The sequence below is a fragment of the Schistocerca piceifrons genome, chromosome 1 (assembly GCF_021461385.2).
Source record: "Schistocerca piceifrons isolate TAMUIC-IGC-003096 chromosome 1, iqSchPice1.1, whole genome shotgun sequence".
Lineage (NCBI taxonomy): Eukaryota > Metazoa > Arthropoda > Insecta > Orthoptera > Acrididae > Schistocerca > Schistocerca piceifrons.
The window spans coordinates 773,814,714-774,968,146 of NC_060138.1; the positions used below are offsets into that span (position 1 = coordinate 773,814,714).

Below are 1,153,433 nucleotides of genomic sequence, written 5' to 3' on the forward strand. Positions count from 1 at the left end.
ATTATCTTTACTTTATTTTACAGTATTTTGTACTAAATATCAAAATCTACATACTAGTGCTCCACGTAATAAGATCATAAGAACTTCAGTCACAGCTGCCGAGTGAAAGTAACATGCAAAATATAAATGTTTATTGACAATTCTATAAAATATATAATAGCCTGAATTGATGTTAATATCATTATTGTCCAAGATACTGTCATTCGTTACATGAAAAATTTTGCTATCACAAATTTTGTTCTCATTTGATAAGCTACTGAGCATTACTACATACAGAGAACATATTAGGCAAGATGTGTTCCTCCTGGGTCTTAACTGGATGTGCCACTAAGAAGGCAGCTTTCGGAGAGCCCCCAAAAAGTCCACTTTCAATTAGGTGGGAAGTGAAATTAGATTTTTGTACTAATCATTCCTTTCCAATGCTACATGTTCACTAAATCTAACTTTGAGTCATCTTCCTGTTTGCCTCACATAAAAGGCATAGCAGTGCAAGGATTCTAATTTACACACATCCAATTCATGCTAAATGCTTCGTTTGTCAACACTATTAGTTAACCTACAACCAGTTATTCATGATTGAAAATGTTAACCTACAACCAAAGTTATTCATGGTTGAAAATGATACTATAATTTTATGCTTTTTCAAAAATTCATGTCACTTTTGTACTAATTGTACTGTAAAATTGTAAACTCTCATACGAGTGTAGCTTCTTGTTGACTTGACTACAATTTTATTATAAATATTAGCTAAGCACCCACTGCCTTGCTCATGTTTGTGTAGTAATTACATCAAATACAATTTTATAAAGACATATTAGGACTTCTGAAAAATTAATGAGCCGTTTCTTTTCCTATACAATTCAGTCAAAGTCAGTTCATCCTGGTGACTGTAAATAGTTTTCTTTCATTTAGTTCCCAAATTGCAACAACTTCTAAACTTTTCACACTAATTAAAGCTTCTAAGGTATGGTCTTTTCTAATTGTAGTTATGATCAAAAAAAGCAACTCTGGTAGCTGGAGTCCATGGTTTTTATTAAGCATGCCTTTTGCGTTCTTGTGATGATACTTCCACAGGAACTTGCATCCCCTAATGCATATTTCTTTCTATCTAATCAAGAAATATATTTAAAAACAAAGATGATGTGACTTACCATACGAAAGCGCTGGCAGGTCGATAGAAACACAAACAGACACATACATACACACAAAATTCTAGCTTTCGCAACCAATGGTCGCTTTGTCATGAAAGAGGGAAGGAGAGGGAAAGACGAAAGGATGTGGGTTTTAAGGGAGAGGGTAAGGAGTCATTCCAATCCCGGGAGCGGAAAGACTTACCTTAGGGGGAAAAAAGGACAGGTATACACTCGCACACACACACATATCCATCCGCACGTACACAGACACAAGCAGACATTTGTAATATATTTTTCCCGCGTGGAATATTTCCCTATTATATCTAATCAAGAAGTGAGATACAAGTTTTACAGATTTAGCTTTTTTTCAATATAATGAAAAATATTCTTAAAAATTTTCATCCCCTGATTTCACTCCCTTGGGGGTTGAACTTCCAAAAGCAATGAAACACGCGTTTCTTTTGTTTCTACCAGGTATGCCAAATAGAAATTTTCACAGATTTAGCTTAGAAAAGGCTTTCATAATGAATAATTTCACAAAACTTTGCGTTCACCCTCTAGTTCAATCCGTCAGGGGGTTGAATTTGCAAAAATATTGAACAACGTATTTTTTTATTCCTAACAGAGAAGTCAAATACCAATTTTCAATGAGGTAGCTTTAAATACGCTTTAGTAGTTTTTTAATCACGATTCATTTTACAAAAAATTTTCACGCATCATTTTACACATTTAACGGTTGAATTTCCAAAAATGCTGAAATATTTTCTTTTTTAATTCTAACAGGTACCAAGTACCAACTTTTGTAGTCCTAGATTAAAAATTGCCTTAATGACAACATATTTTCAAGATTTTCATCCACTATTTCACCCCCTTATGAGTGGAATTTCGAGCAATCCCTTCTTAAACAATGCTTACTTTGTAAAATACCCTCTCCAAATTTCAAGTTTCTATTCTTAGCAGTTTGGGCTAGCCAATAACAAGCCAAAACTGGCCCTATCCACCTACCCCCCCCCCCCCCCCCCCCACTTCACTTTAAGGGTTGAAATTCCAAAAACAGTGAAATGCGCAATTTTTGTTTCTAAAAGAAAAGGCAAGCACAAATTTTCATCAATGTAGCTTCAAAAATGCTTAATGAAATATTTCCCTAAATACTTTCATCCCTTATTTCACTCCCGCAGGTGCTGAATTTCCAAAACAAACCTTTTTTTAATTTCTAACAAAAAAAACCAAATTCAAATTTTAATAGATTTAGCTTTAAAACACGCTTTCATAATGAAATATTTTCATAAAACATTTCATCCCTTATTTCACCCTCTTAGAGATAGAAGTTCTACAAACACTTAAATACATATCTCTTTTGTTTCTAACTAAGAAGTCAAATACCAAAATACTTTAGTACGGGGGGGTTGAATGTTAATTGAGTTTGGATGGGAATATTTTAATTAATCAAATGCAGGCATAATCCTTTGAATGTGATCTTTAATTGCCGACATTTACTTTTCCACATAATCACCAGCCAATTGGATACAATTCTGCTAACGATGAACAAGTTTTCAGAAGTCGTCACAGAAGTCGACACAGTTTCTGCAACCACGGTCTCTCAATTCTCTAAGCGTTTTCATCAGAAGCACAATGATGTCCCCGCTGATCGTCTTTCATTATTGGGAACAAGTGGAGGTCAGATGGTGCTAAAACTGGACTGTATGGAAGATGCCGTACAGTGGTGAGATTCAGTCTCTGAAGTTCTGCTGTGGTGGGCGGTTGGCATTGTCATGCTGCAGGAAAATATTTCCCTCTTCCTTTCGGACCCTCGTTAGCCGTCGTTTCCGAGTTCGCAGCTTTGTAATGTAACCCTCAGAATTTATTGTTGTTCCATGATCAAGGAAATCAACATGGTTAACACCATATGCATCCCAGAACACTGTGGCCATGATTTTTCCAGCTGAGGGCTGCATCTTGAATTTCTTTTTCTGGGGCAAGTCTTTGTGTCAATATCCCATAGACTGACGTTTCATCTCCGCGTCGTAATGGTGTACCCACATTTCATCTCCTGTCACAATTGAATGGGGAAAGGCATCACCTTTATTCTCATAAGGCAAGAAGAGTTCCTGGAAAATTTCAAGTCTGTGCACTTTCATTTCAGGAGTCAGCATCCAGGGTACCCACTGTACACAGATCTTCCGATAGCCAAGCAAAGCAATAATATGACCCACACATTCTTGTGAAATGCCAATTGTGTTCGCAGTTTCTCTCTGAGTGATACAATGGTCGGCCTGAATCAATCTGTCAACATTTTGCTAGTGAAACTAGGTGGTTGCTGTCACAGGAAGTCCAACTCTTTGTTTGTTGCGCAGGTCACATGTTCCTGCCTCAACATCTTTAAACTTACTCGCCCAACAATGCACAGTAGTCACATCAACACAATCACAATAAACTGCTTTCATTCTCTGATGAATCTCCTTTGAGGTGACACCTTCTGCTGCAAGAACTCAATGACTGCACGTTGCTTAAATCACATTGACTGACTGACTGCACAGGGTTCTATACTTTACACTGTAACAACACAGCCGATCAATGCTAAGGCTTCCCATCAACTGGAACTGCCAGTACCTGCTGCATACCATGCTGCCAACTGTTGAAGAGTTACGAAGGTGGAAGCATTACTTTTCAGTCAAACCTCATAGTTATTAAATAATGATTTTTTCTTTAATTTTCACCCATTATTTCAGCCAATAAGTGTTAAATTTCCAAAAATGCTTCAAACATGGATTTGTTTACTTCTGACCAAGAAACCAAAAAACTGCTTTTTTATGCTGACTTGGGTGGTTTAAATGAATCCCGCATGTTTCCAGTTGTCATTAAAACCTGAAAAGTTCACAGAGCTGTAAGTTTCCAACTCTCACATAAATTGATATCACCACCACTGCTTTTTTATTAACTTAAGTGAATTATCAACATATCTAAAATAAAACTTTTTTCTGTCAATCTTGGATTTTCAAGAATTTTTTTTTTTTTTTTTTTTCAGTTAATGCAGTATTGGCTAGCTGATCACAAATGGAAAGTTCTCATACTCAGTCCATTTTTGAGGTACATACCATTACCAAAGTTAAAGTAATTGTATTTCAAGATTAAACAGCAAATCAATAAACTCATTACTCTCAGTCGTAGCCAGCCTGTCCTACTTGGTTATACTTCTCATAATAAATTCAACACTGCTGTCCATCGGCATATTGGTGTAGAAGTTTACTACATCCAGTAACACAAATTTCATGACTGCAGTTACAGGTAAATCATCACAAATCTTATTGGCTAACTATTCATAGCTGTTCTTGACTGGATATTGGTGTCTGTACTGGAAGTTTTTCCTCAAAAAATTAAAGTATTTTCTAGCAGTTTTGCTGACCAGCATTTCTTCCTTATAAACTTTGTAAGTGTAGGTGTATGTAGATTCGTAGCGAAGTTGCTGTGCCACCCTTGGTGAAAATATTTCACTACATATTTTTCGGCTTTTCATTCATTTTTCTCTGTGTTCCAGGGGTTAGATCTCTATTGAGGTGATGTTATGTTATGTTATTTTCCTCAAAAAAACTTGTTACCGGTACATGTTCAGCTTTCCCTCAACCACAAATGTATTGCTTTTGTCCTCCTTAGTGATTATTGCAACTATATTAGTATTGCTGTCAGTACTATCCACAATCATTGCTTCATTTGTACTAACATTAGAAGATGTACTTGATTCATTACTAGTGATTCTGTGTACTGCTATAGTAATCGTTACTTTTCAATCCTTGAAGTTTTTTAAGAATCAGTTGCATACTTCACATGAACGATACTATCTTCCTACTAACATATTTTAGACCTTTGTTTAATATTCATTTTTTCTGCTCACTTAAGTTGATGTTTGTCAAAATTAGCACCCTATGATAAAAATCAAATTTCATTTCACTTTCTGCAGTAACATAAGAAGGCTGACCTACTGATCTCAGAACTTTGTTATTATGCCTTAGCCTTGTTTCATTAGATACTTTTTTCCACAGTGTCCCTTACAACAACAAATAAAACACAAACACTAAAAAACTTGCAAGGCTTCCCAACTCAATATACAACCTATAAAAATCATCACTAACCATTCGCTCCTTAACAAACAACTCCCTAATTTCAGTTCTCATAATGGGCACTTTAAATTTTCATCTGCAATTCAACACTTTTTGTTCCTGATAATGAACTGTGTTTGTACATTACTTTGGCATTACATGGGAAGGACAGATTTTTAGATTTTGTCATCTGAGGTCTTCTGGTACTGCTCCGCACAATGAGCAGGTGGCAATGAAAAGCACCTACTTTTGGGAGCTTTATGAAAGCCACCCTCTTGGCAGCAGGTCCAATTAAGACCTAGGAGGGATGCATCTTGCCTAATATGCCCTCTATTTAGTAACACTCAATAGCTTTGCTGTTACAAAATTAGATCATTTTCCCTGTAGCTGCTGACAGTATCGCAGATAATAATGTTATTAATATACGTTCATGCCATATATTTCACTGAATTCTCAATAAACATTTCATACAGAGTTTTATTGTACATCAATGGCCATGACTCTAAAGTCATTACATGACGTGCAGGATGTAGGCCTTAGTATTCAGCACAAGACACTGTAAAATAAGATGAAATGTGAAATGTCATGCCCAATACCCTGCCCACCCCTACCAAATGGTATTCCACCGAACCTACACAATATACTCTTCCATCCCTAAATAACCTCGTGACTCATACCCCTCTAGTAGACACAGATACAAGACCTGTCCTGTGAAACCAACCATGTGATCTACAAACTAAGCTGCAATGACTGTGCTGCATTCTGTGTGGGCATAACAACCAACAAGCTGTCTGTCCAGAAGAATGGACACCAATGAACTGTGGATAATAAACAAGTGGACCACCCAGTTGCTGAGAATGTTGCCAAACATGACATCCTTCATTTCATTTCAATAAATGCTTCATACCCTTTGCAATATGGGTCCTACCCACCAACACCAGCTTTTCTGAATTGTGCAGGTGGGAACTTTCCCTGCAATATAGCCTACCTTCCCAGAACCCTCCTGCCCTCTACCTTCATTGGTCATTGTCCTCACCCATCCAGCCTCCCTGTTCCCATTCCATCATGTATACAGCCCACATTCCACCATTGCACTCAGTCATTTTACTTCTCTCCTTTCCCACTACCCCCTCTCCCCTGCCCACCGTCTAGCCTCCCGACTGCACATACCTGCCCTACACTCTCCACCTCTTCCCTGCCTGCTCACTACCCAGAAGCAATACACTGTCAGTCACCCCTACCCTACTATCCACCCTCCTCCCCACCCCAGCATGTGCACATGCATTTTGATGAAGACCTTACGGGCCAAAAGTTTTATTTGTGAGTCTTTTTGTTGTGACTATGTGTGACTCAGCACCTCTGCTATATGGTAATTGCAGTCTCATTACATGAAGTTTTCAAATAAGGTTAATGACTTCTTTAAAAACAGTTTTAACAAATTGTAATTCATTGTTACATTCCATCCTGGATTTTCCGTTGTTTAATTCATATCTTTCACATAAAGAACACTGCATTAAGTCATTACAGCTCGTTCTCTACATTGTAGTTTACCTAATGTCAAACTAATATTTTACTGTAATTGTTATCCACTGACGTTCATTTCAAAATACATTTTTAACTAGTGGTTATACATATATTATGCAAATGGCAAACTGGCCAAGAGAGAGCTGTGCCACCCAGCTACTGAACACACTGCAGAGCACGTGCTTCACTTCAATCACTGCTTCACAGCCATCACCATCTGGATCCTTCCTACTACACCAGATTTTCTTAACTGTGCAGGTGGGAACACACTCAAATATATCTTACATTTTCTATTCCATCATTCACTTATTTATCCCCTTCCCTGCTCTCTCTAGCATTACACAGCCTTCTATTCACCAAAGTGCCCATTAGTCTGCCCCAACCTATTACTTTGCCCACCACCCACCCACAGTTTTCTTTCCTTATGACAGTCTTGTTGTGCCTGTTTGGTACTCAGTGCCTCGTCTATATGGCGGGCAGCAATCTGTCCTTTACATGATATTTTATCCTGGATTTTCCATTGTTACACAGGTCAGTGGATAGAGGGCTTGTTCATCCTCTGACATGCATTGTGGCTGGTTGTATAGATGTGGGAAAAGCCGCCTCAGTTTGAATTAAGCTGTGTACATACTATTCATGAAACAGGTGAAGTTATAAGCCTTTTGATTCTGTGAGACTGACTTCAAGTGGTGTGTTACATACTATGAAGTCTGCAGTTGTGATAAATGTTTTAAGCAATTCAATGTCTAATTCCCTAGTATTTCTTATATTTTAGCCATTCTGTAACTGGAATCTCTACCTGCAGTAAAGTTGTGACTCAGCGCTGACTTGCTTCCTTTTCTGGATATCATCCTGTGTGCCACAGAAATAACTCATGCTGCCAGAAAATTCTTTACTTTGAGCAGTTTATCATCAGGAATTTAACAAATTTTGTTAAGATGTGTAAGTGGTCTTCCATTTTCAACAGTTAAGAAGTGAATTCAAACATTTCAGTACTTCCCTTGAACAAATTCCACTAGAAAGATGTATCAAAACTTTAATCACAAATACTTTTAAGTCCAGCATACTGTATTTGTTGACAGACAGTTCAAAATGAATCAAATAGTTGATATTGTTATATCAGAAGGAAGATAAATTTTGCATGAAGAATTAACTATGCAAATGGTCCGTGTATGACAAATGTCACAAGTGTTTAGTTGGCCAAATACAAATTTGCTTGAAATGTTTGAACTCTCTTCTAAAGCACCCAAATGAACGTGTGCTACTTTCTTATTGAAAAGTAGCTTTTAGCCCATGGCTTCGTTTGCATATGCATATATTACACACACACACACACACACACACACACACACACACACACACACACTGTACAGACATTTCATCCACATCTCTAGCAGCTTTTGCCGTAGTGTCAAAAAATGGCTCTGAGCACTATACGACTCAACTTCTGAGGTCATCAGTCGCCTAGAACTTAGAACTAATTAAACCTAACTAACCTAAGGACATCACACACATCCATGCCCGAGGCAGGATTCGAACCTGCAACCGTAGCGGTCACGCGGTTCCAGACTGAAGCGCCTTTAACCGCACGGCCACACCGGCCGGCCGCCGTAGTGTCACCCGATTCTGTGGAAACCTGTAATTCTGCCATAACTGTCATTCCAAGAAAAAGGGCTGTCACTGGCAACTGTTTTGTACCATGAGGCTTTGAGAGCAGATATTAAATGTATTTGCGATATGGAGCTATGTGGCATGATCTTTGGCCCAGAAACACGATGTGCATCAACTACCGACCCACACAAATCAGACAGATTGTGCTTCATACTTGTAATCTCTTTAAAGTCTACTTACATGGAATAAATATCAACAGGTCAGTCTCTGACATTTCTACATGAAACCCCCTCACATCGTCACCAGACCACTAGTGGTGGTAGGAGTATTTTTATACAGAAAATGAATCACATATTCCAAATAGGGTTGAAAATGTTCCAGGTAGTCCTGTGATACACTTATGTGCCTCCAGAGAAATATTTTATAAGATTAGATTTCATCCAGAGAAATGTGAGGTTTCAACTTGCCTACAATTAGTAGGTCTAGCCAATATTCCAAATTATTTTTTCCGTCACACTTATGGTAAATGATGTTTTGCATGGAATTTGCAAGGAAATTAATGCATGGAATGATAAATCTTTGATTAAAAAGTACGAATTTTAGCTAACCTAGTTTTTAAGTCCTTCAACTGTTAACAAGTGTTAAAATATTCAAAATATAAAAATTTTCATAAATTCCCAATTTTTGGGAATCTTCACGAGCCAAAAAAATATTCCTGGCAATATTCCCATTTTATAAGTTGCCTCCCACTGGGAATATATCCAGCCCACATCACTAAACATGAGAATTTTGGTTAAATATAATGTATAATGATCCACTCACCTGTTAGGTACTTAAGTGGTCGCCCGTGCAGTTTCGTTACATTAGTTTCTCTCTTTATTGTCTTCAGGTTAAGTATATTGTTTTGCCTTCTGGACAAAAATTCTACCATTTTTACAAATAAAAATTAAAACTTGACCTCTAGACCACACTCAGCTTTAACTATCCTATACAGCTCACTTCAAGAAATTCCCACAGTTTTATTTCCGAGAATGTTCCTCACATTGACCACCCTTTTAATCACGCTAAAAACATTCTCAGGTGAAGTATATTCTCCAAATTTTTACTCGTGGGAACTCGAGAATGTTCTCCGTAATTCTGGGAATTTAGTGCATTCTCAGTTTCATTCATATGTCTCTCCTCTATACAAGGCCAAACTGGTGTGCTCAAAATGTGTTTGGTGAAGCTGAGAGGTCAACAGATGAAACTTACTGACAGATTAAAACTGTGTGCCAAACCGAGACTCGAACTCGGGACCTTTGCTTTTGGCGGGAAAGTGCTCTACCACTGAGCTACCCAAGCACACCTCGCGACCCGTGCTCGCAGCTTAATTCCGCCAGTAAGCTGTGAGGACGGGTCGCGAGGCGTGCTTGGGTAGCTCAGTGGTAGAGCACTTGCCTGCGAAAGGCAAAGGTCCCGAGTTCGAGTCTTGTCCGGCACACAGTTTTAACCTGCCAGGAAGTTTCATATCAGTGCACACTCCACTGCAGAGTGAAAATTGCCTTCAGGTCAACAGATATTCAAAAGGCAGTTTCCAAAATCTCATCCCGATAGGAGACAGCTCTATCTTTCACATACTGCTTAATGCTAATTAACCATAAACTCCACAATAGGAGTGAAATTTGAATTCTGGGAACATTACAAATGGACAGACATTTTTCAAACCCTGGCAAACGGCAAATTTTAAAATATTCATAGTACTTACACGCCTAGGTGTGAACAAATATTGACAGCTAACTTTGCATTGGTCATCACTTCTATCATTACTTATAGTATTTTTTAATTACTTAATGTATTTTTCTTTATATGACTGGGGTATTCTGTCAGTGTGATGATCTAAATCATGTAAGAGGAGGAGAGGGAGTGTCAGTCTGCACTTTACAGGCAGTTGCCACACCAACAGCCTGCCACCTTAAGTAGCTGGCCAATGAGAATACACCGCCTGAAACGACCTACATTTCCCAGTGTTTAATGTGTCACTAAGTTAACAAACATAGAAGATGCTAGTAAGCGGTTGGAAAGTATGATCCAGATTCTGGTGTAACCTTTCTATCCTTAATTTTTGAAATTTGTCCAGTAAATTATTACCACCATGTTCAGTTGATAAATTCAGCAATTGTTATTCAACCATGGTAGAGAGACACCAAATGCAAATCACTAACCAAATTCAGTATATGACCACTGTTTCTACCTCATCCTGCAGACGTGTGATGTAAATATACTCCTAAATTGTAAGTGCTCCCTAAGCTACATTCTTACTTACCATAATACAATGTTCATACATTTTCACACTTTACTTCTGGAGCTCCTCAATGACATCTTACAAAATTTTAGGGTTGCAGAATTAAATTTCTGTCCATCTCTACACAGAAAGTTCTAGATAGTAGCTCAAAAAATTAATCCTTCATGGTATCCCTTAATCCAATTGATATCAGAGGGTGTAGAATTTTGTTTCATTCCTTCTCATTGTTGTAATGTAGTATAATGCAAATAGCCAACACTCGGTCACCATAAATTTTTAAGAAAGCAGTTTCAATCGAACCTAGCTTTTACAAGGGACTTTGATGGAAGATTTAAATCAGCTCAGTTAAAATTCCAGTACCAAAGCAATATTATTCTGTTCCATCAGCAGCAGAAATAGAAAATAACTCAACAAGGTACAAAGAAAATATTTTAACATTAGGTATTGGTTTTCCAGAAAAATCACTGGAAGCTATTATATCTATTTTAATGTAAGTACAAACTGCTTGTTTTGAAAATACTTTTCTTACAGGCAACTATTAATTTGAAGGACTTCAAGCCTGAAAATATAAACGTAACGCTTGCCTGCGACCATATACAAGTAGAAGCTGAAAATCAAGAATACACTCCAACATCTGCATCAAAGACGAAAGTTTGTAAGAATTTTATGTTACCGCAAAACATAATTCCAGACACTATTGAATGTCTTTTAGCACCTGATGGTACCTTGACAATTACTGCAAAACTGAACCCTTAATTTTGAATTAATTGTCAATTCAATGTAGATCTACATAATGAAAAAGTTATACAGTTGTGAATTTTTTCTTTATCTTTTATTTCTTCAGCAGAGAAAAAACTACAATTATTTCTTTGCTGGAGCGGCAGCTTTGGGTTTAACAGCCTTAGGTTTGGCAGCTACCTTGCCTACTGCCTTTTTTGCCACAGGTTTGGTATCTGCAGAACTTTTGGCCTTCTTTTCCTTCTTTGGGCGAGCCGCTTTTGCCTTTGCAATTTGTGCACGTCTCAACTCCAGCATTTTAGCACGCCTAGTTTCAGCAGGTGTTGGTGTCAATGTTATCTGTAACAAATGTTTGGCATATGTCAAATACTAAACTTTTGTTCATAAAAACCTATTAGTAAATTTTATTTAAAACAATGGCTTCACTTTATGCAGCATTCCCTTCAGTTATCTTTTCTTAATATAGTGGGTATCTATGCAACAGAGTGTTTAATAACAAATCAGATAGTGTCATTAATATCGCAAATGATAGTTCATTACAATTGTACCAGATCTTAAACATGCTTTACTGTCCACAACGCAAATGGGAATTTTATTTCTCACTTGCCTCTTGTTATGTTGCAAGCCTTTCTACACTATGCCATTCTGCCAGTTCAGTTCATGCTCAAATGTAAGTACAAATATTTTAAGTACCTCATTTAACTTGTTACTGATATACAGATGAGAGGGCTGAAAAACACACACACACACACACACACACACACACACACACACACACACACACACACCAGTGGCTGATGGGGAGATGGGGTGGGGTGTTATACTTCAGTTGATAGAAACTGAATATACGTGGCCAGCATGAGAGCTATCCCTCACTGCCAAACTACCATAACATCTTAGTAGACATCAAGTTTAGCACATTATTGGAAGCAGACAACATGCAGTCAATGACATGAAATAGGATGTCACTAAACTTTAATGTACTTCCAGTTTACCCAAATTTTGTCTGCTACAAATGCCTCACAAAAGCGTTACAAACTGATCAGACTTTTGTATTTAGTCCATTCAGACCCAGACCCTATCAACCATGATTGCTAACAAACATGCTCTCTGCATTCCCTGCTAAGCACAGCTTTCTTGTGTCTTCTGCTTGCCCAGTGCTGCTAACTGTGTTGAGAGATAGCTTTCTGGACACTTTGTAAAACTTATTGGATTTTGAGGAAACTATTCAGTGAAAAAATTGATCATTGCACACCTTACAGTCAGATACCTTCACTCCAACAACAATTTCTTCTTGTTATTTATCATAGTAGTTGTGCTGCGATCTTGCGGGCACTGGAGCACATGAGACATTCTTCCTCTCCTAAATTTCTTGTCTGTTCCGATTCACTCAGTGCCCTTCACTCATTGCAACGTTTGTCTGCAGACAAAATTGTCCAGACCATCCAGGATGCCCACCTCCGACTACAGCGACTGGGGAAGGTTGTAGCTTTCTGCTGGGTTCCGGGGCATGTTGGCATTGCTGGGAATGAAAGGGCAGATCTCGCAGCCAAGGAGGCGTGTCTTGCCCCACAAATATCTCAGTGTGCTATCCCCTTGCACGCACTCACCTCGCTGTTGAGCTCACGGGTCATGCGTCGGTGGGAGGATGAGTGGCTGGAAGTGACTGACAATAAGCTCCGTATAGTCAAGCCCACAACGCGTGTGTGGTGTACTTCCTTTCAGCCCCATCGACGGGACGAGGTTCTCCTCACTCGGCTTCGAATAGGCCACAGCCCTATTATGCACGGCTTCCTGCTCCGGAGAGAGGACCCTCCAATGTGTGGTGCTTGCGGCGTCCAGGTCACTGTGTGCCACGTTTTATTGGATTGCGTTTTATTTTCTGACCAGCGGGTCGCGGCTGACTTGCCAGCGGACCTGCCATCTCTTTTAGGCAACACTCAGACGAATGTGGTTAAAGTTTTAAAGTTCTGTGCCCTGTCAAATGTTTTTACAAAGATTTTAGGGAGAGGATTTTAATTTGCTCACTGTGAGACAAGCTCGCCCATATTTTATGTAAGTGGCCAGCCAATAACAATTTCCTGTGACATTCTTGTTGCTATGTTTCCCCTTTCCTTAGGTTTTACTTTCTTATGTAGCATTTTCCTTCTTTTCCTGCTTTCTTTGAGTGTGTGCTTTAGTTTTCTTAGGTCTGCCCACATTCATTCCTTTTAATGTGTGTCAGGGTGCTGACGACCTCGATGTTGAGCGCCCATAAGCTCCAACACACCACCACCACCACCACCACCACCACCACCACCACCACCACCACCACCACCACCGTATCAAATTAACGCATTACACAAAATTTTGAAGAGTTTGCCAATGTAAAAATAAATTGTGATTTAAGCTCATACACTGCTATGCCAGAAACTCAGATAACATATCAAAATTTTATTTGAAACTGTATCATTTCATTCGAATTATTGGTTTTTAAATCTGACAGACAGCTGCGCCCCTGTACATTTGGATGCATAATCAAAACAATCGTCGTTATTTCATGACCAGTTCAAGATATCAAAACTAGGTTTTAGCAAACTGAAGCACACAGAGGCACATATGCTGTATTATCAGAACACTAATTTTTTTTTTCACCAAGGTAAAGAACTATGCAGTAGCAAGAAGGTCAGCAGAAGGAACCATAAATATATCAGAAGAGATCATGGGAAAACATGACCACTTCAAAACATTCTCAGCACCTGGCAAGCAGTATGGCACCGCACTTTAGCTTGTCCACAGCAGTCTAAAGATTAACTCACTAAGAAACAAAAAGAAAAAAAATGACACCACCACCACCCAAACTTGATATCCAAAGCACACCAACAAAAAACACACTAAGTCAACAGTAGCATTTCTCCAGTTCAGCAATGTGAATAAAACCTATCTGATACTAATCGATAACATACGACAACGAATCTGATGCTATACCCAGAACCCATGTCACGCAAAGAGCAAGAACATGTTTATGCAATTACAATTAAGCTATGTAGTATACTTATACCTGTTTTTCTTAATATCTCTCAAAAATTTGAGATTTTTTGACAAGCAAGGAGACCTAGACTGGCCCAGTTCTATTTCCAAAGTCAGTGCCCCAACAGCAAGTACAACTCCCAACCACCTAAAGAAAATCACCTTTTGAAGAAGATATCCTAGAGTGTTTTAACAAAGCCACTGATAGCTGGCATTAAATCACTATCTTTAGATCACTGGCTTAGCTCCCACTATTTTTCACGTCATTTAAGAGGCGGCCCAATTTTCAGCCATTCTGCGCATTCCCTCCCCCCCCCCCCCCCCCTCTCCAATAGCAGCCAATAATACTCATTCTCTTTCTGAGCGGCTAGCAGTGTTACGGCTAGAGAGCAAGAATCTCGCTGCTACATGCTGCACTGTTTCCACACTTCACTACAACCTAATTATTCATTCAACTATCAATTTTTTTTTTACTTTTTTCTCGCAGCAGTATAGCTGTGAATGTGTATATTGCAAATGTTTTAAGTGTTATTTTAAAAAAGTCAAGTGACAGCAATAAACGTGAAGTGCTTCACAAGCAGGCAAGGCAGATTATTTACCACATATACAACTTTTTCAAACGTGAATTTGAAATCAGGTCTCCTACTGTCGACATTGGAAAACAAAAATGGACTGCAGAACCATGTGGTGTCGGCACAAGAACCGTAAAGAGAATTGTAAAGGAAAGAGTTGTAGGAACCGTAGAAAGCACCGTATCACCGGGAAAGCACCGTATCACCGGGAAAGCACCGTATCACCGGGAAAGCACCGTATCACCGGGAAAGCACCGTATCACCGGGAAAGCACCGTATCACCGGGAAAGCACCGTATCACCGGGAAAGCATCGAAATCACAAGGGACCAGTAACACAAATGGATATTTTTAACAACAATGTTTTTACCAAGTGCTCCATGTGAGTGATGAATGACAGACAGAACAAAAACCTGTCAGTTATGCAGGCTTCAGTGGTAAGCACTTCGTCAAGGTAAAGAATTTTAAAAGACGACGGTTCCAGATGTTAGGAAGAGAGTTTAGTTCAGAGAAGTGACATGCGTGCAGTATGAACTATATCCTATATAAAGATTCACGATACAAGAGGAAGAGGTAGTTCAACGGTGTATTATCTTGACGAAACATGGGTCAATTAGAATCATTCCAAGAATGATCTGCAGGAGAATGAGATATGGTACTGGCAGTTTTCAAATTCTCACAGGGACGAGTTCTTGGATAATCATTCTTCATGCTGACTCCTCTTATGGTTTTAATTCTGAGAAACTTTTATTTAAGTGCAAGAGAAACAGCAGTGATTACCATTCAGCAACGAACGCTGTCAGTTTCTTAACATGATGCAATATTCTTGTCATACCTTGCTTCGAAATATGTCACTGCCATTTATAATTCAACTTTTGAACAGAAAACATCAAGTACAAACACCAGAAAAGCGGATTTTCCCCTGCTTAAAAATAAAATTAAGCACCGTATAAACCAGATCCATGCTGATCTCCTGCAGCTTGTTAATTTATACTGTACAAGTCGTGTGACAGAACGTACAAACTTAAATTCCTTGCACGTGAATGGGATCACAGTTTTGGCATTTACCCACGCGTCATGTCACTGTTGCCCAATGGAATTAGTTAGGGCAAAGTGTTTTAAGGCTATATGGCGAAAAAGCATTCAAGATAACACACAGTGAGTCTCATGTGCTTGAGGCAATAGACAATGAGGCAACAGACAACATCCCACCAAGAAGTGTGGGCACAGTCTGCGTGTCCTGCCGAAAAGCTTCAGAAAGGATAATCTGACAGGGGAGTGATGATGGATATAAGCCTTTAACCTATCATCAAAAATTTAAAATCAGATAGTTTGGAAACCAACTCAAATAGAAGTGATGATGGTATTATGATGTAGACTTTGGAACAAAAGTAATGATATTTCTTAGTTTAATGACTCGTGGTTTAAAAAAATGTGTCAACATATCAGTTTCACACATAATAATGCTGATACATCGTTCCTGTGAAACACAACTAGCTCTTTATTCACATGAAGTGCTGAGCACTATTGACAAGGGATTTCAGATCAATTCCGTATTTCTTGATTTCCGGAAGGCTTTTGACACTATACCACACAAGCAGCTCATAGTGAAATTGCGTGCTTATGGAATATCATTCAGTTATATGACTGGATTTGTCATTTCCTGTCAGAGAGGTCACAATTCGTAGTAATTGAAAGTCATCGAGTAAAACAGAAGTGATTTCTGGCATTCCGCAAGGTAGCGTTACAGGCCCTTTGCTGTTCCTTACCTATATAAACAATTTGGGAGACAATCTGAGCATCCGTCTTCGGCTGACTAGTAAAGTCATCAGAAGATCAAAACAAACTGCAAAACAATTTAGAAAAGATATCTGAATGGTGCAAAAAGTGGCAGTTGATCCTAAATAACGAAAAGTGTGAGGTCATCCACACAAATGCTAAAAGGAACTCAACTTCCACATGATAAATCAGTCTAATCTAAAAGCTATAAATTCAAGTAAATACCTAGGAATTACACTTATGAACAACTTTAATTGGAATGAACACACAGATAATGCTGTGGGGAAGTCTAAGCAAAGACTGCCTTTTACTGGCAGGACACTTCGAAAATGTAACATATCTACTAAGGAGACTGCCGACACTACACTTGTCCGTCTTCTTTTAGAATACTGCCGCGCAGTGTGGGAACTTTACCAGGTAGGACTGACTGAGTACATCGAAAAAGTTGAAAGAAAGGCAGCACGTTTTGTATTATCGTGAAATATGGGGGAGTGTGTCACAAATGATACAGGATTTGTGCTAGACAACATTAAAAGCCGGCCGCGGTGGTCTAGTGGTTCTAGGCGCTCAGTCCGGAACCGTGCGACTGCTACGGTCGCAGGTTCGAATCCTGCCTCGGGCATGGATGTGTGTGATGTCCTTAGGTTGGTTAGGTTTAAGTAGTTCCAAGTTCTAGGGGACTGATGACCACAGACGTAAAGTCCCATAGTGCTCAGAGCCATTTGAACCATCATTAAAAGAAAGTCATTTTTCATTGATACGGAATCTTCTGACAAAATTCCAGTCACGAACTTTCTCCGCCGAATGCGAAAATATTTTGACACTGACCTACATAGGAAGAAACGATCACCACGACAAAATAAGGAAAATCCGAGTTTGGAATAATAGAGAATTGTGAAGGTGGTTCGATGAACCCTCTGCCAAGCACTTAAATGTGATTTGAAGAGTATCCATGTAGATGTTGAATGAGAACTTCCTAGCATTTTTCATTAGGACTTTGTAACGTTAATTATGCAAACTATAACGTTCAACATATTGCCGACCATGTTTTAAACCTCTCATTTTCAAGGCATGAGCTAGATAACGCCCTACGACAGTTAACAATTACTATGTTATTGGTCAGATTCCCTGGAGTTATTTGTAGATGATGGTTAATTGTTTGCTTGTTCAATGGATTATAAAAGCGGTCTCATTGTCATGTAGAACGTGTTAGAACTACGAACACTTTTTGGACAGATGGATATTTCTGTTAAAATTAAGCAGGGAAGAATAAGATGGCAGGACATGTACAGAGAATGCCAGAGTCAAGAAAATTTTCATAGGAAAACCGGACGGGAGAAGGAGAAGAGGTACATCCATGAAATGGTGGCTGGACGATATGGAAGAAGATCTAAAGGTGATGCAAATAAGAAATTGGAGAAGGAAGGGGATGGACAGAAGAATGGAGGTAGGTGATACAGGAGGCCAAGGTTCTTCAAGGACTGCAGAGCCAGCCAAGAATTGAGCAGAAGCAGTTTTCAAGCAAATTTAATGATTTCAGTTTGTGCTTTAAGTTTAATTTTAACGTGTGTTAAATTTTTACTTATAATGCAATTCAAATAGCAATAAATGGGGATTATTGCAAGCAGTTTGAATGCCGTGTTGTGAAAAATTGTACTTTACATCTTCACAAAACTGTGTCAGCTGTTCCCACCTCCCGACGTCATGCACAGTAACTCTGTGGAGCAGTGGACGTGAATTAATATTTCTCTCATGACGATCGATCGGAATTGGTTTTAATATTTATTATTCCTTCATAGACTTGAACATATAATACGATGCACCATAGGCAAACTAGCCTGGCTTATCTGCAGCAATGCGGTTCGACAACATTGGCTTTTATATGGCCGCTCATGTGCAGTGCTCATCCCCCCCACACTTCCTTTCCACTGCCTCTATGCACGGAAGTGGCGTCTTAGGTGACGCAGGCCTAAGTAGAATTTTTTTTAAACAATAAAATTCTGTAGTACCAAATGGAAATATTAATTGTTAAATATTTGATGATATTGTGACAAAACTTGTTTACTTTGCTTTTTGTTTCCATAAATTTAATAGATTTTTACTTTCACATGACTCAATTTTCACAAATTTTCCATTTGTATAAAGAACTGTTTCATTAATTTTTATTTGATAATATAAAATTTTACTAAAAGTACTACTAACAGGAATCCAAACAAGTAATTTCCAATATATGCTATGCATTCTGCTACCAGTGAGTATTAAAATGATGAAAATGTTTTCCACTTAACAGTGCTATTAACTCTTCAGATTCGAGGTCTTCAGAATTGCGTCTTACTGTTTTAAGACAGACGTTCAGAGACTCAACATCAAATCTTAGCAAATCAAGTAAGGGCAGTCCATATGGTCATCTCTGAAAGTTCCTCAAATGTAGTTACTACCATATTCCGTTGAATACCGCAATACTGTTAAAGAGATTTTTCAAGATCTTAAAATTTTCACACTCCCATTTTAACATGGGCCAATAATAGGTTTAAGAAAGAATGATACATATATTTTTCCAGCACTGTCAAATGTGGGAGTACACAACATTATGCACCTGAATGACAAGGCTCTGATCACATTTCCAAAAATATCAAAGCAAAAAATACTACCTTAGAAACCGGTAACAAAATGGTTATAGGCAGAGGACTACATCATGATCCTCTGATAAACTGCTTTTGACATTTCAAAGAAGATACAATTATCAGAAAGTAAATAGTCATACGTCATTTTGCATTGGCAACACTATTTCATGTAACAGAACAAACAGAAGTTCTGTTTAACTTAGCAGTTACTTTTACTGAAAGTACAAACAGCATCCCCATGCAATTCCCATGTTAACACACAACCAAAAGCTCGCATCACTCGCCACACAAGGACATGCTGAATGAGTTTTAAATTTTATTATTAACTAAAAATCCACATATTGTACAATTAAATCAGCAGAGTACTACCAAAGCCCACCCAACACTTAATCCTGACAATTCTGTTACGAACAGTAAATGCTTTCGAACGAATTTCATCTCATTTGTAAATATGATGCCACAGAGAATCAGTTTCCCTCTATATAACAACACTGACTGACTTCTAGCAAGATTTAAGTAACAAATTTGTCCAAAGTTAGAGGAGCTATCCATCCTCGCACACAAAAGAAGTTATTCAAAGTGGGAGTAGTTTAGTGTTGCCAATGCAAAAGACAAGCATTATTTGAGTGAAAAAACAAACTGTCAAATTTCATCAACTTACTGTTAAACTAACCAATATTGTGTACACTCATTTTGTATGTCACGGCTAACCAAGTTGATATATTTGACTATACAGCTTACAACACAAATTTGCTTTATTTCATGGTTCTCTTACCCGAAGCTGCAAACTATAAAGATGTTTCACAATATTACCACATCGTAACTACATTCAACCCCATCAATTTTGGTTCATTAGTTTTCATAAATTGTAATGAAACTGGCAACAGCCTTGCCGCAGTGGATACACTGGTTCCCGTGAGATCACTGAAGTTAAATGCTGTCAGGCGTGGTCGGCACTTGGATGGGTGACCATTCAGGCCGCCATGTGCTGTTGCCATTTTTCGGGGTGCACTCAGCCTCATGATGCCAATGAGGAGCTACTCGACCGAATAGTAGCAGCTTTGGTCAAGAAAATGATCTTACGACTGGGAGAGCAGTGTGCTGACCCCACGCCCCTCCTATCCGCATTCTCCAACGAGGATGACACGGCGGTCAGATGGTCCCGGTAGGCCACTTGTGGCCTGAAGACTGAGTGTAATGAAACTATGTCTATGGTGTCAAGTGCTATAGGAGGGAAAATAAACTAACCTATATGTTTTACTCACTGTATAAGTATCTCCACTGATGTATAAATGGAAACAACGAGATGAACTATAGAAGTATGGAGGCAAGAAAGGTTAAGACGACAAACTTAGAATGAAGTTACATTTATATCCAACATCCATAACATAACGCTTGCTCACTCAGGGAAGCTACACTCAACTTATACACAATTTTAGGTATTTAGTCTGATTAAAATTACTGATTGTTGAAGTGTTGTGGCACTGGCTGTCAGCTACTGCTCAATTGCAGGTGCAACACAATAACAGTGAGTAACTTCACAAATGCTGTTAATGTGTAATGTAGAGGAATGTATAAATGGTCACCGTGCGGTATGTCAGAAATTCTAGTTTATCTATCAACAGCTGATTTTAAGTAAGCAAGGCATAAACTGCAGCAGACGGCATGTTTTGTTGCCCTGAATTTAAACTCCTGTACTAAGCTAACCACAACCTTTTAGTGTGCAATGTATTTCAGGAAACGGTGGTCAACATCCTGCGGCAAACTAAAATCATGATTGCTTTGTTCACAGGGATTAGAGCTAACCACTATGAGCAACTATGGACAAAAAAATTCAGTTTCAGCACTAAAAGTTAACTAATTTCACTTTGTCAATGGTTACTTGAAACTATCATTTTCACTCGCTAAATGTGATGCTACAGAAGAATGGGTAGATCACGTAACTAATGAGGAGGTATTGAATAGAATAGGGGAGAAGAGGAGTTTGTGGCACAACTTGAGAAGAAGAAGGGACCAGTTGGTAGGCCATGTTCTGAGGCATCAAGGGATCACAAATTTAGCATTGGAGGGCAGCGTGGAGGGTAAAAATCGTAGAGGGAGACCAAGAGATGAATACACTAAGCAGATTCAGAAGGATGTAGGTTGCAGTAGGTACTTTGAGATGATGAAGCTTGCACAGGATAGAGTAGCATGGAGAACTGCATCAAACCAGCCTCAGGACTGAAGACAACAACAACAACAACAACAACAACTGTTGCATTAACTGATGTAAAGTCCTCATTAGCACTTGGTCACAGATTATAGGCAAAATAGGCAGATTCGACAAAAAAGAACGATAGAAAGACAAATAAGAGCAAATAAAAATGTCAGTGCAATAACAGAAACGATGTGACAAAGTATTAGAAATAAACACATTAAACCAATTAACTGAATAAAATAGCCATCAAACTTTTATGATTAGATATAGATGAGACTAACTTATGGCTGAACTGCATCTTGTGCAGAAATGTCCATCACTGTGTGTGTGTGTGTGTGTGTGTGTGTGTGTGTGTGTGTGTGCGCGTGTGTGTGTGCGTGTTTTATCATGCACAATTAAATACTAAATAAAAGTGCCAGATCCATGATTTGGTATCCAGACTGACAATTTGGTAACAGCCAATGAGTCGCGTGATGTTGACTGCTGTGACTGGAGGAGACTAGATAGAACATGAAGTGTTACCTGTAATGTAATTTTAATGTAAGCACTGCATCTCAAAAGTTCGTGTTGCCCACTTCTGATTGGTGAGAGACCTTTAAGCAGTCACAAAATGCAAGCTGAACAAGGTGCTACCTGGCTCACTCTTTAGTTTGTCGATTATTCTTGTACAGTGCTGTTACCTTAAAGATATACAGTAAAAACTGGAGAAAACATCCTAGGGAAATGGATATTTGTGTTACCAGTATTTGGCAGAATAGGCAGCTAATTCGATTGAAGTCAGATGCATTACAGAAGGAAATACATTCAATACTTCTGGGAAAATATTTCTTCACAAATGTCACATCAAGGTTCATTAATGGAGTAGCTTTTATTTTCACCTTTTCATATGAATTTATTGTAGCTGGTATTTCACAAGGAGGGAAGGAGGTGGCAAAAGGAGAGAATCACACATTTCCAGAAAAATAGTTTCCCTAATCTGCCATTCCCACCCCCACACCACCCACCAGCCCCAACCACGAGGAAAAAGCTAACTTCCTTTTAATTTTTCATACTTCACTAACAGTCTATGGATTTACTTAACCTACAATTCTGTCTCTTCAGTTGGCAGCAACAGAATTCAAATCAAGAGCACACCAGTTCTGTTCATGCTGCACTCTTCACCTAAGAAGTCAGGTGAGACAGAAAGCAACAGCATGAATTCATATTGCACTTGCTAGAGACACCTGAACAAATTAAAATGTTCAAGTTGGGGCTCTAAGTGCATAAAATTGGATGACTAAAAATTATAGCATTCTTATATCAGTAAGCAATAATAAAAATTGTAAACATCCATTAATTAAGAGTTCGTACAAACCTTCTGCATGGAAATGTTCCGTGTTTTTTGGAATATTACGAGGTAATTACACAATTATGAAACAAGTAGTATAATTATGAGAATACAAAATGTTTAATTTTACGTGGAACATTAACTAGCAATCAATGATATATGGTTCCTTCCTAATGTATCAAAGAAACCGACATGTCACTGTACTAGAGACATTTTAAATAGTTCATCCTTTCATCACATTGCAACAGCATGAATGTAACACTGTTCAGGGTTACCACAAGTTTCCCCACATGAAGTTGCCCAATATGTCTCCGATTTCGAGGCTAGTTTTAGCATTTTTCTCCGACAAATTTTGAGATCTCACAAATATGTAAGGACTTCTTTATTCCTCCCCATGCGAGCAAGAATCTTGTGTACTAACATCACAATCTTCTGTAATTAACTGTTTTAGATGGAGAAAGCAAGCCAAATGGTGTATTTGTTTCATTAAAACCACTAATTTTATTTCAATTAAATGAAACATTTGGTGACAAAAGTACGCATTTCCTTGGAGTTGCAAGACAGATTTAAAAAACCTTCACTGTTTTCAGAAATAACCCAGAAGAAAGGCCCCTTACAAGAAGTGTATAAGGCAAAGAAGAGTTGTGTAAACCAACACTATAGTTGACCGCCAAAAAAATGTTGGTTCTACTATGTTCATCATCTTCAGTTATTACCCACTGTGGGTCAATCCAAATGAAGTGAGGTCCAATAAAAATTAAGTTGGTTGCTTAACCATTTTTAAATATTTTAATTTTTTTTATATGTGATTACCCTATAATTGAAAAGTTCAAAACAGGTTTTAAAAAAATTTTACCTTTCACCTTTACTGAATGGCAGCCACTTTCATTTTTAAGTGCGCGGCAATGTTTCAGTTTAGAGATGTTAGCTAAATTATGAATATCTCTGCACTAAGTTACAACATTGCAATTGACATGATTGTCTCTTATACAAAATACCCTAAATTTAAAAATAACCAGTCAAAATGACCTCCAAAGTTAGGTATCCAAATTTTCAAAAATCCACTTTTAAGGCCCAAAAATAACAAACAAGGAGTGATTTATGAGAGTATTTTTTCCTATAGTTATATACCACACACTACTAGCTTCATATAGAGCAAGAAAACTTACAACTTTATGAATCTTTGAAATTTGAAATTTTCATTTTTCCATTTTTATTAAAGTTTGGGTTTAGTTACCTCAGGTGGGGCTGAATATAAAAATATGATTTTTGTGCAGTTAGTGCACCTAAATGATTGCAACGTACTGTAAAAATTTCAACATTAATATCTGACTGAACAAAGACATGAATTTTTGAAAATGAGGAAATAATTCACATTACTCTACAAATGACCTTATAGCTGTTGCTTAATTAAATGGTTTATTGTTTCATTGTAATAAAATTTAATTGTGACATATTTAGTTAACACTATCACCGAATATTCGTTTAGTTTATTTACCTTTAATAATGCAGTATTAAACAACAGGAGCTTTCACTTTTAGATTTACTGTCAGTAAAGAAGTACATTACAGCTGGGTGTGGCATTGTAGAAGTACATTACTACTTGGCCAAAAAAAAAAATTATAAAAATGGTCCAGCAACCATCACTGGACCACTTTGTAGGGATCGACCCCTGTGTTATATGTCATTTTAGAAGTACGAGATTTTTCTTTTGAGAAATATATGAGAACATAGTCTACAAACTGCCAGTGTCTGCCACAATTTTCTGTCATCCATACTTTCTAATATATAAACTACTTTTAAAGTGCCAAAATGCACTACAATAAATAAAATGTCTAAAACACCACACTGTACAATGTACTTGTGGTAACCGTGCCTGTGATTTTGGCCCGTCACAGAAATCCACTAGTGTGGCCAGCTATTCACATGGCACAGGCATCATGTTTGCAAAATGAGACCTCGAGAATCAATACTAATGAGAATAGGTAGCAACTCACTGTAAAGATGATCGCTCATGCTCAGACACACTCTCAGGACTACATTTTCGGCCATAGCTTGTCAGAAAATGAACACACACACATTCACACAATCACTCAGATAACATTGGTACACGACAGCAGTCTCTGACCACTGTGTCTACAGCCTCTAAGAATATCAGCACAAACAAATCACTCCTCACACTTCTCTGCCTCTCGTCGGCAGCTGCTACACTAGTGGCAAGAAGTGGTGGCAGTGCTGACTGCAAGCTGAGGGAAATGGTAGGAAGGGGAGGGAGTAGGTAAGCAGCACACATACTAAGCCGTGTCCAGCCAGCGCCCATGCGCGACACCTCAGTAAAAGAACCATTTCACCTATTGAGAGAAAACGAAATAAAAGGTTTTCCATTTTGCCAATTTCCCTGACACGTTTGAAATTCGCTGATTTCCTGAACTTGTAGCAACCGTGGTTGTTCTAACAATTACACATGAGGAACATACAACTTCGTCACAGAGGGCTGTGTCAGGACTGCCAGTGCAGCCAATTTCACACTCACTGGATAATGGTAGCACATTTTTAATTGAAATCATCCAACATAATTTTCCAATACTGATGGAAGGAACAAAAAGCACAAGAAAACGGTTTTCAGAGCAAAATAGCAGTTTGACATTTTTGGAGGGCTATGAAGAACTGATTTGTTAAGTGTTATGAAGACACCGCTGTAACGATTTTACATTTATTCATAATTCATGTAACCTACCATGTTTTGAACTGCATAGCAATAACACACAAGGATCAGAAGCAATGTGGATAATATTAATGACAGACATCCTAACAGCAAGTTATGAAATATTTTTATAATTTAATTACAGAACACCTACAGTAATGACTAAGGGTTGGAAAGGAGTAAGTGGACAGCAGGAATGTCAGAACACACAAAAATGCACTAAACAAAGGCCACTCCCTTGACATGTAAACTGTCCATTGATTGTGTGACAACAAAGGGACACTTAGCCAATAGAACCCCTGAAAGGGAAAACTTGCATAACTAAGACGTTAATGAAGCAATGGCAACCTGCAAACTCATCAATGAAGAGTGTACATAAACTGTGTGTACCACCTTCACATGATGTGGCAATGTAACATATGCAGACAGTGCAATGCTAATGTAAAAGGTAAGTGCCAAAGGTGGATAGAATGTATTGCATAACCTAGAGAAACACATAGTTTAGCACTGGAATTACATAGAAACAACATTTTTTTTTTTTTTTTTTTTTCAAAACTATAGAGCGCGTATGTCCCACGAGAGTGAAGCATACTATGAACAGAATGGAAAGCTGCTATTCATGTTGCACTCTTTCAGAGTGGACACTTAAGATGCATGGGTCTACGAATTTTATGGCAATGCACTTACTGAATGATTACAGTTAGCTGCACTTACCCCCCTTTTCTTTGCAAGAAGTTGGTCCCTATCTTCTTTACGCTTTAGTGCAGTAAGAATTGCCTTCCTCTTCAACACAGCGGCATAAGGATTCAACTTCAACATAGCACGAGTATTTCTAAGCGGATTCAGTTTCCTCACACGACGCACCACTTTCTTCCTGCAAGTAAGTTAGTACATCAGCAAAAACAACATAATTAACCAGTAAATATTTATCATAATAAAGATCAGATGTCAACAATAATCACTGCGAGTTCATAACCCAGTGCTCAAGGGTTTATCATCATTTTAACTTCTCTCGTTAACTAACTCAATTAGTAAGACTAAATCTAATTATTGGAAAGAAATGTTAGTGTTTATTACAAATAATATGAGCAGAACACATGACAACTGCCAGTTTTGAGAACATGGCAAAAATTTATGGTATTCTCAGAACCAATAACCACTTACTGTGGCGGCCTTAGAACTTTCTTGATTTCATCAGCTTTCAGAAGACGTGACAAATCAGTATTAGCCATTTTTGGCATGGGCAAGTTGTACCCCTTTTTCAGAGATGCAGCCTTACGCCATGAGCCATATAATTCATCCAGTTGATTAAATGCAGACTGAGTCCAAATAACAAACCGTCCTACATGTCCACCAGGTGCAAGCTTCAGTAAGTTCAATTTTGTAACATCAATAAGATCAACACCAGGAATGTTGCGGAAGGCTTTTGTAAGGCCCTACAAGAAACAAAATTAAGTACGAAAAACTTCCTTTGTGTGACAAGTACGTGTCAGCAAGATGAACATACTTAACAAGCACATCTTATTAGAAAGACAATAACAACAGCAATAATAATAATAAAAATAATAATCAGATGTCAACAATAATCACTGAGACTTCATAACCCAGTGCTCAAGGGTTTCATCATTTCATCAACACAATTAAACTAAAAAACCATACAAGAGTTACACATGTTAGCAAACCTGATCTTTTCCGTAGATTATCAATGGGCCTCGTCTCTGAATACGGCGGCGGTTCCTCATTTTCCCTTTCCCTGCTCTAAATCTGCGGGATTTGTACACCTGTTTCAGAGAGGGAAAAAATGCCAATTAATTTACATTGTAGTTATTCTAGTACTCTACAGGAAAAATATAAAGTGAAATATTACCTTCTGAATGTCAGTCCACGCTTTGATACGACGCAGAAAAATGACGGCCTGCTTTGTTTTGTTGTATTCCTGAATTTTATCTTCAACCACCAACGGGATTTCAGGAACTTCCTGTATCATGTGACCTAACAATAAATGCACAATTTAACACTAGGATTATATGGAAATCAAACATAATTCACAAAAAGAACAAAGACTTTTTTAACTGTAGAGCACCTATGCCCCGATCACAGTATGCTTACTCTGAAGGGAACGCCAAGTTGCTCATTTATATTGCACTTTTTCGGAACACTTGACTAAATTGAGTTTACTCAAGTGTGGACATTCAAGTGCATATGAAATTTCTTGCAAACCACCTACCCTTAGACATGACTAAAGCGGGAACACCAGTAGCTGCAATGGCAGACACTACCGCGTATCTCTTTTGATTGACGTTTATCTTGCGATGCCAGCGGCGCCATGGTTTAGTGGGAGCAAACATCCTCCCACCACGGCACATGTTACCAAAAGCTCCTTGTCCTGAACGGTGAGTACCACCACCACGGACACGGGGAATACGAGCAACAGCACGACCAGTTCCCCACGATTCTGCACTTGTCTGATGGCCTACAATAAAGCCCCAAATTATAAAACATGCAAAAGCAAACAATCTTCTTAGAACTGTTATACCAAATCAGATAAGTAAATTTTATCATTGATAATCAAAAACACGGACCTTGAATTTATCATCACACTGGTCATAATAACTATGTATGATGGAATAAATAGCCACTTGCCAGTCATTCCGAACAGTAAATAGAAATGTAAATGTTAGCCTCTCACAAGCTCATAACTTTAGAAATACAAGTAGAACATACCTGCATCCTTGTTAACACAGTATGGTTGTCTGTGATTCTTGCTCATGCTATCATGGATAAAATTCACGACATCTGGTCTTATAGGTGCTTTGAACACTGATGGTAAGGCAACTGTTGTACCAGTGGGTTCATTTTTATCGCTGTGTATATTGATCAGAGGGCGAGCTGTCGAGAGAGACTGGAAAGGAAAATCACACAAAGATCAATGAACTTTCAGCATTTCAAACTGTTTCCGTTTTAATAAATATAATTTATGATCACCTTAAAATCAATTTGGAAACGTTTAACCATGGGCACATAACTTACAAAAATAAAACTACATACATTGCCAACCTCCGTAAGAAAAACGCAATTTCCAACGGAAGGTGGTTAGACCTAAACCCGAGGAAATAATTATAATTAGCTACAGTTTCTTCCGTGTTGTACTTGCGCATGGTGATGGGGAGTGAGGAGCAGACGTAAAACGGATAGCAGTTACGCATATCATGTCACACATTAAAGCAAAAGTTCCAAGTGTTACACATGTCAAGATATGACTCTAAATATCAAAATTCCGTAACTCTAGCACACGTTTTCTTCACCACAACAAATAATTTAAAACAAATAAAACAGCATAAGAAGAATCAGGCCCCCCTACCCACGCGTGCACACAATTTTAGCCGAACACGTGTTACAAAACCAAAACATTCTATTCCCACGGCAAGATTATCTAAAATAATTGTGAAATAATTAATAACTTAACACTTGCTAGGCTTATTTTCTAATCTCGTATTACCATTTTAATTCCTTCTTCTGACCATCCACCGAATACTTTCACCACTACTTCAGATCCGCCATAAAAAGGACGAACGAACACGTTGGTGGAAGTCCGGAGAGCACTGCTGCCAACGCTTGCTGTCAGAGACGGAAATTGACCAGCGATAATTTACTGCAAGAAATTCCTAATTGTTCTCTCATTTTACTTGTTCAGTAAAGGACGATTAATTTAAGAAACTTTTCAGATATTGAACCATGTAGCGAGACACGTGGAAATGCTCCATTTTAGCCAGAAAGTTACCTATGAAATATTTCCTTCGGAAACTCGATCCCAAGGAGGTTATTCAACATCCTCACACGACGAAATAGAACGTGACAGAATAGAACAAGACAACTGAATGAAATGCGTAAGCTGCAACCGGTATTCGGCATTCGTCATTTTGAATTAGACAATTGTTTGGCCTTAGGTTCATGTGACGTCCAACACTTGCTGTATGGTTCAATACTTTATGCTGACGGCGAATTTACGGAAGATTTGTTAAAGATTCGATTACGCCTAAATAACTGTGACAAGCAAGAATGTATATGTCATCACAGCTCGTGAAACTTTGCTCTGGTTCCTGCCTAAAAAAACAATCGAAAATTGTGACATATTCGGAGAAAACAGCAAAACGTTCGTAACAAGTGAGAGTATAAATGCCATTGCTGCTGGTTTCCCATGCAGCATTTAAAGCTGTGCCCTTTGAAATCCCTGCCCAACCACACCTCTAGCAAACGCGACTAATTCGGGGGTAAACAGTTAACAATATAAACATCACAGCTGGTCGTTTCACTTGTAGAAGTTCCATCTTTAGTTTTTTTGTCACGTTGAAGTTACTAAATCGAAAAAACTCCTTCGCGAGAGAGCAAGATGTTTCGCATAAATAACATCGAATATTGCAGAACATACTTCTGTTATGTGAATAAGAAAGAACCTTAGTCTGTTCCAAATGCGAAGATGGAAAAAAATTATTAGCATGTTGCAAGACACGAAAAAGACGAAAGACTTCGACTTCACGACCACACATCTCCAACCACAAGAGCATGCCGATCATATTCAATTCTGAGAATTAGTACAGTTTATCATAGGTTGACTTAAAGGTAATTTACCGTCCATGTGTCGTTAACTGATATTAAATTGTAACAAATCCTAACGAAAGTGACGTTTGTGGTAAATTTTCAGTGGGGCATTGCCTTGAGACAGCATACTATCATATCACGGAAGTTATAACATGGAAATACAAAATACAATGCAAACCAATATGGCATCAGAAAAGCAGCGAGCTGGGAACATCACATCACCCTACCTGAATGCAAATTGTAGCTTCCGAATTTTAGTGACTCGTCTTTAAAAATTCCATTGTGCCTTCCAAATGGTGGCATTCAAAAAGGCCTCCAAAAGACTGGACTATGATGAAATGTCAAGTCTTTCCAGTAAAAAGTTATGATATTGGTGAGGGGAATGGTGTCACAAAGTAAACTTCGAAATGCATTGTGGTTTGCTGACAGAAAAGGTTAATGGCACATAAATTCTGTATTTTTGTTTGTATTTTAAGCAAATATTCACAACCTCAAAAACGAGTCAACTATGGATAAGAATACTTTTTAAAAAACTATGTATTACAAGTAATTAAATAATAATAATGACTTACAAGACTTTTTATTGTCTTATTGCCACTTCATTATTACAATGTTTTCATTGGTCTTTCATTTTAACAATGTCTTTATTGATACTCAATTTTTGCACATTAGTAATGCCGCATTAATAGCATTGGTTTGCAAACTGTTGAAACCTCACTTTCTGGGTACTGCCTGTACGATTTTATCTTTCGTCTGTAAATATGTTGAAAAAGTAAACAAAATTGGTATTGCCTTGTAGAAAAGGCGCCTCTGATCACTCACTTGGTGCGAATTTTTATCTTCAGAACGTGTTTCATAGGGTTAACTGGCTGTGGTCGGTACATAGTTGACTCATTTCATATTTACAGCCCATCTTTTCGCTTCCTCAGGTCTTTTATGTATTTCTATTTTATTCATCCCATAATACACATTTTACAGACCATTTGGTTGCATTGTACAGGAGACATGTTAATTTTTATCTTATGAATTTCAAACACTATTTTTACCAGTACAGGTTTATGCTCAACACAAAAATATCACTGAACTGTTTTACCACTCCGCAGTCAACAGACACCAAGCCACTGAACAACACCCGTTTTTCATTTGCTGTCTCACAGAGATCCAGCTCTTCCACTGCGATCTTGGGTCTGTGGAGCTGTAGCTACAAGTCAGGATATAGACACTAGTCGGTGGCATGTTTCCCCCCAAACGTCTAGTCGAACAGAAATGGGATGCCCGACTACCGCAGACACCAGCTAGGTTTCTCTGTTCTCATGGTATGATGACCCAAACCTGCATTAGTCATTGTAGCAGATAAATAAAGTAGCAGCTGATTACAAAAGGGGTGATAGAACAGTTTCCATTTGAGGACTGCACAGTTCAGAATCGGTATGCTAATCAGCAAAAATCACTGTGAACGTTAACGCCATCATCCCACCAATGCACCAGGCTGAGGATAAATAAATGTAAATGTCGTGTGACTAGGGCCCCCATCGGGTAGACCGTTTGCCAGGTGCAAGTCTTTCGATTTGACACGACTTCGGAGACTTGTGCGTCGATGGGGATGAAATGATGATGATTAGGACAACACAACATCCAGTCTGTGAGAAGAGAAAATCTCTGACCCACCCAGGAATCGAACCCGGGCCCCTTAGGATCGACATTCTGTTGCACTGACCACTCAGCTACTGAGGGCGGACAGGCTGAGGATACCTGCTTGGTAAAACACCATGTCATGCTGTGTGAAGAAATTTGTAACAGTCTGTTGCACATCCTCGTCCGACAGTCAACACTTCAAGGCCTTTTTCAAGGGAACAAAGGTGTGATAATGCCATGGGGAGAGACCAAGACTATACAGCAAGTTTCCCACTTCAGTCGGCATAACTTCTGCTTTACACCATTTGCGATGTGGAAACATGTGTTATCATGAACTTGGCACTCTCAGCAGCGGGTTTCGACTGTCATGTTGCCCCATACACATTCTTCAATGTCAAATGGATTTCTACTGATGTTTGTCCTTAAGCAGGAAAGAAAATAATACCAGCATGTTGGTCCTGCTTCGGAGCATTTCCTTAATAACATCGCCATAGTTCACGTCTACATTTACCACACGCACATGGGAAAGACACAAACGCCACACCAATCCCTTGCCTACATTTCGGTACTTACATAAAAACATAGGACTCACACTACATTGCACATACACTGCAGCAGTGCCATCAAATCAAAACTTTTTGATCGTCCCTTATATTTTCAATTTGTACATTCATTAAACTTTTGGAAGCTATTGCTCAACTTTCTTTCTTGGGAAGTGGAAACCTGCCACAATCATGTTTATTATTTACATACGTATTACAAAAGGTGATTGTGTTACATTTTTAATACACTGTGTCCTGTCATTGAACAGAGGCTCTGCCACTTAAGTGCTACTTCTATCCATGTAAATATCTTGTGTTTAAATATAGCATAATATTTCTTTGTGTGAAAAATGCCAAGTTGCACTGTGCTCCATGTTATATTAGATAAGCTAGTTTTAATACTGGAAGAATACAAGATGACATCAATTCGCTAAGCCCTGTACCAAAGAGTGAAAGTAATTTTATGGGATACTATTTGTGATACAATCCATATTATAATCCATCAGAAGATGGATTATAATATTGGAATGGTGAAGATAGTGAATAGCCACAGCAAACTTGTAATCTCCCCACAGAAAATTTAATAATTAATAATATGAATAATGGCTCTGAGCACTATGGGACTCAACATCTTAGGTCATAGGTCCAATATGAATAATGAATGTGATTTTAATTTAGTGTAACCTCCCTACAGAAATTCATTCACATTTAACCTCCACACAAATTTTGTTTCCCATTTAATGGACATTCATGAATGACACACACAAATGGGTAAAAAAAAATGCAAGTACTAGAACAGGTTTAATGACTAACTGCTTATAGCACATTAATTTCAAGAATAGCTTCTCCTAGAAAAAATACAAAATGGATTATTAAGCTGAAAGAAGAAACGCATATTATGCTGAAAAATAGTGAACTTCGAATTAACAGGTAATGAAACGTGTACTCTATATGTATGTACTCTAGCTGTCCTTTCCAAAACATTCAGTCATTATACCATGCGACATAAGACATACTGTCAAAACGAACTGCAAGAAATACTTAAATAACTACATAGCATATCTTAACTAATAGTAAATATATAAACTTCATCATTATTCTCATCTGCAAAGAAAAACTTCATTATTCATATTACCATAACTTCATTACTGTCATCACCTCCGAAGAAAAACTTCATTATTCATATTAGCATATTCTTCGTATAACTATTCATCACCATTCATTATCATCTGCAAAAAAGACACTTCATTATTCATATCACCATTTACTTCATACAACTATTCACAGTATAGAGTTTCTTATTTCTAGTATATTTCATCACTAAAACTAAGATGTGTAGTTCTGTCTGACAGCCTGCATCAATCACCTCGTATTCTGAAAGAAAAAATTAGTTAAGACTGCTATCATACGATCTGTATAGCATATTCTTGTTAGTGTTTGTTAATTCTGATCCATTTACTTTTCGTGACGAGGTATTGCATCTTCTTTCGTTCATTCCGAAGGTGAAATTCCCATTTCATAGTAATCCACTGTGGTTTGTTTAATTTATTTCTTTTACGCGTTATTGCTTTCTGAAAATGATGAATAATGATTAATATCTTGCATTTAAATCATGTACCCATTAAATAAAAACTGGTTTCTAGTGATATAATGAAGCATACAGCATAGCACGACAGAAAACGTATTATGTCAAAAACATTGACAGTGTTCAGGTGCAAAAATGTACACAGAGTATCATAATGTAGTAGCAAAAAAAAATGTAAAATCGTCACAATGTTGAGATATCATAACGCAAAATGTCAAAGTCAACTGGTGTTTGTTATATCTTAAAGATTTCGTAGTGCATACAAACAAAACAGGAAAACAATCATACATACATGAAAAATGTGCACAGTCTGATATATAACGGCAAGAAATGACTTTCTTTGTGTTCAGCTTGTATGTTGTGTAGTTGATAGAGGCGAGAGTTGAAGACTTTAATGGAGAAAGAATTTGATAAAATTAATATGTCATTAGATAGAATTGCATAATTGGTCATAAAATATGTAAGTTTATCTGGAAAAATGTGCAAGGTCTGATGTGTAACGACAAGAAAAGCGACCTGCTAACCTTACCTTGCCGGGCACTTGCCAAGAAAAAATATGATAATCATCAGTAAGTAGTCACATAAATATAATCGCTTAAGTGGTCATAAAATGTGTAAGTTTATCTGGAAAAATGTGCACGGTCTGATGTGTAACGACAAGAAAAGCGACCTGCTAACCTTACCTTGCCGGGCACTTGCCAAGAAAAAAATATGATAATCATCAGTAACTGAGAAAAGTACTTTTGTCTATGGGATTCATATGGCGTAAGGTGGAAAACAAGAGGAATGTGTTGTTAGAACGTCCAGACATCGTGCACTGGCGATCTCGTTTCATTGTTGACATGAAGAACTTCAGGGAAGCAGGCAGAGAAATATTTTATCTCGATGAATCGTGGATCGATAGTAACTTAATGTTTAATAAATGTTGGCAGAGGAAGGGTGACTTACGTGAAGAGAGTGTCGTTGGTGTCACTGCATGGGGGAGCTCATCGAGAAGACTGATAGCTGCAAGTGTCGGATCCAAGAATGAAATAAAATTAAAAAAAAAGGAAAATGCGCGCAGTGGGAACCGAACGCGGGTCCGCTGCAGCACAAGCCTTTATCTAATCGATTGCGCCACGCATGCTACAGTGACCTAACTGTTGAAACATCATCTATTACTCTTTTCGGGCGTTCGGAGGACAACTCACCAAATTTTCATTTCAATCGGATGAATGGTTTGTGAGCGCATATATATATATATATATATATATATATATATATATATATATATATATAAATGTACATGACGATTTCAATTTCGTTTACGAACAACATTTAAAGCGAGTTTTACTTCCAAGCCTTTCATCTGCTTTAGTGTAAACATGACACGGAATTTGTAGTGCCAGCACTGCAACTGGTAGGTGTGCCTTGTCCCCTCCTCCAACGGCTCCTCTCCCCTCGCTGGCCAATGCTTGCTTCCTCCTCTCCCCGCACTCCCCACGCAACTCTGCCGTCTTACAGTTAACACACTGTAAGGACTAACCGCCGGTTCAATAATACCTTGATCAAGCATAGCTTGCAATTCTTTCTTAACTTGTTCTCTGTGAATATACGGAATGGGATAATGTTTGGCTTTAAATGTGTTGTGCTGTTTAACTTGAAATTCATACATAAAACCAGACATAGTACCAGGGACGTTGTCAAAAACTGGAGCTTGCTGTAAAAGAATTTTGCGTAGTTGTGTGCGTTCGTCGTCTGTATTTGCACTGCTCTGTTTAACTTTATCAGAAATCATTTGCATAACGTCATAGTCGGCTTCGACTGGAGTATTATAGAAAAATTTATCTGTTCACAATTCAAATTTTGCAAAACAGGTGTGTCCAACTAGGCAGCGTTCATTGTGTCGGAATGTGCCACGTCATCAATTGTTACATTTACTCTGGACATAATTGCATTTGTTTGCTCATCATTAGGATCAAAATCAATATTAGTGATCAGTACGCACAGATTGTCTGTAAATGGAGGATTATCATTATTACATTGAGTGTCGCAAGTATTATCGGTCAAATAATTCGAGTCGGCTATTTCACTCATTCCACATCGCGATGTACTGTTAATAGTTTTTCGCGGCATTTTTCACAAATCAAAATTAAGCACAAAAATAAAACAAAGACAAAGCAAAAATGGAACAAACACAATTACAACAAAGAGAAATAAATTGCCGATGATCTGTGAAAGAAAAAGTGACAAATTAGTAAATGCGTTGCACCAGATGCAAACTACATTTAAGTAAATAAGAGCAGATATATGACAACTTCTCAGATATTCACAAAGAAATACGATCTTGGCCAGTTGCCACCAAGTGTAACCTGCCCACAGAAAATTTAATAAATAATAATATGAATAATGAATGTGATTCTAATTTAGTGTAACCTCCCTACAGAAATGCATTCACATTTAACCTCCACACAAATTTTGTTTCCCATTTAATGTAGCCACAAAATTCTTTTCTCATTTAATGTAAGCTCGAAACAGAAAAATTCCTAAACCTCGTAATAAAATAAAATTCAGTAACCTGGTAAATTTTGGACGACAACAGTGCTGTGTCATGGCCCTGTAAGATCTTCTGAATAAAAAGCAAAAATTCTTACCTCAATAAAGTCGCCAACTATCTGCTCTTACAATAGCTTTTTCCAGCACAGCTCTGTGCAATGCTGGCCTATAGATTTGTAATTTATGAAAGGAAGCAACTGATTTTTCTTTTGCAACAATCGGAATGATCACTGATTGGAGAAATTAGTAAATTCTTTAAATTGAAATGAATGCTTGTTAGAAATTACTTTATATGACGAAGATTATTATTATGACATTTTTAAAAGATTTACATGGGAGTTCACATAACATTACTAGATATCCGCGAGGCTGCTTTTACCTTATACTATAACGCTCAGGCTCCGCCATCGCTGCATTGCGACCAGCCCAGCCAACACTATACACCAGACTGCTCGCTAGCAACAACTTACTGCTACACAGTTCCTACTGCATACAACACTGCTCTTTGGTCTCAGATTCTCTTATAGCTTACATATCGCAGGCAGCGCGTGAGCAATCCATCTGCTCGAGTGCGCTAGCAACAAATTCCTTAATCATGGACTTCTTACAAACTTGATAATGGATATTCTTGATGAATTTTGAATGGTAAATTGCTGGGAATGAAAAACATTTCAAAACATCAACATTTCTTTGCTAGTAAAAATACATACATAAAAATTCATGATACAATATCTATAAAAGCATACATAGACCGTATTTATATTTTTTTGCATTTTCTTGTTTTCATTTCCAGTCTGAAAATTGGTTTGATGCTGCTTTCCATGTTACTCTACCTTATTCATCTCTGAATAACTACTGCAACCTCCATCCTTTTGAATCTGATTACTTTATTGGTCTCCCTCTATGACTTTTATCTCCCATACATACCTCCAACACTGAATTGGTTATCCCTTGAGTTTCAGAATGTGTCCTATCAACCGATCCCTCCTTTTAGTCAAATTGTTACACAAATTTCTAATCTCCCTAGTTGTATTCTGTACCTCCACATTAATTACATGATCTCCTCATCTAATCTTCATCATTCTTCTGTAGCACCACATTTAAAAAAAATTATTTTCTTCTGGTATAAACAGTTTATCATCCATGCTTTACTTCCACACATGGTTACACTACAAACAAATATTTTCAGAAAATAATTTCTAACACATAAGTCTACTTACAATGTTAACAAAACTCTCCCCTACAGAAATGCTTTCCTTATAATTACGGGTCTATATCTTATATCATTTTTACTGTCCAAACAGCAAAACTCTTTTACTACTTTAAGTGTGTTACTTCCTAATCTAATTCCCTCAGCATCACCTGATTTAATTCGACTACATTCCATTTTCATCATTTTGCTTTTATTGATGGTCCTGAAACCTTCTTTCAAGACACTGCCCACTTCGTTCAGTTGCTCTTCCAAGTCCTTAGTTGTCTCTGATAGAATTACAATGTCATCAGCAAACCTCAGGATTATAATCCCTACTCCAGAGTTTTCTTTTGTTTCCTTTACTGTTTGCTAAATGAACAGATTGAATAACGTCATGGATAGGTTACAACTCTGTCTCACTCCCTTCTCAATCACTGCTTTCCTTTCATGTCCCTTGACTCTTATAACTGTGATCTGGTTTCTGTACAAATTGTAAACAGCCTTTCGCTCCCTTTTTTTTTTACCCCTGCCACCTTCAGAATTTAAAAGAGAGTATTCCAATCAACATTATCAAAAGATTTCTCTGAGTCCACAAATGCTATAACCTTGGGTTTGCCTTTCCTTAACCCATCTTCTAAAATAAGTCATAGGGTCAGTATTGCCTCATGTGTTCCTACTTTTCTACGGAATCCAAACTGATCTTCCCCGAGGTTGGCTTCACCAGTTTCTTCATTCATCTGTAGAGAATTCGTGTTACTATCTTCCAACCATGACTTACTAAATTGATAGTTCGATAATTTTTTGCATCTGTCAACAGATTCTTTCTTTGAAATTGGAATTATTACACTCTTCTTGAAATTTGAGGGTATTTCGCCTTTCTCATGCGTCCTGCACCACAGAAGGAAGAATTTTGTTAGGGTTGGCTCTCCCAAGGCTATCAGAAATTCTGACAGAATGTCGTCTACTCTTTGGACCATGTATCATCTTAGGCCATTCAGTACTCTGTCAAATTCTTCTTCCAGTATCATATCTCCCATCTTATCTTCATCTACATCCTCTTCCAGTGTTATAATATTGCCTTGAAGTTCATCTCCCTTGTATAGACCCTCTATGTACGCCTTCTACCATTCAGCATTCCTTCGTTCCTTAGTGCTGGTTTTCCATCTGGACTCTTGATATTTATATAGCTACTTCTTTTATTTCCAAGAGAATCTTTAATTTTCCTGTAGGCAGTATCTGACTTTCCCATAGTGAAATATGCTTCTAAATCCTAACACTTGTCCTCTATGCATTCCTGCATAACCATTTTGCCCTTCCCATCAATCTCATTTGTTAGAAGTTTGTATTTCCTTTCGCCTGCTTCATTTGCTACATTCTTGTATTTACTCCTTTCAGCAGTTAAATTCAATATCTCCTGTGTTATCCAATGATTTCACTAGGTTTGTCTTTTAACCTATTTGATCCTCTGCTACCTTCACTATTTCATCTCTTAAATTTGCCCAATCATCTGCTACTGGATTCCTTTCCCCTGTTCTAGTCAATCATTACCAAATTCTTACTCCCAAACTCTCAACAACTTCTGGTTCTTTAAACTTATTGATGTCCCATCTAATTAATTCCTTACCTTTTTACAATTCCTCCAGTTTTAACCTATATTTCATAAAGAATAAATTGTTGTCAGAGTCCATCGATGCTCTTGGAAATGTCTTACAATTTAAAACCTGGTTCTGAAATCTCTGTCTTACCATTATGTAATCAATCTGAAACCTTCATATGTCTCCAGGTCTCTCCAATGTATATAAGCTTCTTTCTTGATTCTTAAACCAAATGCTAAGGATGATTAATGTACGCTCTGTGCAAAATTATACTATGTAGCTTCCTACTTCGTTACTTTTCCCCAGTCCTTATTCAGCTAAAATTTTTCCTTATCTTCTATTTCCTACTGTCGAAATCCATCCCCCATCACTATTAAATTTTCGTCTCCGTTAACTATACGATAAAGTTCTTTTATCTCATCATACATTTCATCAGTCTCTTCACCCTCTGTGGAGCTAGTTGCATATAACCTTGTACTACTGTGGTAGGTGTGGGCTTTGTGTCTCCCTTGGCTATTGTAATGTGCTCACTATTCTGTTTATCGTAGCTTACCTGCATTCTTATTTTCTTATTCATTATTAAAGACACTCCTGCAGTACTCCTAACTGATTTCGTATCTACAGCCCTGTATTCGCCAGACCAGGAGTCCTGTTCCTTCTGTCACCAATCTTTACTACTGCCCACAATATCTAATTCAACCTACCCATTGCCATTTTTAAATTTTCTAACCTACCTGCCTAATAAATGGATCTAACGTCGTATGCTCCTATCCCTAAAATGCCAGTTTTCGTTTATCCTGATGGTGACTGTCTCATGAGCAGCCCTCAACCAAAGATCCGAATGGGAGATTATTTTACCTCTAGAACATTTGACCCAAGAGGTGCAAATAATGTCAAAACAACTGGTATTTTCTATCTCAGTAGAGCTTACTTTTTCATTTAGTACAAGGTTATTTGATGAAAATTGTTTCATCAGTTTATGATCTTATTTACACAAAGTGCAGGCACTAGCCCTGTTCTGTTGTTGTCAGATCTAAATCATTTTTCGATTTCAGATATCTGGTCTTACTTATGGAAGAGCGCCCAATGGAAAACATATTCAACTGGTCCAGGAACATTTGCAATTTGTCAAAAAGACAAGCGTTATAATATAATAAGAATTAAGAAGACACAAAAGCACTACTAAACTGAGATGACAAAAATCATGGGATGTCTCCTATTACTATGTCCTAGCTCCTTTTGCCTGGAATACTGCTGTAACTCGTCTTGGTGTGGACTCTACAAGTCGTTGGACGTTTCTTGCAGAAATATTGAGCCATGCTGACACATAGCTGTCCATAACTGCGAAAATGTTGCTGGTGCAGGATTTCGTGTAGAAACTGATCTCTCGATTATGTTCCATAAATGTATGAAGGGGTTCATGTCAGGCAATCTGACTGGACTTATCAGTATCTAGTATCCTCTAGAATATTCTCCAAACCAATTGTGAACAGTTGTGAGCTGGTGACCTGGTACATTGTCACCCATAAAAATTCCATCGTTGTTTGGGGACATGAAGTGCATGCATGGCTGCAAATGGTCTCCAAGTAGCTGATCACAACCATTTCTAGTCAATTAATAGTTCAGTTGGACCAGAGGACCCAGTCCATTCCATGTAAACACAGCCCACGCCATTATAGAGCCACCACCAGCTTGCTCAGTGCCTCTTTGATAACTTGCGTTCATAATTCGTGGGGTATGCTGCACACTCGAACCCCACCACCAGCTATTACCAATTGAAATTGTCAATGATTGGTTCAGTTGGACCAGAGGACTCAGTCCATTCCATGTAAGAACAGCCTACACCATTATGGAGCCACCGCCAGCTCGCTCAGTGTCACTTTGATAACTTGCGTCCATACTTCATAGGGTCTGTTGCACACTCGAACCCTACCACCAGCTCTTACCAATTGAAATTGGGACTCATCTGACCAGGCCACAATTTTTCAGTCACCTAGGGTTACACCAATGTGTCCTAGGACAGGCGCTACAGATAATTTTGTGCTGTTAACAAAGATACTCGCGTCGGTCGTCTGCTGCCACAACCCATTAACGCCAAATTTCGCCACAGTGTCCTGAAGGATACATGTGTAGTGCGTCCTACATTGATTTCTATGGTTATTTTAAGCAGTTTTGCTTGACTGTTAACACTGACAACTCGACACAATCACTGCTGCCCTCGGTCATCAAGTAGAGGCTGTCAAGCACTGCACTGTCCGTACTGACAGGTAATGCCTGTATTTGGATTTCTAGGCATAACCTTCACACTGTGGCTCTCTGGACATTCAATTCTCTTACGATTTCTGAAATGGGATGTCCCATACGTCTAGCTCCTACCACCATTCCAGGCTCAAAGTCTGTTAATTCCAGTTGTGTGGCCATAATCATATCAGAAACCTTTTCACATAAATCACCTGAATACAAATTATAGCTCTGCCAGTGCACTGGCCTTTTACACTTTGTGTAAGAGATACTGCTGCCATCTATATATGTGCACATCGCTGTCCCATTAATTCCATCACCTCAGTGTATAACAAGAGTGAGCACATTGATAATAATAATAAGAAGAATAATGACTCATAATTTTAGCAGGTGATGACATGGTTCCTCCCTCCAATGTAACCGTCGAAAATTTCTTATCAAGAAACCTTGATGGTGTCATTTTGTGACATGATGCTCCAGGCCACTGACAGCCTGTGTGAATGCCACCCTCTGAAGTGCATTGCCGAATGTTTCTACGTAATGTGACATCATGCTATCTTATGTCAAGTGTAATCAGCCTTTACTTCTCAGGAACCGATTTCTTATGTAACTGTGAGAAACATTAAAAGTTTTTCACTTGTTTTCAGTTATGCGTGGTTTGAACTATCAGAGTTTTCATTTCATAAGCAGCCATAACCTACGAACAAATTCATGACCCTAATCTGAAATACAAATAGGGTAGCAAAAATTTCTTAGAACATTTCATGTAATACTTGACTGCTATGGGCACATCACTGTGGAACATTAACAATTTATGAAACAAGTAATTTTCAAGTTAACATATGCTGCTACAAGGAAAGAACTAACCTACTGTTCATTCTATCTGAGGCGAATGATACTGTTTTAGCGTCATATTTGTCTCATGCATTGTGGACTGAAAGATTACAAAAAGCAATAGACAGCTCTTGCCATCTTCAGTAGAATTTGTCGCCTCAGCCATTTGGAATTGAATGTTACGCGCTTCAGATGTGCTGAAATCAAGATGGTGATTTCTTGACTTGCATCTGTCTGCCAAACAGAGCACAGGACATGTGATCTAGTCTACCAATCGAAATGCGATGCTTTCATTTTCTGCAAAATGTCCAATAACTAATGTAAGATCCGAAACAAAAATAGAAATCAAATTACAATAAATTAATCACCACTTTTAAATGAAATAGTATTAGTACCAGCGACTGCCAGAAGTCAAGTAGACAACTATTTCCTATAATGAGTCGTGTGTATGCTTAAATAAGAAGCCTCTCCAAGAACAAGCTGTTCTTAGCTGTAAGCGAGAGGATGTACTGGACAAACTGCGGGCAATCAGGCTGGCTTGTGCTTTGAACAAACCTGCCTTGAGTGCTGGACGCACTGAAATCACAATATAGATTGTATTTCTAGGTTGTGTCACGACAGCAGAGTCCATTTTTAACGAGCACAGTGCCATTTTTGGAAGCGCCCTGGAAGAGCTCTTTTGTGGACAGAATTGTAGGAAGAGAGAATTCATCGAAATCTGCAGACCACTAAGATAACATCTGAGATTGGAATCGAGAATGGCAAATCAAAGTTTAGGATGCCTTTGAAACGTATGAGACACTGCCACCGAGCTCAGGCCCTGAAAGACAAAATGTTTAATGAAATATGAAAACAGCTACTACTGGGTAATGTAAATAATTTAGAAGTGGGAGTCAGAATCACGGCTGTGCTTATAGAGGTCTGCCCTCATTGGTCATTGCATGAATGTAGACGGAGAGAGGAAGACAATAGGATACAATTTTGCAGTGAGAGATGTTATGAACTTTTTTTACTGTTTAACCACCATAAATGAAAGTAAAGGAAGGAGACTAGTGTCTTTTAACATAGGTTCTTACTGGTCAGAACTTGTAATAACTGTCATTCAGCCAATTGGAGATACATGACGCCAGGAAAATTTAGAGTCTCTAGTCTTCCTTGTCACAAGTAGATGGTAGAAAATTAGTTTTCAGCCAGAAACCATCTAGAGCATCTCTACAGACAGGAGCCACCATGGGCAGACTTGATCAGCAGGCATCTTTTCTTTCAGACTTCACTTATGCTTTTATCTGGCTGAATTGAACTTAGACACAGATGAAAGTTGTTGGTACAGAGCCAGTGACCAATTTTGCAGCCACTTCCGCTGTCACCCACAGATAAAACATCAAGTTAAGAATTTTTAACAAGATTCAGTAGTTTCAGTCTTCATTCTAAAGACTTGTTTGCAGTTAAAAGTTTAATGTGTTTTCAACTCCAAACACAGATGCAAACACATCCCCTTTTGTAACACTTTCTGTCTTTAAACAACAACCTTTCAGAAATCACAGTACAACTTACGTTAATGTAATTGTTTTATTCAGATATATATCCATTTGAATTATATTCCGGATCCCCTGCCAGGCTTGCCAAAGGATTAGCTTATTATTTGTCAATGATTGTTAAACCATTTCACTTTCATTTTATGTAATACTCTCCATTAATTGAGATCCTTGTTTAATTTGATAAATAATGAATTTGTTGATCTTTATTTAGGAGGGTAATTATGTCAGATATGCAGGACCATTTTTACATATCCAATTAACAACGCAATTCATTACCAAGCTCCTCCACTGTGCCCCCTTAGAATTTGGTGACTCTGCTCAGGATTCGTTTATGTGGGAACTTCTGATACTGCACCTAGCTCTGCGAAATTTTCCAATTTAAACTTCAATTTTGAAGAAGAATTTTCGTTTGCCATTTCAAAAATGATTAAATTAATGCATTTGATCAGCAGAACTTTCTGACTGAACAGTTAAACAAAACTACTAGCAATTCAAGAAAAGTGAAAGTTTAGTCAAGAAAAATAAGAAGATATTAAAAAAAAGTGAGGAGAAGAGTGACGCACAATTCCAGAAATTAGATGAACAGTTCAAGAAAAGTGGGGCAATTTTAAGGAAAAGTAAAGAGAAAAATGATGTACATTTCACAAAAGAGAGGAAAAAAGGGACACAGATTTTGAAAAGTTCAAAGATCAACTCAAGAAAAATGAGAATGTAAACAAAAATATAAGAGCACAGATTACTGCAGTACGCATGTGGAAGAACATGTAAAGAAATATGAGGAGCAGGTTAATACATTAGACAAGAAGATTGACAGGCAAGTTACTGATATGATGAAACCGATCATGAAGGAAACAGATGATCACTTCCAAGAATTCGTACGAAAGTAGATATGTTAATGCAGAATACAAAGGGGAGGATAGCTGGTTGCAAGAAAGATATTGATACCAACATGAAGAAAATTAACAGATATGTGCAAAACACTGATACCAATGCAGAGAATTTGGATGCAGATAAAGGAAATACCGGGACCATCAGAATGCAGATGGAGAAGTATGGAAACTCAAAGGATAACACGATAGGAAAAGTAATAGATGAAGTCAAGGTATTAACCGCCATCATCGAGGAGTTGTCGATAGATAATGAAACAGCATCTGATAGATTAGTACCAGTAAGTCTATGCGAACATGAAGAGATCAGAGATTTGGTACAGTTTAAGGATATGCGGGTCAACTTTAATCAAAGGATCAGAGAAACTCTAGACTCACTAATGGAAAAGAAGGAGAGCAGTAGAAATTCGAGCAGTAGTGGAAGAGAGACGTAATGAGCCAAAGTGAAGAAGAAAGGAATTAAGAGGAAGAAGAACTTAGAAATCTTACAGAGAGATAATTTCGGATTGGGGACATACCATCACATTCGACTCCACCGGTAATCACAACTGCAACAATTCAAACCTTAGTTCTGAGAGGCTTTACCTATATCATGGCCACAATTTCTGAAAATTAAATTTGTAATTACGAACTTACCAGAAGAGGCAGGAGTGAGAATGGGAGTGATTGCAGGAAATGCAAGACATATAAAGAATTCGTAGATGCTTGAATTCATGTGTACTGATCGAGAGCAAAACAACATCAGGATCAGCTGGGAATACTGAGGGTAGAAAATTATGCAAATTCTAGATGGCTGACTGGTGACCTAGCAGAAATCTTATGCATTTGTTTGACAAAGCTTTCATGTCAAATCCAAGGGCAATTATAATCATCAATAGGAACATGCACTTTGCATGTGTACTCCAGCATCTACTGCAATAGTTAGGCTATAATCGAAGAACTTATGTGATGGAAGCTGTGCACTTTTTTCAGATGAACTTTCCACCTGAATACCAGTAAGCAAATAACCAAAACTGGAGAGAGAGACACCCACAGAGAAGCAATGAAAACGTATGGGACAGAGGGAATGAAAACATGATGGACATGTCAGTATCAGCCAGATGAGAGAAGAAAAGAGTGGAGAAATGACGAATGGCAAGATAACTGTAGATGTGATGACAGACAAGATGGCACAGCTGACATTGCAGAAGTTTGCGGTCCAGACCAATGACACAACCAGAAGAATGAAGAATGAGGGAACACACCAAAGAGTTGACTATAGTTCAATTCTTTTGTCTTGGCGACTCGCGCATGCCCGCCCGGACGCGGGAGATTGCTGCATTGCCAGTTGCATGCGCCAAGAGAAGCAGCGCCGTAGTATAGTATAGTTTGCAAACTTATGTTTAGGGTGAAGCGCGCAGTTTATGAAGTGAAGCCACCATGGCCGCATGAACGCTTTAGCTGCTTCGGAGACGTGCTCCCTGCATTTGTCATCACTGCACTGCTCGCCTGTGCCGACACATGGTGTTCCGACTGCTTTGACACACTTATCATTCGATTTCACAAAAACTATTTGGCCCAAAAATTTGATTTTTACATGTCTTCTTGACTTATATCTTCCCCCCATAAATGACTTAATTTTGTTTCGATGTACAACGCAGTTATTGTGCAGCATTAAATGTAGTAAACCATTGCACGAAATTTTGAAGAGTTTGCAGAGGTAAAAGTCCACAGCGTATACTTTCCATATGGTCGATTTTAGTTGCCACTAGAAATTTCAAAAAATTACAGTCAAACGAATAAAATTCATGAAGTAAGTCACTTCGATATTGTTTTTAAATAAAGAAAATATTAAGCACCGAACAAGATTTGGACTCAGAATCTATTGCTTAGCAGCCAACCACCTTAACCGTTATGCTAACGCAACTGGTTGCTGAGAAAATTCCTGGAGTACTTTAAAGAATCAGGCAAAATACCGACAAACACTGTTGGTAAGACTATGAATTACGTTTCATCGAAGTACAATAGGAAATAAACAATTTCCGCCCATCTTTATTGCGAAAAAGCGGTTAGTGAGAATGAATTTCCTTGCTATCGCCTGAATTAGGAGGATTATTGATTGTTTGATTTAATTAATTAATAGAATATGAAACAGTTGGTATAAAGAATGCTTTTTCCAAACTTTCTTTTATAGAAAGTCTGCTATCAAGACATTGCTTTTGTTCAATTACTTTATTTATGACTGAACGTTTATAAGACACTCGTCCGTGCTCTGTACTGCAGTCAAACTTTGGCAACGTCGTTCTCTGTTCATTGGCTGACTGTGTTTTTTGACGTCAGATGTGCAGAACGAACCTAAACTCGGCCACCGTCGTAAATGACGCGCACTTTAGCAATGGATGCTTTGTCATCACAGTTAGTTACAGCCAGATTACCAGCAGTACTATATATAAATTGTAATAAATTGAAGGAAATGTTAACCGAAGGAATCAAGAGACTTGGGAATAGGACTGAGGATGTCTCATATCCGATCATAAGTGCGAATATGAGACAAAATAGGTGCAAGACATATTTGATTCAGGTAGCCTAGTGTCGGTGTTGGATAAGAAACTCTATGAATTATGTGCAAAGGAGAAGAAGTGGTCATTGTATAAGATACATGGCATGAGAATACGAGGCACAATGAATGTCAAATGTGCAGATGTTAATGAGCAAGTGAGCGCAGATTTTGAGTGGCAGTTACAGGTATTTAGTGCAAAGTTTTTTATTGTAAATAATTTTACAGTGAAAGCCATACTAGAACTCGATTTCCTAAAACAGTATTTATATTACTACTTTTGAAGAAGGGATTTGCATTTGTGATCTTGAATGATGAGAAGATTTAATTAAAATTCGTAGACAACACAGAAACAGAAGGAATTTATTTTCTGGGCCTAATTGTCATAGAAAAAGAAGAGGGAATGAGAGTCGAGAATGAAGAGAAATGAGTGGAGAGAGCTGTAGGTGAAATTAGCTATGAACCAAGAAGCGACTGTGAAGAGATTCAAACAGGTGATTTGAGGGAAGATCTTTCCACAGGTTTGATCACAGTAAGTAATGATTTGATGAAAGATGTGACTCAAGGCTTCGATTGCAGAAGTTTTGAAGTAGACAAATGAGTCAGAAAATACTGGGGATGACGAAGAGTAACATATGGATGAAGAGACATGTGGACCAGTGGTTTAGAAAACGAAGAGGCCGAGTACATAGGATGCAACAAATAGAAAAGGATTATCCAATTCTTAACATTAGAAGATTGGTTAACACTTTGTCAGATGCATCAGATAAGGAAGAGAACATGAGTGAGGATGAAGATATTTCAGACAATAGAAAATGTTTGGATGTACTAAAGGTTGGAGGAGAGAAGAAAGGGAAGAAAAACAAAGAAATGCATGATAGCAGTTTTGAACATAATCTGTGGTGCAATCTGTTTGAGTGGAATATGCATTGCGAATTTTAGCAAGGTGAACAAACTTGGTGATGTGGCTATAAACGAAAATTGTGCAATGTGATGTAAGAAAGAAAAACTTTGTACTATCAGTATCTTACGATATGAGAGAGGGAGCTTACTGTGGACGATAAATTTCAATTAAGATCTTGGAAGCGATCATAGAAGTGTCAATATTTAAGCAGCGAATTATTTTACATGTTTTATGGACTTCCCCAGCTGTGGAAAATTGTACGCCACAGTATTAGAAACTCTATTTAGCCGAATCTCCACATTTCACACATCAAAGTAGTTAGAGAGAAAAGTTTTGTAGAAATATGCAGAGATACGATATACAGTCTCTGGTCTGTTGTAAGGAGATATGGTAATAACATAAAATATTAACTCAAGAAAAAGCAGAAGAGTTACTAGGTCCTAAAAGAAATTTTTTGCATGGAACAAGTGCAGGTATCATCAGAAGAAGTCAGGAGATACTGAGAAGGAAAGATTAAATAGATCAAAGTCTATAGTTGTCCCAATGAAGATGTGCATATTGGTTGAGGGTTATTCTTTGTATGTTCACCAGATATGATAGAATGCTAAAAAGAAGCCATGGAACTCGATAATTTGATCTGAAGGAACACTGCACTGTGAGGATTTACAAGATGTGAAGGATAGATTAACTGTAAGGATGCAGTAGATCTGAAGGAACACAGTACTGTGAGGATTTAGCAGACATGAAGGGATGCTATAAATGTCAATAACTGATGAGAATGCATTACACAATTTATATGAATATTTGTTAGGTGATGAGAGTATGATGTGATAATTTTTATGTATCTTCCCATACTGTTGACACGATATTGATTCTGCAGCAGCTAGTGGCAATGGAGATTTCCACAGTACACAAGTAGCAGTGATGGCAATGGCAGCTTGTGCCAATGGTGGTGACTTCAAGTTCATCACCATCGGCGCTTCGGGCAGCAGCAGTATAGCAGAAGCAGCCAGCACAATCAGTAAGTTAAGCATTTGCATCGATAGCGTTAATATGTGTGAACCAGCTGAGTAATCATCAGTGATGGAGTTTCCAGTGATTAAGCAATCACCAAGTGCGTGTGAGCCAGTTAGTCCAAAATCTTAATCTGGTATTGTTGTTAGAGATGATATTAGTGGGGCAGATAGTCCAAAATCTGAGAAGGGACATGTAATTGTGGATGATTCAATGGCATGACTAAGGGAAATGCTGACAAATATGAACTCTAATACGGAGGTATTGGATATAGGGACAGAGACAGAGTGAGTACAGACACGTGTAGCAGAAAATTTAAAAGCTGAGATGAAGAAAATTAATTCTGATATGGAAGGTATGATAGATCCAAAAGTAGAGGTTATAAGGGCAGGCAAATTTACTGAGGAGGTTGGCCTAAATTAACACCAGTCTCTACACAATGGAAAAAGATTTTGGGGACAAGTTGAAAAAGATATAGGAAAAACTGGGTGGCGAGGTAAAGAATGGCGGGCTGAGGCCAATGCATTTGAGGAAAACAGCACTAAGTCTGTTAACGATTTATCTGATATAACCACAGACTGTGAAAAAGAAGTGGTGAAATATAGGGAACAGTTGAAGCATCGATTAAAAATGAAATGTTGTAGCAGGAACAGCAGATTAAAGATTCACAGGCAGAATTGAATTCTTTGGCAGCAACCAGGCTGCTACTGTGATAGGTGTTTGTGGGTTAATTCAGAAACAACAAAGCGTTTTGCACGTAATAGAAAATACTCTACAGTTGATTATCTTATTATATATTTTGTGTGAGAAATACTGGAAGGGGCAAAAAATTAATTGCCGAAAAGACATCTTAAGGGGAATGCACAATCACAGGAAAATATCATGAGTCCTCCATTTACAACCTATTTTTATAGACCACTGATAAACTTGAACAGGCATTGAAATTCAGGCGACATAATGCAAACAGTAGACAGGGAAATGGGTACTAGAACGATAACAGTAGTAATATCTACAACAATTATAATGATCATAACAGAAATAATTATCAATGTAATAATAATGTTTAAAGGGGAAATGGGAATAGGAATTCATAAAATCGGAAATCAAAACTGGGAAAGAAGATCTGAGAGCAGGAGCTTCACGAAAAGCAACACCAGCATGCGAGATCAGAAATTAGAGAGCCCTGTAGCTCAGGCCCAGAGGTGTAGAAATAAACTGGTGTTGAAAAGTACATGTTATTTTAAAAAATCCCGAACGTGTCGAAAATTCGGTAAAGAAGCCACAAATGTCAGAGATGGAGGTTATGACAAGTAAGAATAAAATGGGGAATAATTTTAAGCAGCACATCTATGAAAAGTACGCAAGAAATATGGTAAAATGTGTCGAGATATTAGATTATGAGGATATCGGACTGAAAAATTTATTTTGTGAAAGGGAAGTGAATGGTGGGATGAGCGTATTTTCCTTGAAAGATACTGTGGTCAAAAGGAGGCATATTTGGATCTGAATTTGACTGAGGTGGAGTGTATGACAAATAAATGATGCACTAGACAGTACCAACAAATACAATAATGTAGTTGAAAGTAATGTAGATGATTTTGTTTTGGTGGAAGTAGATGAAGCTATCTGTGAACCCACCACAACTGTAGTCTCGCCAGCTGGAGATAAATTTTGTGGTTTATCAACGGAAATATATGGTGATATTTTTGAAGGTGACATAGCAATAGCCTTGTCAGCTGGTCGGTCTGTTTGATTAAGTTGTTGTGTGGATGATTTTCCATGTTTATACAAATTTTCATTTCTTCCAGTATGTTCATGGTGAGTCCTTTTGATAGTATGTGTAAGTTATGAAGTGCAATTTCGATTCTGTTGAGATTATGGTTTTGATTTATTAAATGCATGAGGAGACTCGAGTAGTTGCTATTACTATCTTTAGTGTGTTATGTAAATCTGATGTTAAAATTTCGTCCTGTTTGTCCAATGCAAAACTGTCACATGTAATTATGTATATTCCTGGAATAGCGTATTCTGGTATTTTGGTTCTTCCAGAGTGGAGGTACATGATTAGGTTGCAGGTAGCTCTGCATGCTAGTTTTGTGGGTGTATTTTTTAGCATATTTTTCCCCTTGTTTTTAGCATTGTATTACTGTCTATTGGTTAGTCTGTAGGTTCTGTTTTTTCTTTTATATATATATATATATATATATATATATATATATATATATATATATATATATATATATATATATATATATATATATATATATATATATATATAACTATGTATGGGTTGACATTGCTAAGGAGATGGTGACGGACATCTGAAAAATTTTTCTTCCAGTGCATTAAAGATGATCTTTGTCATTTTACTGGGTGTGTTGTTGCCCACTGCAATTCCATCAGCCTATTATAGATTTTTTGATTAAATTCGAAATAGTTTTGGATTAGAGTTAGTTAGAAAAGATCCATCATTTTATATATTTCTTTGAGAGGTATTTTTTATATTTTAACTGTTGTATTCAATAATTTGTAACTATTTCTTGCATAAAGATGTTAGTGTATAAGTTTGTGATATCAAAATCAACGAATATGGTGTTGTGTTGAATTAGTATATCTTTTATGGTGCTTGCCAATGTTCTAAAATTTTTTATTGTAAATATTGTCTTGTAGGTATACCATGAAGGACATACCAATTTCATTTAACGCCAAATTCGTTTCGTTTGATATCACAAATTTATACACTAACAATCCCATGCAAGAAACACATTTACAAACAACACTCCAAAATGAAACTTCCTGGCAGATTAAAACTGTGTGCCACACCAACACTCGAACTCAGGACCTTGCCTTTTGCAGGCAAATGCTCTACCAAATGAGCTACTAATGCACGACTCACGACTGGTCCTCACAGCTTCAATTCTGCCAGTACCTCGTCTCCTACCTTCCAAACTTCACAGAAGCTCTTCTGCAAACCTTGCACAACTAGCACTCCTGGAAGAAAGGATATTGTGCAGACATGGCTCAGCCACAGCCCAGGGGATGTTTCCAGAATGAGATTTTCGTTGTGCAGCGGAGTGTGTGCTGATATGAATCTTCATGGCAGATTAAAACTGTGTGCCAGACTGAGACTCAAGACTGGGACCTTCGCCTTTTGCGGGAAAGTGCTCTACCAACTGAGCAATCCAAGCACGACTCGCGACCCATCCTCTCAGCTTCAGTTCTGCCAGTACCTCGTCTTCTACCTTCCAAGCTTCACAGAAGACCTTCTGCGAAACTTGCAGAACTAGCACTCACAGAAGAAAGGTAGAGCACTTGCCCACGAAAGGCAAAGGTCCCGAGTTTGAGTCTCAGTGTGGCACAGAGTTTTAATCTGTGAGCAAGTTTCATATCAGTGCACACTCCACTGCGGAGTGAAAATCACATTCTGGAAACATTCCAAAATACAGAAAAATACTTATTACAGGAATATATGAGATAACATATCTTTTTTGTGGCATTCTTAATGTTCTACAATTTTAATTGTGTTTTTTTTATTGTTGGTATGCCACAAAAGACATACCAATTTCACATAACGCCAGGTCCGTTTCTTGTGACATTTCAAATTTTTACACTAAGTAAATGAGTTAAAAATAATTTCTGTATGCATATGTAAGTCATCTTGCCCACCCATGCAATACATAAGAAAATATGATAATAAACTACATAAAGCTGTAGCTGTTAGAACCTGTGCTATATAGATAAAAATAACACTATCAATATTATAATGTTCCTGGCTGGTGTCTGTGTAGAGCCTTTAGGAATTTTTGTGAAAATGCTATATGATAAACATGTTGTATATGTTGTGTATATATTTTTGTATTAACTTTGCCACGTAATATGTATTTTTCTACTGATTTATCCTAGATCAATTGTACATTATAATGATTTGATCTACTGTACAAATAATAATAAAAAGAATGAAGAAATAACCAACCAAACAAAGACCCACATATGTACCAATGATCTACATGGGAAAACTGTTAAATAAAATGAAAAATACTCTAAAACATACAACCATAAAACTAGCACTCAGAACGACAACAACCTAAATATAAAACTCCACTCTGCAAGAGCCAAAATACCAGCATACGCCAATCCAGAGACATACGTAAATACATGTGAGAATTGTAACAAATTTTACATAAGACAAACAGGACGAAATATTAACATCAGATTTAGCGAAAATAGTAGAGATGGTAATAGCATCCACTTGAGACTCCTCATGAATTTAAAAAAAAAAATCAAAACCATGAAATCGACAAAATCGAAACTGTACTTCAAATCTCACATATAACATTAAAAGGCTCACCATTAACATACTAGAAGAATTGTAAGTTTATGTAAGCATGAAGGATTATCCACACAACATATTAAACATACAAACTGACATCAAACAGAAATATCACTAGAAAATTTTACTGACAATAAACAAACAAAGATTGCAGAAACAACTAAATTATCTGTAACTCAAACAATACCACTGGGAATCTATAACCACTTTGTATTTATACAGCATTATTGAGAACTGTCAACTAGCTCTCAGATTTCTATATGACTATATTTTAACATAAAGAACAGCAATTGTTGACAGAAGGACTCATCAACAATTCTATATGCACACCTTGCCCAGTTAGATGAAAGTATAGGTATAGGACGAACTCTGTATAAGATATTGCAAAAGTAAATGAAATTTACCAAATGAAATTTTCACAGTTGTACTAAGGCCTATTGTACGAAGTATAGTAAAACTGTTGACAGCTAACTTGGAACATTCAATTTTAAATATTTTGTAGAACTCTTCACACTGTAGTGCTCATGCACAAAATAGTTATGTTTTACTTTTCATTTACAAACTAGGAATGATACGAAAAGTTCTTTCTCTCTTACGAAATTATCCTTAGCTAACCACCTTTAACTGTACATTGTCTGACCCCATCAAACTCCTATTCTCAGCAACCCTTTTGTCTACCTGGTGGTTGTTTAACCCATTATTTCGGTCATCATTTGGAAGTTTCCACCTGTGACAGTAGTTCTCCTTATGCTTTCATAGAAAATGTATTTACAAACACATCCTCGCATATCAATCATGCATAGTACAACCAATCCTGAAATGTTGAGGGGTTGTCCCATTTATCTCTCACATTGTAGTGCTAATTCCAAACTGCATCACTCTCAAAATTTCGGCTCTCTGGTATCCTTGCTCCCCTTCCACCTCACCTCCAAAGCAACTCTACGTCGCCTAATGGCATTTTACCATATAAATTAAGCATTAGTGGTTTTGTTCGCAGTTTAGCCAATTTGTCCCTTAAGGTAGACGAATCTTATGTCAGTATACCATTGGCAACAGCTCCCCTTAGCGGAAATTTTGTACCCATAAGTTTTGCCATGCCCTCCTGAGGGCATAATGTTCGGACAGAAACTTCTCTCACAGGTTTGTCTTGTGCCCTTGACCTACTTTAAACATGTCACAAACATCAGACTGCAGCTGCTTCGTAATCAACTCAAAGCATGTGTCAGCAGCTTGCTCTGCACTGATGTGACCTAGTGCTTGTTTATGCACCACTGCCAAACTTCAGGTATACTTTCCTAAAAAGATTCCGTCTTATCAGCCTGATCACTAACTTTAGGAACATGCTGCTCTTCCTTTTCCTACCCTCATCCTGCTTCTGATGAGGCCACGCCAGACTGGGTGGTCCCCGGTCCACAGCCCTTGGAACTATGTTCGTCTGTACCATTTCTTCTACAACATATGCAACACAACTACCACCATCAATGGCTTCCAGCACATTCCCTGTAGTATCGAGAGTGAGATAATCATCTGCAGTTCCACTCTTCTTGACACAAAAATCGATGGCACTTGAATTTCTCTGTACGTCTGGTTCAGGTTCATGAGCCCTAAACAACATCCATTATCAGCCATTAGTTTAGATACCGCTGCACTTAAATCACCAGTGTCATATACACACGTTTATACACTCTCCTACAGCATACACTTAATTCTCATTTAAAAATGATATTGGCGCAGATACTTCTAAGCTAATCCTCTTATTGTCAACTATTTTAATATCCCCACACTGAGTAAAATCTTGGGAATTGGTGTTGAGAATGTTATGGGAGAGTGGTAAAACTTGTGATATTTTTACCACAGCTTGTTTTGCGACTTCGTTATCCTATTATCAAACAAGGAAAGAAATCAATACATCCCAATATTACGCATACTGACAACCATGTAAATATTTATATCATCCTGTAGTATAACATATTCATAAAATCATTGTGAGTCAAGTTTTAGTCCATTCTAACTTTAGCTTCATTCCATTGATCCTATGAATTCATCCAATGCAGTCTTCAAAGCAGTCATCAGTCAGAAGTGCAGACAAAAAGCTACAATTTGATCAAGCAGGATCAACAGTTAGTCAGAGCCTTTGGTCTATGAGCTGTCACTAACGCTTTATGGTTTCAGGTTTTTTAGATGCCTTTTAGATGGCGACGTTCACACATACTATCAACAGAATGAGACAGGACGGAATTAAATGGACTAAAACTTGACTCACAATGATTTTATGAAATACTCTAGCATCGTTGGGGGTTATGACATATGCATTGTGAGAAAGTACTATATTTTCAGCTGCCTATAGTTTTCAACTGAGCCTTAGAGTATAACACACATGTATGAGATGTTCTAGGAATAATGCATGTTTGCTGCTAGATTTTATTTTCGACAGTATCTAATGACATAGAAGTTTTAACGTATGTTATACTACAGGATGATATAAATATTTACTGGGGAAGGAAGAGCCAACCTGGATTTTCGTGAGAGGAGGGGTGGGGGGGGGGGGGGGGCGATGCCGTCGTGTGCTAATATAGGAAGTTAACCTATTTTCACCACGCTCCCTCAGGTTACAGCAGTGGATTTTGTTCTTTTGTTTCTTCTAAACTTTCATTTTATTATTTTGCTTTGCTGTTCGAGATACAATGCAAATTCTCCCTAACGACTTGGACATTTTCCCACCTAATTGTATGAACATTGCTGACTGGAGTTAAATTTTGACGTTGGTTCAAAAACTGAACTCTGTTCAGGTCTCCACATGATTGTATAACACTATACCACCAAAGGAAGTTCAGCATCGGTCTAAGTTAGCACAAATCTTGCATAGCAACATCGCTAAACACGGCTGTCGACACAGTTTTGCACTTTCAACCCAGATAATAATTGTGCATTGTAGACACACAATATTTGTGATCAAAGGGGTCATGTTATAGAGATGGAGGAAAGCAAAACAGTAAAACAAGCGACCTTCAAACTTCTTCCCATACAAAAAGGATCTCTTACTGGAACTCATACTGGCCCAATTTAAAGACACAACAGAGTGAGAAGAAACTGGTAACTTTTCATGTAAATTCATTTTTAATAAATTCCGAACTCATTGTATTGTGACTCCTGTTACCTTCATTTTCTGTTGATACTGAAACTTCTCAGTAGAGAAATTTTCCTCCTAAATTTATATATGTTAACTTGTACATGTTATCATACACCCTGATTAAATGTAGAATCATTTCTTGGTTGAAAGTTTAATGATAACTAGCTACGACGATTTCTAAATATCAAATGGTTCAAATGGCTCTGAGCACTATGGGACTTAACATCTGTGGTCATCAGTCCCCTAGAACTTAGAACTACTTAAACCTAACTAACCTAAGGACATCACACACATCCATGCCCAAGGCAGGACTCGAACCTGCGACCGTAGCAGTCGCGCGGTTCCGGACTGAGCGCCTAGAACCGCGAGACCACCGCGGCCGGCTTCTAAATATCTCTGCACTTTCGAAACCAAGAGATTTAATGGGAATAAGGATACAGTCGATAGCGCCTAAATCATCAGGTAAATATGCTACCTGTATCTGATAAAAATGACATTGGGTTTTCTCACATTATTTTCTCCCACTGACATTTTGATAGATTCCCCCTTTAGTGAAGCAAAGAAGGGCGATACCTTGTCCACATCTCTGCAAGCTGTTGTTACATCTGTTTCAAAGAAATCAGCAACACCGTCTGAAAGATTCCTGTGGAGTAGGATGTTAATGTTAAAAGTACCACGCACATTGAAGTCAGTTGCCGGTTTGTTTTGCTTGGTTTCAATAGATACTCTCTCGATGTTCTGTGCTCTTAATCTTAGTGATAATTGCTGCAAAGTATTTTTGCCCAAGCGAAATCTCAGCTTAAATGATTTATCATTTAATTCCTAAGAATGGAATGCAGCTGCCCAACACAGTACCCCAGAACGTTCAGAAAACGGAAAGTTTTTACGGTTTCAAAACAGAGTGTTGTTACAATTGCCTTTATGATCAGTACATAGAGAAAGTAGCATCAAACGAAAAATAAAAACAGGTTCGAACTTGTGGTCCTCTGCACTATAAGCTAGACTATACCTAGTTTTTTTTTCTGGGGGATGGAGAGGGGGGGGGGGGTTCGGGGGTTCATTATTGATCGTTGCTTTTGGTCTGGGCAGATGTTATATGACATTTATTCAAGTTCAGTGTTAATTCCTTTACTTAGTTTTTTAATTAGAGGAGGTTGCCATCCTTATGAACACGCTAAGCTACAGTGCCAGTGTTGAGCTACTGAAACAATAACAGATTTAAGCTTTGAAACACATTGCTATAGATAGTACATGTACTGGCTTAAGGTCACTTGCTAGTGAATCTGCTTCAAAAATTCGATTTTTTTCCGTCTTAAATCATTTTGCGAACAAAATGGTAGTTAAATGAATCGATTCGGACTTTGGGAACATCTTTAAAAACAAAGGTAAATATATGTCGGTATGCGGCAACGACCGTGTTTCCACTGCGGTCGGTCAAATGGTGTCATTATTATTTTGCCACTTCGAAAAAATACACTGCGTAATCGTTTTTTGAGTTGGCAGCCCTGTTAGCACCCACACTTTCCAATTCTCCTTTGTTTTCCTTTGTATATCTCTGGTTTTTGAGAATTGTTTGTGTTCAGACTTCTGTACGTTGTTGAGTTACTGGTCCTGTGTCTTTCTCGGAAGTAGTAATGCCTCCAAAAATGTGTTTTGGAAAGGGAAACCGTAAATTTAAGGTACTCTGTTTATTTCGTCGGAAAGGACAGAATGTAATTACATCCACAAACAAAATGGATGTAATGTCGACTCTACCAAGTGCCTCAAGACAGAAGCTAAAATATTTGAGTACCCAGAGTGACATTTCTATAGAACATGATCAAAACACTAAAATTGAATGTGTTTCCATAATTGCTGAATTGAGTGCTTTATGTTCGCTTCTAATGAATGCTGCTGCATGTGCACTTTGTGGAGAAGGTGGTATTAAAATGATTTGGAAGGCAGTAAAGGTGGCTACTAAGTTACAGGTGTTTTGTGATTTCTATGAGGTAACTAAAACTTGGTATTCTTCTGGATTGTGCAAAGGAAGAGTTATAACACAAATATCAGACTGTCATATGGAATGGGGTGTATTGGGAAGGATAGAAAGGCAGCTCAAATATTTAGTGGTATCATTAATTTGCCCCCACAAGATTTGAGAAGTACACACAGTTACTTCTTGAAAGACTTGGTAAAGTGAGTGCTGTGTCAATGATGAAAGCAGTAGAAGAAACTGTGTTATACAATTAAGGTGACACTGATATAGCTGTAGCCTTTGATGGGACATGGCAGTAGTGTGGTCACATATCATTGAATGGTGTTGTCACCGCACCATCCCTAGAAAATCGATAGGTGATTGACATAGAATGTATGACAAAGTACTGCCATAGTTGCAAAGGAAATAACTAGGATCATGTTTGTGTTCAGTATTTTTCTGGGTACAGTGGTGGAATGAAATCAGAGGGCATTCTCAGAATATTTCAAAGATCAGAAGAGAATTATGGTGTACGGTATGTGAAGTACCTTGGAGACGGAGACTCCAAAGGGTTTGCAAATGTGTTGGAAAATATGCCTTATGGAAGAACTGTAAAAATTGGAAAGTTAGAGTGCATTGGTCATGTCCAAAAGAGGATGGGCACACGTTTACGTAAGCTAATAAAAGATATGAAGGGGAAAAAGCTCAGTAATGGCAAACCAATTGGTGGTTGGCGTCGTCTTACTAAGCAAGAGGTGGACAAACTCCAGCTCTATTGTGGTCTAGCCATACGAAGGAATCGAGACAATAATGACCCCATGAAGAAAGCAGTATGGGCTACCTTTTTTCCATAAATCTTCTACGGTGACCATCCACAGCATACTCTCTGCGACAGTCGTGTAGACACATGGAATGGATACAAAAGCAATACCAAATGGTGAGACTTATGCATACCATCACTCCCTGCCATTTGAGGTATTGGAAGCAATTAAGCCCATATTCAGGGACCTAAGAGATGCTAAACTATTATCATTGTGCTTATATGGAAAGACACAAAATATTAATGAATGTCATATGGGAACGCCTGCCTAAAACTGTTTGTTGGTTACAGTACCATGAGATTAGGTGTATTAGATGCAATTATTTGCTTTAATGATGGGGCAGTTAGCATATGTGATGTTTTAGAGTTGTTGGGACTAACTCCTGGTTTCAATCTGAGACAAGAACTGATGGCAATTGATTCCTCGAGAGTGGCCGAAGGTGAATAATGGGTTCTTGATGCAACTAAAGAGGCCAGAATAGCAAAGAGGAGCAAGAAAAGGAAGAGAGAAGATGAGGTACACGCAAACCAAGAACATCATGCAACTGGAGGGTTTTAAGAACAACAGAGGTGACTAACAGATTATAAGCTCCCTTCTCCTTGGACATTATATGGGTTAATTAACTATTATTATGTTACAATCCTCTTGTTGTAGTTGACCGTGTATATCGAGACATCGTTCATTGTTAAATGCAATGGTGTGGTACTAACTGATGGGCACTCATTAAGAACTGGTAAAATTTAATTTATTTCCTTTATCACACTGCACAAACATAAACACACTATTATTCAATCTGTGTGCCACTACTATTAAATATAGAGATAAATCCTTTGCTACACAACTGCCTTTGGCTCACACAGCCTACACCTTCCACAGTCTCTCAACAACCGCCTCTGCTTGCAACTCCCAGATACTACACACCAGTACCCTCACATCCCCACCAAAACAAAACTAGAGATAGGTTACCTTTAGAGGGGACTCAGAAGTCCTAGCGAAAGTTATAAAATAAAAACTCAAAATTTGAAAATTACACTAATTAGTATTTCATGTCAAAGTAGTTGCAATAAGTATCTGACGCTGAGAACAAAGGACTTTCAAAATATAACTAATGTTGATTAACCTTATCTCCATGCACATAAAACATGATCAATGAATATAGCAATTTGAAAATTATTTAATGACAGCAAGAACTTTACACATAATTTACTAACTGTCTGTTAATCAGCAAGAAAAATGTAAAAACGATAAGATAATGTGACTGACAGCTTCCGTTTTGTTGGAGATATCAAGCATATTAGTAAAGGTTACTCTTAATTACACACATGAATCTCAGTAAAGAACATAATTGACACTAAGGAATCGAATCTGAATAAATGAGCCTAATTTTAAATAACCTAATACAAATGTAAAACCTATATATACAAAAGCATTGACACTATGCATCTGTCAAAACTACAGTTACAGGCATAAAACATTTTATCAATTAACTATTGAAATTTGTAAATTCGCATACAGCACACAGACTACTTACACAAAAATCAGTACATACCTTTAAAGAAATATTTTTCATTTACAACCAAGTTACATTGAGTGAATCATTTATAAACAAAAGACATTTTGTTGGCTTGAGCACTTTTCACACCATAAGGTAACATTAGGTACTCTGCTTTGGGGTCCTACCTATAAGCTGAGCAGAACTTCACACGATTTCACTAGGGGGAGTGGCATCGTCGCCGCTGAGGACTCACAAACACTATACATAACACAGCACATGTTACTCTGCATTTATCACTGTCCTATATGTTGAGCTGGTCGTCACACGCAGCTACGACATTTGATGCAAGGGAAGAGTGACATCGACGCCGCCGGAGACAGGAAGATCTAGGAGCTGTTGTTACGCCCACGAAGAATCGCCGCATTCCGCCGTACGGTTCGTCGGCGGCACGTTCCCGTTATGTTGACAAGTGCTGGATGCCAGTCAGCTGTTCGTGACGTCAGCCATCTCCTCCTCCCCCAAACCGTAGCGCGCCGGGCGTGGAAGGTCATTGGCAGGCAGGCATGAAAACAATAAAATAACATTACGGCAGCATGAGGTAACAAAAGACTAATGCGATGCACGCTTAACTGTGCACTGTTGCCTGCTTCCTGAAAACAAAAACACACGCTCCAAGCGTCGCTTCGTTGTCCACTGCTGCGCCTGTCATAGGACATAAGAGAAAGTCACATGATATCAAACACAGAGAATAAAATGCACTCACTTCAGCTACCGACTACAGTCTTCAACATCTCACAATAGCTACCGACTATTGTCCAAAGGTTTGTCCAACAGTAACGTAGCATATTTATAACTGAACACGGTTCACTAATTGACACTTCTTTGTGATAGTTCAGGACGCTTATGCAACTTAATGTTCTCAACATGTTGTAGGCTATGATATTTGCCAGATTTAATCAGTTCTACCTCCACTGAATTCGGGTGAACCAGCTTTCTAATCTTGAATGGTCCTTTGTAATAATGACTGAACTTTTTTATTTCCTCATTCACGCTAGATGACTTCATGTGTGTCTGAATTAGGATCAGATCTCCAACCTTGTAGGTTTCACTATTTTATCGCGGGCTTGCTTCCTTTCTTCTGCTTCTCTCTTCACTAAAGGTATTGCATACGATTTTCTGCGAAATGGTTCATGTTCCTTGACTTTAATTTTGCCAACACATCCTTTAATTAATCCAGGTAATTTTGAAAACAGGTCAACTTCGCGTCTCAGCACTTCCATTAATTCCTCCCTTTTTGCTTCTGTCAAGTTCACTGACGTCTGAATCTTGATTCGAATACCAGTCAGAGCATCTTCATCATTATTCTTCTCTCTCAGATCAGGGTCTTCCTCAGAATCATCATAAGTCACCAGTTCCTCTTCTCCTTGGAAACGCATTTAGCCTCATCTTCACGCACGCAGTGAACTTATTTTCTTCATTAATAAATCCTTTAAACATTATCTTGTTCTCGACATTATTTATTCTCATCCGCAGTCAACCCTTGTGAAATTCAATACTGCACCTCATTTCAGTCAACCTCTCGATTCCAAGAACTAATTGGACATTAAGAGATCCAACAACTAATACGCTCTGCTCATACTCATCTTCTTTGATTCTAAACTTCAATAGTGCTTGACCTTTAATGGGTTTGCTTCTATTACCTACAGCACTGACAATACGTACGCCGTTCACGGGGAATGTTGGAAATGCCACCAGATTATTTAATTATGAAAACAGATTTTCTGAAATTGCACTCGCTTCGCTCAATGATTCTAGTAGTGCGTCCACAATAATTCCGCATACCTCCACCTCTACAAAAGGCATTAAGATTTCTTAATCATTATTTTCATCCTCTCGATACAAATTGTCTTTAATATCATCTACTCGTTCACACTTTATTGCGTTAATCGCTACATCCGACCCATTTCTTGTAACTTGAGTTTCGGAGCGGGTCGTCTTCGAAACTTGACTTAGTTTACCGGTTCACGTTCCTGTGGATTACGCTCGGGGCTCCTTTCTTGTTCCAGCGATCGTTGTTGTCTTCTGTTTTCTTCATACTGTGATCAATCTGAGTACTGATTGTAATTAAATCTGTTTGGTGCGTCGTACTCATTTCTTCTTTGTTTTCTGTCCCCTCTTCTATCAAATCTGCTTGGTCTTCCATTAGTCATAAATTCTTGTCGCGGTGGGCCATTACCACGCGAATGACGATCGTCATTATTTCTCTCACGCTGTTCGCTTTCAAGTTTAAGTACATCAATTCTATCTTTCATTAGGCAGATCTGCTCCGTGTTCAATTTTGGAGTGTATGCTAAATTTTCAGGTACCGTGAAAGGTAGCTTCTGTATCAAAATTAACATCAATTCCTCTTCATTGACTGGATCATTAAGATAGGCATTGTCGTTCCAAAATTTCTGCATATATTGACACATTGTTCCATTATGTCTTGCGTAGTTCAGCGGTGTAAGAATCTTTGATTTTACATCCCATTGTTTTTCTCATGACCAAAATTTACTAAAGAATGCAGATTCAAATTCTTTGTACTGTGAATAATTTTCTGAAACACTGGTGCCCCAGATATGTGCTTCGCCTTTCGTGTGGCTAATGCACATATCAATTTTTACGTTCCGTATAATGTCTTGAAAACGCGTGTTTAAATTGCTTAATAAAGACAACTGCATGGATAACTTGTTTCGGATCGTAATCTTGGAAGTTGCGTACACTCAATCCATTATCTACAATAACTTGACGTACGTTAACCATACTGTTATGAACTTTGAATAACGCTGCATTGATTTCCTGATGTATAAGGTTTTATTGACATTGTTCAATCCATTTTCGGATGACATTACCTTTTAGCGAATTTCGCCTATTTCGGTACTCAGTTCAGTATCTTGCGTCTGTACACCTTGAACTAACTTAACAATTGTTTCTTCGTTGCCTTTACATGTACTCTTAATTTTAAAAATTTCATCGTTTTGAACCTTAACTGTTTCTTGAACTATGTTAACTAACGTGCTCGATTGTTTACCTTGTTCATTAACTTTTGTGTTAAGATCTTGCATTTTATTTTCAAGTTATTCATGTTTGGTATCACCTTCCTTTTGGAGCTCCTTATGTTTCTGATTAAGTGAATTATTGAGCTCAGTTCACAAGTTAACCATTGCATTTGATAAATTCTTTATTTCTTCATTGGCGTTCCTACTTTCTTGTTTGGTTTCTGTCAACATCTCCACTATCAAATCGTTAGTGCTAACACTCGTTCCCATTCGTTGACTACTCAGTGGTGTTGAACTAGGCGTCGTTGAATCGAAACTAACTAACCCACTGTCTTCCATTACGTTAAGTGTGGTATTCTCAAGTCCAAACTCGCATTCTACATTGACTAAATTATTAACTTGTCCCTCCTCATTAATAACATCACTGTTGTTTTGCGTTGTGTCCGCCATGTTATTAATGTTCACAAAAATCACTGTCTGTTAATAATTAGCTCTAACACTTAATTTAAAAGATCATATTATAAATATTACAGCCTCTAACATAGTTCAGAGGTCCTTTCCTAATTTCTCCTGTGCAACGTGGAAAACAATTAGAAATGAAGCGCCGTGGTCGCAATTAGCTGCTTCACTCACCATTTGTTGTGCCGTCTTCTCCGACGATCCGAAGATTGTGAAGGAATCGCCGTCTGACACATGTGTCACCAAATATATGATCCCTACTCCTTGGAGATTATATGGGTTAATTAACGATTATTATGTTACAATCCTCTTGTTGTAGTTGACCGTGTATATCGAGACTTCATTCATTGTTAAATGCAATGGTGTGGTACTAACTGATGGAGACGCATTAAGAACTGGTAAAATTTAATTTGTTTCCTTTATAACACCGCACAAACATAAACACACTATTATTCAAACTGTGTGCCACTACTATTAAACATAGAGATAAATCCTTTGCGACGCAACCGCCTTTGGCTCACGCAGCCTACACCTTCCACAGCCCCTCAACAACTGCCTCTGCTTGCGACTCCCTGAGCCACTGGGCATTGTCGCCCTCCAAAGAACAACTTAAAGGTACTACACACCAATACCCTCACAAGCTGAAAGGTACCTTCCAACTGAATCTCTCAAGAATCACTTTTTCTGACATGTTTATTTTATGTAAGAAAAACTATTTGAGGTAGAGGTCTGAATTTTTTTGTGATATTTCAGGCTAGCATTCGGAGAAAAGTATACCACAGACACCAGCTCAATGTCACCAGGAGGAAAACTATACCCTTAAAATTATAAAAAAATTACCTTTATTTTGATTGTCTAATTTGTGTATTCATAGTATAAAAACTATTGATTGAAATCATTTTATTGTAATCTACATTTTAGATAACAAAGCCATAAAAAGAAAAGTAGTTAATAAGTCTATAGACTTCAAACTTAGAGTGGCAAGAAAAATTTTAAATTACTGACTGACATAAATGTTTCTATAATAAAGTTTATATCAAAGCTGTTCTGATTATTCTTATACTAAAATCTTCAACCTTAAAACATTTTCATCCTGATAAAATTTCTTTGTATTCAGAGTTCACATTATTAGTTAGACCCTCATAAACTTTATGAAAATTCTTACTGTTTTTCCAGCCGTTCACCGACAAGTTATCTTAATACGCTCCACTCAACAATGTGCGTGTAGTTGTCATAACAGTTTATGCATATGTTTGGTAGTAATTAATACACATTGTATAATTACTGCAACTCAAGCTAAGAGAGCACATTTAACAGAAGTTTAATCATTGCAATGTGCTGTCAGAATCAGCATACTTAACAAAAACTTAACACAAATACTTCGAATTTTCCTTTCTTACAAGCGTAGCGCTCGGTTGATAACAATTCCCGCAAACGTGACGTCGTTTTTACGTAACACAATAACGACGACACCATGAGCGGCTATCAACTTTTGTTAGCATTCGATACAGGCCTTTCAGAAGATTTTATGCTCGCATACTGGAGATTTAGAAAAACACGTCTTTCTTGGAATGATTTATTACAGTTATTGCTATAATAAAATGCCACATATTGATTTATTGACGGTTAATGCCTTCATATAAGAGTGAGTTATTGTCGTCAATGAAATACAAATTAAGACTGAAACACACTTGTTTTATAGTTTGCAGTGTACTGTTTCAATGTAACGGAACACTGACAATTTTTCACAAACACATCTTAATTATCTTTAAATGTCACTTATGGGCGCATCAGCAAGCCTTCAAGGTAGAATATGATAACCAAGACAGCAGTTAAACATAACATGGTTAAGTGACAGTGTAATGAGTAACGTCATGGTTTCTGGAGTCGAAAGTTGTTGGCTCGTATCCTGTTGCATACATTTTTCATGTTAGCGTTATTAACATGTTCTGTTACTTTCTTAAGAATGTTATAAAATGCCACTTGGATGCCATTTAAATTCAATCTGATATGAGGACGAAAGATAAAATAAATGTTTCCGAGCACAAGGTTAGGCAAGAAACATGACAGAGGACAGCTTACATTGCTGGAACTGAAAAGAGCAATATTTGACTTTATTTCCGAATATGTGCCGTGTTTTGAATGTGTAGTTAGGCAGGAACAAAAGATGACAGTTTAAATGGCTGCGAGCGAATCGAGGAGCATTAACAGTCACATTCTTCCTTGTCACAAGTATTTCACTGTTTATTTACGAATGTTTGGCGTTTTCCGAAGGTGTGGTTACGCAGGAACCTAAGATACTGCTTTGATTGCTGCGACAGAAACGAATAGCAATAAAATTTCACCAATATTTGGCTCATTACTTCCAAACATATGGCGATTTCCGAGTGTGTGGTTAGGCTAGAACCTAGGGGTACAGTGTTAAATGCTGCTACTAAAACGAGCTGCAATGAAATTTGTATTTTTTTTCACAAATACTTGGTATTTTTATTTCCGAATATAGAGCGACTTCCGAGTAAGTGGTTAGGCAGGTACCCGTGAGGAGAGCTTAAATTGCTGCGATTGAATCTAAGAGTAATAATATTCATATTCTTCCTTGTCACAAAGTCGACAGCCGATCACGCGGCCATCGATACTGCTCGCGACGTCAGAATGAGGTCACTTTTGCGGGAATTGTTGTGGATCGAGTATTACTCTTCTTACAATGCCACTGATTGTCCATAAAGTTACTTCAGGTCTCTAAAGGCCCCCACACACGTTACTGCATGCTTGACAATCAAGCTTGCATAAGCGTGCACAAATTCCTCACGCCTCCACGCGACTCAACCACGCACGTGCAAGCATTAGTTTGTTTACATTGGAAAATGTCGAGCACAGACGACGATGCACTTGCTGTTGCAGCTTTATGCTTTTTTACGGATAAAAAAAGAGGAAACGCGATATGTAGAGTAAAGAGTGGCTTTAAAAACGAAACTCGTATTCTCATACAAATTTACAGAGTGAATTGAAAATATATCCTCGTGATTGGCATGGTTACCTCAGGATGAATGAGGAAACGTATTTGAATATTTTGTCCCTCGTGACATCTTATGGTTTAACAACAGAGGATTCTAATATGCTACCATTGCAAACGTCTACTGCAGGAAACATTCCACTTGATGCTAAACATGTGAGAGAGGAATTTGTGAATGAAGGACAAGTTCCTTGGAAACATAATTTTGTGCATTAGCACTAAAGAAAAATGTAAAAGAAAACAATGTGTTCTGCATTATAGTATAAACAAATAAAAGCATAGGCATGTATCTTAATTGTAACAGTGCTACTGTGACTGAATACCAACACCAACCTATCTTACTTACTCTATTCCTTGTAAATTACTCGAAGAGCATCTTGGTGTCTCCTGTTCATTTAAAAAGCTGAAAAGATCAAAGTACCACAGAACAGGTCTGCAAACTTCGTCTGCTGCAGCCCCTGATTTGTAAGTGCTGTAACGTTTCCTTTTTTCTCGTCTGTAATTCGTTTGTAATGTATTTATTTTCTTAATAACAGCGTCTTTAGTTGCTGATGGCTCTATTTCTTTGTACTTTGTGAGAAGCACCTCATATTCCGCGTCTCTTTTCATTTTATCGTGATATTCTTTACTTTTAATATTCCATGAACATGGGTGTCTTTCGTAGCACCTAATAAATTCCTCCAATTCCCGGTCCGACATCAGAATGAAGAAGGAAACGACACAAAACCTAAATAAACGAGTCCTCTCCACAGTCTGTGTCCGAATGACGGATGTGTGCTTGTTCAAATCTCCCTAGTCTAGGCACACACGAACACGCATGGATACGCTTGGAGGCTTTCACAAGCACGCATAATCGAAATTCGGTCAAGCATCAAGGTGTTTGTGCAAGCCTGTTACTTGCGCTAATTTACCCTACACACGGTCAAGCAATCATGCACAAGCACTCTTGCACAAGCGTGACTGTGAAGCATGCAGTAGAGTGTGTGGGTGCCTTAGGTATTGTTAGAGGAGATGAGTTATTACCTGCATTCATTACGTACAAAGCGGATATGTTGCTTAACCTAATCTTACAGATTGAGAATATATTTCGATCTTCAGCAGTGTAGGAGTGGCGTAGTCACATAATTACTTGTTAGTAACAATTTTTTATTATTATTTCGCATTGTATTTGCACAAAACAGAAGCAGTGTTTTGTAATGTCACTACATTGTAAACTAAGATTACATTTGATCACGATTTCGATCTGCGAATTTTCGCCAGAGTTGATGCTACTTCATGGCGATATAATCTATGGTGAACGTTTATACAACGCAGATTTCCGAATTAAGGTTGATCTGAGGTCATTTTCAGTGTTAACTTTAGATCAAATACTTTTTACAATCTGCCCTTGGATAAGATGAAAACAGAAACTGTGTACTATTACCTTACAAATATTGTCTGATATGTTCCTATCGATTGTATTTTCGCTAGCTAATAAAATGTTGATATTTTTGGATACAAATGTTCTGTTGTTCCTCTTCTTTGCAGTTGACAATACAATTCTTTACAGTATCAAGAACATCTGCTACGTTGCCCATTAACAAATTTTATCATTGCAGATACTTTAATTATGATGCTATATTTCGACGTTTTGTACCGCGAAAGGGATCTCAAAACCTCTCTCTCACAGTGTCTAGTTGACGTTCAATTTCGCGTCAAAACACTACCAATATTTGACGTTGACAACACCTTTCGTTCCACTGACGTCTAGTGTGAGTCAGCCTAAGGGAGGATCAACAACAAGAAATCCGCTACAAAACGTGACTGTGCGTGACGTAAAGGGTTGGATTTTCACGTTAGCGGGTGACGACCCTGTACTCCTTCTCCATCCCTCTCAAATCATTGACCATCGTCAAAGTCGAAGCTCCCTCTCCTCCTAACCCACTCCCCCCCCCCCCCCCCCGTCCCCACCACACCGCACCGCACCGCACCACCAACGAGAAAAATTTACGTTGCCGTCCGGTTGTGTTCCGTAGGCGGCCGATATGAAAATTGCCACTTGAAATCACAGTCTAATATAACAGTCGCGACACTCACTGCTGTAAAAGTTGTTGCCGTTTGACAGATGGAGCGACACTAGCGCTCCAAGCGGTAGGTAAGGTGAACGTCAGACGCGTCGTAAGCATAATGTTTGTTTACATCCATTTCCTACGTAATTTCCGCATTATTTGAGTTATTTTCTTGCCTCCAAGGGTTTGTGTGGTATCAGAAGGCATATATGTTTCTAAAAATGATTCTAAAATAAGCGCCAGCACGGACAAAAATCATGAATAGAGTGGCAAGCTACAACACATTCGTGAAGAAACACTTGTGACATTGGACAGAATTGCAGCTTACCACGTTCATACCAAAAGAATATAAACACACAGATTCACATGTCAGAAGCACAGACATGTACCTCTACTTGCAAAAACGATCGACAGCTCGTTTATCGTTCTGTAGGCCTACTGCGTTTGTTTGTCATTTTCGCCTGTTGCCGCAAGTACGACCTTCATCTTTTTATTATTCTAAGTGGGACAAGCAACTGCCAAATAGTGGGAAGAATATCCTGAAAACACTATAATGAGCTGATTACACTACATTTCACGAAAAACCAAATATTTGTATAATTTTCAAACAATCTGTCAGTGAAGAAGGTGCTGACAAAATAATGTCATCACACGAAAGAAGCAAGGGAAATTAAGTGACTAACAACAGAAGTGAACGAAATACATACCAAAGAAATCAGCAGCCCAAATGAGCCAACTTCTTCAATTTCTTATTTGCTTTCTTGTTGTTAGAAACTACGTCTTGATTCCAATATTTCAGCCTGTAAACGAGTCTCACTTTAACAAATAACTTGATTAACAGCAGCTTAGTTTCTTCACAACATCCAGGAGGAAAACTTGGGACAGCCATCAACAAGTTCACATATAATTCACCACAGTTTTTCTTGTGAGAATGTTCATCAAAAACTGAAGCCATCTGATTTTCACAATCCCTAAAAAATAAACAAATATTTTCACTGCAAATAACCAAGCTTCCAAAATTGTCTTCGTAACTTTTGAAATGGCAATAAAATTTGTCATTTGCATCTAAGTCCTGGCTGTTGTCTACAAGTAGATTCCTGCACTTGACACAATTATGTAAAGAAAAAAGTTTCTTCAAGATGTAACCAAACACATATCTCATACTGTTTTGTTCTCCAAGGTCTGCTGGAACTTCCACATTTGGTAGCTTTGTTGCAGAACTTGTATCACTACTGCATAACAACTGTGAGACCTTTAATGTTTGAGCAGATTTCATGTCCAGTATTGCCTGACCCCAGTCAATTCCTTCACAATTACTGCTTGCCACATTAGAAGAATTTATCAGTTTGCTTAGTGTACAGTTGTTAAATGCAGCACAAAACTGCCTTGGAGATGGGTTGCTGCAAAAACCACCTCTTTGCCTTATAGTTGAAAAAAAGTTTTCCAATGTGTCTTGGTTAATTTTACGTGAGAATAAGTACAATTTTGTTCCAGTCAGTACCTCGGCAGCAAGCATTTCCAAAGCACATATATTGCTTAGAAGCCCCTTTACACATTTTATCCTCAGGGAGTAATCTTTTCCATCAGAGCCTACAAATTTCCAAGAGTGAATCCATGGCTTCATCACATGTAGAACATCCAGATGCTCTGAATCACTCCTAATACAGTTCGTTAGCTGCACAGGCCCTTTCACACTGTATGTATTAAAGATATCAAAAATGTCATTAACTTTCTGACAAAAGTCTGAAGTGCCAGTTGCAGATAATGGCATACTACCACAAAACACAAGTGTGTCAATACCAGCTGCCACTGTATGGCTTAACACACGAACTGCAGTACCTACTTTCATTTTTGAAAAAGCTGGCAGTTCGACAGCTTTTTTAGTCAGCTTGGGAGCTAACTTGTATTTCCTGTGCAAGTCATTTGAATAGAGCTGAGAAATGTCCTTCCAAGAAGCAGTACCAACCAAACCATCATCTGATGTATGAATTATGTCATACCTAAATAGGTTGTTTCTGATGCTCTTAAACAAATGTGGGGTGTCATAGAAGAAATAGATCTTCTGCTCCTCATATACCAAACTTGGATTGTCTTGTGTAATTCCCAGTCTCTTTCTCCAGTCCACAAAATTTGAACCCTGATCAGTCACACAGGTCTTCACAACCAAGCCAATTTCCTTAAGTCTTTTGACTACTTCATAAAATATAGCAGTCAAATGAATAGCTCCCACTGTTCCTTTACAAAAACAGTAAAGCAATGGTTGTTTGAAACATGAAAAAATGCCATTAATCATTATCACCAACACACTGTTGGCAATTTTAGCTGTGCGTGTAAACCCCAAGTCCTCAAAACCAATAACAGTGTCAGAAGTGCTGTCATATGTCAAATTTGCCATTAGCGACATTTCATCCAATGACATATTCACAAGTTTATCATTATCAGAAAAATGTTGCACCTTTTGCTTTAAAAGATGGAATATATTGTCACTTATCCCACATTTTATTTGTATGCCTTCCACATACCTTTGTAGTGTACGCACTGATGGAAGCATAAAACATTCTGATAAAAACCTGTATGCCTGAGTGCTGTAATATAGTAAATTTAGAGCAAACAGCTTATTTTCGTCTTTCCATCTTGCAGCACGTTTCTCTTTCAATGGCATGCTAATCTGGCTTAACAACAAGTCAAGGGCATCTTTTTTTAAATATCGGGATCCTATAGTCTTTAACATTCGTTTGTCCTTGTTCACTTGCTCCTTCTGATACAATTTCTGTCGCTGTCTGTAGGCACTTTCCTTGTCCCGTAATAGTTTCGCTCGAAGTCTAGCGATTTGCACATTCTGACACTTCACACGCTTTTGCAAGACACGAACAGCTGCACTTAATCTAACCACTTCATCGTCAAAGCAGGTCTGTGTTGACGATTCACACGAATCTGGCACTGATACATGGTGAGCTGAACCAGCTGCTTCTGTGTCATAGGACTGTTTTACTGCTTTAGATTGACTATCGAATCTTTGTGGCAGTTTCCTCTTCATCGTCAGCTGAGGTGGCTTATTTGGAATGTCAAACAGGGTGGGTACTGCATTCCACACGAGTTTGTTGTTGTCTGCGTTCATGAACTGGTTTTGTTCGAAATGTAGCGAACAAAACCTAATATTACTATACAGGTACACTGGGTCTTTCTTCATGAGGTCTTCTCGCCTGCTATTAACAAGCCATTTTCTGCTCCTAAAACGAAACAATCATCATTTATACACATATAGTTTGCAAGTGAATCCTGACGATACAGTTTAGTAACATGATGGTTATACCTCTCAGGATCCTTAGGAAACCTAAAAAAAGACAGCTTTGGTGTCTTCTTTCTGTTGTTGGTGCAATTTATTGCGCTACAAACGCTCCCGCCAGTAAAAGCCATTGTAAAAATCAAAATAAACAACCACTATTCTCCTTCACGATCGCGCCGAACTCACAGTGTAACCTACCAGCCGCTTGGGGCGCTGCTGGCGCTGTAGGCAACAAAATCGAGGCGAAGTGTCGCGACTGTTATATTAGACTGTGCTTGAAATCATGGAGGCAACTCTCCATGCTTGAAATGCATTTGTCGAACGTTTTGACCTTCCGTTCCGTGAATCGACCTGTATAAAGCCTGAGCATAGTGTAGTAACTTCGTGCTTTGTTTTTTGTCTTTGCTGAGTTGCTAAATAACAAATGGGATTGTAGGGATCTAGGGAAGTTCAATCAATGGTTTGTAAGTAAAACGAAGTGTTTGCGTCTTTGAGTGGTTTTCGATATTGCACTGTGTATGACGTTGCGAATTGAAAACGATGGCTGGTGAAGTTGTTGTGGATGCATTGCCATACATTGACCAAGGTTACGATGAACCTGGGGTGCGAGAAGCTGTAAGTGTATTTTGAGTATCAGGTTAACGTGTAATTAGGCTATAGTATTTTAGTTTCAGTAGTAATGCCCTGCGATTTCGTTTTCTAAACAGGCTCTGGCAATGGTTGAAGAAGAAACAAGACGTTATAGGCCTACGAAAAATTATTTAGAACATCTACCGCCGTTGAATTTGACAGCTTTTGAGGTAAGCGGTAGATGATATGTTTTCTTCGTTGGTTTAACAGGCTGGTGGAAAGATTCTTAAGTAATTATAAACCTTCTGATGACATTTCGGCCGTAGAAAGCCTTTCATCCTTATAAATCAGTCGTCATTTGACGTTGTTAGTAAATAATATCGAAAACTACTGGACTGATGTAGTTCAAATTTTTAAACGATACTCATTCAGGTCGACTATATGTTTTTCTAAACAGTAGTTCATAAGTTTTCTGTTACAACCGGCTGTGTTGTAAAAATGCGCAGTTACGTTCTCGCAGACAGTTTTAACTGCGATAGCAGTGTATGTAAATAATTAGAGAATTGTTTCTCCCATATATCCTTTTTTCCTCTTGTGTAACGTTAATCAAAAACGGTATACTCATGACTGTGCTGTTTTGTTTTCTTGCTCGCCGTTGGATTACCAGAAAACAGGAAAGTTGTATTTATGGGTTATCGACATATAATTAGAATACTGCTAGGATTTCCATGTTTGCTAGTTCATATAAAATTGCAAGACAGTGGCGGATTCTGCCCAGTCAGGGTCCTGCACACAACAAAAACTAGACCCCCTTGATAAAAAAGGAATACAGTAGTATATGCCAAACTGCCGTGATTTAGAGCCGTTTGCACATTACTTTTATGTTGTGCGAGCTTGGCATGTGAATCTTGAGTGGAATCTTCCAATGTGGATTGTAATTCTGTATTGTTTCAAGCCAGTGCTTCCTTAATTTATGTAATTAATGATTGTATAGTAATGATCAGAGGCTCCTGGTTGCACTGCTTTCAAAAATTATTAAATGCATTTTACGCGAAATGTGATTTCTTAACATTTATGTACCATATAGTTCATGTTGTATAGCAAGATTTTTACCAAAAAAGTATTTCAAACCCATTTATCTCTGTGCAGAAACATCACAAAATCAAATGAAGTTTCAAAGGCCTTCCTGTTTCTGAAGTACAGGGTCAGTCTGAATGATTGATTGGGATTCAAAGCACTGTTTATTGACAAATATATGATTTACGAAGATGGGTGATGCATGAAAATATACTCACAAAAATTTAAAAAAAAACCTGCCTCGTGGTTTGCATGGGCGCTAGAAGACAGATCTGTGATGGAGCCCTGTGAGACGGTAGAAATGCAGGAAGAAGAGTTTTTATGATTAGACTATGTTCGTCGGTTAAGTGTGTTCATTGTGCATTTGTACACAGATATGACAAAGCTGCATCTAGTCACCAGTGCATTTTACGTTGGGTTTCCCAGCTTCATGATACAGGTTGTGTATGTAAAGGCAAAAGCATAAGGTGACTGCATGTCTTGGAGGAAATTGTGGAATGCGTGAGATGGAGCTTATGTGAAGCCCATTAAAAATCGACCATTTTAGCAAGCCACGGACTGGGCAGTGCAGAAAACAGTGTGGAGTGTTTTGCAGTGGCATTTACATTTCGAACACTACTGCTTGCAACTGTCACACCCGATCCCAGATGATTATGCCAGCCAATTGTAGTTTTGTACCTGGATGCAGCAAGCTATGGAAAATGATGGTGACTTTGTAGGGACATTGATATTCAGTGATGAGTTGACTTTCCATCATTCAGGAAATGTGAATTGTCACAATGTGAAAGTGTGGGGTACCAAATTGAGTCTGTGTGGGTCAGAAAGGGATTCACCAAAAGTGAACACCTGTGCCATATCCAAGGCAAAGGTGTATGGCCCCTTTTTCTTCATCGAGAATATAGTGATAGTTTCTGTGTATCTGGATATGTTGCAGTTGTGATTGTTGCCACGACTGACTGCTGACTCCTCGACTTTCATATTTCATTAAGAGCTGGCTCCAGCTCACTGGAGCACACTCATCTGCACCTATGTCAACAGAAAACTGACAGATCGCTGGAAAGGATGTGTTGGCCTGAGTGATGTTCCTCTCTTGCGACAGCTCCCCCCCCCCCCCCCCCCCCCTTCCAAATGTCATCAGATATCACACCATATGATTTCTTCCTGTGTAGTTATGTTAAGAACAAAATTTATTTGCAATGTCCACAACACTGCAGCAAAGAATCCCTGCTGCTATGATGGAAACTGATAAAAATGTGTCAGTGAATGCTACGGATGGGACTGTATTACCCTTTGGATGTGCTAAGGGTCACCAGGGACACACACATTGAACATTTGTAGAACACACCTGAATCTTATTGAGTGTCCGCACCTTTTTCATGTATTGCTCATCTTTGTACATCTACGTGACCATTTCCGTTATCTCGTCTATTGTTGCAAATCTTCATCCTTTCAATGGGGTTTTCAACTTCGGAAATTAAAAAAAATCTGCAGGGGCCAGGTCTGGAGAGTACAGGGAACGAGGCATCACAGGCATTCCTCTTTTAGTGCAATAATTGTGCACCAACAGGGAGAAATGTGTAGGTGCATTGTCGCAATGCAAGAGCCTTCAATTTTCTCACTACATTTCAGTCCATTTCCTTCTCACATTATCTCGCAGGCATTGCAATGCATCCTGATAGTAGCATCGATTAACAGTTTATCCCTGTGGCACGAATTCATGATAAACTAAGCCTTCAAAGTCAAAGAAAACGATCAGCCTGGCTATGGCATTTGACCTGACGAGGTTTTGTTTGTCCTGGAGAACCATTGCTGATGCATTGTGAATAATGAACCTTGGTCTCGACATCATAACCATAGACCCACATCTCACCACCAGTTATGATTCTCATAAGAAACATCTTGTTCTCATTTGTGTGATAAAAAAAGATGTTCACAGATTGTGAGGCAGAGGTCTTTGTGGTCTTGGCTCATGAGCTGTGGGATGGACTTGACAGCAACACAATGCATTCCGAGGTGGTGTGTCAGCATTTCATGACATGATCCAACTGAAATGTTATATTCTTCTGCAATCTTTCAGCAGACAGTGTTTTGATTGGTACCACAATTTTGTTGACATTCCTGACATGAGCATCCTTGGTAGATGTCCGAAGGGCATCCTGGAGGAGGTTCATCTTTAACTTCTGTCCAGCTATTTTTAAACCATGTGATCCATTTGTAACATCAAGTACGGCTTAAGCACTCATCACTGTGGGCTTCCTGCATCATTTGGTTTGTCTCTCTCAAGGTTTTCTTGACTTTCATACGAAATGTAATGCAGATGTGTTGCTTCTGTAACTCTTGCTATCTCGAAATTCGCGAACTGTAAAAACACAGTGTTCTATTATAGAATCCCACACTTTCATATTGTGACAATACACAGCACTGAACAATAACTAATGGACATATAATGATGAAACTTCCGGCAGTTACACGTTAAATACAGGCATGTGCAGGGATACCAGCCGTGTTTCACTCCAACACACCATTGGTGCAAAATTATGAACGTTTTGGAATTTTTTGAATAGGTGTGACAGTCCTGGGAAGAGAAGTCATGCAAAGAGCAATTAAGAGCACATATTCCAGTTGTCAGCTTATTGTTTCTCCCATTGTCACCTAAGTGTGGTTCCTGGGTTCTGATTGTATTCCCAATTCTTTCAAGAGACTGGCAGGAGTCCACCCATATCATCATACGAACTGTAAGTAAGTTGAAGTCTGAAGTAGAAATTAGGGGAAGTTTGACAACACCATGGAACATGTGCCTGAAACATAGGCTCCCCAGGAGGATTTTGTATCGTGACAAGCATAAACATTAGGACTAATAGTTTCCAAAATAACTAAGACTACAAAGTACTGAGAGAAATCTTTTCATTTTGGTGAAATCGACCAATAAAAACATAAATTTGAACTTTATTTAAATTTTGTAAGTTTGTCATTTTATTCTACGTATCAAAATAAGGTAAAATACAGAATTAGATTTTTGGGACATTTGTTTCTGAGTTATTAATTTTTAGGGTTTACAAAATTGTGCAGTTTTTGTCATATTTCGAATCCTTAAAAAGGCTGTATCTCAAAGTATTTGATGTACGGGCCTGAAATTTATAGTGTTTCATTCAGTTTCGAAAAACTTTAAAAATATTTGCTGCTTCACCTTATTCATAAAAATACTGAATTTTCCCCATACCAAAACTTTTTTGGGTTCCGAAAATTACAAAATCAGACTTTGAAATAAATTTTATTTTCCTGCCATTTGCATTACAAATTCAACCCCAACTGCATGTGATATGGAGGCAGTCATAAAACTGTAGTTAAAATTAAATTGTTGTTGTTGTGGTCTTCAGTCCAGAGACTCGTTTGATGCAGCTCTCCATGCTACTCTATCCTGTGCAAGCTTCACCATCTCCCAGTACCTACTGCAACCTACATCCTTCTGACTCTGTTTGGTGTATTAATCTCTTGGCCTCCCTCTACGATTTTTACTCTCCACGCTGCCCTCCACTACTGAATTGGTGAGCTCTTGATACCTCTGAACATGTCCTACCAACCGATCCCTTCTTCTAGTCAAGTTGTGCCACAAATTTATCTTCTCCCCAATTCTATTCAATACCTCCTCATTAGTTACGTGATCTACCCACCTAATCTTCAACATTCTTCTGTAGCACCACATTTCGAAAGCTTCTATTCTCATCTTGTCTTAACTATTTATCGTCCACGTTTCACTTCCATACATGGCTACACTCCCTACAAATACTTTCAGAAATGACTTCCTGACACTTAAATATATACTCGCCTGACACTTCAGTCTATACTCGATATTAACAAATTTCTCATCTTTAGAAACGCTTTCTTGCCATTGCCAGTCTACATTTAATATCCTCCCTACTTCGACCATCATCAGTTATTTTGCTCCCCAAATAGCAAAACTCATTTACTACTTTAAGCGTCTCATATCCTAATCTAATTCCCACAGCATCACCCGATTTAATTCGACTACATTCCATTATCCTCGTTTTGCTTTTGTTGATGTTCATCTTATATCCTCCTTTCAAGACACTGTCCATTCCGTTCAACTGCTCTTCCAGGTTCTATGCTGTGTCTGACAGAATTACAATGTCATCGGCAAACCTCAAAGTTTCCATTTCTTCTCCATGGATTTTAATTCCTACTCCAAATTTTTCTGTTGTTTCCTTTACTGCTTGCTCCATATACAGATTGAATAACATTGGGGATAGGCTACAACCCTGTCTCACTCCCTTCCCAACCATTGCTTCCCTTTCATGCCCCTTGACTGCCATCTGGTTTCTGTACAAATTGTAAATAGCCTTTTGCTCCCTGTATTTTACCCCTGCCACCTTCAGAATTTGAAAGAGAGTATTCCAGTCAACATTGTCAAAAGCTTTCTCTAAGTCTACAAATGCTAGAAATGTAGGTTTGCCTTTCCTTAATCTATTTTCTAAGATAAGTCGTAGGGCCAGTATTGCCTCACGTGTTCAAACATTTCTACGGAATCCAAACTGATCTTCCCCGAGGTCGGCTTCTACCAGTTTTTCCATTCATCTGTAAAGAATTGGTGTTAGTATTTTGCAGCTGTGGCTTATTAAACTGATAGTTCGGTAATTTTCACATCTGTCAACACCTGCTTTCTTTGGGATTGGAATTATTATATTAATCTTGAAGTCTGAGGATATTTCGCCTGTCTCGTACATCTTGCTCACTAGATGGTAGAGTTTTGTTAGGCCTGGCTCTCCCAAGGCTATCAGTAGTTCTAATGGAATGTTGTCTACTCCCGGGGCCTTGTTTCGACTTAGGTCTTTCAGTGCTCTCTCAAACTCTTCACGCAGTATCATATCTCCCATTTCATCTTCATCTACATTCTCTTCCATTTCCATAATAATGTCCTCAAGAACATCGCCCTTGTATAGACCCTCTATATACTCCTTCCTCCTTTCTGCTTTCCCTTGTTTGCTTAGAACTGGGTTTCCATCTGAGCTCTTGATATTCATGCAAGTGGTTCTCTTTTTCTCCAAAGGTGTCTTTAATTTTCCTGTAGGCAGTATTTATCTTACCCCTAGTGATATGTGTCCTTACGTCCTAACATTTGTCCTCTAGCCATCCCTGCTTAGCCATTCTGCACTTCCTGTCGATCTCATTTTTGAGACGTTTGTATTCCATTGATTTTTAATTCAGCACACGTAAGTTTGTTTTAAAACTGCACTAAATCATGCCATATAACAATTAACATAATTAATGTGCTGTAAGGAGCATTGTCTTTTTTGTTTAACTTTTTGTTTGTTCATGTTTATAGAACAATAGAACATATGTATTATTTATATATATATAGTAAAACCATTCATTTCTGCTGATAGTATTTCGCTTCAGTAGAGATGAATTGTTGAGATAAAATTAGCAAAGTGCTGGAATGGCAGAGAGAGCTGGTTACTGCATAGACTATCTGATTAAGCGCATGTACTCAGGTGATAGGAGCAGAGAAGTGCCAGTGTCATGATTTAAAATGCTTAATATCAGGTCATAGAAGTGTAAACCTCTTCATACTCAGAGATCCGAACATCAACACTCTACAGTCTTCACGATTGCCAGGAAAGCAATTTTTTTACAGATTGGATTCTGTCTTACAAGGCTGAAGATCTACATGGACTAGTGCCCACTAGAATAGGTTATTCACACAATAGTTAAATAGAGCGTGTTATAACAAATTATAACCACATTGTCACGGCAGACATCATGAACGGTCACCTCTACCTCCATTTAGGTCACACACTAGTGCTGAAATGTAACACCAAATTCAAACCAAGAAAAATGTATGAAAACAAGACAATACTATCTGCAAACAACATTACTAAGCTAAGACATAGTTTAACTCAGGAATCTTGGAATCAAACGATGGAAAATCCAGGATGGAATGTAACAATATTAGAGAAGGAAAGTTGCCACTCACCATATAGTGCAGTGTGGTTTCAGTTGTCCGCGAGTGCAGACGCATGCGTGCATGCGCTCTTTTTTTTTTCGTGTTTGATTCCCCCCCACCCCCACCCCCCCAAAGAAGGCTTTGGCTTAAAACTTTGTGTGTAACTGTAACTGTCTTTTTGTTGTGTTTGTCTGCATCTCAATGTGTCATCTTTATGGTGAGTAGCAACCTATCCTTTCATGACATTGTTGATATTCCAACCTGGATTCCCTTTCCAGTTAGGAATGGTTTTCAATTATCACTTTTAGATGCTATTGAAAAGAAATGGCATACATATGAGTCTAATAATGAACAGAACTGCAGTAAGCATTGATGATGTTCTGCAGCTTCTTGACAACCACGAAACAAAAAATTCACAGGATTACATGAAAATTTTCCATATCCATTGAAGAAATGCAAACATGAGCTAGTGGAGCCATTGGTTCACTTACTAAACTTTGCTCTCAAAGACAATGTATTATCTGACAAGTTGAAACTGGCAGTAGTCAAATCCTACACAAAACGGGGAAAGAAAGCATATTCAAAACTACAAACCCAAAGCCTTAATCTGAAAATTTAGTAAACTGTTTGAATAAAGTTAAAATTCTTGGAATATATTATTAGATGTTTTCCAGCATTTTTTTCAGAAGAGGTAAAAGCACCTTGTCAGAATCGGTAAAATTGGTCCAGTATGTACTTAAAATAAATGAAAAGTTCCAAGCAGCAAGAGTATTTCTGGATCTCTCAAAAGCATTTGGTAGAGTGCATCATAATGTGCTCCTATCAAAAATTGCAATGAGTGATGCCACTGGAAAACTTATGCAGTTCTGGAGACATAATTTAAAGATAGACAACAATGTACAGAAATTAGCACTCATATAGAGCATTTGATCAGTCGTTTTGCCCTTGTTCTATTTGCTGTGAATGGAACAGTAAAGGAAGTGACCAGTAGTGGTACTGGGTACCCTCTGCCATGCACTATAAGGTGACTTGTAGAGTACGTATGTAAGTGTAGTTTAGAAACTCATGCAGCTAAAAATATGCACCATCAAAGGCCCAATAAACCATCACCTTTACCCACAAAACCAACACCACCAATAAATAAAGATAAATGCTTACCAAAAATCAGCTAAAAATTGAAGAAGGTAACAGTTACACCAAGAGATCAGTAATCAATCTCTCATTCCAGTGGAGATTTTGATGTTGAGAACATTGACGTCCTCATGGGGAATCTGCCCTGTAACCTCTTTTTGTAAACAACCACCACCACCACCACCACCACCACCACTGAGAGAGAAGGGAGAAGAAATCTTACACAGAGCAGTGTTTCTTAGAGTTCTGTATTACAGTGGAACTTTAACAAATTCAGATCGCATTAGGCAGAATTGAAGTCCTTAGCACAGGATAAAGACATGGTCCCCATTGTTGGGTTTGACCTGCCACCAATTTTCATAAGTCTCCAGAAGTGTGTTTCGTGCAAGGAGGGTTGCCCAATGTGATTTATGCGCCACCCTTGTATTTTTCCATTTTTGCATCCTTCCCCTTAATACCGTAATACATCCAAAACCCAGCACTGTAGCCATCCCGTTGTGGTGGGGTCGTCCGGTACCTCTGACCATACAGGAATCGCACTGTTGGTGCCTGAACGGAAAACTCCCCATGTATGCCAAAGAGAATGTGCCCATTGTGACTGGGGCAAGGGGGACTCTGAGCAGCGATTACTTGCCACGTAACTGCCTCTCAGGCTGGGTGGTGCCCATGGAGAGAGCCCCTGTTTGGAATAGATGGCACCATGGCAGATAAACCACAAATGAAGTGGATGAAGTTATATCGCTTGGTGGCCATACGGCTCCAGCAGTCTGAGCAGACAGTCCTGTTTCATTGTAGAGAGAAATGACCCTAAAATGTTCTCTTCCCTGGCTGTGTTGTGGGAACAGCGTAGAGCCAAGTGGCAAGCAGAGCCGTAATACCCGCAGTACTTGGTTTGAACAAGGACTGATGGCGAATCCTTATTGTCCACAAAACCCACATTGTTTGTGGAGAACTGAAAAGGCAAGTATTACCTTGATGGCATTGTGTGACTGAACCAGCCACAGTTGCTAAACATTTTGTTCTGCAGTATGCTCAAGCCATAGTGTCTGAGAATCATCAACCTGCGTTGTGTGTTCTAAAATGGGGTGGAGCGAAAGAAATTATCTTTTACCACGCACCACTGGAGCCATATAATGCTCCATTCAGTGAGTGGAAATTTGTCATTGTCCTAGCCCATTCCCCTGATACAACCACAGAGGCAGACCTTATCTACAACAAAATGATAAAGCACCTACCATTAGATTGTCAGCGTCATACCCTTGCCATCTTTAACCGCATCTGGAGCGAGGGCGAGTTCACATCACAGTGATGAGAAAACATCATTGTCCCAGTACTGAAACCAAGTAAGAATCCACTAGAGGTGGACACTTATCAGCCAGTGAGCCTCACAAATTTTCTTTGTAAGTCGGTTCAACGTATGGTGAGACGGCAGCTGTGTTGGCTTGGAGTGGTATCATACGTTCTGGGTTTGAGTTGGTGCTTCCCAGAGAACGAGGTCCCTCAAGACTCTGTACTGAGTGTGTCTCTTTCTAGTAGCCACCAGTGGTCTAGCAGCAGCTGTGGGGCATTGGTATCCTCCTCCTTGTATGTTGATGATGTGCCTCTTCTATTGCTCCTATGGTGTAGGTGTCACTGAACCTAGACTGCAAGGTGTCATAGGAAAGGTGCAGTCATGGGCTCTCACCCATGGCTTTAGAGTTTCAGTTACCAAGACTCGCGTAGTGCACTTCTGTCGACGTTGTACCATTCACACACAGCCGGAACTTATCAATGACCAACTACTCAATGTGATAAAGACTTACCATATTTTAGGTCTGGTCTTCAATTCCCCATCTTTGCCAGCTTAAGCAAAACTGCTGGCTGCACGTTAATAACCTTCACTGCCTGAGTAACACCAGCTGGGGTGCAGATTACACTACCCTTCTTCCTGACACAATCCAGTCTTCATTATGGGAGTCTGGCATACGGTTTGGCATCGCCCTCAGCATTGTGGAAACTGGATGTCATACACCACTGCGGTTTGACTTGCGACAGGAACCTTAGAAACTAGGTTCCTGGTCATGTAGGCTTTGCTTATACTCACATGGGACGTACTGAACTGCACTCGTTATCAGATAGCTATAGTATTTTCACTGCGTAATTGATGGCCGTCTCGTGGGCATATCCATTCCTGTGCTGGTAGGTCCTTTCTCATCTGCAATGACTGCTTGAGCAGTTTGCAAGCTTTTGACCAGTGCTACCCTCGCCATCCCATGGTCATTGCTGTACAGGATTCCATGTATGCCCTTCAACAGTGTGTACACTCAGTGACCTTTGTCTGGACCTCAGGCCATGTTGAGATCACAGGGAATGAACTTGCTGATAGCTTGGCCAAACTACCAGTAAACAGACTCTCGAGATCAGCATTCTGGAAAGAGACCTCTGATCGGTATTGTGCCTCAAGTTTTAGGCACCTGGAATATAGAATTGCTTACTCTGCCTTCACCAAACTGACTACGGGTGATAAAGGAGACTATGAATCTGTGGAGGTTCTCCATGCAGGTGTGTCACAAGGACTTCACCATTCTTTGCTGGCTCCATGTTGGCCATATTTGGCTGACTTCTGGTCATCTCCTCTGTAGTGAGGACCCACCCTATTGCCATTGTGGCTCCAGTTTGATGCTGGTCCACATTTTGTTAGTGCCCCTGCCTAGCCACTCTGTGGCGGACTCTTAATCTTGTGACTCACTACTCTTAGTGTTAAAGAGACGATGCCTCAGTGGCTGATTCAGTTTTACATTTTGTTCATGAAGTGGGGTTTTACCACTCTTTAAGGGAGGACCACTTAAACTTATTGGCCCATTGAGGAATTGGCAGAACGCTATGTTGCCTCCTATGCCCAGACGAGGCTGCAGCTGTCTGGTTTTTGTAGTCCACCCCACTTCTAATTGTAATATATTAAAAAATAAATGACTTAATAAGTAACTGATTGAATATTAGTAACTGAAAATGAATCGAATTTGTTTAAAAATGTCTGCTTGTGCATCGGGTGTCCTTACAATTTTGGTGAAGATGCAGGCAGCTAAAGGACTGAGTGGGCACTGGCACTTCTCATAATTACAAAACAATTCACTTCACATACTTCAATAAATAAAAATCCTTTATATTGGTCTTCTATATTGTATTATTCATGCACATTTAAATACACTTAGATTGCAGTACTTTTGTTCTACAAATGCACATGCTTCTCTTATGAGGAAAAAACCTTGACTATGTTCTACTACTAAAAACAAAAAACAGTATATCAAAAGATGAATGTGAAAAAATTAATTCATTGGTTTTCACTTAATGTCTCTCTAACTTTTTACTTTGTCAATATAATGGAAGGAAACATTCCACGTGGGAAAAATTATATATAAAAACAAAGATGAGGTGACTTACCGAACAAAAGCGCTGGCAGGTCGATAGACACACAAACATACACACAAAATTCAAGCTTTCGCGACAAACTGTTGCCTCATCAGGAAAGAGGGAAGGAGAGGGGAAGACGAAAGGAAGTGGGTTTTAAGGGAGAGGGTAAGGAGTCATTCCAATCCCGGGAGCAGAAATATGTCTGCTTGTGAGTGTATACCTGTCCTTTTTTCCCCCTAAGGTAAGTCTTTCCGCTCCCGGGATTGGAATGACTCCTTACCCTCTCCCTTAAAACCCACTTCCTTTCGTCTTCCCCCCTCTTTCCTGATGAGGCAGCAGTTTGTTGCGAAAGCTTAAATTTTGTGTGTATGTTTGTGTTTGTTTGTGTGTCTATCGACCTGCCAGCGCTTTTGTTCGGTAAGTCACCTCATCTTTGTTTTTATATATAATTTTTACTTTGTCAGTATTTTATCCTTGCTTGTTCTTCAAATACTAACTTAGCGACATCCTGGGCGTCTACATTATGTTCCTGTACGTCACTCTGCCTCTCTCTCACTTTCCTTCCCCCCCCTTTCGCATAATTTGTTGTGCTTGTTCTTCATCTTTTGTCTCTGTGCGCTTCTCTTGCCCTGTCTGTGTCTTGAGCTCCAAGGCAATCTCCGAGTGGAGTACCTCTCTTAGTGGTGGGGGCTGGGGTGTGTGTGTCTCCTTATTTCACTGTGCTGCTTTCAGGGGCTTCCGGTTGCTCCCTAGATGGGGTGCCTTCCCTGCATTTTTCTTTTTCTCCCTTTCTTCTTTTTGTCCCTTAACTCAGCTTCGCTAACATTTGGTAGGCCTTGGGGTTTTCTTCCCCTGGGTTTTGTGCACTAGGCTCTCTCTGATCTACAGTCATATAGACCTGTCTGTTTTAGGAAAAAGGTGCTGGTGAGCTAGTAGTCTGGCCCAGCCAACCAACCAATACCTGTGGTTACATTACAACCTCTATATGAAGGATGATATTACTGGATAATGGGCTAAGGGTGGGGTGGCTTTTTCTGTTGGTGACATATACTATATCTCTCCAGTCTCGCTTGCCATTGAAATTCAAGCAGTTGCAGTGGAATTTCTCACAACTGTTAATATCATGATGTGTCCTTACCTTCCACCATACTGCCTGCTGGATGAAGATTCACCAAAAGAGATTTCCAAGGAACAATGGTCAAGTCACCAAGACCCTCAATCATAGAGGATGTATGCCTGTTGAATTTTGGTCAGATGATGAATTTTTCTACAGCTACAGGCAGTCTTCAGCAATTGTCCTTTCCTTTTGCTGCTCTCCAGTTATCACAGACTGTTCAGTGGGAAGTGGTTACAGATTTGTATTCTAGTGACAGCTTTGTAGTATGGATCCACCTGATTAGTAGGTAGCAGTGATAGGAAGGGAACCACAAGAGTGGATGCTTAAAATGGCAAATTGGACACTATACAGCCAGAAGGCTTACTTGAATAAAAGGAAAGTGTCCAGGATCTGATGGACCATATTACCTCAAATGGCCAAAGGCTCTGTAGCAAAATCTATCAACTGTTTCAGAAGACTACCTTCCCTGTGTAGAATGGAGAATGCCACTAGGCAGTTTGTGCAAATGCAGAGCTCTACAGAAATTGAAATATTATCTAATAAGAGAAAAGCTCAGCACTTTCAAGATTTTGAAAGCAAAAGCACAGCAAATGATTAAAGAAAGGGAGAGAAACTTATGGAAGGAAATTGTGAATTTCATTAACCAGTCCACACTGACTACACAAATTTGGGAGTCAATAAGGAGAATGTAGGATACGGGCATTACAGCTCCCTTTACACTTACATTGAGGAATGTGATCTTGGTGTACTTGCCTAGAGATGTGGCTCATGTAATGGCTGTTCTCCATATGGGAGATGGAATTGACTCTGTCCATAGCAAGAGAAACTGCCCAAAGACCAGATAAGATTCCTTATGCCATGCTTGATCATCAGTGCCCAGGAACTGAAGACACATTCCTATCTTGTAGCAATAAAATCTGGTATGATGGGCAGTACCTAAACACATGGAGGAAGATAATATTAATACATTTGTGGAAACCATGCAAGGATTGTACTAGTCCTAACAGTTACTGGAGTGTAGTTATTAACAGCTTTAAGGAAAAGATTCTTGAGCAAATGGTGAACAGCCACCTAGTGTGGCTCCTCAAATTCCAAAATCTCATGTGGAACTACCAGTACCACCTTGGTAATTTAATTCAACTGGATAAGGTGATACAAGGGTATTTGTTACATCAAAGTAATTGATTTGGTGTGTTTTTTGACCTTAAAAAAGTGGATGACACCGTATGGAGGTATAAAATCCTTCACCATGTTTATGAATTGGGTCAACAGGGACATCTGCCAATTTTTATTTCGTCCCTCCTTAGCAAACAGTGCTTCTACTATCACGTTGATGATGTCCTGCCAGGTTGAATTATTCAAGAGAATTGAGTGTGCTTTCTGTGCCTTATATTTGACATGGTGTTAATGTGGCTACTGTACCTAAAAGACCTACAAAGATTGACCATTAAATCAGTCAACATTTTTATACATTTCAGCAGAAGGGCATGAGGTGAGGTGCTGACAGGTTCCATCTCCTGCAGTTTTGTAGCCTAACTAGGCTAGGGCCACATGGTTTATGGATGAGCTTGTGCCTCCTGCTTGAAGATGTTAGAACTATCCATCATGAAAGTGTTAAACTGTCAGCTGGAGCCTATTGGATCAGCCTAGTTTAGAATCTGTGTGCAGAGATTGGTGAAATACCACTCCAAAGTTAGTGGTGCCACTGTATGGCAAGACAGGCTCTGAAAATGTTAGCTTTGCATCGTGGTTATTGGGTCTTGAGTGTTTTTTACTGTTGTTCACAATACCTCTGAGCTGTGGTTGTCCTCCCCAGAAAGTTGTTTGTACCATTGCATCAGTCGTTTGCATTTAGTGCAGTGCAACATATGAACTTGGAGCGGATGTTCAAGATATGGCCACATGTGACATAGCCATTCGGAATACATGCTAAACAATGTCTGCTGGATCTGAACGTGTCCAACATCAGAATAAGCAGCCAAGGATTGAAAAACTGCTCTGGCTCACTTACTGCCGTACAAGCAGTTCAACAAGTGACTTACAGAAAAAATGATTCAGACCATCCACAATGTCTTACAGCAGATCCAAGCCAAGGCAAGGTGGCGGTCTTCTGTTGGGCACCAGGACATGTCGGGATATGGGAAAGTGACTGAGCAGTCTAAGAAGGGTTTAGAGGTGGGTGTGTAATCTGGTGTGCCATCCCCCAGCACACTATCACCTCATTGTCTGACAGAAGAATCATGTGTCAGTGGGAAAACGAATGGTTGGAAGTGGCAAACTGTTGACAATCAAATTGACTACTGAGGCTTGGCAGACTTTTAGCCATCCAAACCAGTGGAAGTACGTGATGCACACCCCGCTAAGAAAAGTCACTGTCCATTAACACACAGTGTCTACATCCAGCAGGAAGATCCACAAATATGTGAAGTTCTTAGTACACCACTTTCAGCACAGGTTGTTTAACTAGATGTGTTTTATATGCTGACATACAGGCAACTCTGTTTGTCTGGCAACCTGTCCTCCTCATTCACCACCACCACCACCACCAGCAGCAGCAACAACAACAACAACAACGCTAGTGTAACACGTGTTTACAATTCTGTGAAAAGTTGGGCATCATCTCTAAAGTGTTGGGCAGAGGAGGTCAGTGAGCTCTGAGTGGATATTTTGACCAGGCAATCTAATACTTCTTATTAATTGATTTTAACTGTCATAATTCAGTATATTGTAAGAGTAGCTTTTACAATTGATAGGTGGATTAATACATTATAAGTAACTTAGTTTGTGAAGACAGACATCCTAACACCTCCACTACCACCACTAAAGTCATGTGCTAATGCCAAGTGTGCTGGTGACTGTGCTATTGAGCACCTCAAATCCATTACAATCATCAATAGGGTACTGTTCTTTGACACTGGGGGACCTTCTCCAGCGTGATGACAGACCAGTCCACAGTGCTTGTGGCATACCATTGTCAGTAACTACACGTTACAGGAGCACAGCAGTTTTTCTTATAATTAGTTGTCATTGTTTTAAATGACAATGAGGTGAGTTTGGGAATGGTTTTAATTTTTTGTGTAATGCCTGGACTCCTGCCAAAATTACTCGATAGATAATTTTAATCCATTTGAGTTACTGGCTCGTTCCTTCCCAGTTGGTGATCAAATCAGCCACAATTATCTGAATCATAGTTTTACAGCTCTCTCTCTCTCTCTCTCTCTCTCTCTCTCTCTCTCTCTCTCTCTCTCTCCTGCATGTCCATTTAATTTGTGATAAGATGCACCGTGAAGGAATTATCCAAGTGGTACGGAAATCCATGGATGTGATGTACATGTACAGATAAACAAATTATTACCATTTCAGAAAAATTGGATGATCTATTTAAGAAAGATATTCACAAATTGAGCAAGCCAGTAATGTGTTAGTCCACCTACAGCCTTTATGCAGGCATTGACTGATGATAGTTGTTGGATGTCCACCTGATGGACATCGTGCCACGTTAGATTGGCACGTTAGATTGTCAAAATCCCAAGATGGTTGGAGGACCCTGCCCATAATGCTCCAGACTTTCTCCATCGGGCAGAGATCTGGCAACCGTGCTGGACAAAGTAGGCTTTGGCAACATCTGCATCTACATGGTTACTCTGCAATTCACACTTAAGTGCCTGGCAGAGGGTTCATCAAACCATTTTCATACTACTTCTCTACCGTTCCACTCTCGAATGGCGCATGGGGAAAAGGAACACCTAAATCTTTCCGTTCAAGCTCTGATTTCTCTTATTTTATTATTATGATCATTTCTCCCTTCATAGGTGGGTGTCAACAAAATATTTATGCATTCAGAAGAGAAAGTTGGTGATTGAAATTTCATAAACAGATCTCGCCGCAAAGAAAACTGCCTTTGTTTCAGTGACTGCTACCCCAGCTCGTGTATCATATCAGTGACACTCTCACCCCTATTGCGTGATAACATGAAACAAAATGCCCTTCTTTGCACTTTTTTGATGTCCTCTGTCAATCCTCCCTGGTAAGGATCCCATACTGCACAGCAATATTCAAGCAGAGGACAGACAAGTGTACTGTAGGCTGTCTCTTTAGTGGGTTTGTCGCATCTTCAAAGTGTTCTGCCAAAAAAGCACAGTCTTTGTTTTGCCTTCCCCACAATATTATCTATGTGGTCTTCCCAATCTAAGTTGCTCGTAATTGTAATTCCTAGATATTTAGTCGAATTGACAGCCCTTAGATTTGTGCGATTTATCGTATACCCAAAATTTATCGCATTTCTTTTAGTACCCATGTGGATGACCTCACACTTTTCTTTGTTTAGTGCTAATTCCCACTTTTTGCACCATACAGAAATTCTCTCTAGATCATTTTGTAATTGGAATTGATCGTCTGATTTTACTAGACGGTAATTACAGAGTCATCTGCAAACATTCTAAGGGGGCAGCTCAGATTATCACCTAGATCATTCATGTAAATCAGGAACAGCAGAGGGCCTATGACTCTACCTTGCGGAACGCCAGATATCACTTCTGTTCTACTTGATGATTTACCGTCTGTCACTACAAACTGTGACCTCTCTGAGAGGAAATCACAAATCCAGTCACACAACTAAGATGATACTCCATATGCAAGGGATTTGATTAATAGTCGCTTGTGAGGAATGGTATCAAAAGCCTTCTGGAAATCTAGGAATATGGAATTGATCTGAGATCCGTTGTCGACAGCACTCATTACTTCATGGGAATAAAGAGCTGACACTGTTACACAAGAACGATATTTTCTGAACCCGTGTTGGTTATGTATCAATAAGTCATTTTCTTCAAGGTGATTCATAATGTTAGAGTACTGCAAATTGAGGTCAGTGATATGGGTCTGTAATTCAATGGGTTACTCCTATTTCCTTTTTTTAATATTGGTGTGACCTGTGCTACTTTCCAGTCTTTAGGAACAGACCTTTCATCAAGTGAGCGGTTGCTAAGAAAGGCGCTATTTTTTCTGCATACTCTGAAAGGAACCTGATGGGTATACCATCTGGATCAGAGGACTTGCCTTTCTTAAGTGATTTGAGTTGTATCGCAACCCCTAAGATAACTACTTTAATGTCACTCATGCTAATAGCTGTTCTGGTTTTGAATTCTGGAATATTGCTTCGTCTTCTTTCGTGAAGGAATTACGAAAAACTGTATTTAGTAACTCCACTTTAGTGGCACTATCATGGTAACATTTCCATCGCTATCATGCAGCGATGGTATTGACTGTTTTTTTGCCACTGGTGTACTTTACAGATGACCAGAATCTCTTTGGGTTTTCTACTATATTTTGAGACAATATTTCATTGTGGAAACTATTAAAAGCATCTCGCATTGACGTCCACACTAAATTTCGAGCTTGCATGAAACTTAGACAGTCTTGGGGAGTTTCCGTTCTTCTGAATTTGGCATTCTTTTTTCGTTGCTTCGAGAAGACAAGGAATAGAAACTCTCGCTTTGTGTGGGCGGGCTGTATCATGCTGAAATGTAAACCCAAGATGGTTCACAATGAAGGGTAACGAAATGGGGCTTAGAATATAGTCAATGAACCACTGTGCTGTAAGGCTGCTGCGGGTGACAACTAGAGTGTGGAGTAAAATGGCATCCCAGACCATCGCCCCTGGTTGTCAAGCTGAATGGTGGGCGATAGTCAGGTTGTTACCCCACTCCAGTTTGGAGTCTCCAGACACTCCTTCAGTCTGGAATCTCTTTGACTGGAGTGTAATTGTCTTCAGTGCTTAGCACAGCTTCCATTTGAGCCCTGATGACCAGCGATGATCTGTCAGTCAATGCCAAGCCAAATAACTGCTTGCATAAGGGCAAGAGGTGCATTATTGACTTGCACATGTTATGCTCTTTCTCTTGCATAAATCATCAGACTTTTTTCTGAAATTGTAAACATTTATTTATCTGTACATGTACATCACATCTACCAATTAATGTCCCATTTCAGTAATTCTTTCATTTTTCATCTTAGTGTATTTTTTCCAACTGATACTAGTATTTCATTTAATCAATTATAGCTGCAAACCAACTTCATCTTGTTCTTGTTCTCTCAGTAACTGTATCTTCATTGTTGTTTAAATTAGGGGTCAGCCAGGTGTGAAGCATTAACACTTTTATTCAGTTTTCCCATTTCATTTCTTACTTTGTCATGATTATATTAAAATGTGATGAAAGTACATGAAATTGTATGTACACACACACACACACACACACACACACACACACACACACACACACACACACACATGCAACTTTTATTATTCGTTTTAATATACCAATAAGCAAATGCTTTCTGTGATGTCTTTGCCAGACACTCTATCAAATCTGTAATATTTGCCATCGTCCTAAGAAGATTGCCTAAGAGGAAAGTATTTGCAATGCAGCCAATCAAAAAGAGAAATATCGTTCTGTTTTGTCATGAAGCCACTCCTGGATGATAGCTGCGTATTTGCTTTGTAGTCAGCCTTACTGAAGCTGCCACCAAATCATACTCACAAGCTATGGAAACATAGCAATAAGTTTTAAAATGCATCACTTAAAAAAAAATTACTGTGATGTGTTGATATGTTGATTAATTTTGAACAGTGTTGTTACATGGCAAAGTCTAGTTCCCACATATCAGCTGGATTTTTCAGTATGTCACTGCTTTCTTGCCCATAACAATACGAGAGAAGGAAAGTTGCTACTCACCATGTAGCGGAGATGCTGAGCCGCGATAGGCACAATAAGTCACAGAATCATAGCTTTCGGCCATTAAGGCCTTTGTCAGCAGTAAACACACACACACACACACACACACACACACACACACACACACACACACACACACACACACACGCACACAAGTGCAACTTGCACACACATCAACAGTTTCAGAGAGCTGAAACTACACTGCGAGCAGCAGCACCAGTGCATGATGGGACTGGCGACTGGGTGGGGGGAGGGGGAAGGGTAGTATGGTGGGAGTGGAGGAGAGTGAAGTGTTGAACTTTAGACGGAGGGTAGGAGAGAAGGTGCGGAGGGGGTAAGTAGTGGAAAGGAGAGAAATAAAAATAAAAATAAAAGAAATTAAAAGACTGGGTGTGGCGGTGAAATGATGGCTGTTTAGTGCTGTAATGGGAACAGGGAGGGGCTGGATGGGTGAGGACAGTGACTAGCGAAGGTTGAGGCCAGGAGGGTTATGGGAATGTAGGATGTATTGCAGGGAATGTTACCACCTGTGCAATTCAGAAAAGTTGGTGTTGGTGGGAAGGATCCATATGGCACAGGCTGTGAAGCAGCCATTGAGATGAAGGGTATCATGTTTGGCAGTGTGTTCAGTTACAGGAGGGTCCACTTGTTTTTTGGCCACAGTTTGTCGGTGGCTGTTCATGCAGACAAGACAGCTTGTTGGTTGTCATACCTACAAATAATGCAGTACAATGGTTGCAGCTTAGCTTATAAATCACAAGACTGGTTTCACAGGTAGCCTTGCCTTTGATGGGATAGGTGATGTCAGTGACCGGACTGGAGTAAGTGGTGGTAGGAAGATGTATGGGACAGGTCTTGCATCTAGGTCTATTACAGGGGTATGAGCCATGAGGTAAGGGATTGAGAGCAGGGGTTGTATAAGGATGGACGAGTATATTGTGTAGGATTGGTGGACCGCAGAATACCATGGTAGGAGGGGTGGGAAGGATAGTGGGTAAGACATTTCTCGTTTCAGAGCACGACGAAAGGTAATCTAAACCCTGGCGGAGAATGTAATTCAGTTGCTCCAGTCCTGGATGGTACTGAGTTATGAGGGGAATGCTCCTCTGTGGCCGGACTTTGGGAGGTGGGGGGAGACTGGAAAGATACGGCACGGGACATTTGTTTTTGTACAAGGATGGGAGGATAATTACGGTCAATGAAGGCTTCAGTGAGACCCTCGATATATTTAGAGAGGGAGTGCTTGTCACTGCAGATGTGACGACCACGGATGGCTAGACTGTACGCGCGCATGTGTGTATGTGTGTGTGTACTGCTGACAAAGGCCTTAGTGGCCGAAAGCTATGATTGTGTGAATCTTTTTATTGTGCCTATCACAGCTCAGCATCTCCGCTATATGGTGAGCAGCAACTTTCCTTCTCTCGTATTGTTACATTCCATCCTGAATTTTCCATTGTTTGACTTTATTGTCCATGATCACACAATGTGATCAGGACTGCCATACTGTGCCCTGGCCTCTGATGCCGTCAAACTCCCTACTTTTGTAACAGTGATGTCACATTGTGAGGCACAGCTGATGAATGGAGTTGCTGGACTCAAAGTGAGGTGGTTCAGTTATCCATTATTGTTGTTGAATTGTGTACTATCATTGGCTATTATAGAACAAATAGTGAAGTTCCTTGCATACTGTCAGTTGGAACATCGAACAGCACAGTCAAAAAAATTTATTTGCTTTAGTCAATAGTCATGCATTCATTTTGTCTAATGACTACCAAATTCAGTACTAAGTGCCACCACCAGGCCATCTCATGTCCAAAAAGTCACAATATGTGGTTAAAATATTCTTTAGGAAACATTTATGAAATATTTTTCTTTGTTGTGGCTAATTTATGGTATATGAAGATAAATAATGAAACATAATGAATGAAACAAAGCCCCAAAGGCAGAATAAGACATCTTAGTTGCTAAGTTTTCATTTGCCTTTTGTACAGGGTGCATTACACTATAAAACATCGATCTAACTCTGAATGTGTTCCTATTCAAGTATATATTGTGCATCCTATTCAAGTGTATATTGTGCATAATAACAGCATTATTTACTGAAAACCAAAATCATGATATTGAAAAGACATCCAGCATACAGGGTGTTGCTGTGTATGACTCTTCAACTGTCAGTTGATTATTTGGCCACATTTCCAGTTTTCTGTTTATGCTAGCAGCTGTAGTTTCCAGCAGCCCCACAGCACACTTCCTCCTCACTGTGTTGCAGGTCATCAAGCTGCCACAGCTGTGATAACAGCGAGCATGAAGGCATAACTTAAGTGACTTCTGTAGGCTGTGTGTGTGTGTGTGTGTGTGTGTGTGTGTGTGTATTGCAAATCTGGAGACATTGGAAGCGTACCTTCTTGAGAGTGTAATTCTTCAACTGCTATTAGTGCTGTCCATTCTCAAAGTTTATCTGCACTGCAAGCAAACATCAAAATATTGGTTGTCAACATTTGTCGTATTAAACTACATTCCTATTTAATTTTCCTAGTTCAAAATTCTGAAAATTCGGGTTGCTGACAACATTTTTGGTGTTGTGGGATCTCCATGCATTGTTTCTCTTAGAGTTCTCAATCTGTCACTATCTTGATGAAGTATGATGGAGTCTGTGATGTTGATGTCAAAGTTCTTTACTATAATAAGTAGACTGAATCACTGCCTTGTGTCTGTATTAGCATAGACATCTCAAAAATTTTGAAACCTATACAAAATGGTAATTCATAGTCAATGTTCCGATTTATAATTTCATTATGACTTGCAAATCCTGTCTGTTATGCTGTATGAAAGTTTAAAGCCAGTTGTACCTGTGCCTGATTACTTATGTAATATTCTTTCCATGCAGTATGTGATAATTTTAGTGTGTATGTAGAACATTACTGGGAGTGCAGTATAGGGCTCTATTGAAACTAGATGACGCGTTTGTGACGTATCAACGGAATAAAATTTTCTCGGGTTATTACTGCATCAGTTTACTCTGTGTTATTGACATTTTGAAAGCTGTACTCTCTCTCCTCCATCGTCTGACAAAGTGCCACTGTCTTGCAGTCTCTCTCTGTATAGTGTCATCGATGACAACAGAGGTATAAATTGCTGCAATGCCTACTCCATAAGCACTTAACGGCAATCTGGTCTCATGTTTACATGGCTGGCAGTTTGCCCTTGCTGTCCAGTGCTGAGGTAGCAGTGGACAGAGCACACGAACTTGTCAGCTATGTAAACACAGGGCTGGGCTGCAGTTAAATGGGTACTGAGTGACTATTGCAAGGATTTACATGTTTTATGCCACTCACTGCTATATTATTATAAGAAGTTTCACTGCAAGACACTGGAGCTTTGCCAGAACAAGGCCTTCCATTTGTTTATAATTTATTTCCAGTTTTAGGTCATAAATCAAATTTTTAAAGTTGTGTAAATCATGTCTCCTGAGGTAAAGTATAATTATTTTTAAATTTATTTTTATTTTTTTAAGTGTTACACTGCCCAGTCACTTTGATGTGACTACTTGCCAAAGCCTGTATAACCACCTTTTGCAGTGTGAACTACTGAGAGATGTGCAGGAAGAAAGTCAGTGAGATTCTGGAATATACAGACAGGAAAGTGGAGTCGTGCTGACTCTAGTGCCATGGCCAGCTGTGGTAGGTTTCTCGATTGAGGATCCATGGCATGAAGAGCCTGATGTAGATGGTCCCACAGATTCTCGATTGGATTTAAATCTGGGGAGTACAGTAAATTCACCCTGGTGCTCTTCGAACCATGCACATACACTGTGATCTGTGTGACACAATGCATTATCCTCTGATAGATACTGTTGTGCTGAGGGTGAACATGGATCCCAAGGATAGATGCATGCTTCTGTTGTTTCACTGTGCCTTCCAGAATGACGAGATCATGCAGGGAATGCCATGAAAACGATCCCTGGATCATTATGCTCCTTCCTCCGCCTGGACCTATCCGACGATTTGTTGCAGGGTGTTTAGTTCCAGATGTTACATGCCAATGACCATCTGTCCAGTGGAGTATAAAATGTGATTCATCTGAGAAGATCACATGTTGCTACTCAATGGACATGTAGTTGTAGTATTGGTGTGCAAATTCCAGCCTTCGTTGCCAATGAACAGCAGTCAGCATGGTGCATGAACCAAGCACCTGCTGTGGAGGCCCGTAGGTAGCAACGTTCACTGAACACTCGGTTAGGAGACACTGTTGGTTGCCCCCTTGGGTTATCTGGGCAGTCACTGGTTCAGTAGGTTCACATGTATTTGTCAGTTCACATCTCTGTAGCCATTGTTCACCCATGTCATCCGTGATCCATGGTGCACCACAGAGTGTCACTTTGCCGTGCACAGCATACCTCGACCATAGCGGCACACAGACAGTTTACAAACTTAACCGTTCTGGAAATTCTTCCATCCTTGGTTTGGAAGACTTTGATCATGTGCATGGAACCTCAGATAAATTGCTCCATTTATGCATTATGACAGACCCCCCAGGCATACTTTGTGCCCTCCACTGTTAATGCTGCCACCTGCTGCCTGTGAGTGGGTATTGTATATTGACGTTGAACATAGGTGGTGGTCACATCAGTGATACTGGACTGTGTATTTGGCTGATATTTTGAAATAGTGTGCTAATTAAAAAAAATATTTTTGTCACCCATTGCCTGAAACTTCTTTGGAGGTAATTCATTGCTATTACAGTGAGGTTCTTTTAAAAATTATTGAAGTTATGTATGGTAGGTGTTACTTGGAAAGTATCAACTGGTATTTTAAATAATTTGCCAGTGTACTGTTTCTGTTTAGGCCACACAATGTTTACATTTAAGAGCAATCGTGATAAAATTGACAATCATGATAAAATTGAATTACATATGAGAGAATCGTTATTTCTGACTTACTGTGTGCAGCTGCATGATGTGGAATGAATTTTACCATCCAGTTTTATTTTGTCATTCGTGCTTTCAGACAGAAATAATGCGAAATGAATTTGAGAGGATGCAGCAACGTCTTCCAATGGATGTTTTGAGTATGAAGCGTTATGAACTTCCACCACCTCCTGCTGGTAAGATGACTGATATAGCTGCATGGACAGAGTGTGTTGAAAATTCCATGGCACAGTTAGAGCACCAAGCAACAAGGTATGCTGGTGAATATGTGAATCACCTTGTGGGGGTAACTTAAGCTAGTTGATTGTGTTGCTCCATTGCCAGGAGACCACTATCCAACTGATACTGATTGGTGCAAACTAAATGTTGGAAATTATAATCATTCCATAATTTATGATTTGCAATACATTATAACTGTAATACTAGTTTGCTCAGTATTACAATATTCCACACAGAAAAAATTAATTTTTTTGTTTCAGAATTTGTAATTTGGAACTGATGGTGGAATATGGTTGTGAAGCTTGGAAGGCGTATTTGGAGACATTGGTTCAGTTAGTTACACAGGCGCAGAAACAATTGCAGAGCATGAGGTAATGTAAAGTCTGTTTTGTGTGTGTGTGTGTGTGTGTGTGTGTGTGTTTTACAACCATATGATTTTCTTGTGAAGGGAAGAGAGGAGGTAGCAGTTGTTTCATGAAGAAAGCAAATTGTGCAAACTAGGCCAAAATATTTGAAATATAGCTACAAAAAGTAAACTTTATTCCATTATCTGTGCAATTTGTCAAAGCAACTCGGACAAATTGTTGGGAAAAGAGGAAAAGAGAAGGAAAAATACAGAATTTTAATATTAAAAAAATGATTGTCTAAGGGCAATTACAGATAGAATATATTAAATGATATACAGGTGAGAGATAGTGGATAAAATGTGTTTGATTCTGTAATTTTAATAAAAGTGCTGCATACAAAGAATTCAACATGATAGTATAATGTAACTGCTGAAATTCAAATTACTGTGGTTGCTGAAGGGCACAGGGTGAAGATTAGAATGACAAGTAAAGACACAGGAAGAGGAAATTGGGTAGGGGACAAAAAGGGAAGGTGTTTCAATAAGGGGAAACATAAGAATAGCAAAGAGACACAGAAGGACATAAATTAGAATAGTTTGAGGAAACGAAAGCTTGGCTTAAGATGATTTGGGAGAATTGGAGGCTGAAAGACAAGTATGTGTTAGATGGGTACTTGCCATTGTAGTAAGTTAGAAGCACTCACAGTTGGAAAGAGAAGAGTGTATACTGAATGTCCCAGAAGGAATGGTCAATATTCAGAGATAAAAGAAGAATGATCATTTGAAACAAAAAGTGAGTAAACATGGGCTCTGAAATACCTACTGTAAGAACTAAGGGTGCATCATCTTCGATACCGTGAAACAAATCCTTTCTACTGCAATGTCTTTGCTTTCCATATTTTCGGAGGAGATAGTATTGACCAAAACAAGAAAAACATTTTCTTGTAAAAATGGGCAGTAAAATGCATACGCTAATAGCTGTGAGCACTTCTTCGCTAGAAGATATGTTTCATTGTATTGAAAGTGAACAACTGCTCATAAGGTATGCATTTTAGAGTTCATGTTAACTAGAATATTTGGTTTGAATGATTGTACCCTGTCATGTTCCTGAGTATTGACATCTACATATATACTCCGCTAGCCACCAAGCGATGTGTGGCAGAGGGCACAATTCGCACCAGAGTCACATTTCCACCCTCTGTTCCACTCATGGATCGCGCGAGGGGAAAAAAGACTGTCTGAACGCCTCAGTACGAGCTCTAATTTCCCTTATCTTTGAATGGTGATCATTGCGCGATCTGAAAGTTGGTGGTAATAATATATGCTCTACATTCTCGACGAAGATCGGATTTCGGAATTTAGTGAGGAGCCCCTTCTGATTAGCGCGCCTTCTTTCTGCAAGTGTGTCCCACTTCAAACTTTCTATGAGATTTGTAATGCTCTCGCGATGGCTAAATGTACCAGTCACGAATCTTGCTGCTCTTCTTTGGACTTCCTCAATCTCTTGAATCAGACCCAACTGGTAAGGGTCCCATACAGATGAACAGTACTCTAAGATGGACGATCTAACATATTGTAAGCTATTTTCTTTGTTGAAGGACTGCATCGCTTCAGGATTCTACCAATAAACCGCAATCTACAGTTCACCTTACCCGTTACTTGTGTAATCTGATCATTTCATTTGAGATCATTTCGAATTATCACACCTAGAAACTTGACGGACGTTACCGCTTCCAAAGAGTGGGTATTTATTTTGTAATCTTACAGTAATGGGGATTTTCGCCTTGTTATACGCAGTAGGTTACACTTACTAATATTGAGATATAACTGCCAGTCATTACACCACGCATTTATTTTCTGCAAATCCTCTTTGATCTGTTCACAGCTTTCGTGTGATACTACTTTCCTGTAGACTACAGAATCATCGGCAAACAGTCTAATGCCGCTGTCAATACCATCAACCAGATGGTTTATGTAAATCGTAAAAAGCAGTGGACCTATTACACTGCTCTTGGGCACACCTGAAGTTACGCTTGTTTCGTTTGAAGTCATCCTGTCCAGGACGACATACTGCTGCCTGTCTGTTAGAAAACTATCTATCCAACCGCATATGTCATCTGACAGACCGTAAGCGCGCACTTTTTGGAGCAAGCGACAGTGCGGAACTTAGTTGAATGCCTTTCAAAAGTCGAGAAATATGGCATAAAGTTGAGAAATATGGCCTCAACCTGGGAGCCAGTATCTAGAGCCTGTTGTAAATCATGCACAAAGAGGGACAGCTGTGTCTTGCATGACTGCTGTTTCCTAAAACCGTGCTGGTTTTTGCAGATGAGCTTCTCAGAGTCTAGAAAGGTTATTATGTCTGAACACACAATATGTTCCATGATTCTACATCAGATCAGTGTCAGTGAAATTGGCCGGTAATTATGTGCATTCGATTCTCTACCCTTTTTATATATTGCTATGACCTGGGTCTTCTTCCAGTCCCGTGGAACTTTCCACTGTAGCATAGTCAACATAAAATCTTACAGGGATACCGTCTGGGCCAGATGCCTTCCTGGCATCTAAGAATCTTAACTGTTTAACAATCCCAGATACACTAAACACTATGTCAGCCATCCTTGTGTTTGTTCAATAATTGAAAGGTGGAATGGTGCTGCAGTCCTCTACCGTGAACGAATTTTTGAAAGCTAAGTTTAGAATTTCGGTCTTCTGTTTATCACCACCAGTTACATTATCTATACTGTCAGCAAGAGAAGGTATTGAATTATTTGTAGCGTTCATATATTTTACGTACAACCAAAATTTTGTCAATTCATCCTGGGACACCCTGTATGATATAAAAGTTGTAGAAGTTCCAGAAGCTCTGTACTCATCTTTTCATACATCAGTTGTTTCCAATTTTGTTACTGTTTCAGCTCTCAGCAGGCAGATACTTCTAATAATATTTTAACTAAGAATTAAACATGGAATGGAAAAAAATTGTTTTTGTACTATAAAACAAATTATAAAATAACTAACCATCTTTGTTATTGCCTCTTCTTCCTTTTATTGACAGATGGAGGGTAATATGTCAAGTCAACCAATGAATTTGCTTCAAATTGTATTGTCTGATTTGTAATTTTGTTGCTGTATTAAAATATTCAATTTTTCCCTTGAACAGCTCAGTATACACAGCTCAGTACACAGCAAGAATTGTATGGGCGCATTACCTGTGTGTACACGTGCAGTCTATAAAGTGTTTTGTATCTATCAGCTGTTTGCTGAATATTAGCAGCAAGCTGTAAAGCTTAGTTTTCCTTGACTTTACTTTAATATAAAAATTAGGTGACTTACCGAACGAAAGCGCTGGCAGGTCGATAGACACACAAACAAACACAAACACACACACAAAATTCAAGCTTTCGCAACAAACTGTTGCCTCATCAGGAAAGAGGGAAGGAGAGGGAAAGACGAAAGGATGTGGGTTTTAAGGGAGAGGGTAAGGAGTCATTCCAATCCCGGGAGCGGAAAGACTTACCTTAGGGGGAAAAAAGGACTGGTATACACTCGCGCACACACACACATATCCATCCACACATATACAGACACAAGCAGACATATTTGAAGACTAAATATGTCTGCTTGTGTCTGTATATGTGTGGATGGATATGTGTGTATGTGCGAGTGTATACCCGTCCTTTTTTCCCCCTAAGGTAAGTCTTTCCGCTCCCGGGATTGGAATGACTCCTTACCCTCTCCCTTAAAACCCACTTCCTTTCGTCTTCCCCTCTCCTTCCCTCTTTCCTGATGAGGCAACAGTTTGTTGCGAAAGCTTGAATTTTGTGTGTATGTTTGTGTTTGTTTGTGTGTCTATCGACCTGCCAGCGCTTTCGTTCGGTAAGTCACCTCATCTTTGTTTTTATATATAATTTTTCCCACGTGGAATGTTTCCTTCTATTATATTAATTATTATATTAATATAAAAATTGTCGTATTGAAAGTGTTCTGTGTTGTTTCTGTAGTTAAGAGTGAAGTGTCCAACCAGGATCCTTGTAAGGATTGCTTATTGCAAATACTCAGTTCAAATTCTTGCTGCATATTAGTGCAATATTGAGTAGTTAAATATGTGATAGCGTAGTTTGGAGTAATTATTGTGTTCATGAAGTAACTGTTCCCCCTTTCCTCCCTTCTTATTAAAATTATATTATGAGTTATGTTAAACGTCTTGATAGGTAAGAAGCTTATTAATGTTGCAGCCCCTAAATTTAACAACATTAATAAGCAGTTCTTGATTCGCAACATAAGTGTACAATAGAATAAGTTAGGAAATGTGCATTGATACATTGTCATGCACGCATCAGTTATTATTTAGTGTTAATACCTTTATTAATTTTCCCTAATTATCTCAGGAAACGCAAATAAATAAATATATGTGGTTTTGTAGCAGGTAATTCTTTTTTATGCTGGTGGTTCTCATATTCTTATGTTGACAGTCATAAATTAATCTTCAATGTAAATTTGCTTACCAGTGTGAGAGCTAGTAGTAAATTTGTAGTACAGTGACTGAGGAATCTGTAACAATCAGTACAAGTAATACTCTTAATCTTTAACTAGTACAAGACCTTGCTTATTGTTCCTCCCCGTTCTTCTCTTAATGAGTCAGAGAAAATGTTACGTCAATCCAAAATAATAATAATAATAATAATAATAATCTTTTGCTATGGAAACAGCATGGTAATCAGTTAGAAATTGAGTACGAGGGTCACTCCAAAAGAAATGCACACTATTTTTGTAAAAATACGGTTTTCATTCTGCATGTGTGGAAGTTTTATAGTGTATAGATACATCCTTCCCACTTGTTTTCAAACTTAGTTCAACCTGTTCCCGTGAGTGGCGCCGTCACAGCATGTCTTAAAGATGGCTGCTACACTTAACATTCGTCAGAAGCAACGTGCTGTGAAAATGAGACAGTGGGGAAACATCCACAAGAGGCTGAAAAAGGTGTATGGAGATGCTGCTGTTGATCACAGTAAAGTTAGTTGGTGGGCAAGCAGGTTACGTGATGAAAGCGGGCATGCCAATATTGAGGATTGTCATCGCAGTGGCAGGCCTTGTACTGCACACACTCCAGACAATGTGCAGAGAGTTAACGAATTGGTGACTGCTAACAGACGCGTCACAGTGAACGAATTGTCACACTACGTTGGGATAGGGGAAGGAAGTGTTTGCAGAATACTGAAAGTGTTGGCATTAAAAAAGGTTTGTGCCAGGTGGGTTCCCACGATGTTGACAGTGGCTCATAAAGAAACAAGAAAAACGGTATGCAGCGAACTTTTAGAACAGTACGAGAATGGTTTGTGCCAGGTGGGTTCCCACGATGTTGACAGTGGCTCATAAAGAAACAAGAAAAACGGTATGCAGCGAACTTTTAGAACAGTACGAGAATGGTGGAGATGAATTTCGTGGAAGAATTGTGACAGGTGATGAAACATGGCTCCATCATTTTTCACCAGAGATGAAGAGGCAGTCAATGGAGTGGCATCATGCAAATTCACCCAAGAAAAAAAAAATTAAAGCCACACCTTCTGTTGGAAAATTATGGCTACGGTGATTTTAGATTCCGAAGGACTCTCGCTTGTTGACATCATGCCAAATGGAACCACCATAAATTCTGATGCATATGCGACGACACTGAAGAAACTTCAAGCTCGACTGAGTCGTGTTCAACCACATTGGCAAAAGCAAGATGTTTTGCTGTTGCATGACAATGCACGGCCACAAGTCAATCAAAAAACCAGGGAAGCGTTCACAAAACTCGGATGGACAACACTGAAACACCCGCCTTACAGTCCTGACCTGGCTCCATTTGACTATCATCTCTTTGGGAAACTGAAAGGCACTCTTTTTGGAACAAGGTTTGAAGATGATTACTCCCTTGTGCACACTGCCAAACAGTGGCTCCAACAGGTTGGTCCAGAATTTTACCATGTGGGTATACAGGTGCTGGTTCCAAGATATGGTGTAAAGCAGTTGAGAGGGATGGAAATTATGTGGAGAAATGAAAATATTGTTCCTAAAGGATGTATCTATCTACACACTGTAAAACTTTCAAACATGTAGAATAAAAGATGGATTTAAAAAAAATAGTGTGCATTTCTTTTGAACTGACCTTGTATAAGCACTATTTTTCTTTTTTATTTAGTAGTTTCACACTTCTGTTTAAATTTCTCCTCATCTTGCCTGTAGTTAATCATCTCTGGTGCTGAAATTTTGCTTCTGATCTCTCTTTACTCGAGAAAGTTGTTTTCAGTTTCGTGCCACACCTCTTTGTGGATGACCTCACTTGGTCTTTTTGTGATTGAAAATAAAGTTAACATGCCTTTCTCTGGACACACAGTTCCCTAGTCTTAAGGGTTACAGTGATTTATGCTTGTGTGATTGGATCTATTTTGTCTTTCACGCTAGCAATATAATTATCTTCCTTATTTGGTTGAAACAATATGAATAGCTGACAGGCAGTGAGTCAAGGTTTTGAGTTTGAGAGTTAATTGCTAAAATGAATAGTGCCAACCTGCTAACCTAATTTTGTTTAGTAATATGTACATTTTCTTCTTTATATTCATTGAATAATCGTTTATTGTGATTTGAATGAAATGTTAACTTTGAATTGGTGTTAGATGTTTGCTTCTTAAAAATATTGTTTGTTTTAACTGATTGTGTATTCAGAATATCTTTGATGAAACATACTGACTGGTGCCAAAATTTGATTTTCTTATTTCAAAACTTATCACCATTTCCTAAAATAAACTAGTAATTTATGAATTTTTAATTTGCTGCTTGGAAGAATGCAATAAAAGTTAAGCTTATGTACTTTTAGGGATGTCACTTGAGCTTACTATCAGTAAACTCAAGTGCTGATGCAGGAACCTTTAAATAAGTAAATAGTGATTAGTATTTATGTCCTTCTTCAGGAAGCAAATTCAAGAGATTAACTGGCAGCGAAAAAACATGCAAACTCAAGGTGGTGAAAAACTGAGGCAGCTTGAAGCACAGTGGGTAGGCCTTGTGAGTAAAAACTATGAAATAGAACAAGCATGTGCACAATTAGAAAAGGAAGTGGAAAAAGTGAGGCCAAAGAAAACTGAAACTAACAATGAATGAAGTTTTGCTACGACTTTGTATTAAAAAGAATCTGATTTACTGTAACAATATATTTATTGCATACATGGTATGTTCTGTATATTACATATGTACAGCAGTAAAATCATGTGAAACATATTTAGTCTTGTCTTTCATTTCTCCTTTATACATATGTACTAAATTATCTATTAAAGCAGACTAAAAAGGCAAGACTGGCCACTAAAAATAAATTTTGCCATCAATATTTCTCTCAATAAATAGTCAGTCACATACATTGTCCTACAAATAATTACAAGTAAATTAACCGTCTTTATTAGTAGACAATCAAGTGAATTATTTCCCTGATGTACGTCTTCAGCAAAATTCAGGCACTCATTTCTCTTCTTTCGGGGGCCTGTCACAACGAAGTCTCGCTAGCTCCAGAACTCTGAGAATGGCTTCCCGAAGGTGGTATCTGTGGAACTTGGTAATTGTTTACTTTGTGGGCACAAGTCTCCTCTTCTAAAATACATATTCTTTGCTTCAGTGTCCTGACCTGTAGAAAGATTTAAGAATTTTATAAATGTGCTGTATGATCAAAATACAAGGGACAGTCCGATGAAAAGAAGAAACCAAGTTTCCCCATTCATCAAAAAACCAAATTCAATGTATATGTTTATTAGTTTCAGAAATATATGTGTGCCAAATCGGATGATTCTTTTTGTTACACACTGTACTAAGGTCTTCAAACAGATGCTGCTGCTTTATCTTCACTATCATGTAGCTTAATGTAAATTCAGTTGTAACATGTACTCTGCACATTACCTTAATATTGAACATATAGCCCTCAATTCACATTTTACTGTTGCAATTTTTTACTATTCCGGTGTTCAGTTATTTCAATTGCTTTTATGATGTGTTACTACTTTTCTATGTGCCTTCACATTTCCACAGTAATTGTTAAGATCTTAACTTTCAAGTGCAAAGTAAAATATTTTCTATCTTTAACTACCCAACACTGTTCATTCACTATTCTTATGTCTGTCTCCTGTTCACATGTTTATTTCCTCCTGCATACTACAAATATCTCACGGTGCTAGTATATCGTATTTTCCTTAATGAATGATATATTCGATATATTCTAAGTATACAAGAGGGGGGAAAAACCGAGAGAGCAGTAACAGAAAAGTAAACATGTAGTGCAAAACGGCCATGGACTATATTAAAAGTAAAATTCTTTAATGCAACTGGATGTGGCACAACAAAACAAAGTAAGGCCTAATGGTGCATTTCAAACAATCCACTTTTATAGTGAAGTTATAGTGATAAAGCAATATTTTAGTTATCTGTGGTCCATCAAACGACGTATTGTTTTATCTGAGAGTAATTTCCACACAACTGACTTACCATTTGGCTTCCCTCCGCCTTTTCGTTGTACACTGTCACATGAGTCAGTCTTTGCTGGTACACCTCTCGCCTTGGCACCACAAATGTCGGTTTGTGTCACTTGAGCCGTAAACTGGCCCTGATATTAGTGTGGCTATGTAATGATAAAATTAAGCAACCGAGCATCAGCTCACAGTAGCTTAAATGTTCGTCATTCCACTCTCTCGGCCACATACTTTAACTCATTAGGTTATAGCATTTTTTTAACGATTTCTATAAATAGGGACAAAAAAATCGGTGTTATATGGCCAAAATCAGTGTTATTTTTTGCACTTTTTGGTGTTATTTTTTGGCAAGCTTTTTCTATCATCAGTTATCTGTTTTTCTCATATTTAACCATTTTTCAATGCTATGTTAGAAATAGTTCCATTTTCAAGATAGGGTGGGCCAAATGTGAGACAAGTGTAGAGAATAATTATTTTATCAAAAATTTTTGACACAAATAATTAATTAAAAACAAACACCAAATGTAAAAATGAAAATAAAAGCATGATGCAGATATTTTATTGATGACGTTTCCTGCTTCTTCATATTATTCTTGGGCCGTGGAGACCACAGGAGCCGGTCTCCGCTGCTCAAGAATGATCTGAAGATACACTAGGAGCGTGAAACGTGTCATCAGTAAGGTATCTGCAACAGAGACTATTATTTACATTTTTAACATTTGTATACTGTTGCTGCACTTGGCCAGAATGGTGTGGTGTGATACATGTATTTTAAATACTGGGAAAAAACAATTTACCAATGATGTATCCAGCAGATAAAAAAAAAAAGTCATCCCTTTTTCTCAGGTCCGCAATCAATTTTTGACACTCGACAATTTTTCTCATCAACTTAAATATTTATATTAAATGGCTGAAATTTCTTATGGAATAAGAATAATGAAACATAGAAGATAATCTTTTAATGTAAAGAAAAATGTCCGCCTTTGCAATGCTATTCTTAATAAATGAAATGTCTTGGCTGCATCCCCAAGAGATTTTTCTGTATGAATATCACCAAGAAGGCTTGAAGGTAATTTTTTAAGTATTCCTAAGTAACAAAATACTTATAAACATTTACAAAAGGTATTTACCTTGGGTTAAAAATAAGACAAAATTTAATTTTCTTAATTTTTTTTTATGGTCGTTCAGACATATACAACTGGTAGTAAGACTCATATATGTACTGCATTTTCAGCTGTTTTTACCAAGATCTGCACAAAGAGGGTGAAAACAGTATGCTTACCTTACTAACAATGAAGTGTAAACGTGAAATATCCGAACGCGGGAACTGCAATAGCTTCGAAACGATTGAAAAACGCGCCACAAACAAAACACGAGTCAAGTGAAGCGTATCCCCGCTCTAACCCAGACAGCTGTGCGCATCTGCGAATCTACAGCTTGGCAGTGTCAGAAAAATTTTTCCGGGTAGATGCTGGCTGCTTTCTCTCATTGTTTATACACCAAACAGCCACACTCCAAGTAGCCAGAAGTAGGAGTAGGTGCTGCTTATACGCTATTTCAGCTCTGTGAATGGCCGGCAAGCTGTCTGGTAACTGCTTAAACGAACCTTATTTCAACGAAATCGATATTAATTAAAATTTTTGTAAGTTAATACTCGCAGAAAAATACGCACTCATCCGAAAGGGTTGGCAGCAAGCATACACAAAACAGTTTTCCTGCCAGTGAATGGTCTCTGTAAAATTGACTAATGGCTTAAACACAATCATGTACAATATTAACGTGGTTTGCGTGCTATTACAGAGTACACCTTTTTCTTTGTTTGGATGATTTGAGAAAGGGTTCTGATACGTGAAACCGATTATCAATTAAACAAAAGTAACTGAATTTTGTGACTTTGCCTGTTTTCTACATAAAACTGATTAACTCAAGTCGCTGTCCTGTTATTAATCCAGCTGGAAATCCAAAAAGGTTACTTTTATAGCTGCTCGTTTCCGTCGTAGAAATTAACGCTGTCCTGTAAAATACTTGCCTCACCAACCATTCGGAAATAAACACCCAAATATTTACTTCATTCTTCAATCTCTAATCAGACGGAAATGCGCCATTTATTGCAGAACATACTTGTATTACACTTTCGGATTTTTTCCTTTACTTTTACTGTGAAAAGTGGAAGAGTTGTAAGCTCAATGATTGACGACAGTGTTGGCAGTGTTCGCGCTCACCCTCCTTCCAAATACTTGCATTGCATTCATAACAAAAGACTGAGACCATGTCAACTATGCTACGATGGAAAAAATATATACTGACACGCAGTGCAACACAAACTTACATCCATTTGTACCATAAACCACGAAACTATCCATTACGTCATGGCTTACTCATTCGGCTACTGTCTCGTCTGAATGATCACATTTCTTCAAGCCTTCTATCATTGCTGTGTTATTAACTGCATTTAATAAACATTGGTGCTGTGTTTGTGATAGATTTTCATAACGGCATTGCTTCAAAATGGTATACTGCGGCACATACACTGCAAAAGAAACAAATAATCGAAATTCACACAGTGGTCGTTCGTACGCGCTCGGAAAAGTCGATAGTCGATAGGCCACTAGTTACGTCGTGACTGCAGATCGTAGTGTGACAGTTGAACATAGAACATTTCAACATTAAATGTCATTAGATTTATGACACTTCTTATGTTGAAAAACTCTGATTTTGCGTTACTTCCTTAAAAACCACCAAATTCGCATTATTCCGCGTTATCATTTAAACAAATTTTTCCTTTCTCTAGCTATAAAGCATTAGTTACAAAGCTTCTGAGCTGCCGCACTGAGCTGTAAAACTCTGCCTAGCCAATTAAATTCTATATGAAGCAGTAGATCACAATACAGCCAATTCAGTTCAGTGAACAAACCTCAGAGTTTCTTGTATTCTAACTTAGTTTATTGTTCATGCTCGAAAATTTTTCCATGCAGTGACTGCTTTCAGTGGTGAGGCAGAAATTTTGGAAAGGTTCTGTGATTATAACACAAGGTTATGAATCACTTCTCTCCACCACTGTCACAGTAGCTGCATCGGTTGCTAAGCCCATGAACTACTTTACAGGAATAGTTTCAGAATTGGCAAGATCTATGTCATGTAGTGCGCCCTGTCAGTGGTACAATCTTTAACAATTCCTCTCTTATTTTAAAATTATCAAATGCAATTGATGCAAAAATGGCCAACTGAGCTGTGCACAACTATATCAGTTACTTCAGCAAGCTGCAGGAAAAAATAGCTGCAGCAATCAAAGTCGGTTGTAAATTGTGTAGTAATGTCAAATCTCTGTACTTGCAGAAAGCCATACAGATTTAATAGCAGGCATTATCTTAATTTTATTTCTGAAACATCAAATAATGAGTCCAGAGTGTAACTGGATAGATAAAAAGTCTTCGGCCAGCAAGATGACAAATATAAAAAAAGACTTTATGTATGCAAGCTTTCAGAGTCGGTGGCTCCTTCTTTCTGCAGGATGGTCAAAGAGAAAGGAAGAGGGGTGAAGGAAAAAGACTGGAGAGGTTCAGGAGAAGAGGTAGAGTTTCGGAGAGTCACCCAGAACCCTGGGTCACAGACTTACTGGACCAGACAAGCTTCTTTTTTTATGCATGTTCTCCTGCCACTGCTTGGTGAGTGAACTTTTTATCCATCAAATTACATTATATTGTCAAATAATGAATCTGCTGCCTATAAAAATGCAGTTGTTAGACTGTGCAATATTTTTTTAAACTTGGAATGTCACCTTATTTGCTGCTTTATTCGTGTCTAATGGTTTCAAGTTGATTGCTGAGCATTAAGTTTGATTTTGGCTGCCTTATCTTTTCTTTCCTTAGAATGGAATCCAGTGAGAGAGCCTTTTCAACCCTTGAGTGAATGGTTCTGAAGTGATGTTTTACACTTGTACAGCATCACACACACACACACACACACACACACACACACACACACACACACACACAGCTTCACGCATATACAATCAACTGTATGGCTGACAATGTAGTATTCTTGACTGACAGTGGCAGTTGCATGGGAGAAACAAGCATTTGTTCTCACCGTGAGTACAGTCTGAGCTCAACGGGGCAATCCAGGTTAGTCAATCAGAACATTACCAACAGTCTATAGAAAATGTTCCTGCATTCTATTGCTAGCTCAAGATAGGTGGTTTGGCGATCACTACTATAGAGTACTAGAATACTATTTTGTACACCTTCTTTGTGTGTGCCAATATTTGAATACTAAAGCCTGTTCATCCTAATCATGAAGGTAGTAAATCAGTCACTTTACCTGTGAAGCGTGTCTGTCAACCATTGCCAGCATTTGCTGTTCAAGCTTTTTCAGTCGAGTTTGGTATTTCTTTTTTGAGCGTTCCAGTGTTTGGACAAGTGCACTGAAACAAAATAGTATGATATATTCAGTTCACTGTGAAGTCTATGACAGCAAACTTATTTTCATAGTAACTACCTGTTGGCTTTTTTGAGGTCATTAACGAGATCAGCAGACTGTTGATGCCTCATTTCAGAGTTCTTGCTGACTTTTTCCAGTGTAGAAACTAGTTCCTGTAACCTCTCCTTCAATCGTGCTTCCCTCCTTAATGCTTCTGACAGTTCAGATGTCATTTCCTCCACACATTCATTATCATCCATAGTGATTACTTTTCTCTTCTCCTGTAAAATAAATAAATGCACTGGCAGTGTGTCCTTTCATGAGTGACATAAAGAATGAATAATGCTGTTTATTCTACCATGAGTCTCAATAATAATAATAATAATAATAATAAAATTTAAATTTTTTTGCAAAATTGACCTTTATCATCATAGTAAGCAATGAATACAAGAAATAGGGGAAAAAAGGTAAACAATTAATTATTTTAAAGAGGTGATTTCACTTTGGAAGCACTGGGACATATAGAATGAATTTTTCACTCTGCAGCAGAGTGTGCGCTGATTTCCTGGCAGACTAAAACTGTGTGCGACCGATAGTTGAACTCGGGACCTTTGCCTTTTGTGGGCAGGTGCTCTACCACATCAGTTTTAATCTGCCAGGAAGTTTCAGATCAGTGCACACTCTGCTGCAAAGTGAAAATTTCCCCCAGGCTGTGGCAAAGCCATGTCTCTGCAATATTCTTTCTCCCAGGAGTGCTAGTTCTGAAAGTTTTGCAGGAGAGCTTCTGTGAAGTTTGGAAGGTAGGAGACGAGCTACTGGCAGAATTAAAGTTGTGAGGACAGGTCATGAGTCGTACTTGGGCAGCTCAGATGGTGTACTTGCCCGTGAAAGTCAGTCTTGCACACAATTTTAATCTACAAGGAAGTTGCACTGAGACATATAATTTTTGACCACTCATCATTTCATGAGTTATATTTGAAAGAAATTTCACAATTTTTTTTTTCTAGGCACACTCACACATCTCTTAAACTTTCATGACCTCTTAATGCCTCAAACAAAATATAGTCCTCAAAACGGGCATAAAATTTTATAAATTTATATTGAAAGTACATACTGCTCCAGTGGCATTATTTTAAAACCAGTCATAAAAGCAGTAGTTCAAACTCAAATTTGTCACAGAGAACCTTAAACAATATTAAGAAAAGGATAGATTGATACTCACCATAAGGATGATACGTAGAGATGTTTCCGTAGTCAGGCACAACCAAAAGACTTGCGACACACACACACACACACACACACACACACACACACACACACACACAGAGAGAGAGAGAGAGAGAGAGAGAGAGAGAGAGAGAGAGAGAGAGCTCACATGATGTACATGTGACTGCTACCAACAGCAGCTCCAACCAGAATCTGACAGTCATGCGAATAGCACTCTGGAGTTGGATGGTGGGGTACAGGTTGGAGGAGAGAAGAGTGCTGTCTGGCATGGCATGTGGGTACTATAGTTCAATTCTTTTATCTGGGTGGCACGCGGGAGATTGCTGCGTTGCCAAGTTGCAAACGACGCACGCGCCAAGAGAAGCAGCGCCATAGTATAGTATAGTAAAGTTCACAAACTTACATTTAGGGGTGAGTGCGCAGTTTACGAAGTAAAGCCACCACGGCTGCATTAACCCTTTCGCTGCTACAGAGACGTACTCCCCGCAATCCACGTTGTGCACTATTTTGTCATCACTGCACTGCTCGCCTGTGCCGACACACGGTGTTCCGACTGCTTTGACACTTATCATTCGATTTCTCAAAAACTATTTGGCCCAAAAATTTGATTTTTACACATCTTGGCTGATACCTTCCCCCCATACATGACTTAATTTTGTTTCGATGTGTAACGCAGTTATTGTGCAACATTAAATGTAGTAAATCATTGCACGAAATTTTGAAGAGTTTGCAGAGGTAAAAGTCCATAGCGTATACTTTCCGTATGGTCGATTTTAGTTGCCACAATATTGAGAATGAAATGTGGACAAGATGCAGTATAAAATTTACTGTATAATAATATCTCATTTAATTTAAGTAACAGATAGGTGTCGTATGTAATATTGAGAAATATTCCGTCTTTTGCGACTGTAATAAAAGTTTTATTTATGCCACAGTCATTTCGATTTTTTCTAAAAAGTTATAATTAAAACAAAGTTAGCGAAGCACACAAAACTGAATTGTGGACGTAATAAAACATAGAAAAAACTAAAATATATTGTCAGTGAGGCACAGTGCTCAAACAATTTGTGTTTGTCACAACGGACAGCAAATACTTGCCAAAACATAGGTCAGTCAATGAAAACATTGAATATGATGATGTTAGCAAAGAATTGCGTCCGACAATCAAGTAGCTCGGCAAACGTAAGAGCCGAAATTCTGATCTAAATAATACTTTAATGCTATCGCAACAGAATACATCTCAATATGAATAGTAAAACAGCGGCTGCGGAAGGGAAGACATACAAACAAAACAGATAACATGAATATTGTATGTGTGCCTTTTCATTGTTTTTAATTGCTGTAAAAAGAAATATTGGAGGACAAAATTAGAAAAATCAAAAACTTATTATAATTATAATGAAGAGAGAAAGCACTAGAAATTTCAAAAAATTACATTCAAACGAATAAAATTCATGAAGTAAGACACTTCGATATTGTTTTTAAATAAAGAAAATATTAAGCACCGAATGAGGTTTGAATTCAGATCCTCTCACTTCGCACCTAAACACCTTAACCATTACGCTAACGCAGGTCGTCATTCAAGAGAGCTCCTAGAGACCTTTAACATGTCACACAAAATACCAACAAACACTGTTGGTAGGATTATGAATTACTCACATTTCATCGAAGTACAATAGGTAATAAACAATTACCGCTGTTCTTTATTGCGAAAAAGTTCATGAGGATGATACAAACACATTTCCTTGCTATTGCCTGAATTAGGAGGCTTATTGCTTATTTGGTTTAATTAATTAATAGAATTTGAAGCAATTTGTATAAAGAATGCTTTTTCCAAACTTTCTTTTATAGAAAGTCTGCTATCAAGACATTGCTATTGTTCAGTTACTTTATTTATGACTGAACATTTCTAAAACTGAAGATGCTCGTCTGTGCTCTGCACTGCAGTTGAGCTCTGGCAACGTTGTTCTCTGTTCATTGGCTGACTGCATTTTGTGACGTCATATGCGCAGAACTAACCTAAACTTGGCCGCTGTCATAAATCACGCGCACTTTAGATGATAGCCTGGTGAGATTGCCAGGCGTAGGATTCGAAGGTGGGGTGTGGGGAGCAGAGGAGCACAGAAGGGGTTAGGGAGGGGGGTGGGTGGTTGCATTGGCAGAGTGCAGCATACAATGAGGGTGAGGGGACAGCTGGTTGAAGCCAGGATAATTTTGGGAGTTGAGAATTTTTGTAGGGATAACTCCATCTGTGCATTTCAGAAAAGCTGATGGTGGAGAGGAGGATCCAGATAGCCTGGGTTGTGAAGCAGTTACTGATATCACGAATGTTATGGCACAGAGTGGTCTGCTTTGTTCTTTGCCAGTTTGGCAGTGGTTGTTCATCCTGGTGGTCAGCTGGTTGGCAGTCATACCACTATAAAAAGCTGTGAGATCATTGCAACACAGCTGGTATATAACACAGCTACTTTCACAGCTTGCCCAGCCTTTGATAGGGTAAGATAAGCCTGTGCCAGGACTGAAATAGCCTCCCCCTTCTCTAAAGTAGTGTTCTGGCATCCACACAACATTCTATGCCCCAGGAATCATCCCCGTGGAAGACCCAGGTGCAAGAGCTGCCCAATCGACCCACCCAGCACTTCCCATTCCCTTCTACAATCACATAACACCATCTTAACACCAACTGTTGCTCTGAGTGCTGTAAGGGACTGTTATAATACATTACAGTCATAATGTACCTCAGTGACCACAAGATGTGTCTGTCTTGCAATAGCATTGGTGGTTTCAGGCGGAAACCACTGATACTCAAAGGGTTAACTCTTTTTATTACCACAAAACACAATTTTTTTTGAAACCATCGCCAAATTGTATGATGTGATTTTGAGATACCATAGTCAAATGGAACAGGAAGGGATTCATTATAGTTTTACAAGATGTACTGTCTGCCACAAAACACCTGTTGGCTTGGGAGAAGTAGGTGTAAATGCAACTGTTTAAAGCACTACACAGTGTTTTTTAGTATAGGTGTATAAATAATTGCAGAGAAAGTTGCCTGCAGTAAATGTAAGTTTGCTTGTTTAAAAAGTAATGGAATGTTTAAAACATAAGACCATGCAGTATAAAGTATGTAATATGATACTTTGATGGGTGGATGTATGCGATAATTAAATACACTCTTAATGGGGAAAAAAGGAAATCTGAGAGAAAGAGCATCTCAAATTGAGCAAGTCATTAATGTGTTGGCCCACCTCTGGCCCTTGTGCAAGTAGTTATTCGGCTTAGTATTGACTGATAGAATTGTTGGATGTCCTCCCGAGCTGGTTGGATGGCTGTTCCATAATACTCCAAATGTTCACTGTCTGGGAGAGATCTGGTGACCCTGCTGTTTAAAGTGGGATTTGAAAAGCAACAGAAACTCCCACAGTGTGCGTTCAGGCAACATCATCCTGAAATGTATTCCCAAGATGGCTTGCCATGAAGGGGAACAAAATGTGCCATAGAATTTGGTTGATGTATTGCTGTGTTGTAAGGGTACCGTGGATTATAACTATGAAAAAAATGGCACCCAGACCATTATACCTGGTTGTCGGGCGGTATGGCGGGCGATGGTCAGGTGAGTATCCCATCACTGTCCTGGGGCATCTTCAGACGCATCTTCACTGGTCCTTAGGGCTCAATTCGAAGCAGGACTCATCAGTGAAGACCATTCCACTTAAGTCAGTGAGATTCAACGCTGAAGATGTGTAGACGCCTCGGAAGCATTGGGATACCAACCTGACTATCAACTACCACACGGCCCTACGACCAGGATTGAATGTCTGGGGTGCCATTTCTTTTCATAGCAGAACCCCTTTGGTTGTAATTTGCAGCATCCTTACAGTGCAGCAGTATGTCGATATTCTACATCCCATTTTGTTGCCCTTCATGGCAAGCCATTCGGGGCTTACATTCTAGCAAGATAATGTCTGCCTGCACGTGGTGAGAGTTCTTCCTTGCCAAACTATGCATTGGCCAGTAAGGTCACCAGATCTCTACCCAGTTGACAACATTTGGACTATTGTGGCCCAGGCCCTCCAACCAGTTCAGGATTTTTACAATTTAATGTGCCAATTGGACACAATTTGGCACGATATCCCTCAGAAGGACATCCAACAGCTCTATCAATCAATGCCAAGCTGAATAACTGCTAAGGACCAGAGGTGGACCAGTACATTATGGACTTGCTCAATTTGTGAAGTTCCTTTCCTTGAGTAAATCATTCAGTTTTTTTCTGAAATTATAAACACTTGTTTGTCTGTAAATTTACATCGCAACTACCAGTTTCAGTCCCATTCAGGTAATTCCTTTGTGGTGCATCCTTCTCTTTTCTGTAGTTCCTGCTACGTGGATTTGTACTTTAGGGCTAGAAAAGTGTCATTTTCACCTTAGTGCAATTACATTTGAAATGGTTATCAGGTGAAAGTGGCCAAAATAATTTCCACTGCAGAATTCCACCACAAAATAAAGCATCCGAGAAAAAAAAACAGCCATTTGTTTGTAAATTAATCCACCATCAAATCGATAATTCTTTAGCAGTGCTGAGGAAACATATGAGGGGACAACTATTGTCAATACATCAGTTAAAAACAGTTATACACAAAATTTATCTATAAAGCAAATGATACATACCTTACTGTGAGAATTTAGAAGTTGCTCAGTTTCTTGCAGTTGGCTTTGCAAATGTTGAATAGTTGCCAGCTGAGCTGCATGATGAGCATCCATAGAACTGAGTTTGAGTTCCAAGGATGCTCTTTCCTTCTCTAGCAAATACACTCTTGCTCTGAGTTCAGCTTTGTCTTCTCTCATTGCCATCAATTCCTAATTATAAAAAAAAAGGTCAGTAGATACTTAGTAACTATACTGTGCCAACAGTGTGAAAGGCAGCTGCTATGTTTTAATGTGCATTAATAAATAAACACTGAGGATACAGTCTTACTGAAGTGTCTAAATCATACTTTGTATGTATTTTTAAGAAACTACACTCATCATTTAGTGATTGTGATTTAATATCAGTTTTCATAATATTGTTACATTCCATCCTGAATTTTCCATCATTTAAGATAACTTTTTCTCAGTTATAAAACAATGGAAAATCAAGGATGGAATGTAACAGTATTACGAGAAGGAAAGTTGCTACTCACCATACAGTGGAGATGATGAGTCGTAGACATGCAAACGCAACTCTCACACAACTGCAGTCTCAGGCAGCTGCCTGTGTGTCTATTGGTGACAAAGGCCTTAATGGCCAAAAGTTTTAATTGTGAGAGTCTTTTTGTTGTGCCTATCTGTTTCGAAACATCTCTCCTATATAGTGAGTAGCAACTTTCTTTTTAATATTTTTCTCAGTTATACTCCTTTGCCATGGTTACGCCACTTGAAAGCAATGTTTATTCATACAGATGATTATTTAATAGCAAATTGAAAAGTAAAATACAGTACTTTGTCAGTATGTCTCACTTAGATAATTTGCAGTCACTGATTGTATCTTTTTCATTTACTATGATTTTTTTGAAGAACAGACACATGTAGGGGTCATGTGGGTAACATTAAATGTAGTGAACACTACAGCTGTGTCTTACTTATTCCAGAAGAGGGACTGAAAGTAAATAAAATAAATTTTCTTGTACTTACTAAGTCTGTACTGAGTATAGGAAATACGTATAGGTACTATGTGCCATCTGAGATTAAGATAAACATAATTACTGCATTTTGGTTAGGATATCAGCACAAGGTGAAAGCAACATTTCATATGAAACTACGCAAGTAAATTTGCATCTACAACAGTTAATGTGCTGTGCATACTTTTGACTGTTTTAGAAACTTGACCTAAATGAGATGAAACGCATAAAGAAAAAGTATTTTTTTCCCCCTTCTTCTTCTTCTTCTTCTTCACTGAATTAAGATTTTGTATGATATATTTTAGACACTTTGCTATGATTTTTAGAACTGTTTAACAATAGTCATGGCTGTGTTTTCGTAGATTTTCCCGGTGTCTTATGTGTTTATGCTCTTCACGGGTATGCTGCCACATAGTGAAGACGATCATGTCTGGCAGCATACCCGTGAAGAGCATAAACATGTAAGACACCGGGGAAATCTATGGGATCACATCAGAAACCTCTACAGGGAGAAGATGGTTATTCTTGTAAAGAAGTTTGATAAATTTCGCAAGAAAGGGAAGTTGCTGAGTTCGCTTGTATTTTTAGTGTGTATTCACCGATTGCACCTGAAGATGGTGGCTAGATGGATCACCGAAATATCGTGTAGTGAAGATGATCATATTCGGCAGCATACCCGTGAAGAGCAAAAACAATATTCATAACTCTTTACAAATTATTTAATTAACTATACTGCAATTTTAGTAGAATAACCAAGTACTGAAAAACTACTCCAAAAAAATAAATTTTAGATGTAAGACACGTAGCTTAACCTCCATAAGTGTTTTTTAGCACAAGAGAGCATATTTATTTGTGTCAACAATGGTAACTAGGGCTGCATGCCAGTAACACTTATATTCAAGCTCTTCTGAATGAACTTTCACTGACTGTTGTCTTGGCCTATCACTGGTTTAATGTTAGCATCACTATCAGTAGCATTTTCTTTAAAATATTCATAGGAATGTTGCTTTGCTACTAAGCAGGTGTTTAGTGGCACAATATGGAATTTTGTGATGAAAATAATAAGTCTAATTTTATCACAGTGTCTCTTATTAATCACCTGATGAGTTTTCAAAATTCAAGTGAAAGACACTACAAATCATCTTGCTGTGGCACCCTCCAAATGTGGCCTACATATCTGGAAGGCCACCATGTTGCAACACCCTGTTCTTCAAAATACGTAGACCAAGTTCAGAGATGTGGATTATAGCAAAAATACGGCTGGTGTAGAGAACAGTGACCAGCTAATGGGCTCCTAACCTTTTGGGAGGCAGCAAATAAAGTGATGGAAAAAAGCTTTGTATGCTTTATGTAAAAAGTAGAGACCTACTAGCAAATGTCTTGTTGAATTGGTTATTGAATTGCCAACAACTTTGATAAACAAATGAGCCCTGGCTGAATCAACTTCCACTCAAACTACTTAACCTGTAAATAGACTCAGTGGAAGACGTTTTCCTAAATTGACTTTGGCTACACAAATATAAAAATAGCCTCAGAGGAGATGGATTGTTTGTGCAGACTGAAGCAAGGCAAGGCCTGGAAAACCATGTCCTTAAACAACTGCTTAACAGCAAAGCAACTTTCCTATGGATATTTGCAAGGAGCATGCTACAGAATTGCAATTAGAGTAAAACTGAAAATATTTTCATACTAAGTGACCTATACAGAAATGTATTTGCAGTTTTGTAGGTGGAGTCATCCCGAATAGATACTGCTCATCACGTCTTTCATATGATGCCCAGTGTTAAAGGGAAGCATCAGTTTGTTTCCCATAACAAATAAAGTGATTTTTAAAGTGAAATTTTACATGCCCCTTTGATAGAGTGGTCCAAAATCAGTCTAGTGCGATATTTGTTTTATCGATCTGAATTAGCAGGGACATTAAAAGAAGGAGAATAACCAGTATTGTGTGCCAGGATAGTGCTGTTACCTGGAGTACTGGTTATTCTTCATGTTTTCATAACCCGTTAATAAATATTGATAAAATCAGTATTGCACTAGATTAATTTGGGACTGCTCTGTCTAAGGGGGCACATATTCTGCTTTAAAAATCATTTTGTTCGCAAAGGAAAACGAACTCACTTTCTGTTGACACTTGGCATTGCATGAAAGACATTAAGAGCAGTATTTGTTTGCGGTGACTCCAGAAACAGAAACTGCGAATATCCAATACAGTGTCAGAGAAAATGCAACTGACAGCTCTTAGGAGAGAAACAACGTATAATACTGCATTTTCCCCCTTCAACCAATTCATTACCTGCATAAGAACAGCTGTCTCAAGATCAAGCTTTCTGGCCTCTGCAATAGACACTGGTGGACGAGGAGATGGAGGTTCTGCATGGCAGCTCTCCAGTTCAACTACTGTGGCCCTCACTGCACTGCGTTCTGCCTTCAGTTTTCCTATGTGATCACGTAGTCTTCTTTCCTCATTTTGGCCCCATTCACTGCATTCCCCTGAGCTGCTTGTGCTGCATAAATAACATTACTTGTCAATCCAGACTGTAAATGTACAGCTGGCTTGCGTTCACAACAAATAAAAACTTGATAGTAACTTCTCAGCTTAGTTTTAAATGAACAAAAATTACTTTTTTTGTTATTATCACTAAACACTGACCACTGGAAAAACACTAAGTTATCTTCTTCTGACTGGAGTCTGCTCTCACTGCCAGTCAATATAGCTCTGTTAGCAGTTCAATGCTATTATCTGAACTTGGCAATTTGGTCACTAGACTTGTATACCACCTTTATACTCATTCTATAACTATCTTCCATACCTTGCATATGATCTCAGATTCCCATCATTCTCTTAATGCATTGAGGTGTGTTTGAAGTTGTTTAAGGCTGTAGATACCGTACTGAATACCACAATCAGATGAGGAGGAAGGGAAAGGGCACTCGTGGAATTTGGACGAATAATATTCTTGCACAAGGAATGGAACTGTGAAGAAACTGTGGGTAACATAAGAAACTCTGCAGCTGATCTACAAAAGAAGGAAGTACAAAAATATGCAGGAATGAAATATAAAGAAAGTGCAGGAAAGCCAGGGTGATGAAAAGTACAAAGAAATTGACAAGACATCTATATAGTTGTGAAAAGTGACCCTAAACAAACATGTTGTGGGGCAGTGAACTAAAGACTATGCTTTATTGTAAAGAATGTTATAACATACCATGATTGTCGACTTTTGACCACAAATCAACAGAGAAAATGAAACTTACTGGCAGATTAAAACTGTGTGCCTGACCGAGGCTTGAACTCTGGACATTTGCCTTTCATGGGCTGAGTTACTCAAGCAAGACTCATGATCTCTCCTCACAGCTTTACATCCTCCAGTGCTTCGTCTCTTACTTTCCAAAGTTCACAGGAGTTTCCTGTGAAACTTGTGCGACCAACACTTCTGGAAGACAGGATACTGTAGAGATATGGCTTAGTTACAGACTGGGAGATGTTTCCAGAATGAAATTTTCACTCTGCAGCAGAGTGTGTGCTGATATGAAACTTCCTGGTGGATTAAAACTATGTGCTGGACCAAGACTTGAACTTGGGACCTTTGCCTTTTGTGGACAAGTGCTCTGCCATAATACAATTTACGCTGTGAGGATGGGTTGTGAGGTCCACTGAATCCTCCCATACACTCGAGTAATCTCCTGCAAATAGTTATTTTCAAATGTCATGAGCTACTGACCAAAATAACTGAGATATCAACACAGAGTCTAGTTTGAATGTCACAGCACTTTTCTAAATATAACAACATTAGTGTTTGTATTCTGTACTTGTCTGCAAATTTGATAACTGACTTCTCTGGGAAAGTTTGGGGGGTTCCTAAAGTTTAATGTGAGATCTGAACTATGGAACAACTTGGCATTGTTCGCATACATAAAGGATTGCAAATTGTTAAAAATCATATTAACAGCTTGAAAAGTACTGGAATGAAACTGAAATAATTCTGAATTTCAAATCTGACATATAGCTCCTGAGCCATTAACTTACATTTCAGAGCTATATTTTTATTCTTTACTTTTTGAAACATTAGGAGACTTAATTGATAAATGTGAAAACTTCTGGATAATCAATCATGTATCACTTTTAGTTTGCTGACTGTAATAATGTACAGGCACCTGTGAAGAAAACTTTAAGGGGAACTGGACAAAGACAAGTATTGCAGCAAAGAAATCGTATGTTTACTGATGGAAGAAAGAACAATGAAAGATCATGACACCATCTTAGTATTCATGAACTTATATAACAGTCTTCAATAATATAAGGTGAAATGAAAGTAACTAAAGAGAAAGATTAAGCAATCTTATATGCTTCTTAACCAATGATTAGAATGAAAGGAAATGTCTGAAAATGAGAGAGGAATAGATGATGTCCTTGTGGTTCAAAGTAAGAAAAGTTATAGGAACTGTGGCACGGAATGGACAGTTAACTCAGCAAACAATATTGATTACAGATAAACAAATCAGAGATTAAATTAATGAAGAGTAATTCAGAGGGAAATTTCTGGGGGGTGGAAAGGAATCAAAGATGCAATATAATAAAAAGACATACTCTTATGAAGTAATAGTGTTATACGGCTAGTATTAATAATATTAAAATATAATAATTTTAAGAGACATTATGTAGATAGTCTTCAATGGAATAGGATGTAATTATTGTGAAGTTATTTACTTCAATGACACTCAATTAGATAATCCAAAAGACATTGAAAACTTTCCACAAGTTGTTAAATATATGAATTTACCCATGTAAGAATTCCTTTTTGTACTAATGTTAAGTTTCTTAAATTGTTTAGATTGCGATATTAAAAGACAGCTTTATGAACTTGCAGGGCAAAAACATTAATACCTTGTTGTATGGCTGTATTCCTCCCAAGGGGATGTGCTGATGTTAATAGCATTACTGGCCAGAGTAGCTTCCAGTCTGGCTAAAAGATGTCTTGCAACTGTTTCTGTTGCTCTTCTGTTCTCACTGGCACGACGCAACAGACTACCAATTTCTACAGCATCATTTTCACCATCTTTGGATTCATCTGGAAAAATATGTTCTTGTTAAACAAAGCTGCAGCAGAAGTTCAATAACCAGTTTCACAGCACTAAAGTTACTCATCAGGTTCATATTCAAGTCATTTACAGCGAACATAGAATTTATTAGACACCCCCCATGACTCTCAGTTATCTGCAAATGTAAGGAAACAGCAAATGATGAAGACTACACGTTTGGGGAAAACTATTCTTATTATGAGGGTGTGCTGAAAAGAAATGCCTCCAAATTTTTTATGTCAAAACTCATATAGCCTTAAAATAAAACAAATACTAGTAACATTCTGCATCTTTCTTCATCACATCTGCGTTTTTATTTCTCAACATAGTCATCCTAGCAATGAACACATTTCTACCAATCAGAGACCAGTTTGTTGATACCGTCACTGTAGAATAATTTTCTTGACGGAGCCTCTATCAAAGCAAAGTTCTCAAATGTGTTTTTTAAATTCTGGAAACAACTGAGAAACAGATGGGGCCAAGTCGTAACTGGATAGACGATGATCGATGATAGTGCGCCATTGACAGTGAATGTGTCAAATTGCTGCAGATGTTGCAGCCCTCGTGTGTGGTCTGGCATAGTCATGCTGTAGGAGGGAGAGCTCAAAGTGTGGGCAAAATCTTTGAATTTTGAAACTCGGTTACACCACACTATTTCTCACATACTGGAAATTTGTGGTAAGGTCTTATGGGACCAAACTGCTGAGGTCATCGGTCCCTAAGCTTACACCCACTATTTAATCTTAGTTAAACTAACTTACACTAAGGATCACACACACACACACACACACACACACACACACACACACACACACACACACACACACCTGAGGGAGCACTCAAACCTCTGGCAGGGGGGGAGGAGCCGTGCGGACCATGACAGGATGCCTCAGACCCCGTGGCTACCCTGCACAGCTCACATACTGACATAGTTATGTTACACGTCACCATGTTACACGTCACCATGTTACACACTACAGATCGGATCCCCCTAGCAGCAGAGGGCTGCAACTGTGTAGACATGGAGAATAAAGATGTAGAATGTTAATAACATTTGTTTTATTAAAAAAATAGCTTTAAGAATACTCACATAAAAGATTCAGTGGCATTACACCCTTGTAAATGTAGTAAATTCAAGAATGTCGTAATGTTTATATTCTATCAGTCAGCTAAATATGTTCTGTTTTCAATCCCCCACACCAATATAAAGTTCATAATTAGCAAGTTTTACCTGGTGTTACTGATAAGATACTTTCAGGTGTTCATGCATTTACTTCATCTGCCAAGATTATGATCTTCAGGTCCTCTTTTACATATAACTACACATCATTATCAAGTTAATATTACTGTGTGTGTAGTACATGAGCAATTAATAATAATAATAATAATAATAATAATAATAATAATAATAATAACAATAGAAATGATGATGATGTTAGATACATTAATCAATTCTGTAATGTGATTAAGGACATCTAACAAAAGTATGGTAGCAACAGAAGCAATCAAATCTGAGGAAAAAGTTTACTGGTCCAGAGAAGAGCAAGAAATAAAAGGATAACATTAGCAGATGACAGAGAGGAAAGAAAACAGTAGTACACAGGCATAAGGAGAGTGTGGATAGTGTTGAAATGTGGCCAAAATATTGGTTCAATGCTGGACAGAAGGAAGGCAGCTGGGATGTGCCAAGAGGGAAGATAAATCAATGGAACAGGTAAAGCTGCAATCTACTCTTGAATGCAGAGTGGTTTTTGAATTGGATAGAGGTTACTAGGTGTTTGTTCCATATCCATATGACTAAAATGAAGATGGAGATGGGGAAAGATTTAAAGTTATCCATAGGTACAGGCAAGATGCTGGATGTATAACATCATGAATTGCAGCTATAGAATGATGATAAGTGTTTGACATGTGAGGAGAGATATTCAGGACATCAGTGACTCTGGAAACAATGAAGAAAATAGTGTGAACTTCCTTGTCACCTGTCTGGTCACATTGAGCACAGGAAAGACTGATGTGATCAAACAACCAAATGTTACAAACACATATATTAGAAGCATTTATGGATATTTTAAGACATCTGGAGTTTCCATTATTTGTGCCAAGCTGAACTAAACCACAGTAGTAAGCATTCAGCTGGACTAATGACTGTTTATTTTATTTCTTCAATTTTTTGGCTTGTATTTAGGCAAGAGAAAGATTACCTGCATATTCTATAAGTTTGTTCTTACCAGTTTTAAAGCTCACCAAAAATGATTCCAAAATATTTTATTGCTTTTAGATAGTGTAATTATATACAATCAAGGAGAAATGTTTGTTGATAAACATTCAATGTGATACAGGGGTGACCTGCCAGTTCTAAGTAATTAAAGTCCACATTTTGAGCCCATCATGCTACTGAATAGAGATTGACATTCATGCCTGATACAGAAGCAGAAATGATGTTCTGTCTGGAACTTAGATACTAGATGTCATCAGCAGCTAAGATACCACAACACAGCACAGATGAATATCACTGAGGTGCAGTGAGGAAAGCAATAAAGCAATGAATGAATCCTGTGGGACACTCATGAGCGTATGTTTCCAAGATGACTTTTCAGATGTACGAACAGCTTACTGATATCTGTTTTTAAGGTAGTTGTCAGCCACAGTGTTGCCCTGTTTGAGAAATTCAGCTGCTTTGTTTCCATAAGTAGTATACCAAAATAAAACGTCTTGCTGAAATGAAACAGTGTTACAATGTTCACTTCACATCTAATCAAGGCATGTTTGACATTGTCAGTGACTTTTATTAACGTATTTGCTGTGCTGTGGTGTTGACAGAAGCCTGTCCTTCAACTTATCATAAACACCTAAACACCATTGTCCTATGCTTTAGATATTATTAATAAGCTGATCAGTCTAAAGCTGCCATGAGATTTTGGGTATCATCATTGGATATCGGCTGAATTAAGGTTTGTTTTCATTCAGTAGAATATGTGTTGGTAATCAGAGAGAAATTGAAAATGTTTGTGAGACCTACATCTGAAGGTAAGTATTGGCCAGCAAGTGTTTATCGTAATTTTGTAGTGTCCTGATAAGAATTTTCCTTTTTATAATCACAATACTTTGTGTTTGATGATGATGATGTGTGTATCTCTGAACTATCTTGCCATTAAATATAGCTGTTCATATTCAGAGTACATGTAATCTCAACCAAAGACCCAATTTCTGTGTAACTGAAATGTAGAACATCGTAATTTCCTGCAACATGCATCATTCCTTCTACACTGTATTTCCAGAAGCTTTCTATGGTTTACAACATAAGTGACACAGTACGTTCACATACAAGTGGAACCTTGATTCATCTGATCAGATAACACTTATCCAGTCTACTACAATTCACGTTTGTTCTTTGTTGCATCACTGTATTTGGGCAACTTTCTTGGCAAGAATTTAACTCTTCACTTCATGCCCATTCTGTGTGATTTCCTTTAAAGTGCTAGTTTTGGAATGTATTTGAAAGGATTCACATTGACATCTTCCACCAACTTCTACAGGTCACTGAAGCAAGTTTCAGTGTCAAGCTGGGACATACAGACTGTTCCAGTCCACTGTGTTTGTCTTCTGCCTCCAATTCTGATGTGAATTCTACCTGGACAGGGACATTTACCACAGCTTGTACATATTTATGATCATATATATGGTGATAATTATTCGAAATTTGTCACTTACTATGCAGGGCAACCTCTTACATCCTCAAAAATAACTATCCACTTTTGTCCCTTTGTCACATCAGCCTTGCCTCCGCCTCCAGGTTACTCATAGTTAAAGAGGCAGTCACTGCACCATACCCTCACCATAGACACTTTTAGTGATAAATGTTGCTGCTGCATGTAATCAAAATAAGATCTGAAATAAAATACAGTATTTCTTGTCTCCCTGAGAAATGCGTGAAATAAACCATCAATTTTCTGCAGCAAACAGGTTATGTACATTATTGATGTAAATAAACACACTATTTTGGATGGAGTTTTCTTCCTTCTTGCATCATGGCAAAGTTGTCATGAAGAAACTCTTGTGCCATTATTACTATGTATGAAATTGTGCTAGAACATTTGTGCAAGAGCCAGTTACCAAAAGAAAATATCTAGAGTGACCATCCAGCACAAACTTAGATTCTAATTTTTACATTATTTTACACTTTAAAGGCAATCTGTATAATGTCTCCTTTGTAATTTGGTACCAAATTGTTGCAACTACTCATAACTATGGATTAATATGCAAATTGATTGTTTCAATTAAAACAGCATGAGAATTAAAAGAATATTTAATTTACTTCGAAGAAAAAAAATAAAAGTGACTTTTCTGTAATTCAATCAGAAGTTGGAATTTCTTACAAAAGTCTAGCACTGTAACTCAATCCAAGTGCAGCACTCAAGGGTCAATCACCATTTCTAGTTCTACAGAAAGAGAACTTGCAGAATAAAACTAAATGTATGAAAAATTTACAAATCTAGAAATTGTGCCAATGCACTTCATTGCCGACAAAATCTTACTTTCAAAAGAGGCAGAAATTCTGGACTTCAGCTGTGGGAACCTGACTGAAATATATGATAAGAATTTAAGTTTAGAAACAATGCTATAAGAATTGCATCAGAACATACACCCACAATTTGCTTCCTTTATTAATCATATAAGAATATAATGCCATTTAATTAAAAAACAAAACGAATAAATTCATCATTACACTATGCTATGCAGTGGAACAAAAGTAACGAAATATATGAGCAAATAATTTGTCACATGAGGTTGTACCATTACATATATTGAGCAGAGACAAGAAATAAAGAAGAATAAGTGAAAATAACTGCACCAGTCTAAGTTAGTGAAAATTTGATATTCTGTAAAGAAGGTGGTGTACTGAACCAGCTACAAGTACCTAGAATAGTAAATGATGAACATTGTAGAAGTAGCATACTGTTGTTGTTGTTGTTGTTGTTGTGGTCTTCAGTCCTGAGACTGGTTTGATGCAGCTCTCCATGCTACTCTATCCTGTGCAAGCTTTTTCATCTCCCAGTACTTACTGCAACCTACATCCTTCTGAATCTGCTTAGTGTATTCATCTCTTGGTCTCCCTCTACGATTTTTACCCTCCACGCTGCCCTCCAATACTAAATTGGTGATCCCTTGATGCCTCAGAACATGTCCTACCAACCGATCCCTTCTTCTGGTCAAGTTGTGCCACAAACTTCTCTTCTCCCCAATCCTATTCAATACTTCCTCATTAGTTATGTGATCTACCCATCTAATCTTCAGCATTCTTCTGTAGCACCACATTTCGAAAGCTTCTATTCTCTTCTTGTCCAAACTATTTATCGTCCATGTTTCACTTCCATACATGGCTACACTCCATACGAATACTTTCAGAAATGACTTCCTGACACTTAAATCAATACTGGATGTTAACAAATTTCTCTTCTTCAGAAACGCTTTCCTTGCCATTGCCAGCCTACATTTTATATCCTCTCTACTTCGACCATCATCAGTTATTTTGCTCCCCAAATAGCAAAACTCCTTTACTACTTTAAGTGCCTCATTTCCTAATCTAATTCCCTCAGCATCACCCGACTTACTTAGACTACATTCCATTATCCTTGTTTTGCTTTTGTTGATGTTCATCTTATATCCTCCTTTCAAGACACTGTCCATTCCATTCAACTGCTCTTGCAAGTCCTTTGCTGTCTCTGACAGTAGCATACTAAGATAGCTAAAAGTAACTAGAACATAAATCACATAAATATGGGATTGAAACAAACGAAGTGTATGTACAGGTTGGAAATCAGTATGATAATGTCCACAACATAGCAGTTGAACAAAGTCTATGAAAATATGGTGGGCAGACAATGACTTGTCTCAGTAAAAGTAGCTGATAGTCATGCAGAAGACAGCTTAGTAGAATATATCTGGTTGACCATACAGCTGTTCCCAGTTGCTGGAGTTTCAGATGGCATCTTACACAAAATATTTAAGTTTTTCCAGATAAAATCTGATCACAGCTAGGTGAATTTACACTTAGAGAACTGCACAGCTCATGGTGTTGCATATTAGCTAGTACGCATTGACCATCAGAGCTGCTACACAAAATGGGCACAGCAGATCAGAGAAGGGCAAATGACTAACTGCTGCTACTGCCTTATCCGTAGTTGCAACCACCAGCACTGAGCAGTTAATGCATGCCTTTATATTATCATTGGATCTGTCTTGATCTGTGTTTGGCAAATTTTTGTGAATTTGATTTAAATTACTTAGGCCAAAGAGTCATTACATTGTCTCAACATTAATCTACGGGCTCAGCCTATTTCCAAGCCTTCATTAATTAATTATTATGTAGTTTCAAAAATGTTGGATGGCTGATTCTTTTGTAAAGTATCCTTATTATTAAGATTTATTGATATTCAAGTCATTTACAGCGAACATGTAATTATGATCCTTTAATAATTTTCCCCTATTACCTCATGCAATTATGAAAGTTTTAATCATTATTTTCCTTTTGTTACAACTAAGTATAACTATTTACTGGAGATATAATATTATAACATAAATAATTTTACCTTTTCCTGCAAATTTTCCAATACCAGCTGCTCTACAATTTGCAAGGAGCAACCCGAGTTCACTTTCCAACAGTGCAACCAAAACATCATAAGCTTCAATTGCTCGATCACTATATCCTAATGCTAACCTGAAATTAAAAAATAATTGTTCACAAATACACCATGAATGCCATGAATAATCATGAGAGCTGTTCTGACTGAATACAAAAACCTAGACATCATTTTAGTCAATTACAGATCTGTATCACAATTCCAGAGTTATATTTGATCTGTGATCTAAACATAAAAATTAAATGGCAAAACATCTGTGGGCTATGATAGCATTAAAAAAGCATTTAAACAAATATGAGTAAGTATAGACAAGAAGCTGCTACATAGAGATGAGAACTGAATAAAGTGAGTGTAATTTTATACCACAATGTAAGAAATACTATGATCATAATACTTCAACATCAAGAAGAGAAAAATAAAGATTTTTTTTTAAAGCAAGAATCTTGTATTCCTTTTATAGTTCCTATCAACATATTTGCTTCCTGCTTTTGTTCTACTTACTTCCTTAATTCTTTTAACAGTTGCAGACGTGCTCGCTAATGTTGTCTTGAGTGGTGAGTTGTTGTATGTAATGCACTGTGTTTGCACTGCCACCAGGTATTGAAGTACAGGAGTGATCTGCCCCAGTCTGTGCTGAATACATAAATGTGTAACATTGGCAGTGATAACTCTTAGTGACCAAGTTTTGTCACTGCCAAGACCAACTAAACATAGTGACTGTAAATATTTATTTGTTTAATTCATTCATGTTCTGTTGGTTTGTAATACAAGAGAATTGCTTCTATATGGAATGAGTCATAATTATACATGAGAACAGCCCTTACAGATGTTAAAAAGATACAAATTGTATAGGAACAAAATATGCTAATAATTACAGGCTTAAGTATTTCATGCAATGAAACAAAGGTATAAACTAATAAAATTATAATTATTCTACATTTCAGGCTACAAATCTAATAGAGCTAAGTACATCATTAGCCTGAGCAAACATTTCCTTGCTGACTTAGGTTATCACACTCAGTTACAAAGTGGTAATAGCAAATATTACAAATACAATGTGCCATATCTAAATCACAATGTAGAAATGTTTACATTAAATAATTCATCAAGAGACTAAAAAGAGTTTTTCAGAAGATATTCCTTCTCTTGAACTGTGGCATTGCACTAGTAAGATTTTCATTGTCTGGGGGGAGTGCATTAAACACATTTGTGTTTGAGCAGTGCACCCCTTTTGTACTAGATTAAAGTTTTTTCTATCAACATGCAAGTCATGTTTTGATCTTGTGTCGCCATCATGGTCGGTAATACTGGTTTTGTGCATGGGGAGGTCCTTAATTAAAAAGAATATAAGGGATAGGATATGTTGCGAGGTCATTGTAAATATTTTATGTATTTTAAAAGATTTCTGCATGAATGATTTCTGTTAACTCCTCTTACAATTTGGATTGCTCTTTTTTGATTGACAAATACTTTATATGCCATTTGTTGCTTACCCCAAAATATTAAGCCATAGGACCACAATAAAAGAAAATAACCAAAATATGAAGGGTTAACAGCATCAGTATTAGCAGTTGCTGCTATAATACATAGAGCATAAGCTGCTGAACTAAGTCTTTTTTTCAAGTCCAGAATATGGCACGACCTTTTGTAGAGGCCTAAAATTTTTGAAGAATGAACTTTATGTATATCTGGATCATTACAGCTTAGACTTACTCGTACAACTTTCTGAGACCCAGATAAATGAAAAGCCAGGCCATTGCAGCTGAACCAGTTTTGGAGATCATGGAACACAAAGTTGGCAGATGTTGCAATGTCATTGTCATGTGTTTTTTCAACTAAAAGATAAGTATTGTCTGCAAAGAGAGTAAATTTGCTAGAAGCTTTTTTAAAAAGTGAAAGGTCACTAACAAAAATAAGAAAGAGCATAGAGCCATGCACATAACTTTGCGGCTCTCCTGTACTCACTGTTCCCCAACCAGATGAAGGTATTGTGCCATCTTCACGATTCAGTGATACAAACATTACTCAGTTTGTTAATTTATGACTTTGAAGCTATGACACAAACTGAATACCATAAAAGTAAGACCATAAAGATATTAAACTGTTTCTCTTTCAAGTACGAATTATGTGTTTGATGAATTTCATTATGATTTTAGAAAGCCATCGTGAAAGGTATGTCTCACTTGTGATTCATTTCAGTTCTTTGTAGTTCCTTCCTTGCTACCTGATCATTACCTGTGCTGTTGCATAAGCATTTCTCATTGCACTAACTCAAGAAATCCTTTAATACTTATGCGGATTGTTTTTGGAATGTTCCTCACACATTGCCCTTTGTTGGGCAACATTATCTAGCTCATGTGGTATGTGGACTACCCTTCCAGTAATAACACTTTTGTGACCTGATACTGAAGTGTATAATAAAAAAATCAAACTTACAACTTTATAAACAGAACCTTAATGTTGGTGAAGACAGACAGAAAATAGAAAATGTAATGGAAAGGTGGAGAGGTGAAAGAGTGAAAGGCATGGATAGTTCCAAAAACAAGTTCTGGTATCCCAGCCCAATGAACCTGAAAGCCCAATAGAACACAGGGGCATACATGACAGCTGCTAGGTGGCACTCCTAATATTTGCAAGCATTGCTGTTGCCGCCTCAGCATTTTGCATGGGCCATGTTCCCCTCCCCCACGCCAGCCTGTCAACCCCTGCATTGTAAAGCTAGAAGCACAGGGATCTGGACCTCAGTCATGTACTAACTGCACTCTTGTATTGTTTGTTGTACTCATTGTTGTTTGGTTCCTGATACTACTACGCCTGGGCTCTTGATTTGCTTCACTCTCCGGACTTGTCATTCTGCCACATTGTCATCTTTCTGTGTTTTTCAGTGACTCACCATTGACATCCTCGGCCAGTTGTCCAGTGTCTCCTGGTTTGTCCACTTCTGAATACTAAAACAGGTGATGAGGAAAAAGGTTAACAATGTCTTATGGATGTCAACCTTGTGCAGCTTGTGGAACAGCAAAAGCTACAGCTACTCCTGCAGCAGCAATTGCTAGACCACTTCCAACAGTAGCTGCAGCAGCAAACCGACTTGTTACATCAGGAAATTCAGCTTTCGTCATGTTTGCAGGTTATGGGCTCACAACCTGGCTGTGATTGCTTCCCAGGAGGAGCCCCGCCCACCCACACTTTCTTTTAATGATGCCAAAGAAGACTGCGACACTTATTTGCAGCAGCTGAAACAGCACTTCGCCACTTTTCTGGTTTCTGATGACACTCTCCAATGGCTGCTCTTCCTTTCTTGGGCTACCCCGTAGACTCTCAGTAAACAAGCTGGCACCATTCCCACATCTGGTTGCACTCACATCTGAGGATATGTGTTTGTTGTTGTCAGACACTTATATATAGTGTTTCCATGTGGTCACATCATGCCTTGAGTTCCATAAATACCACAAGCAACTGGGTCACTCATATCGCTGGTGGTTGACAGATTTGCAAGGCCTGAGTCAACATTGTGATTTCACTTGCACGAACCTGTCTTGCAGAACCTCATATGCAGATTCCTTGATTTGAGGTGTGGTAGTACAACTGGCCTCTGATCTGAAAGTATGTACTGCAGCTCTCAAGCTGTACAATCCTTTGTTTGAAAGTCATGCACTCTTTTGAGACTACACAGGCAGCAAATGAACTCCTTTGGCTCATTCCGGATATCTGCAGTTCAACTGCCACCAAGGGGACGGAATTCTCTTAAGTTCTTTTCCTGCCCGCAGCATTGTGATTTGTCTCTTTTCGGCATGTCAATGGCATTTGAGCAGCCGGTCACAACGCTTTGGCATAAACACAGGACTGACATCCTGGCCTGACTGTTCCACAATGAACCAATAATGTGTACTGTCTAGATTTATGGGCACACTTCACCCATTGCAGAAAGCATGGGCATCTGTGAACTGTCTGCAGCTGAGCATCACAACAGCCGAACTCCACTCCACAATTGCATCAAGGGATGATGCATTAACTCCAGGCCTTCGTTCTCCAGGGCAATCCTCCCATCACTAAGTTGTTTATTTATTTCATGATTACACATCAGGATGTCCCTCTCCAAGTAGACATGGGAGCAACTGTCTCCCTGGTGAGCCTCCCAACAAATGATCACATGAGTTACCCAGCACTGGCCCCACCCAACCACAAATTGGCTGCATGCGATGATAGCTTAGTTCCCCTCAGAGATCAATTCACAACTACAGGAGATTGAAACAGGGTTACACAGCCGATAAAACAGTTTGTTGTCAACAGTCACTTGACTGGTAACATTTTCGGCTTGGATGGCTTCTCACTATTTGGTTTGTTCATCACGGACAAAGTTCATGTCATCTCGAACATGGTTCCCTTCCAGAAACTTGGCAACTTTGTGCCCCTTTTGCATCTCTGTTCGAACTTGGCACGGATTGCGCCACCAATTTCGAGAAACATATTTCTCTACATCCAGATGCAGTGACTGATTTCTGTTCGTCAGCTCTGATTCTGGTCTTCCTATGTATGTCGTTAAGCTTGAACTAGATCACCTTCATGAAACTGAGACAATTGAACCTGTCAAAGCAAATGCTTGGGCCACACCCCTGGTAGTGATTAAGAACCCAAATGGCTCTGTGGAGATTTTGGGCTGACAAGCAATGCTCAACATACTTGGAAACCTACCCCATACTATGTCTGGAGGACATCTTCACTCAAAGTATGTTGGCAGCTAGGTAAACCTCACATATGCTAAATTTATAGGTACCACTAGATGAGGAATCACAACATGTTATGGTCATCAATAAATGCTTTGGCTAGTACAAATACAAATGTTTGTCCTTAGAGATCTCTTCCACTTCGGCAATCTTCCAAAGATGCACGGAACAGTTAGTTATGTGCATCCCAGATTGTACCAATTATCTGGCTGACTTAACTGTTACAGGTCCCATGTGCCAGAGCCACCTGTGCAACCTCTTTGCTACATTACATGATCCAGGGCTCAAGTGCTGCTTACACAAATGCCAGTTTTTTCAGGAGAAAGTGGAATACCTCAGACATCTACTAAACAAAGATGGGATTCAGGCCACTGACTGCAACATTTCAGCTGTAGACTCTCTCCCACATCCACAAAACCTACAGGAAGCTGCAGGTCTTTTTGGGTAAAGTGAATTATTATTGCAAGTTCCTCCTGCAAGTAGCACACACACTATGTACCTCCTAAACTAGTTGCAGAAGAAGGGCATTCAGTTCTGATGGTCAGGCTGCCTGCGAGCATGGTTTCACGCAGTTATGCTTAGCATCCTGCCTTTTGACTTGTTCTACATCACGCCCCCATGTTTTGGCTGCTGACACTTCCCCCTGTGGCACAGGTGCAGTGCTGGCACTCTGCAACTATGATGGCACTGAGTAACCAATTGCCTGTGTGTCCCAGACACTGACTTCACTCAAAGAAACTGTCTGTGTACCAAGAAAGAGGCTTCGGAGATCATCTTTTCTATTAAGAAATTCCATGTGTACCTCTTTGGGACCAAGTTTACGCTCATTACTGACCATAATGTGTTGATTGCTCTCTTTGGGCTACATGCACAGCTTCCAGGATGGACAGCTGAAAGGCTCCAATATTGGGCTCTTTACCTTAGTTCTTATAGTGACAACATTAACTACAAGCCTACTGTGCAACATGCAAACATGGATGCGCTCTGATCTACCCTCAGGACTAGACCCGGCATTTGACTAACATGAGATCTCCTGTTTCCACATTGACATACCATGGAACGGTTTCCCTTTACTGCTACTCGCATCACAGCAGACACGTGCTGCAATCCTACCTTACAGCATGTCAAACACTATGTGCTACATGGGTGGCCTATTTATTTTTCAGAATCTGTTGCTCCAGAACTCTGGACTTGGGCCCATCTCTCTCATAATTTACTTGTTGTCTCTGATGTTCTCCTTCTGAATGCAAAGGCGGATACCCACTGTGTTGTCATCCTGACTACCTGACGCCTTCATATCTTGGACTCCTCCATTGTGGGTATTGGGGTATTTCATGGATGAAAGCCATTACCAGGCAACATGCTTACTGAAAGAATACTTGGAGGCTATGGAGCAAAGATGTTCTGCCTGTGCCCAACATCAGGCTGCTCCGCCTCAGTCTTTTTCCCCTCCCCATCCCCTACCCACCTCTGTCATCCTGGGACAGCATTCATCTGTACTTTGTTGGTCCCTTTCTGGGCTCTATGTAGCTCACTGTTGTGGACGCTTATTCCAGCTAACCGTATGTGGTTAGCATGGCGTTCACCACTACAGCAGCCACACTCAATAGACTTATTCACATTCTAACCATCAAAGAGCTTCCCCACACCCTCATGTCAGACAGTGGGCTCCAATTAATGGCAACAGCCTTTGAACAGTTCTGCACCACCAATTGCTTCAAATACCCACTTAGTCCAACTTTTCACCCCTACTCCAATGAAGAAGCAGAGAATGGTGCGAACATTCAAACAACGAATTTTGAAAGTATTGGATGCATCCATGTCTGCAGTGGCACTCACAATGTTCCTGAACACTTACAGGACCACTCCTGTCCATGACTGCAACCCAGCAGAGCTTCTTCATGAGTGACAGCCACATACTCTCCTCCATCTCCTGGCACCTCGGAATCCCAGACCTGACCCACTGGATGACACCTGTCAGATTCAGTAGTCTTGGCACAGTCATATGGAGCAAACCCTTCATGGATGCAGGCTATGGGGGTGGTCACCCATGGGCAGTACTCTATGATGGTTGACACTCCACAGAGTTTGGAGTGTTGGCACACCAACCAGCTCTGTTCCCTCCTACTGACTGCACCACCAACAACAGGTCACTTGGAGTTGGTGCATCCCCCCCTTACAAATCCGTCAAGTTTGTGCTGCGGAGCATTGTTGGTGGTTCCCGTGGATGCGAGTGTTGAGGTAGGGCCCTACAGAATCCCTTGGTTCAACAACCATCTCCCACACTGCTGTTTCCCAGTGCATTGCCTGAAATTCTGCATTCCTTCTCCCAGCTGGCGGGACACCAACCACACCACTGGTTCATCTTCCAAACCATTGTCCAGGATGTCTCAGGCCCTAGTGCCCCTTTCAGAGGGGAGCGATCGTGGTGGTGGTGGTGGTGGTGGTGGTGGTGGAGAGGGGGGGGGGAGGAGGGGATGGGGAGGGGGGAGGGGGGGAGGGGATATCTCGTATCCTGGCCTGATGAGCTTGAAAGCCTGCCAGAACACATGGACCTGAACAGCCACTAGGCGGCACTCCTAAATTTTTCAAGTGCTGCTATCACTGCCTCAGTACTATGCATAGGCCATGCCCCATGTGCCAGGCTATCGACACCCATGGCTGCACTATACAGCTAGTGGTGCAGTGCTCAGTCCTCAATCATCTTGTGACTGTGCTCTCATATTGCTTGTAGTATTCATCGTTGTTTGGTATCCCGTACTGCTGCGACTAGGTTCTTGGATTGTCACTCTGCCATGTTGTCTTTGTTCTCTGTCCATCACTGTTGGTTTTTTTTGGTGTGTTTTTCAGTGATTCACTGTCGACTTCCTCGGTTGGTCAGCCAGTGTCTCCTAGTTGTGTCTGATTCTGGCTACTATACAAGTTTTGCACATTCATGTATTTCGAAGTCATGGGTGAAGGAGAAAATTTTACTGGTGGCAGTCCAAGGGCATTAGCCTATTTTACTGTGTATCATATAATATACATGTATCCTTACAGCACTTGGGCAATAGAGGTTTGAAGCAAGCTACTTTTGCTGAGGGTGTACTCAACCAATGAGCTTGTCTCGTGTCTGTCAAGACTGCTCCAGTAACTTTTATTTTGGTGATTCGCAAGTTTGTTTTCAAAGAATATTAAAGTTTTAATAATCACTTTCTGGAATATGGGAAGTTGCAAGTTTATGTGAACTGCACCATCAGTGAGAACATGACAGTAACAGGTGAATTATTTGTTGAGAAACTGTAATGTTTCATTTACCTTTCATCCTTATCTCTGTTGACTCAGCGAAAATGAAAATAGTATGAAAGAATATTCAATTCATCTATTTATTTTCATCTTAAAATGAAAAATATTCATTTTTTGTGTGTTACCAATTTCAGCTCTATAATAAGGCAGAATTTCTATTTCAAAACAAATATACTAACCTGAGTGCTGTGGCATTTGACTCATATTTTCCAAGCAGCAAGCTAAGGCGGTCACACTGTGACTTGCTGTCTTCCAGGGTGAGGGCTAGGACAGTATTTTGAGCTCTAAGATGTTCTACACGACTATTCAGTCTCTCCGTTTCCACTTCAAATTGCCGCCTTACAGCTGCTTCACCATGGGTCAATTCTTGCAGATCTGCCTCTTGTAATTCACTAACTAATGTTTCTGCCACCTTGGTGCTGCATACCTGTTTACAGAAGATAAAGCTATACATACCAAATTTTTATAGAAGAGCTCTTCTGCCATATTGAAGCACTCTGAGGAGAATAAGATACACATTAATTAAATATGCTAGAAGACCATTATGAAGCCATAACATAAGAACTAATTATGAACTTTGTTAGATGAAATGTGAAACGCTTTTTCTTATTTCCATAGGTGGTTCCAGCTGAACAGCGTACCTCCTTTTTTCACACTAACTACGGCAGTTGTGCACATTTGTGATGACGTATTGCTTTCTGGCCTGAGCAAATATGTCTTCCATATTAGTAAATTTCTGTTTGAGCAACTTTGAGCTGTTTCAGGAGAAAGCATCAGGCTTTTGTTGTATGTTTAGTTGAGTATATATTTCCTAACCTGAAATATAGATGGCATTATCAAAGGTTTCCAGTATACAGCGAATGCTTTTAAAGAAGTTTATTGTTTGTCTACAGTATCAAAGGGTTCCTGATAACTTAAGAAAAATTTCTTCTACAGACTGATGATGTCAATAATTTTGTGTTGAGGTATGCTGCCTGTGATAGCACGAAGTAGAGAAGTGTAATTAGTGTAAGAGGGTCCAGTGCCAACAGGATAGTTTGTCACAGTAGTAAAAGATAATTACTCTGGAAATGGAGCATGGATTGACAAAAAAGAGAGGTGCTTGGCAATATTCTGGAACTTTTGTGGAGAAATGGAAAAGTCAGATATTACCCATTTTTTTAGGACTATGGAGGTGAAAAAGCTACCAAAAGTATTACACAATTGTAGATGCAATCTCTCCCTCTAACTAAAGGATAATTTTGTGAATCACACGAGAGGTGATTGCACAGAGCAAATCAACAAGTAATCTTTATTGGAGTGCAATTAATGATCCATCAAGTTACTGTAGCCATTAAAACGAATTTAATAAAGTTAGGGTTTTGTGTGCTTGTACATACAGAAAAATTCTCATATGAAAATGCCATCAGCTCCCACCAGATGTTGCAAATGATATGCATCTACATGTAAACACATTGACAGTGTACAGTACTTAAATTCATAAAAAAACAAAAAAACATACCACCTGAATCAAAGACCAATCATTTACAGTCAATCTTCTAAGGCGCATTCCATGATCATTTGCTTTCCAATAAGAATACAAGTATATAAATTTTGTGACTGCTTTCACATTCTTTCTCCAAACAGAAACAGTTTTAACAAGTAGTGTGAGTAGAAATCATGTTCATGAAAACTGACTGTGTTCTGAACATAGGCTTTATACCACTTGTCTATTACCTCTGTTACCAGGAGTATTTCTCCTCAACTATATCTCCAACAGATCTAAACCACTAAATCTCTTATTTCTCAGAAACCATTTGGTTGTGGACATAAAATATATCAACAAAATTCATTAATTTCTGAGTTTTCTAACGACTTCACCTTGTCTGAAACTGATCCTGGGTCATGGCTTCGACATTAACTTTTTGGAAACACAAGTCCAGTGATCTGAATCCTTTAACAAAATTCGATTCTGCCTGGCAGACAACTTGTACACAATTCATCAAAGTATACTGATTGCAGCGTCAGTCTCTCCTCATGGGATCACTGTGCAATAGTGTCATGTACTTGGAGAAACTATCAGCATCGTCTGTCATCAGTCATCATTAAAATGAGCGGTATTTTTCTAAAGTACAAAATTCTGACTAGTGAACTTCTCATCCTCAGGCACAGTCCCAAACAATAACATGGTTCTTTTTTCTTGTGAGGTGTTTAGCAAAAAATTTAAAAAAAAAAAAAGGGTAGTACATGGATAATGCGCAAGTTGTCTGGGATGCCTTATGAAATGGAAGTAAGTGACATAAAGAAAAAAAAACCAATATGTCTGTAACGGGTACAAAGCCGAAGCCTACTTTATCTCGTACGATCAGTGGCCAATAAAGATTCTTGATTATCTTTGATTTTCCATATTGTCAATTGCACTTGTTATACCCTGGGAAAAGCATCCTATAATTATAAAGAAATGAAACAAATCATACCAAAACGTTTACATCTTTACTTCTGAAACCACTGTTAAGAGTGTCATAGAAAGTAATCATTACAGTAGCATCATTACTGGATTCCATTTGTGAAGAGTCAGAGACTGATTATACATGTTCATTCTGTTTGATCATATCTTATCTGCATTATCACTACACAAATGTAATGCACATCTTCAAATTATTTTCAGATGTTACTTAGTAGACTGACTCAGATTTTCACAGAAAGTAAATAATGATTTCTGCATCACAAACAGGTAACTATTTGCAACAGAAAATCTATATCGTAACTGAATAACTTGTCAGGGTTGGGGTTCATAGTCATGTAAAATTCTGTAAATGGCACCTCAGTCACCTTCAACTGTAAAAGTTATTTAATCGTACTATTCTAAGTTTGGCCATGTGCCAACTATCGGCAACTACCAAGTAGTATAAATGTGCTTTTGCATATTATAAAAACACTTTTCACATGTTTCTCCTTTATAAGGAGGAATTTTAAACGTCTTGTTATGAATTGCACTGTGTTTGTTGTTTCCCAACTTTCCAATATTGGTGCTATCAAAGAGTCAGTGATGGTAAGCACTATTGGATGACATTTATCTTGGCCTTAAGGTCAGCTCTTCTCTTGGTCAGGACAAGTTCTGCAACATAAGGAACTATTGTCATGTATGTGACTGCTGGTGTACACAGCTGATGAAAAGCTCTCAAGTTTCCAGCCAGGTGGCAGTATTATACAACTGCAATGTTTCAACGAGTGACATACTCATCACCTTCTAGCGAACTATTGTTTTGTCTGTCACAACTTAAATCCTTATTGGATTAAGATGGTAAATCTAAAGCAATACACATGGATGAAGTTAGATACGAATATAAGCCAAAAGAAACAAAAGAGAAACAAAGTGGGCTCTATACCAAATGGTTAAAAATGCCCCTACTCTTCTGCATAAATACTATGTTTTCAGTGAAAGTACACATTTAACACAGCATTATGCAACATAAATGACAAAGCACTGCTAAAGTTAGTATAAAATGTGTAGTCACAAATTAACATACCCCAAGTGAAGCCAACTGAGAACCAGTGATGTGATGGTCCATCTTGCGAAGAACCACACGCTCAGCTACCTTGCAGACAGGGGTATCATCTTGTGGGACAACTGACAGGTTATTTGGTGTACATGCTGTTGGGGAGGATGATAAACACCTGTGCTCAGGTGATCCTTTGGGTTCCATCTCACGCACCTGCAGGATTTCATGTAAATAAAAAAAAAAAAATAATGATCACTGATAAAGCTTGCAATCAATAACAAATATTCTCTCTCTCTCTCTCTCTCTCTCTCTCTCTCTCTCTCGGCCAGCTTAATATTTAAGAATGGAAAATGTCAAAGTACCTTTAAAACTACTAAAAATAATGTAATCTTCCAAGCTTAAAAAATTTCATTTGCTAATGGGATGTGGTGCTATCACTCTAAAATCTCAAAATTATGGAACCTAAAAAATTTTTTCTTAAATGGATTTTGCAGCAGCTATTTAAAGATGATGAGGCTTGCACAGGATACAGCACCATGGAGATTTGCATGAAACCAGTCTTGGAGCTGATGACAACAAAAACAACTACAACAACATCAACAACAACAAATGGACTTCATGAGAAGAGGAGGTCATTATACATTATTTCCTCTAAAAAAACATTTGATTCTGTTCTTTTAATGATTGTGTATGCTTAATGCCTATCAACATGTACTGTACACTCTAATTCCATTTTTCTTAATTTATAACAGCTTGCATGTAATAGGCACCTACAAAGCGACGGATATTATGAAGAGCAACAGACACAACTGCTATTCTACAAAACAGTTGTTATAAAAGATATTTCTTTGTGTCAAACAATGGAAAATCCAGGATGGAATGTAACAATATTATGAGAAGGAAAGTTGCTACTCACCATAAGGAAAGTTGCTACTCACCATATAGTGGAGATGGTGAGTCACAGCTAGGCACGAAAAAAAGACTCTCACAATTATAGCTTTCGACCGTTAAGGCCTCCTTCAATAGACACACACACACACACACACACACACACACACACACACACGACAAAGATGATGAGACTTACCAAACAAAAGCGCTGGCAGGTCGATAGACACACAAACAAACACAAACATATACACAAAATTCAAGCTTCCGCAACAAACGGTTGTTTCATCAGGAAAGAGGGAAGGAGAGGGAAAGACGAAAGGATGTGGGTTTTAAGGGAGAGTGTAAGGAGTCATTCCAATCCCGGGAGCGGAAAGACTTACCTTAGGGGGAAAAAAGGACAGGTATACACACACATATCCATCCGCACATACACAGTCACAAGCAGACATTTGTAAACGCCATTTGGTGTCAGTATATGTGTGTGTGTGTGTGTGTGTGTGTGTGTGTGTGTGCGAAACCACACTGCCGAAAGCTATAATTGTGAGGGTCTTTTTGTCTTTTTGTTGTGCCTATCTGCGACTCAGCTTCTCCGCTATATGCTCAGTAGCAACTTTCCTTCTCATAATATTGTTACATTTCTTTGCGTAAATTTTACACTGGCAGTAATATTTAAAGAATGTATTGTTGTTGTTGTTGTGGTCTTCAGTCCTGAGACTGGTTTGATGCAGCTCTCCATGCTACTCTATCCTGTGCAAGCTTCTTCATCTCCCAGTACCTACTGCAACCTACATCCTTCTGAATCTGCTTAGTGTATTGATCTCTTGGTCTCCCTCTACGATTTTTACCCTCCACGCTGCCCTCCAATGCTAAATTTGTGATCCCTTGATGTCTCAAAACATGTCCTACCAACCGATCCCTTCTTCTAGTCAAGTTGTGCCACAAACTTCTCTTCTCCCCAATCCTATTCAATACCTCCTCATTAGTTACGTGATCTACCCACCTTATCTTCAGCATTCTTCTGTAGCACCACATTTCGAAAGCTTCTATTTTCTTCTTGTCCAAACTGGTTATCGTCCATGTTTCACTTCCATACATGGCTACACTCCATACAAATACTTTCAGAAACGACTTCCTGACACTTAAATCTATACTCGATGTTAACAAATTTCTCTTCTTCAGAAACGATTTCCTTGCCATTGCCAGTCTACATTTTATATCCTCTCTACTTCGTCCATCATCAGTTATTTTGCTCCCCAAATAGCAAAACTCCTTTACTACTTTAATTGTCTCATTTCCTAATCTAATACCCTCAGCATCACCTGACTTAATTAGAGTACATTCCATTATCCTCGTTTTGCTTTTGTTGATGTTCATCTTATATCCTCCTTTCAAGACACTGTCCATTCCGTTCAACTGCTCTTCCAAGTCCTTTGCTGTCTCTGACAGAATTACAATGTCATCGGCGAACCTCAAAGTTTTTACTTCTTCTCCATGAATTTTAATACCTACTCCGAATTTCTCTTTTGTTTCCTTTACTGCTTGCTCAATATACAGATTGAATAACATCGGGGAGAGGCTACAACCCTGTCTCACTCCTTTCCAAACCACTGCTTCCCTTTCATGCCCCTCGACTCTTATAACTGCCATCTGGTTTCTGTACAAATTGTAAATAGCCTTTCGCTCCCTGTATTTTACCCCTGCCACCTTCAGAATTTGAAAGAGAGTATTCCAGTTAACGTTGTCAAAAGCTTTCTCTAAGTCTACAAATGCTAGAAACGTAGGTTTGCCTTTTCTTAATCTTTCTTCTAAGATAAGTCGTAAGGTTAGTATTGCCTCACGTGTTCCAACATTTCTACGGAATCCAAACTGATCTTCCCCGAGGTCCGCTTCTACCAGTTTTTCCATTCGTCTATAAAGAATTTGCGTTAGTATTTTGCAGCTGTGACTTATTAAACTGATAGTTCGGTAATTTTCACATCTGTCAACACCTGCTTTTTTTGGTATTGGAATTATTATATTCTTCTTGAAGTCTGTGGGTATTTCGCCTGTCTCATACATCTTGCTCACCAGATGGTAGAGTTTTGTCATGACTGGCTCTCCCAAGGCCATCAGTAGTTCTAATGGAATGTTGTCTACTCCCGGGGCCTTGTTTCGACTCAGGTCTTTCAGTGCTCTGTCAAACTCTTCACGCAGTATCGTATCTCCCATTTCATCTTCATCTACATCCTCTTCCATTTCCATAATATTGTCCTCAAGTACATTGCCCTTGTATAAACCCTCTATATACTCCTTCCACCTTTCTGCCTTCCCTTCTTTGCTTAGAACTGGGTTGCCATCTGAGCTCTTGATATTCATACAAGTGGTTCTCTTCTCTCCAAAGGTCTCTTTAATTTTCCTGTAGGCAGTATCTATCTTACCCCTAGTGAGACAAGCCTCTACATCCTTACATTTGTCCTCTAGCCATCCCTGCTTAGCCATTTTGCACTTTCTGTCGATCTCATTTTTGAGACGTTTGTATTCCCTTTTGCCTGCTTCATTTACTGCATTTTTATATTTTCTCCTTTCATCAATTAAATTCAATATTTCTTCTGTTACCCAAGGATTTCTATTAGCCCTCGTCTTTTTACCTACTTGATCCTCTGCTGCCTTCACTACTTCATCCCTCAGAGCTACCCATTCTTCTTCTACTGTATTTCTTTCCCCCATTCCTGTCAATTGTTCCCTTATGCTCTCCCTGAAACTCTCTACAACCTCTGGTTCTTTCAGTTTATCCAGGTCCCATCTCCTTAAATTCCCACCTTTTTGCAGTTTTTTCAGTTTCAATCTGCAGTTCATAACCAATATATTGTGGTCAGAATCCACATCTGCCCCTGGAAATGTCTTACAATTTAAAACCTGGTTCCTAAATCTCTGTCTTACCATTATATAATCTATCTGATACCTATTAGTATCTCCAGGATTCTTACAGGTATACAACCTTCTTTTATGATTCTTGAACCACGTGTTAGCTATGATTAAGTTATGCTCTGTGCAAAATTCTACAAGGCGGCTTCCTCTTTCATTTCTTCCCCCCAATCCATATTCACCTACTATGTTTCCTTCTCTCCCTTTTCCTACTGACGAATTCCAGTCACCCATGACTATTAAATTTTCGTCTCCCTTCACTACCTGAATAATTTCTTTTATCTCTTCATACATTTCATCAATTTCTTCATCATCTGCAGAGCTAGTTGGCATATAAACTTGTACTACTGTAGTAGGCATGGGCTTTGTGTCTATCTTGGCCACAATAATGCGTTCACTATGCTGTTTGTAGTAGCTAACCCGCACTCCTATTTTTTTATTCATTATTAAACCTGCTCCTGCATTACCCCTATTTGATTTTGTATTTATAACCCTGTAATCACCTGACCAAAAGTCTTGTTCCTCCTGCCACCGAACTTCACTAATTCCCACTATATCTAACTTTAACCTATCCATTTCCCTTTTTAAATTTTCTAACCGACCTGCCCGATTAAGGGATCTGACATTCCACGCTCCGATCCGTAGAATGCCAGTTTTCTTTCTCCTGATAACGACGTCCTCTTGAGTAGTCCCCGCCCGGAGATCCGAATGGGGGACTATTTTACCTCCGGAATATTTTACCCAAGAGGACGCCATCATCATTTAATCATACAGTAAAGCTGCATGTCCTCGGGAAAAATTACGGCTGTAGTTTCCCCTTGCTTTCAGCCGTTCGCAGTACCAGCACAGCAAGGCCGTTTTGGTTAATGTTACAGGCCAGATCAGTCAATCATCCAGACTGTTGCCCCTGCAACTACTGAAAAGGCTGCTGCCCCTCTTCAGGAACCACATGTTTGTCTGGCCTCTCAACAGATACCCCTCCGTTGTGGTTGCACCTACGGTACGGCCATCTGTATCGCTGAGGCACGCAAGCCTCCCCACCAACGGCAAGGTCCATGGTTCATGGGGGAAGAAGAATGTATTATTCACAAAAATTAACTGCTGATTCATCTTACTTGTTTTCCTACCAGCTTCATTTCCAAAGAAAGCATGTCAGTTCTATAAATTAAAAGAGAATCAGCAAACTTGTCTAACATCCTCTTTTTACTGTTCTGTAAGATACTGCACCAGCCCCAATGTGTATTCTGTTCTTAGGCATGCAGTGGGTTAATTGACATTCATAAGCAGCTGGAAATTGCCCTGACTACTGTCAAGCAATTGGAAGCGTCTGTGAAAGATGTTGGGAGGGCTGCCAAAGAGTCATGTACCAGTGACACCAAAGGTACCTCAAGTGCTATCCTCTACTGTGGATACTGTCTCTCCTGCAGGAAATACAGGATCTATCACTACTCGCTAATTTGACTGTGTGTGGCATGTCAATGGCAGGTCCATGCACCCTGTGTGTGGAAGACACGAACCACGGAAAACTCAAGGTGTTCCACTCATCCCCCTAACCAGCAAGAATCAGGGGCTGTCTTCCAATGAAACCAAAACTGAGCAGTGAGACTCACTCCGCCTTTTTGAAATGTGCTGTGTCCTTTGTCAAGAGGAGGCAAAATGCAAAAGGGTCAGGGGTTTATAATCATCAGTAATTCAAACAGATGGTGGCCTTATGAGGGCCTCATTCAACATGTTGAAGAGGCAATTCCAGCAGCCATTAAGGGAACAGGGTGTAACCAATTGCAGTATGTGATGTGTATTAGGACAAACAACGTTATCTGAGCTCCAATTTGGATCAGTCCAGTGACTGTCAGAGAACGTTGATAATACTGGTGTCCCTCAAGGAGTTTTAATGAAGCTCACAATCTGTAGCTTTGCTCCAACAACAGATTGTTGGCCCTCATTCAGAGTCAAGTGAAAGGCTCGATTCGGAGAACGTGAAGAGTATGTGACAAACTAGGCTGTGGCTTCCCAGACTTGTGCCATAGAGTTGTGAACTGGGAGGTCCCTCTAAGTGGGTCAGGTGTGCACTACACATCAGAGGTGGCTACCCAGGTAGCTGACTGTGTATGGTGTGCACACATGGATTTTCTAGCTTAGTCAAGTCTCCATCCAGTCCAGATAATGATAGAAGTAGGAGACCTGGAAGTATCAGTATAAGACCCAAAGAAATACCACCCCCCTCCCTCTCCCACAGGTGTGAGTGCTAAAATCCTGATGGTTAACTGTTGAAGCATTTGCAACAAAGTATCAGAGTTTAAAGTATTCCTAAAAAACAGTGAAGCTAACAGCAATGAGATTGTTGGGGAAAACTTTAGCATATATTAAAAGAGTAGGAGAATGGGAAATTGACATGGCGTATTTGTTGCGGCAGACAAAAACTCAGATCCGGTCAGATAGAAACTGAAGCTGCATGCAAAACACAAGACTCAGTATCAGAGTGGGCATAGAACTGTAACTGAATCCTTCTCCTGACCATCAGACTCAGCTTATGATGTAATCAGAAACTTTAGAGAAAAGCTCAGTTTACTTGTCCATCACCTGGCAAACAACAGGGATGGCAACAGTTTGTTAGAGGAGGATGTGGCAAGATATTACTAAATGTCTTCTCTGAACACAACCTAGAACAGACAATAAATAAGTTAGATCCAATTGCAACTAACAGACAAGACCTCTTAGAGGATGTTCACATTGAAATTGGTATCAACAGTTGTATGGCATTTGTAGCAACAATGATTACAAAATTTCCAAGGGCAATCAAAACACATAGAAAGATTTATATAGTCAGTAAACTACATAAAGATGCAATAGTGTCATATCTCAATGAGAAATCTGAAACTTTTATCTGAGGATAGGAGCTTGTAGAGGAACTTCAAGTCAAGTTTAAAAGAACAGTTGACCATGCACTGGATACATATGCAACCAGTAGAACAATACATAATAAGAACTCTACATGGTATATGCTCACTGTAAAGAAACTTCTAAGGAAACAGAGATCACTGCATAACAGATGTAAGACAAAACCATTCGGTTAAAGTCAGAGAGATGCTGAATAAAATGTGTTTGACAGTCAAGAGAGCAATGCATGAAGCCTTCAGTGATTACATAGCAAATATTACTGTATGATCTTTTCACAAACTTAAAAAAATTCTAGTCAGTGTAAAGGCTGTTAGTGGTACCAAAGTTAGTGTCCATTCACTGACGGATGAAACAGGGACTGAAATTGAGGTTAGCAGAGCAAAAGGAGAAATGCTTAACTCCATTTTCAAATGTTCATTGTTCCTTTACAAAGGATAACCCAGGACAAATGGTCCAATTTAATCCTTGTACCACTGAAAAGATGAATGAAACAGGTAAGTGGTATTGAGAAACAATTGGAAACTACACGGGCCACTGGAATCCGTTTTTTTTTTTTTTTAAAAAAGAAAAAAAAGTTCCAGTCGTTGGAAGAAGCCTTAAGTCATATCCATCTACAAGTAGGGTAGCAGATTATCCTTGCCATTGATTTGCTGTAGAATCTTAGAACACATACTGAGCTCAAGCTTAATGAGGTACCTCAAACAGTATAGCCTCTTCCATGCCAATCAACATGGATTATGAAAACATCGCTCACGTGAAACCCAAATTGCACTTTTCACACATGACATGGTGAAAGCATCAGATCACAGCAGTCAGGTAGATAAAGTATTTTTTGTTAGCAAACACCTTCTATTTTTCATGTTCATAACATAACTTGAAAAAAGTTATGAACATCAAATAAATAAACACCACCTTTATATCGATTTTAAACAAGCCTATGATAGCATCTCAAGAGTGTCACTGCAGAATCTAATGGAAGAGGCTGGAATACCTTATAAGCTCATTAAACTTACTGTGATGTAAGTGAAACCAACTGTAAAGTAAAAATACAGGGCAAAATCAACAGAGAAGTGGAAGGGAAGGAAGGACTGAGACAGGGTGACAATATCTCCTCACTTGCTATTCAAAAAGTCATAAATACAGGAGGAGCCATTTTTTACTGTTCACTGTAGTACTTAGCCTAGGCAGGCAATGTGGCATTCCTTGCACAAAACACTACTGTGCTGGCCGATGCCTATCAACAACTCTCGGTACAAGGGAACATGGCCTGGTAGTCATTGCCAAAAAGCCCAAATATATGGCAATGACCAACCAATGAAACCCACCAAACCTCAGGTTAGTCGACAAGGAGTTTGAGAGGGTGAGAGATTTCAAGTACCTCAGATAGACTATCACAGAGACGAATGACATCAGCAGCAAGGTGAAAGCTAGAATGGCAGCAAGCAACAGATGCGGCTTTGCCACACTGCCCATGCTTAGGAACTTGCTTCTATCAAGAAAATCTAAAATCCTCATTTACAAAACAATTATAAGACTGGTTATTATGTATGGTGCTGAGACATAGACCATGACTGCGAATGAGGAAAGAATCCTTAGTATTTGGGAGAGAAACGTTCTGCATAAAATATATGGCCCCATATATGGTCAAGAAGGTTGGCGCATCCTTGCGAATGCACAACTAAAACAACTTTTTGAACATCCTGACATTGTCACTACCATTACAATAAGTAGACTGTGGTGGGCCTGACACATGGTCAGAATGGAAGAAGACAGAACCTGTAAGAGGATTTTTGATGGCAAGGCTGAAGACACATGATGGAAGGGCGTCCCAGAAAGAAATGGGTGCACAGAACTGAAGAAGACACGAAAAAGCTGGGTATCAGAGGATGGAGACAGAAAGCAGAATGGCAGGATATTGTGATGCAGGCCAAGGCCCTTCAAGGGCTGTAGAGCTGAGGAGCAAGTAAATAAGTAAATGACATCTATGATTTTTATCAAAACTACAGTCGTATGGGGTACCAAGAGAAATTTGTAATGGAATTGAAGATTTTTTAAATTTTTTTTTTCTTTTTTATTTTTTATTTTAGGGAAGACACAGCAAATTATCTTGGATGAAGTGTCATCAACAGATGTAGAAGTACCTTCAGATGTGCCACAGGGATGTGTGTTGCGACCTTTGCTATTCATGTTGTATATTAATGACCTTGAAGAGAATATTAATAGTAACCTCAAACTTTTGACAGATGACACAGTTATCTATAATGAAGTACTGTCTGAAAAAAGTTGCACAAATATTCAGTCAGATTTTAATAAGATTTCATAGTGGTGCAAAGATTGGCTACTTGCTTTAAATGCTCAGAAATGTAAAATTGTGCACTTCACAAAGTGAAAAGAGGTAGTATGCTGTGACTACAAAATCAATGAGTCACACATGGAATTGATCAACTCATACAAATATCAGGGTATAAGACGAATCTGAAGGGACCGAAAAATCAGGAGTTCGTGTTAAAAACACAGATTTTAATAAGTATGCATGTACAGCAGTACAGGAATGTGTAATACATTACACTATCAATCACATTATTGTAGATTTATAACACTATAAAGTGATTGTAAAATTACAAGTACTCACAAATTATGTACATTACTTTCTTGGAAAAAATTCGATCATGGTTCGCTGATGTTCATGGGAACGATAATAGTTTGTAATTTCACAACCAATTGTAATGATAGCGTCCGTAAACCCAGCAGTGATGTTGGATGTTGAAGTGAACCATTCTAAACAGTCCAAGGCTGTAAACATCTCCTGATGAGTAGGTGGAATGGTATCTGTATTCTCTTCCTCTTCACTTTCTTCTGATGGCCCTTCTTGCACCTCATTCACAGCTTTTGGCATCTCCGATTCACAGAAGCACATATGGCAACATCGTCATCTACACCAATGAATTCTTCGAAACTAATTCCGGGGTTCGCAACATCCTGCAGAACTGTCCATTCATCAGGTGAAGTGGCATCTTCTAACTCGTGGACATCTTCAGTGTTGCTATGTCTCCAAGCTCTGTTAAAGCACTTCCCTATATGATGTGGCAATACTGAGTTCCAGGCTGCTGCGATGGCTTTTATTGTGTCAAGCGGGGTTGCACTGTTGTTTTCAGCAGCATGAATTGCAGCTCTTACAAGTCGCTTATGATAAGCTCTCTTTATGAGAGAGATTATGCCTTGGTCCAAAGGGTGAAGGCGGCTTGTGGCGTTGGGTGGAAAAAATTGAACCTTTATGTTGGATAGATTCAGATCATGAACGTTATGGGCAGTACATCTGTCTAATGTAAGAACAACATGTCTATTTTGAGCAACCATTTGACTGTTGAAACGAAGAAGCCACTTATGAGATGATGTGCCATCGATCCAAGCTTTCTTGTTATGAGAGTAGATGCAAGGTAATGTGTCCATATTTATGTTTTTAAAACAATGTGGTTTCTCAGATTTACCGATAACCCAGGGACGAAACTTCTCACTGCCATCAGCATTACAGCACATTACAACAGTCACACATTGTTTGCTTCGTGCTCCACCATGACACTTATCACCTTTTACCCCAGGGTGTGATTTGGAAAAAGATTGTAGAAAAATCCAGTTTCATCCATGTTAAACACATCACATGAGGCATACTTTTCCCTCACTCGGTTGAATTCATGCAACCAGTTGTTCGCACTTTCTTCATCAACTTTATTTGCTTCACCGCAAATTTGTTCAGATGAAACTGAATGTCTCTTTTGGAACCAATACAACCAACCAGCAGAACAACAGAAGTCTTCAGTGCCCATATCTTTAGCAATATCATTTGCTTTTGACTGAATAACAGGGCCAGTTAAAGGTATGTTAGATGCACACATATGATTGAACCATTCTAGCAGTAACGTCTCGATGTCTTGATACTTGGCAGTATGAAGTCGTTTGGATTTGTTTCCAGAAACTGATGCCTCAGCATTAATAATTTTTTCTTGATTCTTAATAATTGTAGATAAAGTAGATTTAGGTATTCCAAACTGTTCTGCAATTGCTGTTTTCTTGGTACCATGGTCCACTTCATCTAGATCTTAAGCTTTAACTGTACATTTAGAGCTGTCTGTTCCCTCTTTGCCATTTTCGCATGCTACGGTACCGGTTGGAACTGTAGTTTTTATTCAGTATTCCAACTCGATATGGCTATGACTAACAGAACACCTGTCAAATCTGGCACTGAGTACGTTCCTAAATGCTGCTGCACACATTATTGAATGTCTTACAATGTACAGCATACACTGACTGTTGAGGTGATAATCGTGGCTACCGACCTACAATACATTAAAATCGGGCCAACAATAAGTATAATTAGCTTTGTAGCTGCATTTTCTACATTCATTTTGGAAAAAAAAAATTACGCTTTAGAATACTCTAAGGTCGGAAGTTTGTGTTACAGTGAAATTTAATTACGCTAGGAACTGAAACAGAGTTCGTAATTCGCCTTAACCGAAATTTGTGTTAACTGATAAAACATACCATAAGAACCAATGTATTCCTGGTGGGACCAATATTTTTTTCGCGTTAATCGCGAGTTCATCATATGCGAGTTCGCTCTAAGAGGTTATACTGTATATGAGATTGAATGATTACGTAGGCTCAGTCATAGGTAAAGCAGGTGGTAGACTTCGGTCTATTGGTAAAATATTAGGGAAATACAATCAGAAGGGGATTACTTACATTCATGTAACCCATCCAAAGAATATTATTGCTCAAGTGATTGGATTCCGTGTCAAATATGACTAACAAGGGATGTGGACATTCACAGAGAAGGGCTGCACAAATGGTCACAGATTTGTTGAGCAATGGGGAAGCTTCACACAGATGCTGAAGAAACTGAATTGGCAGACTCTTTAAGACAGACATATACTATCCTGCATTCATTCTGATGCTCACCCATCCTGCTCCATGTCGTGTACAGAACTGTCATCATTAGCAATATGCAACACCACACATTTTCATCCTGTACAGCAATTAAAATTTCATTTTTTTCATCTGCCTCAAAATAAAATGGTTTTTAGTGACTCATACCTCTAAAAGAAAACCTTTTTTGTGTCTGCATAGGGAGGGATGCTTTCATTTCATGGTAGAATACACTTTCATGTTATTTACATGATATGCAATAACTGGGGACCACAGCTGCAATAATAATGTAATGTGATCAAATGTGCGCCAGTTTGCCTTTTTACCTCAGGAGGAGAAGGACTTACTACTGCCACTCGACACATATGGAAGTACCGGTACATGACCTGTCCTAGCTTTCAGAATTGATGGTTCCTTTCTTAAGGAGGAGAGAGCTTAAATTCATGTGATTAACTGCGAAGGATTGACTTGAAAACATGAGCTCGAATTTTACGAAAATTATGGCAGTGGGCTAAAACCAGCTTATGGGTCACACCAATTTGCTTATGCTGCACAGTCAAATGTAAAACATGAAATAATTGCACACATTTTTATGTTAAGCTGGGACCCAAATTTGGACCCACACCTCTCACAAGAACACTATGGCAGTGAGCTATTTATGTATGCCTCAACTTACAGTTTCAGTCTGTGAGTACCTCTCTCCTGAAACTTCCAAGTCACTCTGTGAGGATCATATCAGCAAGGTTCTGGATAAAGTACCAGTCTGACAGAGGAAGCTTCATCACAGTGTACAATCTGTTAAATAGCAAGAACCATTTGTGAATGGGAAAGTACACTTATTTCTGTAAATCAAAGACAAATAATAAAAATGACAATTCTGAAGAGCTCCTGTGTCAAATGCAATCCAATAGCTTAAAATGGATGTTTCAGTTTGGTATATCAAATTTAATACCAATAGAAAGTGATGAAGATTAGATGGGTAGATCACGTAACTAATGAGGAGGTATTGAATAGGATTGGGGAGAGGAGAAGTTTGTGGCACAACTTGACTAGAAGAAGGGATCGGTTGGTAGGACATGTTCTGAGGCACCAAGGGATCACCAATTTAGCATTGGAGGGCAGTGTGGAGGGTAAAAATTGTAGAGGGAGACCAAGAGATGAATACACCAAGCAGATTCAGAAGGATGTAGGTTGTAGTAGGTACTGGGAGATGAAGAAGCTTGCACAGGATAGAGTAGCATGGAGAGCTGCATCAAACCAGTCTCAGGACTGAAGACCACAACAACAACAGAAAGTATGTTTATCTCAAGCAGCATCACATAGATTACAGGGTATATGTTACTGATAATGATGAGAGTATATGAACTCCACAAGAAGGAAATAAAACTATCACCTGCAGTCTGCATATGGTATTTTTTTTCAGCTGTACTGTGGTAACAACTTGGGTGTCATTTGCTTTATTTTTATTTCTGCTTTTCAAAGAGAGTGTAATTATGAGTACAACTAAAAATAAATCCACAATCATGCCCGGAGAACTGTGTCATACAATACGGTTGGTGTATCATCCTCTGCCTTATGGCGTCATTTGGATGCTGTATGGTGTAGCATGGGGTCAAGCACACCCCTCACCCAGACTTTGCTTTCCAGACCGTGGAGTCACTACTTCCCAGTCAAGCAGCTCCTCATTTGGCACCAAGAGGCTGAGTGCACCCTGTTACATTTCCCTTACCGAGAAAAAACCCCTGGCACTATTGGGAACTGAACATAGGTCCTCTGCACGGCAGTCAGATGCAATGAGTACTCATCTATGGAAGTGGGTGATGATCAGGAGTTTGAGACAATAAAAGAACTTGCAAATGCCAGAAAACTGCATATCACTATAAATTTCACACCCATGTGTTGGTATATGGTGGCAGTACATGTGAGGTCAGAAGAAAGCTGATACCCAGTATTCCCATGGTCAATGATTACTGGACATAGTGAGTGGAAGGCAGCATGTGTGCTACAAAAGAGTGCCGAACTAGACAAGTGCACAGCTCTGTGGTTTTTGGGAATAAAGAATGTGTCCATAGAAAGGTGTGTTCAACTAGACACTGAAGTTCAACAAATGATGAGAATGAATCACAAACAAGATGAGCCCTGGTCACCCTGTGGAGTTTTTCCACTGATGCCACAGTGCAGTGTGTGGAGGAAATGATCCATGGACATCCTTGTGTACAACTGTCAACATGGAACATGCCTACGTTGGTTGCCATGAGACTATACACAACCTTCTTAATAAGCAGTTGAATTTTCATAAAATTGTGCATGTTGGGTGCCCCACATGTTGACTGCAGAGCACAAATGCAACAGAATACCTTATCTATTCAGAATGTCATGTGTGGATGTCATACTGCTGGAATTGAAGCCTCATGGTGAGACTGTTCATGCAGCATCCTACTGTACCATTCTGCTGGAACTGTGTAAGGCCTTACACCGCAAATGACCTGCTCCTGACAGCCTACGTTATTTTTCTAGATGTCAATTTACACCCTAACACAGCATGACAAGTGCAGGAACTATTGCAAATATTTCATTGGGAACACATAGAACATCCCTCATACATCTCTGACTTAGCCCCCGTAATTTTCATCTTTTGGGTCCCTTATAAACTATCAAGGTGGGCAGCACTTTGAAGAAAATGAGGCACTTGGGTGTTGGATGTGACAGCTGCCACAAGAATGTTTTGCTGCAGGCTTTCAGGCTACCATCAGTGACTGAGTGAGTGAGTGTTAAAATTAAAAGGGAGAATAAGTTGAAAAGTGAAATAAATTTCTGATCATTCCTCACAGACTCCTGTCGCTACCCATTTTTGGGACTCATTTATTGGTTTACAACTTCACAGTCCTAAAACAATTTGCTCTTTTACATAAAATGCAGACTGAAAATAGCAAGAATAGTGGTCCCAAATTAGCATACTGCAATATTTTGTTTAGGGACATTTTTAACAGTGACAGTAAAACCCAAAGATTAACCAGTACAGCAGTTACTGAGTAGACTGCTGCATTGTGGTAGCAGACAGCATGTGCAGTTGCGACACATGAGATGGTGTAAATCAAGCAACAAATACGTGGCAAACATAGGCACTAGTAAAATATTCGTTGGGGGGAGAGGGTGGGGGGCGGTAGGGACATGGCACCTTATTGGACCGACACCTGCCTTAAATAGACCCTACATGCCAGAAGAGGCTGCTGTGCAGGACACACCCACTCACCTTCTTGCGCAGGCGGTCACGGTCAGCGCGTAGTGTGGCGATGCTGGCACGTGCCTGTTGCAGCTCGTGACCTTGCCGTTCGAGACGCTCCCGAAGTGCAGCAGCTTCTGCACGCTGCTGCGCCAGCTCCTCAGCCAGCCCGGCCAGCTGCAGGCTGCGACATGACGTGCCCGCCTCACGGCTCAGCAGGCCTTCCCCCTCCATCTCTGTCTGCTGCTGCTGCTGCTGCTGTTGCTGCTGCAGCTGCTGGACTGCTGAATGCTCAGGCTCTGCCAGAGGTGTTGTGTCTGGCTCACCAGAGGTACAGTCCTCTTCATCTGGTGGATCTGGTACGATGCACGCTTCTTCGTCGGGCTCCTCTTCCTGCACAAAATACATTAAAACCATTTGCAGAAGGACTCACTGACAACAATCTGAATTAGAAGAAACATCAGCTCACAGACCACACTGGTCACTCTGTAGTGCTGTAGATGAAGTAAGATTGGTACCAGGCAGTCATGTGATCTTCCACTCCTGATATAAATCAATGTAGTGAAGTGGTGTATGTGTGTCAGTCAGTTGTAAGGAATCAGTGCAGTAAGATGATTTGATATTGAGAAGTGACAGAATGGCAGAAAGGAGCTATCACACCCATGGCTTTAGCATGAATGAGGTTGACTGATTTGATGGTCTACCAGCAAGAACTGTCCAATAAATATACAAGGAATGGTACAGCACTTGCAGCTATTTTACTTGGCGTAAGAACAATGGTTGTAAAGGTATTCTAACTAACAGGGAATCTAACCCCAACAGGAATTTTTGTCAGTTAATGCAGATCCATGTCAACTAGTTTCTGAGTGAAAACTGCAAAGGGAGCTACATGCAATGGAGATATGGAATTGTGTACCCTGCAAAAGGCCACTGCTCATTGGGGGCGCATAGTGCTGCACATCTTCAATCGGCCAAAAAATACAGAAATGAGAGAGTAGGTAAATGGAGATGTGTAGTGTGGTCCAAATCACAATTGTCTTTTCCAAATAATGTGAGGCATTTAGTGGACTGATGGCACAATGAGATGTTTGATCTGTAGTGTGTGGAGGGTGCAGTTCAGGCTGGAGGTTATTCAGTTACGTCTTTCTTACCATGATTTTGTGCACAGTGACTCACACTATGGTGAACATGAAATAGGATGTTTATTTCAACATTATCATTTTTTATGATCTTTTTATCATTCTTTATGATGAGTACACAGTGAACACTCCCAGGATGAGTACACAGCCATGTAGACAAGGCTGCATGCATATGTTTGTAGTTTGATGAGGATTCATGCACCTTTAGCCCCTCAACTTGCCTGCTAGACTGCCCTGTTTTAATCCCAAAGAAAATGTCTGGGACTATTTGGGACAGAGGGTAAAATGTAACAATCAACATCAATGCATAAAATGTCTTAGGGTAGAAACCACTATTTTTTTCCAAAATAACTCTCAGTTTAATTTCTTACAGCTCTTTACAGAAATTCTCTAAAATCTAAGTGACATGAACAAGAAATAAATCTGAAGTATAATGAACATGTGATTATTAACTTTACTACTGGTCTCAGACGCCAAAAATTCACAATAAACTTCATCATAAAATACAATCTCCATGTGAAGCAATTTATTTTTCTTCCAATGACACATTTTACTGCTGGACAAGAAGGAGCGGTGCATTATTTGAGATTGTGGCCCAATGTAGCACTCTTTCTTTCAACCTAATATCAGGGAGATGGAAACATAATAATCTGTTTCCAATTGGGAATATCTGGGAAAGTATTTTCAGTATCAGCTTTGCATCCAAGGAAAACATTCCAAAAATATTTATGTGCAAAAGTCAGATCATGTTCGTTTGCCACTGTGCAGCAAATCTGCCTTGGAGCAAAAGTGGAAAATACACAAATGTAGTGATGTTCAGTCCAATATTCCAATGTAAGTTTCTGGATGTATGTAGATTGAGGCTATAGCTGAAATCACAACCAATGGTAGTCAAGTTTAGGTTTGTTCTGTGCATCTATGACATGCATTCTCCTAGCCAATGAGAGTTCAGCAGTGTTCTCAGTGCTCTGACATGAGTATAACAGACAATGCTAGCATTAAATATGATCACAGCAAGTCATTTAGTAAAGTTTTCTTCCATTTGTTGCCAGTTGTTATTAGAGGTAAATAGCAAATTTTACTTTTTTCCCTCCTCTGCTCCTCTCCTTTCCACTCCCCCCCCCCCCCCCCCCCCCGCACCTGTCTCCCCCAAAGTCTCCTGATCAGTGCCTGGCAACCTCATCCTGATGCCATCTAGGCCCCGCATGCACCGCCAGACTGCGCTCCTGTCTCCCCACACCCGTATCCTGCTATTCCTCCCCCTCCCTGCCCCATTCAGGATTCCTGCTTTCGTTCATTGCGACAGATGCATTCCGGCTGCAGCTTCCAGTGATAGTGCTCATGTGTTTGTGAGGTGCATATATATATGTGTGTGTTCATTCTGAAGAAGGCTTTGGCCAAAAGCTCAGTGTGTAGTAATCTTTTCAATGTGGTGAGCAGCAATCTATCCTTTTCATAATATAGTTGATTTCCAATCAGTAATTTCTATAGTTACATTGAAATGTGTATTACTTACAGCACATGGAAACATGGCAAAAGCATTAACAAATTTTTCGATGAAGGGCATGACCTACTGAAAGCTATAATTTCTGTCGCACTGGATGTAATAAGGGCATTAGCTCTACATCAAATTGCTTTCTATGGCCATAGGAAATCTGAAAAAGAGGAACAGATGCACAGTTTCTTAAATATAATAGACCTCCTCACCAGATATTATCCTCTTCTGTGGGAACATCTTTCAAATGAAATGATTAAAACAAAATATTTGAGCACACAAATTTAAAATATGATGATGCAACTATTAAATAGTAGGCATTTAGATTCAAGCAAACCAGATAGAAATGACTTTGAAATAAAGGAATCGTCTGTAGGATTTTTAGGAGCCATGATGCTGAGAGTATTGAAAAAGGAATAATAACTGATTTAGAGAAGATGAACACACAACTGGGTAGGTGCAGAGGTCAAGGATACACTGGTGCTACATACGGTATGTATATGAATGGCAAACAGTTAGGTCTGCAATCAAGAATTAAGTCACCAGCTTCAAATGCTGAGTTCATACATCATTCAACACATAGTTTAAATTTGGTACTAAATGATTTTGTCATGAAAACAGTTTTCTGAGAAACAGTTTTATGAGAAAATGGTGGTTCAGTGGTAACAAATAAATGAAACTGTTGCAGCTGACAGATGTGTTACAATGACTCTGAAGAAACTGTGCCCAATTAGATGGCCTTTCAGATTTTATTCATTGTTATTAATCAAACTGTATTTCTTTGAAAAATATTAACCTAGTTTCCAAACTACTGCAGCCCATAATGCTGATACTGCAAGAAAAACCTAGTTATCTTTACAAACAATTTTGAGGTTGTTGTTAAGAAGTGGAAGTACTAGTGAAAGTTTGGAGCATTGATCCTAAGTTGACCAAAAAAAGTACCCATAAAGAGGAGAAATATTTTTATGAACTTCCTGAAGATCATAGAACTGTGGATAAAGTAAAGTATTTACAAGTCACAGATTTCAGTGCTTCCATTGATATTACAATTCATCATTTTACCAGCCTACAGAATTTTAATGATTGTATGTCTTTCTTACACCCAGTTCATCTTTTTAAGGTAGGAAATAAAGATTTCAGAAAATAGCAGAAAACCTAGTTAGAAAGTATGAATCATATTTTACCACAAAATATTGGTCTAATAACACGTATGTTGAAAGAATTTGGAAAGAAAGGGAACTTTCTATCAATTAAAAATTTTACAAAATTTTTGTTTGTTGAAAATACATTTCTTGTGAGTAGTCTCCCTGATCTGTGCACAGCTCTTCAGCTATACTTGACTCAACCATTTAACTTCTGCTAGAGCAGAAACAAAATTTTTCTAAATTGAAATTAATCAAAACGTATCTTAGAAACTCAGTGTCTGAGTCCAGCACTAAACATGAAATGTCATTCTCTTAACATGGAAGTCAATGTCTAAAAATTTTTGAGTGCTAACTGTACGAGGACTGGAAAGTTGTCTTTGCTTTAGCATATAGATACACTTCATAAAACTGTGGGTAGTGCAGCAGTAGGTTAGGTTAGTTTACTTTACTTTTGACATGTATTGTGGTGTGTGAATGTCTAATATCTTTACATTTATTCTTTGACATCTATCAGTAAATATGATTCCAAAAAGTTATTTGCAGTGGGGGGGTCTCAAAACTTTAGTTACACCACTGGGTCATGCATGCTTAAAAACCGCAGCAGCACCACTATTGTTGTATTGTCACTATTGTTGTTACTATTAGTACTGAAGTAAAATCATGTCAAAAACCAAAAGCCTTAAGGAAAACAGAAATGTTAGGGTGAAGAAATAGATAAAAAGGCTTACATATTTAATCTATAAAAGGACTCTATTTAGTAAACTAAAATCATAGAACTTTGCTCAGTGTAAAAATTTTCTGAAAATGTCTATTGCATAAATATTCAAAAACAGGATACAGAAATGTGGAAAGCTGTATCACCAAGAGATCAACTTTTAATTATTACTCAAATTTTGCAAACAGTACATATTACTTTTATTACAAATTAGCTGAGTATCTGATGTTGTCCAGGTATGTATTTATTCCAGCCTTCTATCAGTTCATCTTCTCCTTCCCCCTCTTTCTATCAATTTCCTCCTCCTCTCCCCTCTCCCTGTTCATCAGCTCATCCCTCTCCTGTCCGTGTCCTCATCACCTATCTTTATCCAACTCCCCTTCCCACCTCTTTATCCGTCTCCTCCTCCTCCTCTCTCTTTCATCTCACCCGCCTCTCTATCTATCTCTTCTTCCTTCCCCCCCCCCCCCCCACCCTTCCCTCTCTGTCCATTTCCTTCTCTTTCCTTTCTCTGTCCATGTCTTTCCCTCTGCTCTCTCTGCCTACCTCCTCCTCTTCCTTTCTGTCGATTTACTCCTACTCTCTCTCTGTCCAGCTCCTCCCCTCCTAAAGCAGACATTGCACACAGAGATGTATAAATGTAAGTGCATGACAGACTGACAATAAGGGGCAGACAGGTTTCGCCATGCCCATAGACATATGGTTTGTGAAGTTTCTGGTTTTGTTGGTGTTTTGTGACAGACTATTCAACATGTCTATAAGCAGTGGTGTAACACACGTAACAATGAAACATGATGTCAGAATTGTGACCAGGAAAAGATCCTGCCTGACAGGAACTGGATAGGCATTTCATGGCTTGTGAATCAAACTCACTTCCAACCCCAAAAAGAGTTGCTATAGGCAATATATGAAGGTTATCCAGACCTATTAGCAAGAGAATATTGTGGCAGAAACTGCATGTAATGATCATCTAGGGTTGGTCACCTTGCAACAAGCCACTACTCACACAGGCAAATAAAAGTGACAACAGCAACGTTGACTGGGCTGGAAGAATGCACGACTGGTTTTCTGAACACTCCCTCACCCTACTGCAACTCATTTTTTTTATTTCTTTGCAACATGATCAACTACGTGTGTGGTGTGTGGTGTGTGTGTGTGTGTGTGTGTGTGTGTGTGAGAGAGAGAGAGAGAGAGAGAGAGAGAGAGAGAGAGAGAGAGAGAGAGAGAGATTTAGTGTAATGTTTGTGTTGTTTGATGATGACAAGTGAAAGGAGAGGATGAAACTCTATGCCAGCACATAGCACCAAGGGTGGGCTGCCACACTTTATATCCCCATCAAATGGATGGATCAACATCAACGGTGTCACATGCCCTCACTTCATGAGATACTACAGAGAGGTTAAGTACTGAAACCAGGACACTGGCGTAAAGTCTGGTGATCAGGAATTTAACGTTACCACCTCTCCTCTCCTATCCTTGCCGGCCAAATACAGGCAGTGAATTTTTATTTATTTATTTTTTTTCCCCACCACTTGGGTTCAAACCAGGTTACTTGAGCATCGAGTGCAACTGCACTAGTGTGTGTCAACAACCTCATCCATGGAGGCAGGTATTACATTTCAACTGGCATGACTTGAGCCCCCACAAAAAATCTGTGGGTCATTTGAAACAGCATGAAAAATGCTGAAATCAGAAACCTGCATTTTAGTGGAATTATACAAGCAGATTCTCAGTGAGTAGCTTAACCTGGATGTGATGTATCTGTACAACCTTGTGGACTCACTTCCTAACTGAATCCAGACAGTTATCAGGCCCAGGAGCGAAATTACACGGCATTAAACAATGCTTGTAATGATTTCTCTAGGGATGAGTAATTTTTTGTCCGGTGAGCTTACTTCAACCTTATCTCTAGGGAATTTTGCTTAGCAATTTCATTCTCGTGCACTTCAACATCTATGACATCATATCTCCTGAACAATGAGCCATAAAATGATATAATTTTGCAAATACATCCAGTGTTATATATGTGAATACTCTCTACATAATGTATTGCAAATAGAGTTAGTAGTAAAGATATAATAAATGCAGTTTTACTGCATGAACAGTGAAAATGTAAAAAATTATATACATTTTTTTTCCTTTCATTATTATGTGCGCGGTGCTCCCGAGAAAAACTCTCGCAAATGTCTTAAATGCATACAGTTTGGTGCAAGTCACTAATGTCCTCATTCTCAAACACTGGATGAATGTACTCTGGCTATTTGCACATCGTGAGCTACACTCATTTTTCAAGCTCACCCCCATGCCTTTGAGAGGTAGGTGGTTTTCATACCCACAGCGGTTCTTTCCAGATAGGTTAGTGCAACATATCCCAAGTTTGGTTGAATTTGATATAGTGTTTTAGGTGGAGATGTGGAAACGACATACCACTTTTATGATACTATGTATCAATTTTATGATATGGATGTGGATGTATGGGTCTAGCACATTTATATTTGCGTTAACATTACAAATGTAGCTCAAATTTAAAGTTGTCTGTACTGCCATTCCAATCCCTGTTCTGGTGAAACAAAGTAATCGGTGAATTCATTTTGCATTTCCTTGATTGACAGTGGCCAATTCGTTTAAGGGGTTCCAATGGTACATTTGTTTTGGCTTACCTGTCTTTGCATCATTCTGTTTTTTTGTTACTGACATTTTTGACAGATATTTGCAGCAAGAATGCAACAAACTGTTCCCACTAACTTGCGAAACCTACTTCTGCAAGTCGACGAAACTTGCGGAGGTCGACTTGCTGGGGGTGTTTCCATGTCATAGAATTTGGAAAAATAGCTTCTAAGCAACTTGTGGAAGATTACTGGCCAGTGGACACACGCTTTAAGATAAGAAGCAGGCCTGCGGGAGACAACTCACATTATCTGCTTGGTGCTCGTTGTCTGAGTTGCTGGAGTCAGGGTCTCCAATCGTGCGGTCGGGATCTTGCAGCTCCGAGTCGTCCACCAGGTTCGTGGTCGAGCCCTCCGCGTCGCGAGACAGGTCTTGGTCCTCATTCTCGTTTTCTGTTCCAATGGAAATATCATTAGATACAAGACAGAAACCTATGACCTGTTCTAATACGATCACTCTTGCCCTTACCCGAGATGACATCTTCTTCTTCCCGTATCACTAGTGATCTCTGCCTCTCGATCTTCCGCGTCAGTTCTGCGATGACCGAATGGAGCTCTGTCAGCCTTTCTTCATACCTCTGGGCCTGCAGTTCAGCTCTCTCCTCTGTCTCGGCTACCAAACGCAGCTTCTCCAGCTGTCAAAAGAAACAAACGAAACCATTATCAGAAAAGTCTACACCTTTTAACAGGCGCATTTTTTGTGGCAACTCAGCGAAGCAAATTTTTTTGCATCGAATTAGAATTGTGATCAATTTATTATATCTTATTTTTTGATAATTTTATTTTTGTGATTTACGTCTAAAAATTATGGTGGTAAATATATCACCACAGCATTTTTTTAAACCTTACATTTTCGGTGGTAAACCGATTTCCCACTTGTGAGCTTTACACTTTGGTGGGAAGAAGATATCCCATTTCCATTTTATATGCTGTAACATGTTGGCATTACATGTAAAAATTTTTTACCAAGACGGTGATTTCTTTTTATTTTACTTTATTTCAAAAACATTTACATTACAAATTTACAAGTAATAATTCTTTTTCAACAAAATGTTCAAATGATTTATTTACAATTAATAATTCTTTTTCAACAAAATGTTCAAATGATTGTTACATTTTCTTTTTATTTTCCTTGAAACTGACGGAAGCATGGTTCGATACACAGGGGTACGTTGCAGGAGCAGCATACCTATTTTGTTCTATTGTCACGAGCTTTTGTTGAACACTTTCGGCACCGTCTGTAGGTTGTTTCTAAAACAGGCATATGATCGCCTACTTTTGCCAGTCGAACATGATCTGGTATGGTGTTCTTCTTGGTTAGAATGGTTACTGGACGACCTTTTTTTTTGCGGGATGTAAAGCTATCTATCAATTGTTTTGCGAGTCGTAATCGAAAGTTCAACTGATCATCATATCCCTCTTGTCCTTTATTAGTTTTGTTCAATATAAAGGCATTTACAACTGCCATGTCTAATAGGAAATAGAGAATCCAATTCCACCACTTACGAGAACGTCAACCTATTGCGTAACGTTCTCTAAGTTGATCAAAGTGATCTACACCTCCCATAATGGTATTGTATCTTGCCACAGCTGTGGGACACATAACCATGCTAGTTGTGCCATCCTTATTCTTTCTTGAGACAAGTGTGGTATCTCTAGGATTGTCTAAAGTTGTCAAAATAGTGACAGGTTTGTTGTCCATCCATTTTATAGCTGCAGTGCCACGTTTGCACTGAAACTGAAATTCTCCTCTTTTCAAGGTACATTTATCTTTCATCATTGAAGGAAGCCCTTTCCGGTTTGCTCTGACAGTCCCTATAGAGTAGATTCCATTGTTCAAAAGCATTTGCATTAGATTCACGGTGGTGAAGACGTTGTCAAACGCTACTAAACTGTTACTATATTTCAGATCTTGGGTGAGGCTAATGACTACACGCTCTCCCGTCATTTGATTTTCCTGTGTAAATATCAAATTTTATGACATAGCCAGTCTCTGAATCAGCTTAACACCATACCTTGTATCCTCGTTTTACTGGCTTGAGAGGCATATACTACGTGAGCGAAGACCGCCCCTTGAAAGGTATCATGCTTTCATCCACAGCCAATACCTTATTAGCAGTGTATGGCTTACGAATTGTGTTGTTCAGAAAAGTTATAAGAGGTCTGACATTGTGATGTTTATCGTGGTTTGGATGCCCTCTTGGGGGATTCAGCCTGTTGTCATTTATGTGAATAGTTTCACATATCTTTTTGAAACGTTTGCATGTCATAGGTTTCGATATGTAAGGCTGACCTAAGGCAGGTTCTGAACTCCAGTAGTGCACTACACTTGGCAACACAACCACACCCATCAAGATATTCATTCCAATCCAGGCCTGTAACTCCTCTACATATAAATTTGTCCGGTTATTTGTTGACTCACTTACAGTCTGACCAGATTGCCATTTTTGTTTCTCTGGATACAGATTTGTCAGCTGAACCACATACTCCAGCTTCTCATTGCTAGACAAGCTCAAGTATTGTGGCATGAGTGGGACAGTGCACAAATGGTTTAATTCGTACCTAACTGGAAGAGTGCAGAAAGTTGAAATAAGTAGTTCTCGTAACATGCAAAGATCAGCACATTCCTCAAACTGTGGAACTATCAAGAATGGGGTTCCACAAGGGTCAGTCTTGGGTCCTTTGTTGTTATTATATATTAATGACTTGCCATTCTATATTCATGAAGAGGCAAAGTTAGTTCTCTTTGCTGATGATACAAGTATAGTAATCACACCTGAGAAACAAGAATTAACTGATGAAATTGTCAATACTGTCTTTCAGAAAATTACTAAGTGGTTCCTTGTAAACGGACTCTCACTGAATTTTGATAAGACACAGTTCTGTACAGTGAATGGTATGACGCCATTAATAAATATAGACCTTAATCAGAAGCATATAGCTAAGGTAAAATATTCCAAATTTTTAGGTATGTCCATTGATGAGAGATTAAATTGGAAGAAACACATTGATGATCTGCTGAAACGTTTGAGTTCAGCTACTTATGCAATAAGGGTCATTGCAAATTTTGGTGATAAACATCTTAGTAAATTAGCTTACTACGCCTATTTTCAACCATTGCTTTCATATGGCATCATATTTTGGGGTAATTCATCACTGAGGAATAAAGTATTTATTGCACAGAAGCGTGTAATCAGAATAATAGCTGGAGTCCACTCAAGATCATCCTGCAGACATTTATTTAAGGATCTAGGGGTATTCACAGTAGCTTCTCAGTATATATACTCTCTTATGAAATTTGTTATTAACAACCAAACCCAATTCAAAAGTAATAGCAGTGTGCATAACTACAATACTAGGAGAAAGGACGATCTTCACTATTCAAGATTAAATCTAACTTTGGCACAGAAAGGGGTGAATTATACTGGCACTAAAGTCTTTGGTCACTTACCAAATAGTATCAAAAGTCTGACAGATAACCAACAAGTATTTAAGAAGAAATTAAAAGAATTTCTGAATGACAACTCCTTCTACTCCATAGAGGAATTTTTAGATATAAATTAAGAAAAAAAATATAAAAAAATTAAAAAAAATAAAAAAAAACACAAAAAATATAAAGTTGTTATATTAACTTAAGTATGTTGTTAAATTAACCTAATTATGTCACGTATTGGAAAGTTCGACTCGTTCCACATCATTATGAAATATCGTATTCATGATCCATGGAACTAGTATTAATCTAATCTAAATAAAGAAAGGAAGTAGTCTCTCTCTGTGCTGTGTTTGTTCAATGGGTGGTTGACAACTGGTTCTCCTTTTGTATCAACGTGAAGAAAGTCGAAAACAGCAGTGTCATCAGACCATTCCTCTTCTGCCAATCGCTCTTCTGCACTGACGGTACTGTTACTAGTGACTCGTCACTGAAAACAATTCTACTCTAGTATATGAGATTCCAGGCCAAAGATATGTCCTTTCAAGACTATTCTGTTCAACAGCTCTTCCAAGCCCTCTGCTGTCTGTAACAGAATTAGAATATATTCTTCTCCCACAATTTTAATTCCCTTTTCAAATTTTTCCTTGGTTTTGCGTTACTATTCACTATACATATATAATTTACGTAGAGGATATCGTCGGAAGCTATTGCCCATTCGCCAATGATGCTACTGCATACAGAGAGACGCCATCGCTATAAAATTTGAGTGAAATGCAAGAAGACCTTCAGGTCGACGTTTGGTGCAGGGATTGTCAGTTGATCCTCAGCATAAACAAATGTAACATACTGCGCATAAGTAAGCGGAAAGACTCATTATTGTATGTTTACACAAGTACCAAACGCTCACTCGAAGCAGTCACATCTCGAGTGTCCGTATGGAGTGATACAAGGTGGAACTATCACTTAAAACTGATCTCAAGGAAGGTAGATATCAGATTGAGATTCATTGGAAGAACCCTCAGAGAGTGGATGTAACTTTCTGTACCATCTTTCAACCGATACTTGAAGACTGCTAGTATGACTGGAACCCGTGCCAGATATACACTGCCAGAAAAAGTAAGAGAGAGAGAAAGAGAGAGAGAGAGAGATGGAATGCAACTCCCTGAAGAACTGTGTTTGAAGGCAACAATGTATGATGTGTATCTTTTTTTGTTACGGTCATCGGCAATCAGAAGACACTCAGGAGGGCTGTCTGTCCGCCCTCTGTTTTGACTTTGCAGGCAGTAACTGTGCTAAATTTACAGGTGAACAGTGTTTGCAGATTCATTAAAGATACAACCGTGTTCCACCGATGAGTACGTACGTACACCTGTTAAATAACCTTAGCCATTTGAACGGGTTCGTAGTGTGAGCCCCATGGAAGCTGGATGGACCTGTGGACTGGTTGCTACACGTGTGGGCACAGTGTGTCGGTGGTGTGTCGCTGCTTTCATCAGTGACTGTGGGAAATTCCCACACCCATAGATCAGGTTCTGGACGTCCGCGTAATTCTGGTTAAAATTGATAACATTGTGCGAGCAGTGGTTTCCGACCGAACATCATGCAGGGAAGAAATCCCGGCATGTGTTGCAGCTTCTGTATCACCTAGGACCATTGGGAATCGTCTGCTTGCATCAAGACTAAGACCACGTGTGTCTCTGGCCAGGCTGCCACTGACACTACAAAAGCAGCTCAGCGCGGCTACTCTGATATCGAGAAATAGTCGACTGTAGGTTGGGATGGCACTCTGTCATCTTCAGTGGGGAGAGGAGGTTCTGTCTGTGTGTGAGTGATGGACGTACACGTGTACGGTGTAGAACTGGGGAACGGTCTACGGCGGAGTGCTTTCGGCCACAATACATAGCTCGCACCGTGGTGTGGGGCGTCATTAGTTACAATTCAGGGTCACACTTGGTGTTTCTGCAGGGTTAAGTAACCAGCGTCGGCTACATTTCACAGGTTGTTATACCCAGGCTACTGCCATTTCTTCGACAGGAAAGTAATGTGATTTTTCAGCGAAGAATGCTCATCCACATACGGCTGCAGCGTCGCGAAGTGCTCTTCGTGGCTTGCAACAACTGCCCTGGCCAGCAAGATCAGAAGATCTCTCGCCAATCCGACATGTATGAGACATGGTGAAGCAGGAACTTCTCCAGAACCTGCAAGAACCACTGCCGAATCGCAACAAAATGTGCAAGATTCGTGGGACAGTGTATCGCAGCTTGTCATTCGGCACATTTGTGATAGTTTGCATGCGAGAATAAACACCTCTTTTGCCAACAGAGAGGGATACACTGTGTATTTATGTGACTGTTTGGGGTACCCTTTACAGTGACATGTGTTTCTCATTTGGCCTGAATTAATTATCGTATACTGACATGCAGCGATGACCCACCTGTTACATCGTCTGTCAATAAAATTACCTTATCCTTGAGAATTGAGCCCCGACGACCAATTTAGACGTGTCTGAGACGCCATAGACGGCGGTGGGACACCAACCTCTAGTCCGCCATATGCCCGAAAACCAGGAGTGATGGTCTGGGGTGCCATTTCTTTTCATAGCATGACGCCTTTGTTGGCATCTGCAGCACCCTTGCAGCACAGCGATACTTCGACGATATTCTACGCCCCGTTTTCTTTCCAGTCATGGCAAACTATCCTGGGCTTACATTTCAGCAAGGTAATGCCCCTACGCACTAGGCGAGAGTTCGAACTGCTTGTCTTTATGCTTGCCGAACCCTACCTTGGCCAGTAAGTTTGCCAGATCTCCCTCCCCCCCCCCCCCCCCCAAATCGAGAACGTTTCGAGCATTACCGGTAGGGCCCTCCAACCATCTCGGGATTTTGACGATCTGGCGCCCCAATTGGACATCAACAACTCTCTCAATCCATGTTAAGCCGAATAACTGCTTGCATCAGGGCCAGAAGTGGACAGATCATGTAACTAACGAGGAGATACTGAATAGAATTGAGAAATAAATTTATGACACACGTTGACCAAAAGAAGGGATCGGTTGATATGACATACTCCGAGGTCTCAAGGAAACGTGAATTTGGTAACAAAAAATGTTCAAATGTGTGTGAAATCTTATGGGACTTAACTGCAAAGGTCATCAGTCCCTAAGCTTACACACTACTTAACCTAAATTATCCTAAGGACAAACACACACACACCCATGCCCAGGGAGGACTCGAACCTCCGCCGGGACCAGCCGCACAGTCCATGACTGTAGCGCCTAGACCGCTCGGCTAACCCCGCGCGGCGAATTTGGTAACAGATCACATCATGAGACATCAAGGAATCGTCAATTTGATAATGGAGAAAAGTGTGAGACGGTAAAAATTATAGACAGAGACCAAGGCATGAATATACTACGCAGGTTCAAGTGAATGTAGGTTGTAGTAGTAATCCAGAGCTGAAGCGGCCTGTACAGGTTAGAGTAAGGTGGTGAACTGCATCAAACGGGTCTTCGAAATGAAGCCCACCACCACAACGACGACAATAGTCCTGCAGCACTCCCTGGGGGTACGGTCGAAGTTATTTTTTTGTCTGAGGATTTTTCTCCGTTAAGAGTGGCATCGGTGCTCTATTTGCTAGCAAATCTTCAATCATAAATTTGGTCTGATATTCTGCACACTTATATATATTATTAGGCGATAGTATGGAACCGTAACGAATATCTTCCGGAAGTCAAAAACACGGAATCAACGTGAGACCCGTTGTTCACTGCCTTCTGGGTCTCGAGGGCGAGAGTCAACGATTACATAACTTCCTACATAGGAAAAACGTTAATAGGACAGATAGCAAAATTCAAACGCTAATCGCAAACTCATTAGCCTTATGAAAATGATTCTATAGACCATATTAAAACTGTTTGCCGAAGCCGGCCTGCGTGGCCGAGCGGTTCTAGGCGCTTCAGTCTGGAACCGCGCGACCGATACGGTCGCAGGTTCGAATCCTGCTTCGGGCATAGATGTATGTGATGTCCTTAGGTTAGTTAGGTTTAAGTAGTTCTAAGTTCTAGGGGACTGAAGACGTCAGATGTTAAGTCCCATAGTGCTCAGAGCCATTTGAACGATTTTTGAATTTGTTTGCCGAACAGGAACTCGAATCCAGGTGCACGCCTTTCGAGGAAGTTCGTTACCAGCTACGCTTTCCTGTAGCCGTCCCCACGGTCGGAGTCGTAGCATCAACTTGCCACATCCTTTCCCCCATTCATACGCTGCCCTATATTCCACGAGCTCTCGAACCATATACTCGTAGTTGAAGGTGGACATTAATGAGGGATGTGTCCACCCTCCGCCTTTTTGAAGGCCAGAACTCTGCTAGGGACACTTTCAATGATGTGTCTGACTGTCCCTGGAGGAATGGCAGCCCATTCTTCCTCAAGAACCGAAACCAGAGAAGGTAGTGATGTTGGACGCTCGGGTCTGGAGCGAAGTCGACATTCTGACTCATCCCAAAGGTGCTCTATTGGGTTCAAGTCGTGGCTTTGGGGAAGCCAGCCTATTTTAGGAATACTGTTGCCTATAAACCATTGCCTCATAGATGCTGCTTTAAGACAGGATACATAGTCACGCTGATACAAACAGTCATGGTCTCCGAACTACTCCTCTACCTTACGCAGTACACACTGCTGTAAAATTTGCTATCGCTCTTCCACATTTAGCGTTTTCTTACGTGCAACACGGGGACCACACCCAAACCACGAATAACAACACGATACCGTAAAACAACATCCTCTGTACTTCACTGTTCACACTACACATGATGGCAGGTAACGTTCTTCAGTATTAGCCAAACCAAAATCCTTCCATGGGATTGTCGTAGGGTACAGCGTAATTCATCACACCAAATCACTTGTTTCCGGTCATCCACTGTCCAGTGGCGTCCTTCTTTGCACCATCTCAAGCGTCACTAAGCACTGACTACAGAAATGTGTGGCTCTGCTCGATGATCGACCACTGTACGCCGTTCTTTTCACTGCCTACTGACCTTTCCTTTATTGTATGATTATATGATGCAGTTACCTCTATAAAATATCTGAGAGTATGCGTGCGGAACGATTTGAAGTGGAATGATGATAAGAAATTAATTGTTGGTAAGGCGGGTGCCAGGGTGAGATTCATTGGGAGAGTCCTTAGAACATGTAGTCCATCAACAAAGAAGGTGGCTTACAAAACACTCGTTCGACCTATACTTGAGTATTGCTCATCAGTGTGGGATCCGTACCAGGTCGGGTTGACAGAGGAGAGAGAGAGAAGATCCAAAGAAGAGCGGCGCGTTTCGTCCCAGGGTTATTTGGTCTGGGCGATAGCGTTACGGAGATGTTTAGCAAACTCAAGTGGCAGACTTTGCAAGAGAGGCGCTCTGCATCGCGGTGTAGCTTGTTGTCCAGGTTGCGAGGGGGTGCGTTTCTGGATGAGTATCGAATATATTGCTTCCCCCTACTTATACCTCCCGAGGAGATCACGAATGTAAAATTAGAGAGATTCGAGCGCGCACGGAGGCTTTCAGACAGTCGTTCTTCCCGCGAACCATACGCGACTGGAACAGGATAGGGAGGTAATGACAGTGGTACGTAAAGTGCCCTCCGCCACACACCGTTGGGTGGCTTGCGGAGTATAAAAATAGATGCACATGTAGACAGTCACTTGGTGCTAGCTGGACTCCTGGTAGCATTTTGGACCTCAACAGGGATTCCTTCCGCTGATTTCATGCGATTTTTTACAACCACCCTCGGTCATACTCGACGGTCCCTGTCCGTGAGAAAATGAGATTTGCATGGTCTCCGTTTAGCTATGGTTGTTCCTTCGTGTTTCCGCTGCATGATACCATCACAAACAGTCACTTGGAAGATTTAGAAGGGTTGAAATGTCCCTGGCGGATTTGTTAATAAGGTAGCATCCAATGACTAGGTACGAGCGTACAGAATAGGTTCCCAGACATGTGACTGGCTCGAAGACTTTTTAAGTAATGGAACACAGCATGTTGTACTCGACGGCGCGTGTTCATCGGAGACAGGGGTAACATCAGATGTGCCCCAGGAAGTGCGATAGGACCACTGCTATATATATGATCTGGCGGACAGGGTGGGCAGCAATCCGGTATTGTTTGCTGACAATGCTGTAGTGTAGAGGAAGGTGTCGAAGTTCAGTGTCTGTAGGATGACACCAGATGACCTAGACAAAATTTATAGTTGGCGTGATGAATAGTAGCTGTCTCTAAATGTAGAAAAATGTAAGTTAATGCGGATGAGTAGGAAAAACAAACCCGTAATGTTCGGATGCAGCAGTAGTAGTGTCCTGCTTAACACAGTCACGTCGTTTAAGCTTCTGGGCGTAACTTTGCAGAGCGATATGAAATGGACGATCATGTGAGGACTGTGGTAGAGAAGGTGAATGGTCGACTTCGGTTTATTGAATCTGACTGCAGAACACTCGTACTGCCGCCAACATACATTTCGTGCAGGGACCACGAAGATAGGGTACGAGAAATAAGGGCTCATACGGAGGCATACAGACAGTCGTTTTTCGGTCTATCATGCAAGTGGAACAGGGAAGAAAATTACTAGTAGTGGTACAGCGTACCCTCTGCCGCGCTCGTGCGGTGGCTTGCGGAATAGGTATCCAGACGTAGATGTGGAACGTTCCAAGTCGTTGAGCTCTCCTAACCCATCCATTCTGCTGTTGTCGCTTCTCTACCAACACAGTACTTCTTACCTCCTTCTATTCTGGCAGATCCTCCTCCCTCGACATCAGACGGTCAACTCCGCACTGCATAACTCTATTCAGATACTTTTGATCAGATAATGTACAGAGCAAATCAGAAATGATAGAAAAATTTAAACTCTTGGCTTTTCTGATCAGTTTCCTTCAATGCTGTGCAACAGTGAACTGGTGAATAGTTCGCTTAATTGATATCTGTCTATCCGCTATTACAAACCATTATAATCTACATCTACATTTATACTCCGCAAGCCACCCAACGGTGTGTGGCGGAGGGCACTTTACGTGCCACTGTCATTACCTCCCTTTCCTGTTCCAGTCGCGTATGGTTCACGGGAAGAACGATTGCCGGAAAGCCTCCGTGCGCGCTCGAATGTCTCTAATTTTACATTCATGATCTCCTCGGGAGGTGTAAGTAGGGGGAAGCAATATATTCGATACCTGCTCCAGAAACGCACCCTCTCGAAACCTGGACAGCAAGCTAAACCGCGATGCAGAGCGCCTCTCTTGCAGAGTCTGCCACTTGAGTTTGCTAAACATCTCCGTAACGCTATCACGCTTACCAAATAACCCTGTGTCGAAACGCGCCGCTCTTCTTTGGATCTTCTCTATCTCCTCCGTCAACCCGATCTTGTACGGATCCCACACTGATGAGCAATACTCAAGTATAGGTCGAACGAGTGTTTTGCAAGCCACCTCCTTTGTTGATGGACTACATGTTCTAAGGACTCTCCCAATGAATCTCAACCTGGCACACGCCTTACCAACAATTACCCTTATATGATCATTCCACTTCAAATCGTTCCGCACGCATACTCCCAGATATTTTACAGAAGTAACTGCTACCAGTGTTTGTTCCGCTATCATATAATCATACAATAAAGGATCCTTCTTTCTATGTATTCGCAATACATTACATTTGTCTATGTTAAGGGTCAGTAGCCACTAACTGCGCCAAGTGCCTATCCGCTGCAGATCTTCCTGCATTTCGCTACAATTTTCTAATGCTGCAACTTCTCTGTATACTACAGCATCATCCGCGAAAAGCCGCATGGAACTTCCGACACTATCTACTAGGTCATTTACATACATTGTGAAAAGCAATGGTCCCGTAACACTCCCTTGTGGCACGCCAGAGGTTACTTTAACGTCTGTAGACGTCTCTCCATTTAGAACAACATGCTGTGTTCTGTTTGCTAAAAACTCTTGAATCCAGCCACACAGCTGGTCGATGTTAAGAAGAGTCGTTAAAACATATCGTTGTTCCCTGCAGTGACTTCTGGCGGCGGCGGTTTCCACTTAATCGAGCTACTCGTAATACGTGGAAAATCCCGTCGCCGCACGACCTCGGAGATTGAATTAATCCATGCATCGGACACCCTCGATCTGACCGAGATCAAATGCGATATCGCGCGTTTTGTCCGGCGACGAGCCGTAAAATGTCTGACGACATTAATCTCTCGCTGTTTCTTTCTCTCTGTCTCTCAATAGTAACTACCTCTAATTTAATTCCCTCTTTAGTGTGGCACTGTCATACTCGACAACACACTAATAACAGAACAGCTTAACAGCTAGAGACATCATCTCTTAAATGAATCTGAGCAAGTGTCTTGCACTTTCGTCAGCGTATTCTGTTTCCTTTATCTAGTGAACGCTGCAACGGGAGATCCTGCAGTTAAAAACAAATCATCGCAGACCATGTGGCAAAACATATACAAACTAATCAAGAAGCGCTCAATTGGGCGTATTTTGCTCTTACATGAAATTCTCACTGCGTTGATCTGAAGACAAGTGTTGATTTATTTTGCATATTTTCGGTCTTTGTTGTGTTGCGGGACTATCTTCGCGGGCAATGTACCTTGAATAAATGAAGCGTTTATTCAGTAGAAGCGAGCAGTAGTAATATTGTATAAAGCAGATAATTGGACATCTTATACAAGTCTTTTTATGAACATTTGTTCCTTAATTGTTTTTGTTGCTGACTAAAAAAATCACTTTCACCTGAACTGTGTTTACCAAAATCGCAATGCAAGACACAAAAATAATTTTCATGCAGACTTTGCTTCCTTGTATACGGTTGGGAATGGACTTATACATACTCTAGAGCCTCCATTTAACATAAAGAAGGAAATCGGGAATCTGCTCTAACTCGAAAGAAAATTAGAACTATACCTCAACAGCGACTGTTTTTACAAATTATCTGAATATCTGGATTCAGAAATCATAGCGATTAGGAGCTGTAGGACAAGTAGTTATCATCGGTAAACAGGACTCATTAGTTACAGAAGTTGATATCCGGCCGGAGTGGCCATGCGGTTCTAGGCGCTACAGTCTGGAGCCGAGCGACCGCTACGGTCGCAGGTTCGAATCCTGCCTCGGGCATGGATGTGTGTGATATCCTTAGGTTAGTTAGGTTTAATTAGTTCTAAGTTCTAGGCGACTGATGACCTCAGAAGTTAAGTCGCATAGTGCTCAGAGCCATTTGAACCATTTGAACAGAAGTTGATAAATATTTTCTCAAAGCAATGACATTCCAACGAAGTAAAAATTGCGCTACCAGTAGCAGATGAAAAACAGCTATATACAGTAACTGAGGAGATAGCAACTATTTTCAAAGCGGCACCTCCCTTTCTAATTTACTAAATTAAATGTAGGTGTCATAAGCAGGAATAACGTTACGTAGTATAGTTATAGTTTATCGTTAATGTATCTCTTCCCTCGCGCTACAGTCTAGAACCGCGCGACCGCTACGGTCGCAGGTTCGAATCCTGCCTCGGGCATGGATGTGTGTGATGTCCTTAGGGTAGTTAGATTTACTTAGTTCTAAGTTCTAGGGGACTGATGACCTTAGAAGTTAAGTCCCATAGTGCTCAGAGCCATTTCAACCATTTCATTTCTCTTCACTCGTTCCTAACCCCGGAAGGTTCTACTTCCTGTTCGAATTTACGGAACGCGATGAATGAATGAATAAATCAATGAGTGAATGAAAAGTCACCCTACCTATAGGCATCATATACACAGCGGCGCTGAGTGGCCGTGCGGTTAGAGGCGCCATGTCACGGACTGCGCGGCCCCTCCCACCGGGAGGTTCGTGTCCTCCATCGGACACGTGTGTGTGTGTGTGTGTGTGTGTGTGTGTGTGTGTGTGTTGCTCTTAGCATAAGTTAGTTTATATAGTTTGTAAGTCTAGGTACCGGTGATCTCAGCAGTTTGGTCCCTTAGGAATTCACACACACACACACACACACACACACACACACACACACACTGTGACCAGTAATCGGATACCTTATCGATACGTGGTTACGTGATTAATTTAATCTGTGGGCCTAAGCGAATGAGTGAACACCCCCCCCCCCCCCTTTCTCTCTCCAAGTTTTTGTTATCTCGGGGAAAATATCACGTAGCAATTTAATTCACTGACGTAACAACGATGCAATTGTTTAAATGTGTCCAATATGTGATAATTTTTTTTAAAAAAGTCCAGATAGTCGCGCGTGTTAAAGTGCCGCTTCCGAGATGGGGAGGCGCGCCTGCTCCGGATCGAATCTGCCGGCGTATTAACAACGAGGGTCGATGTGCCGACCATTTTGGGTGTGGTTGCTAGGCGGTTTCCGGTATCCCATTACGTGAATACCACGCTGGTACCCAGATTCCGCTTAAGATACACGATTCGCAAACATTTGGAAAACTTTGGCTCACTTTATATAAAAAATATTACAAGCAGACATTTGTGGTAGACATATTCCACCCCGCGGGGGAGCGGGGCGACAGCAGAAACTCGCTACCCCACAAATTAACCATACGGAATGCGTTAATAACCATGCCAACTTTGAGCCAATGCGGGACAAAGGCACAAGAAAAAGAAAAAAAAGGCGTCGTTGAAAAAACAAATCGCACATTATCCATCTACATCTGACAATTACGCTCACCGAAGGTATGGCCACATGCGATTCGTGGAGTATCTCATCCTCAAAATGAGGAGGCTATCTGATTCTACGTATAAGATGGTTAAAATTGTCAATGGTATCAAGATAGTTCGTAGCGACCTTCCATAAAAGCACGTTTTCACTACGGTTACGAGGGATTTTTTCTCCTAACAATTATTTGTAACTAATACACGACATTGTAACAATGACGAATTAAATACGAAACCAATGATGCGGCTGAAGCTTCTGACGCGGTGACGGTTGCCTGGCGACGACAATGTTTCAAGAGTTCAGTTGTTTTGTGTCTTAGGTGTGGACGATCGCAGTATCCACGCGGTAACCTGTTGTAGTATTGCAACGTAACGGCTGACAGCAAAAAGACGGAAGATCATGGACAGAATCGAGCAGAATCTCAAGAGGTATTTTAACAAAAAACTTCCTGGATAGCGGAGTGAATTTTCCGAAAATGCACGGTTGCAGAAATCGTGCTACATGATACTTTTGCAGAAGAAGCGACAAAATGTTTTTACCAAACACAGAAAAAACGAACGAGTGACGACAAAACTAGATTTGTTGAGGCACGTAAAATGGCAAAACAGCGCTAGGCATTTCCGGATAGTGAGTTCTTCAAGAAATGTAAGCTTGAAATCCTCTATCCAGATTTTTAAAGCATCACCTTACCTTATTCAGGAGAACAATGACACGCCAAATACGGAACATAGACTATTCTTTGTTTGAACAGTTGGCGTCCAAGTGTTGGAGTTTGACTGGTTTAAAGTTGCACTGGTTTAAGATACTGCGCAGATGTTTATTTTTATCCGCAGTGTTAATAATGACGTTGGTGTAACTAAAGAACATCTTCCGGTGGAGTCAATGAAAGACGCCACAATAAGAGCGGAGTCGTTTATAAATGTTAAACAGTGCATCGAGAAGCGTAGCCTACCAAACGAAAAATAATGCACTCAGATTTTGATGAGCTCGTGAGAGAACTCAAACAGCTCCACCTTCCGCATAAAAATCGGTAAGTTATTATTTTTACTCGGACTTGCTATTAATTTTATTTTCCTCCCCTCAAAGGGAAAATTTTGTGCTTTTCTCAACTTTATTTGCAAAAAACATGTAGTCAACCCTAGCTTCACCCCCCACCCCTTTCTTATACTCCACTTTTTCCCCTTTCTGGCATGAGCTTCCCTCCGTAGTTCTCATCCTGGGTATCTTTCGGCTGCTGGCCAACCACGGAGCCAAGAACTTTTAAATCAGCTCAAAATTAAAAAACTTGCCTTCTCTTGTACTAATCCTCATCGACCACATACCTGTCTGAAGAATGTTTCTTCCCTCTCGTTGTTTGAAGAAAACATCGTCGTGAATAAACCTCAAAAATGAAAACTAATACTTATGTCGTATACCTGATGTCCTGTGTTCATGTACAGGAGTGTTTTCTCGGGTGAAAATGCTATTTGTTTATTTTTTAAGTCTAATCTTTTGTGTAGCATACTCACTTTTTATGACAAAGCGTAGAAGGTTCTACATTTAACACAGAGATTAGGATATCGACGCTCATCCTATTTATAATTTTAGTTAATTCTCATGAAACATTTCAGGTAAAGGCTGGTACTTTCTTTGTACCGGAAAAGGCAACAACGCCTAATCAGCGATGGACAATCACCATCGTCATCATGTACAACAATATTATAGGGTTGAAAACGATGGTTACTAATCTTAATGGTTGCTTAAATTAATTTGAAAGTGAAGAACTAGCTGTTGCTCTTTGCCACTCTTCTCATGTGAATGCTGTAATAAAAAGTTTGGTCATTTTTTAAATTATTAAATTGTTTTGTTGCTTGATAGAGTTCACAGATTCATGCTACATGATACTTTAGTACCTCTATATTATCCGCGTTTTCTTTGATACTCTTGTACCATTTTTAACAATTTTCATTGGGAAATGTTTGTTAGATTTTTGAGAGAGATGTATTCAGAAATGAATGAAATGTAGGGTTCGCATCACCTGCTTTATGTACTTCGGTTGATAATCGGTAAGTCCCTTCTGAAGCTTTCTATAGTGGAATCATTAACTCTTCTGTTTCTGAAGCTAACAGTGGATGTAACTGTAGACTTTGAATTTCACTGTTCTCTGATACTGTTCGTTGACCATCGTGGTCCGAGAGTCTATTTAAAACTGTATTGAAAGTAACTTAGGTGACTATGTCTTCACACACAAAAATGTTATAGATCTTTAGTGCGTAACACTTATGGAAAAGTAAGTGTTAAGTAATATTTCTGGGCCTTTCTGTTAATATCGGAAGATTGACACAACAGCGATTTAACTAAAAAAATTCAAAATATTTGCCTGCAGAAACTTTGAAGTGTATTTATTACAACTGTACACGTGGGAGTATCACTTCAGATCACATGCTTTCGTATGTTGTTGTGTGCAAAAAGTATTTGATTTGGTGTCAAGAAATTAAATTTATTTTCACATAATGACAACCTGTGCTTTTTGGCAGCAGTGTTCATACAACTGATACCAATTAAATTAAAATTAAAACAATAGAAAAAACCTCATTTGCCAGTATTGTTTGTAAGATAGAAATATCCTATCCTCTAGTCTTTTACCTTTCCCTGCTTTGAATGTATTCCGAGTGGGAATGAGCTGCAGCTAGTTTCTCACTTTCAAATTAATTTAAGCAACCATTAATATTAGTAACAATCGTTTTCAACCCTATAATATTGTTGTACATAATGATGATGGTGATTGTCCATCGGAGCACTTTCTAAAAGTAACAGTGAAATTTATTACAATCAGCTCAAAAGAAAAATTACTGCAGTATTTGCGATGACATACACCACAAGTATTGAGTCAATATGAAGTCACTTCAATGGCTTCCAGGAAATCAGGAAAGTAATTAGTTCTGACAAAAGTAAAATTTCCCACACGTTTGGTAATATTTCATGCAAAATATTAACGACACGTATGTTCTAGGTCATACATGTAAACCATCAATATGGCACTGTTAGACCGCTATTTAAGAAAGGTCTTAGGACAGATATTATAGCTGCAGACTCGTTTCACTATTCATGTGTTCCTGAGAAGTTTAGAAAGTACGGTTTTCTTAGAAGTGGTTTAGCTAATCTACGAACAAGAGATTTTGACACAGTCCGTTTCCAAGAGTGCCTCTCTGCTGGGAATCTCTTTGTGACCTGTCTAAGGCACTAGACTGAAAAATCACAATATCATGTCAGGCAAACTTAAAGTTAACTATTTTCAACGCGAAACGAGTAATTGGTTCATTTCATATTTCAGCAATGGAAAGCAGAGAATGATGTTAGATAGCGCAGATTATTTTCTGACGGAACAAAAAGAAATCACTAATAATGTTTTACAGAATAGATATTGGCTCCACTCCTACTCTTGTTACTTACAAATCACGTCCCTTCTTACTATGATGTAGCAGAAACAATTGTCTTTGGTGATGATGCAAGCATCTTAATCAAGCCCAATAGAGGAGCTTCAACGGAAATAGTGGTCAACAAAATTTTCACAAATACTTTTTCTTGTTGTAAATCATATATCACTTAATTTACGGGATAAGACCGCACAAGGAAGATAGCAACATAATTTGGAACAGAATCCATATACATAGTTACTAAATGTTAATATGAATAGTAAATTAAATATTATATATATACGAGTACTCTAATGTTTTAATTCAGCAGCATTTGATTTGTGTGTGGTTGTTGATTTTGGCGAAGACAGCAAAAAAGCAGCTAAGGTTGCATGCTTCCACTCGTTGTCAACTATGAACAATGTACAATAAGACTATCGCTAGTCTGCAGCAATTTGAAAACAATAGTAGTATTGATCAATAATTGATCAATATAAAACTACAAATAAAAGTGACCTCCGCTGTTTGCAACTTTATCTTATCCCCTTCCACGATGGGAGTAAAGCGTGCACACGTGTTTGCCAACCAACCATCCTTGTGAATTAAGGGTACTGACTGAAAATGAAAATACTTACAGTAACAACCTGAAATCATTTTTACTCCACAGGAAAGACTCAGTTAATTTAAAGGCAGGTTGCGATTAATTTTAAAGAGAATAGCATGTTGCGATATTTTTACTGAGAATATATAAAGCCACTGACACGTTCCGATACACAAGGAGCTACTGCAAATGTGACCCTTGAAACTCTAATATATCTTACCAAAATCAAACTGAAGAGCTGTGTTTCCAAGTTAATCACAATTGATCACTGCGTATGATTCTTACTTCACACTTTTATGTAGTGAAAATGTTCTATCTTGCATATGCTTTATGCCAGAATCCGGTAGCAAGAAGATGGATCTAATTGCAGATTTTTCCGATGTGAAGCTTCCTGTTCACCTATGAGTACACGCAAACACAAGAGCAAAATACCGCAATGAAAAACATCGAAATTGCTTTTCAGGTGCTAGGTCTCTCAAACGAATGCCATACACAGAGCTGAGACTATGTTGGGAATATATACGACTGTTCATAATGCCGTGATGTATCGAAACGAAACGACTAAAATGTAAGCGTCTACGTTTTAGAAACGTAATGATTAAAAAAAACCTTTTTCATAACACCTTAAGAACGTAGTATACCAATCATAGCGGTTTTGGTAGGGTAAAACACAAATATACGTTTTTCGAGAACGACATGAATCATAAATTTGCGTATGGAAAGTATACCCTCCTCCTCCTCCTCTCACATTTACTTGCGATGACGAAATTCTTCTCAAAAAGAAAAATCCTCTGATTTTGTGGCAAAATATATTTGTGCAAACTAGACCGGACAGCATTTTGTATAAGACACTTAATACTCAAAGTACACTCTAAGACAAAAAAAAAGGGCACCGCGAAGGTATTATCAAGATGAGACGGAAACCGATAGATGAGATGTACACGTACGGACAAACAAATGATTACAATTAAAGAAAAAACGGACGATTTATTCAAGAGAAAGAGCTTCACAAATTGAGCAAGTCAGTACCAAAAAAATGGTTCAAATGGCTCTGAGCACTATGGGACTCAACTTCTAAGGCCATCAGTCCCCTAGAACTTAGAACTACTTAAACCTAACTAACCTACGGACATCACACACATCCATGTCCGAGGCAGGATTCGAACCTGCGACCGTAGCGGTCGCGCGGTTCCAGACTGTAGCGCCTAGAACCGCTCGGCCACCCCGGCCGGCCAAGTCAGTACCACCTCTGGCTCTTGTACAAATAGTTATTCGGCTTGGTATTGACTAACAAGAGTTGTTGCATGTCCTTCTGAGGGATATTGTGCCAAATTAGGTCCAATTGGCGCGTTAGATCGTCAAAATCCATAGCTGGTTGGAGAGTTTTGCCGATAATGCTCCAAACTTTCTGAACTGAGGAGAAGTAAGGCGAGCCAGCAGGCATACATGCAGGGTTTGAAAAGCATAAAAAAACAAGCAGTAGAGACTCTCGTATATCTTGCTGAAATGTAAGCACAGGACTGCTTGAAATGAAGGGAAACAAAATGGGGCGTAGAATATCGTTCACGTACCGCGAGCTGTAAGGGTGTCGCGTATGACAACCAATGGGGCTCTGCTATGAAAAGATACGGTATCGCATACCATCACTCCTGAGTTTCAGGCCGCTTGGTGAGTGACAGTCAGGTTGGTATTCCACCGCTGTCCGGGGCGTCTCCACACGTCTTCGGCCTGGAGACTCATTGACTGGAATAGAACTGTCTCCAATGACGAGTCCCGCTACGGACTGAGCCTCGATGAACAGCGAAGATAGAAGTGTGATACCAACGTGACTACCGCGGCCATACAGTTGGACAATCAGGAGTGATGGTCTGGGGTACCATTTCTTTTCATACCAGGACCTCTTTAGTTCTCATCCGCGGCGCTCTTACAGCACAGCGGTACGTAGAAGATATTCTAAGCCCTGTTTTATGAGTCTTCATGGCTAGCCATCGTGGGCTTACATTTCAGCAAGATAACACCTCGTCCGCAGAAGGCGAGAGTTTCTTGTATTCGTGCTTGCCAGACCTTACCTTGGCCAGCAAGGTCGTTGGATCTCTCCCGAGCCGGCCGGAGTGGGTGAGCGGTTCTAGGCGCTACAGTCTGGAACCGTGCGACCGCTACGGTCGCAGGTTCTAATCCTGCAACGGACATGGATGTGTGTGATGTCCTTAGCTTAGTTAAGTTTAAGTAGTTCTAAGTTCTAGGGGACTGATGACCTCCGCGGTTTAGTCCCATAGTGCTCAGAGCCATTTGAACCATTTTTTGATCTCTCCCGAATAGAAAACTTTTGGAGCATTAGGGGCACGGCCCTCCAACCAGCTGGAGGTCCTGACCATCTAACGCGCCAGCTGGACAGAATTTAGCACGATATCGCTCAGGAGGACATCCCATAACTATATCAATTAATGGGAAGCCGAATAACTGGTTGCATAAAGGACAGCGGTGGGCCGACGTGTTAATGACTTGCTCAATTTGTGAAGTTCTTTCCATTGAATAAATCATCCAATTTTTCTGAAATTGTAATCGTTTGTTTGTACATGTGTATCACATCTACCGACTTCCGTTCCCTTTCGGATCATTCCATCGTGGTGTGTGTGTGTGTGTGTGTGTGTGTGTGTGTGTGTGTGTGTGTGTGTGTGTGTCCATATTTCTGTGTTTGTGTGATCTTTTTTCTTTTTTTGTCTTTGAGTGTATCATAATACGCAAATGAAGAAAGACTGAATACACTTCAAATTGCTCAAAATGACTTAACTGTATATGTTGGCTTTATTTGCTATATGCGACAAATGTTTGTGTAAAATAAAAAAAGTTCTGTGCTCCTTGTTAAATAAATAGCGAAACATTCTTCTTCTATTATATTGCTTACTCTGAAATATGTGCCGGCCATTGTGGCGAGCGGTTCTAGGTGCTTCAGTCCGGAACCGTGCTGCTGCTGCTGCGGTCGCAGGTTCGAATCCTGCATCGCGCATGGATGTGTGTGATGTCTTTAGGTTAGTTAGGTTTAAGTAGTTCTAAGTCTAGGGGACTGATGACCTCAGATGTTTAGTCCCATAGTGCTTGCAGCCATTTGAATTTTTAGAAATATGTGGTCTTGAAAGAGTAATTTGGGACCAAGACGTAGCTGTCCTTCGCCCTTCTCCGTTTATTTTCTTTTTACAACTAATATTTTTTAACATGCTTTTGTCATAAAGTAAAGTCAAACTCTGATATGTGCTTAGTTGGACAGCTTTGAATTAGCTGCAGGCTGGCACGTTATTATCTCCGAGGCAGAGGATCAATCAGGCAATGAAGAATCAGTTGATTTCCCTTCCTGCTATAACATTTCGGCGCTGCTATTGCTTCCTTACTGATGAATGTGGAAAATGATACCGGACGTGTGGCTTGTGACGGAAGTGACGAAAATTTATATTCAGCATCTCCGAAAAAAACATGTGTTTCGCCACTCGGGAGCGAGTGGCCATTTTAATACAGATAATAAATACTTAAAAATAAATACAGAAACAAACTAATTACGGTAATGAAGGAGATTCATTGCTGCTATAGTCTAACCAACCCCATAGTATTCTCTAAACCTGACAAACTTCACGTAATACAGAAAACACACTGATTTCAGGATACTCAGAGGGGATACAGATAGCATTTACTACCAGATTCTGAATAATATCAAAAAGATACTGCCTGGCCATAATGGGTTACGTCAACATCACAGAGGTTAGTAAACAAATGTAAAAGTGTGGCTTTGGAGACATAACTATCACGGGATTAGGCTTAAGAAGTTTGTTGCAAACATGAGAATCGCTACAATATACAGGGTGTATATGAAGTCCGTGAACACTTTAAATTATTTATTGCACAAGTATCAAACATTTTACAGATATCATACATATGTCATTTGGAAAAGAAACCCTGAAAGTTTGGTAATTTGCCGATCGTCAGCGCTAGTCGCAAACATGGCGAGTTCAGGTGCGGAGCGAGCTTTCTGTGTGCTGGAGTTAGACACAAACAAGTGTGCTACAGCTGCTCAAAGAATGTTTAGACCCAAGTACGGTAAGAAGCCACCAACAAGGAAGTCCATTTACCATTGGCACAACAAATTCGTTACGACGGGCTGCTTGAGCCTGGCAAAGAGAAGTGGACGTCCCAGTGTGAGTGAAGTGAATGTGGAGCGCGTGCGAGAGACATTCATAAGGAGTCCAAAGAAATCGCTGCGTCGTGCATCCCGTGAACTCGAAATGGCTCCAATGACAGCGTGGAAAGTCCTGAGACAGAAGCTGTCCATGAAACCATTCAAAATTGGAGCTACTGCAGAAGCTCAATGACGACGACAAAGACGAGCGTTTTGAGTTTTGTTCGCAGTTGTAACAATTGAAGGAGCATGGGGATGTATTGTCGGTGGCTTAATTTATAGCGACGAAGCCACTTTTCACACCAATGGGAACGTGAACAAGCATAACTGTCGAACCTGGGGTACAAAGCATCCACATGAATGCACTGAATTTGAGCGTGATTCCCCAAAGGTAAATGGTTTTTTTTTTTTTTTTTTTTACGTCGAGAACTATACGGACCATTCTTCTTCGCCGAGAGCATTGTCACTGGATATTCCTTCTTGGACATGTTGCAGTAATGGCTGATGCCTCAAATGCAATCGGACTATCCGTTCATCTTTCAGCAGGATGGGACTCCACCCCATTTTCATCATGAAGTTCATGGGTACCTGAACGCGGAGCTGCCGCATCGATGGGTCGGCTGTGCTAAAGAAGGGGACAGCTGTTTCATCAAATAACCCTCCAATCACCAGATCTCACTATGGGGGACACATTAAAGATCTGGTGTATGTACCGCCTCTACCACGTGATGTTACAGAGCTCCGGGGGAGAATACGGGAAGCGACTGCCACAGTGGACGATGCCATGCTGGGACGGGTATGGCAAGAATTCGATTACTGTACTGACGTCTGCCGGGCCACTCATGGTTCGCATATCGAATAAACTTTCCGAGTTTATCCTCAAAATGCAATATTATGACATCTGTAAAATGTTTAGTTATTGTGCAATAAATAATTGAAAGTGTTCCCAGATTTAATGTACACTCCGCATTAAAAAAAAAAAAATTGTTTACCTAACAGCATGTCCATCTCTCGTAAAAGGCGAAGACTGCTGGAAAACGGTGCAAACCGACGGCACAGAATCGACAGAAATGGAAGAGGCCTACTTTAGCACTGGACAGATGACAACTAGTAAAGAAGAAAACATGATGATAAAGGAGCAGCCCGTCTACAAGCTAGGATCGTGCTACAGTGGTTCGAGGAGCATGGTATCGAAATCACGTTAATGTCTTGGCCACCAAGTTCGTCTTATGTGAATCCGTTGGTTTTCATCTAGGTCGCTACCGAAGGCCACTACCGCGAACACAAATCAGTGGCCAGTTATTTACGGGGATTACATGATTTGTGCGTAGACACCTGATGCCACACAGCTCCACAAATCCACCGACGAACTGTAGAATCGATGATACGAAGAGTCGCCGATATATTACGTTACAAAGATGGTTCAACAAGCTATTAAGCAAGTGGTCAAAATGTTATGGCTCACCAGTGAATTTGATAAAAATATCAACTTTCTATGTCTACACGTCCCCGAAAACAAGTGTTTTGAATAGTCGGACAGGCAGAAAAAAAAAAGATCGTGTTCCACTGATGGCCGCGAAGCCACAACCGGGGCTGGGTGCAAGTCTTACTTCAGATGACGCCGCATTGGGCGACTTGCGCGTCAGTGATGGTGAAATGGTTGATGAGGGCAGGACAACACCCAGTCCCAGCGGAGAAAATCTCCAACCCGGTCGGGAATAGAACCAGAGGCCCCTGCATGGTAGGCAAACACGTTACCAGTCAGGTAAGCAGGCGGACACAGACAGACAGACAACGAAGTTAACCTCGAAGGGTTTCGTTTTGACGGACAGAGGTACAGAACCCTAAAAAACGGTGGTGCTGCATGTCTACCATAAACATTAATAAACTTGGGCTAGTCTTTCTTATTTTTGTTCTCTTATTGTCCCCAACATATTTCTTCCAACGCCATAAAACACTCGCCTGTTTCTACAGTACACTGAGGTAGCGACATGCTCTTATACAGATGACGGAAGAATCGCGTACACAAGGTATAAAAGAGCTGTGCACTGCTGGCGGAGCTGTCATTCGCACTCAGGTGATTCATTTGAAAATGTCGCCTACGAGACTATGGCTTCATTTGAAAAGGTTTCCGACGAGATTATGGCCTAACGATGGAAATTAACAGACTTTGTACGTGGAATGGTAATTGGAGTTAAGACGCATGGGGCATTCCGTTTGGGAAATCGTTAAGGAATTCAATATTCCGAGATCCACAATTCCAAGAGTGTATCGAGAGCCAAATTTCAGGTATCACCTCTCAGGGCGGACAACGCAGTGGCCGACGGCCTTCACTTAACGACAGAGGACAGTGGCGTTTGCGTAGAGTTGTCAGTGGTAACAGACAAGCAACAGTGCGTGAAATGTGGGTCGTACGACGAACGTATCCGTTAGGACAGTGCGTCGAAGTTTCGCATTAATGGGCTACGGCAGGAGACGACCGATGCTAGTGCCTTTGCTAACAGCACGAGATCGCCTGCAGTGCCTCTCGTGGGATCGTGACCCTATCGGCTGGACCTTAGACATCTGGAACATCATGGCATGATCAGACGACTCCCGAATTCAGTTGGTAAGAATTGATAGTAGAGTTGGAATCTGGCACAGGCTCCACGAAGCATGGACCCTAGTTATCAACGAGGCACTGTGCAAGCTGGTGGTGGCTCCATAATGGTGTACGCCGTATTTACATGGAATGAATTGGGCTCTCCAACGGAACAGATCATTTACTGGAAATGGTAATGTTCGGCTACTTGGGGACCATTTGCAACCAAACAACGACCGGATTTCGTTGGATGATAATGCGTCGAGTCACGGGGCTACAACTGTTCACGGTTGGTTTGAGGAACATTCTGGACAGTTCCAGAAAATGATTTGGCCACCCAGATCGCCCAGCATGAATCCCAACGAACATTTATGCGACATAATCGAGATGTCCCTCCATGAACCATGGACCTTGCGTTGGTAGGGCGGTTTGCGTGCCTCGGTCATACAGATAGCCGTACCATAGGTACAACCACAACGGAGGGGTGTCTGTTCAGAGGCCAGAGAAACGTATGGTTTCTGAAGAGGGGCAAGTAGCGTTTTCAGTGGCCGCAGGGGCAATAGTCTGGATGATTTATTGATCTGGCCTTGTAATATCAACCAAAACGAGCTTGCTATGTTGATACTACTAACGGCTGAAAGCAACGGGAAACTACAGCCGTAATTTTTCCCGAAGGCATGTAGCTTTACTGAATGGTTAAATGATGATGGCGTCCTCTTGGGTAAAATATTCTGGAGGTAAAATAGTCCCCTATTCGGATCTCCGGGCGGGGACTACTCAGGAGGACGTCGTTATCAGGAGAAACAAAACTGGAAACTGGTGTTCTATGGATTGGAGCGTGGAATGTCAGATCCCTTAATCTGGCAGGTGGGTTAGAAAATTCAAAAACTGAAATGGATAGGTTAAAGTTAGATATAGTGGGAAGTAGTGAAGTTTGGTGGCAGGAGGAACCAGACTTCTGGTCACGTGAATACAGGGTTATAAATACAAAATCAAATATGGGCAATGCAGGAGTAGGTTTAATAATGAATAAAAAAATAGGAACGCGGATAAGCTACTACGAACAGCATAGTGAACGCATTATTGTAGCCAAGATAAACACGAAACCCACGCCTACCACAGTAGTACAAAGTTTATATGCCAACTAGTTCCGCAGATGAAGAGATTGAAGAAATGTATTCAGGGATAAAAGAAATTATTCAGATTGTTAAAGGAGACAAAAATTTAATAGTCATGGGAGACTGGTGTTCGATAGTAGGAAACGAAAGAGAAGGAAAAGTAGAAGGTGAATATGGACTAGTGGTAAGGAATGTAAGAGGAAGCCACCTGGTAGAATATTGCACAGAGCACAACTTAATCATAGCTAACACTTGGTTTATGAATCATGAAAGAAGGTTGTATTGGTGGAAGAGACCTGGAGACACTGGAAGGTTTCAAATACATTATATAATGGTAAGACAAATTTAGTAACCAGGTTTTAAATTGTAAGACATTTCCAGGGGCAGATGTGGACTCTGAACACGATTTATTGGTTCTGAACTATAGATTACAACTAAAGAAACTGCAGAAAGGTAGGAATATGAGAAGATGCGATCTGCATAAACTGTAAGATCCAGAGGTTGTAGAGAGTTTCAGAGTGGGCATTACGGAACGATTCCCAAGAACAGGGAAAAATACAATATAAGAACAATGGGCAGCTTTGAGACATGAAATAGTAAAGGCAGCAGGGTATCAAGTAGGTAAAAAGACGAGGACTAGTAGAAATCCTTAGGTAACACAAGACATATTGAATTTAATTGATGAAAGGAGAAAATATAAAAATGCAATATTGCCGGCCGGGGTGGTCGAGCGGTTCTAGGCGCTAAAGTCTGGAACCGCGCGACCACTACGGTCGCAGGTTCGAATCCTGCCTCGGGCATGGATGTGTGTGATGTCCTTAGGTTAGTTAGGTTTAAGTAGTTCTAAGTTCTAGGGGACTGATGACCATAGATGTTAAGTCCCATAGTGCTCAGAGCCATTTGAACCATTTTTTTAAAAATGCAATAAATGAAGCAGGCGAAAAGGAATACAGACGTCTCACAAATGAGACCGACAGGAAGTGTAAATCGGCTAAGCAGGGATGGCTAGAGGACAACTCTAGGGTGTAGAAGCATATATCACTAGGGGTGAGACAGATACTGCCTACAGGAAAGTTAAAGAGGCCTTTGGAGAAAAGAGAACCACCCGTATGAATGTCAAGAGCTCAGACGGAAAACCAGTCTTAAGCAAAGAAGGGAAAGCAGAAGGGTGAAGGATATAGAGGGTCTATACAAGGGCGATGTACTTGAAGACAATATTATGGAAATGGAAGAGGACGTAGATGAGGATGAAACTGGAGATATGATACTGCGTGAAGAATTTGACAGAGCACTGAAAGACCTAAGTCAAAACAAGGCCCCGGGAGTAGACAACTATCCATTAGAACTACTGATAGCTTTGGGTGGGCCAGCTATAACAAAATACTTCCATTTGGTGAGCAAGATGTATGAGATAGAGAAAATGTCCTCAGACTTCGAGGAGAATATAATAATTCCAATACAAAAGAAAGCAGGTGCTGACAGGTGTGAAAATTACAGAACTATCAGTTTAATAAGTCACGGTTGCAAATACTAACGAGAATTCTTTACAGAGGAATGGAAAAACTGGTAGAAAGCGAACTCGGGGAAGATCAGTTTAGATTCCTTGGAAATGTCGGAACACGCGAGGCAATACTGACCCTACGACTTATCTTAGAAGAAAGATTAAGGAAAGGCAAACCCACGTTTATAGCACTTGTAGACTTAGAGAAAACTTTTGACAATGTTGACTGGAATACTCTTTCAAACTCTGAAGGTGGCAGGGGTAAAATATAGGGAGCGAAAGGATATTTACAATTTGTACAGAAACCAGATGGCAGTTATAAGAGTCGAGGGGCATCAAAGGTAAGCAGTGGTTGGGAAGGGAGTGAGACAGGGTTGTAGCCAATCCCCGATGCTATTCAATGTATACATTGAGCAAGCAGTAAAAGAAACAAAAGAAAAATTTGGAGTAGGAATTAAAATCGATGGAGAAGAAATGAAAACTTTGAGCTTTGCCGACGGCATTGTATTTCTGGCAGAGACGGCAAAGGACCTGGAAGAGGTGGTGATTGGAACAGACAGTGTCTTGAAAGAAGGATATAATATGAACATCAACGAAAACGAAGATAATGGAACGCAGTCGAATTAAATCACGTGTTGTGAGGGAATTAGATTAGGAAATGAGACACTTAAAGTAATACATGAGTTTTGCTGTCTCGGAAGCAAGATGACTGATGATGGTCGAAATAAAGTAGTACATGAGTTTTGCTGTCTCGGAAGCAAGATGACTGATGATGGTCGAAATAGAGAGGATATAAAATGTAAAGTGGCTATGGCAATGAAAGCCTTTCTGAAGAAGAGAAATCGAGTATAGATTTAAGTCTCAGGAAGTCCTTTCTGGAAGTATTTGTATGGAGTGTAGCCATATATGGAAGTGAAACATGGACGATAACTAGTTTAGACAAGAAGAGAAAGCTTTCGAAACGTGGTGCTACAAAAGAATGCTGAAGATTAGATTGGCAGTTTACGTAACTAATGAGGATTGGCAGTTCACGTAACTAATGAGGAGGTACTGAAAAGAACTGGGGAGAAGAAGGGGAATCTGCGGCACAACTTGACAAGAGGAAGGGATCGCTTGGTAGAACACGTTCTGAGGCATCAAGGGATCACCAATTTAGTACTGGAGGGAAGCGTGGAGGATAAAAATGGTATAGGGAGACCAAGAGATTAATACAGTAAGCAGAATCAGAAAGATGTAGGCTGCAGTAGTTACTCGTAGATGAAGAGGCTTGCACATGATAGAGTAGCATAGAGAGCTGCATCAAACCAGTCTCTGGACTGAAGACCACAACAACAACAATCGAGAGATCAGTTCCTTGTCTACAGTGCGGCAATACTTAGCACGTGGGCTTACCTGCGTCTTGTTGAGGGTCTTCTCGAGCAAGTCTCGTTCCTGGGTGACGGTGTGCAGGCGATTAGACAGGTCCAGGATCTCGCCTTTCAGAGAGGCCAACGCCGCCAGGTGCAGCTGAAACAGACAAAGGCAGGCCGCATTATAGCAGGCTGCAGGTGGGAGGTGGCAGCGAGGCGGCTGGGGCGGATGTCTCAGGCGTGAACCGCTAAATCTCCACCCTGAGACAGAACCACGATCCGGTTGCGAAAGTGCACTTAAAGGAAATAACACGATAGCACAGAAAAGTACACAAAAAAGGCTTGTCAGCTTCAGGGCGAAATAAATTAGGAGACTGTCCATTATCCAAAGCTGCTGTTTCTTTCATTCACGAGATACAAACCTATTAAAATATAAAATCCCTATGAAAATAAGGACCACTCACACTGATAATGTACTGGTATTCACATGTGAAGTATGACAGCTTTTAAAGGAACGCACAGTTCCATTCCTGTGTTCACAACCATTTAGGAGCTGGCTAACATAATCTTCGCAACTGGAAATCAAAACCTTACTCTCTCTGTCACGTCCGACTACTCATTGCCAGTTCACGGACTGGTCTGTTTATATATACTTGAGTGCTGCGTCTTGTATATTCTCACAATTTTTCATGGTTGGTTCTCTTAGAGTCCGTTGTCCCTTAGAGTCTCAGGCTTAGACACTGCGCCTCGAGAATTCCTCTCTTCAGCTCGTTTATCCTGAGTCAATAGTTGTGACTTTGCAATTTAGAATACGAATTTTATCTGAGGCAGACATACACGAATCCCAACGCAATTAAAATTCCACAGCTACTGTCAAGAAGCTGTTGAAGACGGGGAGGAGAGGAAGAGGAAGAAGAAGAAAATAGAAAACAATACGGAAAGATACATGGTAATATCTTTACCGCACCTTTGAAAATCGATACTGCGTGCGATCTGTATATAAAAAGAGGAGGGATTTACAAAGCTATTTTTGCCTTGCAAATGTTATGTAAAGTGGATCCGGAACCTATATAACGAATAATTCATTTCTTGATTCACTTAGGGAGGTTTTATCATCTCAAGACTGTCGCTGGATTAATAAACACTTCAAGACTTTGCAGACCAAATAATTTTTGTTACTATATGGTCTGCAGGCTATTTCCGTCAATTCGGTTATTGTACAACGTACGCTGCAGTGCCCAGAAGCTCCGGAATATAAACACTCAAGTAAATAATCCAAATGAACAAATAAATGCTATATCTATTTAATTTCCAAATACGTAATTATACTAAAAAAATTATAACATTACCTAAAAAGGGGAAACTGTGATAGGAAGTACCGACAGATTCTTCCCTGGAGTTATTTGGTTTCAGCAAGTTATGGAAATGTCCGTCATCATCCAAAATACTCGTTTTCAGACCCTACTACCAGGGCCTCATCTGAAGTCGTGTTGTTGCCACACACTGGTACTTCATATAGCAGAGACGGTATCACTGTATCTGACATGGTATCTCTATGCAGCTAGGACCTATGACACCATAACAAACGTTTACGCATCATTTCTTAATCGCAGCTGATTATCAGTAGTCGAATAAAAATATTTCTTGGATTGACGTGTCTCATTAGTGAACGTTGATTCGCTGATGAAAAGAACTTTGAAGAAAAAACTGCAAACTTTCAGACGTGTTATGTAACGCAACAGGTCTATCTGCTACAAGCATAGCGGGTGACAGGAATGGAATTCATTTGTGTAATAATTGCGAGTAACGTTGGTCTTGTTCCAGAGGACCTAATCTGTGGATTTTGAAAAACGACAACCAGAACAGAAACTTCCCTCGCTCCACTCCTTGCATGCATACCCCCTACTCCTTCCACTGGCGTTGTAACTACGGTAGTTTTGTTCATTCTGAAAATTAACATACTGACGGGCGCTATCAGTCAGGATATCTTTATGTGTATGACCCAACTGTTCTCCTCCTCCTGTGTTCTCCGTAAAGAAATGACTCGCTACAGACATTTGATCACATTTAAAAGCATTCGACGTATTAGCGCTGCCTACAGAGAATAAGTAAGTCTCTTCGACACTGGTATCTGTGTCGGCAAGTACTCTGTTTTCACATATGTAATATAATGCGACATACTTGCTTACTTTTTACACTTATGAGTTAGCTCATGACTGATGGACGTAATTCAATTTCAACAAAACTACTCGGTTAACGATACGGCGTTGAATTCACCACCCTCATATCAACGATGCTACGGTAATTTAAGGAGAGCCTACTAACACTAGAAAAACAAAGTTGATATCGTTGTCTCTACTCGCAAAACTTAAACTGAAATAAAAAAAAATTACAAGCGCTTAGTGAGGACTCTCTTAGAAGCAATTTGAATGATAACATAATACCGATGTCTTCAACGGCCCCGGAAATATTTGAGATCAGCGGGTTAGGTGATCCAACCCGTATGAAGCAACGCTCCACTTACCTCTTCACTTTTCTCGTCACAGCAAATTTTTTTCACTCTATCTTATTTTGACGCTACGTCTTAGTAACTCATAGACAATGACATTGTATTGGGGGGTCACGCGAAATTTTGTTGGATCGGATATTTGCATTGGTAACGGAAGAGAAACCATTAGCAAATACAGGGGAATACTAAACTACAAAAAACGACAGAGAGGCTACCACTTCGGGCTTGTCTGTCACGAAACATTAGGTGAGCACGATTCTCTTTCTTCATGGCAAAAACTTGTCTCTTATACTTACCCAACAGACTACGGAGTAACATAAGAAATAGGCAAACACGTATAAGAACTCTTTTGATGGAATATTTCTGCTGTCCTGCGAACCTCAGCATACTTCTTTGCTTCACGATCGACAATGTATTACAGCAATTTAAACTTGTACGGATAGAATAACAGGAGCTAGTAAACAATGAAGCTTCTGGCGTTTATCAGAATACTGAATTCTGATCCGTGTCTTTTGTGAATATATGCGAGGATAGGCCCACACAACGAACAAAAGGTTTCTGTAAAAGCGAGGGGATCGGCCGAGTGTCAGTAAATGAAGCACGGCGCCGATGCGTATCTCGGAGGCACGCGTACGTCACGGCCCGTCAAGGCGGCGTTATGGGTGCTCGGCACGAACTCTCGGCGGGCGGCAACGCGTGCTCATTCCCGCACACAGCCTGCCCGAGACAGAGCAGCTGGCAGTGTGTGATGTCCCTCAGTCAAGCCACAGCACGAGAACTTAGCGGTAGCGCAGGGCACAGCCAATAAAATGCCCCACATTTAACAAGCAGTGTGGTGAGAGACGATGCTATAAACGGATAGCGGCAGCTATCGCTGACTGTCGAATAAAAAGGCACCGTTCAGCCCAGTGGAGGTCTTCACACGATATCCCACGACAACGAGGACTCAGAAATGGATCCCACGTACCGATACATTAATTCTACAGAATATGACACAAAACCATACGGAGGTTGTTTCCTTGAATAGTTTGCAATAAGCTGCTAACTACTAACACTACTACCAGTAACAGAGTTTGCCCTCGGCAAACACTGACTTGATGCCACTACCCTCCAACTTCGAGTAACTCATAACTATGTAATTGCAGAAAAGCCACGATGATATACCATCGTAGAAAATAAATAATTGCATTTAATAAGCGCATATTGCAGCTTCCTGGGACGTAAAATGTAGGGTAGTGTGCTACGACATCGTTCCAGAAGAATTATGACAAACATATAAAAGCCTGACACGTTAATCATTCCACATTTCCATACACTATTTTGGATTACAGACGGTATAAGTAGGTCTTAATTTTCCGTGATGAAATTACTCAGCGACAAGATCTTTGTAGATTATTGATGTTTTCGCCAGTAACTACATCGAAATATTCAGACCTACAACAAATAATCTGTTTTCATCTACTTAATCATATATAGTTTAATTCTTCAGTACTAATTTTAGGACAATTTCTGATCATTACTAGTATATCTCTTACGTATTTACTACTCAAGGTTAACGCAAATTGAGTGCAAAACTGTAAGTCACCTAATGCTACTGTTGAGCCGCGCTTCCTGCGGCACAACCAAACTAAAGACTATTTTTTGCTACGTAGTTATAAATCCGTTAGGAAAACTAATAACATGTGTGATTATTACTATGATTATTTGTTTAAGAAGCAGCTTATTGCTTTCCAAAAATGAATTTCTTTGAACTGACAGGCGTGTAGAATATTTATTATTTAATTCTTATGAGAAATCAGTCGATTCTTGTATTCGTTATTTTATTCACATACTCTTTACGTCCAGTTGTACTTTTAGAGTCTTCTGGCCATACACTCAATTACAAAGCATTAAACAAAAACGTAAGTTTTAACACGGAATATTATATGAATTAATTATACTTAGAACCTGCAACTGACAAGCATCTAGTGAGCTACGTTGAAATAAGTTTTACAAACATCGTTAGTTTTCTCCAGAAAGCAATATAACTTTTGACAGAACGATTTTAGCTTAAAATAAGGATGTCTCTACTTAGTCTCAAATTGCAGCCCAGTACGAACTGTACATAATGACACGTGCAAATACGTAACGCATACTTAATTACACTTTTATTACAAAATGGCTGGTTGCAGCTAATTTATTTGGTAACTAGATCAAGAAGATCTACGAGGAACGCTGCCTACACAAAGAGAATCGTCAATGCTCTGTATAAGATTTCATGAAATGCGAGTGTCACCTGTCAACTGAAAACAAGATACGCAGCATGGGATACTGCCAATCATTTTCTTTCAGGACTCAAACAACAGACACAACAGTCAGCCGCTTATGAAGAAAATGATATCAAGCTACAATTGAAATTATTATCTACGCATGTTTAGTTCTCTTTTATGAAAAGCACGAATACAAGCATCATTTATCATGACGCTGGAGTTTATGCGACTTTTTATGACATCTTTTCTAGATATCATAAGTGATAATGTTTTGGGCCATTTGTGGGAAGCACAAATGATCATTTTTGCCTAAAAACGTGCCGTTTGCGTTGTGCGTGTTGCTAATTCACTCACGTGGACAACTTGTTAAAAATCTACGAACGTCGCAGTGTATCAGTACTCACGATGGACGCTGTTGGCACCCGCACTTGTTGATCCGAACAGATGCAGCCATCCAGTGCACACGCAGGACAGGGAGGGAACTTACTTGGACGTGAGAAGCGTGTGCTTGTCAGTTGCTTACAACACTGTGCATTACTCGCCATCATATATTTTCATCTAACTTTCACAATAACTGAAGAAGATTAATGAGAAAGCATTTACTGACCCTAGATGAAAGCTTTGCTCTTGATAAGAATCTACGATTCTCTGCAGGAATACCCAACTTTCAACTGTGATAACAATTAAAATGCAAAGTAAGTAGGATACGTAACTTTGTAATAAGGATTCCGGATCCAACCGATCTGATTAATCGCAATGAAAATACACTATACTTGCATTTAGATTAACATTTCCAGTGTTTCTCCTAAGTCACTCACGACAAATGCAGTGATGGTTCCTTTTGAAAGGACGCGGCCGATTTTCTTTATCAACTTACTTGACCTGCCCTCGTGCTGCGTCTCCAATGGCCTCGTTGTCGACGGAACGTCAAATCCCTAACGTTCCTTCAGTCTGATATACGTTTTCTATGGCCACCCCCGCCCCCAATGCAACACCCTTACAAGCTTTCCAGGCTGCTTCTGACTAACCTGTATAGCTAACTCCTTATCGACTACTCTACGGCTTCACCATGACAGCAGAATGTAAGTTAATGGTATACAGTGATTAAAGACTGTAACTATAAATGTCATTATCTGATATTTAACTATGACGAAATGTACGAAAAATGACGCACTTTTGTTAAATCACCATTCAGCACAGAACTGAAACTGTACACTATCACAGCACGCAAGTTACAACACGAAAAGCATCAAATACGAAAAAACTTTAACTACCGATATGTAGTTTGCTGTCATTGTGTTATAACAAATCTTACCTTAAACAATGTGTTTTAGAGAGATCCTTCATGTGCTGCTGCTTTGAAACAGCTTATACCACGTAGTCTATAATATAAAAACCATCAAATATGGAGTTCAACTACGTATTACTTTATACAATATGTTCAGTTTGTGACGTAAACCCGATGCTCCACCTCATTGGTCACGTTCTTCTCCATGATTCAAAAACCTGACATGGCAAATTTTTTCTTTGACGCTTCAGAATTGTGGCAGACCTGAGACCAGACCTTATTGACAGTGGCTAATTGGGGAACAAGGCAAGCTGTTTTTCGAAAACATGAGATTTTCATTTGTTCTTTTGAAACACAATAATCCCTGCAACATAGCAAGACACTATTCAAATTTACCAGAACACACATTTTTAAAAAGATAAATAACGTTACTGAAATTTCACAAATGAGATCTTTATAGTCAACAGTTTACCAGAATTTTTCTTTTTTATGGGACAAGGTAAGTCAGCCATATACAAGATTCCGGACGGGACAGACACCACGAATATATTTGTGTGTATATCTTCTTAAATACTTTAAGGACAATTCAAATGATTTGCCGACACACATCCACAACACATTTTCCCTGCCAGTACTCTCGTACAAGATACCATACCTACCAATTGCTCGCCATTGCGAGAAAAAAGCCAGAAAAATAGTCCTGAAACAACTGCATATAACTGGTAATTATTCTAGTTTTCGCAGATATACAGGTGATGCAAACTGTGTTGAATAATTCATATACAATTGAGCTTCATACATAAGACTACACGGTCATGATTGCTGCCCTAGTGAAAAAATAAAAGTAACACAATGAATCAGTAAATTTTATTCACATGTTATTCAGGTTCCGCGTTGTAGAAAGGTTGGCATAACGTTGTAATAATTACATGAAAAGATAAAGGTACGTAATTAATATTTTAAGGTAAATGCCTGCAGTCCTGGCACACTCTGAAATCCGCGTGCCACGATACCATAGCACACCAGAACAGGAGCCAGGGCAATATGGCGGAGTCCATTCGTAAAGACTCACATTCGGGCGGACAGAGGTTCAAATCCCCGTCGGCCAACCTGATTTAGGTTTTCCGTGATTTTCTGACATCACTTTCAGTAGAGGCCGGGATGATTCCTTTGTAAAGGACTATAGGAAACGTATCAGCCTGAAAAAGGACATGGCTGATTTCCTTCCGTAATATGAGCTCGTTTTCCATCTCGAATGGTGTCACTGTTGACGAAACGTCAAACCCTAATCGTCCTCCCTTTCTTTTTTTTTCTTTTTGTCTGCACCCATTGTGCAATGTGGATGCCGCCTTGTTGCGACTAGATACAGTTAGTGTCGGCTGCTCTCATGTCGTAGATGATAGCGCACGACACCGCTCAGCCTTTGGCTCGGGTTCGGTCCTAGTATCGCCCGCTTGTTCGGTTTTGGGAAAACCAAATGAAGAACATGTTTGGCGACGCCGTCTCTGATGGGTCGCTTGAAGCTGCGCTGGCAACGGCTTGATGGCTAACTTCAATGCCAATAGCTCGGAAACGGCGAAACATACCGATTTTTTTCTTAACAATATCTCCCAGCACTATCCACCCTGCAACACTCTTACAAGCTTTTCAGAAACGGCGAAACATGCAGATTTTTTTCTTAACAATATTTCCCAGCACTATCCACCCTACAACACTCTTACAAGCTTTTCAGACTTTTTCTGACCACGCTGTATAAAGAAAGGTAGCAGTTTCTGGTCTAGTTATTTCCAGTTCCTTTTTCACTTTCGTTTTCTGAAAGATTCTAAGGCTTGCTTGTTAATTTCATAGAAGTTTTACCTGCATTAGTAGATGTTTTTATTAGAAATAATGTATGTGCTGCAATTTTTGTTGCATAGACCAACGACTGGAATGTTTCCTCAGTGGCCATAAATCTTAACGTGACTGCCAGTCTATGTCAGAGAGCAAATGCAAGTTACACACTGCAAGTTTCTGCTACAGTGAAACTTTGTGTCAAACATATACACCTATATCATGGTTTTGTAGATTGCCTCATGTCTGTATCTTGTCTCCCCTTTCATTCGAATGAAGTTACGAAACAAGTCTCGATCTTGAAACCTATGTGATGAAGTATGTTACTACAACACCAAGTATATGAGTACTATCCTTGCACAAACTGACACTGAACACTATACTCAAACTATATTCAATTTAAAACTGAAAATGTGATGGAGATTTACTTGAGTTAACGAGTAACGTCTGCTAACATGTATCTCAGACCGTTGTATTCTTCCACCCGCAACTCGATGTTCCAGCCATCGACGAGTCCACAGTCTTCTCCGTGATTTTCTCCGCCCTTCTTTGACAACAACAAGAGTTGACACAAATATTTCACGAGCGTCTCTTTCCGTGAGCACGCTGTTTGATTAGCACGCCAGATACAGGCGACAACTGCCGCGGAGAGCGCCGCGGTCGCAAATCACGATGAGGAACACGTTCCGTGAGATGCAGCAGGCCATTTCAGAGCATACAGCAGCCACGACGGATACAACGTCTGGCGTACTTCGCGATGTTAAAGACGTCTCGTAAAAGCACGGCTTTAAGACATCGGCACACGAACCGTGTATTCGAACGTTGAACGTGTGGAGTTTCTGATGTCATTGCAGGGCAAAAGCACGTTGGGAAGTCTTTCCGAACGTTCAGTGCAATATTAAGCACAACAGATATTCTGAACGTGCCTTAGGACATTGAGCAATGACATGGAAGAACGCCACCTACGTCACAACCATGCCATCTCTCTTCAGTACAGAGCCGCGGGACGCAGTATTGGCTTTCAGTTCTACATCTACATCTACATCTACATTGATACTCCGCAAGCCACCCAACGGTGTGTGGCGGAGGGCACTTTACGTGCCACTGTCATTACCTCCCTTTCCTGTTCCAGTCGCGTATGGTTCGCGGGAAAAACGACTGCCTGAAAGCCTCCGTGCGCGCTCTAATCTCTCTAATTTTACATTCGTGATCTCCTCGGGAGGTATAAGTAGGGGGAAGCAATATATTCGATACCTCATCCAGAAACGCACCCTTTCGAAACCTGGCGAGCAAGCTACACCGCGATGCAGAGCGCCTCTCTTGCAGAGTCTGCCACTTGAGTTTATTAAACATCTCCGTAACGCTATCACGGTTACCAAATAACCCTGTGACGAAACGCGCCGCTCTTCTTTGGATCTTCTCTATCTCCTCCGTCAGACCGATCTGGTACGGATCCCACACTGATGAGCAATACTCAAGTATAGGTCGAACGAGTGTTTTGTAAGCCACCTCCTTTGTTGATGGACTACATTTTCTAAGCACTCTCCCAATGAATCTCAACCTGGTACCCGCCTTACCAACAATTAATTTTATATGATCATTCCACTTCAAATCGTTCCGCACACATACTCCCAGATATTTTACAGAAGTAACTGCTACCAGTGTTTGTTCCGCTATCATATAATCATACAATAAAGGATCCTTCTTTCTATGTATTCGCAATACATTACATTTGTCTATGTTAAGGGTCAGTTGCCACTCCCTGCACCAAGTGCCTATCCGCTGCAGATCTTCCTGCATTTCACTACAATTTTCTAATGCTGCAACTTCTCTGTATACTACAGCATCATCCGCGAAAAGCCGCATGGAACTTCCGACACTATCTACTAAGTCATTTACATATATTGTGAAAAGCAATGGTCCCATAACACTCCCCTGTGGCACGCCAGAGGTTACTTTAACGTCTGTAGACGTCTCTCCATTGATAACAACATGCTGTGTTCTGTTTGCTAAAAACTCTTCAATCCAGCCACACAGCTGGTCTGATATTCCGTAGGCTCTTACTTTGTTTATCAGGCGACAGTGCGGAACTGTATCGAACGCCTTCCGGAAGTCAAGAAAAATAGCGTCTACCTGGGAGCCTGTATCTAATATTTTCTGGGTCTCATGAACAAATAAGGCGAGTTGGGTCTCACACGATCGCTGTTTCCGGAATCCATGTTGATTCCTACATAGTAGATTCTGGGTTTCCAGAAATGACATGATACGCGAGCAAAAAACATGTTCTAAAATTCTACAAGAGATCGACGTAAGAGATATAGGTCTATAGTTTTGCGCATCTGCTCGACGACCTTTCTTGAAGACTGGGACTATTTGCGCTCTTTTCCAATCGTTTGGAACCCTCCGTTCCTCTAGAGACTTGCGGTGCACGGCTGTTAGAAGGGGGGCAAGTTCTTTCGCGTACTCTGTGTAGAATCGAATTGGCATCCCGTCAGGTCCATTGGACTTTCCTCTATTGAGTGATTCCAGTTGCTTTTCTATTCCTTGGACACTTATTTCGATGTCAGCCATTTTTTCGTTTGTGCGAGGATTTAGAGAAGGAACTGCAGTGCGGTCTTCCTCTGTGAAACAGCTTTGGAAAAAGGTGTTTAGTATTTCAGCTTTACGCGAGTCATCCTCTGTTTCAATGCCATCATCATCCCGTAGTGTCTGGATATGCTGTTTCGAGCCACTTACTGATTTAACGTAAGACCAGAACTTCCTAGGATTTTCTGTCAAGTCGGTACATAGAATTTTACTTTCGAATTCAATGAACGCTTCACGCATAGCCCTCCTTATGCTAACTTTGAAATCGTTTAGCTTCTGTTTGTCTGAGAGGTTTTGGCTGCGTTTAAACTTGGAGTGGAACTCTCTTTGCTTTCGCAGTAGTTTCCTAACTTTGTTGTTGTACCACGGTGGGTTTTTCCCGTCCCTCAAAGTTTTACTCGGCACGTACCTGTCTAAAACGCATTTTACGATTGCCTTGAACTTTTTCCATAAACACTCAACATTGTCAGTGTCGGAACAGAAATTTTCGTTTTGATCTGTTAGGTAGTCTGAAATCTGCCTTCTATTACTCTTGCTAAACAGATAAACCTTCCTCCCTTTTTTTATATTCCTATTAACTTCCATATTCAGGGATGCTGCAACGGCCTTATGATCACTGATTCCCTGTTCTGTACATACAGAGTCGAAAAGTTCGAGTCTGTTTGTTATCAGTAGGTCCAAGATGTTATTTCCACGAGTCGGTTCTCTGTTTAATTGCTCGAGGTAATTTTCGGATAGTGCAGTCAGTATAATGTCACTCGATGCTCTGTCCCTACCACCCGTCCTAAACATCTGAGTGTCCCAGTCTATATCTGGTAAATTGAAATCTCCACCTAAGACTATAACATGCTGAGAAAATTTATGTGAAATGTATTCCAAATTTTCTCTCAGTTGTTCTGCCACTAATGCTGCTGAGTCGGGAGGTCGGTAAAAGGAGCCAATTATTAACCTAGTTCGGTTGTTTAGTGTAACCTCCACCCATAATAATTCACAGGAACTATCCACTTCTACTTCACTACAGGATAAACTACTACTAACAGCGACGAACACTCCACCACCGGTTGCATGCAATCTATCCTTTCTAAACACCGTCTGTACCTTTGTAAAAATTTCGGAAGAAGCCCATGTGTATATATGCCGTTTCTAAGCATCAGCAAATTGAGGATCTCTCGAAAACCCGTTCAAAAATGGTTCAAATGGCTCTGAGCACTATGGCACTTAACATCTGAGGTCATCAGCCCCCTAGAACTTAGAACTACTTAAACCTAACTAACCTAAGGACATCACACACATCCATGCCTGAGGCAGGATTCGAACCTGGGACCGTAGCGGTCGCGCGGTTTCGCACTGAAGCGCCTAGAACCGCTCGGCCACATCGGCCGGCTCGAAAACACGTCGTTAATTGTACTATTTGTTGTAACAAAATGAGGGGAAATGTCATGCTGAGGTTAAAGACTTATGGAAGTATGTCGTTTCAAGGCGACGTCACACTGAGGATCCACAAGAAATGGAATGTTCTTGGTACAATTTGTTATAATTAAATTTCAGTTAATAACATGTCGACGGCTAAATCTTTCAGGATACAGGAGGACGCAAAGCATGATCATACGTCGCTCATGGTCGCTGTAGTGCAATGAGTAGCGTCGCACAAATGTAATGTGTGATGTGATGTGTCGCTGGTTTGCGACTCACTGCACCAAAAAAAAATTTTTTTTTAATAGCCTTCACGTTTATTAAAAGTTCTGATACTTTCTTATTAGTTTAATAAAAATATATTTTATAATAATCGATGTTATGTACGTATATATGCAGTCTTTCTGAGGACTGTGTTTTTTCGATTGGCTTGGTGCACAAGACAGCTTGCACTACTTGCAGTGACATATTTTGCACTTTCTTGTTTTAAGTTTTATATTTCATATGTTACAAAGATTCTGCTGCTGAATGGGAACGGTAATCAAGTAATAATGACGTTAACGTTTTACTAAAAAATGAGATTGGCGAAATAAATTTTATCTTATGAGAAGAGTTATTGTGAAATTGCATAGCACTATTTGTAACGGAAGTATTATAGGGCTATGTTTTTTGCTCTACACGATGTTCATGGATTTTGAAGTTTTTCTTTGACCTTACTACAGACGGAACATGACTAGCACATTGAACAATGGAGGCAATGTGCGTTTTAGGAGGTAGGAATTTTACGTCCACCCATTTCGTAAACAGTGTGACCTGCGAGCCAGGCACAGCTGAGAATTGTCACTAGAGAGCGCTGCGATCGCGTATACCACGTCAAGGCACATGTACCATATGCACAAATCGCATCGTTTCTGAGCGTTCACCAGAACGTTGAACTCGGCACTGTCCGTGTGCCGATGGGTTTAGTGTAGCGAGGCTGGGGCACGATCCGCGGGCCTGCCGCGGAGTCAGCAGTGGCGGCCGAGACAAAGGCGGAGGAGCGGTGACACCTGACTGGCGCCATTACGTTCGGCAACGCAGCTGATCGATGCCCGCCTTGGACTGCCGCACTCAAAATACTGCCTGCCGGCCCGGCCCGCCCCGCTACGCTATGCCCCTATCTGCTTCGCTCTGTCGTCTCGTCGTCCGAGTCGCGGGTCCTGCCACATCTCCATCTCCACTGAACGTGTTCCCTACGTTATCACACTGACCAACACACTCCTGAATACGCTGTACTATCCACTAGATCGCGTCCTTAACTCGTACGTCCAAACGCTCCTCTTTCAATTTATCTGTCTCCACAAAACCGAGGAAACGATAAACATAGCAATAACGCGAAAATGTGTGGGTCCAGTGAGGTGGATCCTGGTGAATTTATATTCTAATTTGTTTCAGTTTGGTAGGTATGGAGTTCGCACAGTATGTCGTGTTATCTTAGCCACCATCAGTAGAGGACATTTGGTGAGGACTATGGTGACGACTGCCGTGTGAAGTTCATGCCACTCTTCTTACGAAACTGAGCCGAAAAACAGCAAGGGTCTGGGTGAGAGGACTGCGACCAACGACGCCCTTCCCGAAAGCAGTTCAATTGCGGTTTATATCGGGAGATCGAGCTGTATAACCCGCGAGCTGTACTGCTTGCTGCTGGAAGTACATCGTCAGTCCAAAAAGTTGTGAAACTGCTTTAATTAAAAAAACTGAAAAGTTAAGGTGGAAAAACTGTCAGAAAAGTCCTTCTTAGGGATATTGTTCAACTCGCGCGTCACATTCGTACCTTCTTCAGTCTTCGAATCGTGAGAGGCGCATTCTGCACTTTGTCGTTAAGTAGAAGGTTGTTAGTGATAACAAGAACTCTCGTCACCCGTGACAGGTTTTTCAAGAAAAGAACCGTCCGTATTCACGTCGTGATAGACGTCCACGATTCGTCGTTTCATTTTCGAGAATGTCTTGAATACTTGATTTAGAGATGTTCCATTGCGATTTTTGACACATCAATGTTTACAAATTACGGCGACACGTACACTACATAACCCTGTCTGCTTCCAACGGACCAATCGAACGCACGTCTGTTGTTCAATTGTTAGCTCAAGCTGCCACCGTAGTTGGTGCGCTGGCGGCGTTCGTGCACCAGGAGCAGAGCCAGTTTCGGCACTTTTTGGACGGACGATGCATTCATCCACGAACAAGAGGCATGTGTCGTTGAGAATTGTCTCGTAGCATGAAATCATCACAGGAATGAAGACAGGCTCTACAGGCTTCAGCAACTTCTATTCTGAAACTTCCCAACAGGTTAAAACTTTGTGCCGAATTAAGACCTTGCTTCTCGCAGGCAGTGCTGCTATCAACTCAGCTATGGACGCACGACTTGTATGGCTCCCCTCCCAAAGCTGCATATTCTTACTAGAATATGTATCTGCCATACAGCCTCCTTCCCTGACCAGGACACATGCCAACAGCCATCAGATTCCTCTGGTACCCGTAGCCATAATGAACCATAGTCTCTAGCTTAACCAATGTAATTATGATCAAGCTACGAGTAGAAATTAAGAACACTAAGTTGCAGAGATTACAACCTTGTAAATAAGAGTTATAGACAGACCCAATTAAACAAATGTAATAGGTAAAGGCTGCAGTCAAAGAAACAGGAAACTAAATCAGTTGGTGTGTGTGACGGTACGTCACATAAATATTGACATTTTTACTGGCGGTAAACCGCAGTTAAAGTATTTTATGAATATAATTAGTGTAAAAGTGTTCTTGAAACAACTGATATGCAGCGATAATTTAAGAGTAGCATCTTTATTTAATGTCTATGAAAATAAAAAAGGATCGAAAGAGACGCGATTGTACGGCCGAGGAGGAAGGACGTATTTTATGGGACACACACTGTTTTGTTTCGCTATACGGAAGGCAGCCATTGAGCGGCTACACATATTTCATGTAAGTTATTCGTATTTCTGTTAAAATAAAATTGTTATTATTATTATCACAAAATTAATTTCTTTGTAATAGTTGTCATCTCAAATGCTCGCAGTGGCTAAGTATTTTTAATAAGCATTTTTTCAGTAATTTGCACTGCGAGAAGCTCATCTTCCGATGCAGCCTCTGGTCGGCCATTACGCGCCGAAGTATTAATTTATTTTTCAAGGTGTTAACAGTAACTGTGAATACGAGAGATTTCGTTGTAAGAACCTTTTTAAATTGCAACAGATCATTAATTTACGTTAAAGTTCATTTTTTAAATTATACAGATTCCATGAGTTTAGTAAGTTTTATCTTTCCCGGCGAGATCTTGACATGTGGAATAATCGCGTCTACTGCCGGATGTTTGTGTCGCTCTGGTACAATATTTCGGCCACGTAACTCGTTGCCTTCTTCAGGTGCTACCTGAGACTGCCGTATTGGAGGATCTTGTCCAGTATTTATGCCCAGAGGGCGCTGGGTGCTCTCTCTGGACAAGATCCTCCAATACGGCAGTCTCAGGTAGCACCTGAAGAAGACAACGAGTTACGTGGCCGAAATATTGTACCAGAGCGACACAAACATCCGGCAGTAGACCCGACTATTCCACATGTCAAGTTCTATCTTGGCCGCTCCACGGCAACAATCGAAATTCTCTCGAGCCTTGCTTTGCAATCACTAAATAGAAATTAACAAAATTACATTCAATTCAGTTAACGGCAACTATAGTTTAGTCATCACGTTCAAAATCTTAAGTTGGTACATGAATAACTGAAGCCCTTCAAGAACCCGTTTCATATTTACTTCTGCACGTAAGTAAAAGTGATAAGAGAAGACAATATCCCTGAGAGAAAGAATCGTGCTGATAAATTAAAAATAAAAATATGTAAAATATATTTGTAATTTCCTCTGTATATGACGTAACAAATGCCACCGACGTCACATGTGACGGCACTGAAATGAGTGATAAAGCGTGCTTAAACTGTTCAACTTCTACAGGTTTTTGGTCCAGCAGTCACTACTCGGTCAAATTATCGAAATAAACGAGAAAATGAAGGCCGTCGAATGATGATACGATGGCAGTAAAACATATTGCATTACCTGAGCGGCACCATATATGACTAAGTGGTTTAGTGGTTTGGCTGCGATCGTACATTCGAGCTACCACAGTGCACTGTACAGTCATATTAATGTGACCACTTGTCAAAGGTCTGAATAACCACATTTTGAATCGCGGACCGCTCCGAAACATGTAGCAAGTGTGTCAATGAGGTTTTGGAAGGTATCGACAGGGATGTAGAGCCATGCCGACTGTAGAACCTTGGCCAGCTGCCGTAGGTTTCTCGGTTGAGAATCCATGGCGCGAAATACCGATTGAGGCAGTCCCAAAGAATCTCGATTTGGTTAAATCCGGGGAGTTAACTGACGAGGAGAGTACGACAAACTCATCCTTGTGCTCTTCGACCCACGCACGTACAGTGTGAGCTGTGTGACACATTGCATTGTCCTGCTGGTAGATGCCATCATGGCGAGGAATAAAAAAAACTTTATGTACGGGTGGACATGGTTCCCAAGAATAGATGCATTCTTGTGTTGATCTTTTATGCTTCCCAAACTGACGAGATCATCCAGGGAATGGCCCGAAAACATCTGTCAGACCATAACACTCCCCCCTTCGGCCCGGGCCCTTCCGACGACTGTTGCAGGAAGTTTGCTTTCAGTCCAATGGGCCAAGAAAGGCGATTCATCCGGAAAGGCCACTTGTCGCCACTCAGTGGATGTCCAGCTGCGGTACTGGGGTGCAAACTCCAGCCTTCGTCGCTGATGAACAGCACTCAGCTTTCGTGCATGAACCAGGCGCCTGCTACGGACGCTTATATGTAGCAACGATCCCAGAACGGCCGTTGTAGAGACACTGTTGGTAGTCCCTTGGTTCATCTGGGCGATCAGTTGCTCAACAGTTGCACGCCTATTCGCCCGCATACGCCTCCACAGCCGTCGTTTCCCCTGTCATCGATGTCCTGTGGTGCACCAGTGTTGCCTCGGCGCCCGTTTTGTATAGCGCCATTTTGCCATGGGCGGTATACTTTAACAACGACTACACGCTAACACTTGGTTCAAGAATCATAAAAGAAGGTTGTATACATGGAAGAATCCTTGAGATACTAGAAGGTATCACATAAATTATATAATGGTAAGACAGAGATTTAGGAAAAAGATTTTAAATTGTAAGACATTTACAGGGGCAGATGTGGACTCTGATCACAATCTATTGGTTATGAACTGTAGATTAAAACTGAAGAAACTGCTAAAAGGTGGGAATTTAAGAAGATGGGACCTGGATAAACTGAAAGAACCAGAGGTTGTACAGAGTTTCAGGGAGAGTATAAGGGAACAATTGACAGGAATGGGGGAACGAAATACAGTAGAAGAAGAATGAGTAGCTCTAAGGGATGAAGTATTGAAGGCAGCAGAGGATCAAGTAGGTAAAAAGATGAGGGCTAGTAGAAATCCTTGGATAACAGAAGAAATATTGAATTTAATTGATGAAAGGAGGAAATATAAAAATGCTGTAAGTGAAGCGGGCAAAAAGGAATACAAACGTCTCAAAAATGAGATCGACAGGAAGTGCAAAATGGTTAAGCAGGGATGGCTAGAGGACAAATGTAAGGATGTAGAGGCTTATCTCACTAGGGGTAAGATAGATACTGCCTACAGGAAAATTATAGAGACCTTTGGAGAAAAGAGAGCCACTTGTATGAATATCAAGAGCTCAGATGGAAACCCAGTTTTAAGTAGAGAAGGGAAAGCAGAAACGTGGAAGGAGTATATAGAGGATCTATACAAGGCCAATGTACTTGAGGACAATATTATGGAAATGGAAGAGGATGTAGATGAAGATGAAATGCGAGATACAATACTGCGTGTAGAGTTTGACAGAGCACTGAAAGACCTGAGTCGAAACAAGGCCCCGGGAGTAGACAACATTCCATTGGAAATACAGACGGCCTTGGGAGAGCCAGTCCTGACAAAACTCTACCATCTGGTGAGCAAGATTTATGAGACAGGTGAAATACCCTCAGACTTCAAGAAGAATATAATAATTCCAATCCCAAACAAAGCAGGTGTTGACAGATGTGAAAATTACCGAACTATCAGTTTAGTAAGTCACAGCTGCAAAATACTAACGCGAATTCTTTACAGACAAATGGAAAAACTGGTAGAAGCCGACCTCGGTGAACATCAGTTTGGATTCCGCAGAAATGTTGGAACACGTGAGGCAATACTGACCCTACGACTTATCTTAGAAAATAGTTTAAGGAAAGGCAAACCTACATTTCTAGCATTTGCAGACTTACAGAAATCTTTTGACAATGTTGACTGGAATACTCTATTTCAAATTCTAAAGGTGGCAGGGGTAAAATACAGGGAGCGAAAGGCTATTTACAATTTGTACAGAAAACAGATGGCAGTTATAAGAGTCGAGGGGCACGAAAGGGAAGCAGCGGTTGCGAAGGGAGTGAGACAGGGTTGTAGCCTCTCCCCGATGCTATTCATTCTGTATATTGAGCAAGCAGTGAAGGAAACAAAAGAAAAGTTCGGAGTAGGTATTAAAATCCATGGAGAAGAAATAAAAGTTTGAGGTTCGCCGATGACATTGTAATTCTGTCAGAGACAGCAAAGGACTTGGAAGAGCAGTTGAACGGAATGGACAGTGTCTTGAAAGGAGGATATAAGATGAACATCAACAAAAGCAAAACGAGGATAATGGAATGTAGTCGAATTAAGTCGGGTGATGCTGCGGGAATTAGATTAGGAAATGAGACACTTAAAGTAGTAAAGGAGTTTTGCTATTTGGGGAGCAAAATAACTGATGATGATCGAAGCAGAGAGGATATAAAATGTAGACTGGCAATGGCAAGGAAAGCGTTTCTGAAGAAGAGAAATTTGTTAACATCGAGTATAGATTTAAGTGTCAGGAAGTAGTTTCTGAAAGTATTTGTATGGAGTGTAGCCATGTATGGAAGTGAAACATGGACGATAAATAGTTTGGAAAAGAAGAAAATAGAAGCTTTAGAAATGTGGTGCTACAGAAGAACGCTGAAGATTAGATGGATAGATCACATAACTAATGAGGAGGTATTGAATAGAATTGGGGAGAAGAGGAGTTTGTGGCACAACTTGACTAGAAGAAGGGACCGGTTGGTAGGACATGTTCTGAGGCATCAAGGGATCACAAATTTAGCGTTGGACGGCAGCGTGGAGGGTAAAAATCGCAGAGGGAGACCAAGAGATGAATACACTAAGCAGATTCAGAAGGATGTAGGTTGCAGTAAGTACTGGGAGATGAAGAAGCTTGCACAGGATAGAGTAGCATGGAGAGCTGCATCAAACAAGTCTCAGGACTGAAGACAACAACAACAACAACAACAACAACACGCTAACAGTTTACAAAGTTAGCCGTTTCGGAGATACCTTCACCCTTGGCCCGAAAGCCAATGATCGTGCCCTTTTGGACGTCAGATAAATCACTTCGTTTCCGCATTACGAGACGACTGCTCTGTTTTCCGCCTCCCCTTGACACGCTTTTGGCACCTTAATGTGACTAGACCGTGTAACATCTATAAATCGAGTTGCAGCGACTAGCAAGCAACAAGATGCTCAAATTACCTGCTCGTCGAAAAACTGACAGCATTCCCTAAACTTCTGAAACTATAGCACTCAGGAACACTGCTAGAACATGGCACGCAAACCGCTGACCAATGTGGCCTGGAGACTGACTTCACCTATCGCGGAGGCGTGTGTTGACTTGTGCAAGGTGGTCCAAAGAGTGATAGGCATTGCTCGCCTTGAGTGGTATTTAAAATCTCTGCACCCAACTAAAACAGTCGAGAGGCCAAAGTGGCACTGCTGTTTAAGGCCAAGCTAACTGTGTCTTCTGTTGTAGTTCTAGAAGCAAAATTCTGGAACGTTAAGTTGCCACGGAGTGTTGCTTTCTAGCACGCGTGGAGGCGTTCAAGCTCATACACAGACTTGGTTTTAACGGAATTAGCCATCTTGGCGACAGTTTGTGACCTTTTTAATCCAACTGGGTATCGACTTGCAGAAATCACGGAAAAATACCTTTATAACCATGTATCGACATTATCTGTTTATTCTGTCTCGACCGTACTCGCATCACACGTGAAACTGATATGCGAATTTACACATTCATTAGTGACGGATGTTTCTAGATTATATTTTAGCGTCTAGTGCTTCATTTTCTTTAATCTAAGTACTTACAAATTTTTATAGTTTTATTGCCATCCTTTGAGTGTGTGGCAACACAGACTCACGACTCGTCTTCACAGTTTCACTTCTGGTAGTACCTCCGTCCTGTTTTCCAAACTTTACATGAGCTTCCTGCTTTGGGATGAGGAGTGGCACTCCTACAAGATTGGCAGAGGGGCTTCTGTCGGAGAGGTAGTGACGGAAGTGAGTCACTGTGTCGTATTTGGAAGGCTTGACCAGTAACAGCACGCTTCTGGATTCTACTCCCTATCCGGCACACAGTTTTAATACACCAGGAAGTTTCAAACCAGTGCACACTACGGAGTAGTGTGAAATATTTAAACTGGAATTCCAGTTTTGTATGGAAAGATATGGACATCCGTACATCCATCTAAAGTTGTAAAACCACCATACACAAAAACACTGACTGCCACATAAGACAATGACTGCCTCGCCGAAAAGCTCCCCTCCGGGATGTTTAGAGCATGGTAGCGCGAACCGCTTCTTCACAGTCAACATACGTTTGTTGTCACTTTGCAATCTATGCTGGGACTCCCATATGAAAACTCTCGTATACATGGCGCTTCTGTGGAGTCTAACGAGAACGTTATTGAATTATATGAAACCATTGTCTACATACATCACATAAATAAATAAAATATAATAAATATTTTCACAAAGTTTCACTGTCCCACGATCAATCGATTTTCACGAGGGCCCTCGCAGGTAACGATACTTTAATTAGGACCATCCTGTAAGAAAAAGGGAAAAATCTGTTCCCAGGAATGGTGCCATTTACTGAAATTGCTATGATACTTTGAGGGAGAAAATACGAAAGAATGTTTTCACGCCAGCTGGCGAATTTCCACACTGTCATGGAGCATCCCACCTGGGTAACGAATGGAAACACCGCCATTAGCAAGAGTAACTCCTGCCAGCTGGCACAACGTGTCAAACGAGTGACAAATGACAGCCTGCCCCCCTCCCCCTCCCCCGTGGTTTGATCTGATGTTCGGCACACCACGGACACATCTATCCGCGTGTTAAAGGGGGCGGGGGCCGACTGGAGAAAATCTTCATCCCCTTAGGTGTCTCGGCAGCTCCCCCAGACAGTGACAAATGACTTTTCCCGGCAGGGGCCCGGAATCACGTCATATCCTACGAGCGGAAAGCCACAGAGAGAAGACTCTCATGAACCTTCAACAGACTTACTTTCTGTACGAACACAACGTATACAGTACAGTATAATGACACCGAATTGCATATGAAATTAAAAGAAATAATACATAAATTTTTGATGAGGAATGCCCCCCAATGTTTCTAACACTCGCGAATGTTCCATTTCATTATTTTTTAAGTTCATTCAGAATTTTTTACATTTTATAGTAACGAATTCATTTCATCTGGTTCAAAACACAGATTTATTTACCAGTGGTGTTTTGATAGGAACTGTGTTTCAAACCTGGGACTTTATATTTCATTGGTGAATTGCAGATTATGACACTCATGCAGAGTCTGTAACGCTCAAAACTCCTTTGTGTTTTGTTAGCGGCTGACGAAGATGTACAGTTATGCAGTTTTGGTGGTACACCAGGCAAAGCGAATATTTGTCTCTTCAGGTATGTAAGTCACTGTCTTTACATTCCTTTATTTCTTTTCCATCATATTTTTCATCTGTCGTGTAATACCAAACGCAAACCGTGCCAATACAACATAAAAAGAAAGGTATACCGTAATTTCATAATATAGTCCCTGTTGTTACCTAAATTTCGGAATTATGTATTGCTGATCTACACTCCTGGAAATGGAAAAAAGAACACATTGACACCGGTGTGTCAGACCCACCATACTTGCTCCGGACACTGCGAGAGGGCTGTACAAGCAATGATCACACGCACGGCACAGCGGACACACCAGGAACCGCGGTGTTGGCCGTCGAATGGCGCTAGCTGCGCAGCATTTGTGCACCGCCTCCGTCAGTGTCAGCCAGTTTGCCGTGACATACGGAGCTCCATCGCAGTCTTTAACACTGGTAGCATGCCGCGACAGCGTGGACGTGAACCGTATGTGCAGTTGACGGACTTTGAGCGAGGGCGTATAGTGGGCATGCGGGAGGCCGGGTGGACGTACCGCCGAATTGCTCAACACGTGGGGCGTGAGGTCTCCACAATACATCGATGTTGTCGCCAGTGGTCGGCGGAAGGTGCACGTGCCCGTCGACCTGGGACCGGACCGCAGCGACGCATGGATGCACGCCAAGACCGTAGGATCCTACGCAGTGCCGTAGGGGACCGCACCGCCACTTCCCAGCAAATTAGGGACACTGTTGCTCCTGGGGTATCGGCGAGGACCATTCGCAACCGTCTCCATGAAGCTGGGCTACGGTCCCGCACACCGTTAGGCCGTCTTCCGCTCACGCCCCAACATCGTGCAGCCCGCCTCCAGTGGTGTCGCGACAGGCGTGAATGGAGGGACGAATGGAGACGTGTCGTCTTCAGCGATGAGAGTCGCTTCTGCCTTGGTGCCAATGATGGTCGTATGCGTGTTTGGCGCCGTGCAGGTGAGCGCCACAATCAGGACTGCATACGACCGAGGCACACAGGGCCAACACCCGGCATCATGGTGTGGGGAGCGATCTCCTACACTGGCCGTACACCACTGGTGATCGTCGAGGGGACACTGAATAGTGCACGGTACATCCAAACCGTCATCGAACCCATCGTTCTACCATTCCTAGACCGGCAAGGGAACTTGCTGTTCCAACAGGACAATGCACGTCCGCATGTATCCCGTGCCACCCAACGTGCTCTAGAAGGTGTAAGTCAACTACCCTGGCCAGCAAGATCTCCGGATCTGTCCCCCATTGAGCATGTTTGGGACTGGATGAAGCGTCGTCTCACGCGGTCTGCACGTCCAGCACGAACGCTGGTCCAACTGAGGCGCCAGGTGGAAATGGCATGGCAAGCCGTTCCACAGGACTACATCCAGCATCTCTACGATCGTCTTCATGGGAGAATAGCAGCCTGCATTGCTGCGAAAGGTGGATATACACTGTACTAGTGCCGACATTGTGCATGCTCTGTTGCCTGTGTCTATGTGCCTGTGGTTCTGTCAGTGTGATCATGTGATGTATCTGACCCCAGGAATGTGTCAATAAAGTTTCCCCTTCCTGGGACAATGAATTCACGGTGTTCTTATTTCAATTTCCAGGAGTGTACTTCAACACAGACATCATAAATTATCATGACAGGAGAAAACAGCAGATATAAACAAACGGGAGTGACCGTATATCCCCATCGCGACCAAAAACCGCCACCGTAAGTGAGGTCCCTCATGTTAGAGTGGTTACTCACGAGATCTGGTAGCGGAATTATTTTCATTCCCTGTATCTGTGCGAGAAAAGGGGTGAGGATAAAGGTTGCGCGTAGATTTGCTGATAGTTAGACCGTGTCTTTCATTTTCGAGTTAAATTGAAACTACCCGCTATCAGGTGTTGGAATACCCTCGCCCGATTACGACGTTAGGGTAGGACCTTCTCTTCGAGTGGGTTAGGCCATGGATCGGCACCACACTTTATCTTTTCTCCCGTTCTCACGTCAACAACAACAAAAATGCATAAAAACTGGTACACATGCTTAATATCGTGTAGGTCCCCCCGCGAGCACGCAGAAGTGCCGCAACACGACGTGGCATGGACTCGACTAATGTCTGAAGTAGTGCTGGAGGGAAATGACACCATGAATCCTGTAGGGCTGTCCATAAATCCGTAAGAGTACGAGGCGGTTGAGATCTCTTCTGAACAGCACATTGCAAGGCATCTCAGATATGCTTAATAATGTTCCTGTCTGTGGAGTTTGGTGGGCAACGGAAGTTTTTAAACTGAGAAGTGTTCCTGGAGGCACTCTGTAGCAATTTTGGACGTGTGGGGTGTCGCATTGTCCTGATGGAATTGTCCAAGTCCGTCGGAATGCACAATGGACATGAATGGATGCAGCAGGTGATTAGACAGGATGCTTGCGTACGTGTCACCTGTCAGAGTCGTATCTGATGTATCAGGCTCCGAAAGCCCATATCGATGATGTTTCATCGAACGGTTCGCACGCCGACATTTGTTGATGGCCCAGCATTGAAATCTGCAGCAATCTGCGAAAGGGCTGTACGTTTGTCACGTTGAACGATTCTCTTCAGTCGTCGTTGGTCCCGTGCATTTTCCGGTCGCATCGACGTTTGAGATTTGATGCTTTATTGGACTGCTGGTAATGACGGTACACTCGTGAAATGGTCGTACGGGAAAAAACCCCAGTTCATCGCTGCCTTGGAGATGCTGCGTCCCATCGCTCGTGCACCGACTATAACACCACGTTCAAAATCACTTAAATCTTGATAATCTGCCATTGCAGCAGCAGTAAACGATCTAACAACTGCGCCAGACACTTGTTGTCTTAAGCGATATGACAACGAAAAACCTGAATCTGGATGGACGGTCGGGATTTGAAATGCTGTCCTTAGGCAAATGTGTCCACTGTCTTACCACAGGGAATTGTTTCCAGCTTGAATTGTCACTCAGCAGCCACGCGTGCGCATTTCTTGGCAAATTAAAATTGCGTGGCGCGCCGGGACTCGAAACTGGGATATTAAACTGCCAGCAACTAACATACCAGGGTACATTCAGCTGAAGAGTGACAGTTCATTCTAAAAACAATCCCCTAAGGTGTGGCTAAACTACTTTTCCGCTATATCCTTTCTTCCAGGAGTGCTAGCCCCGCACGGTATGTATGGGAACTTCTGTGAAGTTTGGTAGGCAGGACATGAGGTACTGGCGACAGTAAAACTGCGAGGGCGGGCTGTGAGTCATGTTTGGATAGCTCAATCGGTAGAGCACTTGGCTGCAAACGGCAAAGGTCGCAGATTCGAGTTCCGATCCGGCACGCAGTTGTAATCTGCCAGGAGGTTTCAGTCTTATGTTGTCACACGGTATTCGCTGGCGCTGGTGATAGGTGCAAAAAGCACGACGGGCCGTGTCTTTCTTCCTTCGATGTAAATGAGTTCATTACGCAGCAACCTCAATTTATTACATGTATAATTTATTTTATTTTATTTAATCGTATCGCTAGGGCCCCCCGACGGGCAGACCGTTTGCCGGATGCCGCTTTTTCAATTTGACGCCACTTCGGCGTCCTGCAGTCGATGAGGATGATGATGATGACAGCACAACGCCCAATCCCTGGGCTGAGAAAATTCCCCGACCCAGCTGGGTATCGAACCCGGGCCCGGAGGAATGACAATCCGTCGCGCTGACCATTTTTTTATTTTTATTTTTTTATATTTTTTTCTTTTTTTCTTTTTATTTCCTTACTTTATTATCCCTCCTATCCCCATCAACTGAGATATGGAAAAATACAAACGAAAATAATAACATCCGCTAGGTTTCTTAGAGACTCGAACCCGGATTTTCCGATTCCCAGACGGTTACCTTGGGCGTTACGCTATCTTTTTTTTTTTTTTTTTTTAACTAAACTGCTTACCTGGCAAAATGACTTTGTGCCCAATGCCTACTTTATTTATTTATTTTTGAAAAAAAAGGAAAAAAGGATTTTGGAAAGCTTGTTTTTCTGCTTTTTTAATTTTATTTTTATACAAATGGAAAAAAGGAAACCCGTTCCTCTTCGGCTACACAAACAGAATAATAGGAAGCCGTCCCGTTACGACAAAGGATGCTCCATACTATAGCCCACTGCGAATTTGTCGATTACTGTCGTCTCGTTGCTGTTTTGTTTCCGTTGTTTGTTCAATCTCATAAAAAAAGGAACTGGGAAGAGATGCTATGGGTATCTTCTCATTACATGAATAATCCAGCTGCGAGGCGGATTATGGAATGCGCTCCAAAGAAAATTGGAAAAATATTGCCTATATTTAGGGTTCTTGACAACCATTCAGCTACCGGGGGCGGACACATGGATAATGAAACATAGGAAGAGCAATGTGTTTCGGCTTTGACTCTGTCGGATAATGACAGAAAAAGACTTACTGCATGTAAACAGTAAGCGTGAATTCAAGGACGTGCACCTTACGTTGACGGCGGGTTAAGGCAGTAACAGCTGCCGTCACCTGACACCGACCGCTGACCAGTTAGCCTCGTTCGCTCCCAGCACGCACCGACGTCGTGCCTTTCGGCGAAAGCTGACACGCTCGATACGCAGCAGAAGAGCCGTGGTTTTATTACACTGAAGTGTCGTCTACATAAAGCTCGAGTTCCGTCCTAGGAATAGCTGACTTTATCAGCCATCTCGAAGCCGGTCAAGACGTAAAAAATTTACGAGTACCGTGCAGAGGAGAGACGTTCCGTCTCGTGGGCGGCGACACTTCCGTGATAGCGGTGGTCCAGACTAGCGCCTGCATACTATAACAGCGGAGCCTATAAGGGGCTCATCTGAAGCCAACGGCGGGGAAAATGGTGCCTCATCCGGTGGCGGTCGTAGCGTCGCAGATGTACGAGCCTCGGCCTGACGGAATGCGGAAAACCGTGATCGTCCATTCCCTCGAAGCGGGCGAGGAGGCGGCCGAAAGACAGTCGTCCTGCACAGGGAACCAGAGAAGGCGTCCTCATAAAGCCGGCACTGTATTGCCTCGGAACCGGCGGTTCTAGTATTGTGTGCTTTATCGACATGTGATGATTCATACTTTTTCTGTATTAGAACACTTCGTTTCCTTAATGAAAGGGATTTTAACGGAGTCACGCCTGTGCCAGATCAAACTGACGAGGCCTCTGCTATTAGTCAGCTGAGGCAACATGCCTCTGTAAATTTTCATCAGAGGCTTAAGAAACTATTCTTCTGCAAGCTATCTCTGTTCAAGCGGCCGACCAGCGAACGTTTCGACGCGTGATACAAACACTGAGACCCCACACTTGGGACAAGCGTCAAGGGCATATCGAGGCGTGAGTTACATAACTAAACGATTCATATATAATACACACACACACACACACACACACACACACACACACACACACACACACACACACACACACTTGCGCCAACACACAACAAAAGATAACCGACACCAGAAATTATCGATAGCGAAAATTACTAAACAACGGGTGTTAGTGAGGCAGCATTAACTCTGTCCCTCTGTTTAGTGACAAGGGAGAGAGCACGATTCCACATAACAGAATACAAGCAAAAAGCTCGGTCTAGCAAATCGGCTATCGCAGAACATTATCTTGGCACCGGTCACCCTATGGAATATAACAACGCAGATATTGGCATGCAATTCCAGGTATTGGCATAGCGTTATTGAGGAAGCAGTTGACATTACATTATTAAGTAACCTTGTAAACAGAGGTGGAGATTTTTGCTTCATTTATGCGAGGAATCTTGCTCTCTCCATTGTCAAAAAACAGTTAATGCTGCCTTATCCGTTGTACGTAATTTTCAGTATCGATAACTTTTGGCGTCGGTCATATTCGGTTGTGTGGCGGCGGCACTAGTCTCTACATAGTGTGTGTGTGTGTGTGTGTGTGTGTGTGTGTGTGTGTGAGAGAGAGAGAGAGAGAGAGAGAGAGAGAGAGAGAGAGAGAGAGTGATTAGCCTTTCTGAACTGCTCTGCAGATTAAATTCTCTTACACAGAGCTTACTTTCTGCAGTTTTTGGCTTGAAAAATGACAAGGTGGTTCCCTCTGAAAACTTTGGCTACCTGCCCCACAGTATATGGAAAAATATTTACCTTATGGGTACCCAGCTTTATAGGAATTATGTTCAGACTGTGCGCTGCAACATTTGCGTTGTTAGTAGTCTTTGTGTCATGACTTACAGTTCGGTGCCGGTACTGGTACGGCGACGTAGGATTGAAACACAATCATTAGTGTGCAATACAATCGCAAACAATCAATGTACGTCTGGACAAGGTGAGCAGTGCTTTACAAGTAAAGCTGTTTTTATCAAAACAGCGGCAATAGTGCTGCTATTCTTCACGATTATCGCCGTTTTAAAGAATACAAAGAAGTCCTCTTCCCGGATCGGGTTTGAAGAACACCAATTTGTTCCAATGGTTCAAATGGCTCTGAGCACTATAAGACTTAACATCTGAGGTCATCAGTTCCATAGACTTAGAACTACTTAAACCTAACTAACCTAAGGACATCACACACATCCATGGCCGAAGCAGAATTCGAACCTGCGACCGTAGCAGCAGCGCGGGTCCGGACTGAAGCGCCTAGAACCGCTCGTCCACAACGGCCGGCTCACAATTTGTTAAAGAAGTTGCTGCTGCCATGACTGAGAACGCTGGACGCAATGTGCGAGCATCGAGTAGTGCACAAGCTGTGTCACGACAGCTGAACATTTCATGGTGGACCCTTGTTTCGGGCAGCAGTAGAGCAGTCTCTAGTGCGGTTCCAGGCTGCCGTGGACGCAGATGGTCGTCATACTGAGACACGTTTGTAACCTAGAACGTAAACATGGTACGCGATAAACAAATGTTGTTCTCTGATGTGGAAATTAAATATGTTTATTTCAATGTTTTATTGGTTATTTCTCTGCGGCATTTCCTTACAAATGTTTACAGAAAGTGTCACTGTCGTATGGTCACTTCGTTTGTGGCTCTGAGCACTATGGGACTCAACTGCTGAGGTCATTAGTCCCCTAGAACTTAGAACTAGTTAAACCTAACTAACCTAAGGACATCACAAACATCCACGCCCGAGGCAGGATTCGAACCTGCGACCGTAGCGGTCTTGCGGTTCCAGACTGCAGCGCCTTTAACCGCACGGCCACTGCGGCCGGCACTTCGTTTGTCATGGGGGCCCTCTCAAGTAGCGAGAGTTTAATTATAATCATCCCGTACCAACTTGACAAAACGACGCCTCATGTCTGTGTGCTAGGCAAAGAAAATTCTCCCTCTGCCCTCGTAATACAGCTTCTATACGGCATTGTCTAAACCTGAAAACGTAATGAATGTTGTCAAAGATATGGAATTCCTATGGGAATGCAACTGTTATAGCGTGTACCGCATTTTAGACAAATGCTTATCGTTCGAAGTCAGAATTGCTCATTGCCTCACAAACACATAAACTACAGTTTATAGCGATGTAAACGTGGGTGTAGTGCTGAAATAACTGTAGACTAGTTCGCAAACTGCTGTGTATCGATCCTCAGAAATGTGGTTCCGGCGGCGGAGCCATCAGATAACGAATGAGATGAAGTGGAATGCGAGCCACTAAACGCAGAGCAATGTCCGGTTTGGGAGAGGGGTTCCTCGTACAAGGCGCGTCCGCCTGGAGCGCTGGCTCCCCTCGCTGACGAGGATTTTATGCACACTTCTGGAGGGGACCAAGGCGCTATCCGCTTCGGATCTGCGTGGGGTCCACAGCGATCCAGCTGCTGCTCAAGGGGACATAAAGTACGCTACTAGCCCGACACCCCACGCAGAGCCGGCGGCAAACTCCGCTCTCGCAGAAGCTCTGCCCGCGTTGCGACTCGGCTGCCGTATGAAGCTGCCACACGGATTTAAAGATGACAGGTAGTCATTTTGAAGTATCGTGTGTCTCTGAATACCACGATCTGTATCCGTAACCAGACTGCACTGAGTAAATAGTTGATACTGTGTGACAATAATGGCTTAGAAACGTTGGATAACAGGGAGAGTCGAAATACTAAACTCTTTTTTCCATATTTGTTTCACTGAGGAAGACAGTACAGCGGTTCCTCCTCTAAGTCGTCAGACGAACGTCAATATGACAGATAGAGCAATAACAGACAACGGATAGAAAAGTAACTGAAATCTCGCAACAGATGAAAGGCCTCTCGACTTCATCGGATAAAAATATGATTCTAAACAGACTATGCGAATGAGCTTGCACCTTTTCTAACAGCAGTGGACCATAGAACTCTGAAGGTGCGAAGCGTTCCTGAAGATTGAGAAAAAAAAAAACACACACACCACAAGTCATTCCCGTTTTCAGGAAGGGTAGCCGAAGAGATGCACAATACTATAGGCCTAAATCTCTGACGTTGGTCAGTTGCAGAATTTTACGCTCGTCTATTACTACATTTCTAGAGCCCGAAAATCTCCTCTGTAGGAATCAACATGGATTCCGAACACAATGATCGTCAGAGACCCAGATTTCTGTGTTCGTCCACGAGACCCAGAAAGCAGTCGATACCGGCGCCCAGATGTTCCTTGACTCCTGGAAGGCGCTCGATGCATTTCCACACTGTCGCCTAAGGAGCGTACGGAATACGAGATCAACTGTGTGACTGGACTGAAGAGTTTCTAGCTAACAGAACACAGCACGTCATTACCAACGAAGAGAATTTATTGAGACGTCAAAGCAATTTTGGGTGTACCCCGAGGAATTCTAATAGGGCCATTACTTTCCACTGTATATAGAGTGTTTCCGAAAGAGCATGCAAAAATTTAACAGGGAACAGAACGATTTGAGGTAGGGAACCTAGGGTCAAAGAAGCTAGCTTTAGGAGATAATAGGAGTGAAATCACATTCCTGTGTACTTTTTTTTACATTAGTTACAGTTAGCTGCAAATACCATCATTGACGCAATGAACGTACCGTTTTTACGGTATCTTACAAAATGTGCTGAAACTGACGACCATCAACCTCAATGCAAGCATGACATCGGCGAACAGGGTTGTGACGCACCCTGACAAATATCCCTGGTGTGTTTCGAACCACATCACAGACAGTTAGAATTCTGGCAAATAATTCCATCTCCGTATCCACTGGGGTCTCATACACAAGTGACTTTAGATATTTCCACAGAAAATAATCAAAGGAATTCAGGTCAGGTGGCCTCGCAGGCCATGAAATGGGACCTCTCCTTCCAATCCAACGACCAGGAAATACTGCATTACGATGGTTGCGGACATCCACACTAAAGTGAGGCGCTGCACCGTTATGTTGGATCCACATACTCTCACGAACAGCCAAGAGTACGTTCTCCAATAACTCAGGTAGAACTCTTTACATTAACCTCAAGTAAAGAAAGCCTGCATCATGACTTCTTAGCAATCAGGCTCGTGAGGAAGGAAGATGCCACACTGAGATTAACGGGAAAAACTCTCAGGAAGCGTAGCCAGCCACAAAGGAAGTAGCTTACAAGACTCTCGTTAGATTGATACTTAAATACTGCTCGTCAGACTGGCACCGTACCAGAGATGACTGTTAGAGGAAATAGTGAAGACCCAAAGAAGGGCAGCACGTTTCGTTACAGCTCACACCAGAGACTTACGGCGAACCATGCGCGAATGGAACAGAAAGAAGATGTGACAGTCGTGCATAATGTACTCTCTGCCATGCGACGAAAAGTAGCTTGCAGTGTATATATGTAGATCTGCATATTAAAGTCCTAACAAGCAGTTACGGAGATGCTGCATACGAAAGAAGGAACGAAGAAGGTTTGACGTCCCATCGTCAACCAAGTCATTAAAGATGGAAGCTAAGTTCTAATTGGAAATAAGGGTGTCCTTTTTAAAAGGACTATTCCCGGATTTGCCTTAAGTGATTTAGGGAAACCACCGAAATCACATATCTGAATACACGGATGGGGATCTAATCTCAGTCCTCTCCAATGTGATTCCATTATCGGAACCACTGTGCGACGGCGCTCTGTTCTTTATCTCAGGACAAAGCAAAAATATCTCAACCCTCCACAGATATCACAGAAAATTTTGAAATTTGTGTTTATCTTGTTGATAAAAGTTGCACAAAAATGTGTGTTTAAGTTAAGGGTGATGTTAATCTGTGGAACAGTTTTGTTTACACTAATTATTAAGTTGTCTTCTTGTGTGTGTTTCTTAGAGATATATACTGGAATGCAATGCCGTCACAAATTTCTCTGTTGCGGATAGTTTCATCGCTACTGGAAATTTATGCAGATTTGGAGAAGATTTTCAGAGGGTCTGCTCCTTCTTTTTTCACGAAGCTCAACGTGACCGCTCGTCCCTTCAAGGCAATTTATGTAAAGAACGTTCCAAAACTGCAACAGGAGGTGACAATATTAAGAACGACCACAATATAATTGGAAAATCGGTGATTAAACTGGTATCAGTTATTGAATTTGTCCGTTTTGCATGGAATTGGTTCAAGTGTCCGATTGTTTTGGGCCCTTGCGCCTGGTAAGAAAATATTCCCATAACACGGTAAGAATATTTCGCAAGATACCCTCAATAGGACATGCAGACATCTGTAATTAAAAGTTGACTCATGAGCAACAGTCAAGATCCTGCTGACGGTAGCTCGCTGACAAAATGCGTCGTCCAGTAAATATTAGAAAATAAACGTGACTGAATCTCAGAAGGTTAATAAATTCTGTATCAGACAGTTGACAGCAGATCACAAGAAAGAGTAAAGTATCCTTGTACGTGCAAAATTGCCTTGAGAGAGGTTGTGCAAGATGTATGCTGTATTTGTTGAGTTCCGACCGAAAGTAAATACAAAAGCAAATTTCTCAGAAACGTTTGAAGCGCTTTAAAAAGAATCCTACTTACTTTGTCCATCGACTTGATCATGTAGATGAGACGACAGAAACAAGACAGCAATTAAAACAAGGGATACATGATGGCGATCTTGTCCCAAAAGAGGCAAACAGCATTTCATTTACTGGAAAGGCTAGGGCCAGTGTTTTCTGAGATGAAAACGTGGAAACTCTTATTGATTAGCTCGCTTAGAGTAAATGTGAATATTTAGCAAATCTCGGGGGCCAACTGTAAGGAAATTAGTTTTCATCAGGACTTGCCCATATGAATGCTTTAGTTGGGAATACTGTAGGATTTGAGGTACAAATTATTGGAACATTCACATGCTATACATCAGATCTAGCATCTTGATACTACAACACATTTCCCCACGTAAGGAATCTGCGCCTGGGAAATGAATTGAGATCGATGAGAGGTAACTGCAGACTAGTGGCATGCGGATTTTCGATAACGGCACTTCAGTGGCGGAATCTACAGGCGAAAAGACGGTGCGCAAGGTATGTTTGTTTAAAAGTGGGCTACGTTGAAAAATTTGCGCAGTTTTCTCCTCTACCAGGCAGAGAAATTTTCACGTCGTCCTCGTACTACTGAGGAGGAGAACACAAGTCCCATCACTTAATTTTACAAGAACTTCGCTGAGCGAAAAAGGGGCAAATTAACTGTAAGCTAACACGTGTCTCTATTTCTTCGTAGATACTCGACCGTTTCTGAGAAAACGGCGGCCGCGCGGGATTAGCCGAGCGGTCTTAGGCGCTGCAGTCATGGACTGTGAGGCTGATCCCGGCGGAGGTTCGAGTCCTCCCTCGGGCATGGTTGCGTATGTTTGTCCTTAGGATAACTTAGGTTAAGTAGTGTGTAAGCTTAGGGGCTGATGACCTTAGCAGTTAAGTCCCGTAAGATTTCACACACATTTGAACATTTTGAGAAAACGACGGTCAAAGTTTTCGTGGTAGATTATATGCCTTTTAGCGCGTAATAAGCTTAGGCGAAGCGGTCGCACAATACATAGCGTCTCGGCTTCACATATTTTCGCCCCGGGTTCGAAAACCGATCATTGTTTTTATTTTTGTTTTTCATTTATATGCCCATATCTGCAGACGATTACTACAAGAATGTTTTCCAGTGTGTGTTGAAATAACGTTGTCCTTATTCTTCTAATAACAGTATGTCTGATGAATGAATTTAAAAAAGAATAGATGCATGAGAAAATTATTTGCTATTATTTTACGTGAAATTCCTGTAGTGTATTTTGATTCATAGCCAACTAGAAGCGCCAGTTTTCGGAGAACTCAAACCCGAAAAAAATGTCACTGTGGCATACCTGCCTTCGCGCGATGCCCACGGTGTTCGGAATTTCTACACTTCCAAAGTTTCTACGATCAGTGTCATCCAAGGGAATACACCAAATCTTCCTGAAGAATAAACAAAAGAATAAAATGTAAGAATTACTATAGGAATTGGTGTAAGAATGAAGTATAAGAATATGAGAGTTTTAAAAAATTGTAACCCCGAAAAATAGCATTTAAACATACACCATGTGATCAAAAGTATCCAGACACCATCAAAAACATACTTTTTCACATTAGGTGGATTGTGCTGCCACCTACTGCCAGGCACTCCATATCAGCGACCTCAGTAGTAATCAGACATCGTGAGAGAGCAGAATGGGGCGCTCCGCGGAACTCGCGGACTTCGAATGTGGTCAGGTGATTGGGTGTGACTTGTGTCATATGTCTGTACGCGAGATTTCGACACTCCAAAACATCCCTAGATCCACTGTTTCCAATGTGATAGTGAAGTGAAAACGTGAAGGGACACGTACAGCACAAAAGGGTATGGGCCGACCTCGTCTGTTGACTAACAGAGACCGCCGACAGTTGAAGAGGGTCGTAATGTGTAATAGGCACACATCTATGCATACCATCACACAGGAATTCCAAACTGCATCAGGATCCACTGCAAGTACTAAGACAGTTAGGTGGGAAGTGATAAAACTTGGATTTCATGGTCGAGCGGCTGCTCATAAGCCACACATCACGGCGGTAAACGCCAAACGATACCTCGCTTAGTGAAAGGAGCTTAAACATTGGACGATTGAACAGTGGAAAAACGTTGTATGGAGTGATGGTAGACGATGTGGCGATCCGATGGCAGAGTGTGGGTATGGCGAATACCCGGCGAACGTCATCGGCCAGCGTGTATAGTGCCAACAGTAAAATGCGGAGGCGGTAGTGTTATGATGTGGTCATGTTTTTCATGGAGGGGGCTTGCACCCCCTGTTGTTTTGCGTGGCACTATCACAGGACAGGCCTACATTGATGTTTTAAGCATCTTCTTGCTTCTCACTGTTGAAGAGCAATTCGGGGATGGCTATTGCATCTTGAACACGATCGAGCACCTGTTCATAATGCAAGGTCTGTGGCGGAGCGGTTACACGACAATAACATCCCTGTAATGGACTGCACTGAGTCCTGACCTGAATCCTACAGAACACCTTTGGGATGTTTTGGAACGCTGAGTTCGTGCCAGGCCTCACCGACTGACATCGATACCTCTCCTCGGTGCAGCACTCCGTGAAGAATGGGCTGCCATTCCCCAAGAAACCTTCCGGCACCTGATTGAACGTATGCCTGCGAAAGTGGAAGCTGTCATGAAGGCTTAGTGTGAACCAACACCATACTGAATTCCAGTATTACCGATGGAGGGCGCCACGAACTTGTAAGTCATTTTCAGCCAGGTATCCGGATACTTTTGATCACATACATATTTCGCAATTGTGAAACACAGCTGTAATTTTACAATTAATCTAATACCCTTGTATCCCATAATTTGATAACAAACATCCGTGTAGTAATATCCTACGAACATGTGTAGATAAACGAAAATGAAAAGAAATAAAATAAAAGCCGTAATGGGGCTTCGAACACGGGGCGCTAAAGTGTGAATGCGCGATGCTGCAACCGCTTCGGCTGAACTTATCGCGTGCTAAAAGGCATATAAATTAATGCTGAAACTTTGACCGTCGTTTACTCATAAACGGTCAAGTATGTACGGTCAAACCGAGACACGTGATCGCTTATTATGACTCCTCTTCCACTGAGCGACGTTTCTGGGAAATCGGGTGATGGCACTTGCCGCGTTCTCCTCTTAGGTGGGTGGCGACGTTTGCGTCGTAACATCCACCGGCGCCTTTTGGGTGTGATTTGGAGCGGCGATTCATGAGAAACTATTAGCGAGGTGGAAGTGTCCGCTGGTGGTGAGGGGCCGAGGCCAGGGACGATCATTAGCGGAGCCGCCCGGCGTGGGTGGACCGATAATCGGCGAGCGCACGTGTCGCAGACAGCGCTAAGTAATTGCCGGGTGGTGGGGGGGGGCGGGGGAAGCGGGGGGGGGGGGGGCTGTTCCGGCAGCTAGCAGCAGGCAGCAGCACGGCTGTGGCCAGCACTGCCAGCGAGTCGCGTCTTCTGTGCGGGGGGCGCCACACCAGCCGGCCTTCCAGAGGATCCTTTAGCAGGGTGGCGGAAAGGCTCTGAAGCGCCACACTCACATTTTGTCTATTTTGCCTCACCACGTATATTTTAATAACTCATCAAAAACGCAAACACTTTTTTATGTACTGCAAACTGTAACTTAGTTATTGACAAACCAGATATTGCTTCTTAGACTGACATAATGTGACAACTGGTTGTCGCCATCACAGACAAAATGACGCGCGACTTACAGAGATATCCGTACATAGTTTTTACAAACAAAAACCTAGTACTGAGCAAATGTAGTAACAACGACTTGTATAAGGTTCCTTAGCATATGAATCCCATAAACATAATCTCGACGGACAAAGCCTTAGAAGTGCATACTGATGAATATTGCGGTTGTTGATATTGCGCGTGGTGTCATGATTGCAGAACGTCTTGTGAAATGAGTGTTACGCGAATGAGGCCGCCGCCAAAGACGACATACTCTCGCCAGCTGCAGAGTGAGAGTTTTGAAAATGTTGAAATAAAGTTCTCTTCGGATTTGTACTTGGTCTGTATCGCGCCAAGCAGGATACTGAAGTTATTCTTGAAAGTGACGACGGATTTGGAAGGCTAATTAGAGTCTATGTGGCGCGTGGCTGCATGTATTACTAGAAAACACTGTCGCGTTGATTTTAATTTCTGCTGGAGGTGTTTCGTAGTTTGACTCTTCATGTATTACTCTGTCGAACTTTAATGACGAATGACAGTTCATTTATTCTGTCTACATGAGTTAATCTCAGAGAGTGGCGATTATTTTCTTTCTTTCAAGAATCCTAATACACACGTTCGCCATCACCAGTTTCTGAGAAGTCAGGTACAGTTATTACTTCAGTGCAGAATTACTATCGTGAGATAGCAAATATTCAGGTACCACATTCGTGGGGCAACTTCCTAGGACGATAACTTGTACTCGGTGCGCCTAGATTCCTACGGGCCATTTGGTCGACAGACCATATCCTCCCACGAATATTAACCGCCTGAAGAATATAAGTGGTCCGCTCCAAGTCGGTTGTGTGGAATCTGCACAGTAAGATGGGTCGACGTGGAGAAGTAACAAAAAGGCAGAAAGGAACTGTCGTGTTTGTACGTGCCCATGACCACACTGTGAACGAAGCTGCACGATTATTTGGCGTATCAAAGGGGACTGTGCAAAGTGTCTATATGGCACTGTGTACCACTCACAACCGCGCGACACGACGTAAGAACAGTGGTCGTACACAAAAGGTAACCGACAGTGACCGGAGACGACTATCATGCTATGTCAACGACATTCAGGTTCTAAAACCTACCAGAATTACTGTCAGTGAATGCGGGTACTACTCAACCAGGTTACAAGAGAACATTGCCAGGGGAACTAAATACAATGCATATCTTGAGCACGACTGATGCTCAGAGCGGCACTTAATGCTGGACGTTTTCCATCTGCAAAACTAACCACAAAATGGACAATAGCTGATTAGAAGCCCAATGTTTCCCGAGAAGTCTCGCTTTTAGTTTTTTCATGCGGTGCAAGTTGTCGCCGGCCTATGTGACCGAGCGGTTCTAGGCGCTTCAGTCTGTAACCGCATGACCGCTACGGTCGCAGGTTCGAATCCTGCCTGGGGACTGATGACCTCAGATGTTAAGTCCCATAGTGCTCAGAGCCATTTGAACCATTTTTGCAAGTTGTCGAGTGCACCGACGACACAATGATGTGTTTAACTGGCAGCGTCTGGAGGGACTAGTCCAGGCTGGAGGAGGTTCTCTGATGATGTAAACGTGTTTTTCGTACCACGACTTGGGCTCGCTCATTCAGGTTGCCAGGATGTTTAGTTGAACGTTATCGGTAATCAAGTATTGCCCTTTCTTTTGCATCAGCATGATGAATATGCTGTGGATTGTCTTTTCTTCCAAAATGACAACAGCTGTTTTCAGACGGCTGCAAGCATACGTTGCTGGTTAGATGAAAAGTCAGTCATCCTTTCAGTCCTTGTTTTGCGCTATAAATCACCCTACCTGAATTCCAAAGAAAATGCTCTGAACTACATGGAACATCGGATGACACGTAGCGATTAACATACCCACAGTTTCGTAGCTTTCTGGGATCTGATCATCCCTCCCCTATTCATCCTATTTCAGGCCTAGTAACTTTTTTTCGTTTCCCGAAATTAAAAAAAGTCTTAAAAGGACGTCATATTGGAACTGTGGAGAACATTCAAAAAATAGGCAGTTGAAGCCTTCCAGCGCTGCTAGAAAGACTTCGAACGACGACTTTGCCAGTGTATATTGCCGAAGGAACAATATTGCTGTGTGAAAAAAATAAAAGCTTTGATAGATATAAAATCAGTCTCACTACTTTTCCCACACAGCTCGTAAGACACAATTATTAGATCCGCAATGAATTATCGATATTATGAAGGGACAAAGCAAACAGATGAATGTTAGAAGCTACTAGCATCAAGGATCGATATCCCAACAGGAAAAACTGAATCGCCTGGGTTCAAATGGCTCTGAGCACTATGGGACTTAACATCTATGGTCATCAGTCCCCTAGAACTTAGAATTACTTAAACCTAACTAACCTAAAGACATCACACAACACCCAGTCATCACGAGGCAGAGAAAATCCCCGACCCCGCCGGGAATCGAACCCGGGAACCCGGGCGCGGGAAATCGCCTGGGAGCCTCTCGGTTATAACAAATGATACTTTTTCCTGGTCAATTCCCATTATTTTCAAAACGCCAACGAAATGATTAATGGCAAATATTTCACTATTTTGGCATGTGGCAGACGTACACACTGCTTCATGGCAGACTGTTTATTCCGCAGTAATCCTAGAACACTAAAGAGATGAAAATGTTGCTGGACCATAGTTTATGCACTAGCTAATTATGAGGTCTTACACCCTATACTGACAATACAAGATTAGTGGGAACGGTGAATTGGTCCACTTGCAATCGTAAATTTTACGAGGGTTTAGTAATCTAGGGTTAAATGTGTAGCCATCTAGGGATGGTATTCACTTTAGTGACATACCAAGAAGCATTGGATTAGTGTCATTTGTCAAACCCACGTCTTGTTGCAGTCGATACGTGACTGCATGTCACGTTACGGCGCTACCTAATTTCACATCCAGCGTGCTTCTGGAAAAAAATATGGCGGCCGCGAGAGGATAACGGACACAACCCTCGACACGAACGCTGCTAGCAGTGCGAACAAGGCGCCGTCTGTATCGGGAAGCCCCCAGACCTCCGCATCCGTTGCGTGGGGGCTGCACGCAGGAAGCCGCTCCAGTGTGGGGATCAGCCGATGAGACGCGGACGCACGTTTGCAGCTAAGGTATCAAGTTCTCTGATGGGTAGTCTAGCTAACCCAATACATTGCTCAACTCTTAAATAAGCTAAACCTTGATTGCGCAATACATCTATTTGACATGACACGACATGAATTAAATGCGCTGAAACGAACTGAATGGATCGATGGGGATGAAATGACACGAAATTATATCAGCGCGAACCGTTCAGATATGCTGAACTCGTAACGTCATGAATAAGTATTAACAACTGAAAGTTTGTGCCAGACAGCCAGTTTATACTTCTGATACACAGCCGTAATGGCTGCCAGTTTTGCTTGAGAGATGAAAGCAGCGCTGACCATTTGCAGCTTAGTCGACAGAACCGATTGCGGACCTCGTACAGAGCAGAGTGGAGGGTCAGAATCAGAGGATCAGACGGTTCTCCGACTGTGTAGGCTGCAGAATCCTCGACTTGCGCCATAGAGTTGATAGAGTCTCGGGTTCCGCTGAATAGGTCAGCGGCCACACGGTTAACAGCGGCTGTGTGGTGTGGACTAGACGGTTTTTTTTTTAGGTTAGAGGGTCTCGGGAAAGGACAAAAAGGGCTTTAGTCACAAAGGGTGCAGGCCGAACACAGGAAGAACGAAGATACAGCAACCATCGGTATAATAGTTGTAAATTGTCGTAGCTGTGTTGGAAAAGTACCAGAGCTCCAAGCCTTAATAGAAAGCACTGATGCTCAAATCGTTATAGGCGCTGAAAGCTTGCTATAGCCGGAGATAAGCTCACCACAAATTTTTGCGAAGAACCTAACGGTGTTTCGAAAGGATAGGTTAAACACGGTTGACGGTGGCGTGTTTGTTGCTGTTTACTAGTAGTTTATATTGTCACGAAATTGAAGTAGATAGTTTCCGCGAGTTAGTATGGGCAGAGGTAATTGTTGGCAACCGAAATAAAATAATGACTGGATCCTTTTACCGATATCCCAATTCAAATAATACAACTGCTGGAAAGTTCAGAGGAAACTTGGGTTTGATTTCAAACACGTACCTGACTCACACGATTATAGTTTGTGATGACTGTAATTTACCCTCGATATCTTCGCGAAAATACAAGTTTAATTCCGGAGGTGTGAATAAAACATCATCCGAAATTGTGCTAAACGCATTCTCTGCAAATTGCTTCGAGCCGTTAGTTCTTGAGCCCACGCGAATAGTAAACGTTTGTGAACACGCACCTGACATCTTAGCAACAAATATTCCTCAGTTAATAACGAGCCTCTACACGGATACAGGGATTAGTTAACACAGGGCTGTCGTACAGAGACCGAATATTGTAAATCCCAAATCCTCCAAAAATAAAAGAAAAATACACCTATTCAAAAAAGCAGATAACAATTCACTTGACGCCTTCCTGGGAGACAATCTCCACTCCTTCCAAATTAACAATATTAATGTAGACCAGATATTTACAGAAGCTCGATATTTAGCGCGGACTTCAATGCGACATGCTTATAACAGTTTCCACAGCGAAAATGTGTCTCGAAATGTGGCAGAAAATCCAAAGAGATTCTGGTCGCATGTGAAGTATGCTAGCGGTAAGACACAATCAATGCCTTCTCTGCGCGATAGCAATACAGTTACTACCGAAGACAGTGCTGCCAAAGCACAGTTACTAAATACAGCCTTCCGAAATGCCTTCACAAAAGAAGACGAAGTAAATATTACAGAATTCGAATCAAAAACAGCTACCAACAGGAGTAACGTAGAAGTAGATATCCTCGGACTACTGAAGCAATTTAAATCACTTAATAAAAGCAAGTATTCTGGTCCAGACTGTATACCAATTAGGTTCTTTTCAGAGTATGCTGATGCAATAGCTCCATACTTTAACCATCATATACAACCATTCACTCGTCGAAACATCTGTACCCAAAGACTGGAAAGTTGTACGAGTCACACCATATTCAAGAGAGGTAGTACGAGTAATCCACTAAATTACAGGCCCATATCACTAACGTCGACATGCAGCAGGATTTCTGGAATATATATGGTGTTCGAACATTATGAATTACCTCGAAGAAAACGGTCTATTAACATACAGTCAACACGGATTTAGAAAAAATCGTTCTAGTGAAACACAGCTAGCTCTTTACTCGCATGAAGTGCTGAGTGCTATTGACAGGGTATTTCAAATTGATTCCGTATTTCCGTATTCGCGGAAGGCTTTTGACACTGTACCATACAAGCGGCTTGCTGTGAACTTACGTGCTTATGAAATATCGTCTCAGTTATGTGACTGGATTTGTGATTTTCTGTCACAGGGGTCACAGTTCGTAGTAATTAACGGAAAGTCATCGAGAAAACAGAAGTGATTTCTAGCGTTCCCAAAGGTAGTGTTACAGGCCCTTCGCTGTCTCTTATCTATATAAACGATTCAGGAGACAATCTGAGCAACCCTCTTAGGTTGTTTGCAGATGACGCTGTCGTTTATCGACCAGCAAAGTCATCAGAAGATCAAAACAAATTGCAAAACGATTTAGAAAAGATATCTTTATAGTGCGAAAATTGGCAATTGACCATGAATAAGGAAAAGTGTGACGTCATGCACATGAGTGCTAAAAGAAATCCGTTAAACTTGGGTTGCACGATAAATCAGTCAAATCTAAAGACTGTAAATTCAATTAAATACCTAGGAATTACAATTACGAACAATTTAAACTGGAAGGATCACACAGAAAATGTTGTGGAATAGGCTATCCAAAGACTGCGTTTTATTGGTAGGAGACTTAGAAAATGTAAGAGATCTACTAAGGAGACTGTCTACACTACGCTTGTCCGTCCTCTTTTAGAATACTGCTGCGCGGCGTGGGATCCTTACCAGATAGGATTGACGGACTACGTCGAAAAAGTTCAAAGAAGGGCAGCAGGTTTTGTATTATCGCGCAATGTAGGAGAGAGTGTTACAGAAACGATACAGGATTTGGGCTGGACATCATTAAAAGAAAGGCGTTTTTCGTTGCGACGAAATCTTCTCACGAAATTCCAAACACCAGCTTCCCCCTCGAATGCGAAAATATTTTGTTGGCGCAGACCTACATAGGGAGGAACGATCACCATAATAAAATAAGGGAAATCAGAAGTCGTACGAAAAGATATAGGTGTTCGTTCCTTCCGCGCTATACGAGATTGGAGTAATAGGGAATTGTGAAGGTTGTTCGATGAACCCTCTGCCAGGCTCTTAAATGCGATTTGTAGAGTATCCATGTAGATGTAGAGGGTAAGTCACGACCCTCCAGTGATTTCGGTCCCCGTGTGATGCTACTCCAAATATATACTGTGGGAGAACCTGTGACAGTCCTCAGAATGAGTTTTTCACTCTGTAGCGGAGCGTACTCTATTTTGGAACTTCCTCTGCAGGTTAAGGGTGCTAGACCCGGGCCGGCGCATAGTTTTATCTTCCACGAAGTTTAGAAACAGCGCACAATCCACTCTAGAGCGAAAAGTCTTTCTGGAAACAATTCCATAGGATGCAGTTACGCCTTTTCTCTCACTTGATCGAACATTCCGAAATCTGTAAGTCCACGCTTATAATTTCAATGTCCTTTCAATCCCACCGGAAGAGTCTGACAGTAAAGAATGATGCGAACAAATCCCGCGAGCATGTCGCCAAACTTAGCGCTGTCCACTGGATGCGAAAGCGGCGTGCGGTCGGAAGCGATGCTGGATCCGTACCAGCTGACTGGATGCGCGCAACTGCCTGGAGCCGCGCGGGATTAGCCGAGCGGTCTGAGGCCGCTGCAGTCATGGACTGTGCGGCTGGTCCCGGCGGAGGTTCGAGTCCTCCCTCGGGCATGGGTGTGTGTGTGTTTGTCCTTAGGATAATTTAGATTAAGTAGTGTGTGAGCTTAGGGACTGATGACCTTATCAGTTAAGTCCCATAAGATTTCACACACATTTGAACATTTTTTTTTGAACTGCCTGGATTGGAGCCCGCGTGGTCCCGAATACTCTCATTGCGGAGGCATTCTTGCACTCGTTTGACCGCACGTGACATGGCGGATGCAGCAGAGCGTCCGCAGCATGAGTGATCCCTGTCGCGATTGTGCGTGCCACCTGTTCTCGTGTCCGATGAACGCGAAAGCCCTCTGCTGGCCGAGCTCTTCTTGGCTCACTGGAATATGCAGTCGTTGATCGCTGGGACCGTGATTGCTGCAGCCCGCCTGTCGGAGGTGTGTTGCAGGGTGGCGTCAGCGCCTGCTGGCTCGCGCGACAAGCCCAAAATGGTTTTTCTTACGAAGGCTTTTGCTGCACAACCACTCCAAGGAACTTCCACCACAATCAGCGAACGTCTCAAACAAACAGTCGTCTGAGAATGATACTGTGGGTACCAAACCAGTAATGGCACGATTCATCCCTAATAAATTGCGTTAGTAACAGTGACTGATTGATGTCTTTGCTTTATTGTAAAAAGTAACCTTTATTTGTTGCTTCTTACACCAGCAGAGCAGGCATAGAAACCAACTCACACAGAAAAACATTGAGACCGTCTCATAACTCGATAACTTATGATGGGTAGGGCAAAACAGACATGTCATGACATGAAATGAATAAATTGTCGTCCGTAATATCAGACAGACGAGTGAAAGAATGTTTTTAGCAGCGCTGGTATACGAATTGCAGAGAGAGAGGGCTGATGGGGGAGGATCCGCCGGTAGCGGTGTGCGTAATCACATTACGGGGGCGGCGGAGCGTCCTCTGCGTGTGCGACGGGCAGGGCGGGAGAGGGGGGGTTGCTGTGAAAATTGATCTCGTAAAATATACTGCAGTTCCCAGAAACTGCCATGGCATGTAGACATTAGCTAAATGTATAAGTGTTGTCCATAACGACTCGGCTAGAGACCTGATTTTAACGCAAAATGATTTTCTTGTAGCCGAACCGTACAGCCAATTGATATGTGATGAAATTACTTCTGCCATTGTGTTTCAAACATGGTTTTATAGCAAATGTAAGTACATATTTTGTGCTGTCTTAGGTCATTCGAAACACTTTCTTGTACTGGGTACTCCGCATTAAAATGTCGATGTGCTTCTTAATTCGACGGTCGCTGTAAACTTACGATTTTATTATCTCCTTTATTTCCCTTTTCGATTCCGGTAGATACCCTATGTCACAGGAAGCTTTTATTTTTTCATGACTCATGTTGTGTGTTATTATGACATTTTCTATTACGATTAAAACAGAAACAACGTTACTGAAACGTCTAATATGTATACAAGCAATGGGACAGTAATAGAAGCAGACATTCATCACAAGGTCTACATAACACACGCTTCAGCACGACAAGGAGCACTGCGAATACAATAAACAAAATTAGCATAGAGACAAGAATCTGTGACAAACCAATAAAGTGATCAAGGGGACTTGAATCACATGTTATGGTCGGTGTTAGATGGTCTACGTAGAATTAGTATGCTTGAAAGAATTCAAAATACGTTTCTCATATCAGACACACACCAAGTGCAGTATGCGCCAAGCACAGATCGAGCTGGTTGGGGAAAGACACCGGGGAAATACACACGAAAAAGCAGCGTGTCTCACCAACGGGAAAGGCCGAGACAAGGTTTTCTAACTTCCACATAAAAAATGACGATGTGATTTACGCGTAAAATATAGGCGTCTTCCAAGTAGCGCCGCAGTTGGACATTTTCCCTCCTAGAGGGCGTCTCTCAGAAGCTGGGAGGGAAGTCGTACGTGTAAAGAACATGGTCTTTGGTACCCGATCGCCACGGAAGAGTTCCATCAACGACATCTGTGGCGAGTCGCCACAAGACCGGCTACTGAACTGTGCCTCGCCTCAGCTTAACAGTCACACATGCGCCACAGTAATGTACTTAAACTACGTAGTAGTTTCGGGAAGTATGCTCCAGGCAGTCGTGGGCGGGAGGAAATGTACTTGTACACTGCAACTTCAATTTCATCCCACTCTTGTGACAGCACTGACGAAATCTCAAGTACAATCGGTCGAATCAATACAGAAAGCTTTGCGTCCTTTAAAATGTGTGATTATCGTTTGTTAGTTGCAGTTGTTTTACAACATTTGGCTCTATATTCCAACTTAATAAATTACTGCATCCACTTCTATTTACAATTGATTTATTACATTTCTGATAAATTACTTTATAATTAATTGTAATAAAATATGTAGCGATCAATAATTCTAGTTTACTACAAATCGAAAATTATATTGATTTGAATATTGTGTTTCTGTGGAATTGAATAACGGAGAGTAACTGAACTGGATTTGGTCGTTTGGAATCAGTCCAGTTTACATAGTTTACAACTTCCACGTCAACATTTCGTAAACCATCTTACGGTGTGTGACGGAGGGTACTCCCTGTACCACTGTGACTTAACTCGTTTACTGTTCCAGCGGGAAGAACGGCTGTTGGGCAGCTTCCGTCAGAGCTCGAACCTCTCTAATTTCACGTTCGCGGCCTTTCAATGGATATACGTAGGAGGAAATAATACGTTGATTTTCTCTCCTAAAAACCCATACTCTCGGTATTTTTAAATAGACGACACCGTGATACACAACGCCTGTCTTGTAGCGAATTACGACTAGAACTAGATGACCACCTCTGCGGCGCTTTCACGTTCATTAAACGAGATCGTGGGTAAACATGCAACTCTTGTTTGGATCGTCTCTGTTTGCTCCAGAAATCGTACCTTATAAGAGTCGCAGAATGAGGATCAACACTCAAGTCTACGCTGTACTGCAAGCTACCTCCTTTGTGGGTAGCCTACACTTCCAGAGGACTCTTCCAATGAATTTTAGTCTGGCATCCTCCTTTCCCGCGATTGATTTTATGCGGTTGTTCCATTTTAGATCACTCCGTACGCATAACCCAGATAATTTATGGATGTTACTATTTCCAGCGATTCTTCACCAGTCGTGTAATCAAACGGCCCGCCGGGGTGGCCGAGCGGTTCTAGGCGCTACGGTCTGGAACCGCGCGACCGCTACGGCCGCAGGTTCGAATCCTGCCTCGGGCATGGACGTGTGTGATGTCCTTAGGTTGGTTAGGTTTAAATAGTTCTAAGTTCTAGGGGACTGATGACCTTAGAAATTAAGTCCCATAATGCTCAGAGGCATCTGAACCATTTTTTGTAATCAAACAGCAACTGATCTATTCCGTATATTCATCTCCACTATGTTACATTTGTAACACGGTTATTCCCAGGTAGGTAGACTATAATGTCAGTATGTAAAAAGTTATTATAAAATTATGGTTCCGCTACTTTTTCACAACTTCTTCAAGTTGACTTGACAGTTTTTTGTTTAGGAGATAAAGCAATGGATATTAAGTTTTTATAATTGAATGCGAATATTATTTAGACAGTGTGCGTTTATATGTTTTAGATATTTTCGTGTGTACATGCATTCATACGTACAGACTACTGCTGAATGAAAATTTTGATGTTAGTGATCACCTTTGTTCATAAAAACGGGGTTTCGTAAATAATTTAGTTCGCAGCTACCGTGTTCTTGGTAAGATTGGCCGTAAGTTCTTGGAACAGTGACTTAGTTGGCGGACTTGCACCCTCGGGTGTGCAACGGACATGGGTCTGGATGGCCGCCAGGAAGCAGTGAACTGAAGGGGGCGTGGCAGGCACGGAGAAGGACGGGGGTGGAGGAAGGTGGTTGGGTAGGAGGTGGGGGAGGGCCAAAGGTCGGTGCTGCGCGACCCCGGCCGCATCAAATATGCACGTGGGCGCTGGCAGGGACGGCGGAGAGGGGGGGGGGGGGAGGGGGCGGTTGCTGCTGCATACTTTACCAGCCGGGCCCGCTGAGCCACCTTTATCTTACGCTTATCTTACGGAACCTCAGCCACCAGCCGTCGGTAAATGATTAACAGCGCGCGCACTTGAAAAGAGACGAACGCACTCTCACCTCGGGTGCGGATACCCAAAGAAAGTACCAACAATAATAGCACTTTGTACAAGGTTGCCACAGCCGCCGCAACATCTGAAAAGTGCCATCTGTGTAAAAATAGAGACTCAGATCGAGACAGTGGCATCCCTGATAAAAATGACACCTCAACTTTTCAATCCGTTTCCTGTTATCGATTTCGATAGACATTATGATCGTGTGGCCAACACGATGAAGAGCCGAGTTTCTTAGCTTAGAAACGTCTAGCAGGGAAAATAGGCGATGCAACGACAGCTACTGGAGACGGGTTGCCATTAGCATCTCGTTAGATCTTATGCGCCGTACACGGTCTTTACGGCACCTTTAGAGAGAGTCGTTGGTAAATGACTGGCGGTGGGTGTAAACTCGTGTAAACATATGGAAATCTCTCAATTTGTTGCAGTCTATTTGGCGTCTGTACAAGTTATCTCGGACTTGTGACTGAAGATTCAAACAATGGTAAACTTTAGTAAATTAGAACTTGAATCACCGAACGATAATTCCTCTCCCTGTACCGGGTCATCAACTGCGTAGGATTGACAGCTGCACTGAAAGTCGATGTTTTCAATTCGCTACCTCTATCCATTTACTTTACTTTCTCTGCGGAATAACATTTAAAACACCTCACTCGGTGCCTGTTCCCTCTGTGTGTGTATGATGAGATTTGTCAATATAAAGAACGTCCAATACATGCCCACCGCTAAATCCGCAAATGTATCAGACTAAAGTCTAAAATTAGGACATGGGTAATACTGAACTGTATAAGAAATGCAGCATGAAGAAGATATGTAATTGAAATGAACTTTATACCAGATAGGATGTACCTAGAAATCAGAGGCTCACCCACGTAACATGAATGTGGCTGTGGCGATATGTTGGTTTGGACGCGTAGCAGGAAAATCTTCAGAGCCAATAGCAAAATCTTGAGACGAGTGTGGTCAAATTTAGTAAAACAGTAAAAATGCAACTAAACTATAGCAGTTCCCTAAAAAAGCTTGAGTGCACACACACACACACACACACACACACACACACACACACACACACAAGGAGGTACTAAAATAATGTTTATAGTCAGTTCTAAAAGAAACGAAAAAAATGTAAATTCCACGAAAGATCTAAAATACTTCAACAGATAAGTGAGGCTGGTTGGATGTATTGGATGTTAACCGGGAACCTAGAAACGACGGAGAGGCTTCGTCCCCGTTGCAGCGGCAGTGGTCCACAACCCCACGACGACTACCGCAGTCCCCTTCACCCCTCCGCCGCCCCACACCGAACCCAGGGTTATTGTGCGGTTCGGCCCCCGGTGGACCCCCAAGGGAACGTCTCACACGAGGCGAGTGTAACCCCTATGTTTGCGTGGTAGAGTAATGGTGGTGGAAACTTGTTTGCGCAGCAATCGCCGACATAGTGTACCTGAGGCGGAATAAAGGGAACCAGCCCACATTCGCAGAGGCACATGGAAAACCGCCTAAAAATCATCCACAGACTGGCTGGTTCACCGGACCTCGACACAAATCCGCCGGGCGGATTCGTGCCGGGGACCAGGCGCTCCTTCCCGCCCGGAAAGCCGTGCTTTAGACCGGACGGCCAACCGGGCGGGCTTAGGCTGGTTGATTACTTGGCGAGCCAGCCACTCTGAAAAAATCTGCAGCCTAAAAGCCTGGGCTGGAGGATATTACACCAAATTTAAAAGTTTATCACTATCACATCGCCGTGTGCTAAAAAGGAGGGCAGGACCCACTTCCATTTGCGTCTGCCCTTCCGTCAAAATGCAACGCGTATGACGAGCAATAGCAATACCGACACGGGTGAAAGTAAACGTTAACAGAAGCAAACACGTTCAAGTAAATAACACGGGTCTGCAAAGAAGCCATTTGCGAGATACCTGCGAATGTGTGGTTGCGAACCGCTACTGGCTACAAATGTATTTTAAACAAGCTTTTTCACTAAGAGACCTCTAATTGCCGCGCCGTTCGAGGCGCCATGTCACGGATTGCGCGGCCCCTCAAGCCGGAGGTACGAGTCCTCCCTCGGGCATCCCCCATGCATAAGTTTGTCTACGTTAGTTCAAATAGTGTGTAAGTCTAGGGACAGATGACCTCAGCAGTTTGGTCCCTTAGGAATTCACACATATTTGAACCATCTAATTGCGGTTAAATCTCACTCATCGTACCTGGTTGGAGAATTGGTACATGATGAGCCACCGGCACCGACATATTTTGTTACTGATGTAAGACGACAACTAATGCTCCCCTCAATTGCACCCAACTGCGAATAATCACAGTTGACTGATTATCAACATCGTAGGGTGCCAGACGGCGGTCGCAAGCGGCTAACGCGTATAAGGCTATCAATGAACAACGAATTCAATGAAAACATTACATTTTATCCCTCGTGTGCTCACTGCAGTCTGCTGCATTGTCTGTTTCTGAGCTCTGAAAAGCGCCGCAGAGGTACGTGTGTCACGCACTCCAACAGAGTGCACACGTCACGGGAGTAGGTATTCATTTCCTAGCGTGCACAGCGTCACGGGAGTAGGTATTCATTTCCTAGAGACTGACCGATCTGCACCGTCCGCAGCACGACACTTCGATTTATTGCCTGAACTGCCCCCTGTCAGCACCCCACGCCTAGTAGAGCTTCTACGTCACGTCTTTAGCAGTAGTCATGTCTTACCTTCCGATAGATTTAAGTTGTAATTGTCTCAGAGTGATTTGGAGGACATTCCACGGGCATTAGGGCACTTGTCTGGCCTTCGAGTTCAACCGATGCCAATGGTATGGAGGTGTAAATTTTCATGGAGAGGAATATACACACCGAGTAGATCTCCGTGATTGGCGGGTGGTTGTTGTAAATTTGTGGGGTTAAGTTGTTGTGGAGTTCATACCACCACAACTAACTGCCCTCGTTAGGGTGTCAGAGTGCTACACGGGACTAGGACTCTGTCTGTAATTCAGCTGTTAATAATTACAGAGCACTGTACACAAAATATGATTCTCTTCCGGTTATAACGACGTCATAAAAAAGTTTTCATCAACCTCACATAAGTCGCAAGTCTTTTTCTCAAAAGTCTTTCACCGAAACGAAATCACTCAGCTGTCCAATGGCGGTAAAATCAAACCCCGCTATCTCAGTGCAATTCACTAGAGCGCGCTGTGAATGGGTTAATGCAGCATGAGTACCCAGTTTAGTCGTCAGCGTATATCGAAGAGTCACTTCAGGCTTATACAATACGCGAATGTCAGTTTACGTGAAGAAGGTTGCCAGAATAGTAAGTTTTCCGCCGAATTCCCGTACACCACAGCTACTTCATTCGGACATTCAACCGTTATCATGACGCACAAAAAAATGATGATCTAATATACGTTCGTACGCCTCAACGTCTATCATTTTGAATAAAATCATTTTGTACGGCCGTGTCACTAAAAATAACTAAAATACCGACATTTCGACTGTCTTTCCAACGATCCTCTTCAGGATAACTATCTGCTGGAATCTGCTGTCTTCCCGTACACACAGAGTAATCAGAAAAAGTCTGAAAATGTTGTAAGGCTGTTGCAGGGTAGGTCGTGCTCAGAAATAAATGTTATGAACAAAAATGCTATGCATTGAGCCGTTTCCTAGTTGATTAGCATTGAAGTTGGCCGATCAGGCCGCTGCACGCGCAAATTCAGGCGGACCACCAGAAACGGTGTCGCCAAACATGTTCTTCGTTTGGTTTCGAAAACGAAACAAGAAAACGATACAAAGGTTCGACATGGGACGTTAGTAAGGATCGAACCATAGCCAAAGGTTGAGCAGTTTCGTGCGCTATCATCTATGAGAACAGAAGACACTAATTGTATCTGGCGGGCCGCTTGAATTTGCACGCAACGGCCTGATTTGCTAGCTTCAATGCTAATAAACTCGGAAACAGTGCAATGTATCGCAGTTTTTCTTGACAATTACTTCACAGCACAATCTATTCTGCAACGCCCTTGAAAGCTTTTCAGACTGTTTCTGACTAGCTAGTATAGAGGACCGCTGCGAAGACTGTCGAAACGTCGGTATTTTAGTTCTTTTATGGGTTTCATACAGACAAGCCCTGATACACAAAATGATTGTATTCACACTGAAGATCTGCCGTAATAGTCGCTAACGGTCAATACCACCAGCTGGTAATGACTCATAAGATATCCCATAAGTGCGACAGAACTGCAGCCTGCCTTTTTGAAAGCAACTACGAGGGCTGTGTAGACACAGAAAGTAGGCAGCCGTCTCTATATGTCTCTTGGCGCTCACAAGGAACAACAGAACAAACTGCCCACCATAGTGGAACATGAAGACGGTGGGCAAAGGGATATCTGGATAGAAACCTGCATCAGTGATGTCAGATTGTCTTCGCTGACGAGTGCATAATCGCCGTAGAAGAACATGGAGACAGGAAGGTATCAACGCATGTCTCAGGCATTTAGGCTTAAATAGTCCTGTAGGTAGTTATCTGGGTTAGTCAGGTTTTGGGAAAGTATCCCGTACGAATGTCGGATGCCTCTCTTCGGTATTGAGGATAGTTTTAAAGTTATATGTGATTGGAGAAGATCCGCCAACCCGTTGTCAAGTGCTACAGTCAACATTTCAACTAGAAGATGATCTCGCGAGTACGTTCTTCGAAGAGGCAAGAATGAATGTATGGGATGGCGTGAGGTATCAAAAGGTTTGAAGTCGACTGAGCTTGCTTGGGGCAGTTTAAACTTGCAGCGCGTCGTCGCAGGAACGCTACCCACACGTGATATACATTAGAAGAGTCGCCGTTGAAGAGCTGGGCACGACCATATTGTCGACTGCATGCCAAAGAGGATTTTCTTCATTCACTCCTAAACCATAGCATGTCAGAAGATATGACTGAGTGATGAATGGCAGCTTGCTCTATATGTAGAAAAACATAAGCCAGTACAGATTGGTGAGAAACACAATCCTGTAATGTTTGAATATGGAATTAGTGGTGCGCTGCCTCACACTGTCACTGCGGTTAAACATCTATAGATAACTTTGCAGAGCGATATGAAATGGAACAAGCATGTAAGGTCAATGTAGGGAAGCTGAATGGTAAAACTCTGTTTACTGAGGAAGGTGAATCTCATCTACAAAGGAGATCACCTATAACACACTAGAGTGATCCACTCTTGAGTATTGCTCGAAAGTCTGTGATTCCCTCCAGGTCGGATTAAAAGAAGACATCGAAGCAATTCAGAAGTGTGCTGCGAGATTTGTCACCATTAAGGTGAATCAACATGCGAGTATTACGTGGATACACCGTGGATTTAAACGCGAATCACTTTTTCGTGAAACACTACTGACAAAATTTAGAGAACCAATATTTGAGGCTGATTGCACAATGGTTCTACACCCGCCAAAGGACATTTCGCCAGAGGACCGAGAAGACAAGACAAGAGAAATCATGGCTCGTACAGACATACATGTACGAGGGTGATTCAAATGAAAACCTTAAAAGTGCTACAATAACTTTACTTTAACAATGAACAAAAACCATACACATCATTTTTCGATGTAGTCTCCCTGTCAGTGAATGCACATATTGCACGGCTTTGGAAGTGAATAGATACCACAATGAAAGAATTCTTTTGGTCGTGTGTATAACCAGTCGTACACATGTTTTCAACTCTTCGTCACTTCTGAAACGCCTGCCTCCCTTTGCTTCTTTGAGTGCACCAAACAGACGAAAGTCACCAGGAGCGAGGTCTGGTGAATAGAGCATGTACCATACGTTCAAATTTAATGTCTCGAATAGTCTCAACTGTCTTAGGGCTGTATTCGGTTGGGTGTATCATGTTGTAGCAATACTCCTGAAGTCAGAAGTCCTCGTTGTTTATTCCTGACTGTATGGCCGAGTTAATTTTTCAGCATGTCTGAATAAGAAGTACTGGTTACCGTCACATCTCTATCCATGTAATGCTTCAAAATTACTCCATTTGCATCCCAAAAGAGACTGAGCATGCCTTTACCAGGAGACGGTTGAAGCGGAATTTTTTTGGTTTCGGTGATGAGATGTTGCGCCATTCCTTGCTTGAGCTCTCCTTTTCTGCTTGGTGATAGTGGGCACAAGTCTCATCGCCTGTAACAATTTTTCCCAGATATGCATCATCTTCAATATGAAAATGACGCAAAAGTTCTTCATAGACATCGACTCGACAGTCTTTTAATTCGGCAGTCAAGTGAAGTGGCACCCATGTTGCAGACACCTTATTGAAGTGCAGTACATTGTGAACGATATTCTGCGCTGAACCACTGCTACACTTCTAATTTGTGGCTATTTCGTTCAGAATTAAGCGTCTGTTCTCCTTTACTAGCTCCTCCACTAACGCAATGTTCTCGTCCGTTACTTCGCGGTTGGCCTACCATGGTCTTGGGACAGCGTCCACAGATGTTATTGCGCTTTTAAACTTCCTGTACCACAGGCACACTTGCTGCAACGACAAACACGAATCACTGCACTGAGCTATCATTCTGCAATGATTTTAGACTGGTTTGACAGTTTCACTACACAAAAAAAAAAAAACGCATCACGGATCGCCACTCAATCGCGGTGCATGCTGACAGTGGGACGGCCGTGTTGTTGTGGATTTTGCTGCCTTTTCCTGCGTTGTACCACCACTCTGCCACCTGTCGGTCACTTTCTGAACCTCCGCTACTGCCACCTACCAACTCCAGCACACAACTTTTCGAAATTTTATATAGAACTTTCAAGGTTTTCATTTCAATCATCATCCTCGTACACAGTCGTTTTCCCCTCGCTCCATTTTCCAGAGGAATACAGAAAGGGAATGACCAACAGTGGTAAAAGGTATCTTCCGCCATGCACAGTAACGTGGTTTGAGAAGTATGTATGTAGATGGTAGACACGCAGGTGCTTCAAAACTTCTTTCGATCAGTTTAGTCAAGCTTCGACACACAGTTTTAATCTTATCTGTACCGAAGGGTAAAATGTAGGCAGTTTGTTTACTCCGTTGCAGGGTAACGCGGGCGCCACAGCGCGACAGGATGGGAGCGCTCGCGGACACGTATTTTCAATAGAGCGCCCTGCGAGCGGGCCGACCAATTAGCCAGCAGGCAGCAGGGAGCAGCCGCTGTTGCCGGCTCCAATTACAGCGCCCATTCAGCCCGGCGAACCCCCCCGCCCCACGCTTCCGTTTCGCGAGTTGCGTTGCTGTCGCCAAGCACCGCGCGCCTCACCTCTCGTCGCGAACCCACGCTCAACCGTGGAGCGAATGACTCTGACACTCACCAGTGCTTCGCAATGGCAAAATGTGTGTTCCATTGTTAATCTGACCCTATTTTGGCCAGCGGTCGCTATACAGTTCCATCGTACCATCTTCTCATGTTTTCAAACCCCACTCTTTAGTTGCCTGTCATCTGATAGGTCAAAAGGCCGATACTCTTCAATTCACTATCTTTCCGGGGATTTTTTTTCTGGGAATATGATTCGCAACTCCACAATGTGTACCACTGCCTTCTACGTGGACGATACGCCTGTAGTCTTTCAACTGCTCAACTCTTAGCAGTAGCAGTTTTAAATAACGGACTATATACATTCTACTAGCGTACAGTCGCAAAAGACATCAATTGCGATTAACATACAGAGTGTGTCAGGAGGAAAAGCTCGCCCCACCAAGCGTGGTAGCTCGCAGAACGGCAGGTGGCCGGCGATCGCCTATTGTGTTCTGACTATCGGCGCCGTCTAGCCCTTGTTTTGTTTAGTGTGCGGGTGGGATTTGCCTCAGTTCGTGCCCGGACACTCTGCAGTGAACGTCGGACATTTTCGGTCGAGCCGATAGAATGACACGGTCCAAATAAATCACAAGAAGAAATTTCATCCTCGCATTCAACTGAAAAAATGTTAATTTCAGAGATGAGGTGGAGAAGACAGAATGCTGAGAACATTGCATACATTCCTTGTCACTTAATCTCATAATATTTCACTGAGGAACGAATAGTAATTTACTGAGCACATAGTGAAAATTCTATAATAAAATTATGATATCGAATATTACAAATGTATGCAAAGTATCCTAGAGGGAGACCACGAGATGAATACACTGCGCAGATTCAGAAGGATGTAGGCTGCAGTAGGTACTGGGAGATGAAGAAACTTGCACAGGATAGAGTAGCATGGAGAGCTGCATCAAACCATTCTCACGACTGAAGACCACAACAACAACAACAACAACAACAACAACAACATGCAAAGTGTGCATTGAACAAAGATAATGAAAGACAAAAAACAACAACAACAACAACATGCAAAGTGTGCATTGAACAAAGATAATGAAAGACAAAACAAAATACCAAGGGTACGTGTTTTAATTTATAGTTATTCCAAAGTTACCTTCAACAGGAAATAATTTCCTCTTTCTTCCACATCTGTTTTGAGACATGTCTATAAAAATAAAATTCTTGTGAAATTATGCTGAAAGTAATTATTTGATAGATAAAGAACCATAAACTGAAAACACTTAGCTGCACGAGTTTCACCACAGAATGGTAGAAAGATAAATCAATAGCTCAATCGCAACAGACGTTCACTGCAGAGTGCCCGGGCACGGACTGAGGCAAATCCGACCCGCACACTAAACAAAACAAGGGCTAGACGGCGCCGATAGTCAGAACACGATAGAAGTGGCGTCGTCCACCTGCTACTCCCCGAGCTACCACGTCTGACGGGGCGAGGGCAGCGAACACGTGTTATGGGTGGCAGTATTAGTGAGTCTGAATAAAAAACGTCGTATCAACGTATGTAGTTTACAAGGAAACTACTGAAAACAATGGGGAACCGGACAAATTCAAGCGATAGTAAATGAAACGTTGTTACCTAATGTTTTGATTAATTGTGTACATTTCCTCACAAAAGATGCTCGAAAAGTCTACCGTCAACCGCAATGCATTTTGCAGCACTGTAGACAGCTACTGTGCTCCTGACCTGAGCTCATTCGTACGGTCCTTTACCCGAGCACACGCATGTAGAATACGAGCAATAAGTTCCTCCTCTGTGTCCAAACTGCGTTTGTAGACTTCGCTCTTAAGCCAACGCTACAGACACTAACATAATGGACTGTACATGTAACAACACTGGTGCAACCACTGTAGTACCGAGACGGGAGGTAAAAACAACGTGTACGCTTGTAGGTGTAGGACTCGTCGCCCCCATCAGGCGCAGGTAAAGTGCGCACTGATATGTTCAGTAAAGACAACAGTACGTAGCCCAATATCACTTTGGTTTATTCGCATGCGAGTTCTGGTGAAGAAGGACATGCGACTGACGCCCGTGTTTTTCAAACCGTTATGTGTCGGATACGATTAAGAAAAGGGAATATGTTCATTTGAAGTTTCTTATTCAGACCCACCAATACTATCATCCGGTAACGCATGTACCTTTCATCCAGACTCAGCCTGTATTTTGACCACAAAAAACTTCCCGTAATGCAGTCCTGGTGAAAAGAATAAGAAGCATCATTCGCCTCTTCTGTTGCCGCGAAAGTATAAGGCTCCTACTCATTTTATTCACGCAGTGCTCTAAAATTGACTAGAAAACAAGAATCTTCTAAAGGAAACGTCACTCATGTCTTTCTTCGGCATATTCATTAGTTGAGAGTTTTTACTGTCAGACGTATTCGACTAGCTAGTTGGAAATGTCGTGTGGCTAGGGCCTCCCGTCGGGTAGACCGTTCGCCTGGTGCAGGTCTTTCGATTTGACGCCACTTCGGCGACCTGCGTGTCGATGGGGATGAAATGATGATGATTAGGACAACACAACACCCAGTCCCTGAGCGGAGAAAATTTCCGACCCAGCCGGGAATCGAACCCGGGCCCTTAGGATTGACAGTCTGTCACGCTGACCACTCAGCTACCGGGGCGGACACTAGCTAGTTAAATTACTAACACTTCTCATCCTTAGAAAACATCTAAGTATAAACTACAGTTACACACGACTTTTGAGAAGACCGTATCTGAGCATATGTATCAAGTAACGTGCAAGCGTTATCCGAAGACCGATGGATACCGCTGCTCCGACGGTCTGTGCAATGGCCATTAACAAAATTTTTAATGGTAATTACGAAAGTTTCTACAGTGCGACGAAGTAACACTTAAAGAATTTCAATTTTCAGGAAGTTTGTGGTCCTAGAATTTGAACCTCAAATGTTACTTCATTACATTATTACAAATATCATAAATAAAAATACTCCCAAACAAATAGAAAATAGTTATTGTGTTATACGAAAAATTATCATGGTGACAATATGGAACGAAAAGGAATTGAAAGAAAATTCACTGTAACTGCAGATTATTAAACTTTAGTCAGCCTGATGCGGCAGTACTATTCCGCACATGCTTTAGCTGTTATGTACACTGGTGTCCAAAACTAAAGCAACAAACGGAAATTTTGCATGACTGCTTTTCTTTTGCCACAAAACAGTATAAACAAGTGATGGTAAAGTAGAAACAATGTAAAGAATACAGAACGCAAACGACTGCTACATGCATAACGGTAGACAAAAATGTTCGTTTTTTCCAACTCAGCGGATTTGCACACACATTCCGACAACTTGTAAGGTGTTCATTAGGGGTTCATTACTATTCGCTAGGGCACTTGAGCAGATGTAATTTCGATGGATTGCTCACGCGCTGCCTGCGGTATGGAATATCTATGCTACAATAGAATCGCAGGTCAGAGCAGTGTTAGCAGTAAGTCGACTTTAATAGCTCGCAGAAAGCACTCGTGTTTTGTAGCTCGCACAGAGAACTTGAGTTATGGAGTTCGGACAGGGCAGTGCAGCGATTGACTTGTGTTGGGCCGGTCGTGCAGAACGATGGCAGTGCCTGAGCGATATGGTATAAGGTAATAAAAAATATTATTGTTCTTTGTTGCCGCGCGCATATGTTAATTGCCCCCACAACTGATTTAACCACAACTGTAATGTTAAAGTCCCATGTAATTCCTTGCAGAAATGTTGCAATAATAACTTTTGTTCGGAAGAAAACTTTTGCCAGTCATTTATCTGAGTTTAAAGATTTTACGAATTTTTCGTGTGCATACTAATGGCCACCATTGTACTGGGCTGTGCCAAAAAGTTTCTTATAGGAGCAGATATATAGATAGCGTTAACCGGCGACATCACTGTGAGGTAAGAATTTTTCAGTTTATTCAGGATGATTTCACAGGGCCACGACGCAGCGCTGCTGACGTCAAAACTTATTAATCTCGATATGCAGTCAGTCTCTACTGGAAGATCACATTAAAACTTGAAATTTTATTATTGGAAAGAAATTTTTCTATTGGGAAATTAAACGAGATTTTTCTGTTGAGAGGTTACACTAAATGTGAATATTATAATTATTTTTCTGTTGGGAGGTTACAAACAGGTTAATGTGCGCAGTACGGGGTGTGACCAACTCTGGCAGCAGTACAGGCCTGACAACGACGGGGCATGCTGTGAATGATGTCATCAGTCTCGTGTTGAGTTGATAACGCTCACTCTTTCTGCAGAGCTGCCGCGTATTTTGGAGAGCGGTCGGTGGATGCTGGCGTAATGCAAGCCGTCTCCCTGGCCTAGTGCATCCGAGACATGCTCTATGGGTTTCAAATCGGGAGAGCGAGCGAGCAGCCCAAGCCATGCGTGCAATATCTTCTGTTTCCAAGAAGACATCAATCACCGGTCCTCTATAGGTCGAGCATTATCGTCCATCAGCACGAAGTCCCCAAGCACCTGGCAAAAACCACGCATGCCGTCTCAAGATCTCGTCACGACACGTGACAGCAGTTAAATCTTGCCGATTCACCCGTGCAATTTGATGAGGTGGTGTTCGAGTGGTCAACATAATGCCTGCCCACACCATTATCCATCCTCCTCGATATCGGTCTCTTTCCACAATGTTTGGGTCCCAAAACTGTGAAAAGATGACCCACTGCCCTGCATCCAGGTGGCATGTTGACGACTTCACTCTATACATTCCCTTCTGTGAAGATGCATAGTGGTACACATACAGCAGGTCTCCGACAATAAAGGCCGCTCTGCCGAAGCTTTGTGTACACCGTTTGCTTCGATACAACACGTCTAGTGGGTGCTGTGAGGTCATATGCCAGTAGCTGTGCAGTACAGAGGCTGTACCGTCGTGCCCGTACAGCCAAATAAGGGCCCTTTCTCTCTCTCTGATGCCACAGGTGGTCAGCCTTGCAATGGTCTTCGGGATACAGTTTTGGTCTCTATAAAAACTGTCGCCACATCCTTGAAACAACAGAGCGATTCACATTAAACCATCGGGCCACATCAGTCTGCGACTGCTCTGCTTCCATTCTTCCTGTGGTCCTCCACCGCAGACAGTCTAGTAGGCGTCTTCTCTGCGTCATGTTTCATCGTTTGTCACTGTGTACACGGCGATTGTGGATGTGGGACTACCCGGAAAACATTATCCCGTTTGATAGATGCACTGACGTCATCACTGGCGTGTTGTCCGTTGACTGGAATGCCGTCTTTCGTGCAGAACACGATCGCACGGACATCTGTTGACATTTTGTATGATTACATCGTTAGTTAGCCATAGAACGGGGATATAGCGGTTTCTTGCTTTGATTTTCGACACCAGTGTATATTTCATTATATCGCCGTCCAATCATATTATTTTACATATTCAGTAATATATAATTAAATTATTCGTTGCAAATATGAATGCCTTAGTACACAATGCATAGATTGTAAATTATTCCGTAATAATGGTTATTTATACCGTGGGTGTGTATTTTACCTCTAGTAATATTTACATATTCCTAGACTGTCGTTGCTGAAACTTGAAGCAGTATGTAAGGGGAGCTGTTACTCCACTCAACAAATTATTTTAGAACAAGCAAAAAATGGTTCCCTAAAAATGCACAAATTATCATTATTTCACAATAAATCAGGTAGAATGTTCGTATGTATTAGACAAATTAATTTTAGGATTGATACAACGAAGCGGAGAAACAGAGAGAAAAATAAACAGAGAAAAAGAGATAAATATTAGCAACAGAACAACAAAAAATATGTAGCTTGAGAAGTGGCTGGCTCTGAGCACTATGGGACTTAACTTCTGTGGTCATCAGTCCCCTAGAACTTAGAACTACTTAAACCTAACTAACCTAAGGACATCACACACATCCATGCCCGAGGCAGGATTCGAACCTGCGACCGTAGCAGTCCCGCGGTTCCCGACTGCGCGCCTAGAACCACTAGACCACCGTGGCCGGCACTTGAGAAGTAATACAAAAAATACAGACGTGTAGAAATATTGCAAATCTGTTTAGGAAAAGATGATTAATTGTCTGTGATTACATTCAAGGGATGTATGTTGGAAGACTAAAAACGAATCACTAAATGTGCTTGAAACTCCACAGGAAATTGTCATACAAGTTAAGAAACTAAAGAAAAAATAATAGACAAGAGAAAAAAAGGAGCAGTAGAAAATTTTAAAACATAAAAAGTTCCAAGAATTCAATGAGAAAAATGAACAGTACGACAAAGGAATGACAACATTATAGATAAGAGGAACTACTGGAGAAAATATAAAGCTACTTAGTGGCTATATGTAAACATGATGTGGCGAAACGGAAATAAAAAAATAAGAAGGAACACAATACAAAAAGTTACTCCAAATTATTCTCCAAAGCTATATTTGAAAACTTAGAATGCATCATTTATATGCAGCAACAGTGTCTGATGCCGGCCGCGGTGGCCGTGCGGTTCTGGCGCTGCAGTCCGGAACCGCGGGACTGCTACGGTCGCAGGTTCGAATCCTGCCTCGGGCATGGGTGTGTGTGATGTCCTTAGGTTAGTTAGGTTTAAGTAGTTCTAAGTTCTAGGGGACTTATGACCTAAGATGTTGAGTCCCATAGTGCTCAGAGCCATTTGAACAGTGTCTGATAAACAACAATCAGCACATGGCGCTCAATCCAGTGTTAGGTTATGGCATGTTTCGGCAGATAAGGTCTGTACAGAAATAGCCTACGGAAATCACAGCAAGAACGTCTGATATAATGAGCTGGAATATAAAACTCCACACAGTGAGCTACGCTTTAATACTGATTATTCAGTGTTGTTATAACGATAAGTTGCGGTGCAGTACCTAAATCGCAGCTTCGAAAAGAATACTGCTCGCGATTAAACCGTTTACCGCACGAGGAGGAGGCATGGGAAATAAAAACACGTACAATTCCGGGGATCGTTCAGCGGCAAATCTGACTAAACAATTCTCTATATCTCATGACTACGACGATGCATTAATAACATTACAGAACCACTGGAATGTCAGGAATCATAATCACTTACAGTAAAATCCCAACACAAGACGTTTTATAGTACCGCGATTGCAACTGAGAGAAAGGGAAATGGAAGAAATTGTGACACGAGTGTCCCCTCTGAAACGAACCTGGTGCCAAGGCAAAGCTGTCCGCTGAATGCATTCGTCTCCCCTCGTCCAGAGTGCGTGCTTTCCCAACGCCTCTTTGAAGGGTCCGTGGATTTTAATCACAAAGCTGAGAGCGCCGACTGCGCAGGAAAGCAGTGCTGCCCGTCCTCGTGTTAACTATTCCATCAGGTCTGCGAGGCGGAAGTCTCAGCCTGCAATGGGCTCCAGACCGAGTTTCGTGGGCGCGAAGTTTGTGTGTGTGTGTGTGTGTGTGTGTGTGTGTGTGTGTGTGTGTGTGTGTGTGTAGAGTTATCGCCTGTTAACAGCTGCGACGCGACAGCCAACAAAATACGAACGCGGTTGTTTCCGGAGCGGCAGGCATAAGCGGAAGTCGTGTTTACATATCGCCTACCTGTACGCTTTACATGAAGACGAGGCGCGTTTTTCGGCAAATCCGAGCATCAAGGGCGCGTCATCACACACCTGCGTACCACCGTTTGGACTTGTTTCTGCCTGCAATGGGAGAGGAAGGGAGGGGGAGGGAGAGAGAGGGAGATAGAGAGAGAGATGCTGAGGCAGCGCTGTGACGCATCGGGAATAAAGCTGTGTACACCCGATGAGAAATGGACGGAGCACTCGCCTGAGTCGGAAGATCGACGAAAATTGTATTTTTCTGTGTGTTTAACCAAGGAATTCAAGTCCTCTTATCAGGGAAGCACCAAACACTTTATTCTCACAAAATCATGACAAGTCATAAATTACCATGCAGCAACATGCTATGGAAAAAAAGAGAGAGGAAAATGGTAAATGAAAATTTCTTGTGACCGTAAAATTATCTTGGTGTACCATTCGAAAGTTTCTACTCGTTCGACACTATCCACAGTATGACTTTACAGATCTACTTGGTGATTCCGACTGTTTATTTGTGTTTACATTTATCTCACCTGGCAAGACTAGAAACCTCAGGCCCTCTCTTACATCTACCCAGACAAACGTAGTGAGTCTACATTACAATGTACGAGTGTAATAATAACATAGTATTAGCACTTAAATAATGAATAAACAGTTTCTTTCGAACTCTACAGAAAGCAGTTCAAAAATCTTGCAAAATAACGACCTTGTACTGTATCATCTAGCTCGCATCAACCAAATTCGCATGTCGAGTAAAGCTGTTCTTATCATATGAATTACAAAATCGTAGGCAATTTTGTGTTTTCGCAGCGAACAATATCAAAGGTTACAAAAGCTAACGTGACCGACTTTAACGATATAAACTCAAGAATGTACTGCTTACTAGAAATCTGATGCTAGTCTGACACTGTCGAATGTGCGTCACGTGGAGAACTTAGTCAGCCGAAAGCGGATGTGTCTGAGGAGGGCTCCCGGAAATCTGAAGTCTATCTTTCATCTAACCTTTCCTCTCAAGTGCTAACTAACTACTACTACAACTACAACTACAGACCGCCCGGTTAGCAGTGCGGTCTAACACAGCTTTCCGGGCGTGAAGGCGTGCCGGTCCCCGTGTCGAGGTCCGGTGCGCCGGCCAGCCTGTGGATGGTTTTTAAGGTGGTTTTCCATCTGCCTTGCTGTACTACCTGTCACACATTTTATGTTATTGGGCAAATTATCAGAATTTTTGGTTGCTGCATATTCAATTCCTTTCTGGGCCACTGCCCGGTTTAATAACAGCTAATGAAGGTATTTTTTCCCTCCAGTGCTGTCAGAGTGGAGATCGTTATTCTTCTCAAATGGTAATGGATTATTTATGAGGAATTCTACAAGCAAATATATGTACTATGATGGTACTTCTAAAATGTCTTAACTCCTTGAAGAGGTACCTACATGATCGCGGGTGAACATCACGTATCATTCTTACAGACCACTTTTGTAAAGCAATCAACACTTTCTTCCTGAGTAACGAGTAACCGCAGAAAATTATTCAAGACATTTCTGAGTGGAAATATGCAAAATATGTCAAGAGGATCACTCGTTTGTTTCCAAGACTAACAGTTAGCCGAAGATCAAAACTTGGTGAACTTAACTGTCGAGAAGCTCAGTAATGTGCTTCTTCCAGTTTTATCAACATATACACTTAAAATTTTGGAGCATTCTGTCCTGTTTACTGAGTCTTGTACATGTACAATACCAATTGTTGGTATTACTATTTGCTCTACAGAATCAAATATAGTGCGTCTTCCCAAAATTTAGGGAGAGTTGACTTTCGGAGGACAACTTAATAATCCTTTGAAAACAATCGGTAACAAGCCCAACTCTGCAACGGGATTTATTATAACATTAGTATCGACTGCAAAAAGTACCAATCCTGGTTGTCGGATGTTAACTGGATGGTCATTCACAGATATAAGGAATAGCAGTCGACCAGAAATTGAAGCCTGTGGGACTCCCTTTGTGAGTTTTCTTCCCCAATCACTAAGATTTTCTCTCCTTCCAACATTGTCTGAATTATTCAACTGAATTTTTTGCGTTCTATTTGTTACATATGATTCAAACCAATTGTGTGCAAAAGCATCATCTGCATAAAATTTAAGTTTCCTAAGAGAGTAATATGATCTACACAATCAAACGCTCTGGAAATATCATAAAAAATAGCAACTGGTGACACTGTATTATACGCTTGTAATATTTGATGAGGATCCTTCTGTAATACTCCTGGAATTCAAACTGCGATAGTTATGCTAATCGGATGTTCCCACACATCAAGTATCGAAGCGCTCCGATGTGTCAGAAAATGTTCGGGAAATACCTCGTACAAATTACCCGATCATGCCATTGTAATAGAAGGAATTTGGTGTTACCAGTTACAGACTGTGCGTCACACACATTCAGCATTGGAGACAGGCAGGGAAGTTCTTGTGAAACTGTACTAAACACACACGAGCAGTACGAAAATTATTCTGAGCAGCCTGCCGCGGTGGTCGTGCGGTTCTAGGTGCTTCAGTGCGGAACCGCGAGACTGCTACGGTCGCAGGTTCGAATCCTACCTCGGGAATGGATATGTGTGATGTCCTTAGGTTGGTTAGGCTTAAGTAGTTCTAAGTTCTAGGGGACTGATGACCTCAGATGTTAAGTCCCATAGTGCTCAGAGTCATTTGAACCATTTTTTTTATTCTGAGCAGCTGCTTAGATAAACCAGTAGCAAGAGAAACACATCAGATAGGTTAGCGACTCACAGTCTGTAGGTGGTAGATTACAATCTCTTCGTAAGACAATGGCACAATCGGAGAATTAGTATGAGATATTTTCCGACCATTTTCTGACGCCCTAGCGTACTTCGATACTTTAAACATCGATTAGCATAATTATCAGAGTTTCAATTACCGAAGGGTTTCTCGATTGAGAACGGCATTTATACGTTCATTCACCAAATATCACATGCCTATAATACAATACTAAATATGCTATGACATAGATGACCGAAATTTAAAATTCAGTGAATGGGGAGGAAAAGAATCAGCACGCACGATCACTGACCTCTGGCGTATTATATTCAGTTCCCGAAAGCTGTTTCATTGAAGAACATGTATCATAGGTTCTCTTTTCCATCTTCGCGCGAATATAAAAATGACAATTTCGAGTTAAGTGACAACAGGATAGAAAATCAACCACAGTTGCTCTACAGAGGAAAACCGCACGATTCGCGACTGAAGCATGCAAGGGGGAGAAGTGAAAGTGCCCTTCGCTACACACATTAAAATGATTACGATATTGCACTGCCTGTGTTATTCTGATTACAATGCGAAGTCCCTTTAAAGGAACAGGCACTGCGGCGACTATAGCCGTTATGAAAAACATTAAATGAATTCGCAATTGCGAATAAGGACAGCCATCATCTGTAGAATGGAATGACGACAATGAAAATTTGTGATGGACCGGGACTTGAACCCGGATTTCTCGCTTATCGCGAGCGGTCGCCTTGCCGTTTGGCTATCAGTGCACGATTCACGGCCACACTCAAATTTCCATACGTCGTCAGTCATGCGTCTGCGACCTGTACTCTTACATCCATTATGTATATTCCCGTACAGGTTAGACGTACTTGAAAGTCGCTTGTCCGGTGTCGGCAGATAAATACGATATGGCAGTGCCTATGTTATTCTGACAACGATGTGAACTTCCTTTGGACAAGCATGCATGCCAATACCGGCCAAAGAGACTTTCAAGTACAACGTCTAACTTGTACGGGAGTATACATAATGGATGTACGACTAAAGGTTGTAGACGCATGGTTGACGACATATGGAAATTTGGGTGTGGCCGTGAGTCGAGCAGGGACAGCCTAATGGTAAGGCGACCGCTCGCGATAAGCGAGAAATCCGGGTTCGAGTCCCTGTCCGGCACAAATTTTCATTGTCATCATCCCATTCTACAGCTGAAGGTTGTCGCTCTTCCAACTGCGAATGCATTTAAGTCATACATACGAGGTTCGCATAGTGTAGAGGTAGATGCATTGTTGAAGGACGATATTTAGGGGTTTCAAGAAAATGGTTATATCCTCGTTTTATACAAGGATTACAATTCACCGCTCTAACATGCGGAATATTGTATAACACCATACAGGATGGCACAAAAGATCAAAAGCACCTCTACGTTTTCTACAGTGAAACTGATATTAAAAAGATAATGCGAAATGGACAGAAAGAGTCTTTTTATGAAGAAGCAAACACTTTAATGTACGTAATCAAAGGCAAAAAGAGAAATTTCTTAAATATGCGCACGAGAAATTCGCATACGAGTGAAATTTCGGCGAGCTCTGGTGACGGCAGTATGATTTATCGATTCCTGCCGGTACTCCTTAATGATGGCGCGACAGAATCGTGATCGGCCCTCATTATTCCAAACGTTAACGACCGAGCGTAGAGGCGGTATTGTCAGCAGGACTTTGCAAAATCAAAAGTCCTCTCAACTTCACCCGATAGCAGTCACAGCCACTAGAGTTCACCAATGTCCGTGCAATAGCATGGCAGCGTGGCTAGATAGATGTTTGTTGGAGACCTCAATACTCGTTGAAGACCTACGAGACTCGGTAAGTATGTAGCAAGAGTACTAAAGGGTCTTCGATCACTTCTATCAAGCAAATGTATGGTGAAGAGAAAAGTATTTTCGAGGTTAGTTCAGTAAAAATGAGGCCCATAACTGGGAAAATCACAGCCACAAAATATTAAGTACGAGGGTCACTCCAAAAGAAATGCTAACTATTTTTTTTAAATACAGTTTTCATTCTGCATGTGTGATAGTTCTACAGTGTATAGATACATCCTTCCTGCTTGTTTTCAAACTTAGTTCAACCCGTTCCCGTGAGTGGTGCCGTCACAGCATGTCTTCAAGATGGCTGCTACACTTGACGCTCGTCAGAAGCAACATCCACAAGAGGTTGAAAAAGGTGTTTGGAGATGCTGCTGTCGATCGCAGTACAGTTAGTCGGTGGGCAAGCAGGTTACGTGATGAAAGTGGGCATGGCAATATTGAGGATTGTCCTCGCAGCGGCAGTCCTCGTACTGCACACACTCCAGACAATGTGCAGAGAGTTACCGAATCAGTGTCTGCTGACAGACGCATCACAGTGAACGAATTGTCACGCTACGTTGGGATAGGGGAAGAAAGTGTTTGCAGAATACTGAAAGTGTTGGTGTTAAAAAAGGTTTGTGCCAGGTGGATTCCCAGGATGCTGACAGTGGCTCACAAAGAAACAAGAAAAATAGTATGCAGCGAACTTTTGGACAGTACGAGAATGGTGGAGATGAATTTCTTGGAAGAATTGTGACAGGTGATTAAACATGGCTACATCATTTTTCACTAGAGACGAACAGGCAATCAATGGAGTGGCATCATGTAAATTCACCCAAGGACAAAAATTCAAACCACACCTTCTGCTGGACAAGTTATGGCAACGGTGTTTTTAGATTCCTAAGGACTCTTACTTGTGGACATCATGCCAAGGGGAACCACCATAAATTGTGATGCATATGTGATGACACTGAAGAAACTTCAAGCTCGACTGAGTCGTGTTCGACCACATCGGCAAAAGCAGGATGTTTTGGTGGTGCACGGCAATGCACGGCCACATGCCAGTCAAAAAACCATGGAAGCGATCACAAAACTCGGATGGACAACACTGAAACACCCGCCTTACAGTCCTGACCTGGCTCCATTTGACTATCATCTCTTCGGGAAACTGAAAGACTCTCTTCGTGGAACAAGATTTGAAGACGATGACTCCCTTGTGAACGCTGCCAAACAGTGGCTCCAACAGGTTGGTCCAGAATTTTACCATGCGGGTATACAGGGCTGGTTCCAAGATGGCGTAAGGCAGTTGAGAGGGATGGAAATTATTTGGAGAAATGAAAATATTGTTCCTAAAGGATGTATCGACACACTGTAAAACTTTCAAACATGTAGAATAAAAGATGGATTTAAAAAAAATAGTGTGCATTTCTTTTGGAGTGATCCTCGTATAAAGGGAGATCAGTTATGTCGTCCGCGACGGACTCTTTGTTATGGGTTGCGACTATAGATATGAACAGTTATTGGTATAATGTTACTGTAACTTTGATTTTTATTTTAAACACCACTATACGTGTCCATGGTCATGTCTTTATCTTCAGGTGGATTACACACAATAAGCTTAAAATACAAGAAAGTGACTGAAGCAGTACAGAGTAGAGTGTGGTAAGTCTGCACGGCGGGTAAGACTATAACCCAACAATTACCTACTGTGCAAGGCACGAAATAGACTCTGTGGCTGATCCTTTGTTCCGTAGTTTGGTTGTTGTTGTGGTGTTAAAGGTGCGGAATGCGGTAAGAGCTGTTCTACGTTATTTTCATATAAAATTTTATATTGGGAAAATAAGCTATATCTCAGGCAATACCGGCTTACAAAATTTAACCTTTTTCTATTGTGTACTAGGATGTATTGTCAGTCTTGTGATATATTAACAAATCGACATTGCATCAAAGCGTCTCCACGTGCAGATTAAAACTGCAGTCTCGTAGTACAGAGCAAGTTTACGCGTCACAGGTGGTGTAAAACTGCGCAGTGCGTAATCTTACGCCATCCGTTATAATTATCAACTTTTTCGTTGATATGGAGCTAGAAATGTTTATGAACCTTACAGGTGGATATTACACTCAGATAATAGTATTCAAATAGTCATTTTTTTCTATTTTAGCGTCTACAAAAGGAAAATCGAATGGAAGCCATGCACTCCAGAAATGCTGGAAGCTACAAAAGAAATCTTGAAAAACGGGGCACCTAAACGACAAGTAGCGAGGGAGTTCGGAAAAAGCGAAACTGCCCTCAGAAATCCCCTTAAAGAACTACGATTCTTGCGTAACTTAACTGTTTTTTATTCGGTCGTCTTTTTGAGCAATATTGACTGACATTCTTGGCGTATGTGGTACTTTTATCTCTATACCTTTTATTTTGAAGATTGTAGCTCTAGGTTTTTGGGTAAACTAACTGAGAAATTTGTGAAGAATTTTTAATGATCAGCAGAAGCTGGAACTCACCGAACCTTGCAAATCTTTGGACATATGTTATTATGGTATGACACTGAAAGATTTCAGAAGATTAGTTCATGACTACACTGAGAGGAATAATATAAAAACAAAGTTTGATAAAAACATTAAAATGGCCAGAAAAGACTGGGCCCATGATTTCATGCAGAGACGAAACCTTAGCCTTCGGGTCTCACAGAAAACTAGTCTCGGATGCGAGATGGAGTTGGAACAGCAAACGAGCATATTCTTTGATAATCTTTCAACGCTAATGGAAAGACATAAATCTGGATCTCATCGCATATTTGACATGGATGAATGGGGGATTACAACCGTTCCTAACAAAGTTGGCGAGAAGTACATAGGCAAAAATGCATCCGTACTAAGAGGTCAGTTGATAACAGTTGTACGTTGATAGGAGCTGGGCGGGGCGGAGGGCGCTGAATTATATCCTACAGGAATAATATTTTCTCGGAAAAGGATGAAGAAGAGTTTGAAGAGTGGTGCCCCTCCTGAGTCCCTAATGATATTTTCGAACACGTGGTACATCAACTCAGATCTGTATCTCACGTGGCCACAACGCTTTAAGAAACATACACAGACCACAGAAGAAAATCCAGTCTTGTTAATGATGGACAGTCGCTTATCACATTTGGGTCTGAATGACGTCCTTCATTGTAGAGTCCATAACATCCATGTGCTTACCATTCCCCCGCACAGCAGCCAAAAACAGCAGCCACTGTATCGCTGCTTTTTCAAGCCGCTGAAGGACTTTTATTCGAAAGAAGGCGACCGGTGGTTCATTACCACCTGGATATGTAATTATGCACCAATTTATTGCTGAATTGTTTGGAAACGCATATCATGGAACGGCCACAATTTATCTAATGGATCGTCACATATTACCCGAGGAAGATGATCGACCGTTACAGACCAAATTGACAGATTTAATGACACATCCACAGATGTAGCTACATCTCTCCAGAGCCAAAGTTCATACACTCTACAAATGAACCACAATCAGGACCCATTCAAGAAGCAACTGGAACCTCAATCAACAGAATAAGAAATAAAGAAACCGAAGGGAAAACCATTTGATTCATATCAAGCAAACAAAATGACATCAAAGTAAAACTTAAATACGTCGACGAAAAAACCACAAACTTTTCACTATTCAGGCTATACTGAAAAATATGACTCTGAGCACTATGGGACTCAACTGCTGAGGTCATTAGTCCCCTAGCACTTAGAACTAGTTAAACCTAACTAACCTAAAGACATCACAAACATCCATGCCCGAGGCAGGATTCGAACCTGCGACCGTAGCGGTCTTGCGGTTCCAGACTGCAGCGCCTTTAACCGCACGGCCACTTCGGCCGGCTCTTAAAAATATAATAATCTGCCAACAGAAGACTGGATTAAATGTCTAAAGTGCGAGGAGTTGTGGCATTAGTCCTGCTGTTGTTATGAAGGTTCTGTACACTTCATTTGTGATCTCTGTTAAGCAGCTTTTCCTTCGACTGGACTATTTTTGCCGATTTTTGTACACGGGCCCCAGAGCTGTTCGTTAAATCAAATCTTTTATCAACAGTATCTATTATGTGCTGAGAAGCAAGGCCTATTACGCTTACGTAAAAAAGCACTCCGTCTTCAGGCCACGAGTGGCCTACCGGGACCATCCGACCGCCGTGTCATCCTCGGTGGAGGATGTCGATAGGAGGGGCTTGGGGTCAGCACACCGCTCTCCCGGTCGTAAGATGGTATTCTTGACCGAAGCCGTTACTATTCGGTCGAGTAGTTCCTCAATTGGCATCACGAGGCTTAGTGCACCCCGAAAAATGGCAGAAGCGCATGGCGGCCTGGATGGTCTCCCAGCCAAGTGCCGACCACACCCGACAGCGCTGAAGTTCGGTGGTCTCACGGGAACCGGTGTATCCACTTCGGCAAGGCCGTTGCCCTGTTATGTTTATGTACGCTACAAATTAAATAAAGAAGAAGAACTGAACGGCACATACGTTTTAATCATTTAATAATGATGCGCAAATTTACTCCCACTAGAAACGCACTCTTAACCCGAGGTCGGGTAAGAATGCGCATTTGCATTACTTTTTTACTAAGTGCGAATTACGTTAAAGTGGTACATATCACTTTCGGACTCCGTTATATAATAGGCAAGAGTCACATGAAATGCCATTAAAACACAACTGTTTTTGTGAAGTTTCCTTCATTATACCGTTAAATAAACCTGAAGTGCGCAATCTTTCCCCACTTTACCAATAATTCTTAGTAGAACGTCATTCGTAAAATACCTCCGACGTTTCAGAAAACGACTGCGCGAAAATTACAGGATATAAAGAAAACAGACACATATCAGTGGACAGAACATCACTTCGTTTTTAACTCACAGTACAGGTGATCAATAAAGGCACCGTGCTCAACAGGGGTACCGCTTACGACGCGGAGAACGTCAATACTTAACGTGCAACGTGTGTGCATTTTTTGGAAATCTGTTCATTAGGTTGTCTATCTGCAGGAGCGAATTAATCTGATGAGACAACAAGGAGCAGATGATATATCTACATGATCTGACATGCCTGCCCCTAGCGGTGCACTATGAAACTGTGCCATGGCGTAAACTACGAACTGAAACTTGGAAAGATGCTCTTTCCAGTAGGACGTGCAGTTTTTGAGAAGTCGTCTCCTGTAATCCCACAGGTACTTACGAGTGATCCTGTACAGAGGGGAACCGACATGCAAAAGCAATTTTTATACAACTTACAATGCGAGTAGTTCCTAATTATTTGGGAGAAGTAAGTGACGTGTCAGTAGTGGCGGTGGCCAATAAAGACGATCAGATATACATTTTTAAGTTTATCAACAATACGTACACATAATGATGGATATATACATAACTTTTATTGTTGTAGGTTGTTCTTTGGTGCTGAGTTCCACACAGTGAGAGCGATATTCTTGATAGAATCAAATAGTTTTGAAGGCTGGTACAATCAGGAAATTCGGTATCGCACTGTTATGTCGATAATTTCTCACTGCAGTCTTCCACACTTAAGTTAAGAAGAATCCTAAGATTCACTGAGTCCGAGGCGAAGCTCTGAATGTGGTTCCTTAAAAAGAGGTATCGGCCGATCAGAGTCGTAGGCAATGAGGTGACGTGAATTCAGCGTCCGCTGGTGGCGTGTCTGCACGGCGTCCCTCAACGGAGACAGCGAGCGATGGAAGAGCAAGCTGCCGGCGGCACGCTAGCGGGAGATAGAAAAGCGCCGTCTCCCACGTAGCTGTGATGGTTCAAATGGTGCAAGTGGCTCTGAGCACTATGGGACTTGACATCTGAGGTCATCAGTCCACTAGAACTTAGAACTACTTAAACCTAACTAACCTAAGGACATCACACACATCCATGCCCGAGGCAGGATTCGAACCTGCGACCGTAGTGGTCACGCGGTTCCAGCGCCTAGAACCGCTCGGCCACAAAGGCCGGCCGTAGCTCTGAGCTGGGTGCCGTCCACGAAGATGCCGTCTACACCGCACTAAGCTCGCACAACATCTACACCGCACTAAGCTCGCATAACATCACAATACAGGGAAGAGGCGATATGTTTCGCAGTTTTGACATAGTCGATTGCCGGCCGATTGTACGTATTGCTATAGCAAACACCTCTTTTTAGGGCTAGTCATTCACAGTACCTGGTCTTCATCGATCAGACCGCTGTGTTCTTACTATGCAGTGGGAGACGGAACAACTACTTCGTGCCTGACACGAATGGCGGTACGGAACTGGCTGCGTTCATAGTGAGCTGATGCTCCCGGTCGCTGTCAGTCGCCGTTTACAGACAACAACAAAAATGCAATCATGACAATTCTACTGGGGTGTAACACCCAAACCTCTGATAATATTTCCAGCATTCAGCCCGGTTTCCGCATCCATCGAGAGATCGATCAGTGAGTTACATCAACAGTTTCACACAGCTAACCAATTCTTTCGCGCCCCTCAGAATTACTGCACGCGTATGAAGGACTATTGACAATACAATGGAAAACTTTTCGGATGTATGGCGAGCAGGAGCTTTTATGTACTTCTTATTGACAAGGAACCTTTAAGTAGTAGGTAAAATATTTATTCTTGAAAGGATGTTTGGGAACGTGCCCATCAGAAAGCTGTCACAGGATGTGACACACAAAAATCAGATATTCATCAAATCTCAGTCATTACATCCGTTAATAAAAGGAATTATAAAACGAAACGCACCTTACTATTGCATTAATCAATGAGTCAATCGAGACAACTGAACGCGTTGGAACATTGACGCATTTTTAGGTGACTCCAGTTCGGCCATTCTGTCACAGGGACTTTACAAGAATTACAGGTGTATTGCACCATAGCTAACGATATCACCGTGAAGTGGAGCACACCGGGAAAACACGAAGCCCAGGCATTGCTATAGTGGTCATCTCAATTAGGACACAAACTGCGTGTGGCGATTCTTGCAAAACTTACCTGTTTTTATTCGGTCGCCTTTTTGAGCAATACTGACTGACATTCGTGGCCTAAGTGGTGCAGAGTCACGAGTTTCAATAATATATGAGGCAAAAAAAGTAACAGAGTTACAGTTTACGTAAAAATAATAAATAACTAATGAACATGTGGAAAATATAGGAACTTTATTCAAAATTTGTATCATGAATCACACAGGATGGTTAAACTGAAAGAACGTAAAAAAGCCTGTGAAGAAGGGCGGATAGTTCAGTCTACTAGGAAGCAAGTCGAGAGGATGAGGACGCAGCAGCACACAGTAGTGGTGATAGGCGATTGGAACGGACAATGTCTATTTATGCAGCGATGTATGATGCGAACTTTACACGTTAAAGCACAAAACGGAGGCGCAGTTCACTGTTATACTCTACGTTACTGAAGATTTATGGGAAGAGACTTACAGTGTTTCAGTGGCTGTACGGAACTGCTATCATTGGGGTAAACTCGCCGCAATGTAACCGCCACTCCTTCACGAAGGATAACTGAAGACGGAAGGAAATGCGAACGGAAACATGCAACTAAATGACGAAAACTCAACTTAGTTCTCTAATGCTGGCTACTTCAAAACAGCCAGTCAGGAGGTGGACGTGCTAGGAAACCATAGGTGACCGAACTCGTAGCGTTCCGATCGCAATGACTAATGTTATTGGCGACCCTAAAAAAGTCGGTACTTTCGTAAGTGAAGAAAAAATTTTGTATGCTGCCCGGTGCCTAGTTAACAGTACTTTTGACTTTATAAATCAAGCAGTTATGTCACACGAGATCTTAATTACAGTGACGTGTAAAGAAGACAGTCTCAGCTAATCCCACTACGAAAGACTGGGGTTTTGACTCACTTCACTACAAGCGAATTTTTTCAAGTAAAATGTTACAATGTTGCCTTGAAAGAACGTTAAGTGACGCTATTGATCCACTTAAAAGGAAACCACTTGGCCACTCTCATCAGAACTTTGCGTAGCGCTGAGGCTGACTGTCAGCGTTGTTGTTCGACGCATTTGTTTCGTTAACCTAAGCAAATAGGAGCATATTCTGTTGAATTCTTCCAAATTATTCGTTTAGTGTCACGATGAATCTCTGGTAAACGCCTTGATACAGTATCGCAAAAAGAAGTAATCCCTTGCCAGACTATCTGGCGTGGCGTGAAATCTGTTTTTACGAATAAATCCAAACCCTCAGTATGGGCACTACAAGAATTCTGGGAAACTATTAACGTACTGTTGAGATTGTACTAATAATTGGAACAATCACTCCAAAGTTTCAGTTGAATGGTCCTATATATACAGAGTACGTGCGATAGGTAACTAGAGACAGTTACAAACGGAGTCCAAAACAAAATCCGATTCAACGGTCAAAAAGTTACCGTTACACGCAGAATTCCACACCGTGCAGGGCGTAACAACTATTGAGATTTCCACTTAACTGCTAAAGCAAACGAAGGAAAATTAAGAGTTTAATGTCCCGTCGACGAAGAGGTCATTAGCTACAGAGCACAAGGCGTCCTCCAGAATGCGAGTCCACTGCGCCAGCTAACCCCGTTTTACGGCTGAAGGCTTCCACTGCAGCTGCTTACAGAGGCCAGAGACAGGGAGATTCGTGGAGTAGCGACAGGATTCCAACGATTTCCGGAGCGGTGCAGACAATGTTATCATTGGTAAGTGGAGTAGTGGAAGGGAGGCTTTTACGCGCTAGTGAGAGAGGGATCATGTTGTGAACCCGGGTGGGGGTATATGGCTCCACAGGGTACCTGACGACTGTATTTACCGGAGTGTATAGTCGTGAGAGTGAAATTCCGGGAGGAGATGAGATGGTCTACGGCTGTCTCTCCTGCTCCAGGTTCAGACCAACAGTGTTCGTAGCTGGCAAAATGAAAGCTGGTATTAATGAAAAATTTTAGACAATTACATGCTTTCCACGCAGTGATAAGAGTCTGGAGCCAGATCTTTCCTGTATTAGCAGTGTAATTCACGTGCTAACCAGACAAAAACAGATGCACTAGGGAGAAAATCAGGCTTAAAGCACAGACCTATCACCCTTAGCCTGCTTAGAGCTAGCATGGACAACCTTCGGTGACCCGCGGGCTGATTAAAATACATACTTAAGATCGGGAGCCATCTCGTCACGTGACGCAACAGCAGCGCTCTCAGCGCATGAAATCAAAACTACGCGCCCATGATGTTAATGTTTACGGGTACCGCACCGACGTGAATGGGACCCTTTACCGACACGCTATGCCACCAAATTATGCCTCAAAACACGCGATTTTGGGAGTAAATTCATTTATGTCCGCACCATCTTCAGATATTTACTTTTATTTACGTGTCCTGGACTGTGTTTCTTTACTTATGACGTATTACAGTACCTGTCTTAAAAACTTCCGTTGCAATTTCTGCAGAGCCTCGCGCTCCCTCTCTCTCCCACGAGTTTCTTCCGCGGACCGATTTGAAACGAATAGCGGGCCACGTCCGGCCCACGGGCCGCCGGCTGTCCACCCGCGGCGTACAGCTTCAATAGGATGAAGCAGAACGTCCGTTGCGTGCAAGATTGATTCTCCAATTTCCCCACCAACTAATCACAAAAATTCAGGAAATATGGAAACAGATTTCGCCTTCATAGAGTCAGAAATTAGTGGAAAGCCCTGCACAAAGATTAAGCGGTGAAACAGTAGTCGGGGGAAAACAGCTGTTGGACGGCGGGTGTGCCTCAAAGGAACAGTGATGGTGCAGTATTACCGCTCCGTCGGTCTGCGCTGGAGATTAATTAGTAGTATATGGTTCACTGGATACTTCGACCTACCGTGCCTGTATGGCTAGTTGAAAACTAATGAAAGGTCGCCAGACTAGTGTTACTCAACGATTTCTCCGAAAGAGTAATCATTCACATCATTCGTAATAATACACACAGAAACGCGCCGGATCAAAGTGCATCTTCCGATCCTGCTTGCAGCGTGCACAGCAATACTGTTACCATCGATCGATTATGGAGTTGAAAGACGGGTTCGGGGATAGCAATACACGATCGATTATTTGGGATGGTGATGGGAAAAAGGACACACGAAAACATGGTAATAACTGCGTTTATTCTGAATGAATATGAATGCACAAGGTGTGATAATAAAAACGCATAGAATTCTGTTGAGCTTGGCGGAAATCAAAGTAACAATTGCTCAACGGTTTTGCTACACACAGTTTGTTTGCGTAATCGAACGCGACTTGCTGCGGCGACAGTGACCTCTGCTGTGACCTCTGCTGGGTGAGGGCTCGAGCATCGGAAGTAGAGGTGTTTATCTCTTTTGGAAACGCTGTTTGACACTTCTGCTCCCAAACACCGCCCGTCTAGAAGCGACCTCCTGTTCGACTGCGAAAACCTTTGGCCTCCTTTTCTGCAACTGGCTTAAGAGTATCGACTGCAACGGCTCCTCCCACGTTGTCACAGCAATTGGTCTTGAAGGCACGCCTGTCCGTCAGGAACGATAGAAGAATGTGTGTCTACCTTCTGCTCAAGTCGCTTTTCACGAGGCCTGTGGCTGACTTCTTTATTTCCTCTGCTGAGTTTGCATATAACGGTCTCGGTCTAACTTCCCGTCTGAAGAAGTAGTCATTGTCCACATTTATCCCGAAGCACAACCAAGGAGCATGTGTCTCCAAATGTGCGTCATGTTGCTGTTCCTCTGTATCAACCTCATACACTTTATTCGCTGTCGGGAAGTGATATCTGTAAATACGTAATTTTGCACCTTTAGCACATGTCCATCTGCATGGTAACGAATCAAGCTGTTCGCGTAACTACAATGGTTCTCAAGAGAACGCTGACCGAAATGTATCACTAGGCGAAAATCTCTTTCGATATTTTAAATCCTTCATGAGCATTTCGGGACGTCCATACTAAGTGCACCCTAAAAGGGATGAGGCAGAACGTCGATTTAGTTTAAAGGCATCATACTTTATTCACCGTGGAGGTAAAATACGACTTACACAAGTTGAAAGTCAAGACGTAAAGGTATTAATAACGTTAGCTGTTACTGGGCAATGAGTTGAATCAACGGGGAAAGTTGAAAATTTGTGCCGGGCCGGGATTCGACCTCAGGTCTTTTGCTTACTAGGCAGATGCGCTGACCACTAAGCAATCCGGACACAGTGGTTATCGCAACTGCGCGGACTACCCTAGCAAACTTCCAGTTAGTTCCAAATTCTCAACTTATCCAAGCACCACTAATGTAGCGCCCTTGCTCATTGTCCATATTACTCGCGACATTTCGCAGATTCCCGTAAGAGTTCGAGCCTGGTGTGCATCAGCACTGAAGTGGTCAATAGGTCGTCCCCACCTTAATTATACACAGGGTGAACATCAATAAAACCGACAAACGGCTGACTGATGACCATAGACGTTAAGTCCCATAGTGCTCAGAGCCATTTGATTTGACAAACGGCTGGGACGGAACGCCGGCCTTTGTGGCCGAGCGGTTCTAGGAGCTTCCGTCCGGAACCGCGCTGCTGCTACGGTCGCAGGTTCTAATCCTGCCTCGGGCATGGATGTGTGTGATGTCCTTACGTTACATAGGTTTACGTAGTTCTAAGTTCTAGGGGACTGATGACCTCAGATGTTAAGTCCCATAGTGCTCAGAGCCATTTGAACCATTTTGCTGGGACAGATTCCTGACTGGAAAGGGAAGGAAAAAGGTGCTATGAGCAAGTGCTGAAAATGCATCGTTGCCGTAGCAGGTGACGCTGACGAACGAAAGTTCCTCTGCCCAAGTGCCGAGTGGTCCTTGTATGTTGTAGGCGGTATTCACGAAGGAAACGCGCCGAGATGCTAGTTGTGTACGGGCAAGCAGATGGAAAGAGTCGAGAGGCAGAACCCGGTCCTCCGAATCTGGTGTACGCCGACAGTCCGCCGCCTCCCTGTACGTTCGTCTGTCTGATAGGACCCATGATCACACAAACGCCCAAAAATGGCTTGAGATGTTGTGTGATGTGGTTGGTGTCTGTGGGGGGTTCTTATTTTGGTATAGCCGTGCTGCCTCATCACATTTACAATACCGAGCGAGGTAGCCCAGTGGTTAGCACACTGGACTCACATTCGGGAGGATGACGGTTCAAACCTGCGTCCTGGCATCCTGATTCAGCCTTCCATAATTCGATGGGACCGATAACTCGCTGTTTCTCCGTAGAAACTCCTAAGATTCCTTGTACATGCGGTAAAAATGCATTTCTTCGATGTAGTGGATGCCGTTTTAATTTATGTTCACCATTCTTTATGAAAAATATTGTCCTGCAACTTGTAATATCGAAAGCACATCCGACGATTAACCCTAAATTACTCTCATTTTCTGGCGTATTGCGCAAATGGTTCAAATGGTTCTGAGCACTATGGGACTTAACGTCTGCGGTCATCAGTCCCTAGAACTTAGAACTACTTAAACCTGACTAACCTAAGGACATCACACACATCCATGCTCGAAGCAGGATTCGAACCTGCGACCGTAGCGGTCGCGCGGTTCCAGACTGAAGTGCCTAGAACCGCTCGGCCACACGGGCCGGCCTGGCGTATTGCAACTCACTGAATTATCGAATAATGTTATTTACACCTTTATTTATCGATGTTGGAGTCGGGCTTTCCAAACCTGTCCCTCGTCTTTGAAACCTCTGCTGCAGACCGAAGCGTCCAGGTGCAAAGCAGTACTCGGTACCTTACACGATTGCAGGTATGAGGAATTTCAGCAATCACGACGGGCATACATTTCCCGGAAAACTCTATGCGTTTGGTTGTTTGTTGTCGACCATTATTAATATAATATTTGTTCTGATAGTAAAAATTAGTAAACAATCAAATAACATTGGAAATTCAATAAAAGTTAATGAAAATACAAGTGTCTTTTCATCATATTACCTTTCAAGTGTAATATTACGAAATAATATGACTACTGCTGAAAAAAACATAAATTAAAGAAAACATGAGCGGGACTCGATTAACTGACCCACTAATTACGGAGATTGAAGGGTAACCACATGATTGCCGCTAGTTCTTGCTCAGGATTGCATAGCACCGGTACATCACTGACGCGCATAAATTCTCTTGCGATGTTCTCGAAAATGCCTACATAGTACGCCTTACTACTTGCGCATTATCTTGTCCTAATGGACAACTAAAGTGTACAAAGATTAAAGTAAATCCGTGTCCCAAATGTCATGGCCTCCCCTTGTTAGTTGGTGTATATTTTACTCACATGTAACTTCAGTTGAAGACGGTTAACTGAATGACCGGTCGGTATTTCCCTTGTGTTTTCATTTGTTTACTGTCAACACCAGCAAGTGGACGAGATACGTTTTTCCGGATACCTGCACTGTGTGCTAGTACAGAAGAGTCGAAGTCAATATTATGTTAGGAAAACAACGACACGTTCGCGTGAATGTTACACGGTGACACGTTCTTCAAAATGTCTTGCGGAGAGAAAGTGGATTACGGAATAAAAAAAGATGTACTGTTTTTCACGCCTAGGTAAAGAACAAAGTTACAGGAAAGGCCATCTTACCTGCTCACGACTAGCCTCCGTGGCTGAGGTCGCTAATGGAAGCCTGTGCGGCGGCACTCGACTCTCAGGTAAGTCGGTTCTTCAAATCCTTGTGGTAGATGAACTTTTCACTGCCAGTATTTCGCCCACGAGGGCAGGAGGGATGGTGGCGCAAAGTTCCTTATCATCAATCTTTGTGCCACTATCGCAGACTAAACTCCATATCTCTTCGCAGAGTCTCATCATTTGAGGGTTTATGGCACTGTTGTTGATGATCTGTCCGTCGTACGGGGGGTGCTATTCAAGAAGACTAGCCTATATGCCAGCACTGGTTTTCACCCTCTCTCTTCTCTCATCATTAACATCATACAACACAAAGACACTACAATCTACACTCCTGGAAATGGAAAAAAGAACACATTGACACCGGTGTGTCAGACCCACCATACTTGCTCCGGACACTGCGAGAGGGCTGTACAAGCAATGATCACACGCACGGCACAGCGGACACACTAGGAACCGCGGTGTTGGCCGTCGAATGGCGCTAGCTGCGCAGCATTTGTGCACCGCCGCCGTCAGTGTCAGCCAGTTTGTCGTGGCATACGGAGCTCTATCGCAGTCTTTAACACTGGTAGCATGCCGCGACAGCGTGGACGTGAACCGTATGTGCAGTTGACGGACTTTGAGCGAGGGCGTATAGTGGGCATGCAGGAGGCCGGGTGGACGTACCGCCGAATTGCTCAACACGTGGGGCGTGAGGTCTCCACAGTACATCGATGTTGTCGCCAGTGGTCGGCGGAAGGTGCACGTGCCCGTCGACCTGGGACCGGACCGCGGCGACGCACGGATGCACGCCAAGACCGTAGGATCCTACGCAGTGCCGTAGGGGACCGCACCGCCACTTCCCAGCATATTAGGGACACTGTTGCTCCTGGGGTATCGGCGAGGACCATTCGCAACTGTCTCCATGAAGCTGGGCTACGGTCCCGCACACCGTTAGGCCGTCTACCGCTCACGCCCCAACATCGTGCAGCCCGCCTCCAGTGGTGTCGCGACAGGCGTGAATGGAGGGACGAATGGAGACGTGTCGTCTTCAGCGATGAGAGTCGCTTCTGCCTTGGTGCCAATGATGGTCGTATGCGTGTTTGGCGCCGTGCAGGTGAGCGCCACAATCAGGACTGCATACGACCGAGGCACACAGGGCCAACACCCGGCATCATGGTGTGGGGAGCGATCTCCTACACTGGCCGTACACCACTGGTGATCGTCGAGGGGACACTGAATAGTGCACGGTACATCCAAACCGTCATCGAACCCATCGTTCTACCATTCCTAGACCGGCAAGGGAACTTGCTGTTCCAACAGGACAGTGCACGTCCGCATGTATCCCGTGCCACCCAACGTGCTCTAGAAGGTGTAAGTCAACTACCCTGGCCAGCAAGATCTCCGGATCTGTCCCCCATTGAGCATGTTTGGGACTGGATGAAGCGTCGTCTCACGCGGTCTGCACGTCCAGCACGAACGCTGGTCCAACTGAGGCGCCAGGTGGAAATGGCATGGCAAGCCGTTCCACAGGACTACATCCAGCATCTCTACGATCGTCTCCATGGGAGAATAGCAGCCTGCATTGCTGCGAAAGGTGGATATACACTGTACTAGTGCCGACATTGTGCATGCTCTGTTGCCTGTGTCTATGTGCCTGTGGTCCTGTCAGTGTGATCATGTGATGTATCTGACCCCAGGAATGTGTCAATAAAGTTTCCCCTTCCTGGGACAATGAATTCACGGTGTTCTTATTTCAATTTCCAGGAGTGTACATGCATCCATTACACTCAGCTACACTCTACAAATACACACACCACACAACTCTCACGTATACGCGACGAATGTGTGCGGAGGAAGAACACCCTGCCAAACACGCGGCTCAACCCACCCTGTGGGATACCTCAGCCAACAATGCTATACGTCCGCAGCTCGTGGTCGTGCGGTAGCGTACTCGCTTCCCGCGCCCGGGTTCCCGGGTTCGATTCCTGTGGTGTCACCGCCAGACACCACACTTGCTAGGTGGTAGCCTTTTAAATCGGCCGCGGTCCGTTAGTATACGTCGGACCCGCGTGTCGCCACTGTCAGTAATTGCAGACCGAGCGCCGCCACACGGCAGGTCTAGAGAGACGTCCTAGCACTTGCCCCAGTTGTACAGCCGACGTTGTTAGGAAAGGTTCATTGAGAATTACGCTCTCATTTGCCGAGACGATAGTTAGCATAGCCTTCAGCTAAGTCAATTGCTACGACCTAGCAAGGCGCCATTTATCCTTTGCTATGTATCTAATGAAGCATGTACAGTAACAAGACCAATGTTCACCAATTGTGGATTAAAGTTAAGTATTCCAGCAGCTACGTACTTTTCTTTATAGCATTCATTACGTATCCTGTTTCAGACCTCACGCCAGCCTGCGTGAGCATAACGCGTGCCTTTCGGCTACTTCCGAGTGGCGTGGCTGTCTTGCTACGCCACTACAATTCCCGGTGGGGTCAGGGATTTTCTCTGCCTCATGATGACTGGGTGTTGTGTACTGTCCTTAGGTTAGTTAGGTTCAAAAATGGTTCAAGTGGCTCTAAGCACTATGGGACTTAACATCTGAGGTCATCAGTCTCCTAGACTTAGAGCTACTTAAACCTAACTAACCTAAGGACATCACACACATCCATGCCCGAGGCAGGATTCGAACATGCGACCGTAGGAGCAGCGTGGTTCCAGACTGAAGCGCCTAGAACCGCTCGGCCACAGCGGCCGGCTTAGTTAGGTTTAAATAGTTCTAAGTGACTGATGACCGTAGATGTTAAGTCCCATAGTGCTCAGAGCCATTTGAACCAATGCTATACGACAGCAACATAGTGTTTTGTCCCCCTGGTAGCTACACAACATTTGCTCGATACATATTACAGCAGTCGATTATAATTAAAGTACAGCTGGTCACGCAGGCCCAGATACGGCAATAACTATTGTATGGCATCGAAACTCGGCAGATATGCTAACGCATTAATGCGCAACTGATTTACACTGGAAAAAATTAGTTCCAATTTTGTCCACTAGGTGCAAATTTGGGCTGTACAGCATCTCGTCGACGTTACCGGTGCTCATACTGAACAAACTGTGTAAGTTGCAATTAATAATAAAATCAAGATTATGCCTTTCGCACTTCTTTGACATTTCCCGCCCGCGTCCCGTGTTGAGACTATTACATAATATGGAAACATTACTATACGTGTCTCTTGCCTTCAGAGAGCCAAATTTGCATCTGCTGACCTAAATGGAAATTAATTTTGTTTCTGCCCTAAATCGTTTAACGCGTTGGAATGTCTACCCAGTTTTGCTGCCATACCAGGCCACGGAGGATCTCTGTGAGTAGCTGCACCTTAATTATAACCACCCGGTGTTTTGATTATGGATAAAGTCATTTGGGATGGTATAGATAAATGGGACATCCTGTATACGGAAAAACAAAATTAAAGAGTACTCACACGATATACTGTGCTGGCCGTTTCGTACACGCGAAAACAGTATTCAAAAGTTGTTCGTTCACTGAGAGTGTCGGTACGCTGGAATTAGCGAAGTTGGCTCCAGTGCGTCTCCGTCAGTAGCAGTTAAGGAGGTTACGGCAGAGAGCAGCGGAGACATTAACATCACAAGGGAGAGCACACACTGGGTCGCGCACACACAGCCAGAGAAGGGTGGGAGACAGGCTGCCGTTGTCTCTGGAAGGTGCTCGCTCAGCGCAGAGCTGGGCTGAATATTTGAAAAGGCCACTGCGCAGAGACGGCTCGCCAGCTCGAGGCTAGGGCACATCAAACGTCGCGCGTTTAGACGGCTCGCTGCCGGCGTGATGTTTAAAAGGGCTGCCGGTGCAACGGAGCGAGGCGAACCTGCCGATGACACGGCGGCAAGTGGCTCTGGAACGCCGGGCGTTTAGCCGTCAAGTATGATGTGGGCAAAACGGGGCACGTAATCACTTCACTCACAACTGCGTGGCACATCCAAATTAAATTTTTCTCAGCCACAAAGGCTTGCCAGTGGGGGCAGCCGGTAAATTATCGACATTTCGAAGTAGGACTGGCTTGCGTTACTCTGAAACAACGGCCCCGCAGCGAAAATATCTGTTAATTTCGTCTCCGCTCTCTTGCTGGGATTCCGATTTCCGCTTGCGCGACCGCCGTTTCAATCAAAGCGCCGGGCAACAAGAGCTGAAGTGACACAGGAAATCAAACAGCGCGAAATTTCCGCACCTTCGTGATATTTAAAGGCCTATCTGTGTACACCAACAATTAATGAATAAAATGTATGCGAAAATAAAAGACTCGGTATGACCTGAAAAGTTGAACTCAGGTGATCTGTGCTCCATCTGTCAGTGGTTATCTTACCTGACATAATGGACAGTAGCGAATGGCATGCCTATTCCGGAAACTGAATTTTTAAAAACCTCGAAGGGACTTTTTACGAAATTCTAGGTTCGCATTGAAAGGGAGAAAAATCATAGCGTGACAAAAATGAAACTGCAAGTTCTTCGTCCGGAAAAAAGTGGTACGCTTTTTAAATCTTCTTTCGATTATCTAGACTAGTTTTTCCATGCATCCCTTAAATCACTTCAGGCGTATGTGGCATTGCCTGTCCAATCCTTTTCCAGCCCAAGTTTGTCATTCGTCTCTAATAACTTCGTCGCTGAAGGGAGTTGATTCGATCTTACTTCCCTTTCTTTTTAAGGTAACAAGCAATGGATGAAACTTAAAAACACCGCTACAGTTACCAGAGTTGAACGCTATAGATTGCGTTTTGGTATTTTCCAACAACAGTTTGCTAAAACAGTCATTTTTAGCAAGGAAAACTGCAAGGTAGCAGCATTACAAGTATCTCACACGAGTAAACTGCTCGGTCAGCCAGAGCGATAATATCGAACAGTCGAGACGAAAGCCTGAATGCTGTATCGTCATTTGTATCACTGGAGCACAATGATTAAATGCGCGATTACCAGAGGCGTACTAACATTATCTAATTTGTTGCTCTTTAGTTTGTAATACCTTGACTATGTTTCGAATGCGAGAGAGGTATATCCTTTCGTACGTCCAAAAACACTGTAATTATCATGTTGCAAAGCACATACTTCTCCATTTTTCTCAAATCTGATACGAACCATGCAGTAGATCTTTGTAAAAGCGAGTTCAGCGCGCTACATGAACAGGAGGAAATAGAAGAAAAGTCCATTGGTGACTAATGTTTACTCAATGCCAAACATTTCCAAAACAAGTCATATCCGACTTCTTACTTACTTTTGATAGCCAACTGATGCATCACATTCGCGCTTCTGTTTGCTTTAGCACTAGCTCGAGGTCTCGTCGTATACAGACATGCTAAGTCATCAGAAATTTGTTTGGTGGCCTGACACCACGTGATAAATAAATGCAGAATGGTTTTAAGAGGATTTCTAGACTCATTTGATGAAATATTAAGTTATGCCCCATTTTATTCCCTAACAAACAGTGATACCCGGTGAATATGAGCCTGTTTTTTGTTTTAAGGATTATGTAGCAGGTACACAAAGCACCACAATCGAGATTAGGAATGTTAAAATGTGCCAAGGCAGACCTGGGAAAGGAGAGGAGGGGTAACATGCGCACAAACAGGTCGAGAAATTATTCTAAAACCACAGATACTCTGAACAGTTCCTTCTTCGATCTGTGGAGAAGCACAATTATATCTAAATTGAATTTGGAGGGAAGCAGAAAGGAAAGGGAATGGAACGGATTACTGATGTCAGCTGCTGCGGGACATTACACGGAATCAGCGGCGACGAGTGAAAATGTGCAACGGACCGTCATTCGAACCAGGGATCTCCTACTTACAAGGCAGCTGCGTTAACCACTGCGCCATGCGGGACACAGTGTTATCCGAATTGCGCGCACCACCTCGGCACGCCTCAGGGCCGCCGCACACTCCCACCTATCCGCAGGTCTTGCCCATTTCCTACATGCTCGCTTCTCTGAGATTCCCGCAGGAGGTCGGACATTTGCATGCGCACTGAAGAATGTCGGTCCATTGCCCATGTAGGCGAATCAGTTAGATATATGCGTGGTGTCTGTTTTTCGGACAAGTCCGAAAGAACAGCACAACGCCTTCATATTTAACAAATGTGACGTGAGATGAATAACAGCTTATTTGCCTGTCTATGAGCTCTTATATGCCTAATACCCAAAAAATGTGATAGGTAGGTGAGTTCTTGGATTCTTATACGAGTAAGCAAGTTTACGCAAAGTCCGCCCGGTTATCCGTGCGGTCTAACTCACTGGTTTCCGAGCGGGAAGGCGTGCCGGTCCCCGGCACGAATCCGCCCGGCGGATTAGTGTCGAGGTCCGGTGTGCCGGCCAGCCTGTGGATGGTTTTCAAGGCAGTTTTCCATCTGCCTCGGCGAATGCGGGCTGGTTCCCCTTATTCCGCGTCAGTTACACTATGACGGCGGTTGCTGCGCAAACACTTTCTCTACGTACGCGTACACCATAATTATTCTACCACGCAAACATTGGGGTTACACTCGTCTGGGGGCCAACCCGCACAATAATCCTGGGTTCGGTGTGGGGTGAATAGACTGCTGTAGGCTGTTGTGCGATTGTGAACCACTGGGGGCTACGACGGGGACGAAGCCTCTCCATCGTTTCTAGGTCCATACAATAAAATACAAGTTTATGCAAAATAGTAGTTATATTAATCAGGTATTTGCCAATTCAGATTTCATAACATTTCTGTAATATCCACTTTCCGTTCATCTCTTTTGCATATGTTCGATGTTCAAAATGGCTCTCAGCACTATGGGACTTAACATCTGAGGTTCAAAAAAATGGCTCTGAGCACTATGGGACTCAAATGCTGAGGTCATTAGTCCCCTAGAACTTACAACTAGTTAAACCTAACTAACCTAAGGACATCACACACATCCATGCTCGAGGTAGGATTCGAACCTGCGATCGTAGCGGTCGCGCGGTTCCAGACTGAAGCGCCTAGAACCGCTCGGCCACTCCGGCCGGCTGTTCGATGTATACTGTTATCTAACCTCATATAGGTTACACGCATTTGTGTTGTATTTCGGCACAGGTCGTACAAATATTCCATAAGCAATTCCTTCCATAGATGAAGTACATGTTTCCAATATCCTACCAAAGAAGCGAAGTGTGACATCTATCTTGAGCTTGCGTTGTCGCCCCACTTCGTACCCTCACCGATTGCTGCTCTCAGCTACTTGTATGATACGAAGGAATGAAGGTTAGAAATTGTTTTCATCGACGACAAGACTAATAAAGAAGGAGCGATATCTCAAATGGAGCAGCTATCGTGACCTTATAGACCGGGATGGCTCGTCTAGGCCGAATGCATACACGTCCAGTATCTTAACTACAGCACTACCTCGTTCTCTGTGTGTGACAGGAGTCTAGAGATGTGCGACTTATTAACCGGTAATATAATGTTTGTCTGTCTTTATGTTCGCGAGGTACAGAATATGATGTCGGCATATATTACGAACTAGTTGCCAAACTGTGATACAGTCTAGTATTTTGTCAAGATCTGTCTCAATATTAACACAATGTTTTACGCATAATATGTGAGGGCGCGTTCAATAAGTATGCAAAACTTTTTTTCTCGGCAAATTTCGGTTAAAAATGTGGAATTTGTTATGGAACATACTGAAATTTTCCCGCTTCAGCCCCCTATACTTCCATGAAGTTCCGATAGATGGCAGCGCTATTCAGAACCTTCAAAATTGCGTCTGTAACAGAAAGGCGTTCCAAGCAGAGAGCTGTCATCGAGTTTCTTTTGACGGAAAACCAGAGCATCGTAGATATTGACAGGTGCTTGCAAAATGTCTATGGAGACACAGCAGTGAAGAAAAGCACCATGAGTCTTTGGGCGAGGCGTCTGTCATCGTCGCAACAAGATCGCGCAAACTTGTCCGATCTCCCGACACGCACGGCTGTGACTCCTGCAACGCTGGAACGTGCGGACACTCTCACTCGAGTGATCGGTGAATCACAATTAACACCTTGCTGCAGAAGTGGACGTCTCTGTTGGTAATGCTGACAAACTCGCCCACAGCTGGCGTACTCAAAGGTGTGTGCACGCTGGGTTTCTCCCCCATAACAGAAGACAGAAGACGATACAGGACAACGAGTTTGGCCCAATAGAGGATGTACTCCGCTGGAAGCAGTACGTGGTCGATGGGCAGGATATTGATGCAGTAAGACGTTGGCTCTGACTTCGACCAGTAGAATGTTACCATGCGGGCATACAGCCGCCCCCGTCCCCCTCCAGTAAGGTGGCGTTAAGGTCGTCCCACTGAACGGAGGTTATGTTGAAAAATAGGATTTCTAAGGCAAAAGAGTGTGGAATAATATAGTGTATTGGAATACTTAATAAAATAAGTATGCTGAGGAGAGCGACAACAACCGTGTTCAATGATCTGCACGCATGCGCTCCGTGTTTGACGAAGATTCAAGTACCATTTTACAACGTTACTGGCCCGCAAAATCATCCAACGTTGATCTCGTAGACAAATAGAAGGGAAAAAGAACTGGGACTATTTGGAACAGCAGATGAAACGTAGCAACTAACATGGCTGCAGTTTGGTAGATTTATGGGATCTAATCATGAATGAGTGGTTTCAACTGGATATGGCGTGCCCAACTAAACTTGTAGACTCTCTTCCTTTCCGAATTGAGGCCACAGTCACGGGTAGCGGCGGTGTTGCCACAGTATTAACGTTATGCATCCTGGTGGCGACCTGCTGTTTGTCGAGTGTGCTTAACTGTCCCATTACTCTTGCCCGGGAAGCATCAAAAATAGCTTTTGGGTCTATGGTTGTCTCACCGATCAGGTAAAAGAGCTGCAACCTTCCTAGCATTAAATTCTAAACTTTGCAAAGCTGACGGCACTAAATATCGATAGCCGTATGGAATGTTTAGCGATTATACGTTACAGTTTCACAGAGGAGAGTTACGCTATACTCACTCACAATGTTGGAGCTGTTCCGTTCGAGGGTACCCGTGGCAAAGTTCCATGGCAGCGTACCGTCCAAAAAAAAATGCGCGAAACAAATGAGGATTATGTGCGCAGGTGCCTCGAGGGTTAATGAGATTTTGCGCCGTAGGCGGGCACGCGGTAGTAAAAGCATCAGGTAATAGCCACACGGGACCCGGGCCTGGGCGGTGCCGGAGTAAGTGATCCCGAGTAACGAGGGCCCCAGCACGGAGCCCTGGAGGACGCCCTCGCGACCAGCCGCTAACGAGCGGGCCCTCGAAATGAGGCCACGCCGGTCGGCCAGCCACGGCCCGCCCAGCTAAACGCCGCCTCAACACATTCCCCACTAACGGCTACCCCATTGAATTTCCCTTATGCGTTCCCAAAATGCCACGTACAAATGCGTTCATACTTATCGATTTCACAAAGCGCGGCAACTGGTTAACTATGACTACAAACTGCGCGCCAGCAACTCGACTCGTTCCCCAAAAACCGCCTCGGATGACGCTTCCGTTAACGACAGTGATGTGACATTCGAGCGGGAAAAAGGTATTTCGAATCGTGGCAGGAATCTTTCGCCGGCACTGTAAGAAAAGGTGGAGCACGCAATGACCGAACGCCACAATGCGCCCATAACTGCTTTAGCCCAATACTCTTGTAGTGCTACAAACATTAACGGTAACACTGATTTCTTTCCCTCCCAAATTACGTCAGGTAAACGTTTTTAAATAAATATTTCAGTGTGTTCACATTTGTTTTATTTAATTATATGTACACAATATTTTCTTCTCTTCTTCGTGTGGAGTTCACAGATCGTGACAAAGCAAAAGGCGTATTTCTCCGTTGAAACGGAGTTTTGCATTGCCGGTCGCCGCGATGTTTTAGCTGACGGCCAGCGACGGGGAAGATGGGATCCGCACAGTCAAATACCGAAGTCCAAAGGACTGTAATTTTCAATCTGCAGGTGAGTGTTCGCTGATTTGTTCCACAGCGGATCTCGAACCTGGGACGTTTGCCTTTTTGTGGGAAAGTGCCCTGCCGACCGCAGTACCCGAAAATCACACGCATCTCGCCAGTATCACTTCTGCCACCTTCCCAATTTGAGAGCAGTGAACTTGCGTACCTCAACGGACTGCCACTCGTGGACAAAAGGATTATGCCTTCCACCGATCCTTGAACTGGATTACTCAGTCAATCACAGAACGCCTATGGTGAAACGTAGACTTTTGAGGCGCGGCGCCTTATTTCAGTCCCGTCTGTAGCGTGTATATCGGGAGAATGGCTCATGCGTGTACAGTGACTGATGGTCTGAAGCGGGTTCAGTTGAGTACGTAGTTCTAATTTTCATCTGCTAGAGGACATTAGTGCACAGAGACATTCAAGAAGCAGGTCAAGAGAATGTTTTTGTACACTGTTTTGTTTATATCTTGAAGGCTTTTTTGTTTATTTATGTTTGTATAGTTTTCCATATGCTTTTAGTAATGTGAATGATGCGTGAAAGGGGTCTAGCCGGCCGAGGTGGCCGAGCGGTTCTAGACGCTTCAGTCTGGAACCGCGCGACCGCTACGGTCGCAGGTTCGAATCCTGCCTCGGGCATAGATGTGTGTGATGTCCTTAGGTTAGTTAGGTTTAAGTAGTTCTAAGTTCTAGGGAACTGATGACCTCAGATGTTAAATCCTATACTGCTCAGAGCCATTTGAACCATTTGAAAGTGGTCTAAAGTAAATATGTAGATCATTGTTATACTGATGAACGTTGTACAACGAGGAATTTTGAATCGTAATATGTTAAGTAATTTTATGGCAAAAGGAAAGCTAATTCGCATGCAAATGAAAATAGTTAATAACGTAAAGTACAAATAAAATATCACAATATTAAATATTTATTTCGCGAAAAAGTACAGTTAGAAAATGTGTTTCTGTTGATTGGTTAGTCACGAAAAGCGCGGACTAACGCGGGAGAATGTTCTTCTATTAGCCTTAAAGAAAACTGACCAATCAGAACGGAGTACTCTTCGCGCATCTTTTCTCTTGGGGACAGAGAATGCTTACGGCAGCCTAAGTAGTCGGAGCCCAACCTTTCAATGGTACGGTCGTGTGTAGTATCAGCTCCGAAGGAAGTTATAATTTGTGGGTTTTAGTTGTGCTACATGTTTCAAAAAGGTTTCAAAGTGAAGGCATACTTATTCCAGTGTGGTTTTTTTTTGTTTTAGAAAATACGGATTTTTAAAGTAGTTTTGTGTATAAGAAAAGTAACTCGGCGTGGCATATTGAGCAGGACGGTGACTAAAAACTTTAGTGCATTAGACACCGATAAACTTAATAGTATGGCGAGCATTTTCATTTAAGAACGATCCGTGCTCAGTAGCTGCTAGCATTCCAGGAAACACGTTACCATAAACTTGCTAATGTGAATGAAAGGGTTTGCGCATGAATGGGTTAAGATTAACACGGGCTTGGCAGTGAAAGTGTTTTTATCAAGGTTCTGAATATACCGAAGTTTTACCAGAATTTCCACCTTTTATTCAAAATTGAGACCTTTTCCCGATTCTTGCAATAGTTAGTTGCATGCAGCCTGGTGCGAGTTGCAGTACGATAGGTTTCTGCTCGGCTTTCCTACCGGCGATCTGCTGCAGCGAGTTCACAGGTAGGTGCAGGTAATGGACGAAAGGAACCGGCCGCCGTACTCTGAACCACGGCGGAACTTGTCATTTTTCACATTAACAGGTATTTTCAACGGTAAACATTAGCTACCAAGGGGGAATGTACGAGGGATATTCACCAAGTAAAGCACCACACTTTTCCGAAAGCACGTTGGTTTTATTCAGGATTCCAAAAATCGCATGGTGCCACTCGACTGGTCCACGTCGGAGCCAATATCTTGCTGCATCAATAACCTCCCTATCGTCCACGAATGGTTCCCGCAGAGAGCATCCTCCATTGGGACAAACAGATGAAAGTTGGAAGGTGCGAGATCCGGGCTGTAAGGTGGATGAGGAAGATCAGCTCAATGAAGTTTAGTGAACTGTCTCGGGTGCGACTACTTGTATGAACCCTTGCGTTGTCATGGAGAAGGACAAGTTCGCTTGCAGTTTTCTGGCGACGAACACGCTCAAATCGTTTCTTCACTTTCCTGATGGCAGTACAATACACTTCAGAGTAGATCGTGCACCATGAGGGATACATCAAACAGAATACACCGTTCAGAGTCCCAGATGACCGTTGCCTTGACTTTACTTGCTGAGGGTACGGCTTTGAACTCTTTTTCGGAGACGTAGTGTGGCGCCACTCAATGGATTGCCGTTTTGTTCCGAGTTCGAAGTAATCCACACATGATTCATCGACTATGACGATGTTCGACCAGAAACTGTCAAGATCAGCCTCAAAAAACGCGCAACCAATTCCGCACGGATGATCCTTCGTTGCTCTTTATGGTCTTCCGATAAGCGGCGAGGAACCCAACGGGTACACACCTTTCCAATACCCCGACTGGTGGACGACTGTGTCAGCATTACCAAGAGGACGTCCAATTGAGCAGCGAGGTGTTTGATAGTGATCCGTCAATCACTCAAATGAGAGTGTCCGCATGTTCCAACACTGCAAGTGTCACATTTGTGTGCGGCTGGCAGGCATGCGGGAGATTGGACACGTTTGGCGACCTTTTTGCGACGATGACAGTCCCCTCACCCAATGCCTCACTGTGCTTCTGTTTACCGTCAGGTCTCTGTAGACATTCTGCAAGAGCCTATGAATATCTGCGAAATTCAGTGACAGCTCCCTGCTTGGAATGCATCTCCGTTACATACACCATTTTTAAGGCTACGTATGGCGCCGTCACCAATCGGATCTTCATGAAACTATGGGGGTTGCAGTGGGTATATTCCACGATGTCACACAACAAATTCCGCATTTTTTTAACTGAAATTGGCAGAGAAAAAAAAAATGCGTTGCATTACTATGAGACGCCTCTCGCACAACTGCGTGTATAACGTCCTTATGCTTCCTTGTCCCGTTTTAATAACTGCAATCAAACTGACCATAAAGAAGAGAGGTTATCTGAAAACGCACCGGATCTAAAAAACATAGCTGTTTACGATCGATGAGAGAAATACAGCTAGACGTAACAGTGGTCATCATTCGGCACAAGAGATAACTGAAGTGCGCGGTACAGCTACGTATCTTTCAGGCGACATCACAGGTCGCCAACCAATGGCAGCGCATCACCCGGGAATGACCTGGCTGTTAAATTTCTCTGCATATTGGAAAAAGTTGTTGTGGGTGTTTTGTCTCGTCGATCCGCCTGTGAGTGGGTATTTTCTTTTAGGGTTTTCTCTGGCAATAGAATCCCATCATATGTAAAGAGTGGATACGTGGAACATTAGATTTGAGAATGGCAGAGCTGAACAACATAGAAAACGAACACTCATCATGAAATGTATTCTTTCTGCCGGTGTTGCTGTTGTTTTTGTTGTTGTACGCGTACAGTGTGTGAATATTAAAGTGGAAAGTGTGTGGCCACGGTTAGCTGATACTACAAAGGTTATTTTCCGCTACAAAAACACAGTGGCGCGGTGAAAAGGGCTGCAGGTTGTGATTTTCGAGAGAGGAGGCAGGGCGGGCGCCGCCACAAAGGGCTGGGGTTTAATTCGTTGTGGCAGCAGCGGCGGCGGCGGCGGCGGCGGCGGCCTTTAAGCGACCTCGCAGCTACCTGCCGTCGCGGGCCATTGTGCTGCTCGGCTAACGATTGCTGCCCGCAGCGCCGCAACGCCCACACACACCGCTCGCGGCTGCGTACCCAAAGTTCCAACTGCAATTTACGGCTTCGTCCGACGGATACAGACGTATACTGCCAGCAACTGCACTCTCTCGATTTTGTACACAAACGTGAAACAGTCTTATCACAAGTTTGTACTAGTGAGACATTCCTATACCTTGTCGCGGGAAAATTTTTCACTTCCATACATGCAGTAATATCTGTTAATATCGATAAGTGGCTTCAACGAGTTATCGTCTTCTTTAAGTATCAATAAACTGCAAATCAGCAATGTCGTTACTGCACACGGTCTTCCTTAATTAGTTTGAAGAGAATGTGTACACTCTAAGATAAAAAAAAGACGCACCACGAAGGCATTATCCAAATGGGACACAAATCTGTGTACATCCACAGACAAACAAGTGATTACAATTTCAGAAAAATTGGATGATTTATTCAAGGAGAAGAGCCTCACAAAGTGAGCAAGTCAGTAACACAATGGTTCACATCCGTCTCTTATGCAAGCAGATATTCGGCTCGGCAATGATTGACAGAGTTGTCCGATGTCCTCCTGATGGATATCGTGCCAAAATCTGTTCAAATGGTTCAAATGGCTCTAAGCACTACGGGACTTAACATCTCAGGTCATCAGTCCCCTAGACTTCAAACTACGTAAACTAACCAAAGACTTCGCATACATCCATGCCCGAGGCAGGATTCGAACCTGCGACCGTAGCAGCAGCGCGGCTCTGGACAGAAGCGCCAGGAACCGCTCGGCCACAGCGGCCGGCGTCCAAATTCTGTCCAACCGGCGCGTTAGCTCGTCAAAATCCCGAGATGGTAGGAGGGCGCTGCTCATAATGCTCCAAATGTTCTCAATTGGGGGGAGATCCGGTGACATTGGCTAAGGCTGGGTTTGCCAAGCACGAAGACGAGCAGTGAAAACTCTCGCCGTGTTTGTGCGGTCATTATCTTGCTGAAATGTAAGCCCAGGATGGCTTGCCACGAAGGGCAACAAAACGGGACGTAGAATATCGTGGACGTACCACAGTGCTGTAAGGTGCTGCGGATAACAACCAAAGGGGTTCCGCTATGAAAAGACATGGCACTCCACGAGCATCACTCTTGGCTGTCGGGCCGTATGGCGGGCGACAGTCAGGTATCCCACCGCTGTCCGAGGCATCTCCAGACACATCTTCGGCCTGGAGTCTCATTGACTGGAGTAGAATTGTCTTCAGTGATAATGAGTCATACTTACAGTTGAGCCCCGAAGACTAGCGAAGTGAATAGTGCGAGAATCCTGCATTGTTGTCCTGGGTAAGATTAGGATGATGATGATCTCGCGTGGCTCACAGGCTGGTCCAATCTGTTCAAAGTGACTTCACTTTACGGCTTGCATGTCAAGCGCCCAAAGAGAATCTGTCTTTCTGTATGGGACTTCTATGAATGTGTTGTTGTTGTCGACGATGACGATGATGATAGGAAAGAGTGAAACATATGTCGGCACATAGCGTACCAATCTCGCATATCAACAATGCGGCCGCCGAGCTTAACTTCCCCATCCCACGGACGGATCACCATCAACAGTGTCGCATCCCCGGATCCCATGAGACAACGAGGATGGTGTCCAGTGACTGCACGCCATTACCTTTCCTCCCGTTGTTGGAAAAGCATGTGATAGCGGTTGCTCTATCTGCAACTGCATTGAAGCACTATGCCTCGTCGACGTGTGTATCGTCAACGCCGCCACTTACAAACGCCTGTCTACAAACACATAATAAGCCTCGAAAATAAACTTGGCACAAATGGAACCACACAAAGTGTTATAGTGAATGGACCTATTTTTTTCCGTGCATGTCGCGATGTACGCTCAGCGGTTGATGACGTCATCGGTCCGAGATTAAGGCAGCAAAGTTAAAGTTCTTATACATGGAATGCCGTATGGGACTTCGAATCTGAAAAATTAGATAGTTAATAAGTTAGTTATCTGTGAGTAAAGCTGCCTCATACTAAAACAGATGGTTATTTGTAACAGTATCTCTTATTTACGTGAGAGAGAGTTGAAATATAATGAGTTTGAAAATTTGCGTTATCCCGTACGCGTGCTGTAGTCGTTCTAGCAGCACGCGCGTACGGGTTGCGTTCTGTTATTGTTCAGCATACAATCCAACCGTCCAGCTCGTTCGGTAATGACGTCGATAGGCATGGCTGCATGTTCAGAAAAACAGGCGGTACTGTACACAACAGATGACTACACAGTGCTATTATGGGGAAAGTGACAGTATTTCAGAGTACACTGTCTCATTGTGCGGAGTTCCACATAGAGTTTCGAAGTAAATTCCTCGCAGGTTTGCTACTGTTGCCTCAATGGCGCCCATTTTCCATCGTTCTTGACGTCGAAAAAATGGTAAATTCTAAACTTCCTCCTCTCAACGCCACAGAAAATTGTAGTAGCTACAGAAAATCGTCAATAGATCATGGAACAACGTAAACTGATAGCTAGGTCACATGAATTAACGCTGCCCTCACATGGATGGTCGCTATGAGATAATCAAGTCTTCCTGGACAACCCCTCCTCCAGACATTAACTGCGGGATGTTCACAGCAGTATTATCTTACGTAGTCATTCACCTGGGCCTAACAGTGGCTTTTCGTTGTAGCAGAAGAACCCTAAAAAAGGTGGATACTACAGCTGCGATACTGCTCCCCACTTTTACCCCTTACTGGTCGTTTTCTCACTTGACGTAACAGCAAACCACCTTTTTCTTATACAGAAGGCAGAATAATGCCACAGTGCTTTTAAGCGGCTGAAAATAAAATCCATGTGATGTCCTGATCTGCAAATTCATTTGATTCCAACATGAACGGTTACGTATTTTGTAATACGCGAGAGTTTTGCCACATGTGCATGACATCTGGATACTACGCTTTCGCCTCCAATCTTAGGAGTTGTAGAACTGACGACATGAGGAAATGGAAATGCTTCGTTAACATCAGAGGAATCTTCTCGTTTTTATGTGGTTGATCTTGTAGTAAAGTTTAGAGGGGGGGGGGGGGAGGGAGACCTCTAGGTGCCTGGATATGGAGTCACAGACGGGAAAAGCTATTTCAGTGAATCAGACAGCCATAAATAGAGGGGTTTTGCTGTACTGTAAGGCTGTGGGAGCCTTCTGGTAAGCCACTGTTGATGCAGATCTGAGAACTCTGACCGACTGCGTGTTACTGGGCTGCAGTTAAGGTGATATCTCCACAGCAACGATGCTTATCAAAGACATCTGACAAAGTGGTACTCGACTGAATATGTAGATTGGCGATATAGGGGAAACTAAATGTAACTCAAGATAACACGGGACTCCTGTCCGAGGCTTTCTTGGTACATGTGTATTTTACAGTAGATAGGTAGGCATTACGCAACAGCTACGAAAGCTGCTGAAAAATAATTCGACTGGGGATATGAATGATCTGAGCTGGTGAATCAGATATAAAGAAATAGCAGAGACACGCCCGGGTTCCCGGGTTCGATTCCCGGCGGGGTCAGGGATTTTCTCTGCCTCGTGATGGCTGGGTGTTGTGTGATGTCCTTAGGTTAGTTAGGTTTAAGTAGTTCTAAGTTATAGGGGACTGATGACCATAGATGTTAAGTCCCATAGTGCTCAGAGCCAAATAGCAGAGATATAAGGAAATAGCAGATTTTCCAGAACACTAAGAAACTCTCTTTGTGTAGCACACATTGATGCGAGACTTCGTGGGGTACACTTAGCTGCCAGTTCTGATGTAAGTCACGTGAAATACTGCTTGGCAAAATCAAGTGCAATGACTGTCAGTGGGAGTCTCAAGGGACATTACCAGTCAAATCACAACCACTGTCAGGGAACCAGCATACAGAGTTACCCAATTCTTCGGTGATATAATTGTGTTTACCTGTTTCTTTTGCTTTGCTCACATTTTCTAGTTTATCTTAAAAATAAAAAAAGACAACTGTAGTTATATTGCAGTTTAAGCATCTCGCCTTGAATAAATTGTTATTGACGTGTGTTGTCCATGGCTATTCCTTTTCTAATTTTCATACAAATACATCAAAACTCACAGAAATGACACACAGGTGTTGCAACATATTTCGGTAAACAGAATAAAGAAATACATTGTGTTTCGGAGAATGTGAAGTTCAAAAATCCAACTTTCATTCGCAAACATGAGATAAAACGTCAGCAGGGTTTCCAACCCCAGGAAGATGATTATAGTCCGATTAAAATAACCTTTTGATTGATGTTTCAACGAGTGGAGTGGTAGGAGCCAGCCACCACGTACTCTTCATCGAGCACCAGGTGTTCCCACGTGTAGGTACATTCTGAGCGTTGTCTCCCGTGGCTGCCTGCACGGCGTCAACACCGTCCTCCATCACTGCAATATGTCAGTCACAAACGTATTTTAATCGGAATATATAAACACCTTCCCCGCAGCTTCCGTCGCTTACGCGTTCGACGATTGTATTACATAAATCTCTTCCTCCCTTCTCTCAGTGTTGACCTCTTTCTCCCACCATATCTCTGCCCATCTCACCCTCCGACCTCTATCTGTCCATGTCACCATCCCATTCTCTCTATTTCTCAATCTCCTTCTCCCCACTCTCTCTGTCCATCCCCTCCGCCCTTTCCCTCCCTCTCCCACTATACATATCCTCCTCCATCTCTGATGCTGAACATACATAAATAGATCCTTGATTTGTAAAAAAAGAGATTCTGGTATTGTAACCTTCCAGGGGCTGTTTTTGAAATTTAGACTTCTTAAAACTTTATTTTGAAGCTTTACTGAGCATTTTCAAAGAACGTATACAAGATTATATATATATGTTTCATTTTTGATTGTATGCATTCTTGTATAATTACCTCATGTCACAGGCTTTTTGTCAACTAACGTTGTTAGCAGTTATGAGCATATTTCACCAATGTCTTTCTGTTGGCCACAACTATGCTGCAGTTAGATCTGTGCATTTGACTAGTTATACCACAGGTTTCAAGTCACTCCACCTGAACCGATGGTAAACATTACGGTTTTTTCCTGGTTTTCGAAGTACTGTTCGTTCGTTCATTTAGGGGGGGGGGGAGGAGGAGGGAGAGGGCCACACAGCGAGGTCATCGGTCCCATTGGGTTAGGGAAGGAAGTCGGCCGTGCCCTTTCAGAGGAACCATCCTGGCATTTGCCTGAAGTTGGTTCCATATTTCTAAATTGCCAGAAGGCTTCTGACACCGTTCTATACAAGCAGCTTCTAATTAAATTGCGCAGCTATTCAGTATAATATCAGTTGTGCCATTAGATTCGTGATTTCCTGTCAGAAATAATAAAGTTGGCAGTAGCTGACGGGAAGTCACCGAATGAAACAAACATACCTGGCGTTCACTAAGAAAGTGTTATAGGTCCTCTGCTGTTTCTCATTTAACGAAACGGTTTGGGAGGCAATGTGAACAGCTATCTTACACTGTTTGCATATGGTGCTATCGTTTACCTTCTAGGAAAGTCATCAGAAGATCAATGCGAATTACAAAATGATAAAATACTTGTCCGATGCGAAAAGTGGCAGTTGACCCTGAACAACAAAAAGTATCAAGAAGAATTCGCTAAATTTTGGTAACACGATAAATGATTGAAATTTAAAGGTTATCGATTGCACTAGATACCTAGAGATTACAATTAAGAACAAATTAATCTAGAACAATCACACAGATAATGTTGTGGGGGAGGCGAATAGATAACTGCCTTTTATCAGCACAATACTTTGAAGATGCAACAGGTCTATTAAGGAGACTGCCTACACAACGGTTGTCCGTCCTCTGCTAGAGTACTGCTGCGCGGCATGGGTTCCTTACAGGATAGGATTGACGGAAGACATTGAAAAAGTTCAAAGAAGGGCAGTAAACCAGTTAAGAAAATTTCAATAGCCAAATTTTTCCTCCGAATGCGAAAAAATACATGGGGAGAAATGACCATCGAATACGAGCAATAAGAGCTCGCACGGAAAGATTTTGTTGTTCATTTTTCCCGCGTAATGTTCGATATCGGAATGGTCGAGAAATATCCTTAAAGTGTTTCTGTGAACTCTCTGGGAAGCACTTGAACGTGAACTGTAGAGTACATTAGGTGGCCGCCTTGTTTCAACAGCGCACATGCAGGATCAACGTTCTCGCCTACCAAAATTAGTGAGTGCCTTTGGAGGAAAGTCCTAATGTAAAGGATGAAGCGAATTTGGGCAAGTGGTACAGAGGTATTACGTACAACAGTGTAGGCACGTTCCGTGGCGTTCGGAATGCCATGTGCACGCAGCTTTTCTCCACATGTGGACACGCAGTGGCTGCCCCCTCGCCGACGAGGCCGCAGCGAGAAGCACTTACCGGAGGTTGGCTGCCGTGAGAGCGGCTCAGATCGATGGCCGGCCGCGCTGCTCGGCGCTGTAGCGGGGCGGGGGTGGCGCCTTGTAGGGCCGGCGCTGCGTCCCGAACGCCCTCATCTCGCCCATCCCGGCGCTACCAGTCCGGCGCTCGTCGCCCCTAACGCGGTGGAGTTACAGGCGCGACGGTGAGATTCTGTTACGCTTGGCAGGTGTTATGCCGTTGTTCTTGTGTTGTTGTTTGTTGGCGCATTAGGGTGCAAAACAGCTCAGGTCATAATCGGCCAAATCATGACTTACAACGAGAGGTCCCCAGCAGTGAGATCGATCTTTATAAACCATTTATACGGTGGTATAGATTACATTCCCAGTTATCACACTCTGCAACCATTCACCCTGGTGGGTCCCCGTTTGCGAGTAATCAACGAAAAAAAATTCTGACTTTCGCCTGATTCTCTACAGCTTTAAACAATGAATGTTATAAATACCGGTTGTGTAGCGTAATGGTTAAGGTACAGTGTTCGCATGCAAAAGGTGATGGGTTCGAATCTATCAGGCGCTTTGCATTTTTTTTAATGTTTTTCGAAATGATTTTCGCCATTGTTTTCGTCATCCGTAACCAGCATTAACGGTTCAAATGGCTCTAAGCACTATGGGACTTAGAAATGCTTAAACCTAACTAAGCTGAGGACATCACACACATCCATGGCCGAGGCAGGATTCGAACCTGAGACAGTAGCAACAGTGCGGTTCCGGACTGAAGCGCCTAGAAACGCTCGGCCACAGCGGCCGGCCCAGCATTAACGGTTCCTGTATTGACCGACCAAGTGCAACACGTGTGGAACTCCACTACAAAAACTAACAACAGGAACCTGTACTTACGTTTGCGTGCCAGCCCGGCTAACCGAGCGGTCTAACGCTCTGCTTCCCGAACGAGAAGGCGTGCCGGTCCCCGGCACGAATCCGCTCGGCGGGTTGGTGGCGAGGTCCGGTGTGCCGGCCAGCCTGTGGATAGTCTTAGGCGGTTTTCCATGTGCCTCGGCGAATGCGGGCTGGTTCCCCTTATTCTGCCTTAGATACACTATGTTGGCGATTGCTGCGCAAACACTGTCTCCACGTACGCGCACACCATAGTTATTTAAAACGCAAACATTGGGGTTACAGTCGTCTGGAATGAGACGTTCCTGGGAGGGTCCACTGGGGGCCGACCCGCACAATAACTCTGGGATCGGTGTGGGGCGGCGGTGAGGTGTGACCTGTTGTGGGATTGTGAACCACTGAGGCCTACGGCGGGACGAAGCCTCTCCGTCGTTTCTAGGTCCCTGGTTCCATACGAAATAAACACAATAAACAATACGTTTGCGTGCTTGCATTCAACATTCTGGCGGTTACATCGGTTATTCATGTACCAGCATTTCACACTTGTAGTGGCTTTTCTCGCACTTGTATTAACCTGTGAGTTTCGAACGTTAATCACTTTAATATGTCGCTTAGACAAACGTATTCCTGACATTTCATTACTCTAAATTAATTATTTCTTCGTGTTAGAATTTTTTCCACTAGTGTAATTAAATAAAATTTGGCAGTTTCTGGAAAAGGGGCCGCAGTGGATACACCGGTTCCCGTGAGACCACCGAAGTTAAGCGCTGTCGGGCGTGGTCGGCACTTGGATGGGTGACCATCCAGGCCGCCATGCGCTGTTGCCATTTTTCGGCGTGCACTCAGCCTCGTGACCCCAACTGAGGAGCTACTCGACCGAATAGTAGGGCTTCGGTCAAGAATACCATCATAACGACCGGCAGCGCGGTGTGCTGACCCCACGCCCCTCCTATCCGCATCCTCCACTGAGGATGACACGGCGGTCGGACGGTCGCGGTATGCTACTCGTGGCCTGAAGACAGAGTTCCTGGAAAAGTGGGCCCCTACTAGACAGAATAAACGCTACAGAAATGAAGAAGAAATATCTCGAGGAGTCAGCATCATCGAAGACAGCTTCAAGTAGATGCTGATGGGAGGAATACTTTATGAAATCTATATTACGTACGGGACTTACAGTTAAACGTCTCATCGACAACGAGGTAGCCGGCCGGGGTGGCCGAGCGGTTCTAGGCGCTACAGTCTGGAACCGCGCGACCGCTACGGTCGCAGGTTCGAATCCTGCCTCAGGCATGCATGTGTGTGATGTCCTTAGGCTAGTTAGGTTTAAGTAGTTCTAAGTTCTAGGGGACTGATGACCTCAGATGTTGAATCCCAGAGTGCTCAGAGCCATTTGAACCATTTTTGAACCCATAGTGCTCAGAGCCATTTTGAACTATTAGGTAATAAGTGACGAAGCACATGCTTGGATTGCGGAAGAATAGCGAAAGAATTCGGTTGTGTCCTTTCCAAAGGAATCCTCCTGGCACTAGCCTTAAGCGATTCCGGGAAATGTTGGAAAACAATTCCGGATGTCTGGACATGGACTTGAACCTCCGTACTTCTCAACGCGTATCTAGTGTCTTATCACTGCGCCATCGCGCTCCGTGATTCCTTTGGAAGTTCTCGTTAAAACTTACGGAGGCTGCTTCTCTTAAAGGTTGCTGTTGGTACTACGGAGCATTAAATTCCTTAAAGGCGTCAAAAAACGTTCATTGTTACCGGCATATAATGTATCTAAAGTAATGAAATTAAAATACAAAGTTATCATAAGTTTACAGGTGCTTCGAGTGCAGCCATGAATGATGGCGAAAGTGAAAAAAAAATAGAACCTAGCCATTTCCACGAATAAATGCCGGGTAATGTTTAAGTACATCATTTATAAATAACCTCTGCAATCAGTGACAACTGTTAAACAGATATTAGTATCCATACAAAGCGGTTTAAAATGGAAACGGCAAATTAAGCAACTTGTAAGAAATGCACATCGATATTAATGGGAATAACCCCGAAGAAGCACGGAGGAGGTCATTTAAAAACTCCTGTCCGACTGCTCCTTGAATATTATTCAGTGCTTTGTGGCCCTTACAGAGTTGTACTAATCGAGAAGATATTGAACATTTAAAGACAATGCCATGGATCTGAAGAGTTTAGTACCGACATTTGGTGACGCTACAGTAAAGACCAGCATTGGGAAAGACTTTTGAGAAGGAGGAGATAAGCGTTTAACGTCCCGTCGATAACGAGGTCATTAGAGACGGAACACAAGCTCGGTTTCGGGAAGGAAAGGGTAACGAATGCGGCCGTGCCCTTTCGAAGGAACCATCCCGGCATTTACCTTATGCGATTTGTGGAAATCAAGGAAAACCTAAATCAGGATAGCTAGACGCGGGTTTGAACCGTCATCCTCCCGGATGCGAGTCCAGCGTGCTAGTAACTAACTTACTTTGGAAAATGGAAATTTAGAGACGAGTTAAGACACAGATCACGTCCTGCTTCATGGATCTCGTGTAGTGGCTACCGCAGTAAGATTAGAGACACTGCGACATGTACTGAGATTTACAAACAGTTGTTCTTCCCCGCAAGGAGCGGATACAGAATAAACGAGGATATTACCACACACTTCACAGTGACTTGCAGAGCACAGAAACAGATGTAATAGTCTCTTGCTCACATTCTGCGTTCGAGCTAGGTCTTCACTCGTGTTGTAAGTTTCGTGTGGAAGAATAATTTTTAGTTAGCAGAATCAAACTTCTTGTCACAGAACAGTTTCACATTTACGAATGGAAACAGGAAATGTCAACATCTAATTTCTGCTGGCCGGAGTGGCCGTGCGGTTCTAGGCGCTACAGTCTGGAGCCGAGCGACCGCTACGGTCGCAGGTTCGAATCCTGCCTCGGGCATGGATGTGTGTGATGTCCTTAGGTTAGTTAGGTTTAAGTAGTTCTAAGTTCTAGGGGACTGATGACCTCAGACGTCAAGTCCCATAGTGCTGCCGGCCGCGGTGGCCGTGTGGTTCTAGGCACTTCAATCCAGAACCGCGTGACTGCTACGGTCGCAGGTTCGAATCCCGCCTCGGGCATGGATGTATGTGGTGCCCTTAGGTTAGTTAGGTTTAAGTAGTTCTAAGTTCTAGGCGACTGATGACCTCAGAATTTAAGTCGCATAGTGCTCAGAGCCATTTGAACCATCTAATTTCTAAGTATTTTCTTCACTAGTCGGTTTTCCACTTTGCTCATCATCCTCGGGAATCAAATGGCCATCATCGTTGAAGGATCAGTGTATTCAGCAAATTGTCTTTTGTTCCCTTCAGTCTACAGGCTAGTTTTATGTGGGTTGGCGCGACTTCTCCTCCTCAGGCAACCTCTTCATCTCACAGTAGCACATACTCCTAACGTACTTTGTTATTCGCTTGATATATTCCAATTTCTGCTTTCTTCTATAATTTTTTTCCCTCTACGGCTCTCTCTGGTATACTGCATATTATTCCGTGATGATTTAACGCATGTCCTGTCACTGTGCCCTTCTTCCAGTAGGTGCTTCCAACAATCTTTCTTTTTTTATGGCCCATTCTACCGAGTGCACAAACCACCACAGAGTGCGTCAGAAAAGTTCAGTGAATGGTGTCAGGAAATACAGGAAGCGAAAGTTACAAACGAAAAAAATCCGAAGTAATCACCGTTAGGTTGAATACACTTCTGACATCAGTTGTAACTGTTCGAAACTCTCGGCAAACGCTTCTTGTGAAATCACTCGAAGCACGTGGACATGCGTTGCTGGGTATTCGCATCATTACAGAAGGCGAGACCTGGTTCCGATAATACGATCCGGAGAACAAGCGACAGTCAATGACATGGTGATCGTCGCCTTCCCCACCTCCCTCGGTTATACATTGCCGCTATTGCAAAAGGCGATTAACAACGCCTTAATCTTGGATTTTTTCAGCCGACCTTTTTTAGGAGGCGGAGAAGACGACGAACACCCTGCCACTGACTGTCGCTTGGTCTCCGGATCGCACTGATAGCACCAAGTCTCATCTCCTGTAACGCTGTAGATATCCAACAACGCATGACCACGCTGTTTAGAGCGATTCCACAAGAAGCGTTTGATGACAGTTGCCAACTGCTTTACAACCGATGTCGTAAGCCTATTATAGGTAATACTGATTACTTTGAAGGTCCTAAACGTATTTTGTTTGTAACTCTTGTTTCCTTTATTTTCTAAGACCATTCAGCAAACTTTTCAGATGTACCTTGAATCTATTGTTTCAAAGGACTGTATGCTACTCGCTTACTATCGCTTCGATAATCTAAAGATCTAAGGCGGTATTTTCATTCACAGATCCGGTTTACTGCAAATTTCGTAATAAAGACAGATTAATACTTTTTTTGCTCAATCCGAGTTTGTTCAAGGATGCTCTCTCACGATGGGTCGTCTATGTGAAGCTGTAGTAAGCTTATTATCTAAGACGATAAAAACAAGGATAAAAGACTTCTACAGAGAACCACTGTAACAGCTGCGGGCTGGAGGCACTGCACTCTGAAAGACACGCGAACCTCAAATACTGTTTCGGCTGACGTTGGTTGGTTGATTTGGGGAGAGGGGACCAAACAGCGAGGTCATCAGTCCCATCGGATTAGACAAGGATAGGGAAGGAAGTAGGCCGTGCCCTTTCACAGGAACCATCCCGGTATTTGCCTGAGGCGATTTAGGGAAATCACGAAAAACCCAAATGAGGATGGCCGAACGCGGGTTTGAACTGTCGTCCTCCCGAGTGTGAGTCCAGTGTGCTAATCACTGCGCCAGCTCGCTCCGTTTCGGCTGAGGGAAAAGATGTAAGACATGCTCGAACGGAATTAGGATGAGATAGAAACAGGTCTTACCTTTTTGTGAGAACCCGCCCCGTAGCCCACGTTGACTGATTTAGGGAGAAAGTAAAACTGTAACGCTGGAGGGGATATGAACCCTGTTCCTCATAAATGCACGTCTAGTGTCTTAACTGCAGCACCCATCAGTTGAGTCACTGAGAAATAGCAGTGGACTACCCTTTACAGCCGAAAGAAAGGCAGCGGTATCTCGGGTATCGTGGGCTACGACTAATGACAGGGGAATCTCGGCGTCGCCAGTGGCCCTGTAAGGTAAATGGAAGTAAAAGATACTCTACCCTCGGATTAGCAGATGAGGGCCGCCCCTTTTAGGGGGTGTGGGGAGGGGTGAGAATGCTTTCAGCAGGGAAACGCGAGCGCCCCTCAGGCTGCGGCCGTAATGGCTGGGAGGGACGCGACGCGCCACTGTGGCCTGCCACCTGTCAGCGCCTGCCGATCGCCTTGATGGATGGCAGCCCGCACAACGGCGCAGAGCAGCCAGCGACGCCTGTCGATCCTGCCTGCACCTGTCCCCTTTCCCTTTTTTCTGACCGTGTCTGTTACCGTATAACATCACACATACAGAAATGGGACGTGCTACGCCATGACCACCTTCACCAGACGCTACATGTAGACCAATGCACGTGGGATACATTTATTATTTTCAGTACAGAAAAAAGACCTTGCTGCAGATGGTTTATGGTGTGAGTACATGAGGGGTTTTTGGTATATCTACCACTATCGAAACTTTTCAAGTATAGATACAAGTCCTTCGGACATGAGGGACATGTGAACATTTTACCGACATATCGCTGTAGTCAGTAAATGCGGAATGAGTGACCAGATGGACTCAGGATAACAGTGTAGCATCCAAGTCTAGGCACAGAGCCTTCCAGGACAGACAGACAGGTCATAAGGTCGTACGACTGTTCAACTAGCTCTGACGAATAGACGGAAGATAACAGCGAAAATGTCATAGGTTACGGCAGGGTGACACCACAGACAGTCGGGAACAGATAGATGGTAGGTGCGTTAAGGGGGGTAGGACGTCAAACGGGCCGACTTGGAGCAGGAGAGGCACCACAGAGCATTTTATTTTCTACTGTCTATACTTTTACAAATAAATTCATAAAACCTTGTCAGCATGACTAGGAAGGATTCAGGATTCACACTCATAGCCGTGGAAGTTCAAAAACATAACAAAATAAATTTTTTTTAGATATGAAATTTCATCATTTTTTCACTTCCTGTTGATTGCATTTGTTGCTATAGGTACATTTTTCTTCACAAGTAAGAGAGATTCTTTGATGAATTTTGCACAGCATACAAACCATACTTACAGGTGTATGAAACTCTAGAATTTTCCAAATCTATTAAAAACTGTGGTAAAAATTGAGATAATTAACTACAAAATTTGATTTTTTTCGAAACATAAAGTTTAAAACGAAACAGCTCACTCATTTTTCCACAAATTAAATAGATTCTAGAGTTTCAGACACCTGTAGGTATGGTTTGTATGCTGTGCAAAATTCATCGAACAGTCTCTCTTACTTATGAAGAGAAGTGTACATATAGCAACAAATGCAGCCAATAGTAAGTGAAAAAATGATGAAATTTCACATGTAAAAAAAATTATTTTGTTATGGTTGGTTGGTTGTTTGGGGAAGGAGACCAGACAGGGTGGTCATCGGTCTCATAGGATTAGGGAAGGGTGGGGAAGGAAGTCGGCCGTGCCCTTTCAGAGGAACCATCCCGGCATTGGCCTGGAGTGATTTAGGGAAATCACGGAAAACCTAAATCAGGATGGCCAGACGCGGGATTGAACCGTCGTCCTCCCGAATGCGAGTCCAGCGTCTAACCACTGCGCCACCTTGCTCGGTATTTTGTTATGTTTTTGAACTTCCGCTGCTACGTGTGTGAATCCTGAATCCTTCCTGGTCATGCTGACAAAGTTTTATGAATCTACTTGTAAAAGTATAGACAATGGAAATTAGAATGTCCTGTGGTGCCTCTCCCGCTCCAAGTCGGCCCGTTGGACGTCCTACCCCTCTTAAGGTATCGAGTTGTCACGCGTTGTTTAGCGCTGACACCATACCAAATACAACAGAGATTTGCATTTTGTAGAGCCAGTGTTAACTGGGCCACGAAGTGGCATTCTTCGTGTTCAGTGATGAGACTCGCTTCTGTTTGTGGTGCTCGGATTGACGTCAACGTGTTCATAGACGACCTGGTGGGTCACGGGAAGCAGCGTTTCTCCACATCTATACTTCTCCAACCCCACGAATCTCCATGTGGAGGGCTATTGGATATGGCGATATCAATCATTTGGTAGTTGTTGAACGGAGGCTAAATGCTCAGCAGTATGTGACAAGAACGGAATACCCTATCGCCATTAGCCATTATGAGCAGAGAACCAAATGGGATATTCCAGCAGGATAACACAAGGCTGCACACTGCAGTTCACACTACAAATGTCTTGAAGACTGTATGGATCACTCATTGGCCTGCTCTGTCCCTGATTTCTTCCCTACCGACCTTGTCTGGGAAGCAGCCGGAAGACGTATGCTTTCACACCTGCCTCCACCCTGATATTTATGGACTGGCACAGCAGGTGTATCAAGCATGGGAGGATATTCCCCAACATGGCATTAGGAGGCTGTTTGCTTCCACAGCACAACGAAGACAAGTGTATATTCGTGCCCTTGAGGGACATGCACCGTATTGATGATGATAATCAACGTGAGTTTCGGTAAGCGCATTTAGAAGGTATGTTACTACTCGTATTTCAATATGGACTGTTGCATGAGGTCATACACTAATTAATTATAAATTTCCAAAAAAGTTTTGTACTAACTTCTTACCTGTGAACACGTGTGGGCATACATTCAGTGACAGCAGGAAATAGAAGAGCAAGCCTTATAAAAGGAAGCTTAACTGTGAAATAAAAATAAAGCAATAGCCAAAATAAAGGTAGTATGCGCAAAAGTTGGCACATAGGCACACCTGAGAACTCAAAATCTGCTGCTGTGTAATATTCAGTATCTTGCTAAACCACACCGCGCAGTGTTAACATGCTTGGACGCTCCTTGGCACACTGTTCACAAGGTGGACGAGTCGTTGCTTCTCAGGCGCGTTCCACTCTTTTCGGTTGATACACATAAACATTACTGTTTCCATACAAGTGACCATACTCATACCACTGCGTTACTTTGCTTGGTATAGTGATTTTGTCCACGACATAATGCGCAGTCAAACTGCAACTGATTACAAAAGAAAGCAGGAAAATGAAAGCGAAATACTTGAAATTTCTGTGGAGCCCGTTGCCCATTAGCAGAAAAGACAGAACGAGAAAGACGGCACGTACACGAGGAAGAAGATAAAAAGCGACGTAAAAGCGGTTCGCGGTGGGACGATGCAGGACAAGGAAAACAGACCAAAAGCAAAGCTTAAATACCCCTATACCGACGTAACGCTAGAAACAGCGCGATAAAAATCAGCGATGCAGATAGAACAGACAATAAGGAAATGATGACTAATGTGAAAAAGATCACACGAAGAGAAAAGAAAATACTCATGGTTTCAGAGCAACTGGCTGGTGAAAGGAGACAATTACGACCTGACATTTTACTTTACTGTACGATTAAGGCGAGTATAATGTTGGCTCCTTGTTCTGCTGTGTCTGTTGACGGAGACAATGGAATTCTCAGTGCCGACACAGTAGACAAGCGATGCTTTTTTTCGCCTTTCATAGGTTAGAGGTAGCAGTGTGCCTCAGGGAGCATACTAAATGTTTTCTGACGATATAATTTGTAGAGTGGCGACTGAAAAACGCTCATTCAAAAGTCTGCACATTTTTCTGCTTATTTCAAGATAATTCTGTCAGACTACTCGACGCATACAGCTATGCAACATTTATGCAAGTTGAAAAAAATTGAATTTTATAGCTGGCTGGCATCAAGTCGAGTATGCGTCTGTCTGCAAAGCATTAGCCCATACAGACAGTTTGAAAAAAAAGAAAAAGTAGCCTGACTCGTTATTTTAATTATATTGGTGGCTTCGAGGCAAACACTGGAAACTCTGTTACTAACGCCAGTGCTTTCTTAGCAACTACAGTTCTTCTGACATTGTACGTATGTTATTCTTTACACAAGGACCACAGGTCTTCATGAATCATATACGCGATTTGTCTTTCGTACACACTTCCTTTTAATACGCATACAAGGGACCATACGAAATTCCTCTCGCCAATTTAGTTCATAGTAACAATGCGTGTAGGGCACGACTACGACTTCAACACATGTAAACAGCAAGACGCAACTCTCAACTATTTCCGAGAAAATCGAGTTTGAAAACTTTTGGCATGCTCATACACTTTTTGTAGGGCCGGTGGTATCCAAGGAGACCGCAGGGGAGCGAGTAAGCGCTTAGTTTTACAAGCGCGAAGTCTCTGGATTGAATATCTTTGCCGGTACAAATTTTTAATTTTTTAATTGGTTGAGCTATCTCGGCCAACGGTCGGTAATAAGCTTCGACATGCCTGGTTCGCTGCGAAATTGTTTCACGACCGAGAACGGTTGATCAATGTAACGGCCTCTGTGACCGAGCGGTTCTAGGCGCTTCAGTCCGGAACCGCGCTGCTGCTACGGTCGCAGGTTCTAATCCTGCCTCGGGCATGATGTATGTGATGTCCTTAGGTTAGTTAGGTTTAAGTAGTTCTAAGTCTAGGAGACTGATGACTTCAGATGTTACGTGCCAAAGTCCTTAGAGCCATTTGAACCATTTGATCAATGTAAACCAATGTATTTTGCAAATACACATGAAAAAATCCACGCACATGCAAAAATTCGGCGTATATCGAAAAAATTATTGTTTGCGATCTTCCTACGATTAGTATCATTCTCATTCATGCAGTGCTTCATAACTCCTCCCGCACAGGCCATGAAGGCCCAAAGGTACCGACGGGCCGCCATGTCATCCTCAGCCCACAGGCGTCACTGATGCGGATATGGAGGGGAATGTGGTCGGCACACCGCTCTCCCGGCCGTATGTCAGTTTCCGGAGCCGCTACTTCTCAATCAAGTAGCTCCTCAGTTTGCCTCACAAGGGCTGAATGTACAGCGCTAGGCAGACCGGATGGTCACCCATCCAAGTGCTAGCCTAGCTCGACAGCGCTTAACTCTGGTGATCTAACGGGAACCGCTGTTACCACTGCGATAAGGCCGTTGGCCAGTGCTTCATAGGTTACGTATTATACTTGTCACAAAGTACATACAATAATATAAATAAAAGTGGTGTAATGAATTAAAGTTTCTCGTGTATCCTTTTTTTTTGTTCCAACCTCTTTAAGAACAAAAATTCTCCTTTTTCCGCGATAAGCATCAAGAAAATAATAAATGAATTATTAATTATCGATATCTTGCACGCTCGTAATACATCTGTTGTTAGTGTTAGATCGAAATGAAAAAAAAGTACCGGTGGTGGGATACGATCCAGCGACCTCGCTTGGTTGCACGGCTATGGACTCCTGGGATATTATAAACCCCTCAAAGTATATAAGCACGCCTAAAATTTTCAGACTTTATTTTCTCCAAAACGGTTGCGAGTTGCGTCTTTCCATTTACACATGCTGAAACTCAAGTCGTGCCCTACGCACCCAGTCAATGTGAATCAAATCGCGAGGGTAACTACGTAGATCCCCTTGTTAACTCTTCAGCATAACGACTGATAAGTGAAACAGAAGTAGATAAGTGCACGTTGCCACCGCTGAAGAAACACTGTTCACTTACTGTTTCATTTTGCTGATGTTTTTATTGACGGCAGTATTTGTGATACAGGAAGAGATGAAGGTCTTTGTGACAAAGAGTACGTCCTCCTCCACCATATACTCGACCTGCCCGTGTGAATTTTGAACATATTTCTACTGCGCTAGTATAACTAAGCGTGTGTTTCTACTGTTGCAGTATGGACGGACCACAACGCCAAGGAAACTAAGGACACGTGTTCCAACTACGATTCCGAAGGCACGCGCCGGTTGAAATCGATACCGGTATTTTTCGGTATTTGTTTGGTCTCGATTATAAGAAATGTTTTTAACTTTTACTAATCGCCGAAAAAAAACTATCTATCAATTAATCATAGCAGCGGTGCTAAAATTTTACGTTTTTCAAAAAACGTTTTTTAAGAAAGGTGTAATTTTAATTTGTAAAATTTGCATTGGTTGAAATATTGAGTTATTATAGAAATCGGAAAAGTAATTAGTGCTGTTTTAATAACAGTGCCGACAGAAACGAGCAACAAACACATAACATAAGAGATGGTACAGCACTGCTGGGAAATAATGTCCCGGTTGTCGTGTGTCGCCGGCCAGTGTGGCCGAGCGGTTCTAGGCACTTCAGTCTGGAACCGCGCGACCGCTACGGTCGCAGGTTCGAATCCTGCCTCGGGCATGGATGTGTGTGATGTGCTTAGTTTAGTTAGGTTTAAGTAGTTCTAAGTTCTAGGGGACTGATGACCTCAGATGTTAAGTCCCATAGTGCTCAGAGCCATTTGAACCATTTTTTTGTCGTGTGTCGTGTCTTAAGGTAAACGTGTATATGCAACGCGAGAGAGCTACCCCACCTGGTCAAGACGGTAGTTTCTTGCTGTCGTCGCCAGACATCCGTTGTATTGCAGAATGGCACAAACAATAGCGCGGAAATATTTTTACAAAGTTACGTGGCAATGAAGTGCAATGCTTCGTTTGCTTTAAAATATCAAGGATTTGTCTGCCAGTTCTATGAAGTAATAAAATAGAATGTAAATTATGGTGAGAGTAATAAATTAAAAAGTTAACAGTTCATTCACAGTATACAATAAAAATAGAAAGTGCCTAATCTGCTATCTGAATCAACATAATATGCCTTCATCTGCTTGTAGTCCTTGAAAACAGACAAGTTAATACGAAAAACAGTGTTCCTCAATCTTAGTTTTCATCCTATAGCACTGATTACTCATAATGCCCAAACACTGCTATGATTCCCGATCACATGATTTTTGAGCACACGTTCATAAAATTAGAATCAGTAGGAGAATATTAGTGATTTTTAGTATTACTTGACCACGTAACACTTTTGGGGAAAAGCAGCGAATGGTGGATCGACTAAGTTATCTTTTATTTGTCTGTTTAATTTAATACTTTGAATCTATTTATGTTGGAAATGATAGTGCCAGAGCTTTTCATTGTTTGTTCGATTACAGGAAATAATAGGCATCAAAAACCGAAATCGGTTATTTCAGAAGCCGGTTATTTTGAGCGGTTTTAACAGCCACGTATAACTGGCGTGGAAAAACCGATATAACCGAAAAGCGGTTGTTTCAGCGATAAGCGCTATCGCTATCACACGTTACGTCAACGTTTGGCGAGACCCTCGTAACTACTCGTCGACGCACTACTGCGCTAATCGGCGGCGCATGCCTTCACTGCCAGATTGCCAGTGGGCCGGGGCGTTATTTATACGCAGCGGTCGGGCCACCACACAGGTTCCCGGCCGTCGTGGCGCTGGACCCCCCGAGCACCGCTGGACAGCCGCCGTCGTCATTAGCCCGCCATTCGTACGTACGGAGGGGTCCGGAGTAGGGACCGCCACGTCGCCCCGCCCACACGCTGCTGCCCAGCGCTGCAGACGACACCGGTGGACGCCAGCAGAGCCGTGGAGGCCTTCACCGTCAGTCGCTATCTCGGCACCTCTACATCTACATGTTCACCGTACTCCGCAAGCCACCTAATGGTGTGTGGCGGAGCGTACTTTTGGTACCACTAATTGATCCGTCTTCTCTATTCGCGTGGGAAGAACGGCTGTCAGTAAGGCTTTGTATTAGCTGTAATTTCTCAAATTTTCTCGTCGTGGTCATTTCGCGAGATGTATATGAGAGGAAGTACTATGTTGACCGACATTTCCTGCAAAGCGCTTTTTCGAAACTTCAATAGTAGACCTCTTCGTGACGCACAACGCCTCTGTTTTAACAAATGCCAATGGAGTTTGTTGCACATCTCTGTAACGCTCTCGCGCCGACTACACTATCCCGCGACGAACACGCCGCTCTTCGTTGGTATCTTCTATATCTCTTATCAGTTCTACCCAGTAAAGGTCCCATATTGGTAATCAATACTCAAGAATCGGTCGATAACCGCCTTATAAGCCACTTCCTTCGTGAATGATTCTTCCTATGAAACTCAGTGTGCCATCTCATTTTCCTAGTATTTTTCTTACATGATCATTCCACTTAAGGTCACTTTGGATAGTTACTCCTAGATATTTTACGGCAAATACTGTTTCCGGCTACGCTTCTTTCCAGTCGCTAGGTTTCCTTCACTGCTCCAGTGGTCTACGATAAACTGGTGCTAGAATGGGAGTAAGTTCTTTCGCATAATATTTGTAGCGTCTTATAGGTGCCTCATCTCGTCCTGATGCCTTCTAGTTGCTTTTCTATTCCTGTCAGTCAGCACCGTCAGACAACCACGGTGCCCCGCAGCATCATGCGTGGCCTTAGGGCACGTCCGCCGCCGCTACACTGATGTCAGAACACGTGGGTCGACGCCAGGCTGCGCACCTGCATCTGATCTAGCTGATGAACAATAAAAAGTTCCTCTGACCGCCTTCTATCTTGCAGCAGCCAGTTTCACCTCTAACGGATTCGTGTAGTCCCTCGCCAACCCATTGAAACCGCAACGCCTAAGTGTGAGGGCCGAAAGCCATTCTGCCACATCGAAAGAACGGGTCTTCTACGACGCACTTAGAGGTCACCATATCGCAACACCACTACAATATGATACCTTTTGTTTGGAAAAATTCACGTAATGAGCATACCACACTATTTACCACTTATCACGTATAACATTCCAACGGAGGTGGGGCGTGATGCGCTCGTGCATTGTCGTCTTGAAAAACAAGTCATCGAATACAACAGGTTGCAGAGTTCCATCCCAATGCTGCGCAGCTATCAAGATCAATAGTTAAGAGAGGAGTCAGACATCCGTAGTTGACACCGGCTCGCAGAACACTAAAACCGCGGGACTGCAGGCTTAAGACGTGCCACAACACTCTTCTACAACGCGCACACTTCTCTGACAATCCTTGGGGTTGAGACGTATCCTGCACTCGCCAGTGAAGAGAACGCAATGGCACTGATACATGTTACATTCCAGGTAATACTTTTCACATCTTCCTCGAGCACCACACCGACGGGAGTTTATACTTTTGTTCGTAATGGACACTTGGATGGGAATTGATCGTGAGCAGACACTTTGAGGACTATTTGGATCCAGACTGTACGCAGACTCCAAAAAAGGCTGCACAGACTTGGGCTGCTTGCTCGTCGGGGAACCTACGAGTCATATTTTATAGCTAGCGATCACATCTGACAACTACGAGGCAGATATTCAGTGTTTTGTAGACACGATATCGGCGGAGCGTTGGCATCACGTCGCCATGGTGCACATCAATTCGCCTTGAAACGCCCTTCGTCGCATATTGGCATTCGGAACAGTGTACACCACCCGCATTGTCCCGTTCACGATTGCAGAGTGCGCTCTACTGAACTCTACGGATAATGCAGGTTTATTTTTGCCTCCATTACGCGGGTCGCTGTATTGCCTGTGGTCAAAGCAGTATTGACAAAGATGTTTCCGAACAAAAAGCAACATAGCGCGCAGCTCATGCCGGTGGTGCTGAACTTTTTTGAGCAGTTTATATCACGTCCTCATAAATACGGACATTATGCTAGCGTATGCCTTCGCCAGCACACCGGTCGGCACTAGGAAACATTGTATAGCAGGCGCTGAACTAGGCACGTCTATAACAAGAGACCGAGACACGAAACGCGTCCCCACGTTACGCGCCGATAACGCCCCGTGGGCAGCGTGCATAAAGACCGCCGCCACCGACCGAGCTGTCCCAGTCTCTGTCTCAGTACCTCAGTGCGTCGCATCGGGACTCACTTCGCATCGCACCTAAATACGCTGGACTGTGCTCTAGTCTGCCACACTGATAGTCGTCGCCTCGCATCTTAGCTACACTATATGATCAAAAGTATCCGGACACCGCCAAAAACATACGTTTTTCGTAATAGGTGCATTGTGTTGCCGCCTACTGTCAGGTACTCCATATCAGCGACCTCAGTAGTCATTAGACATCGTGAGAGAGCAGAATGGGGCGCACCGCAGAACTCACGGACTTCGTACGTGGTCAAGGACACGTACAGCACAAAAGCGTACAGGCCGACCTCGTCTGTTGACTGACAGAGACCGCGGACAGTTGGAGGGGATTGTAATGTGTAATACGCAGACATCTATCCAGAACATCACACAGAAATTTCAAACTGCATCAGGATCCACTGCAAGTGCTATGACAGTAATGCGGGAGGTGAGAAAACTTTGATATCATGGGCGAGCGGCTGCTCATAAGCCACACATCACGCCGGTAAATGCCAAACGCCGCCTCGCTTGGTGTAATGAGCGTAAACATTGGACGATTGAACAGTCGAAAAACGTTGTGTGGAGTGACGAATCATAGTACACAATGTGGCGAACCGATAGCAGGGTGTGTGTATGGCGAACGCCCGCTGAACGTCTTCTGCCAGCGTGTGTAGTGCCAAGAGTAAAATTCGGAGGCAGTGGTGTTATGGTAGGGTCGTGTTTTTTATGGAGAGGGCTTGCACACTTGTTGTTTTGCGTGGCACTATCACAGCACAGGCCTACACTGATGTTTTAAGCACCTTCTTGCTTCCCACTATTAAAGAGAAATTTGGGGGCGGCGATCGCATCTTTCAACACGATCGAGCACCTGTTCATAATGCACGAACTGTGGCGGAGTGGTTACACAACAATAACATCCCTGTTACGGACTGGCCTGCACAGAGTCCTGACCTAAATCCTACAGAACAGCTTTTGGATGTTTCGGAACGCCGACTTCGTGACAGACCTCACTGACCGACATCGATACCTCTCCTCAGTGCAGCACTCCGAGAAGAATGGGCTGCCATTCCCCAAGAAACCTTCCAGCACCTGATTGAAAGCATGCCTGCAACAATGGAAGCTGTCATCAAGGCTAAGGGCGGGCCGACACCATACTGAATCCAGCATCATCGATGGAGGGCGCCACGACCTTGGAAGTAATTTTCAGCCAGGTGTCCGGATCGTTTTGATCAAATAGTGTAGCTCTGAGGGAACGTAAGTCATTGTACATAGTTGTGATATGGACATGGGCAATATTCAAGAATTAGTACGTGTTATTTTGCTGTTAACCACAGAACTTCAACCTGAACATCACTGAAGTTAAGTAATCAATTGGTTCCTGTAATAAAGTGTATTTTAACCACGTTTGCATTTTGTATTGCAGTGAGAGGAAACTGATCACTCACGTATCATATCGCCCTCTCCTCATACAGCCAGGAACAACAAAACATTACAGTAGGGCACAGTCACAACAGACATAACCTTCACGAAATGGATAGAAAAAAACAAAAAAATAACAGAATGCAGTTTAACTCGTCTTATGCTACACTAACGAAGGATTGAAGCTGAAACAGAAGCCGTATGGTAAAAGACTTTAGAATCAAATTAATCAGGATTTCCCATTATTTTAGCGGTAAGTTTCACTGTACACACGCAGTGAGCTATATCATTGCACCCGTTTTCATTGTCTATCAGATGCAAAAAAGACACATCGCTCTAATGAGAAAATAATTGCAGTTGTTCCATAAAATTAAACGCATGTAACAATACTTATGTCTTTTTTTTAATTACCAGTTACTAAAAGCCTTAATTTGGTATTCTGAATCGATTATCGTGTGTGAGGTTTGCCATGACTTGTAGTATTTACTCTGTACAAGGGACGAGGCCGGACTCGACCGATAAAAATATGGAGGACGTTTGAGGATATTTTCAGAGTATTTCGGTATGGCTTCCGTGATCTGGTTCTTCGTCAGAGAGTAATTGCATATTGCTTCATTTCTTACCCACATTTTTCTTTGTATCTGTATCGTACTGAGAATATCTGCGCAACAGAGCAAATGTGGACGGTATGGGCTGTGTGTCCTGTTTGGAAACAAACTTGTTCTGTTGATTCATGGTACTTGCTGTTGGCAACAGTAAAGCCCACTTTAACTCTTTGCCCTCAAGCTTTCTGTTATTTATTTAGTGGCTTTCGCAACGTGCCCATACAGCCATCTCAACACAGGAAATATTATGTTACAACTCGTTTTGACAATTCTTGGTAGTCATTAGGCTTAACGAAGGACTGATTGGAAATAAAACAAGATTTACAGTCATAGTATAATAAAAAGAGTAAACAAGACGAAAATCGAACACAGAATCCGCAGTTGTAGAACACTATAAAAATCCTACTGGTAATATAGTAAGAAATGATAAATCACCGATGGTACACGTTTAAGTTATTCCCAATTCAGTCCATATTAGTGACTAAATAACTAAATTAACAATGAAATGTTCTTTATATGTCCTGCGCGAATTATTTCAAAAGCTGCAGGTTAAGAGTTGAATACTTGTGCAGGTCTATAAGTACCATCTGGACAGAACAGTTGAACAGTTTACAAGAAACAGTGTAATGCAGTCATACGTATAGATGCATCAGTATTCAGCACACACATATAGGAGGTACATGGGGACGTACACACTGTGGCAAAAGTGATGGGATAGCGATAATTACATACAGTATGCAGATGGCGGTAATATCGCGTACACAAGGTGTAAAAGGGCACTGAATTAGCGGAGTTGTCATTTGTACTCAGGTGTCTCATTTAAAAAGGTTTCCGCTTGACGGGAGTTAACAAACTTTTGCTGCGCGGTGTGCGATCCGAATTATGTGGGACTGACGGAAGACATAGAAAAAGTTCAAAGATGCGTTGGGTTGTTTTGGGGAAGGAGACCAGACAGCGAGGTCATCGGTCTCATCGGATTAGGGACGGACGGGGAAGGAAGTCGGCAGCGCCCTTTCAAACGAACCATCCCGGCATTTGCCTGGAGCGATTTAGTGAAATCACGGAAAACCTAAAGCAGAATGGCCGGTCGCGGGATTGAACAGGTGTCCTCCCAAATTTCAAAGATGGGCGGCACGTTTTGTATTATCGCGAAATAGAGGGGAGAGTGCTACGGATATGATACGCGAATTGCGGTGACAATCATTAAAACAAAGGTGTTTATCGTTGCGGCAGGATCTTTTCGTGTAATTTCAATCACGAAGTTTCTCTTCCGATTTCGAAAATATTATGTTCGCGCCCACCTACATATGGAAAAATGATCATGATAAAATAAGAGAAATCAGAGCTCGCACGGAAAGATTTAAGTGTTCGTTTCCCCCGCGATCCGTTCGAGAGTGGAAGGGCAGAGAAAGAGCCTGAAGGTGGTTCGATGAACCTTCTGCCAGGCACTTAATTGTGAATTACAGAGTAATCAAGTAGATGCAGAGAAAAAATATCCAAGACAGAAATCTGCAGTACTAAATGCAAGCTTAAGGGCGATGAGGAAAATGTTCCTAACTACGGTCGACATTTGCACTAATCTGCAGATATTTTGAGTGCAATACGGATACAAAGATAAATGAAGGTGAGAAGCAAACAAAATGTAATTACCCCGCAATGAGTTACCGAAGAACGCGGATCCCTTGGCAAAATGCACTGAAAATATCCATGTATGGCCTCCAATATTTTGTCGGATGAGTTCAGGTTCAAACAGATATAAGAGTTACACGTACCGTTAACCGGCTATACTTTGACCGATATTCAGATTCAAATGTGATTATCAAGATTGTTTTTTAACTTCTGTGTTATTTATGTTAGTGAACATAGAGGGTGGAATGAAAAGATTACATACTAATTAGTACAATACTTTTCTAAAATCAAGAGGAGGTAATAGGGAAAAGTGTACGTTGCGAAACTTATCACGGATTTGGGGACACATTTATCCGCCTATCAGTTCCACCACAGCTAGCAGCTACCATTCCAATTATGGTCAGTGCTTCAAAAACACAATGAAACTTTGACCACTGAGAAAGAAATACATTGGTCTAAAGTTTTCTTAAGTGCTTTATTAAGCCACATAAAAGAAAAAACCTTGTACGGTACATGAATCAAATAGTGTGATCAGTTATCAAAATTATAAATATAGTGAATGGTACTAAGAAGGGGCACAACACTTACAGCGCCAAATTTAGCTGATTATAACGCTTTCAATTTCGTCCATCTTAGACCTAGATTCTCGTTTCAAAACGTCCAATGCAGTTAGAATTACTGTTATCTGTTCTTCACGTATCGAGATAATATCTGGCACTTGTAGCCAAAAAAACCTCGTTCCTCGTTTCCAGAGATGTATGACGTTACATGTTGCATCTGTCCCACTTACAATTTGAAAAATATACGACTGAAATTTATTTTCTTAATTGGAGGTACATTAACAATTACAAATGATCCTTCATCTGTATACCGATGGTTAATGTATGTACTCCTTAGTTCCACACTGTCACTGGCGTCGAACACTGTTTAATAAATTATGTATCTGTAATCCTCGGGTTTCAATGAGCAATAGTCAAAGTAACCCAGAAACAGAGAAATCGTGCACATGACCTCAGAAATCAAACCAATCACTCATCTGTTTTGAGAATTAATCGAGTAACATGCGTTCAAATGGCTATAAGCACTATGTTACTTAACATCTAAGGTCATCAGTCCCCTAGACTTAGAACTACGTAAACCTAACTATCCTAAGGACTCACACACATCCATGCCTGAGGCAGGATTCAAACCTGCGACCGTAGCAGCAGCGCCGTTCCGAACTGAAGTGCCTAGAACCGCTCGGTCGCAAGGCCGCTAGTAACATGCCTAACACAGTTGAAAACATCTCTCGCTTTGCGGTTAACTGATATCGGTGGATTTTGCACAATCCGTTTTTAACGGAATTTTAACAATTACACGTCGAAACAGGTTCGCCAACCGTTGCACATAAAAAACGGCACTACAGGGCGGCATTTAGCATATACTGATGCAACTTTAGCATTGAACAGATACTGGAACGGTGCATCAGTTCGTAGTCTTTTTTCATAATAAGTTTAAACGAGACTTTAATCATAGGTAATATATCCTCTTTTATTATTTACCCCCCCCCCCCCCATGAACCATGGACCTTGCCGTTGGTGGGGAGGCCTGTGTGCCTCAGCGATACAGATGGCCGTACCGTAGGTGCAACTACAACGGAGGGGTATCTGTTGAGAGGCCAGACAAACGTGTGGTTCCTGCAGAGGGGCAGCAGCCTTTTCAATAGTTGTAAGGGCAACAGGCTGGATAATTTACTGATCTGGGCTTGTAACACTAACCAAAACGGCCTTGCTGTGCTGGTACTGCGAACGGCTGAAAGCAAGGGGAAACTACAGCCGTAATTTTTCCCGAGGGCATGCAGCTTTACTGTATGGTTAAATGATGATAGCGTCCTCTTGCGTAAAATATTCCGGAGGTAAAATAGTCCCCCATTTGGATATCCGGGCGAGGACTACTCAAGAGGACGTTGTTATCAGAAGAAAGAAAACTGGCGTTCTACGGATCGGACTGTGAAATATCAGATCCCTCAATCGGGCAGGTAGGTTAGAAAATTTAAAAAGGGAAATGGATAGGTTAAAGTTAGATATAGTGCGAATTAGTGAAGTTCGGTGGCAGGAGGAACAAGACTCTTGGTCAGGCGAATACAGGGTTATAAATACAAGATCAAATAGGGGTAATGCAAGAGTAGGCTTAATAATGAATAAAAAAATACGAGTGCGGGTAAGCTACTACAAACAGCATAGTGAACGCATTACTGTGGCCAAGACAGACACGAAGCCCACGCCTACTACAGTAGTAGAAGTTTATATGCCAACTAGTTCTGCAGATGACGAAGAAATTGAAGAAATGTATGATGAAATAAAAGAAATTATTCAGACAGTGAAGGGAGACGAAAATTTAATAATCATGGGTGACTGGAATTCGGCAGTAGGAAAAGGGAGAGAAGGAAACGTAGTAGGTGAATATGGATTGGGGGGAAGAAATGAAAAAGGAAGCCGCCTGGTAGAATTTTGCACAGAGCACAACTTAAACATAGCTACACATGGTTCAAGAATCATAAAACAAAGTTGTACACATGGAAGAAGCCTGGAGATCCTGATAGGTTTCAGATAGATTATATAATGGTAAGAAAAAGATTTAGGAACCAGGTTTTAAATTGTAAGACATTTCCAGGGGCAGATGTGGACTCTGACCACAATCTATTGGTTATGAACTGTAGATTAAAACTGAAGAAACTGCAAAATGGTGGGAATTTAAAGAGATGGGACCTAGATAAACTGACTAAACCAGAGGTTGTACAGAGTTTCAGGGAAAGCATAAGGGAGCAATTGACAGGAATGGGGGAAAGAAATACAGTAGAAGAAGAATGGGTAGCTTTGAGGGATGAAGTAGTGAAGGCAGCAGAGGATAAAGTAGGTAAAAAGACGAAGGCTACTAGAGACCCTTGGGTAACAGAAGAAATATTGAACTTAACTGATGAAAGAAGAAAATATAAAAATGCAGTAAATGAAGCAGGCAAAAAGGAATACAAACGTCTCGAAAATGAGATCGACAGGAAGTGCAAAATGGCTAAGCAGGCATGGCTAGAGGACAAATGTACGGATGTAGAGGCTTATTTCATACTGCCTACAGGAAAATTAAAGAGACATTTGGAGAAAAGAGAACCACTTGCATGAATATCAAGGGCTCAGATGAAAACCCAGTTCTAAGCAAAGAAGGGAAAGCAGAAAGGTGGAAGGAGTATATAGAGGGCCTATACAATGGCGATGTACTTGAGGACAATATTATGGAAATGGAAAAGGATGTAGATGAAGATGAAATGGGAGATATGATACTTGTAGAGTTTGACAGAGCACTGAAAGACCTGAGTCGAAACAAGGCCCCGGGAGTAGACAACATTCCATTAGAACTACTGACAGACTCGGGAGAGCCAGTCCTGACAAAACTCTACCATCTGGTGAGCAAGATATATGAGACAGGCGAAATACCTCAGACTACAGAAGAATATAATAATGCCAATCTCAAAGAAAGCAGGTGTTGACAGATGCGAAAATTACCGAACTATCAGTTTAATAAGCCACAGCAGCTAGATTAAGGAAAGGCAAACCTACGTTTCTAGCATTTGTAGACTTAGAGAACGCTTTCGACAATGTTGACTGGAATACCCTCTTTCAAATTCAGAAGGTGGCAGGGGTAAAATACAGGGAGCGGAAGGCTATTTACAATTTGTACAGAAACCAGATGGCAGTTATTAGAGTCGAGGGACACGAAAGGGAGGCAGTGGTTGGGAAGGGAGTGAGACAGGGTTGTAGCCTATCCCCGTTGTTATTCAATCTGTTTATGGAGCAAGCAGTAAAGGAAACAAAAGAAAAATTTGGTGTAGGTATTAAAATCCATGGAGAAGAAATGGAAACTTTGAGGTTTGCCGATGACATTGCAATTCTGTCAGAGACAGCAAAGGACCTGGAAGAGCAGTTGAACCGAATGGACAGTGTCTTGAAAGGAGGATATAAGATGAACATCAACAAAAGCAAAACGAGGATAATGGAATGTAGTCGAATTAAGTCGGGTGATGCTGAGGGAATTAGATTAGGAAATGAGACACTTAAAGTAGTAAAGGAGTTTTGCTATTTGGGGAGCAAAATAACTGATGACGGACGAAGTAGAGAGGATATAAAATGTAGACTGGCAATGGCAAGGAAAGCGTTTCTGAAGAAGAGAAATTTGTTAATATCGAGTATAGATTTAACTGTCAGGAAGTCGTTTCTGAAAGTATTTGTATGGAGTGTAGCCATGTATGGAAGTGAAACATGGACGATAAACAGTTTGGATAAGAAGAGAATGGAAGCTTTTGAAATGTGGTGCTACAGAAGAATACTGAAGATTAGATGGGTAGATCACATAACTAATAAGGAGGTATTGAATAGAATTACAGAGAAGGGAAATTTGTGGCACAACTTGACTAGAAGAAGTGATCGGTTGGTAAGGCATATTCTGAGGCATCAAGGGATCACCAATTTGGTACCGGAGGGCAGCGTGGAGGGTAAAAATCATACAGAGAGACCAAGAGATGAATACACTAAGCAGATTCAGAAGGATGTAGGTTGCAGTAGTTACTGGGAGATGAAGAAGCTTGCACAGGATAGAGTAGCATGGAGAGCTGCATCAAACCAGTCTCAGGACTGAAGAGCACAACAACAACAACAACAACATTATTTACAAGAGTCTACAAGGCTGATGTAACTTTTCGATTGCGGAACTGCAGAAATTATGTGCTTCTGAAGCGAAGAACTCGTCGAATCATGTTCGGAGCGCATTTTCTCCTAGAAAAGAAGCTCGTTGAAGGTTGTTCGACAGAGAGCGGAAAAGGTAAAAATCTGAAGGCGCAAGGACAGGTAAGTAAATGGGTGCGGAATGACTACCTGCCCCTGCTCCTGTATAGTGTATTCTGTCTGTCTAGCAGAATGCGGGACGGCGTTATCGTGCAGTAGCATCACTTTGCGCAGTCTTCCGGGTCATTGTTCTTAGACTGCGACTGTAAGACATCTCAGCTGTTAAAAATAAACGTCAACAGTGATGGTTACGCCTGGGGGAAACTATTCTTACTACAGCACACCGTCGCCGTTCGACGAGATGCACAACATTCTCTTTTGTGGGTGTGCGCAGGTCTTTGTGCGGGCGTTGCTGCACCGTTTCGGCTAAAAAAAAAAAAATGGTTCAAATGGCCCTGAGCACTAAGGGACTCAACTGCTGAGGTCATTAGTCCCCTAGAACTTAGAACTAGTTAAACCTAACTAACCTAAGGACATCACAAAAATCCATGCCCGAGGCAGGATTCGAACCTGCGACCGTAGCGGTCTTGCGGTTCCAGACTGCAGCGCCTTTAACCGCACGGCCACTTCGGCCGGCGTTTCGGCTCCATCATTCCTTTGTTTCCCCTATTTTAGAACCATTTTTCGTCACCAGTGGCGACACAGTATAGGAACGGTCTGTTTTGTTCACAAGCCAGTTGATGGCGAGCAAGCAGAGATGCGCTTATGGCCACCGGCGGTTTTTGTGACTTTGGCTTAGAGATGCGGTACTCATACACCCGATTTTCCCCATTGCTTGCAAATGTCGCACGATCGTGGAATGATCAGATTTCATCACATATGCCAATTCTCGAGTACACTGACGGGGATCATTGTGGATTAATGCGTTTAAACGATCTTCGTCACACCCTGGAGGTCTTGCTGAACGTACAGAGTCACTAATGCCAAAACGATTCTCGTTAAAACGAGAAAACCATTTTCTTGTTGTACTCAGTCCAGTTTGGTTTGTTTGGGGAAGGAGACCAGACAGCGTGGTCATTGGTCTCATCGGATTAGGGAAGGACAGGGAAGGAAGTCGGCCGTGCCCTTTGAAAGGAACCATCCCGGCATTTGCCTGGAGCGATATAGGGAAATCACGGAAAACCTAAATCAGGATGGCCGGACGCGGGATTGAACCGTCGTCCTCCCGAATGCGAGTCCAGCGTCTAACCACTGCGCCACCTCGCTCGGTACTCAGTCCAGTGTCACCATACACGGCGCAAATGTTTGTGGCTGCCTCCGTTGCTCATATGTTCAAATGTGTGTGAAATCTTATGGGACTTAACTGCAAAGGTCATCAGTCCCTAAGCTTATACACTACTGAACCTAAATTATCCTAAGGACAAACACACACACACCCATGCCCGAGGGAGGACTCGAACCTCCGCCGGGAACAGCCGCACAGTCCATGACTGCAGCGCCTGAGACCGCTCGGCAAATCCCGCGCGGCCCTCCGTTGCTGCCACCCCTCTACTGAACTAAAACATAAGAATTTGTCGGAAAAGTTCCTATTTTTCCACTTGGCACTCCATTTTCTAGCGTACACAGCTCCACTCACCATCTCCAGATGACTTTCACAATTAATAATACTGGTATTGGTATGGAAGCATTGGTTAAACACGTTGAGTATTGGTTCAAATGGCTCTGAGCACTATGGGACTTAACATCTGAGGTCATCAGTCCCGTAGAACTTAGAACTACTTAAACCTAACTAACCTAAGGACCACACACACATCAATGCCCGAGGCAGGATTCGAACCTGCGACCGTAGCGGTCGCTCGGTTCCAAACTGTAGCGCCTAGAATCGCTCGGCCACTCCTCCAGATGACAAAATGACAGCGTATAAACCAAATATCAACAGTGAACTGCAAATAAAACTATAATCGATAAATAAACCCTTAGCAACCGGAACACGAACCTGCAAAACAAAAACGTTACGACCTTATGCGTCAAGCTAATACTAAACGTCCAACTGGGAGCCATCAGAGAGCTGTAAAACTTTTGGGGTTTAATGGGTCGAAGTAACCAGGGCGATCAAAGTATACCCAATTTACGATAGCCGATAACAGGCAGCGCCACCATTTCAAAACTCGACGAGGAGCCACTTTGACGGTCAGAATAAATGCGTCCTGCCTTTTGAGTACCTAGGAGCGTTGGGTATCAGGAGACTGTTCGTAGCCGCAAGTGCATTACGATCGGCGGTGGAAAGGAAACGGAGAGCGCCGTCCGGGCAAGGCGGGCGGGACCAGGCGAGGCGCGTGCGCGGTATTGATTGCCGCTGCGGCGCCATACCACGCCGCGCCGCGCCACGCCGCGCCTGATGACGACCGCCCAGCCAAACAACAACAAACAGCGCGGCGCGCCACAGCTGTAGTGTGTCCCGTCCCGTCCTGTCCGGTCAGGACGCCACACAGGCTGCGGCCGTCCGGAGCCTTCACTAGCAAAGAGCCACGCAGAAAACCCGCTAAATCTCCTCACGGCGCGTAACTCTCTTAAGGCAACTCGTCTGTGAATCGGCCTAAAAAAAAAACCAATGTTTTGTTTTTTACCACATAAATCGAAGTTCAGAGTTTAAAAAAAATGGTGGTGAAAGGGATGAATTGGACATCAAACAGTTGTTTAAAAATCAACTTAAAAGAGCTTTTGTTGTGCGTCAAGATCTTCCGTTGTGCGTCAACACTCATGTTTCCGCCGCTTTCACACCTCAGCGTTGTAATTACAGTCCTGTTCGAGAAATTTAGACTACACATCTGTTTTCCAAGTTGGCAGCCCTGTTTTGAGATACGCTAGACGATGCTCTTTCGCGTCTTTGGTTTTCGACATAAAGCACAAATATCGATGGAGTGAGCATTCGGATGCGCAGAACGAGAATTCTATCCACGGCATCTGCTGCAGCTCAAGTCACCTGATTTTGGGACGGCGCATATTAGCCGCGTAGCGCTTACCGTATTTTTGAGTGTTATACTTTGCTGTTACAGGCAGATCACTTTCGCAAGTACAGTAAACTTTGTACATAAGATTTACAGTCATCTTAACAACATGATCCCAGGAATTAAAGTTGGCTTAAAGGTGTGAAGAGCAATGGTATTGTGCCTTTTTCGCCACAGTATCTTAGCTCAGATTCCACTTTATTGACGGTTTTTCGGTAGTGGGATAAGAAGTGACAGCCAACAGTATTTTCTACTGCATGTATTCATACTGTCAAAACTTTGTTCTAATTAATTACATTACAATGATGCTGTAGACCGCGCTGAAATGTCACGAAAAAACAACTATGGGCTTGCTACTGTACACACGGTTACCGATTTGCACCACCTGTTTGTCTATTATTATTTTCAGTTTTTGTTTATTTACCCTTCTGCTTTTTATAGACAAGTAAAATGTCTCGTCGGAAAAATAAAACCATACACTATCCACAAAATTAAGACACGCAATCACTGCTCGAATTTTGGGGTAATAAAAGCAGTGACAGCCAACAATGTTTTCCTTGCCATTTTCTACTGCACTGATTCATATTGCTGAATCTGTCCTAGTTATTTACGTTACGATGACACAGTACAGGAATCTGTCTCATGAAGAAATACTTAGATCCACACAACGGTTGGGGAACCTGCATAAATTGAAGGAAATTAATCAGGCTGTAGAAATTTTATCTGAATTTGAACGTACCACCGATATGTATACACTGACTGGCAGTTCACTCGCCACAAAATCGCAGAAATTATCTCTGCAATACAAGACTTTATAATACCGTGTTTCGATACTTTTCAACAGTTTCGATACTTTTCAACAGCCGGCCGTGTGGCCGAGCGGTTCTAGGCGCTTCAGTCTGGAACGGCGCGACCGCTACGGTCGCAGGTTCGAATCCTGCCTCGGGCATGGATGTGTGTGATGTCCTTAGGTTAGTTAGGTTTAAGTAGTTCTAAGTTCTACGGAACTGATGACCTCAGATGTTAAGTCCCATAGTGCTCAAAGGCATTTGAACCATTCGAACTTTTAAACACACAAAGTACCTCATATCAATATGACATTTACCACTACACTTTTTTTGTTCACGCCCTCATACTTCTCATTACATACGTAGTAACGACAGTAGCTGTTACTAAAACTCAAACGTGCAGAAACGTATATTAAACAAGGCGAATACGTGTAATATTCAAGTTTCGCTATTGCCGCACATTATAGCCGAGTAGCGTCACCCCAAAATCACGTGACTAGCCCGGTTTGATGTTGAGAACACGCGCAGTAGGCTATGCTCACTCGATACACACGTACACCCTATGCTTTTCGAGCGTTGTTTTCTTCTAAGCTTTCTCTAGTTTCATTTGCTACTATTTTGTCATTCTCGAAAGTTATTATGCCTGTAACTTGGTTTAACGTGGGGCTTTTAGCAGGTGCGAAATTCTAGAGTTGCTAGGAACATACTCTGGGTTTAATGTGAGAAAGTAATGGTTGACAATTGATTCCACGAGAATGGCGGACGCTGAAAAGTGGGTCCTTGAGGCAATTTAAGACGCCAGCATAACCAGGAGAAACAATAAAAGGAAGAGAGAAGATCAGGAACATGTAAATCAAGAAGATTATGCAACTGGTACGTATTAGGAATAGCAGACGTGAATCGTAGATGAAATCTAACTTTTAATCGATTTTCCCGAGAGTTAAATTTTCTGACATGTCTATTTTATTATGTTTGAACTTCTCGCACTTCCGGTCTACCCGGAGCAAGTCGAATCTCCAAGTGAAATGGCGCGGAAGATCTGTGCACCATGCCTACTTAATACTCGAGCGCGGAGACAACGGTAGACGCAGCTGTATGGTGTTGGCGACCACGGGGACATTTTCTGTTCACCCTGCGCTGTGGTTACTTTGAGTAGTTTAGCAGCTACTCATAGTTGCTGGCAACCTTCTTCTATCCAGCGGTTCTACGAACGCATCACTGTCATAGCAGTTTGGCCAGTAAGAACCGAAATGTCGCAGTACGACAACCCAGTTTCCACAGGGCTTGCCCTTCTGTCCTTTTCGAACTTACTCACCAGCTGCTATTGCACCTGCTGAATTGGTGAGGCACAGTGATACTTGCTTTTACGTTTTCACTTCCTCTGGTAACTCCCCTCAGCCTCAGCTTACCATAACACTGACGTTTTCGGTCATGATGGAAAGGTCGGTGCTGGACCTTATTGTACACCACATCTCCACTGTCGTAACCAACTACTGCTGGTACGCTCTCCTATACATCCTCCAAGTTGCATTCATCGGGCCATTCTTTACAAGTACCGTAAGTTTCACAAACATTTATGTGTATTGGTCTCCTCGTGCTATTGTTATAATGGAATGGGAAAGTTAATAAAAATGGTTCAAATGGCTCTGAGCACTATGGGACTTAACTGCTTAGGTCATCAGTCCCCTAGCACTTAGAACTGCTTAAACCTAACTAACCTGAGGACAACACACACACATTCATGCCTGAAGCAGATTCGAACCTGCGACCGTAGCGGTCGCGCGGTTCCAGACTGTAGCGCCTAGAACCGCGAAAGTTAACATTTTAAGTCTCTTCGACGTCGGAGTTACCAGAGACGGAGAACTACCATAACTGTACTATCAGTACAAGCGTACCACTAGTACAACTGCATAACAAACGATCCAAAAAACTTGGGAGTAGACGAGAAAGTAGGCGAGGACGTACCTCTCCCCGGGAGGAGACGGCCGGGAAGCAGAGTCTTTGATGTATGCGGAAATAGCGGGGAGCACCTGTAACGATCCACTTATATCGGCCATCCGGGAGCCTTTTATATTTCTCCTAAATAATAAGGCTAGAGCGACGTGGAAAAACGTTGCTGAGCGACAGAATTAAGCCATAAGTGACGCATAAAACTTCTGCCAATCTTTTCTATAAATACACGTTTCTCTTGGTAGGACATCCACAACTCTTATACGTACTATTCAACATTTATAGCATTCACTACAATCGCAACAAATTATTTTCCAATACAAGGAAAGCACAACGAGATCTCCTTTTATTACGAAATAATTTGCTACGACTGTAGCATATGTTATCAATCATGAATATTTTTGACAAATGTAGTAAAACAGAGCGCAACAAGGCAGTAATCCGATTTGCCTGCATAAACAAGTACCCAGCCGTAGCAGCGTGCCCGGCGACAGCGGCTTAACAAGTGATCTTCGGCCTTGATTTGAGTTCTGTTCTCTGTGAAACTCCAGTCTTTGAATTATATGGGTATGAGACAGATGTAACGATATCTTGAAGACAGCTACGGAATTCGTAGACACAGTGTGTAACTTGTAAATTAAGAACAACTGTTGAAGTTTGTTCCACCCGTCCTTATCCCTCCCGTGCGTCGCTAAGCCACAGTCGCACCCACTATCACTGTCGTTTGCAACTGAAGTACTTTCCCGTATACCATCGCGTCCATGTCACTGATTTCATTTTAAAACCTAATCATTTCATTTAAGATATTTTCCTGGTCAGTGGAAGCCTCGACTTCTTTCTACCTAACTATCCCAGGGACACCAAGTGCGGTCTAAGGCGCTGCAGGCATGGACTATGTGGCTGATCCGAGCGAAGGTTCGAGTCCTCCTTCGGGCATGTGTGTGAGTGTTTGTCCTTAGGATAATTTAGGTTAAGTAGTGTGTAAGCTTAGGGGCTGATGACCTTAGCAGTTAAGTCCCATAAGATTTCACACACATTTGAACATTTGGCACCAAGCGGCGGTGCTTAGCGCTCCACAACCCCGTCGAACAACTCAAATATAGGAGTTCGTGGTCTTCCTGAGTCACTACCGGTAATCGGTGATATACTTAAGAGTAGACCACGATTGATATACGAGGTGCATTCAAGTTCTAAGACCTCCAATTTTTTTTCTAATTAACTACTCACCCGAAATCGATGAAACTGACGTTACTTCTCGACGTAATCGCCCTGCAGACGTACACATTTTTCACGACGCTGACGCCATGATTCCATGGCAGCGGCGAAGGCTTCTTTAGGAGTCTGTTTTGACCACTGGAAAATCGCTGAGGCAATAGCAGCACGGCTGGTGAATGTGCGGCCACGGAGAGTGTCTTTCATTGTTGGAAAAAGCCAAAAGTCACTAGGAGCCAGGTCAGGTGAGTAGGGAGCATGAGGAATCACTTCAAAGTTGTTATCACGAAGAAACTGTTGCATAATGTTAGCTCGATGTGCGGGTGCGTTGTCTTGGTGAAACAGCACACGCGCAGCCCTTCCCGGACGTTTTTGTTGCAGTGCAGGAAGGAATTTGTTCTTCAAAACATTTTCGTAGGATGCACCTGTTACCGTAGTGCCCTTTGGAACGCAATGGGTAAGGATTACGCCCTCGCTGTCCCAGAACATGGATACCATCATTTTTTCAGCACTGGCGGTTACCCGAAACTTTTTTGGTGGCGGTGAATCTGTGTGCTTCCATTGAGCTGACTGGTGCTTTGTTTCTGGATTGAAAAATGGCATCCACGTCTCATCCATTGTCACAACCGACGAAAAGAAAGTCCCATTCATGCTGTCGTTGCGCGTCAACACTGCTTGGTAACATGCCACACGGGTAGCCATGTGGTCGTCCGTCAGCATTCGTGGCACCCACCTGGATGACACTTTTCACATTTTCAGGTCGTCATGCAGGATTGTGTGCACAGAACCCATAGAAATGCCAACTCTGGAGGCGATCTGTTCAACAGTCATTCGGCGATCCCCCAAAACAATTCTCTCCACTTTCTCGATCATGTCGTCAGACCGGCTTCTGCGAGCCCGAGGTTGTTTTGGTTTGTTGTCACACGATGTTCTGCCTTCATCAAACTGTCGCACCCACGAACGCACTTTCGACACATCCATAACTCCATCACCACATGTCTCCTTCAACTGTCGATGAATTTCAATTGGTTTCACACCACGCAAATTCAGAAAACGAATGATTGCACGCTGTTCAAGTAAGGAAAGCGTCGCCATTTTAAGTATTTAAAACAGTTCTCATTCTCGCCGCTGGCGGTAAAATTCCATCTGTTATACGGTGCTGCCATCTCTGGGACATATTGACAATGAACGCGGCCTCATTTTAAAACAATGCACATGTTTCTATCTCTTTCCAGTCCGGCGAAAAAAAATCGGAGGCCTTAGAACTTGAATGCACCTCATAGTTCTCCTTGATTTTTTTCAGTATGTCTCCAATGACCTCGACGTTTAAGGGACCTTAAATTTTAATCTTCATTTACTTTCATTCTTTCAGAAATATTACACTCTAAATTTCAAGCTATGAGCATCCTTAACCGACACAACAGTGAGGAGAGGTGGACAGCTGTACAGAAGCATAAATTCCAGAATGAGATTTTCACTCTGCAGCGGAGTGTGCGCTGATATGAAACTTCCTGGCAGACTAAAACTTCGTGGCGGACCGAGACTCGAACTTGGGACCTCTGCCTTTCGCGGGCATGTGCTATACCAACTGAGCTACCCAAGCACGACTCACGCCCCGTCCTCACAGCTTTACTTCCACCAGTACCTCGTAAAGTTTGGAAGGTGAGAGACGAGGTACTGGTGGAAGTAAAGCTGTGAGGACGGGGCGTGAGTCGTGCTTGGGTAGCTCAGTTGGTACAGCACTTGCCCGCGAAAGGCAAACGTCCCGTGTTCGAGTCTCGGTCCGGCACACAGTTTTAATCTGCCAGGAAGTTTCAGAAGCATAAATGATTAGCGAACAAGTTAACACAACGAACAGAACATTTACTTAACTTGTATTTCTCGAAATGTACGAAGACTCATCACAAACAATCATGCAGCAAGAAATAGAGTCAAGTTATCACAGTGTCAACTACGACGAGGTCCACGGTACTTAGGACGAGCGATGGTGTTGTAGCGTTGAAGCTCCAACCACAAGTGGGCTGAGTGGCTGCCAGCGACTATACTATATCGCGGCGGCGGAGGGCGTTCGTGGTACGGAGCTGCTAGGGGCACGGTTCGCGGGCGCACACCACAGGGTCCGTCAGATCCAGCGCGACCTCTATCGGTGTTGGATGGAAACGTGCAACTCCGTTAACAACTTTCCGACGGCCGTGTTGTGGTATTGGTAAGCGATACCACAGAAATCCTCATCGTCATTGTCCTTCAGAAATGTTATGCCTTAAAAGTGAAATGAAATTAGTATGACTGAATACGGTTTTATCCAGCTGCCCGCTACACAACAGCTGCAGTTATCTGTTCTCTACTTTCTTTTGTTTTTCCAGGAAGCGTGTTGTCTGAGAAAATGTATACCGCAACGACCGGGACAGACGCTCTTCATCCTCAGGTGTGTGGCGTTTCTGTTATTTGGTAGCGTTAGCTGGAAACTTGCGTCTACTGCTATCTGTTTCAGACTCCCGTTCTTGAGCGCTTGAATAATTAGAGAGTTCTGGTGAAGCCGAAATGTCCATCAAACAGGAGCCTAATACTGAAAATCTCCAAATATACGTCACAGACAGGTGACTAAACTGTCTACTTGCTGCCCTAATGTGCATCTGTCTGCCCGTTAAATACAGCTCTTCCCTACTAAAATCTATATCAGTTTCAAGTAGTAGTTTTATTGTAGAAATTTCATGTAATAATCTTCACGTTAATAAATACCTTGCACTGCCTGTGGCTATCAAATTAATCATCACTCTGTAACATTACTTCTCAAATACACTAATGAAATAAAATCCCTATCTTCGAACAAACTTCAACAGATATTCTTAACTTACAAGTAACACATACTGCGCCTAGGAATTCCGTAGCTATCTTCTAAATATTTGCTTGCTCGCAGTTGCGTCATCAACAGCAACAGCTGCGGTTACTCCGATGAGAACATGCGCTCACCATCCACAGACCTGTAGGTCAAATTAATATACACGAAGCGTTCAGTTGTCAGTATAAATTCGACAGGCGCATCACAAAATGGGGGTACTTTTGTTTTCAGTGACGCAGTTTGCCCGCTGGAAACGAGGACGGTTCCGCAGAGGCGGTCTGACGTCACAGCGAGGGATGCGCCGGCCGTCGCCATGGCAACGCTTCCGAGGAAGCCTAGGCGGGGGCTGGAGCGGCCACTGCCCGAAATAGCGAGCTGCGCCGCGAGCGCCAAATATTGGCGTAGCCGGGAAATAGCAGGCTCTGACCCCAATCCCGCCGCGCTCACCACCTAGCTGGGGGCAGCGGAACGTAATCAACCACCTCGACCTCTCGAACGCATATCCGACTTCCAAGACAACACACTACACTCGTGGTAAGGTCCGGTAGTCTGTAGCAATGAGAGCTTCCGATGACAGGATGACGCTAGAGAGCGAGAGAGAGAGAGAGAGAGAGAGAGAGAGAGAGACTGGACAATGCACGTTAGACCACAGATAACACGCACAAGCTGACACAATTTTTTTGCTAGAATTCACGCGGGAAATACCGTTGCTTGTTGACTATAACAAGTCGTGGATTTGACCCTCACATTACAGCAGTAATTCTAGTTTATCATTTAGTATATGACTACTACACATGTAGTGTAAATTAGAGTATGGCGAGATACAGTGTATTAGGCATTCATTACAACGTTCTGAAAAAGAAATGCAAATCGATTAGGAAAAAAAAATTAAGCTGTATAATTTTCGACGCGCTGATGCGATTTCAATGTTTTCACCTTGGACATTCATTGTTAAAGTTATAGCTGGAGTCACGAACTATGGCGGTCGATTTTAGGCTTGTTTTGCGCACTTACGTCACGCTTTCTCCGACAGCAAATGGGCGATCAGAGTGTTCTGAGCCCTCTGCTCTGAATGCCGTAGCTACTGCGAGCCGCGCGGGATTAGCCGAGCGGTCTAGGCGCTGCAATCATGGACTGTGCGGCTGGTCCCGGCGGAGGTTAGAGTCCTTCCTCGGGCATGTGTGTGTGTGTTTGTCCTTAGGGTAATTTAGGTTAAGTAGTGTGTAAGCTTAGGGACTGATGACCTTAGCAGTTAAGTCCCATAAGATTTCACACACATTTGAACATTTTTGAGCTAATGTGAGCATTACACGTGATCATAGCGAGTTATTTAGTGTATTTCCATTTCATTTATTGCGAGTTGTCATCGCTGATGGTGGTGGTAAGTGATAAATTCTATATAAGCACGAGGGAGAGACAATTAGCAGGATGTACACTTCCTTCGAGCGGAAAGCATATATGTGCGAATATCTGAAGTGTCGCCTGGAATCGTCAACAATATCATTCGCATCCGTACCTCGACGTGCGCGAACCGCCATCGTCGTGGGTTGGAGTATAGTACCCCCTAAGCTTTCTACACTGAGTGACACAACTCATGGGATAGCGATACGCACATATACAGATGACGCTAGTATCGCGTACACAATGTATAAAAGGGCAGTGCATTGGGGGAGCTGCCATTCATCCTCGGGTAATACATATGAAAACGTTACCGATGTAATTACGGTGCACGACGGTAATTAACAGACATCGAAAGCAGAATAGTAGCTACAGCTACACCCAAGGGATATTTCGGAAATCGTTAGGGAATTCAACATTCCGAGATCAACAATGACAAGGGTGTGGCGAGAATACCAAATTTCAGGCATTACCTCTCACCAAGGACAACGCAGTGGCAGATGGCCTTCACATAACGACCGAGAGCAGCGGCGTTTGCGTAGAGTAGCCAGTGTTAACAGAGACGCAATACTGCTTGAAAATCGCAGAAATCAATGTTGGAGTTACGGCGAAATTTGGTGTTAATTGGCTCTGGCAGCTGAAGACCGACGTGGGTGCCTTTGCTTAACAGCATGACATCGCCTGCAGCACCTCTCATGGGCTCGTGACCATATCGGCTGTGCCCTACACACAGGAAAAGCGTGGCTTGGTCAGATGTGTCCCGATTACAGTTGGTACGAGCTGATCGTACGGTTCGAGTGTGGCGCAGACCCCATGAAGCCATGGACCCAAGCTGTGAACAAGGCACTGTGCACGCTGGTGTGGCTCCATAATAGTGTGGGCTGTGCTTACATGGAATGAACTGGGTCCTCAGGTCCAACTGAAAAGATCACCGACTTGAAATGGTTATGTTTGGCTACTTGGAGACCGTTTGCAGCTATTCATGGAGGTCATGTTCCCAAACAACAAAAAAAGTTCAAAATGTGTGAATTCCTAAGGGACCAAACTGCTGAGGTCATCGGCCCCTAGACTTACACACTACTTAAACTAACTTATGCGCGCGCCTGAGGGAGGACTCATCCGGCGGGAGAGGCCGCGCAATCCGTGACATGGCGCCTCTAACCACGCGGCACCCAAACAACGATGGAATTTTTATAGATGACAATGTGCCATGTCATCAGGCCATAACTGATCGCGACTGGTTTGAAGAACATTCGAGCGAATGATTTGGCCACCCAGATCATTCGACATGAATCCCATCGAACATTTATGAAACATAATCGAGAAGTCAGCTCGTGCACAAAATTCTGCTGCGGCAAGACTCTCGCAGTTATGAAAGGCTACTGAGGCAGCATGGCTCAATATTTGTGCACGGGAGATCCAAAGACTTGTTGCGTCCATGCCACATTGAGTTGTCACTTTACGTCAGGCAAAAGATGGCCTGACACGATATTAAAGGGTGCCTCATGACCTTTGTCTCCTCAGTGTATAGATTTTTCCTTCCTAGCAATATATTTTATATGAGATCTTCGAGGATCTAGAAAGTTGTCTTATACCGAAACAATCCAGATGTATTCTTCTGAAATTATGTGTAGAAGCGCTAAAGAATGAGAGCCTGGCAAAACAATTTCGCAGTATCTGATTTTCGAAAACGAAACTTCTATTATTACGAATACTCGCAATTTCATGCGATTAGTAATTAAAAATAAGAAGATTATGATCCATTAACATTTAAATTCGATAAATACAATTCAAACAAAAGTAAAAAAAAAGTAATTCGCTGGCACGAGATTCGAACTGCTGGCAGCACGATTTATAATCTTGAATGCTATATATACCGAACTAGGCGCGACATTACGATAGAATGTTTTGTAGATAATACTGTCAAGAAATCTGTAAATGTGGCTTCTGAAACAATTTTTCAGAAGTCATCAAAACAATTATCCAACTCCAGAAAGTACTGCGAACATTCGAATCAACGCAGACCGGAGGCAAACAAATGCTGTCGCAGCTGATCAGCCAATCACGTGCGATTTTACAAATTCTCTCTCTCTCTCTCTCTCTCTCTGTAAATAGACTCTCTAGATGACCCAAACCCTCATTTCGCTATTATAGCAATCTCTTTGCAGTGAAGAGTCATTAATTAGAGACTGCAAAATTACCAGAGCTAACATCAGCCAGAATTCTGAGATGACTCTTACATAAATCTGACGCAGTCCAAGTGTCTACGTACACAAGAGCGCCTTCGCAAAGGCGGTTGTATCCTGGAAACAGTTCGATGACGATTGTTGTTTGTCTCGTCCTAGGAACGAGAGGAAGCACTTTGTATTACGGACTTCAAATGTTTCGTAGACAATTAACAAAGTTCTAACTTCCCTTTGTTTTGCCTGACTACATAACGGAAGGAAGGGGAGAAGGAAGAAGGTGGGGCCTTACGTCCTGCCGACGACGTTGTCATTAGAGACGTGCACAAGTTCTGATTGGACTAGGATAGAGAAGCAAATCAGCAGCGGACATTCTACTTTTAATGAATTTAGAGAAACCTAGAAAACCTTAAATCACGATGATAGTACGGGGTTTAAACCCAGCTTTTTCAAAAGCGATTTTAGCGTGTAAATCATTACGCTATCTCGCTCAGCGTCTGTATTTACCGCACCAAAACATCGTTTGTTTATGAACACTTTGTCACAGACTTCACTCTGTGAACAGCAGCAATAAAAATTCAGATTCCAGGGATTGTCGGACAAGTATCTGATCAGCTAAGAACGTTGAGACAATTTACAGAAGATTCTGCTGTATCACTTCTATAACGACAGTTGTTGGTTAAGTGATGGTCCCTTCTGCTACGGGATTACAGCACTACTAACCTTTACGTCTAGTAGCAAGCAAATGAAACTCTGTCCTCTTTTCATGAACCAGCAACGCCGTTATGATACGAAAGATATCAGAATGTTCAAATAACTTACGGGTTTGCTGCCGGGTGACGTCGTCGAACACCGCCGGTATTTCGACAGGAGCACACCCTGCCATTCTCAAGGCACAAATGCAAGGAAGAAAAAGTGTGCAAGCAAATTTAATACCTCGGTTCACAGAGGAGAAACAAGGAAGACACCACACCAGAACAAGTGTCAACACAACCAAAGATAACCAACATCAGAAATTTCGATGGTTACTATTAATCAACAGGTGAGGTAGCACTAATTCTGTCCCTCTGTTTTTTGATGAGAGACAGAGCCGGATTCCAAGCAGCATTTAAACAAAATCCATCTCTGTTAATAAGGTTGCTTGATAGTCTGATTTCAACAGCTTCCTTAATAACACTACCTCAATAACTTGACGTGAAAACCAGAATCTCCGTGTTGTTGTATTCCATAGGATGACCGGGGTCAAGCCAATGTTCTACAATAGCGGATTTGCTCGGCTGTTGTAAGCGTGTGTGACGCTTATGTTCAATACACCGGTCTTCCACAGTCCTGATTGTCTGACCAATATATGACATGCCACAACTGCAAGGAATACGATAGACCCCAGCCTTACGCAAACCACGATCATCTTCTACGGACGCCAACAGGGCCTTAAACTTAGAAGGTGGTCGAAAAACACATTTCACATCATATTTCCGCAAAATACGGCCAATCCTGTTGGAAATGCTTCCCGCGTAAGGCAAAAAGGCCGTAGACTTAGGTGCCACTTTGTTGTTATCGTCACTCACCCGTTGCACAGAAGGCTGATGGCGCAACGAACGTTTGATTTGCCTCTCACTATAACCTTTCTGACGAAAGGTGACTTCGAGATGTGATAGCTCAGCTGCCAAACTTTCAGGGTCTGAGATAACGTGGGCTCTGTGAACCAAGGTGCGAAGTACTCCTCCTCGCTGAGCTGGATGGTGACAACTATCAGCTCGCATGTCAGTGTGGGTGGGCTTCCTATAAACAGAATGTCCCAACGTACCATCAGTCTTCCTATTGACCAACACATCAAGGAAGGGAAGGCATCCATTCTTTTCCACCTCCATAGTGAACTGAATATTCGGATGGATTGAATTTAGATGTTCCAAAAACCGGTTTAAATTCTCACTACCATGGGGCCACACAACAAAAGTATCGTCTACATATCTGAAAAAACACGCAGGTTGCAAGGTCGCTGACTCCAGTGCACGTTCCTCAAAGTCCTCCATAAACAAATTGGCCACAATAGGTGACAACGGGCTTCCCATTGCAACTCCATCAGTCTGTTCGTAGTACTGACCATTGAATAAAAAGTAAGTGGAAGTCAGCACATGTCGAAACAAATTTGTTAACTCGACACCAAACTTAACCTCAATTAGCTGCAACGAATCAGAGAGAGAAACGCTAGTGAAAAGAGAAACCACATGAAAACTGACTAAAATATCAGAGTCATTCAAACGCAATCCCTGCAATCGACGTAAGAAATGTGCACAGTTCTTAATGTGGTGTTCACACCTACCCACTGGTGGGCTCAACAAACTAGCAAGATGTTTAGCTACACGATATGTCGGAGCACCAATATTAGAAACAACAGGCCTCAACGGGACAGCCTCTTTATGGACCTTAGGGAGGCCATATAATCTAGGTGGTACAGCACAGTAAGAATTAAGACTCTTGATAGTCTCCTGTGACAAAGAACTTTTCTTCAGGAGGTTATTTGTCTTTCTCTCAACACTCTTAGTAGGGTCAGCACCGATTTTGCGATACGCCGAATCAGAAAGTAGACACTGCATCTTTTGAATGTAATCGTGCTTGTTCAACAAAACGGTGGCGTTACCCTTGTCCTCCGGTAAAATAACAATATCAGGATCCATTCTAAGTGAACGTAAAGCAGCCGCCTCAGCTGCTGTAATGTTACACTTGGGTGGACGGGCCCCAGTCAACACACGACAAGCTTCCCTCCTAACCTCTTCCGCAGCTTCGGAAGGTAGTTTATAAACAACCTGTTCAATAGAACTGTTTTCTTCCTTGCATTTGTGCCTTGAGAATGGCAGGGTGTGCTCCTGTCGAAATATCGGCGGTGTTCGACGACGTCACCCGGCAGCAAGCCCGTAAGTTATTTGAACATTCGATTCGCCGGTAAAATTTAAGGTCTCAAGATATCAGAATATTTGCTATAATTGGGACTAAAGTTTAGCATGTGAATGAATGCAATCACTTGCGATTTCATTTTTTTTTATTACTTGTTGATACATTTAAAAGAATTTTATCTTGTCGCTAGTAACCGAATTCCAAGTTTTTTTTGTATGGCACAACCTTTTTGCATATTATTGTAAGAGGTATAGTAATACTTAAGTCAAAATGTTTGGGTATCGGAAATATACACACCAAAAAACGTTTTGCATCACCTCGGTACAGAGAGTTCCGGAATCTGTACAGAAAATTGGAATGGAGATCAACACAAACATCATTTCCGCCCTTTTTACTGCCAATAAAAACCACACATTGCATGTTGTACCACCACACAGCGAGACCAACAGAGGTGGTGGTCCAGATTGCTGTACACACCGGCACCTGTAATACCCGTTGCACGTCCTCTTGCATTGATGCATGCCTGTATTCGTCGTGGCATACTATCCACAGGTTCATCAAGCCACTGATGGTCCAGATTGTCCCACTCCTCAACGGCGATTCGGCGTAGATCTCTCAGAGTGGTTGGTGGGTCACGTCATCCATAAACAGCTCTTTTCAATCTATCCCAGGCAAGTTCCATAAGGTCCATGTCTGGAGCATGTGCTGGCCACTCTAGTCGTTCTCCTGAAGGAAGTTATTCACAAGATGTGCACGATGGGGGCGCGAATTGTCGTCCATGAAGACGAATGCCTCGCCAATATACTGCCAATATGGTTGCACTATCGGTCGGAGGATGGCATTCACGTGTAGTACAGCCGTTAAGGCGCCTTCCATTACCACCAGCGGAGTACGTCGGCCCCACATAATGCCACCCCAATACAACAGGGAACCTCCACCTTGCTGCACTCGCTGGACAGTGTGTCTAAGGCGTTCAGCCTGACCGGGTTGCATCCAAACACGTCTCCGACGATTGTCTGGTTGAAGGCATATGCGACACTTATCGGTGAAGAGCGGTCCATTCTACATGTTACTGGGCCCATCTGTACCGCGCTGCATGATTCGTAACACGACGTCCTGTGGCTGCACGAAAAGCATTATTCAACATGGTGGCGTTGCTGTCACGTCTCCTCCGAGCCATAATCCGTAGGTAGCGGACATCCACTGCATTAGTTGCCCTTGAATTGGGGGGGGGGGGGGAGGGGGGGGGCTGAGCGAGGTATGTCATTGACAGTCTCTGTATCTCCTCCATGTCCGAACGACATCGCTTTGCTTCACTCCCAGACGCCTGGGCACTTCCTGGCACAAAGTAAGAACGCGGACGCGATCGAACGGCGGTACTGACCGTCTAGCATTGTTAACTACAGACAACACGAGCCGTGTACCTCCTTCCTGGTGGAATGACTGGAAATGATCGACTGTCGGACCCCCTCCGTCGAACAGGCGCTGCTCATTCATGGTTGTTACATCTTTGGGCGGGTTTAGCGACTGTGTCTGTGACACAATATCCACAATCAACGTCTGTCTTCAGGAGTTCTGAGAAACGGGGTGATGCAAAACTGTTTTTGATGAGTGTATTAGTGTATTATGTAAAGATAAGATGTTAATATATACTGTGATTCCGTAAACAAGTGAAATATTTTCAGATACATTATAACATATTGGATGAAACTGATATAAATTGTTGAGAACTAACAAGACAACTTCTGCATCAGTGCAATATATCACAAGCTCAATAACAAAGCATAATTAATGTCTATACTACAGTCTATGAGCTCTCGCGACAGCCGCCAATATGTGACATTAACTGACATTATTGACGAATTCCTGAGGACGATTTGTCACTTCTCCAAAAGAAGATTCACGTTGTGTAACGGATGTTGGAGATGATTGCCTCTCTACAACGGCGTCTTTCAAGTGATCCCATACGATTTTCATTGTTTTCAATCCTGGCATGTTGTCCTGTATCTTGGACGACATACCTAACCAATTCAGGTCTGTGTGCATCGCAAACTGTAAATAACATATCACCACTGGCACTAATACACACCGATCAGCCAGAACATTACGACTACCCACCTAACAGTCGGTATGTCCACCTTTGGCACGGATAACAGCGACGATACATCGTGGCATGGAAACAATGAGGCCTTGATACGTCGCTGGAGGGCGTCTGCACCACATTTGCACACACACGTCACCAAATCTCGTAAATTCTGGGGAGGGGGCGAAGAGCTCTGACGCCATGTACAATCAAATCCCAGATTTGTTCCATCTGGTTCAGATCTGGCGAGTTGGGGGCCCAGCACATCAACCGGAACTCGCCACTGCGTTCCTAGAACCAGTCCATCACACTCCCGACCTTGTGACATGGCGCCCTGTCTTGCTGAAAAATGCCACTACCATCGGGAAACATGACCTCATGAAGGGGTGCAGTGATCTGCAACCAGTGTACGATACTCCTTGGCCGTCTTGGTGCCTTGTACGAGGTCCACTGAACTCATGGATGCCCACATGAATGTTCCTCAGACCATAATGGAGCTGCGGCCAGCTTGTCTCCATTCTGCAGTACAGGTGTCAAGAGTTGTTCCCCTGGAAGGGATGATGAAGGAGGTATCGGGATTCATCACACCATGCAACGCTCTGCCACTGCGCCAACGTCCAGTGCCGATGGTCAAGCGCCCATTTCAGTCGTAGCTGCCGATGTCGTGGTGTTAACATTGGCATATGCATGGGTGGTCGGCTGCGGAGCCCCATCGTTAGGAGTGTTCGATGCACTGTGTGTTCGGACACACTTCTCCTCTGCCCAGTATTAAATAATGACGTTAGTTCCGCCACAGTTCGCTGCCTGTCCTGTTTTACCAGTCTGTCCAGCCAACGAAGTCCGACATCTGTAATGAGTGTGGCCGCCCAACCCCACGACGTCTGGACGTGGTTCCACTTTGGTTTCTCTACGTGTTGAAGACACTCTCGACAGCACTCCTCGAATACCCGACAAGTCATGCCGTTTCCGAAATGATCGTGCCGAGCCTCCTGCACATCAAATTCTGCCCTCGGTCTAATTCAGATCGATCGCACGCCTTTTTCCATTCCACACATGGACAGCACTCTCACTGACACTACATTAGCGGTTCCCAACATGGGGGTAATTACCTCCATACGGGTAAAACGAAATTTTCTGTTGCATACAAGAAACTAAAATATTTTCAAAAGATCATTACTATTATCACAATTTGGTAACACTCTAATCTTGATAACTTTATCAATAATTACTTTTTCTCAGTTAGTAGCATTAATGCATTGGAGGTTACAGGTTCCTCACATAGTCCACCCACTACACACATGTACTGTGTTTTGTCCTGTACACAGCTGATGATAAAAGTAAGACACATACGTAACAAATGCTAAATATTTCAAGAAAATATCTTCTCCAAGTTGTAGAGAGTACCTGCAGTAGTTCGTAAATTGCTTCATTACTCGCTTCGAAGAAGATAAATGAATTAATTGACAGTACGACACAGCAATAACCAGATAAGGGCTACTGTATTATTATTATTATTACTATTACAGGCTGTGGTCAGACACAAAGCATTAACAGCTTGAAGTCTTCCAGTTTCTGCCAGCTCAGAAGTAAGGAGTGCGGCAATCAAGTGATTTACGAACAGTAACTATAGTGCACACATTTAAATCTGGTTGATTTTAAACGGAGTTACAGTGTGCAGGTCAAGCAAGTGCAGCAATGGAGAGGAGTAACGCAGGGTAAGTAAGTTTTGTAAAAAGAATCTAGTCTCACTGTGGATAGTTCACACACACACACACACACACACACACACACACACACACACTCACACACTCACACACACACTCCGTCCAAACAAGGCTTGGAAAGCCCATCGGTACCGACTGGCCGCCGTGTCTTCCTCAGCCCACAAGCGTCACTGGATGCACGCACACGAACTAAATATCATTCATCTTTCAGAATTTTAAAAATTAAAAATAAAAGTAGTCGAGGAAAACAGTTTAGTTAGGTGCTAAAGTTGGCAGTAATGTGGGGGAGAGCGGGGATGAGCAACAGACGGCAGGAAAGAGGAGGGGGGATTGTGGGCGGGGGGGGGGGGGGGGTACTAGCTAACGTTACTCAGGGGTAATAGCCTAAGAAGGGTTGGGAACCACTGCAGTAAATGCACCGTGTGTGTGTCTGACTAGCAGTTGTTCCTCGCCAGGTGACGCTTCTATCGACTGCACGGATTTATATAGATAGTAGGTCGGTTTGTCATAATGTTCTGTCTGAACAGTGTATGTTAAAAACGAAAGATAGACGAATCTTGACCTTTTACCTTCGAGAGGTCCTCGAACCATATTGGCTTATGTATAGGTCTGCTTCTCCACCAATCTCTGCTCGCACTACAATAGCACCATCACGATATCGATATGTTTCGCATACAGTGAGGGATGTTCGTATTCCACACACTCTCCAGATCGGCGTCGGTTTCGAGTTACAGCAGTGAATCGTGAATGGTAGAAGAATAGAAAACGCTTACTTTCGCTGTACCTCACCGATGATGGTTCTCCGTCCAATATTTTCGATGACTACGATACCAGTCTAAAATAGGACACAGTCCAAGTGTCCACGTATACAAAGAGCACTTTCGCAAAGGCGGTCGTATCCCGGCGACAGTTCGATAACGATACTACTGTTGTTGCTTGTCTCGTCCTTGGAACGACAGGAGGCACAATTTATTACAGACTTCAAATGTTCCTAAGCCCTACTATACATCAGTTCGAGGGATAAATATACACGCACAAATCACAGCTACTCTTTCTTCCTGCAAGAGAGTTACACAGGGAGTTGTTCAAAAATGGTTCAAATAGCTCTGAGCCCTATGGGACTTAACATCTGGGGTCATCAGTCCCCTAGAACTTAGAACTACCTAAACCTAACTAACCTAAGGACATCACACACATCCATGCCCGAGGCAGGATTCGAACCTGCGACCGTAGCAGTCGCGCGGTTCCGGACTGCGCGCCTAGAACCGCTAGACCACCAGGCCGGCCCAGGGAGTTGTTCTTCCACAGCTTAGCGTTCTCAAGTGTGAGAGGAAACTCATTTTGGTTATGCACAGGTAAAATTTACGATTGGGAAATAGCGCTACTGTGGATATAAGAGTGCAAGTGTAGATATAAGATGTGATGTAAAGTCATAACAAATTATTCAAATGGCTCTGAGCACTATGGGACTTAACTTCTGAGGTCATCAGTCCCATAGAACTTAGAACTACTTAAACCTAACTAACCTAAGGACATCACACACATCCATGCCCGAGGCAGGATTCGAACCTCCGACCGTCGCGGTCGCGCGGTTCCAGACTGTAGCGCCTAGAACCGCTCGGCCACCCCGGCCGGCTAACGTCATAACAAATTAACTATTGATATGAATAATAATGTCACCATTTATTATATACTCTATGCTGATACAATATAGTACAGAATGTAAGTGAAAGAAGAAAGCAATGAGACGAACAAAAACGAGATATTTATTCAAAGACAATAATACAATGGAGTGACCGCGACCCGTGATGGTCCCCAAGACACTGCAAAAGGCGGTATATGGTTCTTAATAGGGTGTCTGATCATCTCGACCATGTACGGCCAGCAGTGTCGAATATGATCGTTTTGGTGGTCCGTGTGTACACTGAGTGTGAGGGGCGTACTGACCTCCAAATCTTTGAACACGGTACACTCACCGGTCAGCGTTATTGTGACACCGTACTCCTTACCCATGTACGTCTTTTCAGGGGTGCATTCGACCCTGATTTCAATTTTATGGATGAAATGCGCGACAGCATCGAACTGTACAAGTGGAGGAGTCCTAGGAACGAGAGAATATTCGGCGAAAGGAGAGGACCTGTCTGTTCCCGCTACTTAAATGCAGTGGAGCACGTGTGGGGTGCGCTGAGAAGGCGTATTGTAGCTCGTCCACGTGCTCGAACCAGTGGTCAACAGCGCTGGTGGAGGAATGGAACGCCCCACCACAAATGCTCCTTATCAACCTTCTGACCAACGTGGCAGCTTGATGGACAGCATGCACTGCCGTCTGTAGTGATCACATACCCCACTAAAAACCATGTACCGCCTTTTGTGACTTCGGTGTAATTATTGTCCATGAATAAAAACGTCATTTCTATCCGTCTCATGCATGTTTCTTTCAGTTACCTTCTGCAATATAGCAATTCTTTCTATGTATGGCCCAAGTATCATCGAGCTACGTTACTTGGCAGTGGCGCTTTATAGGAAAATTTTGAACACCGGTGTATATATAATCAAATGTCTGATCGATTATCGCTGCCTGACCATTCGGCTACTCACTTCTCCCGATTGTCCGCCTCTATGAAAATCCCAGACAACCACTGCACTGTCCTTTGCCCTTCTCAGGACCTCTTGTTTATTATCAGAACGAACCTTCGATAGCTGCCTATATTGACAGGTTGTTGCTAGCGGTCAGTAGCATCTGGCCAATTACGCTTCTTCAAAATTTCCTGGGCGACTAAAACTGTCTGCTAGATCGGGATTCGAACCCGGAAGCTATGCCTTCCGCGGGCGTGCTCTCGCCGAGTCTGCTGATAAGCACAAGTCATGACCCGTCCTGACAGCATTATTTCCGGCTCCGCCACTACCTGTCTGCTACTCTCCAAACCTTTGAAACACCGTACACACTGCTGCAGAATGAAAGATTCATTCTAGCAACTTTGCTTAGTCTTTGAATAACTACAATTATTGGTAAGCTGGTACACAAGAGTGAAACTGGAATACTGCTGCAATGACATCTGCTACGTCACGCTGTAACTGACGAACAATTATCATATCAAAAGCTCATAGAGTCACTGACACAACTTCTGCCTAAGCTGCTAAATAATGTTTTCACTTATCTCCTTAAGTATTTTTCTGAGACTGTGTCGGATATTACAGTACCGTACAACACGTCGCCCTGTGAAGGGAATTTTTTTTGTACCTAAAAACAGAGTCGAATATGCAGACAACTGAAGTCCCCTGCTACGTTTATGCAGGCAAGTACCAAAAAGGTGTCTCTAGTTGCTGATTGAAATGGGCCTGGAATTAATTATCTGGCGTCCAGAAAGAGTTTCTCAATTGAAATATATTAGGTTTGCAAGATATTGAAGATAACTAGGTAAGAGCTAAAGTTTATTATTCAACTTCCTCAGATCTCGCGTCGATATAAACACTGCCGCCATTGCTCGGAACAGAGCATCAACTTACAGGTAACGACCACTTTAATGGACGCCTGACTTCCTACGCACGAGAAGAAAAGCGAAAGATTTCTATGTACCACGTTACATACACTGCAGTGTCTCAGCCGTGCTCTTCTCAATATCAGGCGGGTAGTCGCAATGTTCTTGCACTTTTAAAGCACAAAAATTTCGTACCTCAAACATTTTTATCCTAAACAGCAGGCACGCATATTAATTACAACTAATCCATACGGTTATCAGTCAGTTACGTCTGCAGCTTTGGCAGGAAATGTTGACGTAAAGCGTGCAAACAAATTTTGCAGACAGTTCTCTCCGGAAATGGGCCGTATCGCGTACTCTTACATCTCCAGCAACAATTTCACGTGGGCAGGTATAAAGACGGACGTAAACCTTCCGCCAGGAGTCACCTCCTCAGCCTGCCAGCACGACCACCCGTTGCGCAGTCCGCCATCCCTGTACCCACCGCGAATGCCGAAGAAAGCACGGTCGTATTGGCCCTTGTGTTCATGCTGCAACTGTCTTCATTGCCTGGCGACACCATACTTAAACTTTCCACCATGGCAGTTACCAGTTTTAATTCCAAATACTTCTAGTGCATGGAAGCACCATTCATAATATTCCACTCTACCTTGTCCCACAGATCAAAAATCGGTTTGAAGGCCTACACATTATTTACTTCGTATTCGCTGTCATCTATAATTTTACACTACGTCTAGGTCATCTTTCGCTTTTGTAAACTGAATTAAAAACCGTTGCCTATTTCAAAGTGGAGGGTCATAATTTAGTACAGTTATCCACTGATTATCCTTTTACAGACGCCAAAAGCTTCATAAGTTAATGCCCCAGTGACGTCTCCGTTACGTTAGACACAATTCAGTTTATGACAAATTATATCTGGAGGGATAGATACACGGAAAGAGAGATGAAAGTGGCATACAGGAACAGAAACGATAATCATTTGCACAAAGTATACTTACTTTAAAATAAGGATTGGTATTTGAAGGAAATCATCTTTCGCTTCCATTGTTATGTTTCAAATTACCTTGAACAGTGAGACGACTACAGAAAAGAGCGCCGATTGCGTTAGGGTAGGTGGTACACAAGCATGGGAGAAGAAAGTAGTAACGGAAATAAGACCTGAATGAAACTGGAAGCGAAGGTTTCATTTTCAGTGCGCACGAAACTTCTGCAGCAGATCACACAGTTCAAACACTCAAGACAAAAATGCAAACGAAAAAGACATGTAATCATCTTCATTCTAAGAATCAGCTACCATTAAATTATAACGTTTCAAAATTCGCGCCAGTCTCTGCTTTATTGGATTATGCCGGAAATGCAAATGTTGTTGTTGTTGTTGTGGTCTTCAGTCCTGAGACTGGTTTGATGCAGCTCTCCATGCTACTCTATCCTGTGCAAGCTTCTTCATCTCCCAGTAACTACTGCAACCTACATCCTTCTGAATCTGCTTAGTGTATTGATCTCTTGGTCTCCCTCTACGATTTTTACCCTCCACGCTGCCCTCCAATGCTAAATTTGTGATCCCTTGATGCCTCAAAACATGTCCTACCAACCGATCCCTTCTTCTAGTCAAGTTGTGCCACAAACTTCTCTTCTCCCCAATCCTATTCAATACCTCCTCATTAGTTATGTGATCTACCCACCTTATCTTCAGCATTCTTCCGTAGCACCACATTTCGAAAGCTTCTATTCTCTTCTTGTCCAAACTATTTATCGTCCATGTTTCACTTCCATACATGGCTACACTCCATACAAATAATGAAATGCAAATAGCGTCACGCAAATCTAACAATATGGGGAGATTAAAAGTACAGTAAAATAAAATGTGAAGTACACTATAAGTTATAACTACACTGTGCAGCCGAAATAACTATCTCAGGCTGAAACGGATTGGAAGTGAAAGGAAACGACGTACATTTTTAGAAAGGATAACTCGTATGTCCTTTGATTTTAAATAATGAAATCGCTCCACTATGTGACATTACTGATGACATAATGATGACGCCTTCTAAAAGAACTACCGTCAACGAAATGAAGACACCTTGGGGTAAGTTCCACCAATAAATACTGAGGTATGAACTGGTCTACTCTAAGAACATCTATGACTTCCAAAAGTTACAACGTAACAGAGAGGAAAGATTAATGTGAACACAAAATCATGAGCTCTGAGAAACAGAACTCTTCACACGCTCACATAAAGTTTGTTTACAACGAACATGTGAATAATGAAATTTTAAGATATTTGCATATAATGGTTGAAATGTTTTACAAGCTGTAGAGAAGCATTTAGTTTAGAAAGGTTTCGTCCCAAGAAATACACAAAAGAAGTAATATTCGACAATAAAGGCGTAACGCGTTTCAGTTTAAACGGTAAAGAAGACTGCTGAACTTAAGAGAATCCGCGATTCACTAAAGGCGATAAGTGCTCAGGGAGTCCAGAAACCCTATACGGACTACGAGACTGTGGCAAAAAAATACACATATAGTACCCAATTGCAGTCGATTATAAGCATATGAGCTCGCTGAGATAGGTATTAAGGAAATATTTCCTAACCCCTATATTTTACATGAATTTTTTGATGTGGCAGATGGGTACAACATCTGTTAGCTATCGACCAAAAACAGAATCGAACAACACAAATACAGAGTGTTCAGGCCTATATAAACTTTGCCTCAGTAGATTTACACGACTTTTCATAATAGCAGATGAAACGTGCTTTCATAATCACAAGCCACAGGTTAAAGATCAAGCAAAACAGTGTGTGACGAAAGATGAATGTATCGAAAGAAAGCAAAATCGGCTATATGTGCATGAATAATTATAGACACTATTTTACGGTATTTTCACTGTGCGGTGTTAAAAAAGGTAGAACTACAGCTTTAGAGTTTATGCTCCACTACAGGACAAGTTGGACTATGCTACTCTCATTAGACAGCCAACGGCCTTGCCGCAGTGGTAACACCGGATCCCGTCAGATCACCGAAGTTAAGCGCTGTCGGGCTGGCCTTGCACGTGGTTGGGCGGCCATCCGGTCTGTCAAGCGCTGTTGGCAAGTGGGGTGCACTCAGCCCTTGTGCCGCGCGGAGTGGCCGCTCGGTTAGAGGCGCCATGTCACGGACTGCGCGGCCCCTCCCGCCGGTGGTTCGAGTCCTCCCTCGGGCATGGGTGTGTGTGTTTTATTCTTAGCATAAGTTAGTTTAAAGTAGAGTATTAGTCTAGGGACCGATGACCTCAGCAGTTTGATCCCTTAGAAATTCAAACACATTTGAACATTTGAGCCCTTGTGAGGCAAACTGAGGAGCTACTTGATTGAGAAGTAGCGGCTCCGGTCTCGGAAACTGACATACGGCCGGGAGAGCGGCATGCTGACCACATGCCCCTCCATATCCGCATGCAGTGACGCCTATGATCTGAGGATGACACGGCGGCCGGTCGATACCGTTGGTCCTTCATGACCTGTTCGGGAGGAGTTCAGTTCAGTACTCACAGTAGACATCCATATCTTCCGAAAAAGAAAGCCGCTCCACTACAGGGCAAATTGGACTATGCTACTCACAATAGACATCCGTATCTTCCGAAAAAAAAAGTTATCTAGTATCACGATAAAGTGTGTCTGATCTTTGCTATAAAACTGCATGACCTCCACTTCGAAATTATTACACAACCATTGTATTTGCAACTTCCTGGCATATTAAAACTGTATGCCGGACCGAGACTCGAACTCGGGACCGAGTTGAGTCTCGGTCCGGCACACAGTTTTAATATGCCAGGAAGTTTCATATCAGCGAACATTCCGCTGCAGAGTGAAAATCTCATTCTGGAACCATTGTATTTGTACACCGGTTATTAATTTTTGTTCGTTAACCCTAATAATGACTGGGTGTACGAAGATTCAAATCGAGTTTTGCAATCGAAGCTGAGGTACACGCTTGTTTTGGACACCTCAGCTTATTTTAGTTAGGTTATTTATTGGAATAAACTCATAGTTTCGTAAGATGACTACGCCTTGTTTCGTGTTTAGTGGACAACTTACTGGACGTCCTACGCGCATTTTACGTCTGGTTCTGAACAAACCTATGGAAGGTGAGGCGAGTCAGTGGCACAGATGCTTCGGTTCCAAAATCGTTCAAATGGCACTGAGCACTATGGGACTTAACTTCTAAGGTCATCAGTCCGCTAGACTTAGAACTACTTAAACCTAACTAACCTAAGAATATCACACACATCCGTGCCCGAGGCAGGATTCGAACCTGCGACCGTAGCGGTCGCGCGGTTCCAGACTGTAGCGCCTAGAACCACTCGGCCACCCCAGCCGGCAGGTGCTTCGGCCCCACCTGATCTACTACACGCCGGAATTCTTGCCGTTGCAGGCATTGTTCTGCTGAAAGTAACAAGCTGAGCTGCGGCGAAATCCCTTACAGGAAATTGGAAGGAACAAACGGAGTACAGGCCTACACACGGAGCCTGCACTCCCGTGGGACAGAGTGGGCTACCTGGGGCCGAGCTTTCCGAAGTTCCGACAGGTGCCTGCCTGGTAACAAAGTCGCGCAGACGTGGGCGGCGCGGTCCCCAGGAGCCCGGGACCACAACAAATAGATAGCGAGCGAGCACCACGCGGCGCAGCGCAGTCCGGGCAGCGGGGGCGGCTGGGTCGGCGGCGTGGGCGGGGGCAGCGACCGGCGCGCCGCAGCCGCATTGCGGACCCTGGCGGGGACCGGACACCACGGCCGCCGGCCAGCAGCCAGCCGCCAGACACCGGCCTCCGGCGCCGCTGCATAATTGCCGCACGCAGCGGATTGCGGCGCGCCTGTGCCCGCAAGCCGGATAAGTGGGCAGCCCGGCATTACACTGTATTATAAACACTCGGCCCCTTCCGCTTCCGGACACAATTATGTCCTGCTCCCGCACTCGGTCCTGGCGGCATTGCGGATCCTCCAGTACTGTTTCTCTTTTACTTTTCGCTTTCTGCATGTATGCTTTAGATATTAGTCAATGTCACTGCAGAAGCGTCGCGAACCCTGCATCGGCGAAGGGAACATACCACGTTATTCCTTCGTGGAGAATTTGCAGCACAACTTCTCAAACTTGTTCGTTCTCAACCCCTCCCCCCCCCCCCCCCCCTTGGAAAAAAAAAAACAAAAAAAAATCCGTGCAGACCAGACGCGTTTCTTCGCGACGCCCACTCATTTCCACATCTTTTATATGTGTAATTAGTACCGACAGCGTTTTCAGACAACAGACGTATTAGTTTCCATCCGTATTTTTCGGCACGGACACTGTCCCATGACGCTATTGTTTGAAATTCTGGTCGAGTAAACTCTTATGCTCGAACAATATATTAGAAAAAAAATACAGTACTTGTTGGTGGCAAATTAACATGACTTTCCTTAAACGTATTTTTAATTGTGCAGTTTCCACACTTTCATTCGCCGAGTGTTCATTACAATTCAGTAGCACAGGTCTGCCTGCGGTACTTGCGGAAATAAAGATCAATCCATACTGCAGAAACGTTTCACCATGTTTTCGTTTTTATGTATGCGAAGGCACAAAGCAATACTTGCACGTCCTTGTTACAGCTGGATGGTCTCGATGCTGCATAGTTATTGCTTCAAATGGTTCAAATGGCTCTGAGCACTATGGGACCTAACTTCTAAGGTCATCAGTCCCGGAGAACTTAGAACTACTGAAACCTAACTAACCTAAGGACATCACACACATCCATGTCCGAGGCAGGATTCGAACCTGCGACTGTAGCCGGATGCGCGGTTCCAGACTGTAGCGCCTAGAACCGCTCGGCCACTCCGGCCAGCCGGAAGTTATTGCTTCAGTATTACCTGTTATTTTGGCCCTCGACAGATGTATACACTATCCACTGCAAATAAATGTTTCGATTAGTTTTGGCTCTGAAACAATGCCAGCTAGTAGTTCGACACAATTTACTCGATCGTTTCCTACTTTGTATGCCGAAGTACGGCAGAAACGCTGAACTGTTGCATACAATGACATATATCGTGTTCTCAGTTCCTACACATATAAACACTGTGACTGAACCAGAGGTACATGGTAGATTACTAAATACAACATATCACAAACAGTCATTAATCTTAAACTCGAAAACAGTTAGTGCGCGTGCGCAATTGTTGGGTCTTACCGAGAATTCCCCATACGCCAGCATTTAAACGCTGTCAAAGCGGAGGCAACAGAGTGACCAAACGGCAGAACTAACGAATCTGAACGTTTATGGTTACTAACGACTGCGACTGTTTGCGATAAACTGTATCTAATGGCTTTAAGCAGCTAGAGATTACAGTTCATTTTGTGCCTTAGAGGAAACAATGTTAACACCGTTGTCGAAAGCTAGACATATCTTTAAAAATTACGTAAAACGGTTTTTACCAATATTATTACCTGATGCCCAAAAACGTTCATGCGATCCCCACTTTGGGATGCCGTGTTCTAGAGAAAACGTGTCATTCTGATAGAGTGAGTTTCAGTTGCGTTATTAGCAAGGGAATAACGAAATTTTAACGAATTTGTTAAACTTAACCGAGCAGTAACGGTGTTTGCCGGACTTCAAATGGAGGGCGCCGCAAGCGGTATATGATGACGTTCTACGTAATGACACCGTAAGTTCCGGCACTGGGCCAAGCCGCAACGAATTAACGTTAGCACACCACCGTGGACGTCTATAAAATCGGATGGTGTTGTTCAAACAAAACTTCAACTGTTTTTTTTCCTTTTTAACGATAAATTTTCTTAATTTAAAATAACAATATGTGAATTTCGTGACAGCTTTCATTTTACGTATTGCTGAAGAGTAAATATCCGCGCCTGATACACACAAATAAAATTCCAGCTGGTCGGAAACGGATCCTGCGTTGTGGAGTTTGATCTCGATTTCTTTGAAACCAGAAGCGTAATGACCTAAGCCCTTTACAGGAGTTACTTCCAAATGGCCCAAAACTAGTACACCGAACGTTCACAGCAATACCTGCAGTAGAATAGCTTTATCCTGTCCTCTCAAATCGTATCACAGGTCAATCTAGACTAATATTATGAAAGCCAAAGTAACTTTGTCTGTTGTGCTTTCACGACTAAACCGCGGAACCGGATTTTTATAATATATTTATTTATTTGAAGAGTATAACACGAAATATGGAATTCTATCGGAAAGTTATTTGCCGGCCGGTGTGGCCGTGCGGTTCTAGGCGCTTCAGTCTGGAACCGCGTGACCGCTGCGGTCGCAGGTTCGAATCCTGCCTCGGGCATGGATGTGTGTGATGTCCTTAGGTTAGTTAGGTTTAATTAGTTCTACGTTCTAGGCGACTGATGACCTCTGAAGTTAAGTCGCATAGTGCTCAGAGCCATTTGAACCTTTTTTTTTAAGTTATTTATTTTTTGACTTTTGAGCTTTATCGTATTTGTGAAAATGCTTTTGTTGTTTGATGTGTTCTACATAATAAGATTCAACGTAATGATTACTATGTTTGTACAGTCCCCTGCGTACTTGATCTATACTCCCATACTAATATCAGTCACAAACCCGCTACGCTTTAGTCGCTGAGCGCCAAGCGTTTCTTTTAATTTCCTTGATTACTTCAAATTTGCATGAACAGCTCGTGGTCATGCGGTTAGCGTTGCTGTTCCATGATCATGGGTTACAGGGTGCAATACCCTCCCAGGTTGGTTTTTTTTCTGCTCGCGTCTGGGTGTGTGCGTTATCCTCCTCATCATTTGGTCATCATTGATGTTGCAAATCACAGAAGTGGCGTGAAATAAAAAGATTGGTACAAAGCTCCCGATTTTTCCAACCGAGGTCTCCCGGTCAATAAAGCCATACTCACATTACATTTCATTTCACTTTAATGATACTCGAGCGCACCCGAAGCTAACAAATGGCTCTGAGCACTATGGGACTCAACATCTGTGGTCATAAGTCCCCTAGAACTTAGAACTACTTAAACCTAACTAACCTAAGGACATCACACACATCCATGCCCGAGGCAGGATTCGAACCTGCGACCGTAACAGTCGCGCGGTTCCTGACTGAGCGCCTAGAACCGCTAGACCACCGCGGCCGGCTACCCGAAGCTAACAGCTGGAATACAATGTTTATACAATCTACGTGCTTAATCCATGCCAATCCAAAGTTCCAAACTAAGTTAGTATGTCGATGCATTAGCTCCATATTTAACAATCATATACAACCGTTCGCTCGACGAAAGAACCGTACCCAAAGACTGGAAAGTTGCATAGGTCACACCAATAGTCAAGACAGGTAGTAGGAGTAATCCACTAAATTACAGTCCCATATCGTTAACGTCGATATGCAGCAGGATTTTGGAACATTTATTGTGTTCAAACATTATGAATTACCTCGAAGAAAACTATTGACACACAGTCAACATGGGTTTAGAAAACATCGTTCCTGTGAAACACAACTAGCTCTTTATTCACATGATGTGTTGAGTACTACTGACAAGGGATTTCAGGTCGACTCCGTATTTCTGGATTTCCGGAAGGCTTTTGACACTGTACTCCACAAGCGGCTCGTCGTGAAATTGCGCGCTTATGGAATGTCGTCTCAGTTATGTGACTGGATTTGGGATTTCCTGACAGAGAGGTCACAGTTCGTGATAATCGACGGAAAGTCATCGAGTAAAACTGAAGTGTTTTCTGGCGTTCCCCAAGGTAGTGTCATAGGCCCTTTGTTGTTCCTTATCTACATAAACAATCTGGGAGACAATCTGAGCAGCCTTCTTAGGTTGTTTGCAGATGACGCTGTCGTTTATCGACTAATAAAGTCATCAGAAGATCAAAACAAATTGCAAAACGATTTACAAAAGATATCTGAATGGTGCGAAAATTGGCAGTTGACCCTAAATAACGAAAAGTGAGAGATCATCCACATGATTACTAAAAGGAATCCGTTAGGGTTACACGATAAATCAGTCTAATCTAAAAGCCGTAAATTCAACTAAGTACCGAGGTATTACAATTACGAACAACTTAAATTGGGAGGAACACAAAAAAAAATGTTGTGGGGAAGGCTAACGAGAGAGTGCGTTTTATTGGCAGGACACTTAGAAAATGTAACAGATCTACTAAGGAGACTGCCTACACTACGCTTGTCCGTCCTGTTTTAGAATACTGCTGCGCGGTGTGGGATTCCTACCAGATACGACTGACGGAGTACATCGAAAATGTTCAAAGAAGTGCAGCGCGTTTTGTACTATCGCGAAATAAGAGAGAAAGTGTCACAGCAATGGTACAGGATTTGGGCTGGACATCATTAAAACAAAGGCGTTTTTCGTTGCGACGGAATCTTCTTACGAAATTCCAGTCACCAGCTTTCTCCTCTGAATGCGAAAATATTTTGTTGACGCCGACCTACATAGCGAAAAACGATCACCACGATAAAATAAGGGAAATCAGAGCTCGTACGGAAAGATATAGGTGTTCGTTCTTTCCGTGCGCTATACGAGATTGGAATAATAGAGAATTGTGTAGGTGGGTCGACGAACCCTCTGCCAGGCACTTAAACGTGATTTGCAGAGTATCCATGTTGATGTAGATGTAGATTATAAATGCGAAAGTAATTCTGTCTTTTGCATTTCCATAACTAAACCGCTAAACCGACCACGGAATCCGGCGTGAGACAGCTTGAACCCTGATGAAGAAGATGGGCTTCTTTACGAAGAGTGTAGTACAAGATGTTTATTGATTTGAAGAATATTACGCAAACTAAGGAAAAATATTTACTCTTTGAAAAAAGCTACTTACTCTTTCACTTTTGCACTGTATCATATTTGTGAAAATGCTTTAATGGATGATATGTTCTAAGTAATATGATTCAACGTAATCAATACAATGCTTATTCAATACTCAGCGTGTTTAATCAATGTTTCCACACCAATGCCAGTACTATTAATTGTGAAAGTAAATCGCCCTGCTACGTTTTCACGACTCTACCGCTGAACCGATTCCGGTGGTATTTGGAATGGAGACAGCTTGAATGCTGAGGAAGATGATAGGCTACTTTAGAAAGTTGTATCTTTCTGAGTATTATCGCCTCAACTACGTAATCTTGTGACATGATACCCAGTGACTCCATATTTCCTGGCATAAACAAACCATTGCTTGGCAGGTATTTTCAGCACGACAATATGACTATGAAGGTGGAACATTTGCTGAGCAGCGAAAATGCCTACTTCTACGACCAAGATGCCCGCCAAGTCTTCCAACGTTGGGAAAAAGATGTCCCACTGAATGGTAAGTATGAAGAGAAGGACTGATGACGTCACCATGTTTCACAGAAGCAGTTTGATTTTTTCGATGTGAGAAATAAAGCCTTATGACTCTCCCTGGTAGGAGCTAGGCGTAGCTCCCTCTATCGACACCCCACCTGGCCGCCTCTGTGATGGCGAGTAGTTTGCAGTGAGCGCCCACGGCCGCAGCTTCTGGCTAGTCGGCACCAACTTCGTTAGGCGCCGCCCCAGGTAGGACGTGGCGTCGCAGTAACCAGTTTGGGCAACGCCAAGCGACGCGACGAAGCTTCTGGTGCGCACCCTCAATGAATCTGTGTTAACTAGCGGCCGGCCGCGGTAAGCGCATTACACACTCGCCGCGTAGCGGAGTTTAGCGAGGCCGCTCTAAATTATGAACTTGAAAAACCAGCACCACACGCCCCGGTGGTGTTTAAGTGCAGCGTTCTGCGGAACAGTATGAAAATTTATCGAGCGCTGTGATAACCGACTGCAGAACAGCAAATGTGGTGTTGTTTACACCAATTACTTTACAGCCGTGTTGCGACTCGGGAGCAATATCACAATGAAATATTCATTTATGCTTAATAAACGGGACAATATCCAGGAAAAATTAAATGAACGTCCTTTGGTTACTTCCAGAACGAATGTTCACTCTGCAGCGGAATGCACGCTGTTTTTTAAACTTCCTCGCCGATTAAAACTGTGTACCACATTGGGACTCCAACGCGTTATCTTGCCTTCGCGGGCGAATGCTCAACCGACAGAGTAGGTTTCAAAAACAATGTTCACTCCCTTACAGAGTGAAAATTCCCCTAAGCTGTGTTCGAGCCATTACTCCGCAATTGCCTTTCTTCCCGCTGTGCTAGTCCAGCAAGTTATGTTCGCGTCTTTCTGGGTAGTTTCGGATGCAGGAGAGGTACTGGTAGAAATAAAATGTGAGGGCACTCGTGAGTTGCGCCTGGATAGCTCAGTTAGTAACATCATTACTCGTGAAAGAATAGGTTTCGAGTTCGAGTCCTGATCCGCCAGATAGTTTTAACCTGCCTGGAAGTTTCGTCTTCTGGTTACATTAAACCTGGGGAACAGACAGGCGTCAAAGGCACTACAACCACCATGGTAGAGAATACCGCCACGACATTTTGCAAACCCAAAATACTTGGGTGTAACATTATACAGAGCATTCACTTACAGCAAGTAATGAATGATCACGAAGCATAAAGCAACTGCTCTCCCAGTTTTTACCTCACACTACAAATGCTCGATATGGGCACAGTTTCTGACGCAGCAAACGTCAGTCTTGCGTGTGGACGCGTGTGCTTGGTGCTACCGACAGCAGCCCACTTTGGAAATCTCTTCCAGGCGCGAACCAATTCCATGTGACAACATGGCGCAGCCGATTTGTCTACCTTTTATGAAACGCCTGCCCCTAGCGTACTACCAAAATGGGATGCACCATCCACTGATACGTGTCATTTTTCTCTATATCTTGTTGCTTTCGCTCAGTCGTCTTCGAAATTCCCGACATACTTACGAGAAAACAGTGTAAGTGCCAATTTCCTGCGTTACACCGCGGGGTGTCTTATGAAGTGTGAGAAGTGGGCACTGTGGATGGTTATCGCCTGTCATATCCTTCCACTTCCATTTATCATCCAATACTGCATAATTATTCATCAAAATCAAAGACTGGGGTGTCAATTCGGGCAATGTTCTGTAGAGGTTCGTTTCCAACTTGACTGCAGGAAAACGTCAAAACTACCGGCTGTGCCAAGGAATCGGCAGGCTTTCCCGCGAAGAGCCTGACAACCAAAAAATCCCTTTTGTATATTATACAACATATAAAATAATATTTTTAATTATTTTGTTCGCAAAAATACATCAGCTATACAGTCGTCTGCAGATCTATTTTGCTGAAGATTCTGTGTTTACATACACCGCAGACTACAAAGCCATCTTCTGGAAGTGTTTCTCGAAACATACTCATTAATGGGCCAAGCTGCTGGTTATAAGAACGAAGTTACAAATGAGATCTGAACCGTGTTTATTAAGAGGTGTACCTGAGTACAAAGTTGACATATCCTCATTATGAAATCCAACACATCAACAGTAAAAATATAAAATTTGCTCAAAGCATGCATGTCACCATTTGAAATCATCGGGACCCTAACAGTTGTGTGTAAATGGCATTTTAAACATTAAGAAATGCTCTACTGTCTTTCATAATACACCGAAAAGAAAAATAGACAGTACCGCTGTTCTATTTCGAGACGGCGAAAAGAAATCCACTAAAATGGAAATAAACAAAGTAAGAGTATATGGACTATCAGACCAATTGTGTGATTGGCTTGAAGAGTTCCTAGATAACAGAACGCAGCATGTCATTCTCAATGGAGAGAAGTCTTCCGAAGTAAGAGTGATTTCAGGTGTGCCACAGGGGAGTGTCGTAGGACCGTTGCTATTCACAATATACATAAATGACCTTGTGGATGACATCGGAAGTTCACTGAGGCTTTTTGCGGATGATGCTGTAGTATATCGAGAGATTGTAACAATGGAAAATTGTACTGAAATGCAGGAGGATCTGCAGCGAATTGACGCATGGGGCACGGAATAGCAATTGAATCTCAATGTAGACAAGTGTAATGTGCTGCGAATACATAGAAAGAAAGATCCCTTATCATTTAGCTACAAAATAGCAGGTCAGCAACTGGAAGCAGTTAATCCCATAAATTATCGGGGAATAGGCGTTAGGAGTGATTTAAAATGGAATGATCATATAAAGCTGATCGTCGGTAAAGCAGATGCCAGACTGAGATTCATTGGAAGAATCCTAAGGAAATGCAATCCGAAAACAAAGGAAGTAGGTTACAGTACGCTTGTTAGCGCACTGCTTGACTATTGTTCACCAGTGTGGGATCCGTACCAGATAGGGTTGATTGAAGAGATAGAGAAGATCCAACGGAGAGCAGCGCGCTTCGTTACAGGATAATTTCGTAATCGCGAAAGCGTTACGGAGATGATAGACAAACTCCAGTGGAAGACTCTGCAGGAGAGACGCTCAGTAGCTCGGTACGGGCTTTTGCTGAAGTTTCGAGAACATACCTCCACCGAGGAGTCAAGCGGTATATTGCTCCCTCCTACGTATATCTCGCGAAGAGACCATGAGGATGAAATCGGGGAGATTAGAGCCCACACAGAGGCATACCGACAATCTTTCTTTCCACGAACAGCCGGCCGGGGTGGCCGAGCGGTTCTAGGCGCTACAGTCTGGAACCGCGTGACCGCTACGGTCGCAGGTTCGAATCCTGCCTCGGGCATAGATGTGTGTGATGTCCTTAGGGTAGTTAGGTTTAAGTAGTTCTAAGTCTAGGGGACTGATGACATTACATGTTAAGTCCCGTACTGCTTAGAGCCATTTGAACCGTTATTATTGTGATCAAAACAATTTAAAAATTTTATAAAATTTTGATATAAGTTTTAGAAATACATCAGACCACTTATCTTCGTAAACTATTTCTGTATTTCTTCATGAAGCTATTGTGTTTCGCATCGCTCTCGATAATGTTAAAGTCAAGATTTAATTGAATCACAAATAATCATTTCCAGAAATTCATGAGAATTCATTTGTTGTTGTTGTGGTCTTCAGTCCTGAGACTGGTTTGATGCAGCTCTCCATGCTACTCTATGCTCTGCAAGCTTCTTCATCTCCCGGTAACTACTGCAACCTACATCCTCCTGAATCTGCTTAGTGTATTCATCTCTTGGTCTCCCTCTACGATTTTTACCCTCCACGCTGTCCTCCAATACTAAATTGGTGATTCCTTGATGCCTCAGAACGTGTCCTACCAACCTATCCCTTCTTCTAGTCGTGCCACAAACTCCTCCCCAATTCTATTCAACACCTCCTCATTAGTTAGTGATCTACCCATCTAATCTTCAGTATTCTTCTGTAGTACCACATTTCAAAAGCTTCTATTCTCTTCTTGTCCAAACTATTTATCCTCCATGTTTCACTTCCATATATGGCTACACTCCATACAAATACTTTCAGAAAGGACTTCCTGACACTTAAAGCTATTCTCAGTAATGAATGAAATACCTGTAGTATGAACCCAGAGACGAGCAAGTAACGAAGGCTCGCCCCTACTACCTTGTCGATGTCTACGCACAAGACAGACAAGGATGGAGAGTTGCATCAGACCGGTCTTCGGAGTAATGAATACAATAACAACCTACTTCGGACAATAGGTACTTCTTCTAGCTGGTTTATCACGCGCCGCTCAAAGAAAAATCACTTCCTTTGTTGCTTAATAGGTGCTCTAAGGAAAGCAAGCAGATATATGTTTAAAAGGTTTAAAAGCGCGTGGCGGACTTAAATATTTGTGTTTCGTGAGTGACGGAGAGTGAGAGGCCAGCTGTGGTGGAAGCGCTCACCGGGGCGGCAGTAACAGCTAGCACGTGCAGGACACGCGTGCGTGACGTGACGCGGCGGGTCGGCTCCGGAATGTGGGACAAGTGCTGCGCCCGCTCGCGTGCGCCACGCACCACCGCAGCTCCGCTCGGAAGGGGCTAATTCTGAACGGCCCCACTCACGGCGCAGTCAAATAACTTTGCGGCTTCAAACTTCGCCGGCGTAAGCGGCGCGTCGGAGGTCTCTCTTGGCAAGTAGTATTTACTTGTTTAAGCTCCACGACATTTCTCTGACGCATCATCCGGGGCTTATTTGAAAAGAGCCGTTTGCTTGAACATGGTGGCGCCAAAATAACGCATGTATTTCAAATTACTATGACTACTATTCAGATAACATTAAAAAATGTATTTACACCAATAAAACCTATAAGTTACCGATTTTAAGAATTGAATTATTTTTAAAAGATAAATTCGGAGAATGGCGTCCTTCTTCGGCTATACACATTAAGTTTTTCTTCGTAATGTATATATGCAGACTGATGCTACGAATGAAAATTTGTGCCTAGATCGGGATTGGAACCCAGGTATCCTGCTCACCAGGCTGGTGCACTAGCCAATACGATGCCCCTGCACAGTGGCTTTGCACAACTGCGCGGACTATCCTAACGCTCCTCCCTCCTCAATCTACACTCCTGGAAATTGAAATAAGAACACCGTGAATTCATTGTCCCAGGAAGGGGAAACTTTATTGACACATTCCTGGGGTCAGATACATCACATGATCACACTGACAGAACCACAGGCACATAGACACAGGCAACAGAGCATGAACAATGTCGGCACTAGTACAGTGTATATCCACCTTTCGCAGCAATGCAGGCTGCTATTATCCCATGGAGACGATCGTAGAGATGCTGGATGTAGTCCTGTGGAACGGCTTGCCATGCCATTTCCACCTGGCGCCTCAGCTGGACCAGCGTTCGTGCTGGACGTGCAGACCGCGTGAGACGACGCTTCATCCAGTCCCAAACGTGCTCAATGGGGGACAGATCCGGAGATCTTGCTGGCCAGGGTAGTTGACTTACACCTTCTAGAGCACGTTGGGTGGCACGGGATACATGCGGACGTGCATTGTCCTGTTGGAACAGCAAGTTCCCTTGCCGGTCTAGGAATGGTAGAACGATGGGTTCGATGACGGTTTGGATGTACCGTGCACTATTCAGTGTCCCCTCGACGATCACCAGTGGTGTACGGCCAGTGTAGGAGATCGCTCCCCACACCATGATGCCGGGTGTTGGCCCTGTGTGCCTCGGTCGTATGCAGTCCTGATTGTGGCGCTCACCTGCACGGCGCCAAACACGCATACGACCATCATTGGCACCAAGGCAGAAGCGACTCTCATCGCTGAAGACGACACGTCTCCATTCGTCCCTCCATTCACGCCTGTCGCGACACCACTGGAGGCGGGCTGCACGATGTTGGGGCGTGAGCGGAAGACGGCCTAACGGTGTGCGGCACCGTATCCCAGCTTCATGGAGACGGTTGCGAATGGTCCTCGCCGATACCCCAGGAGCAACAGTGTCCCTAATTTGCTGGGAAGTGGCGGTGCAGTCCCCTACGGCACTGCGTAGGATCCTACGGTCTTGGCGTGCATCCGTGCGTTGCTGCGGTCCGGTCCCAGGTCGACGGGCACGTGCACCTTCCGCCGACCACTGGCGACAACATCGATGTACTGTGGAGACCTCACGCCCCACGTGTTGAGAAATTCGGCGGTACGTCCACTCGGCCTCCCGCATGCCCACTATACGCCCTCGCTCAAAGTTCGTCAACTGCACATACGGTTCACGTCCACGCTGTCGCGGCATGCTACCAGTGTTAAAGACTGCGATGGAGCTCCGTATGCCACGGCAAACTGGCTGACACTGACGGCGGCGGCGCACAAATGCTGCGCAGCTAGCGCCATTCGACGGCCAACACCGCGGTTCCTGGTGTGTCCGCTGTGCCGTGCGTGTGATCATTGCTTGTACAGCCCTCTCGCAGTGTCCGGAGCAAGTATGGTGGGTCTGACACACCGGTGTCAATGTGTTCTTTTTTCCATTTCCAGGAGTGTACATTCCCGTTCACCCTGAACTACAACAGCATAGCAGAGGTTCTCCAGCTGTATTGGAATAGCCCCACAGCGCCGGACGAAACGGTACACTGCATGAAACCCAGGTGCAGGTGCTTTAATAAAATGGAACTGATTTTAGAGACCTTCTCGAGTCCCAAACATCTGTAATGTACACTACTGGCATTAAAATTGCTACACGACGAAGATGACGTGCTACAGACGCGAAATTTAACCGACAGGAAGAAGATGCTGTGATATGCAAATGATTAGCTTTTCAGACCAGTCACACAAGGTTGGCGCCGGTGGCGACACCTACAACGTGCTGACATGAGGAAAGTTTCCAACCGATTTCTCATACACAAACAGCAGTTGACCGGCGTTGCCTGGTGAAACGTTGTTGTGATGCCTCGTGTAAGGAGGAGAAATGCGTACCATCTCGTTTCCCACTTTGATAAAGGTCGGATTGTAGCCTATCGCGATTGCGGTTTATCTTATCGCGATATTGCTTCTCGTGTTGGCCGAGATCCAGTGACTGTTAGCAGAATGTGGAATCGGTGGATTCAGGAGGGTAATACGGAAGGCCGTGCTGGATCCCAACGGCCTCGTATCACTAGCAGTCGAGATGACAAACATCTTATCCGCATGGCTGTAACGGATCGTGCAGCCACGTCTCGATCCCCGAGTCAACAGATGAGGAAGTTTGCAAGACAACAACCATCTGCACGAACAGTTAGACGACGTTTGCAGCAGAATGGACTATCAGCTCGGAGACCATGGCTGCGGTTACCCTTGACGCTGCATCACAGACAGGAGCGCCTGCGATGGTGTACTCAACGACGAACCTGGGTGCACGAATGGCAAAACGTCATTTTTTCGGATGAATCCAGGTTCTGTTCACAGCATCATGATGGTCGCATCCGTGTTGGCGACATCGCGATGAACGCACATTGGAAGCGTGTATTCGTCATCGCCATACTGGCGTATCACCCGGCGTGATGGTATGGGGTGCCATTGGTTATATGTCTCGGTTACCTTTTGTTCGCATTGACGGTACTTTGAACAGTGGACGTTACATTTCAGATGTATTACGACCCGTGGCTCTACCCTTCATTCGATCCCTGCGAAACCCTACATTTCAGCAGGATAATGCTCGAGCGCATGTTGCAGGTCGTATACGGGCCTTTCTGGATACAGAAAATGTTCGACTGCTGCCCTGGCCAGCACATTCTCCAGATCTCTCACCAACTGAAAATGTCTGGTCAATGGTGGCCGAGCAACTGGCTCGTCACAATACGTTAGTCACTACTCTTGATGAACTGTGGTATCGTGTTGAAGCTGCATGGGCAGCTGTACCTGTACACGCCATCCAAGCTCTGTTTGACTCAATGCCCAGACGTATCAAGGCCGTTATTACGGCCAGAGGTGGTTGTTATGGGTACTGATTTCTCAGATCTATGCACCAAAATTGCGTGAAAATGTACTCACATGTCAGTTCTAGTATAATATATTTGTCCAATGAATACCCGTTTATCATCTGTATTTCTTCTTGGTGTATCAATTTTAATGGCCAGTAGTGTATATGGTGAATCACCTGAACTTACACCACAAATATTGCGGAAATGATAAGTGCTACTAAGGTGTGGTTTTCACAGGACGCGTTGGTAGGCAGGAGCTCGTATTGTTAGTCAGTCAATACATTGTAATAACACTTAGAAAAAGTTTAAATGGAAATATTCCAACTGGCATTAACAAACTAAAAGTAGTCACTGGTTTTTGTTGCAGGAGTCTAGTGCGAGTCGTTTACGATATATCGTATTTTGAAAAGTTCCCACAACTAACGAGGTTAGCGGCAATAAACTTTGCGTTTCATATGACTTCTTAAGAAAAAACTTAGCAAACTGACATATCAGGCGAGCGGGAGATCGCCGAAACGTGAGATTAAGTGTTGAGGAAACATTCGAACCGTATGGGCTGTTGCTCCATCTTGTTGAAACCACGTGTCTGTCACGTTGCTCTCCAAAGCCTCATGTTACGGCCGCAAAAAATTTCATAGCATTGCAAAATCATAACTTACTGTTACAATAGCGCCGCCTTCTTAAAAAAGGTGATCCCCATTTGGAAACTCCGCACCAGGCGCTTACTTTAGCACTGTGCCGTGGTTTATCATGCAACACTTTTGAGTAATCTGCTGTGCAACAGCGACAGCTTTGCTTGTCTATAAAATCGTCCACGTGAAAATGAGCTTCGTCGTTTATCATCAACTAAACGACATCAGAAGCAATAACATCAAGCATTCTTTCACAGGACAGTCTCCGTCTGTCAAAATCACGTTGGTGAAGTTACTGGACAATTATAATTTTATAAGGATCGAATTGTAACTCACAGTTCCGGATACGCTGCAGAGAGTGACGAGACGTGCCCACTCTCGGAGCACGCCACGTTGTGGAGCGACGAGGACTTTGAAGAACAGCCGCTCATGCTCTATCGATATTTTTTGGTGTTCGCGCCGTAAGAGGACAACCAGTCGATTTTTACTTCGTAGCTCATACAATTTTACGAAAAGAGTTAACCCAATGATGTATAGTGTTGCGATGAGGCATCGAAGCATTACGTTCAGCATTGAACTGTGTATGAAAAAGCCGTTGAACACTGATAACAGATTCACTACTTTCTGAATAGTGTTCAGCAGTGAAAATACGAAGCTGAACGGTTCATTGCGCCATTGTTACTGAAACTGGACGTTCTACCCAAAAGAATAACAGTGCTCGGGGGTGACTGACCGTTCCCCTCCACTTTCACTACGCAACTCAAATCCAGGAGCTCATTTCACCACCCTGTATATAAATGTTTGAAGGTCAAAAAATTTTGAACGCATGCAGCGCCATCTATGATGGCTGGTCATGAAGTCTTAATCATTACATCGAATGAATAAAATTACGTAATTAAGCTTTTATTTGCTTTGAACGTACATGCCTGCAGTTCAGGAATACGTTGAAATTCCCACGGTGCAGTATCGTAGCACGCCATCAGAACAACCAAAACGAACTGGCGCAGCCCCTTGGTTAAGCTGAATATCGTGCAGTAATTCGTGAAAGTGTAAAACGGTGCAACAATTTATGGTAAACTTGTGGAACTGCATGGCACCTGTAGGCCTCATGACCGAATCATGAAGGCTGCCATAAAAAAAAGAAAAATAATTTAAGTATGAATATTAACTGTAAGCCTTGTTCAACGTAATTAGAGGAATACAGTGCAAGCCGCTTTCGTCAGTCCAAGAAGAGGTTATAAGCATTGAGAAACCGCTGATTTACATCCACTGACTGCGAACTGAAGGAAAAAACAATGCTGTCACGTCCGTTCTGTAAGCAAATAGCCCCAAACGCCAAGCAGGGCAGAGTTTGAAAGTTCAGGAGTCCCAGCGAATAGCTGAGTCCAGCTACCAGAAGAGTTCCAGCCTCGGATGATCGACAGCATACAGCAAATCATATATAAGTGAGCATTATCTTCCGTTAAGCTTGTACACTGAGAAGGACTTACAAAACTTATCTGCATCTACCTCTGGACTAATGTTATTGGTTTTCATTGTACATTTGTCTACATGTACCTCTGCCTGTACGTCACTTTCATTGTGACGAGTAATGGGATCTAAGTGTTCGATTAGAACAACAGAATCTGAAACTTCCATGGTTCGTGGTCTGTAGTACCGTAAGTTACAGTGCATAGCCTAATCTTAATAAAGTTATACGTTATGGTGGCTAATTGTTCCGATAGAAGATTCTAGTAAGACTCATCGATGTTTTTACAAACCAGAGTCTGCGCTCGTCTGCATGTTCATTGCAAACACGTGAAGAAGTAATGAAAGTAGACCAGCAAGCCATCTCACAGCCTCTTTTCCCTGCCATCAACATATCCACCTCCTTAGCCTAACATCCGAGTCACTCTGCATTGTATGCAACCACAGACCTGAAATATTTCAGCTTGACCCCGTCGCCGTTTCACTTCTGTACCCAGCCGCTCGCGTACCACGAAACGAATGACCAAACATCCCGCATCACCTCTGATCTAAGCGTGAGCGTCTAATTCAGTGTGTTGCGACCCACGTCGGTTTACGACATAACAATACACTACAACATGAAACTGTGGTTAGATGGAACAGGGGCTTCCACTGTGGTGAAACAAATCTGAGAGACGAAAAAAGAAGTGGCAGCCAGTCTCTCTCAGAAGGACAGAAATTTTGTGAGAATTGCTTCTGCTCGGTACTCGAAAACTAAGTGGAAGTGAAGTGAAAATCTGCCATGGATTAGTTTACAACATCTTGCGCGCATTTTGAACATGACAAAGAACGCCGCCATTTGGATTGCACGACTGCTCACAATCATTCAGAAATCCTTCCGAGGTGCGTGGTCGTAGGCGGATTGTCACAGTTCGCTCGGATCCCCCCCGTCGGAGTTTCGAGTCCTCCTTCAGATATGGGTGTGTGTGTTGTCCTTGGCGTAAGTTAGTTTAAGTTAGACTAAGTAGTGTGTAAGCTTAGGAACCGATGACCTCAGCAGTTTGGTTCCATAAGATCTTACCACAAATTTCCAAATCTTACCGAACATAGACGGCAATGGAAATGTTGCAGCAATGTCAGCCCGACCCAGATGATTTCCTCAGCTGCTTAATTACGATGAATTTGTGGCGGTTGTAGTACTGTGAGGCTGCAACATAGAAGCAAAGTACGAATCGAAAACATGTGGATTCGTCACCGCCGAAAAGTGGAGTGACAACATCATGGGGCAAGGTGATACTGAGCGTTGTTTTGTATTGTCATGGTTCGGTGTTAAAAGGTTACGCTCCTAAGGGAAAGCTGTCGTGGGAGTACACTACCACACTCTCCTGACGAGGTTACCGGAGGCTGTCAAGACGAAGCGTTGCGGTAAGTTGTCGAAGGGGATGTTTTTCGTATACGACAACGTTGCAGTTAATTCCTACAGGGCGTAACCAGATATGCAGCTTCTTCGGTCAATCAAATTTTGCCTCACCCCTGTATTGTTTTGACGTGGCACCCAGTGAACTCATCATTTTTTCTCGAATAAAGGAATCACTGCGTGGCAGGCATTTCCAGAATGACAAGTCGAGTTTCGGGACGAACAGCGAAAATGCAGGCTTCTCCACGTAAGATATTCACCAAGTGATCTGTTGTTGGGAAAAATGTTTCGCACTGAAAGGTGAATACGCAAATGAAGCCTAACACCATCAGCAACCTTCATGGTCGTAGCTTGATTTGATGACAAACGATTTGGTGATAAGTGAAACTTTATTACTACCAATCGTATTGATTGTTAACAAAGCCACAGGTCACTTTGTTTTGATTCAGTAGTCGTCTGACTGTGGGCAAAAGTAAACAACAATGACTTCGAAAACCGTTGCTTCCGCCACTTGTTCAAAATGGTTCAAATGGCTCTAAGCACTATGGGACTTAACATCTGAGGTCATCAGTCCCCTAGACTTAGAAGTACTTATAACTAACTAACCTAAGGACATCACACACAGCCTTGCCCGAAGCTGGATTCGAACCTGCGACCGTAGCAGCAGCGCGGTTCCGGACTGAAGCGCCTAGAACCTGCCGGCCACAATGGCCGGTCCGCCACTTGTTACGTGCATCTAGCGATTCAATTTTTGTCTGGGCAAGGCTCTAAAGCAATTCAAACTTATCAGGTGAGCCGAACAATAATAAGTAAAGAAAAGGTTAGACAGTGGTAGCGAGAACAGTGCGCAAGTGAAGTGTTTGTTTACAATTGGCACAGCGGGGCAGGCGATTGTGGGCCGGTTTGCTGCATAATCCTTGAACATATTCTCAGTTCGAATATATTAAATTTTCTTCAGCCTGAGAAGCTTATATCCACGAATCAGCATGGTTTTAAAAAGCATCGCTCGTGCGACACTCAGTCTGCCCTTTCCTCACGTGATTTACTGTGAATTATGGGTGAAGGGCTGCAGGCAAATTCCATATTTCTACATTTCCGGAAAGCATTTGATACGGTGGCCCGTTGCAAGCTGTTAACTAAGGTACGAGCATATGGAATAAGCTCACAGATATCTGAGTGGCTCAAAGACTTAAAAATAATAGAACCTAGTATGTTGTCCTCGACGGTGAGTGTTCATCAGAGACAAATTTATCGTCAGGAGTACTCAAGGAGAGTGTGATAGGACAGCTGTTGTTCTCTATATACATAAATGATTTGGCGGACAGGCGGCGTAGACAAAATTTCCAGTTAGTGTGGTGAATGGCAGATAGCCCTCAAAGTGGAAAAATGTAAGTTAATGCGGATGAGTGGAAGACCAAACCTGTAATATTCGGATACAGTATTAGTAGTGTCCTGCTTGACACAGTCACGTCGTTTAAACATCTGGGCGTCACGTTGCGAAACGATATGAGATGGAACGGGAGTGTGAGAATTGTGGAAGGGAAGGTGACTGATCGACTTCGGTTTATTGTGAGAATTTTAGCCGGCCGCGGTGGTCTAGCGGTTCTAGGCGCTCAGTCCAGAACCGCGCGACTGCTACGGTCGCAGGTTCGAATCCTGCCTCGGGTATGGATGTGTGTGATGTCCTTAGGTTAGTTAGGTTTTTTCGAAGTTCTAGGGGACTGATGACCACAGATGTTAAGTCCCATAGTGCTCAGAGGCATTTGAACCACTTTTTTGAGAATTTTAGGGAAGAGTGGTTCACCTGCAAAGGAGACCGCATATATACTGAAGCGCCAAAAAAACTGGAATAGGCATGGGATATGCATGCGTATTCAAATACAGGGATATATAAACAAGCAGAATACGGCGCTGCGGTCAGCAACGCCTATATAAGACAACAAGTGTCTAGCGCAGTTGTTAGATCGGTTACTGCTGCTACAATGGCAGCTTATCAAGATTTAAGTGAATCTGAACGTGATTTTATAGTCGGTGCACGAGCGATTGGACGCAGCATCTCCGAGATATCGATAATGTGGGATTTTCCCGTACGACCATTTCACGAGTGTACCGTGCGTTATCAGGAATGCGGTAAATCATCCAGGCCTGCAAGAATGGGACCAACGACGACTGAAGTGCAACCCTTCCGCAACTTGCTGCAGATTTCAGTGCTGGATCACCAACAAGTGTCAGCGTGCGAACCATTCAACGAAACATCATCGATATGGGCTTTCGGAGCCGAAGGCCGACTCGTGTACCCTCGATAACTGCACTACGCAAAGCTTTACCCCTCGCCTGGGCCCATCAACACCGACACTGGACTACTGATGACAGGAAACATGTTGCCTGGTCGGACAAGTCAAGTTTCAAATTGTATCGAGCGGATGGACGTGTACGAGTGCGGAGACAACCTCATGAACGCATGGACACAGCATGTCAGCAGGGGACTGTTGAAGCTGGTGGAGGCTCTGTAATGGCGTGGGGCGAGTGAAGTTACAGTGATACGGGACCCCTGATACGTCTAGATACGACTCTGACAGGTGACACGTACTAAGCATCCTGTCTGATCACCTGCATCCTTTCATGTCCATTGTGGATTCCGACGGACTTGGGCAATTCCAGCAGAACAATGCGACACCCCAGACGTCCAGAATTGCTACAGAGTGGCTCCAGGAACACTCTTCCGAGTTTAAACACTTCCGCTGGCCACCAAACTCCCCAGACATGAACATTGTTGAGCGTATCTGGGATGCCTCGCAACGTGCTGTTTACAAGATATCTCCACGCCCTCGTACTCCTACGAATTTGTGGACAGCCCTGCAGGATTCATGGCGTCAGTTACCTCCAGCACTACTTCAGACATCAGTCGAGTCCATGCTACGTCATGTTGCGGCACTTCTGCGTGCTCGTGGGTGCCCAGCACTATATTAGACAGGTGTACCAGTTTATTTGGCTCTTCAGTGTAGGACGCTGGTGCGACCTATTCTTCAGTACTGCTCCAGTGTTTGGGATCCGTACCACGCCAATGTGAAGCAAGCAGTTCAGAGGTGTGCTGCTGGATTTGTTACCGGTAGCTTCGAACAGTATGTAAGTGTTACGGAGATGCTTCAGGAACTCAAATGGAATCCCTAGAGGTAAGGCGACGTTCCTTTCGAGAAACACTATTGAGAAAATTTAGAGAATAGGCATTTGAAGCTGACTGCAGAATGATTCTACTGCGCGTTAAGGACCACGAACGTAAGATACGACCAATCAGGCCTCATACGGATGCATATAGACAATCGTTTTTTCCTCGCTCAATTTGCGAGTGGATCAGGAAAGGAAATGACTAGTAGTGGTACAGGTTACCCTCCGCCACGTACTGCACGGTGGCTTGCGGAGTATCTATGTAGGTTAGTAAAAAAACTAGTTTTTATCCTCTAATCATTTCATTTCTTTTTTCTATCAAAGTAGTCTCCTAGCTTTCAGTCACATTTTCCTTAGTAGCCACAGTAATACGTTCGCCGAAAAAAGCCAATCCTATGTTTGTTTCTGACAGATACCAAAGGTGTGTCTTAGCGAATATGAGAGAACTTTTTTTATTTTTATTTTTTTTATTACGTCTGCATCTGGGTAGGTGCTCAGAAGCTGTAGCATATCAAAGTCATTCTTTGGAGTACGTCGACTTAACAATGGCCTCGTGCCACAGGCGGACATACATATATGAGGTTAACAAAATGTGCAACCCGTTCCATTCCTTTCAATACTTGTTGAGAAATATTCAACTGCATAGTGAAGTGGTGCCGTTGCAATCCACCTTAACTGACGCTAACTAAGGTCGTTTTTAGACCAGCCTCCTAGGTACAGGAGTAAGACTTTGTAGTCTTCATTTCGATGACTGTCGTCTTTTACGACAATTTTGGATGTGGTTAACCACATCCACTCGTTCTTCTACAAAGCCTTGACGGAACTATCCTCATCCAGCACTGTCGTATTTGATTTCCTGTCAAGTGTACACGCTTAACAAAGAATATTTATCACAAATAGTGCACTGAAACTTTAGATTGTTCGGTGAGACACAAAGATTCCATGAACTACTATATAAAGGGAAAAAAAAGGTTAAAATGGCTCTGAGCACTATGGGACTTAACATCTATGGTCATCAGTCCCCTAGAACTTAGAACTACTTAAACCTAACTAACCTAAGGACAGCACACAATACCCAGTCATCACTATAAAGGAAAGACTGCACCTTATCTTTGTCTAATCGCTTCTGTTTTTGATCTCGTTGGTTAGCTCTTGTCTTGCGCTCGTGTGCAGTTCCATGTATAGAGGCTTGCTCCATATTCATGTGCGCTGAAGTACCGTTAAATAATAATTATCAACGTTGAATTCTAAAAATTCCTTCTTGCTGTGAAATGGAAAGATTTCCCTCTCTTTACCATTTACCATGTGCCCAAAGCTTTTTACGGGTGGAAGCTTTTGTGGTATTTTAATGTAATTCCCAAAAGTAGCTTATAATTAATTTTCTTTCATGTTTAGCGTTCTACATTCCGAACAATTTGCATTTAAAGTTATTTACGAAGTGCGATTTTCAGTTAACACAGTACGGTTATCTCTGATTGTTGAAAATTTATCTTTGCGTAAAACCACATTAGCAGAAGCTTGCATTAACATTGGCTTGAGCCTGACGAAGTAACATTTCAGAATTACAAGAATTTTCAATTTATTTCGATTCAGAAAGAAAAATATTTAATATCCATATCAGAGACAATTTTTTGCAGCAGTAAATATATCTATGATGTCAGAATAATAATTCCTAACATCAAGATATTCCCACTTTACGTAAAGTACATATTTTTGAAGTGCAATTTCCATTCTGAATGTAGAAAGAGCAGTTCATAATAATAAAGGGTATTTATTCTTGCTCCCCAATTAATTGTTTAGAGAGACGTTTTCTCAATTTACGGTAAAAAAATCAGGCAGGGTCTAGTTTAGGCACAAAATTAGTAAATACTTCTTTCATTATTTGTTCACGGGTTTTCGTCTGCATTCCCTTTCAATTCTGGTACATGACCCTTAGATCAATCTTGTATCAGATGCTGTAGTATTAAAAGAGATACCGACGATATTGTCACACAGCCCAAATCGGTCCACTTACCAAATAACTACTGCAGCCATATGCTCACCAGTGCCTTTCAGAGTAAGAGGTACGACAAGTAAATGCTTGAAATCTTTGCCCGTCACTAGAACAGCAACTTTATGTTCGAACGTTTTGATAGTCCCTTGGGCAACTGAGGGCAACCGTTTAATATCCCAAGACAAGACCACATGAGGAAAATTTTGAAAAAAATGACTCTTCGGTTTTCTTTATTTTACTTTTATAGATCGCCTTGGCTCGGTAAATGTTAGCTGGAGTTACGGAATTTACTGAAATATCGTGGCCAAGGCACTTTGCAGTTACAATAAATGAAGTACTTGCTTCTCGAATAGAGAGAGCTGCTCTCGATACCAAGCAGAGACGAGTGTCTGATCAACAGGTTATAATCCAGGGATTGAACGCAATTTTTTATTTTTTGGAAGCGAAAACTCGCCCTCTTTGTTACTAGGTGCTTCTGATAATGATTAAGATAAGTCTTTCAGTATAACTGGCTTATTGATATTAACGACAGCTGCGTAAAATATCTTCTTATATGAATATTTTTTTCTTACTTTGTTCACTTAGTTCTTATTTTCGTGGTTGAAACTTTGTCTACTCCACTCATTGATACCGAGCGAGGTGGCGACTGTTTAAATCGGCGTCCGGCCATCCAGTTTTAGGTTTTTCGTGATTTCCCTAAATCGCTCCAGGCAAATGCCGGGACGGTTCCTCTGAAAGAGGAGACATGGCTTAGCCACAGCCTGGGGGATGTTTCCAGAATGACGTAGGAGACGACGTACTGGCAGAAGTAAGGCTGTGAGGACGGGGCGTGAGTTGTGCTTGGGTAGCTGAGGTGGTAGAGCATTTGCCCAACGAAAGGCAAATATCCCGAGATCGAGTCTCGGTCCGGTACACAGCTTTAATCTGCCAGGAAGTTTCAAACCGTGTTGTTATACAGAAGCTGTACAAAGAATACTAAAATCCTTGACACAATCCGAGCTTGTGCTCCGTCTCTAGTGACCTTGATGTCGACGGAACGTTAAACCCAATCTTTCTTCCACTCACTGATGAACTCATATGATCTCCTCTACGTGACCCATGAAATTCTTTATCTTCTTGTGGTATGCTGGTCATGTCAATCACATTTTGCCGGGAAATGCCAAATAACTCGACGGATCACCTTTCCAAATCAGCAGTTTCGTATTTGCTTTAACCGTTTTTCCCAATTTCTCTTTTAACGCAGATTTTAGTATTCTTTGTACACCTTCTGTATAACAGCACGGTTTGAAACTTCCTGGCAGATTAAAACTGTGTGCCGGACCGAGACTCGAACTCGGGATCTTTGCCTTTCGCGGGCAAGTGCTCTACCACCTGAGCTACCCAAGCACAATTCACGCCCCGTCCTCACAGCCTTACTTCTGCCAGTACGTCGTCTCCTATGTCATTCTGGAAACATCCCCCAGGCTGTGGCTAAGCCATGTCTCCGCAATATCCTATCTTTCAGGAGTGCTAGTTCTGCAAGGTTCGCAGGAGAGCTTCTGTAAAGTTTGGAAGGTAGGAGACGACGCACTGGCAGAAGTAAGGCTGTGAGGACGGGGCGTGAGTTGTGCTTGGGTAGCTCAGCTGGTAGAGCACTTGCCCGCGAAAGGCAAAAGTCCCGAGTTCGAGTCTCGCTCCGGCACACAGTTTTAATCTGCCAGGAAGTTTCATATTAGCGCACACTCCGCTGCAGAGTGAAAATCTCATTCTGGAAACAGCACGGTTGTTCTCCTCCGCTTTAAGACGGATATTGGTTTCCCTCCACACTTCCTACAGTTGAACACTGGTAGATTTAGTAGCATCCAAAATTGTTTCTTTTATTTCCCTGTTATGGAAAATAAAAACTAAAAGTACTTGTTCCTTTGAAGGGAGCCGAGCTCTAAAAAACTCACCATTAAGCACCTTTTCTATCACCCAAATTCCTCTTTTGGTCCCCATTTTAAAGTTCAGTTACCTGCAAAAGATGAAAGAAAACACATGAGAAACACATCAGTGCAAAGCATATCAGTATTAGAAATTTCACTAGTTTGAGATAACAATGAACAATGTGCGTAACACCTAAGTATCATCCAGTCTTCTTGAAATTTGGAATGTATATCTTTTACATCATTATTCAGGGAGTAAGCAAAATCATATAAAAATCACATCTCTACAAACATGAAATGTGCGAATATGCTGGTTCTGGATGTATACGGGTAGCCTGTGTCGTCTGCCTCGCCTTTTACAGTTTCTTATTTCCTTCTCAACATGTTTGAGAACCACTTTTACTAAATACCTTTTCACTTTTAAACTACCGTTCCGAATCCAACTATACACGCCCAGAAAAAATATGAAAGAGAAACAGCCGATTAATAAGGAATGGAAATCACCGCCGTTCTGACCAGAGACAGGTGAATAGAGCACGACCTACCGCCTTGTCATTCTCAGCAATGGCGTCATCGGCGCTGCGATGTGGAGGAGATGTCCCCTCAGATCTGCATGCCGGCCACTGTCTGGTTAGCAGACGCGGTGCCGCTACTTCTCATTCAGGCAGCTCGTCAACTGACATCAAGAGACTGAGTGCACTCCGTTCCAGTCCTCCCGCCAAGGAAAAATCCCTGACAGTACTGGGAAACGAACCCTGGTCCCCTGCATTGTAGTTAGCCCTGCTGATAATTCAATTACAGAGGCGGACGCAGGTTAACGTACAACATTATTTCCTTTGGGCGTTATCGCAACCGTATCCTTCTGAATTATTTTCCAATCTGATAATACACTCCTGGAAATGGAAAAAAGAACACATTGACACCGGTGTGTCAGACCCACCATACTTGCTCCGGACACTGCGAGAGGGCTGTAGAAGCAATGATCACACGCACGGCACAGCGGACACACCAGGAACCGCGGTGTTGGCCGTCGAATGGCGCTAGCTGCGCAGCATTTGTGCACCGCCGCCGTCAGTGTCAGCCAGTTTGCCGTGGCATACGGAGCTCCATCGCAGTCTTTAACACTGGTAGCATGCCGCGACAGCGTGGACGTGAACCGTATGTGCAGTTGATGGACTTTGAGCGAGGGCGTATAGTGGGCATGCGGGAGGCCGGGTGGACGTACCGCCGAATTGCTCAACACGTGGGGCGTGAGGTCTCCACAGTACATCGATGTTGTCGCCAGTGGTCGGCGGAAGGTGCACGTGCCCGTCGACCTGGGACCGGACCGCAGCGACGCACGGATGCACGCCAAGACCGTAGGATCCTACGCAGTGCCGTAGGGGACCGCACCGCCACTTCCCAGCAAATTAGGGACACTGTTGCTCCTGGGGTATCGGCGAGGACCATTCGCAACCGTCTCCATGAAGCTGGGCTACGGTCCCGCACACCGTTAGGCCGTCTTCCGCTCACGCCCCAACATCGTGCAGACCGCCTCCAGTGGTGTCGCGACAGGCGTGAATGGAGGGACGAATGGAGACTTGTCGTCTTCAGCGATGAGAGCGCTTCTGCCTTGGTGCCAATGATGGTCGTATGCGTGTTTGGCGCCGTGCAGGTGAGCGCCACAATCAGGACTGCATACGACCGAGGCACACAGAGCCAACACCCGGCATCATGGTGTGGGGAGCGATCTCCTACACTGGCCGTACACCACTGGTGATCGTCGAGGGAACACTGAATAGTGCACGGTACATCCAAACCGTCATCGAACCCATTGTTCTACCATTCCTAGACCGGCAAGGGAACTTGCTGTTCCAACAGGACAATGCACGTCTGCATGTATCCCGTGCCACCCAACGTGCTCTAGAAGGTGTAAGTCAACTACCCTGGCCAGCAAGATCTCCGGATCTGTCCCCCATTGAGCATGTTTGGGACTGGATGAAGCGTCGTCTCACGCGGTCTGCACGTCCAGCACGAACGCTGGTCCAACTGAGGCGCCAGGTGGAAATGGCATGGCAAGCCGTTCCACAGGACTACATCCAGCATCTCTACGATCGTCTCCATGGGAGAATAGCAGCCTGCATTGCTGCGAAAGGTGGATATACACTGTACTAGTGCCGACATTGTGCACGCTCTGTTGCCTGTGTCTATGTGCCTGTGGTTCTGTCAGTGTGATCATGTGATGTATCTGACCTCAGGAATGTGTCAATAAAGTTTCCCCTTCCTGGGACAATGAATTCACGGTGTTCTTATTTCAATTTCCAGGAGTGTAGAGAGTTTAACATGACTGTCACCCAACTGGCGTACTGAATCTTTATGGTCCAAACTATATAGGAGGTGCTGCATCAAAATTGAGTATTCTGAGATAGGGAACTAATACTCTCTTATGAATAGACCTTAACTGACGTACATTATTTACAGCTTACAGCGAGTACTTAAACTCATAGCAAGTGTTCAAAGTGATGGCCACCAGTCTCAATGTACGGGTTGCTCCACAATCCACTGAAAGGTCTGTACCCTGAGTTCAAAATCATTTGACTTCAATACTGCACACGTTGTTTGTGATACGGGTATAAGTGCTTAACAACAAATGCTCTTCACTTCTTCACAGAAGTGTGAATTTCACGGGTAAATTGATAAGTGCTCGATCCTAGACCATCTCCTCAAATTCTACAATTTTTCAGAAAAACATTTGAGTAGCTCTTATGCTCGAGCGACAGATTTTCTCGCAGTTTCTATACAAGGCGATAAATTTATTCCTATTAGGACGAAAACTGCTGTGAATCTCTTCTCTGAACATCCGTTAGGCTTCCTGGCACAAATTCCTACTGCACCTTATATTACATGCAACTCTGCAATACCTCTATCGGCAACCAATCATGAAGTGTGAGCACTGGTAAACTCCACTGTGTGCGCGTCACCCAATGTCGAGTCGCGCGTAGTTTTTTGTTACTGAACATTAGCAGTTTGCGAACACTTGCTCCCCACGCTTTGCTCATTCAAGATTTCGTACCACTTGAAATATTCACTAGTTATTTATCTCAAAATACTCTGTGGTCTTCTGTCCTTTGTGGCACAGTGGTTAAGTGCCACATAACAGATCCAAAGGTCAAGCGTCCGATACCTGGTCTCTCCTAGGATTTTAATGTTATTATCACTTCCGTCACCTCTGGAAATGTTTGTCAACGTAAAGAATGTGGATCTGCATCGTGGTGCGGAGTTCACGCTAATCTGAAGGTCCCCCTATAACTAACTAGCCAAGTCAGTGCGAAGTTCGGGGGAAAGCCACAGCATACCATCAGCAATAATACCTTGGCTAGAGAACTAATTTGGTATTCAAACCAACCTTTGAGTTGTTGACAGCTTCACTTACCGTCTGTACAATTTTCCTCCATGAATGAATTCTGACAGGCGTCAGAGTTGTCGAAAATCCGACAAACATATACTGTGGTGTCACCGCCAGACACCACACTTGTTAGGTGGTAGCCTTTAAATCGGCCGCGGTCTGCTAGTATACGTCGGACCCGCGTGTCGCCACTATCAGTGATTGCAGACCGAGCGCCGCCACACGGCAGGTCTAGTCTAGAGAGACTCCCAAGCACTCGCCACAGTTGTACAGCCGACTTTGCTAGCGATGGTTCACTGCCTACATACGCTCTCATTTGCAGAGACGACAGTTTAGCATAGCCTTCAGCTACGTCATTTGCTACGACCTAGCAAGGCGCCATATTCAGTTACTATGAATCATGAACAGATAATATTGTGAATCATGTATCGTCAAGAGTGACGTTCCTCATTAATGGATTAAAGTTAAAAAACCAAGCTAATTTAGCAAGAGAAGCTAAGAGTCTCTACAAATTAGCGACCAGAAAAGTTCTAAAGTTTTAGGGGAATAAAGTTATTATAAGAATAAGGCGGTCCAGTCATTTCAAACACTTTTCTTCCCCACTGGCACTTTGTGACCGCCATATAGTCACCAATACAGTCCATCACTATTAATACTGACCAGTCGTAGTTGGATCATCTCTTATGTCTAAATCTCTCCCTGGGAATGTAGTAATGGAACCATAGACAGTAAAAATGTTCACTACTGCCTCAATTTTGTTAAAATATTTCAAAAAAATTGATGATGAGGGAAGGGTGGCCGTAACGCCCTATGCCTTGGGTATATCAACAAGAGTGCAATCAGGTTGTATGGGTGCTTGTGTAAGATTAAGATGGAATTTGTAGTAACAGGGTCGGTGGTAGGTAGCTAAAGATCTGTAGAGACCACTATCGTGTGCAGAATCGTCCCCGGACGTTGGAATACCCGCGGGAGACATGTTACACAACCACTCTCTGGAGCACTGCAAACACGCAGCCAGCTCTGCTATTCTCTCTCTCTCTCACTCACTCTCTCTCTCTCTCTCTCTCTCTCTCTCTCTCTCTCTCTCTCTCTCTCTCTCTGTCTATCTATCACGCTTCTGAAATTTCTGCATGTATTCTCACTGGTCCATCAATAAAGGCAGTTCATGTTACACGCTACCGAAATGTGGCGCAATGATCACATACATGTTAACGGCAATGAGCACTCAACAGAAACTTCAGTACTTTGGCAGAAGAGTAATCTCTACGACTCGAACAAGAAGGCTATATAAACAAGGATGTAGGTTAGGGCTCAACATCTCTTCGACATCGAGCTTTTTAAAGATACTCCTCTAATTTTAATTAATTACGAAGAGATTGAACAAATAGAATGCAATGTACAAAAACGGAATATTTTATCATAGAAATGTTCCGTTCAAATCTGTATTTTTCATTTTATTTGTTAAACTACTTCCTAATTTACAAATCTGATATCAACATTTTGACGCTACAATATTCCGTTTTTGTAGTTTATTGTATTTGTTGATTTATTTCATAATTTACTAAGGAGCACCATCCATTATTAATTAATAGCCTGTTCCTTAGAATTAATGTTGTATCTTCTCATATACTCTCACAACATTTTGTTATTTTCAGTTGTCGAACTCTTTAACCGTCTTAAATAGCAGCATCACGAAACATAAAGTAATTTTAATGACTCAGTACTTGATTCTACAAAATCAGACGTGTTACGCCTTGTAAAGATATTTTATGGTACGTTCTCTGCCGCTTTCTTTCCTTTTTCTGTTGTACATATTGTAAGCAGATGGTATGTCTATTTTACATCTGAATACGATTGGTAGCACAATCGAAATCGGTCATATCATTTTATAAACTCGCAATCTAGACAGATAAAGGTTATACTGAAGTCTAGATTGTTGTAAGGGTTCAAGGAAAATGGAACATATTTATAATGGAAATCACATACAAGAGGCTAGTGCGAGCATAGTTCCAGTGTTTGAGAGCCCATATCAAACAGACAGAAGAAGGGTCGTTGAACGAAATCAGAGATGCACTGCTAATAGGACTGATCAATACAGCCCATACAAATGTATAACAGCAAAACACTGAGAACTTAAACGGGAGCCCTTGGAAGAAAGACGACTTAATTCTCGCGAAACGTATTTGGACAAATTTAGAGAACGTGTATTCGAAGACTACTGTGTAACCATGATACTAGCACCACCCAGTACCTCGTGTAGGGATCACGAGAGTAATATAAAGAGAAATTATGACACGTACATAGACATACAGACAGTCCTTTTTCTTCGCTCAATATGCGAATGTAGAAAGAACATGGATAACATTGATATGACGTACTGTAAAGATTTGTTTCCGAAGTGACAACTTGCACGGAACTCTTATCACACAACACGTTCACATTCAATTCCACCTATCTTTTCAATCCTAAGTTCCGTCTGTATTTTATCTGCAGAAGATATGCAACACTTGTTGCCCAAATTGTTGGAACGTGTTGAGTGTAAATTTACTCGTATTATGCTAAGTCAAGGTATTTATTGTAAAAGCAGGAGGGCGGATGTCAAAATTATTTCCGCTTCCTGTCAGCGGTGCCGCAGCGTCGTACTCCGTGCACCAGTTGAGCTCTATTGACAGGACAGTGTTTTGCTCTCTTAACGGTATGTGGTGGTCCGCAGACTTTTCTCTCGATGTTCCTAGGGTTTTGAGTCCCCGTGCACTATCCCGCTTTCTCGGGTTAGCTCAGAATCTTCTTACGTTTCTATAGCAGCGGCCTGTGAACTAAATCCCCCCCACCCTCGGTTTACTGTCCAAGACCAATAGGACTAAAGCATATTCGCCTCTCTAAGGTTTCTGCCACCCGCGTAATCCCACTTGTGCAACCCGATATTCAGCATCGGCTTGAAGGATTAACTTGAACACATCTGAATCCCTTCTCGCAAAAAAATGTCGTCGTTCTTTGTAAAACGACACTGAGAAAACATTGATACTCATTCTTGCGCATGAAATATGATTTTCCCGTTGCATTTTACTATGAAGAGGGCTTTTATTCATTTATAGTTCCCATTCAGATAATAATGTACATTTAGTTTAACTCGGGCTCTGGTTTCTTTATAACACAACGGCATCTTCGCCCAAGCGTACCTCTTTTTCTACTTCGCCCAAAACTTTTCTTGGTTTCTATTGTCTTTCTATGTTTAAATGAAGTTCTGGGAGTACATTACTATGTCCGTGGATACCTTTATTGCCGCTCTTCTAATACAAAATGTCCCTCCCCCCATCCGCAGCACGCACACACACCACCAAGAAATCAGGTCGGACTATAGCAACATTCAAAAATCAGTTGGTACGATTAGGGAAACATGTGGCAAGTCTCGGCGTTGTTCGTCATTTAAACAATTATTACTGGTGTATGTTGGGCAAATTTAAAATAAAACACGTGTAACTGAACAATAAAACTTGCAGTATTATCGGCACAGTCAAATTAATTCATGCCTTATTACTCCAATGCTTCCGCGAAATAATAAAGCTGCCCATTCATGAAAACAGAATCCAGATCAACAGGAATCATTTGCTCCTCAAGTCCATTGGGCCAAACGGCCAGTCAGCTAAGGTATTCAAGCTCGCATACAGGAAGACTGTTCACAGTACCAGCAATGTTATCATTTGACGGATCCTTCCATGGACATAATGAATACTCCTGGGTACGAGTAACCTCGTAACCTGTGGTCACGTATAACGGCACGTACACAAATAATGAAATACCTTTCAACACAGGAACTATACTGACTTCTTCCCTATAGCTTCAACGTCACCTGAAACGAACTTATATCACTATAGTGGCAGAAATTACTACCAAAAGGGAATCAAAAATGAAGTCGGAATAGAAAGACAGAAAAAATGTGCCATTTAGTGTACTTGACGTACACAAAGAAAAGCATAAGCGCTGCAATCTGTAAAATGATATATCTGGTGTAATAACCATGCACATTCTGAGGATGGTGCCTGTTTGTTATTAGTCGCCGATACTGAATAGCACTGCGAGCCCGTGCCTTTGCGGGTGTAATAACCATGCACATTCTGAGGATGGTGCCTGTTTGTTATTAGTCGCCGATACTGAATAGCACTGCGAGCCCGTGCCTTTGCGATCTCCAGAGTGGCCACCTACACTAACTTCAATTATGATCGCAGAGCCGGCCGCGGTGGCCGAGCGGTTCTAGGCGCTTTCCATTATGGCGAAAACTTGGAAAAGGTCAGACATATCTGACATTTTCAACTCCTGATGACGACGGTGGAGATGGCTATAGAAATCACGAGTGTTTTATTCGAAACGACGCGGCTTGTAAGCCGAGAAGATTTTTACTGAAGCGCATCACCGCGAAAGACTCCGAGGTCACATATCTGACATGATTTAGTATAACCAACTTACGTTTATTTCTCAGCTCCTATGAACGTTTATTTCTCAGATCCAACTTACGTCAAGGAGTATGCCAACTTGCACAACGTCTGGGGTGCGTTTGCATAGTTGTAACATTTCCCTACATATACTTTTACGAATTTAGCTCACAATTTCAAACGATCTTTTCATCATTTATTAGTAACGAAAAAAGTAATTGTTAACAGCGTCGGTTACGCAACCGGTCAATATCACCGGTGTGAAATGAAAGTCAAAAACCAAAAGCTATTCCAACTGGCCCAAGTCTTCATAATAATAAATTTAACATTGGTTATAGCAATGAACATATAGTATTTCAATAATGTCAGTGTTATTAAAAATATGACAAACATTTTCCTCATTACGCTCCGGTCGAGTGTAACGAAATACAAGCATAATGCATGGCAGCAGTACAAAAGGAATCACATCAAGACAAGAAGAGGGTCGAGTCACGCAAATTCTGAAAAACCAGAATTGACATACGCTTGAAGACAACCGCCAATTATTCCGCGAAATCCTGCATACAAACTGGACAAACTTCCGGGTTATATGGTCGTATCCGACGAAACTTGAATTTATTGTTACCGACGTTTCGTGAAAAGCTGCGTTTTGTGTCTTCAGAAGTACTCCTAGGCCCGCTGACAGGTCGGATGTTGAAGAGAAATAAATGCCATCAAAAGGGGGCGTGGTAGAAGTTTAAATTGATCGGCAAAGAGAACGCGTGTCAAAGACAAAACTTACGTATTGAATTGTCATATGTCAAAGATAAAACTTAACCATCGATTCCATAGTACTACTGTTCACATATCACTACTCTTCACTATCTCTTCTTTTCTATTACAAAAGTCCCATGTTTACATACTACGCATGAGTATACGTCTGATGAATGCAGAAAGTCTTTACTGTCTAAGGAAAGTAGAAAAATTAGCTTTAATAGAGAATGCTCTTCATTCAGGAAACCATGAGATGAACTTTTCCGAAACCAAAGTTTTATCTTCAATGACAAAGTTTTATCAACGGCTATAAACACCAAAGAAACAAACATGGGGACAATGTTAACAGAAAAGAAGCAGCCATGAAACTCGGAGATATACGAACAGTTGCTCTACAGAATCAATAGACATTTTATATTTGACAGACGAATGTTCGATAGATAAGTTTCATCTTAGCCAAGAATTCTCTCTGCCGACCATGTGTGGGGTTCTACCACACCCCCTTTTTACGGTATTTATGTGTTCTCCGACGTACGAGTGTAACTCGTTGCTTGAGTCGGCATAACTCAGCGGAACAAGGAGTACCTCTGAAGATGTCCAACGCAACTCGGGACAAACCGTCAGGAACAATAACGTTTCATCTCTACGCCCATACAACACGGTAGTTTCAACAGCCAGTATAAAGCGATGAATCCGAAAATATACTTTAGCGCCACCCCCGTATCGCTCTAGCAGAGACCGTGAAGAAAAATAGGCTAATTAGAAGAAGTGCACAGCCTTTTAAGCATTCTTCCCACGCTCCACAGGCGATTGGAACGGCGAGGTATGCTAACATGTGGTAGAATACTAAGTGCCCTCTCCCATCCACTACAGAGTGGTTTGCCGAATATGTACGTAGATGGAGAATGGTGTTGACAATGTTATAGCAACTTACGGAATATAATTCTTCCAAAGCCGAAAACGCTTGGATTCTCCTGGCTAGAGACGTTGAACTGAAATGATCGTATGGCATTTATTGTGTTCGACTAGTGTCTGTCGGATATAACAAACCAAGAGTTACGGCTACTTCCTGAGTTAACGGAAGTTGAGGTACCACTTTCTCTTTAGTAATGTTTATTTCGATTTTCGGCTACAAAGAATGGGATTCATTTTTCTCACATAATTACGCAATACACCGGTGCATATACTAAATTTTATATTTTTCCAAATTTGGCCACAACATAATAATAATATAATAATAATAATAATAATAATAATAATTTTCATGTTTCAATGAGATAATGTTGTGCTCCGAAAATCTACTATCCTACAAGTTTCACTGAAGTTTCTCGTATTGAAAAAAATGTAAGGAGCGATTTCTTTCCTAACTTAAAATAAATTTTCATACCCACGATCGCTTTAATCAATATTTATTATTGACGACCGGTTCCGACAGCTGAAACTGTCATATTCCGATATGTAATAGAATGCATTTATATATAGTACATCTACCATCATGTAATTTGGAAAAAATTGTTGTTTGACAGTACAAGTACGGGAATGAAAATTGTACAGTTTGATACCTTCAAAACATTTTTGTTCCTAAATCGTGTTCCGTTATAAGTTTGTCAGAGACGCCATGTCGTCATTATGGTGGAGAATGTGCAGCACATTGTACATAGGTTTTGTCAAAACTATACCATATGCAGATACATTGCACTTCGTCCAAATGGATACGTTCACATACGAGCACTCCACTGAGGCTTGTTACTTCTTAAAGTGCACGATGTATAGTAAGAATGAGCATTTGTACGTATGTTTACGTTTACATGACGCTTATATATCATGGATACATCTGAGTCATAGTAAACGGTGCAAATGGAATGACAGTGTGGACGGCGTGCACATTGTTGCAGCCACTAGCTCGTTCTTACGTAGGCATCTTAAAAGAAGAACGTAAATTATTTTCTTTCTGCGTTAAAAACTAGATTTTTTTGTGAATAGTCCTTTAACTTGTATTTGTAATTTTAAATTTAAAGAGAAAATAATTTACGTTTTGTTTTTAAGATACCTACACAAGAGCTATCTAGTGGCTGCAACTATGTACAAGACTTAACCTTGTCACACTGTCATCCAATTGCACAGTATACTTCGACTGATATGTATGCATGATGTACACAACATGCCACGTAAATGTAAACATTTTTAGAAATGCGCATTGTTACTATATAGCGCACTGTACGAATTAACAAGCCTCAGTGGAGTGCTATGTGTGTGAACATGCCCATTTGCACACGGTGCTTTTTATCTGTATATGGTTTTAGTTTTGACAAGACCAATATATAATGTGATACACAGTCTACACCATAATGTCGACATGGCATAAGTGGTAAACTCACAATGGAACATGATTTAAAACCAAAAATTTTCTGACGGTATGAAATATACAATTTCCGTTACCTTACTTGTACTGTCAAACAAAAATATTTTCACAAATAATGATGGTTGATGAAGTCAATGTAAACGCATTACTCTACAGACCAGATAATGACAGTTTCAGCTGTCTAAACGAGTCGTCAATAATAAATACCAATTATTCGTCTTGACTGTAAATTTTTTTTACACACATTTCACTTTACAATAGTTAAACCCTTTCTACTTCATGCCCCAACAATACCTTAATGTAAGTAGCGCCTAATAATAAAAAAAACATAGCTCTTATGTACGTCACATGATTTATGAAATTTTTTTGAACCTTCGTAAGTCTCTTGTAAAATTTAATTATTCTGAGTTCCCATTAATTTACTCCAGGTGTCTCAAATATGCACCGAAATAGCAGTGACGAATGCTATAAGAGTACATTATTACGATACTAAATTCCAAGAATGACTTGAGGTAGCACTGGAAAGGCCAACATCGCCACGGCAGGTGACACACGCCGTATTCGCGCGCCTGGCGCCTTTAGTTGGCGGGGCTATCACTCGCCGTGTTCGTTGACCTAAAAGCAGAGGCAGCACGCACGTGGCTGCTCCACCCACTGACCTTAACTCACGCCCGGCAGCTACCTCAGCGACGCGCGTGACGTACCCTTTCCACTTTACACCGCGCGCAAGGACGGCGAAGCATCTCTGGAGCACTCCGGGCTTAAAAAATTGCACAAATCTTATAATGGAACTGAGGAAAACGCAGTAGCAGAAATGACTCACGCCACATCGAGTGTTTCACACAAATATGTATACACCAGGTCATAGGCTGAGCTAATTTTTGTGGTAAATACGCAGCGGACTGTTATTTTCAGCGCTACCAGAGCCAAATTGGGATTTCGCACAATGTTACCACATTTTGGAGCGCTGCGTAACAGTGCTTGCTTATGATGCCTTGTTAGCTGAGAAGTGATTATATGGGCGAAATTCTAGACTCCGTCTTCTTAAGCGACGACGATGGCAGATAATGAGATTTACGCCTCCTCTTCAGGGATAGAGTTTCACGCAATATCACATTATTCCGCAAACTTCAGAGGGAGATCGGTTACAGCAGCGCTGATAGTACCTCTCACTGTTCCAGAGGCAACTTGCTGCCAATCGATCTTTCCCTCCTGCTTTGTTTGCTCTCAGAACACTTTCTCATTGTCATAATGATTCATTATTCGTCTCGATGATTACTGTCGTCGTCATCATCGTCGCTGTTGTAGTGGTTGCGGTTCAGATTCCGAAGACTGGTGAAATGCTGCCCTCCACACTATCCCGTGCAAGTTTCTTCATCTCTGTGTAACTACTACAACCTACAGCTATTCTGAGCTGCTAAGTTCTCATAATAGTCGAGCCTTGGCTCAGCCTGTAGCTTATATCCCCCAAACTTTCCTCCATTACAAAATTAACTATTCCTTGGTATTTCTGGATGTGTCCTCTCAACCGACCCCTACTTTCAATCAAATTGTATCATAAAGAAACTTACTCCTCGACTCGATTCAGTTTATTTCCAGTGGTTATCTTCTCTATACAACTTAACTTCATCATTCTTATGTAAAACTACATTTCAAAAGTTTCTATTCTCTTCTTGTCTGAAGCGTTTATTCTTCAAGTTTCCTTCCTATACAAAACAACGCTCCATACAAATACCTTCAGGAAAGACTTCTCAATATTTATATTCGATGTTAACACATTTATCTTTTTCAGAAATGATTTTCTAACTTTTGCCACTCTGAATTGGGCTGTCGGGGCACTCTTCGTTTTGTATCATTTGAAAAGAGGCAAAAATCGTTAATCGTCGAATCACGCTACAGGACTTCAGTCATTCACTGTCCATTTTCTCTATTGTTTGGCCTAATGAAGAAGTGCAGCATTATATGGCGCTGAAAGCTAGGGCCCTTTGGGAGGAACAGTCTCCTATGTCCCCTACACGCAGTTCTCTTCGCAATGTTCGCTCGAAAACTGGTGAAGATTGACCTGCCGTCATTGACGGCAGTAAATCGATTGTCACTGGCAAGGCGATTCCTGTCTTTCGGCCCCTGTTCCTACGCCGTGTTACGTCGCTGACAAATGGCACAGTATTCGTCGTAGACACCTTGGACAGTCCTCATGGATGCAGCAACAAACTGAGCAACTTCATTCATACTGTAGTCATGGTCAAGTCCCAACACGATAGGTCTTTTCTATAATTGTGTCATATCTCCACGTCGATCCATACCACTGAGCTGATTCCCTATAACTGACTAGCACAAACACATTAATTCACTGCCATGATTTATGTGAGTGTAGCGGGTCACGTGACCAGCTGGTACGAGTTCGACACTGTCTACAGCTCTACAAACTACCAGTGACATCTTCTAATCGGGTGACTGGTGTTTCGTATATTGAGCTGTTCATCTGATCCATACCAAAAGAACAGGTCACGGATGTACAGGGCGGCACTCTTCTACCACCTGCACATCGCCTCGCTCCTATCTGGCTACTGTTATTTCATATGGCCGGCGGCTTTCCAGAAGTTCACCGCCGCTTTCCAGAAGTTCACCGCCGTGAGACTTTACGAACACAGGCAGCCGCTGTCTTCTGTCTTGTGGCCTGAGTACGGTATTGTGCTTCCCACTTCTACTGGAAATAATGAATCGCTGGGAAGTCGGTAAGGCATCTGTAAATTTTGCATTACATTACTGTGTGTTAAGACACTGTGTATCTGGTATATCCATGAAGTAACCTGATTATGCCGTCTACTGTAAACTGGGGTTGTTAACGTCTTTAGCGAGGCATTTAGGACACATTACTTGCTCCTCATGAATTCTGACATAGAAAATACTCCAATATTTTCATTAACTGTTACTTTTGGACGTATAACTAAAACTAATATAGACTCATGCTCTTCCAAGTGGTCCAATAATGTAGTCAACGTAAGGATGACTTTTCCCACGCTTTTTCTAACGCTCTGACTGAATATTCAGGGGCTGGTGCACAGCACCGTCGGACTGGTCATCGCCGCCGCCATACGGATTAAGAGGAAGATGACATTAAGTGCTATGTGTGGAATCGTAGCCAGTCGATACCACGCAGGGGGCAACCGTTCCGTGTGCAGAGGTTGGCACTAGAGATTTCACTGCTGTCCGACAGCGGCAACGGCAGCGAACGGCGCCGCCCTAACTCTGCCAGCACGTATGCCACGCCTCCTGAGCTGGGGCGCCAACTGCATCATGGATGACGTGGATGAAGTGACTGCCCGACTGGACACTAACCCAATTCTAGAGAAGTTCTAGCCGAGTTCTTGCCTAGTTGTCGGGTACTTGCAGTTAGCAGCAGTCAAGGATCGTTACAGAGCGGTCGGAAGTCTCTCTGCGAAATTAGTACATCAGAACTGGCCTTAAGTCTTATGTTTAGTTCAATATTGTTGACTGCTGAAGTGTTTAATGCCTCCTGGCTTTGCCAAGGGGTTTTATATGGATTTCGACAAGGGTGCTCTGTACTAAACTTGAGTATAATACAATATTTCTCTCAGTGATTGTGATTTCTAACTTTTTTGATTTCTGTGTCATGCACCGCACCATTGGGACATTGCACTTCTGGCGACGAGACGCACTTTATCACTTCACAATGAGCAATACTTTGGCCATTCGTCAAACGAAAAAATAAAAGGTGATATTTTATAGGACGATTGAGCTGTTGAAGAAATCATTTGGAAATATTCAAGAAGGGAGATAGGCTACTCACTGTAATAAACTAGTTGCCACAAATGCTGTTTGTCCTCAAGTTTGCAATGGTGCAAGGTATGGTGAGAACACTGGGAAGTCATGGCCATGTTGCTGTCGATGAGAGCACCAGTCTGCTCCCGTGAAAAAGGATTTCACGACAATGGTCGCTTTATTGACAGTCCGTAGTGATCCAGAGGTCATTGCGCAGTCCGTATGGATGACTATCTTGTTGCTTAAATATTCGTTTCCTTAGTCACGGTACGTGGCGTGGCTACACGTTCATGCGTGACCAAATGAAGAATATGTCCGTTCGTCCTCTCGGGCGTTGGTCGAGCAGAGCCGCTTATTTTCTGCATGGCGTTGAGTGTGGTCCTATAGAATCTGTCCAAACGAAGCAGCAGCATCACTGAATGAAAACCTGCAGCCTCGATACGTCACGGAGCTGCCGCTGCTTGAATCCTGAATCCTTCCTGGTCATCCTAACAAAGTTTTATGAATTTATTTGTAAAAGTATAGACAGTGTAAATTAAAATGTCCTGTGGTGCCTCTCCTGCTCCAAGTCGGCCCGTTTCACGTCCTACCCCCCCTTAACTTCAACACCTGCTGTTAGTGGCTTCTCCTTCTCAACCGAGACTTAACACCATTTTCTCACAAACAAACAGCATTCAAATGCGATTTCTGAATTAAAAACGCGTTTTGCGATCTTTCCTTCCTCGCAGACTATAGACTTTGTGAAGGTGCAAGGAAATACTCATCACTTGCATATCCAAGCATGCAGTAGACTTAATACCAATCTGACGCATGCTGTGTGTTCCTGGTAAAACAAAATCCAATTTGACGTCAAGTTTAGTGGCACACGCGGACAATCAACAAAGGCCGTAGCCAGCTGAGTGGCGCTGCGCGCAGCTGCAGCCACTTGACAGGGAGTGGAGCACAGCGCAGCCCGGGCCTAGGGCAGCAGCAGCTGCGGCGCCATCACTCACCGCTGCCGCCGGCGCTGCAGACCAACATTTACGGCCGGTTCGCCAGAAATATGAGCCCTACACTGGAAAAACTTCGTGCGACGACTTTTTGCGAGCCGTGCACCGAGCCCGCGGAGCCCATTACAGGGATGAAAACTGACGGTTGGGCAAAGGCTGTCCATCATCAGGCCATCTAAAACACTCGCTATAATGTAGCGGGTCCATAAAACTTCAGCTGTGTTGCACACAAGAGCGACCAGCAAAACTAAAATGTTAAGTGACATATATTTATTCAGGAAACGACACAATAAAGCACTGACAATACACAGCTAAGCGTTTAGAGAGTACGGTCTCGTCGTGTGGTAGTCTGCGCTTTCCCTCCCGTGCTAAACTGGTGATCCCTTGAAGCCTCAAATGTGTCCTACCAAACGATCCCTTCTTCTAGTCAGGTTGCGCCACATATTTCTCTTCTCCCAAATTCTACTCAGCACCTCCTCATTAGTTACGTGATCTACCAAACTAATCTTCAGTAGCATTTCACAGCAAAAGCTTCTATTCTCTTCTTCTCTAAATTGTTTATCGTCCATATTTCACTTCCATACATGGCTACACTCCATAAAATTACTTTCAAAAAAGAATTCCTGACACATCAATCTACACTCAATGTAAACATATTTCTTTTCTTCAGAAACGTTTTTCTTGCCATTGCCGGTCTACATTTTATATCCCCTCTACTTCGAGCGTCATCAGTTATTTTGCTGCCCAAATACCAAAATTTATCTACTGCTGTGTGTCCTTTCCTAACATAATTCCCTCAGCATCAACTGATTTAATTCGACTACATTCCATTACCTTCCTTTCAAGATACTGTCAATTCCGTTCAACTGCTCTTCCAAGTCCTTTGCTGTCTCTGACAGAATTACAATGTCATCGGCGAACCTCAAAGTTTTTATTTCTTCTTCCTGGATTTTAATTCCTACTCCGAATTTTTCTTTTGTTTCATTTACTGTTTGCTCAATATACAGATTGAATAACATCGGGGACAGGCTACAACCCTGTCTCACTCCTTCACAACCACTGCTTCCCTTTCGTGACTCTCGACTCTTATAACTGCCATCTGATTTCTGTATAATTTGTAAATAGACTTCAGCTCCCTGTATTTCACCTCAGTTACCCTCAGAACTTCGAAGGGACTATTCCAGACAACATTGTCAAAAGCTTTCTCTAAGTCTACAAATGCTATAAACGTAGGTTTGCCTTTCCTTAACCCATCTTCTATGAGAAGTCGTACAGTCAGTACTGCCTTGCGATCTCCTACATTTCTCTGGAATCCAAACTGATATTCCCCGAGATCGGCTTCTATCCGTATTCCCATTCTTTTGTAATGGATTCGTGTTAGTATTTTGCAGCCATGGCTTATTAAACCGGTAGATAGTTCGCTAATTTTCACATCTGCCAGCACCTGCTTTCTTTGGAATTGAAATTATTATATTCTTCTTGAAGTCTGAGGGTACTTCGCCTGTCTCATACATCTTGCTCACCAGATGGAAGAGTTTTGTCATGGCTGGCTCTCCCAAGGCTATCAGCACCTCTGACGGAATGTTGTCTACTCTCGGGGCCTTTTTAGATTTTGATCTTTCAGTGTTCTGTCAAATTCTTCATGCAGTAGCACATCTCCCGTCTCATCTTCATCTACGTCCTCTTCCATTTCCATAATATTGCCTACATGTCCATCTTCCTTGTGTAGACCCTCTATACACTTCTACCTTTCTGCTTTCCCTTCTTTGATTAGGAGTGGTTTTCCATCTAAGCCCTTGATATTCATACAGGCGGTTCCCTTTTCTCCAAAGGTTTCTTTGATTTTCCTGTATGCGGCATCTATCTTACCCTAACCGATATACGCTCCTGCATCCTAACTTTTGTCCTCTAGCCATTGCTGCTTAGCCATTTTGCTCTTCCAGTCGATCTCATTTTTTAGACGTTTGTATTCCCTTTCGCCTTCTTCATTTACTGCATTTTTATATTTTCTCCTTTCATCAATTAATTCCAATACCTCTTCTGTTCCGAGAATTTTCACTAGCCCTTGTCTTTTCACCTACTTGATCCTCCGCTGGCTTCACTATTTAATCTCTCAATGCTACCCATGCTTTTTCTACTGTATTCGTTTCCCCTGCTCTTTTCAATGTTCCCTAATGCTCCCTCTGAAACTCTCTACAACTTCTGGTTTTTTTTTCAGTTTATCCAGGTCCCATCTCCTTAAATTTCTACGTTTTTGCAGTTTCTTCAGTTTTAATCTACATTTCATAATCAATGAATTGTGGTCAGTGTCCGCATCTGCCCCTGGAAATTCTTACAATTTAAAACCTGGTTCCGAAATCTCTGCCTTACCATTATATAATCAATCTGAAACCCTGCAGTGTCTCCAGGTCTCTTCCACGTATACAACCTTCTTTCATGATTGTTGAACCAACTGTTAGCTAAGATTATACTCTGTGCAAAATTCTACCTCTTTCACTTCCCTCTTGCACTCCCTTTTCCCCAGTCCATATTCACCTACTATTTTTCTTTCTCTTCCTTTTCCTACTATCGAGTTCCAGTCCCCCATGACCATTATATTTTCGTCTCGTTTAACTATCTGAATAATTTCTTTTATCTCATCATACATTTCTTCTATCTCTTCCTCATTTGCGGAGCTAGTTGGCATATAAACTTAAACTACTACGGTGGGTGTGGGTTTCTTGTCTATCTTGGCTACAATAATGCGTTCACTATGATGTTCATAGCAGCTTATCCACGTTCTTATTTTCTTATACATTATTAAACCAACATCTGCATTACCGCTATGTGACTTTGCAATTATAACCGGTATTCACGTGATCGGAAGCCCTGTTATTCGTGCCGGCCGAAGTGGCCGTGCGGTTAAAGGCGCTGCAGTCTGGAACCGCAAGACCGCTACGGTGGCAGGTTCGAATCCTGCCTCCGGCATGGATGTTTGTGATGTCGTTAGGTTAGTTAGGTTTAATTAGTTCTAAGTTCTAGGGGACTAATGACCTCAGCATAGTGCTCAGAGCCATTTGAACCTGTTATTCGTGCCATGGAACTTCACTAATTCCCACTGTAACTAACTTTAACCTATCAATTTCCCTTTTCAAATTTTTTAAACTATCAGTCCGATTACCGGATCTGACATTCCACGCTCCGATCCCTAGAACACCAGTTCCGTTTCTCCTAGTAACAACGCCCTCCTGAGTAGTCCCCGTCTGGAGATCCGAATGGGGGACTATTTTAACACCGGAATATTTTACCCAAGAGGATGCCATCATCATTTAACAACACAGTACAGCTGCATACCCTCGGGAAAAATTAGACTATAGTCTCCTCTTGCTTTCAGCCGTTCGCAGTACCACCACAGCAAGGCAGTTTTGGTTGATGTTACAACGCCAGATCAGTCAATCATCCCTGCAACTACTGAGAAGGCTGCTGCCCCTATTCAGAAATCACACGTTTCTGTGGGCTCTTAACAGATACCCCTCTGTTGTGGTTGCACATATGGTAAGGCTATCTGTATCGCTGAGGCAAGCAAGCCTCCCCAACAACGGAAAAGTCCACGGTTCATGGGGAAGTTATAGAAAATCAACTGTACCCAAGTGCATACAGCGTGTTTCAGGTAATGCGTTTCCTCTGTATCTTATCAATAAGTGAGCGGAATACTTATTTACGTAGGTAAACGTAAGAAGGTTACTTTTTCTGCAGACTTATGAGCATACTATATTTAGTCAATTTTCAGCAAAGAGTTCTAATTTTTTAAACAGAACAGTATTTTTTGTCCATCATGTAGTTGATGTACTCGTATTTCAACCAACTGTGTACAAACCAATTTAGAGAGAAATATAACCATTTTAGTTTCTGGGGTGGAAGCAACATGCTGTACATACATGGTCGAGTTACATTCATGTGACCACCGCTCATGTTCCACGTTAACATGCAGAACTACTCACAGACGGCAGGTGGTAGCAATAGCAGTGGAGGGTATATATAAAGCGTGTCGGGGCGATGCCGAAAACAGCGCCGTTGTTGTCGTAATGCAGAAACGAAGTGATTTATCTGCGCCCAAAAGGGCATGGTCATTGCAATTTGGGCCAAGGGTGAAAGCATATCCGAAACGGTGACGTCTGTAAACTGTTCGCCTGTAGCCATGGTTAAAGTATACTGTGCATGGCTAAATGGCTTTGTCTAAAACCAGCACCGAGGTAACTGTGCTGCACCACGGGCCACAGATGACAGAGGTGAACGACGGCTGTGGAGATGTGTACGGGCGAATAGACGTGCAGTTGTTGAGCAACTGACAGACTAGATGAATCAAGGGTCAACCAAGAGAGCCCCCTCAAGGACCGTTCGGCGAACGTTGCTGTGCATGGGTTTCCACAGCAGGCGCCTGGTTCATGCACCCATGCTGACGGCTATAATTTGCACCAAATAACTGCAACCGGGCGTCAACTGAGTGGCGAGAGCTGGCCTCTTTGCGCGATTCACGTACTATGCTACATCAGATAGATGACTGACTACATATACCGCACGAAACATCCGAAAGCAAACACACTGCAACAAACATCGGGACGATCCAGGCCCGAGAAGGAAGAGTTTTGGTCTGGGGACTGTTTTCGTGGCATTGCCTCGGATATGTAGTCATCCTGAAACGCCCAATAGATCAACACAATAATGCATTTATTCCTGGGGACCAGGTCCAGCCCTACATGCAGTTTTCTTTTCTTCGGCACGATGGCATCTACCAGCACGACAATGCAATGTGTCATGTAACTCGCAGTGAACATGCGTGGTTCGAAGAGCACCAGGAATAGTTTACCGTACTCCCCTGGCCACCAGAGTCTCCGGATTTAGACCCAATCGAGAATCTGTGGGACCACCTCGATCGGGTTGTTCGCGCCATGGATCCTCAACAGAGAAACGTAGCGCAGCTGGCCAAGGCACTGGAGTCGGCATGGCTGTACATCCCTGTCGGTACCTTCCAGAGTCGCATTCATTCCCTTCCTGACGCCTCGCAGCGGTCTGCGCTGCAAAAGGTGGTTATTCAGGGTTTTGGCAGGTCACATTAATATCACTGGGCAGTGTTCGCTCACATGTTGTGGTGGCGGAATATTAGTTTGAGTGAGTTGTTCAAATGAGTGCACACTTTTCCGAATGCACAATTCATTGTGGTATCTAAAAGAGCTGTGGATGAGACAAAGTTGTTGATACCATGGAGCGGCAGCCTTCCACGATTCACCGTTTGAAGCCATATTCGATTAGAGTGTAGAATGCATACTTCTACTGCTGTATACAACGCAGGTCAGAATGTACAGACAAACGTGGTTCCATCTGCCACGGATACTGCTGCGGAATACAGATGGAGTACCCATCCAGCCAGTGCACTGACATGCTATAAGTGTTCGGCGAATACCGATACGATGTCAATGATGGTCACAGAGCTCTACTAGCCCTTACGTTCTTACACGCTGAAGGAGGACTTCGAGAAAAAGGTAGTTCGAGAAGGCGCGGCGATGTATGTGCGTATGGCATTGGTGGCCGGGAGACGCCTCGCGGGGCGGTTCGGCGCCGCTCCACAAGTTCTTTAACGCCACTACGGCGACTTGTGAGTGAATGAGGATGAAATGATGAGGAAAGACACACAACACCCAGTCATCTCGAGGCAGAGAAAATTCCTGACCCCGGCGGGAATCGAACCCGGGACCCTGTGCGCGGGAAGCGAGAACGCTACCGCAAGACCACGAGCCGCGGACGGCGCGGCGATAACAGACGAAAACCAGAGAGAAGTGAGGATATGGAACGGTTTGTTTCACCTGCACTATACCGCCATCCTCATGTCAGCTTACAATAAGTTCCTAGGGTCAATGGCCTTATAGCTCTGTGGTGAATAACACACCATAACAAGTTTTAGTAGCCGGCCGCTGTGGCCGAGCGGTTCTAGGCGCTTCAGTCCGGAATCGCGCTGCTGCTACAGTCGCAGGTTCGAATCCTGCCTCAGGCATGGATGTGTGTGATGTCCTTGAGTTAGTTAGGTTTAAGTAGTTCTAATTCCAGGGGACTGATGACCTCAAATTTTAAGTGCCATAGTGCTTAGAACCATTTGAACCATTTGAACCAAGTTTTACTGGCACCACCTGCCACTGAAGCAAGAACTGCATGGGAACGATTTCAATCGGAGAATTACTTCCTGAGAATTCAATCTGGATGCCTTAAAAAGTGTTATGCTCTCTGGCGAATCCACGTTCGCAAACTGTGGTGACAGAGCAAGTTAGTGCAGTGATTATCACACTAGACTGGCATTAGGGAGTACGACGACTCGAAACCGCGTCCGGCCATCCAAATTTAGGTTTCCCGTGATTTTCCTAATTCTCTTAAGGCAAGTGCCGGGATGGTTCCTTCGAAAAGGTCGGCCGATTTCTTTCTCCATCCCTCCCTAATCCGAGATTCTGATCCGTCTCTAATGACCTCCCTATGGACGAAACGTTGCACACTAACCTCCTTTTCCTCTTCCTCCGAATTGTGCTGCAACGAACCGTTCTAATGTGTATTACGGGGTCAAAGAAAGTGAACAACAGGTTTCCTGGAATATAGTTAGGCCGCCGCGGTCCTCAGGAATGGTCCGGACGATCGTCAGAATTAACACCAGGACATTTCTTTTTGTGGGGATACCTAAGGTATCATTTTTATGTCATCGAACTCACAAACCCAGATGACTTCAAACAAAGCGTAGAGTAAGCTTGTCTCCAGCAACATTACATATTGTCCGCAGGTCGTTTAGAAGACGAACTGAGTTTCGCATTCAGGAAAATGGGCAATCGTTTGAACATCTCACATACACATCCGACACCGTAGCATCTCTCTCAACACACCCAATTATGTACAGCATGTTGTATTCACCCTAAAACCCTGAATATTTCTAGCTCCCTTACGAAAATGGATAGAAATTTGACTTAAACTGATTTGTACGTATTTGGTAAATACATCAGCTACATGATATAGGAAACAATATTTTATTTAAAAAATTATAACTTGTTTCTGTAACTCTCTGGAAAATAACTAATAAACTACGTTCGTAACTCCGCACAGATAATAACGTTCATTACGTACACCTATCTAAATAAATATTCCTTTCACTTATTAATTTTTAACTCAGGGGGAGAGGCAACAACCCTGTCTCACTTCCAATTATTGTCTCCCTTGCAAGACAATCATCGTTTGAAACTGCAGTCTGCTATATTCACACGTTGTAGATGCGCTTTCACTCCCTCTAGCCGGCCGGAGTGGCCGAGCGGTTCTAGGCGCTAAAGTCTGGAACCGCGCGACCGCTACGGTCGCAGGTTCGAATCCTGCCTCGGGCATGGATGTGTGTGATATCCTTAGATTAGTTAAGTTTAAGTAGTTCTAAGTTCTAGGGGACTGATGACCTGAGAAGTTAAGTCTCATAGTGCTCAGAGCCATTTGAGCCACCACTCCCTCTATTTTATCCATGCTTCTTTCAAAAGTTCAAAGACTATACTCCAGTCAACACCTTCAAAAGCTTTCTCTAAATCTACAAATGCCAAAACTTAGGTTTACCTTTCTTCCGCCTATCTTCTAAGATAAGTCGTCGAGTCAGTGTTGCCTCGCCTACTCCATTTCTCAGAAACTCAAACTGGCCTTCCCCGAGGTCGGTTTCTATAAGTTTTTCCATTCTTTTGTAAATAAATCGCACCAGTATTTTGCAATCATGGCTTACTGCACTTGTGCTTCGCCCATACAAACACCCTGAATTATTGGTGGAATATTTTTATCATGGTATTCACAATAATTCTGAGGGTTGAGGGTAATGTCGTCTCCTCTAGATGCCTTCTTTCGATCGAGGTCTTTCAGTGTTAATTTAAATTAATAGCGCAGTATCTTATCTCTTACCTCATCTTCATCTACTTTTTCTTCCATTTCCATACTACCGCCTCTAAGCTCGTTTCGTTACTACAGCCATGCTATATATTCCTTCCGTCTTGACTTAGTGCTGACTTGCCATCTGAGCTCTTGATTACATACAGCTGCTTCTCTTTCCTCCAAAGGACCCTTTAATTTTCCTGTAGGTGGTATCTACCTTTCTCACAGTTATGCGGGCTTCTACAGCTTTTCCACTACGCACTTTAAGTCAGTCTCACTTTTAGACGTCTGTGCTCCCCTTTGCGTGCTTTATTTGTTGTATTTTGATATTTTACTTAATTAGATTCAGTACTTCGTATGTTACTCAAATATTTCTACTAGATCTTGCCTTTCTGCCTATTTTATACTCTGATGCCCTCACTATTTCATCTCTCAACGGTATCCCTTCGTCTTCAATTGTATTCATTTCCCCCGTTTCATAATCGTTACCTAATGCTCCCTTTGAAACTCCCGAAATCCACCGGTTCTTTCAATGTACCCAGGTCCCATTGCCTCAATTTCCTACTTTTCAACAGTTTTAATCTGCAGTTAAGAACAAATAAATTAAGTTCAGACTCCACATCTGCCCCTGGAATTGGTTCACAATTTAAAATCTGGTTTCGAAACCTCTGCGTTGCCAATATAGAATCTCTCTGAAACTTTTCGGTGTTTCCAGGTCTCTTCAACGTACATAACTTTGTTTTTGATACTTAAATCAAGTGTTATCAGCAATTAAAACGAGCTCTGTGCAAAATTATACCGGACGGCTTTCCCTTTGATTCCTTTCCGACAGTCCATGTTCTACCATTTTTCCTTCTCTTCCTTTCCCTACTATCGACTCCCAGACTTTTTATCTCACTTAATGATCTGATAATATCTTTTATCTTACACATTCTTTCAATCTCTTCACCATCTGCGGAGTTAGTAGGCGCATAAACACGTTTCATTCCATAGAACGTGTAACAAAGTCGTAAAATTTATATCGGAGGCCGCAGACTGGATGGCTTTTTCAAATGCTCACGGCCTGCTTCATAACCCATTAAACAGCCGCAGGCGGCGTAATTACGTGATGGCGCCGCACCCATTCTCGCGGATCAATGTTGCACGACTCGACACGCTTTTGGAATAGAGGCGCAACGAATCGAACAACTCAGTTAATACCGGTAATTCCCGAAACCTGTGAACGAATAAGTTAATGTTAACTAACATGAACCAAACAAGAGTAGTAAAGTAGATAAACACGAGTCTGCAATTTGGAACACTGCTGATAGTTATAGTTTATCTTCTTCGCTTTTCATAGTTTCTTCTCTTTAATTCTTCTTCGCTGGAAACTATTTTAACGTAAAATTAAGAGGACACAAGAGAGCCTAAAAGACAAGAAATGTTAATATGCGTCATACGTGCAACACGGGGCAGAATAACATTTAGCATAATCTACGAGTATGAAAACGAGCAGGGCGGGACAAGGTTGAGGGACTGACTCTCATTTAGATCCCTTACTGACCAACCAGATGTAGTGTTACCGTGGCGTCCACAAGTCGATGGCGGCGAATGAAAGACATAGCCCGTTTCCTCACACCCCTTACGCCATCTGAGATTGTCGTTCATCCCTAATAACTTCGTCCCCGACCTGACGTTACAACCTGATCCCCTTTCGACATCTTCGTGTAGTGTTTGCAGTTTAAGTATTTCAAATACATAAAGACAAGATGCATGTGCGTCCAATATATATATAAGAGATCACAGAAATTAAGACGACCACCAGATTTTTTCTGAGCAGCGTTGAGGATGATCGGGTACCGATTCCACTAGAAGTACACATTAAATCTGTGTTTGGCGGGTTCATGTCGACCAGACAAAACTGTGCACCCAGTCACATTCGTTTTACTTAACGAGGTGCGCTCCGTTTTTGAGGTAACGCATTTAGTGGTTCGGCTGATTCAGTTTTACACCGAGCAAGGCGATGTCACGAAATGCGTTTGAAATACTGCAGACAACAATTCAGTAATGATACTCGTATATTCCCCTATGAACGAAGATTTAAACCCGTTGTTTTCGTCGTAAATGTCTCGTCTGATGAAAGTTAAAGGCTCGGTAGGTACACCACTTTTTCTAACCACGATTTGAACGCGTTTACAGTAGTACAGCAGTCATGTTAGATCTACAGATTATTCACTCAATCTATAAAGCCAAAGTTCATCGAGAGTAAGAGGAACGGCGCACTAGACGGACGAGTGCTTTTCTAAGCAGCTGTCCCAACAACTGGCCGGAATGACTGAGGCATACGATGTCACCGTCTTGATCTTCGTCTGTCTACTTCCAACATACGTTTATTGACAAATTCGTACGCATTATTAATGCTATCATAAACTGCACTTCCAGTCTGTGTGTTTACGTTTGTCCACTAGGAGACAATAGCGTATAAAGTTTAAAAGCATCACTATGCAGATGTCAGCTCACCAACAGTTACCAGAACGAAATTACTCTGTGGTAAATTCTGCACTGCCGCCATTCCAACCCTGACTGAAACCGGCTGGAGTCAGTCGCACATTAGCGCATGACTTAAGCCAGCTTCGTTTCTGATGATAGTGCCGTCGGGGAGATTTTAAACGACTGAATACGTTCACACAAATAAGCACAAATTCGGCATGTGAGGTGAACCCTCTAGTAAGTCATCAAAAAGGATCTCATTCCAAATATCAGTTGCCTCAGATTTGAACAGTAGGGCAAAACATTCTGCGAACCGACGCATCTCGGATAAGTGACGCAATGAAAAGTGAACACCTTTTGTTTTCTACGAATTAAGTTTCGGAGCAAATGCTGCCACAATAAATGAAGAGTAGTCACCTCTGAAAACAGCCACATGAAACTCACTGGCAACACTGACGACAGCAGTGCTGTCTACGAACAGAGAACAGAACGAACAGTACAGCCGAAATTAGCATTGCTAATACGAAAGAGAAATCCCAGAAAAACCGTGTTGAAAAAGAGTTCCAATTTAGAAACTCTTCTACAACTGAGATTGTTCCTCATTTAGTGACATAAGATCATTCGCTCGAGAAAATAAACTTGATATTTGTAGCGTGTAACACCTCACACATTATTTCTAGACATAAAATTGAACTAGCTGGATCAGATGGCAATGGATACTCCCAACTGGAACGCGTACCGAATCACAAACGACTGCATGAAGATTGAATGAAGGCAGACTGGTTCACGTTGTTGATGAAATCTTCTCGCGTTATCAACCGAGTCAAGACGTCGTTCTGCGGCAACGTATCGACAAGTGTCCTATATTTTCATGCGAAAATGACGAGTAGGAAACTGTCGAAACGTTGCCGCAGAAAGACGCCTTGATTCCGCAGATAAAACGAGAAGACTTCACTATCGAAATACGCCGAGAAAGTCTGCATTCCCATATATGTTCCACTTCATTTACGTTTACACAGAAAAGTTGCACTTAATCATCTCTACAGCAGCACAATAATTCCCGGGAGTTTACCTTATACAGAATTTTTTGGATCAGTGTACGCGCTAACATTTGCTCTATTTTAAATAAAACCTGTCAGTGTGAGAGATGACCAAGATTCAATATCTTTCTTATCTTAATATTTTCCCAAAGATAAAGTCAACTTCCCTTCTGCTCACGCATCTTATTTATGTCAACTTCCCTTCTGCTCTCGCATCTTATTTCAACGTCCATAGCCGAAATCGCAAAATATTAGCAATTATACGTCGATGTATGCAACACTAGTAGGCTCGAATTTCTATCGTAAAGTTTTTAAAACGAAATTTACCGGTAATATGTGAGAAATACCAATTTACGATGCCCACCACCGGTATACACATCACAGTGTTTTACTGCAGGGCAACTGTAGTCAAAGCCCTTTAGTCTTCACAGTAAAAGAGAAGAAGTCATCATTTTCCATTCTTTTCTCACATTATTTCCACACTTCCCCTAAGAACGAACAATGCAGGTCTGACTATAATGCTACCAGTGACAGTGTGAACCCGTCACACCATAAAACGAAACACTGGACTTCGGACTAAAATTCAAAAGTAGACATCCGTAGTAGGACTACCCACTTCCATATCTACATCACTGGTCGGCTAACCCGGTTCATCGTGAACAGTTCCAATGCAGGTTGCCTATCTGGAGTCTTGTATGGGCAACAAAAATTTGATTTTCAGTATTCATTTAATTTTGGCCGAATAAAAAAAATTGAAATGGTGACATAATCTGTTCATTAAGAAGTATAACGTTATGTTATAGGTTTAAGACAGTAAGACACATATTACAATTCTAAACTATGTACATTCCTGAGGCAGCATAACTCAGGGCGCGCAAAGCACGCAGTACTTGACACTGACAATGAGACCACTTAGCGACTTCCAATAAACTTTGCACATTTTTTCAAGCCTCTACGAAAATCTTTCTCGCTAATACCCCCCAAAAAAATGATGAAGGGAAGAAACTTTTTGATCTGCTACATTCTCGCTGACGTTTTAATTTATTACTTCTATCCTACTAATTCTATTTGCAACACATTTTCCAAACAATGTACACGTAAGTCACTGTACGTACCTAGAAAATTATATCATTGAACGATACATTGTTCTGCAGATATGACGTGATGAACATTGAAATTAGTGAAAAACTACGCTTTGCTTAAAACGGAGCGCAAATTACCCAAACTACAGGGACTTGGCGATTTGAACAAACTTTAAACATAATTCCAAACTTTTCTGAAGTTTCCCTTGCTTATACGCTTAACATCAGACATTTAACACACTAACTCCTTTGTAAGGTAATCAGACATTTGAAGTTGTTTGACATTTGGGAGTTATATTCTTTAAAGAATCGGGTGTGTGCAATTTACTAGTGTAATTCTAACACTCAAAGACATATATCGGTGAATTGTATAGTTTTGTTACGCAGTGTTTGTCGAGAAACAATTCTTGGTGTTTTATTGTACTAAATAGCAGCTGAGAAAGACACGAAAGAGTTCCGATACTGTTCCTGTTTCACAGTCCACTTTGAAGTTTGGAAACATTCTGCTTGCAATCTTCAGTTCCTCATCAATTGTTGGACCTCATCATGCGACAAATATTACAGAAATATCTTTATTTAACTCGCTACAAGTTAACTACTAACTAATCCAGTATGAAATATTGTCCTAGTTAGTACACATGCACTTGAACTGTAAATTTTTTTTTCGATTACATCCCCATCTAATTACCGCTCCCTTACAGATTTCCTTGTAGCTCTACACATTTCTTCATTTAAAAAACGACAAAATATTCCTCCTATAATGTTTATACATGTTCTACTGCTGTAAATAAACATTATTGGTGTTTTGATTTACATCAAGAAATGTGTACAGCTGCAAGAGAACGTGAAATTGGCCAAAAATACCAGCATCAAACGCAGGAAGGCCTGGAAAATACTTGCAGAGGTAGGCGATATCAGATGAGAACACAACCAATGTCGATATTTTCAATCAACCAATGAAACCGAACGTGTATGGTAAAAATAAATTTGCATTTTTAGTAGTTGCAACGCCAGATCTCAATTGTGTGAAGTAATGATGACTATGCTAATAAAAAGTCCCAGGTTGCAAATATAACGATGTGATACGAATATTTCTTCGATTCTCAGGTTGTGCACACTGTTTATCTTAAAATGAATACGGTTTTGTTTACAGGTACAGGTAGCTACAATTCCTCTTCAACAGAGCGAGCGCCTAACCGACTAAAGAAATCACAGCCACGCATACAATATGTGATCAAAAGTATCCGGACACCCCCAAAATCATACGTTTTCCACATTAGGTGCATTGTGCTGCCACCTACTGCCAGTTACTCTATATCCGCGACCTCAGTGGTCATTACACATCGTAAGAGAGCAGAATGGGGAGTTCCGCGGAGCTCAAGGATTTCGAAAGTGGTCAGGTGATACGGTGTTACTTGTGTCATACGTCTGTACGCGAGATTTCCACTCTTCTAAACATCCCTAGGTCCACTGTTTCCGATGTGATAGTGAAGTGGAAACGTGAAGGGATACGTACAGCACAAAACCATACAGGCCGAGCTCGTCTGTTGACTGACAGAGACCACCGACGACAGTTGAAGAGATTCGTAATGTGCCATAGGCAGACATCTATCCAGACCATCACACAGGAATTCCAAACTGCATCAGAATCCACTACAAGTACTATGACAGTTAGACGGGATGTGAGAAAACGGATTTCATGATCGAGCGATTGCTCGTAAGCCAAACATCACGCTGGCAAATGCCAAACGACACCTCGGTTGGTGTAAGGAGCGTAAACATTGGACGATTGAACAGTGGAAAAACGTTGTTTAGAGTGACGAATCATGGTACACAATGTGGCGATCCGATGGCGGGTTGTGGGTATGGCCAATTCCCGTTGAACGTCGTCTGCCAACGTGTGTAGGGCCAAATTCGGAGGTGGTGGTGTTACGGTGTAGTCGCGTTTTTCAAGGAGGGGGCTTGCACCCCTTGTTGTTTTGTGTGGCACTATCACAGCACAGACCTACATTGATGTTTTAAGCACCTTATTGTTTACCACTGCTGAAGAGCAATTCGGGGATGGCGGCTGCATCTTTCAACACGATCGAGCATCTGTTCATAATGCACACCTGTGGCCTCTGGCGGAGTGGTTACACGACAATAACATCCCTGTAATGGACTGGCCTGTACAGAGTCCTGACCTGAATCCTATAGAACACATTTGGGATGTTTTGGAACGCCAACTTCGTGCCAGCCTCACCGACCGACGTCGATACCTCTTCTCAGTGCAGCACTCCGTGAAGAATGGGCTGCCATTCCTCAAGAAACCTTCCACCACCTAACTGAACGTATGCCTGCGAGAGTGGAAGCTGTCATCAAGACTAAGGGTGGGCCAACACCATATTGAATTCCAGCATTACCGATAGAGGGCGTCACGAACTTTTAAGTCATTTTCAGCCAGGTGTCCGGATACTTTTGATCAAATAGTGTATCATCACACGTTACGGCGAGACTTCCCAGCACGGGTGAGAAGTTACTAATAAATATGTTTTTAAAGTCTCTGCATTCTTAGGCATTACACCTCGCTGGTACTTCCTATGCACTTCGCACTGTCATTGAGCAGACGTACAGGTGCACCGGAAATCGCGGAAAAGCCAGAGAAGGGATTTCAAACAGTACGTTACACATTATTATCGCAACCCCAGTAACTTTTACTGAATACTGCACTACCCTTCAAAGTGACACAGGTACATGACACTACTTTTCAACATAGTCGCCAAGTCTCTGTAAATAACGGCGGAACGTTCTACCAATCGTTCAATTTCTCGATGACAGAAATCCGCTCCTTGGTCACGGGAGTTATTCGACAATACCAGTGTGAACGTCCTAATCGTTCGAAAATCGGCGACTACTGCGAACTAATTTCTCGATTACCTTGACATTCCCGTCTGCGGTCGATGTCAATAGCCTTCCTTCCCAATCAGCATCATCCACGTCCGCGTTCCCTGGTCAAATTGCTGTCATCATTTCACTACGGCTGGACGCGACATTGCATTTGGTCCGTATACGGCAAGAATTTCATGGTGAATTTAGAAGTTTTGCCCACAAGAAATGTACCGTCTCGCGTACTTTTCACTCTCACACTGCGACACTGCCATCTGCAGCGCAGCAGAACTGTGTCTGCAGTAAATCGGGAAGATGTGCTCTTTTCTGACAATGCAACACTCTTCTTGCGCAGCAGTAGTTCGAATGGTTCGAATGGCTCTGAGGACTATGGGACTTAACATTTGAGCTCATCAGTCTCCTATAATTAGAACTACTTCATGCCCAAGGCAAGATTCGAACCTGCGACTGTAGCAACAGAGCGGTTCAGGACTGAAGCGCCTAGAACCGCTCGGCCACAACGGCCGGCGCAGCAATAGTCCTAGCGTGGGACGACATATGTAATTTAACAGGTGGTTCAAAAAGAGTGCCGGTTTTGATATATCAAAGTAAGAAGTTTATTTGTACAAAAACACGTTCATCTAACCTTCCCATTTCATGTATTAAAAATGTGAGGCATATGACCTCTACTGCGCTGGCATGCAAGAACTCTGTCCATGAAATTCACTATGACAGCACGTCAAGTTTCCACGTCCATTTCGCTGATAACTCGTCGAATTTTCTCATTCAAGTCATGGATGTTTCGGCGTTTATTGGCGTACACCACTGACTTAAGATGACCCCAAATAAAAAAATCACAAGGCGTCAAGCCACATGACCTTTGTGGCCACTGATGATCAGCACTGGGCAAAATGATGCGATTCGGGAACCGCTCATGGAGCGGGAACTATGGCAGATGGCACTGTCCTGCTCAAACCACAACTCTTCAAAGACCATTGCATCCAAATGAGGCCACAGAAACTCCCTTATAATCGTTTGGTACAGGTCTCCATAGACTGTGACAGCTTGTCCTGCCTCATCTTCAAAAAAATAAGGGCCTATGACGCCGCCCGACCAAAAGCCGCAGCAAATTGTCACTCGTTGCGGGTGCCTTTCCCTTTCTTTGATCATGCAAGGATTTTCTGAGCTCCTGATAAGGCAGTTCTGCTTTTTCACAAAAACATTTAAATGGCAGTGTGCTTCATCACTGAAGATGACTTTGTTTGCGAAGAAATCAGTCAACAAACTGTTGTCTCTCCTTGAATTTTATGGGGGTGATAATGGGAATCATGCTGGAGAATTCTTCGTACTGAAAAACAGCTTAAGCAAATTGTTGGGAACGATGACGAAATGATTTCACTGGGCTAACAGCCACACTGTCACGAACCATCGCAATGATGTACTCACTTCGGCCAGAACGACGACGCCAAGGACTTTTAAGGTTTACTGTTGAAGACGTCTCAAAGAACTTTTTCATAGGTCTATGAAGTGTTGATTCATTCGGTGCCTTATTACGCCCTAGAATCGCGCGAAATCGCAAGACAATTGCTGCATAACTTTCTCCATTCTGATTAAACGTTTTCACGATTAGCACGCGTTGTGTACAAGTGAAATGTTTCATGGTTAGACACCTAATGCGAGAAATTCAAACTGGATCAACAATCGGAATGTTCCTGGAAATAGAAACGAATCAAAACAATGTCACCGACAAACAAAAATTTATCGGCAGTTTCATATCCGGCGCTCTTTTTGAATCACACTTTACATTTAGAAGTCTCCTTGTATCAATAACAACCAGTAGTCCGACGAAAGAAGTCGTATAACGTTCCGATTTATCATCTCTCGACGTGCGCTTCACATACATGCTCACTGAAACCAACAACAGAAGCTTCAAGGGTGTCATCGTTAGTACTCGCACATACATATCCCATTTTTTCATAAAAAGGTATGTATTACAAATTATTGCGCTCTTTACCGGTGGCAGCTCGAATTGTAGGATTATTAGCAAAAGTCTTCGGCACAGCCGCACTGCGGAGACGCCCACTAAGCGTGCTCCTTGTTCCGCGTTTACGACACGTATATGTCACCGTCTTTAACGGCCCTTAATGGGTGGAATGTCTGGCGCACAAGTAGCGCGGGTGCCTCGCGTTGCCTCCAGGCAGTGCCAGCCACGTTGTTCAGAAATCTGTTGTAGTGCACAACAAAGTGCTGAAAACTGCATGCACAAGTTGTCTCATTGCTGAAACACATTACGACTCCATCTGTTTTGTTCGTAGGTGTTTGGAATAACTGTTTTCGCTTTAGGGTAGAGATCTTTGTATTGTGGGCATATTGCAGAGTCATTTGAAGACCTTACGCAAGTATTGAAGATAACAATTGAATTTGGCGAATGTTATAAATTACAAATCAACATAACAAAAACCATTTTTTCCCCACTGAAGCCACATTACTGATTCTGAACGGTGGTGAAAGAGTTGACAAAATAAAACACCAGACATATTTCAAGCGAAATTAAATGGCGTACATAATGGACACGTGGAGTGACCATAAAACGCAAAGCACCGCTAAACACGAAACTATGGCTATTTAAATCTTTTAGTTTCAGACTTGTTCTGTATAAGGCATAAGCTTCAGCAGCGATTACAAAGAAATTTAAGAAAAGAAAATAAGAAGATACATTCACAAGGTGCTAATCGAATCTCGTTATGAAAAGGGAAAGACGAACGAGGACTGGAAGGAAGCTGATTTCGCGAAACTAGTGACAGTATTACTATCACATCAGAGATGATGAAAAGAATACAGTTTGAACAAAAGTGCTAATTAACGCAATGCACTCTATTGATCACTTTTATTTACATGTTATCGTTGTTGTCGTCGTCTGAAAACTGGGTTTATTTACAGAGGCCATACAAATTTCGTAATCTTAGGGATTTGCTTATATCGGCTGTTCTTTTATTTTTAGGTAAACATTTGATTTGATTACTTAGTAATTGGCTTGGACATTATCAAGCTATACGGCATTAAAAACTGTTATCTTTACCCCGGCAAGAACAGTGACACAACTCAAAATTGCAGTACTTGAGAGAATTCGCGTGCGCTGTAAACATCAGCGTAGGAGAGAGTAGCATGCGGCGGCGTCTAGAATAAGAGTTTCGCACAATGATAGTAGGTACGGGCACATGTATCGCAAATGTAAAGTCCATACACCCTCGGACAAGAAAAGTGAATTACGTCGATAAACGGCATGTTTATCTTTCGTTTACATTTCTGAATAATTCGTGCGAAGTGTACCAACGTGAACTAATAATGCAACGGAATTTACTGCCACCAATACTTACTTGAAAGTTAATGGAAGCATATACTATTTCAATGTGTTTCATATGATTAATTCTTTAAGTCGAGTTTTCTCAAGTACTGCAATTTTGAGTTGTGTCACTGTTCTTGCCGGGGTACGATATGTAAAATGGAAAAAGTGCAACCCCTGCCCGGGTTTTGTCACTGTGCTATCGTAGATAACACATTAAAATACGTTGCCGTAGCTACTGAAGCTGAAATAAGCAAGGCGTGGTCTGGCTCTTAAAACCAAACCTGGGATGGTTGTGCCCATACGTACCACAGTAACGCAAAACTCTTATTATGGACACAGCCACATGTTGCTTAGTCCCCACACTGATATGTGAAATATAACACGCAGTAACATTTTTAGATTTCGTTTTGGAGAGGGTACACCTTCAGCAAAAAACAATTTTTATTCTGCAGATATGTTCCGCTGAAGTTCAGCATCATCAGTGGGTTTTTTAGTACCTTCTATAAAACAGGAAAAAAGCTTTTTACAGCTTGTGCACCTATAAATTTGAGTTTTTAAGACAGTACTTACATATTTGAAAAACAGACAAAATTTTTATACATAGTCCTTGTTACCACATGCTGTAGATTTCCTGGGTTTTATGTTATTTAAGGCAGTTGTTTTATTCCACAGTATGTCCTCTCCAAAAAACAATCTATTTGTAAGCAAACACGGACAAGAGAGCTTCAACATCAAGATCATTATAACATTTTTATTGCGATGTAGCTTGATAGTGTCGAAGGGGGATGGATTAACTAACTGCCGAAATAATAAAATATAAAATGTTTACTTGAAAATAAGAAAAAACCGCCTACTCAGGGACTGACTTCCTTTAAGACATTTACAGCGGCCAGTAGATACAAAAAAGCACAGAAATTTAGCCGTTTCGGCGTATTCCATCGCCAAAATGTGCGAGACGATACCGAAGAAAGTAAGTGAGAAATAATTTTACGCGTTTCGGCGTATGCAGTCTGGAGAATGAGGTGAGAATACACGAGCAGCAGTGACAGGTACGGAAGACGGCAGTAAGTATCGCTACTGGATGGGGCAGCGGCGGCCGGCGCGCAGTACCTGGTGCGCCTTGTCGGCGTCGCGGTCGCGCTCCCCGGCGTCTGCCGGCGCGCCGCCGCCGCCACTGTGCGCCCTGGCGGGGCAGCAGAGCCAGGAGCGGCTGCGCGGCAGCGAGCGCTCGCGCGGGCTGCCCAGCTCGGCCGGGCCCGCCACCGTGCCGTGCTCCGCTCGCACTCACTCTCCTCGCAGCCAGCGGCACTGCCGGCGCGGCCGCCGAGCGCGGCCTCCGGCGACGCGCCGCGCCCCGCGCACGCGCAACACGGGCCGCTCGCCGTCTGCCCCGCCCTCCCCACCCAAAATATACACCACTCCCGCTGACTGCGTCTACGATGCTGGCCACGAAAAATCGCAACATCTACATCTACATCCATACTCCGCAAGCCACTGACGGTGTGTGGCGGGGGGTACCCTGAGTACCTCTATCGGTTCTCCCTTCTATTCCAGTCTCGTATTGTTCGTGGAAAGAAGGATTGTCGGTATGCTTCTGTGTGGGCTCTAATCTCCCTGATTTCATCCTCGTTGTATCTTCGCGAGGTATACGTAGGAGGGAGCAATATACTGCTTGACTCCTCGGTGAAGGTATGTTCTCGAAACTTCAACAAAAGCCCGTACCGAGCTATTGAGCGTCTCTCCTGCAGAGTCTTCCACTGGAGTTTATCTATCATCTCCGTAACACTTTAGCGATTACTAAATGATCCTGTAAGGAACCGCGCTGCTCTCCGTTGGATCTTCTTTATATCTTCAATCAACCCTATCTGGTACGGATCCCACACTGGTGAACAATAGTCAAGCAGTGGGCGAACAAGCGTACTGTAACCTACTTCCTTTGTTTTCGGATTGCATTTCCTTAGGATTCTTCCAATGAATCTCAGTCTGGCATCTGCTTTACCGACGATCAGCTTTATATGATCATTCCATTTTAAATCACTCCTAATGCGTACTCCCAGATAATTTATGGAATTAACTGCTTCCAGTTGCTGACCTGCTATTTTGTAGCTAAATGATAAGGGATCTTTCTTTCTATGTATTGGCAGCACATTACACTTGTCTACATTGAGATTCAATTGCCATTCCCTGCACCATGCGTCAATTCGCTGCAGATCCTCCTGCATTTCAGTACAATTTTCCATTGTTACAACCTCTGGATACACCACAGTATCATCTGCAAAAAGCCTCAGTGAACGTCCGATGTCATCCACAAGATCATTTATGTATATTGTGAATAACAACGGTCCTATGACACTCCCCTGCGGCACACCTGAAATCACTCTTACTTCGGAAGACTTCTCTCCATTTAGAATGACAGCTGCGTTCTGTTATCTAGGAACTCTTCAATCCAATCACTCAATTGGTCTGATAGTCCATATGCTCTTACTTTGTTCATTAAACGACTGTGGGGAACTGTATCGAACGCCTTGCGGAAGTCAAGAAACACGGCATCTACCTGTGAACCCGTCTCTGTGCCCCTCTGAGTCTCGTGGACGAATAGCGCGAGCTGGGTTTCACACGGCCGTCGTTTTCGAAACCCATGCTGATTCCTACAGAGTAGATTTCTAGTCTCCAGAAAAGTCATTATACTCCAACATAATATGTGTTCCAAAATTCTACAACTGATCGACGTCAGAGATATAGGTCTATAGTTCTGCACATCTGTTCGACGTCCCTTCTTGAAAACGGGGATGACCTGTGCCATTTTCCAATCCTTTGGAACGCTAAGCTCTTCTAGAGACATACGGTACACCGCTGCAAGAAGGGGGGGCAAGTTCCTTCGCGTACTCTGTGTAAAATCGAACTGGTATCCCATCAGGTCCAGCGGCCTTTCCTCTTGTGAGCGACATTAAATAACGGGTATTTACTTACTGTGCATATACAGTGAGACATGGCATGAGCCCCCTTTCATATTTCTATCTTACTCTGAGTAATTCGATTTTCATCTCTAATTGCATGTGGTGAAAAGTTACTATTCCTTCACACGCGGACCTCCCAGGCAGCGTCTCCCATCACCCGGGTGGTCCGGTGGCAGGCGGGTTCTGCTGAACTTGAAAGGATTAAGCCGACGGGTGTGAGGGAGTCGAGTGGATGCTTTCCAGACGACGACATTGTCATAAGAGCGGGAGCGACACGCCCACAGGGGCTTGAAGGAGCAGCTGGGCTAGAGATTCCGTTACTTCGCAGAAACTTAGTGAAAACACTTTCTGGCGGGCTACGAGCGAGGCGTGGGAATGACTTGTGTTCCCAGGCAGTCCTGGCGGGCAAATTCCCGCGTTTTCTGCAAAATCGTAACTGTGATTGGCTTGCTCAGGGCATAGCTCCGTGACTGTTGTGTACATAGTTCTGCGTAGTCAGCGCGTACACAACTTTCCCACTAGAGCGCGCCCCACTAAGCACAACAGCGCAGGTGCAGCGCTCGTCCATCTTCGCACTACGAGATGGCGCTGCCTAAGAGACGGACCAAATTCTGCTTCCGCCGATCCACGTATTAATATGTCACGCAGCCAATGAGATTGCTGCTAACGTAGAACCTTTTCTCCTCGTGGATCACACTCACGCAGTGATACCTGAATGCTCGAGGTATTATAACGAGTGTACAGACCTCTGATTAGTCAGTCTGCAATAGTCTGTAGCCAAGTTTCAGTCTGCGCCTAATAAGATTACCATATTCCTGTACATAGCCATGAAGAGAAATGTATAGGCACTTTGTCAAGTATCAGAGATATGTGAGAATAAGATTAACGTACCAAGACCAAAGGAACTTCAGAGTGTCAATTGTAAATAGCATCCAGAATCAAGTTAAGTAATGTTTATGCTTATTATTATTTTAATAAATGTGTGTGAAAATTAATCCAGTTCTGTTTAAAGTAGGTCACCGTCAATCTGCTACTCTAAGCGTGCAAGTGGCATTTCTATCGTCTGACCTAAGGGCAGAAGATAAACACGCCACGATAAGACCACGAGACATATTGCTGACACTCGCCTACTTCGTTAGAGCGACAAGTCAAATAATCTGATGGTGTGTGTACCGAAGGTCTTACAGCACGCACACCACAGTGACGTAGCAAAATCGGCGCAGAAATTGGCGCAAAGAATCTCCATTGGTGGAATGGTAGTGCTTCGGCAATAGAGTGGAATTTTCCGCCGGTTTTCGAGTTGGTGATTGGAACGTTTAACCACGGCCACTGTCGTGGAGGCGGTAGATGTTCTGTGTTCGGCTTGTACAGGTGCTCTTGAGAGGGTCGGCCCTCGCCTTTCGGTCGGAGTAGGTTACAAGACTGAGCTCTCGCTGCTCTGGACAGCCTGCCTTCGGTTCGCTGTCTAATATAGTTTTATTTAATTGTAACTGTTTGACGAAGTTGCTGAAGTTTCGACTTCAACGTAACTTTCCGAGTACAGTTGGCAATTGAGCGTTCTGCGTACAAGCGGCCTATGTTGTCTGTCTTGAGCAGGTTTGGCTAACGTTGACTGTATCGGAGTTACTGTGTGACTTCGCTTGTTAAAATCAATCACTGTCCCGTCAGTGATTGTGTGGCGAGCCTTCTTCGTCTCCCTCAGAGGCTCATTTGTATTGCTAGGATGTCTTTAGTCTGGAACAACCAGACCAGGATAATTTGTTTCTGGCTATACTCGCGACATTATCATCACCACGACAGGACGTCGAAGCAACCAGCCATTGCCTCCGGTACGCCAGATCGTGTTCTTGCAGTTAAGAAGACAGCTTGGTAATGTATGTCCGCAGCACCAGCAGATTAGGCAATTTTGCTATGTGACAATCAGAGCTCAGCAGAGCGCGGCTGTTCGTCTTTTCTAACTTTGTTCTGTCTTGGGTGTTCATTGTCTGAGTTCTCACTACTGTAGCAGCAATTAATGATGGGTTGGCTGGGTGTTTCTCTTAAGATTTGAGTTGCAAGGAATTGGCTCCACATACCACTTCGTCATAAATGTCATAGTCTAGTTTATGGAAAACTTCACCTTCACAGCATTTGTTTGAGTATCTAATTTGATCCAATTTGATGTATTGTAAATGTTTCATGTGTTTTGTTTATTATTTTGAGTTTAGTCATAATAAATCAAATTGTTATTTTGGACAGAACTTTCATTCTGTTAATCGGTGGAGCAACCCTTTCATTTCTCACTACGTTAATGAAACTTTCCTTTATATGTAAAACATTCTCTACCGAATATCATAGCAAAATGACATCACTGTCTGAAGACAGTAGGCCTACATACAAATGTCTTAAACGGTCACTGGTCATGCGCCCTACCCGACATATCTATGCCAGTTTGGGACAAGGGCTGCACCTGAGTGTGACTGTGGCGCATCGGAGGGTACTCCCGACCATGTGGTTTACGAGTGCTCCCTTTTCGGTGATGTAGGAGTTACATTAAGACAACAACTATCAAACCATAACACAAAAAAATGTGTGTGAAATCTTATGGGACTTAACTGCTAAGGTCATCAGTACCTAAGCTTACACACAACCTAAATTATCCTAACGACAAACACATACACACACCCATGCCCGAGGGAGGACTCGAACCTCCACCGGCACCAGCCGCACAGTCCATGACTGCAGCGCCTTACACCGCTCGGCTAATCCCGCGCGGCCACAATAACACATACGACCTACTAAGACACGACGAGACTTTTGAAACCTTGAAAAACTGGCAAATGAGGTATCACGAAAAGTTCTGACTGCATACCTGAGGGACTTTCGCGATTAGAACCAACTACTGAACGTGTCCTAGTACCATAATCCTGTACAGTCTGTGCGTGGACAGGTCGACTTGTTAGTTGGAATCCGCCACGTGCAGGGTTAGGGGGACTGGGGTACACCAACTTCTCGATTATGACAGCACCGGATTTGACGTAGGTTAGTTAGCAGTTAGTAGGATTAGAAATAGATACTAAAATAGGAACCTGCAGCGACCAGTAGTTTTGGCCTGCCCAGTGTCAGGGGCACGCTCATCGAGATTAGCTCAATGAGCAAGGCCTTGAAGTAGGTTTATATCTATACTGACACATCTGTAACGCTGCAGGCAGTTAGGATTACTAACAAGTAGATAGTAGTGTATAGTTTAACAAATCGTAATTTTCCCATTAACCTGCACTGTTCACACTGTCTGTAGCTTAGAAATTAACTGTAATTAACATATAACATTGTATTAACATTAGGACCCACTAATCACTAAGGTCGTGGGTTAATTTATATAATTATTATTATGTATTGCAATAAAGATTAAAAAACGGGACCCAACTTTGACGTACAGCAGAAAAACCATGGAGCTACTGAAGAATTCTGGTCTGCCAGATGATGCTACGAAAAATCTCAGAGTCCGAGCTCCTAGACCTCCCAGGTTGTACGGACTACCGAAGATCCAAAACGATAATGTTCCCTTTAGACCTACTGTCAGTGCAATTGGTTCTCCTACCTACAAACTGGCCAAATACCTAACAAAGTTTATGATTCCCATAGTGGGCCGGAGTGAACATTACATCAAAAACTCCCAGATGTTCATTCTGAAAATCAAACAGATTAGAGCTGGTCCAAATGACATTTTAGTCAGCCTGGGTGTGGTACCGCTTGTTCACAAAAATTCCCGTGGAGGACACTTTGAAAATGATGGCGGATCTTTTTCCTCCTGAAACTATAAAGTTATTCCGGCTTGTGATGATGACCATCGACTTCTCGTATAGTGATAAACTTTATGAAATGACGGACGGTATGGCGATGGGCTCTCCGTTGTCTCCATCATTGGCTAACTTTTTTATGGAGACGTTTGAGAAACATGCATTAAATTCGGCTCCCCTCCGCCCATTCTTATTTTATCGATATGTTGACGATACACTTATGGTCTGGCCACACGGCGCAGAAGCTCTCGAACAATTCATGGGACACATGAACAGCATACATCCGAATATCGAGATGGAGAAGGAAGGAAGGCTGCCATTCTTCGACGTTTTAGTACGACAGGCGGACGGGCGTCTCGGCCGCTCTGTGTACCGTAAGCCGACGCATACGGATTTATTCTTAATGCACAGAATTTCCATCACCCTGTTCAGAAGAGAGCCGTTTTGAATACGTTGGTATACAGAGCAAAAACTGTTTCTGACGAGGACCACTTGAAATCCGAAATTAACCATCTGAAGTACGTCGTTCAAATGGTTCAAATGGCTCTAAGCACTATGGGACTTAACATCTGAGGTTATCAGTCCCCTACACTTAGAATTACGTAAACCTAACTAACCTAAGGACATCACACACATCCATGCCCGAGGCATGATTTCAACCTGAGATCGTAGCAGCCGCGTGGTTCCGGACTAAAGCGCCCAGAACCGCTCGTCCACAGCGGCCGGCTGAAGTACGTGTTCCGGAAGAATGGCTATAGTGCACGGGATATAAAGGCATCGTTCTTCAAGAAAAAGAAACGTGAAAATGTTGCACTCTTACAGGATGAAACACCGATCGCGGTTATTCCTTTTTGTGGCCCTATACCCAGAAAAATAGGAAGAGTCCTGGATAGACGGGGTATAAGACCGATTTTTCATCCTCCTAAGAAAATTAAGGAGATCATGCGCCCTGTTAAAGACAGTCTCGGCCTCAGGGTCCCTTGAATTTATAATATCCCTGTGAGTGTGGAAGCAATTATATAGGTCAGACCACGCGTACCTTTTCTGACCGCTGCGCAGAGCACCAATGGCATATTAAAAATAGAGAACTGGAGAAATCAGCAATTGTGAAACTCTTGGCAACTGTGAAATTCTTGGCAGGCGGTGCTTTCCAACTTACCACGTAATAATGTTTCCTCCCCTTCAATTCGCATACAGCACCCAGGAAGACAGACTGCTTACATGCCTTTGTGCGAGATGTAATTAATGTATTATGGTCGGGCACCCATAGGGCATAGGGCTTGTCGTGTATTTCTTGACTGTTCGCTTAATCCTGCTGTTTGAAACTTTGCCAGTACGCTTTCGCAGTATAGTAGTTGTCTACCTCTGCTTGTCTGCTAGCTCTCTCGTGAATCAAGCAAACTTGTGATTATACCAGTTCCTTGTAAACGTTCGACACCCTTCTTGATGCAGTAATTTACCAACAGCCGTATGATTTGTAGAAGTTTATTTTATTTTTAGAACTTCTACGTGCTACCAGTTTCGGCATTACATTGGTGCCATCTTCAGGCCCCACTCGTCATAGTCGTAAAATCGCTAAGCACGAAAGGAGCCATATAACCGGATCCGTGAATCAATCGTCCTGCAACAGCTCTTGGTGGCCTGGCCTGCGGAATACTTTTTATTAAAACTCACGACCGGTTACGCTCCACTATAAGAGGCATCCTCAGGTGATAAAGACTTTTTAAAAGGCACCGCCTTGCTTGCTGCCGCTCAAGCACCTTCCTGATTGTGGCGTGGTTCTGCTATCTCCTTTGTTTTAAATAAAGACTACAGCTTTTAGCGCGTTATTTGTTTACAACATGACGTGAATGACGAGGAGTGGTTCTAAGACGCTTTTCGGCGATGATGACCTGTTGAAAAGAATCTTTTGAGAATCCGTTTTCTAGTGGCGCGAAACCGTTCGTGACTTTTTATTAAAAGTATTCTACAGCCAGTGCAGAGTATTTCTTTAAAAAGAATGTGCACGAGTATTTTTGTAAGCCAGGCATGGGCAACCTTAGGTGCCCCCCAGGGGCTGATTCACATACGTACTTAAAATCCCGCGGGGCGCCTCGTCTAATGACGCGACAGCACCGCTCCTAGCGCAAAGAGTCAGAACTATAGCGTACGTGTCGTCCCATTCATGGGGTTAAAATCAATATCAATGACATCACTTTACCCATACGTCACGCCCACAAATTATGCCTCAAAACAAGCGCTCCTGAGAGTATATTTATTTTATGTTCACCCCATCTTCTGAAGTCCACGTTTATTTACCGTTAAAGTGATGTTTCTTTACTTACAAAATTTTACAATTTCACAACCTTCCACTGCAAAAGTCTGCAACGCAGTTAGTAAAGAAATAATGTTAACGATACGTAAATAAATGTAAACTTCTGAAGGATGGGATGCAAGGTACTTTGAAATGGCGCAAGGTATTTTGAAATGGCGACATGGAAGAATAAACACCTACAAAAGCAATCAGTTTGATTCAATTCATTATAAAATAACCTTCAGTTTCGACACTTGCAGTGTTCTAACACGACAACAACGGACAAGAATTATTTATTGCTGTTAGTACGAGAAACAATAGAAACACAAAATACGGCAATGAGATAGATAAACAATCCCAGTCGAACAAGCAATTATAAGTTAGTTTGCGATTCTGGCGACATGGAATTTAGTGTACTGATAATAATATTGAATGTATGTGGGTCCCTTAACTTCCGTGCGGCATTTCTACCATTGCAGATGATAGGCACGAATCATAAGCCGTTAGCATTGCACTAAATAGCCAAAACTGCTCAAACCCATGATAGCCGAGGAGAAAGTGCGTCGCGAGCAGGTTACAATGCGAGCGTCTCGCTCTCTCTCACACGAATTTCTTCTGCGCGCCGGGCTGAATGCAATCGCGGCCCGGTTTAAAAGCAACTGCGGTTCGGATCCAGCCCGCGGCCTACCCAACCCTGCTGTAAGCAGTCACTTTCGTAGGCTCGTTCTAGGGCATTTCCTTTGTAGACTCATTCAATTAGAAGTTGCTCAGTACAGAGCGCGGAGAAGATCAAACTGCTACTGAAATAACAAAATCTGGAAGTGCAGCAGACAGAAGAAAACAAACAGACGTAAAAAAGCGAACGTAGGGAGAAGAAAAGCTTTAAAATGACTGAAAAATGACCATAGTCCATTATTTATAACGAAAATAAAGATAGATGCGGACAGGACTCGCGCTCTGCGGGTTCCATACAAAGTTAATCACGTATACAGACTGTTCATCCATTCTGGGAATCGAGAACCTCGACCTGTTATTGATATTGATACTGGTAAGATATCGGTTCCAACGATTCCAAAATTTTCTAGAACGTTTTAATCTCAGTAATTTTAATGTAAATGAGTCAACGTCAGGCAGGAGACCATTATTACAATAATCTGCAGCACCATTCATACTGACAGGGTAGCAGTGATAAAAGTTAAACATCAGGCAAGGAACGACTTTATTGCCCATGTAACGCGTTTCAGAATTTATCCATCATTAGATATCCAGGAGCGATTACTGCCTGCAAATGTTTGTTTCACACACAACTTGAAACGTCCTATTTACGTGCAGTATTCGCTCCTGGATATCTGATGATGGATAAATTCCGAAACGTGTTATATGACCAATAAAGTCGTTCCTTGCCTGATGTTTGACTTTTAGCATTCCGATCCAGTCAGTCGATGAAGAACAGTTGACTGCATTAACTTCAAATTTGCCAGTAGTTGACAGTTCGCCTCCGTAGCGTAGCGATAGCGTTACCGGCTCCCACGCAGGGGGCCCGGGTTCAATTCCCGGCAGGGGACTGGGTGTTGTATGTCCATCATCATTTTCATCATCATTGACTCGCAAGTCGCCGAAGTGGTGTCAACTGAAAAGGACTTGGCGGTCGAATTGGCCCTTCTTGTGATAAAACTAAAAATTAACAATATTCAGATTTTTTCCTTTATTTTTACTGTGAAACCTTTCTTCCTGTCAAATTTCATGATTCTAGATCAACAGTAAATACCGTATAGGTTTCAATGAGTGAGTTTGCGAGTGTCAAAATATGTGACATAAATGGCCGTAGCTTTTGGTTACACTGACTTAGAAGGTTCGCCAAGGATCTAGAGATCTTAATATGTGACATAAACATAAACCTCATACGTCTACATGTACCTGAGAAAAAAGTTTTTTAACAATCAGACAGACAGAAGACAGACGGACGGAGAATAAAGCGATTCTATAAAAAAAAAATCTGTTTTTACCGATTGGGGTACGGAATCATAGAAAGGATCATCAATTCTTTTGTGACCACTAGAGGAGTATTACCGTGCTGAATATCGGCTATAAAATTATGTTGTTAGGTTTATTAAATCCAGTTACTGCCAGCAACCGAAGACATTATAGAGAAATATCACTGCGGTTTTAAGAGAAGTAAATCCATAGTTGATCAAAGCTTTACCCTGAAATAACTTACTGCACGTCACAGATTTCAAAAGCAATACGACATTTTACATACGCCAATCGTACAATACCTATTACGAAAATTCCAGTTTCCCGCTAACAGTCTGACTAGTCGTAATATGGCTGTAAACGAACATTGTGCAAGGTTAGATTTAGTGGAAGATGCTGTGAATAGTTCGAAATCTGAGAGGATATTACGAGGCGCGTTGTTCGAACTATTCAACCTACTAGTAGAAAAGAGTGACAGAAAATTCCAAAAATGGCAATAAAGAAGAATAAAAGAAGGGGGGGCGGGGGGGGGGGGGGGGGAGTAAATCACCTTGTCTTTGTAGACCGCATTCTCCCAGTACGTAAAAGCAGATAAAATCTTCTTGTCAAGGCGAGTACATACAGAAACGTGGCACTAAAGGCAGAGCAGAAAATTTGCCAGGAGAAAACTGACGACAAAGATAGACAACGGGGAGGGACCTTTAGTAGTCAATGATGTGATATAGTAGTAAATTATGTGATATTCGCAAAAAGAGACAATTTAAAAACCTGGGAAGCATTTTTAATGAACGCGACAACCGTGAACTGAAATTTAGACAAGGGAGTCAGCAACCGACAGAACATAATATTTTAAAGTAGCACACACATTAAGAAACAGCATACTAGCATCAGTCTTCAAAATTCGACTACACCAACGTTCTATTCAATCCGTCATCCTCTATTCATAAGGAACATTAATCTTTAGACAGGAAAATGAACAGAAATTGGCAGCTTTAGACGGGGAGCTTCTAAGAAAAAGTTTTGGTCCTGTGAGAGATCCCGAAACGGAGTACTGGATAAAACCAAACTGAAGAAACAAAGAAATGACGGACCAATACATCCGAGCATAGTAAATCAACTGAAAAGGAGATGTATTTATTGGGCTGGGCCTCTAGTGAGGATACCAGAGGGCAGAATGCCGTAAGACACATCCAGAGGAGCAGCGGACGGCAGCAGAAGACGGAGAAGGCCTAGAACGAAATGGAAAGACAACATCGTTGAAGATGCAGAAGAGATGAGATTGGCAAAAAGTGAGTGGATTCGAACCTCCACGAACTGGAAAACATGAAGACGAAATGAAAAGCAAGCATACAGCAAACTAGACTCACGCAGGAACACGTAAGACGTTGCACAATCGCGTAGTCTTACGTCTTACCTTCTGCGGATCTGAGGGTAGCCAAGTTCCCGCCGAGGAAAAAACTCCTGCTCTCCCTGTCTCTGTTGTTTGCCTAACGGCGAGAGGCGTAGAACCGCGCTGTTCTTGGCTTGAGGAAATCCCTGAACTCGCACCTGTGTTTCACAGGCAGCTGTGTGAAGTTAATTCACGCTACCTGGCGTAAACATCACAACCCGTATATAATCTTTGTTCCCTTTAACTTGATTTTCTTCTTCCTGAGAAAAGCAGCTCTCTGCTGAACCAAATGATGGGAAACGACAACAGTCGTTTCATAATTCAAATTTGGAAGTTTCTAACGTGTCAAAGGGACTGAAACGTTTCAACTTTCACAAATGTGTTTATTAATAATAAACGACCTCGTTTCGGGGATTAATACGTTTTCAAGCATTTCGCTATACATCACCTTGGTTTGGAAAATACTACTGCCACGAACGAAAATTACGCAATGTATATAATGAATATCAACAAAAGTAAAACAAGGGTAAATGAGGTGACATGAAGGAAATAGATAAGTAAATGACACACTAACAGTGGCGTGTGAGTTTCTCTAATTGCACAGCAAAATAACTGGTGGTGGCCGAAGCAGAGAGGATATAAAAATGCAGACTGGAAATATCATGAAAACGGTTTCTGAAAAGATAAATTTCTTAATATCGAATATAAATTCAAATGTTAGGAAAAATTTTCTGAAGGTTTTTTTTTTTTCTTTAAATTGTAGCCTTCTACGGCCGTGGAGTGTGGACGATACACGGTTACGGCAAAAAGAGAATAGAAGATTTGAAATATGGTGCTACAAAACAATGCTGAAGATCAGATGAATAGACCAAATAATGGGAAGGAAAGAAATGTGTGGCAGAACATGACTAAAAGGAGGGGTCGGTTGATAGGACACAGCCTTAGGCCTCTAGAAGTCGTCACTTTGGTTATGGGCGGTGTGTGTGTGTGTGTGTGTGTGTGTGTGTGTGTGAGGGAGCGAGGGGATTTTGCTACGGCAAGCAGGCTCATATGTATGTAGGACAGTAGCCATGCAGAGATGAAGAGGTTTGCAAAGGACAGTACCGTGGAGACATGCATCGACCCGGTCTTTGCAACGAAGACAACCACCGCCTCAAAACAGCAATAAGAAGTGAAAACATCAGTGAAGAGAACTCCGAAACTTAAGTTTGTCACCTAACGGAAAAACAGGTATTTGTATAAAATTTTGAGGGGCTTTGCTAAATATATTATAGTGAATACTGTATTGGCTCGTTTGAAATGGACGCCGTCGATTCAATCACCAGTGTTGTTTATCCGAGCTTATGTTCCATATCTAATGACCTCTTTGTCTGCGGGACGTTAAGCCTTCATATTTCTTTCCTTTCTTTCATCGTAGATTTGTTCATTAAACTATAGTCTACAAAATAAAGGACGAGACCAACAACAACTTAGTTACAATACACTTGTTGATCGTTTCTGGACCGAGGTGAACACGGGATTTTCCATTCCTATTTAGTTTCTGTACTGTATCCATGCACTCGACTGCCTTATACCGGTGACAATCATCGAAAAAGTGTTTGAATTCTGTTGAGATGTCTATACAGACTTTGTTTAAAGCCACGTTCTTTCTGTTTGTCGTCCATCCGTCATGGCACAAACTTTGCTGAAATCCTACGTATGTTGAATTACGCAAAAAAAAAGAAAAAAAGGAAAAAAATCCATTCGCACGCTGCATTAGCTTCCCAAATGTTCCAACATAATTCAACACGTGAATATTTCGCAGTATAATTAATACTTGCAGCTTCTATAACTGCCGAGATGTCGAATCAGGTACATCTCTGTGTCGTTCATATTTACTAAGGTCCTTGCCACTTTTCGGAAAAAGAATCACTGCAAATCACAGCAAGAGTCGTATGGATAGATTTCTGTTTTCAGAATCTCTTATCTGTTATTAAAAATTACACGTTCTATTTGTCTAAACATATCATCATTATCACCACCATCGCCGCCACCATCATCACCGCAGGCCCCTTCCAGACTTTCGCATTCAAGTTTGTCGTACTTGTTTCTTTATGTCGTTAATCCATCTTGCATTAGGCTGTCCAATATGTCACTTTCAGGAGCAATCCAACGCACCGTTTCCTTAGGTCTAACTGTTTCGGGTCGCAACTTGCAAGTTTGTAACATGCGCTAATGCACACGATACTCTTTAAAGCCTGTACTATGGTAAGCTGACGGGCTTCACCTTAAGAGAAAGGATTTTTGTATAGATTTTGACCGCGTCTACCTGAATGGAGGCAAATCAGACGTACACCCACTCAGTAATAACAATGATACGTCAAGCAATTCTGAAGTGCAACTACACGTTAGGACGGAAAAGAAACAACACAGCAGATGCTACCAATTTGTTAATAAAACGGTCGCCAGCCTAATTAGGCATTAATTGAGTTTCTTCCCTGTACAAGTTGAAGTACGTGTATGCAAAACAACACGTAATAACACTGCATAATATGGTAAATTTTAGAACCAGATAATCTACTGAACTAATAATTTCACTTTCTGTACTAATATGAACAAGCCATAAATACACAACAATACACTATAATGTTTACTACAAACTTCGTACAGTCTATTGATCTGATTAAAATCGGGCATAGGTTACCCTAGAAATAGCACTTTCGAAACACACATACAATGCCAATTTTGAAAAAGGTAAAACACTAATAACTTTTGGTTTTATCTTGACTTTAACTTTGCTGGTCAAATCAGTTCAGTACATTTCAGAATTTACATGAATAGAAAAGAAAAAAAGGGGGGGGACCCTGAAACTGTTATGATCACTGTACTGAAATTTTTGATTATCTAAATCGTTAAGCACTAAAGATTTCCAATATATGAGTTACTACTCTTTTTGTCTTATTTCTTGCTCATTTAACTACCATTATTTTTGTCTCAAATTAACTAAACTTCATTATTAAACCAATTTCAACATTATCTTCCAACTTTGTCAGACCTTTGTTCTTTACTTATTGAATCATTAACAATGAAGTTCTTTAAACATTTTTCTAACATATCTAGGTCTGCAGGTAATTATTATTAACCTAAGCTTTAATTCTTCAGCTCGGGACACTCGGGTTGCACAACATGTGGAAAGGACCCTATCTAGGTTGATGATGAGGATAATTAAATGATAGGACAGTTCTGGTAAAAGTTAAATTGTTATTGAACAGTCAGGAACAAAAGTAACACTGGTCCACACGAATACAGTACTAAAAGATTCAACCTGTTCGTATCGATGCGGCGGTTGGCGGGCGGCGAGATGGCGAGGCGCAGAGCACACATACAATCACAGCTATGGCTCTTGATGTATCGGCACTTTACTTCTTCATAGCGTCGCAATGTTTTTCCATTTAGTGCCTATGGAATTTTGCCATGCTGTATAGTCGTCGGAAACGGCACATCCGAGGCTCAATGAAACTACGTTTTCCAGGAGAACCTCCTCGGTCCAGAACGTGTTACTCAGACCGACGCCCAACTCCGACTACTACTGCTGAGCCCGTTGTGCCGTGCAGCGCCCGTGTGCATTTTCCCGCGCTCGCCTGCCATCCACCTTTTACCGCTCCCCTACAGACAGGGTATTCACCAGAGGTTTTGCATTCTACATATCCTAATACATTGCCTACGTATGGACCAGACGCACAATTACAACTTTGACATCTTACAACAGTTTCAACATTTCTTACATTTCCATTTTGTTATAATATTGCTTGCAATTTGACATAAACATTAATATTCACATCGAAAATTGTTTACAGTTTCTTTAACATAATGACATGAAAAGAAAAAAGAAATGAAATCAGAACATCGCTTACACTAATTTATCGAAAATCAGAAGAAAAAAATTATTATATGTACAATAGTACAGCGTTGGTGTTGTTACAAGTTCACTTCCATTTCAATTACGTAAGTCACCAAAACGTCACCAATTCCTGTCTTTTCCCTTATCCTTTTGTTCGTTTTTTTGCCTGTTCCTGTTACACCCAGCATTCTTCTTTCTATTTTTCTTTGAACAATGCTCCGTTTCTGGTCCGCTTGCGAGCATTTAATGCCTGTATGTTACTTCCACAAAGTACTATTGGCAGTACACACTCGTTGGCACAGACACACACCCGTTTTCTTCTTTTACTGTCCATCTGTTGATTTCATTTCAACTGTCCTAACTGTATAAATTGGTAGAGAGCTGTTTCTAGAACTTCATTACTAACGTTTACTCTCTGTAGGTAAATCAAAAAAGGTTGGGAATATTACTTTCCATTCACGCTTTCCAAGAAATATTCACCCAATGAATTCTGTCATCTGTGGAAATTCTTGCGACTGTGTCTTGAACCGTTAATAAAATATAGTATATAAAACGCAAGAGATATCTACATTACATGAGGTATTGTGAGAGAGGTTTGTAGGTATCTTTTCCTCTTTAGATTATGAAATTTATTTTGTTTTCTTCACCTGTATATGCTTCGCAGCCACCTAAAGAATGTGCACGTATTTTCAAAACAAATATTTATTACATTCATACTCCGCAAGCCACCTTGCAGTGTGTGGCGGATACTACCTCGTGTACCACTGTCTGTTCTCCTTTTCCTGTTCCAGTCGCGAGTGATTCGCGGGAAGAACGACTGCCCATAAGCTTCCACGTGAGGTCGAGATATTTGTATGAGGAATCATATAACGACGCAGTCTTCTGGCAACATAAGCTCTCGCAATTTTAACAACAAATCGCACCGTGATGCAGCACTCCTCTCCCGTGCCTCTGCCATTGGAGTTGGCATCATCCGTGTAAAGTCTCATTGAACTTCCGACGTTATCACATATGCCATTGATATGTATTGTGGAAAGTAATGGTCTGTTAACACTCTCCTAGGGCACGCCCAAAGTTACTTCTACGTTTGAAGATTAATCGTCGTTTAAAAAGACGTGCCATGTTCTGTTAGCTAGAAACTCTTCAATCCAATCACACAGTTGCTCTAATATTCTGTTCGGTCGTATTTCGTTTATTAGGTGACAGTGCGAAACTGTGTCAAATGTCTTCCGAAAGTCAAGGCACACGGCATCTACCTGGGCGCCAAAATCTGCTGCTTTCTCGGTCTCTTGGAGTAACTGAACGAGCTGGCTCCCGCACGATCGTTGTTTTCGGTATCAGTGTTGACACACAGAGGACACTTTTGGTATCCAGAAATGTTCCACAAGTATGCATAAAATATGTTGCAAAATTCACCAACGGGTCAACAGAAGCGATCGGTCTATAGGCCTATAATCTTGTGCTTTTTTCTACGGCCCTTCTTGAAAACGAGAAAAACTTGCGCTCTTTTCCAGTCATTAGGAGCGCTTCGCTGTTCCACTCTAAGATCAAAAAAGTTGGACACAGAGAATGACAGTGGCAATATGTCGTGCGAGAAACTGACAAGGGGAGGCCATGATGTTGGGATCACGGATCTACTTCAAACTCTGTACACCTGTAGTAGGCCATTAAAATAACGTAAGTCCAAGTAGCAAGTTGCACTACTCAGGAAATTCCGAGAAAATCGAAAGAGAAGTTTTACGCGTCTGTTATGTAACTGATGTAACTATGCGTAGGGCCCCGACGTTAAGAGTTCATGGTAGTCAAGTGGTTAGCGTTCCAGCTACGTAAGACGAACCTGGAGAAGGCGACGGTTCTACTCCCACCCAAATCTTCATTTTTGTAGTACAAGTGTAAATTCCTTCAAAGAAATTGCACCTACACTATTCGTTTTTGCTACATTACCAACGTCTCACCGCTACGCAGGCTGACTGCCAAAAGCGGCCTGCTTCTTGTGTTTGCAGCCCGAAGCGTCGAGATGCAAAGTAGTTCCGGGTTCCTTACCAGACCGCATGTATAAGGGATTTCGCAAATCATGACAGGCATTGACTTTCAGGAAAACTCCATACGTTTCTTCATTTACTTGTCGATAGTTATAAATATGTTTGTTCTAATAATTAAATTTAACTAAAATAGTAAGTAGTCAAATAACATGAGATTCACTAAAACTTCATGCAAATACAGGTGGTTCTTTTAATTATATTACCTCTCAAGTGTCATATAAATATATAAATTAATTAATATGACCAGTGATGAAGAAAATATAGATTAAAACTTAAGTTTGAGCAGGAGTCGAACAGTCGCCTCATATCCGTTCGTCTTACGTAGCTCCAATGGTAACCACTGTTTGTTGTTGTTGTTTTTTTTTTTAATCTCATTTTGTTCGTTATTGCTCGTTGCATTTGTTCGCGGCGGACGTCCCATGACATTCATTCAAGTTCATCGTTGATGCGTTCACTCAGTTTTTTATTACAGGGGGCGCTAAACTTCTGACCGAACATGCCGAGCTACCGTGCCGGCGGTCCACTCGACTACGATGAATTGTAACGTCCGGCCCCTACGCACACATACTTGTTTCTTTGTACATAATAGACACGTAAAACTTCTCTTGCAATTTCCTAGGAGTTGCCACATTAGTGCACCTAACTACTTGCACATTTAATGGCCTACTAATGGTGCACAAAGTTTGAAGTAAATCTGTGATCCCAACGTCGTGACCTCCCCTTATGAGTGTTTCTTTGGTTATCACACTAAAACACACAATTTCCGGCCACGCCTGAATGTTCGTCCTGTGGCTACTGTGAAGGCCAGAGCAGGTTTCCGGTGTTTCGGGGACGGACTCCGGCCTCGATATGATGCGCGGGTCTTTCTCTAAGCCTTTTCAATGGCTGATGGTGGATATCTATAGGTTTGACGTCCTTCCCGCTAGCTGCACGGTCAGAGCGTTGGAATGCCACGTTCGGGGTGCCCGGGTTCGATTCCCGGCTGGGAGATTTTGTCCCCTCAAGGACTGGGTGTTGTGCTGTCGTGCAAGTCGCCCAATGTGGCGTCGCACTCAATAAGACTTGCACCTGGCGGCCGAACCTCCCGTCTGGGATCTACCTGCCACTGACGCCATTTCTGTTTTTTTATAGGTTTGGCGCAAGGATGAGTGGCTTTCCGAGAGAGGTGAGTGCTCTCGAGCAACTGTTGGAAACAATAGCGCGACCACAAAACAGTCGACGAAATTTCCTGCTTGTGGCTACCGAGCCTTGCTGGGCGAAAGACCTGAATGTGGAAATAATTTACGCGGAACGGTTCAGAGTTCGAGAAAGCGTGTGTTTTCTGGAGCGCAGATACTGATTCGAGAGTATAACTGATTTCCCGTTGGTAGATTTATTGAACCAACGTGATCCTTGAAGTATTCTCTTCTAGTAGGGGAGTGTACGAAATAGCGTTTTCCAGCACAGTGGTCAGATTTCGGAATGTTTCTGAAGTAGTTGGATGTCCACAGGGGTTTTAATGATTGACTATAGGGTTTTGGGAAGTTTAACCCTGTGGTGCAGCTGTCCACTGATGTGGACAGCAGTTAATGCCGCTTCTTTGGCGGTTTTAATCAGTCCTGGGACTACAAATAGACGCAGAGGATAGCAACAGTAGGGAATATCTAGTGGAATGGACCGCCTGCATCTGCAGCCTCAGGACTGACTAAAAACGCCAAGGAAACAACATTAGCAGCTCTCCACCGCAGAGAAAAACTGTACTACAGGGTTATTTGTCTCACAAGTCAAATAGAGGCTGGTGACCCTTATTTAGATTGATTTTTCAAAATGCAGAAGTATAGAGTATTGATGCGGGGCCGTCAGTGAATGTTTCCGAGAAAATCTGAGGAAGAATACGACGCGCAATTTGTCTCGCGCGCCGCACGTCGCAAAAGGTGAATGGACACCAGAGGCGCACGGCACTGAGACTTCGCGGTACACCACGGAGGCTCAGACGACGGACAAAAGGAACTGATGTAGCAAGTAAAACGATAGAACAATTTTAACTAAATGATACACCGTACGAAAACAAGAAACCTCTGTACGCTGTGTTAACCGCGTGGTGTGTGGGGTCTTTTATAAACACCAATGCTCGTTTCGCTATAAAGAAACACATTTAATGTGTATATAGACTTATCATTCTCCAGGTACGCTTTTTATGGGCTTTTTATTATATATAGGTAAAATAGTCATGGTTATATCACGGTTCGTAATACAATAATTAGAAATATTTGCAACGGAATCAGAAAATACCCTAAAATATGTGATTTTCTATGTTATATTTCAACTTAATTACGAAAATAAAAATTTGGCAACAATGCACCTTCTAAAATGGCACTTGTAAGTCCAGTATTGTAAAAAATTCGTAGAAAATATAGACATATGCATTGTTGTGATAAACTCACAGTTAGGAATTGCGTTTTGTTGAAGTAAGACGTGGTGTTACATTTTATTCGTCATCGATGATGATATACGTTTTTAAACGGGCTTCAGTGTCGAGCAGGCTTTAGCTGATTTACAAAGGAGTGATAGAAATAACTGAACAATATTTGGAAATGAGGAAGAGAGTGATTCTGAAGTAGGTATGATAGAGGAAGATATACAGGTCGCAGATGAAGTGGATCTACGTGAATGTGAAGAAGATGATAATGATATTTAGGGAACTAGTGCGCCTACTCTTGTATCTAGAAATGGACAGTTAACATATGACCTAGCACTAGCTGATGTGCGCCAGTAGGTTCAAGGTTCAAAATGGTTCAAATGGCTCTGAGCACTATGGGACTCAACTGCTGTGGTCATCAGTCCCCTAGAACTTAGAACTACTTAAACCTAACTGACCTAAGGACATCACACACATCCATGTCCGTGGCAGGATTCGAACCTGCGACCGTAGCGGTCGCGCAGCTCCGGACTGTAGCGCCTAGAACCGCTCGGCCACTCCGGCCGGCTAGTAGATTCAAGGAATGTAAATAAATGAAACTGCACACATCCCACGTCACCTCAGACGACAATTACGGACAAGGGCAGGTTGGCTCAGGCTTTTTTTTTTTTATCACCAATCACATGAAGAACGTAATAGTAATGCACACCAATAATCGAGCAGATGACAGCAAAATTTTACACCCATATCTTGAACGCTGGATTGAACTTGACTCCACAGAACTGCAGGAGTTTTTGGTCCACAAATAATAGCTGGCTTACACAAGGTACATGGGAAACCTTTGAGTGAATTTTTAGCTTTCCTCTTTTTCGAGCCTCAATGGGCTTTTCGAGATTAATTAATTACAGTATTATTACATAACGTGTGGTATATGAGTATTTTGTGTTAACATAATTTCTGGAACTAATCAAACAAAAAATGTAAATGTTTTCATAATTTAAACATAGCTAGTACATAATGAAAACCTATACATAAGGTAATTGCGGAAAGCAAAAATGAAATTGTAATGTCAACACCATTTTTGTGGAAATATTTAAAATTTTATCGTCATATCGTTGCTAGACATTGTTTCGGGTCAAAAAAGACCCGAGACATACAATATGTTTTTACGGAGCTGATACCATTGCGAGGGTTAAGATTATTTTGAGGTATATTTCATGCAAGGCGGAAGGCTTTGATGCCACAGAGAAACGCAACTGAACTGAAAGGGAAAGCGAGCGTACGTGTGTGGCAATAGTTGGGGAGGCCGGAACCAGAAGGCAGGAGACACCTGCGGCTAGGCCGGCCTGGCCAGGCCTTTTGTGGAGCGCCCCTTGACCCGCGGCGCCATCGACCGCCTCTTCGCGCCGTGCCGCCACAGCTGTGGACTTGCTGCGTGTCTGCTGCGATCAATGGCGCACCTCACTGCACCACATTATGCGTACTGCCGTTATTTTGCATCCAGGTCTGTGTCGCATTAGCGGCTTCACCGCTGCGAAAATGGTTGAACCACATGAACTCCTCCAGTTTGCGGATCGTTCCAAGGAAATGTGCAGTCGATAATCTCAAAGATGAAAATTTGTCCCGGACTAGGACTCGAATGCGGATTTATCGTCTCTCATGTGCGGTTGCCGTAACCGCTTCAGCACTACGTCAATGATGTGCGCGTAAGTTGAAAATTTGAGGTGGGACCGTGCACGGATGGCCGACGTGATGCCGGCACGGTAGGTCAGCGTGTTCGGTCAGAGGGTTCTCTGCCCTCTACAACTGAAAAAAAGGTGGAGTGCATGGATCAACGATGAACTTGAACAGGTGTCATGGGACGTCCGCCCCGAACAAATGCAAAGAACAATCACGAACAAAATTAAATAAAAAAGCGGTTAAGGCAACCGCTCATGAGAAGCGGTAAATCCGAGTTCGATTCCCGGTCCGGCTAAAATTTTCAGCTTTCACACTGACTTGTTTCAAAGCCCACTGGCGGCTACTGTCTTTGTTTCGTTTGATTAATTTCGTATAATGGCTGCAGGATATATTACGTGGGCCCTGTTAGAAATCTTAGTCCTGCCACTTACGACTGTGGCGTTTTGTGTGTGCCAAAAATGGAATTATGTTTGAACGACTTCCCCCTTTTAGACCAACACTTTGTCCAACGTTCTTTCAGTGAAGAGGTTTCATTTCAAAATTGTGTTTCTCGGAAGTCTCCAACATACTGAACTACACCAGCCATAATATCTGCCTAATGCACAAGACATTTCCATCATAAAAGCACACTTGGTAAAAATAAGTCACTCTTCAAGACATCACGATAATACCAGCGAAGAAGATGGTCCATAAGTTACTACAGGTATGCCATATACAAACGAAGGTATTTACAGATAATTACACTCCAAGAGCTACTACACTGTGGAGATGCTGACTGCTACGTTTTTCACCAGATGTTCTAAATAGTTCCAGACATTTTCTATGGGATCAACACCGGATCATTTAGCAACCCCGTCGAAGTTCGACATGTGGCTGAATGTTCATAAAACGCAGCTGTTGCCATCTTGGAAAATGGGATGCCACGCAGCATATTCATCACGAAGATGTAGAAGAAATGGCAGTCTTGGTTCCCAAAAATGTTGAGATAACATCATTGTTCGTTTTTACGCAACTTGGATGAGTCGACCCAAGTAATGGTACGAAAAACATCCACAGAACGTCACGGGACCACCTCCGGCTTGAAGTGCGTCCTCTACACACTGCAATTTAAAGTGTTCATTGGACCTTCGACGCAGCTCACGCCTTGTGTCATTTGAAAAGAAGCGAAATCGCGACTCGTCGGACCGAACTACACACCTCCAGTTACTGTCGAATCTCTGCATTATTTGGGCCATTGAAGTTTTTCAATGGCCCAAACAATGCAGAGATTCGACAGTAACCGCTCTAGGCGCCGCTGTGAGGGATGGCTCTTTGGTGAGGTATTCGACTCAAAATGCCCACTGCAAACAGTTCCTTCGCAATGTTCGGTCGTGTAAATAAAAAATAAAATAAATACGCATTCCTGCCACTATGCGTATGAAGCGCAACTCACTGCCAGTCCAGTGCCGCTTATGTTGTCGACCTAGCCTGTTCTGCTGATTTGCAGTAATTGTTTTTGCTAGCGCTATTTCGTTCTTCTTTCGTTTTTCATGATGGTAAGTTTAAGTACACACCGTGCAACTGTGAAATTCTGTTTTATTTTTGGTAAAAATCCTGCTGAAATTGTTGTGATATTGAAAACATCTTACCCAGATGACAGTGTGGTAAAAACTCAATGTACGTGTGGTTCGCTCGATTTAAAAATGGCGACATGCCGTTAGATGGCAAACCTCGTTCTGGTCGTCTATCAAGTGCCCGAGTCGACGAAAATGTTAAAAAATAAATAAATAAATTCGTGGGCTTGTGCTCACAGACCGTCGACAGACAATTGACCAGCTGTCAGAGATTAGTGGGTTATCTTGGAGCTCGTTCAGTTACTTTTAACGGAAGATTTGGGAATGAAAAGGATTGCTGCCAAGTGTGTTCCTCGGGTTCTGACTGACAATTAAAAGGAACGCCCAGTTGAAATATGTCATGCTTTGAAACAACAGCTTGAAACTGATCCAGATTTTTTTGTCGAAGGTCATTAATGGTGCTATGGTTACGACCCAGAAACAAAGCAACAGTCAAGCTAGTGGAAGACGTCATCGTCACCCCATCCATAAAAAGTCCTCAAGTCAAATCAAACATCGAAACAATGCTGATTTCCTATTTTGATGCCACGGTGTAGTTCAATCAGAGTTTGTTTCCCCAGGGTCTGACCGTGAATCAAATCTTTTATTTAGCAGTTTTAAGAAGATTGCGCAACGGTGTTCGTCAAAAAAAGACTCAATTTGTGGTGGAAAGGAGACTGGTTTTTCCACAACGACAACGCACCTGCACACACAGCGATCTCTGTTAGACCGTTTTTGACTTAAAACGGCATGGTTCCGTTGTCGCACGCACCTTACTCGCCTTACCTGGCTCCGTGGGACTTTTTCTTATTTCCACGCATGAAAAGGGGCATGGAAGGACACCGATCTGACAACACTGAAGAAGTCAAGAAAAACCATTTCTAAACATGTTGTTGTGGTCTTCAGTCCTGAGACTGGTTTGATGCAGCTCTCCATGCTACTCTATCCTGTGCAAGCCTCTTCATCTCCCAGTACCTACTGCAACCTACATCTTTCTGAATCTGCTTAGTGTATTGATCTCTTGGTCTCCCTCTACGATTTTTACCCTCCACGCTGCCCTCCAATGCTAAATTTGTGATCCCTTGATGCCTCAAAACATGTCCTACCAACCGATCCCTTCTTCTAGTCAAGTTGTGCCACAAACTTCTCTTCTCCCCAATCCTATTCAATACCTCCTCATTAGTTACGTGATCTACCCACCTTATCTTCAGCATTCTTCTGTAGCACCACATTTCGAAAGCTTCTATTCTCTTCTTGTCCAAACTGGTTATCGTCCATGTTTCACTTCCATACATGGCTACACTCCATACAAATACTTTCAGAAACGACCTCCTGACACTTAAATCTATACTCGATGTTAACAAATTTCTCTTCTTCAGAAACGATTTCCTTGCCATTGCCAGTCTACATTTTATATCCTCTCTACTTCGACCATCATCAGTTATTTTACTCCCTAAACAGCAAAACTCCTTTACTACTTTAAGTGTCTCATCTCCTAATCTAATCCTCTCAGCATCACCCGATTTAATTTGACTACATTCCATTATCCTCGTTTTGCTTTTGTTGATGTTCATCTTATATCCTCCTTTCAAGACACTGTCCATTCCGTTCAATTGCTCTTCCAAGTCCTTTGCTGTCTCTGACAGAATTACAATGTCATCGGCGAACCTCAAAGTTTTTATTTCTTCTCCATGGATTTTAATACCTACTCCGAATTTTTCTTTTGTTTCTTTCTAAACATAAGTACAAAAAATGTTTTGAACAGTGGAAGTACCGGTGGAACAAATGTATTAGTTGTAATGGAGAGTATTTTGAAGATGATAAGGTTGTTTTGTAAAATATTTGAAAATCTATATCTTTCAAAAAATAATTCCGGTTTTTTTTGGGTACTCTCTCATATATGCCGTAAAATGCACCAAAGATAAACTGGCCAGACTACATTTTTCACTGAAAACTTTGCAAAATGTGCGCTATGCTGTACTTTACTATCAAGTAACGCAATGACTATAACTAAGGTCAATAACGAAAAGAAAACCAGTTCATTTGTTCAGTGTCAAGCTGTGATATCTGGGTATAAGACCCGGAAAAATAATTTTTTTCAAATAGTTTCGTAAAAATCGAATGAAAACGTCTGCGTAGCACAGAATACGTGTGAATTCCAAAACAGTGGTTTTTATATTTTTCGCGAAAAGTTTCCTGTGAACCTAACTATAGACGCTTCATCGTCAGAAAAAAATTTTTTTGGAACACCGGGTGACTTGAAATTTCGCTCTCCGCGCATCTTACGACACGAGTTGCATGGAGCAACCAGCACTTAGTGCTGCGCCGGGTTGTGGGAGAGAAATACGTATTGACATTGTATCTTTATTGTCCCAGTGTGAACCAGTCGCTTCTGTTATGTTTCTGTGCACTCCGCCGATGCAGGTTGCTTCTGCATCTGTCGTTTATCGTATTGCACACTGTGTCGCATACCGTATCTCATTAGAGTGAACCGCGCCTTGATTCCTTGCAAAGACTGATATTAATAACAGAAGAACAGTGGGAAATCTTCTGGATAAACAAAGTGAAGAAATACGTGTGATGCAGCTATAACCGAACGGTTGCCATTTGACGATAAAAGATTCAGTTGAGCCATTCGATACTCAAATTGGAAAACCAAGTTCTCTCAATCTGAAATGTACAATTATTCGTATGGTCGGTAGATAACGATAACACCCAAAAATCTTCAAGTCTTCTACATTCATTCAAATTTATGTTTAAATATTCGTCGAAATTTATACGTTAGAACGCACGCCAAAATAAACAACAATTAAAAAACTTTACAAATTACTCAGAAAAATTATAAGGAACTGTAGTCTTTAATTAACACCCTTTAAGGTGGTCAAGAACATTCAAATTCCGACAGTTACAAGATCTATGATATCAACATTGATCAAAAAATTTATATGGTAGTAATTAGGTTTCTGAACAATTCAAAATAAAATAAGAAAACTTTCACGGTTATTTTAGTTGAGACTGTATTTTTGTTCAGTAGGATTAATCACAAAAGTTAAGAGAAAACTACATACAGGTCATCAACAATGAAGTTCTCATTCACGTAATTTTGTCATTACTTCACGTCGACAATTGAGCTATCTCGTTTAATTTTCAAAAGCCGATTTTAGTTCATGTTTACTTCCTTCAAAATAAAATAAAAGAAAAAAGTGGCCACACATGAAACCAAACTATGAGAGACACACAAGATCGGATACCAGTTCTTCACAGACATTCCGATCTACTATCAGTCAACAACTGCTGCCTATTCTCATCTCGCTGTAGCCCAATCTCGTCTCGCCCTCTCGATAGCCACCAGGCAATCGCTCTAGTTCATCGTCGAGTGCTGCCCTCCAAGGATACAAATGACAAGTCATCCGATCAACGAACGGACGTCTTCAAGGCATGAATCACAAAATAAAAAAATTAAAAAAATTCAAGACAATAGATCTGCCCAGAGAGATTGTGTGGGGATAGAAAAAGTGGAGATGGATCTTTGGAATATCGCTGTTTGGAAAACATTAGTACCATCTAACTTCTACCTGTCCCCCGATCTTTAGAGAAGTAAGCTCACTGTACCAATTTATAGTGATAGCCTTAAAGCCATTCACTGTTCGCTTTGGAGCGCTGTAGACTGTGCAGAACTCATAGTAAACTGTCATGTGTCTCTCCACCGCTGACGTAAACTGTGCCAATGAAATGGTACGTATGAGCCAATTAAAACTGTGTGCCGGCCGAGACTCGAATTCCCGAGTTCGAGTCTCAGTCCGGCACAGTTTTAATCTGCCAGAAAGTTCCCGCTGCAGAGTGAAAATTTCATTCTATGAGCCAATTGGTTGTATGGAATTAGCCCAAGTAATATGGGTTAACGTGACAGAATGGCAGAAAGGAACTGTCGAAGTTTTGACATCCCTGACCGTGAATGAAATTGACTTAGCTGTAAAACGCAGACTGGGTGATATGTCTTCAAGGAATGGTGCATGTATAACTCGCAACCATAAAAATCAGCGTTATAACAGTGGTGGTAAAAGGATGTTTACTGACAGGCCCCAAAACATGTGTCTGCTTTGCCAGTGACAGTCGATTTAAAACTCCACAAGAATTATTGCTGGCGTAGGAACAAATTGAGGAGCAAATCTCCAGCGTCATGGAACATGTCAGTACATGAAATTACAACATAAAAGTAGTAACAAATAAAAATAAAACGTTTATGAACCCGAAAAAAGTCAATCCATAAGTTTAAGTAAACGCAATCAACAATACAACAAAAATCAACTTAATTTTTCAAAAAACTCCTCGACAGAATAGAAGGAGTGACTCATGAGGAAATTCTTCAGTTTCAATTTGAAAGTGCGTGGATTACTGCTAAGATTTTTGAATTCGAGTGGTAGTTGATTGAACATGGATGCAGCAGTATACTTCACACCTTTCTGCACAAGAGTTAAGGAGGTCCAATACAAGTGCAGGTTTGATTTCTGCCGAGTATTAACTGAGTGAAAGCTGCTTATTCTCGGGAATAAGCTAATATGACAGTAAGGAATATATATATATATATATATATATATATATATATATATATATATATATATATATATATATATATATATTGAGAGGCCAATGTCAAAATACCCAGAGTCGTGAACAGGGGTCGACAAGAGGTTCGTTAAATTACACCACTTATTGCCCGAACCGCCCGTTTCTGAGTGAAAAATATCCTTTTACAATGGGAAGAGTTACCCCAAAATATAATACCGAACGACATAAGCGAATGAAAATAAGCAAAGCAGACTAATTTTCGTGTCGAACGATCACTCACTTCAGACACCGTCCGAATCGTAAAAATGACAGCATTAAGTCTTTGAACGAGATCCTGAAAGTGGGCTTTCCACGACAGTTTACTATCTATCTGAACACCTAAAAATTTGAACTGTTTAGTTTCACTAATCATTTTCCCTTTCTGTGGAATTAAAATGTCAGGTTTTGTTGAATTGCGTGTTAGAAACTGTGAAACAGAGTCTCACTGTGATTTAGCGTTAGTTTATATTCTACAAGCCATGAACTTAGGTCATGAACTGCACTAATTCAGACTGGGCCAATGTTGCAAACACATCCTTTACCACCAAGCTAGAGTCATCAGCAAATAGAAATATTTTACAATTACCCGCAATACTCGAGGGCATATCATTTATATAAATAAGGAACACGAGTGGCCCCAACACTGATCCATGGGGAACCCCCAACTATAATGTACCCCACTCAGACCCCACGTCACATCCATTCTCAGCATTGTGAATACTGGCCTTTTGCTGTTAGTTGCCAAAGTAAGAGGTGAGCCAATCGTGAGCTACTCTCCGTATTCCGTAATGGACCAACTTCTGGAGCAATATTTTGTGATCAACACAATCAAACGCCTTAGTTAAATCAAAAAATACGCCTAGCATTCGAAACCTTTTGTTTAACCCGTTCAGTACCTCACAAAGAAAAGAGAATATAGCGTTTTCAGTAGTTAAAAGATTTCTAAAGCCGAACTGTACATTTGATAGCAAATCGTGTGATATAAAATGATCAATTATCCTTACATACACAGCCTCTTCAATAAGTTTAGCAAACACTGATGGCATAGATATAGGTCTAAAATTGTCTACATTATCCTTTTCTCCCTTTTTATAAAGTGGCTTTACTACTGAGTGCTTTAATCGTTCAGGAAACTGACCATTCCTAAAGAAAAATTACAAAGGAAAAATTACAAATATGGCTAAATACAGAGCTAACATGTACAGCACAGTAGTTTAATATTCTGCTAGGCACACCATCATATCCATGAGAGTCTTTAGTCTTCAGTGATTTAATTATTGACTCAATCTCCCCTTGTCTGTATCACAGAGGAGTATCTGAGACATCAATCTCGGAAAGGCATTTGCCAAGAAAGTTATATGATTCCCTATAGGAACTAATTTTTTACTTATTTCACCCGCAACAGAAATATATAACAAATATTTTTACTACGTACTGACTTTATATCATCGACCCTGTGCTGCTGACCAAAAAATTCCTTCACACTGACCATATGGTATTAATCGTATCCTGTGAATTAGCTATTCTATTTGCATCCGGCATACTCCCTGCCTTCCTAATAACATTTTTAAGCACCGTACAAAACTGTTTGTAATGGGCTACTGCAGCTTGAATGTGACTACTTCTAACATTTTGATAAATTCCCACTTTGTTCTACATAATATCCTTACCTCACTAGTCAGCCACCCGGGCTACCTGTTACTGCTAGTACTCCGTTTAGAACGTCCTAATGGGCAGCAACTCTCAAAGAGCATGAGAAATATGTTAAGGTAAGCATTATATTTATCATCTATGTTATTGGCACTATAAACATCCTGCCATTCTTGCTCCGTGACAAGGTTTAAAAAACTCTCTACTGCTGTTGGATTAACTTTCCTACATAGTCTGTAATTATATGTGACATTTGTTTGAGTACAAAAGCCTTTTAGTGTTAAAATTTGTGCATCATGGTCTGAAAGGCCATTCACGCTTTTACTAAGAGTGTGCCCATCTAGTAATGAAGAATAAGTAAAAATATTGTCTATGGCTGTGCTACTGTTCCCCTGCACCTTAGCTGGGAAAAACACCGTCTGCATCAGATAATATGAATTTAGGAGACCTACCAACATCCTTTTTCTTGCACTATCACATACAAAATTAATACTGAAGTCACGCCATATAACTAATTTCTGGTACTTTCTACAAAGTGAATCAAGGACCCTCTGTAACTTGAGCAGAAATTCTCTGCAGTCCGAATTAGGGGACCACAAACAACAACAATTAGAAGTTTAGTTTCACTAAATTCAACTGCCCCTGCACAATATTCAAATACCCGTTCAGTGCAGTGCTGTGACACGTCTATGGACTCAAATGGAACACTGTTTTTTACTTACATGGCCACTCCTCCGTCCCGCAAGGAACTCCTTGAAAAACAGCCAGCTAATCTGTATCCTGGTAAAGGAAGCCCCTGAATTGTCAAATTATTTAAGTGGTGCTCCGATGTAGCAATAACTTCAGAGTCAACGTCTATAAGCAGCTCACTAACTTTATCTCTAATACCTCTTATATTTTGATGAAATACCCTAATTCCTTCTCTACTTGGAAACATGAAGTCCTCTGAAGGTGAGCCCTTAGTTAGAGGGACTTCCTTTAGGCAGGTATACCTATCAGCTGACTTCAATCTAAAAAAGGTGCAGCTCTAACACCAATTACAACAGGAATTTTTCCATGAGTGATCCCACCGCCACCCAATACAGTGTCACCTGTAAGCTTTGCTTTGCAGCCTGCCCTTCCCATACCTACTGAGGTGCAGGCCATGCCTACTGAAACCCGATCTACTGACAGACCCAACTGGCACCACTGGAATGTGACCCATGCCATCTGCCATCAGCGCCCTCTCCAGCCCCATATTAACGTGCCTAACAGCCGCAATGAGATGAGGCCGATCATGACGCTGAAACAGTTGCACGAAATGCACATTAGTGCCACCGGTTTGAGTAGCTATCTTTACCAGGTCACCACCATCATCATATTCCCCGTCCCTGTCAAGACTGTTCCCTGCTGCACCCACTATCACTACCTGTTCCTCCTTCGTAAAATTCCTACGTAACTCCCCTATGCTGTCAGTCACCTGAGTCAATCCTGCACTAGGCTCCGTACTGGCTAATACTGACTCCGTCCATCGCAATGTTATTCCGTTTGTTTGATTTTTTTGTCTTTTGGGTACCCCCTCGTACTGTTGTGTAAGAAGTAACGTAGCTAACATATCTAAATTGTTTTTAATGCTGGAAAGAAAGTCGTACACCTCTCCAGTCTCCAATGAATAAGTGATACGTTTTGGCGTTGGGCCGCGACGAGCTACGCGGAGCGTCTCGCTGCGCGGAGCTGTCTCGTATTGCTGCAGCATCGTACACCGTATCGCCCCAATGGGAACGTGAGTGTCGCACCAATAAGCGTCGCGTCGCCGGACATCTGATACAACGAATCGCATAGCAGCAACAGTGTGAACCACGCCAAAGAAGTTTCCTATTTGGGTCCATGGTAACCAGTCCCTAAGTTTTCCGGCATGCGAAAGTGATCTTCCCTAGCATGGTAAGTGGTTCAATTCTGTCCTCTGATTCCTGTTCCTATTTGTTGTTACGGTTCTGGGACACTCTTCACAAGATTCAACTTCAAGAGTAATATGGGCACTTCTTAACTCAGCCGCCCATTTCTTAACTGTAGAAAAGCCTTTTAGCCTTCGCCAACTTCGGATGAAATGCAATATAAAAACTCTCACAAAGCGCAAACAATTACGAATACAAACAGGGTGTACAGCCAATTTACAACGCTTACGGATAGCTGAAAATTCGACTGTACTAGAATGAACTGCAGTGGTCTCTCACATACAGACATTTTTGCTGCCGCGAAGATCCTCAACAACTACAACCGGAGCTCATAGTACCGTGAATCTATCTATCGCTTGCGCCTTTGTCCCGCATATTGCGCGGGGTTGGCGTGGTTAAATCGGATTTGGCATGTTAATTCGAAGGGGTGGCCGGATGCCTTTCCTGCTGCCATCCCGTACCACCCAGAACGGAATCAGAGTACCCCATCTGTCTGCGTCTACTGTAAATCACGGAAAAGTGCGGATGTGTTTCAAATGTCTGTGAGTCGTGTAACTGAGGCGGGACTTAGGGACCATCCCGGTATTCACCTAGAGGGATGTGGAAAACCGCCTAAAAACGACATCCAGGCTGGCCGGCACACCGGCTCTCGTCGTTAACCCGGCGGGTGGACTCGATCCGGGGCCGGCGCGCCTACCCGAGTCCAGAAGCAGTGCATTAGCACTCTCGGCTAACCTCGCAGGTCCTGATATTACCGTGGATATCTCGCACTAACCCTTTCTCTCAGGTCATCCAGTAACTGTATTTCCTCCTGTCACTGCTTGCAGTGCCTTCCATTTTCCTTCCAATGGCAGTGTCAGTCCATTGAACGTTTCAACTAATATCTATATGGGTGAATGGTTACCTGAGTGTACTGGAGGAGCCGAACTAAGCCATGTTTGAACGGCTCTTGACATTATAGAGTCATCACACAGCACATCCATGGTCAGAAGACGCACTGTTTTTGAATCATCCTGGTTCAAATGGCTCTGAGCACTATGGGACCTAACTCCCGAGGTCATCAGTCCCCTAGAACTTAGAACTACTTAAACTTAACTAACCTAAGGACATCACACACATCCATACCCGAGGCACAACCGTAGCAGTCGCGCCGTTTCAGACTGTAGCGGCTATAACCGGTCGGCCACTCCGGCCGGCTGAATCACCCTAGTATTCGTTTCCCTTTCTCTAATGGAGCGTTTTGGTCAACAGAACAGAACATAATTCTGTGTCTAACAAGAAAGAGGAAAACGAAATCCGTACTCGTCTTGAAGGAACTGCTCCAGTGATGCGCATGAACGGTTTAAGGTGACCACATAAATAAGAATGTTGCAAGTGGATCTGAAGTCTGCTACTCAGGAATATAATACTCTTCATTCTCTATAGTACTGTCTCGGTCGAAATCGAGAATACAGTGTCGGAGAAAACTGGATTAAGCGATAAACTGATCATTTCTGTGGTCTACTGAATGGTGCTGGGTGCCATTAAGAAAGAAAGACGATCGCAGTTTATGGTCACGTCGACGCTGAAATCACTAGAGAAAGGGTGCAAGCTCAGACAGGACAAATATGGGCAAGCAACCTGCCATTAGTTTCAATCCATTTAAGAAAACCACAGAAAATATAAATCTGGAATGTCTGAATACAGATATGTACCCCTTCATGCCAATTTAGTATCTGTCTCTCGTGAACTTGTGAAAACCTATGTCCACTAAGCCTCGTGAAACCAAAAAAGAAGTTGCTTGAGTAAATAAAGAAGGATAGTGACATGCAGCTGCCTAAGTAATGTCGATCTGAAATAGGCCGAGAGCCACACGATTACTTATTTTACGACTAATATGTTTTACGAGCTTACCGGAATTAATATTAGCCACTCCCTTAAAACGGGCTACTGGTCGCTTTGGAGCGCTGCAGGTGTAGAACTAGTACCAAGCGACCACGTAATCCTACACAGCTGACGTAACTAGTAGCCGTGAAGTGATATCTGTATGCCAGTCGGTTGTATGGAATCAGTGCAGTAAGATGGGTTGACGTGGAGACGCGGCCTGTTACGACGAGCCCACGGCTACCCCGTCAATGAAGTTGCCCGATTTGTTGGTGTACCAACGCCGACTGGTGTATTAATCGACCACAATACTACTGCATGTGGGAGTGAGGGCGCTTCGGTAGGCTTATCGTGAATTTTTTTCGTGATATTTCACGAGGGCACACTGAACCACGTGATAGTAGATGCACAACCCTCCTGAAGGGATTCAAAGTGCGATGCGGTTCCCTCAGCCAACATGGTATTTGTTTACCGTAAGATCGCCGCATGTTTCCGACAACGGCCACGGGAGGCCAAGTTCAATAATATCTTGGTCGACTACAACCACTAGCAGACATGTTACATGGCTTAACAATAGTGGTCGTGGATAAATCCTAGTCAACCGGTATAGGAGTCGAGTGTCACGCCTTGTCAGAGACAATCGGCTTCACGCCCTACAGAGTTGATACTGGCAGTGAATGCAGATTCATTTCTGAATCGGTTTCCGAGCGAAGCTTGCAAAGGAAACAGCATGAAATTTTCAGTCGGCCATGTCGAAAAAGGGCACTGCTGACAACGAAACATAAAGCTGAAAGTCTTCAGGAAGCCGAACAACACAGAAAATTATCTGCTGTAGATATTCAGAGTTGTATAATCATAGTGCACGGAGCTTTTCCATTCCTTCAGAGGTGCTCGTGGTTTCGCGCAGTCTTTCCAGTGCAACTCTGGACGAAACGTTAGGAACTAAATATTTCATGGACCATGAGCGTAGAGCTTGGAAGATTTGCCAGCAGCTACGGCTTCCGGTCGTGAAACCCTTCGTTGTACGAACACAGAAAACTAACGGCAGCTGACTGGAGCCGTGTAGTGTGGTCCGACGATTTGCAATTTTTGCCTCTTTTCAAATTATGCCAGAAGTGTGAGGAGGGGGGGGGGGGGGACGTTTTCCGTGCCATGGTTAGGGGTCACTCTTTCAGGTTAACGTGAACTACTATGTTCATTTCATCGTTCAGCCGTTCAAAATGGTTCAAATGGCTCTAAGCACTATGGGATTTAACATCAGAGGTCATCAGTGCTCTAGACTTAGAACTACTTAAACTTAACTAACCTAAGGACAACACACACATCCATACCCGAGGGAGGAGTCGAGCCTGCGACCGTAGCAGCAGCACTGTTCCCGACCGAAGCGCCCATAACCGCTCGGTCACAGCGGCCGGCCATCTTTCAGCCGTAATCACAATATAGCAAGGATAATTTCCTGGTTTGACAAACCTCCAGGCACTCTACCGCACCAAGAATGGCCTGCTAGATCACCCGATCTTAAGGTAATTTGCCTGTGAACGCCTGGCTGGAAAAATGCTAACAATTTTCATAAAGTTTACGTGGCTCTAACTAAAAAACGTGTACGATGAAAACTTTAGGACAACATTCTGATATAATTAATCACATTAGTTCTCTTACTAGCTACGGCTCAGTACAAACCTCCCGAAGGATACGCTCCACAACAGCATACCGGCTGCCTCTGTTCGGCCTACGATGGCTATGCCGAAAGTTTTTAGCAGAATGTGTAGAAAAAAATTATTTGCAAAAAACGTTTACAACTTTTCAAAATACTCTCCATTAGCGTGTATACAGTTTTCCATTCTCTGAAACCACTTAGAAAATGTGTCAGTCCAAGCTTCTTTTGGGATGTCACTTAGTGCACTCTCGTACGCTGCAATGGCCTCTTCATCTGATGAAAACCGCTGCCCTCCAATTTTTTCCTTAATCTTAGGGAACAGAAATAAGTCACAGGGGGCCAGGTCAGGTGAATAGGGGGGATGGGGTAACACTCGCACATCTTCCTTCACCAGAAAGTCCATCGTTCTGGCAGCCCTGTGGGCAGATGCATTGTCGTGATGCAGCAGAAGGTGCCCACTCTTGGACTTTGGATGCTGTGACTTCCATGTGGCGATGACTTTTGGAAGACAATCGTTCACGTACAATTCAGCATTGACTGACTATACGACGTGTGTCCAAGGTCACAGAGGTGAGATGACTGATCTTTATGAAAAAAGTTGCCACCATCTTTTTTCCAGAGCTCCGATTTCGTCGAACTTTTGTGGGTGGTTCCTCCCCTGGTAGACTTCATCACCTGTGACGAGATTGTAGGTATCTTGGGACTTCCCTCCATTGAATTTTTCGAGCATGAAACGACACCAATCCACTCTCGCCTCCTTTTGGCTTTCTGCCAGGCAATGTGGCACCCAACGGGCACATCTCTGTTAGGCCTAAGTGACTATGAACAATGGTTTGTGCTGCTGTTGATCCAATATTTATGCTCCCTTCAATGTCACAAAATGTAAGATGTGGATCATTTTCCTCACAGCATCAATGTTTTCAGGAGTCACAGCTGTTGCTGGCCGACCGGAACGAGGTTCATCTTCAATTGACTGCCGACCCCTCGAAAAATCGCGAAACCGATTTCCAACTGTGGCCCTAGAAGGGGAAGCTTCACCAAAAACACGCAGGAAAGAAGAATGGCATTCTTCGGCACTTAAACCCTTTTTATAATCGTAAAAAATCATGGCGCGAAAGTCGCGGCGTGACAGCTCCATCCTGCACCGTCTCTGACTCAGCACTGCCTGTGCTTTCTTACCGCGCTGTGGAGGGATCACCGCTAGCCAGGGGCTGCGCGCGCACGTCCCAAGGTCGAAAAACATCGCTCTTTCGAATGAAAACAACCCCATTGTCCTCCGCCTTACGGTTTACGGGCTGCTAAAAACTTTCGGCATAGCCCTCGTACAATACATCGGAGTTCTAGTTTCGCAAGAACGCCTTCCCTTATAGAAACCTAACCATATACACTATCTGATCAAAAGCATCCGGACACCGCTGTGTAAAGTGAATCGTCACTAGACGTCACAAGAGGCATCCAACATTACTATCCTTATGGTTTCGGCTCTTGAGGAAGGATGGACTCCCACTTCTCTACAGACATACGGACACCTCACTGAACGTGGCCCCAGTAGTGGACAAGCTGTCATGAATGCGAAGGGTGGAGACAGCGCACATTAATGTCGGCTAACAGGTGTCCTAGACGACTATTGCGACTCGACGGGCATCCGCCTACAAAGTTAAAATGAAAATAAATTGCCAAATGATGAAAAACAGCGGATTCTTACAGTGAGATAAACGCTAAGAAAGTGAGAAGGTGGAAACGGTTGCCATTTCTCCCGAAGCCTGGTCAATTACTTGCTGCTAGGAGATCTCATGGCTTGCAACTGACCCTTTCATTCGCCCCAAGATGTTCGATGGGGTTCTGTTTGCTGTTTCAGTAGGTTCGTACACTGCATGTTTCTTCTGTTTAACCACCATACGATGATTCGGCGCGTCTGTCCCGTTGGCCGCTGGTAACGTTAGGACGATGATGCTTCGATGGTAGTGTCAGTTTTGCACTTTCTCGCTTCCTTGAAATTTTAAGCTAAATTTGTCATATTTATGTATATATCTATGTCCATATGGTCGTTTGTTATGTAATTTCATCCATAAGCAACGTCTGATAAGAGTCGTATACTTTAATTGCCCACATCCCAATGAAATAAAGAACGTCCTTCTCCCTTTCTCCAATTTCACGTAACTGTGCAGACGCAATTGATACTTTAAACATACTATTCTCCCTCAACCTATTAGTTGAATTTGAGCTTCCAATATGCCAACAAATATACAGATACGAAATTAGAATTATATTAATACTTTCAGCTGCTGACGGGCGTTGATATATATCAACGGGGACAGGCGAAAATGTGTGCCCCGACCGGGACCCGAACCCGGGATCTCCTGCTTACATGGCAGATGCTCTGTCCATCTGAGCCACTGAGGACACAGAGGATAGTGCGACTGCAGGGACTATCTCGCGCACGCCTCCCACAAGACCCACATTCTCACGTTGTATGTCCACACACTACATTCGTAGTGTCCCACCCCAACACACTCATTACTCGTGGAAGACATCCTTACCAAGTCCCGTAAGAGTTCGGAGAATATGTGTGCATCCACACAGAAGAAGGAAGTCATGGCCGGTATTGGCACAACTATATGCTGATATGGATATGTCATGCAACACGTTTCTGATATATACATCGATGTGTCAACCCACTGACGTACAATACTGAATCTTTGATCTGTTTGTTTCCTGCGCGGACAAATGGTTCAAATGGCTCTGAGCACTATGGGACTTAACTTCTGCGGTCATCCGTCCCCTAGAACTTAGAACTACTTAAACCTAACTAACCTAAGGACATCACGCACATCTATGCCCGAGGCAGGATTCGAACCTGCGACCGTAGCGGTCGCGCGGTTCCAGACTGTAGCGCCTAGAACCGCTCGGCCACCCCGGCCGGCCCTGTGCGGACAGCATTGCCACTTTGTTTGTCTCTACGAAAGCGAGCGCACACTGTGTCTAGGAACGTGTCAATATATACAACGATGACCATTACTGTATTCAGTAAATATTATATTTTAATCTTTACGCTTGCACATGTATGTCCTCGCTTTCGGTGCTCCTATATGCGCAGCTCATAATCGGATATATATAGTATGTTGGAGCTATCTGTAGCCGCCCGGTATGGCCGTGCGGTTCTGGGCGCTACAGTCTGGCACCGCGCGACCGCTATGGTCGCAGGTTCGAATCCTGCCTCGGGCATGGATGTGTGTGATGTCCTTAGGTTAGTTAGGTTTAAGTAGTTCTAAGTTCTAGGGGACTGATGACCACAGATGTTAAGTCCCATAGTGCTCAGAGCCATTTGAGCCAAGCTATCTGTAAGTTCGAATTTTTAGGTTGTCCCACTTACGTAAGATGTCTATTACGAACCGTAAGCCAGACATAAACTCTCTGTATTTGTGATCCGTTATTTTGGATACAGCACATGAGAGTGACCTATAAGGCCGAAATTGATTAGTCGGTCGAAACGCAATAACGTACAAAAATGTTAACTGTGCAAAAGCCGGGACGGAAACATGAGTGCGTCCTTTAACGATGCAAAGTAGTGTTACAGCATCGCTACTGGCTACTGTTCCCGATTTACGATACATCAATGACGTGCCAAGTAACGTAAAAATAGCTGTTGAGGCCGTTCAGAGACGGCGCACTTGTGGACCGGGAATTTGCACCGTCAGAAAATTTCTAAGAATCGCAGAGAAATTTGAAGATGGTCAGTGCCTGCTGTAAATCTGTCAGCTGAATCTCCAACACAAAATAAATGTTACGTAACGGGCTCAAAAAGGAGAAAAGACCACATACTTTTTGACTGCGTGTTCAGTGATCAGTCACAATCGTCATATATCCGTCCTGAGTGACTAAAGGTTGAATGATAACATGAAGGTAGTCAAAGGAAACGGGGAAGTCGCCAATGGAAGCATTTAGTTATAACGTCGACATAGTTCACGCACGAATTTACCGCACGGAAGTCGAAAAGGTCCGAATTCTACACTAATTTCTTGCCTACATATAGAAGCTTATATACCCGCATTGGAATCGCGCTATGTTACATATACGCTGCAGCAACGCCCTCAAACGGAAACTTTTTGATCCTCCCCTTACGTTATTTAATTAATAAATCAAAAACGAAAGATTTTCGAATGTGAATTTGTACAACAAATTTCTTTGTCTAGCGGTGGGAAATCCGCCTTCACAGTTTACAGAAGTATTACGGCCACACTCCAGCCCACATACACACAAAACCTACCTTAACAAAAAAAAGTTATTTCAACCTGTTACAAATTACTGTTCATTCGTACCTGCTAAAAGAGCCATTCCATGTATCGACCTCACATTTGGATGGAATACTGCATTCGCTTTTGCAATAAACTATGAATTCTTTCTAACACCCCGGATTATCTCGTAAGGTTTGACCACTTTTAACCATTTGTAATGTAGTCAAACAACATTAATGGAAGAGCGATATACTTCAGTTTAGAGATGACCGCAAACAGAAAAATTCAGTGACTGAGGTCAAGGGACCTCGGAGGTCAAAGTACTGGCGCTGCTCCTCCTTCTCATCCTTTACCATACTGTGAAGTTAGACGTCTCACATCAGCAACAAATTAGGCCAGTGCTCCATCACGCGTGTACCGCATCCCCAAAAGTAGCACAAGCCTAACATCGTCCCGTAATCCGGGAAGATGCCTTCCTGGAAGAATGTGTGGCCCACTGAGTTGATCACCTAGTACCCCTAACCAACCTCTCAATGACAGAAGTTGGGATGTGGTGAATTACAAACTCCTGCGCTGCCATGGGCCTTTAGTAGTAATCGAATACAGCATCTCAGCTGCGGACCGCCTGTATCCCTTCATGCTTGATGTCTTCCCTGACGACGATGTCATCTTCCAGCTGTATAATTGTCAGTGTCTAGAAGCTAGAGTCGTGCTAAAATGGTTCAGGGAGAATGATAGTGAAATTACGTTGATGTACGAGCCACCAAATTCGCCTGATGTGAATCCGATGGTTCCCATCTGGGTCGCTATCGACCGTCATCACCGCCTACACAAATCAGCGACCATATGGGGATTACATGACTTGTGCGTAGACACCTGCAGCCACGTAGCTCCACAAATCTGCCAGCGAAATGTAGAATCGGCGATACGCAGATTCGGCGATATATTACGTTACAAAGATGGTCCAACAAGTTATTAAGCAGCTAGTCATAAAGTTTTGGCTCGTCACTGTGTATTGTTCAGTTATTTCTCGAGAATGGGCCGAGTACTGACTTCCTTTGCCTAGGTTCACAAATCGAGGTCAGAGCTCCGAAGCCGTCTGGCCGGTTGAGGACAGATGCGATGGCACACTGCACACTCACAGACACAACACGAAACTATACAATTCAGCACTCAAACCAATTACGACAAATAGTATTACGATAGACATCGTCTAGCGTCGACTAAATTTGCTTGCGTTAATTCCATTGCCTTACAGTTACGTGGGAACAGAACACTGACGCCATTATGTCCTTGCCCGCCAACAGGAGCACATATAAAGGCACACAACATGGAGCGAGCTGGGACGGCGCATGCAGAAACGTTAATTACAGACACGGAGGCGAACACTCGGCAAAGCAAACGAGAACAACAGGATACTGCCGCGTAATACACAATGGGCAAACCGCAGTCGCATGCGAAAGAGCCTGACATGAAAGCTATACGTAACACACTCATTTCCGTCCAATGCTGAGTTGACAAACGAAGTACAAACACTAGTTCCACGCCTGACACGGCAAGCAAGAGGAAACTCTGTTACGCCGTGACGAACTCACCAACGTCGTAACAAAACGGCTCAAACCCGTTAAATAGAAAAAATAATGGAGTCATTTCATTAGCGGAAATCTTTGATCACGTCGTTACAGAGCTATTTCTACACTCCTGGAAATTGAAATAAGAACACCGTGAATTCATTGTCCCAGGAAGGGGAAACTTTATTGACACATTCCTGGGGTCAGATACATCACATGATCACACTGACAGAACCACAGGCACATAGACACAGGCAACAGAGCATGCACAATGTCGGCACTAGTACAGTGTATATCCACCTTTCGCAGCAATGCAGGCTGCTATTCTCCCATGGAGACGATCGTAGAGATGCTGGATGTAGTCCTGTGGAACGGCTTGCCATGCCATTTCCACCTGGCGCCTCAGTTGGACCAGCGTTCGTGCTGGACGTGCAGACCGCGTGAGACGACGCTTCATCCAGTCCCAAACATGCTCAATGGGGGACAGATCCGGAGATCTTGCTGGCCAGGGTAGTTGACTTACACCTTCTAGAGCACGTTGGGTGGCACGGGATACATGCGGACGTGCATTGTCCTGTTGGAACAGCAAGTTCCCTTGCCGGTCTAGGAATGGTAGAACGATGGGTTCGATGACGGTTTGGATGTACCGTGCACTATTCAGTGTCCCCTCGACGATCACCGGTAGTGTACGGCCAGTGTAGGAGATCGCTCGCCACACCATGATGCCGGGTGTTGGCCCTGTGTGCCTCGGTCGTATGCAGTCCCGATTGTGGCGCTCACCTGCACGGCGCCAAACACGCATACGACCATCATTGGCACCAAGGCAGAAGCGACTCTCATCGCTGAAGACGACATGTCTCCATTCGTCCCTCCATTCACGCCTGTCGCGACACCACTGGAGGCGGGCTGCACGATGTTGGGGCGTGAGCGGAAGACGGCCTAACGGTGTGCGGGACCGTAGCCCAGCTTCATGGAGACGGTTGCGAATGGTCCTCGCCGATACCCCAGGAGCAACAGTGTCCCTAATTTGCTGGGAAGTGGCGGTGCGGTCCCCTACGGCACTGCGTAGGATCCTACGGTCTTGGCGTGCATCCGTGCGTCGCTGCGGTCCGGTCCCAGGTCGACGGGCACGTGCACCTTCCGCCGACCACTGGCGACAACATCGATGTACTGTGGAGACCTCACGCCCTACGTGTTGAGCAATTCGGCGGTACGTCCACCCGGCCTCCCGCATGCCCACTATACGCCCTCGCTCAAAGCCGTCAACTGCACATACGGTTCACGTCCACGCTGTCGCGGCATGCTACCAGTGTTAAAGACTGCGATGGAGCTCCGTATGCCACGGCAAACTGGCTGACACTGACGGCGGCGGTGCACAAATGCTGCGCAGCTAGCGCCATTCGACGGCCAACACCACGGTTCCTGGTGTGTCCGCTGTGCCGTGCGTGTGATCATTGCTTGTACAGCCCTCTCGCAGTGTCCGGAGCAAGTATGGTGGGTCTGACACACCGGTGTCAATGTGTTCTTTTTTCCATTTCCAGGAGTGTATATAGTACCACAGTTACACACGTACACATTCTATAAAGTAACTACAACATATAAGATATTTCTAAGACCAAAACAGGAGAGACATACGTATACGAAGTCTAAAAACCACACGTTACTAACTACCATATCGTTGAGTCTAAACTCTTAACTTGACCGCACAATATTGGAGACGTTTCTATGGAATGAGTTGTTTCGGATTATGAAGTGGTAAGAGTGGCGGAATTTTAAATCCGTAAGAAAATAGTATCGCTACTAAGAATGCATCCGCAACAAATATTTGTATAAAAATTAGAAATTAGATGTCACGTAACGATAGCTGGAAATCAAACGGGAACCGCTAACTCCAAACAACGACGAGACTACAGCTCAAAACAGACACGGCACAGATGAAAGGCTTACATGTGTCAGTATAAAACAGAAATATTCTTCGAAACACCGGAAAGGTAGTGGAATTTTTCCTTTCTTCGGAACCTCGAGAACTTAAGATCTGCGCACGCGCACTATGCACTTATTTCCCATGCGAGATGGGATTAAATTTCTAGAAACATTTGAACAGGCATGTGACAGTGTTGGAGATACACTAACAAACGGAAGTCTACGTATATATCAATCTGAATGGAGACATATCGTCAGAATCTAGAGCACCGTCCCACTGCCCATCGTACAGCAATAATAGGTGATAGGACAATTAAATGGCGAGACAGACTACGTTTATAGGCCTCCGACACTTTTCTCAAAGGACACGTTTGTGTACAGCATGGCTACATTGTTAGAAGGTTATTATTGAATGTACAAGAACTTGGTGTTTTGTACAAAGAATGGCAACTGACCCTTAACATAATAAAATGTAGTGTAATGAATATGCATGGCAAAATAACCAATAACTTTAGCAAACACGTTAACAATCAATTATTGGAATCAGTCACAACTGCCAAGCGCAAAAAAAAAAAAAAAAAAATCTTCCCGAAGTTGTTTACGCAGGAACGATCACATCAATCTTCCTTATGGAGAGAAACCGACAAACTGAGATTTATAAGGAAAAAAATCCAAAAAAACTGTAGTTCACCCAAGACACAGATCACTTACAAACGTTCGTTTGGCCAATTCTTGAGGATCGTCCGACCATCTGCGACCCTTAACAAACCATGCTAACGGAAGCGATAAAGTACGAAACGTTGCACGCTTCTTCACTGGCGAGTTTAGTCTGCGCGGAGGTATCAAGTAAGGCACAAGAAACTGCAGTGGAGACACCAAACCAAAGGATTTGTGCTATGGTAGTCACAAAATTAAGAGCCATCATTTCAAAGCGAGGCAAGAAAAATATTTAAAAATATAAATGTAAAGTCTGTGGCACAATTCCGTGACCGGGCTACTGGCATGACTGTACGTAGAGCGCAGCCGTTCTTCGCCGCGGCACTAGGAGGGAGAGAATGACGGGCTCACAAAAGGAAGCACCACGAAGGAATTATCAGAATAGCACGGAAATCGGTTAAAGTGGTACATATGTATAGACACAGACATGATTACAGCAACAAAACAGGGCGTAGAAAATCGTCGACGTACCGTTGTGCTGTTAGTGTGCTGCTGATGACAATCAAAGTGGTCCTGCTATGAAATGAAATGGTTCCCCAGACCATCACTCATGGTTGTCGAGCAGTATTGCACGTGACAGTCAGGCAGGTATCCCACTGCTGTCCGGAGCGTCTCCAGACACGTCTTTACTGGTCAGGCTCAGACAATTCTACTTCAGTACATAAGATTCCAGGCTCTGGAGACGGCATGGACATCGGAACGATAGCGACCTGAGTGTCGCCCATCTGACGGTCGTTTCATTTCATAGCAGGATTCCTTTGGCTGTCAGCTGCAGCACGCTAACAGCACAGCGGTACGCAGACGATATTCTACTCCCCGCATTGATGACCTTGACGGGAAGACATCCTGGGCTTACATTTCAGCTAGATAATGCCCTTCCGCACACTGCGAAAGTTTCTATTGCTTGTTGTGTTTTTGCAAATCCTACCTTGGCCAACAAGATCGGCGGATCTCTCTGCAACTGAGAACATTTGGAGCATTATGAGCAGGGTTCTCGAACCATCTCGGGACTTTGACGATCTAACGGGCCACTTTCCCTCAGGAGGGAAAACTGCTTGCGTAACGGCCAGATGTGGACCAACACGTCACTGACTTACTGTTTTGTGAAGCTCTTTCTCGTCAATAAATCACCCAGTTTTCCAGGAATTGTAACTCATTGTTTGTCTGTACATGCACATTACATCTATAGATTTCTGTCCCATTTGGATAACTCTTTCGGGGGGCGTCGTTTTTGAGCGTAGTTGAGGTCGGAACACTGGAACATTGTTGGTAAACAGCTTGCATGTTCCACTAACTGGAATCAATAATGTATGGGGGAGAAATGTCTGGGAGGAGAAGAGAGCCAAAGTCACATAAATGTCTATGGCCATGACCACATTTTACATGTAGGTGAGTGTATCGTTTACGTGTAACTGTTCGACACTACTGGGACAAGACATGTGTAAATACCACTGCTCACTTTGTAGTGCAGCGACTCATTTCACTTCAAAATATTGAAATGGTCACTTTCGAAACACCCACGCAAAGGAAAATGTAAAACGCTCATGAAGAAGCTAACTCAGGAGCTTGAGGATTGCTGCTCAACGAGGCTAAAAAGTAGACTGCGGATGGCCTTGTGTAGCCACCTCGCCGTACAATCGATGCCGAAGTCTGCGAGCTACAGCGATCTAGGATTGATGCCCGTACCGCAAAGAGGTGGCTACGTTACCGACGCTCTCTGCCGGCGACCGGGGTGTATAGCACGGCCCACTGACACAGTATGGTCTGTACGAAGCTGCTCGCTACCAGCCACATCACACTGTTACATCGACTCGGCTATTCTCTTGTTTCTTCTTGCTGGAAGTCTGTGTCTAGCGCCTTTGGCTTCACTCACTGGTTCTACGTACGGTGGTGCTCTGTTGACTGTCTGACGAGGTCCGCCCGCGAGGCACGTGTTTACGTTGGCAGGGTTCGCAGTTCCGCTTGAATCCGCACTTTGTGCGTTCTAGTACGTTAATAAAGATGTGTTCCCAAACATCCGAGACGCCCGGTCACAGAGCGAGCCACGTGGCCAGAGGGAACGCGTCCTCGCCGGCGGCAGTGGGCGGGACCGCTCGGCGGAGCGAGTAGGCGTGGGTCGTGTAGGCGTGGGCGGCGGCCGCTCAATACACGGACGCCGTGCCGTGGGCCTGCCGCCTGTATAACCTGTACCTGTTGCTGCTGCTGCTGCTGCTCAGCTGGTGCACCCATTGTGGAGGGCCGGTCAGCGGCGCACGAGATAACCGCGCCCTCTGGCGTCTTGGCCACGGCGGTGCTTGGAATCGATACAACCTCTCGGTGGCTCAGTGGTGAAGATGAGAGTACAGACCAAAAAGCCTCGGATTTAATCTCTGGTCAACTCTAGCACTTTACCTGTCACTTTTCTGAAAAATGCCGAACTGTGATATGGTTCGGAACGATCATTAAGCAGCAGATCCTCCAATAACCGAGAAAGTCACCTTAAAGATCAGAGGTATGCAATAGTACACCACTTCCAATAGGGTCACTGCTAGCAAGGCAGTGAGAATAACCTTCGGGTTCATGACAACTTTACATTTTACATTCCTAGGCTGACCCTGTTATGGGAATACTGCCACGCAAAAATAACAATTTCGGGACAATTTTCAAGTTCAAATCCTGTAACGCTGTAGTTAAAGTTTATTATTTAACTGTGTAAAGTTCGACCTCACAATTTATGATTTAAAAAGCAAAAGAACTGGAATCAATACGGCATCCCACAGGATTTATTCACTGTTACAAACAACAATTGTTTTTGTTGTTGTTGTTGTTCTTTTTCTTCTTGGCTTCACTCCGAATACTGGTTTGATGCGCTCTCCAAGGTCCTGTGCAATCCTCTTCGTCTCTGCATAAATATTGTAACCTTCAAAAATGGCTCTGAGCATATGGGACTAAACTTCTGAGGTCATCAGTCCCCTAGAACTTCCTCGGCCAACCAGCCGGCCTTGTAACCTTCTCTTCTTACCTGAAATACGTATCTTCCACGTTTTCCTTCCGCACAAGACTACACTCCAGTAGACAAATATCTCCAGAAAAGCTTTTCTAATACTTAAATTGAGATTCGACTAGTGTGTATGGGTTACTAACTAGTACTAATAACAAATTTTGGCTGACGTTGCTGCAATAATTTGTAAGGACAATGCAGATACAAAGATATTGACAGAAACACTTCACAAAATAGGGTCTAAAATTAGATTACAAATATCATTTGAGAAAACGGTACACATGGAACATAAACACAGAAGTGAAAAATATATGAAAATGCAACGCGGAAACAACGAAAGAGTTCATAATTTCACGTATTTGGGAGAAAGGATACTATCATAAAGACTGAATAGGACCACAATTATATGAAGATTAAAGAGAAGAGAATTAGCATCGATCCTCACCCATATAATAAAAGATCAACATCGTTCCAGGCAACAATTAGACATTACGCAACAGCAATTAAACCAGCAACACTGTATGGATCTGAATGCCTTGCAATGAATAAAACAGATGAATAAGAAGAACTGAAAAAGACAGAAAGAAAAATACTCGGCCTGACGCTGTGGCCGAACGGTTCTAGGCACTATAGTCAGGAACCGCGCGACCGCTACGGTCGCAGGTTCGAATCCTGCCTCAGGCATGGATGTGTGTAATGTCCTTAGGTTAGTTAGGTTTATATAGCTCTAAGTCTAGGGGACTGATGACCTCAGATGTTAAGTCCCATAGTGCTCAGAGCCATTTTTAAAAAAAATACTCAGACAGAATTTACAACCACACAACAACAGAGATAATAAATGCATGAAGAGGAGAAATTAACATTTATACAGAAATATACGATCACAGACACAGAAAGGGAGAGTGGTCATATGAGCAGAATGAATGACAATAGGCTAACAGAGAAAATTTTCAATTTCATTTCCAAATTAAAGAAAACTGCACGGGATGTCTGCAGAATACAAGAAATTTGAGAAGTTTTAACATCACAAAAGACACTACACAGCACACGAAAAATTTCAGGCTACTGATACTTCAAAATTTCCAATCAAACAAAGAAAACCACGACGTAGGAGAGTGATATCAAATGAACGGAGGCATGCCATCGGCCAAAGCATGAGGAGCTTATGGGAAGATATGAAGCAAAAGATTGTGCCTAGCATCAGATTCTAACCGGTAGAGAATTGCCTAAATTCTTTAACAACAACAACACCAAAAATAATAATATTTAAAACTCGTGCATCACTCTTCTCAATGACATTTAAAACAGTATAAAGGACCATGTGGAAGGCTCAGAACAATCCTGATGCAAGAGAGTAAACCTCAGCGTTTTTCGACACACTTCACACACTGCTGTCCTCCCGTCGTAGGAGATAGCTATGTGTTGGAGTTATTGCCCCCCTCCTACCCGCGTAAGGGCAACTTCTTCTGGTCACCGTGGCCGGAAGAAGGTTAGCCACGTCGCACAGTAGATGTGACGGACTGTAGTCATTGGCGCTCACTTCCAGCCATAGGACCGTGCATGACAGATATGTGCTGACTACTCGCAGGGGAAATAGAGAAGGAGCAGTTCGCGGAAAGCAAGCCCAAACTGTTATAGATACCGAACAAATTTCTTCTAAAAGTTATTATTTGCAATGCAGTATTATGCTATAAGGACAGAATTCCTAACTTTGTCACCTACTGAGATACTGAAGTAACTTTTTTATCTGAACTAAATGGTTTGTTCAGAGTATTCGAGTGACTTTGAAAAGTAATTTATAATGGCACAACGCTTGCTACACTTGTCAAACACGCTTTTCACAAAATGTAGTCAGAAACAGAGGCGTTACCAAGTCTCTAAAATCTGGCGTTACTTAGGTCTCTAAAATCTCCCTGATGTAGCAGCTGCCTTCTGTAAGTGCAAGTGGAGAGAGCTTGCTGCATCTAAAAGGCACCGCAGATCATAGCACACGGCTGTTAGTTATACCACTCAACCACGCACGATGTCAGGACCGACTCTTAGGAATTGCGGGTCGCTGACGCCTGGCGGCGGTGATTCAGTGATGTAGCGCGAACGGGACGTGACCAGCTCACACTGAAGTGGCGCTGTCAGAACGACGAGGGACAGTTGTGCTACGAACGAATGTCGTTTTCATGAGAGGAAGATATTGGTGCACTGGATCTTTTTTAACTCGCAAATACTGAACAGCGAAGAAGATACTGGGTCTGTCCGTTATTGTTGAAAACAGGGAAGGAACATGGCACATTCGACGTAATGAAAGAACTGGACATGTATCCCGAACGTTTCCAGCATTTTTACACAATGTCTCAAAAGTGTTTCTATACTGCGTTAGGCAGAGTGAAGAAAAACATTCAGAGTAAAGCAACGAAACTAGAATGTTTTGATCAAAATTCCTATTTCTAAACACAGCTCATTTGGTGAGAGATGTTCAAAATATTACGACGCTCATCCAAAATCTGACATCAGCAAAAATTTCACTGCTGTAGACCAGAAATCCCTCGTTACAGGGCATAGTTTCCTATAATGTAACAGAGATTTTGCCCTTACAGAGAGAAACAAAACATACTTTCACCGAGAAAACTAGATTCCACCCACTAGAGGATTTCAGGGATCTTTGCGCACTACACCATGGGTTGCACAAAAGTTCATTCAAAATAACTGAGTACGTCTGACCACACATTTCATCTGAGAGCCCTCCTACATTAAGGGGAAGGAGAAGTCTAACGTCCAGTAACCCTGGATTTGTCAAAGGATAGTAAAGAAACCTAGAGGTGCTGGGAAAAGAAATCTGCTGCTCGGTAACATAACAGTTTTTCCTATCTTGCGTGATAAAATTCTGCCAGCAAAAAGTGATAAAAAGAAAACCTTAAATCACATGTCATATCATATCACAGCTGACAAACGGATATTCTATGGGCAAGTACCACGTAAGTAATGGATTTGCACGGCTATCTGGTAAAACCCACTGATTGAGTACAGAAAATGTACTGCAGAGTGTAATAATGCGATTGCAACAGGAGTAGTGTTAAAATTTTCCGTATCTTCTGCTGGTGCCTGTGCAGATACGTATTGCAGTAAACAATGTGAGCTTTATCTGTGTTGCTGTACTTTTTCAAAATAGTTGCTATACTTTTTCAAAATAACGTTTCTATTTCTGCACCAAGTAAGACAGAAAAACCAGAGTGTTTCTGCAGTACAACGTTCTAACTGTATAGATTCAACGTTGTTCGTCCCGGAAAATAAAGAGGATAGTGGTATTCTTTCAAAGATGGTTCAAAATGGCTCTGAGCACTATGGGACTTAACATCTGAGGTCATCACTCCCTTAGAACTATTTAAACTTAACTAACCTAAGGACATCACACACATCCATGCCCGGGGCAGGATTCGAACCTGTGATTGTAACAGTCGCGAGGTTTCGGACTGAAGCGCCTAGAACCGCTCGGCCACCGCGGCCGGCATTTTCAAAGATAACATGAGTAATTGTATAATAACTGTCACAAAAATATGCAAAATGACGTTTTACCTCAACACACCGCCCGCATCGCATAAAATAGGTAAGCAAAAAGGTAGGCATAAGACATCCAGAACGCAGAATATTTTAGTTACATCAATAGAAAAATCCCATTTCTCATTCACTACTAGCTGGCACACACGCCATGTTTTCGGAAATATGTTAACTGAAATACTAATTGAATGTTTCGTGAATGAAATTGTTAGTGCAGGCAAGAAAAAATTATGTATACAATATGTAGCTAATTCTGCCACTGGATCTGTGATTGTATTTCTTTAGTGTTAAAACGAAATATGAACAGAAAATGTGATTGAAATTGACATCACAAACAACATATAAAAGAGAAACATGAGCCAGAAATCCTCATAGCGTGCGGCCATAACGTCGAGTGTTGCACGTCGTAGCTCGTCGCGGCCAAACGACAAAATTTATTACTCCGAACTCAAATGGTTCAAATTGCTCTAAGCACTATGGGACTTAACATCTGAGGTCATCAGTCCCCTTGACTTAGAACTACTTAAAACTAACTAACCTAAGGACATCACGCACATCCATGCCCGAGATAGGATTCTAACCTGCGACTTACGTATTTTGGAAGCATCACAACAACTAAGAGTAATAACAAAAAGAGTCTTTATGAAGCTGTAGTGCGGGTTATAAGATGTCGAAAAATCAATTTTTTGCCGAATAGTTTCCTCCATAATGTAATGAGAAAGACTGCAATACGAATCCCAAAACCGTAATTTTTAATTTTTTACGCGAAATGTAAAAATTTACTGAGACTCTGTCTGCTGAGACGGATGTAGCTTTGCTTCATCTACATAAAACAATTAGTTTTGAGCCATATCGGAAGACTTCAAATTAATGACAACAGCAGGGCGCTACTTGGACGTCTGCGCCACGCATCCCTTCGGTGCGCCACTCGTGGCGAAAAACGGACATGGCGCGGACCCCGAAGCGACGTCTCCCCTCCACGCCATTTGAGTGTGAACTGGGCCTCAGAATGCGGCCATCACGATAAGGCTTAATATGTTTGCGGCCATCAGTGTCCGAAAATACTACATGTCCCTACTCTATGTGTAAGAGACATCTACCACCGGCGGTTACAGTATGAGGTATTGGTGACTAATGGACAATGCAAGCTGACTAAGACGTAAAGTGTGCCACGAGTCGATGCCGCAGCAGGTGGCGTAGTACTATCTACGCAGACAGGCTCACTTCGGTTACAGTGGTTCTGCGTTGAGTCAACACCGTGAAGGACTCTGCAGAATAGATTAAAGCCAGTCAGACATGTTCAAATGTGTGTGAAATCTTATGGGACTTAACTGCTAGGTCATCAGTCCCTACGCTTACACACTACTTAACCTAAATTATCCTAAGGACAAACACACACACCCATGCCCGAGGGAGGAGTCGAACCTCCGCCGGGACCAGCCGCACAGTCCATGACTGCAGCGCCTGAGACCGCTCGGTTAATCCCGCGCAGCGCCAGTCATGAGAGCACTAATCCTATGCTGTGGAGGTAAGCGCTAGCTCCAGTACAATCGGTCGTCGCTAGAGTGTGTGGGAATAGCACCACTGTGAGAGAGGGGTCAGTGGAGGTATGTTGCTTATCCAGCCACCAGGCATGAATATGAACTGAATTAGATTCGCTAAAACTAAATTAAGATACAATGTACGTTTCCAGTAACATAATTTCATGTCATCAGGTAAGTACTAATTCGAACTTAACACTCATACATTTCGCTTTAAAAAGTTAGTGTCCTTATATTTAAAATCTTGATGGACAAATTGGGTGAGCACGTTCTTATTTCTGCAGGTTATGATTTGTAATGTCTTGAGAAACTAAGTTACAAGTGACGTCCCACGCGAAGACCTTTCCGCAGATTCAGGCTTTACTGCGGACAGAGTTCTGCTGCAGTAAGGATGCATCGCAGAGTGCGAGCGAAATGGCATGGCAACTGGAAACGTACCCAAAGTTGAAACACGAGAGATAGTATCATTGCATACCGGTTACTCGCGAACTTCTGGTGGTATATGGACCAGATGGAACGAAATTGTGGCAACAAATTGACCAAGCGGTACAGACATGGCAAATGGTGATCGGGAAATACAGGTCTTGCACCACGCGATTTCCACCTCTTCGGCACGCTGAAAGACACGACTGCGAGGATGTTCACACAGCGGTTCTCGAATGGCTTTGTGACTGAGGAGCGGATTTCTGTTGTCGAGGAACTGAACGATTGGTAGAACGTCCCGACCGTCGTTTACTGAGACTTGGGGACTATGTTGAAAAATAGTGTCGTGTCCGTGTCACTTTGAAGTGTAGTGCCGCATTCAATAAAAGTTACCTGGCTTGCTACACTAATGTGTAACTTACTGTCTGAAATCCACTCGAACTTACTCGTTTGAAGCTGACTACGGAACAGGAACAAAGAAGTACCTGTGGAGTGTTCATGGGCCGGAGGTGGGCGCGCTCACTGTCCCACGGCTGGCTTCCCGGAACCGGCGCTGCGTTATCAGCCGGCGCTGTTCGTGCGGCCACCACAAAGACACAATGAGAGTGTCTGAGGCACGGCTCGCAGCGGAGCGGCACGAGGCAGGTCGCTGCGAGGCTGGGCGCGGCCGCCGCCCCCGCAGTGATCGAACCGCCTAATATAGAGCACGCGTGGGTGCTGTGCGGGCACGCGACTCGCACACCTCCGCTCATATCGTCGGACGGGCAGGCCCGCGCACGTACGCGCCGGCACGGAAGTCCGCCGCGGGGACCCGCGGCAACCCGTCACTGGGGGGCGAGTACCGTGCACGGCCGGTCGATACCGCCCCCCCCCCCCTCCGTCTGCTGCTGGGCTCATTTTCAACGGTGCAGAACACAATACCAAGTCACAAGCAATCTTACCCAGCTGACAGAGAACTTGGAGGCTTTGTGTAGAGATTCTGAGGAACAATATCAGGTACTTACAGTAGGAGAACAGGAAACAGCTTGGCTGGCAACTTGAGAGTATAGTATTAAAGGTGACCTAGGGGAAATAGGAGTAACAACAACTCACACTCGTGTGTGGTTTGTGAAGGTCTTGCAGCGCCATGATCAGCCCTGGGTTAACACAGCAGTCAACAGCGTAAACAAAGCCGAATGGATTGCTTTTGACCGAAATAAACTGTCAAATCATGGCCTGCAGCTGAATATGAGGGTGAGGGCCAGATCTTTCCAAGGCATTTGATTTTGCAAATCACGTTACTTCCATACAAGTTTTATGGAACTGATGTCTTAACACACAACTGGTTTGAACTGCAAAAATTTGTGATCAACAGTTCCAACCACGTTCATAGGAGAGAAAATTTTAGTGACTGGGGAGAAATCACGAATGAAGCCCCACAAGGTTCAGTTTTGGGTCCATTCCTCTTCTACATGTGAATGATCTTCCACTCCACATCAGTCAAGCAGAACTGGTACTTTTTCCAGAGTTGTAATAAATATCGAGAGAGAGAGATGTCTGCACCAACAACACTAGAGGAAAAAATGACATTTATAACCCATTATTAAAACTGTCAGAGGCTCAGGAAAGAAGTTAAATATGCAGCAACACTTTTTTTAATTTGCCAAATAACGAAAAATCTCTGACAGGCAGCAAAGCAAGTTTACTTGCGTATGGGTTGTCTGTCTGCATCTTAGGATTAGATAACTTTAAACAAACTCCATCTTTAATCTAGTTCAAGTCTTTTCTATTTGGTAATCACATTTGGCATTGACGGATAAAGAGATCCTTGCACGGCTTTTTCTGCTTATTAAGGACTGTTAAATCTGAGATTTTGCCGTTTTGTATCTCTTAAAACAAATATGTGTTCCTAAAAAATGAAATTGGTAAGTTTTTAATATTTTACCTTATGCAGCTGTTAAACTTGTCTGTTTGGCCGAAAGGCGAATCGTTAACGATACTTCTCCAGCAACTTCTATTTATGATTGTAAAAAAAAAACTTTCTTTTTGGTTTAAGTGGAATTTAATAAACCAGCGCGCTCCACTCCCCAAAAACGTACTACCTATTGTAGAACCATTATCTCAGTAATACTTCAGGAAATGACTGGACATTAACGTGCCGTGGACTACGAGCTAATTACAGACGGAATACTAGTTCGAACCTGACAAGTATTGGTACAGAAAGTGCCAGTGTCCTCCCAAAAGAACCAGACAAACAATCACATTAAGCTACATACGGCAACTAAGGTTGGAAGGACATATGAAACCCATCCCCTTCGAACGCGACTCCACTGTCTCAACACTGAGACTCTTCGCTGTTCATTCTACACTGAATACACTAAGAATCGGTCCCTTTCCTAGCTCGCATGTATCAAGAATCTCGTGCGCAGTGAATGAAGGGAAAACAGCGCACGTCAACCCTGTTTACGAAAATATGTGAAAGATGGGAAGCGCCGAATTACAGACCAATATCGCTGACGTCCGTCCATCTGCAGGATAGTAGAAAATATTGTATGCTCAAACACTACTAAATTCATGGACAAAAGGAAGTGTTTCTCAAAGAACCAGAAGGAGTTCAGGAAAAACGGCTGGCTTAATTCACACAGTACCTGAGAAAAAAATGGTTCAAATGGCTCTGAGCACTATGGGACTTAACATCTATGGTCATCAGTCCCCTAGAACTTAGAACTACTTAAACCTAACTAACCTAAGCACAGCACACAACACCCAGCCATCACGAGGCAGAGAAAATCCCCGACCCCGCCGGGAATCGAACCCGAGTACCTGAGAAACAATACATACACTATGTGATCAAAAGTATCCGGACGCCTCGCTGAAAATGACAAATTCGTGGCGCCCTCCATAGGTAATGCTGGAATTCAATATGGTGTTGGCCCACCATTAGCCTTGATGGCAGCTTCCACTCCCGCTGGCATAGTACAATCAGGTGGGCAAGGTTTCTTGAGGAATGGCAGCCCATTCTTCACGGAGTGTTGCACTGAGGAGAGGTATCGATGTCAGTCGGTGAGGCCTGGAACGAAGTCGGCGTTCCAAAACATCCCAAAGGTGTTCTATAGGATTCACGTCAGAACTCTGTGCAGGCCAGTCCACTACAGGGATGTTATTGTCGTGTTACCACTCCGCCACAGGCCACAGGCCGTGCATTATGCACAGGTGATAGATCGTGTTGATAGGTGGAATCGCAATCCCCAAATAGCTCTTCAACAGTGGAAAGCAAGAAGGTGCTTAAACATCAATGTAGGCCTGTGCTGTGATAGTGCCACGCGAAACAGCAAGGGGTGCAAGTCCCCTCCATGAAAAACACGACCATGCCCCATAACACCACCGCTCCCGAATTTCACTGGTGGCACTTTACACGCTGGCAGATGACGTGCACTGGGCATTCGCCATACCCACACCGTGCCATCGGATCACCACATTGTGTACCATAGTTCGACACTCCACACAACGTTCTCCACTGTTCCACTGTCCAATGTTTACGCTCATTACACCAAGCGGCGTCGTTTGGCGTTTACCGGCGTGGTGTGTGGCTTATGAGCAGCCGCTCGACCATGAAATTCAAGTTCTCTCACCTCCCACCTAACTGTCTAAAGTACTTACAGTGGATCCTGATGCAGTCTGGAATTCCTGTGTGATGGTCTGGATAAATGTCTGCCTACTACACATTACGACCCTCTTCAACTGTTGGCGGTCTCTGTCAGTCAACAGACGAGGTCGGCCTGTACGCTTTTGTGCTGTACGTGTCCCTTCACGTTTCCGCTTCACCATCACATCAGAAATAGTGGACCTAGGGACGTTTAGGATTGTGGAAATCTCGCGTACAGATGTATGACACAAGTGACACCCAATCACCTGACCACGTTCGAAGTCCGTGAGTTCCGCGGAGCGCCCCATTATACACTCCCGGAAATGGAAAAAAGAACACATTGACACCGGTGTGTCAGATCCACCATACTTGCTCCGGACACTGCGAGAGGGCTGTACAAGCAATGATCACACGCACGGCACAGCGGACACACCAGGAACCGCGGTGTTGGCCGTCGAATGGCGCTAGCTGCGTAGCATTTGTGCACCGCCGCCGTCAGTGTCAGCCAGTTTGCTGTGGCATACGGAGCTCCATCGCAGTCTTTAACACTGGTAGCATGCCGCGACAGCGTGGACGTGAACCGTATGTGCAGTTGACGGACTTTGAGCGAGGGCGTATAGTGGGCATGCGGGAGGCCGGGTGGACGTACCGCCGAATTGCTCAACACGTGGGGCGTGAGGTCTCCACAGTACATCGATGTTGTCGCCAGTGGTCGGCGGAAGGTGCACGTGCCCGTCGACCTGGGGCCGGACCGCAGCGACGCACGGGTGCACGCCAAGACCGTAGGATCCTACGCAGTGCCGTAGGGGACCGCACCGCCACTTCCCAGCAAATTAGGGATACTGTTGCTCCTGGGGTATCGGCAAGGACCATTCGCAACCGTCTCCATGATGCTGGGCTACGGTCCCGCACACCGTTAGGCCGTCTACCGCTCATGCCCCAACATCGTGCAGCCCGCCTCCAGTGGTGTCGCGACAGGCGTGAATGGAGGGACGAATGGAGACGTGTCGTCTTCAGCGATGAGAGTCGCTTCTGCCTTGGTGCCAATGATGGTCGTATGCGTGTTTGGCGCCATGCAGGTGAGCGCCACAATCAGGACTGCATACGACCGAGGCACACAGGGCCAACACCCGGCATCATGGTGTGGGGAGCGATCTCCTACACTGGCCGTACACCACTGGTGATCGTCGAGGGGACACTGAATAGTGCACGGTACATCCAAACCGTCATCGAACCCATCGTTCTAACATTCCTAGACCGGCAAGGGACCTTGCTGTTCCAACAGGACAATGCACGTCCGCATGTATCCCGTGCCACCCAACGTGCTCTAGAAGGTGTAAGTCAACTACCCTGGCCAGCAAGATCTCCGGATCTGTCCCCCATTGAGCATGTTTGGGACTGGATGAAGCGTCGTCTCACGCGGTCTGCACGTCCAGCACGAACGCTGGTCCAACTGAGGCGCCAGGTGGAAATGGCATGGCAAGCCGTTCCACAGGACTACATCCAGCATCTCTACGATCGTCTCCATGGGAGAATAGCAGCCTGCATTGCTGCGAAAGGTGGATATACACTGTACTAGTGCCGACATTGTGCATGCTCTGTTGCCTGTGTCTATGTGCCTGTGGTTCTGTCAGTGTGATCATGTGATGTATCTGACCCCAGGAATGTGTCAATAAAGTTTCCCCTTCCTGGGACAATGAATTCACGGTGTTCTTATTTCAATTTCCAGGAGTGTACTCTCTCACGATGTCTAATGACTACTGACGTCGTTGATATGGAATATCTGGCAGAACGTGGCAGAACATTGCACCTAATATGAAAAATGTATGTTTTTGTGTGTCCGGATACCTTTGATCACATAGTGTACAAATGAATAAGTAGATTCCGTCTTTCTAAATTTTTGAAAGGTGTTCGATAAAAATCCACGTCATCAAATAGTACCTAATACGGAATATCTTCGCAAATAAATCATTTGCAAATAAATCATTTGCCCGGTAAATATTTGACTGTTGGAATACAGTACGTTTTTCTGATCGTTGAACATGACGAAAGTAGCACTGAATGTGCCCCAAGAAAGTTTAGTAGTATCTCTAATGTTCTTAGTATAAGAGTGCGTAAACGAGTTACCAGATAGTGTAAGCAGCAGTATAAAATTGGTCAGTTCAAATGGTTCTGAGCACTATGCGACTTAACGTCTGAGGTCATCAGTCGCCTAGAACTTAGAACTAATTAAACCTAACTAACCTAAGGACATCACACACATCCATGGCCGAGGCAGGATTCGAACCTGCGACCGTAGCGGTCGCTCTGCTCCAGACTGTAGCGCCTAGAACCGCACGGCCACTCCGGCCGGCTATTGGTCAGTGATGATGCTGTCGTTTACAGCAAAGTATCGTCGCTGGACGATCATAAAACGATGCAGAAAGACTTGGAAGCAATTTTAACTTGTTGCAATGAATAACAGCTGTCTCTGCATCTCGATAAATGTAACATACTGCTTATAATAAAGAGCCCGACACTATTGTGTTACAGGATTAGTGGTGAACATTTTAATTAAGTACATCACCCCCCATACGTATCAACGGTAAACTAAGAAGCGATATAAAAAGGACAATCATATAAAGACAGTACAAGGGAAGGAGAATCGCAGACTTAAATTAGTTGAAAAAGTTGTGGGAGAATATTTCATACAAGACGCAAGAGCGACCTATTGTAGAGTAATGTTCCAGTCTTCTGAGTCCTTACCAAGTAGGCATGATAACTGACATCGAACGAATTCACACACGTTATCCTAGGATCTTAACATGACGGTAGAGGCATTACGAAAACCGAACAGAAATGCTCGGGGAATTTCAAAGAAGATCTGCGGAAAGGAGACGTACTTTCGGTGAAATCCTGATGAGTAAATTTAGAGAATCTGTATCCGAAGAAGACTGTTATTTGCCATCATCATGCATCTTGAATAGGGCTCGTGAGAATAAAACGAGCGAGGTTAGGGTGGGTTCAGAGGCATATAAACAGCCATTTTCCCCTCGTTCACTACGCGCACGAAAGAGCAAAAAGAATCACTAATAATGCAGTGAGTTCCGGTGAGAGCAGTTTAGTATAATAGTTAGCGCTCTTTTGGTTGCCAGTTCAAACCCAATCAATAGGGATTATTTATTATTTCGTATTCATCATTTCTGTAACGTTCTTCAAATATCTTGCGTTTGTAATGTTTGAATATATCTGAAATACTCGATGGTTGTATATATACAAGCATGCTGCAATATTCTATATCTACATCAACATCTATACTCCACAAATCCACTTTCCTGTTTCTGTCACGGATAATTCGCGGGAAGAACGATTGTCGGTAAGACTCTGTGCGGGCTCGATCCTCTCTAATTTTATCTTCATGGTCTTTTTGCAAGATGTATGTAGGAGGAAGCAATATCTTTGCTGAATCTTCTAGGAACGTCCGTTCTCGGAACTTTGGCAATGAAGACACCGCGACGCAGAACTTCTCTCTTGCAGCGGCTGCCACAGGAGATGGCTGAGGATCTACGTGACACTTTCGCGCTTACATAATCAACCTGTTACTTCGAATGTTCTCGATGTCCTGTATCAGCTTTGCGACTTCTCTGTATACAACAACATCACCTGCGAGAAGCCTCATGAAACTTACGTCGTTCTCCACTCGGTCATTTATATACACAATGAGAAGTATTTGTTCTACAACAATCCCCTGAGGCATGCCCGGAGCTACTTCTGTGTCTAAAGACTTGTCTTCGTTCAGAATGACGTGCTGTGTTCTATTTGCTAGACACTTCTATTCAGTCATACACTTGGTCTGATATTCCGTACGCGCGTATTTTGTGCGGAACTGTATGGAACAACTTTCGGAAGTCAACGAATACGGCATGGCGTACGCCTGCTTCCTCGGTCTTGTTTCACACAATCGCTGCTTTCGGAATCGGTGTTTCCAACCTCCAGAAATGTTATATATATACCTAGCTCCGTCGAGGAGGTTGGTTGTGTTCTGTTGCCAGTAACAAACGTGGTTTCAATTCCACTGACGACCCCGCCTTCGCACTTGGACTTGATTGTGGATTTTTGTTTCGCATGTTGGTATTCCGGATACTATGGGTTGCTTTACCGTTTGTCATTTGTACTCCACTGTTGCTATCTGAGTTTACAATTTGTCATTTTGTTAACTGTAGAAAGTGAGTGCAGGTGTTGACGATAGAAAATGGAGACCAAGGACAGAAATTGGAACATTTCTGACACAGTCTTCTGTTTGAGTTGAACAGACGGATGATAGCAGCGTTGGCTGCCAGAAACATTTGCGCCGTGTATGGGGATATTCCTAATGGACAAAGCACGGCAAGAAAATAATTTTCTCGTTTTAAGGAGGATTGTTTTGACATTAGTGACTACTCAAGTTCAGCACGACGTTCGAGGTTTGACGAAGATCGTTAGTTTAAACGCATTAATCCACAATGATCGACGCCAGTGTTCTCGAGAAGTCGCAAATGTGATGAACTGTGCTCATTCCACCAACGTGGAACATTTGCATGCAATGGGGAGGATTCAAAAATCGGGCGGCTTTATGGCACCGCGTGCTCTAAGCCAAAATATAAAAATCAGCGGGTGGCTATATGTGCATCCTTGCTTGCTCACTGTCACTTGGCTCGAGAACAGCACCAAGAATTTCTATCCTGTATCGTTCCTGGTGACGAGAAATGGCATATTTATGCTAACATAAGGAAAAGACCGGAACGGTTGCGCCCGAACAAGGCAGTAATTCCACTTACAAAGACCTGCGTGCATCCACAAAACGTAAGGATATGCTACTGGTGTGGTGTTCTAAGAATTGTTGCCACGAGGTGTAACCATCACTACTCACGTTTATTGGAAACTACTGGGACGTCTTGCAGACTCAGTCCAAGAACAACGACCAAAAAGACTGTGTGATGTGAAGCTACTCCATAACGGCCGCCTGTATTTCGCTAGACTGACAAACACTATACTGGAGTTACGTTGGGAAGTCATTCAGTACACACCTTATTCACCTGATCTTGCGCCCTCAGATTTTCACCATTTTCGCTCTGTATAGAACAACCTTCAAGGACCTTCAAAAAATGTTCAACTGTGTGTGAAATCTTATGGGACTTCACTGCTAAGGTCATCAGTCCCTAACCTTACACACTACATAACCTAAATTACCCTAAGGACAAACACACACACCCATGCCCGAGGAAGGACTCGAACCTCCCCCGGGACCAGCCGCACAGTCCATAACTGTTACTTTCCGGATTTAAATGCGCTCCGAACATGCCTCGACGAGTTCTTCACCTTCAGGTCATGTGTTTTCTACAATCGCGAAAGCGTTAGCAGATGGCAGACTGTTGTAAATAGTGAAGGAGAACACATTACTGATGAGTAAAGTCTGTTACGTGTATCTGTTTACGTGTAAGTTTATTAAACTTACGGAAAAACGCAACGAATTTATGCACCAACCTAATAGAAGGTAACTATTTTTTATTTGTTTATATTTTTTCAGAAATTTAGCTCAATATACGTGTGTTAGGTAACTAGCAGGCTGCATCGCTAGTAAGGATCAAAAATCTGTCGTGAGCTATTTGCGAGCTCTTTACAATGGCGTCAGTACCAAAAGACCTGATTTCAGAGCAGTACGTGTTGACTGGGAGAGCAGATACGTGGCTGAGTGGTTTCTCGCCTATCAGGCGGCACGTGCCATCCTAGCAGCCGCCGTCACGGAGCCCCGGGCTTCCAGAGCGTCCCACTGCCGCGGGGGCGTCCAGTCCGGCGCGCGCCGCGCTAATTGGTCCAATTACTGGCCCCGGAGCCTTCCTGCAGCCTGCCCACGGCTCGCCTATTGCCCGACACCTCCGCGGCCGCTCCGCCCGGCTAACAACCGACTGCCCGGCCAAGTTGCTCGGAGCGCACTTGCGACCAAGTTATAGTAGCAGAGTGCTTTCACAACCACTGCGGAAACATTTTGTAATAATAGCCGTGGCTAATATTGATTACTGAAACAATATGCAGCAATAGCACACAGCCGGCAAGGGTGGCCGAGCGGTTCGCAGGTTCGAATCCTGCCTCGGACATGGATGTGTGTGATGTCCTTAGGTTAGTTCGGTTTAAGTAGTTCTAAGATCTAGGGGACTGATGACCTCAGAAGTTGAGTCCCATAGTGCTCAGAACCATTTGAACCAATAGCACACAGTTGAGACATACTGGGTCCCACCTTTGTCTACGATAATGACGGAGGCCGAAGCAATTAATTAAAATTTGAACCAGCTCCAGGTTTGGAACCCAGGTCTTCTGCTTACTAGACAGCTCCGCTGGCCATTACGCCACACGAGGGTATTCCGTGCAGCTGTGGCAGCCGCAATACCAGTGTGGCATAACGGATAGTGCAACTGCCTCGTGAGGAGGAAACCCAGGTTCGAATCCCGCCGCTGGTTTAAATTTTAATTCATTCTTCGGCCTACACCATTGCCGTAAATATGCAGCAACTTCAACTGTGCGTCGAGCCAGTTTGCAAGCCCTCACGCCCATTTTCCTTCCATGGAAACCGTTGTCACCGTTACACCAAGCGGTGCACTTACTGAAATCTTCACGATGACTGCTTTTATGCTGGCCAAGTTCACATCACTGGTTTCGGTTGCACTTTTAATCGCACTGGAAGTACTCAGCTATCGTCATTGCTGCTCTATAAGGTTTGTTACTGCGATAGTACCGTTTAACATACATATTACGAAATATTAGAAAATTCGCGTTTTCTCTGGCGTTGGTCAGAGATTACGTAACGATGCAGAGAACTTGATAGCGCGGAGTATGAATTCTTGCCAATACTGGCATAACTCACTAGTCTCTAAAGAATAATATAAAAGCATTTACATCCACTGTGAAACCACACTCATTCTTAATTTCTGGGAGAGTATAATACTCTTCATGGAAGGGTAACTGTATGCTTCGCAGTAATAAAAATCATTATGTTTTAAAGAAAGAAATCGTTTACCGCTTTCTTATCGCATTCCTTCCACTTCAGAGAACACGAATAAATATATAAAGTGACGGTCATTAATAAGACGTCAGAATAAATTCGTAAATAATATTATACAATCTAATTAGAGCTCATCTAGAACGGCAGTTCCGTTCAATTGGCTCTGAGCACTATGGGACTTAACATCTGTGGTCATCAGTCCCCTAGAACTTAGAGCTACTTAAACCTAACTAACCTAAGGACATCACACAACACCCAGCCATCACGAGGCAGAGAAAATCCCTGACCCCGCCGGGAATCGAACCCGGGAACCCGGCCGTGGGAAGCGAGAACGCTACCGCACGACCACGAGCTGCGGGCGGCAGTTCCGTGACACGAGAATCCACTGCTCATATGAAATGCGGTAAACAAAGAATCTGATGACTTATCCATCAGTTTAAAGATGGCCTTTTAGTGTAATAATACTTAAAGGAGACTCCTGATCAACTGTGTGCCATTATATAGGTGAGGCGAATTCGTCTGAATAGAAATTCTGTTATAATCGCTTCTTGGAAATGTTCTCACCATGGCTCAGCAAAATAATTGTGGCCGTATTGGGGAGCGCCTTCGTGTCTCACTTTTTAAACGTACATCTCGGTACACGTTCACGGGACGATATGTCAGGGTTACTGACTCACTGTACCAGGAGTGTGCTTCAGTACGTGCGAAGAGACAGAGTTACTTCGCGTCGGCAGGCACTTATTATACAGTTACGATGTCATGCTACTCCTGCGACGTCAGCCCCAATGTGTTTCAAACCATTTCGCCACACGCGATGCATTTGCCATAATGGAAAAGGAAGCGACGGAATAATAATTGGCTCTGAGCACTATGGGACTTAACATCTGTGGTCATCAGTCCCCTAGAACTTAGAACTACTTAAACCTAACTAACCTAAGGACATCACATACATCCATGCCCGAGGCAGAATTCGAACCTGCGACCGTAGCGGTCACGCGGTTCCAGACTGAAGCGCCTTTAACCGCACGGACACACCGGCCGGCGAATAATAATTAACAATACGCAAGAAAAAACCTGTTCCTTACTGGCTGACTGTAATCAGATATTCCCATTAACAGTTAGTAAGATAATAAGGACACCAATGGTGTGTATCAGTCTGAAGCTGCAACGGAAACACAAAATGCAATGATGAAAAGAAACAGAAATTTTGTCAGAATTTGATTGCCACTGCCGCAATGAGTGCGAATTTTCTAGAACCAGTCAGTATTACTTAAATAATGATATGCGGAATTGTCAACTAGCTCAGTCCGGATTTGCGTATCAGCAAAATCCTACATACATACAGATCGAATGACGCGGCCCCGAAGCAAATGTGTTTCTTTCTGTTCGAACAGTCCACGGGTGTACTTGTGGTCCATAGAGTCCAACGGGCACAATATTTCGGCGATCAGACACGTCACCATCATCCGGTACGCTGACGAACTGAGTTCCTGAGGGCGGGTGGCCGTCTTAAATCCCCTCCCCCAGCGAGGCGTTCTATCCGCGGTCCGCCCCCGCGCTCGATGGCGTCGGCGTCTGTGGTGGCGTCGGCGTAATTGCCTCGTTCGCCCTGGTAGCCCGTTCGTTTTCTTTGCTGAGCCTCTTCTTAATAAGACTCAGTGCTGGTTCCCATGCCTTGCTGAGGTTATAGCCGCAATCTCGGTTGATGAGTCCGTCCCTGGTAGGAATTTCGATAGCTTCTCTAACGACGCTGTGCCAGTATTTAGATGTCTGTGCTAAGACCCTGGTATGTTGGTAGTCCATTTCGCGATTTTCGGACAAACAGTACTCTGCGACCGCCGACTTGTTGGGGTACCTAAGTCGAGTGTGCCTTGGCACAGACATCTAAATACTGGGACAGCGTCGTTAGAGAAGCTATCGAAATTCGTACCAGGACGGACTCATCAACCGAGATTGCGGCTATAACTTCAGCAAGGCATGGGAACCAGCACTGAGTCAAATTAAAAAGACGCTCAGCAAAGAAAACGAACAAGCGACCAGGGCGGACAAGGCAATTATACGGGCGCCATCGTCTCAGCGACTGCCGACGCGCGGTCGCGCGCGCGACCCGCTGATAGAACGCTTCGCTGGGGGAGGGGATTTAAGAAGGCCACCCGCCCTCAGGAGCTCAGTTCGTGAGCGCACCTGATGATCGCGACATGTCTGATCGCCGAAATATTGTGCCCATTGGACACTATGGACCGACAGTATGAGGGGCGTCTGAAAAGTCCGTGCAGAGTCCGAGAGATGGCACCATCGGCGGGTATCGAGGTCATATTTAGTTAGTAGCATCTTTGGAAAGAACGCACACCAAGTTTCAGCTATATTGGTATATTTGTTTGTGTTTGGCATTCGTGTGAATCAAGGAAGTCGAGTGATTCACAAAAAATGGACGAACAAGAATTTCGTGTGGTGACTAAACATTACTTTATGGAAGGCAAAACGCCTCAGGAGACTAAAGAGAAGATTGATAAACATTACGGTGACTCTGCACCTTCGATTAGAACAGTTTATAAGTGGTTTCAAAATTTTCGGCGTGGCAATATGGGCACAAGTGATGCTGAACATTCTGGACGCCCTGTGGAGGCTACGACTCCAGAAATCATTGATAAAATCCATGATATTGTGATGGATGACATAAGAGTTAAGGTGCGTGAGATTGCTAGTGATGTGGGAATCTCGAATGAACGGGTACATAATGTTTTGCATAAACATTTGGACACGAGAAAGCTATCCGTAAGATGAGTTCCGCGATTGCTCACGCTGGACCAAAAACGGAATCGTGTGAAGTGTTGCAAGTATGGTTTGCAGCTGTTCAGGAAGAATCCGCACGACTTCAAGCGTCGTTTCGTCAATGTGGATGAAACACTGATACATTACTATAATCCTGAGGCCAAAGAACGATCTACAATGGGTAACCGAGGGAGAATCTCCACCAAAAGAGGCGAAGACCATTCCTTCGGCCGGAAAGGTTATGGCGACTGCCTTTTGGGATTCGCAAGGGATAATCCTCGTCGACTCTCTAGAAAAGGGTAAAACTGTTACACGTGCATATAAGTCATCGTTATTGGACCGTTTGAAAACCGATCTACAAGAAAAATGCCGACGATTGGACCTCAGAAGGTCCTTTTCCATCACGACAATGCACCAGCACACACCTCAGCAGTTGTGGTCGCAAAATTAATGGAAATAGGACTCCAGTCGTTTCACATCCCCCCTATTCTCCAGACGTGGCTCCCTCAGACTTCTATTTGTTCCTAAATTTGAAGAAATGGCTGGCGGGACAAAGATTTTATCCAAACGAGGAGGTGATTGCAGCAACTAATAGCTATTTTGCAGACTTGGACAATTCCCATTATTCGGTAGGGGTCAACGAATTAGAACAGTGTTGGAGGAAGTGTATAAGTCTAAAATGAGACTATGTCGAAAAACAAAAAAAAGGTTTACCCTAAACACGTAAGTAGTTTTCATTTTTGCACGGACTTTTCAAACGCCCCTCGTACACCCGTGGATTCTTCGAGCAAGAAATACGCCGGGAGAAACTGATGAATCAGTTGTTTCTTACTGTTCTTAAACGAAGTTATTTGATCCAGCTCCTTCAATCGTGACAACTACAACAAATTACGTAGATTCTGAAACAACTGATGCTTCGTTTCATAAGAGAGATCTGTTGTCTCACAACTGATGTTCCTGGAATAATGGCTGATGAACGTACATGTGAACTTAAAATTACCCAATGCCACGTTGCTAGATGTGAAAGAACCGCCAGCAGACAACATATTCCGCAAATCGGCATCCCCCTCACCAAATGACTTAGTGCGATATTTCTTCTTTTGTGACGTCGTTAGAGGCAAAGTTCGTTTTCTTGGACTTTCAAAACTCTTGGCAGAACTGAAAAGGCGCACTACCACAAGCATCGACAATACACTAGGCCTGCCTGAGAGGGCCACATACACGTACACCTGTAGTGTCCAGCCGATTGTATAGCATGTGGTAGAGGACGCAGAGAGAAACAGAAACGTTTCCCCTTCATCCTACTCCATTCGCGGTCAGTAAAATTGAAAAGCGCCTGCAATACGAACCCGTATAAGGCCAAATTTTGCCGTCATGAAGATTACACGACAGGTAAGTGGGAGAAATATCATTTTTGACTTACCTTGGAACGGGCGCGCTAGGTGTTTAGAAACTAACTCAATGTGTTCAAATGGTTCAAATGGCTCTGAGCACTAGGCGACTTAACTTCTGAGGTCATCAGTCGCCTAGAACTTAGAACTAATTAAACCTAACTAACCTATGGACAGCATACACATCCATGCCCGAGGCAGGATTTGAACCTGCGATCGTAGCGGTCGCCCAGTTCCAGACTGTAGCGCCTAGAACCGCACGGCCACTCCGGCCGGCAACTCATTGTGTGATGCACGACATTTGCTGATAGAGTTTCCTGACAATTTCTCCGAGGCTACTGCGCCGAGTAAACATAGCGTACACTGGGACAGGTCCTTTTAAAGTTCACATTTACCTTGCTAAATTTTCAACATCTCAGTCAGAACGGGTTCTGGTTGCACTGTTTTGATCTGAGCCACGAACGTTGGGCTACGCTGCCACCTCTTTCAGTCCGGAGAGGTTTTCCTTACGCTTGGTGCGTCAGGTGGTGTGGCGGCTGGTTATGCGAACAGTACGTGTGTGTATGAACTATGTGCCGAAACTCGAGCTCGGGACCTTTGCCTTTCGCTGGCAAGTGCTCTATCAACTGAGCTACCCAAGCACGACTCCCGACCCGTCCTCACAGCTTTACTTCCGCCAGTACCTCGTCTCCAACCTCCCAAGACTGGCTCTGAGCACTATGAGACTCAACATCTGTGGTCATAAGTCCCCTAGAACTTAGAACTACTTAAACCTAACTAACCTAAGGACATCACACACATCTATGCCCGAGGCAGGATTCGAACCTGCGACCGTAGCAGTCGCGCGGTTCCTGACTGAGCGCCTAGAACCGCTAGACCACCGCGCAACCTCCCAAGATTCTCACAGCTTTACTTCCACCAGTACCTCGTCTCCAACCTCCCAAAATTCACAGAAGTTCTCCTGCGAACCTTGCAGAACTAGCACTCCTGGAGGAAAGGATATTGCGGGGACATGGCTTCGCCACAGCCTAGGGGATGTTGTCGTAGTACACACTGAAAACCTTGCGCCATCGGTAACACGCCGCTAGACAAGCCAGAACGAAAGGCGCAGCTTGAGTTGCTTCGCTATCGATAGGAAAAGATCGGGGCTGTTCTATCCTGGCGCCTCGCTAGGGGGATACAAGCTGAGAGGGGAGTCGCTGACGGTATGCCGTCCGCCTGTGTCTTGTGTACGAGGGACTGGACTAACAATGGGTTGTCTGGCTAGTGAGTTGTTCACTTCGTTCGTGGCAAGAGCTAGCGTGGGTTGTGCGGCATGGCTCTAGCTCATTAGACATGTAATTGTCGTTTGATAGTCGATACAGTGCACCTTGGCGGTGACCGGCCGTGGTAGCCGTAGTGTACGGATGGGGAATGCAGTCCGTGGGCCGAAAAAGTTTGATATTTTCAACAGTTTCTGGTTCTAAATTGCTTCGTTTGTTGGTGATATGTGTGTACTTATTTTACACTTCCCTCGAGTCTCGTATTGACAACGTATTTGTGAAGACATCGGCCAGGAACGCCGCATGACGCCATTTGGTTGTGAAAGTTACGTCGTCCGCTGTATCTACAACACCGGTGTAACTTAAATTTGTTAACTGTGCAAAACAGCGCATGATGTACGTTGTTGTAATTTATAGATTCATGATAATTAATTGTTAAATAAATGTGTTGAATTTATTTTGTTGTCTCTAGGTGTGTGCCCACAATCCTTCCATGTCCAAACTGAGAGTAGGTTGCAATTTAATTTGATGTTGTTAAAGTAGATCAGCTCACAGTCCACTGATAACGTGGAAAGTCGTGCAGCAATTCATTGTCTGCATCTGAAGGGCAACAACACTGCAAACATCCCTGCTGAGTTGGTGGAAGTGTACGGGAACAGTGCACCTTCATAATTATGGCTCAGTGGTTAGACAGTGCAGATGCATCCAGTGTGCTCAAAAAAGTCTGAATGCCGAAGAACGAAGTCGCAGATCGTCTCTGTCAAGATGCGGGAATCGCAAGAGAAGTGGTGACCTGGTACTCAAAGAACCACAATCGAGCCGATATTGGAAAATGTGAGAATCATTCAGGGATCAGTTTTCAACATGTTGCACGAAATTTTGAATGTAACAAAGGTTCACATGCACTGAGTATGCCCGTCGAACAGAGACACCAGAAGATATGTTAAAGCTATCTCAGGCCAATCGAAATCACTTCTTTACCTGCATAATTTCCATGCACGAATGCTGGAAGTATCACCGAGACCCCAAGACAAAGCATCAACGCAAGTAGTGCAAACACGTAGATTCACAACCGCTGTTAACGGTGAAGAGCAAACTACCATCGGGCAAGGCGACGCTGAGTGTTTCTTGGGACTGCAATACTGTGAGACTTACAGATTATGCTCGTAAAGTGCAAAACGTCACTGGGGCACATTGCCGAAAACTCCTGTCGAGGTTGCGGGAGGCTCTCAAGGCGGGAAGCTGTCCATGTTTTTGCTCCACTCCTAAGCCCCGGATCTTTCTCCACACGACACACTCACATAATATGCTTCTTCTTTGAGATATCAAATGTCGCCTCTCCCTTCGTATTCTCTTGCAACGTCTCCTAGTCCGTTCTTACACTTTCCTAGGATAAAGAAACCACTGCGTGGCAGGCATTTCGAGAATACGACGAAGAGATTTTCCAAGTGGCACGTTTCCTATGCAGCCAAAATGGACACTTGCAACAAGTAAGGTCTGCCAAGTCATCCGTCGCTACACAAGAAATTTCTGTGCGCACAGTTCAGATTCGCACCGAAGATTTATCCTGAAAACGTCGAGATAAAATCATAACTAGTGTTTCGTATTAACATTTAATTTAATTATCAAACTCTTCAATACAATAGTTAGAGAATAGATAAATCACAAGTTTTGAGTACCGCTGGACAAATGTCCGATGGACCAGCTACGTAATCAATTTGCGCAGTTTCTTCATTTCCATTGCGATGTTGCTGCAGCTCGGCACCGTACTTTTTAGACTTTTTCGGATTCATTTCGACGCGAGCTTTCCACCGGCTTATACTTTCAATAATTCCGAGCATATTTACGAATCTTACGACACATCTTTCTTTATTTTGTAATTTTCAGTTTAATACCGATTTTCACTTGTATTCTGGGGAATATCTTTTATTATCTCACTTTGGGTCCTAGTAGCGCTTCGCAAGCTCTTCACAATGACACCCGAATCAATATTCTAGCTAAAGGCGTCACTACGCTACACCAGTTTAAAATCTGACACAAAACTAATTCGGAAGCGCCTCCACAGTTACGGACAAAAGAAATACTGCGCAACAAACACGCACAGACAGGACTTACCCGTTGTGGGATCAACCACTGTTTACAGACTACTATAGTCTGTTCTAAATTATTTTAGGTCTGACAGCCACACTGGGTCACGGACCGCATTCCGCCAATCTCACGATCCTGCAGCCGCAGCAGACAGCCGAAGTTGCCAAACCTTCACCCCACCACCAGAACACTTCCACTTACATTGTGTTTTGAGTTTCAGGCTGCTTGCTGTCCTGTGTGATCATTATATCCTGTGATTTTGTTTGACGTCGGTTTTACTGCTGCAGTTGTTTTGTTTGTTGTTGCTGATATTTGCTGTGTGATACTGAACAATGTCAGAAATAGTTCGCCGAAAGTTGTGACTGGAAAAGTTCCACGTCCTTCTCTTGGTCAGGTTAGCGCGCTACGTGGTTACTTTGAGACTGAGAAACTTAATGGCGGCCCGCTGTTCTCCGTTAAAAATGTAATCGTACGAAATGCTGCAGCTCTGAACATAAAAGATTGCTATGAAATGTTCGAGGAATAAAATTAAGCTGAAATAACATCGAAACTTGAAACTCTTTGAGGAAAAAGTTGTATGGATAAGCGGACTACCAATATCTATTCATTTTCTCAGGATACGATTCGTCGTCATGTTTGTGATTATTACCGCAGAAAGGAACATCCGACACTCGGCATATTACTGGTCGCTGTTAAGAAATCATATCTTTTTCAAGTTAGTCGCACGCACTTTTTTCATTTCATTAAATACCAACAGTTACAGTTACACTGACACTTGAATCATCTGTCATAGCGACGAGAGTGACATCAGGAGGGTTTATGCATTGTTACGACAGAAATGAAGAACAGGAAGATTCAGCCGCATGTTTCAAGTGCGCGATCAAGAATGCTAAGTAGCACATAGCAAAATTACATTTTCGTAAGTATCGAAATCTTAACACGAACGCCTTATCAGCAACTAACTCAAAATAAGGTTCGTCTCAAGAATTCAATCTATATCACACAAAATAAACATTACTGTTTACAATATAATTACTGTAATACGAAAGTAATCGCTTTTGTTCTTTCTGCGACTACTGGCTGGGCTATTTAAGGTATGTTTCTCACCGCCATAAACTTGCATAAAACTCATATTTCGTTATGTTACAAATACGTAAATGGATCAGAAAATTTAATAACAAGGTAAGAGTAAGCCTTATGGCGATCCGTTTCTCATAACGAAACCATACGAGTGACTACATAGCAATCGCCGCGCGTGCGGACCATTGTGTGTCATATTTTAGGTGGCTATTACACTATCAAATTTATTACACAAAGATTTTGATCCGATGTTGGACAGACATCTTTGACAAAAATCTTTGATGTGGCGCAAAAATGTGGTATTGAACTGTCATCCAATATTTCGTCAAAGTTTCAGAATGGTGGACAACACATTGTTACTATGCTCTGCAGTTGCGTTTACTACTAATACTGCATTGTGTTTGTATCTGGAAGAGGAACGGAGAAAGAGCATAAAGAAACATACTTGGGTGAAGCTGTGGCTTTCACGGCGAGATAGTAAAAGCGTACAACAATTTTTTTTTTTTACGAGAGCTGCAAGTCGAGGACGTCAAGTCGCGTGAAATTTACTTGTGAATGGACGAGAGCAGGCCTACGTTTCAATATGGGCTCAGGAAAGTGGTTCCTCACATTACGAAGCAGAACACTCACCAGAGAAATGCTACATCCGCAAAAGACAGACTTACAGTAACACAGTGCGATTACTTGCAGCAGGAGAAAGCTATTCTAGTTTACAGTATAGCTCTCGAACACTGCGGTGCACACTGACGAAAATAATACCAGAAACGTGTGAAGCTATTTATAAAGCCCTGAAGGAGGATCATCTGAAGGCAAATAACTGTTTAGCGCACACTATAGCCATTAAGAAATATTTTTATTTCGTACTTCACGGTTAATAGTCTCCGCAATTTTTTCCAGTTCTCGCTTCTTTTTATTTTATTTTCGTATTCAGGATGCCACAAGTTACACAGTGCTTCATCTGTCCCGTACATTTCTATCAATTTCGTCGTAGATGCGATGCAACATGTAAATGTCAAAGCCATGTTGATGAACATTCGATGTGAGATAACTGCAGCGATGCTAGCATTTCAGGCGGTTACGTTTCTCATTGCAGCAAAGAGAGGACGAACGATTTCTTTGATCAAATCTTAGGCGAGGCGTTACACCTCATCAAATAAATTGGACGAAAGGCGATATCTGCCAAACGTTCTGTATTATACTAAGCCCAATATAATAGACAAATCAATTTTGTCCGATAAATTTGATAGAGCAATACTGGCCTAACTGCCAGTATTTTGTATTAGAGAAATCTAACAGAGTTCCAGTTTGGAGTAGCTCCAAAAAGCCGTGTATTCTTAAGATTTCATTCGGTTAATGGGTTCACCTAACTTCAATAACAAAAATGTTTCCCGCAGATCGAAAATTCGAGAACGTCTTCAGAAAAGGCATTCTCGTGAACTGTCTGTAAATTGTTCTAATAATTTGTTGCCAGTAATAAAAGTAAAATTAACACAAGGTGCAGCTCTTCCAGATCACAGTGATCCACGTTACGTATTTATAAAGCGAGTTGTTTGCAAGTTTGAGCCAGCTGAACGAAACTTAAGATTACGCGGGACTCGGCAACTCTGCACCGCGCCTCCCGCCGAACTGTCAATCCTAAAGTAATTCTGAGCAGACTATATGGTCTCGTAGTTGTTAGCGATTTAAATCTGACAGCACTTGTTGAGACAAGGAAGTTCGAGCGAAGGGCAAATAAATGTTTTCACATCAATAATGTGTGGCACTTGTAACGGTTTTTTATTTACGTGACGATTACGGCACTCCAACCCTAGTTCTCGATACCAGTAATATCATACTACTTTTCTGCGAAGTAACAGACATATTTTTGTGACAATATTCACATTTGGTTTTATTAATGTATAGGTACTCCCATGTATAGATATATTACAGTGATATGGTTCTTGTGTGTATTCATTTCTGTGAGACTGTAATAATCTTTGATTTACTTGTAACCGTTTTGGCGCGAATGCGCACAGAGCAGTCTTTGTTTCACTTTGCAAAAGTTAAGTTGTTATTTCGCTTTGTAAAAGAACAGTCAAGTCTTGTGTTTGGTTAAAGTGGAAATTAAATATATGAAGATTGATACAAAACTGTTTTCTTGACGATGTGATAATTAAGAAGAAGTATATGTGAATTTACAAGAAGTTTAATAAAAATGTGGATCGTGAACACCAAGTCAAAAATTATTTCTACCATACCATTGTTCTGATCTGGGATTGTTTGATCATTAAGAATTTCCTGAAAAACGTATTTGTTAGGTCTTCAAATATTGCTAAAATACAGATCTAGACCTTCTAGCAGTCAAAGTGGAATGACCCTTAATCAACAAGATGAGCCATAACAACTTCGACGAAATCTACGTGGGAATCCATTCAAGATAAGTGCCACAATTAATGACTTTTTTTACAGTGACTTTATTATTTCCATTCTGACGATACCATCCACAGTCAATAACTTTGTTGTTGCCCGATAAAGCGAACATATGCTGCGTGAGCAATATTATTAATCTGATTTCTGCTCTACTTTGCAAGTGGTGGTATTTTTAGACACTGAAGGGTGAATCCGTAGAAGAAGGACTGATACCACAACCAAGTTTCTTGGTCGCAGCCTCTTTTATTTCGTGGCGATAATTAAAACTTTCTATCTGTAGTATCGTTGCGACGTCGTCAAAACTTTTGGCTGCTTTGCACTTCAGCACATTCATTTGCGACGTGTTTCTATAATGGCGGTTGGAAAATAACAGCTGGAGGCGCCCTCGCGTGCCAAACTGAGGACCTCGTCAGTGTGGGGCTGTTAGCGGAATGAGGCGCTTAAAGCAGAAAGCGCTGGCGCGCGTATCGATTGCAGCCGCGGCCGGCCTCGCCGTGTTTTTCTTTGGCCGCGCGGCGCCTGCGGCAGCGGCAGCGGCACCGCGAGGAGGCACCGGCCGCCACTTGGCGCATTACTCCGGCGGCAGAGAGGTGCTCGCCGGTCAAAGGAAGGCCGCTCCGCCCCCGCAGGGCTCTGCCGCCCCCACCGCCCACCTGCTGCCGCCGGCTGGCAGGTACTCGGCGAGAGCGCGAGCCGCGAGTCGCCTTCTGTAGAGCGCGCCCACCTCCCGCGGCGATGAATGGCCGACGTCTCATCGCTTTCGAGTGTGTCTCCACGTCGTCTTTCAGGCCGTGAATAACTTCACAAATTGCATAATCATATTCCCAGGCTCGCAAAGACGCACGGTGAATGAACTAAAGGGTGCCCCGTAACTACGGATCTATAGCTATTTTTGTAACATTGTTATGTTCCGTGTAAATTACGGCACCGACTGCGCAAGGGATAATACAACTTAGTCTTCTGGTAGTGATCCCACTATAACCGATAGAAGAGTTCGAAGCATATCATAGGTTTCATCTATGTCGCAGACCACCAATTACGAAAATTAGTGCATTAGGGGAACTGAACAACGCGAAGATGCAAAGAAAATGTGACGCCCACGACCCCACAATCAGGTAGTGTTATCTCTACATACAAAAAGAAATGTCCTGATTTATTCACTGACTCATGATGCTTTAGGCGTCATTTAAAAAGGGGTTCTTCAGAATTCCCCCCCCCCCCCCCCGCCCCCCAAGAGGGTGAAGTAGAGCACGAAAGGTTTTTCTGAAACTATGTCACTATTAAGGCAATTCTGAAGATAGAACTACGAAAATTGGCATTTGATTTCTCGATCAGAAATAGAAAAACCAAGCGTTTCAGCATCTAAGGGGGCGAAGTAGTGGGCGATTTTTTTTTAAAATTTTTTTATAAGTTATTTAACAACTACTAAAGCGAGAGCAGCGTAGCTTTTCTCACCTGATGATGGCGGTCAGGTGGACCTCTGAAATATTGTGTTCAGATGACAGTTTGATCCGACTGGAAACCCGAGAAGAATTTGATGAACTACTAAAGCATTTTTAAAGCTACATCTATGCGAACTGGTATTTGTCTTCTCGATTGGAAACAAAAATGCGTGTTTCAGTGTTTGTGAAAATTCAAACGATAAGGGGTCAAACAGAGGATCAAAAGCTGAATGAAAATATTTCATTATGAAAGCATTTTTAAAGCTAAATCTATCAAAATTTGTATTTGCCATTTCTGTTAGAAATTAAAAAATACGTGTTTCATTGTTTTGGAAACTCAACCCCAAGGAGATGAAACAGGTGACGAAAATTTTTAAGAAAATATTTCGTTATATTAAAATATTTTTAAGCAAAATCTACGAAAACTGGTGTTGGACTTCTCTGTCGAAATATGTGTTACGAGATGAGAGTTTTTATGGAAATATCACCACAAGAACTCAAAACCTCTACCTCCAGCTACCAGAATTACTTATTGGTAAGAAATGCATTCGGAAAAAGCCATGCTTCTATAGCCCGAATTATCGCAACAAATTTACAAGGTACTGCAATTTGTGAACTAAATCAAAGAAAGCTATTTAACAGTCACCGCAACAAATCGGCTTTGTCAGAAATGCACAGAAAAAGAAACGGCATTTTTAATCATTTATTTCCTAATAGCCCTAATATATGTTTATAAAATTATTTTTGCTATAATTACTACGCAAATGTGAGCGAATCAGCGGACGCTAAGCTAGTTAATAATACAGTTATAATGACTGTCTGCTGTAACGCTGGATGTATGAGAAAACCTGGAACGCCGGCCGGAGTGGCCGAGCGGTTCTAGGCGCTACAGTCTGTTGCCGAGCGACCGCTCCGGTCGCAGGTTCGAATCCTGCCTCGGGCATCGATGTGTGTGATGTCCTTAGGTTAGTCAGGTTTAATTAGTTCTAAGTTCTAGGCGACTAATGACCTCAGAAGTTAAGTCGCATAGTGCTCAGAGCCATCTGAACCAAGAACTGGAACACCTATCGCATGTAAATTACGGTGATAACAAATAACGGATTACGCGCGGTAGCGTACCCTCCGTGCACTGCGCCACTACGTGCCGATGTATACTGAGGTGGCATGAACAGAGGGCTAGGCCAGTAATTTATCAGCAATACCGCAGTATGTATGCCGTTGCCGTCCAATGTTATCCGAATGGGACGGAAACCGGTAGATGTGATGTATATGCACGACAAACAAATGATTAAAATTTTACAAAAATTGGACGTTTCATTCAAGAGAAAGAGTGTCAGAAATTGAGCAAGTCAATAATTCGTTCGTCCGCCTCTGACCCTTATGGAAGCACTTATTCAGCTTGGCATTCATTGACAGAGTTTTTGAATGTCCTCCTATGGGATGTCGTGCCAAATGTTGTCCAACTGGAGTATTATATCGTCAAAATGACGAGCTGTTTGCAGCGCCCTGCCCATAGTGCTCCAAACGGTCTCAATTGGAGAGAGATCCGGCGACCTTGCTGGCCAAGGAAGGGTTTGGCAAGCACGAACACAAGCAGTAGAAATTCTCGCCACGTGTGGGCGGGCATTATCTAGCTGAAATGTCAAAGGGGTCGTGCTATGAAATGAAATGGTTCCCCAGACCCTCACGCTTGGTTGCCGGACCGTGTGGCGGGCGAAAGTCATGTTAGTATCCCAGTACCGCCCGGTATGTCACCAGATAAGGCACTTTCGGACTGGAATCTCAAGGAGTGGAGTAGAACTGCCTTCAGTGATGGGTCCCGCTTCAAACTGAATCCCAGTGATCAGCGAAGACGTGTCTGGAGACGCACCGGACAGTGGTGGGATACCAACATGACTGTCGCCCGCCGTATGGCCCGAAAGCCAATAGTGATGGTCTGGGTTGCCATTTCTTTTCACAGCAGGACCTCTCTGGGTGTCAACCGCGGCACCCTTACAACACAGCGGCACGTAGCGTTATTCTACAACCAGTTTTGTTGCCCTTCAAGGCAGACCATCTTGGGCTTACATTTCAGCAATATAACGTCCGTCTGCATACGGCGACAGTTTTTACTGGTTGCCTCTGGCCTGTCAAACCCTACTCTAGCCAGCAAGGTCGCCGGATCCTTTTCCAATTAAGAACATTTGGAGCACTATGGAAAGGGTCCTCCAACCAGCTCGTCAGTTGAACAGAATCTGGCTCGCTACCCCTCAGGAGGATGACCAACATGTCTGTTAATCAATGCCAACAACCAGAGTGGACCAATGCGTTACTGACTTGCTCAATTTGTGAAGCAATTTCTCTTGAATAAACCACCCAATTTTTCTTAAATTGTGATCATTTGTTTGTCAGTATATCCATACCACGTCTACCGATATCTTTCCCATCCGGATAATTCTTTCGTGGTTTTTCGGTTTTCTTTGTCTAAGAGTGTATTTGCAGTTTCCGTCCTCAAGTTTTCTTGCCATGTTCAAGCAAAATGTACGGCGTCCTTCTTTGTGGGTCTGCCACTCAGGATTTGTCAATATTTCCGTTGCATTCTCTGAGCAGCCAAGCAATACTTTATCCATTCGCCCCGCCCCTCTTTGCAGACAATCAATGTCCCTTGTTAGTGTGACCTTGCAAAGCACATCAGCAGTATTTAGTTAGATCTGATACAAAAATGTGTACAGAATCTCATTTGTACACAGACCACACTTTTCGAGTATCTTACCAAAGAATAGTAGCTTGCCATTTGCTTCACCCTCAAAAGAGCCTATATGACCGTTCCACTTGATATCTATACAAAGTGCAGATTCCAAATATTTGTAAGACGTGACTGACTATCGTTGTGCTTCATTAATTCTTCTGTCAAAGAATACCATGCTTATAAGTTTCTTGAAGTGTACAACATGACATTCAGACCTATACATTAAGAGCTACTTGCCAGGCTTTGAAGCAGAGTGATATACACAATGTGTTCCAGTTCCGTTAGGTCTGCGGGTATGAAAAATGTCTTGGATAATGTTCACAAAACCACTGTATTTACCCAAAATAGTCTCCCCAATGAGTTAACACACACCTCCTTTTAAGTAAACTAGAGTATTATAGTGTAACAGGAAATGCTATAAAATGGTTCAAATCTTATATCTCTGGCAGGAAACAAAGGGTGTTATTAGGAAAGAGACACGTATCAAGCTATCATGCATCATCCAACTGGGAACTAATTACATGTGGGGTCCCACAAGGTTCCATTTTGGGACCCTTACTTTATCTTGTGTATATCAATGACCTTTCATCAGTAACATTACCAGATGCCAAGTTCGTTTTGTTTGCCGATGATACAAACATTGCAATAAATAGCAAATCAAGTGTAGTCTTAGAAAGATCAGCTAATAAAATATTTGTGGACATTAATCACAGGTTCCTAGCCAATTCTTTGCCACTAAACTTTGAAAAAACACACTACATGCAGTTCAGAACTTGTAAGGGGTGTCCCACGAGTATAAGTCTAACATACGATGACAAGAAGATAGAAGAAGTGGACAGTGTTAAATTCTTGGGATTACAGCTTGATAATAAATTCAACTGGGAGGAGCACACCACAGAACTGCTGAAGCGTCTTAACAAATCTCTATTTGTAATGCGAATTTTGTCAGACATAGGGGATATAAAAATGAAAAAGCTGGCATACTATGCATACTTTCATTCCATAATGTCATATGGGATTATTTTTTGGGGTAATTCATCAAGCCAAGCTAAAGTTTTCCGGGCACAAAAACGTGCACTAAGAGTTATATGTGGTGTGAACTCAAGAACATCCTGCAGAAGCCTGATTAGGGAACTAGGGATACTGCTTCCCAATATATTTATTCCTTAATGAAATTTGTCATTAAAAATATATCACTTTTTCAAACCAACAGCTAAATTCATGGAATCAATACTACAAATAAGAATAATCTTCACAAGGATTTAAAGTAACTTAGTCTTGCACAAAAAGGTGTGCATTATTCAGGAACACACATTTTCAATAACTTGCCAGCAGCCATAAAAAGCTTAACAACCAATGAAATTCAGTTTAAGAGAAGCCTAAAGGATCTACTGGTGGCCAACTCCTTCTAATCCATTGATGAATTTCTCAGGAAAACCAACTGATTTGTGTATATATATATATATATATATATATATATATATATATATATATATATATATATATATATATATAAGTACAATATAACTTCTGCACAATTTCAGTGCAGTAATGTGTTAATTGTAAATGTGTGTGTGTGTGTGTGTGTGTGTGTGTGTGTGTGTGTGTGTAAGTACAATCTAACTTCTGCACCATTTCAGTGCAGTAATGTGTTCATTGTAAATAAGTATTATAGTAGTTGTATTACATGTTTATTAACTTATAAATAAATAAAAAACTTTTTTATTTTAAATTCAGTGCATTAGTATTAGTAAAATGACTCTCATATAGTGTTCATTAAAAAATGACGATCATTCCATTTGGGACCTGTGGAATGGTACATTAGCTTATTTGTTTTTAGTTGCAAATATTTGTCATGTATTGTTGTTTTTCTGACATGTTCCACATCCTGGAGGACCTCCTCACTACGGTTCAATTGGAATGAAAGTAAATCTAATCTAATCTAATCTAATCATTTGAAAACTGTTTTGAAACGGTCACTGTAGTCTTCTATTTGGAACTCCATTTACTACTGCAATACACATTTCTTGCGTTTCTTTAACTCTCTCGTAACCATGTCCTTTCATTGCCAACTTGAATTTGGGGAACAACCAGAAGTTGGCTGGGGCAAAATTCGTCGAATAGGGCAGGTAATCCGCGACTGTGATCGGCTTGGTGGGTTAGAATTGGTGCGCTATCTTCGCTTTGTTGGCTGTGGTGCTACCGTGGAGGAGCGACCAGGAACCTGCCTCTCGGTAATCTGGACGAAAACGACGAGTTATCGCCCACAAACAGTGGAGGACTCTAGAAAGTTGATGTCGCCTCGCGGCTCCACCGCCATTTTCCGTCGAGTGTCAGACTCTACTGTTCCATACGCAGTCAGGACGCCTGTTTTGGCTTTTTACACGGTAGTTATAGAAACTTCAACGCCGCAACTAGCCACGAAATAGCATTATGGTTTGTAATTTCACATAAGCAGTCCTAACGGAACTGGGGTGTACTGTGTACATTAGCTGATTAAAAATTTCGGGACACCTATTAGTGGACATTACTATTAGGTTTATCCAACTCTTTATCTTTATGACGGGACGGCTTCAACTCTGCTAGGAACACTTTAGCGGGTTGTCTAAATGTCTGTGGAGAAATGGGAGCACATTCTCGCTCAAGGCCCAAAACCAGAAAAGATAGCGATGTTGGACGCCGAATTCTGGAGCGAAGTCGACATTCCAACTCATCCCAAAGTTATTTCACGGAGATGACGTAGCAGCTCTGGGCAGGCCAGTCTACTTGAAGAACAACTGTCTCGCAGATGCTGCTTTATGACTTGGCGCATTACTATGCTGATACAAGCAATCATCGTCTCCGAACTGTTCCTCTATTGTGCTCAATACAAAATGTTGTAACATGTGTTAATATGCTTCCGCTTTCAGCGTTTTCTTAAGAGCTATAAGGGGCCCACATGTTAACCAGGAAAAACAGCCCCATACCGTACACACCACCTCTTCGGTACCTCAATCTTGCCACTACGCGTAATGGAAGCTTACGTTCTCCAGGCATCAGTCAAACCTAAACCCTTCCATCGGATTATCACAGGGTAAGCGTGATTCATGACTACAAAACACTCGTGTCCAGCTATCCACTGTCCAGTGGCGTTGCTCTTTACACCACCTCAAGCGGCCGGCCGCGGTGGCCCAGCGGTTCTAGGCGCTTCAGTCTGGAACCACGCGGCTGCTACGATCACAGGTTAGAATCCTGCCTCGGGCATGGATGTGTGTGATGTCCTTAGGTTAGTTAGGTGTAAGTAGTTCTAAGTTCTAGGGGACTGATGACCTCAGATGTTAAGTCCCATAGTGCTTAGAGCCATTTGAACCATTTCGAACCACCTCAAGCTTCTCTTAGGACTGACTACAGAAATGTGTAGCTTATGATGAGCTGCTCGACCGCTGTACCCCAGTCTTTTTAACTCACTAAGCACAGCCATAGTGCCATCTGGACTCCTAGTAATTTCATGCGACTTTTTACAACCTCTCTCGGCAATGTTCGACGGTCCCTGTCCGTCAGTACTTGGGGTCTCCCTGGTCTTGATTTGGCTGTCGTTGCTCCTTTGCATTTCGACTTCCCATATACACCACCAACACTGCAACACAACACTCCCAGTCTCCCTTTATACAGAGTGCGGCAGCGTTAATAGGGTAATTTGACTTGCGTAGTACAATGACGTAGTGCAGGAATTCGCGTCAGCTCGTGCCGCATTCGTGTACTAATGAGCTGCCATTTCTAGTGTGACGGTGATATGGAGCGGTGGAGTGCACAGCATTGTGCCATTGCTGTTGAAAGTTATTTCAAGAATAAATGTTATTGCTACCCAGTGCCTATTTCAGCAACATTCCAACTTGGGACGTCATGGGAAAGTTCCAGATGGACGGACCATTGAGACGTGGTTACGTGCATTTCGAACAACAGGTTCTGTTTGCAATGGCAAAGCGGGAAGAAGTGAAAGAACTGTGCAGACACCAGAAGCCGTGGAAAATGTTCGTGCTGCACTATTGCGTAGCCCAAAAATATCTGCTCGTTGACATGCGCAAACTGTGCATACGTCCGATCGCTCATTCAGGAGAATATTGCACGAAGATCTCCTTTTTCACTCATAATAGCTGCGTGATCTCCTTCGCCAAAATCCACAAATGTTGCACACCATCCTGATGTCAGATGAAGCTCATTTCGAGTTATGTGGTTTAGTTCAAAAATGGCTCTGAGCACTATGGGACTCAACTGCTGAGGTCATTAGTCCCCTAGAACTTAGAACTAGTTAAACCTAACTAACCTAAAGACATCACAAACATCCATGCCCGAGGCAGGATTCGAACCTGCGACCGTAGCGGTCTTGCGGTTCCAGACTGCAGCGCCTTTAACCGCACGGCCACTTCGGCCGGCTGTGGTTTAGTGAATAAACAGAATGTGTGTTATTGGAGTGATGTATACCCGCATGAACTGCACGTCAAGCCCTTGCACAATTCTCGTGTCACAGTGTGGTGTGGAGTTGCTTCCTTCGGGATTATTGGCCCTTACTTCTTTGAGGATGACAGCGGTGTGGCTGTAACTGTGACTACCTAAAGATGCTGCAAGACTTCGTTCTTCCCCAATTAGGTATGGTCGATGTGGAAGTTGAACAATTATGGTTTCAACCAGACGAAGCGACCTCGCATACAACCAGAATTTGCATGGATTTCTTGCGACAGACATTTCCCGGCAGTGTAATTTCCCGTTTTGGTGACATTTCCTGGCCGCCTCGCTCACCTGACCTTTCATGTGCAAACTTTTTCCTTTGGGGCTACCTGAAGCAAGAAGTGTTCCGAACACGTTGTGCCACCATTCCTAAATTGAAGGATCGCATCAGAACTGCCGTCGGCCATGTCCCAGGGAATACCTTATGCCGAGTTATGTAAAGCTTCCAACGCCGTCTAGATGAATGTATTACGCGGAGGGGGCATCATTTGACAGGAGTCATACTCAAAAAGTAATCCACGCAATGGACAATGACTTACACATTAGTAAATGGCAAAACTTTAACTATTAATTGACATAAGAGGTAATAAATAAATTACAGTTACTGCCTGATGGTGTGTTTTTAATATCCTACTATGAACGCTGCCGCACCCTGTACTAACACGTCCTTGTCTCGTGACATCTAGCGATCCATTTCATATTACACAGGCGTGCCCGGTACTGTCATCAGATAGCGTATGCGAAAATTTTCCAGCGAGCTACCTTATTCCACTGTCTTTGCTGGCAATTCATGGGAGATGCCATACTATTTAGAATGCAAGCGATAATGACTAAGCCGGCCACTGTGCCCGAGCGGTTCTAGGAGTTTCAGTCCGGAACCGCGCTGCTGCTACGGTCGCAGGTTCGAATCCTGCCTCGGGCATGGATGTGTGTGATGTCCTTAGGTTAGTTAGGTTTAAGTAGTTCTAAGTTCTAGGGGACTGATGACCTCAGATGTTAAGTCCCGTAGTAGTTAGAGCCATTTTTATAATGACTATGACATTACTTTCAGGGCGCTCAATAGCATGATTATAATCTTCCAGGCAGAATAAACTATATACTTTATTCTCAATATTTTCTTCATACACGCAAGCAATCGTCTTGGGACAGTTGCGCATAGAAACATATTAGAGACTTGAAAGACTGTCTGGTAACCACAACACAGACTGTGGTTGCTTACCAATATATTAAAATTGATAATAAAAATCACACTTTGGATCCTGCATATCTATATGCAGGTTCATGCTCTTTCTACGCCCAAATAAGCCTATAACATAGTTATGAGATAAAATATTACTTGTAAAAAGTGGATAAGGTCATTCCCTGGTACATGTTGTTGGCGAACTGCTATTAAAAACGGGGGAACTGTCACAACGAGGAGAAATTAGTTAGCAGTTAGGTACACGGGTTTTAAAATTGCTTCAGAATAATTTCAGTTAAGAATAAGCATTAAAAGAGAAATGCACAATCAGCTAAAATTGTGATTCAGATAATGGTGGCTGCTTTGATCACTGACCAAAAAAAGTTGAATTAACAACTCTAAGGCGGGTTAAAATAACCTATCCAGTAATTTTGGCTGGAGTCGAGATGACACACAAAACCTTAAAACCTTTTTCCAGACTCGTATCATTGTTATTTAAAACAGTGAACAAACCGTTATAAAGAAAAACTTCTGTCCTCTATACAATACTATCAGGTAAAATGTGGCGTACCAACACTGGTACGCCTCAGGCATCGCACGCTCGTGTATGTGTTTCAGAGAATAGTGCCCTGTTCTCAGTCGTATTAAAGCCACTTCTTTCCATCTGTCTGACTGGAACGTTGTTTTTCACGGCAAAACTGTAGGTTTCATCAGCTTGAAATTTTTATTTTGTACTTCCAGCCACTCATTCTCCCACTGACAAAAAGCTCTCGGCTTCAACAACGTGGTAATAGCACCCATGGAGACAGCACGGGTCGTACATTATCTATATTACAAGCCTCCCTTGCCACCATGTCAGTTTGTCATTTCCGAGGATTCCCACGAGATACAGCCAAACACAGATGAGCGCCGAGCCGCTTGCAACTCACAAGGGGACCATCACACCTGTTAATCATGAATTTTGATGTCTCTGAGGTATGTTGTAGAGGGAGGTGTCCTGAGTACCTGGCTAGCAGCTTCTCATGCGACAGCCCCTAGCTTCCGTGAAAATCGATGTTGAAATTTTATGCGTAAAGTAATTATTAAAAAATAGTCATTTTTGCCTTAGTAATCTCATTAATAAATCAATCATTACTGCACACTTTCGTCTCATGTTATTTCGTTTGTGGTTCGTAGTTAAAATTCCAAATATTTAGACTGCTCCAAACAGTTCGCAACGATCGACGAAGTATTAGCAGCTGCGGAAGGATTCCAGATATAGACGGTAGTACTCATCCCTAATATTGATACCGGTTATGTTAATACCGATAAAACCGGCTGCCAGTACCGATCGACGTCCAACAGAGTTTAAACAAGATTAGCCATTCCTTCACAGCACCGTATACTACAACTGTAACAGTAAAGATATTGATGTACAGTTTCTTACGTATTCAAGAACTATCTGGGAAATTTGGTGGGACTGTTTATAAAAGAGTTGATGAGGTGAATCGCAAATTACCGACACGAAATCGAGGATGCTGACAGAAGTGCTGTACGAAGAGTTTTTGCAGGCAGATTAAAATTTTCAAGTAAAAACTTTAAAATTCCCCCGACTTGTTAAAGACTAATAGAGAAACCACCTCGAGGGAATATTTGATAAAAATACATTCTTCAGTTCTGCATCAATTAGTGCATCTGCTTCCACAGGAATGATCAAACACGCGAGGTTCGCATCGAAGTTGTTCGAGAAAAGAACAACCTTTCTGAATTTAAACGAAATGTGTTTTCCAGTGTCGTTTCTGAAGAATCCGTGTACCTGCAACACAGCAGTTTTCTTTAAATGTACTTGGTGCTCTACGAAACTGTGTTTCGGTTGCTTCTATGAGGAATACCGTCCGTAATTCTGTTCTAGCACACCAGGCGATGCAATCGATCGCCAGTACATCTACATCTACATCTACATCTATACTCCGCGAGCCACCTTACGGTGTGTGGCGGAGGGTACTTATTGTACCACTATCTGATCCCCCCTTCCCTGTTCCATTCACGAATTGTGCGTGGGAAGAACGACTGCTTGTAGGTCTCCGTATTTGCTCTAATTTCTCGGATCTTTTCGTTGTGATCATTACGCGAGATATATGTGGGCGGTAGTAATATGTTGCCCATCTCTTCCCGGAATGTGCTCTCTCGTAATTTCGATAATAAACCTCTCCGTATTGCGTAACGCCTTTCTTGAAGTGTCCGCCACTGGAGCTTGTTCAGCATCTCCGTAACGCTCTCGCGCTGACTAAATGCCCCCATGACGAATCGCGCTGCTTTTCGCTGGATCATGTCTATCTCTTCTATTAATCCAACCTGGTAAGGGTCCCATACTGATGAGCAATACTCAAGAATCGGACGAACAAGCGTTTTGTAAGCTACTTCTTTCGTCGATGAGTCACATTTTCTTAGAATTCTTCCTATGAATCTCAACCTGGCGCCTGCTTTTCCCACTATTTGTTTTATGTGATCATTCCACTTCAGATCGCTCCGGATAGTAACTCCTAAGTATTTTACGGTCGTTACCGCTTCCAATGATTTACCACCTATGGCATAATCGTACTGGAATGGATTTCTGCCCCTATGTATGCGCATTATATTACATTTATCTACGTTTAGGGAAAGCTGCTAGCTGTCGCACCATGCATTAATCCTCTGCAGGTCTTCCTGGAGTACGTACGAGTCTTCTGATGTTGCTACTTTCTTGTAGACAACCGTGTCATCTGCAAATAGCCTCACGGAGCTACCGATGTTGTCAACTAAGTCATTTATGTATATTGTAAACAATAAAGGTCCTATCATGCTTCCTTGCGGTACTCCCGAAATTACCTCTACATCTGCAGATTTTGAACCGTTAAGAATGACATGTTGTGTTCTTTCTTCTAGGAAATCCTGAATCCAATCACAAACCTGGTCCGATATTCCGTAAGCTCGTATTTTTTTCACTAAACGTAAGTGCGGAACCGTGTCAAATGCCTTCCTGAAGTCCAGGAATACGGCATCAATCTGCTCGCCAGTGTCTACGGCACTGTGAATTTCTTGGGCAAATAGGGCGAGCTGAGTTTCACATGATCTCTGTTTGCGGAATCCATGTTGGTTATGATGAAGGAGATTTGTATTATCTAAGAACGTCATAATACGCGAACACAAAACATGTTCCATTATTCTACAACAGATTGACGTAAGCGAAATAGGCCTATAATTATTCGCATCTGATTTATGACCCTTCTTGAAAATGGGAACGACCTGCGCTTTCTTCCAGTCGCTAGGTACTTTACGTTCTTCCAGCGATCTACGATAAATTGCTGATAGAAAGGGGGCAAGTTCTTTAGCATAATCACTGTAGAATCTTAAGGGTATCTCGTCTGGTCCGGATGCTTTTCCGCTACTAAGTGATAGCAGTTGTTTTTCAATTCCGATATCGTTTATTTCAATATTTTCCATTTTGGCGTCCGTGCGACGGCTGAAGTCAGGGACCGTGTTACGATTTTCCGCAGTGAAACAGTTTCGGAACACTGAATTCAGTATTTCTGCCTTTCTTCGGTCGTCCTCTCTTTCGGTGCCATCGTGGTCAACGAGTGACTGAATAGGGGATTTAGATCCGCTTACCGATTTTACATATGACCAAAACTTTTTAGGGTTCTTGTTTAGATTGTTTGCCAATGTTTTATGTTCGAATTCGTTGAATGCTTCTCTCATTGCTCTCTTTACGCTCTTTTTCGCTTCGTTCAGCTTTTCCTTATCAGCTATGATTCGACTACTCTTAAACCTATGATGAAGCTTTCTTTGTTTCCGTAGTACCTTTCGTACATGATTGTTATACCACGGTGGATCTTTCCGCTCGCTTTGGACCTTAGTCGGTACGAACTTATCTAAGGCGTACTGGACGATGTTTCTGAATTTTTTCCATTTTTGTTCCACATCCTCTTCCTCAGAAATGAACGTTTGATGGTGGTCACTCAGATATTCTGCGATTTGTGCCCTATCACTCTTGTTAAGCAAATATATTTTCCTTCCTTTCTTGGCATTTCTTATTACACTTGTAGTCATTGATGCAACCACTGACTTATGATCACTGATACCCTCTTCTACATTCACGGAGTCGAAAAGTTCCGGTCTATTTGTTGCTATGAGGTCTACAACGTTAGCTTCACGAGTTGGTTCTCTAACTATCTGCTCGAAGTAATTCTCGGACAAGGCAGTCAGGATAATGTCACAAGAGTCTCTGTCCCTGGCTCCAGTTCTGATTGTGTGACTATCCCATTCTATACCTGGTAGATTGAAGTCTCCCCCTATTACAATAGTATGATCACGAAACTTCTTCACGACGTTCTGCAGGTTCTCTCTGAGGCGCTCAACTACCACGGTTGCTGATGCAGGTGGTCTATAGAAGCATCCGACTATCATATCTGACCCACCTTTGATACTTAGCTTAACCCAGATTATTTCACATTCGCATTCGCTAATAACTTCACTGGATATTATTGAATTCTTTACTGCTATAAATACTCCTCCACCATTGGCGTTTATCCTATCCTTGCGGTATATATTCCATTCTGTGTCTAGGATTTCGTTACTGTTCACTTCCGGTTTTAACCAACTTTCCGTTCCTAATACTATATGCGCACTATTTCCTTCAATAAGAGATACTAATTCAGGAACCTTGCCCTGGATACTCCTGCAGTTTACCAATATTACGTTAACTTTTCCTGTTTTTGGTCTCTGAGGACGGACGTTCTTTATCAACGATGATAATGTCCTCTCTGGTAAGCCGTCAGGTATTTTATCGTTTCGCCCAAGGGGGGGTCCCTCTAACCTAAAAAACCCCCGTGTGCACGCCACACGTACTCTGCTACCCTAGTAGCTGCTTCCGGTGTGTAGTGCACGCCTGACCTGTCTAGGGGGGCCCTACAGTTCTCCACCCAATAACGGAGGTCGATGAATTTGCAACCATTATAGTCGCAGAGTCGTCTGAGCCTCTGGTTTAGACCCTCCACACGGCTCCAAACCAGAGGACCGCGATCGACTCTGGGCACTATGCTGCAGATATTAAGCTCAGCTTGCACTCCGCGAGCGATGCTGGTTGTCTTCACCAAATCAGCCAGCCGCCGGAAGGAACCAAGGATGGCCTCAGAACCCAAGCGGCAGGCGTCATTCGTTCCGACATGTGCTACTATCTGCAGCCGGTCACACCCAGTGCGTTCAATAGCTGCCGGAAGGGCCTCCTCCACATTACGGACGAGACCCCCCGGCAAGCACACCGAGTGCACACTGGCATTCTTCCCCGACCTACCCGCTATTTTCCTGAGGGGCTCCATAACCCGCCTAACGTTGGAGCTCCCTATAACTAATAGGCCCGCCCTCTGTGACTGTCGGGACCTTGCCGGAGAATCGGCCACTGGCCCAACAGGCGAGGCATCCTGTGGTGGCTCGGAAGCGATGTCATCACCACTAGGAAGCACCCCGTACCTGTTGGAAAGGGGTAAGGCAGCTGCCACGCGGCCAGATCCCTCCTTCGCCTTTCGGCCAGGCACGCGCGAGCCCACCACTGTCCGCCATTCACCCTGGAGTGATGGCTGCCGGTAAGATGCTCACTGCCGGAAGACGCAGCGACATCAGGGGTTCCATGTGATTCCAAGGCCACCGAAGTAGGCATAGGTCTCACCACAGTTGCCCCAACGCCACTACGAGCCGACGCCTGCGCCTCGAGCTCGATGAGCCTAACAGACAAAGCCTCCACCTGCCCCCGAAGAGTGGCCAATTCTCCTTGCGTCCGCTCACAACAACCACAGTCCCTACACATGACTATGTTTACCCTACTCTATACGGTGACAAATTCTCAAGATAATCTTCTGATGAGCTACTCTGATAATCAAGAAACACTCACTGAAATACGAGACGCGAAAACTACGCTAGGTTTTCTCAGAAAAACTATTTAAAAGCTAAGCGCAGCAAATAAGTACAAAAACGCTTTATACAAACAGTACTCGCTGCTGCTGGTGCTCTCGCTCTGGCTGTCACAAGACAACTGCTGATTCAAGTGACTAGTGGCTAACGGCCGCGAAACAAACAAAAGACGGTTTTAGGGCGCTTTCTGTTCTAAACGATCAAGAAAACACTAAGAAATCTAACACGAAAACTACGTAAAGTTTTATCAAGAACTGTTAGTTACTATGCAGAGCAGATAAACACAAATAGAATCCCTTCCTTAGTGGAAGGTCGTAAACAAAATGCAAAATAAACGCTTTATACAAACAGTACTCGCTGCTGCTGGTGCTCTCGCTCTGGCTGTCACAAGACAACGATTCTGTAATCTACTCTGTAACAAATGGAATAAACATTGGAAAAAAGTTTGCTGTAATGATTAATTTATTAAAGAAATTATTACGGCGAAAACGAGTACCGCATTTTTGAGTAGTCTTGCATGACATAGACTATTAAATTATATTCTGTACAATGAAAGGAAATTAAGTTCATGGTTGGGATGTGTACTCGTACCACCTGCATTTTGGCCATCAAATTTAGCCCCTGCGTTTTGATTACTTGGCCGTACCATGTTTAAAGTTACACGTACAGGAGATATGTATAAGACCTCAACATCGGTTTTCTCGGAAACTAGGGACCGTCGCACGAAAAGCCGCTAGCCAGGTACTCAGGATAAGTCCCTAAGTCCCTCTACAACATATCCAAGTATCATCAGAATCCGTGATTAACAGGGCTGACTGTCCCCTTGTCAGACAGCACTGAGTCCAGAGAGAGCGTCAACTTCGCAAGCGGTAATTCTTCCGCTAAAAACGGGTATAAACGGACAAACCGCTCCACTAGCAGTTACTATTCCAACAGTAGCTCAACACAACGTCACGACCGTGTCTACAGTCGACGCCAAGAAGAGCCCAACTGGACATTCTACACGTGATCGCAGTTATCGTTCATTGGATTCAGGACTAGACCAGAGTAAAAGACAGATTATGACATGAGATCGAAGTCTTTCGCGTCGGCACTATTCTATAAAACATTCTCATACACCTTGACGCGTCAGTTCAGGGTAAGACCTCGAGCTTTCGACGATTATCCCCATCGTCTTCGTCAAGAGCAACTAACTTCGCTCCTGACCAAGAGGATGGAGGCAACTGTCGAAAGCTCAATGTTTTACCCCGAATTGAATAACTCCGAAAATGTTTTATACAACAGATCGGTGCAAGTGAACATTTAATTCTGTCACGCACCATCTTAATATTAAAGTTAAGTAGTATAATATTTCTATTAATAAATTACTACTAACCTGTGTTGTTATATTTTTCCATAACTGTTTCCTAGCCCTGCTTGGCCCTGTGATGAGGCAGTATACGAGGTGCGACAATAAAGCAATGAGACTTATTTTCTTTGCAAGATGTGGCAAACCTGCAGGCTTGCGTAGGCACCATATCTTTCACCTTGGTCTACAAGCTGATTCTAGTCCAAGCGGTACATCAATGCAACTACTCAGTCGTGAGTTGTGCTGTAAAAAGTTAACACGTGTTTGTGTCTCGCATCACGGAATTGGAACCGCATAATATTGCGCAACGGTACGCCATTTCTTTTTGCTCCAGAAGGCTTTTGGAGAGGAGGTTGTGTCAAGAGCTCAAGTTTTTCGTTGGCATAAAATGTTTAGTGAAGGCACAACGAATGTTGAAGATGAAGACCGCAGTGGACGACCATCAACCTCACGGACGGATGTCAACTTGGCCAGGGTGCGTGAACTCGTACGATCTGATCGAAGATTACCCGTAAAAACGATTGCAGAAGAAGTGAACATCAATAGGGAAACGGTTCGTCTAATAATAACTGAAGATCTTGGTATGAGATAGACTTGTGCAAAAATGGTCCCCAAAAATTTCACACCATAACAGCGAGAAACACGGAAAAATGTGGCAGCCGATCTGTTAGAGCAAACGGAAATCAATTCAGAATTGTTGAGCCGTGTTATCACTGGTGATGAAAGTTGGTTTTTTCTGTACGATCCAGAGACAAAACACCAAAGTTCGCAGACAAAAAAAAACACACATGTCAAAGTCAAAAGTGAAATGCATGCTTATGTGCTTCTTTGATTCCAAGGGAATTGTTCATAATGAGTAGGTGCCTCCTGGACAAACAGCTAACCAATATTACTACAAAGACATTTTAGAAAGACTTCGTAAAAGAGTTCTTCATGTCCGTGCCAACATTGCTGATAACTGGATTCTGCATCACGATAATGCGCGCCATCCCATACCGGTCTGTCAGTACAGTAATTTTTAACCTCAAAACCAATTTCAATACTACCACAGCCACCTTATTCGCCAGATGTCGTTCCGTGCGACATTTTTCTATTTCCAAGAGTCAAAACGGCGGTTAAGGGACACCATTTTCAAACAACACAAGATGTCCAAAAAGCTGTGACGAGGGTCTTGGAGTATACTACAGAAGATGAGTTCCAGAAACGTTACCATCAATGGCAGAAGCGCTAGAAAAAGTGTGTGCAATCAGAAGGGAACTACTTTGAAGGAGACACCATTGAACTTGACTAAAACGGTAAGCAAGATTTTTTTCACATTACTTTATTATTGCACTTCGTAGTTCCTGCGTGCGAGCTACTTAACTCATAGCAACAACTAGTTTCAGTAATAACGGGGTCTCTTCCTGACACCTGTTTATGTTTGACATAAAGTGCATTTGCTGAATTCCACACCCACAAGGATCGGCACCTTGCTGAGTGATACTTGCTTCCCTTTCCACTGTAGCACGTGAAGAGTGTTATATGTTGTGGACCACTTTGTCTGGTGAGTACATTTGCCGAATGGTCTATTGGGCACTTGACCAGTCATAACAGAGGAGAAAGTTATTGCATCAGTTGCGTCTCATCTCCTCCAGTGCCTCCAGGACTGCATATAAACCGAGGTACAAACATAAGATAGCGGTATACACATACTCAGATGGCGATGGTACCGTGTACATAAGGTATTAAAAGGCAGTGCATTGGCGACGCTGTCATTTGTACTCAGGTGATTCGTGATTTCCGATGTGATTGTGGACGCACGATGGGAATTAACAGACTCAGAACGCGGGGTTGGGTTGATCGGGGGAAGAGACCAAACTGAGAGGTCACCGGTCTCATCGGATTAGGGAAGGATGTCGGCCGTGCCCTTTCAAAGGAACCATCCCGGCATTTGCCTGGAGCTATTTAGGGAAATCACGGAAAACCTAAATCAGGATGGCAGGACGCGTGATTGAACCGTCGTCCTCCTGAATGCGAGTCCAGTGTCTAACCACCTCGCTCGGTTTTGAACGCGGAATGGTACCTAGCGCTATACGCATGGGACATTCCATTTTAAAAATCGTTAGAGAATTCAATATTACGAGATCCACAGTATCAAGAATGTGCCGAGAATACCAAACCTCAGGCATTACCTCTCACCACGGACAACGCAGTGGCCGACGGCCTTCACTTAACGACCAACAGCAGCGGCGTTTACGTAGAGTTGTCACCGCTAAAAGACAAGTATTATCCCGTAAAATAACCTCAGAAATCAATGTAGGAGAAACGACTAAAGTATCCGTTAGGAGAGTGCGACGAAATTTGGCTTTAATGGGCTGTGGTAGCAGACGATCGACGCGAATGCTTTTGCTAACTGCACTACATCGCCTGCAGCGCCTCTCCTAGGCGAATACAGAACTGCGGTCTGGTCAGACGAGTCCCGATTACAGTTGGTAAGAGCTGACGGTAGAGTTCGAGTGTGGCGCAGATTTCGCGAAGCCACGGACCCAAGTTGTCAACAAGGCACTGTGCAAGCTGGTGGTGGCTCCATAACGATGTTGGCTGTGTATATGTGGAATGAACTGGGTCTTCTGGTCCAACCAAACCGATCATTGACTGGAAATGCTTGTGTTCGACTACTTGGAGACTCTTTGCAGCCTTTCGCGATTGGTTTGAAGAACGATCTGGACAATTCCAGCGAATGTTTTGGTCACCCAGATCGCCCGTCATTGATTCCATAAAACATTTAAAGGACAGAATCGAGAGGTCAGTTCGTGCACAAAATCCTACATCGGCAACACCTTCGCAATTATGTGAGGCTACAAAGGCAGCGTGATTCAATATTTCTGCAGGGAACTTCCAACGACTTGTTGAGTCCATGCCACAAGGAGTAGCTGAATTGCACCGGGCAAAAGGTGCCGACACGATATTAGGAGGTATCCCACGACATTTGTCATCTCAATGTACGACTGCATCAAAGACAAAAAATCGTCTGAAAGTCGAATCCCAAAGACACTGTCACGGGAATCTATTGAGCAGTCGACAATTTGGCCACACTTGCATCCACCATTGTAAAAGAGGACGCTCAAGTTTATTTTTCCATATTACAGAGGAACACCAAGCGCAGGAAAGTCAGTCACAACACATTGCCAATGCACGACTGAAGCTTATTCTGCGCCACGACGTGGAGTTTGCAGTAACAGCCGCAGCTCATCCGAATACCTGAGCAGGCTTGCGTTACTTCCACGTTGGCCACCACCGCCAGTGAAAGGTGACTTAATGAAAAGCGAGTGCGCGGCCGCTTTTAATATAAAGGCAAGTCAGCGAGCGGCCTGCGTTCCCCGTGGAAATGTTTAGTGCGGGCGGGCTGCTTTTTTTATGAGCGACGAGCCTCGCGGGAGCCGTAAAGCGGCGCTGTAATTGCCAAAACAAACACGAGGCGCTGTAATCGGCAGGCATTCGAGGCCTCCACCGCCCTGCCACGTGTCCGCGGCCCGCCGGCCCCTGCCCTGCAATCACAGGCTTAATGTGTCGCGCACTTCACCCCTCAACTGCGCGCCGAGCGGCTCACATTTTCCACCGTAATCTGCCACAGCTTTCAGATAGTATCTACACGCTTCTGGACCAGGTTTGCCGTTACAAACGAGCTGGAAACTGCTTTGCAATCTCATTACCTGCCCATCGCTTCCCCTTCTACTGTTGTCGCGCAGGTATGAGCGCGGACTGGTTGTCGCGACTCTATCTCCGGTCAGATTCTATGCTATACTACTCGGCGTAGGTGAGAAAAGTTGAGTATAACTCGGCGCACGACGACGCGGTCACCGGTAGAACAAACTGCAGTTCAGAGTCGTCGGTAACGAGTACGTCCACGTAATGAGCGGGTAGCTAGAAACAGGGTCCCAAACACAGCAAGATCGTCGTAAGCGTGCAAGATCAGTGCAGAGTGAGTACATAAACACAGAAAACCGTAGCACAAGGCCGAACACTGTACCTAATGGCGCGGTCTGAAGACTTCAAGTGACTACAGGCAAGTGGCAGCGCGTCAGCGCGGGCGCTCTATTTAACCGCACATGTCTGTCCCGTCGCAAACTCGGCTTGAGCCTTCCGCGGAGCCGCAGTACCTCAGACTCCATAGCGCTACTGCAGGTTAGTGGGAAATCTAAATTACTGCCGAACACAAGAAACTCAGTGTTTCAAACAGACGTACATTTCTGACGTCAGTTTTTACAGTCTCTAGATCAACATCTATGCCCAGCTGATATCTCTCAATAGGTAGCGGTGAGTGCTTCGAGTGCCACTGTCGTTTCTCTCTTTCCTATTCCATTAACGAATGGGGCGAGGAATTAATTACTGCGGTTAAGCTTCAGTACAGACTCGAATTTCTCTCATTTTACCGTTATGGCTCTTTTATGTGACGTACGTACGAGGAAATAACATGTTGCCTCATTCTTTTACCAATAGCCGCTCTTGGAATTTTAACAGCAGACTTCTCTGTCATGCACAATATCTGTCTCGTAGCTTCTCCCATTCGAGTTGGATGAATATTTCCGTAATGCACCTGCGCATACTAAACGTGCCCGTGACCATAAGCGCAAATCTTCTCTATCACCTCTATTAACCGTATCAGGTAAAGGGTCCCCAGAGTGAAGAGAGGTATTCACGAATCGGTCGCACGAGTGTTTTCCAAGCTACCTCGCTTCTGGCTGAACGACAGTCTCTTACGATTCTTCCAATGAACCAGTCTGGAATCTGCTTTTCCTATTAGTTCTATGTGGTCGTTATACGTCACGCGTTTACGTACGCATACACCCACAGTTTTACAGTTGTTACTGTTTCCAACGCTTGATCGCCATTGTTTAATCGACCAGTAATGGGTATTGTCGCCCCCCCCCCTCCAATTTATACGCAGCACGTTATCTCTGTTTATGTTAAGGGTCAACTGGCACTGGCTTTCAGGTATCGGTCTTCTGCAGGTGTTCTGTATTTAGCTTCAGTTTTCTGGCACTAGCACTTTCTAAACAAAACTATGCAGATCGGCCTCGCGTAACTTCCAACATTGAACTAATTGTGAACACACATACAACCGAGAGAGTGAGCACACGTACTCAACTTTCTCAATCATCAACGGCAAAGAAAACATCGTGCCTCCTTTATACCACCCCTTCCTTCACAACCTGTCCGCGCGTGGCGTCAGGTGGATTGGCATGGCGATGGTGCGGGTGGGGGAGGTGGGGTTGGTACGCGACATGATCGCCGACTGCCGGGCGCGAATTACGGTGCCTCAGTGCTTCTGCCTCCCCCGTCGCGTGCAAAGTAGCTCTCGGCCGACGTTGTGACTACGGCACTGGGTCCCACGCTTTTCTGAGAGCGATGCCACTGTCTCTATTGCTCACACCGCCGGCCACTCGTATTTCAACACCTCTCTCTACAACACAATTCCAAAATGGCGTTTCCTGTCTTAGCACCACCGTTTGTCCAATTTCACCGAATCCCCTGTAACTATGCAGTGTTCCCAGCCGCAGATTTTGTTGGTTGCTTGAGTTCGGCGTGACTTTTGTGCTCCTCTCTGATTCCCTCTCAGGCTGATCAGGTAAAAATTCACCCCCTTAATGACTAATCTCTTCGATTTCGTCCTCACATCTACAGTCTTTCTCTTCAATGGAGATTATTATGAATATACGGATGGCATCGCTATGGGTTGCCCTCTGCCACAGGCTGTGACAGACAAATTCACGGAGGGAAAAAGCTCTGGAGTAAGCTGCAGTGAAGCCCACACGTTTTTCCAGATTTTTGATGACACATCTGAGGCGTGGCCACACGGAGTGAGAGAATTCAGGACTTTGTCCAACATCTGAACACTGCACCCCAGCATGAAATTCACTTTGCAGGTGGAAGATAATGGCAAACGGCCCTCTATGGACGTCCAAGTCAAGCGCAAAGAGGACAGCAAAATGGCTCTGAGCACTATGGGACTTAACAGCTATGGTCATCAGTCCCCTAGAACTTAGAACTACTTAAACCTAACTAACCTAAGGACAATACACAACACCCAGTCATCACGAGCGGACAGCATTATGGGACACAGCATGTACAAGAAAGTCACTCACATTGATCATTATCTCCACGCCTCCAGCTGCTTTCATCCTTCAGTGTGACTGTGTGCTACCTACACAGGTCCACAGAGACCGTGCATTATCGGACGAAGAAAGTCTAACGAGGGAACTCAACCACCTTAAGGACGTATTAGAGAAGAACAGACAGGCGGGAGCAAGTATAACGTGCTTTCGGGCAGAAGATACAGGCCCAACAAATAGAACACGACGAGAAGGATAAGACAGTAACATATGTGCCATACGCCGGCAAAGCATCAAACAAAATCGTCATAATCTTGGCTCGACGTATGATTAAATGCGATATCCGTCTATTTCCCAAAACGGGTACACTATTAGGTACGGTGAAAGATGACTTGGGAGTTCGTAAACCGGGTTTATGCCGTGTACCTTGCAAATACGATAAGGCATACATCGGGCAGCCTGTGCCGACAGTTGAAGGAAAACGGCAGGGGCACAAGAGACACACAGAACTCCAGCAACCGACAAAATCTGTGGTTGTAGACGACTGCATATTCACAGGGTACTCAAATGTGAACAACCGGTTATGCTAAGGTAGATATCGTCGTTTTGGGACTATTTTCTAAAGAAGGTTGTTGACATACGAGTGGCCGACGGCCTGATCAACACAGATAGTTGCTTCACACTAAGTAAAGCGCAGCACCCAGCGGTCAGTCAACTGTAGTCACAACGTCGGCCAACACCGACTTTCACGCCCGCCGGAGGAGGCGGAAGCACTGAAGCACCCGATTTCGCGCCCAGCATACTGCCTGCGATAGCGTGCACTTCCGCCTCCCCCCCCCCCACCCCTCACTCAGCATTCCTTCCTACCAGGCAGCGATCGGGTAGAGAGGGAGGTGTGTGGAGCGGTAAGAGTATGTGGGATTTAACAAAGACACTCATTGCACAGGTTATCACATTAAGATGACGGTACGATCCAATGTCGAAATATCGCGTTTCGTAGACGACTGCACGTGGGTGGACACCCGAGAGGAATACAAACAGTTGATTCGCCGGAAGAGCTTAAGCTCACAATAGTTTTGTAGCTAGGACGTAATCCCACTACGTTCTTGTAAAATTTTAACTCTCCATTGGTGTTAGTAGTTAGACCAACACGACATTTAAAATCTACTTTTGAAATCGTTTGTTTAATTGTGAGCAAGAATAGTATGTGTCAGTAAAGTAACCATTCCATTCCTATACCTTTAAAGTTTGAAAGCATATTTCTTGTGCCGACTACCTGCAGAGTTCGATATTGACACAAGTTTGAAGTCACAAGTGTCGTAACTGCTCAGATGTTTCAGCAATGAAGCATTCTACTGAAGAAAAAATTTTCTCCAGCCAAGGTAGTGCTGGCGCTGTTGTGTTCGGTGCATCGATTTCTTGTCAGGAGTACCGCCTTTCAATATGAGTCTCGACAATGAACATAAAAAGCTTAGATGCTACGCCGACCAGGCCTTCCATAAAGTAAGGCTACGAGACGTGGACACCGTTAATATGGTCCCAGCCGGAAGGTCTAAAGAACAGATCCAAACTATTGCTCACACTTGACCCCTTTTTCTGCCCCAGTCATATAATTGAAATCTGTCACCACGAGATCACTAGTTATGCCTCGGAGGAGTTTGGAGTGACGCAAAAATGTGCGACTGATAGGGTAAGTAATATGTTTCTAAATCTCGGTTTGTTTCCAGTTTTTATTCACGTTGACTTAATAAGGAAATATGACTCACTTATCGCTGATGTCGACTCTAATATTTCGTGATCCATTACTATCAATAAAATGGAGTACAAGAAAAAAGGGTAATTAGCCACAAACGTACAGCAATATACTAATGAAGCGCTAACACAGAAGTCTACGTTTGAGCAATGGGCAGTACTTTAAAGCTGCTTGCGTGGGTTTAATATACTCGTCCCGATGAGGTCGCCAGCAGATTCTATTGATACAAGTTAAATTATATAGTTCCACAGGCTTCGAATATTTGCGCTTCTAGCCCCAGTCCCGCTACTGGCAGTTAGGACTGATAACACAAATTCAATAACCATGACAGCAGCAACTACAGGCAAATACAACTAATGTCGATGTTCAGCATAACAGAGTCAAATAGCGAACCACATAAATGTACATTCAATTACGTTCACCCTTTACGTTCCACTGTTTGCAAACAGAAAATCGTTTTTGCAATATACGACACTGTTTCTCACTAAGTCCTTATATGACTCCTGCTCATAGCCTACGAGTACACGTGGAGTAACGCGTGACGTGGGGAAGTGATGTATTTCATAAAATGTTAAAGCTCGATCGTCGTAAAAAGACTTTTGACACGTGACAGTAGACAAAGAGACAAGTATCTTTCTGTAGATAGTAAGTTACCAACGTAAGGAACTTTCTTAAATCGCAACGTACAGTTTTAAAAGAAGTGGGACTCTTGAAATTACGAATACGGCAATACGACATTCTTTAAAGTCTGTAATGGAACTCGGCGCCGAACGTGTTAAACACTAAATCCAAGACTGACGGTTTAGCACATTTTGTCCTAGGATACCAAGTACGTATCGGCTAACAGGTCGAAACCGAGCTGCGCTGGCAGCCTTAACATTTAAAATGTTTCTATTTCATCGCTGTATAAAAGATTCGTTCAGTCACAAAATCCTGGGAAAATGCAGTGTGACAACCCATCTCGTTACGTGATATCGGTCAGTGTCAGTGGCTGGAACACCACAGAAAGGTAGGTAGCCCTCTCTGAAACTACTGAGTGGTGACGTGAGGGCGCCCTAAAAACAACTGAGGCCCTCACGAATACTAACTCTGTTAATGGCGAAGGCGATACAGTAGCTTCCTTAGAAAGAAGAACCCTTTTTCCTTAAAAGTTAATCTAAATTTTCCATTCACGTTTGTTCATCAACAACTAAGGGTTAAAGTCTTTTTTTTATTGTCACTCGTAAATTATACCAAATCTTACGTCAGTTAACAAATACAAAATGCTAGGTCACGTAAGAATTTTTTTTTATATTTCCTCTCCTACCGTACTAAAACTCCGGCTGTAACAAATAATCACTTCAAAGTGGTAAAAAGCACGTAAGAGTCCAGATAGCAGATTGTTATGTCACAATTCTTCCTCTCTCTCTCCCTCTCTCTCTTGTTTACAAACCTCCATTTCACAAACATATTACTCATTCATACAATTCCCTAGGTATAAGGAGCGATCAAAAAGTTTCAGTTTGAGGACGTTGCCGCAGCGTATACGCAATCTAGCATGACTTGGATGCGTGTATGTAAGCACCTACTTATAGGCAAGGGATCAGTTGTATGGCATTCGTGTATTTCTCACGTGCGTGCGGCAAATGCTAAAAAGTTAACTATGGCGACATTATTACGAAATTCGTCCAAACAAGGACAACGTGCTGTTATTCTTTTCTTGGGTGCCGAAGGGCAAACACCGTAGACATCCACTGGAGAATGAAGAATGTGTATGGGGCAGCATGTCTGTCGAAAACAACTGTTGTCGTGTGGTACGCCAAGTTCACGATAACGCATGCCCCCATATCACAAATGTCGTAACGCAGAAGTTACGCCAACTCAAGTGGGAGACTCTCGAGCAACCGCCATATAGGCCTGATGTCTCGCCACGCGACTGTCACGCCTTCAGTCCGTTATAAAATGCCTGTCGGAAAAGGATGTGCAGCAGGCAGTTACGGACTTCTTGACACAGCAAGTCACGGTGTTTTATCAGACGGGTATCTTCAACCTGGTGTGTCGGTGAATTGACTGCCTTAATGCTCACGACGATTTTGCCTGAGTGGCATATCGCTTCTGCATTATACGGCCTTCGAACGCAGAACTTTTTGATCGCCTCTTATACTTTACGAGTAGCATCATGCAGCTGGTTGTTCTTTTAGATGAAGTTTAAGAAGCGAGCGTCCATATGCACATGTGGGCAGTGCATCACTACGTTACGTTGGAGGCAGCATAATGTTGTGTAGCAGATGAGGGGCTCTACGGTGGATGACTCTGTATTGCAGAAGGTACGAATAGCTCAAACTGAATGGACGGCCCTACCTTCAGTCTTAATACAAGGGTAATCCCAAAAGTAAGGTCTCCTATTTTTTTTATAAGCACATAGACCTATTTATTTCTACAATGGTTTATATCAGTTTACAGCTTGAACATTTAGCTATTTTTAGAAATAATCACCATTTCTGTCGTTGCATTTTTGTAGACGCTGTGGCAGTTTTTTTATGCCGCCATGCTGTTCAGAAAGTTATGAATCTCTTCTTTCACCTCGTCGTGCGAGCTCAATCGGTTTCCGGCCAAATGTTCTTTTAATCTAGAGAACAGGTCACTGGGCGCCAAGTCAGGACCATAGGGTGGGTGGGTGATTATGTTCCATTGAAACTGTTGCAGGAGAACAACGGTTTTCTGAACGATGTGTGGGAGAGGGTTGTCATGGAGAATGTGTACGCCCTGTAATTCCTCTTCTCCGGTTCTGAATTGTGCGTTTGAGTTTTTTTAGAGTCTCACAGTACCTGTCAGCGTTAACTGTGGTCCCAGCGATTCAGCTCCGACGACGAGGTGAAAGAAGAGGTTCATAACTTTCTGAACAGAATGGCGGCGCGCTGGTATGACATGGGCATACAAAAACTGCAACAGCGTCTACAAAAATGCTTCGACAGAAATGGTGATTATGTCGAAAAGTAGCTAAATGTTCAAGCTGTAAACAGATGTAAACCATTGTAGAAATAAACAGGTCTATGTACTTAAAAAAAATAGGGGACCTTACTTTTGGGATTAACCTCGTATCTGTTGACCACATTACGTGAAACTGGCAGCAAATAACTACTGCTAATAATCTGCTCGCTTTTCTTCGAACATATACTGAATACGCCACAAAATACGAATTGCTTGCAAGAACTTTCTGCGTTTCCCTCATGTGGTGCTTTTTGTGGTTTGGAATTAATTAGGTCTTAAATTTATCCATGTTATATGGGTATTATTTGAGGGCTGCAAATGTATTACAAGATTGTTATGAAATAATATATAGTGCAACAGTCACTTGTTACTAATAGTTTTAATGTAAATGCACCTGATGATGGCAGCATGCTGCCGCCACTCGTCTTGCTAATGAGATATTAGTGACAAGTGAATGTTTCAGTATAAATTATTTCCTAAATATTCATTAAATGGTCTGAAGTGAAAATCTACAGAGTGTTTCAGAAGGGAAGATCAACTTTCAGGGATATGACAGGAATGACCGTTCGAAACAAAAATGTCAAGTAGACATAGGCTCTAAAACGCGTACCTTACGAGCTATGAGCAATTCTTGGTCTTCACTACCGTGAAACAAATCTCTTCTATTGCACGCTCTTTGCTTTCCATATTTTGGGAAACGGTAGAAAAAAAAATGTCCCGTAAACATATACTCTAAAATGCATACGTTAAGAGCTACGAGTACTTTTTCATCTTCGCTACTCTTCTAATGAAGAAGTGCTCATAACTTTTGAGGTATGCATTTTGGAGCAAATGTTTACTGGACTGTTTTTCTCTTGTTTTGGTCCAGACTATCACATCCCAAAATATGGAAAGCAAAGAGCTTGCAGTAGAAGAGATCTGTTTCACAGTATCGAAGATCAAGAATTGCTCACAGCTCTTAACGTATGCGATTTGGAGCCCATGTTTACTTGACTTTTTCGTTTCGAATGTTGTTCCTGTCATACTCCTCAATATTGACAATCACTTCTGAAACACCCGGTACAGTGTAGCCCGGAGTCTAATTTAAAAATTAGACTGAAAATAAACCGATCCTCCTGACGTCTTAATTCCCACGGTTGCTCACGCAAGTCGCCTGGCCGTTCCTTTTTGGACTCTAAAGTGAAGTACTTGATGATGGGATGCTGACGCTGGGTGGCTGCAAAGTTGACGCACCTTGTTGGCGAGGTCCAGCATGGAGGCAGGCGACCCCGCGGTGAGCGAGCCGCCGGCGGCCTCGACCAGCTTCTGCAGCGTGTGCGGCTCCGGGCTGAGGTCGCGCGCGCCGGAGTCGAACTCCCAGCTCTCGTGTTTGCCCGCCGACGCCGCCCCTGCAACACAGCCGCCAGCGTCACACGTCGCTCGGCGCCGCGCGGGCGCGCTTCCGTGCTAGCGCCGTTCCGCGCGTTACCACTCTACTGTGTATCGAAAGTGGGTCACTTTAAACAAATACACGATGAGTACACAGTCTTTTCCTCATTACAAAACATTCTTATTATTATTCGTATGGCTTACATACATTTTCTATGTTCTAATTTTAAGATTTCAGATATAATTATATTAAATTTTTTGCCTCCAGTTGCATAAGCAAAGAAATTTTACCTAGGTTTCGGCTATAATAATGCAGCCTTCTTCAGAAATGTCACAATATAAAATTAAATTAACACAATTTTATATTGTGACGTTTCTGAAGAAGGCTACATTATTATAGCCGAAACATACGTGAAGTTTCTTTGCTTATGCTACTGGAGGCTGAAATCTAATATAATTACATTTTACAGTTGCTGACCCTTTTACACCACGCTAAAAATATTCAAATTTCAGATATACACTGAAGAGCCAAAGAAACTGGTACACCTGCCTAATATCGTGTAGGGCCACCGCGAGCAGGCAGAAGTGCACGTAACTAACGTCTGAAGTAGTCCTGGAGGGAACTGACACCATGAATCCTGCAGGGAATACGAGTACAAGGGGGTGGAGATCTCTTCTGAACAGCACGTTGCAAGGCGTCCCAGATATGCTCAATAATGTTCATCTCCGCGGAATGTGGTGGCCAGCGGAAGCGTTTAAATTTAGAAGAGTGTTCCTGGAGCCATTCTGCAGCAATTCTGGACGTGTGGGACGTCGCATTGTCCTACTGGAACTGCCCAAGTCCGTCGGAAGGCACAATGCACATAAATGGATGCAGGATACCAGACAGAATGCTTACGTACGTGTCACATGTCAGAGTCGTGTCTACACAGATCAGGGGTCCCCAGCTGCACACGCCGCACACTATTACAAACCTCCCACCAGCTTGAACCGTCTAGTGCTGACATGTAGGGTCCATGGATTCATGAGGTTTTCTCCATACCCATACACGTCCATCCGCTCGACAGAATTTGAAACGAGACTTATCGGACTAGCCAACATGTTACCTATCATCAACAGTTCAATGTCGGTGTTGACGGGCCCAGGCGAGGCGAAAAGCTTTGCGTCGTGCAGTCATCAAGGGTACATGAGTGGGACTTCGGCTCTGAGTGCCAATATCGATGATGTTTCGTTGAATGGTTCGCACGCTGACACTTTTTGATAGGCCAGCACTGAAATTGGCAGCAGTTTGTGGAAGGGGTGCACTCCTGTGTGTCAAGAGTTAATGAATAAATACTGATGATGTCAAAAAGCAACAATATTCGAGCGACTTTTACTGAAACAAAAAAATCATGGGCCTATTAACTGGAAAGCATAAAGAGGAGCTGACACCCTACATAATGATACCGCCATAGCAAATTAAATAATATTTATCTGTTAATATACTGTTTCTGTCATCCGTCCATAACCCGGTGGGACCGATGACCTCACTGTTTCGTCCCTCACCCACCCCACCCCTCCCTCCCTCCTCCCTCCCAAACCGAGAAACCAACTAATAATTAGTTCAACGTAGGATAGTTACTTTCTGTACATCTACAATCATTTTGATAGTAAGGGATGTGTAACATTATAGCATACACATGTGATTATCGGCAATCTGTTTCCATTACTATATACCATTCAATCTCCTTCCCTCCCCAGGTTTGGACTCAGCTGCTACCCTCAAAGAGTTCCAATGATCCCTCAAACAACTTAGCAGCAAGGTCCTGTGCACTGTGCAGTAAACAGGAACAATGGAGCAGTACGATTAACTACAGCGTACAGCAAAGTTGGGAACGATAGTTGAGTGTAAACTTGTCAATGATGTTTGCGTCCTGGAGTGCTTACACAAGGGACAATGAATTGACACTTGCGAGCCAAAACGCTGCGACCATCTCGTTAGTGATGTGCAGCCAGACTCTTGGAACCCAATAAGGCAATCATTCCGTGCAGTATACATTCTAAAAGTTGTTGGAAGTTTTTCGGAGGTATATGGTACCTCAAGACTACGGACAGGTCAACCAATTCCCGAAAATTATGGGCTGGTGGACTGTGGGCGCGATATGGCGCCCGATAGCATCCCTGACGTGTTACATAGGATACCAATTAGGCGGCTTTGGTGGCAAAGACATCAACGCGAGTACCTTATCTAATCTTCAAACCACTGTAACCAGACTGTGGCCTTGTCAGACGGGAAGAGGTCATCGTCGTCAACGAAGCTGCCACGAAAGCAAAGAGAGCTTCACTGCAGATTTAAACGTAGCCAAAGCCTCACAGACAAACAAAAACTAAACAACGCCAAATTAGGGTAAGGAGGGCTAGGCACGAAGCGTTCATCAGATTTCAAAGTGAAATTCTATGTATCGATTTCACAGAAAATCCTAATAAGTTTTGGTCTTACACTAAATCAGTAAACGGGTAGAAGCCATCTGTCCAGATACTCTGTGACCGTAGCGGCATTGAAAGAGAGCACGAGACAGAAACGACCGAAATACCAAACGTCTTTTTTCCAAAACTGTTTCGCAGAGAAAGATCGCACTGCAGTTCCTCCTTCAAATCGTCGCACGAAGTACAAAATGACAGATGTCTAAATATCTGACTAAGGGATGAAAAGCTACTGAAATCGCTCAACAGAGGAAAGACCACTGGACCTGAAAGGATACCATTTCGAGTCTGCATAAAATATGTGAAAGAGCTTGCCCCTCCTCTAGCAGCAATGTGCCGTAAGTCTCTAGAGGAGCGAAGCAGGTCATTCCAGTTTTCAAAAGGGGTTGTCTAACACACGCACAAAACTATAGGACTACGTTTCTTAACGACGGTCTGCTGTAGAATTCTGGAACATGTTTTATGCTCGCGTGTGGAGACATTTCTGAAGACCGAAAATGTCCTCTTTACAAATAAAAATGGGTTCCGAAAACGGCGACCGTGTGAAACCCATGTCGCTCTGTCTGTCACTGTGCTTCCATTGCTACCACGGACTCGACGGAAGGCCAGCAGGTGAACGTCCCCCCCCCCCTCCCCCCAAAACAATAACTGTCCTAACCGGCCGTTCGCCTGCATAACGAAGTATCCGGCTCTCGACCACTGACCTAGTGAAACAATGAAAGTGATTCATCCAACTTGGCGATAAGTTCCCGCTGATCCACGGTCCAAGCCAAATGATCCCGTACCCAGTGCAACCGTAACGTCGTTGTGCCAATATGGGAACACAACGTTCAGTAACAGCTGAACGGTGTGCTCCGAAACACTGACGCCTGCTCCTGCATTGTACTCTGTCGTCAGATCGACCACAGATCGCAGTGGCAATGGCAATGGCAATGAAGTGCTGCTATTAAATAATATGTATCTGACAAGTAATTATTTATCGTTGAACTGAAAATTATTTCCTTGTAGATGGCCGAAAGTGGCTGAAAGAAGCATGTGAAACACGTTTGATTAAAAACAAAACTATTCTGATGTGACAAAAGTCATGGGATACCACCTAATACTGTGCCGGACGTAGTGCAGCGGCTCGACGTGGGATGGACTCAACAAGTCGTTAGAATTCCCCTGCAGAAAGACTGAGCCAAGATGCACCTATAGCTGTCCATAATTACTTAAGAGTTGCCGGCGCAGGCTTTTGTGCACAAACTGACCTCTCGATTACGTTCCATAAATGTTCGATGGGGTTCATGTCGGACTACCTGGGTGGCCAAATCATTCGCTCTAATTGTCCAGAATGTTCTTCAAAATAGTCGCGAACAATTGTGACCCAGTGGCATGAAGCACTGTCATTCTATCGATGGCCTCGTGGGGTCTGAGCCAAACTCTAACCCTACCATCAGCTCTTTCCAACAGAAATCGGGACTCATCTGACCAGGGCAGCGTTTTCCAGTCGTCTATCGTTCAACCGATATAGTCACGAGCCCAGGAGGGGCGCTGCAGGCGACGTCGGCTGTCCAAGGGAGACGCGTCGGCCGTTTGCTACTATAGCCCACTAAACGCCAAATTTCGCTGCACTGTCCTAACGGATACGTTAGTCCTACGTCCCACGTTGATGGCTACTTTTATTTGCTTGTCTGCTAGCACTGACAACTCTACGCAAACGCCAATAGTCTCGGTCGTTAAGTGAAGTCTGTCAACAACTGTGCTGACCGTGGTGAGAGGTAATGCCTGAAAGTATGATATTTTCGGCACACTCTTGACTGTGAATATCTGAATATTGTATTCTCTAACGATTTCTGAAATGGAATGTCCCATGCGTCTAGCTCCAACTGCCGTTCCGCATTCAAAGTCTGTTAGTTCCCGTGATGCGGCCATAATCACGTCGGAAACATTTTCACATGACTCCTCTGAGCACAAATAAGAGAACCGCCAATGCACTGACCGTTTATACGATGCTACCGCCATATGTTAATGTGCATAAGGCTATCCCATGACTCTTGTCACCTTAGTGTAAAGTTTCAGTTGTAAAATCTGTTCTTGTTCTATTCCAGAGCTTTCTCCTAGGATGGTAGTCGCAAGTCAATACATCCATGAAGGACAGACTGCGGAATTAGCAGGCGCCTACCGTCGGCTACACAACACCGCCAGGCATGCACAGCTTATCAATCATAACACAGGCCTGTGTACGCCGCACATCGGCAAACACCCATCGACCCGCCAAACTGTTAGGCATACAGGCAGGCATGCTTCTTCGGGTCGGGACAGTAAGTCCACACCTAGCTTATCATAGCCTTAATTCTAGCGCTCAGTCTACTGTAGTCATCTGACGAGATACATTGCTCAGCTACTCTGGTGTTTGGGTCATCTTAGGAGCATATCTGATCTAATTCAACGTCAGAGAGCGCTGCCTACCGATAGAGCAACTGGCCGCTTGAGGCAGACATGGTTGTCATTCCTTCTCCCGAGATGGCGGGACTTTGTGTAGTCTTCTCGCTGCACGTCCAAGATTTCACAAGTTAGCCTGCGGCTGGCTGTTTGGTCGGTCAGGTACATAAGTGGATTTCTGGGAGATTATAAACAGGTTATCTGAGAGAGAGAGAGAGAGAGAGAGAGAGAGAGAGAGAGAGAGAGAGAGAGAGAGAGAGAGAGAGAGAGAGAAAGAGAGAAAGAGAGAGAGACCCAAATTGTATTCGGATTGCATTTGATCAACAGTGAGCGTGGGATACTGTCTTGCAATTACGAGTCGGAAGGAAGACTGTGATGGGGATCTGAGTGCTGAATGGTGTGATTAACTGATTAAGAACTTAGACAACCGCACTAAGTGATCCCTAACAAGCAATATTCAGCCTTTAGAGAACGTCCGGCAGACCATCTCAGACAAGGTCGTAGGAAGCCATATATTCACATCTACAGCACGGACAGACCCTCCAGCACGGCTTGCCCACTGCTGACAGAAGGTGAGACCATTCCACAGCATAATTAGCCACTGTAAGGAACCTAATGAAGCTAATGGTGAGGAAAGAATAATGTTGCGTACCTTGAACAGCTGAACGAATTAAGTCAGCAAGAAAAGGAAAGTTTGCAGAACTACGTGCGTTTGAGAGGGACGAATCAAACCCTTTCACCGCTCTTTTGTAAGAAAACAGAAATAAAGACCCAAACCCAGAATTATAATTACGTTGCTAATTCATCGCTGATAAACATCGAATTACTACCCATCTTTCGATATAATAAAGTCGCCTAGACCTTAGAGGAGTGTACCTGAAATCTCGAGAGTCCTGTGAATAATATCATATCATTTAATCTATAATAATTAAAGAAACGTACACATAATTTAATTTTTATATGACTCTTAGTTTAGGTATATTAAAACTTTATGGTCGAATTTTATATGTTTAGTCACGTTAGACTGAGCAAGGAGAGCTATTAACAACTTCGTTGGCACAGTCACTGTATCCCAAATTAATAGCATTCGCCATTTATTATTTAATTAAAGTACTCAAGACGACAGCTAACGAAAAGCATCAGTTACCCATTTTGCACGCGGCTACTTGGTTAAACCCTCTCTTCCACCACGCACAGTAGGCGTCAACATGTATGCACAATCGAAATTCGATGAAGCATCAAGCTGCTTATACAGTCCCTATGCTTGCGCAAATTTATCTTGCACGCGCTCAAGCATGCTCGGACACGCACGTTTGAGCATGCAGTTCCGTGTGTAGCTGCCTTTGGCAGTATCCCGTTTCTTGGAAAACGAGCTGATAAAACTACCAGCGCACCTCGCTTCGCTCTCACTCTGTGGCTACGCTTCGTCTACGTCAGATCTAGGTGGAGGCGGCCAGTCCTTTATACGACGAACGAGATGGACCGAGACTGATACTCGTTACCGTAGCACGTCCATCTTTGCGTTCCGATACAGACAAAGCAAGCGTAGCCAAGTCGACGAAGTTAAGTATCCCCCTGCCCATTAAGCCATGTTGCAGAGAATATTAATTTCATTAACTGTACTGCCACGTTATTCGTAGTCATTCACTGCTGCCGACGCTGCAGCAACGCCCGACGCCGCCGGTTCCCATACAGAACTCGCAGCCAAGTAAAGACCGCACGTCTGGAGTTCCGTCTCCACAAGAGTCCTCAGTCCTGCAACGCCTCACGGCTCTTTCCAACCATTTATCTATACTTCGGCCTTGGGCGTTAGCCTCACAGTGTGTTGAAGTGTGTTCTTCAAGTCAGTAGTAGGATAGGGTCAGAAGCACTGATTGTTGTGCTCGCTTCCTTCCTTGTGATAGGAACAGACCTATTTTAAATCGATAACTGAAATTTGTGTTAACGATTTCCGTTAATCACAATGAAGCAGTACATGTTCCGTACACTGACAAGTACTCTTATTTATCAGTGATTTGCTTTTCGTGTAAATATTATCATTATTGACCAACTTAGTATGCTGAACCAGCTATCCTCGATCTCCCTTATTTTCTGCTGTGCAATTATCCCAGCGACGGTCATATAAACAAACGAACACCGTCCTAACAGGCCGTGAAGGCGCAGAGGTACCGATCGGCCTCCGTGTCATCCTCGGCCCTTAGGCATCACCGGATCTGGATACGGAGGGTCATGTGGTTAGCACACAGCAACGGTCGTATGCTGGAACGAAACCCCCGTGCCTGCAAGTTAAGAGATGGTCTCGACTGCCAACTGCCATCACTTTAGCAAATAATCATAATCGCCAGCAGACCTGGGACTTAGGTAACAACAGCGTCAGTCATTCAAACAACAGCCAGTGCAACAGGAGAAGTTCGGACGACACACTACACTATACACTTACAAGGAGACAGGTTGGCTAGCGAGTATTTCATAGTGAAAAATGTAAGTACAGGATGGTTACAACTAAACCTTCTCTACTTGGACCAATGTAGACGGAGAACTATTTACCGTATGGGTACTCAACTTCATATACACTACTGGCAATTAAAATTGCTACACCACGAAGATGACGTGCTACAGACGCGAAATTTAACCGACAGGAAGATGATGCTGTGATATGCAAATGATTAGCTTTTCAGACCATTCACACAAGGTTGGCGCCGGTGGCGACACCTACAACGTGCTGACATGAGGAAAGTTTCCAACCGATTTCTCATACACAAACAGCAGTTGACCGGCGTTGCCTGGTGAAACGTTCTTGTGATGCCTCGTGTAAGGAGGAGAAATGCGTACCATCACGTTTCCGACTTTGATACAGGTCGGATTGTAGCCTATCGCGATTGCGGTTTATCGTATCGCGACATTTCTGCTCGCGTTGGTCGAGATCCAATGACTGTTAGCAGAATATAGAATCGGTGGGTTCAGGAGAGTAAATCGGAACGCCGTGCTGGATCCCAACGGCCTCGTATCACTAGCAGTCGAGATGACAGGCATCTTATCCGCATGGCTGTAACGGATCATGCAGCCACGTCTCGATCCCCGAGACAACAGATGGGGACGTTTGCAAGACAACAACCATCTGCACGGACAGTTCGACGACGTTTGCTGCAGCATGGACTGTCAGCTCGGAGACCATGGCTGCGGTTACTCTTGACGCTGCATCACACACAGGAGCGCCTGCGATGGTGTACTCAACGACGAACCTGGGTGCACGAATGGCATAACGTCATTTTTTCGGATGAATCCAGGTTCTGTTTACAGCATCATGATGGTCGTATCCATGTTTGGCGACATCGCAGTGAACGCACATTGGAAGCGTGTATTCGTCATCGCCATACTGGCGTATCACCCGATGTGTCTGGTATCGGGTGCCACTGGTTATACGTCTCAGTCACCTCTTGTTAGCATTGACGGCACTTTGGACAGTGGACGTTACATTTCAGATGCGTTACGACCCGTGGCTCTACCCTTCATTCGATCCCTGCGAAACCCTGCATTTACATCTACATCTACATCTATACTCCGCGAGTCACCTTACGGTGTGTGGCGGAGGGTACTTATTGTACCACTATCTGATCCCCCCTTCCCTGTTCCATTCACGAATTGTGCGTGGGAAGAACGACTGCTTGTAAGTCTCCGTATTTGCTCTAATTTCTCGGATCTTTTCGTTGTGATCATTACGCGAGATATATGTGGGCGGTAGTAATATGTTGCCCATCTCTTCCCGGAATGTGCTCTCTCGTAATTTCGATAATAAACCTCTCCGTATTGCGTAACGCCTTTCTTGAAGTGTCCGCCACTGGAGCTTGTTCAGCATCTCCGTAACGCTCTCGCGCTGACTAAATGTCCCCATGACGAATCGCGCTGCTTTTCGCTGGATCATGTCTATCTCTTCTATTAATCCAACCTGGTAAGGGTCCCATACTGATGAGCAATACTCAAGAATCGGACGAACAAGCGTTTTGTAAGCTACTTCTTTCGTCGATGAGTCACATTTTCTTAGAATTCTTCCTATGAATCTCAACCTGGCGCCTGCTTTTCCCACTATTTGTTTTATGTGATCATTCCACTTCAGATCGCTCCGGATAGTAACTCCTAAGTATTTTACGGTCGTTACCGCTTCCAATGATTTACCACCTATGGCATAATCGTACTGGAATGGATTTCTGCCCCTATGTATGCGCATTATATTACATTTATCTACGTTTAGGGAAAGCTGCCAGCTGTCGCACCATGCATTAATCCTCTGCAGGTCCTCCTGGAGTACGTACGAGTCTTCTGATGTTGCTACTTTCTTGTAGACAACCGTGTCATCTGCAAATAGCCTCACGGAGCTACCGATGTTGTCAACTAAGTCATTTATGTATATTGTAAACAATAAGGGTCCTATCACGCTTCCCTGCGGTACTCCCGAAATTACCTCTACATCTGCAGATTTTGAACCGTTAAGAATGACATGTTGTGTTCTTTCTTCTAGGAAATCCTGAATCCAATCACAAACCTGGTCCGATATTCCGTAAGCTCGTATTTTTTTCACTAAACATAAGTGCGGAACCGTATCAAATGCCTTCCTGAAGTCCAGGAATACGGCATCAATCTGCTCGCCAGTGTCTACGGCACTGTGAATTTCTTGGGCAAATAGGGCGAGCTGAGTTTCACATGATCTCTGTTTGCGGAATCCATGTTGGTTATGATGAAGGAGATTTGTATTATCTAAGAACGTCATAATACGAGAACAGCAGGATAATGCACGACCGTATGTTGCAGGTCGTATACGGGCCTTTCTGGATACAGAAAATGTTCGACTGCTGCCCTGGCCAGCACATTCTGCCGATCTCTCACCAATTGAAAACGTCTGCTCAATGGTGGCAGAGCAACTGGCTCGTCACAATGCGCCAGTCACTACTCTTGATGAACTGTGGTATCGTGTTGAAGCTGCATGGGCAGCTGTACCTGTACACGCCATCCAAGCTGTGTTTGACTCAATGCCCAGGTGTATCAAGGCCGTTATTACGGCCAGAGGTGGTTGTTTTGGGTACTGATTTCTCAGGATCTATGCAGCCAAACTGCGTGAAAATGTAATCACATGTTAGTTATGGTATAATATATTTGTCCATTGAATACCCGTTCATCATTTGCATTTCTTCTTGGTGTAGCAATTTTAATGGCCAGTAGTGTACATGACGTTCAGATCATGTGCTGTAGAATTAGCGCTGTTATGGTGTTAGTGTCATGATTTGCCGTTAGGCGCCTGTACTGACACGCCGACGTAGAACTGAAACGAGCATCAGACTGCATTTGAGTTGCAGACAGTCCACATGGGTCCGTACAAGGTGAGCAGGACTTTGTTCTAAAAGCTGCTTTATCAAGGCAACACGAATAATGCTGCTGCTCTTCGCGAGTATCGGAGTATTAAAGGAATGCCGAGAATTATTCTCTCCTCACAGGGATTGAATAACATCATTCGAAAGTTCGAATTAACTGGTGATTTGGGAACTGATCCTGGGAGAGACAGATGACTAATTTCGCGACAAATTGTTGAAGTTACTGTTGCCGTGGCTGAGAATGCTGGACGCAATGTGCGCTCTACAAGAAGTGCACGAGCTGTGTCACGACAGATCATTATTCCATGGGCCAGCGTTCGGAATGTTCTGCGAGCAACAGTGAAACAGTATCTCTAGTGCGATTTCCAGGCTGTCGTCGATGCAGATGCTCGTCACATTCTGCAGAGTTCGTAGCCTGGAATCATGTGGAGATTAAAATATGTTTCTTTCAATAGTTTTTTTTTCGTTATTTCTCTTTCGAACGTCCTTACAAACGTTTCCACAAAGTTTCACTGTTGTTCGATCACTCGTTATTCATGAGGGGTCTAAAGTAGCGAAAGTTTAATTATAAGTGTAGTAAGCAAGCGATACACGAAACCGATCCATGTATCGCAAATAGGACTTCATTCATAAACCTCAGAACAATAACGGAAATAGGCCTCTCGTGACTCCATAGGTAACAAGACAAAAGAATCGTACAGGAGGTGCAACATAAGCGAGAGACAGGACAACTGATGCGAGCCGTACAAACTAAAAGAACATACTGAGGCTGAGTGAGCGCTGCTCCGCGCGTATATATTGGCGAGTTGCCGATACACGGCGCGGCGGAGACCGTGCCGTGTGCACGCTTCCTCCAGGCGGCTTCTAGCGCCGGCCTGCGCTGATACAGTAGGCGGTTGATTTAAGTACACGCGCGCAGCAACACGACACTCGGCACTCTCACACGGGATACGACAATAACTACCCTGTGTCTGCCGAAAACAGTTAAACATAGAAAACAAAGCTGTACACAGCTTACAGAGTTTGCGTATTCCGTCCTCAGGGTGGCCCAGCCGCTGTGGCCGAGCGGTTCTAGGCGCTTCAGTCCGGAACCGCTGCTACGGTCGCAGGTTCGAATCCTGCCTCGGGCACAGATGTGTGCGATGTCCTTAGGTTAGTTAGGTTTAAGTAGTTCTAAGTTTAGGGGACTGATGACCTCAGATGTTAAGTCCCATAATGCTTAGAGCCATTTGAACCATTTTTTTCCTCAGGGTGGAGAGAAGGATAGGTTTTGGAAGCTTGGAAACGAAGGATAAGTTACTCACACTGTCTGACAAGAGGTAACCACTTGTGAGGAATTTTTCTAAGAGTTTCATTCTGGCACATACTTGGAATTTCATCTTCTGACCAGCCTTCCTGTCTACTTATATGACGGGCTGTCAAAACCGTCGTGAGCATTAAGGCAAATCATTTCACCAACGCACGTGGTTGAAGATACCCGTTTGGTAAAACACCGTCTCCTGCTGCGTGACGACGTCCGTAACTGCCTGCAGCACATCCTCGTTCGACAGGAATCGTCGACCCTTTAAAGTGTTTTTTAATGGACCGAAGGCGTGATAATCGCATGGGGACAAATCAGAACTATAGGGCGGGTGCTAGAGTGTTTGCGACTTGAGTTAGCGTAACTTATGTGTCACGACACTTGCAATACCGAAACGTGCGTAATCGTGAAGCAGCAGCAGCAGCCCTTGTTGCGCACCATTTCAGAACGGTGGTTTTCGACAGACATTCTGCCCCATACACATTCTTCACTATCCGATGGATGTCTACTGGTTTTTGTATTCGGCAACCAAGAAAAGCACAACAGCACGTTGGTCCTGTTTGGACACATTTCGTAATAATGTCACCACAGTTCACCTTTCCGCATTTACCGCACTCACGTCGGAAAGACACGAATGCCTCACTAATCCCCTGCCTCCATGTCGGTGCTTACGTACCACCATGGGAGTCGCGCTACGTTAATTATAGACTGCAGCAACGCCCACAAACGGAAACTTTTTGATCGCCCCGTTATGACTTCGTAGGTTTCTCAGTTAAATTTTTCTCTCGATATGCCATATTACAATATTGATCCCATTGTCACAAAAATGAATGAATCGTTGCTTTTCGTTTCAGTTCAGCTACAAAATTGGTATCTATAAATTTTGAGAGTGGGGAGCGGGAGAGGAGGAAGAACCTAAAACTTATAAAATATTATTCATCAACATATACAATTGGGAAAACATACATGGAAGTGAGTGTGTGAATCTACAGGCACACTCGACACTCCTGACACCGCATTTAGTGCAACGAGAACGGTCGCGATATGAAACACTTCTAAATGAGACGACAAGCGGCTGAACATCAGCACTACAACTTTTCTCCGCAGATGTACAGCACGCGGCTGGGCTGAGCCGCTTTGTCTGCGATTAACATCGACCCCGAGCGCGCGCGCTGCAGTTTGCTGGGCACGCAGCACGGAGCCGCCTCCCTAGAGGACCAACACCAGTTCATCGCCCCTTTCCCAGCCACCGAACTGGCTAGCGCTGATCCTCTCCTCTCACCATCTACGACACGCACATCTACAGCTAAGCACGTCAGTGTATGCTACGTGGAGGAACTTTTCCCTCACACCACGAGTAATGCTATCCACACCACTAGAGTATGGAGCGACGGGAAAAACCACAAATTTTTACCTTTGATTAAGCGGCGGACAATATTCGAGGCAGTAGGCTTCTTGATAACATTAAAGAGCATATGAATACAACTGACGTCACAAGCGGCATCTTGCAAAAACCTACTCACGGCGGCAAGCGAGGGACCCGTACCACAAAAGTGCTCGTACCACAAAAAAGTTACTGATGAATAATCGCTTCAGGTGCTAAAAAGTTCTTTATTTTATTCACTGAACTCTTTCAGCTTTCATACTACAGCAAGCTTCGCTGAATATGAAACTGACTTACACATGCAACCTAATGTTATACACAATGACATAATACATACCTAAATATTTTGAATCACAGGAATGAGGGACTTTCGACATGAAATATCATTAAGTTTACATTACACGATAAGTACTGAAAAAAGAAAGATATAACTTATAGCCGCGCGTGATTAGCCGAGCGGTCTTGGGCGCTGCAGTCATGGACTGTGCGGCTGGTCCGGGCGGAGGTTCGAGTCCTCCCTCGGGCATGGGTGTGTGTGTTTGTCCTTAGGATAATTTAGGTTAAGTAGTGTGTAAGCTTAGGGACTTATGACCTTAGCAGTTAAGTCCCATAAGATTTCACACACATTTGAACATTTATAACTTATACTATGCTGCAGTGAAGCAAAGTCAAATGACTACGAAAGTAAAAAGAAGGGCAGTTTTAAAACGAAGAACAGTCGTGTCATGATTATAAAAACTATACATTTTGGTTCTTTAAAAGTTTTGGTATGTTTTATCATTAAAAGGAATTATTTTTTGACATGCTCAAAATTTTAAATTGGATGCTTTAGCATTGAGAAGCAGTAGTATAAGTTTAGTTTTAATGAAATTCTACGATACACTGACAGAAAAAAAATCACAAGAAGCAGTTGTGCGGCAGAAACGAAAGTCGGTAGGCGCGTTTCTACATCTAAAAGATGATGTCTATTTCAGCTTCGCGCCAGTTGCATAAGAGTGGCCTCGTAGCACCATTTGAGGACGCAGATCAGATTTGCTTTAAACATACGCTCTACCGGTCGTGAGCGTCAGTTACTTTTGAGATTGGACGTGTTCAACTGATGTTCGTCAAGGATGCCTTTAAGGCAGGGATCTCCAAACTTTTTACTCCGCGGGCCACATTGACTTCTCCACGAAGTCATAAGGGCCAAGATCTACCTAGCGGGATTAAAGCACCCTAGCACTTCATGATCACCGTAATGTAAGGCTAAAGGAAAGATGAAACCGCAAAAATCTAAGGTTGTGGGAATACCTAGCAGTAAAACGAACTGCGATTTTTATTTAATTACATAATTCTGATTGGTGGAGGTACCTGACCGAAATTCTGGCGTATTTTATTCTGGCGAATTTCACCGACAAAAAAGTATGTCGCTGCACATTCTTCACGAAAGCGTCCTGCAAAGTTAACGAAATCTCAAAATCATTGTTAGCAACACTATTACTGCAAGACGTAGCAGAGGTAGCGTATGTCAAGCCATTGTTATTTCAAGCGGCGCAACAATAAGTTTAGTTATGTAGTCTCGTAGCGAGTAGCAGAGCCAGAGCATATATTTGATAGTTCTGTTGCGTGATTGTGTCTGTGTTGCGAGTGTCTCACGAGTTTTTTTAGTGTTTTATGCGCTGTTCTAGTAGGTGAGACGACGAAGTGTGGGACAATTCAAAGTTTGAATTCGAAGAGACAAGGAAAATCTGAAAATCGAAATACGTATAGCACAACTTGAGTATTTTTTCACAGTATTTTTTAGTGGAACTACAGTGTGTAGTGGGACGAAATTAAGCGTCACCCATCCACCAATGTCAGCCCAGTTTGCAGGTGACTATACGTTTAATTTAGTTTTTTTATGTGTTTTTCTTATTATTTGTAATAGATGTGAATTATCTAAAAGTTTTGTATTTTTTTATGTGTTTCAAGTACGGAGAGGGCGGCGCAACGAACGGAGACAGCATCTTCGTTGCCGCGACCAGAGAGGAAATTGCTGGCCGCTATACGTCGCGGGTCGACAGCCAAGGAGCAACAGAAGATCCTGGAACCGAGTTGTTGCGTTGTGCTTCTAAAAAATTAAAAATGAATTTTTTATACTCTTTTTGTACAACAATGACGTCATATAGAGCTTAATCTTATTAAAAAGTCAGTCACTGTCTCTCAACGGTCAACTTCACATCTGTATGTGTAGGAAGCTAATAAAATAGTGTATGCTACTAAAGTTGAAACACGTGTTTTGAAGATTTATTTATGAAGAATTATGTGAACGGATTAATAATATATTTGACAAGATTAGTGATTCTGACAGCGTTCACCGAAACTTTGAATCTCAAAAGTTTATTTAATGTGTGATTCTGATATCGATTAGATCAAGATAACGTGTGTCAATATAATTTCTGAGGAGAAACAAACGAAATTTAAATCGAAAAAGTTACAAAAACCAATTGGCCCAAGTGATGTAATTCTTTGCATACGACTCAACTGATGTTTTACAGTTTCGTTCAAGAGCCATTCTATGACAATTTAAAAGGCATATAAATCATTTTTGAAGTGGGTTGTAACTGACGTAGGTGACGAAGTCTGCACATGGTCATATATCAAACGAAAATCGGTTATAAAAAACTTACGTCGTTACACTACAAGTGCAATTGTGAGTATTTAATTTAGTAATTAAAGTACCTTAAAAATAAATTCATTGCTGTTTGTTTAGGCAGACTATTCCCTATTTTTATTAGTATTAAATAGCACAATTTTATTTTCAGGTTACAATCTTTTGTGAAGTTCTGTGCAAATATGGAAAAGATACGAAAGGTTGACAGTGAATGTAGAATTTTTAAAGAGCAGTGGGGATGTCAATATTTCGTGGTGGAGTCAAGCAACAAATCAATGTGTATTATTTGGATAGCCACAAGTTTAACCATGACCTTCCGCTTTGTAAAGATAGAGCTTCGACAATGTCGCGGTGTATTGGTCGCGATAGGCCTCGAAACTCAATTGTTGGCAGTATAGGTACCACCTCAAATATTTGGTGGGCCGGATACCAGTGATGTCCGGCCAGCTAACGGGGGCCGGTTTGCAGGCCCTCGAGGGCCGGTTTCGGCCCGCGGGCCGTAGTTTGGAGACCCCTGCTTTAAGGCGACAAAGACGCCATTATCAGTACCACGTTGTTTGAAAGAGGTCGTGTAATAGGGCTACGAGAAGCTGGGTTCCTTCCGCGATACTGCAGGAAGATTTGGCCACTGGACATGACTGCTGGCAGCGGTGGTCACGGGAAGGTAAGGTCGTACGAAGACCGGGCTCCGGACGGCCACGTGTTACTAACGAGAGGGAAGACTATCGTGTTCGGCGTATGGATCTGACAGAATGGCGAAACCCTATCGTGGTATATACAGACAGCCAGTATTGGCAACAGACCGCAACACCTCTGCTGCCTCCATCGTTCCGCACAACAAAAATGCGAGCTCGGAATAGGACAGGGAGTAGCAAATGCTGCTATGAAGCCTCCTTCTCCGTGCTTTGTGTAGTGTTTGGCAGAGCGTACCCTGATTAGCCATAACATTATGATCGCTGACCACCGCGAGATTGAGGCCGCCTGCTGACGCAGAGGACACGTATTACAGTACAGGAAGAACGGAGTGGTTATAATTACAATTCAGCTTGTCATAGAAGTCCTTTCACAGATATTCTAATGCGTTAATCCAGAACCGATTTACGCTGGAAAAAATTAGTTCCAATTTTGACAACCGGGAGCAAATTTGCCGCTACACAGCATCTTGTCGACGTCTCTGGTGCTTATATTGAACAAACTGTCTAAGCGGCGTTTAATAAAGAAATCACCTTTATGCCTTTCTCATTTGTTTGACCTCTTCTGCTCACATCCGTTTACTAATCCATTACATAGGGAAAGATTTCTTGCATTCACTGAGCAAGATCTGCACCCGGAGCCCAAAATGGGAAGTAACTTTTTCCATCGTGCATTGTTTCGGCATTAACGCATTACAGTATCTACCAAGTTTTGCTACCATACGATAATTACAGTCCACACTGGACCTCTGTGGGTAGTTGCACTTTAATTGAGGCGCTTTGGAACAACTGCAGTCCACATCAGTCCGTAACTCTTACATATGATGCTATAACATCATATATTCTAAGGACAGAATATTTCGTTTACGTATGACTGCACTTTAGTCCATGTATGACAGTTTGAAATGAATAAAAAAGTTATTTAAAACGTTCTATGCCCTGTATCTCAATATATTTCAGTTAAGTCGTTGTTCCAGAGACAGCCTCAATTATAATCAACCGAGCAGAGAGGAACGGGGAATCTTTGTAGCGACGATACAGGATGCAAATGGAGAAATTCACCGACATCATGCTAGTGTCGTGGCTTCTATGAGGAGTTTTGGCGAACGGCGAAACCACGATCGTGCGATAAGACGTTGGATGTCCACGCCTCACTGTAGACCATGGAGGATAGGCGGCTGTATATGTCGGAGCACATCGTTCAGTGCACGTTCTACAACATCATGTTCCCAAGTTGATGCAATGACATCATCAATTAAGACGCAGTGGGTACTGGATCACAAAGACTGAATCGCGAACCAATGGAAATGTGTCGTCTCGTGCCACGAATACACCATGTCGATGGTATTGTCCAGATACATTATCATCCAGGTGGACGACTCCTGGAAAATGTACCGCGCAATGGACGCAGGTCGGTGGGGGCAGCGATTTGTTACGGGGGGCCATTCACTTTGAATTCCACGATATATGCAGTAGTGAGGCATCACCATGCTTGACCTCTCTCTCTCCAGCAGTATAATCGTCCATATCACAAGGTCAGGATCGTGCTTCAGTGGTTTGAGCACTATGATAGCCAAATCACGTTGATGCGTCGGCCACCAAATTTGCCTGATCTGATGCCGGTGGAAAACATCTGGGACACGTTCAACGCCCACAAACCACCATCCTGTAATTTACGGGAATTGCGTAACCTGTGTTCAGACATCTGGTGCCACGCACCAGAGGAAACCTAAGAAGAACTCGTCGCATCCATTCCACGAGGAATCTCTTTTCAAAGGTGGAGCAGCACGATATTAAGCAGGCGGTCGTAATATTTTGGTTCATCAGTGGGAGATGGGCAACGGCACAAAGTAGGGGACTGCCTATAGGGGCGATGTACAGCGGGGACTTCGTGTGCCCCAGGACCGCTACGGTAGCTGAGAAGGCCCTATGGGAACCCTGAAACGTGACGGCTAACGGGGCTCTGGTGAAGCTGCGATAGGCCTAGCAAGACAGTAGTGGATAAATCAACTGCTTTTAAAAAGGGGAAAAAAGTGTACAGGGCGTTTCTTTTAACGCGAGACAACTAAACACCTCGAAAAAGACACATCGAACGAAAAAAATGTTCTAGGTTAAAAGTTAATGTTAGTTGGGGGGGCATCTGTCTGCGCTACAACGAGCGACCTCCAAATGGCATGGCCGGGGTCAGCATTTTATTTTCAAATGGGAACCCCTCAACTTCATTGCTTATTCGGATTCTACGCTAAAAAGATACGTATGGTTTACTGAAACCATTGTTTTCCATTCGTGGTATGTGGCACAGTAATCAACAAGTATCAAGTGTGCCTGTTTTTGCAGATAAGAACGGACGGATTTGAATCTACATTTCATTCACGAGGTGAATGTAAACCTTTGCGTTCTAATGGTTGATATTCCTGTTCGAAACTTACTCTAGTGTTGCAAATTCGACTGTACAGCACAATATGATTAGCATGTTCAAGGTATGGTTAGAAGCTACGTTTAGCGTGATCCAGGAACAAACTACGTCGATGTAATAGTTTCCTGTTTCCATCGGAATGCTTGATTTCGGTGTGTCCCCTTGTTTCTCACCACCGGGTGCTTGTTTTCGGTGAGTATCAATGGCAGGTGCGATTGCCACAAAAACTTCATGTACATTTCACCTTATTGCATTGGTTGTGGTTTGTATTCCGCTGGAGCCGCGTAGCGGCCAGCACGAGAGTTACGGCGGCTGGATGGAAACACACCACGAAATCCAGTCATTCTTATGGCGGGGATCGAGGGGGCCACCGAAATCAAACATTCTGGTGGTTTGGGGACTCACCACTATCAACCCCGTAGGAACAGAAGGCTATGTTACCATGCAAGTAGCCTACTTGCCAGAAATGTCAAAGTCTAACCATATTATTTGTACTGTACATTTGCAACATTCATACAGACCCTAACGTTTGAAGAACAGTATCAAGCGTCAGAACACAAAGGTTTACATTTACATCGTAAATGAAACGCACAATCAAATGCGTCCATTCTCAACTGCAAAAAACACACATCTGATATGTCGATTACAGAGCAGTATACCACGAGTGAGAAATAATGGTTCGAGTATGCAATAAAAATGGGACGGGGACAGAGTGGTCCCTTTTTAAATTGCAAAATTGATGCCACTATGCAAAAGGAGTGTTCAGGAGCTGAGCAGTTGTAGCACAGACATGTTGTTGTTGTGGTCTTCAGTCCTGAGACTGGTTTGATGCAGCTCTCCAAGCTACTCTATCCTGTGCAAGCTTCTTCATCTCCCAGTACCTACTGCAACCTACATCCTTCTGAATCTGCTTAGTGTATTCATCTCTTGGTCTCCCTCTACGATTTTTACCCTCCACACTGCCCTCCAATGCTAAATTTGTGATCCCTTGATGCCTCAAAACATGTCCTCCCAACCGATCCCTTCTTCTAGTCAAGTTGTGCCACAAACTTCTCTTCTCCCCAATCCTATTCAATACCTCCTCATTAGTTACGTGATCTACCCACCTTATCTTCAGCATTCTTCTGTAGCACCACATTTCGAAAGCTTCTATTCTCTTCTTGTCCAAACTAGTTATCGTCCATGTTTCACTTCCATACATGGCTACACTCCATACAAATACTTTCAGAAACGACTTCCTGACACTTAAATCTATACTCGACGTTAACAAATTTCTCTTCTTCAGAAACGATTTCCTTGCCATTGCCAGTCTACATTTTATATCCTCTCTACTTCGACCATCATCAGTTATTTTACTCCCTAAATAGCAAAACTCCTTTACTACTTTAAGTGTCTCATTTCCTAATCTAATTCCCTCAGCATCACCCGATTTAATTTGACTACATTCCATTATCCTCGTTTTGCTTTTGTTGATGTTCATCTTATATCCTCTTTTCAAGACACTGTCCATTCCGTTCAACTGCTCTTCCAAGTCCTATGACCCCGTAATTAATATCAGCTTTTCATATAGAACATTTTTTTCCTGCGGTGCGTTGCGTTCGAGATATTTAATTGTCTCAAGTAAAACAAACTCTTTGTATATGTGTAATAGGTGAGGGCCTGCACAATCCTTCATAGCGGCGCCTTCGTTCACTGTGATTTCGGAGAAGCAGCGACCGATAGCTATGGAATTTTTTAAATAATTTGATACAACTATGGGTGCGAATATTTTAATTAACGAAGGTATGCACCTATGCATTCCACAATTTTCCAGTTTGCTTTTTAACGCCGCATTTTAAATTTCCGTTTGGAAGAATTTATCGGATTCTCGCACGCTTTTATCGATACCCGATGGCCACTGACGTCACAATGAAGCTCACCCGCGAGAATATTATCAGTGAGGTGACGAAGATGTACAGCGTGAATTACATACAACAGTCGTTAAAATTAAAGCAATAGTTATGTAAAACTCCTGGCTCATGAATATAAGGAAACACATTGCAAAACACGGTCTAGCTGTAGTACTCATTAAAACGAACCCACAGCCGGTTCCCTTTGCCACTACTGGTTGTGCTTTTAATCACATCGATGGTTACAGATCTTCTTGCCTTTTTCCCAAACAGCAATCGCTGAGTAATGAATGATTCGATCACGCGGCGCTCTGGCACTGACAACTACTACTGGAAACTGACGATGCGAAAGCGGTCGGAATTTCTGCCGTCACCAACTACCGTCAAACAGCACACTGTTTAGCAGTATTAATAAACAAACTGCCTATTGGCTTCTGTCTCGGGTTCTTCGGCCGACGTTCATCTAATGATTTTTCCGACGTTTCGCCAGCACGAGTGGTTGGCATTGCCAAAGCTTCACCCTCCACTGCCGGTGGTGAACTGGAGCCGAGCTCGCGGCCGCAGACTATATGTACCTGGCGCGCCAACGTCCTAGGGCTTCTCCGCGGTCATTTCCGGTGCGGATTAATAAACATACTCTAAAGTTAATCCAAACTTCAATGTACGAGCCGCGTGCTGTGGTGATGCGCTAATTCTGCAAGTGGTATTTTGTCCTGCATTCCGTCAGGGAGGCAGTGTCACAGGAACAGCTGTCCTTCAGCAACGGCTTCATAGTAACCACCACACAGACGAATATATAAAGTTCTTATTACGTACGGGAGTAAGTATCCCCAGTCTGCACTGGACACGGGGAAATAAGCAGGGAAGTCTACTTGTTCAGTAAAATGGATGAGGAGAAGATTACCTTGCCAACCGACCTGACCAAATATGTCAAGAACCTTTGGGTTTGGTTGGGTTCTTTGGGGGAAGAGACCAAACTTCGAGGTCATCGGTCTCATCGGATTATGGAAGGACGGGGAAGGAAGTCGGCTGTGCCCTTTGAAAGGAACCATCCCGGCATTTGCCTGGAGCGATTTAGGGAAATCACGGAAAACCTAAATCAGGATGGTCGGACGTGGGATTGAACCGTCGTCCTCCCGAACGCGAGTACAGTGTGCAAGAACCTTTGGCCTAATGTACAGTTGGTAATCGGGTCTAAATAATCTGTCCAGTAACTCAAAGACCATAATGCATACAGAAATCTACGATGACAGAAGGCCGATATACTGAACAGGGCCTTTCGGAGCAGTTTCACCGCTGGAGATCGTAATTACATTTAAGTGATAACCGCCTATGTTCGACATTAATGTGCAACAACCACTCACAGACGGCTGGTGACAGCACTAATATTGGAGGGTATATATAGCTTCCCGGAGAGACGCGGTAAACAGTGTAGTCGTTGTCGTAATGCGAAAACGGAGATTCGTCTGACACTGAAAACGTCATGGTCATTGGCTTTCGGGTCATGGATGGAAGCATTTCCGAAACGGCTAAGTTTGTAGACTGTTTGCGTGTCGCCGTTGTTAAAGTACAACCTGCATGGCAAAATGGCACTACCTAAAACCGGCGCCGACGCCATTGTGGTGCGCCATGGGCCATGGACGACAGAAGTGAACGACGGCTGCGGAGATGTGTACGGGAGAATAAACATGTACTGTTGAGCAACTGAAGGCCCATACAAACCAATGGGCTACCAACAGTGTATCCTCAACGGCCGTTCAGTGCACGTTGTTGCGTATGGGCCTTCGCAGCTGCCCCCTGGTTCATGCACCCATGCTGACTGCTGTTCATCGGCGACGAAGGCTGGAAATTCCACGATAATACTAGACGACCATGAGTGGCGGCGGGCGAACTTTACAGATAAATCACGTTTGTTTGCTCCATAGGACAGATTGCCGTTGGTGTGCACAGCATGAAACATGAGAAATCAAACACCGTGCAACCAGCAGCGAGCGTTATGGTCTGAGGAATGTTTTCGTGGCATTTCCTGGGTGATCCCGTCATTCTGGAGACACAATGGATCAACGCAAGTGTGCATTTATCCGTGGCATTTGTTTTCCTCGCCACGATGACATCTACTAGCAGGGCAATGCAACGTGTGACATGGCTCGCAGTGCACGTCCGTTGTTCGACGAGGACCAAGATGAGTTTACCATACTCCCCTGGCCGGCCGGAGTGGCCGTGCGGTTCTAGGCGCTACAGTCTGGAGCCGAGGGACTGCTATGGTCGCAGGTTTGAATCCTGCCTCGGGCATCGATGTGTGTGATGTCCTTAGGTTAGTTAGGTTTAATTAGCTCTAAGTTCTAGGCGACTGATGACCTCAGAAGTTAAGTCGCATAGTGCTCAGAGCCATACTCCCCGGACCTAAACCAAATCGAGAGCCTGTGAGACCACCACGATCGGGCTGTTCCGCCACGGATAACCGAGAAAGCTAGCGCAGCTGTTGGCATGGTTCTAAATCCCTGTCGCTACCTTCCAGAACCTCACTGACTGTCTTTGACCACTTCTCGCGCTGCAAGAGGTGGTTATTCAAGTACCTATACTAACGTGTCTGGATCGTGTATTACTTCCCCCATAAATGTATCGCAACGTGACTGCGACGAGAAAATCGGAGGAATCAGAGCTCATACGAAAGTTTATCGACAGTCGTTCTTCCCACGCATCATCCGCAAATGGTACAGGAACTGCGAATGGAACAGGAAAAAGGGGGAAAATGACAGTGGCTACCGCACGGTGGCTTATGGAGTACAGATGTGGATACAGATCTTGTTTCTCAGAGTGGAATTAGAATCATCTGGTTTTGATAGTGAAGGTTAGACGAAGTATGAATCAAGTTCAAACGAATAGTCGACCACGCTCTACAAAGATGTGTAGCTAGCAGAAAAGTTAAGAAGCTTCCTAAGTATACAATGGGACCTGTACCATCTTTAAGACAACTTCTGTTGCACAGTAGGTACAAACGAAAGCATAAATTCGTATACATGCAAGTGTTGATCCCAAATGCTTCAAATGGCTCTGAGCACTATGGGACTTAACATCTGAGGTCATCAGTCCCCTAGAACTTAGAACTACTTAAACCTAACTAAACTAAGGACATCACACACATCCATGCCCGAGGCAGGATTCGAACCTGCGACCGTAGCGGTCGCGCGGTGTGTTGATCCCAACTCACTCGGCTAGCAGAGGGGCAATACGTGACGCCATAAATAATTACTGCAGCAAAATATAATCACAAGGTCTGTCCCAAACCGCCAAGAAATTTTGGTCATATATCAGGGCTACCATAGGCATCAAAACCAGTGTCCAGTCACTTGTAGACGGGATAGGAACGAAAACAGAAAAAAGCGAAACAAAAGACGGAATGTTGAATAATGTCTTCAAATGCCCCTGCATAAAAGAAACTCAAGCAAAGTTGTCATCATTCAAAAGTCGTACATCTGCTACCATGGTTGACTTATATTAGGTATAAGCACCGTAGTAAATGTCAAAAACTTCAGGTTCGTGAACAGCACAAAAGTTATGGAAGGGGGAACACAGTTTAACGTACAGTGTAAAGAGGCGCCATGAGACAGACACCACAGCTCAGTTTGTCGAGAACTGGAAAATATTAACCGTGGCGTTTTTGAAGCAACCGTCGCAGCATCATACGAAATGACTAACGAAAATCAAGGACGACCTTCATCTGTATGGCCGGACGAGAGCTGAAACCGGCTTATTCATTTTATGAGCAAACTAATGAAAAAAGTCTCATTCCTCCTGATGCACGAAATACTCACAGCATTCGCCAGCGTCGCACTTCGCGACGAAAGTATCACCGTTGAAAGCGACTAAACCTGAATCCAAAGAAATAGCTATGTTCATACAACAAGCACGCAAAAAATATTAACGTATTTCGAACAATACCAATTTTTTTCTTGTGTAAATTGTGGAAGACAGGCGGGGAGGGGTGGGGGGATCAAAATCTGTTCAAGACGAGTGCTAACTCGTATGTTTGCACAATCCCCGTTCAGTAACTACTTGATAAAAGTGAATTTTTTTATTCCAGTATTCTAGACGAAATGGAAGACGAAAATGTTTGTACAGTATTTCAGTACTGCCTCTGTAACAACTCGTCGGTTTTAGTGTTAAGAGTTTCCTTTTAATTTTACGATGCCGTCCAACTGTGCGAAGATCGCTAAAACTTCTCGTGCAAGCGTATGAATGTAATTGCATTGTTAGTCCAACACTCGTTTAACCTTTTCTCTCCGTATTTCGTGAGAACAGCTTAATCGCAGAGAAAGCGGCTCGCGAAAATGCGGGCAGGTCTTACGCTGGCAACGCCGTTAGGCCGTCCCCTTAAAAGTGGATCGATGGTCAAAGTGGAACTTAAAGCCGTCGCGGGGCGGGAATAATGTAAGGAGCGCACCATTGTCCTCGCTGCCGGGCAGTAGGCGGGCGGGCGCCCCGTGCTGTGCCGTGCTGTGCCCTGCTCTGCTCTGCTGTACCGCCCCGCCGCCTGGCCGCGGCAGCTCCTCGCTTTGAGCTTTCCTTCACAATTACGTCCTTTACCTCCGACTCTTTCGCCTGCGCGCGCTCGCTTTCCACATAAAGTACAATTCAAGTTTAATTAGAGGTAGAAAGAAAATCTCGCTCGTCACATTTCTATTTCTTCTGACGCAAACTCAGCTTTACCCGACGAAATGGTTACCATCACGTCTTTCTGAAACCGGAAGCTTTGCTTAAATGTGTTTCTCATTGTACGCCGTCCAATTGTAGAGAGGACTGGATAAAAGACACTTGTAACCTGCTCCTTTTGAAATTGCTTTCTCTAACAAAATCAGGCCATGTCTTTCATATTCAAATGGAGCGAAAGAACCGAAGCTATTCTCCTGTAGTCTGCCGATCATAGGACCGTTCTACTAGCAATAGACGTAAAAAAGTTGAAGCACTGAACTCCTTCTTACGCCAGATCCCTTATCATTTAGTTACAATATAGCAGGTCAGCAACTGGAAGCAGTTAATTCCATAAATTATCTGGGAGTACGCATTAGGAGTGATTTAAAATGGAATGATCATATAAAGTTGATCGTCGGTAAAGCAGATGCCAGACTGAGATTCATTGGAAGAATCCTAAGGAAATGCAATCCGAAAACAAAGGAAGTAGGTTACAGTACGCTTGTTCGCCCACTGCTTGAATACTGCTCAGCAGTGTGGGATCCGTACCAGATAGGGTTGATAGAAGAGAGAGAGAAGATCCAACGGAGAGCAGCGCGCTTCGTTACAGGAGCATTTAGTAATCGCGAAAGCGTTACGGAGATGATTGATAAACTCCAGTGTAAGACTCTGCAGGAGAGACGCTCAGTAGCTCGGTACGGGGTTTTGTTGAAGTTTCGAGAACATACCTTCACCGAGGAGTCAAGCAGTATATTGCTCACTCCTACGTATATCTCGCGAAGAGACCATGAGGATAAAATCAGAGAGATTAGAGCCCACCCAGAGAGGCATACCGACAATCCTTCTTTCCACGAACAATACGAGACTGGAATAGAAGAGAGAACCGATAGAGGTACACAAGGTACCCTCCGCCACACACCGTCAGGTCACTTGCGGAGTATGGTTGTAGATGTAGAGACTCTGATACGATACAGCAACCTGACGAAGTGGGTCACTACACTTGGGTCATATATGGTAAGAATGAAGCAGAATCTGATCGTGTAGGTCTGTACTTTCCGCACTATATCTAAATCTACAGATGGCAGAACGACTGCGTCAACAGTAAAACAGACTGATGAGTATACCAACCCTCCCCGTGCGTTCGAAATCGACTAGCTCTAGGCCATGTGAATTCCAGTCAGGGAATGGTACACAGCCTAACGGACATGGTCCATGTCTGGTTTATCCGTACAGGTTCAACAGGAGAAACAATGACATATGTCAGTGTGGTCATACGGGAACAGCCGACCACATTATCTTTAACTGTGACGCCAACAATGGACTAACCAACGACTACATGAACTTTTGAGAAATTATGAATGGTGGACAAGGATACAGAAAATGAGAATTATATGAATACCTTCAGCTGCTGACGGGCGTTTATATATGTCAACGAGGACAGGTGAAAATGTGTGCCCCGACCGGGACCCGAACCCGGGATCTCCTGCTTACATGGCAGACGCTATATCCATCCGAGCCACCGAGGGCACAGAGGATAGTGCGACTGCAGGGACTATCCCGCGCACGCCTCCCGCGAGATCCACATTCTCACCTTGTATGTACACACACTACATTCGTAGTGTCCCACCCCAACACAGTCATTACTCGTGGAAGACATTCTTACTAAGTCCCGTAAGAGTTTGGGGGATATGTGTGCATCCGCACAGAAGAAGAAGGTCATGGCCGGTATTGCCAGAACTATATACTTATATAGATATTTTGTCTGTTCTTTCGGACATGTCCGAAAGAACAGACACCATATCAGTTTAAGGATAGACAATGTTGCTAACACGATTTCACTGTGTGAAAAAGACAAATAAGCCAGGGTACGGCAATTACAAAATTCCCCCTATCCCGCGCAACATCACCAAAAGGATCGTCAATGCGAGTAACGATGTGCCAGCGAGTGCATATAATATTGTGAAAGGTGTGAAAGCGAAAGTTGGGTTACAGAATGTGCGTGAGCAACGAAGATCACATCGACACACTTGGCAGAGCCCGTAGTACCTCATCAGCCCCACGTCGTCACAGCGCCCAGTTGCACCTCGGCGACGGTGAATAGGGAGTTGCGCGTCGGAAAGAGGTGCATAATACATAACTTGTAACACAGTGCCGTAAACAGTCTCCACACATCTCTGAGTGTTTTCAAAAACACAATAAAATAAAAAAGTGATTGTTACGACAAAGATACAACGTCACGTAACAACTGAATGGTCCCGATATCGAGTCGAGGTTCCCGGCAAATTATAGTACGCTAAGGGGCATGTACTTTTGCATGTAATAAAGAATCTCAACTCAACACTTGTATCGAATCGAGACACTGAAGCGAGTATGATTTCTTTTAAATAGATGGATATTCTTTCTTAACGGCATTCGAAAGAGCGTGAGAAGACGAGTACAGCGATATAATGCTCGCTAATTTTGAGGTTCAAACTCTTCGCAAAAGAATCCAAGAAAATACTTAAATTGAAAAGCAAGTCGGCCGAAACCGGCTATTGCGTTGTCAATACGCTCACGCCAGGCTACGTCGGCGTATCAAGCCTTTAGGATGTTTACTTGGGTGCACTGCACAGCTAGCAGGAAATATGTTGTATGTTTGACTCGGTAGCTGCGCGGTCAGCGCGGCGGATTGCTAACCGAAATGGCCGGGTTCGATTCCCAGTCGGAGATTTGCTCCGCTCGCGAACTGTGTGTTGTGCTGTCCTTAAGTTCGTATCACCAGAAACTACTTTTGTTGAGATGGTTATATGGGCATGTCCCGAAAACCAGTACATTAACATTAAAAAAAACTGTGTTGTCTACTGGTAGGCCATTTCTGCCCTGTCGTACGGAAGTGACTAATTTTAATTTCTGCTGGGATGTATTCCAATTAAATCAGGTGATGCTGAAGGAATTAGACTAGGAAATGAAATACTAAAAGTAGTAGATGCCGGCAGCAAAATACCTTCTAAGAGCCGAAGAAGAGAGGATATAAAATGGAGACTGGTTATAGCACAAAAGCATATGAGGAACTTAACATTTATAATAAATTTTGGTGTTGGAAATTAGAGTCACTAATAAGATGGCACTGAATCTACGAGTGGAAAAAAGAAATTTGTGGCACAACCTGACTAAAAGAAATGATCGGTTGGGTCGGTTGACAGGGCATATCCTGAGGCATCAACAAATCTTGTTTGGTACCGGAGAGAGGTGTGCGGGGTAAAAATTGTAGAGATTACCCAAGGCTCTAATACAACACGTACGTTCAAATGAACGCAGTTTCAGTATTTATTCCGAGATGAAGAGGCTAATACAGGATAAAGTAGCATAGATAGCCGCATCAGCTCAATCTTCGGACTGACGACGATGACATCAACAACAAAAACAACAAACCTACATCGAACTTGTTTCCTTTTAAAATACGAAAAACTTTTCCTATATATGGGTATCCGAGCTGGCGATGTTTAATAGCCGAAACATTCTCGTGGGGAAAAGAGAAGTAGAACAAAATTTTACAGAGTCGTACTTTTGGAGCTATGTACTCTATCATCTATGAAAATTTCAAACAGAATCGCAACCAAACGGATTTAAAAAACAGGCACTGAATGATCGAAACAACAGAATAAAAGTGTATACCCAGGCTCAGCAGTACTCTTTTTTATGCTGTTATTACACCAAGCTCAGTCACTGAAGAGCTGACGAAAATAGTATAAACGTTAAACCGAGTCCCCAAAGGACAATGCCCTGCGACGACGTTATCGGACGCATGTCTTTGCATCGGTTTCCTTTCTATAGGAACCATTGCAGTTGCCTCGTGAACGCGGCAGAATGCAGTTTCTTTGCACGAGTGTCCTTTCAGTTTCTCCTATAGTGGCGGACTCATACGTAACATACGCTATAGAAGTGATCACATTCTCTATCAGCGTGTTGTTTTGTGTGGCAAGGCAGACAGACGCAAAGCACGATGTAGACGGACGTCACGGCATAAAACATGCGATTCGACTCCGACGTGTTGCAGGCAATCTCAACAGTAACTCCTTCGCAAGAGGCGGTTTACGCCCCGTTCCTTCCGAATCTTTTTCTGGGAACTCCACATACCACATTTCAACAGGAGATTGTCCGACTACATGTCGTGGGACATATTCCAGCCAACTTCTGAAAAGCACCTGTGCCGCGGCTTGTACTTACCATACTACGTTGCTTATCGAACATATACGGGATATGATTGATTAGCAACTTGCTTCTCATATTGCTCCAGCAAGCGTCCATGATTGCTTGAGTTGTATACACACAGCTTAGAAGAAGATTCCCTAGGTATACATTTAAACCTTCTTTGATTCTATACTTCGACATTTATAAGATTAAAAAAAAAAAAAAAAAAGTGTGGCTAGGGCCTCCCGTCGGGTAGATCGTTTGCATGGCGCAAATCTTTTGAGTTGACCCCACTTCGGCGACTTGCGTGTCGATGAGGATGAGATGATGATGATGACTAGGACAACAAAACACCCAGTCCCTGAGCGGAGAAAAGTTCCGACCCAGCCGGGAATCGAACCCGGGTCCCTTGGCATGACATTCCGTCGCGCTGACCACTCAGCTACCTGGGCGGGCATTTATAAGATTATTACTACCTCCTCAGTGAATAAGGTTCGTCTTTGTCGCTAAACAAATGACTGTTTGTTTGATCGCCATACGCTTTCGCTTCTTTTGTTTTCGATGAATTCTCAGCCGCCTGTAATGCATATTTTGCATATTACTACATGCGTATAACAGATAAGTGATATAATAGTTCTGAACTGTGTACATTACAGTTTATTGGTGCTAGTCTCCCACTGTTAAGTTAAAAACAACTCATGACCTCACAAGTTACTGTATGTTTTAACAATATTTCAATCCATATTTTCACATACGCGACTCGATGGAACTGTATTTGCATGTCCTAGTCTCAACATTGCGTGCACATTTCACTACACACAATTCGTATTTATTTTTAGATGATAAATAGAACCATACAATTATTAAAACCTAGGGTGACTCTGGCGACAAGAATTTTTTATGCTAACAGTAGAAGACTAACGTCAGTAAAATGTAAAACAGAAAGATGTTGAGAGCTATTTTATCATGTATCTATTACACGCATGTAATAAGAAGCAAACTATGTATTACGGGCAACAATAGATGCTCTGAAAATAAAGAAGCGAATCGAGTATAGCAATAAATCAAACAGCCATTTATTTAGTGACAGAGACGGGCCTTATACACCTGCTCGTATACTCCAGCTGATCAAAGGTCTCCAGACGCCTATTCGTGGACATTAATATAAGGTGTATCTACCCTTCTCCTTTATGACGGCTTGAATTCTGCTAGGAACAATTTTAATTAGCTTTCTGAATGTATGTGAAGAAATGGCAGCCCATTCTTCCTCAAGAGCTGAAACCAGGGTAGGCAGTGATGTTGGAGGTTGCAGTCTGGAACGAAGTCGACGATCTACGTATCCCAAAGGTTTTCGACTGGGTTCAGGTCGGAATTCCGGGCAGGCTAGTCTGTTTGAGGAATGTTACTGTCCACAAACCAATGCCTCACAGAGGCTCCTTTACGACAGGATGCTCTGTCATGCCGATACAAACAATCATCGCCCCCGAAGTGTTTGTCTACTGTACGCAATACATAATGGTGTAAAATGTGTTCATATCCTTCCGCATTTAGTGTTTTCGCGGATGCAATATGGAGACCACACCCTAGCAACGATAAACATCATCATACAGTATCATATCCACAGTACTTCGCTGTTGTCATTACACATAATGGCAGATAACGTTCTGTAGACATTAGCCAAAGCCTAACGCTTCGGACGGATTGCCACAGGGTATAGCGTTATTCATCACTGCAAATCACTCGTTTCCAGTCGTCCATGCCGGCCGCTAGTGGCCGAGCGGTTCTAGGCGCTTCAGTCTGGAACCGCACGACCGCTACGGTTGCAGGTTCGAATCCTGCCTCGGGCATGGATGTGTGTGATGTCCTTAGGTTAGTTAGGTTTAAGTAGCTCTAAGTTCTAGGGGACTGATGACCTCAGATGTTAAGTCCCATAGTGCTCAGAGCCAGCCAGCCAGTCCTCCACTCTCCAATGGAGTCCCTCGATACAGTATCTCAAGCGTCGCTTAATACTGACTACAGAAATGTGTGACTTACGAGGAGCAACTCGCCCATTGTACCCCGACCCTACGCACAGTCACTGTGTTAGCTGGATTGCTGGTACCCCTTAGGAACTCACGATTTATGCCTCCTGCTACGTGCGAGTTTTTAGGATCACCATCCGCAATGCTCTACGTGTCCTGTCCGTCAGAACCTGTGGTCTGCCTGGTCTTGGTTTAATGTGGTTGTTTCTTCGTGTTTCCAGTTCACAATCACAGCATCAATAGTGGACTTGGGCGGCTTTGAAACAGCCCAAGTATCCCTGGTGGATTTGTTAATCTGGTGGCACTGAGCTCTCCTGACCGACCCATTCTGTTGTTACTGCTTCTCTACTGACAACATATTTTTTAAGCCCCATTGTTTCTTCACTGATCTATGCTTCTTGGTGAAAGGGTGAAGTTTAATTTTCGACACTTTATTGCAATTGGGGAGCACTTTTAATGGGCACAGAACTGTAAGTCTCTCCTCCGTGGGTTTGATTGTTTGTTTTTAGTGTCTCATTTCTAATTTCCTACTGAATTAATGCCTCGCTGACTCTGTACCGATGCCAGAGTTCTGCTCACCTGGTAGCTACTCTTCGGATGGGAACAACACAAAACTGCCCGCCTCCTTTTATACTTGTGGCGTCACCTGTCACGACATCTGGTGTTCAATTGAGCATTACATGAGAGTTCACGGATGCTTTTGATCAAACAATGTAGCATAACATGCGGCGCGCTTGGTTGCGGGACAGAGACGTGAGCTTGGCCCGGATAGAGACCGTGCGGTGGATCAGCAACAATCGGCCTGGTACACCGGCCAGCCTGAGTATGTTCGGTAAGCGGTTTTCGACGCTCTTTTTAGGGTAGTTCCCAATTCAACTAATACGATACACAGCCATGTGGCGCACACGACTTCCGTCCCTTAGCTTAACTGGCGACAGAAAGAACAATTCACCGACCCCGTATGACAGGACAAACACACACACACACACACACACACACACACACACACACACACACAAACACGGAGGGAGGGAGGGAGGGGGACGGGGACGGGGGGAGAGAGAGAGAGAGAGAGAGAGAGAGAGAGAGAGAAGAGGGGGTAGGAGAGACCTTAAACATTCAGAAGATGTCAATAATAAACTGATTGACTATGGGACGAGAGAAGACGTACCCCTACGTATGGGTTTTATGCAACTCATAACGCCTTCAAAAGCGACGTCCGATACTGCCGTGTTCCGTCACCTGATACGTGCGAACTATTAGTTGTACAGGAAAAAAACAGGACCTTTTTGTAGGAAATTTAATGCAGGTAAATTTTGTAGCGGGATACGTTTTCACTGGAGGCCATGGTTTTCGAGTTATTTAAAAAATGCGTTTGGAGGTCGCTTTTGAACGTTTATCTTGAATAATTCGAGAATTATGGCATCTAGTGAAAACGTCTCACAATACAAAATTTAACTACATTACATTTCCTACAAAAAGGTCCTGCTCATTTTTTTCTGTAGGGCTTAGAGTTTGTACGTAGCGAACGAGTGAGTGAGAGAGAGAGAGAGAGAGAGAATGAAAATCTAGCGCATGGCGTGTTAAGGCGTTGTGGGTTGCATAAAACCGATAGGCAGGGGCAGCTGAATCACCCTGTGTAAGACGGTGACATTTGGAGGCTATTCTGCAGCACCCTGGAGAATTTTCATTTTCAGAGATGGTGACCAAAGGTGTACTCGTGATTATTAGTATAGACTATGAGACAGCCGCTGCCGGGGCTACGTACCGAGGCTGTTGTCGCTGCTGGCGGGCAGGTAGTCGCGCGCGCCGGGGGCCGTGTGCCCGCGCAGGGCGTCGATCTCCGGGCGGAGCGCGAGGCGGCGGCGCAGGAACTCCTGGTAGGAGATGCGGCCCTGGTCGTCGGCGCCCAGCTCGCGCATCAGCTCCTCCAGCGAGTCCTCCAGGTTCAGCTCGCGGCACACCGTCAGCAGGTCCTGGCTGCGAGCACACAACACATGCACAAGCTGTCAACTGCGTGGCCCTGTTAATGACGAGGGAAGCACAGTTGAGCTGTGGTAAAATTTGCTGTTTTGAAGAGCGCGCCGCAGCGCGTAGTGTAAAGCAGTCGCCTTCCGTTTCTGGCGGTGGCGCCGCTGTGGCAATCGTAGCTTTGGTGTCTCCCTCTGGTGGGAAAGGGGAAAAGTTGCCTGTTCACGTGCATTTAAGGGGCGCTATGAGCTCGGGAGTCGGTCAGTTTGAGTCGGTGCAGTCTGAGGTCAGTCTGTCAGTCGCGGAGAGTCTGGTCAGTCACTCGTCACCGGTTGCTGGTCTGTCTCTCGTTCGTATTTGTACGGCAGTCAGTGTCCGTTTGTCGTCCGAAGCGCTAGTATGTGATAGGCCGCCAGTCTGCTCGAGTTGGCTCAGGCAATGGTCCTTGGCGGTTGGATCGATCGGTTGGTCGGTCGCGCACTGGGACACAAGATGCCTTGTCCGTCTTGAGCGTCGGCGCATGTGAGGTCGATACGGCAGTCCAGTGGGCCGCGCCGTGTAGCGAGGGGTAGTGGCTTCGAGGCCGACACGAGAGCAACAGGAGCCAACCCACGACGTCGGACGGGCCGGTGCGAGCGGCGACGCCGTGAGATGGGAGATCGGCGCGCCTTCCTGCGTCCGTTGAAGCGGTTGGCAGCGGACGGGTCGGGAGAGGGTTTTGGGGGTGCTGCGCCAGGTCTTCTCCTGAAATCTCAATTTATTAGAAGTTACGTGATTGGTGATATGTTGTTTCATTTACTTGTTAAATTCTACTTGTTTTCTTGGTGAGGTCACCAGCCGCTTTGTTTTGCGGTCGTCCCACCAGTCTTCTCCGTTTGCCCACCCGTGGGAAGGTGGTATTTATGAATTGGGGGGTCTGTTTTTCCCTCGTGTAGTAGGGGCGGGTTAGAGCAACCTGCGGTTCGGGTTGTTCGGTAATCTCCCTATCAATCTGCCGTACGTTAATAGCTGCCTCTGTGATGTTTGTCGGATTCGGCGTGTTAACGAATTTATTGCTTGACGTGTAACGGCCTAATTCCTGAAATATGTTTTTATCTTGCCTGTCATCTTGAGAGGCGGTATATCTGTGCTGTAGAGCATGTTTGGCTAACCTTGTATAATTTTATATAAGATTCCATTTTATAGGCTTTTTTTAAATGGTCATTTTAGTATGAAAAGTTTCCACCCTTCCACCGTAACACTTTTCTTAGAAGTTAAAATCAAGTTGCACCTTCGGTGGCAAGTTAATCTTTTAATTTTAGTGTTTTGTACAATTTCCATCCCTCTTACGGGGTGCATAGTTTATGTGTTTGTGTGAGTTATCAAAATTTTTAGTTTAAAGTAATCTGGTGTGTTGCAGATTTGCACCACTGTAGTCTTTCAGAGGTCCTTGTGAGCGGTCGTGACTACGGCCATGTTAAAAGGGAGCGGCAAGGTTCTCAGCCCGAAAGCCCGTACTATCAACAAAAAAAAAGTTGTTTCTGCCTCTAAATAAATTGTAACTTGATATTTAGAGGGTGCTTTCTGATTATAATTTTAAATCTGTTTAAAAAAAAGGGCTTTTAGGAATAGAAATTTCCATTTATTGAAAAAAAAATTGTTTCATCAGTTACCAATTGGCAACTACTTCCACGCTCACATAGTGTGATTAAATGTGTTAATATTCTGGATGAATCGCTAGTAAATAAAGTAAATTCTTTAAGAAAAGATTTTTGAAAGTAAATCCACGGTTCAATAGTCCTGGCGGATCACCGATTTTGCTACTCTCTCGCACGATTGTGTTACATTGTTCAACGTAAATAATGCAGTTCCACTACGATGGGCTTCTCTAGCGTATTCGAGAAATCTAAGTACAAAGTTTTCCGAGCCTGCTGAATACTATACGACTGGCAGCAGCCTAGCAGCAAAGCTGGCGCAACGGGCAAAGCAAAGCTCCACCTTCTGGCCATGATGGGTCAATAGAGGCGAATGGACCGTCCTGTCATCTTCAGTCGATGGCGTCATTTTTATGCGGTACGGAGGGGCACGGGCTTAGCACACCGCTCTCCCGGTCGTTGTCGGCTTTGAAGATCTCAATTGGCCTCACGAGACTGAGTGCGCCCTGTTACAATGAAAAATCCCTGGCAATAGAATCCGGATCCTCCGCTAAGCAGTGAGACACGTTGACTACGAAGCTATGCAAGAGGACGACCGGTGAGGCAGCAGACCAGAAATCCGCCCGAGCTGTGTCCCACAACCGACGCCTTTTTTTAATTGTGTTGCTAATCTTGTATCGCTACAATGACTCGCCTTTCTTCCTAAAGCAACAATAACAATGACAACCGATAAGATACAGTCATAGTGAGGCATCGTGATGAAATCAACATTTATCTATCGACAAATTCATGTGCGTGTTGAAGATACAGTGTACATAACTCAAAGCTGGTCCTCCCCGCTACGACTCGAATGTGTCAATAAATACACGCAATTTCGTTATAATTCCATAATATACCTCAAGTGTAATTCCCCACGCATGTACCACTACGATTACCATTATTATTGATCTTCAGTTTCAAAGAAATATGTTTCGTTGTAACGATACAAGTGTATGATGTACGATAAGAAAAAGAATGACGTGACTCGAAACCAGTTCGGGCAGACTTCCAGATGGCCGCCTTAGCAGGTTGCCCTAAGGCTGCTGCTGCTGGCGCTCTCGTATGGTGTTCAATAGATTAGGAAAACTGTTAACCTCGATTTCTCGAAAACGTTCCACAAACGAACTGTTGCAGAGCAGCATCTGTGTCGTGTGCACTACAATCAAGCGAAAGTTTAGCAAAATCGGTGACCCGCTGGGTGTACGCTTTTCTTGTGAGGTCCGTCAAGAACTGTATTGTACATTTCTTAATAATTTTATTTGGCTTACTTATGATGTGGAATGGTTCTCAGATATTTAGACAAACAGTGCATTTTAATTTTAAACATAATACACGATGCCTATCACGAAAGTAACACTTCTCAGGTAAAATAAAATACTAGCATTGTCGAAACAAATGTATTACAGCAATTTTAAGCCCAACCCCTTGAATTATTTATCTACATAATCAGCATTTGGACTTAATCATTAATTATATTCTCTCAATGAGTTGTCAAATTCTCCCCGCTCAACGTTATGCCGCGAGAGACTGCTGCCAACCCGTGACAGCCTCCTGACGTTCCCCGTCAGAGTCTAAGCGTTGTGAGCCAAGTGTCCATGAAATCTGCGGATTGTCGTGCTACAGACGAAAAATGTTTTCTATACACCATTTGGTGGCTGACTATAGACAGAAGGACGACCAGTTCTTTCGTCATCAAGAGCATTCCCCCCTCTAACTTGAAAACGAACGACACCATGATTACTAAACCCTCTGAATCATCACATACAGCGGTGGTATCGCGTACACAACGGTATAAATGGGCAGTGCACTAGTGAAGCTGTTATTTGTACTCTGGTGATTCACGTGATTCCGACGTGATTATGGACGCACGACGGGAATCAATAGACTTTGAATGCGGAATTGTAGTTGGAGCTAGACACGTGATCATTCAGTTTCGGAAATCGTTGAGGAGTCCGAGATCAACAGTCTCAAGAGCGTGCCGAGAATACCAAATTTCAGGCTTACCATGGAGAAGACAGTGGCCGACGGCTTTCACTTAACGATCGAGAGCAGTGGCGTTTGCGTTGAGTTGTCAATGCTAACAGACAACAAACATGACGTGAAATAACCACAGAAATCAATGTGGGAAGTACGATGAACATATCCGTTGGGACAGTGCGGCAAAATCTGGTGTTAATGGGCTATGGCAGCAGACGACCGACGCGAGTGCCTTTGCGAACAGCACAGCATCGCCTGCAGCGCCCCTCCTGGGCTCGTGACCATATCGGTTGGACCTTAGAAGATTGGAAAACCAAGGTCTAGTCTGATCAGTCCCCATTCCAATCGGTAAGCGCTGATGGTAGAGTTCGAGTGTGGCTTAGACCCCAAGAAGCCATGGTCCCAAGTTGTCAACAAGGCACTGTGCAAGGTAGTGGTGGATCCATAATGGTGTGGGCCGTCTTTATATGGAAAGGAGTTGACTGGAAATGGTTACGTTCGGCTACTTGGAGACCACCGCCAGTCATTTATGGACTTCATGTTCCCAAACAATGACCTCATGTCACTGGGCCACAATTGTTCGCAACTGATTTGAAGAACATTCTGTGCAATTCGAGCGATTGATTTGGGCACCCAGATCTCCCGACATGAAGCCTATCGAACACTTATGCAACATGAACGAGAGGTCAGTTCGTGCACAACATACCGCACCGGCAAGACTTTCGCAATTATGCACGGCTACAGTGACAGCATGGCTTAATAATGTTACATGGGACTTCCAGCGACTTGTTGAATCCGTGCCACGTCGTGCTGCTGCATTACGCCGGCCAAAAGGAGGTCCTGACACGATATAGGAGGTATCTCATGACTTTTGTCACCTCAGTGTATGTCTACTCGAATCCAGAATGTTTCTCTTTACAGAAATGCAAGCACACGCGTCTCCCATTTGTAGCAATGGTCACGAGGTCGGCAACCTACTCCATCTTGGTGAAATTCAGTGTAGCTTCCTCAACAACAATGCTGCGACTAACGCCATAAAGGTAATAAATTTAGTTTTCTTGAGAAAATAACATATTTAAATCAAAAAGGAGATAATGTTCCACAGACATTATTCAAGAAAATATGTAAAAGACGATACAATACATACAGAACCGCATCAGTAGTTTATAAAATACCAGGATAATCAAATTTTTATAAATGGAATAATGAAAACGCATAACACTACTCATTGTCCTACAATTGCGTCATTTCTTACTTAGAAATGAGCTGCACCTAGTAAACCGATAAAGACACAATATAGTGGGCAGTACGTGTCTGATGAACTCTGCAGGAATGATTTTAGTATCATCTACAATTCATTATTGACAGTGCGGCTGGTCCCCGCGGAGGTTCGATTCCTCCCTCGGGCATGGGTGTGTGTGTTTGTCCTTAGGATAATTCAGGTTAAGTAGTGTGTGAGCTCAGGGACTGATGACCTTAGCAGTTAAGTCCCATAAGAAAAGAAAAAAAAAATCATTATTGAACGATAAAGCGTAAAACGTTTTTTGTATAATCTGTCAAGTAAAACGTAGTTTTAAAATCAGAACTAATAAAACTACTTGTTTTTGTACTGGTTCGGAAGAACGGACAGCTCGTAACAGATTTGTTTTCTGAAGAAACAAAGAAATAACTAAAGAAGGGTTCTGCTTAGGCTTTACGCCGGTATCGTCTCTGATGCTACCCGCACGACACATATGGTTGGCGGGCTGCTTCGAAATGGAGATCCGGTCGACATCCTTCAACAAAAGGCCTCCTCCTACACACAGCAGAGCGTTGTGAGGCGATCAAAACTTTCTCACGTTCTAAACTTACTTTGTGACTGGCATTTTTCTACGATAGATTTAACCAATTGGTGTGTAGTAAATGTTACGGATGCTGCACTGAATAACCGGGCTACAGCAAGCAGGTTCCAATGACTGTAGATTGCAGTACTCGCAGTTATGCAGAGATAAAGAGGCTTCCACAGAACAGATTGCGTAGAGTGCTGCATCAAGTCAGTCTTAGCTCAGACCTACACAACGACAACGAATCTACAGGATTAAAAGAGAAAGTGGTGTTCAAATAAACGCCCAAAGTTTCCCAAAATTGCTAAGCAAGCAAGACATGAATGAAAGTTTATAATTTGCACGTTGTATCCTACACCCATAAAGACTGTCATACATTACGGCAGAAACATTAGCCATCGACGTTCTGCGGTTTGTGGAAAACATCCAAGACATATCTCCATTCTTTCACTGTACGAGAGTAACAATAAAATACTGACACTTCGCACGAAGACGACGTTAATATAAACGAATTTCTGTCCTTTGTGTTTTGATTTATGTTACGCAATAGCGCAAGTCAAACACAGGGTGACTCAGAAGGAAAGGTAGATCCTTTGAGGAGTGATAGTATTGTTCATTCTGAACGAAAAATTTCAGGTTAACATATGCCCTTTTCTTAACCTATTGGACATACAGCTGTTTGAAAAACAAGGGCGTCAGCAGCATGTCCTTCACCAACACTGACATACGAATACAACCAAAGCAACAGTTGGCTTTGTAGTGTTGTCTTTACTGACCATTTCAATGCAGTATTATTGATGATCAACTCATCGGTCCAGTTGTTTTGGATAACCACCTTCACGAAGATATGTATCTTGATTTCCTTCACAGCACGTCAGTGAAACACATCCTGGGTGTTGGATCAGTCGCTGTAGAGTCTTACTCCACACAAGCACAGAGCAGACACAAAGAAGGATCTTCGCCTGCCGCTGTGGCCGAGCGGTTCAGGCGCTTCACTCTGGAACCGAGCTGCTGCTACGGTTGCAGGTTCGAACCCTACCTCGGGCATGGATGTGTGTGATGTCCTTAAGTTAGTTAGGTTTAAGTAGTTCTAAGTTCTAGGGGACTGATGACCACAGATGTTAAGTCCCATAGTGCTCAGAGCCATTTTTCAGATGTTAAGTCCCATAGTGCTGACAGCCATTTGAACCATTTGAAGGATCTTCTCGCTCACATTTTACAAGCGTATGCTCAAGTAAAGAACCGTACGAATGAGCTCAGATCAGCAACACAGAAGCTGCCAAGAAGAGCTGCAAAATTCGTTGCGGTTAGTGGTGAACTTTTTGAACATCTTTTGCGAGGACGTCATAGATTTTTACAATACGAGTTGTATGAAGAGTTAAATATGAGAGAACAATGTGTCACATGGGTGCCGCATCTGTTGAATACTAACAAATACAGAAATATGTCAAGAAAAATCCAACTTATTATGAGTACAGTGTATTGCTATGCACGAGACGTGGATCCACCATTTCATGTCGGAAACGAAACAATGGTAGTGGATGGAAGCCAATGTTCCGGTGTCGTCCTAGTAGACGTCGATTCCATACATCGTAAAGGTTATGAGCCCTGACTTCCGGAAGGTAAAAGACAGTCTCCTAACTAACTACATTTCAAAATCTAATACAACAATAATTATTACTACCACATAATACTTCTCAAGCGACTGAGTGAAAAACCACTGGATGCGAGGCCTGGAATGCAAAAGAAATATTCATTTTTCATCATAACAAGGTGTTTGTCCGCAACTATTATTTGACAATCGGAAAACTAAGGGATACGAAGCTCAAACTGTTGGAACATCCATGTTACTCGCCACAGCATCGACATATGATGGGATGGTCATATCTTTTTGAACTCGGATAAATAGCATATTTCACCAATGACAGCAAGGAATACAATGTATACAGAGAGCCAGTCATTCCCTTGACATAGTACTCGTATCTACTTCGCTAGCACAGACGAAGTGAAAGATGATCTACGCATTACAGGGGTTACATATATTAGATGACCGTACTAATGTACTCGACAGAACGGACGAAAAGTTCCAGATAACTGCAAAATGTCTAAAGCTATGCCCATTTTTACGAATGCTCGCCAGACAAATGCACATAATTATAGACTTATATCGCTGGCGACAATCTGTTTTACAGTTATGGAACTCGTTTACGGTCATGTACGACAGCTTTTTTGAGAAAATTATCTCCCCTTAGAAATTAACATTCTTCCGCAAAAAGTGACCTAGTGTAACTCGTCTAGCTCTGCCCGTTCATGAGATCTACTAGGCAGTATGTAACAGCGTCCAGGATGATACAGTGTTCCTTAACATACGAAAGGCATTCGATACACTTCTCCACTGTCGCTTAGTGAACAAAATACGAGCTTACGAAATACGGACAAGAGTTGTGATTGGATTCAGGACTTCCTACCAGATAGAAATCGACACTACATTTTTAACGAGACGGAATCGTCAAATATAAACGTAACTTCAGCACTAACTCAGCTGAGTGTTATAGGGCAATTACTGTTTATGATGTATGTAAATGATCTGATAAATAAGATAGGAAGAACAGCGAAGTTGTTAGTGACTGATGTTTATATGAATGTTGCAACATCAGAAATGCATGAAGGCCTATAGAAGAGCGACGCCTGGTTCAAGAACAGGCATTCGAAAGATTTGTGCAGTCCGTCCCTCGTCGAATAGCTGCGTTAAGCCGGGCAAAAAGAGGTCCAACACGATATCAGGACATACCGCATGCCTTTTGTCACCTCAGTGTATAATTATATACTTTTGTTATGCTTCGGGAGGAACGGTAAATATTTTAGGAGTCGGTGGTATAGATGAGTATAGGGTAATATCAACAGAACCAGAAAATGGTATAACGGGAATAGGATTCGTTATGAATACGAAGGTACAGCAGAGAGTAGGGTACTGTAAAGATTTCGGGATAGGGTTGTTCTTATCAGAACTGACAGAAAACCAACACCGCCACCGATAGTTCAGATATACATGCCACCGTCGCAAGCCGAAGATGAAGAGATAGAGAAAGTATATGAGGATATTGGAAGGGTAATACAGCACGTAGAGGGAGATGAAAATTTCATATTCATGGGGGACTGGAATACAGTTGTAGGGGAAGGTGTAGAAGAAACGGTTGCAGGAGAATATAGGCTCGGGACAAGGAATGAGAGAGGAGAAAGACTAATTAGGTTCAAATGGCTCTGAACACTATGGGACTTAACATCTAAGGTCATCAGTCCCCTAGAACTTAGAACTACTTAAACCTAAATAACCTAAGGACATCACACATCCATGCCCGAGGCAGGATTCGAAACTGCGACCGTAGCAATCGCGCGGTTACAGACTGAAGCGCCTAGAACGACTAATTAAGTTCTGTAATAAATTTCAGCTAGTAATAGCGAATACTCTGTCGAAGAATCACAAGAGGAGGAGAAATACGTGGAAAAGGCCGGGTGATACGGGAAGATTTCAATTAGATTAAATCATGGCCAGACAGAAATTCCGAAATCAGATACTGGATTGTAAGGCGTACTCAGGAGCAGATGTAGACTCAGATCGCAACGTAGTAGTGATCAAGAGCAAACTGCAGTTTAAGAGATTAGTCAGGAAGTATCAATACACAAGGAAGTGGGATACGGAAGTACTAATGAATGACGAGATACGCTAGAAGATCTCTAAGGCTATAGATACAACAATAAGCAATAGCTCAGTAGTCAGTACAGTTGAAGAGGAATGGACATCTCTAAAAAGGACAATCACAGAAGTTTGAAAGAAAAACATAGATACAAAGAAGGTAACGGAGAAGAAGTCGTGGGTAACAGCGAAATACATCAATTGATCGATGAAACAGTGAAGCACAAAAACGTTCAGCGAAATTCGGGAATACAGAAATACAAGTCGCTGAGAAATGAAATAAATAGGAAGCGCAGGGAAGCTAAGACGAAATGGCTGCATGAAAAATGTGAAGAAATCGAAAAAGAAATGATTGTCGAAAGGTCTGACTCACCACACACGAAATTCAAAGGGTGGTAACATAAAGATTGCAACGGGAATTCCACTGTCAAATGCGGAGGATAGAGCGGATAGGCGGAAAGACAACATTGAAGATCTCTATGAGGGGGAATATTTGTCTGATGTGGTAGAGGAGGAACCACGAGTCCTTTTAGAAGAGATAGGGAATCCAATATTAGAATCAGAATTTAAGAGAGCTTTGGAGAACATGAGATCAAGTAAGGCAGAAGGGATATATAACATTCGATCACAATTTCTAAAATCATTGGGGGAAGTGCCAACAAAACGACTATACACGTTGGTGTGTAGAATGTATGAATCTGGCGACGTACCATCTGACATTCAGACAAATACCATCCACACAATTCCGAAGACTGAAAGAGCTGGCAAGTGCGAGAGGTATCGCACAACCACCTTAACAGCTCATGCATCCAAGTTGCTGACAAGAATAATATACAGAAGAAGGGAAAAAAAATTGAGGATGTGTTGTATGACGATCAGTATGGCTTTAGCAAAGGCAAACGCACCAGAGATGCAATTGTGACGTTGCGCTTGATAATGGAAACAAGACTAAAGAAAAACCAAGACACGTTCACAGGATTTGTTGACCTGGAAAAAGCGTTAGACAATGTAATATGGAGGAAGATGTTCGTAATCCTGAGAAAAATAGCTGTAAGCTATAGGGAGAGACGGGTAATATGTAATATGTACAAGAGCCAAGAGTGAATAACAAGAGTGGACGACCAAGGACAAAGCGTTCGGATTAAAAAAGGGTGTAAGACTGGGATGTAGTCTTTCGCCCCTACCGTTCAATCTCCACATCGAAGAAGCAATGACGGAGATAACAGAAAGGTTCAGGAGTGGAATTGAAATTCAAGGTAAAAGGATATCAATCATACGATTCGCTCATGACATTGCTATCCTGAGTGAAAGTGAAGAAGAATTACATGATCTGCTGAAGGGAATGAACAGTCTAATGAGTACAGAATATGGACTGAGAGTAATCCGAAGAGAGAGGAAAGTAATGAGAAGCAGCAGAAATTATAACAGCGAGAAACTTAACTACAGGATCGATGGTCAGGAAGTAAATGAAGTTAAGGAATTCTGCTACCTAGGCAGCAAAATAATCAATGATAGACGGAGCAAGGTGGAAATCAAAAGGAGACAAGAACTGGCAACAAGGGCATTCCTGGCCAAGAGAAGTCTATTAGTATCCAACATAGATCTTAATTTGAGGAAGAAATTTCTGAGAATGTATGTCCGGAGCACAGGGATTGTATGGTAGCGAAAACTGGAGTGTGGGAAAACTGGAACAGAAGAGAATCGAAGTATTTGAGATGTGGTGCTATAGAAGAATGTTGAAAATTAGGTGGACTGATAAGGTAAGGAAAGAGGATGTGCTGTGAACAATCGGAGAGAAAAGGAGTATGTGGGAAACACTGAGAAGGAGAAAGGACAGGATAATAGCACATCTGTAAAGACATCAAGGAATGACTTCCATGGTATTAGAAGGAGCTGCAGAGGGCAAAAATTGTAGAGCAAGACTGGAATACATCCAGCAGATAACTGAAGACATATTTGCAAATGCTACTCTGAGATAAAGAAGTTGGCACATGAGAGGAATTCGTGGCGGGCCACTTCCAACCAGTCAGAAGACTGATGGCTCAAGCAGATAAAAATGTTGATTAATTCTAATAAAATAATCCATGTAATATGTGTCCCATTCTTATCGGCTACAGAGGTACAGCTGTTACAATGTAACCCAAACACATACTCAACGAAAGGGTTAAGCAGAGGCACGTAATTAAGTTTAAAACCTTTGCCGAGCCATCTTCCGGGGAATGTTAGGTTTAGATCACGTTCTATTCGAGAACGGCAGTGCGCAAGGGCACCGTCAATCTGGAAGAATATATCCACTCTTGCATCCAAAGAAATCTCTTCCAATATCGCTGGAACCTCGTTTTCAAGAAAGCATAGAAAACGGGCGTCTGTAAGATGATACGGTAACACATCAGGTTTCATCAAGTGACTGGTTATCATACCACGTCACATATTTACAGAGAATCGTTATTGGTAACGTGCCTCTATAAAACCAATATTAATGGGATTAATCGGCGATCTGCAATCAGTCAACGACAAAATTCCACTAATCTAGTATCATCTCCTACTCGGAAGACGTTGAATCAGCTTTTAACGATAACGATGGAAGCCATGTATACATAATATCCGCCATATTCTTTTACACTCCTGGAAATTGAAATAAGAACACCGTGAATTCATTGTCCCAGGAAGGGGAAACTTTATTGACACATTCCTGGGGTCAGATACATCACATGATCACACTGACAGAACCACAGGCACATAGACACAGGCAACAGAGCATGCACAATGTCGGCACTAGTACAGTGTATATCCACCTTTCGCAGCAATGCAGACTGCTATTCTCCCATGGAGACGATCGTAGAGATGTTGGATGTAGTCCTGTGGAACGGCTTGCCATGCCATTTCCACCTGACGCCTCAGTTGTACCAGCGTTCGTGCTGGACGTGCAGACCGCGTGAGACGACGCTTCATCCAGTCCCAAACATGCTCAATGGGGGACAGATCCGGAGATCTTGCTGGCCAGGGTAGTTGACTTACACCTTCTAGAGCACGTTGGGTGGCACGGGATACATGAGGACGTGCATTGTCCTGTTGGAACAGCAAGTTCCCTTGCCGGTCTAGGAATGGTAGAACGGTGGGTTCGATGACGGTTTGGATGTACCGTGCACTATTCAGTGTCCCCTCGACGATCACCAGTGGTGTACGGCCAGTGTAGGAGATCGCTCCCCACACCATGATGCCGGGTGTTGGCCCTGTGTGCCTCGGTCGTATGCAGCCCTGATTGTGGCGCTCACCTGCACGGCGCCAAACACGCATACGACCATCACTGGCACCAAGGCAGAAGCGACTCTCATCGCTGAAGACGACACGTCTCCATTCGTCCCTCCATTCACGCCTGTCGCGACACCACTGGAGGCGGGCTGCACGATGTTGGGGCGTGAGCGGAAGACGGCCTAACGGTGTGCGGGACCGTAGCCCAGCTTCATGGAGACGGTTGCGAATGGTCCTCGACGATACCCCAGGAGCAACAGTGTCCCTAATTTGATGGGAAGTGGCGGTGCGGTCCCCTACGGCACTGCGTAGGATCCTACGGTCTTGGCGTGCATCCGTGCGTCGCTGCGGTCCGGTCCCAGGTCGACGGGCACGTGCACCTTCCGCCGACCACTGGCGACAACATCGATGTACTGTTGAGACCTCACGCCCCACGTGTTGAGCAATTCGGCGGTACGTCCACCCGGCCTCCCGCATGCCCACTATACGCCCTCGCTCAAAGTCCGTCAACTGCACATACGGTTCACGTCCACGCTGTCGCGGCATGCTACCAGTGTTAAAGACTGCGATGGAGCTCCGTATGCCACGGCAAACTGGCTGACACTGACGGCGGCGGTGCACAAATGCTGCGCAGCTAGCGCCATTCGACGGCCAACACCGCGGTTCCTGGTGTGTCCGCTGTGCCGTGCGTGTGATCATTACTTGTACAGCCCTTTCGCAGTGTCCGGAGCAAGTATGGTGGGTCTGACACACCGGTGTCAATGTGTTCTTTTTTCCATTTCCAGGAGTGTATGTGGAACATCACGACTGGTCGACATTCTGCTTGCGCTTTTTGAATGACTCCGTTATGCCAGCAGAATAATGTCTTCTGCTTCATCCACACTCTGTTCATTTGCACGTTCAGATGAAACATGGCTCGTGGTCGCAGCACCAGTCTCACGCAGTTTAGAGAAAATAAGAGCTAACACGCTTGCATCTGGCACTCGGTGGTTAGTAAATCTTCTATTGTATTCGCTAGAAGCAACAGCAGCTTTTCCGTTACAAAACACGTACATAAATGCCATACTGGCATACTCAGAATTTCTAAATACGCGCGGCATGGTTAACCGGTACTGTAGAATTGGTCAATGTTTCCCAATCACAATCATATTTGAAAAAATTTAGTTATGTAAACTCTAGCACAATGTCACAACTTGAACTTTAAAACAAAAATGATAATCGATAAATAAACACATTGCAACTTTTATCAACACGCGAAATGAAATTTATCTAAAAAATGGACAGCGTTGATGCGGAATGTTTTATTCGAATTTGTCGCTAAGTCGGTACTAAACCCGTCCGAATTGGGGATGAGTGTCAAGGCGCCGCTGCCAGGATGGAGCGGTACGCCGGTCCGGGATTGAATCCGTCAGGCAGGTTAACGATGAGCCCAGCCTGAGAGCCGAATGCACCAACGTCGATTAAAAGTTACCACAGTTAAATCGGTATTTACTCCTTGTAAACGCAAAATTCGACTGTATCAACCTTGATTAAAGTTAAACGACGGAGTTGATCACGATTAAAGTTGACCAAGGTCGGTTTATTTTGAAGTGATCGCGTTTAGAATAAACACGTACCGTATTAAGATGGCGGCGTGTTTTGATGTTTTAGATAGCATAGAACATGGAACATGTTATATCTTGAACAAATAAATCGTCGCCGTAGCTGTATTGGCGTATTTGTGAAAAGAGGAAACCCTTCCCAAAATTACAGGACAGACATTTGAAGAGAGATTTCTTAGTTCGAAAGAAACAGTGCGGTGGTTATTTGGCCAAATCAACGAGAGGTTGGAATTTCTAAATACGTGCGGCATACTTAACCGGTACACTGTAGAGTAACCCTGTCTCGCCCGTAAACAGACTTCTAATGGACATTAAGGGCATACGCAAAACTGGCGCACTTAATATAGTTTTGCTACATTTCGTCATCGTTAAATATCGAATAAAGACATTTGTAGATACGGTTTTACACAGTGTATACCGAGACGGAGACGTAGCAACTCCGTTGAAGCCGTACCGTAATTAACAGTATCGTGAGCTCTGAAAAGAGAGGTAGCAGGTTTACGTCCATCTCCTTCCATTTTTTTTAATCTTTAGTTTTCTAAGTGATTCTGTCTCTTTCTTCTTTATTTCATAGAAGTATTACGTGCAACAGTCGATGTCATTATTATAAATAAAGTATTTGCTCCAATTCTTGTTGCAAAGGCCCCGTGGACCGAAATCTTGATGTAACTGTCAATCTATGTTCAACAAGTAAACGCAAGCTACACACTGGAAGTTTTTATTATTAAGAAACTTCATGCAAAATATACATTCCCGTCTCTCGGTTTTATGGACTGCCTCATATTTGTATCTTGTAGGTAAATATCTTTTTCAATGATGATGAGCGATTTCAAAAAATGTCTCCTCTTCCATTCAAATAAAATTACGAAAGGAATCTCCATCTCGTAATCTATCTGATGAAGTACGTTATTTCCGAGTGATGGCAGTCAATGCAACATGGGGAATACGAATATTATGCAAGTGCAAATTGACATTAGACACGATTTTTCAACTACATTAAATTTGAAACCGGAAGTGTGGTGAAGATTAAATAGAGTTAATGAATAACTTCTACTAGTATGTAGGTCAGATCGGTGTACAGTATTATTCGCTGTTAAAGCCATCGCCGCTGTTGCAGGGATTCTGTGGCTACCTCTCCATGGCATTGCTGCTGGCTTTCTACAAATTTCCCTCCATGACATTGCTGCAGACATTCTGCAGGACGAGTCCAGAATCTTCTCAACTCTACAGCTGTCCGGTTTTATTTTTTAACCATAACCACGTTACAATTACTAACTGATAACCACTAACTACCAGTAACAGCGATTACGATTAACTTTGCTTGCATAATGGATGCTTTCCTTTACATTAGATGGAGTTAACGGCGGTCAAATTCCCAGTTAGTTGAACGCGTTTTGCTAACTGGGGTTTACCGTGGCTGCACCCCAGAGACAACTTAATCGCGATTAAGCTTTAACCGTGATCACGAGACCGCCGTTATCTTGCTTTTTAATGGGCGTTGGTGCAATCAGCCATGGACGTGGTTTTCAGGCAGTTTTCCACATCCCGCTTGGTGAATACTGGGCGGCTACCCAAGTTTCTCTTCAGTTACATGATTCGCAAATATCCACAAAAGTTTCGCCCACTTTCACTAGAATAATATAGCACGCACACAGCAAGGGTACACATATTCCGTCCTGGAGGGTAACGGAGTGGCGACAGGAAGGGCATCCAGCGACCCCTTACACACTATGCCACATCCGTTAATAACCATGCCGACCCTGCGCCGACGCGAGCAAAGGCACAAGGAAAAGAAGGAAAAAGAAGTACATAACTCTGTACTGCCACCTTCTAAAATATTTATATTATTCCTTGCGGAACTCCCTGTACATGTAAATACAGATGCAAACTGGGCGACTACTCTTCTTGTGGAGAGGTTTGGTACTTTTGTGTGAATGATTTAAATAACAAAATGGCTCTGAGCACTATGGGACTTAACTTCTGAGGCCATCGGTCCCCTAGAACTTTGAACTACTTAAACCCAAATAACCTAAGGACATCACATGCATCCATGCTCGAGTCAGGATTCGAACCTGCGACCGTAGCGGTCGCACGGTTCCAGACTGTAGCGCCTTGAAATGCTCGGCCACCCCGGCCAGCCTAAATAACAAGATCTCTTCAAAATATTACGTTAATAAGTGTCCCCCTTCCAACTCTTATAACAGAGTACCGTGGTGGACAAATGACGCCCGACGATATGTGCCGTTGCTTTAATCTCGGCGGACTACCCCCATACGGAAGAGACCCACGTTCCGGGGCTGCCACAGAAGCAGGTCGTGGGTCAGGAGACTGAAGCGAGGTCCTGCGGCGACGTAGCGCCGCATAAAGACACGCGCGTATCCGTTATTTACGAGCGCGTGATTACGATGCACCCTCAAAGCACTGCGGGGTGCGCCCCCCCCCCCCCCCCCCCGTCCAACCAGCCCTGACAAATCACAGCCTGGCGGGCAGCCCCCACTGACGCACTCGTCTGGGAGCGTCCCGAATCAATCTCTCTCTGCTCGCTCTGCGCTCATCGGCAACCGCCTGCCTCCTGCGTTTACGATTCGTAAATGACGCGCCAAGCCGCTGTATCTTTACGCCTCCTTAAAAATAACCGTCATTTTTCTGCTAATGGCGACGTTGAGCAAATACAGTCGAGTCGCTTTATTACGATAAGGGAAGTATACGACCAACGTTCAGGGCTTCTCGGCCTACCAGAGTGCGCTATTGGTCACTGTTGCGTGCCTTCTTCACCAAAACTCTTCTTTAATCAACCACCATACACTACGCGTATCGGATCAGCCCTATCATCAGATCTGTGGCGAAACAACTGCACCGACTGAAAATAATACTACACTGAACAACAAATCAAAATGTGTCGACATAAAGTATGACGTCACACAGTACATGTCGAGGTCCACGAGAAAGATAGACCATGGGACGTACGTCACAGCACGTGATGCTGCAGGTATTACGAGTGCCAGCAGCAGTCTCCGTCGGGGGGCGAGTTTAATAATTCTTAACTGCGCATTTAAATGCATGCAAGTTCTCGACACCACACGACGAAGTTAAGGTCATTAGTGGATTCCTTTTCACTGACATTCCGATTTCCCGTGTGCCCTCCACAAAGCCAACGTTCGCGAAGTATGGTGGGCAAGGCGACTAGTGTGACGTTACAAGTTCGTTGCGGGGCCGGCATTTTTCGATTTGCTCGCGCATTTGGTAATAAAAAAACAACAATGGGATGGATTAGCCAGCGTATTTTTGCAAAGATTATCAATTCTTGGTGGAACAGAAGAAAATGCACAACGTAAATCAGAAGCAATATTGAGTTTTCTTTTGCATTTCGTTTTCATTGGTAGAACTGGTAAAACGCCCTTTCGCACAAACAAGGGCTTGAAAATGTCAAGTGCTGATGCAGTGCTTGCTTTCCTACCCTGTGTTCTGGCGTAACCACAAACGCCGGAACGAAGAGGCGGCACGCAAGAACAGAGAGGGCTGTAAAGAATCGGCGGCCAATGGTGGGCGGAATCTGACCGCGCCGCACCACGCGAGCCCCTTGCAACAGCTGGATATAAACGCAGCTCCTGATAGCCTCGGCCGCACAAGATCGGCACGTGTCGGCAACGTGATTAGTGCTACGCTGTCAGCATCAAGTGTTTCCTTGGAACCTGTGCATGCCAAGAACTGTACTGTTTTCACGCCGCCTCTCACTAGCGACACTTGCCGTAGTAATGTTAAGAATTGTCAATTAGCTTTACTGGAAATAAAACTATTAATGTTTTTTGTCTGAAATTGTCGTGTAGCATTCCGATTCAAATGGCTCTGAGCACTATGGGACTTAACATCTGAGGTCATCAGTCCCCTAGAACTTAGAACTACTTAAACCTAACTAACCTAAGGACATCACACACACCCATGCCCGAGGCAGGATTCGAACCTGCGACCGTAGCAGTCGCGCGTTTCTGGACTGAAGCGCCTAGAACCACTAGGCCACCAAGGCCGGCTGTAGCATTCCGAAAACGCTGCTTCCCGTAGGCACCCTATTAGCGACAAGCGGGCAAGAGTCCTCACCCTGGGATAAACTCTCTGATATTTTACCCAAAATAATGACTTACCCATCTTCTCGATATCATATTTGCCTGCAGAATCGCATTTCCAAAGATTGTTCTTGCAGTTTTCCGACAGTGCAACTATGTCAACGTGAAAAGGATATGTTACCAATCTGTAAATGTTATCATACGAGCTAGGGAAGTAGCGTTTCATCAGTTAGATGCTGAATATGATTTGATATTTTATCCGTAGTATCAGTTTACTTGAAGACCTTCATAAAGAGTGCTTCTTCCAGGATTCCACATAACCTAAGAAAACAGGTTTAATTGCAGGCTACAATTTTACTTTTCCAAAGTTTAAACTTATCAGTAAACGCTGTGCTGGCATCACGATGATAAATTATGTTCATATCTCCACTTTGCAATTTCAAGTTTCGTGAGTTAAATGAATCGAAAATATCTCACAGGTATGCCAACACAACTTGAACACTTGGCTTTCGCGGTTATACCCACAATTCAGTTTGGTTTTGAATATCCAAAAACTGAATCACTTCATACGTTCAAATAATCAAGCTAACATATTTCCTTTCGAGAGCCAGCGTACTTACGTATGAAATAGCAGTTTTTTGTGTTCTATTCCCAAAACTACACAAAGGGCCGTAAAAGGACGAGTATTTAACGCACTCTTTTTAACACGATGCACAAATTTGATGCATCATTTTAAGACGTCGCTGAGTTCGTTTGGAGGTGTTTTCCGCACGAATCCTGAGTAGGATCCTTTTGAAGTAGTCGTTAGCTCTGTAGAAACTAGCATTTCGTTTTTAATTGCTCCGTTCTGTATGTATCGAACTAAAACTAACAATTGACAAGAGTTTGCAACAGCTTTACTCTCGCCTAACTGCATTCCAAGAACTCTGATTCTTTCACGGCCGCAGTAACTGATTTGTTATGTCTTCGGCCATATCATCACAGCGTTGTCAGGAAACGGTATTTGTGAAAGTTTTTGTTTACTTTCTGGTCCAAGAACAATATCAGCTCCTTTCAACAAAGAGGGTTCGGTAAGCGCTTCTCCGACAATATGACTCTGCGGTGAGTAGCAGTAACTCCTTGGAAGCTAAGATCGCTTTTTCAGAAGACTGACCAATAGATCCACTACTATCAAACTTCATAGATTTCAAACACACACATTTTGTAGCAAAAAAAACTCCATTGGTTTACCTTTGAAACCGCTATGTTTAGTATAAAAAAGCCGTTCGAGACGACAAGGTATCATGGCGTCATTGCTCAACATTTCATAGCAAATAACACATTGCGGCTGGTAGACACAATTGCTTTGTACAACCACAAAACCGTATTCAATGTAATCATGGCTGTATTTGCGTTTCTTCGACAAACTCACGACGAAGTAACGAAAAAAATAGCTTTATAAGTCGACAGTTCACTTTCATATAGAAAGTAAACACGTCTATGCTGGCTGTTTGATCGATACTGACTGAAAAACTTAGTCCAACAAAGACGAGAGCGCCAGCACTGCTTAGAAATAAAGCCACTGGTGCCAATAATTACTATATCGTTGAAGTTGTGACAAGTCCTATACAGAAGACAATTAGCACGAAGGATTCCGAATGGGGTCGGCGTCCAACGATCGGACAAGTTTGCGCACGTCTACTGTACTCGTACGCTACAAATTCCAGCGGTCGGATTGGCTACAGTTAGTTACTGCGCTTCCATTCAGGCTGATGACACAAGACAAAAGTTAATCTCAGACTACACAGGAAATACTAGGACACATTAGACACTTCATCTGAAGTACTAAGACACCTGTCTCGATTACAAAGCTACCTTTTTAATAACGTAAGGCGTTGGTACCACTCGCCCCAACTGCGGCCCCTTTTATACGTCCCCATGCTCTTCTCCGGAGGGGGGGGGGGGGGGGGAAATTGATAACTAATGACTTAAACGAACTTTTCTGAGGCCTGGGAGCAATGGCTGTTTACATAATGTTTTCCTTTGGAAAAAAATTAAACATTTGCGAAAATTATATCACGGTAGTGAAAAAGGGGAACATACAGGGTGTTACAAAAAGGTACGGCCAAACTTTCAGGAAACATTCCTCACACACAAATAAAGAAAATATGTTATGTGGACATGTGTCCGGAAACGCTTAATTTCCATGTTAGAGCTCATTTTAATTTCGTCAGTATGTACTGTACTTCCTCGATTCACCGCCAGTTGGCCCAATTGAAGGAAGGTAATGTTGACTTTGGTGCTTGTGTTGACATGCGACTCATTGCTCTACAGTACTAGCATCAAGCACATCAGTACGTAGCATCAACAGGTTAGTGTTCATCACGAACGTGGTTTTGCAGTCAGTGCAATGTTTACAAATGCGGAGTTGGCAGATGCCCATTTGATGTATGGATTACCACGGGGCAATAGCCGCGGCGCGGTAACGTTTGTATCGAGACAGATTTCCAGAACGAAGGTGTCCCGACAGGAAGACGTTCGAAGCAATTGATCGACGTCTTAGGGAGCACGGAACATTCCAGCCTATGACTCGCGACTGGGGAAGACCTAGAACGACGAGGACACCTGCAATGGACGAGGCAATTCTTCGTGCAGTTGACGATAACCCTAATGTCAGCGTCAGAGAAGTTGCTGCTGTACAAGATAAAGTCGACCACGTCACTGTATGGAGAGTGCTACGGGAGAACCAGTTGTTTCCGTACCATGTACAGCGTGTGCAGGCACTATCAGCATCTGATTGGTCTCCACGGGTACACTTCTGCGAATGGTTCATCCAACAATGTGTCAATCCTCATTTCAGTGCAAATGTTCTCTTTACGGATGAGGCTTCATTCCAACGTGATCAAATTGTAAATTTTCACAATCAACATGTGTGGGCTGACGAGAATCCGTACGCAATTGTGCAATCACGTCATCAACACAGATTTTCTGTGAACGTTTGGGCAGGCATTGTTGGTGATGTCTTGATTGGGCCCCATGTTCTTCCACCTACGCTCAATGGAGCATGTTATCATGATTTCATACGGGATACTCTACCTGTGCTGCTAGAACATGTGCCTTTACAAGTACGACACATGTGGTTCATGCACCATGGAGCTCCTGCACATTTCAGTCGAAGTGTTCGTACGCTTCTTAACAACAGATTCGGTGGCCGATGGATTGGTAGAGGCGGACCAATTCCATGGCCTCCACGCTCTCCTGACCTCAACCCTCTTGACTTTCATTTATGGGGGCATTTGAAAGCTCTTGTCTACGCAACCCCGGTATCAAATGTAGAGACTCTTCGTGCTCGTATTGTGGACGGCTGTGATACAATACGCCATTCTCCAGGGCTGCATCAGCGCATCAGGGATTCCATGCGACGGAGGGTGGATGCATGTATCCTCGCTAACGGAGGACATTTTGAACATTTCCTGTAACAAAGTGTTTGAAGTCACGCTGGTACGTTCTGTTGCTGTGTGTTTCCATTCCATGATTAATGAGATTTGAAGAGAAGTAATAAAATGAGCTCTAACATGGAAAGTAAGCGTTTCCGGACACATGTCCACATAACATATTTTCTTTCTTTGTGTGTGAGGAATGTTTCCTGAAAGTTTGGCCGTACCCTTTTGTAACACCCTGTATTTAACATTATTGCCGGCCGCGGTGGTCTAGCGGTTCTAGGCGCGCAGTCCGGAACCGCGCGACTGCTACGGTCGCAGGTCCGAATCCTGCCTCGGGCATGGATGTGTGTGATGTCCTTAGGTTAGTTAGGTTTAAGTAGTTCTAAGTTCTAGGGGACTGATGACCACAGATGTTAAGTCCCATAGTGCTCAGAACCATTTGAACCATTTTTTAACATTATTTTTGCACAATCTTTTCAATCAAGGCTGAGTCCAGGGCATTTATGAAGAGAATAAATGAAAGTCTGAAATATGTCAGTGTACTTCAAAAGGAACGTAAACGCGTTAGAAACTTAACCGCCAGGGCACAGTGATGTAAGTAACTGTTCCTCTGCATGCTAGTAAACACTCCACGAACCTAGTGACTTTGGTCTCAAAATCCACCATAGTCCGCGCAGTTTTGACACGTCTCTGCAAAACAAGCAGAGCCACTGTGCCTTGGAACCGAGTTATCAAGATACAGACATAACAAACTGTTTTCCTAAAATCCCAAAAATCAGTACTTTACTCATGTGTAATATGTATACAGGGTGTTCATTTTAACTGACATTGAAATAATTCGAAAGCAACACATCGGTTCAATAAAATTTATAATTCCAATTTGTTTGTCTCGCAGGAGAACATCCGATGATATCACACTCGACCTCCCACCCCACCCCCTGCGTGCGAGGGGTCGGGGGGGGGGGGCAACTTTTAGATCTTCAATGGGATCCCCCGTTTTTTTTATTGCAGATTGCAGTTCTAAGGCAAAATCTACATACGTTTAGTGTGAGCATTTTCTTCGTTTCGCCACAGGTGGCGCTGTAATAGGAGGAATAGAAATGCACACACAATCGTAATTTACGACATGCTGCTCAATGGCCGTTGAATATCCAATGGCACGTGGAACCCCACCTCCATGCTGCGAGGGTAGTGCAGGCCGTTATTACATAACGTCTAATTGGAAACCCCGTCCGCAACGTGGTGTTCCTCCGACGTATCGAACAGGGAACTACTCGGCACGCCACTGTGGCCGTGTAAACATTACAATACTTACGCAGTGCTTACTGCCTGCACACCTATCTGTCGCTTGGATAACAGACATGCAAGTGGACAATAAACGTTGCAGCCACGGAAGAAACAATTGAAATAATCCTGATTTACGGAGAATGTACGAGAAATGTTGAGGCTGCTGTTGCCTTGTATGTCAAGCGTTTTCCAGAGAGGCTCACTCTGGTTCGTTCTTTTACAAAGTTGTGAACGCCTGCATGTGTGATGGCAGCGTACAGAACGGCAAAAGGTAACGAGGCAACCATGTTACAAGAGAAGCTAAGGAAATAAGTGTACTAGCGGCATTGCACCACAAGCCACGAACAAGCGCCTGGCAGTTACACTACTGGCCATTAAAATTGCTACACCACGAAGATACGTGCTACAGACGCGAAATTTAACCGACAGGAAGACGATGCTGTGATATGCAAATGATTAGCTTTTCACAGCGTTCACACAAGGTTGGCGCCGGTGGCGACACATACAACGTGCTGGCATGAGGAAAGTTTCCAACCGATTTCTCATACACAAACAGCAGTTGACCAGCGTTGCCAGGTGAAACGTTGTTATGATGCCTCGTGTAAGGAGAAGAAATGCGTACCATCACGTTTCCGACTTTGATAAAGGTCGGATTGTAGCCTATCGTGATTGCGGTTTATCGTACCACGACATTGCTGCTCGCGTTGGTCGAGATCCAGTGGCTGTTAGCAGAATATGGAATCGATGGGTTCAGGAGGGTAATACGGAACGCCGTGCTGGATACCAACGGCCTCGTATCACAAGCAGTCGAAATGACAGGCATGTTATCCACATGTCTGTAACGAATCGTGCAGCCACGACTCGATCCCCGAGTCAACAGATGGGGACGTTTACAAGACAACAACCATCTGCACAAACAGTTCGACGACGTTTGAAGCAGCATGGACTATCAGCTCGGAAACCGTGGCTGCGGTCACCCTTGACGCTGCATCACAGACAGGAGCGCCTGCGATGGTGTACTCGACGACGAACCTGGGTGCACGAATGGCAAAACGTCATTTTTTCGGATGAATCCAGGTTCTGTTGACAGCATCCGTGTTTGGCGACATCTCGATAAAAGCACATTGGAAGCGTCTATTGCCGGCCGGTGTGGCCGTGCGGTTCTAGGCGCTTCAGTCTGGAACCGTGTGGCCGCTACGGTTGCAGGTTCGAATCCTGCCTCGGGCATGGATATGTGTAATGTCCTTAGGTTAGTTAGGTTTAAGTAGTTCTAAGTTCTAGGGGACTGATGACCACAGATGTTAAGTCCCATAGTGCTCAGAGCCATTAGAACAATTTTTTGAAGCGTCTGTTCGTCATCGCTATACTGGCGTATCAACCGGCGTGATGGTATGGGGTGCCATTGGTTACACGTCACGGTCACCTCTTGTTCGCACTGATGGCACTTTGAACAGTGGATGTTACATTTCAGATGTGTTACGACCCGTGGCTCTACCCTTCATTCGATCCCTGCGAAACCCTACATTTCAGCATGATAATGCACGACCGCATGTTGCAGGTCCTGTATGGGCCTTTCTGGATACAGAAAATGTTCGACTGCTTCCCTGGCCAACACGTTCTCCAGATCTCCCACCAATTGAAAACTTCTGGTCAATGGTGGCCGAGCAACTGGCTCGTCACAATACGCGTCACTACTCTTGATGAACTGTGGTATCGTGTTGAAGCTGCATGGGCAGCTGTACCTGTACACGCCATCCAAGCTCAATGCCCAGGCGTATCAAAGCCGTTATTACGGCCAGAGGTTGTTGTTCTGGGTACTGATTTCTCAGGATCTATGCACCCAAATTGCGCGAAAATGTACTCACAGGTCAGTTCTAGTATACTATATTTGTCCAATGAATACCCGTTTATCATCTGCATTTCTTCTTGGTGTACCAATTTTAATGGCCAGTAGTGTACAACGCGATTCGGTATATCCCAAGGTAATATTGTCACAATCCTGCATCGTCGTAAGTATCATCCATGCCATGTATCACCGCATCAAGAACTTCATGGCGCCAATTTCCACGAACGGGGCCGGCCGCGGTGGTCTAGCGGTTGTAGGCGCGCAGTCCGGAACCGCGCGACTGCTACGGTCGCAGGTTCGAATCCTGCCTCGGGCATGGATGTGTGTGATGTCCTTAGGTTAGTTAGGTTTAAGTAGTTCTAAGTTCTAGGGGACTGATGACCACGGATGTTAAGTCCCATAGTGCTCAGAGCCATTTGAACCATTTTTTTTCCATGAACGGGTATTTTTTTGTGAATGGGCACGTCAGCAAATGCAAACGACCCTCACGCTGTTTCCCGGGGTACTATTTTCCGATGAGTCTATATTCACAAACGATGGTAGCGTTAACCGGCATAATATGCGATACTGGAGTGTAGGCAATCCCAACTGGTTACGGCAAGTTTATCATCCACTTCCTTAGTCGGTTAACATATGGTGTAGCATCATGGGGAATAAACTCACTGGTCAGTATTTTATTGACGACACGCAGAATGGACGCAAATATCAATTACCAACTTTTTGGAACAAGAATTACCGCTACTACTGTAGGATGTTGCCCTGGACGTTCGACAACGTATGTAGTTTCAGCATGATGGTTGTCTAGCGCATTACGCAATTGAGGCGCTGTTTACAATGGTCGGTGAATCCGCAGGGTGGCCCTGTTAACTGGCCCGCTAGTAGCAGAATTTGACGTCGCCGGACTTCTTTCTGTGGGTTTTTTTTAAAGGTAAGCTGTACCAGCAAATGCCAACAGGCCGTGAAGACATGGTCGACTGCATCAGAAACGCCTGTGCTGACATTCCCGCAGATATGCTTCTGTCCTGTGTATGGTCATTTGAATAGCCGTCACTAAGCGTGCTGAAGCTGTGGTTCTACGTTTGAACACTTACTCTAATTGGCAAAGTAGACTAACGTTCGCGTTGAGCCACGGCCACAGTGGCGCGTTGAGTGGTCCATTTTTTAATTTCCACAACTACACAGCATTAACAGAAAACAACCAGCGCTCAATGACCAAATAAATATTGGAAATCAGACTCTATAAAAATAATTGGTGAAGTTACATGAAAAAGAAATGAGCGTTTTCCATCCTTCACCCTCTCCCACCAAATCCCCTCCCCCCCCCCAATTTCATTTCACTTCTTGCTCCTTAACTTCTCCTCCCACCCACACTCCATCATTCTACTATACACTTATTTCCACTTATCAATGCTTCACCCTGCCCCGCCCAAGAAAACCTACATCACTATTCCTTCCCTACTCTTACACAGTATATAAATACACAGCAACACAATTAAATAGAATTAAACACATACAAGAAACTAAAATTTAAAATAAAGAGTGAAGGTCAAAGGCAAACTAGTGGCAAGGTTATGTTGGCAACAATACAAAACACAAATCACAATACACACTTAGAAGTGTAAAAACAAACAGAAAACAGTGCCGTGTGAGAAACGCATAGTGCTGCAGGGCAACTAAACATCAGACCACAACTATCAGTGTCTAAAAGAAGAAAAACATCAACGATGTGCTAGCAAACGGCATTTTCCGATGTTGGTGGGAAATCAAGCGGAAATTACCGTAAGTGAAAACCAACATATTGTTAACGAACTGTTTTTAGATCTCAATGCAAATCAAAATGTAAATGACTTAATTACAAACCTTTGATGATGCTTTACCTTAACAAAGCGAAACGCGTCTGGTGAAAAAAACGCATTTTTTGTAGTTGCAACGACATAACGAAAATACACTGATCGGTGTGTGGCAGTGTCAATCAATCCACAGTACTGACCGTGTACTGTTAGTTTCATTCTCTGGTGTCGCGCAGCTTACGGAACCAAATCACTAATAAACATGGTAACTGATAAGGGTATCCTTGAACTTAATGATTTGTCTGCGAAATTTGACCAGACCGTCTGATTTGCTGGGGGACATGGAGTTTTCTCCCCAATGATTTCGATTATTTTCTTTGTCGTGTAGAATTTTGCTTTGGAGTCTTCTCTAAAACATACTTTGAAGTTTGCAAAGCACGAATTATATTTGTTTGCATCATTCTGTCACCTCTGTTTTCTGTAACGATATCCCACTCCGCCTTTAGTAAGTCCCACTTACTAGTTAGTAGTTTTTCATTATAAGGACTGAACATTTTGCCTCACAGTCTGTTATGGTTAGGCCGCCTTCGTGGTTTCGTCAGTTAATCTCTGGCTACCCTAAACAACATACCTTTCCAAATAAGCCAGCTCATGTACTTTTCCATTTGTGATACATTTTCTATCGATGGATACGATTGTGCAACATACCACATTTTGGATAGGGCCAGTATGTTTACATATTTAGTCCTTTAATGATGTTTAATTTTCTTGAATATTCGCCATCAGGGCACCGCTTACTTTTTCTACCTCTCATTTGGAATTGGCGTCAATTAAATCGTTTTATGTTTTTCCTTAATTTCAGACCTTGCACTTCCAAAAAAATGGCTCTGAGCACTATGGGACTCAACATCTATGGTCATCAGTCCCCTAGAACTTAGAACTGCTTAAACCTAACTAACCTAAGGACAGCACACAACAACCAGTCATCACGAGGCAGAGAAAATCCCTGACCCCGCCGGGAATCGAACCTGGGAACCCGGGCGCGGGAAGCAGAACGCTACCGCACGACCACGAGCTGCGGACTGCACGTCCATTTCAGCACTTTCGGTGAAGGAGTGTGCATGGGATGAGCACTTTCATTTAGCCACAGTAGCTGTTTTTTATGGTTGTTTATCGTTGCCTATACTGCTTCTTTATAACCATCCATTATTTCTTATTCTTTTGCGATGTCTTGGGGCTCTGTAATTACAATGGTAACATCATGAGCGTAGGCGCTTACGTTGAATCGTTCTGCACGAATATGTAATCCTTGTACTGAGGTATTGACTGTACGGATTAATGGTTCTAGAGAGATGACAAACAATATCATAAGGGACAACCCTATCGAACAGAACGCTGGCTTTGGAATGCTTCCGTGAAATCTCCGTTGAACAGCACCATGGAAAACATTTGGTACTGGTTTGGTAATAGTAAATCTGTTGTTGCTTGTGAAAATCTGAAATGCGCCAGCGCACCCCTTAGGTACTGAAGGCTGACTCCATCTAATGCTTTTCTCTAAATTGATGTTCAATAACCCTAGTGTTAGCTCCTGATGCTTCCATGAGTAGAACGTCGTATCTCTTAAGGAGCAGATTAGATACGCTACACGTCTGTTCTGGCCCGAGGAGTTCTGGAAGGATTTGCTTTAATCTTGCCGCTATGGCACGAGAAATTATTTTCGAGTCTGCGCACAACAACGTTAATAGCTCGAAATCCGTTGTTCGAGGCATCGGCTCCTGGGAACGAATACGATAATGGTGGGTTCTTTTTTTTTTGGATTACACGCGAACACATTGCTGTTTCTCTGTCGCTACTTCCTTGAATTCTTTTTTAATAACTGACCAGATGCATTTCTGAAATTCATCGGGGATACCATCTCCTTCTTGACTCCTGCGTTTCGGGAACTTTTGACAACATCTTCAATTTCTTCCTCAAATACCAGATCTGACAACACAGTGATACTTTCGTTTGTTAGATGTGACGTACAATTTTGTAATAACTCTGCTGTTTTTGGAGTATCAGATGGTTGTACTCTATACAGTACTCGGAAATCTTCTTCGATCCCTTTTCGGCTAACATATTCGTTCCCAGTTCCCGCCTCTAGAGAGTGTGTTGCTTATACATCTCTATTTGCATCTGTTTCGTTCTCTTGTAAGGTGATAAACACTCCACTTCTCGTCTGATATACGCTCATAATCCTTGCAGCTGATAATTTCCCCTCCTAGTTCACTTTCCTATAGTTCTAAAATTTTCTTTTTGAATTTTTTTTAAAATCACTTGCTCGGTCTTCCCCGTTGTCTACTTTTGCTTGCAGTTCACGAGCGATATGGTAGTACTAGTGGTTTCATTAAACCCCTAGGCGACATTTGTAAATAATTTCCGATTACCGGGTTTTAGAAAGTCCTCCTATCAGTTAATCTCGTTAGGGAAGAAGCGATTATGGTTAACCATGATTCGTAACGAGCAGTGAACTCCGTATATACCAATGCTATGTGGAGCAGGTTGCATTTTAATTTCCAGTATACTCTGCCAATTATTCTGGGACGAGGTAGACCTTTCGTTTTAACAATTACAGCTGATATAGATTCTGTCAGGCGTTGATGCTGCTACTGCCGAGACGTACGTGTAATGGCAAGCCGCTCAACTACACCTTTCACGTTCAGATCTCCAATCATATTTTCGAGGATACCACAGAAGGGCGTTGTTCCTTTTGAACCTCCCACCTTTAGAATGCAATTAAAATCTCCTGTGGTGGCTATTTAGCCTTTTGGCTGTCTCATAAAATACGGGACTCCATCGCTGAAAACTTTTTGATTTGTATAGAGATTTAAAAAGGTTACCCCCGTTCAGAACGCCTTTGGCAATGCGAACTCCCGGCTCTTTTTCTATATCCTGCAATTCTAATTCATTTCTGGTTAAAGTACAGTAACTTCTTCTACCATAGCCAACACAGTTATATACACTATACGTCTGAAATAAATCTACCTTTTCCCATATGATTTCTTGCTAGAAGATGATATCAATATCATTTTTTCTAAGAAATTTCCTCCTAATGTTAATCTTTTTTCGTTTCTAATCCCACTAATATTTAACGTAATAAACATGATTAATCTTCTATTTTCCATGCTGCTAATAGTTAATATTTTCTAATTTCGTCATGCGTTTTATTTGTTTGTTCGGATTCACGTTCAGTTTTTTCACTTTCCAGTTCTTCATTATATGGTGTACCAAGGTTAAGTTTGGTTTGGCCTTCACTTTTAACGATTTTTCTCCATGTTCATGTTTGAGTGACTTCTGACTGCCGGCTATTTCTCAGCGTCCCTAGCCGTGCGCTCAACTGGTCCATCAGTGACAGTGAGAGTATTTCTCGAAGCGTGCCTTTGCTTTCTTGCCTATTGCCTTCATTTTCATTTACGACTGTCGAAGTCTCAGTTGGTTGTTGTTGCACTGTATCCTGTTCTGTTCCTTTGTCGGCCGGCCGAAGTGGCCGTGCGGTTAAAGGCGCTGCAGTCTGGAACCGCAAGACCGCTACGGTCGCAGGTTCGAATCCTGCCTCGGGCATGGATGTTTGGGATGTTCTTAGGTTAGTTAGGTTTAACTAGTTCTAAGTTCTAGGGGACTAATGACCTCAGCAGTTGAGTCCCATAGTGCTCAGAGCCATTTGAACCATTTTTTTGTTCCTTTGTCTATTAATTTTTCTTCTGGGGTTAGGCTCAGGTCGCCTGTTATATGTGGTTGACGCGACTGATATTCCACAGTTTGCACTTGCACTGCTTCCATCTGAAGTTCCGTCAGTAAATTCATTACTTTACTTGACTTCTTCTTTCTTGGTGTTTGTGACGGTTTCCCGCTATCTTCTTCTTGCTCCTCCTCGGCACTCTCTTTGCCCAGTGCAAGCTTTTTGTTCTTCTGAAGTTCGTTTGCAGTGAGATGATCCGCAACTCTCGTTTCGAGGGCACTAACTTTTCGATAAATCTCTGCATCAACCGCTTCTTTTGCTGTTACTTTGGGTAGTAATTGCAGGTTGGAATTGAGTACCTCTCTCTCTCCTCTCTCTCTCTATCTCTCTATCTCTCTCTCTCTCTCTCTCTCTCTCTCTCTCTCTCTCTCTCTCTTTGTGTGGCCGAGGTTGGGCTTGGATTGGGTTGGGTTGTTTGGGGAAGGAGACCGGACAGCGAGGTCATCGGTCTCATCGGGTTAGGGAAGGATGGGGAAGGAAGTCAGCCGTGCCATTTCAAAGGAACCATCCCGGCATTTGCCTGAAGCGATTTAGGGAAATCACGGAAAACCTAAAGCAGGATGGCCGGACGCGGGATTTAACCGTCGTCCTCCCGAATGCGAGTCCACTGTAACTGAGTACTCCTTCCGTTAGTGGTCATCTAGTGATGCTTTTCTCGTCCCTTTAATAAAAGGGAAGTAGTAGTCAACTGATGTCAGTTGTTGTTCTGTAGAGATCAGTTGTTGTTCTGTACATTCCATTGGGAAGGTTTCACTATTATCTTGTACATTAACGACACGTGTCATATCTTCTAGTTGTCTGTTAAGCTATAGTACATTATTCCTCAAAATAAACACACGCCGCGGACAATTCTCGCAATGGTGCTCTGGTTCGTTATGCAAGTGACATGTAGTGTTCTACCCTGAGCCAATACATTAACTGCTGGCTCAAAAATCTCTCATACTCCACGCGTAAATCTTTAGAGAGCGTTTTACTTATTCCTACGGATCACTCTGGCGAAATGTTCTAAGGGCATCTACCTGCTTCCACTCACATATTTTGAGTCAAATCAGTGAAATTTGTCCCACACACTACTACTGCCAGATTTACATTTGTTGTAGATCTACCTAACTCTTTAAATTGTAGATCTACGCAACTCTTTAGATCTGACTTTCTCCTTTTACTGTAAAAGGGCCTCTTCAGCAGATCACCTACAGAAAACACTTTCATACTACATTACCTCATATACTCTCTTTTTTACCACCGTCAAAAACCTTTTGACTTACAAGGGTAGTAATCATATTTAACTGAATATATTAATTTCATTTGCATAGACTAAACTAATTAATCGTTTAATATTTCGAGGAATAAAATAAAATTAAAATAAATCGTGGTAGCAGTGGGAATAGAGCCCGAGCTGGTGAACTGCCAGTCAGTGCGCATGACCACTCGGCCACAGTGTCGTTACGTCAATTGCTCCACAAGAATTTCTCGTACTCTAGGCTTGCACGATACGTCACACGCACTTTCAAAGTAAAATGCTGACCTGGTGCTGTGAGCAACGTAGCACTTTTAATGCCAGAAGGGATGACGTCACATCACAGCAAGAACAGCAGAAAACAAACAGTTCCATCGCTTCTCTGATTTGATCACAGCGCAGCTGGCCGTCATTTCAGCACTTGATACTGGTTTCTAGTTATCAGGCAGAGAGCGCAACAAAACATGTTTTCGTCCCTTTTTTTAATTTCATATTTGAATACCAGCATGCGTTCGAAGAGAAGTGGTGTAATTTTAGTGCGATTTCGAGATCGCATTCGAAGACAAATTGCACAATTTTACTGCAATATTTACAGTGTGCTGTAGCATCTTAGCACTTGGTAACTGACTCCCACGATTCTTACTGTTACACTGTCTATACACAATAAGTAAACTTTCGTTGTTTGTTTTGCTTCCTGGCTTTGCAATTTTAATAGCTAGCTGTGTATATCCGAAAGAACGAAAGGAATGTCATTACAAAATGAAATGCCAACGCTTTGGTGTTTACTTTTTGTCTTCCCGGTTTCCGCCATTTTACATAAAGACTTTTTCCAAAGGGGTAACAAATTTGAAATTTCCATGATGTACCTCGGTTAATGCTCGAATTATCTCGCGACGTGAAGTGGAGACGACTGACGACCTGTGCCTTTCCCTCCTCTATTCCTCCGTATCTAGAGAGCTAGAGAGCACGCGCGGCTCCAGTGTGGCCGCAGAGTTTAATAATCTGGGGACTTGTCAGACGTCGCTTGAGGACGGCTCTCCACAAATGTTTGCCTCTCCTCTCTTCTCCTCTCCTCTCGTTTTTTCGTCTCCCCTCTCCTCCCCTTGCCCACAGTTACGTCCCTCCTCCGAGCCCCTTCACCACCAAGGTTTCGCCGACATCCACCGCCAGGCACTGCGCTGTTTTTCATCTTTCCCTCGGCTCCCCAGCTGTCAGACCGCCCAGACATCCGAAGCGTTCGCCTTTTGGCAGATGACGTGCTCGCCGGCTTTCATGTATAAATGCATATCTCGCTCCATATCCGGCCCCGTCGACGATGGAACGCTACGCCACGACGGAGTCTCCCAGCGGTAAAAATTCTTGTGGTTAAGACACGGCAGAATATTGTATTCCAAAGTCGCCTTGAAAATGCTCCGAAGCTGTTTCTCGAACTTCAATGGCTCTATAATAACCTGAAGGAAATCACACTAAATAATAACGGAAGTGCCGGCCGCGGTGGTCTCGCGGTTCTAGGCGCGCAGTCCGGAACCGTGCGACTGCTACGGTCGCAGGTTCGAATCCTGCCTCGGGCATGGATGTGTGTGATGTCGTTAGGTTTAAGTAGTTCTAAGTTCTAGGGGACTGATGACCACAGATGTTAAGTCCCATAGTGCTCAGAGCCATTTGAACCATTTTGAATAACGGAAGTACGACGACCAGTAGCCTATACAGTAGCTGTAGGGCAGCTCGCTTTCCAGTAGAAGACATGAAAATACTATAACCAGCCACAAACTGTGGAAATATGATGCTGTAACTATGTGGCAAAAAGGAAATCACGAACCCTAAAAATGCATTATGCGCTGTTTAATGCTTAATGATACTGTTTTCCGACTGTAAAGAGGCTGTGAATAACTCGTATGTAGAACGATAACCAAAATATTTTAATTGGTCGATTTTCCTTTATTTTCCTTCGCAATTCTATCGTTTGCGCAGTCACACAGCTTTACGACGACACTCCTTACGCTGTGTAGTGTCAAATACTACTAATATTTAGATCTACACGTTCCTGAAATTTATTTCTTTTTCTTTTCTTCCTGGCAATATTGCGCTTGGTAGCCCTTTGGTCTTTTGTATCTGGCATTCATTTCTGCAGCATGTTGCGCTTCTTGATGCCATTATATTACCTTCATGAAACGGAACGAATGTAATGCAGCCCATCGGTCTGCAAATCATCCACACCCTTTTTTTTAGTGTTACCGCGTACCAAGTGATTGTGTGTTCCTGAGACAGATAACTGAAGCTCGCGTAAACCGTTTTTATGTAGTCTTGCATCGGTGCATGGATTCGGCCCATCTGTTCTACATCTACATCTACATCTATACTCCGCGAGCCACCTTACGGTGTGTGGCGGAGGGTACTTATTGTACCACTATCTGATCCCCCCTTCCCTGTTCCATTCACGAATTGTGCGTGGGAAGAACGACTGCTTGTAAGTCTCCGTATTTGCTCTAATTTCTCGGATCTTTTCGTTGTGATCATTACGCGAGATATATGTGGGCGGTAGTAATATGTTGCCCATCTCTTCCCGGAATGTGCTCTCTCGTAATTTCGATAATAAACCTCTCCGTATTGCGTAACGCCTTTCTTGAAGTGTCCGCCACTGGAGCTTGTTCAGCATCTCCGTAACGCTCTCGCGCTGACTAAATGTCCCCATGACGAATCGCGCTGCTTTTCGCTGGATCATGTCTATCTCTTCTATTAATCCAACCTGGTAAGGGTCCCATACTGATGAGCAATACTCAAGAATCGGACGAACAAGCGTTTTGTAAGCTACTTCTTTCGTCGATGAGTCACATTTTCTTAGAATTCTTCCTATGAATCTCAACCTGGCGCCTGCTTTTCCCACTATTTGTTTTATGTGATCATTCCACTTCAGATCGCTCCGGATAGTAACTCCTAAGTATTTTACGGTCGTTACCGCTTCCAATGATTTACCACCTATGGCATAATCGTACTGGAATGGATTTCTGCCCCTATGTATGCGCATTATATTACATTTATCTACGTTTAGGGAAAGCTGCCAGCTGTCGCACCATGCATTAATCCTCTGCAGGTCCTCCTGGAGTACGTACGAGTCTTCTGATGTTGCTACTTTCTTGTAGACAACCGTGTCATCTGCAAATAGCCTCACGGAGCTACCGATGTTGTCAACTAAGTCATTTATGTATATTGTAAACAATAAAGGTCCTATCACGCTTCCCTGCGGTACTCCCGAAATTACCTCTACATCTGCAGATTTTGAACCGTTAAGAATGACATGTTGTGTTCTTTCTTCTAGGAAATCCTGAATCCAATCACAAACCTGGTCCGATATTCCGTAAGCTCGTATTTTTTTCACTAAACGTAAGTGCGGAACCGTATCAAATGCCTTCCTGAAGTCCAGGAATACGGCATCAATCTGCTCGCCAGTGTCTACGGCACTGTGAATTTCTTGGGCAAATAGGGCGAGCTGAGTTTCACATGATCTCTGTTTGCGGAATCCATGTTGGTTATGATGAAGGAGATTTGTATTATCTAAGAACGTCATAATACGAGAACACAAAACATGTTCCATTATTCTACAACAGATTGACGTAAGCGAAATAGGCCTATAATTATTCGCATCTGATTTATGACCCTTCTTGAAAATGGGAACGACCTGCGCTTTCTTCCAGTCGCTAGGTACTTTACGTTCTTCCAGCGATCTACGATAAATTGCTGATAGAAAGGGGGCAAGTTCTTTAGCATAATCACTGTAGAATCTTAAGGGTATCTCGTCTGGTCCGGATGCTTTTCCGCTACTAAGTGATAGCAGTTGTTTTTCAATTCCGATATCGTTTATTTCAATATTTTCCATTTTGGCGTCCGTGCGACGGCTGAAGTCAGGGACCGTGTTACGATTTTCCGCAGTGAAACAGTTTCGGAACACTGAATTCAGTATTTCTGCCTTTCTTCGGTCGTCCTCTGTTTCGGTGCCATCGTGGTCAACGAGTGACTGAATAGGGGATTTAGATCCGCTTACCGATTTTACATATGACCAAAACTTTTTAGGGTTCTTGTTTAGATTGTTTGCCAATGTTTTATGTTCGAATTCGTTGAATGCTTCTCTCATTGCTCTCTTTACGCTCTTTTTCGTTTCGTTCAGCTTTTCCTTATCAGCTATGATTCGACTACTCTTAAACCTATGATGAAGCTTTCTTTGTTTCCGTAGTACCTTTCGTACATGATTGTTATACCACGGTGGATCTTTCCCCTCGCTTTGGACCTTAGTCGGTACGAACTTATCTAAGGCGTTCTAACTTCCTGTATCCTGACATTATACAGTAAAAGCCCGTGAATGCCGCAGTAGAGGTTTGCAAGTTGAGTGTAGTCCGACATAAAAATAATTATTAGAAATATAGTCATAAATAAGAATATTTATGAGTTACCTAAAAAAGTTACTAGATAAAGGCCGTCCGTTGGCCCGTGCGGTCTAACGCACGGCTTTCGGGGCGGGAAGGAGCGCCTGGTCCCCGGTGAACCGGCCAGTCTGGGGATCGTTTTTAGTCGGTTTTCCATCTGCCTCGCCGACTGTGGGCTGGTTCCCCTTATTCTGCCTCAGTTTCACTATGTCGGAGATTGCTGCGCAAACAAGTTCTCCACGTACGCGTACACCACCATTACTCTACCATGCAAACATAGGGGTTACACTCGTCTGGTGTGAGACATTCCCTGGGCGGTCCACCGGGGGCCGAACCGCACAATAACCCTGGGTTCGGTGTGGGGCGGCGGAGGGGTGAAGTGGACTGCGGTAGTAGTCGTGGGGTTGTGGACCACTGCGGCGGGGACGGAACCTCTCCGTCGTTTCTAGGTCCCCGGTTAACATACAGTACAATACTAGATAAAAAGCTTGTGGTTGCTAATGCATACATACTCTCCACTTTTGGACACAGAAGCAGGCTACTGCACATCGCACTGCTTTTCAAACAAACGTTTACCAAGACACTTACATCTAATGCGACGTTTACATATCAGACAAATGACCCACAGAAAATAACTGTAACAAGAAAACGCAATGTGACCTGTACGGAAAACCACTTCATATTTACGCTTTCAGTCCAAAATTTTATTACCTTCTACCACGAATATTAGAATACAAGCTAGGGATCACGAGATGTATGTGCAGAAAAAAAGCAGTGTCCTTCGAGATGACGTTGACGTCATTCGGAAACTTTACACTAGTATTTCACCGATCATACGAAAATACAGTCTAAGATAATGCTTAACGGTATCAATACACTAAAACATGGGAAATCTCGTATTTGCAAGCTGTGACGTCACCGCGAACCCCCTCGCCACGACGCACTGCGTTAAAGCTTATAGGCACACGGCGCGTATGAGCTCGCCCTATGCCTATAAGCTTTAACGCAGTGCGTCGTGGCGAGGGGGTTCGCGGTGACGTCACAGCTTGCAGCCGACCTGCAAATCTTCTGCCCTGTTACTGAACGTAACAGTGTGCGTAATAATAGTATACACACATAGGGAATCCCAAGAGGAATGGTCATTTTTGAGAGATATGACAGGAATCAGCAATCGAAGTAAAAAAGTTGTAGCAAACATGGGCACTAAAATGCATACCTTAAGGTCATCTTCGCTGCTAGGAAACCCATGTCTTCTACTCAAAAAGTGTTCGCAGTTCTTAAGGTATGCATTTTAGAGCCCATGTCTACTAGACTGTTTTCTTCTTTATGCCCATACTAGCCCCTCCCAAAATACTGAAAGGAAAGAACTTGCAGTAGAAGAGATTTGTTACACAGTATCGAAGACGAAAAAGTGCTCGTAACTTTTAAGGTATGCCTTTTAGAGCCAATGTTTACTAAACTTGTTTGCTTCGAATAACCGTTCCTGCCACACCACTGAATATTGACCATTCCTCCTGGGACACCATGTTCACTTCGAGGGGCAAAGAGATAGGTACATCACCATTTTTCGCATTAACGTCGTCCAAAATAACAACGACACAACTCAATTGGTACTTCTAACATTTCTATGAGCGGCATTACTGTCGTTTCTTTCCAAACCATGAACATCCGGCGTCACAAGTGACCTTCCACAGGGTGGAGTTTCGCATCCCTCTGCCACAGCGCCCAGTAGGAGCTGGTCAGTTTACACGGTCTCGTCGAACTTTAGGCGCAATTGATTCATATTGGGAGACCGACACTTCGCTGTATAACCGTTCAATGCGGTAATAGCGAACATGTAGCTATACCGACTTCAGTGAAATTGCAGTTCTGAAGTACAAGGGGCAAACCCACTGAGACAATCTGAGACTGAGATTCTACTGAAATTATATGGCCAAGTATTTGCGTCGCTGGATCACGTACAGGGGTTGGGCAGTACATTATGGTCACAATAGTAAAGTCAACCTGAATCCGTGGCCGAAGTAGCTAATGCACATTTGTGCGGTGGCGCTAGACCAGACTCGTTGAGCCAGTTCGAATCCTGTTGATGAGAAAAAATTTCACTGCCAGTGTTTGGCAGGCAAGGGGAGGAGAGGTGGTGGTGCAAAATTCCCGATCACCAGACTTTGCAACAAAATCGTGGTGTAAATACCACACCCCTCCACAGTGTCTCATGGAGCGAGGATATGTAACATTGTTGAAAGGGAGCAGAATTACAGCTGTTGTACTGGAGCGTATTGCAAATAAATAAACAAAATAAACTAGTAACGTCACCTCGTTTTCAGAGCACTGTTCCAAACTTATCTGCAGCGGTCAGCATTGACTCTTGTTTCTCTTCCGCCATGGACATCCGCAGGAATTCTCAGAGAAGATGGAATGGGGTGGGGACACTATTCTCTAAAATTTCCATATTTCATATAAATGAGTTAACCAGTTTCGAGATCTGTCATGCCACAAGAACTAAATTTTTTGGTGATAAAAAAAACTACAACTCAGAGAAATGATGATTCTCCACTCACTTCAAGAATTATTTGAGAATTCTGTAAAGAATAAAAACTATGTGCTTCATATGCAAGGGGGGGGGGGGAGGCGCAAGCGCCCCGTCTTTCCCGCCCCTCCTTCACCCCTTCCCCCTTCTCCTTCACTACAAGACATATGAGGGAACACAGCAGGTGCTTGCTCAGATGCTGCGTTCTTGACAATAGCAGAAAATATACCAGGCGTATACACCTGATGCATCTAGTTTCCGTGAGATAATTTCGTCTGCTACAAACAACAGTGAAACTACACGCATTGACAGAGTAGGGCGGCATTAATCAGAATGGTTACCGCTATTAAGACAACCTCTGCCATGAAAGTGGTGAGCTTAGTACGTATTTATGTCGGTAAGCGAAAACTACTCAGCACATCATTTTTTAAAATTATTACAAAAGTTACAATGACATCATTATTTTAACATAGCCTGCTTTTTAATGTACTTGATCAATCGTTGCACATGCTTCAGTGTCCCCAGAAAAAATATTTTGGTTGAGCAGCAAGCCACGCATACACTGCTTCCTTGCCCTCTTAAACCACCTCCAAGCGGACCAAAAAAACGGAAATCCGACGGTGCAAGATCGGAACTGTACGCAGGATACTCCATCGAAATGTATAACCTGCAGACTTTGAACGGAATGGGTGGCGATATGCGACCTGGAGATCCAACTTGTTTACTTTCTATGCTTTGGCGTTTGCTCTCTTTTTCATAGCAATGGAGCCATGTTCATCTCGAGCTAAAGTCTTTTCAAAAACATTTCACCTTTATCAGTACGAGAGTCCAGTAGCTACTGGCAGACTGTCAAATGGTTCAAATGGCTCTGAGCACTATGGGACTTAACATCTGTGGTCATCAGTCCCATAGAACTTAGAACTACTTAAACCTAACTAACCTAAGGACATCACACACATCCATGCCCGAGGCAGGATTCGAACCTGCGACTGTAGCGGTCGCGCGGTTCCAGACTGAAGCGCCTAGAACCGCTCGGCCACCGCGGCCGGCGGCAGATTGTCACACGATTACGCCTTTGCTGTTCATTGTGTTGTTTTGGGAATCATCCTGTACAGACTTAAACAAACGTCTGCCTATTACAGACGATGTCATATGCAGAACCATAGTTAACGTGCATTTGGTCTACCACTTCATCAACAGTCACTCCCTGGTCACTCAAAATAAGATCACGGTCTTGCTCAACTTTGGCATCGGTGTGACTGGATATCCTACTCTTCCCTCGTCCTTGAACCGTGCAATCCACTGGTATACACTTCGTTGTGGTAAAACTTTGTGCCCGTATAGTGCTGAAGTCTTCTGTGGATTTCAACTCTCGGTTCTCCTTCCGACCACAAATACGGATTACACAAAGCCGTTCTCCATTGATGCAAACGTAGAGAGGCTCAGCTATGTTTCTTAGCAAGAACGCAAAGCGATCTGGTGCGTCAAAATTAAAACCAGACACATGAAAGGGAACGGTGCCAACACAGCTATCGGCTAGCGAGCGCATTAAGCTGTACACGACAATTGGGACGCAAGTGCAGATACTTATTGACTTACCCTTCTATAACTCGAACAAACATGTGTACTTGGTAGGGCAGTGGCGCATTTCGTAACTAACAGAATTACGGTATGTGCCATGTCGCCATTTATCGACAGTCGCACCAAGGGGCAATGACCTCTCTTCAGTCTGTGAAGCACCGAAGGTTCTTGGAAACGAGGGTCGGCTGGGGAGGGAGGAGGTTGTTGACTGGCCGCAAGCTTCGTGGGCGAGGCGTGGCTGGTGGGCCGAGAGAATTGGCCGAGAACAAATGATGTCCTCGGCGCCGTCCTCGAGCAGTGTTATTGCGTGAGTACCAGGGCTTGGCTTGACTGGAATATGTGATAACTGCATTTTGAGGCGATGTAAGTACGTACGAAGCCGACGTTTCCATTAAGATATGACTGTACTGTACCTCTGCCGAGAGTTTACCGGCGCAGCCTCTTGGAACCATCGCCGTTTGTCACGGCCCGTCTATTGTGAAATATCGAGTACTATTTGTGGTTCGGAGTCAAGGCACTCAATTTAATAATGGATAGTCCTTTGCAACGTATCCACGGAACTTTAAAAGGTACACTAGAGGCATTCTTATAAGGCGCCATAGTATTAGACTGGTGTTTCTCTATTTGTTTTCGTGGCAGTCTGACGCTACTGACCTCACCATGGATGCTTGTTAAGCTGATGAAATATTGTTTCCAGTGTATAACATTTCCCAGTTGTAGATTAATGAAACTTGTGTCTAGGTGATATGTATGTGAGGGCACGATCAATGCAGATAAATTCCATGTTATGTCGTTTCTGTAAAAGAATAAAAAAAGCCGCCTACAGGCTTCATGCTGCTGAATTACCGGACCGGAGAGTGGCAGCGGTTGAGACGTGCTGCAACAAAACGGAAGCATTATCTCGTATTGATTGTAGACTTTCGTATTTCTGTTAAAGACGCTGTGGTAGGGTGTTCATCTACTGGGTTCTAGCCTGGATCGAAAGGCCAGTGGGTTCCATTATTATGGTTTATTCTATAATGGAGATAAATCGAGACGATTGTATTATAATTTTATGAAAGTTATAATTCTGGATTTTATAACTGTTGTTTTTACAGATTCTGTATTAATAACATCCTGATAAATATTTGATTATCAAAAACTATGTTACGGAAGTTCAGAGAAGGATTCTTTAGTTTTATTTATTTATTTCAACAAACTGTTTTAGTTAACATTTTACTGCAGCAAGTTTATGTAAGCAAATGGCCGTGATGGTAATTCAAATTTTAGTAGCTTTATCCTGCTAGTCATCCTTAGATATTAACTTGCAGTCATTACGTTGTACTAGTTATGCTATTCATACTTTGGGACACTACTGCGTAATCTGATGATCAACAAATCTGACTTGGTATTGTACGCTCAGTCAATCGACTCCACGAGTAATTATTTTGGGCCCAACTCCCTGCTTCAAAAATAGACATTTTCAAATGGTGAATATTCCTTATTCTTTCACATTCTTTCTTCAGAGAGCAGGCTTTAAAAGCCTTTTTCCAGGTTGAATCCATCAATCGTAACACATTTGTCCTCTCAATCAGAGACAGTACAGTGGCTGACATCTTCCCTTGGCGTACACATTTCTTGGTAAAAGAGAGACTTTGCGAAAACGACAGGACGGTAACTGGTTCAACAAAACATTCATAGTACAGCTCCTGTTTATTCGTTGTTGCTGTTGCTGTTGCGGTCTTCAGTCCGAAGACTGATTTGGTGCATCTCTGTTCGGTACTTAGACACATTTGAACTTTATTGGAGAAATCCACACATACACAAATCAGCCTTTGATAGTCACGTAACAAATACCGACAGAACTTGCAATTTCAATCAACGATTCAAGATAATTCACAGCCAGAGCCACAACCGAAATGCACAAGTAATCCAAGCATCACCCTCGGTAGAGCCCTAAGAGAGAAACCAAGCCGTTGTCGATAATCCGTGCCGTGGTTGCTTAGTCGCGCTAGCATCTGTGTAGCGAGCTGACCGCCTGGCCATGGTATGGTGCGCTAGTTACACTCATTTCGGGCCGCAGGGAGCTTGTCAGCTGACGTGTGGCAGCGGTAGTAGCAGTGCCTCCTTATGGTGCCTCCCGTTGTAGAACAATGAGTTTCGGTCGACCGATCGCTAAATATTTTGCGAACTGTGCTAGTCTAACCTGGGGAAGCCTCTTCATCTCAGCTGCAACCTACATCCACTTGAGCCTGCTAATTAAACTCAAACCTTGGTCTTCCTCTACAATTTTTACCCCCACAGTCCCACTATCACCAAATCAACCATTTGTTTACGACTCAGCGTGTGTTCTATCAGCCTACTCTTTCTTTTCGTCAAACTGTACCGTAACCCCTCAGATTCGTTTCAGTATTTTTTTTTAATCATTCACTCGACTATCCTTCTAAACTTTAGAAATCTTCTGCAGCACCATATTCCATAGAGTGTAAACATTATCATCCACGTTTCAGTTCCATATAAGGTTGCACTCGGGACACATACTTTCGGGAAAGACATTATAAAACTTAAATTTATATCAAATGTTAACTTATTTCTCTTTCAGAAACTTTTCTTGTTATTGCCAGTCTGCATTTTATATCCGTCTACTTCAGTAACAGTTAGTTATTTTATTACCCGAATAGCGAAACTCATTGACAATTTACAGTATCTCATTTGCTTATCTAATTCCCTCAGCATCAGCCAACAAAAATCGACTACATTCCATTATCTTTGTTTTACTGCTGTTGGCGTTCATCTGATAATGTTTTCAAGACACTGTCTTGTCTAACTGATCGTAAAGTCCTTGTCTTCTCAGATATAATTACAATGCCATCAGGAAACCTTAAAACTTTCATTTTTTCTCCCTGAACATTAGTTAGTTTGCCGTTTTTCCTTGTTTTATTACATTGTTTGCACTATGCATAGATTTAATAACATGGTGGACAGGTTACAACCCTGTTCCACTGCCTTCTCAACTACTGACTCCCTATCCCGTCATACGAAAATTCCATAGAAATTCTTGCATGAAGTTTCACTATCTATATATATTTCATCCAATTTCAAAGAGCGCATTCCTGTCAACACTACCGAAAATTTATTTTCTAAATCCACAAATGCCATAAATGTTGGTTTGTCTGTCTTCAATTTTTTTTAGGACGCACGCTCGCTTCACCGGGGCACATTCACGCACAGCACTTTTCTCGGGAACCATTCCTGCTCTAACAATCTTCACGCCACAGGTTGTGTGAATGCCTTAGCGCGGGGAATGTATCTGTGTTTTTGCGGAAGGTATGTAAATTTTGTTACTCAAAATAGTAAAGCTGCTCCGGAACATATCTTTTAGAATTGAGAATAGAGGAATATACATTCGTTTACAGCAGACTGTTAATTTGCAAGGTACATCTGTATAATTTTTCGATCTGTAAGTTAGTACTGTACTTTCGAAACTAAATCAAACGTGGTGATGGAGTACATTTAAGCAGTTTTGATGGGGCGAGTTCACGCATTGTCATCCTAACTGATACTCGTCAAGGAAACTACGGCACCAGCAGTTGGAAACGTTATCTATAAAAATGAAAGCACAGGAGACTAAAAGGTAGAAATTGCTAAAAAAGCTATTTGAACCTAATGAATCTCAAGCAGCATGAATTAATTCTATGATAGCAAAGATTGATAAGGGCAATAAATTGCTGAAGACAAGAACATAGGAAAATAGGGAATGTCTACTTCTGATATCATCAGTGCTGTCCAAAGGCAGCTTTTCGCACCTTAAAATCGTCCATGCTCTCTTGTCCTCTGTCACCCCCTTCAGGTCCGCGTGATTTCCGCTTCCCTCTATCTCGTATATCCTCCTTCCTCTCAACCTCTCCTCACAAACTTCCAAGCCGTTTGTTAGCAAGTACTCCTGTCTCAAAGAACGTCCCACCCAGTACTTCTTCCTTTCTCTTACACTGATGTGACAAAATACATGGGATAGTGATATGCTAATACACAGATCATAGTAGTATCGCGCACACAAGAAACAAAAGACCAGTGCACCGGCAGAGCTGTCATTTGTACTCAGGCGATTCGTGTGAAAAGGTTTCCGATGTGTTTATGGTCGCACGACTGGAATTATCAGATTTTGAGAGCGGAATGGTAGTTGGAGCTAGACGCATGGGACATTACTTTTCGGAAATCGGTGGGGAATTCAATATTCCGAGATCCACAGTGTCAAGAGTTACCACGGACAACGCAGTGGCCGGTGGCATTCACTTAACGACCGACAACAGCGGCGTTTGCGTAGAGTTGTCCGTGCTAACACACAAGCAACACTGCGTGAAATAACCCCAGAAACCAATGCGGGACGCCCGCATCTCGTGGTCGTGTGGTAGCGTTCTCGCTTCCCACGCCCGGGTTCCCGGGTTCGATTCCCGGCGGGGTCAGGGATTTTCTCTGCCTCGTGATGGCTGGGTGTTGTGTGCTGTCCTTAGGTTAGTTAGGTTTAAGTAGTTCTAAGTTCTAGGGGACTGATGACCATAGATGTTAAGTCCCATAGTGCTCAGAGCCATTTGAACCATTTTTTGAACCAATGCGGGACGTACGACGAACGTATCCGTTAGGACAGTGCGGTGACATTGGCCTTTGCTAACAACACGACATCGCCTGTAGCACCTCTCCTGGGTTCGTGACCATGTCGATTCGACCCTAGATGACTGGAAAACAGTGGCCTGGTCAGGTGAGTCCCGATTTCAGTTAGTAAGAGATGATGGTAGGGTTCGAGTGTGGTGCAGACCCCACGAACCTAAGGACCGAAGTTGTCAACAAGGCACTGTGCAATCTGCTGGCGGCTCCATAATGGTGCCGGCGGTGTTTGCAAGGAATGGACAGGGTCCTCTGGTCATCTAGGGACATCATGTCCCAATGACAATGCGCCATTTCACTAGGCCACAATTTTTCGCAATTAATTTGAACAATATTCTGTGCAATTCGAGTGAATGATATAGCCACACAGAGGGCTAGTCATGAATCCCATCTAACATCTATGGGACATAACTGAAAGACCAGTTCGCGCACAAAAGCCTGCACTGGCAACACTTTCTCACATATGTACGGATATAGAAGCAGCATATTTCTGGAGGGGACTTTCAATGATCAAATGGCTCTGAGCACTATGGGACTTACTTAACATCTGAGGCCATCAGTCCCCTAGAACTTAGCACTACTTAAACCTAACTAACCTAAGGACATCACACACATTCGTGCCCGAGGCAGGATTCGAACCTGCGACCGTAGCAGTCGCGCGGTATCGGACTGAAGCGCCTAGAACCGCTCGGCCACAGCGGCCGGCTGTCAATGATCTGTTGAATCGATGCAACGTCGAGTTGCAGCATTACGTCGAGCAAAAGGAGGTCCGACATAACATTAGAAGGCGTCTCAAGACTTCTGTCACCTTAGAGTGTAGCCTGCAGCAGTCTGATGAGGAGGACGAAAATTTCGTTTGTCTTTAATGCCTGAAAAGACACATCTAGTCAAAAAGATATTAACAAGCATCCCGTGCCTTAGATGTTAAAGGTAGGCTTACGACTTGTGACATGCAAACACTCTACATCAAGCAAATGTCGAGCATTTCCCAAATTTGTAACTCTTTTGTATTGACTGTCTTCAGATTGATTCACCGCCAGACATCGGTTCCGAACAAATACAAAGTTTCGCAAACAAGTGGCGTTGATAGATCGGTAGTACACACATATTTCCGTATATTAAAATCACTTTATTCGGTTTTCGCCCTTACAGTTTGGAAACTCCTCTCGTAAAATAAGCTACATGGTCAGTATTACTTCGCATGTGCGTGCATTTCTTAAGTAAACTTCTATCAACCGTTCCATTCTTCCACAGGTAATTCGTGTTAGAAGAAGCTATGACTGTTAATAGTGTTGCTTTGGTTATACCCATACCTGTCAGCACCGTATTTTTTGGTACTGGGCTTAATACATTCTTCTTAAAACCTAAGGTTCTTTCGCTTGTTTTATATATCCTGCATACCAGCTGGCTCCTGTACACAAAGTAAAAACACACAGGGCGGGCGAAATAAGACTGGCCTGGAAAATACTATCAGACTGACTCGGGACTGACGGTTGTTAGTGATCATTTCAGGAAATACTGGAAGCGCCCATCGCCGTTAAAGTCGATGCAGCGCTGTGCTCGATTCACCCAACTGCGAGACACGCGTAGCAGTTCTGATGGATAGCAGCGATAGCGTTTTTAATCTTCTGCTGTAGCCCCATCCAGTCTGTGACGGTTATTTGAGTACACTTGACGCTTCAGCCCATACGCAAAAATCACAGCGAAAGAGATCAGGCGATCGACGTGGCCAAGAGATTGCACTGCCTCTGCCGATTGTCGTCTCCTCAGCGAACACCTCAGGCACTCATGACAAGGGTGTCACGGCAGTCTGTGCTGTTGCTCCATTGCTTACTACATAAATGAACGACAAAATAGGACTGAAACAGACGCAGGAAACAGCAAACAATGATAGACACTCCTCAGAGGAAGTTGGCGAAAATGACTCAAGAAATAACACAGACGATGATGATAACTGAACTACGTTGACGGGAATCTAAAACTCACGTCTAACCTTTCCTATCATCTTTAAACTTCCTTCAATTTCAACAATTTGCTAACAGTATTATCTGACACCCTCCGTTTCCGTTAATTGATTTAAATTTTTTCTTTGTACCTCATTATTACTTCGGCTTTTATTACTGAATACAATACTTGCTTGGAATGACGAATTAATTTACTTTATCACATGAAAAAGTATAAAATGTAGGACTAGTTTTAAAACCCTATCAACAGGTCTCTAAATAAGCAATAAATGAAGTGAGAATGAAAAAAAACAATTGCTGTGTCTTTCTGAAAATACCAATACAATCTTTCATCTTGTGTGAGAAGATCCACGTATGGTTCAACCGTTTCTGAACATCACTTGGCATTAACAGTTTGGTGAAAAAATCTTGTTACGATACAGACACTAGACATTGCGCACCAAACACCAGTCTCGAGATTACGAAACGGCTCTTCAAAGTGCTGATGCTGATTTTCTGATGCATAACAGCGCATGCTCTGAGTGCTCCCACTCCCTTATAGCTTATAGGCATCATATGAAGAATGAAAAACTGAGGACCCAGAAGTCCTTATTCCACTTCGATCAGAAACCATCGGCAGGACTCAACACGAGCTTTAACTCATGCACAAAAGCATTTTCTGAGATGGGTACTTCTCTCACTCATTAACAAGTCTCAGTTCCAGGCCATTTCAGCGAGGGCTATTCGGAAAGTGAGGAACGATCGGTCGCGAAATAGAAACCACTGTGAAAATCCGACGAGGCTTTTCACAGACGTTTTAGGCAGTGTCTCTGGTATGCCCGTTGATCGCATCAAGACGCTCTTTTCAGTTGTGAGCACACTGTAAGCGAGTAAAGGTGCCTTCCCTAGAACAAGTAGGAGGGCCCGCTGAGAGCATCGCCTTAATGAATGCAGCCCACCTAACACAACTGCCACGCACTTCCTTCTTCATGGCAATTCTCAGCCGCACTCTACAGGGGCAGTGAAGATGCTCCTACAGTATTTTCGATGGGAAATGTTCGATCACCCACAACACAGCTCTAACTGGCTCGTCCTCTCAGCCGCACTCTACAGGGGCAGTGAAGATGCTCCTACAGTATTTTCGATGGGAAATGTTCGATCACCCACAACACAGCCCTAACTGGCTCGTCCTGAGTATCATCTTTGTTCATATGAACCGCTGGATACGAAGACAACACTTGCGCGCAGACTACGCGCCATAGACCAGCGTACAGAATTATCGGAAAGCACAGGCGGCTGCCTTCTATGACGATGGTGTTGGAAATTTGATATAACGCTCCGACATATGTCTAAGTCGGAGCGGCGACTATGTAGAGAAGTACCTGAAAGGTGTAGCTAAATGTGCAAAGAAAACAGTTTTGATTTTCGCTGTGGTTTCCACTTCGCGAGCGATCGTTCCTTACTTTCCGAACAATTTTGCTTCGCCCACGCTGTGTGAAAGGCTTCAGTAGCGCAGGGAATATACAGGGTGTTTCAAAAATGACCGGTATATTTGAAACGGCAATAAAAACTAAACGAGCAGCGATAGAAATACACCGTTTGTTGCAATATGCTTGGGACAACAGTACATTTTCAGGCAGACAAACTTTCGAAATTATAGTAGTTACAATTTTCAACAACAGATGGCGCTGCAAGTGATGTGAAAGATATAGAAGACAACGCAGTCTGTGGGTGCGCCATTCTGTACGTCGTCTTTCTGCTGTAAGCGTGTGCTGTTCACAACGTGCAAGTGTGCTGTAGACAACATGGTTTATTCCTTAGAACAGAGGATTTTTCTGGTGTTGGAATTCCACCGCCTAGAACACAGTGTTGTTGCAACAAGACGAAGTTTTCAACGGAGGTTTAATGTAACCAAAGGACCGAAAAGCGATACAATAAAGGATCTGTTTGAAAAATTTCAACGGACTGGGAACGTGACGGATGAACGTGCTGGAAAGGTAGGGCGACCGCGTACGGCAACCACAGAGGGCAATGCGCAGCTAGTGCAGCAGGTGATCCAACAGCGGCCTCGGGTTTCCGTTCGCCGTGTTGCAGCTGCGGTCCAAATGACGCCAACGTCCACGTATCGTCTCATGCGCCAGAGTTTACACCTCTATCCATACAAAATTCAAATGCGGCAACCCCTCAGCGCCACTACCATTGCTGCACGAGAGACATTCGCTAACGATATAGTGCACAGGATTGATGACGGCGATATGCATGTGGGCAGCATTTGGTTTACTGACGAAGCTTATTTTTACCTGGACGGCTTCGTCAATAAACAGAACTGGCGCATGTGGGGAACCGAAAAGCCCCATGTTGCAGTCCCATCGTCCCTGCATCCTCAAAAAGTACTGGTCTGGGCCGCCATTTCTTCCAAAGGAATCATTGGCCCATTTTTCAGATCCGAAACGATTACTGCATCACGCTATCTGGACATTCTTCGTGAATTTGTGGCGGTACAAACTGCCTTAGACGACACTGCGAACACCTCGTGGTTTATGCAAGATGGTGCCCGGCCACATCGCACGGCCGACGTCTTTAATTTCCTGAATGAATATTTCGATGATCGTGTGATTGCTTTGGGCTATCCGAAACATACAGGAGGCGGCGTGGATTGGCCTCCCTATTCGCCAGACATGAACCCCTGTGACTTCTTTCTGTGGGGACACTTGAAAGACCAGGTGTACCGCCAGAATCCAGAAACAATTGAACAGCTGAAGCAGTACATCTCATCTGCATGTGAAGCCATTCCGCCAGACACGTTGTCAAAGGTTTCGGGTAATTTCATTCAGAGACTACGCCATATTATTGCTACGCATGGTGGATATGTGGAAAATATCGTACTATAGAGTTTCCCAGACCGCAGCGCCATCTGTTGTTGAAAATTGTAACTACTGTAATTTAGAAAGTTTGTCTGCCTGAAAATGTACTGTTGTCCCAAGCATATTGCAACAAACGGTGTATTTCTATCGCTGCTCGTTTAGTTTTTATTGCCGTTTCAAATATACCGGTCATTTTTGAAACACCCTGTAAAATCCACACAACGGACTAATGGAATGTCTAAAGAGTCCCAGAAAGTTTACTTTCACAATGTTGCACATGGTGGAACATGTTCAGACAAGAACAGCACGGAAAGCGTACAACGCAGACTCTCTTCTTCCAACTGTGATAAGCTACCTTACTGTATGTGACGGAGGGCATTTCTACCACTATCTGCCCCCTCCCCCTTTTCTGTTTCACTCGCGAATGGCGCGTGGGATAAATGATTGTCAGTAAAACTTACGTATGGGCTCTAATTTCTCTAATTTTCTCGTTGTGATCTTTCCGCGAGACGTATTTTCGAGGAATTTACACAATAACAGGAAAAAATCGCAACACCAAGGAGGAGTCGTGCGACATAAACGAAAGTTGGTAGGTGCGCCTCTACATCTCAAAGATGATGTCTATTCAAATTCCAAGCCAGTCACATAAGAGTGGGGCTAGTAGAGCCACTATGAAGATACAAATCAGGATTGCTTTAAATATACGCTGTAACGGTCATGAGACTTAGTTACCTTTGATACTGGACGGGGTGCGTCAATGTCAGTCAAGAATGCCTTTTAAGGCGACAAAGACGCCATTATCAACACCTCACGAAGTTTGAATGGGCCGTGTAATAGGGCTGCGAAAAGCGGGATGTTCCTTCTGCGATACTGCAAAAGACTTGGCAGGAATGTAGCCGCTATACATGAAAGCTGGCAGCGATGCTCACGAGAAAGTGCGGTCGCAAAAATACCGGGTTTCGGACGAAAACACAGCACTGCGGAGAGAGAAGACCATCGTGTTCGGCGTATACATCTGGCGCAACGTTATGCGACTGCAGCAGCAATTTGAGCAGCAGCTAGCACATCAGTGACACAACAAACTGTTACACATCGGTTAATTCAAGGATATTTCCGAGACAAACGCCTTGTAGCGATAATTCCTCTGACCCCAAATCAGCGCCATTTGCAACTTCAGTGGTGTCAAGCTAGAGCTCATTGGAAGGCAGGGTACAGGTCTCCAGTGGAACACATATGGAACATCCTCGGACTACAGTGTCATCCACAAACAGTATTAACCGTCCCTGTACTGACCGACCCAAGTGCAACAGGCATGAAACTCCGTCCCACGAACCGACATCTGGCACCCGTACAATATAATTCATGCATGTCTTTATGCTTCCAGTCAATATTCCTGTAGTTGCAACGGCTATTTATGTACCAGCATTTCACATTTTCAATGGTTTATCTAGTGCTTACATTAACCTGTCATCTTGCAGTGTTAATATTTAAATACGTATATTACCTAGACAAATATATTCCAGAGATTGGTGTTGCGATTTGTTTCCGTCAGTATATGTTCCCTGATTCTTCCCAAGAAGTAAGCTCTAGGAATTTCAACAGTAAAGCTCTCCAAGATGGACAACGTCTCTTTTCTAGCGTCTGCCACTGAAGTTTGTTGAGCATCTATGTGGAGCTCTCACGCCGACTAAACGATCTCGTGGCGAAACGTGCCGCTCTTCATTGGATCTTGTGTATCTCTTCTACTAATAAGACGTGGTAATGTTTCCAGATTGACGAGCAATACTCACGAATGGGTGGAAACAGTGCTGTCTGGTGCGCGACAGGTGGCTCTACGCATTACATTACGTAGGTCTCACACTATTTAGCCCACGCGCTTGCATCTGCTACTTACACGGACAACAGCAATCGAGGATTTGCTAATAGCTCGAAGGAAAATCACAAACAAGGAGGGTAGTGCTGGCGATGTTGGTGCGTCACCGAGCGTACGGTACTGCTCGCCGTCGACCAATTGGAACGGCGCGCTGCACAAAAGTGGGCGGCATGGGATGGGCCGCCAGCCCTTAAGGGCTCAGCCCAGCCTAGGAGGAGAGTCGCTGACGCCGAAATGCGTCGAGGGTGTCGCCATTGTCACCGCCACAAAGCCTCCAGGCCCTCGAAGGCTGCGGCCTGAGCCGTGTAGAGACAGGTCGCAAATTCTGGGACGTGTTTTCACCATATAAACGTCTCTACTGTAGTACAATAAATGCGACAATAAACGGCGAATTAGAAACCGCTGCCGGAGTTTCAACCAAAAAAATAAGATTCATGCCACTCAAAAACATCGAGCCCGGTACAAAAATCGACGCATGGTAGTTTTTTTTAAATTTTTTAATAACTGTCCATTCAACTAAGCGATCATGCAGTGTGAGAGTACATTCTCAAGTAACCTCATCATACTGTATGACTTAATTTTGCAACTAGAGATTCTTGCCAAGTCCAAGCAAAACGGAGGTTACGGGATTGCATGTCCGTAATAAAGAGGCACACAGGAAGCTACACATGTTCTTATTGGGGGCGAAGTTTGCCATAACTAGTTCCTTAAATATCTAGACGTAGCCTCCAACTGGACACTATAATTTAAACAACACTGCACAGAAATATCAAACCAGCTTGGCTCAAGCGTAAATCTACTCTACAAACAACCTGAAAGTAGCTAGGAAGCAAACGCAGATACTGGAGTGACGCGTAGTGCGATATAGGAAAACAATATCGAGGAGATAAAAAGTTTACTGGACAAAAAGTCTGCTTCGATAGTACGGAAAAAAGGCAAAGAATGTAATAACAAGAGTAACACAATAGGTACAAAGATACTGGCACAGATACCGAAAACGGGTCACAATTAGGTCAGACTGGCACTAACCGCCGATGTCACTTATCGGAGACTAAGGTCAGAAAGAAAACACCGGCGGGATGCTCCGTTCGAAACCACACATTACCTCGAGAAACGTCGGGAATCAGCACTTTCTGGGCGCTAAGTTCGAGGCCTGTAATTCTGAGTCCGAAGATGACGACTGTTCTGGGTTAGTTTCAAACAGATAGCACTAAGAATTGGGGCCGAAAGCCGAAACGTACAATTCAGAATAACGTCACTAATGGTGAACACAATGTTGTGCTGCAAAAGCTATCGTTCTTGGTATCAGCTGGCGTTAGTCTGGAAGAAGAAACGACGATGACTTCTGACAGCGGCGTTTGTCCCTAATGTTGAAATTCGGGAGCAATTCTGTTTGATGTGGTGTGTGGCATCCGTCGCTTGGACCAGGAGAGGCTCTCGAAGCCTGGCTGACTCGTGTTGTTCCGGCGCCGGCTTACAAGGCTGCCTGCGGCAGAGTACTGTGGGAACTATTTCCCTGTCAAGTGGCGCCCAGACGCCAGTAGGCTCCTTGTTGGTGGCGCCCTCTGCAGGACGCCGGCTTCGCCTCCTCGTTGCTGGTCTTTTATGGGTCATGTCGATGTTGAGGCGTGCAGGGGCAGTGGTGGCTGCAGGCATGTTGAAGTTGCCCGAAGGGTTGCCGATCTATTAGGCGAGAGCCTCCGACACGGCTGACACACTACGCAATGCTGCAAGTTTACTTCTTTTTACTCAGCTGTTGAATATTATATCCTGCATGGGAGAACAGCGCACATACTACTAAGGCACATGTACATATGAGTGAGGCCATGAGGACCACTTCTGGAAATGTCAAATACACTGCCACTCAGTGGTTGCCTGTTCTATTCAATATTGCTCCTCTAGTTCCCAGAAGAAACGCTATCAAAGTGCAAATATTTTAAGACGACTGAGTGCCACAGGGATTCACATTGACGTGGCGCTTCTCGGAATCTGCCAGCTATGTGCGTGAAGTCACGCAAGCCACGTTGAGTCGATCTTCGGGTCACAGGCGTTTACGATGGCACCGAGAAGTGGAAAGAATGCTTCAATGATCATCCGCCGAGAAGGCCGACCACTTCAAAAATCAATCATGAAGATCATTGATCTTCCCTGCCGAGAATCCGAGAGACACAAAGGGGAGGTGGCCAGATTTTGAAGAAGTGAGGACATTGCTAAAGTGCTGAGTGAGACTGCGTTGCGGAGTAGCAGACAACAGGACTTATTGTAGAGAACCACTCCACGCTTATATAGGAGATTGTCAAACATATATATTAACCTGTAAATTCATTATATATGTCTACGTGTACTTTCTGTAATGTCATACAACGATAACGGTGATAACAATTATTATTATTATTATTATTATTATTATTATTATTATTATTATTATTACTGACGACTATATAGGGTTAAAAAAAATTCCAGATGATGGACGTGGGGGTGTCATTTTCTTTGAAAGTGGTACAGTGTTTCAGAAGTGAAATGGATTGGATTGTGTCTGAAACTGCCCTAGCTTGGAACAGCAAGAATTCAAATACACTCTCCAAAATCGAGCTCATCATATTAATGCTAAGTGAAGCTAGTTCTTGACTTTTGTTTATATTCTTTTCCTCCAACATACAGCAAACTGCTCCCGATATCTCAAGTTCAAACATTGGTAGCATCATCTTCGCCATTACCGTACTACACCCATTTCACAGTTCAGTTCCTCCGTACAAATATTATCTACAGCAAAAATTCTCCTCCAGATTCAACCACTTCACTGCCTTACATTTCATTTCCCAACCGTTGTCTTTCTCATTGCTCATTCTCGCTTTACTCTGTTGTGCAGAAGTGACTCACAACGACTACCTACCAGATGTCTCTAGCAAACGGTACCCATTTCCAGAACGAAATGAATCTGTAGTAACACACAAGTCTGCATTTCCTTTCGTTAGACACAAAACAATATGAAAAACATTTACAGGACTACGACAGGCGGAATCTACAAATAATAAAATCTGTAATTATGCTTTTATTTCCTTTTAAAGGTGTTTACGAAGGACCGCCATTTCAAATAATAATAAAGGACCTTTTGCAAACCTTTTCCGTGACTGAATGAGTTACTGACCACATAAATTATTAAGCAGATGGAAAAACTATCGACATGTGTACACGTCTCTATATAACACCAAGAGGGTAAAACACACAACATAATGACGTCAGACCCGAGTAGCCGTTTAAATGATTGCGACTAACTTTACCGTACACTAGATTCAACATACTGGAAACAGCGAAGTCAGCAAGCTTCAAAGAATAATGTGAAAGCTGCAGAGCTACAAAAGACTAAGGTGAAAAGCAAATTTCAATTGTAAAGATTCAGTGTTTGGCCTACGCAGTTACTGTATTCGGACAACGTTTCTGTTAAAATAAGTCTTAATGTCGATAGCGGAATCATCAGGAACCCCACTACTAGCTTAGCTATACTACGGACATGAAGCAGTTAAGGTCGTCTCAAAGAGCTTGTCATATTGTGGATGTGCATCTGTGAGAGGAAGGTCTTTTCAGTTTTTGGAGATAGATTTAAAAAAATTTGTTGTTTATGTACCGTTGGAATGGGTCTGTGGTTAGCCTGTACCAGGTTGGTTTTACTTTTATCGTTAGGTTCTTACCTCATGTATAAACCATTGGCATAAGTCTTTAAACATTAATGAACACTTTTAGTTGGACCATGTCCGACATTTGGGACCCTATGTTAATTTTATACCGTGGTACATTGTTTTGTTTTTATGATTTGATTTGAAAAGAGTGTAAGTTGCTTTTTTAGATGTTTATTGTTTTTACATATGACGACAGCCATGCGTTTTGCGACTGTTATTCAGATTTATTCTGTGTTTGTTTCATACGCTTATAAATTTCTGGATTAGAGCAGAAAAATGGAGGTATTGACATTTGTGCTCTCTTGGTACTTCGTAGAATATTACCTTCAGTTACTTCAACTTATATATTAGAGTACCATAATTGCATGAGTTAGTTATTTTGTAGTTGTTTAGTTTTCAAATATTGGCATTATGTTACTGTTCTTTGGTAATCAAGGCCTGAAGATAGCGATAATGTGCCGTCGAAACTAGTCGTTTGTTAGAATAAGACATTCTCAAGTTGCAGCTGTGGTGGTACTTTTTCGCATGTTACTTGTGATATACTTCGTCTTAAGGACTTGGTCTCACGCACAGTCGACCAGCATTATAATTCCGTCAAAGCATTTATCACCTTCACTGGCTTTGGGAGACCCCGCAGTCGATGGACGGTAGGAAACCGTGCCCCCACACAACTAACATGACGATCGAGACTGGAATACATAACACCTCAATTCAATTCCAATCAAAAGAACTGCGAGACCAGCAGGCTTTGGTGCTGCTACTCAACTACGCGAAGTTGCTAGTTGTGTCGCCACATAGCGTTCAGCTCTTGGGTATGCAAACTGTTGTACGGAAGATAGCTGAACGTATGAGTGTGTGCCTCATCTCCACATGAATGCAAGAGATATAAGTGCTCCCAGACACTAACTCTAGGGGCAACAACTACTATACTATTTGCCGTATTGCTCCTAAAAAACCAACGTGCGTTCACCATAAGAATGAAATTGTACCTGAAAGCAAGGAACGAAAGTTACCCAAGAAGACAATCCTCCAATCAGAGGAGAACCAATTCCGACAATTGCGCACAAAGTGGAGCCTTTCCAGTGGGTGTACCGTCGTTATTTGAGTGATAGTCTCATTGATTCACAGAGCTCCGCGACGCATTTTTTGCGAAACTGTTGCTTTACTCGTGCCTTTTGTTTCCCATGACTGATTTCGACCCCCAGCTGATACAATGTAGCACGCTGAGGGTTTTTAAGCACCTTTATAGTCGATGCTCATATCTTAAACCAACATCCCGTCGAGCTAGGGTTCTCGATGATTTATTCACGACATTTCTGCCACCACAGCATCCCATAAACAGTTGACGAAGGCGCCGTTTCAAAGATATCGCAGTGAAACGAGAAATCCCCCCTTTTGCATAAGTGACATACCGCATCTCTTAACCATGACAGGAACGGATGACGTATGCAAACGGCCTACATAGAAGCAGATACACTCACTCAATGCGGCAGCCAACGACATGGCACATACTTCACTGGCAATACGATGCCGATCTCTGATACAGAAGATAGTAACGGTGATGTAATGCACAAGGCATTTTACAGTAAGTGTCTTTTTGACAAACGCAAAGAAACTTAGCTTGTGTAACAGGACAAAATGTGGCGCGTCATGATGGACTTACTGCCTTCCAAGCAACGCACGTACTATAACAAACTGATAATGCGGTAATTCCGTCTAGAAGGACGAACAACGTACTACACAGTCAATGGAGAGCCCATCCCGGCCATATTAGGACAACCCACATTCAGCAGACGCGATGCGCGAGACGCTGCGGCATGAGTCACACTTTGGAAATCTATTATCTGCTGACCTCTTTCATTTTTCTGTTACACAAGAACGCTACAAGCAAAAAGACGATAAAGTGGAAATTACAATACTGTAAGACACTTATCATGCGAAAGAGCAGTTAGGACAGCAGTCTATATAAGGAGGAGGTCAATTCTGGTCGTCGTTAACTAAAGACAACAGAGTGATAGAAGATGGCCGTACGTAGTCAGCACCGGCTGGAGAGGTACATTGACGCACATGTGGAGCAAGTCTTCATCTTTAGTCATCATGCACACTAAGTCTTCACAGTTTTGTCTGGGACACATCCTCCCCCGCCCCTCTTCACCATTCATATATTCCCAAATGGAACTCTGTCTGTCCGACTCGTCTGGTATTTGGCCGAAAAGGACTCAGTTCTTCAATAACCAAGGTCTCAAACAGCCAGCCCTTTGTTTCAGGTTAGGGAATGAAAAATATTGGAGAAGGTAGTAATCATTCATATACGAAATAGGTATAACTGGAAACTGGTGTCTGTATTTTTTTTTTTTTTTCCAAAATGTTCAATAGGAGCGGAATGGCCCTTGCTCCATACAATGCATATTAAAGCTTATAAGAAAATCAATAATTGCTGAGTTGCGATCTCTAAGATTTTCTCGGCGAGAGTGGTACTTTACAGGTAGAGTTGTCATAAGTGAGTCAGCCACAAGTTGATCAAGTGGGACTTGACGTTTCCTACTATCCGTATGGAAATGAACCAACTCACATGAACAACACGGTACCTCCAAGCCCTTCAACCTTTCCCACGATTCGATGATACTGACTGTCTACTCTGTGAACATATGCCAACCATCATCTGGATCGGAAATGCCAATGATTGATATAAATTAAGAGAGGATGGGATGCTTGACTATTCTCCTGTACAACCTAAATGTGAGTGAGCTCTGTACATCGTACATTTGCGTACGTAATAATGGTAGTGGTAAGCGTAGAACTGTGTCACTCAAAACGTAACGAATAAAATGCATTTATATGACAAAGGGGACTGATAGTTTGTTGGAAACGGTGGCAGTACATCAAGGAAACAAGGATTCCTTTGTAAAGTTTCCCGTCAGCGTGCTGCTCGAATTCTTTGACGGACGTTTTTTAAAATGCTTCTGTAATATTTCGCTCCCACAAGTGGCCGCTGTTTACAAATAGCTGTCTTCCTCCGTCGCTACAGCGGCAATTTTCCAACATCCCACCCACATTTCTTCGGGTTTTATCTCTTAGGTCTACAAGGGTGACACGGCCAATTCGGAAAGAAGAAAAGCGCGACCATCGAATTTACTGGCAAAAGGAATAGGAGGAAGCTATATCTGAGCACATTACCTTTCACTTAACGAGGTAATATGCAAATGTTCCTGCTCCTCTTTGTTTCAGATTGTGACATTAAGTTGCTGTAAAGTTGTTTCTCCGCAAAGTACTATAACCGACGCAAATAAATTCAAGCTATGGCTCATAAATTACTGGTTACCATCGGACGCCTCCTGCCAATAATTTAACACACCATGAAATACACTGCGCAAGAGAATTAAACGTTCAAATTTTTGAAAAACCGTCATCTTCTCCCACTGTAACGCAGAAGTTCGAAATTTGACTTGGAGGTGCCTATAAACTCCCTCTATAATGATGTGAAAGCCTGGCGCCTCGCGACGTCACACTCGGATCGGTGACGCTCCTAACAGTAAGGTACCGACACGTACAAATAAAGGTCAGAGCTCAGAAGTTCATGTGAGTTGTAACGTGGGTTAACGATATCACACTGGCACCAAATTCTGCTCAACGGCTCGGTGAACGCGACACACACGGGAAGATAGTCACGCCTACTTTTACTCACGCCCGGCACTGAAATCGAGCGGTTTTCTTACAGGTTGCGAGGGAAACATTTCGGGCACGCCGTTGCTCGGAAACGACACGTCAAGGACTCAGGTGTCAAAGGGCGTGAGTAAAACCACTCCTGCCCTTGCGGTGTTCATTTTCACACACTTCGCAGTCAGAAACGACAGTTTGCAGCGCGATGTGAAACAGGGTGACGTTTTTGATAATATTGGATACTGATTACACACACTGCACGATTCAGTACATCTATACGGACATCACGGGGCTGTAACAACTTCGAACACCATCTCACGCCTTTGGATTGTCGCGTAATGGTAATCTTTGTTCTGATGTATAGAGTGGAACCACCAGGGACCGTCAAAAACCATTAGACGAAATCCCAGTGTGATCTGAAGCACAAAGGGGTGTTCCTGGGTTTTCAACCCTCCTTTTTCGCGCTCTCCTATGGCGTGTTCACAGGAAGGGGGAGTGGGCGGGCGATATTGTCATGTGCGCGAATAAAACGGCAAAGGGCACCTCTAAGACCCCATATCGGCAACACCCTCTAACACTGGCGCTCCTTTGGCAGGCACTGTAAAAATGTCTCTGTGCAGACACACAAATCCACCGATCCCCACCCGCCGGCAGGACAGAACCCTCTCGACAGTGACGCCTGCTGCCCGCATACGAAATCAGAGTCCCAACGAATAACGATTTCTGATCACCGGACTGCGACCCAGTGCCCGGTGTTAAATGCTAAACATCTCTGCAGAGTCTCGTGGAATCAGGGTATTTCGGCACTACTGGCGCTAATCAGTCTCTGTAAATCTCCATTTACACTGAAGCGAATACAAGTGAATGTGCAACAGCGAACGAAAATTCTCACTCGCATTAACACTAGCCGCCAATGCACGAAGGGAGTTCGGTCGTGTGCAGTTCGCGTTCGCAGTTGTTTGCTAGTGTTCCGCTTGTTATCAGTTTTTCAGCGAACATTGAAGCCCTCTCCGCTTCGGCGCTAGCAGTGCAGAAAAATTTCGTCTGCTGTCTTGTCTACTTTTGTTGTTGTTGACCAGAGTTGTGTGCTATGGAGGGGTCCGAAGATAATGCAATGATGCTGATGGCTATCAGACGTGTTTTTGGGATCCACGAGGTTCACAGCACCAATCCCGAAGAAAAAAAAAAACTGATTGGTAGAAAATTGCCTAAGGCCTCAAAGATCCTACTGGGGACTTGATTGATAAATTGATTAGATGACTGCGTCAGGCGGAAAGGGAGTGAATAGCAACAAGCTTTAAAAGATGATAAATTGATTAGATGCCTGCAAGCGGAAAGGGAGTGAATAGCAACAAGCTTTGTAATATCTTTTCAGTAAAAAACGAAAAGTACAAGAAATTTCTTTGGAAGTAAACAAGTGCGAATATGTACGTATTACGTTGATAAAAATTAAACATATATGAAAGACCTGATCATTTTCATTGGCCGCGCGGGATTAGCCGAGCGGTCTAAAGGCGCTGTAGTCATGGACTGTGCGGCTGGTCCCGGTGGAGGTTAGAGTCCTCCCTCGGGCATGGGTGTATGTGTTTGTCCTTGGGATAATTTAGGTTAAGTAGTGTGTAAGCTTAGGGACTGATGACCTTAGCAGTTAAGTCCCATAAGATTTCACACACATTTGAACATTTTTGAACATTTTCATTGCTTACGTTCATGGCAGCTGTAATTACGAGACTGATGTATCATTGGTATGTTGGAGGTTTTTTTTTAAGACAAATAACCATGGTTTACTCGGAATCACGCTATCTGTTGTCAAACAAACTGTATACAGCGTGATCAAAAACAGCCTGAAAAGTCTAGAAGGTTGTGGTGATAAATAACTGTTAAGAAAAAAATTTGATTCGTTGCGCCATTTCCGAGTTACTTAGCACTGAAGTTACCCAATCAGGTCGTTGCACGCGCAAATTCAAACAGCCTGCCAGAAATAGTGTTCTTCATTTGGCTTCATCAAATCGAACAAACGTACCTTTTGCTCAGCTAGCTTTATATATACCGAAAAAGCCATATTTTAACTGGTGATGAACGTTTGAAGCATTGGTAACTAAAGTACCCAAAGATCCCTGTGCATTGCTGCTTTTTAGAGCGTGCAAGTGCTTTAATTAACGCGCACAACGACCTGATTAACTACAATGCTAAATAACTCGAAAACGGTGGAATGTAAAGAATTAACCATTATTTCTCAGCATACAAGATTTTCAGACCGTCACCCTGTAGAGTGACATTATCTTCCTCACATGTTCTTTACTAAAATCCTTGAAGTGTGTCGCATATGTCACTGCGTACATTAGAAACTACCAGATATACAGTGACTACTGAAATGCGAAATAATATCTAACGTAAATGTTTCTGATTCAAAATAAACAGAATGTAACTGATAGCGTTTCTTCAGCTTATGTTGGTCGCCGGTAATTAGTTTCTGCTCAGTTGTAATGAGAAGCAACAAAAAAGTGTATATGAAAATTTTACACTCATAATAAGGAAAGCTGGAGCTTCAATTCTGTGTTAATTGAACAACGTCCACACATTTCACGTTTACGTACAAACCCACACACCTAAATTCTTCTCTTCCTGAGCCAAGTCGCACGATTCCGTTTTCCATCGTGAATGTAATCCCCTGTGTGACATGTAACTTACGCAACTTCACCGTGACAGCGTTAATGCCAAAAAGCAATACACAGCATAAGCTTCGATGCTAGTTCCCTCGCGGTCTCTCCCGTTCGCTGCAGTGTAAACGCTTATTCCCAAGTACAAGTCAATAACAGAGCGCACTTGGGAAGTCCTGCGCATTGTTTGCGAATGTGCATTCTCTTGTGTTTGTTTCAGTGTAGAGTAGACTTAACAGGGACATTAAGCTACTTACCCTCCTCCCTATCTTTCTGCTATTCCAGTATAGTTGGATATACGTCTGTATTCAGTTTCGCGCCCTGCTTTCCTTTCCTCTCCACACTACCTGGTTAGAATACATACCGCACTGCTCTTGAATGTTTTAGTTCAACATATGACTGCCATATAATTTCTGTGAGTTTATACAGGATGGTCCATTGATAGTGACCGGGCCAAATATCTCATGAAATACGCATCAAACGAAAAAACTACAAAGAACGAAACTCGTCTAGCTTGAAGGGGGAAACCAGATGGTGCTATGATTGGCCCGCTAGATGGCGCTGCCACAGGTCAAACGCATATCAACTGCGTTTTTTAAAATAGGCACCCCCATTTTTTACTACATATTCGTGTAGTACGTAAAGAAATATGAATGTTTTAGCTGGAACACATATTTCGCTTTGTGATAGATGGCACTGCAATAGTCACAAACATATAAGTACGTGGTATCACGTAACATTCCGCCAGTGCGGACGGTATTTGCTTCGTGATACAATGCCCGTGTTAAAATGGACCGTTTACCAATTGCGGAGAAGGTCGATATCGTTTTGATGTATGGCTATTGTGATCAAAATGCCCAACGTGCTATGTACGCTGCTCGGTATCCTGGACGACATCATCCAAGTGTCCGAACCGTTCGCCGAATAGTTACGTTATTTAAGGAAAGAGGAAGTGTTCAGCCACATGTGAAACGTCAACCAAAACCTGCAACAAATGATGATGCCCAAGTAGGTGTTTTAGCTGCTGTCGCGGCTAATCCGCACATCAGTAGCAGACAAATTGCGCGAGAATCGGGAATCTCAAAAACGTCGGTGTTGAGAATGCTACAACAACATCGATTGCACCTGTACCATATTTCTATGCACCAGGAATTGCATGGCGACGACTCTGAACGTCGTGTACAGTTCTGCCACTGTGCACAAGAGAAATTACGGGACAATAACAGATTTTTTGCATGCGTTCTATTTAGCGACGAAGCGTCATTCACCAACAGCGGTAACGTAAACCGGCATAATATGCACTATTGGGCAACGGAAAACCCACGATGGCTGAGACAAGTGGAACATCAGCGACCTTGATGGCTTAATGCATGGTGCGGCATTATGGGAGGAAGGATAATTGGCCCCCATTTTATCGATGGCAATCTAAATTGTGCAATGTATGCTGATTTCCTACGTAATGTTCTGCCGGTGTTACTACAAGATGTTTCACTGCATGACAGAATGGCGATGTACTTCCAACATGATGGATGGGCGGCACATAGCTCGCGTGCGGTTGAAGCGGTATTGAATAGCAGATTTCATGGCAGGTGGATTGGCCCGCACGTTCACCGGATCTGACGTTCCCCTATTTCTTCCTGTGGGGAAATTTGAAGGATATTTGCTATCGTGATCCACCGACAACGCCTGACAACATGCATCAGCGTATTGTCAATTCATGTGCGAACATTACGGAAGGCGAACTACTCGCTGTTGAGAGGAATGTCGTTACACGTATTGCCAAATGCAATGAGGTTGACGGACATCATTTTGAGCATTTATTGCATTAATGTGGTATTTACGCAGAATCACGCTGTAACAGCATGCATTCTCAGAAATGATATATTCACAAAGGTACTTTTATCACATTGGAACAAATAAAATGTTCAAACGTACCTATGTTCTGTATTTTAATTTAAAAAACCTACCTGTTACCAACTGTTCGTCTAAAATTGTGAGCCATATGTTTGTGACTTTTACAGAGCCATGTATCCACAAAGCGAAAAAAGTGGTCCAACTAAAACATTCATATTTCTATACGTACTACACGAATATGTAATAAAAATGGGGGTTCCTATTTAAAAAAACGCAGCTGATATGCGTTTGACCTACGGCAGCGCCATCTAGCGGGCCGACCATAGAGTCATCTGGTTTCCCTCTTCAAGCTAGACAAGTTTGGTTCTTTGTAGTATTTTCGTTTGACGCTTATTTCGTGAGATATTTGGCCCGGTCACGAACAATGGACCACCATGAAGTACCAACCCCATAAAAGTCACTGCATTTGAAGCGTCATCTCCCTACTTGATATTAATTAACATCGGGAAAGCTAGTTTTCTTAGGGGCAGGTGAGTGGCGTGTCATTTTATCTTGCAACTTTAAATGCGCTTTAAATCAAGATCCCGAGCGGTTGTAGGCGCTACAGTCTGGAACCGCGCGACCGCTACGGTCGCAGGTTCGAATCCTGCCTCGGGCATGGATGTGTGTGATGTCCTTAGGTTAGTTAGCCGGCCGCGTTGGTCTCGCGGTTCTAGGCGCGCAGTCCGGAACCGTGCGACTGCTACGGTCGCAGGTTCGAATCCTGCCTCGGGCATGGATGTGTGTGATGTCCTTAGGTTAGTTAGGTTTAAGTAGTTCTAAGTTCTAGGGGACTGATGACCACAGCAGTTGAGTCCCATAGTGCTCAGAGCCATTTTGAAACTTAGGTTAGTTAGGTTTAAGTAGTTCTAAGTTCTAGGGGACTGATGACCTCAGATGTTAAGTCCCATAGTACTCAGAACCATTTGAAATCAAGATCAATCTCCGGACATTGTGGTCAGATTCACTGCAGCAGTTTTTCTAGTTGTTTGCCTTATTAAATATATACGAACTCTCTTAAAGACGGTATGCCTTGGACTTCACATGGGCTATATTGCTACCCACATGCAAAATGTAAACTAAGAGTTATTCTGGTGTTATTTGTTGTCACAGTTTCCCACCCTGCAAAGATTCTTATCTAACAGGAACTCGCCATACGCATGGCATAAGTACCCACCTACACTGACGGTACCTTGAGCTCTGAATCGCATTCACAACCAGAAAAAAGTTAATAGCATAAACAAAGTCTAACAAGCGTAAAAAGAGTATTTTCCAACTTGGAACAAATAGTGCGTGTGACACGTCCAGTACTGTCTGCGGCTTTTTGGTGGCCGCCTCAACAGCTGGTGAATTCCTCCTCTCGTCGAGCATTCGCTACGGGTGCTCATTTTTTCGGTATCGTCAGCATATGTACGAATGTACAATTAGAGAGATTCGAGCGCGCACGGAGGCTTTCCGGCAGTCGTTCTTCCCGCGGACCATACGCGACTGGAACAGGAAAGGGAGGTAATGACAGTGGCACGTAAAGTGCCCTCCGCCACACACCGTTGGGTGGCTTGCGGAGTATAAATGTAGATGTAGATGTAGAAAGACAAACTGTTCGGCGGGGTTCCATTAAGAGCCTGATATCTCTGACCGTACCTGCCATTATCTTGCAGGAGATCTTTCTCTTGAGCAAAGATTTTTGATCAGTGGCAGACAACACATCAAACCCACCTGAAAACGGAGAGAACTAATACTTTCCTGGGTCCCTTTTTCCCTGCGATGACTTTTTAAATTAGTCATGATCATGGCACTCCCAACCGAGTGCAGAAAGATTTAATCTCAGAGGAGACAAAATAAAATCACCGTTGAACTTTTTTTACTTTGCTGAATCAAAAGTGTCTGTCAACAACCAGCGCAGTGATATCCTTTCCTTTAAACACTACGCCCAGCAGTCGACGTAGTTGGTTAATCAGCTGCTACTGTGCTACTGGAGAGCAGCCAGCGCTCCGGCACATGAACACTAAACCCTCTGTGTCTGCCCATATCTCTGCTAACAAAACGGAAAAGTATGCACTGATAACTGCTCAAATACAACACCATTAAAATCAACTTAAACAGCTGTGATTTAGATTAGACATCATTTCTACCACACAGGGCGACGCAATGTCAAACAGCAGAAGGCCATCGAAAGCCGAAGTGCATTAATGAATATCAAAAGCACATATCACCAGGCTTTATATTTTTTCTTCTGTTTAGTTAAACAGATGTTCTTTCTTTACCCTCTGAGTATCACACTGAAATTTATTACAATGAGCAAATAACTGCCACACATCTACAAGAGAAAAGTGAAAAATTTCTCGGCCTAGCAGGAAATGAAATTATATAATTTGTGTGTGTGTGTGTGTATGTGTATGTGTAAAATTATTCGTTTTGAACGATTTATTGCGGAAGAAAATTCGTCCGAAGTCAGTGGCTGCTTGCAAAGGATCAGTCTTCTTCAACTACAATTGTCAATAAATGTATGTTGTATTCATACGTTTGTCTTGAATCTGATCGGCATGAGTAACGCCCGAAAAATCCATTAACAGGTGAAAACGTCAAAAACTGTAGATTACACAGCTGAATGAACAACGATTAAAGGCGTATAAATAGTAGAGACCACAGGTGTGTTGGCAAAAAGAGAATGTTACATTTTACGTGAAGAATTAACAATTAGTAAGCTTGTTACAAGTTAGGTGCCGCATTTACTAGATGCTAACCAAAAGCAAATGTGAAAACGACTGTCTTAGTATTGTTTGGGCCGTTAAAAAGATCATGTGGATCCAGGCCAACTGGGTATAAAAATACGCGAGAAGAGGCTTGGAATACGGACTAAAATAATCCGACAAATGCACCACCCCACGAAATTCCTCAGCAAAGTGAAAAAACGAGGGAATTCGAGGTCCGAATTGTTGGAATATCTACCAGATTTACAGTCACTCTAGACTTCCAACTTTCCCTGCACTTGAAAAAAGTTCGTGGTTGGACAACGCTTTCTGTCTAATGCAGAAATGTTTTAGCCATGGTAGATGACAGTTTTGTATACAGTATCTACTCAGTGGACAACCAGTGGGCACGGGGAACTGACTTTAAATGGAATCAGATCAAATAGGAGCTTTTTTGCACTATAAAGGCAAGATATTTCGTGTGCAGAACGAGAAATTTTCATACTGTACAGTAATAATAACAGAGTCCATGGTTCACTAGGAAAAGTTTGTTGTATTACAAGCGTGTCATAAATGTAACAGGCCTAATGCTTACCAACCAGTCTGCAAGACAGTGGATCGAAACATACAAACAATCCCTCCCTCTTAAAGACGAACTTTAAGGGAGAGATTACATCACGACGGCAGATTCTTCTCACTGCGTTACATAAATTAGCAAACTCGTTTAAGGGAAAAGCAATGCCTCAGAGTCAACGCTGGGTAGATTTCAGCGCTACGATGTGCATCAGATGTGGTACACGAGCGCAAGATGAGGACAAAGGTAAACAGGGCATCAGTGTACATGTAAAACCTGTATCTATCAACACGGATCCGTCTGGAAAAGAAAGCTGAAGCTCGTTCGCATATATAGGCAACTCACGTCTCTGCCTTATACATGTCAGGACTCGTTTTGTGAACGAAAATCTTCAATAGCGACAAAATTAGGCTCATGTAGTGGATTGGTGGTGAGACCTCCTGTTCTGAAACCTATACAGTGTGGTCGGAACGCAATCGGAAGTTGTGTTTTCCTGACACATAAGTTTTTTTGTCCCCACCTTTATGTCTGTCCGAACTCAGGAAGAATGTAAAGCGACGAATGCGTTTCTCGGCAAATTTTGCTAATGAGTGACCTGTGTCAAATCTGATAAACACGCCAAAATTTCCCACTGCAGCATCATTCTTAGTTTCAATCTGCTTTTGAATGTTGTGGTGGGATTAGCTATCGTGTATCGGTTTCTATAGCTCTTTGTCTTCTCATTATGTCTGAAGTTTCTTCCGTATCTGTAATACCGATTTTAATTTTCATGTTTATAATAAACTCTTCGTCTGAATTTACTTCCTACCCTATTTCTCCGTAATAAAACATGTGACCAGGGTTTAATTCTACTTAGCGTTAATTTTCAGCAACACTTCTGATCATTCGGCTGAAATCGATTTCATATAATTTAATTTTTCCTACAATTCAATTACACTATCTATGCATCGTAGAGTTCTGCAACTTATTCCTCTGGATAAAAAGTAGAAGTAGTATAGAAGTACACAGTCCAATCACATTAATGTGACCACCTGTCAAAAGCCTGAATAACCACCTAGTGCAGTGCAGGCCGCTACGAGAGGTGCAGAAATAGTCAATGAGGTTCTGGAAGGTACCGTCAGAGATGTGGAGCCGTGCTGACTCCAACGCCGTAGACAGCTGCGCTAGGTTTCTAGGTTGAGCATCCATGTCGCTCATAGCCCGGTCTAGGTAGAAGTCCCACAGATTCTCATTTCCGTTTAAAGCCGGGTATTCTGATGGCCAGGAGCGTACGGCAAAATCATCCTGGTGCTCCTCGAACCACATACGTACATTGCAAGCTGTTTGACACGCTCCACTGTTCTCTTGGTAGATGCCATCGTACCGAGGGAAAACAAACTACATATAGGGGTGGACATGGTCTCCAAGAGACCCCAAGAATAGATGCACTATGACTTCCAGAATGACAAGATACCCATGGAATGCCACAAAAACGTTCCCCGGACCACAATGCTCTCTCTTGATTGTAGGATGTTAACACTAATGGCCATTAAAATTGCTACATCAAGAAGAAATGCAGATGATAAACGGGTATTCACTGAACAAATATATTATACGAGAACTGACATTTGATTACATTTTCACGCAATTTCGGTGCATAGATCCTGAGAAATCAGTACCCAGAACAACCACCTCTGGCCGTAATAACGACCTTCATACGCTTGGGCATTGAGTCAAAAGGAGCTTGGATGGCGTGTATAGGTACAGCTGCCCACGCAGATGCAACACGATACCACAGTTCACCAAGAGTAGTGGCTGGCGTATTGTGACGAGCCAGTTGCTCGTCCACCATTGACCAGACGTTTTCAATTGGTGAGAGATCTGGAGAATGTGCTGGCCGGGGCAGCAGTCGAACATTTTCTGTATCCAGAAAGGCCCGTACAGGACTTGCAACATGCGGTCGTGCATTATCCTCCTGAAATGTAGAGTTTCACAGGGATCGAATGAAGGGTAGAGCCACGGGTCGTAACACATCTGAAATGTAACGTCCACTGTTCAAAGTGCCGTCAATGCGAAGAAGAGGTGACGGACACGTATAACCAATGGCACCCCTTACCATGAACACTGTTTCATCACACTTTCGGCAGCATGCGTTGGTCAGTATCTGCACGCTACAAAAAATTCATCAAAATGTGTTCCTTATGGGTACCTTCAGCTCCACAGAGTGACCTTTTGGAATGGATAATTGTATCTGCCCCATAGTCCACGTTTAAGAAGTTATCAATGTCTCCTTCGCCCCCCCCCCCCCCATTTCTCAGAATTCATGTTTTTGGCCGTATTACCGAACTGAGTTAGAATATACATTGAGGTGACAAAAGTCATGGAATAGCAACATGCACATATACAGATGGTGACATTATCGCACACACAAGGTATAAAAAGGCAGTGCATTGGCGAAACTCTCATTTGTATTCAGGTGATATATGTGAAAAGGTTTCAGAGGTGATTATGGCGGCAGGAACGGGAATTAACAGACTTTGAACGCGGAATGGTAGCTGGAGCTAGACGCATGGGACATTCGATTTCGGAAATCGTTACGGAATTCAGTATTCCTAGATCTACTGTTTCAAGAGTGTGGCGAGAATACCAGATTTTGGGCATTACCTCTCACCGTGGACAATGCAGTGACCAACGGCATCAACATAGCGACCAAGAGCAGTGGCGCCTGCGAAGAGTTGTCCCTGCTAACCGACAAACAAAACTGCGGGAAATAATCGCAGAAATCAATGTGGGACGTACGATGAATGTAGCTGTTAGGACAGCGTGGCAAAATTTGGCGTCAATGGGCCTTGGCAGCAGACGGCGACGCTTTTGCCTTTGTTGACGGCCGACATCGCCTGCAGCGCCCCTCTTGGGCTCGTGTGCATATCGGTTGAACCCTAGATGACTGAAAATCGGTGGCATGGTCGATGAGTCCCTGTTTCAGTCGTTAAGAGCGGATGGCAGGATTCGAGTGTGACGTACACCCCAAAAGGCCACGGCCTCAAGTTGTCAACAAGGCATTGTGCAAGCTGCTGGTGGCTCCATAAGGGCGTGGAATAGACTGGATCGTCTGGTCCAACTGAACCGATCGTTGATTGGAGATTGTTATGTTCGGCTACCTAGAGACCATTGCAGCCATTCATGGACTTCATGTTCCCAAACAACGATGGAATTTTTATGGATGACAGTGCGCCATGTCAGTGGATCACAATTGTTCGCGATTGGTTTGAAGAACATTCTGGGCAATTCGAGAGAATGATTTGGCCACTCTGATCGCCCGACATGAATCCAAAAAATGTTCAAATGTGTGTGAAATCTTATGGGACTTAACTGCGAAGATCATCAGACCCTAAGCTTACACACTACTTAACCTAAATCATCCCAAGGACAAACACACACACCCATGCCCGAGGGAGGACTCGAACCTCCGCCGGGACCAGCCGCACAGTCCATGACTGCAGCGCCCTAGACCGCGCGGCTAATCCCGCGCGGCGACGTGAATCCCTTCGAATATTTATGGGACATAATCGAGAGGTCAGTTCGTGCACAAGACCCTGCACCGGCAAGACTTTCGCAGTTATAAACAGCAGGCAGCATGGCTCAATATTTCTGCATGGCGCTTCAACATCTTGTTGAGTCTGTGCCACGTCGATTTGCTGCGCTACACTGGGCAAAAAGAGGTCCGATACGGTTTTAGGAGGAATCCCATGACCTTTGTCACCTCAATACATCATACACCAGAAAGCTGTCAACATACTTTGCAACAACTTTTAGTTTTTCTTTTTGGTATTAGCCTCTTTCTACAGGTTTGGCTCTCATACTTCTCGAACTATTTAATCATTAGTTCTACCTACGACAGTATCGTTATCTATTTTTCCCCTATGACACGACGGACTGTTACAATTTTGAACACTCCAGTCGGCAGTCCTTGCAATACTTAAACGCATATATCGACTCTTTGACATTTCACGTGCCACCTGCACATCTTCGAAGATGATTTTCTACGATTTTGCCAATAGCGGTGGCAGGTAGCACAGAGCGCACATGTCTGTTTGTTGTGTTGTCAATGTGCTGTTCAGTTTATGTTTGTTTATGGCGCGCCTAAGTGTTACGAAGGTAAATACTGCCACTGTAGTGTAAATGCAGTAAATACAGGGTGACAGCTTCTGAAATATATGAAAAAAAACGTAAATTAGTTAGAAACTACGGCGTGCACACACTTTATTCAACATGTAAACGTCACTACAGATATTATGATTTAGGTTATGACAAGTTCGATATGCCTGCCACCCTTGGCGATGATGTGGCGCAGACGTGTAGCGAAATTCTGCATGACTCGCTGAAGTGTCGGAACATCGATCTGTCGACGACCTACTGAACGGCTGTTTTCAGCTCAGCAATGGTTTTGGGGTTATTGATGTACACCTTGTCTTTAATATAGCCCCACAAAAAGGAGGCGCACGAGTTTCGATCCGGAGAATATGGTGGCCAATCGAGGCCCATGACAGTGGCCACTGGGTACTCCAGTGCGAGAATTCGGTATCGTAAGTGCTCCTCCAGGACATCAAACACTCTCCATCTTCGATGGGGTCGAGCTCCGTCTTGCATGAACCACATGTAGTCGAAATCATGGTCACTTTGGATAATGGGGATGAAATCATCTTCCAAAACCTTCATGCACCGTACGGCAGTCACCGTTGCATCACGGAATATCGCACCGAATATTCCTTGACTGTACATTGCTCACCACACAGTCGCCCGTTGAATACGAAATGCGGATTCTCAGTCCCCCAAATGCGACAATTTTGCTTACTGAAAAAACCCATCCAAATCAAAGTGGGCTTCGTCGCTAAACAAAACCATACAATTCCCACCTTGCGCCGCGGCCAACCGTGGAGCTTGAACGTCCTAACGCAAACCGTTCAGAAGTCATAACGACTTTATTTCATATTCTTCAATAACTGTCACCCTACAGATTCAGTCAAATATTAACGACAGAAAGTGAAAAGAAGCGTCCGTTAGCAACAAAAATACGACCATTTTCGTGCATAGATGAAAATTTAGAACACAGTTCGAAGAAGGAGTAAGAAAAGTAGTTCAATCTATGTACACAATTTACAAATCAAATTTAAATGGGACTCTTTCAGTTATACGCATATATTGTGTTCTGAGTCACTTTCCCCTCACTGATGGATATCAATCACTGCCAATACGAAGTCTCTTACAACAAGAAGTCATCGTCCGCTGGAGATTACACGTATCTCTTAAGTATATTTACGAGGGCAAGCTGAAAAGTAATGCTTCCGAATTTTTTACATGAAAATTCTTTAAGTTTCTTAAATAACACACATTTTATTAACATGCTACATCTTTATTCTTCATGCTCACGTATTTATTTCTCATCATAGTCACCTCGGCGGCGAACACATTTCTCCCAATGAGGGACCAGTTTGTCGGTACAGGTGGTACAGTCAGTCTAGAATGTTTGACTTCGTTGACCGACCTATAACCTCACTACTGTTTGCACCGCTCCATCACTAACAATGTGAGATCCTCCTAGGTGTTCTTTAACTTTTTGAAACAGATGAAAATCGGATGGGGCCAAGTTGGGACTGTATGGCGGATGCTCGATCACAGTGAAACCAAGGCGTCGGAGTGTTGCAGCATTCATGTGTGGTCCTGCCTTGCTGAAGGAGAGTGTACTCCATGTGTGGACGAACTGTTCGAATTCGTGCTTTACTTTTCTGACAGTTTCCTCACGCACCGACATAGTTACGTTACACACCGACATGTTTACATGGTACGATTCGAAGCCCTCTAGCGGCAGGGGGTTGCAACTTGCGTCAGCGAAGCAGGAAATCCGACCGAGTAATGTGCGTGACATATAATACCTCAACCGATATCAGCGGCATTACTTTTCAGCACGCCCTCGCATTTGTGCTCTCTCTGATACAGCGGTGTTTATAATTACAGTGTAGCTGCTGATGGAGGTCCAGTATGAGCTGTAATTATCGTATGGCATTGAAAGTTGCTAGATATGCTAATGCGTTAACGAAGAACCAATTTACACTAAAAAATATTAGTTCCTTTTTTGGCCACCAGGTGCAAATCCGCGGAATACAGCATGCTTAGTAAAATCAACATTACGCCTATCTCACTTGTTTAACCTTATCTGTCCACGTCACATTCCTAACCTACATAGGGAAACATTTCTATACATCTTTCTTCCATTCACAGCGCTAGATCTGCACCTGGTAGCCTAAATCGGAACTAATTTTTTGATGCGTAGATCGCTTCCGCGTTAACGCATTATGAACAAGTTTCGCTGCCATAAGATAATTACAGCCCACACCAGACCTCTGTGAGTAACTGCACTTTAATTATAACAACCCAGTTTGAGAAGAATGAAAGGAACCCACTTCTGTTAACATCAGCTTAAGGAAGTTGACGACGGTTCAAAATATTACCACCGCAAGGCGATGTTCGTAATGCAATATGACTGTGAAAATCCTGACAATGATTTGCAACGCTCGTACTCTTGTATGCTGTGAGGCGAAAACATGTATAGCATAAAAATTCCGAAATTTCATGAAATCAAATAGGAAAACGGACGCGTTGGAAACAGCATTCGATGCCACTAATCAAATCAGACGCGATCTCTGACCTATTCCCGCTGACCCTTCACATAAATTTGGCGTCCGACATGTTTACACGCATTAAGGAATATTAGTGGCATCCATCGAATGTGTCTCGCACCAAACAGTCGCGCTGTTTCGGTCAGTGTCCCGAATTTCACAACCCGGAACGACGACCACAGAGCACAGATAACAGACACAATGGCTGTGCGTGTTCGTAGACATTTCATCACAGTAGCAGGGAGAGAGAGAGAGGTGTGCTGGAGCCGCTAAGTAAACCATTTTTCCTGAACTGACGATAAATACTCATATTAATACAAGGCTTTTGTGAAACAACAAACGACGCAAAAGTATTATATATTAGGATCATCAAGAATCCATGCAACATCAGTTTCTTTCTCTGTCTTCGTAACCACCATAAAAGTGAAGCTCTAGGAAGTTAAAAGTGCCCAAGGCTTGTGTTGTAATGAGAATACCAGTCCCGGTGTCTCGGTCACTAATGCTCGTGCGGTAAAGTAACGATGAAAAAAATTACAGCTTCTTCAGCAATCTTTAAAAACTAGTCGCCGATAAATTTCTGTTACTGAATGTTATAATCGAGTTCCAAACAATGTACAATTCCCAGAAAATAATAGCAACGATTAAACAAAATTTAGAACACAGTAGAGAAATTAACATTCTAAGAGAAAATGTTTAAAAGCACATCATATAGCTCAACTCAAAGTTAAATATCAGCAAACAGATCATTGTACGTAAATCCCTATATCTGATCGGTACACTTGTTGCAACCTTTGCAAAGATTCCAACGTGGTTATCCGAAAACAGTGGAGATAACGAGGGCCTGCGATGAGTCAACTCTGCAGAAGAACCCGCAACAAAGTACTGCGTTATCCAAACGTCAACTGAAAGATTTTTGACACTGACAAACTTTGCACTGTCGCCAGCCATGGGAAAATTCTTACAACAGGCGACTCGAAATGATAAAGACAGTGAGAGTATGTTCACAAATCTTCATGCTGCTTACCTGTAAACGTAAATGTGTGACTAGGGCCTCCCGTCGGGTAGACCGTTCGCCGGGTGCAAGTCTTTCGATTTGACGACACTTTGGCGACTTGCGCGTCGATGGGGATGAAATGATGATGATTAGGACAACACAACACCCAGTCCATGAGCGGAGAAAACCTCCGACCCAGCCGGGAATCGAACCTGGGCCCTTAGGATTAACATTCTGTCGCGCTGACCACTTCTTCTTCTTCTTCTTCTTCTTTTTTTTTTTTTTTTTTTTTTTTAAAAAAAAAAAGCGGTCAACCAGAACTCGTAGTGAATGATGATATGATGATGTGTCCGTTTCATGGAGTGGCTCTTACACTTTTTCGGTAAATAGTTTTCCCTATTTCAGTCCCCATTTCCGCTGTAAATCTACCGGTAAGTTGGCATAATGTTCTTGAGGGCACGAGAGTAGAGACAGCTGACACTATTCATTACCCGCGAAAATAATCATCAACGTCTTTTCTTTCATATCTTCGTCAGAATGTACATTGTCTGTTGAACACGACGGCACGCAACATACGACATAAGCTTCTCTCTAATTGTATTACCATCCCGATATATCACTTGCGCTTAAATAGGTTAAAAATAAAAGTAGACGCGACAATAATAATATACATTAAATGTATTCGCAATTGCGAATAGCGACAACCTTCAGCTGTAGAATCGGATAAAGACAATGAAAATTTGTGCCGGACCGGGACTCGAACCTGGATTTACCGCTTATCGCGGGCGGTCGCCTTACTATATTTTTTATCTCATTTTGTTCGCTTTTGTTCGTTGCATCTGCTCGGGGTGGACGTCGTAAGACATCCGTTTACGTTCGTTGTTCATCGATTAAATCAGTTTTTTTTTTATTACAGAGGGCAGCTAACCCTCTGACCGAACACGATGAGCTACCGTGCCGGCTCACATTAGGCTATCCTTGCACGACTTAGGGCCACACCCAAACCTTCACGTGTCATCAACCATATGTGTACAACCCGTACTCTTACATCCATTATGTATATTCCAGTACACACGAGACATTTTACTTGAAAGCCGCTTGCCCTGTGTCGGCGGATCAAGATGACAATGTAGTGCCTGCGTTATTCCGAATTACGATGCAGTGTCCCTTTGGACATGCAGGCATGTCTGAAGGAACAGGCACTGTGGCGACTACAGTCGACATGAAATACATGAAATGTATTCGCACATGCTATTATAGACAACCATCGGCTGTATAATGGAAGCACGACAACGAATATTTGTGCCGGACCGAGATTCGAATCCGGATATCCCGCATATCGCGAGAAGTCGACACTGCATCGTAATAACATAGGCACTGCAATATCGTACTTATCCGCCGACACCGGACAAGTGACTTTCAAACAAATGGTTCAAATGGCTCGAGCACTATGGGACTTAACTTCTCAGGTCATTAGTCCCCTAGAACTTAGAACTACTTAAACCTAACTAACCTGAGGACATCACACACATCCATGCCCGAGGCAGGATTCGAACCTGCGACCGTAGCAGTCGCGCGGTTCCGGACTGAGCGCCTGAAGCGCTAGACCACCGCGGCCGGCGAAGTGACTTTCAAGTACAATGTCTTGCCTGTACGGGAATATACGTAATGGATGTACGAGACAGGTTGTAGACGCGTGGTTGACGACATATGGAACTTTGGGTCCGGTCGTGTGTCGTGCTCTGATAGCTATGGTAAGGCGACCGCTAGCGATAAGCGGGAAACCCAGGTTCGAGTCCAGGTCCGGCACAAATTTTCATTCTCGTCATTCCATTCTACAGCTGAAGGTTGTCCATACTCGCAATTGTGAATACACTTAATGTGTTTCATAATGACTGTAGTCGCCGCAGTGCCTGTTACTTTGGACATGCACGCATGCCCAAAGGAACACTGCACCGTAATTCGGAATAGCATAGGCACTGCAATGTCGTCTTAATAATAATAGGTGCAGTACAAAGTGCAGGCCGGGTGTCGGTGTAAGTAACGGGGAGTTATTTGTGACTGCGGATGCAGACTGTGCTTGTGCTATGTGGCGCGTGACAGTATTTGGGGGACACTGTGCAGCACGTGACATCACGCGGGCGGAAAAAAGTGTCCCTGTAAGGAGAGGAGCAGCAGAAGCGGCGGCGGCGGCGCGTCATCCGCGGCGACGGCGACCTCTGCCCGCGGTCACGGCCGCACCGCCACGCTTGCAGCGCGCTCTCAGTAAAGAAACCATCCCATCGTTCTCATGAAATGATTCAGGCCACGTACGGGATGCTGCACTCGAGTGTCGCAACGGCGATCTCAACCACACTTCTCCAACTACTTTGGAAGTTTATCCTGTTTACTCTTTGAATATACCGAACTTGTCAAATATATAGGGTGTTAGGGGTATAAGTGTAGATATTTTTGCTGGTGACTACGGACAGCGTTCTCGACAACATTACATCGGTATTTATTTGCAGACTACTAATTATAGCTATCAGGAGTACTATGTTTTTAGATTGGTTAGTACTTCCCAGTAAGTGTAGCAAGAGCGAGCCATTAAAGCTTATTTTCCCACGGGCAACAGGTCAGATGGTGAAGTGTGGACGCGTGGACGCAAAACGGTTAATCTATACTAAAAGGCGTAGTCCACTTAGTGGTGCAGTTACGATCGTACAGAAAACATCAGGCAGTTAATTATCTCACGTGTTTGCGGGAAAATTGTAAGATTCAGAGAAAAAACATCTAACACATTGAAGTGGGCACATATAAATGTACCAGTGATCGAACTTTCTGCACTTATACCCATAAGACCCTGTATGTACTACATATAAAAGGAATAACTCTGTACCACATGAACAGCCTGCCTTCCAACTGAGACTCGGTACAGCAATTCTTTTCATCACAACTTCAGCCAAATGTGAAAAAAAATCGCCTTGTTTTCTAGTGCTTGTCTAGTTATCTTTTACATAAGTACAAACAAAAGTAGCAGGATAATAGTGAAATTTCAGATGACTCTTCATATAGAAGATTTTCAGTGTTGACCTGCAATCATGTATCGTCTACAGCTCTTGAACGAAAAGAAATCTTCCTAGTACAGAGGCTCATAACTGTGACGTACAGTGCCGAAACAGTGGCTCCCATTGTAATGTGACACCATGTAACTTGACAGGCTTTCTTTCCCTTTCGTTTCTTTATCTCTCTCTGCTCAAAGTCTAATCCACATCACTAAGGAGGCTTGTGATCTGTCCTTTTTCAGCGGGGGAAGGGGAGGGAGGGGAAGGGGGTGGGGAGCGAATGTCTAGTTTCTCCGATGCACCTTCGTTCGTTAATCACTGGAGTACCAGTGGTTTCTGCGTGAGATTACCAGTATCTTACTTCTTTTTAAATTACCTGTGTCTTTAACACGAAACCACCAATGATACTGCATGATTGAGACATCTAGTGGTACACTGAGGTACTTCTACAAATGTAGTGAATTGTTAAGAATCACCTATAGCGTCCAAAGCTGGAGATGGTGCTACGTGATGGTAGAAGATTGCGACATGCGTTTTTTTTTTTTTTTTAATAATGTCCATGTTGTGGAGAGAGGGTATATATAATATTATTGTCATGGAAATCTGAATTTGGACTACGGTTTTTATGAATGGTTCCGAAATGAAATCACAGGGGCAATATGTTCTTTTGATGGAAAATTTATTTTTTTGCATGTTATTTAGAATTTATTTTAGGCTTTATGAGTTCATGGAAGTTTCGAGACGTGAGATAGTGTCTACACAAAAAAGGTCTTTGCTTTCAAACATAACACATGAAATGAAGGGTGGCTGAAAACTGTATGTCCTAGTGGTTCCGAAGTGAAGCGACCTTCTTAAAACAATCGACTGTTTACTTATTGCCAGGTTCTTCTTGCATTCGTTGCTTACATTGATAATAAAAGTTAATTTTATGAAAAATTTGATAAGTATATATTTTTTTCATAGTGTCGGGACTCAAAAGAGTTAAACCTAGGATCCAGGCACGATTGTGCACATAAATTTACGGTGCATATCTTTCTCCAACAGGTTCTTCGTGGTGCCCTGATTGTATTAAAGACTGCACTAAAATGCCTATCCTATGATACACCTAAATCTTTCACAGCGTACCGATCTCCCTTTCAAAGACGATATGACGCGCGAGGGATGACCAAGGTAGTTCCTTTACTCTGGAACACTACCGCAACTACCAGCGCTCTCGGTTCCACTACTGTGATCAGTATCACAATCTGGACTCATATTGATGGTGTGCAGCCGGCCGCGGTGGTCTCGCGGTTCTAGGCGCGCAGTCCGGAACCGTGCGACTGCTACGATCGCAGGTTCGAATCCTGCCACGAGCATGCATGTGTGTGATGTCCTTAGGTTAGTTACGTTTAAGTAGTTCTAAGTTCTGGGGGACTGATGACCACAGCAGTTGAGTCCCATAGTGCTCAGAGCCATTTGAACCATTTTTTGATGGTGTGCAACGGAAGTGGGCCGGCTGGGGTGGCCGACAATCTTTGAATGCTGTAATTTATGACTACAATTATCTGTCACCTTATTTAAGTCATTTCACTGTAGCCATTTTTGTTACTGTTTTTGTGGAATTACAAAAAAAGCTGTTCTAGGCGCTACAGTCTGGAACCGCGCGACCGCTACGGTCGCAGGTTCGAATACTGCCTCGGGCATGGATGTGTGTGATGTCCTTAGGTTAGTTAGGTTTAAGTAGTTCTAAGCTCTAGGGCACTGACGACCTTAGAAGTTAAGTCCCATAGTGCTCAGAGCCATTTGAACCATTTTTTGCAACGGTGGTGGTTATTTGTATCCTCTTCGGCAGCCATCCGCTTACGTACGTAAACATTTCTTATCCTCCTCCTCCTCACCACCACCACCACCACCACCACCACCACTATCATGATAATCAATTATTTACGTCATGACAAACAACGTCGCTCTTACTTGTCTGCGCGGTCATCAGCGCCCGTACACTTTCCCAATCTGAACACAGCCCAATCTCGCCACTTTTCATAAATGATGAAGGAATGATGAGGACAACATAAACACCCAGTCCCCGAGCAGAGAAAATCCCCAACCCGGTCGGGGATCGAACCCGGGACCCCGTGATCCAGAGGTAGCAACACTAGCCACTAGACCACGAGCTGCGGACGCGCACCTTCAGATCGTTATGAAATTGTTCTTTATTTTCTACAGGCCTTAAGCTATTTGCTTATAATTTCCAGTTTTCTTTTTAACACAGAATTTGCCCTCTTAAGATGCCGAAGTATCTGAATTTTTTTCTGAACCTTAGAACGTAACTGGCATTATAGAATTTTTCTTATTCATCTTGGCGTTGTTTCGTATACTGCACTTAAAGAGTCAGATTCTTACAGCTAAAACTAAGCAGTAGTCAGAAATCCTATTTTACGGAGAATTTGCAACGCGGATCTGTGATGGACAAATGCTAATGCGAAAATTGTTTGCTTAACACCATCTCCTGGAGTGGAAATTGCCTGTAGCGGTAACAGCAGGAGCGGAGGATTTAAACTGCAGTTTTATTTTTGAAGTCAGAGCTTGAAAACGCCGCAACGCACTAATGTAAAAGCAGAGGTATACAACGGGACTATAACAGCTTATCTACCTTAGATTTACAGTTTGGAAGTGAAGATTCCATGTTAAAAGCAACTTCTGACACTGCTACGTTTGCAGAGATGTGAGGTGGTGTTGATTTCGCGGCAAGTACCGTACCTGTCATGAAATAGCATGCTAAAGGTCACTGAATATAAATTATGTCATGTATCGGAATAATCACATCGACCACAAATCCCCATATTCTATGTACAGGCTCGTGGAAGCACAGAGCTCATCCTTATTAGGATAACAGTATCCACTAAACGTGAATTCAATGGACTCTGCTTGACAGCAAATGTTGTCCTGACGTACATAATACTAAACAGCAAAACTATTCAGTCAGAATTTTACATCCTGTACGAATATTACATCAGTTATCAGGATGATATTCAATCGTGTTATATTGGCCTCATCTTAATCAGCTGAAAGTAAAGGAGTCCATTGTCAGTGATTATGACAGTAGCTCATCAGAAGATTCAAACCGTATCTTATTTCTTGCGGTAAGAATCGGCCAGGCGCAGAAAAATTATATGTCAACTTTAATATTGTATTTTAGCAGGTTCACGATACGAGATACTCACAATGGTGTAACATTGCATGTACAATACGGCTCAAAGTCGATTGTAACTGATCTTGTAGGTAGACAGGAGTGTTTATCCGTACGCGGAATCAAAGGTAAGAGACCGAAGACCGCCTGACCTCTCCGCGGTCGTGTGTATTGACTGCTAAGTGCAGGTAAGCAAGGACTTTAGCATTAAATAGTGTTTCCAATGGATTCGTAAGTATTTAGAATGTGAAGACTTTAACAAACCTACGCAAAGATTATTCAGAAGGCTTCAAACAAGCTGTTTTAACAACACTGAGTCGAGGCGAAACTCAGTCCTTCATTGCGAAGGTGTTTCGAATGGGAACGATACAAGAACGCGTGGGAAAAATGAACCTTAATTCTTTCTATACGACCTCTGATTTGTCTTATTTCATTATGACTATCATTTCTCCCTATGTAGGTTGGTGGCAGATGTTTTCACTTTCAGAGGAGAAAGCTGGTGATTGAAATTTCGTGAAAAGATTTTGGCACCCCAACTCGCTAATCATATCCGTGACACACTCTAACCTATTTGTCAGAAATACAAAACGAGCATCCTTCCATGAACTTTTTCGATATCTTCTGTCAATCCTATGTGGTAAGGATCCCACACCTCCCAGCAATACTCTACCAGAGGACGAACAAGCGTACCGTAGGTAGTCTTTTTAGCAGACCTGTTGCATCTTCTAAGTGATTTGCCAATAAAACGCAGTCTTTGGTTCGTCTTCCCCGCAACTTATTTATGTGATAGTTCCAAATTAAGTTGTTTGTAATTGTAATTCCTACGTATTTACTTCAACTGACAACTTTTAAATTTGTGTGATTCATCGTGTAATCGAAATTTAACGGATTTCTTTTCGTACTCATAAGGATTACCTCGCATTTTCCTTTTTTTCAGCGATAATTGCCACTTTTCGCATCATGTACAATAGTCTCTACGTCATTTTGAAATTGGTTTTGGTTGGTTGGTTAACTGTGTGGGGGAAGGGAGGGGGGGTGTAAAGGAACGAGGTAACCAGTCCCCCGAGCCACGAGGTGTGCATCCGGAAGTAGAGACGTCCACCGAAAAAGTTTTCTGATCTAGTCGGAAGATTCCTAGCAGTAAAAGCGAGAAGGCTAAAAATGTGATAGACATCTTTTGTGCAATTGGTTTTGATTTTCTGATACCATTACTAGACGGTAAATGACAGCATCATCTGCAAACAATCTAAGAGGACTGCACAGATTGTCTCCTAAATCGTTTATATACATTAGAAGCAGCTGAGGGGCAGTAACACTTCCTTGGGAAACGTCAGACATCACTTCTGTTTTACTCGAAGATTTTCCATCGATTAGTATGTACTGTGGACTTTCTGAAAGGAAATCACGAATCCAACCACACAACTGGACCGATACTCCACTTGCACAACTTTGATTAGAAGTGCCTTGCGATCAACGCTGTCTTCAGCCTCCTGGAAATCTAGACATATGGAAACAGTTTGAGATCCTCTGTCGATAGCAATTACTATTATCATCTTACTATAATTATAATAGAACATTTGTACACCAAATCTTTTTCACAGCACTGTTAGTCTGAAATTCGTATGTTTTGGAGCTATGTTGTTATGCGCCTTGTATTCTTTTCCGATTATGATTTGACTGGTACGACATATTATATTTTACATTTTTCTTAGAAAAACATTACGTCTTGTGTTCCACAATTAGTTCACTGCAATACTGCAAGTGGCTAAAAGCTAAATAAATAAATGCGAAATGCATTCTGCAGTTGTCTACCTCAGAGGTAGATACCAGTTTGTTGCTGATTAGGTTAGCGACCACTGCTTCGTTCGCACAGACTCTAAGGTCTACACCGAATTTTCGTTTTTCTATAGCCGAATTTTTATGTTGTTGACAAATTGCAACACTTTCTAAATTTTCACGTCCATCAAGGCCATGGGAGCATCGTCATTTCCTACTGTACGTCTCACCAAAAAGCGATTCTGGTAGCTGGAGTCAAGGTTTTTGTTGATTAGGCCTTTTGCGTTCTTGTGGAGACATTTCTACGAAAACTTTCATCCTCTAACACACATTTCTTTGCATCTAACCGGGAAATGGAATACTAGTCTTCATAGATTTAGCGTCTTCAAAAATACTTGCGAAAGAAAGATTTCGGTAAAACTTTCATCCTCACAGGGCTCGAATTTCCAAAAACAGTGACGAAAGTATTTTTTTATTTCTAACTGAGAAGCCAAATTCAAATTTTCATAGATTTAGCTTTAAAAATACTTTCATAAAACATTGTATCCCTTATTTCGAGCCCTTAGGGGTTAGGTTTCCAAAAAAACAATGATACAGATATTCTTTTATTTGTAAGTGGGATGTCAAATACCAATTTTCATAGATGTAGCTTTAAAAATGTTTTAGTAGTTCCTTAATAACGATTTATTTTCACCCAATATTTCAGCCCCATGGCGGTTACATTTCCAAAAATGATGAAACACGTATTTCTTTATCTTTGACCGAGTAATCAAAGACCAATTTTCGTAGATCTAGTTTCAAAACTGCCTTAATAGCGATATTTTAAAAGAATTTTTCATCCCCTATTTCACTCCCTTAGGGGTGGAATTTCGAAAAATCCGTTCCTACAGAACACCTACAGTATAAGATCAGCACCCTCTCAAAATTTCAAGTTTCTATCCTGAGCAGTTTGCGCTGAGCGATGATGAGTCAATCAGGCAGGACACTGGTTATATATATCTAAGAGGATATATAAAACGCACTTCGTGCGGTCCTGTATGCAGTCAGCCTGTGGGGCTTTATGAGGGACAGACGGGTATACATTAGCCCTGTCAATAACTGCTACACAAAATCGTGTTCTCATATAGACAAATCGAGGACGCAGTTCAAACATACTAGCAAAATTTAACAAATGTAGCCAAGTGCATGAAAGGGGTAACTGGACTTGTGGATGGTTCAGAAAATTTCGATCCTGCTGTACAACGCTACAATACAATTGGGTGAAAAATAACGGTAGGATGCTGGTGGCGTCTAATAATCGTTGAACTGTAAAGGACATAACTAAGCATGCATTACTGCACGGCTCCCTGCTGCTCTGAGAAGACGAGAAACTGGATAAGCGGACTCGTCATGAGCTCACTCTGTAGCACATGACGCATCGCCTGGGTGTGTGCGCATCTCCCTGCAAAACGAGCCACGGAAGTGTACCGTGCGTTGCACGCCACAAATAACGAAATGTTAACTTTATACGATAATGACTGCTGAACTGTACGTTTTACACCCCGAAAAATAGTGGACGCTGAAAAGTTGAGAGTTGCATTTTTCATTATTCTTTCCGAATTTTTGTCGGTGGTATTAAATATTACTAGTCTCTTACTGTACTCTTTGGAGAAGGGTACAACGTTGCACCTGGCTAGACTGAGGAATGTAAATTTCTTCTATGACGTTACTATTGCTGGAAATTTTACAACCAAATACCATATTTGAAATGTGTGAATTCGGTGTACGATAAAGTCGTTGTACTTGGCATGAAAATATCCACATACATTAGCACAAAGAGAGTGAGGAACATTAATTCGTTTTATGACCGAATGGATCTACAGCTACCAAACGACCATTGCTTTAGTACCACTTTTAGATGAAAGGCCGGAGAAAGTTAGTTTCCAGAAAACTGTTGCCTGGACACGCACAAATAAAATATAAATCGGGCGGACAAGAGTAATGACTGTTCTCATTTACATAAAAAAGAGCTCCTCGTTCAGGTCTTGAAGGTCCAAGGAATGTCGACCGGCCGCCGTGTTATCCACTGCCTTGCAGTGATATGCGGATGCATTATGGAGGGGTATGTGATCAGCACACCGCTCTCGCGTCCGTTACGAAGATTTTCCAAACCTTGGAGCAATACTTCTCATTCAAGCAGCTCCTCAGTTGACATCACGAGACTGAGTGAGTGCACCCCGTACCAGTCCTCCCACAGAGGAAAGTTCCTTGACAGTACCGAGAACCGAACCCAGAAGCCTGCATTACAGCCATCTACTCTTACCACTCAGCTACGGAGACAGACCTCTTATTTACATAAGCTAATTGATAATGTTCAACTGGCTTTCTTCTTCATGCGACTTGTGTGGGGATCAAATTGTATGATATGCAGTCCCTGTGTGGTATCTGCAGCCAATACTGAAGTTACTTTAATTGTTGCCTCTACTGCATGTAAACGAATGTTACGTGGATCAAAATCCGTGGAGAGTAAGCGCTATTCTCATTAAAAATGTCAGCAACAGAACGTAATGCTTTCCTCATACCAGCCAGCATTTTGAAAAATTAAGTTCCTTCAGACGTTATAAAGAATCCAGTCATTCAAATACAACTTAAGCTTCGGTTGCTAGATACATGGTACCAAAGAGACTCGCTATTTCATAAGAGAATAATTAGTTTGAATTGCGGATACCCGAAAATATGTACAGAAAACACACAACATATTTCACACTGCACCTTGGTAAAGTCCGGTAGTACAACAGACCGCATAAAACCCATTTCAAAACAATCTCTACATATGATCACCGCCTGAGTCCCTTACTCTGTCAATCAATCAATCAATTTGTCTGACTAGCTAGGAATAGCTTGTGAGTTGTTCATTGTCATGTCATGTATCCTAAAGCCATGATATGCAAAATGAAGTTGATTCCTTCTGCGTACAATTCCCTTTTTCGGTCTCTCGACGTATAACATTTTCCTCGTTTAGAAGCGGTACTGAAATGAGGGAAAAGTCATAGAATCTACAAAAACATTCCGTTTACAACGTTGATGAGGAGGATTCTGTTTTATTCATGCAGTGTGTACATGATCAGTTATTTCCTCTCTTCTTCGGAGACTTTATAGGTGGATACAATAACATATCAAAATATCAAAGTAATCAGGATAGAAACATCGATACAATGGTTCTTTCGTTCTGACAAGCAAAGTCATTCATAACACTGGTTGAGGCACGCACTCTTGAAAGTTATGTCTGCGTCAGCAAGTACATTATACAGTCTTAAATTTCCGACTACTTTGGTTTTGCAATGATTTTTCTGAATGACGACCTGGGAACCCTTTCTGTGTTTCCTTCACATACTGCATCCTGGTCTCGGAGTCTCACGATTAGAAATCTCATTTACCGCCTTTCTTCTGTCTTTCATTTCTAGCAACAGAGATTAAGATAGCATTAAGGATCTTAAATCTTGTGGTTTTTCATTTCCAACCACATTTACCGCAATTGATCTAATTCGATATCATCCACCTACGTGGTCGACTTCTCAGCCTCAGTACAAGAAATTTTAAAAGGTTCCCCATTCTGACCATAAGGAAGATGACAAGTAACACTGGCAATCGTTCGGTTACGTTGAACGCATAAAACTGTTCACCCCCTTACCAGAATGTGATCCAAGTAGGAAGTTTCGCATTATGACAGTAAAACCTAGAAGTACACCCTCTCTCTTCTGCTCATTAAGGAGTAATGAAGAAGATATACGAAAATAAAGGAAAAATGAATTTCATCAACAACACAAAGAGACGAAAACCAGATTATTACGACACTTACTTTGGCATAACGGCATCAGGAAGATGTTTAGTGTAAGATGTGTACTGGGAGGCATGTCACTCATACTCGAACGAGGAATGAACTACATCCGCTGCTATTCAGTAGTAAAGATGTGAAGGGTAAGGAAGAGCGGCTGGCTACATCAACAAGGTTAGATGACTTAGATGACGACGACAACAATGACAATGATAATGGTGGTCACAGTGGTGATGGTGATGTTTGTGGTGGTAAAGGTAGGATGAAACTATAGGTCTATACCCACTACGCCGGGCTGCTCTACAATTTTGGAACATGTTTTATGCTCGCTTATTATGCCGTTTCTGCACACCAAATATCTTTGTAGGAACCAACATCAGTAGGTTTCGAAAACAACGATCGCGTGAGGCCCAGCCCGCTCTGTTCGTCCACGAGACACATGTAGCTGTCCTGTTCTTTGACTTCCGAAAGGCAACCGACACAGTTCCGCATACGGCCGCACAATGAACAAAATTCTAGCATATGGAATATCAGACCGACTGTGTGACTGGACGGAAGAGTTTCTAGCAAACACAACACAGTATGTCATTCTGAACAGAGGGATGTCTTCGGACTCAAAAGTGACTTCGCGGGTGTTACAGGACCGTTACTTTCCACAGTATATATAAATGACCTAGTGGATAATGTCCGAAGTTCCACGCGGATTTTCGCGGATGATGCGGTTGTATATAGGGAGGTTGTAAGGCTAGAAAATTGTAGCGAAAATCTGGAAGACCCCCAGACGACCGACGCCTGTGCAGGAAGTGACAACTGACGCTCAACATAAAAAAAAGTTACGTATTGCGAACACATTGACAGAAAGATCCTTTATTGCACGATTTCACCATTGCAGAACAATCATTGGAAACAGTTACTTCCATGAAAATACATTATGCGTGGATAGTGATTTGAGATTGAACGATCACACAAAACTAATCGCAAGTACACTACTGGCCATTAAAAATGCTACATCAAGAAGAAATGCAGATGATAAACGGATATTCATTGGGCAAATATATTATACTAGAACTGACATGTGATTACATTTTCACGCAATTTGGGTTCATAGATCGTGAGAAAGCAATACCCAGAACAACCACCTCTGGCCGTAATAACGGCCTTGATACGCCTGGGCATTGAGTCAAACAGAGCTTGGATGGCGTGTACAGGTACAGCTGCCCATGCAGCTTCAACACGATACCACAGTTCATCAAGAATAGTGACTGGCGTATTGTGACGAGCCAGTTGCTCGGCTACCACTGACCAGACGTTTTCAATTGGTGAGAGATTTGGAGAATGTGCTGGCCAGGGCAGCAGTCGAACATTTTCTGTATCCAGAAAGGCCCGTATACGACCTGCAACATGCGGTCGAGCATTATCCTTCCTGAAATGTAGGGTTTCGCAGGGATCGAATGAAGGGTAGAGCCACGGGTCGTAACACATCTGAAATGTAACGTCCACTGTTCACTGTTCAAAGTGCCGTCAATGCGGACAAGAGGTGACCGAGACGTGTAACCAATGGCACCCCATACCATCATGCCGGGTGATACGCCAATATGGCGATGACGAATACACGCATCCAATGTGCGTCCACCGCGATGTTGCCAAACACGGATGCGACCATCATGATGCTGTAAACAGAACTTGGATTCATCCATTCGTGCACCCAGGTTCGTCATTGAGTACACCATCGCAGGCGCTCCTGTCTGTGATGCAGCGTCAAGAGTAACCGCAGCCATGGTCTCCGAGCTGACAGGCCATGCTGCTGCAAACTTCGTGGAACTGTTCGTGCAGATGGTTGTTGTCTAGCGTCTTGCAAACGTCCCCAGGGTTCGAGACGTGACTGCACAACACGTTACAGCCATGCGGATAAGATGCGTGTCATCTCGAGTGCTAGTGATACGAGGCCGTTGGGATCCAGCACGGCGTTCCGTATTACCCTCCTGAACCCACCGATTCCATATTCTGCTAACAGTCATTGGATCTCGACCAACACGATCAGCAATGCGGCGATACGATAATCCGAAATCGCGATAGGCTGCTATCCGACCTTCATCAAAGTCGGAAACGTGATGGACGCATTTCTCCTCCTTACATGAGGCATCACAACAACATTTCACCAGGCAACGCCAGTTAACTGCTTTTGTGTATGAGAAATCGGTTGGAAACTTTCCTCATGTCAGCACGTTATAGGTGTCGCCACCGGCGCCAACCTCGTGTGAATGCTCTGAAAAGCTAATAATTTGCATATCACAGCATCTTCTTCCTGTCGGTTAAATTTCGCGTCTGTAGCATGTCATCTTCGTGGTGTAGCAATTTTAATGGCCAGTAGTGTAAGTAGGTTTCGGACTGACATACAATGTGAAAGAATCTTCACGAAATGAAGGGCATCGACAAAGGAAGTAGCTTACAATACACTATTTCTACAAATACCATAATACTGCTCGTCAGTATGGGATCAGTACCAGATGGAAGAAATAGAGCAGATCCAAAGGAGAGCAACATGTCTCGTTGCAGGTTCAGATAGTAAGCGCAAAAGCATCACAGAGATGTTCAGTCAGATCCAGTGGTAGACACTGCAAGAGAGGCGTTCTGCATCACGTTCTGGTCTATGTAACAGTTAGGATAGCGCACATTCCTAGAAGAGTCGACCGACATATTGCTTCCTCCTATGTATATCTGGCAAAAAGACCATGTAGATAGATTCGAGCCCACACGGAGGCTCACCAGCAAAAGTTCTTCCCGCGAACCGTAAGCGTCTTGAACAGGAAAATGTAGAAGTGATGCTGGTACACAAAGTATCCTCCGCCACACATCATAAAGTGGCCTGCGGAGTGTAGATGTAGATGTAAAAACGATGATGATGCCGATTATGATCATGGAAATTACGATTTTGATGTCAGTGTTATAGTGTTTGCCAAAGATTTTGTAGCGACACATTCGTATTTGGCTCAGTGCGAGAATACGCAAAGATAGTTACAACAGAAAGTTAGTTAAGGGGCACTTATGTCCGTGTATTTGTGCGCCACATATTGACCATCTCCTTACTGAGCGGTCTGTGTATCTGACTACAACGTACACGTATAGTGAAGGAACTAGCACAGAGTACGGTGACGCTCGTGAAGAAATCCGAAGAACCCGGTCGAATAAAAAAGCGATTCAGCTTCCAAAGGAGGAAAGGAAAATTAGGGTTTAATGCCCAGTCGATGATGACGTTATTAGAGACGAACTGCAAGCTATGGATGGACAAGGACAGGGAACAAAATTGGCTGCGCGCTTTTAAAGGAATCGTCATTTGCCTCAAGAGATTACGGGAAACGGTGAAACATCTAAATCAAAGACGAGTTCGGTACCTTACCACTGCGTAACCTCGCGCGGTGCCGGGCGGGGTGGTCTAGAAGCAGCTTGGCTGGGAGTCTTGTCGAGAGCGGACGTATTGATGCTGAGCTAAAGTGAAATGATCGTATTGCATTGATGCTCGGGAGTCGCACCTGGGAAGTTCGGCTGCCGAGTTGCAAGTCTTTTCAGTTACACCACATTGGGCGACTTGCGTGTCGATGATGATAAAATGATGATGAAGACAACACTCAGTCCCCAAGCGGAGGGACTCTCCGACCGGGCTGGGAATCGAACCCGGGTCCGCTACACGACAGTCAAACATTCTGACCACACAGCTAAGGAGACGGACGACGCTGAGCTGCGCACTGCAGAAACCACGCCGTATTGGTCGCTGAATACTTGGCTATTGCACAGCTATTTTCTTTAACGTGCATTATTTGAAGTTTATCTTTGATCGTGATTGTGTGAAGCCCAGTGCACTTGAATTCCATATTTTTATTGCCGAGAATGTTAGAAGTTCTTTAGATGAGATTATGGGTGTGCACTTTAGCAATTCGCTATTATCGTTTACATGAAATGCAAAAGTTCGCTAATTTGCAGGCAAATAATTTAAGAGACAGGAGGCACAAAGGATTTTATACATGCTAACAGCGTATACACTAGAATGAGATTTTCACTCTGCAGCGGAATGTGCGCTAATATGAAACTTCCTGGCAGATTAAAACTGTAGGACGCGGCGTGAGTCGTGCTTGGGTAGCTCAGTTGATAGAGCACTTGCCCGCGAAAGGCAAAGGTCCCGAGTTCGAGTCTCGGTCGGGCACACAGTTTTAATCCGCCAGGAAGTTTCAGCGTATACAATGATCAGCCAGAACGTTATGAACATCAACATAGTAACTAGTATGTCCACCTTAGGCACGGATAACAGCGGCGACGCATCGTGGCACAGAAGCAATGAGACCTTGGTCAGTCGCTTTAGAGAGTTGGCACCAGATATGCACACACAAGTCACCAATTTCTCGTAAATTCCAGGGAAGTGGCAATGAGCTGTGACGCCACGTTCAATCACATCCCCACAACGTTCGATCGGCTTCAGATCTGGCGAGTTGAGGGGACAACATATAAACTGGAACTCGCCGCCGTGTTCCAGGAACGACTGCTTTACATTCCCGGCGCCTTGTGACATGGTGCATTATCTAGTTAAAAAATAACACTGCCGTCGGGAAACATAATAGTCAAGAAGGGTTGTACGTGGTCTGCAACCAGTGTACGATACTCCTTTGCCATCATGGTGAAATTTGCACGAGATCCACTGGACCCATGGATGCCCACGTGAATGTTCCCCAGAGCATAATTGAGCCGCCGTCAGCTTGCCTCTGTCTCACAGTACATGACGGATTAGCGCACTCGTATCGGTGTGATTAAGAAGTTGTCGGGATTCATCGCCATGTAACGCTCTGACAATTCCCCAAGTCTAGTGTACGATGGTCGCGTGCGCATTTCAGTCTTAGTTCCCCGTGTCGTGGTGTTAACGTTGGCACATGCATACGTCGTCGGCTGCGGAGGCCCAGCATTAAAGTCTGATGTTAGTTCCGCCACAGTTCGCCGCCTGTGCTGTTTTACGAGGCTGCCCTGGATAGGTGTCGCCCAACCCCACGACGTCTGTACGTGCTTTCATCTTGGTTCCGCCACGTGTTGAAGACACTCACCACAGCAGTCCTCGAACGCCAGACAAGTCATACAGTTTCCGAAATGCTCGTGCCGAGCACAATTTTCCGTCGGTCAAATTCAAGTAGATCGCGCGCCTTCCCCATTCTACACGCACACAGTACGCTCTCTGATACTACATACACCGTGCGTGTATGAGCAGCAGTAATTACTCGCCAGTTGACGCTACTATCACCCGGACGGATTTATATCGATATTAGATCGGTGGTCATAATGTTTTGGCTGATCAATGTAAGTGAGGTTCAACAACACATGCTGGTCGAGAATTGCGCACCATAGAAGTATTCAAATTCCCGTTTGAATACCATGTGTTCACGTACGTCAGGATTTAAGTGGACATGGACAATAAATTTCTGTTTATGGTGGGAGAGGGAGATAACAGATTTTCCTTGCCGGATCTCAACAGAGTATACAAGTTAGGATCGATTTACTGTAACATGTTACGTCATTAGTGCATCAGACTACTGGGTATCTGTTATCTACGACGAACAGCCGAGGACGTGCGCGATACGCAACTCGACTGAGCGCGTGCATGCTGACAAGGGAACCTCCCCATCGCACCCCCCTCAGATTTAGTTATAAGTTGGCACAGTGGATAGGCCTTGAAAAACTGAACACAGATCAACCGAGAAAACAGGAAGAAATTGTGTGGAACTATGAAAAAAATAAGCAAAATATACAAACTGAGTTGTCTATGTGCAAGATATGCAACATCCAGTAGAATGTGAGCACAGGAGCGCCGTGGTCCCGTGGTTAGCGTGAGCAGCTGCGGAACGAGAGGTCCTGGGTTCAAGTCTTTCCTCGAGTGAAAAATTTAATTTTTTATTTTCAGACAATTATCAAAGTTCAGGCACTCACACATAATCAACTTCGCTCTCCAAAATTCCAGGACATGTTCAGATTTGCTTGGACATATGCAGGATTTGACGGTCTACACACGGAAAAATTTGAAAACGTTAAAAACATATGTTTTGACAGAGCACAGGGAAAACTGTGCGACTGTGAAACTGTTGCATTCATTTGTTGCAGTTTATCTGACAAACTCTTATGTTTTCATCACTTTTTGGGAGCGATTATGACATTCACAAGAAAACCTAAATCGGGCAAGGTAGAAGAATCTTTTTTCCCATTCGCCAAGGGTAAAAGTTAGGTGGGTCGAAAACATATTCCTGTGATGTGACGCACATGCCGTCACCAGTGTCGTATAGAATATATCAGACGTGTTTTCCTGTGGAGGAATCGGTCGACCTATGACCTTGCGATCAAATGTTCTCGGTTCCCATTGGAGAGGGACGTCCTTTCGTCTACTAATCGCACGGATTTGAAGTGCGGTCGCAAAACACAGACACTAAACTTACTACAGTGAACAGAGACGTCAATGAACGAACGGACAGATCATAACTTTGCGAAAATAAAGAAAGTAAACTTTTCACTCGAGGAAAGACTTGAACCAAGGACCTCTCGTTCTGCAGCTGCTCACGCTAACCACGGGACTCCTGAGTTCACACTTTCCTTGATATTGCCTATCTTGCACATGGAGTACTCAGTTTGTATATTTTGCTTATTTTTTTCATAGTTCCACACAACTTCTTCCTGTTTTCTCGGTTGATCTGTGTTCAGTTTTTCAAGGCCTATCCACTGTGCCAACTTATAACTAAATCTGAGGGGGGTGCGATGGGGAGGTTCCCTTGTGAGCGCTCGAGGGCGCGCGCGGCCCAGCTACCTTCCAGAGGTGCGGTCGAGCGCGCGGCAGGCCCAGGCGCTGTCAGCGCGCCGCTGAGGTATCCCCCGCCCGTGTCGACAGACAGACACCAACCTGCAAACGGAGATCGTAAATGTCTCGCACACCGAGAACTTAGAAATGAACGCTGAGACAATGCTGCCAAAGAAGAGTTACTAATGACAGCCTCCTAAAATTTGTTCACCAAAGAAGACGAACAAAATATTCCCGAATTCGAATCAAGAACAGCTGCCGATATGAGTAACGTAAAAGTAGATATTCTCTGAGTAGTGAAGCAACTTAAATCACTTAACAAAAGCAAGTCTTCTGGTCCACAAAGTATACCAGTTAAGTTCCTTTCAGAGTATGCTGATCAAATAGTTTCATATTTAAAAATCATATACAACCTTTCTCGCGACGAAAGATCCGTACCCAAAGACTGGAAAGTTGCACAGGTCACACCAATATTCAAAAAGGTAGTAATCTACTAAATTACAGGCTCATATCATTAACGTCGATATGCAAGAGAATTTTGGAAAATGTATTGTGTTCGAACATTGTGAATCACCTCGAAGAAAACGATCTACTCACACACAGTCAATATGGATTTACAAAACATCGTTCTTGTGAAACACAACTAGCTCTTTATTCGCATGAAGTGTTGAGTGCTATTGACAAGGGATTTCAGACTGATTTCGTATTTCTGGATTTCCGGAAGGCTTTTGACACTGTACCACACAAGTGAAATGTGCCTGTGGCATGTCGTCTTAGTTATGTGACTGGATTCGTAATTTCCTGTCAGAGGGGGCATAGTTCGTAGTAACTGACGGAAAGTCATGGAGTAAAATACAAATGATTTCTGGCGTTCCCGAAAGTAGTGTTATAGGCTCTTTGCTGTTTGCCGGCCGCGGTGGTCTAGCGGTTCTAGGCGCTCAGTCCGGGACCGCGCGACTGCTACGGTCGCAGGTTCGAATCCTGCCTCGGGCACGGATGTGTGTGATGTCCTTATGTTAGTTAGGTTTAAGTAGTTCTAAGTTCTAGGGGACTGATGACCACAGATGTTAAGTCCCATAGTGCTCAGAGCCATTTGAACCATTTTCTTTGCTGTTCAGGAGACAACGTGAGCAGCCTTCTTAGGTTGTTTGCAAATGACGCTGTCGTTTATCGATTAGTAACGTCATTAGAAGATCAAAACGAATTGCAAAAAGATTTCAAAAAGATGTCTGAATGGTGCGAAAATTTGCAATCGACAATGAATAACGAAAAGTGTTAGGTCATCCATATGAGTAATAAAAAAAATCTTTTAAACTTCGGTTCAACTAAATACCTAGGAATTACAATTACGAATGACTTAAATTGGAAGGAATACATAGAAAATGTTGTGGGAAAGGCTAACCAACGATTGCATTTCATTGACAGGATACTTAGAAAATGTAACAGATATACTAAGGAGACTGCCTTCTCTTTTAGAATACTGCTGCGCGGTGTGGGATCCCTATCAGATAGGATTGACGGAGTACATCGAGGAAGTTCAAAGAAGGGCAGCACGTTTTGTATTATAGCGAAATAGGGGAGAGAGTGTCACTAAAATGATACAGGATTTAGGGTGGACATCATTAAAACAAAGGCGTTTTTCGTTGCGGCTGAATCTTCTCACGAAATTTCAATCACCAACTTTCTCCTCCGAATGCGAAAATATTTTATTGACACTGACCTACGTAGGGAGAAACGATCAATCAAAGCTCGCACTGAAAGATATAGGTGTTCGTTTTTTCCCGAGCGCTGTACGAGACTAGAATGTAGTAGTGGTCTTCAGTCCTGAGACTGGTTTGATGCAGCTCTCCATGCTACTCTATCCTGTGCAAGCTTCTTCATCTCCCAGTACCTACTGCAACCTACATCCTTCCGAATCTGCTTAGTGTATTCATCTCTTGGTCTCCCCCTATGATTTTTACCCTCCACGCTGCCCTCCAATACTAAATTGGTGATCCCTTGATGCCTCAGAACATGTCCTACCAACCGATCCCTTCTTCTGGTCAAGCTGTGCCACAAACTTCTCTTCTCCCCAATCCTATTCAATACTTCCTCATTAGTTATGTGATCTACCCATCTAATCTTCAGCATTCTTCTGTAGCACCACATTTCAAAAGCTTCTATTCTCTTCTTGTCCAAACTATTTACCGTCCATGTTTCACATCCATACATGGCTACACTCCATACAAATACTTTCAGAAATAACTTCCTGACACTTAAATCTATACTCGATGTTAACAAATTTCGCTTCTTCAGAAACGCTTTCCTTGCCATTGCCAGTCTACATTTTATATCCTCTCTACTTCGTCCATCATCAGTTATTTTGCTCCCCAAATAGCAAAACTCCTTTACTACTTTAATTGTCTCATTTCCTAATCTAATACCCTCAGCATCACCCGACGTAACTCGACTACATTCCATTATACTCGTTTTGCTTTTGTTGATGTTCATCTTATATCCTCCCTTCAAGACACCATCCATTCCGTTTAACTGCTCTTCCAAGTCCTTTGCTGTCTCTGACAGAATTACAATGTCATCGGCGAACCTCAAAGTTTTTATTTCTTCTCCATGGATTTGAATACCTACTCCAAATTTTTCTTTTGTTTCCTTTACTGCTTGCTCAATATACAGATTGAATAACATCGGGGAGAGGCTACAACCCTGTCTTACTCCCTTCCCAACCACTGCTTCCCTTTCATGTCCCTCAACTCTTATAACTGCCATCTGGTTTCTGTACAAATTGTAAATAGCCTTTCGCTCCCTGTATTTTACCCCTGCCACCTTTAGAATTTGAAAGAGAGTATTCCAGTCAACATTGTCAAAAGCTTTCTCTAAGTCTACAAATGCTAGAAACGTAGGTTTGCCTTTTCTTAATCTTTCTTCTAAGATAAGTCGTAAGGTCAGTATTGCCTCACGTGTTCCAGTATTTCTACGGAATCCAAACAGATCTTCCCCGAGGTCGGCTTCTACTAGTTTTTCCATTCGTCTGTAAAGAATTCGTGTTAGTACTTTGCAGCTGTGGCTTATTAAACTGATTGTTCGGTAATTTTCACATCTGTCAACATCTGCTTTCTTTGGGATTGGAATTATTATATTCTTCTTCAAGTCTGAGGATATTTCGTCTGTTTCATACATCTTGCTCACCAGATGGTAGAGTTTTGTCAGGACTGGCTCTCCCAAGGCCGTCAGTAGTTCCAATGGAATGTTGTCTACTCCGGGGGCCTTGTTTCGACTCAGGTCCTTCAGTGCTCTGTCAAACTCTTCACGCAGTATCGTATCTCCCATTTCATCTTCATCTACATCCTCTTCCATTTCCATAATATTGTCCTCAAGTGCATCGCCCTTGTATAGACCCTCTATATGCTCCTTCCACCTTTCTGCTTTCCCTTCTTTGCTTAGTACTGGGATTCCATCTGAGCTCTTGATGTTCATACATGTGGTTCTCTTATCTCCAAAGGTCTCTTTAATTTTCCTGTAGGCAGTATCTATCTTACCCCTAGTGAGATAAGCCTCTACATCCTTACATTTGTCCTCTAGCCATCCCTGCTTAGCCATTTTGCACTTCCTGTCGATCTCATTTTTGAGACGTTTGTATTCCTTTTTGCCTGCTTCATTTACTGCATTTTTATATTTTCTCCTTTCATCAATTAAATTCAATATTTCTTCTGTTACCCAAGGATTTCTACTAACCCTCTTCTTTTTACCTACTTGATCGTCTGCTGCCTTCACTACTTCATCCCTCAGAGCTACCCATTCTTCTTCTACTGTATTTCTTTCCCCCATTCCTGTCAATTGTTCCCTTATGCTTTCCCTGAAACTCTGTACAACCTCTAGTTCTTTCAGTTTATCCAGGTCCCATCTCCTTAAATTCCCACCTTTTTGCAGTTTCTTCAGTTTTAATCTACAGGTCATAACCAATAGATTGTGGTCAGAGTCCACATCTGCCCCTGGAAATGTCTTACAATTTAAAACCTGGTTCCTAAATCTCTGTCTTACCATTATATAATCTATCTGATACCTTTTAGTATCTCCAGGGTTCTTCCATGTATACAACCTTCTATCATGATTCTTAAACCAAGTGTTAGCTATGATTAAGTTGTGCTCTGTGCAAAATTCTATCAGGCGGCTTCCTTTTTCATTTCTTCCCCCCAATCCATATTCACCTACTACGTTTCCTTCTCTCCCTTTTCCTACTGCCGAATTCCAGTCACCCATGATTATTAAATTTTCGTCCCCCTTCACTGTCTGAATAATTTCTTTTATTTCATCATACATTTCTTCAATTTCTTCGTCATCTGCAGAACTAGTTGGCATATAAACTTCTACTACTGTAGTAGGCGTGGGCTTCGTGTCTGTCTTGGCCACAGTAATGCGTTCACTATGCTGTTTGTAGTAGCTTACCCGCACTCGTATTTTTGTATTCATTATTAAACCTACTCTTGCATTACCCCTATTTGATCTTGTATTTATAACCCTGTAGTTACCTGACCAGAAGTCTTGTTCCTCCTGCCACCGAACTTCACTCATTCCCACTATATCTAACTTTAACCTATCCATTTCCCTTTTTAAATTTTCTAACCTACCTGCCCGATTAAGGGATCTGACATTCCACGCTCCGATCCGTAGAACGCCAGTTTTCTTTCTCCTGATAACGACATCCTCTTGAGTAGTCCCCGCCCGGAGATCCGAATGGGGGACTATTTTACCTCCGGAATATTTTACCCAAGAGGACGCCATCATCATTTAATCATACAGTAAAGCTGCATGCCCTCGGGAAAAATTACGGCCGTAGTTTCCCCTTGCTTTCAGCCGTTCGCAGTACCAGCACAGCAAGGCCGTTTTGGTTAATGTTACAAGGCCAGATCAGTCAATCATCCAGACTGTTGCCCTTGCAACTACTGAAAAGGCTGCTTCCCCTCTTCAGGAACCACACGTTTGTCTGGCCTCTCAACAGATACCCCTCCGTTGTGGTTGTACCTACGGTACGGCTATCTGTATCGCTGAGGCACGCAAGCCTCCCCACCAACGGCAAGGTCCATGGTTCATGGGGGGGGGGGGGGACTAGAATAATAGAGATTATTATGAAGGTGGTTCGATGAACCCACTGCCAGCCACTAAAATATGATTTGCAGAGTATCCATGTAGGTGTAGATGAGTCAGGACATACCGATTACAGTCAACGGAAAATGGAAGCTACAGAAAACACTGAAAACTGTGAGGCTTTACTACCGAAACCTATACCATACAATAAAATCCAAAGGGAAACGGGCAGCAATGCAACTGAAGAACGTGTTGCAACACTCCGTAAAAGAAGATCATGTCAACCGCCAGCTGAAACTGAGACCCACAAAACGCAAGACAAATCACGTCAAATCAAGTTGAAGCACAAATTCGCGACACACCAGAAGGAAATAATAATAATTAAAAAGAAGACATTGTCGATATTTCCAACAACAGTCAGGACGAGGACGACAACGGAAGCAGTGCCTCTCTCAGCCCAAGTAAAAGAACAAATATCTTGAAGTTCCGCCCGCCAATGGTTACACTGCAAGCAGAAGAAAACATGAAGCAAGAAATGAGGATAAAACCTTAAGTACACTCGTTCCGGCGACTGAAATGGAAGCCAAGGAGGATTGTGAGGCATCGATAACCATCTGATCATTTCTATGTTGACTGATACTGGCGACAATCTTCACAGAATCAATCCTGAGTCATTGATGGAAACAGAGGAAATCAATAGTATTACTGTATCACTGGAGGAAATGACCCCAGTCAGTTTTACATACAATACCTTCAAGAAATTTTAAATGTGGCGTTAGATAAATTTGTCAACAGTGTGATCAACAGAAGAGAATTCAACTCAATTGACTAGCGACGAGTTCTCACATCACGTTGATGAGCAAGTTCCGCATGATGGACCGGCTCTTTTCTGAGCATCCACGAGCCACGTCGAGAAAAACGCTTGGTGTGCTTCGCGTTGAAAAATACGCACCATGTGGGAGCAATAGCGAAAGCAAAAAGTAGCGTCATGGCGGCGCAGTGATGTTTGCTGAACCTGAACGCGGAGTTAGTTCAGTGTTCACTCCACTACAGCTCGTTTTACACGAGCGGCTTTCTGGTCAACATCGACTCCTCGTGGTTGGTACGCGTCACGTCCTGCTTGTAAACAAGCCGTCAACTTCGTCGCGTGTGTCGAGTGTAGAGTTCTAAAATTCTGAATATGACGGGGAGGACGTGTATGCGTAGAAACAGAGCTCTGTGACAGTCTCTGTTAACATCGGAAGTTAACCTATTCTCCCTTCACTCACGTTACAATAATGGATTTTGTGCTTTCCTCTCTTGTTAATTTGTATTTTATTTTTCGCTACATTTTAGTGACACACTGAAAAAGTTGCACGAGCACTTGATATTTTTCCTGTCAGTGTTATCCTACAAGAAACCAAACATCTGAAAGCAATAATTTTTTAAGTTTCTGAGTACTTAGACAAAGAAAAAGTCTATGGATAAATTAGCTAAACGCTTTTAACGAAAGTTCTTTCAACAGTGAAAAAGCAAGATACACTGAACGAGAAAATTTTCGGCAATGTATTTGGCACTTAGAAACAAACATGATACACAGGGTTAAGCAAAAAGGTACATGTTTTCCTCTAAATATTGTTTCTTATCTTGTGTATGTATTTTCTCGAGCCCAAAAATGTTCATGTTTTGAAACTTTTGGACGGTACTTCTCCATTTCTTTCAGTTCTCAACAGTGTGGAAAATGTACTATACATCTTTTGCCAAGAACTTCCACTACGAATTTTACTTTGGACATTAATAAACTTCTGTTAAAATTTCTAGTTTCTTCATTCTGTAACTATATTTCGAATTTGTGCAATTCGAACTGTCCCTAATTACCTGACTTTCACGGTTCTGGCTCCTAACTGCACAGCAGACAGCACTCACAAAATTAAAATTTGGCCCCGTCCTGTAACAACTCGACTTATCGTTATAGGCGAATCTCTGGGCAGGAATAATGAGGCAGTGGCGCTGCAATACATTCGCTCGTCACTAGCGCTGCTACATGTCGTATGCATCCGTTACTGAGTAATAAGAATTCCACTAGGCTCGAAGTGTCGTTTCGTTAGTGCCTCAAGAGTTTCGTTTCTTCTGTGTGTTCTTCCCTATACGCAATTCGTGTCAGACTCGTGCCAAATCAGTAGTTTTCGGATTGCTATAATTCGCTGCCCTCAGCCTACTCTGAGTAGAAGCATTTCCTTATTCGCCTTTCCGCACGTTCGTACCCACTTGGTAGCTTTCGTGTTCCTCCAATCTCTTATTCTCAACGAAGCAAGTCGACAGTGACAGGAAACATCGAACACATTTTGTCACTCACTCTGTTTTCTTCCTCCGTGTATAATTCATGTTCTACTCGGATGGAATCGGCTGTATTCGTAACCCTCTAATTTCCTCGCTTCACAGGCTACGGTTTCCGTCATCTGCCGTATGGCAAATCGCCCACAGGAATAACTGTGTTTTCATTCGCTCTACCAAGTGGCCGGAACACGCCTGCTGCCATGGTTCAAATGGCTGTGAGCACTATGGGACTCAAGATCTGAGGTCTTCAGTTCCCTAAAACTTAGAACTACTTAAACCCGACTAACCTAAGGACATCACACACATCCATGCCCGAGGCAGGATTCGAGCCTGCGACCGTAGCAGTCACGCGGTTCCAGACTGAAGCGCCTAGAACCGCTCGGCCACAATGGCCGGCACATATTAATCACATACTCTGTGGTCCAAGGTCTCTTAGCCTTCAATATTTGTTCCTTTATCTCCACCCTTACTTACGTGATTTCTTACGTTTATTCCGTTTACCGCTCTTCGCCTTGAAACATATTCTTATTTATTTCCATACGTGGATGTGTCCTGTATATTTTATTGGATAAAGTACCATTTTTTGGTGATTGCGGGGCGTTCTGTACTCTTGCCAGCGGACCTCAAGTGTTTTTACTCGGTGGACATGTCCTGCAAATTTTACTGGATGACGTGCCATTTTTGGTGATCCTGGGACTTTCTGTACGCTAGGCAATGGTCCTGAGCGTTCTCAATCGGTGAGTTTGTCTTTGGTTACGCTCTCTTCACAACTCAGATCGTGGTTTCAAAGTCGCTTTATTTACTGAAATGTAGCTTTATAGAGGATTCCTGACTCGTAAATTCGTACTGAGGAAACCCGTTTTTCCTCCAGATGTCTGATGATGAACCTGTGACAGTGAAACGCGTCACAAATTACAGAAATAAAAAACGATTTTACAACCGAGGCTACTTATACTTTCTTGTTTAAAACATATCTCCTGCCGATTCCGACTTTCAGCCTGGAGTGCTGTGCAATTAACGAAGCAGATTCGAGCAAGTCACACGCACGCGAAATGAAGATTTTGTGATCACCTTGCAGAAGACTTGAAGAGCTAACATTAGGAATGAAGACATCAGAAGAGAGATGCAAGTGCATCTGTCAGTGGCTGAGAGACTGAGTGACGCAGGGCTCAAGTGCTTTCGACACTTGAGGAAGTTGGATACAACCAGAACAATACTTAGACATAAATATGCAGGGGAAAAGGCCAATAGAATGACCCAAAAAAAGATGGCTGCATCAAATTAACCCTTTATTCAGCGATGTTGCTCTCAAGCAATATCGAAATTGTACACTGTTTTCTACGGTACCTTTAAAGTTTCGTCCACTTATGGCCGATGGTACTTGCAAGCAATGTTTAAGAACTCATATAAAGCGATACTCTGTTGCCTTTGGTGATAAATTTCTGAATACTACGCATATTTAGCAGACACTGGGCAAGGTAGCGTGAGCGCCAGTTACAGGTGTAGCAGTTTCTTTCAGTTTTGTGGTGCTGTTATTTCTTGTACTACGAAAATTACTTATAAGCGGAAAATGGTTGTCTTGAAGGTGAGTTGATACAAAATTTGTCAGCAAGTTCTTATCTGGAGCATTGCAAATGGACTGATCTCTTTTGGGAAGAGGAACTCTGGCTTTGGCTACTGGATGGAGAAACAAGTCCAGAAGAAGAAGAAACAAGCAGCTGCTATGCCAGTGAATAATGTGTGATATGATAGTTTTTGTCATTGGCCAGAAGATGAGGCAAAATGGAACATGAAGGCTTTGCCATCAGGAGTATTAGACTGTGGATCTGTTCTGTGCTTTGTACCGAAAAATATCGTTTCACTACATTTCACATTAAATACTGCAATATGCAACATTCTTTTCTGCCACAGGAACAACACTGTAGTGTTGATGTTGTAGCGCCCATGGGCCTTCTGCGACAATATGCAGGGTAAGTCAAAAAGGATTTTACAATTTTGAAATGATATACAAATTATTGAGACAACTTGCAGATTCGGTAGATGTGTTATTTTGTAGCAAACAACATGTTTGATTCACGTAGAGCATCAGTACTCCATTCCGCCACCAGGAGCGCTAACGTACTGTAGTGTTAAAATAGCTACTTTCAATGGTGCGGTGCGTGCTCGCTGCCTGTTTTGGTTTCATGAAACGAACTCTGCAACATCCGTTCGGCGTAAATTTCGCATCGAATAGGCTAAAGAACCTCCAAGCAGGCCTGCAATTCACTCTTGGCACAATAACTCTGTTGAGACAAGGTGTTCACTGCGACATGTTACATTAGCAGGTCGCCCGTGTGTTGATGAGTATGTCGAACAGGTTAGGGAGAGCTTTGCCTACAGGCCACAAAACTCAACGCGACTTGCCTCTCGCAACACTGGCATTCCAAAGAAAAAAAAGTTTACACTCGAAATAATGCAGCTTCTCAATGGCACAGCACATCAGTGATGCAGACAAGCTTGCTCGTGGGAAAATCTGCGCGGAAATGTTGCATCGGATAGAGGACGACGAGACATTCCTTAACAGTATTGGTTGAAAACAGTCTTGGTTGCAATTTTAGTTTTTTATTTTTCAACTACGCGTTTCACCTTATTTCGCCATCTTCAGGTTGATCTTAATTTGGTATTTCTTAGAACGATTCTTTAGACAGCGTAGCCAAAGGGTATCGTCGAATACATCAGGCCAACATCGCCTTCGTTAAACTCAGTAAAAACTTCCTAGATGGACGTGAGTGACACCAAGACCTGCATAACGCGTTCCCGTTCACAGGAGCGAGTAATAGAATAAGATGGGGCTCAAGTAGTAAGCCACAGATGGAGTGGAAACATTCCTTAACACAATAATCTTTAACGCAGAGTCACCATTTCGTATCAGTGACATGGTGAACACCCAAAAAAAATGGTTCAAATGGCTCTGAGCACTATGGGACTCAACTGCTGAGGTCACTAGAACTTAGAACTAGTTAAACCTAACTAACCTAAGGACATCACAAACATCCATGCCCGAGGCAGGATTCGAACCTGCGACCGTAGCGGTCTTGCGGTTCCAGACTGCAGCGCCTTTAACCGCACGGCCACTTCGGCCGGCGTGAACACCCAGAACTGCAGAATATGGGGTAGCAAAAATTCACATGCAACCCTGGAACTCAATCATGACAACCCCAAAGTTAATGTGTTTTGTGCCCTTAGCAAACTGAAAGTGTATGGCCCTTTCTTCTTCGTGGAGAAAACTGTCACTGGTATTGTGTATGTGGAAATGCTTGCATACTTTTTAATCCCATTGATGGATGGAGATGACCGAGATGGAATGGTTTATTACCAGCAAGACGGTGCACCATCTCATTTCCTCACGGAACTTCAAGGTTTCCTCGATAATAGCTTCCCAGGTCGCTGGATTGTGCCGTGAAGGGCAAATCACATGGCCACCTCGCTCCCAAGACTTGATCAAGGGATTTCTTCCTCTTGGGTTTCATTAAAGACCTTGTGTATGTTCCTCCCCTACAAAACAACTTAGCCAACCTGAAAAATCGAATCTATGCGCTGCCGTTCCATAAGTTACGCCCGATTTGTTGCAACGCGTGTGGGGAGAAACTGATTACCGTTGAGATGTTTGCCGCATCACAGATGGTAGTCAGAGAAAAGCAAAATTACGCTTACCACTTTTACGTGAAATCTGAGGTTGTTTGCTTAAAAAATGATACGTGTCTACCGATTGTGTAAGGCATCTCAATAAATTTCTATATCACTCCAAATTTGTAAAGTCCTTCTGGCACATCCTGTACTTACAGAGAGCATATTGTAATTTGAAAAAAAGTGCCTAAAACTGTTCAAGTGAATATATCTATCTAATTTAAATACTAATAAAACTGAATAAATCACGGAATAATGTAGACAGAGAGGCACAAATTGACACACATGCTTGGAATGAAATGGGGTTTTATTGGAAGCAAAAAAATACAAAAGTTCAAAAAATGTCTGACAGATGGCGCTTCATCTGATCAAAATAGCAATAATTAGCATAACAAAGGAAGACAAAGCAAAGATGATGTTGTTTACAGGAAATGCTCAATATGTCCACCATCATTCCTCCACAATAGCTGTAGTCGAGGAATAATGTTGTAAACAGCACTGTAAAGCATGTCCGGAGTTATGGTGAGGCATTGGCGTCGGATGTTGTCTTTCAGCATCCCTAGAGATGTCGGTCGATCACGATACACTTGCGACTTCAGGTAACCCTAAAGCCAATAATCGCACGGACTGAGGTGTGGGGACCTGGGAGGCCAAGCATGATGAAAGTGGCGGCTGAGCACACGATCATCACCAAATGACGCGCGCAAGAGATCTTTCACGCATCTAGCAATGTGGGGTGGAGCGCCATCCTAATAAAACCCCATGTCAAAAATGGTTCAAATGGCTTTGAGCACTATGGGACTTAACATTTGTGGTCATCAGTCCCCTAGAACTTAGAACTACTTAAACCTAACTAACCTAAGGACATCACACACATACATGCCCGAAGCAGGATTCGAACCTGCGACCGTAGCGGTCGCTCGGCTCCAGATGTAGCGCCTAGAACCGCACGGCCACACCGGCCGGCAAAAGCCCATGTCATTCCAAGCATGTGTGTCAATTTTTACCTCTCTATCTACATTATTCCGTAGTTTATTAAGTTTTCAAATTTATACTTACTTTTTGATCACCCGGTACTTCTGTGTGTCCCAAATAATGGGTTAAGGACGATGTGAAGGCTAGTGGCGACTGGAAAGCCGTATCAAGACGAGAACTATATGAAGATAGAGCAAAATGGAGGCAAATTGTTCATAAACACCCTGTCCGCCTTGCTAGAAAGATAGTGACCGACTACATAGGGTACAAAATTGGATTGTTACTTTTACAGCATTAGTTTCCACGAAAGGGGCAAGAAAGTCGCTCGTGTGTGACACGGGGACTGAACAGCGAGCAGCAGGTGCGAGACGAGGGGTGAAACTGCGTCTGCGTACTGACCGTGGGTGGTGGCGGCGCAGGCGTCGCAGCGACCTCCTGTGCAGCGAGCGCGCCTCCCACTGCTTGGGCGTCCTCTTCCTGCCGGAGTCCGCCATCGGCGTCGCTCGCCTGCCAACTGCCCGCAGGCGGCCGCTATCCTAGCCCGCCAGCCCTCTCGCCGCCTTATCGCACTCGCAGCGGCGGCCCACTTCCAACCGCCTCAGATTATCACCGCAGAGCGCCGAAGCGTCGACCGGCGGCCCTCAACACATCTTCCGGACCTCTGCGTCACACTCGCCACGCACGGTTTCCTCCGCGACCATCCGCACTGGCGGCATTTGACCGCGCAGGACGCTGTGTACACACGCGGAGAACCGAAACGACTACGAGCGGCAGTGAGCGGGCGCGAAGCCGCGTGCGACGAGAAGGCGCAGTGGCGACGCCGGCGGCGGCGGGGCACTGCTGGAGGCGGCCAGAAGCAGAGAGATAAAACAAGTGGGGCCGCCGCCGCCGCACGTGTGCGCTCCTACACACATTACGCGCTCTCACACGCACGAGCTCTGGCTCGCTCCAATTGCTTGTGCGCGACGACAGCTGACGTGGCATCTCTCCCAGCGAACCCCCTCCTCTCCCCCCTCCCAGCCTACTCGAATGTCAGTAAGCAAGCCTGCACCACATAACAGATCTCATTCACTGATACTACACACGACATAGCGTCAGTTTTGTTATCTTTATTACCAAAAGGCTAATCTTGTTCATGGTTCATTATCCAGGTTGTAGGTTGCCCATCTAACGGCTAGGCATTTTAACTGTGCCGTTACAATCCATATTTTCGCTAATGTAATTCGTCATAAATAATCAATCACAATTTGAGAACGACAGTGATGTACATACTTACTACACTAGAGGGAAAGATAACCTTTACTTTTGATTAATAACATAAAGCATCCGACAGACAGAGAAGCAAGTTTTAAATACAATTTAAAATAATTTCTCCTGGACAACTCCTATTCCATTGCTGAATTTCTACTTAAAAACTGGTAGCTAGAAAAATATACTTGTTTTTAAGTGTAGTTGCAAGAGTGGGAATAAAATGATAATATTTTTAACAATGTTAACAGTAATCATGTATACATATCCTGCAAACTGACCCGTTCCACATCATTTCGATAAAAGCATCGTTGAAATGATATACTGAACATCTAAGTAACTAGCGAACTAACAGCTTCCAAGGACACCACAAATTTTATTTTCGATACTTCAGAAACTTATAGAACGCATTTAAAAATTTAGCATTCTGCCATAAACTACACACTACAAAATACATTCTTATGTTAAAGTTTTAACACCGTATGACAAGTATTACTCTTATAATCTGTGTGCACGAGTGTAAGTTCAGGTCGCGTAACTGACGGCGCAACAATTACCCAGATTATATTCTGCCAGTATTTGAAAATCCGAGCACTCAGCTACCGCCAACAAACTTTATCCATAATTTCAAACCTTTACGAAACCTATTCTCGCTGACATTCCTCATAAAATGATGATAAGAAAAAAATATATCGCTTACTACGCTTTCGCTGTTCATGCAGTAAAGTTTCAGCATATGACACGCCGTTTTAATTCATCACTTCTTTACTACTGACTCTATTGGCAACTCACTGTGCAAACAGGATCCACATACATGACTGACTATAACCGCAAAATTGTCTCTTTGCACGGCATACAGCTAAGAAGACACATCATAAACAGTGAGACGCATTAAAAACTATCTTTTATTGAAAAGGGAGTGCAAATTACACAGACTATTCTCATCCAGTATTTGATAACCGGAGCACATAGTGACTTTCGACAAACTTTAAACATAATTTCAAATCTTTTCTAAACCTCTTGTCTCTTAAATCCTTAACGTCGGACATTTAACACATTAACTCACTCGTAAAGTAGTCAAACCTTTGAAGCTATTTTATACGTAGCATTTCGATTGAGAGAATCAGGTGTTGATTGGTCTTACGTTACAGCCACAATGGTACATTTATCTCTGTATACACAGGTTACAGCCTCTGTAAACGGTCCTCAAATTATTTGGCAGTGTGCAGCTTTGTTTGGCGAATTTGTCGAAGACAGACGCGTTTGACGTATCTGAGAGCAATTTTGATTCACGGCCGCTTTGACACGATGTCGGATGAAGTATGCGCTGATGTTTCGCCGCGCATGTTTAGTGAGAAATAGTTTTTATTACAATTTATCTGACTGTATTGTGAGTGTCCGAGTGTCCACGTTTCTCGAAACTGCGATCATGGATAAAAACAAGAGAGAACTGGCAGTTACCAAACTGGTAGATGTGGTGCTTCTTTCCCAGCTATATATTACGCAGGAAGACGTTACGAAGAAAATTAAAATTCTACGGACAACATACAAACTGAATTGTAATAAAATAAAAGACACATAAAATCCGATAAACGAAAGTTATCATCCGCTTTTGAGAGTAATTTCTTTTAGTAGCTTGTCATGGGTATTTTTCTCTCTCAATTTCAACCATTCCCTGGATCAGTGTCACATTTTCTTTTTTCTTCTTTAAACACAGCGCTTAAATCAATGTAAGAAATGCTTCTTCTGCCTTCAGAATATCAGTGTATTCCAGTCAACACTCTCAAAGGCTTTCTCTAAATCTACAAATCCTTTAAAAGTAGGATTGACTTTCTTTAACTCATCTTCTAAGATAAGTCGTAGAGTCAGTATGACTCTTATAAACTGAGGGTAAAAATCTCCTTGTATTGGCTTGGCGATAGTAGGAAATACTGTACCATACATATTTTTATCAATAGAAAATTCCCAAATCCCTACGCAGTATCTCATGGAAAAGAGAGAGGATGTGGCATAGCTGTGATCGGCCGTCGGATGGGACGTTAAGTTCAGCGATTCCATTGGTGCTATTCCAGCGTACAACTCTGTATCACGACATCGTCTGATCATACGTAAATACAAAACCATTAACTAGAAAAATTAAATTTTTCTCGGTTGTCAAGCGACTGTACTCACCAACTAATCACCACATACATTAAACACTGCCAGGTTGACCTAGATGAACTCACGCGAGGTATATATTCTGCAGACTATTTATTTATTTGATATTCGTTTTTGTGGAACACAAAATTATTATACGAGTAGACCGCTTTGCTGTTGTACCAAACCATTTCGGTCTGACATCTGATCATGGATAAACGATTTGCCATGCTAACTGATAGCAGCTACTAAAAAAGTTGGATAAAAGTCCAGCACTTCGTCGTCTTGTTAACTCAAAACGATGAAACAACGCATTATCTAGAGGCTCCTACTCCTCTTGTTTCGTCCTGCACCGTTACTGGGCCGTACTGTGTAAAAATATCCACTCGCCATTTGAACGCCACCGAGTGGTCGCTGCAAATGCCACTGCAATAGCGTCAACCGTTCATCCGTGGTTCTCATACAACGGAAAGCGGCCATTCCGCCTGAAAATTATTTTTAAAACATACGTGGAACACATATAGTGGCGAATAGTGGGGCGTTACGGCGCTGTTTATCTGTCTACCAGCTGGCAGTTCCGGTACGAGAGTCAAACACGGTATTGCATTTAAGTGAAACACGATAAAACTCCGGCCTTGGGCTCGACTGGGCCACTGCTCTCGCTCACTGCGCTTTCTTACGTGATGGGGTTCTCACTTCTAATGTCCCCACACCAAACACAACTCCACTTGTAACCGCTCGGCGTCCTTGGGAATACCGTGGAAACAACAAAAGTATTCCACTTTCCTCGCACCGATCGCGACATAAATAACAGAAAATGTCTAAATTGTATTTGTATCACTAATATGGATTCATCTCGTAAGAACTTTTACATCGAGTAAGAGTGCAATGGTATATATGATACAAGGGTTAACATCCAAGCTTATCACCGATGCTGAACCATAAGCGTGGTCCTTTAACTGTTCCACAATAGAATATAGTGATTTCAGACGTTTAGTAACTCGAAATATCAAAAATTGCAGAAATAATGAAGCACCGTTATCAACCAACGAACGTTATACACTGAGGTGACAAAAGTCATGGGATACATCCTGATATCGTGTCGGAACTCCTATTGTCCGGTGCAGTACAGCAACTCAACGTGGCATGAGCTCAAGTCGTTGGAAGACCCCTGCAGAAATATTGGGCCTTGCTGCCCCTATAGCCGTCCACAATCGCGACAGTGCTGCCGATGCAGGATTTTGTGCTCGAACTGACCTATCGATCACGTCCCATAAATGTTCGATGGAATTCATGCCAGGCAATCTGAGTGCCCAAATCATTCGCTCGAATTGTCCGGAACGTTGTTCAAACCAATCGCGAGCAACTGTGACATGGCGGTGACATGGCGCATGGCCATTCATGAAAATTCCATAACTGTTTGGGAACATCATGAATGGCTGAAAATGACCTCCAAGTAGCCGTACATTCCAGAGTACCCAGTCCATTCAATGTAAACACAGCCCACACCATAATGAAGCCACCACCATCTTGCACAGTGCCTTGTTGACAACTTGGGTCGATGGGATCTGCGCCACACTCGAACCCTACCATGAGCTCTTACTAACTGAAACCGCGACTCATACGACCAGGCCACGGTTTTCCAGCCCTCTAGTGTCCAACCGATATGGTCACGAGAACAGGATGGGCGCTGCAGGCGATGTGCTGTTAACAACGGCACTCGCGTAGGTCGCCTGCTGCCATAGCCCATTAACGCCAGATTTCGCCGCACTGTACTAACGGAAGCGTTCGTTGTACGTCCCACATTAATCTCTGCGGTTATTCCACGCAGTACTGCTTGTTTGTTAGCACTGACAACTCTATGCAAACCCGTTGCTCTCGATCGTTAAGTAAAGGCCGTCGGCCGCTGCGTCGTCTGTGGGGAGAGGTAATGCCTGAATTTGGTATTCTCGTCCCACTCTTTGACATTGTGGATCTCGGAAGATTGAATTCCATTAATGATTTCCGAAATGGAATGTAACATGAGACTAGCTCCAACTACTACCCCGCGTTCAAAGCCTGTTAAGGGACTCTGGAAAGGTTCAAAATCATGAAGTGTTCAATTTTTAGTTTCTTGCATTTTAAAAATCTACATACTTTCCCCTTTCAATTGATACATAATTTATTCAGTTCAGGAACTACAACTATTTTTAAAATATTTTTGGAAATATGTTGTGCATGGGCGTGACCCACGGTGGCGCTGTTAAACTGCAATCAAATGTTGTACTCATGCATCTACATGTTCATCACGCGAATTTAAGTGATGCGAGAGAAAATAAGTGTTACAAAATAAGTGTTGTTGCTAAACTGTGATATTTCGCTCGATTGTCGTGTGTTTCATGTTTATTAACTCTTTTGTAATCCCGAAAATATTCGTAGTGAATTCTGTTCATCGAAGTCCCTGTTTTATTGAAGGATAATCATGGGAAAACGTAAAGTGACTAGAAATCCTCTGAAGACTTTTAAGAACAGCAGAAATGTTGGAAAGCCAAAAGGTAGGTGTTATTAGTGTAAAAATAAAGACGATAACCATGTGTGTTAACCTAATCTTGCTGGTACACCTGCCGATTGCAATGAAGGTGAGAAAGACAGTACTTCGCAGAAGAAGCTTGGTTCAGTTAGTGAAAAGTATGAATGTTTTATGGGCGAATCGAATATCTGATATGGCAGTTCTCAACGGAATTTTTGCAAACTGTGTAAGATGTATTCAGTGTAGTGAAGTGGGTCTGGAACACACTACAAAAAATCATATAGGACTTGCCAGTGAAATGGAACTGAAATGTGGTACGTGTTCGTACATGACCACCGTTTGGAACAGTGTTGCAGTAACTCCAAATGGTGAAAATGGTAGAAAAATACATGAACACAACATAAGATTTATTTATGCCATGCGTACAATTAGTAAGGGTGCTGCAGCACGTGCAGTTTTCCGTGTCATGATGATTCTTCCAAATCCCCCAACCAAGTTCACGAACCACAACAGATTTATATGGTCTAAAGTAGAAGATGTCTGTATAGTATCTATGAAGAAAGCTGTGAAAGAGGCAGTAACAGTAAACAGTGGTAACAGAGACTTGACTGCAGGATTCGATGGTGCCTGGCTTAAGGGGCTCCGGAAAAGCTCAAAATCATGAAAAGTTCAATTTTTACTTTTTTGCGTTTTCTGAATCTGCAGACTATTACCTTTTAATAGACATATAATTTATTCACTTCCGAAGACTACAACTATTTTTAAATTTTATTTGAAATGTGTTCTACATGGGCGTGTCCCACTGTGGCGCTGTTAAACTGCTGTCAAATGGTGTTATTATTAACGTCCGTGTTCATCAGGTACATTTTAGTGATGTGAGATAAAGTATGTGTTGTGGCTAACCTGTGATGGTTCAATATATATCGCTGGTGTGATTGTCGATTGTTTCATGTTTATTTACTCTGTCGTTATCTCGAAAACATTCGTAATTAATTCTGTTTCTTGAGTCTCTGTTTTGTTGAAGTATAATAATGAGTAAAAGTAAAGTTATTAGAAATCCTCTGAAGGCTTTTAAGAAAAGGAGAAATGTTGGAAAGCCAATGGTATGTGTTATTACTGTAAACAATAAAGACGATAACCAAGTGAGTGAACCTAACCTCTCAAGTACACCTGCCCATAGCAGTCAAAGTGGGAAAGAAAATACTTCACAGAAGAAGCTTGGTTCAATGAGTGAAAACTATGAATGTTTTACGGGCGAATCGGATGTGAATGAAATATTTGATATGTCGGTTCTCAAAGGAATTTTTTGAAACTGTGTAAGATGTATTCATTGTAGTGAAGTAGGTCTGGAACTCTCCATAATAAAGCACGTAGGACTTGCTAGTGAAATACAACTGAAATGTGATAAGTGTTCATACATGACCACCTTTTGGAACCGTGTTGCAGTAACTGCAACTGAAGAAAATGGTAGCAAAATCTACGAACACAACAACGAGCGATGCTTGCTTTAGACAAGGAATGCCTTCGGGCTGCAGACAGGGCTGTAAAGAGTCTAGAAATACAAGCAAGAGTAAACAGGAGGAGGAACAAGAGGAAGCTGGAGGAGGAGTTTGCAGGGGATGAAGATAATCCATCCTATGGACCTGGAATGCACTAAAAAGTTAATCCAATCTTTGTCGCTCAATTCCCAAAACTTTTATTTTCTCATACTAATTACATGTTTTCTAAGGATCTTCCAAACATATTTGTTTCAAACTTTCAATAAATGTTACACAGTACCTTCTGCATAATTTAACACAGCCTTTTTCCAAAAAACTGTATATTTTTGAATATATAAATAAAAAATTGCAAAAAAATGTTGTGAATTTTCATTACAATTGAAAAAAATCATCTTTAATAACTGAACTAAAATTTTGTAAAATCCCTGTGTTAAGTTGTAGCCCATATTCCAATAAATAATCTGTAAAAAGTTCAACTTCCTACCTCAAATACTTTGTGAGGAAAGATGTAATTTATAAGCGTTATTTTAACATTGCAAGTATAGGGCGTTCCGGAGCCCCTTAAATGGGGAGACACATCTCTTCATGGCGTAGTATCCGCCACCTGTATGTATACTTGGAAAGTTTCAAATGTAGCAGTAATATTTAAATATTATAGGTGCCCACAAAAAAGGGTACACATGAAAATAATTGCACAGCTAACCATAATGGCTGTAGCGGAGGCATGGAAGTGGCTGATGTTGCTAGTATATATACTGTATTTCAACATTCTGTTGCGTGTGATAAAGTGTGATATGTGAATTACCTTGGTGACGGTAATTCTAAAAGTTCCGATCATGTTCAAGGAATGAAGCCCTATGGTGATGATGTTGTAATGCAGAAATTTGAGTGTATTGGACACGTACAGAAACGAATGGGATTAAGATTTCGGCGACTGAAAGCTTCGTACAAAAAACCAAAAACTCAGTGATGGCAAAGGGTTAGAAGAACGGGAAAGTTAACTGACAGTGTAATTGACAAAATACAAAATTATCATGGAATGGCTATTAGGCAAAACACAAACAGTATTTCGGCTCTTTTTTTTCATACTTTATCAACCGATGGAAGCCCCCAACGTTACCTGTGACCCAAAAGAGAAAACAGCTGTCGTAAGTACAACAAGGGATTCCTAACTGGTAAAGTATACACTCATACACATAGTCTACCTGACGCGGTAATGGAAGTGATAAAACCCATTTTCAGAGACCTAGTAGCACCTGAACTGTTAAAAAAGTGTGTTCATGGAAAAACTCAAAACCCCTAATGAAAGTGTAAATAGTGTTATATGGCAACATCACCCAAGACTGCTGGAATAGAAACACTTCACTTTGGTGTGTATGATGCTGTTGCTACCTACAATGATGTCAACGTTGTAAGGCGCAAAGCACTTCGAAATATGGGAACAAAGATAGGTCTCACCATGGTATGAACGATGCTTACTTTAGACAAGGAATGTCTTCGGGCTGCCCACAGGGCTGTAAACAGCCTAGAAAGACAAGCCAGAGTAAACATGAGGAGGACAAAGGGGAGCAGTTTGCAGAAGATGACGATAATGCATACTATGGACTTGGAATGCACTAAAAAGTTAATCCAAACTTTGTCGGTCGATTCCCAAAAGTTTTATTTTTTCATGCAAATTACATATTTTCTGAGGATCTACCACACCAATTTGCTTCAGATATCCAGAAAATATTACACAGTCCCTTCTGCGTAACAGCCTTTTCCAAAAACCGTATATTGTTGAATTTATAAACAAAAAATGGCAGAAAAGGTAATGAATTTTCTTTACAATAGAAAAAAATTAATCTCTAAAAAACTGAATTCAGATATTAAAAACTCCCTTTGTTAAGTTGTAGCCAATATTCCAATAAATAACATGTAAAAATTTAGACTTTCTAGCTCAAATGCTTTCTGAGAAAACATGTAATTTATAAGCGCAATTTTCACATTGGAAAGATACGGCTTTCCGGAGCCCCTTAATTCCTGTCGTGCAACCACAATCGTATCGGAAATCTTTCCACAAAAATCATCTGAGTACAAATGACATCTCCGCCTTTTATACCTTGTGTACGCTATACGAGGTGCATTCAAGTTCTAAGGCCTCCGATTTTTTTTCTCCGGACTGGAAAGAGATAGAAACATGCGCATTGTTTTAAAATGAGGCCGCGTTCATTGTCAACACGTCCCAGAGATGGCAGCACCGTACCGCAGATGGAATTTTACCGCCAGCGGCGAGAATGAGAACTGTTTTAAATACTTAAAATGGCGACGTTTTCCTTACTTGAACAGCATGCAATCATTCGTTTTCTGAATTTGCGTGGTGTGAAAACAATTGAAATTCATCGACAGTTGAAGGAGACATGTGGCGACGGAGTTACGGATATGTCGAAAGTGCGTTTGTGGGTGCGACAGTTTAATGAAGGCAGAACATCGTGTGACAACAAACCGAAACAACCTCGGGCTCGCACAAGCCGGTCTGACGACATGATCGAGAAAGTGGAGAGAATTGTTTTGGGGGATCGCTGAATGACTGTTGAACAGATCGCCTCCAGAGTTGGCATTTCTGTGGGTTCTGTGCACACAATCCTGCATGACGACCTGAAAATGCGAAAAATGTCATCCAGGTGGGTGCCACGAATGGTGACGGACGACCACACGGTTGCCCGTGTGGCATGTTGCCGAGCGATGTTGACGCACAACGACAGCATGAATGTGACTTTCTTTTCGTCGGCTGTGACAATGAATGAGACATGGATGCCATTTTCATACCAGAAACAAAGCGCCAGTCAGCTCAATGGAAGCACACAGATTCACCGCCACCAAAAAAATTTCGGGTAACCGCCAGTGCTGAAAAAATGATGGTGTCCATATTCTGGGACAGCGAGGGTGTAATCCTTACCCATTGCGTTCCAAAGGGCACTACGGTAACAGGTGCATCCTACGAAAATGTTTTGAAGAACAAATTCCTTCCTGCACTGCAACAAAAACGTCCGGGAAGGGCTGCGCGTGTCTGTTTCACCGAGACAACGCACCCGCACATCGAGCTAACGTTACGCAACAGTTTCTTCGTGATAACAACTTTGAAGTGATTCCTCACGCTCCCTACTCACCTGACGTGGCTCCTAGTGACTTTTGGCTTTTTCCAACAATGAAAGACGCTCTCCGTGGCCGCACATTCACCAGCCGTGCTGCTATTGCCTCAGCGATTTTCCAGTGGTCAAAACAGACTCCTAAAGAAGCCTTCGCCGCTGCCATGGAATCATGGCGTCAGCGTTGTGAAAAATGTGTACGTCTGCAGGGCGATTACGTCGAGAAGTAACGCCAGTTTCATCGATTTCGGGTGAATAGTTAATTAGGAAAAAAATCGGAGGCCTTAGAACTTGAATGCACCTCGTACTATCGCAATATGTATACTTGTATGTGCATACCGATATCCCATGACTTTTGCCACGTCAGTGTATGGTGAATTGTCTTCAGTACACCAGCAATATCAATTGGTTTTCTCATGCATTTGTTTGACTTCCTACACCCAATGTTTCTCTTGTTCCATCACTGGATAAACAGCACTCACTAATGGAAAGTTTTCATTCCTAATGTTACGACGAACTACCTCTACATAGTACTGATAAAGGTCTCCGACATTATCGCGCTGTTTTACAAATTATTGATATGTCATATGCAAAGTACTTTTCTGAACCATGAATCACTTTTAAAAACAAAAAATTACTGCGTTTAAACTCGGAGGCAGAGCATATGAACACACAATAAACAATGAAAGCGCCTGTCATACATGTATAAACAGCTAAAGACCACTATCGAATTTTGGATGTATCAAGACGCTCGTAATACACTCAAATAAGAGTTGCTATATTGATCTGATGTAAAAACAAATGTGTTATGTACCGTAAAACATTACAAATGCAGGTATGTCATAAAAGATTTATTGCACTGCTGTAATCTGAGCACACAATATGTGTGCACACGTTGTATTTCATTATTTGTTAGTAACATTGTACTTTCTGATGTAGGAAATGGTTTCAGAATGAACAAAAATGTTCGCAACTAGTCACTAATAAAAAAGTTACCTGTAACTCTGACGGAAACCTCGATTAATAAATTACAAATCTACTGAGTTGTTGATCCTGATACCAACAAAACATTGGATTTACGTACCGGTATATATAGTTTGCTTGTTTGACTGCTGCGATGAAGATCCTTTTAGTGCAATGGTAGTCGTAAAACTGCAAATTCAGAAAGCATACCAGAATTCTCCAGCGGCTAAATCTCATTCGCATGCTCCGTAAATCTTGTCTATCTCCTGTCTGCTGAAAAAGCGGCTCTCACTGTCACGGGATACGCTATAAATCACAAGTGGTTGCAGAGCCTGTAACCGTACACAGTGTGACGCAAGGGAGGGAAACCTTTTAAAGTGTGCCATGCAATCATTTGCACTCATTGGCACCTCGGAATATTATCCCTGAACTTTTGGCAAAGTGGAACGAAATCCCCAGACTTCCACCACGAAAATGTATTACAAAAAATTATAATTTGGAATGTGCGTATAGAGTTACAGTGCCAATGCCGGCTGCCTTTGACACACAGACAAAAATGTAGGTTACAAAAATGTTCCTAACAGCACGAAAGCACACCCAATTTAAAAGATACTTGATGCACAGCTCAGCTGCCGGTCATCGCCTAAAGATGATTTTCTTTTCTGAACGTTATAATACTCGTGTTTCTTAGGAGAGTTCACTGTTGTGAAACTTGCTGCTAGATTGAAACTCCAACAAGGACCTTTGTTCAAACGACTGGCCTTTTCAGCCTTTACGGCTTCACCTTCACCAGTGTCATAACTCCTCTCCTGCTCTCTTGCAAATGGCGGGGACTGTGTTCAACTCTTGCGCTGGCATTTAACGTCAATAAGTTTCCAAACGGGGCACATCCCGGTACAAAATTAAAGACCCATTCTGGAAACAGTAAATGTTATTTGTGACTAACTATCCGCCACACAGTCGACAAATCCGCCCTTTGGAATAACAAGGTTCCAACTGACTAAGTCGAGTAAAATGACTACTTGGTGTGACTAGGTTCTGCCTAATTTCTGCTGCAAGTAGAACGTACACATACTGCAGTCTCTGGAGAAATAATCGAGATAGAAGAACGCGAAAGCTCCAACTGATATCATTTGGTTGATTCGTTTGGATGACAAGGTTGTATCTGACAGGAGGAACTTACTTTTCTTGTTAGGAATGCTAAACAAAGTTAAATATTTGTATAGTTACTAGTTTTCATTAATCAAATCTCATCATCCTAACAGGTAAGTCACACGCGAAAATGCATGAGATGCTTGAATAGCATGATCAGATACCAATTTCTTGTCGTTTTTAGTGATTGTTTGCAGCAACAGTTTTACACAGAATGTGGTGGGGGGAAGCTTAAAACAGTTATATTGGACTAATATTATAATGTTTTTGTAAATGTTCTTTATAGTTCACTGTGACAAGCACTGAGTAGTACCATATCAAAAAATAACCACTGTAAGTAGAGAGACAGCTGAATAATGAGTTAATGAAACTTGGGCATCAAGTTACACGTAACGAACGAAGTATTATTTGACACTTGGTGATTCCGAAGGGTCGAAATATTGAAACAGCATCGACGAGTACCCGTTGCCCCAAAACGCCATGGTCTTACATACCAGATTTCGAGCTTCTACACGACTGACAAAAGCAGCCTGGTATTACATTGTTCAAGAAGTACCGAAAATAAATTAAGTAGTTTTGTAATACGCTACTCGTGCACATGATATTCATAGATCATTTCTGTTTATCTGGGGAGACTAAAAAAGATGTACTTCTAGATTCGTAGCGCTCCTTCATGGTTATTTTTAAAGTATTTCAAACGGAATGTCAGATTAATTCTTCGCCACAGAAGCACGTGCTTGAGACACTTGTGAGAATTCGTTTTCTCGGCGGCACACATTAGCCTGATTCATCGCTGCGCCCGCGCGTTGACATCTGGAGTCTCGCCTTCTGAGTCACGTCATGCATCCGAATGTACGAGCTTCACGGTGACTAGTGTGAAGAAACGTTCACGCTCAAATTATGGTCGAGGCCGCCTAACTCCTATGTTGCTCCCGACAGGCATTTCTCTTAACTTTACCACCGTAGCTATTACGACTCACACCGTAACATCCAATGTGAATTACGTAAACTTTTCACGATTTATCTCAAGTAGGGCAAGTAATAGTTGTCTTGACCAATCTTTCACTCCACTCTCAGAAGCAAGTCTGTGATTATTTGCCGAGTATTATCCTTGGGAACAGGAGAGCTGTAAAGAGGACTAGAATTAAACAGAATCTTGCGAACAGCACCCCTAAAACATCACAGAACCATATCCTGCCTGAACTATAGACCACATTCACCGCAGGTTGAACGCCTCGTTGGCCTTTGGTGCACTTGACGCCTGGTATAATCTGAAAAGGAGAAAAATCGCAACTCGTCGGACCACACTACATACCTCAAGTTTGTGTGTTGTTCGGCCCATTGTAGACCTGCAGCTCTATGTGCCACAGTGAGCAATGGCCTTTAGCGACGTACGCGGCCACGGATGTCCAATACATGTTATATACGCAAGGAAACGGTTGAGCAGTTCCTGCATTTACTGACGGCACCGACGTCGGGTTTGAAACCAACTGTCACTCATTAGGCGTAACATTGGTCTACGGCCATTGTCGGTTAGCAACCAGTTACGATCGTTGTTATTATATCGTGATTCTTTGTTGCCAATGGTTCACCGTTCTTTGTAGACACGATCGACAATTCGCGTTGATACATCAACAAAGCAGACATACTTACTCAAGCTGTGGTCATAGATAAGTCAAAATGATAGCTGCTCTCTGCCATTCTGTAACTTCTCGAAGTCGATCCATCCTGCTGAGCAGGTTCTTGACAGCCGACTAGTTCATGTACACCACTACACTGTGAGGCCTTACCAGTGGTGAAGGTACATATGACCGCCTTGTACAAGTTTTACACCAACTACAGAGCGCCAAGCGACCAGAGTGTTCTTTTAAAGGTGTTACTCATATTTTGGCCAGTTATATTAGTTCCTCTAGAGAAAGAAGAATCGGAGATAGCGACAGTGAACGTTTCAGTATTCTTACATTGCGATGCGCCGCCACGCAAACATCTAGCAAGACAAGCGCTGATCACCAGTTTTGTTGGGCAGTATTCACCGTACACTGTCACTGTCGCAGCACTTATTCACAGCGTACATTATATGAAAATACATCTCAAAATTGTCTAATTTTTTTTCAGTCTCAAATCACAGCGATCTGCAGCCTGAAGAAATTACGCACTTTTGCGTGAGTAAAGATCTCAGATAACTCCTTTGTGTAATTTTGAAAATACATCTCGTCTCTTTTAAACACAGGTCGTTTTATTTTGACTAAAGTTCAGTCTTGATCACATCATGTATGTTTTAATGATACAGGTAACCGGTTTCGGTTCTTTCTACAAAACCATTATGAGACCCATGGCTCCCTTAGGATGGTAGGCGGAGCTCTCCTCGCTGCTACGCAGTCAACTGATGTTTGTCAGTCGACTGCGTAGCAGCGAGGAGAGCTCCGCCTACCATCCTAAGGGAGCCATGGGTCAGATAATGGTTTTGTAGAAAGAACCGAAACCGGTTACCTGTATCATTAAAACATACATGACGTGATCAAGACTGAACTTTAGTCAAAATATAACAATTAATTGATCACTGCTTTCCTAAAATGTTTACCAAAACAGGTCGTTTTAATTTCATTTTTGCTGTTTTTTTGTAAAAATCTAATGTAATATGCCGTCCTGGCACCTATGTTTTGTTATCACACGAAGATGACTCATGTACAATTCAAAAGGAAATCACACACACGAAATAATTTTTCTAAGAGCTTGTTTGCCAAAATCTGGGAAGTTTTCATTAATTGGTAGTTCTTCATCGCACCTAGAGCATCGGAGAATTTCCCGCATTACTGCAAACCAATGTTTATCTTCAGTGGAAGACTTTTTCTGTGCATTATGCTTCTTGCTCTTTGCGGTAGAACCTCAAACCCCATTTCCTATATCACAGTACCCTCTTCCACAATCTACAACTCATCGAAGAACTCAGCTTTAATACTTTTTAATCACATTCCGTTGCCTTTCTGCGTCAACACTCTTCACCTTTCTTTAACAAATTTAACGGCATTTAAACAAAACCGTCGCTTCAGTATCCGAAGACATTTTCGGCGATCTCTTTCCAGGCCTGCGCCAGGGAGGATCAACGCCGCACTACTTTGAATAGGAACGTGGCTGTATCCCGTCACGTGACCAAATTAGTTTTCACTACGGCAGGAACCACAGTAATAGTGGAAGGTAAACCCGTAGTTTCACATAAAAAGAAATAACGAATTTAACGACTCCCGGGCATCCAGGTCATCACATAGTGAGCACTAATTCGGGAACGGAAGAAATGGTAGTAGGAATAGATCGTTGAAGGGGTGCAATGTATATTCTTCCTCAAGTTAACATCTCTTTGTCTCAACACTAACTAATCGTACATAGATGAATGAGGCATCGACAGAAAGGTTTTGTTAACTGGCTTCTGACAGCGCATACCGATTTTGCGCTAAAATTTTGTGGAAAATTTTAACATAAAAGGAACCTTTAACTACCACAGGTAAAAGGGCAAAATAGATGTCGAGCTTCATACCTATATTTTACGACGTTAACTTACTAATCATGAATAAGTGACTTCCTTTCCTATTATCTTATTACAAATACAATTTTATTTGTTTTAAAGAACTTATTAATTGAATAATTTGTACACAGCATTGTCATACATAATAACCGTGACCACTGCGGCAGTCCATTCTCTCTGCCCGTCTTATAAGCTGACTTTTCTAAACGAATATCATTTCCGAAACAGCAAAGACATTTGCATTTTCGCCATGAATTTACCTACTGCTACAACGGTCTAAAGTGCTTACTGTAACTCAAAATGCTTGTCCAGTTTAAGTTAAAGGTTATATGGCCCTACCGACAGTGCCCGATCTTTGCCCGTCGTACAGTCCAGGATAAAAATTCCGAATGCAAAACACATTTCTGGAGACACTGAAATGTTTGGCCGGCCGGAGTGGCCAAGCGGTTCTAGGCGCTACAGTCTGGAACCGCGCGACCGCTACGGTCGCAGGTTCGAATCCTGCCTCGGGTATGGATGTGTGTGAACTCCTTAGGTTAGTTAAGTTTAAGTAGTTCTAAGTCTAGGGGACTGATGACCATAGTGCTCAGAGCCATATGAAATGTTTCGGCCTATACACTGAGGTGACAAAAGTCATAGAAAACCTCCTAATATCGTGTCGGACCTCCTTTTGCCTTAGTGCAGCAGCTCGCCGTGGTATGGACCCAACAAGGCGGAAGTCCCCTGCAGAAATATGTGCCGTATTGCCTCTATAGCTGTCCATAATTTCGAAAGTGTTGCCAGTGCAGAATTTTGTGCACAAACTAACCTCTCGATTATTCCCCTTGAGAGTAAATCGGAGAAAGACGAAGGTAATGAGAAGTAGCAGAAACGAGAACAGCGAGAAGCTTAACATCAGGATTGATGGTCACGAAGTCAATGATGTTAAGGAATTCTGCTACCTAGGCACTAAAATAACCAATGACAGACGGAGCAAGGAGGACATCAAAAGCAGACTCGCTATGGCAAAAAAGGCATTTCTGGCCAAGAGAAGTCTACTAATATCAAATACCGGCCTTAATTTGAGGAAGAAATTTCTGAGGATGTACGTCTGGAGTACAGCATTGTATGGTAGTGAAACATGGACTGTGGGAAAACCGGAACAGAAGAGAATCTAAGCATTTGAGATGTGGTGCTATAGACGAATGTTGAAAATTAGGTGGACTGGTCAGGTAAGGAATGAGGAGGTTCTACGCAGAATCGGAGAGGAAAGGAATATGTGGAAAACACTGATAAGGAGAAGGGACAGGATGATAGGACATCTGCTAAGACATGAGGGAATGACTTCCATGGTACTATAGGGAGCTGTAGAGGGCAAAAACTGTAGAGGAAGACAGAGATTGGAATACGTCAAACAAATAATTGAGGACGTAGGTTGCAAGTGCTACTCTGAGATGAAGAGGTTAGCACAGGAAAGGAATTCGTGGCGGGCCGCATCAAACCAGTCAGTAGACTGATGGCCAACAATTTCTAGTCGATGGTCGATTCAGTTAGACCAGAGGATCCAATTCATTCGTTGTAAACATAGACCAAACCATTGCGGAGTCACTACCAGCTTGCATAGTGCCTTGTTGACATCTTTGATCCACGGCTTCGTTGGGTCTGCGCCACATTTGAACGCTACCATCACCTATTACCAACTGCAATCGGGACTCACCTGAGGTTTTCCAGTCGTCTATGGTCCAGCCGTTATGGTCACGAGCCGAGGAGAGGCGCTGCAGGCGATGTCGTGACGTCTGCTACCACAGCCCATTAACGCCAAATTTCGTCGCTCTGTCCTAAGGATACGTTCGTCGCACGTCCCACGTTAATTTCTGCGGTTAGGGTTGGGTTGTTTGGGGGAGGAGACCAGACAGCGAGGTCATCGGTCTCATCGGATTAGGGAAGGACGGGGAAGGAAGCCGGCCGTGCCCTTTCAAAGGAACCATCCCGGCATTTGCCTGCAGCGATTTAGGGAAATCACGGAAAACCTAAATCAGGATGGCCGGACGCGGGATTGAACCGTCGTCCTCCCGATTTTCCGCGGTTAGTTCACGCATTGTTGCTTGTCTGTTAGCACTGACAACTCTACGGAAACGCTCCTATTCTCGGTCGTTAAGTGAAGGACGTCGGCCTTGTCCCTGGTGAGAGGTAACGTCTGAAACTTGGTATTCGCGGCACGCTCTTGACAGTGTGGATCTCGGAATATTGGCTACCCTGATGATTTGAGAAATGCAATGACCCACGCGTCAAGTACTAACTACCATGCCACGTTCAAAGTCTGCTAGTTTCCGTCGTGCAGTCATAATCACGTGAGAAACGTTTTCACATGAATCACCCGAGTGTAAATGAAAACTCTGCCAATGCACTGCCCTTACGTACGCGGCACTCTGGCCATCTGTGTATGTGCATATCGCTATCCCAAGACTTTGACATAGCAGTGCAATTTCACTTGTGTTGTCAGTTAGTTCTTTTACCGTTGTGAAGTGCATAATGAAGGAGTTTCTGATCTATTCAGGGAACTGCCGACAACTCTGAAACGCATTTTAATATGACGTTTCTGTATGTACGACGTATAGTACAAGGAACAATGTATGTGTTCAGTGGGTGGACTTTTTCGTCACAAAGTTGTTCATGTATTCGTGTGACAAGGTACAACCTCCAGCACACTGTGTAGCATGTTAACGCTAGTATTTAAAAAAAAATTGTAATTATTGGTAACTTCTGTAATCAGTATTCCAGCCTTACGAAATAATGATAATAGTAGTGGTCTCTAAAGACTATTTAGCTTTGTGACCGAAACGGAATAGCACCGTTATGCTTTTAACCCTCAGAAAATTTCATTTTACACCTTATGGGGTAATTGCTCCAAGGTTGGGAACCACTGCTAATTTTAACTACCGTTCCGCGTTCAACGTGCGGCCATAATCATGTCGGAAACCTTTTCACACGAATCACCTGCGTACAAATGGCAGCTTCGACAATGCACTGCTCTTTTACACCTTTCGTACGCGGTACTACCGCCATCTGTGTTCGTGCGTATCGCTCACCTCAGCGTACAAGGATGTATCATATATTCATGATTATTATTTCACGTCGTTCGGTTCATTTTTAAAGATGTTTTCTGTTCATTCCCACAACTATCCTTACCCCAACGGCTACACTTATTCCAAATACTGTTGTTACTTAAAACAACAAAAGTGCGTTAAGTTTCTCATGGGTCTTACGATGTAGATATATTTTTAAAGTGATTTTGGGAAACCACACGAAAAATCTACAACAGAATGGCTGCGGTGAACAGATCGACGTCCATACACACGAAAGCTCCTTTCCAGTTGTAGATCTAGGGAGGGTCATACGTTTAAGTACAAGCGATAATATTGTTACATATCATCTTACGAATATCAGATAATATGGTAGCATGAAAGCTAATGGTACCGAAAATGGGAAGGAACTTTATAAATTACCAGTTAAAGGGACACAGCACACTTTTCAGTTGTTCCTTGGAGACCTTCCCAATTACGTCGTGACCAATAACATTGTAGCCAAATACAGACGCACATTTCTGCTACCAACAACAAATCGGACACGGCTCGGAAGCCCCTAGGTAGAACCAGCAAACGGCAGGAAAGAAGACAGAAAGGAAAAAACCTTCCACAAGAAAAAAGGACTCTCTTCGTGAACGTACGTGAAAACGAGTGGAAGAAAGAGCATTCGCCTCATTTTCACGCTCACCCTGACCACAGTCTTCAGACCTTGTGACGGATCGTCTTTAGCGTCCGTCAGGTTATTTTTTATTCGCGAGTGCGCGGCTGAATAACTAGGACTTCAAAACTGGCTCTGAGCACTATGGGACTTAACATCTTAGGTCATGAGTCCCCTAGAACTTAGAAATACTTAAATCTAACTAACCTATGGACATCACACACATCCATGACCGAGGCAGGATTCGAACCTGCGACCGTAGCGGTCGCGCGGTTCCTGTCTGAAGCGCCTAGAACCGCTCGGCCACACGGCCGGCAACTAGGACTTCGGTCGGTTGGTTGGTTGGTTTAAAAGAGGGGGGGAAGGGACCAAACTGATAGGTCATCGGTGTCTTGTTCCGAATAAAACAATGCCACAAGGGTGAGAATAAAACAAGCGAGACTGACAACACAAAAGGGAGAGAAAGGAAAAACCACAAGAACGACGGAAGGGCAACAAACACTTCAATGGACAAAAGGGGAGAAGAAAACCACAGAAACGCAAGGAACAGGCAGAAGAGATTAAAACGACAAAACAGATTACCATGGCTGGCTGACCATGAGAATACAAAGGAGAAGCCAGCCACTATGCAACACATTAAAACCTCCACCCTAAAAGCACTAGGGTCGCCCAAATGTGGCCAATGCGGAGCCGGCAGAGAACCACAGAGTCCCTGCGAGAGGCCCGCATGGAGGACGCCACACATTCGTATTCTCCTTAATGGCACGCAGTTTGTTGTGCGTACTGAGACTACGCAATTCCATCTCTCAAAGCCGAAAAACCTGGCGGCGTAAAAACGAACGCAGGTCAGTTATTGGAATGCCGATATCCAGAAGCGGTTTCCGTGAAGCCTGTTTGGCCAGCCTGTCAGCAAGTACGTTGCCTGGGATTCCGACGTGCCCTGGGGCCCACACAAACACCACTGAACGACCGGATCATTCCAGGGCATAGATGGTTCAAATAGCTCTGAGCACTATGGGACTTAACTGCTGAGGTCATCAGTCCCCTAGAACTTAGAACTACTTAAACCTAACTAACCTAAGGACATCACACACATCCATGACCGTAGCGGTCGCGCGGTTCCAGACTGTAGCGCCTAGAACCGTTCGGCCACACTGGCCGGCGGGCATAGATGGATTCCTGGATGGTCGCTACCAAAGGATGACAAGGGTAGCACTGGTTGATAGCTTGCGGGCTGCTCAATGAGTTAGTACACAGAAGAAACGACTCCCCAGGGCATGAACGGATGTGCTCAAGAGCACTATAAGCAGACACCAGCTCTGCAGTGAAAACACTGCAGCCATCGGGCAAGGAATGCTGTTCAATATGTCCTCCATTGACATACGCGAAGCCGACGTGACCATCAGCCATAGAGTCCTCAGTGTAAACCACTTCATGGCCACGGTACATGTCAAGAATCGAGAGGAAGTGACAGCGGAGAGCCGCGGGATGAACTGAGTCCTTTGGGCCATGTGAAAGGTCCAAGCGAAGCCGCGGCCTAGGTGTACACCATGGAGGTGTGCGCGAATGGACCTCGAGTATAGGTGATAAAGGCGAGGATTCCAGTTCAGATAGATGGGATCGGACGCGAACTGCAATTGTAAGCCCTGTCCTGGGCCGCCGATGCGGGAGATTAACCGCCGTGGATGGGAAAAGGAGAGGGTAATTCGGATGCGCAAGAGAACTACGAAAGTGTGCAACGTAACTGGCGAGCAGTTGTGCACGCCTGAGCTGCAACGGAAGGACTCCAGCCTAAGCCAGGACGCTGGTCACCGGACTCGTCCTAAAAGCTCCCGCCGCTAGTCGAACGCCACAGTGGTGGACTGGTCGAGTAAACGCAAAGCTGAGGGCGCCGCCGAACCATTAATCAGACTCCCACAGTCAAGGTGGGATTGAACAAGGGCTCTGTAGAGCTGCAGCAGCGTAGAGCGATCTGCACCCCGGTTGGTGTTGCTCAGGCAGTGGAGGGCATTGTGGTGCTGGCAGCACTTCCGCTTAAGCTGACGAAGGTGAGGAAGCCAATTCAATCAGGCGTCGAAAACCACTACAGTGAGGGGATCGTCAGTACTGTAAAGATCTGGTTCCGGATGAACGGTACGACGCCGACAGAAGTGCATAACACACGACTTTGCAGCCGAAAACTGCAAGCCGTGGGCTAGAGACCATGCATAGAGAGGGTACGACAGACGGCCCTACAGCTGCTGATAGACCGTTAATGGTCACTAAACATTGAGGTACACTCAATACAGAGCCCTGCGGAACCCAATTCTCCTGGATATGGGGGGAAACTATGGGAGGCACCAAATTGGACACGGAAAACACGAAGTGACAGGAAATTCTGGATAAAAATCGGGAGCGGTCCTCGGAGACCCCACTCGTATAATGTGGCAAGGGTATAATGTCACCAGGTGGTGTCATATGCTTTTCGTGAATCAAAAAAGACGGCAACAATGTGTTGGCATCTGGAAAAGGCTGTTCGGATGGTAGACTTGAGGGACACATGGTTATTAGTAGTAGAGCGACCCAGGCGGAAACCGCCCTGTCACAGAGCCAGTGGGCCATGTAACTCCAGGACCCAACCCAACCGCTGACACACCATACGTTCCAGCAGCTTACAAAGAACGTTGGTGAGGCTGATGGGCCGACAGCTATCCACATCAAGCGGGTTTGAGCACTGGAAAGATGGTGCTCTCCCGCCACTGCGATGGAAAGATGCCATCGCACCAGATCCTGTTGAAGATCATGAGGAGATGTTGTTTGTAGTCAGACGAGAGATGTTTAATCATCTGACTGTGGATCCGATCTGGCCCAGGAGCTGTGTCGGGGCGATATGCGAGGGCACTGAGGAGCTTCCACTCTGGAAATGGGGCGTTATAGAGCTCACTGTGGCGTGTAGTGAACGAGAGGACTTTCTCTTCCATCCGCCGCTTGAGAGTGCGAAAGGCTGAGAGGTAATTCTCCGGCGCAGAGGCGCGAGCATAGTGCTCAGCAAAGTGCTCGGCAATCGCGTTTGCGTCGGTAGATAACACGCCATTTATGTTAACACCAGGAACAGGAGTTGCGGTCTGATACCCAAAAACTCGTTTGATCTTTGCCAAGACTTGGGAAGGTGACGTATGGCACCCAATGGTCGAGACGTATCTCTCCCAACATTCCTGTTTCCGTCGTTTGATAAGCTGACGAAAGCGGGCACGGAGCCGTTTAAAGGCTATGAGGGGCTCCCGGGAAGTGTGCCGCTTATGCCGCTGTAGAGCTCGCCGACGCTCCTTAATTGCTTCAGCGACTTCCGGCGACCAACAAGGAAATGTCTTTCGCCGGGGGCAACCTAATGAATTGCGTTTTCCGCCGCAGAAACGATCATAGCAGTTAGCTGCTCAACAACCACATAGATGTTACCATGTGGGAGACAGCAGAAGTGAAGGCTTCCCAGTCTTTTTTTAAAGTCCATCTGGCCAAACGTCCGTGGGTATGATGCCGGGGCAGTGACAAGAATATGGGGAAGTGGTCACTATCACACAGGTCGTCATGTGCTCTCTAGTGGATAGATGGGAGAAGGCCAGGACTGCAAACCGAGAGATCAATGGCCGAATATGTGCAATGTGCCACACTGAAATGTGTGGGGGCACCTGTATTTAAGAGGCAGTGGTCGAGTCGTGACAGTAAATTTTCGACATCTCTGCCTCGGCCAGTAAGCACAGTGCCACCCCACAATGGGTTATGAGCGTTAAGATCTCCCAAAAGTAGGAAAGGCTTAGGGAGTCGATCAATCAGTGCAGCCAATGCGTTCAGGGATACTGCACCATCTGGAGGAAGATATACGTTGCAGACAGTTATTTCCTGCGTCGTCCTTATCCCGACAGACACAGCTTCAAGAGGGGTTTGAGGAGGCACGGGTTCACTGCATACTGAGTTCAGGACATAGACACAAACTCCACCTGACACTCCATTATAGTCACTACAGTTCTTGTAATATCCCCTATAGCCATGGACGGCAGGGATCCGCATTTCTGGGAGCCATGTTTCCTGAAGAGCAATGTAGAAAGCACGTGTAAAGCTTAAGAGTTGCCGTAGCTGAGGCAGGTGGTGGAAAAAAGCCCCGCAATTCCACTGGAGGATGACGTTATCGTGAGGCTGCGAAGGCATGAAGCGTGCAAGGAGGCAGGTTATGCCTCAGGGTCACCTGCTGCCACCGATTGAGTATTTGTAGCCATTTCTATGGTGGATGAAGCATCAGTGAGATCCAGGACCACAGGGAACGCTAAGATCTCCACCACACCCTCAGATGCAGAACTGATAGGGACTGGTGGTGCTGAGGCCACCAGAGGGTCTTGTTTCTCAGCAGACATCTTCTTAGTTTGCTTGCTCTCTCGCTTATCTTTAGGGGCTTGCTGAGAAGATTTCTCTGAAAAGGCATCAGGCACAGAGGAAGACTGTGAAGCTCTTCATCCAGCAGCTTGTGGCTCCTTGAGCTACTGGCGAGTGTCCACCGTGGCATTAGCGCAGACCTTGGGAGAGAGGGCCCCAAGGGACCCCTTCTTCACGAGAGGAACCGTAGGAGGCTGTTGATTCTACAGCAGGGGGGAGGGGACCGATGTCCCCTGCGTTTGGGGGGGAGGGGGGCGCTTGCTCCCGTAGTAGGTGCTTTGGGTCAACGTCAACTGAATTTACGTTTAGCTCTATGTAAGTCAACATCCAGGGTCTTGTACTCCATGATTTTCCGCTCCTTCTGGAGTACTGGGCAGTCTGGCGAGCAGGGGGAGTAGTGCTCTCCACAGTTGATCCATGTGGGAGGTGGAGCACATGGAGTATCTAGGTGCATTAGACGTCCACAGTCTCGACATGTGACACTGGAAGTGCAGCGGGAAGACATGTGCTCCAACTATCAGCACTTAAAGCACCGCATAGGGGGAGGGACGTATGGTTTAACGCCACAGCGATAAACCACCTTGACCTTTTCAGGCAATGAATCACCCTCAAAGACCAAGATGAAGGCACCGGTAACAACCCTGTTGTCTTTGGGGTGCCCTGTAAACGCACTGGATGAAATGAACACCCCACCGTTCTAAATTGGCGCGGAGCTCGTTGTCCGACTGCAAGAGCAGATCGCAATGGAAAATGATCCCCTGGACCATGTTGAGGCTTTTATGGAGAATGACGGAAATAGGAATGTCACCCAGCCAGTCACAAGCGAGTAACGCCCGGGATTGGGCTGGGGATGCTGTCTGAATCAACACTGCGCCGTTTCGCATCTTGGACAGTGCTTTGACTTCTCCAAACTTATCCTCAAGGTATTGAACGAAAACTTGAGGGTTCACAGGTAGAAAGGAATTCCCATCAGTTCTGCTACAGACTGAAAACTAAGGCGAATATGGCTCTCTCCATTCTGTAGCCCTAGGTTCCTCCCATAGTGTAGCGAGGGAGGGAAACCATTTAGGGTCATACCTATCGGCGCTGTATCCGATCTTGCCCTTCTTAGAGACTACTGGTGCCGTACAGTCACCAGGAAGAGATAGTCCGCTTCATTGCGGGTCATCCACCCTGATGTCACCCACTCTGATCACAGGCTCTTCGCATGGGTGTCACCCAGCCACAGCAAAGGCCAATTGGCATGATGGCTGTCGCCAGGAGTCCTGATGCCCTAGGAAGACAGGCATTTACTCCTTGGCATACGTGGGGAGTTTAAAGCTGAGGCATCAGCAGTGCGATCCCTGTGTTGTCAGGGGGCTACCACCAAATGGGTACATGAAGGCCCCATCGCAACGGACTGGCTACCATGCTGGATATCGGGTGCAGAGAAATCCAATATTATTATCATGGGGACGAAAAAAGGACAGAAGACAACGGAAGAAGATGACATACCCCACAAAATGTCCACGCCCATATAGTTGAATCGCAGGTGGAGATGCAAAGCCATGACAAGAGCTTCAGGAGATCGAATCTAAGGGCACTATGGATAACTCGTGCACCAAGTAAGGCGTCCTTCCCCATATGGCCCGCACTTCTGTAGAATTTTGAAAGTGGCAGATCAAACCTTAGAGTGGGACCTGAACTCATAGGGCCGAAAAGTGTGAGACTCCTTTTAGTCGCCTTTTACGACAGGCAGGAGTACCTCGGGCCTATTCTAACCCGCAGATCACAGGGGTAAACTAGGACTTCAGTATGAAACACTGCTCAAGAGATTAATCAGCTACCGGCATCGGGGAGTTACTTAGATGCTCACATGTACGAAAAATGTTTCAGAATATTGTCAACTGCTCGAGCTACGCTGCCCTTGGCCAGACCGGTGGACTGACAGCAGACGCCGTTGGCAGCGACCTGCGAACAGTGAGGCGACAATGGGACGGTCGTCACGAGTCCCAACTGCGATCGCTGATAATATTTTAATTACACTCTTGTCTGGTACTAAGTCTTGCAAAATGCCTTGTATTGTACAGCCCATATGCGCTTGGCTAGATTTGCTTGACACGAATTTGGTTTGAAATAATACTGATGAACGATAGCCAGGGAATCGGTGTGCAATATCTGTATGACAAAAGACATATTATGCGTGATTTACAGCATTTATGACTTGTGATTGGTAGTTGGACTCTACTAAAGTTAATTTACCGTTGTGTTGGTTGGACTAAAGTTAATATTGATCAGTTACATTCTTTATTGAGTGCGAAAATATTTTCGAGGAAGTGACAATCCATTTACTCGTTGAAAGAGGTGTAGGTTCCACGGAAGTTACAGCTTTTAGCAGTCACGGTACTGGCGATTTCTGCCTACCTGATGCTTCGAAGTGAGGTAATTAAAACAGTTCATGGCTTGTTAACTATTGCAGTTGGCGACTGCCAGGGAGCTTACGAGGGCTTTTTTTTCCAGTGTCCGATCGGACGCGAAATTAAAACCTGTCTATCGCGTGACGTCATACATTTCAGTTCTGAGCGCACACTGGTACATAGGGATGCCTCGAAAACTGTGTTTCCCGTCAAATGTCAAGTCCTGTTCAGACGTTTCGCCTGATTTTATGCAGCCGACATAATGTAACAGTCATGCAATTCCTTCTTCATGACCATATTCTTGGCGGCGCACTGCAGATGCAACGAAGACGCTTCTGCAGCGTTTTTGATGGGTATTGGAAAGTTGATACCACAAATGTCTGCGTCACCCCGGCAGCTACGTACAAAAGTAGCTGAAAGGTGTTGCTAAATGTCGCAAATAAAACATTTTTGATTTTCACCGTGATTTCCATTTCGCGACCGATCCGATGTTGGAAAAAAAGGCCGATGTAATAATATAAAGCCCCTATTGTATGGTATCTGACATGGGTCGATGACGAGAAGACGTTGCATCCAGGTTGCTGTAGGCTGCTGATGGACTGTAGACCTATCACATACAATAAGACTAGTTTAGCGCCAGCTGCCTCGCTAGCGTAGGCTGTGTAGTCTGCACACATTTTTTTGTTTTTCTTTAATCCAATTTTTATGATATTCAGAAACAGCAGCATCTTCTAAACTTTTCATGCTAATTAAGGCCACAGAAGAATGGTCTTTTAAAATGTACATCTGAACAAAAAGCGATTCTGGCGGCTGAGACGGAGGTTTTTTTTAATCCAGACTTTTCAATTCTTATGGTGATATTTCCTTAGAAAGTTTCTTTCCCTAACGCATATTTCTTTAGGAGTCACATGCCAATCCCCTGTTTCCAAAGAAACATGGAAGAATACATTTTTTTATTTCTAATTGAGAAGCCAAATACAAATTTTTATCGATTTTGCTTTAAAAAGGCTTTCATAATGTAATATTTTCATAAAACATTTCATCCCGTATGTCACCCCTTTAGGGACCGAATTTCTAAAAGCACTGACCGAGAAGTGAATTTTAAAGATGTAGCTTTAAAAATGCTTCTGTAGTTCTTTAATAAAGATTGAATTCCGAAAAATTTTTAATTTTCAAAGAACCTTTCATCCACTATTTCACCCTAGGTCGTGGTAAGTTCATATGGGACCAAACTGCTGAGGTCGTCGGTCCCTAGACTTACACACTACTTAATCTAACTTACACTAAGGACAACACACACACACACACACACACGAGGGAGGACTCGAACTTACGGGGGGGGGGGGGGGGGGGGGCGAACCGTGGTAAGGCGAAAAATCTCTGTCAGTCAGTCATGACATTTTCTTTTAGATACAGAGGTAGAGCCACACGGTATCAGATTTGCCACAACCTGTGTTCACAATTGTAATGGTAGGCGAAATTCTAATTATGGTGAGTGCACACTTCAACTTTAGAATGTGTAAATTACGACTATATCAAAGTAGTGAGAAGTAATTACTAGTAAAGTTATTACATTGACTGGGTGGACGAACGTGTTGCAAATGCAATACGCCTTTCAACTGCAACTTCTTGAATGTTAAGCGGTGAACTAAGTTCAAATGGTTCGAATGGCTCTGAGCAGTATGGGACTTAACTTCTGAGGTCATCAGTCCCCTAGAACTTAGAACTACTTAAACCTAACTAACCTAAGGACATCACACACAGCCGGCCGGAGTGGCCGTGCGGTTCTAGGCGCTACAGTCTGTAAACGCATGACCGCTACGGTCGCAGGTTCGAATCCTGCCTGGGGCATGGATGTGTGTGATGTCCTTAGGTTAGTTAGGTTTAAGTAGTTCTAAGTTCTAGGGGACTGATGACCACAGCAGTTAAGTCCCATAGTGCTCAGAGCCATTTTTGACATCACACACATCCATGCCCGAGGCAGGATTCGAACCTGCGACCGTAGAAGTCGTGCGGTTCCAGACTGTAGCGCCTAGAACTGCTCGGTCACCCCGGTCGGCGGTGAACTAAGTGCTGATGTAAATGTATTATTATTATTATTATTATTATTATTATTATTAGAATCGAAATCACCCATGGCACAGTAAAAGCTTCAGTGACGGGAAGTAATATTTGCAAGGGGGATGGGGGTGTGAGTAACGATCTCTGCCGTCCTCCCTCCCTCCCTAAAACTGAACCCTGCTGCCGTTCGTGTTCCTTCCCGTCAACACACAGACAGCACTCCACTTGACACACAAACAACACTTCACTTCTACGACGTACGTCACCGGCAGAGGTCGCACGATCGCCTGCCACCAGTTCTACTCCATCTACGGCGCTCCGAAGCGGCCATGGTACTGTTTTGAGGGATTGACTAACACTTCGCCCGGTGAGCTATGTTCATTAAAGACTAGCGTAATTCGGCCATCACTAGTGTGGTACAGGAGAGATGGGACGAACTCACCTAGCACAGCGCAACGGCCGGGGAGAGCTAAAAGGCGGGAGATTAGCGGCCAGCTGCGAGGCGACAGGTACGTGGAATCTGTGGCGCGTTTGGGTGCCCCAGCGCGGAGCGAGCGCTCTGAGGCCGGTGCACGCACGAACGGCTGGTCGGCGGTCGGCCGGCGCCGCCCTCTCCCAATATTTGGCCACCGGCGACCTACGCACGTCCGCACGGGCCGCAGCGCAGCGCAGCGCCGCGCCGCACTCCACAAACACCGGGTTATACAGTGACGCGCCGCGCTGCATGTTACCCCACTGGCCGCACGCCCGCGCTGGAGCAAAGGCGGCCGAGAGCCATACAAACAGCTCTGCTCACAGCTTACTATATGCGTCATTCATGCACACTAACCGTCTGGGAGGGAATCGGTACGCACACGAAAGCATGCGCTACCCAAAACCTTTCAAAACTCCGGGCTTCATACTTCAGGTTCTACTGCTGAGAGAAAGGTATTATCATTATCTACATCTACATCGATACTCCGCAACCCACCTGATGGTGTGTGGCGGAGGGTACTTTGAGTACCTCTATCGGTTCTCCCTTCTATTCCAGTCTCGTATTGTTCGTCGAAAGAAAGCTTGTCGGTATGCCTCTGTGTGGGCTCTAATCTCTCTGATTTTATCCATGGTCTCTTCACGAGATATAAGTACGAGGGAGCAATATACTGCTTGACTCCTCGGTGAACGTATGTTCTCGGAACTTCAACAAAAGCCCGTACCGAGCTACTGAGCGTCTCTCCTGCAGAGTCTTCCACTGGAGTTTATCTATCATCAAAAAAATTGTTCAAATGGCTCTGAGCACTATGGGACTTAACATCTTAGGTCATCAGTCCCCTAGAACTTAGAACTAATTAAACCTAACTAACCTAAGGACATCACACACATCCATGCCCGAGGCAGGATTCGAACCTGCGACCGTAGCAGTCCCGCGGTTCCGGACTGCAGCGCCTAGAACCGCAAGACCACCGCGGCCGGCTTACCTATCATCTCCGTAACGCTTTCGCGAACACTAAATGATCCTGTATCCTGTAACGAAGCGCGATGCTCTCCGTTGGATCTTCTCTATCTCTTCTATCAGCCCTATCTGGTACGGATCCCACACTGCTGAGCAGTATTCAAGCAGTGGGCGAACAAGCGTACTGTAACCTACTTCATTTGTTTTCGGATTGCATTTCCTTACGATTCTTCCAATGAATCTCAGTCTGGCATCTGCTTTACCGACGATTAATTTTATATGGTCATTCCATTTTAAATCACTCCCAGATAATTTATGGAATTAACTGTTTCCAGTTGCTGACCTGCTAAATTGCAGCTAAATGATAAAAGATCTTTGTTTCTACGTATTCGCAGCACATTACACTTGTCTACATTGAGATTCAATTGCCATTCCCTGCACCATGCCTGAATTCGTTGCAGATCCTGCTGCATTTCGGTACAATTTTCCATTGTTACAACCTCTCGATATACTACAGCATCATCCGCAAAAAGTCTCAGTGAACTTCCGATGTTATCCACGAGGTCATTTATGTATACTGTGAATTGCAACGATCCTGTGAGACTCCCCTGCGGCACATCTGAAATCGCTCTTACTTCGGAAGACTTCTCTCCATTGAGAATGACATGCTGTGTTCTGTTATCTAGGAACTCTTCAATCCAATCACACAATTGCTCTGACAGTCCATATGCTCTTACTTTGTTCATTAAACGACTGTGGGGAACTGTATCGAACGCCTTGCGGAAGTCAAGAAACACTGCATCTACCTGTGAACCCGTGTCTATGGCCCTCTGAGTCTCGTGGACGAATAGCGCGAGCTGGGTTTCACACGATCGTCTTTTTCGAAGCCCATGCTGATTCCTACAGAGTAAATTTCTAGTCTCCAGCCGGCCGAAGTGGCCGTGCGGTTAAAGGCGCTGCAGCCTGGAACCGCAAGACCGCTACGGTCGCAGGTTCGAATCCTGCCTCGGGCATGGATGTTTGTGATGTCCTTAGGTTAGTTAGGTTTAACTAGTTCTAAGTTCTAGGGGACTAATGACCTCAGCAGTTGAGTCCCATAGTGCTCAGAGCCATTTGAACCATTTTCTAGTCTCCAGAAAAGTCATTATACTCAAACATAATACGTGTTCCAAAATTCTACAACTGATCGACGTTAGAAATATAGGTCTATAGTTCTGCACATCTGTTCGACGTCCCCTCTTGAAATTGGGGATGACCTGTGCCCTTCTCCAATCCTTTGGAACGCTACGCTCTTCTAGAGACCTACGGTACACCGCTGCAAGAAGGGGGGCAAGTTGCTTCGCGTACTCTGTGTAAAATCGAACTGGTATCCCATCAGGTCCAGCGGCCTTTCTTCTTTTGAGAGATTTTAATTGTTTCTCTATCCCTCTGTCGTCTATTTCGGTATCTACCATTTTGTCATCTGTGCGACAATCTAGAGAGGGAACTACAGTGCAGTGATCAAGAAGTTTGGTTAGCCCGTGGACTAAGAACCATTTGTATACACAACATACTATCCAGCAGTACAGGGTCGAAGTTAGAATATCATGCACTTCTTCCAGCTTAGGCAAATGGACCAAATCGGGTGGTCCTTTTTGCATTAGACGTGGTCTCCGGTGCGCCTTAAGGGGCTTATGGAGGCATCGTTCAGTTCATGGACGATTTCTGAGAAAACTCGAAAAAGGTTTTTTCACCATTTTTTGCCGTCAGCAGCGGATATCTGAATAGCTAACTGCAGCGAATTGCTCAAATTTTAACAGTATATTCTCTACGTATTTATCTGGGAAATCTTTATTATTATCGTGAAACATTCGCAAAACATGGTTTTTGGGTACTAAAACCCAGCCGGAAATTGCAATGGCTATGCAAAGCAAATTACTGTAACTTTTACGAGATATTCCTAAGATCCCGATCTCGAAAAACGTTGCAAATTTTCCTGATATTTTTATGCGTTTCCGAGACGCATGTGTTCAAATTTATCCTATGCATGTAAAAACCTATGTAAGATGAAAATGTAGTGTATAAAATGACGGAGCAGGAATAAATATGCTGAAAGGTGTCCCCGTTGTCATCAGAAGGGTTCAGGGAAACCCATGTTGTAGTACTGAAGCACATACAAAGCTTTTGTGCACTTAATATCTGGTCTGAGATGTAAAATTAGTTTTCTGTTATTTCAATGTCACGTAAGTACACTACCAAAATTTTACTTACTCGTAAGGTTCTTTTCGTATGAGTGACAATACCAGCTGTAGCAGTGCAGGGAAAAGAAGGAAACCAATGGAAAACTGCTCCTGTCGGAGCACAAAAATGTCGATTATGCTTCATCGGGAGCTTTAAAAATTTTTCCAAAATTTTTGGCAAGCGAACAAAAGGCGCTTTTTTATGCTCAGACAAAAGGATGCAGTGGCAATGGGAAAGAGAGGGAAAAGTAATAAATCCTGGAAGATAATATACAGTGATTGCGGTATCGAAAGAGCGAAGGAAACAATTCCAGTGTTAGAGAAAAAGAGGGGGCATAGTAGCAGTGGAATGTAACTGACAACGTCAGAACAGTGTTAGGAAAACAGTGAAGGAGACAATGTCCGGTTCAGTGGAATAAAGAGAAGCGAAAGTGGAAGAGGGTGAGAGCCAGTGATAATGACAGTTTATGACAAGGAGAACGAGGAGAAGAGACAGTGACCATAAGAAAAGAAAGCAGTAGTGAGAAGGAATGAATAAGATAATAGCTATAAGAGAGAGCAAGAGGGAGACAGTGACAGTGAGAGGAGACAGTAGTAGTAGGACAGAACGAAGGAGACTGTGGCTGTGAGCAGGAGACAGTGACAGAGAGGCACAAAGAGATAATGACAATGAGATGGGCTGAATCAGTGGGGAAAATGTCAAAGGTGCTGAGGAAGGTAGAATGAAGCAATTTGCACCACACTTTTCAGCCAGTCTTTTAAATTTAAACAAGAGCATATTCGCCTTTTTTGTGCTACCACAAGAGCATTTTTCCGCTGTTCAACGATCTTTCGCTGTGTTTAGCTATTCATGTCAGTCAGAAGCAGACTCATAATAGACGTCGGAAGAGAAATACCCAGTGTTAGTCTGTTTTTGATGTTCTCCTTGGTCCGTCCGTCATTGGTTATTCTGCTGCCTAGGTAGCAGAATTCGTTAACTTCATCCACTTTGTGACCATCAAACCTGACTTTAAGTTTCTCGCTGTTCTCATTTCTGCTACTTCTCATTACTTTCGTCTTTCTTCGATTTACTCTCAATCCATATTCTGAACTCCTAACCGCAATGTCAGAATTGCCCCTCTGGTGCCTTTACCTTTCCTGAAGCCAAACTGATCGTCATCTAATACACTCTCAATTTTATTTTCTGTTCTTCTGTATATTATTCTTGTAAGCAAGTTAGATACATAACCCGTTAAGCCGATTGTGCGATCATTCTTGCATTTGTCAGTTCTTTCAGTCTTCGGAATTGTGTGGATGATATTTTTCCGAAAGTCGGATGGTATGTCTCCAGACTCACACCTTCTACACACCAACCTGAATAGTAGTTTTGTTACCACTTTCCCCAATGATTTTAGAAATTCTGATGGAATGTCATCTATTCCTTCTCTTAAATGCTGATTCGAATACTGGATGCCCTATCTGTTCTAAATTGTCTCCTGTTTCTTCTTCTGTCACATCAAATATTCCCCCTTACAGAGGCCATCCATTTACTATTTCCACTTATTCGATCTCTCCACTAAATTTAACAGTGAAATTCCCATGGCACTCTTAACGTTACCACCCTTGCTTTTCATGTCACCGGAAGTTGTTTTGACTTTCCTTTATGCTGAGTCACTCCTCCCGACAATCATTACTTTTTCGATTTCTTCCCATTTTTCATGCAGCCATTTCGTCTTAGCTTCCCTGCTCTTCCTGTTTCTTTCATTCCTCAGCGACCTGTACTTCTGTATTCCCGAATTTCCCTGAACATTTTTGTACTTCCTACTTTCGCCTTTTGTTACCCATGGTTTCTTCGCAGTTACCTTCTTTGTACCGATGTTTTTCTTTCAATTTCTGTGATGGTCCTTTATAGAGATGTCCACCCCTCTTCAACTGTACTGCCTACGGAGCTGTTCCTTATTCCTCTGTCTACAGCATAAGAGAGCTTCAAGCGTATCTCGTCATTTCTTAGTACTTCCGTATCCCACTTAATTGTATACTGATTCTTCCTCACTGATCGCTTAAACTGCAGTCTACTTCTCATTACTACTGAATTGTGATCTGAGTCTATATCTGCTCTTGGATACACCTTACAATTCAGTATCTTATTTCGGAATCTCTGTCTGACCATGATGTAATCTAACTGAAATCTTCCCGTATCACCCGGTCTTTTCCGATTAATACCTCCTCCTCTTGTGATTCTTGAACAGAGTATTCGCTATTACCAGCTGAAATTTATTACAGAACTCAATTAGTCTTTCTCCTCTCTCATTCCTAACGCCAAGCCCATATTCTCCTGTAACCTTGTCTTCTACTCCTTTCCCTATAACTGCACTACAGTCTCCCATGACGAATTGATTTTCATCTCCCTTTATGCACTATATTACCCTTTCCTCATACACTTTCTCTATCTCATCTTCACTTTGTGACGTCGGCATGCGTACCTTAACTATCGTTGTCGGTTTTGGTTTACTATCGATTCTGACAAGACCAACCCTATCACTGAACTAAAGAAATCCTTGCCTTCTTTCCATTTCATTTCACTGAGCCCTACTGTATCTAGATTGAGCCTTTGCATTTTCCATTTAAGATTTTCTAGCTTCCCTACCACATTCAAGCTTCTGACAATCCACGACCCCTGACATTCCACGACCCGACTCGTAGAACGTTATCCTTCTGTTGATTATTCATTGTTTTTCTCAAGGTTTCCTGCCCTTTGGCAGTTCCCCCCCGGAGATCCGAATGTGCGACTATTCCGGAATCTTATGCCAATGGAGAAATCATCATGACACTTTTTTTAATTCAGACCACATGTCCTGTAGATACATGTTATGTGTCTTTAATGCAGTGGTTTCCATTGCCTTCTGCATCTTCGTGCCGTTGATCATTGCTGATTCTTCCGTTTTAGGGGCTATTTCCCACCCCAAGGACAAGAGTGTGTCCTGAACCTCTGTCCGCTCCTCCGAGCTCTTTGAAAAGGCCGTGGGAAGAATGAGGGTGACTTCTTATGCCGGAAGTCTTCGGCTGCCAGTGCTGATTACTAAACAAAACTTAAGCGGTGGAGGGTTTCGAACACGGGACCGAGGGCGCTAATCAAAGACACTACCGCTAGACCAGGGGTGCACCAGCCATAGCATAATAAAAATACGGCTGATTTATATACAGGCCTTGGGGATAAATTCCCTGGTATGTGAGTGTGCAGACAGTCAATTCGTTGAATGTATACATATCTGCAGCAATGTTCACAAGTAGATAAGATTTACAAGGCGTGGGGAGGCGTGGTCACGGTCGCAGGTTCGAATCCTACCTCGGGCATGGATGTGTGTGATGTCCTTAGGTTAGTTAGGTTTAAGTAGTTCTAAGTTCTAGGGGACAGATGACCTCAGAAGTTAAGTCCCATAGTGCTCAGAGCCATTTGAACCATTTTTGAACGTCACGGTCACCTCTTGTTCGCATTGACGGCACTTTGAACAGTGGACATTACATTTCAGATACGACCCATGGCTCTACCCTTCATTCGAGCCCTGCGAAACCCTACATTTCTGCAGGATAATGCACGACTGCATGTTACAGGTCCTGTACGGGCCTTTCTGGATACAGAAAATGTTCGACTGCTGCCCTGGCCAGCACATTCTCCAGATCTCTCGCCAATTGAAAACGTCTGGTCAATGGTGGCCGAGTAACTGGCTCGTCACAATACGCCAGTCACTACTCTTGATGAACTGTGGTATCGTGTTGAAGCTGCAGGGGCAGCTGTACCTGTACACTCCATCCAAGTTCTGTTTGACTCAATGCCCAGGCGTATCAAGGCCGTTATTACGGCCAGAGGTGGTTGTTCTGGGTACTGATTTCTCAGGATCTATGCACCCAAATTGCGTGAAAATGTAATCACATGTCAGTTCTAGTGTAATATATTTGTCGAATGTATACTCGTTTATCATCTGCATTTCTTCTTGGTCTAGCAATTTTAATGGCCAGTAGTGTACTTTTTTAAACTACTGGCAACTTGAAAGGATAGTACTAGTGTCTATTATGCATAGAATGATTCTTCTTTTCTTCCTTAACGTTTGTCCTGTAATTAGACGGGGTCCGCCCATTTGGCTCTGTTTGTCTATGTGGCGCAGACCTCTGCTTCATCAGGTTGGAGCCCCGCAATCTTGAGGAATACATGGAGGGTGTCTAGCCAACCTCGCCTCGGTCTGCTAATCGGTCGTTTACCGCGAATTTCAACGAAAATGCGAGTTTCGTTATTGCTTTTTGATTTTCTCGAAATACATGTCCGTATTACCTTAGACGACGTTCCCTCATCTTCTCAACGATATGTACCATTCCGTACCTCCTACAAATATTACTATTGGTCACCCTATCATAAAGAGTCCAGCCAGATGACCATCGAGACAGTATGGTGGTCATTACGGCAACTTATTGCCTTTTTTTTCCCCAGGCCAAAGATTTTGCAAGGTACAAGGCTGGGTGGATTGAAAAGCGGTATATTATCTATCTGAGTCGGTGTGGGATCTTACCGCAAATCACACCAGTCACTGCCCGTCATTTAAGACACGCGCTGCTAAAGCGGTTTGTGATTTCGGGAACCAGTGAGCCGTAGGCAGCGATTTTTGGGCCAACGTATCTGAAGATACGAGGGATGTTCAATAAGTAATGCAACACATTTTTATTCTGAAAGCAGGTTGGTTTTATTCAAGATTCCTACAAACCATATTATTCCCCTCTCTTTCGGCTATAAAACCATATTTATCAACATAATCTCGTTCAATGTGACGGCCTTACGCCACCTTACTGGGAGGGCCTGTATGCATTGTGCTAGCTAGCACTCTACGGGTCGACGTCGCAGTCAATGTCTTGCTGCATCAATAACCTCCCCATCGTCTCCATACAGCTTCCCACACACTGAATACTTCACTGGGCCCAACAGATGGAAGTCAAAAGGTGTGAGATCGTGGCTGTGGGGTGGATGAGGAAGAACAGCCCAAGGAAGTTTTGTGAGCTCCTCTCGAGTGCGCAGGCGTGTGTGAAGCCTTGCGTTGTTATGGAGAAGAAGTAGTTTGTTTGCAGTTTTGGGGCGACGAACACGCTGAAGCAGTCTTTTCTATTTCGTGAGGATAGTACAATACACTTCCGAGTTGATCTTTGCACCATGAAGGTCGACATGAGACAGAATAACTCTTTCAGAATCCCCAGAATAATCCCTTGAGTTTACCGGATGAGGACGCTGCTTTGAGCGTTTTCTTCGGAGGAAAGGTGGTGTGGGCTTCACTCCATGGATTGCCGTGCTGTTTCCTTCGTTGCTCTTTATGGTCTTCCGTTAGGTGGCGAGGGAACCAGCGGGCACACACCTTTTGTTCACTGCCAGGTTTCCGCAGACATTCTGCAAGCGCATATGAATATTTGCCACGCTCTTGTTTTCCGCCTAACGAAACTCAAATGACAGCGTTCTGCTTGGAACGCACCTCTGTTACAGACGCCATTTGAAGGCTACGTATTGCGCCGCCACCTACTGGAGCTTCATGAAACTATAGGGGTTGAAGTAGGATTCCAAGACGCCCCAGAACAATTTCCTCATTTTTTCAATCGAAATTGGCCGAGGAGGAAAGTGTGCTGCATTACTTATTGAACATCCCTCGTATTAGTCTTCGCCAGATCTACACAGTCGATCTTAATGGTGTCCGTGCTATGTACACTTGTTGATAGGTATTCATTCTTCTTTATATTGAGTCGTAGTCCAAACCGTTCAAGGTAATCGTCCGTCCTTGTCTTCAACGATCAACAGTACACCATCAACATACAGTTGTGTCCAAAGGTGCTAATTTGTGGAAATCGCTGGTACCCGATCCGTTATGATGATGAAATTTAGGACGGAAAGAGTAGATGATAGATGCACACCCACAGAAAGAGGAAAGTCGCCAGGCTTCGCAGCTTTAGGTTTGTGGTATAGCAGCCGGACCCATTAAATTAGTTCTTCAGTTATAGGGTGTAGAAAAATTTCCGCTACCAGTGACAATAAAAGGTTATTTATTTGTCACACGACTGGTTTCGGGCTTGTGCCTATCTTCAGGTGTTTATACATTCATGTACATGTTTATATGCTGGAGATCGCTGTATAAATACAAAAAAAAAAAAAAAAATTGCTGGTGACTAAACAGATACAAGTGGGACAATTGTAAGTGACAAGGCAGCATTTGTCGAAAATATATCTGTACTTACATAAAGCTGAAGCATCATTATTATAGTAACGCTGTGGTGACCCTTTTCCTATAAAGGAACAGCCACGGAGTTCAACAGCATCCACTATGGATAAAATTCAGTTCTTAAGTTACTTTAGGATCTCCGAGGCCAAGCCGTATTAGATCACATGATACTTGGTCAAAAACCTTTTAAAGGTCCACGAAAGCGAAGAACTTCTGTTTCGAACACCGGACTGGAGGGAACTTTCAATTGTCACCACATATTCCGAACCGACATTATTTATTTCTTGCCGCTTCCCGTGTCTAAATATTGCACCGTATCATTCCACAGAGTACAATGACGCGTATGAACGTGTCTGGTGTCTTTATCACTGCAGACATGGGGTGCGCGCTGTCTCGGAGTGATGAAGACAAAGGAGCCCGGGGCAGTAATGCGCGCCGAGCGGCGGCCTCTTTGAGGGGTGATTCGCTTTTATGTGATACCGCCCCGCTCTCTCTACCCCCACTGTTTCCACTAAGTTGCACGTCATTTTTGAAGACGGCCAAGAGCACTACGGCGGATGACTGGTGTAGCGTTTGTGAACACGATAAGCACGGCTGTCTGCCGTCTAACGCAAACAGCACGCGGTAGTCACGCATCTCCTACAATTACACAAATAGGTAAAGAGCACAGATCAAACGTTACTCCACCCGAATGAGCGACGTAAGCTGTTCCCCGATTATTCTGCTTACAGGTAATATTTTCTTTAATCATATTCATACGCAAGAGGAGAAAAGTCACAAGCAGTGTGAAACACTTGCCTTCACGTTAGGCGTGTATCACATTATTGTTTGATAATTTTTCGTCAACACCGCATGTACAAACCAGTGACCATATTCCATCTTTTTAAGGGGGGTAGGACGTCAAACGGGCCGACTTGGAGCAGGAGAAGCACCACAAGACATTTTATTTTCTACTGTCTACACTTTTACAGATAAATTCATAAAACTTTGTCAGTATGACCAGGAAGGATTCAGAATTCACACTCATAGCAGTGGAAGTGCAAAAATTCAACAAAATAATTTTTTTTTAGATATCAAATTTCATCATTTTTTCACTTACTGTTGGCTGCAATTGTTCTTATGGGTACATTTTTCTTCACAAGTAAGAGAGATTCTTTGATGAATTTTGCACAGCATACAAACCATACTTACAGGTGTATGAAACTCTAGAATCCTCCAAATCTACTAAAAACTGTGGTAAAAATTTAGATAATTAACTACAAAATTTGATTTTTTTCTAAACATAAAGTTTAAAACGTAACAGCTCAATCATTTTTTCATAAATTAAATAGATTCTAGAGTTTCAAAGACCTGTAGGTATGGTTTGTATGCTGTGCAAAATTCATCGAACAGTCTCTCTTACTTATGAAGAAAAGTGTACCTATAGCAGCAAATGGAGCCAATAGTAAGCGAAAAAATGATGAAATTTTACATGTAAAAAAAATTATTTTGCTATGTTTTTGAACTTCCGCTGCTACAAGTGTGAATCCTGAATCCTTCCTGGTCATGCTGACAAAGTTTTATGAATTTACTTGTAAAAGTATAGACAGTGAAAATTAAAATGTCCTGTGGTGCTTCTCGTGCTCCAAGTCCGCCCGTTTGACGTCCTCCCCCCCTCCCCCCCCCCCCCCCCCCCCCTTAAGGTGATACATTCTAATATTCCTCATAAAATTCACAAAAGTCTAAGACACAATATAATGGTTGTAATGTTTTTGGTCAGTTTCTGTAAAATGTATGATTGACAGATTTTACATCTCAAAACACTTTCTGGATTTCGATATAAAGTGTACACAAGCTACTTAATTCATGTTATGAAATAACACACATCTTTTAAAGTATTACATTAAAACTGTAATATAATATGGAGTGAATGTATTGAACATAGTTAGTTACTTGTTCCATGGATCATACAGATTGTATTGCTACTTATCACATACAATGACGGTTCGAGATGCCCTATTTTGTCTATAAATACACTGTCGGTCCAGAAAGTTCCGAGACTGATATTAATCCTGGCGTATAAGCGGTGTCAGAGCACTAACTTCGGTGATAACTAACCAAAAACTATAAACAACAGATGTGCAGTCCACCGGTCACTTTTGAGCAGGGAATGTTAAGTGGACGTTCGATTGTAGTGTGTTCACACTGTTGTCACCAATCGCAGTGGACACTGTTGTGCCACAGATCGTAATGGACAACATCTCTAAACCAAGTATTCTAGATATCGTCCAGAATGTTTTGAAGAACCGAAAAGTGTCTGCAAAGTCTGTCCCGTACACATTGACTCCCGCACAAAACCAACCTCGCGTATACGCCTGCTGCGACTTGATTGAAATGCAAGACGCGGAAAAACTCTTTTCCAGAAAAAAATCAACACGGATGAGGAGACTAGATGTTATCAATGCTAACCTATCACTAAACGACAAAGTGGATAAAATTACATGAAGCTTCAACTCTGCGATGACATAACTGACATTCAAGCTAAAGTGGCGCGCGAGTTGCACAAAAAAATGGCTCTGAGCACTATGGGACTTAACGTCTGAGGTCATCACTCCCCTAGAACTTAGAACCACTTAAACCTAACTAACCTAAGGACATCACACACATCCATGCCCGAGGCAGGATTCGAAGCTGCGACCGTAGCGGTCGCGCGGCTCCAGACTGTAGCGCCTAGAACCGCTCGGCCACACAAGCCGGCCGAGTTCAACAACATCCAAAGACTTTTCTGTTAGTTTCACATGGTTGTATGAACGTTCTGTTTGTTGTACTCAAGTGGGGGAAGAGTAGAGGTGGGGAGGGGGGTTATGAAGCACACCTCTAGCATTAAAACACCCATCTCAACGTTTTCTGTTTTTTATTAATCTAGTCTCGAAACAATTTTGACTTACTTGGCAGACTGAATGTAAAGCTCTAATTCAGTTGTGTTCCAGAAACTGATGATGTCGTGCGCAACCCACTTACGGGCAACCATTGAAAAAGTAAATCTGCACTGTCAGAAGCAGATCTTAGATACCGGATGCGAAGTGCGGTGCCATTCCGCTCCATAGCTCGCGATGGAGAACGTAAATCTATATGTGTCACCACAACGCTTTGACGCAACGTATAAAAAAGGCATATCCAGACTTGCGCTTACTGTCGAAAGAAAGATCATACGGGCTATCAAATAAAATTTGTAACTAGACTGAGGATTTATTGGTGGAGAAGACGCAGCTTGTGTTTTTGGATGGACAGAAATAATTACAGGCTCGTCCCAGGAAACAGTTTCGGGCACTTGCTGTTCAAAAGCACTTTGTAACGACTTGCAATGTTAATAGTAACCTCAGACTTTTCGCAGATCTATAATGAAATACTGCCACAAAAAAGCGCGCAAATACTCAGTTAGATGGCGATAATATTTCATACTGGTGCAAAGATTGGCAACTTGCTTCAAATGTTCAGAAAGTTAAGACTGTTCATTTCACAAAACGAATAAACGTAGTATCGTATGATTACAATATCAATGAGACATAACTAGAATCTTCGCACATCCATAGTTGAAATGGACAGTGGGACGTCAGCTGGTATAAATTTATATTAAAAATGAAGAAATTCCTCCAGCTGTATTTAAGGTGTCGATTTTATTTTGGCATCTAGTTTCAACGTTGTAACGACGTCGTCGTCGTCTTCAGGCCCACACACTTGTTGACGTCAACTGCGTGCGGCTGATACTAGAAGACAGTTGTGAGATACGGACGTGCACACGGAGCACGTCCGTATCTCACCACTGACTTCTAGTATCAGCCGCACGCAGTTGACGTCAACAAGTGTATGGGCCTGAAGATGACGTTGTTACAACGTTGAAACTAGTTGCCAAAATAAAATCGTCACCTTAAATACAGCTGGAGGAATTTCTTCATTTTTAACATAAATAGAATCTGTCAACTCGTACATATAGCTGGGTATAACGAAATGGATTGATCAAATGTGGTGTTACGTAAAGCATTGCAGACTCCAGTTCATTGGTAGGACACTAGGAAAATGTAATCAGTCTTCAAAGGGGGGAAAAAAGTTGTCTGGCACATCCTAGAACATTACTCTAGTGTGTACGGCCTATACCAGATAGGACCAACAGAGTATACACAGAAGGACAACCCAAAATGGTCACATATTTGTATGACTCATGTGAGAGAAAACAGAACTGGCAAACACTTGAAGACAGACGTAAACTACCTCGCGAAAGAGTATTTACAAACCAGCTTTAAGCGAGGAATCTAATAATATGCCATAAAACCCGTACGTGTCGCTACCGTAGGGATCACGCAGACGTGATTACACAAAATATAGCGCGCACAGGGACATTTAGACCGTCATTCTCCCTGCACTACATACGTAAATGGAACGGGAAGGATACCAAATAAGCAGTACAATGAGCAGTATCCTTCGCCAAGCATTTTACAGTTGTTTGCAAAGTTTGGATGTAGATTACACAGCATGGTGTCTGCAATACCAGTGCAAAGATTTGCTATTCAACTTGTTAGAGAATCTGGGGCTGGCCAAATTCTAATACGTCCTGTTCATTCTTTCTTCTTTTTTTCCTTTTTTTTACAAAAAAAAGGGCGGAGGTGTGGAACCTCGTAATCACGTTGATTTCTTGAGCTGTGACCTATGAATCGGAGTCATTTACAAACTACTAACTGATTATTTTACAACCTGAACCAACGAATTACACTTTTCTGAAATTAGACTTCGCTGTTCTACTGATTTTTGATTATTTCGAACTAGTTTTCGGCTTATTAGACTATCTAAAAGAATCAACTGACTAGCGTCTGGAAGGGACACTGGCTCTTTGATAACCAAACATTATAGGCGAAGATATAATCACTTGCACAGTGTGTTGTGCAATGCATCAAACTTCTTTCTTAACGTGAAATTACACTTAACGCAATGGACAATGTTAAACTCAATACATAATTATACTGCACTATATTACTGGAAACTGGTTCTGAAGCCTTTTCTATGGTCTTGACAGTGGCTGGGGAACTGAGTACTTTTCATTTACGTTGTGCAAAAAACATGTTTTTTAACGCTGAAACGCATACTCCGGTAGTAACTCGCATTTACGCAACCGCATGTCCAGCAACTGTGTATAGTATGCTGGAAAGTCATCACACTTGTGCTACTGAAAAATGCAACAAAATACAGTTCGTTTACAAGACTGTCACTGTGTTCTCATGCGGTAGAATACCCTGTCTCTGTAAGTCGTAATATTTCTTTTAATTATGACCTCAATTTCACAAGGCTTTGTAGTAAACGGTTTTGATGAGCATGCTTGTCCTTTTTTGTTCTGGTATTCGCAGGAAGCATTATTCTTCACACCTAACCAATATAGGTGGGAAGGAGTAGAACAACGCTTGGTACGCTACCACGGTATTCATCTGTGCCCTGCTCGCCTGGAATTTACGAAACCAAAGAGTACTTCTAATTACTGGTTGGATAGCAGCGTAGTACTGACCTTCGTGGCAGTCTGAAAGTTGCCAATCTTCTGCCCATTCGTCCTCGCCCAGTTTCCGTATCCATAATTTGGTGTTCAGTGCAGGGCCAGAATCACTGGCCTTCTTCGGCAGCTGGTCGACCTTGTCATTGTAAACATACGAGTAGAAGAAATTTTCGGTGTCAGCACTTGGCCTGAAAAGAGGATGGAAGGGCCAAACCTCCTCAACACCAGACTTTGCATCAATACTACACTAAACTCCGTCCGAACAGGCCTTGGAAGGCCCAGCGGTACCGACCGGCCGCCGTGTCATCCTCAGACCACAGGCGTCACTGGATACGGATATGGAGGGGCGTGTGGTCAGCACACCGCTCTACCGGCCATATCTCAGTTTACGAGACGGACTTTGCATCAGTGTCGTCGATTAAATTCCATACATCTCCGCAGCGTCTGATGAGGTGACGACGCGACATTGTGAGGACGTTTAAGACCGGCAGCCCCTTTACGCCCTACTCGGGATGAGCGTGCTATGTGCCGTGACCGGGTTCCATCCTCTCCCCTCTCTCGTTATCATACAACACAAATATGACACCACACTATACACGCACCCATTGCAGTCATCTACGTGCATCGGATACAACCAAGAAACAGCTCATACGCCTTGTGGATAGAGGCCATTGTTCGCGTAGGAACAAAACCCTTTTCAATCGGGCGGCTGAACACCCCACAAGAGGTCTCCCACCCAAGAATTCCATATGACTCTTTCTTCCTTTTCTAATTATAAGTCTTTGTCATAACAGTCTGCATTACGTAAAATGACGTAAGTCCTGGACGTCAAGAACTCTGACGGGCCATTCAAGCGATTCAGTGTCCCAAAGGTGTTGTTGATTGTAAATCGGTGAACTGAACAAAAAGCTGGTAGTTCAGATAAAGCAGTCACCAGCATTTTTAACGAAATGCAGTAAATTAAGAAACCTGAGTAGTGCGGTTCTGCCAAACAGAAGCAATGGACCATCTGTCTGAAAAACATAACTATCGGACGGAGATCACGGTACCACAGCAGAAAATCTTTAGTTGTTTTTTTTCCTATAGAACCTGATTCAAATAAATTTTGAGGTAGTATGTACTGTTATGCCAAACACATATTCTTAGATTGACTGCTTCTCAAGAATAGCAAATGGTACACTTGCACTCATGGGCCAGAACATTATGACCACCAGCCTACTACCGATATAAACCCCTTCCAGGCGGCAGAGAGGAAACATTGCTAGTCAGACGCACGCACGATGCATGCAGTATCAGTGAGCGTGCTGTCCGTGTGTAGAATGAGGACAGCGCGCGATCTATCTGCGTCTGACCGAGGGCAGATTGTGATGGCCCGGAGGCTCGGCACGAGCATTTCGGACAGTGGACGGTTTATCGGGTGTTCGGAAGTGCTGTGATGAGTTCTTCAACACGTGACAAGACCACGGTGCAATCACGTCCAGACGTCATAAGGTTGGGCGGACAACCCTCATTACAGATGTCGGACGTCGTAAGCTGGGTAGACTGGTAGAACAGGACAGACGGAGAACCGTGGCAGAACCAACAACAGACTTTAATGCTGGACGGGTACAAGTTTTTCTGTATACGCAGTGCATCAACCACTCCTAACGATGGGCCTCCGCAGCCGGCGACCCATGCATTTATGTTTAACACCACAGCATCGGCAACTATGACGTGACCATCGACACTGGACGTTGGTCCAGAGGAAAGTTTTGCATAGTCTGATGAATCCCGATACCTTCTTCGTCAAGCTAATGGGAGGGCGCGAATCCATCTTCTTCTCGACACCTGTACAGCAGGACGGAGACAAGATGGCGGCGGCTCCAATATGCTCGGGGGGGGGGGGGGGGGGGACACATTCACGTGGGTATTCACGAGTCCAGAGGAGCTCGTACAAGGCAATATGACGGCCAAGGAGTATGATACACTGCTTGCAGACCACTTACAACCCTTCACCTTCATGACGATCATGTTTCCCGACGGCAACAGCATTTTTCAACAAGATAATGCGTCGTGTCAAAGGGCCAAGAGTGTGATGGAGTGGTTCGAGGAACACAGTGGCGAGTTCCAGTTGATGTGCTGGCATCCCAACTCGCCAGATCCGAACCCGATCGAACAGATCTGGGACGTGATTGAACGTTGCGTCAGAGCTTATCGTCCCTTCCACGGAATTACATGATTATGTGTGCAGATGTGGTGTCAGCTACCTCCAGCGACCTACCAACGCCTCATCACTTCCATTCCACGACGTGTCGCCGCTGTTACCCTTGCCTGAGGTGGACATACCGGCTATTAGGTAGGTGATCTTAATATTCTGGCTCATCAGTGTATATTTCCAATTCTAATTTTGACATACTCGTGTGATATTTTACCTGCTACAATGTCATGCAGCTTTTACCAGTCGATGAAATGCAGCAATACTTAATTTCGCTGCAACTTTGCTTTCCACAAGGACGTCATCCTAGACGTTACAATGAGTTCTTCACGAGGCTTTCAATAAATGCACCATACTATACATGGTCACATATCGCTTGCAAAGGGCTTGCTGCACAGCAGGAGTTGGCAGTAGGTGCATCAGCCCCGTTACATGCTAGACTTGGCACCTTGGTACTTCCATCTACTCAGAAACAGTACGCAATATCCACGAGACAAATGATATCTCCATTGATAATGAAGTGAAGGTCGATTTGGTTCAACGAGAAGATGCAGAAAGTGTCACTCATTGGGCATAGTACAACATTTTATCATTATTCAGAAAAATAAAAAAAAAAATGCTGCAAGAAAACATTGTCGCTCTTCACCTGCCTTAAGTCGTTCACCGACTTTGTCGTGACATAAGTATGTAACAGCTTCTTGTTCGAATTATCTTGTTGTCAAAATGAAGTATCGAGTACACAAGTGACATTATTGGATAAATGACACACACCGCAGTCGCTGACAACACCCAAGGACTCCCGAAGGCAGCTGTCACTTGCATTTCCATACGGACCGATGGGCCACAAATACAGTCTTGTCTGCCATCGATAAGGAAAGAGTAATTCTCATGAAAGAAACACGCCGGCCAATGTGGGCGAGCGGTTCTCGGCGCTTCAGTCTGGAACCGCGTGACTGCTACGGTCGCAGATTCGAATCCTGCCTCGGGCATGGTTGTGTGTGATGTCCTAAGGTTACTTAGGTTTAAGTAGTTCTAAGTTCTACGGGACTGATGACCTCAGATGTTAAGTCCCATAGTGCTCAGAGCCATTTGTACCATGAAAGAAACACAATGGCGTACACCGTAGCTGTTTGTGACAGTGCAAGGACTAATAAAATATTCACGCTAATATGAGACGCCAAAAATTGAACAATGTAGTTCCGGAATGGCTAGTATTTTTTATGTATTCTCTATTGCCAACACACCTTGAATAGACTTTGCCACGACCTCACTTCCAGAGCAATATACAGCAGCTACAAATCCAGTTATTACGTCCGCTGCTGAACGCATTGTATAAACCCCCAGAGTACGATCAGTAGACTTCCTATGCTACGAAAACTTTTGTCACAATGCAGGCACAGACATTTCGCAGCACTGGTAGGCAAAAAGCGTGAGGGGCAGACCAGGCGAAATAATATAATTATATAATTAGTCCGTCTACTTCTCCCCCTCTCTTTGTCGATCTCCTTCTTCCTCCTCGCTGTATGTACATCTCCTCCCCCCCCCCCCCCCATCCACTTCTCTCTCCAAGTTATCACGCTCACCTCAATAGCACGCCTGTGGGATCTTATTCTCACAGTATTTCTTTCCGCATAGTACGTAATATGTATACCAAATTTGGTTGAAATCGTCCCAGGGGGTTAGGTTTGGCTTTTTACCCGTAGGCTTGCCCGCGAATGGGCTCATCAAAAATATTTCACATGTATTTAATATATTTCACACAAATTTGTACACATATTTCATCCGCATTTCCAGCTAATTTCGCCCTGCAGTTTCTTTTTCACGCAACTCATTGTTTATGATGTTGTATGTCCTGCACTAAGTCCTGGTGTACAATGATATCATTTTGTAGGTACATTCAGTGGAACATGGGACTACTGCGTACAAAATGCGTTGTGAACAGAGTTACTAGTAAAGAAGCCACAAATCAAAACGCCATGCATGATGCTGCAGTTTTTCGCACATCTCAGTATTTGACGGCATATCTCCTAAGTTGTGTGTTAGTACATACAGCGACGGATGTAGATACTGTGCGAAAGATTTAGTAACAACGAAGTAATAAATTTAAACGTCTTCCATGATGCGGCAGTTTTTCACATATCTCAGTGTTTATGATGTCATAGTTCCTGAACTATGCGTCGTACTACGTTATAACTTTTGCGGTACATTCAGTGCTATATGCGGCTACTGCCTGCAAAATGTGTCGCGAAAATATTGAGTGGTACTGAAGTAATTAAAACGTCATGCTTCATGAGGCAGTTTTGCTGCATGAACTGCGAAAATGTAGTAAGCGATAAACTTTTTTTCGTTTCATCATTTTTGAGGGGTTCGTACGCGGGAAAACGGTTCGTAAAGATTTCAATTATGTGTGAAATTAGCTGCAAGTTTCTAAGTGCTCTCACTTTCAAATACTGGACGACTAAAGTATGTGTATTCCCACGTCTAAGGCTACACTGCCTTTTCTCCCACAGCTACACCCCTTTTTTATTTTTTATTTATTTTTATTGTTCTCATTTTGTTCGATTTTGTTCGTTGCATTTGTTGGGTGGGGATGTCCCAGGACACCCGTTCAAGGTCAGTGTTGAGCCGTTGACTCCGTTTTTTTTATTACAGAGGGTAGCTAACCCTCTGACCGAACACGCTGAGCTACCGTGCCGGCAATTGACAGGTAGGTGGTTCTCAGCCACCACAGCGATGATTTTCAAACAGAAAGAGATATGTGTACCAAGTGTGATCGAAATGGGTTCCGTGGATTAGAAGGAAATGTGGAACAATATATACTGATTTTACATTCAGTAGTGTCGTCTGTTGGTAGTGCAAGAGACGTTGCGGTCTATCTACACTGCGTGACAACCGCTGATATGAAAAGGTCATATGAACATACAGAGAATATGCCGACTTTATTCACAGGATATGACTGGGAATTCCGTTAGGAACGAACACAGCACACCAAAAATCAGACCGTTGTACTCGGGGGCAGCAGTCTATGATGACTAGAATTTTCATTGCCTTATGCCTGAAAACATATCACGGGAAGTGCACTGATGAGCCAAAACGTTACGTCCACACGCTTAATAGCGCGTTGGTCCACCTTTGAAACGCAATACAGCAGCGATTGTCTTTGGCATGGATTCGACACGTCCGTGGAAGGTTACTATGTACGTCGCCCCATATGTCTGCGCGCAGGTGGTACCTGATAGTGTTGCAGACATCGGATTCAGTTCACATGAGCGCGGTGGACAATACAAAATGTTTCATTTCCACAAACAACTGTAACACGCAGCTGGCTTTAAGGCACTGACAGTCACTGTCTTGGAAGGCGTCCGCGTCTCGTGGTCTTGCGGTAGCGTTCTCGCTTCCCGCGCACGGTGTCCCAGGTTCGATTCCCGGCGGGGTCAGGGATTTTCTCTGCCTCGAGATGACTGAGTGTTGTGTGTCTTTCATCATCATTCCATCCTCACCACGTAGTGGCGTTAAAGAACTTGTGGAGCGGCGGCCGAACCGCCCCGCGAGAGGTCTCCCGGCCACCAATGCCATACGCTCATTATTCATTATTCTTGGAAGGCAGCATCGCAGCTGGGGTCCGACAAAAAGCATCCAATGATGGATGTGGTCTGTAATAATACTATGGCGCTTCCATTACTAGCAGAGACCCCATGGACGTACAGGTGAATGTTGCCAGTAACATAATACTGTCCGTGGCGATGTGCATGTTTCGAGCGGCCGTTCTCCTGAATATCGACTTATCTGGACACGAGTGGAACAAGAAACGTGATTCAATCGACACGTTTCTACCGTTCCACAGTCCAGTCTCGATAATTCTGTGCTCACAACAATCGCAACTCAGGTTGTCGTTGAGTCAACGTGGGAACATGTAGAAGCGGTGTTCCGAACCCCCATACGCTGAATGGTGTGCTCCCAAACACGTGTGCCTGCAGCAGCCAGATCTGCCACAGATCGCCGGCTTTCCTGCTTTGCAGACAGTGCAAGCCTCCTGTGATGAGGCGTGGACGCCCACGTTGTCGCCTACTCGTGATTTTACCGTGCCGCTACCACTTTCCACATATGCTCAGCGCACACAATCATTTTTAAATTTTTATTTGCCTTGATCGGGCATTTATAGCGAAGTGTAACTCGTTTAAGGACTCTTATTTAGCCTTTCTGAATTTTCTCCGCAGAATATGCATCGCACACGCAGAGCTGTCACACAAGAAAATTTGGAACAAATGAGAAGCAAAGCAAAGCCGGTAGTGTTCACATCATCATTGTTGTTCGTAATTGTTATTCAGAGTCTGACATTAAAGACCGATCCTGAGAAAAAATCTCTACATATAAAAGGAAATGTCCTGACTCATCATGACCCAGCCCAAACCCCTACGGATAGAAATTCGAAATTTGGAGAGGGTGTTGATCTTATACTGTAGGCGTCGTTTAACAAGCATTTTTTGAAATTCTACCCATGAGGGAGTGAAAGACGCAATGAAAAATTGTTTGAAAATATGCCGCTATTACGGCAAATTTGAAGCCAGAACTACAAAAATTGGCATTTGGTTTCTCGGTTGGAAACAAAGAAACAACTGTTTTAGCATTTTTGGAAATTTTACGGCCGCGGAGGTAAAATAGTGGGTCAACTTTTAAAAAAATAAATCATTATTAAGGAACTACTAAAACATATTTAACCCCATATCCATGAAAACTGGTATTTTGACATTAAATCTCTGAAAATTTGTACCTGGCTTTTCGGCTAGAAATAAAAAATATGTGCTTCTGTATTTTTGTTAATTCAGCCCCTAAGGGGGTGACATAGGGGACGAACATTTTTATGTAAATATTTGGTTATGATGAAACATACTGAAAATTGGTATTCGAGTTCTAAAGATATATGTGTTAGGAGATGAAAATTTTTATGGAAATGTCACCACAAGAACACAAAAGACAGGGATTAACAAAGGTCTCCAGCTAAAACTACCAGAATCACTTTTTGGCCAGAAGTAGACCCGTTAAAGCTCACGCTCCTACGGCCTTAATTAGCGCGAAAAGTTTAGGTGCTGTTGCAATTTGCGACCAACATAAAAATTCAGTTAAAGAAAACAAACAAGCAAAACCGCGCAGGCATGCTATGAGGTTGCAACTCCCGTCCCCCAAGAGCTACATCTAATTCTTCTAATTTTGCAGCACAGCTTTCAGACCGAAAATGTTCTGGCTGCTATCGCTGGTATTGTAATAGATTAAGAAAACACTTTCGTTTGCTCTAGAGAATTTGGAGACGGCACGATGATACTAAATTTATATGAGCTCAGACCCCCCCCCCCCCCCAAAAAAAAAAAAAAACTCCCGGATTCAACTCATCTTCTGGCACCTGAATAACTGGTAAGGTGGTAAGGACTTTGAAAAGGACGGACAAAATACTCCAGCGCTGTCCAGGTAATAAGCCGCAGTTCCTGACTACCAGACGTTACGCCTTGTGTTTTAGGTTAAAACTCGAGCCTTTCGCAGTATCTTATTAGGTTAGGATATCTTGGAGGTAGGGGTAGATCGTGTACTGTAGGCAGTGTTCACCTTTCCTCTCTCCATCACAAATAACAGAAATTCAATGCTACACTTTAGAAATCCACTCCGCGCCCGTCTCCCCACAGTCACATACACGAAACACACGCACTTCAATATAAAATATACCTCAGTCTGTTTCAGCCAATAATGTTATTTCTTACGACTGCCATCTACTGTCTAGACAGCGTATTCATTTTAACATTGGCAACTTTGATGGAAATCTACTCTGTACTTGGCGGCGCATAAGTGCTCAGTTTCATTGCAGCCGAACACACAACAGTAAAGGTACAATTTTAAAAAATCATACTCCTTATTTGCTATACAATTACTTACAAGATAAGCATCGCTTTGCAGTAAAAAATTAAATCAAAAGAACACCATTTACAGACAAAGGATGGTCTTGTCGAATTTTATTAAATTTTGCTACATATAATGTAAAATTTATTCACTGTGACTAACGAACATTTTGAGAAGGTACGACTACTTTACTGCACAAGGATGGAGAAAGTGATCAACCGTGGCCTTGTTCCAGCGACCATCCAGACATTCTACAGAAATAATTTGGGGAAATCACACAATCAGAAAAGCTAGTCTCAAAGGAATGGAATTAGACTAAGTTTTTGTAGATCTTGTCTAATTGCGCATTCTACTTCTACATTGTCAAGAAGCCACAAAAAAAAACTCTCACGAAGACGCTTTTCTGAAAATCTTCCATCGCCGCCTGTGAACACAGTAAAAATATATGTAGCGCAACTTAGGTAACAACGTGTCTTACAAGATTTCAGTGAAGTAAGTATCACTTTCGGATCAGGCCTTAGGCCTGTTCCGACTGACAAGGCACTACGGTTGTGAGGTGTGTAATCAGCATGTTGCCCATCCCTTCAGCTGTTACTGCCAAGAGATCAATCTTGATGATGCCGTTACTTCTTTTTTTTATTCAAGCAGTTCCATATTTGGTTTTGCAAGGGAGGAGTGGACGCCTTAAAAAAAAAAAAAAAAGCTATAGAGACTGTCTAAATTTCATAACCGTACTCTTCGATTATTGCGAGCCAACTACACTTAAAAGCCTGACGTTAAGTAAAAGAGAAACTTTCTGCATTGGAAATTCCTGTACACGGATCTAAACGTTGGATTTTCGTAAAAAGACACCGCGCCACGACCATAGAGCGAGATTCCATCAGATCATAAATTTTATTCCCCTTACGCATGCCCACTGTAGTACTATCTGCGAGTTTGTGCGTTGGTCCACAAAATCGTTACTATGTCCAGCAACCCTCCTCGCGAGGGACGAATGTGGTATTTACAGCAAAAGATAAACGGATTCTTCCGGGGATCGTGGATGAATGTATTCGAGAGGTATGAGTGCATACTGGAGAGCATGCTGAGTAGATTTCTGCAGTTAATATCGTGTCGTGCTGCGGGACTCTGATGTAGTTTAATACACATCAGACGTCGGCAGCTGAGGGCATCTTCTCCATGCAGTAATTATAATTAACATTGCTGCCTGCTGCCTCAAAGGGATCTAGTATGAGAAGTACATATTTTAACATCCTCAGGTAATGGTCCGGGGTTGTTGGATACCATACTGTATGTCCAGGCCTGGTGCTGCATATTACTGCTCTCCCTATAATCGAAGTCTTAAAATGATTTCCTTTCCTCATTTCATGGGCAGACTATTTCTTTCCGACTGTTGAAAAGACTCTTGCATGCAGGGAATACTCAAAACGACTATTGTTGATATCAGTGAATTGATAAAAGACACTATTCACGTCCTGCAGCTACTGAACGAATTCGTCAGATTTATTTCTTAGCTGTATTGGTACCTTCGTTTTTTTAGGGTCTGATCTGGGAACAAATCAGACAACGTCCGATACTTCTTCGAAGAAATCGATGGTCATAAAAAGTAAAAAAGAAAGATACGGTTTTAGCGTCCTGTCAACAACGAGGTTTTAGAAACGGAGCATAATGCCGCGACCTTTTAAAAACGATTTAGGAAAATCACGGAATACCGAAATATGGATGGCCAGACTGGTATTTGAACCGACGTTCACTCAAATGCGAGTCCAGTCTTACTCGATGGTTTTAGTTACTGTGTGTGGTCGAGTTCAGTACCGAGAGCAACTTTCGCGGCGTCAGCGAATCTACACAGTCGAATCCAATGACAGCAGATCCGAATGCACTGACCCGCTCACGCCGCTAGAGCTGATGTCAGCAGTGATTAAATTCTTTGAAAAACAAGAAAACCCCCAGGCTGCGACAATGCCCCGCACGCAGTAAAAACTAGATTTTTAAATATCGTTAATATGCGCTAGAGTCCGATGGAGATTCCCGAAGAGAGAGTGAGAGCAGCTGTTATACCCACTGCCATGTGGCAATTACAGGTGCTTGTCTATCAACAGCACAACATAATGTCAATTCCCACATTATCGAACCCCTTTATCAGAAAATCAGCATTGTTCCAGGAAATGACGTTTTCTGGTGACTGCAGTCACATCAAAACAACTGAACTAGAAGAGACTTGGGCTCAAATTAGAAACTCATGTTTCATTCACTAACTAGACAAAAAGCAGCTGACAGAATTTCAAGACACAAGCTTTGGGAAACAGCGAAAGTTTAAAAGAGCTTATAGACAGATACTGCCATCTGTGTGGATAATAAGGAGAAAAGATATCCGGATGCAATCATAAATCCGAGGACAGGGTGCCCCTTTATCAGCGAACCGTTTTAATTACTTTATTGACGCAGTTCTAGATGACTGGCAATGCAATACATAACATTTTAAAATTACGAACACAGTTTTAAATTCAGTTTTATTGGCTGATGTTGCAGTCTTACTTGCAAGCAACGAGACTAGCAGACTCTTGGTTACTGATTACCTCTGTTTTAAATTATAGCCTAAAAGATCACTCCACAAATTTAGGTTAAAGGTATTTAAAGGGAAATATTTGGATCTTTCAAAGTTTGTAACTAACAATAAAATATTTGAACACGTTATCAAATTTAGTTATTTAAGATGTTTGACTTCCAATGATCAAGATCTAAGATCCGATAAATAATCTAAGCTTCCCGCGCCCGGGTTCCCGGGTTCGATTCCCGGCGGGGTCAGGGATTTTCTCTGCCTCGTATGACTGGGTGTTGTGTGCTGGCCTTAGGTTAAGTTAGGTTTAAGTAGTTCTAAGTTCTAGGGGACTTATGACCGTAGATGTTAAGTCCCATAGTGCTCAGAGCCATTTGAACCATTTTTTGAAATAATCTAAATAAATTCCATTAGATTCGTGGCAGCACAAACAGAATGCTTACCTAGAAAACAAGAAGGGACACGCACATATCAAATTTTATAAAGTGATGGTACTGGCTATATTGCTGTATAGTTTTAAGAAATGAACTTTGAATAGAAAGGAGAAGACAGCTATGAAACAGTGGAACTCGTATTCCTAAGACGAACGACTCGATAATCCCGCAGCGACAGAATGAGAAACAAAACCGACAGAAATTAAAAATATTTAATATAAATGAAATGATGGAAGAACAAGAACGCGGCTGGTACGATCACTTCTACCGAAAGGAAGACAAAATATATCCACAAAAGGTTTGATCTACGCTTATGTTGGAGTGTGGTTTGAAAACTACGACCGTTTATGGTTAAAAAATGGTTCAAATGGCTCTAAACACTATGAGACTGAACATATGAGGTCATCAGTCCCCTAGACTTAGAACTACCTAAACCTAACCAACCTAAGGACATCACACACATCCATGCCCGAGGCAGGATTCGAACCTGCGACCGTAGCAGCAGCGCGGTTCCAGACTGAAGCGCCTAGAACCGCTGGCCACACTGGCAGGCTGACCGTTTATAACATAAAAAATAAATTAAAACAATAAAGTGACAAACAGATAATTTATCTTTTAGGCTTTCCTCTACAAATCGAATTGTCAGAGGGATTTTGGATGTCCATGGAAAAGAAATGACTTTGAATTCCTATTTGAATGGAGTCGACTGCATGGTTCATCATGAATATGGAGGTGATGACAATGGTTACGTGTTGGTGAAGTAAAATCGTAGGACTGGTACGGTACTGACTGATGTCCTCAAGTGGGACGTAATGTTCTGCTGTAGATATTGGTTTGCCTGTCATCCCCAAAGCACGCAGATATTTTCTCGGGACAGACTGTCTGAGAGACTGTAGACATAACTTAATTCTTATAAGCAAATAACCTAATAGAAAAAAATCTAGTTAGAATAATCTTGACACATTTAACTTACACGGACTTACCTCACTCTCTGGAATGAATGAGTGAATGAATGAATAATTCAAAAGTATTTTGTAATTTAATACGTACAGAAACATCAAGGCTTATTACTTCCCTTCCTTTACTCAGTTCCTGAACTGGGTTGTCAACACAAGTGCGATTTAATGACGTTTTGTCTGTTTGCTACGCAGCCAAAGGACAAAAGAACCGTTTACGATTATTGGCTTCATTTCTCCTAACAACTGAAGCAAGTTTTTCGCTTGAGCTGATGGAGCAGCAAAGAGATGTCTACTTGAGAGGCAATCAATCATTACCCCTCTGAATAAGAGTATTACGTCGGAGAATTGAGAATGCAGGATCTTAGTTACAAAAATGTTCATACATACCTCCTCTGCTTCAAGCTTAGGTGCGCGGGTACTATTAAACTATTTACTGAAGATCTATAACAGATACACTTATTTGGAAATGCCCATGAGCGCCTCTTACGCAGACATGAACGCTTCTGATGCCACGGCTACTTACAGCGTTTATGGGAAGAGAAAGACATGGCATGTGGCCAGAATTTAGCTGTGATGTGTATGTGGAAATGTCTAGCTTTATTTTGTCGTACCTGAAAGCAGGTGCGTCGTTGTGGTGAGACAAGCTACCGCACCACTGGCCGTTGCTTCTGCACCTTCGAAAAGCTTAGAAAGCATTCTACCTTCAAGTGGTAACCGGTAATGCGTTCTCTTGTAGCGAAGAAAAAGCGTACCTGTCTCTTTCGCACACGCGCGATGAGTTGACAACGAGGAAGGCTCCCACTCTTGACTGCTTCCTTCACTAGTTAGGATTTCTGTTACTGATTCTGACCTGCAGGATGTGCCAGTCCTATCAATCGTCAGTCAGCAGAACTTCAACGCTGGGCTTCATTATCCTGGCCTAGACAAAATACTGTCCAACGACAGAGGAACTATATGACAGCTCTTACAGACGCCCACTGGACGAATCATCAAAGTGCGTCCCATGTGCTGATGGATACAAGAGGTGCCCTCTTCAATCGTTCTGAAGTGCAAAAAATGGTTCAAATGGCTCTGAGCACTATGGGACTTAATTGCTGAGGTCATCAGTCCCCTAGAACTTAGAGAACTACTTAAACCGAACTAACCCAAGGACATCACACACATCCATGGCCGAGGCAGGATTCGAACCTGCGACCGTAGCGATCGCGCGGTTCCAGACTGTAGCGCCTAGAACCGCTCGGCCGCTCCGGCCGTCTCTGAAGTGCATCTCATGTGATGACAGATACAGAAAGTGTCCTCTCCAGTCATTTTCCGAGCACGAAACTATTTTTTGCTGTGTCTGTTCCAAAAAGTCCACAAACAATTTTACCTTCGAGATGATTTATTTTCAGGTTTGACTTCGTTGAACGGACGAAAGACGATAGCCATCAGGGAGAATAATCCCCAAATGCAATCACTGGGGAGGAGTAACGAACTCTGAAACCCAACTTGAAATTACAAAACCATTTCGAATGAACACTTTCCGGTTTCACATTCACTGCTGACTGACTAAAAGCTCTGACAACTACACGTTCGCGTCCTAAGTCTATGGTATGTAACCAGCCTGGAATGCGGCACGTTGCGGCAAGACCTTCACAGTCGACGAATAGATAGTCTACAGGAGCGTACGTCCCGAAAGCAGAGCCCTACGTTCCGAACTCGTGCTTCAGCACAGGGTAACTGGTTAGCGAAGCCTGTCCCGATTATGTAGAAGGCGTTCGAGTGAGTGAGTGAGTGTGTGTGTGTGTGTGTGTGTGTGTGTGTGTGTGTGTGTGTGTGTGTGTGTGTTATACAAAACAACTCTCACTCTCTCCTCTCTCCCAACCTTACTCTCCGTCACCCGCACAACCACACAATCTCCCAGTCACAACCTGTGACACAGCGTAAGTATGATCAGATTTTATTAAACTGCCACAAAGAAAGCTAAAATAAATACTGTGCACAGAAATATGTGACTGGGCCCAGTCACGCTGATAGCAAATTAAACATTTCTTCGAAAAATATTAGGGAACAAGTCGGACTTTTCACATAACCTTAAAAGTCGTATCACATGCGTTTGATTTTCTGTTAAAACAGACGCTAAAACTGTCGGTAAATTAGATGCCGCCCTCTTGTCTGAATATAAAACACCGTCTACTAAAATGTGGCGTACTGTAATCCGTGCGCCACAGACACCGAACACTGGACGGTCCTCTCGCCGGTGCAAGAAGCTACGCGTCATACGGTTGTGTTCTACGCGAATACGAGCGAGAAGGCCTACTGTGTGGCCGGAAGAAGGCACGCCATGGCTAAAATGTTGACTTTACTAGGGGCAACTTAATGGCTGTCGCTGCCATCCATTCTTCTTGCCATCTACGTATGGCTCTGTACCTCGACAGTGAGGTGATAAAATGTAGGGGGAAGGCATACTGAACTATGTGATTATCGCGACAAGCCACCTTGTCTGCTACATCAGCATTTTTATTCTGCATCAAACACAGTCAATTCTCAAGATAACTGGATCTTGAGAGCGCGTTTAGGGAACACAACACAGCAGCCAATGGACTCCCGCTGTTCAGACCCATCCGTGAATACAGTTATATAGTTGTGGTGCTCAGTTATAAGGTCGCAAAATATTGTATTAAAAAACAGATGCTGAAATCCAGTTTCCCCTGTACGACACTAAATTTAAAATTTCTCTGGGCCCCTGTAGGCGGTAACAGTCGGTTCCAACTCTGCGTTTGGCTTTGTACTTTTCCCACGCCAAGTGATTCCAAGGCATAGTTCACACGGCTCCCAAACGGCCCTGTTGCTCGTGGACGATTCGATAAAAGGTATTCCGTAGCTGGACGAGGAACAGTACGAAATGTTGGTGAACTGAGAACAGCGAGGATCTTAGACGCACCAGGAGAAGTTGCCGCCGGATGGTAAGTGGCAGTTCGCCAGCCTTAGCGCAGAGCCTGCCTGATACCCACAGGGTGGATAGCTCAATGATCTCGTTGACCCGTACACTGTGCACCTACAGTCCTACCGCGATCTCATGAAAGGCCTTTAAAACTGGAGCAGACGCGTCCTGTCCGCTCCCCAATACCTGTGGCTAACGCACTGTACGATATTACGTGCTTTCTGTTTCCTTGCCTTCAGGTCCTTTACGTGTGGCAACCACGGCAGTTACAAATCAGAAATGAGGCCAAGAGAAGGCAATCGAATCTAACGGGCTAGCAGGCTAGTAAAGGACATCAAAGCAGCAATCATTTTAGTGTAACAATTCATATACCGTCCTATTAAAGCGACAACGCTGACATTACGAAATAATGTCTGCATCTACGCATTATATACTTTGTAGCCCACTGCGAATACGGCAAAGAATGCTCCACACTATTATTAGTCGTTATATGTTCTAATATTCTGTTTGAAAATAAGTTTCTCGAGGCGATTATATCCTTCAATAAATCACTTTCGTTTTTTAATATAAAAATTCTCTGCATATAGCGCCGCGTTATATTGTAAAATAGCTGACAGAGAATAAAACCGACGTTTAGGTCACCGTCGCCGGCGCCTTCCTCTGGATCTATTGCCGCGTAAAATCTGAGAAAAAACTCAAAATTTCGACAGCCATCTATTTCTCTCATCGACATGAGAAAAAATGTCTGAATGACAATTAGTGGGGTCTGGCTTAGTTGGACAGTGGCAGAGAAGAAATTGATCGCGATCTCACTGGAAGATCCGTATTGGCATTCCAGTGCGGTGATTTAAAGGAACCACAGTAAATCTGAATCTGGCTGCTTAATAAGGTATGTGAATCTTGCTTCATGCAACTCGCTCGGTCATCACTATGGGGGCTGTCGACCATCCAGTAAAATTAGACCGCTATTCACCCGCTACCGTAATTTCATGCCTTTCTGGGCATCGATTAGGTATTACTGTTCACCTCTTCCAAGTAGCTTTCAATCCACTATAACTGCATTGCATTTATGCTTACTGAAAGGAACGCTCTCGTGTGCCATCCTTGTGATGGCTTGATGTACATACCAGGGATATCTGGTTTGTCTACGTGGGGGGGGGGGGGGGGGGGAGGGGGCACACTCTCCGCGGTCCTGGTGTTAAAGCTGTAGCTTCGGTTTTCTTACGACGGAAGATGGCAGGCCTGCCTTTGGGAAAAGAAGTGCAAAAGCTTCTGGAAGCGTGTTTTTGGGAGCTACACGTTTTCCTACGCAAGATATTCATCTAGCTGAAGAGTAAAAGTGAAATATCAACATGATCTGAAAACAAAAGTAGAAAACTTCAGCCACGATCGCGTTTGTAGAGCATTTATTTAGATTACCGGCGTCATCAAACCGACTTGCCGTTTTCGGATCTGTAAAGCATAGACCAAGAAGTAAGCAGACTGGGTTGAGGGCCCGCATCTCGTGGTCGTGCGGTAGCGTTCTCGCTTCCCACGCCCGGGTTCGATTCCCGGCGGGGTCAGGGATTTTCTCTGCCTCGTGATGGCTGGGTGTTGTGTGATGTCCTTAGGTTAGTTAGGTTTAAGTAGTTCTAAGTTCTAGGGGACTGATGACCATAGATGTTAAGTCCCATAGTGCTCAGAGCCATTTTTTTTAACTGGGTTGAGAACTTTGGTCGAGGTCCGGTGAGCTGGCCAGTCTGTGGATGGTTTTTAGGCGGTATACCATCAGCCTCGGCGAATGCGGGCTGGTTCCCCTAATTCCACCTCAGCTACACTATGTCGACGATTGCTGCGCAAACAAGTTCTCCACGTACGCGTACACAACCATCACTCTATCACACAAACATAGGGGTTACACTCGTCTGGTGTGTGTGACGTTCCCGGGGAGGAGGGGGGGGGGGGGGGGTCCACCGGGGGCCGAACCGCACAATAACCCTGGGTTCGGTCTGGGGCGGTGAAGGGGTGAAGTGGACTGCGGTAGTCGTCGTGGGGTTGTGGACCACTGCGGCTGAGGCGGGGACGAAGCCTCTTCGTCGTTTCTAAGCCCCCGGTTAACATACAATATCATACAAGCACACTGTGTTTATATAACTTACGCACTATACGTCAAAATATCTAGCATTCTGTACAGAGTACACATGCTCATGTTCGCTTAACAGTTGAATGAAGACTGAGATTCGACAGTAAACATTACAAATATCATGATCAAACACCAGGTGGCGCTGAAGTAGTAACGAACAGGAATACATCGTATCGTCTAAAGCAAAGCACAAATACAGATCCATAAAACTGTTTATAATACAATTATACAATTTAACGATACAAGAAGTACTACGCCTTTTATGTTCTTGCCGGCCGGTGTGGCCGAGCGGTTCTAGGCGCTTCAGTCTGGAACCGGGCGACCGCTACGGTCGCAGGTTCGAATTCTGCCTCGGGCATGGATGTGTGTGATGTCCTTAGGTTAGTTAGGTTTAAGTAGTTCTAAGTTCTAGGGGACTGATGACCTCCGATGGTAAGTCCCATAGTGCTCGAGCCATTTTTTTATGTTCTTGAAATGTCTTTTTCACAATGTGACACGACATATTGTGCACATGGAGGAGATTCTTTGAAGTGTAGTGCATAAGTTACCCCATGCATAAGTTACCCCATACAGGTGATTAAAAAAAAATTTTTGCAAACTGACACGACACATCGGGTATACAACAAGGACCAGTAATCACATAGTAACCGGGGGTCACAAATGCCACCCGGGGCTACTAAATGGCGTTGTAATTATTTAGTCACATGCTACAAATGGACGCCCACTACAGGAGACGCTCAAGAGTTTTGTTCAGATGCATCGAGACACGCCTGACCGACGCTGCATTGAACCGCGCACACTCTCAAGGCCGATTTTATAAAGGATTTATCCTTAGGTTAAGACAGAAAATTGCCTTAGGTCAAACTTAACCTGGAGACCTACGTTGTACAAACGTTAATCCTAGATCATATAGCCGTGAGGTCGGGTAATATTTGACTGGCGGAAATTCGCGGTTCACAGTCAGGTTCCGTTCTAATCGTCAGTTTATAAGTGTAGTGGCACAAAAATTCATCACTTTTGTTTTCAGCAGATACCAACTGAAATAATAAAAAAAGTTGTTATCAACAAAATAAATGGCAAGTAAATATGTGACTGTGCCATTCCCACACCGCTGATGCTCAAAATACTTTTTTCGCTCTGCAAGGTTAGGTTAAGGGGGCATGCAACGGAAAATGTAAATATTTATTTAAAAAATCATTACAGCCGTATTTATTAATGTACAACTCTAAAATTTCGCATGTGTTAAGCAAAACGGAAAAATATAATAAAATATCCAGGATTAATATTTTGCCAAATTTGTATTTTTAATTTTTTATTGTCTTTTTATAAAAAGCCATAACTCAAATTTTTATCATGCAATTAATCTGAAAATTTTATTGTGGTGTCCTGAGAACGTTATAAGACCACTGAACTACAGTTATTAATTTATGGTACAAACTGTATCATTAACAGAGTTTTTAATTTTGGACATTCAAAATTAAGTTTTTCCACATACGACCATCTAAAAATCAGACAGCAACACGCATTTCCTGAAAATTTCATAGTATTAGCGCATATGCTTTTTGAGAAAAGGCGTATAATAACGTAAAAAATGTAAAACAGATAAAATGGGATTCAAAGATTTTCTTCTCATACTTCTACATGTAATAAACTTACCTCAATTTTAAAATCCTCTATACTGATACCCCTCATCCTCCAGGTTTCTTTTCTCTCTTCTCCCTGGCCTGTATTTGCAGGTAAAACACTGGTTTGTTAGATTTCTTGACCCTGCTCTCGTCGACGGTGTAAAATGCTTTTGTTGTAAACACAGCAGCATCAATACCAACTCTCATCAGCACTTCAATTCTTCTATTATTTCCGTTATTATAACATAAAACTGCATCATAGACACGTATTTTGAGTACCTCAAGTGCACAGAATGTCCTTTTTGAGCATCTAATCCAAATTAAATTACTGTGGCTTTCATTTGCATTTTGTCTCTCTGCTTGACGACACTTCCTCAATTAATCAGGGTTTGCAAGAGACCAGAATACGGGCGTAACTGCATTCATAACAGGTTCTGGTAATGAGAGTTTATGTGAATACGTCTCATTTCTGTTGCTGAACTTAAACCAATCGTCTTTCGGATACAGATTGTGCACTGGTGTTTGGTCACTGGATAGTTTATGGAAAAAAAACTGCCCACACAGCACGCCTCATTCCCTCTAAATTGTGTTTTTCCTTATAGCTCTCCCATAAAATAACTGAACAGAATCACTTTCTTTCAGAGTAAGCCTGCCTTTTCCTCCTAGTGGTTTTCCATTCTCAAGTACTTCATAGTTCTTCTTTTTCAGCAGGTGACGAAGGCTACCACCAAGCATCTTTTGGATGTATCCAACACATTCCAACTTTCTATTGTTGTATTGTACGGATTTTTATCTGTTACAGCTTTGAACAAAGAGGAGTCCCCATTACTAAGGTATTTAGTGTATTTAACATCATACTGGCCCTCAGATCTGGATAACATCCTCACAACTACAGCAGCCTTCATGCCCCCACTTGAGCCACTATAATTTTTACAGCATGCTACTGCATGCTTTTCTTGACACAGTTTCTCACTATCTTCATTGTTGGGCATATTCCTTGTTGCACGCTGGTGACAGTATTTAGATATCATTTCTACATCTAAAACTTTAGCTGAGTCAATACCAATAACAAATGCAACTCCATATAGAGATGTGTGACCCCTTTCCATCCAGGTCCCATCTGCAAACACACACAGGCCAGTAACATTTGTAGGAGATTCACTGTCATGAATACCTACCCCAAGATCTATTCCTTTTTGGTTTAGGTCCAACCGTTCCTCCACTGCTTTCTTCACAGTAACTTTGGCAGTATCGCATACAGCATCAGACATTCCACTATTCATTTTTTCAAACCTTGCACAAGGTGGAGGCATGTTCACAAACCCACACAATAAATTGCCTCCTTACCTGCCCTGTCCAAGAGATCTCAGGGCATATGCTAACCTAAAATTGCTTTCATAGGCACCAGTGTTAGTTTTTTTGGATAAGGAAAATGAATATTCATAGCAACGCGAATTACAAATTAATTTAAAATTACAAGCTATTTCCAATTTTCTTTCTTCAACAACAATCACGCATTCCGTATTTTTACAGCTAACACATGAACATGACAACTTTATCGCCTGGCAGAGAACCTCTTAACCAAAAAGTCTGAATCCAGTGGCATCCATATCAACATCGTTCACGCACCCGTACAGTTCTCCTGTTCAAAGTTTCGATGCTTAAGCTGAGAGCTTGTGTTCTTCATTTCGAGCTACTTCCTCTTTTTTGTTGATAAACCGATTTCCATGAAACCTCCGTTTCCTAAACACAGTTTTTCCACCACCCATTATGCATAAATCTTGACTTTCACGTAAAGGTTTGTGAATTCAACCTTCCACCTACTAATGTGTGTTAGTGTAAATAAACCACATGCAAGAAAGTTTTCAAGCAAAGATATATATATATATATATATATATATATATATATGTGTGTGTCAGCCAGAGATATAGATGTCAGCTAAAGATATCGAAAGAAAATAGCCTTCACACTGACAAAAATTCCGCTGAAGCAAGCAGTTTCCAAAATGTCGGAAAAGGTGGGAGTGGTCGCCAGTGCAGAGTTAATCAGTTTAACAATTTAAAGGCATTTCTAAAGCTGCTATCAAGATAAAATTCGCACACAACGTAGTTTAAACAGTGTAGAACAACAAAATAATATTTTTGTAAAATAGATTTTTTGGATTTTTTGGACCAAAATCCATTACATCCAGGCTTAATTTTGGCCGGAACGCGTTCCGGCACCTCCCAGCACCGTAGATTTGAAATAGTACACGTGTATTAAATCACAACGTAAGTATAATTTGCCGCTGCAGCACATGCGAACATGACAATGGTTCGCCAACGTGATGTGACGGGCAGGAGGTGTCTGTTGTGTGTGTGTATGCAGGTACAGTATACCCAAGATAAGTTGAGTATCATTCCAAAGTTTTATTAAGCTGAACGATGGAGCAAAGTGACAATGGTACCGCGGCAGGCGGTGGCAGCTGTTGCTTATATTGGAACCTTGTGGTGTTATGTTTTCTATTATAAGATATTATGGTTTAAAAACCTGAATTTCAGTCTCACTCGGTGGCGGGGAGGGGGGGGGGGGGGGGGGGAAGGGCAGAAGGGGGCGCGTTCCGGCACCTAAAAGTTTAGAAGTTAAGCACTGATTACATCCCCTCTTGAGGAAAGTATCGGCTACAGTGTGCAATTAACGATCAGTCTCGTAACAGCTCTTGGGAGACAACTCGTAATTTATGTGAATAGTTCAAAGGTATTTTATAAACACTTAGCAGTAGGGTATGAACGGAAAATTCGAAATATTTGCAGTGAACAGCCAAGTATGTGAATTTTGACAGAGCCAACAACGATTCAACATCACTTACATACGTCCTCTTTCGGCTCGAGTAGAAGTAGCTATGCAATTCGTATTAAATTGTTGACTACCGAACACGTCCTTAAGCTGCTATGACAATTCCACATGTGTTGATAAAGGGTACATAAGCAAGTGTGTTGAAATGTCGTGTGGCTAGGGCCTCCCGTCGGGTAGACCGTTCGCCTGGTGCAGGTCTTTCGATTTGACGCCACTTCGGCGACCTGCGCGTCCATGGGGATGAAATGATGATGATTAGGACAACACAACACCCAGTCCCTGAGCGGAGAAAATCTCCGACCCAGCCGGGAATCGAACCCGGGCCCTTTGGGTTGAGAGTCTGTCACGGTGACCACTCAGCTACCGGGGACGGACAGCAAGTGGGTTGAAATACACTAACCAAATATGTTTCACACATTTTGGTAGCTCAGAGGTCACGTTGTGTACTGCCGTGCAGAAGACCGCATGTTCCAGTCCATGTCAATTCTTGATTTTCTTTCCATTTGTTATTACTTTCTCTACATTATCGGTCGTAAAGATAACTGTAACAGCTTCACAATGCCATTCCATACCACTAAAGCCATACCATATTCTCCATTTTCCGAGCGTTCTGGACCACTGTTGGAGAAAATTCTGCGTGCAGTAACCCTATGTGATGTGAATTACATCGTTTCCTTTACAAATATATGAGCATTCAGATGTGTCCACAGAGGACGACGATGACGAGATCCAACGAGCTGCCCGCACGTTCCGTGATAGGGTGAATCCACACTTGGATTTAAATAACAAGTGATTTAAGCTGAGGTTTCGTTTGGAGGAAAGTACCGTAGAGTAGTTGGATTTAAGGCTCACAGACTATCTGATGAACCAATCAGAGAAACCAACCACTGACTGCATTGTGCATGTTGCTGTTAACCTTAAGATTACGCCACAGGAATCTTTCAAACAGTGGATGGTAATCTGTTTAAATCAGATATAGCAACAGCTTGCAGAGTTGTCCGTAAGGTATCGGACTAACGAAAGAATTACAGTCAACAGCAACTTCTCTCCATGCCTTTACGTTATTCATCACAGTAACTTTATTTCACTCAGTTATATCTTTATTCTGGTCCAACACAATTTCCAGCAGCAAATCTTTCTCGTATTGAGAAACGCTTGACGATCGCTCCTTTTTTGATTGCGTATCTACGATGTACGATAAATATCTGCGGTCGAAGCGCAATAATCGAATCGATAGCTGACTTTAGCCATGTTGCCAAGCATGTTATGTGCTACCTAAAATCAAACCTAAACCTACTTCAGGGAATCGAAGTTTAGCGTTATACAATAGAGCCGACTCCAGAACATCGTTCACTTTCTGATCTAATGCCAAATTTGATCTGCAGTCAACGATGTTTATACAACCGACCCTCAAAGATACTGATGTAACTCCTAGAAGATATCCTGCTGCAGGAACAATACTACCCACTAAGTCCTTAAGCCCGGCCCACACGCAACGATCTGTCTGCGTAGACATCGGTGCAGATGTCTGTACATGCAAAAGATCGCTGCAAATGTGGTGTGTTCACACGACACAAACCCCAATCTACTACTCGCCCGCCATCTGTCGGTGTAGAAAAGAAATATCAGTGGCAAGCGACTACGCTCCCCGTAAACGTCAAACATTTAATTCAGTTATTTTGAAATATAGAAATGGAGGAAGTTCTGTTGTGGTCTGTGTTCGCAACTTGTGTTGCAAAAAACATTCAGACCAACCGCAGGAAACAGAGAAAGCGGGCAAAATGGTGTAGACAGTGGCTGCTAAAGCGAAAGCAGTTTTCTCACGTAAATTTACTGAGAGAGTTGCAGGACGAACCTAACGACTGGCGAAATTATTTGCGGATGGATGTCGAAACTTATAATTATCTCTTAAAGCTTGTAACCCTTCATATTATGAGAAAAAATACTTGTATAAGAAGGGCAATTTCTCCTCATGAACGGCTGGCGGTAACATTGACACTCCAATTTCATCTTCAATTGTACTCCTGCTTGGTCTTGGCGTTTCTTGATCACTAAGAAAGCCAAGCAGATCAAAATACCATAACGTTGGCTGGTATACTTGATCTACTCCTACACCAGCTCTAGATTTCTGAACTTTGGATAACTCAATTAGAGCATTGTGTGCTGCAGTCTTTTTGTCTCGGTCACTATATTCTTTACTTTTAATCTTCCACAAACATGGGTGGTTTCTACACATTTCAATGAATTCACTTACAAACTCTTGAGAACACTGGCGAGTATCAGCCAATTTAATGCCCTGTGCACGCAAACACTAGACTGAGCAAACAGCTGTTTCGCGCCAGATTTGCGGCGATCTCCTGTCCACACGCTCCAACTTGTCTGCGCAGATGTGGTTTGAACCCACAGATTTGAGAGGTTTCGCTCAAACCTCCAACTCCAACTTCCAGGTTTGCACACACCTCAGGTTGGTGCAAATCTTCTGTCCACACGCAACGATCTGTCTGCGCAGATGTGATGTGCGCAGACATTTGCGCAGACAGATCGTAACGTGTGGACGGGCCTTTAGGCGAAGCAGCAGGTGTTTAATACACAAGGCCCTCGCATGAAAAAATCCACTGTGCGACTGGCCCACTGTGGCTGGCGAGGAACTTCGACTGCAGGTGTGCTGCTGAAATACGCGGGGGCTCCGTCATGCTGAAATCGAATGCGGCGATGAATAGACAAGGGAACATCATTCAACATGTCCTCCCAGAATCCTCTCGCAAGAATACGAGACACGTGCGGCCATCAAGTCGGTCCGGTAGAATATACGGTCCAATTAAAAAGGCTCTGACGATGCCAGGCCACACTCTGAGGGTAAATTTGCGTTGTGAGGCGTGCGTACGCGTAGCATGTGGGTTCACATCGGCCCACGTATGCAGGTTGTGAACGTTCATCACAGTCTCGGGTGAGAACGCAGTCTCATCAGTGAATAGGACACTCGCTGTAAGACTTCGGTCTTGTGACCGCAGGCCCTCTCGTGGTGTTTGCGACCCCCGGTTCCTATGTGATTACTGATACTTATTGTCTGGCCGATGTACCATCAGCTTGTAAACTTTGTTTTTAATCACCCTGTATATCCGTACTTAGAAAAAAGAGTTATGAAGATGTGTGTCCCACCTGATTTGTATAACCATATTGTGCTCACAACTCGGTCTATGCTTTACAGATCAGAACATGGCAACATAGTTTGCCGAAACCAGTAATGATCTACAAAAGCGATTGTAGCAGTTTGAAGTTTTTTACTTCTGTTTTCATATTAATCTAGATTGTCCCCGCAATTGGAAAAATGTCAAGCATTATCAACAGGACCACTGGTTGCCTAGAAACACAATTGTGGGGATAAACTGATCACTGCTGTGAATTCGCTCACAACACTTGCTTCGTTTTGACACAGACGTTAATAGTAATTAGTAACGCCTCACTAAAAGAACCATCATCGATTCACCTACAACGTTTGGAGAAAGAATCGCAAAATGTAAATGCGACAGGAGGAGCTATAATTTGAGCCTGATATAAAATTATGCAGGACACAAGCCTGATATCTAATGCTGTACTGTCTCGCTCGTTGAGAAGAATAGGACGTTTGTGAAGGTCGCATGGAAACGATCACTGGCGGCCTCGTTCCCGAAAGCTAAGAGAACGCGTGAACGCCTAAAAAAAGTGGCTATCCACTTTCTCTTCACCCTGCCTCTCATGCTCTCATGATACGCAATCGTCGGCCAGACTACGAGATACTGATTTTCAACAATTTGGGGAGTCCTGCGTTAAACATTTCTTTTGGTGTGTATCTGCCTCGTAGGTCAGTGTACACCATTGCTTGTGAAAAACAACTATAAATTTTGTAAAATGGTGCTCTGCGAAAAACGTATCTGCCTAATCCTTACAGAAACGATGCATAAATCGTCACACAGTTTCACATTGAACGTCCATACACCTGAGACAGCACCTGTGGTTTCGAAACTATCTTGGGTCACAACATTTATAATAAAGCTCCCATTTCTTTTGAAACTATACCTGCTGCCAACAGTTCTAGCAACCACTGTCGTAAACCCAATAAAAGTCATTTACTTAATTAGTGAAGGCCTTTATCACTTCCACGAATTATATATTTCATCACTGACGAGTTCCTATGGCGATATCGAGGTGGGAGGTTTGAACAATTTCTTTTTCATTTCTTACATTATGGTGCAATGTCTCTCCGACGACAAGGTCATTAATGATGGAGTCAAAGGTCAGACTAGACAAAGGCCTTTTCCTTTAACCTATACTTTTGATTCGCCGAAAATAATTTTAGGACAACTACAAAACAAACTCTGGGCACCTGCACCATAAATCTACGTCCGGCCATTGCAATTAAAGCTTTCTGTTACAACCCCAAATCACATGTAGAAAACGCCATGATATATTCTTGGAAATGGACATACTTTCCTATTTCCGTAGCGATGCTTGGCCATTCCGAGACTGTCGTCCATCTTAGACGACTATAATAAGTCACTATGTCCGCCAACCTCAAACTAAAAAACGAATGCAGAAAATATTAAACACGAAATCTAAATAAACAGTCCCCTTAACGATGTTCTGAGTGGTGCGTACACACAGAAAACATCACGAAATTTTGAATTTGTCTGTCGCCGTTACCGTTGGGAAAAACAACCCGAAGAGTTGATAATAGCACATTCTTTCACACGTGTGTGTTCACATTGATAACGTCATCATATAGTGTCTGTTTTCCTATGTACTTTTTACACCTGTTACATGTGCCACTGCAGAATTCCACACAACGAAGCTAGATGTAACAATTCGCAGAACCACATCACAATGGTGCAGTTCAGTCGTTGACTGGGTTACGTGCAGGACTACAAACCCAAAGGTCTGGGGAACAATTCTGTCGGTCCCTCAAATTTGTTTCTGTCACTTTTGTTTAATTCATTTCTGGCAATAATTTGTTACTGGAAAAAAAAACACTGCAAAGCTGGGTGTCTGGCTTGGTCAGTCCGTCCAATGACAAGAGGATAGGAATGCAATACCGCTTCCAATAGTATTTTGGTGTTCCAGTACATCTTCAGGTTGATGAGGGCTTTTTTTTTTGATAACTTGGAAGAAAATTAAAATTTTCCGTCATTTTATCGTTTATGTGTTAGCACACCTGTTAGCCTCTAAGTAGCACACATGCAAGCAGAAATCTCATGAGCTCCCAGCAGAATACAGCTATTGTTTATGTATCACCATTATCATTCATTTATTGCTGCAGCACACAAAGGACAGTAGTGTATGAGCCTCTTGCATACTATGTTATCCAATCATTATATTATTAACACGGCTGCACCATCTTCCAGTGCCTTCAAAATTGTTTATCTCTAACATTACAAGCAGTTCTTCCACTTCTCCAGTTGTTTCAAAACACAGCATTAGCTTCCATCATTAATGCTGGACACATTAACACACACAAATGTATATAACAGAGAAACTTAGAATTAACTGACAATGTTTATGTCAAGTTTCTTTTTACCACTACATAGTAAAATCTGCAAATTATTTTCTCAGCACAACTATTAATTTGGAATTTAGTGGAGGTAAAACTTTAGATCTTTATTGAAATTGTATTGAGTGGTACATGGCAAATAACCATTTTATGTGCATGTTATGTGGACATCATAAGGAGATGAATATATGTCAACATATTTACCCAAAAAATAAGAAAATATATCAAACAGAATGTAAATTAAATAAATATAGATTTTTCACTGAATGTGCTATTAACACTTTTGAAGACTGCTACCAAAGATCATAATTATGGCAACAGACTTGCTTCAAGCCATAAGACTGCTAGTACAACCTGACAAACAAATGTACCCACATTAAATTACTGTGCTCAAAAAGCTCCAAAATAATGTAAAATTTTATTATAAATGGCAGAGTCAGATGATAGTATTGCAGATGATCTTCACTGCTTTTTTATGGTGTTATGGCGTGGTTTCCAACAGAACATTGCACAACACATTTATAAACATATGGGGTCTAATCAAGGTTGGTTATATGATTTTCTCTATCATCAACCATTTTTATGTACTAAATGTGTGGAATTGGGTCCCCTGCCCCTTGCCAGGTACACCCTTGAATATGACCTTGTCTAGGAAAGCACTGCGGTGTTCAAACTAATGTTCAGGTTGAGGACAGATTTACTTAAGATTTAAAAATCAAACCAATTATTTTGATGGCTGTAGAAAAGATACACAGAATTATATGTTTTTTGTTTGTAATTGGATTTTAGCACTGTTTGTTGTTCTGCATTCATGCATACCTGTTTTTTGTTGTTATAAAGGAATATTATTAGATATTTCAATTTCCATTGCATTATTATTTATGTATCAGGTTCCATGGGATCATATAGCCCCAAGCCAAAGCTACTTTGTCATGAACATATCAGGACATAGTTTCAAAATGCTGATTACAGGATTTATAAAGAAAAGAATTAATGTAAAAACTGTTTTAGATTATGCAAATAGGTAACACAGAGAGAAGAGTTCTGAAATGCTACAAAGGCACTCCTGTACAAACCAGGTGCATGCTACAAGAAAAACTTTCAACTTGGATTTGAATACTTGGGGTTTATCAAACTGTTTTTCATTTCTGCTGGAAGTATACTGAAAATGAAACATGCTGAACAACACTGTCAGATTCTATGTACATATCATTAATAGTATTTCCAATTGGAATAAAATTGTACATAACTACTGGCAATGCAAAGTTCAGCTTTGGCATTGAGATACAACACTCATATTCTACAACCTTTATTTTGCACATGTTAGCATAACTTCAGCACAAATAAATTATATACGTCCAATTTTAACAGAATTGTGTAAAATAGTGTTGATCAGTAATGGAACATTGAATGCTTAAGTATGGCTAAAACACATTCTTCTGATATATAATACTCCAACCAATCTAGCACTATTAATATTTTCTAAAACAAACAGATTATCAGCAGACATTACAATACAAGACAAAACTCTTGCAAATGTTGCTAGAGGTGACTGCAAAACCAATTTTGCACTCATGCATTTTACAGCTTCATATTTCCGAGAAGATAAAGCAACTGACAGTTGGACACAGGTACTTGATTCAGACAAGAAGAAACTGAACATCGTTTGTAGGACAAATGTAGAAGGGACCGCATTAATAACAGAATGTTTCTTTCTGGCACTACTGCTTATGTACCAACAAGCCCTACCATTAGTATTATTGAACCATTTACGGCGGTGCTAAATGTAGATTCTCTACTAACAGAAGTAAACATGAAAAGACCACAACTGCAAAAACCATGCCCTTATAGGAACAGCTATGTTTCACTGTGTGCTGCGAAGTTAGAAATTATTTTTTTTGCAATATGGCACTCACCTGTCAATGTAGCCGTCTCCATCACCATCGCAAGCCTGAAACAGTTTCCTCACACGATCTTCATCACACAGTGAGCTTGCATCTTCACTCGCAGCGTATAACTCCGAATTTTGTTCCGTATTATCTGCCATTTTCACTAATGTGGAAGCAAAATATAATCTATTGTAAAGAAACGAGAACACGTAAAGTACGTTTCTTTTCGGAAAATGACTTGGAATATTCTACACACCGCTGTTATGTTTGCGAAATCGTGTATCTTTATACTGTACAGCTGCTCTTTACACACTGTTTTCATTTAGGAAAATGTATGTCACACATGCTAACAAATTGTACACTTAACTACACATTATTAATTAAGAAGTCAACCGTCTAGTTTCGCACTGTGTTTATATGAACCACTCTTAACGTCAGGACAGATATGAAATCCTATTATCAATGTGAGGAACAGCTAATTTTCACAAACATAAACAACGTGATCACTGTAAATATTGTGAAGCTGTCAACATAATTCGCTATCGATTACTTATGTCATTCGATATATATCGATACTTTCCGTAACCCGTCCGATACTGTGTTTTTATATATTTATTTATTATTTAACAATTAACACAGCTAAATACCTTACAGTTGCGTTAAAAGGAAGTCTATAAACTAAATAGAAATATAGTTTCAATCTTTATGCAAAACACGATAGATGGACCGTCTTCCACTTGCTCTCCTTCGCATGTGCTTGAAAGTATTGGCGAAACTTGATAACTCAGTTTCACTCCTAATAAACAATGCTCTTTCAAAAGTCTTCAAAACTGTCAGTTGTGCTTTAGGTAAATAAGGTGCTGCATTAATCACATATCCGGCCTAGATACTTCATTTAATTCGGAATTAATGGCAAATCAGAGTTGTCTTGGAGACGGTAAATTCGTGATGATCCTATCCCAACCCGAGCCTAACTTCAGTTTAGATCACGAATGTAGGACCTATGCCTACATGGTGTTTCCATGATGATGATAAAAATTTCAGGGAAGGTGAAGAAGAGAAAATGTATCGGTCTGAATTTTATTCAGTCACTTATAGTGAACTGTAAATCCTATCGCAAAGGAACACTGCTCCAGAACCCACACTAAGTCTGCTTAGCAAAAGGAAGGAGATGATGGATACATACCCACTCTTGGGCGCAGACTGTGTTCGAAATGCAAGGGTGGAGGAAGGGGAGTAAGAGATATAAGCCCTCGCATATGATCAATTCGTCAATGCGCCTGATGATGGCAACATAGTCACTTGCTGAAATATTGTGTCCATTGGACACTCACATCCAGCTGTTCACCCATGAACTATTTATAATGAACTGCACTGGGAGACGCTGAAGAATCACATTGCGTAGCTCTACAGAAAGGTGGTTTACCACAGCATGAAAATACTTAACAAGCTGTGCCACTGGAGGAGCTGTTTATTAAGTTCCTCTGTATTCCTTTACAAGATGGCATGAGGACTGAGTGGTGGCAAAATTTGTCAAGATAATGCATCACATTGACCCAGTGGAAGCAAGAAGAATCAGCCTAGCCATAGTATGGGAGAGAGAGCATGCTTTGCTCGCTTGTGCCTGTACTCAACTAACAAAGAACTATTCGAATTATGTCTACAGTTGGCCATCCAGTTCAGTTCCTAAACATGGAAATGGATTGATGGTGCCAATTGCACCACAGCTTATTCTACATAAAGGAAGGGCACTGCACGTCAAACAATGAAATTTGAGACCACATCAGAGAGAATACCTTCTGATGCTCCTTGTAAGACTATCAACAATCTCTTGGCTGAATAACTGAATGTGGACATGGTTTTAGTTCTTAAGAAAGGACCAACTCCTAAATCCACGTTGTCCTTGCAATAGTACATGCAGCTGCAAGACTTCCACTTCCACCTGAAGCAGCTGAAGAAGTATGTCACAGAATCTTCCATGCTCCCAAGTGAACTAAAACTATGAAAAAAAAAACATCTCCAACAGGGAGACTCTGGCCATATGTGAACTAAGGCAAGATCCAGTTATCAAAGTCTTACCACCCAGCAAAGGTAATGCAACTGTGATCTTATGTCATCATGACTACAGTGAGAAGATTCAGGCTTGCTGAAAGACAGTTCATATCAGAAGATCAACACTGATCCCACCAAGACTTTATGGACTTCCAGACATTCTCCAAGATGGGAGCATCCATGCCCCTTTGTCAGCAGTATTGTTGCCCCAACATACTCGCTTGCTAAATACCTGAAGAATATGTTGGACTTACGTTGGAAAATATCTGCATCACACTCACAACTCTGTGGATTTTGCTGGATGACTTAACAACTTTGAGCTTAGTGATTCTGATATCCTTTGTAAGCTTCGACATTGCCTCTCTTTTCACCAGAGTGCCTTTACAAGAATTTGAACCTCTGGAATTTATTGGCTGGAAATTTGACTGAGAAATGACCAATCTGGGACGGTTTTATTAAAGAATCTGTCATTATGATAATGACTACATCTTCAGTAAGAAGAGGAAGGATACATCCCACAGTGAACTGACTTCAGGGGCAGGCGGAGAAACAACAGAGATGCCACCAGCAGTCATCTGTGGGTGGGAATCTCAGACAGAGTGGCTTTGTGACGGGGGGAAGGGATACTGGTTATGAAGGTCATTATTACGAGCTGAAGGAAGGAGTTGCCATGAGGAGTCCAATTTCACCAGCTGTCACCAACACATATATGAAACATTTTCAGGAAGAAACCCTGGAATCAGTCTAATGTAAACATACCTGTTTCTTCCAGTATTTCGATGACACCTTCATCATATGGCCACACAGAAGATACAAGCTAAATGATTTCCTCAGACATTTCAATTCTGTACACCAAAACATTAATTTTACCGCAAAAGTTGATGTGGATAGAGAGCTCTCCTTTCTGGATGTCATGGTAAAAAGAAGAGTGATAGCACATTGGGCCACAGCGTGTACATGAGAAGACACAACCTGATTTATAGCTTCTGTATATGGTCAGCTGCCACTACCTGGTGCAGGAAGTGACATGCTCAAAACTTTGGTATATAGGGCTCATACCCTCTCTGAAAATGAGAACATCAACAAAGAAATTGAACATCTGAAGACAGTGTCCCATAAAAATGACTACACAAAGAGGCAAATCTGAGGGCTCTACATCCTACATTGGCTGTACGAGTGGCAGAAATGGAAACGGAACCTTAGGAGGATGTGACTATTGCATTGTTCCATGTTATGTTGCATTATCTGGAAGGATAGGATAAATTCTTCAGAAACATCAACTGATGTCTGTTATCCAACCACCAGTTAAAACACAGGCACCACTGGGTTGTGTCAAGGACAATCTTGGACTACAGATATCCAGAGTCTATCAGATTGCCTGCCACTGTAGCAGGACTTATTAGGTCAAATGGTGAGTACTCTCAAAGATCATTGCTGAGAAAACCAATAGCACACCAGACTGCAGCAGCCCAACAAGTCGAAAGTTGTGGAAATTCAGCGATCGCAATTAAATGGAATGTATTATGACCCTATCAAAAGCCTGACATTGATGTCTAACTTCTGGGACTATTTTATTAAAGAATCTGTCATTATGATAGTGACTACATCTTCAGGAAGAAGAGGAAGGATACATCCCACAGTGAACTGACTTCAGGGTCAGGCGGAGAAACAACAGAGATGCCACCAGCAGTCATCTGTGGGTGGGAATCTCAGACAGAGTGGCTTTGTGACAGGGGGAAGGGATGCTGGATTTGTATCCTACTTGGAAGTGTACCACATTCAGAGTGCCAAGTCAGATGGAGGAGTGGGGAAGAGATGTAAACCTCACACCAGCTCCCAGACATTCATTTCTCCAGCATACCTTATGATGGCAGTGTAGTCACTTGCCGGAACGGTGTGCCCCTTGGGCACTGGCATCTGGTTGTTCACTAATTAACTATTTCATCACAATGAATGTAGTTTACAAACAAAAAATAATAAACAGCATAGAAAGTTCTAAGTTCCTGGGTGTGCATAATAATGAAAACTTCAGTTGGAAAAACCATATCATAGATTTTATAAAACATTTATGTTCAGCTATTTCTGTCATAAGAATAACTGTCAACTTTAGGGACAGTTAAGTTAATGTATTTTGCATATTTTAAGTTACTGATGTCTTATGAGACAATATTCCAGTATAACTCCTCACTTATGAAAAAAGTGTTCATTACACAAAAAAGTAATTAGAATTATATATTGGAGTCCACAAACTTACATCCTGCAGAAGTTTGATTAAATAATTGGGAATATTAACCACAGTCACACATTTATTCTCTCATTAAATGCACTGTCAATGATCCATAGCAGTTTGAGAATAACTGAGATATGTATCAGTACAATGCTAGAATCAAAAATGACCTTCAGTTTCCTGTAGTGAATCTAACTTTGTCACTGGGAGGCATGCAATGTTCAACTATAAAACTCTTTGATAATCTTTCCATGGAAGTAAAATATCTGACAGATAGCAGAAGTGTTTTCAAAGGAAATTAAAGTTTTTCCTCCTTAACAACTACTTTTATACCATAGAGGAATTCTTGAATAGAAATAATTAGTCTATTACAAGTAATTGTCTCTGCAGTCTTTTGTACAACTGTACTGTTCCACATTACAATATTTATTGTGAATATGACTGACCACTATATGCTGATGAATAACACTGATAACCACAGGTAAAAAATTAAGAAGTGTTGAAAATTACAACAGAGAAATAACCGAGGTGAAGAATCACTGGTGTCTGGCCAACCAGGTGTCCATTAACAAAACAAAAACTGAATAACTTTATTTTAATTTCAGAACAACTAAGTCTGAGAATAACAATGTAAACTTACTTAGACTTACAACTGGTAAAAAATTATCATGGGACAGATAAATAAGCTACTTAAGCAGCAAACTTCCAAAAGTCAATCAATGGAAAATCCACAATGGAAACTAACAATATTATGAAAAGGATAGTTGCTACTCACCATATAGTGGAGATGCTGAGTTGCAGATAGGCACGAGAAAAAGATTGTCACAATAAAAAGACTCACAAAATGAGCTTTTGACCAACAAGTACTTTGTCAAAAATAGAAAATAGACATGCAATCTGATGTCTATTTTTGACAAAGACCTCGTTTGCTGAAAGCTCATTTTGTGACAGTATTTTTGTTGTGCCTTTCTGCGACTCAGCATCTCCACTATATGGCGAGTAGCAGCTATCCTTTTCATAATATTGAAACTTCCAAAAGTACTATATTTGTTACATAAACTAAGGTAAAATTTCAGTAAGGTTATGTTACTATACCCTTATTATGCATTCACCTCAATGTGGAACACACTTTCTCTCTTTAGTGTTCAATCCTGAGGTTGATTTGCAGAAATCTGCCATACACCATTCCCTCCTTCTGTCTGCATCCTCTTCATTTCTCTATATGTGGGCAACCCACATAATACATAATCTGTTGCATGTATGACACCCTTGGTCATCCTTGGCAACACTTTCCTGCAATAGCTCCTTTTGCTATTGCTCCAGTGAAGGGTTGTTGTGTCTTAAAATGTGTCCTACAAGTTTGTCTCTTTTTTTCTGGACATGCCTCCACTCAGATCCGGTTTCCTCCACACTTCTCAGCATCTCTTCACTGGTAATTCTGTCACTCCAGCTGATCTTCACCGTCCTTCTGTAACACCAAATTTCCATGGCTTCTATTGTGGAGAAATGCATCTGAGTTGGCTTACATTCTGCAATGGCATAAGAAAGGTATTAAATGTAGCCTAGATTTGTCTCCCAGGGAGACTTGCAAATGTTTGTTCAGATCACTTAACATAATAATATCCCATAGCCTTTACATTTTTCTTACTTTATCTTATGCCAAAGAATATTTACATAAACTTAAACTAAGAAATAATGTTCACTTACACAATACAAGAAATAGCCACAAGATAGATTTACCATACTCAAGACTTCATCACACATACAATAGCCATAAAGACATGAGCCTGAAATTCTTCAACAAATTACCAAAAAACAGCGCACTTGACTCCCTTACACAAATTTAAAAATGTTTTAGAAACCTACCGAAGAGAGCATGAATTCTACCCAGTGGACAAGCTCATGGAAAGTTATGTACAAGAATTGTGCTTTGAGTATTTGTAACTGCGGTAACCAAAACCAACTGTGGGAACGCCTTGGGCTGCGGATCGGAGCCACCAGGCGGGGAAGCCGGCGGCGGTGGAGCACGAACCACCGGGTAAACACAAGGATGAGTTGTATGACAGACCAACAACAACTGACAACGACTGACTATGACCGACACAACAAGGAAGAGACAAACAACAGAGGCTTGTAGAAACCACAACACCAAACGCCAACAGTAAATCCACTCGGAACCAGAGCCTGGCAAATGTCAACAACGAGCAACGACCAGAACGCAGTACCTCCGAGATAGAGATGCAATCCAGAGCGAGTACCAGACTGGCTGGACTAGGACAGACCGGGTCCCTATATACGAAACCGGAGGGAGCGGCTATTATTCGCGGTCTGCACGTGGTGTAGCGGTGGCACTCTCGCTGCGCGAGAGCCGCTGCGCGGAAGAGCCGCTGCGGACGCGGAGCCCTCTATGGGTTGGCCACATCCATTTGTTCTGGCGCGTGTTCGGCGGGAGGTACTAGAGTAACTGTGTTTGTATTTGTAAGTGTGTGTACGAATACATTGTATGTAATTAACGTTCTATTATATTTAAGCATTCATATACCAGTATATGCAAAGCTGTTCTATCAACTATATTTTTTGACAAGGTCAATTGTTTGTAAACATATGGAATTGGTGGCCATGCAGCTCTAGGCACTACAGTCTGGAGCTGCGAGACCGCTACGGTCGCAGGTTCGAATCCTGCCTCGGGCATGGATGTGTGTGATGTCCCTAGGTTAGTTAGGTTTAAGTAGTTCTAAGTTCTAGTGGTCTGATGACCTCAGAAGTTGAGCCCCATAGTGCTCAGAGTCATTTGAACCATATGGAATTGGTGATGATAAACACTCTAAACAGAACATGGAACTAACTAACTGACTATATTTCCAAGACCATGCCAATAGTTAAAGGAAACAGAACAACTGGTACCTGAGTATAACTGCAGAGATCAACAAACTGTATGCATACCCAACTTTGCAAAAGTGTTGCTTGCTCAAGTGAATGATGAGTCTTCAATCACAGTCAGTCAATTGTACATTGAATAAGTAAAATAGGTGAAGTACACTGTACTGTGTGTAAAATAATACAAGAATAGCTACTAAGCTCAACCGTTCATAGAAATTGCTAATTTTAACTTCTGCTGACTTTTTACCATGTGTTGCATTGTGTTAACAGGTGCTGTAATTAATATCGTTTATTTAATGTTTCCCCACTCAGTATTAATTTTACTCCTATAATATCATTTGTTAATAAGACACCATGTTTTGTATTGTGAAGACACAACCCCATCCACGGAAGGGTGGTGCCTTTCATGCCTTTGCATTTTAGTCTTGTTAGTAGAATTTTATGATCAACATAACTGAGATATGTAAGAGTAGGCATATAACCTTTCACATTTGGAGTGCATTATAAGAAACTTCTAATGGGTGTGTGACCATGTTGTATGTGGTAAAACTACCAATGTTTCCACTGCTATTGCAGGCAACCTTCATTTTGGTAACTATCTGAGAAGCTGAAATGATGGTAGATTCATTACATGTGATGTAGTCATCACACCAGAACAGTTTATTTGGAACAAAAGTATAACTGAAGGTCATTGAATATAGCAAGAGGATATTTTTTTTTCTTACCACCAGACACACATGAAACATTACCATGGGAAGAAAATCAAAGGTGGATTCTAGTAACCCTCAATGGTGCAATCTATACCACACGAGAAGAAGTCAGTCTTTGAAATCTCCATGTCTTCTCAATGGATTTCTCCAGTACCTGATGGAGCAAAAAATACTTTCTGTTGGGTGCCTGTAGAGTGTTGGAACACCTGTTTCATATGTTTCCAAGTCTATCACTGAAACACAGTAGTCAAAAATATGTTCACTGACTTGACACTACTTTCCACTTTTGTGTTTATAGCCCTTCCATTATTCCTTATATTATACCAATAGAAGCTTATACCGGTATTTGGAAAGATACATCTGTTTAATTTGTGACTTTCAAATGACGTTCTAATATGCTTAACTCATCTGTAGAAATAACTTTTGATTTTTCAGTTGTTTGTGTACGCATAAGAAGTTCATCTTCATTATTTAACAGATTTCTTACATTTTGATGGAAAAGTTTAGATGTGTTTTATTCTTAACATTTTTATTGTCCAAGATGCCATTTTTTTCTCTCCACTAATTGCTGCTACTGTGTTTATAGCCATGCTGAGTGTAGCTTCAGGAAATGTTAATCCTACTTTACATCTACACCTAAATTCATACTCCACAATCCACCGTGAAGAAAAAATTAGACTAATCAGCGTGGAAATTGAGGCACTTAGGCAATCATTCTTCCTGTGCTCCATATGAAAGTGGAATGAGAAGAAATCATAATACTTGATACAACAAGACATTCCCTGTCCCAAGCACTTAACAGTGATTTTCAAAGTGATCTCATCTTCTCTTACTTGGTCTTAATGTTGCACTAAATTTGGCTCTAAAGTTCATCAGTTTCTCTAAGGGGCCCCCAGAAGAGGTGCTCACTTTTAGTCTACACCCAGAGGAAAAATAACAAACGCATGAAATCTCAGAGCAGCAAAGCATCTCAGTAAGACAAAGTGAGAGCGACTGTTTCTGTAGTAAACAATTTGTTAATATTAATTTAAGTTATTGTATTCCCAAAACACAACAGCACATTGTGAGTTGCATGTAGAGTGGGTGGCTGTTAACCAATGCTTGAATTATCAATCCACTATTGTATTTCTGCTACAAATAAAGTAACTCAGGTCCAAAAGTTCAACACTGTCTGCATAAAATCAAAGATCCATGACCTCAAATGATTCTGTCCAGTGACTGTCAGAAATTTTCTAAGTCCAGTGACTGTTCGAAATTTTCTAAATCCAATGACTGTCAGTAATTTCCTTAGTCCAGCATTAACCAGAATATTTCTAAGTCCCACACCCTTGCAGATTTTCTCCACATACGACTGCATGGCAGTTACACTGCTCATCTCCAAACATACACCATACTGTTGCTACTCACAAGAGACTGATCACAATACTTTCTGGCAGAAGACTGACAATGAAATTTTCTAGCAAAAAACTGACCACAACAAAAGCTAGCAAAAAAACTCACCTTTAGCACTCTTTTGTTCCATTATTTATACTTGTGCCAACCATTTTCCAGGCCAATGGGGCCACAATTTGCATCACCATTTCAACGCTTTTCATTTTACTTATAAGTTATACATGTCAGATGACACATCTTAGCACACTCTATGTGTTTGTAAATTTTCTACAATAATTACTTATGCCACAATCTATAAATTACTAGAATTATTCTTAGCAGAATAAATGTTGATGCAAAGACAACTTACTTAAAATTAGTACAAAGCTATAACATTCTCATATAATAAGAAAGGATCGATCACATGCCTTTTATTGTGGTGGGTTCTGCATCAGGCAGCACCCCTGTTGACTCATCTTAAGACTTACTTTCTCAGGCTGAATTGAATTCCTCACTTGTAATTTGCATTTACATTACTTCTACCAAAATTATGTACAAAATATAGAAAAGTTCTAAAGCATGTAAGTAAACATTAATTATCAGTTTTTGATATTAGAGTAGTATTCTACATTTAATAGCTCTGTGGAGTTAGTACAATAAAAATTAAAATTTTTCTAAATTTATGACAAGTGATACATTTTTATCACTCATTATCTGCTCACCTAATTGATTAGATTAGATTAGATTAATACTTGTTCCATAGATCATGGATACGACACTTCGTAATGATGTGGAACGTGTCAGGTTAATAAAAGATGTCTGTACAAGATATTACATTACACAAAATATTGCATGACACTAATGTTTAAGTTAGTTCCCCCCCCCCCCCCCCCCCCTCCCTCCCTTAATTTATATCTAAAAATTCAGCCAATGAGTAGAAGGAGTTGTCATCTAGAAATTCTTTTAATTTATTTTTAAATGTTAGTTGACTATCTGTCAGGCTTTTTATGCTGTTTGGTAGGTGACCAAAGACTTTTGTGGCAGCATAATTTACCCCTTTCTGTGCCAAAGTCAGATTTAACCCTGCATAGTGAAGATCGTCCTTTCTCCTGGTGTTATAGCTATGCACACTGCTATTACTTTTGAACTGGGTTGGATTATTAACAACAAATTTCATAAGTGAATATGTATACTGTGAGGTTACTGTGAGGATCCCTAGATCTTTAAATAGATGTCTGCAGGATAACCGTGGGTGGGCTGCAGCAATTATTCTGATTACACGGTTTTGAGCAATGGATACTTTTCTACTCAACGATGAATTGCCCCAGAATATGATGCCATACGAAAGCAGTGAATGAAAGTAGGCATAGTAAGCTAATTTACTGAGATTCTTATCACCAAAATTTGCAATAACCCTAATAGCATATGTAGCTGAACTCAGACGTTTCAGCAGACCATCAATGTGTTGCTTCCAGTTTAACCTCTCATCAATGTGTTACAAGGTTCAGTATGTGTCATTTATTTTGTCTTGAAGATAGCTTTACTTTATATGCCTATCTCTTTCTAGCTGTAGCGAATCAGATATTTGTTGCTATGGCTGGGGTTTCAAAGTGTTCAATAGGTGGCAGCACAAAAAAGTCTGACCATGTGTTTCCAGTGGAACTTAGCCACCTCCTGACCTGCTACTTTGATGGGCATGTCTTTTGGGAAATCACTATGGCCAGACACATGACATTTACAGTTGTCTTCAGCCAAAGCAGAGAACTACCCATGTACAGCAGCCATGCTCTCTCCTCTCAGACTGGCAGGTGTGCTTGTGTACATGATTTTTCACTTTGTGCTCAGAGGGTTGTCCTCTGTTATGCCAGTGTTGCCTGGATCTCAGCACCCACCCACTTTTACGAGGCCCTCCAAATCCTCGACCGCCATGCGCTTCGCCTTGCCTTCTGTATCTGCCTTCCTTCCCCCACACGGCTCCTGTATGAACTCAACCCCTTCCCCCACCTCCTCCTTTTCCTCCACCATCTCCACATCCTTTACAGTGTCCGCAACTTATAATATGAAAACAATGAAATGCAAATATCCTTTAACCACTAATGTGATGTTTCCTGTATTTTCTTACAGCAAAAATGTTACCAATAACAAGACATTTTTGAGAGATCCTCAGTGTGCTGGTGCTTTGAAACGGCATATATTCATATCCCACCAAATATGGACTTCAACTGATTGCGCAGAATCCAATATGGCGTCTCTCAGGTTCTGTTTGTGATGCTGACATGACGTAAACAGGATGTACGACAGCTAGGCTGAAGGGTCAGAGCCTTTGGGACATCCAAAAGAGCTGTATGCTGTTGAAGTGATGCCTCCAAACCTCTACTATGTAGAGCTTAAGTGCCATTTGAGGATGCAGCCCCAACTACTACCTGTTAAAAAAACATCAGTCCAAAAACATGGCCTATCACTATGTAAATTCATGTGGGAAATATATAAAATGCATCCTGATCATTTAAATTCTGTAATATATTACTGGAAAATGTATTGTAATGTATATTCTGGGGTGATTGTCCCTCAGAGCCTTTAACTATGAACCACACCTGGGGATTCATTCTGCACTGGTGTACAAAACTTAAAGCTGAAAGTGACAATATTATGAGAAGGGAAGTTGCTACTCACCATACAGCGGAGATGCTGAGTCACAGATAAGCACAACAAAAAGACTTACAATTATAGTTTTTGGCCATTAAGGCCTTCATTAACAATAGACACACATGCAGACACACTCACACAAACACAACTCACACACACGACTGCAGTTTCAGGCAACTGAAAACACACTGAATGTAACAATAATATTAATATTAATAATAATAATAATAATAATAATTTTATTGTCTTTAAGCCATTACAGCAATAGACAAAGTCATACATATAATACAATACAGTACAGTACATGCTATAGAAGTACAGAATTGTTAAGAACTTTACAGTTTAATATCACAGGTCATGAAATCCTTTACATTGTAGAATGGGTTTACAACTAACCAGTCATAAACTGTTTGTTACATTCCATCCTGGATTTTTCATTGTTTGAAGTATGAAAGTGACTTTAACATAATGTGTCACTGCCTAGTAACATAGCCCAATGAAACTTGGTCCATACATATAAATAGCTGCTACAGTACAAAACAGAAGGTAACTGAAAGAAATGTGCCATGAGACAACCCGAAATGACACATTCATAGACCACAATTACGTGGAAGTCACTGTGATTTATAATGGTCTCCTGGACCTTATGAAACATAGGACATGGTTCATAATAAGATGTGTGACCACCATGAATCCGATGCATGGCCGGCTGGAGTGGCCGAGTGGTTCTAGGTGCTACAGTCTGGAACCGTGCGACTGCTACGGTCGCAGGTTCGAGTCCTGCCTTAGGCATGGATGTGTGTGATGTTCTTAGGTTAGTTAGGTTTAAGTAGTTCTAAGTTGTAGGGGACTGATGACCTCAGAAGTTAAGTCCCATAGTGCTCAGAGCCATTTGAACCATTTTGAATCCGATGCATGCTCTGCAACATGCTCTACTGCTGTCCACAAATCAAGTTTACTAAGGAATTCTTGAGCCAGATCATTCCATTTCTTCACTAGCATGAGTGACAGCTGCTGGATGGTTGTTGGTGTCAAAACATCACACATGTGCTCAATGTGATGTAATACAGAGGAAAGGGCACGCCAGTTCATTCACTGAATATCCTCTCATTCCATGAGTTTCTCCAGCTGCACAGATCGATGCAGTCACCAACTGTCATCCATAAAAATTAATTCAGGACCAAATGCACTCATGGAAAGACGCTCATGGGGAAGGAATATAGTGTCACACTAATAATGGCGAGCACGTGTCTGTGTTCAAAGATTTGCAGTTCAGTACACCCCTGCAACATTATGCTTCCTCATACCATAAAATCTGGTTCACCTAAACAATCATGTTCAACATTGTTCCTAGGTGAATTATGTGTTCCCATCTCTCACCATGTGAGAGTACATAATTCATTCACAAATAAGACTGAGCATAATCTTGTTAATGGTTGGTGTGTTATGGTGTGGGGAGGCATAATGGTGCATGGGTGTATTGAGATAAAAATCGTGGAAAATGATACACTCACTGTTAAACATTACTGTGACACTGCACCCTTTCCAATGTGCGTCTTTTGAGACAGCATTTGGCCCTGACTTCCTTTTTATAGATTACACTGCATGATGAGATAAAGCTGCGCATGTGGAGGAGCTATTGGAATGAGAGGATATTTGGTGAATTGACTGGCCTGCCCATTTCCCTGACCTAAAGCCCATCCATCAAGCACATGTAGGATGTGTCAGGGAGATGTATTCCAGCACATCTACAGGCATGAACAACTGTCAAGCTGCTATCAGCTGCACTGGGGGGAGGGATGGTACAGCCTGCCACAAGAACTCCTTAGCAACATTGTTACCACCATGGGAGCACATTGCAGAACATGCATTGGCATGCATGGTGATCACGCACTCTATTGAGAACCATGTTCCTCCTTTTGTAACAGCCAGAGCACAGTCATGTGTCATGGTGATTTTAGTGTAATTATTGTCTATTAGTTGTTTTCCACAGCTGTGCTTGCTTTATAGTAGTTTTGTTATAGTGAATGATGTTGAGTATGTAAGCTATTGAATGTGCAATAATGTGGCTCTTCTCCAACTACTCAACCCATGATTATATGGTGTATGCAGCATCACTGCCAAGCGGTGCATTTGGAAGGGTTGTCAGTATCTATAAATTATGCAACAAATTTAATAATCTTTTAATATGGTTTATGTTTAATGATGTAAAGAAAGCTGTTCCACTCCTTACTTCACCTTCTTATGGATCAACTGTTTTTCTTTCCGAAGTAGCCTAAGTTATTCCTCAGGGCTCAGGCTATCTCCATACCAAACTTCATCAAAATTGGTTTAGTAATTTAGTCATGAAAATGTAAGCAACCAAATTGCTTTCACATTTGATAATATTAGTATAGAATTATGGATTAAACACACTGATGATCTACATCCACATATCAGTAAAAGCAAATTAAATATGCATATGACTTTTTTTGTCTGGGAGATCTCTTTCAGGACTTTCATCTGTCTGGTACAAGTCTCTTTATTTAATGCCACTTCAGCACTTTGCACACTGATGAAGAGAAAATGATGATGAGGACAACAAACACACACCAAGTCCCAAGTGGAGAAATTCTGACCCAGCTAGGAATAATCAAGGGTCAGCAATGCTAACTACAAGATCACGAGCTGTTGATGCATACCAGTAGTTTTGTTATGATGAGTGATAGTGACAGTACTAAAATAAGATGTGGACTTTCTAAAGTTATTAAAGAGCATTAAACTGACAAAGAAATAAAATAAATACTCTGTAGATCAGTGCAGTGCAAATTTTATAATATTTATACGTGCAATAATGTCAGTTGCCCTCACAGGACTGCCTGTCAACTGCGACAGAGTTCACATATCAATCAAATGCAGCCTCATTAAAAGCCTCCCATATTCTATATGTAAGGGCACGATGTCTCTCTTTTTGTCATACAGCACTTAAATGATGCCATCATTGTAAGTCTTCAAGCGTTGCAGAAGCTATAGGAGACATATATCGCTTAGAGGCTAAAACGTGATGAACTCGTGACTGATATGGATGTATGGATTAAACATGTTAAGAATTGTGTAAGCATTGTATTCATTGAGTTCAATCATATTATGTAGACCACTTGAAACAATAAAACCGTTCTCACAAATGTGATAAAGTTCAAAAGTCAAAGAATAAACAGCTTTTTCAAGGAGTAATTATTGTTCTACATTTCGTGTTATATTCCGTATCAATAAATATTGTGTACTACACATTTTCTAAAGTAGCCTGTTTTCTTCCTCAGTATCCAAGATACCTCCATACCAAATTTAATCAAAATTGGTTCTGCTGTTTAGTCAAGAAAGTGTAACAGACAGAGTTATTTTTGCATTTATAATATTAATATATTATGTTTACATTGTTGTGAGTTGCTTTCAGTTACCTTCTGCACTATGCTGTAGCAGCTCTTTCCATGTATGGTATAATTTCATCAAGCTGTGTTACATGACACATCATGTGAAAGTTACTTTTGTCCTTAATATTTTGCACAGTGTAATTATGATACAAGCCACAAATGGAGAAATCCATTGACATAAGCATCTTTGACTAAAGATATATTATAATGACCTGACATCTGGGAGCAAGCATGTCAGAAATGGTGAAGCTGTCCAGATATTTGCATGCTACTGCCATGACCATCCGTGGAAAGTGTTTGAGAGCAGTGAAACCATGAGTAGACAACAAGGCGTGGAGCACCTAAGCCTCGTCACAGAATGTGGAGGTTTGCCTGTTCCATAAAGCAAGATAGATAGAGATCTATGGCAGATCTGACAACAGAGTGCAGTACTGGTGCAGGCACAAGTGTGTTGATCCAACAACACCATTAGTTATGGCTGCAGTGCATACTGGATCATCTAGATTGGACCATGGATTAATGGAAACATGTTGTTTGGTCAGATGAATAATGTTTATTGTTACACCAAGTCAGTGGTATCTATGGATAGCCCATGATCAATGTGAATAATTGCTCCAAACATGTATAGTACCATGGACACAGGCCAGTCAGGGCGGGCAGTAATACGCTATAGAGGACATTCAGCTGGGCCTACCATGGGACCTGTGATAAAAATCAAAGGCACCATGACAGCTGTGGACCATGTGAATATTGCTATGCACCATCCCTTCAGTTTTAGTGTCTTCTGAAACAGTGAGATCATCTTCCAGCAGGTTAACTGCTGATTTTGCAAGGCCAGAAACATGCTGTGATTTGAGGAGCGTGGTGGTGAACTCAAAGTGACATCTTGGCAAACAGTCATTCATCTGAATCTGATGGAATGTATGTGGGACACTATCATGCACCATCTTTGTGTCCACAATTAACTGGCCTGTAATTTATAGGAACAACATACTTGTGCATAGATATGTGGCACCATACACCTCTGGAAACATACCAAGGACTTGTTGAACCCAGAATCTCTGCTGTACTGCATTCTGAAGGTGGGACAACATGCTATTAAGCAGGTGGTAATACTGTCTGACTCATCATTGTCGACTAGGACTCAAACATGGACCATTTCCTGTCTTGAAAAATAACAATGCTAGTTTGAGTTTGTAGAGAACTGAAATTTAGACCAGTTTGACAAAATAAACTGTGTAATACCACATGTGTATTTGTGTTTCAGATACCATTTTCGTTTTGAAATTCATTATACATGTTTTCTGGTGAAGCGTATGATATAGTGGAGCTTTTACAGCAATAGTAATTCTATTTGCTGTTTGTGTTGATAAGAACATTCCCGTGAGTCCCAACACATAAACATAGTAGTCAACAAAGTTAGTCATCATATTAACTTCACTTTAAAAAAGAAGAGAATAGGTGGGAACATAATTTTGAAGATAAATGTAAATTGAAAACACTGTTCAGTTTCAGTATTTAATTTGTTCAAGTATCAGGAAATGTCACCAAAACTTGTGAAATCATGAAATTTTAATTAAGCTGCTCCTGACTGTAATTTATTGTTTGTTAGGTGTTGTCATTGTGGAAATGTAGTTGGTTGCACAAAAAAACATTTTATGTACAATCATGCAAATGCAATATGTAAAAATTGTTTCATAGGCATCCCATTCTAAAACATTTGGTTTTTATATCATGATTATCTAAAATGTCTATTGTCACTATTTCAATTCCTTTATTTCTCTGGACAAGAAATCATTTATTTTTGTTTAAATTTATACTTTGAAAACTAGATGTAAGTTAGATAACTGAGATGTCACTAAAGGTATCCAGAATGTTCTGCAAGGATCCATTACTTATCTATACTAGTAAAATGTCCACCAGAACAACATTGTATTTAGTTTGCATTTGACAGGGAAAGGTCCTTAGCTTTTTGCATACAAGTCAGTTCTTTGTTTATACAATTTCTTTGTGCTAGTTGTGCTACAAAGTGACCGTAGGCCTACTGTTTGCCATATAAATATGAAGCTTTTTGTGAATCTGATCTCCTGTTATGTTGAAAAATGTCACTTTTTTTGGTTGAGATTAATTTTTAGCAAATATGTGCCTAAAAGTCAACCAAGGTATGAAGAAAAATAAATGTCTATTACAAACTAATGGAATGTCTCTATTCATATAAATTTCAGCCCCAGCTCCACTGGACACTGAGGCCTTTTTCAGAGAGAACATTGGGAAAAATGAGTATGAAATTTAACTCAAGATTATGTTTTTAACATTGTCATTACCCATGACTGTAAAATACTCCATAATAGTGTTGAGTTTACTAGAAGGCATTATGAACTATTAAGACTTTCTTCAGCATTTGTGACCAGTGATGAATTACTTTGCAAAGTTATTTTGAAATCCAAAGATGATAATGCTTAATTAGGGAGAGACTGGTTTCAAGATGCAATATTACAATGAATTATAATCTATAAATAGGTCTGATTATATTTCTATTGACATGTACACTAAGACAATAGCTCCATAAGTAGAAATCATATACAACCATTCATTCTTTGAAAGATCTGTACCTAGAGACTTGAAGTTGCACAGGTCACACCAATACCCAAGAAAGGAAATATGAGTAATTTTCTGAATTACAGACCCACAACACTAATTTCTTATTTGATAATTAAATCACCAACAGCTGTACAATTGGGATGTTATTTTATTTTATTTTGACTACCAGTTTTGGCATTCCATTATGCCATCTTCAGGCCCTATACACATCTTTAAAAAATAAATGATATTGGCATATGGGTCCATATGTTCCGGGATGTTGTGAATTCTGAACTGGATCCCAAGTGCTTCCTTTGAAGATTTCATTGCAACAAGGTTGCAGTCAAGTCTTTGAAGGAAGCACTTCGGATCTGGTTTAGAATTCACAATATCCAAGAACATATGGCCCCAGTATGCCAATATCTTTACTGTACATGGGGCCTGAAGGCGGCATAAAGGAATGCTGAAACTATTAGTCAAAATCAAGTAAAATAACATCTCAATTGCATGGTTGTTGGTGAATTTCATTGTTAAATATTTGACCAGCCACTGTCACATGTCCACAATGGATTGACAGAGACCACATCTCTAATGTCTATTTGCAGTAGGATTTTGGAACATATACTGTGTTCAAACATTATGAATTACCTCAAAGAAAATCATTTATTGGCAAATAGCCAATACAGATTCAGAAAATATTGTTCTCATGGAATATAACTAGCTCTCTATTCTCATGAAGTAATGCTGGTATTGATGGGGATGACAAACTGATTTCATATTTTTAGTTTTCTAGAAGGTTTTTGATACCATTTCTCACAAGTGTCTTCTAATCAAACTGTGTGTCTACTGAGTTTCATTTGTGCAACTGCATTCATAATTTCCTTTCAGAAAGGTCACAGTTTGCATCAATTAATGGAAAGTCATTGAGTAAAACAGGAGTAATACCTCGTACTCCCCAGGAAAGTGTTGTTGGACTTCTACTGCACCTAACCTACATAAATGATTTAGGAGACAATCTAAGCAGCCCTCTTAGATTATTTTCAGATGATGCTGTCATTTACCATTTTGTAAAGTCATCAGATGATCAAAATCAATTGCAAAATTATAAAGACAAGGTATCTATATGGTGCGAAAAGTGGAAATTGCCTCTAAATAATGCAAAGTTTAAAGTCATCTACATGAGTATTAAAAGAAATCCGCTAAATTATGATTACACAGTGAATCACACAAATCTAAAGGCTGTAACTTCAACTAAAAACTTAGGGATTACAATTACAAATACACACACGCCAAATTGGAATGATCACATAGATAATTTTGTGAGGCAAATGAACTGAAGACTGTGATTTATTGGCAGAACACTTAGAAAACACAACAGGCCTACTGAAGAGACTGCCTGGACTATGCTTGTCCATGCTCTTCTGGAGTACTGCTGTGCTGTAACTCGTTGTGAAAAAAGTGAAGATTACTGCAAAAGAAAAATATATGGATTCCCAGGTCTACACTAGTGAATATTTGTCTTGTCATTAAAAGTAAATTGAAACAGAAATGTCATATTCTCACAAGCAGAAAAGTATTTTCTGTCTATTGTTCTCCATGTCAGTGTCATCTCTGCCGCACAACAGGAAATCAAAGTAGTTACTGCTTCTAAAATAACTGTGCTGCTCTCAGATTTCCACAAGCATGAACCAGTAAAATATGGTAACCTTTTGATCCATAATGTCAGATCATATAAAATCAGCAACCATCAGCTACTTGCACCAAATAGTCTTGTATACATTGTACCAACATTAAAAATCAGTTCTTCCTTTACTTCAGAGATGGCCTGTATGTTTCAGCAGTTATAATTGACTTTGCTACTTGCATCAAATAGTCTTGTATGCATTGTACCAACATTAAAAATCAGTTCTTCATTTACTTCAGAGATGGTCTGTATGTTTCAGCAGCTATAATTGACTTTAATATTAAATTTCTATCAGGTAGTAGGCAGAGAACATCTAGTGTTCCCAATATCAAACTCAGGATTACTTCCCACAGCAAAGTTCCCTGTGAGGTTAGAAGAATGTTCTGCAGCAGCCAATGAACATTTGTTTCTAGACACAACCATCATCAGTGAGTTAGAGGTAAAACTGTGGTCAATGGTCTGTATCATCATGATGGTCAAATGCTGAACATTTACGTAGTGATCACCAAATAAACATATTGTGTTACAGAATCATAAACAGTGACACAATCTATTTACAGAAAAATTGCATGAAGGCTCTGGAAAGATGTTTACAATGTACACTATATAGACAAAACATTGCAAATATTTCTTAAACATACTCCTACAACACACTGATTCTTGTTATCACCTACAAAAATGAGATTTATAGTAATCAGAAGTAGGAGCAAGGGAATGTATAACTTCTGGAATTGAAGCACCACAAGCTCCTGATTACTCGGATTAATGTGGACTCTATACTAAAACCATGGATAATCAAAATTACAGAAGTTTTTACTGGAAACTGCTATTTACTGATACTGAATTTACAAAACACGTTACATGTCATATTTGGAAGCCCACTGGCATCTTATTTACAAAATTACATTTCAGACACATGGTCTTCTGTAGCACTTGCTTTCAGTTCACTTTTGGAAAATAATCATACAGCTTTTTTTGTTTGTTTGCCATCCACATTTTTCTGATTGTCATTTTTTAGAAAGTCAAAAAATTGGTATAATCAAATGACACTGTACTAAAAGATTAGCACATTTCAATACCTTTGCTCTCTTCCTCCTCCAAACACCTTTTGCCCACCATATCATTCAGCCACCCAAATCCCATTTCATGAGCATTGCTGTTTAACCATATGCAGATTTTTTTAAATCTGTGTCTTCAAGTCAGAAATTTGTATTCTAAATTAAATTCATCATAATCATCCTACACACTTTCCCACCACTACCAAGTTCTGTTGGGAACATATGCCTCTCCATCTTCTCTGGTTTTTCCACACCTCTCCTTCACTACCCAGGATCAGCCTTCTCCCCTCATCCATAACTTTTCTTCCACTTCATTTAGCCACTTCCTTTCCATCCTTCCCCATGGTCTGCTATGTCCACCTTTGTCATGTGCATCTCCCTAGGCATCGTGATCTCCTCTACCCATACCATTTTAATTTCTTTTCCTCAAATTTCTCTTTTTAGGCATTCCTCTTTCATTTCTGAACTTTCCCATGTTTGTTATGCATATCCAGCTTCACAAAAACTTCATCTCACTTGCTCCACTTGCTCCTTTTTGAAGACTTTGGTTTAGTGGCAGGATATTGGGAAAATGCAGTCAGTCTACAAAGCAGACTGCTTACAAATCATTTTTGCAGCCCATCTTAGATTATTGTTCAAGTTTTTGGGACCATACCAGATAGTACTAAGAGGCAATCTTGAATGTACAGAAAGAAGTACAGGATAAATGGTCATAGATTTATTTTATTCATGGGAGACTGTTATGAAACAACTGTAAAACTTGACTCAGTAGGTGCTTGAAGACAGATGTCAACTATACAATGAAAGTCTACATCCAAAGTTTCAAGAACTAGCATTAAGGGAAGAATCTAAGAATATACATAGGTTGGCACTCAAATAGTGGCAACACTGCTGTGGAGACACTTTGCAATGGAATCTACTATTGCTGCTGATAGCACATGTTGTTGACATACCTACCTTACCTCCAAGCAAAGGGACTCGCCCGTCTCATGTCACCAGCATGCGCACAATTGAGGGAAACACAGTCACATGTGAGTGAGTGGTCTAACGTAATGGGGTCACTATGTTTTCAAACAGGAACAATGGATTGGATCAAGATTGAATGTGCCAGAGACCATACAGCACGACAGTGTCATCAAGGTCTTCAAGAGGCCTGTGGGGAATTGGCATTGCCCTACAGAACAGTGGCACATTGGGTAAAAGCCTTCAACAAAAGTCGGCAAACTGCGGCAGATGTGCATCGAGCAGGTCGTCCTAGCGTCTCTGAAGAAGAAGTACATGCTGTTGCTGCATTAGTGGACAGTGATTGCTGTCATGTGATTCATGAGCTCACCCACTTGGAGCACTATGAGCGCAAAGGAGAGGCTTTCTTATGCTGTACCATAACACTGGATGAGACGTAGGCCATATTATACGAGCCAAGACTGAAATGCCAATCCAACAAATGGCATCATTATGGGTAGTCACGAAAGTTGAAAGTGCATCAGAGCCCTGGTATGGTGAAAGTTATGGTGATACTGTGATGGTGTTATCCTAACACATCATGTTCCTCCACAGCAGACCGTCAATGCACAGTATTACTGTTCATTGCGACCAGCTTTGTGAAAGAAGTAGTGACACTTTCTGTGCAACCAACCCATCATTTTGCACAACAGTGTGCGGGCACATACAGCACAAGCTGTGGCTGTTCTGTTTGGTCGATGGGACTGGGAAATACTGTACCATCCACCATACTCCCCGGACTTAAGTCCTTGTGACTTTGATTTGATTCCAAAGATGAAGGAACCACTTCATGGCATTCGCTTCAGAACTGTTCCACAGATTCGACAGGCAGTAGACCACTCCATTTGCACCATCAACAGAACAGGCCCTGCTGATGGTATACTACACCTTCCACATCACTGGCAATGGGTTCTACACGATGCTGGTGACTGCTCTGAAGGACAGTAACAGGTGCAAACATGTAACTCTTTTGTATCAGTTGTTGTTATATATCATTCCCATAAGGACCACACAGACAAGATTAGACTAATTACAGTGGACACAGAGGAATTTATATGACCATTTCCTTTTTGCAGAACTTGCAATATTGGAGAACATCTATTTTGTTCACCTATAAACTCTTTCATATCTGCCACTATCAGTATTTACTGCTATTATTATTATCATTATTATTATTACTACTACTATACTACTACTGTAAACACCATTAGCAACAACAGCTGTAGTAGTACAAGAGTTGCCAGTGCCAATTTTATTAGTTCATAGTCAGTATTATTTATTCACACTTCCAGTTCAGACACTCAAAACCTTTTAACATTATTTCTAATATTAAAATTGTTATTTCTTACGTAACTATGATGTAAAAAAAGTACTGTATGTGTGAAACCCTAGTCTGATGTAAAAAAGGACCTGATGCTCCTAATCAGATTGGGTTGTATAAATAAATAAAATAAAATAAAATTCTTCCAACATTGCACACGCGAATGGAATGGGAAGAGATCCTATTACAATCAGAAGAACCCTCTGCCTTGTACTTCAGACTGTTTGCTGTGTATGGATGTAGCTGGAGACATAAAGATATGTTATGTTATGTAGCAATTCCTGCAAGCATCCTTGGCTGCTCACTCTGCTTGTTCATCTTCTCAAGTTCCCACATCCCCTGGTAATCACCAGAATGATATCTGCTTCCCATGCTGCTCAAGAAGTATCATTTGTTCTGTGTTATTTTGATCATTTTCAGTGCTGGATACATTGAGAGCAGGTGAAAATTTGTTTTATTTTGATAACACCTAATTTCCTCCAGTGCCTTTAGGAACATATACAGCTCAGCACTGGAAATTATAAACTGGTTGGCAAGCCAAAACCTAAGACATGATAAAAAAAAAAAAAAAAAACTGAGTTGGAAAAATTATATCTTCCTTTTGAGCCATCCCTATATACTACAGTAAATTGCAGTACCCTTTTACAACACTAAAAAAGCAGGTTTAAAAATTACATGTGGAAAGCATGCTTTCTTGAAAGCAGTCAACTCATAAACATTTATAGTCATGAAACTTCCTGGCAGATTAAAACTGTGTGTGGATTTATAGCCATCTTCATAGGCGAAGGTAATTTCTCACACAAAAACTGACATAATATAACTGTATCTGCAGATCCATTTCTGAGAAAAATCCTTTGTCCATATTGTGAAAGGCCTGAGTGTTCTGACATACACTCTCATCTACAGCAAAACATATAGCTGAATAGTGCTCTTAGTTAGAAAAACTTATTTAACACATCATGTTATAACTAGAGGAGTACTTGTTAAATACGTATTTGATATAATTGACACATTGTCATATTTTGGCAACAGGGTACAGGTAATTACACAAACTATGGAACAAAAAATGAGTGTTGTGTCACTTTTTCATATGTTTTCAATATTAACTGGTATCCACTGTGGTCAAAACCATCACAGGCAAAATGCTTTTCTAGTGGACTGGCACTACACCTAAAATAAAATATACAACAAAGTTACTGTATACATTATTGTCATTAACACATTTACAGATTTACTGTGACGAATGAAATACTCACAGTGTTTTATGTGAGACAAAATATTCTTTATATGTTGTTGTTGTGGTCTTCAGTCCTGAGACTGGTTTGATGCAGCTCTCCATGCTACTCTATCCTGTGCAAGCTTCTTCATCTCCCAGTACCTACTGCAACCTACATCCTTCTGAATCTGCTTAGTGTATTCATCTCTTGGTCTCCCTCTACGATTTTTACCCTCCACACTGCCCTCCAATGCTAAATTTGTGATCCCTTGATGCCTCAGAACATGTCCTACCAACCGATCCCTTCTTCTGGTCAAGTTGTGCCACAAACTTCTCTTCTCCCCAATCCTATTCAATACCTCCTCATTAGTTATGTGATCTACCCACCTTATCTTCAGCAATCTTCTGTAGCACCACATTTCGAAAGCTTCTATTCTCTTCTTGTCCAAACTGGTTATCGTCCATGTTTCACTTCCATACATGGCTTCACTCCATACAAATACTTTCAGAAACGACTTCCTGACACTTCTTTATATATAAAGGAAATATTTGAAATAATAATTTATGTTGGACACTAACTTCTTTTAAAAAATGTGACATTTTGTATCTTTTAAAATATTCAAATTACAAACAAAATATTTAATAATCCAGTTGCCTTTATTTACAAACATTGCATGACTAAAGTACAACTAATTCATGAGAAGTAATTTTAAAAAATCATGTTTAAACTCATAATTAAGTGATATGTTTCTATTCTCAATAAGTAGCCATTTAATTTTACATTATTTTCTAGAGAGTTCAATGATGTGAATGATAATCAAAGCAGTGTATTAAACTATCAGATTGACAAATTAAGCTGAATTGAAAGATGTGTACATTATGTTTTGATTTCTACATATTCATAATTTAGTATATCAAATGAGATAATGAACTTTGCTGCCTACTAGTCATTAAATTACTTTAAATAATCTTAAACAACTATTAATATGTGTGACAAATGTAGGTTAACATAACATGAGTACAGCATATAAAAAAATTAATCATAGGTATGGCTTGGCTTAGTTGGAAAGTGTATCACCTACTTCTATGTGAATTTGGCATCAAGTATTTCATTATGTAGCTCTCATGACTTGGCACTTGCACCTCACTGCTTGCCAATGGATGTTAAAGACCTATTTGAAAAGTAAGGTAATGGTGTGTTACACATGTGAGAGGGGATAGGAATAAGGGATGTGTGATGTTGGCAAGTCATCGATGCCGATTTCAATTTCATCATCAGTCACTGAACGTCAAAGGCTGATAATAATGAATCCCAAAACATCAATATTTATAACATTTAAATGATGCATCTAAAGAATAACATACAAATACACTCCTGGAAATTGAAATAAGAACACCGTGAATTCATTGTCCCAGGAAGGGGAAACTTTATTGACACATTCCTGGGGTCAGATACATCAGATGATCACACTGACAGAACCACAGGCACATAGACACAGGCAACAGAGCATGCACAATGTCGGCACTAGTACAGTGTATATCCACCTTTCGCAGCAATGCAGGCTGCTATTCTCCCATGGAGACGATCGTAGAGATGCTGGATGTAGTCCTGTGGAACGGCTTGCCATGCCATTTCCACCTGGCGCCTCAGTTGGACCAGCGTTCGTGCTGGACGTGCAGACCGCGTGAGACGACGCTTCATCCAGTCCCAAACATGCTCAATGGGGGACAGATCCGGAGATCTTGCTGGCCAGGGTAGTTGACTTACACCTTCTAGAGCACGTTGGGTGGCACGGGATACATGCGGACGTGCATTGTCCTGTTGGAACAGCAAGTTCCCTTGCCGGTCTAGGAATGGTAGAACGATGGGTTCGATGACGGTTTGGATGTACCGTGCACTATTCAGTGTCCCCTCGACGATCACCAGTGGTGTACGGCCAGTGTAGGAGATCGCTCCCCACACTATGATGCCGGGTGTTGGCCCTGTGTGCCTCGGTCGTATGCAGTCCCGATTGTGGCGCTCACCTGCACGGCGCCAAACACGCATACGACCGTCATTGGCACCAAGGCAGAAGCGACTCTCATCGCTGAAGACGACACGTCTCCATTCGTCCCTCCATTCACGCCTGTCACGACACCACTGGAGGCGGGCTGCACGATGTTGGGGCGTGAGCGGAAGACGGCCTAACGGTGTGCGGGACCGTAGCCCAGCTTCATGGAGACGGTTGCGAATGGTCCTCGCCGATACCCCAGGAGCAACAGTGTCCCTAATTTGCTGGGAAGTGGCGGTGCGGTCCCCTATGGCACTGCGTAGGATCCTACGGTCTTGGCATGCATCCGTGCGTCACTGCGGTCCGGTCCCAGGTCGACGGGCACGTGCACCTTCCGCCGACCACCGGCGACAACATCGATGTACTGTGGAGACCTCACGCCCCACGTGTTGAGCAATTCGGCGGTACGTCCACCCGGCCTCCCGCATGCCCACTATACGCCCTCGCTCAAAGTCCGTCAACTGCACATACGGTTCACGTCCACGCTGTCGCGGCATGCTACCAGTGTTAAAGACTGCGATGGAGCTCCGTATGCCACGGCAAACTGGCTGACACTGACGGCGGCGGTGCACAAATGCTGCGCAGCTAGCGCCATTCGACGGCCAACACCGCGGTTCCTGGTGTGTCCGCTGTGCCGTGCGTGTGATCATTGCTTGTACAGCCCTCTCGCAGTGTCCGGAGCAAGTATGGTGGGTCTGACACACCGGTGTCAATGTGTTCTTTTTTCCATTTCCAGGAGTGTATATCTAGTATTTTATTTGTTAATCAATAATTACAACTATAATTAACATTGCACTTACCACTTCTTTTTGTCTATAGACTATAATGCTTTTTTATCGTCTGCTAGTAGTGCCAGTAATGATCCAGATATAAACTGACTCTTAGTACTCACTCCACTTTTAATGCAACATGAAATTCTCCTCAAATTTTGTAATGCCTTTTGTTAGAAAATAAATGTCAAAAAAATGAAGTATCAAGAACTTGCTGACATCACTTGTTGACAAATACGAAGTTCTTACACTGCTGTGTCATCTTGTAATCATCGTTAATGATAACACAAAGAGCTCTGAAAGTTTTTACTTTCATAATAATTACCTTTCAAAGTAAGAAATGAAAAGGCTAAAATTATTCAAGAACCAACAGAACACAAACCTCTGAAATACCTTAAATGTGGGTATGTTTGTTTCTTTTATACAAGTAATTGTATGTACATGGATCAGATCTAATCTTAAGTATCACAAATGGAAAATATACTTACATAGTAGGAAGTATCACGTTTTGGAAACAGAAAAAAGAAATCCAAACAGCATGGGTAGACACATCTTGACACCATGAAAGCATTAACAAAATGAACACTCAGCTACAACAATAGCCATGTTACCACCTTAGTACATTCTAAAATATTGCTTTGCACCCTCTCCCATGACCACATTTGACAAGTTGCAAAATATGTTGCACTGGTGTCATTAAGTGACACATTCAGAAAAATACTTGTGTAAATGGTGAAAAAATTATTGACAATGGTAACAGGTAGCTGGTTGCCAATACCAAAAGTGGATATTTCATCTTTTACATTGATTTTATGATGTTTCAAAGACTTCATTATGGATACTGAAACATCAGTTTTTAACCTCCCAGCATCAATATTTTGTAAATATTGATGATCTTCAATATTCCTAATAGGAATACGATTGGTATATTTGTTGCCTGATGTCAGGTGTCAGCCCACTAGCCTTGATACAGAAACTGGGAATGGGGCTCATACCATAACGCTGGACAATTTTTAATATTTTTAAATATGTTTTTCTGACCAAAGCCTCACTGGACATCCATATTCAAGCTGGGACCATGCAAAAGTGTGACAAAATTTTTGTGAGCCTTGTACCTATCACTCCAAGTTGAGGAGAAAGAGCAGTTGACCTCACAATAGCACAGGTAGGGTTAGAGAAGTTGAGAGTTACAGTTGGCAGCAATTATGAATAGGATAGATAACTCGATTGTGGCAAAACTTGCCAGATCAGGCAAGAGATGCTGTAAGTCTGCTAGCTTTAGACCAGACACTTTTAACAGCTTCACTCCTCTGGAGACTGTAAGCAAAATTGTGCAGGCAGCCCAAGGAGTTCGGCAACAGAATTACAAGACAATGAAAAAAGTGCAAGCCCAGGTTAGCAGAAGACAGACAGTTAGAAAAAGCAAGAAAGTCCTTCTGCTGGTGAATAGTCATGGAAGGCGAATGTCTGAACTAGTATAGAACTTCTAGGGAAGATAACTAGTATTTTTAAGCAAGGGTGGTATGCAGCAATGTCACCTGTGATTTAAACTCCCTGGTGAGGTATCATGGTGAAGAAAACCATGTATTGCCAGAGAAAAGGTTGGGCCATAGTTGACCTCAGCTATGCAAACTAGGATTATATCAGGCATATTGTTAAGAATGTTCCTCACACAAATGTGGAGACTATATCACTGAGCAGTTTGACAAGTTCTAGATTAAGTGTTCTGTTGAATGTTGTAATAACAATGTTTGCTATAGTTCAAAGGGCAAGTAGAAATGAACTAGATAAATAGGAAGTAACATCATATTTCAATGGGCAACTTGAAACATTTTGCCTTGAACAGGAGCATTTGAGGACCTGTGGCTGTTGTTGACACCAAATATTGGATACAAATGTACTTAGTAGAACAGTCATGATACAAGGCTGACTTAACCAATGTATTTTTAGAAAAACTGGACCTGCTGTTACATGTACTTACAGATACTAGATGGATACATTATGATATTGTGACAGGTGGAGATGTGAATGCTGAATTCGATGTTACGACACAAAAACATACTGTCACTGAACTCCAAAACCTACTAAGACAGTGCAACTTACATTCAGTCAATAACAAGCCTACAAGAGAACATGCATGTCTTGACAATATTTTTGTAAATTTTAAAACAACAGAAGAATCACGTTTTATGACAGTATTTCCATATTCTGATCATGATTCAGTATCTTTAAATTATACAAGTAGGTTCCCTCTTGATAAGAGTAATGTAAATAAGCCTCTCCCAGAAGTTGTGGTCACTAGACCAGTCACAGATGAGAAAATTGACAGGTTTCATACGTCCCTTTATAAGAGAGATTGGTTTGGCCTGTGTTATGATGAGACACATTATACTCTAAGCAATTATCTGCCACCAAAGGTACTATTTGATAGGTTTCTTAAAGCATTTTTGGGACACTTTAAAGACTGCATTCCAATAGAGAAATGCAAAGTAACTGACAGAATCCTAAAAGCAAAAGTTCCAAATAGACAAAATACATGGTATACAAAACAGCTGTCTACTATGAAAAATCAAGTTATGTTGTTGTACAATATTTATAAAAATCTGAAAACCAACCATGCTAAATTAGCCTATGTTAGATCTAGGAATGAGTACAAAAAAGCAATTGTGGAAGCCAAACAAGCACATAATCTCAGAAGTATTGAGAAATCCACCAATAAGTGCAAAGCAGCATGGACACTAATAAATAGTGTCTCCAAAGATAAAAGAAGTGACAAAATTCGTATCTCTCCCCAGGAATTTAACGACTTTTTTATTAAATCAGTTGAGGAAGTAGGAAGTGCTATAATTAAACCTGAAATCAGCTCATCACAGTTGCTGTCAAAAAATATTGCTAGGTCATCAACAAACACAAGTACCTTCAATTTTTCCGAGGTCTCACCTGTTTGTGTTAAGAATAATGAAGCAGTTAAAATCATCAGACAGTGTAGACATATATGACCTGTTTTGTAACATGCTGAAGAATGTAATAGACTGTATAGTGTACCCCATAACATATTGTATAAACAAGTGTATACTGGAGGGTTTTTTCCCTGATGAACTTAAACTGTCTAGGGTAGTTCCAGTACATAAAAAAGGAGATAAAAATTCTGTCTCAAGTTACAGGCCAATATCCATAGTCACAGTTTTTCCAAAAGATGTAGAATGCATAATTTACCAACAATTATCTGTTTACTTTGATAACATAGGATTAATAAGTGGATCACAGTATGGCTTTAGGAAAAACCTGTCAACCATTGATGCCATAGACAATGTTGTTAAATACATCCATCAAGTATTTGAAGATAAATGCATTAAAGGTAACAGCCTTAAGCTATTATGATCATATTTACAAAACCGTAAGCATGCTGTCTGTGTTGGGAAAGCAATGTCCAGTATAGAACAAGTTAAGGTAGGTGTTCCGCAGGGATCCGTGCTGGACCCTTTTCTTTTCCTGATAATGATAAATGACATGCCATCATTTATTAAATCCAGAACAGTACTCTATGCTGATGATACAGTGTTTCTGAACAGCAGTAATGATCTTAATAGCCTTAAAACATGTGTTACAGAGAGAATTGAGCAAGCTTCACTCGGTTTAAAGCAAATGGGTTCTTGCTTAATGAAAACAAAACCCAGCAGATGGTATTTAGTTTAAAAGACAAGTTTCCATCAGATGATCCTAGTTGTGTTAAATTTTTGGGGGTGTCTTTGGATGATAAACTTTCTTGGAATCCACACATTAAGTATATTAGTGGTAAATTGTCTAGGGTAATCTATTTGTTAAGGCAATTAATGCACTGTGTACCTAAAAATTATGTTAGAGTATCTTACTACTCATTTTTCCAAAGCATCATATCCTGTGGTATTATTTTATGGGGAAAATCCACTTGTGTGCATGATATACTATGGCTGCAAAAGAAAGCTATTAGGATAATTACAGGCTCACCATACAAGGCTCATTGTAAACCTTTGTTTACTCAACAAAAAATCATGACAGTAATAAACGTATGTATTTATTATGTTTTAATCTACACTAAAAAGAACTTACCTAAAGTAAAACGCAAGGCAAATATACATTGTTACAACAGTAGGACAAACAGCTGTATCTATATGCCCTACCACAGACTGTCAAAATCAGGTAACAGTTATGAACTTATGGCCACAAATTATTTAACAAACTTCCACAAGCTATACAAAATTTACCAGAGCAACAATACAAACAAACACTTTATGACTGGTTAGTTTCATGACCTGTGATATTAAACTGTAATGTTATTAACAATTCTGTACTTTTATAGCATATACTGTATTGTATTATGTGTATGACTTTGTCTATTGCTGTAATGGCTTAAAGACAATAAAATTATTATTATTATTATTTCTTTTCTTTCTCAGATTTTATGTCTGGTTAAAAATGGAAAGTGACGCGGACCTTGATCAAGCATGGCTTCCTTTTAACTGTACAGTATATGTTACATTGCATTTAGGAACTTTCGGGTAATTGAACATGTATCAATAATTACAGATTTCTGTAGTTGTATATATACGTTTGGATGTAGCTGTATTGCATTGATGTACTGGTGGATATTGTGTGGGACGACTCCTGTAGTTGATAGTATAATTGGTATAATGTCAACTTCATCCTGATGCCACATGTCCTTGACTTCCTCAGCCAGTTGGGTGTATTTTTCAATTTTTTCTCCTGTTTTCTTCTGTATATTTGTTGTATTGAGTATGGATATTTCGATTAGTTGTGTTAATTTCTTCTTTTTATTGCTGAGTATGATGTCAGGTTTGTTATGTGGTGTTGTTTTATCTTTTATAATGGTTCTGTTCCAGTATAATTTGTATTCATCATTCTCCAGTACATTTTGTGGTGCATACTTGTATGTGGGAATGTGTTGTTTTATTAGTTTATGTTGTATTGCAAGTTGTTGATGTATTATTTTTGCTACATTGTCATGTCTTCTGGGGTATTCTGTATTTGCTAGTATTGTACATCCGCTTGTGATGTGATCTACTGTTTCTATTTGTTGTTTCCAAAGACTGCATTTATCTGTTGTGGTATTGAGATCTTAAATAATATGCTTGCTGTAATATCTGGTCTTTATTGTTTGACCCTGCATTGCAATCATGAATCCTTCCGTCTCACTGTATATATTGCTTTTTCTTAGCCATGTGTTGGATGCGTCTTGATCGATGTGTGGCTGTGTTAAATGATACAGGTGCTTGCCATGTAGTGTTTTCTTTTTCCAATTTACTTTCTTTGTATCTGTTGATGTTATGTGATCTAAAGGGTTGTAGAAGCGGTAATGAAATTGCAGTGGTGTGGCCAATGTATTTATATGAGTGATTGCTTTGTGTATTTTGCTAGTTTCTGCTCGTTCTATAAAGAATTTTCTTAAATTGTCTACCTGTCCATAATGTAGGTTTTTTATGTCGATAAATCCCCTTCCTCCTTCCTTTCTGCTTAATGTGAATCTTTATGTTGCTGAATGTATGTGATGTATTCTATATTTGTGGCATTGTGATCGTTTAAGTGTATTGAGTGCTTCTAGGTCTGTGTTACTCCATTTCACTACTCCAAATGAATAGGTCAATATTGGTATAGCACAAGTATTTATAGCTTTTGTCTTGTTTCTTGCTGTCAATTCTGTTTTCAGTATTTTTGTTAGTCTTTGTCTATATTTTTCTTTTAGTTCTTCTTTAATATTTGTATTATCTATTCCTATTTTTTGTCTGTATCCTAGATATTTATAGGCATCTGTTTTTTTCCATCGCTTCTATGCAGTCGCTGTGGTTATCCAATATGTAATCTTCTTGTTTAGTGTGTTTTCCCTTGACTATGCTATTTTTCTTACATTTGTCTGTTCCAAAAGCCATATTTATATCAGTGCTGAATGCTTCTGTTATCTTTAGTAATTGGTTGAGTTGTTGATTTGTTGCTGCCAGTAGTTTTAGATCATCCATGCATAGCAAATGTATGATTTTGTGTGGGTATGTTCCAGTAACATTGTATCCATAATTTGTATTATTTAGCATGTTGGATAGTGGGTTCAGAGCAAGGCAGAACCAGAAAGGACTTAAAGAGTCTCCTTGGTATATTCCACACTTAATCTGTATTGGCTGTGATGTGATATTATTTGAATTTGTTTGGATATTAAGTGTGGTTTTTCAATTATTCATTACTATGTTTAGGAACTGTATCAATTTAGGATCTACTTTGTATATTTCCAATATTTGTAGTAACCATGAGTAGGGGTACACTATCAAAAGCTTTTTGGTAATCAATGTGTAGCGGCCTTTGTTTAGTTTTAGCTTGATATCTCACCTCTGCATCTATTATCAGTTGCTCTTTACATCCTCGTGCTCCTTTGCAACAGGCTTTTTGTTCTTCAATTATAATTTTGTTCTGTGTTGTATGTGTCATTAATTTCGGTGTAATGACTGAAGTTAATATTTTGTATATTGTTGGTAGGCATGTTATGGGGCAATATTTAGCTGGGTTTGCTGTGTCTGCTTGATCTTTAGGTTTCAGATTAGTTATTCCATGTGTAAGTGTATTAAGGAATGTGTATGGGTCTGCAATGTAACTGTTAAATAATTTATAATAGAGGGAAACATTCCACGTAGGAAAAATATATCTAAAAACAAAGATGATGTGACTTACCAAATGAAAGTGCTGGCAGGTCGACAGACACACAAACAAACACAAACATACACACAAAATTCAAGCTTTCGCAACAAACTGTTGCCTCATCAGGAAGGAGGGAAGGAGAGGGAAAGACGAAAGGATGTGGGTTTTAAGGGAGAGGGTAAGGAGTCATTCCAATCCCGGGAGCGGAAAGACTTACCTTAGGGGGAAAAAAGGACGGGTATACACTCACACACACACACACATATCCATCCACACATATACAGACACAAGCAGACATATCTGAAGACTAAATATGTCTGCTTGTGTCTGTATATGTGTGGATGGATATGTGTGTGTGTGTGCGAGTGTATACCCATCCTTTTTTCCCCCTAAGGTAAGTCTTTCCGCTTCCGGAATTGGAGTGACTCCTTACCCTCTCCCTTAAAACCCACATCCTTTCGTCTTTCTCTCTCCTTCCCTCCTTCCTGATGAGGCAACAGTTTGTTGCGAAAGCTTGAATTTTGTGTGTATGTTTGTGTTTGTTTGTGTGTCTGTCAACCTGCCAGCACTTTCATTTGGTAAGTCACATCATCTTTGTTTTTAGATATGTTAAATAATTTAGTTAGATGTGAATGTGTTGAGGTGAACTTCTTTAGCCAGAAATTTGCTATTTTATCTTTTTCAGGGGCTTTCCAATTGTGCGTAGAATTAATTGCTCGGGTGAATTCATGTTGCAAAATTATCACTTCAGGCATTTGTGGTATCATCTTGTATGTGTCTGTTTCTGCTTGTATCCACCATGCATGCCTGTTATGTTGTACCGGGTTTGACCATATGTTGCTCCAGAAGTGTTCCATGTCTGTTATGTTTGGTGGATTGTCTATTTTAATGTGTGTGTTATCTATTGTCTGGTAAAATTTCTTTTGGTTTGTGTTGAATGTTTGGTTTTGTTTCCTTCTATTTTCACTTTTTTTGTATCTTCTAAGTCATTTGGCCAATGCTTGTAATTTCTGCTTCTTTTCATCTAATTGCTCTATCGCTTCTTGTTGTGAGATTTTACCCAACGTTTTTCGTTTTTTGTTTGATATTTCATTTCTTATAAATTGTGTTAGCTGCCCAATGTCTTTTCTCAGTTTTTCTATTCTGATCTGTAGCCTGTGTTGCCATGCTGGTTTTGTGGGTTTCTTCTGTGTGTTGGTTGGTTCTGATCTCTGCCTAGTGTGTATATTTAGTGTAGTGAGTGCTCCTATATAAACTAGTAGTTGTAACTCTTCCATAGTTGTATTTTCATTTATTTTGTTGTGTATGATTTCGTTGATAGTTGTTATTGTTGTTTCAACTTGTGGGTTATTAGGTGGTCTATGCAAGAATGGTCTAATGTCTGTATTTGTGTCTTTGTATTCTGTACATGTTAGCTGAAATTTTTCTTCTATATCTAACATTTGTGTCACTTCATGTCCTATTTGTGCTTGTTCTGGAGGCTGTCTTAAGATTTTGTTTTCCTCTGATTGTTTAATTGATGCGTGTTGTTCTTTGTTTGTTTGCTCTGGGATGTTTGAGTCCATTACTGTATTTTCTTCTTCTTCTGCTTGCACATTATTTTGTTCCAGTATTTGTTGTACTTGTTGTTTGATGTTTTCTGATTCTGACTGGGGTATCCTGTTATTTTTCATTACTATACAGATCTGATCAGCTAGTCATTGTTCTGTTAAAAATTTTAATTCTGGGAATCTGGTAATAAATGTTGTGTATACTTGTGATCTGTATCCAGTTGTGTTGGTTCCCAAGTTTGTTGCTTGGTAATAACAGAACATGCGGTGTCGGTTAACTTCATCTGACCACCTCATCCTCTGTCTTTGTTTCCCTTCTAGAGTGGTTGCAGGAAGCATATCCTGCAAAACACCTCTGTTTGGATTTAAATCATTTTCCGTATGGCTAGCAGTGTCGTTACCATTGTGGACGGGCATAGGGTTCAAGCGTCGTCCCCGACCATGACAGCACTTGTCCGAGGCTTCATTAGTTCTGTCCTGAACCAACTAATCACACTAAAAGGGGGTTAGCCCTATTAGTGATTTGTTCTTTTTGTCGCCTTTTATGACTGTCAGAACATACCAGAGGCCTAGTCTTTTCCCGGACCTCGACGGGGTTTATTATTATTATTATTATTATTATTAAGAAGCTAATTCAAAATCTGTCACAAAGGTAATAATTATTTTTTCCTCAAAATAACTATTTATTTTATTTTATTACTACTTCTATTTTACCAATATATATGGGCAACAGATTTGTTTTATATGAGTGATAGGCTTTTAAACAATTGTGACCTTTATGTTTGATTGGGCCTTCATTTAAGACAATTTGAAATGAGACACGTTGTATGATTTCTGAAAATCCTAAAGCTTAGAAAGCAGATTTTCTGTAATTATTTTTGTAATTTTTACAAGTTAATGACTGGTTGTATGATGTAGTGTTGTATGTATAATAAAAATGTAGATATAGATAAAAATGTAGATAAAGATCCTACAAAATGTGTTTTTGTGTACATTCTAAAGCATAATCGCTATTGTAATAAATTTTTGTATATTAAGGATGGATTAGCTAGTTAACCTAACTTCATCATTACCTGGGTGTGCTATGGCCATCTTTAATGGGATGGACCCTCCACAGTGTACAGTCTCTGTACAGAAACTTCTAAATGAACAGAAACTGCTGCACAACAGGAGTGAAACAAAAGCATAGAATTGCAGATAGAAAGGTTCTAAATGAAACATGTTTGGCTGTGATAATGACAATTTATGAAGCCTTCAGTGACTACCATAACAGAATCTTATCAAAAGACCTCTCACAAAACTCAAATAAATTCTGGCCATATATTAAGTCTATCAGTGATACCAAAGTTAGTGTCCACATACCATACAAATGGATGAACACAAGGACCAAAACTGAGGGCAGCAAAGCAAAATCAGAAGTGCTGAAATCCATTTTCAATTTTTCCTTTACAAAGGAAGTTACAGGAGCATTACCCCAGTTTAATTCTCACTTTACTGCATAGATGAAAGATACAGATACTAGTGTCTGTTGAAGTGTAATAGAATGGGATGACACAGAATGCAGAGAGTTATACCTAACCAATCCGGAGAACCCAATACTAAGTCGCAGTGTATACCCAAAGTAGGTGAACTCAATGAGCACATATTGTAACTGTGCTAAGTGGCTGATACAACTTTGTTTGCATACTTTGAACATAATAATGATGATTTGTAATTGAAATGAAATGAAATATAGTTTTTATCCAAAAGTACATTCAACAAACATAAACAAATGCTGAATCACCTATTTACAAAATTCTTGGAGTGAAACCTAATTGTTATTTCCATTCAGTTTAATGAAAAGAGTCAGAATACATGTTAATAACAAAATCCATTTGGTAATTAAAAAGATATTCTATATTATAAATTACATACCATTGTAAAACTATGTTTTCTGCATTTTGGCAGTGTAAATGATACTCCTTCCATCTGTTTGTTATTGTAGAATGTTAGAGGTGATTCATACATCCAAATTCTGTAATTTATTCTCAAGGACTGTCTAACTTTCAAAAGAAATAATTGAAATTAACATTTTAAACAATATAAGCAAATGAATTCTAGTTGTTAAAATCCAATAAAGAGATGCTGCAACAGCCAGAGAAGGTTTTAGTGTTATTTAGTTATTGTTGTGTTCATGTGAAGTCATTTGTGGTGCGTTATTAAATGTATTATAAAGCAAATTATTTTGTTTTGGTTACGTTATTTCAGTAGAAGTTGATTAGCTATCATGTAACAGAAAATCCAGGAACTATTTTCAGGTGTAGTTTACGACAGTGAACAGATACACCCAGTTTTCAAATACCAAGAGATTGAAGCTAATTATCAACTTTTGTAACCCAACAGAGTAGTTATGTTTTACAGAGGTGTTGAGAAACACTGAAATTACTAGAACAGAACAAACCTCCAGTTGCGCCCTACATCCTCAACTATTTGTTGGATGTATTCCAATCTTTGTCTTCCCCCAGTGTTTTTACTCTCTACATCTCCATTTAGCATCATGGAAGTTATTCCTTGATGTCTTGACACATATCCTGTCATCGTGTCTGTTCTTGTCAGTGTTTTCCTACTTAATTTTCAATACCCTTGTATAACAACACATCACAAATGCTTCAGTTCTCTTCTTTTCCATTTTTTTCCACAGTGCATGAATCACAAGGATGAAATGCTTTATTTTGATGTTACAGTTTATTGCTACTCTCATTTATGCTACTCCTCATTATGTTTGTCTTTATTTTATTAATACTCAATCCCTATTCTGAGCTTATTAGACTATTCATTCCCTTCAATAGATTCTTTAATTCTTCTCAACTTTCCCTGAGGATACTAATATCATAAGTGAATCTTTTCACTGATATCCTTTCACCATGTTTTTTAATTCCAGTTTTGAACTCGTCCATTATTTCTGTCATTGTTTCTTCTATGTGAAGATTGAACATTGGGTGCAAAAGATTGCATCCATTCCTACACCCTCTTTAATCCAAGAACGTCATTCTTGGTCATCCATTCCTATTTTTCCCACTTGGTTCATGTACATTATCCACTTTGCGCTATGTCTTACTCCCCATTTTTCTCAATATTTCGAAAATCTGGCACCATTTTACACTGTTGGACACATTTTCCAGGTCTACAATCTCATGTCTTCGTTTTTCTTAAGGCTTTCTTCTATTGCCAAGTGCACTGGTGCCCTTACCTTTCCTAAACCCAAACTGATCATCATCTAATACATCCTCAATTTTCTTTTCCACTCTTCTGTATGTTATTCTTGTCAGCAACTTGGACGCATGAGATGTTAAGATGACTATGTGATAGTTCTCATACTTATCTGACCTTGCTATCTTTGACATTTTATTGATTATATTTTTCTGACTGTCCAATGGTATGTCTCTAGTCTTGTAGATTTTACATACAAACTGTGATAATCTTTAGTTGCCACTTCCCCTAAACATTTTATAAATTCTGAAGGAATGTTATCTGTCCCTTCTGTTTTATTTGACTTCATGTCTTCCAAAGGTTGGTTAAACTGTGACTCCAATACTGGATTCCTACAAGGGTTGGACAAAAATATGAAAATACCAAGAGAAATGTATGCTTGAACATGAATGCAGATACTAGTTAAGCCTGCAGGTTGCACTGTTGTATTACACCATTGATGGCACCTGTTCAATGCTCCTCATATACTGCAAGTGTCAATCATGGGCAGAACAGTGTTCTATGTAATTGTGAGTTCATTATGTTGGAGCTAAGAGAGTCTGAATGTGGGAAAATTGTTGGTGCTTGTGTGGTGAGTACTTTTGTATCCAAGACAGCAAAAGTGTTTGGTGTTTCATGAGGCATTGTATCTAAGATTTATACCGCTTACAGGGAAAGTGGAAGAACGTAATTCCCTAAGTCACAATGTGAACAAAAGTGTGTTTTGAGTGATTATGACAGATTATCATTGAAGATGGTTTTGATGAAAAATAAAAGGATGACAGCTGCAAAAGACAGTGAAAACTGAATGTTGCAATTGAAAACCCAATCAGCACCAAACTAACGTGATCAGAGCTCCATGAGTTGGGAATTGCAGAGTGAGCTGGAATTCCCAAACCACACATAAACCATGTAAATGCTTGCTACAGGACAATGTGGTGCTGAAGTCATAAAACCTGGACTCTGGAGCAATGGAAGGGTCATTTTGTCAGATGAGTCTCGTTTCACGCTATTTACAACTTCTGGCTGAGTTTAAGTTTCAAGAATGAAGTATGGCAAGGGTTCAGTGATGAATTGGGCAGCCATATCATGGTATTCCATGGGCTCTATGGGTACTCTGCAAGAACGCATTCCTGCGAAGGATTAACTGACTATTTTGGCTGATCAAGTCCATTTCACGATACAATATTTGAATGCCAATGGTGATGCTGTGAGCTAAGATGGCAAAGCCCATGTTTACACAGTTTGTATCATCTTGGACTGGTATTGTGAGGATGATGATGAATTTTTGTCTCTCCCCTGGGCACCGCAGTTGCAAGATTTCAATATTATTGACTGTTTGTGGTCTAGTTTGGAGACAAGGGTGTAACTGCTGTACATTCCCACCATCTTTACCTGAAAATGCCACAGTATTGCAGGAAGAATGGTAAACAGTTCCATTCAAAACTATACAGGACCTGTGTTTATGTATTCTTGGATGATTGGAGGCTGTTTTGAATTACAGTAGTTTTCCTAGGTTCTATTATGTATGGCAGTGGGCTGTATTTTCATATTCTCGTGGAATATGACATATGATGGAAATAAAAGAAAGGTTCAGGAGTAGAATTAAAATTCAAGGTGAAAGGATGTCAATGATATGATTTGCTGATGACATTGCTATCCTGAGTGAAAGTGAAGAAGAATTGCATGATCTGCTGAACGAAATGAACAGTGTACAGAGTTCAGATTATGGATTGAGAGTAAACCAAAAAAAAGATGAAAGTAATGAGAAGTGGCAGAAATGAGAACAGCAAGAAACTTAACATCAGGATTGATGGTCGGGAAGTAGAAGAAGTTAAGGAGTTCTGCTACCTCGGCAGCAAAATAACCAATGACACAAGGAGCAAGGTGGAAATCAAAAGCAGACAAGCACTGGCAAGATGGGCATTCCTGGCCAAGAGAAGTCTATTAGCATGAAACATAGATCTTAATTTCAGGAAGAAATTTCTGAGAATGTATGTGTAGACCACAGCATTGTATGGTAGTGAAACATGGACTGTGGGAAAACTGGAACAGTAGAGAATTGAAGTATTTGAGATGTGGTGCTACAGACAAGTGTTGAAAATGAGGTAGACTGATAAGGTAAGTAATGAAGAGGTTCTGCCCAGAATTGGAGGAGAGGAAAGGAATATATGGAAAACACTGACAAGGAGAAGGGACAGGATGATAGGACATCTGTTAAGACATGAGGGAATTACTTCCCTGTTGCTAGAAGGAGGTTTACAGGACAAAAACTGTAGAGGAAGACACAGATTGGAATACATCTGGCAAATAATTGAGGAAGTAGGATGCAAGTTTTCCTGCAGCCATTTCATCTTAGCTTTCCTGGGCTTCTTATTGATTTCATTTCTACATGTTTTACATTAGTTTGTTCCCATCTCTCCATGAACATTTTTGTATTTTCTTCTTTCATCTATCAGTTGAAGCATTTCTTCTGTTACCCTAGGTTTCTTCACAGTTACCTTTATTGTACATATGTGTGTCTACCTAACATCTTTGATTACCTTTTCTAAAGATGTCCATTCCTCTTCAGCTGAACCGCTGATTGAGGTATTCAATATCACAGTATCTACAGCCTTTGAGAACATAAAATGCATCCCATAGTTCCTCATTATTTCAATTTCCAATTCTTTCCACATCGGTTCTTTCGGACAGTTCTCTTAATCTTCATTACGAAATTGTTATCGAAGTCTATGTCTGCTCCTGTGTATGCCTTACAATCCAAAATCTGATTGCAAATCTTTGTCTGATCACAGTTTGATACAGCTGAAATCTTCCCATGTTTCTGGAAATTATCCAAATATACTTTGGAATGAGTCTTGCCTGTGGTTTCTTCATTACCCGTGGTAGCAAGCCACTGAATTCTGTCATCCTGCTGTAATCTTGTTTTGTGATACATTATTAAAATGTATGCAATGAAGTATTGAATTAATTTGACTGGTTTTCATATTTATTATCATGTGACCAGCTATTCTATAAGACATCCTATAGAACTTTGATCACATGGATAGTGGCAAGATTTTTACAGAGCACTTTACAAGTGAGTTTTGGTGGATGAATATCATGAAGTTGGATTTGATAACACAGTCATTTAACACAACAGGTTTTCTGATAATTGATATCAATACACAGATGTTCATGTTGTTGACATGGAGAAATTAATAAAATAATTAAGGCAGAGTGTAACATTGAGGTGATGCCTGGTTGACAGGTAGGTTCAGACTGCTTAGTTTGAAAGAGGTCCACAAAGATATTAACATAGGTGACTACAGGTTGTTACCAAATTGAATGCTGATCTCCAATTCATTTTATCCGAAAAGTGACTAAACAAAGTGAAATAGTCTCAAAATATAGACATTTGCATGTTCATAGCTACTCCCAAATTTTCAGTGAAACTGAGCTATATGATGTCAATGAGACAGGCAACATGGAGAAGTTATTTCAAAGAACTATATCCACAGACTAAGGATTCATTGTCTGGGAGGGGGGAGGGGGGGTGAGTATATGAAGATGGGTGTATGTATATTTTGTGAAACAGATAATTATATTTTAGTTGATAATCATGGTCAGATTTAGCTGCAGAGTCAACCTATTTAGCTCAATAATAGTTTTTTTAATTGTATGTTACTTGATTAGGAAAATATTAATGTCAGCTGTATGATTTGACTGATACACTGTATACCTACATGGTGAATTACTGGGAATCATCAAGTTCATAATTTCTCTAATTTATGCAGTTCCTTAATTAGTTGCTTATGTGGTTAATCATTGGTACTATCTGATTCAGAAAAATTAGCTCACAAGTTCAAATAACTAAATTGTTTTTGGGTGTTTCCAAAACTTAATTATCAATAATTTCTAAATCAATGAATTTTCAATGAAAATAAACTGGTTAATGGAAAGAGCAAAATTAGGGCTTTCTAATGAGCCAGATAGTTTTGTGAGTAAACTGTTATTAGCTCACACTATGTCGACAATAACCTGTTAGTGGAACAACTTCAATCACTGTTTTATACTTAAGGAAAATGTTTTGCAGAAAACTAATAACACCACTGGAATCAGCAGATAATAAATTATAATGTGAATAACAAAATTCTCTAAAATACTACATCTATAATAATGAGATAATTTTGGGTATTCATGATATATGCATTACTTGAATAATAGAGAGCATAAGAAAGACAAGAAAAATTAGTTATTTAAGGAGTAGTAGTGTAAGAAATAGAATAAATCCACTTTTCTACATTGGAGCCTACTCCTCTTGCGAATTTTGAACAGAGCATTTGTTATTACTAGCTGAAATTTATTGTAGAACTCATTCCCATATTCTCTTGTAACTTTGTCTTCTGTTCCTTTTCACACTACCACTTTCCAAGCCCCATAATTAATAGATTATCATAGATGCTGACTTACTCATTCAATGTGTCCATATACTTTCTCTACCTCTTGACCTTCTGTTTGTAAAATCAGCATGTTCACCTGAACAGTTGTTATTGGTGTTGGTTTGTTACCAGTTTTGATAAGAGCAACATTATCACTAAAGTGTTCACAGTAACTTCCTCTGTACCCCACCTTCCTATTAATAATGAATCCTCCTGGTGTTATGTTTCTTCCTGCTGCCTTTGACATTGCCCTATAATCTTCCGACCAGCAAACCTTAGTTTCTCTCCATCTCACTTCATTGGTCCCCACAATATCCAGGCTGACCCTTTTCATTTTTGTTTTCTAGTATTCCTACCATATTCTGACCTCTGACATTCCATGCTCCAACCCTTCCATTGGCTATTCTCTTGGTCATCTGTTCCTGGGTCGTTCCCTTCCAGAGAGCCAAATAAATGAGTAATCCAGAATCTTTTGTCAATGAAGAGATAATCAAGACACCTCTTTGAACTACGGTTACATGTCCTATGGATACACATTGTGTGTCTTTAATGCAGTGGTTTCCATTGCCTTCCACAGCCTCATGGAGTTGACCATTACTGATTCTTCCACCTTTTAAGAACAATTTCTGACTCCTAGAACAAGACAGTACCCCAAACCTCTGCCTGCTCTTCCATTTTCTGAGTGAGTTAACCCCTCTGTTAACCATAAAATACCACAGCATTAAATTATGCCCAACAGATGAAAGAAACCACAGGTCACATCCATCTACACGTAGGATAGCAGATGTGAAGAAGTGAACCACACAAAATAACTGATTAATATGTTCATTAATAACAAAGAAAGAGAAATTCTCATTATTTTACTGAGTAGAGATTAAATTTCTATGCTATACATTTGTTTTCAGAATCATTCCCACATTTTTCATCATATATGTTTGTCGTCATACTAGTGAACAATAGTGGTTTTAATGATATACTGAAACAGACTCTCAAAATCTCTACATATTTCTTCATGTAAACGTAGTATTAACACATCAGAATATGCTTAAGCAATATTAATCCTAAAAATGGTGATAGTTGGCAAATATACATAAAATATAAAGGCAATTTGCAACAAAAACAGAAACAAGAGCCTACAATACATGTTGTAAAAGACTGTTGGTTAGCAAAGGTGTAATTACATTGTCTAAATTATTTCATAACAGTCACAGTTATCCACCTCATTTCAGTGATTCTAACTCTCCAAAACCTTTCGTAACTCAGCAGCTTCCACATGAAATCACTCTTTACAGATGCCACAGATTGTCTTTTAGACAATATTTTCTCAAATATGGAGAATGGTATCACTGAGCCACTAAACGTAAACTTAGGTCTTTCGAATCACAATACATTATTAACGTACATAAATTACTCTATCCCCAAGGCAGTAAATTATAAGTGGGGATACAAAAGGCACTTCTATACAGAAAAAGTAAATACTTTCATCCAGTTGTTAGCTAATGAAACCTGGGAAGATGTCTTTGCACAAACAACAACCGAGGAATCTTTCAATGTTTTTTCTAGTACATTCATGTCCCTATTTGAGATGTGTTTCCCAAAAAAGCTCACAAAGATCAATGTCATGCCTAGGAACACAAGCCAGTGGATAACACCTGCTATTAGAGTATCTAGTCAAATACTAAAACATATCAGTCAACTCAAAAAAGATAACAAAGATGAACACTTCACAGATTATGTTAAGACATACAAGAAAATTTACAGGAAGGTGATCAAGAAAGCCAAGACAATGCACAATGACAGTGTAATTGCTGGGTCAGCAAACAAATCAAAAGCTATATGGAATGTAGTAAAAAAAGAAATAGGCCCAAGCAAAAATGTTAGAAATCCAGATGACTTTGTTTTAAAAGATTATCAAGGTGTGCTAGTCAGAAATCGTACTTTAGCAAATTACATTAATGACTACTTCATAAATAGTCCAGTCAATCTGCATAAAAATTGTTCTAAGATTAGTAGAACATCAATCCCAGAAGAACAAAGTGTTAATTCATTATTGCTACCTCCCACAAACAAATTGGAAGTTAATCGAATAATAAAAACAATGAAGAATAAAATGTCCTCAGGGATTGACGAGATGCCTTGCTCAGTCAAGATGAGATGTGCTAGTGTCATATCAGACCCACTCTCACACATCATAAACATATCATTTTCAGAAGGTATCTTTCCACAACGATTAAAAATTGCAAAAGTAAAACCATTGTATAAAAAGGGTAATATACATGAAGTGGGAAACTATAGACCAATAGCTTTATTATCGGTATTTTCAAAGGTAATAGAGACAGTCATGAAAAACAGAATTACAAATTACCTCGAGAAATTCAATCTATTGTCTGTAAACCAACACGGCCTTTGCAAAGGAATGAGTACAGAGTCAGCCATCACCCAATTCATTGAAAATATTGTAATGGGGCTAGATAAGAACAACTGTACAATAGGAATAAATTTGGACCTCTCAAAGGCATTCGATACTGTCCAACATGATATCCTGCTAGACAAATTAGAATATGTCGGTATACGAGGAGTAGCTAAAAAGTGGTTTCAGTCATATCTCCATAATAGGAAACAGGTAGTAGAAACTGCAACAACAAACAGTAAAAACCAAAGTATTGTTTACAGATCAGATATTCAGACTGTGCCAATAGGGGTACCACAGGAGAGTGTTCTAGGACCTCTCCTATTTCTTCTTTACATAAATGATATCAAGATTCCAGTAAATGGTACTCATATAACCCTGTTTGCGGATGACACAAACATTGTAGTAACTGACATAAACTGGGTATTGCCAACATCTGCAACCAGAGTTATAGAATATTTGCAAAATTGGTTTGAAGTGAACAAATTAACCATAAATATCTCTAAAACTAATTATATCCATTACAGGAAAGCAAAGTCACACTCTGATCTAGATCTCAGAATAAAAAATAAAGAAATTGTGAGAGTTGCTACCACAAAATTCTTAGGTGTACATATAGATGAAAATTTAGACTAGAAATCCCATATCCTGTATCTCTCACATAAGTTAAGCTCTGCTTGCTTTGCTTTACGCGTTATTAGCTTTGTATGTAGTAGGGAATGTAGCAGAGCTGTTTACTTTGCTTATATACATTCTGCTATTTCCTATGGCCTCATCTTCTGGGGTCAAAGTAAGAAAAATCTCAAAACCATCTTCACTCTACAAAAACGAACTGTTAGAATAATTACCAACAGTTCAAGACTAACTCCTTCAAAGCAATTATTTAAACAGCTGAATATTCTACCCCTACCATGCCTCTATATACAGAAAAGCGTAATTAATGTAAAACGAAATATTAACAATTTCCAATCCAACTCGGATCTACATACTTACAACACAAGAAAGTGCAATGACATTCATATAAAAAGAGTTAACAAGGCTTTGGCGCAGAAACAAACAAACATACAAGGAAGCAGATTGTGTAACAAACTACTGGTAAAGATAAAAGAAGTAAAAAAATTGTCTTCATTTAAAGAAGCAGTATTCAAATTTTTAATGACCAACTGCTATTATAGTGTAAAAGAATACCTGGAATAGCTTCATATTAAACAATTATATTTATGTACTCTGTGCCAATAGTAATTTTTATCTGACTGTTGCTATGATCTAAATAAATAATATGTACAAAAGTGCTAGAATTGTATGTGTTATATCTAAATATCAACTGTGTATTCCATGTAAAAAGTCTTTCTCATACATCAATGTAAATAATCAAAGTTGTACATGCTATTTCGATGTGGTCTGATGTTATGTAGTCTACTATGCACATCTGTATTTTGTATAGTATTGTTCACCCTATATGTGTGTATATATATATACAATGTATTTTTTGACGAAATCCATGCAATGTAAATTGTCTCTGGATGAATAAACTACTACTACTACTACTACTCCCCCCCATGAACCATGGACCTTGCCGTTGGTGGGGAGGCTTGCGTGCCTCAGCGATACAGATAGCCGTACCGTAGGTGCAACCACAACGGAGGGGTATCTGTTGAGAGGCCAGACAAACGTGTGGTTCCTGAAGAGGGGCAGCCTTTTCAGTAGTTGCAAGGGCAACAGTCTGGATGATTAACTGATCTGGCCTTGTAACAATAACCAAAACGGCCTTGCTGTGCTGGTACTGCGAACGGCTGAAAGCAAGGGGAAACTACAGCCGTAATTTTTCCCGAGGGCATGCAGCTTTACTGTATGATTACATGATGATGGCGTCCTCTAGGGTAAAATATTCCGGAGGTAAAATAGTCCCCCATTCGGATCTCCGGGCGGGGACTACTCAAGAGGATGTCGTTATCAGGAGAAAGAAAACTGGCATTCTACGGATCGGAGCGTGGAATGTCAGATCCCTTAATCGGGCAGGTAGGTTAGAAAATTTAAAAAGGGAAATGGATAGGTTGAAGTTAGATATAGTGGGAATTAGTGAAGTTCGGTGGCAGGAGGAACAAGACTTCTGGTCAGGTGACTACAGGGTTATAAACACAAAATCAAATAGGGGTAATGCAGGAGTAGGTTTAATAATGAATAGGAAAATAGGAATGCGGGTAAGCTACTACAAACAGCATAGTGAATGCATTATTGTGGCCAAGATAGATACGAAGCCCACGCCTACTACAGTAGTACAAGTTTATATGCCAACTAGCTCTGCAGATGACGAAGAAATTGAAGAAATGTATGATGAAATAAAAGAAATTATTCAGATTGTGAAGGGAGATGAAAATTTAATAGTCATGGGTGACTGGAATTCGAGTGTAGGAAAAGGGAGAGAAGGAAACATAGTAGGTGAATATGGATTGGGGGACAGAAATGAAAGAGGAAACCGCCTGGTAGAATATTGCACAGAGCACAACATAATCATAACTAACACTTGGTTTAAGAATCATGAAAGAAGGTTGTATACATGGAAGAACCCTGGAGATACTAAAAGGTATCAGATAGATTATATAATGGTAAGACAGAGATTTAGGAACCAGGTTTTAAATTGTAAGACATTTCCAGGGGCAGATGTGGACTCTGACCACAATCTATTGGTTATGACCTGTAGATTAAAACTGAAGAAACTGCAAAAAGGTGGGAATTTAAGGAGATGGGACCTGGATAAACTAAAAGAACCAGAGGTTGTACAGAGATTCAGGGAGAGCATAAGGGAGCAATTGACAGGAATGGGGGAAATAAATACAGTAGAAGAAGAATGGGTAGCTTTGAGGGATGAAGTAGTGAAGGCAGCAGAGGATCAAATAGGTAAAAAGACGAGGGCTAGTAGAAATCCTTGGGTAACAGAAGAAATATTGAATTTAATTGATGAAAGGAGAAAATATAAAAATGCAGTAAGTGAAACAGGCAAAAAGGAATACAAACGTCTCAAAAATGAGATCGACAGGAAGTGCAAAATGGCTAAGCAGGCATGGCTAGAGGACAAATGTAAGGATGTAGAGGCCTATCTCACTAGGGGTAAGATAGATACCGCCTACAGGAAAATTAAAGAGACCTTTGGAGATAAGAGAACGACTTGTATGAATATCAAGAGCTCAGATGGAAACCCAATTCTAAGCAAAGAAGGGAAAGCAGAAAGGTGGAAGGAGTATATAGAGGGTCTATACAAGGGCGATGTACTTGAGGACAATATTATGGAAATGGAAGAGGATGTAGATGAAGATGAAATGGGAGATATGATACTGCGTGAAGAGTTTGACAGAGCACTGAAAGACCTGAGTCGAAACAAGGCCCCCGGAGTAGACAATATTCCATTGGAACTACTGACGGCCGTGGGAGAGCCAGTCCTGACAAAACTCTACCATCTGCTGAGCAAGATGTATGAAACAGGCGAAATACCCTCAGACTTCAAGAAGAATGTAATAATTCCAATCCCAAAGAAAGCAGGTATTGACAGATGTGAAAATTACCGAACTATCAGCTTAATAAGTCACAGCTGCAAAATACTAACACGAATTCTTTACAGACGAATGGAAAAACTAGTAGAAGCCAACCTCGGGGAAGATCAGTTTGGATTCCGTAGAAACAATGGAACACGTGAGGCAATACTGACCTTACGACTTATCTTAGAAGAAAGATTAAGGAAAGGCAAACCTACATTTCTAGCATTTGTAGACTTAGAGAAAGCTTTTGACAATGTTGACTGGAATACTCTCTTTCAAATTCTAAAGGTGGCAGGGGTAAAATACAGGGAGCGAAAGGCTATTTACAATTTGTACAGAAACCAGATGGCAGTTATAAGAGTCGAGGGACATGAAAGGGAAGCAGTGGTTGGGAAGGGAGTAAGACAGGGTTGTAGCCTGTCCCCGATGTTGTTCAATCTGTATATTGAGCAAGCAGTAAAGGAAACAAAAGAAAAATTCGGAGTAGGTATTAAAATTCATGGAGAAGAAATAAAAACTTTGAGGTTCGCCGATGACATTGTAATTCTGTCAGAGACAGCAAAGGACTTGGAAGAGCAGTTGAATGGAATGGACAGTGTCTTGAAAGGAGGATATAAGATGAACATCAACAAAAGCAAAACAAGGATAATGGAATGTAGTCTAATTAAGTCGGGTGATGCTGAGGGAATTAGATTAGGAAATGAGGCACTTAAAGTAGTAAAGGAGTTTTGCTATTTGGGGAGCAAAATAACTGATGATGGTCGAAGTAGAGAGGATATAAAATGTAGGCTGGCAATGGCAAGGAAAGCGTTTCTGAAGAAGAGAAATTTGTTAACATCCAGTATTGATTTAAGTGTCAGGAAGTCATTTCTGAAAGTATTCGTATGGAGTGTAGCCATGTATGGAAGTGAAACGTGGACGATAAATAGTTTGGACAAGAAGAGAATAGAAGCTTTCGAAATGTGGTGCTACAGAAGAATGCTGAAGATTAGATGGGTAGATCACATAACTAATGAGGAAGTATTGAATAGGATTGGGGAGAAGAGAAGTTTGTGGCACAACTTGACCAGAAGAAGGGATCGGTTGGTAGGACATGTTCTGAGGCATCAAGGGATCACCAATTTAGTATTGGAGGGCAGCGTGGAGGGAAAAAATTGTAGAGGGAGACCAAGAGATGAATACACTAAGCAGATTCAGAAGGATGTAGGTTGCAGTAGGTACTGGGAGATGAAAAAGCTTGCACAGGATAGAGTAGCATGGAGAGCTGCATCAAACCAGTCTCAGGACTGAAGACCGCAACAACAACAACAACAACTACTACTACTACTACTATTAATTGTAATGTTTCAGCACTTGTTTCTACTTTACTTTTAGATGGTACTTGTTAAAGATATCAATGTAGATATCATCATTAATTACTCATGTACTCATCAGTAATTCTTTGCCTCACCACTTGTAATCATTACTAAGTTAACAGTTTAAACCAAGGATTATTACTCACCATTGTCGTCATCGCTACACTAACAGATTCACAAATATCACATTACATTTCATTTTGTCAGTAACCAAACTTGCAATTATTCTCATAAACTATTTCCTCAGCTTGAAACAGTCTACATGACTCAATGAAAATAAGCCAGTATATTTCATGACAATGTATCCCAACTCTAACTTTAATATCATGTTTGTTGTAATACACCAATAACATTCTTAATACCTCATAATCTTCCCTAACATATAACCATAATAATAATAATAATAACAGTTATCCATCAAGATCCCTGACACATAATCATAACAGTATAACATTATAATAAAACCTCATTACTTTATAATAAACCTGAATACTTTGACTCACAGTTACATCTTGCCTAACCACAACATCATAAAAACAGTGTATCAATATCCATCCCCCTGAAACATCACTATATGTAGCATGTTAACAATAACATTAATAGTGCATATTCAACTTTATGTTTTCCTGATTGTGACAAGAGCAATCATTATTTCTCTCTTGAGGTTTTCATTACTTAATGTAGTGCAACATTAAACAAAATTTTCTCCTCTTCCAATGATTAACCTGAGACAATCATTAAAAGTTGTTCTACATAAAACTATTGTGTTGTTAAACAATGGAAACTCCAGGTTGGAGTTTAGTTGATTGTTTAGTTTGTTTCATGTTTCATGGAACATTTGTGTGACTAATTGTAGTGAGATGGAATGAGTCATTTTCAATTCACATTATGTGTATGTAAATATGACTACACACTGCCCATTTACATTTTTTTTTAAACACAGTTGTGACTTAGTAATTCCTAGCCACCACCTTTTACACATTACAAAAGTAGAAATTCTTCTATCAACTGGAAGGAATTGTCAAGGAGAAACATTTTCAATTTGTTATATAGTTTAACTTTGCTGTCTGTCACACTTTTTATACCATTGAACGAGTGATTCAAAATTTTAGTGGCTCCATTCTGCACCCCTTCTTCTGCAGAAGGCAACCTTAATGTGGACTAATGAATGTATTTTTTTCTTCTGGTATTGTAAAATTCACACCATAATTATTTCTGTTTCCAATATAAAGCTCAATAATACATTTGCTCTGCCAAAAGCATGAGCATTATTTACTGATTTTACTACTGTTCTAACGTAACTATAAAAGCAACAAGTCTAACCACCTTTGCCTTTCCAATAAGTGATTTTATCATCACTCCAATTTTATAAAAGCAGCGTAACAAATGTTTAAATGTAACCAAAATAAGCACCAAACTTAACTGACAAACTACACATAATGGCACCATAGTGCAAAATATTTATCATTCCAGCTAGAAATACATTGAATAAGGAAGCATGGATGTGATATTAATTTTAAAAGCTACAGATAAATCTTGATTAGAGAAGCATATGTTTCAGCTGATCTGTTCATGTGTGGTCACATGTCCAAACACAACATAATTAACTCACCACCAAAAACTAACAGAGTCTGGATAGCTATGACAGGAAGACAAATCTTTGCCAGGCGGACAGAACAGTAGAAGAAAGATGCAGCACAAAAAAGTGAAAATGGAAAATAGCTCTGGACCCTGTGCTCACCAAGCATGTAACATACAAATAGTGTGTGTCTCACCAAGGTCATGTACAAAAATATCCTTTAACATTATAGCAGTAATAAAATATCATGTACCCATAAAGCATAGTTCACTTCAAAACATACCAAACCATGAAAAGTAGCATAGTTATTAGATCATCAAGTCACCATATTGCAACACAAGACCTTGTACTAATCACTACACAGTAAAATAAGTGTGCCAATCAGTAAAAAATGGCGTACCATACACAAAAGCATTGTGCAGTCACAGTATGAATCAACTCTAGCACAACACACTCTGCAGCATCAAATAATCTTCAGAAAAATCATCAGTGATGAGTCAGAATGAGATTTTCACTCTGCAGTGGAGTGCGTGCTGATATGAAACTTCCTGGCAGATTAAAACTGTGTGCCAGACTGAGACTCGAACTCAGGACCTCTGCCTTTCGCGGGCAAGTGCTCTACCAACTGAGCTACCCAAGCACGACTCATGCCCCATCCTCATAGCTTTACTTCTGCCGGTACCTCGCCTCCTACCTTCCAAACTTTACAGAAGCTCTCCTGTGAACCTTGCAGAACTAGCACTCCTGAAAGAAAGGATATTGTGGAGACATGGCTTAGTCACAGCCTGGGGGATGTTTCCAGAATGAGATTTTCACTCTGCAGCGGAGCGTGTGCTGATATGAAACTTCCTGGCAGATTAAAGCTGTGTGCCAGACTGAAACTCTTACTCAGGACCTTTGCCTTTCGCGGGCAAGTGCTCTGCCAACTGAGCTACCCTAGTATGTCTCACGCCCCATCCTCACAGCTTTACTTCTGCCAGTGCCTCGTCACGAACGCAGGGGAGCTTCTGTAGAGTTTGGAAGGTAGGAGACAAGGTACTGGCAGAAGTAAAGCTGTGAGGACGGGGCGTGAGTCCTGCTTGGGTAGCTCAATTGGTAGAGCACTTGCCCGCGAAAGGCAAAGGTACCGAGTTCGGGTCTCAGTCCGGCACACAGGTTTAATCTGTCAGGAAGTTTCATCAGTGATCAGTATTCAGAGTACAGCACAAAAATTTAGTATAAACCACAACATGGCAAAACTAAAGTTTCATTAAGCAAATAAAATTTAAAAAGGTCTGTTAATTCTCCAACAGAGACAAATCTGTGTACATTGATGTTGTTTCTGTCACACATTAATCTGTCTGGCAATTTTTTGGCTCTCTTAACTAACATACCTAGTGATACCTTTTCCATCACAATTTCATAACTACTACTTGCAGAGATTGCTAGGAGCTAAATCTTGTGACTGGCTTGTAGCACATTGGATGCTAGGACAAACCTTGCCTCCTTCTTCGAGAGCAGCCACCTTATAACTTGAACTGGTAATGGATTAATACATCACAAACATTGATGGCGAGCCACCAAGGTGAAGTACTGCCTCTTCGTTCATTTTTCTGAATAAGTATAATAACAACTATGCATAACACTGCAATGAAACAATGCTATTTTCACAATGACTGATTTATTGGGACAGTATACTACATTAATATTAATATTAAAATGTGTGATTAGTATACTTAGTACTACTTTTACATCAACTGTCAAATCAAACTGTGTAACTTTTGAGGAGGAACAAAAATTAACTCACTTTCAATACTTCCCTTTATGTAAATGACATGTCAAATTTGTGAACTTCTCATCAGTATTAAACATTTCACACACATATCAGTATGACTGACTACTTTATCATTAATTTGTTTCCAGTTACTTTTGAATGGTTTACAAAATTTAGTTAGTTTTCCCCAAACAATATCTTTACATACAGTAGATTCTAAATAGTCTTCTGCATTGAACGCTGAAAATATTTCTATGTTTGACAGCTCATATGCAACACTTTCACTTTCTTCTGACAAATGTTCATTTTTGAGAACATGGATACATTTTATCTCTTCATTAGTACCATCTGCTTCACTCAAAACATTGACTTCTACTTAATCGTTGCAAGACTTAATTATATTGTCACTGGTCTTAACTGTATCAGGTACATCAAGGCTTTCAGCATTAACTGCAGCGCTTTTCTCACTTTCCAAACCATGTTCCACCTGAGCATTTAATCTTTTTTTGTCCTGATTTGACAGTAACTTTTAATTCACAGATTTCTGCAAGCTGGATATTCCTTCTCTGAATTCACATCTAGTTTGGGGTGTACCTGTGAAATTTTGTCAGTTGTTTCCATTATCTGACTACTGAGTTTACTTTTTGTCTCATCAATTTTGTTACTTGTTTCCATTACCTGATACGCTAAACTCTGTGATTAGGCCATGAAGAAATGGGATGTCAACCAGCTGCTCTGTCATTCTACAGTATGAGGGTACTGAGAAGTTTCCAAATAAAAAGCGAGCTGTTCTTGGCTGGGATTAAATACTTTACCTGTGTTGTCAGCTCAGCAAGTATTACTGCAGTTGCTATAGAAAACAAGAATAAATCAACGTTCTGGAGGAACAAATACTGACCTGCAGGATATGTTTTGTTATTTGATAATTATTCTCATAGTTTAATGGTTTCTGTTCTTTGCTTTTTTGAATTACATTAGTTTTAAACAATATATATCACGAATACTGATTATGATTGAATTATTTCTAATTTTAATTATTTTCAAATTGCTTCTGTTTTAAATGTGTTATCAACAAGGATAGTAGCAAAAATATATGATTTTTAAGGGAATAGCATAGTTTTAAACATTCCTACCAATTACAGTGTCTACTTGAGGCATAAGGAAGACAATGTGCAGGTTTATTTCATGATAACAGCTCTCAAAGTATGGTATTACTAACACTGTCCATGTATGGCTGTGCTTAGGATTGCTATTGACATTTTATTACACTACTGGTCATTAAAATTGCTACACCATGAAGATGATGTGCTACAGACGCAAAATTTAATCGACAGGAAGAAGATGCTGTGATGTGCAAATGATTAGCTTTTCAGAGCATTGACACAAGGTTGGCGCCGGTGGCTACACCTACACCGTGCTGACATGAGGAAAGTTTCCAACAGATTTCTCATACACAAACAGCAGTTGACCGGCATTGCCCGGTGAAACATTGCTGTGATGCCTCGTGTAAGGAGGAGAAATGCTTACCATCATGTTTCCGACTTTGATAAAGGTCAGATTGTAGCCTATCGCGATTGTGGTTTATCATATAGGGACATTGCCGCTCGCGTTGGTTGAGATCCAATGACTGTTAGCAGAATATGCAATCGGTGGGTTCAGGAGTGTAATACAAAACACCGTGCTGGAACCCAACGGTCTCATATCACTAGCAGTCAAGATGACAGGCATCTTATCCACATGGCTGTAACGTATCGTCCAGCCATGTCTCGATCCATGAGTCAACAGATGGGGATGTTTGCAAGACAACTACCATCTGCACGAACAGTTTGACGATGTTTGCAGCAGCTCTGACTATCAGCTCGGAGACCATGGCTGCCGTTACCCTTAACACTGCATCACAGACAGGAGTGCCTGCAATGGTGTACTCAACGACGAACCTGGGTGCACGAATGTCAAAACGTCATTTTTTCGGGTGCATCCAGGTTCTGTTTACAGCATCATAATGGTCGCTTCCATGTTTGGCGACATCGTGGTGAACGCACATTAGAAGTGCGTATTCGTCATCACCATACTGGCATATCACCCGGCGTGGTGGTATGGGGTGTACGTATCATGGGATACAAATTGTACATGTGTCGTCTTCTTGGCTCCATGTAGTTCAATTGAGGTACAGGTTGCAAATATAACGTACGTCTATTTCCACCTTTTCGTTACCAGTGTACATATATAGAGGTCCACGGAAGTCTGGTATACATATATTACATACGTAGGTCCTTCTGTCACATGTCTCGGTCACCTCCTGTTCGCATTGACGGCACTTTGAACAGTGGACGTTACATTTCAGATGTGTTACGACCCGTGGCTCTACCCTTCATTCAATCCCTGTGAAACCCTACATTTCAGCAGGATAATGCACGACCCTTTGTTGCAGGTCCTGTACAGGCCTTTCTGGATACAGAAAATGTTTGACTGCTGCCCTGGCCAGCGCATTCTCCAGATCTCTCACCAATTGAAAACGTCTGGTCAATGGTGGCCGAGCAACTGGCTTGTCACAATACGCCAGTCACTACTCTTGATGAACTGTGGTATCGTGCTGAAGCTGCATGGGCAGCTGTACCTGGACACGTCATCCAAGCTCTGTTTGACTTAATGCCCAGGTGTTATTACGGCCAGAGGTGGTTGTTATGGGTACTGATTTCTCAGGATCTATGCACCCAAATTGCGTGAAAATGTAATCACATGTCAGTTCTAGTATAATATATTTGTCCAATGAATACCTGTTTATCATCTGCATTTCTTCTTGGTGTAGCAATTTTAATGGCCAGCAGGATTTGTTACAATTTCATTTCCCACCTTAATTTTGGAAATATCTTTGCTGTCTGTTCTAATTACCAGTTCTGATTCTGCAACAGAACATGCTGCCTCTGATTTGTGTCTATGGGTCAATATGCAATTATTATTAACCATTTCTTTTGCCATTTTCACTAACCTTTTAAATATGCTTTTATTCCATTTGATTTATTTATTGAAAGTAGGGTCCCTGTTGTATTTCAGTTCCTTGTGCAGTTGTCTTTTTCTCTTACTGCATGTTTCTATTCCAGCTTTGATCCAGTTTAGTTTATTTGACAGTTTTGTATGGCATACTCAGTCTAAGTGGAAATATTTCATTAAAGACATGTAAACTTTTTTCTAAAAATATGTTAAAATGCACAGAGACTGGAATATCACCTTGAACTCACCATTCTATATCTTCTAAGGTAGAGCAGAACAATTACAAATTTCCAATAATAAAATGTCTTTGTGATAAGTTTTTATAGTGCTTGGTTCATTTGCGTTAGTTATTTCAATAATTAGAGCAGAGTGGTCTGAAAGTCCTACATGTAGCTTCCTTGCATCATCAAACATATTTATTTTTATTCTCTCTTGTGACTTACATGAAGTTTGCCTAGAAGCCAAATTTTTGGATTACAAAAACATGCACAGCCACAGCATATTATTATTGCTCGTTACATTTCTTTCAATCTGTTCTTGATGAAGGCTTCAGTTGACTGAAATGTACAGCATTTCATTTCACAAGATGATTTTTTCACCAAGAATGAAATTGTTTGTCTCTTGAAAAATGGTATATGAGAGTGGAGATTTCTTTTTGAGTGTGACTGGCAGCTGCTAACAACTACACAAATCGTCAATCCTCTGCGGGTATTCCTGCATTTTATTCTCATTTGGCATACAAACACCCTACAAATAACAGCATTATTGATGAATAGTTTCACGGAGCTTCCAATTCCCTAGTTACATGGTACTTCATTCTTTCACAGTTATACAGAATTTACCCCTTTTTTACCTTGTTTAAAATGAGTGCTATTTTTACAGCTTTATCTTCATTGTAATATGATGGCTATTCAGCAGGACAGTGGTAACAGTATGTTCACTGGGTCGAGTATGTTTCTGCTGATTATGGAAGCTCTAAATAAGAATACTAGTTTGACAATAAAGCAAAAATGTTCATTTTTCTATGTACATTTTCATTTCTTAGTGCTTAAAGTTTGTGATGAGTTAGAGAGAGTAGGTTTCACATTTCATGTTTATTAGTACTCTAGTGATAAAAGTAACCACTTTGAAAAGTCTAATTGCTTTACTGGTGTCCTTTTGGTGTCTGCTTGTCAAGTAGTATTGGCTTTTTTCACAATCCAGTAAGTACATTAAAATCAAAATAAAGTAGTTACTTTTATACTGCGTTACTTGCCTAAGGATAACCATGCCAGTAGTTAGAACAGATAGAACTAAGGAGGTGTACAAGAATAAACGAGGAGGAGCAAAATTATAAATTAGTAACAGAATAGAAAGAGAAGAGTGGAGAAAAATAAACAGGAAGGGGCAAACAGAGTCAGGGAACAAATGTTTGTGGTAATGTAGTAGAGGTATGTTATCCACCTATTCAGTCCAAAGGAACTGGTGCTTGGTGGAGAATCCAGCTAGTGTTATTAGTGAATTATTAGTTATTAAAGTTACCTTTGTTTTTCTAAGCAACAAATTTGGATTCCAGTTGGGTGAGTTCCACTGAAACAAATTGCTGCTACCACGGCTGCCCTATCCTCATATAGCATGTTACGTATGCTGTATGTTTTATATTTCGACATAGTAATTTGCATTGTATTACCTTGACAAATCCTATATCATTGAGTTGATCCTTGGACAAAAAAAGATAAATAAATATATCAGTTGTGTGACAGGGTGGCTGTTACACCTTCACATGATGTTATGGCAGCAAGGCCAGTGCAGGATGTGACTGCCTTTACACACAATACCCATTATTGGATTAGTAGATTGGGGCATTGTGCAAATTTTACACGTGAGTCACTTATAAGAAAAGGAAAGAACTTTAGGGTCTAATATTCCAATAACGTCCATAAGAGCGGGAGCACAAGATCTGAAGTAACAAAGTAAAGTCTTACCATCAGAATTATAATGTGTCCTCTCGGGACAGTGTGTGGGTTTCTGAGGCAGAAATCAAAGGAATGAGAGAACACAATCACTGTTAGAAATATTGTAATATACTCCATTTGTATAAAGAATTGTCATCAAAAGCTTTATACAAGTCTTCATGCAATGCCTGGACAAGATAAACACCTGAAAATTTCACAGTTGATGTCTGGCTTGCAATGCACAGAATTAAACATAAGGCCAGTTCTGTTGTAGTACAAGCATAGAAAAGTTGCTACTGCTATTACAATGCTACTTGGCTGTTGCTACACTGGAGCTACTCAACTGGGCTCAGCTGCAGTTGGGCAGCCTCTTAAACACTTGAATCATCCATAGTACTTCTGCTCAGGTGGTGCGACACTATTGGACAACAGCAAAAGCTCTAGGGCCATCCTCTGTACCCCGGACTATCGCCCCATGTGGTATTGACAGGCTATGATATCACAAGATCACATAAGACAAGGACAGAGAAGGAGATGAGCCATGTCCTTTTCAAAGGTGTTGTAACCCTAAAAGACTTATTGATGGAAGGTGTGGACTATCAACTAGTGTCTGGTAAGTACACTGTAAACAAGCAAAGCACAGCATCTCAACCAACCAATCACATGAAACTAGTTTGCCAGCTGATTTAAACGTTAGCAACCATGAGCTTGATTTCATTCTCTGTGAGTCAGTTGACATGGTCTTCTGATGTAACCAATGTTTCCCTAGTTTATGATGCTATATTTATGAACTCTACCAGACAAAGAAGTGGTCTACACTTACCGTTGTGCAAGTCAGATCTATGTGTGTGTGAGGTTGATTGTGTTAAGTTGTCCATCAGCACCTATGTACTGTTATATTTAGCTTCATGAACTAACAATCAGTGTTTCCCCCCATTGTTTATCAATATTGACTGTTATACTACACTGCAGTTTTCTTGTGGCTCAGAACAATTATTTTAGTGTATTGTGAACTTAGATGTCAGTTTCATGTTTTGGTGTACTTATACAAGTGTAATAAATACCTTACCACAGAAGAGATGCAGATAGGCCCCACAGAAATATCAGGTCTCACCTTTTGCCGCACTTCCAAGTTCAGTGATGCAGGACTTGTTAAAGATCTTCACTCCTTCTCCCAGTCCCTATAGTGGAAACACTTTTTTGCCATCAACCACCAGACTAAATCAAAGACCAATATCGAACCCTGCCTAACTCAGTTCACTCTACCATCCAACTGTGATCCCCCACCACTGCCCCCAAATCACCCCCTGTCAATTTTCTAGAATTTCTTAACCTCAAACCTTGCCTCATCATCATTCCCCAAATCCCTTTACATGCAAACTAACCTTACATTCACAGAAAGAACTGCCATCCACCATCTAAAAACTGATCCCAACCTTATAATCCTGCCTGCAGACAAAGGCTCCACCACTGTTGTTTTGAACTGCAAGAATTACCTGTCAGAAGGACTCCATCAGCTATCCGATACTTGCACCTACAAAACTTGCCACAGTGACTCCATTCCAGAAATCCAGCAGGATCTCCATTCACTACTCAAATCCTTAGGCGCATCCTAGAACCTCTCCCCAGAGTCCATCTCTCTACTCACCCCTACCACTACCCGCACTCCTACCTTCTACATGCTTTCTGAAGTTCGTAAACCTAACCACCCAGGACGCCCCATTGTGGCTGGTTGCTGTGCCCCCACTGAGAGAATCTCTGCTCTCGTAGACCAACACCTACAACCTATTACCCAGAACCTACACTTGTATATAAAAGATACCAAACATTTTCTCCACCAACTCTCTATAATTCCTGTCCCTTTACCACACAGTGTGCTGTTCATCACTACTGATGCCACCTCCCTTTGTACTAACATTCCTAATGCCCATGGCCTTACTGCTATTGAACACTACCTTTCCCAACACCTGATGGATTCCAAACCAACAACCTCCTTCCTAGTCACCATGACCAACTATATCTTCACCCACAATTACTTCTCCTTTGAAGGCATTACCTACAAACAAATCTGGGGTAAGGCTATGGGCACCCACATGGCACTAAATCCTAAGCCCCTCACCCAGTTCAGATTCACTGATGACATTTTTCTGATCTGAATTGAGGGCGAGGACACCCATCCACATGCCTCCAGAACCTCAACAACTCTCCCCCATTTGCTTCGCCTGGTCCTACTTAGCCCAAGAAGCCACCTTCATAAATGTTGACCTCCACCTCAAAGATGGCTACATCAGTACCTCCATCCATATCAATCCCACTGACCACCAGTAATAACCCCACTTCGACAGCTGCCACCTGTTCAATACCAAGAAGTCCCTTCCGTACAGCCTAGCCACCTGTGGTCGTCGCATCTGCAGTGATGAGCAGACCCTCTTGAAATATAGCGAGGGTCTCACTGAAGCCTTCACAAATGTAATTATCCTCCCAATCGTGTACAAAAACAAATCTCCCGTGCCATATCTTTCCAGTCTCCCACCACCTCCCAAAGACCCACCTTCTGGCTACAGAGGAGCATTCCCCTCGTAACTCAGTACCACCCAGGACAGGAGCAGCTGAATTACATTGTCTGTGGTGTCACCGCCAGACACCACACTTGCTAGGTGGTAGCCTTTAAATCGGCTGTGGTTGGTAGCCTTTAAATTGGCTGTGGTTCATTAGTATAAATCGGACCCGCGTGTCGCCACTATCAGTGATTGCAGATTGAGCGCCCACACGGCACGTCTAGTCTAGAGAGATTCCCTAGCACTCGTCCCAAGTGGTACACCCGACTTTGCTAGTGATGGTTCACTGTCCACATACGCTCTCATTTGCAGAGATGACAGTTTAGCATAGCGTTCAGCTACGTCATTTGCTATGACCTAGCAAGGCGCCATATTCAGTTACTATAATTACTTCAAGAATGTATTCTGAACAGATAATATTGTGAATCATGTACCATCAAGAGCGACGTACATCATTAATGGATTACAGTTAAGTATCAAACTAATCATGTCCGCTTTCTGAATTCTCATTCCTTGTCATGTTCCAGACCTCACACCAGCCTGCATGAGCTAAAACGTGTGCATTTCAGCCTCCACTCATAACATGGTGTTGGATCTTCTGCTAACACAAAATTCTCCACCAGGGTTTCGACTATCTCTTGTCATGCCCTGAAATGAGAAATGTCCTGCCGACTATCCTTCCCACCCCTCTCACAGTAGTATTCTGCCGTCCACCGAACCTACACAATATACTCGTCCATCCTTACACAATCCCTACTCCCAACCCCTTACCTCATGCATTATACCCCTGTAGTAAACCTAGATGCAAGCCTTGCCCACATCCTCCCATCACCACCTACTCCAGTCTGGTCACTAACATCACCTATCCCATCAAAGGCAGGGCTGCCTGTGAAATTAGTCATGTAATCTACAAGCTGAGCTGCAGCCACTGTGGTGCATTCTGTGTCGGCATGACAACCAACAAGCTGTCTGTCTGCATGACTGGCCACCAACAAATTGTGACCAAGAAACAAGTGGACTACCCTGTTGCTGAATACGCTGCCAAACATGACATCCTTCATTTCAATGACTGCTTCACAATCTGTACCGTATGGATCCTCCCCACCAACACCAGCTTTTCTGAATTGTGCAGGTGGGAACTTTTCCTGCCGTACTTCGTATGTTCCCGTAAGCCTCCTGGCCTCAGCCTTCATTAAGTCACTGTTTTCACCAATCCAGCATCCAGCCCCTTCCCTTTTCCTATTGCAGCACTAAGCAGCCATCATTCCACCAGCACACCCAGTCTTTTTACTTCTCTCCTTTTCCGATACTTACCCCCACCCCCCTCTCCACCTTTCCCGCCCCTCTGTCAAAACTGCAGCACTTCACTGTCTGCAAACCCCCACCATACTAACCCTCCCCCTCCCCACCCCAGCCTCCTTCCAAGTCAGTTCTGAGTCATCCACAGAGATATATTCCATGAAGCATCAGCTTTGGAATAAGAGTAGTGTTACATTTTTGGAAATTTTTGTGTTAAGTTCTTATGGGACCAAAATGCTGAGGTCATCAGCCCCCAGGCTTGCACGCTACTTAATCTAACTTAACACTAAGAACAACACACACACACCCATGCCCGAAGGAGGACTCTAACCTCCGAAAACTGGGTAGCTGGGCAAACTGTGGCAAGGCACCTGAGACCACATGGCAGAGGAATTTTAAATATATATGCTCATGAACTATTCTGTTAGTGGCAGTAATAACTAGAATTCACATTAACAGAAACTAGTATCATTATGGTTAACAGTGTCTATGTTCACGATTATAACCTGCAAGTCCTAATGTCATTGTACACAGAAGTAATCTCTAGATATTTATTTAGCATAGTTATCAGTGTATGTATCTAAATGTTAATCAGTCTGTCATAGGTAAACAGTAACTGAACAGTATTTCATCAGTGTTATGTCTTCTCCTAGATCTCCAGTTACAACTTTTGTGCTCAAAGTGAACTAAATAATTTTTAATGTTGATTAACTGATAACAAGGAATTTAGCATAACTCTTTTACTTTGACTCTTTTTACCTCCTTGGGTATTTCCTGTAGTTTCAGAAATTGTTTAGAACAAGTGCTGATACCATTACAAGAACATGGCTAACATACATCCCTATTTTTCCATGTCAACAAGTTTGGACACCATTCATTCATTCACCATGATCCACAAATACCATCATGGAAGAGAAACTTCAAGAATGAGGAATAAATCAAGGTGTACTTTGGCAAAAGATAATGAAATCAAACACTATCTGTACACTATATCAACAATAAACAATCACTGTACAGCTTAGTTCAACTCATGACTATATCAGCTTAATTTAATTAAGTAAGCTAGAGAGAAAGTTGTTCTTTTGAAAAGTAACTGTCATTTCAGTTACACTAAACAGCTGTTGTTAGTTTTCAAAGGAAACAGTTATTTTCATAAATACTGAGTGCTGCTTGAAGTCTATTACTACTTGTGCAGCTTTACAGTGAACAGTGCAATCTACAAGAGAGAATTTTTCAACCCTTGCATACACATATTCAGATTATTTGTTGAAAGAATGACTAATGAAAAGAGTTTTTAAATCTCCTCTAGAACTATTTGGGATTCCCAATTCCTTGCTTTATGTTATTTGGGAGCTTGGTGAACACCTTTGCACCATAGTACACAATTCCCCTCTGGACCCTAGGAACAGAGACAAAGTTAACATGCAAATTATTTTGTCTAATAAAGACATTACATAAATTATAATTACCCTAAAGCTGATTTTTATTGTTCACATAAAAAACCATTAATGAGATAATCAACTGGAAAGTGTGAATTACAATTCCAAGACCTAGAAAAACATTTCTGCTAACACTTTATTTGCTGCCTCAGAAGATGATTTCAAAAGACATCAGGAGCAAAAACAAGGAGAATAAGCCAGTAGTATTGCCTATAGATCGACACAATGACATATGCTTCTAATGGCAAAACATATTGAACTGAGCTCCTTATTCAGTTTATCAATGTGTTGACTATTTTAAACTTTTATCCAACTGCATCTCAAGGAATTTTACACAGGATGTCTCATTTAGTGAGAGACCATTAATGTCTATTTCTGCTAACTAACTGGGCATATTTGCTCCATTTGTAATGCAAATGATATGTAAAAACACTTCTGAATATGTGGCATAATGCAGACCCTTTCTTCAAATAGTATCTTGTTAACAACTGCTCAGTTTCCTTTTTTGTAAAGATAACTTTATAGGGAACCATTCAAAACACACAAAAGAAAGTTCCTGGTGGATTAAAACTGATTGCTGAGCTGGGACTCAACCTGCAGTAACTCTTGCCATACTTGGACAAAGTTTTTACTACTTGCACCATGCACAGCTTACAATCATTCCAGAATTCACTAAGCTGGAGTTTATATAAGCAAGAAAAAAAAGTACTAACTGATTGGAGTTACGGTCAGCTTGCAAGGCATGCTTTAACAGCTCAATTGGTAGTGTCTTCAACATCTATGAAGGACAAGTACCCATTTTGATACCTGGTCCAGTACTTGAACATCTTAGGGAGCTTTATTGCACTGTATATTATGCTGGTAGGTAAAATATTTATCCTAACTGCAGATAAACCAACAAAAACTAAACAAGACAAGTTGCTCCATTTGTGTTTTATGTGGTCACATGAATGCCTTTGTCTATGATCGTAACAAAATGTCATTACAGACCATCAGAAAACAGCTACATTAATACTAATAAGCCCATCAACATTAATAAATGAAGTTAAAAATGATGAAATTAAGAATGACAGGCCTTTAAGTTTAATACTTTGCATATTTTGTTCAAAGTGTTTATAAGTTACCTACAGAAGACATCATGTGACAACAGACTGAGTGAAGATAAACACTCAGAATATAACAAAGGCCTTGAGTGAAAAATGATACTGTGTTCAAGTTCTTGCTTATGTTCACAATCTGGTTTATATATCTACATGCCATACAGCACTCCAGTGGTGATGGTTATCTTTACTTAATCCATTTCTCTACATTCCACTTGGAATTTTATAGTATCATATTACAAATGTTAAAACTATTTCAAATAATTATGTTTGCTGATGACTAGTGTAATCAAACATACAGTATACCAGGTGCTAGGATGAAAAACACCCTCAAAATTTTCCAAAGACCAATGCTATGAAATTCAAAATAAGTAATACTGTCTGACAACTCCTAAAAATGTATATTAATTGTACAAATGTATTAAAAGAAACTTTAAAGTCCCATCATTTCAAAATTGGTAAAGGCTAACTTACTTTTAAGTAGTTTTGAATGCTAAACATATATCTTTATCTTTGTTGTGCCCTGGAGACAAAAATGTGAGTGATTTATGTATATTGCTATTTTGTTTCTTTATAGAACAACTGCAAGAGATAAAAGCAATGTTTCTGCAAAAGCAGCTGGTACAAATATTTTGTAATGATTAACCAAAGTTTAGAGGCCTCAATGACAGCTCTGTAATTCGTTTCCATCAACATACATTTAATAGTGCTTATAACTAACTGTGATACACATAGCACACAAAAATAATTTTCATATAGGCTGTGTGTCCTTGTCTAAAATGTACAGCACGAGTTCCTATATTGACGCCAAGATATGTTAACTAGTAAGCTGCCCACAAAAATCAAAACAAATATGAGATCCTCATGTATTCCAGAGCAGAATTAAAGAAAATTTAGTAGCCATTAGCCCTAAACATTTTTTTAAATTTATAAACTCTGGGACAAAAAATTAATATGAGCACTATATTAAAGTAGGCGTCATTCTTGGAATGTGTAGATAAAAATTTTCCATTTGTAAATGTCTTTCTGTTTACTTGACGTAGCAGTGGCAAATTAAGACTAGCTATATAATATTACTGGTAACATATAGTGTCTCTTCACTATACAGGAAATTTATAAAAGCTACTTTTTCTGTTAACTTCTCACACACTCCACCCCTACACCAACTTCTGTGATAGTATCACCATGAATAAACATTTTAAATACATTTGATCTATTTAACAACAGCGTACATCCAGTGAAAAAATTTTCCTATTTTGTTTCATATTTGTGTATTCATGGGACTAATGGCCCAGTAGTTTTCTGGATCACTGTGATAAATTATAAGTAGTTACTTTTCTCTGTTATCTATGTAAGCCTAGAGAATATATATGTCAAACAAAGATTTGCTCTGTAATAAGGTACTTTAAACTAATAAAGCCTCACATTAAAATAACCTCTCAGTACGTACCTCAGAGCAACCTCAATGCTTTCAATTAGCATTCATTTTTGTCTGAGTGAAATAGATTAAGTTTTTGAATGATATGTTTTAGGAAGTGGGGAATAAAGACTAACAGAAGATATAACACAGCTAGTTGACAAAGCTAGTTGACAAAGCTCATGAAAAGCTCACAGTTCACTTTCACCAGGTTTGGCATATTTGTATTATGTTCTGTGTATTCATCTCCAGATCTCATACCAAAAGGCAAGTAAAAAAAAGGTTATCCATGGCCAAAACAAGCTGGAATTTTATGAACACATTAAAAGGTTTGGCAATAATTTTCAAAAGGCTGTATTCTGCTGGATAATGAGTTAACTTCAAGACTTACAAAGAGTAAGTACTAATTACGTCGAAGTATATATTTGTGATCAGGACTCAATATTTCATATATAGTTATTAAATTATTTATTGACTATGTATGTGGTTTAACAATGCCATAATGTTTTCTCAAAACCGAGCTAGATATAAGTACATTTCAAAATATATAAAGAAAATCTACAAAATTTTAAAATTATATCCACAGTGTTGACTTTTCATATGTTCATATACATTTTTAATTACTGTTATATACATTGAGAAACTAATACAACATGAGAATGTTTCTAAATATTACACTAACTTCGGTATTCTAAATGGGCAATGCTATTTTCTAACAGTATATACAAAAAATAGCTAACACAATTGCATTTGTTGTATGTACAAAATTTTGAAGAAATGTGCAAGATACAAACACACAACTGCTACTTAAATAAATATTAATATATTCTAATACACACACATTCTTTCCACTGGCACAAATTTTTCTTCAACAGTTCACATTCATGGTATTTGATATCAGTTGATGGGTCAGTGAACAACTTAAAAATATACAAAAATTAAATTCATACCATATAACATATTGATATGAAATAAGGCAAAAGTAGACTTTACATTTCCTCTGACTTCCATACTGAATCAGAATCTGTATTTTGTTGTTATGCTTCTGCAGCAACTTCACCATTTGTACTTATTTCCTCTTTTGGTTTCTCAGCACTTTTACAACTGTCTTCATTGACACTGCTGCCATTGCTGCTGTTGCTGTTACTATCACCATTACTATCAATAACCATGTTTTCTTTTGTTGCTCCATTCAGCTTCTCTGCTATTTGTGGTATCAGCTTTTTAATTTTGGTGACCTCAGGACTATAACCCCATTGAATCATTTCAACATGTTCTTTGCTTGGCAGTCCTCTGTACTCTATATCAGTCTCAAATAAAGGAAGATGTTCAGTCTTTATGCGTGTTGAAATTTCCTTCAGATTCTTGTTGCGGTGTATGTCCCAGGTAATGCCATTTTCATCATCTTTGTCAACCTACCAGAGAAAAATTCATTAGTAAATTGCATGTTATCATCAATACAAAAATTAAAGCCTTCAGCCTTTAGCACTAAGGTTGCCTTCATTGATGGTGTTTACTGCCCTAAAAATGATGAAAGTGACTACTAATGAGATAGTTCTGAATATCTGTGTGGAGAAATGAACTAAAACAGCCATGTAGCTTGAAAGGAAGGTGTCTTAATTCTAACATCTGAATCATCAACACAGAAACTAAATGAACAAATACTGCATCACAGTGTTTTCAGTGCAGAACCTAAACTCAGATACCTGTTGATATAAGTGATTTAACAGTCCATTCCCCATTCTGTTAGCACAATATTTTGAAGCAGATAAATGCATTCAAGGTGCGAGTTGAGCAAATTTGGATCTATTGATTTTCAACTGTCAAAAAAATTCTCTCAGTGTTTACTAATGATATGTGGTTTTATTTACCTGTCAGGTATTTACAACAAATACAGTGGCTTAATTTAATTTATTATATATTTTTTAAAGTCCTTTACAGTCAAGCTATCAGCAGCTACTTATGCTTTTAGTATCTGATGTTATGTATTATATGACTTCAATGATAATGAAAAGCAAAATACCTTCAGTTGTCTTAGTTTTTTGTGATCGCCTTCTGCTTCTTTGTACACGTGAAGGAATGACTTTTCACCTTCCACAAAAACACCATAACGTTGTGCTAGTGGTTTATAGGCGTCAACAGTTTCCAGTGGAAGGTAGCTGAAGTTCTCTCTTGATCTATTGTGTGCTTTGTAATCATTAATCCAATTCTCAAAAACTTCAATTGCTTCTGTAAGATTGTGAACTTTTTCCTCATCTTTTGTACGTTTTAGAATAACCTGTGCAAGAAGAAATATATGCAGTAAGCTGAAGTTACACATTGAGTTATGTTATGGTCTAAATAATGGCTTTGAGAACAATTTTAAAGTGTACTGACATGAAAATTTAAAATGTATCTTTGCTTAAAGCAGTGAATGAATGTGTAAAATAACTTCACAGCAAGATAATACATCCAAACTCGTGCATGAGAAGAGAGGATAACAGGCCTAAGATAGCAGTTTTAGGTAGTGATGTACTAGAATGGCAGACCTTTTTTGAGGGGGAATAACATATAAGACAAGTTACACTGACAATTTCTGTTTTGACAAGTTCAATAATTTGTAAGTCTAAAAGAACATAAAAAGTTAAGAAAGTTTTGTATATTTTATTTTTAATTTACCTTTGCTCGATGATACATGGAATTTATTATCTGGAACTGATACGAGATGTCACGACCATCAAGTAGCTTTAATGTCTCCAGTGCCTTGTCTTTGTCCTTAAAGCCTGCTCCTTGAAACGTGTTTTCATTTGTCTCTGAGCCAAATAATTGACCACCACTGCCCCATCCTGATTTCTTTTCCCCTTCCAGTGGGCTCTTTGAGGGGCTGTTTCTTTTCTCAGATTTTACTTTAGGCATAGCTGTAAGAAATAACAAAATTTAAACAACAGCAGCTACAACTGATAAACAATATGATCTGAGACTTTGTATGGCAATGTAACAGACTGATACTATGTAAACAACCAATCAAAGCACACACTACTAATTTGGGGTATCAATGCAATACTGTGAATCTAGAAGGTGACAGAACACAATGCAATGTACCATGATATCCCAATAACAAGCCTGTTTCACCAAGTCGCCGGTGAATTGCTGTAAACGTTTACGGGGATGGGTGGCTTCTTGCTGGGTATCATTCCTCATACAACCGTCAAGCTTCATGCGCTTTACCATCAGCTAGGCCATACACAAAAACCATATGTCTTTGTTCTTCAAATGATAAATCCCAAGGCCAAGTGGAGCATGTGGTGCCAAGTTTCCATAGTTTAAAAATGGCGCACTGTCAACCTACACAACATTAGTAGTTTTGGTTCTTACTGGCATCAGCTATCCAGGGTTAAAATTTCGTGACAATTTTTCTCCACCCTATTTAATCTAATTCTGTAATCAGTTGCCCTAAGGCTGGAGCCTATATAGGAAGGTAAGCCATGTGTGCTATTGTGAACTGGATAATCTGTTTTGGCTATTCATATTTTGATAGTTTGCATACGTGTTTTGTATGTCTGAGAGAAAAATTGGATACAACTCTTAACTTACTTGTACAAAACACACTCAAAATAGTTAATGTACCTTGTCAATGATAATTAATGTTTTGCGCAATTACTGAATCGTGCACAGCTGATCCTTGCCTGGATTCATTCTCCTGCATTACAGACCAGTGCACTGCATGTCAAGCTGTTACATGGGCATCAGTCAAGTCTACATTTACAGTCAGTAACATTACAGCACAATTTACATACGATAATAGTGTTTACCAATTCTGTCAGCCTGCTTTCTCTTTAGTTCACCAACAGTTTTGAAAGCTTACATGTTCCAGAAAATTATTCAGATTTTACTATCATAGCCTTCCTCTGGGTTTTGTCTGGCTTCCTTATTATGCAGACCATATCTTAGTAAGCTGCACCTATTATGTATCTTTTTCACAGAGAGCAGCAGTAGCTAAAAAGTGATAAAGTAAAAGACTTCTTCACTTGGTATACCGAGTCCACTTAGAACCCTATCAAGAAACACCAACATGACATCCGCCCCAGAATGAGACTTTCAATGCACTACCGTGGCTTAAAACATTTCAGTAGACCATGTTAACACTTCTGACTGTAGCAACTATAAATTTATTGCGATGAGAAAACTTTGTTAGCTAGATGTCTGCACAATCAGTTACTTTATGGATATCCTCATTAATGATTACTTTGTGGGTAAGTGCTAAAGAATAGTGTCAACATTATAATATTTTCGTCAAATAGTGCTAACTGAAATCAATGAATGGAATTCAATGAAGCAGTGCCTGTTACAATAAGAAGTGTAGCATATTGAGATGATTTAACACTGTGATTAACATACATCTACGTGATTAACATTTAACAATATTCAACATGTGATAACTTGTACAATGTCTTCATGTAACCTCGTAATGTTGAAGAAATGGTGTGCAGAAAATTTCAAAAAACTTGTTTTAGTCATTGCGACTGAATGATTTAATATGCTAAGATTTCTCATCATTTCCAGGCTATATTATAAATGTGGCTATGATTTAAATTACAAGCTCTATTAGTCCCTTATTAAAAACTGGATATGAAATTTCTTCTCAGCAAAAGGCCTTAAACATAAACAGGGAACACAAATATTTTATGCCATTCTTAGACGCAGAAAGAAATTTGTTAAAATTTGATGTGACTGGGCACCAAAATACCTACAGCCATTATTTCACGGCAAATTGCCACAACTCAGAACTTAGAACATCCACAGATTTGGATCAAAGATTTGTGGATGCAGATAGCATTTCTCACATTTGCACAACTACGTATTACTTAGGGGATAATCATTAGTGAATGTTGCAATCTTTGATTTTCTAGATGATTTTGGATTTCACAGCAGTGCCCAGAATACAACTACATATCTCCACAAGTGGATGGGGTGGGGGTGGGGCAACAGGAGGCCTTGCCCACTCCTGAAATCTTTATCCATGATTTGTATTCATTACAGAAGTCTCTCTAATATCTAGCAATGACTGACTGAGACTGTAGAAACAGTATATTGAACACTGCCAAGGCCAGTGTAAAATACAATTTCTTTAGCAGCCAATCTTGCATTTTTTTCTCTTTTTTTTTTTTACTTGTAAAGCTGTTCATGAGAAATCATGTTGATTCCTTGGTGTGGTAGTTATGGCACTGTTCCACACTCAAGGTGTGTGCGAATCTTTACAGAACAGTGCCTAAATAGTGTCCTCAGTCTCTTTTATGGCACTTCATATTAACACTCCTATTGAGCTCCAAAAAGGGACTGATACAACACCCTGATATGTAGATTCCTGACACAACTTAAACATGGTAGCAGTATCTGTGTCCATCACCCTTCTGCAATGTCCTTAAACAAAAAAATTGGACATGCAGAAATTGCAATAAATCTAGTCAGGTGCTCACATATGAAGTTCTGTAAGCAAGCAAAGGGCTGTGGAGGGCTTTAAAGTTGGATAAGACTTAACGTTTATTCTCTGTTTCTCTACTTTGATGTGTATCTGCTACTAGTTATTTTTGTTGATATCCAAAAGTATTTGAGCAGTTGGTCTGATTTGTTTTTCTATCTCACATTAAGAAGGTATGAATAAATATTTTTGTAATTATTTTCTAGCTTCATTTTGTACCTGATTGGATTCTCTGGGTTACAGCATATGAGAATCTAATTTCAAATTGAAGAATCATGAAGACGACACCTCTATTCATATTAATAACACTAAAAAATATACTTTTTATTTATTGATTGCGTACCGTTATTGTTTTCCTATCACAAATGCACATCAGCCTTTTGAGATCAATAAGTTTTGGAGCACTTCTTATGAAATGTAGCTCTTGGGCTCATGACAAACTGGTAATCTTGTTGAATCAATTAATGGCAATTTTGGACTCTTGCTCCCGCTTGGCAAAATATCGGCGGCCGCCCATGGATACAATTTGGTAAAGCAGCATCCACTATAGGTCAGTGGATTGATCCTACAGTGTGATCTCTCTTTTTGCTTTTCAAAGAATCTTCGATGGACTTCATGTTAATGGCAGGACACGCTGTAATAGGCTAATTTACGAACTCTCAGTTCGTGAAGTAGTAGTTCGCAGAGTGGCCCCTGGGTAGGCTGAATTAAAGCCTCCGCGTCAGTTTTCGGCCAAAAGTCGAGGGACATGCGCAGTGACGCAATGCAGCGGCGGACTCCCGAGGGAGCCCCAGCGGTACTCGTTTGCGTGACAGACAGTCATTTGGTGTTTGGCCATGGCCTATTCCTGTTTCACTGGACACACACACACACACACACACACACACACACACACACACACAGGGCGGCCGTGACGTAATGCATGAATGTCTCGCTACGGTTTGTCATCACGAATCGCATAATAAAAACACTATGACCCTCAATTTGTATATCAACACAGGGCAACCACAAGCGTTGAATTAAAGTTACGATGCAAAATGAGACCGCAGGGACGGCAGTTCAGGGTAAATAGATAAATAAATTCGCGCATCACGCAGATTTAAATCAAAGTTGGAAGACTGATATGATAGCTTAAGGATAGGATGGCCAGCTAACTCTATAGTATATGGCAATTCATTTCTGAAAGTGACGATGGTTTCACAAGTGCAGATAGCCAAATGACACGATATTATTAAATCGAAACATTTATACATCTTCGTTATTGAGAACTGTAATATGACTACCTTTTCTATATCCACGGTCGTACATCAGCATTACGGTGCAATAACCACAAATACATTTGTGGTGAAGGTAAATATCATACAGATCTGTTGGAAGAATCCAAATTGATTATATTGTTTAGAGGAAGAAGAGTGCTATAAAAAAAAAAAATCTCGTCCGAGCAACTCTTCAGTTTTGTTAGTCTGGGCACCTAATCGAGCTGAATTTATTCACAATCAGTCACCGTCGTACATCACAAATATTCAGCTACTCTCTCGATACATACTATGCATATACGCAACAGGTTACACAGAGCTGGACAAGAGTACGAAAGAAAATCTGCCATGGTCTCTTAATAATCAGTACCGGTATTCAAATAGGAATTTAGGGAAGACACCGAAATTTAAATTTGGATGGGCAATTCGGGATTTGAGATTTCGTGAATGTGAATTCACTGCGTTTTAAGTATTGTGCTACTGCAATACAAAACTGAATGCAGAGAAATGAATGAAGTGCGAGTCGTCACAGCATTGTTTATGAACACGAGGTGTTAAGTAAAACGAACCCCAATACGAGATTCTACACGAAAAGATACCGGTAATCTTAAAATTCCAAGAACGTTCGAAAAAGAGTAAATAAATAACTGCTCCCTCCAACATGAATTTTCCGTTATGACCATGTCGATAGAATAGGAGAAAAATTAGCTAATAGTAACGAGTACATAGTTATTCTACGCACCGCTCACGAACGGATTACAGAAAAAAAGAGTAGAATATGGCTGCTAAACTCCGCCACAGCTATATCGGAGCTTACGTAGATCATATCTAGAAGTAAAACTTTTTTGCTTTCCGATAAGCGGTGTAAACGTACCGTTCAACCTGTTTATGTTTATGTTAAGAAGATGGACGAGGTCATTCGTGACACGGGGCTTACTACTTGTGTGAAGGCGGGCAAGTGATTTACAGGTTTTTGAGTCCAACTATAGATACCATGTCTCACATTTGTGCACTGCACTTGGTTTCGTCAACAATTCGAAATACTGTTAGACAGGGACTTTGCTAAGACTACGCCGTCCTGCGCCTTGTCTCTAGTGTTACGATTGACAGGCAACCGATGGAGCAACAATGTACATCACACACCAGTCTTTCCTCTTAGAGGAAACAACGAGCCAAGAACATAAATTAATTCTTTGGAGAACGCGACTGTTTTGCACACTAATGTACGCAAGAAAAGCGATTGGGCCACTCTAATAATAACACCGAGTGCAACTAACAACATCCTCACAAATGCGTAAAATTCTCCCTTCCAAAATATTTAAAAACACGCTTCAGAAACAAGTGTGCTACCGCATCCAGTAATCAGTTTTGTTTACTACACCGCGGGTTTAAGTTCAATGTCTTATTTCGTTGCCACCCACGCCTTTCGCGTTTAAATTTTTATACAAGTTAACAATGGGCGTACTCACATTCTAACTCAAAAGACAGAAAAGTGCTTTTGTTTGGCGTAGTCGAAACAGTTGTCCGTGCGACTAAGTAATACATGGCAATAGACAAAATAAATTTTTTCACAGTATTAAGTACATTTATGCCCGCAGTTAATTTATTGCATGATGTTGAACACTGTATGCGAGATAATTTCAAAATTTACGTGAAGTTTCTTATCACAGTTTCTTCATTGGTCCCTAACTATGGCGTTAAGCGCCTGCACCATGAAGTATCAGCGTATACACAGTGCTCACATGTTAACGTTAAGAAAGTAAACAATACGTATTGTTACACACTCGGGGCACTTCGTTGTGTAAAACAAACTGGACTCACCTGGTGTTGTGTTAGTAAAGTTCCCTGGTTGGATACAACGCTAACAAGACGCAGTGTTTCTTGCCGAAGTGTCCGCCTGCGGTTGACCGACTGAAGCGTCGCACACGCAGTTAAGTGCAGGCCTCGGGACGGCGGCAGTGGTGGCGGGATGGGGCGCCAAGGCCGGTCCGGTCTCAGGGGGGGGGGACGTAGACAGGGACAGAGCGATGCAATCAGCGTGGGGTAGAGCAAGACGGCGCCAATAACAAACACCACACCGGCTGCAGTCAGCGCGCCAAAATAGAGGGTGACGTAAGCGCTCCTCGTCACGGCACGCAACTGTTGCTGATGTCATGGATACCGGCGCGCGCAGCCGCGTGTTGGCCCTCTGTTCGAATTTCGCGCTAGCCGCAGTCTCGCCAACATCGAGCTTCTTAGCCGCGTCACTCCCGGGGCATGACAGAATTTAAAATACTGCTTTTTTATTGTTATATAGTGTTTCCAATGACAAAGAAATATTCCTCCATTACACTGTCGCTTCTGTTTTAACACTTGACTCAGTTCTCTTTGCAACCGAGAGAAAAGCATGAGCACCTAATGTTAGCCAACATTTTCTTTCGCTGAATGATGTAGTGCAGGAACTGTAGGTGTGTATGGGGAGGGAGAAGTCGTAGTGCTGTGGTAACTTGATTCAGCTATTAGCGTGGTCACTCTGAATGCTGTCACTGATATAAATGGTTCTTAACCGACTTCAGAATAGCAACTGCCGTCTTCGTACCTTTGAAATCAGTTTTAACGCTGTTGGGAACTGCTCGTTTTATTGTTAACAAACAAAAAGTATTGGCATCAACGTGAAAATGTATGAAACTTTAGACGTAATTTATAAGCTATTAGTAAGTATCAAGGGCATAATTACAATTATCATTAGTCATTCGATAACTGTTCCCGAATTCAGGCCTCTTCAACATTTTTCCATGTGTTACGGTCATAACCGATACAATCAATGCGGCTCTCCGTATAATTTCTGTTTGATCTGTACCCACCTTCCTTTAGGTTGTCGCTTCACTTATTTATTCTCTCTTGGGATGCAACAAAGAGCTTCAGTGGTCTACCCACAAACATTTCGCCTGGTTACGTTTTACTCATCCTTTTCATTTTCATTGCAATCATAAGTAAGCAGTCCACTTCAGTTGCTTCCCCGATCCATTTGTTGTTGTTTTTTTTTGTCTCCCTACAAGTAATTCCCAACATACAACATTCTACTGCTCGCGGAGTTTTCAAATGGTTTTAGCATTTTAAGTCCACGTCTTACCGCGATAGGCCCAAGTCAAAATTCGTTATACACACTAGTTGTTCAGGCACATTAAAAAGCGTCGTGTTGAGGATAACTCTATTTAACTTACCAAAAAAAAATTCGAGAATATTTTACTCTTTTGTTTATTTCTCTTCCTATATTTTCAGTCGTTGTTTTCAACTGCCCTAAATACAACTGGTTCTGTGACTTCATTGCAAATTTGTACTACTTTCTTCTCCATGATCGTAGTCTTATTATAACGGATTTTCAGGTTTATTGGAAAACTTACTCTATCAAATTATTCCACTCGTGTTTAAAGTTTATTTGCGCTAGAGGCAGACAGCAAAACTAAGGAGGCTGAGCTACGTCGCCGGCCGCTATGTGGCCGAGCGGTTCTAGGCGCTTCAGTCCAGAACCGCGCGACTGCTACGGTCGCAGGTTCGAATCCTGCTTCGGGCATGGATGTGTGTGATGTCCTTAGGTTAATTAGGTTTAAGTAGTTCTACGTTCTAGGGGACTGGTGACCTCAGGTGTTACGTCCCATAGTGCTCAGAGCCATTTGAACCATTTTTGAGATACGTCGCCCCTGACGCGACGGTGGCGGAGAACTAGGTTTCTACCCGGGGGACTCAACCTAGTAACGGTCCGGACATCACCCATGAGACTATCCAACACGTTTATTGAACGTTTTTTATAAAAATGTAAATGTAAGAAAGGAGATTTCATATATAGAGGTTTGAATTTATAGTGAGAAGAATACTATCTCTGTTGGAAAGTACTGAGCGAGCATCATTTGTGGAGTGCAGGTATCCTTGGTTCCTTTCAGGTAAATGAGCTCCCTTCTCTACCGCGGAACGAAGATAGCCAGAAGAAAATCAGTTCTTGTGGCTGGTACCGACTTCCTTTATTGACTTCTCGAACTGTTGACAAGCTAACATCGTCGTAATCTTCTTACGTAATCCCCAACAGCTAAGAGTAGAACTTTCTGGATCGTTGTGCCATTTATCCGATGTAGGAGTACGTTCTGTGGAACCAACTTTGACTAGTCAGTTAAATTTACGTGATCTGCCTGACACAGTTGCTAACAAACAAGCAAGGAAACCTATTTTATGAGCTTAACGATCTATTATGTATGTAGTGCTGTTACATTCGCGAATAACATATAGGGTGTTAGACGAGATACGCTCTCAAGGCCCATTCTGGCTCTTGACGGACTTAGGTATATCCCATTGACACGTATTCCTCTTTAGCTTTGTCAATATAAAGATCTAGAACTGCCTCTAGGGTTGCTGAAAAGTGCTTAGGTACTAATTTTTATTGTTATAAACGACGTTAACAAATTATTAAAACTTTTCTGGGATTTTGGGAGAGGTCCTGAAATGGATTTTTGCCACTATGGTCGGTTCAGACTCTTGTTTTGCCCTGTGGCAATCCAGGGTGTTTCAATTAATGCGGGCCTTTCCGGGATAATATGCTTTGCTTTGTACCTAATACCATTATAATTGTGAAAGTATGTTGTTGGCGCTCACTTACATAGGGAGAAATGATCATAATAAAATACGAGAAATCAGAGCGCGGGCGGAAAGATTAAGTGTTCGTTTTACCTGCACGCTGTTCGAGAGCGAAACGATAGAGGGGTAGCTTGAAGGTGGTTCGATGAAACCTCTGCCAGGCGATTAACTGTGAATAGCAGAGTAGTCTTGTAGATCCGCTCGCATCGCTCACGTAGGAATCGTGTGAATAAGATTAGAATAATTGCTGCGCGCACAGAGGATTTCCTAATAAATTTCGTTATACTGGTAATACGAGTATACCGCGCGGTAACTTCCCTTTTAACAATTCCTCTAGGTGCATATATGTTTGTAGAGCTGTATGCGGACTTGAAACCATAGCTCCTCTACTTCAGTTTTGCCGGAATTAAATCTGCTTGAATTCTGTGTTAGACGTGACATGATGGCCTGTTTGTGTCTTACTGAATATGCTGCGTTTTCTGTATGTTTTTGTAGCCTCTCGTATGTTGGCTTTGTGAAATTTTGTCATGGTTACGTCATCCAGACTGAACGTGAATGTTCTCAATACGATTACCTATTCGTCACGAATAAATATACATCTTTCATCCTCAGATTTTTTTTTTAAAATTACCTTTTCTAGATGGTTCAAATGCTTCAAATGGCTCTGAGCACTATGGGACTTAACTGCTGTGGTCATCAGTCCCCTAGAACTTAGAACTACTTAAACCTAACCCACCTAAGGACATCACGCACATCCATGCCCGAGGCAGGATTCGAACCTGCGACCGTAGCGGTCACGCGGTTCCAGACTGTAGCGCCTAGAACCGCAGGGCCACTCCGACCGGCTTTCTAGATGGTTTTCGTCCGACACTTAAGAGCTGCAAATTTTCTAGACTGTGATGAATAGTTGTAATCTCCTTCAATTATAATGACACTTCTAAGGTACAAAGTGCTAGTTCACGGAGAATTTCTTAAAAATTTTGTTGATTAAATATTCTGCTACGTGTGTCTGCACGTTGAGTTAGTCACCGGTAAAACATCCAACTGCACTTTTTAGCCTATCCCGACAGTAAATCTTGGACAAATGAATTCGCACGCATACTCAGTCCCACGCGTCTTTTTCTGTCTACAATAACAAAAACTCCTCTTATTCCATTTTCTTCTTCTTTCGTTAAACATTTAGTTTTGTCCAATGAATATCACTGTTATCATTTTCGAGCATTAGTTACGATTCTCAGAGGAAGACTCCGTTTTTATCTCGGTGTATTTAGTCTTATAATCTACTAAAGTTAATACATATTTCCAAATTCCATTTTTTAACGAATATGCATTGCCTTTACTTGGCAAAGAGTGGCAGGAGATGTATTGTTAATAAAGGGCTGTCAGCTTGTTGTACGTATGAATTTTATTAATATAAACATTTCAAAGCGAAATGTGAACTCAGTAATTCCAGCTTTCGTCGCTGGAAATACATACAGGTCAAAATCAAATTCCATCACAGAAAGTTGACACATTCACTAACAGAATATACACGATGTCTCAGAAAGATTCATCCGATGTTTTGACACACCGTGTTTATTTAGTTATGTTTCAAAGATCACACTGCTATTACTTTCCCGTTCCAATCAATTTCGATACAGAGTATTATAGCCCTTCTTTTCGGATAATGTGCGTACGACCAAACAAATTAGAAAAAAGAAAGAACGATAGTTTTCACAGTTATCACTCAGTCATCATACACATGTTATGCATCAGTTCGTTTCCGTTAAGTGTAGTCTCTTTTGCAACTCATAGGAACACATCGTGATAATACTATCAACAATGTAGGGCGAAGGGGGAATAATTTGCCAAACGCGTCGTAAGTTAATTAGAATTCGGTTCATGAACAATCGCCATGTGATGCAACTTTCGAACTGAGAACAACGACCGACAGAACGGGAAGAGAAATAGAAGCCCAACAATAATTTCGTGTGGCTCACTGGCCTGGTACAAGTCTTGCAATTGGACACCATTTCGGCGACTTGCATGTCCCTACCCCAGTTATACAACAGGGGAAAGGGAATTACAGTTTACGTGGAATCCGAACCACGTGTTGTATCTGGCGACGCCTCACATCGTTGAGAGAGTTGAAGAAGAGGAATGAGGAGCCCGGTCACCGATTATAAATTCCTCGGGTAACCAGGAAGCTACGAGAAGCTCACGGAATATGAATGTTCTTTAGCGGTACGTTGCCCTGGCAGTTCGGCAGCAACGATTGGTATGCCGCAAAGGATTATATGGCGTCAGGGCGTTGGCTTTACAATCCACTGAGAATGTCTGCGACAATACCAATTGGCGTGAAACATCATTCTGTTACCCTGCTGAAAGCAGAGGCCTTTCGTGGCACGATTCCGTGTGACACTGGAAGTGTTGGGGAACATTCCCGAGCCATCATTTAGAAGCTACACTTAGTTGACGGACACAGGTTGAAGAAAGTCCAAGATGCGCACCGACATCTCCACAACGCCCTACAGAAACTCAAAAGGAGTCTTTCGATGATCATGTACAGTGACTAGTGAACTATGTAGCTCAGTGGTTCCCACCCTTTCAGAAACCATTAACCCTGAATCCAATCAGATATTAGCTGCTGTATGGGCCCCTCCCTCCATCATCATCTTTAGAGCCTAGCTTAACATTAGAGTGAAACCGAATTTTATTAGAACATTTTAATTTTTTGAACAGTAGAAGATAAAAGTTTAGTTTTTGTAGGTGTTTTATTAAACCATGAACCAATGAGTCAGTGAAACAATTGGAACTGCTTATTTACAACATTATTTTTTATAGAGCGACGAAGCAATTTTTGCTGCATTGTGAGTGCTACCTACAACTACACCTCAGAAAAGAAAGCTAACCACCCACAATGATGGTAGACTTTTGCTATAAAGCATGCTTCCTCTGCATCACTTCTCTCCCTAGCGACACCCAAATCCTATACCCCGTTTAAAATCAACCAAATTAACATGTATGAACAATACTTATGTTTGTAGATCGCTTGATTGCTGGACTCCTTACTTCTGAACTGGCAGAAATAGGCAAACTTCAGGTTGCCAATGCTATTGTGTCTGACCAGTGATACTACTAAAATAATACTGTGTAGCCTCCACAGCAATGCAGTACCTATTACATGATTGTTATTGTATCGTGATGTCGATTAGTTCGTTTATTCGTTGCGAAGTGAATTATGAAGCAATTTCTGATCCGTTGCGGTAACTACCTACAACTCTAAGAGGGATTTTCACGGAATATTTAAGCACAATTACATGTGGATAAGTCTCAGTTTTACCGTTACAGGTGCACGATACGAAGCCAAAAGTATGTGTGGACTATGTGAGGAAATGTTCATAAAGCCGTTTCACAAGATGGAACCACCATATTTTGTCACACATTAATGCTACTCGTATTTGAGGAAAAAAACAATTATTTGTTCCATTTGACTGATGAAGTCTTCCAATTGACCATCCAGACATGGCACGTAGTAATTCCATGGAAATTATTTATGACGCGTTTCGAGTCATCATCAACAGATAACAGGCAAAATTTACACAACAGACAAATTAGAAACGCTAATACATAATAATTACAAGACCCACGTGACATCAGGAACGGAAAGTACATGCTAATTACAAGTACTTACAATATGCTTCGGAAAGCTCATACAAGTGAACAGTACAAGATAAACGTACAATCACATGTGCAATTACCATTAGGCGTATTTGCGAAAGATGGTGTTTGGAGACTTCACATGCCAGACTGAAGACAGCAGACTCGAGGACCGTATTATATCAGCTTGGTCTTGGGATGGCTTAGACGTCAAACATAGATACAAATAATATAAGAAACAACGCAAATTTCTGACCACATTACATCCGTTTTTTTTTTTCAATAAGCGTCATCTCGGCAATGGACAAATAGAACATAGAATACATTACGTTGCGAGTCAAAACCTGTCACGGGACATAAGGTCGTGCAGCACATTACGCAACTAGGTACAATGTCCAAATATTCGATGTCAAAAACAAAACCTATCGAGAACTAGTAATTTTTTCAATTGTGTCAGGCTGGACTGGGGATAGATAGGAAAACGGGTGGGGGGGGGAGGAGGGGGGGGGAGGGGGCAGTGAGGGCAGGGTAGGTATCGCTCACTTGTATGAGGTTTCCTAAGCATATTGTAAATACTTGTATCTAGTATGTACTTCCGTTTCTGATGTTACGTTGGCCTTGTAATTATTATGGCAAGTTCTCTTTTTTTTCGAATTTGTCTTTTGTATAAATTTTGCTACAATTATCTGATGATGATGACTCGAAACGCGTCATAAATGAAGTTTTTGGCGATCAAGACGTTTACATGGAATTGCTACATGTAATTATTGATAACTGATGTAATCAATATTACAGTCTTACGAAATATTGGGTTGGTACATAAGTTCGTAGTGTTTTTCCATAAGTACAATAAACACAACAGATACGCATAAAAGAGACTTTAATCATCAATAATATGTTCTCTTTCACTATTTGCAACAGTCTGCCAAGGTTGGGGTAACTTTTCGATTCCGCGACTGTAGCAATCATATGGTTTTGAGGCAAAGAACTCGTCAAGCCATGTGCGGAACCCATTTTCGTCTGGAAAGGAAGTTCTCTGGAGGTTGTTCGATAGAGCGGAGCCGGCCGCAATGGCCGAGTGGTTCTAGGCGCTTCAGTCTGGAACCGCGCGACCGCTACGGTCGCAGGTTCGAATCGTGCTTCGGGCATGGACGTGTGTGATGTCCTTTGGTTAGTTAGGTTTAAGTAGTTCTAAGTTCTAGGGGACTGATGAGCCAGTTGATAGAGCGGAAAAGGTGAAAATCAGAGGGCGCAAGATCAGGCGAATAAGGTGGAGCGGAATGACTTCTCAAACCCAACGCCTGTTCAACGTTTTTTTGTCTGCCTAGCAGAATACAGGCGAGCGTTATCGTGGAGTAGCATCACTTCACGTATTCTTCCTGGTCGTTGCTCTTGGACTGAGTGTATAAGACGTCTCAGTTGTTGGCAATAAATGTCGACATTGATGGTTAAACCTCGGGAAAGCAGTTCGTAGTGCACCACACGTTTGCTGTTCCACCAGATGCAGAACATTATCTTTTGCGGATGTGCTCAGCTCATTGTACGGGTGGGTGCTGCTTGGTTTGGGCTCAACCTTTCCGTTCTTTCCCTGGTATTAGCATAAAGACACCATTCCTCGTCACCAATATCGATACCGGATAGGAACAGTCGGTAATGTTCACGGGACAATTGATGGCACGCAAGCAGCGATGCACACATGGTCATCCTCCGATTTGTGTAATTTTGCCTTAGCGCATGCGGTACTCGATTTTTGAACTTTCCCCAACGCAAGCAATGAAGCACGATGGTGAAATGACCACAGTTCATCACATTTGCCAGTTCTGGAATACACTGACATGGATCATCGTGGATTAACGCGTTTAGACGATCTTCATCAAACCACGAAGGGTCTTCCTGAACGTGGGGAGTCATTAATGTCAAAACGATCCTCATTAAAAAAAGAAAACAATTTTTTTGTCGTGCTATATCCAGTGGCATTTTCCCCACACGCAGCGCAAATATTTCAGGCTACCTCCGCTGCTGTCATCCCTTTACTGAACAGAAGAATATGTCCATTTGGCACTCCAATTTCCAGGACCACAGCTCCACTCACTATCTCCAAATAACAATATGTAGACTCAAATAGCAACAGTGAATTACAAATAAAAAATGACATTCGGTAAGTAAACCTCTAGTATCCGGAATACCAGCATGCAAAAAGAAAACGCCACGAAATTATGTACCAACTTAATAGCTATAATAGTAATTACGTTTTAAAAAATGCACTGAAGCGCCAAAGAAACTGGTATAGGCATGCGTATTCAAAAACAGAGATACGTAAACAGGCAGTATACGAAGCTGCGATCGGCAACGCCCATATAAGACAAATGTCTGGCGCATTTGTGAGATAGGTTACTGCTGCTACAATGGCGGGTTATCAAGATTGAAGTGAGTTTGAACGTGCTGTTATAATCGGCGCACGAGCGATGGAACACAGCACCTCCGAGACAGCGATGAAGTCGAGGTTTTTTCCGTACTACCATTTCACGAATGTACCGTAAATATCAGGAATCACCGACATAGCTGCGGCCGGAAAAAAGATCCTGGAAGAACGGGACCAACGACGACTGAAGAGAACCGTTCAACGTGACAGAAGTGGAAACCTTCCGTAAACTGCTGCAGACTTCGACGCTGGGCCGTCAACAAGTGTCAGCGAGCGATCCATTCAGCGAAACATCATCGATGTGGGCTTTCGGAGCCGAAGGCCCACTCGTGTACCCACGATGACTGCACGACACAAAGCTTTACGCCCCGCCTGGGCCCGTCAACAGCGACATTGGACTGCTGATGACTGGAAACATGTTGCCTGGTCGGACGAGTCTCATTTCAAATTGTATCGAGCGGATGGACGTGTACGTGTATGGAGACAACCTCATGAATCCACAAACCATGCATGCCAGCAAGGGACTGTTCAAGCTGGTGGAGGCTCTGTGGGCTTGCGCAGTTGGAGTGATATGGGACCCCTGATACGTCTAGGTACGACTCTGACAGGTGACACGTACGTAAGAATCCTGTCTGATCACCAGCATCCATTCATGTCCTTTGTGCATTACGACGGACTTGGGCAGTTACAGCTGCACAATGCGACACCCCACACGTCCAGAATTGCTGCAGAGTGGCTCCAGGGACACTCTTCTGAGTGCAAATACTTCCGCTGGCCAACAAACTCCCCAGACATAAACACTATTAGGCCTACCTGGGATGCCTTGCAACGTGCTGTTCAGAAGAGATCTTCACCCCCTCGTACTCTTGCGGATTTATGGACAGCCCTGCAGGATTCATGGTATCTATTCCCTCCTACTTCAGACATTAGTCGAGTCCGTGCCACATCGTGTTGCGGCAATTCTGCGTGCTCGTGGGGACCCTACACAATATTAAGAAGTACGAGTTACTTTGGCTCTTCAGTGTAATTTATTTCAGTGACCGGAACACAATCGTATCCTTTTGTTTTCACCCCTTAGTAAATTTCTTTTTACCCTATGGGGCAGGTTTCCCAGGATGGGAACCACTGGTCTAGCTGAACTACAGATCTCCGGCGCTATGCTAGGTGCAAATATGTAAGCGGCCACACGTTAATTGCAAGCGTCCACGTGAAGCCCTACCTGCCTGTAAGCGACAGACGCAGACATACAGAGGTGCCTACTTCATCCGGAATAGGCATTCTCCTTAAGATAGTCCCATCGCCGGCCTGTACCTAGAGCCTAGGCATTGCCTAGGACACTACATGAAGTCAATTATTCAAAAACAGTCTTAATGGCATTTATTATTATTATACCGCCAACCGTTTCAACCCAACGTAGGGGCCATCAGACAGGAGTGACACCACCAGCAATCGACCAATGGTGTAAACGCCCAGATGATGATCCCTACGTCGGGTTGAAACCGGTTGGCGGTATAAAAATAATAAATGCGATTAAGACTGTTTTTTAATGATTGACCAATCATACTAATCGCTGCTTCATCTCCACAACCATGTTGTCCAAAAATCACTACATGAAGATTGAGTCAGCTACCACCGGGGGTCTGATGACCTCGCCGTTTAGTCCCATAACCCCTCTCAATCTATCAATCAATCAGCTGCCCCTGCCGATGTCTTTTTAATGCAACCCGCAATGTGAATCTCGCCTTCAATAACCACGCATGAGATTTTCTTATTCTCTAGCTAGCTACGCGCGAGGAAAAAATGAATAGGACTTCTTTGTAGGAAACTTAGTTTAGGTAAATTTTGCACTGGATTGTAGGTTTAGAGTTATTCTGGAAAAACAAAAGTAATCTTCAAACCCATCCCCACTCCCACACTCAGGCCCCGACGGTCAAGACTTCTAGTACGTTGTTGTTGGCACTCTCTCCTACCACTGGGCAAAAATTTGCGACTGCATGAATTATTTTCCACATTCGACTTATTTTGGAATTCATTGGTTGGCCTTATTACGCCACTGGCTTAGTCGAGCACTCACAAATTGTAAAATTGACTCTATTGTAAATTGTACTTGTAAGGGCTAAGTTTGGATCGAACTGTCAACGTAAATAGTTTTAGCGTAAGGTTTACAAAAGTCGTTTCTCTTTTATTACTCTCACGGACACTTTTAAATTAATAATGTGAACGAAATAGCCGAATATATTGGTCGCGGAATAGACCAATCAATAGAGACCAAGGAAGCTCGAATATCGGGAATAGTTCATGTAGACGGTAATTTTTATACTGTGGTAGGAGGGAATGTCACGAACAACGTACTACAAATCCTGACTGGTGAGGGATGAGTGTGGGGGTTGAGATGCGTTTGAAGGTCACTTGAATAATTCGAAAACCGTAGCCTCTAACGAAAACGTATCCCAGTATAAAATTTAAGTACATTAAAGTTCCTACAAAAAGGTACTGTTCAATTTTCTTTAGGATTAATAGTTTGCAGACAGCGAGCGAGTGAATATGAAAACCTCGCGCGTGGTTTTTGATGGCAAAATAACATATTGCGGGTTGCGTAAAACGACACCCCTAGAGGCAGCCGAATCACCCTGTTTACTGTATTGTGCTGAATCGGGGACTTAGGTTATGTCTTCGTATTTCAGGTACTCGTCTTGTGATCTATATAGACCCTACTGTCACTGTACCCTCAGGTGGTCGTGCTCTTAAAATTATGCTGCTGCATACAACGGCGACACCAGCGTCGCCATATCGGCACTTTCCAAATGTCGGCACAGTTATTCTCCAGGCAACAGACGAATCATGTTTGAGCAAGGATACTATCTCACTGTCCTTGGGGTCACTCGTAAATAACGTAAAATATTCGTTTGAGTTAACAGGGTGCATTTGTGAGATGGGTATGCATTAGGCGCCTCACCGAACAAACAGAACAACTTCCTGAAACGACATCTTCCTGGATGAGGATCAGCCAGAGGCCTCTACGAGGTCGGTAGCCAGGGCAGGCACTGCGTTGGTTGGACGCTCCTGTAGGACGCTCTTGAATTCATACCACAAACAATTCGGATTAGATATTATTGTACTAGGAAAACTTTAGATCCCCTTGAAGAGTTAATTAAAAGTGGGTCCTTATGACATTACCGAATGAATCTGAGCAGTCTGCCATCTATTTTAAGCATTTATATTTTCCACAACGGTAAACTAGATAGATCAGATAATGTGCATTGTTTACAGAACATGTGCTTACGAACTGCGCTTAGCGCTGTATCGTACAACGGTTCGCCACTGAATCTACTAAAACTATAAATTCTTTATTATTCCACTGTGGATGCTGCATCTCTTCATTTTACTGGTGATATCATGACAGTAGCAAGAGCAATTGTAGTACGCGCCCAAACATGATTAATTACGGTCGCATTATTTGCTGTTAATCGAGGCAGAGAATTACGAAATAACTCTGTACAGCGTTTCCGATGCAGGCTTAATGGAAGTTTCTACACTGGATGACATGTGTGATTAGTTTACAATGATAAGGCAAAATTTTCTGTAAGTAGTTTAAGTTATTGCTTATTTTCAATTTTTAGATTTTCACGTATCGTATTTTACAGTTGTTGTTCGCATCGCTCACTGACAGAAGAGTTAATCTCTGTTCCGCCCTAAATCTACTGTTTCCATTAAAAATATTACTTTTGTATCGAAGTTACATGCACGTTGTACTATCACTACAACGGAAGCATGATTTAGTAGGGGGGGGGGGGGGGGTATACATATGATTTCTCACGGATACGAATGTAGGCGCCCAAACTTCAGGAGTGGCCTTCGTACTAAGAGAGAATGTGTTTTGGGGCAGAAACTTTGGCACATGTATTACCTCACGATGATCAAATAGCCTCCCGTACCTACCAGGCATTTTACTACAACTCACCGATCAACACAGCACGCAAGGTCTTGACGTAAGTCACACAGCCGGCAGGGACAAACGAGAAGTGAATTACGTCACGGTTATAAACGGTGCGACAACTGAAGCGTTCGCAGCATATATTTTGTGCTCTTGGCGATAACCCGCGCTTAAACAAGGCAGACGCTGAGCGGGCAAAACAGTGTACGATAAACCGTTGTCGAAATTTCGAGTATAAAAGCAAAAAGGAGGATGCTGTCAGCTATCTTCCTTTTTTTTTTTTGTTTGATAGTGAAAATACATCTGTTTTGGGTTTCGATCGTTTGGCAGAGCCATTTGATCGAGGTTTATGTCTATGTTATAGGGCGGAGGGGAAGGTGGAGGGGCGATGTGGGAACAGGGCCAGCACCGGAAACTGGGCCTGAGGTGACCCACATATTGCGAACAAAGCCTAGCGCCAGGCAACAGCTGCCCGACCCGCACCTGCCATGGCTTAGCAGCCGCGTGTGCTATAATGAACACTACGACACTCTTGCGACTTCACCATGATACCGTTATTGCTTTTTCTGCCTCCCCCTCCTCTTAAAAACTCGAACACAGCACCCCATATCTCTAAAATGTTGCATTCATTTAAATCTGAGCCCTTGTCGAACTATCGTATCTCTTTTTTCTTATTGTGATCAACATCTAAGTACTGTTACGAACATGTTTTGCCTTTGAGTGTTTATCTCAGTGTTACTTCCTGCTCAAGATTATCCTGTTGCATTGTTCACGTTACTCCATTTAGCCCGTTCAAAATACAGAAACTGGCGCCGGGCAGCGATGGATCACCAAAATGAGGTAACGTGAGAGCAATTCGGACAGGACATGGAAAGCTGTTTCATTGTAGCCGTACTGGCTATTCTGACCGACACAGTGAAATAAGTGGAAAAGTCACTAGTAAAATCAGTCTACTGTCTCTTCATAGCTTCTTACTGCGCCAACGTACATTTAGAAGGCCTTCTATTCTCATGTATGGACCTTCATTGCGATGGCAACACGCAATTTTTGTTGATTTCTTTCGTATATGACATCGCAATGAATTAATTCCCACTTACACAGATACGCTTTTCTGGCGTGTTAACATCTAAGTGAAAATTTCTACCAACAACTGAATCCCTGATGATGAAACTGTGACTTCAAAATATACGTTGGCATAGTAAGAACACTATGAAAGGACAGTAAATGAAATTCAAGTATTAAATTTTCCAATTTTTGTTCATACTAGCATGACAGAATAACTAGCAAAGAAAATAGTATCTCACAGTTGCTGTGTTACACCTCGCCTGCTTTTGCACCCCGTGAAAAAAATTTAATTACATTAACTTAATTAAGAAAGAAATTAATTATTAATGTTAGATTAAGTGTTGTTGGTAATAAATGTAATTTATGCGTAGGCATGTTATTGGTAATGAATGTAATTTAGGGGTAGGCATCTCTTTAACCATGTGTCTGTTGCAGGCACATCTATTACAACAATGCAAGTTATTCTGCGAGGAGAAAATTTCATGCACATTGCCTACCTACACCCTCGCTTGTTACTCGTCAAGAAAATGTCACGGGAACGCTGCCTTAAACTTTTTGCCTGTGCTAAACATCAGCTCAAATATGTTGTGTATACTAATAATTGCATGAACAAAAGTTAACTACAAATAAGTAGCCGACACTTTACCTTATTTGATAATCTTCTTGAAGGAACATCAGATTACAGGAATGACTCGCCTCCCAGTCAATTCATAGCATACTATTTTATCTTTAAGTTCATATGTGCTATTATGGAAGCAGTCGAAATGTACGTTCTGCTCCTGTGAATGCTCAGATCAGGCAAGATCAACAGGCTTACTCGGTGCGAAAAAATCGTTCATCGGAAAAGACAAACGCTAGGCGATGGGCTAGCATCAGCGATATAATATGTACAATATTATAAGCATGGGGGTAAAAAAAGAAGGAAGGTATCATTACGTCACAAACTACGTCCGCCATCTTAAGTAGCCCAAAACATTAGGTTCACCACATTCATACCTCTGTGAAACACCGGCTTGATACTTACCCGTGACATCGATCTGACGTGCCCGTGCCCAGTTTTGAACCGTGTTGGGTACTCCGATTGTGTGGACACGTAGTTGTTTCATCAAAAATGCCAGCTTGCGTTGTTTACTGATGTACTAATCAATCCGATCGTAGTCTAAAGTTTAATAATATCACATTTCATTTGTAAATGGGGCCGTACGAGCAATATTTCTATTTGTGTACATGAATTATGGTTGCATTATTTACTTTTATTGTAGTGGTTTTATTTCTGACATTTGACTTTAGATTCCTCCCTCCGATAATTATTCATTGTTCACATTTTCTCCCCCATTAAAAAGGATTCTGGTTAGAACAGCCAGAGACATCGATCATGTGTGTGCGATTTTTGTGTGTATTATTGTATGAACGTGCTTTGCTTTCTTTCTGAGGACGACTTTGGCTGAAAACTTCCGTACACACCCTTTTCGTCGTGCATGCCTGCTACTCGGCATGTGAGTAGCAGTCTATGCGTTTCATGGTGTAGTTATTACCTCATGAAATTTGTTATAAATAATCCACTGTACTTCAACAGGAACAATGTTGTACGTAATTACAGTACCAGAAGAAAAAAATGAAATTTATTGGTTCAAATGGTTCAAATGGCTCTGAGCACTATGGGACTTAACATCTCAGGTCATCAGTCCCCTAGAACTTAGAACTACTTAAACCTGACTAACCTAAGGACATCACACACATCCATGCCCGAGGCAGGATTCGAACCTGCGACCGTAGCGGTCGCGCAGTTCCAAACTGAAGCGCCTGGAACCGCTCGGCCACAACGGCCGGCTGAAATTTATTAGGCCACATTGAGCATGTCTGTAGCATAAAGTTTTGATCACTTACCCATTGATATAAAATGCCTGACAGACAGCAAAGTAAAATTTGAAACTAAATTGGAAACGTTTCTCTTCGACAACTCTTCCTACTCCACAGAAGATCATCTATTACTCTAATGTGTAAATTCTGATGGGGAGGAACTACTGACTACCATCTGTTTTTTTTTAATTAAAAAACGAAAAACTATTAACTAATCAGTATGAGGTAAATATATAATGACTCGTTCCACATCCTTACAATTAGTCGTGCAAGTGATAAGTGGAATATGAAACTAAGTAACTAATTAACTATTGTAATATCACAAAGCATGGTATAAGGTTATATACTCTGAAAACTTCAAACTGAAATTCAGAAGTAAAATGAAGCAGATGAACAAAGTAGATGTACATTCCAGTTGTGCTATGTTTGGTTATTCCTGAAAAACTGCGAGAGTCACTGGCGACAATATTTCAGGAATAGAAGCAAATAGGCTAGTTAGAAACGTAGGCCCACATCTTACAAAGGTTAGGCAATCATTACTGAAATAAATTACTTATATACCTTTTAAAGCGTTTTGCCCTGTAAATCGCCATCATTGGCCAGGCACTGAATGACGCATCATTGGTAAGATTTCGAAGTGAGAAGATGTGTAAACTACAGTGAAACTAATGCACTGACAGTCTAATAAAACAGGAACTCTATCTGCATAGAGGTATACCTCTGTGCCGTTCTGTTTCTTTGACATTTTAATAATCGTTCACTTTGTTGACACGCATAAGATGCGATAGCAAGCCTTGCTACTTTCCTCACTGCACACGTTTGTGGGCTAACAAAGAACACGTGGATAAGATTTTTGCAAAAGTGAACATTAAAAATGTTGTGCATACGAGATGAAAGCTGATCATGTGACTAACAGGAAGCAGTATCAATAAGCAAACAAGCATTAGTTTCGGAGCTACAGCTTCATTTGGTATCGATACAAATATAGTAAAAGTGGACTAAATTGCATTACGAAAGCATCCTTTTCACGTAACATCCTTCTTTTCTTCGTTATTTTAAATGCATCAACAAAAGCAAGTTACATTAACAAGCCAGTATATCCAAGATTTGGTATAAAATAAAGGCTTTTGGTTCAAATGGCTCTGAGCGCTACGGGACTTAACTTCTGAGGTCATCAGTCCCCTAGAACTTAGAACTACTTAAACCTAACTAACCTAAGAACATCACACACATCCATGCCAGAGGCAGAATTCGAACCTTCGACCGCAGCGGTCGCGCGGTTCCAGACTGTAGCGCCTAGAACCGCTCGGCCACTCCGGCCGGCAAAAGGCTTTTAGATACAGCTGTCTGCCATCCACTCTTCCTACTACAACTTCGTGGATAAAGATATTTATTGATACGATCGCTCCTCCAACGGTCCCATTACAACATTATGCACCTCCAGTTGCATTTCATGGTCGAGCGGCTGCTCGTAAGCCGCACATCACGCAGGTAAATGCCAAACGACGCTCTGCTTGGTGTAAGGAGCGTAAACATTAGACGATTGAACAGTGGAGAAACATTGTGTGGAGTGACGAATCACGGTACACAATGTGGCGATCCGATGGCAGGGTGTGGGTATGGCGAATGCCCGGTGAACGTCATCTGCCAGCGCGTGTAGTGCAAACAGTAAAATTCGGAGGCCGTTGTGTTATGGTGTGGTCGTGTTTTTCATGGTGGGGGCTTGCACCCCTTGTTGTTTTGCGTGGCACTATCACAGTACAGGGCTACACTGATGTTTTAAGCACCTTCTTGCTTCCCACTGTTGAAGGGCAATTCGGGGATGGCGATTACATCTTTCAACACGATCAATCACATGTTCATAATGCACGACCTGTGGCGGAGTGGTTACACGACAATAACATCCCTGTAATGGACTGGCCTGCACAGAGTCCTGACCTGAATCCTACAGAACACCTTTGGGATGTTTTCGAACGCCGACCTCGTGCCAGGCCTCACCGACCGACATCGATACCTCAACTCAGTGCAGCACTGCGTGAAGAATGGGCTGTCATTCCCTAAGAAACCTGCCAGCACCTGATCGAACGTATGCATGCGAAATTCGAAGCTGTCATCAAGGCTAAGGGTGGGCCAACACCATACTGAATTCCAGCATTACAGATGGAGGCCGCCACGAACTTGTAAGTCAATATCAGCCAGGTGACCGGATAATTTTGATCACATAGTGTGTTAGCTGTAAACAGAGAGGGCAGACAATCATTCTGCTCTGGGTGCATCCGCTATAATGAGGAAGCTGACGCATTAGCGAAGCAAGTTGCATCTACAGCAACTGTCCCCAATGTGAAATTACCGGATACAGATTACTTTCGTGAAGTCAAGAGCCGCGGAAAACAGCAATGGCAAGAGATGTGGAATGTGTCTCAAAACACGAAAGGTGGGTATTATGCGGCATTACTAGGGATACCTCGGTCGTATCTTACAGTCCAAGGAAGAACAACAGGTTGCTTCGATGAGCACAATGCACGACAGTGAGTAAATAAGCAACAGAGAAGATAAGAAACCAAAAATGACATTTGCCTACAATGCAAGTAAGGGAGCAAATGACAGATTGGATCAGCTTATTGGCAACAACACATGCAAAAGGAAAACCAACTGCTGGCCGACGATCATCTGTCTACAAAGCTTTTGTGCAGTGGAGAGAAATAAATCCAGGGTGGGAAGAAATGTTCCTTATAAAAGAAGAATATTTCTCAATGAATTGGGAAGACTCCTAATTACTCCTTATATAAAAGCTATGATGATGATGATGATGATGATGAGGTCCCATACTCCGAGGATCGTAGGGAACGATGGGGGAGACCCGCACCGCCGTACTAGGCAAGGTCCTAGTAGAGGTGGTTTGCCATTGCCTTCCTCCGACCGTAATGCGGATGAACGATGATGATGAAGACGACACAACAACACCCAGTCATCTCGAGGCAGGTAAATCTCTGAGTCTGCCGGGAATCGAATCCGGGACCCCATGCGCGGGAAGCTATAGTTCGATTAAAATTACTTGATAGTTGACGTCTGTAACTTGTCGCTACAGTGTGGCCACATCGGCTGCCGGCTACCGCTGGGTTATAGGTGACACTCAAAACACAGCCGTCACTTCACAAATGTAGTGGCGTATAACGCGGGGCAGTGTTCCAAGTGATCGCCTCGAGGTATGTCCGAAAATCGAGATGCTCTTTCGATTGTTGTCTGTACTGCTGCAGACGACGTGTTTTGAAGCCCTGACTTTGAATTCATGTCAGCGCTAAAAGCAAAATGCAGTTTCTCGCAATCATTGGTCACCTGGAACTATCCTCATACTGGTTATACGAGATGCTGCGTTACCAATTGATGAGCTGTCCTCGTTGGCACTTGGTTGCAGATTGCAGGCGACACAGGCAGATTCCAAACGAAAAAGAGAATGAGAGAAACAAAAATAAAAAAGTCAATACTATGATGAAAAATGATACGACAAAATATCAGAAATAAAAAACGTGTGTTCAAATCAATTAACTGAATAAAAATAATAGCGAACCACTTAAAAGATCCGGCTTCAATGTCTGGTGAATCTTATCTACAATGTGTTTATTAAGTTGCGACTTCTGACAGTTCCGCACAGGACGAGTAGAGGGAAGGTTAGATACCAGCGTGTGCTGAGCGTGTCAGCAGGCGGCAGTAAAGCCACGCCTGCGGCCGCCAGGCAAACATTCTTTGGTTGTAAAGAAACGGCATGTAATGAACAGAGCACTTAAATCAATGAATATGTTACATACGCTCACAGTGAGTGGAGCGACCCCAAGGTAAGAACCGTCACTGTCCTCTTCCTCAGATCTGGTACTGAAATTGCAGTCTCTTCAGTCTGTTCTTCCAGGAGTCCTTCACGAATCCAGGTCTCTTCAACTGCCTTCTTGGTGTGACTGACAACTCGAGACCAGTCATAACATTGTCTATACAGTTTACATTTGTGTTCTTGACGTTTCCATAAGTATTAGCAATTTTGCATTATTGTTTAACGTTCATGGCGTTTGTGGGTACCCACACTAGCTTACCTTAGTTGCATGTGGAAAACGACGCAGATAAATTGCTTTGCCGGTAAATGTTCCATAGTATAGGGATGAGTTTCTGAGCCTTTGATGTATTGTGATGGGCAAAATTCTTATTATCTCTATTCTTGTATGTGTGGATCGTGTATGTTTGTGAGAACCTTTCCCATGCACGCCTGCGGTTTCTTTTTCATTTATCACCGCAACATACCTCAGCACTCTGTATAATAATAAGTGAGTTAATTAGTTATGTAACAGGCAACGACAGATCATAGTTTAGAATATGACGTTTTATTTTAATGAACTGTGTTTAAACTGTGATGACTGTTCCTCAAACAAACGCCTCTCCTTTTTGTAAGATTATTTTTAATACATCCAACGTGGCGTTTCTGAAGGGCAAAAGGCAGGCCTTATATTTCTTGATTTTGTCTGATTATCTTATTCTTTTTATTGAGGCTTAAGATTCTGCTTGCTCTGAATTATTTGATTTAACAGTGTGCTTGAAATGTTCCCATATGCTCATTCCCTCTATTCACTTACATCTTTTTATTTACGTTAACACGTTAGTAATGCTTTACCAATTCACTGATTAATTCAGTTCTTGTATTAAATTTTCCCGATTTTAATTCAACTGGGTGGCACCCAGCAAAATTTTGTGACACACATAACTTACAGTAGACTGTAGAGTTCCACATTGTCTAACTTCCCCAGTTTCTGTTAGCAAATCACTTTCCAGATAACCATTCACCAATTAATAACCAAATAATTTCTTGTTGTTTTTTGTCACACAATTTTTCACCTGGGCCCATCGGATTTAAATGAGTGTGATATGGAGGAAGTCTCATTACATTATGCCCTGTATCATTAGGCAGTTCGTCGATCTGGTAGCGTGGAGTTTTTGGCTTGTTAAGCGCTACAAGTTCCGTTATTCTGCCTTATTCATGCCAGGTCCAACTTTATCCGATGGAACATTTCTCTGCACCCAGAGAAAAATATCCGCTTTTCTCCACTGCATTGTCGGAGCTTCATCTATGACAACTGTGGGGTATGGCGCATTGTCCATTACTGCTGTCGAATATGGAGGAATATTATGCAACAGAACATGAGGAAACCACTCCGTGAAAATTTCCTCGTGATAGACGATAGCAATAAACAGCAATAAACAGTCTGGAATGAAGACGCGAGCAGAGTCAGCGTGAAGGACGATTATCCTGCCATCCTTGTCTATCGGTGATTTCGTCGTTCCTTGTGTTGTTCGATCCATCCATCCAGCACCACAATGTCTTCGAACGAAACGCTCCTCAGTGTACGCGGATACCAGCCTCTTCAGGCCACTATGTCACTTCTCTCGATGATAAATGGCCGAGGCGAAAACTTTTCGTGCTGGAAATCAAGGTCTTGTAGATAATTTCGAAGTGCGACCTACTTCCATTGAACAGCTCTGCTTCTTTGCTGATGAAAAGAAGTTCATTTACAGTAGGGTATTCCTTGCGCTGATAATAATCGTGCACCTGCTGGAATGCACCAATCTTGGTTATCAATCTGTCATAACTTCTTTCTTGCCTGGAGTTTCTGGTAAAGAATGACCTGGTGTTGCTTCATTACTCGCGGCGTCCTTTCTTTCCTGCTTCTTGCCAATTCTCAGATCGGTAAATTTTAAGTGCAGCAGCTGTTCTGTCCGTCACTCTTGTAACATCTAAAATCAAACCGCAGTTATTGCACTCGAGTTCAAGACAGTTGCGCAAACAGCACACAGATTCGCGACGTGGGCCACGGATCAGAATTTCCCTTCCAATGCTCGATATCTTCGCAGCCGGTGAACGCGTGTTTAGACAATCTCTTTTATTGCGGATATCATGTTCAGACATGCTGCACTGTTATTGTTTAACGCAACGTCAACACAGACGCTAGTTCACAACACCTTACCACTGTAGAACACTTTTACAAAAAATATCACTTCACAAAGAGAGATGCATCTAATGCACGACACCATGTGGTACCGTTTATAACCGCTAGCGATTATAAACGGCTCGCCATTGGTGTTACCTGGGCAACGGCGTCACATCACCTCTGGTGAGCCAAACGTCAAAAGTCGCAATTAATTTTAAACACACTACAATGTAAACCGATATCTGTGATTATGGTAACATTATATGTGACGGCGAATCGCGCCAATGCAGAAGTAACCAGTAGTGTTTAGTTCGCGCTCTGTATGAAATGTGTGTATTTCATTAGCATCATTGTGTGTGTGTGTGTGTGTGTGTGTGTGTGTGTGTATGTGTGTTGTTATCATGTTATGAAATAAGAAACAAAACTGCAAGACCCGTGATTCGGGATCCAAACACATTAAGAGAGAATGCTGTACAAGGAACGGGAAGTAAACTGACGAATTGTTGTGGCAGTTTGTCAATGGTGAACGGTTCGGGCGTGACGTAGAGCGCTTAATCGAGGAAACGAGCTCCAATGTGTAAAGTGTCAACTATCAAGTAATTTTAATCGGACTATAGAAAAATGCTGCCACTAAATAAACAAGTCTGCAGATATTGTTAGAAGAATACAAACAGGAAGTCCGTCAACACCAAGCTCCAGTGGTGGCAAAACGTGCCATATGTAAATTCTGTACATCAAGTTGTGACAATAAGGCACCGATGAAGTATTCAAATTGTAATAAACAAGTTTGTAAAACTCACGTTGGATACCGCTGCCCAAACTGTGGAAGTCTAAGTAAATCTCTATCCTAATTTTTCAGGTGGTTTACTGTTTATACAATAAGTAATACTCTACTACGCTGCAATTCACTGAGGGTCAGAGCTTACATTATTGTCGAGATTGTTGTCATGTAGTACTGTAAAAATTGTTTATATTGCAACAAATAAATCTACCCTTAAACACCATATCTTGTCATTATGACTGGAAAGAGCATCTGTGCATATGTTTTTTAAGGAAGGTAGCGGAGTTAAAAAAGGCGTTGAAGGGTCGACGATTCCTGTCGGACGAGAATGTGCTGCAGGCAATTAGCAGTTACGGACTTCTTCTAGCAGCAGGACACAGTGTTTTAACGATGGCTATCATCAGACTGGTGCGTCGGTGGCAAGATTGCCACAATGCTCACGGCTGCTGCTGCTATCACTGAAACCGGCGAGGAACAGTGCGCTAGTGTTCAATATCAAGGTCACATGTTATGAAATTTCAACTGAAATCAAAGTTACAAAAACGTAATCGATAAAGCCCCCATAAGGCTGAGACGAGCGTATGAGAGAAATGTTAGCAATGAGGAGCATATCGCCATGCTGTGCCGACGGTGGCTGGCGGTTGTCCTCAAGGGGTCCTACGAACGCTACGTGTTGCCTACTTCAGGACACCCACAAAAGTCAGGCTGAGTGACCATGCTGTGTCCTTTTTCAAAACTCGGTCTCAGAAAAAAAGCAGCATACTGTCAGGATAGGCACTATTTGATATTTCCGCCCTAAACGGCCTTTCCTAGAGAAACTATGTCTCACTTTGAGTTTTGAGGAAACTCTCCAGATTTGTTAGGCTGCCATTACCTTGGTGGTCCAAACCGCCAACTATTCCTCAGTACCGCGAGACCGCTACGGTCGCAGGTTCGAATCCTGCCTCGGGCATGGATGTGTGTGATGTCCTTAGGTTAGTTAGGTTTAACTAGTTCTAAGTTCTAGGAGACTAATGACCTCAGAAGTTGAGTCCAATAGTGATCAGAGCCATTTGAACCATATTCCTCAGTAATGTAACCTAGCGCTCCTGGAGATATTCTTCCATCCGAGGAGGTTCTGTAACGCCACCAATAATTACAATTTTAATGGCGTTGCCTTGAAATCAGAATTACTCCTGCACAGAGTGAGTAATTTCAACTCACTTCCATCTCTCTCTCATCTCGGGAACATACAGAAAATCGGGAGGCACGTTTTCCTTATATTAATGTGTTGCTTAATTCCCTACGAGTTTTTCTAGATGAGCACATCGTAATTCTGAAATGGTTGCTGCGCTGTAGCATTAAGAGTTGTACGTGTGCCTCTGTTGCTCCCCTCCTCTCTGTATCCCGTTGCTGGGCAAGGTGAACAGCTCTATGTGACGTCAACTCTGGAAGTGCGTGAACGACCTGAAGAGACATAGTAAAGCACGTAACTTTAGCTGCTGGTTAAAGGTCTCTAGTATGAAAGGTATCTCCATCACGCCTCGAACGTTCTCAGTGGGACACTTACTAGTCGCAAACTTTATTCTCAAAATGGAAAGATCTGAGAACACGGATTTTAAGGTTCGCCAGTTGCATTGATTGTTGGTAGTGTTCTTAAAGCAGCTTCTCATACGGCCATCAACGTCTCTCTCCCTCTCTCTTTTGTTTTATTTTACTGTTAGCTCCTAAAGCTTTACAGAAATTACATCGACATTCCAATGTCGTCTTGTTTGAATATTGTCTTTACATGTTACACACAGAATATCTCAGGACCTCACTGGCAAACTTGAGAGGTGGTAAGTCACATAAAGATAATTTTTGTGAAGGATTATATATACTTTTAGAATGTCAGTTAAGAGTTACTTGTTGGTCTGCTTCTATGACTTCAGTGAGCCTTCACTATTGTTATTTATATGTTTCGTTCTGCAGCCCACAATGACTACGAATTAATAATATCACGACACGATTGTGTGAGGTGTAGTAGAAGAGACACTCACACTTAGGAGGGTGTGCTAGCTAACAGGGACGCTCGTGCCGCAGTACCTCTGCTGCACTTGATCCACGCCTTCGGGCAACCGCGGTCCTTCATCTTTAGCATGAGCACGGCAAAAGATGTGATATGAAAAGGCAGTATTTTGAAGGTGTGGCGATGGAGAGGCTTCGTAATGCACTTTCAATCACTACTGCTGCTGTAGCACGTGTTATGGGCGCATGTTACTTACCAGGGAGGTGTTGCATTAGGGACACCCAATTTTGCAGCTCATATTGAATTTGTGCGCTAGTTTTTTCATTAGTTTGCTTGTGACCTTGCCCTCCTCATACACACATCATTCAGAAATGAGGCTTATCTTTCGCATCACGGCAGTTACAATGGGACTTTGGTAGCCCATGTCTAACTGCTACTAGATCTCGTCAATAAATTTTTTTGGAGGACATTTTGGCTGGAATGGTTCGGAAACGTATTCTAAGGCTGTCTGCCTCTAGTCTCATCACGATGGAGGTCCAGCACAGTTCATTGTTGATGTGCGAGCATACTCTACTGTCCTGGTATAAATTCCGTCTGCTAGCTGATACTTTTTAGTAGCTGAAGAAGGCCATCTTATTGGAAATTGGAGGCATTTAAAGTTTGATGGTAAATGAGTTGAAATAAATGGAATTCGTGATATGAGTACTGATTTTCCGGTTAATATTTCCACCTCTATAAGCCTGTTTAGAAGATTTTTATGAGGGCATACCACAAATATTGAACTAATTTAGGAATACTGTTAGGAAGTTTACACTTTCGTCTTTATTCATCATTATATCAGTGGATCCAAATATTTCATCTTCCCCTAGTAGCGTATTCTCTATTCAATGATTTGTTGAATTATAACATTTTTTGTAGCTGAAACTGTTTGCTCACACAACTGTTCTTTGCTTATGTAGTTCTTCTTCATAAGTGGATACATTTTTCGATGAGTTATTCATCAGTATTTACTACACTATGTGATAAAAAGTATCAGGATACCATCCAAAACATACGTTTTTCATTTAGGTGCATTGTGCTGCGACCTACTGCCAGGTACACCATATCAGTGACCTCAGTAGTCATTAGACATCGTGAGAGACTATAATGGGGCGCTCCGCGGAATTCACGGACTTCGAACGTGGTCAGGTGATTGGGTGTCACTTGTGTCATACATCTGTACGCGAGATTTCTACAATCCTAAACGTCCCTAGGTCCACCATTTCCGATGTGATGGTGAAGTGGAAACGTGAAGGGACACGTACACCACAAAAACGTACAGGCCGACCTCGTCTGTTGACTGACAGAGACTGCCGACAGTTGAAGAGGGTCGTAATGTGTAATAGGCAGACATCTATCCAGACCATCGTACTGGAATTCCAAACTGCATCAGGATCCACTGCACAGTTAGGCGAGAGGTGACAAAACTTGGATTTCATGGTCGAGCGGCTGCTCATAAGCCACACATCACGTCGGTAAATGCCAAACGACGCCTCGCTTGATGTAAGGAGTGTAAACATTTGACGATTGAATAGTGGAAAAACGTTGTTTGGAGTGACGAATCACGGTACACAATGTGGCGATCCGATGGCAGTGTGTGCAGTGTGTGTAGTGCCAACCGTAAAATTGGGAGGCGGTGGTGTTACGGTGTGGTCGTGTTTTTGATGGAGGGAGCTTGCACCCCTTGTTGTTTCGCGTGGCACTATCACAGCACAGGCGTGCATTGATGTTTTAAGCAACTTCTTGCTTCCCACTGTTGAAGAGCAATTCGGATATTTCCATTGCATCTTTCAACACGATCGAGCACGTGTTCATAATGCACGTCCTGTGGCGGAGTGGTTACACGACAGTAACATCCCTGTAATGGACTGGCCTGCACAGAGTCCTGATCTGAATCCTGTAGAACAACTTTGGGATGTTTTGGAACGCCGACTTCGTGCCAGGACTCACCGACCGACATCGATACCTCTCCTCAGAGCAGCACTCCGAGAAGACTGGGCTGCCATTCCCCAAGAAACCTTCCGGCACCTGATTGAACGTATAGTGCTGTTTCCAAGTTTTATTGTAGAACGTTGAAGAACATTCGTTAACATTCAAGAGTGGTCATAAAAGCTCTAGAACATGATAGAACGATATCGAATTTCTTTCCTCGCAAAATACATTCATGCTAAAGAGACAGAAGATGCCTTGGTGATCACCGAAATGTGTTGCCGATCACTTCAGGTACTCAAATTTCTACAACCAAAACAAATGAAACCAAATGATCGTGTGGCATTTATTGGTCGGGATATGCCCTTCGGGGTTCGACTGCCGTATTGCAAGTCTTTTTAGTCGACGCCACTTCGGCGACTTGCGTGTCAGTGATGATGAAAATGATGATGAAGAACACACAACACCCAGCCCCTCCTGCGTGGAAGGCGGTAACGCTACCGCTGCGCTACGGAGGCGGACACAACCACAACACGTATCACCACACAACCACTGTAGTGCACAACTAGGGAACCAATTACTGTCGATGTGTAGTATATACTGTATAATAATATGATAACAACGCTATAACCGTACATTGCACTGAAAATCCAAGTTAATTATTTATTATATTGAAATACTAGTAAACCTTGGCTTCATGTTAAAATGAGAACCACTCTGGCAGGTTGTCATGGAGTAAGGCATAACAGCCACAAGTATAAACCATGTGGTCCCGCAGAAGGACAGAAAACAGAACAGCTTAAAGTGAACACAAAATAGCATTGTAAAATAATGTAAACCAATGTATTTACAACCACAGGTCACTTGTGGAGGTCTTTGTGACAGTCTAAGATAACGCAAGCATAAAAATGGCCTTCCCTAGGACAGAGTTTGAACTCATACCATTGTCTGTAGGTACCTGCAACTAATACTCTGCTGTGTGGAGCTGTGCGTACACAGGTGTGACCCAACGTTTTTTCTGTGTTTTGCCTGCAACATCAGAGACGTGAAGTACATATTATTTATGTCAACTAAGCGGTAACAAGGCTGCTTCTTGAGGTAAGCCTGTACGTAGTAAAAATATTCTTAAAAATAAAGTTCTCAGCAAAGTGACAGCTTGGGATGCAATACATTTTTGCAATAATAACTGTAGGAATAAAGCTGAAGGTAACAAAACACGCACACAGACACACGAGTAGCCTGCGGCAGGTGTGTGACGTCTCTCAGTTAACGTGTAGTGCAGTATCAACGATAACAAACTCACTGATGCAGTTCTGTAAACAATGGTCATGCAGAGATTGATATGTAATCGGTTGCTGGAATAAACACAGTGGCAATGTTTCTTCGGCAACAAGAAGTGGAACGTAGCTGCATCAGGATGGAGCCCCTGTACAGATACCAATTAACGGTCCAGTGCCACAGTGAAATCTTTGCTAGGAGGATAGGAAACTTCCGTGATGGTGAGATACACTGTCAGGAGTAACGGAAAAGTGAAAATGAGGAGTTTAAAAAAGGAAACTCTGATACGGAAACGACTAAGACAGCAGTTATAAACGAAAATTTAAAATCAGTTTGCTGACGATGATGATTCATTTATACCAGTTGTTCGAAGTGGCGTCACCGAGTTTCTATGCAGCATGATGTCACGGCACAATGTTCGTTCGCATCCGATCGGACAACAGTGGTATCATTCTAATTGTGTTACAAGCGGTACAATTACTACATGGCATATCAAGCGGAAGCAGATTAATGAACGAGCTGCTCACAAAACAAGGCTTTCTTTTCCTACCTACATTTCAAGAATGTTTCACTCAGATATTAAAGAGAAAGATACGCAAAGTGAGCTGGAACTCGATCAAGTTGCAACACGTGTATGGATGACGAAAATTATGACATCTTTCAACTGTATGGGCAGTGTGTCTCTTAGAAACATAGTGCACACGAGTGAAATTAGCCGGAGAGAGATCAGATGCGGGCAGATTAAGATATAATTAAAATATCCACCAGCAGGTTCATTGTAGATTTGTGTTGATGGCTCTTGACAGTTCAAACGAGGGTATTGTCAGTGGCTGTCATGGCCATTGCGTCTAATGAACATTTCATATCTGACAAAACAGGCTTCATTAAGGAGACTACTTGTTCATTCAAAGGAAAATGAAGAGCTACTATGCAGCGTTGCAGCTCCCAGTGGTTCTGCACTACACGATGTTCGAAATGAGCAAGAGCTTAAGCTTACACTTCCCGTCAAATTTTTCACACGGGACTGTAGCCGACACACACATTTCGCGTAAAGCTGATCGAGTGCTAAGTGAAGGCTCCTCACGCACACGAGGAAGCACTGTTTCATGTAAATCGAGGGTGCGTACAGTTTGCTGCCGCTTCCTGTCGTAACACATGTCTGCCTCTGTCGACCTTGGGAGTCTTGGAACGGTCGCGCCGCGTCACTGCCTCGTATAGAAGGAGCACTCGGTCGTTCCTACGTCGGACATGGACGTGGGCTTTAACTGTGCCGTTACTGTGTGTGATCTCCGTAGATTTAGAACGTGATATGAAAACAAGAAAATGGGTGGTAATAAGCGAAATACGCAGGGTATTTCTCTCTCTCTCAAACAGATTTTGTTGGATGATGGAGGGACGATGGAGGAGATACTGAGAGAAAGGAACTGTCGATGACATGCCTCGTTCAGGCCGCCCAAGGGCTACTACGGCAGTAGATGACCGCTACCTACGGATTATGGCTCGGAGGAACCCTGACTGCAACGCAACCATGTTGAATAATGCTTTTCGTTCAGCCATAGGACGTCGTGTTACGATTCAAACTGTGCGCAATAGGCTGCGTGATTCGCAAGTTCACTCCCAAGGTGCATGGCGAGTTCCATCTTACCAACCACGACACCATGCAGCACGGTACAGATGGGCCCAACAGCATGCCGAATGGACCGCTCAGGATTGGCATACGTTCTTTTTACCGATGAGTGTCGCATATTCCTTCAAAAATGGTTCAAATGGCTCTGAGCACTATGGGACTTAACATCTATGGTCATCAGTCCCCTAGAACTTAGAACTACTTAAACCTAACTAACCTAAGGACAGCACACAACACCCAGCCATCACGAGGCAGAGAAAATCCCTGACCCCGCCGGGAATCGAACCCGGGAACCCGGGCGTGGGAAGCGAGAACGCTACCGCACGACCACGAGATGCGGGCCATATTCCTTCAACCAGACAATCATCGGAGATCTGTTTGGAGGTAACCCGGTCAGGCTGAACGCCTTAGACACACTGTTCAGAGAGTGCAGCAAGGTGGAGATTCCCTGCTGGTTTGGGGTGACATTATGTGGGGGCAAGGTACGCCGCTGGTGGTCATGGAAGGCGCCGTAACGGCTCAATGATACGTGAATGCCATCCTCCGACTGATAGTGCAACCATATCGGCAGCAAATTGGCGAGGCATTCGTCTTCATGGGCGACAATTCGCACCCCCATCGTGCACATCTTGTGAATGACTTCCTTCAGGATAACGACATTGCTCGATTAGAGCGGCCAACATGTTCTCCAGACATGAACCCTATCGAACATGCCTGGGATAGACTGAAAAAAGCTGTTTATGGACGACGTGACCCCCCAACAACTCTGAGGGATGTAAGCGGAATCGCCGTTGAGGAGTGGGACAATCTGGACCAGCAGTGCCTTGATGAACTTGTGGACAGTATGCCACGACGAATACAGGCATGCACCAATGCAAGACGACGTGCTACTGGGTATTAGAGGCACCGGTGTGTACAGCAATCTGGACCTCCATCTCTGAAGGTCTCGCTGTGTGGTGGTACAACATGCAATGTGTGGTTTTTATGAGCAATAAAAAGAGCGGAAATGATGTTTATGTTGATTTCTGTTCCAATTATCTGTACAGGTTCCGGAACTCTCGGAACCGAGGTGATGCAAAACTTTTTTTCATGTGTGTACGTACATTTGCTCGTGAAATGTCCTTTTTAAACCGGCGAGAAATATTTCATGGGATATCCTCGGTGACAAGGTGTCATGATGTCAGCATATGAGTACACAGCGTAGTTTTCGGTAGTGAGTAACAAACCACAGTGGGTAACAAGACGTGTGAATCAGCTAAAACTTGCACGGCAGATGTTGCGAAACTGGGAGGTGCTATTGAAGAGTGATTTTCACAGAGTGAATCGGTAGTTAGGGTCTGTATTTGTGACAATAAACAGATTGTAATAATACTTAGAAAGTGTATTTTTTGTGCAAGCATACACTTTTTCAATAATCAGTGCCTCTTGAAGTTAACAAACTAGAAGTTGGGTAAATTAGAAAGTCAGTGGTGTTGTAGGATTCTAGCGCGAGTCGTTTACGAGATATCGTATACTGAAACGTTCCCACACAGACGCTTGTTTGTGCCATTCAAACTACGTACTTGCTTGTGCATTCCTTGAGTGCAGTGCGACTTGCTAGTCAGTTAATGTATACAGTCCAAGCTGTAGGTCGTGATTTAGCAGTGCAGAAGAAGTCGACATGCTCATGGTTTATGGATAGAGTAGGAACAATGTAGTTCAGTTTTGTACGGTGTATACGGTAATACATATCCCAATAGAAGTCAACGACCGCGGCAATTATTTATTAACCTCTTCAGCCTGTTACGCGAAAGCGGTAGTGTAACACCTAGACAACGTAACAGAAGGAAACAAGTTACGATAGAAGAGGGAGAAATTACTATTCCTGATGCTCTTGCAGTTGATCCGCACGTTAACTCCCGCCCAGTCGCACGAGGAAATGGCGTGAGTCAAGGAAGAGTCCTACTTATTTTCCAACGACATAGGTTCCATCCCTATCACATCTCTCTCTATCAAGAGCTGCATGGAAACGAATGTGTTAACTTTTGTACATGGGAATTAAGACAGAATACTCAGATGTATCATATATCTTGTTTATCGATGGAGCCATATTTACCAACCACTGCCAGGTAAACGGCCAAAACATACATTGTTGGCTTCGCCAAGTGGAACAGCAGTGCCCACTTGTGGTGTGGGCTAGTGAACCATCAGCTCATAGGCCCGTTTTTCATAGACGGAACACTGAACGCGCAAAAGTATCACAGTCTGCTAACAGATCATCTTCCACGAATGTTAGCTGATGTTCCTCTGGAGGTTAGGAGGAACCTGTGCACAATAATGATGGCTGTCCAGCCCATAGTGCATGTTGTATTACAGCGTGTCTCCACGAATTATTTACAAGTCACAGGATTGGACGTGTACCTTGGCCGGCCCGTTCCCTTGGATTTGACGCCTACAGACTTCTTTTTGTGGGGAGCGCTGAAACACGCTGTCTGTAAAGACATACAAATTACGTCCGAAGATATGCAACGACGTGTTACGGCAGCCTGCTCGCACATCTCCGCTGAAATGCTAGCACGTGTGCAGCAGTCGTTGCATACCAGACTGTAAATGAGTAATACCGCTGCCGATGGTCGTTTTGAACACAAACTGTGATGTTCAGTTGTCTCATTACTGATCAAAATCCACATAACTAGCGTATTGCACTTGTGTTGTTCTTTAGTGTGTGCGGTCACGGGTATTGTACAAGTGTCGGTGTGGGAGCTTTTCAAAAAACAATGTCTCGTAAACGACTGACACTAAAATCCTGCAACAAACATCTCTGACATTCTGATTTACCCTACTTTTAGTCTGTTGATACCAATAGGCATTGAGCCACTTAAAAAGTGTATGTTTGCACAAAAAATACACTTTGTAAGCATTATTACAATCTGTTGACTGACTGACAGAACGAGCCCCTGACTACGAATCCATTCTGTCAAAACTGCATATCAATAGCATTTCCCCTTTCCGCAACATTTGCGGTGCAAGTGTTAGATGATTCACCATGTATATAACGCTTCCATTTGTTGCAGTATTGGAAATAAACATGGCGTTATCGTTTGACGAACAGAAGTGGGTACTAAAATGTTACTGGAAAACAGACTGTGAGTGAGATTCGACGACATTTGGAAGATCACTACCTTCACGTTTAACGCTTAGAAGAATGCGAGACAAGTATGAAGTCGGTGGAAAGGTTCATGATATGAAGAAGGGGGGGGGGGGGGTAGAGGACGGAAGAGAGTTCAACTCATAACGAAACTGTTTGATGCAGTGCAGGCGTACACACGATCCTGCAAAAAAATTGTAAGGAAATGCTGCCGTGAGACTGGCTCGCGTTGACTGCAACGGCGTAAGCAGCGTTGCCCAATCGCTGCTGGAGTACTGGTTATTTTTTGTGTTTTACTGTCCCTGTAAATACATGCCGGTAAGACTAATATCACCCAAGAATAATTTGGGACCATTCTATCGAATGGACACGAAAAATTATGCATTAGAAATGGTTCAAATGGCTCTGAGCACTATGTGACTTAACATCTGAGGTCATCAGTCCCCTAGAACTTAGAACTACTTAAACCTAACTAACCTAAGGACATCACACACATCCATGCCCGAGGCAGGATTCGAATCTGCGACCGTAGCGGTCATGCGGTTCCAGACTGAAACGCCTAGAACCGCTCGGCCACACCTATGCTTTTGAAATGATTGTGTTTGTAACGGGAAAGAAATCGACACTTACAGTCGACATTGGACATCGCGTGGACGTAATGTGCAGTATGTGTTAGGCCGGACTCCAGCTACACGCTGCAAAAACGCAGTTGCAAATATTGCCAAAACATTAGAAAAAATGCGCTTGACGATTCTTAGCAGGGACATCCGGTATATGGGAAAACCGATCGTGCTGCGTCACTGTTTCGTTCCTACATCGGACGTGGGTGTGGGCTTTAGCTGTGCCTCTACTGTGTGTGACCTCTGTAGATTTAGAATGTGATCTGAAAATAAGAATATGAGTAGTAATAAGCGATATGTGCAGAGTATTCCAGTCTGTCTCAAACAGAATTTGTGGAATGATGGCTAGCACACAAAGAATATTTTTTTGCTGATAATCACGTTTTTTGACCCATCGTTTATGAGTTATGTTCGCGAGACATACTTCTGTGAATGAATAACAAGATTTTTTCACATTTTATTATATACATGCTCGAATGAAAGGTTGTGAAACAGCATGCCCTGAGCTTTGTGACACGCTTGATGTTACAGTGAACTAACTGTGCCTCTGACGCAGAATCATACAGAACCCCATCATCGCCGCAACAATGATCCTCGTACTCCGTTTGCGTTCTACTGTAATCACCAGATGTTGCTGCATTCGTTTTATCGATATCTATTACCATGGAAGTAAAACACGAAGAATAACCAGTACTGCAACAGCGACTGCACCGCTCTGGCCCGCACTGACTTTACCACCACCATGCAGCAGCGATGCTCGGTCGCTGCTGGAGTACTGGTTATTCTTTCTCAGTGTGGAATTGATGTATGTGCCCCATTTCGGTTGTGGCAGTTAGCAGTATGGAGAAGTACAATGAAACATGGTGTGTAGCAGGAAACAGGATATCCAATGACGCAAGCGTGACGTTTAAGTGTGAGAACCGGTGTCGTCCGCAGCGCCGACTGACGGCGGCAGCGACGACGACGACAGAGACGGCGCCGCGTCTATTCGCGCAGATGACGCGCCGCTGTCGGCACGCGGGGGGGCGCCGCAGCGCACTGCGCATGCGCACATTCGCCGCCAAGCAGCGGCAGGAACCGACACGCAGAGCCGCTATTTCTGCTTGTGATGGGCGGCACGAGGTGTGCGGGTTGCAGCGTAGCAACTGACAGGGGCAGCAGCTGGCTCTCACCGGCACGTAGCTCTCCCGCTACACCGCTGGCCGCTAAATCTGCAACATTAGAAAGGACAGCATACAACGAAATTTTTTTTTGTATTTTACGTATACAGCATTCTAGGAAGGATACATAATCAAATCTATAACTGATCCGAAGGTATCAGAGAGTTCATCATTTGAAGTGGCTGGCGAGAGTCGATGTGTCAGTTAATCGACAAACTATGATCAGATGTTTTCAGTGTATGAGACATCAGGAGAAACTGCTGGTCGAGGCAGCAGTTTAAAACCCTCGATGTAGGTCAGTACAGCAATCGCAACATGTGGTCTTGTGTTATCTTGCGAAAAGATAACGTCATATAGGCCTCTAAGACAAGGCACAGCCATTGTCCGTAAAACGTCAGAAATTCAACACCTGCTATCTAAATACCGACTGCGAGCCAAAAATAATGGTGTTGTATATCCTATGGCTCCCGGTACCATCACACCAAGTTCTGGGTCCGCATGACGACGACAAGTGAAATCTGGCAACGTTCTATGTCCTCGGAGCCTCCACACATGGATTGTACTTATTTTGCGTATACAGCATTTCAGGAAGAATATATTATGAAATCTGGTTCGAGGGTATACAGAGAGTTCAACATTGTGTTGATGTGCCAGTTAATCGGCAAACCATGATCAGATGTTTTCAGTGAGTGAGACATCCGGAAAACTGCTGGTCGAGGCGGCAGTTTAAAACCCCCTGAATCGATGTAGGTGAGTACAGCACTGGCAACATGTAGACTTGTGTTACCTTGCGGAAAGATAACGTCATACAGGCCTCCAAGACAAGGCACAGCCATTGTCCGTAACACGTCAGAAATACAACGCCTGCTATGTAAATTACCGAGTCTGCGAGCCAGAAATAATTGGCTTCCGATACCATCACACCAGGCTCTGGGTCCGCATGACGATGACAAGTGAAATCTGGCAACGTTCTATATCCTCGGAGCCTACACACACGGTTTCACCCACTGTGATCCTGTACAACGAACCGCGACGAGTCTGAAAAGGCTGTATGATGCCGCTGCTGTAGTGTTTACCGAAAATCATACTTCTCACTAACCATTCGTAAAGAGGAAAAGGAGGAAAAGATAGGAAGAACCTTTCGTCACACTCTGTAACGTGACTGGGGAATATAGATGAACACTGTCTAGTCACATTAATGAGACCATCTGTCAAAAACCGAAAATCACCATTTGCAGCGCGGACCGCTGCGAGATGTGCAGGATGAGAGTGAATGAGATTCTGGAAGGCACCGACATGGATGTGGAGCTACGCCGACTCCACTGCGGTGGCCAGCTGCGCGAGGTTTCTCTGTTGAGGATCCATGTACGAGCAACCCGATCGAGACGGTCCCACAGATTCTCGCTCGAATTTTAATCTGGGTAGTTTGGTGACTAGTGAAGCACGGTAAACTCATCGTGGTGCTCTTTAAACCACGCACGCCCACTGCAAGCCGTGTGACACGTTGGTCTGTCTTCCTGGAAGATACCATCTTGCCGAGGGAAAACAAACTCCATGTAGAGGTAGACACGGTCCCCAAGGAAGGATACATACGTGTGTTGATTCATTGTGCCTTATGAAATGACGATATCACCCAGGAAATGCCGCGGAATCATTCCCCAGACCACGACGCAACCTCTTCCGGCCTGGACGCTTCCGACGGTTGTTGCAGGGTATTTGTTTCACGCCGTACGCGACAACGGCCGTCTGTTCGATTGAGGATAAAAAGTGATCCATATGAAAAGGCCATCTTTCGTCTTTTGTGCACGTCTAGTTGTGGAACTGGCGTGCAACTTGCAGCCTTCGTTGCCGACGAACAGCACTCAGCATGGGTGCACGAACCAATGCCTGCTGCGAAAGCCCAAAGGCAGCAACGTTCGCTTAACGGTCGTTGGGAAGGCACTGTTGAGAACACCTTGTTTTACGTGGCGGTCAATTGCTCAACAGTTACACGTCTGTTCGCTCATACATAGCTCCGCAGCCGTCGTTGACCCCTGTTATCTATGGCCCGTGGTTCACCAGTTGCCTCGGCGGCCGTTTTGAATAGCGCCATTTTGCTATGCACCCTACTTTAACCATGGCGGCAGGCGAACCGTTTGCAAACTTAGCAGTTCCCGAAATGCTTCCACCACTCTCCCGAAAGCCATCGATCATGCCATTTTGGACCTCAGAGAAATCGATCCCTTCTGCAGTCTGCCCGAAGCAACCTTGGCAACATGTATGTTTGCTCAGAAGCCCTTACACATCCTCCACACAGTTCCAATCTCTCGCCATGTGATTTAAATATTTTTGTAGCCGTGAAGACATTCGTGACTGTCGAATTGCTTCGCACGAAGAGGCGCAGGCCTGGGTACAATCTTGCTTCCGTAGGCAATAAATATATAAAATAGGCGATAAATATACAGAGGGGTCCAAAAAACAGTATCCACTGTTTAAAAGACCATAACTTGCAAACAAATTGACGGAGTTGTCTCATTTTTGGTGAAAGTGTAGCTTAAAGTCCATCTTAAAGATATCACTGTAGGCGTTCGAAATGGTCACCATTAACATCCACACACAAACGATTCCGACGAACTGCAGCACGCACTACTGACTGCAAAGTGTTCAGTTGGATATTTGCACCTGAATGTACGATGGATTCTCGAAGTTCATCCAATATGCGTGGCTTTTGTCGATAAACGACGTCCTTTAGTGTTCCCCACAGGTAAAAGTCCAGAGGAGTTAGGTCTGGGGAACGTGGTGGATACTCCACAGCACCTCTACGGCCTATCCATCTTCCCGGTAGATTTTCGTCGAGATACACCCTAACACGATTTTGGTAGTGGGCTGGGGCACCATCTTGTTGAAGGTAAACTCTTCTGTCTCCATACAAGTCTCGGATGGCAGGTAAAATGGATGTCTGAAGCTTCTGAAGCTCATCGAATGTAAGCCCTGCGCCAGCCATGTTTACTCCAGTAACTGGGTGCAACTAAGAACAAAACACTGACTATCTGGCGACTGTCATCTGACAAAACAAAACAACGCAATGCAAGGCTTGTGTGGCGATTGCCGGAACTACAAATTATTACACTACCAAAGATGAGACAACTCCGTCAATTAGTTTGCCAGTTATGGACTTTTAAACGGTGGATACATTTTTTGGACCCCTCTGTATTAACAATATGGTGATTACTTTTGAAATAACAAACAATTCACTTACTTTTTTCCATCTGTCTCGTTTTAATTTGATTGCTTCTTATACATCTATACTCTGTAAACCGGTATGAAGTTTATGGCAGAGGGTACGTCCAATTATACTAGTTATTAGGGTATTTTCTCGTTCCATTAACGTACAGAGCGCGGGAAAAATGCTTGCTTAAATGCCTCTATGCGCTCTGTAATTAGTCTAACAACTGGCCAGTCTTTGCGGTCCCTGTGTGACCGATACGTAGGGGGTTGTGATACATTCCTAGATTCATCACTTAAAGTTAGTATCTGAAACTTTCTAAGGTTTCCACGGGATAGTTTGCGTCTGCGTTCAAGTGTCTGCCAGTTTACTTTCTTCTGCATCCATGTGACCCTCTGCCATGGGTCGAACAAACCTTGTGACCATTCGTGCTGCCCTTTATGTGCACGGTCGATATCCCCATTAGTCCTGTTTGGTACGTGTCCCACACGCTTGTGCAATATTCTAGGTTGTCACACGCATGTTTTACGTGCAGTCTCCTTTGCAGACTAACTGCATTTCTCTAGTTTTCTACTGGTGATTCGCAGTCTGCCCCTGCTTTACGTACGACAGAGCCTATGTGATGGTTCCATTTCATATCCCTAACAATTTGCTACACCAAGGTATTTGTATGAGTTGACCGATTACAACTGTGACTCACCTGTATTAGTCATACGAAACAACGCTTTTCCGTTTTGAGACGTGCACAGTTTTACATTTCTGAACATTAAAGACAAGTTGTCAGTCACTGCACCCCTTTGAAATCTTATCAAGATCTGACTGAATAGTTGTGCAACTTCTCTCAGACAGTACTTCATTGCAGATGACTGTATTATCTGCACAAAGTCTGTGGTAACTATTAAAATTATCCGCCGATGGTGTTAAGGGCAGAAACTAGTTTTACTGGACAAAGAGAGGCATGGGAATCACATCGGAGATCAGTAAAGAACTGATAGGGCAGTACCCCAGTTCGAATGGCTTCAAGAATAAAACTGATTTTAAGAAAATGAGATGCGTCTGTAGTACTACCCATCGAGGTCAGTTACCCATAAACTCAGCATTTGTGTGCAATGTATGTTTCATGGTTAAGAAGTCGAAATGTTAGAAGTCACTGAAGAAAGAACGCCGCGTAACAGACACCAGATTGTAACGTGTCATGAATGCTGTGTTGTTTGGAAAAAAGCTAAACGTTTGCTTAACACATGCCATCATTTCAGAGTCACTTTTCACAAAACAGAAGGTATCGTGCTATCGTACGTTGTTCCCTTATTCGCTATCTGAACGTGTAAGTCGAGTTTGAATGAAGAAGTTCAAAGCGAAGTGGAGCAGTGTGGGCACCAGACAAGAGCAGCATGTAGACGTGCTACGTCACTTCCTGTCTGTGCGCACCGTAGCAGTCCAGTATGAACAGCCACAGTGATCACATTAGCCGGATCTTTGCCGCGAGCTGTTCCATTCTGCTGTGCTTTATTCACTACGTTGAAAATATATATTTGCGCTTCGATAACCGATAAGGGAAGAAAGTAAAGGGTCTTTCATTAAGAGTAATACGTCTTGAAATTTGAAAAAAAAAAAAAGAATTCAACATATGAAAGTAAATTGTGCTTTATTTTGAAGCTTAGACACTGCAGTTATGTTCTGAACAAAATGTCGTTCAAATGTTCACCACAGCTTTGAACACAATGATGCACACGATGGCTCCAATCGTTGCTCACTCTGTCCATTATCAGTAACGTTATGTCTGCGATAGCCTGCCGAATGTTCGCCTCCAAATGTTTCAAAGATTGTGGCTTGTCAGCATAGACTTGGGCTTTGATGAAGCCTCAAAGAAAAAAATCCATGGGTGTTAAATCACACGACCGCAGCGGCCGATTCACAGATCCACGTCTTGACATGATGCGGTCGTCAAACTTCTCCCTTACCAAATCGAACGTAGCATCGGCTATGTGGCACGTAGCGCCATCTTGCTGGAACGACATGTTTTCAGTATCTATGGTCCCAAGTCCACGCCACAGTAATTCGCGTAACATGGATCTGTAGCGGTTGCCATTGACGGTAGCGGTTCTTCTCTCATAATCTCGAAAGAAATAAGGCCCAATGACGCCGCCACACGATGAATCGCACCACAAAGTGCATTTTTATTAATGCAATGGCTCCTCGCGGACTACTTGTGTGTTCTTCTTCGCTCCAATAACGACAATCTTGCTTACTGACGAAACCGCTAAGACAAAAATGCGCCTTGTCTGAGATCATGATTTTTCCATTGACGTCAGGATTAGCTTCCACCTGCTGTACAGCCCAGTCAGCGAACTCGCGATCCAACTCCTGAGTCAGTATATCACTGTATAGATGCAGGCACAAATCCTTTCGCAACATTCGACAAACTGATGTCTAAGACAAGCTCAACCGTTGAGATGGTCTCGAAACTGACACATTCGGCTCTGCCTCAATACTGGTCGCTACTTCCGCGATATTGTCCTCACTTCGCGCTTTACATTGCATTCTCGGTGGCTTCTGGTCGTTTAGAGTGAAATCCGACTCAAAATTGGCCATAGTGTGGCCTATTACTTGAACAGGCGATCCAATTTTCTGGTGCACAAACAATGAGCACCTACAACTGAGCTGCCGATTTGTTAAAATCTTTTAATGATTTCTAAACGCTCAATAAGCGTAAGCCACTGCGTGATTCAACTGCAAATTGCACGGATGTTTTCACACCGTGAATCACACCAAGTAGTGTATTAGAAAACGGAAATTTCAATTTCATAAAGCATGACTCTTGATGAAAGACTCTTTTGACAACACAACTTCTATTTTGGAAAATATTACTGTAAGTACTACATGTGTTAACATGTATTGTTTCGCCGGCCGCTGTAGCCGAGCGGTTCTAGTTGCTTCAGTCCGGAACCGCGCTGCTGCTACGGTTGCAGGTTCGAATCCTGGCTCGGGCATGGATGTGTGTGATGTCCTTAGGTTAGTTAGGTTTAACTACTTCTAAGGCTAGGGGACTGATGACCTCAGATGTCAAGTCCCATAGTGCTCAGAGCCATTTGAACCATTTTTGTATTTTTTCAAGCAAACATTTAAAAAAAAAGTAATACCTCATTTATGACTCTTGTGAATCTGCTCTCTGTTACACGACTCTATTTTGTCCGCGACTTTGCGTTGCCTTTACATTCTTTAACTTTCAAACATCTATTACAAAGAAATGCAGAGTTTTACAGATAAATGATCTGGTGGGTGGTAGAATAGAAATTTCTCCATATTTTAAAACCCTTTTTATTGGCTTTTAACCATTCGAGTCGGGATCTTCCCTTCTGAGTGGAGTGATTAATAGACTTACCTAGTACTCAGGTATAATGGTGTTCGAATTTCTGTCAGGTCATTCTAAGCTATCGTTCCGCGTCCTGCATAAACAACTGAAACCGAGCGAGGTGGCGCAGTGGTCAACACGTTGGACTCACGTTCGGGAGGACGACGATTCAAGTCCCAGTCCGGCCTTCCAGATTTACGTTTTCCGTGATTTCCCTAAATCGCTTAAGGCAAATGTCGGGATGTTTTCTCCAAAGTGCACATTGGATTTCTTTCCTCATCTTTCCCTGACCCTAGCTTGTGCTTCGCCTCTAATGATATCGCTCTCGAGCGTACCTTAAACTAATCTTCCTTCCTTCCTCAAATAACAGAAGCTGAATTCCGTTGTGATTCGTTCATACAAACTAGGTCGATTTCCCTTCTCAACCTTTTCTAACCTCTTCGTCTCTAACGACCTTGATTTCGACGCTACGTTTAATTGTAATTGCTCTTTTACAAGAGAGGCATTACAGAAAACTTAAATCTGCATTGCTCGCGCAGGAATTTGAACACCTTTACTTTACCGTACGATTCCAGGCTCCTTAATTAGTCTCTCGTTAACATTCTTCATTCTCAGACATAATTTAAAACTACGCGAAGCATTATGTATTTCGAGATGGTGTTGCATTAGCTCATTCATGGACTTGGTTTGACAACAGTATCTAAGTGTGTGTTCAAACACGGCCCTGTACAACAGTACCGTCAATAGGGAGAGTCCGGAGTTGAAGAAATTCTTGCCGAGATACCAGCGTTTTAAAGGTCGTGATATCAAATTTGCATCGCAAGGCGATGGCGATGATCCTGAATGGTGCATTGTATGTACCCACAGACGAGTCTTTTGTTTCGGCTCAGCTGTGGAAACTAAGGAAGTGAAAGTGAGATATTCAAGTTGGCCATAATATTGCTACGTGTTAAATGAAGCTGTCTCCCGCAATGATTACATCAAAAACAATGTCTGCTTATACAAAATATGCTTGTAAACAAGTAATCTTGAAGAAATGGTGTCTGATGATTTTCACAATTGAATAGGCACTGAAAATGTCAATGCAAAAAATTTTTCATTTGATCATACTGATAACTGCTAATTATCTTCTTGATTTCATAATGAAATCACAAGCTGCTTGTTGCTCAGTAAACAACACGATGATTGTGTATTGGGATAAACATTGGGTCGAAATTGAGAAGAAATGAAATTAAAGTAGTTATATTTGTACTCTGATATATAAAACACGCAAGCCAATTTGGACGTTCGTTACTACTCAGGAGGGCTATCAGGCTAGTACGATAAGTAATGGGTGTAATGGAACAGCTGCTAACACTGAATCCAGCAGTACGTCAGTGTGCTTTGAGGTACGGTAGAGAGTAAGTCCCATTGCATCACGTGCACTTACAGTAACCGTTTAAAGTGAGCGTTCCAATTGAAAATTTCCGGCAGATCTGAAATTCGTTCTGTAATACGGTTATTAGTGTCAAAAAATCTCTAGGCTGTTGATATTCATTTCGAAGTTTGTGTTGCATATGGTCCGAATGAGATTAGTGAAGGTAAAGTGCAAAATGGTGTTTGTTTAAGAGCGGAAGGATGAATGTTTATGGCCGTTTTAGTCGTGGCCGTCCATCTACAACCAGAAAAAAAAACTTGTACAGAGAACTGGTGAAAAGAATTTGATATCCGCCCCACAGCCCCGACTTCGCTGTAAGAGAATTCCACCTCTTCTTGCACATGTAAAATTATGGGTTTGGTTTTCAGTACTTTCATTCAGACATAAAACTTTCCAGATACTGTTACGAGCTGGTGCAATCTCATGCGACAGAATTTTATGGAGAAGGAATTTATCAGTTCGTTAAACGAGATGATAAATGCTTAAATCTGCATGACGATTCTGAACAAAATTAATAGACAAGTGCAGTCTTAAGATTTATGTAATAATGGAGGATGCTTAGGTTAGATCTCGTTTAGCCACTGCACGAGAATTAAAATCATTGGGACAGTATCATTAAACGGAAAACCTGATTTTAGTTTTGTGTTATAGGACAGCGGCCACCGCTACCTGCTCTGCCTCGGGGTTCGTGGAATGGTGGTGTTGTGGGGTCACATAATTATGATCACATTGGTCTCCCAGCCGACAAGTGACCTCAACATTCTGTAGAATAGAAAGGATCCATAATGGAAAAAAAGCTGTTGATCGAAAAGGTTATCGAATGCAAAGGGCAAGACGCCGAGGATACCTAACGGAGACCCACAGAGGTGTGACTGTAAATACTACTTCGTGAAACCATGGAGTTAATAGCCAAAGCTCAGACCGTTTATGTAGGCAATGGTGTAGATACAGTATATTTCTCTGCCTTGAAAGTGCAATGATTTTCTTCAAACAAAGAAAATTGTTTTAAATGGTCTATAAAGCAAGTAGGAACTAAGGAAGACAGTTTAAAGCTTGTTGGATCGATAGGATGAGGAAATGTGTAGTCTTTAAAAGCAAATGGTATCTGAATAGACGACGGAAGTCTAAGCTGATTGACAAGACTCTCTGTGTATAGGCTACTGTATAAGGTTCTCAAACAAGCCAAGGGAAATGCGTTTTATATTGCCGGTCATGAAAAATAATATATGAATGGAAATGGGTTGTAACATCTATAATTAATTGCACTAGTAAAGTAATTGTAATGAGGCTTCGGAGCGTAGTTGATCTACTTAGTTGATGAGTAACTTACAACAGTGCTACAGTGCTAGTGGTGTTGATAGAAATAAGAGCAATGGCAACGAAAAACAAAGCAAACATTCCATTACATCTACAACAACAGTTACCGAAGTTGATATTCCATCAGAAAAGAACCGAAGAAATTCCGCAGAGTGATAAAGAATTGGCAGATGATCGTTGTCCAAGGAACAGGTCCTAAACATAATTACGTACGTGGGAAACCATCCGCAGAATAGTAAAATAGAAAATTATGGACAGATTTCGATTAAGTCCGTAGCAATATGATCGTGTAGTGCATAAGAAAAACTACGGATATTCAAGGGAGGACAAGGCTAACTTGTTACAAAAGCTGGTGTTTGCGAGTTTCAAGGATGTTCTTTACAATTTACAGGTTGTGAATGATAGTGACCTACTACGTTATGCACATCAAATTGCGCGCGATGTAGATTACAGTGACTTCAAGGGAGGCAGTGACTGGTTGCACAACCTCAAACAGTGCGACAGAATTATAAGACGTGAGATAACCAAATTTCAAATAAAGCGCCTACTTGACGATGCACAACAAACTGCGGAATCGGCCCGAAAATTTGTAGATGAGATAAACAAACTTACTCCTGCGTTCAGTAAGGAATTTGTTTTCAACTCCGACCAATCGGTTTCAAGAAAAATGACTATGAAAGAAATGGTTCAAATGGCTCTGAGCACTATGAGAATTAACATCTGAGGTCATCAGTCCCCTAGAACTTAGAACTAATTAAACCTAACTAACCTAACATCCATGCCCGAGGCAGGATTCGAACCTGCGACCGTAGCGGTCGCGTGGTTCCAGACTGGAGCGCCTAGAACCGCGTGGCCACTACGGCCAGCCTATGAAAGAAACCCTAGAAATTAGAGTTACTAAGAGAGTTCGGCCAGCCTATGAAAGAAACCCTAGAAATTAGAGTTACTAAGAGAGTTCTGTCAAGATCAACTAACGTCAATGCCTTAATGTATTCGTATACAATTATGCCCACTGTTAATCTGGATGTGAAAATCGCGGGAATGTTATTTGTTGTGATGCGATAAGTTGGAGGTGCTCTGCCCCATACGATTCTTTCACGTGTGCGCGATCTTGCAAGGACAGGAGGAGATATTTACTTCACAGCAAGCAAGAGTGGAAAAATGGGCCTAAGAGAACCACAGCTATGTTATGAGCACTGCTTTTGGTCAGCAGCTGGTCAAAATAACTTGCATTTGCTTGATTTCTGGTGTGCGTGTCAAAACAATACTCCTTTAGTGTAAACTATCCCTCCTGAAATGTGTGTGACATTGCAATTCACACCACCTGGTACCGCTGGACAAATTCAGCCTCTGGGTGTACGTTTTTTATGCCCTTAAAACGTATTATCGCTCTATCTGCAGTACACCTTAAACGATAGCCAGTTTCACGATAAGCTCCACGGCACACTGTTTTGCATTTGATTGCATGCCACCACATTATATCAGCTCTCATCACCACGATACACTAATAAGATTCTATATGCATTCTTTAAGAGTGGATAACTATCTGAACGTCTTGCACGGTTTATAACTCCAAAGGAGTTCGCCTTCCAACTTGATGGCGCAAATGTCGTGTGACTAGGGCCTCCCGTTCGGTAGACCCTTCGCAGGGTGCAAGCAAGTCTTTCGATTTGACGCCACTTCGGCGATGATGAAGATTAGGACAACACCCAGTCCCTGAGCGGAGAAAATCTCCGAACCCGGGCCTTTAGGATTGACATTCTGTCGCGCTGACCACTCAGCTACCGGGGGCGGACACTTGATGGTGCGAATCTTTGCGAACACCCTGGGGCGCCATTTTTCATTCGATGTTCATGGTGCAAGTTAATGGTTTGTTTTGAACATTTCTTGAATGTCGACGATGTCCATTTTGTGAAGTGTAACACACACATGCCATAGAAGGTTGATATCTGTAGCTCCCGAACACTCATTTTCTGCCGGCCTCCTGATGAACATGGTGATTTATTTGCAGTTAATATTTTTACTGTCATAATTGTTATCACAGCACTTTCAGATGAGTCTTACTAAAGATTGAACTTGCGACCTCTCACTCAATGGGTTCCATCTCAGACATAGCCTCATGTTTGATATTGAGATGCCGTAATTATACTCTTTAGATGAACATCTGTATATCGTCATATTGAGCAAGCAGTCTGTATATTGAGCAAGCAGTGAAGGAAACAAAAGAAAAATTCGGAGTAGGTATTAAAATCCATGGAGAAGAAATAAAAACTTTGAGGTTCGTCGATGACATTGAAATTCTGTCAGAGACAGCAAAAGACTTGGAAGAGCAGTTGAACGGAATGGATGGTGTCTTGAAAGGAGGATATAAGAGGAACATTAACAAAAGCAAAACGAGGATAATGGAATGTAGTCGAATTAAGACGGATAATGCTAAGGGAATTAGATTAGGAAATGAGACAATTAAAGTAGTAAAGGAGTTTTGCTATTTGGGGAGCAAAATAACGGATGATGGTCGAAGTAGAGAGGATATAAAATGTACACTGGCAATGGCAAGGAAAGCGTTTCTGAAGAAGAGAAATTTGTTAACATCGAGTATAGATTTAAGTGTCAGGAAGTCGATTCTGAAAGTATTTGTATGGAGTGTAGCCATGTATAAAAGTGAAACATGGACGATAAATAGTTTGGACAAGAAGATAATAGAAGATTTCGAAATATGGTGCTACAGAAGAATGCTGAAGATTAGATGGGTAGATCACATAACTAATGAGGAGATATTGAATAGGATTGGGGAGAAGAGAAGTTTGTGGCACAACTTGACTAGAAGAAGGGATCGGTTGGTAGGACATGTTCTGAGGCATCAAGGGATCACCAATTTAGAATTGGAGGGCAGCGTGGAGGGTAAAAATCGTAGAGGGAGACCAAGAGATGAATACACTAAACAGATTCAGAAGGATGTAGGTTGCAGTAGGTACTGGGAGATGAAGAAGCTTGCACAGGATAGAGTAGCATGGAGAGCTGCATCAAACCAGTCTCATTACTGAAGACCACGACAACAACAACAGATGAACATACGAAACGATGAGCATGACGAACGAATAAAAATACGTCATCTCGGCAACATCCTTGAGACCGTGTTTAAATTGATCTCTGGGCTGTTTCCTTGATAGTCCCGCCACATGACGAGAGAGCCACTACGTTGTTTGTAAGTTACGGTGGGGAACTGGTGACAAGCTGGGGCCTGGAATCGCTTCAGCCGCGTACTCGGATAGCGCACTGTCCACGAAATATGGGGTTTTAAGTTCGAATCCCTATTCGAAACACAGTCTTTACTTGTCATAAAAATGTTTCTTACAATTTACATTATGTCACAGATATCACTTCTACTCTTTAAAGATATCGTTGCAACTTCGATCCGACGCTGGAAGAAACTTCGTTTAATAAATTTACTGATTTCTTTGTGTTATTTATTAAGTGGTGGTGGTGGTGGTTAGTGTTTAACGTCCCGTCGACAACGAGGTCATTAGAGACGGAGCGGAAGCTCAGGTTAGGGAAGGATTGGGAAGGAAATCAGCCGTGCCCTTTCAAAGAAACCATCCCGGCATTTGCCTGAAACGATTTAGTGAAATCACGGAAAACCTAAATCAGGATGGCCGGAGACGGGATTGAACCGTCGTCCTCCCGAATGCGAGTCCAGTGTGCTAACCACTGCGCCACCTCGCTCGGTATTTATTAAGTACTCTTGTCCTTGATCTGTATGGATTAGATTTTTATTTATGTTTTCATGTGTATTTTTGGTTTCCTTTTTACACATTACATTCAGTTTTAGTGCCATTTACTGCCTTGAATCTGATTTCCAGTCCCTTTTATTTCAGGAAACAGTAATGTTGTGTACAAGTTTTATTATTTTAGTAGAGGTATAGGAACCCTACTCGATTCTAAGCATTTAAACATAGCAAAAATATTGTGGGTTTGGGAGGAATCTTTAACACGATTATCAGTTTCATACTAAGAATATAGCATTTCAGAAGTGGATGCAAACATCTAGAATTCTCTTCTCAAAATTTAATTTAAGTAATATAATGTTTAAGTAATATTTTGCGAGTAAAATTCTGCCAGAACTTCTTCCCAATATCATACAAATACGGTCCATAACGCGAAGAAGAGAACACCTTCAGCTATTTATGTATTCTTCAACCCACCATGTGGCGTTCCAGAATTCTTATCCCCTTGTCGTTCTCTTAAGTGATAGTGCATGCGAAGAAAGATTCTCTGCACCTCTTTGTATGCAGCGGAAGTTATTATAATTTGTCTCTGGATTTTCTATGGTATGGGATATTTTCACGGGGGATGATTCTTCTGCTATGGTCACCAGCGAACGATAGACGAACCTATTGTCTGATCGTGGGCTTCCGATCGCCTGCACAGTTAACAAGACAATGCACATCCCATCTGTGTCCCATCGTTCTAAAACTGTGTCGAAATCCTACACGAACGTGAAGGTGTTTGTGTGTTTCCCACGGCCACCTGACCTCAATTCTTTTTAGCACAGCCGGGTGACAATCGAATGAGATGAGCACGCTTTGTGTTCAGTTACTCGTATGACCATTCGCTGGAGTTGTGGGCTACGGTTGAATGGTCAAAGGACAAGCTCTATCTCCAATGATTTATGTGAGTTGTGGAGCTCAAAACACGGCTCGACGGCGTCGTCATCATTGCGAAGATGAGTGTAGTACCCCGCTATGCAGATGTCTCTAAATCGATTGCTGATGACTAAAATTTTACCGGAACCTCATCAGGTCCAACAACCTTTCCTTTATCGGGCGCCATCAGCTATTTTATTTTTCAATTCCATGCTCGCCTATTTCTTTATGCCATTTCCTTTTTTTCCACGTAGTCGTGATTAGGTTTCTTTTAACTTCATTTAGTTTTTCTAACTGAATTACTGAGTTTGAATTTATTCTGAGATACAGAGAGCTCTCTCTCTCTCTCTCTCTCTCTCTTTCTCTCTCTCTCTACTTTCGTACTGATTTTACAATATCGCTATTCAAACGTGGTAGGTTGTTCCCATTTCTACTATCTCCTACGGTGCAAAGTATCTAGGGCGTGACCCACAATACGAGCGCTTTGTAACACAGCTCGTACACCACAGCACCAGACGGAATGCAAACTATTCTTCTACTGTCACTGAGTCGACGAAAAATACTACACCAAAAGGACACAGCTCAATGTCAAAAACTAGTCGCGAAGTAATATGTCACGAAAAGCATTTCCTTAGTCATGCGTATAGTTTCATTTCTTTTTTTATCAGTATACATACTCCTGATCTTGTGCTGTTGCTTATCCACTTTCCTCTCCCGAGCGGTGAATATTTGCTTCCAAATACTAAGGAAATCTCAAGTCATGTATATACTTTTCGAAGGAGTATCTTTCTGCCTTTTTTAACTTTTCATTCACCATCAGTGTTCAAAATGGTCTTGTGGTCGATGGTTTTCATATTAATATTTACTGAATCTAACATTTATGGCTTGCTTCCTTGCAATAGATTAAAAGAGCAAAGAGGCCGTTCTAGAAAGTGCAGGTGATAAAAGCAGTCTGTGGTAAACCCTTATCAGCATTGCAGATTGATGGAGCACGTGTTAAAGCATCCAGAGAAGAGTTGAACTATTTGCCACAATAGTCAGCCTAAGTTGTTTTACGGGGGATTTGATAGTGCCTGATATAGACATTCTTGCTCAGCTTACGCAACTCTCAACAGCGAAGAAATATAATCATTTATTCGTGACCAGTGAGTTACTATCAGTTAGTGCCTCTGAAAATGTACTTTGATTTTTACGTAGACGGAGGGCAATCAGCGTTTGTTTTTAGTCATAATATATTTCGTACAGCAGCAGCAGGAAATGAGTAGTGCCTGTTTGCCCCTGTTACCTTCTCGGATGTATCAAAAACGAAGTAAGCTGCACGTGGAAATACTCGTAAATTTTTCAAGGCAAATGTATAGAGTTTACATTGTTCATGTTTAGTCCGTAATCTTGCGAACGTTGCAGTAGCCTATCGAATACTACTGCGTATTTCATGACCTTATATTCCACTGTACATTTGCTCATGGGAAGAGATTTCTGTCGTAATTCTTGAAGTTTTCCCGGTGTAATGAGTATTCCATGGGGTTTCATTGTTGCAGCCGGATAACGACAACTTGCCATGATATTTCAGCCGACGTGTAATAAAAAATAATTGGAGTGTCTGCTTCTTGTTTTTTACCTAACTTTCAGTAGGAGAATTTTGGTTTTGGCGAAGTGATATTGCATTTTACTGAACTGACAACAGCAGAAACTTTCAATATTTCACGTAAAGGTGCTGGAGTTGCAAAACGTACCACCTCAGTCAGTTCTCGAAGTTCGCCGTTACTACTGTCGTAACCTCTCAATGCATATAAATTTTATCCTGACCGCGTTTCATTGCAGCATAGCAACGCGCGTGTACAGGAAATCCAGGAAACGGTGGTTACAGCCTGGGGTTAAGCATTACGAAACAGGAACTGCAGCGGTGCTGTTTTAGATTTTGCAGGCGTGGACAGATTTTCTTCTGGCACTTCACTTCCTGATAAGCTTGACAAATAATACAGCAGAAGAATTTATTAGCTTTTGTTTGCGTGGTTATTGTTTACTCATTAGCACTTCATCTGCTCCCCCGCAGTGTAAACTCAGTTATTAGTCGACGCAATATTATTGCACCTAGGAGTGAGGACGCTTCAGTCGGCTTGTCGTGAGTCAGCACGTTATCGGGTTTGATACTATATGCGCTAGTGACCTGAAAGCTTTGCTAGTGCGTTTCCCTCAGTACTTGTTTACTCTAATGTCACCGCAGGTTTTCGACAACGGCCAAGTGTGGGTGAGTAGTAAAAGTCTGAGGTCAAGAGTGAAGAGTGATTGGTGTATTTGTCACCGTGCCATTGTCTTTTCGTTCAAGTTATTAAGGGAACGCTGAAGTCTGCAACTCAAGAACTTTCCATATAGCTCCCAAATTAGTTAACATAAAAAGACCCCGGTAGCTGAGTGGCGACGGCACAGTGGTTCAGCGTGTTCGGTAGGGAGGGCTAGCTGCCCTCTGTAATAAAAAGAACCTGAGTGAACGGATCAACGATGAGCTTGAAAGGATGTGAAGAGACGTCCGCCCCGAACAAATGCAACGAACAGTAACGACCAAAATTAGAGCAATAAAAAAAATGTAGTAAGCACGACAGACTGTCAATCCCATGGGCCCGCATTTGATTCCTGGCTGGGTCAAAGATTTTCTCCACTCAGGGACAGGGTGTTGTGTTGTCCTAATCATCATCATTTCATTCCCATCGACGCGCAAGTCGCCGAAGTGGCGTCAAATCGAAAGGCCTGCACAAGGCGAACGGTCTATCCGACGGGAGGCCCTAGTGACACGACATTTACATTTTTTAATTATCACTCTACAGCGGAATGTATGCTGGTTTGAAACTTACTGGCAGGTTATAACTGCGTGCCGGATTGGTAGTCGAAGCTGACACCTTTGCCTTCCGTGGGCAAGTCCTCTACCGACTGAGATTTCCAGGCACGACTCACGCCTCTCCCTCTCCCCCCCCCCCTCCCCCACCCCCCTCACAGTCATACGTCCGCCATCTGCCTCGAAGTTTCAACATGAAAAGACATCGTTTTCGCGACCACTGCAAATTGTGAAGCAGTATGTAGACTGTGAACCATACAATCGATTAGCTCGTTTTCTCTACATCACTAAGTCCTGTATCACCAGTCAGTACTCTTTATGTTACTTAATGTAAGGTAAGGTACTTTCTCAGTAGGAACAAGGCGTCTCCGAGCTTAACATAGTCGTTGTAAGGATAATCATAGACAGTGTCACATGCCTTCACTCCGAAAGACACAGCGTCGAGGTTTTGGCCTGAACTGGGATACGAGCGTCCAGTCTTGGTGATCAGGAGCTGTACGCAGCTGCCTCTCCTCCACTTGCCTTTCGAATCCTGATCATGCAAATTTTTTGCACCACAATGATCTATGATTAGGTCGAACGCGATTTTACTAATATGCGTCAGTGACATCGGTCACCAAGACAGGTTTTAGATGCTCCAGTTGCAATTTTGTAGTTATGACGTTCTAACGAGAACGTCAGACATGTCAATTATATTGCAGGCAGGAACTTAAAAACAAAATAAACTTATGACGTGATCCCGTGCAGTACAACCAAGTGGACATTCCTGTGCGGAGATCATGGTTCAGTCTGAACGCCGCGTAAGTTTCCTTGTCCCGATCCGGCCATCCTGATTTAGGTTTTCCGTGATTTCCCTAAATCGCTCCAGGTAAATGCCGGTATGGTTCCTCTGAAAGGGCACGGCCGACTTCCTTCCCCGTTCTTCCCTAATCCGATGAGGCCGATGACCTCGCTGTCTGGTCACCTTCCCCAAACAACCCAACCTTGTTCCGAGGAGCCTGTGGGAGACCGTGTTTACCTCGGTGTTTTACGCAAACATCCAGAAGAGGCAGCGGCGCAGCGATAAGAAACAGTACGGTTGTAGGCTTACCTGTGAGGCCTGAGCGGTTCGCTACCAGCGCCTCTGGAATGTGGTGGCTTTGTGCGTAATGTGTTGTTAGTCAGGTAGTTAGTTACATATATCATAGGTAATTTGAGAGATTATTTTATGGAAATGATGTGGAACGAGTCAATTTACAGGATACGTACACATAGTTAATATTAACAAAAAAATGGTTCAAATGGCTCTGAGCACTATGGGACTTAACATCTGAGATCATCATTCCCCTAGAACTTAGAACTACTTGAACCTAACTAACCTAAGGACAGCACACACTTCCATGCCCGAGGCAGGATTCGAACCTGCGACCGTAGCAGTCGCGTGGTTCCGGACTGCAGCGCCTAGAACCGCACGGCCACCGTGTCCGGCTTAATATTAACATTAATGAAAACAATACTATTTTTAGTCCTACTCATCCAACTACACTTACTGTTTTTAACCGTCTACAGTTTTTAATTAGTATTTCGTCAATCGAATAGAAGGCGTTGCCCAGGAGAAATGTTTTAAAATTAGTTTTAAAATTAGCTTCGCTACCTGTCACTCAGCAGGCGAGATCGAAACTGCCCGGAAATGTGTAGAGAGGACGAAATTGAATGAAACTGGAACATCTAAACATGAAGTGCTAGTACAAAGTAACAATAGGGAAAAGTGAAATGACAACCCTGAATGTCGTTATCCCGAAGCGAGTTCAACGACAGTTTTTCAGGTGTTTTTATATTTAATGTTAGACTCCGCAGAACCTTCTTTACATGGCTATATAGCTTGCCACAGTTATTTTCGTGTTTTTCTCTTTATCGGTATGTTCATCTGTTGTACAAATAGAGAAGAACAGGCTACATGTACGAATTATCTTCAGTACTTGGCTTCCGAGAAACCTATAAACATATCTGATGAAAATTGCTGTTAGAGGCCTCTATGGAATAAGACTCAACCATTTTGAAGAATTTCAGCTGAGAAAATTGAAAATGTATTGAAGTGCAGAGAGCAACAGCAATTGTAGTAACATTAACTTGACAGTACGATTCGTTACTTCCGTATCGCACAGAAATGTAGCTTCGAAATTTACAACCTAACTGTAAGGTGGGAGTAACACCAGATTTCACATAAGGTGGAAGTAAGTCTGATTAGTATTTGTTACATTACGGGAACTCAAGGCCAACTATCGTATCAAACAACTACTATTTTTGATCCTCAAACGTATTTCGGCGGAGCTGTGGCAACATCGATACCCACTTTCATTCATGTATTATCCTGTAGCTTGTTAGGTTCAGGAGCAACATAAACGTGGTGTTGCGTAAAGTTAGGGGTTTTAACCTATGAGTGTCGTTCAGACAAACATGTAGCCTGTTCCTCTCTGTCTATTTGTACAACAGATGAACATGCAGAAGACAGCAGCACGAAAAAACTGTGACAAACTATGTAACCATGTAGCGAAGGTTCTGCGGACTCTAACATAATCTACAATAAGACCTGAAAAAACTTCACTGGACTCGCATTCGGGAGAACGACCTTCAACTCTCCGTCTGCCCATCCAGATTCAGGTTTTAGTGACTCATCGAAGCCACTTAAGGCAAATGCTGGGATGGTTGCTTTGAAAAGGGCACAACCGATTTCCTTCTCCATCCTTTCGTAATGCGAGCTCTTCCCCCTTCCATAATGCCCGTGCTGTCGACGGGACGTTAAACTATATCTTCCTTCTTAAAAAGTTCTAAAGCCAAGAGCGCATCAATATTTCTTTACTTAAAGCAACCGGTTTCGACAGACTTTGATCTCGTCTTCAGGTCCGTAACGAAGTGTCATATGCATGGAATATGTCTCATAACACGAGGAGACGTAATGTTTGAGATAAAAGCTTCAAATTTACATATCTTAAAACATTTTTTTGTTACAATACGTGTTCATTTTAAGGTGAACCTCACGACAAGGTGTCTTGTGGATAAAAAACAGCACGTCCATTTATATATACCGCTCACAGATGATTGTTACAAAAACACAGTACACGGGAGACATCTGTTTAGATAACCTGGACATTTTCTAAATATTGAAACTCCACTTTGAACGGCATATAAGGTACAACTGAAAGGTATTATTGAAAAGAGAACTCTTGTATACCGTATTACAGCCACTAGATGGCACTTACATCGGTACTATGCTATCAGAGCATAAATTACTTTCTCACATTTAAATGTGAGTGGCCTTTAAGAATAGTAATGATTACAAAACTGTACTTTTGTACTGTATTGTATTGAACTGGGGACCTAGAAACGACGGAGAGGCTTCGCCCCGCCGTAGCCCTCAGTGGTTCACAACCCCGCAACAGGCTGCAGCAGTCCACTCACCCCATCCCGGCCCCACACACCGAACCCAGAGTTATTGTTCGGCACCCAGCGGAACCCCCCCCCCCCCCCCCCCCTCTTCGGGGAACGTCTCACACCAGACGAGCGTTACCCCAAATGTTTGTGTGGTAGAGTAATTAGGGTGTACAACAGTGTTTGCGCAGCAATCTTCGACATAGTGTAACTGAGGCGGAGTAACGGGAACCAGTCCGCATTCGCCGAGGCATGTGGAAAACCGCCTTAAAAACCATCAGCAGTCTGGCCGGTACACCGGACCTCGACACTAATCCGCCTTACCGCCCAGAAAGCAGTGCGTTAGACCGCACGGCTAACCAGGCAGACTAACTGTACTTTACTTACAACTGGAACATTATAGAATTAAAAATATTCCAGTTGTAAATAAAGTAGAGTTTTGTAATTGTTACTGTTCTTAAAGAAAGGTTGTATACCTGGAAGAATCCTGGAGATACTAAAAGGTATCAGATAGATTATATAATGGCAAGACAGAGATTTAGGAACCAGGTTTTAAATTGTAAGACATTTCCAGGGGCAGATGTGGACTCTGACCACAATCTATTGGTTATGAACTGCAGATTGAAACTGAAGAAACTACAAAAAGGTGGGAATTTAAGGAGATGGGACCTGGATAAACTGAAAGAAACAGAGGTTGTAGAGAGTTTCAGGGAGAGCATAAGGGAAGAATTGACAGGAATGGGGGAAAGAAATACAGTAGAAGAAGAATGGATAGCTCTCAGGGATCAAGTAGTGAAGGCAGCAGACGATCAAGTAGGTAAAAAGACGAAGGCTAATAGAAATCCTTGGGTAACAGAAGAAATATTGAATTTAATTGATGAAAGGAGAAAATATAAAAATGCTGTAAATGAAGCAGGCAAAAAGGAATACAAACGTCTCAAAAATGAGATTGACAGGAAGTGCAAAATGGCTAAGCAGGGATGGCTAGAGGACAAATGAAAGGATGTAGAGGCTTGTCTCACTAGGGGTAAGATAGATACTGCCTACAGGAAAATTAAAGAGATCTTTGGAGAGAAGAGAACCACTTGTATGAATATCAAGAGCTCAGATGGCAACCCAATTCTAAACAAAGAAGGGAAGGCAGAAAGGTGGAAGGAGTATATAGAGGGTTTATACAAGGGCGATGTACTTGAGGACAATATTATGGAAATGGAAGAGGATGTAGATGAAGACGAAATGGGAGATAAGATACTGCGAGAAGAGTTTGACAGAGCACTGAAAGACCTGAGTCGAAACAAGGCCCCGGGAGTAGACAACATTCCATTAGAACTACTGATGGCCTTGGGAGAGCCAGTCATGACAAAACTCTACCATCTGGTGAGCAAGATGTATGAGACAGGCGAAATACCCTCAAACTTCAAGAAGAATATAATAATTCCAATCCCAAAGAAAGCAGGTGTTGACAGATGTGAAAATTACCGAACTATCAGTTTAATAAGTCATGGCTGCAAAATGCTAACGCGAATTCTCTACAGACGAATGGAAAAACTGGTAGAAGCGGACCTTGGGGAAGATCAGTTTGGATTCCGTAGAAATGTTGGAACACGTGAGGCAATACTAACCTTATGACTTATCTTAGAAGAAAGATTAAGGAAAGGCAAACCTACGTTTCTAGCATTTGTAGACTTAGAGAAAGCTTTTGACAATATTAACTGGAATACTCTCTTTCAAATTTTGAAGGTGGCAGGGGTAAAATACAGGGAGCGAAAGGCTATTTACAATTTGTACAGAAACCAGATGGCAGTTATAAGAGTCGAGGGACATGAAAGGGAAGCAGTGGTTGGGAAAGGAGTGAGACAGGGTTGTAGCCTCTCCCCGATGTTATTCAATCTGTATATTGAGCAAGCAGTGAAGGAAACAAAAGAAAAATTTGGAGTAGGTATTAAAATTCATGGAGAAGAAGTAAAAACTTTGAGGTTTGCCGATGACATTGTAATTCTGTCAGAGACAGCAAAGGACTTGGAAGAGCAGTTGAACGGAATGGACAATGTCTTGAAAGGAGGATATAAGATGAACATCAACAAAAGCAAAACGAGGATAATGGAATGTAGTCAAATTAAATCGGGTGATGCTGAGGGAATTAGATTAGGAAATGAGACACTTAAAGTAGTAAAGGAGTTTCGCTATTTATGGAGTAAAATAACTGATGATGGTCGAAGTAGAGAAGATATAAAATGTAGACTGGCAATGGCAAGGAAATCGTTTCTGAAGAAGAGAAATTTGCTAACGTCGAGTATAGATTTAAGTGTCAGGAAGTCGTTTCTGAAAGTATTTGTATGGAGTGTAGCCATGTATGGAAGTGAAACATGGACGATAACTAGTTTGGACAAGAAGAGAATAGAAGCTTTCGAAATGTGGTGCTACAGAAGAATGCTGAAGATAAGGTGGGTAGATCACGTAACTAATGAGGAGGTATTGAATAGGATTGGGGAGAAGAGAAGTATGTGGCACAACTTGACTAGAAGAAGGGATCGGTTGGTAGGACATGTTTTGAGGCATCAAGGGATCACAAATTTAGCATTGGAGGGCAGCGTGGAGGGTAAAAATCGTAGAGGGAGACCAAGAGATGAATACACTAAGCAGATTCAGAAGGATGTAGGTTGCAGTAGGTACTGGGAGATGAAGAAGCTTGCACAGGATAGAGTAGCATGGTGAGCTGCATCAAACCAGTCTCAGGACTGAAGACCACAACAACGACACTGTTCTTAAAGGCTAATCGCTATTGTAGTTAACATTAAATGTGAAAAGTAACATTAACACCATCACCATCACCATGCCCACCATCTTCACTCTCCCCTTGCTCACCACCACCATGTCTCACCCTACCACCTCCATCATTTTCACCTCCCCCTCAGCTGCTCCAACCACCATCACATGGAGCTCATCCGCAGACCCCATCCCTGTTTTCCCTTCCTCCCTTCCCTCCCTGTCTGCCCCACTCCTGCGCCATTTTCAGCAGTCACTTCACCCGACTCTCCCTCACCCTTAGCTGTCACCCCGTCGCTATCTTCAGACTTCCCACCCTTCAATGCACCACCTACGACAGGCTCATACCTGGCATGGCTCTCAGCCTGCCGTGCCACAGTCTCTGCTACATCTCCAACCCCACTCCCTGCATCACCCACCCCTCAGGGAGGTCCTACCCCCTGATACGTCCCCCTCCAACACATCCCTCAGCCCCCTACCCAATCTGTCCTGTCCAAGAAACCTACTAAACACCCTAATGTTGAACCTGCCCCCACCCTCTCCACAAAGAAAACCCCTGATCCCTGCAACCTGCCCACCCCCATGGACATGACCATAGCCCCCACCCCTACAACCCCTTCCACCCAAACCTTTGTCCTCTCCAATCCTGACCCTCAATTCCTCAATGCCCGCACCCTCATCCTGGCCATTCGTAAATACATCCCCAATGCCCCCACCTCCCTTCTCATTCCTCATTTCTCAGTCCTCAGCACTCATGAAATCCCCCAATGCTTCCTTCCACACTGATCTCCTCTCCAGAATCCAATGTATCCAATTTGGCTCACGAGCCACCCTTACACCCCGTCCTCTCCCCAACAGCCTCAACCTCCCTGACGTCTGCCGACCTTCACTATCATGATCACGAAGCTTAGCCTCGTGATCACAGAGGCTGAGGTGTTGACGGAACTAAATTCCCATCCTGACATTGAAATCCGCTTGGCCTGTCGCATCTTTAATGATGCTGGGCTGACTTACCTTATACGACTATTCACGGAATCCTCCTCCTCCATCGACTGCCTCCTTACAGAGGGACCCCCTCATCTACAGTAGATGTCACAAAGTTGACCCCTCCCATTCCCCCATCCAATCCTACCACTGCCAATGTTGTCTTAAGTGTAATGACAATGTCACTGCTGCCTTTAAGAGCCCGCTACTTGTCCCCATTGCAAAGATTCCTACTTCCTGAAGAACTGCCCAAACCTTGCCTCTCTCTCCTCCTGTAATGCCTGTAACAAACCCCATCCTACCTACTCCTCTAAATGTAAAGCAGAACCTCCTCCCATCACCCCAGAGCTTACTGTGCCTGTCAATGATCCCATCCACCCAAACAATTCGCTCCATCCTCCTTCTACTGCAGAGGACATCATCCACTTTGTGACTATTCTCCTCCAAAACATCCACCCCTTCCAATGCTCCCACACCCTTTCCCAAATCGCCCTCACTGCCCATTCCATCTTCTGCATCACCACCTATGCCACCTACTCCCACAACCAGGCCCACTTCACCTTCACTTTCCTGACCACCCTCATCTAAATCTCCCCTACCATGGTGCAACAATATTACATAATATCCGCTCGCTGCCCACCCACAAACTCCTCTTCCTCTACACCCTCAATCGACAGCGCGTGGATGCCTTCATCCTAAATGAAACCTTCCTCCAACTCCATCTCTCTGTCTCCACAGCCCCTTACATCCTTCACCGCACTGATAACCCATACGCCCTAGTGCATGGTGGGGCTGCTATTGGCCACCTTAAACACCTCCCTGCTCAGTCCCAACCTTTCCATAACAATCCCACTGAGCATCCCACCCTCAGCCTCTTCTTCCCCACAGTTACCATCAGATGTGCCAACATCTAGATCTGTCCTTGTACCCCCTCTCCCATATGATTTACTGGCCCACATTGACTGCACGATCTGCACTTATGTGAACGCTGCAAACCTCAATATCCACAGCTATGCTCCTGCCAATCTCCAGCTGTGGCATTAGTTTATCACCACCCCAGAGGGAGACCTGGTTCCCCTTCCCCAACACATGCGAGCTGAATCCAACACCACTCCTGACATGATCCTAGCCTCTGCCAACCTCCTTGGGTGCATCACTGTGGAAGTCCTTGACCTTACTGGCAGTGACCATGCCCTTGTCCTCCTCACTATCTCTGATGGTCGCCACTCCTGCCCTATTCCTTGCCCTGACATTCCTCCTAAACTTGTCCACAATTGCTCCTGCACCAGCTGGGATGCCTACCGGGACTCCATACATACCCAGGTCGAACGCCATGAATCTACCCTCCAATCACCTGATGACATCTCCTGAGCCACTACCTTCCTCCACCAGACCTTGACTGACACTGTAGCCACCCATATCCCTACCAAAGCCATCCACCCTCACCACCCAGCCCTGCCCCCACAGGCTGTCCTTCCCTTTGTGAATCCCGTTACCTTTACCAATTCTTTGTCCACACTCATCCACAACTGGCAATTACGACCTTAAACATTATAAGGTATGTAAATGTACAGTTCCATTTCCGTTTTTTGTAAAGCCAAACCAAAACTTTTATCTCAAATATTACGTCTTAACTCATGTCATGAGACATATTCCTTGTATTGTTTGTGCTCCAAATAGTTACAGACGTGAAGATAACAGCAAAGTCCGTCGAAACCGATTGTTTTGAACAGAGAAATATTTATGCTATCTTGTGTTTAGAACGTTTTTAGCAACTAAAATAGATCACTCCTTCTGTCTTCCCAAAATGAGAAAATTCAGTAATCTTCCTTCCTTTCTTCGGAATAAGAGTATGCACCGATGGTGGCACAAATGTGTGGATATTACAAAGAATAGTTGTTTGCACTATAGACGCTCCTATTTCTTATACTTTAATCTGAAAGCATGAGTGCTGTGGTCGGATCGACCATTATGTATTTGTTAGACTTTGTCATATTCATCTGCAAGTCAAAGTATATTTAACAAGGTCTACTGTTCTCCGTCTAGGAAAGAAGAGCATTTCGCCTTTTGTCTGCCCTATGCGAAAAAATAGTTGCTTTGTACTACTGACATCACAGTTGATTATTTTTTTCTTTGTGGATTAAAACCGCACGAATTTCATTGTACGTTATGCAGTTAAATATAGATAAAAACAGAGAAGAGATATTTTCCACAAGGTAATGTATATTGCTATGTTACAGAATGTACTAAGTGCCATGGCTATACCATATGATATTTGAATAATGAGAACTTTTTTAACGTTGACAAGCCAGCCCAATAAGCAACTCTAGGAACTTGGTTCTATGTTAGCTGTATGCTCCCCTTAAGCAGCGTGTTAGTGATGTGTGAATTTCCGAAACAGAGGCGATGGGGGGCTTATTATTCCTACGCGAGAATGCAATACACCTTGAACACTGTGGTGGCAAAAGTTATGGAATACTTCCTAATATCGTGTAAGGCTCCTTTTGCCCCAGATAGTGCAACAGCACGACATGGCATGAACTTAATAAGTCGTCGGAAGTTCCTCCAGAAATACTGAACTATGCTATCTCTACACCCGTCCCTAATTGCGAAAGTGTGCCGGTGTAGGATTTGGTGCACGACCTGACCTCTTGATTACGTCCCGTAACTGTTCGATGGGACTCATGTCAGGCGACCTGGGTGCCCAGAATGTTCTTGAAATTAACAACAATTGTGGCCCAGTGACATGGCGCATTGTCACCCATAAAAATTCCATCGTTGTTTAGGAACATGAAGTCCAAGCATGACTGCAAATGATCTCGAAGTAGCTGAACATAACTATTTCCAATCAATGATCGGTTCATTTGGGCCAGAGGTTACAGTTCAGTCCATGTAAATACAGCCACAGCATTATGGAGTGACCACCAGCTTGCACAGTGCCTTGTTGACAACTTGGCTCCATGGCTACGTGGGCTCTGCCCCAGACTCGAATCCTACCATCAGCTCTTACTAACTGAAATCGGGACTCATCTGACCACGCCACGGTTTTGATGTCATCTAGTGTCCAACAGATATGGTCATGACCCGAGAAGATGTGCTGCAGTCTACGTCTTGCTTTAATGAAGGCACTCGAGTCGGTTGTCTGCTGCCATAGCAATTAACGTCATATTCACCGCACTGTCCAAACGGATACGTTTGTCGTATGTCACACATTGATCTATGCGGCCATTCAAGCAGTGTTTCTTGTCTGTTAGCAACGACACCTCTACGCAAACGCCGCTGCTCTTGGTCGTTATGTGAAGGCAGTGGCCACTGTGTTGTCCACAGTGAGAGGTAATGCCTGAAATTTGGTATTCTCGCCACACTCTTGACACTGTGTATCTCAGAATATTGAATTCCATAACTATTTCCGAAATGAAATATCCTATGTGTTTAGCTCTATCTATCATTCTGCGTCCAGAGTCTGTTCCCGTCGTGCCGCCATAATCACGAAGGAAACCTTTTCACACGAATCATCTGAGCACAAACGACAGCTTCACCAATGCACTGCCCTTTTATAACTTGTAGACGCGGTACTATCGCCATCTGTACATGTACATATTGCTATCCCACGACTTTCGTTACTTGAGTGTATAATAAATTGATAGTTAGCTACAGGAAGAGAATGAGAAAAGGAAACAAAACTAGAAAGATAGCTAGTCGCAAAGAAAATTATTAAAAAAGACACAGTGAAAGCAGTGTTCTCAGTCAAAATGCAATGGTACCCTTACACAGTATTAAATATTGGTTTTTGTCTCATATCAGCCCATAGATCGCAAAGCATATCTCACTAGTGAGGTCAGCCACAGTTGCATTGAATCTGCGAACTACATTAAGGGGACATTGTATTTCCTATACCGCCATTATCTTGGAAACCTTTTAAGACACCAGCTTACAATTTTCCATAATTATTGAATGTACCTTTCTAGATACACTGAACTAGAATTATTACTAAAACTGTATTGTGGGGCATGTTATCTTTTTTTTAAATACTCAATTTTTTGACAGAATTTTGTAAATAAATGAACATAAAAACAAAACAACTTAGGATATTTTAATTATTTAAGTTCCATATGTGTTGAATCTCACACTTGGGATGCTGTGAAAATTTCATGTCTCTACCATCAGTAGTTTTTTTAGAAAACAGGCCATTTTTTGCAAAAAATGTAGTTCAGGGATATTGAGGTTTAAAACTTTTTTATTACAAATTCTTATACAGACTTACATTTCTGCGTCTTTTATGCACTACAATTGCCCTGGCCTATAGTCTGTATCTTCTTCAGTGTCACAACAGCCCAGTGCTTGCCTCCTCCTTTTCTTTCTCTCTTCTTTTGTCGTTTGCTGAGCAGCTAAATCTGCTTCATGTACACGAAGGGCATCCAGTTCCTGCAGTCCTTTAGCTGTGTTCTGTCCAAATATTACCCCTAACTTCTCTAGAACCTTAAGTCTTTCATAGTTCCCACCATCAAAAGTTATTATAGCAGCAAACACTGCTAACTTTAGAGTCATAAGGCCAACAAATACATTTTTAGGCACATGGCACCACACAACATTACTGATGGACTCATTCACATTTTGGGTCTTCCCATGTAAACACTCTTTTAGTAGCACAGGATTTGCTAAAGCTCTGTAAATATGTTTGATTGCAATAATATCATTACTTTTACCACTGTCACCCATTTCTAAAGTTACTTTCCTTTTCGATGCACTAGGTGACGTGGTCACTTCAGAAACATTATCGTGGTTTCCTTCACTACTAACACCCGTGTTTTCAAGTACTTCAGAAGAAAATGCAGGTCTCACATATCTGTTACCCGCAAATTTGCGTTTCTTGAAGTCACTTTTACGCTTAGTCATTTTATTTACGTATAAAAAGCAATAGGATTAGCTTACTACAAAAATAGCCGATAATCACACTACTTTCAACGAAAACTAGTATCAGAAACAAAGGACTGATTTGTTTATTCGTAATGCCAACTTCTGAGACGTAGCAGTAGGCACAAAACAATGCAATTAACCGCCTTCTAGACTGTGTAATTCCCAAGATATGACTGCTCAACTGTGGCAGTATATGCGAGGCTGCGAAATTTGATAGTCACACATCAGCATTCAAAATAATATTTGAAGGTCTCACAATTGTCAGATTTCAATGTATTATACACCAAAATGTTCAGGAATGTCCAAAGTACATTATGGAGTAGAAAACAGAAAATGTCAAATGTCAACGAATTTCACATGCAATGTCCCCTTAACAAACCTCGCTCTCGTACACCACCTAACCTGATCGTGTTTTTTTGGACGGTTTCCCAGTTAAGCGCTGGCCTCGTTCTCCATCTGTACGTCCCTGTATTCGCCTTGATTTCTAGTCTTCTTTTTATTGCCCTCCCATGATGTTGAGTTGAATAATTTAACAGCCTGGGAAAATATAGTTGCATTTTTTCTTCAAGCATTCTCCTATAATGTCCCACAGCATCTCTTCAATATTATGATACTGACGTATTCAAATGACAGCAAAGCTAGCGGCATGTCACTGGGTTACTTCGAATTTTGTCTTGAAACTCGCATGGTAAATATATTACTGGCGCTTGAGAAGTACTGAAGAATAGGTCATTGTAGATGTTACGTGCAGCTATTTTTGCAGCCTCAATGCACTTCTTCAGAATTTTACTAAAAATGTCTCTTTGTCAATACTTACGATTAATTTCTTGTGTTCGTATCACTTCACGTCGCTAAGCTACGTTACGCCACCTATTTAATACATGTGTCTGAGTCTAGCGACACTTTGCTAATCCTGTACTCAAAAAGAAACTGCACGGAAACTGATGGAGAGAAGTTAACTGCAACTCACGCGTTATAAGACGGCTCATGCGTGAAGCGTGTAATAATTTTCACAATCAGACCATTGCGAAAGGTTTATGAGAAAATCTTAACATAAAGCCAATGATCGGGTGCAAAGCATCCATTCACTCTCCTGTGGTTTCGTCTGGCGTTCAAAGTGAAGACAACAGTCAGAAAGAAGAAATTTCACATTTAAGTATTCACGCAAGCGAATACTACCACACTAACATTTGATCACCGCTCAGATTCACAAACGAACGAAATCGATATTAGTGCCTCCGGTATTCCTGGCGGAATTGCAGTTAGGCTTCACACTGAATATAGAAGGGAAATAGCTCTCTTCGTAACTCATATTTGTCATGCACAGCGAATAATCTTCTGTGACTGTAAAAGAGTGCAGATCAGCCCTGTTTACAAAAAGAGTAAAAGATCCACGGATCTACAAGCCAATACCGCTGACGTCCGTCTGTTGCAGGATCTTAGAGCATATTCTAAACTCAAAACCTTTAGCAGTCCTTAAGGAAAAAAATCTCCTCTCAAAATGTCTGAAAGGATACAGCAGAAACTCTCTCGTGTGAGACACTTCTTGCTTCATTCAAACACGACATCTTGCAAATAGCATTTCAAAAGGCGTTCCACGCTATAACATATCGTCGACTACCAATAAAGATACCGTGACACAGAGCAAATATGTGACTGGCTCAGCCGGTCGGAGTGTCCGAGCGGTTCTAGGGGCTACAGCCTGGAACCACGCGACCGCTACGGTCGCAGGTTCAAAACCTGCCTCGGGCATGGATGTGTGTGATGTCCTTAGATGAGTTAGGTTTAAGTAGTTCTAAGTTCTAGGGAACTGATGACCTCAGAAGTTAAGTCCCATAGTGCCCTGAGCCATTTTTTTTTGTGACTGGCTCATTTATCAGATTGGATCAGAATCTCTGTAACATAGTTTGCTGACGACTCTGTAAGACAGTATCGGCGTTGGACGACCGTAAGCAAATGCGGAAAGACTTGGAAATTTCCGCTGGGTGTACTGAATGTGATATTGGCTCTAAGCACTATGGGACTTAAACATCTGAGGTCATCATTCCCTTAGACTTAGAACTCAAAAATGGCTCAAATGGCTCTGAGCACTATGGGACTTAACATCTGTGGTCATCAGTCCCCTAGAACTTAGAACTACTTAAACCTAACTAACCTAAGGACATCGCACACATCCATGCCCGAGGCAGGATTCGAACCTGCGACCGTAGCGGTCACGCGGTTCCAGACTGAAACGCCTAGAACCGCACGGCCACACCGACCGGCAGACTTAGAACTACTTAAACGTAGCCGGCCGAAGTGGCCGTGCGGTTAAAGGCGCTGCAGTCTGGAACCGCAAGACCGCTACAGTAGCAGATTCGAATCCTGCCTCGGGCATGGATGTTTGTGATGTCCTTAGGTTAGTTAGGTTTAACTAGTTCTAAGTTCTAGGGGACTAATGACCTCAGCAGTTGAGTCCCATAGTGCTCAGAGCCATTTGAACCATTTTTGAACTTAAACGTAAGGACATCACACACATCCATGCTCGAGGCAGGATTCGAACCTGCGACCGTAGCAGCAGCGCGGTTCCGGACTGAAGCGCCTAGACCTGCTCGGCCACAGCCGTCGGCTAAATGTGACGTTAGTGATGAACGTCACATCTTGTAAATATTTAGGATAGCACTAAGGAGCAGTATGAATGGGGTGATCACGTAAAGTCAGTGTTAGGAAGGGCGAATGGAAGACTTACTTTTCTTGCAAGAGTTCTGGGAGAATGTAACGCACATGTAATGGAAATTTCTACACGAGGTTAATAGGATCAGTTATAGCTTATTGTTCCAGTGCTTGGAATCCTTGTCAAAGAGGCATAACAACAGACAGCGAGTGAATTCAGAAGAAAGACGACGCAGTTCTCGCAAAACAATGATACGTAAATCTAGGAAACCTAAGCTGTAAGATGACTGTGCTACAAATATTCTGTCGCCATCGTCTATGTCGCGCAGGGATAGTGAGGATGGGAGAGATTTTGGCAAGAGTAGAGGAATATATTCATTTCTTCCTCGCTCCATTGTTGTTGTTGTTGTTGTGGTCTTCAGTCCTGAGACTGGTTTGATGCAGCTCTCCATGCTACTCTATCCTGTGCAAGCTTTTTCATCTCCCAGTACCTACTGCAACCTACATCCTTCTGAATCTGCTTAGTGTATTCATCTCTTGGTCTCCCTCTACGATTTTTACCCTCCACGCTGCCCTCCAATACTAAATTGGTGATCCCTTGATGCCTCAGAACATGTCCTACCAACCGATCCCTTCTTCTGGTCAAGTTGTGCCACAAACTTCTCTCCTCCCCAATCCTATTCAATACCTCCTCATTAGTTATGTGATCTACCCATCTAATCTTCAGCATTCTTCTATAGCACCACATTTCGAAAGCTTCTATTCTCTTCTTGTCCAAACTATTTATCGTCCATGTTTCACTTCCATACATGGCTACACTCCATACGAATACTTTCAGAAATGACTTCCTGACACTTAAATCAATACTGGATGTTAACAAATTTCTCTTCTTCAGAAACGCTTTCCTTGCCATTGCCAGCCTACATTTTATATCCTCTCTACTTCGACCATCATCAGTTATTTTGCTCCCCAAATAGCAAAACTCCTTTACTACTTTAAGTGCCTCATTTCCTAATCTAATTCCCTCAGCATCACCCGACTTAATTAGACTACATTCCATTATCCTTGTTTTGCTTTTGTTGATGTTCATCTTATATCCTCCTTTCAAGACACTGTCCATTCCATTCAACTGCTCTTCCAAGTCCTTTGCTGTCTCTGACAGAATTACAATCTCCATACACGAATCAAATAGCAAAGAAAATCGATAATACTGGAAAGTTGTACCCTCATGCTCTGCGCAGCAGCTGGTGGAATACACGTGTGGATATAAAAGTTGCTAGACTTTTTTCCTCTGTTTGCTAAGGAAGAACGCAAAGAGAAAGCGAGTTCGATTGAAACCAGGACTGCCAGTACGCCTCTTCCTATGCATGCGTGATTCAGATGTGGGGAGCAGGACCTGCAGCCATCCCACACTGTTCCAGCGCGACACGTTTCTCCACCTCTGGCGATCTGAGTACACAGCTGCGCGTGGGATGGCGATCTGTCCGCGGCTCCAAATGCGTGAATTATTCACCGGGGGAGGAAGTGTCTTGAAGCACACATTTGTCAGAGAACACCTGCGCAGCACCTGCAGCGGAGACACACATCCTTCAAACTTGTTGTTGATTGCACCTCCATGTAACACTGAAGCCTGGTAGCCAGACCTCGGTAGACACTCAAGAACGTATTTTGCTCAACTTTTATGCAACACGATTACATCGAGTGACTGACAGCACGTCAGAAGAGTTGCAGCGAGCGTCACGGTAGACTCGCGAGTTTTCACTGTGTCTTGCAGCTTCCCGGAACTGCAGTGCACACGCTGTTTACAAATGCCTTCCTGTTTGCGGCTCTCCGCCGGGTCTGCCAGATAGTTTGTTCAGCTACCTGCAGTGACTGGCATTTTGTAGAAGTTGTAAATCTTCGTTGTTAACCGTTTGATAACCGTTTTGAAAATAGCGGCAAGGGGAACGTGCACGCAGCTGTCAGATAACTCGCGAAGTCCCACGGTCACAGTGAGTCTCAGCAGACGCGAAGGTATCAGTCATTTCACGCGCAAGACAGTTAAAAAGCTTGCTTCCTTTGTGTCGTCTGATTTTCCGTCACAAAGTAAGCCAGAGATTTACAAATTCCGCTGCTCACTAAGGTGGCGTTGTGGTTGACACTACATTCGTATTCGAAAGCGACGGCGTTCACATACCTTCCGCTCATCCGATTTACATTCCACTTACGTATTTCAGCGAAAGGCTGGTATGGTTCACTGAACACGGCCAGCGTCCACTCCCTCACACACAGTTGTCAACCGAACAGATTCCTTGTTTTTAGTAGCATCGATAAAGACACGACTTTAAACTATAGCATTACTTCCGCCTTACATCCTTCGCCATCCGAAATCTAAAACTCATTCGCAACTTACAATACACCCTATACCTTAAGTAATCTCGGGACATGCCGCACGTTAAATGATAGCGTAGTACTCGCTTTCCTTTGAAAAGGGCTCAGCCGATTTCTTCCCGTCACTTCGTAATCCTAGTTTGTGCTCCGTCTTTAATGGCCTCGTCGTCGACGGGACGTTAAACTGTGACCATCCTTTCCCTTTTGTATCACCAGTATCATCACAAACAAACGCAAAGACGATTTCCAAATAGGGACTCCAGTCCTCTTCTTTCCCTTCAGTGTCTGTCCCACCCATCGTGACAATGTTTCCACAAATGTCAGTTATCCTAAAAGGGATGGGTAGGGAGAAGGGGAGACAATTCTTGTACTCCATTTGTCTATATAAACTTTATCCTGTTTGTGAAGAGAACATGATGAGACAAAAATAGATGCAAATGTCATCCAGCATGCAATCCACGGCGCTCTGCGGAGTGGTCACTGGAAATGTACAAAGAGATGCGTGACGATTTCCATGTATACGTTTCCTGATACTGGTGCAATTACGTCTGATCTGTAGAACGTAGCACCATTTGGGAGGCTCCACTTCTATCTTCACACTTGGGAGAGCACAGCTTTACCTTCGGAAAAAAAAATGGCTCTGAGCACTATGGGACTTAACTGCTGAGGTCATCAGTCCCCTAGAACTTAGAACTACTTAAACCTTACTAACCTAAGGACATCACAAACATCCATGCCCGAGGCAGAATTCGAACCTGCGACCGTAGCAGTCGCGCGGCTCCGGACTGAGCGCCTAGAACCGCTCGGCCACCACGGCCGGCTTACCTTCGGAAGAAAGTTCTTGGAGATAATGTAAAGCCGTATGCGCAAAATGAGTTTTGTGCAAGCAGAACATCGGTCAGGCCTCCTCCGTTATGGGACTTGCAATGTGTGTACAAGCTGGAACTACTGACATCATTGAAACTTCAATATATCATTGAACAACATTAATTTTGAGTTTATTAAAAGAAACATTAACATTATCAGATTGAAAGAAGTATGGATTTCAAATATGTGAAGGTATCACTGGTCTTTATTTTATTACATTCATATCTTAGGTTCCGTTAGATCATCCGAGCCACAGCCACTTGGTCTTGAGTCAGTTCATAGTTTACAGCATGATGATAATAAAATTTATAAACAAAACAATAAAACGGGAAAAACTTGTAAGAGAGTCTTCAAATAAATAAAACATTGCAGAGGAAAGTTCTCAACTAATGCGATGAATTCCTGTACAGGACAGAAGTGTGTTACAAGGAAACCTTTTAACTTGGATTTGAATACTCGGGTTTTATTACTCTATTTTTCAGTTCTGCTGGAAGCCTATTCAAAACTAAATCTGATGAACAGCGCACATTCCTCTGTACAATGATCACCTATTCAGTTAATGCCGCATTAACATGTGTCCGTGGAACTAACTGCAAAGCACCAGAGAAGGTAGAATGTGCTAATGTGGAATTGTCCACGAGAGCGAAAGACACTGATATGTTTACTTCTTGACAATAAAGACATATGTTTTACTTATACAGGGCGATTCTGTGACGATGTTAAAAACTTTCAGGATGATGGAGAAGGGTAAACGTGTCATCAAGAGGTAAGGGAGAAGAAACGCCCGAGACAAAAGTTATAAGCGAAAACCGTTCTGATAACTGTGACAGTGGAATTCAGGCACGGGTTCCGTTTTGCTAAACTAGTGGGATAGGCAATCCCGACGTGAGTTTAGGTTCCAAAACATAATGGAGCCCCACTTCACTATCGACTGAGGGTTCATGAACACCTGGACCAGGCATTCTCTGAAAAGCGGATAGGCAGAAGAGGCCCTGTTCCGTGGCCAGCACCTTCACACCTTCACCTGATCTCATATTCCACTTGATTGGAAGTCTTGTGTATGAGAGTGAATAGGATCTCCTGGTAAAAATTGTCGCTACCTGCGGCACTGTTCAAATGAAGCTGGGGTTATTAAGACGGATACGACAGAACTTTTTGCGTCGATGCCGTGCTTGTATTTTTGAAAAACTGTTGTACACGTATCAGATTGTGAAACTTGTGCAGGTAAATGGAATTCATTATTGCTACACTGTACACGTTGTATTTTTGGGCTCTCTAATGTCAAGTTATCTGCGCCGTTACTGGTGCATCAGCAAGGAAATTATCTGAGGATATTTGGCGAGTATTCATAGGCAATTCTGTGCGCCAGGATCGGGGCTGCACGAGGCTTATACTTTTTGACTCGATCGCTTCCGGACCAGTGTCTCTTACGGTACTTCAAGTTGATACATTTACTATTCTCCATCATCCCTGTAAGTCTGTAACATCAGAGAATCAGCCTATATAGTCTGAAAATAATGGTAGCCTTAGATCCAACGAATAATGAAGATCACAGAATAACATTGATATTGGAAATGATTATGAATAAACAGAATATTCAGCAGAAACACAGCGTAGATTAAAATTTAGCTGGTGTGTGTTTACTAAGATTTACACATCTGATACAATTATGAGAAGTACCATAGCAACAAAATAGACAGTTAATGTAAGTACATTACTGGCCATTAAAATTGCTACACCAAGAAGAAATGCAGATGATTAACGGGTATTCATTGGACAAATATATTATACTAGAACTGACATGTGATTACATTTTCACGCAGTTTGGGTGCATAGATCCTGAGAAATCAGTACCAAGAACAACCACCTCTGACCGTAACAACGCCCTTGACCTCTGGCCGTTATAAAGGCCTTGATACGCCTCGGCATTGTGTTAAACAGAGCTTCGATGGCGTGTACAGGTACAGCTGCCCATGCAGCTTCAACACGATATCACAGTTCACCAAGAGTAGTGACTGGCTTATTGTGACTAGCCAGTTGCTCGGCCACCATTGACCAGACGTTTTCAGTTGGTGAGAAATCTGGAGAATGTGCTGGCCAGGGCAGCAGTGGAACATTTTCTGTATCCAGAAATGCCCGTACAGGACCTGCAACATGCGGTCGTGCATTATCCTGCTGAAATGTAGGGTTTCGCAGGGATCGAATGAAGGGTAGAACCACGGGTCGTAACACATCTGAAATGTGACGTCCACTGTCCAAAGTGCCGTCAATGCGAACAAGAGGTGACCGAGACGTGTAACCAATGGCACCCCATACCATCACGCCGGGTGATACGCCAGTATGGCGATGACGAATACACACTTCCAGTGTGCGTTCACCGCAATGTCGCCAAACACGGAAGCGACCATCATGATGCTGTAAACAGAACCTGGATTCATCCGAAAAAATGACGTTTTGCCATTCGTGCACCCAGGTTCGTCGTTGAGTACACCATCGCAAGCGCTCCTGTGTGTGATGCAGCGTCAAGGGGAACCGCAGCCATGGTCTCCGAGCTGATAGTCCATGCTGCTGCAAACGTCGTCGAACTGTTCGTGCAAATGGTTGTTGTTTGGCAAACGTCCCCGTCTGTTGACTCAGGGATCGAGACGTGGCTGCACGATCCGTTACAGCCATGCGGATAAGGTGCCTGTCATCTCGACTGCTAGTGATACGAGGCCGTTGGGATCCAGCACGGCGTTCCGTATTACCCTCCTGAACCCACCGATTCCATATTCTGCTAACAGTCAATGGATCTCGACCAACGCGTACAGCAATGTCGTGATACGATAAACCGCAATCGCGATACGCTACAATTCGACCTTTATCGAATGCGGAAACGTGATGGTACGCATTTCTCCTCCTTACACGAGGCACCACAACAACGTTTCACCAGGCAACGCCAGTCAACTGCCGTTTGTGTATGAGAAATCGGTTGGAAACTTTCCTCATGTCAACACGTTGTAGGTTTCGCCACCGGCGCCAATCTTGTGTGAATGTTCTGAAAAGCTGTCGGTTAAATTTCGCGTCTGTAGCACGTCATCTTCGTGGTGTAGCAATTTTAATGGCCAGTAGTGTATTTGCACGCAGAGAAAATCTAATGTTGTTTCCAACGTCCATAGTGTGAGCTCTTCGACAGTTGCATGTACTGAATATAGACTATTCATATAGACTATTCCTGTACTCACATGTCAGTCCTTGAATGAAGAATTAACTGGAAGAATCAACCAACGCCTGTTGAGAAACGTTAAGTTTCCATCTAAAGGTCGGTAAGCGGCTTGACATGTACAAAAATGGTTAACACTACTGCAGAATCTTCCAAAAATCATTTGTTTATTGGCTTAAAAGATGCTTTGAACCTTCCAAAATATAAGGCAAAAAGTCTAACCCCCGAGAAAAAAATTGTTCTATTGAAGTTCGAGCTCGTCCTCTAGTGTCTCGGACCAGTAATATGTTAGCTTGGCGTCAGCAAGCGTCAGTACGTGTGCAAGACAATTCTCTCGCTTCGAATCTTGGTTTTTGTGTGCATCATTGACTTTTGATAGTTTATTTGTGATCTTATAGTATACCGTTTTGTCTTTCAAATAAAAATGGGTGGAAGAAAATGTATTCGGGTAGAAAAGGTACGAAAACGTCGCATCCAACGCGGCGGCAGAGGAGTGTCATCAAAGCGTCCAAAGAATAGGTGTGAGGCTGAGAGGAGTTCGAAGGGAGTCAGTGCCTCTGCTAAGAAACTGAAAGACAGTGACAAGGTTTTGATGTGAATTACGAACTGAGCTACGGGATTATAAATTTTTTTGCAATTTCTCTGTTATTCCTCAACAAGCGAAAAGTAAAATGTGCAAAGCAGACATCACTTTGCAACAACGAAGTTCTCGAAGCTTAGACTTCATAATAGTTGCTGCTCGTCCAAACTACCCGGAAGTTGTTATACCAAGTGGTAAGTGTATACGAAACACATGTGAGATTAACTGTCGAATGGTCCTAGCAATACTCCTGCCTGGAACAGGGCTAAACGCAATTTTAAAGTTTTGTGCGTGCACGCAATTGTCGCGACCGATACATCAGTCGTTCTATGATGAAGTAGTGGATATGTCTTCGATGGCAACGGCAACAGTACGACATGGCAGTCCTGCTATAGGAGATAAATAGTATGAGTTTTCTAGAAGTAGATTTTTTTATTAGTTCATGTCTGTAGCACATTTCGAAACTTCAAACGCGTTTTCTCGGTGTATGATTTTCAAAGGGCACGCAGCGTTACTTCAGCAATTTAAAATATTTTTATTTGAAAATCTAACTACAATTTTGAAATAACATTTCAAAGTGAACCACGTAGGGGATATTCTTTTTTTTTTTTTTTTTTTTTTTTTCGCCGCGGGGGTAGCCTCGCAGTCTGAGTTGTCATGGTCCGCGCGGCTGCCCCCCGTCGGAGGTTCGAGTCCTCCCTCGGGCATGGGTGTGTGTGTCATCCTTAGCGTAAGGTAGTTTAAGTTACATTAAGTAGTGTGTAAGCTTAGGGACCCATGACCTCAGCGGTTTGGTCCCATAAGATCTTACTCCAATTTCCAAATTTCCATTTCTTGGTGAAAATTGGACGACTTTATTGAAACACTAGCTAATTATACAAAAATCAGTAGTTCTAAATCCCCTACGTCGCTCAATAGCTACACTCATTAAGACTACATAGAATGTTTTTCTTTTTCTCGGCTTCAAATTCGCACCAGTTACAATGCGTGTCCGCAGATCGCCTCAAATTCAACGTGCCCCGGGAGAATTGCTGCATTGTCTCCATTTTGTAACATTTTTCGACAAAACTTTTTTTTTGTAATATACTTAAATATATATTCAATAACTACCCGAAGTATTATTTTCTTGTCACCTTTCCTTCCACCAAAAAAGTCAAACGCTTTTTCACGGCCGGTATGCTGGTGATACCCCATAATGTCTTTTCAGGAAGTAAAAAATGGCTAAAAGCAAGTAATAAGATTCAGTGGAACGTTTGAGCTTAATAGATAGTTTTCAATAGGATATTATGTTTTGGAGAAACAGTTCGTACAAATGAAAGTCTCCACTATATCATGAAAAAAACAGCTGCCTTTATGCAAGATTTTACTGCAAAATTTCTGCTAAATGCCATAGACTGGTGGTTTCAGGAGGAACAAAAACGATGAAACGTGGTACTAATGACCTTACTGAATGCTAAACATCAATCAAAAATATACGAGTTTTTGTCAATTGTTTCCGACGCCAGTGTATTTCAAACTGTCATGAGTGGGACAGGTGCATCAGATAGGAAATTAATGGATCGTTTCTTAAGGGATGGTATGCAACATAGAATATATCAGATAAACATATGGCCTGTTCGTTAAAGTCTTTCGAGACTTCAGAAAGTAATTTACACGTGTTGTTCCATGCACAACGAGAATGGCGCATTATCATAAGAGAACATATGCTTGCGTTTGTCCTGTGGTACGGATAACAGATGAATCACAGTGTGCATGTGAAATGGCACTCCAGCTTGAAACGTACACCAAAGCTGAAACACGCGGGACGGAACGATACTTGTGGGCAAAAAGGTGGATTCACCGCTGGCTGTATATGGACGAAATGCAATACCATTTCCAGCCGAATGGTGTCAGCAATATGACCAAAGCTGCACAGACGATGATGCTGATCGGGAAGTTCAGACCTTACACCCTCCAATTTCCATCTGTTCGGAAAACTGAAGGAATATATGAGGACAAATGATTTTCCAACGATGAGGAAGTTCAGACAGCGGTTCTCGCACGGCTCTATGACCGAGGAGCGGATTTCTACCGTTGAGGAACTGAACGACTGGTACCAAATTCCGACTTTTGTATACAGAGAGTTAGTGAATTTGCTGAGAAACAGTGTCACGTATTTATATAACTCTGAAGTGCAGCGCAGAATTCAATAAAAGTTACTTGGTCTGACATAATAATGTACTTTTGAAGTCCCCTAAATAGCTTTTGGAACTGTCAATATTGCGAACGCCATAAGAAAGAGTGAAAAAAACAGGTTGTTGTGTAGACGCCAGTTGCGATTAGTATTACCGTATCTGTCAACAGGAGCTGATATGCTTTGAAGTTCCCTAAGGCAATGACTAGAATTTATCGCAAAGCCAAAGTCTGGCTCCTCTCAAGGGTCACGAGGCGGAACTGGTCAGCTGATATTTCTCTAACGAATAAAATGCTTTCCCTGTTAATGATATGTGAGAAAAGGCTACATTCCAAAGCCTTCAGCTGATACCAGGCCTGTAACTCCATTTTGATCGTGGCAACGTTAAAGGTCTGATTAGACTGTAGATTTGTCACAAATCCTGATACTGTAGTTGCACTCTGAGTGGGTGTTTTCAAATAGTATGCACGCGTCAGCTGAAGTGCCACTTAGCCTTGAATGCTCTTCGCGAATGAGTGGAAACTGTCTGTGTCAACGCACGGGCAGCGCGTTCCTTCCTTTTTGGCGTTACGTGACATCTTGCGAGGAACGTAACACTGGTCTCTTAGGGATGATACACATAGGACTGTGAGCTACTCACCCGTCAGACACCTGCTAGACACTGGCGTCTGACTAAATGGAATGATTGTATGGCATTATTGGTGAGGAAACCCCGTCTGGAGTTTTTTCGGCTACATGGTGCAAATTTTTCTGTTTGATATCACTTCAGTGATTTGTGCGTCTTTTGACAACCATCTTCTCGATTAACTCTCTTTAAACGAAAAGGTGAACTTACTATTATGACAGCCACTTCCTCGAATGTCCAAAACATATCTAACGGTATTTATACCTCTGACTGTAATAGAAGTCTAATGCGTGACTCGTGATCTCTATATTGTCTGAATGAGACCTCTGGTCTTTGAGTGTGCCTACAGATCTCTGTAGCCTGCTTCACCCGCCATACTTTAGTTATGCAAAATGATCTGCAGGAATTTAGAGATTACACTCTAATAAAAAAAACGGCGTGTCACGAAGGAGTTATCCAAATAGGACTGAAATCGGTAGATGTATATGGAATTTACATACACAGACGAACAAATGTTTACAATTTCAGAAGAAATTGATGATTTATACAAGAGAAAGAGCTTCACAAATGGAGAAAGTCAGTAAGGCGTTGGTCCACCTCACAAGTATTTATTCGGCTTGGCATTAATTGATAAGAGTTGTTGGATGTCCTCCTAATGGATAGCGTGTCAAATTCTGTCCAATTGGCACCTCCCTCCGTCGGACGTTCGAGTCCTCCCTCGGGCATGGGTGTGTGTGTTGTCCTTAGAGTAAGTGTAAGCCTAGGGACCGATGACCTCAGCAGTTTGGTCCCATAGGAACTTCCCACAAATTTCCAAAAACTTCCAATTGGAGCGTTAGATTGTCAAAATCCAGTCAGGTTGGTATCCCACCGTTGTCCGGGGCGTCTCCAGACACGTCTTCAATATGAAATCTCATTGACTGGAGTAGAGTTGTCTTCAGTGACGAATCCCGCCTCGAACTGTCCACCGAAGACCGGCGAAGACATGTCTCGAGACGCATTGGACAGGGGTGGGATATCAACCTGATTGTCGTCCGCCATATGGCCCGACAAACAGGACTGATGTCTGGCGTGCATTCCATTTCATAGCAGAACCCCTTTGGATGTCATTCGCTGCATCCATACAGCGCAGCGATACGTCGAAGATATTGCCCCGTTTTGTTCCCCTTCATGGCAAGTCATCCTGTGCTTACGTTTCAGCAAGATGACGTCCGTCTGCACACGGCTGGAGTTTCTGTTGCTTGTCTTCGCGCTTGCCATAGCCCACCTTGGCCAACAAGGTCGCCGAATCTCTCGCCAACTAAGAACATTTGGAGCATTATGGGCAGGGTCCTCCAACCATCTCGGGATTTTGGCGTTCTGAAGGGGCAACTGGACAGAATTTGGCACGATATCCGTCAGAAGGACATCCAATAACTCTACCAATCAATGCCAAACTGAATAACTTATTGCATGAGGGCCGAGGCGGACCAACAACTTACTGACTTGCTCAGTTTATGAGCTCTTTCTCTTGAATAAATTATCCAATTTTTCTGAAATTGTAATCACTTGCTTGTCTGTTCACATACATCATATCTACCGATTTCCGTCCCATTCGGGTAATTCCTTCATTTATCTTCTTTTTGTCGTAGAGTGTATTTAGTTATTTCTCAGTTTCAGCAACGATCAAAATCTGAAGTTGCAGAATTACCTAATGAGCACAATAATGCAATAATTCTTTGCCCAATTCTGAAGTGGTAGTTTGCTGGCTTATATGAGAATGCGAAGCCGTAGGAGCACCTAAGGTCTCAATCTCCCATTTGAGCTGAATTAGGGACTTATACAGCATGGACGAAAACAACAGCACCACTTTTTTGATTTCCTTGCAACATGAGAAAACTCTTATTATCTCCACAGTGTCCGTCCAGTCTAGTGTATTGTCCTCCCTACTAGACACTGTGTATGCCATGGCCACCAATAGCTGTGCTGATTTATAAATAATTTATAGTTAATGTATCATAATTATTATTAAATTATTTATAGAAACGAGATGTTAATCGTTTCCTAAGATATCTAGTTTCTTAAGAAAAAAATTATTATTTTATAGTTGGTTGTTTTTATTTAATTTTTAAGTATAAATATTGACTTATTTATTCTTTAAGGGATAAGCATTAAAGTTATTAACCTATAATTTGCTTTTTAAAATATAATAGTAGGCTTTAAACCAGCTATCTTTAAGATTACGTTTTAGTTATTTATTTTATATTTTGATTTTATAATTATTTTAGGTTTTGTATTAAGATTATTGATTTAATTTATTAATTTCAGACACGGTACCAACATAATGATAGTTATATACACATCTGTACGTGATGACTGAGAAATTTTAGCAGCTTTCCCCTCAATTTTAAGCTTCTAGGCACGTTCACGTTCCATCATTGGGCTAAATGTTCAGATGAGAGTGATGACCACGGAATTTTTCAGGCATTCGCTTCTTGGCTTTCGACCTGTACTGACTGTGGAGTTTGAAGATGAAGTGTCGCTTTTGCAGAAATCATGAGGTGTTACTGATGTTTCAGAGTTCGTATTCTGAGTAGCTCACCTTGAACGCAATAACATCGTGCATCTTTGTATTATTTCTCTTGTTAATTGGAAAATACGAGCTGGCCTAAGGAGGAATGCCTATTTTTTCTTCTTTCAGTCTTCCTAACGGTTTCTGTCGAAGTCACACCTTCACTTTTTTATGTTAATTTTCTGTGCGGATAAAGAACAACATTGCAGTAAGATTTGATGGTGGTTTTTTAAGTTAAATAAAAGTGCGGTAATTGTGAAATCGACTTCCATTTGTGAGCCCTGTTTCCTACAAATACTCCAATGGTTAGGAGACCATTACTAACAAATATAACCCGGTGTACTCTAACAGTAAGTTGTAACTGTCTGGGCAAACGATATCTACTTTGTTCAAGGTGCATCTGTATTGTTCGGAGAACTTCGCTTTACGAATTACAGATACTTAAAGGCAAATACAGAGACTAATTTATCGATTCCTACTGCGTATCATGGCGTTTTTTTGCACAACAATGGAGAATGAGTAAATCATGAGTAAAATTAAAGCAGAATCAATTTTTTTTAATTAGCTTGCCAATGTACACCCTCCAATATCGAAATGATACAGCAGAACTATCACGGTTGTCGCACTAATCTTGAAACAGTTAATTTTTTCTCTCCAGGAATCTGGAACTTTCGTCATAATAAATTTACGTGTGTGCAGAACCTGAAAGTATTTTCTTTTACGTTTTAGTGACACTTTGCGGCGCCCATGTAGTAATTAGGTGTGGATCGAAATACGACGATATGTGGCCGGCACACCGAGATAGGTGCTGACCGAGATCCGCTCCAGGTAGAGATCAATGTGTCGTGAACCTACTCCTCTCAACATTTAAAGATCAGTAGCTTGTACTTGGTTGATATCTGATCGACTTGTTCTGTCTGAAAGTTCTCTCTGGTTTTCTAACCTTAATTTTCACACATTAAATGTCGTTTCTGTTATAACACGACGTACACTTTGGTTACAGCGTATGATCAATGCAAATATCTTGTTTCTTTTTGTAGTAATAATTTCACATGTATTTACTCAAATATATATTAACAGATGGTCTAAATTTGGCACTGTTACTTCCAGTTTTAGAAATGATGTTTAGCATTGTTGACAATTATTGTCAATTTAAGCCTCCTTGTAATTCATAGTGAGACATGTATTGCGGGGATAGATTTTATGAGCTGATCACACTAACCATGATTAGAAAACACTGCACCTCATATTTGATATTCATTCTAGAAACAGTTTCTCATGCATGTTATCCAAGTACAATATTATTCCAGGCTGATATTTTCTAGTTCAAATACTGTCGGTTGATATGATTGATGATGCATGGTAAAAGTTATAAAAATCAGACTGTCTGCCGAGTGAAACATAATTTTCGAAAAGAGAAAACGGAATATTAGGGCTTAACCTCATATCATGGTCATTAGAGACAGCCCGTCACGGACTGGGGAAGGAAGGAGAAGGAAATCGGCAGTATTCTTTTCCACATCTATGTTTACTTGTATAATCTCCAAGCAGAGTATTTTCTAGCTATAGTATCATTATCCCTCTCTGCTGTTGCAGTCACGAATGGTGCACGGAAAGAATGCCTGTCGGTAAGACTCCGTATGATCTCATCTTTCTCTGATATTCCCTTATGGGATTATCTTGCGAGATGTGTATGCGGGGCAGTAATGTGTCGCCTGACGTTTTTGGATTGTACGCTCTCGAAATTTTGAAAGTAAACCTCTCTGTTGTGCGAAATACCTTTCTCATAGCGCCTGGCATTGGAATTTGATGAGCACCTTAGTAACGCTCTCACGCCTGCTAAAAGAATCTATGCCGACACGTGCCCCTCTTCCGTGTTGCTTCTCTACCTTCTCTTTTTAATACTAAATTGTAAGGTCCGAGACTGATGACCAAAACCCAAGAACTGTTCGAACAATTATTTTGTAGCTCACTTCTTTTGTGGAAATCGCCTTAAGCGATTTGAGGTTCAAAATGGTTCAAATGGCTCTGAGCACTATGGGACTTAACATCTGAGGTCATCAGTCCCTTAGAACTTAGAACTACTTAAACCTAACTAACCTAAGGACATCACACACACCCATGCCCGAGGCAGGATTCGAACCTGCGACCGTAGCAGTCGCGCGGTTTCGGACTGAAGCGCCTAGAACCGCTTGGCCACCGCGGCCGGCGCGATTTAAGGGAACCATACCAAACCTAAATATAAATTGCGAACAGCGTATTCAACTTCAGTTTTCCCCAATAACACAATTTTGACGTAAAACCAAATAGTACAAATAATGCCATTTGTTAACTTACACAGTTGGCATATATGATTTTATAGTCCTGCATGACCTAATGCCCCGTGCCAATCTGATGCAAGTAGCAAACGAGACATCCATGTTCCAAGGACAGTGATTGATAATCTAAATCAAAATATAGCAATTTATGAGACTCTTCAATGTTTCAATCTGCCTCATTAATCTGGACATAAAATCCTTCAGTGGGTCTGCGATTATATTTGGCTCAAATAATTTACTCTCGTCTAAGTCCCCAAAATTATTTTATATTTACTCCTGACGCTTTTCGTTATAATCTACAGACGTATCGTACGAGAAATAACGTAACAGACGGGAACATACTCGTATTTTCACTATACAGTAACGAGATGTACCGTTCAGCGTTGAGTTCCAAAGATCCTCACACTCATTGCCGCTCACCTAAATGAAAATAATATGTGATTGTCATTTTTAATGTTATATTTCAGGAAGGTTTGTAAATTCTAATATACTCAATGAAGGTTTATAAATTGGCCACAATTAAAAGTGTACATGAAATATCGTTATTCTGTGTATGACGTTGCCTACAACGCCAACTGATGTCTTAATAAGTTTGTTTGTAACATGCCATGCGGCGTGATCCAGTTTGGCCTCTGATGTTAATAAAGGAAGTTCAATGCTGACTACATATTGTGTATCCATTATGGTACGTAATTCGCCTTAACGCGTCACCAAGACTTATGCTACATCCTATTACTGTTTAAATAAAAATCTGATTCCATCTCTTATGTTGTTTCTTGTACCACAGATGTGAAGATGCTGTATAGCGAAACGCGTCAGGAGTAAAAATGAATTAACAGAGTAAGACCAGAGTAAATTATGTGATTTATTTTTACTCTATCTTGCAATATTTTTGTATTAGCATAATGACAAAATAAATACAGTTACAAACATGATGTGATTCCTGAGAGGCACTCTGAAATCGGTTAAATTTTTTGTTATTTCTGTAACAATAGTTACTTTCAGGATTGGTGATCATATAAATACTGCGACATAAAAGTGTAAGTTATTCACGGAATAAAATGTACTGTCAACTGTATGCGTTTACGCCATTAATTATGATACGCCCTGTATAGAAAAGTCAAAACAACCTTCGAAGACATTAAAAGAAAGGGTGGTAATGTCGTGTGACTAGGGCCTCCCGTCGGGTAGACCGTTCGCCTGGTGCAAGTCTTTCGATTTGACGCCACTTCGGCTACTTGTGTGTCGATGGGGATGAAATAATGATGATTAGGACAACACAACACCCAGTCCCTGAGGGGAGGAAAATCTCCGACCCAGCCGGGAATCGAACCCGGCCTCTTAGGATTGACATTCTGTCGCGCTGGCCACTTTTTTTTCATATTTGTTCGTTGCATCTGCTCAGGGCGGACGTCGTAAGACATCCGTTTAAGTTCGTTGTTGATGGATTAACTCAGTTTTTTTATTACAGAGGGCAGCTAACCCTCTGACCGAACACGCTGAGCTACAGTGCCGGCACCACTCAGGTACCGGGGGCGGACGGCAAGGGTGGTAACGTAAAGAGAGGAATGGAGAGTCCACTGTTAAATGAAGAGGAGAGGGCGGACAGGTGCAAAGAATACACTGAAGGCCAATATGAGGGGAAGACTTGTCTGATGTGATTGAAGAAGAAACAGGAGTCGATCGGGAAGAGAAAGGGGGTCCAGTATTATAATTTAAAAGACCACTGGAAGACTTAAGATCAAATAAGTGAGAAGAGATAAATAACATTCCATCAGAATTTCTAAAATCACTGGTGGAAGTGGCAACACAACTACTTTTCTCGTGGGTATGTAGAATGTCTCATCTGACTTTCGGGAAAATATCATCCACAGAATTTCGAAGTCTGCGAAGACTGACAAGTGCTAGAATTGTCCTGAGCTTAACAGCTCATGCATACAAGTGGCTGACAAGAATAATACACAGGAAAATGGAAAAGAAAATTGAGGATCTGTTACATGACGATCATGTAAAGCGGAAGAGACTTGCAAAGATTCCGCTAACGTGGTGAGCTGCATCACACCGGTCTTCGGCTTGAAAAGTACAACAACACAACAACAACGAGCTGAAGAGTAATGTACGAGAATATGAACAAGTAAATTATACACTACTGGCCGTTAAAATTGCTACACCAAGAAGAAATGCAGATGATAAACGGGTACTCATTGGACAAATATATTATACTAGAACTGACATGTGATTACATTTTCACGCAATTTGAGTGCACAGATCCTGAGACATCAGTACCCAGAACAACCACCTCTGACCGTAATAACGGCCTTGATACGCCTGCGCATTGAGTCAAACAGAGCTTGGAAGGCGTGTACAGCTACAACTGCCCGTGCAGCTTCAACACGATACCACCGTTCATCAAGAGTAGTGACTGGCGTATTGTGACTAGCCAGTTGCTCGGTCACCATTGAGCAGACGTTTTCAATTGGTGAGAGATCTGGAGAATGTGCTGGCCAGGTCAGCACTGGAACATTTTCTGTATCCAGAAAGGCCCGTACAGGACCTGCAACATGCGGTCGTGCATTATCCTGCTGAAATGTAGGGTTTCGCATGGATCGAATGAAGGGTAGAGCCACGGGTCGTAACACATCTGAAATGTAACGTCCACTGTTCAAAGTGCCGTCAATGCGAACAAGAGGTGACCGAGACGTGTAACCAATGGCACCCCATACCACCATGCCGGATGATACGCCAGTATGGCGATGACGAATACACGCTTCCAATGTGCGTTCACCGCGATGTCGTCAAACACGGATGCGACCATCATGATGCTGTAAACAGAACCTGGATTCATCCGAAAAAATGACGTTTTGCCATTCGTGCACCCAGGTTCGTCGTTGAGTACACCATCGCAACAGTCTAACGGCTTTCACAGAGCTCCGCGACCACAGGAATAGACAACGCATATGGCTACCAGTTCTTATAACACCTCCAGCTGGCTGCAAGCAACTTTTGTCGATGATATCCACAAAGATAAAAAGAGAATAACTGTTGAAAGTGTCTGTATGCGTAATTGGGTGGCGGTGGGGAGGGGGGGAGGGACGAAGACACACAAAAAACACCTTGAAACACCTTGCACTAATTTCCAAGGAAATAAACGTAATGCCTTTTCTTTTAAACTGCGTGTAGCATATTGCTCTGCTATAGAATATGAGCACTTACTAAGCAACTATTGTAGCAATGGCACTCTGAGCGACTGGTCTGCAGTACAGACTGGTAATTACTGGACAAGGATTCTATTCCTGCTGATACCTGCATTTCTTTTCCATTTTATTTTATTCCTCGCAATGTTGAACTATTAATTATAATTTTTAAAAATAACAATTCATATTGCATAGGTAAAATTAATATATTCGATTTTGTTCCGATTGCTACCCTTGTAAGGCAATAGGCCATAAGCTAGATGGTGATAAAACAAGCGAGTATACGAGGAAATTTAGTATGTTCAAATGTTTGTGAAATCTTATGGGACTTAAATGCTAAGGTCATCAGTCCCTAAGCTTACACACTACTTAACCCAAATTACCCCAAGGACGAACACACACACCCATGCCCGAGGGAGGACTCGAACCTCCGCCGGGACCAGCAGCAAAGTCCATGACTGCAGCGCCTCAGACCTCTCGGCAAAATTTAGTATGGAAGTGTTTTCTGTAAATATGCAGATGATCTGCTAAAGAGGCCCTTTTCCAGTAGATGTTTAGAGGAGAAAGTAAGATTTAAAGACTTAAGTAGACGTTCTTCAAATGTAAACGTAACAACAGAGGGGCGTGCGAAGAAGCTCGCTGATGTGGCTTGCGTAACTGAAAATTTCGAAATACTTGCAAAATATTTTGATCAGCTTCTTAATTGTCCAGAACCAATCCATAAACTCGAGTACTCAAACACTCGCGAAAATCTAGAAAGCTGATTTACCCTGAAGTATCGAAGAAATCGAAGAAGTTATTAAAACCTTATAAAGCTACAGGAGAAAAAAATTACTGCAGTGCTTTTGAATTGGTCTCTATCAAAAGTAGAAAAAATCTTAAATTAATATTTGAGAAAACCTGGGCAGTAGAAAAACTCCCAAGAGAATGAACGGTAGCCTTGGTATATCGACTGCATAAAAAGGCAATAAACAACATGTTAACAACAACATAGGAATTTCTTTGCAACGAGTTACATATCAGATTTCTCCAAGATTATTGCAAGGAGAGTAGAAACAAAACCGAAGAGTAATTTAGGCGAATGTAAAATTAAAGAGACCTTTGGAGATAAGAGAACGACTTGTATGAATATCAAGAGCTCAGATGGAAACCCAGTTCTAAGCAAAGAAGGGAAAGCAGAAAGGTGGAAGGAGTATATAGAGGCTCTATACAAGGGCGATGTACTTGAGGACAATATTATGGAAATGGAAGAGGATGTAGATGAAGATGAAATGGGAGATACGATACTGCGTGAAGAGTTTGACAGAGCACTGAAAGACCTGAGTCGAAACAAGGCCCCCGGAGTAGACAATATTCCATTGGAACTACTGACGGCCGTGGGAGAGCCAGTCATGACAAAACTCTACCATCTGGTGAGCAAGATGTATGAAACAGGCGAAATACCCTCAGACTTCAAGAAGAATATAATAATTCCAATCCCAAAGAAAGCAGGTGTTGACAGATGTGAAAATTACCGAACTATCAGCTTAATAAGTCACAGCTGCAAAATACTAACACGAATTCTTTACAGACGAATGGAAAAACTAGTAGAAGCCAACCTCGGGGAAGATCAGTTTGGATTCCGTAGAAACACTGGAACAAGTGAGGCAATACTGACCTTACGACTTATCTTAGAAGAAAGATTAAGGAAAGGCAAACCTACGTTTCTAGCATTTGTAGACTTAGAGAAAGCTTTTGACAATGTTGACTGGAATACTCTCTTTCAAATTCTAAAGGTGGCAGGGGTAAAATACAGGGAGCGAAAGGCTATTTACAATTTGTACAGAAACCAGATGGCAGTTATAAGAGTCGAGGGACATGAAAGGGAAGCAGTGGTTGGGAAGTGAGTAAGACAGGGTTGTAGCCTCTCCCCGATGTTGTTCAATCTGTATATTGAGCAAGCAGTAAAGGAAACAAAAGAAAAATTCGGGGTAGGTATTAAAATTCATGGAGAAGAAATAAAAACTTTGAGGTTCGCCGATGATATTGTAATTCTGTCAGAGACAGCAAAGGACTTGGAAGAGCAGTTGAATGGAATGGACAGTGTCTTGAAAGGAGGATATAAGATGAACATCAACAAAAGCAAAACAAGGATAATGGAATGTAGTCTAATTAAGTCGGGTGATGCTGAGGGAATTAGATTAGGAAATGAGGCACTTAAAGTAGTAAAGGAGTTTTGCTATTTGGGGAGCAAAATAACTGATGATGGTCGAAGTAGAGAGGATATAAAATGTAGGCTGGCAATGGCAAGGAAAGCGTTTCTGAAGAAGAGAAATTTGTTAACATCCAGTATTGATTTAAGTGTCAGGAAGTCATTTCTGAAAGTATTCGTGTGGAGTGTAGCCATGTATGGAAGTGAAACATGGACGATAAATAGTTTGGACAAGAAGAGAATAGAAGCTTTCGAAATGTGGTGCTACAGAAGAATGCTGAAGATTAGATGGGTACATCACATAACTAATGAGGAGGTATTGAATAGGATTGGGGAGGAGAGAAGTTTGTGGCACAACTTGACCAGAAGAAGGGATCGGTTGGTAGGACATGTTCTGAGGCATCAGGGGTTCACCAATTTAGTATTGGAGGGCAGCGTGGAGGGTAAAAATCGTAGAGGGAGACCAAGAGATGAATATTCTAAGCAGATTCAGAAGGATGTAGGTTGCAGTAGGTACTGGGAGATGAAAAAGCTTGCACAGGATAGAGTAGCATGGAGAGCTGCATCAAACCAGTCTCAGGACTGAAGACCACAACAACAACAACATCAAGGTGGTTTTAGGAAGGGCAGATCATGTTCTGAACAAATATTTAAGCTGAAATCAATCATTTCCCACAGATTACTGAAATCGAGAGGTCGGTATTTGTGTTTGAAATTGCCTGTAGCATACTGTACAAGCATATAGATGGGGGATTTTTCGTGCACCATTGTTATGGTGTCACCGTGGGCGAGTGATGTGAAGCACAGACTGGTAACTCGCCGACGTGGGTTTGATTCCTTCCGATACTAACATTTTCTTTTAGTGTCAAGTACCTCAACTGGAAAAAAGAACCCTTATAGGATAACTTCGTTGTCCATCTATCTGTCTGACTATCCAAAACTCATTTACTCAGGAAAGGGTGTACGCATCAAGTTGAAATTTATTTCACATTTTAAGGACCACGGACCCTTGGAGACGTAGGAAGGTGAAGCTTATAAGTTAGTGCAATCAAAAGGTACGGCCATTTACGTCACGTATTTTGAAACTCGCAAACTAACTTATTAAAGCCTATAGGGTACTTCCCCTTGACATAGAATCATGAAATTTGACAAGAAGAAAGGCTTCACTGTAGAACTGAAGGAAAACAATTGAGAAAATTATTAATTTGTAATAAAATCACACGAAAAAATACTTCTTTTGTCAGAAAGAAATTTTCACTCTGCAGCGGAGTGTGCGCTGTTATGAAACTTCCCGACAGAATAAAACTGTGTGCCGGACCGAGACTCGAACTCGGGACCTTTGCCTTTCGCGGGAAAGTGCTGTACCAACTGTTTTTTTTAAATCTCATTTTGTTCGTTTTCGTTCGTTGTGTCTGCTCGGGGCTGACGTCGTAAGACACCCGTTTCCGTTTGACGTTGATCCATCAACTCAGTTTTTTTATTACAGAGGGCAGCTAAGCCTCTGACCGAACACGCTGAGTTACTGTGCCGGCAAAAGAAGTGATTGGGTATGAAACTTCCTGGCAGATTAAAACTGTATGCCGGACCGAGACTCCAACTCGGAACCTTTGCCTTTCGCAGGCAAGTGCTCTACCAACTGAGCTACCCAAGCACTAAGCACGACTCACGCCCCGTCCTCACAGCTTTAATTCCGCCAGTACCTCGTCTCCTACCCTCCAAACTTCGCAGAAGCTCTCCTGCATACTCCTGGTATGCAGAAGTGCTTCTGCGAAGTTCGGAAGGTAGGAGACAAGGTACTGGCGGAATTAGAGCTGTGAGGATGGAGCGTGAGTCGAGCTTGGGTAGCACAGTTGGTAGAGCACTTGCCCGCCAAGGGCAAAGGTCCCGAGTTCGAGTCTCGGTCCGGCAGAGAGTTTTAATCTGCCAGGAAGTTTTATTTCTTTTGTCGTTTGTTACCGCCTTCAGACTTGAAATGAAAACATTCTCGAAAGTCTTGGTATCCCTGAGACAGCTATCTTGCCAGTATCAATGTCGATAACAGGCAAAAAAATTTCGATATTTTTGATTCCCGGAATGGATGAACTGGCTATATGCATAATTAAGTTTGTATGGAAACCTCATGCGCGAGTGCTACTCTCATTTGTTCAATGTTTTTCTTTTTATGTTATTCCACGAGATGTTAAACTATTATTTATAGAATTATAATGTACGTAAACGTTTCAATTTATATGTAACATTGATATTAAATTTAGTTACGATTACTCTCATAGTAAGTCATAAGGCCCATCACACTGTAGCACACTGGTATAATTTTGCACATGGCGTTTCTGGGTTGACATAATGGCCATGACGCAGACTACAGACACGGATAGGAAACGATCTGTCACGAGATGAATGACGTTCCCTTTTCAGTTGAGGCAACGAGACGGGCTGTGGCAGCAGTGGGTCTCAGCGGCCAGCCAGCAGCCAGCAGGGAGCCCACCGCGGGCCCCAGCTGCCGCTCTCGGTTTGGCAGGCAGCTGCTCGGCAAGTGCGGACCTGCCGTGCGGTGAGCGGCGCGTCTATATCTGGGCGTGCAAGAAGCAAGAGCGGAGGGAGCCGCACCGCGCATTCCGCTGTTTACGTTGCGCCGCCAGCGCATAGCTGACCCGTTCTGCAAATAGCGAGCCGCCCCTCTCTCTATCTGCTCTCCTCCGTTTACTTCGTCATCTAATTCCCAGATTCCGGAAGGTTCCTCGAGAGGCTTCCCTCCACCTTTCCCCTCTTCACTGTACTTGTTTCCGAATATTCCTGTCCTCTAGTTTCTCCACGTTCTCCTTCTAGTAACCGATCCGTCGTGTTTAGCCAACGGAAAATTCTCGAAACATATTGCCCTCTGTCAGATAGCCTCTGTTCTTTGCTCTGGCGCGCGTCCTGGGAACGAAAGGAATTGATTATACTGACCCTACCCTCAGTAATAATTGGATTCCTGTAACGTTTTCTCGAAAGTATTTTGAGACGTTTCAGCAGTACGTTTTGTACGTAGTACCTTACAGTAGGTGTGAGCTGATGTACTCCGGTGGGGCGCGCGTCTGTTGCTACAATGCGTCCTTTCATTCTACGGGCTGAGACTGTGGCAATTTTGGAACCAATCAACATTGTATCTTCAACTTCCTTCTCAAAGATATTAATCGTGTTCTACTCCCAGAAACGTATTCAACATCGAAGATGGAGTAAGACAACCAATCGATGTGCAGGGTGACAATTATTCAACTATATGAAATAAAATCGTCATAACTTCTGAACGGTTAGCGTCAGGAATTTCAAACTGCATGGTTGGCGGCGAGGCATGATGGGAATTAATATGCGCTGTATGGTTTGGTTTAGCAACGAGGCCCACTTTCATTTGGATGGCTTTGTCAATAAGCAAAACTGGCGCATTTAGGGGACTAAGAATCAGCATTTCACGATCGAGAAGTCTCTTCACCCTCAACGAGTGCAACGTGGTGTGCAATGTCTAGTCACAGAATAATCGGTACGATATTCCTTGATGTCGCGGCACCGGCCGCTCTGGCCGAGCACTTCTAGGCGCTTCAGTCTGGAACCACGCGGCTGCTACTGTCCCAGGTTCGAATCCTGCCTCGGGCATGGATGTGTGCGATGTCCTTAGGTTAGTCAGGTTTACTTAGTTCTAAGTCTAGGGGACCGATGACCTCAGATGTTAAGTCCCATAGTGCTTAGAGCCTTTCCAACCATTTTTTGATGGCGCGGTGATTACCGAAGGGTACGTGAAGGTTTTTGGAAGATGATTTCATCCCCATTATCCAAAATTACGCTGATTTCGACGAGATGTGGTTCATGCAAGACGGAGCTCGATCCCATCGAAGCAGGAAAGTATTTGATGTCCTGGTGAAGCCCTTTGGGGACCGCATTCCGTCTCTGGCGTACCCAGAGGTCATTTGCATGGGCTCCAATTGCCTGTCACATTCTCCGGATCTGAACACATGCGACTCCTTTTTGTGGGGCTATATTAAAGGCAAGGTGTACAGCAATAACCCCAAATCCACTGCTGAGCTGAAAAAAGCCATCCAGTAGGTCATCGACAGCATCGATGTTTCGATATTTCAGCGGGTCATTCAGAATTTCGCTATTCGTCTGCGCCACATCATCGCCAATGATGGCAGGCATATCGAACATGCCATAACCTTAATCCGAATATCTGTAGTGACGTTTGGATGTTGAATAAAGTGTGTGCACGCTGTAGTTTGTAACTAATTTACGTTTTTTCTCATATAGCTGAATAATTGTCACCTTGTGTTTTGGATGAGATGCTGGAATATATTCGATGTAAACGGAGAGGGCAGGCAATCGTTCTGCTCCGGGTGCAGTCCCCCGGTGGCATCCGCTGTACTGAGGAAGTTGATATCTTAGCGAAGCAAGCTGCAGCCACAGGAACTGTTCTCGATATGTAATTACTGTATGCAGACGACTTATGTGAAGAGCCACGGGGAACAGCCATGGCCTGAGATGTGGTACGTGTCCCAAGAAACGAAATGTGGATATTATGCGGAATTACACTCTCAAATTACTATAAGTCCGCTGTCTACGAGGAGGCATTTGGATTACATCTCCGATTCCACCGTTATTCGACTCCACTTTAACCATGCTTCTTTTTACGATTCACCTCCATGTGAGTGGGAATACGAGTCAATGATTGATGTAAATGGTTTCTCATTACCGTGTGCCAAATTTTACAACGAACGATCGGATTTTTTGAAGATTTTGATGAGTATGGTTTACCTCCTCCCTCAGTCATTGTCTTTTGTTTTCTAAAGATATTTGGCTTCATAAAGTAATTGTCAATTTCCTTAAGAATTCACGGAAAAATCTGTAGATTTTAAGAGGACTCATATTTTCATTTATCTGCATGATTTGTTATGAAATTTAAGGAGTAGTGTGAATTGATAACATAAATTTGTCTAGTTTACTAATTATTCTATTTGTTGGCTCGCCCCGTCGGAGGGTCGAGTCCTCCCTCGGGTATGGGTGTGTGTGTTGTCCTTAGCGTTAAGCTAGTTTAAGTTAGATTAAGTAGTGTGTAAGCCTATTCTCGAAAAGTTAGCAGTGACGTTTGTAAATTGACGTACGTATAAATATGACCTCTTCAACCAAATTTTTCCGGAGGATGTTTTCGTGACCTTGACCTGCATGACCCGTGCTACCTTCCGCCCTCCTTCATCCCCTCCTAGATCCATGCTGCCTTTGTTTGCTTCTAGTTCCTTGTCCTTAATCAAGAGAATTCAAAAGAGAAAGAGTCCACTTTAGTTTCTTAGTTACATTACTGTATATGGCAGTGGTTGCTTATGGTACCACTAATTTTTCCCCTGTCTCTCTTCCACTCGTTAATGCTACGTGGGAAGAAGACCGTCATAGAGCCTCCGCAAGAGCTCTTACATTCTCGTCGTACGTGGGAGGAGGTAATACGTCGGCCAAATGTTCCCGGAACGCACTTCTCGGAATTTCAATAATAAATCTTGACCGTGATCCACAACACCTCTCTTTTAGCGCTATTCACTGCTCGTTGCTACGCATCTCCGCAAGGCTTTAGCGCCTTCGAAACGATCCCGTGGCGAAACGTACCGCCTGGCGCTGGATCTTCTGTATCTAACCTGTTAATTCAATTTGATAGGGGCCTTAGATTGTTGTTGTTGTTGTTGTGGTCTTCAGTCCTGAAACTGGTTTGATGCAGCTCTCCATGCTACTCTATCCTGTGCAAGCTTTTTCATCTCCCAGTACCTATTGCAACCTACATCCTTCTGAATCTGCTTAGTGTATTCATCTCTTGGTCTCCCTCTACGATTTTTACCCTCCACTGTGCCCTCCAATACTAAATTGATGATCCATTGATGCCTCAGAACATGTCCTACCAACCGATCCCTTCTTCTGGTCAAGTTGTGCCACAAACTTCTCTTCTCCCCAATCCTATTCAATACTTCCTGATTAGTTATGTGATCTACCCATCTAATCTTCAGCATTCTTCTGTAGCACCACATTTCGAAAGCTTCTATTCTCTTCTTGTCCAAACTATTTATCGTCCATGTTTCACTTCCATACATGGCTACACTCCACACGAATACTTTCAGAAATGACTTCCTGACACTTAAATCAATACTGGATGTTAACAAATTTCTCTTCTTCAGAAACGCTTTCCTTGCCATTGCCAGCCTACATTTTATATCCTCTCTACTTCGACCATCATCAGTTATTTTGCTCCCCAAATAGCAAAACTCCTTTACTACTTTAAGTGCCTCATTTCCTAATCTAATTCCCTCAGCATCACCCGACTTAATTAGACTACATTCCATTATCCTTGCTTTGCTTTTGTTGATGTTCATCTTATATCCTCCTTTCAAGACACTGTCCATTCCATTCAACTGCTCTTCCAAGTCCTTTGCTGTCTCTGGCAGAATTACAATGTCATCGGCGAACCTCAAAGTTTTTATTTCTTCTCCATGAATTTTAATACCTACTCCGAATTTTTCTTTTGTTTCCTTTACTGCTTGCTCAATATACAGATTGAACTACATCGGGGAGAGGCTACAACTCTGTCTTACTCACTTCCCAACCACTGCTTCCCTTTCATGTCCCTCGACTCTTATAACTGCCATCTGTTTCTGTACAAATTGTAAATTGCCTTTCTCTCCCTGTATTTTACCCCTGCCACCTTTAGAATTTGAAAGAGAGTATTCCAGTCAACATTGTCAAAAGCTTTCTCTAAGTCTACAAATGCTAGAAACGTAGGTTTGCCTTTCCTTAATCTTTCTTCTAAGATAAGTCGTAAGGTCAGTATTTCCTCACGTGTTCCAGTGTTTCTACGGAATCCAAACTGATCTTCCCCGAGGCTGGCTTCTACTAGTTTTTTCATTCGTCTGTAAAGAATTCGTGTTAGTATTTTGCAGCTGTGACTTATTAAACTGATAGTTCGGTAATCTTCACATCTGTCAACACCTGCTTTCTTTGGGATTGGAATTATTATATTCTTCTTGAAGTCTGAGGGTATTTCGCCTGTTTCATACATCTTGCTCACCAGATGGTAGAGTTTTGTCAGGACTGGCTCTCCCAAGGCCATCAGTAGTTCCAATGGAATGTTGTCTACTCCGGGGCCTTGTTTCGACTCAGGTCTTTCAGTGCTCTGTCAAACTCTTCACGCAGTATCATATCTCCCATTTCATCTTCATCTACATCCTCTTCCATTTCCATAATATTGTCCTCAAGTACATCGCCCTTGTATAGACCCTCTGTATACTCCTTCCACCTTTCTGCTTTCCCTTCTTTGCTTAGAACTGGGTTTCCATCTGGGCTCTTGATATTCATACAAGTTGTTCTCTTATCTTCAAAGGTCTCTTTAATTTTCGTGTAGGCAGTATCTATCTTACCCCTACTGAGATAGGCCTCTACATCCTTACATTTGTCCTCTAGCCATCCCTGCTTAGCCATTTTGCACTTCCTGTCGATCTCATTATTTAGACGTTTGTATTCCTTTTTGCCTGCTTCATTTACTGCATTTTTATATTTTCTCCTTTCATCAATTAAATTCAATGTTTCTTCTGTTACCCAAGGATTTCTACTAGCCCTCGTCTTTTTACCTACTTGATCCTCTGCTGCCTTCGCTACTTCATCCCTCAAAGCTACCCATTCTTCTTCTACTGTATTTCTTTCCCCCATTCCTGTCAATTGTTCCCTTAGATTGATGAAGAGTATTTCAGAATCAATCAAACAAATCTTTTGTAAACCAGTTCATCCGTGGACGAATTACCATTTTCTTGGCAAGATCAATGTGTAGTATCCAAGGTTGGACCCCTGAACCCCAGATATACTGTGGCGAAATTACTTGAGTATTTCATCACAAAATGGATACTTGTATTTAATCAAGTAATACACAACTCAGGGAGGTAGTATGTATTGATGTTTTGGACTCTTACTTTCACTACGAGGACTTCATATGTACCATTTTTTTATCCTGCATCTGGTTTTCTTACCATTTGTTTCATGTGTTCATTCCACTGCAGGTCACTCAAAATGGTTACTGCTAATTATTTTACGGTAGTTGCTGTTTCCGCGCCGCGCGGGATTAGCCGGGCGATCTAAGGCGCTGGGTCCCGGCGGAGGTTCGAGTCCTCCCTCGGGCATGGGTGTGTGTGTTTGTCCTTAGGATAATTTAGGTTAAGTAGTGTGTAAGCTTAGGGACTGATGACCTTAGCAGTTAAGTCCCATAAGGTTTCACACACACAGTTGCTGTTTCCAGTCATTTGGCCGCCATTAGTGTAATCGAACAGAAGTGGATCTCCTTAGCCTTTTATGCGCAGTACTTAAAATTTATTCAGAGTGTGGAACCTGCCGGTAGAAAAAATTTGCACATACTTCTAAACAATATATTTATGTGGCTATATGCTGGATTTTTATGCGATTGCAATTGACAGTTCTCGTGTATTTAGGAACTCGTGTGCGCTGCAGGAGCTGTTATCGAGAAAGAGCTTTAATCTATATCTCAGAACATTTCTGCGTCCTTTCAGACATTTTATTGTCATGAATATAAGTTTAAGGAGTTACATGGCCATGTATCTCACCCATTTTTTTTGTATGAAGCTGGAGAGTGGTACTGGTCATTTTTCTTCGTGGTATTGTGTTCATAAGTATTTTTATTGCTTCCGGACTTGCACTGCTGGCAACAAATTTCATCACTTTCCGTTAATTAATATTCTTTGAGGCAACAGCATAGACAGCTACCTGGAGGAAAAACTTGCGTGAAACCTACACTTAATACGATTTACACTTTTTCGGACAGGAAAGCTACCTAAAAATATCATTCCAAAGGACATTAGTAAATGAAAACAAGCAAAAATTTAATTCTGCCATTTGTATGTACTTAAATTTGTCTATTGTTCTCACGGCCAAAATATGTGAACATAAAAGTTTCAGCAAGACCACTGTAGACATAATTTTATTGATCCGTATAACTCGAACTTGGATCACCAGCATTTTTGTGAAATGTGAACTGATTCTCTCATAGCATCTCTCGACAGAGGTTTCCTAAAAAAGTCGTTCAAATGGCTCTAAGGACTATGGGACTTAACAAAAATGGTTCAAATGGCTCTGAGCACTATGGGACTTAACATCTTAGGTCATCAGTCCCCTAGACTTAGAACTACTTAAACCTAACTAACCTAAGGACATCACACACATCCATGCCCGAGGCAGGATTCGAACCTGCGACCGTAGCAACCACGTGGTTAAGGACTGAAGCGCCTAGAGCCGCTCTGCCACAGCGGCCGACTAGAGGTTTCCTCATTCATGTTATAAACCTGCAGAAGTAGTTTTCTTGTTCGACTACACGCATGTCTCCAAGAAAAATAAGTTAATGCGGTTCTTTTTGTTTTGCTCTTGGTATGCAATTTGTTTTAATTGCTTCTTCGACACGTAGTAACTCACCTAACAAAGTCGTAAAACTGTTTCCCGAAGACGGTTTTACATCTAAGTAAGGGGAAGAGGTTGAGAAATGGTAGATGTGACATAATGAGTAAAGACGATGGAGAAGAAAACAACACCAAGAAGAGGCAGCGCTAGAGACGCTGCTCTCTAGAGTTGCGGCGTGTGGGACTGCACAAGAGAGTACAGCGACCCGCATGCAACCACCAGCCACGAGTTTATGCCACGCATATACAGGGTGTTACAAAAATGTACGGCCAAACTTTCAGGAAACATTCCTCACACACAAATAAAGAAAATATGTTATGTGGACATGTGTCCGGAAACGCTTAATTTCCATGTTAGAGCTCATTTTAGTTTCGTCAGTATGTACTGTACTTCCTACGCTCAATGGAGCACGTTATCATGATTTCATACGGGATACTCTACCTGTGCTGCTAAAATACGTGCCTTTACAAGTACGACACAACATGTGGTTCATGCACGATGGAGCTCCCGCACATTTCAGTCGAAGTGTTCGTACGCTTCCCAACAACAGATTCGGTGACCGATGGATTGGTAAAGGCGGACCAATTCCATGGCCTCCACGCACTCCTGACCTCAACCCTCTTGACTTTAATTTATGGGGGCATTTGAAAGCTCTTGTCTACGCAACCCCGTTACCAAATGTAGAGACTCTTCGTGCTCGTATTGTGGACGGCTGTGATACAATACGCCATTCTCCAGGGCTGCATCACCGCATCAGGGATTCCATGCGACGGAGGGTGGATGCACGTATCCTCGCTAACGGAGGACTTTTTGAACATTTCCTGTAACAAAGTGTTTGAAGTCACGCTGGTACGTTCTGTTGCTCTGTGTTTCCATTCCATGATTAATGTGATATGAAGAAAAGTAATAAAATGAGCTCTAACATGGAAAGTAAGCGTTTCCGGACACATGTCCACATAACATATTTTCTTTCTTTGTGTGTGAGGAATGTTTCCTGAAAGTTTGGCCGTACATTTTTGTAACACCCTGTAGATACAGGTTTTAATCGAACACCGACCGCATTTGATATAAGAGACACAGACACAGACACCACACAGAGAAGAAATAAGAGTTATCGATTTAACATCGGAATCCATCAAATATTATGTATTAAAAGACTTAAGTCAATTATCATATTTAGGGATGTACAAAATCCATTTTATAAAATTTACAGAACTGCTTGTAATGTATTTAATGTACAAACAACTTCTCTGTGTTCAGGATCCCCTCTCATTAAATCAAAATTCACCGTGAAGTTTGCCAACGTGAGGCATAATGATTTTCCGGTCGTCACCTGGAAATGGTGTACTTGATTTTGCCCTTAGTCACTCTGTGAATGTGAACACGAGACTGGTTTTCGACAGTGTTCAGCCGTCTGGGGACACTTGCAGGCTCCTAAGGAAGATCCAAACAGAGGGGCCGAAACATTGAATATTTTAGAAGAAATGAAACAATTTGCTACCTCGAATGTTACTAAATGTATGTATTCGCAATTCCTATTTCGACCTATTATGCCATTTTCAAGTGAAAGCTCACTATGAAATGCGTCAATGTGACAAGAATAGTAAACTCTCTTGTCATACCCTTCATGATGAGCTTACCGTGTACTATACGGCTAATATCATATTCCAGCAGCATTATGTGAGAGCCCACACTGCGGTTCACACCACAAACGCCTTGAGAAATGTATGGATCCTTGACTGGTCTGTGTGGTCCGCTGGTTTGTCATAGAGCATGCCTGGGACGGGGTGGGAAGACGTAAATCTTCATGCCATCCCCCAGCTATCGTCGTCATGAATGTTTAAGTCATAGCGAGAAATTCCTCGAGATGAGATTCAGAGACTGTTTGCTTCCATACTACAACGAAAACAAGAGTGTACTCGTGCCGGCCGCGAGAGGTAGTCGCGCGGTTTAGCGCGTCTTGACACGGTCCGCGCGGCTCCCCACGTCGGAGGTTCGAGTCCTTCCTCGGGCATGGGTGTGTGTGTACTGTCTTTAGCGTAAGTTAGTTTGAGTTAGATTAAGTAGTGTGTAAGCTTAGAAACCGGTGACCTCAGCAGTTTGGTCCCATAAGACCTTACCACACATTTCCAAATTTTTATTCGTGCCGGAGAGGGTCACACATCATACTGTCGCTGATAAGGACATCACTTCCGAATGGAATGAAAGTTTTCTCAGTTAATCTCCTTTATGTCATAATCATCTCGAAAATGTCTGATAATTATCGGACTAGTGCTTCATGAGGTAACACCATCTTCAACAGCGTGAGTAGCAGCCAAAAACATTAGTGCAAGTGGAACTTGACAATTGTTTCGGGTTGGGTTGTTTGGGGGATGAGACCTAACAGCGAGGTCATCGGTCTCATCGGTTTAAGGAAGGAAGTCGGCCGTGCCCTTTCAAAGGAACCATCCCGGCATTTGCCTGTAGCGATTTAGCGGAATCACGGAAAACCTAAATCAGGATGGCCGCACGCGGGATTGAACCGTCATCCTCCCCAACGCGAGTCAAGCTTGCGAGCCACAGCGCCACTTCGCTTGGTACAATTGTTTCGACTTAGATTTAAGCCATCACATTACTGTGGGTGGTTAATGCTACTCAGACTACAAACTACAAGTTCGTCAAAATATGAGTCTAAGATCGATTCAGTATGCAAGAAGAGATAAAAAAAACCAGCATTTTCACGTTGAATCGGAGATTAATACAACTGCAGAACCCTTAAAATAAGAGATGCAAGAGACCTTAATTCTACAAATAGGAAACATAATCGGTGTGAATTGAAAGTTATATGTCTAGGGTTTTACCCGATTGGGTTTCAATGTGTCTAAAACACCTTGCAATTATAAATATTTCTAAGATATAGAAACTTAACACACATATGAGCAACATACACTGAGGTGACAAAACTCATGGTACACCTCATAATATCGTGTCGGACCTCCTACTGCCCGGCCTAGTGCAGCATGTCGATGTGATAGGGACTCAGCAAGACTTTGAAAGTCACTTGCAGAAACATTGAGACATGTTGTCTCTGTAACCGTCCATAACTGTGAGAGTGTTGCCGGTGGAGGATTTTGTGCACGAACTGGCCTCTCGATTATGTCCCAAAAATGTTCGATGGGATTCGTGTCGGGTGATCTGAGTGCCCAGAATGTTCTTGAAACCAATCGCGAACAGTTGTAGCCCGGTGAGCCGGCGCATTGTCATCCATAAAAACTCCGTCGTTGTTTGGGAACATGAAGTCATGAACGACTGCAAATGCCCTTCGTAATCATTTCCAGCCAATGATCGGTTCATTTGGGCCAACGTATCCAGTCCATTCCATGTAAACAAATCACACACCATTATGGAGCCACTATCAGCTTCGAAGTGTATTGTTGACAACTTGGGTCCATGGCTTCGTGGGCTCTGCGCCACACTCAGAGCCTACCATCATCCCTTACGAACTGAAATCGGGACTCATGTGACCAGACACGATTTTCCAGTCGTCCAGGGTCCAACCGATATGGTCACAAGCCCAGGAGAGGCGCTTCAAGCGATGTCGTGCTGTCAGCAAAGGCACACGCGTCGGTCACCTGCCGCCATAGCCCGTTAACGCCAGATTTCGCCACACTGTCTTAACGGATACTTTCGTCGTAAGTGGACATTGATTTCTGCGGGTATTTTACACATAGTTGCTCGTCTGTTAGCAGCGACAATTCTATGTAAACGTCGCTGCTCTCGGTTGTTTAGTGAAGGCCGTCGGCCACAGCGTTGTCCGTGGTGAGAGGTAATGCCTGAAATTTGGTACTCTCGGTACACTCTCGACACTGTGGATCTTCGAATATTGAATTCCCTGACGATTTCCGAAATGGAATGTCCGATGCGCCTAGCACCAACTACCATTCTGCGTTCAGAGTCTGTTAATTCCCATCGTGTGGTCATAATCACGTCGGACACGTTTTCACATGTATCACCTGACAAGGGAACCTCCCCATCGCACCCCCCTCAGATTTAGTTATAAGTTGGCACAGTGGATAGGCCTTGAAAAACTGAACACAGATCAATTGAGAAAACAGGAAGAAGTTGAGTAGAACTGTGAAATAATAAGCAAAATATACAAACTGAGTAGTTCAAGGGAAGATAAGAAAACAATAAGGACGATAGGGACGCAGGAATGCCGTGGTCTCGTGGTAACGTGAGCAGCTGCGGAACGAAAGGTCCTAGGTTCAAATCTTCCATCGAGTGAAAAGTTTAATTTTTTATTTTCAGTTTATGTGACAAACTCTTATGTTTTCATCACTTTTTTGGGAGTGATTATCACATCCACAAGAAAACCTAAATCGGGCAAGGTAGAAGAATCTTTTTACCCATTCGCCAAGTGTACAAGTTAGGTGGGTCGACAACATATTCCTGTCATGTGACGCACATGCCGTCACCAGTGTCGTATAGAATATATCAAATTGTTTTCCTGTGGAGGAATCGGTTGACCTATGACCTTACGATCAAATGTTTTCTGTTCCCATTGGAGAGGCACGTCCTTTCGTCTACTAATCGCACGGTTTTGCAGTGTGGTCGCAAAACACAGACACTAAACTTATTACAGTGAACAGAGATGTCAATGAACGAACGGACAGATAATAACTATGCAAAAATAAAGAAAGTAAAACTTTCAGTCGAGGGAAAACTTGAACCAAGGATCTCTCGTTCAGCAGCTGCTCACGCTACCACGGGACCACGGCGCTTCTAAGCACACTTCGTCCATGATGTTGCTTATGTGGCCCATGGACTACTCAGTTTGTATATTTTGCTTATTTTTCACAGTTCCACACAACTTCTTCCTGTTTCTCAATTGATCTGTGTTCAGTTTATCAAGGCCTATCCACTGTGCCAACTTATAACTAAATCTGAGGGGGGTGCGATGGGGAGGTTCCCTCGTGAGAATAAATGACAGCTCCGACAATGCGCTGCCCTTTTATACCCTGTATATGCGATACTACCGTCATCTGTACATTTGCTTATCGCTAACTCAGAGACTTCGGTCATCTCGGTGTAACCCCTCTTGTCACATCCTTCATGATTTGGGTACTGAATAATATTCGGCGAATAGAATATTCCAGCAGGATTGTACTATACTCTACACTGCAATTCACAACACAGACGCCTTGAGAATTGTGCTTAGCCTTGCGCTATCCCCTGGCCTGCCAAGCATGAAGTATGGCTGCGATGATATCGGAGGAATTGTACTTTGATACCAATCTGCAGGCATCAGTCTCTATGAACTGACGCAGCATGTGACTCAGGCATGGCAAGAAATTCCTCAAGATGAAATTCAGAGGTTGTCTGCTTCCGTGTCACAAGGACATGCTGAAAAGTAATGTCTCCAAATTTTTTGTATAAAAACTCTTAAAATATTATTAACATTCCACATCTTTATTCCTTATGTTTACACATTTTCATTCCTCTGCCACTGTAGGACTCCGAATTGAAGCATATAACACAGCGGTGTGTAATACAACTATGTCGGTGCGAGAGGAATAGCGTACTGTAATAGAAATTCGAATTAGAAGAGTTCGTTCACACATGGAGCACGCTCTGCTTCAGCATGACAGAGCCAGACCACACACGAGCGGTGCGACACTTGCAACAATCCGATGTCTTGAGTTCCCTGTCAACGATCATTCTCCATACAGTCACGACCTGGCCCCAACCGATTTCATCTGTTTACCTTCGAGGACTTCACTTTGAGAGGGCCGGTGTGGCCGAGAGGTTCTAGGCGCTTCAGTCTGGAACCGCGCGACCGCTACGGTCGCAGGTTCGAATCCTGCCTCGGGCATGGATGTGTGTGATGTCTTTAGGTTAGTTAGGTTTAAGTTGTTCTAAGTTCTAGGGAACTGATGACCTCAGATGTTAAGTCCCATGGTGCTCAGAGCCATTTGAACCATTTTGGAATTTCACTTTGATAGTGATGAAGCGATGCAAGCAGAGGTGAGGTTGTGGCTCTTTCAACAGACTCAAACATTCTACAGTGACCGTATCAACGAACTGGTCTCTGATTGGGAGAAACTTGTTGGTCGTCAGGGTAGGTACCTTGAGAAATAATTATGCAGACATGAAGTGCAAAATGTAGAATGTTAATAATGTTTGTTTTATTTAAAAAGTTTTGTGAATTTTCACATAAAAAATTCGGCGGCATTACTTTTCAGCACACCCTCCTATTACAAGAAACGTTTGGTAAATATCAGACTGATACTTCATGATACAACCCTTTTCAGTGTAAGTAATAGCCAAAAACATCACTGCAGGAGTAACTTTATAGGTCTTCCGATGTAGAGTCAAGACGTCACATTAGTATCGTTTATTCATGTTAGTCAGACTAAAAACTGGAAGCACTGCAAAAAAGGAGTCTACGATTGACTCAATACGTAAGAAGAGATAAAAAACTTTAGAATTTTCACAATGAATCAGAGATTAATACAATTACGTAACCCTTAAAAAGTGAGGCAGGAGACCTTGATCCTGAAAATAGGAAACATAATCCGTATGAAACGGAAGTTAAATGTCTAGGGTTTTAACCGACTGTGGTCTCAGAGTGTATAAAACAGATTCTAATGACAAATTTTCTAAGAAAATCTTCACATTTGTGTGAATTGCTTAGGGCTCAAACTGCTGAGGTCATCGGTCCCAAGAGTTACACGCTACTTAAACTAACTTATAGTAAGAATGACACACTCACCCATGCCCCAGGGAAGACTCGCACCTCCGGCAGGAGGGGACACGCAGTACGTGAAATAGCGCCTCAAACCGCGCGGCTACTCCGTGCGGCTATTTCTGAGATAAAAACAACTTAAGACACATATGAAAAACATACTTCCCCTACTCAAAAGTTATTTTCATTTAGACGGTAATCGGACTAACAATAAGTGTATGTGCATCCTGTTTACAAAAATAATCGTTTGCTCTCGGTGAAGCATTTCCTTCTTCCTCGTTTGAAGGTTAGAGAAGCTTTCCTCGTCGTTTTATGTAATTGTTTTTTAATGTTTTTCTTCCATTGTGATTGGTCATCTGTCTGCCGCAGGCCCAGGTGTTTCTCTATCATTGTCTTGAGTTCCATCAGTTATTGAACTTCCCATTCATTTCGTAGACTTTCAGTTTCATTATAGTCTCATCTGGTTCATCGCCTCTTACTGTTACACACGTATATCACTTCAAAATTGTCTTCAGTATGTTTGGATGTACATCCACAAAAGTGGTTCCAATGGCCCGGAGCACTATGAGACTTAACTTCTGAGGTCATCAATCCCCTAGAACTTAGAACTATTTAAACCTAACTGACCTAAGGACATCAGACACATCCATGCCCGAGGCAGGATTCGAACCTGCTACCGTAGCGGTCACGCGGTTCCGGACTGTAGCGCCTAGAACCGCTCGGCCACTCCGGCCGGCGTACATCCACAGCTTCACTATTCCTATCTTGATGTACCCTCGGTATATTGCATAGATTCCTTAACATACTGATCTCGCTTTATCAGTTAGTTACCAATGTACAATTCTTAGAGTGTTCTCAGACAGTATCTGTGACACTATAATTCAGGTAGGACACCGAACTGCTGAACAAGTGCTGCTTCATTCTCTGTCACGGATTAGAGGGCTATGTTGTTTCACAGAAATTAATGTATGTTTTCGAAACTGGAGTTCATAGTTTTCTTATGCGTAGCTCTCCATCTTTTATCTGACGGAATCCCATTCCAGTTGACACGAAAATTTCATGGTATTGCAGTGGGTCGAATAGTGGTTCCGCGTGTGGCAGTCAGAAGTGGCGAACGTTGGGACACGGAGGCGGGCGGCAGTTCTTATCCTTCAGGGACGACACCACGTACTGCGCAAAGAGCTGACGTCAAGCCGGTCGTCTGTAGTTGCGTCACGCCGAGCCTGTCCGGCTTCGTATGCGATCTCTTTAGCAGAATGTTGTAAGGAATGCTGTCGGCGTGAGAAACAACGGGCTACGAAGAGTTGCAGCACGTGGATAGGACCGTCATTCTCTGAAATAAAAAATTGCTTTAAATTTGAAGACAAAATTTTCATATTTAGTTAAGTTCCTTCTGTTGCATGTAGAGGCATATTACCGGTGAAAAAATTAGTAGTTGGTGTCGGCAAGTACGTACAACGTGAAATGGCGTGCGAATGAACAGAATAATCAAAGTTCCAAACATGCAATATGGAGTAACTTGGCTATTTGCGGTTGGACGACGTGAGACTGTAGTTTGCAGGGAAACATTGGAGTTTATTGCACAGAAATTATGCTGACATCCCACATCATCGGTCCATGATTTCGCGTAAGGACACAGCATATTCCACTGAATAGCGCCGTGGTCCCCTACGGGTATTCCTGAATGCACTTAGCGATGATGCACAAGGCAATAACAATAAATCATTAGGCTCCGACGCTTAATGCGTACTCAAGTTACCATATTAGAGTTTTGGGCTCACTTCCGGTGATTACAGAAAAATAATAATGAATTTAGGATGGGTCCGTCTTCTTGCAACTCCACAAATCATTGTTTTGTTTTATCACCCGGACACGTTTCACCACACTTGTGTCATTCTGAGTGTGTTTTTTATTATTTTCCTGGTATACATACATACAGGTTATTTTTAGGTTAAAGAATATGGTACATCAGATTTTGTTGTCATTTAAACTGTATATGTACTTTACCCTTTCTTTTACATCGTATGTGTCTTGTTGCTGCCATCCAAAATCAGCCACTGGTCTAAATTAGTACGTCGTCTGCAAACATCAGAGATGTTAGAAAATCATCTGCACTGATTTTTGTCTTGTTTATTGTCCAATCCCTGAAATGTATGCTCTGGTAACATCCGTGGCATATGCCCGTTTTTGGCCTTACCGTTTGTAATGTTTGGTAGTTGTTAGCTGTCAAAACAGTACAGTGTTTCACAGGAATAGCCAGAGGACTGGCTCTTCACAATAAACTAATGTCACCATGCATGGCAATCAAAATAATGTCCGCCCCCTGTAGCTGAGTGATGCCGGCACGGTAGCTCAGCGTGTTCGGTCAGAGGGGGTAGCTGCCCTCTGTAATAAAAGAACTGAGTTAATCGATCAACAACGAACTGAAACGGGTGTCTTTCGACGTCCGCCCAGAGCAGACACAACGAACGAAAACGAACAAAATGAGATTAAAAAAAAATAAAATAAAAAAAGTGGTCCTCGAGACAGACTGTCACTCCTAAGGGCCCGGGTTCGATTCCCGACTGGGTCGGAGATTTTCTCCGCTCAAGGACTGGGTGTTGTGTTGTCCTAATCATCAGCATTTCATCCTCATCGACTCGCAAGTCGCCGAAGTGGCGTCAAATCGAAAGACTTGCACCAGGCGGGCGGTCTACCCGACGGGAGGCCCTAGTGACATGACATTATTATTAATCAAAATAATAAGCAAGATGCTAAACCTGCAGTGGGTGACCTTCCAGTTATATTAATACGAGGGTCGTTCAATAAGTAATGCCCTACATTTCTTTTAGAAAGCCATTAATATACATATACAAACGTCTTTGTTGATGCTTCACATTTGATGTTTGTTCTGCGCGCCGCTGAAGTTTCGAACCGTTGTGGCAGATGGCAGAGCCGTAGTACAACGTCAAAATGGCGTCTAGACACGACTCACGTGCTCTTATTGAATTCTTGTCTGCATAAAAAGAAACCGTGGTGAACATCCATAAACTTTTGTGTGAAGTGTATGGCGATGCAGCAGTTGATAGGAGTACAGTTGGGTGACCGTTAAAGAAAGTTACAGCCTCAGGAAATGCAGAAACAGAGCTCCGTGTTCAGCCACGCTCGGGACGTCCTGTCACAACCATTTCTCCAGACATGCTGAATGGTGCGGTTGCCATTATCTACAGTTGTCGGTCAGCAATGGAGGTGCTTCTGCAGTGATCGAGCCTCTCGGATATTCAAAGAGGTGCTCACGATGGGTTCCACGAATGCTCACAGCGGACCATCAAATTCAAACAAAGGCGATTTCATCTGAATTGTTGGAGCGTTTTGCGACCGACGGGAAGGCCTTTCTGTCACGGATCGTTACGGGGGACGGAAGCTGCGTTCACCACTTTGCGCCGGAAACAAAGAGACACCCCATGCACTGGCATCATCCTCATTCACCACAAAGAAGAAATTCAAGACGACCCCCTCTGCCGGAAAAGTCATGGTGACAGTCTTCCGGGACTGTGATGGCATCATTCTCTCGGATGTGATGCCAAGAGGGTCAACTATCAATGCAGAGGCATACCGTGAAGACTCTGAGTAAGTTCAAGAGCCGTTTCCGACGCGTTCGATCGGAGAAGAATCCAGCAGAAATCTAGCTCCAACACGATAATGCACGCCTACACACAAGTCTGAGAACCCGGGAACACATCGCCAAATCGGGTTGGACATCATTGCCTCATCCACCCTACAATCCAGACCTGGCACTCTCGGACTTCCATTTCTTTGTGCCACTTAAAGATTCTCTACGCGGATCACACTTTCAAGATGACGAGAGTGTCAGTCGTGCAGTGAAAACATGGCTACGCCTACAGACAACAGCTTTTACCAGCAGGGAATACATGCTCTTCCACAACGTTGGCGTACGGCCATAGAACGTGTTGGAGCCTATGTGTTGATGTATATTGTCACCAGAACAAGAGCTTTTACCAGCAGGGAATACATGCTTTTCCACAACGTTGGCGTACGGCCATAGAACGTGAGGGAGACTATGTAGAAAAATAGGACATGGACAGGACGTGTTGATGTATATTGTCACCAAATTCTGACTCTTAACAATAAATATGCCCTGAGAAAAAAAAATGTGGGGCATTACTTATTATTGAACGATCCTCGTAGGTTGACTTTTGACGCCAGGAACTACGAGAAAAGAAATTTCTAGAAACATATCACTTTTGCCAGTTACGAAGTGAATTTTAATAAATGTGGATATATTTTGAAATTACTGTTTCTGTTTTTTTTAAATTATGTTCTTATTTATAATCCAACATTCACGAAATGCACAGTGTGTTCACGTTATAATTTTACTTATTTTTCCGTGAATTAAATGTTTTAGAGCATATAAACTACGTTATTGTACTTAGCCAAGTAAAAACTAAGACTAATGTAATAAATTTCTACGTAAAAAGTTTAAATGCAATTTTTGCAAATTAGTGGTTTGACATGTTGAGAAAACCATGAGAGCATGTTTAAAAATGGATTAATAGTTGTGGATAAATTACAACTCTCCCCTTTTACCACGTTAGTTTGTTCCAAATTAAATGATAGGACAACGAACTTTGTTTGAAAAATAGTACGTTTATGTACTGTGGAAAAATAACTGAAAGGACTGATCACGTTAATTGCTTACAAGATCAGATAAAGTATTTAGTTTATTAAACCACGTGTATAACGTAATTTCGCTGTAAACGTGTATCATAAACTGCTTACTCAAAACTGTATCACATGGCACAATCTGAGTTTCTTGTTGTATACTTCATACCAGAAATTTCGGCTTCTTCCGTGTTCTTGTTATCGTCCTCTACAGGAAGGTCCCAGTTAGCCTTCTGCAGCTGCCGAAAAGTGAACCAACAGCCTGCGCGTGTACAGTAGAGAGCGGTCCTCCTTGGGTAGGCAGTTTTGTGTGTTTTGTTCAGGACGTCCGCAAGAGAACGGTGGCCACCGGCGCAGAACGCCCCAGCGAGGGAGATCCGCCACTTGTTTGCCGAGACTCGCCTGCGAAGGCCGGCGCAGCGGCATCAGCAGCGGTTTCGTCACAGAGTTCGCAGGTCTCCTCTCCAGCCCACGCCCCGCGATACCGTGCCGCCGGCTCCTAACCGCCAAAGACACGCTACTCTGGCAACATCTGATTTTCGTCTGCCAGGACCTCAGTGATGCTTCCCAGATTTTATCCACTCTCTACGTTCACATGTGCCTAACAAAACCAGACTTCATAAACCGATTTCTCAATACCGCTTCTGATTGGTCGTGTAAACACTTCAGTATCGATTCTGAAATTAAAGTTCTAGTTGCCGAATTTCCTCTTCCACAGTCGATTTTTGCTGTGAACGAACAACCATTTTTGAAACATGTTTGGGTTGTCAAGATACACCTTGCTTTTAAAAGTTTTCAGCTGATCTGGACGGCGTTACTTTTTATGCAATGAAGGAGAAGAAAAAATTTTAGACTAAGCCGTTTAAAAAGTCGTTGCGCAGACTAACAAAAAGCGGAACAGCTGATTTCTATACGCCATTTCTGTAAAACAGCTGAGAATTGCAAAACCTATGACTGACCGATCTAGCAAAACCGCTTCATGCCTTATAACATGTATACACGTCAGCGGAAAACGGTTTCCAAAATTCGGTATTCCCCTAACGGGAGTTGTGTCTCTCGTAAGCATAGCAAATCTCTCTCCTCGTTATTTTCACTGTCATACAAAGCTTAGCACAATGTCTGTAATTAATGTAAGGTCGTATGGGATTGTTGGCTTTGAGACTTATGAGGGGTTATTTAGTGCCCTAAAGTAGAAGGTCTTCCTTCGTATGCGACGGCCCTCGACTTTCGCGGATTGTAAGTGTTTTGTCTTAAGTGTATTTTTTCGGTATAGGTGACTTTGATGGGCGCGTCTAGAGTTTAAGATCGTGTTTGGGTTCTCAGTCATCCTGTCAGAGAAGGGAATGGGGAGAAATCCAATGCTCTTTCATAGCCTAATCTTGAATAGCACCAGGGAGGCCGCCGAGTTAATTTGCTCATCCGATGGAGAAATCACCATCAACAGTCACATGCCCTCACTCCATGAAACACCGAAGAGGTAGGGAATTTAATATAAGACACTGGGACAGATCAGACGTATTTTAACATTTCAACATGCACTTGAGTATCGCTCCAAGGTCGAAATCATGATTGTGTAAAATAAATGAACAATGACAGCCAAATGGCGGATATATCTTTCAAAAAATGGTATGCCACCAGTTCTCCTATCCTAGCTGTCCAAACACGACTCTAGGAAAGCAGAAAGCAGAGTCATCTGCTGCGCTGCTGCAAAAATTTTTTATATATAATCGAAGTAAAGGTGCATCCCTTGCTGCGTTTTACTCTGTGCGCAAATAGAATCGCATATTGTTATTTTTTATATAAACCAAGTAAAGCTGAATCACATGCTGCCTCTTATTCTATGCTTAAATAATTGATTCACATGTTGTTGACTATAACATCAGTTGCATACAATGGCGGGAAGAACTTAAAAGGATAATGAGTAAAGTTTTTCTCCTAGCAGGTGTCGACCCAGATACCTCAGACTCGAGCGCCACTGTACAAGTTTGCGTTAGCGATTTCAGCTACAGAGGCGAGTTCTGTGCTTACAACCAGGTAAGAGTTGTGCCGCAGCTCAATAAATCTCATACTTCTACTGTACTACGAGGGATGGACAAAAATTCCCGGCCGGGCACAGAAAATCTTTGTTTCTTAGGTAAAATACACATTTGTTATCAGATACAGTCCTCTTTCAAGTCAGTGCGTTCTAGTGAAGTGCGAATCTGGAAGGGGGCAAAAATCCCGTGTACACATGACATCTTCAACGGCCACAAAATGTTTTCCAGCCAGAGATGTCTATAGATACTGGGCATTAGAGAATGACAAATGCGTTGAATAAGAGTGAATGTCCCCACAGTTAGTACTCCAAAATTCACAGTGCTCCCACTGGCAAGGCAGTATCATTGCCTGACGAGACTTTAGCTGTTTTTTTTGTTTTTTTTGTCCTTTACAATCCAAGCCTTTTCGTAACGAGACATTGGCACCCAGTTGATCCCGAACATTTGTGTGGAATTATTCCGTTATCGGTTTACAATTTGCAAAGTAATCGTTAAGAAAGACCCACATTGCTTGCTAGGAAACACTGCCCATAACCTTTCAGTATGATGAAATCGACTTCGCAGCAGATTAGCTTTAAATGTTCACATGCGTCACATGAGTTTTCATCGGCGATAAATAAAAAAAATTTTTTTGATGTAAATATTGCAGTTTATACATCTGACAGAAACACATACAGCGTAAATACTTTTAAATTGTTTATTTCTAATGTTAGGCTATTCTCCAAATTTTAAATGTATGTTAAACCTGATCCGTATATATAATTTTCGCTTTCACTGTGGCTACCACTTTTGTTACCGTTTGGCAGCTAATAGTTTGTCGTCTCATATTTCCTTTCTTTAATTTAATACTTATATTCCTCACTTATTCAGCTATGTACGTGTCTTAGAACGTCGAACAGAAAATTTACACTTGTATGTGTACACTTTCTTGAAGTACTTGATTGTTACATTAAGGTGTTGCGCACCATCTCCCCGTTGCATTAGATAACTTGTCATTTACATGAGTTCCGAGAGTGATTTACTGAAATTGTTACTCTTCCACTTTCTAAATTTAATCTTTAATTTCCACAAGATTATTGAGGATTTGTTGGTATTTTAATTTCATTTTATACTGACAAGTGCTGTTGTCCAATAAGGTTCAAAATGGCTCTGAGCACTATGGGACTTAGCTTCTAAGGTCATAAGTCCCCTAGAACTTATAACTACTTAAACCTAACTAAACTAAGGACATCACACACATCCATACCCCAGGCAGGATTCGAACCTGCGACCGTAGCGGTCGCGTGGTTCCAGACTGTAGCGCCTAGAACCGCTCGGCCACCCCTGGCGGCTGTCCAATAAGGGATATAATGCTTTGTCGCGCTTATCACAGCTACGTGAAAATAGCATAAATCGCTGTATGGAAAAACGTAGCTTAAGACAGTTGCGTAAACAGTCAGCATGTTGCAGTATTTTTGAGTGTGAAATTATATTATACTTGTAAAATTTACTCATCTGCATCACTGCGACTGGTCGGCATTACGATCCTTGGAATTTGAAAATAACGATAACGGTTAATTTGCCCGCTGTGTTGAAGTCTAAAATTCTACCTTCCCTTCAAATTAAAAGAAGCAGAATAGAACTATGCCCCCTGTCCCATCAGCTCCAATGTCGACACAACGGTGGATGGAGTTTTCAGTTCTTTACACCTGCGATAAGCGGATCTGACATGTGATTTCACTTTTGTATTGTCACTCATACAGATGCCGGCAGCATGGCGGTGTCCCATCCAGAGGTAGGCCTTTGGAAATTTTGATCGAAATTATAGTAGCCAGTATTTGGCCGACATGAGAGGAGGCAATGTTGGTGTCATTCCAAGATGACTAGATTGAGCGAAGTTTCCCGGGTTAAATCCTTGATGCTTCCACAGTGAGTTCAAATGGCTCTGAGCACTATGGGACTTAACATCTGAGGTCATCATGCTCTGTAACTCAGAACGACTTAAACCTAACTAAACTAAGGACATCAGACACATCCATGCCCGAGGCAGGATTCGAACCTGCAACCGTAGCGGTCGCGTAGTTCCGAACTGAAACGCCTAGAACCGCTCCACAGTGATTCAACGACACGAACACTCACCAAATTCATCTACAGCCCTGCGCCAAACGGATACGCACTTGAGACATTATACTGAAGAAAGAAGGGAGGACCGTACGTTCTCAGTATTTTAGTGCATGTCTCTAGTATCCGAGAACATGGCTCACATCAGGTGTGAACCACCATTTAGAGGCCGAGGAGTGGAGACCGTGTGGCCGACCGCTCACATCTTTGGGCAGGAAGGACAGAACTGAGGGTCCGGAATTCCGGCGCGCCTGGAGTCAGTGTGCCAAGGCCGGAGGACCACCGCCGGCCGGCCGAGGTCGAGAGCACGGGCGCCGGCCGGCGGCCTCCCAAACGGCTGCGAGAGCGTCACGGGCGCGCCACACGGCGCCACGCGTCTCGTATGGAGGATTCTGCAGCTGATGCCTGTCTTGTGCAAAGGTGCACATAGCCACTCTCTTTTCGTCATGTCTGGCACGCGCCTCAGTAACAAATGAGTATCACCTTTGTTGTTGTTGTTGTGGTCTTCAGTCCTGAGACTGGTTTGATGCAGCTATCCATGCTACTCTATCCTGTGCAAGCTTCTTCATCTCCCCGTACCTACTGCAGACTACATCCTTCTGAGTCTGCTTAGCGTATTCATCTCTTGGTCTCCCTCTACGGTTTTTACCCTCCACGCTGCCCTCCACTACTAAATTGGTGATCCCTTGATGTCTCAGAACATGTCCTACCAACCGATCCCTTCTTCTAGTCAAGTTGTGCCACAAACTGCTCTTCTCCCCAATTCTATTCAATACCTCCTCATTAGTTATGTGATCTACCCATCTAATCTTCAGCATTCTTCTGTAGCACCACATTTCGAAGTTTCTATTCTCTTCTTGTCTAAACTATTTATCGTCCACGTTTCACTTCCATACATGGCTACACTCCATACAAATACTTTCAGAAACGACTTCCTGACACTTAAATCAATACTCGATGTTAACAAATTTCTCTTCTTCAGAAACCTTTCCTTGCCATTGCCAGTCTACATTTTATATCCTCTCTACTTCGACCATCATCAGTTATTTTGCTCCCCAAATAGCAAAACTTCTTTACCACTTTAAACGTCTCATTTCCTAATCTAATTCCCTCAGCATCACCCGACTTAATGCGACTACATTCCATTATCCTTGTTTTGCTTTTGTTGATGTTCATCTTATACTCTCCTTTCAAGCCACTGTCCATTCCGTTCAACTGCTCTTCCAAGTCCTTTGCTGTTTCTGACAGAATTACAATGTCATTGGCGAACCTCAAAGTTTTTATTTCTTCTCCATCGATTTTAATACCTACTCCGAACTTTTCTTTTGTTTTCTTTACTGCTTGATCAATATACAGATTGAATAGCATCGGGGAGAGGCTACAACCCTGTCTCACTCCCTTCCCAACCACTGCATCCCTTTCATGTCCCTCGACTCTTATAACTGCCATCTGGTTTCTGTACAAATTGTAAATAGCCTTTCGCTCCCTGTATTTTACCCCTGCCACCTTCATAATTTGAAAGAGAGTATTCCACTCAACATTGTCAAAAGCTTTTTCTAAGCCTACAAATGCTAGAAACGTAGGTTTGCCTTTTCTTAATCTTTCTTCTAAGGTAAGTCGTAGGGTCAGTATTGCCTCACGTGTTCCAACATTTCTACGGAATCCAAACTGATCTTCCCCGAGGCTTCTACCAGTTTTTCCATTCGTCGATAAAGAATTCGCGTTAGTATTTTGCAGATGTGACTTATTAAACCTTTGTTATTAACCGCAAATTCAGGTTTCCAGTTCTAACAATACCACACTTGCAAGGTAGGTTAGAAATCAGATTAATAATGTTGCTCAAGCAGCATATGTTCGCTTTATCGGGCAACAACAAAGTTATTGACTGTGCGTGGTATGGAAATAATGAAGTCACTGTAAAAAACGTCATTAATTTTGGCACTTATTTTGAATGGATTGCCACGTAGATTTGGTCGAAGTTGTTATGGCTCATCTTGTTGATTCTAGGGTATAACAAGGCAAAAATCCTCATTAATGTATGAGTACAACATAAATGATCAGTCTTTGGAAGCAGTAACATCAGTCAAGTATCTGGGTGTGACTATTCGAAATGATCTCAAATGGAATGGTCAGATTACACAAGTAACGGGTAAGGCGAACTGTAGATTGCGGTTTATTGGTTGAATCCTGAAGCGATGCAGTCCTTCAACAAAGGAAATAGCTTACAATACGTTAGTTCGTCCAATCTTAGAGTATTGTTCGCCTGTATGGGACCCTTACCAGTTGCGTCTGATTCAAGAAATTGAGAAGGTCCAAAGAAGAGCGGCAAGATTCGTGACTGGTACATTTAGCCATCGCGAGAGCGTTACAAATCTCATAGAAAGTTTGAAGTGGGACACACTTGCAGATAGACGACGCGCTAAACAGAAGGGGCTGCTCACTAAGTTCTGAAATCCATCTTCACCGAGGATGTAGAGCATATATTGTTACCACCATCTTTCAAATCGCGTAATGATCATCATTCAAAGAGAAGGGAAATAAGAGCTCGTACTGAGGCGTCCAGACAGTCGTTTTTCCCTCGTGCGATCCGCGAATTGTGCCCTTCGCCACACACCGCTTGGTGGCTAGTGGAGTATATATGTAGATGTAGATGATTCCACTATGACTGCTAGAAGGTCCAGATCTGTATTTTAGCAATATTTGAAGACCTAACAAATGCTTTTTTCAGGAAATTCTTAATGATCAAGCAATCCCAGATCAGAACAATGGTACGGTAGAAATAATTTTTGACTTGGTGTTCACGATCCACATTTTTATTAAACTTCTTGTAAATTCACATATACTTCTTCTTAATTGTCACATCATCAAGAAAACAGTTTTGTATCAATCTTCATATATTTAATTTCCACTTTAACCAAATACAACACTTGACTGTGCTTTTACAAAGCGAAATAACAACTTAATTTTTGCAAAGTGAAACAAAGAGTGCTCTGTGCGCATTCGCGCCAAAACGGTTACAAGTAAGTCAAAGATTATGACAGTCTCACAGAAATGAATACACACAAGAACCATATCAATATAATATATCGATACATCGGAGTACCTATACATTAGTAAAACCAAATGTGAATATTGTCACAAAAAACTTAAAAAAAGTTCGTTGTCTTACATAGATCATTAATGCTTTTTCTTTGATTTCGACAAATTAGAAATTCTAAAATACGGTCATTTCAGAAGTTCTTCCCATAACATAGAATTGAAGAAAATACTTTATGTTACAAAATACCTTTACAGGCTTTCAGTCTAATCTCCATTCCTGGATATGAGAGCTTCCCAACATTTTGGCAACTTCTGTATTCCGGATAGAGCACCTTCATTATTGAGATGTCTGGCTACTCGGGTCACCTCACTGGAAGCTTCATAAATTGTATCAAGACGTTTTTCACGGAGCTGTTCCTTCAATTTCAGAAATAAATCGAAATCTGGTGGGCTCATTCAGGACTGTATGGTGGGTGGGGAAGCGTTTCCCATTTATATCTGTCGAGCTTTTCTGTCACTGGTAGGGCAACATGCGCTCTTGCATTACCGTGCAAAGTGGGGACACCAACTGCAAGCATGTCAGACCTTCTCTGAGGAATTTTCGGGCGCAAAACATTGGGGCAGAAACGGCTTATGTTACGTGCCTGTTACAGACGTCCCCTGAGGCAGTCTATTGGTGGCTATGACTTCATTCGTGTCATACGCGAATATCATCGACAGCTTCACCTCTTATTGTTGGCAGCTAAATTTTTTTGGGCGTGGCGGGTCGGCACGTTTCCATTATAACGACTGAAACTTCAATTCTAGCTCAAACTTTCGTATCGAGGTTTCATTAATGCAACAATCCTTTTCAGAAGCTGTTTTCCGTATGTTCAATAACGTTAAAGCAACACTTCTGCGATTCCTTTGCGACCTGCTTTCTGCTCTTTGCTCAGATCATGACGAACTTTTCTGACAGCAACTTTTCTCATATTTTAACTTCTCAGTAATTATTCTGAAAACTGAAGAGATTGACATTCTGGCCTCATATGCAATTTCTACGCATGTTTTTATTCGATCCTCTTTCAAAATGCCAGTAACAGTGAACTGAGAGGTGTAGACCATTGCCGTTGATGGCCTTGCACTTCTTGGATTGTCCTCACTGCTTACCCAACCTTCACAGAAACGAACAAACCACCGTGACACTGCGCTACGATCCACTACATTGTTCCCACACACTTCTCTGAAAACGTTGTAAATTTACGTTAGCTTCATTCCATGAAGGGATTCGAATTTGACGTACCTGCTCACTAGGTGTTGTAAGTAGGCTGTTTAGGTTGTTATGTTGGTAACTCCCTGTAGCGCTCTATATGAAAATCACTGACTGTGCTGTGTGAAGGCGTGGTTGGTCTGCATTGTTGGAGTAATATTCGCCATTGTAGTGTTGGGCAGATGGCTGTTAACAGCGCGTAGCGTTGCGCAGTTGGAGGTGAGCCGCCAGCAGTGGTGGATGTGGGGAGAGAAATTGCGGAGTTTTGCGAGCGGATGATCTGGACGTGTGTCCATCAGTGACAGTACATTTGTAAGACTGGATGTCATGAATTGCTATATATATTATGACTTTTGAACACTTTTAAGGTAGATACATTGTTTGTTCTCTATCAAAATCTTTCATTTGCTAACTATGCCTATCAGTAGTTATTGCCTTCAGTAGTTTGAATCCTTTATTTAGCTGGCAGTAGTGGCGCTGCTGTATTGCAGTAGTTCGAGTAACGAAGATTTTTGTGAGGTAAGTGATTTGTGAAAGGTATAGGTTAATGTTAGTCAGGGCCATTATTTGTAGGGATTATTGAAAGTCAGATTGCGTTGCGCTAAAAATATAGTGTGCCAGTTTAGTGTTGATCAGAATAGGTAAAGAGCGAACTGTCTGAGTACGTTCAGTTCTGCTCAGCTGTTTAAAAATCAAATAATGTAAGAGGTTTATCAGCACAGTAATTCATAATTTTTTCTAAGGGGACGTTTCAGTGTATCCGCCTTTATGCGGTTTCAGCCTCCATTTCAAATCTGAATTACTCACGACGCAGCAACGCGAAACAGCAAACACATTATGACCGTTACACCTTAGGTCTAGTTCACAACTGACGTGACTTTCAAGTTGATCACGCCACGAGAACGGTCGCGCATGCCCAGTCTCCAGGACTTTCGAAATGACCCTGTTAATTAAGTTCTGAACGTTAACTAGCAACTGCGAAAAAGGAATAATTAGTTAACTAAGTATACTTGGACTTGGAGGACCCAAGTTTAAGTTCTCATCCTGAAATTTTGGTTTTCGGTTATTTCCCCCAATCACCTCACTTCTTCTGTCGACATCTTCCATTAACGGCATCAGAATTACTCTAACGACCTAGATATCAATAGGACGTTAAAGGCCCACTTATCTTCTTTAAAATCTAGTAGGCTAAACCTTGCTCTCACCTAATGGAAAACTGACTGGGTTTTTTGAAGTAGTTTTTCTTCACTGTGAGTTCAAAAGGTAGGGAAGCAATGAATGAGAAAGGTCATGCAACGTTACAACAGATAACTTCCAGAGAATGAAGACTGACTTATCCTGGGACCGGTCGGAATACTGAGACCAGCTCTGTTTGATATAGACTGTAGCGGGAGTGTACCGTAGTTTCGACACCCCCATACAGACTGCATTGATTCGATCGAAGGCCGGCCGTTGTGACCGAGCGGTTCTAGGCACTTCAGCCCGGAACCGCGCTGATGCTACGGTCGGGCATGGATGTGTGTGATGTCCTTACGTTAGTTAGGTTTAAGTAGTTCTAAGTCTAGGGGATTGATGATGGTTCAAATGGCTCTGAGCACTATGGGACTTAACATCTGAGGTCATCAGTCCCCTGGAACTTAAAACTACTTAAACCTAACTAACCTAAGGACACCACACACATCCAAGCCCGAGGCAGGATTCGAACCTGCGACCGTAGCGGTCGCGCGATTCCAGACTGAAGCGCCTAGAACCGCTCGGCCACACCGGCCGGCGGGACTGATGACCTCAGATCTTAAGGCCCAAAATGCTTAGAGCCATTTGAACCACTTTTTGATTCGATCGAAACGTCGGCCCTATTTCATTCCATTTTAAATTCTAGTAGAGAATTTTACCCTGTCAGATTCTAATTGACTCAGTATTAGCCGCAGGATCTTCCGGTCTTGTACACATATGTAGTTTCATTACTTATTTGTTGATCTTACAGATTGCTGCGACTGTATATAGAATTTTAAGTTTTTTTCGAAAAACCTCAAATCAATCTTTCTGTTTGAGGATCTACATCTACACAATCGCAACACCAAAAAATAATTAATGTAAAGTAATATGTAGATAACATGTAAATGATTAACATTGCAAGATTACATGTTAATGTAAGCGCGAGATAACCTACTGCAAATGTGAAATGCTGGTACATTAATAGCCGGAGTAACCATCAGAATGTTGAATCCCAGCATGCAGACGTGCATGTGTTGTATTTTACAGCTGCCGGGTGTCAGTTTATGGGATGGAGTTCCACGCCCGTTGCACTGAGTCGGTCAACACAGGGACGCTTCATGCTGTTTGTGGATGACATTGGAGATGTCGTCCGATGGCGTCCCATATGTGCTCGATAGGAGACAGACCCGGTGATCGAGCAGGCGAAGGCAACATGTCGACACTCTGTAGAGCATGTTGGGGTACAACAGTGGTATGTGGGCGAGCGTTATCCTGTTGGAAAACACCCCCTAGAATGCTCTTCATGAATGGCACCACAACAGGGCGAATCAGCAGCTCGATGTACAGTTTTTCAGTCAGGGTCCGTGAGATAACAACGAGAGTACTCCTGCTATCACCAAAATTGCACCCCAGACCTTAACTCCAGGTGTACGTCCAGAGTGTCTAGCACACAGACAGGTTGGTTACAGGCCTTCGATTGGCCTTCGAATGGCCATCAATGGCGTCGAGACAGAGCCCGCTTTCATCGTAAAACACAGCAGTCCTCCACCCTGGCCTCCAGTGAGCTTTCACTTGACAGCACTGAAGTCGCAAATGGCGAAGGTTTGGGTCAATGGAATACACGCTACAGTTCGTCTGGCGCGAAGCAGTCTTTCAGATGTAGAAACACGTCTATCATCTTTCGTTTTTTGCCGCACAACGTATTCTTGGTCGTGCGATTTTTTACAATCATTGCGTAATAACATATCTACATCTACACGAATACCCTGTAAACCACTGCGAATTGCTTGCCAGAGGATCATTTCCCCTTGTAGCCCTTATTAATAGTTCTTTCCATTCCATTTACGTACGGAGCGCGGGAAGAATGACGGCTTAAATGCGTCTGTGCGCTGACTGGTTAGTCTGATCTTGTCTTCGCAGACCTGATGGGAGCGATTCGTAGGGGGTTCTAGTATATTCCTCGATTCCTCAATAAATACGATTCTTGTAAGTTTATAGGCAGATTGTCGCGGGACAGTTGACAAGTATTTTCAGGTGTCTGTCAGTTCAATGCTTCTGTGACGCTCTTCTTCGAGTCACACAAACCTATACCAAATGGTTCAAATGGCTCTGAGCACTATGGGACTCAACTTCTGAGGTCATCAGTCCCCTAGAACTTAGAACTACTTAAACCTAACTAACCTAAGGACATCACACACATCCATGCCAGAGGCAGGATTCGAACCTGCGACCCTAGGGGTCGCGGGGTTCCAGACTGTAGCGCCTAGAACCGTTCAGCCACCACGGCCGGCAAAACCTATACCCATTCGTGGTGTCCTTTTTCGCATATCTTGTATATCCCCAGTTAGTCCTAACTGCTAACTGGTATGTGTTCCACGGGCTTGAGGAATATACAAGCATCAATCGGAGAAGTGTTTTGTAAGCAGTCTTCTTTGCAGAGTGAGTCTATTTCCCATGTATCCTACCAATGAACCGGAGTCCCCCCTGTTTTTCCTACGACTGGGTCTATTTGGTCATTTTGTTTCATATCACTACAAATTGCTGCACCCAGTTATTCGTATGTGTTTGACTGATTTCATTCCTGACTCATCGCTATTGTAGTCCTAGGATTTTCTTCGTTTTGGAAAACACACAGTTTTACTGTTTTACTAGCAAACAAAGTGATGTCGATAAGTAACGTGGAAATATGTAGTAATAAATGGTGGCTGAGCAAGTAAGGATTCAGGCAGAAACATCTATACATAAGGTTTTACATGAGTTCTAAATTTTATCGAGATGTAAATAAATATTAACTCCGCATTGGGTCAGTTGCCTTGCAACAGCCATTGCCAGTCCCAAGCCCGGATAAAGGAGGAGGATTGCGCATTGGGCTAACAACCCAATCCTGTAAAAAGCTCTTTGTTACGAAACACAATCTTGCCTCGGACATGGTTGGATAGAATGGAATACGAAAACTGCAAAGAAAAAACGGTACACGATTTAGAAATTTTAATTTTGGATCTTGGAATGTTCAGAGCCTCTATAGACCAGGAAGCATCCAGACTATGGTCTCAGAAATTAACCGATATAAACTGGACCTGGTGGCGGTACAAGAGACAAGATGGCCTGGAGAGGGAACTCACAAAGAGGATGAATACACACTATTATACGGCGGATGTGTAGATAAACACGAATTCGGCACAGGGTTTGTAATACACAACAAAGCAGCAAATTCGGTTAAAGAATTCAAAGCTGTTCACAAGAGAATATTCTACATAGTACTTGGAAACCAAGTGTCAGACATCACATTTATCAATTTTCATGCCCCGACTGAGGATAAAACTGATGAGGAAAAGGAAGAGATCTATGACCAACTAGAACAAACAATTGAGAGCACACCAACTAGAAATATCAGGATAGTGCTGGGAGATTTTAATGGAAAAGCAGGAAAAGAAGAATTCTACATACCAACTATACGAAGGCACAGTTTGCATGATGAGATCAATGAGAATGATCAGAGGATGATCAACTTAGCTATCTGAAAGAAACTGAGAGTAAGTTCGACTTACTTCGAACATAAGAGAATACATAAGGGAACATGGTGCTCACTGGATGGAAGAACCACCAGCCAGATAGATCGCATCTTAGTGAACTAGCGCTATAGCCATAGAGTCATGGACGTCAGGTCGTATAGAGGAGCCGACTGTGCGTCAGACCACTTCTTCATTGTGTGCAGGCTTGAACTCGTGTTCACCTACATGCAAAAGAAGAAGGGGACACTAGAACCTGCATTGAATGGTGAGAAACTACGAGAAAGTGCCATTAAAGAACAGTATGCTATAGGAATCAAAAACCGTTTTGAGGTCCTAGAGACGCTGGAAGCAAGAGAGAACGTGGAGGAAAAGTGGAAACAAATAACGTCCATGGTACTAAGTGTAGCGGTGGATATAGCGGAAAGAAAGAAGATAATGAAGAAGAGGAAATGGTTCAACGAGACATTCTAGACGGCTACAGCACAAAGGAGGAAGGTGAGGGAGAAGTGGCTAGCTGACAGGGAGAATGAGCAGAAAACGGAACATTTTATCAACGTCAGTAGGGAGACAAAGCGAATCCTAAGAGCAGAGAAGAGAGTATATCTAACCAGTTTGCTAGAATAAGTTGAGGCAGAGAGCCAAAACAAGAATTCAAGGCAATTCTTCCAATACATAAAAATTCGGAATCGTAGATTTCAGAGCCCAACTTTTTTCATTAGAGATAAGAAAGGCAACTTGATAAATGACAAGGAAAGAATCGTAGAATGATGGAAAGAATACTTCTCAGAACTGTTGAATCGCCCAGATCCAGATGAGATGTTACCTGCAGACACTACGTAGGAAAGGAAAGATGAAGAAGAATGGGAAGTTATAGAAGAAGACGTGAAGATCGCAGTCAAAGGACTCAGAAACAACAAAGCCCCAGGGGAGGACAGAATAACATCAGAATTGATCAAGGAGGGAGGCGAGAGCTTACACTTAGAGATATATAAACTGAACCAGTTGATACGGGAGAAGGGGACACTGCCAAAAGAATGGAAATTGGCTATAATATGCCCAATATACAATAAGGGAAGCAAAATTGAGCGTGGTAACTACAGAGGAATCAGCTTGTTGAATGTAACATGTAATGTACTGTCTATCATTATTCACAGAAAATTGCAAACATTCATAGAAAACAACATACAGAAATACCAAGCTGGCTTTCGACCAAACCGATCAACAATAGATCACATATTCACACTAAGACAATTGTTTGAAAAACACTGGGAAAATAATAAAGATATCTACAGCCTATTCCTCGATTTTCAACGTGCATATGACAGCATCCACAGGAATAGCCTACACAAAGCAATGCGTGATTTCATAATCCCTGAGAAGCTAGAGAGAATGGTGCAAGCTTGTCTGGAAGGGTCAAAGGCAGCAGTACGTTTCCGAGGAACCACATCAGAAACATTCGAGACTGAGACAGGTCTCAGACAAGGGGATGCTCTCTCATGTGATCTGTTCAATGTCATCTTAGAGAAAGTAATAAAAGAGTGTAGGTAACAGGAGTGGGCTGGAGTACGGATGGACGGTAACTTCGATTGTCGGACAATTATGCACAGAAGATAGGGCTCAAAGTGAATCAAGACAAAACAGAGTTCACGCAGTTAGGAAGAAGACAAGGGCTGGAAGAATTTCTTGAGATAGATGGTAAGAGGATCAAGAGAGTACATCAGTTCAAATACTTGGGATCTTGGTTTACCACGGACAACAACATAAAAGTGGACATCAAGGAGAGAATAGCAGTGGGAATGAAATGCATGCATTCCGTCAGAGAGACGCTCGGCTGTAAATCGATCTCAGTGAACACAAAGATGAAAATCTACAACACAGTGATACGCCCAGCAGTAATGTACGGTTCAGAAACATGGAACATGACTAAGCGAGAAAATGAAAAACTATTATTATTTGAAAGCAGAGAATGAGGAAGATATGAGGACCAGTTTTAGATAACGGAGAATGGAGGAGGAGGAGGAAATCTACCTTCTGATGCGGCAACTGACTATCCTACAGAATATAAAGAGCAAAAGAATACGATGTGTGGGCCATGTAGCCCGTATGCCAGGTGGAAGACAGGCGAAGACGGCAGTAGCGGGGAAACCAAACACCAAACGCCCTATTGGACGACCAAGGCAGCGCTGGATGGACAGCCTGGCGGAGGACCAAGCAGCCCTGGGAAATGAAGACACCTGGAGCAACCGGGCACAAAACAGGAAGGAATGGAGGCAGTTTGTGGAAGCACCGCGTGGTCTGCAGGGCCTGTGATCGCTGGATATCTATCTGTAAAAAAATATTTCTACTTTTTTTCAAACAGTGCTTCATTGTAGATAGCTGCACCATCCGTGAAGAGACTGAAGTTACTATTAACATTGCCTGCCAGGTCATTAATAGACAACATAATCAACAAAGACCCTAACACACTTCCCTGGTCGCATGCCTCATAGATAGTGGCTATGAGTGTATGAATTATGCTTGCGTGAATGTCTGTGCTTTCTGTTTCCGAAGAATTCTTTTGGCCGAAAGGTTAAATGTTTAGTAGTCGTTCGATCGTGCCTGTCTATAACTCTCTGCCTTCTCTATACGGTGAGTTGCAATCTATCCTTCTCACAATATTGTTGCTATTCCAGCCTGGACTTTCCATTGTTTGATCGTGTCGAGACTCTGATGGTTGTTAGTCGGCCTCAATAATACAGAAATAATCGAACAACGCCAGAATGCATCATACTGAATTCACTTGTGCCACGTTTCAGTGCCTGTGACGCGGAAGTATTCAGCAATCAGTATTAATTTGTTTCAGGTTTAAGATGACAATAGCTTTTCATATCGAAGAACTGACTGCACTTTTATAATAAATAGTTCATAAGTGTGACCTTGACGACTTCACACTCCATTGCACACTGCGAGCTATCGGCAACAAGAAATTAACTAAAAAGTTGACGATGCGTTTGTCTGCCTTTTCCACCTATTAGATATGATCAAATTTCGCCAAGCCACGTTTCTGGAAATCAAGGCAGTCATATTGTTTAGTAAATGGGCCAGTGAAACTTAATTCAATTTACTAAAAAAGCTTATAAAGGCGAAAACTTCGATTATCTACAGGTGTTCCTGCATTTCGCTACAATTTTCTAGCTCCGCGACTTCTGTATACAGCAGCATCGTCCACGAAAAGTCTCACAGACCCGATTTTATCTACTATGTCATATACTTATAGTGTGAAAAGAAATGGTCCTGTAGCATTCCCCTGGGGTACTCCCGAAGTTACTTTTATGTCTGAAGACTTCTAGCTGTTCAGGATGACATGCTGTGCTGTGTTCGCTAGAAACTCACACAATTGGTCTGGTATTCCATACGCTCGTATTTTGTTCATTAGGCGGCAGCGCGGAACTTTATCGAATGCCTTCTGGAACTTATCGAACGCTAACTCTACCTGAGCGACAATTAAACAGCTGCTTTTTGCGTCTCGTGGACGAAGAGAGCTAACTGCGTTTCACAAGATCGTTGTTTTCGGAACCTATACTGGTTCCTACAGAATAATTTTTCGGTCTCCATAAATGTCAAAATACGCGAGCATCAAACATGTTCCGTCGTGCCGATTGTAATATCGCCACATTATCTCATTACATTGGAGTTAAGAATATATAGTAAGATACAGCAACAGATGGATGAGATTCAGCGGTAGTTTTGTAGACGAATTTTGCTACCTTTCTCACTGAGTCGTGTAACCTGTTCCTCTTTCAACTACTGAGCGAAGTTTCTTGTTCGAAGAATCAACGGCGTATTATGGTTAATAGAGAGGTTAACTCAGCCGAAAATTCTCTACACAATGTGAGAGCGATTCTATCGGTCTGTAGAGCTTTAGCGATGTCAGCTATTTCTCAACGCCACGACGCTAATATCTATATCACTCATCGTTGCAGTGATACGAAAATTAAACATCGACAGTACTTCTGGATAGATGGTTGGTTAGTTGATTGGACTTAAGGAACTGAACAGCAAAGTTATCAGTGCCTGTAATGCTGGATTTTCCTTTGTAAGGAATATTGGAAAGTGGAAGCCAGCATTCCTGCTTTTGTTTTGCTGCTCTCTCTTTTATTTCTTGTGTCACCCACGAGAGTCGGAACACTAACTATGATGCTAATGCAGACGAATAACAGACGACCGCCCTACTTCATTTCTTTCGCCCTTGACACAGGACAGAGCATGTTCCACAACAGATGAACTGTGTGCTACCATTGATACAAAACGTTACGTATACATGTTTTTGACTGAATCCTTGTTCGCTCAGTCACCATTTACTTAGTCCTAATTCAATTGGGAAATAGCAATTCAGAGCTGTTGGTCGAGTGGGCGGGTACATAACCTTCGGTAGCCGCTTCTCCTGTACAGAGCCCCTAGATGTACCACTAATGCCCCACTGCCGGCCGCGGTGGTCTAGCGGTTCTCGGCGCGCAGTCCGGAACCGCGCGGCTGCTACGGTCGCAGGTTCGAATCCTGCCTCGGGCATGGATGTGTGTGATGTCTTTAGGTTAGTTAGGTTTAAGTAGTTCTAAGTTCTAGGGGACTGATGACCACAGATGTTAAGTCCCATAGCGCTCAGAGCCAATTTTTTGATGCCCCACACACAGACAATTTGATGTTTGGTGATAAGCAATAAATTCCTTGGAGAGTAGGCAGTAGCTACGAGAAAGGATAATATTTGAGATACCTTTGGTATTTCCGATACGTGTCTCGCTGTAGCACTCCTCACACACCCATTACAGCAGCTTCCAACCGCTTGATGAGTCAGCGCAATTTCTAGATGCTTGCGTAAAGCTACTAATTAATTCTGCGCCCAAAAAAAGCAGTCACATTGGGGATGTATTTTTGGTGATGTAACGTTTTTCAGAGAAGCAAAGAAATAACTTTAAACTAATATTGCTGATTCTCTTTTAATTTCTGCAGCTGTTACGCTACAAGCATAGCAACCCGCATTTAAGAACTGAGACGACCAACAGACAAGAAAGTGATTTTCTTTTATTACAAGAGAAATACTTGGCATAAACTTTACTTATTTTCAGAGGCTACCTTTGACTCTCGGACTTCTGTTTTGTTGAGGATATGCTCACTAACAAACTCAAATATACCACAATAAACGCATAAACTTTACTCACGGACACTAAATGTAACGCGATATGACAGTTACTATGTGCGCAGAACAACTATTACGCCACAGCAGTCGACTTCATAAGAGCTATGTTAACGTCATAGTTATAACCATCAAGCGTTTCCTTAAAACAAACTCGTCTTAGAACAGAAAAAAGGCGAAAATATTGTATTAATTACATCAGTACCTAAGCTGAGATTACGGGGAAACCATTGTTCATACATATACTGCTGCCGAAATTTGTGGAATGTGCGACTGCAACTCATAACCGTCAGTTTACCTACGACGTACGCTGACGGATAGAAATCGCAACACCAAAAAATAATTAATGTATAGCAATGAAATTTCGAGAATACATTTGTCTAGGTAAGACATTTAAATGAGTAATACTGCTTCATCACAGTTCAATGGAAATGCAAAATATTTCGGATGTGAAATGCTGGTACATTAATAGCCGGTCTAACCACCAGAATGTTGAATCCAAGCGTGCAAACGTGCATGTATTGTGTTGTACAGGTGCCCGATATCTGTTTGTGGGATGGTGTTCCATGCCTGTTGCACTTGGTCGCTCGATACAGGGACGATTAATGCTGTTTGTGGATAGCGCTGTAGTTGTCGTCCGATGATGTCCCATGTGTGCTCTATTGGAGACAGATTTGGTGACTGAGCAGGTCAAGGCAACACGTCGACACTCTGTAGGGCATGTTGGGTGACAACAGCGGTATGTTGGCGAGAGTTTTCCTGTTGGAAAACATCCACTAGTATGTTGTTCATGAATTACATCACAAAAGGTCGAATCACCAGACTGAGAAACAAATTTTTAGTCAAGGTGCGTGGGATAATCATGAGTGCTCCTCCTGTCATATAAAATCACATCCCAGACCATAAGGCCAGGTGTAGGTCCAGCGTGTGTAACATGCAGACAGATTCGTTACGGGCCCTCAGCTGGCCTTCTTCCAACCAACACACGGCCACCACTGGCACCGATGCAGAACCAGCTTTCATCAGAGAACACAACAGATCTTCACCACGTCCTCCCATGAGCTCTCTTGACACCACTGAAGTCGCAAATGGCGGTGGTTTGGGGTCAGCGGAATGCACGCTGCAGCGCTTGGAACTGTCCTTGAAGTAACCAATTTCGTTGAGCCACGGATCCCTCCAAGAAAGCCACTGAAGTTGTATTACAAGTATGCAGGTACAAGCACATCTGGGATGAAGTCTGACTTTCTGGTATACACGCATCTTTAGGATCACACACACACACACACACACACACACACACACACGCATACACACACACACACACACACACACACACACACACACACTCAGGGCACGTTTCGATGTTCATCAATTTGCATGAGGCATTTTGCTTGTCGAATTACTTCAATCAATGTCACACACATGTTAGTAATGGAGAGGTGGTTTAGCAGTGATACAGAAACTGAGAACATTCTGCAATGTCATTGGCTGAGAGTATTACGGGATCGACGCGATGTGACGTTTTGTTGACGCGACAAGCCGTCGAGAGCAGGGGTTTGGAACTCAAGAAATTGGTCAAAATGCGTTGAAGTTATGGAAAACTTGATACAATTGCGAAAATTGATGGAAAATGCGTAAAATTGAGGAAAATACAACAGAAATGAAGCTACTTACATGGCAGCCTTGGTGTATGTAAACCGTTTTATTCCTCCTCCGGTGTGACTGACAACTGGTGGTGCATACTGTCCGTGCTCTATGGGTCTAAGTCCTGCAGAATATACCCTGTTTCACAAGCAGTTATTCATTGTAAGCCATAAAAATGAAAGATGCAGTGTCTAAAGATTTGGAGGTCAGAATAGCCAACACACCGAAACAATGATCATTTATTTGGATGAAACATGAGGAATCAATGTTCTAGGTCTCTTTGAAAACGGAACACTGAGACATCTGCTACCCCGTCACTGTGGAACATGAGATTGAATGTATAGGTCATCACCTTCGGACAGCTGTTTGGAAATGCTGCACATTGCTGCAAAATATTCCAGTTTCCATAATCTGCGATGTCATCCACATTTTTGACAGTAAGCCTCTGTCTTTTATTTCCACAGTCCTGTGTGTGTGTTGTGGGAGTAGCACACCATATGTCATGTGCTGTCCAGCTTTCTGTGAGAGCCAAAGAATCGAAATTTGTTAATGTCAGTTTAGCATATGACATTGACCTGAAAGTCCTGGCATGAGAAGAGATTGTATGGCGGTATACATTGCTGTAGTCTTGCACTGCTTGGATGTGTTACAGCAAAAATGAGAATGTACCAAACTGCTTATGAAACTACAATGCAGGAACCCTCTGTTGTGACTAATAGCCTGTGGGATATGGTCTTTTTCCAGTACAGGTTACAAAACTTTATACAGGTCTGTGGAAGCAACTTTAATGACTAGCCACTTACTCCAATGAACCATATATGTATATTTAAAGGGATCGCCACCTATGCGTGATGTGAACACACGGACGGTATTTGCTTTATATGTATTGAAAAACAAGGATGCAGCAAAAATTTTGTCGAGTTCTCTACAAGGTGATGTTACTGAAGTTTTTATAATTCTTATTTTTACTACGCTGGATGTTATAAAAGTAATGAAGAGAGAGTGAGATGCGAATTTTAGGAAGTCATTGAACATAAAAATGGCTGTCGTATTTTTCCGACATGCAAAGTGTGAAAGATACTGTTCTATATTGATATTTCATGCATATGAATTTGATGTAACACCCACATGGATGACAATTTATTTACAAGACTTTCACAGATACTAATTTTGAGTGCTTGGAGGCTAGGAGGCTGCCGGAAGCAGCCAGCGGCAATGGGTGTGGGGCAGGATGGGGGGCAGGGGAGCAGTCGGGGCTGGGGTACTGAATAGTGACCACTTGCTGTGACCTCAGTGTCCGCTGGTCACGGCGCCTGCCCCTTTGGTGAGTGCAGCCCCTGGAACTGCAGATGTAGTCAAGAGCCATAGCCTGCTATTGGCCGTTCTTATTCCAGAGAGTTGCCTTAGTCCCATCAGTGATGAATAGTCAAGTATTTCGCTATTGCTCCAAGGGTCAGCATTTCCTAGAAATAATTTTGATTTCTGCAGACCTGAAACAGTATATCATTGTGAACTCAACAGTGACCAAAGCACTGCATCGCCATCAGATGCACCTCTTTGGGTACCATCTGGGAAAGGTTAGAACAGGCCTGGAAGTACAGTATCCCTACTTACAGGAGGATCAGCTGCAGACTGGAAACAGTATATCATTCTCAACCAAACACCAACCAAAGCAGAACACATGGAATGGATGGACCTCTTTGTGTACAATGAGCGACAGGTTAGAACAGGCCTGGAAAAGCGATATCCATACCTATGGGGAAAGGAGAGGGAGGGAGGAGGAGGAGGTAGGAAGGGAGGTAAAAGTGATTCTAAGCTGCTTAGTTCGTTTCCACACATCTATGTGAAGACACATGCATTATTCTGGTGGAAGGTTTTTTTTTCGATAGTTGTGTGACGTTATTGCAGTGTTTAATCTTCCTGTAGAAGCAATTATGTGATGCACTCATAGCATAATATAGTCGTTGCTATTGTATTTTTTTAATAGTTGCTCGCTTATAAGAGAATTATGTCTCTCTCCTCCTAAGACATACTGGTGCCACTCTAAAGAAAACACATCTATCCATCCTGGAATGTTCGCTCAATACTGATTATTGTGTTGTTGTTTGGTCCTAGATTGGCGGGAGGCAACTCTTCCTATGCTTCCATGATAGTTTACCGTCATATCCCTTCTAATCGTGTATCTGTGTACAAGTTCCTCAGCAGCTACTTGTAGATCAGTAGGAGGCAAGTCTTCTGACAGCAGCTGGGACAGTTTCCCGCCATTTTTGAGTGGTGTTGTGGACTAAGGCACACAAGAAGGTGAAGTTACTCACACATACAATCGCAATGGGGAACAAAACCTGTTTCAAGCATCCCCAGTCAAGCCCTTACACCTAGGTGAGCACTTGTGGTTCATTCAGTCTGGGGTAGTGGAATAGGTTGAAGCTGTCTCCTGCACTGTGCATTGACCTGCCATTTCGAGAAACACAAACAGCTCCACCACAGGCAATAGTCTCTACGATTTGTGAAATGCATCTTCAGTCCATCCTGCTACATCACCATTATTTGCTGAAAACTATCCCCCTTATACTTGTCCGCTATCACCTCCTTCCGTTCATCCTGTAGAAGGCTATAGGTGCTGTCCTCAGTTGTATGCTTACAGGTAATACACTTATTAAACTCCTCTGTGTCCAACACCAACTTCTCATCAGTTGAACACCTTTCCTGCCAAAAACAAAGACAGTATCTTCGACTCCAGCCTTTTTCCGCCAGTTCACAAGTGGGGGAGGGGAGGCAACTGTAGGACAATCCAGTGGCAGGATAAAACCCTGAAAAATAAAATGAAGTGAATAAATACTTTGCATTGTCGCTCTCCAACAGCTCAGCACAGACTGAGTCTTTTTCCTGCCAATTCACAATTGAGTGTGGGGAAGGGAAGAGGAGGAAGAGAGAGGGGTGTGTGGAAAGGGAGGGGAGAGAAGATTGTGACGTCATCAGTGTGACATTCCCACTTCTACACTGTGTGGAGAGGGGGGACTTCTCAGGGAGAGCCGCCATCTTGAGTGAATCTGGCAACAATACAGACCAGTGTCACATGTACATTACAGCACTACTTCTGTGTGAGGTTGGGATAGAGTCGCTAGAATACTAGTAAATTACGTTTCTCAAAGCACTCAGCGTTCGAAAATACAGTGAATATCAAGACATATGCACGTCTTTTAGTACAGTCAATGAAAGATGCTGGGGAAACGAACACGAACATTATGTCTGTACTGAACACGAAATATTAGAATCCTGATCCTCGATGCTAATTTATCTGATGTGCTTTATCTCACTCGAACGCAAAGGAAACACTGTAAGTCGGCTTAAATATGGAATTAGGAGGTGGAAAGCACAAATTTTGCACGTAGCTTGTTTCATGACGTCTTACAGACAAGTGTGAACAAGATAACACTGCCACATCAGTTTAGCATTCAAAAAACAATTAAAATTGGGGACCGCGTCAGAGCACGTCTACCGGAAGTAGCGGCTAACAATTCTTATATGAACTTGTGTGGCTCTCTCTAAGGTCTCAAATGAGGGTGTTCTTGTCGAACAGTTCTGGAGTCCGTGGATACAGAATTTTCTAACCTAGTATTAGAAGACTCATCGGTTGCTTGATGGGTTGATTCAAGCAATTAAAATCAGTATTTTACATCGTAATTGGTGAAGAAACGAAGCTGTAATAATTTTATTGAGAATTTAAACGTCAAAATGTGTCTGGATCACGACAGTAAGATTAGTTAAGTAAAAATAGAAAGAGAGGTTACGGTTAGCAAAACAACAATGTGAACATTCCTTTGTGCGACTAGAAAAGGCACCACAGATACAATAGAGGAAGGCTGGATGGAAACCGTAGGATTGAAACTGTGGAGTATGTATTCTTAAGTCTAAAAAATACCCGAAATACACGTCCAAAGATGAACATGCGTGAAGTACATTCCTATCACCTCGATGCGCCTGTCTGGCGGTGAGAATAAAATAATTACTCGGTCTCGCAAGTTGATACTTCGCCTAGATCTAACACAACGCGATGTCCTTAAACTTACAAAACCGGACAGAAACGGAGATCGGGTCTCGAGTCTCCGAGAATGGATACAACAATGTATGAGGCGTTTTCTGTACAGCATATCGGGAAGTCGTTAGTGAGTGGTCTAAATGGCTACATTGGTACGGGAAATTTGAAAACTATTCTTTGAGAAGCAGTACAGATATCTGTTTTAGAAGAGCGAGAATTAGTGTGTCCAAGGCACACTCCTTAGCACAGGAGCACTTGGCAGGCTGCAGGAAGCACGCCTGACTGCGCAGTCAGTGAACGATAAGCCCCCTCCAGATAGCAGCTATCTCGCTCTGTGGTAGGCTCGGGGTCGCGGGGGTCCTTTCCGGCCGCCAAACGCCGTAGCTCGCCGGTAAATGTTTGCAGTAACGCTCGTGAAACGTTAAAATGAATTCTTAAGTACAGTATTTACAACCGTGCTACCATCAGCGCAGTAAAAACATGTATTAGGGAAGTAGCAGCCAGAGACGTATAGCGCAATACTTTCCGCCGGTTCCCTACTGATACAGTAGCTGTAAAGTAAGAAGACTCAATTTTATAGCAGACTGCCTGCTTTCAGGCGCTTTGAGGTTACTGTACTACTGTACAGTCCTGTCCTGCTAGTTTCATGCTTGCGTTCATCTTAATACACAATTACATTCAAGAATTATAATTTACAGTATGTAAAGACTAGTAAAAAAATCGAAATTTTAGATATTTATTATTTTTGTATATCAGCATGCTGCACAGAGCCATTATAGTGTTGGACTTGCTATGGGAGAAAGATTGTACGTTAACCCTGATTTTTTTAACACAAGATTGCGAATTATTTATTTAGTTATTTAAAAATATGTGACTGCGTCCCTTACTCGCTAAGTCTTGGCCGTACATTGTTCACATTTACATTCTACACAGCTGCGAGTCAATGTGAAGCTTTTTTTTTGCGGACGTTTACGCAAAAAGCTAGATGAGCAGATAGAGTACGTGTGGTCTTGGATAATATACTACTGGCAATTAAAACTATAATACCGTGGAAAGCCATGCAAGAAAATATCAGTTTGGTATGAAGCGATTACACACTTGCACATGTAAATGATTAGCATTTTACAAAGCCGTAAAAGCCAAGGTACACAATGACTTTGTCATCTGGAAATCGCATTAGAATGTTGTCTGTTTGTGAGAAAATCTTGTAATGTCTCATATAAGAAGGAGAAACGTCTACCAGCACGTGTCAGAATTTGACAGTGGCAGCATGGTGGCCCAGCGAAGGAAGCAAGGGAGGAAGGAGGAAAGATATGGTTTAACGTCCCGTCTACAGCGAGGTCATTGGAGACGGGTGGCCTATCGACATTGTGAGTTATCGTTCCACGATATTGCTGTTCGTGTTGGTCGGGCTCTACGACTGTCATGTGAATATGGAAATGATGGGATTGTGAGGGCTATATTCAGCGACATGCAAGATGCGAACGAGCCCACCCGTCTAATGCCCGATAGGACAGACACACTTTCATCTAGTCGTGCATGTTCGCACAGCCTTGTGTCAGGAAATGGCTTGCTTGCAACGAGACAAGTATCCACATGGACAGCCGGCCGCTGTGACAGAGCGGTTCTAGGCACTTCAGTCCGGAACCGCACTGCTGCTATGATCGCAGGTTCGAATCCTGCCTCGGACATGGATGTGTGTGATATCCTTAGGTTAGCTAGGTTTAAGTAGTTCTAAGTCTAGGGGACTGAAGCCTCTGATGTTAAGTCCCATAGTGCTCAGAGCCATTTGAACCATTTGAAGCACATGTTTACTGGACTTTTTTTCTTGTTTTGGTCCATACTACCAGTTCCCAAAATTTTGAAATCAAAGAACTTGCAGTAGAAGAGATTTGTTTCGCAGTATCGAAGATGAAAAATTGCTCGTAGCTATTAAAGTATGCATTTTCGACCCTATGTTTAATGAGATTTGTTTGCTTCTAGTATCGTGTACTTTCAATTGTATTCGTTTACGTCATTAATTATGATACACCCTGTATAACCCGAATAGTTATTTTTAAAATTTATAGTTAACAGTTTAAGATGGCAGGAATAAAACAAAATATAAAAGAAATGCTGGTGTCAGCAGGAATCGAACCCTGCTCCAGTAATTACTAGTCTACACTGCAGACCAGTCGTTCAAAGTGCCATTACTACAACATCTGCTCAGTATGTCTTCACACTCTACGGCTGTGCAACATGCTACACGCAGTTTAAAAGAAAAGGCATTACGTTTGTTTCCTTGGAAATTAATGTAAGGTGTTTTTTGTGTGTCTTCTTCTTCCACTGACTATAAACAGTTATTGTCTTTTTATCTCTGTGAGGATCATCGGCGAAAGTTGCTTGTAGCCACCTTGAGGTGTTGTGAGAACTGCTAGCGATGTATAGTATCTAGTCCAGTGGTCAGGTCGCGGAATTTTGTGAAAGACACTAGATTGCTGGAAAACATTTATTGGTGATATAGGAGCAGTGACAATTTTAACACTGTCTCAAGTGTGATAGAGAGGCTGGAGACCCTTATTTTGCTATATTCAATGTGTAGCAGAGCAGAAGATTAATCCGGATTGGCCAATAAAGTTTTCCGAGTAAATCTGCGCCTCATACCGCTAAGAGTGCGTCTATTCTGACAGCATCTGCGAGTGGGACGTCGCGTGATGCCATGAGAGCTCTGAGGGCGGACGAAAGTAACGTTCCATTCCTCCCGTTGCGGAAACTGGTATCAGCTGTCTTCAACGCCAACACTGTGACAGCTGCTAGTGGCACTAGCGACTGGTTGTCAGTTGGCTTCTGTTCCAAATCTCTGAGTGTACTTCAAGAATCCATTGAATTTAACCAGAATAACTAGTCTCTTCCAGGACAGTCTCCTTCATCAACAACATGTTGGAAAGGAGATGATATTCTGTTGCATAACAGGGCGTATGAGAATTCTAGAGAATGTAGTAGCAGATGTAGCAGTCAAGAACGTCTGAATGGCATGCTAAGTCCCGTAGTGCTTAGGGCCATTTGAGCCATCTTTTTCCACACGGACTGTGCGCCGACATGTGGACCACCATTAGCTGTCAAGGCGGCGACCATTGTTGTACCTATCCTTGTTATGGCAGCAGAAAGAGGCTCGGTCACAGTGATGCGTCCAACGGCACTACTGGACACTGGAGCAGTCTTTTGAAATGAATCGGGGGTATTACCTACAGCATCACTAAGAAATCATCTATGTGTGTTTAGGCTCGGAGGAAGACATACGTTTCCAGACTGCATTCATCCCGATTCAAAAACTGGTTCAAATGGCTCTGAGCACTATGGGACTTAACTTCTGAGGTCATCAGTGCCCTAGACTTTGAACTACTTAAACCTAACTAACCTAAGGACATCACACACACCCATGCCCGAGGCAGGATTCGAACCTGCGACCGTGGGGGTCATGCATTCATCCTGGGCTTATAGGTCCTACACCTGGCGTGATGGTATGATGTGGCACTGGCTCTACAACACTGCTACCTCTGTTTCGCGTAGCTGGTAATTTGGACACCCGCTGTTTTAATGAGATTGCCTGTGTCCTATTTTCGAGGTTTCTGCAACGGTATCTGTCAACAAGATATCGCAAGACCTCGTGTTGCGCATGCTGTCCTGACCTACCCCGATACAGATGGTATTCGATCGTTGGTCTGGGCAGCATGTTCTATAGACCTCTCACACACTGGAAAATTATGGTCATGGGTTTCCGAAAGACTGTCACGCCTCAGTTGCCAGCCTCTACTATTGATGAATCCCCGTATACAGCGGGAGCAGAATGGAATGACTCGTATCTGTCCTCCACGCTCAGTTAGACTCGATGCCCAGCTGCACTAAAGTTGTCACTCTGTATACCCCAAGTCAACTACAAATTTAATGACATATTCTTCCTACTCCGCCGTGTACGCACAGTATGTAAAATTTTCCTTGTTTGCTATCCTTACAGGGCCAGGGCCAGTTTAAGCCAAGTGGAAGCCTACGTCTAAAAAAAAAACAAAAAAAAAAAAGGCAGCGGTATGGCACTCTGACGTCATGTAGGCCTAATGCAGTGAAAGTGAAAGAGCAATAGGGAAGTTAAAGGAATGTACGTACTGTTACGACGTCATCCATGTCATGCATTAGATGATATTACACCTAATGGAACTTCCCAAATGTATAAAAGAACACACGAAGTTACTCTATTATTCAAATGTAATAAATAGAAAAAGGGGACCTCAAAAATTGCTTTTCCTAGCTTTCGGCTCAGCGAAGTCCTCAATCACGTCCTGGAAGTTAAGAAAACTAGTCACATCATGTTCAGTTGATAACAAGACGAGAACTAAAATGCGCTCTTCATGCAACTTAGTACGTTATTTGTTCTTGATTAGGACTAGTTTGTAGAATCCCTCTGAGCATCGCAATTCGCGATTTGTATTAAGAAGAAAATGCGGTAAGCAATTAATACAGTTGGAAAAACAACACCATAATCATTTTCAAACATTGATTCGTACAATTCGATTGGTGAAATGTTATCCACCCTTTCCTTGAGGGAACGCTTCAAATATTCACTAAAATGAAGAATTTCCAAGCGAAAATTTTCTTCGTCGAAATCATCTCGATATTTTCCACAAAGTTCTGACGTTTCCGTTAATAGTTCTTTAGCTTCTTGCTTCATTGGAATATGTGTTAAAGGTCGGAAAAGATCGACTCATTCGCTGTTTTTTTAGTTCTGCATGTAGTTTATCAACAACTGTAAAAGTGCCGCACTAAATTTATCATTTCCAGTCAGTTCATCCGATTTTTCTCCATCAGGGAATCTTCTTCTAATTTTGTGTTTCCTTTCGTCGCTAAATTCTTGAGTCATGCTCACTTAAGCTCATAATTTTGTTTTCATATTCATCAAAATTTTCCCTAGCACGGCTGAAAAACAGAATCAATGATTGCAGCGATTGGACCCGCTAATGAAGTCCAGACCAGGTTTTTGCAAATATCTGGGAGTTTCGTCCATTCGAGAGAACACTTCATCCCAGAAAGAAACCAATATAGCTGTCACCAGTATTTTTAGCTTTTTCCGAACCGATTCTGCTCCATTTGTTGCCTGTGCCTTTTTATCTTTGTTCTTGACGATTTCTTCCAGTGACACATAAACGGCATGAGAATTCTGTCGAACAACTGATATAGCTTCCTCGTGGAACGATAATTCAGTATCGGCCACTGTCTTAATTTGGCCATTATTATACGCGAGAATGTGCCAACGATGAGCAGAAGCTACTAAAAAGTCTTATAATCTCTGCAGAACTTGAAAAAAATCAACTGATTTTAAGGATTCCTCTGCAGTGTTCTGGCCACGAGATTTAATGACTGCGCAACACAGCGCACATAAAATGGTAATGAATTCATTTCCTTTAGCTTTGCACTTAAACCTCAACATTTCCCACTTATATTACTGGTATTGTCATAGAATTATCTTCTATCCTAAAACTGCATTTTCCAAATACTTCCCGTATTACTGTATGTGGAACAAAACACAAAAATCTTTCGTGAACTCTTCCCTCGAAATAGTACCTTACTAAAACAGCTAGCTGATCTTCATGTTCCGTGCCTACCGTTGAATCTGCAACTAGTCCGTAGTATTATGCGGTTTGAATTTCACCAACTGTTTTACTCAATACCTTGTTTCCCATAAGGCCAATCAATCCGTCACAAATAATCTTGAACAGATATGACGGATGGCCATCACCTATAGAGCCATGGTCTTGGATGTGTTGTTTCAAAATGGATCAAAATTAGCAAATTAGCTCAAGGGAACCTAAACAGATACCGTTATCTGGGGATCCAAAAAATTCGTTATCACCATGAAAAGCAAGTTCTTTTACTGTGAAATGTTTAACGACTTCTGCCATTCTCCAAGGCACTTCTTGTCAATAATTTTCCTCTGTTTTAATGATATGCCGGAATTCACTGTCGATATGTCTCTAGTACTTCGATCGCAGAAATCATGTCATTGAATGTTTGCGTTGATAAGCGCTATGTTCATGAGGAGATAGTTTTTCTCTCCCCTTCTTAAAATCAGAAAATCCACAGGTTAAAAATGGAGGCGCATGTTGTCTAACCCCGTGTCCGCAGCTCGTGGTATAGCATTTGGTGTTGCTGTCTCTCAGATCCAAGGACCCTGGTTCGATTCCCGGCCGCATCGCCTCGAGGATTTTCTCCGCCTGGGGACTGGGCGTGTTTTGATGCTGTTCTTTTCATTTCATCGTCGTTCAGGAAAATGGTGAGACTGGACAGTGAAAAGACTGGAAATTTGTACGGGCGCTGACAACCGCACCGCTGAGCGCCCCACAAACCAAAAATCATCATCATCAAGCCCATGATGTCACTGAATAATTTACGGAAAAAACAAAATACATTTCCTATATATTCGGCATACAACAGCCATTTTCTTTCTTCTTCCTCTCTATTTAGCAGTTTTCTAAAGAGCAAGTATTTGGATTCGTACTTTTTTGTGATTTGTAGATGCGTTCAGATTTACTTAGATCATTTTTCTTCAAATAATGTAAACATTTCTCCAAGCGCAGTTCCACAAATTCGTTTTTCACGTTTCCCGTTTCGCTGGATTTTTTTTCTAATGCTGGCAGCTTCACCAATTCACTGTCAGTGGTGTCACTGACCTTATGATCGCTTAGTTTAACATTCGCATTTAACACCGCCTCACTTTCACAATACTGCTCCACAACAATTTCAGATTAACGGGAATTTGTCTAACATTCCTTAGCAGAAGTAGGTGCAGACTCAAGGTTTCTGAATTAGTATAAACTTCACTGACGTTACCAGGGGAGTAATCTTTCTTCGTAAAATACGATGTCACATTTAGCACAAATTCAGCTGCTGCTTTCTGTGCTTTTCTTGTGATGGCACCACTGACACACTTTCTAACACGATGAGATTCCATTTCGAATACCGAATACCAGAAATGAAACTCAAATATGAGTTATATGCTAACAAATTAAAATAAGCAATGTCAGCCCATTTACTAACCACGGCCAATCTGCAAATGTAGTGTACATTACAACAAACTAAACATTACAGTCGCACGAATTAACAGTTTCTCTCTGTAACAAGAGCCAAGTTATAAAAGCAGCGAACAAAAGAAGGGAGGGGCGAGTGATGAGCATTTCACAGCCCCTGACAGTGTTTGAAGTAAATCTCGTATTATTGTGGTCGAAAATTCTACTCAAGTCCTTGCATACAGAGATCATAAACAGACGGAACTAGTTGAAGTCAAAGGAACATAAACTATTGTGCATCCAATCAGTGACTTAATTTTTTCTGCTGGACTGGGATTGAATATCCTACAATTACATGAGGCTGCAGAACACTTCTGTTCAAAGAATAAATATGAATCACGGTTCTCATGCACTATATTCGATCTCCTTTTTTAAAAGTGATACATGTTAATGTATTAAAACGGTGGGTATAACAACGTTTCATATTTTTGGCCATATTTTATTTCATTTCGATGACTGTAACTTATATGATTCTAATCAGCGAGCAGGTTGAGATTTTGATCAGAGAGGAGGCCTCTCCGTCCACCTAGTGTCCAGGATCTGCATCCTCCTTAAGTCCCCCTCCCGTCCTTTAATCTGCCTCTGCTGGTGTTGCAAGTCTAATGGCCAGCAGAGATTTAGTGCATAGCAGTACTTCACCTCTACAAAAGTATCATGGTTTAGAGCCATCCTTATTGCAGTTCGTGTGCTGTGTGTTCAGTTTCGAGAAAAATAGAAGTTTTGGTGTGCTTCGTGTACTCGAGCGCCCCTGAGCTCGGCAGCCGATCTTCGATATCATGTATCGGCGGAACAGGGAAACCCGCACTTGGAAAAATCAGAGGGAACGGCTCCGCATTGCGACATGGTGTCACCTGGCGGACACGGCGTGCCGTCTACCGTAACAATTCCTGCACTGAATGACTCTTCCCAGCAAATGCGCGCTTAAGCTACGTTTTCCTAGCTACGGTAATTTCTCACAACGTACTGCGTAAAACGCGTGCGAGGCTGCGTTCCCCATTCGCGCAATGCAACAATACAAGATAGTTTTCCTAGGGTGTGGGCAACGCTGTGCCGCTGCGCCTCTACCAGCGGGAAACGCTTGCGTGCTTCGGGAGGAGTCTTGTCACGCACGTCGCCGAGATTTACTTGCTTGGAGGAGTGGGGGAAGTTGAACTGGGCAGCAGCAAACTATTAGGCGAAAGAACTGCACTATTGGTTTCACGCACACGGGCAGCGTCAGAGACGCTTATTGGCTCAAATGGTTCAAATGGCTCTGTGCACTATGGGACTTAACATCTGAGGTCATCAGTCCCCTAGACCTAGAACTACTTAAACCTAACTAACCTAAGGACATCACACACATCCATGTCCGAGGCAGGATTCGAACCTGCGACCGTAGCGGTCGCGCAGTTCCAGACTGAAGCACCTAGAGCCGCTCGGCCACACCGGCCGGCAGACGCTTATTGCTCCGATCTCATTAGTGAAACATTCGCCAAAAATGTGGGCTGACCGCTTCTGTGCCTCACAGGATTAGCAGCTTATCGAGCTGGTATCCGAACAGCTTATTTTGTGGAACGTGGCTTACGTCGGGTTGAAAAACTAATTGCAAAAGGAGCTAATTTTGGCAGAAATCGGCAGAAAAATTAATGAAAAATGTAAGAAGAAATGTCATTTGCAAATATATTTGTACTGAACCTTTAACCATAGATAAAATGAGTTGCGTGTTTTTACTGTGGTCAGTACTGTGAACGCCGATTACAGTTCAGCCTGTTGAAGTAAGCAGTGAATCTGCTCCTCACAGTGAAACTCTCAAGTGAATCCGCCATGGATACCAAGTTGTCCTTGGGCAGTTGATTAATTTTTGATGAGTCTGCTTTCTAAGACATTGGGAAAAGCCTTCCTCCCCTCCCTTAACTCCATGTACTTTCGGAGTGCCGAAGCTAACAGGTTTTTAGATCGATCACTGCGTTACCTGTTTTGCCTCTGCTGCCTCTGCTACGACTGTCGCCCCGTAGTGCACAGCGCCTGCAAGTATAACAGCGAAATGTCCTCGCAGCGCGCTGGGACTCGTGTCTCGTCAATGAACCGCACAATACTGCTACGTCTAGGGGAAACTGCCGCACGCACCGACTTCCAACAAACTCTAATAACACATTCAAACCTTTCCGAAGCGTTTTCTCACTTTGACAACCACACAAAAACTGTAAAGGGACAAAGTTTGTCACTTACTATATTGCGGATTTTGGTTTGCTAAGATTCCGCGTCCTGTGTCACATTTTAATTTATTACTTCACTGTCATTGACTTTATCGTCCAGAAAGTTTGCACGCGTTATCTTCATGTGTTGCTGAAGCCAACTATAAAATTATGTTGTTGTATGACACATAGTTTAGGCGATACGTCGTGATAAATATTGAGTAGCACCAAAAAGCAATATTTTTCTATTTCAATAGCCAAAATTTTCATCGAATAGAAGAAAGGTATCTGGAGGTAGTTCTCGTATCACTCTGTCATGTGCAGTTGTTACATTATAAAAAACGCCATTTTCATTTTTTACGCTCTGACGCATACCGTCCCGCGCATAGGGAAACGTTTCACGCAGCCTCGGACAGCGAATGTCGGAAGCGTATTCCACAGCACGCTGCGATGAATTTCCACACTTAGGAAAACATAGCTGTACTGCGTATATCAGCCATTCGCACGAAAGCGTATCGCGTGAGACTCGCGACGGGAAGGTCACTTTACGTTAGCAGCCCCAAACCTAACCTAAACATTAACGCACAATTTCTGCTACTGTAAGTTCTTGAATTCCTCTCACAGGAGATACTTGCTCGAATTATACTCGTATTTGGACTACACATCGTTTGACATATTGGCTACTTCAGTATGTCTGGCAGTGGAGTGATAGTATTGTAGGCAAAAATCAAACAGTGGAAAATCCAGGATGGAATGTAACAATACCAGAGAAGGAAAGTTGCTATTCACCATATAGCGGAGATGCTGAGTTGCGATAGGCACAATAAAAAGATTCAAACAATTATAGTTTTCGGCCATAAAGGCCTTTGTCAGCAGTAGACACGCTTACACACGCGCACACACACACTCTCGCAAACCCAACTTGCACACACGTCTGCAGTGTCAGAGAACTGAAACCACCATTAATGTAGGCAAGTCAGAAGAGTGCCTGGGAAAGGGTGGGTAAGCTGAGAGCTGGGGAATAACGCTTCCGCTCACTTTCTTTTGCCCCGCGACAGTCACTGCTCTGTGTTATTGACGTCTAAAAAATATTACCTCATCACTACCCTTCATTGTCAGATTATTTGTGTTATTACGGACAACACAGCGAAAAAATGGAAAATTCTAGATTTAACATTCAGGAAGACGTCACAGCCTCGCTGTAAGCCAAAAATTGACAAGAGAGCACTGCAATTGACGGCGTTTTAACTGAATATAACGAGATACACACAGTACCAGTATTAACAAGCAACACTATTGGCCATTAAAACTGCAACACTTTGACGGCGGCAGGCAAACGAATGTCCACACTGCACGAAGTGTACAACATGGTTTGATATACAATTGATTAGCATTTCAGAAAATCGCAGAAAAAAGTTAGAAGTAACGCCATCTACATTCTGTATACACTCAAAGGATTAAAAAAAAATCGACGCTCCACGGAGGAATGGGATTCAAATCGGTAGACGTGCTGTACATGTACAGACAAACAAATAATTACAATTTCAGAAAAATTGGAAGCTTTATTCAACAGAAAGAGCTTCACAAATTAAGCAAGTCAATAAGTCATTGGTTAACCTCTGCACTTTATACAAGTAGTTATTCGGTTGGGCTAACAGAGTTGTTGGATCTCCTGAGGGATATCGTGCCAAATTCTGTCCAATTGGCGAGTTCAGTCGTCAAAATCCCGAGATGGTTGGACGGCCCTGCCCATAATGCTGCAAACGTTCTCAATTGGAGAGAGGTCCGGCGACCTTACTGGCCTAGGCAAGGTTTTGTAAGCATCGAGAGAAGCAGTAGAAATTCTCACGGTGTGCGCACGGGCGTTACCTTGCTGAGATGTATGACCAGGACGGCTTGCCATGAAAAGCAACAAACAGGAGCGTAGAGTATCGTCAGCATACCGCTGTGCTGGGAGGAGGCCGCGGATGACGACCTGCTATGAAATGAAATGGACAGCGGTGGTATACCAACCTTTTGTTTACGACTCTTCATTTTAAGTTTTATCACAACTTTTCAAAAATTAAAACTCGTAATTTTTACGGTTGGGGCAGGCGGGGATCTTGTATAGTTGAAGAGGTGCGTTTCGGCACCTAAAATTTTTAAGCGCTCATATGGCGTGACGCTAAGGATTCCATTGGCTACACAACTCAATCACCTTTGGTAATGGTCAGTAATTTGGATAGTAGGCGTTACATGTGTAACGTGTTAATCCTGTGACGTACCAGTATCTGTTATCCAAGCTCACAAGGGGAAGGCCTCAGACACGGCCTACCGATTTGGCTCAAATTTGGCAGGTCGCCTGTGTACAACCTAAAACGAAGGAATCTAAGATATTTTGGGTCAACACCACCGCGTTTTTGAGAAAATCAGCCCTAAAGGCTATGACGAGCAATCGACTCAAAATCGGCGGGATCGATAGATAACTGTAAATAGAGCTGTTTTCATCATCAGCAATGGGGTCCGAAAACGCACACTTTTCCAGAAATCAAGGTAAGAAACTTTTACAACTGTGGGTTCTATAGCGACATGGTAAAAGCGTTTCGCCAACAGCACCGATAGCGCAACGGCCAAGGTAACTGGCTGGGAATCGGAGAACCCGTGTTCGAAACTCGAAGGAACGTTGCGGATGTTATTCTCTTCGTTTGCGTTTTTTCCATATCTCAAGTGACATGGATAGGAGGGTTAATATGGTAAGTAAATCAATAAGGAATGATAATAATAATGTAGACAAATAAATTTCTCAAATCTCTGGGATAGTAAACGACTAAAATGCTACTCCAGGTCACTTTACAATGGCTTTTCCAGTCATTGTTACGTGTGGATGATACTTGTCATATAAACGTTCGAAACAACTTACTCAAAGCACCAAGTCCATCTAATGAATGCAATCTTTCGACAGCTACACTGTTCCTTCCGAAGAGTCGGTGGAAAACAAACTTGGTTTACATTTAAAAAGATGTCTTTTTATGGAATTAATTTTGATGCATACTACGCATACGATATCATTGCCTGAAAAATCGGGGCTGAAAGTTGGTTATGAATTATGGTGTGAGTAGTTATTGCATCCGTGCGGTTGTTCAATTCCCGCTGGGTTTCCAGAAGCACACTGCAATTCTGAAGCTTGGAAATAAAGTTTCTAATCTGCCAATAGAAATAAACATCACACGGATGGCACACAGATGTGCAGTTTGGCGGTGTTACTTTTTCTGTGCACATCGGCTGACCCTCGCCATCAGTAAACATTGCATCATATATTGTAGTATTAATTTGTCCACTCAAGGAATCCAATATTAGACAAAACTCGTCATCAGAAACGTATGGTTTTAAAACATTCTAAAAAAAATCTTCTGTAAATCGCATTCGTCAGTTTCTGGGATTTGGAGCAGGTAATATAAACATTTTTCAACGAGTCGGTTAAACGACTGACCTCCTCTATAACCCGAGGATCAAATGTAACATTCTTTTCTTGTAAACACAGGAAACCCGTGTTCGAAACTCGAAGGAACGTTGCGGATGTTATTCTTTTCGTTTGTGTTTTTCCATATCTCAAGTGACATGGATAGGAGGGTTAATAAGGTAAGTAAATCAATAAGGAATGACAATAATAATGTAGGCAAATAAATTTCTCAAATCTCTTGGGATAGTAAACAACTAAAATGCTACTCCAGGTCACTTTACAATGGCTCTTCCAGTCATTGTTACGTGTCCTCACTTTTCTTCGAACAACTAGATGGATTATACTTGTCATATAAACGTTCGAAACAAATATACTCACGGCACCAAGTCCATCTAATGAATGCAATCTTTCGACAGCTACACTGTTCCTTCCGAAGAGTCGGTGGAAAACAAACTTGGTTTACATTTAAAAAGATGTCTTTTTAGGGAATTAATTTTGATGCGTACTACGCATACGATATCATTGCCTGAAAAATCGGTGCTGAAAGTTGGTTACGAATTATGGTGTGAGTAGTTATTGCATCCGTGCGGTTGTTCAATTCCCGCTGGGTTTCCAGAAGCACACTGCAATTCTGAAGCTTGGAAATAAAGTTTCTAATCTGCCAATAGAAATAAACATCACACGGATGGCACACAGATGTGCAGTTTGGCGGTGTTACTTTTTCTGTGCACATCGGCTGACCCTCGCCATCAGTAAACATTGCGTCATATATTGTAGTATTAATTTGTCCACTCAAGGAATCCAATATTAGACAAAACTCGTCATCAGAAACGTATGGTTTTAAAACATTCTAAAAAAAATCTTCTGTAAATCGCATTCGTCAGTTTCTAGGATTTGGAGCAGGTAATATAAACATTTTTCAACGAGTCGGTTAAACGACTGACCTCCTCTATAACCCGAGGATCAAATGTAACATTCTTTTCTTGTAAACACAGGAAAACCTTAGCCAACACCTTTCCAGAGGCTATGATGGCATATTGCACCGTGTACGAATGTGTTTGTTTTGACTACCAACTGCGACAGGGGTCGTTTGTCTCCCTTATGCGATAACGTGCGTCGAATGTTCACCCGATACTCGCATCCTATTTGATCGGTGTTGATCACGTAATCACAATTAAAACCGGTCATAAGCGACGCCGTTTGCGTGCTGAAAAGAGCCGCCACTTTCTGTATATCTTCTATATTTTGTACCTCCCTATGAGAGACGTATTTCGTGACGTGCTGTTGACGAATTCTATACTCCAATTTGTAAATTGCTTGCCCAAGATAATGATGCAGCAAATGTAAAATCCTTGTTGGCCGTATATTGAAGCGCTGCACCTGCAGCCCACTCCTGAAATATTCTCGTTGTTACATTCTCCTTACGACAACGAGGTTCGACAAATCGGTCGTATGTCCACTTATTTATCGCCTGGTATTTGTCGTATCTTGTCCCTCCTTTAACGACACCACTTTCCCACAATATCAAGTCCTTCTTCCTATTCAGGGCTGTTGTTGCTCCATTCTTTCTCAGTGTTTGCAAGTTCCAATTTGAATGATTCCTCCCTAGCGCTACCGCCTTTACTTTTACTTCAGTCGTTTAGTAACCAGCTGGTAATACTCATCAGGAACAGATGAAGCACATATTTCCAGTGACGTGGAGATTTCCAAAGTGTTATGACCATTTTGCGATTCAGTACTCTGGATATCTTCCACTGAATCACTTTCTGCTTCGTCTTCATGGTATAGTACTTCAGTATCAACAAAAGTAATTTCGTTCGTCAGTTCCAAAAATCACTCGACGATAGCCGCTCCAATGAATCTGGAACGCCGAGAAACAGAACTGTCTGCTTCCGGTAGTGCATTGATAATGCGTCTGACTTGCAACCCTTTTACAAACCAAAACACAGCGTCGGTAACTTCCCGCTTTCCGTCGTCTGTGCCAGGCTCCCAACTATATATTACAGCGCTTGTCGAAGGGTATACATCCTCCATTATTCAGATTATGCACCTGAAAGATGTGACACAACAAACAATAACTAGTTACTACGGCATAAACAGACTAGCTAATTATTACAAACAGCATACAGTACTCGTCATATGTTACTTACGGATGAACACTGTATTTATTCACAAAATGTATTTCATTCGGGATATTAACGATGGAAAAATCACTACATGTATCCGCGAGGTTCGCGGCAGCCTAATGACGGAAAACAACTCTTTCCGATTGACTTCTATAAGGCTCGTACTGTACACCTTCACTCTTCCAGGTTCACAACTATGATATGATGAAGAGGCAACCGGGACAACATAACTCTCCCCGCGTGAATTCTGTCCCGTGCCTCGCTGTAAACAAACGACGCGCGGTTGGCTGTCTTTGATCCCTCGTGAGGAATTCTCAGCACTCTTACTCGGAGTTGTTTTCATGTGACAAGGCTTAAAAGTTTAATACTTTACTAATTCACGGTGTTTGGGCAGTTAGTTTGCCTGCCTTATTATTATCATTCCTTATTGATTTACTTACCTTTTTATCCCTCCTATCCCTATCAATTGGGATATGGAAAAATACAAACGAAAAGAACAACATCCGCAACGTTCCTTCGAGTTCCGAACACGGGTTCTCCGATTCACCAGCCAGGTGAACCTTGGCCGTTGCACTATTGGCGCGGTCGGCAAAATGCGTTTACCATGTGGGCACAGAAGCCGCAGATGTAAAAGTTTGCGTTTGCGGACCCCATACCTGAAGATGAAAAATGCTCTATTTACAATTATCTATCGGTCCCTCCAATTTTGAGTCGATTGCTCGTCATAACCTTTAGGGGTGATTTTCTCAAAAACGCGGGGGAGTTGACCCAAAATATCTTAGATTCCTTCGTTTTAGGTTGTACACAAGCGACCTGCCAAATTTGAGCCGAATCGGTGGGCCGTGTCTGAGGCCTTCCCCTTGTCAGTTCGGCTCAGTGCCCAGCTCCGTTAGAACTATTGTTGCTGCTAGCGGTAGCATCGCTCTTTACTAAATTCCACACACTGAATTTTACGGATGTTATTGTAGAAATATCTGTACAGAGAAGAGGTGAAGATTTAATATATTACCATCGTTTAAATCTCATCAAGGCAGCCGCAGTTGCAGTGTCCGTATCTGACATCGAGAAATTGTTTATTCAGAGGATCACGTACCATTGTGCTCCAGAGTACGCCACAATCGACGCCTGACTAGCTGCTGCATTCCTGTCATGAGCTTTTTTTTCCAGATGCTAACAGTACTTTTCATTCTGGCTCGTTTGTGTTTGAAAGGTTGGACCTATTGTATGGTATCGCTGGTGACCAACTAACCTGTGCAGGCTACCGTCTTAAAGGTACCGGCTTAAAGGTACAGTTATCGGCAGTTCCTGAAACGTCTGTCGCCACAGTACATGAAAGACATACCTTTGGCTAAATGGTAGAGAATGTTCTTGCATCACGATGTAGTCATTCCACATTCCTCACGAATAATATTGCAGCGCCTGAATCAGAACCAACCGCAGCACTGGATCAGCTGCTCCGGTGTTATTACTGTATGGTCAACAAAATCATTCACCTTTCACTATTAAGTTATTTTCTTGGTAACAGTGGCTGATAATCGAAATCTGCTGGCAAAATTCACATAACAAGACAGGAATTGATAGCCTGTAACTTACATGTTTTGTGCGCATTAAAGAAGGACATAGACACAATTCTCAATCAGTGACTCTACACGTGAGTAGACAAGCTGCCAAATGCATTGCATTTGGTGGTAGTAGTTTTGAACATGAGTTGTTAAGGAAAACAGACAATTAAATACAAGTAACGACATGTCATTGTACTGTGATCTGAAACGCCTCATTCCTTCATCTTTCACCACGTAGTAGACCGTGTAGCCCGTTAATACTTCTACGTCTTATTTACGATGTTGGTGTTTCCATAGACCATAGTCTTTGTTTATTTGGCTGGTGCTCACAATATTGGTAACCACCTGAGAGGTAACACCTCTAACAATTTGTAGTGTGTTCACGGTATCGCCACAACGTTTTCCCAACGTAATGTTATGCAAATCGACAAGTATATTGCTATATGTTAATATTTGAAATATTTTCGTTTATCGAGATGCATAAACAACTATGCTTTTTCCAGTGTGGCACATTAATTTTTCTGGGAAATTGTCAGATTATCAAACCGACGGTGTGGGGCTCGTTACTTAGTCGGTCCTGGGAATTTTTACTTTGTTTATCGCTTATTTCTTCTCTGGGATTAGACTTGACTTGTGTATGTGAAAAATGCTAGCGAGTTGCTCGGTGGCTCGGAGCCTACGTTAAACTGTAGGTCAGTTCGAAGGCCGGAGGAAGGCAACGGCACACCAGCCTCACACAGTGAAAGCGCTGTGGTATTCAAACCAACTTTCTGGTAGAGGGCAAAGTTTAAAGTGGACGGTAAACAGGTCAGCCAAGATGACAATAGAAACTTTCCAAATGTTATGCCACAGAAGAGTGCTGGGGCTTAGAAAGATACATCGGATGTCTAACAAAGATGTGTTCAACGGAACTGCAGAGAAAAGATATTTTAGCCACAACTTAACTATAATGTGGGAATAGTTGATAATTCACGCGAGGCATCACGGAATCGTCAGTTTGGTAATGGGCAAAAGTGTATGTTGGATGTGAAGGCGTAAGGGGTTAAATTGTAGAAGGAAGTTAAAGCGTAACTATAGTATGCATGCTCGAATAGATTATGCCGCAGTAGTTATGCAGCGATGAAAGAGCTTGCAGGTGACAGATAACAGGCTAAAAGAAGCAGAACGGTTTACATGTTCAGTTAACTAGTTAAAGATGCAGTAGTGTCACATATCAAAGAGGAGCTCAAAACACTTAGCTCTGGGCAGGAGCATCTTGAGAAACTGCGGCATAAGTTTAGAAGAATAGTTGACCTGGCAAGCGTTAGATATGAAACTGGTAGGGCAGTTCATGAAGGGAGGGATCCACAGTTCTATAATGACTGTTTACAGAAAATTCTAAAAAAAACAGTGACACTTGTACAATAGGTGAAAAATAAAGCGCAGGGCTTTAGAAAGAGATGCTGGATGAAACGTGTTTGGCTGTCAAACGGGCGATGCACAAGGCAGCAGAAGCCTATCGAAAGACCTATCAGAAACACATAAACATTATGATAACATGTAAAGGCTGTCGATGATACCAAAGACAGTGACCAGACACTCACGGGTGGCACAGGAGCCGAAACTGAGAATACCAAAGCAAAAGCAGAAACGCTAAACTCCTATTTCAAATGTTTCTTTGCAAATGAATAAACTGCAGTACTGCCCAGTTTAATACTCGAACCATGGCAAGGATGAGTAATATACGAGAAGTTATTAGTGTCAGTGGTATTGAGAAACCGCTGAACTCGCTTAAATTAAACAGCCCCGAGAGCCCAATGAAATTGAGTCGGATTGTGTGCAGAATTTGCGACTGAGTTAACCCTCAAATTAAAAAAAATAATATAGCGAAAATCCCTCGAACAGAAAACTGTGCCCAGTAGTTGGAATAAAAAAGCCAAGGTCACAACCCTCTGGAACAAAAGCAGCAGAAGCGACCCATAACATTACTGTCTGCTTTCATTGACATCCGTCTGTAGTGGAATCTTATATTTTGAATTCAAAAGTAATGAGCTATGTCGAACAGAATGACCTCCTCCACGCCAGCTAGCATGGCTTCCGAAAATCATCATGTGAAAAAGAAGTAATGCATTTACTCAATAACAAAGCAACATTCTCTAACGAAAGTACGATCTTATGAAGTATAAAACAAAATTTGTGACTAGACTTAGGATTTTTTGGTAAGAAAGACGCAGAATGTTATCTTGTATGGAGAGACATCGGTAGAAGCAGAAGTAATTCCTAGTCTGCCCCGGGAAGTGTATTGGGGCCGTTGCTGCTCATCTTGTATATAAATGACCTAACAGACTATATTAATAATAACTTAGATTTTTGCAGCCACTGCAGTTATTTATTACGAAGTATGTACTATTTAAAAAGAGATGCACAAATATGAAGTCAGATCCTGATAAGACTTAACAGTGGCGCAGAGGTTATCAACTACCTTCAGATCTTCAGAAATGGAAAATTTTGCACTTCACAAAGTTTGTGTGTATCTTATCGCGTGTGTATATTGAACCTGGGACCTAGAAACGACGGAGAGGTTCGTCCCGCCGTAGCCCTCAATGTCTCTTACCAGACCAGTGTACCCCAAATGTTTACGTGGTAGAATAATTATGGTGTACGCGTACGTGGAGACAGTGTTTGCGCAGCAATCGCCGACATAGGGTAACTGAGGCGGAATAAGGAGAACCAGCCCGCATTCGCCGAGGCAAACGAAAATCGCCTAAAAACCATCCACAGGTTGGCCGGCACACTGGACGTCGACACTAATGTGCCGGGCGGATTCATGCCGGGGACCGGCACGCCTTCACGCTTGGGATGCAGCGCGTCAGACCGCGCGGCTAGCCGGGCAGGCTCACAAAGAGTACTACAGTATCAGTCATAATCCGTCAATCAACACACCTACAGTGTACAGCGGAGAGTACTTCTTATGCCACTGTCACTTTCTTCGTTTTCCTGTTCCAATCGCGAATGTTGCGCTGGATGAATGGCTGTTGGTAAGTCTCCTAATCAGCTCCAAATTTCTCTTATTTCCGTCTGTTATTTCATAAGATATATGTGGAAGGAAGCTACATGTTACGAGACTGTGTACTCTCGGAATTTTAACAATAAACTTCTCTTAGATCCACAGCGCCTTTCTTATAGCATCTGCCTTTTCAGTCGGGTGATTATCTCTGCTGCCTTTTCAGTCGGGTGATCATCTCTGCGATGCTTTGGTTTTTCAAACCAAACCTGTGACGAAACTCTCTTCTCTTCTTTGGATATTGATTGTTTCATCAGTCCTACGTGATGAGGGATACGAGTGTATCGGTTGTACGACGGTTTCGCAAGCTGTCCCAATTGTGGGTGGACTACACTTCCAGAGGATTCTTCCAATTAATTCCGGTGTCTTGCCTTTGCGACGATTAGTTCAATGTGACCGTTACCCTTCAGTAGCTCGATATGAAAACTCACAGATATTTAACGGATTTGACAGTTTATAGAGGTGTTCTCAAACAATAACTGGCCTTTCCGCTTATTTATGCGCAATACATTCTTGTCCTGCCAGTTCAGGTTTAGGTCTTATCACCATCTCCGGCCTCACCACCTCTCCCTCGGCCTTCTCGCACTCCTTCTTCCAATAAGATAATATTCTATCGTTAGCCGAGAGCATCTCTGAGGTGAGATAAGTAACGCACGGTCTTTCCAATCCTGCTTTCTGCATTTCTTATTTTGTCTTGTATTGTGCAGCAGGGACTTCATTTCTAATGTTTCGACTTGTCTTACGTCTTTTGATCTTAATGTCCAACTTTCTGTTTCATATGGAACTGTGGGTGGTGCAAGGACTTTATAAAATTTCAGTTTGGTTCCTCTTTTCGTTTTATTCTTATTTATTTCATTATCGTATGGCTTTACAAGTGAAAGTACGAACATTGAGACTGGTAAGATACATAAAAAATATAAATATTTTCGAATATACAGATACTGTGCAAATACTAATATAAACACAACAAACACCAGTAATTTCATGCTGATGTGAGAGCATACTTGTGCTAGGAGGGCAGCCATAATCCACTGCAAAGTTAAGTCCAAACGAGTCAGCCACTCAATAGCAGCCAGATTGGCCTCGATAAAGTCAGAGAATCTACGCAACGGGCAATCTTGTACTGTTTGTAGCAACGTTTGTTCACCACTTCCTCAGTCACACATTTGGTTGTCAGTGGCACCCCACTTGTGCATCAGGGATTTAGTTTTTGCGTGTACAGTTTTTACACCCCTTAATTACACCATATTTTGCCGGGAATTTGTATTGCTGGCAGTTGTTGGTTGGGGTCTTCTATGTTGGGGCGGTGAACGTCACTGTTATTCCACTCAGTTTTCCAGGACTTACGGTTGCCATAGTTAGTTCCTTCGGCAAGTATTCTGTCTTTCCATATTGGCGCTCTTGATTTCAGGCGACTTGCACAGTGTTCACCTGATACTTGGTGTACAGTTGGCAGCCTTGCCATGCCTGGGTGATTTATTTTGTTTCATTCCTGGATTGTTGCCTGCTGTCTTCGGATTGCTGGTCGAGCAATATTTGACGTGAGATGAAGCCATGTTAGTGGGCCGTCTTTAACATTCCTGTTATTACTGTCATAGTTTCATTGAGCTGGACGTCAGTTTTGTTCACGTTGCATCTGCTTCCCATGTGGTACCCACTAATTTCCGGATGATGTTATTTCTGGTTTTCAATTTCCGGCTAGTTTATTTAAGGTGTTTTTTGAAGATGAGTGATGTGTCAGGAGTTAAGTCTCGATACTTCGGATATTTGTTCTGTCTGACTCGCTCTCTGCAGAAGGTTATGTTTAGTTCTCTGTCTGCCAGTTGGTCATTTAAATGGAAGGCACAAGTCTTTGTCTTATTTGAATTTGGACACAATCTCCATTTCTTGTAATACTGGTTTAGTGCTTCTAGGTCAGCTGTTAAAGTTGTTTCTCCTTCTTCTAGCCACTTGTTTTGAGTGGCTACACGCATTTCGTCAGCGTAGCAAAACTTACGTGACCTAGTGTGTGGCAAGTTGATGAAGTAAACATTAAAATGAAGTGGAAATAATTCTGATCTTTTAGGGTTTTATCCTTCAATGTTCTTCTTGTCGTGCCGAAGATATGTTGATAGGTGTAATCTGTAATTTTCTTATTTATGTCTTTCTATTCTTCAAAAGTTATGTCAGATCCTAGACACTGGAAATGGGGCACCTATTCTGTTATTATATTAATGATGGTCGTCTTGGTGCTTGTGAGTAATATTCCTAAATAAGCCATCGTTTTTGTTTTAGCTGCTGATATCTTCAGGTTATAATTTAGGGCATGAAAGGGAAGCAGCGGTTGAAAAGGAGTGGTACAGGGTTGTAGCCGATTCCAGATGGTATTCAACCTGTAAATTGCGGAACCAGTACTGGAAATTAAGGAGAAATTTGGAAAGGGAATTAAAGTTCAGGGAGGAGAAATAAAAGTGTGTATGAAGATGACATCTGTTCTTTCGGACATGTCCGAAAGAACAGATGCCATCTTCATATCGTTAAGGGTAACCGGCTGTTGACCTTCTTCAGTACGCATGCACACGAATTGCCTGAACTCTTACGGGACTCGATGGATTGTCTGCCGCGAGTAATGGGTATAATGGCAGGGGCACAACAAATGTAGTGTGTGGACCATAAGTTGAGAATGTGGGTCTCGCGGGGAGCGTGCCGGCGATAAGTCCCTGCAGTCGCACTAACCTCTGTGCCCTCGGTGGCTCAGATGGATAGAGCGTCTGCCATGTAAGTAGGAGACCCCGGGTTCGAGTCCTGAACTGTTCCTGTTGATGTATATCAACGCCTGGCAGCAGCTAATGGTATTGATTTAATTGTAATTTCATAAAAGTGTGTAGTTCGCCAAAGACATTGTAGTTCTGTCAGAGACGGCAAAGCGCTTGCAAGAGCAGTTGAATGGAATGGATAGTGGCTTGAGGTTATAAGATGAACTCCTGCAAAAATAAAACAGGGATAGTGGAAATCATGTGACACCGAAGAAACTGGATTAGGAAATGAGACACTAAAATTAGTAGACGACTACTGCTATTTGGGCAGCAAAATAACTGATGATGGCCGAAATAGAGAGGATATAAAATGCAGACTGGTTATAGCAAGAAGAGGGTTTCTGGAAAAGAGGAATTTGCTAGCACCTAATATACATTTAAATTTTAGGAACTGTTTTCTGAAGGTAGTTGTGTGGAGTGTAGTCTTGTACTAAAGTGAAACGCGAACAGTGAGAAACTCAGATAGGAAGAGAGTATAAGCTTTTGAAATGTCGAGCTAGTTAACAATGCTGAAAATTAGATGGGTAGATCGAGTAATCAGTGAGGAAGCATTGATTCTAAATGAGGAAAAAAGAAATTTATGGCACAACTTGACTAAAGGGAGAGTTCGTTTGACGGGGAAAATCATGAGGCATCGAGGATTAGTCAATTTGGTAGTGGAAGAAAATGTTGGGATGAAGGAGTTTGCTTATATTTCTCGAAGCGGATAAGCGAATCCAAATTACAGCACAAAGTTCCAAGTTGATGCATGATAGTATCGCAAACAGTGTCCATCACACGCCAGTTGGTGTGTTTTTTGTCATAACGCACACTCCGCAGTTTACTGAGCTGTAAATATTTCGCACGCGCTGTGGCACCCACGACGGCATTCCCTGGCCATGTCGTCAGCGGGCCCTCTTAGCATAATGGTGATGGCCGGCACGGCTTTAGGAATACGAGAGAGTGCAGCCGGCTGCGGCCCTTGACACGGAAGACTGGAGGTCGCAGCCGGCGCTGGCGTGCGCGCGCCATTCGCACGCAGATGGTGGGCCGGCCGTGTCCCGGAGAAGGGGCATGGCAGTTTCGGCGGTCGGCCCGGGGAAATCGAACGCCAGCTTCGATTCCTTCGCGCTGACGCCAGCGGGAGAAAGCTGCACGGAGCGCAGCTTGGGTAACTGCGAAGCTCGGGTTGGCGCTGAGCGGCGCTGGCGCGAATATTTCTGGCGGCGACGAAAGCGTGCCTCGCGTTAACAGGCCGTTTCCCGCCGAGTATGAAGCGAGTCTGGCAGCTTATCTGTATGGCAACTCTAAATGACGTGGGTCACGTTTTAAACAGACACTTGAGCGCGTGACAGGCGCGGTCTCGAACATCTGTGTCGACGTCATTTGACGGCAACTCTTTGGAACGCGATGAACTACGTTATTGAACGGTTAAAACGGTGCAAGGTGCGCGGCCCAGTTCCAGGTTGCACAGCTAACGCCTCCCAGGGGCAACAAAAATTTGGTTTTCAATATTTGATATAATTATTGGCCGAATTTGAAAATTTAAAATACTTTCATAATCTACTCATTAAATGTATAATTTTACGTTACTAGTTTAACACAGGAAGTAAAGCATTTAAAATAGGAACTGTGTACATGTCTTGAAAAGACGTAACTCGTGGCGCTAATTGCCCAGATCATGTTCATACAATATTTCAGAATGAGAGCAGTTAATGACTTTCAAACTACTTTACTTATAATATCGAAGCATTCGAAACTTTTCCTCGGTGACGTCCTTACGAAATAATGGAAGGGTTTTCAGGATCAGGCATGACGTTTTCGTTTAGTAATTCTTTACTTGGTTGTGGTGGCCTAGCAGGACAGTCCAGCTTTAGCAGCCGAGTAGAGCGAATGTACTGTGTGTTTCTGGCTTTAGTGTGAGCACGCTCGCCTTGTTTACTTCCTCCAACCAACACGAACGTGTCACTGTAGCATGACAAGATCATGGCGAATCAATACAGGTAATCATCACTGAAATTCGCTTTCCGAAACGACTTTGTCATCTAAGAAATCTCGATGTCGAGCGCTTTTTAAAGGAGGATCCAGTTTTCGATTGTAACCAGTAAGATCTGTGTTAAACTTATTAACGATGCTACATGTGACAGGGTTCTTCGAGAGATAAAACTAGAACTCTGCTTCTGCCATGCAGATAGACATGTTGGCAACTTCGAGGATGACCATGCAGGACTGAGGCTGTTGATTATGTGCACATTCGAAGTACCCTTCGAATTCCCGAGGGCAGAACACATTGCAGAAAAATGGACGCAATTTAAGACCTACCAGTCCTCAATGGAGTACACCAAGCGCAGACAGAACTCCAGCGACACATTTCATCACACCTCCAGATAGGTCGCTGCTGCTCTGTACTTATCTATGACGACCAACCTCAAACGTGTTTCAGATCCAGCAAGGAACGTCACCTACATTCAGAGTGCCTCCAGCGTCGGATCACACAACGTCCACTGCATGGCGTAGTACTCACCGACGCTGACGATCTTCCCGGTGACTGCCCAGACACAACAGACTGACGTTGCTGTACCGGAACAACACTCTGCGGATTGATACCTGACTTGTCAGTCAGTCTGGCCAGTGGCAGAACTCCATACGACACCATCGAACAGTTGAGGCACCACCAGCAGCGGAATGGCAATTGATCCACTTATCATAGCAACCAAAACCTTCGTACCATCGTCTGACACAGAAGAACATAAGCGAAAATTGCGTTCACCAAAACGTCAAAACCAATGTCGCAGGAGCGTGTCGTAACACGGCAGCTCTCACTTGCTGGAGAAAAAAGAACTGATCCTGCATGACGCCAACCACTAGGTTGACGCCATTGCCACCGACTACATCGCTGTACAAGAGATCGCAGAATGGGCAGCATCCATCTGTCAGTCCTCTGTGGCAAACAGCGATCAGTAGGGAAGCTCCAGTGCAGGCTACGAAGTTGCCCAGTCCTTTCCTGTGACTGACTAAGAGCTTATGGAACATGAACAGACTTCGCACTCACATTGGGATGAGAACATGGAGACTGGGCAGGACCCCAGTCGAGGGCCCGCTGAGATGCTGCCAGACCATCCGGTCTGAACAACACTGGGAGGGCTGTGGTCAATAGCTTGTGACATGCCAAGTGATGTCCATTTTCTCCACCTCGACCAGGGATATCTCTGCCCAATCACAACACTGCCAGGCTTACTACTTGTCCACGAAGGCCGTTGCAGCATCCTTGAATATGGAAGTTAATAGGAATATAAGAAAAGGGAGGAAGGTTTATCTGTTTAGCAAGAGTAATAGAAGGCAGATTTCAGACTACCCAACAGATCAAAACGAAAATTTCTGTTCCGACACTGACAATGTTGAGTGTTTATGGAAAAAGTTCAAGGCAATCGTAAAATGCGTTTTAGACAGGTACGTGCCGAGTAAAACTGTGAGGAACAGGAGAAACCCACCGTGGTTCAACAACAAAGTTAGGAAACTACTGCGAAAGCAAAGAGAGCTTCACTCCAAGTGTAAACGCAGCCAAAACCTCTCAGACAAACACAAGCTAAACGATGTCAAAGTTAGCGTAAGGAGGGCTATGCGTGAAGCGTTCAGTGAATTCGAAAGTAAAATTCTATGTACCGACTTGACAGAAAATCATAGGAAGTTCTGGTCTTACGTTAAATCAGTAAGTGGCTCGAAACAGCATATCCAGACACTCCGAGATGATGATGGCATTGAAACAGAAGATGACACGCGTAAAGCTGAAATACTAAACACCTTTTTCCAAAGCTGTTTCACAGAGGAAGACCGCACTGCAGTTCCTTCTCTAAATCCTCGCACAAACGAAAAAATGGCTGACATCGAAATAAGTGTCCAAGGAATAGAAAAGCAACTGGAATCACTCAACAGAGGAAAGTCCACTGGACCTGACGGGATACCAATTCGATTCTACACAGAGTACGCGAAAGAGCTTGCCCGCCTTCTAACAGCCGTGTACCGCAAGTCTCTAGAGGAACGGAAGGTTCCAAATGATTGGAAAAGAGCACAGGTAGCCCCAGTCTTCAAGAAGGGTCGTCGAGCAGATGCGCAGAACTATAGACCTATATCTCTGACGTCGATCTGTTGTAGAATTTTAGAACATGTTATTTGCTCGCATATCACGTCGTTTTTGGAAACCCAGAATCTACTCTGTAGGAATCAACATGGATTCCGGAAACAGCGATCGTGTGGAACCCAACTCGCTTTATTTGTTCATGAGACCCAGAAAATATTAGATACAGGCTCCCAGGTAGACGCTATTTTCCTTGACTTCCGGAAGGCGTTCGATACAGTTCCGCACTGTCGCCTGATAAACAAAGTAGGAGCCTACGGAATATCAGACCAGCTGTGTGGCTGGATTGAAGAGTTTTTAGCAAACAGAACACAACATGTTGTTCTCAATGGAGAGACGTCTACAGACGTTAAAGTAACCTCTGGTGTGCCACAGGGGAGTGTTATGGAACCATTGCTTTTCACAATATATATAAATGACCTAGTAGATAGTGTCGGAAGTTCCATGCGGCTTTTCGCGGATGATGCTGTAGTATACAGAGAAGTTGTAGCATTAGAAAATTGTAGAGAAACGCAGGAAGATCTGCAGCGGATAGGCACTTGGTGCAGGGAGTGGCAACTGACCCTTAACATAGACAAATGTAATGTATTGCGAATACATAGAAAGAAGGATCCTTTATTGTATAATTATATGATAGCGGAACAAACACTGGTAGCAGTTACTTCTGTAAAATATCTGGGAGTGTGCGTGCGGAACGATTCGAAGTGGAATGGTCATATAAAATTAGTTGTTGGTGAGGCGGGTACCAGGTTGAGATTCATTGGGAGAGTCCTTAGAAAATGTAGTCCATCAACAAAGGAGGTGGCTTACAAAACACTCGTTCGACCTATACTTGAGTATTGCTCATAATTGTGGGATCCGTACCAGATCTGGTTGACGGAGGAGATAGAGAAGATCCAAAGAAGAGCGGCGCGTTTCGTCACAGGGTTATTTGGTAACCGTGATAGCGTTACGGAGATGTTTAGCAAACTCAAGTGGCGGACTCTGCAAGAGAGGCGCTCTGCATCGCGGTGTAGCTTGCTCGTCAGGTTTCGAGAGGGTGCGTTTCTGGATGAGGTATCGAATATATTGCTTCCCCCTACTTATACCTCCCGAGGAGATCACGAATTTAAAATTAGAGAGATTCGAGCGCGTACGGAGGCTTTCAGACAGTCGTTCTTCCCGCGAACCATACGCGACTGGAACAGAAAAGGGAGGTAATGACAAAGGCACGTAAAGTGCCCTCCGCCACACACCGTTGGGTGGCTTGCGGAGTATAAATGTAGATGTAGAAGTAGATGTAGATGAATATCCACATGGTTAGTTTCCCTGTCAAAGATGCTGAGGGAAACAGTATAGGCCACAGGACTTTGCATTCCTGCAAGAAGTGCAAACACACTCCCAGCCTTTTATTGCTATGCAGATGTACATGACGACTGGTGATGCCGCAGACACCAGAGTGCTGATTTAGTGCATGATCGTATAGAAGACACAAATATCACATATCTCCCTTCGCTTGAGGATTAGCGATCATGGCACTGGACACCCAATTCATTAGTGTTTATGCACCGTCAGGCACCAGGCCAAGTTCTACACCAAGGACATCGACCCCTTTTCCTAGGACAGTACAAACACAAGGTCTTAGCGGCCATTTTAATTTGGTCCTTCATCCCTAGAAAAAAATTCTGCACTATGCACCCTTTCTGGAACTGGATATTGTGATACATGGTCTTCACAAGCGCCACCTGTCTGGAAAGGTACATGGTGACAGCTTTAGACACGCACATCGTACCAGTTATTTGGCGAGCCGATTGGATCGCACGTATGTGTCACAAGATCTTGCACAGGGAGTGATGCTCGATGAAAGATGGCGTCTAGTGTACTGTGATCACAGCGTCTATATCTGCATGATGCATCTTCATACGAACAAGTCTGGCGTAGTACTGGCTTTTGGAAGATGAATGTAAGACATCTCTCACACTCAGACAGCCGTCAGAAACTCATCGCAACGTGAGCTAACTGTGGACAACGTCACTCCTGATGTCCCTAGACTAGGGCCAGTCATAGCATGCCAGACTTTATGCATCCTGTGTGTACGGGCTGCGTGCTGGCCAAGGCCTGGACTGCCGCTCAGCTGTGTTTCATAAATACCCAGAACAGTCCAGTATTTCATTTAGCACTGCGTAGCGGTATTTTACGGTCAACATTCAAGGTACTGGGGTTGAGAAGTGACCACGTCACCCAAATTCATTAAAGAAATCCATATTATTTAGGCTAATACACTCAGCCCCCTTCTTTAACTACCAAAGTTCCTATGACACAACAGTCAATTTATGGAGGAGATTATGATATGGCACTGTTTGTGGTCAGTTTAAGAGTTGCGCCTTTGACATAATTCTATCTATGATAATTTAATAGCTGATCACCCGTATCTGGCATAGGGCCCTGATAATAAAGGTGAAATTCAATTACTAAATAATACAAAGATTTTGATATCACAAAGTGATTTATTGCGAGAATTCCTAAAGTATTACCAGACACAAGCACTGAGTGGAATATAAATAAGAACTATGTACCTTGGGTAATGAGATGTTTGCTGAATTCGTGTACAGGAGTGGGATCAACTATTACGTTTTAGAACCCTTCAAACGTTATGAATGACAATATGCCTTATCACGTTACCCCTGACTATTATGAACAACATCTATCGGGAATCAGAGCCCCAGTATCTGTCTGTGGCGACAAGGCGACAGCGGTAGCTGGGAGGGGTTAATTAGACTACTGTGCTGGCGTTGCGAATATATTATTACCATCTGAAAGACTGGCGTAGCGCCGACAGTTCGGAGCACAGGGATGATGTTTCAGCCGCTCTCAGTGGCAGTCCGCACCCGTGTACAAAGACCCGACCAAAATAGTACCAGCGGGATACGATAAACAAATCTAACTGTTGTCACCAAGTGGTAACAGAGATGTTCTGCCCGGACTACTGTGACAGTAATACTTCTGACTATTTGAGATCACCTTCACTCTGACTGACCAGAGGTGAAGATCTGTAACATTCGATCTGGTGGTCCGGAAGGGAAGCACGGTTGATCTCTCCGGCCGTCCAGGAGCGAATCTCTGAACTCCTCAGTTCGTCTTCACGTTGAAAGATTAACACCTTGCCACCACCGCACAGGAAAATCTCCAATCGTGAGAGGACGCTATTTTGCCTCAGCACACATCATACCGATCCACCAATCAGAAGGCATTTTTGGTCTATGCGTGGGAAAGTGTAGCCCTGAAACTGACACTGGCCGTTGGACGCCTAATCTTGGCCACCCCTGCGGTAGACTTTGGCGTGATGGCTGCTCTGCGCCAAATTGGCAATCTGAAAGACACTTATGCAGTTTGGCAAGGACACAGCTGTGGGGCTCAGGCAGACCCTGCCTGTTTACCATCCGGTGCTCAGGGACCTCAACACTCTACTTCCGTTGCCGGACAGACAACAAGAACGACCGCAAATCAAGGGTCACATACTATTGTCGAAGCACCGATTAGAAGGTGCCATAGTCGGCTCGTGACAACATGATAGAACGCCTGCAGATGTGCCCACTAGGCATCACATTTGTGGTGGACATGCGAAGACATCGTCACGCGCCTTATGACGTTAGACGACTACTTCTGCACAAACCAAGCAACCATAGTGAAAGATTTGCGTCACTTTTACCAGGAAAGAATCGTAGCTGGCGAGGCCACTGCAGATGATACAGCAGGTGACTCGCACTGTCGACATGGCAATGCTGATGGCATTAATTGAGGATGTCTCATCTGAAGATGTGGGGACACCTTGGATAAAAGTGCGGTCAGTAATTCTCCAGGGCCTGATGGATTGCCAATCGAGTTTTACCGGACCTTCTGTGACTTTATGATGCCCCGCTAGGTTACAATGTTCCACGAACTCGTGACGCTACACTGCATTCTACTGCTTACCTTTGTCGGAGGATTTCTTATACTGGTACACAAGCCAGTGGCAGGGCGACCAGTCAGTGACTGTCAACCACTTATAGTGTCTTAGGCCGACTACAAGATCTTCACGAGGCTTTTGGCAGGCCACATTAAGGTCACTCTGCTAGTGATCCCCGCCTTGGATCAGACATTTCAGGTGGAAGATGCCAACGTACAGAGGGTCACCAGTGACTGCAGGGACTTAATAGCGCCTCGGCGTGATGCCTGAGAGCAGCAATTGTCGCCATTGAGTTTGATCGGACCTTCGATAGAGTTCATTCATTTATTTGCTATTTCCTGTTAGTCTGTGTTCTATATAGAAGAACAGACCGAATGTTACACATGAATTGACATGAACATAGTGCATTGAATTTTAACATAATTTCAAATGTGTTAGTGTTAACTAACGACTATGCTGTTTAAGGGGGGAAAATCTACATAAAAAGGAAAATAATAATAATAACTAAAAAGGTCTCCACACTTCCGTTTGGCCGTCTGGCCCACAGACATCTGTTCATCTGGAATCTAGAAGGCACACGCTACCGATCTGTTATGCTACACAGCATTGGTAGTTCACAAATTTTGTAATTTATAATTCTAGGCTACACTACTGCAGCAGCAATCTGTGGAGCGGTTGGCACCACAGTGACACAACGAAATGCTACAAGTCGGTTACTTCAAGGTCAGCTTCGAACTAGACGGCGCGTAGCGTGCTTTCCACTGACCCCAAACCGCAGTCGTTTGCGACTTCAGTGGTCTCAAGCGACAGCTCGTTGCGGGGAAGAGTGGAGTTCTGTTGTGTTTTCTGATGAGAGCTGGTTGTGCCTCGGTGCCAGTGAGGGGCGCGTGCTGGTTAAAAGGACGTCAGCTGAGGGCCCGCACCAAACCTGTCTGTGTGCTAGACACACTGCACCTACATCTGGAATTGTGGTCTGGCGTGTGATTTCGTATGACAGCAGGAGCAGTCTCGTGGTTATCCCACGCACATAATTCGACTGTTGTTATGCCATACATGAACAACATTCCAGAGGGTGTTTCCCAACAAGATAACGCTCGCCCACATACCACTGCTGTAACCCAACATGCTCTACAGGGTGCTGACATGTTGCCTTGGTCTGTTCTATCATCAGGTCTGTTTCCAGTCGAGCACATATGGGACATCATCGGAGGACAACTCCAGCGTAATCCACAAACAGCATTAACGGTCCCTGTATTTACTGAGCAAGTGCAACAGGTACGAAACTCCATCCCACGAACTGACCTCCGGCATCTGTACAACACAATGCACGCACTTTTGCATGCTTGTAAATTCAGCATTCCGGTGGTTACACTGGCTAATAATGTACCAGCATTTCATTTTTACAATGCCTTATCTCGCGCTTACATTAAGGCAAGTGTATTCCCGAAATTTCCTTATTCTATATTAACTACTTTTTGATGTTGCGATTTTTTCCCCGTCAGTGTATTTTGGAGTGGTATCGCGTTCGGCTATCGGACACCTCTATTATGTATCGAGACTAATTCGAAGACGGTGCAGTATCAGAACGATCTCTTCCAACATACTCTCCAGCAACAGTCAACACTCTGGTTACATTACCTTACGCCTGGACCACATGTCGGAAGAAACAATATTTGGTATTTTATTAGAAAACTTGGCTGTTTAATTTACAACAGAATATTTAAATTTCACTAGTCGTTCATTAAAAAGTCGGTTATGGCGATCAAGGGTTATTTCCATCTAATATGTGACTGTATCAATATGGCAATTTTCAGAGGCGCGTAAACTCTTGTTGCTTTCCGCTGAGTCAGTGCTATGACATGGTATTGGTGTGCCACTTGTGCAGCTCAGATAAGTAAAGTGAATTGCTTGTGTTGGAAATGGAATTGTAATGTTCTGAAACCAGAATGCAAATAAATTTCGTATTTGCATGGTAAAAAAATTGTCCTCTTATACAATGAAAAACGCGGCTTTGTGTCAAGTGCATTCTTGCCTATTGCTGAAAAGCCTTAGGTCAACCTAAAAATGTGGCGGTTCCCGGTTTATAAAAGAGGCGAAAGTACGGAATTATCCTGCAGTTTGTTGTAGAATTTCTGAATTTCACTGCAGAACTCTATGAAAAAAATGAAATATCGTGTGGCTAGGGCCTCCCGTCGGGTAGACCGTTCGCCTGGTGCAGGTCTTTCGATTTGACGCCACTTCGGCGACCTGCGCGTCGATGGGGATGAAGTGATGATGATTAGGACAACACAACACCCAGGCCCTGAGCGGAGAAAATCTCCAACCCAGCCGGGAATCGAACCCGGGCCCTTTGGATTGACAGTCTGTCACGCTGACCACTCAGCTACCGGGGGCGGACAGAACTCTATGTATCACTGTACGTAAACATTCAGAGTATTCCCATAGTCATGTTACTGTAAAATGGCGGACGTGCAAGTAGAGTCAGGATGTCGATTATCAATTCTGCCAGTATCGATCTTTGCAACAATAATAGCCAATTTGTCATTCTTTTTACCACTGGCGCGACTAACATTTGTTGTATTAATCGAAGCTTAAGGATACTGAGAAATTTTGAGCTGTTGAACTATGTTATTTTATTTTAGTATGTCAGTTTACTGTATTATGGATGAATATTTTCTTTTCTTGCATGATATCCATTTTCCTACTTTTCTCGGTTTTGTACAGAATTTCAAGTGAGTAGCCTGTCTCTCTAACGAGTGTTCTTAGTTGTGAATTGTTGTATTTCTCCAGCCTGTAACAAACCACATGCTCTTTCAGTTGCGTCTTGTAATTTCTCAGGAACTGAACCCACATAAAATTTTTCGTCGGTGCTGAGCCACAGTCATACAGCATTGTTTTAAAAGGAATACACCGCCATTTGACTGGGTATTTCCTGCGTACAATCTACTCGGAGATTTCGGCTATCACACTATTATCGAATACAATACCATTAACGTATTTTGCTGTGTACTGTGCAAGATGACATATTATTTCACAGCATTATCGAGTACAATGTTTTTATACCATTAACATTATTTGCTGTGTACTGTGCAGGATGAAATATACGCAGTACAACACATTTGCTTAACATGTTATAAATGGTACAAAACCGACAACTTGTAGGAATGCAGCACATTGTCGTACGAGCACATCATATCTGGGAGAACCAGCCCAAAGCGAGTAAACACAAGACTAGTATACGTATTTAAGACGTAACTATGAAAGTGATGTCTTTGACATCACTTTCATAGTTACGTCTTAAATGCATGTACTATTTATAACATGTTAAGTAAATGTGTTGTACTACGCCTACGTCATCCTGCACAGGACATAGTAAAATGATGTGAATGGTCTAAGAATATTGTACTCGATAATGGCATGAAATAATATTCATCCTGCACAGTACACTGCAAAATGTAATGGTCTAATATCATTTTACTCGACAATTGTATAAATGCCGAAATCTAAATTGTACACAGTAAACATACAGGAATAAATAGTCAAATGGCGGTGTATCCATTTATAAAATTTGCATTGCTAGCGACAGGTGACATGGTAAATGCCGAATGTGTGCAGAATTGTACATGTGGATTTTATATTGTGATCTAATCTTCCACTTAAGTTTGAAATTTGTCCTTACATTTGTGTTTTTGAATAGCCTAGTTAATTTATTAGACATGATGACAAGATATGGTATTGTAATATATTTAACTGTTAAAGTACCATCTGGTATGAGTGTAGTTTGCTTTTATTTACTCACCTTATTTACTATGTATTGTTACTTCGTATTAATCAGTGAAAGGACATATCTTGTTGAAAATTTGTACATTTGAGCGGAATTTGTATGAAAGACAGTTTCTTGTTCTGTGCAAAGATTTTCATGTCAAGAAAACCTATGATGTTTTCTCCATCCTCAAGTATGTATCACATATTGTTTTGTAGACTGCGGAAATTATCCAAAATATCTGTAATTTCATCAACTGTTCCACTGACTTGAATGACTGTCTCATCTACATTCCTCTTGTAGAATTAATGATGCCATCTATCATTTTCGGTATTTTGTTCTCTAATTGGCAAATAAAACATTTCAGGTATGAAGTCACTATGTAGGCTTCTCATTACAAGTCATAAGTCCCATTTGTAAGTTTTATTATTGAAAGAGAAATAATTATACGACAGTATAAAAAGAACACGTGTATAACTTCAATACCTGTGGCCTACTCATTAATTAATTTTTGTCTCTCAGAAGAAGCGACTGCATTAAACATAATTTTCATATTATCAAATAATTCTAGTTCATTTCAGTAACTTTTGTTCTAATATGCAGGCAATAAAAAACCAGAACATGCTCGAAATGAATAGCATTACATTAAAGTAAAACAAAATAAGTAATATAACGGACAGCTGAACGAAACAAATAATTTAAGAGTGTGATTAATATTATTCTTCAGTTTTCCTTATGTTTATTCTGAAGAACGAAGTCGTATGTGAGACTTTGCATCTTCTAAATTTTTCGTTACTCTTTCCCTCATTGAACTAAAACTCTTTACATATTGGCATTTTAGAATACTGGCTCATCATCACCACCATTAGTTGCTTCCTCATTGCTGACTGTCGTGACCTTATTCCTTCATTCAATTCCTAAATAACTGAATCTTTCTCCAGACATCTCCACCCACAGTACTCTTCAGCACTTTTTAATATTACTTTCAAAATTCATGATTGCTTTTATTACTCGATTCATGATTTCATGTATTACTCCAGAATTTCTTACTTTCTTTCACTATTAGTTTCAGTGGTTAACAGACCATCTTCTGGTGTCTACATACGACAGAAAACCAAATGACGGTACAATGTGTCATCACAAAAGAAAGTCGTAAATATAGCAGTCAACATATACAAATTATTGAAAACTACGCTTTGACATCGTAATCAGATGTGGTGCAACTCATAACCTTCGTAAACCATTATCCCACAAGCCAAACTCTTCATTTATCTCAAAAACAAAAATCGTTATTGCATGATAAGCACATAACAAAACTGAATTAACAGGTGATACTCAGCACAGAACACATCGGCGTAGATGTAGGGTAGGTGGGGAGAGGTCCCACACCACACCAAACAGCAGTCATATTTTCAAAGCACCGGTACCAATCGACTTAATGTGATATTAATATTATTAATTCAATGATAAAAAACAAAAAATAAGTGGAAAACATAAAGACATGAAGACATAAACTATTTTTGGTATGATGTCAGGTCACAGCAGATTACAATATTGTATAAAATGAAGTGAAATGTCATTTGACATCGATGTATATGAAACAAAGAATGAGAACATGATGGTATAATTGTCTCAAGAAACATTCCATGTTGTCAAAATATTAACAATATTTTGCATATAACCATTTGCCATAGAAAAGCACAACTTGTTTAAACTAAATGTTCAGTGAAAGGGAACACACAGTTTGACAACCAATAAACGCATTTACAAAACGATTTCAGAAGCATCATGTTATATGACACCATCATTACATGTACGTGCATAAAAACCTTCAACCCAACTAGAAGTGCTCATAAGTAGTTTACCATAAAATTACAATACCAAAACCTGGGAAATGCAATGAAACTCCTATCCACATATAAGAAGTAAAAAACACCGTAAGACTGTACATCCCTGACACTCGTTGTATTATTCTCAGTTGCAAGTAGTACAATAAAACTGTAACAAAGATACCAACAAAAATATTTCTACTTGTAATTGTGTATAATACAGGGTGAGACAAAAGTCTGGATATGCCACTATAAAACTAGAATGGTGTGAGGAATCATAATGGCGTTTGGTGTGCTGTGTCTGTAGCTAGGGGCGCAAAACTTATAGGAGCTATGGCGACAGCAGCGGCATCTTGAAATAGTAGTTGTAACAGTAGCTTTATTCATCTGTAGATCTCATTTTGCGAGGATTAGGACATGTCAAAGTATTTACAAGTTAGACTAATTTAAAAAAAAAAGTTAATTCATATACACATACGTTTACAGACTTCTAGTTAGAGACAATCATTAGAATTACTCCTGGTATACAATATTTTTTTACAAATAACTTACTAAATAATGTAATGCCACACTGTGCACTCATATCTCACTATCAGTCACTGCACACACTATACACACATTCTTTCACAACACTTCTTCATAACACTTCACTCACTACACACACACACACACACACACACATACACACAAACAAACATACACACACATACACACACACACGCACACACACTGGTGATCTCTGGGCTATTTTCTGTACCACAACTTCCCATTCGCTATCCTGAAAAACTGAGTCAGCATCCCTCTACAATGAGTGAGATGTTTAGCTCAGAAAGAGGAAGAGGTGTTAGTATTGCGCTGTGCATAGCTTGGGGGTAAGTATTTCTAGAAATAAAAAAAAAGAAGGAAAAAAAGACAAAGTGTAGGTGTTATGTGGAATGTTGGATATTTTATAATCATTATTATTATTATTTATTTCTATAATATTTTTTATCAAACCCTTACTCTGTTATAGCTAAGTAATCCTTCAATGTATAAAATGAATTGCATAACAGGTATTTTTAGCTGCCTTTTTAAATAAGTGTATTTTTGCAATTTCTTTAATCTCTTTTGGTAATTTATTGTACAGTTTTATTCTTTGGTAGAAAATGCTGTTTTGAGTTTTATGTTTATTTTTCTTCGTAAATGTAAGTTGAGTCTATCTCTTGTCGCATGGTCATGGACAGAGCTGTTTGTGCAGTAATTACCAATGTTATTTTTGATGTGTACAACTGACTGGTAAATGTATTCACATGGAGCTGTTAAAATTCACAGTGTTCTGAACAGATCTTTACAATGAGCTCGATTAGTATTTTTGGTTATTATTCTTATGGCTCTTTTCTGGAGTTTGATAATTGTGTTCATATTTTTTGCATTTGTTCCCCAAAAAAGAATGTCATAGCTAATAATTGAGGGTACATATGAATAATATGTAACTAAAAGACACTACATGTTACACAATGATTATAGGATTCTGAGGGCATAACATGCGGATGACATTCTGTTTGCAAGTACCTTTGTGTGTTCACACACTTCAATTGAGAATCAATATTCATTCCTAGAAATTTTGCATTTGTTACACAGTCTATAGAGGTGCCATCTACATTTAATTTAACATTGTCATTTTTCCTCTTTAAACTGAAATTCATGGCATTAGTTTTCTTTATGTTCAATGTCACTTTATTCTTTGAGAGTTTCATTTGCTTTCTCGGCAAGGAGTTCTCTTGTTTTCTCAGTGACTATAATATTGCTGTCATCAGCGAAGAGGATTTTTTCACCATCTTGGGTTTGGCTTACATGTTTCAAATGGGAAAGGGGGTGATGTGGCACACCATTTTGAACTGCCTCTTTCCGGAAATGCACACATGAAATCTGTTTTAAGCTACCTTTATTTGTGTAGGAGTTATGACCTGTTAAAATTTGGAATTACAAGGATATGATCAATTCTGTTTTTTTGTTGCAGGTAATCGACAGTGGCACTTACACGGCAGAAAGGCATTGAGATTGTGTTAATGAATGGTGGACGAAGCACCAGTGACTGCTACTGTCTTTAGTACCTGGTATCTTGAGAGAAATGACATTTCGTGTATGACACTATCCAAGTTATTCGACAAATTTTTTGCAACAGGTTCTGTGGCAGAAAATTCACGCAGTGGACTTCCAAGAACAACCACCGACGAGAATCCCGCAACAACAATTGTGCCATGGTTTGTGAAACGTTCACATTGCAGTACACTATGGTTATCAGGATAATATGGTGTCAATTAGCCTTCAGTTAATTGTGTGTGTGTTGCACAAACACCAGTGGTACCCACACAAGTTACAGTTGCAACTCTGATCGGCAGGTGCAGTTTGCAGAATGGACTCTGGATCAGTGTAGCAGGAATCCAAACTTTGTACGGTAGGTGTTGTTCAGTGATGAAGCTAATTTTTATGTGCAAGGAAAAGTAATCAAACAGAGTTATCTTCACTGGTGAGACGCAAACCCTTCTTGGGTAGATCCCTGTAAATGTGCTGGTGATGACAAAGTGATGGTTTTGTGTGGGTGCTGTAGTCACGGACTGTGCAGCTGGTCCCGGCAGAGGTTCGAATCCTCCCTCGGGCGTGGGTGTGTGTGTTTGTCCTTAGGATAGTTTAGGTTAATTAGTGTGTAAGCTTAGGGACTGATGACCTTAGCGGTTAAGTCCCATAAGATTTCACACACATTTGAACATTTTTTTTGTGTGGGATTTCAGACACAAAAGTCGTGGGCCCAGTGTTTATTGATGAAAACTTGAATGGGGAGAAGTATCTTAAGGTGCTCCGTGATTATGTGCTTCCAACAATGTTGACTCGGCAGGATGATTTTCCAATCTTCTTCCAACAAGACGGTGTGTCCCCTCCCTCTATGCCACTGGAACCAGACAGTTTCTGGAAGAACTAACTGTTTGGGGGTCACTGGATAGGTAGGAGGGTTCCTGTCAAATGACCACCACAATCCCCTGATCTTACACCTCTTGACATTTATCTGTGGGGACATTTGAAATCAATTGGTTGGCCCACAAATCCACAAATCCTGCAACATATGCAGCAGGACTCGCAAAATAACTTTGATTATGTGTCCAGTCCAATGACGATCACATTGAGCATATACTGTAATGCCAACTCTGACAGGTGTCCTAAACTTTAAAAGCTGATAACTTCTACACTTATAAAGATACCTTAAAACAGATTTCACGTGTGTATTCCTGAGAAAGAAGAGTTCAAAATGATGTGCAACATGACCCCCTTCCCATTTGAAATACGTAGCTCGAACCCAGTATGGCGGATTTCAAGATGGCCACCACTGTCGCCATCTACAGACACCCCATCTACAGACAGACCATATGAGATGCCATTATCATTCCTCACATGGTTAGAGTTTTGTATGGGTGCACCTAGACTTTTGCCTCACTGCATAGAATAAGTACCAGTACTGGGATATCCACATCTTTAATTGCGGCTTCCAGCAGAGTGGGCTTCACTCGGCACACATGTGCCACCCACTGGAGGTGTTGGTTGTTTTAATATGTAAAATAATAAAGTATATTCTTTCTTGATATCCATGTTTTAGTAACTTTTGAAGAATATAAACCAATGGCTGATTTCTTTCAACTGCATTTGACCTTGAGGCGATACACCACATGTTACACAATAGTGTGTAGTATCTAGTAATAGGCGTGATCATGCTAGATTGCCAAATGATAGTGATTTATTTATAACCATATTGAAAATGTTGCAGGTTTCCAATAAACTGTTGAGTGAATATTTCTCTCATTCTGCCATGATGTAAAAATTTAAAAAAGTGTTAGAATGGGATTTTTATTGGAAAGATGTACAGGCTGCTACTGCTCACTGCTATACCACATAAAACAGTACAGGGAACATTGATATTTGTGATTTGTGAGATTTGCAAACAAATGATCTGAATACACAGTAGCATTCTTCATTTATATAAAAAGACTATGAATACTATTTCTTTTTACTTTATTGATGTTGTTACCATAAGTACAGAGTTAAACCATTTTAATACTTGAGGTTGTCTAATCCTATGGCTGACTATGTAGCACTGCCCTTGTGCTACTGTAGTCTGAGATATTGTGGTGCTGACACTTAAGCCTAACATTAGTGAGTATTGACCATGTACTTACATTCTGCATCTTTTTGTTTTCATTGTTTTAGTTTTATTGTTCTGCTTGTAACTGCAAATAACAGTATGAGTACCAGACCTGTACATTCATGTAGTGGTTTTTACTTCTGATACATTAATAGCAGTCTCATTTTTTCCACAGATTTTGATATTGTAATTTTATGATAGGCTAGTTACGAGCAATGTGTATTAGGTTGAAGGTTTTGTACACATACGTATAACGATAGTGCTAGGTAAGATTGTTTACTAAATGTGTTTGTTGGGTATCAAGCTGTGTGTTCCATTTTTCTGAATATTTTAGAGTATACCATGCTGTACTTTTCTATGACAAATAGTCATAAGAAAAATATTGTTAATATTTTGAGAGTACGGGCTGTTAAACGATTTCTTGAGACAATTATGTCATATTCTCACTTATTTTTTATTACGTCTGTACATGACGATACAGAATAACATTCCACTTTATTTTACAGTGTTGTAATAAGCTATGACCAGATGTCATATACAAAGCAGTTTGCCCATATGTTTTGCATTTATTCTTTCAATTTTATCATTGCGTTAATAATATTAAGGTCACAGACTAATACACACAGTCGTGACACTCTCTGGTGTGAATGTTTTTATTTCACAGCTGGAGGAACACTAGCACTCCATGCGGTGAGAAAGCAGACAGTCACATCCATCGTAAGGAGAATGTTGGTTTTTCACCCCGTTTCTAGGTGATTTTTTATGTTAATTAATTTTTTTCCCTCCAAGAGTTTGTACTAATAGAAGACATGGATGGTGGCTGGCTCTGAGCACTATGGGACTTCACATATGCGGTCATCAGTCCCCTAGAACTTAGAACTACTTAAACCTAACTAACCTAAGGACATCACACACATCCATGCCCGAGGCAGGATTCGAACCTGTGACTGTAGCGGTCACGCGTTCCAGACTGTAGCGCCTAGAACCGCTCGGCCACACCGGCCGGCCACATGGATGGTGGTGAAATAAGCACAAACAATGCTAGACCTCATGAATCCAGTGTCTAGTTTAACGTGTTCGTGAAGACGTACGTGTGACGCTGTATAGAATTGATACCAAAAAAATATAAACACAGAGATTCATACATAAGAAGCACGTGTACGTCCACATATGCGAGGAATCGGCGCCCTGTTTGTCGCTTCGTCCTGTGTTTTAGTCACTGGTGCCTGTGTGACATTCATCCTCATATTATTCTGTGTGAGACGACTGCCTTATGATGGTAGAAATAAGTTGAAAACATTATAAATAAGCTGATTGTATCACTGTTCACCTAAAAGCAAATATTTGAACGATTTTCAGTCTGTCAGTGGGCAAGCTGAGGAACTGGCTGCTTGTGTGTCAAAGGACCGTTTTACTGCTTTTGGCGGATTGTCACACTTTTGTGAATGTTTTCTCTTCATCGACAGTTGAGGTGGCTTGTTTGGGATGTCAAATAATGTGGGGACTGCATTCCGTAAAAGTTTATTATTTTCTGCATTCATCAACAGGTTGCTTCGAAGTGTAGCGAACAAACCTTCTTATAATTATATAGATAAACAGAGTCTCTTTTCATGGGGCCTTCCCTTCTGCTATTCACTCGCAATTTTCTGCTCCTAAAAAGAAACATTAATCATTATTTATTTATTTAATCTAAGATTATCTGACAATAATATAACATACAACATACATCAAATGCTTTAAGAGGATAGGAAAGGTGGCTTACAGGGATAGGACAGGTGGTGGGCCGTGGCCTCGATTGAGGCACCATCCCAGCACTTACCTTTCCGATCCAGGAAAACCCAAATCAGGATAGTCGGACAAAGCAGCTCCATCATCCAGAAAATGTGGTCAGTGTCCTAACAGCTGTACTGGTTCATTCAGTAATCTGCTAATGACTAATGTTTCTTCATTTATACACAAACAGTTTCGCCGGCCCGAGTGGCCGAGCGGTTCTAGGCGCTACAGTCTGTAAGTGCGCGACCACTACGGTCGCAAGTTCGAATCCTGCCTCTGGCATGGATGTGTGTGATGTCCTTAGGTTAGTTAGGTTTAAGTAGTTCTAAGTTCTAGGGGACTGACAACCTGAGAAGTTAAGTCCATTGTGCTCAGAGCTATTTGAACCATTTGAAAAAACAGTTTCATGTGACTTATGATATAAAGCGTAGTTCTCTTTATCGTTGCACACACACGCACACTACTTCTGGTCACTTTCTATGTAAGACATAGTCCCGCAGGTATAGGCTACAAGTGAATCCCGACGATACAATTCAGTAATATAATGTTGCAAACCTCCCAGAGTCGTTTAGAAAAATCAAAAATTAAAACAAAAATATGGCGTCCTCTATTTGTTGTTGCTGCAATTCATTGCGCTACAGACGCTCCCATTGGTACATACCGTTCTGCCTGTACAAACCAATATAAGCAATTACGATTCGCTTTCCTTGTTATAAGATCCCTCCGAATTCGGCAGCATCACTTACTCTTTTTTGTCCGTGATACGCGTAACTTCTTCCGCCAACACTACATCTCGAAGACATCAATGGAAAAAGAACACAATTTTCTTAGTCGCAGAATTTTACGTCTAGTTTTAGGAAATGTGGGAAACCGCGTACCCCAGACGCAGTCGGAAAGGCGCCACAGCGAAACTATTGCCAGTGGAGAAACGTGGTCGCGATGGAAGCCGGCTGTTACGTGAGGCGGTTCCCGTCCCTTATCATTTAACTGCCGCTGCCATATCACGCAGGTCGTGCGGCTCCACACTATTGCCAAGCTTTGAACATTGCTAGAAACAGTGACCATTATTCATGGATCTCTAGAGTTTAATATCTTGCCGTAGAAGAAATCTGGAAAGGATTACGGAAACCACAAGGAAATTTATTAACCTGGCAGTAGAAGATAGTGTTTTCTATTATTTTTCGACATCACTCCCCCTGAGGTCAATGCACTCCGTCCAGAGGTTTTCCTCTGACTACCTTCTGTATCCGGAATGGAAATCGGGAAGGGTTGCAGTTTATCCGCCTACGTCCTGCGTGACTATTCCTTTGTACCGAAAATGTTCTCAGGAGACAACATTATGATATTTGAGTGGACCTGCAAAGAAGTCAAGAAGTGGGCATCAGAATTCTGCCGTTTCCCCCCTGAAAAAGTATCATCGTGCGCAGATGATTTTTCGTGTTTCTGTACGATATTTTACTTAAAGTTACCAGACATCTCAATTTGGCCGAGACAGTTCTTGTTTTTGGAAGCCAGTCTCCTTGTGCCCATAGGTTCTGCCAGAACCCCTAAATATTCCAGTGTTTCGGAAAAAATCAAATTCTCAGTCATGTAAGGTTTCAATACATAACTTTTTATATTTCTAGCATTAGAAAACTATCTATAGTTTATTTACATATCAATATACATTGTGCGTTGGACGACCAATTTAATGTCTTTTTAAACTACAAATGAGTTCTTTTGAACTATAAGGTTCAAAACTTCTATGAGTTTCTTAAAAATGTGTTATAGAACAGTAAAATTAATGGTAACAACTTGTGCCAAGAGTATGCTAAGGTGCAGCAGTTTGTTATACCTTAGGAATAGAGAAATGGAGCAGAGAATGCAAATGCAGTTCCCATCCAAACATATATCTTACGAAAATATTTCCAAGATAGTGGAATTGGTGTTACGTATTCCCGATACAAATGCAGTAGTTGAGCGTGTCTTTTCTTTGATGAATAAGGTATAGACATATGACAGAACTCAAATGAAAGGAGAGACTAAAAGCAATGATCATGGTGAAAGTTAATTTGAAATACAGTTGCACGGATTTCTGCGACTTCTCAAACTTAAAAGAAAGCAAAGATTTGCTAGCTCAAATTCATTCATCACAGAAATTCATTCATCACATAAGTATGGCGACATGAACAGCTCAGTGTTAAGAAAAGTGTGAAGTTACCTAAGCAAGTGTTGCGTCTTGTTTTCCAACTTTTAAGATGTAAGTGCATTCTAACTATACAGTAACAATGAATGTGCCTATCTTTTAGATTATGTTTGTTATGTTGTTGTTTGATACCAACTGTTCACTTAATTGTTAGTTTTAAACTGTATAATAGTTACAGAGCATTGTTGCGTTACGAGGAATAAGCAATTATAAAACTGATCGCAGCTTAGACTCCCACAAATATAGTTATCATATTTTACTACGTTTCTTTTTTATTATTTATTGTTCGCCAGTTATTCTTTTGCTCTCTGGAAGCTAATAAATCAGAAAAATCCATTTTTATTTGCAGAAAACACTTGCTATGATGTTTCCGGTACCAGTCTGCCCCCGCTACTTGGAATATTATTTCATTCCTATAGCGACGTTCTGGCCTTCCTCTGATTCACAGCAAGCATCGCCGCACCAATTCAGTAATAGTCTTTTAAAACTATACAAAATAAGCTTAGAAATAGTTTCCGTATTTGATTTAGGTCAATATTCAAATAATGCCATCTTACACCAAGCTTTCTAATATAGTGTGTTTAATTCTCCAACGGTGATGTCCCGCGCTCTTTCTCCTGATGTGCTTATGAGGTCAGCTAATTTAGACAATGTAATTTGCGTAGTGTCCATCGTATTGTACACATTATAGATGCTTTAATTTGTGGTTTCAGTTTCGGGGTGTCTTTCGCACGGCCACCTCGAAGAGACGTTTCTCCACATCAAAAATCAGCCACCTATTTTTTAACTGTTTAAAAATGCTGCACAGGCTCATTGTAAAAGTTTAACAACTTGTGATGAACTTCCTTTGTCGATAAATAATCTAAGGAAAATACTTTTATTGTGACAGGTTGTTCCTGTTTACTTATTTACATGAAAGAAACAAAACATGATTAGTTTCAGAAAGCAATGCATATTAACACAGTGCTTTTTCCGTTTCACCGGAAGAAATGGTTAATTTTTTACTTTCAGTTAACATGGCAGTTCTGTTACCATGTAGCATACGGAAATGAAAACCAGCTGTCGGTGCGAACAAAGTTGACACACGGTGCGGAGGGTGATGGGAGCGGACGTAATGGCATTTCCAATTTACGGTCACTCCCGGCAGACACCGCGTCGAGTGTCAGTTTAGTTTGCTCCCGTCAGTTGATGCACTTTTTCGATTAAGCAGTCTGAAAAATACCTGGAAGTCAGTAGTTCAGATCAAATTTTCTGCGAAGTATTTTACGTCCGCTCCTAATTCTCACTTCCTAATCAAACATCTTTATCGGAAAGTGATGAATTGTCCAAGTTTACTTCCAGCTATACTGCAAAATTCTTATTTCTCCTTCATACATGGCTGCAGAAGTGTAGTCTGTGGAATATGAGAGGCGTTAAAGAATGATGAATTTCATTGCAAGTGTTGTTCACACTTGCTGAAAGTACTGAGTGAAGCGACTAATTCTCGTATGTGACGAAGTGCGACATAGTGATACAGGAAAAGGTTCTTATATTTTCATATACTCTTTCAGGCATACAAGATAACGAAGCAGGCCACATTTAAACGATTAAGTAGACGATTGTTCGGCAAGTTTTTCTTCGACATCTCCAAAACATTGACTATGTAAATCTCAGCCTCCCCTTCTAAGACTTGTTAATTCATCCATGTGTTATACCAATATCTCTTTAAATTTATCCACAAGAAAAATAGTGTCGCTACGCACCCAACTTATTAAATTCAGGAAAACTGTGTATACTTGTTCCTAAAATTATTGTTGTAGTGTTCTAGTTTGTGTTTCTTCCATTTATGACAAATCTGTGGTTATGTTTTTACTTAGCAAAGATTTAAACCTGGAAGGTACAGGAGAGAGCCAAGTGAATTAGTTTTATTTTACAATGAAACAGAACTTTTGGTGCCATTCGAGGAAGGAGTTTAAGATAGAGGAGCTAGCAGTGGAAGTAGTGCACAAAGAGCAATGTGCGATTAATGTTACCGTGCCGTGCTATTAAGGAATTGTGAATGTAAAATGGAAGGGATAAAGAACCAGAGACGTCAACCATGCAGAAGGAAGGCGCTTTGATTTCAATGAGAACAGTTGGTGATGTGTTGCTGCACGGTCATTTTCCAATTCTCAAAGTTCGTTGTATATACTGTTCCTGGTAATACATCTTACGATGCAGTGACACAAATATTACTAATTATAATACCAATTCCGAAGCTACAGCCTTGCGTTAACAGCTTTTCTAAAGCTACAGCCTTGCATTAACAGTTGAAACAAAGTACAGTCCGAAACTGGTTTTTCCATCCTCTCTCATCCCTCATCAAATACGATCTGAGACAAGAAAAACGACACACTGTGAAAGAGCTATGCAAATCGGTCACAAATTAATAGTCATACAGGTATCGACGGAAAATGCAAATTTGTTAAGTTTGGCGACGCATGGATGAATGTGTGACACTGCAGTGCAGTTTCTCCACGCAGTTGGCAAAGAAAGTGCTGGACATTCGATAGCAAGGCTTAAAGTCTGTGTGAATTTCATTCAGTGTACCGATTTGGAGGTAACTATACCTCGCAGACAGGCATATGAACAATATACACAGGCGTCAGCTTCCGAATGAGGAGATGCAGCTGGGCTCGAAGAAGTCGGTTGGAGTAATCGGCGAGTCGCTCAACGTGTGAATACGAGCGATGCCGCTATTCGACGATTTTGGCAGGAAACTTGTGAACTATGGGCGTAAACAGCGTCAAGAAGGGAGCAGTCGACCTAGAGATACGTCACTGGGCAATCATCGCAGAACCACCCAGTGCATCAATTTCATCATTGCCATTGATCCGACGTGCAACTGGTGCTTCAGTGACAACAAGGACCATTAATAGGTGTCTAACAGAAAGGTGGCTGACCTCACAGGCCCTGTTGCGCCGACTACCGTTGACCTCTCTGCACCAACAAGCACATTAGCGTTGGTATCGGGCACATTCAACCTAGACTGTCACTGACTAGAATGAATTTGTCTCCATTGTTGAGTCCCACTTCGAACTGAGCCCCGATGACCAGCGAGGACGTGTCTGGAGGCGCCCCAGACAGCAATGGAATACCAACCTGGCTGTCGCCTGCCATATGGCCCGACAACCAGGAGTGAGGATCTGGGGTGCTATTTCATTTCGTACCATGACATCTGTGATTGTCATCAGCGGCAGTCGTACGTCGACGATATTCTACGCCGTGTATTGTGCCCCTCAAGCAAGCCATCCTGGACTTACATTTCAGCAAGACAATACTGACCAGCACATGGCGAGGTTTCCACTGCTTGTCTTTGTGCTTGCCAAACTCTACCTTCGCCAGCAAGGTCGTCGGATCTTTCCCCAGTTGAGAACGTTTGGAGCGATATGGGTAGAGCACTCGAACCGTATCGGGAGACGATTCAACGCGCCAGTTCGACACATTTGGCACTATATCTATCAGTAGGACACCCAACAAATCTATCAGTCAGTGCCAAGCCGAATAACTGCTTGCAGAAGGGCCAGAGGTGGACTAATGCATTGCTGACTTACTGAATTTGCGAAACTACTCCTCTTCAAAAAATCACCGAATTTTTCTGAAATTATAATAATTTGTGTGTCTGTTCATGCGCATCACATCTACCGAATACGGTCTTATTTGGATAATTCCTTCATGGTACGTTTTTGTTGTCTTAGATTCTTAGAGACTATTAACAAGGACAGGAAGATATGCTAGTATATAAAAACTAAAATGGTACTTGTCAATAATGGGGTACGTAGTTCCTGGAACTTCTGTATTGTTACCAGATCTTTCCCTAGGTGAAGTTGAAGGTCGTCCCTTCCCTCTTCCTCCATTGCCCTAGGCCAACTGGATGAGTTAAAAATGTCGAGAAAATCGAAAAGACGTTGTTATTTGCTCAGTAAAGTAGTGCACAACATTAATACTTACCAGATTTATGCCTAATTAGTGTATGTCATACTCCCTCTATGATTTATTACACAATTATTACAACTGATGACCTGTTACACTCGTTCTATATTACTGCTGTAATTTGTTATACAGTTATTACGATTCATAATCCAAAAACGGAGGGGAAGTTTGCACAGCCGCTATTTTTGCAGGATTCATACAAGATGGCTGACAATTATTGGGGAAAATTCAAAGGGACGTTATCACACTGGTTTTACAGCCTACACAGGCTCCAGTTGTTGTCAGATTAATCCCTAGTTAGTATAAGACGCTTCTATCCACACCCTCCCCTATAATCTATAGTGCAAAACAGACTTTTTTCCGTCAAGAAATATTTTCTCCAGTGGGAAATTAAAAAGATTGTGGGAAGATTCAAATACTTTAAACTAGTGAAAAATTTAAAAAATACACTAAAGAAAAAGTGTTTTACAATCACCACAGTCAGACATGAATCACAGACTTTTGTATTTTGTGAATCACATTTCTTATCTGCTTCATGCACATCTGATATGCAACTCGGAATTTTATGCATCTTTCTGCAGTACAACTAGCTTTTTGTATTTACGTCAGTGGAAATAGCAATACTATCAGATCTAAGGATTCTGCTGTCTTCACTAACGTCCTGTATACATACACCTGAGAATACTATTGAAAATCCGAAACCTAAGAAATATAACCGCTGTAAGGAACTTATGTAGGGCATGTACAGACCAGAATTATTTTCAAAACTAGCTATAGATTACACACTAGACATCACTAAATTATTTATGACCCAAAAACTTGAAAAAACGCGGGAAATTAAAAAATGCATGATACTTTTGTTGCTAAAAGAATTACTGCTTCATTGTCATCCTACTGGACACAGACCCAGGGTAAAAACGGATGGAATTCCATTACTGTTCTTCAGATATACGAGAGCGCGCGCATACACTCTCTCTCTCTCTCTCTCTCTCTCTCTCACTCACTCACTCACACACACACACTCACACATACACACACACACACACACACACACACACACACACACACACAAAATCTACATAACATATCAAGTACATTATTGCCACAAGAAGAGTACATCACAGACAAGACAATTGCTGCAGCTGTGTTTTTATCCAGTCGCACTGTACCGCTAGGTATGGTAGGCAGATGTGGTCCAATGATGATGTCTTGCTTAATAATAATCAGAGTGCCCAACAAGCGAAAATCCCGCTCCACATCAAAAATGGTTCAAATGGCTCTGAGCATCTATGGTCATCAGTCCCCTAGAACTTAGAACTACTTAAACCTAACTAACCGAAGGACATCACACAACACCCAGTCATCACGAGACAGAGAACGCTCCACATCCACAACTGCTGTCGACTGTGAGTATTGAGGGGTCCCAAGCGTCTCTGCAGACACACAATACGACAGCAAGCCTCCCTGACCGCGGTACCAGCTGCTATGGTTCATCACTGAGCTCTGCCCTCTGTACACAGCTTCCACCCGCATGACCCTATGTGTACAGAGATAAAATGTCCCCACTAGATGACGCACGATGCTGAGAGGTACCTTCAGAGGACTGTGTAACTATAAAACTTATTCCTACAGTGTGCAGGCTCAGTAAACAGTGATAAACTCTACAGTGGACACAATTTATTAAAGTATCGATATGTGCTGTCATCTCACTCTCGTATGTTGTAGCATAGTCTTCTCTGACATCTTGTGGCTACGTCACTTACTTGACCCAAGCGCTTTTACTCTGATGTATAATGAATCTGCTATTGCTAAGTAGTCTTGATTTAACAAATAAAATCATGGATGCTTCAAAGATGGGCAGAGTCTCACTATTTAACAAATTATAGATTAGTGCCTCTTGGTGTCATTTGCACAGGATTTGTGACCATACACCTTTTACACACAGAGCGACTTGAATATATATATATTCTGTCCAATTCCTGATTTCTGCATTATAAATGCTATTGTGCATACTTTATTTCGTAACGTTATGTTTACAATTTTTTGCAAATAAATTATAGGTTAAATGATGTTATTCCAGCAGTTTTAAACTGTGCAGATGGATGTTCTGTTGCCTGGTGCATAATGTCCAGTCCACCATATTAGATACAATGTAGTGATACTTTTTAAGGGATCTAAATGGGAATGGATGTTTATGAAAGAAATGTGTATCCTTTGATACGGTAAATGTCTATGGATCCGTTGGTTTCTGCAAGTACTCGAATGTATGACCACTTTTCACTGTTATTTGCAGTAAATGCCAGTACCTTTTATTTCCCACTTATGTCCAGATTTTTACATACACTGTGTTTAAAGTAATATGTACGCCTTGCTTGCACATCTGCATTAGCTTCTTTTTCCAATAACATTTTATGTTCTTCTCTTATGCCAATTGGTTTCGCCATATATTCCAGTTTTGGGTTTTTGACTTCGACCTCAATTTCCGGGTTTCTTTTTCATACACTGTACTGAAAAGTGTAATTTCTATAATATGATGTGAACTAGCACTGTTCATGGGAGTGAATCCTAATTTGGTACAATATATATTTGATGGTATTGTGGAGAAGAATATCCTACAGAATTGATACAGACTTTGGTACAGTTCTTACGCAGTCTTTATTGGTGTCTGTATTAATAATCTCTACATAGTTCACAATGAAACAATTAAAACTATAGGCAGACAGAATTTGAGTTGTTATATTTACTTGGTCTTGACTGTCTGGAAAGTTTACTTGCACGTTAGTTAACTTGCGGGTATTCTCACTGCCCCAGCAGACAAATTTTTGAATGGTGTTAAATATAGAACAGTAGCTGTTCTGTAAGTTATCTGATAATTTATACAACACAGTAGCAATTGGCACAGAGTGCAGGGGAGCACATTGCAAATACTGTTTATTGATGTTCAACAGACTTAAACAGTCTTGCAGAGGGTTGAACTCGCTGTACGTGACAGAGTTATAAATCGTAACTTCCAATCTGGTAATACCACGTTGTTTAGTCAAGGAAGACGTAAAAAGTTTTTGTAGATGCATATCTTGGTACTTTATAAAGTCGATAAATTGGTTATCAGTATCATTGTTCATTTATGGGCTTGGGATTTGACATACAAATTTGTAATATATCTTTGTGTTCTACAACTGGAGCTCATCTACATCAAACAGTCTCTTCTGACTGTCTTGTCTCTGTTCACAATAACATTGTCATTTCCTTGGTAGTCTTCCTGCAGACAGAAGACGTAGCTTGGTGTTAGTAATTACATATCTCCATTTTGTCAAAAATCGCAGCAAAATCTTGTTTTATATCCATGTATGTAAGGTTACAGTCGTCTTCACGAAGCACTTGCAATATTCCAGGCAATTGGTCCATTAAAATATCCATTTCAATGTCAGCCATTCCCCTTAATATGGTACAGTCAAATAATTTTTATATTTTCTCAAAATGATTTCCACTGCTTCCTTGCAAGTTTTTTCCCCAGTATTCCCTTTACTGCCATATTGCCTTTACCCGAAAAGGTAGCTTCACCTTGACATCACGTCTTGCAGAGATGAACTTGAAGAACTTGCAATGTGGGTTGTTAAATGCACTCCAAACTTCCATATTTAACATTATAGAACGCCCATTATCCAACTGTTCTTGACAGTACACTTGATCACAGATTTGAACCACTGTATATGTTGTTACAAAACAGTTCTGTTGTAGATGAAAGGATATTTAAATTCTTCCTCCTAAGGATTGTGCCATTTTGAGTCTAACGTATGATGATGATAGATGAGGAGATTATCCAGGACCTCCAATAACGACCATACTCCAGAGCATTCGTGAGTTGGTTTTATCTTTCTCCTCCCTAATAGCTGAGTGATGTTTAGTGCTTTGGAGCAAGACATCTTAACATTTTCCACTACCATGAAATACTGGTCAGTTGTGGTTATCAAGTCTCCTCAAATATTCTAAAGACCTGTGCTGCTGAAGACTAATGTTCATGTGATCATGATGCCACTTCTGGTTACAGAAGCTCCTAAATTTAGAAGGCTGTTGTATTCTGTCTCCATTTAAAAAGTCGCTACATAGTGTATGTCTAGGCACAATGTATGGAAAAGCAATAATTTTTAAAAACATATCATTTTTATTATGTACTTTAATAAATATACAATCCTGCTTTACTCCGTAGATAGATGGCATGCTTTTTGGGGTAGAGTACAATAGCATGCACACAAAACAGATGCGTGTTGTTTATTGTAATGCACATACAGTGTCTGTGCCAGAGGTTCCCAGTATGATTCTTGGTAGTTGGAAATGCTGGACAGTGGTGCGGTACTTCGACGGAGAGGTTGGTGGGGGATCTAAGCTTCGAAACGAGACCGGTGTCAGTCGCCTGTGGGCAGTTGTCAAGGCAGAGTCACGCTCCACACAGAGGTATCTAGTGCAACCTCGTCGAGCAAAAAATGGACCAGTTTTTGGTGCAGCGTTATGAAACCAAGTTCTGTGTGAAACTGGGCAAAAATGGGGCAGAGAAGCTCGAAATGCTTCAGAACGCCTACAGTGATGGAACGATGAAACAAAGCCAAACGTTCATGTGGCATAAGAGGTTCTGGAAAGGTCAAGAGTCGGTCAACGACGACGACCGCTCGGGATGCCCGTCGACATCGCAAACGGATGACTTGGTGCAAAAAGAGAGTCAAATTGTGGACAAGGACCGACTACTAAGTGTTCGGATGATTGCAGAGGAGTGTGGAATACCCAAAACAATCGTTCACCTCATTTTAACTGAGGATCTTCAAATGAGGAAAGTCTACTCGAAAATGGCGCCAAACGTCCTGACGAGAGACTGAAGGAGTAGCGTTTGTTTATGTGCCGAGAATTGCATGAACGCTACGAAAGAGACCTAGAATTTTTTGGACAGAGTGATTATAGGGGACAAAATGTGGATTTTTTAGTGCAATCGCGGAACAAAGCGTATGAGCAGCGAGTGGCACACCAAGGAATCCCATCGCTCAAGAAAAGCAAGGATGAGCAAATCATGAATCAAGACAATGCTCATTGTGTTGTTTGACAGAAAAGGTGTCGTTCACATTCAGTTTTTGCCACAATGACAAACATTCAACAAGGAGCGTTACTGTGAAGTGCTCAAACGGTTGCACAACAAGGTTCGACACACCCAAAAAGAAATTCGGACAACTGGTTCATGCACCATGACAACACATCAAGCTGCACCGCGCTCATTGTCTGTGAGTTGCTGGCCGAAATGGATGTGGCAACGCCGACTCAACAGTCATACAGCCACGGTTTGGCACCAGCGGACTTCTTTTTGTTCCCAAGGATCAAAAGAATCCTGAAAGGGACTCGGCATGGGTTGCTGGAGGCGGTAAAAACAACTTCGACGACTGCACTGAAGGAGGGCGCCTTGAGTGATTGGGTGACGTTAGCATCGGTGTATTGGAGCAGGAGGAGAATAATTTCAAAAGTTCTGAAATGACTGTAAACTGATGTTGAATAAATGATTTTAAAAAATGCATTTCTTCTGAATGTAGGTGTTTTGGTGTGTAGTGGAGCACTGTATACATTTATGTTGCTTGTCATAATGTGCAAGTGTGAAAGTAGATCTCTGATATAGTTTGTATTATTTACCAAAATACATAAGATTTTGAGTATAAAGCAAACATTTAGCGCTACTGTCGTAAATTATTTGTTCTATAGCAGTAAAAATCACACATGGATCACATATTTTCAGTACTGGGTTAGTTGGTGAGAGTACGTATACAATGGTGAGTGTAGTACGTGCAGTCCCTTCTTAGTGTTCTAGTAATAAAACGCAGTATTGCTGTGACATGGTACTTCAGACTAGGGAGGCATATGAGATAAGTAAAAATCATGGAAATCCTATGTACAGGGTGACAGTTATTGAACTATACGGAATAAAATCGTCATAACTTCTGAACGGTTTGCGTTAGGACGTTCAAACTGCACGGTTGGCCACAGGACATGATGGGAATTAGTATGCGCATGCATGGTCTGGTTTAGTGACGAAGTCCACTTTCATTTGGATGGGTTCGACTATAAGCAATCCTGGCGCATTTGGGGGACTGAGAATCAGCATTTCGCAATCGAGAAGTCTCCTCACCCTCAGTGAGCGACTGTGTGGTGTACAATGTCCAGTCACGGAATAATCAGTGCGATATTTATTGATGGCGCAGTGACTACCGAACGGTATTCCGAGCGGCAAGGAGCGCCGGTCCCCGGCACGAAACCGCCCGGCGGATTTGTGTCGAGGTCCGGTGAGCTGGCCAGTCTGTGGATGGTTTTTAGGCAGTTTTCCATCTGCCTCGGCAAATGCAGGCTGGTTCCCCTTATTCCGCCTCAGTTACACTATGTCGGCGATTGCTGCGCCAACAAGTTCTCCACGTATGCGTACACCACCATTACTCTACCACGCAAACATAGGGGTTACACTCGTCTGGTGTGAGACGTTCCCTGGGGGGTCCACAGGGGCCCACACCTGGGTTCGGGCGGCGGAGGGGTGAAGTGGACTGCGGTAGTCGTCATGGGGTTGCGGACCACTGCGGCTGCAGCGGGGACGGAGCTTCTCCATCGTTTCTAGGTCCCCGCTTAACATAACATAACTGAACGATATGTGAATGTTTTGGAAGATGATTTCATCCCCATTATCTAAAGTGACCCTGATTTTGAGGGATCAGGATCACTTTAGGGACCGCATTCTGGCTCTGTGGTACCCAGAGGCCACTGGCATGGACCTCGATTATCCGCCGTATTCTCCGGATATGAACATATGCGACTCCTTTTTGTGGGGTTGTATACAAGGAGTACAGTAATAACCCCAAAACAATTTCTGAGCTGAAAACAGCCATTCAGGAGGTCACTGACAGCATCGATGTTCCGACACTTCAGTAGATCATGCAGAACTTCGTTATTCGTTTGCGCCGCGTCATCGCCAATGACGGCAGGCATACAGAACATATCATAACCTAGATCCGGATATCTGTAGTGACGTTTACATGTTGAATAAAGTATGCGCACGCTGTAGTTTGTAACTAAGTTACGTTTTTTTCATACAGTTCAGTAATTGTCACCCTGCGGTTTACACTTTAAAAGTATGCGCACGCTGTAGTTTGTAACTAAGTTACGTTTTTTTCATACAGTTCAGTAATTGTCACCCTGCGGTTTACACTTTATTACAGGTAAACAGTCACAGATCCTGAATTTAAATAGCAAGAAGGCTGTGTCATGCATTCACTTGGTAAAAGCGGTTTCCTACAAATAATGTTATTCTGCAGGTATTAAGAAAAAAGAATTATAAACTGCTACTGTTCTCTCAAATACTGTTATTCCCTGGTCTTAAGAATAAGAATCAATATACTGAATAGAGTTAAGGCAGTTCCCATTGAAGAAATTATTCCTTCGAGTGCAATTAATGTGGAAAACTCGAAATGGACTGAATTAAGGTCAATTAAACTACTGAGGTATTTGGCAAAACATTTGCTCCAAAGTATAACTATAAACTGTTAATGTCATTTGCTTCACATAATATTATTCCACAGGTTCGAGGCTGCAACGAGATGTATCCCATAGGAAGTATCCAGATCCATTACATAACAACTATATAACAGATAATACAAAGATGCACAGGTAGCTAGTTGTTATGAGAGAGGATATGGCCTCATCCAGTTTGACTGCTACTTTATTAGATTCAGCTGTGCCAATTTGCCTAAACCGTTACAAGTAAGTCAACTGAGCATATGTTGTAATTTATAAATGACCTAGAGGCAGCTGCACGCCCGGGTTTCTGGACAGATGAGCAATTGTTGCATGTAACGAAGTTGCATTTGATGAAGGAAGCAAAGGCCGCTATTGGGTATCACAAGAGGGTTAAGAAGTGCACCTATATTCGAGCAACGTCTTTTACAGCACTATAAGAAGCAGAATACCTCAAGATTCATTCAAGAGCAGCTGGGTAGGGATATTGCTGAGGCAGAAAAAGTCAGTAAAAATGTTTTGTTGACAGGATAACGAAAGTTAATGCAGATGCATAACAGTTGATGGGGAATGTTATTCTCCGTGAGGTGGGACATAGGACATTAGATGCTTTTCAAAGGGGACTGCCATATCACCACGATCATATATCTGGTATAACGATTATAAGAATAAGATAGAGATTAGGGCTTGTGCAGAGGCATATACACAATCAACTTTTCCTCGATAGGTACCTATGAGCAGATTAGTACTCCACAATGGACTGTAGGGCAGCTTGCGGATTGTGTGTTTAGATGTAGATGTAGGCTGTTTACAGATGGTGCAGTCATCTTGGAGCAGGATATGGTTCACATTTTGACTGGTAAACACATGCAGTGTTAATGTCTACTAGTAGATGTCCAGATAGTATTCATCACATGCTGTATGCACAATGTCAGTCAAAGAGCACACTGTGAACAGCTAACAGGGAAAGCAAGTTCGTATATGCACACTTGATTTTATACCAAAAACAAATCTCACAAAGGACGAATATAAACTGCTGGTGAAAAGAAGAGTGGGCCATTGCACATGTGTAAGCAACACTTACAAATTACTTTCCACACGAATGGCACAAATGGAGCACAGACAGACACTATTGACTGCAGTGCTCTGCACCACACATTATTAGGTTATTTGTAGGCATTATGCATCTAATTTTCGGTACAGCTCTTGTAAAGACATTATCATCTGGGAAAAGCTCATACATACAGTGTTATCTACAGGAAACAACTTAAGGAGGGCAGATGTGAGCTAGGTAGGGGTAGAGAGATAAATCGGTTGTGTCCTTCCCAAAGAAATCAGTGTAGTTTTCAGCAGTTTGTTTTACTCGTTGTGATATCAGTCTACGCAGCCAGTGACAGGTTGAGAATGGTGGTGTTGCGTTATGTTAGAAATTGCCGAGAATTTTAAGAAACACTTAAAATACATGTAATAGCATTTATAAAGCAGAGGTGGGAAACCAGTCAGGCAATTGCATATATTATATCTATGTTAAAACAACTCTAAGGCAGATTTGTTTGTAGCAGATGTGTAGTCATAAATTCTGTGTGCATATTACCTAGAGGCTATAATCTAAAATTTGTTAAATAGTGAGACTTTGCACATCTTTGGAGTGAAGTGTAAATATATGACTTGTTTATAAAATAAATTTTTCTATCACCATCCATTATTTTATTTGTTAAATGCAGACTGGTTAGGAATGGCTGTTTTATTATACATCAAATTAAAAGTGCATGGGTAAATATGTGATGTAGCCACAAGATGTCAAAGAATACCATGCTTCAAGATATAAGAATGACATGACAGCATATATCGATTTTTTAATAATGCGTGTCCACTGTAGAACTTATCCCTGCTTACAGACCATTCACACTGTCAGAATAAATTTTGTAGTTATACATTCCTCCTAATGTACCTCTTAGCATTGTGCTGGCATCTAGTGGGGACATGTTGAAAGAAGCTGTCTCTATACACATCTGGTCGCATGTGGGAGGTAGAAGCTGTCCACAGAGGGCAGAGCTCAGTGGGGGCAGGGAGGCGTGCTGTGGCATTGTGTGTCTGCGGAGACGCTTGGGGCCCTCACTGCTCAGTTATCAGCATGGCGTAGGTTAGAACACTGCCAGCAGTGGTGGCTGTGATGAGGGAGTTTCACTTGTTGGATGCTCTGATTATTATTAAGAAAGACATCATCATTGGCCCACATCTGCCTGCCACACCTAGCAGTACAGTATGTCTGGATAAAAACACACCTGCAGCAATCGTTAAACAAGGAACTTGGGCTATCAGCATAGCTTGGCGATGCGTTGTGTGTAATGTACTCTTCCTGTGGAAATAATGTAATTGATGTGTTATGTAGGGTTTGTGTGAGTGTGTGTGTGTGTGTGTGTATGTGTGTGTGTGTGTGTGTGTGTGTGTGAAGTACAGTAAAGGAATTCCATCTGTTTTTACTCTGGGTCTGTGTCCAGTTCAGTGATAATGAAGCAGTAAATGGGTTACCTGCCAAAGTATCATGAAGGTTTTGTTTTTGGGTTATAAATAATTTAGTGATGTCTTGTGTCTGATCTATAGCATGTTTTTAACCTATTACTGGTCTAAACATGCCCTTTATTAGTTCCTTACAGCGGTTATGTTTTTTAGGGTGTGTGTATACAGGACATGAGTGTAGACAGCAAAATCCTCAGATATAATCGTATTGTCATTTCCACTGACATAAATATGAAAAGATGTTTCTACTGCTGATATATGTATAAAATGCTGGGTTGGAGAGCAGGTGTGCATGAGTGCAGATAAGAAATGTGACTCACAAAATATAGAAGTCTGTACTTCATGTCTGATGGTTGTGATTGTAAAACACTGTTTCTTCCAAACCAGTGCGTCTTTTAAATTTCTCATTATTTTAAAAGCAAGCATTTGAATCTTCTCATCATTTTTTGAGTTTCCCTCTGGGAATAACTATTTTAGTTGGAAACATCTATTTATAAGTAATAAATTATAGAGACAGCAAGTCTGGAAGCAACTTGTACTAATGGGGATGAATATGATAACAATAGAGCTTTCTGACCATTGCGGTAATGCTACTTTTAATTTATGACCAATTGACCGCCATCATGTATTAATCTGTCAACCATACATGCTATGCTAGCTTTCCCACCATGTTTGGATCATAAATCACAACGATTAGGTAATAAATTATAATTATAACATAGAAGTGGCATGACAGGTCATCAGTTATAATAACTGTGTAATAAATAGTAGAGAAGTTATGACATACACTAGTTGTGGATAAATTTGGCAACAATGCATACTGTGCCAGATTTCCTGACTCCTTAAATTATTATCAGTTGAGTTACTTACTCGAGAAGTGAAAATTAAAAAATATGAAATTCTAGTTTCAATTATCCTGAATGGCACAATAAACAGAACGTCTACTTAGCAAGATTAGTTACATTAATGAAGTTAAATGGGAGAGCCTGTTAAAACATACAGCAACAGTTAAGTTCCATTATGGCATATCTACACGCTGAGAGTTTAAGGAGATAGGAAAGAAATTAAGAGAGATACCTCTGTATACACTTATCGGAGAGCAATAAACTTTTGAGTTGAACTAGCAGACCTGTTACATGCGAAAATGAAAGTATCCATACAGAACTTTTTCAAAATTGTAATTGTACCATTTATTGGGTGAGGTGATTGACTTGTTACTTTCCCAGCAAATGTGGGTAACATGAGAAATATTCAGCACTTGTTTGTTCAACTATTTTTGTATTTCAATATATTAGCTTTCGGTTCGTGCCCATTCAGCCATCCCAGTAATGGAAAGACGATGCGACTGCATATTGGAGACGTTTTTCTTGTTAGTTGCTTCTATATGAACATAAGGACAACACAACAACCAGTTCCCGAGCGGAAAAAAAATCTCTGACCTGGCTGGGAATCGAATCTGTGCCTTATCGGTTACCAACCTGCTACGCTGACCCTTCAGCTGCCGAGGTGGACTTCGTTCAATTAGTGTAACTAATATGTTTACAAAATAATCTATTTAATTTCTGTGCCTTTCACTTTCGCAATAAAGTATTTGAAATAAACGTCACATGCTTTGATTATGACAAGAGTTGAAATTTCTGTTCATTTATCTTGGCCAAGCACGTTTATTACTTACTTAATCCAGTCCTGTTGGGGCACACGCTGTAGAGTATACGAAGGATAGTTCGCGGCTGCTGCCTCTGTCACCGACAGTACCCTCAAGTACCATGCTCCTTCCATAACATTATTCCATGTCTTCCTCGTCATCATGTTTTTTTGCCTTCTGTTCTTGCCTCTTCCATTAATCCTCGCAGCCCATCTTTCAGAACTTGGTGGATATGTCCAAACCACTTCAACTGTTAGACCAGCCTTTCCCAACGACTTTGCATTTGGATTTTTCCAAACGTGTGCGCTTTAGGTCCTGTTCAGCCTAGTCTTCTTTGAACTTTCCGGAGATATCTCATTTCTGCTGCTTGTATCTGACGTTGTTTCACCTACTCATTATGTAAGATTATCAGTCATAGTTAACTGTCCAGTTGTAGGTAGATCTATAGCGTGGTCAGAAACAAACTGAAAAATTTTTAAGCAACACCCTTACAACCTTTTCAGTCTACTTTTGACCATCATGTATAACTTATCCCGTTATGAATACCTCTCTTAATTGAAATGTTCCGTCTGACTGTGATAAGTATTTTTCACTTTCATTATATACTGATTAATAGTACAAAATATTACTTAATTGTTATTTGAAGGTTGACTTGTAAATACAAAATCGCATACTAAATCCAATTGGCCTAATTACCGCTAAGATACGAATATATTCTTGCATACATTCACAGAAACTTCTCTTATTACAAACACTATTTACTGAAATCGTCAGAGCGATGTTGAGACTATGCGATAAGGTGTTTAACCTTTGGTTTAGACAGACCGTAAAGCATTTAAAAGCTTTTGTCTCTTGTCTGAGGCCGCACATTTGGGCACCCTGGCACGAAACTATCTGCTCAATGTGCCGTTTTAACACATGCATTCGCAAGGGAGGCAGGAGCAAGAGGAATCTGAGGGTACAGACTTTTTATTCATTACAGAATTCTTAAGATATTCCAGCAATAATTGACTGCGACTCAACCAAACTGCAGGTTTAGCAGTACTGCGCGCAACAAGAACTATTGTGCTTTTAGCAATGATTATCTGTCAGGGGATTCTTTTGGTTTTCGCGACGTTGATGATAAACAATGTTAATTCCACGGTGCAACGGCAGTTTTGGCGCTATGCTGCAGACAAGATAGATGCAAACCTATACAGAACAGGGCTGAGATGGTGTCATCGATCTTTTCACTGTGTTTTCCTCGTACAACCTTTTTCGAGTTGCAGAACCGGATCGATCCAATGCCATCGAGCGCGGATCCCAATGCAATTTAAGCATCGCAACAGTACAAGTGCCTATTATCCATCCCGAACTTCTTCAGGAAGGCCCCAAACCCCCACTCCATAATTGGATCTTAATAGAAGTTAACCGTTTCTCTGTGGAAAAAAAAGGACGCATGATGGCTTGCAAATTCTACATTCCAGTTTATATAGCAGAGCTATTGCAGTACCCTCCGAAGAGACAGAGAAGAAGAGATTAGTGTTTAACGTCTAGCCTCCGAAGAGCGGAGCCGTCTGTATTTAATCTGTAAGCCCAAATGCGTCAATCCAGATAGAAAATTCCATTTTATGTGCAAGAAGAAAGGATAAAAAGCGTAAAATTTCAATGCCAAAAAATATCCTCTCCAGGAAGCGGAACCTTCTTACTGTTATAAGGTATAACATTGAAGCATAACTCACAATAAATATGTTAATTTTTCACCTGTTTTGATAAATTCTTAAGATGGACTAATTGTCTCACAAAACAAGGGTAATATATTAAAAGCCAAAGAGTCCATATTAAATGTAGTGCGTAGACACTGCAAGTTAGAAGCGCCGTCTCCTTTGACACTTCCATTTTTTGAAACAAAATACTGTGTAAAAGATGACGACGTCTTCTGGTAGATTTATATGACTTATGTTGTTATAAACGATGTGATGGGAGATTCGCCTGGGCTGTCTATATATTGTACTTTTTAGGGGCCACACAAATACTTTCAGAAACTACTTCCTGACACTTAAATCTATACTCGATGTTAACAAATTTCTCTTCTTCAGAAACGCTTTCCTTTCCATTGCCAGTCTACATTTTATATCCTCTCTACTTCAACCATCATCAGTTATTTTGCTCCCCAAATAGCAAAACTCATTTACTACTTTAAGTCTCTCATTTCCTAATCTAATTCCCTCAGCATCATCCGATTTAATTCGACTACATTCCATTATCCTCGTTTTGCTTTTGTTGATGTTCATCTAATATCTTCCTTTCAAGACACAGTCCATTCCGTTCAGCTGCTCTTCCAGGTCCTTTGCTGTCTCTGACAGAATTACAATGTCATCGGCGAACCTTAAAGGGCCGGCCGCGGTGGTCTCGCGGTTCTAGGCGCTCAGTCCGGAACCGCGCGACCGCTGCGGTCGCAGGTTCGAATCCTGCCTCGGGCATGGATGTGTGTGATGTCCTTAGGTTAGTTAGGTTTAAGTAGTTCTAAGTTCTAGGGGACCGATGACCGCAGCTGTTAAGTCCCATAGTGCTCAGAGCCATTTGAACCACTTAGAACCTTAAAGTTTTTATTTCTTCTCCATGGATTTTAATACCTACTCCGAATTTCTCTTTTTTTGTTTCCTTTACTGCTTGCTCAATATAAAGATTGAATAACATCGGGGAGAGGCTACAACCCTGTCTCACTCCCTTCCCAACCACTGCTTCCCTTTCATGTCCCTCGACTCTTGTAACTGCCATCTGGTTACTGTACAAATTGTAAATAGCCTTTCGCACCCTGTATTTTACCCCTGCCACCTTCAGAATTTGAAAGATAGTATTTCAGTCAACACTGTCAAAAGCTTTCTCTAAGTCTACAAATGCTAGAAACGTAGGTTTGCCTTTTCTTAATCTAGCTTCTAAGATAAGCCGTAGGGTCAGTATTGCCTCACATGTTCCAACATTTCTACGGAATCCAATCTGATCTTCCTCGAGGTCGGCTTCTACCAGTTTTTCCATTCGTCTTTAAAGGATTCGCGTTAGTATTTTGCAGCTGTGACTTATTGAACTGATAGTTCGGTAATTTTCACATCTGTCAACACCTGCTTTCTTTGGGATTGGAATGATTACATTCTTCTTGAAGTCTGAGGGTATTTCGCCTGTCTCATACATTTTGCTCGCCAAATGGTAGAGTTTTGTCAGGACTGACTCTCCCAAGGCTGTCAGTAGTTCTAATGGAATGTTGTCTACTCCCGGGGCCTTTTTTCGACTCAGGTCATTCAGTGCTCTGTCAAGCTCGTCACGCAGTATCATATTTCCCATTTCATCTACATCCTCTTCCATTTCCATAATATTGTCCTCAAGTACATCGCCCTTGTATAGACCCTCTATGTACTCCTTCCACTTTTCTGCTTTCCCTTCTTTGCTTAGAACTGGGTTTCCATCTGAGCTCTTGATATTCATGCAAGTGGTTCTCTTTTCTCCAAAGGTCTCTTTAATTTTTCTGTAGGCAGTATCTATCTTACCCTAGTGAGAAAAGCCTTTACATCCTTACATTTGTTCTCTAGCCATCCCTGCTTAGCCATTATATACTTCCTGTCGATCTCATTTTTGAAACGTTTGTATTCCTTTTTTCCTTCTTTATTTATTGCATTTTTGTATTTTCTCCTTTCATCAATTAAATTGAATATTTCTTCTGTTACCCAAGCATTTCTACCAGCCCTCGTCTTTTTACCTACTTGGTCCTCTGCTGCCTTCACTACTTCATCCCTCAAAGCTACCCATTCTTCTTCTACTGTCCTTCTTTCCCCCATTCTTGTCAATTGTTCCCTTATGCTCTCCCTGAAACTCTGTACTACCTCTGGGCTAGTCAGTTTATCCAGCTCCCATCTCCTTAAATTCCCACCTTTTTGCAGTTTCTTCAGTTTTAATCTACGGATCATAACCAATAGATGGTGGTCATAGTCCGCATCTGCCCCTGGAAATGTCTTACAATTTAAAACCTGGTTCCTAAATCTCTCTCTTACCATTATATAAACTATCTGATACCTTCTAATATCTCCAGGCTTCTTCCATGTATACACCCTTCTTTCATGATTCTTGAACCAAGTGTTAGCTATGATTAAGTTGTGCTCTGTGCAAAATTCTACCAGGCGGCTTCCTCTTTCATTTCTTACCCCCAATCCATATTCACTTACTACGTTTCCTTCTCTCCCTTTTCCTACTATCGAATTCAAGTCACCCATGACTATTAAATTTTCGTCTCCCTTCACTATCTGAACAATTTCTTTTATTTCATCATACATTTCTTCAAGTTCTTCGTCATCTGCAGAGCTAGTTGGCATATAAACTTGTACCACTGTAGTAGGCGTGGGCTTCGTGTCTATCTTGGCCACAATAAGGCGTTTATTATGCTGTTTGTAGTTGCATGCCCTCACTCCTATTTTTTTATTCATTATTAAACCTACTCCTGCATTACCCCAATTTGATTTTGTGTTTATAACCCAGTATTCACCTGACCAAAAGTCTTGTTCATCCTGCCATCGAACTTCGCTAATTCCCACTAAATATAACTTTAACCTACCAATTTCCCTTTTCAAATTTTCTAACCTACCTGCCCGATTAAGGGATCTGACATTCCACCCTCCGATCTGTAGAACGACAGTTTTCTTTCTCCTGATAACGACGTCCTCTTGAGCAGTCTCCTCCAGGAGATCCGAAAGGGGGACTATTTTGCCTCCGGAATATTTTACCCAAGAGGACGCCATCATCATTTAACCATACAGTAAGGAAAAGAAAGGAATAGCTGAGGCCAAGCAAAGCAGCATCTCCCCGTACAAAGACATGCTCGCAACCACAACATAATTATAATTTTACGCATATGGTGGCACAGCGCCGCTGTGGTGTATTATGAATTGCATCCCCGTCGTGGAACCATCACTGTTGACCTTCATTGTCAACAACTGAAACTTCTTGGAGACGCAATCCAAGAACAACGACCAGGAAGACTACGCGAAGTGATGCTACTCCGGGATAACCCCCCTGCCCGCATTCTGCTAGAGTGACCAAAAACACCATACAGGAGTTGGGTTGGGAAGTCATTCCACTCCTACCTGATTCACCTAATCTTGCGCCCTCAGATTTTCACCTTTCCCGCTCTCTGTCGAACAGCCTTCAAGGAAGTTCCTTTCCGGATATAAATGCGCCCCGAATGTGGTCGACAAGTTCTTATCCTCATAATCATGTGATTGGTAGACTGTTGTAAATACTAAAGGAGAATGTATTATCGATGAATAAGGTCTCTGTCGTGTGTATCTCTTGTGTTTATTGAGCTTATGGGAAAATGCTGCAAACTTATGCACCTTCCCAATATTTCGTAAGACTTTAATACTGATTACATCAGTTACCAATAATTACATGTAATAATTCCAAGGAAACGTCTTGTGATTTTGCATATACAGTTGAATATGCGTACCGTTTGGATACCAAAGTAATCTATCTGGAAATATTAACGGGTTACTATCAGTCGTTTGAGCTACAGTAAGTATTTTGTAGTTCTTGTCAAACTTAGTTCCTGTGATGCGACAAGTTTTCAAAGTCATCGAGTCAGATACTGTACATCAAAAATGGCAGTCTCCGAATTTTGTCCCCTCTTGCAAAAATTTCTGCGGACGCCAATGCCTTATAATGCAACAAACCTACAGTTATTTTCCTTACCTCTTTTGACAGGTTGTGGCTTACTGACGAACAAGGCGCCCCTGTCGGTATTCTATTCTGCTCTGGCATTGGCTTGGATGGAAAGAAAAAGACACCAAGACACACGTTAAAGAAAACATAACAGTATTATTTGCTGAAAGTATACAGTAGATACAATATTTTCTTTAACGATTACAATTGCTTAAGTTAGATACGTATAATATTGACAAATAACCATCAAAATATTGCACATCCACACTTTGCTCGTGAGCAGTTCGTATGATTTTTCGCAAAGTGTTGTTACTGAAGAAATCACAGCTCAATGCGGCTGGTTATCAGTGTGACATCATTTCTGAAGAGAACAGTATAACTCAGTGCATCCAGTAGCGTAAACTTCTATCGAGGTATGGGAACCTCTACAATATTGTCAACACTCAGCGGTTCCTATTAGTACTTTGAGACTGGTTCAGTGAGCAGGTAATTCATCCCTTTTTGAAAATCGTTTGCAGCTTTCCGGATAGTTTTCACCGTAGAAGTTGCGTGTTTTCATCTGTTCAGTGGCTTCGTGAACGAGAAGGTGGCAAAAAATAGTTTTCACCAAGGAATGGAATGTTGGTGAGACTGAAAGTTAACTTTCGTCAACATGGAAAACGTCTGCACTTGGTTCACGAGTCAGAGAGTGTATAACATAAAGTCTCATAGGAATTAGCGTGGATCAAATCTCATTACATGCCAGGATCAAAACCGTAGCCTCAAATCGGCCTTCATTTAAGATTAGAAAACTTTGCTGGAGGAGAGGAATGATGACGGGCTGAAAGAAGTAAACAAGATGATCAAAGGGATCTAAACACAATCAGCAAAGTCAACCCGTATATTCAGCGCACTTTGGAATGCAACCACAATAAACTTCCGGGACTGAGGAGAAAGATACCGTTGTGGGAATGTACACGCGAAAAACGGAAGGATTAGTTGGGTATGATGTCTTTGGCGTGTGTAATGTAAGAACCAGTTTCAGATCTTGGTGTATCGACTGTAGTTTCTGGTAAGATAGATTCTAATTTGTGATTCTGATAGGGTGAAGTCTTCGTTGAAATCGAGAGTTATCGAATTTGAAAGGCCTTTAGCGGACTTGCCAACAGTGTGCATCTTTCATCACATGACGGGCTACTGCTTTACCGACATTTCTGCTATTGAGGGCTCTGAAAGAAATAGTGAGGCGTATAAACATCGAGATACCGCTGCTATTCTTGATACGGTTCTGAGCGGTAACTGTTGACCAACAACAGGGCATTTTGTACGGAAATGACAAATATGGAATTGCTAAGCGGAAGAAAAACAGGACGTCAGGCGTAAAGCAGGTTCATTGAGGGTAAGGATACAGTAATCTGAGAAAATCCTTTTTTCGTGACACACGAAAACTGCTAAGTAACAAATTGTTACATGAAAAAGACCAGACAATCCCAATCCCTATCTTGAGGAAAATATAATATGCCTATTGAGATAAAAATACGGGGTAACTTCTCGTCTGTAAAACGATAGGTGTTGCTTCCGAGTTACAAATTGCCAGTAATAACCATTTTTCCATATATGATTGATGGCAAACATCTTTCCTTTCCTTTTTTTGACGCTACATTCTATGATATGCTCTTGACGATAAAAAATCTCTTCTTCAGCAACAGACATATCGTCTTTGTGAATTTAAAAATTTGTGACGTAACACATATCACGAAAAGACCTAAAAATAAAAAATATGTATTATCTAAATAAAAAGGGCGTCAAGAAGTTTTGAAGAAGTGTCTGGTTGCTTATTAGTGGACTTCAAGGGAATAGATGCTAATTCATTATAATTTTCGTCTCGTCTGCAATTTATGTTTTGTCGCAGTTGGTAGTGTTCGTAGTTAATGTAGAATTCAGTACTGGCGAATACTTCGAAACTCTGAATCTTGGTGAGTGCGACAATTACAACACAAAATACATGTTAGATCTGAAGTCGCCGTTAGTCTCACATTCAATTCCTTACCCTGGAATTTTTAACAGTGTTTGTGCTAAAAGTCGCTGTTTGCTAATTCGTTTATTCGCGCAGAAATACATGTTATTTGTTTAATATTGTTGTGCCGCGGAGTGTTTGACACTAATGAAAATTATACGTGATAATAGGACTGATTGTGAAGTTGATATCGAAAACCCGTCAGAAGTCGATATCGACAGATATGATACAATATTTGTATGTTTACTGAGCATCACACTAACACACGCAACTATCGACACCCAAACAATGAAATGTTGGTGGATCGAGTTTGTGCGTAGAATTATTGTTGTCGACTGTTCCTTGAGAGGCGGGACGTGTGGTGTCCGCATTCTGTTTTGAGCTGCTACCGCTTCCTAGCGACGAATGATGTAAATGCGAAGCACTGCCGACTTTAGTGGCATCTAGCGGCAGGCCGTGAAGGAAAGCTTGTCCTGCGTCGCCCAACTTGTGGACGGTGCTACCATCTGCCGGCAGTTCTCTCTGCAGGTATTCGGCTGGTGGTGTCGGCGCGGGGCCGTACTGGTAACGCGCCGCCGGTGAGGACGCTGATGTCGACGGCGGCCTGTAAACGAATTTACAGTACACATCACAGAATGGACGCAAAACTTGAATTGAAAACAACAAATCATGAACTTTTACGATATTTTTCCGGTTAATAGATTGTCAGAAGATCACAGTACCCATCGATACACAACACACATACGATCATATTATACGTACACAAAATCTAAATTTTTGTCTTGTATAATGGACAAGTTCGACCTAGAAATAAAAGTTAATGGCTCCAGTTGCCTGGTTCTGACCTTATGTTTTCAACTGTGATTGCCTCATTGTCTAGTAACCGTTGTTTGACATTTTTCGGCATTTATTTTAAACAGACGTAGATATACAGGGTGAGTCACGAGGTTTTCCCTCGGTTTCTGGAGGGAATTCCTTAGGTTATTTGGAACAAAAAAGTAAATAAAGCAATGGGATCAGATCCACCATTAAGGTGCTACAATAATTGAGAAATTTAGGAAAATGGTAGAAAAAAGCTTTTATTGTAGGATTTCACTATCAAAAATGCACGGAATAATTAATTTGAACAATTTTGTAGCAGTCTCTTGCATTCAGAGTGGATTTAAATCAAGTGTTCAAAATTACCTCCCTGCATTTGAAGGCAAAGATTCGCACGGGAGTGAACCGCGCGAGTAGCATTTTGTAATTTCGCATCCTCGTTCCTATATGCTCGAAAATGCGATGTATCAATTCTTCACGTGTTTCCACCTTAACTTCGTATACGATGTCTTTCATCCACCCCCAGATGCACTAATCTAGGGGTGTTAAATCTGGGGATCTGACAGGCCAGTTGATAGGGCCCCCGCGACCTGTCCATCGATGTAGGAATTGCTGAGTAAGATAAGTTGTTATCACATGGTGGAAGTGTGCAGGTGCCCCATCATGTTGGACGTACATGTGGCGTCTTGTTTCCAGAGGAACATCTGCAAGAAGCTCCAGTAAGTCTTCTCGTAACAAGTTACCGTATATCTGACCATTTAAATTTCCCGGGAGAATAAACGGCCCCAGTAACTGGTCGCACACAACACCAAACCAGACATTGTCACTGTATCGGTGTTGATTTTCGTCTGCCCAGACATGTATGTTATGCATGCTGTTGATGCCATCTTTTATTAATGTTGCCTCATCACTGAACATTATGAAGCGATAGAGGTGCCGATTTCCATTTAACCAGTTACAAAAGTGCAAACGGTTGGCACATTCATGTGACTGTAAATGGTGAACGTTCTGCACATGAAAAGGATATAGTCCAGTCTCATGGAGAATCCTACATACCTTAGATTGTGAAACGCTCAATCGGGTAGCTAGGCGTCTTGTACTTGATCGAGGACTGCGCTCTACTGAATTAAGCATGTTTCCCTTTTCTTGAACGTCACGATGTCTTTCGTAGTGAACACCAATACTGGGAAGAATACCAGTTTCTAGCAATATTCGATATGTTCCACTGAATGTTTTGGCACTCGGAATCCTACGATTAAGATACCGACGGTGATATTCGGCAACAGCAGCTTTCGCATTACCATCCAAGAAGCCCAAATGTACACCATTTCTCCATACTGTTCAAATGTTCAAATGTATATGAATTCCCCTAAGGGACCAAACTGCAGAGATTATCAGTCCCTAGACTTACAGACTACTTAAACTAACCTATGCTAAGAGCAACACACACACCCATGCCCGAGGGAGGACTCGAACCTCCGGCGGGAGGGCCGCGTAGTTCGTGACATAACGTCTCAAACCGCTCGGCCACTCCGCGCGGCTCTCTCCTGCGATGAAAACCTGTACGGTGTCGCAAAGTGTACCGTAAACAGGAGACAATAATAGTAAACAGTGACTGCAGTATCAACAACGTGGTTATTATGCAAACATACCACTCGCTGCACTTGTCTACCTAAGACTGATCGTGTGTTCTGTGAACACAAGTGTAGCGCTCCATATACCGTGGTATGTTTCAGAACCCTGTTGTAGCTCCTTAATTATGGATCTGATCACATTACTGTATTTACATTTTTTGTTCCAAATAACCTAAGGAATAACCTCCAGCAACCGAGGGAAAACCTCCTGACTCACCCTGTAGGTATACGCAAGAGTACAGTAGTCATTCAGCTTGCCGGCCGGGGTGGCCGAGCGGTTCTAGGCGCTACAGTCTGGAACCGCGCGACCGCTACGGTCGCAGGTTCGAATCCTGCCTCGGGCATGGATGTGTGTGAAGTCCTTAGGTTAGTTAGGTTTAAGTAGTTCTAAGTTCTGGGGGACTGATGACCTCAGCAGTTAAGTCCCATAGTGCTCAGAACCATTTGAATCATTCAGCTTACACACTACTTAATCTAAATTATCCTAAGGACAAATACACACACCCATGCCCGAGGGAAGACTCGAACCACCGCCGGGACCAGCCGCACAGTCCATGACTGCAGCGCCTTAGACCGCTCGGCTAATCCCGTGCGGCCTCTGTCTCTCAACATCTTGCTATCCAGTTGAAGTTGCTGCAGTTCTGTTCGTAATACAGATGTTTTCGGCCTACCTCTAGATTTCCTTTCTTCTGAGATGTTTATTATGAAACTGTTATGTCGAACACGGTGTCCATTTAATTTAGTTCTGTATGATGTTAATAAACGTCATTTTCTCTTTAATTCCTTATAGTATTGGTTCATTGGAGTATGTTTTAGTCCAGCACATTTTTATTACTCGTCTCCATATCAAAATCTGTATTGCTTCTAATTTTTTCTTTCCTGTTTTCCCGTCATAACCATAGATTAAAATGTTACAAATAAATGACTTGGTGAACTTCTTTCTTGATTTTTGGTTAAGGTGCATGTTTGTTAATAAACTACTCATATTTCTGAAGATTTTTTTGGTCATTGCAGTTCCGCTGTTAATATCCATTTTATTTCTGTTGCCATCTGTTATTGCGCTTCTCGAGTAAGATAATTCATTTTTCTGAATTACAAGTGTATTTTTATCTTAATGTTTACTGTTAGTTATCTGCTCAATTTATGTATCACCATTATTTTAGTCCTGTTTGCGTTTATTTTCAGATTGTGTTTGTCTAAGACATCACAATGGGCAGCGAGATTGGACAGAAAGAGCACTGGTTTTCTGCAAGAAATTCATTCAGCCACGTCATAATATCCCGGATTATTTCAATAAGAGAACTAAGATTGGCTAGCGAATATCCCCTACCACTTAATTTGCCGACACGTCTATCACTAGGGATGTGAAAAAAACGACAAAATTTTATACCTTATGAGTTCCGTATTGAAGAGAAATAAAACCGTTAAAGAGCATTCGTTACTCGTTACTTTCGTTACTGAACGTCATTAGTGGTGTAGCTATTACAGATAATTAATTTATTGAAAATGTATCACGTGGTGGGTATACCGTGTTCGTGAATGCACGATTTGGTATGATCTCTTTCCCCAACAGATTATTCTCTTCTACACACTGACGAACAGTTAGCATGATTGTACTGGCTTTAACGGTAGCAGCTGTCAGCTGAACGCGTTGTTGCATCAAATGATTCCAAACTGAATCTGGACCTAGTCTCGAGCAGGGCGTTAAGGGCAGACGTGGCGGTTCTGCTGTGCGGCGCACGGCCTAAACTGTGACAAGGCACGGCGACGTACGCCTGCAGCCGTGTTCCGGCCAGCTGACATAGCTTGGGAAATGTCCCATTTAATATTGTGGGCTATCGAAAAGCAGGCGATTTGCCGTACGGCGGAAACCGTAGCGTCTGGAATGAAGCAACTGGAGGATTACGAATACCTCCTACTCCGCACCAGTCGGTCGCGAATCACATACTAAGAAAGAAAATACGGCGGGTGATAAAGTATTTTCGATGCTCTGTATCACTAATGACTTTCTCTGCTGAAAATAAAAGATTTGAGGAATACGAAAACTACAGAACCGACACGAACTTACGGGAAAGTAGACAGGCGAGTAATGAAATAGTTTCGTTACTCAGGTTCCGCTGAGAGTAACGAACTGGGGAATTACAAGCACAACCGATTTGTTCCGAGTCAGATACGAGTTCCGTACGGGGTAGAAAAAATGCGAATAACGAAACGTTGCAGGCAGTTCGAGTGTAGTGGAATACTCGTTACTCACAAGGGAAACTCTCCATCGCAACCCCCCCATCAGATTTGGTGCTAAGATAGCCCAGTGGATATCCCGTCAAAAACTGAACACAGGTCAAACATGAAAACAGCAAGAAGCTGTACTGAACTGTGAAAAAAAAGCAAAATAGAAACAGTGAACAGTCCAAGCTCAAGATGTGCAATAGTGAGCGATCTGGAAAAACGGTGGCGTTGTAGTTGTGTGTTCAAGATGTTTCTCTCGGGGTGTTGTGCTGTGTTTGTGTTGTCATCATAATCACGCAAGTCGCCCACTGTGGCCTCAGCTGAAAAGACTTGCAACTCGGCAGCCGAACTTCCCCAGGTGGGGACAACTTGCCATCAAACGTCATGCCAAATGCCGGCACGGTAGCTCAGCGTGTTCGTTCAGATAGTTAGCTGCTCTCTGTAATAAAAAAACTGACTGGAAGGGTCAACAATGAACTTGAACGGATCCAACAAACAATAACGAACAAAATGAGATTTAAAAAAAAAGGTTGGGCTACAAAGCGGGGAATCTGTGTTCAAATCTCCCTCGTTTCCGATTTTTTTTCCATAAAATTATGAACCGTCCCTTCTGCATTGACGTAACTGTTCACTGTACTCAAATGTGTGTCAATGTCGTTGTCTAACGCCCGTTTGCAACATTGATGTGTAAGGAAGGAACCTATATCGAAAGTTGATTCCGCACGCCTACTCTGCCAGGAGCTGAAAGGAAGTGACTCTCGAATGGGATGTGCAAACGTTTGATGACAAGGTGACAAATCAACCGAATCGTCCATTGGTAAACACGTCTGATGTGTTATACACGACATTGGTGACAGTATGTGTGCCATAAGATAGGGCTCCCTTATCGACGCAACCAACTTGCACGCCTGGTGAGTGAGTGAGATATGACCCCTTGCTCCATTTACGTGCTCGTATGAATGTGAATATGATCACTTCCAAAGAAATGATGGAAACATAATACACTCCTGGAAATGGAAAAAAGAACACATTGACACCGGTGTGTCAGACCCACCATACTTGCTCCGGACACTGCGAGAGGGCTGTACAAGCAATGATCACACGCACGGCACAGCGGACACACCAGGAACCGCGGTGTTGGCCGTCGAATGGCGCCAGCTGCGCAGCATTTGTGCACCGCCGCCGTCAGTGTCAGCCAGTTTGCCGTGGCATACGGAGCTCCATCGCAGTCTTTAACACTGGTAGCATGCCGCGACAGCGTGGACGTGAACCGTACGTGCAGTTGACGGACTATGAGAGAGGGCGTATAGTGGGCATGCGGGAGGCCGGGTGGACGTACCGCCGAATTGCTCAACACGTGGGGCGTGAGGTCTCCACAGTACATCGATGTTGTCGCCAGTGGTCGGCGAAAGGTGCACGTGCCCGTCGACCTGGGACCGGACCGCAGCGACGCACGGATGCACGCAGTGCCGTAGGGGACCGCACCGCCACTTCCCAGCAAATTAGGGACACTGTTGCTCCTGGGGTATCGGCGAGGACCATTCGCAACCGTCTCCATGAAGCTGGGCTACGGTCCCGCACACCGTTAGGCCGTCTTCCGCTCACGCACCAACATCGTGCAGCCCGCCTCCAGTGGTGTCGCGACAGGCGTGAATGGAGGGACGAATGGAGACGTGTCGTCTTCAGCGATGAGAGTCGCTTCTGCCTTGGTGCCAATGATGGTCGTATGCATGTTTGGCGCCGTGCAGGTGAGCGCCGCAATCAGGACTGCACACGACCGAGGCACACAGGGCCAACACCCGGCATCATGGTGTGGGGAGCGATCTCCTACACTGGCCGTACACCACTGGTGATCGTCGAGGGGACACTGAATAGTGCACGGTACATCCAAACCGTCATCGAACCCATCGTTCTACCATTCCTAGACCGGCAAGGGAACTTGCTGTTCCAACAGGACAATGCACGTCCGCATGTATCCCGTGCCACCCAACGTGCTCTAGAAGGTGTAAGTCAACTACCCTGGCCAGCAAGATCTCCGGATCTGTCCCCCATTGAGCATGTTTGGGACTGGATGAAGCGTCGTCTCACGCGGTCTGCACGTCCAGCACGAACGCTGGTCCAACTGAGGCGCCAGGTGGAAATGGCATGGCAAGCCGTTCCACAGGGCTACATCCAGCATCTCTACGATCGTCTCCATGGGAGAATAGCAGCCTGCATTGCTGCGAAAGGTGGATATACACTGTACTAGTGCCGACATTGTGCATGCTCTGTTGCCTGTGTCTATGTGCCTGTGGTTCTGTCAGTGTGATCATGTGATGTATCTGACCCCAGGAATGTGTCTATTTCCCTTCCTGGGACAATGAATTCACGGTGTTCTTATTTCAATTTCCAGGAGTGTAGTTTGCCACATAAGCCACAACAAATCAACACAACGGTTTCAGAAGCACATACTTTTCCCTGTGTTCTATCAAAATGTATGTTTTTAGCGTTTTTGAAGTTTTCCACATGTGCGCCATCACACCCCGCGTAAGTCCAAGCAAATCTGAACATATCGTGGAATTTCGGACAGCTTGGACTCTGATAATAGACACACGATCACATAATCAATATTGTTCTTTGTATCTGTGCAGCTTTGGGTCTTTTCACAAAGTATTTCACTTCTTTGAAGCCGAAACACACCTAACGGTCGCACAAGAGGTGTACAGCCTGGAGGAATGGTGACTACGTCTACTCCCACATCAAAATTGTACAATACCTGACCCTTCTGACCAATATAACTGTCAAGAGGTATAGCAAAATCTTTGTTCGCGCAAGGAGAAAACAGACACGTCAATGACTGGACAGACAGTTCATAATTTTGTAAAAAAATCGGGCACGAGGGAGATCTGAACATACGCTGAAGAGCCAAAGAAACTGGTACACCTGCCCAATATCGTGTAGCGCCCCTGCAGGCACGCAGAAGTGCTGGAACACGACGTGGCATAGACTTGACTAATGTCTGAAGTAGTGCTGGAGGGAAATGACACCATGAATCCTGCAGGGCTATCCATAATCCGTAAGAGTACGAGGGGATGGAAATCTCTTCTGAACAGCACGTCGCAAGACATCCCTGATATGCTCGATAATGCTCATATCTGGGGATTCTGGTGGCCAGTGGAAGTGTTTAAACTCAGAAGAGTGTTCCTGGAGCCACTCTCTAGCAATTCTTGACGTGTGCGGTGTCGCATTGTCCTGATGGAATTGCCCAAGTACGTCGGAATGCACAATGGACATGAATGGATGCAGCTGATCAGACAGGATGCTTACGTACGTGTCATCTGTCAGAATCGGATCTAGACGTACTAGGGGTCCCATATCACTCCAACTGTACACGCCTCACACCATTACAGAGCCTCCACCACCTGGAACAGCCCCCTGCTGACATGCACGATCCATGGATTCATGAAGTTATCTCCGTACCCATACACGTCCATCCGCTCGATACAATTTGAAACGAGACTCGTCCGACCCTGCAGCGTGTTTCCAGACATCAACAGTCCGCTGTCGGTATTGTCGAGCCCTACGATGCGTAAAGCTTTGTGACGTGCAGTCATGAAGGGTATACAAGTGGGCCTTCAGCGCCGAAAGCCCATATCCATGATGTTTCGTTGAATGGTTCACACATTGACACTTGTTGATGGTCTAGCATTGAAATCTGCAGCAATTTGCGGAAGAGTTGCACTTCTGTTTCGTTGAACGATTGTCTCCAGTCGTCCTTGGTCCGGTTCTTGCAGGATCTTTTTCCGGCCGCAGCGACGTCGGAGATTTGATGTTTTACCGAATTCCTGATATTCACGGTACACTCGTGAAATGGTCTTAAGGCAAAATCCCCACTTCGTCGCTACCTCGGAGATGCTATGTCGCTGGCCGTTGTGGACGAGCGGTTCTTGGCGCTTCAGTCTGGAACCGCGCGACCGCTACGATCGCAGGTTCGAATCCTGCCTCGGGCATGGATGTGTGTGATGTCCTTAGGTTTAAGTAGTTCTAAGTTATAGGGGACTGATGACCTCAGATGTTGAGTCCCATAGTGCTCAGAGCCATTTGATGCTATGTCCCATCGCTCGAGCGCCGACTATAACACCACGTTCAAACTCACTTAAATCTTGGTAACCTACCACAATCTAACAACTGCGCACTATTCTGCCCGTGTATATATCTCTGTATTTGAATACGCATATCTGTACCAATTTCTTTGGCGCTTCAGTGTAGATCCCCCCACTTTGTCCCTGATCACACCACCACGACGCCGTGACTCTTCCAACTCGCTCGATTTTGCAGATCTTGTGCTTGGACCTTTCACTGTTCCTATTTTATTCTTTTTTTTTACAGTTCAGTACATCGACTTCCTGCTTTCATGCTCGATGTGTGTTCAATTTGTGAGTGTCTATCCACTGGGCCATCTTATCACTAAATCTGAAGGAGCTTCGATGAGGAATTTGCTTATCAATAACGAATACATACGACATCTAATCGTCTTATTGATCACAAAGTTTTTAGCGTATAACGTGTGTTGTTATTATCTATGAATAGAGCAGCGCAACGTTGCTCGTGGCGCGAACCTGAAGGCGGCTGGGTGCTGCGCGGCGGACGGCGGCTCCAGGAACTGCGCCGGGAAGTGGTGGTGATGGTGGTGGTGGTGGTGGCCGTAGGCGGCGGCGGCGGCCAGCATGTCTCCGTAGCTGCCGCCCGCGGCCGCCATGTTGTGGTGCAGCGCCGCGGCCGCCATGTTGTGGTGGTGCGCCCCCGGGTCGGGCAGACCCCCGCCCCCGCTGCTGCCGCCCCCGCCGCCTCCAGCGACGCTGCCTCCGGAGGACGCGACGCCGGCACTGCCTCCGACGACGATGCCGCTGGCAGCGCTGCCGTACGCCATGTTGAACAGCGCCTCCGGGTCGCACACGAACTTGTAGACGTACCTCTCACCTGCAACATGGAACGCTCAACAGAACCAGCGCATTTCGCAGTGTCGAAACTCATAACCCAACCGCATTCACTCTCGATTTGAGAATTGCCGGCTCGAATCCTGGCGGCAGCAGCATTTGTTGTCAACAGTATTCAGTAGGGAAGTATGTGGTAGTAAAACAGTGTTTCGTGACCATTTCCAAGCCAATGTTCTCGGGTTATTCCATCACGTCTCTGGAATGCCTCGTAAAAAAAAAAAAAAAAAAAAAATGGAAAATACTGCACTTCACAAAACCAAAAAACCTCGAATCCCATCACACAATGAAGACTTTCACGACTACATGTCACAGCTGCTGATGAATCTCCCAAGCTGTATGGTCGTGGTCCATCAAACATTTTCGTGCCTGTGTTTCGTCCAGAGCTGCACTGGACGTGTTCAGAGGTGCCCCTGGTTCCGCTCAGTCTTGCCAACAGTCGGCAAAAGTCGATCACGACCGTACATCCTGGGAGATTCACCGGCGACTAGTATCCTGCTTCTACAATATAATTGGCTAATTGTCCCCGTACTCGGATCTGCCAAATGTGAATCAGGATGCTGGCTCATTCGGAAACAGTCATTCCAACCAAATAATTTCGGTACATGTAAACTGCAGTGGGATCAACGTAACTGGACGACACTTATTGTATCATGATCACTCACTGAGTGCGTGGTCGATCACATGGAACGATTGAGAAATAGGATTTTTCGTCTCCCATTTGCTGTTCAGAGCTGTTATAAATAAGTACTGCCTTCTCAAGTCCCCGACTGGCTAGCATTCGAGAAGATAGACTCCAGAAAGGCCTGAAATGGAAGAGTGGCTTCAGTCTGAGGGTGAACATCCACGGAGAAAGGCGTATACAGTGTGAAAGCGGGTTGAAAATAGTAGAGATTTTATTCTGTTTTGGTTGCTTGTGATTCAAAGTGATTGTGATTACAAGTCGTACACATTCCACAAGGATAATCCTAGTTACAAACAAAAAGTGCCTTGGCAGTCCTAAAAATATGAAATACTCGTTGGCAATACGTAAACAGCCTATTAAACATCTGTAACGATCCACACTGTAATCGAAATGAGCGCTATTAACAGATCCACGGCCGTGTGCCATCTTTTACGCAAGAGACAGAACTACAGGAGATGCAGTGTAGTTTGGTGCATTCTTTACAATTATAATAATTTTTTTACAGCTGATTTGAGACCAATTCCATCCATTCTTCTTTCCAGAAGATGTATTTGAGATACTGCTTATGTCATATTTTCTGAAAACATTGCAAAATCGTCTTCAAAAGCCAGGTAGTTTACCGTGACTGCATTTGATGTTCTTCCAGGAATTTTTAGTTCAGTTTTGTAATTTTTAGCTCCAAATTGCAGATCCTTACAATACATTGTAAAACACATTTAAACTATAAAGGTGATAAGCTGCCCCATTTTTATTTATTTTTTATTTTTCGTCATAGCCACTTTATAAACTGATAACTTTCCAAGTTTTTAATACTCCCAGTAAAATAATATTTGTCGAGTGGTGTAAAATAAGCGCCTGTCCAACATAATTCCTTTCTTCAGATATGGAAACAAACAGTAAACTATCGGAGCAAAACCTTGCTTGCAGGGAAAATGTGGAAGCACTTAGAAGAGGTCACACAGTTCGGCAACAACGATTCGAAACTTCTGTGATGGTAGGACTATCCTGATGTGAGGGAGCTTTAATCTTTGCAGAAGTGGAAGTTTGCTGTGAAAGGCGTCCAGCGGTAGAGCGTAACTCTCGTCACTGGTGGCTCTCACTCTGCTCCTGTGGGGTTACTGTGTGAGTGCACGCAGTGAAGGTCCTATAGGCCTAACATTTGAATTTGCAGTGATAGTACTATATTATTGGTCTATCGGTAACTATGCATACTCTGCCTAAACGATAGTCTGTCTAAACGATTCAGCAGAATATGAACAGCCGTCGCAGGTTGTTTGCAGGTGACGCTGTCGTTCATTGACTTGTAAAGTCAACAGAAGATCAAAAAAAAATTGCAAATTGATTTAGAAAAGATATCTGCAGGGTGCGAAAGTTGGCAATTGACCATAAATCACGAGAAATGTGGGATCATCCACATGAGTGCTAAAAGTAATCCGTTAAACTTCGAATAAACCATAAGTCAGTCACATCTAACGGCCGTAAATTCAACTAAATGCCTAGGAATTACAATTACGAACAACTTAAATTGGAAGGAACACATAGAAATTGTTGTGGGAGGACTAAACAAAGACAGCGTTTTATTGGCAGGACACTTAGAAAATGTAACATATCTACTAAAGAGACGGCCCACATTACGCTTTTCCGTCCTCTTTTAGAATACTGCTGCGCTGTGTGGGATCCTTACCAGATAGGACTAACGGAGTACATCGAAAAAGTTCATAGAAGGGCAACACGTTTTGTATTATCGGGAAATAGGGGAGAGAGTGTCACTGAAATGATACAGGATTTGGATTAAACATCATAAAACAAATCCGTTTTTGGTTGCTGCGGAATCTTCTCTGGAAATTTCAGTCACCAACTTTCCATTCAGAATGCGAAAATATTTTGTTGACGCTGTCCTACACAGGAAGAAAAACGCACAAGGACTTGTCCGGGGAGTAAGGTGAATGGTACAGTATTTACCAGTCCCATCGACCGAATAGAGCAGCCACAGCTTGCGCTGTATGTGCCGGCGCATTGTCGTGCAAAATGATGGGTGGGTTATGCAGGAAGTGTTGCCGCTTCTTTCGCAAAGCTGGTCGCAGGTGATGCTCCAAAAACGAAGAGCAATACGACTTAAGTCCTTGTGACTTTGATTTGATTCCGAAGATGAAGGAACCGCTTCGTGACATTCGCTTCAGAACTGTTCCAGAGATTCGACAGGCATTTGGGGTTGGGTTGAGTTGTTTGGGGGAGGAGACCAGACAGCGAGGTCATCGGTCTCATCAGGTTAGGGAAGGATGGGGAAGGATGTCGGCCGTGCCCTTTCAAAGGACCCATCACGGTATTTGCCTGGAGCGATTTAGGGAAATCACGGAAAACCTAAATCAGGATGGCCGGACGCGGGATTGAACCGTCGTCCTCCCGAAAGCGAGTCCAGTGTGCTAACCACTGCGCCACCTCGCTCGGTGGACAGGCAGTAGACCGCTCCATTCGCACATCAACAGAACAGGCTCTGCTGACGGTATACTACGCCTTCCACATCGCTGGGAAAGGGCTCTACACAATGCTGGTGACTACTTTGAAGGACAAAATGGTTCAAATGGCTCTGAGCACTATGGGACTTAACATCTGTGGTCATCAGTCCCCTAGAACTTAGAACTACTTAAACCTAACCAACCTAAGGACATCACACACATCCATGCCCGAGGCAGGATTCGAGCCTGCGACCGTTTGAAGGACGGTAACAGGTGCAAACATGTAACTCTTTTGTGTCGGTTGTGAATAAATAGTTGCCACTATTTAAGTTCCAATCCTCATATTTGGGAGTAGCCGTTTGGAGCATCCTGAAGGGGAACAATCACATAAGACTAGCTATAGGAAAAAGCAGCTGTAGTGCAGAGATTCATTGGTAGAATCCTAATGGAATGTCTTTCATCTGTGACACTCTTTCGACCGATTCTTGGGCATTGCTCATCAGCTTGGGACCTGATCCAGGTATGGTTGTAGAGGAGATAGTGAGGATCGAAAGAAGAGAGGAGAATTTCATTACGCGTTCGATTAGTAATGCAAAAGCGTGTCGATCATAGAGATCAATCTCCAGTGGCAAACGCTACAAGTGTTGCACAGTGCGTCACGAAAAGGATTACTGTTAAAATACCAAGAACAGTCAGGCAACATAAGCTTAGCTACAGGGTTCTCTCTGCGCAGCATTTGCTAACGGAACGGGAAGAAAATGGCAATTTACAGAAGAACCACTGTCCAGCACATTCCGTGAGTTGGCTTTCGGAATATAGATGTAGGTGTTTGAAGGCCTCAAGTGTTCAATAAATACGGGAAGTTGCATGGAACTCGCGGGACGGTGGAGTCGGTCTCGGACCCTTTTGAAGGAAGAATGTAGGTCTGGCGGGACGAAGACGCCGAGTGTCATAGTAGCTGCAAGATGAGCAACCGAACTATTGTTTTAGTGCGGGCCTGCGTGATTTCGCAACGACAGTTTTATTTAGTGATAGCTCATTTTCGGTTGCAACTTTCCAAGTCGAGTAGACCTTGATTAAGCCTTAATGGGTGATGCCATTCGGTGGATACCTTGCAGATCGAACTGCTAACAGTTTGACGGGGGAGGATTATGCTTGGTGGGATTTATTTAGGTGGGAATGAACTGTACAGTTTCCGTGGAAAACTGGAATATTTAAGTATTAGGTGTTGGCGTTTACGTTTGGCCACGTTTATAAACTCTCATCCCTAGACGTTTTAACTGGTACAGTAACCGAGGACGTTGTAAACAGCGATTTGAGGACCAAGCAGGAACTGTTGGTACTGTATGTTTTGAGTCCATTGCTGCATTCTGTAATTTATCAGAGTGCAAAAACCATGACTGTGACTGTACTCAAAAACTTTTTCACTAAATATGCCAGCACAAAGAGCTGGTCCAAGCTCACGGATTCACATTTCCTCCGCCGACGATAGGGCAGTTACGTGGCACAGGCGAATCGCTTGTACGGTAACCTCAAATTCAACGGCGCACCTCTTCACAGCCAAGCCGCTTATAGACGCCTTAGGAGCATGCCACTAAGTGGCAAACGAGACTCAACGCACCCAAAAACCAGGGTCTTATAATTACGCGTCGTAGAGTACCTGCGTCCATCCAGCCAGTACGGATCATGGGAGGCCTCATCGCATGGTCTTGTGCTGAGAAGTATTAGGGTTCACCTTGGACAGGCACCTCACCTAGAGGGGACAGGCGCTTTGTTGATTACGGCGCTGTATCCCCTACTAAATCCCACATCCATCTTGCCCTCACGCTGCGGCGTTCACTGTACCAAGGACTGATCCAACCAGCGCTGGAATATGCGGCCGTAGCGTGGAGGAACGCCGCAGACAAAAGCATTAGTCTACTACAATCTTTGCAGCGCCGAGTACTAAGGCTCGCAATGCATCACCCTCGGGAATTCCCAAGTTAACTTCACAAATTTGATGGCTTCCCACTGCTACGGGACCGATTCAAGCTGACTGGTAGACTGCTTTACGAAAAGTCGCAGAAGTCAACCAACAGGTGGATCACGAATCTGGAAAGCCAAGTTTATAGACGCGGAACCTCTATGTTGTGTGACCTGCTGCCGGAGTTGAGTAGCTTTCATAGCAGTCTTTATCCTTTACCTACACGGAGTCGTCATCGTTATTATCGGATTTAGTATTATTAATATTAGATGTGGCCCGATGCCCTTACTGTTACCCCCTTCATCCCCGGACATTACATGTGTACCCTCCCCCCCTTTCCCGAACTGAGTACCTGTAGAGTTATGCTTGTGGACGTGTGCGGACGTTTTCTGCATATTTCTGAATCTTGTAACAGTGGCGGGACTTGGGTACCAGCTAGGTATTCACGTAGTTGGACGTGATTAACCGCTTAAGAACCACATCCAGGCTGTCTTGCACGTCAGCCGTCGTCGTCTTCCGCCCGGTGGATTTTGTAAGGGGTCGGCGCTCCTACCCGAATTCCGGATAGGGGTACGCTCTACCAAAACTGCAGTTGGGTAGTTTTGATACGGTAAATAGGTGACGCAGTAAATGGGAGGTTTACTAGCAATATTGGTAGCATTGGTAGGAAATAAATATAAAGGAATATTTAAGAGAGTAACTACGAGCCGATGATTTCTCTTGTTTTTTGTTTGTTTGGTTGTTTGTTTCACTCATAATTACAACCGCCCATCATTCAGTGTTAGTCCATTGCGTATTTTATATCCGTACAAGATACAAATTGCATTTTACAAGTCATACAAATTAGTTGATCGCGTAACTTCTGCGCTTTTATGTAACCAAAGCAATTACTTTTGATGCAAGTACAGCTTACACGCAAAACTTAAAAATCTATATAACTATTATTATTTTTTACTCGGTAGGACATATTTCATCATGATCAAAGACACGAGTTTTCTGTTATTACTAATTAATTGGATACATGTTTTATATACAGGGTGTTTCAAAAATGACCGGTATATTTGAAACGGCAATAAAAACTAAACGAGCAGCGATAGAAATACACCGTTTGTTGCAATGTGCTTGGGACAACAGTACATTTTCAGGCAGACAAACTTTCGAAATTACAGTAGTTACAATTTTCAACAACAGATGGCGCTGCGGTCTGGGAAACTCTATAGTACGTTAATTTCCACATATCCACCATGCGTAGCAATAATATGGCGTAGTCTCTGAATTAAATTACCCGAAACCTTTGACAACGTGTCTGGCGGAATGGCTTCACATGCAGATGAGATGGACTGCTTCAGCTGTTCAATTGTTTCTGGATTCTGGCGGTACACCTGGTCTTTCAAGTGTCCCCACAGAAAGAAGTCACAGGGGTTCATGTCTGGCGAATAGGGAGGCCAATCCACGCCGACTCCTGTATGTTTCGGATAGCCCAAAGCAATCACACGATCATCGAAATATTCATTCAGGAAATTAAAGACGTCGGCCGTGCGATGTGGCCGGGCACCATCTTGCATAAACCACGAGGTGTTCGCAGTGTCGTCTAAGGCAGTTTGTACCGCCACAAATTCACGAAGAATGTCCAGATAGCGTGATGCAGTAATCGTTTCGGATCTGAAAAATGGGCCAATGATTCCTTTGGAAGAAATGGCGGCCCAGACCAGTACTTTTTGAGGATGCAGGGACGATGGGACTGCAACATGGGGCTTTTCGGTTCCCCATATGCGCCAGTTCTGTTTATTGACGAAGCCGTCCAGGTAAAAATAAGCTTCGTCAGTAAAGCAAATGCTGCCCACATGCATATCGCCGTCATCAATCCTGTGCACTATATCGTTAGCGAATGTCTCTCGTGCAGCAATGGTAGCGGCGCTGAGGGGTTGCCGCGTTTGAATTTTGTATGGATAGAGGTGTAAACTCTGGCGCATGAGACGATACGTGGACGTTGGCGTCATTTGGACCGCAGCTGCAACACGGCGAACGGAAACCCGAGGCCGCTGTTGGATCACCTGCTGCACTAGCTGCGTGTTGCCCTCTGTGGTTGCCGTACGCGGTCGCCCTACTTTTCCAGCACGTTCATCCGTCACATTCCCAGTCCGTTGAAATTTTTCAAACAGATCCTTTATTGTATCGCTTTTCGGTCCTTTGGTTACATTAAACCTCCGTTGAAAACTTCGTCTTGTTGCAACAACACTGTGTTCTAGGCGGTGGAATTCCAACACCAGAAAAATCCTCTGTTCTAAGGAATAAACCATGTTGTCTACAGCACACTTGCACGTTGTGAACAGCACACGCTTACAGCAGAAAGACGAAGTACAGAATGGCGCACCCACAGACTGCGTTGTCTTCTATATCTTTCACATCACTTGCAGCGCCATCTGTTGTTGAAAATTGTAACTTCTGTAATTTCGAAAGTTTGTCCGCCTGAAAATGTACTGTTGTCCCAAGCATATTGCAACAAACGGTGTATTTCTATCGCTGCTCGTTTAGTTTTTATTGCCGTTTCAAATACACCGGTCATTTTTGAAACACCCTGTAATATCGAAGAAGTATTGACGCGAAGTTTGATAAATTTTTGTTTTGAGGTTGTTTTTATTCTAATTTTGTTCAGAAACTACGTTTTCTATTGCTATATGATAAACCTGAATTGTTTTTTTTTTTTTATTTTGGCTACAACATCCCTCTGTTTCACCTTACAAATCAACAATTTTTGAATAAAAACTGAATTAAACGTAGAAAATTTCAATTTTGCTATAAGTGTTGTTTATTTATAAGTACCAGACTGACAGATGGCTATATAGAACAAAAATAATCAGTAAATTACGTGTCCCTTTATATACCCTCACTCAGTTTCTAGACGGTTCACCGCTTCCGGTTTCTAGGGGAACATAGTAGGACACTGATTGCATACATAAAGAAAGCGATCGTTATGAGGTATCGCCCAATAGCTATGCAACACACATAATGTACAAGTATCGCGGGTGCTACCTTAACTGACTGAAACTACTAGGAAAACTACCGTAGTACATGTTTACTTATGATAAGTTTATGGAAGCCTATGGTAGTTTTACAACTCTAATCCCGGAAGCGAAGTGCTGCTTGCAGAGTTATCTGAGCCTTTGCTGCCAGACACAAGGGGGAAGATTTGCTTAATCCAGCTCTTAAGCATTTTAAAGTGCAGTACTTTATTAGAGCCTGTGCTTCACTTTCTTCTTTTCTTTCTTTCTTCGGGCCTTGGTGCCGCTTCAGGCGGGGTCGGCCGTGTTACTATTGATTTGGTAACGTTAGTGGCAGAGGGTGGCTGGATGCCCTTCCTGCCACCACCCCGAACCCCCTGGGATGGAAGTAGTGTACCCCAGCTGTCTGCGTCTAGTGTAAGCCATGGAATAGTGTGAACTTGTTCAAATATCTGCGAGTCGTGTAACTGAGGTGGAACGTGGGGACCAGCCCGGTATTCACCTAGAGGGATGTGGAAAACCGCCTAAAAACCACATCCAGGCTGGCCGGCATACCGGCCTTCGTCGTTAGTCCACCGGGCGGATTCGATCCGGGGACGGCGCGCCTACCTGAATCCAGGAAGCAGCGCATTAGCGCTCTCGGCTACCCTGGCGGGTCAGTTCACTTTCTTCTTATCTTTAGAAATATATTAACACTTTATTTTGTACACGAAGGTCACAAGCACGATAAGAAAAGTACGTCAGTAAGTACTCACAACGCGCTATGTACTGAGTCGTACTTTTTACAGATCATAAAATCTTGGTTACATTCATACCATCTATGTTTATAGTCGAGGAAACCCATAGCAACCTTCGTAAGTAAGAGCGCAATTGTAGAAGAGGGACGAAAATTGAATTTAGTGTTGAATTTTGTGAACCTGCAAAAGATCGAGGCCAGTGTTACGTACCAGCGACCTTCTGCATGATGCCCTTCTCGTAGTAGTAGCGCAGCGACCTGCTCAGCTTGTCGTAGTTCATGGCGGGCCGGTTCTTCTGCACGCCCCACCGACGCGCCACCTGCAGGCAACACACTCACAAGAGTATTCAGTAAATCACGTAACCTAAAGGAAGAATGGTTCTATTTGTGAAGGTGCGAGGCTTGATTACATGAGGAAGAAATGGGCACATATTAAAAGATAGAGTGTTCATTGTCATACATTACATTAGATTTGCCAGTTATTATGTCATTCAGAATGCCTTTATAGAAAAAGTGTGCAAGGATACACTAAGCAAATCCATCACCAAGCGGCTGTTCCAGAATGCAAGAAATCTGACAGATGTATCCAAAGTTGACTGGCCGAAAATGTGAAAACTATAAAATTTGATCGTGGTTCAAGTTACATATACTTTGACGTCCCACAAACTCTGTATGTATGACGCTTACATAGACAGTCTGGTCTGTCCTTTTTTAGTATTCGTACTGTTTTGCATAAGTGTTTGGAAATGAATCTGAACAGAATTCGTGTTGTTCATGAGTTATTATCTGAAGACAATGGAAAACCTTTAGTTTTCTACCATTGACTCATGTAATTTGCAACCCTAGACAGGGAAGAAATCGATGATTGTTTTGGTCTGAAAAAGCTGCTTCCATCTTGATGCACATGTTATTGTTCGGAACTCAGACATTATGACTACCGAAAATCCACATCAACTGCACTAGTCCTCTCCGCACGCACAAACAGTAGGTATTCGGTGTGCCGTGTCACGAACAGAAATTTTTCACATATTTTCATGGCATAGAGCGCTACATACAGGTGGTGCAACAATTTGTATTCAGTATATTTGAAGCCAGCCATAGAAGCCACAATTTCAGATAGACGATGGGCAGTGCTACTACTCACATAGCCAACTACATCATGATGACTACGTTGAATCAGTGATTTCGAAGAGTCTGATTTATCCCCATCTGACTTTTTATTGTGAGGCAATTGTAAAAACGCTGCATATAAAACTCATCACACTATCCTTAATGTGCAGAAAGAAACTGAATGAATTGGTATTGCTGAAATTCCTCAACAAACGTCGCAACAAGTGTTGAAGAACATGCGACGAGGTGTTGAGTTATGTGGGTCGTGTAATGAAGGTCACTTTCAATGTTTATAGCTTGATCGTTTTTTCAGAATGTAGGCCGAGTTTTCTAAACCTCGTTAAGAGAGTGACCGCTTCTTCACAATCCATTACGGTGGCCTTTGTGAGGTTACAAACGACGGCAGTTCCTTTTTAATTTGTTGATTTTGCTTATTGTACGGCATGATGTGACGGGAACTGTGCGAAAGGCCAAATTCTCGAAGGAAAGGAAGAACGAAGGGCAATGAGGGTAGTGATTGCTGAGCGCGCGAGCGACCGGTTGTCAAGCGTGGGGTTCAGGTGAGAGCGTTACGGGTCGGCATGTAGTGAAGTCAGGGAGGACATCATGATAAATACATATTTTTCTATGGAAATGGAAATGAGCGTTTGGCGTCATTGGCCCGGAGGCCCCTGACGGAGCAGGTCTGGCCGCCTTGGTGCAGATCTTATTACATTCGACGCCACATTGGGCGACCTGCGCTCCGGATGGGGATGAAATGATGATGAAGAAAACACAACACCCAGTCCATGAGCGGAGAAAATCCCCGACCCAGCCGGGAATCGAACTCGAGCCCGTAGGACGGCAATCCGTCACGCTGTCCACTCAGGTATCGGGGCGGACATATTTTTGTATTTATGTACCTCAGAAGATTAGGCCCGAACGTCCCTCTCACATCTCACCAGACATTCTTAGGAAACTAACATTATTATGTGAGAATTACATAGTAATAATAATAAAAATAATATTAATAATAATAATAATAATACATAGTAATCAAGGTATGGTGTTTCAGAAATCCCAGTCTAATTAATAATGGATTAAGTAATTTCCTCATTTCATTTTTGTCGAATCTGCGCAATGACCTCTACCAGAAATGGTTGGAAGGTGTAGAAGGAATTAAATCTGGAGGAGAAGTGAATGGCCCGAGTAAGAGCGAGAAATAAAATGGTAAGGTTATAACGGAGGAAGGAAAATAGAAATTGACACGAAGAGAGCAGGGGCAAAATGCACAACGTTGAACAGAAGGGAGAGTGCTGGGACATGCCGAGAAAAAGAGCTACGCCAATTATAAAAGGTAAAGATTCAATGTTACCTGAATGCAGAGTGGTTTTGGTAAGACGCAGGTATCTTGTTGCCGAGCCGTGGGGCTGATATAGAGAATCAGATGGGCAAAATTTATTCTTAGGTATAAGTTCAGCCAAGGTGTTCAACGAATCAATTCTTTATTGTTGTTATGGAACGATGGTAGGCCATGCGCAAGTAAATCAGTGTACCGTGTAGAAGACTCGGGCTAATTAATGGTTTGAAACGTCTGTTTATGGAGACATGATCACATGGTCGACTGGAAATGTTAAAAATGAATCTCACGTGTAGGTTAAAAGAAGTTCTGATGAACTGGCCTGGTTCAGGAAGCTGTGTTTTGTAGTGGTTTTGTTAATATCAAATTTATTAATAAATTAAAGTATAACATCATTTAAACTGGATTATTTCATTAGCCTCTATTGCATTTTGTATCAGATTACAATATTATCATCAATTCAAATCCCATGTTCACACGCATGGGACAGACGAAACACAGAAAGTATCGTTTTTACTGTGGGGTCATACCAGCTATTTCGGTGAAGAAATCGAATCTCTGCAAGGATAAAACCGAAAAATTTGTCAATTAGAGCCAGCCAAACAGAATTAATTATAAGGTGTAATCAAATGAAAACGAGATAGATGGAAAGAACTGGTCCTTATTTCAAAAGCAAACGGCATATCTGTTAACACGTTTATCCCACTGTGAGACAAGATGGTCAGGTCAGTACCTTCGTGAGAAAATGTTTGCGGTTTCATACGGAAACATGATTGTAGCAATGCGTGCACCTCTTCGTCTCAGGCGCTGCAGTCATAGACTGTGCGGCTGGTCCTGGCGGAGGTTCGAGTCCTCCCTCGGGCATTGGTGTGTGTGTGTGTTTGACCTTAGGGCAATTTAGGTTAAGTAGTGTGTAAGCTTAGGGACTGATAACCTTAGCTGTTAAGTCCCATAAGATTTCACACACATTTCACACACCTCTTCGTCCTAAGCAAATCGACAGCCACGAATGTCTCTCCCCGTGGGTGTAATACTATGGAAACCGCATTGGGAGAGATCGAAACTACAAGGAGGATGTGTAATGGCTTCCCAGCGAAACTTCTGCAGCGTTAGTCGAAACAATATTGGCAACATGTGGGCCGGCAGATACAGTCCCGATCTCTCCCCATGCGATGTCCAAATTTTTGCAGCCCCAAATAAAGAAGTTCGTGACCGTCGAATCGCTTCGGACAAAAAGGTGCGCGCCTAGGTACAATAATGGTGCTGTAGGAACCGCAAACACCTTTGCTTGAAAGCATTGATCGTACTGTCTCAAAGTGGCATAAATGCACAAAATGTTATACCAATTACTTTTGAAAAAATAAACAGTTTACTTACTTTTCTTCTATCTGTCTCGTTTCCTTTGACAGCCCTTTATAGATCTGACAACTACCGCATTGACAATATCCAAAGTGGATGGTAGCATCATACCTTCCATTTGTTGTTTGTGAAACTAAGAATTATTTATATACAATTTTATTATCACACAAAATAGCATCACAAAAATATGTACGCTTTAATCATTACATATGGTAGCATCATACCTTCCATTTGTTGTTTGTGAAACTAAGAATTATTTATATACAATTTTATTAGCACACAAAATAGCATCACAAAAATATGTACGCTTTAATCATTACATAATTAATGAGACAATTAATTCCGGTGGTTAGGAAAGATGGTCTCACCTTCTACTACCCTAGGAGATAAGTGACTTCAATTATTTTTCCTATGTTTAGCGGGTCTCAGCTGAAATATGAAGGAGACTGCTTGCATAGTCTCAGTGTAGGTAAGCTGTTACGCGGAAGTCGTGGGTTCGATTCTCGCCGTTGTCATGCGGCGTTAATGAGTGCATGTTGTTTACTAGCAAGATCTCATCGTTTATGTGACCAGTTTGAAGGAAACGACGAATCATGTACATTTATTCGTTAGAACAACTAAAATTAATGTGGAATTTCTGACGTGTGACTGAATCTTAGGCACTGAGTGAACTGTCCGAAAGCCAGGAGTACGAATGCCGGTAAAAGAAAGAAAGAAAAAGAAAGGTAGGAAAAAACTTTACCAAACTCGAGATGAGACTAGTTTCGCACTTCAACCAAAAGCTTAGCCCTCTTCGCTCAGTTGAAGACGAATTTAACGTACCTACATGAGGTGAGGTGTTATTGTGGCCTGTGCTACATTGTGCAGGCAACACATAAGCTGAAAATCTTTGCGCATAGCACAAAGTCCAACACGCTTCGTCTAACCGGAACGACGTCAGATATCACAGATAATGACAGCAGGATCCTTGTCCAACTTCCGGCTCCTAGGATTTCGTAGAGGCGGTTGAATGATTTTCGTTTAATTGTCGCCTACAATCGAACGTTTAAAGTAATTCGTACACAATGCAGCTTCCGAGTTAAGTTCGCTAGGGGCATCACATGGAGGCAACCCACCACATCTCACTGTGCTGCTGGTTGTCTCTATCTCAGGCGTTCTTATTGCTTCTCCGTCCTCCACGCCAGAACATTGCCGCCAAACATTATTTTCACTTAAGCACCAATTCAACACATCAACTGGAACCCATCATCGGTCTTGCTTCATTATTTCATCTGGTCCTGTCCTTTGATACATGTCATGTGACGAGCGTGAACAGACGAAAAGACCCGATATCCTGTGGCTCCAAGTTCGGTGATCAGTTACTGGAACCAGTCACAATTGTCAGGCATCTAGAAACAAGTATTCAAAGCCATTTAAGATGGAATAAGCTCACTAATTCATGGGATGGCAACAATGTGTAGCAGAAGATGCCACTGATCTTGTTTTATAGTTTTAAAAACAAAACATTTTGAACCATGAAACTTCCTGGCAGATTAAAACTGTGTGCCCGACCGAGACTCGAACTCGGGACCTTTGCCTTTGGTAGAGCACTTGCCCACGAAAGGCAAAGGTCCCGAGTTCGAGTCCCGGTCGGGTACACAGTTTTAATCTGCCAGGAAGTTTCATATCAGCGCACACTCCGCTGCAGAGTGAAAATCTCATTCTGGATTTTGAATCATGTTTTTAATTAAGTTGTATTACTGGTTTCGGCCAACTTAGGCCATTTTCAGATTTAAAAGTACGGAGGACGGTCGCTACTTCTGCCTTCAGCTACTGTTTTTTTGTCACAACGTCGCGAACCAGCAGCTCATGTACGGACCGTTCTGATAAAAAAAATATGTCTCGTACATTTAGATGTGGGACATATAAATGACAGACTTTATCGGACGGAATAAAGTGTAATTCAGTGACGAAGAGGACGGCTTATAGAACCGTCTGTCACTCAGTTCTTATTTTAGTCGTCAGTTCAGTACACTCACCGATTTGAATATGATTTAAAGAAGAACTATGCGATAGTTGTGAGTTTTCTTAGCCAGCGTGAGTGTCTCAGACATATTTTACGAACTCGAAAGGTAGACGTTACAAGAAGAGCATTGACACTACCTGGCAGATCAAAACTGTGTGCCGGACCGAGACTCGAACTCGGGACCTTTGCCTTTTGCGGGCAAGTGCTCCACCAACTGAGCTACACAAGCACGACTCACGCCCCGTCCTCACAGCTTTACTTCTGCCAGTCTCGTCTCCTACCTTCCAGACTTTGCAGAAGCTCTCCTGCAAACCTAGCAGAACTAGCACTCCCGAAAGAAAGGATATTGCGGAGACATGGCTTAGCCACAGCCTGGGGGATGTTTCCAGAATGAGATTTTCACTCTGCAGCGGAGTGTACGCTGATATGAAACTTCCTGGCAGATCAAAACTGTGTGCCGGAAACATCCCCCAGGCTGTGGCTAAGCCATGTCTCCGCAATATCCTTTCTTTCGGTGGCAGAAGTAAAGCTGTGAGGACGAGGCGTGAGTCGTGCTTGGGTAGCTCAGTTGGTGGAGCACTTGCCCACGAAAGGCAAACGTCCCGAGTTCGAGTCTCGGTCCGGCACACAGTTTTGATCTGCCAGAAAGTTTCATATCAGCGCACACTCCGCTGCAGAGTGAAAATCTCATTCAAGAGCATTGACCACTGTGGAGAACTTGACGCTATGCTACAACACGAGTCAAGAAACATTAATTTCTCCAACACACCTCTGGTTTAATGATCAGAAGAGAAATAGGAGTTTATGCACGGATGCATCGACAAAGCTTTCCGTACGCTGTTGACGGAAGATACGAAAGAATGGGCGTGGGAAGGGGGGGAGGGGAGGAAGAAACCTCAGTGAGGTCACTCAAGACGGAGAAGAAGCATGGATAGGACAAGGAAAGGGAACGAAATAATCTGCGTCCTTTCCAAAAGAACCATCGCCTTATTAGGTACACGGAAAACTTTAAATCCGATCGGCGGGACGAGATTTTTAGTATCGCTCAATTCGAATGGACAAAAGTAGCATGTGTGAGAATCAGCGAACCACCAGTTTAATAATTATTTAGAGAAGGATGGAACGACCGATTTAGGTTCCATAGATACGTAGGATCACGGGAAGGAATACAGATCCTAGGGTGTGTGTTAGAAGATAGGTTCAAGAAAGATGAACACACATTTATAGAGGAGATGCACCATGTGACCGATGTTACATAATCTATATACAAAGCAAGCAGCAAAGGAAATCAAGGAAATCAAGGGGAAGTTTGGAAAAATGAATTAAAGTTAAGGAAGAAGAATATAAACTTTAAGGTTTGTCTATGACATTGTAATTCTCTCAGAGTCGACAAAGGACATGGAAGATCAGTTGAAAGGAACGGATGATGTCTTGAAAACAGGTTGCAAGATGAACATCAACATTAGTAGAACTAGGAAAGCTAATTCAGGCGATGCTGTGGAAATAAAATTACAAAATGAGGCACTAGAACTAGTAAATTAGCTATTTGGTCAGCAAAATAAGTGAGAATGGGTGAAGTAAACAAGATGTGTGAGGGCAATTAAGGAAGGAACGGTCGTGCAATGGAAACCAAAGTGAAAATCAAAACTGTTTTGTTTACAACAGTCAGGTACACATTCCAGCTACTTCTATGCGTAGTCGTCGCTTCGACTTAGATACCTGTCGTAGTGTTATACCAAATTTCTTTCAACACACTCGTCATAGAAGACAAACTCCTGTGCTTTCCGACAATTTTCTACGTTAGACTGTAGCTCGTTGTCCACACTAGAATGTTGTCTTCATAGCTAGCACTTCATCCGAGTAGAAATGAACATAAGAGAGAGCCAATTGCGAGCTGTATCGAGGGTGTTCAAATTCTTCCCATGGAAAAAGCTGCGGCAGTGTCCTCATTGTCCCAGTAGAGTGCGGCCGAGAACTGCCATGAAGAAGGAACTGTATGGCAGCTATGTTATGTGAGGTTCCATGAAATCAGGCGAAATTTCTCCGCAGGTACCAATCTTGGCGGAAGACACTGTAGTTCTCGGTATCTTAACGTGCTCAACTGAGAAGAGCGACGTGACGCTAGAGACACTGCCCACCACATTTGTGAAAAGCTTCATCAGATTTTCGCTGTGCTTTCCATTTCGTGACCGATCGTTTCTTACTTTCCAAATAGCCCAAAATAAAGACTAGTGGTAGCGAGAAAATCGTTTCGGACAACAGAAATATGTTAGCATCGAAAATAAATTTCTACTAAAATTCCGCGCGAACAGGTCTTAGAAGGCCCAACGGTATCGACCTACTTTCTTGTCAACCTCAACCGATAGGCGTCACTGGATGCGGGTAAGGAAGGACATTTGGTCACCACACCACGCTACCGGCCGTTGTAAGTTTTCGTGATTGGAGCCACTGTTTCTCAGTCAAGTAGCTCCTCAACTGGCCTCACAAAGACTGAATGTACCTCACTTGCTAACAGTGCCCGGCAGACCCCAGTGGTAACGCATCCAACTGCGTGCCGAGTTCGACAGCGCTTATCTTGGTGATCTAGCGGGAACTGGTGTTACCACTGCGGCAAGTATGTTGAAGTATGAGCATAGGTTTCAGAAAATCTTTTCTGTAAGTACTTACTTATCTTGGGAGTAATCACGTGTGATAGTCAAACGTTGACGACAAACAGTATAGACAAGAAGAAAATGGAAGCTTTGTAATGTGGTGCTACGGAAGAATACTGAAGAAATTAGCAGTAATTTCATGTGGCTCAATGGCCGAGTACAAGTCTTTCTATTAGGCTCCATTTTGGCGACTTGGGTGTTCCATAACCCACCCCAGTTATCCAACTGGTAAAAGGGAACCTACCGTCTAACGTGGAATACGACCCACGATTTCTCGCATTGTTGAGAGGTAAAAGCTAGACTAAAGACAGCGTGTAATTTTTTGTGCTCTGACCGGGATTCGATTCCGCGACCTCTCGATTTCCAGGCATGCACTTTACCTTTCTTCTTTTTCATCTTCCGTTGTATCTATCTGTTCTTCGTCATTTTCCGTCAGCAGATCTGCGCGGATATCGAATGAAACCACTCTAACATCTCCGATGAGTACTTCACTCAGTATTTTTTACTACACAGGGTGGCCATGGCCGCTGACCGAACACGCTGAGCTACCGTGCCCGAGGTAGAGTAATTAACGAAGAGATAATGCATCGAACTGGTGAGTGGTAACTAAGTGGCTTAATTTGACTAAAAGAAAGGGTAGGCTGTAGGACACATCCTGAGGCATAAGGGAACAGTTAATTTTGTAATGGAGGGAAGTTTGGTGGATAAAAATTGTAAATGGAGAGCAAACCGTGCCTACAGTGAGCATATTCAAGTGAGCGTAGGTTGCAGTTGCGCAGAGATTAAGATGCTTCTGCATTATAAACTTGCATGGGGAGCTGCATCAAATGAGTCTTCGGACTGAGGACCACAACAGCAACAACGTGTATCCTGAACCACACTGGTTACGACGTATAGGGGAGAATGTAGAATCTTGTAGACTGTTCGCTATAGATGCCTAACACATTAATTCTTTGGTCTCCTACGTCAAAATTTTACTTTCAGGTGGGCAGTAAGCTGTGGAATGATTTTTTTTTAAATTTAACAATGAATTATTGTACGCACTACATATATTGCATTGCCATGACACTTTTGGAGTTCCGGACAAGCAGCCTTTACGGCCTGTGGCACGTTTCACGACAAAACTAGGCAAATGAGCTAGGGGTTTAAACACACAGCAGACAGCGAGGGTGAGAAGTTGGCGTGCGTTGTCCCGCAGGACGTGTCAAGATGGAGCTGAGCTCCCAAGTTGGGGTGTAGTTGGCGCGATCGATACCCATTAAGAGAGTGGCAAGTGCGGACTCAACTGTGCCGAGGCGGCCCACACTCAAAGGGCACGCGGGGGCCGCCAGGGGGCACAGCACCACCCCCTGCCCTGTCGCTCTCACCTCGAGGAACGCTCTCTGCACCGACTTCCCACTGTCCAACGACAAGGCAAACTTTCTCGTCTGCCAACCAATGCGAAAAACACTCTCCGATACATGCTTTTGCCCGCCACAAAGAAAATGTATTCTTTCTTTTACTAAAAGAGTGCGGCTATTTATTTAAAAAACTAATACCGGAGAAGAAGTAATTAAAAATAGATACAAGATTTATTAGTATTCTAGCAACAGGCGCACTGTGTAAGAAGAAGCTTGGAGACATTTCAGCAGAAAGAGGTCTTATTAATGCAGGCCCAGAGGTAATAATTTTATGTCGCAGAAGTTGAAATTTCAAGTAACGGAACATGATTTGTACTAGCAGCATAATTGAACTTCTAACGAACTTCTTCGCGTATTGACTTTACTCTAAACTGCTGACATCTGAGAAGGAATGCCAAGTTTGATCTACAAGAATTTAATAAACGAGCAATTTAAAAACGGATGATAGTGAAATTGGAGCTGGTCTAAAACTTACCTTTCATAACAGCTGAGGTAGCAAGATAATTACAGAAGAATATTGAATAAATCCTTTTTGCTAGAAACCATTTACTAATAAACAGAAATATGAAACGAAACGAAAGTTTTACACTGGGCACTCACATTGACTAACTGAAGACGGGCCATTCAAACGTGGTATCTTCTCATATAATAGATGTTTAATTAAATATTGTAGCCAGGGTTCACGACACATTTCATATATGCGATAATTTCGGCACATTTCACACAGACATAACAACTGAAATTTATTCAAGAGAATGAATAAGGTCGAACCAAAGAATCAAAATTTGCACCAAGGCCGGAATTTGAACCCGGATCTCCTGTTCTCTAAGCAGATGAAACTTAATATAGCTTTGGAACATATCTCTGGAACATATAATTTCATAGGAAAATTATTAATTTAAAAGTGAATGTTGTTGATTAAAAATGATATACCTGTAACTGTAAATCAGAAATTCAAAGAAACGTATATCAATAAATACAAACTGTCAGCCAGATATTTGCGAATGGTCTTTGTAAAAAGAAATTGTGATTTATAATTTTGCATTTAATTAAAGTATTGGAGTCTTGTACAGAACTATATAATCACATTAAAATTTAGCTGTAAAAGAAATAAATGGAGGAGCTGTTGGTTCACGTGACTGATCAGAACGAAAAACTAGCTCCTGCGTCAGCGATATCATCCTATTGTACAAGAAAAATAAAAACACTTGTTTCATCTATGAGTGATTTAATGAAAAAAAAACACACACACACACACACACACACACACACACACACACACAGAGAGAGAGAGAGAGAGAGAGAGAGAGAGAGAGAGAGAGAGAGCAGAGTCCTATACGATTTAATATTCGAATGTGAAACGTCTTTATTTTGCTGGAGACGAAGCAAACGTACGAACAAGGCCAATAGTGGATTTACTAGTTTTTCTGTTCCAGTTCCTGTAATTAATTGATTTCAGAGCGCTTTGTGAGTCGATGACTGTTACTACCTTAGGGAATTTGAGGGATCTTGCGTATTTTATTCCCTGCATAACAGCAAATACTTCAGACAGAAATACGGAAGCATCGCATGATAGTTAAAACTTGCTTTCTTCCGCAGTTTGTGGGAAGAAGAAAGCGCATCCTGTACGATTTTCCCTATTCATCTGTATATATTTGAGCATATCCTGCCTACGTTTGTTAGAGGTACGACGTAGGTGAAAATTACCGATACTCGAGTCATTCAAGAAAATTAATAGCGTCCGTTGTGAGAATGCGTATTGGAGACACAGTACTGTCAATGTGATGAAATAACAATTGCTGATCAAATCACGTTCTATTTCAGTGCAAGCACTACGATAAAGGCAGAGTAGACTTTTTAAAGGAGCCCCCATGACTTGGTCACTGCCTGCCACACTGCACTATCCCATTTCTCGGAGATACGACCAGGGTTGCATATGATGTCTTGGCCAGGTTTATAGCACAAGAAAGTATCAACATCTAAAAGGAATGGTGGCCATTGAAATTAACTAACAAACTGAATTAACTGCTCTAATACAAACGAGTGGTTACCTGTCAACTGAAGCTAGTAGTTTTAGTGAATACATGTAATGTTTTTACTATGAAAATAAATTTACGATTGTATGCTCTAAAATGTGTATATGATGAAGGTAAAATATAATCTTGCTGTATTTGTAAATTTTTTAAATTTTTGATGGCTAAAAATAATGCGCACTAGAAACCAATAATAAGTACATAAAAAAAAGTATGAACCGTTACTGTGGAAAATGGATTCGTATAGTCTACTGCTGTATGGAACAGATTCTAAGAAGAAAGGTGGGACTGTGTTCTGACTGATTATAATAGTTGTAATGGAAACGTTTATCACTTTTTGTGCTTTGTTTATCTTAATAAATGTGCGGAGTCATGTACAACATCTCATTATATTCTAGAACTGGTATTTGAACGAGTACTCGATTAATCTCTGTTACTTTCCTGCCGCGCGGGATTAGCCGAGCGGTCTCAGGCGCTGCAGTCATGGACTGTGCGGCAGGTCCCGGCGGAGGTTCGAGTCCTATCTCGGGCATGGTTGTGTGTGTTTGTCCTTAGGATAATTTAGGTTAAGTAGTGTGTAAGCTTAGGGACTGATGACCTTAGCAGTTAAGTCCCATAAGCTATCACACACATTTGAACATTTTGAGGGTCACTTTGTTATTCGTCTGTCTGTACGACTGTTAGAAGCTCTTTCTCTCAGTAATGGGTAGACGTATGAAACTGAAATGTATGTAGCGTACTAAGGTCAACGGTCCATTGGAGGTGTAAAATAATTGAAGCTTGTAAGTCAAGGGAATGAAAAGATACGCCCATTTTTTCTCTTACTTTTACACTCGCAATTACCTCATGAAAACCTGTTGACTTAGAATTACGAATTTGTCAAGATGCAAGGTTTCACAGTACAACAAAAGTAAAAATCCGGAAATTGCTTATTTGCAATCATATTAACGAAAAAATTTTTTTTTGTTATTTGTTATCTGGCTGTCTATATGTCCATCCGTCTGTTAAGATCCAGTTTCTCAAGAACAGGTAGACGTATCGAGCTGAAATACATATCACATACTAAGGTCTATGGTTCTTTGGCGGTGTAATAAATGTAACCTTCTAAATCAATGAATTCAAAAGGTACGGCGATTTATGTCACATATTCTGATACTCGCAAACTCTCTCTCAAAAGGTAAACAGTACTTCCCTTTGGCGTACAATCATGAAATTTTTGCAATACGGCGGATTTCACAGTGCAACTAAAAGGAAAAATTCCGAAAATTTTTAATTTTTGATTATATCGCAAGAAAATAATTTTTTATCATTCTCGAAAGTCTTGGAATTCCAGGAACTGATATCTTGCCAATATCGATATCGATAACAGGCAAAAATATTCAAGATTCTAGATTCCCGTGATGGATGAAGTATCTGTGTACGTAATGTAGTTTGAACGGCACACTCGGCCTCGAGTACTACTCGCACTTATCCCGTTTTTTTTCAGTTAATGTCGGTTCCTGAAATTTTATAGACATGCTCTCGCTAGACAATCAGAGTATATCTTCGAGCGTCTGTCAAGTCAGGTCTTTCAGCATTTATGTGACACTCTCCCATGAGTTAAACATACCTGTGAACTGTCACACGTATGTTCAATGTCGCCTGGTCACATATACTTGAGCAGTATTCTACGGTTGGTCGCACGAATATTTTGCAAGCAGTTAAAGTAAAGATTAAGGGGAGTTGGAACGCCCTATCCCGACAATGTTAAATTTAATGACTTGGCTTCCCTGCATTTCAGGAACCACTGTAGCCATTGACATGAAACATTTACAGGACATTAAACTGTATGTTCTGAGTCTACTGAACTACAATAATTGCATTTCAGCCACTGATTTCCGAAATAAATTTTTTTAACTGCACGGTTAAAATTTTGTGTACTTTTTGTACGTTAACCTAAATAATTTTAATTATACATGACATTATGTTCTTCTTTTAGTTCAGTAGATTCAAGATATGAATGTTATTACTCCCTGAAAATTTGAATACTCTACTCGAAGTGGCTTCTGAGATTTAGGGAAAAATGCAACGGAAAATGTAAATTTTCAGGAACGGGTTCTAAGGTTTCGAAAGGCTGTAACTCATTAATATATGTTTATTTTTTTTATTATTAGTGCTCAGAAGCACCCTGCACCATACTGTATACCATCCTCTTGATCTTTTTCCAAGTTTTTTCTTATTTTCTTCTTTCTGGACTCCTTAGTGGCCAACTGTGCTGCATACTCTGCTTTATCAATGCGGACCTTGTCCATCCGTTCAAGCTCTCTGATGCAGTTTGCTCCAGGATTAATTCCCAAATGCTGTAGCACTTTCACCCTACCAATGTTGCCATCATTAATAGCAATAGCAGCATCACTGACCCCTCACTTTAGTGTGCTCATTCCAACAAAAACATACACTCCTGGAAATTGAAATAAGAACACCGTGAATTCATTGTCCCAGGAAGGGGAAACTTTATTGACACATTCCTGGGGTCAGATACATCACATGATCACACTGACAGAACCACAGGCACGTAGACGCAGGCAACAGAGCATGCACAATGTCGGCACTAGTACAGTGTATATCCACCTTTCGCAGCAATGCAGGCTGCTATTCTCCCATGGAGACGATCGTAGAGACGCTGGATGTAGTCCTGTGGAACGGCTTGCCATGCCATTTCCACCTGGCGCCTCAGTTGGACCAGCGTTCGTGCTGGACGTGCAGACTGCGTGAGACGACGCTTCATCCAGTCCCAAACATGCTCAATGGGGGACAGATCCGGAGATCTTGCTGGCCAGGATAGTTGACTTACACCTTCTAGAGCACGTTGGGTGGCACGGGATACATGCGGACGTGCATTGTCCTGTTGGAACAGCAAGTTCCCTTGCCGGTCTAGGAATGGTAGAACGATGGGTTCGATGACGGTTTGGATGTACCGTGCACTATTCAGTGTCCCCTCGACGATCACCAGTGGTGTACAGCCAGTGTAGGAGATCGCTCCCCACACCATGATGCCGGGTGTTGGCCCTGTGTGCCTCGGTCGTATGCAGTCCTGATTGCGGCGCTCACCTGCACGGCGCCAAACACGCATACGACCATCATTGGCACCAAGGCAGAAGCGACTCTCATCGCTGAAGACGACACGTCTCCATTCGTCCCTCCATTCACGCCTGTCGCGACACCACTGGAGGCGGGCTGCACGATGTTGGGGCGTGAGCGGAAGACGGCCTAACGGTGTGCGGGACCGTAGCCCAGCTTCATGGAGACGGTTGCGAATGGTCCTCGCCGATACCCCAGGAGCAACAGTGTCCCTAATTTGCTGGGAAGTGGCGGTGCGGTCCCCTACGGCACTGCGTAGGATCCTACGGTCTTGGCGTGCATCCGTGCGTCGCTGCGGTCCGGTCCCAGGTCGACGGGCACGTGCACCTTCCGCCGACCACTGGCGACAACATCGATGTACTGTGGAGACCTCACGCCCCACGTGTTGAGCAGTTCGGCGGTACGTCCATCCGGCCTCCCGCATGCCCACTATACGCCCTCGCTCAAAGTCCGTCAACTGCACATACGGTTCACGTCCACGCTGTCGCGGCATGCTACCAGTGTTAAAGACTACGATGGAGCTCCGTATGCCACGGCAAACTGGCTGACACTGACGGCGGCGGTGCACAAATGCTGCGCAGCTAGCGCCATTCGACGGCCAACACCGCGGTTCCTGGTGTGTCCGCTGTGCCGTGCGTGTGATCATTGCTTGTACAGCCCTCTCGCAGTGTCCGGAGCAAGTATGGTGGGTCTGACACACCGGTGTCAATGTGTTCTTTTTTCCATTTCCAGGAGTGTATTTTGGTAGCGAGTCCATATAAGATCACTGAACGACTCATTGGGATTTTGAGTCTGACCATGCAGACACTTCTTCAGTAATTCAGGATTTGCCAGGTGTCTGTAAATAGGTTTTATGATATCCATGACTGCTGCTGGGATGTAATGTTTATGGCTGTATGAACTGTTTGAGTACTGGGCATTGCGGTAATTGTATCATGAGGGCACCAGGAGGGCGAAGTTGGTGTACTGGCTTTTTATCTGTTGACAGTGTGTGGAAGAAGGTAGCCCATACTGCCTGCTTCATTTTCAAAAAATCCCCAGTATTATTTCTAATGGCCGTCCCATAATACTGCTGTAGTTCATCAATCATTTTGTCAGTCAGTCAGCCTCTTATGAGTTCACCATCAGAAAGTTTCTTGTCTCTCAAACTTTGTTTCAACTTCCTCAACCTGGTACCCATCCTCTTCTGGACATGACACGACTTTTAACCCATGTAATACAGCAATACACAGCCTTCTATATAAAAAATACCTATTTTATTAGATCTTGAAGTAATGCACGTAAAAATTTTAACATTTTCAACAGGTGTAGATTATATTTAAAAAATAAAATACTTCCCATGTGAGTTTATAAGTGATTTATATATATATATATATATATATATATATATATCAATTCGAATGTATTAACATTAGTCGTAGATGGTTGTTGGTACACTTTAGGGGAATAGGTGTAGCGACTGTTTCTGCCTCTTAAGGAGAGTTAGAAGGGAAAATTTGTTTTTTACATGTTCGGATTTTTATCTCATTATAAAATTTGCAATTTACCGAATAAAATGATTATATATATTATATATATATATATATTTGCAATTTTCCGAATAAAATGATTATATATAAAAATTTTATAATGAGATAAAAATCCGAAAATGTAAAAAACAAATTTTCCCTTCTAACTCTCCTTAAGAGGCAGAAACAGTCGCTACACCTATTCCCCTAAAGTGTACCAACAACCATCTATGACTAATGTTAATACATTCGAATTGATAATTATGGAAATTACTTCTAGAGTACTGGAAATAACCAGAAAAGCAGCTACTCTGGAAGAAGACACTGCTCTTCCTCTTATACCTCTCAGCTGCTAGTTTTATTTAATGCTTTCAACTAAGCATTAATGTAAGTTTACGCAGAGGACTACCAGCTGTCCCTTAGTCCAAATGTTATGATTACTTGTAGGAGTGGCTAATAAAATGTTCTCTCACTTTACTTTTCAATATATGGACATTTTGAGTTTCCTACCTTATGGATTTTATCCAGATTTGACGCGGCAAGTTTACCGAGAAATTTTTATCCAAGGACTCCGTCACGAAAGACTTGGTACCCATTCTTACCTGATGTCTGCCGGAAATCTGTTAAATACTTTTGCGTTTGAACATAGTACTTCATTCTGCATCCCAGACAGGGATATATAGCTTATACACAAATTGTTTTTACATCTAGTATTTCGGTTTCGATTTTTCAAAGGTCATTTTAAATGCACTGTTACTGTTAACCAAAATTACTATTAGACAGTAGATATATTGGCACATAAGGTTAAGAATCCCTTGGCTTTCACAGCTCACCGTAAATTCAATCTTATCGTTAATCAAAATTACCGTTCCCTAGATCCTCAGGACGCTGCTGTAAGATGTTCAGTAATCAATCTGACATAATATTCGTACTTTATACGTCTTTAGAGTAAATACTTTTTTGGCCTTAGTGTATTACCACAAAAGATTATGCCATAGTGAACTATTGCATGATAGTATGCAAAGTATGCTAGCAATCGTGTCAGCAGGTCTATATAATAGGAGATTTTTTTAAGTGCAAAGCGGGAAAAACCAATCTTTTTGGTTAACTGACGCGTCCTCAGTTTAGCACATCTAGATGCCTAGGAATATCACACTTTGAACTTTGTGTGGTATATGTCCATTGACCTCTACTTCTGCTACCTGTTAGTCATTTTCATTTGTTTGGGTCTGAATGATATGGGTCGTTATATGATTAAGCAGTTTCATGCGAACTACTTGTAAGCCTATTCCATTGTTCTTGCTGCATTTGGTATGGGTGTGTTTCAGCCTTCTTTCAGTGTACCCGTGTCACTAAAAAGCGTCAAAATTTTTGAAGAATCCTTCAATGTTCCTCGTGAACTATTTAAGTAGGACAAGAACAGGAGAAAAACATGCACAGCATCCTGAGGGACACAAGTTTTTATGTTCTTTTACTATCAGTTTAGTTTTATTCCTGTGGTAACATTTGCTAATATGACTCTCTGTTTTATGCTGTCGAAATACTACTCCATCGACGTGAGGGGTATGGCTTTAACTTTATCACATTCTAATTGAGCTACTCAAAAGAACACTTCGTCAAGGTCACAGAAAATTCCAACAGGACAGCTTTTCTCGAGGAATTCTAGAAGAGATTTTGCTGTTGTGAGTCCTTTATGGCAGGCAAACTGAGCAGTTGTTCATAGGCTGACATAAAAATGGTTCTGTATATTGTTGTAAGATACCTTCGAAACACGGGAAGGGGGAAGATAAGTTTATAATTAGACGTCAGTTGCATTTTGACTCGTTCTAAAGGAAAATTAGTGTCATTGTGTATTAAGAATATCTTTCGAAAAGAAGTACGTTTCTTCTTTACTGTGTGTTATTGGTAAACTTCTTCCCATTGTTTTTTTAGTAATCTTTCTCTGAACGAGGTGACTACGTCTTTAGATATCTACAAAACTTTATTTTTCCCTTCTTGGATCTAGGTAATATATGTGGATCATTTATTGCTGGCATTTGACCACCAGCATCAGACAAACCGGTTATCATATGGTTCCCATTATTTAACGAAAGAAGTTATATTTAGAGATAAATGATCAAATAGTGTTGTGTTATGCCCTTCTACTTCTGACAGAAATGTTACTGTTGGAAAAAAATCAAAACTGGGCAATAGTAACTCTTAAGTTCCCTCGATCGGGACTCTCCAGTTGGAAATCAGTATTGAAAGAACATCCACTGACTTTCCAGATGTTTCTCATAAGTTTTATCAGCACACTTTACAACTGCCCAATAAAATTTAAAACAAATTCCGCTGGGGACATTTAAACTGCCAGAACTGTCATCTTGTGTGTATGCAAGTCTGTTAGTCATTTTCACATTTTTTGTGAGGAGTAACAAAACTAAATAAGTTGTCTCCATCGTTTGGCTAGGACATTTCACCCCTTGGGGTTAGAGTGGCGGTAGGAAGGGGTGACGTGTAAAGCATAGCTCTGAAATGCTTGGAGGAGCTTCAACCGAACTTGGTACACGTAATATAAGATTGGAAAAAGTAAGTCACCAGACAAGTAAGTAGTAAGTGATATAGATACTCGCTGCAACACCTCAGTTTAGCTCCACAATCCTCTTACTCAAGAACTGTGCAATATCAGCATTTGCTTACTTCTTGGATGTGTCGTATACCGGTACAAGGGGATCGCCATATGTGCCAGTTTCTTAAAGCCGCAGGACCTAAAACAATCTGCCCTTGCACTCGCTCTTGTGTATTCTGCTGAACGGTATTGCACTCCTGTGTGGGAAAACAGTGCCCACACAATAAAGATTGATGTGCAGCTTAATGATGCCGTGGGAGTTACCACTGGTACTGTCAGCTTTACTCTCAGTCAGTGGCTGCCTGCCGAAGATAAACTTACTAAAAAGATTACTTCTCATAAGAACTCTCCCTTGTATGATGTCCTACAAGATCCACCAACAACTCGTCTGAAATCACGCAAACCACCCTGGGTTGATTAGAAAGTAGCAGTTCTTTTGACGTGACCACAAAATGGTGACAACACTGAAACGAACATCCGCTCAACAACGCTCACCTGTTTCAAGATCCAATAAAGATCGAGGGACTGGAAGTACCACGCCAAGTCTGGCCGAGGCTGAACCGCATTAGGACTGGCCAAGGAAGATGTGGTTTCACCATGAAGAAATGAGGGTTCCCGTCCATGTGATGACTGCGATTGCGGAGCGGAGGAACAAACAATAGATCACATTGTTAAGGAGTGCCCTCTTCGAGCGTTTGACGGTGGTCTGAGGACTTCACATCAAGTAATTCAACGTGCTCTTGACTGGTCGTCACATTTGGACTTTTCCGTTTGAGTGTAGATACTACAGTGTACTAGTAATACCATACGATAGATAAATTATGTGCAGCAGCAAGTCGCTGACCTCCTCGGGCTCGACCAGCTTGAACTCCATGCCGCGGCCCGTCCAGGCGATGCACGAGGCGTTGCCCGGGTCGTCGAGCAGCGCGACCAGAAACTGCCACAGCTGCAGCGAGCCGCGCCGCTGCGAGTAGCCGCCCCCTCCACCCCCGCCGCCGCCACCGCCCCCGCCAGTGGAAACAGCAGCTCGGCCTCCGCTGCCGCCGCTGCCAGCCACCTCCCAGCTGCTCGGCGGGCTGGCAGGCCGCGAACTCGTCGCGGTCGACTTGTACTCTGTACAGCAGAATCACATTGGTACATTGCCAGCATACCGCGGTACAGTTTCACAGTATTCCGAACCAAGCTTTCAGGTTCACTGAGACAAGAAAAGCGAGTGCTAGGAAAAACTTCCTCGGCATGGCAGAAAAAGATTAAAAATTAAGCTAAAAATTGCGCTTATTTTTTGGACACTACACGTCTCCCGATTTCTTTCCAATGAAGTACGGTTTTTAAAAGTCTGCAAAATACACATCTACAGCTGCGAAAAACTCTTCACTGAGTGAAAACATTTTTCAGTCATAGTTTTTGTTTGATATCAGATTGTTGGAAGTCAGAGGGTATCAAAACTGAAAAATTACGTACACGTTCCGACAAATCGTACTTCGCAGCCCTATTTTCTCGTTTCCGACACAGGTCCCTTTCACCGTCATCATCATCTTTTAAGACTGATTATGCCTTTCAGCGTTCAGTCTGGAGCATAGTCGCCCTTATAAAATTCCTCCACGATCCCCTATTCAGTGCTAACATTGGTGCCTCTTCTGATGTTAAGCCTATTACTTCAAATCATTCTTAACCGAATCCAGGTACCTTCTCCTTGGTCTACCCCGACTCCTCCTACCCTCTACTGCTGAACCCATGAGTCTCTTGCGTAACCTTGCTTCTTCCATGCGTGTAACATGACCCCACCATCTAGGCCTGTTCACCCTGACTGCGACATCTATAGAGTTCATTCCCAGTTTTTCTTTGATTTCCTCATTGTGGACACCCTCCTGCTATTGTTCCCATCTACTAGTACCTGCAATCATCCTAGCTACTTTCATATCCGTAACCTCAACCTTATTGATATAGTAACCTGAATCCACCCAGCTTTCGCACCCATACAATAAAGTTGGTCGGATGATTGAACAGCCCACAGATAACTTAGTCTTGGTACTGACTTCCTTCTTGCAGAAGAGAGTAGATCGTCGCTGAGAGCTCACTACATTAGCTTTGCTACACCTCGCTTTCAGTTCTTTCACTACGTTCCCATCCTGTGAGAATATGCATCGTAAGTACTTGAAACCGTCCACCTGTTCTAACTTTGTTCCTCCTGTTTGGCACTCAGTCCGTCTATATCTCTTTCCCACTGACATTACTTTTTTTTTGGAGATGCTAATCTTCATATCATAGTCCTTACAGGTCCCTTTGCCTGACGAAAACTATACTTTTTTCTTTGCTGTCTGTGTTTCTTTGTGATGGCAATTGGCCATGAATTCGCCATTAGTTGCTTTGCTGTGTATGCATATATATACACTGATCTGCAACCGTAAATTGAGTGTGCTGTACATAGGGACAAGAAAAATGTTTTTTAATTGGCAGTGAAAGATGTATTTTTCTGCGTTGTCCCGTTTTAAGTTCTTATACTTTTTCCGAAATTTCTCCAGTCAATAGATTCCATTCCTGAAGAGGGATTCTGGAACATATGTAAACCATCCAACTACGGCTGTCGTAATCACTAGAATCCATACTAATAATAAATCTGTAAAGCAGTCGTATCTGTCTGTATGTCTTTGAACACGCTAAGCTCCAAAAATACTTGAATTTTCGTGGAGCTTTCGCACGTAACTTCAGTGTATCCTGGTGCGGCGTACAGGGTTCAGTTCATCAAAATCGGATCACAAAAAAAAAAAAAAAAATCTTGACTTAAAGTTGTACTGAAGCTTTCTTGTCTGTCTGTCTGTATCAATCCGCTAATCTCCACATCTGCTGCACAGATTTTTGTAGGTTTTCACTCGTAGTTTCAGAGTAGCTATGGGCACCGTAAAGACTATATTTCATCAACATAGGTTCATGAAAAGGGTACTTATACATATCATAAAAATGTATATATGCATATGTTTATGTTCAACGTATGTATGCATGCTCCACATCTCCTCCGAAACCACTGGCCCGCTTTCAACCACACATATCACTTACTGTCTGGAAAGAATCTCTGTGCGGGTAAAGCCAACCTACATATCAAAGGGGTAAGATTGGAGGTGAAAAAGAAGTGTAGGCCGCGGCACGCGAATACTCAGATATCATTCACCCAGTATGTGAGAACGAGTGCCCTTTAATGACTTGCAGCAAATTTTACACATACTTTCTAACCTTTGCGAAACTTCTTCTCGCTGACACATCCCACATATAATTAGCAGTAAAGCAGTAATAAACTTAAAATGTCATTCCTGATGCGAAAATGAGTAGCGAAAATGTAGCAAGCGATAAAAGGGGAAAAAATTATCGCTTGGTACTTTTTCGCTGCTCATTTTCGTATCAGGCATGACATTTTAATTTATTACATCTTTACTATTAATTGTATTGGCGACACATTTTACAGACAGTATTCACATAATACTGCTGAACGTACCTGCAAAATTACAAGGACTATTCGGAATGTTAGGTCCGATCGGTCGCGAAATGGAAACCACAGGGAAAATCCGATGACGCTTTGCATAGGTATGTTAGACAGTGTGTCTAGCATGCCTGTCAATCGCGTCACGTAGCTCTTTTCAGTTCTGAGCGCACAGTGAGCACGTAAAGATGCCTAGGAAATAGTGTCTTCCGCCAAGTATGAGTGCCTGTGGGATATTTCGCCGGATTTCATGCACCTCACATAACGTAGCTGTCATGCATTACCTTCTCCATGGCACTTCTCTGCGGCACACTGCAGGGGCAATGAGGGCACACCTGCTCCCTTTCTGATGGGAATGTCTGATCAGTGATCAAGCACCATACAGCCCGGACTTGGTTCCCTCTCATTTTCATCTCTACTGACATAAACCGCTGGCTAGAAGGCAACATTCTGGCATAGAGAACAAGCTGTAGGTCGACGTAGAGAACTGGCAGAAAAGCACAGGCAGCTGCGTTCTATAACGAGGGTATTGGAAAGCTGGTACAATACTATGACAAATGTCTCAGTCGGTGACCGATTGTTTAGAGAAGTAGCTGAACAGTGCAGCTAACTCTTGCAAATAAAACATTTTTCATTTTCACCGTGGTTTCCATATCGCGACAGATCTGACCTTGGCTTCGGAATACCCCTGGTATATCACTGCGCAACACGTAATTTACGATATATGATGTCACGAAGAGAGATGCATGGAAAACTGCCGTATCTTGCATGGCGTTTAAATTTAGTATTACTTGCCTGTTGGGCAGATTTCGACGAAATATGGTAAGGAGATAGTTTGAACCCAGAGGAAGAACAAAGGCTACTTTAGAAAGTCTGTAGTACAAGAGGGGACTGATGACCTCAGATGTTAAGTCCCATAGTGCTTAGAGCCATTTGAACCATTCGTGGTACAAGATACTTACTAATTTGAAGAATAGTAAGCGAATTAGGGAAAAATATTTGCTCGTTGAAAAAGTTCTTTACTCTTTGACTTATCATCTTTACGATATCTGTCAAAATGCTATTCTTGGTTGATATGTGCCACGTGATACGACTGAAAGTAACGAATACAATGCTTATACAATCCTAAGTGTGTTTAATCCATACTTCCACACTACTGTATAAAGTACACGTTGTATGACATAGAGCTACTATGAGCACCATCAGTATCTAGAACGAAAGCACTGACAAGGAACCCCTTGACTGCGAGGTCTGAAAGGCCAGTGATGTTTACTGCATTCGACGTCCCACATATTTTCTACCACGCAACCACAGTATTGGCTACTCACGGCAACAGGTGGAGGGACTGAAGGTATCCAATGGTGAGCACAGCAAGAGGCTCCGGAGCGTCGTTGAAGTGCTTAGTCTATGAGTAGCTCACAACAGCACTACGCTGCTAATGCTATTGGTGCTGACACAAAGCAGAGCAAGGACAACGATAAAGAAAGTAAACATCGCATTATATCTGTAACAACAGTTGCCGGAGTTGACATCTAGTCAGAAAGGAACCCAAGTAATTTCGCATAGTCGGAAAGAATTGGCAGATGAAATATTAGCGTTTCTGCTAGATGAGTCAGCGGAATGTATGGTGTCGTATACGCTTGACTGTGCGGACAATGTACATGAGGAGTACATTAATGAAGATACGTGCTTAAGAAGTGAAAGTGATATTGAAACTGGTGTCGAGCCATGTAGTTCGCCATCCTTGTTGGACAGGTAATGACAGTTCGCGTCTCCAGTGAAACATAGTAAAGGACAACCGTTCTCCAAGGAGCAGATGCTAAACATAATTACGTACGTGGAAGTTCATCCGCTGATAAAAAAAGACAAAAACAAATATGAACAGATTTTGAATAAGACCGCAGCAGTATGACCGTATAGTGCGTAACAAAACCTACGGATATTCAAGGGAGGACAGGGCGCACTTGCTACAAAAACTGATATTTGCGCGTTTCAAGGATGCTCAACACAATTTATAGGAGGTGCATGTCACCAACATACTGCGCTATGCACATCAAATTGCTTGCGACAGAGATTACAGCCATTTCAAGGGAAACAGTGGATGATTGCATAACCTCAGTGCTACAGAACTGGAAGACGTAAGATATTTCAAACAAAGCGTCGACTTGAGGATGCTCAGCAAAATGCGAAATCGGCCCAAAGATCTGTAGATGAGGTAAACAAACTTATCCTGCCGTTCAATAAGGAATTTGTGTCAACTTCGACCCACTGGGATTTGAAGAGGAAATGCATGTGAAAGGAGCCCTGATGATTGGAGGTAGCAAGAGAGTTGTGTCAAGATCAACCGACATCGGTGTCTTAGAGAATTCGTATACAATAATGCTGACAGTTAAAATGGATCCTAAATTGGCTGGAAAGTTCCTGATTGTGCTGCGACAAGTTGGAGGTGCTCTGTCCTCTACGATTCTTTCTCGCGTGGGTGATCTTGCAAGAACAGTACGAAATATTTAGGTCACAACAAGCACGAGTGGGGAAATGGGTGTAAGAGAACTACAACTACGGTACGAGCACTGGTTTTGGTCAAAAGTTGGTAAAAATAACTCGATTTTGCTTGCTTCCTGGCTTGCGTATAAAAATCAGGCTCTTTTAGAGCAAACTATCCTTCCTGAAAAGTGAATGACAATGCAATTCATACCACCTGGAACCATTGGACAAATTTAGCCTCTGGATGTTTGTTTTTTTCCGGGTCCATGAAACATGTTATCGCACTATCTGCAGCTAGACCTTAAAGGACAGCCAGTTTCACGATAAGCTCCACGACCGACTGTTTCGCATTCGGTTGCATGTCATCACATCTCATCAGTTTTCATCACCTCGTTACCCAAGTATGATTCTATATATATTCCTTAGTAGTGGATATCCAGCTGAAGGTCCTGCAAGATTTGCAACTCCCACGGGGATTGTCTTCGATCTTGATGCTGCCAACCTTTGTGACCACTGTGGCACGCCATTTTTCATTCGGTGTTCTTGGTGTTCGTTAATGGTTTGTTTTGAACATTTGTTAAATGTCGACGAGATCCATTTTGTGAAGTGTAATACATACATCCCATAGGCGGTTGATCTCTGAAGTTCTCGGACACTATTTTCTGTCGCCTTCCTGATGCACATGGCTGAGTCATTAGCGCATAATATTTTTCCTGTCATAATCGTTAACACAACACTTTCAAATGAGTCTTACTAAACACTGAACCTGCAACCTCGCATGTAAGGGTTTCCTTGTTAGTGACTGGTAAGAAACTTTACACGTAATTTCAAATCTTTCTGGAAATTCTTCTCGCTTACAACCCCACAAAATGATGAATGGAAAACGTTTATCGCTTACTACATTTTCTCTGTTCATGCAGTAAAGCTGACGCATCAGCCATGACAATTTATTGCTCCTTTACTACTAACTCAATTCGCAACATATTTTGCAGACAGTTTTATCATACAGAACAATATATGAGCAAATTTATAACATTTTACGGATCAGAGTTCGGGAGATATGACGTCATAAACACCGAGATGCGTGAAAAACCGCTGCATCGGGCATGAAGTTTGTGTTTATTGCTTCTTTGATGCTAACATTCAATAGACAGTATCCACATCTATCGCTGAATGCACCTACAAAATTATATCACTGTACGGCACAGTGAGAGGCGGGGGGATGGACATAGAAATGAAAGAGGAGGAGAGGGACAAAGAGAGGGGGAGTAGCAGATGGGTAGAGAGAGGGGCAGAGAGGGATGGACAGAGAGCTGGGGCTGAAGGAGGTGGACAGAAGAAGGGGAAGACGGAGATGCAGAGAAACGGGACAGAGAAGATGTACAGAGAGATGGGGAAAGAGGAGATTGACTAGAGAACTGAAGTATATATACAGGCAACGACGGATACTAAGCTACTTAAAAATATTTTCAGGTACAAATTTCTTTAGATGTGGGAATAGATCAACGTCGGTGGGTGCCAAATCTGATGGATAAAGCTAATGATCCAGAAATTCGTAATAGAAATTTTCAGTTTTAATTTCTTAGCCCATCCACCATGGATTCGTATACATGACATATAAAGAAATGTATATCTTAGTGTATTTGAAATTCGAAGCTACAACACCTTTAGAAAGGATTCCCTCAAATGCCTGCTTGACAGCTGTTGTTATTACTTCTCGTAGCACAAATTTGCAGTTGCACAGCATCGGATGCGCTTTTCGTCCAGAAACATAATTTTTCCTTAGCTTGTAACGTTCTTGTCATTAGCACCCGCTTACTGGTATTTTAAGATATGTAGCAAATAATCTGCATAAAAGAGAAAGTAATATACAAGTAAATGCAATAACAGTAACACATAGTCAAATAGAAAACATCAGTACATAAAAATGTGTGAAAATATATGAGGACAGCTCCAAAACTGATTTGAAAATCTGTCTGTTTGAAAATTAGCCTGCAGAACCAGCTAATTGTTCTTTTCCATCACTTTTGGTTGAAGCTGGGAAGACAGGGAAATAACGTAATAGGCATTTGACACTGAGTGACATCGTCCAAAATAATTTTCACCCATGATACGACCTCTCATGTAGAAATCTGGCGGACTTTTGCATGTACCCGTACGCCACAACGACCACAGACCTCCCTTCCGGCCACTGGTCATCCCAATAAAGGATGACCCTGCGTTCCAGCAGTGAGGTCAGGGCATATACGGGGGTTAGTGTGCCACAGTAGACGTCGTGGCAGCCTCATTGAGTGAGGCATCTACCACTTAGTTGTCTCGCATTCCTGCCTGCTCTCGTGCCCAATAGAATGCCACCTAATGCTATAAATATTGTAAGCGGTCGGGAGACCTTGTTCAACGTTCAGATTTCTCTGCTGATTACTTACACTGGATAGCATGAAGGTCACTCAAGGGTTCGGATCAAGTGCTTTCTGTAGCTCGAATAGGTTCCAGCTACTACAGTTTCCTCGAGATCGAACATACTTCAACGATTTACATTGTGAATTGATTCGGCAATTAAACATATATTTGCGGCAAAACACAAAGTTATTAAGGTTATCTTCATGTTCAGCAAATAGGCGCATAGTTGTAATGCGTAGATAGGAATATGGTTTTCCTTTATTGTGAATGTCGCCATACTGTTCGAACAACGGTGCCGTTGTGTGGTAAAAGTTATCTTGATGGTACCAAGGTCTCACGATCTGTCTCTGCAGACATTAAGAAAAATTGAAGAAAATGGAGGTGTGAAAAGTAAACTACGCCAAAGTAAATGAATAACAACACAAAATTCACATTTTATTACGAGGCAAGTAGGATCACTTAAAGGACCGTTCCTACATACTTCGTCCTTTCCACAATTCGCTCTATCAATAGTTTCATGACAACGAATTCCAAGATAGGTTACTGTTCTCCAAATGGTGACAACGGAAACTGCAAAGTGATGCGACGCTTCTATACAAGATTTTGGTTACGGGTGAAGCATCCTTTACAAACCATGTGCATGTAACACCTTACTGTTCATATGAAACAAAAATATCTCTTAAGCTGTCAGTAATAAAAGGAAGGAATGTGATTTTGGCTGACTAGGCAAGTTGCTTGGTGTAAATGACAAATATTTCAGAGTTTAGTTGCATATTTACTTACGTAAAAGAGACAACTACCGTGAGTGAGTGACTCCGAATGTATATTAAACCTGTTCCCGACCTCACGTGGCCTCCAAGTTCTAGTTGAATTTCAGCGCAGTTTTCGACTGGAAGAAGACCACGCGTTCAGACGTGAGTTAAAAACAGGTAGAAGGTGTACGAAATTTAGAATAAAAATGATATAACACTATAGCTAATGGAAAACTCTTGCATCGAAACTATGTGGACATCCTCACTCGCTCTGACATTATACTCAACAGATACTTGGACTTTCGAGTTGTCACTATGAGAATGGTATATGTCGCATACAAATGAATACGAGTGGGCAGATACAGTACTCTTTATCCAGCACACTGGACACGTATTCAAGAGGACGGATGTTCAAGACATTGCAAGGACACCATTATATAGGTACTATATCTGCGGTCGGTTTTCAAAAAATGGTTCAAGTGGCTCTGAGCACTATGGGACTTAACATCTGAGGTCATCAGTCCCCTAGAACTTAGAACTACTTAAACCTAAGGACATCACACACAGCCATGCCCGAGGCAGAATTCGAACCTGCGACCGTAGCGGTCGCGCGGTTCCAGACTGAAGCGCTTAGAACCACTCGGCCACATCGGCCGGCGGTCGGTTTTCTTTTGAAAAGTACACTGGCTGACAAAAAAAAAAAAAAAAAGAAATAGTGAATCACGAAGAACCAAGAAGGGGAGGAGAAAATGAAACGAAACTTCACGGTTTGAGTGAACATATGATCGTATTTCAGTGATTATAAAACAGAATCAAATTTACAAAGAACTAATGTATATGAGTTGCACCTCTTTGGCCAGAATGCGCGCACTGATTCGGTAGGGAAGGGTGTCATAAAGCCGTTGTATCATCTCCTGGGGCCAGGTGGTCCACAACTGTTCTAATTGGTCCTTGCTATCCTTTACACTTGCATTGGGACGGAGGTGAGACCCGAGCTGGTCCCAGGAGTACCTCACCGTCACGCATACAGTTCGTAGAGACGTGTGCCATGTGTGGTCGAGCGCTGGCCTGTAGAAAATTGGCTCCTCGACACTGTCCCAAGGAAAGGTACCAAAGATGAACGTAAGGTCACAGCGACGTACCGATGTGACTTCAGCGCTCCCAATCACTCCCGATCATGACCTAAAGTCGTACCTGATGGCTACCCATACCATGTCACCAGGAGTACCACCGCTGTCGCTCTCCTAAACATCGAAGGGAGCTCTTCCCAGGTCGTCACCATACTCGCCGACGACGGTCATCTCAGATAGCGTAGAACTGCGATCCGTCACAGAAGGCAATGTCACGCCATTCGTCAGCAGTCCGTGCCTCCCGGACACGACATCACCCCAAATGCAGCCGCTTCTGTTGTGGTGTTAACAGAAATCTATGCACGGGGCGGTAATTCACTAGTCAGGCTGTTGCTAGTCTCTGAATAATGGTGCGGGACAACAGAGAATGTTGCAGGGAATTCATTGATTGTTCATGGACGGCAGGCCCAGGTACCAAGTGGTTACGATGTGTTTGGCGCAGAAAACGGCGATCCTCCCTTCTGCATCAGTCACTTATTTCTTTTGTCACTACGCCTTTAGATGGGTCACACCATCATCTTCACGTGGAGAATTGCTTCGTTAAATAGCTGGTTTTAGTGAAGAGGACAGACCCCTTTTCACAGCAGCAGACAGAGGGCAGATCGGAAACTTAACGAGCTCCCATGGAGTTCAACATCTGGTCACTGAGACATTCGAATGCCCCACAAATCTAGATATTGTTGTTGTGGTCTTTAGTCCTGAGACTGGTTTGATGCAGCTCTCCATGCTACTCTATGCTGTGCAGGCTGCTTCATCTCCCAGTAGATATTGCACGATTACACCAGATGGTCAAATGGAGATCCACAATGAGGTTCCTTCGGAACAGTCAGTTGCCGACAAAGATGTCTCACAGGAGTTCGCGGCATTTTCGTGACGTTCACAGTGATCACTCAACATATGACGCTGTTTTCGTCCCTTATATACCCCAACAACAACAACAATACCCCAACATGCCTGCCAACAATACTGAACAGGAACAACAGTTTAGTTTATTTATGTCATGTCGTGTAGATCATTTTCACGATTATTTTATCGATATCATGTGGAACAACTCAGATTACAAGATATATATTTTAATGTTACAGAAATTTTTAGTTCTACACATGCAACTACATTTAGAGGTACATTTTTTTTACCAGTTCTGAAACAGAAACTCGTCCTTGGAATAGAAGGAGTTGACCAAAAGAAATGACTTTAAGCTAGATTTAAAAATTGGTCTGCTACCTGCCAGACACTTTATGTTGTTGGGCAAATGATCAAAGATTTCTGTTGCTGAATAATGTACTCCTCTTTGAGCAACTGACAGCTTCCATAACGGATAGGAAAGGTCATTTTTTCCTCTAGTGTTGTACGTATGAACATCACTGTTCTTCGCGAATTGAGATGGATTATTTATAACGAATTTCATTAGCGAATATATGTGCTCTGATGGTGCAGTTAAAATACATAACTCCTTGAATAGGTGCCTACATGACGTCCTTGGGTGAACACCACTAATTATTCTCTGTGCCCGCTTTTGTGCAACCAATACTTTATGTCTAAGTGGTGAGTTACCCCTCAAAACTATTCCATAAGACATTATCGAGTGGAAATATACAAAGTACGTTAGGAGGCTGATCTGTTTATTACCAAGACTAGCGATTATACGAAGAGCGGAAGAAGCTGAACTTAATTGTTTGAAAAGCTCAGTAATATGCTTCTTCCAGTTCAATTTGTCATCAATGTGAGCACCCAAAAATTTGGAGAAATCTACCCTGTTAATTGAGCCCTGTTCATATGCTGCAACAATTGTCGGTATGACTCTATTCGGAGTACAGAACTGGATATAGTGAGTTTTTTTTCAAAATTAAGGGAGAGTCCATTTTCTGAGAACCCCTCAATAATTCTTTGAAAGACATCCTTAACAATATCTTCAGCTGTTTTTTCTGGAATGGGATTTGTTATAACACCCGTGTCACCTGCAAAACGTACTAGTTCTGCTTGCTGAACATTAAGTGAGAGGTCATTCACACGAATAAGGAACAGCAGAGGACCCAAAATCGAACCCTGTGGGACTCCCTTTGTGATAACTCCCCATTCACTAGAATTTACCACCCTCCCAACATTATCTAAGTTATCTGGCACAACGTTTTGCTTTCTGTTCGTTAAGTATGATTCAAACCAGCTGTGTGTATAGCCTTCAATTCCATAAAACTTGAGTTTTTCTAAGAGTGTGACATGATCCTCTCTAGAGCACTCTCGTGGCCACTGTATCTTTTACAGAGAATTGCGACTGTAATCATTTACACACTCACCGGTGGTGTGCACATGCACAACGCTACACTGACATGCCCTCTGGGTGCTTCGCTTTTTTTTGTCAGGCAGTGTACACGGACGACATCCTTGAGAATGCTTCCCCTTTCCGAGCTTGTACCCTGTCTAAGGAAATTGCAGTTAACTGGACGTTAAACAATAATTTTCCTGCCTTTTTTTTATAATTTCCTTCTCTCTTCTTTACTTCTCTGCACATTTTAATCAATCGATATTTGATTTTAATCTGATATGAACTTATTTACCACATTCCATTTCCAACTCTTGATCGTTTGTTGTGGTTGTGGTCTTCAGTTGAGAGACTGGTTTGATGCAGCTCTCCATGCTACTCTATCCTGTGCAAGCTTCTTAATCTCCCAGTACCTACTGCAACCTACATCCTTCGGAATCTGCTTAGTGTATTCATTTCTAAGTCCCCCTCTACGATTTTTACCCTCCACGCTGCCCTCCAATACTAAATTGGTGATTCCTTGATGCCTCAGAATATGTCCTACCAACCGATCCCTTCTTCTAGTCAAGTTGTGCCACAAATTTCTCTTCTCCCCAATTCTATTCAATACCTCCTCATTAGTTATGTGATCTACCCATGTAATCTTCAGCATTCTTCTATAGCATCACATTTCGAAAGCTTCTATTCTCTTCTTGTCTAAATTATTTATCGTCCACGTTTCACTTCTATACATGGTTACAATCCATACAAATACTTTCAGAAACGACTTCCTGACACGTAAATCCATACTTGATGTTAAAAAATTTCTCTTCTTCAGAAACGCTTTCCTTGCCATTGCCAGTCTACATTTTATATCCTCTCTACTTCGACCATCATCAGTTATTTTGCTCCCCAAATAGCAAAACTCATTTACTATTTTAAGCGTCCCATTTCCTAATGTTATTCCCTCAGCATCACCCGATTTAATTCGACTACATTTCATTATCCTCGTTTTGTTTTTGTTGATGTTCATCTTATATCTTCCTTTCAAGATATATTCCATTCCGTTCAGCTGCTCTTCCAGGTCCTTTTCTGTCTCTGACAGAATTACAATGTCATCGGCGAACCTCAAAGTTTTTATTTCTTCTCCGTGGATTTTAATTCCTACTCCGAATTTTTCTTTTGTTTCCTTTACTGCTTGGTCAATATACAGACTGAATAACATCGGGGAGAGGCTACAACCCTGTCTCACTCCCTTCCCAACCACTGCTTCCCTTTCATGCCCCTCAGTTTTTACAACTGCCATCTGGTTTCTGTACAAATTGTAAATAGCCTTTCGCTCCCAGTGTTTTACCCCTGCCACCTTTAGAATTTGAAAGAGATTATTCCAGTCAACATTGTTCAAAGCTTTCTCTTAGTCTACAAATGCTAGAAACGTAGGTTTGCCTTTCCTTAATCTTTCTTCTAAGATAAGTCGTAGGGTCAGTATCGCCTCACGTGTTCCAACATTTTTGCGGAATCCAAACTGATCTTCCCCGAGGTCGGCTTCTATCAGTTTTTCCATTCGTCTGTAAAGAATTCGCGTTAGTATTTTGCAGCTGTGACTTATTAAACTGATAGTTCGGTAATTTTCACATCTGTCAACACCTGCTTTCTTTGGGATTGGAATGATTACATTCTTCTTGAAGTCTGAGGGTATTTCGCTTGTCTCATACATCTTGCTCACGAGATGGTAGAGTTTTGTCAGGGCTGGCTCTCCCAAGGCTGTCAGTACTTCTAATGGTCTGTTGTCTTCTCCCGGGGCCTAGTTTCGACTTAGGTCTTTCAGTGCTCTGTCAAACACTTCACGCAATATCATATCTCCCATTTCATCTTCATCTACGTCCTGTTCCATTTCCATAATATTGATCTCAAGTACAGCGCCCGTGTATTGACCCTCTATATACTCCTTCCACCTTTCTGCTTTCCCTTCTTTGCTTAGAACTGGGTTTCCATCTGAGCTCTTGATATTCATGCAAGTGGTTCTCTTTCCTCCTAAGGTCTCTTTAATTTTCCTGTAGTCAGTATCTCTTGATCGTATCAGTTGTTTTACAGGATCTGTCGAGTATACACGTGGAATTTCGTATTCTTGTAGAAAAAGAGAATCACACTTATGCCCGATAATGCTTATTTGCACAAGTTATGTAACTATGGTTTGGAGCAGAATACTTCTTGACACGGCGGACACAATATGTGATCATGAAAGACGAGTCACCCAGAGATACAAAAAACTGCAACTAGCATTCAATAAGTAATGCAACACTTTTTTTTCTAAAACCAGGTGGGCTTTATTCAGAATTCCTATACATCCAATGATTACCCATTCTTCTGGCTACAAAACCCTACTTTTCAACATTACCTACATTGATTGCTACGGCGTTACGCCATCTTACTGTGAGGGGCCTGTACCTCTATACTGGTCGGCGACGGAGCCAACACCTTGCTGCATCAATAACCTGCCTATGTAGTGCTTCCGCAGAGTGAATCCTTCATTGGGCCAAACAGGAAGAGATCGGAAGGTGCCAGATCCGGGCTGTAAGGTGGATGAGGAAGAACAGTCCAATGAAGTTTTGTGGGCTCCTCTCGGGTGCGTAGAGTTGTGTCAGGCTAGCTGAGCAACGACATGTTTGATTGTGATCCATCGATCATCTCAAATGAGAGTCTCTGTATGTCCATTTTTTCAGAGATGGTTGCGGCACTCGGCTGTTCGATACAGGATGTCATATCAAACACCTTTCAGCGGTCTAGTCTCCAAACTTATTTTATTTGGCTACCAGTTTCGGCGGTTTACTACGCCATTTTGGACTGATCGCTGTAACAAGCAAAAATCTACTAATACCAGTATTTCTGGCCTCTGTTTTGACCGGAACACGCGGAGAATCTTTCTACCCGTTGGTCAGGGGCCTGAATATGGTGTAGTAAATCGCCGAAACTGGTTGCCGGATAAAATAAGTGTGGAAACTAGACGGCTGAAAGGTATTTGATTTGACGTCCTCAAACGAGAGTGTCTTACACGAGTCACAGCTGTGTGCGGCCGGCCAGCGCGCGGGGGATCGGACATCTTTGCGCGACCTTGTTGCGATGATGACACACGCCTCACTCAACGACTTATTGTGCTTTTGTTCATTGCCTGACTCAGTAGACGTTCTTTAAACACCTGTTAATATCTGCGATGCTCCGGTTTTCTGCGCAAAGAAGCTCAATGACATCTCTCTGCTTGGAACGCACCTCCGTTACAGATGCCAGACACTATAACGTATAGTGGCGCCACCCATTGGAACTGCATGGAACTAGAGGGCTGAAGCGGGAATATTGTACGATGTACCACAAAAAACTCCGCAATCTTTAAGCCAAAACTGTCCGAGAAAAGAAGTCTAACATTACGTTTTGAACGCTACTCGTACATTAGCTGTGCTCTGTATAGTGTTGTTCATATTACATAACAGTGACTTGACGAATAAAATTATTCATAATTTCAGACTTCTCGCAGATGGCATAGCTGTATATGAGAAACGATTGTTTGATAAAAATTAAACCGTAGAAATGTTCCGAGAGAATGGAGACAGAGTGTTTGAACGTGTGGCAGGAGTATAGCTCGCATTGCTGGCGTGTACACTGCGCCTACCTTGCGATGCTGGCTTGTCCCTCAGCGCTGAGCACGTCACGGGGTAGCCCGACTGCTGCGCAGCGCCGAACCCTGCACCTGAAACAGCGAGTCAGCTGTTGTTACGCCTCAGCAAAGCGTTCCAGCGGTACACACCACGCAACAGTCCGTCTACATTAGTAGAGCGGTACGAATCAATACGTACACTTTCGAAGCAAGCACTGATTCCCCACATGAGAGCGTGTTTACTTCTTCATTTCACAGTTGAGGATGCTGAGAGCTCATTAAACAGGTTTCTCACGCAACCCTTGTACGACTCGACATGTTCGTCTTCATACGGCTTTGTTCAGTATGATCATTTAGTCACAATATACATTAGAGTGAGATTTTCACTCTGCAGCGGAGTATACGCTGATATGAAACTTCCTGTCACATTAAAACTGTGTGCCGGACCGAGACTCGAACTCGGGACCTTTGCCTTCCGCGGGCAAGTGCTGTACCATCTGAGCTACCCAAGCACGACTCAAGTCCCGTCCTCAGCTGGTAGAGCACTTGCCCGCGAAAGGCAAAGGTCCCGAGCTCGAGTCTCGGTCCGGCACACAGTTTTAATCTGACAGGAAGTTTCAACAATATACATTACCTGATCAAATGTATCTGGACCCCTATTAGCGAACATTAATATGGCTGTGTACATCCTTCGCCTATATGACGGCTTGAACGCTGCAGGGTACACTTTCGATGAAGTTTCTAAAAGTTTGTGAAGGAATGGCAGCCCATTCTTCTTCAAGGGCCGCAACCAGAAGAGGTAGTGATGTTGAACGCTGTGGTCAAGACTGAAGTCAATATTCTAGCTAAACCCGAAGCTGTCCTACTGGGTTCGGGTCGGAACTCTTGGCAGGCCAGTCCTTTTTAGCAATGTCATTCTCCACAAGTCGTTGCCTCATGGATACTGCGTTGTGACAGGTTACATTGGCATGCTGATACAAGCAGTCATCGTCTCCGAAATGCTCCTCTACCTTACGCAGTACACAATGTCTTCACCTCCTTTCGCATTTAGCGTTTTCTTACGTACAACAAGCGGACCACACTCAAACCACGAATAACAACCCGATATCGTAGCCAACATTCTCTGTAGCTCATGGTTCACACGATACATGATGGCAGGTAACGTTCTCCAGGCATTCGCCAGGACCAAACCCCTGTCGGATTGTCACAGGGGAAAGCTCGATTCATTACTCCATACCACTTGTTCAAAGTCATCCACTAACATGTGACATCGCTCTTTACACCACCTCAAGCGTCGTCTAGCACTGACTACAGAAATATGTGGCCTGTGAGGAGCTGCTCCACCATTGCAGCCCGTTCTTTTTACCTCCCTACACTTAGTCGTTGTTGCAATTATACTCCTGGTAGCACTTTTGAACTACGGAGTCATTGCGTCCGCTGTTTTCAAGCTATTTTTTGCCGCTACCCTCCGCAATGCTGACGGTCACTGTCCGTCAGAGCATGAGGTGTCTGTGTTTTTCGTTTAGCTGTGGTTGCTCTCTTGAGTTTTCACTCAACAATCACATCACCAACAATCGACTTGAGCAGCTTTAGAATGGTTGAAATATCCCTGATGGAACTGTTATTCAGATGTCATCCAATGGCTAGTCCATGTAAGAACGCACTTGGTCTGCTGACCGATTCATTCTGCTGATACTGCTTCTGCACTAACATCACTATACTCCCTCCCCTCCCCTCTTTCCTTTTATTCCGGCAGATCCGCCTCTCGTAACCTCAAGTCGCTAACTGCGCATCACGTAGTGGTGTCCGGATACTTTTAATCAGTACACTTAAACCAATAATTAAATACATATGAAGACATGTCCGAAAGAACAGATACCATATATATACCGGGTGATCAAAAAGTCAGTATAAATTTGAAAATTTAATAAACCACGGAATAATGTAGATAGAGAGGTAAAAATTGACACACATGCTTGGAATGACGTGGGGTTTTATTAGAATCATCCCATATAGCTAGACGCGTGAAAGATCTCTTGCGCGCGTCGTTTGGTGATGATCGTGTGCTCAGCCGCCACTTTCGTCATGCTTGGCCTTCCAGGTCCCCAGACCTCAGTCCGTGCGATTATTGACTTTGGGGTTACCTGAAGTCGCAAATGTATCGTGATCGGCCGACATCTCTAGAGATGCTGAAAGACAGCATCCGACGCCAATGCCTCACCATAACTCCGGACGTGCTTTACAGTGCTGTTCACAACATTATTCCTCGACTACAGCTATTGTTGAGGAATGATGGTGGACATATTGAGCATTTCCTGTAAAGAACATCATCTTTGCTTTGTCTTACTTTGTTATGCTAATTATTGCTATTCTGATCAGATGAAGCGCCATCTGTTGGACATTCTTTGAACTTTAGTATTTTTTTGGTTCTAATAAAACCCTATGTCATTCCAAGCATGTGTGTCAATTTGTAACTCTCTATCTACATTATTCCGTGACTTATTTAGTTTTCAAATTTATACTGACTTTTTGATCACCCGGTATATATATATATATATACCGGGTGATCAAAAAGTCAGTATATATATATATATATATATATATATATATATATATATATATATATATCGGGTGATCAAAAAGTCAGTATAAATTTGAAAACTGAATAAATCACGGAATAATGTAGATAGAGAGGTACTCGAACTCGGGACTTTTGCCTTCCGCGGGCAAGTGCTGTACCATCTGAGCTACGCAAGCACGACTCACGTCCCGTCCTCAGCTGGTAGAGCACTTTATATATATAGGCTCACCGGCCATTTGACCATTTTCTTCTGTGCAGATGCACATACAGTGTTCGAACTATAACGGGAATCGGCAGTAAAGAGTACAATGGGCAGGGGCACTATGAATTTAGTGTGGGACAATAAGTTGCGAATGTGGGTCTCACGGGAGGCGTGCCAGAGATAAGTCCCTGCAGTCGTACTATCCTCCGTGTCCTCGGTGGATCAGATGCCGGCACGGTAGCTCAGCGTGTTCGGTCAGAGAGCTGGTTGGCCCCTGTAATGAATAACTGAGTGGAAGGATCAACAAACGGACTTTAACGGATGTCATGTTACGTCCACAACGACCAAACACAACGAAAAAAAAAGATGGATAGAGCGTCTGCCATGAAAGCACGAGATCCCGGGTTCGAGTCCCGGTCGGGGCACACATTTTCAACTGTGCCCGTTGACTTATATCAACGCCTGTGTGCAGGTAGGGGTATTCATTTCATTATAATTCAGTAATTAAATGTCACGTGTTCCAAGGTTTCCAATCTGAAATTGCTTTGGCGGCTAGCATGTCGATTTCGGTGTTTATTTTCCACACTCCAAGCAGCTACTCAGTTGGCACTACGAGTTTGAGTGGATCTCGTTTCAGTGGTCACCACCACAAAAAAGTCACTGCGAAAAGAATACGGGATCGCCAAGCAGTAGCCAATTCAAAGCTGTTCCAAGTTTCAAAAATAATTACATTAGCAGTTTCTGAACTACTTTCTGTCGAATACACTTATATAACTGATTAAAACAATGGAGTCTAATGATTCAACCTTACAAAACAAGTGTGCAGAAAGAAACTGGAAAGAATTCTAACAAATCAGAAGTAATTCAGCTCACAGAAATATCGTATGCCGTCCCAAAAATCTCAATCACTCAAGATTACATACTACCAATCAGTGGTCATCGCCTAATGCACAGAAAATGATTGGACGGACACCTGAGCGTTAACGGACTGCTGTGGTTAATTTTTCAGAAAGTCGCTAATGATGGCAACTGCTGAATAAGTTTTTTAATTGTCGAATTTTTTCCAAGATTATGCTCTCCATAATGGAGGCTTTAATCTAGGCTTTTTGGGTAAGTGCTAGCTGTCCGCTATTTTTAAATGTGAGACGGTAATATGTCATAACAAAAATTTATGAGACCATTTCCATTTGAAACTTTGAGCAATAATCAACGCTTCTCGAAGTTGCTCTTCACTAGATATTATTTCACTATCATGCGAATTATTGTCCATGGCTTTGAAAGATAGCAAGAAACCTAATCGCTCTACCAATTTATTTGGGTTATCCCTGTGAACAAAATCGATATGTGATGATAGTTAAACAATATCTTCCAATCGTGAACGTCATCCTCTTCATCGTATTCATCCTCTTCTTCTTCATTATCATCATGCATCACTTCATCCAAAGCAAACTGATGGCCATGAATGTCTTTCATCAGGGCTCCAAAAATATGGAAGTTGCATGAGGAGAGATTGGGACTGAATGGAAGATGTATAAGGTTTTCACAGTGAAACTTTTAGGGCCTACTCGAAATGACCTTGGCAACATGCGGGTTGCGTACAATTATGGTTTCCGTGGACAACTGCAAACATTTTTCCATGAAGGCATTGATCCTCTTGTCCACAGTGCGATAAATGTGTCAAAAGTTGTGCCGATTACTTTTGAAACAATAAATACTTTAATACCTCTTTTCTGATCTGTCTGGTTTTATTATGACTGGCCGCTGTACAAATAACTCTCCGAATTATTGCTTGCAATTTCAGTACAGTAAGCTAGCAGCCTGTTGGTTCATTTGCAGAGAGACGGCAAACCATACATGTGATATCTCACACCACCATACTCCATCTTTTGCAGAATGTGTAGAGAGAGAGAGAGAGAGAGAGCGAGATGCAAGCAGAAAAACAGGTGCAGACATTATGCAATGTTTCTGCGTTAGTTTTCGTGGGCACGTGCCCATCAGCTGACCTCTGCTGCTACTATATATGCGTGTGTGTGTGTGTGTGTGCGCGCTTGGGCTTGCGCTAGCAAAATTTTTTGTACAATTAGTTTGCTGTGGGAGATAATGGGGATACCTTGAACATGGCAGACTTTGAAAAAAAAAATACTATGCTGTCATCAGGTGCAAATGTTTCCGGCCAGCAGCATCTTGATGGTTGGCTGAATATATATATATATATATATATATATATAGGCCGGCCGCACACAGCTGTGACTCGTGTAAGACACTCTCATTTGAGGAATGTCAAATCAAATACCTTTCAGCCGTCTAGTTTCCACACTTATTTTATCCGGCAACCAGTTTCGGCGATTTACTACGCCATCTTCAGGCTCCTGACTAACGGGTAGGAAGATTCCCCGTCTGTTCCGGTCAAAACAGGGGCCGTCCGAAAGAACGGATACCATCTTCATATAGTTAAGGCTAAGCGGCCATTGACCTTCTGTGCGGATGCACATGCATTGCCCGACTCTTACGGGACTCGGTAAGAGTAATGAGTGTAGTGGGCAGGGGCGCTACGAACGTAGTGTGTGGACATTAAGTTGAGAATATGGGTCTCACGGGGAGCGTGCAAGAGATAAATCCCTGCATTCGCAATATCCTCTGTGTCCTCGGTGGCTCAGATGGATAGAGCGTCTGCCATACAAGCAGGAGATCCCGCGTTAGAGGCCCGATCTGGGCACACATTTTCAACTGTCCCCGTTGATGCATATCAACGCCTGTCGGCAGCTTGGGGTCTTGATTTAATTATCACTCCAGTGATTAAATTTCCTGCCATTAGCCATACTTAGTTTTTAAATTTCCCACCATCCGCCATCTGTAATTTTTAAGTTTTCTACCATCCGTCATACTGATGACATCATGTGTGGACATGTCAAGGTTACAGATGCCTACACGAGTTCAAGGTCAATGACTGCATGTGATGTCTCCACGGTTCAAAATCAGTCAAGTTGTTCCAAATGCCTGTAGCATACTACTAGAAGCTGCTCGATGTCGAATTTGAATATCTCAACAGTGTGTTGCTGAAGAATGGTTATTCGTGTGTTGAAATAGGAAGTTTTCCTACTATTCATTAAACACATTACTAATGGCACAGGAAAAATCTGGAAGAAACGAAATATCATTTATGAACTCACCCGAAAGATACAAAAACAACTAAGACCCCCTAAGGATGCTCATAAACAGTTGCAAAAATCAGAAATGTACAGGTTACCGTATAGTCGTGGAGATGTGTACACGAGTTGTGCAAAAAGAACAGTGTAAAAACGTCTGAAAAAACTTAAAGACAGCTGAAGGGAAAATAAGACAGCTCAGCTGCTACAAAACGCTTTGGAATAACGACCGTCAGATGCGATTTGGTCCTGGCTGACAAGAGGGGGTCCTATGACAGGCTGTCTAGAGATGTAAGGGAGATTACTGAATGGGACAATAACTTTAATCGGGTGGAGGAGGGTGTGAAACTGAAGTGTACCTGGACTCTGGTGTGAAAAATATATGTACCTGTCTTCCAGCATGGGACGATAGCAATAGCACCAACCGACAATGGCCAATTGCGCTCGAGTTTTGAAAAGATTTTACGTCATGCCTCTGCGTAGGAGTGAGCAGAAATGAAATTTTACTTCGGTCTGTGTGAATCAGACTTCACAGGAGCTACAACACCATTTGAAGACGCCCTCCACAGATAGAGACGATACGTTGGGTTTATCCTAGAAATTAGAACATGACATAACAGCCCGGAATAATTTAAGAAGTGTGGAATTTCTAGCAGTGAAAGTGTACACTCCAGATTGTTATGATCGTATCCCTACTATAAGATGCTCACAGTTCTTTAGAAGAGAATTTAGCGACTAAGCTGATGTGCTAATATGTCGGCGAGGGGAAGAAGTTATCATGTGCCCCAAAAGCTGTCAGTGTAAAATTTTTGACGGCTATATCTGTACCAGTATTCGATATATAGCCACATTCATTGAGTCACTTTCGTCGGAAACAGAAAGCGGAGTGCAGCTCTGAATTTTAAATGTACATATCAGCACCGTATAGGCAGTGGGCAGTTACACACACACACACACACACACACACACACACACACACACACACACACACAGGAATATTACCAAGAATCAAGCCTCACTGACCCCTGAAAAGAGAAACGTCCTAGTCTAGCAGGAAGTTATTGCTGACTTACTTTGAAAATGCAATGGATGATCACTTACATCTCATTATTCTGTCTTCTTTGCTGGGGAGGGGCAATCAGCTCTCTCTTTCATCCGCATTGAGAATCAGGACAGAAACTAAATAGAAGCTACGATGGACATACGGAGGGTAGGCAAGTGGTTGCACTCTCATTGAAGGAGACATACAGCCTTTAGGAGATACGACATACGCCAAAGGCGAGGATGGCCAGGCCTATATTTCAATCATAGAGCAGACTATGCTGTCATAAAAGTGAACTACATTTCTCTGTCTATTCTTGCTTACTTTACGTACTTCTTGATGGAAACTTTTACGTTGGCTTCGTCTTATCTCATATATGTCTGGCGGATAGTATGCGCCGAGTCCTCCAGAAGATGAGGGGCGTAGCCTACAGAAGAGAGCGCCACACTGCCTACAACTCAGGCGCAACATAGTAAAGGTCAGACTCGGGAGATGCCGCACACGAGTAGGACTATACTACGCATCTGCCTTACGTCACAGAAATAATTCCCAAGTGGATATATACCGCTAAAAGTGAATGTAAGCAGACGCGCGGCTCCACTCAGGAGTTTGTACTTCTTCAAGGCGATCGTCGGACAGTATCAGCAAAGTGTCTCAGCGAATGCTTCAGGACTCATCTACAGCCGCCGACGAGAAGAGTTAATGTGAACATTATAAAAGTGATGTTACTCATCGGATTTAGGACTGTACCAGCCTCTGAAGACAGAACAGTGAAACGAACGCTGAACCGTATTGTCATGCTCAGTATTTCTACTACATTTAAGTATTATCAGACCTCTACAAGTTCTCTCAATTAATGACTGTCTGTGGTTTCTAATCTTTGTTGCCATCTATTTTTGCCACAGTTGTTGCCCTAGCCCTATTTGGATCGGTGACGAGGATGTACAGCTGCCGCATGCAAGCAAGCCACCTCATGACAGGAAGTACTTCGGTGGTAGGGAGTACTCTTCCTGCCATTGTTGTATGTTTAGCACCAAGTGCGTTTGATGACTACAACAGTATCACCTAATCTCTGAACCACATGCACTTTTGTGGCGTTTCTAATTTTCTTTCGAAAGAGCTTGCTCCACGTCGCTACGCCATCAGATTCGCTGCCTCACCCTCCTGTGATCCCAACTAACTTAGATTTAGAAAACTGGTAACGGACAACATTTCTAAGAGTGATATTTAGCTATAAGAGTCTGAGGCAGCGGTGTGTTTACACGTTATAATGAAGTGAAGGTGAAGTGAGGTTCTTTTTGATGTTGCACTGTTCCTTACGGAGCGAGTCGCCTTGCTAATATCAGCATGCGAGTGAATTATCTACTTTTGCTCATAATTTACTGCAGATACCTTGCGCACAAGCATGTTCACTTTGAATGGAAACCAGCACAGGTTACACCGTTACAAAAAAGTGATTACAACTGATTCACGAACCTACAGCCCTATATCACCTACATCTAGAACATACTCTGGGGTGAAACACTATGATTTAACGTGACGAAAGTACCTCTCTCCATGGAAATCGGCATGTGTTCTTCGATCATAATATCCTCAGTGGTATGGATATGGGAAAACCGAGTTTTTTCTAGAGTTTCAATAGGCTTTCAGTCAGAACAACATCGACACCTTATGCAGGAAATACATTGCTTCAGGAACACATTGTAGGACATACATTGCAAATATTCAGTACCCTACGTGTCCGTCCCGCAGAGATAGTGCAGATAAAATTAGTCTCGTAACAGGTCACACAAACGCGTAAAAGCACACATTTTTCCCTCTTCCATCTGTAAATAGTACGAGAAGAAGCCTCAGTATACGGCACAATAAACACTGTTCTCCGCCACATTCGTATTCTACAGACGTAGAAGTAGATGCAGATGCCTACCATAGCCATAGTCTTCAGCTCGTCCGGCTTTCTCCAAGGGAACGTTAGACTTTGAAAGTGGGCAATGACATAACGAAGCGGGAAGGGCTTGGGGTGGCACCAAAGTTTCTATTTCACTTGATACTGAAATATTCTACGTGGTATTATGTACGAGTAATACATCAAACTGATCCTCGGGTAAAATTGAAAGCCATACTAACAAACAAAATTCTGAATTAACTTTTTAAATAAGTTTAATAAATCATTGAGGGGTACGAGGACCGGTGGCAGAGGAGTGCTCATTCATCATTCCAATGGCGTTGTCTGCACCAGTGGAGGGACTCATTTTGCCAACTTCTATCGGATTGTGGAACTGAGATTCAAGGGAATATGGACGTCCATCTCAGTGAGCTATGCATATCTGTACTTTTGTAAAGTACCCTGGTAGATATTAAAACTATGACATCATGAAGGCAGCATGCGATCAACGTCAAACTGGTACGGCGTATTCTGCTCCCTTGGATACGCAAATGACCAGCATTTCAGCGCAGCCGAAAAAGTAGATAGTAATAACCCCACTTACATTCTATATATAAAGGAAGATTACCCAGAGGATTTGTCATTCAGAAATCGAATCTGAATGTTGGGTGTAGGTGAGAAGCTCGTGCTGCACCTCATACAAGCAGCTGAAGGCCTACCAGCACGTGTCGGTATTCAGTTGTGGCAGGATCGTGGCCTATCGAAACTATGGTTTATCGTTCCGAGATATAGCCGGTAGCCGCAGTCGGGTTTCCACGACTGTCATACGAATATGGAATTCGTAGGACTACGCACAATACTAGGCAGGCTGTCTATGGCCCCACATAATTAGCTCCCGAGAGTACATACTTATTACTCGCTGTGTCGTTCAGGATCGTGCAGCCACGTCACGCACCTTGAGTCAGGAAGTGAGCTTGTCTGCAGCAAGACACGTATCCTCACGGGCTATCTGACAACCTCCAGACATCACGGACTCGCAGCTCGATGAGCGTGGTTCAGCTTTCCTCAACTTGCGAGCAGAAGGAAGTGCGCCGACAGTGGTGCGCCAAACGAGAACATTGGACTCATGAGTAGAACAGGCTGCCTTTTTAAACAAGTCCCGCTTCTGTGTATAGTATCAAGAATAAGGTATCCACACATGAAGGTTCCGAGGAAATTGAATGTTGCCAGCTTGCATTCATCATTGTAATGAGGGCACAGCAGCTGACGTAGTGGTATGAGATGCCACTGAATACACAACACGGTCACCTTTGGTTCAAATAGTTGGCAGTTTGGAAAACAGATGCTAAATTTCACACATGTCAAGGCCCGTGTCTTTGCCTTTTAGTGACGTTATCTTTCAATAAGACCTTGAGACTGCATATTTTTCGTACAGTACAGACCTCCCCTGATGCAGAGGGTGTTCGAATATTGCCCTGGCCACATCTACACGAGATCTATTATCCGGTAAATACTTTTGCTCTTCGGTTACAGAGGGACTAGCACACCACTACACGCAAAATCACAAAGATATGTGAACTCTGGCTCAAAGCTGAAGCCTCACACAATGCCCTAGCCCATTTATCATTAAAGCCTGTCATTGAATTCTGTGCCTAGACGCATTAAAATCATTGTTGCTGCAAGAGTCGCAGTTCTCTGTAATGTATATGGCACCCTGTTTACCCCCAGATCACGTACACATTTAATCCGAAAATATCGTTGAGCAGGATCTTGTGCACGATCTGACTTCTCGATTATGTCCCATGGATGTTCGATGGGATCCTTGTCGGGCGATCTGGGTGGCCAAACCATTCGCTCGAATTTTTCCAAATGTTCTTTAAACCAATCGCGAATAATTGTGGCACTGTGACATGGCGTGTTGTCAACCTTAAAAATTTCATCTTTGTGTGGGAACATGAAGTCCTTGAATGGCTGCCAATGGTTTCGAAGTAACCTAACAGACCAGAGATCCTGTTACATTCCAAGTAAACACAACCCAAATCATTATGAAGCCGCCACCAGTTTGCGCAGTGCCTTGTTGACAACTGGGGTACGCGTCACTCTCAAATCCTATCAACAGCACTTACCAACTGAAATGTGCACTCATCTGAACAGGTCGCGATTTTCCGGTCGTCTAGAGTCCAACCGACATAGTGAAGAGACCAGGACCAGGAAAGGCGCTGCAGGGGATGTCGTGTTGTTAGTAAAGGAATTCTCATCGCTCGTCTGCTGCCGTAGCTCACTAACGCCAAATTTTGTCGCACTTTGCTAATGGAGAATTTCACCGTATGTCTCACATTGACTTTCGCGGTTATTTCACGTTGCTTGTGTCTTAGCATTGACAACTCTAGGCAAACGCTGCTCCTCTCGGTGGTTATGTGAAGGCAATCGGCCACTGTGTTGCCCGTGATGAGATGTAATGCGTGAAATGTGGTATTCTCGGCACGCTATTGGGTCTCGGAATATTGAATTCCCTAACCATTTCCAAAATGGAATGTTCTATGTGTCTAGCTCCAACTACAATACCGAGTGCAGTGTCTGTTAATTCCCATCGTACTGCAATAATCACGTCGGGAACCTTTTAACATGAATTATCTGAGGACAAATGACAACTCCGCTACTGCATTCACATTTTATACCATGTGTACGCAATACTACCGCTATCTGTGTACGAGCTTACCGCTACCCTATGTCTTTTGTCACCTCAGTGTACGGCAGGAATGCCCTCCTCGCCCCTCCTACTCTGATTTTTTTGTCCTTCTTGCTTCGTCTTTCCGACGTTATTTTACTTCATATGTAACAGAATTCCCGCTCTTCGTCTAATTCCTGATCCCCAGTTTTGATGATAAATTTCTCACTAATCTCATTTAGGATATGTAAAGTGAAGGTCAAGGGTAGGGGGGGGGAGGGAGAAAGGAAAGGAAAGGGAAGGCATTACTGATGTCAGCTGCCAATCCAGCGGCTTACCGACAATCATTCCTCCTATGCACTATTCGCGAGTAGAACAGGGTTGAAGGGATCAGGTAATGGTACCAAAAGTAGCCTCCGCCAGACACTATTACGTGGCTTGCGTAGTATGATGTAGATGTAATGTAGATGTAGATGTAGATGCATTGGGACATTGCGGGGAATCAGCGGCGACGAGTGAAAATGTGTGCCGGACTGGGATTCGAACCCAGGATCTCCTGCTTACTAGGCAGGTGTGTCAACCACTACATCTAGGACACAGTGTCATCGCACCTCGATACGCCTCACGGCCGACCCACACTCCCACCGAGCGCCACCTGTCCGCAGTCCCTGTTCATTTCCTCCGTGCTCGCCACTCTGAGATTCCCGCAGGAGGTAGGACGTACTAGTGCATCCCACTAAAGAAGGTGGATCCATTGTCCGTCTAATTCAATCAATTATAAAAATGCGTGGTGTTTGTTCTTTCGGACGTGTGCGAAAGAGCAGACACCACGCATTCATATAATCTCATTTTTGCTACTCTCATTACGTCCGTCTTTCTTCGGTTTGCTCTTAATGCACGTTCTGTGCTCAGAGCACTGTTCATTCCATCCAGAATGTCCTTTAATTCTTCCTCGCTTTCTCTAAGAATAGCAATGTCATCAGCGAATCTTATGATAGATATTCTCTGACGCTGAATTATCGTCCGACTTACGAACTTGTCTTTTATTTCCGTCATTGCCTCTTCGATGTACGGACTGGAGAGTGAGGAAGAACCATTTGTAACGCATAAATAACTTAAGTAGATGCAACTATCTAATAGTGTGTAATAGGCCTTTCCATCCTGATGGCCGGCCGCGGTAGCCGTGCGGTTCTAGGCGCTGCAGTCCGCAACCGCGGGACTGCTACGGTCGCAGGTTCGAATCCTGCCTCGGGCATGGATGTGTGTGTTAGTTAGGTTAGGTTTTAGTAGTTCTAAGTTCTAGGGGTCTGATGAGCTGAGATGATAAGTCCCATAGTGCTCAGAGCTATTTGAACCAACCATCCTGATGACGCCTTATACGCGTCGTGATTTGCACTGTAAGGCACATCAAAAGCGTTTGGGAGCCACCCTGATGCACAACCGCACAGCCGCTGCTTATAGCTCACGGAGACTGTTTGGGGATGAGTAGGGAATTGGCGGAGGGAAGGCAGGGGAGGAAGGATTGAGGAGATGTCGAAGGACCACTACGTCCTTGATGTGATCCAACCATTCTGACATATTTCGGGAGCGATACATACATTGGCTTATGACGTCATCCTGTGGGTTGCTGTAGGTCAACAGATGTACACGTTACGACAGTTGATTCCTGTATCGTATGCTAGTGAGAGATGAAAGCAGAAGAATCACTGCCCCATTTCATCACACACAAACGTCGCCTACACGAGGAAGCTTCTGCCCACTGCCCGAATGATGCATCGCCTCGTTGATTTTCGTCGTTGTTGTGCACTAACTCCCGCTGAAGTGCAGGAACGTGCGCCGCCACTCATCAGCAGAAACAATCTTTCTCCCTGCCCATGGTAGTGCCCCTGTTTATTTGAGTGATTTGTGGTGGGTGATGGGAAGGGGTCATGGTTGGGCTCATCGCTTCCCTGCCCTAAAACGAAGAGATAGTTCTGAATACTGTGGCTATTCACCGCTTGTTGTTCAGCACTGAACTACCGAGCTTCATAAGCATTGTAACCCGTTCGTTGGCTATTATAATCCACGGTTACCCATGTCATTGTCCACGTTGGGTGACTGTGATGGCGGCTGGTTTCTCGGAATCGAGGTGCTGATGGTGCACCCTTGACAGGTGACACGTGGAAAGCACAGTATTTGCACGTCCTTGAATGTGAAGTGCCTCATGCGCAGGAGATCCACGATGTGGTCGCTACGAAATAATAATCCGATTCGTGCCCACCCTGCGGTATCCTGTCGCGCCTACGCCAAATACAAAAAAGTATGACATAATCTCAGAGAAGTGCCAAGTCGAATTATTCAATTCGTCGTGGCGACACGAACGTTCTCGTTACAACCGAGCAACCGTGTCTAATTCAATTGTTAACGAGTGGATGTAAATGATGATTGTTTTGCTAGAATAGTTAGGCAATAGCGTAGTGGGATATTTCCTTGCTTAGTTTTATGAAAATAGATATTTGCTCATGTTGTCCAAGTATATTTACATTCGTGAGAAAATTTATAGTGTCAATGATTGTCCTTCCTTAAGGGTGTATGTCTTCACTTAATCAGAAATACAGATTTTTTGTGTTCATTATTCAAACTATGAATACTAATCCCTGGCGCATAGTTCCTTACTAAAACGATGGAGCCATTAGTCTCATTGAGAATAGTTGCATTAGAAACTTACGAGACATGTAGGAAGTTTTTCGGGACTGCAGTAGTGGTTCCTGTGCACTGGACACTGCTCTTCTTTTGTATTTCGGAGCAAGCTTCTAAGGAAGTCACCTCTTTCTTCTTAACTGTCTTAAACAACTTCAGACTATATAAAAGAGGTGATTTATACACATCGTGAACAACAACCGTTCTATTAAGTTTTTATTTCTGCGGAAGGTTATTATTCTTTCAAGTTTTCATTTCTGCGGAAGGTTACTATAGCATTTAGAGATCAAAAATTCCGGACAAGCTGTGAAAGATCCTACTGTCTCCATATTTCCAAGGCCCAGAAAGAATGATTTAATTTTTTTAAATCTTGCGGTGGTATGATCTTGTTGCCCTTAATTTGCTACTTCAAAATCACACCGATACTTAAGGGGAGATAGGAGTATATATTTTGTTTTATTTTTTCTTAAAAGCATCAGTGTCTCTCATATAGTCGTAATGGTTTCTTTTTCCCTCAGTGACCGTTTGGTTTGAAAGCATGGATGAGTGGTTTGAATGCTTTGTAGAAGCCAAAGAAGTCCCTTTACTTATTCTCCAAAGTAGCAGTACCAGCGTCTAGAATTTCGCGTCTCACGTATTTCTGGTGTCACAAAGAGGTGTCCCTAAACCAACTTTACCGAATCACGGGCTTTCCTGCCTAGTTCGAGTCGCCTGCTAAAGGGCCACACACACGAGGGTATACGGAAATCTATTGCAACTACTGCTAAACACGTTTCTTTTCCGTAACAGAACTTTTCGACCCATTGACGTTCATAACATTGATTGAAATCGCTTGGGAAATCACTCGTGTGTGGTGTGTCAACTCGAGCGACTGATTGCAGGCGATATCGTATACACCGGATCGCTGCGATCCGTCACTCGTGTATGGTGCCCTTAACCAGCAAGTAAGCTCTATCAGCTTTTCTGCCCATCCTCATAGCCAGTGGAACGGGGGCTACCTCCCTCCCTCTCGTATAAAATTCGGCCTCTTCTCTGAACAAGGGCAGAGGTTGACTTTGTGTCGTGGAGTCGGTAAGTATGTGTGTGGCTTGTGGACAAGAAATTAGATTAAATCGCGATGTGTTTGAGTTAGGATATCAGTAAACTCGAAAACATCAGCATTTTCCTGTTCCCCTATAAATTCTTTGCGTATATTCCAACTTATCGATGTGATTCAATTAGTTTTGAGCCGTTTTGGACTTTGCGCTGGGGCTTTGTTCGTTATTCAGTTCTCACACACGTGGTCCCACTGGGGTACCCACGCTAAGAACGCCTTTCGCGCGTATTTGGACCAGTTCCTTCTGTAGCGATTTCTGCTCCTGCTCTTCACTTCGTGTCTTAATAGAATAGTTCCGAGTGAGTAATTTTGCAGGAGTTAGAATCTCGTTGCTGGGTGCTCGATCTTGAGACCTCGTGGTGAGGGGCTAATCCGTTTTTATAGTAGAGATCAGTGATAAATATATGTATTCGCGAGAGCAGTAATAATTTTAGTTGCCAATGATCCGACAATCGTGTGAAGAGATTTCTCTAAATTTACGTAAAAATGCGGATGGGAGGCTACTATGGTTTTTTAATCGTCCTGTAGTGAGTTCTTCGACAGATGTAGTCTGCATGCTTACTATTCCCAATTCTTTGTAAACACTACCGTAAGTTTCTTTCCGCAACGGTCAAGCTCCCTCACATATTCTCTTTTTCCTGTCTAATCATTTTACTTAATTTCATATCGAAAGAGAGACCACTGCTGAGATGATATCCAGAGGGTCAGATATATTATGTGTTGATATATTGAATTACAATAAGAGGTTTTGCTTTTCATTTGTACCCAAACGTAAAACTAATTATGCAATAAATCTTATGTTTGCCTTTGAAATTCCCTTATTAATGATAATACCACCTTCTCCCCCTCCTAAGAGGTAGTTAACGTATGAGAATTTGCAAGTACTTTAAAGAATTTCATAACAATTATAAAGAAAATAATGAAAATTGAATCACGTCGTCGTACGGTCGGGCAGATCTTGTGTTACCATTGCGTGTTGTCTGATGAATTAGATACATGATACGGCATAATTTCTTCTCTGATCCGTCACGACCGTTGAACGTGTCATTCTTACTCACAGAAGTTTAACGTGTCTCGTTAGTTATCAATTAACCAAAATCCACATTATGTGGTGAAAGAGAGTGCGTTATTAGGAGCGTCATTGTGAGAGACATTAATTATAGTCATCTTAGGCAGGTATTTCAGCCTTTATGAAAAATTACATTTCCTTTTTTGATTGAACAACTCCAGCCAGTGTAGTGTAATGTCACCTGTCCTAGAAATCCCATAATGCTACTTCTCACTACCAGGCACTTCTTTCAATAGTCCGTATTAATCTTAATAGCCACGGACCTCGCAGCTGGACTGGAGGAACCGTTGCAGTGACATGGGTCCATTGGAAAGAGACCTCATTGCTCCCAAGAAAGGAGAAAAAACATACAACATGCACCTATGTATGTTCACAAAATGCTCATAGCATGATCGTGATCAATATCTGTGATCCGGAACGAGTCCTTCTTTGACGCTTTTCGGTTTATTGAAACTGGAGCAAAAGATCACAGATAACGGACAGGTATTTACTTGGGGTTTGACTTTCGCCAGGGGAACGCTATAGGAGGGAACAAGCATTCTGTCTTGTGAAAGGAAAATGGCAGGCACAGTCCTCCTGTGAGCTGACAAGGAATCCTTTGAATGCGAGGTCGCAAAAGGCCAATGATGTTTACGGCGTTCGATGCACCACATATTTTCTACCATGCAACGACAATGTTGATTGCTAATGGCAACGGAACTGAATGTATCAAATGGTGAGCACAGCGTGATACCACCGAACGTAGTTGAACTGCCGGCCGGCGTGGCCGTGCGGTTCAAGACGCTACAGTCTGTAACCGAGCGACCGCTACGGTCGCAGGTTCGAATCCTGCCTCGGGCATGGCTGTGTGTGATGTCCTCGGGTTAGTTAGGTTTAATTAGTTCTAAGTTCTAGGCGACTGATGACCTCAGAAGTTAAGTCGCATAGTGCTCAGAGGCATTTTTGAACCGTAGTTTAACTGCTTAGTTGACGGGTAGCTCACAGCAGTGCTACAGTGCTAGTGGTGGTCGATACACAGCAGAGCAATGGCTACGATAAATAAAGTACAACATTGCATTATATCTACAATAACAGCTGGCAAAGTTGGCATTTCGTCAGAAAGGAACTCAAGGAATTTCGGAGTGAGAGAGAATTGGCAGATGAAATATTAGCGTTTCTGCAAGATGAATCAATGAAATGTGTAATGTCATATACGCTCCACTGCGCGGACAATGTATATGAGGAGTACAAATCCCATCTCCAGTGAAAAGTAGTAAAGGACAATCGTTGTCGAAGAACGGGGTACTAGTCTTAACGATAATCCATTGATAGTAAAAAAAAAAAAAAAAAAAAAAAAAAAAAGGAAAAAAATATAGACAGGTTGGCAGTAAAGTGCATAAGAAAAACTACGCATATTCAAGGGAGGATGAGGTGCACTTGTCACGAAAACCGATGTTTGCACATTTACAAGGATGCTCGACTTAATTTACGGGAGACGTTACGCACATCAAATTGCGCATTACATACATTACAGTGATTTCGAGGGAAGCAGCGGATGGTTGCACAACCTTAAAGAGTGTTACAGAATTGGAACACGTAAGATAATCAAATTTTGAACAGAGCGTCAATTTGACGATGCAGAGCAAACTGCGGAATCGGGCTGAAAACTTGTAGGTGAACAAACTTATCCTTCATCCAGTAAGGAATTTGTTTTCAACTGCAACCAATCGGGATTTCAAGAGGAAATCCATTTGAAAGGAGCCATGCAAATTATAGGTATCAAGAAAGTTGTATAACGATCAAGTAATATCAGTGCCTTATCGCATTCATATGCAATTATGCTGACTGTTAATCTGGAAGCTAAATTCGTTGGAAAGTTATTTATTGAGTTGTGAGAAGCTGGACGTGCTCTGCCACCAACGATTCCTTCTCGCATGCGTGATCTTGCAAGGGCAGTAGGGAATATTTACATCACAGCAAGCAAGAGTGGGAGAACTCAACTATGTTATGAGGATTGCATTTGGCCAATAGTTGGAAAAAAACATGATTTTGCTGTATTCCTGGACTGCGTATAAAATCACACTCCTTTGGAGCAGACTATCCCTCCTGAAAAGTGTGTGACATTGCAGTTCATACCACCTGTAATAACTGGACTGATTCAGCCTCTGGATGTTTTTTTTTCATGCCTATAAAATATATGGCCGCACCATCTACAGCTAAGCCTTAGAGGATAGTCAATTTCACGATAAGCTCCATGGCAGATTGTTTCGCATTCGGTTGCATGCCATCAAATTCCATCATTTCTCATCACCACGCTACACCAATATGATTCTATATGCATTCTTTAAAATTGGATACCTAACTGAAGGTACTGCACGGTTTGTAACTGTCTAGGAGTTCACCTTCGATCTTGATGGTGCGAACCTTTGTGATCACTGTGGCGCGCCATTTTTAATCCGTTGTTCATGGTACAAGTTAGTGATTTGTTTTGAACATTTCTTGGATGTCGACGACGTCCATTTTTGTGTCGTGTAATCATATATCCCTTAGAAGGTTGGTCTCGGCACCTCCTGGGAATTTATTTTCTGTCGCCCTCCTGATGCTCATGGTGAGTTATTAGCAGCTAATATTTTTCCTGTCATAATTGTTAATATAATACTTTCCGGTGAGTCTTACTAAAGATTCAACTAGCAATCGCTCAGTCAAGGGGTTCTTTGTGATATGCAAGCAGTGATTGTAGTGAGGTGAGAGACCCTTCCCGGAAGAACACTACAAGTGTAATACGGGTACAGCAAGAATTAATTTACCGTCTAGTGGTTTTGTTGAATGTGCTGTGCACAGAGTTCGCTCGTGTGCGCTTCTCCCGGGGGCACAGAGGCTACACGCCTTACAGCGGAGTCTGCGGGGCTGTATACACGGCAGGCGTAGACGGCGACACGACACCTCAGATTCGGTCCGGAAACGCAGAAAACGCAGTGGGGAGTCAGAGGACACTGGTCTTGCTCCACTGTTTCGCTGTGCCGAGCACATCAGCGAGATAGGAGCCGCCTAGAATTTAGGGAACTTCAAGTCCCGGCTACAGCAGAGAGAAGTGGAGGATCGAATATAGTTAATGGATTTTGCATGAAGAATAGTTTGAACTTGCTGATTGATTACATTCAGCATAAATATACTTATTTCTACGATGATTTCATGAAATGGCCTGTACGTACCACTGCTGCTGCTACTGCTGTTGTTTCTGCTGATAATGATCAATGAAACTATTTGTAAGTACTTTGATTAGAGTTATAGTGCTGTGGAACTGTATGGGTAGAAAACAAGCAACTTAAAATACCACTAAAACATAACTTGACCATGCATATGAATTACTTCCTCAAGAAAAGGACCTCAATCCAAGATTTTTGGTTTATTGTTTTTCTAAAGAGATTGCAAAATTTACAACTGCAGTATTGTCAAAATATCCTCTGCATTCTGTACTTTTAACAGTGGAAAGCCCATCCTGTTACATTCCATATACTCACCTGCAGGATGTTTTCCTTCGTTCCTGAAAACTTAAGCAATAATCAGACTCAAAATTTGAATGATAGCCACAGTAATAAATAAAATAACAACTTGAATAATAGCGTAATATTATGGAGAGTAAATTTGAACGAAAAGCCTAGAGCGAGCGAACTAACGAAGCAGACATGCCTCTTCGAAGTCGAAGAAAGCTGCTCCACTTGACTGCTGATAAACAGACGAACCTAGGACTTCGGCTGCGCCGTGACGACACCACCCGAGTAGAGTTGGAGGGGGAAGCACTCATTGGAGGGGAATATCTTGCGAGCCACTCTTTGCCAGCCCTGGTCTACTTCTACATACAAACTCCGCAAGCCGGTGTGGCCGTGCGGTTCTAGGCGCTTCAGTCTGGAACCGCGTGACCGCTACGGTTGCAGGTACGAATCCTGCCTCGGGCATGGATGTATGTGATGTCCTTAGGTTAGTTAGGTTTAAGTAGTTCTAAGTTCTAGGGGACTGATGACCTCAGATGTTAAGTCCCATAGTGTTCAGAGCCATTTGAACCATTTTTTTTATGCCGTACGGCAGAGGGTACCCTATACCGTTACTAGTCATTTCCTTTCCAATTCCACTCCCAAAGAGAGCGAGGAAAATCTGTATATGTCCAAACAACCGCTTATTTCTCTTCTCTTGCCATCACCGCCCTTACGCAGAATGCACGTTGGTGACATTAAAATCGTTCAGCAGTCAGCTGCAAATGCTCGCTCTCTAAATTTTCTCAACAGCGTTTCGCGAAAAGGAGCGTCACCTTCTTCCCAGGGATTCCAATTTGCGGCGAGAAGCAACTCCGTAACAAAGCGCATTGATCAGATCTACCGGGAAGAAATCTAACAGCACGCATCTAAATAGCGTCGATATCTTCCATTAATCCGACATGTTGGAGATGTCAAACATTCGACTGATCCTCAAGAAAGGGTCGCACAAGCGTTCTACGAGCCACCTCCTTTACAGATGAGCAACACTTTTCTAGAATTCTCCCAATAAATCGAAGTCTACATTAGCGTTTCGTACTACCATTCTTACGTGCTCTTTCCAAGTAATAGCGCTTTGCAACGTTACGCCTAAACGTTAAATGATGTGACTTTGTCAAATAACGCATCAATAATATTGTATACGAACACTATGGGATTGTTTTTCCAATTCATCTGCATTAACATTCATTTTACTACATTTAGAACAAGTTGCCGTTCATCAAAACGAACAGAAATTCTATCTAAGTCACTCCGTATCCTCCTGAAATCACCCAATGACGAAACTTCCCTGTACATCGCAGCATCATCAGGAACAGCAGCAGGTTGCTGCTGGCCCTGTCCGTCAAGTCATTGATGTGGATATAGAACAAGATTGGTCCTATCACACTTCCCTGGAGCGCTTCTGATGACACCTTATCTCTGATGAACACTCAACGTCGAGCACAAAGTACTGGATTTTTTTCTAGGGCCGTTCAATAAGTAATGCAACACATTTTTTCTGAAAGCAGGTTGGTTTTACTCAGAATTCCAATACACCATATTAGTCTCCACTCTTCTGGTTACAAAATCCTGTTTTTCAACATAATCTCTTTTCAACGCGACGGCCTTACAACAGCACCTTGCAGGGAGGGCTTGAATGTGTGCATGGTACCGTTCTACTGTCGACATCGGAGTCAACCTCTTCCTGCATCAATAACTTCCCTATCGTCCACGTTCTGCTTCCCGCGAAGTGCATTCTTCCCAAAATTGGAAGGTATGAGATCTGGACCGTAGGGTGGATGAAGAAGAACTGTCCGGTAAAGCTTTGTGAGCTGCTGTCGAGTGCGCAGACTTGTGCGAAGCCTTGCGTTGCCACGGAGGAGGAGAAATTATTTTCGTAGCAACGAACACGCCAAAGTCGTTTCTTCAATTTCGTGAGGGTAGCATAGCACACTTCAGAGTTGACCGTTGGACAATGACAGAGAATATCGAACAGCCGGCCGCTGTGGCCGAGCGGCTCTAGGCGTTTCAGTCCGAAGCCACAGTGCTGCTACTGTCGCTGGTTCGAATTCTATCTCGGGCATGGATGTGTGTGATGTACTTAGGTTAGTTAGGTTTAAGTAGTTCTAAGTTCTAGGGGACTGATGGATTCAGTTGTTAAGTCTCATAGTGCTCAGAGCCATCACCTCGAATCAGTGTTCGCACAGTCCAGCACTGCAGGAGTCACAGCTGTTCACGCCTGACCGTACGCGGGAGATTGGACAGGTTTGGGCGACCCAGTTGCGACGTTACCAGACACCTCGTCCAACGACGCACCGTGCTTTTGTCCGCTGCTCCGTAGACATTTTGCAGTCGCCTATGAATATCTGCGACCCTCTCATTTTCCGCCAAAGGAAACTCACTCACAGCTCTGTGCTTGCTACGCAGCTCAGTTACAGACGCCATTTTCGAGGCTACGTATAGCGCCACCACCAATAGACTTCACGAATTCATGAAACTATAGAGACTGAAGGAGGATATTCCACGATATCCTACAGCAAATTCCGCATTTTTCCAACCGAAATAGATGGAGGAAAAAAAAGGGGATGCAATACTTATTGAATTCCCCTTGTATTACTTAAGAAATCTTCCAGTCTCTCACACACCTATATCTGGCAACCCGCTCCAAGTGCTCGTACTTTCTTTAACATTCTGCAGGGGGGCACCGCTTTCTGGAAATCTAGGGTTTCCGTGACTGTAGTTATGTCCCTGCTCGCCAGAAACTAAAATTTCCAGAATCTATCGTTGAGGCAGGTTTTGAGTACTACAGCACCCACGGACGATGTGTGTAGTCAAGTTCTGTTTCGGAGTAAGCTGTCGTCGGGGTCGCGGCGTTTCCCCGCCGTGTCCGTCAGACCCCAGCTGTGGAGGAGGTGGGGGCGGCGAGGCGAGGAGCGAGGAGTATGTGAAGGAGCGGCGGCGGCCGGAAGCTGGCGCTCGCCGTGACACGGCCGTGTAGGTAGCGAGCGGCGGGTCCCCGGAGAGGAGCGCTGCCCGGCCTAATGAAAAATACACGAGCCGCGCAGCCGAGCAGCCGAGATTACCAGCGCCCACTTAGCTCGTCCACTTAACATTGGCTGCGCTCTTCATTAATTCACGCCGCCGCCGCGCCGCCCGTCCCGCCCTAACAAAACATTACAAGCATTAAACACATTAGCTTTTTTTATTTAGCGAAAAGCCCTCTCTCGGCGGGCCTGCGGCGGCCTCTGCCAGCCAATTCCACTCTGAATTGAATAAGTAACGGAGCCTCTCGCAGCGCAGGAAAGTGGATCCAAAAACGCGGCCCGCGCCCCGCGCCTAATAAAGAATTCAGGCGCAGTTTAAATTCGTACGCGCAGCGACGGCGCCGCCCGCTGCCCGCCGCACCTGCGCCTGCGGTCTGCGCAAGATCGGCCGCCGCTCGCGCTGCCGCTTTCCGCTGTCGTTTTGTCTTCCTCTCCCTCGTTCGCGTTTCCCTTTCACTTTTTCAGCGGCGGTATCTTCGCTCGGATCATCAGCGCAAGGCAAAAAACCGAGGACAAAATAAAAAGGGCTGACGCGGCCGCGCTGCTCATATTTTATTGCTGAGGATCGCGGTCGGGGCCCGCCTTGCAGCCCATTGGTCCCAGGCGTGCATGTCACGTGGCGCCATCTGCGGCTGCTATTGGTTCTCTCCCCGCTGCCTTCAAGAACTGCTCTGGCACGGTCGCCGTACGCGACACGGGCGGCGGCGCACAAAATAATCAAAACGGACAACGTTAAGTAAATTTGTTTTTTTTCCCTTGATTACCATTACAGTCACTCTAATCAAGTATACACAAACCTGGATGACACAGAGTACAAGGTAGAAAGGCCTAACCTCACTGACATCTTTCACTAGCTGAAGTGTAAGCGCCGGCCGATGTGGGCGAGCGGTTCTAGGCGCTTTCGTCTGGAACCGCGCCACCGCTACGGTGGCAGGTTCGAATCCTGCCTCGGGCATGGGTGTGTGTGGTATTCTTAGGTTAGTTAGGTTCAAGTAGTCTTGTAAGTAGGCTGTTTAGGTTTTTATGTTGGTAACGTCACGTAGCGCTCTGTATGAAAATCAGTGGCTGTGCTGTGTGCAGTCTGTGGGTGGATGGTATTGTTGGAATATTTGCTATTGTAGTGTTGGGCAGTTGGATGTGAACAGCACGTAGCGTTGCGCAGTTGGAGGTGAGCCGCCAGCAGTGATGGATGTGGGGAGAGATCTGGACGTGTTTCCATCAGAAAGAGTAAATTTGTAATACTGTATATCTTGAACTGATATATATATATATATATATATATATATATATATATATATATATATATATTGACTTTTGAATATAATTAAGGTAAATACATTGTTTGTTCTCTATCAAAATCCTTCATTTGCTAACTATGCCTATCAGTGGTTAGTGCCTTCAGTAGTCAGAATCTTTTATTTAGCTGGCAGTATTGGCGCTCGCTGTATTGCACTAGTTCGAGTAACGAAGATTTTTGTGAGGTAAGTGATTCATCCTCCCCCCCATGAATCATGGACCTTGCCGTTGGTGGGGAGGCTTGCGTGCCTCAGCGATACAGATAGCCGTACCGTAGGTGCAACCACAACGGAGGGGTATCTGTTGAGAGGCCAGACAAACGTGTGGTTCCTGAAGAGGGGCAGCAGCCTTTTCAGTAGTTGCAAGGGCAACAGTCTGGATGATTGACTGATCTGGCCTTGTAACAATAACCAAAACGGCCTTGCTGTGCTGGTACTGCGAACGGCTGAAAGCAAGGGGAAACTACAGCCGTAATTTTTCCCGAGGGCATGCAGCTTTACTGTATAGCATGGAGAGCTGCATCAAACCAGTCTCAGGACTGAAGACCACAACAACAACAACAAGTGATTCATGAAAGATATAGGTTATTGTTAGTCAGGGCCATTCTTTTGTAGGGATTATTGAGAGTCAGATTGCGTTACGCTAAAAAATATTGTGTGTCAGTTTAGTGTTGATCAGAGTAAGTACAGAGAAATGTCAGAGTACGTTCAGTTGTGCTCAGCTGTTTGAAAATCAAATAACATAAGAGGTTTATCAGCACTGTCATTCATAAAATTTTTCTAAGGGGATGTTTCAGTTCTAAGTTCTAGGGGACTGATGACATCAGAAGTTTAGTCCCATAGTACTCAGAGCCATTAGAACCATTTTGAAGTGTAACCTCAACACTAGGCCGTCCGGCGACACCACAGTGGTGTCGTGCGCGAAATAGCGGTCAACGGCCGGCGACAACACAGTGGTGTCGTCTGCATAGTATCGCTCAGAGGCCGGCGACAACACAGTGGTGTCGTCTGCATAGTATCGCTCAGAGGCCGGCGACAACACAGTGGTGTCGTCTGCATAGTATCGCTCAGAGGCCGGCGACAACACAGTGGTGTCGTCTGCATAGTATCGCTCAGAGGCCGGCGACAACACAGTGGTGTCGTCTGCAAGTATCGCTCAGAGGCCGGCGACAACACAGTGGTGTCGTCTGCATAGTATCGCTAAGAGGCCGGCGACAACACAGTGGTCTCGTCTGCATAGTATCGCTCAGAGGCCGGCGACAACACAGTGGCGTCGTCTGCATAGTATCGCTCAGAGGCCGGCGACAACACAGTGGTGTCGTCTGCATAGTATCGCTCAGAGGCCGGCGACAACACAGTGGTGTCGTCTGCATGGTATCGTTCAGAGGCCGGCGACAACACAGTGGTGTCGTGAGCATAGTATCGCGCATTGGCCAGCGACTGCACTTCAGTATCTAGTGCAATCTGTTGGTGTTTTGCTTAGGTAACAATAAGCTACACAATTCAACAAGTTTTCTGTTTTTGTAGGAACTTGTGCCCTTTCGCCATGGCAGACGAAAGAGACGATACGAGTATTTACGATGAATGCACCGACGTCTTGTCTGACGTTCCGGATGACTTGGTAAATTGGGAAGAAGACATTGAATACAAAAAAAAAATGAAAGTGAAGCAGAATCGTCGGAAGATAGTGAAATACGTCCAAGAAGAATTCGGCGAACGCAACGGTTGCCAACTGATTCGGATGAATCGGAAGAAGAAAGAAGACAGTGCACAGTGGTCAGACTTTGATTTACCGAGGACCAATAATAAATTTGAAGGATCTCCGAGTCCAAACAGATTTTCCAAAGATACACAGAGCGTCGAGGATACCGTAGAATTAGGTATTGGGAAGGATCTATTTGAATATATTAGCAACGAAACCAACAACTACTACAGTCAGAATTGCAATAGAAGGAAACTAGATAAAAAAATGCCCAATTTCCAGAGATTTTCACTCCGCAGCGGAGTGTGCGCTGATATGAAACTTCCTGGCAGATTAAAGCTGTGTGCCGGACTGAGACTCGAACTCGGGACCTTTGCCTCTCGCGGGCAAGTGCTCTACCAACTGAGCTACCCAAGTACGACTCACGCCCCGTCCTCACAGCTTTACTTCTGCCAGTATCTGGTAGAGCACTTGCCCGCAAAAGGCAAAGGTCCTGAGTTCGACTCTCGGTCCAGCACAAAGTTTTAATTTGCAGGGAAGTTTCAATGCCAAATTTGTCGACGTTACGGGACCCGAACTTAGAAAATGGTTTGGGCTTGCTATCCTTGCGGAAACTGTAAAAAAGCAAGGATCGATGATTATTGGTCAACGTTTCCTTTGATAGACACACCGATATTTCGCAAAACGATGTCGCGCAACCGATTCAGACAAATATTATCATTTTTTTAATTTTTGTCACAACAACAATAATCCGGATAATGCCGCCCGGCTTTTCAAAGTACAATTCGTAATTTATTATTTTTCCAAAAAGTTTAAAGAAATCTGTAATCCAAGTCAAAACATCTCAGTTGATGAAGGAATCATACCGTGGCGTGGACAGTTACATTTCAAAGTTTACAAAGTTACGAAAAATGGCATACTCATTCGGATGCTGTGTGTTTCGAGTACGGGATACATTTCCTCATTCAAGATATATTCCGGCGCTGGGCAGCCTTTAGCAGAAACAGTGATGCAACTATTGACACCTTCTGATGGAAAGTGGCATCACCTCTACATGGATAACTATTTTAACAGTGTAGAACTTGCAGAGAAGGTACTTGAAAAGAAAATTCATGTTTGTGGAACGATACGTCAAAATACACTCCTGGAAATTGAAATAAGAACACCGTGAATTCATTGTCCCAGGAAGGGGAAACTTTATTGACACATTCCTGGGGTCAGATACATCACATGATCACACTGACAGAACCACAGGCACATAGACACAGGCAACAGAGCATGCACAATGTCGGCACTAGTACGGTGTATATCCACCTTTCGCAGCAATGCAGGCTGCTATTCTCCCATGGAGACGATCGTAGAGATGCTGGATGTAGTCCTGTGGAACGGCTTGCCATGCCATTTCCACCTGGCGCCTCAGTTGGACCAGCGTTCGTGCTGGACGTGCAGACCGCATGAGACGACGCTTCATCCAGTCCCAAACATGCTCAATGGGGGACAGATCCGGAGATCTTGCTGGCCAGGGTAGTTGACTTACACCTTCTAGAGCACGTTGGGTGGCACGGGATACATGCGGACGTGCATTGTCCTGTTGGAACAGCAAGTTCCCTTGCCGGTCTAGGAATGGTAGAACGATGGGTTCGATGACGGTTTGGATGTACCGTGCACTATTCAGTGTCCCCTCGACGATCACCAGTGGTGTACGGCCAGTGTAGGAGATCGCTCCCCACACCATGATGCCGGGTGTTGGCCCTGTGTGCCTCGGTCGTATGCAGTCCTGATTGTGGCGCTCACCTGCACGGCGCCAAACACGCATACGACCATCATTGGCACCAAGGCAGAAGCGACTCTCATCGCTGAAGACGTCACGTCTCCATTCGTCACTCCATTCACGCCTGTCGCGACACCACTGGAGGCGGGCTGCACGATGTTGGGGCGTGAGCGGAAGACGGCCTAACGGTGTGCGGGACCGTAGCCCAGCTTCATGGAGACGGTTGCGAATGGTCCTCGCCGATACCCCAGGAGCAACAGTGTCCCTAATTTGCTGGGAAGTGGCGGTGCGGTCCCCTACGGCACTGCGTAGGATCCTACGGTCTTGGCGTGCATCCGTGCGTCGCTGCGGTCCGGTCCCAGGTCGACGGGCACGTGCACCTTCCGCCGACCACTGGCGACAACATCGATGTACTGTGGAGACCTCACGCCCCACGTGTTGAGCAATTCGGCGGTACGTCCACCCGGCCTCCCGCATGCCCACTATACGCCCTCGCTCAAAGTCCGTCAACTGCACATACGGTTCACGTCCACGCTGTCGCGGCATGCTACCAGTGTTAAAGACTGCGATGGAGCTCCGTATGCCACGGCAAACTGGCTGACACTGACGGCGGCGGTGCACAAATGCTGCGCAGCTAGCGCCATTCGACGGCCAACACCGCGGTTCCTGGTGTGTCCGCTGTGCCGTGCGTGTGATCATTGCTTGTACAGCCCTCTCGCAGTGTCCGGAGCAAGTATGGTGGGTCTGACACAGCGGTGTCAATGTGTTCTTTTTTCCATTTCCAGGAGTGTATTTTATTTCCGGAAAAATTAAAGCCCGCAATAGTCAATGTGTTTGAAGCTTGTCATCAACGGAAGCGTGCAGTACTCGCACAGGTATGGAGAGCTTCGAAAATTAAAACGATACGAATGATATCTATAATACATAATGCCACTATGACTGACACTCAAAGAAAATGTAGAAAAACCACTTACACAATTAAAAAACCTGTAAGTGTATTAGACTACAACAAATACATGAAAGGAGTGGATCGGGCAGACCAATATTTGGGTTATTAGCCTATACACAGATAAACTATAAAATGGTCAAAAAAGGTTTGCATGTACCTCTTTAATTGCGCATTATTTAATGCGCTCCGTACATGGCAATATTTCAATACAGACCACAAGAGTCTCCGATTCAACGATTTTTTATCGAAAGTGTCTGCTTCGTGGATAAAAGATCATGTACCTGCTTCTGAGCAAAACTTTGGGGTTGCCACTACATCGCGTACGTCTCATCATGATCCGGTCGACAGATTTTCCGGTCACATAAAGCAACACCAGCTAATACTTATTTCCGAAGCAAATAATGAAAAGGAAGGAACTGCCATGTATATTCCAAAAACAAAAAAAGGAGAACAATAAACTTAATGTGCAAGTCTTGTGCAGTTGAGTTACGTCTTTGAGACTGTTTTGCTGAATGTTATACGAAAGAGAAATACTAAGTACCAAAGAAAATGCAAATAAAGAAACATGTGAAACAAACAAATTTTGTATTTATTTAAGTATATATATCTTCGAAATTTTATGAAAGTAGGGGAACAGGGCTGTGAACTTATGAGAACTAACGATGAGATTAGTAAAATTTAACAATTTATAATCTCCCGATAATGTCAAGAACGGCCGACGACAAGCCAAGTAATCCGAATTAGCGCTGCCGGCGCCAGGCGAATACATTTGTACGAGAAGTGCGGACGGCAAAGTGTTAAATGTACCAAGTGGCGATCGAATGGTGCAGCGTCAACTTCCTATCTACATACCCCTACCCTATAGTGATTTTTAAGCGTCCTCGAAAACTAACAAAAAAAAGAACAATGTTAGCAGACATGGATTATACGACGGCTATTCGGAAAGTAAGGTCCGGTAGGCCATGGTGTGGATGCTGAAGCCTTGCACAGATGTGTTACGCAGTTTCTCTAGTATACCTGACAATCGTGTCACGTCGCTGTTTTCGGTTCTGAGCACACAGTGAGCACGTAAAGGTACCTGTAACATCAGAACGGGTGCCCGCTGACAGGTTTCGCTGATTTCATGCAACCTCACATAACATACCTGTTGTGCATTTCCTTCTTCATGACAATTCCTGGTCACACACTGCAGGGGCAATGAGGATACCCCTGCAGTGTTCACGATGGGAAGTGTTTGATCACCCACTATGCAGCCATTAGCTGGCTCTTTCTGATGTACGTTTCCGTTTCTGCTGACATGAACTGAGGGCTACGAAGACAATATTTTGGCACAGACAACGAACTGCAGACCAGCATAGAGAAGTGGCGGAAAGCATAAGCTGCTGTCATCTATGACGAGAGTATTGGAAAGTTGATACAACGCCACGACAAATATCTAAATGGAAGCGGCGACTCTATAGAGAAGTAACTGGAAGGTGTAGCAAACAGTTGCAAATAAAACATTCTTGATTTTCATTGTGGCTTTCATTTAGCGACCAATCGGACCTTGCTTACCGAATAGCCCTTATAACATCAACTGAAGATCGTATTGCAAGATTCAGCAACAATTTCCACGCTACTCTCGATTTCTGAACTCGCCACTGAGGAGAAAAGGAACTGTCATCATTAACAGAGTAACAGCAGGTCAAGTGAATTCTAATAAGATGAGTCATTTGTTAAAATTAATACCCTCTTACATGATTCCTACCTCATTCAACAGGAAAATGTACAAGCATTAACAGAATGTGATCAATAAAATCATCCAAGAACAAGTACACTGTAAAACGTTTTTCACTTAGAGTAGGTCGGGGACATATATGTTCGCTGTCATATACACTGGCTCATAAGGCAGTAAAGCACCCAGAAGAGCAGGAGGAAACAATCAAACTTTATAGGTTCAGAGGATATGAGACATTATTTCAGTGATTACAGAATCAAGAGAAATTTACAAATAACTTGGTAGAATGGACTCATTTGCCTGTATGACGTTGCACCATGTCTGCCTTACACGAACGGCTGATTTGGTTGGGAAGGTTATAATAAAACCGTATTATTGTTACCTGAGACAAGCTGGCCTGTAACTGTTGCAACTAATTATTATGTGCGACATATTGGCTCTGTGACGGAGTTGACGTCCGAGCTGGTTCCATACATGTGCTATTGGGCACATATGTGGTGATCTTGCAGGTCACGGGAGTATCTCAACATCAAGCAGACAATTCATAGAGACACGTGCCATGTGTGAACGAACATCGGCCTGTTCAAAAATAGCACCACGCTACTGTCACGTGAGGGAACACATGAGAACACAGGATGTCGGTGACGTGCTGTTGTGCCGTCAAAGTTCCCTCAGTCACTACCAACTGTGACGTGAATTTATGCCCGATGCACCCCCCACACCGTGACACTAGACGTAACACAGCTGTGCCTCTGCAGAATATTGGAGAAAGGGGACCTCTCCACAGGTCACTGCCATAAATGTTTCAAATGGTTCAAATGGCTCTGAGCACAATGGGACTTAACATCTGAGATCATCAGTCCCCTAGAACTTATAACTACTTAAACCTAACTAACCTACGGACATCACACACATCCATGTCCGGGGCAGGATTCGAACCTGCGACCGTAGCGTCGCGCGGCTCCAGACTGAAGCACCTAGAACCGCTCGGCCACACCGGCCGGCGTCACTGCCATACTCGTCGACGATGGTCAGTAGTGCAGACACACGATTCATTGCTGAACACAATGGGAGGACATTCATCAGCAGTCGACGCTTCCCAGTCACAGCACCACTCCAAACGCAGGCGTTTGTTTTGTGGTGTTAGGGGCAGCCTACGCATGGGACGGTAACTCCCTAGGCAGGATGATGCTAGTCTCCGACCAATGGTGCGGGATGACAGAATGCTGCAGGGAGTGCGTTACTTGTTCTAGGATGGCAGGCGCAGATGTGAAGGATTTCGGTGTGCTTAGTGCACAATACACTGATCCTACCATGTGGTGGTCAGGCAACTTGACGGCGAATATGCCTCCCTTCACGTTCTCATGCAGTCCAACTTTGGGCCACTGCCCAATTGGAATGCCCAGCAAATGTGAATGCTGCACGATTAGACCAGCCCGTCAAACGGAGACACACAATAATGCCCTTTTTTAATTCTGCCCCTGATGAGTACGTGTTCTTCACAATGAACACTCAACATCGGAGCCTATTCACAACCCCTCTACATCTTGCCAGGCCTAGTCACACCACTAAACACGAACAATAATAATTCACGCTCGTGCCCGTTTTACCTGCGAAAGAGAACTACCTCTCTGTTTACACTGTTAACACACTTCCCCCTCCCCCCCCCCCCCAATCCCCCGCCCTACCCCGATGGTTTGTACATTTATGAAGTTACGTTAACATCTGAACATATCTTCTCGGTGCTTCTCTTTTTTGTCAGGCAGTGTGAATGAGAATTAGGAAGAAACAAATTCAAGACTGAAATGTAGATTATAAGAATTTATTTATTTATTTACTAGTGAACCCGCAATTCATAAATATATGTGGGAACTGGATACGTGTTCTAACTATTCCTTCTACCTCCTCTCTCTCTCTCTCATTATCTCTGCTCCTCCCCCCTACCTTTGCTCCCTGTAAATCCATTATTCCACACTCTATTCATCTCCTCCTCCCTCATCTCTCCATCCGATCCTCCTTCCCCTACTTTATATTCATTTCCTCCCCATTCTCTGTCCAGCCCCTCCTCCTCCCTCCATCTGACCTTATTTATTGTTATTGCAAACGGAACCTTGATTGAGAATACTGCAGAAGGCAACATGAATGGGTAAATCGGTTGAAATCATTAGCAGACGAGTATGAGACACACCTTTCCAGCTGCTTGATTTGTGATGATAGGCGCTTTAACGACAGTATTTCGCATGGTTTTAATCTACGCGTAGGTAGGATCGTAAAGTTAGCCAAAAATTTTTTTTCCTTGTGTTCTTTTAAAAATGACTGCGAAAAGGAAAACAAAACTGCTCTGTGCGTTGACTGTCAGTCAGTCAGTTTGTCGAGAAGGGATTCATCCAACCGCAACAGAGTCTTTCGCCGAATTTTTGTGAACTGAAACAAAACAATTTCAGTTAGATCATGAATTTATTGAAATGAAATAAATCGGAATTCATTGTTTTGACAATAATTTGTTACTGTTTTTAATACATTCAATACTATGCTTGGTGATGAACGATATTTCTTGTCTTTACGTCAGGAGATTTGTTTTTTGTTATAAAAACATGTGACAGCAGAAATGTCAAACCGAACGCCACATTTCTTTCATTGAGATGTTCATACAAAAATACCATCCAGATTTCCGAGTTCTCCGGTGGATTTTCCAAAAATTTTCTTTCGTACAAAGCTTGTCCTGCCAGTTACGACCACATAAAGAAAAGAAGTTAGCCGAATCACTCGGGCCATTCTCAAGTGATGATCTTTAATACCTGCAGCAACTGCTTTTTATTTACATAGATTTAACAATAGAGAGAGGATAACAGACAAGTAACAAGTTCAGAACTTAAAAAATGATAGTGAGAAGTTATACTGACATGGAGGAAACAGGCAATTATTTAACAGATGCAAGTGGAAGATATAAATAAAATAAATCTACAGAAAATCTCCAACAGAACTTGATAACTTTTAAAGGAAAAGCTAGAGTTTCAAGAAATCGATAACAGAAACGCAATAGAATATGATGAAATAAACAAAACTATTACAAAATATCTTCAGGGGATTTTAATGTGTTTAATAATATATAGATAAGCGAAACATCAGAAAACAGTAAGAGAATGAGTAAGGCAAAAGGGAACATGGATTCATAAGGTGTCACATTTTATCGGTTAAGATGAATCAGATATTTTTTTCCCCTTCGTAGGTCTGTGGAACGTACGGAGAGGTATTTTATGAATATGCGCAGTAGTCACTCAGACGTTCTCTCCACGATTCCCAAGAAGTTGCGTCAGGGTGGCTGTTTTCAGATACATAATGACAAACCTTATCGTCGTTAGCATAAAAAGGAGAGATATCAAGATACTCCCTGGGAGTTCGATCTGACAAGAACGTATCATTTACATTCAGTGACTAGAATTAGTACGCATACCGTTTTCTGAGAGTGGAACCGTACTGTAATTTGAGTAAATTTCGCTGTAGACAGGCGTGAATCTTCACTCACCACATCAGTCGCCACAGTAATATTAGGTAGAGCGTCGAACATAATGCTGGAATGTTTGATTTGTTCCATTAGATCCAGCTCTTTTTCCGTTTCCATGTTTTATCAGTCCTATTGAAAAGACTAAGACAGCTCACCAGAATGTCCTGAAGAACAGAGATGAGTTTTTCAAGTACTAACTAATCGGTATACCAGCTGTTTAGTCCGCAACTCGTGGTCGTGCGGTAGCGTTCTCGCTTCCCACGCCCGGGTACCCGGGTTCGATTCCTGGCGGGGTCAGGGATTTTCTCTGCCTCGTGATGACTGGGTGTTGTGTGATGTCCTTAGGTTAGTTAGGTTTAAGTAGTTCTGAGTTCTAGGGGACAGATGACCATAGATGTTAAGTCCCGTAGTGCTCAGAGCCATTTTAACCAGGTGTTTAATTTTTATATATTAAACCACTGCGAGTAGATTTCTTGGTACAAATAAAAGGTTTAACAGTGGTTTTCATGGAAGCAAAGCGTTTGAAAAGATGCTGATTTGAAAAATGTTACTCAACGATAACGACCAGCGATAATCTGACGAAAACTGACATACAAGCAAACGTTCACAGCTTTCACTGTCTATAACAATTTTTCTTGTGGTAATCTCGTTTTCAGTATTGGGTTCTATTGTAGTTGGTTTTAAGAACTGGCTACAGTAGATTTAGTTTTCTGTTCTCTATTTATGCTATGACAAAACAGACAGTTAAAAAAATTTGTTTTTGTAAATTTTTTTGTAAGCCCATCTGGTAAATTTAGACGATCAAGCTTTTGCTACCCCTAGCTATAAGCCACCTAATGGTCCCAGCCCACCCAACTACATGTGGGCGTCACAAAAGGGAAAGGAACTGTGCTGAATGCCTAGCCAGTCTACTTGGTATTTCTTATTTTTTGTGTATAATTTTTGACTTTAATGTTTTCCGGCAACTTTCAAGTACAGTGCACTGTTGCGTACTTGCCGAATATGATCGTCGCTTCAGCATAGTTTGTTCCTGCAGAAGGCTCTGACAAACAAGCTCACTATACGCCGCTGCCGGTAGCCAATAGGAAGCGTGGGGGAGAAATCACAAGTCGGCTGTCGGCCACAGCCTGGAGTATCGGATCCACGCTGGATTCTCCCTCTCTCTGGCACTGGCTTTCAGTTAGCTGTGACGTGATCACTCTGTTACACTCCTTTTGTATCTGATTTTGTTCCGACACCGAAATTCCGTAATTTGCAGAATGAGGCGACTTTTTAAAGACGAAAATCTGTCGAATGGATGGATAAACGCTGTTACCAGAAAATAACGTATATAAGTAAATAACTCTAGCAGTTCTTTCTATGTACGGCCCATGCTTCGGCTCGGGGAAAAAGAGGGAGGGACATCGACTGCACTCTGAAATTGGTTGTAATATTGTAAAGTTGAATTTGGAAGCAGCCTGCACAACGTGTTAACAGGCGACACGCAAAAAGCAAAGATAAAAGTTCGCTGTCGTGGTAGGCGCAAATTCTCGCTATTGACACAGAAATAACATCTTTTAGGTAGAAAGCGAATAAGTAATCTTTGGTAGATAGCCAGGTCACATCACTGCCATACATATTGCAGAAACTGTTATCCCGTATACATATATACCCCCTTGGAACAACAGTGGAAAGCTGAGAAATTAGTACTGGAAAAGCAAATTTTTTCTCTTTGATCGCATCGAAATGAAGCGTAGCTACCTGCCTGTCATTACTGTAATTCACAAAGTACGCAGTTGTCCACTACCTTTTATCATGCATTAGCGCAACGATAAACAGACAGATGGAATCTCATGCATGGTGAAGTGATGTGTTTTGCATAAGGTAATAGTCGTAGATGAGAAACCCACACTTTGAGCACATCCTGTAACTATCTATACTTGATGTTTTCGAAATAAAGCAAAAAAAAAAAAATCTGTTGGAAATCGGTAGAGTTTTCTCTGTCATCAACACCACACTTCCGTCTACTAACAACATAATAATTTCCTGCATTGGCATCAAAACATGATCCATGGTGTACTGCTGCCGTATGTCTGATTAGTTTGGCTGTAGCATTCGTATCATCGAAACGAAATAATTACTTCTACTTGTTGTCTAATAATTGGAAGGTCGCTTGGGTTAATAATTGATCTACAATTGATCCTTGGGAAACCACAATAATGCCTTTCCCCGCGGCCGTCACCCCTCGCTTCCTCCCCGCTCCTCGCCACCCTCCAGTCAGAAAAATATTGATTTCTACAACTGTGATTTTATATTACAACTATTTTTGCTAAAAGTGACGCGAGTCATTTATAAAATACATCACCAATTATACAAAACACCGGTTTCTAATCAAATACCGTAATTTGCTGTATAAGGTATCTTTTTGAAGAAGAAAATCTGTCGAACGAACGTGTTAACACCGTTTTCAGAAAAGAAGGCATATAATTTTGTCCACATGTTACTTACTATTCTGTTGGATATAAAGAACGCTTACGAAATATCAGCTTAAAATTAATTCGCCGTCAGTGTCGCATACTTGAACTCTCCAACGGACTAAGAAGAGCGGCCTGATATATATACACGTGCCGCTAACAAATGGGTGGTAGCTGAGCATTGCATTTCTAGTCGTCATTCAACGTAATTTATTACTTTTTTTCTGTATGTATGTGTGGTGTCTGATCCTTGTGACATGTCCGAAACGCCAAACACCACACACAGGGTAATGGACGGGGGATGTATGTAGTGTGCGACAAGCTGGGAATTTGGATTGGAATTGAAGCGTTCTCAGACAGCCGAAGTGATCAGCCTCTGCAGATGGGACAGTGCGCCGTAAAATGCGCTATTTTTTTTACCCAGTCTTCTGTTTTTTTTTTGTATGTACGTGGCGTCTGTGCCCCACTCTGCCTCTCCCGAGCGCCCGTCGGTCGGCCCATTCCTACACACACACACACACACACACACACACACACACACACACACACACAAAAGCGGTTAAGATGACCCCTCCTGTAAAGCGGCAAATACGGGGTCAAGTCCCGGTCTGGCACAAATTTTTACTTCTCGCCATTGAATTTATTTCAGTTTCAGTGCCCAATTGCTGCTAATTTCGGAACCTGAATTTCTTCATCACAAGTCATTATGAGAAAATGTGGAAGCTAGCTCCAATTTCATTATTTCGGGATTCGATGATGGATGACGTTGTGGAAGTGTTATTAGTAGTTAACTTACTTAACCAGGGTGACATTTTCATTCAGTTGATACATGGGATTTTTCACTTTATAAATAGCCTTAATATCATACAGCATCTTCGTCAAAGCCACGTGCGGTGCCTGACGTCATACGTAGTGGCAGCTGTTCCCACTACCGAGCACTGCGACGAGGCTGTAGGTTTCTATTGGCGGGGCGTATCTTGGTTACTCAATATATGAAGTGTGTTCTAAATTATCTTTGAGTTTTTTCTTTTAAAAATGTTTACAAACTGGAGGTACTGGTTGAAAAGTTGTTAGTTGCAGGCATGTGCTGAAGCAGCGTATGGTCGCAGCGAAGTTCAGCAACGGAACTGTTTTATTCTTCAAAAATTTTCTAAGAACCTGTAGCACAGGTGAGTGATAGTAATGTTATAGTAGAGACGAAGCGAAATGTAGTAGTTTCTCAATCAAATTAATGTTAAATCAAATTAATGTTGATTGAAGTGATAAATTATATGCAGTAAATTATACGAATTAAAATAATAAATTACTTTAATTAATATTGATTAAATATTGAAATAGATGCTTGAAATAATTTAGGCGATTTGTGGGACGGCTTACGCAAGAAGGCCAAGAATAGTTTTTTCCCCACTTCTTTTCCGTACGCTCAAATGTCTGGTTGTAATGACGTCAATACGGAGGACCATTGTACTCTAACCACTCCCTCCTCCTCCTTGAGAACAGAAATGCAAAGCATTCCTCCGCTTTAAAATGACAGAAACTTGAGTTCGCCAAACCCTACGGTACTTATGGCCGCTGGTGATAGGTTTGTAGACGACAAACAGAACAGCCGATATGAACCCCACTTTGTAGTTTATTATATCTTGGCGATGAAGAGAATTTGCAAACTGTTTCTATTCACGCATCTCAGCCCAGGGGCGTTCTGATTGTAAGTTCGTTACACCACTAAACATCGTGTTCTGGTCCTCTAACTGTAACACACAGCAAAGAAGAAAAAAATCTTGTTACATGCTACGTCACGTCTTTTGAGAAGTTATTTTAGACCGTATAAACTAACTTCTGTAACAATTTATTTAGTAGCCTTTGTTTAGTTTATAATCACTATCAGCCTTTCAGAGTTACTCCGAGATATCGTCAGAGATATCTTTCTGTATGCAGGTTTTCGTTATAGTACAGCGATTGTGGATTCATGCTGTGGTATGAAATGTGCAGAACGCCAAGAGTTAGGGACTGTTGCACCACAGCTTCTCTGCTTGCCATGGCTAAGTTAACGAAAAGATGCCACCACGGGCTGACACATTGTCACGGAAGCAGGACATAAAGACGCCAGCTAGACACTCTTACGTAAGAAACTGCTTAAGGGGAATGATGATACCTCACGAATTACTACCCGGGTCTCGTGGTAGGTGCAGCCGCCACACCTTCAAGCCCTGGCGGTACAGCCAGACTTGCCGGCCGTTGTGGCCGAACGGTTCTAGGCGCTTCAGTCTGGAACTGCGCGACCGCTACGATCGCAGGTTCGAATCCTGCCTGGGGCATGGATGTGTGTGATGTCCTTAGGTTAGTTAGGTTTAAGTAGTTCTAAGTTCTAGGGGACTGATGATCTCAGAAGTTAAGTCCCATAGTGCTCAGAGCCATTTGAACCAACAGCCAGACCTTTAATGCCGCTGCCTTTGCAGAAAGATGAAAGCCACTGTGGCGATGGTGATCTAATTGCCACACGACAAGGCCTCCGTTGTGGCCCTTTGGAAACAGTGATGGGCCTGGCCCGCATAAATACTGCCCACTTTAGCCACGCAGTATCAATCACTGCCTGCAGCGAGCTACCGGAGGTGCTCCACGCCGCTCATTGTCGTGAAATGGCTCATGTAGCTGCCGCTGTCTTCACTAAACTGCTGACGTACCTACTTCATATGAGTCTGAATGCTGCTGGGAGCTGAACTGGTGCCTTCCAACCAGAGGGCGACCTGTCGGCTGGCTTACATCGACTGCGGGTCGCCTACTTGGGAGTCCATGGTTCACGCCTGAACCTGATTAGCTGCCTTGTGCGGTCCCTGTTGCTGACTCGCCTCGTGTATGCACACACTGACATTGCAGGCTGCTGCTACTGCCATCCAAGATGGGTTCCACGGTTCGAGGCTGCGTGCTCTGGTGCGTCCTGCACTGATCTGTGCTCCAGTGCCAGCCAGCGTGGGCACCTTGCCCAGAGGCCGACACAGCTGCATGCTGCCCGGCCGGAGATCTGACTTTTTGAGTTTCTGTGCCGTCTATGTGCTGACGGCTGGATACTGGCGCTGCGAGCCGATTACACCGTGAGATGGCCGTGCCAGCGGAGACTGCGTGCTGAGCTCAGCACCCTGGCACACTCGCTCAGGGACTGGGTGTTATGTTGTCTTCATCATCATTTCATCCCCATCTGGCTCGCGGGTCGCCCAAAGTGGCGTCGAATGTACGAGGCGTGTTTTTTAAGTAAGTAACGTTTTGAAATTAAAAAAACGATGTGCTAAGATATCTCAATAATTTTATTTTTACGCGAAAGCCTGTACCTTAATCTACTTTTCTACATAATTTCCGTCAATGTTGAGGCACTACAAGTTTTTGAATACCCTCCTCATAGAAGTCTACCGAGCGAGGTGGCGCAGTGGTTAGCACAGTGGACTCGCATTCGGAAGGACGACGGTTCAATCCCGCGTCCGGCCATCCTGATTTAGGTTTTCCGTGATTTCCCTAAATCTCTTCAGGCAAATGCCGGGATGGTTCCTTTGAAAAGGGCACGGCCGACTTCCTTCCTTAATCCGATGAGACCGATGACCTCGCAGTTTGGTCTCCTCCCCCAACACAACCCAAACTCATAGAAGTCTGCTGCCTGACTTGTTAACCACTGCATCACCACTGTTTTGACTTCGTTGTCGTGTTGAAGACGCTGACCGCCCAGGTGTTTCTTCAAGTGCAGGAACAGATGGTAGTCACTGGGCGCAAGATCGGGGCTGTACGGAGGATGTTCTAGAGTTTCCCATCGAAAAGATGTGATGAGATCTTTAGTCTGATTCGCCACATGCGGACGGGCATTGTCTTGCAGCAAAACGATGCCCTTCCGCAACTTCCATGAACTATTGCTTTGATTCTGGTGTGACGCAGACCACCCATGTTCCATCGCCCGTAACAATTTGGCTTAAGAAATCATCACTGTCGTTGTGATACCGCTCAAGGAAAGTCAATGCACTGTCTAAACGTTTGGTTTTGTGCACATCCGTCAACATTTAAGGTACCCAACGTGCGCACAATTTTCGGTAATTCAAGTGCTCGGTTACAATGCCATACAAAATACTACGAGAAACATTAGCAAAGTCAACCCGCAAGGAGGAAATCGTAAAGCGTCTGTTTTCTTTCACCTTATTGTCCATTTCCTGCACCAAACATTCATCAACGACCGAAGTACGCCCACTCCGTCGTTCGTCATGCACATTTGTGTGGCCATATTTAAATGCTCTCACCCACTTCTTACCATTCCATCGCTCATAATGTTTTCTCCGTAAACTACACAGATCTCACGATGAATATCGACCGCTTTTAGGCCTTTAGCACCAAGAAATCTTATAACAGCCCGTACTTCACAGTCGGCGGGACTCACGATTATCGGAGGTATCTTAAACACTCAGTACACAACGTAAACAAGGAAGAATCAGACTGTAATGGCATCAGTGCGTGGATTAAGGTACAGGATTTCATGTAAAAATAAAATTATTCAGATATCTTAGCACGTCTTTTTTTAATTTCAAAACGGTACTTACTTAAAAAACACGCCTCATAATAAGACCTGCACCAAGGCGGGCGGACCAGGCCTCCCGGCCAATGACGCCAAACGCTCATTTCCATTTGCCAGGGCCTGAATCCTACCATGGCGACAAGCTACGAGAACACAACCACTGTATATGAGAGAACAAGTAACAGTCACTTTAAACTCTCTTTATCTGTTACTGGCCACCTAGTCGGCTCCTACCTGGTACCTTCCACGTACCATAATAGAAGTTGAAATACCGCACACCTCTACAGAACTAAACAGTTAACCAGACAGGATCAGCAGGACTAACAGATTGTTCACTGACGATGCTGTTGTATACAGGTGATATCGGTGATGGATAGTCGTAAGGAAATGCAGAAAGACTTAGACAAATTTTCCTCTCTCTCTCTTTTATATAGCAGTTCCATTTGGTGTAGCGAATGTTTCAACGTGTATAAATGCAAGACAATTCTCATAACAAAAAGAAGAAAGACGTCACGACGCCCGATAAAAAAACTTATACACTTATGGATGTCACCATGTCGTTTACATATTTAGGGGTAACAAATGGTTCAAATGGCTCTGAGCACTATGGGACTTAACATCTTAGGTCATCAGTCCCCTAGAACTTAGAACTACTTAAACCTAACTAACCTAAGGACATCACACACATCCATACCCGAGGCAGGATATGCGACCGAAGCAGTCCCGCGGTTCCGGACTGCAGCGCCTAGAACCGCACGGCCACCGCGGCCGGCTTAGGGGTAACAGTAAGAAGAAATTCGCAATGGGACGAAGACGAAAAATCTGGAAAGCGAAAGGAAGATTAAGATTTGTTGCAAGGGCTCTGGGAAACTGCAGTACATGTTTAAAGGACACCGAATAGAAAACGCTAATGTGACTACATTATTCAAAAACAGTTGTCATCATTTTGAATGCAGGTAATTTTCAGAATATTAGCTTTCCACAAGAACAAACTTACTTTACAAAATTGTCCACATCTTCCCACATAGAAATGAAAATAGCCCTTACAAAGGACCCACCTTACTTCCTGCTGTGTATAAAAAAGTGTGAAGAAGCATAAAACTGAAATGGATCTTGTTGCACATGAAAAATGTTTCCTTGCAGTTGATGCACATCAGTAGGCCGTGTTGCCCCCTCTTGCTTGCAGCACAGCGTCTCGACATACGTGCCTCGAACTAGCTGTCCAATGAATTCCTCTGGTATTTCTTGTCTCTCCTCCAGTAAGGCTCCCTGTAACTGTTGTAGTGTTTTTGGAGGATTTGGACGACCACTAACTCTTGTCTTCAGATAATCCCAAACGTGCTCTATGTGGATTAGGTCAGGACTACATGCTGGCCACTGTAGAAGATTGATATTGTGTCACCGAATAAAATTTTGCACTGTGGCTGCAACGTGGACACGAATGAAATGCTTTCCCAAGATCTTGTGCCAAAGGATCAAGCATTTCGTTGATGTACCTATGCCTTGTTAGGTCTCTGTTATTCCTTCTGTGGACCATAACCATCCCTGTTCTAGTGTCCACTGTAATTCCTCCCCCCAGCATGATACAGCCTCCTTCAAAAGAGACTGTTGGGGACACTGAAGCTTCCACACTACTTTCCTCACGAGCTCAAAAAATGGATCAAATGGCTCTGAGCACCATGGGACTTAACATCTGAGGTCATCAGTCCCCTAGAACTTAGAACTATTTAAACCTAACGACACCACACACATCCATGCCCGAGGCAGGATTCGAACCTGCGACGGTAGCAGTCTCGCGGTTCCGGACTGAAGCGCCTAGAACCGCACGGCCACCGCGGCCGGCCCCACGAGTTCTTCACACCCCAATATGGCCATCATTTCCACGTAAGTTCACTCTAGTTTCGTCGCAGAACAACACTTTTCTCCAACGCTTTACCTGTCAGCGTCTATATTCTTTGGCAAAGCGCAGTCTTTTTTGCTTATGTAATCCGATTAAATGAGGCACTTAGTTCTGCCGTACGTAAACTGTTTCTCGTGTAGTCTATTATAAATTGTTAGAGCACTTCACAGTTGTCTGGTCGTTTGTCGAAAATCTTCACGTCATTTACGTGCTGTTTTTGTGCGATTCCTCGATACAAGAATTCGAGGGTAGTGATCCTCAACAGCTGCTGTTTTTCTTCTGCGACCCTAACCTTGCTGTCTAGCAATAGTATGCCTTTCATTGTATCGTTTGCAAAGCTTCGATAATGAATGTTGACTTACGCCAAGCACTCTTCCTACATATAGCTGTGAATAATTCTCTTGTAAGAAAGTTACTCCACGATTGGCTACCTCCACTGTTAATATTGTTCGTTTACCACGCTACTGAGTCTGCCACGTATTTCCATACCCATGCAATATTGTATACTGCGTTTAAAAGCTCTAACACGCTGCACACTCCCTTTGTTTTGAGCATTGTGTACGTCAGTGCTTTGTGTTGATATAGTCAGTAAGTCTACAAAGCTAAGGCTCGTGTGAATGTGAGGATAATGCGATGTGTTTTTCACATATATTGGAAATGCTACAGTGTGCTTTCTTTGCCATACACGAGACCTGACACTAGCAGTGAAGCATATTGTTCCAGTGTTTGGAGCCCTTCTCAAATAGACATGACGTCAGATGTCGAACGAGGAGGAGGAGGATATTGGTGTTTAACGTCCCGTCGACAACGAGGTCATTAGAGACGGAGCACAAGCTCGGGTTAGGGAAGGAGGGGGAAGGAAGGCGGCCGTGCCCTTTCAAAGGAACCATTCCGGCATTTGCCTGGAGTGATCTAGGGAAATCACGGAAAACCTAAATCAGGATGGCCGGACGCGGCATTGAACCGTCGTCCCCCCGAATAGACGTCGAACGATTCAGAGACTTACTGCTAGGATCGTAACAGGTCGGTATAGTTCATACGAAACTGTAACATAAATACTGCGGAAATTCGTGTTGGAGAAGGGTGGCATATTCACGAAACTCTGTTAATAAATCTAGACTGAATTACAAAATTAGCAACATATTGCTGACTCAAGCATGTACTCAAAATGTGGTTTGAAAAAAGTTCAGGTCCATCTTGACAGTACACGCAATGTAAATAGTTTTTATCAGATTCGAAACGGTAAAGTTTATGTTGTGTGTCTGTACAATTTAGAGAAGAATAAGAAAATATTCTAACTGTTTATGCATACTGTTTCGAGTAAAGGGTAAAGTTAGCTTAGACAGGTTGTGTGACAGGAAGATGAATCAATCTCGCATCTAATTCGCTCTGCAGATCAACAGCTGTTGACATAGTCCTGCGGCTAGCCTGTTTGCTCCAAGTTTCTCTTTCAGCAACAGCATGCAGAAACATTTGAACATGAAATTTCACATAACAGAATTTACACAATTATGCAAGTGAGGACGCTACACTGCTTCCCTTCTATTAAAGAGGAGGGTATGGAGTCCAAAATCTCCTAAGCAACGAAGTCATCAGAGACGATCTTAGATTAAGGACACGTCTGGCAGCCAGGAGAGTGTTGGACCAGACGCGAAAAGACTTCGAGATACTCACATGCTAACTTTTCCGTGCACCACGTCCTCAACACCCACATTGATTTTGCGTGATTTCTAATGAAACCTACCCATCTTGCATTACGTCGTCATGTCTTTCTCTTGGAACCCAGCAAGACACCTCATCGATCTGTATGACACCTACCCACCTGATTGCCGGTGGCAATGGAGGGTGTAGCTTTGACAATGCCAGCCACTCGTGCTGGCGAAACGTCAGAAAAATCATTAGATGAACGTCGGCCGAAGAACCCGAGACAGAAGCCAATAGGCAGTTTGTCAACAAGTGGCCACGAAAGCCTTAACAATTTTGTAGTCGTAGTAATGTTTTCCTCCTTTATTTGTTTCCTGATACATCTACTTTTTTGCTGTCTCTCTTACTGATTCCCAACATGTACGTTCTCATTGCTCTTCATCAACTATTTCTGTGATTTCAATGTTAATGTGGTCTACTTCTATTCTATTTGATTATTACACAATTTTTTGGTCTTCAATCCTACTTTCAAGCTTTCTCCATCCAGTTTTTCTTTTCATTGTGGATATTTGTCTGTAATATAGGAAAGAAACATCAACAGCAAAAAAGGTGGTTCAGTTAAGGTCAAATTACACATATTACTTCTTCGTTTTTCCTGTTCAGTGATCCGAAAAGATCCTTCGAACAGCTGAGATTAGCGTTGGTGATATGAAATCTCTTTGCCTATGTCACCTCCCAGTTTTAAATTTCCTACAGTTGTGAAGAAGTCTAATGGAACTTCCTACAGTGGTGCATTTATTACTCTGAATTATGACATAGGTTGAAGAAACACTTCAGTTTTAGCTGGTTGTTAGAGCAAATTTTATAGAAACTGTGTTAAAAGCATTCTCAAAATCTGCTAATTCCATGCCGAGTAGTGATTCGCATTCATCAGTCCTTTCTATTATTTCTTTCACTTTTTTCAAACTCTCTACTGTACGGTATCCACTTTTAAAGCAAGTGTTTCTTTCGCCTCATTAAAACCCAGCGTTTTTTCTATGAAGCTTGTGATAAATTTAATGTACATGTAACACATTTTGAAGAAGAGCTTGCTAGTTCAATAAATTTTTATGTCTTGATTGTTCAAATGGCTCTGGTTCAAATGGCTCTGAGCACTATGGGACTTAACTTCTATGGTCATCAGTCCCCTAGAACTTAGAACTACTTAAACCTAACTAACCTAAGGACATCACACAACACCCAGCCATCACGAGGCAGAGAAAATCCCTGACCCCGCCGGGAATCGAACCCGGGAACCCGGGCGTGGGAAGCGAGAACGCTACCGCACGACCACGAGATGCGGGCTGTCTTGATTGTCTTCTTTTTTGTGTGGCAGAATAATTATAGATTTGTTACAGTTCTAAGGACGAAATTTCTTCCACAGTCATTTTCGAACAATTTGGAAGTTTGTTGACTGCTTCTTTGCATCCAGCTTTCTCCATTTCTACTGAAACGCCTTCATCTCTAAGTTCCTTTCCTTTCTCCGACCGCTAATAGCTTAGTTACTTACATGTTACATATACCATTTCCACGATTCTTTTATCGAAGTGATGTGGAGAGAGTCAGTTTAGAGGATATGTGTAAATGTATAGTGTTAATATTAACGAACACATTTTCTATTTCTACTCATGCAACTACACTTAAAACTGTTTTTGTTCTTTTTATTTACAGGTTACAAGTTATTGAATAGAAACTCGTCCATGGAATGTAAGGAGCCGTCTAGGAGAAATGATTATAGGTTACATTTAAATCTTGCTTCGCTACCTGTCAGACATTTTACGTTATTAGTCAAATCATCAAAAATTGTTGTTGCTGCATATTGAACTCTTTTCTGAGCTACCGATAACTTTAATAATGGATAACAAAGGTAATTTTTCTCTAGTGTTGTAGGTGTAAACATCACTATTCAAATGGTTCAAATGGCTCTGAGCACTATGGGACTTAACTACTGTGGTTATCAGTCCCCTAGAACTTAGAACTACTTAAACCTAACTAACCTAAGGACAACACACACATCCATGCCCTAGGCAGGATTCGAACCTGCGACCGTAGCGGTCGTGCAAACATCACTATTCTCAAATTGTGATGTTACAGGGTTATTCTAAATGATGGACCAATTTTCAAAACTTTGTGTTTATTCAAGTACAAATCCAAAATCAACAATCTTTATACCAATCAAAAGAGGAAGTTTCAAAGTTTTTTTTCATAGTGTTTTATGTCAATTTGATAAATTTAATAATTTGTAATTAATTAGTTTTTAATAATTATTTAATAATTAGAAATGTGATAAATACCATAAACGTTCAATGTGGCCACCGTTGGCTGTACAGCAAACACCGACACGGTAACCAAACTCGTCCCACACTCGCGAAAGCGTTTCTGCTGTTACTGAGTTCAAGGAAGCAGTGATCCGGTTCCGCAGATCGTTCAGAGTGGTTGGTAGAGGCGGGACGTAAACAGCTTCCTTCACATAACCCCATAAGAGATAGTCACAGGGTGTGAGATCAGCAGATCTCGGTGACCAGAAGTGCAGAGCCAGGTCCTCAAGCCCCTGCCCTCAAGCGACCGATCCAGCGCTGACGAACGGAGTCATTCAAAAAGCCTCGTACATCACTGTTCCAATGAGGCAGAGCTCCATCCTGTTGGAAAATGAAGTCCTGGGAATCTTCTGTAACTTGAGGGAACAGCTATGGTTCCAACATGTCCACATACGTGATTCCCGTTACATGTTCTTTCCGCAAAGAAAAACGGTCCATAAACCTTTGTGGTATACAACACAGAACACACTGATCTTCGGTGAGTCTCTTTCGTGTTGCAATGGTGAATGTGGGTTACCAATACCCCATATTGTGTCTGTTAACTTTTCCACTAAGGTGGAACGTCGCTTCATCGCTAAAAATTACGCGTTGTAGAAATGCGTCATCCTCCATCTTTGCTGACACATAACCACAAAATGCGAGACACTTCCCCCTTGTCATTGTGATTGAGAGCCTGCACAAGCTGTAATCGGTAGGGCTTGTACAGCAAACGCAGTCTCAGGACTTTCCATACAGTTGGTTGGGGTATTTTACGTTCTCGACTGGTTTATTGGTAGACTTATTGGGACAGCGCACAAAACTTTCTTGAATCCGTCGGAATCATTCTCTGACACGCGCGATCGGCCTGTGCTTTTTCCTTTGCACACACTCCCAGTCTGCTTAAACTGCTTAAGCCAACAGCTAATGCTTTTGCGAGTTGGTGGCTAAATACCGAATTTAGTACGAAATGCCCGCTGCACTGCAATGTGCGACTCACTTTTCGCGTACTCAAGACGCAGAAAACCTTCTGCTCCACAGTCGCCATCTCACTCATAACGGAATGACGGCCCTATTGCCGCGCGAACGCTACCAGCCGCTTCTCAAACCATTACCGTCCACCTGTCAAAAACTTTGAAACTTCCTCTTTTCATTGGTATAAAGCTTGTTCGTTTTGTATTTCTATTTGAATACATACCAATTTTTGAAAACAGGTCCAGCATTTAGAATAACCCTGTATTTATGATGAATTTCATTAGTGAATGTATGCATTGTGATGGTACAGCTAAAATGCCTAATTTCTTGAAGAGTTATCTACATGACGTACGAGGGTGAGCACCACATATTATTATTACTGCTCGCTTTTGCACAATCAATACTTTCTTCCGAAGTACTGGATGAGACATTATTGAATGGAAAATGCAAAATATGTCAGGAGATTGAGTCGTTTCTTTCCAGGATTAGCAGTTACACGATGAGCAAAAGTTATTTCAGAAGCTCAGTAAAATGCTTCTTCCATTTCAAGTTCTCATCAGTACGTACACCCAAAAATGTGGAGCACTCTACTCTTTACTGATTTCTGCTCGTGTGCTACCTCAGTATTTTTGATATGACTCTGATGTACGAATTGAATATAGTCTGTCTTCCAAGAATTAATGGAGAGTCCATTTTCAGAGAACCACTTAATAAGTCGTGATCATCGACCCATCGAATTTCTTCGTATGAAGAAGCGCACGTCTGGGTACACTCATGGTTCCGTAGGCAACGCCAAAATTTTTTTCATGAACGCTTTGACCGTCTTGTCTCACAGTGGGATAAATGTTGTAACAGGTATGGTGATTACTTTTGAAATAATAAAAAGTTTACTTACTTTTTTCCATCTGTCTGGTTTTCTTTTGGCTGCCCCTTGTAACATCACTGGAGAAAGGCAACATTAACTATTGCCTACTAATTCCTTATATGACTGAATATCAGTAGTGAGTTTGATTTTTTGATAATAATTTAAGACAGACTTTTATTGGCCGACATTGGCAACTACTGAGGGAGCTGCTTTTGTGACGAAGCTCTGCTGCCGCTGTACCTTCTGGCGATTGGGACTGGTCAGTACTCGTACAATGTGTGCCGCCCAAGGACGTTTCCATGGAAACCTAGTGTTGAGATTTTGCTGTGACTCTCAATCCGCATAGCTTTTTACTGTGGCCTATGTGTATGTAGATTCCCCTTTGTTAAGACTGTGTTATAAGTGCAACAGTGACGACAGTTAATCCATGTTCGCCGATAAATGTTTCATAGTTATTCAGTGGCCGAATACATCGTGTAATTTGTCCCGGGCGCAATTCGCCGCTAAGGCTGTCCGGGCACGAACCTCGTCATAAGAAACTCACTCAGGACGACAGTTGGCAATGAGTCGCTTTGCAACCACTTCTTGTTACATTCAATGGAATGCTCCGCACAGCGCTAGCAGTTGCAAACCCGCAAGATACCAGTTTATGAATGGTTCGAAGCGGCTCGTCCTGCCATTCGCCGATGACTGTCTGCCCTCAGTTTAGAGAGATCATGAGCGTCCTTACAACGGTGGGTCAACAAGTTTGCAATAGCATAACTTGTGTAATGCCTTTGAAAATGCTCATTGAATCATTTTTTTCCATTCTGTATTTAACCTATATTAAAAATTATTTCCAGATATCCATTTTCTAGTGGAGAATGATCTCATTGCTAAAGTGATAAAAGAGACGTCTCATATGCAACAAAATAATATGGTAAAGCTCTGTCATTCTGCGATGGGAATGGAACATCAAGAATTGCATGCATTGTCCAGTGTTTGATTGCTAAAGCATGGAAGTTTTTTCCGTCACTACTCCTTCCAGTATAATCGGTCTCAATCACAGTAAATAACCATTCAGCAGCACAAGAGGCCATTAACAAAATAAGAGGTGTAATTTATAATGGAAGTATGTTAAACAAATATTCACCAGCTTGCCTTCCAGTGCACCAATACAGTTCGGAGTATTCTGTAACTGACCAAAGAGTTCGGCAAGTTCTTTTTTCCAATCTTCATCCATTGCTACGAACATGTATATCGGGTTGAGTTTGGTCTCCGCTACGATGCACCCAATAGTAATTTCACCTCTTGTGAGGTACTACTAAAATGAAACAAATGCGGAAGTTGTAGCCATAGGGGCTTGGTTTATTTTATCATTTCTATATTTTTCCCTTATTATTTCCTATGAGTGATGTCAAAGTTTTACCTGAATGCAAAGCAGGATGGAATCACTTACCACCTTTTTTTTGTTAGAAACATACAAGCTTTACATATTTACTGTGAGTATAAACTAAACCGACGCTTTCTTACCACACGGTGATTAATTTCCGCTTCTGTGTGGAAACGCACTCTCTCTTGTTCATACTGGGCAGTGACATGGCGAGAGAAAGAAGTTGTACTAGATCACTGTATCACGGTTTAGTTAATCTGTAGAAAGTTATGAATCTGTATGTTGAAGCTCCCTCACTACTACAGAAAGCCTGCGGCTTACATTTATCTCGATCTACGGACGAACTCAAAATCTCCGTTTCTCTGATACAATACCACATCTTGCTCTGAGCTTGAATCTGTACTCGACGTACCGAGTGTAACAAAAAGCTACCCATGCGTAATAACAATCAGGACGTTCTTTCTTACAACCTCGCACAATCTGCGTCCCTTCAGAGCACCAGAGTTGTTAAGTACGCTGTTTAGGTTTTTTGGTTGGTAACGCCATGTAGTGCTCTGTATAAAAATCGCTGACTGCGCTGTGTGCTCTCTGTGGCTGGGTGGATTCATTGTTGGAATCTCCGCTAGTATAGCGTTGGGCAGTTGGTTGTGAACAGCGTATAGCTTTGGGCAGTTTGAGGTGAGCCGCCAGCAGTGGTGGATGTGGGGAGAGAGAAGACAAAGTTTTGAGAGGTTACTATGAGCAGACGATCTGGGCGTGTGTCCGACAGAAAAAGGAAATTTATAAGACTGGATGTCATGAACTGATATATATTTTGTGACTTTTGAACACATTGTTTGTTCTCTATCAAAATCTTTCATTTGCTAACTATGCCAATCAGTAGATAGTTCCTTCTGTAGTTAGAATATTTTATTTAGCTGGCAGTATTAGCGCTCGCTGTATTGCAGTAGTTCGAGTAACGAAGATTTTTGTGAGGTAAGTGATTCATGAAAGGTATAGGTTATTGTTAGTCAGGGCCATTCTTTTGTTGGGGTTATTGAAAGTCACACTGCGTTGCGCTAAACATATTGTGTGTCAGTTTAGTGATGATCAGAATAAGTAAAGAGAGAACTGTCTGAGTACGTTCAGTTTTGCTCACCTGTTTGAAAATCAAATAACGTAAGAGTTTTTCCAGCACTGTCATTCTTTACATGCAAAGGAGAAGTTTCACAGCGTATGGAACTGCGTTACCGTCGAGTCGGTAACCAGTCAGCTATTTAGATCAGCTATCAGTTCCATTCCGTTTGAGAAGCTCCGTGTCCGCATGTGAACTCCAGCCGCAGCCCAGAGTTAAGACTTGTATAGCCGGAGCTGAATTGTCTGCCATGTTCTCCCCAAAGTATAGCAAAGTATAGGATATTCATGCTTGTAAACATATGAGTCACGATGCGAGTGGAGAATTTAATGAAATGTATTGAGGAATACGTTGTAAATATGGATAGCTGCTCAGATGTGAAGTGCAGTAACCATTGTAAAAATAGTTGCGCCTGTTTAGATTTCCAGGTGACTACGAACGAAGGAAAAGATGGGCCATAAATTGCCGCAGACAGGTGGAAACCAGGACTTGGCGCTCAATTGTGTGATTTGAGTATGTATTAATAAAAGCAGTTGTAAACATGAAATCAGTTGCACTCGACTGCGTTTCTCCCCCCCCCCCCCCCCCCCCGACTAAACCTATACTTAAGCAGTCTGTCTTAAAATTTTTCTGTTTCGGAGATATTTTCGGAATTAGAAAATTGGAGAGGAGTACGTATCGTCATGTACCAATATTTATACGTCGTTATCATAAACATACATACACAAACTGAATAACATCTAGCCCCATTTCTTATATAGGTACAGTAGGACGAGTGATAATTAAGATATTGTTGTAGAGGATTGGTCACTGCGAGAGAACCTCTCACAAGTAACGTAACTTTCAAAGAATAAAGTTTTGACCTCAACTCAACAAGCAACAAATTGTTTGTCTCATTTTGTCTTAGTGATAAAGATATTTGATAACGGTGTCAATTGCAGATACACAAAATTACAGTTGGTGTTTGAGGGGGCAGTTCCTCAGACCTTCTTGCTGGACAAAAATTAATTTAATGTAATGCACAAAAAATAACATAAAATGTTGCTTTTGCATAATAGTCCTGTTGTTGTTTTTGTGGTCTTCAGTCCAAAGACTGGTCTGATGCAGTTCTCCATGCAACTCTATCCTGTGCAAGCCTCTTCATTTCCGAGGAACTACTGCAACATACATCCCTCTGAATCTGCTTACTGTATTCATCCCTTGGTCCCCTCTACGATTTTTATCCCCCACGCTTCCCTCCAGTGCTAAATTGGTGATACGAGTATTTTGATGCCTCACAATGTGTCCTACAAGCCGATCCCTTCTTTTTGTCAGGTTGTACCATAAATTTCTCTTCTCCCCAATTCTATTCAGTATCTCCTCATTAGTTGCGTGATCTACCTATCTAATCTTCAGCATTCTTCTGTAGCACCACATTTCAAAAGTTCTATTCTTTTCTTGTCTAAACTGTTTTCGTCCATGTTACACTTCCATACATGGCTACACTCCATGCAAAAACTTTCAGAAAATACTTCCTTACAGTTAAATCTACACTCGATGTTAACAAATTTCTCTTCTTCGGAAAAGCTTTTCTTGTCATTGTCAGTCTACATTTTATGTCCTCTCTAGTTCGACCATCATCAGTAATTTTTCTTCCCAAACAGCAAAACTCATTTACTACTTTAAGCGTTTCACTTCCTAATCTAATTCCCTCAGCATCGCCTGATTTAATCCGACAACATTCCATTATTCTCGTTTTGCTTTTGTTGATGTTTATCTTAGAACCTCCTTTCAAGACATTATCCATTCCATTGTACTGCTCTTCCAAGTCCTTTGCTGTCTCTCACAAAATTACAGTGTCATCGACGAACCTCAAAGTGTTTATTTCTTCTTCCTTTCTTTTGTTTCCTTTACTCCTCGTTCAATATACAGACTGAACAACATCTAGAATAGGCTACAACTCTGCCTCCCTCCCTTCTCAACCACTGCTTCCCTTTCATGCCCCTCGACTCTTATAACTGCTATCTGTACAAATTGTAAATAGACCTGCGCTCCCTCTATTTTACCCCTGACACGTTTAGAGTTTGAAAGAGTATTCCAAAGAACATAACCAAGAGGTTCCTCTAAGTCTACAAATGCTAAAAGGTAGGTTTGCCTTTCTTTAACTTATTCTCTAAGAGGAGTCGTAGGATCAGTATTGCCTCGCATGTTCCTACATTTCTCCGGAATCCAAACTGACCTTCCCCGAGATTGGGTTCTATCAGGTTTTCCATCCCTCTGTAAAGGATTCGTGTTAATGTTTCGCAGCCGTGACTTATTGAACCCATAGTTCGGTAATTTTCACACCTGTCAGTGCCTGCTTTCTTTGGAATCGGAATTATTTATTCTTCTTGAAGACTGAGGGTATTTCGACTGTCTCATACATCTTGTTCATCAGATGGAAGAGTTTTGTCATGGCTGGCTCTTCCGAGGCTATCAGTAGCTCTACTGACGGGGCCTTGTTTCGACTTACGTCTTTCAGTGCTTTGTCAAATTCTTCACGCAGTATCATATCTCCCTTCTCATCTTCCTCCATGTCCTCTTCCATTTCCATAATATTTCCCTATGTTTTCACTGTGGTTAGATACACGCTTTGAGGGCGGGATATTAGGTACTTAATTTCAGGATTACATATTCAATAATGCCACTGTTACGGCATATTACTATTGCACCTTGGTACTGAGTGAAGACCACGCTCGCTTTCTGCACATGAACATGTGAGAATACTGAATAGGATTAACGTCCGACACGGTAAACAATGGCGAATGCTGAGCTTTGGGGAAAACATGGACGGTTCAGCCTATTAAATAGGAGCTCTTAACAAAGAGCGAGACGCTCCACGACATTCCATGAGTACGAGTGGAGAGAGATTTCGATCTAGCTTACTGGACGTCGTTGTATTCCACCGATTTATTGTGGCTTTTGTTGTTTTATTCTACCCCTACAATGGTCAGACGTCAGCGGAAAAATGTTCCACAAGTTCTCTCAGTCTTAGCAGAGTTCTGCAGGAAGAAGACACAATAATGCCCGCCGTCTGAGTTTCCCTGTTGTTCGAGACGGAAACTTGGTGTAACTGGCGGTGTGAACAAAAGCACGGGGGCGGCAGGAAACAATCAGCCACTGCGGGGGTTGTATGGGGGGCAGGCGGGGGTCGTTCGAGGGAGGGTCAGCGGAAGGAAGGAAGTCGCCGAGCGGGCCGCACAATGGCCAGCAGGTGCAGCCGCCGGCCGTCATTAGTGGCGCTGCGAGTCAGCCAGGCAGCGGGGAGCGGGGGGCGCTGGAGCTGCTTCTGACTGACACAGGCTTCGTACTACAGGGGTCGTCACGAAAATAGCCACCTCAGTGTCATCTCACCGCACCCGCCAGGTTAGCCGAGAGCGCTACTGCGTGCTTCCTGGACTCGGATAGGCGCGCCGGCCCCGGTTCGAATCCGCCCGGCGGCTTAACGACAAAGGCCGGTGTGCCGACCAGCCTGGATGTGGTTTTTAGGCGGTTTTCCACAACCCATTAGGTGAATACCGGGCTGATCCCCACGTTCCGCCTCAGTTACATGGCTCGCAGACATATGAACACATTCACACTGTTCCATGGATTACGCTAGACACAGACAGTTGGGGTACACTAATACCGTCCTGGACACGTACGGTTGGGGTACACTAATTCCGTCCTGGGGGGTACGGGGTGGCGGCAGGATGGGCATCCGGCCACGCCTTAAATTAACCTTGCCAATTCCGATTAACCATGCCGACCCTGCGTCATTGCGGGAAAAAGGCACAAGCAAAAGAAGAAAGAAAGAAGAATGTCATCTCACCGTCCTACAGCGTTGACAGTTAGTGATAATTTCAAATGCTTGTAATAACTTCGAAAAAATATTAGACGTCAATAGTTATGATGGAGTTCTTGCCAACCGCTATGGGAAAAATGAAACTAACGTTACAAGAAATTTTGAAGAAAAATGTTATTTTTTACTTCAACCAGTGGAAAAAAACAGAACCGCTGACGTATTTGGACTGAAAATGTTAAATGAACATTCTCAATGTTTGTAGATGCATGTCATGCATATTTTAACGTGAAAAAATAAAAGTATTCTGAGATAAAAAATAAAATACCGTAAGAGGTGTGAAACTGTTCCGCCTGTGTAACGAAAAATCTTGCTGCTGATGAATTTACGTTCTGTTGTACCTTGTGGAAACTTCCAGCAAGAAAGTTGCTAAGAAAACGAAGAAATTACTTTTGGTAACAACTGAGAGGCTTATATCGTGTCGCGTACGGCCACATTTTATTTACAAGAGTATTTTACTTTCGACACCTCACCTTAACACGACTGAGAATATGCTCCCCCTCCCGAAAATTTTTAATTTGGAGCTTTTGCTGTCCTTCGTCACTGCACTCATCTCCTAAACCGCCGATATACGCTATACAAAATTAACTGTAGGTACTTTCACGCCAATATTTCCGTTAAAGTCGAACTTAATATGTTTTTACCTGCGGTTTTACGAAACCATAGTTTCATCGAAGTATACTACAAGACTACCGTCCTCATCACTTAGTAAGTGCATTTCACACAAAACTTCGCTTTTTCTGCTGTAATGTCTCATCATTCCACTAAAAAAATTTGACCATCATTATACTTTCGGAATCAAAAACCAAGTGAGCAGAGAAGACAACTACCCTGTGGACAGTGTACATGCGGCTATAAAACTACGTGGCAGGCGAATCACAGGGCTTAGTGCTAGCAGACTTCGGGGAGCAAGGTGTCTAATTTCGTGAGGGCCATCTTGTGCTTCTGAGGGGAGCAGTTTTGGGGTGTTGTTACAGAGTCTGTAAACTGATGATCAAACTGCGCTTATGTTGTGGGAAGTGACCTTTCCTAGAAGAATGCTATGTCTGCCGTACAGGATACCTAAGAACCAATTTCCTGTCTAGCAGTGTGAAGCAGCGTGCGGTGATTTGTGTATATTCTGTTTGTGGGCGTTTCTTTCGTTAATTTTGTGTTACATATACTGGAAAACAAACGCTCCCTGCACGTGTCTGCACACTGCATTGCCACTGATTCCTACGGCACGCTACGGATGGATCCGTGTAGCCTTGTGAAACAGCCTGTGGCTTCTCCGTCGCCAACAAGGTGTATGTAACCTGTGTTTGCATCACGTGACACTACAAGTTTTCCGAGTTCCAGCGATTGTCTCCGGCAGGGAGGAATTCGCTACCATTTCTGACCAGTTTAATAATTCGTAACTAATACATACAAGCTCTCGATAACACATGTCTTTAGTGAGTTCTTTAACTGTTATTGACATACTGATTCTAACTGCGTGGTAAACTTTCTAACAATGCAATTCGTTGCAATATCACCTCTTGCAGATTTTATACAAGCAATAAAAACTGACGAAAGCATACACTTACCTTTTGAGCTGTTTCCAAGTAGAATACATTTATGCTCAAAGTGATTCATTTTGACACTGTATACGCTCCACTATGCATAACTGTTCCCTTTCGGAACGAAAGTCAAGGGCAACAAATACGAAATTTAATGAAAGGATAGTACATGAATTAATGACACTGCAAACGCCTCTGATCTTCAATTCTAAGAGTATACATAAGATTTGCAGAAGAACTGAGTACAAAATGAAAAACTGTAAGAAGACGAGGTGAAAGAATGAAGCCGTAATCCCCAAGATCTACAAAATTCCAAGCTCTGTCAGTGATCAATTTCCTAAAAGGCATTGACAAGTCAATTATACAGAAACGATGTACCTTACACTACTCTTGAAAGTAGGGCAGAAGTGAGCAAATCTGAGATTCAGACACCTTTGTGGAGAACAATAAACTTTTGTGTCATAAACAATCTACTGTTCCCTCTAAGAAAACACACACATACAGGGAGAAATAGAGAGAAAAGGGGGGGGGGGGCTAAAGAGAGCATTTTCGATCTTAAACAAATTAATGTGGGTGCAGTTTCCTACAGTGCCACAATACACGACTCAATAGTAAATTGTGCAAAACTGAACTGAATGCTCAAATATCTCTAAGGAAGTCAGATATGTTCCATTTAATAAGAAAGGCTTCTCTGCAAGAAGCCACATTTGGCCCTTACAGTAACTATTGCAGTTTTCTGCCCTAATAACAGCGATGTCAGACCTGTTGCACTTTACAAAAAGAAACCAAAATAAAGTATAAATTACGATTTTGCAGACATCAGTAGACACTCAGCTACTAGACAACAATGCGAAATTTTTTTCAAGTATGACATCTAATATTTAAACATTAGTTGCTGACCAAGACACACACATACAAGCAAACACACACACACACACACACACACACACACACACACACACACACACACACACACAAATGCGAGCGCGCGCGTGCGCCAAGAGAGAGAGAGAGAGAGAGAGAGAGGGAAACTGCACATGTCTGAAAATACTCCAGTAGTTAAACAACTCAGAAGTCAGCTTGTTGAGAGTATAATTTTATTTGCATTAGCGAAACAGAATAAAATCATTATCATAAACAGTTCAGCAGTTACATATTCATTCTTCTGTTTATAGGTAAGTCCTAAATTTTTGGAAGTTTTTCTGAAGTGACCTGATCCTCTCCTTTATTAACGATCATTTCTTAAAGTTGCAGGTAAGTATCTTGCACGTAGAAAGAGAGACATCTGCAAGTTTCCCCAACAGTCTGTTCTGGAGCAAACACTTGCACGTATCATCAATGAACTTATATTCATCGATCATCTAATGACTAAATTATGTGAAATAGGTGGTTGTTTGCCATATTTCATAAATTTCTGAAGAAAATTGTTTGAAAGTACACATACGGTATACCACGCCTATCCAACAGTGAGCTCTACTTCCCCATAAGTAAATGTCTGTTTACCTCTGTTTAGGCCCTCAAGAAAGTCATATGAGGTGCCTACTTTCACTTCTTCATTTAGCTGTAACCGCACAGTACACATATAATATTTTGATTTTCGCAGATCTTTCCTCACTGTATAGCCAACTACACTACTTTTTGTAAAAAGCGAAACACCACGATAAGAGGACGCGTAGAACTGCGGAACCATAAGTGATTTAAACGACAGAGAGGTTGAGTGTACGTAAGAGTAACAGCGCCCTCTTTTGTGTGACCGATCAGGTGAACGTTACGCAACGCTCAGACAATGCGGAGCCGTCATAGGAAGTGGAAACGTATGACCAAGTGCCACTATGTCTCGCCAACATCACAGAGTGGAATATCGGCATTTGAGTGCGGTCGAATGGAGCAGTATGGTTGGTCTCCGGGAGGCGGGTCTATCGTTCCCTGACATTGCGGATCGTACAGGGCACGCTCCTTCAACAGTGAGACATATGTACAACCAGTGGAGAGAAGAGGGTCATACACAGCGCCAACAGGGTACGGGGAGACTCAATGTGACCACGGCGCGAGACGACCGCCATCTTGTCCGCTTGATCCTAACGGCCAGAACAGCTTCGTCCGCAGTGTTGGCGCGACGTTGGAGCACTGCAACGTGTGTGGACATGTCTGCGTCTTCTGCGGACTGGACCGGTGGCACGCATGTCATTACGTCGACTTCCACTGACCAGAACCCACCAACGTCGCAAGCTGCAGTGCGCCCGTGAACGCCGAGACTGGCATGCTGAGTGGCAAAATGTGTTTTCGGGCGAGCACCACTTGAACGTGGTCTACAGTGATGGCAGCTTAAGCGTTCGGTGTCGCGGAGATGAATCCAGCCAGGCGTACTGTATTGTTGAGCTATGTGGCGGACAAACACCATTGCCTATAAACTGCTATCTCTCCTCCTACGTCTTGAGGTCAATTTGAATAGCTGTCACTACATCAGGGAGGTTTTACAGCCCGAGGCACTGCCCCTCCTGCAACCGGCTCCACATGCCATATTTCAGCGGGATAACACTCGAACGCATGTGGCGAGGAATGTACAAGCCTTCGTCGAAGGATGACAAGTACCAATGCTTCCCTAGTCTGCCCCTTCGCCTGAAGTGCCGCCGATCGAAAATTTTTGGGATATGATCGGTCGGTGTCTTGGTCGTTCAAGTACTCCTGCAGCCACAGTTGATGCTTTGTGGACGCGCCTACAAACCACGTGGAAGAACATTTTCCAGTAGCATATTCAGGCGATTTTTGATTCCATGCCATGACATCTAGCGGATCTGGTTGCAGCACGTTGTGGTGCTACTCTGTATTGAATCTCCACAGTCGTAGCGCATGTACAGGTCTGCAATACTACTCATCTATGGAGTGTCATGACCCTAATCTGTGGAACAAATTTCATTGTGATCACATCCGTCGTTCTTGGTGTTCCACTTCTTCCAAACAGTAGTGTATATATATATGTATATATATATTTGTATCCTACAGAAAAGTTTATGATCTTTAACTTACTGAAATGGATTTAGAGTTTTCGGGTGAATATTAGTATTCCGAGCAGTAAATAGTACATCATTATCAAATGTTAATATCTTTTCATTTTCGAAGACTTAGATATAGGTTATGTAACAGGTTGGCCCCACTTAGTTTTCTATGGGATTCAAAGCAGCTCATGTTGTCGGATCGAAATTTACCTAGAAACATGTAGCCCATTTTATATTTTTAAATTGCTGCTTTTCAATTGTTCAAGGGCACAAAATCGTTGATGGAGGAGTGTGGCCATACTTAACTAACGAGTTTTCCTATTTCTAAAAAACAGTTCCACGAGTCTGTATTGTGCTGATAGGATTACCAAGCAATCCTTCACATCTGGAAAATATAAAATTTGGGTCACTTTTCGTTTTCTTTTCCAACTGTTTCTGAGGCACTTCAAAATGTACAGTGTCAAACACACAAAAAATCTAGTTGAATCTAGTGGATTCTCAACAAAAGGTTTCATACGCTTTCCTGATTATCTGCAATGAGTGTAACTACTTTGAACCCTGTTCCTTCCAACACACCCAAAACAATGTTGCCTAAGGATTTCACCTGCTTATCCGTCATATTAGCAACAGGGAAGATTTCCACCACATCAAATTATTTTGACAAAAGTGAAGCCACGACAAATTCCTGGGCTATTTTAGCACAAGTTTAAGTTTCAAATACGTTACAGCCGTATGTTTCTCTAAAAGTTTTGGCTGTATATAAGAAGAGACAGTAGTTCTACGGCGTCAAATACTTACTTGTGTTTTTCAAGTGTGGAATACTACTATTTAATAATGGCTTCACCAACTGGTAAACAAAAATCAGGTTCTCTGGTAGAAACATCAGATTGCATGCCTCTAGAGCACTGTACTGAGAGGAAGAATGTACATACAAACAATGCATTGTTAGAATTGACATGCAAACAACTAATTCCTATCATAGTTTTGTTGGCATACAGTCTATATTTTGTTTTCTGTGGCGGTTTTAGTTGTTCCACAACCAATTTTAGTCGTTCATTTTCATCCAAGTTGGGTGAAGTTCCCTCATATTGGATTGCACAGTCTAATTTGTTTCTAACAGGTGATTCCATTTTTCCTTTTGCAGTTTCCAATATAGGAAAGTCTAAAGCGTTTATTGAGATCCGTTGCTTTGTGTTTTCTACCAAGGTTTTCACAGCATTATTGCCAGTATTAGTACTTGCACTGCATGATAAATCATCATCGATAGTGATGAAGAAAATTACATGAGATAGTCATTGCCTACTACTAGAAGACAAATATGCACCCGTCATCACGCTTCATCACATACCACCTGTTATGAAATATTTTTCTGTTTTCTGGAATTGCGACATCGTGTTTGGCAATTCAGTAAATCGTGCTCAATGTATTTCTTATGGGGAGTAACATTATTTTTTAATAGCTTTTGCCAGATGGTCCTTTTCCTCACTGGAGATACGTTTAACTATACAAGGTGATTTTGAGCCGTAGGGTGGTGTATACGGACGGATAGGAATATAAAGCAGCTGGAAAAATCTGCATGCTCAAACAGACGCTGTATGGTCTGAAACAAGCTCCTTTACAATGAAATAAGAAACTGAAAAAGTTTCAGAATAATGAAAAAATTCAACTGAAATCTGACCAATGTGTTAACCAATCAGATACAGAGAAGAGAATTTATCTTCCTGTACACGTTGATGGTAGACTTCTATTTGGAGAAGGCATTTGTCAAATGAAAAATCTCCAGCAAAAACATTACAATTAATGAAAAACCAGCAATGTTTCACGGACTTGAAATCGAAAGAACAAAAGAAGGTGTTTATATTCATCAAGAAAAAGAAGTGGTGAAAAGCTATAGAATGGAAAACTATAAAAACAGTGACAACTCCAATTCCACCACAAGGAGAAATTGAAGAAATCGATGCAGCAAAGTGTGACGTTTCCATAGTGTGAATCGATAAGAAAAAAAAGGTCAAATGTGTGTGCAATCTTACGGGACTTAACTGCTAAGGTCATCAGTCCCTAAGCTTACACACTACTTAACCTAAATTATCCTAAGGACAAACACAAACACAAACACCCATGCCCGAGGGAGGACTCGAACCTCCGCCAGGACCAGCCCCACAGTCCATGACTGCAGCGCCTGAGACCGCTCGGCTAATCCTGCGCGGCGAATCGATAAACAGTTTATTTTGTTTAACATGTAAAACAAGATTGGACCTGGTATATTCGGTGAAATATGAAAGCAGGTCAATGAGTAATTCAAATCTCACAGACTCCCAAAACTTGAAGAGAACATTAACATACCTGAAGTGAACGACAGGGAGTGTATTATTCTACGCAGCAGAAGAACAAGTACAAAAATTAGTGGATCACTGTGATGCAGATTTAGTTGCTGATAGGAAAGTCAGAAAAAGTACTACGGGATATAAATTTCTATGCCGTAATGCCCCAATCACCTGATGCTGCAAGATACGGTGTGTATTTGCACTATCTGCTGAAGCAGAACACATATCTGCAGCTAAATGTGTCAAGAGATGAAGGTTTTGAAGACTTTCACAGTAGAACTGCTGACTAAAAACATAAAGAATACACTTTGTGTAGATAACCAAAGTGCAGCAAGCTCATTGGTGTGAGTATAGTTTTGTAAGTGATGAACTGAACCATGATTAGAACGGTCAAACTCAAGAACTACTTACTGACATTCGAACTAAACCATTTCAAAGCATTGCTTTTAAAAGAATGAAATAAAAGTTAATATTTAATTGAAATTAAAATCTTTTGTTTATTTAATAATATATTTTCAGAGGTATGGTTACAAATATTTTGTGAGATAATGTCATATTGTTTTGTTTAAGGGGGCGCGTTGAGATAAAAGAAAGAAACTTTAGTAAATAAAAAGAATATGTACCTGTTAGTGTAAGGCCACAGCTGGTATACATTCTTTCTGTATTTGTAAGTAAGCTGTTTAGGTTTTTATATTGGTAACGCAACGTAGCGCTCTGTATGAAAATCACTGCCTGTGCTGTATGCAGTCTGTGGCTGGGTGGAATTGTTGTAATAGTCGCTATTGTAGTGTTGGGCAGTTGGATGTGAACAGCGGGCAGCAATGCGCAGTTGGAGGTGAGCCGCCAGCAGTGGTGGATGTGGGGAGAGAGATGGCGGAGTTTTGAGAGCGGATGATCTGGACGTGTATCCATCAGAGACAGTAAATTTGTAAGACTGTATGTCATGAACTGATTTTTATATATATATATATATATATATATAATGACTTATATATTATGACTTTTGAACATTCTTAAGGTAAATACATTGTTTGTTCTCTATCAAAATCTTTCATTTGCTAACTATGCCTATATGCCTACCAATAGTTAGTGCCTTCAGTAGTTAGAATCTTTTATTTATCTGGCAGTACTGGCGCTCGGTGTACTGCAGTAGTTCGAGTAACGAAGATTTTTGTGAGGTAAGTGATTCATGAAAGGTATAGGTTATTGTTAGTCAGGGCCCTTATTTTGTAGGGATTATTGAAAGTCAGATTGCGTTGTGCTAAAAATATTGTATGTCAGTTTATTGATGATCTGAATAAGTAAAGAGAGAAATGTCTGTGCACGTTCAGTTTTGTTCACTTGTTTGAAAATCAAATAGCGTAAGGGGTTTATCACCACAGTAATTCATTAATTTTTCTAAGGGGATGTTTCATAATAAGGTGGCAATATGAAATGATCGCTATTTAAAAAGAATAAATGTAGTCGGTCGTTCATTGTAGCCTTGTGTCTTAATGTGCTATTTTAAATAAAAGACGATCCCCACATTTTATGAGTTATCTTGACACTCCCTTATCCAGAACTCTGTCAGTCCTAATGATATATGACTCATCGAAATATCTGACGCTCACACCAAGTTGTTTTATCTTGGAAAGGTCCCTTGGGATATGACGAAGCATGCCTTTCGTCTATTGTTGTTCTTTCAGTTTCAGAGTCGTAATCTGAATGACATCCAACGACATTACATCTTTATGGCAATTCTGAGGTTTCATGAAATCTACTAAACAAAATAAACAGAGTTTTAACACATTACATTTTAGTACGCACCACAATGGACAAGTATAGCTCTACATTTTATCGAAGAACATGCACTTAAGCTCGAAAACCATAGCAAAAGAGAGAGTTCAGAACCTATGTACCTTGTTCACAGAAGATGTTTCTACACTGTTCAGAATGGAACTCTAACATTCAGCAATAATGACATGTACACTACAAAACTAACTTCCAAGTTAACACTCTTAAAGAAATAATAATAAGAAGCGAACACTTAACACATACATAATGTATGCGTGACAGCTCAAAGTACTGGGTAACAGAGGACCAGCCAAGACGACTAGTGTGACGTCAAAGTTTGTTGCAGGGGGCTCACATTTCCCGTGGGCACGGGGTTGCTCCTTGTGATGTATTAGACTGAAGACTAGCCCACTCGATCTTGAATTTTCAGTCGAACTATAGAGTGATTACAATTGTACGAATACACGAAAAGGCCTCAAGTGTAGATTTGGTTTAGACGAAATAATTGTGTGGCCCTACCAAAATACCATTTAATTTCATCTTTTACTTTTAAAACGAAACAAAAATCGTTTAACAAGAAAAGATCTCATTTCTCTTATGAACAAATATACCTGCTTTCGGCACTCACTGTGTGACCCAGATATATTAACTTATTTTTTTTTCGTTAGACCAAATTAAGTGAAGTATGTTTGATACTGTCGCTTATTTGGTACAGCCATTGTCAAAACACATTAGTCAGTTTTAGAATTTGTTGTTGGGTGTGTCAAACTAGGTGTAATTATATATACTGTTTCTCATTGAGGTACTGGGAATTTATGCTTTTACCGGGCTCGGCAGAGAAATCAGAAAGAAAATGGAACGCTTAAGGCATTTGATGAGAAACAGAAGTCGAAAACAGGTACCTATTAAAAGGTCTGGGATATGTAGCTAACTGTACATTGTCAATGATAGTTAAGAAGAGAGATCAAATTACGGCAGTGTTTGAGTGCAGTATGTAAGGGCCAGTGAGAAAATAGCTAAACAAGAAAATACAGAACTGCGCTGCTTATTTCGTTAAAACAAGCAAGGTTTCAAAATACTTCCATGATGTTTTGCTAGAAAGAGCCGATGAACTTGTTAAATAAATGAGCATTGATTTTTCTCAAGAACAGCTTGCTGAAACTTTTCAGAAAAGGGTACGCCATAAAGTTAAAGGTACGTTTCCGATGTACCTAACCAAGTTTTGCCATCTGTGCATACAGTTTTTTGCAGTCTGAGCTACCTTCAATACTTAAACAATATGACGTGACAAATATATTCTCGTAACTTATGCGTTGTTCAACACGAAATTCTTTGACACGGAAAATGTTTCGGTCCCCATAGTTCCGTGTTAATTATTTTTCAGTGTATACCAATAGATGTTTCAATGCGAAACTGACCTGCTAACTTATTGCTATAAGCACGCAAGACGAGAATGAAGGAGAGCTCACATGATTCACAACATATGTTTCAAAGATTTCATGATACCTGGTCCCTAAAACCTCTTCGAAAATTTGCTACGATGGCAAGTTGAACGTTATAATCCTGTCATAGATGTTACATTATTCCAATGAAAGTTTGCTTTTTTTTGTAGATATTTCTCGTCAACCTAAGTCAAGCGTAAACGTGATCCGCTAAACAGTCTTGCATGTACGAATTCATTTAGTAAGCGTCCTGTATGAGTTTCTTTAAATGGATAAACTAGACTATGGTGTCGTCACTAAATTAGTCGTTATGAACGGTTTATCACCATTGACAGTTCATACAAAGTAAGTGAAAGTTTATAAGACGTCTACTTCTTCGTTTTCAACAGTTAACAAACTAGTTTTGAGTTAAGATTTACTGTGCTTTTCTTGAAGATAATCCTCGTCAAGGAGAATTCGAAACTGCAATCATAGACCCAAACAGGGAGGAAGCGCATAGTGTAGAATTATACTATCGATTATAGGGTACAACATATTTTACATAAAGAATCAACAATAAGAAAACTTTGTGCAATATGCCTACCATGTTAGTCCCTGACTCAAAGTAAGTGCCCATACATACAGCCCTTAAGGGCACTTGACCCAGTAACAGCTGTTGAAACACAGTGGCGTGCTTGTGTAGGTACCATTTTACACAGACGTTTTTCAGTGACAGCTTGTAACATCATTCCAAAACGTAGCCCTCCAAAGGTGCAAGAAGGATAACTGTAACTGACATCTTCCAAGGTATGCATTTTGGTCCTTGCATCCACTATAAAGCTTAAAATTCTTCGCATATAAATTATACTAATTGGTGGTGTTGCGGAGTTCACCCAATCCCGCATGAACGAAAGTATACAAATGGCCAAGCGAGTTAGCAAGGTCTGTCTCATAGCATACAGTATCGCCTTTCACTCTTACGAATAGGAGAGAGCCACCGTCATTTACACCACATAAGACAACATTCGATAGTCGCCCACAACTCACGGAGGCAGTATGGTCAATATCCTAATAGGTTCTCTGAAGTGCATCCAGTGCGTACCAAAAGCCTGAGTTTTATTGCCTTCTGGGTGAGGTAAAGTAGCGTCAGGTACATAAGATGTTCATTGAATCACTGTGAGGCAATTCTGAAACAATGTTTCTCTGAATATCGGAATACTGGAAAAACGGAAGGTTTGGTTATAACATACTATCGATGACGAGGCAGCTAGAGACAGAGCACAAGCTTGGATTTGAGTGATATCAGCCATGTTCTTTTCATAGGAAAAGTGTTAGTACCTGAATTATCTGATTTAGCAAACCCACGGAAAACGTAAATCAGGAAGACAGAACAGGAATTTGAACCGTTGTGCTCCCTCCTGTATTGTAGGCTTATACCTACTCTGCCAGCAACACGCACTACATCCAAGTTACGCGGGCAGCCGGCTGTTTAGCGGGCGGCACCCGAGGGCTGCAACGCTACACACCTAAGCGCCGACAGAGGCCACTGCCCCCACGAATCACTTTCTTACGCCGGCCACGTGGAAGGAAGCAATACAGACCGTATCCTGGCCGTATTTAGGGCGACAGAGCACTAGTGCGGCCGCTGCCACGGCCAGACTTGCAGCTGGTCGGATGCGGCCAGGTTTGCGTATGTTATAGGCCCTTTGCTGTTCCTTCTCTATATAAACGATTTGGGAGACAATCTGAGCAGCCGTCTTAGGTTGTTTGCAGATGATGCTGTCGTTTATCGACTAATAAAGTCATCAGAAGATCAAAACAAGTTGAAAAACGATTAAGGAAAGATATTTGTATGGTGCGAAAATTGGCAGTTGACCCTAAATAACAAAAACCGTGAGGTCATCCACATGAGTGCTAAGAGGTATTCTGTAAACTTCGGTTACACGATAAATCAGTGTAAACTAAAAGCCGTAAATTCAGCTAAATACCTAGGTATTACAATTACAAACAACTTAAATCGGAAGGAACACATAGAAAATGTTGTGGGGAAGGCTAACCAAAGACTGCGTTTTATTGGCAGGACACTTAGGAAATGTAACAGATCTACTAAGGAGACTGCCTACACTACGCTTGTCCGTACTTTTTTAGAATACTGCTGCGTGGTGTGGGATCCTTACTGGATAGGACTGACGGAGTACATCGAAAAAGTTCAAAGAAGGGCAGCACGTTCTGTATTATTGCGAAATATGGGAGAGAGTGTCACAGAAATGATACAGCATTTGGGGTGGACATCATTAAAAGAAAGGAGCTTTCCGTTGCGACGGAATCTTCTCACGAAATTCCAATCACCAACTTTCTCCTCCGAATGCGAAAATATTTTGACATCGACCTACAAAGGGAGAAACGATCACCACGATAAAATAAGGGAAATCAGAGCTCGTACGGAAAGATATAGGTGTTCGTTCTTACCGCGCGCTATACGAGATTGGAATAATAGAGAATTGTGAAGGTGGTTCGATGAACCCTGTGCCAGGCACTTAAATGTGATTTGCAGAGTATCCGTGTAGATGTAGATGAAAGGTGCCGCGCAACGCGCACGGAGCCGGCTGCAGCCAGCACTTAGTCGTACGACAAGGAGTGCCGCTGCGGCCTGAAGTTGCACGCAGCTGAACGGGACATCGCGCGCGTTCCGCTGCCAGTGTGCTGCCAGCCGTCTGTGCGGTTCCAGCTGCGGAGGTATTTTAGATTTTATTATTTGTTTGCTGCTGTGTGTCTGCAGAAGGACCATTCTGTCATCATGGACTTTGATACGGACAAATTTATTATAAACATAAGCGAGAGGCCTGCTTTTAGGGATTTGTCATCTGAAGAAATATGCTGACAAACATGTGAAAAAGAGAATGTGGGAGGAAGTGAGTATCATGTTCGGGGTCAGAGAATATGCAACACCACTGGAATAAAACACTCTGTGTAAGTTCTATTACTTTTATTTATCTTTATTGACGGAACATCTACGTATAATTTAGACTTCAGTGAGTGTACTCCAACTCCCGTGGCAGAGTGCCTTCATGTACAAAATAATCGGCAAAAACGTTGCTGTTGTGTGAATTGGATGCAAGCCTGCGTATTCGTTGGCGAATGTCCCCATGAACTGAAGGATATCCATACTGTGCATCTAAATATTGAACACCATCACACTTTCGCACATAGTTGCGTAAAACACAACGTGCCTTAACCAAGTGTATGTCTAAATCAGTGTCCACATCCAGGCGTCTGTGAAAGATCCTCCACTTATTTGCCACTATCCCGAGCGTGCACTCTACGAAACGTTTGCTCGAGCATAACGATAGTTGACTATTTTTTTTTTATCAAGTCGCAGACCTACGTATGCACACATAATTCTGTGTGACTGCGAAATTGCGTCGTCAGCAACAAATACATAAGGCACTATCGTTTTGTTTATGTCTGAAAAGTTTGTCTTCCAGAATGTCCCAGTTATTAACCAGTACCGCTTATAGAACACTGATTGTTGAAATGGCGATGAGTCAGCACATTTACCATACCATCCCACATATACAGCAACAAATTTATAGTTTGCATCACAAACAGCCATTAATAGAATAGAGAAATATTTCTTATAGTTGAAGAACATAGATGGACTGTTTGTTGGTTTCATCATTCGCACATGCTTTCCGTCAACGGCGCCGAGACAGATTGGGAAATCGGCCTTAGTTTCAAAGTCGTTTGCCATTTGCACCCAGTCGTTTCTGGTCGGTTCTGACAAACATTCACCTTTTAAGATAATCCAGATTGTTGAACGTACTCTTCTTATAATTTCACTGATAGTTCTTACTCCAAGTCGGAAAGCATGATGCAAATCAAGGAACGAATTTCCAGTTCCCAGATATCTGTAAGGGAGAAATTACTTAATTATTTCACACTACTGCGAGATAGGTTAGTTTTAAGGCAACCTTTTTCTGAACAGAATGTCTCGAAATATTTTTCTAAGATAATCTAATAAATAGAATCGTTGTAATCATTTTCTCTAAATTTACGTATGTCCCATCGGTTCAAAATGGTTCAAATGGTTCTGAGTACTATGGGACTCAACATCTGAGGTCATCAGTCCCCTAGAACTTAGAACTACTTAAACCTAATTAACCTAAGGACATCACACACATCCATGCCCGATGCAGGATTCGAACCGCGCGACCGCAGCGGTCGCGCAGTTCCAGACTGTAGCGCCTAGAACCTCTCGGCCATCCGGGCCGGCAGTTTCCACCAAAACAACCGACGACGGTAGTATTGATAATCGTGTTACATCCCCAATACTTACATGTTTCGGTGAATCGTCAAGTTAATTTTAATTACTACATAATGTAACATTCACAATTTCGTTATTGGTAAAATTTTTCTTTTATGAAATTTACCTTAATTTGCAGTTTCTCTTCATTTCCTATGCATTGTGGCATTGCTGTGTCTGTACCTCTTACGCTGTCTCCAATTTTCTTTAATATTTCATCAAAAGTTTTTATAGATATTCTAATGAAATTGAAGAATTTGTCTTTGTGTTCACGAAGTTCGCAAAAAAAAGTAGCGAACATTCGGTTTGTAGAGCGGGATTGCAACAAAGGACGCACTCAGTATCTTTTCTTCTGCAGTTTGGCTTGACGATGCCAGAGGTACACAGCCGTGATCTCCATCGTGCGACTGAGCTGCAGCCAACCGACTGCCAGCCGTGCCCGCCACCCGCAGTCCTGGTCGCAGAAGCTACGGCCACGGCCGCGGCTGTTGCCCTTAAGCTGTCGCCACACGGACCGTGCAACCGAACGCTGAGCGTGCCGAGTTTCTGACGTCATAGCGTGGAATAGCACGTTCGGGAGTCTTTCCGAACGTGCAGAGCAATATCTGGCATGTCAGATATTCTGAGCGTTGACCAATGAGATGGCACGATGCCACCTACGTCACACGCGCGCCGTCTCCCTTCAGTACAAAGTTGTGAGGCTCCATATTGGCATTCATTTCAAGCCTATGTCTAAATATGCCGTTTCTGGGCATCAGCAAGTTGAGAATCACTGGAAAACCCTTTGTTAACTTTGTGATTCGTTCCAATAAAATAATGAGAAACATCATATTCGTGCCAAAAGAATTATAGCAACTTTCGTATTATGAGAATATGCTATTTGAAGGCAGCGACACACTGAAGATCCACCCAAAACGCATTGTTCTTGGTGCTATTTGTTATAGTTAAATTTCAATTATTAACTTATCTACGATTAAGGTTTTCAGCAAGTGGTAAGATGCTATGATTGAGTGCAATAGTATGTTGTTGGTTTAGCGAAGTGAGTAGCCATTATTTCGCGATATCATATTCAGAATAATGGACATGTGGGTCTGTGAAGAAGACTTTCGTGTTTTTCGAACCAGGAAGGTGCACTCTCAGTTTGGTCTCCGGGTCCTGTTGTTGGCAGAAGCAGGCAGTGAATCTCGTCAGGAGAGACAAGCCTCCCCAGGACGAGAGTAGTTTCTGCGGCCTGCTTCGTGTCTTTCTGTACAGAGCTGACGCTTGTCCTAGCTGCGAGCAGGCGGCGCCGTGTCACCACTGCCATTCCCGGAGAATTACTGAGCATGACGTTTGACGCCACGGCGCTGCCCGGCCAGTGTGTGAAACACGGTTGCTCTCGCCCCAAAATTCTCGTCATTCAGTCGAACTGAATCGCCCCGACACCCTGTTTGGCTTAAAGATCGCGACCAGTCGAGAAGATACTTCACTAGGCCAGTACCAGCCTTATGTCTGTTAATGTGTGTTTTGTGTGCCAAGAGTGGAAAGTTTGTGCTGCATTCCCCCGTTTTTTCATGAAGCAAGCGATGTTCTCATCAATCATATTGCAAGTTGCATTGAGACACTCCCTCATGTAGGATTTTTTGAAAGTAGAGAACTGAGGGTGGAGAAGTAAGTTCTGTTTACTTTGTGGCTAGTTTCCTGGTGGCCGCCTCGCGCTGATGGTAACACGCTTTATTAATTTGGCCAAATGTAAGTCCTTCAATCTGCAATAGTGCGATCTGTGCTCTGAGTAGCTAGCTACTTACTTGTTCTGGCACGCAGCTTGAGTTGTCCATTTGATTATAAGTTGTGATTTTATGTCTTTAACTTTGAATCCGTGAACTGCCCAGATCAGGATAAGTTGTTACGTTTTCTCCGTGGAGTCTTCCATGTAGTCTGGTACACCCCCACAGTGTTAGCGCCATTTGTGTGTGAAATGGACCCATATTTTTAGAAGACTTTACTTTACTCTCTATCAGTTACTTATGTACTGTGTCCAATAATTAGAGCAAATAAAAATCTATTATTCTCAGACTTGATTTAAATTGTAAGATCCTTTAAATTGTTCTACAGTTTTTCCATGGATAGGCACCGCAGTAATAATAAATATAATCTATTGCGCACTTAAGCTTGTTGCTCTCATTATGACAGTGTTGCTGTTGTGCGCAATGGGCATACTCAACGATGCTTCTCTTGTTACTCAGTGGCGTTAATGAGCACCACACTCACTAAGCTTGTTTAACTATGAGTCTGTTTATTGACTTGGGACAAGAGTGTCGATTTCCCCTAGGATTATAAGTTGGCCGCGTGCTCCTTCGCGACTGTTTGGCTAAAGATCTGGCAGTATTCAGACGTAGTAAACACCAACATTTCATGTAACGTCGTACCATGACGCAGGTGTGCCCACGTAAACACCGTAAACTTTCACCTCAATGGAAAAAAAATTAGTCACCTTCTTAAAAGAGCAAATTATTCGCTTTGAAACGCTGTAGAGTTTGTGTAAAACTGAGAACAGCGTTAATGTGAACCCCTACCATCGACGTGTCGCGGCCATGACATGTGCCAGCACCAGAGCGTTGTCTGGAATTGGTGCCGTAAGGTGGGCCGTCATGGGAACTTGACGGAAAGGCATAAAAGAGCTATTGTGTTTGCACGTGCCCATGACCACACCGTGGATGAAGTTATCCAATTTGTTTTTGTATAAAACGCAAACTTTCGATTGTTTCTACTTGGAATGGCGTACTACTCACAGTGGTCATAAAAAGATACTAACATACTGCGACCCGAGACAAGTGTCATGACTTGTTAGTGACAATCGCTTACAAACCCCACACTGGATGAAGGTTCGTTTACACCGGTTTCCGAGTTTACACTGCGGAGTGAGCTGTATGCAGTAGACATTTGGAAAGCAATATCTCTCAAAGCCATTGCTCACAGCCACACATAAAGCTGTGAGTCTTCAGAGGACCAGTAATAATATAATACTCAATATTCAACGCAATAAGATCTCATTCAGCAAGAAACATTTGCAGGCAAAGCGGCATTAGATATGGCTGTGCTAGGAAGATTAATAGCGACGAGATTTGTGTCCCAGTTTATCGAGTTATTGTCTTCTCGCCGTATATGGCTCGACTACACAGCAGACTAGCGCGGAAAACACGCACAGGCAGATGGTGTGCCATTACCTACTGCATGGTCGTCTCAACAAGACAGCCAGGGTAAAAGCAACACAGGCGAAAGATGCGAGCTGGTGCCAGTGCCATAAAGACTCGCCACTTGCGCGAGTTCCACCAGCACCACGGGTAGCTCTGAGGATTAAGATATCGACTTCGCCTCGACCAATTGCTAGCCGAGTACAATCCACCAATGACCGGACGATCACGGGCGGAAGCCTGCTCAGAAGACACAAGAGCAGCTCTCGTCCATTTGGTTAAAGATCATTGTCCAGGGCTGACTTAGACAGGGAGCGTCGTTTAGTGAACTCTTAGAAGTGTACAGACAGTTGCAAATTGCCGTTGCTATGAACTGTGATGTTTACCTACAATTATTTGTGCTTAGCCATTGAGGGCTTTTTTATTGTGTTATATTACAAGCAGTGTTGCAGACTTAATTGTTCAAGTCACAAACGTAAGTAAACATTTTAACCCATTTGTGTGACTTTGTTTCTAATTTTTTGGAGTGTATAGCTGTGTAACAGTGGCAGGGAGAAACTGTCTTGGCGGTGTACTGCACCACAAGCCGTTTCACGAACTCACAAACTCGGCCTGTCGTAACAACAGTGGCAACTCGGCCTCCACAGCAGTAGCGACGAGGCCTTTACAAAACTGGCGACTAGAGTTCGCAAAACCTACAAACTTTCTAGTTCAAGACAAACTAAATTTTGTACTACTTGCTGAGAGAGTATGTTGTTAAGACAAACTAAATTTTGTAATACTTGCTGAGAGACTATTTTGCTGTAGGAGTGTAAAATTTCGAAATTTGTGGTAAGGTCTTATGGGACTAAACTGCTTAGGTCATCGGTCCCTAAGCTTACATACTATTTGATCTAACTTAAACTAACTTACGCTATGGACGACACACACCCATGCCCGAGGTAGGACTCGAACCTCCGACGGGGGGAGCCGCGCTGACCGTGACAAGACGCCTGAGGCAGCGCAGCTACCCCGCGCGGCGCTGTTGGAGTATGTAGAGGTCGGCATTCAAATAAATTGGCGTGGGAATGTTACTGAGTAGAAGGGTAAGGAATCTGTCACGGTCTTTGGAGTGTTTATGTGGTTTAGGCGAACCGCAAAACTTAAATAAGGATGGTCAGTTCGGAATTTAAAGTGGAATATCATGGTTCAAATGGCTCTGAGCACTATGGGACTTAACATCTATGGTCATCAGTCCCCTAGAACTTAGAACTACTTAAGCCTAACTAACCTAAGGACATCACACACATCCATGCCCGAGGCAGGATTCGAACCTGCGACCGTAGTGGTCACGCGGTTCCAGACTGAAGCGCCTAGGCACGGCCACACCGGCCGGCAGTGGAATATGAGTGCATTGTCTTAAGCACGACAAACGCCGCCGAATCGGGACAAATGGCAATGAAGGAGGAATAATGTCTAGCGTGCGTGTGTGAATGAATGTCAGTGTACAAATGAAGGTGCAGGCTGGATTTCCTGGGCTATAAAAATATTTTTGTGCCAGAAAGTGATCCGTATCTGGATAATGGTCGCCTTAGATGACACATATAGGTACGGAGAGATGGTGAAAGAAGCAGAATCAGGTACCAAGTCGTATCAGGAGACTTAAGATGAGGAGACCCAGTGAGGACAGGATTACGCCTCATACAAAAGGAACATGTTTCACGTAGTCTTCGGAAGCAAATCACAGCCGCGAGCGGCGGCCGTCACTGCGCGGCCCTCGCTGTTGCACGCGTGGAACCAGGGGCAGATACGCGGGCAGGAGGAGCAAGGTGTTCGCCGCAATTGGTTTACCGCCGGCTGTCATTGATATTCCGCCAGGGCCGCCTCTGGCGGAAAAGCTGAGGCAGCACGTCGCGCCGCAGCCCTCCGCCAGCCGGCTGCATCAAAATTCATTTCTCAACTACCCTCTCCTCTCCACCCCCTTTATTTACCACAACGCTATTTGATCCCGTTGTTCCCCATACTGAGCAGTTTTTACTAAATCGTACACAGTTTCTTCGTCTCTCTTGACTCCGGATGGATCTTACTACCTTTATATTTATAGTATTCAAATTATTTTTTATTTGTGAAGCGATGCTCAGACGAACTCATCGAGAGGAATGTCTTTTCCCACTAATGTTGGCAACCTATCGTGTCCTACAGCAATCTAGAACCTACTTTCACCTGATCTACGTCTCTTGCGCTAAATTCTACATTCGATGTTGCTGTACTTCTCTTGAAGACGATCCACGTGAAGGATGCCTCGAAACTTAAACCTCAGATCAAAACAAATACAATACTGTATCTGCGGAAACCTCCAAAGACACGTTCCGTTTCATTCGTGACAAACAAACGTTGTATATGTAAAGTAACATGTTAAAGAGCCCTAAAAGCAACCTACAGAGTATGGAGCAGTGTGATTAGAAAAAAGCACCATTCAGAAAACGAAATTATTGAAAGAAGTGGAAATCGTTGCGTATGATGTAAGGTCGCTATCCGCTGGTGTCAGCCGAGGATATACAGGGTAAATCACAAAACACTTGTTCCGAAAATGTATCGATAATGGAAGAAACATTTGATAAGAGGATTCCACAGATTGGAATGACAGCTAGGAGCCCGCCTTTGGAGCCCATACACAGTGGTTGAAATGGCTCTGAGCACTATGGGACTTAACATCTGAGGTCATCAGTCCCCTAGAACTTAGAACTACTTAAACCTAACTAACCTAAGGACATCACACACATCCATGCCCGAGGCAGGATTCGAACTTGCGACCTTAGCGGTCGCGCGGTTCCAGACTGAAGCGCCTAGAACTGCTCGGTCACACCGACCCGCCCATACACAGTGTTTCATCGGTTTCAAATGCGTATTTATTTACAAAAGTTACAATAACTTCAATGGAACAATGCCTTTTGACAGTACCACGGTCAAATTAGAAACTAAATTAGAATATCAATGGTGTTCGTTGCAGGAGTCTAGTGCAAGCAGTTTATGGGATCTGCAGTTTGAACATTGTAAACACCGACAGTTGTTTTTCCATGTGGTGACGCAAACCAATGTGAATTTCACGTGGGTGTGTACGTGCAACCGTACACACAGCTTACTGCGCCTCCGGAGGTGTCGTGTTGTTGAATGAGACACTGCCTAGACCAAACGAAACATGAACGGAAATGATAACAGGACCTCTGTAGTATCTGACACTGTAAGTAGGCTGTTTATGTGTTTGTATGTTGGCAGCGCTACGTAGCGCTCTGTAGTAAATCTCTGACTGCGCTGTGCGCACTCTGTAAGAGACTCGCTGTGGCTGGTCGGATTTGCAGTTGGAGGTGAACAGCCAGCAGTGATGGAAGTTGGGAGTGGGTAGTCAGCAGTGATGGAGGTAAGAGGTTAATAATTAGCAGTGTTGGAGGTTTGCAGTAGTAGCGCGAGCGGACGATATGGTCGTGTCCGACTTCAAGATTGAATATTATTCATGATTATATAATTTTTCAAACTGGATGTCATGCACAATTACGTAATTTTTGAACTGGTTGTCACATTATTGAGGTAAAAAAATATTGTTTGCTTTGGAACATAATCTTTCCTTTGCTGACCATATGAGTATTAGTAGTTAGAGCCTATAGTAATTAGAATCTTTTATTTAGCTGGCTGTATTGGCGCTTGCTGTATTGAAGTAGTTCGAGTAATGAAGATTTTTGTGAGGTAAGTGACTTATGTAATGTGTAGGTTATTGTTAGGATTTTCTCTAATTCACGGCCATTTTTTGTATTAATTATTTTGAGTCAGTTTATCAATATTAAAGCTGTCAAATCGCGTCATCCTTGAATATTGTGAGTAATTAATATATAGGAAAAGTTTGAGTTCTGTTAGTCAGGGCTAATTGATTAGGTCAGTGTTGTAATGATAAAGAATAGCAAAGAGACAGTACATTCTATTTCACTCAGCAATATAAGCAGAAAATTATTTTATTGAGAAGTTTCAACACGTAAAGAAACAATGTACACTCAAAGCCTGTGCTCAAAATGATCGTCACCAGCGTCAATACAAGCTTGCAGTCTGCTGTGCAGTGATTGCTTCACACGTTGTAGCATTTCAGAGGAAATTGCAGCGCAGGCTGCAGTAATACGCCGTTTCATACCATCTATAATTGTTTGAAGAGGGTGGGATATCTTTCGGCGTACACGGTACACGAACGAAAGCAAATTTCCTACAGTCATCATAAGTCATGAGCATATCCGCTTTTTTCGCATTGGGAAATATCATCTTCCAAGCACGCGCTACTACATTCACTATCACACAATAACTGACAGCATCGTCGCAATGCAATCTCAGTGTACACACAACACAATGTAAACAAACATATCATCGTCATCTAGCATCTAAATAACAGGATGGAACAAACAGCTGTCTGTGTTTCAAATGTTCACGATACGATAACTCGTAAACTACTTGCCCTAGCTTGCTGCAACAAACACCATCGTGGTTCTCATTGACGCTACTGTTAGAACTTTCCTGTCAATAGGCATTTTCCCGTTTAAAAATTTGTTGCTGTTGTAAATAACTGTACTTTGGTCAACGACTCAAAATCTCTGTATTGCCTGCAAATACTTGCCCTTGCCTACAATTCAGTTCCTCGAAAATCGTGCATCTGTAGTGGCTTCCATGTCCGCAGTTATATGCGGTGCAAGTGTTAGGTGATTCACTCTGTATACCCACGGAGAGTGACGCCAATAAGTGCAGCCTGGGGGCGGACCTGAGTAGTAGACAGACTAGTGGCGAACACGGCGAGTGAGGCCGGGCTCTGAGAAGAAATAGTGACATACGTAACAATCTTGAGACAGAATACTGAGAGAGGAAGATAGTGTTGAATACTGAATATAAAAGTACTCGAACAATTTTATGCTTAACAAAGTGAAAACATGTGATGTAGTAAATAATAACAGTGTATGGTAAAATATGACATCGTAATGGAAAAAAAACCTCAACTCCGCCATAACAGGTCATGAAAGCCAACGGTAACGACTGGCCGCCGTGTCATCCTCAGCCCGCAGGCGTCAGTGGATGCGGAGATGGAGGGGTATCTGGTCAGCACACCGCTGTCGCCGCCGTTTTGTCGGTTTACGGGACCGGTGCTGTAATATAACAATGAAAATGCAAGTGATACTGCTGAAGGGATGACAGTAGGTCTCTCTTATTTCAGTGAATCATTGGCCAACGAATTTAACTCAAGAAAAGATACATATACTTCATCGAAGTTCAACTCATCTTAAGGTAACAAAGAGCTCATTTGTATCGCAGGTGTGCAGGACAGTTTCTCAAAAGAGACGGCCGGGGTGGCCGATTGGCTCTAGGCGCTGCAGTCTGAAACCGCACGGCCGCTACGGTCGCAGGTTCGAATCCTGCCTAGGGCATGGATGTGTGTGATGTCCTTAGGTTGGTTAGGTTTAAGTAGTTCTAAGTTCTAGGGGACTGATGACCTCAGAAGTTAAGTCCCATAGAACTCAGAGCCATTTTTTTCTCAAAAGAAAGAAAAAATTAACGAAAATCACTGTGGGATGGTAGTGTTGTTTGCACGTTACAGAAGAGCTAAACAACTTTTCTTGCAGATTGCATTCATAAACACAGTTAGGTTCAATCATATGAACAGACATGCAAATTCAAAAAAAAAAAAAAAAAAAAAAAGGCTCTGAGCACTATGGGATTCAACTGCTAAGGTCATTAGTTCCCTAGAACTTAGAACTAGTTAAACTTAACTAACCTAAGGACATCACACACATCCATGCCCGAGGCAGGATTCGAACCTGCGACCGTAGCGGTCTCGCGGTTCCAGACTGCAGCGCCAGAACCGCGCGGCCACTTCGGCCGGCCATGCAAATTCTATTGCACATAAACATTAACATTTAACAAACAGATAACAGTAGACATACTACTCGTGGCCTCTCCTACCAGAATAAAGCAGTGATAAGGAAAGGGCATGATATAGTTCACTGAGCCTGCCAGAATAAGACTTAGCATCCATGTTATACTTGGGTCAGCCTGCCAGTATAACATGTTGTAATGTTTATGCTTCAAACTATAACACTTCTATACATCAAAATGACTGTAAGGTATAATCTTTAGTCACATAGTATATTTATTTGCAATACTTTCTCTATTTTTGTTGATTATATGTGCTCAATAATAATCAAACGATATCGATGAATTATGCCATGGACAACGAATGAGGCAAATTCTCACAATATATTTATAGTGATGTAGTTTGTTTTCACGACTTTTTATTTGTTTTAACATTTATATAAGAACATAACAGCCCTCAGGTGCGACTACTTCACCAGAGAACGACGGAGAAATGGCTGGGATCTTGATACGCAACGGCAGTCATTGTTTTAGCGAGAAAGAGTCTTAGCCTGTTTCATTGTAGTACCATTAAAACCTCATAACAAAAGCGGCTGGCTCAAGATCTGCGTTGTACCTCTGTGCTGCAACGACATCACTTGAACATACTAGGTTGATGAAAATATTAGAAATCCTGTGTTTTGCTTTGACGTGACAACAAACAGCTAGGCCCCTTACGCGTTCGTCTACTCCAGTACAAATGGAGATAAGTTACGTGCCAACTGTGGTAACTCAGATGAGGGGATTTTATACTTATTCATTGTGATTAGGAATCCCATAGCTTTTGGTTAAATGATGATAGCGACCTCTTGGGTAAAATATCCGGAGGTAAGATGTCCCCCGCTCGGATCTGCGGACGGGGACTACTGAGGAGGTTGACATCATCACCAGAAACAAAACCGAAGCGTGTAATGTTAGATCCCTTAACCGGCAGGTAGGTTAGAAAATTTAAAAACGGAAATGGGCAGGTTGAATTTAGATTTAGTAGGAGTCAGTGAAGTTCGATGGAAGGACATCTGTTGAGGTGAATACAGTGTTATAAGCACAAAGTCAAAGAGGAGTAATGCAGGAGGGGTTTAATAATGAATGAGAAAATAGAATTGCGGGTAAGCTACTATGAACAGCATTGTGAACGCATTATTCTACCCAAGATAGACACGAAGCTCACACCTATCACAGAGGTACAACTTAGGGTGTCAAGTAGCTCTGCACATGATGAAGAGATTGAAAAATCGTATGACGAAATAAAATAAATTATTCAGTTAGTCGAAGGAGACGAAAATTTAATTGTATTGCGGGGCTGAAATTAGATACTAGGAAAAGGAAGAGAAGGAAAAATAGTAGGTGAATATGCACTGAGGAAAAAGAATGAAAGAGGAAGCCGCCTGTTAGAATTTTGCACAGAGCGTAAGTTAATCATCGCTAACACCAGGTTCAAGAATCATAAAATAAGGTTGTATACGTGCAAAAGATTTGAGACACCAGAGGGTTTCAAATTAATTATATAATGGTTAGAGAGAGATTTAGGAACCATATTTTAAATTGTAAGACATTTACAGCGACAGATGTGGATTTTCACCACAATATTAGTTATGAACTGTGGATTGAAACGGAAGAAATTGGAAAAAAGTAGAAAATTAAGAAGAATGGACCTGGATAAGTTGAAAGAATCAGAGGTTATTGAGAGCTTCGTATTAAGCATTAAGCAAAGCTGACCACAATTTATTGGTTATGAAATATGGATTGAAACGAAAGAAATTGAAAAAGGTAAAAAATTAAGAAGGTCGGACCTGGATAAGTTGAAAGAATCCTAGGTTGTTGAGAGCTTCAGAGGAAAAGGTTGATTAGAACAGGGGAAAGGAATAGAGTAGAAGATATTGGTAGCTTTAAGAGATGCTGTAGAGGATCAAATAGGTAAGAAGTTAAGGCCTAGTAGAAATCCTTGAATAACAGAAAAGACATTGAATTTAACTGATGAAAAGAGAAAATTTAAAAATGCAAGAAATGAAGCAGGTGAAAGGGAATACAAACGTTTAAAACGTGAGATTGATAGGAAGTGCAAAATTGCTAAGCAAGAATGGCTCCAGGACAAATACAAAGGGACCGAAGACCTCAGCGGTTTGGTCTCATAGGAACTTAACGACACAAATGCAAGGATTTAGAAGCATGTTTGACTAAGGGAAAAATAGATAGCGCCTACAGGAAAATCAAAGAGATATTTGGGGAACAGAGAAGCAGCAGTATGAATTTCAAGCGCTCAGATGATAAACCAGTCCTAAGCAAAGAAAGGAAACTCAAAAGTGGGAGGAGTAGTACGGGGTCTGTAGAATATTGTAGAAATGGAAGTGGGCGTAGATGAAGATGAGGTGAAGATATGAAACCGCGAAAAGAATTTCACAAAGCTCTGAAAAATCTAGGTCAAAACAAGGCTCCGGTAGTAGACGATATTCCACCAAAAGTAGTGATAGCCTCGGGAGAGACAGCCATGATAAAACTCTTCTGTCTGGTGTGCAAGATGTATGAGACAGGTGAACTACCCTCAGACTTCAAGAAGAATATAATAAGTCAAACACCAAAGAAAGCACTTCCGTATCTCTACATCTGTATGGATGTTCTATAAATCGAGGTTTCATCAAACCACCTTCACAATAATTCTGTTTTATTCCAATCTTGAGCAGCGCGCGGAAAAAACAAACACCTATATCCTTCCGTCCGAGCTCTAATTTCCCTAATTTTATTATGATGACCGTTTCTCCCTATGTAAGGTGGCGTCAATAAAATGTTTTCACATTCAGAGGAGAAACTTGGTTATTGAAATTTCGTGAGAAGATTCCGTCGCAACGAAAAACGTCTTTGTTTTACCGTAATGATGTCCACGCCAAATACTGTATCACGTCAGTGACACCCTCTTCCTTACTTCTCGATACCCCAAAACTTGTTGCTCTTCTCTGAACTTTCTCGATGTACGCCGTTAAGCCTGTCTGGTAAGGATCCCAAGCCGTGCAGTAGTACTATAAAAGAGGACGGACAAGCTTAGTGTAGGCAGTCTTCTTAGTATATTTGTTGTATCTTCCAAGTGTTCTGCCAATAAAACGAAGTCTTTGGTTCTCATTCCCCACAAAATTTTCTATGTGTTCTTTGCAGTTAAAGCTGTTCGTAACTGTAATTATTAGGTATTTAGTTGAATTTATGGTCCTTAGATTTGCCTGATTTATCCTGTAACCGAAGTTTAATGGGTTCCTTTTTGCATTAATGTGGATGACTTCAAACTTTTCATTACTTAGGGTCAACTACCGATCTTGCACCGTACAGATATCTTTCTAAATCATTTTACAGTTCGTTTCGATCTTCTGTTACTTTACTAGACGATAAACGACAGCATCATCTGCAAACAACCTAAGACGGCTGCTCAAATTGCCTCCTAATTCGTTTATATAGATAAGGAACAGCAAAGGACCAATAACACTACGTCAGTGAACGCCAGAAATCATTTCTGACTGACTCGATGACTTTTCGTCAATTACTACGAACTGTGACCTCTCTGAGACAGGAAATCACAGATCCAGTCACATAACAGACGATATTCCATAAGCACGCAATCTGACTACAAGCCGTTTCTAAGGTACAGTGTAAAAGCCTTCTGGAAATCTATAAATACGGAATCAGTTTGATATACCCCGTCAATAGCACTCAACACTTCGCGTGAGTAAAGAGCTAGTTGCGCTGACTGTGTGTCAATAGTCCGTTCTCTTCGGAGTTAATCATAATGTTCGAACACAATATATGTTCCAAAATCCTGCTGTATATCGACGTTAATGATACGAGCCTCTAATTTAGTGGATTACTCCTACTGTCTTTCTTGAATATTGGTGTGACCTGTGCAGCTTTCCAGTCTTTGGGTACGGTTCTTTCGTCGAGCGAGTGACTGTATATGATTATTGAGTATGAAGCTGTTGCATCAGCATACGCTGAAAGGAACCTGAACGGTATACAATCTTGTCAGGAAGACTTGCTTTTATTAAGTGACATAAGTTGCTTCACTGCTCCGATGATATTTACTTCTAAGTTACTCATGTTGGCAACTGTCCTTGATTCGAATTCTGGAATATTTGCTTCGTGCTCTTTGATGAAGGAATTTCAAGGTTATATTAAGTACCTGTGCTTCGAAGCACTGTCGTCGATAGTATTTCCAGTGCTATCGCGCAGAGAAAGGAAATGATTGTATCCTGCCGCTAGCATACTTTACATACGACCACAATCTCTTTGGATTTTCTGCAAGGTTTCGAGATGACAGGTGTTAAAGCTACCAAACTATCAGTTTAATAAATTATGGTTGCAAAATACTAATACGAAATCTTTACAGAAGAATGAAAAAGAACTGGTAGAAGCAGATCTCGGGGAAGATCAGTTTGGATTCCGGAAAAGTATAGGAACACGCGAGGCAATTGTGAAATACACGCGACGTCAAGACTTACGAATATTTTTATCCACTATTCCAAACGTAGCAAACCGATACCTTTCATAAAAAATAAAGAAAAAGAGAGAGAGAGAGAGAGTTGTTGTTGTGGTCTTCAGTCATGAGACTGGTTTGATGCAGCTCTCCATGCTACTCTATCCTGTGCAAGCTTCTTCATCTCCCCGTACCTACTGCAACCTACATCCTTCTGAATCTTTTTAGTGTATTCATCTCTTGGTCTCCCTCTACGATTTTTTCCCTCCACCCTGCCATCTAATGCTAAATTGGTGATCCCTTGATGCCTCAGAATATGCCCTACCAACCGATCCCTTCTACTGGTAAAGTTGTGCCACAAATTTCTCTTCTCTCCAATTCTATTCAATACCTTCTCATTAGTTATGTGATCTACCCATCTAATCTTCAGCATTCTTCTGTAGCACCACATTTCGAAACCTTCTATTCTCTTCTTGTCCAAACTATTTATCGTTCACGTTTCACTTCCATACATGGCTACACTCCATACAAATACATACAGAAACGACTTCCTGACATTTAAATGTATACTCTATGTTGACAAATTTTTCTTCTTCAGAAACGCTTTCCTTGCCATTGCCAGTCTACATTTTATATCCTCTCTACTTCGACCATCATCAGTTCTAAACATGATCTAATGTGTGTTAAATCTTATGGGGCTTAACTGCTAAGGTCATCAGTCCCTAAGCTTACACACTACTTAACCTAAATTATCATAAGGACAAACACACACACCTATGCCCGAGGGAGAACTCGAACCTCTGCCGGGACCTGCAGCACAGTCCATGACTACAGCGCCTACGATCGCTCGGCTAATCCCGCGCGGCCCATCGTAAGTTATTTTGCTCCCCAAATAGCAATACTCCTTTACTACTTAAAGTGTCTCATTTCCTAATCTAATTCCCGCAGCATCAGCCGACTCAATTCGACTGCATTCCATTATCCTCGTTTTGCTTTTGTTGATGTTCATCTTATACCCTCCGTTCAAGACACTGTCCATTCCGTTCAACTGCTCTTCCAAGTCCTTTGCTGTCTCTGACAGAATTACAATGCCATCGGCGAACCTCAAAGTTTTTATTTCTTCACCATGGATTTTAATACCTACTCCGAACTTTCCTTTGTTTCCTTTACTGCTTGCTCAATATACAGAGTGAATAACATCGGGGAGAGGCTACAACCCTGTCTCACTCCCTTCCCAACCACTGCTTCCCTTTCATGCCCCTCGACTCTTATAACTGCCATCTGGTTTCTGTATAAATTGTAAATAGCCTTTCGCTTCCTGTATTTTACCACTGCCACCTTTAGAATTTGAAAGAGAGTATTCCAGTCAACATTGTCATAAGCTTTCTCTAAGTCCACAAATGCTAGAAACGTAGGTTTTCCTTTACTTAATCTTTCTTCTAAGATAAGTCGTAGTGTCAGTATTGCCTCACGTGTTCCAATATTTCAACGGAATCCAAACTGATCTTCCCCCAGGTCGGCTTCTACCAGTCTTTCCATTCGTCTATAAAAAATTCACGTTAGTATTTTGCAGCTGTGACTTATTAAACTGATAGTTAGGTAATTCTCACATCTGTCAACACCTACTTTCTTTGGGATTGGAGAGAGAGACGATGTAATAATTCCACTTTACCCTTGCCGTAAGGCCATATCAGACCGTAATGAAGAGCCTTACCAAGAATGATGAGCTATTGCAAGAAATAAAATACGTCATCTAGTCAAAAACATGTGCACAACCATCAGTGGACATTAACATGCGGAGTGTCCACATTTAGCCTTTGTGGCGGCTTCAAGTCTGCTGGGGACGCTTTCAGTGATGTGTCTGAATGTCTGTGAAGGCATGGCAGCCCATTGTTTCTCAAGAGCCGAAACCAGAGAAGGTAGTCATGTTGGACGCTGGGGTCTGGAGAAAGTCGACGATCCAACTTACGCCAAAGGCGTTCCATTGGGTTCAGATTGGGACTCTGGTCTCGTCAATCCATTTCAGGAATGTTGTTGTCCACAAACCATTGCTTTACGGATGCTGCTTTATAAGACGCTGATACAGTCATTATCTCTGAACTATTACGAAGCACACAATGCGGTAATAAGCGTTCCTATCCTCCCGCATTTTGCGTTTTCGTAAGCGGAATAAGGGGACCATGTCCTTATCACGAAAAACCACCCCATACCGTAACACCATAACCTTTGTACTTCACTGTTGGCACTACACATTATGGCAGATAACGTTCTACAGGCACCCTTCCATCAGGGTGTAGAATGATTCATCGCCCCAAATCACTCATTTCCAGGCATCCATTGTCCACTGTCCTCGCTCTTTACATGACCCGTTGTGTCGCTTAACACCGACTACAGAAATGCGAGCCGTATGATGAGGTGTTTCACTGTTTACTCCAGTTTTTTTGACTTCACTCATTTCCAGGCATCCATTGTCCGCTGTCCTCGCTCTTTACATGACCCCTTGTGTCGCTTAACACCGACTACAGAAATGCGAGCCGTATGGTGAGGTGTTTCACTGTTTACTCCAGTTTTTTTGACTCCCTCCTCACAGTCATTGCGCTAGCTGGACTGCTGGTAGCATTTTGGAACTCGTGATTTCTCCTGATGATTTCATCCTGTTTTTTACAAGCACCTCATGCCATGCTTGACGGCTCTTGTACGTCAGTACGTGATGTCTGCTTGGTCTTATTCTAGCTGTGGTTGTTCCCTCGCGTTCCTCCGCGTATCCACTTCACAGTCACATCACCAGCAGCTTTAGAAAGGTTGAAATATCTCTGCTGGATTTATTACTCAGATGACGCCAAAATCAGTATTATGACTTCTCATTTGCTTGACCTTTTCTGCCCACGTCCCGTTCCTAATCTATTACATATGGAAACATTTATGTACGCCTATGCTGTATTCAAAGCGCCAGATTTGCATCTGGTGGCCAAAATAGTAACTAATTTTCTTCGCCGGCCGAAGTGGCCGTGCGGTTCTAGGCGCTGCAGTCTGGAACCGCGAGACCACTACGGTCGCAGGTTCGAATCCTGCCTCGGGCATGGATGTGTGTGGTGTCCTTAGATTAGTTAGGTTTAACTAGTTCTAAGTTCTAGGGGACTAATGACCTCAGAAGTTGAGTCCCATAGTGCTCAGAGCCATTTGAACCATTTTTAATATTCTTCCAGTTTAAATAAGTTCCACATTAACGCAGTAGAATACCTACAACGTTTTGCTGCCTTACGATCATTACAGCCCTCGCTAGACCTCCGTGAGTAGCTGCACATTAATTATAACACCGCGGTACGAAAGCGAAGTCATCTTTGCATGAAGTATACCTTCTTAAGGTCTTAATAAATCTGAGTGTTACCTGCCTCTTCTATTATTAGATTTATGGTGATCGTTCCAGCTTAAATTACTCGGCACAGGTAGTCTAGGACAGTCGGGGTTGCCTGACCGATCGTAAGAGGAATCGGATATCATTGATTTACGAATGTTAATGGTGATCATCCGTCTGTACGCCGTTGCCTCATCTAGGCAATACCTCGTAGAGCTTCATACGTAATGCTGTAGGTAAATTATGCATATCACGAACTGTTTCAATCTTATGGCAATCCTCTGAATTGACTACACGGTCTTAGGTTCATTGTGCTGAGGCTTCAAATACGCCACTAGAGAGATCTGCGGTTGATTTCTTTTTCCATGTGACGATAGAACGAGTACGTGTCCACGTCGACAGTCCACTGCATGCAGTCGTGCTGAAAACAGAGAAATGGTGGCTTCAAAAGAAGATGAAAGGCATGTAGTACGTTTCCTGACAGCGGAAGGATTACCGGGAACGGAAATCGATCAGAGAATGGCACAAGTGTACGAAGAACACTGCATGTCCATTGCAAGGGTCATGGCGTAGCACAAGCGATGCAAGGGAGGTTGGGTGTCGTTGGCCGATGACGCACGGTGTGGGACACCAAACCGCATTACCGATACCGTTGTCCGGCAGGAAGATCCTCATTATTGGAGATTGGCAAGTTACGGTGGCAGCCATTGCACCAGAGGTCGGATTGAGTGTTCAGTTGCAACGGACATTCAGTGTTCACGTTACACTTGTTCCTTTCTTCGATGAATTAACGTCACCGCATCTCTCCCGCCGTAAGGAAATGCACTACATCTTCTCTACGCACTACATCTTCTTTTGAAGCTCGCTCTATCGTCACTTGGGTGTGCACCCACATCCCTCTAGCGGTGAATTTGCGTCACAGTGCTCATACAGGAACCTCACCTTCGTCCGCAGGCAATGGCATTACGATCCCATGAGCGGTTTTCATTTTAGAGCTTGCGGTTTGTTTCTTTTCGAATGATCCTGGTACTTTCGCTTCAGACGCTGTTTTCGCGTTGACAACGTACTATGTTCTGTTTGCCAGGAATTTGTATCCCATTGCGTGACCGTTCGTCTTGCGGAACTGTATGGAAGACTTATTGGATATCAAGGAATACTGCATCGGTTGTGACCTACTCTACGTGCTCATGATCTCATGAACGAACAGATCGACGTGACCTTCATACAACCGGTGCTTCGGAAATAATGTTCTTTCCTTTAGAACAGATGTTCAGTCTCCACAAGAGTTATTACACGCAATCTGGAGCCGACCGAAGTGGCCGTGAGGTTAAAGGCGCTGCAGTCTGGAACCGCAAGACCGCTACGGTCGCAGGTTCGAATCCTGCCTCGGGCATGGATGTTTGTGATGTCCTTAGGTTAGTTAGGTTTAACTAGTTCTAAGTTCTAGGGGACTAATGACCTCAGCAGTTGAGTCCCATAGTGCTCAGAGCCATTTGAACCATTTGAACGCAATCTGGAAATGTGTTCCATGGTTCTGCTTTTGAATGGTTCTTACCTTAGAGACGTTGGTACAGTGTGACCCTGACGAGGAGAACACGGCAAGTGTCATAACCCGATTTCCCATAAACTTCTCTCAGAGGAAAAGAGACAGAATTAAGCGAATACGCGTCTCGTCTTGTCGGTAAATACTCGACCGTTTCTGAAAACACAACTGTCGAAGTTTTCGAGTAATTTTCGAGGTACTTGATGCATCTTTTACTGTGCGATGTCGTTACGCTAAATGATGGCAAAATGATTAGCGTCAAGCTTCTTAATTTTACGCCTTGTGTTCGAAATCTGATTGTTACTTTTATTTTTGTTTTTCATTTACATACCCATGTCTGTAGAAGATTACTGCGCAAATGTTTTCCAGTGTATGTTGATGTAAAGTTTTCCTTATTCGTCTACTAATTGTTGCCAGACGAATGAATTAAAACAGAATTATAAAATTATTTGAAATTGTGAAATTCCTGTAGTGCATCTCAATTCATAATCAACTGCAAGAGCCAATTTTCAGAAAAGTGATCCGTTAAGCTTGGTTTATAGCGAAATTATTGCCAACGCGCAAAATATTCACGAGAGATTACGAGGTTTCTTCCCCGTGTGCGATTCATACGAAGAAATGTCATAACGGCAAGCCTGCATTCATGCGATGCCCGTTGTGTTCTGAATGTCTGTTTTTCGAATGCTACTGCGATCGGTATCATCCAAAGGAATACACCTAATCACCCAGAAGAATTAACATATGAAAAAATTACAAGAATCGATGTGAGAATGAAATATCAAAATACGAGAATTTAAAAACAGTGCAACCCGTCAACATACCATACACACTTATATTATATAATAAATGTTTGCCACGTATTGTGAAGACTAGTTGTAATTTTACAGTTAATTTAACGTCCTCGTATCCGCTATTGTGATGAGAAACATTTGTGTAGTAAGACACAAAGGAATTGCAGACATTGACTGCGAGCGGGCATTGTCTGAAATCAATGGGGAAAGTTGAAAATTTGTGCCGGGCCAGGAATCGAACTCAGGTTTCCTATTTACTAGGCAGGTGCTCTGATCACTTTTTTTTTTCTCTTCGTTTTGATCGTTATTGTTCTCGTCATTTGGACTGGGCGGACATCACGTGATATCTATTCAAGTTGATGGGGATTGGGATTCGAACCCGGGTCTCCCGCTTACTATGCAGACACTCCGACCACTGAGTCATCCGATTATTGTTGTCATTACAACTGTACAGACTACCCTTGCACGCCTTCCGCCACAATCAAATTTTCAACTTATCGACACACGACAAATGTTGCTCCCCTTGCCCACTGTCCTCATTACTAGCGGCATTTCGCCGATTCCCATAGGAGTTCGAGTCCGGTGTGCATCTGCACTGAAGAGACCACTGGCCGTCCCGGCTTAATTATTTATGTACGTGTCACCTTCTGCAAAGGTCGGTAGATAAATGAAAGCAATAATGGAAAAAATAAAAACAGTGATCAGGTTTTTAACAGGGGCTGCAGAATTAAGAACCTGCAACGGTAACCACTGAGCCAACGTTTTACCTGAGGATACCGGGCACATAAAATACTTCGAAAACTTTAACCGTCGTTTTCTCCAGAAACGGTCGAATATCTACGAATAAGCCGAGACACGTGTTCGCATATTTTAATTCCACTTCACTGAGCGAAATTCTCGGGAAACTGGGTGATGGCACTTGCTGTGTTCTTCTCGTAAGCAGCGTTACACCGCTAGGCAAGATGTGTGCGATAGCAAGAGGGGAGGAACACTTCATTACCCCACCTCCCGGCATTAAGTAGCCGCAGGCACGGTAAAAGGGCGCACAGGCATTTTTAATGAGGGGGCGCGCGAGGTAAATTAACCTGAGCTGTAGGGAGGGCGGGGGTGGAGGTGGAAAGGGTGAGGGCACGTGGTAAACGCGCGGATCATCGCCGCCGGATGATCCTGCCGCGCCTAATCCTAATTGACACAGCAGCAGCCCGGCTGTGCAGAGCACAGCCACCTCCTGGAGGCCTGCTGGGTGGTGGTGGTGGAGGAGCGGTGGGAGGGGCGGGGGAGGGGGGCCCTGCTGCCTGAATAATGCAGCGCAAAGCTTTTAACGTCATTTCGCCCGGCCAGGGAGCAGGCGCCCCAGGGCCGCTCTGCAGACGTCTCGCTACTACCTCTCGCTGCTGACGTCACGCGTTGCCTGCACAGCTCTTCCGCGGAGGTCACGAGCGCAGAAGCCGTGTCTCACCCGGCATTGAGAGACTGTGCTTTTTCCTCAGGAAAGACTCTGAAAATTCTGCAAAATAATGATCGCACAGATTCCATAGCTCCTGAATTCGAAAACCTTCAATACAGTTCCGCATCGTTGCCTAATAACTGTACGTGCATACGGGATATCCAAACAGACATGCGACTGGACAATAAATGGTACGAAACAGATCAGGAAACCTCGTTCTTAATCAGGAGGCAACATTTGTTTCTTAAAACTGATTCACTGAAGAAGGTCGCACAGTGATTCCTCCTGTAAATCGTCGCACGAACGACAAAGTAACAGATAACGAAATAAGTGACCACGGGATATAATAAAAACTGAAATCGCTCAACAGTGGAAAGCCCACTGGACTGATGGGAAGTCAAAACATGTCCACGTAGAATCATTGAAAGAACTTGCTATTCTTATAGCAGCTGTGTACCATAGGTCGTTGGAGCAGCGAAGCGTTTCTAGTAATTGAAAAAAAAAAAGCTCAGTTCATTCCCGTTTCCAAGAAGGTTGTCGAACAGATGCACGAAACTATAAGACTATATTTCTCATGTGGTGTTTTGTAGAAACTGGAACATGTTAGATGGTGGAAAGTTACGACACTTCTAGAGATTGTAAATCTCTCCTGTGGTAATCAACATGGATTCCGAAATCAACGATCGCGTGAAACCCAGTTCACTCTGTCCGTCCTCCAGATCGAGAAAGCAGTAGACACAGGCTTCCTCGCCAATGCCGCATTCCTTGACTTCGGAAAAGCGTCCGATACACTTCTCCACCGCCACCTAATGAACAGAACAAGAGTGTGATGAATATGAGACCAGCTGTGTGACTGGACTGAAGAGTTTCAAGCAGACAGAACACATGTCTTTCTCAAGGGAGAGAAATCTTCAGACTAAAAGTATCCTCGGACATATCTCCAAAGAGTGTAATAGGACCATTACTTTTCACAGTATATATTATGACCTAGTGAATAAAGTCGGAAGTTCCAGAAGGTTTTTCACGGATGATGCTGTTGCATATAGAGAAGCCGCAACGCTTGAAAACTGCAACGAAATGCATTCGCCTGGCTGCAGGTGTAATTTCTCACCCCGAGAACGAGTGACTGATGAAGAATTTCTTGTCCGATTCTCTCTTCTTTATTTGAGGGACGTTTGACGGGCGTAGAACGACTCTTTCAGGGTGTTTTCAACATTCAGCGTAACTGATTTTCCTAAACTGAATTTTGGTCATGCTGTTTGGTAGCAAATGACGGTAGCCACAACGATGTCACTAGTCTGATTTCGGACGCTTTAAAATCAGCGGTAAATTACTTTCAATTCCGAAACAGTCAGCACTTTAGATATGTATTATTGATAGAGCTCTTTCTGTTGACTCTACGGGTTTTGTCGCATGAACATCGCGCCGGTCCGTTAATTTTTCAGGTGTTTCTTGATGGACAACCAATTTATTCGGGCATGAATTTGCCATAGGGAGCATTATCGATAGTGTGTCGTTCCCGTCCATCTGAAATATCCAGTATTTAAAAAAAATTACCTTGATTGATATCCGTACTTTCTAGAGCAGTCGTCCCGAACCTTTCTGAAAGCATTACCACTGAGTATAATCAGATATTAGCTGGTACCCCTCCGCTTCTCCCACCATCAACATTAGCACTTAAACGAGCTTCAGAAAAAAGAATGTTCTTCGAACACTTATTTTTAAAATGACGAAAGATAAAATGATACTTCGCTTTTGTAAGAGTTTTATTAAACCACGAACTAATGAGAGAATGAGCCAATTGCTGCAGCTTATCTCCAACAACATCTTTTATAGAATTATGAAGGAATTCTCAGTGCGTCACGAGTGCTACCTAAATCTCCGTCACAGAAAAGAAAACTAGCCATCCACGGTTGAAGACAGACACTTGTTACAAAACATACTTCCTCTGCACGACTCCTGTCCCTAGCGACACTTGCTTCGCCCACATCCTGCACTCCCATTTAAAATCAACGAAGTTAAAATGTGTGCACTATACTTACTGTCTGTAAATTACTTGATTGCTGGACTGCTTACTTTGGAAACAGGAAAAACTGGAATACTTCACACTATCAACGCTTTGTCTGACCGCTGGCACTAACCATAATAGTAATAACATTACTGAGTAGGCCCTACAGCAGTGTAAGACTCATTAAATAGTAACTGTTGTGTTGTGCTGTCAGTAGTTCATTTACTGTTGCGAAATGAATAACGGAGCAAGTTCTGATCCATTGAAGGAACTACATACAACTCGGAGAAGGCATTTTTATCAGGAATGTAAACATATGTGACGTATATATCCAATTTTATTGTCATAGATGCATGCTACAAAGTACAAAGTGTATGTGTAGTGGGTCGACTATGTGAGGGATATGTTGTTCATACGTTCATTCCACAATCTGTAGCCTTCACCACACTCTCTCACGCGTTAATGCTAGTATTTGACGAAAAATGTCGTTATTCATGTAATCAGTATTACAGTATTATGAAATAGTGTCAATAGTTTAGTTTCATCATCGAAATACAATCCAACCATTACGGTTTAACCCGTCAAAATGTTCAAATGTGTGTGAAATCTTATGGGACTTAACTGCCAAGTTTATCAGTCCCTAACTCGTCAAAAAATTTGGTTTTATCCCTCAGGGGTAATTACTCCCAGGCTGGGAACCACTGTCCTAGAAAGAACGTAGTGCTGAAATCGGGAGGCGACGTAGTGTTGCAGTGTCATCTGGAAGAAGGTGTGCTCAAATCTAGGGCCTAGGCGTAGGTAATTCCAGTTGAATGTCGGAATGTACACTGACGCGAAATGTAAGTTGCAATGGAATCGTTTCACATGATCGAAGCTGAACTATTATGAGGGCGCTTGTCAGTATTTAATGGAATTTTTTGTAATAATGATATTTACAAATATCCCTTTTTAAATTCTCTAACCTATAATGAGTAACCAAGTTTTAGGGAAAGGAGAGAAAAGTATAAGAATTAATTTAAATAAGTACTTAAAGGGAATGGATTTGACAACTTGGAAAATAGGGATCAATCGCCTGAAAGAATATACGAGCTCGGCAGAGACCTGGCAGTGAACAAAGGTGCAGTGAATAGTTGGGCGAGGCGTCTGTCATCATCACAACAAGGTCGCGCAAACTTGTCAGATCTCCCGCGTGCGAGCGGCCGCACACAGCTGTGACTAATTGAAATGTTGAAACGTGCAGACACTCTCATTGGAGATGATTGACGGATCACAATCAAACAACTCGCAGTTCAACTGGACCTCTCTGTTGTTAGTGCTGAGACACTGGTCCACCAGTGGGTGTACTCGAAGGTATGTGCCCGCTGGGATCTTCGGCGCCTAACAGAAGCAGCATCTGCGCAGAACTATCTGGGCGTTACGACGCTGATCGTGACAATTTTTCGTCGAAAAGCGTCACAGCGATAAACATGGTTCATCAGTTAAAAACGGAAACAAGATGGTAATCCACAGAGTGGCGTCACACTACCTCTCCTTCGAAGAAAAACTTCAAAGTAGCACCCTCAGCCAGGAATGTCATGGTGTCGGTCTTCTGGGACTCTGAAGTGATTATTATTTTTGTAGCCCTCCCTCATGGTGCAAGGATCAACTCTGAAGTGTCTTGTCCTACCCTCAGGAAATTAAAGAAACAACTTCAGTGTTTTCGTTACCACAAAAATGCAGACGAATGTCTCCTTCTGCATGACAAATCAAGGCCACACACAAGTCTGCGCACCCGAGAGGAGGTCATGAAGCTTCATTGGACTGTTCTTCTTCATCCACCCTACAGCCCGGATTTCGCACCTCCCGACTTCCATATATTTGGCCCAATTAAGGATGCCCTCCGCGGGAAGCAGTTTGTGGATAAGGAGAAGCTCATTGATGCAGCAATACGTTGGCTCCGACGTCGACCAGTAAAGACGTACCATACGGGCACGCAAGCCCTCCTAGTAAGATGGCGTAAGACCGTAGCACAGAACGTAGATTATGTTCAAAGACAGTGTTTTTTAATGAAAAGAGTGAGGAATCATACGCTGTACTGGAATCCTGAATAAAACCACCCTGCTTTCAGAAAAATATATATTGCATTGGTTACTGAACCCCCCTCGTAGATAACCGATAGCACGGGTAGGAGGCACGTTTTTCACTTCAAAAAATGGTTCAAATGGCTCTGAGCACAATGGGACTTAACTTCTGAGGTCATCAGTCCCCTAGAACTTAGAACTACTTAAATCTAACTAACCTAAGGACATCACACACATCCATGCCCGAGGCAGGATTCGAACCTGCGACCGTGGAGGTTGCGCGGTTCCAGACTGAAGCGCCTAGAACCGCTCGGCCATTCCGGCCGGCTTTTTCATTTCCATGATGTTCGTAAAATAATCTATCCGTCTAACGTTTTACTTTCGCAGGGTTCATCCCCACTTATCTGCAATCGTAATTTGCGCTAAGTTACCCATTGTGGATGGTACAGGTGTGCACTTTCAACAGACCCAAGGACCTACCGGGAAAGAAGTGAGAAAGGAGAGGGGAAGGAGTCTCTAAGTGCGCATTTTTCTCTTTCTGGCACTCAAAGAGTGTCTTTTGTGTGTAAATGAACTTTCTGCATACGAACCTGAGTTGTTTCCCTGCACGTCTCCTGACTATAGATAGAATCTTTCGCCAACCAAGATTTCAGAATACTCAGGTTTCTCTATCATGCAGTGCCAATGATCATATGTGATAAGCTGAATTTTTTAAATAAACCTATCTATGTCGGATAGGATGTCACGGAGCTGAAGTGTGGTGGTATCCTCTTGTTCCTGCTACTGCACACACGTGGGCGTCTGTAATGCGTTGTTGATAAATGGATGTAGCGGGCAGTAAAGTAGTACTGATGGGCGTTAAATGAAAGTGGCACGAGAAATCTTGCCCACATTGCTCCCAGATTTCTGGAAGGCAGTCAGCACTCTACGACATCACAATTAATAACAAGAGATCGTACGGACTGTCTTCACAGGTGTAGGATTGGCTCTGTGAATTTCTGAATAACATACACTCAGAAAAAGAAAACAGGCCGCACCACGAAGGATTATCCGAATGCAACGGAAATCGATAGATGCGATATGCACATACAGACAAACAAAAGATTACAATTTCAGAAATATTGGATGATGGATTTTGGAGGAAGAGTTTCACAAATTGAGCAAGTCAATAATGCATTGGTCCACCTCTGGCCCTTTTGCGACCAGGTATTTGTCCAACTGGCGCGTTAGATAGTCAAAATCCCGAGCTGGTTGGAGGGACGTGCCAATCATGCTCCAAACATTCTCAGTTATGGAGAGATCTGGTGACCTTGCTGGCCAAGGTATGGTTTGGAAATTACGAAGAGAAGCAGTAGAAACTCTCGCCGTATGCGGCCGAGCATTATCTTGCGGAAAAGTAAGCCCAGGATGGCCTGCCATGAAGGGCAACAAAACGGAGCGTAGAATGTCGTCAAAGTTCCACTGTGCTGTAAGAGCGCCGCGTATTACAACCAAAGTGACCCAGCTATGAAAGGAAGTGGCACCCCAGATCATCACTACTGGCTGCCGGGGCATACGCGGGCAACAGTCAGGTATATATCCCACCGACGTCCGGTTCGTGCTCAAGATACGTTTTCGCTGATCGTGGAGGCTGAATCGAAGCGGGACTCATCACTGAAGACAAATCTTTTCGCCTCTCTAGGTCGACTGCGTCCTTCTTGACGCTGTATTCGGCTCTGGTTCATCCATTCCAGTCAATATCTAGAATAATTGCATCGCTCCTAATCAAATGCCGAGCGATTTGCTGATTACTCCCAGAGGCTTCTTTGAGCCCAGCTACACGTCCTGTCTTAAATGCTGACCTCTGCGTATATTGTTCGCGCATCAGTCTGCGAGGCATAGTTACTGTGCAACTGAGTACACGGAATGGAATTTGCAAAGACTGAGTGCCCTGGTATCGACATGTCTCCTGTTTGCTATCCTTGCCTGTCGCGTGGAGCAATTGAGCTGCAGCGTCACACATTCACCCTGTGGTCGCCAAGCTTTACAATTTTGCATTTTCTGTCGATATCTGTATGAATTTCAATTTGTGACCAATCCGCGTAACTCCTTCGTGGTGCGTGTTTCTTTTTTCTTTTTTCTTCGCCTTTGAATACGAGTATATGTCCCAGTAAATATTTCTGAGGGCTGGTATTTTGCAGAAAAAAAAATTGTGTGTGAAATCTTATGGGATTTATCTGCTAAGGTCATCAGTCCCTAAGCTAACACACTACTTAACCTAAACTATCCTAAGGACGAACACACACACCTATGCCTGAGGGAGGACTCGAACCTCCGCCGGGATCAGCCGCACAGTCCATGACTGCAGCGCCCTAGGCCGCTCGGCTAATCCCGCGCGGCTTTGCAGATAAGAAAGGAAAATGAAGCATGCTCCAGGAAAACATAATAGAAACGTAATAGGACCTCTCTAACTTTCACAACACACATAAACGATTTACCAGAAAGGGTCAGCAGCACTACCAGATTGTTCGCTGACGATGCTGTTCTCAACAACAGAGCATCGTCTTTGGGAGATCGTAAGGAAACTCAGGAGGAATTGAAAGGAATTTCCACTTGCTGTTACAAATGGTAGCTCTCTTTAAATGTGGATAAATGAAACAATTTCTGTAACAACGAGAAAGATTCCGGTAGTACCCGATTACTGGATTAATGATGGACGGCTTGAGTATGTCACATCATTTAAGTATTTGAGCAATACTAAAGAGCTTAATGAAATGGGACGAATGTTTAAATTCTATAATATGCAATGCGAATGAAAATGTTAGACTTGTTGAAAGGATAGTGGATAAGAACAATGCGTCTATGTGCAAAAGCAGTCGCATAGTATACATTAGTAAGACCATAGCTGGAATACTGCCCCAACATTTGAAGTCCTCATCAAACAGCCATTACAGAGCTGAGTGCCACGCTGCAGGATGCGAACGGCGCTCCCATAAGCAGTGCTTATCTACTTGGCTTGTTGGAGGGTATCGAAGCAGCGGGCTCTGCGATCTGAAAACTGGTGTCACTGATACCTATTTTAGGAAATGAATTTGGGCACACCGGCAACTTTAACACCAAAAAGTCAGTGTCTTCCCCGTCACTTGACCCCTCGGCCTCAATCGCACCTGTATGAACGTGTACGTCCTCTCCTCGTCTCCATGCAATATTCATACCCTCTCCCGGGGCAATCCTAAAAGGCAGCCCTCTTTCCGTCCCAGTAATGTCGAACTGCCTTCACCCACTACTCCTTGAATCATCATAGTAACGCTACAAACATTGTATCTACTGTGTTATCAGAAATTTCAACATTTATTTCAATTTGGAAGTCAAGTATTTTGTTTTTAGATGCTGTTAGAATGAACAGTAGCAATCAGAATGCTATCAACCCCTCACCTCCGGATCGTTGCCTTGGGAGAATTAGCTATATATAAAAAAAAGAAACCATATAGCGTCTACCTATAGATGTTCGAAATGCCTTGACCTTCCGAAAACATAAGTTCTAAGAGATATTTTTTTAATTACTTTAAAGTCGACTTGTAAATATTAGGTTCATGAGTGACTAGCTTTTTGAAACGTATTGAACCAAAATTTGTCCAACCCTACCGCAAGCGCCTGTTGCAGCTTCAGGCTTATCGTTTGATGTGAATCTTCAACCACCCAATCATTTCTTAAGATTTCTGAATAAAAGGTAATTATTTGGAGCAAATAAACGGTATTTCAGTTAATGTAAAACGATTCAAAACGGTGTCCTATTCTACCACAGTCTCAACGGTAGTACAGGTACGTGGGCATCCTGACTGTCCATCATCTTCAAAGGATACGCACCACTGTTAAATTCTGCAGCTCACTTCTTAACAGTCAAAACCGAAGGGGAAAATATGCTTACGTTGAATCAGTTTCGTCGTTAATCGTTTTAAAATGAAGTACTACAAGAGCAATTTTTTCTAAATCTGATCAATCGCGAAATTAAAGCCACAGTGAAAATCAGATGAAGCTTTGTGCAGTTGTGTTGCACAATGTCCCTTGTATGCCCAACGATCGCGTCACGTCGCAATTGTCAATTTTGAGCGCACAGAGAGCATGTAAAGATGCCATTTGTAAAGTACCTCCTGAGGGGTTCCGCCTGATTTCATGCAACCCACATAACGAAAATATTACACATTTCCTTCTTAATGACAATTCTCAGCCGAACGCTGTAGATGCAACAACGAATGCAGTGTTTTCGGTGGGCAGTGTTTGATCTCCCACCATAGAATAAGGAACTGACTCACTCTCTCTTTTATCTCTTCGCTCACATGCACCGTCGGCTATGAGGACAGAATTTTGGCACCGTCAGCGATCTGCAGACCAACGTAGGGAATCAGTGGAGAGCAGGGCGGTTGCCTTCTATGACGAGGGTATTGGAAAGTTGTTACCGTATTGCAACAAATGTCACTTAAATAAAGCGTTTCTCAATTTTCTGCCTCGAAAAAATGAATAGCATTATTTCTGAGGTCTCATGGTCGGTGTCAAAATCAGTAGATAAAAAACAGTTTAGAATCCACGGAAATGGCGAGTCAAATTGCTCATGAAGTCTAGCTGAAATGTGAAATCTGTATGTATTATAAGAGTCCCCCGCCGAGTTTTCTTTCTGTATGTTCAGACTAATTTCACAAACTATTGTAGCGATTTTGATACTGTTTTCACTAATACAGAGACTGCTTCACTATGAAGGCTTGTGCATATAATTTTTTCCGCTAAGTAATACTGAGCCAGTAGTATGTATATTGTTATCTGTTCCACATTTAACCGGTGTTAGGAGTTCCACTTCATGGCCATTGATGTGAGTTATGAGCTGATCAGCTTTAGAGGAGGTGCTGTCTGGTTGGAGAAGCAGCAAAGCAAAGAGCCGCAGCAACTGCAGTGTGCGACAAAGCTAGCGCGTAATCTGGATCGGGCCTGGCGATCAAGTGGTGTCGGCACGGTAGCTTAGCTTCTACGGTCACGGGACAGGCTACCCTCTGCAATTAAAAAAAAAAGTAAAATAAAATGGAAGAACTGAGTAAAGTTTCTCATCGATAACATCTGGAATATGTCATACGACATCCGCACAGACATAAGAATGACTAGGAACAGATCGAAAGAACGGAGAGAAGAAAAAAAAAAAAGTCGTAAAGCGAGTGGAAGGTCACAGGATCGAATCCCGGTCGGACGACTTTAATCTACAACTCACCTCTCAATTGTTTGCCAGAAAAGACACGTAATTTGGATTACTTGTTAAATTGTAAGCCTCCTTCTCCTGGTTGGATAACTTGGGTAGGTTAGGGACACGCAAGTCACTGAAGTGGCGGCCAATTAAAACGCTTGCACCAGGCCATTCAATCACGCGAAATTATTATTACCGGAATGTAAATGTCTATAGATATTTTCTTATTCTATAAATATTATAAATTAAAGTCCCCCGTCACGTTTTTCTGTCTGTATGTGATGTCTAATCTCAGAAACTACTGTAGGGATTTTAATACGGTTTTCACTAATAGGTAGACTGAAAGATTTATGCACGTAATTTATTACCGCTAAGCTAAACAATTGGTATGTCCTTAGATATTTACGAGGAGAAGGCGGCAAATGCCTTAACTCGATTTCCTGGAAACTTCCCTCAGTGGAAGAAGGGTTAAAATAAGCGAAAAAGTGTCTTAGTTTGTCGTAGATACTCGACCGTTTTAGGAAAAACGATGATCAACGTTTTCGAAGTATTGCGTATGGCTTTTAGCACGTGATATCTCAGGCAAAATCGTGGGCAGTGGGTAGCGTTGCCCCTTCTTAATTTTGCTCCCCGTGTTCCAAGCCCGATTATTACTTTTATTTTTGCTTTTCATTTATATACCCATGTCTTTAGAAGATTAGCACTCGAATGTTTTCCAGTGTATAAAGAGGTAACGTTGTCCGTATTCGTTTCTTCATTGTATTTCAGATGAATGAATTGTAAAAAATTAGAAAATTATTTGAAACTGTTTTCGGTGAAAATCCTGTAGTATGTCTTGCTTAACAGTCAATAATAAGCTCCAGTTTTCGGAAAAGTGATATGTTATGCATGGTTTGGCGTGATATTACTGCCAGCATGCGAAATCTTCAGCAGTGTTAATAACTTTTCTTTCCCGAGTGAGACTCATAGGAAGTAAGGTCACTTTGGCAAACCTGTCATAACGCGATGCTCGTGGTGTTCGAAATATCTGTGTTTCGAATGTTTCTACGGTGTGTGTCGCCCAAGAGAATGCACTAAATATTCCTGAAGAATACAGATGAATAAAATATCAGAATATGAGGATTTAAAAGAAATTTTAACCTTACAGTATACCATAAAACATATATTATATAATAAATTTGTGACTCTTACTGTGAAATCTAATTGTGATTTTACAATTAATATAACGCCTTTGTACCCCCACATTTGTTTAGTAACCTTCTACGGACATGGGTAGATGAAAACATTAAAAATAAAATAAAACCAATAATCGGGTTTCAAACACGGGGCACGAGATTAAGAAACCGCTACACTAGCCACTTCGCCATCATTGTGTCTGAGAATATCGCGCGGCACATAAAGTGCTTCGAAAATAGCTAAAAACTGACTGTTGTTTTTTCAGAAACAGTCGTGTATCGACATATAAGCCGAGACACTGATCGATGTTTCTAGGAAATCAGGTGATGGCACTTGCCGTGTTCTCCTCATTAGTGTAATGCGTGTGAAGATGGGATGAGCCACTAGTTAAAGTATAAATAGAATATGCGTTTCTAGCTCGACAGCCTATTTTTTTCCTTTATTGTAATTTCATTCCCCTGTCCCATATGGGCAGGGGAGGGCTGGCAGTAGCACAGTCCACCGCTCTTCAGCCAAAGGGCTTTAACAAAAATACAAGGGGAACTCTTACATAAAAAATGGGGGTAAAAAGGGGGACATAAAAATACAGTAATTGGAGACGATGGGAGTTAAAATATACACTAATATGGAGACAATGGGGGACAATTAAAAAGTCGACATGAAGTTAAAAAAACACAACTGGAAATCCGTGGCATACTTAAAATTACTGGAGTCAAACACAAGTTAAAAGTCGGCCACAGTACAACAATCACACAGAGCGAGACACGTAAAAAACAAAACCAGTGGAAACAACGGAACACTCACAAGGAATAAAAACCGCTCGTAGAAGCCTGCCGAAAGACTGGAGGTCGGAGAGGAGGAAAAATGAGGGGAGGGGGGATGGGGGCGGGAGGAATAGGAAAGGGGGGTGCAGGGGCCCACCAAGAGGCAGGAGACGAGCAGGGCAAGAGATAAAGAAGGAAGACAAGACAGGAGGGAGTGCAGAGACACTGAAGGGGAGCACAGGAGAGGGATGGGGTGTAGGAGGGGGAAAGCTGCTCAGGAGAAGGGAGGGGGAGGAGAGGGAGCCCTGAGGAGGAGGCAGGAGGAAGGTGGGGTTAGAGTTGGTAGGAAGGGTAGACATCAGGGCGAAGCTCATCATATGGGAGGGGTAGATGCAGGAAGTTGGATTGGGAAAGGAGGTGGAGAGTGTGGAGATGGAGAGAGTGTGAGACGTAATGGTAAAAGCATGCCGACGGGCTGGAGGTGGAGAAGAAGCGACACACCAGGGGGTGAGGAGCATCGAGGCAGCGGACAATATACAGGGTGTGGATGTGTTCAAGGAAAAGGAGAAGGTGCGGAAAGTGGATGAGATCGTAGAGGATGCACATAGGGGATGGGAGGCGGATGCAGAAGGTGAGGCGGAGTGCATGGCATTTGAGGATTTGGAGGGCTTCATAGAACCTGGGAGGGATGGAAATCCAAGCAATGCTGGCATAACAAAGAATGAGGTGGATCAAGGCTTTGTAGGTGTGAAGGATGGTGGAAGGATGCTGTCCCCATGTCGGCCCAGAGAGGAGTTTCAGAAGGCGGAGTCTGTCAAGAGCTTTGTGTTGGATTGTAAGGAGATGGGGAGTCCAGGTGAGGTGGCGGTCGAGGGTAAGGCCAAGGTTGCACCAAGCGGTGAACTGGTCAAGGTGGGTTTGGAGGGTACACTGGGACCGTTGAAGGGTAGGATAAAGGGCTAGGAAGGTGGTGTCATCAGCAAATTGGAGGAGATGAACGGGTGGGAGCGGTTTGGGCTTATCAGCAGTGTACAGGAGGTAGAGGAGAGGGGAAAGGACGGAGCCTTGGGGCACGCCGACGGAGGGATAGAAGGTACAGGAGTTGGAATTGTGGACAGTGACAGAGGAGGGACGACAGGAGAGGAAGGAAGCAACGAGACGGACGAAATTGATAGGGAGAGCATAGGTCTGGAGTTTGAAGAGGAGCCCAGGTTGCCAGACACGGTCGTAGGCGTTCTGGAGGTCAAGGGAAACAAAGATAGTGGAGCGACAGGCGTTCAGTTGGAGGGAATGAAGATTGGTAAGGTTAAGGAGCTGGTCGTTGGCTGAGAAGGAAGGCCGGAAGCGACACTGGGTAAGGGGAAGGAAGTGATGCTGGTTAAGGTGGCGGTGAATACGGCGAGAGAGGATGGCCTCGAAGACGTTACTGAACACGGAGGTGAGGCAGATGGGACGATAGGAAAAGGTATCAGAGGGGGGTTTGTTGGGTTTAGCGAACAGCAGGACACGGGAAGTCTTCCACAGGTCGGGGTAAAAGCCAGTGGAGAGGAGGACATTGTACAGGGTAGCAAGGACAGCCAGGAAGGACAGGGGGGGATTCCTTGAGGTGGCGGTAAGTGACGCCATCATGACCAGGGGCGGTGTTGCGTTTGGAGCGGAGGACGAGTGTGATGCTCGACAGCCTGTTGATTGGAACGTTGAAACTGTTATCAATAACAACATTGCTAGGCGAGTGCAAGCGCTTGCAGCGCAGTCAGCTGCTGGCATTATACAGGAACGAGAGCGCAGAAAGAAAGGATAAACTGGTGACTTTGGAAAGTGTTCTCCCTCTCTGTCTGCACAGAACGCTTCGTTTACCCTCGCTTTTACGTGCACGCACAGTAATAGCGACGAGCGAGCGTTTCCGGCTGCCCTCGTTTCGGGCACTGGCGCTAAGTGTCAATCGGGCCCTGGAGACAGCTTGCCGGACCCCGACAGATGGCAGCACGTGAGCGGGGGGCGCCGGGGCCGAAAGCCGGCGCGTGCTGAACCGCGGCCCGCAGCACAGCGCGGCGCGGGATTAGGCGGCCCGGGTAATTAGCGATGAATTTTAATTTGCAGCCGCGGGAAATGCGATTAGCGGCGGCGGCGGCGGCGGCGGGCAGCGCAAGCAGCAGACGCGCCGCCCGACACCGGCCGGCCCGGCAAGGCGCTCCTTAATTATTAACGCAAATTGGCGGTTAATAAATATTCCACATTATTGTGCTCGCCAGATTGGATTGCAATCCGAGTGCCTAATTCGCCAGAATGATTCTGCTTACTCCCTCTCCCCCATTTTCTCTCTCTCTGTTTCACACACGTACACACACACACACTATATCCCTCCCGGAGAGCAAAACGACAGCACCCGGCGATGCTACAAACGCTATTATTTTCGACGGATCAATTTCGAATGATGTAATTTTCATCGACAGCGGATTTGAGACTTGTATTATTTACACGGCCAATTATTTCTGGTAATCTTAATAGCACTTTTAATTTTTAAAACCCATCTTTGGGCTGATTGATGGTTCGCTTCGGATTTTACGAGAGAGCGGCGCGGCTTGCGCCGGCGACCTCGGCTCTTTTTCGGCTGCTGCTCGGCGAACCCCACGGCAGGCTAAATAAGTAATTAGCCGCGGCCGCTGCCGCTGCCAGCGTCCGTTTTCGTTTCGCTGCTGCAGACACGCCCGTCATTAACATTCGATTCGTTCTCGATGAGGTCGCGCATACTAATGCCGCAGTTGGATCGCCTCTTTGCAAAGGCGAACGAGCCGGCGCACGTCACGGCACGCCGCCCAAAACCTGAGGTCGCACACCAATATGTCTAGCGGAGCGTGCGGTTTTAATGCGACATCCGCATTCATGAACCATACTGGTGATTACTTTCCCACTTTTATGTACTTATTTGTTTACGAAAAAGCACTGTGTAAACACACTAGTCGCTGGAAAACACTGTTGTTGTTATTTTGTTGATGTGGTCTTCAGTCATGAGACTGGTTTGATGCAGCTCTCCATGCTACTCTATCCTGTGCAAGCTTCTTCATCTCCCAGTACCTACTGCAACCTACATCCTTCTGAATTTGCTTAGTGTATTCATCTCTTGGTGTCCCTCTACGATTTTTACCCTCCACGCTTCCCTCCAATACTAAATTGGTGATCCCTTGATGCATCAGAACATGCCCTACCAACCGATCCCTTCTTCTAGTCAAGTTGTGCCACAAACTCCTCTTCTCCCCAATCCTATTCAATACCTCCTCATTAGTTATGTGAACTACCCATCTAATCTTCAGCATTCTTCTGTAGCACCACATTTCGAAAGCTTCTATTCTCTTCTTGTCCAAACTATTTATCGCCCACGTTTCACTTCCACACATGGCTACACTCCGTGCAAATACTCTCACAAACACTACCTACGCCTAATTTTTCAGTGTTTAGAGGAGATAGAAAGAACGACTTTTCCTACATTGCAAAAATGTGAAAGGTACTACGTTTCCCAGCCTTGAAGTCCATAAAAGTTTTGGCACCAGTAAGGTTCAGAGATGGTATTGAAACTGCTATGTGGTGAACATTGTTTTAGAGATTTTCTTGAAAATATCGTCTGGTTACGTAAGTGGACAGATACCATGTATGAGCTAATCATTGTCTAACACGCTCAAAATAACCTGATATTTCACGAATAATAGCTGCAGCTTTAGCCAGACGGCGAACCAGGTCTTCTGGAGTGTCTAGGGGAGTCTTGTACACCAAGTGCTTCATGTTCCGCTGGCAGTCAGAGAACAATTATTGTTCCAATTAGTAAACCTTGGTATGTAAAAAAAATTGTCACGATTCAAAGAAAACCGTGGGTCACGATATTAATTCTTTATTGTATTTGTCAGTTCGGTAACAAAATGTTCTCCAAGCCCTGCACCTCGTGCTCCAGATCGTTCCCCATATAAGTCAAGTTCCAAACAGTACCCTAAACAAGATGTTGCAACGCATGCTTCGTATCCAAAAGGGCCTGCCTTTTCATGAGAATGCTGTTTACAGCCACGATGTCAATAACAGAGTATCAAATGAAGCTTTTCTCAATGGATGCACACACTAGAAAATTTTCGATCATGATGTCGAACAATCGCCGAATTTCAGCCATTATGTCATCGGCGCGTCAGTTATTATTGTCTGCGACATGAAAATACCTGAATACCTCTTCTAACCCGTTACGTCATGTCGATTTGGCCACTAAAATTGGTGGGTATCTTCGCTGGCCTCCCAAAACAGGCGACATCTGAGTAAGGAGCGTAACCGCTAAGAATCAGTACACTTAGAAACAGTACATTTCATCCCCCGAAAGGCAGAACTAGTGTTACGTTCTTCAACGGCGTACATTACCGCGTACATTACAGAATGTCGCATGACGTCTTCGTTGAGAAATACCTCAAAAAATCTATTGGTTTACTATCTTTATTGAGTGTAAGCACTACTCGTGGAGCTGGCGGTGACTATTCATCCTGCCGCGGAAGAAAATCGCTCTTTATCCATTTCCACGGCCTGATGTTACGCTGTCTTCCATGTCGTAAAGAGGTGCCACCAGAATAACTTTTAGCCCTGTCAGACTGCCCAGCTGAGTGAGCCTGATCATCGGCACGACGATGACGCCGCAGTGGCCTTCGTCAGCTAGTCCGAGATGTCTTTGGAATAGGTTTACAGATTTGAGAAGTACTAGTAGGAACGACCTCACTGATGGATGTGTCATCATTATAGGCCGGTGCGAGTAACTGGTTTCAGTTCAACCTATTTATGCTCTTCTCCAGAGTGGCTGTCTGATATTATACCTTCGTAGGGTGGATCAAAGTAAATATCGAACCCTGGATATCTTCATCTCTACACCATCCAGTAATTCGGCTACTTCATTAGTAGTAATCACATGCCACGACCTCAAAAAGAAAGAATTTGGAACGTCAAGCATAATATATTCCCACTGGGTCAGACCACAAAGTACTTAGGTTGATTTCAACTAGAAAAATAAATTTTTTTAGTATAATTTGTATTTAAAAATCTCAATCACATATATAATTTACTGTAACAAAATCTGACTAATGAATAACATTATGCATATGAAATACTTTCATTTGTATGCACTCGTCCGCAACTTTCTTCCAGAAAAGAACTCTTGCAAACTTGTTCTAACAACTACTACTCCAAATTATTCAGGTACCCACTGGTGCAAGGATTTCTAGCTCGGGTCTACTTCCATCACGTGCCTGGCGGAGGAAATTAGGCTGCATTGAGCTGCGGCCTCTATGTTTATTTTCTGCTTCTGTTGCAACATGGCACTTCCGAATGAATGTTCGGTGCTGCCAGACTGTCACTTGTGGCATGCCGGTCAACCTGTGTCCAGGCGACCATGTCAGGTCGCAGAAGGATCGTCCTCGACCCCGTGGGCATAAAAAAATGGCTCTGAGCACTATGGGACTTAACATCTGAGGTCATCAGTCCCCTAGAACGTAGAACTACTTAAACCTAACTAACCTAAGGACATCACACACATCCATGTCCGAGGCAGGATTCGAACCTGCGACCGTAGCGGTCGCGCGGTTCCAGACTGAAGCGCCTAGAAGCGCTCCGCCACACCGGCCGGCCCGTCGGCATATATGGGTAAAGTGTCTCTGGGATCAGTAATGGGTTTTACTATTAGTTCGTTTTGTCCGCACGCCAGCGGGACAGTTGTTAAAGAGAAGTCTTCAGATGTCATCGCTCGTGAATACTCAATGCGAGAAGCATTCTAAAGGAAGCCGAATTGTGCACTGAATTTTACAGTCGTTTGTCGGAAAAAAAACTGAACGGTGATCTGCAAGTAGATAATGTCGTCCGATATTGAAGCATTCGTGGAAGTTGAATTTTTATTCAAATCTCGTGGAATGATATTGTAACTACAAGTCAATAATAGCTTTCGACGAAGGAAATAATAAACTAATAGTGATTTCTCAGTCCACTGTGCTTAATGAACTCCACCCAACCGATTATCAAATAATGGTAAGGATTAGGCATTTCATCATCTACCAGAAGTGTAATTAGCTAGGAAGTGAAAAAGTGAAAGAAGACTCAAATTTTGGAATTCTAATCGCCAGCAGAATGTAAGTACTTTGTATCTGCAAACGCCCCATGCAAGATATACAGCTTCGTAGAATTGTAACACAGTCTTCTGCAATTACGTCTCAAGCCTCTAAGGCGGAATGGTGGAATATTTCCGGCTGGCAACGAGTGCCTCTTTTAGATCACAAATGCACTTGTAGTGTGTTTCAGTGTAGTTGCGCTTTACCGCGAAAGAAGGAGTCGTATGTCATTGTTTGTAAGGAGACTCAAGGGACCGGCCGCTGTGGCCGAGCGGTTCTAGGCGCTTCAGTCCCGAACCACGCTGTTGCTACGGTCGAAGGTTCGAATCCTGCCTCGGGCATGGATGTGTGTGAAGTCCTTCGGTTAGTTAGGTTTAAGTAGTTTTAAGTCTAGGGGACTGATGACCTCACATGTTAAGTCCCATAGTGCTTAGAGCCAGACTCGAGGTGTAGATTCCGCGTAATCGGAAAAGGTTTCCAGCCCCTGCACAGAATGACCCCTTTCCCTGTGGCGTGAGGAAGTTCTGTGTCTTTTGGGTGTAGGTGACGATGAGGGGTGTGTGCTTAACCTCCCCATCCGACGAACGGATCACCATCAACACGGTCACATGTCTTCAGTCCATGAGAATCAGCGGAGAGGTCTGGTATATAATCCAGAACATTGGTGAGAAGTCTGGAAATCAGGAACTTTAGCCGCGCGGGATAGCCGTGTGGTCTAAGGCGTCTTTTCACGGTTCGCGCGGCTCCTCCCGTCGAAGGTTCGATTCCTCCCTCGGGCATGGGTATGTGTTGTCCTTAGCGTAAGTTAAAGTTAGATTAAGTAGTGGGTAAGCCTAGGAGCTGATGACCTCAGTAGTTTGGTCCCATAGTCCTTACCAGTTTCAATCAGGAACTTTACGTTTCTCCCTTCCTCCCTCTGCCGGTCAAAAACTGTATATCTCTTCCACCACCAGGATTCGAAGCGGCTATCGCACAGGCGAGGATCTCTGCCAAAAACGTATGTTACTGACTGAGGCTTTGCTCGGTACACTCGTCCTACGAGACAGAGACGTACGGCGAGTACTGTCGCCATCTGATCATGCGGTATCAAATACTACCGAATATTTAATTGTAACGTATAGTACATGTTAGCAGTTTGGCTACACGCGATAACAAATAAGGGATCGTAAACGAGGTGCAAGTTAAAAAAAAAAAAGAAGAAAAAAACTGGAAGTTCAAGGTCTAACATATTCTTGTTCAGGACATGATGAAACGCATAAACGCAGTGGGCGGTTCCCCCTTCGGAGGTTCGAGTCT

At 42.5% G+C, this 1,153,433-nt stretch overlaps 5 protein-coding genes across 8 annotated transcripts; 1 reads left to right on the forward strand and 4 right to left on the reverse strand.

Moving 5' to 3' along the window:
• Positions 1-11,458: 11,458 nt before the first annotated feature.
• LOC124712481 (60S ribosomal protein L4) lies at positions 11,459-29,228 on the reverse strand. Its single transcript, XM_047242779.1, has 8 exons — positions 29,091-29,228; positions 28,316-28,493; positions 27,819-28,064; positions 27,459-27,583; positions 27,274-27,372; positions 26,756-27,027; positions 26,306-26,465; positions 11,459-11,720 (listed from the first exon to the last, which is right to left on the reverse strand). The coding sequence occupies exons 1-8, from the start codon at positions 29,091-29,093 to the stop codon at positions 11,505-11,507; spliced, it is 1,299 nt and encodes a 432-aa protein (XP_047098735.1). The 5' UTR covers positions 29,094-29,228; the 3' UTR covers positions 11,459-11,504.
• A 43,854-nt stretch (positions 29,229-73,082) lies between these two features.
• Positions 73,083-105,532, forward strand: LOC124712514 (pre-mRNA-splicing factor SPF27). Its single transcript, XM_047242827.1, has 5 exons — positions 73,083-73,417; positions 73,510-73,602; positions 97,787-97,959; positions 98,187-98,297; positions 105,226-105,532. Exons 1-5 carry the CDS (start codon positions 73,343-73,345, stop codon positions 105,413-105,415), a joined length of 642 nt encoding a protein of 213 aa, XP_047098783.1. The 5' UTR covers positions 73,083-73,342; the 3' UTR covers positions 105,416-105,532.
• On the reverse strand, positions 105,451-718,954 carry LOC124712492 (colorectal mutant cancer protein). 4 transcript variants are annotated; one of them, XM_047242790.1, is made up of 16 exons: positions 718,460-718,954; positions 540,401-540,612; positions 507,052-507,206; positions 192,160-192,273; positions 163,756-163,921; positions 163,534-163,679; positions 156,157-156,519; positions 141,315-141,500; positions 137,985-138,232; positions 129,743-129,870; positions 122,956-123,139; positions 120,364-120,574; positions 117,079-117,267; positions 111,262-111,464; positions 111,085-111,187; positions 105,451-105,929 (listed from the first exon to the last, which is right to left on the reverse strand). In XM_047242790.1, the coding sequence occupies exons 1-16, from the start codon at positions 718,588-718,590 to the stop codon at positions 105,792-105,794; spliced, it is 2,877 nt and encodes a 958-aa protein (XP_047098746.1). In that variant the 5' UTR covers positions 718,591-718,954; the 3' UTR covers positions 105,451-105,791. The 4 variants fall into 4 exon arrangements, with proteins under 4 accessions (XP_047098746.1, XP_047098754.1, XP_047098763.1 ...); XM_047242798.1 differs by lacking the exon at positions 718,460-718,954 and adding an exon at positions 645,751-645,863; XM_047242807.1 differs by lacking the exons at positions 507,052-507,206; positions 540,401-540,612; positions 718,460-718,954 and adding an exon at positions 456,739-456,768.
• A 64,963-nt stretch (positions 718,955-783,917) lies between these two features.
• Positions 783,918-793,347, reverse strand: LOC124712540. Its single transcript, XM_047242852.1, has 4 exons — positions 793,191-793,347; positions 787,314-787,552; positions 786,679-786,933; positions 783,918-786,070 (listed from the first exon to the last, which is right to left on the reverse strand). Exons 2-4 carry the CDS (start codon positions 787,548-787,550, stop codon positions 785,693-785,695), a joined length of 870 nt encoding a protein of 289 aa, XP_047098808.1. The 5' UTR covers positions 787,551-787,552; positions 793,191-793,347; the 3' UTR covers positions 783,918-785,692.
• Positions 793,348-991,388: 198,041 nt separating this feature from the next.
• LOC124775026 (ETS translocation variant 4-like) lies at positions 991,389-1,029,778 on the reverse strand (the record flags this gene model as incomplete). Its single annotated transcript, XM_047249795.1, has 4 exons — positions 991,389-991,734; positions 1,000,714-1,000,768; positions 1,009,836-1,009,944; positions 1,029,602-1,029,778. Coding segments are annotated over 4 exons (687 nt in total), but the record flags the coding sequence as incomplete, so codon positions are not given.
• Positions 1,029,779-1,153,433: the final 123,655 nt, after the last annotated feature.

Coding starts and splice junctions, on each gene's coding strand:
- LOC124712481 (XM_047242779.1), bottom strand. Junction 28,065..28,315: donor CTGTGTTAACAAGGATGCAG/GTATGTTCTACT, acceptor GCTTTATTGTAG/GCCATCAGACAAGTGCAGAA. Junction 27,584..27,818: donor CGCTTTAGTCATGTCTAAGG/GTAGGTGGTTTG, acceptor ATTTATTGTTAG/GTCACATGATACAGGAAGTT.
- LOC124712514 (XM_047242827.1), top strand. CDS start 73,343: ATGGCTGGTGAAGTTGTTGTGGATGCATTGCCATACATTGACCAAGGT. Junction 97,960..98,186: donor TTAGAGCACCAAGCAACAAG/GTATGCTGGTGA, acceptor TTTTTGTTTCAG/AATTTGTAATTTGGAACTGA. Junction 98,298..105,225: donor AAACAATTGCAGAGCATGAG/GTAATGTAAAGT, acceptor GTCCTTCTTCAG/GAAGCAAATTCAAGAGATTA.
- LOC124712492 (XM_047242790.1), bottom strand. CDS start 718,590: ATGGCAGATAATACGGAACAAAATTCGGAGTTATACGCTGCGAGTGAA. Junction 111,465..117,078: donor TTCTAAATTCTCACAGTAAG/GTATGTATCATT, acceptor TTTATTTTACAG/GAGAAGAGAAAAGTAATCAC. Junction 105,930..111,084: donor TTGACAGACACGCTTCACAG/GTAAAGTGACTG, acceptor ATCTTTCTACAG/GTCAGGACACTGAAGCAAAG.
- LOC124712540 (XM_047242852.1), bottom strand. CDS start 787,550: ATGCCTAAAGTAAAATCTGAGAAAAGAAACAGCCCCTCAAAGAGCCCA. Junction 786,934..787,313: donor CCATGTATCATCGAGCAAAG/GTAAATTAAAAA, acceptor CTTCTTGCACAG/GTTATTCTAAAACGTACAAA. Junction 786,071..786,678: donor AAAAACTAAGACAACTGAAG/GTATTTTGCTTT, acceptor TTTCTCTGGTAG/GTTGACAAAGATGATGAAAA.